At 41.5% G+C, this 1,141,398-nt stretch overlaps 15 protein-coding genes, 7 long non-coding RNA genes, 2 other non-coding genes and 4 pseudogenes across 77 annotated transcripts; 8 read left to right on the top strand and 20 right to left on the bottom strand.

The window, feature by feature from the left end:
• Window positions 1-10,368: 10,368 nt before the first annotated feature.
• Window positions 10,369-104,818, bottom strand: LOC144294097 (uncharacterized). Of its 3 annotated transcripts, XR_013361497.1 has the most exons (8): window positions 104,642-104,818; window positions 69,844-70,245; window positions 68,867-68,986; window positions 68,693-68,778; window positions 67,809-67,922; window positions 67,636-67,728; window positions 11,564-11,718; window positions 10,369-10,903 (listed from the first exon to the last, which is right to left on the bottom strand). It is a non-coding gene; the product is annotated as an uncharacterized LOC144294097 (long non-coding RNA). The 3 variants fall into 3 exon arrangements; XR_013361495.1 differs by lacking the exon at window positions 104,642-104,818 and having other exon boundaries at window positions 69,844-70,374; XR_013361496.1 differs by lacking the exons at window positions 11,564-11,718; window positions 104,642-104,818 and having other exon boundaries at window positions 69,844-70,374.
• Window positions 37,426-38,411, bottom strand: LOC144293592 (large ribosomal subunit protein uL15 pseudogene; annotated as a pseudogene).
• Window positions 104,819-178,832: 74,014 nt separating the features above from the next.
• On the bottom strand, window positions 178,833-194,031 carry ZNF621 (zinc finger protein 621). 2 transcript variants are annotated; one of them, XM_077865669.1, is made up of 5 exons: window positions 194,010-194,031; window positions 192,700-192,785; window positions 182,911-183,038; window positions 182,201-182,310; window positions 178,833-180,612 (listed from the first exon to the last, which is right to left on the bottom strand). In XM_077865669.1, exons 1-5 carry the CDS (start codon window positions 194,014-194,016, stop codon window positions 179,552-179,554), a joined length of 1,392 nt encoding a protein of 463 aa, XP_077721795.1. In that variant the 5' UTR covers window positions 194,017-194,031; the 3' UTR covers window positions 178,833-179,551. The 2 variants fall into 2 exon arrangements, with proteins under 2 accessions (XP_077721795.1, XP_077721794.1); XM_077865668.1 differs by lacking the exon at window positions 194,010-194,031 and adding an exon at window positions 193,070-193,269 and having other exon boundaries at window positions 182,201-182,308; window positions 182,912-183,038.
• Window positions 194,032-199,213: 5,182 nt separating this feature from the next.
• On the bottom strand, window positions 199,214-213,329 carry ZNF620 (zinc finger protein 620). Of its 5 annotated transcripts, none has more exons than XM_077865671.1 (4): window positions 213,166-213,329; window positions 204,971-205,094; window positions 204,373-204,486; window positions 199,214-201,864 (listed from the first exon to the last, which is right to left on the bottom strand). In XM_077865671.1, exons 1-4 carry the CDS (start codon window positions 213,187-213,189, stop codon window positions 200,867-200,869), a joined length of 1,260 nt encoding a protein of 419 aa, XP_077721797.1. In that variant the 5' UTR covers window positions 213,190-213,329; the 3' UTR covers window positions 199,214-200,866. The 5 variants fall into 5 exon arrangements, with proteins under 5 accessions (XP_077721797.1, XP_077721796.1, XP_077721801.1 ...); XM_077865670.1 differs by having other exon boundaries at window positions 204,971-205,097; XM_077865675.1 differs by lacking the exon at window positions 213,166-213,329 and adding an exon at window positions 212,720-212,848 and having other exon boundaries at window positions 204,971-205,097.
• A 3,613-nt stretch (window positions 213,330-216,942) lies between these two features.
• Window positions 216,943-237,283, bottom strand: ZNF619 (zinc finger protein 619). 7 transcript variants are annotated; one of them, XM_077865664.1, is made up of 6 exons: window positions 236,790-236,894; window positions 236,058-236,143; window positions 231,712-231,838; window positions 231,026-231,142; window positions 227,683-228,767; window positions 216,943-220,484 (listed from the first exon to the last, which is right to left on the bottom strand). In XM_077865664.1, the coding sequence occupies exons 2-6, from the start codon at window positions 236,079-236,081 to the stop codon at window positions 220,398-220,400; spliced, it is 1,440 nt and encodes a 479-aa protein (XP_077721790.1). In that variant the 5' UTR covers window positions 236,082-236,143; window positions 236,790-236,894; the 3' UTR covers window positions 216,943-220,397. The 7 variants fall into 7 exon arrangements, with proteins under 7 accessions (XP_077721790.1, XP_077721784.1, XP_077721785.1 ...); XM_077865658.1 differs by lacking the exons at window positions 216,943-220,484; window positions 236,790-236,894 and adding an exon at window positions 237,153-237,283 and having other exon boundaries at window positions 224,758-228,767; XM_077865659.1 differs by lacking the exons at window positions 216,943-220,484; window positions 236,790-236,894 and adding an exon at window positions 237,153-237,280 and having other exon boundaries at window positions 224,758-228,767; window positions 236,058-236,135.
• On the top strand, window positions 237,054-249,845 carry LOC144294098 (uncharacterized). Its single transcript, XR_013361498.1, has 3 exons — window positions 237,054-237,480; window positions 237,658-237,749; window positions 241,284-249,845. It is a non-coding gene; the product is annotated as an uncharacterized LOC144294098 (long non-coding RNA).
• Window positions 248,648-252,369, bottom strand: RPL14 (ribosomal protein L14). Its single transcript, XM_077865676.1, has 6 exons — window positions 252,235-252,369; window positions 251,680-251,781; window positions 251,005-251,099; window positions 249,331-249,430; window positions 249,187-249,240; window positions 248,648-248,976 (listed from the first exon to the last, which is right to left on the bottom strand). Exons 1-6 carry the CDS (start codon window positions 252,235-252,237, stop codon window positions 248,698-248,700), a joined length of 633 nt encoding a protein of 210 aa, XP_077721802.1. The 5' UTR covers window positions 252,238-252,369; the 3' UTR covers window positions 248,648-248,697.
• LOC144294096 (uncharacterized) lies at window positions 252,052-257,546 on the top strand. Of its 2 annotated transcripts, XR_013361494.1 has the most exons (3): window positions 252,116-252,525; window positions 254,316-254,432; window positions 255,028-257,546. XR_013361494.1 is itself a non-coding variant. In XM_077865677.1 (2 exons), exons 1-2 carry the CDS (start codon window positions 252,196-252,198, stop codon window positions 255,181-255,183), a joined length of 486 nt encoding a protein of 161 aa, XP_077721803.1. In that variant the 5' UTR covers window positions 252,052-252,195; the 3' UTR covers window positions 255,184-257,546. The 2 variants fall into 2 exon arrangements, 1 of the variants encoding a protein (XP_077721803.1); XM_077865677.1 differs by lacking the exon at window positions 254,316-254,432 and having other exon boundaries at window positions 252,052-252,525.
• A 10,899-nt stretch (window positions 257,547-268,445) lies between these two features.
• On the bottom strand, window positions 268,446-301,928 carry ENTPD3 (ectonucleoside triphosphate diphosphohydrolase 3). 3 transcript variants are annotated; one of them, XM_077865665.1, is made up of 12 exons: window positions 301,814-301,903; window positions 301,307-301,467; window positions 300,834-300,885; window positions 298,136-298,263; window positions 290,995-291,112; window positions 281,892-282,042; window positions 279,499-279,658; window positions 278,378-278,611; window positions 272,697-272,969; window positions 272,420-272,530; window positions 271,895-272,032; window positions 268,446-269,699 (listed from the first exon to the last, which is right to left on the bottom strand). In XM_077865665.1, the coding sequence occupies exons 3-12, from the start codon at window positions 300,871-300,873 to the stop codon at window positions 269,463-269,465; spliced, it is 1,590 nt and encodes a 529-aa protein (XP_077721791.1). In that variant the 5' UTR covers window positions 300,874-300,885; window positions 301,307-301,467; window positions 301,814-301,903; the 3' UTR covers window positions 268,446-269,462. The 3 variants fall into 3 exon arrangements, with proteins under 3 accessions (XP_077721791.1, XP_077721793.1, XP_077721792.1); XM_077865667.1 differs by lacking the exon at window positions 301,307-301,467; XM_077865666.1 differs by lacking the exons at window positions 271,895-272,032; window positions 301,307-301,467 and having other exon boundaries at window positions 301,814-301,928.
• Window positions 301,929-332,175: 30,247 nt separating this feature from the next.
• LOC144294099 (cell division control protein 42 homolog) lies at window positions 332,176-333,249 on the bottom strand (annotated as a pseudogene).
• Window positions 332,608-354,126, top strand: LOC144294100 (uncharacterized). Of its 2 annotated transcripts, none has more exons than XR_013361499.1 (7): window positions 332,608-332,965; window positions 345,243-345,349; window positions 347,539-347,639; window positions 347,766-347,884; window positions 351,829-351,986; window positions 353,013-353,213; window positions 353,664-354,126. It is a non-coding gene; the product is annotated as an uncharacterized LOC144294100 (long non-coding RNA). The 2 variants fall into 2 exon arrangements; XR_013361500.1 differs by having other exon boundaries at window positions 332,621-332,747.
• A 6,258-nt stretch (window positions 354,127-360,384) lies between these two features.
• On the bottom strand, window positions 360,385-363,977 carry EIF1B (eukaryotic translation initiation factor 1B). Of its 4 annotated transcripts, none has more exons than XM_077865694.1 (5): window positions 363,938-363,977; window positions 362,730-362,831; window positions 361,674-361,837; window positions 361,205-361,306; window positions 360,385-360,783 (listed from the first exon to the last, which is right to left on the bottom strand). In XM_077865694.1, exons 2-5 carry the CDS (start codon window positions 362,758-362,760, stop codon window positions 360,739-360,741), a joined length of 342 nt encoding a protein of 113 aa, XP_077721820.1. In that variant the 5' UTR covers window positions 362,761-362,831; window positions 363,938-363,977; the 3' UTR covers window positions 360,385-360,738. The 4 variants fall into 4 exon arrangements, with proteins under 4 accessions (XP_077721820.1, XP_077721822.1, XP_077721823.1 ...); XM_077865696.1 differs by having other exon boundaries at window positions 363,930-363,962; XM_077865697.1 differs by lacking the exon at window positions 363,938-363,977 and adding an exon at window positions 363,807-363,825.
• Window positions 362,631-419,565, top strand: LOC144294102 (uncharacterized). 9 transcript variants are annotated; one of them, XR_013361503.1, is made up of 5 exons: window positions 362,634-363,246; window positions 363,650-363,840; window positions 364,941-365,048; window positions 365,747-365,888; window positions 367,721-369,687. XR_013361503.1 is itself a non-coding variant. In XM_077865689.1 (4 exons), the coding sequence occupies exons 1-3, from the start codon at window positions 363,021-363,023 to the stop codon at window positions 394,969-394,971; spliced, it is 507 nt and encodes a 168-aa protein (XP_077721815.1). In that variant the 5' UTR covers window positions 362,640-363,020; the 3' UTR covers window positions 394,972-395,012; window positions 416,290-419,565. The 9 variants fall into 9 exon arrangements, 5 of the variants coding, with proteins under 5 accessions (XP_077721818.1, XP_077721817.1, XP_077721815.1 ...); XR_013361501.1 differs by having other exon boundaries at window positions 362,637-363,495; XR_013361502.1 differs by lacking the exon at window positions 367,721-369,687 and adding an exon at window positions 366,281-367,713 and having other exon boundaries at window positions 362,637-363,495.
• Window positions 395,836-753,197, bottom strand: MYRIP (myosin VIIA and Rab interacting protein). 8 transcript variants are annotated; one of them, XM_077865680.1, is made up of 18 exons: window positions 752,989-753,197; window positions 694,824-694,967; window positions 605,596-605,817; window positions 487,778-487,914; window positions 482,112-482,192; window positions 478,252-478,349; window positions 477,981-478,061; window positions 475,378-475,521; window positions 465,548-465,701; window positions 457,690-458,321; window positions 442,806-443,045; window positions 416,278-416,472; window positions 409,525-409,686; window positions 407,110-407,169; window positions 405,324-405,428; window positions 405,153-405,213; window positions 403,451-403,569; window positions 395,836-398,011 (listed from the first exon to the last, which is right to left on the bottom strand). In XM_077865680.1, exons 2-18 carry the CDS (start codon window positions 694,931-694,933, stop codon window positions 397,979-397,981), a joined length of 2,634 nt encoding a protein of 877 aa, XP_077721806.1. In that variant the 5' UTR covers window positions 694,934-694,967; window positions 752,989-753,197; the 3' UTR covers window positions 395,836-397,978. The 8 variants fall into 8 exon arrangements, with proteins under 8 accessions (XP_077721806.1, XP_077721805.1, XP_077721808.1 ...); XM_077865679.1 differs by lacking the exon at window positions 752,989-753,197 and adding an exon at window positions 752,578-752,871; XM_077865682.1 differs by lacking the exon at window positions 694,824-694,967 and having other exon boundaries at window positions 752,989-753,194.
• LOC144294104 (uncharacterized) lies at window positions 581,465-593,440 on the bottom strand. Its single transcript, XR_013361505.1, has 2 exons — window positions 592,993-593,440; window positions 581,465-586,804 (listed from the first exon to the last, which is right to left on the bottom strand). It is a non-coding gene; the product is annotated as an uncharacterized LOC144294104 (long non-coding RNA).
• On the bottom strand, window positions 712,825-713,571 carry LOC144294380 (malate dehydrogenase, mitochondrial pseudogene; annotated as a pseudogene).
• On the top strand, window positions 751,362-758,039 carry LOC144294259 (uncharacterized). Its single transcript, XM_077866068.1, has 4 exons — window positions 751,362-751,369; window positions 752,631-753,142; window positions 753,635-757,111; window positions 757,857-758,039. Exons 1-3 carry the CDS (start codon window positions 751,362-751,364, stop codon window positions 754,369-754,371), a joined length of 1,257 nt encoding a protein of 418 aa, XP_077722194.1. The 3' UTR covers window positions 754,372-757,111; window positions 757,857-758,039.
• A 207-nt stretch (window positions 758,040-758,246) lies between these two features.
• On the top strand, window positions 758,247-787,025 carry LOC144294105 (uncharacterized). 4 transcript variants are annotated; one of them, XR_013361509.1, is made up of 6 exons: window positions 758,247-759,093; window positions 763,330-763,428; window positions 765,309-765,476; window positions 767,986-768,058; window positions 784,964-785,068; window positions 786,074-787,025. It is a non-coding gene; the product is annotated as an uncharacterized LOC144294105 (long non-coding RNA). The 4 variants fall into 4 exon arrangements; XR_013361506.1 differs by having other exon boundaries at window positions 784,964-787,025; XR_013361507.1 differs by lacking the exon at window positions 765,309-765,476 and having other exon boundaries at window positions 784,964-787,025.
• Window positions 787,026-931,468: 144,443 nt separating this feature from the next.
• Window positions 931,469-931,563, top strand: LOC144294453 (U6 spliceosomal RNA; annotated as a pseudogene).
• A 37,757-nt stretch (window positions 931,564-969,320) lies between these two features.
• MOBP (myelin associated oligodendrocyte basic protein) lies at window positions 969,321-1,023,447 on the bottom strand. 8 transcript variants are annotated; one of them, XM_077865703.1, is made up of 8 exons: window positions 1,023,290-1,023,435; window positions 1,023,106-1,023,190; window positions 1,014,507-1,014,584; window positions 995,786-995,995; window positions 995,238-995,504; window positions 982,991-983,210; window positions 971,928-972,011; window positions 969,321-971,822 (listed from the first exon to the last, which is right to left on the bottom strand). In XM_077865703.1, exons 4-6 carry the CDS (start codon window positions 995,989-995,991, stop codon window positions 983,171-983,173), a joined length of 513 nt encoding a protein of 170 aa, XP_077721829.1. In that variant the 5' UTR covers window positions 995,992-995,995; window positions 1,014,507-1,014,584; window positions 1,023,106-1,023,190; window positions 1,023,290-1,023,435; the 3' UTR covers window positions 969,321-971,822; window positions 971,928-972,011; window positions 982,991-983,170. The 8 variants fall into 8 exon arrangements, 7 of the variants coding, with proteins under 7 accessions (XP_077721829.1, XP_077721824.1, XP_077721825.1 ...); XM_077865698.1 differs by lacking the exon at window positions 1,023,106-1,023,190 and having other exon boundaries at window positions 1,023,290-1,023,447; XM_077865699.1 differs by lacking the exon at window positions 1,023,106-1,023,190 and having other exon boundaries at window positions 969,321-971,847; window positions 1,023,290-1,023,447.
• An 18,980-nt stretch (window positions 1,023,448-1,042,427) lies between these two features.
• LOC144294109 (uncharacterized) lies at window positions 1,042,428-1,055,471 on the bottom strand. 2 transcript variants are annotated; one of them, XR_013361515.1, is made up of 3 exons: window positions 1,050,592-1,055,471; window positions 1,048,326-1,048,467; window positions 1,042,428-1,046,667 (listed from the first exon to the last, which is right to left on the bottom strand). It is a non-coding gene; the product is annotated as an uncharacterized LOC144294109 (long non-coding RNA). The 2 variants fall into 2 exon arrangements; XR_013361516.1 differs by having other exon boundaries at window positions 1,054,989-1,055,439.
• LOC144294108 (uncharacterized) lies at window positions 1,054,679-1,062,444 on the top strand. Of its 4 annotated transcripts, XR_013361512.1 has the most exons (6): window positions 1,054,684-1,055,745; window positions 1,057,336-1,057,514; window positions 1,058,039-1,058,125; window positions 1,058,276-1,058,436; window positions 1,059,092-1,059,344; window positions 1,059,644-1,062,444. It is a non-coding gene; the product is annotated as an uncharacterized LOC144294108 (long non-coding RNA). The 4 variants fall into 4 exon arrangements; XR_013361514.1 differs by having other exon boundaries at window positions 1,054,679-1,055,745; window positions 1,057,240-1,057,514; window positions 1,059,092-1,062,444; XR_013361511.1 differs by having other exon boundaries at window positions 1,054,683-1,055,745; window positions 1,059,092-1,062,444.
• Window positions 1,062,445-1,067,457: 5,013 nt separating this feature from the next.
• Window positions 1,067,458-1,073,677, bottom strand: RPSA (ribosomal protein SA). Of its 2 annotated transcripts, none has more exons than XM_077865707.1 (7): window positions 1,073,519-1,073,677; window positions 1,072,555-1,072,720; window positions 1,071,182-1,071,300; window positions 1,069,006-1,069,251; window positions 1,068,163-1,068,291; window positions 1,067,891-1,068,056; window positions 1,067,458-1,067,626 (listed from the first exon to the last, which is right to left on the bottom strand). In XM_077865707.1, exons 2-7 carry the CDS (start codon window positions 1,072,685-1,072,687, stop codon window positions 1,067,532-1,067,534), a joined length of 888 nt encoding a protein of 295 aa, XP_077721833.1. In that variant the 5' UTR covers window positions 1,072,688-1,072,720; window positions 1,073,519-1,073,677; the 3' UTR covers window positions 1,067,458-1,067,531. The 2 variants fall into 2 exon arrangements, with proteins under 2 accessions (XP_077721833.1, XP_077721834.1); XM_077865708.1 differs by lacking the exon at window positions 1,073,519-1,073,677 and adding an exon at window positions 1,072,882-1,073,121.
• On the bottom strand, window positions 1,068,788-1,068,942 carry LOC144294408 (small nucleolar RNA SNORA62/SNORA6 family). The gene has a single exon (XR_013361800.1). It is a non-coding gene; the product is annotated as a small nucleolar RNA SNORA62/SNORA6 family (small nucleolar RNA).
• Window positions 1,071,363-1,071,512, bottom strand: LOC144294409 (small nucleolar RNA SNORA62/SNORA6 family). The gene has a single exon (XR_013361801.1). It is a non-coding gene; the product is annotated as a small nucleolar RNA SNORA62/SNORA6 family (small nucleolar RNA).
• Window positions 1,073,678-1,076,324: 2,647 nt separating the features above from the next.
• On the bottom strand, window positions 1,076,325-1,096,732 carry LOC144294110 (caspase-14-like). 2 transcript variants are annotated; one of them, XM_077865711.1, is made up of 7 exons: window positions 1,096,213-1,096,730; window positions 1,094,722-1,094,774; window positions 1,093,399-1,093,548; window positions 1,087,598-1,087,823; window positions 1,086,828-1,086,944; window positions 1,080,453-1,080,562; window positions 1,076,325-1,078,507 (listed from the first exon to the last, which is right to left on the bottom strand). In XM_077865711.1, the coding sequence occupies exons 1-7, from the start codon at window positions 1,096,559-1,096,561 to the stop codon at window positions 1,078,406-1,078,408; spliced, it is 1,107 nt and encodes a 368-aa protein (XP_077721837.1). In that variant the 5' UTR covers window positions 1,096,562-1,096,730; the 3' UTR covers window positions 1,076,325-1,078,405. The 2 variants fall into 2 exon arrangements, with proteins under 2 accessions (XP_077721837.1, XP_077721836.1); XM_077865710.1 differs by lacking the exon at window positions 1,076,325-1,078,507 and adding an exon at window positions 1,078,525-1,079,649 and having other exon boundaries at window positions 1,096,213-1,096,732.
• A 3,608-nt stretch (window positions 1,096,733-1,100,340) lies between these two features.
• On the bottom strand, window positions 1,100,341-1,112,435 carry SLC25A38 (solute carrier family 25 member 38). Of its 3 annotated transcripts, none has more exons than XM_077865713.1 (7): window positions 1,112,200-1,112,421; window positions 1,107,472-1,107,593; window positions 1,106,819-1,106,903; window positions 1,105,741-1,105,920; window positions 1,105,363-1,105,531; window positions 1,103,442-1,103,608; window positions 1,100,341-1,101,671 (listed from the first exon to the last, which is right to left on the bottom strand). In XM_077865713.1, exons 1-7 carry the CDS (start codon window positions 1,112,251-1,112,253, stop codon window positions 1,101,549-1,101,551), a joined length of 900 nt encoding a protein of 299 aa, XP_077721839.1. In that variant the 5' UTR covers window positions 1,112,254-1,112,421; the 3' UTR covers window positions 1,100,341-1,101,548. The 3 variants fall into 3 exon arrangements, with proteins under 3 accessions (XP_077721839.1, XP_077721838.1, XP_077721840.1); XM_077865712.1 differs by having other exon boundaries at window positions 1,112,185-1,112,418; XM_077865714.1 differs by lacking the exon at window positions 1,103,442-1,103,608 and having other exon boundaries at window positions 1,112,185-1,112,435.
• A 12,554-nt stretch (window positions 1,112,436-1,124,989) lies between these two features.
• Window positions 1,124,990-1,130,706, bottom strand: CCR8 (C-C motif chemokine receptor 8). Its single transcript, XM_077866090.1, has 2 exons — window positions 1,130,595-1,130,706; window positions 1,124,990-1,126,459 (listed from the first exon to the last, which is right to left on the bottom strand). Exon 2 carries the CDS (start codon window positions 1,126,427-1,126,429, stop codon window positions 1,125,362-1,125,364), a length of 1,068 nt encoding a protein of 355 aa, XP_077722216.1. The 5' UTR covers window positions 1,126,430-1,126,459; window positions 1,130,595-1,130,706; the 3' UTR covers window positions 1,124,990-1,125,361.
• Window positions 1,130,707-1,141,398: the final 10,692 nt, after the last annotated feature.

The following is a 1,141,398-nucleotide window of genomic DNA, read 5'->3' on the forward strand; positions in this document are numbered from 1 at the left end:
TTTGGTATTTTATTTGATCCTTACAGTTACTGTGCGATGGTAAATGCTTTTATTATCTATACCCATTTTACAACTGAGGAAACTGAGGTATAAAGAGGTGAATTAACCTGTCCCAAACTCTTTGCCAATATAAATAGCAGAGCTAAGATTTGAATCTTCTTTCTTAAGATCTTTGGGTTAATCTTGCTATTTTTTCCAGCCTTTTGAGTCGAAATTTTAGTTCACTTACTGTAAATCATTTTTAGTTTTCTAATAAAAGCTATAAAATTTCCTCAGAGGTCACTAGAGTTTCAGTTCAAGTATTGTATAGTTTCTCCATCATTAAAGATCTCCAGACATGGGAAGATCTTCCCTGCCCTTGCGAACATATCACCAGTTTCCAGTGCGATGCTCTTGAAGGAAAGGACTTCCTGAAGCTTGATTACCATGCAACCTTGTAGCTTGTTAGAGGATGTTGGCTATCTGTCCCTAAACAGGCCTTCAGGAGATTTCCAGCCCTTGTGCTGGCATCAGGAGGCCATAGGAAGCATGCCCTCTTACGTGAATTCCTTTACCTTCTTCACCTTGTTCTACACCCTGTACCCAGTCTCCACTATACTCAGGGTCCCGCTCATGGAAGGCATGTGGTGGGAACTGAGCTACCTGTTGGGTTAAGTCAGTAGCTGCTGCAGTAAGCAGCAAGTAGGCCTGGAGAAGCAATGATAGTAAAAAACATTGGTCTATTTTTTTACCATGAATATTTTTTTTTTTTACCAAAAATTTTATTAGAGAATATTTTAGTTTGGATTTTTCGAGAAGTTGGAGATGGAGGTTTTGTGTCCAGCTCAAGCCCTGCCAGCCATAATGTGGAGAGAGAGTACATGTGGGCAGGTTGGCACTTGGGTACCAGCAGTTGAGGTTCTACACAGAGCCATCCTTGCCTCCTGGAGCCCTGCCTCCTGCTGGGTCCGCAGAGGGGGTTCCCTGTACATTCCAACCTTTGCCTGGTGAGCCATTCCAAATACAAGGGCAGGCTTTCTCCCCTAAGGCTCTACCTGGAGTTGATCTGATGTCTTTGAGGGGCCTTTTCTCACTTACCTGGCTGCAGGCCACTCTTTGAGCCATCTTCACCCAATCCTGCCTCTGTTCCTCCAGTGAGAACAGTGCAGGAAAATATTCTGGTGTCTCCTCTGGTAAAACTCGTTCAGCTAGGAACGTGGCTACAAGGGTTGCTATGGCAACCAAAGCAGGAGATTAGGGGGAAAGCCTGCTTCCTGCTGGAGTGTGGGTTGTGTGTTTGTGTGTGCACATGAGTGCAGGGAGCACAGGGGAAAGGAATACTATTAAGAAAGGCTTAGCCACTCCATGCAAGACCGTGGGATTGTCCCAGAAACCACGTCCCTTACTCCTAGTCAAGTGGACCTGGACTCAACCACGACTGCAACTTCAAGGCAGCATGAAGCCATGAAGCCAATCCTTTTCAAACCGTCCAGATTAGTTCTGTGCTTGTGAAAATCTTCCCCCCAAATGTGTTTCTATCAAATTTCATTGGGGTCTAATTTCTTTGTAGTCTCTCAAACCAATGGACCTGCTGGTATCCATGGATGGGTGGACACCATGCCTGTCAACTTGGAAATGTTAATGGCAGGTGACTGGTACACTGTGAATCGGATACATCTCTGAATGGTTCCTTACTTAACCTTTTGGAAATTAAGTCTACAATTTCACAAGGTGTATGACTCAACATGATTTACAGAGTTCGAATTTCATGCAGTGCTCTCAGAGTATGTAAGAATTTCTGCATCCCCACTACCTAATGTAATTTGTGTAATTGAAGAATGTTATACGTTAGTTGTAGTACTTACTTAATAATTTAAACTGTCAAGTGCAAAACATCTGAATCATATGTAACTGAAAAAAATGTGGAAGAAATGCTGTAATTAGAGATTTTAAGAAGTGGAGACAAAGTGAAACTCTATACAGATCCCTCTCCTCTCAGATGTTAATAAGAACAAAAGATTTACTGGGCACTTATTATGTACCAGGCTCTGTTTTAAGTATTTTGTACATTCTTACTAGTTGAATCCTAACAATAACACCATAAAGTAGATATTGTTATCTCTACCTTCCAGGAAAGGAAGTGCAGGCACAGAAGTAAATTGCCTAAATCACAAGGCAGTGATGATGAAATTGGGGTGCGGGCTGGGTGATCAGGCTCCACTACCCTGTCTGATAACCCTGGCAGCCCAGAGTCCTCCCCAGACGGGGGAAGTGGGAAAGGAGGGAGAGCCCTGCTCAGATCCCAGCCTAGCCTTTCTCCAGCTCTTTGACTCTCCCCTCTTCATCCCTCCTACAGATCTTATTTCCTTCTGGGTAGGAAAACAAGCTCTTCCATCATCATTCACTCCTTCAGAAACTATTGTTTAGGGAATAAACTTTGGGCTTCTGGTATTCAAGCAGTCTAGAATTTAAAAAGTCTTATCTCTCAAAGTTATTGCCTCTGCCATGAGCTTCAAAAGTCTGTTTCAAAATCCAAAGCTGAACACTGGCTCATTTCTATCTCCACATTTCAGTCCGCTCCTGAGGAGATAAGGCTCAGCCTCACAGTCTAATTTTAGCAGAGGAAGGGGTGTAGATTAAAATAAATTAGCAAGAACGAAGATGCTTCAATTAAAATTTCAAAATATTGTTCCTCTACACATTGTGTCTGGGAATAAAAAATTATTAATTGCATTTGTGAGAAATCTCTGAATAAGTAAATAAAATGTGTTAACATTTTAACAATTCAGATCTGCTACGATGGTTTATGTTATTCAAAGAAAAACTGTGTCAGAGTATTGTGTCTCAACATCCACTCTTTCTTTTAGAACAAAGTCACCCCCAAATTTTAGCCATGTAGCTGGAGGCCACATTTCCCAGCCTCCTTGAGATAGGTATGGCCATTTGACCAAATTCTGGTTCAGGGCACTTCTGCTTACTGGTCTTGTGAGCTTGAACAGGTCATGGAGTCTCAATCCAGATCATAAACACCAGGAAAAAACCATAAAGATAAACCACCTGAAGACAGAGGAAGGACGGAAGACTAGGGTTGTGAAGTGAGATGCCCAGGCTCCCCATCAGCATCAGAAGGGCTGGGGCTTGAACCCCCTTGTCTGCTGGCTGCAGACCGTTTTTTTTTACACTACCCTTCTGTTCCCTAAGCTTCAGCTTCCTCTACAATGTGAGAGTGATAATAGCACACATGCAGTGGGCGTAGTGGATGACCTCCCAAATTCCACTGCACTCTTCCCACTATTGAGTAGTGCCAAAGTGGTTAGCAAATTTGACACACACTCCAGAGGTAGACTAGGATTAGTCTCAGCCAATAATAACCGATTTCCCTTGCCAAGATTGATTCAGCAGCCCAGGCCTAAGTTAATTGTCACTCGGCAATTATTGGACAAACCATGGGCACATTATCTAGGATAAACCAATCAGAATCAAGGAAAAGATTTTTGTCTGTTGCCAAGGAAGAGGCCTTTTCTCTGCCCAGTCCTCCTTTCCCTCCCCGTCCCTCTTTCAGAATGTCAAGGAGAAAGCTTATAGGGAAGGCTGGGACCACTGGCCTACTACAACATAAATTACCCCTGTCCTGGATTGTAAGCTGAAATGAGGCAGAATGAGGCTGTCAAGGTAAAGCACTTTGTATGGTACCGGGCCCATCATAAGTCCTCAAATAAGAGGACCCACGCAAGGTCAATCTGTCCATATTGCCCTGGCTCATAAGGTCCTTACCATCTGGTTCCATTCTTTCTACCTTGACCAAGGAATAAGATTTATCTTTACTGTGCATTCCATGAAAATAGTTCAAACTCCACACCATAGTTGAGATGAGTTTCAGGGGGTTCTGGCAGATTGTGTCCCAGCTACAGATTAGTGGAGGTCCACACTTCCAGAGAAGTGGGCATAGCTCTTTCCCACCCCATTCCTCATCCTAAAGACAAGAGGATCTTCTCCCCTTACTCTGAGTATTCACAGTTCATACCTTCCTCCACAGTCTGCCTTCTCCTTCTCTGTCTACTAGCCCCAGCCTTACGTGGTTTGTGAGAGCAGAAAATCTTGCTCTGCAGGAGGTAACCTAACTTTTCCCTTGGTCACTGTGGCCTATATCTTCCTTAGGTCTTCGTCTCTGCCTCATTACGGGGAAAAGTACTTTTTAGGGAAAAGTATTTTAAGAGAAAAGATTTTCAAGATATCTATGAGAAGAGCAGAAAGAAAAAAAAATACCAGGAGACTTATGGGTAGATTCTCCATGCTTTTGGGGGAATAAATGCATTCGCCCATTTGAAACATCGAGTCTCAGCATCTGGCCCATTTCAAGGACCTAAGTTGTAATAGTTGTTTTTATTTGTGAGAGATTCATTGCAAAAATGGCTCCAATACCTCTTCTCATGTCCTTACTCTTTGTAATGTGACACTGCAACACCTCATATCAAGAACTAGAAACTACTTTCCCACCTTTGGAATCTGAACCAGCTGGTAACTCACTTTGGCCAATAAGATACATTGGAAAGGATGGTGTGCCGGTGCTGAGTGAGGCCTTCAGATGGTCTGGCATATTTTCTCTCCCTCTTAGAAGTCTGCCCATCGGCCATGAAAACAAACCCAAACCAGCCTCCTAGAGGATAAGATTTCACATGGAGGAAAGATAAGCCATCCCAGTGACTACAGATGCATGAGTGAGCCCAGATGGTCCCAACAGACCTTGGGCCAGGATTAGCAGAACTGGCTAGCCAATCCAGAGATTCATGACCTGAGATAAATATTTATTGCTGAATGCCACTAAGGTGTTTCTGGTTGTTGTTGTTTTTTTAATGCAATATAATTGTAGCAAGAGCTAAATGATATGTTGTTATTTTTTTAAGAGTTTATTTATTTATCCATAAGAGACAGAGAGAGAGAGAGAAAGAGAGAGGCAGAGACACAGGCAGAGGGAGAAGCAGGCTCCATGCAGAGAGCCTGACATGGGACGCGATCCTGGGTCTCCAGGATCACACTCCGAGCTGAAGGCAGCGCTAAACCGCTGAGCCATCTGAGCTGCCCTATTTTTATTTTTAATGGACAATGGCTAAAGAGAAAATTCTTGGGGCAAGGCTGGTTGAAGGCTGCTCAGGCACAGAGTTCCCTGGTCCAATTGGGCGTGGACAGGGGAGGTGGAGAGGGTGGGATCAGGAGGAGAAACAGCACCTTCTGTCTTTGTAACCATGGCCTTTCCTTAGCTCAGTGGTCCCCACATTTTCACTTACATGCACATATCAAAAACGATTTTGAAAAATAATGTGTCTCATTGCATATTTTTAAGTTCACATGTAAGAATTTTGATATAAGTTTCTTTGTACTGCAAATATTGAGATTTAAACATAAAACTAAAATAAATAAATAAATAAACATAAAACTATCAGTCTTTTAAAATATTAAAGGGATCCGGAACTCATAATAATTTCATACTCACATCACCAATCTAAAATATATGAATAAGCTCTTCTTCACTGTTGAGAAATTTTATATCTTTCAGTTTTCTCCTTGAATTCACATTTCTTTCCTACTTACTTCATACACCTTTAACATAATTTAGCATACTTTAAAACTGAAAATCTTTTATTGATTACCCTATCACACATTAAAAGTACATTGAACATATATTTTTTAATACATTAAAATATTTTATTCCTATGACCTTAAAGCTCTTAATGGTTCTGGACTGAATTGTCACACAACTGATCAAAACTACAAAAAAAATTATTAATTTTGATCATTATTAAACATAAAAAGTTAAATACAATTGGAAATGCATCTCCTAATGAGATAAAATAGGATCTAACTTGTCATATGCATTTAATGAAAGAGAAAGGTATATTCAGTGAAAATTAATCATCTCAGAAGCTAGAATAATATTACTCTTTTAATAGAAGGTAAAAAGATCAAATATCTTATATGGTAGAATAAAATAAGCATTAGCTATCATTGGATTATTTCATGATATGATTTCATAAAAAGGGCTTTAAATTGCCCTACTGAATAGGATACACTGCATCCAAAATCCAAAACAAATCACCTAAAAATTTTATCTGTGGGTTTTATTTGATGTATCTTGAGAATTGTGAATGTCTTGCAAGGCTTTCAGGCTGCATTTAAATGAATCAGTGTCACTAAGCTACATGCTTGGGCTGTGCTATTGTGCTCTTCCTTTCAGCTGAAGACTTGACCTGGGATTAGTACTTAGTGTAGTTGGAAAGTATTGCTTATAGTTAAATATATTCTTAAAAACCAAGTTCTTTTTTCTTTAGCATTCAGTGTTTCTGATGGTCTCTGCTTCACTGTCATTGTCCTCACCTTCAAGAAGGGAAATGATCTTGACTCCCACCACTCAGGCTACCATATGTCTATTTTCAAAGCATCCTAACATGGTCAAAACACTGTTTCTTAGACCGTCTCTCCCTTCAACATAAAATGTATAAGATGGGAAAATATGAGAGTCCAGGGGGTAATGGAAACTTGATTTAGCAATAAAGGAATCCTTTCCTATCATACCCCACTCTTCCTGAGGATTTCATACCCTGTGGCAATGTACCATAGTCACTTGGGGTGAGGGCAATGCATTTTTGCCTTTCCTTAATAATAAAGTAAAACTTTTTCATTTTGTAAAACAAATAAAAAAAATTGAGAACACATTTGGTCATTTCAGAGCTATTCTCATGCAAAGGAAACCATAAAAGTGTGTGTATGGAAATTAAGGATCAAGAAAATCATTCCCTTAAAACAACCCATGTTCAGTACCCCTTGGAACTTTTTCACAGATCCCTAGCAGCTACTGCCTTATTTCACTAGGTGCTAGAATTTTCAACTTAAAAAATCAGAGTGTTTGGGGCACCTGGTGGCTCAATTGGTTAAATGTCTGCCTTCGGCTCAGGTCACGATCACACGGTCCTGGAATAGAGCCCCATGTTGGGCTCCATGTTCAGCCGGAAGTTTGCTTCTCCCTTTCCCCCTGCCTCTCCCTCCTGCTCATTGTCTCTCTCTCTCTCTCTTTAGATTAAATAAAATATTTTTCAAAAAACAACCGGAGTGTTTAATGTCTTAACTAGGTAACACTTTCAAATATCAAAAATTCTAGAAAAGTATAATGTATAGAGTAAAAATTCTTGTCCCTTCCCTCTCTTCAGTTCTCCTCCATAACCATGGCCTTTTGGGAGGGCACATATACAAACAAATACCATTTTATTATCACATCCCCCTTTTGTTACATAAATGGTGACATAAAATGCATTTTTCTGCTCCTGGATTTATTCTCTTCAAACTGTAACTTGGTGGAGATCTTTCCATACTCATATGCAGAGTGCTTCCTCAGCCACATTTTTTTAATAGTACAACTGCAGTACAATATATTCAATATATTCTGTTGAATATATGTACCATACTTTGTTTAATGAATGCCCTTTTGATGGACATTTAGGTTATTTCTTATTTTAGCTATTTCACACAATATAGCAATGACTAACCTTGCATATGTATTGCCTTGCATGTCTGAGAATATATGTATGACAAATGCCAAGAAGCGGGATTGCTAGTTGTGATATATGTGAGCTAATTTTCTTCCATGGGAGTTATATCAATTTTTACTCTTGTTTGCGATGTATGAAACTGCCCATTTCTCCATAGCCATGTCAACACAGAGTGCTATCAAACTCTAAAGATTATTACCAATCTGAAAAGTTAAAAATGGCAGCTGAGGTAGTTTTAATTTTCAGTATTTTTTATCTTTGGGTTGGAATATACCAAATGTTTGCCAAGCTGTCAGGAAGGGACCCAGGCTGTGAGGAGCCATACCTCAGCCATGGGGAGAAGGCTGGCTTGGGAGAAGGTCAACTGCAGCTCATGAGAAGTGAAGCTGAGAGACCAAAAAGACATAATGGAGGGCCTTTTGCTCCAGACACGCTGGACTCCATTAACTAATGACTCCCCTCTTGATTTAAACTGTTTCAAGCTTGGGTTCTGTTGACCTTCATCCAAATGAAGGATACACAAACAGCCCCTTCAGACTCCCATGATCTGGTTGCCAGCTGGCCCGCCAGCTGCCTGGTCAAGAACCAGAACACTTGTAAAAAGCTGCTGTAGGTACACTACAGCTACTTTGGGAAACTGGTTTTTAATAAAGTTAAACATACATCTGACCTATGTGCCAGTGATTCTACTCTTAGATATGTACCGTGGGGAAATGACTACATGTGTCCCCAAAAAGACATAGTTGCTTTGGTCATAATAGATGAACCCTGTAAACTACCCAAATGTCCATCAATAGGAGAATGAAACACAAACAAATGGAGGCATTTCTTCTGATGAAGAACCACTCAGCAATGAAAATGAATAAACTACCAATACACAACAACATGGAAGAAACTCATAGACATCATGTTAAGCAGAGATCAGACATAAGAGTCCATCTTATATGGTTCTATTTTTGTGAAGTTCAAGAAAGGGCAAAACTAAACTGTAGTGAAGAGGTTAGAATCATTGTTGCCCCTGCAGGGGGCATGTCTGAGAAGGGGGCTGAAGTTATTTTCTGGGGTAATGAAAATATTCCATAACTTGATTGGCATGGTAGTTGCATTAGGTGCTTGCAACAGTCAGAATTAATCAAGATATACAATTTCTGTTATATCTCAAATAAAAGAAGAAGAATACTATCCACAACAAAACAAACCGTTGTAGGGGACAGAAACCATTGCAGGGGGTCATTTCCACCAGCAGGGGGTCATTTCCACCAGCAGATTCACCCTGAATCTGTCTTAGTTGGCATGACAGCCCCTGTGAAAAGGAAGAGATGTCTCTGCTTTTAGCACCCTACACTCAGCTGTGGAGCTCAGCTCTCTGAGAGCCTCCCTCAGAGGCAGCCTCTTTTTACACTGTTCTGCTGCTTAGATATTTTCCCTCACCTTCTAGACAGGGAAAAGCTGGGATACTAGGATACTAGGGCTAGTATCTACCAAGCTCATGGCTAGGGATGAGAGAGATCCACATCCCCATCCTGGCTGACCCCCTGAGCCCATTTGAAAGGAATAATGACAGTTCTCATGCAGAAGCATTATGGGGTTTCCAGATGTCAGGAGACAGAGTCTGATGTCATCCTCTCTGCATACCGGGCAGCTACTTTATTATTTGCTAACAGAAGCTGTGCTGACTGTGGCCTGGCTTGCAGGGGTAAGGGAGGGGCTGTGGCCAAGGACAGGGAAGTTTTGTGCTCACCAGGCTGAGTCCTTGAATATTATATACCAGGATTAAGTAAAGCTCTGCAGCAGAATTCATTATGATTGGCTCCCACCCGCTCCCAGCAATTAGAGGATAATTTGGAAAAGTAGATTTGCATTGGAAGCCTCCTTCACACTGCCCTGCAAAAGCCTTTAATCCATCCCCTTACATTCTAAGAGAGTAATCTGGAGGGCATCCAGGAGAGCTTGGGGAGAAACTGGAAGGAGTGGAGCCTGCCCAGAACAACCATTAGGGACCACAGAGTCAAAGAGAGGTGGGGGGAGGTGTCCAGAGCTCCTGAGGAGAGAGGAAAAACAGCAGATACCAGGTAGCCTATTCCACAGTTTGAGTGATGGCTATGCTTGGAGCAAGAACCTTAAGACTGCAATGCATAGGATGATGGCCAAAAGCCCCTTGGAGCTAATGAGCACTTAAATGGGGCTAGTGCTACAGAACTTGACTTTTAATATTATTTAATTTTTTAAATTGTTTTAAATTCAATTAACATATAGTGTATTATTAGCTTCAGAGGTAGAGGTCAGTGATTCATCAGTTACATATAACACCCAGTGCTCATTACATCACACGCCCTCCTTAATGCCCATCACGCAGTTACCCCTCCCCCCACCACCTCCTCTCCAGCAACCCTGTTTCTTAGAGTTAAGACTGTCAATACTAGGAAGAAATTTATAAAGGTAAAAGCTATTCCAAGAAAACTGGGTGCAATGTGCTTGGGAATTTTGCATATTATAAAGATTTGTAAATCAAGAAGGAGAGATGTATTATTGAACAAATGATGTTGGGGAAAATGGCCAATTTTAAGTAGTCTCTACCCTCAATGTGGGACTCAAACTCATAACCCAGAGATCAAGAGTGGTATGTTCCATCAACTGAACCAGCCAGGTGCCAATTTTGGGAGGGAAATAAAAATCAGCTCTAGTCCAGACTTCACAGTGAACAAAAATTTAGACGAGTTAAATACATACTAAAGATTTTTGTAAAGAATGTAAAAACATACATTAAAATATTACTGATACTTAAAATTTTTCAGAATGGAGAAAGGGCTTCTATGAATAAAAACAAAAGATTTCAGATAGAAAGATATAATTATATAAAATTTCAAATATTTATTAAAACCAATAATAACAAAAAGACAAATTGTAAATTAGGAAAGAAATATGAAAAATATAAAGGTTGGGGCACCTGGGTGGCTCAGTGGTTGAGCGTCTGCCTTTGACTCAGAACACGATCCCCGGGGGGGGGGGGGGGGTGTTCTGGGATTGAGTTCCACATCGGGCTTCCCACAGGGAGCCTCCTTCTCCCTTTGCCTATGTCTCTGTCCCTCTGTCTGTCTCTCATGTATAAATAAATTAAATCTTTAAAAGAAAAATGTAAAGGTTATTTTGAGTCATAAAAAGTTATTATAAGTTAATTTTAAAAACATTGTCACATGAATTGGGGGGAAAAGGGAGCCAAGAAAATGTAAAATTAAATCACAAAAGAATGAGGGGCACCTGGGTGCCCTTGGTTGAGCATCGGACTCTTGGTTTGAGCTCCGGTCATGATGTCAGGGCCTTGAGATTGGCCCTTGCATAATGTTCAGTGTGGAGTCTGCTTGTCCCTCTCCCTCTGCTTCTCCCTGCAATAAATAAATAAATAAATAAATAAATAAATAAATAAATAAATAAATAAATAAATAAAATATCTTTAAATAAATAACAAAAGAATTAATATAAATTACAATTATGAGCACATGATAAAAGACACGACACCTGTATTTCAGGGAAATTGAAAACAAAACAATGGCAGATGTCTTTTTTAAATTATAAAGTTGACAGGTTTTTAAAATGATAGAGTAGGTGATGTTTCATTGAAAGAGACTCTCTTATATTGAAAAAAATTAAAAATAAAGGGGTGTGTTTTTGCAGTGGTAAACTTCATCCCCAGAAGAAATTAAAGAGAAGCTGACTACTAGCCCTTGGAGAAGGGGTGATGCAGATTCCAGGCTGCAGGGGGAGGACGGAACTAGTAAGTGCCATGCTCCCCTCTCCTTCTGCGGGCTTTCAGTGCTGTGTCTCAGGGCTGGACTTCCACACAGCTGCCTTAATAGGGGAGACTTTCCAGAAGACTATGGTTCTCCAGGACCTTACTGGCTACATTTCTTTATTAATGCATCGGGTGCTTGTAGGTAGAAACTGGAGTGGACACTATCCTCACAGCACTAGCAGATGGGTGGGTATGCCAACAATCGAATTGAGGACAAGCCTAGTTGTCCAAGGGGATATGATGCAGTACATACCCATCCCCCCAAATGTTGTAAGTCTGCTTGCATTCTCTCTGGTCAGCCCTTTTGTGAGGGAGGATTTAGCAAATGCCACCCAGTGCAAGGGTAGTCGCCTTAGTTGAGAAGCAGCTATTGCTCTGCAAACCAGAACCAGGTGATCAGCAGGTTGACTGGAGAAAGAAAGCATTGATCCTGAATTACTGATCTTTTCTGAAAAATAAAACAAGTCTCCTCCTCTCACACCCTCTCCACTGTCTTCCTCTCTGTCTCTCTGTCAATATACACTCATATCTATCACATACACAAGTATGAATGTCAGGGGGAAATGTTTAAAATGGGTGCAACCATCTAATTGATTTGGCTCTAGGCCATCATTGAGCCACAGTGGCTGCTGAGATTCACTATGATATTCATCCCCAATATGATGATAACCTTTTCTCCTCCACCTCAAGGTCAACATCACTTTTCAACTCCATCTAAAAATACTACCATTTTAAATGCCTTAGAAATGAGTGGCCACCTTTGCTATTGCAGAAGTACTAGTCCCTCTAGGATCTCCCCCGGGAGTTAAGGCACATATTTCACTGAGCTCCATGAGCATCTGAACTCCTCTGAGTGCCGGGAAGATGAATGTTCTGGCTATCCCTTATGGGGGTGGGGAGGCGTAGAGGGTGACAGGGCCTCTAGGGGCACCCTTGAGGGCCTTTCTTTCTCTTACACACTCAATGCCTAGGCTCACTTGTCCTCTAAACTCAGTCAGCCAGCAGACCCAGGAGCCCCATGCAACAGCACCAGTCTGCAGAGCTACCCAACTTCTCACTGAATGGAGACCTGGTCAAGATTTTCAAGAAGCTCTAAGCATTGAAACTATTATGATGTCACATATCTAAATCAAAAATATTAAACACTAAAATACATTTAATGAAGTTCTGATTTTTTTCATGCAACTTCTTTGATTAAAAAAACCAACAAATATTTTCTAGTATTAAATCATTCTATTAAGCCATTCCTATTATTAAGTCATCCATGTTCTTGGACCAGACTCCACTGGTTATGGTATATCTTTCTATCAAAATGCTCTTGGATTTATTAGGATTTTTTGCATCAGTGTAAGTGAGATTGAATGGTGATTTTCTTTTTTGCACAGTCTTATGGAGACTCACATTAATATTATGCTTGCTTCACGAAAAAAATTGAAAGCTTTTCTCTTTTTTTCTATGCCTTAAAACAGTTTAATGCACTAGAATGATTTATTCTTGAAAGATTTGGGAGAATTGCTCTTGAAACCATCTGGACCTGGTCTACTCTTTGACAGCTTTCTCCATTTCTTTCACAGTGCCTGGTTTATTAAGATTTCCTATCCTCCCAATTCAATTTTGGTAAAAGATACTAGAATGTTATACCTTGTACGTAAGTGTTCAGATATATTTACAAACTGTTGAACAAAGCAGCATCTTGTGATTCATTAATTTCCTCTATAACTTTTGTTTTTTCTTTAAAATTTTTTTAGATTTATTTATTTATTTATTTGAGAGAGAGAGAGAGAGCAGGAGGTGGACAGTGCACAGGAAGAGAGAGAACCCCCAAGTAGACCTCCCACTGAGCTGGAAGCCTGACACAGGGCTTGATCTCAGGACCCTGAGATCACGACCTGAACTGAAACCAAGAGTCTGAGTCTTAACCAATTGAGCCACCCAGGTGCCCCTCCTTTAATTTTTAAACAAATTTATTTGTGTATTTTTGCATTATCTCTCCTTTTTTTAGAATAAGATAACTAATGCATTATATTTCTCATCAATTTTGTCAAAGAATCAGAACCTAGATATATTTAATTCATCTTGTAGCTTTCTGCTTTGTAATTCATAATTTCTCCTCTTATTTCTTCCTTCCTTCTACTCTTCTTCCTTTATTTTGTTATTTTTTTCAAACCAAGTTAGATCCTAAATTCTTTTGTTCTAATTCTTTTTTATTGATATTCATGTTTAAAAAGATAATTTTTCTCTGAACATCACTTAAATGATAATATGCAATATTTTATTTCTTTAGACTTTCTAAACTTTCAGATTGTAAAGGAAAGGAGGAAGAAATCCTGGTTTTATGATGCCATTTTCAAAATTCCTTTTAAAAAATTATATTATTTTTGCCTTCGTGGATGTATCTTGCAAGAAGTTACTATGGCCGAGATCAAAAAGGGTGTTGCCTGTGTTCTTCTCTAGGATTTTGATGGAATCTTATCTCACATTTAGATCTTTCATCCATTTTGAGTTTATCTTTGTGTATGGTGAAAGAGAGTGGTCTAGTTTCATTCTTCTGCATGTGGATGTCCAATATTCCCAGCACCATTTATTGAAGAGACTGTCTTTCTTCCAATGGATAGTCTTTCCTCCTTTATCGAATATTAGTTGACCATAAAGTTCAGGGTCCACTTCTGGATTCTCTATTCTGTTCCATTGATCTATGTGTCTGTTTTTGTGCCAGTACCACACTGTCTTGATGACCACAGCTTTGTAGTACAACCTGAAATCTGGCATTGTGATGCCCCCAGATATGGTTTTCTTTTTTAAAATTCCCCTGGCTATTCGGGGTCTTTTCTGATTCCACACAAATCTTAAAATAATTTGTTCTAACTCTCTGAAGAAAGTCCATGGTATTTTGATAGGGATTGCATTAAGCAAAAATGAACTATTGGGACTTCATCAAGATAAGAAGCTTTTGCACAGCAAAGGATACAGTCAACAAAACTAAAAGACAACCTACAGAATGGGAGAAGATATTTGCAAAAGACATATCAGATAAACGGCTAGTTTCCAAGATCTATAAAGAACTTACTAAACTCAACACCAAAGAAACAAACAATCCAATCATGAAATGGGCAAAAGACATGAACAGAAATCTCACAGAGGAAGACATAGACATGGCCAACATGCATATGAGAAAATGCTCTGCATCACTTGCCATCAGGGAAATACAAATCAAAACCACAATGAGATACCACCTCACACCAGCGAGAATGGGGCAAATTAACAAGGCAGGAAACAACAAATGTTGGAGAGGATGCGGAGAAAAGGGAACCCTCTTACACTGTTGGTGGGAATGTGAACTGGTGCAGCCACTCTGGAAAACTGTGTGGAGGTTCCTCAAACAGTTAAAAATAGACCTGCCCTACGACCCAGCAATTGCACTGTTGGGGATTTACCCCAAAGATACAAATGCAGTGAAACGCCGGGACACCTGCACCCCGATGTTTATAGCAGCAATGGCCACGATAGCCAAACTGTGGAAGGAGCCTCAGTGTCCAACGAAAGATGAATGGATAAAGAAGATGTGGTTTATGTATACAATAGAATATTACTCAGCTATTAGAAATGACAAATACCCACCATTTGCTTCAACGTGGATGGAACTAGAGGGTATTATGCTGAGTGAAGTAAGTCAGTCGGAGAAGGACAAACATTATATGTTCTCATTCATTTGGGGAATATAAATAATAGTGAAAGGGAATATAAAGGAAGGGAGAAGAAATGTGCGGGAAATATCAGAAAGGGAGACAGAACGTAAAGACTGCTAACTCTGGGAAACGAACTAGGGGTGGTAGAAGAGGAGAAGGGCGGGGGGTGGGAGTGAATGGGTGACAGGCACTGGGGGTTATTCTGTATGTTAGTAAATTGAACACCAATAAAAAATAAATTTAAAAAAAATAATAAATAAATAAATAAATAAATAAATAAATAAAAATAAAAAATTATATTATATATTTCCTTTACATTATTTCCACCATTGAACCTGCTTTCTCTGAAAGTAAAAAGTCCTTCTTTGGGACAGATACTATGAAAGAAGGAGTCTAAAACTATCATACTGTTTCCTTTTCAATCATCTGATGATAGTAAGTGGAACTGAGAGGTAAAACCCAGGTGGGCAGCAGCATGAAAATCTCTCTCCCCCTCTCTCTTTACTCCCTCCTTGTGCTCTGTGCTCCCCTCTCCCTCTCTCCCTCCTCCCCTCTCTCTCTCTCTCTCTTCCTCATTGCCCCACTCCAGTATATTTTACTGAAGGAGGGAATAACACTGACCCAGAGCCTGATTTGACAACGTGCTGGTTATGTTAGGACCTATTTCTACTTAAACTTTGTCAGCTATACCGGGTTATCTGGTATATTCACTCTTTCCTTTTGTTATCTATTACTCAGTAGAGTCCTAAAACTCCAGCCAGTGTCAATTATCATAGAAAACCAACTCATACAGTCACTGATTCAATGAATATTTATCAAGTATTTACTACAGCCCTCTGCTAAGTACCAGGGACCTGGTGATGAGCAGGAACAGGGCTTTTCCCTAATAAAGCTAACAGTCCAGAGGGGTTTGGGCTAGATGACTATTTAGAGGTTGGGCTAGTGGTGACAATGAGATGAGCCCCTGTACCACTACCGGGGAAGCCACTCTTTGTACAAACTGTCTCATGCAATGCTGTGATTTTGATAGACGGGGTACAAGACACTATAGGATAGATAGGAGGGGCATTTAATCTAACTTGTGACAGGAAGGCTTCAGAAAGAAGTGACACGTAAGATGAGGCTTGAAGGATGTTTACCAGTGATCTGCCCAACATGATGGGAAAGGATAATGGAGGTCCAGAAGTCTCAGAGGGAGGAAGGGACAGCATGGTGGCAGAGGAAATGAAAGTTGGCAGGTGATGCAACCATGGGAAACAAGGCAGGGGCTTGCTAATGTCCCCAACAAGTTGTATCTTAAGAGGAGCAGAAAGAGTACATTGGGCGAATGGTCTTGGGGAAGGAAAGAAAGAAGGGAGGGAGGATCCAGAGGAAGGAAAGGAAAAGAAACAGACTCAAGAAGAACGCTTCTTGAGTGATGAAACCATGTTTTATATTCAGAAAAAGGAGATAAAAAACCACGCAAAGAGATGATAGGAAAGGAAAAATAACACGTGCCAGATCACGACAGTTCCTGTTTATCAAGTCTTCCCAGCTGCTGGGGATGCAGAACAATCTAAAGCACACACAGACCATTCCAAGCTGGCCTAGCAGAGCCCACTGGATTTTCCAGTAGACCTGAAGCTGGATGCAGAGCACCTGAGGTTGGAGGTTTTTTTCACCTCCTCCTTCCCTTTATCTTACTCAGCTAAAGCTGAAAGTAGTGTCTGAGAAATTGGTTTGGCCAGAACTCTTGTTTCTGCCACAGTTGGTGGAGGAAGATCTGAAGCCACTGCCAAATTTAAAAGAAAATTAATTGTGATCACCAAAGTTCTGGCCCAATCAGCAGGTCTCTGGGATGGTCAGTGCTGTCACTGAACTACTCTGGACTGTGCACATTGGCCGAGCCTTTTGGGAAAGGCAGATAGTCACATAGAGAGCTAGCAGGTCACATATCTGTCAGGGAAGAGCCAAGCTATTCAAACTCTCAAATGCCCCAGGGCTGCAGCTCCCAATGATGAACTTGAACTCCAGCTCTGGGACGGGAGAGGAGAAGGGAACAGAAATCAGGCTGGGAGGGGTTGTGAGGAATAGCCAAGCGTGGGCTGAGGTGCAGCAATATTTCCAAAAGCATGTGTACCCTTGAAAGGAGCACCACAATTTTCAGTAATCATGGATTAAAAAGTGTAAAATAATCATGAATTTATTTTAATGCATGTTTCGAAAAATCAGCATATAACCTCCATAATTTGGGGATCCCTGGGTGGCTCAGCGGTTTAGCGCCTGCCTTTGGCCCAGGGCGCGATCTTGGAGTCTCAGGATTGAGTCTCTCATCGGCTCCCGGCATGGAGCCTTTTCTCCCTCTGCCTGTGTCTCTGCCTCTCTCTCTCCCTCTATGTCTATCATGAATAAATAAATAAAATCTTTTTTAAAAATTCCATAACTTAATTTGTGTGGGATAAGATTAGAATGCAGGTCAATTTAAAGAAAAATATTAAATCCTCTTATACAAACAGGCAAGCCTCATGAGGATGAAGCCCAAATGACTGAAGTCTAGAAACTTTAGAAAGTTTAGGAGACAATCAGCAAGCATTTATTGAATGATCACTCTGACCCAAATGCTGTCCCACGTAGTAGACATTGGTGATAAGAGGAAGGAGTAAGTGTCCCTGCCTTCAAAGAGCTGACATTTTGGTGAGGAGCCAGAGGCATTAAATGTGGGAAGAAATAAGTTGACAGCAGGTGTCAGGGAATACAGCAGAGGACAGAACTGAGCTGGATGGAGGGCACTGGGAGGGTTGCATCCCCCGGGTGTGGGGAGGCCTCTGACAAAGGGATGACTCCACTGGAACTTAAGTGACAAGAAGACAGCCAAGTGACAACTTAGGCAAGAGTATCTCAGGGAGATGAAGAGCAAGTGCCAGACCCTGAGAGGACAATGTGCATGGCATGGCTCATGCCCAGAAGAGCCAGCATGAAGGGAACGTGGAGGAAAAAGGCAAGTGATAGAGGCAATGTCAGAAGATGGGAGAGGAGGGAACAAGGCTATGGCCCTGAACTTTTTATTGTATTTCCCTTTCACTTAAATGTGAAGAGCTTGCATGACTATCAGCTGCATGCTGGTGGGCATAATAGCACTGGAGGGCAGGCTCTGGGCCCTCAGAGAACAGGAAGGAGGTGGGTTTCAGGTGACAGGAGTGGTGTCAGGTCTGGATATGTTTGTCACATGCCTGAGAGTGTGGACAAGCAGGCAGGGGGCCAAGGGGAAAAAAGCTCCTGGACCTCCAAGGAGCTTCATGGAGATGGCTGTCTTAGTAAAAGGCTGGGGGACACCCTGACTGTGTGGGAACACTTTGGTGGAGTGTTCTTCAGAGGCTACTCAAGGAATGTAGCAAGCTCCCTTAGTGGAGGGTAGGAAGCACCCCTATTTCTGCACTACTTACAAGACAAGATCCTAGGTTATCCCAAGTCTCCAAGATCCAAGTCTCCCCATGACTCCATCTAATCTACTCCTGCCTGCAGTCCTGTGAGATCCTTGAAAACACCCAGCACTAATAGGGTTTTTTAAAGATTATTTCTTATTTTATTCTCCTTTACAAGGGAGTAATGTCACATCAACGTTTATTAGATCTGTATCAAGGTAAATAGGGTTGAGCCGAAAGAGATCATAGGGAAGAGATACAAGAATGTCCTTGTGTCCATATAAGATAAACAATATATTACTCTACTAATGATCTACTAATAATACATTATTCTACCAAATCTACCCAGTGGTTTGTTGTGATCAGTGTCAACCCTGATTACAATGACTGAAATCAGAACTGATTGCTAAAGTAGCCCATCCAGGGTGCACTACCAGGTGGGATTCAAACTCAGGAGTGCCCATGGCAACCCTCAGGCCTCAGGACAAAGTGAACACCATTTGTCCATTGGTCAAGGATGTTATGGGTTCTCCCTGCAGGTCAGGGGCCTATAAGTCATCCCCTAGTGGGCTCTCAATGCAGAGAGTTCTCTGCACTGCTCACCCTGTAGCTCATGCATCTCCTTATTGTCCTTTCCTCCTCCTACATGTAGCACCTGCCTGGGTCCATAGGTCCCTGGTGACCCCCTGTCACCAGCACAAGTGTAGCCAAGGTCCCAGGTTCCACCAAAGAGTATGAAGAAAGAGTCAAGTGGTCCCTGATCATTCAGTCCAGACATGGGCTCTGACTACAGAAAATTAGCCTCAGCCATGAGCAAAACCCACTGGAATGAGGGTCAATGTACCCCATTTAACTCCCCTTGGCCTTGATTTCCCCATGAAAAATGAAGGAACAAGATTAGTCCTTTATTCTGTCTGAGCTCAAACCTGACTCTGCCCTTTCAGCTATGGCCTTTGGGCCAGCCCCTTCCCTGCTCCTGAGCCTCACACCCCTCACCAGGATCTGAGCAGCAGGTAGGGAGATTAAACAAAAGGGCACATGGAAGGTACAGGCAAAGAGCCATGGGGAAGTGAGTGGCTATTCTTCCAGAATCTGGTTTTATTTGACTCATACTGTTTCTCCCAGCCACCATGGCATTTTGGCAGCACAGCTTAGTGGTTCAGGAGTGTCGCTCAGGAGCCAGACAGCTGAGTTGAATCTTGGCTCTGCTAATCACCAGCAGTGGGATCTGGGCAAGTAGCTCAGGCTTCATGGTCCCCTGTGTCCTCTCCCATAAATGGGTCATTAATAGAATCATCTCAGTTGTCATGGTGGGAAGTCAGTGAGTTACTACATTTAACAGCTTCAAAGTGTCCCCAGTAATAATCCCTGCCCTCCAAAGATGCCACAGTGTGACTCTTGTGGTGGGAATAGTGACCAGGGAAGCATCTGGGTGCAGGGAATATGCTGATTCCTGATCCGGGTGCTAGTTTCACAGGCATGTTCTATATATATAAAAATTTATCAAGCTGTGTGTGGAAGATATGCACTCTACCTGTGTTACACCTCCAAAAAGGTGTCTTCTTTTAATTAGTGCTCAGGAAGTAGCAAAATTCCTAGGAGAACTCCAGACTTTCAAAGTCTATGGAATTGCTGGGTCTAAGCCAAATGTGCAAGGGAAATACTAGGTACTGGTACCCAGGTAATGTCTGGATTAGAGATAGAATAAATAGAAAATGCACTAAGATATAGATGGGATTTGAAGCTAGGACAGGCCTGACAGTAGGAAGCAAGGAAGGGGGTGGTATCCAGACACCCAGGAGGGCAATGGGACCTCTTAGGCTGGATGGCAGGTGTAGGGCTCTGTATTCTTCGCCCCCACCCCCAGGAATCCTTTGTGACTGCTTCACTGCTCTGTGATGCAGGCTCGGAATTCTCTGGAACACAGCACACACCTCAAGGCCCATTGGCTGAGGTAGCAGGGAGCTTCAGACCTCAGATGTTGGAGGCACATCTCCTTTCTGAAGAGACTGAGGGAGACATGAGTGTGGTTGGGCTCCTTCCTCTTCATCCTTCCTCCTACAGGGAAAGATTGCTACCTGCCTTCAGAATAAAGAAAACATCAGCCAGGTAAGGGGAGCCCCAGCTGAAGCTTGACATTTTGTTTTCCTGTTCCTCCTCCCACTTTTCTAAATCAATTTATTGACTCAGAGAGACACACATGGGACAGGAAACCTCTGGAAAGAAAAGAATATCATCCCAGGGCATCTGAGTGGCTGAGTCAGTTAAGTGTCCAACTCTTGATTTCAGCTCAGGTCATGATCTCAGAGTCATGATATCAAGCCCCAGGTCAGACTCCATGCTCAGAGTGGAGTCTGCTTTTCTCCTCCTCCCTCTGCCCCTCTCCCTACTCTCTCTAAAATAAATAAATAATTCTTCAAAAAATATATCATCCTGAACACAGGGATTCAGTGGTCACCAACTGGGTTATTAATGGAGTTCAGGATACCTGAAGAATGTTTGTGTGTCAGTCCTTCCCAAGATGAGCCTCTTTTCTGTGTCAGGCCTTACCTAGAGAGCAGCAATGAGCTTTGGAGAGCCTTGTCCTTGACAGAGCCCTCAGCTTCCTTGGGGAGCAGGATCCTAGCCCATGGAGTACCCAGCAAGTGTGGGTCTGAGACTTGGTGCTATCTTCAGCTGAGGGCTACCAACCAAAATACCAGTTGAAGATATGATCATTAATTGAGTAGTAAGTAAAACCACCTTCTCTTTAGTGTTTCAGTGTTAGAAAAATAGAAAATATTGCTATCTGCTTTAAAAGTAATAAGCATGGAAATAACACAGCTCTGTTGATTCAGTGTAGAATGGTGTATTATCTATGCTTGCTACATTCACAACTTGCCCAGAAAAAGTGGTTAGACAGCCCCAGTCTCTTGCTCAAGTCTTTCAGTACCAACATAGTCCTTTGGGGGCACAAGGGATGATAATGGGTCAGCCTGGAGCCTGGCCACAACAACTGAGGTGGCTTAGGATCTGATTTCTCTTCAGAAAAAGTTGATCATGTCTTTCCCTTCTTTCCTGTACCCTATGATCTTCTCCAACCTAGATTAGGGCCTGAGACATATCTTTCCTTGGAACCCGAAATGAGATACAGTCCCTCACCCTGAATGTAATTTAATACCTGAAGTGACACTGGTTGCAGAAGTAGCTGGAAGTTTGTAGGTTCACCCTCCTTTTTCCAAAGATCTTGGGAAGTCTTAGGCTCTTGGGTGCTCAGACATGTGGCCAGACTCTATATTTTCTGAAAGATCTCCTGTCAGCAGTGAGATCCAAGGGCAACAGGAGCACTCTAGTTCAAGAGGGCTCATCTGATTCCAGTGGGTCTTAGCCCTCAAAGTACAAGTCTCTGGCATGGATGTAGCCTCAGAGAAAATAACCAGGATTTCTCAACCAAAGGGCAAACCATGGACTTGCACCATGCCATGAGTGTAAAGGCCAAAGCAACAAGGCCCCGAGTGGCAGGACCTGCAGATGGAAGTCCCAGAAAGCTACTGTGTGGAGGGCCCACCCAGCTCAGGAGGAACCTGAGGAAACTCTTCCCAGAAAGAGGTCAGCGGCTGGCTGAGGAGGAAGCTGAGAACCACTTTGTGAATCCATCAGGAAATGGCTTATTAAAGGTCCCAAGGGAAATCAAAAAACTGGAAAATGCTTCAAAGACCTACTGGGCAAGAAGCTGGATCAGACTAGTCAGGGTCCTTGCTAAGTCAGTTGTGAGTGGTCCTTGGATGGCTGCGTACTCTACATTGCCCCTCTTGGGAAGTTCCATATGGCTTAGAAACCAGAAATTGGGTGCATTTTGTGGGTTAGGAACACACCTAAATACCTCTTAAAGATTATCTTCCTGGGGAGCCTCACTGGCTCAGTCAGGTAAGTATCTGCCTTTGGCTCAGGTCATGATCCTGGGGTCCTCGAATCAAGTCCTGCATCAGGTTCTCTGCTCAGTGGGCAACCTGCTTCTCCTTCTCCCTCTGCCTACCACTCTCCCTACTTGTGCTCTCTCTCTCTCAAAGAAATAAAATCTTTAAAAAAAATTATCTTCCTCATTCAGAAGTCAATAGGGTCTTAGATGGTCATATTTTACAGTTTTGTTTGTGGCAGAGGCCAGACTCTCCTTTCAAGGTCCTTGAATCCATTAAAGTATTAAAATTGAGAGATGTCCAATCCTGGCCTCTTCTATTTAGTTTTCCCTCCTTGGGTGTCCATGTTCCAGTGTAGGACTCCATAGCCTAGGTTACCAGGCAGTCCAGGGAAACAAGGTCAAACAACCCCTGTCTCTGTCCCAGCATCTGTGAGTATGGAAGTCCAGAGCACCTTGAGATCCATCCCTCTGATAGTGACCATGGGCTTACACAGAGCCCTCAGACTGGAAGATGGCAAACAGACCTACCTTTCAGTCCCTCATACCCAGCATCATGGAAGCAATGTGGCACAGTGAAGCTGTGGATGCAGCCCAAAACCAACATAGGTGGGGTAACAGCAGGAAATGAGCCAAGGGACAGGGTGACCAAACCTTCTCAGCTTGCCTAGGAGGGAGGGGCTCCCAGGGACACTAGACTTTCTGTGCTAAAACCAGTAGATGAGGTTAGGTTGTTTCCTGATACTCCTGCCACAGAATAGCAATGCCCCTGAGGCAGAGAATAGAGGGAAGAGAAGGTCCTGAGGGAGAAGATCCGGATGGAAGAAGCTCACCAGAGAAAAAGAGCATCTTCTCTAAGATGAGTTTCCATCTTAAGAAAAAGATACTAGAAATTAATTTAGGAATCCCTTAAGGGGTTGAAGATTTTAGGGAAATAGTCAAGGTTAAAGGGTCCCTCACTCCTGAGCCAAACCAGGAGACCATCCCAGAGACAGTGAATTGTGAAACTCCCCAATTAAGGTCTTCTGTGACTGAGGGATGTCTTTAAAGGATTGATTTCTGGTCCATTAAGATCAAAGAAAGAGCCACAGTGTCAACCCTCAGGACCATCCCATTGACAGGTCCTTTGCCTCAGCTTGGCTTCTAAGGTCTCATAGTTCTGTGCCCAAAGCATTGTATATCTACAATGTACTCTTCAATTTTAACTGAAAAGGTGTCCTATTTTAAGATACATATTTTTTCTTCAATCTTCTTTCTCTCACATTTTCATTTTTTTAAGATTTTATTTATCCATTCATGAGAGATAGAGATAGAGACACAGGCAGAGGGAGAAGTAGTGTCCCTGCAGGGAGCCCAACACAGGTCTCAATCCCTGAGCCCCTTTCGCCCACATTTTCACTAACAATGAATATAAATATATAATATAAATAAATAATATTTATTGACCTTATCCATTTTTGTCAACCAAATAGGTATCAGAGTGTGGCTAGATAGATACACAGATTCTTTTTGCCTTTTATATGTTAGTTATTGTATTAGTCATTGTCCAGTTGAGAAAATAGAAATGATGCTCATTATCTTAACAGAGAATATGATATAGGTAATTGGGTAAACCTGTTGGAAGCCTGGAAAAGTCAGAGGTAAGACAAAGGTAGCACCTGCTGGCAGCATGTTCACCCCCAAGGCTGGGAAAACAAAGGGTGAGAAGGTCACATGGACAGGGCATAGACTACAGAACAGAGCTCATTGCCTGGGTGGTATGGACATCTCAGGAGTTTGGAGAAGGTGTGTCCAAGAGCTGGACTCCAAGCACAGAGAAGAAACCCTTCCTGGATGCCAGGGGCACCTCAAAGGTATGCAATGAGGGGCACCTGGATGGCTCAGTCGGTTAAGCATCTGCCTTTGCCTCATGTCATGGTCCCAGGTCCAGAGGTGGAGCCTTGCATCTGACTCCCTGCTCAGCGGGGAGCCTGCTTTTCTCTCTCTCTCTTTCTCTCTCTCTCTCTCTCTCTCTCTCTCTCTCAAATAAATACAATCTTTTTTAAAAAAAATTAAGAATGCAATGAGCTTGTCTCAGGGAGGAAAGCATCTGGGAATAGGAACCAAAACCAGCTATGCTATTCCTGAGGTGACTTTGGGAGAAACAAGAGATATAGAAGGAAGGGAAGCTCCCTTCTCCCTGACTACTCCTCCTTTCAGTGCTTCTGGGAGAACCTAACAAGGAGCCAGCTAGCAGAGCAAGGCAGTTCATGGAATCTCAGCCCCAGAGTCACCAGCAGAGCAGAGTGGATTTGGAGCTCACACAGTGCACTGGTGAAGTTGAGATTCCCAATTTTTATTAATCTTTCATGTTTCTTTGGACTTCCCATTATATCCACTTCCCATTTTTCTTAAATGTAACAATATATTGATTTGTATGAATCTTCTACACATTGTGATAATCCTTTGTTACATACACACACACACACCATATGCATTTCAGAAATATATAGCTTAATAAGATGCATGCACTGTGCCTATATACTCATATATATGAAGAATATATAGGAATATTTGTAGCTAAATGCCAAAGCAGAAAGTAATAAGAGAGCATCTGGAATGCTACTGTTTTTTGTCTGTTTTCCTCTTGATCAATATTTGTGGAGAGAATGTTCATTTAACCTTCACCTGATCCACCTCCAGTTACTGTTCCAGGCAGGCTACAGGCTCCCATGGAAATCACAGGCATTGTGCCCCTTGACCCCACTTTCTAGTCCCAAAGATCCCTGAGTAGTTGGATCCTGTGCTTCCAAATGTCTTCACTTCATGTTTACCTTCCCTCTCAAGCAGGGCTGCCTCACTTCAGTTGCTTATACTCTCAGCAGGACCCCTGCAGTGAGCACCTCCCTGTGGTCCAAGCTCCTCCCCCATGTCTGCCCTTTATCCTTTGCATTGACTCCATCTCTCTCTCTCTCTCTCTCTCTCTCTCTCTCTTTCTCTCTCTGGTGTGCACATGCACACACATATACACACATATACACAGAGATGAACACCCTCCTTCAGCCAGGATCAGCCTTCCTATTCTTAAAATAAGAAGCTAAAATTTCCTTTCTGTTGATCACAGAGTCTCAAGATTGCATATCTTTTATGTGGCACATTAATTCTCAACCCTAGCTTCATAGTTGAATAATCTGAGTAGCTCTCCAAAACTATAGGGGTCCTAGGTCCCACACTTTATTAATTAAAGGAGAAAATCTGCATGTGCCTAGGTATCAGTACTTTTAAAAACTATCCAGGTGATCTCCTAGTGACATCAATTAAAAAGATGCAGGAACTCTCAGAGATAGCATCCCTGTTTCACTCAGAAATGTTCTTTCAGCACTTGCTCCTTAGAGGACTCACCTTTCTGTGCAGCTTCTCAAGTGGATCTAAAACCCACATTTTATTCTTTCCTTCTGTTTCTGTTTCCTGCCTATGGACACAAAGCTATCCAGACACAGGTGGCAATAAGGCACAGGGCAAGGACATAGTGCCAACCTCTCTCTAGGGGCAGCCTTGACCAACATCTCGCAGGCAAAAAATAAACTCTTCAGAAATCAATAAAGACCTAAGTTAATGGAAGAATTTACCATGTTCATGAATGGAAACTTCAATATTATTAAGATGTCAGTTTATCCCAAAATGATCTGTAGATTCAGTGCAATCTCAACAAACTTCTAGAAGATTTTTCTTTGGAAATCATACATTTCCTAAGGCTGCTATAACAAATCACCACAAAGTTGGTGGCTTAAAGCAATAAAAATCTAATTTCTCACAGTTCTAGAGGCCAGAAGTCTAAAATCAGTATCATTGGGCAAAAATCAAGGTGTCAGCAGGATCTCACTGCCTTTAGAGACTCGCGGGAGAATCTGTTCATTGCTTCTCAGCTTCTGATGGCTACCAGTATTCCTTGGCTTGTGGCTACACCACACTAATCTTGAAGGCCACCATCTTGGAAGCTTTCTACTCCATCTTCATATCACCTTTTCTTTGTGCAGTCAAATCACTCTACCTCTCTTTATATGGAAACATATGGTACATTTAGGACTCACCTGGATAATCTAGGATAATTCCCAATCTCAAGATCCTTAACTAATTTTTTTTCCGTATAAAGTAGCAATCACTGGATCTGAATCATAGAGATTAGGACATGGATATCTTCTGGGGGCAATTTTTGAGTCCGTCTCAGAAATTGATATGCTGATCCTAAATATATATGGAAATGCGAAGGAGTAAAAATAGCCAAAGCAATTTTGAAAAAGAATGAACCTGGAAGATGCAAAATAACAAATACCTAGCACTGTTGTGAGGCTATGACAAAGTATTAGAACAAAGATTTTAAAATAGACTCTTTAGAAGGGATTCTAGCAGCAGGTTCACACACACATGATCAAGTGATTCATTCAATTTAGTGGGGAAAGAATTACTTTCCAATAAATGTTGCTGGATGAGTTAACTAACCACACAACCCCTAACTCACATTACCCTAACAGTGTTTTAAGGGATCCCTGGGTGGCGCAGCGGTTTGGCGCCTGCCTTTGGCCCAGGGCGTGATCCTGGAGACCCGGGATCGAATCCCACGTCGGGCTCCCGGTGCATGGAGCCTGCTTCTCCCTCTGCCTGTGTCTCTGCCTCTCTCTCTCTCTCTCTCTGTATGACTATCATAAATAAATTTAAAAAAAAATTAAAAAAAAAAAAACAGTGTTTTAAGAAGGTTCACAGACCTAAATATGAAGGCAGAAATTATCAATATTCTAGAGGAAACATAGCAATTTATCTTTTTGATATGACATTTATGATCTTGAGTCAGCAAGGATTTCTTAAATGGGACACATAAAAAAAGTTTAAAAAAAAGTGAACTAAGCAGTCAAAAAGCTAGAAAAGCAACAGCAAACAAAATCAGTATTAGCCTTAATTTAAAAATTAAAAGGTAGTGGTGTTAAAATACTACTGCTACCATTAATAAAAACTATTTACAAAGCAGATGGGAGGTTGATGCATGGCTGATGTAAATCCAGGTGTTCCACTCCCTGGCCCTGACCACACTGTCACCTTCCCACTCTGCTGGTGCCCTTGTCAACAGGACTCCTGGAGGGCAGGTGAAGATCATAGGAAACCCGGAGTCAACTGCCATGCCTGAGAAATATCTTTATGCATATAGATGTGTACAAATCTCGACTCTGCACAAGTGTTTATAGGGGAGATTTTCTGAACAAGCCAAGTGGGGTCCAATCACTCCCAGTTAGTGTTTCTTCCCTGGGAAGACAAGACTGGAGCTGATACTAAAGAAATAATTACATTTGAAATTGAAAAACTAAAATGGGAAAAGCAGCAGAAGTAATAAGGAGTTATTTCTTGCCTTACAAAAAGATGTTAGGATTTCTTAGAATAAAATTGATCAGGGGACTCCTGGGAGGCTAAGTGATTGAGCAACTGCCTTTGGCTCAGGGCACGACCCCAGGGTCCTAGGATCAAGTCCTGCATCGGGTTCCCGGTAGGGAGCTTGATTCTCTCTCTGCCTATGTCTCTGCCTCTCTCTGTGGGTCTCTCATGAATAAATAAATAAAATCTTTAAAAAAAAAAAAAAGAATAAAACTGATCAAGGGCTCCTGGGTGGCTCAGTTGGTGAAGCATCTGACTTCAGCTCAGGTCATGACCTTAGAGTCCTAGGATAGAGCCCCACTTCAGAATCCCCACTTAGCAGGGAGTCTGCTGCTTTGTCCCCCTCAGCCCCTACCCCCGTCCCGCTTGCGCTCTCTCTCAATGAATGAAATCTTTAAAAAAAAGAAAGAAAGAATTGATCAAGGAAACCAGTAATGTGTCCTATAGACATTGGTAACCACCAAGAGGGGCTTGAACCCCTGAGCAAGCCCTAGCAGAGCCATGTACAGGTCACCCATTTGCTGGGAGCATGGGTGAACTTGGATAGGAATGTGCTAGACTTTCTCCAGTAAAATGTATTCTTCACAAGGTATTTGTGGAAAACAACATCTCAGGGCTCTGGAATTTTTGTTTATACGACTCAAGACAAAAGAGAGGAAGAAAGTCCCTACAGTTTGCCAAGAATCCTTTCATTCCCTCTGAGAATTTTATCTGGATCCTCCTCAAGGAAAGCAGGAGAGAAGAAAAGCACCAAAAATGCAACTCCTCCTGCATGGGTCATAAAAGTCAACCTCATGTCCACAAAAAGCCAAGGACTCCAAAAATTCTACCTCAGACAACTGAAGTAGCAAAATAGCTGAAGATTGAAGTAGCAAAATAGCTGAAGAAAGAAAAATAAAAGAGTGAGGAGGGATCCTCAGAAAAAACAAGAGAAGAAACAGACCACCCAGAACCCAGCCAGAATGAAGCTGCTAAGCAAAGACGGAGCCTAGATTCCAAAATCTCCTATAAATAAAACAATACACAATCTATGCATAAATAGGAGGGCACTTCTATTTCTGAAAATAGTGAGGTTGGAGAAAATCATAGTGCTGAAAAATCCTGGCAATATAATAAGTACAGGTTTCCATGATGTTTTCCCACTATGATATGCCAACTATTTAGCCAAATGTGAGTAAGAGGGAAAAAATCAGTACACGATTTACTCCCAAAGAACAAAATTAGGTCAAATTCTAAAGATTTGGCCGTTTCTTGGTGACTTTTTTTAAAGACATTCTGTTGGTTTTGGGTTTTGTTTTGGATGACAAAACAATATTTAATCAAGTCTCTAAATGAATGTAATTACATATGCTTTAAAAAACAAAACAAAACAAGATCAAGGAACTCTGGGAGCCAGAGGGGAGGTCAGAAGGCGAAAAGGGGAAAAGACTAGCATAAATATCATCCATTCCTTGAAAGTCCAAGACCAGAGCTTAGCCATGAGCTTCGGGAAAGGTTGAGACCACAGCAGTGGTGTTCCAAGCCTGGTCTTTTTTATTATTATTTTTTAAGATTTTATTTATTTATTTATTCATGAGAGACATCGAGAGGGGCAGAAACACAGCAGCGGGAGAAGCAGGCTCTCCTGTGTGAAGCAGGCTCCACACGATGCAGGCCTCTATCCCAGGATCATGACCTGAGACAAAGGCAGATGCTCAACCACTGAGGCACCTAGGTGCTCCCGAAGCCTAGTCTTCTAAGCCTGATGCCCAAATGTGACCCATAAGAGTGTAGGAGGAAAATGTTAGCTCTTTCATTTCTCTTTATTTTTGTCCACCAAAAAAAGACAAATTAAGATTTTAAACTACTTAATATGTGGTTGACAGTGGGGCCCTCGTTCAGAGAGTCCTGTCACAGGGGCACTATGGCTCAATTTCTTCACAATGTAAAGAGGTCACCAGTAAGGGCACCTGGGTGGCTCAGTGGTTGAACATCTGCCTTTGGCTCAGGTCATGATCCCGGGGCCCTAGGATCCAGTCCCACATTGGGCTCTCCGCAGGGAGCCTGCTTCTCCCTCTGGCTGTCTCTGCCTCTCTTTGGGTGTCTCTCATGAATAAATAAATAAATAGATAGATAGATAGATAGATAGATAGATAGATAGATGATAGATAAAATCTTTTAAATTAAAAAAAAAAAAAGAGGTCACCAGTAGAACCCTTTGATCATTTCATTGTCCTCCAGTGTGGCCAGTTAAATGGCTAGACAAAGTATATTGTGTAGTTCTAAATATGTGTAAAATAGGCAAATGACTTAAAACATCACTGCAGAGAAAGTTAGTGAAGAAAATTCTAAGTATGGAAATAACAAGTGAACAAGAAAATGTTCTAGAGAAACTTCTGGACATGTGACAGGCACAAGCTCTATGCAGATGTTGAGCACTTGAAATGTTTCTTAGCATAAACAAGAAACCACAGTTTCGTTTTTTTCGTTTTAATGAACCTAAATTTGTATTTAAAATCTGGTACTCGATTCCATTACTGGAAACCTTTTAGTTTAGTTCTGGCCAACCAGGAAGTTCTGAAATCGAAACATGGATCAGGAGCTTTCAGTGAATTTATAGCAGTGGAATCGAGACATGCTGTTAATGTAAAATACACACTGGGCTTCAAAGACATGGTGTGAAAAACATGTAAAGTATCTCATTCATAATTTTTAGGTGATGTGTTAAAAGATGATATGTTTAATACACAGGGATTAAAAATATATATTACTAAAATTAATTTCACCTTTTAAAAAGTTTTCCAATGTGACTAGAAGACAATTTAAAATTCTATGAATGACTCACATGAAGTTCCTACTGGATAGACTTTAGATGTTAAGATGATACATCATCTTCCTGAACCAGATTACCCATCTTTGGTGGCCCTCGTGGGTCTTGCAAAATGTTCAATGGTGTCTACTTCCCTTGAAGTTCTTTGTTTCATAGCAAGTTCACCAACCATAAAAAAAGAAGAAAGAAAAACCCATACGGGCAGGAAAAACTGCTAGGGTCATTTACTCCGTGCCAGATGTGGGGTTGCCAAGGCCATCATTCAAATGGCAAAGTTCTTCAAACTTTAAAAGAAAATGTAAGTAATTACTCTCACCCTACCTCTACCCTCCTCACCTCATGGAGCTATTATGTGACGCTAAGTGAGAAGCCGTCTGTGAAAATGCTGTGACATCTGTCCAAGGCCTGATTAGAATAACAGCCAAGTAAGCACTTTTCCACGTGTTCTGTAATCTTCACAACACTAAGTGGGTAGACGCTATCCCCATTTAATAGAAAACCATCTCTAGCCAAGTCACGGAGCTCATACACAATGAAGCTGGTACCTGGGCGGCTACTCTGAACTGTCAGGGAGTTCGTGAACACTGGCCAAGTGGACAAGGGATCTCACTGTCTAGCAACAATTCTCATATGAGTAACTGAGGCTGGAGGTCTCTCTGCCCCTCTGATCCACAGGCTGCTCTTCCCGGTGCTTGGAGGACAGCCATTCTCTGTGGGAGCAACAGATTTCATGACAGCAGGGAAAAGGTAGAGAAATTTCCTAAATGCACTCAGTCTTTCCAGATCTTTTCTGGACAAAGGCTGGTTCTATATATATTTTTTATTGGTGTTCAATTTGCCAACATATAGCATAACACCCAGTGCTCATCCTGTCAAGTGCCCCCATCAGTGCCCATCACCCAGTCACCCCAACCCCCTGCCCACCTCTCTTTCCGATACCCCTTGTTCGTTTCCCAGAGTTAGGAGTCTCTCATGTTCTGTCTCCCTCACTGATATTTCCCACTCATTTTCTCTCCTTTCCCCTTTATTCCCTTTCACTATTTTTTATATTACCCAAATGAATGAGACCATATAATGTTTGTCCTTCTCCAATTGACTTATTTCACTCATAAAGGCTGGTTCTTTAAAAATAGGACCTCATCCTTGGGCTGGGTCTGCACTCAGGGATGCACTCAGGTGGCATCAGTATGGCCAAAAAGTGCTCATTTGTCCAAAGCAACAGTTGACTCTCCAGGGCTGCTTGAACCTCTGGCTGTGAAGCTGTCCTCACCCTTATGCCCACAGCCCTCAGCAGCCTCCTACTATCTCCAGCCCTGAATGCCTGTTTTTTTTTTTTTTTTCCCTCCTCAGTCATTACCCAAGGCAGGCCTGGCATGGGCATTGGAGGAGGACAGCATCAGTGGTGGTACACAGGGCCAGCCCCAAGCCATGGATTCCAGGCCTTGACTTCTCTTTTGAAAGGTGGTAGTTTAACTTGGAATGAGATGTGCCTGCACCTGCCAAGTTCAATACGCAGTGGAGACAAACACAGCTCTATCCCTGAGAGGCCCCGCCTAAGGCAAGACCCAGACAGGGCAGTTCAACTGGCGAACAGGGCAAGGGGGGAGGCCCAGGCTCCAGAGCAGCTGGATGGAAGTGGGGAAAGAGTAGTTGGAGGGCTGAGTGGCTGAAAAATGAGGAGGCAGTGGTTGACTTTCCATCTCCTTTCTCCAGCTAGCTACTTTCCCTTCGGCCTTAAAATAACCCTATAAGGTTTGATTTAATGCCTTTTGTTGTTTTAACTGGTCCTCCTTAGGGAGGGTTTCCAGCATTTCCAGGAGCCAGCGCAGCCTCAGAGCAAAGCAAGCTCTGCCACACTCGTCCTTTCCTCGGAGTGCAGGCCAGCACCCTGCACTCCAGCTCAGACGAGGTCGTCCTCCCCTTCCCTGGCTTTCTCCCCCTCTCTGCTACTATTCACAGGGGTGGAGGGGAGAGGTTGGGTGGTGGTGGGAGCACCAAGTTTAAAATAGATTCAGCCCAAACCAAAGGGAGCCCTGGAATGCAGAAAAAAAGCCCTGCTAGCTCTGAGTGGTGTGACGTGGAGAAAAGGGAGGACAGAGCCGGTTGCAGATACACCACTTCTGGATGGTTCCTACCCCAAGTATGGATCTATTGCTCTGGCTTCCTTGAAGAGCTGTTTCAAGGTCTCCACATGAGCTGATGTGAATTTTAGCTGCTGTTCTGTAACAGAGATGAATAAAAGACCCCAGGTAATTGCCTACCTGGATACCAGAAAGGGTCTGTAGGGCCCATTTCTAGATTCAGCTGAAGCTGATCTGAAACACTAAGTGGCTGAATAGTTACAGTTGAACTTCAGTAATTATTACAGAATTACCAGTTATACCAGTCCTGACACTTCTAATAGCAACTTAATGGTTGTTTATTAAACTCTCCCCAGTTATGGCTGCTTAGCATATCAAAAGGCTGGGAAAACACCCCCCAGATAACCTTGGGAAGAGAGACAGGCACAACTCTAATGTGACTTTGCTAGGCTTAACAAAGATCTCAGGAGGAGAACAAATTCCAGCATAGATGAAAGCCATCCTTTAAATAAACCATAGATTGAAAAAAGTGCTAAAACATAGACATACAGAGGACCCCACTGTACAATATTCAACAACTCTCTTCTAAGTAATTTTTAATACTGGAACATATGTTCTGCCCTTGGACTCAGTATTATATAATTCCCACTGTGATGGCAAACAAACTCTCATATGTACATATTATTTATTAGATTATAAACAAAACCTTGTGTACTGTACCCTCTGGGCAAGTAAAGTGATTTTAATCCCTAACATTCACCAAGCTTGATTCTTAACTTTACTGTCTTTAGAATGTAAACAGTTGAACAGAGAGGGGGGGTTTCTCACTGAGCTACCAATAATATCTGCATTGAGATTTTACTGTGTCTCAAATGCTTTGTGAACATATTCATCTAACCTTTAGAATAGCTCTTGGGTTTTATCCCCATTTTACAGATGAGGCACCAGAGATTGAAAGGGCTTATGCAACACACCAACAGTATATAGAGCTTATAAATGTCCAAAGCCAGGATTTAACCAACAGGCATCAAACTCCAGATCCCATGGCTTGACCACCATGCCATACTTCCCTAATTTGATAGTCAACTAATATGTTGACTACTGATTTAAAGTTTTAGCTATGTAATTTAGTTTTCTGATTTGAAGGGAGCAGAAACTGTTGAGGCACCACCAGGATCATGTCTCAGATGTTTTTATGATTTCTATGTCCACCCCCCACACCAGCTTCAGTGAACCTTTGCTTGTGTATTCATTTGCCACAAATTTGCAACAGGTTTTACAACAAATTCTCCCAAACTTGGTGGTTTAAAACAGCATACATTTATCATCTTAACCGTTCTGGAAGTCATAAATCCAAAATAGGTCTTGTGGGACTAAAATCAAGGTGCTGCAGGGTTCTATTCTTTCCGGAGGCTCTAGGGGAGAATTTACTTCTTGTCTTTTCTGGTTTCTAGAGGCTTCCTACATTCATTGGCCAGTAGCCCCCTCCATGTGTAAAGCCAGCAATGGCATCATTCTGAGTTCTATATCCTCCATCACATCTGTGACTCTGCTGCCTCCCTCTTTCAATGATAAGGATCTTTGTGATGACATTGAGCCCCCAGGATATTCCAGGATAACCTCCCCATCTCAAGATCCTTACCTTAATCACACCTGTCTCTTTTATTACCTAAGAGAAGATATTCACAGGTTCAAGGGTTTAGGATCTGGACATCTTTGGGGTTCATTATTCTACCCACCACAGGTTCTAATGGATGCAACTGTTTCTTTTCCAAGGACTTCCCTTGGGCTACTGAAGCCACTTTGCCCCAAAGTATAGAGAGATGGAAGTTCCTGATAGTGTTGCCAACTGTCCTGGTCTGCCCCATCATAAGACTTTTACTGCTAAAACCAAGACAGTTCTGGACCAACTAGGGTGGTTGGTTGCCCTACCCCACAGCCAGCGACTGACAATGCTAGATTATGAAAACCCAACTCCTTGCCTCAAGTATGGACAAATTCTGAGGGATAATTTAAACTCCGGAGTTCCCCTAGAGGATTAGGCTTAGACTTCTGACCACATAAAATTATATCCTTGCCTGATTTCTGTCTCTTCCCTATCCATCTTCCCCAATCCCTTAGTAAATTCTACTGCAAGCAGTTCCTTGGCAAACCATCTGCACACCAATCTTCATCTCAAGACCTACCATTGTGGTGAAATAATAAGTTTTGTTTACATTTATTCAGCAAACAATACTGAAATCCTATAATGTATCAAGTCCTGCATTTGGGATGAAAAAATCCCTACCTGGGTGTCTCAGTCAGTTAAGAATTTGACTCTTTCAGCTCAGGTCATGATCTCAGGGTCATGAGACATATCAGGCTCCACACTTAGTGGGGAGTCCACTTGAGAGTCTCTCCCTCTCCCCTTGCCCCTTCCCCTCCACTCTCTGTTTCTCTTTCTAAAATAAAATTAAATGTCACATAAAAGCCAAACCTAGTCCTCAGGAAGCTCACAAGAAAAGCAGAGAGACAACTGAGTAGAACCAGCAACACAATGTGATGAGCACAGAGAGAGACATTCAAAGAAGATCACAGAAAAGCAAAGGAAGGGTGCAAACTACAAGGAAAGAGGGGTGGTCAGGGGTCAATCATTAAAGAAACTTGGACATTTTGAAAGCCACTCAAAGCCATTAAAGGAGACACACATTTTAACCAATTTTTGTAAGAGGTAAAAATCTCTCTGAAGGTGTAAGATGGAAAGATAGGAAATATGAGAGAAAAGAAAATTAGAGCATCATACATACCAGCCTGTCCCACATCTGAATGACAGAAGTTACAGAAAAAGAACACAGAAAACAGGAAAAGTTTTTCAATGAGATAAGGAAATTATCAAAATTGAAAAATAAGCCAAAAAGTAAAAGAACCACCAACAGCCTAGAATAAGTGAAGAAAGACTCAGTACAAGGTATATCATTGAATAATTTCAGAATCTCAAGAATAACAAAAGACTCCAAAGCTTTCAGAGAGAATATAAACAGGTATATATGAAGGTCACATTGAAATCTTCTAGACGAGGTGCCTGGGTGGCTTAGTTGGTTAAGCATCCAACTCTGGGTTTCACCCCAGGCCATGATCTCAAGGTTATGACATTGAGCCCCACATTGGGCTTCACACTCAGTGCAGAACCTGCTTGAGGATACTCTCCCTCTCCCTCTGCCCTCCCATCTGCTATGCTGTCTCTCCAAAATAAACTTTAAAAAAAAAAATGGAAATCTTGTAGATATGAGTGGTATATGCCTTCAAACATCTCAGGAATAAATATTCTCAACCTAGAACTCTATGCCCACAAACTATCAATCATGTGTGAGTATAAAATATACTTTAATGCATGCAGGAAGCCTAAAAAGTTATATCTCATGCCTTTTCTTAGAAAGCTACTGCTTATGTGTTCCAGAAAAAAAATAAAGAAGAAAATGAAGAGAAAGGAAAACCTGGAACCGAAGAAAGAACCCAAAGGAGGAATGACAGCTACCTCGCAGGTTTAAAGAGTGACCAATTCAGAAGAAGCAGACTGGTGGAATAGTGTTTGGGGCTTTTATTAATATACTTTTAACTACCTAAAAAGCATAGATCTGCTTTTATCTGATTAAAGCATCTAAGAAAAAATTTAATGATAGGTAGGTACACAGGTTATCAGTTGAATTAATGACTGGGGACAATTATTAAAACTAGAAAAAAAATTTTAAAGGAAATATAATTATAGTACCTTCCTGTACTCCGCAATATCAATGTTTGCACAAAACTAATGATGAATGATGGAAACTATCAAATAAACCAAAAGTTTTATAAAAACATAGAGGAATAGGTGCAGTTGGTGTTATATGCTAAATGGTATCCTAAATTCGTATGTTAAAGTTCTAAACCCTGGTAGTTACAAATGTGACTGTATTTGAAGATAGAGTTTTTAAAGAGGTAATTAAAGTTAAATGAAGTCATTAAGGTGGGGCCTAATTCAATATGACTGGTGTCTTTATAAGAAAAGGAAATTAAGACGCAGATATGTACAAAGGGAAGACCATGTGAAGACACCAGGAAAAAAATGACTATCTACAAGCCGAGAAGAGAAGCATTGGGAGAAACCAACCCTGCTGATACCTTGATCTTGGATTTCCAGCCTCCAGAATTGTGAGGAAATAAATTTCTGTTGTTTAAACTGACAAATCTGTGATACTTGGTTATGGCAGCCCTAGCAGTCTAAGATAGTTGAGAAACATATAAGTCAAGTCTTTATAAATTATAATAGATAGTCAATGTGCAAAAATATCCAAAACTGACAAGTCAAGAAATTTAAAATATGAATATAAATATAATTTTTAAAAAGCACTTGTTAGCATTTAATATGAACCTACTTCCACTTGGCTTCAATCTACAAGGATATAGGCCGCACCCTGCTGACCCCCTCAATATCCTTAATCTCTTCAGGGCAGCCCGGGTGGCTCAGCAGTTTAGCACTGCCTTCAGCCCAGGGCGTGATCCTGGAGACCCAGATCAAGTCCCACATTGGCCTCCCTACAAGGAGCCTGCTTCTCCCTCTACCTGTGTGTCTACCTGTCTCTGTCTCTCTCTGTGTCTCTCATGAATAAATAAATAAAATCTTTAAAAAAATTGCCTTAACAAAAAAAAAATCTTCTCTTTGGTTTTTTTTTTTTTTTTTTTAATGTTTACTTATGATAGGCACACAGTGAGAGAGAGAGAGAGGCAGAGACACAGGCAGAGGGAGAAGCAGGCTCCATGCACCGGGAGCCCGACGTGGGATTCGATCCCGGGTCTCCAGGATCGTGCCCTGGGCCAAAGGCAGGCGCTAAACCGCTGCGCCACCCAGGGATCCCTTCTCTTTGGTTCTTCTACTGAAAAATTTGGCCTTCAGGATGACAGGCTGTTTTGGGAGCTTTCCTTTCCCCAATCTTTGTAGTAGCCCAATCACACCATATCAATGATAGGAGCAGCTCCAGTTTTACTTTTGGCAGCATTTACCCACATCTGCTTGCTGACCAAGGTCCACAGTTTCTCAAGGTTGACAAAGCTTGGGCAGAAGTTCTAGTTCCTCTTTAAGTGGTAATGCCTCATACCAACTTTTCCAAAGTAAGCTGGATGATATTGTGATACAGCATGCCACCAGCATTAAACCAGCCATCTGGGTGCTTCTGGTGTTTGCCCATGCAGCTGTGGTCCATGTGGCCCTGAAGCTTCCGGGCCTTTCTCAGTCTGGATGGCATGTCAGCAGCCCACACAAAAGAGCTAATGGTTAAAAGCTAACGGAATTTAAAGAGTTATCTCTGAAGAATGAGATGGGGCCCCCCACTCCATCTTGAATCCTTAAAATAGGATGTATTTCACAATTCAGGTATTTTCTGATTTTTAAAAGATAATATGCATATTATATCATAAACACACAATTACATGCACATAATTATGGGCAGCACCCCATAATTAATATTTTGTTTGAAACAGAGTACAACAAAAGGGGCAGAGACAATCCCAAGCAGGCTCCATGCCCAGCATGAAGCCCAACACAGGGCTCAGTCTCACAATCCTGAAATCATGACTCCAGCCGAAATCAAGAGTCAGGTGTTTAACCGTGTCACCTAAGCACTCCAACCCAATATTTTTGCAAAATCATTTTGAAAAGGTGACTCTTGCAGAAGTGTGAAAGGAGATTTGGGGGCATGGGAGTATACTAGAGACAAGATTAGAGTCAGAGGCTGATGAGCAGGCCAACATGACAATGAAGACCAGATTTAAGGAGAAGGCAGCAATGATAGGTAAAAAAGAGAGAGAGAGAGAAAAAAAAATGATGGATCAGGAGACCTTATGAACAAATCAAATGGAATGGGTAAAAGAGAAGGCACAATCATAGGAAAAACTCAAACTCTTGATTTGGAAACCTGCATGAACGTAAAGACTGCTAACTCTGGGAAACGAACTGGGGGTGGTAGAAGGGGAGGAGGGCGGGGGGTGGGAGTGAATGGGTGACGGGCACTGGGGGTTATTCTGTATGTTAGTAAATTGAACACCAATAAAAAATAAATTAAAAAAAAAAGAAGACTAAAGAAATAAACTTATGTAAGAAACAGAAAAAAAAAAAAAAGGAAACCTGCATGGAGGTGTCATGCATTGAATGGGGAAGGTAGAAGGAAAGGACATTTGGAGGACAAGGAGACAGGTGAGGTTGGGCCTGTGAGATTTTCATGAGGAGATATTTTGGAGGCATCTGGGCAAATATATATCTGACATACCTGACAACAGAGTTCCTAGGGGATGAGGAGCAAGGAGGGCAAAGTAGGGACAGGATTTAAGCACTCAACCTCCTTCCTGCTTTCTTTTCTCAATGATGTCTTGTCGTGGAGGAAAAATGACAAGCCTTAAAGTCAGTCCACTAAGTTCCCATGCCTCACACCTAGGAGGCAGCTCACAGGGCCATAGACACCCCAAAAGTCCTCTCATAAGACAAGGAAATTGCTCCTCAGAAAAGCCAATTCTAGGTTCAGTTAATGGCTGAAGTGATAATTGACAACTCCCTTTGATAAGAGAAGCTGAAAATAATTCATCTTCTATCTCCCAAATCAAAATTAGGGAAATGGTCAGAAAGAAACTACTTCTCAAAAAATGCCAGTTTTAAATTGTTTCAGGGATGAGCTATTTCAAAATCAAACCTCATATGCTATTTAGGACATATCAAAGGACAAGAAAAGAAGGAAAATATCTCCATTCTTTTAGAGACACCAACAGAGCTTATATCATCAGATCTTGCCCAGAATAATTGCTTTAAAAACCACTCCAATATATGTAAATATACCTGAAAAGTCTAAATATAATAGCAATAGAATCTAAGAGTATTATAAAATTAATTCAAGTTGGATTTATTTCAGGAAGGTAGGCACAGCTAAAAATTAGGAAATCTAAGTGTAATACATTTCTTCAAAATATTTGATCCATAATGGATCAAAGGAAGAAATCATGTGATGATCATGAGAAATTTCCAAAAAGCATAAGACCTTGATTTATTTTTTAGAAATTCAATAAAATTAATAATATATACATACACAAAACTAACAGCTGGTATTCTCCTTAATGGTGAAGCATAAGCATTCCAATTTAAATCCCAAACAGTATACAGTTAACCTTTTGACCTTCACAGGGGTTAAGAATACTGACCCATGCAGTTGAAAATTCTCATATAATTTTGACTCCCTAAAACCATAACTACTAATAGCCTACTATTGGCCAGAAGCCTACCTGTAATAGACAGTTGATTAATACCTATTTTGTATATTATATGTATTACATACTATATTCTTAAAGTAAGCTAGAGAAAAGAAAATGTTATTAAGAAAATCAAAAGAAAGAGAGAACAAATTTACAGGACTGTACTGTATTTTTCTAAAAAATCTGCATGTATATGAACATATGCAGTTCAAATCCATGTTGTTCAAGAGTCAACTGTAAGCATGTTAAACAATAAAATAATTAAAAAAGTAAAACAAGTGCATTAATATTCTAAACAAGAGGCCAAGTATCCCATATTTGTAGATCTTATCATTACATTCCTCAAAAACCCGAGAAAATCGATTGGAAATTATCAGAGATAATCAGCAAATTCAAAAAAGTGATTAATTACAAAATAAATGCAGAAAATCAATAGGTTTCTTGTACATCAAAAAAATAAAAATCTAATTCACTTAAAAAATTCAATACAGGGGCACCTAGGTGTGGCTCAGTGGTTGAGCATCTGCCTTTGGCTCAGGGTGTGATTCCCGGGGTCCTTGGATGGAGTCCCTCAGCAGGCTCTCCCCCAGGGAGTCTACTTCTCCCTTTGCTTATGTCTCTACCTCTCTCTGTGTGTCTCTCATGAATAAATAAATAAAACCTTTAAAAAAAAAAGAAAATTCAATACAAAAATAGATCCCATTCTCTTTTCAAGCAGGTCAAATTTGAGTAATACCTACCTATGGGAGTTGAAGATCCAGAAAATGACTTCCTTAAACTCACCATACTCTAGTACTACCTGGAAAGTCCTCATGCAGTTCCATTGATTTTTATATCCAACTTTGAAGATCACTTTTCTAATGGGGGGGGGCTAGAATCAGCAGATAAAGTGTAACAAGATAATTAAAACTCTCTAAACACACACACAAACAGATCCCACTCACATTAATATAAGATTTACCTGAATAGATAGTGGGTGGCTCATTCAGTTAAGCATCTGCCTTCGGCTCAAGTCATGATCTCAGGGTCCTGGGATTAAGCCCTGAGTTAAGCTCCCTGCTCAGGAAGAAGTCTGCTTGAGATTCTTTCTCTCCCTCTCCCTCTTCCTCCCCCTGCTCACACGCTGTCTCTAAAATGAATGTATAGATCTTTTAAAAAAAGAAAGAGAATAAAAAAAAAAAAAGAAAGAGAAGAAAATGAAAATGAAAAAGAAAACAAGGAGACAAGGGTTTTGAGTGACACACTGGACCAGATGGATTTAACAGATATATTCTGAACATTTTGTCCTAAGACAGCAGAATACACATTCTTTTCAAGTCCACATGGAACATTCTCCAGAATAGATCACGTTAGACCACAAAACAAGCCTAAACAAATACAAGAAGACTGAAGTCATAGCATGCACCTTTTCTGACCACAATAGTATGAAACTAGAAGCCAACCATAAGAAAAAGTCTGGAAAGACCACAAATACATGGAAGGTAAACAACATGCTACTAAACAATAAATGTGTCCACCAGGAAATAAAAGAAGAATTTTTTTAAAAAATACATGGAAACAAATGAAAATGAAACGTGACAGTCCAAAGCCTTTGAGACACAGCAAAAGTGGTTCTATGAGAGAAGTTTATAGCAATACATGCCTACCTCAAGCAAGAAAAGTCTCAAATAAACAACCTAACCTTACACTTAAAATAGCTAGAAAATGCACAACAAACAAAGCCTACAGCCAGCAGAGGGAGAGAAATAACAAAAATTAGAGCAGAAATAAATGATATAGAAACTGAAAAATATATATGTAACAATCAATGAAACCAGGAGCTGGTTCTTTTAAAAAATTAATAAAATTTATAACCTCCAGCCAGACGTATCAAAAAGAAATGAGAAAGGACTCAAACAAATAAAATCACAAACAAGAGAGGAGAAATAACAACCTTCACCACAGAAACACAATTATAGGAGAATATTATGAAAAATTATATGCCAACAAATTGGACAACCTAGAAGAAATGGAAAAAGTCCTAGAAATATAGAAATTACCAAAATTGAAACAGAAAGAAACAGAAAACTTGAACAGACCAAAAACTAGCAAAGAAATTTAATCAGTAATCAAAAGCTCCCAACAGAAGTTCAGGATCAGATGACTTCACAGGTGAATTCTATCAAACATTTAAAGAAGAATCAATATTTATTCTCAATCTATTCCAAAAAAATAAAAAAAAGAAAGGAAAACTTTCAAATACATTCCATGAGGCCAGCATTGCCTGCTACCAAAACCAGACAAAGACACCACTTAAAAAGAGAACTACAGGCCATGTCTATGTCTTCCTCTGTGAGATTTCTGTTCATGTCTTTTGCCCATTTCATGATTGGATTGTTTGTTTCTTTGGTGTTGAGTTTAATAAGTTCTTTATAGATCTTGGAAACTAGCCCTTTATCTGATATGTCATTTGCAAATATCTTCTCCCATTCTGTAGGTTGTGTTTTAGTTTTGTTGACTGTATCCTTTGCTGTGCAAAAGCTTCTTATCTTGATGAAGTCCCAATAGTTCATTTTTGCTTTTGTTTCTTTTGCCTTCGTGGATGTATCTTGCAAGAAGTTACTGTGGCCGAGTTCAAAAAGGGTGTTGCCTGTGTTCTTCTCTAGGATTTTGATGGAATCTTGTCTCACATTTAGATCTTTTATCCATTTTGAGTTTATCTTTGTGTATGGTGAAAGAGAGTGGTCTAGTTTCATTCTTCTGCATGTGGATGTCCAATTTTCCCAGCACCATTTATTGAAGAGACTGTCTTTCTTCCAGTGGATAGTCTTTCCTCCTTTATTGAATATTAGTTGACCATAAAGTTCAGGGTCCACTTCTGGGTTCTCTATTCTGTTCCACTGATCTATGTGTCTGTTTTTGTGCCAGTACCACACTGTCTTGATGGTTTATGTATACAATGGAATATTACTCAGCTATTAGAAATGACAAATACCTACCATTTGCTTCAACGTGGATGGAACTGGAGGGTATTATGCTGAGTGAAGTAAGTCAGTCGGAGAAGGACAAACATTATATGTTCTCATTCATGTGGGGAATATAAATAATAGTGAAAGGGAATATAAGGGAAGGGAGAAGAAATGTGTGGGAAATATCAGAAAGGGAGACAAAACGTAAAGACTGCTAACTCTGGGAAACGAACTAGGGGTGGTAGAAGGGGAGGAGGGTGGGGGTGGGAGTGAATGGGTGACGGGCACTGGGGGTTATTCTGTATGTTAGTAAATTGAACACCAATAAAAAATTTAAAAAAAAAAAAGAGAACTACAGGCCAATATCTCTGATGTGAAAATCCTCAACAAAATACTGGAAAACTGAATCCAACAATACATTTAAAAAATCATTCACCATGATCAAGTGGAATCTAATCCTGTGTTGCAAGGGTGGTTCAATATTCACAGATCAATCAATGTGATATATCACATTAATAAAAGAAAGGATAAGAACCATATGATCATTTCAATGATGCAGAAAAAGCATCTGACAAAATACAATACCCACTTGTGATAAAAACCCACAACAAAATTGGTTTAGAGGAAACATATCTAAACATAATAAAGGCCATAGATGAAAAATCCACAGCTAATATCATAAGTGGATATTTAAGTAGGTAGGTAGATAATATCCTAAAACTCTCAAATTTTCCTCTATCAGGAAGAAGACAGGGATGTCTACTCTTACCACTTTTATTTAGCATGGTACTGGAAGTCCTAGTCATAGCAATTAAACAGCAGAAAAATAAAAGGCATCCAAAATGGGAAGGAAGAAGTAAAACTTTCAATGTTTGTATACAACATGACACTATATACAGAAAACCCAAAAGACTCCACAAAAAAACTGCTAGAACTGATAAACAAATCAATGTACAGAAATCTGTTGCATTTCTATACCCAATAATGAAGCAGCAGAAAGAGAAATTAAGGAATAAATCCCATTTACAATTGCACCAAAACCAATTAGGTATCTAGGAATAGGGCAGCCTGGGTGGCTCAGCAGTTTAGCGCCACCTTCAGCCCAGGGAGTCCCACATTGGGCTCCCTGCATGGAGCCTGCTTCTCCCTCTGCCTTTCTCTGCCTCTCTCTCTCTCTCTCTCTCTCTCTCTCTCTGTGTGTCTCTCATGAATAAATAAATAAAATCTTAAAAAAAAAAAGATATCTAGGAATAAACCCAACCAAAGAGGTAAAAGACCTACACTGTGAAAACTGTAAAACACTGATGAAAGAAATTGAAGATGACATAAAGAAATGGAAAGACATTCCATGTTCATGGACTGGAAGGACAAATATTGCTAAAATCTCAATACTATCCAAAGTAATTTACATATCTAGTGCAATCCTTAGCAAAATACCAACAACATTTCTCACAGAGCTAGAACACACAATCCTAAAATAGTATGGAACCACAAAATACCTCAAAAAGCCAAAGCCTCTTTTTTTTTTTTTTTCCAAAGCCATCTTTAAAAAGAAATGCAAAGCTGGAGGCATAACAATTCTGGACTTCAAGTTATATCACAAAGCTGTAGTGATCAAAACACTACGGTACTGGCACAAAATAGACACATAGATCAGTAGAAGAGAACAGAAAGGCCAGAAATCAAACCACAATCATATGATCAATTAATCTCCAACAAAGTAGAAAAAGAATATCCAATGGAAAAAGATGGTCTCTTCAATAAATGGTGTTGGGAAAACTGGACAGCAACATGCAAAAGAATGAAACTGGATCACTTTCTTATATCACACACAAAAAATGAATTCAAAATGGATGGGTTTGCCTGGGTGACTCAGTTGGTTAAGCTTCCAACTCTGGATTTCAACTCAGGTCATGATCTCAGGGTGGTGAGATCAAGCTCTGTATCTGGCTCCATGCTGGGAGTGGAGCCTGCTTAAGATTCTCTCTCTCCTTCCTCCTCTGCCCCTCCCCACCCCACTCATGCTCTCTCTCTAAAAAAAAAAATAAAATAAAAAGCAAAAATGAACTATTGGGATTTAATCAAGATAAAAAGCTTCTGCATAGCAAAAGAAACAGTCAACAAAACTAAAAGACAACCTACAGAATGGGAGAAGATATTTGCAAATGACCTATCAGATAAAGGGCTAGTATCCAAGATCTATAAAGAACTTATCAAACTCAACACCTAAGAAACAAACAATCCAATCATGAAATGGGCAAAAGACATGAACAGAAATCTCACAGAGGAAGACATACACATGGCCAACAAGCACATGAGAAAATGCTCCGCATCACTGGCCATCAGGGAAATACAAATCAAAACCACAATGAGATACCACCTCACACCAGTGAGAATGGGGAAAATTAATAAGACAGGAAATAACAAATGTTGGAGAGGATGTGGAGAAAGGGGAACCCTCTTGCACTGTTGGTGGGAATGTGAACTGGTGCAGCTACTCTGGAAAACTGTGTGGAGGTTTCTCAAAGAGTTAAAAAATAGAGCTACCCTACGACCCAGCAGTTGCACTACTAGGGATTTATCCCAAAGATACAGATGCCGTGAAAAGCCGAGACACCTGCACCCCGATGTTCATAGCAGCAATGTCCACAATAGCCAAACTACGGAAGGAGCCTCTATGTCCTTCGACAGATGAATGGATCAAGAAGATGTGGTATGTATACATACAATGGAATATTACTCAGCCGTTAGAAACAACGAATACCCACCATTTGCCTCAATGTGGATGGAACTGGAGGGTATTATGCTGAGTGAAGTAAGTCAATCAGAGAAGGACAATCATTATATGGTTTCACTCATGTGGGGAAATAAAAAAATAGTGAAAGGGATTATAGGGGAAAGAAGAGAAAATGAGTGGGAAAAATCAGAAAGAGTGACAGAACACATGAGAGACTCCTAACTCTGGGAAATGAACAAGGGGTGGTGGAAAGGGAGGTGGGCAGGGGGAATGGGTGACTGGGTGACGGGCACTGAGGGGGGCGCTTGACGGGATGAGCACTGGATGTTATACTATATGTTGGCAAATCAAACCCCAATAAAAATATATACATATTTTTAAATGATTTAAATTTTCAAAAAAATTTTAAAAATAAAATAAAAAATTAATAAAAATTCAAAATCAATGAAGATCTAAATGTGAGACCTGCAGTCATAAAACTCCTAGAAAAGAACACAGAGAGTGACTTCTTTGACACTAGCCATTGCAACTTATTTCTAGATATGTCTTCTGAGGCAAGAGAAACAAAAGCAAAAATAACTCTTGGGACTACATCAACATAAAAAGTTTCTGCACAATGAGGGAAATAATCAACAAAACTAAAAGACAACCTACAGAATGGGAGAAGATATTTGCAAAAAACATATCCAATAAAGGGCTAGTATCCACAATATATAAAAACCTTACACAACTCAATACCCAAAAAACAAATAATTCAACTGAAAAATGGGCAGAAGGCATGAATAGGCATTTTCCCAAAGAACACACCCGATAGCCAATTGACACATAAAAAGATGCTCAACATCACTTATCATTGGGGAAAGGCAAATACAAACTACAATGAGCTATCACCTCACACCTGTCAGAATGGCTAAAATCAACAACATCAACAACAGGTTTTGGCGAGGATGTAGATAAAGGGGAACCTTTGTTCACTGTTGGTAGGAATGCAAACTGGTACAGCCATTATGGAAAACGGAATGGAGGTTCCTCAAAAAGTTAAAAATAGAACAACTAAAAATAAAAAATAAAAATAAAAAACTAAAAATAAAAAATAAAAATAGAACAACTAATACAATACAGAAATTGCACTACTAGGTATTTACCCAAAGAATACAAAAATACTGGGACACCTGGGTGCCTCAGAGGTTGAGCGTCTGCCTTCAGCTCAGGGCGTGATCCCGGAGTACCAGGATCGAGTCCCACATCAGGCTCCCTGCATGGAGCCTACTTCCCCCTCTGCCTGTGTCGCTGCCTCTCTCTGTGTCTCTCATGAATAAATAAATAAAATATTTTTTTAAAAAAAGAATACAAAAATACTACTTCAAAGGGATACATGACCCCAACGTTTATAGCAGCATTATATACAATAGTCAAATTACGGAAGCAGCCTGTGTCCACCAATTGACAAATGTGTAAATATGTGATATGAATATATCACAATGGAATATGACTCAGCCATAAAAAAGGAATGAACTCTCTTTGCAATGACATGGATGGAGCTAGTGTATTATGCTAAGCAAAATAAATCAGATTTTTACTCACATGTGGAATTTAAGACACAAAACAAATGAGCAAAAGGAAAAAAGAGAGAAAGAGGCAAATCAAGAAAAAGACTTAATTATGGAGAACAAACTGATGAGGAGGAGGTAGGTGAGGGGTTAGATGAAATAGATGAGGAGGGTTAAGGCGTGCACTTGTGATGAGCAGTGGGTGTTGTAGGGAAGTGTTGAATCACTATATTGTACACCTGAAATGAATATAACACTGTATGTTAACTAGTTAACTAGGTAGGAAAAAATTTCAACCCTACTACAAAAAAAGAGAGAAAGAAAGAAAGAAAGAAAGAAAGAAAGAAAGAAAGAAAGAAAGAAAGAAAGAAAGAAGAAAAGAAAGAAAAGAAAAAAGAAAAGAAAAGAAAAGAAAAGAAAAGAAAAAAGAAAAGAAAAGACAAAACACCAGTTTTAAAATCCTCTGACCATACATTCTCCACTAGAGAATATTAGGTCCTTTACTCAACTCAAAGTTCAAACTGCCCTCTCTGCCTACCCACTCATCCAGTATCATCATTAAGCAAATGTATAAGTCCAGAGTTCTGCACGCCATCCAATAGCCCCACCAGATTAATCACCTCCCATGAAGTCTTTAAAGATTATACCACTAGGCCTCCTCCTATGTAACTCACCCCTAACAATGCACTTGTCACACTAGAATCTAAGGGTTTTTCTGCTTGTATGGTAATGGGCTCTCTGAGAACAGAACTCAAGACGTCTGGCCTTTGGTAGGTATTTAATGTTTGCTGAATAAATCAGTGAATGAATGATGACAAATGATTAAGGCATTACTTTTCAGACTAGACCAAAACAGAAGCCAAAGCCCAGAGAGCACACTTGACTATGGTGTGGTCACTTGCCTAGGGCAACTTTCCATTCATAGAAGACTGGAGAGCTTCTCTGTTACATCCATCTATTATCACAACACAATGTTCCAGATATATTTTTTACATGTATTTTTTCACATACCAACCTTTGGCTCCTTCTCAGAAGGGACTAAGGCTTTGTGCACATTTGGACCTCTGCCAGCTGGACCAAAATCTAGAGCAAAGTAGGAGTTCACTACTTGCTGCTTCAATGCATGAATTGACTATTGATCGAGTTGTATTCTCCTATCAGAAATCCAAACACGAGAGCCAAGCTGACAGTTTTCTGCAAGAGCCAATGATCAGGGACCCGTGCATTTTCTGCAGTTGACTTGGCCTGAGGTTCCCCCTCATCTCCCCTTTGGGAGGTCTAGGGCCACTAAACAGTGGTTTATGAGCACTGAGGGAGAATCTTGGTTAGACTTGACAAGTGGGGTAGCCATGGTGGATCTGGCCCAGGTAGCATACTCTAAACATACTTCATGTCCCATTGGCCACTGAGCATTGCAGTCAACAAAGGAAATAAGGCTGTACTGAGAGGAAAAACAAAGAGAAACAAAGCTTAAGCTTGCAGCTAAGCTGCAAGAATACTTTCTTCTTAAACAGGAAGCTGGAGGGATCCCTGGGTGGCGCAGCGGTTTGGCGCCTGCCTTTGGCCCAGGGCACAATCCTGGAGACCCGGGATCGAATCCCACATCGGACTCCCGGTGCATGGAGCCTGCTTCTCTCTCTGCCTGTGTCTCTGCCTCTCTCTCTCTGTGACTATCATAAATAAATAAAAATTAAAAAAAAAAACAAAAACAAACAGGAAGCTGGAGCAATGGGCATGACACCAGCCTTCAGAGGTGTAGATGCCATATCAGAGTGACCATCTGGAGAGTTCCCCACTCCAAGCTTTGCTGTTAGTCTGAGAAGGCCAGAGTGCAACCAGAGGATGGGAAAGAATTATTCTTGAGCCTTTCAGAGAAATTTAACATTATAATTATAGTGTTGCTATTATTTAATCTTGAAGTTTAAAATTGTCCTAGGCCTTTATTAGACCTTTGAGAAACACAGGCCTTCCTTTGTTAATAATAACCTAAGACAATTGTGGAATTAATTTGGAGTTGTGTTCTGTTCATATTTTATCTGCATAAAATTCCCCAAGAAATTCATTAACCAGGATTTTTGTTATAGCAAAAGAACTCTTATATTTAAAAAAAAAAAAAAAAGGAGGTAAAAGCTACTCATAGACCTTTCTCTATAACCTAGGGAGCAGGTAACAGCTAAGTTGGTCTCAAAAGACCCTTGCTTATGACTAATTTAAATCCTTTATATCAAATATAAAGCCCTGAGAGCAGATCTAAAACCCCCAACTATCAGAGTGCTCTCACTTTGTCGGCTACGACTACTGGAATTGAGATGAGTCTATGCCCAAATCAATGTAAACACAACTTGAGATGTATCACACTATTCTTTGTGTGTACAGACACATATAACACATGCATACACACAATTTTTTTATTTCCTTAGTAATATCAATTTGCCCTAAAGAGATTTCTTTATCTCTATTGTCTCATATAAAAGTCTATATGTCTGATATTAACAGCTAAAATTCCAGCTTCTTTGCAGTTGCTGTTCTCATGCTATACCTTTTCCCATCCTTTTGTTTTCAATCTGTTTGTATCTTTGAACCTAAAATGTGTCTCCTGTAGACAGAATATAGTTGGATTTTGTTTCTTTTTCCAATCTGGAAATCTCTGAACTTGATTGGATTTTTAAACCATATACACTTAATGTTATTATTGATACAGTTGGATTTACAACTGCCATCTATTTGTTTTCTATACATCTTCTTTTTTGCTCCTCTATTTCTTTTACTTTCTTTTTTGTCTGTTTTTTAATTGTTGAAATAAGATCAACATACAATTTTATATTAGTTTCAGGTGTACAACATGGTGAATTGACAATTCTGTGCGTTATTCAGCACTCACCATCATAAATGTAGTCACCATCTGTCACTATACAGAACTATTACAATATTTTTTACTATATTCCCTATGCTGTACTTTTCATTTTCACGACTTACTTGTTTTATAACTGAGAGTTTGGAATTCTCAATTCCCTTCATCTATTTCACACATCCTCCCATCCATCTCCTCTCTAGAAACCACCAATTTGTTCTTTGTATTTAAGTTTGTTTTGTTTTCTAGACCCTTCATACATGTGAAATGATATGGTATTTGTCTTTCTCTGTCTGACTTATTTCATTTAGCACAGTACCCTCTAGATCTATTCATGTTGTCACAGATGGCAAGATCTCATTCTTATGACTCAGTAATTAATATATTAATTAATTCATTCTTATGACTCAGTAATTAATATATTAATTAATATATTAACATATTCTGTTAATACCACCTCTTCTTTATCTATTAATCTATTGATGGATTCTAGGTTGCTTCCATATTTTGGTTATTGTAAATATGCTGCAATAAACATTGGAGTGCATATATCTTTTCAAATTAGCATTTCTGTTTTCTTTGGGTAAATACTCAGCAGTGGAATTACTGGAATTTCTCTTCTGATACCAACTAATACTGGATCCTTTAGCCTTCTTTTCCAGGCATTCTCCAATTCACTGATCAGTTTGTGTTTCCCCTAAACCAATGACAAGTTCTCTTTAAATCTATAACTACCAAATCTCACACTGAAAAATATTTCAAACCACTCACTATAGCCACAAATATAAAGGGAGAGGCAAGATAACCAGATATTTAATCGGATTTCTCATCAGTGCTTTGGAAACATGCAAAACATTTACCTAACCATCCATAAATACCGAGTGTCCTCTTTCATGTCTATGCTCCAGAGCATGAGGCATCACCATAAATGAAATCTCACTCTTCATTTCTTGCCTAAGATATTTTCTTTTCTGCTAGTACATTAGTTAACTGCACACCAATTCTGGATCTGTCTTGGCTCCTTGAGGTACAAAAAATAAGATGCAGTGCTTACTCTTCAAAAAATAGTCAAAAAGGAGATAAAGACACGCAAATTAAAAGCTGCATGATGAAAAGAACAATAAATACCATTATTGAGTATTTACTACATGCTGGCTAGTCATGAAGCTATAAGCATACCTCCTACAGTCTTTTGCCACAGCCTTATGATCTTATAAATGAGGAGACCAGGGCTTGGAGAGACCAGGTCCTATAACCAGGTGGTTGAAAGAGCATGTTGCAGCAAAGAGGGGAGGGTCAGTTCAGCCTGGGCAATGCAAGAAAGACTTCAAAGGTGGAAAGTCTTCAGTTGAAGAATGAGAGGAGGCTTCTAAGTCAAAAACATTTGCCTGGCTGTGAATTTAAAACAAATAAGGTTGCAGGTCAAATTTCTAAAAGGGCTTTTTTTTAAAATATTTATTTTTTTGAGAGAGTGAGCGACAGAGAGCATGAGCAGAGGAAGCTACATCAGGAGAGGGGGAGGCAGGCTCCCTGCTGATTAGGGAGCCCAATGTGGGGCTCTATCCTGGGACCCTGGAATCATGACCTGAGCCGAAGTCAGACACTTAACTGACTGAGCCACCCAGGCACCCTTTAAAAGGGCTTTTAGAGCCAATAATTGGAACTTTTTTAGTGTTTTTCTACTTAGCCCTAATAAAGTCACAAGATCACTAAAAAACTAAATGATATGAAATAAGGTACACATGGATGATCCTCTTCAAACATCTGTCCACCCCACTGGATCTTCCCCTCCTCCTAAAATGCTACAATTAGAGATTCATTCTTTTGGTAAGGTATCTGGTCTGCTCTCTGGCAGTTCCCTATTAAATGCTCAGATGAGACACGTGCTAGTTACTATCCATTAACACTATAGCATGAGTCAGTATATCCATTCAATGCTAGGCCTAGAGTTTGACCATCAGTTACTATCTGGGTGATCTTAGGCAATTTCCTGAACTATAAAACAGGGATGGTAATGATAGTATCTACTGGTATGATTATTGCAAGGATAAAATATATGCAAAGCACTTAGCACAGTGCCTAGCACTTTTTGTAAGCACTCAGTAAATATCAGTAATCTTATTTATAATATATTTAACAAGAGCTGGAGGAGAGGAAGATTAGAGGGGAAATGTGTAGATGAGGGAAGGCCAGGGGGAGATTGTCTCTCTGGAGCTGAGAGTCAGACACTGACATTGGAGACAAAAAGGCAGAGATTGGGCAAGTGGAGATGGAGGTTGCCATCCCTGGTATGGTACTGTTTAAGGCTCATATGGTTACATATTAGTTTCCCCATAAACTTCATCAGTCTCATTCACCACTGTATCCTGCATTTCCCACAAAGGTGCTCCGTAAGTATTTGTTGAATGACTGAATGAACAAAATGGATTGCCTTTGAATTTCATAATACATATCATATACATAGAACATATTTCACAATAGTCATTGTAGTCATACTGGGTTCACAAGTTAGCAGATTACTTTTTGTCTTTATACATCTCTGTATTTTTTGTTTCTGAATTTTCTGCACCAGTCTTTAGTTTTATAATTTGGAGGGGGAAAGGTTCAGACAGTTCTTGGTTTTCTGGACAACAGCGATTAGACTGCTCTCATGTTTCCCTCATAAAAGAGGGAGTTTTTATGAAACAGAGCTTCTCAAATTCTAATGTGCTTACAAATTGTGTGAGAATCTAGTTAAATGCAGATGCAAATTCAGCAAGTCTAGGGCAGGCACCTGAGTGTCTGAGTTTCCAGCGAGCTCCCAGGCAATGCTGACAGTGTTCGTCTATGCACCACACTGTGAGAAACCAGGTTGTAGTCTAATCTGGTTGGATAAAATAAATCCAACCCAAACATACGTACCAAGAAACCAAAAGCAGGAAGAGAATATGTACAATGGGGAGACGGCACCTCATCCTGAAGCCAACATGACTTCAAGGCATTTATCTCTTAGGTTGTGCATTCTTGAGGATTCTATTCTGCTCACTGGGTCCATTGGGAGGCTGTCTTGTTCAAAAGAAGGGATTCGAGTCTGTGAAAGCATCCAAGATTCTCATATTTTCACAACAAAAGGAAAGGCTCATTTTTTTACTCAGTCTTCCATTAAACACTGCCACTGTGGCTGTCAGTTGTGTTCTCTTTAGATTAATGTCTCCTAAATTAATTTTGTGTTCAATAAACCTCCATAAATGTTTGTTCAGCAGACCAAATTGGACCCTTCAATTTAACTAAGGGTAGAAGCAGAGCCACACAGCTCTTGTCCCCATTCACATGCTGTTGGCCCTTCTTTCATTAGTCACTGTCACTGCTGGTGTTCACCGGTCCCTGCTAAGCTCCTCCATATAATCAAATGTTGCTCCTGTTGAAATATAATCCTCCCAGAGCATAGAGGGGCATTTTCTAAATTGGCTGAAGAGGATTACAAAGCACTGGAGAAGAAAATAAGTACAAGTGGAAGCAATCCATAATTTAAGATTCTTTGACAGCAGCAAATCTTTACTTTTTTTTTTTTTTTTACTCTTCATTTTCTCATAGAATTTTTAATACACTCCCCTCCCACCCACCTTGTCCTGTTAAGTTCCCATAGTCGATACTGACTCTGCTAAATCCCAATATTACAGATTTTGGAGTTGGTCCAGACTCCTCATTTTGCAGATTAGGAATCTGAAGCCCAGTGAGGCTGGACAACTTTTCCCAAGCCCTGTATTGTGACCAAGACACCAGGACTCCTCCATGACCCCAAGCTGTCTTCCTTAGCTTAATTGTTTTGAGAGCTTGGGAGTGGACAAACCACGTTGGTTGCTATTTTGCTATCAGGGTAAGTCCTAGTAAACACCTTCAAAATCCAAATGTTGGGGGGAGGGGCAAGATGGCGGAAGAGCAGGGTCCCCAAATCACCTGTCTCCACCAAATTACCTAGAAAACCTTCAAATTATCCTGAAAATCTATGAAATCGGCCTGAGATTTAAAGAGAGACCAGCTGGAATGCTACAGTGAGAAGAGTTCGCGCTTCTATCGAGGTAGGAAGACGGGGAAAAAGAAATAAAGAAACAAAGGCCTCCAAGGGGGAGGGGCCCCGCGAGGAGCCGGGCTGAGGCCGGGGCGAGTGTCCCCAGGACAGGAGAGCCCCGTCCCGGAGACGCAGGAGCTGCACCGACCTTCCCGGGGGAAAGGGGCTCGCGGGGAGGTGGAGCAGGACCCAGGAGGGCGGGGATGCCCTCGGGCTCCCGGGGACACTAACAGACACCTGCGCCCCGGGAGAGCGCCCCGAGCTCCCTAAGGGCTGCAGCGCGCACGGGGGGACCCGGAGCAGCTCGGGGGGCTCGGGGGCGGCTACGCGGAGGGGGCTGCGGGGCGGGAGCAGCTCGGGGGGCTCGGGGGCGGCTCCGCGGAGGGGGCTGCGGGGCGGGAGCGCGAATCCAACAGCGCAGGCCCCAGAGCACAGGGCGCCGGGGACATAGCCCAGGACCCGGGCTCCCCCGGGACAGGCAGAGGCCGGGAGGGCCCAGGGCAGCGAGGACGCTCCTGCCCCGAGCTGAGCAGATCAGTGGCCCCGCCCCGGAGCCTCCAGGCCCTGCAGACGGAGACCTCCGGAGTTCCTGCCAGAGCTGAATCCAGGTTTCCAGAACTGCCCCAGCCACTGGGGTTGTTCCTCCAGGGGCCTCACGGGGTAAACAACCCACACTGAGCCCTGCACCAGGCAGGGGCACAGCAGCTCCCCCAAATGCTAACACCTGAAAATCAGCACAACAGGCCCCTCCCCCAGAAGACCAGCTAGACGGACAAGGTCCAGGGGAAGTCAAGGGACTTAAAGTATACAGAATCAGAGGATACTCCCCCGTGGTTCTTTTGTTTTGTTTTGTTTTGTTTTGTTTTGTTTTGCTTTTTGATTTGTTTCCTTCCCACACCCCCCTTTTTTCTCCTTTCTTTTTTTTTCTTCTTTTTTTTCGTTTTTTTCTTCCTTTTTTTCTCTTTCTCTTTTCTTTCCTTCTTTCTCTCCTCTCTTTTCTCCTTTTCCCAATACAACTTGCTTTTGGCCACTCTGCACTGAGCAAAATGACTAGAAGGAAAACCTCACCTCAAAAGAAAGAATCAGACACAGTCCTCTCTCCCACAGACTTACAAAATCTGGATTACAATTCAATGTCAGAAAGCCAATTCAGAAGCACTATTATATAGCTACTGGTGGCTCTAGAAAAAAGCATAAAGGACTCAAGAGACTTCATGACTGCAGAATTTAGAGCTAATCAGGCAGAAATAAAAAATCAATTGAATGAGATGCAATCCAAACTAGAAGTCCTAACGACGAGGGTGAACGAGGTGGAAGAATGAGTGAGTGACATAGAAGACAAGTTGATAGCAAAGAGGGAAACTGAGGAAAAAAGAGACAAACAATTAAAGGACCATGAAGATAGATTAAGGGAAATAAACGACAGCCTGAGGAAGAAAAACTTACGTTTAATTGGTGTTCCCGAGGGCGCCGAAAGGGACAGAGGGCCAGAATATGTATTTGAACAAATTCTAGCTGAAAACTTTCCTAATCTGGGAAGGGAAACAGGTATTCAGATCCAGGAAATAGAGAGATCCCCCCCTAAAATCAATGAAAACCGTTCAACACCTCTACATTTAATAGTGAAGCTTGCAAATTCCAAAGATAAAGAGAAAATCCTTAAAGCAGCAAGAGACAAGAAATCCCTGACTTTTATGGGGAGGAGTATTAGGGTAACAGCAGACCTCTCCACAGAGACCTGGGAGGCCAGAAAGGGCAGGCAGGATATATTCAGGGTCCTAAATGAGAAGAACATGCAACCAAGAATACTTTATCAAGCAAGGCTCTCATTCAAAATGGAAGGAGAGATAAAGAGCTTCCAAGACAGGCAGCAACTAAAAGAATATGTGACCTCCAAACCAGCTCTGCAAGAAATTTTAAGGGGGACTCTTAAAATTCCCCTTTAAGAAGAAGTTCAGTGGAACAATCCACAAAAACAAGGACTGAATAGATATCATGGTGACACTAAACTCATATCTCTCAATAGTAACTCTGAACGTGAACGGGCTTAAGGACCCCATCAAAAGGCGCAGGGTTTCAGACTGAATAAAAAAGCAGGACCCATCTATTTGTCTACAAGAGACTCATTTTAGACAGAAGGACACCTACAGCCTGAAAATAAAAGGTTGGAGAACCATTTACCATTCGAATGGTCCTCAAAAGAAAGCAGGGGTAGCCATCCTTATATCAGATAAACTAAAATTTACCCCGAAGACTGTAGTGAGAGATGAAGAGGGATACTGTATCATACTTAAAGGATTTATTCAACAAGAGGACTTAACAATCCTCAATATATATGCCCCGAATGTGGGACCTGCCAAATATATAAATCAATTAATAACCAAAGTGAAGAAATACTTAGATAATAATACACTTATACTTGGTGACTTCAATCTAGCTCTTTCTATACTCGATAGGTCTTCTAAGCACAACATCTCCAAAGAAACGAGAGCTTTAAATGATACACTGGACCAGATGGATTTCACAGATATCTACAGAACTTTACATCCAAACTCAACTGAATACACATTCTTCTCAAGTGCACATGGAACTTTCTCCAGAATAGACCACATATTGGGTCACAAATTGGGTCTGAACCGATACCAAAAGATTGGGATAGTCCCCTGCATATTCTCAGACCATAATGTCTTGAAATTAGAACTAAATCACAAGAAGTTTGGAAGGACCTCAAACACATGGAGGTTAAGGACCATCCTGCTAAAAGATGAAAGGGTCAACCAGGAAATTAAGGAAGAATTAAAAAGATTCGTGGAAACTAATGAGAATGAAGATACAACCGTTCAAAATATTTGGGATGCAGCAAAAGCAGTCCTAAGGGGGAAATACATCGCAATACAAGCATCCATTCAAAAACTGGAAAGAACTCAAATACAAAAGCTAACCTTACACATAAAGGAGCTAGAGAAAAAACAGCAAATAAATCCTACACCCAGGAGAAGAAGGGAGTTAGTAAAGATTTGAGCAGAACTCAACGAAATCGAGACCAGAAGAACTGTGGAACAGATCAACAGAACCAGGAGTTGGTTCTTTGAAAGAATTAATAAGATAGATAAACCATTAGCCAGCCTTATTAAAAAGAAGAGAGAGAAGACTCAAATTAATAAAATCATGAATGAGAAAGGAGAGATCACTACCAACACCAAGGAAATACAAACGATTTTAAAAACATATTATGAACAGCTATACGCCAATAAATTAGGCAATCTAGAAGAAATGGACGCATTCCTGGAAAGCCACAAACTACCAAAACTGGAACAGGAAGAAATAGAAAACCTGAACAGGCCAATAACCAGGGAGGAAATTGAAGCAGTCATCAAAAACCTCCCAAGACACAAGAGTCCAGGGCCAGATGGCTTCCCAGGGGAATTTTATCAAACGTTTAAAGAAGAAACCATACCTATTCTACTAAAGCTGTTTGGAAAGATAGAAAGAGATGGAGTACTTCCAAATTCATTCTATGAGGCCAGCATCACCTTAATTCCAAAATCAGACAAAGACCCCACCAAAAAGGAGAATTACAGACCAATATCCCTGATGAACATGGATGCAAAAATTCTCAACAAATTACTGGCCAATAGGATCCAACAATACATTAAGAAAATTATTCACCATGACCAAGTAGGATTTATCCCCAGGACACAAGGCTGGTTCAACACCTGTAAAACAATCAATGTGATTCATCATATCAGCAAGAGAAAACCAAGAACCATATGATCCTCTCATTAGATGCAGAGAAAGCATTTGACAAAATACAGCATCCATTTCTGATCAAAACTCTTCAGAGTGTAGGGATAGAGGGAACATTTCTCAACATCTTAAAAGCCATCTATGAAAAGCCCACAGCAAATATCATTCTCAATGGGGAAGCACTGGGAGCCTTTCCCCTAAGATCAGGAACAAGACAGGGATGTCCACTCTCACCACTGCTGTTCAACATAGTACTGGAAGTCCTAGCCTGAGCAATCAGACAACAAAAAGACATTAAAGGCATTCAAATTGGCAAAGAAGTCACTCTCCCTCTTCGCCGATGACATGATACTCTACATAGAAAACCCAAAAGCCTCCACCCCAAGATTGCTAGAACTCATACAGCAATTTGGTAGCGTGGCAGGATACAAAATCAATGCCCAGAAATCAGTGGCATTTCTATACACTAACAATGAGACTGAAGAAAGAGAAATTAAGGAGTCAATCCCATTGACAATTGCACCCAAAAGCATAAGATACCTAGGAATAAACCTAACCAAAGATGTAAAGGATCTATACCCTCAAAACTATAGAACACTTCTGAAAGAAATTGAGGAAGACACAAAGAGATGGAAAAATATTCCATGCTCATGGATTGGCAGAATTAATATTGTGAAAATGTCAATGTTACCCAGGGCAATATACACGTTTAATGCAATCCCTATCAAAATACCATGGACTTTCTTCAGAGAGTTAGAACAAATTATTTTAAGATTTGTGTGGAATCAGAAAAGACCCCGAATAGCCAGGGGAATTTTAAAAAAGAAAACCATATCTGAGGGCATCACAATGCCAGATTTCAGGTTGTACTACAAAGCTGTGGTCATCAAGACAGTGTGGTACTGGCACAAAAACAGACACATAGATCAATGGAACAGAATAGAGACCCAGAAGTGGACCCTGAACTTTATGGTCAACTAATATTCGATAAAGGAGGAAAGACTATCCACTGGAAGAAAGACAGTCTCTTCAATAAATGATGCTGGGAAAATTGGACATCCACATGCAGAAGAATGAAACTAGACCACTCTCTTTCACCATACACAAAGATAAACTCAAAATGGATAAAAGATCTAAATGTGAGACAAGATTCCTTCAAAATCCTAGAGAAGAACACAGGCAACACCCTTTTTGAACTCGGCCACAGTAACTTCTTGCAAGATACATCCACGAAGGCAAAAGAAACAAAAGCAAAAATGAACTATTGGGACTTCATCAAGATAAGAACCCTTGCACAGCAAAGGATACAGTCAACAAAACTAAAAGACAACCTACAGAATGGGAGAAGATATTTGCAAATGACAGATCAGATAAAGGTTTAGTTTCCAAGATCTATAAAAAACTTATTAAACTCAACACCAAAGAAACAAACAATCCAATCATGAAATGGGCAAAAGACATGAACAGAAATCTCACAGAGGAAGACATAGACATGGCCAACATACATATGAGAAAATGCTCTGCATCACTTGCCATCAGGGAAATACAAATCAAAACCACAATGAGATACCACCTCACACCAATGAGAATGGGGCAAATTAACAAGGCAGGAAACAACAAATGTTGGAGAGGATGCGGAGAAAAGGGAACCCTCTTACACTGTTGGTGGGAATGTGAACTGGTGCAGCCACTCTGGAAAACTGTGTGGAGGTTCCTCAAACAGTTAAAAATAGACCTGCCCTACGACCCAGCAATTGCACTGTTGGGGATTTACCCCAAAGATACAAATGCAATGAAACGCCGGGACACCTGCATCCCGATGTTTATAGCAGCAATGGCCACGATAGCCAAACTGTGGAAGGAGCCTCGGTGTCCAACGAAAGATGAATGGATAAAGAAGATGTGGTTTATGTATACAATGGAATATTACTCAGCTATTAGAAATGACAAATACCCACCATTTGCTTCAACGTGGATGGAACTGGAGGGTATTATGCTGAGTGAAGTAAGTCAGTCGGAGAAGGACAAACATTATATGTTCTCATTCATTTGGGGAATATAAATAATAGTGAAAGGGAATATAAGGGAAGGGAGAAGAAATGTGTGGGAAATATCAGAAAGGGAGACAGAACGTAAAGACTGCTAACTCTGGGAAACGAACTAGGGGTGGTAGAAGGAGAGGAGGGCGGGGGGTGGGAGTGAATGGGTGACGGGCACTGGGGGTTATTCTGTATGTTAGTAAATTGAACACCAATAAAAAATAAATTTAAAAAAATTAAAAAAAAATAAAATAAAATAAAAAATAAAAAAACAAAACAAAAAACAAAATCCAAATGGTGCTTTGATAGTTATAGCAACAACTAGAGCAGTAGCCCTTGATTTTACTTTTCAATTACAGAAATTTTCAAAAATACTCCAAAGCAGAGAGAATGCTATGATGTATTTCATGTGCCTGACATCCAGTTTCAGTGATTATCAACATTTGGCCATTCTTGTTTGATATACTCACTATTTCTTCATTTTGGCTTAAGCAGTTCTTTTTAATACTTCTGATTATTTTTTCCAGGCTTTACCAATGTGTCTCCAAATGGTATGCACTTGCTGTTATCTCCAGATTTATCAATTTTAGGTATCACCTATTGACATACCTCTCTTCCCCAGCCCAATATTCTATCCTCTGGTTCAATTTCTCCAAAGATTAAGTTCTCAGCCTCCTGCAGAAGTGGAATGAGAACCTGATATTTAACAACTGCTTACACCAACTTTCAAGTAGCTACTTCACTATCTCCAGGGCTGCACCTTACCCAGCGTTTGAAAGTTCCTGTGGCACCCCCATATTGGAGCCTTTCCTGTATTCTGGATGACAAAAGCAATCAAACAGAGCATGTGTGCATGCACACTCATACACATACACCTCTACTCACACTCACTCATACACACACCTTGCAAACAATTTTAAGCTTCATCCTCTCAATCTGTGAACTTTTCTTCCCTCCTCTCTCTGGCTTGATGTTTTGTGATTCAGAGTTCCAAATGTTTCATAATTTTTTTTATAAAAAAAGATTTTATCTACCTATTTGAGAGCGAATGAGAGAGAGAGCACAAGTAGGGGAGAGGGGCAGAGGGAGAAGGAGAAGCAGACTCCCCACTAAGCAGGAAGCCTGATGTGGGATTCCATCCCAGGACCCTGGGATCAGGACCTGAGCTGAAGGCAAATGCTCAACCAACTGAGCCACCCAGGTGCCCCTCAAATGTTTTGTAATTTTCTATTTCTTGTTCTTGTGGTTGATTTTGGATAATTTGGGGGGTGGGTAATGAGAGAAACATCCCTACTATATCATCTTCCAGAATATTTACTAAGATGAAACCAGCTCCATCACTTACTAGCTATGACATTTTGAAAAAGAGACTTATCTTTTCTGAATCTCAGTTTTCTCAGCTTCTCCAATAATCTACCCTCCCAGGTGGCTGGATTGAATGAACCTGATGCCTGCAACCCAGAGGAGTCCTGTTATATCAAGGGACGGACAATGGTCACCACAAAAGGCAGTGCTAGGACTCCCCCCAGGGGGTTGGATGGCAGAGCAGGTCCCAGGAATAACTTGGTACCCTGCTTGGCACCACTACAGATAATTTATTTGCCTGCATTTCTGATTCAGCTCATTGCCCAAAGACCATGCAAGGGCTGGGGGGACAAGCAGAAGGCTCATCTTTCAAATCTCCACAGCAACCATACACTGAGGAAGAACCAAGGGGTCAAAATTCATGGTCATCCTCATAGAATTGAAATTCTGCATTCTGCCTTAGTGTTTCATTCATTGTGCTTTGTTTTCTAACAAATCAAAAGCCATCTGTCTACCTATAAAAATTATGTTTGATTCCCACTTCTAGGAATCTATCCCAAAGATACACAGGCAAAAATAAGAAGAGATATGTACATATGGCATTTTACTGTTGTGTTATTATATATTAATAGAACACTGGAAAAATGTAAATGCCAATCAATATAAAAGTGAGTGAATAAAATATAATATATAATAAGTGTATATATAAAATATAATATAAACACAGTGGAGTTCTATACACCTGTCAAAAGATGTACAGTGTAAGGAAGTAGTTGCTAGGATAAATAGTAAACATTTTAATGCAGTGAAGTTTGTATAGTTCCTAAAAAGTGGTAAATATAAAAATATGCATTTATGGAAGGATGAACCACACAACTCTTTAAATGGTTACCTATAATCAGAGGAGAATAAAAGGAATAAAATCCTAGCTTCTCAGAATATAACTGGTTTTGAGGATTTGACTTGAAACCATACAAATAACTTACATAATTTCAAAATAAAATTAAATTTTTAAAGTGCAATCCCTAAAATCAAAAGAACAAATGAACATAAACATAAATACCTTGGTAACACAATCCCAAGAAAAAATATTCTAAGTGACTCTAAAGTAATTACCTGTATATATCTAATAGCTTATACCTTTAAAGAAAGAAAGAAATGCAAAATTCTTGTTTTCAGTAACTACATTGTTGAGAGGAGTATTTACATTATTATACAAGAGATTTTACTGGCAGTGTTTAAAAAAAAAAAAAAACAGGTACTTATGATGATGTCATTGAAAGTCAGGTTTTTCCATGCAAGGGAAGATGACACATATGTCAGATCAGTAAAATTTACTCTATAATCCTAAATTTGAATAGAGAGTATCAATGTAAACTTATAAGGTATTTTTTTATTTTTTTAAATTTTTTTAAAGATTTATTTATTCCAAAGAAAATGCAGGGGGTGGGGGTGGGAAGAGGCAGAGGACGAGAGAGGGAACAAAGTCTACTCCAAGCCTGAAGCCTGATGCAGGGCTAGATCTCACAATCCCAAGATCATGACCTGAGCAGAAACCAAGAGTCAGATGCTTAACCAACTATGCCACTCAGGCACCCCTTAACTGTTTATTTTGAGGTAATTATAGATTCACAGGGAGTTGCAAAAATAGAGGTACTATGAACCCTTCACCCAGTTTCCCCTAATGGTTACTTGCTACATAATATGGTACAATATCAAAACCAGGAAACTGACGTTGGTACAATGTGTGAATACAATTCTATGTTATTTTACCACTTGTATCAATTTTTATAACCACCACTACAATCAACATACGGTTATTCTATCATCACAAAGATCTCCCTCATGGTAACCCTTCATAATCATACCCACTTCCTCCCACTCATCACCGTAACCCCTGCCAACCACTTATCTGTTTCCATATCTATAATTTTGTCATTTCAACAATGTTACATAAATGGAATCATAGAGTATGTTACCCTTTGAGATTGGCTTTTTTCATTCAGCAAAATGCCCTTGAGACCCATCCAAGTTCTGTATATCAATGGTTTGTTCCTTTTTATTATATTCCGTGGTGTGGATGTACCACATTTTGCTTAGCCATTCACTCATTTAAAGATATTTTGGTAGTTTCCTATTTGGGACTATTGCAAATAAAGCTGCTACAAATATTTGTGTTCTGGTTTTTGTATAGACATAAGTTTCATTTCTCCAGGGTAAATGTCCAAGAGTGTGTGATACGGGGTCATTCCATAAGTGTATGTTTCATTTATAAGAAATTGTCAAACCATTTTCCAGAGTGGCGGTACATTTTACATTCCCACCAGCAGTTTGAGAGAACTGGTTTCTCTGCATCCTTGACAACGTTTGATATGGTACATTTTATTATTTTAGCTGTTCAAATAGTCATATAGTGATATTTCATCATGGCCTTAATTTGCATTTTTCTAATGACTAGTGGTATTCAACATGTTTTCATGTGCTTATTTGCCATCTGTATATCCTTCTTAGTGAAATATCTCTTCATGACTATTGTCCATCTTTAGCTGGACAGTTGTTGAATTTTGAGAGTTCTGCATGTACATATGCCCTTTGTCATATATGTGGTTTAAAAATATTTTCTCCATGTAGCTTGTTTTTTCATCTTCTTAACAAAGTCTTTCACAAAGCACAAGTTTAAATTTTGGTGGGTACCAATTTAGCAATTTTTTTTCTTTTATGAATTTAGGTTTTCTATCTAAGAACTCTTCACCAAGCTATAGGTCCCAAATATTTTTGCTATGTATTCTTCTAAAAATTTTATAGTTTTGTGTTGTACATTGAAATCTATGACCTATTTTGAGTTACATTTGATATAAGTTGTGAAGTTTAGGTTGAAGTTTGGTTTCGGGGGTTTTTTGTTTTTGTTTTGACCTATGAATATGCAAATGCTCCAACACCATTTGTTTAAAAAGATAGTCTTTCCTCCACTGAAGTACTTTTGAATCATTATCAAAAGCCATTGTGGTTTATACCTGGGTTTGTTTATTTTGTTCTATTGATCTGTATGTCTTCATACCTGCTCCAGTAATACTTGCCTTAGTTATTGTAGTCATATAGTAAATTTTAAAATCAGGTGGACTGATTTTTCTCACTTCTTTTTAAGAATTCTTTTAGCTATTCTTGATCCTTTACATTTCCATATACATTTTAGAATAAACTTACCTGTTTCTATAAATAAATCTTGCTGAGATTTTAATAGGAATTGTGTTGATCTATAGATTAATTTGGGGAAAACAGACACCTTTTTTATGTTGAGTCTTTCAATCCATGAACATGATATGTTTCTCCATTTATTTAAATCTTCAATTTCTTTCATTAACATCTGGTACTTTTCAGCATATAAGTCTTTACAACTTCTGATAGATTTATACCTAAATATTTCCTTTTTAAGTAGGCATAAATGGCATGTTTGTTATTTCACTTTGTATGTTCCTTACCAGCATAAAGAAATATAATTTACTTTTGTTTGTTTTTTTTGGGGGGGGGGTTCTTTGTTTTTTTTATAATAAATTTATTTTTTATTGGTGTTCAATTTGCCAACATACAGAATAACACCCAGTGCTCATCCCATCAAGTGCCCCCCTCAGTGTCCATCACCCATTCACCCACACGTCCCGCCCTCCTCCCCTTCTACCACCCCTAGTTCGATTCCCAGAGTTAGGAGTCTTTATGTTCTGTCTCCCTTTCTGATATTTCCCACACATTTCTTCTCCCTTCCCTTATATTCCCTTTCACTATTATTTATATTCCCCAAATGAATGAGAACATATAATGTTTGTCCTTCTCCGATTGACTTATTTCACTCAGCATAATACCTTCCAGTTCCATCCATGTTGAAGCAAATGGTCGGTATTTGTCATTTCTAATGGCTGAGTAATATTCCATTGTATACATAGACCACATCTTCTTTATCCATTCATCTTTCGTTGGACACCGAGGCTCCTTCCACAGTCTGGCTATTGTGGACATTGCTTCTATAAACATCGGGGTGCAGGTTTCCCGGCTTTTCATTGCATCTATATCTTTGGTGTAAATCCCCAGCAGGGCAATTGCTGGGTCGTAGGGCAGGTCTATTTTTAACTCTTTGAAGAACCTCCACACAGTTTTCCAGAGTGGCTGCACCAGTTCACATTCCCACCAACAGTGCAAGAGGGTTCCCTTTTCTTCACATCCTCTCCAACATTTGTGGTTTCTTGCCTTGTTAATTTTCCCCACTCTCACTGGGGTGAGGTGGTATCTCATTGTGGTTTTGATTTGCATTTCCCTGATGGCAAGTGATGCAGAGCATTTTCTCATGTGCATGTTGGCCATTTCTATGTCTTCCTCTGTGAGATTTCTCTTCATGTCTTTTGCCCATTTCATGATTGGATTGTTTGTTTCTTTGGTGTTGAGTTTAATAAGTTCCTTATAGATCTTGGAAACTAGCCCTTTATCTGATAGGTCAGAAAATTAAGAATTAAAAAGATTCATGGAAACTAATGAGAATGAAGATACAACCGTTCAAAATCTTTGGGATGAAGCAAAAGCAGCCCTAAGGGGGAAATACATCACAATACAATCATCCATCCAAAAACTGGAAGAACTCAAATACAAAAGCTAACCTTACACATAAAGGAGCTAGAGAAAAAACACCAAATAGATCCTACACCCAGCAGAAGAAGAGAGTTAATAAAGATTCGAGCAGAACTCAACAAAATCGAGACCAGAAGAACTGTGGAACAGATCAACAGAACCAGGAGTTGGTTCTTTGAAAGAATTAATAAGATAGATAAACCATTAGCCAGCCTTATTAAAAAGAAGAGAGAGAAGACTCAAATTAATAAAATCATGAATGAGAAAGGAGAGATCACTACCAACACCAAGGAAATACAAACGATTTTAAAAACATATTATGAACAGCTATACGCCAATAAATTAGGCAATCTAGAAGAAATGGATGCATTCCTGGAAAGCCACAAACTACCAAAACTGGAACAGGAAGAAATAGAAAACCTGAACAGGCCAATAACCAGGGAGGAAATTGAAGCAGTCATCAAAAACCTCCCAAGACACAAGAGTCCAAGGCCAGATAGCTTCCCTGGGGAATTCTATCAAATGTTTAAAGAAGAAACTATACCTATTCTACTAAAGCTATTTGGAAAGATAGAAAGAGATGGAGTACTTCCAAATTCGTTCTATGAGGCCAGCATCACCTTAATTCCAAAACCAGACAAAGACCCCACCAAAAAGGAGAATTACAGACCAATATCCCTGATGAAGATGGATGCAAAAATTCTCAACAAGATACTAGCCAATAGGATCCAACAGTACATTAAGAAAATTATTCACCATGATCAAGTAGGATTTATTCCCAGGACATAAGGCTGGTTCAACACTCGTAAAACAATCAATGTGATTCATCATATCAGCAAGAGAAAAACCAAGAACCATATGATCCTCTCATTAGATGCAGAGAAAGCATTTGACAAAATACAGCATCCATTCCTGATCCAAACTCTTCAGAGTGTAGGAATAGAGGGAACATTCCTCGACATCTTAAAAGCCATCTACAAAAAGCTCACAGCAAATATCATTCTCAATGGGGAAGCACTGGGAACCTTTCCCCTAAAATCAGGAACAAGACAGGGATGTCCACTCTCACCACTGCTATTCAACATAGTACTGGAAGTCCTAGCCTGAGCAATCAGACAACAAAAAGACATTAAAGGCATTCAAATTGGCAAAGAAGTCAAACTCTCCCTCTTCCCTGATGACATGATACTCTACGTAGAAAACCCAAAAGCCTCCACCCCAAGATTGCTAGAACTCATACAGCAATTTGGTAGCATGGCAGGATACAAAATCAATGCCCAGAAATCAGTGGCATTTCTATACACTAACAATATGACTGAAGAAAGAGAAATTAAGGAGTCAATCCCATTTACAATTGCACCCAAAAGCATAAGATACCTAGGAATAAACCTAACCAAAGAGGTAAAGGATCTATACCCTAAAAACTATAGAACACTTCTGAAAGAAATTGAGGAAGACACAAAGAGATGGAAAAATATTCCATGCTCATGGATTGGCAGAATTAATATTGTGAAAATGTCAATGTTACCCAGGGCAATTTACACGTTTAATGCAATCCCTATCAAAATACCATGGACTTTCTTCAGAAAGTTAGAACAAATTATTTTAAGATTTGTGTGGAATCAGAAAAGACCCCGAATAGCCAGGGGAATTTTAAAAAAGAAAACCATATCTGGGGGCATCACAATGCCAGATTTCAGGTTGTACTACAAAGCTGTGGTCATCAAGACAGTGTGGTACTGGCACAAAAACAGACACATAGATCAATGGAACAGAATAGAGAACCCAGAAGTGGACCCTGTACAATTTACTTTTGTATGTTGATCTACCTACAGCCTTATTCGGTTCATGAGTTAGTTCTAGAAATTTTTATGTAGATTTATGGGGATTTTCTACATAGGTCATCATGTCATCTGCAAATAGTTTTATTCTTCTAATATGCATGCCTTCTATTTCCTTTTCTTACCTTAATGCACTGTCTAGGGCTTGAGTATTAGTTGCATAAGAGTGGTGGGAACGCCAGATGAGTCCAGAAGCCAGGCTGCTCACTCAGTCTTTGCTAGGCGTGAGGAAGAGGTATGTTTTATTTAACTGGATGAGGATAATTATCAAAGCATTTTCTATCCTTCCAGACTGTACCTTTCACGGTCCTTTGGCTAGGGAGAGAAGGCTTTTCTTGGGCCTATTTTTGTCTGTGTCCATTGGCATTTTTGATTACCAGCTTCTGAGCAGGTGAACTGGGTTGCAGTCAGTCTGAAATATAATGAGGAAAAGAAAACCCAGGGAATTCACAGCCATATCTTTCCTCAAGTCATGAAATCTCCAGCTGACCCACATCCTTCTCTATACCTTTCAGAGTCTTCATATGTTTAGAATGTCCAGAAATTTGCAGTTGTATTTAGTAGAAAGAGTGGGGAGAAATGCATCTAGTCCATCTTGTCTGGAACAAGACTTTTCCTTTTTGAAAAACTCAAAGAAGTGTTTTCTGAACATGATAACTCAATTGATATTTGAATTGGTGATCTTTAGCTGAAGGGAAGCGCAAAGTCTCAGGCCTATAATTGCTTAATGCTCCATCAGATAGAATTCTGCTCCTTAAGAGAGAGGGAACTCTGACATCTCTCCTGAGGCTTTCAGAAGTTCAACATTGCTCCTGAGATTGTCCCTAACACAAAGGGAACAGTTATTCCAAAGACACCAAAGATAGGAAGGCAGCTGGTGCATAAATGTCAGGATATAACCATTCTCCTTCATGTGTCCTGAACTCTCTTAGTCAAATTTTTGGTAGCTGAATCACTGAGTTTGGGATTTTACCCGAGAGCCCTCAATCAGAGGGAGAATGATGGTTTGTGATATGTAAAACCCTAGTCCCCATTCTAAACCATTCCCACATGATAGTTTCAGTCTCTCAGTGTTATCATGTCAGATGTCCCTTGGTGCCAACAGAATTCATTTCAAATGTGGAAAGAGAAACAAGAAAATCAAAAGTCAGTCTCAGTGGATCTGAGTCTTGACTCCCTTACCTTATCAATGTCTCCTTTATTCTGTAGATAGATAGCAATTGGCTCCCAGAGGAAGAAGAATGATATGGGGAGGAGCTCAACCACACCTTGAAAATAAAAACTGGAATTGAGCCCTACCTTGTCATGTACCATCAATAAAGTATACTGTACCCAGCTTAAAAAAAAAAACAAAACCTGGAATTGAAGCCACACATCTCGCTAAGTCTCCTCAGATAGTTTTTCATCATCTGAAGCACACTGCTGCTTTAGGCAATGAGCACTGAGATGTGTGCTCTGTTCTAGAGTGTTCCATGCCTACATCACAGAGAGACAAAATAGTCACAAACTGTTCCCAAGGGTACGGGAGGGGAGTCCATGCCTACCACAGAACCTAAGAGGTCCTACCACCCTTTGGGCTCCTAGATCCCTCCCAACTTTTCTGGGACTTCCTATTTGCTAGCCTTGTCCTATCTTCACATCACATCTATACCTTAGTGTAGTTTTCTATTTATTCAATCTACAATCCAGACAAGCTGGGCTCCTATAACCTAGGAAGCCCTTTACTGCTTAGATATTTGGCTTGTACCACACCGGTTCCACAGCCTGTGAGAGTCTGGAGTTTTCCTAAGAATTTTGCTAATTCCTAAGCACCAAACACACACACACCTTTGTGGAGGCATGATGTAGAGAAAGTGTACATATCTTCCACACACAGCTCTATGAGTTTTTATATCAGAATATACCTGTGAAACTAGCACCCAGATCAGGAATCAGCATATTCTCTGCACTTGGATGCCTCCCTGGTCACTATTCCTACCTTTTCCCCACACCACTGCTAGAGTCACATTGAGCATCTTTTGAGGGCTGAGATTACTACTGGGGACACTTTGAAGCCATTATGTATAGTAACTCACTGACTCCCCACCATTACCACTGAGATTATTCTATTACTGACCCATTTATGGGAGAGAACTCCAGGGGACATGCAGGATAAGCTACTTGCCCAGATCCCACTGCTGGTGATTAGCAGAGCCAAGATTCAACACAGCTGTCTGGATCCTGAGCCACACTCCTGAACCACTAATGGTTCATGACCATGCCAAAATGTCATGGTGGCTGGGAGAAACAATGTGAGTCAAATAAATCCAGATTCTGGAAGAATAGCCACTCACCTCCACATGGCTCTTGGCTTGTAGCTTCCGTGTGCCCTTTTGCTTACATCTCCTTATCTGCTACTCAGAGACCAGTGAAGGGTATGAGACTCAGAGCAAGGAAGGGGCTGACCTAAAGGTCACAGCTGAAAGGGCAGAGTCAGGTTTGAGCCCAGACCAGATTAAGAACCATTCTTGTTCCATTTTCCACGAGGAAACTGAGGCCAGAAGGAGTCAATTACACTATCCTTCACTCCTTCCAGTGGGTTTTGCTTGTGGCTGGTGCTAATTTTCCTCAGTCAGGGCCCATGTCTGGACTGAATGATTAGAGGCCACTTGATTCTTTTTTCAGACTCTTTGTTGGAGCCTGGGACCTTGAGCTGCACTTGTGCTGTGACAGGGACCCATGGACCCAGGCAGCTGCTGTAGGAGGAAGAGAAGACAATAAGGAGATGAGTGCAGCACAGGATGATCAGGGTAGGGAAGTCGCATTGAGAGCCCACTAGAGGATGACTTATAGGCCCCTGACCCGCAGGGACAGCCCACAACAGCCTTGATGGCATAATGGTATCAAGGTGTCAGTTAGGCAGCATTCCATTATGGAACTCAGAGTCTTCTTCCAAGCTTATATGGTGCCTGGTAGCAGAATTCACCTGCCTGTGGGTGTAGAATTGAGGACCCCTGATTTTGCTAGCTGTTATCCAGGGACTGGAGGTCACCTCCAGGTCCTTGCCACATAGCCTTTCCGTGGGACCTCGTACAATATAGCAATTTTCTTCATTTCAAGGCCAGCAAAAGAAATTTCTACCATCCCTTGAATTTGTTCTGCCAGGGAAGGCTCAGGTTTCCTTCCTTAAGAAGGATTCAATCCTAAGGACTTAATATTGATTTTCCCGGCCCATCTAAATAATCTCCCTTTTGATCAACTCAAGGCTGACCAATTAGGGACCTTAATTACATATGGAAAATCCCTTCCTTTTATTAACATAATCATAGAATTGATATCTTACTATATTTAGAAGTCCCACTCACACTCACAGGAGGGAATTATGGACAGCATATACACCAGGGAGTCAGGAATATCAGGGCTATCTTAGAATTCTGCTTATCACATCAGGCGATGATATTAATTTTGTTCCAGTGACTTCATTTGAGAACCACTACTTTAATAGAGCTACTAAATAAATATGAACATTGGGGCACCTGGCTGGCTCAGCAGTTGAGCATCTGCCTTCGGCTCAGGGCGTGATCCTGGTCCGGGGATCGAGTTCCGCACTGGGCTCCCTGCAAGGAGCCTGCTTCTCCCTCTGCCTGTGTCTCTGCCTCTCTGTGTGTCTCTCATGAATAAATACATACATACATACGATGGTGAAACAATGAGTACAGAAAAGCAATGATTATATATTTCTGGATAAAGATTTCCAATTAAAATGGCAGCAAGAGTTCAAGTGGAAACCCACTCACTACACTGAGTACCTATTGATACTGGGTCTATTTCTTTTCATTGTGAAAATACACTTAAAAAGAGAGAAGAAGAATAAGAAATTGGACATAAGTATGCAGTGGTGAGTGGGGGCTAAAACCTTTGGCTACTGGACTCTGGAGTTATAGGCATATGGAATTGAGTTCAGCTCTCTTGGAGCTCTTAGGAGCATTTGGAACTGTTGACTATGCCCTCTCAGTTCCATGACACATTTCCCTAAGCACAAGCAGCTCCAGTGCTTCCTGATTTCCCTTTGGCCCTCTGCACATTTCTTCTCAGTCTCCTTTGCATGTTTCTCTTTCTCTCACCTTCAGGTTGTTGCTCAAGAATCTATCTTGCAACTTCTTTTCTTCTCAAGTGATATGCTTCCCTGGAATACTCCAACAAGGACCATTCCTTGTTGATAGTTCTCAGCCTTTATCTCCCTCCAGGTCTCTTTTCCTGAAAAACTGATACATATATCCACCCACTTCCAAGATAGCACCACCTATAGTTCTCTCAGCCCTTCAAACTCCATGTATTCAAATTTGAACACATCACCTTTCCTGTCCCCAATCCCTCCACCAAAAAATAAAAATGCAAAAAATAAATAAATAAATAAATAAATAAATAAATAAATAATAAAAATGCTGCTTCTTCCATATTTCTTATCTCAGTAAAAGACACCATCATCCACCAAGATGTTTTAAGCAGACCTGGAATTCTCCCTTGATCTATCACTCCTCACCTGCCCATTTAATCAGTCATCACCACCTATCAATTTCACCTACCAAATAATCCCTCCATCCATCCACTTCCCTCCATTTCCATAGATGCACCCATAGTCCAGGTCTGCATCATAGAAATGAGTTCCTAACTAATGTCTCTGCTTCTGCTGTTATTTCCTTCCAATCCATGCTCTACTTCTTGGCCAGAGGGAGCCTACTAAAATGCAAATCTCATCATACTACTCCTCTACTAAAGGGCTCATTGGCTTCCCATTGCTCCTTATGGCAAATTCCATACCACGGCTACAAACTTCTCCATTACTTGGCTCCCCAATTCTGGCCTTGCCAATCCTCACTGCACCCTCTATAATGCAGCCATACTGAACTTTAGGTCATTCTTCCTGTACTCTACCCTCTCCCCTTTTTAAACTTCTATTCAATTGTCAGGTCTTGGCTTATACATCCTAACCTCCAGGAAGCCTTTTCTGACTCCCTTGACAAGGCTAGGGCCCCTACCAAATATACCATAGCATCCTGTACTTCTCCATCATAATATTTATCATACATTATTGTATGTGCTGAAAGTTCCTTGAACAAAGACACAGTGATGGCCATCATTCAGTCCTCCTCTGTATTCTCAGTGCAGCCAATGAAGCAGTGGGTAAACTATGTCCTTCCAGAAATGGTAAGTGGCTGAATGTCCCAGAGGCATTTCCTTGCTAGATTTACCATGGGAGATGTCACAAGTACTGAATTCCCTCAGGAATAGAGGCATAGTCACTAGGACTCAAGCAAACAGAGAGGTTTTTCCCTGAATAAAATATGATTTTAATTTGCACAATATGCACATTTATAATAATAATAGCTGCATGAGACATGCAATAATAAGTTCCTAATGCTAACCTGGGGCAAAATATCTAATACAAATTAAATTGGCTCTGTTCCTAGGAATTTTAGTATATTGCATTGTGGATTTTTAGCCAAAATTGTGCAGAGCATAGCTGATTAATATTCTAATTAAAGTCAGAATGGAACTATAGGAAATTGTTGGGTTTCCCCAGTAATGAATAAATAAATGCCTTCGTAATAAAAGTAGGCTCCCAGTAGACATTAATATGGACTTGGCTGTCTTCTGTGGGTACCACACACCTCACTTCAAGTTATGAGATCTTGAAATGCTGATGTTTCCAGAATCTGCCCCATGAATGCCCTCTTGACTCTAGAATCATTTTTGACTTTTGGAGGAATTCTAGATATATGTGCAAATCATTTTCTTCTCTTTTATACCTCAACATGGAGAAACAGTCCCATTCAAAATTTTGAAGGGGCAACTCATTACACAATTTGATTTTGCCTTTGGCCACAGATGGTTGAAACAGATGTGGACACTTATACCAAAATGGGTCAATCTGAAAGGCATATGAACATATGGAGCTGAGCTGGAAAGCCAAGTGGTCTTGGGGTCTGAGAAAACTCCTCGAGGGCAGCCATGACAAACTCACTGTGAGCCTCAAATGAGCACAAACCCAAGTCTACATGGGCTGACAGATGCAGCATTCACTGTAGCAGGAATAGGAAACCATGAGGATCCAGATGGCAGGGAGAAATTAGAGTACATGCAATTTCCCAGAGTGCTTAAAATAAACCCTCCTTCTCTTACACTACTTTGAGTCACATTCTCTCCTTGCTATCCAGCAACTCCTAAGATAAAAGGAAGTAGTGGCACCAGTCACATGATTTCCTGCCCTGATTTTTAACTTCATTCCTGATTAAGAACTGTACCAGTGGTGGCCCAGTAGTTGAGCATATGCCTTTGGCTTAGGTTATCAATCCCTGGGATCAAGTCCCCCATCAGGTTCCCCTCAGGGATCCTGATTCTCCCTTTGCCTATGCATCTGCCTCTCTCTTTGTGTCTTTCGTGAACAAATAAGTAAATAATCTGGAAGAACAAGAACAAGAACAAGAAGAAGAACAAGAATAACAAGAAAAAGAACAAGAAAAAGAACTATAGTACAAGTGTCTTGGATGAGGACAGAGATAGGGTCCTGAGGAAAATGGTGAGGAGTGTGAAGCTGGACAGAGTAGCAAAAGTAAGGTGAAAGAATCAGGAGCCAAAAGAACTCCAGTAACTGAAACTAGGTAAATCTAACAAGAAAAGGGTTGATATGGGAGAATGCAAAACCCACACTTAGACTGGAAAAAAATCAACTGGTCAAGAATGAGTGGTGGAAGTGGAGAACAGATGTAACAGTAATGTACATTGAAATGACTGAGGGAGATTGTTGACAAACATGTCTGACATGTCCATGCTCATGAATGTAAAGCTACTCTATGCACATACTATAAGGCAGGCACTCTATTAGGTACTCTACATCCACGTTTCACAAATTTTACTGTGGTCTTCCTAATATCTAATAAACATAGAAGGCCTCACTTTCAGCAAAGTGGTTGAGGAAAAAGAAGAGATTCAAAAGAGTCTTAAATGCACCAGTTTCAGTGGTTGCCCCTTTTAACTTTGTCGAGTCTCTCTTTCACAGCTATAGTGGACATCAATCCCTATTTCCTCTGAAGCTTCCTCTTTATCCTTTCAATAGATGTTTTAATTTAGATTTCCCTAAAACAGGTCCTGACATAAAGGTTCTAGTGCAAACAGTTGATTCAGGAGGTGGTCTGGGGAATACTAGCTGAGTGGAGGAAGTGAGGCAAGAAAGGGAAGGCAGCCAACATATTATCCAACAAGTTCCTCCTAATACAGTTGCAGCTCAGGCTTGATGAGACCTCCAGGAGCCAGTGTAGGACACAAACATTAGAGTTATCTTTCCCAATACATGAGAATCTGGGGTATTTATCCATCAACTACTAAAATGATTAGTTGAATGCTTCTTCCATGACACTGATCTTTTGGCTTGTCTTGCAGACTATGTGCTCTATTGGGCAGAGAGTCACAGATACCACAGTAGCAGCCTTTGTCTTACAGAGGTAAATTCTGAGGGGCAGGATGGGGCACAGATAACTACAAAACCCAAGTTTTCTTCAGGATTCATTATATTTCTCCACTGCTATGCTTTTTGGCTTCATATGTGGCTCAAAAGATGAGCTGGTTCTTTTACAGCAAGCAGAAAATGGCAGGACCAGGAACCCATGAGAAAGGAAGAGGCTAGAGAGTGTTATACAAGATTCTCACCGTCGTGTTGCAGGACAAACTTGTCTGAAATAATCCTAAAGTGCACCTATTCACTACATGCACACACAAGTGTCCCAGGGTCTGAGCATCTAAAAACTCCCATTGCAGAAAATTGGACAGCCACGTGCAGAAGAATGAAACTAGACCATTCTCTTACACCATACACAAAGATAAACTCAAAATGGATAAAAGATCTAAATGTGAGACAAGAATCCATCAAAATCCTAGAGGAGAACACAGGCAACACCCTTTTTGAAATTGGCCACAGCAACTTCTTGCAAGATACATCTATGAAGGCAAGGGAAACAAAAGCAAAAATGAATATTGGGACTCAGTCAAGATAAAAAGCTTCTGCACAGCAAAAGAAACAGTCAACAAAACTAAAAGACAACCTACAGAATGGGAGAAGATATTTGCAAATGACCTATCAGATAAAGGGCTAGTATCCAAGATCTATAAAGAATTTATCAAACTCAACAGCCAAGAAACAAACAATCCAATCACAAAATGGGCAAAAGACATGAAGAGAAATCTCACAGAGGAAGACATAGACATGGCCAACAAGCACACAAGAAAATGCTCCGCATCACTTGCCATCAGGGAAATACAAATCAAAACCACAATAAGATACCACCTCACACCAGTGAGAATGGTGAAAGTTAACAAGGCAGGAAACCACAAATGTTGGAGAGGATGTGGAGAAAGGGGAACCCTCTTGCACTGTTGGTGGGAATGTGAACTGGTGCAGCCACTCTGGAAACTGTGTGGAGGTTCCTCAAAGAGTTAAAAATAGAGCTACCCAGGACCCATCAATTGCACTGCTGGGGATTTACCCCAAAGATACAGATGCAGTGAAATGCTGGGACACCTGCACCTCAATGTTTATAGCAGCAATGTCCACAATAGCCAAACTGTAGAAGGAGCCTCTGTGTCCATCGAAAGATGAATGGATAAAGAAGATGTGGTAGGGCAGCCCGGGTGGCTCAGCGATTTAGCCCCTGCCTTCAGCCCAGGGTGTGATCCTAGAGACCCAGGATTGAGTTCCACGTCAGGCTCCCTGCATGGAGACTGCTTCTCCCTCTACCTCTCTCTGCCTCTCTCTCTGTGTGTGTGTGTGTGTGTGTGTGTGTGTGTGTGTGTGTCTCATGAATAAATAAGACCTCTTTAAAAAAAAAAAGATGTGGTCTATGTATACAATGGAATATTACTCAGCCATTAGAAATGATGAATACCCACAATTTGCTTCAACATGGATAGAACTGGAGGGTATTATGCTGAGTGAAGTAAGTCAATCGGAAAAGGACAATCATCATATAGTTTCACTTATATGGGGAATATAAGAAATAGTGAAAGGGATTATAGGGGAAAGGAAAGAAAATGAGTGGGAAAAATCAGAGAGGGTGACAGAACATGAGAGACTCCTAACTCTGGGAAACAAACAACGGGTAGTGAACGGGGAGGTGAGCGGGGGGATGGAGTGACTGGAATGACAGGCACTGAGGGGGGCACCTGATGGGATGAGCACTGAATGTTACACTATATGTTGGCAAATCAAACTCCAATAAAAAATATACAAAAAATAATAAATAAATAAAATGAAATAAATAAATAAATAAAAACTCCCATTGTAGCTGCAAATCCTAAGCAAGCTGTTTATTTTCTAATATGACCCAATAAGTCAAGGGGGCCCTAAGACACTGAATAAATTGGCTGAAAGCTAAATTCTTCTTGTTTCTTCATAAAGTCCTTGACTTTGTTCTCTCTTATACTTGAAATTGGAAATACATTGAGATTTTCAAAAATAAAAGGGGAGAGTAGTGATTTTTCACCTGAGCTGGTGAAAAATTTCACTAGCATACAATACATGTAAATATTACACTAAAGTCTTCCTAGTGTGTAGATCTTTTACTAAATTTTGTATTTTAATTCCAGTATTGTTAACATACCGTGTTATATTAGTTTCAGGTGTACAATATAGTGATTCAACAATTCCATACATTACTCAGAGCTCATCATGATAGGTGTACTCTTAATCCCCATACCCTATTTCACCCATCCCCTCACTCTCCTCCCTTCATTGGTTCTCTATGATTAAAAATCTGTTTCTTGAACACAGGCAACACCCTTTTTGAACTCGGCCATAGTAACTTCTTGCAAGATACATCCACGAAGGCAAAAGAAACAAAAGCAAAAATGAACTATTGGGACTTCATCAAGATAAGAAGCTTTTGCACAGCAAAGGATACAGTCAACAAAACTCAAAGACAACCTACAGAATGGGAGAAGATATTTGCAAATGACATATCAGATAAAGGGCTAGTTTCCAAGATCTATAAAGAACTTATTAAACTCAACACCAAAGAAACAAACAATCCAATCATGAAATGGGCAAAAGACATGAACAGAAATCTCACAGAGGAAGACATAGACATGGCCAACATGCACATGAGAAAATGCTCTGCATCACTTGCCATCAGGGAAATACAAATCAAAACCACAATGAGATACCACGTCACACCAGTGAGAATGGGGAAAATTAACAAGGCAGGAAACAACAAATGTTGAAGAGGATGCAGAGAAAAGGGAACCCTCATACACTGTTGGTGGGAATGTGAACTGGTGCAGCCACTCTGGAAAACTGTGTGGAGGTTCCTCAAAGAGTTAAAAATAGACCTGCCCTACGACCCAGCAATTGCACTGCTGGGGATTTACCCCAAAGATACAGATGCAGTGAAACGCCGGGACACCTGCACCCCGATGTTTATAGCAGCAATGGCCACGATAGCCAAACTGTGGAAGGAGCCTCGGTGTCCAACGAAAGATGAATGGATAAAGAAGATGTGGTTTATGTATACAATGGAATATTACTCAGCTATTAGAAATGACAAATACCCACCATTTGCTTCAACGTGGATGGAACTGGAGGGTATTATGCTGAGTGAAGTAAGCCAGTTGGAGAAGGACAAACATTATATGTTCTCATTCATTTGGGGAATATAAATAATAGTGAAAGGGAATATAAGGGAAGGGGGAAGAAATGTGTGGGAAATATCAGAAAGGGAGACAGAACGTAAAGACTGCTAACTCTGGGAAACGAACTAGGGGTGTTGGAAGGGGAGGAGGGCGGGGGGTGGGAGTGAATGGGTGACGGGCACTGGGGGTTATTCTGTATGTTAGTAAATTGAACACCAATAAAAAAAAAATCTGTTTCTTGGTTTGTCTTTTGCTTGTTTGTTTTGTTTCTTAAATTCCACATATGAGTGAAATTATATGATATTTGTCTCTCTCTTATTTATTTCACTTATATTCACCAGCTCCACCCATATTGTTGCAAATGGCAAAATTCATTATTTTTATAGCTAAATAATATTCCATTACATATATCAGATCTTCTTTATCCATTCATCAGTTGATGGACACTTGGGCTGCATTCCTACCTTGGCTATTACAAATCAGGGTGCATGTATCCCTTTGAATTAGTATTTTTGTGTTCTTTGGGTAAATACTGGATTTACCCAAATCCCGTGGTGTCATTGCTGGATCATAGGGTGTTTCCATTTACAACTTTTTGAGGAACATCCACACTATTTTCCATAATGGCTGCACCAGTTTTCATTCCTTCCAACAGTGAATGAGGATTCCTTTTTCTCTACATCCTCATCAACACTTGTTTCTTCTGTTTTTAATTTTAGCTATTCTGATGGGTATAAGATGATATCTTATTATAGTTTAGACATGCATTTACCCCTAGCATGTAGATTTTTAAATCAGTTGGGGCATTAAAAATGAGGTAGTAATCTATTTTTTGGAATAATTGTCTTTATATCAAAAGAAATGCTCCAGGTTTTTTTTAATATGGAAGGAAACACTCTTAGGAAAAAGTCTCTTTCCCTGAAAATATTACTTTTCTTCTTTTCTTTCATTCATTTCTGACACCAGCTCACCTGGTAGCTTCCCTTCACGATGAATCAGCTTGTAAACATAGGCCTCATTCATGATAACTTTCCAGAGTGAAAAGCAATGTGACAGCTACCAATCTCTTCCTATCTAAATTTGAAACACCAATCCTTGCTTTACACACTTTTTCACATATACTATTCCAGCATTCCATGAATGTGACTAACTCATTTTACAGTTGTCTATATATCTTTTTCAAGTCTACATTGTTGGCCTACACTTAATATCCCCCAAGGAAAGACTCTCAGCTATCTTATCCATTTAAAACAGTGGCATATGCCACCAGCATGGCTGCCATGTTGCACAGCTCCAGGGGACACCATTCATGTAGAATACTGTAGGAATCCTGGAATTATAAATTTATTGGTGCTGGTCATCATCAATCCAAGATTAATGTTCAATGGTGACCTTGACAATGAAGTCACTTTTCCATAGCAATTATGACAAATCCACTCACAACAAGGAAAGAATATGGGTTTGCAGGTGAGGTAAAATTTAAAAATAAGATCAGAACTAGACAAGAATTCAAAAATCAACTAGTGCAACCCCTTCATTTGACCCCAAGCTGTTCAAAGCCAGAATGGTTAACACAGCTTGGAAATGTTGAGCTCGTTCTAGAATATTCTACAATATGTCTTCTGCTACATCACTCATCATCCCTCACATCCCTACCTTCTCCTCCACTTCTACGCTCTACCACACACCTTACCATTACTCACAGAGAATCTACATCAAAGGTATCAAACTCAAATGGCTAAGGGGCTAGGCAGAGAAAATTAAGTGAACGAAATGGGGATTGTGGTGACTTCAGGAGGGTTCCCCTTACCTGAGAGAAGAGCCATTACTCAGCCAAGAGTACCAGACAATTGATGTTCTTTGAGAAACACCCAAAGCCTAGATTTTTATGTGAAATTTCCTGGATTTTAAATATAATATGTTACCTCGGGTTGTTTGTAAGCACTGTATCCCAAACAAGCTAGATCTGGCCCACTGTTTGTAGTATATGTCCTTGATGATGGACCCCATGAAGAAATCAACATCTCTTTATCACTCACAGCTGGGTGATCTGTTATGCATCAGTATCTCTGAGCCTTGGTTTCCTCACCCATAAAATGAGAGATTGACCTTATGGGATTTTGTGAGAGCTAAGCTTATATAGGTAAGAACATAGCACAACTGGCTGGCACAGTCAATTCTCAATAAGAGATGGCTGTTCACTTCCCTTTGTAGCAGAGACATGTGCATGCAGCTATTGGTAGAATTCACCACAGCCTTCCACCTGTTCCTTTCCCTACTGCTAGGGGAAAATCCCCAATACTGAATGCAGTAGGGGAGGTTGGTCTTTAATCAGTCATCTTTATCCTAAATCAGGGTTTTTACAAATCAAAAAATTTGGTTTTGCATGCTTTCTAGCCTAAGGACAGTAAGAACAAACAAATAATAAAAATAAAAGAGACTATATACTTATATTTTCCATTTAAACAGAAAACATAATAGTTATAAATATGAAGGTAGGATGCTCACTTCCTGACACATTCGCTGAAGATCACACTATATCATGTGTGCTTGGATCCAATTTACCAAGTCCTGCTGGGCAGCCAAGGGCAGAAGTCAGCTGTTAGCTAAGAATACACTGATGTCATCTCTCAAAAAGTGAGTGGGCCACTACCTTCAAAAGGACTGAGCTAGGGGGTGCCTGGGTGGCTCAGTCAGTTAAGCATCTGACTCTTGGTTTTGGCTCAAGTCATGATCTCAGGGTTGTGAGAGAGCGCTCCATGCTCAGGAGGGACTCCGCTTGTCCCTCTCCCTCTGCTTCTCCCCAGCTCCCCTGAGCTGGTCTGTGTTTAACTGTTGACAACATAATAACAGGAAATGGGACCAGGGCTTAGGGTCAGGGCAGAAGTCACTGGAACTGGGCAAGTCCCTGGAGCACCAGGCTGGTTCACTCCCTTTCTATTCCCCTCCTCACAGAGATACGGGATGTCCAATGACAGTAAGATGTTTGAACTCAGACTCAATGCCTGAATTACCAGTCGCACTTCCTGTGTTTCCCTCTCATTCCTATTTGGTGATGATTTTCATACCTGGATCATAATAGGCAAAAGATATGCAAAGCTGCATTTTGTAAAGGCAGTATGGATTCTGGAGCAAAGTTGTTATAAAGTCAGAAAACTTGTGACATCTCAGTTCCTGCCAAGCTAAAATATCCTCTAATTTAACATTAAATAAGCAATATAGAGATTTAGTGACCCCTATATGCCCACCAGCCCCTCACACTAGGCTTTCACACTGTAAGTACTGATTAGTGAATAGAACCAACTCTTGGTAGAGGAAATAATAACCCATGAAGTAAAGTCAATAGTGAAATGAAAACTGATAATCTCCAAAAGCATGGATTTACTTCTTCATTCTATTTCCTACTAACAGGCTTTATCCATTGGTTCATTCACTCATTCATTCATTCATTCATTCATTCAATATTTATTGAGCACTTAACACACTTAAGAGTTGAATTTTGAATTAAGAAACAAAACAGATGAACATAGGGAAGGAAGGGAAGGAAAAATAAGATAAGATGAAAATTGAGAGGGTGGCAAACCATAAGAGACACCGAACTCTAGGAAACAAACCGAGGGTTGTTGGAAGGGAGACAGGTGGGAGAAAATATAATAGATAATTGGATGATGGGCATTAAAGAGGGAGCTTGATGTGATGAGCACTGGGTATTATATGCAACTGACGAATCACTAAATTCTACCTATGAAACTAATCTAAAAAACATTTTAAAAAGTTAAATTTTGAGGATAAAAAGCTGATCATCACTTAAGACCTAAGGTATATCTACTCTGTGAAAACTACATGGCCCCAGAACATAATTGCACCAGATCATCCATTGTGGATATCAATTTATAAGGCCCATCTATCTAAGTCAGCATATACGTTAAAAGCTTTTTTGCCCATGAGGCACCTGGGTGAATCAGTCAGTCAAGTATCCAGCTCTTGTTCAGCTCAGGTCTTGATCTCAGAGTCCTGAGTTCAAGCCCCATATTGGTCTCCATGCTGAGTGTGGAGCCTACTTAATAAAAAATAATAATTAAAATAATTTTTAAAAAGTTTTTAAACTGTTTTGCCCTCAATTTTCCTCTGTGTTACACTGACAGCATGAATGTCACTTGGTTTGGCCAAATTGAAAATCAGCTTAAAAGACAGAAGGGACATTTGCTTATAAATTTATCATTATTTTGGACTATGAGTTTATTTCATGTTGGAGCTGATGACTCTCAAAGCCTTCACTTGAAATATACCAAAACTGTCCTAGATCTGTCTGTTATCAAAGAGTTGATCAGAGAGGTGGATGTGACAAGAACTAGGAACTTTCTGGTGACCTATAAACATCATTTAACCACAATTCACATGAAGAGAATTATAAGACTAGGTATGGGGGATCCCTGGGTGGCGCAGCGGTTTGGCGCCTGCCTTTGGCCCAGGGCGCGATCCTGGAGACCCGGGATCGAATCCCACATCGGGCTCCCGGTGCATGGAGCCTGCTTCTCCCTCTGCCTGTGTCTCTGCCTCTCTCTCTCTCACTGTGTGCCTATCATAAAAAAAAAAAAAAAAAAAAAAGACTAGGTATGATGCCAATTGAAAGAACAAATCATGCTTGCTGATTCATCCATGTCATTTAGCACATATTGAGTACTTTTTGCCATTTACTATGCACAATGTTTTAGTTAATCTTCTAGAATACTCACAAAAGCTCTGTTAGTATCTTTCCCATTTTATAGCTGAAGAAATTCAGGTCTTTTCAAGGAGTTAAGCACTCGCCCAAGGTCACAAAGTTAAGAAAAGATGGAACCAGGAATCAAACCCAAATAATCTGAGTCCAGAGCCCCAGTTCTGAATCACACAGTTTCTGCAGCTCTGTCGTATACATCACTTCACTTGTGTGCCGCCACCAACCTATGGTAGCCAGAGAGCCTCTATTCTCCATTTGAAAGATGTCAGACTACAGTTTAGAACTCACAGCTTTACCTCTGTGGGTTACAAGAGAACAGAGCACAGATACACCACCTATGGCTTGCAGAGACTCGAGGAATCTGGAAGGTCTATAGCTCCTACTTGGCGTATTCTAAGATACTGCACCAAGACTGTGCTCTCGTCACGTTCTCTCAGATCAATGACTAGTGACAGGAGACTCTAGAGAAATGAAAGCCCAAGTACCAACCTGAATGTGTCCTTACCCTCCCAGAAATCAGATTCAAAGTGGAAGAACAAATATCCACGCAAGTTATAAATGCATTTACCTCTTGACCCAATGACCTCTCTTCTAGAAATGTGTTCCATTGATATTCCTGCACTCGTGAAAAGATCATTCTTTGCTGCACTATCTGTAACAAGAGTAGAAACAACTCAAGCATCTATCAGGAGGGAACTTGTTAATTATGGTAAAGCCTTTTAGTGGAATACTACAGAGTTGTGAAAAAGAATGAAGAAGTTCTCCATGTACTGATACAGAAAGGTGTCGAAGATATAAAATACAGAAGAGCATGACATATCAGATAAAGGGCTAGTATCCAAGATCTATAAAGAACTTATTAAACTCAACAGTAAAGAAACAAACAATCCAATCATGAAATGGGCAAAAGACATGAACAGAAATTTCACAGAGGAAGACATAGACATGGCCAACAAGCACATGGGAAGATGCTCCGCATCACTAGCAATCAGGGAAATACAAATCAAAACCACAATGAGATACCAGAGGATTTTCACCATTCTCACACCAGTGAGAAATAACCAGTGAAAATTAACAAGACAAGAAACAACAAATGTTGGAGAGGATGTGGAGAAAGAGGAACCCTCTTCCACTGTTGGTGGGAATGTGAACTGGTGCAGCCACTCTGGAAAACTGTGTGGAGGTTCCCCAAAGAGTTAAAAATAGAACTGCCCTACAACCCAACAATTGCATTGCTGGGGATTTACCCAAAGATATATATGCAGTGAAATGGCAGGACACCTGCACTCCAATGTTTATAGCAGCAATGTCCACAATAGCCAAACTGTGGAAGGAGCCTCAGCGTCCATCAAAAGGTGAACAGATAAAGAAGACGTGGTCTATATATACAATGGAATATTACTCAGCCATTAAAAATGACAAATGCCCACGATTTGCTTCAACGTGGATGGACCTGGAGGGTATTATGCTGAGTGAAATAAGTCAGTCGGAGAAGGACAAACATTATATGGTCTCATTCATTTGGGAAATATAAAAAATAGTGAAAGGGAATAAAGGGGAAAGGAGAGAAAATGAGTAGGAAAAATCAGAGAGAGTTACAGACATGAAAGACACCTAACTCTGGGAATCAAACGCCAATAAAAAAATGTACATAAATAAATAAAAATAAAATACAGAAGAGCATTTTTGTATGCTATTTTGTGTAAGAAATGATATATATATGTGCTTATGTTTATATATTCAATATATTTTTGTATACATTGACATTAACTATAGAAGAATACACAGGAAGCTAATAAAGATGGTGATCCCTGGGATACCTGAGTCGGTCAGTTGTTGAGTGTCTGCCTTCAGCTCAGGGCATGATCCCAGGGTCCAGGATCGAGTCCCACATCAGGCTCCCTGAAAGGAGCCTGCTTTTCCCTCTGCCTATGTCTCTGCCTCTCTCTGTGTCTTTCATGAATAAATAAATAAAATCTTAAAAAAAAAATATGGTGATCCCTTTGCATGCCAAGGGAGCACAGTAGATAGCACAGAGGGGGCAGAAATGGGAGTGAGTTCTATATATCCTTTCATAACATTTGCTTTATAAACCATGTAAATAAATTACCTGTTCAAAAAGGATGACCATCTTGAGCCCAGCTAAAGATTATTTGAACCTTTATGGAGAGTCAGCTGCTGAGTCTGGTCATGAAGAACAAGTGTGTGTTGGAATATATACACAGATTTGCAAACATCTTCTCTACCCTGACACTTCATTGGCTCAAACTTGGAGTAGACCAAGATTCTGTAATAAATGGATCCAAACACGGACCTTATTTCTTGCTCATGTACCTGGGAGGGGCTTTGAGTCTGCAGCAACTCCCTTCCACATGGTCATTCAGACACCAGGAATCTTCCATCTGGCATCCACCCCTCTCATTCCCTAAGACCTCATTATTATATATATAAAACTGACAGAAGGGAAACAGGTGTAGGAGGGCACATATTCTCACATGCTCCTTTTATTAAAGTGATGCACATCATTTCCTCTCATATTCTATTGGTGAGAACAAGTCTCATGACCACAACCAAGTACAAGGCATGCTGAGAATGCAGTCTCTAGCTGGACAACCTCTTTACATCTCAACATTTACTATGGAAGGGGAGAATAGACAGTTACCCATCTCTGACACCATTATTATCTCTATTACTGAAGGAATTCTGGGAGGATTGCTAGGCATCATTCATCCAGCTAACCTTTCCAAGGAACCCCTGTGCCAATTCCTGCTGATATAGAGGAAACTTTGATGTGGTTTGTGGTTTGTGGAGATGAAGCTTATCTTCAGTTGGAATGATGAAAAGAGGGCCACAGGAACTGGTTGAAGACCTCATTTACCCTGAACCTCCATATGGCCCAGTATGGGAATCAGAATCACTATCTCTTTCCATCACCCATCTCTGATTCTGTCATTAATCTTTCTTTCTTCCCCTGTAGATTTTCTCCACATCTCTTATCATCTATGGTAAGAAGGCCTTTCAATGACCAGTGTGTGCTCTCTTCTTGACCCACCTGACTCCAATTCTACCTTTCATTTCCATAAGCATGACTTCTTTATTCCCCAGGAGATCACCCTCCCAACCCTGTCTACCCAATGCCTTTACATGTGCTTGTACTTATGTGCACACACATGGATATATGTATATGGCTGTGTGCACACAAGCGCATACACTGAAGCTGTGATGTAGCTTTTATTGTGCCCAACCCCAGGGAAGAACAAGCAGGATGATGAAGGCATAAACTTGCCCACAGCCCTGTAGGAAGGAAGAGAGAAACACATGGACAAGTATCCAAGGGGCAACAATTAGTGATAGATTCTGAGCTGAAATACCTCTGCCAAGGACCTAAAGCAACGCAAGTGTGATCTAGTCCACAGAATACAGCAGGTGGAAGCAACAGATGCAGATTTTGAAGGCTTCCATATTAAACTAGAGTAAACAAAAGCAAAATTCAACCAGACGATGTAACTCCAGGAATTGCTTTTTCACCACCAAGGGCCTGTTTTAATTATTTATATACATCACATCAGCTTGTGTTTGCAGAGATTTTCCTTCCAGAGAAATTGCATTTATTAGATAGCAAGTTCTTTATTTCCCCTGTGTCTTATTAAGCAAAGACATGTGCAGGTACCAAGCAGGGTTTCTGATCATTCATTTGTTCATTCAACAAACATTTACTAAAACTTTACCATGTGCCAGGCACTGGGGATATGGTGGAGAACACAGAAGACAAGGTCCTTGCCCTCCTGTTCTTACTGCAGATCATCAAAAGATCATAAGTACATAAATACAAATTATAAAAGAGAATAAAGGATGCCATGAGAAAGCATGAGATGAGATTTGCGTGGGACTTCAAGAAAGACATCTCTGCCTAAGGGACACCTGAGCAGAGACCAGATTCTCAAAAGGTGTGACTGCCCTAAATTCAGTAATTCCCTCCAAAAGAGAGGAAAACACTGAACTTAAAAAGGAAGCTGATAATGTCTACATGTCTTCTCTGTGCCAGATACAGGGCTGAGCTGTTTCTCAGGACTATTGCTTCTCCTCCCTTGCCCAGGGCTTCTAGGTGGGTGACCTGCTCCCCAGTTTTTACATATTAAGAACCAAGCTCCAAAAGTTTCACTAGCCTGATTGTACTTCTTGGTTAGTAAATGGCAGATCAGAGAGTCAGACCTGGATCAAAGCCCTAAGGAACCAGTACCAGAAGACAGGGATGCTTGGAGGGACCCTGTTTCAGTACTGCAAGGAAAGCCACCAAGAGGCACCTGCCCCTGCTGTGAAGGAAGCATTCAGATGCTTAAACTCCTATAGGGAGACTGCAAGAAACCATAACCACACAGGCCCCTAGAGCCCTCGGACCACCACCTCCTAGGCTGTGCAAACAGGTGGCCCATGGATGCAGCCCAGCCGATGAGAGAGTTGTCTTTTTGTACAGATTTCTATAAATGAAATCTGGGCTCTAACAAATTTGACCTCTCATGCTGAGTCCTTTGCAGGTCCCATCATCATTCCTGGCAGGACTCCCAATCCCTCATAAAAAGGAATGTGTGACCTATTTTAAAATTCCTCTAGGGAAAGAGTCAGCATGTTGCCTTGGCAACTGATGAGAACCCTTCTAGGAGTCCTGCTTGGCTCTTCCTTCAGTCTAACGGTACTTCCGCCCTGATGTGATTCAAAGCCTATGCTGACCTCCCAGAGGTGGAAGAGAGGACAGAAGTGATTCTCTGCAACCATACCCTCCCACCTTGCTCCATGAGAGTGTAGGGGACAGAGAAAGGAAGCAGAAGACAAAGGAGCATGGGAAGAGGGAAGAGGATGACAAAGGAGGACCCTTCTACCCAGGGATGGAGGCATGGCTTGCAAGGCCTGGGCAGTCTCTAGTCTCAAAACTTTGAACTGATTCCCTCACAGAGTTGTTGACATGCCCATCTGCCTTCTCCTCCACTGACTAACCTCCTGACCCAGAGCTTTAAGAAGCCTTCCTTTCTACCAGCCTTGCTGCCCTCCTCAAGCTCCCACAACACTGACTGACCAGGTCTCCCATCAGGGCTTGCACTGTGGACTTGTGTCTTTAGCTTTGCTCATGCATACATCCCATCACCCTTTCTCAAAGCCCGAAGTTCCTGGGGTAAAGAGCCTATGTCTGATATTGCTTTTCAACCATCACTTCAGTGCACTGTAATATTTGTTTCTACTGACTTCAAAGAGAGTTATAGACTTCTTTCCCTCTCACCATGCTGTCGAGCAGATACTGACTTCTCCTTCAGCCATTCTCCTTGTGGAGGAGACTACCTGCACCAACAGGCACCCAGACCTTCATGGGACCATCACAAAGCAAAGTCCTTCTGCCTGGCCCTGATTAGAAAGTGGGAAGCCGAGCTTTGAAGAAAGAAGTGAGGGATTGGCACAAATGCTTTCCAGGACTATTTTGGTTGTAAATGACAAAAGCTCAAGTCAAACTGGCCTAAGCAAAAACAAATGAGAAAAAAAAAATGTGTCGACTCATTTAACTGAAAATCAGGCTGAATCCAGTGGCTATGACAATGTGGACTCCAACCCTTAAATTTATTTTGTCTTGGCTTTATTCTCAGCAGGTTTGCCAACATGGTGACAAATATGGTCACCAGCAGAACCAGATAACTGCCCTACCAGGGTTGAACTCCAGCAGAAAAAAGATGCCACCTCTCCCAGAGTTCAAACCAAGTCTCAGGACTGAGTCTAGATCATGTGCCCAGCCCTGAATCATTCTCCCTGGAAGGGCTTGAGTCGTGTTTCTGCTTCCTGGAGTTGGGTGGAGTCTCCCCCACAAACCTTGTGACCTTGAAGAGGGGAGAGGTGATACCCTGTGCAAAATCAAAGTGCTGGTAGTAGAAGAAGACACGGACGCTGGGCTGACAAGCACAACAGATGTCCATGGCCACCTGCATCCTTTCTCTTCTCTTTTTCTTGTTCAGAATAATAAGATGTGGAGTTGGAAGTGTCTCCCCCTTGAGAAACATCTTTAGCTCTAAAGGATTGGGCAGGGCCCAAGAAGAACTGAATTGGAGGGGGGAAAAGTGAGTCACCTAAAATTGGCGCTGACCCTAAGTTTACAGAGAGAGAAGTGAATGGGGGTCATATTTATTCATTTTCTCATTGAAATCCCCAGCTCTGTTTCATGTTGAGGCCTTTCCCATTGGCTGTTCATTGCCAGCAGGACTTTGCAGACATCAGAACAGTTTCCTTAATTATATGTCTGTATTTTAAAAAATAAATAGTGGTGCTTATCACTCTGCCTGCACATGGGGACCTGGATGAGCCCACTGACGCAAAGCAGTTTCTAAGCAACTTGTGGAGCTGGTGCCTAATGCAACAGCCATGAGATTTGGAGGAAAAATAAAATAAAGCCCATGGACACTCAATGTGGAGCCAATTGTGATTGGTTCAAAAAGGCTGCCCAGGGTCCTTTGGGAGGTTAATTCCATCTCAGGCTGACAGAAAGGGGCTTGTTTCCGGAAAGCCAGGATCTCTCTGGTGTGGGACGCTTGATAAGTGGGCTTCTGGAGGATTCCAATAAGCACTCTGTCCCAGGGAGCCCTGGTGCTGATAATGTGTGATAATAGAATTGCTGATGTTCGGAACTGAGAGAGGCTCTGAGCAGTGCAAGCAAGTCCAGGGAAGAAGGTGAGGACAGGGAGAAGGCAGGGCCAGGTTTCCTTGTGTCTCCCCCACCTCCTCACCTCTCAGACAGTGTAGCACTACTGCCCAACAGAGAGGGGGAGGTGTTCTGAGTGAGGAGAAGAGATTCCTGGCCACAGAACTGACCTTACAGAACACACAAAGTGAACTATGGCCAGCAAATGGATGTCATGAATAAGTAAGACCAGCATTTGCATCTGGCTACAACACTCACATCTGCATGACACTGGGAGAATCATTTTTACCTCTCTTTGCCTAAGTTTTCTTGTTTTTTTAGGTGGAAATCATAACAGGATCATCCTAAGGATTAAAGATTTATGGAACACACAGCATTCCCTCTGCCATAAAAGGTTCATACCAGGCCTCCATGGTGACTGCACTAAGATTCTGGAGATCCTATTGGTCATTTCCACAATAGACTAACTATATCCATTAACTTTTTTTTTAAGACTCTATTTTTATAAGTAATTTTAGGTTCTCAGGAAAACTGAAAGGAAGGTATAGAGTTCCCATACATGCACACTCTCCCATTATCAACATCCCACACACACACAGTGGTGTATTTGTTACAATTGATGAGCCTACATTAATCCATCATAACCACTCAAATTCCCTATTTTACTTTAGAGTTCACTTTTGGTGGTATACATTCTATGTATTTTATCTGTTAACTTCTGCCATGTAACAAACCACCCAAAACTTAGTGACTTCAAACAATTTATTTAGTTTATGATTCTGTGGGTTGACAGTTTGAGCTGGGCTCAAATGGATGGTTCTTCTGGTCCCAACTCACTCATGCCTCTGCAGTCAGCTGCCAGGCCATCTGGGAACTGACTGATCTAGAATGCCTTCAACCAAGATGGTTTGTCTCTACTCAACCTGACCTCCATCCGCTGTCTTGCTAGCCTGGGTATGTCACATGATGGCTGGTCATGCTCTGGACAGGCACAATGTCCTTTGTACCCCATTCTACTGGTCAAATTAAGTTACACAACCATCTCAGAAGGTGAGGAAACAGATGCCACATCTTCATGAGAGATGCTGCAAAGTCCCATAGTAAAGGGATGTAACTACAGGGAAGGGAATAATAATGGCCCTGTTTGCCATCCACCATAGCTCTGTCCAGAGAATCTTTGAAGGGGGGAAAAATGGTTCACATCCATGTCTAGGCTTCTTGGGAATAGCTCTTGGTGATGTTGCTGACCAAGGACAGCTTCCTGCCAGAAAAAGCCATGAAACTGCCCCCACATTTCCTGATATCCAAACCCAGTATCTATCTATACAGCTAAAATAAACCAAGGAGACCTGAGGGATGACAAAATAAGGTATAATTTATGGAGAAATTTGCTAATAATAAAAATCACTGACTCTCAGAGTTAGAATTGGCCTTAGAGGTAATTTAATCTAATGGTTTTTAAACTCATGTGACATGGAACTATGGGGGTTTCAAGAAGGTAATTCATGAAAGTCAATGTAGGAAATGACTCTGGGCCCCTCACCCCTACTTCAAGGCATCCATAATTTTCTGTAATGAAAAAGCTACTAGCCACTTTATTGCAAAGATTCTTCTACTCCTTGCACAATATTTCTCCTAGAATTGCCTGTGGTTACTTGGATTCATCAGATTTTTACTATCCAACATCTTTCAGGGAACTAATATATGTTGAGGACGTACTACACACAAAACATCATGTTAGGTCCTTCAGTATTGAGTCTGACTTTCTCTGCCATGCAGGTCTTAGGGTCTTTCAAATGTCTTCTTCATGTCTGCCTTTATTCTGGGCAGCTGCTCGTCGATTCACTTTCTGAGTCAAGCTTTTGTTCCAGCCAAGTTCCCAGTCTCTATCACTGCCACATTCAAGAGTTCTTTCCTGCTGTAGAGAACATCAACCTGCTTTCTAAATCCAAGCACCACAAGTTCTATGCTGTCTCAGTCAGCTCCAGCCCACCCAGGTGTCCAAGAACAATCCAGTATGAGTGGCAGGAGATCCTCAGTAAACCCCCGTGCTCCCGCTTTCCACCTACATCCATGGCCCTTCTCTGCTAACACTTCCCCCAAGCCAAACTGGTATTAACAACATATCTAACATATCTAGCCAGGAATCAGGTCCATTCCTATTCAAGTCTTTGACTCACATGACACCATCTCATTTCTGCAAATCCATTGCTAAATGATAAATTTAAAAATATATTAATAGGAAATGACTGAAATTTTTATTTTGAGGCAAAAAATCCCACATGTACCTTTTCCATGTTTCCAATTATATGATGTACCTGAAGTAGTCAGTCATAAAAACGGAAAGTAAAATGGTGGTTACTAGAGCTAGGAAGATGGAAATGGGGAGTTGTTCAATGAACAGAGTTCCAGTTATGCAAGACAAAAAAGTTTTAGAGCTCTTCATTACAACCCTGGACTGAGAGTTAACAATGCTGTACTATATACTTAAAATTTTGTGAAGAAGGTCTACCTCATGTTATATGTTTTTTACTGCAATAAAAAAGAATAATAACAACAACTATCTCCTACCTTCCCATTGTTGGATGGTAAAGATATTTCATGTGAAAATGGTTTCGAAACAGATCAAGTACTATGCAAATGTAAGGGATTATTACTTTGATTATTATGGTACCCCATCCCATTCTTTTTCTATTTCAGAATGCAAGATTATCTTCTAATTAAATCCAAATTGGAAGAAGAAGCTACACTTTACACAAGTCCCTCCAGTAGTCTTCTGGTGCCAAACACCAGGCAGGGCAGCAACACAAGTGAGCCCAAGCAGGCAAGACTCCTTAACCATAGACAGAGAGATTGCTGATGGGCAAAGTTGAGAAAAAATTGCTTTGTGATGCTTGTATATGATATCTAAAGGCAGAGCTGTCCTCTCCAGCCAGGAAATCAATTTGCACCCTGACCAGAGATGTTTCAAAGAGGGAGTCAGAGAAACAATCATTAAAAAAGAGAGAGAGACAAAAAAAAAAAAAAAAGAGCATCTCCAGCTTAAAAGTAAAAAAAATTCCGAAAGCTAGCACAGTGCCCAGTATATTGTATTCACCAGCCAAGATACACAGAAAATATTGGTTGGATGGAAGATGGATGGATATGTAGGTAGATGGAAGAAAGGAGTAAAAATCAATGAACAAGCATAAAAATGCTCCCAAGTTGGGCTTCTACCTTTAGGAAGAGATGTCTGCCCACCAAAATGATCAGAAACTGCTATTTCAACAAATACTAAGGCAGGTTTTCATCATGAGCAGCTTTTCATGACCCAATGTTAGCCACATTGCCATTGTTAGCTTGAAGGATGACTTCCCACAAAATTACAAAAATGATCCCCTCTTGGAGAGAGATTAGGAAAAGGCACCTGCTCTGGGCTGGCACAGCCAGGGCCCACACCTTGGATTCTAGTGTCTGTTCATTCCGTTAGATATTTCTGTGCAATACACAAAATGAACATCTGCACTAAGTGGCTTTGATTAGTTGCATGATGAAGCAAAAGCTAATAACTTGGGAGGAGACAGATTGTGGCTCTGTGGTTTGCCAAGCTCCCTTCTCCGGCCTCCTTTTGGGCTAGAATCAGGGTTTGACAGCCAGTGGCCTTAGGTGAGCACACACAGAACTGTTTTGGCAAAGAGCCAGAGAAAAGACATCCTGTCTAATCTTTACCCAGGTCAAGGTAAACAATACTTCCATTACCCACTGGGACTTCTCTCCTGCCCCTTTCCAGTCAACTTCTTCAACCCTAGCTCCCTTGACAACCACTATTAAGACCACTATCACTATATATCAATTTTGTCTGTTCTTTCATAAAAATATAATCATATCATATATTCTCTTTTGTGTCTGGCTTCTTTAACATAATATGCTTGAAATTAGTCCATTATTGTGAGTAGCAGTAACTCATTCCTTTCTTGCTGAGGAATATATTCAAATGGCCAAATCACATATAAAAGGGTATTTAAGGGCAGCCCTGGTGGCTCGGCGGTTTAGCGTTGCCTTCAGCCCAGGGCGTGATCCTGGAGTCCTGGGATTGAGTCTCACGTCGGGCTCCCTGCTTCTCCCTCTGCCTGTGTCTCTGCCTCTGTGTGTGTGTGTGTGTCTCATGAATAAATAAATTTAAAAAACAATTTTTAAAAAGGGTATTCAAAGTTATTAGTCTCATCAAGGAAATACAAATTAAACCCACAGTGAGATACCTCTACACCTTCACAGGACTAGCTGAAAACAAAGACTGACGATATCAAGAGTTGATGAGGATATGTAGAATCTGGAACTCTTGGACACCACTTTTAGGCATGTACACTAGTAAAATCACTCTGGAAAATCCTTTGGCTTTCTAATAAACTTAAACATACACATCTTCTATGACCCAGTGATTCTACCCCCAGATATTTACTCAAGAGAAAAGAAAACATAAATCCACAAAATGACCTGTACAAGAATATTCCAGTAGCTTTGTTTATAAAAATCCCAAGTGGAAACAGCTGAGATGTCCATCACCAAGAAAAAGGATAAATAAACTGTGGTATGCCCACAAAATGGACATGTCACTCTTAAATCTCTGGGGCTTCATTCTATGGGAAGAATAATATACCATATAGAGAATTGTTAGAAGAATAATGTGGAAAAAAAAAAAAGAATAATGTGGAAAGTGGCTAACAAATACAGGATTTATCTTTGGTTTTGTCGCTACATAAGTAAGAAAAAGACAAAGAAAAAGTAGTTGAAAAAAAGACACAAACCAACATGCTATTGGTTGGCAACTCCTAAAACTACTTAAATATCTCATCTCCCATGGATCCAGTTGCCATTTTTCTGACTTGCAAGCAAAAAATAGTCATGAAATGAAACCATTTGGCCAAAACCAAAACAAGGTAACCAGACGGGTTTGTCTTAGAGCCTTAACCTTTAAAAAAAAACACCCAAATTTCCTGCACATGTTTAATCTGTTTAACTTAGAAATCTCAAAACATCTGCTTCTGCATCCTTTCCAACATATTGATTTTGTTTTATTATTAAATGCTTCATCTTTTATTCTGTTTTAATCAGAAAACCACCTCAAACTCTGGAAACAAGCAGCAAAATAATCACATGCACACACACATACACTCAGACACAGGTACACACATATGTTGCCTTCTCCATCTATGTATATATGGAGGTCTTCATGTTCTCTACATCTACATATGATAAAGCAATGAGTCACTTGATAGCAAACTTGCCAGAACATATACATATCTGCATGAAGTCCCCCAAAGTGGACAGTTTTTATCCTTATTCCCACAACGCTGTTCTTGCTCAAAACATTTTTAGATCTTTGGAAGCTATGTTATATAAAGAACTGTGAAAACAACAACTGGGAGAAGAAAAGCCTACCCTTAAATATTTAAAGAGGCATTTTACAAAAGAAGGAATACATATTTTATATTTTATAGCCATTGTACACATGAGGAAACAGGTTCTGTCACGTGTCCACAGTCACACAGCCAATAAGGGTGCTGACTTGATGTGAGCTCAGACAGTCTGCCTCTGATCTGCTTTACCACCAGCCTCTCAGAATAGAATGGAGCAGACTAATGATGAAGACTGATCTTGTGCCCGGGTATTCTGGTGGAAGAGGGCTAGAATAACAGTGGGTGCTTCGGGGGAGAGTGCTCAATCAGCCCCAAGGACTGGGGGTGTGGTAATAAGTGCCAGGAAAGACTTCATGGAAGAGCTGCCATTCACAAGGAAGGGGCTTTAAAAAGCTGATTCAACTCCTTGCAGACTGGTGGGTTCTTATGTTCTCACCTTTTCCCAAGGTTGGATCAGGAAAAGCCAAGTAGGACATATAACATCACATACCTCGTCACTATCCTTATGCTTGTCTGGTCCTCAAAGAGCATTTGAACTCTCTCCTGCAGATAAGGATCTTGAGACAGCTTTGGAAAATGGGGCCACTGTGGGGATATAAGTGACCTGCCAATGCCTTCTCCCCTCTGCCTCTCAGACTCCAGAAATTCATCATTGGATCTTTCTTTAGCAGTCAGGTAGTGGTCCAAGGAGTTTGTGTGTGCAAATACGTGCGTGCGTGCATGTGCATGCATGTATGGGTGGGTGTGTTGGAAGGGAGGGAGGGGGCTGCCTTTCTCCCAGCCCCAGAGCATCCAGACTCTGCAAATGCAAAGCTGAAGCTGCCTGGCCCTTTGATCAGGACCCCATGCTGTGCCTTGTTCAGGGAGTTTTTAAATTCTCTTTCATTTTATTGAGCGGCTTTGCTCCCCACCTCCCATCCCAGAGTCAGGTCTCAGGATTATTGGGTCCTTCTCATTGATTTGTTTTCCTGACCTTTGTAGTAGATACTGAAATATATGGATGGAACAAGAAAGGGAAAGGGAGAGAGCTCGGGTAGCCTCTGGAAGGGAGGGCTCCTGGTGAGGATCTTGGGTCTGGTCATGTTTTACAGAAAAGAGATAAGTCAGGTGGCAGTTGATGGGTGCCCCAGAAGAGGAAGTACCTGGTTATGGGGGCCAACTACTGAAGACCAGGCTGAGGTCGCAGCTCTGTGTCACCCACAGGACCAGGAACTAATGCTGGACCTCTGTATCTCTATCCATTTGTCTTCTGTTGAAAAAACTCCTATGTCATCTCCTTCTTTCATTCTTTTGGAAAATCCGCACTCCACTCCTCTCAAGGCTCTGTACTAGGAAAACATGCGTGCTCTTCTTTCCTCTGTGAGTCCCAGTTTTGTATTAAACTCATGTTCTCAGATCAGCCACAGATACAGATTCCATCATTGACATTGAGAAGGAATAAATGAATATCTGTGGAGTATCCACTGCCCAGCATTGTGAGAGGTGTTTTATTTGTATTATGGGTGACTAGGCCAGAATTTTCCCACTCTTCTAGAAATGAAGGTAGGACCCACAGTGGAGCCACCAACTGGAAGGCAGTGCTGGATTGAAGACATGTGGTTCCTTCTTATGAGTGTGAGTGCCATTCCCACTTCAAAGCCAAGTGGGAAGGCTTCAAGAGTCAGCAATAAAAATCTGGGATTCCTGCAAGATATAGAGTCTGGACCCTCTTACCCAGGGAGGCACTGTGTCCACCTGAGCAGAAGACATGTCTGAAGAGGAGGCACAAGGCAGAAGGGGAGAGCCCAGAGCAGCCCGTTCCTCAGTATTTGGTGAGGCTAATGATAGGAGTGCCCCTAAAGGTCAAGTGTCAAAGTGACTGGACTTTGTCTTTCCTGTACTCCACTCAGGTGGGCTGCCCACTACACACAGGGAGGCAGGAGGAAGAGGAGGTCGTGTGGTAGACTCCATAGTGATTGCTGAGTGGGAGGTGGGAGATGTTAGCCTCCATCAGGGAGTTACCACAGGGCCTTCAAAGACCCAGACATGTACCCTGCAAGAAAGCCTCACCTTTGGACTCGTGTCACAGAGAGTATCAACAACCAGTCAGTGTTGGCCTAAGAAATATCAACAGCTTCCAAAGGAAGTACCAGAGATGGGCACAGTTATATAAAGAGATGCTTGTCCTTTTCCTCTTCCTTCTACCAGAGAGACCATTCTGGAAAAACTAGATTCTGAAGGAGTAGATGCTCCAAGCTACCTAGAGGGAGGGAGGTCATGTAAATGAGATTGAAATGGAGTTTGAGAGTTAGCAGGCCCTGTATACCCCTACCAATATCTCCTCATCTTTACCTTTGGGTAGTTGGAAGAGGGGCAAGATGGCAGAAGAGTAGGGGTCCTCAACTCACCTGGTCCCACCGACTTCTCTAGATAACTTTCAAAACATCCTGAACACCTACAAATTAGACCTGAGATTTAAAGAGAGGACACCTGGAATGCTACAGAGAGAAAGTTTTCACTTCTAACAAGGTAGGAAGGCAGAAAAAAAATAAATAAAAGAGAATAAAGTTGGGGAGGGGCACTGTGATCTTTACCTTTGGGTTCACACAGGCCTGACTTCTGACTGCCAGAACCTGCATCTCTTTGCCTACAAGCTTTTCTCTGGCCGCTGAGGCCCTTTCTGCCCACAAATAAGTGCTGGGGAGTTGACACCATCCTAGAGGCAGCCCTTATCCACTGACAGGTGGGATTTGGTGTACAAAAACCAAATTTGTACTAGCTCCTTCATCGGAGTCACTTGTTCTACACTGTATTAGTTATCAATTGCTGTATGACAATTTCTCCCCAAAACATAGCAGCTGGAGACAACAATGAATATGTATTACCTCACAATTTCTGTTGGTCAGGAATTCAAAAAAAGCTCGAATAGGTGGTTCCAGCTTCAGGGTGCTCATGATTTTTCAGTCAAGATGTCTGCTGGGGCTGCAATCAGTTGAAGGCTAGACTGGGGCTGAATGACGTGTTTCTAAGCTACCTCATCAGCACTGCTGACTGTTGGCAAGCTTCAGTACATCACACTTAATACTTCTTCATGATCTGTGGCTGGCTTCCCCTGGGGTTCTAATCCAAAGAACTGAGAGACCAAAGTGAGAACAGAAAAGGTCGTCTTTTTTACGACCCAGCCTCAGAAGTCAAATACCGTATTAATTATTGATGGCTAGATAACAAATTACCCCAATACTAGCAGCCTTAAAAAAATATATTCACTCACAATGTCTATTGGTCAAGAATCTGGGCATAGTTTAGCTGGGTGCCTTTTGACGCCTATGACTCAGAATTCCTCACCAGGCTCCTCCCCCATGTGGGCCTCTCCATAGGGTAGCTCACAACATGGTTTTTTTTCTCAGAACTAGTGAAGGAGAGAGTAAGAGAACACAAGTAAGGCAAAAGCCAGAGTATATTTGTGACATAATCTCAGAAATGACATCCATCACCTTTGTTATATGCTATGGTTAGAACTGCGTCACTTCTTATATGGTTATAAATGGCCTACACTCTAGGGAGAGGATTGTACAAGGTCACGAATACCAGCAGGTAGAAAGAATTGGGGCCATTTCAGAGGCTGCCTATCATGGAATAGCACCACTTCTACCATATTCTCCTGGATACACAGGCCACACACATAGTTCAATGTGAGAAGGCATTACACAAAGGCACGAATACCTGAAGGTGAGGAACACTGGGGCAGGCTAGAGGGATGACCCCCACAAAAACTGTTTCCAGAGTTCCCTAGTGAGATTATGCACTTGCTGATAATGCATTTTCAAGTGCCTTCCTTCCTTCCCCTGGATCACTTCCTCTACTCCCCTGCTGGTCTTTTCTGACATCTCCCAAATAAACCCCTTGCACATGAATTCTTATTTCAAGGTCTACTTCTGAGAAAACCCAAACTAAGACAAAGGGTGACCTATTAAATTAGACTTATATAAAAGTGGGTTTGTGTGTGTGTGTGGGTGGGTGGGTGGGTGTGTGTGTGTTAGGAACTGATGCAAAATTCATTTCTTACTATGAGACACAGCAAAATTTTTGAAAACTATTGTAGGAAGCACCACAGGATTTCAGGGCACAATGGTTTCATTTAACCCTGATGAAATCTAGAAAGACTAGATCTTAAGAGGACTCAAAGGGGATAGAAAGAAGACAAAGGAACATGAAAAATTGGAAAGTGCATTGTACATCCAGAAACAGTGACATGTAAAACTGGGCTGTTACTTCTGGAGTTTATTCCCCACTTGTCTGTCGGAGTTTTGTTTCTATCCGCTTATCACTTTACCTCAATGGAGGCCTTGTGTCAAGATGCCCATATCCAGTCTGAGCTCCAGCCAAGCCTCATGCCTAGCAAATATTCCATACTTTCATGAAGGAGAATTGCTCTGTAACCAAATTGTAGAGATGAAATGCAAAAAAACTTCATAGCATTTAGTGGAGAGGAGGGAGGTTCCCAGGAGTAAGCTAAGTCACTTGAAGCAACTGTATATTTTCATACATTTTTCAAAACTCTCTTTGAGACTGACTTTAGATAGATAGGTACCAAATGACTCTTGACCTCTATGTACCCAAAAAATGCCCAAGAGAAATCAAGGCCTTCCAAAGCACTCAGCTATAGGCCTATCAAGGGCTGGCTAGAGGAGCTTAAATCCAAATTAATTACCCAGATATCTCTAGTTCAGAAGTTGGGCCACAGACAAACTCATCAGCATGCAGTAGCTGCACCAGTCCCACGATGAGAAGAAAAGGAAGCAGGATAATGAGGACAGTAGATAAAAGGGATACCATGGAGGAGGATCTTAATTGTATCTTAATTGAGTCACACACTTTCTCCTTCATGCAGATCCCAGACCTCAAGTCAGAGAGTGGCCTCTCTGTTTGGGTATTTCCTGTGTCCCAACCATGACTGGTCAAGATCCAAGATCAACATATTGTGGCATTCCATGAAAAAACAAGTGTATCAGTTAACTGTTGCTGCAATAATGCTATATAATAAACCACCTCAAATCTTAGTAATAATCACTTACGTCACCCACATATCTGCAGTCTCTGGGTCTGCAAGCCAGCTGGAAGTTGGCTGATTCAAGCTGGGATTGACCAGGAACTCTGCCTCAAGCTTTGGATATAACTCATCTTGGCCCTCACTGAGACTTGGCTCATATCTGCTCCATAAGTGTTAGTTTCAAGGCCCAAAAATCTAGAAGGTCTTCTCTGACACACAGGAAAAAAGCAGAAAATCCAAGGCCTCTTAAGACCTGAGCCTGGAACTGGAAACCTCTCACTGGCATCCATATATCACTTGCTCAATGATGTCACATGGCAGTACCCAAAGTCAAGAAGGGGTGAGGGCCACACTCCACCACAGTGAAATCATGGCAAGGGTCAGGACATAAGGCAGAGGGATAGACACAGAGACAACAATTCCATCTACCAAAGCCTCTGTCTTCCTCCAAACTCCAACTGAAGCCATGATCATTGATAGAGACTCTGGAATTCTAATCCATCGGCTGCATTTATGATACCTAGGAAGGACGAAGATGAGAATGACAAGCTCATGCACCAGGCCACCACAAAAACTGGAGGACAGCGATAGAGTATGTCCCCCACTTCATTTGCACTTTGGGAGTAGTTGGTGCAGACCATTGCACTCACGGGCCTAGATTGTCAGCACTGGTTATTACTTACTATCCAAAGAGGTTTGGTGTTTCCTCTGACATTGGAATATAAGGGTAATTGCAGGTTATGTGGTCATTCCCAGGAAGAGAAGGAGGTCTTTCTTCTAAGAGAGATGCTCTACAATCATGAATGTTTCATAATAATCTCATTCTTTCTACATTGGCTCTGGCCTATATGGTTGGCTGGCAAGGCTACTTCTGGGAAGGAAAAAAAAGAATCCCATTCCTTTTCTGAAAGTGGAATCCAAAGAAACCCAGCTCTTTTGCCTTGGATTGACAAAAACAGAAAACTATCCCAGACTACTCCAACCTGCAGAGCTTGGAGTCAGCTGTGACGAAACGCATTCCCAGGCCTTGTGAGTCACTACCTGGGTGGGCACAGAGTCACAGCACTCAGATCTGCAGCTTGACCCTGCACAAAGGTGCCCACCCAAGGAGCGGGCGCCCACCCAATTCAGCGGGGCTGAATTCCACTCCGGTTTCCACTGCCAAGTCAAGCACCCAGACCAGGGGCTGCATAATCCCAAAGGAAGAGGCAACTTTGATAAGTAATCTGCCCACAAAGGGCACATTTTGGTAATCCACAGAAAGATGACTTAACACCAAAGGAGAATTTATCTCTTTGGCAGTCAGATGTTTGGCTCTCCCAGATTGCCCAGAGGCTACCCACTAGCACAGTATTTTACTTTGGATCACTCTCCAACTCTTCACTACTCCCACCACAGCATCTGCATCCACATCCTTTGCCATGTAAATCTGCAATGCCCCACCACTGGAAGAGGCAGGAAATACATCCCCATCCCATGATGGGCTTGACCATGTGACCTGCTTTGCCCAGTAGAATGTGAGTGGATGTGAAGTGAGCAGAGACTTTAAAAGTACTTGCTTTGTCTAGGTTGGCCTTTCAAGCCTCCACCATCTGCCATAAACTGGTAACAGAGGGAGGAGTCCCATGATGACCCAGTCTGAAACAGAGCCACTTTCACTGCCTCACAAATCAATAAGCAAAACAATAGATGTGTGCTGTTTGTTATGAGATAAAACCTGACCAATACACATGTTGTGCAAATCATGGAACAGGACAAACTCTCCTCTCAAAGCAAGAAGCCTAGGTCATCTAGTTGAAAGAAAGCATGGGAATGATGCCTAGCCAGATTCTGGAGCTGAGCTTCCAGGACTTTCCATTGCATGCCTGAGGTTTCTGTTGTGAGTAAGGAGGAGGGGCTGTGAGGAATTCTGACTGTGCCCAGGTACTGTGATGTCCATTTAGGTGGCTCCAACCCAAGTGCTGCCTGCTGGAGCAAAGGCCAGCATTCTGGGCAGAGTTGTCTGCTCTGGTGCCCACACCTTGCTTTCCTCAAGGAAAGCTGCAAACGCTCCAAGTTCAACCCTCTGGGGAGGGCAGACGTTTTGCCTGCAGAAGCCTTTCTACTGAGTCAGCCAGTTTTTAATGAGGGCTGTACACCAGACAGTGCTGCCACCTCGCCACTCTTATTAAACCTTGATCGCAGCTCTACCCAGCTGCAGTTGATTTGGCTTTTGCAAATGCAGATGCATTTCTCACCACTCGCCATAATAAACTGAAGAACAGTCAGGTTTATTGACTTGTGGGAAGAGATTTTGGTAAGGAGAAAGGAAGGGAATTCCTCTTCTATGCTGTTTCCAGCCCCAAAACAAATACCAAAGTCAAATGCTTAATTCTCAGAGGTCAGTTGAGGAAATGAGCCCGTGTGCAACATGTGTCATGCTTAGATAGAAAGAGACACAAGATGGCCATCCTCTCTGTGGCCTCCTCTCCAGGTGTAATGGTGCCAAACTCCACGAGGACAATGATATCTGGGTTCCTCCCATCTACATCCGTTTAGAACAGTATCCAGAAGAAATATCTTTGCTGAGAACTCTTTGAATAAGAAAATATCCTGTTAAGAATAAGCCAACCAACCAAGGGGCACCTGGGTGGCTCAGTTTGTTAAGATCCGACTCTTGATTTCAGTTCAGGTCATGATCTCAGGGTTCTGAGATCGAACCACATATCAGGCTCTGTGCTGGGTGTGGAGCCCGCTTGGGATTCTCTCTTGCCCTCTTCCTCTGCCCCTCCTGACCCCCACCCCCAACCTATGCATGCACGCACTCTCTTTCTCTCTCTCTCTCAAAAATAATAATAATAATAATGATAATGATAATAATAAGCCAACCAACACCATGTAAAGAAAATTAAGGTTTAGTGAACAAACACATGTTGAAAAGCACATGGGTGCTTTCCCATGAATCATTGCTAATCCCTCAACAACTCTTTAGGGCAAGTGTCATCATTCCTGGTTTGACACATGCAGGAAGGAAGATCAGAGATATGGCATGATTAACTCACAGTCACCCAACAACTAAGAGATAGGACCTGAATTCAAACTTAATGCTGGTCAGACTCCAAAATTTGTATTCTTTCCATCATACCAGACTGACATAGTTAACCTTAATATTTTATGTAAAGCAGATATAAAATCTCAATCTACAAACACTGTTGTCTAACAAATATAACTTTCTTTAGTTTTATTTTCTTTAAGATTTTATTTATTTATTCATGAGAGACACAGAAAGAGAGGCAGAGACATGGGCAGAGGGAGAAGAAGCAGGCTTCATGCAAGGAGCTCGATGTGGGACTTGATCTGGGGAATCTGGGATCATGCCTTGAACCAAAGGCAGATGCTCAACCGCTAAGCCACCCAAGTGTCTCCCTTTCTTTAGTTTTCTATTATTCAATTTAATTTCTCTTTCGAGCTCATTCCACCAGGGGGGCAGTAATTTAAACTCAAGCAATTGCCTGCCCCTGCCCTTCCCAGGTTTGTGCAGTAGGTCCCTGGGATGCATCACACCACATCCCCCTGGGACAGGTCCACATAGGACTGTACACACTGCCAGTACCCAGGTTAAGCACACACCACCATATCTCTCTTCTCTGCTGCTTCAGTGGGGAGGTGACCAGCCTCTTTGTCCTGTTAAAAAGAAAACCACACACCCAAAATGGCATCACTTAGGCCAAATCACTAAGCTGGAGCTTAATACCTAATCTAATTGCAGTTCCAACTTCCCCCAGAAATGTGTTAACTACTCAGTCAGGAATTTTCTGATCAACATCAATGAGAAACTCTGTCACATGGGCCCTCTCCATCCCCCAGGAAGATGAGGTAATCTGCAAGATAAGATCCCTTGCCCTTTCCCCTAAGGACAAATGACTTTGCCTGAAATAATCCTTTTTTTTTGCCAAGAACTTTCTTGCCCCACCCTCCTTTCTATAAAAACCTTCCATTTTATACAACTCCTTGGAGCTGCCCTCTAGCTGCCAGATGGGATGCTGCCCAATTCATGGATCAATTAATAAAGCCAGTTAGATATGCAAATTTATGTGGTTGAATTTTGTTTTTCAACAGTCCTCTGGGAAGACAATTTTGAGGCTTGTTCTTCACTGGGTCCCCTGAGAAACTGAGCCCCAGGTGCTTATAGCAGTAACCTGATCTTTAATGCCCTCCTTATTAGTTCCTCCTCACTTCTCCCACCCACTCACTTCTGCTTCCTGGGATCTCCTCCCAAATAAGCTACTTATACATGAATCCTTGTCTCAGGCTCTGCTTTCAGGGAACTCAAACTAACATTCTATAAATCCAAGTCCCTGGGACTTCCACAGGGCCAAGGCATAACAAGGGCAGAGTGGGATGAAACAAATAATCAGTACATCACCTGCCCCTTTGGTAGCAGCTAAGCCAACCTCATCTTATCATTCCCTGTCACCAGGCTACACAAATTGCTGCTGAGTTGTCCTTGTTCCCATCCTCTAGCTGCCTGAGGCCCAGTATCTCTCATCCCTATTTCTATACCATACCATTAGGAGGTGATGGAATTCCTCTACCAGGCTGTCATAGCCATTCCTACCTTTGCAGGGCTCTACCCAAGAACAGAACATAGAACCCACTCTTGGGTCTTATTTACCTGTGTTGGCTTTGGCTGTTTCTTTGACACTCCACTGAGAAACCAGAACGTGGTCCCTCTCTCTAGGACCATCAATCAGAGTCTGAGCTTTCATCTCTTTCCTTCTGGCTGCCTTCTTTCCCAAGCCTAGAAGAAGCTGTCTCTTCTCAACACTCTGCTCTCCCTTGTGCTGTGTCCCCTGAGTATTCTATCTATGTCAGAATCCCCTTCATCACCTGAGGGTTCTGAGGAATTCTCTCAGAATGGTATCCTAGTTCCCTGAAAGGTGGGGAGTGGGGGGACCATTGTGATAAAAAGGACAGAACTGAAAATATAAACTTCAGTTTATATCTTTCTCAACCTCATTCTTCCACATTTATAAGACATATTAAGAATAATCCATAGGACAGTGTGATCCTGGTATGGAATCCCAGTATTTCCTTACCCAGTAATTAGAAGAAACCCCTTCATTTCCTCCAAATCTTTCCAATGTCCCCTACCATTCTAGGCTGGCTTCCTCATTTCCTGATGTTGGGGTGTCTGTACTATGAAAAAGGGCTTCCCCTTAACCACAATTCTGAAGAGATTCGCTTTCCCTCTCAACAGCCTTTCTGTAAAATGACTGTGATAACAGCTACTTGCCCCAGAACCATCTCCTCTCCCTCTGTTCCTTCTGTTTTTGCTCCAGAGGGCATTGTGATAGGAACGTACATTTGGCTCCTGTGGCAGCTGTCCCCATGCCTTACCTGTCATTCTTGTCCCCAAACTCTACCAGGCCCAGAAGAGTACACAGCTCGTCCCTGCCCACATTCTCTTTTCAGGCTTGTGTCCAGACCAAGAAGATAATAATTCCATCAGTTCTCAGGGGAAACTGAGGCAAAGTCCCTATTGGACCTGATTTTCAAATTCACAGAATCACTGACTACTTAAGGGCTTTGACTGTCTTGAAAAGTAGAATCCAAGGGAGGGGCAAGATGGCAGAAGAGTAGGGTCCCCAAATCACCTGTCCCCACCAAATTACCTAGATAACCTTCAAAATGTCCTGAAAATCTACGAAATCGGCCTGAGATTTAAAGAGAGAACAGCTGGAATGCTACAGTGAGAAGAGTTCACGCTTCCATCAAGGTAGGAAGACGGGGAAAAAGAAATAAAGAAACAAAAGGCCTCCAAGGGGGAGGGGCCCGCGAGGAGCCAGGCTGAGGCCGGGGCGAGTGTCCCCAGGACAGGAGAGCCCCGTCCCGGAGGAGCAGGAGCTGCACCAACCTTCCCGGGCGGAAAGGGGCTCGCAGGGAGTTAGAGCAGGACCCAGGAGGGCGGGGATGCCCTCGGGCTCCCGGGGACACTAACAGGCACCTGCGCCCCGGGAGAGTGCGCCGAGCTCGCTAAGGGCTGCAGCGCGCACGGCGGGACGCGGAGCAGCTCGGGGGTGCTTGGGGGCGGCTCCGCGGAGGGGGCTTCGGGGCGGGAGCAGCTCGGAGGGGGCTCGGGCGGCGGCTCCGCGGAGGGGGCTGCGGGGCGGGAGCAGCTCGGGGGGCTCGGGCAGAGGAAGAGGCTCCATGGAGGGGGCTGCGGGGCGGGAGCGCGAATCCAACAGCGCAGGCCCTGGAGCACAGGGCTCCGGGACACAGCCCAGGATCCGGCCTCCCCCCGGGACAGGCAGAGGCCGGGAGGGCCCAGGACAGCAAGGACGCTCCTGCCCCGAGCTGAGCAGATCAGCGGCCCCACCCCGAGCCTCCAGGCCCTGTAGACCGAGAGCTCCGGAGTTACTGCGGGAGCTGACTCCAGGGCTCCAGAGCTGGCCCCGCCACTGCGGTTGTTCCTCCTGGGGCCTCACAGGGTAAACAACCCCCACTGAGCCCTGCACCAGGCAGGGGGCAGAGCAGCTCCCCCAAGTGCTAACACCTGAAAATCAGCACAACAGGCCCCTCCCCCAGAAGACCAGCTAGACGGACCAGTTCCAGGGGAAGTCAAGGGACTTAGTATACAGAATCAGAAGATACATCCCCGTGTTTGTTTTTTGTTTTTTTTTTGTTTTGTTTTGTTTTTTGTTTTGCTTTTTGATTTGTTTCCTTCCCCCACCCTTTTTTTCTTTCTTTCTTTCTTTCTTTCTTTCTTTCTTTCTTTCTTTCTTTCTTTCTTTCTTTCTTTCTTCTTTCTTTCTTTCTTTCTTTCTTTCTTTCTTCTTTCTTTCTTCTTTCTTTCTTTCTTTCTTTCTTTCCTTCTTTCTTTTTCTTTCTTTCTTTCTTCTTTCTTTTTTCCTTCTTTTTTTTCTTTTTTTCTTCCTTTTTTCTTTTTTCTTTTTCTCTTTTCTTTCCTTCTCTCCTCTCTTTTTCTCCTTTTCCCAATACAACTTGCTTTTGGCCACTCTGCACTGAGCAAAATGACTAGAAGGAAAACCTCACCTCAAAAGAAAGAATCAGAAACAGTCCTCTCTCCCACAGAGTTACAAAATCTGGATTACAATTCAATGTCAGAAAGCCAATTCAGAAGCACTATTATACAGCTACTGGTGGCTCTAGAAAAAAGCATAAAAGACTTCATGACTGCACAATTTAGAGCTAATCAGGCAGAAATTAAAAATCAATTGAATGAGATGCAATCCAAACTAGAAGTCCTAACGACGAGGGTTAACGAGGTGGAAGAACGAGTGAGTGACATAGAAGACAAGTTGATGGCAAAGAGGGAAACTGAGGAAAAAAGAGACAAACAATTAAAAGGCCATGAAGATAGATTAAGGGAAATAAACGACAGCCTGAGGAAGAAAAACCTACATTTAATTGGGGTTCCCGAGGGCGCCAAAAGGGACAGAGGACCAGAATATGTATTTGAACAAATCCTAGCTGAAAACGTCCCTAATCTGGGAAGGGAAACAGGCATTCAGATCCAGGAAATAGAGAGATCCCCCCCCTAAAATCAATAAAAACCATTCAACACCTCGACATTTAATAGTGAAGCTTGCAAATTCCAGAGATAAAGAGAAGATCCTTACAGCAGCAAGAGACAAGAAATCCCTGACTTTTATGGGGAGGAGTATTAGGGTAATAGCAGACCTCTCCACAGAGACCTGGAAGGCCAGAAAGGGCTGGCAGGATATATTCAGGGTCCTAAATGAGAAGAACATGCAACCAAGAATACTTTATCCAGCAAGGCTCTCATTCAAAATGGAAGGAGAGATAAAGAGCTTCCAAGACAGGCAGGAACTGAAAGATGTGACCTCCAAACCAGCTCTGCAAGAAATTTTAAGGGGGACTCTTAAAATTCCCCTTTAAGAAGAAGTTCAGTGGAACAATCCACAAAAACAAGGACTGAATAGATATCATGGTGACACTAAACTCATATCTCTCAAAAGTAACTCTGAACGTGAACGGACTTAATGACCCCATCAAAAGGCTCAGGGTTTCAGATTGGATAAAAAAGCAGGACCCATCTATTTGCTGTCTACAAGAGACTCATTTTAGAAGGACACCTACAGCCTGAAAATAAAAGGTTGGAGAACCATTTACCATTCGAATGGTCCTCAAAAGAAAGCAGGGGTAGCCATCCTTATATCAGATAAACTAAAATTTACCCCGAAGACTGTAGTGAGAGATGAAGAGGGACACTATACCATACTTAAAGGATCTATCCAACAAGAGAACTTAACAATCCTCAATACATATGCCCGAATGTGGGAGCTGCCAAATATATAAATCAATTAATAACCAAAGTGAAGAAATACTTAGATAATAATACACTTATACTTGGTGACTTCAATCTAGCTCTTTCTATACTCTATAGGTCTTCTAAGCACAATATCTCCAAAGAAACGAGAGCTTTAAACGATACACTGGACCAGATGGATTTCACAGATATCTACAGAACTTTACATCCAAACTCAACTGAATACACATTCTTCTCAAGTGCACATGGAACTTTCTCCAGAATAGACCACATACTGGGTCACAAATCGGGTCTGAACCGATACCAAAAGATTGGGATAGTCCCCTGCATATTCTCAGATCATAATGCCTTGAAATCAGAACTAAATCACAACAAGAAGTTTGGAAGGACCTCTAACATGTGGAGGTTAAGGACCATCCTGCTAAAAGATGAAAGGGTCAACCAGGAAATAAAGGAAGAATTAAAAAGATTTATGGAAACTAATGAGAATGAAGATACAACCATTCAAAATCTTTGGGATGCAGCAAAAGCAGTCCTAAGGGGGAAATACATCGCAATACAAGCATCCATTCAAAAACTGGAAAGAACTCAAATACAAAAGCTAACCTTACACATAAAGGAGCTAGAGAAAAAACACCAAATAGATCCTACATCCAGCAGAAGAAGAGAGTTAATAAAGATTCGAGCAGAACTCAACAAAATCGAGACCAGAAGAACTGTGGAACAGATCAACAGAACCAGGAGTTGGTTCTTTGAAAGAATTAATAAGATAGATAAACCATTAGCCAGCCTTATTAAAAAGAAGAGAGAGAATACTCAAATTAATAAAATCATGAATGAGAAAGGAGAGATCACTACCAACACCAAGGAAATATAAACAATTTTAAAAACATATTATGAACAGCTATACGCCAATAAATTAGGCAATCTAGAAGAAATGGACGCATTCCTGGAAAGCCACAAACTACCAAAACTGGAACAGGAAGAAATAGGAAACCTGAACAGGCCAATAACCAGGGAGGAAATTGAAGCAGTCATCAAAAACCTCCCAAGACACAAGAGTCCAGGGCCAGATGGCTTCCTAGGGGAATTCTATCAAACGTTTAAAGAAGAAATCATACCTATTCTACTAAAGCTGTTTGGAAAGATAGAAAGAGATGGAGTACTTCCAAATTCGTTCTAGGAGGCCAGCATCACCTTAATTCCAAAACCAGACAAAGACCCCACCAAAAAGGAGAATTACAGACCAATATCCCTGATGAACATGGATGCAAAAATTCTCAACAAGATACTAGCCAATAGGATCCAACAGCACATTAAGAATTATTCACCATGACCAAGTAGGATTTATCCCCGGGACACAAGGCTGGTTCAACACTTGTAAAACAATCAATGTGATTCATCATATCAGCAAGAGAAAAACCAAGAACCATATGATCCTCTCATTAGATGCAGAGAAAGCATTTGACAAAATACAGCATCCATTCCTGATCAAAACTCTTCAGAGTGTAGGGATAGAGAGAACTTTCCTCGACATCTTAAAAGCCATCTACGAAAAGCCCACAGCAAATATCATTCTCAATGGGGAAGCACTGGGAGCCTTTTCCCTAAGATCAGCAACAAGACAGGGATGTCCACTCTCACCACTGCTATTCAACATAGTACTGGAAGTCCTAGCCTCAGCAATCAGACAACAAAAAGACATTAAAGGCATTCAAATTGGCAAAGAAGAAGCCAAACTCTCCCTTTTCGCTGATGACATGATACTCTACATAGAAAACCCAAAAGCCTCCACCCCAAGATTGCTAGAACTCATACAGCAATTTGGCAGCGTGGCAGGATACAAAATCAATGCCCAGAAATCAATGGCATTTCTATACACTAACAATGAGACTGAAGAAAGAGAAATTAAGGAGTCAATCCCATTTACACTTGCACCCAAAAGCATAAGATACCTAGGAATAAACCTAACCAAAGAGGTAAAGGATCTATACCCTAAAAACTATAGAACACTTCTGAAAGAAATTGAGGAAGACACAAAGAGATGGAAAAATATTCCATGCTCATGGATTGGAAGAATTAATATTGTGAAAATGTCAATGTTACCCAGGGCAATTTACACGTTTAATGCAATCCCTATCAAAATACCATGGACTTTCTTCAGAGAGTTAGAACAAATTATTTTAAGATTTGTGTGGAAACAGAAAAGACCCCGAATAGCCAGGGGAATTTTAAAAAAGAAAACCATATCTGAGGGCATCACAATGCCAGATTTCAGGTTGTACTACAAAGCTGTGGTCATCAAGACAGTGTGGTACTGGCACAAAAACAGACACATAGATCAATGGAACAGAGTAGAGAACCCAGAAGTGGACCCTGAACTTTATGGTCAACTAATATTCGATAAAGGAGGAAAGACTATCCACTGGAAGAAAGACAGTCTCTTCAATAAATGGTGCTGGGAAAATTGGACATCCACATGCAGAAGAATGAAACTAGACCACTCTCTTTCACCATACACAAAGATAAACTCAAAATGGATGAAAGATCTAAATGTGAGACAAGATTCCATCAAAATCCTAGAGAAGAACACAGGCAACACCCTTTTTGAACTCGGCCACAGTAACTTCTTGCAAGATACATCCACGAAGGCAAAAGAAACAAAAGCAAAAATCCCACCATTTGCTTCAACGTGGATGGAACTGGAGGGTATTATGCTGAGTGAAGTAAGTCAGTCGGAGAAGGACAAACATTATATGTTCTCATTCATTTGGGGAATATAAATAATAGTGAAAGGGAATATAAGGGAAGGGAGAAGAAATGTGTGGGAAATATCAGAAAGGGAGACAGAACGTAAAGACTGCTAACTCTGGGAAACGAACTAGGGGTGGTAGAAGGGGAGGAGGGCGGGGGGTGGGAGTGAATGGGTGACGGGCACTGGGAGTTATTCTGTATGTTAGTAAATTGAACACCAATAAAAAATAAATTAAAAAAAAAAGAAAAAAGCAAAAATGAACTATTGGGACTTCATCAAGATAAGAAGCTTTTGCACAGCAAAGGATACAGTCAACAAAACTAAAAGACAACCTACAGAATGGGAGAAGATATTTGCAAATGACGTATCAGACAAAGGGCTAGTTTCCAAGATCTATGAAGAACTTCTTAAACTCAACACCAAAGAAACAAACAATCCAATCATGAAATGGGCAAAAGACATGAACAGAAATCTCACAGAGGAAGACATAGACATGGCCAACACGCACATGAGAAAATGCTCTGCATCACTTGCCATCAGGGAAATACAAATCAAAACCACAATGAGATCCCACTTCACCCCAGTGAGAATGGGGAAAATTAACAAGGCAGGAAACAACAAATGTTGGAGAGGATGCGGAGAAAAGGGAACCCTCTTACACTGTTGGTGGGAATGTGAACTGGTGCAGCCACTCTGGAAAACTGTGTGGAGGTTCCTCAAAGAGTTAAAAATAGACCTGCCCTACGACCCAGCAATTGCACTGCTGGGGATTTACCCCAAAGATTCAGATGCAATGAAACGCCGGGAAACCTGCACCCCGATGTTTCTAGCAGCAATGTCCACAATAGCCAAACTGTGGAAGGAGCCTCAGTGTCCATCGAAAGATGAGTGGATAAAGAAGCTGTGGTCTATGTATACAATGGAATATTCCTCAGCCATTAGAAACGACAAATACCCACCATTTGCTTCAACGTGGATGGAACTGGAGGGTATTATGCTGAGTGAAGTAAGTCAATCGGAGAAGGACAAACAGTGTATGTTCTCATTCATTTGGGGAATATAAATAATAGTGAAAGGGAATATAAGGGAATGGAGAAGAAATGTGTGGGAAATATCAGAAAGGGAGACAGAACATAGAGACTCCTAACTCTGGGAAACGAACTGGGGGTGATGGAAGGGGAGGAGGGCGGGGGGGGGGGCGGTGAGTGGGTGACGGGCACTGAGGAGGACAGTTGACGGTATGAGCACTGGGTGTTATTCTGTATGTTGGTAAATTGAACACCAATAAAAAATTAATTTATTAAAAAAAAAAAAGTAGAATCCCTGGTCAAGAGGAAACATTGCCTCTGCCTCTTCAAGTGCCCTGACCTTGCACCACAGTTAGGGTTGGTGAGTGGTTTGTGGTTTCTGCTTTTAAGTGCAATTCAAACCCTCTTCTTTTAGAACCTTTCCCTCATTCTGGCTTTGGGAATGAGAAAGATCACCACTTGTACTGAGCATTACAACCTGGTCTCTTGTGGTATAACTACCAGCCTTGATCTGGAGACCTGGGGGAAGCTGTGACCCATGCTATAATAACAGAGGCCCCAAGGGCTACTGTATCCAGTATTACACACCCTGCACCACCACCCCACACCCACCAGCCCCAATGAATACTCCAGTGCCTTCTGCTGAGGAAATGTACTCACCAACCTGACACTCTCTCTCCTCTTGGCTCCTCAGGTTGAAAAATCTCTCAGACTAACAGCTGTCGTGCTCATTCCCATCCATCCTCTTGATGATCGGGTCCCTGGAACAGGGCCCCTTTGCTCTAAATGATGCTCTTTCTGCCCACCTGGAGTGACAGTCCTTTGAAGTAATGAGTTTCAGATGGCCGGAACTGGAAAGATAAAAGTACTGGCCATTGATGAAAGTCTTATGTTGGGTTAAAGCATCCTTTTGGGAATATTGCCACCCCTCCCCTTCCCCATGGCAGGAGGTCTCCCCTCCACTCACTGCCTTCCTAGTTCTTTCCCACCCCCCAGGGAAGAGCAGATGCTTGGTCAGAACCAGGGTTGCAGAATGGACACCATTGCTACTGTGATTGAGCAAGGTCTTAGGCTCCACTGGCTCCTATTCAGTCTCCCACTAGTAACCTCTCATGCTGTCATGCCCAATCCCAAGTGACCTAGAGAATAAGAGAACCAGGGCCTTAAAGAACCTGTCTCTCCACAGCAGCCTCAAGCACTTGAGAACCACAATTAACATTCAGGGACATCAAGAAGTCCTAAAAGTCATGGGTTGAATGGATCTCTTCAAAAGATGCATCCACTTGAAACCTGGGACTGTGACCTTACTTGAATAAAAGGTCTTTGCAGATGTAACCAAGTTAGAGATCTCAAAATGAGATCATCCAGGATTACCTGAGCCCTAAGTCCAGTGGCAAGTTTCCTTAGAAGAGTCAGAAAAGGAGGAGATACAGATGCAGAGAAGAAAGACCTATGAAGAACAGAGGAGAAGACCATGTGGAAAGGGAGGCAGACACTGGAGGGATGTGGCTGCAAGTCTAGGAACTCCTGAAGCCACTGGAAGCTGGAAGATGCCAGAAAGGGTTTTCCCCCAGAGCCTTCAGAGGAGTGTGGCCTTACCCACACCTTTTCTTATGTTTAAGTTTTAAGAAAGTCCAGCCTAATTTAATAGCAAAACTTTAAAGTTTCTCCCTCTTCTCCAACTTAAACCTGACTTAGGGCCAGAATCCTATAAACCTCCAAAGTAGAGTAGGAGAAAGAATTTAAGGAACAAAGTCTTACTCGACAATGCCTACATGATGGTGGCATTTCAGCCTTCCAAGCTCAAGGCTTCGGTGGGGGGGGGAGTGCAGGACCAGACCCACCATGGAAAAACAACCTTCCAAGGAGCTCAGTGGTGGGGAGACTGTGAAAATGTAATGCTCCAGAGATGGTGTGGACAAGGTGAACTAACCCTCAATCCACTTCAACTTATCCCTGCCAGGTATGCCTAGTACTAGGGTCAGTGAAAAAAAATCAGATATGAATTTCAGACCTGGGACAACCCATGGAGATCTTCTAGTTGCCCCCTTCTTCAATTTTACAGATGGGAAATAGAGACCCAGAGAAGTTAAATGTGCCCAAGTTCATGTAGTAGGTTCATTCCTAAAATTCCTGTTACCCCTGCCCTTTATTTGTATGCTTTTGTTGTTTAGCTTCATCACACTGCTTTGGGGTACATGACATATCCCCAAGAGATTCAGCATAGGTGATACTGGCACAGAGATACTTGCACAGGTGCTCAGTAAGTGTGCCCTGGATTGAGATGTTGAGACTTTGCTGTGGCACAGAACACCTATGCACTCTGTCATCACCCCAGCTGGGTACAGCTGAGCTGGGAGTGGGTTTGGGCAGAGAATGCTCTGAGGACAAGCTAGCCCAGGGGTAGACTCCTCCATTTGGGGTCATACCAGCAGGGCACAGGCAGCTTCCATGGGCCCTGCATCCTCCTGGGCAAGTCAGCAGGGACCTACATTCCCTGCCTTCTATCAGCTTCTCAGTTGTGGGAGGCCTTCTCCTTCTCTGATCTTCAACATCCTCTCAGCCCTCTTCCTACTGCTTCCCATGTGCTGTTTCTTAACTGGAGTTCCCTCAAAACCAATCCCTGAAACAAAGACCAGCATACAGATACAGGTAGTTTATTAGGGAAGGGAGCCCCAGAGAGTAAGGGTAAGAGGACAATGAAAGCACAACACAGGGGAGGGAGAAAATCTAGTAAAGGATGTATTCTTGAACAGTACTGGGACTTAATCATGCTAGGGGTCTTCTGGAATACGAAGGATGTGCCTCTGAATCACAAGGCTGGGGCATTTACACTGACCGCATCTTCATTGGTCATGGGCATCTGAAGGGCATAGCTCCCTCCAGGCAGGGTGAAGTGCCCTGAAGGGGTATTTCGCACTATGTGCCTGGCTCCCAACAAGGTTGATGTTGAGCCTTACAGAAATTACACCTTCAGCGCCACCAAAAGATACAACAATAAAGGAATCTCTTCCTTTTTGAAGGCCTTCTTATTTCCAAAGCCCTTTCACACATGTCATTCTATGTGGTCTTCATAGCAACCCAAAGAAAAAGGTATCATCATCCCAATTTTACACATGGGGAAACGGAGGCCCAGTAGGGCTTCCTGCCAGGAAGTAGCCCAACTGCAATAGAAAGATCAAGGTTGAGGGCACCTGGGTGGCTCAGTGGTTGAGTGTCTGCCTTTGGCTCAGGTCATGATCCCAGGGTCCTGGGATCAAGTCCTACATGACTATGTCATGTCTATGACATATGTCTGTCTATGTCTATGTCTCTGTCTATGTCTCTGCCTCTCTCTGTGTATCTCTCATAAATATATAAATAAAATCTTCTTTAAAAAAAAAAAGGAAGAAAGATCAAGGTTGTTCTTGCCAATCCAAGATTGGCAACACATAGTCCCACTTCCATTTTTCCCTCCTCTGGAGACAAAAATGTGCCATCAATATGTCCCAATTTTAGTATATGTGCTGCCGAAGCAAGTACCCATCAATGTGTCCCATTGCCATTTGCCTGACTCCTGGGATGGTGACAAAGCCTTCCTAGAGGAGGCCAATTTGGATAAGGAGGAGAGGCGAGAAAGAAGACACCTGAAAACAGCATCCTAACAACTACTGGGAATCACACCTGGTCAAAATCACTGTGCACCAGGGACTTCCAGATGCTTTGCCTCACTAGGCAAGTCAGCTCATCTTTCCAGGTATCTCATCTACCTCCCCTAAGCAAAAGGCTTGGTAGGAAGGAAGTGGGCCCAGCAAGCCAGTCCCTGGAGATGAGAGGAAGCAGGAATGTCAGGTTTATATACTTGAGAGCAAAAGGTAACAGGGGAAGGAATATGCTAAGCTCGACAGCAAATGAGTTAACAGTGCACAGGGGACCAGTTTGGAAGCTTCAAGTAGGATCAAAGGGGGCTTGAGGAAAAAGGACTCAATAATTTATCCTTAAAGCACAGAATCAGAGAAGGGGATGGAGGTCTCTGCCAGTTTCACCTTCTCCAAGATTTGGGTCTTACAGCCCTAACTGGGTTTTCACCCTCCCCAGATATGTAGGTACAAGTTCTATGTGCCACTTAGAGGCCCCAGCATGGGATAACCAGGGGCCCCACCTCTTCCTTTGCTCATTGAAAAGGGATTACCAGACCAGTCTTTTACAAACTGTACCTGTCAAGCCTGGTGGAACTGGGGCCTGTTGGAGGTGAGCAAGGGAATAGGTGGGTGCGATGGGACCCCAAGGGGGGGCCTGGATCCCCCATCAAATTCCACAGGAGAAGCACTCCATTTTATTTGACAAAGCTGTTGGGCATCATTCTCTTTAAGAAAGAGTCCTGAGGTTTAAAATGCTCGAAACCAAGGAGCTATGCAACCTTTAAGAATTGTTCTGACTCAAATGCACTAGTAGGTATCTATCCAAAGGATACAAACATAGTGATTTGAAGGGGCACATGTACCCCAATGTTTATAGCAGCAATAGCCACGATAGCCAAAATATGGAAAGAGCCCAGATGTCCATCAACAGATGAATGGATAAAGAAGATGTGGTACACACACACACACACACCAGGAATATTACTCAGTCATCAAAAAGAATGAAATCTTGCCATTTGCAACCATGTGGATGGAACTAGAGGGTATTTTGCTAAGTGGAATAAGTCAGTCAGAGAAAGACAAAAACCATATGATTTCACTCATATGTGGAATTTAAGAAACAAAACAGATGAACACAGGGGAAGAGAAGGAAAAATAAAATAAGACAAAAATAGAGAGGGAGACAAACCATAAAAGACTCAACTCTAGGAAACAGAGTTGCTGGAGGGGAGGGTGGTGGGGCGAGGGAGTAACAAGATGATGGGCACTGGGGACAGCACTTGTAGTAATGAGCACTGGATGTTGTATGCAACTGATGAATCACTATATGCTACCTCTGAAACTAATACACTCACTATATGTTAATTAAATTAAATTGAATTTAAATTTAAATCCCTCCCCCCCAAAAAAGAATCATTCTGACTCTAAAACCCAGTCTGTTTTTGAAAAACAAACAAGGTAGTCTTGCTACTATAGAATCAAAGGGTTTGCTTCTCTCCTGATGAAAAGGATTTACTTGGGAATCATTTTGTTTCCATCCTTGTTGGCATCTTGGTGTCATTTGGATTGGTCTGAATTTGACTTCGGTATTTGTAGAATATAACACGAGTGACTTCAGGGACTGGGGCTCTGATTTGGTGATCTCAGGAAGGTTCTGAAGGACACAAATTGCCTTCTTTCCCAGAGGGTCTGCTGTTATGCAAGAATAGTAGTCACCCACATGTCAAGCTCTGAAGCCCTTTTTCCAAAACTAGAAGTCACATTTAACCCTCAAAGCTATACTGAGAGATAGGTACTACCAACCCTATCTTCTAGATGTGGAAAATAAATCTCCAAAAGTTTGAATGACTCAAACTCACTCAAGGTCACCAACCAGTAGGAGCAGAATTAGGAATAGATTCTGCTTTGTTGGCACCACATCAATGTCAATGGCACTTTTTGAGTATAGAGATTAGTCAGGAAACTTTGGCCTCCAGTTGAGTGGCAACCGACTGTTGGTACCCCAGCCACATCCCTTTCTCTTTCTATTTCAGTGCTCACTTGCCCAACTTCTAGCATCTCTTTGGCTGAGATCTGCTTTCTCTGGCCACTTCAACCTGCCCACCCAGAGAAGCAGACCAGAAGTGCAGGGGAATTTAACACCCCCAGCTTCCATAAACAACCAGCCAGTTGCCAATGGCTGGCAGAAACTGGCATATAAATATACCAGCTCATCCCCACTCTCCTACAGGTGTTACCTGTGATCGCCTCCCAGATAAGCCACCCACACTGAAATCCTGGAATCAGGATCTGCCTTGGGCCAGACAGTCTACCCTATGGTCAAGACAGGCTACCCTATAGTCAAGACAGGCTACCCTATGGTCTAAAGTAAGGCTTACAAAAAATCATCTGTCTCCCTTTTCCCAGGGGTTGTTGCAGATTTCTGAGGCAGAATTCTGAAAGTCTGAGAAGAGAAAGGTGCCTGATAAGGAGCAGACATGAGCTTTATCCGAAACCCATGAAACATGCTACATCTCATACAACACATACTGCACAGCCATTTTAAAAAATGAGGAAGATCTCAATACATTGATATGAAACTATAACCAAGATATATTGCATCATGAAGAAAACAAGTGACAGAGCAGTGTGTTTACCACCATTTGTGGATTTTAAAGGGATTTATACACATATGTATGCAAGAATATCTCCGGGAAGATACATAAAAACACAAAAATGTAGGAGTCCCTGCAGAGGAAGCCTGGGGACTAGGGACCATGCCTCCTTTTCATTATTTGAACCAGCCTCATCATATCCCATATCACATTACTTTTAAAGGGGGGAAAGATAAAGGAAGCACGCTATTAAATTAAACAAAGAGGCTCATGAGAAGTAACTATGTGCACCATATTTACGTGAAGAACTCATAGAAACTGGCAGCTCCAACTGGTCAGGGGATTCTAGAATCTGCATTTCCAATCCCGTGTCGGTGGACTGTGCCCTGAGAAACCCTGCCACGAAATAGTAGCGCATCACCGGGCTACAGTGCAAGCTGTGGAGCCTCTGGAGGAACTGCTGGGTTGGAGACGGGCAGTGCAGGGGGGGCATCTATGCACCGCCCAGAGCTGTCCCTGCTCCCATGACACGACACTTCATAATAAAGGGAAGTACACGCCACTGCCTTTCCCCGGCTCACCTCTCAGGTCCAGGGCAACCATCTCTATCTAGATGACATACCTGGCAGCAGGTCACTTTGCTTCCTCCTTTTCCTTTGTAAAGGAAGCTCTCCTAACCTAACCGGTGAGCAAAATTAAATGCATTTTAATTTAAAGGGAAAGGGGAGAATGAAAATCACAAGCTGCATGAGAATAAACTTGAGCCTAATAGACCCTTGTAGCAATCTACAATAAACCCAGAGACTGAAGAGAAGGCAATAGCAAATGATCTCCAAAACTATTTAGAATTAACTGGATACAGGGCACCTGGGTGGCTCAGTCATTGAAGCGTCTGACTTTGGCTCATGACCCTGGGGTCCTGGGATGGAGTGCCCCATCGGGCTGCCTGCTCAGCACGGAGTCTGCTTTTCCTTTTCCCTCTCCCTCACCCCACATGTTCTTTCTCACTCTCTCAAATAAATAAATAAAAATATTTTAAAAACAAACAAGTAATAAAATTAACTGGATATCCTGAAACCACTGATGTGACATGTTACCTAACTAGAATTTAAATAAAAACTTGAAACAAAAACAAATATTATAAGTAAATAAAATAGGGGGCCTCAGTGGCTCATTCGGTTAAACCAACTCTTGGTTTCAGCTCAGGTGGTGATCTCAGGGTTGTGAGATGGAACCTCGTGTTGAGTTCCACGCTCAGTGGAATCTCAATCTCTGCTTGAGATTCTCTCCCTTTCCCTCTGGCCTTTCCTGCCCTGGCTTATGAGCTCACTCTCACTCTTGCTCTCTGTGTGTCTCTCTCTCCCCTTCTCTCTCTAAAATAAATAAAATAAGTCCAGAACGAAAGAAAGAACACAACTAACTGGCTATCTGGTCATAAAGTGAGAGTCACCAGAAGCCCAAACTTGAGGTGATAGTGGACTTTTAATGAATCCTGGGGACTTATAAAATTACAGAGATAACTGGGGAATGAAGATGCTCCCATGAAAGTGGCTGTGATACATTATGTGGTCCATCAGGTTGGTGTCCTGGGACAGAGCATCCGTGAGAAGCAGGCGCAGAAGAAAAGTGACAGACCTGATTGTTTGCAGGCCACTCTGGAATTTTAATTCACACAAGCCCCAGATTCCTGGGCCAGCATCGTTCTCAGGTGTGGTTAAGTGCTTCACAGACTATACCAAACGCCCACTGTGGGACATCTAGGAGGCAATGGCACCAGGAGCCCTGCCTGGCCCCAGCTTCCTGCATCTGCCCCCCTGGAAGAATGGGGAAGGAGAATGGGGTAGCCGAAGAAAAGATGCATCCTGGGAGTCAGTGATCCAGCTTGGAGCTGGGGACCCTGCTGGAACCCAGGCCCACAGCTAAAAGGAGAGCAAAAGCCAACTTTGCCTCAACGTGATAATAAGCCAGCCTCATTATAAGATTAGCTGCCGGGATGAACAACACTCTCTTAATAATGCACGCATTGCTATGACAACCACCCACTTTGGTACCTAAAGATAACTTCATTGTGTGGCCATGTTTCCTTGTTTGAAAAGAAATGCAGTTTACTGTGAGCTGCACCATTCTGCTCCTTCCTTGTGCCTATCGCTCTGTGAAGAGTGTGTGCCTGCACGTGTGTGCAAGCCGTCGGATGTGCACGTGGGCCAGTGAGTGTGTGGCAGGGGTAGGCAAGGAGCCCAGGCCCCCGTGGCAGTCCTGGTTGCAAGGATATCATCCAGGGCTCAAGGTTGGTACAATTTCTGTTAGCCCAGGCACCCAAGCGTGTTGACATAATTATTCAGGAAGACAGGCTTGGCCAGGATTAATACTGTGATTAATTATGGTGGGAGCCTCAACAAGCAAGTGCATGCTCCGGAGGGTCGGTGAGGGACGTGACAACGCCTGGCTCGCCAGCTCGCCGGCAGGACGGCCGAGGAGGGTGTTGAGTGGGGAGCCGCATGGGCCTGACTGTAATGAGAAATGAGCAAAGTGCTGAAAAATTGATGGCGCCTGCAGATTGCACAGGCTGGCACACAGCGGGGGCCCTGCAGCCGGCGCGCCAGCGCGCTATGCTAATGTGGGCGCCCGGCCCGGGGAAAGGGAGGAAGAAAAGCCTGCACAAAGGAGAGAAATGCAAATGACAGGCAAGGAGATCAGTGCCGAGAATCCCGGATTAACTGCTGGAGCTGCTGCTCGCCTGAGTTTAACCCCTTCTGGACTGTGTCAGGGCTGCAGGGGGGTTGCTGCTGGCAATTCCCGTCTGGATCTGGGTCCCGGGGAGCCGGGGATGCCAGAAAATGGAGTTGGGAAAAACCAAGAAGCTGGAGGAAACAGGCTGGTTCTTCCAGGGTGGTGACTTCTTTGGAAAAGGTTGCAGGGGGGGCAGGGAGTGGGAAGAGGAGGACTGGAGGTGGGGGAGGTGAGGAAGGGATGTCTGGGGTAGGAAATGCAGTGGCCCAGCTAAGTGCTTGCTGGTACCCATCGCCCCACTGGCAGCCAGAAGAGCTTCAACAGCCTGGGCAGAGAGAAAGGACTCCGAGGAGGGTGATGAGTGGGGAGAGAAAGCACCTGGTGCTGGACTGTCTGGCACCCTAACCCAGTGGTGGATATAGGGTTGGTGACATCATTTACCTGATTTTGTAAGTGTCAGATGGGTGCACCCACCTACACTCAGCTATGTTCCAATCAAAAATGAAACAAACGAGAAAGAAAAGAAAAGAAAAAAGAAAGGCAGAGGAGCAGACACCTGGTTCAAAGCTTCACAGACTGGCCTTCTCTGAGAAAGAATAGTGGAAGCATTTCACAAACAGCGGGGATCCGAAAACATAAACCAGCATCTTGGTGCTGTAGGGTGCCTGCCTGCTTTGGGGCACCCGCTATCTCAGAATGTCACCATGGTTTGTGCTCCTGGAGAGGAAAACACGCTAAAACACAGATACACCTGTCTCCAGTCCTCCTTCCTGGGGAAGTGTGTAAGGGTTAGAGGTCAGGGGAAAGTCCCACCAGGTGTGTAATATCAGGTCCTTGGACCAGGAAGAGTAAGAAAGATAATCCAAAATTCCAGAAAGCAGAATTCCATGTGAAGATGGGCAGACTCGGACAGATGCTGGTGATGCAGGTTTACACAGACAAGAGGGCCAAACGAATATGTATGTTACGAGAGAGAGAAGACAGAATCAAAGAGATTCCACTTATGTAAAATTGAAGTTACTCACATATCTTTATACTCATTTTCTAAGTTTGCTCAAAACAAGACAACAGGCCCAAAATGAAGTCCCTTGTGCTAAGCCTCAAGTCACCAAAGTAAGACTTCGCTTAATTACAACTTGGGTCTCCTGCAAATGGAATCTTAACCCAGCCAATCAGGAGTCACCTGAGCAGCACCAGCCCTGCCATCTGCCCGATAGACCCCTGCCCCGTCCCTAAGTCAAAGAAAGTGACCTTGCAACAACCAACCTGCCTTCTTACCTAGTTTAACTTTCCTTGTTCCTGTTCCCTTTTCCTATAAAAGTCTTTCATTTTGTATAGCTTCTCAGAGCTCCTTTCTATCTGCTAGATTGAATGCTGTCGATTCATGAATCATTGAATAAAGCCAATAAGATCTTTAAATTTTACTCAGTTGAATCTTGTTGTTTAACAAATCCAAATGCCTCTATGCCCCGCTATTAACAATAGTTCTCACTCTGGGATGGGAGGATTTGAACTTTCTCTTTCGTATTTGATTTGTCTTTTTTATACAATATTCAAGTACTAGGAAAAATGTATATATATATATATATATATATATATATAGTCATTTTGAAAGAAAAAAATGGCAAAGTAATTGGAAGTCATGAGCACTGCCTTTCTGGTGGCCTAATTCCCTGAGATAAGAAAGCACTGTCCCCTCTGACATGCAGAGGAAAGGAGGTTCTAGTCCAGTCTCCCCTAGAGTCTCTCCCCTTTATGAATGGAATTGCTAGAAGAATCCCTGCCGGTGAGTGCAGAGCTTTCCCTCCTACCTCCACACAAAGCATTCCACTTGATCCCCATTATTAATCCATTTATACATGGAGGCATAGACCAGCAGATCTAGGGAAGGTCTTAGAGATAGCTTTTGTTGGGGGCAGGGCCAGCAGGGAGGTGACATTTGTTAACTACCTGTATGCACACACCGCACAGGACACTATCATAAACAAGACTTCTGTTCAGCTCCACTTGTCATTTTCCTGATCAGGAAACTTTGTGAGCCATTGAGACTTGCCTCCAGAAAATGTCCAGGGAGTGTGTGGAAAAGGCTCTCCACCTCGGAATGTGGCCACACCATCTGTGTCCCATCTCCACAGCTCCCAGGCTTAGCACAGAATACAAAACAGGGGGAAGGGGGTGGTGCCCACACCTGTGTTAAGAAAGGAATGAAAATCCACAGCCAAGGAGGAGTAGGTAAATGTGTAGATATGCACACACAGCAGGAAAGGAGGCCGCTTGGAGGTGGGGTTGGGGGAGCGGTTGTATTTTTTCCCCTGGGACAAACAAAACAAGGCAGATTTCTATGCTAGAATTCCTTTGAACCAGAAATTACAATCTTTGCTCCAAGAGACAAGAGGATTACAAAATATCTTAAATGTCCTCCTTTTCTCCTTTTACAGCAAAGCTCCAATGAACTCCAAACCCAGGGGTATTCACTATAACACAACAGATTAAGCAAATAGGACTGGAGAGTCATTGGGGATCTTTTTCCTTTACACAAGCCCTCCTGTGAGGGCAGGGCTTGTGAGTAGAGCGGGGAAGAGGCCGCCTTTGCTAAGGCGGGCACAGCTTCACTAGGCACAGCAATTATTCTAAAAACATCTGGAGCATGAAATTTTAAAACACCAGAATTACAGTGGGTCGAGTTGGTGCCTCGGATATTCTTTGCACAGTGCTACAGGAGAGGCCAGGAAGCTTTCCCAGGAGGGAAGATTTATCCTCTTTCTCTACCCATCCTGAAACAAAGTCTTGGGATTTGAATCCATTTGGTTTAGGACTCCCCCATCCCTCTGACTCCCAAACAGGAGGAAATCCAGAAATCGCAGTGGATGGCTTATTCATTAACCTCATTGAAAGGCAACCCGACTTTTTTGCTTTCTGTTTCACAGACGTGTTCAACTAAGAGGTAAGAACTAAGAGAGAGGGAAGAGCTAAGCAATTCTCTGCTTTTTGGGGGCATAGTAGTTTACACCTAGTTAATGAGTAAAAAATAAATAAATAAAAAATCTTCTTTATACAGGAAGGCCAGCTAGTAGATGTGGAAGAAAAGTAGAAATGGGAAAATCTACCAGTCTGCAGCCTGGAATGAAGTAAACGCTGCTTCAGACAAGGATTATCAGTGAGAGTTAAAGCCATTAGGAATTAGAGTAGAATAAAGTCATTTTTAGTTCTGTGGAAGTGAGAAAAATTAGCTCCCATCTGTCCTTTCTTAGAAATTCTATAGGATATGAGCCTCCACACACACACACACACACATACAAAATAAGGAAGTAGACACGGCTGCCAGGAGACAGTAGAGCAGGGGAGGAAGGCGTGGAGAGACATGCATCCCAGCCCAACAGGAGCAGGATGGAAGCCTAGGCACTGGGGCAAGATTTGGGAGATCTTATACTTTCCATGACAATTTGAAGTGAAGGAAGCAATGAAAGCAAACAATGAAAAAATAAAAGGAAAGACCTTCTTTAACTCCAGGGAAAGTAAAAACAAACCCATGCAGGGAGGGTACTGTCATCACAGCACACTGGTTGGCTCTGCAATGAACAAGGTTTACATAGTCATGACAGTGCAATCACTGTTAATGACTTTCCACTTTCAAAACTTACCCAAAATCAAACAAGGAGACTTCAGGATCAAAGAACACAATATAAACCTCCTCCACCTTGACAACATAGACATCCAAGTTCAGACGACGGAGTGGAAATAAAGTCCAAGCAGATCTCTCCAAAAGTGACAAATGTAACCCAGAGAAAAAATGGAGTGATATTATTATACTGTGCCACTGGGGAGAGATGGAGAAGCGGTGGAGGGGAACAAAGTCTCCATCGGTCATGGCAGGAGGTCAATAATTAATGTCCAAAATTGATCAGTCTATAAATTGCAGCAAAACATACTTCAAAATACGGAGGCAACCTTCAGAAGAAGAGCTAGATGTGTCTCTAAGGGCTGTCTCCAAAGAGCGGGGCCCAGGCTGGGAAAGATGAAGCAAGAAACAGTCGTGTCTCTTTATAAACCTTTCTGTATAACTTGATTTTTTAACCAAGAACATGTGTCATCTCAATTAAAAGACCTATCTTTAGAATATAGCTACAAGAAATGCACAGAGCCATTAATTTGGGGATGATTGTTATCCGGTGTATATGTATAATCTTGATTAAAAAAACATTGACACAGAATTAACAGAATTGCAACTCAACAATTAATGTGGGAATGACTGACACCCATAAGTAGGGGGTCATCCCACTCTCAGGTAGGTGTATCTCTTAAATTATTCGTGTCTTCTTTGATGTCTCTCACTAAGAATGTTGTTGTCTATGTATTGTTTCTGTATATTTCTTGTTGACTAAGACTTTTACATTTGTATTCCTGGTTTTTCTTCTTTCCTTAAAGATTTTATTTATTCATTTGACACAGAGAGAAAAAGAAATCACAAGCAGGGGAATGGCAGGCAGAGGGAGAGGGACAAGCAGATTCCCCACTGAGCAGGGAACCCAATGCAGGGCTCCATCCCAGGACCCTGGGATCATGACCTGAGCGGAAGGCAGATGCTTAACCAGCTGAGGCACCCAGGCGCCCTGTATTCTTGTTTTAAATAGGATTTTTAAAGAAAGATTTATAGGTGATTATTGCTAACATAGAAAAACCATTGATTTTGCTATTTTAAAATATGACCCTCATACTGTAATCTTGTATTACTGTAAATAGTTTTTCAGTTGGATCTCTGGGGGGGGGTTGTTAGTTAATAATAATATCATCGATGAGTAATGATTAGCCTAGCCTTAATTCTGCTTATTCTTTTGCTCTGTTTACTCTATTTTTCAAGTTGTCAAATGACAGCGACAATGGTAAGCATCCTTATTCCTTCCCTGATGTTAGTGGGAGTACATCGCATATTCCACACAAGCAAAGTTTAGAGCTAGCTGCTGTCACAAGGCAAAAATGCACAGTGGTCAAGAGGATGAGCTTTTTTTTTTTTTTTAAAGATTTTACTTATTTATTTATCTGACTAATATATAACACTCATTCCATATCATCTTGTTAGATTTGGCCTTTTAGTAGTAGCCCTTTGAGGCTACTTCAGACCCCTTAATTTTCATGGCTTCCATTAGTTAAGCAGAGCCTTGCTGATTCCCTGGGGTTTAGGTAGAACTTTGAGGTGCTCTGTGAATTCTACACAAGGAATCATAAGTGTCACCCTAGGTCCCTGTGAATATTCTCTTCTCCCTTCTTTGTATCTTATTGAGAAGAGAAAAATCAGACAGCTCTGGGGCGAGGTCACAACTCTAGCTTTCAATGTGTGGTCTTGGGCAAGGTCTTAACTTTCTTGACTTCTAGCTCCTTTTCTCTAAGTGGAATGAGAATGCCTGCCTCCAGGGTCTGTTTTGAGCAGAAGCAAACACCTACCCTGGTATCTGTATACCCCATTCATTTCTTTCCTCTTCCTCACCCAGGGCCCCTTTGTCCAAAATCAGAAGTAGTGAGTGGCCTGGAAGATGGGAGGAAACCAAGTTCCCTGTGATTAACCCAGCTCTCCACTTCAGGCGAATATAATTTGGTCTCTCCAGGCTCAGCTTCGATGGGAGTCAGAGGCTCCCATCCTGATACTGCAGTTGAACCACCTCAGATGCTATCACCTCTGAAAAAGCAGTCCCTTCACTGTCAACAGCCCTGAAATCCTCAGCTGAGGGACTTGGTGTGCGACACAAAGATACAGCTTCCTCCCCTGCAGAGATCAATCCTTCCTTAGCCAGAACCTGTTCAAAGCCCTTAGACCTTCCAGAAAGGTGCCTACAGCTCAATGAAAAGTATTTTTATTAATATTTGGACAAGACAAAGGAATGCATTACCATGCAGCCACATCTGCAAGCAGCAAAGACATTCAAGTCACTCTGAGTCACCCCAAGCAAATGTTACAAAAACACAGACAAAAGCCTCCCTGCTGACCATTTTGGTTGATAGAATACCAAGTATCAGCATCTATGGACTCATCCACTGGGAACACGTGTGTAGCTTTGCTCTGTGCTGCTTGCCAAGCCATCCTCACCCAGTATACTGAGAGGAGCGCAGAGATTTGGATCAGCAGTGCTGCCGTAGCCTCAATTCTGCATTTTCATGAAAGCCAGCCTTTGGGGTTTTCCTGAGTCGCATCTGGAGTCATTAGACCCCAGTCTTGTGTTCAGTGCCATTTATTTGGTTCTTCCTCCTACCTTCCCCATCTGTCTGAAAGGCTCCAACCACTCACTCAAACCAGAGACCTGGTGACATCCTCAGATCCTTCTATGCATTGATCACCAAGTCCTGTCAATTGGATTTCCTAAATCACACCCAGATGTGTTCATTTCTGTTTCCTTCTGTCCTCAGTGCTTCCTGAACTACTACAACAGATTCCTTCTTGTCTTGGTGCTCTCGTCTCCCTCTTGCTAGTCCATTTGCTACAAACTAATGTGATTGTGGGTCTCTAGGCCACCACAGAGGGCTTGCCCTTGGGATTAATTCCAAATCCATGACATTCAAGACCCTGTACGAGCTTCCATCAGCCACTTTTCCTTGCCCTCCTATGCCCAATGCCACACTCCACCAGGCTGAATGTGGTCCAGTTCTATGGCACTCATCATCTTCTCCCCGACTATTTCCACTGCCTCTAACCACCTCCTCCTGGTTCCTTCCCATTCACCCTCGGATTCCACTCAAGTGTCAAGTCTGGGGACAGTTTTCTTGGTCCCACTCACACTGAGAGCCAGAACCACTGTGAAGATACCCATCTTCCTCTCTGATGCCCGCCTTCCTCTGGACCATCCTCCTGGAGTGTGAGGTGACATATTTCCTGATAGTTTCAGCCAGGTAGAGACATATCCCGATATTTCCTGCAGGAAACATTCCAACAGATGTAATCCCTTTGCCAATTAAAGGGTTAGAAGGACTCCACAGGAATATCATGGGACCCCCAAAGATGAGAGAAGCATAAGAAAACCCGGGCATCTTGGAAGGCAGTAGTCAATGACGTGAACTAAAAGTATATTCAGATCCCAGCCATGACATTCACAAGCTCTGCTACTGGGACAAATTACTTAATTTTGGCTGTTTCATCTGAGAAACAAGGAGAACAAGTCTTACCTCATAGGCTGGTTGTAAGGATTAAATGCAATAAATGCAGGAAAAGAACTTTGCACAGTGCCTGGTACACAGAGGCAGTGGTTGCTGACATTAAGTAACGGTAGTAGGATGGCAGTTGTAGTAATGGTATTTAGAAGCAATAATTATTCCATGCACATCAAGGCCCCTTAAGACCTTCATCCTGTGCATCATTCTGCCCTGGAGGGGCTGATGGAATTTAGAGTGTCTGTGACTCAGAGTTTTGAGCTTATTGCATCTAACGGTTGAAACTTCAGCTCTTTGCAAATAGATATTAATCTCCAATGAAATATTGGAGAGCTTTAATTAAGGCGATCGGGCTGATTAATGATTCCCCCTGGGTGAGTGCCAAGGCACCCAGAAGTGGAGCAAGGGCTTTCTGAAACACAAGCAGAGCAATCCATCCACCAATCTGCAAATGATGCCAGCTCTTCCCAGGCTGTTGGCTCTCAAGGCTGTAACCCTACCCAGGGTGCCCATGGAGATTTTTGCAGTCATAAACATGCCTGCCTATCAAAAGGAGACTGGGTCGCCAAGCCTTGCTGATTTCTTTATTCTAACTTTTAATTCTTCATCTGCAAGAACTGAGTAAATAGATGGGACTGGAAGTGGCTGCAGGGCTTTGGGGTAAGAAACTCCAAATCCTCACTCCATTCTTGAATTAGATAAAGCCCCAGGACTCAGGGTTCAACTCCCACTGAACCCTGTGGAAGGCAGACCCTCCCCAGACCTAATTTTGCCCTCGGTAATAATCTCCTCACCTTGTAGATAGGAAAAAGAGCAAAATGTATGTTTATTCAGGACCAACACCTCAGGCCTGGCCTTGTACTGGGTTTTGGGACTCCAAGACTGGGTGAGGGCTTTGGAATCAGGATTTGAATCAAAGAGTTGTTTCAAGGATTAAAATAAATTAATTCGTGTGCTTAGATCAGTGTTTCTCACACTATAATGTGCATACAAATTACTAGGGATCTTGTTAAAAATGCAGATTCTGACTGAGCAGGTCTGGGGTGGGGCCCCAGAAACTGTCTGGTTTGTGAATTCTTGGATTATGCCAGTGGTGCTATTCCAAGGACCACACTTGACAGCTTAGAAGGCTACCTCACTCAGCCAACGTTGGCTGTGGTAGATAGAATTTTATGTGTTCAATTGTATGTGCATGTGTTTGAGGAGCAAACTGAGCTGAAATGCGTACAGTCTAATGATAGTATATTCAGTGCTTTCATAGCTCTCATTTTATTTAATCCCCATAATTCAGCAAGGCAGAAATCCCCTTTCCCATTTACAGGTAAGGCATCTCAGGTGTCTTTCAACTCTCCTGAAAAGTTCTCCACAATTACTTCTTTGACCATTGTCTCTCCCTCTCTCTCAAACAAATTAGGACCCAAACTAGACTGTATAACTTCACACTCGACACCTTTCACTACCACATTCTTTGTGATTTCCTCACATCTTTTTTCCAGTTTACTAACTCTTGCTTCAGCAGTTCCGAATATACCGTTGAACACACCCACTGAGTTTTGTATTTCCAATGTTAATTGCCATCGGTTTAATAAATTTCCATTGTGGTACTTTTATTTCCAGAAGTACAAATGGGTTCCTTCTGGCCATTTTTCACTCTTACTCCTTACTCATATTTTTGATTCCTTTTCTTTTTTCAACTCCTTCTCTTACTTCTTTAAAAACAGTAGGGAGTGAGGCCCTGTGGCACTCCCTGCCTCTGTCTGTGATGCAGAGGGCCCAGATCAACTGGCTCAGGGCCGTGTTCTTTCTGCTAGAGCACATGATATCACGATTTTCAAGATTTTCTAAATGTGTGAGATAAAAGGATTTGGAAGACCAAAAAAAAAAAAAAAACAGTAGGGATATTTTATATTCTGTATCCGATAATTCTCATCTCTGAGGATTTACCAAGTCTTTTGTCATGTATGTCATTGTCATGTGGTGATTCATAAGAAATGTATTTGATCTTCATCCCTTCCTGGCAAGGTTGGAGTTCCTACAACCCTTGGAATTTCCCAGGTGATAAGAAGAGCAATAAAGGTGTCTTTGTTACTCCTAACGAGCTTCTTTCAACCACACCTGAGTTTACTAAATTAAGGAAATGAGTTTTAGACAGCCCCTAAGGATGGAGGCTGGTTGCCAGAAGAACCAAGTGATTAAAGGCCTGGAACTTTCCCACCCTCTCACCTTCCCCAGCTTTGGGGGAGCAGGTAAGGGGCCAGAGACGAATCATTCACCAATGGCCAATGGCTGACGACTTAATCAAGCAGGCCTAGGTAATAAAGCCTCCATTAGGAAACCCTCATGGAAAGGGTAGGAGGGCTTTCAGGTTGGGGAGTATGTGCCGGTGCCAGGAGAATGGTGTGGATTTGGAAGGAAGCTCCACACCCTTTCCCCATACTTTACCCTATGCATCTTTTCCCTCAGGCTGTTGCTGAGTGCTATCCTTTCAAGATGAATCAGTAATCTAGTAAGTAAATCATTTTCCTGAGTGCCATAAGCCAGTCCAACAAATTATTGAAACCAAGAAGGGGGTCGTAGGAACCTCCAGTTTATAGTTGGTCAGAAGCACAAGTGACAACCAGGACTTGTGGGTGGCATCTGAAGTATGTGGGGGGTGGGGGCAGCCTATGGCACTGATATTTCAACCTGTGGGCTCTGATGCTACCTCTAGGTAGATGGTATCAAAATTGAGTTAAATTGTAGGACACCTATCTGGCATTGGAGAATTGCTTGGTGTGGGGGAAAAGCCTCAGACCTTTGGTGACCAGAAGTGAAATACTGAGGGCACTAAGCACTGAGAAACAGAAGAATTTTTCCTGCGTAGATATTCCTACTAACTTTCTCAAGGCACCTTGTCTCCTTGTAAGTTTTACAATTTTTTTGTTTTTATCGCAGGATAAAAATCCAGAATCATAGGAATTATTTGAGCCTGGAGAGGATCTCCATTTGCTTCTTCAGGTGTTAGGGGGTTTGACTATATTGAGCCCATGTTAAGTCAAAAATTCTCAGCTTGTTTATTTCAAACCTTTCAAATAATGGCATTCAGGCACCAGTCCCACCCAGGGGCCCAACAGGTCCATAGATTCACAGAGGATTCTTTCCCCCCAGCACTCAGGATCAAGACTCAGCTGGGACAGACAAGTTTCCTTGTGTTATTCCTTTGCAAGGAGGGTTTTTCCTGGTTTATGTTTTTACTCAGAGTGTAGACATTTCTGGATCATAACTTCACATGGAGTGGAAAGAAGACTCCAATTCTCACCAGGCCCAGTGTCTTACCTCCATTCGTGTCTGTGGTTGTAGGTGTGCCCAGAGGGCCAGCAACATCAGTGCTCACTCATACACCTGCATTCCCTCTCCCTCTCCATCCATAATCTCTAACGACCTCCTTCATTTTCTTGCATACAAAATTATGCTTCTTATGTTTTCATCTAGCATTGTTAGTAGTTTGTAATAGAAAGGTTTTAGAATTTTTAATCTCTCATTTTGCCAGAACAGAAATCTCCTCTTTTTCTAAACTCACAGTGCTCAGTAAAGATGATAAAGTGTGACACATACCATGCAGGAGGCAAACTACCAAGATTCTTTGCCTTTTTAAAGGGAATAAAAAGGTTGGATATTATCCACGTTAAGGTGTCTTGGGGATAATTTGCTCCGGGGGCTTTACCAGTAAACACTTAGAGGAAAATGGCATCACCAGTAAAGGTTCTTGGGACCTTTAGCACATTCTTGGGACAATTTTCTTCTTGGAACAGTGATAAGAACTTGCATCCGCCTGTCAGGGCAGTTTCTGTATACTCCATCTGACATGAATAAAAACACTCCATTGAAGATCAATGTAATGAGAATGGTTACAACAGCTTAAAGTTGCATAAAGTGCATTGTTTACAAAGTACTTCTATTATACTTATTTTGTGCCCTTTTGACATATGTCCCAAAAGGACACCCCAGTTAAGGAGCTATAGGTAGGAGTACAAGGGCACCTCCTCTGCGGCCAAAAACCCCCACACCAACAATGCAATGCAGTCTTTTTGAAGAAGGCTCTGCATAAGCCACCTAGAATCTAAGAACCTCCACTTTTTTCTTCCCTGAATTTAGCTTCCTCATATATGCTGATATCTAGGGGGAGACTGGGACTCCAAGGTCATTAGTGTTCACCAGACTCAGAGTTCTCATGATTTTGGCTGTCTCATACATTTTGCCATAGATTTGACCTAGGTCCGCCAGAGTTCATGTCCAGCACCTTCCTATTCCCATTAACAACCCATCCCCCAGTCTTACCACAGAGGTGGGTTATTGAGAGACACAATCCAACATGGTATGCTGTGAAACTCCCTCAGTTGCCCTACAATCCTACCACCTAACAGAGGACTTCTCAAACAGCAGGCTTTCTACAGCCTCAGGACACTGCTGGTACAGGGGCAGTGGCCTTGTTGGATGAAATTCTAGCTCTCAGCAGACTGATCCTAGGCACCTGGCCATCAGAGGCCTTCACTGTTGCTCTTTTTTTTTTTTTAAGTTGTATTTATTTAAGTAATCTCTATACCCCATGTGGGGCTTGAACTCACAACCCCTAGATCAAGAGTTGCATGCTGCCCTAACTGAGCCAGCCAAGGCACCCCCCACTGTTGTTCTTTTTGAGCAGGGCAAACATAGAAGAGCAGGTCTGGCTCGAATGGGTATTTCCAGGACTGTCAAGAATGACCTATTGCCATGCTGTACACTCCACATAGTGTGGGATCTTTATTCTTTCAATGTTCTGATTCTTGATCCCAAAGGTAAGGAACATTCATTTATCTTTCCTTATCTAAAAATCCTTAGTTCCTCTCAATCATGCCCAATATAAAACCTTAGGAGATTTTGGCCTTTTCCCTGACACCTTGACATGACCCAGAACATTCCAAGGCACGGCTATAAATAATCACCTAACATTTCAATGGTGATGGCCAGTTCTCATTCACCTTTAAAACATATCACAATTCCAATTTCAACCAGGACGTAAATACTATAAAAAAGTGAGGCATATACGAAAAGCAAGAAAACCAAGATCACTGAACACATATGAGGAAACTAATGCTCAAAGCAGGTCAGTAATTTATTCCAGGTTACAGCATCAGGACACAAGCTCAAGCCAACTGTACTCAAATCTGTTAACTTAGCTGGTAGGCCATGTTGCTGTCTCACACTGGGTAGCCCACGTCTTCAACATAACTTCATTTTATGAATAAAGATGACCCCACTATAAACTTCACGGGTAATATGGACATGCCAAATTTTACCATGATACCATAATTGGAATTCACACCATTTATCCAAACAATGGTGAGATGAAAGAAGAACAGAAACAACAGAGACAGAGAAAAGGAGTTATTACTTTGTGTGAAGTAATAACTGTCTTTTTAAAAAATATATTTATTTATTTATTTATTTATTTATTTATTTATTTATTTATTTATTTTAGAGAGACACACAGAGAAAGAGGGAAGAGGAGCAGAGGGAGAGACTCTCCAGCAGATTCTGTGCTGCGCTTGGAGCCCAATGTAGGGCTCCATCGCACGACCCATGAGATGATGACCTGAGCCAAAAGCAAGAGTCAGATGCTCAACTGACTGAGCCACTCAGGTGCCCCTGATTACTGTCTTTGATTCATTTTCCTTTATGGTTTTTTCAAGTTACAGACCTCCTATTAATCTGAATTAGGGGACACACACACGCACAGGCACACACATGCACACCCGTGAATACTCTAAGAGAAACGTGTCCTAGGAAGGCCAGAGAAGTCTGTCTAGACAGAGATGCAGCATCTCCAGGGCTGCAGTGCTCTGTCCTGAAGGGATTGCAGGAGAGACAAAAGACAGCCAGGTGAGGACTCTGTCCAGATAAACCCATGGCCCAGATAAGCAGAGGTCAGATAAACAAGGCTGCCCCATGATAAGCAGCCTCTCCTGGGCAGGGTGGCCAGGGGTCAAAGAACAAAATACATACCTGTCCCAGGGGCAAGTTCGGTTTCTCCAATCATTCAAGCAATGATTTATCAAGAATCTGGCCCTTTAATGTAATGGAATGAGCACTGAGTATTATATACGCACTGACCTCTACTTCTAAAACTAATAATACATTTATGTTAGTGAATTGAATTTAAAATTTTAAAATTTAAATTAAAAAAATGAATCTGGTCATTTAATTAGACTGAGCCATGGACCAGGAGCCCAGAGAATTCAAGTCTCTGCTCCACCCTGCTACTGACTCACTCACCACTCCTCACAGAAGGTAGAAATGGCCACCATTCAGCTTTCCACAGTGCCACAGTGACTCCAGTCCTGTGGCTAGTAAGCAGTAGGACTTCTACTTGAACACAGGTGTGTCTGGTTGAGGCACCCCTATGCCACAGTGGCTTGCTGCTGCTCTCACCTTCCTCATATCAGTTTCTTTTCCCAAAGAAGAATAGTGGCTCCATTGGGAGACTACAACTTTTTTCTCCTTCCCTCTCTTAACCTACCTACTGCCATTCACCCCACTGCTCACTGGGCTTTTAATGATGGAATCTGGGGAGTAAGACCCAAATTTGGAGACCCAAGCCCATCAGTCTCATTCACCTATTGTGGGTTTAGGATACCATGTGATCATTTATTTTTCAGACGATGCCCCTGTTCTCTGCAGAAGCACAGACTGAAGGGATTCATAAGAAGATTTTCAAACGGTGTATTATGTGTTTTGTTATTTCCGCAGCATGCAGAATTTATGAGCATTTAAGAAATCAGCCCCCATTGCAGAGTTTCTTCAGTTCTTCTAGCTCCTAGTTTTTCATGATGTAAAGGTGTCTCTGCCAAATCTAAGGATATTTTGAACAAACACTCCATGGAATATTTGCAAAATAACGTGATAGGAAGCCGAGCATCCCAGCCTCAGCTGCTGTGAAAACACCAGAGTCTAGACACACTGGCAGGCTGACATCCCCTCTCAATTCCTCTCCTTTTCCAGGTCTGATTACTGAGATCTTTTTCACATGCTCTCAGGGATCCTCGAGGGCGAGTCAAGACCTATGCATCATTGATGTCATTTGTACAAAACTCAGCATCTCCGGGACAAACAGAGCCTTCCACTATGGAGTCCCAAATTGAGAGTAAATTCTGGTAGATTAAATGAGACAGAAATGGCCCAAAATATTCATATAGACGTCTACTCCATCCCCATTATTGGGTTTGGCTTGAACCAAACCAGTCCCAGAGCCCAGAACAATTTCTGAGAATAAATGGTGCTCATGGAAAGTCTAAGTCTTTTGGGGGTATAACCACAACCACTCTCTAAAGGTTGTGGCAGGATAAGGAGACTTCCTTTCACTCTGGTCCTATGACCCCTTTACCACCTCTTTCAACCCACCATCGTGGGAGAAAAATCTAGGGGTTACAGAACACTTATCTGGAGCTGAGACCCTGCATTGTCAGTTAATACCAGAAATCTTCATGGTGCAACTCAGAAGGGATTGAACCCTAAGAAGAGAGTTATAATTGAAAAGAAATAAGGTCAGCATCTTGTCTATGTAGAAAACGGTCATCTTTTTGTATAACATTGAAGGAAATTAATTCTCCCAGTGGTAAGATGTATTTTTTAAGTTGCTTTAGAAGAAAACAAGCAACAACCCAGGTTGGAAGCTCTTCCCCTGCCAACATTCTATATTAGGGTTCTCCAGAGAAACAGAACCAACAGAATGTGGTGTGTGTGTGTGTGTGTGTGTGTGTGTGCGCGTGCGTGCATCTAGACATAAGAATTTGGTTCACAGGATTGTGGAAGCTTGGCAAGTTCAAAATCTGCAGGGCAGGCCAGCAGGCTGGAGGCCCAAGGAAGAGTTGCAATTTGAGTCTATATGCAGTTTCCCGGCAGAATTCCCTTTTCTTCTGGGAAGTTGAGTCTTTTTTCTAATAAGGCCAACATTACTACTTACATTTCTCATCTCCCACCACATCCTTCATGCAGAACCAGAGTACATTATCATCTTTGCCACAGCTAAAGGACCTGGGTAGAAGAAAATATCCTTTCCGATACTGAGCAAATGCCTGAGATTAGAGTACTGGGAATGTGTTAAAGGAGGGAAAATTGGGGCATTAGAAAGGTCCAGAGGAACAATAGGACATATAGGTCCCAACAGGACACAGGCCCCAACCATAAACCTGATAGTGAGGGCTTGTCACTAGACAGGAAACATGTCACCCAGTGTATACTATGTTTTATATATATTGGATCACATTGTTCTGATGGCTGTATAACCATATAGCCAAGAACAATCTAAATCATTTGATAACTAACCAAATCCTCAGCCATGTGAACGAGCCCAACTAATACCAGCAGAGCCTCCTAGCCAACCACCACACACGCAATTGCAATAAATACTCAGTGTCATATGCCCATAGCATTTTTGTGGTGATAGCTGACTGATACACCAACTTTCTAAGTCAAAGAATGGGCTGACAAATTCAAATGTTGACAGGGAAAGCCAGGTAATACAATCCTGCAAAGAAGTAAAGCAGAGTCTACATTAAACTGGAAAATACATGTCCATCTGAAGGGGATAGCTGGTACTCAGTTCAGCCAGTCATGCCATGTGGAAATGTTGATTTGGTACTGCCAAAGTAATGTTTCAAGAAAGATGGAGACTCAAGTGTTCCTATGAAATGTGTTATTTTAAATGTTTTCAATACATTTTATTTTCCTCAGAAAGTTGGCCAGTAGTAACAAAAATGCAAATTAAAATTCAACTGAGATATCATTTCTCTTTCCATCAAAAGATTAGCAAAAATCTAGAAGTTCAACAATATACTCTGTTGGTGAACCTTTGGCAAAACAAGCACTTTCATACATCACTAGAGGGGATGCAAAATGGTATATATGACCGCTATGAATAAAAATTTGGAGATATTTAGTAAAATTACATATTCATTTACCATTTGACCTAATAATCATACTTCTTGGAATTTATCCCAAACATATACTGCCAAAACTACAAAAAAGATATATGCACAAGGTGGCTAATTGGGTACCAATTATAATAGCTAAGGCAGAAAACAAATTGCCATGGTGAGGGACTTACTGAATAAATTATGATACAGCCATATGATAGAGTACTGTATAACTGTAATAAGGAATGAGGAATATCTCTGTCTTCAACTATGGAGTAAATTCTGAGTTACATTGCTAAAATGATTTTTTAAAAAATCAAGATGCAGAAAAAATGTGTTTTATATTCTATTTCTGTAAGAAAGGAGGATGTATATATATATATATATATATATATATACACACACACACACAGTTATATATGTATATATACAGTTAATTCAATTTTTCAATGGAAGAATAAACCACACAAACATTTTAAAGGCTTGTTTATAGGGGAAAAGAAGGTACAGAGTAGGTGAGATAGAAAGAGAAGCCAGATTTATTTGAACATATTTTGGTTTTTAGATATATCTTTAAAGCTATGTAGTTTTTTAGATGATTAAAGACAATTAAACTTTAAAATATTAACCCCCAAATATAAAAAAATAAAATGAATTAAGTGAATCTAACTGTATATCCACTCTGGTGGCAATGCACAGAAGCTATAGTAATTTGAGTACTTATTTTTAGTGGAAAATATCCTAAATACAAAAGAATTGTAAAAACAACAACAACAGTAACTGATTCAATAATAATATTGCTGGTGGGAATGTGTGGGTTTGGAATTCTAAGACTGCTACATGGGTGATGTGGGATAAAACTGCTGAATAATTAATTACATTATATTCCAATTCTATCATCCATGCTGTTTTGGAGAACAGAGATTTGAGGCATGGGAAGAAGGAAATGTAGATGTTGGAAAAGTTTATGTAAAAACCACATAAACATGAAACTGAAAAGGAAGCATTGGTTCAAATTCATAATGTATTTGATGATGATGATGATAGATAGATGATAGATAGATAGATAGATGATAGATAGATAGATAGATAGATAGATAGATAGATGATAAACACAAAAAGAGAGAGAGATAACTACCCATATTTCCTAGACACTGAAAAAAAGTGTCAAGGCCCTGAGACACAGAAAAAAGTGGCAAAGCCAATAGCAATGAGTTCCCTTAGTGCTCAAGTTGGGATCTCTAGATATCATTTCTCACCAAAATGAACCAAATGTGCTTGGAAAATTAACTAATTCCAAGTCTGGTACAGGAAATAAATGAGGAGCCTAAAACATCTAATTGTATCCGAAAACAAGAAAATTGTCAAAAATTGATGGGGTTATCCCAACTTGTGAAGTTTCCCACTGGCCAAAGATGGGGCAATCTGAGCATCACTAATAATGATTTTTAAAAATAATAATGAAACTAATAATAATAATCATTGCAATAAATTAAAATGTATCAAATATGTTTAAATTTGTGGGTTTACAATTTTAATAAAATAATTGGAAAAATGCAAACATTGACTCGATGTTCAATAATATTGAAGAATCTAGGAGTAATCATGGCAATGGAGGTTATGTTTTTAAAAGAGTCCTTATATCTTAGTGGTACATATCATCATCCTAATTACCCACAGATTCTATAGTTGTGGATCCCCCTACTCACTAAAATCTATTTGTAACCCCAAAACCAATGATCTCAGCTTTTTTGTGGTCAATCATGGACATGGGCAGAATGGCAAAAAGTCTGAGTCACCTGACATGCACCACCCCAGCTCACGTTGGACGAAGGGATGCTTTGCTTTCTTGTTTTAGTTCTCATACCATAAATAAATATTCTTTCTGTGGACTATTTAATGTCACATTTTTGTGATTTTTGGGGGGAGGTGAGTAATTTCACTGTTTAAAATGGCTAAATAAAACTGTGGAAAGAGCCTCGGTGTCCAACGAAAGATGAGTGGATAAAGAAGATGTGGTTTATGTATACAATGGAATATTCCTCAGCTATTAGAAATGACAAATACCCACCATTTGCTTCAACGTGGATGGAACTGGAGGGTATTATGCTGAGTGAAGTAAGTCAGTCGGAGAAGGACAAACATTATATGTTCTCATTCATTTGGGGAATATAAATAATAGTGAAAGGGAATATAAGGGAAGGGAGAAGAAATGTGTGGGAAATATCAGAAAGGGAGACAGAACATAAAGACTGCTAACTCTGGGAAACGAACTAGGGGTGGTAGAAGGGGAGGAGGGCGGGGGGTGGGAGTGAATGGGTGACGGGCACTGGGTGTTATTCTGTATGTTGGTAAATTGAACACCAATAAAAAATAAATTAAAAATAAATAAATAAAAAATAAAAATTAGATTGATGAAGGAAATAAAAAAAATAAAATAAAAATAAAATAAAATGGCTAAATAAAGTACTGAGGTACAGACTAATGTTCCCAAGGGCAAAAAGTTTGTGATGTGCCTCACGGAGGAAACATACCTGTTAGATAAGCCTCACTGAGGCTTGAGGTATATAGTGCTATTGGCCGTGAGTTCAATGTCAATGAATCAGTAATATATATTAAATAAAGTGTCTTTAAACAAAAACACATGTAAAACAAGGTTATGTGTTTATTGCTTGATGAAAATGTGGCCAGAGGCTTGCAGGAATCTCACCCTTCATGTCCACTAGGAGTAATACTAATTCATTGTTCATGGTGACGTTACAGAACATAACTACAGCAAATAACACGAACCAACCTACTAAAATAGTAGATTTTATAGGGCAGAAATACTGTGCAAAAAGAATAAGATATGTCTGCTGGACTGCATTGGGTTTACTGGACCCAGTTCTTAGCCTCTGGTCTATTTTATTCCCCTTAACTAGTACACAGAACAGAATCTTTTCCGTTTCAATCATTCCCCTATTGACAGAGTTTTTTTCCAGTCTTTCACTGTTAGGATCAGTGCTGCAGTGAACATCTGCACAGGTGCAAAAGTTTCTCTTGAGAAGACGTGCAGAAGTATAATTGCTGAATCACAGGGCATGCACATTTTACATTTTAATAGAAGCTGCCAAATTGCCTTCAAAGTGGTTGTACCAATTAATACTCCCACCAACAGTGTGTGCAAGTCTGGGTTTCCCACACTCTTGCCAACACTTAAGTCCACAAGCATTTTTGGAATCTGGATCCTGTGTGAGGCATTAACGACGTTATGGGGGTGGAGAGGAAGCAAAGCAGAATATAAGCTACAAAAGACATGGTGTCACAGCTCCAAAGACAAACTGCTCATCCTCTCTAGAGAGTCATAGAACAGGATGATGGAAATAAAAAGCAAGCAAAAAATGTTCAAGTCTCATCCAGTGATTCACTTATCTTAAACAATAATCCACAAAAATTACTTAATTAGCTTTGGAGTGCTGATTTGTGCTAAAATAGGACAGGTCTAGCCCTATACTACTATATCAAGGGCAAATCCTGTTTGCTGAATTTTATAAGTAAATTACATTTTTCCTTATCCACGTATAGATGGATATATATTTGGCTGTATGCATCCAAAAATTAAATGAGTAAAAACCCTTAAAATGTGAATGCTCTTTAACCAAGCAATTATTTTCTGCACATATCTTAGGGAAATTAATCTGAAAAATTTCTAAATATGTAAGTGTAAGAATATTCATTCACAGCATTGTTTAATATCCCCACAAATGGAAAACTACCCAACTGCTCAAAAAGAAATAGTTATTTTCATGATTTTGAACTATTCAATAAAATGTTCGATAAATTGAACTACTAAGAACTCTTACACAACCATCAGAAATAACTTATTTGTCATCATGGAAAGACATTTGGAAAGGAGTGTTGTTAAAAAAAAAAAGCCATCAGTGTGTGTGCATTTGTTCATTCACTCACCAAATATGTGCTGTGCACCTACTGTGTGCCAGGCACTATGCGGACAGTCCTAACAACTGCAGGCAGACTCCTTGCTCTCCAAGCTAAGCTGTGTTTTGCTTCTCTGCCTGTTTTCTGGACTACATAGACAGGCTTCTCCAGCCTGGATCTGAGCAAACTAATTGTTTGCTATTAAGCTCCTTGTAATTTCACAGGCACTGATGGATTGCTTCTAATTCTTAAACCATGTAGGACTATGCCCCATTTGGCTAAAGTGTCTGCTTTGTAATATCATCATACGTAGACCAGTGGAAAGAGTCTGTCTTACACACAGAACCAGCAGAACAGAGTTCCTTCTCCCAACATCATTCTCTGAAGGAAGGTATTTAGAACAGTAGAAATATCATGGCTCGAGGTTGTCATGGTGCTGACCCGGGGGTCCCTGTTTTGCTTTTTCAGCACCTGACTTAACATCTTCTGGCTTCAGTGCACCTACCCATAAGATGGACACCACAGGTTTGATGAGAAGTGAATCACAACCACACGGATGATGCTGGTGCACAGTAGCCACCTCCAGATATTAGTTCCTTTACCACCTTCTATTTTCTTGTCAAAGATTGGTTTCTTTACAAAAGTCATTAGTATGAAAAGCAGAGGGGTTCTACTTCAGCTGAGATGTTCATTTTCTTCTTTTTTTTTTTTAAAGATTCTTTTATTTAAGTAATCTCTATAACCAACATGGGGCTTGAACTCACAACCCCGAGATCAAGAGTCACACACTCCACTGATTGAGCCAGCTAAATGTCCCTGTTCATTTTCTTTTTATTTCATAACTTTGAGGCAGAGTGGTCTGGCTTACCCAGAGAATCTCTGAAAGTGTTCACTAATACAACCTGGTGGTTAGCAGGTGAGCAGATTCTACAGGTACAGGTTCCTCCCTTCTACAAATGGACAGGCACCAGTACCTGCACATGGGCAAGGGTCTGCCCTATGTACTTCTAAAACTCAAAGCATTTGTTCCTGATTCCAATCTTTCTAGCATAGGCAGTGGGTTGGAGAGGTAGAATGGGGTGTACAGAAGAGAAGCTGAAGGAAACCAAAGGCACATGACTCAGCACTGGTCAATCAGACCGTTCCATCTACCTGGCCTCAGATGGTGGCCCAGAGGTGTGCGAGTCAGGCCAGTGGTTTGCAATTCCATGATTTTCTTGAAACTATTCACAAAAGTAAGTTCTCTTCTTTCTTCACAAGTAGTTTGTTTTTGTTTTCTTAAATTCTAGGTAGTTATCATACAGTGCAATGCTGATTTCAGGAGTAGAATTCAGTGATTCATCACATACACACAACACCTAGTGCTCATCACAACAAGTGGCCTCCCTAATACCCATCACCCATCTAGCCCATCCCTCACCCACCCACCTCCCTCCACGACCCTCAGTTTGTTCTCTATCATTAAGAGTCTCTTATGGTTTATTTCCCTCTCTCCTCCTCCCTCCTTCCCATATGCTCATCTGTTTTCTTTCTTAAATTCCACATATGAGTGAAATCATATGGTATTTGTCTTTCTCTCACTGATTTATTTCACTTAGCATAATATACTCTACCTGCATCCACATCATTGCAAATGGTAAGATTCCATTTCTCTTGATGGCTGAATAATATTCCATAATATATATCTACCACATCTTCATTATCCATTCATCAGGCAATAGATATTTGGGGTGTCTCCACAGTTTGGCTATTGTTGACAATGCTGCAATAAATATCGGGATGCATCTACCCCCTCAAATCTGTATTTTTTTAATCCTTTGAATTAGTAGTGCAATTGTTGGATCATAGGGTAGTTCTATTTATTTTTGAAGATTTATTTATTTATTTGAAAGAGAAAGGGGGTGGTAAAGGCCAAGGGAGAGAGAGGCAGACTCCCCAATAACCCGGGACTCTAACTCACAATCCCAAGATCATGACCTGAACTGAAACCAACACTCCGACCCTACCCAGGTGTCCCAGGGTATTTCTATTTTTAACTTTTTTAGGAACTCCAAACTGTTCTCTGGAGTGGCTTCACCAGTTTGCATTTCTACCAACAGTCTGCTCAGTTAGTCTAGTTGGGAGAATGTAAACCTGGGTCTGTTGGGAGCCACTATGTTGACAAATTCTCCCTGGGGAGAAAGCCTAGCCAAGTGATGGGAAGAGAGAGACCAAGTCCTAACGATATTATGTGAGTGTGCTGGGTCCAACCTTACCTGTAACCAAATCTATACCTGGACTCTAATTATATGAAGCTAAATCAATATCCATAGCCCCCCTGTGTACTTCCTCTTTCATTTGAGGATATCGCTAGAGAAGACCCTGAAATGAGGATTCATATGCAATAGTTCATATGAGAAGCAATCCCAGAAAACACCAACAGGGGCATTAAGACAGGGAAGGGAAGGTACGTTATTGAGCAGATAATAGCTAAAGGCCAACTTGGGCTCAGTCCCACTCAGAAACTTCGGGACACTTTGTGGAGCACACATTTCAGACCCATTCTGCCCAAAGGGCAAGGGAGCTAGGGTATTGACCCACCTCTCCTGCCTGTTGCTGTGTCAGGCTACTCTCCCAGAGCACTGATAACCCTTCACTTCCATCCTGCCATGAGAATGGAGAAAGCAGGCCCCTCAGGCAACCGTGGGGGCTGGCAGTCTGCAAACTGGTGTGCACTATCCCAAGAGGCAGGATACAGTATTCTTGTATCTTTTTTAGTATTTTTTTTTTCAGGGGTCCCTGGAGTCAGGGGGAAGTTAAGCTAGGCTTCCTGCCATTTGCAAAGGAAAAACATCCTGACTAATATATATGATCCTTCCACTCAGGTCAGGAATCCTAGAAAGTTCCTGGGATGAAATGGCCCTGGGTCCCTTCCTTGACCCGACCCCATCCCAGATGTGACACCATCCTAGTTACAGAAGAAACTCTTACCAATGCTGACATTTACCACCTGCACCCACACTGGCATGGCCAGCTTGTCCACTGAGACACTGCAGAGTGGTAAAAGTGGTCAACCCCGAGAGTCAGCAGGCCCTCCAGGAGCCTGCACCATGTCTCATGGCTCTCTGCTCCATCGGTGTCCTACAACCTAGGCCCAGCCCCTGGGCTAGGGTGATCACCCACAGCAACCGCAACGGGCAACCAGCAGGCCCAGCAGCCCCTTGGCAGCTGCCCAGAGCAGCTGTCATGAGCTTATATCTTCAACATGCTTCCCACCAAGAGAGCCGGGGAAACCTTGGCCCCCAGCCCTCCTGTGGCTAAGTCTGAAGGGTGGGGGCCAGGAATCCAAGCTGTAGTCATAACAAGTCTCTCCCCCAATACAGTGGGATGCCTGGGATGGAGGGAGGAAAGGCAGCACACGTGTCTTCTCCTATCAGTTTGCTTCAAGGTGATAAGTACCTTTGGTTTCTATTGTGAACGAGATCTTTCTTTTCCATTATTTTTTCTAAGTAGTTACTGTTGGAAATAAGAAAGCTATTGATTTTTGTACATTTGTTTTGTGACTGGCTGCCTTACTGAACTCTCATTATTTCTAATAGTTTTTCAGTTCAATTCTCCCAAAGGAGGGAAAAAAATGTAGACGATGTGACACAACTGACAAGAATGTGTGAAATTGGCCACCATTCTATTTGTTCTAAGACATGTAAACAGATCAAGACAGAAGCAAAATCCCACTTGTGCTACGCAAGAGTCATGTGTCCCCAACCTTTCTTCCCCCACCATTTTAGTGTCCCTCTACCTCACCACCCCTGGGGAAAGGCCACCCTCCTGTGTGGTGGAGACAGTCTTTGAAACCCAGAATCAGAGAAGTCCTTTGTTGGGGTAAATGGTCAAACCCTAAGCCTGCCTGGGCTGTCAGCCAGGGACAGGTGTCCCGGCTGCGGGGAGAGGCCCAGGACAGGGCTGGTTCTCTCAGGCTGACCCCAGGCTGTTGTACCTCACTCGGGCCCCTTGCCTGGTTTCCACTCAGCCATCCTGCAAGCAACTGTCAGACCTAACTGAGCAACTACTGTGTGCTGGGTCTGGGAATGTCAGCATACATGAGGTTTAGTCACTTCCTCAGTTTTTCCAATTAGAGAACATTCTGGCACGTGCGACAATTTTGTTTTGCCAGATTGACTGTGGGTTCTCTTGGATAGACATTTTGTTATCGACTCCGATTTGCCTGTCTGGGATGTAGCAACACAGCCAGAGCCTTGCCAAGGTGGCCTGCCGCCCTTTTATGCTTGCTGTGTGGCCCTCCAGTGGCTTTTGTGTGATCTCGCTCCTGGAGGACTGCCCTCAGGCGACCAGAGCTGCTTGCCCACGCCAGCAGAGATTGGAAATGCCTGGGAGTTAACATTGCTCCAAGGCAGCCCTTAGCCAGTGCCTGACAGGTGCGGTGTCTCAGGCTCCCTGCGCTGCCCTGTGCGGCCAGGAGGAAGCCAGCCCTCGGGGGCTGCACCTGAACTCTGCCCTGCCCCTTGGGCTCCCTGCCTCCCTGCCGCCCTGACCAAGCCTCTGCAGAGCATGTCTTCAGCGCACCCCTTGCACACAGTCCTCGTCTCAGGGTTTGTTCTGGGGACTCTGACCTAAGTCAAGGAGCGAGCATCTGACCCCCAATTAAGCGAGCCTTAATGTCTTCATCGGTCAGGTTGGCCTAATTAGGTAGTCTCCTGAGAAAATTAGGATTTGTCATGGACTGAATTGTGCCCCCTCCTTCCAAATTCCTCTGTTGAATCCCCAGCCTCCAATGTGACTGCATTTGAGACACAGCCTTTAAGGACGTAGTCAGGGCTAAATGAGGTCATGTGAGTGGAGCCCTGATCCAATGGGATTAGTGTTCTTATAAAAAGAGACACCAGAGAACTCACACACTCTCTCTCTGCCCTCCAGGCACTGAAGAAAGGCTGTGTGAGGACACAGCAAGGTGGCAGCCGCCCACAAGCCAGGTGAGGAGGCCTCAGAACAAATCTGACTCTACCAGCATCTTGATTATGGACTTCCAGCCTCCAGAGCTGTGAGAAAATAAATCTCGGCTGTTTATCTGCTGTTGAAACCACCCAATCTGTGGTATTTTGTTATGGCAGCCCAAGCTGACTAGAAGATTCCTTCATCTGCTGTCTGGCTGGGATGCTAGAACAGCCCCTCCACCTCATTCAAGTGGCCCATCACCACAACACAAAATTACGATGGCGCTGGGAACAGCTCTGCCTCACTCCAAGGAAAATGAAATAAAGTTGGAGCCATAGACCAGAGGCTGGCACACGTTTCCTGTAAAAGAGCCGGATAGTAAATACCTTGGGTCTCACAACTATTCACTTCTGCTGTGGCGGCGCGGAAGCCACCACAGACGGTCTGTCTCTAAGTAATGGGTGTGGCTGTGTGCCAATAAAACTTTATTTAGAAAAACAGAGCTCCGAGGGGCAATAGTGGGCTGACCGCCACCATAGGCTCCTGGAGGTGGGAGTCTAGCGAACCTCAGAGCCAACCCCAGATCGCAGAGGAGGACAAACGCAGACAGTGGAAAGGACTTACCCAAGACCCCACAGGGGGCGAGGGGCCGGCCGCCTGGAAGGAGGTGCCCCCCTCGCTGTGTCCTTCCTGTTGTTCAGAACTGAAGCTTACATGGGTGGGCCAAATCCCACCGGCCCCTACGAATGCCGGTAATAGCGGGTGATGTGATATCCCAGGAGGAGAAGGGAAAGGCAAAAGTCAGCTGAAAGCCAGGAGCAGAAGCAGCCAGCAGCACTCCTGCTGCCTGTGCATCGCTCTGCCTCTGAGCCGGCCCAGTGAGGTGCAGGCGCCCCTGGACCACCCCGAGGCCGGCCGCGAGGGTGATGCTGACCTAGGAGTTCCAGTCAGTACCCTGTTGCTCTTCAAAGGGAGATGAGAGGCCGGCCCCTCTCACTGCCAAGACCAGGGTGAAGGGCCGAGAGGGGAGATTCCCACTGGCTGAGCACTGCAGAGCAATGGGCGAGGAGACACCCTGGTTCACACCACAGCGACTGCAAGGCTCACCTGCTCAGGCGCGACTCAATTCATCTGCTCCTGGGCCTTTGCTCTAGGCAGGATGCTGTGGACCTCCTTTGAAACACCAGCTGCACAAACTCTGACCCATCACTCTACATTGCACAGAGACAGCACCGGACTTGTAGCTTCAAGACATAGGGCCAGGGACCCCAGGGGAAGGTAAAAGAGACGTGGCAGTTATCAAGATCTCTCTCTCTCTCTCTCTCTCTCTCTCTGTCTCCTCCTCCGTTTCCACTCCATTGCCACGGATTACCGGGCTCAGATGAGAGCATCTCAACAGATGCAAGGAAGGGAGCAGCTGGTTCACAGCAATGACCTTCCAGAGCCATGAGAGTCCCTGCAGAACCCTGGCGGTTTCTTAGGGCCCCCGCTCAGCAGCCTCCAACCTTAAAATCTCCAAGTCAAAGCCTCAAGTTTCAAAGAAAGAAATTTACCGATTTGGAAAGAGAAGGAAAGGGGGCATTTGGGGGCCTGGCAGAGGACTGATCCTATTTGGGATTCTGTATGACCATCTCAACACCAAGGAAAAGTGAACCCAACCTACAACCAGCATCCTAGAAGCGAATTTTTTAGAATCTTCCTATCAACAAGATTTCAGTCTTCAATCATCTCAAATTAAATGAAACCTAAGCAGCAGGAGTTATTGTAGATACACGGGGTAAAGAAAGAAGGGGGGGAAGAAAAGAGCTTTGTATCACGTGACTTTTATGCAGCAGAAACTTAATGAGAAACACACCACATTTCCAGAACCCTCTTTCTAGTCAGGGCTCCCGCTGAGATAAAAGGTCACAAGAAGAGAAGGAGGGAGAGCAGGCGGCACAGAGCCTTGGAGCAGGGAGGCACTTTTACTGGAAAGATGGACCCAAATTTCACACAAGCTGCTATCAGGCCGGAGAGTCTAGACTGATGATTTTCTTTGAATGCCAGATGTGAAGCGCTTTCATAAAGGAATCTCAGACATCACCCATTTAAAAACAAATCGACCCAAGCTGCATTCACTGATGCAAAGGAGAACTTTCTATCCCAGGCTGCAGGGAAAGCCAGCTGGCCCGCCTGGGAGAGGCCTGGCTTCGGCTTCGTGTCCCGTTGCTGCCTCCTGCAGGCTCTGAGCTGCAGGGCGCCCAGGACGCCCGCCAAGGCCAGGTCCACGGGCTCAGCCAGGCCTCTGCCGGCCAGTGGGCGGAGGCTCTCTGTCCCTCTGGCCCAGGGTGGCAGGAGAATGGTCCTCTGGTCCATGCCAGATGGCAGCTGGGAGGGCTGAGCTGGCCTGGGTGAGCATTACATGTATTGTCACATCCCGGCTTTAACCCCACCGGGTGGAGACACGGACCCTTTTTCCAGATAAAAAAAATCACAGACCCCAAGAAGCTAAGCGCTTTGCGCAGTGAATGCAACTGGTTGATTCAGTATCACCATTTGATACTAGTGTCCCCTCCATGGCCCTATATGCTATGGCCACCAACGCCACGATTCCCATCTCAGGGAAGATGGAATGGTATTTCCGGACCAGACCAGAAAAGAAGAAGCCCTGCCTGTGAGTCCACAGGGCCAGGCTCGGGGTGTTCCTGTCCCTGTGGCCTCAAGCTGCAAATGACCAGGATGGTTCACCTGCCGTGAGGCTGGACAGAGGCTCCCTAATTCCCATACCCCACCCAGGGCTCGGCGAGTATTTGTAGAGCAAGGAGTATCCTGGCCACTCTGGCCTCGGGAATCTCCTGACAGCCCTGTGTGTCTCCCTGACAGCGCTCTTTCTTCTCTGTTGTAGCTGTCTTGGGCTGTGACCCCCTTCAACAGAGACTGTGTCTGTAAAAATCACTCTGAGATGACCAGAGACTTCCCACTTGGCAGCAGGTACAAATCATAAGGCCAGACGCTTGGGATCAACGACCTTTAGAAGGGGCCAGGCATGGCAAGGAGCCCCCAAGTGATTCATGTTTAATCTAGTGTGAAAGGACCTCTGACCCCACTGCTCCAGGCAGCCCAGCCCTGCTCTGCACCCTCTGGCCTGCCCACTCCCCGCTGTCACACAGATCAGACCAGCACACCCGAGAGTATTTTGTTCTCGGCCCGTGCTGTTGCCTTAGACTCTGTAGTGCACCCTTAGGCATTCCTTCCTTTTCTGAACCCTCCTAACGGGACCCACTCACCTCTCTGACCTCATCTCTCCCCCGAGACTCCTTCTCCTACAAGGCCAAGTTGTTTGCCACACCCAGTGCACGCCCCGTTTTCTTCTCTCTCTCTAAGGCTTTTGTACAAGCTGTACCTCTGCCTGGAAGTCCCTCTGCCCCTCCATCATTTGCCTGATGCTAACATCACTATGTGAATGTCTCCCTCCTGCAAACAGTTCTTCCCACTTTCTCCCTCCTTCCCATGCCACCCACCAACGCCATTCCTCTGATGGCAAGGTCACCATGCAGTCACTTGACCACTGGTTCATCTCCCTGAATAGGGTCTGGCTGGAAAGCACTTAGCAAATATTTGGTCGATTCCCTAATCTCTTTGCATCTGGATGTGACTCCCCTGGGTGACAACACTTGCTGAATTGGAGGCTGGACATGGGATCTGACCATAGGATGACATATTTGCCTCTGGGGTTGTGCTTGGAAAAGAAGAGGTTTCCTTGGGTGCCCACTCCTCCCGCAGGGCACTCAGGCAGCAGGGAGAGGAGCCAATTTTTTCATTCCAGTATGAGTTGGCAGACAGTGCCGTCCCGTCCAGGGAAGCAGCCAACCCAGAGAGGTGTCACTGAACCATGGTTCCAGGTCGTTCCCTGGCCTGTCACCCACTGGCGGCACCTCCCCGACAGGGTTGGCTGAGGCTATTTGAGTACACAGCGTGGGATCTGAAGAAGGACCTTCCCCCAGTGGTTCAACTCCTTTTGTTTGCTCCTGGAACTGCTCTCTGGAGAATCTGGCTGAAAGAAACCTTATTTAGAGTTCCTGCATAAAATCTAAGGATAATTACATAATGTATCAGTCATTTACACTTTAATAAGAACAAAGGAGTACAATCTGGTCTGTTGAATCTCAGAATCTTGGGAAGACAGGGGGATTTAACCACCAGCATCACTGAGTGGAGCTGGCATCCCTCCTTCCAGGCAGAGCTGCTGCTCTAGCTCGATACATTTACAAAACACATCCCCTACCCTCCTCTCCTCACACCCTCACTCTTCATGAATTTAAATTCAGACGCTAACCATGAACCTTGTCAAAACAGACCTCCCCCGCATGAAATTGCAAAAACCAAAAAGGCACCAGGTCCAATGCCCATCTGGTACAGACCCTCCCTCAGGTCCTAGATGCTGCCTGTGAACTGGCAGGCCCTCAGATCCCCTTAGGCCTTTGAGAGAAGAGAAGGGAGGGAAGGTCCATCACCGGCAGCCTCACTGGCCTAAGGTGACAGGTAACAGCTCTGTGGTGGTGAGAAGGCTGCCAGCCCCAAGAAAAATGTCCTGTATTCTCCAATTCTGCATGCCCGGTGTGATGCCAGTCAACAGGGCCCGAAGAGAACAATGACAAATGTACCCCGGAAGTCACCATCCCTAAGAGAAACCAAATGATTCCTGAGAGTGGGGAGACCCCTCACCTCTTCCACCTTCCCCACAGCAGGACCTACAGAGCAGAACACCCCCCTCCTGCTTTCCCAGTTCTCCCTCAACCTGCCTCCCCTCTTCCAGTCTACCCCAGAAGGGACAAGTAGATGGGGAGTGAAGGACAGCTGGACCCAAAGGGCAGCCTCGAGGCTGCAGGTGTGTATGAACAGAGGCGAGAACCACAGGGAAAGTACTTGTAAGCCTCCATCCGGTAATAAATGAAATATGAAAAACAAGGCCCATGGTTTTCCACGGCAGTAATTTGTCTTTGATGAGGAGAGGCCATCTGGGGCAGTGGTGAGGGGATAAGTTTTGAAGCTACGGCTCGGGTTTGAAGTCCCTCCTCTGCCACTAAGTAGCCTGGTGGGGATATGGAAGCACTTCCTTGCAGGGCACGGGGAGATGTTTGAATGATGAAGCACTTTGAGCCCCGCCTGGCCTGTGATAAATGCTACCCAAGAGTAGGAAAAGGAGAACAGCAAACCAAAGGATGGGCACCGGCAGTCAAGCCACCACAAGCACATGGAGAGTACTTCACGGTTTGCAAAGCTCTCTTGGTTCTGCCCTTTCACGTGATGCTCACAACGGCCCTCGGAGGAGCAAGCTGTAATGATCCCCACATCACAGATGAGAAAACTGACATTTCAACGTGCTTGTCATCCTCACAGATTTCCCCACGGAAAGCAAAGAAGAAGGCCAGAAAAGGAGACTAGGTCTGAAGTGGCCGTTTGGAAGCTCACCATCAGAAAACTCAGAAAGATCATCCTTACTGATTTGCACCCCAGCACATCTGAAGTCCTGTGGGCACAGGATTGTGTCACATGTGGGGGATTCCAGCTGCTTGTGGTCCGCCTTGGTAAATGCAGGCGGGGCAAGGGCAGGAGCCCACTGCACCCACCCCCTGTCTCCCTGCGAGTTTCAGGGCATAGGGACTCCATGACGCAACAGGGACATTGCGCCCCGAGCTTGTGCATGGGCCAAGGCGGATTTTGGCAAACCTGCAAGGGGAGGTTGTCTTCCTGTGTGTATCCAAGTCTTCTGCGACGTCAGGATTTCTGTTACAGAAACCTCCGAGCAGAGGTGGCCAAGGCAAAAGCCTCCAATGGCCTGTTTCCGCCTGCATCTGAGCTCCACCTAGTGGCGGGTGTGGGGCACGACGTCCCACGACGTCCAATGTGGGGCACATTTCCTCCCGAAGCCCCCTTCTTCCTATATTTAGCCATTTTGTGTAAAGTGCGCGCCATGCACTCAGCATACCTGTGGCCCTGGTCCTCCGTAACTCTGTCCTATAACCTGCCATGTGTGCCAGTCCCTCAGGTTTAACCATGTTAGGCAGCCGGGAGGGGCTGACTGGCTAATTGTGAACCTGGCCCATGACTGCTGGGAGCATCTTTGCCTTGTTCTGAAAGCCTACAAGGCTCTCTGATGTCCCAAAGGCTTGGCCAGGGCTGAACTGGCAACCACTTCGCAGAGTGGAAAGAATACAAAGGTATGAATCCAAATAACCTGAGTTCTAATTCCACTATCCCCACTGGAGCACCAGGTGGACTTGGATAAGTCACCCAAGGGCTCCAAATCCACCTGTGCCCATCTGTGCAACTAGGATCAGACCCATCCTGGATGCTGCATCATGCTGCAGTGGATGTGCTTAACATACAAGTGATATTTCTCTGCAAGAATCCAACAAATAAGCCTCGGGAATTTCTATACACTGTAAAGATCCTTGCCTGTGTCGATGCTGGTTTCTCTGGCATAGCATGCTCTTCCCCCACTCCTCCTGTCCAACTCCTCCCTCATGCACCCATCACCTCCTCCAGAAAGCCCTCTCCTCTCCCATCCCAGGCTGAGATGGGCCCCCCACCCCTGGGCCCCCACACACATCGCTATGGTTCATGTCACACTTTGTTGTTGTTTCTTGTCTCTTTTCCCAACTAAACTGTGTGCTCTTTGTGGGCAGGGACTGAATCTTTCTGGCTCTGTCCAGCTTAGAGTCCAGTATATAGTAGGCTCTCAATCCCACTTTGTGTTGCATGACTAAAAACAAATGAACTAAATAAACGAATGCTACTCTATGTCATAAGGATGTACTCTGTATTCTTTCAGAGGCCTTCCTCTGAAACCCACCTGGATTGTTGTGTATATGTGAGGTAGAGGTAAAGATAGACTTTTTTCTAATATTCATATATGTTCATACATATTCATATGTATTTGACCGAGTGTTTTTATTTAAAAAGACCATTCTGGGATCCCTGGGTGGCGCAGCGGTTTGGCGCCTGCCTTTGGCCCAGGGCGCGTTCCTGGAGACCTGGGATCGAATCCCACATCGGGCTCCCGGTGCATGGAGCCTGCTTCTCCCTCTGCCTGTGTCTCTGCCTCTCTCTCTCTCTCTCTCTCTCTGTGTGACTATCATAAATAAATAAAAATTTAAAAAAATAAAAAAATAAAATAAAAAAAAATAAAATAAAAAGACCATTCTGTCCCCACTACATAGTAGGGTTACCTTTGTCATCACTCAGGTAACTGTATATGCGTGGGTCAGTTTCCAGACCCTCTATTCTGTTTCATTGGTCAATTCATCTTCCAGCTTCCTGAGCCAAAGACCCGGTTACAGACTTACTTTAGGCAAGTATATAACAAAATTTAAGCCAATAACAGCTTCAAGCAGTGCCACACCCACTTGAGAGCCTGAGCAGTGAATAGAGCCAGAGGAAGTGGCCAGGCTGAAGGCTGGGGCTGCCATCAGGGAGCTGCAGGTGAACAGGAAGCCGGAAGAGCCCTCTCAAGGCTCAAGGAAGGGAAAGTTACACCAGCTCTAACAGTTTGTGCATCTCATGGGATCAAGCAAGGGGTGGATTGTCCCTGTAACAAACACAGATGCAGAAAGGCAAGGACATCAAGTCAGGAGGAAGCCAGGCATTGCCTGGAGTCCATGACAGGAGCCAAGGGAACATAAGCACTACCCTGAGCTGAATTCACTGGTACCTGCTGCTATTGCATCTGGCTCCTAGCCCTGCAGGCAGCCCTTAGGGAAGCTTCCCTACCAAGCAGCTCAGGGATCAAGAGACTTCTGACAGCTGAGGCTGGAAGACACAGGGAATCCAGGGGAGGGAGATGTTGAGAAATGTCCTAGCTCCTCCTTGCCCTCAGTTAGGCAACTCAAAAGTGTGAAGAGGCCCCCTACGGGGTCAGTGGGGATCTAACAGGTGGCCTTCCCAAAGGCAGAGCCACCACTCAGCCAAATGCTGCCACAGGGGAATGGGACCCAGAGTTGCCAGCTCTTCTAGTTTTCTGAGAGAAGCTGCAAATCGAAATCTGTATGCGAGATGTCCAAGTACTGGTAGCAAAGTTTTTAAATTATGAACACTGTGAACCACATATAACACATCTACAGGCCATATCTGACCATGTCTGATTTAGTATCTGATTGTTATCTAATTAGTATCTTAGGAATCAATAGAAGAAACAAATTGTTTTACCCTTGAATCCTGTGTATTGTTCAGGTATTAGGAAGAGAGTATGGAGGAGGCATCCCCTATACACTGAGAAAATTTATTGTGAAAATGAGAAAAAAGAAACACGGCCCCCTGCTGGGTTACTTTTCCAAGTCTAATTGCATTTTAATAATCTGGAGCTAATTCTGAAGGTAATAATTGTTTGGTTCTCACATTGGGTTTGTGTTGATTATTTTGGAAAATGTGTTGAAGCTTATTTTATTTTCCAATCTTGTACTACTTTAATGAAAATTCATTACCAACAGAGCTTTCTGAACTAGGAAGGAAGAAATTGAAAACACTCATCTGTATATAAATAAAGTAAACAGGCATGCTAAATAAATTCTTTTTACCTAAGGTATCTGGCCTATACTGATGAAATACGAATAAGGGGATATTTAAGGCTTAGAAAGAAAATAAAAAACCATGGAGCGAGTAAGTAAATGAAACAATATTATTTCAAGGATTATTTGGGACACTGTGGTGGGGGTGGGGAGAAGTGGCAGGTTTGGAATTATAAGACCTGGCTGAAATCAGATTTGGCTCTGTCAGGTAGCCTAACCTCTGGATGATAGGATTATATATATCCCTGCCCTCTGAGTCATTCCTTTGGTCAAAAAAGAGAGAAGTGAATACATTATGCATAAGTAGACTTGTTCAAGCTTTGCCAAACTTCCTTTTCCCTCTAACTTAGTGACTAGCAACATACCAGGTGGTGAATATTTTCTCAACCAGAGTTCTATAATGAAAACAAAGATATAGAACAGAGTCCCAGAATAATGCACCGTGGATGTACATATAAGCAAGAAATAAACCTTTATTATTTTAAGCCATCAAAATATGGTGGGCTGCTTGTTACTACGCATAGCCTAACCCATCGCAACTGATACCAGTCTGTAAGCCTGATTCCTTATCTTAAAATAAAATGTACAAGCATCCACTTTAGAGCATGTTGGCTCATGTTACCTCCCCCAGTAATGAGTACACTGAATTACTCATTTTTCTATCTATACCACATACCTTACATCCTCTATTCCCCATTACACTTTTCTTTTTTTTTTTTTTAAGATTTTATTTATTTATTCATGATAGTCACAGAGAGAGAGAGAGGCAGAGACATAGGCAGAGGGAGAAGCAGGCTCCATGCAGGGAGCCCGATGTGGGATTCGATCCGGGGTCTCCAGGATCGCACCCTGGGCCAAAGGCAGGCGCCAAACCGCTGCGCCACCCAGGGATCCCCCCATTACACTTTTCATATGTAATTCTATGTTGATGTTTTCATTATAAGTCTCCTAAAGGTGGGAACCCTGTCTTTACATCTGCGTATCTTACATAACAACAACAACAAATTAAGCCAACAAACAAAATGCTTTCTTGGAAGAGAGACAGAATTTGAACAGGGTGTTCAACTGGTTAAAACAGGTTTATTTTTCACTAGTCTCTGAGTAAATACAAATTAAAAACCACAATGAGATATAATTGCATGCCCATTAGAATGGAAAATCAAAAAGACACAAAATGTTGCCAACCAAGGCAGGTAGAAATCGCACCAGCTCATGAGCATGTCAAATATACAAACACTTGGAAATAGTGTGCAGTTTCCTCAAAAGTTCAACGTACATCCACCATGTGACCTAGGCATTACCCTTACAGATGTTTATCCAAGAGCTCATGCCCACTCTGGTAGTTATCTATTGCTGTGTAATATTACTAGCAACTTAGAAGCTTGAACAGCACATATTTCTGTAGGTCAGGAGTCTGGCCACAGCTTAGCTGGGTCCTCTGCTTCAGCATCTCTCACAAGATTGCCATCAAGGTGCCCACCAGGGGCTGGGGTCTCATCTGAGGCTTGACTGGGGAAAGACCCACTTCTGAGCTCACGTGGTTGTTACTGATTTGCAGGATTCAGTACCTTGCATGCCCCCAACTGAGGGTTGAAAACATCAACATAGAATTACATATGAAAAGTGTAATGGGGAATAGAGGATGTAAGGTATGTGGTATAGATAGAAAAATGAGGAATTCAGTGTACTCATTGTTGGGGGAGGTAACATGAGCCAACATGCTCTAATCAGTTTCCTGCTGATTATTGGTCAGAGGCTGCTCTCAGTTCCTTGACACGTGGGCCTCCTCGCAGAGTGCTTACTTCATCAAAGCCAGCAAGAAAGTCCAGAGTCTGCTAGCAAAATGGAAGATACAACCATACCTAATGTAATCAGAGAAGCAACATCCCATTCCCTTGCCATAGTCTATGGGTTAGAGGCAGTTTCCCCCCACACACACCCAAGGGGAGGAGCCTGTACAAGAGTGTGAACACCAGGAGGGGATTGTTGGGAGACGTCTTGGAGTCTTCTGTTACCCTCATGCAAAGACTTGTTCACAAGTGTTCACAGCGACTTTATTCGAAATGGTCCCCACACTGCAACAACCCATCAACAGCAGAATGGAAAAACAAATTGTGTAAATATGCAACAGTTACTATTCAGCTACTAAAGAGAATGAGCTGTAGATACAACATGAATGGATTTCAGAGACATGTTAAATCAATAAAAAAGAAAAAGAAAGCCAGACACAAAAGCACACATACGGCATTTACACAATGATCAAGAACAGGCAAAACTAATCTATGGTGATAGAAATCAGGATAGCGGCTGCGTCTAGGTTCCAGGAATTGCCTGGAAGGGGACAGTCAGGAGCAATCCAACAGATAGAAATGTTCAACATCTTGTTTTGGAGGTAGTACATGGGTGTGTACAATTGTCAAAACTCATCAAATGCTTAGAATGTATGCATTTTAATGTGTGCTAATTATATTTCAATAAAAGCTTTAGTCTCTTATCATCATAATAGTTTTTTGGTTTTGGATTTGGGTTCTTTTTTTAAGCTTGAAGAACACTTACCCTGGTCATCAGCTACAACAATTCTAATTTTTAAATTTCACTTCTATGGAGGAGAAGAATGATACAATACATGATAGTAAATGAAAAAAATTGTTAGAAGAACAGAATAGAATATTCACAAAGACATTTTGCAATATAATCGATAGACCTTTTTCAATATTACTGCAAAATAATGGCAAAGGGAGAGGGTTCTGCTTCAAGATGGCCCTAAAAGCATGTGGCTTTTTCTGTCATCATCATTATTATTAAATGCGGAGCACAGACAGCATTTCAAGTTGGTATGGGCTTTTGCACTCAAAGCAAAATATATCATTCGAGGCACGGTAAAAGACATCCTAAGCTCATCTTCCTGCCACAGAAAGCGACAGCATTTGGTGGGGGCTGGACAGAGTCCAATCACTGAACAGCCCAACCGCAGCGCAGAACCACAGCCCAGCGTGCAGGGCCAGATGCGAAGGGTAGGCCAAAATGAAAGCTATCAACAGAATAAAAGAACACACAGGCAGGAAAACAGCAGGAGGGCAGCAGAAACAGAGGCAAGCACAGGAAAATACAGCAAGACCATGAAATGTGCTGTTACTGATTTGCATGTTGGATTGGGCTGATACGAACCATTTTTGGAATAGGAAATTAAAATGGGAGAAAAACTGGTTTTAATGAGCAGGAAAAGACCGTATGCAGGCAGAGTCATGATAACCTAAGGGAAGAGACCAATTTCTTCCAGTCAAATTAAACTCCAACAAAAAGAGGGGGTAGGTATGTAAATAAGACTGTTTTAAACACAGCGGGGAGAAAAGGTGTTTGGGGTTGAGAGATATTGTATGTCCTAAGGCAAGCTAGTTGAATCTTTAACCATAACAAACACATTTAAGGGGAATAAATGCTTCTTAAGGTATATGGTTTGGCAGCTGGAAATCTAAAAATAAAAGGCAAAAGAAGAACAGGGTATCTTGCCGTCCAAAGTCACTGATGTTGTCACTCATTTATTCCATATACATTTAGTAAGCTCCCAACCCCCAGTGTTCCTGACCACAGGATTGTGTCATCCTTCTCCTCCTTCTTTCTCTGTGACCCACTAAGGGTTCATAAATGCTTTCCTCCCACTCCACACCCCTCTGCCATCGGTGAGCTGCCAACCCCCTGTATTCCAGATCCAGCCTGGTCAAGAACCCCCAACATCCCCATCAGACAGAGAATCAGAAGTATGTCAGAGCAATTATGCCAATTTCTTTTAGATGTGATCATGTAGGGTCTTTAGAAACAACGTGCCTTTAGAGTTACCAACTGAAATAGCTATGAATGGAATGATGGGATATCTGGAATTTGATTCAAAAGAATATTGGGGAATAGCACACAGCAATTTAAAAAACCAATTACGACTACATGGATGAATCTCTCAGACAACGTTGAGTGAAGAAATCAGACCTCAAAAGAATACATGCTCTATGATGCTATTTGTATAAAGATCAAAGATAAGACCAGCCCTTCGAGATACAGGTTGGAATAACGGATACCTTGCAGAGAAAACTTATGATAAACATCAGAATAGTGGATGCCTCTGTGTATTCACTAGAAGGGGACAGGAGGAAACATTCTGGGATGACTGAAATGTTCTATGTCTTGGTTTAGTGATGGTACATGAGTGTGTACAACTGTCAAAACTCAGCAAATGCTTCAGATATGTGCATTTCATTGCATAATAATTGTATTTCAACAGAAATTAGGTTTCACCTCTTACCATCATGGTGGTTATTGTTTTAGCTTGAGGAACATTTATTCTGGTCATCAGTTTTCTTTATGCCTAATGCTATGGAGACTCTCCTTGTACATAAATCTTCGTGCAAGCCCATAGGCATTAATTCTCCTTGCCAGTGAAGAAATGAATGAAAATAACTGTCTTGTTATTTAGCTACAAGAATAATTCCAACCTGGAGCCATAGACACTTACAAAAGCCCAGCAGGACTTTGTCACTGAAAAATCACCCAATTTGGGATCTTCTTTCTGAATCACCATTTTTTTCATATGATGTATGTCAAGGAGCCATACCACACAGGACCAATGAATATAAAATAAATGTTCTCATCTGAGAGGAGTATGCAGTGAACCAGAGAAAGCCCAGGCCTGGGTGAAGCCAGGTACCTCTCTGCCCGGCATTGAAGGGATACCAGTGTGTGTGTGGCCAGCATACCTCCCTTACAAGTCTAAAGATTCTTAAGAAGAAATGAAGCTTCTCCATAGGAAAGAACCTCAGCCTTGGAAACGAAGTACATTTTTAAAAAACCATTCAGAAATCAATGGAAAGATAAAGGGTCTTTCCAGTCCTAATAATAATGGTGGATCATTTAGAGGGTCATCCTCGTTAAGTTGTACCTGGTTCTGAGCAGCAGGAAAATCACCACCTGAGGACTTAGAGGTTCCAGTCTCAGCTGGAATTGATTCTTTCTTCCCCTGGTGTTGTTTATAGTCTGTTTAAAAATATCTGGCACCTTTCACCAATTGGTTTGTTTGTCAGTCTACTGGATAAATAGTTTGAAGTTTGCTTCAGAAATGGCATTCTACAGCCATTTCACCTGCCAAGGATAATTTAATAGAATTACAAACCTTGATTAAAGTCTGCTCCACAGACTATACAGACAGGTATATATCATCTATCTTTTAAAATCAGGGTGATGATTCAGGCAAGAATAGGTAAAAGTTTGATAAGGAGCAGGATATTTGCATAAAACCAAAAGACCTCCCAGAAAAATACTTATTAATTACAAAGGGAAAAATAGTACTTTAACAGTGGAAAGATCCAATGGACATTACCTTAACAAATGACTGATGTTTGTGTCATCAATGATGAAATCAAACCATGATGTATGCCTCATGATAAGGTGCACTGAGAAGGACACTTACCACGTCTGGGGATATTCCAGCCAAAATGCATAATCAGAAATAAAAAAATATCTGTAAATAACTCATTAAATAACTGGAAAAATTTGAATCCAGACAATAAATTTAAGAATAGTATAGGCTCAATATTCAATTTCTTGAATTTGACAGCTATTGAGGATACATAAGAACGTGTTCTTGCTCTTGGATATACCCATGGAATTATTGAGGGGTGAAGGGATGTGATGTCTGCAACTTACTCCCAAATGGTTCAAGGAAAAAAAAATATTGTGGATGTATATATGTCTATCTATCTATCCACAGAGAGAGAGAGAGAGAATATAAATCAAATATGGAACTGTTAAAATTTGGTGAATCTGTATGGATCTCTTTTCAAATGGGGTAAATATGAGGATAAAGATCTGAGTGAGAATCAATCCCCTCTCTGGATAGTGGCATAGCAGAAAAGTCAGAAGACCTCTCAGTTGCTCCTGACAGCAACAAATTATTTTTTTGGTCTGTGTGTGTCCAGCTGGATGAACTGAAATGACTCAAATCATCTTTGCTCTTTTCCCTTTATTTCTATAGCTAATGTTGTGCTTACTAACATGACTGATACCACTTTTTCTTAGAAATGTCATTTTCTTAAAATCTGGGTGCAGGTAACGTAACGTTGTAAACAATGCCTAAGATTGCCCCCATTCCCATCAATAAAAAAGGAAAATAAACTCAAGGCGCCTGGGTGGCTCAATCAGTTAAGCACCAGACTCTTGGTTTCAGCTCAGGTCGTGATCCCAGGGTCATGAGATCGACCCCCAAGGCAGGCTCCACCCTGGGCATGAAGCCTGCTTAACATGATTCTCTCTCTTCCTCTGCTCCTCCCCCAACTCACACTCACGAGCTTCGTCTCTCTCTCTCTCTCTCTCTCAAATAAATAATAAATCTTAAAAAAAAAAAAAGAATAAACTCACTGGTTCTTACACTGTTCATTTTCCCTTTGCTAATGACATCTATCTACCATTTCCTTAAGGTTTTAAGATAATTTGCTCCATGTTCTGAAAGTAATCCTGTAATTATGGGAATAGTTCGTCCAATTTTAAACAAACTAGGCTCTGTAGATATCATTTATCTGTATTCTAATATGTAGTGACGCCTGTTTTATAATTTATAGCTCATGAATCTCTATATATTTACTGCTTAGCCTTCTGGTGACATTAAGCTACAGCTTGAATTATGATGAAGGTGATAACTATTTATACAATGATGCTTTCATAATTTATTTATTCAAAAAGCACTTATTGAAAGCTTTCAACACATCAGGCATTCTGTCCATTATTTGGAATGAGAGAGCTGTATGAATTAGATATGTCAGATAATCATAGATTGTTTACTCTATTCTTATAATAATAACAACAGTAACAACTGCAACGAACATCATAATGGCTACAAGTTCAAACAAGAACTAACAGTCGACGACCTCTTGATCATCGTCTTTCAGCACCAAGATCACAGAAATCTACTTACCATTCAGTTTGGGTTTCCACATGAAGAGAAAGTTGGAAAGACAGATAAAAGTCCAACAGCCCCACACCCATGAACTAGACTAAATATATCAAATCCTTACTTTGCATAATCCATGTTCAAGATAACACAAGACATTTAATTCCCAACTCTTGGTTTTTAAATACCATTCCCCACATCAGGGCTACTTGGAAAAATAGCTGATTTCTGGGCTGGGGCTGGGAAGTACCCAATAAGCATGGAGGCCAGAAAGCACAAAAATGCTCAAAGTCTAATAGGGACATGGTCAGAGGACATAGGAGCCAGATCAAAAGGACTCCCAGTGGCCAAATGTGGGACAATTTAAGAATAATAAGAAAAATGACTGGAATTTATTGTAACACACTGAATAAGATTTTTTTAAAGATATGAGTCCACAGTGATGATCAAAGTGGAAGCAGACAAAAAAATATTTACAGAAGAATGCCAACTTATAAATGCAAAAGAAATGATAGAATTGGAAAAAGCACTCTCTTGCAATCCCCAGTGATCAGTTCAGGCAAAAATCATTAGTGGATGCTAAAACCATGAAACAAAAGGTTGTTGGGGAACAAGATATTAGCATGATGCTAAAGTATCATGTCATAAATGACATAGTAACTTCAAAGAGAAAAATGTGCCTTTACAATAAAAAAGACCTAGCACCATCACCTTAACCAAGTGGTCAAATTCAGCATCATCTTGGTGTTAAGTGCCTCCTAAAATGCAGTATGAAGATACAACATCACCATAAAGTGCTTTGTTTTTTTGGTTTTATGTTTTTAAAGTAAACTCTACACCACAGATGGGGCTCAAGAGTCACATGCTCTACCGACTAAGCCAGCCAGGCACCCACCATGAAGTGTTTTTGCCGCAGATGTTAGCAGAACCTAATTAAACCTCTAGACAAACTTCCAGGATATAGTAAATACAGAGAAGGAAGGGAAAAGTTAATATCCTGAGGAAGTGACCATACAAATCAACATTGCAGGACTTTTCTTTTGGAGGGGGGTGATTAACTACCCTTTTATTAGAACAAAGCAGTATCATTTCAAAATATATTTAAATAAAATCATCACACTGTATGCCTTAAACGTATACAGTGATATAGGTTAATTATTTCTCAAAATTGGAAAAATATTTAAGTTAAAAAAATTTAAAAAACAAAAACAAACCAGGCAGCCCGGGTGGCTCAACAGTTTAATGCCACCTTTGGCCCAGGGCCTAATCCTGGAGACTCAGAATCCAGTCCCACGTCGGGCTCCCTGCGTGGAGCCTGCTTCTCCCTCTGCCTGTGTCTCTGCCTCTCTCTCGGTCTCTCATGAATAAATAAATAAAATCTTAAAAAAAAAAAACACTAACCCAGCAACCCCAGGACCCAAGAATAAATTAAGACACAGTGCAGGTAAGGGGTGATTTCCCCAAGCCCACGTAGTGAGTCCAGGGCCCATGAGCTCCAAATTTCCCAAGCATACTGCAAGACAGCTGGAGAATTAAGGGTCCTGAAGGGGCTTTTCCCTGGGGATGAGGGAAATGGAGTGTGGCATAGGTTCTAGGAGCGCCCCCTGCAGACACAGATAGGTCACACTGTTTTAAGATGTTAACTGCAAAATCTAAAACAACATCGAAGAAAATAATTCTAAAAAATATAGTTTAAAAAGACAAAGAAGTGTAAACAGTATACTTAAAAATTTATATGACGTAAAAGAAATCATAAGGGAGGAACACAGGACCAAAAAAGACATAAGACATATGGGAAACCAATAGCAAATTTGCAGATGTAAATCCTACCCATAAAATTACGACACCAAATGTAATAAGCATTCTAATCATAAGGCAGAGTTAGCAGAATGGATTTTTTAAATGACCAAACCACATGCTGTTTTAAGAGGTGCAATTTAGATTCAACAACACAAATGGACAGCAAATAAAATGATTGCAAGAAGATAGGCCGTGCAAACAGCCACCATACAGAGTTGAATCTCAGAATAGGCTTCAAGATAAAAAAATGTTACTTGTGACAAAAAGATATTTTATAATAATAAAAAGCTCAATTAAGCAGATAAATAACAGTTATACATATATATGCACCTAACAACAGAGTACCAAAATTAAAACTGACAAAACTGAGAGACAATTCAACCATAATCACTGGAAACTTCAATACTCCAGTCTCAATAATTGATAGAAAACCAGACAGAAAATGAGCAAGTTCATAGAAGAACTTAACAACACCATGATTCAATTTGACCTAAAGGCACCTATCCAATAGTCCACTTAACAAGAACGTAATACACATTCTTTTAAACCACACGTGGAACATTCTTCATGATAGACCATATACTAGGCCATAAAACAAATTTAAATGAATTTAGATAATTTAAATCATGCAGAGTTTATTCTCCAACCATAATGGAGTTCAATTAGAAATCAACAACAGGGGTTCCTGGATGGCTTAGTGGTGGAGTGTATCTGCCTTTGGCTCAGGTTGTGATCCCAGGGTCCTGGGATCGAATCCCACTTTGGGCTCCCTGTGAGAAGCCTGCTTCTTCCTCTGACTAGGTCTCTGCCTCTCTCTCTGTGTCTCTTATGAGTAAATAAATAAAATCTAAAAAAAAAAGAAGAAGAAGATAAATGAACAACAAAAGGGAATTTTGGAAATGGCAAAAATATTTTGGAAGTAATGAACACGTTCTCTAAGCCATTGGTGAAAGAAGAAATCACAGGTGAAATTAGGAAGTATTTTCATCTGAATGAAAGTAAAAATACAACATATTAAAATGTATGGGATGCAGCTAAAGTGGTGCTTAGAAAGAGTTTTAAATGCTTTTATTAGAAAAGAAAAAAGAAAGAAAATGCTCGTATTAGAGATCTCAAATCAGTGATCTAACCTTTCATTTTAAAAATCTAGAAAAACGGGGCACCTGGGTGGCTCAGCAGTTGAGCATCTGCCTTTGGCTCAGGTCTTGATCCTGGGATCCTGGGATCAAGCGCCACACCGGGATCCCCACAGAAAGCCTGCTTCTCCCTCTGGCTGTGTGTCTGTCTCTCTCTCTGTGTCTTTCATGAATAAATCAATAAAATCTTCTTTAAAAAAGTAAATAAATAAAAATCTAGAAAAAGGGACACCTGGGTGGCTCAGTCAGTGGGACATCGGACTATTGATTTTGGCTCGAATTGTGATCTCAGGGCCATGATCTCAGTTGTCCTGAGATGGAGCTCTGCATAGGGCTCTGTGCTTAGCGGGGAGTCGGCTTCCCTCCTTCTCCCTCTCCTCCCACCTGTCACTCTGCCCCTCCCCTCTGCTCAAGCACCTGCACTCATTCTCTCTCTCTCAAATAAGTAAATAAATCAAATAAATAAATAAATAAATAAATAAATAAATAAGTAAATAAATAAATAAATAAATCTAGAATAAATAAATAAAATAAAAATCTAGAAAAATGCACTGAAGGTAAGCATAAGGAAGAAAGTAATAAATATTAGAGTAGAAATTAATTAAATAGAAAATAAAAATAAAGAAAATTAAAGAATCAGCATTGATTCTTTGAAAAGATCAATGAAATCAGCAAATCCTTACCTGCACTAAGAGTGAAATGATACAGATCACAAAAATTAGTAATGAAAGAGGAGACATTACCACTGATCCCTCAGAAATTAAAGGGAATACTACAAACAACTTGATGCTTACAAATTAGATAACTTGAGAGAAATTTGTCCAAATTCCTAAGAAATCACAAAATACAAAAACTGATTCAAGAAAGAACATCTGAGTAGATCTGTAATATGAATAAATAACTCAATTAGCCACTCAAAATCTTTCTGCACACACAAAAAATCCCAGATGGCTTTCACTGGTAAAATTCACACCAATATTCTACAAATTCAGAAAATAAAGAATAAAGGAACACTTCCTAATTCATTCTATTGAGGTTAGAATCATTCTATACCAAAATCAGACAAAGAGATCACAAGAAAAGAAAACTATAAACCAGTATCCTTCATGAATATAGATGTAAAAATTCTCAACAAAGTATTAGTAGGCGGAATCTAACAACATATATAAGATTATATACCATGACCAAGTGGGATTTATCCCATAAATGCAGGGTCTGTTTAGCACCCAAAAATCAATATTAATAACACCATGTCATATGTTTTTATATTACATGTTATAATTAACATCATATTAATAAAGCAAAGGACAAAAAAATACAGCATCTCATTAGACACAGAAAAAAATCTGACAAAATCAAACACCTATTCTTTTTAAAAAAAACATTTTTTTTTTAATTAAGGAAGGCACATAATGAGATGAGCACTGGGTGTTATACTATATGCTGGTAAATTGAATTTAAATAAAAATTTTAAAATAAATAAATAAGAATAAATTTTTTTATTTATTTATGTGAGAGAGAGAATGAGTGAGAGCACAAACGGGGGGAGCAGCAGAGGAAAAAGGCTACCCACTGAGCAGGGAGCCCAACCTAAGACCCCGAGATCATGACCTGAGCTGAAGGCAGATGCTTAACCAAATGAACCACCCAGGTGCCCCCCCCCCCCCACCGCCACCTTTTAAAGGATTTTATTCAAACACCTATTCTTCACAAAAACTCTTAACCAACTAGGAAGGGAGGGGAACTTCCCCAACATGATAAAGAGCATCTACAGAAAACCTACAGTGATTTTACTCAAATTAACTAAAAATAGACCATTGACTTAAATCTAAGAGCTAAAGAGTAAAACTTATAGAAGAAAACATAGGAGTAAATTTTCCAAGTTAGGGAAAAAAATAGGTTAGGAAAAGATTTCGTGGATATGACACTGAAATCATAATCATATAAGAAAAAATGATAAATTAAACCTCACCAAAATTTAAAACTTTTGCACTTCAAGAGATAGCATTAAGAAAGTGAAAGAACAAGCAACAAACAGGGAGAAAAGATTTGTAAAACATGTATTCAATAACAGACTTGTATCCAAAATACACAAAGAACTACTACAATTCACTAAGACAAACGACCTAATCAATAAATGGGCAAAAGATATGAACCAAAGTAGATATACAAACGACTAATGAGCACATGAAAAGATGTTTAACATCAGTCACTAAAGAAATACAAATTAAACTTACATGAAATACCATTTCACACCTGCTAGAATGGTTAGAATGAAAAAGACGAGTAACAAATATTGTCAAGGGTGTGGCAAAACAGGAGCCTTCAGACATTAATGGTAGAAATCCAAGTGGGTACAGCCGCTCTGGAAAAGAGCTTGGCAGATTCTCAAAACTTTAAGCCTAAAACTACCATCAGAGCTAGCAATTCTACTCCTAAGGATTTATCCAAGAGAAATGAAAACATACATATATCCATACAAAGACTTATACCTGAATGTTCACAGCAGTTTTATTCATAATAGCTAAAAACTGGAAAGAATCCAAATGTCCATCAACTAGTGAATGGACAAAATTCTATATATCCATACAATGCAACATTAATTCAACAATAAAAATGAACTACTGACACCATGCTGCATCATGGATAAATGTTATGCTTAATGAAAGAAGTGAGATATAAGAGGCCACATACTATATTTTGCTTACAGGAAATGTTCATGAAAGGCAACTTTATAGAAACAAAGTGGACTAGTAGTTGCTTGGGCATAAGAGATCTTATAGGGAGGAGAGAAATATTGTTAAACTGATTTAAGGTCATGTTTTCACGCCTCAGTAGAGTTTCGAAAATCATTGAATTGTAGGGTTGAAGTGGGTAGATTATATATATGTGAAATAGACCTCAATAAAGCAGTTTTTTAAAAATCAGTCTTTGTTGAATCACTATATTGTATACCTGAAAGTAATATAACTATGTTATATGTTAAATATATTGGGATTTTTAAGTAAAATAAAAATTAAAAGTAGATACAGCTGAAGAAGTCCAGAGTGAAACATGATGTCGACAATTTACTTTCAGATTATTTAGGAAAATATATACATATGTATGAAGACGGACAATACAAATGTGAAAAAAAATGTTAAGAGTTGTTGACTATATGGCAGCCATTCAAGTATATAGACTTTTTTAAAAATCTCTACTTAGTAAGCAAGTTGCACTAGTAAAATGACTCTATACTTTGTGTTTCCTCCATCACTTGCTTATTACCCCAGCCACACTAAATTTCCTTCAGTATTTCAAATGAATTTGAATTTTTTAAGTTTTATTTATTAAGTAATTTTTACATCCAACGTGGGGCTCGAGCTCATGACCCTGAGATCAAGTCACCTGCTCTTGCCAGCCAGGTACCCATCAAATGAATTTTAATTTCATGTACCTTCCTATCTCAGGCCCTCCCCTTCTTTGGCTTCTTTCCTTCAAATGCTTACCAAATTTATAATAATTTGTTCAATTATTTATCCCACGATCTGTCTCCCACAAAGGATTCTAACAGTCAGGAGGGTGAGGATTTGTCCACCATCATGTCTTCTGTCCTAGTGCAGGGCTTGGTACGTGGTAGGTACCCAATAAATATTTTTAAGAGAATGAATGAATTTAAATCTACCAATGTGTCATCCACTGTCCTGAATCTCACTAGTGTTAGAGAAGCACCGCTGCATCTTAAAACAAGTCCGTCTCTAAGGAGCAGTTATCATTTTACATCCAGTGCTGTTGATATTCCCTGGAGGTCTCTGCCAACCTGCTTCTCACTATCTCCATAATGGACCTCCATTTGGGAGTCGGTAGAAAATCAAACAGATCAAGCATGCAGTCATTTGGGGGAGAATATGTTGTAAAGAACATGGTAAATCAGTCAAGGACAAGGCAGAAAACATTACACAAAAGCTCCTCCGATGACATAGCAGAGCTTACTGCAGCATCTGGTGTATCGTGGATGTGGCAGGCTGATTAAGAAAGTGGCTTGTGATTTGTTTTCTTGGTTTTGCTGCTGTCAATCATAAAAGAGTGAACATTTTTTTTTTCCTCTCCCAGGAGGGTAGCTAGATATCTTGGATACTAAAATCCGAATTTTTCTCTCCCTGTGGGGGCAGTTAATAAGCACTTGTTTCTTAAAAAAATAAAAGGGGAGGGAAAAAAAGACAGCAAATTTGAGTCTACTGTCACATAAAACAATACCTTTGTTTAGAAGCAGGCATTTGCTATTAAAAGTTTATTGAGAGAATTAACTAGGCTGGAGAGAGGATGCAATGCAGGCTTTGTGGTTTTCTGGCCTAACAAGGGGGATCTAGAATGAAGACTGCTGTTTCCTAGGAACAGGAAGACAAGTGGGAGGGGTAGGGACATGAGGCATGCATATTCAGTGGGTCTGAGGTAGAGGAACCCCAGATTACTTATCCACTAGTACTTGGGAGGACTGAGCTGTAATCCTTGCAGTGTGGCAATCTCTGAGGACAGCACCTAGTAATCTGTGTTTAAGAAGTCCTGCAGACTCAAAAATCAAATAATTCAATCTAAAAAATAGGCAGAAGACCTGAACAGACATTTCTCCAAAGTAGACCTCCAGATGGCCAACAGACACATGAAAAGATGCTCAACATCACTCATTAGCTGGGGAATGCAAAACAAAGCTACAATAAGATATCACCTCACTTCCATCAGAATGGCTAAAATCAAAAAAAAAAAAAAAAAGAATGGCTAAAATCGAACCACAAGAAACAGCAAGCATTAGCAAAGATGTGGAGAAAAAGGAACCCGTGTGCACTATTGGTGGGAATGCACACTGGTGTGGCCACTGTGGAAAGCAGTATGGAGATCCTCAAAAGTTAAAAATAGAACTATCCTACAATCCAGTAATAGCACTACTAGGTATTTATACAAAGAATACAAAAATACTAATTCAAAGAGGTACATGCACCCCAATGTTTATAGCAGCAGCATCAACAATAGCCAAACTATGGAAAGAGCCCAAATGTTGCTCATTGATTGGTGAAATAGATAAAGATGTGTACACACACACACACACACACACACACACTGTATTATTCAGTCATTTAAAAAATGAAATCTTGCCGTTTGCAAAGACATAGATGGAGCTAGAGTATAATGCTGAGTGAAATAAGTCAGCCAGAGAAAGACAAATAGCATATGATTTCACTCATATGTGGAGTTTAAGAAACAAAACTAAGGAGCATAGGGGAAAAAAGAGAGAGAGAGAGAGAGGCAAACCAAGAAACAGACTCTTAACTATAGAGAACACACTGGTGGTTACCAGAGTGGAGGTGGGGAAATGGGTGAAATTGGTGATGGGGATTAAGAAGGGCACTTGTGGGCAGCCCAGCTGGCTCAGCAGTTTAGCGCCGCCTTCAGCCCAGGGCCTGATTCTGGAGACCCGGGATCGAGTCCCACATCGGGCTTCCTGCATGGAGCCTGTTTCTCCCTCTGCCTAGGTCTCTGTCTCTCTCTCTCTCTCCCTCCCTCTCATGAATAAATAAATAAAATCTTTAAAAAAAAAAAAAAAAAAGAAGGGCACTTGTGATGAGGACCATGTGATTAAAATAAAAACTTAAAAAAAAAAAAGTCCTCCAGATAATTCTTAAGCACATTCGAGTTTGAGAAGTGCTGATCTATATAGTATGATTCCATTGGGGGTTTTAGAAATTGTATGTGTGTGCATATTTGAACTGGTTGGTGTCTAAGACAAGTGTATAATTGTTTTCTCAGCCCTTCACTATTCTGTGAATGTTGGACCCTCCATTCCTTGGATTCTAAATTTTTTTTTTTTTTTTAGATTCTATTTATTTATTTGAGAATGTGTGCGCATGTGAGCCAGGGAGAGGCAGAGGGAGAGGGAGAGAGAGAATCTGAAGTAGACTCTGGTGGTGAGCACAGAGCCTGACACAGGGCTCAATCCCACCCCCATGAGATCATGACCTGAGCTGAAACCAAGAGTCAGACACTTAATCAACTCAGACACCCAGATGCCCCTAAATATTTTTTTTGGCTCACTCCCTCATTTTGCCAAACCATAGTCCACTAGTAATATCACTCAAGTATAATGTTAAGAGAAAAAAAGGCAAGTTATTGAATAAGAGAGAGGCTAATAAGCCACAGAGACTAACAGATAAGCACGTGCATGGCTGGACACACAAAACTGTCTCTAGTGTCCCTGGGACACTGACACCTACCTCAGCTTTTTTAAATGTGCAGAGGATTGCCATTTATTATTCATGGGTTAACTCTGGAGAAATAATGGAAGAGGCAAATAGGAAAGAGAAGAACAAAAGGGACCCCTACTTTGTTGAAAATATTCCATTCCACTTCAAAAAGTACACAGAAATAAGCTAAAAAGATCCTGACTGTAACAATTATGTATGTACTAGGCGTTCATCAAAGTATTTAAGAGATTCAAAAAAAAAAAAAAAGAGATTCAAAATGGGACTATCCTATATGTTCAATAACAACTGGTTATGTAAAAAATGTAAATCCATGTAATGTAATATTATGTAGCTAATACACATAATATTAATTGTTGACTAGGGCATGCATATAATATTCTGCTAACTGAAAAAAGGAATCTGTGATAGACTATGCAAATTATATTTGTGTATGCATGCATGTGTGTGCATGCTTGTGTGATTGGGTGCATGTTTAATACTGAAGTATTAAAAGAGGTGAAATTCAGAACAAAGTGCTTTTCTAGTAAGATTTTTGCTCTAGTATGTATTTCTTCTATAATTAGAAAATCAATATTTTTAGTTTTAAGAGCTGCTTTATATATATAAGGCATCTGGCTGGCTCAGTCAGTGTTAGAGCATGTGATTCTTGTTCTCGGGGTTATGAGTTCAAGCCCCCTGTTGGGTGCAGAGCTTACTTTTTTAAAAAGTGTAAAAAAAAAAAAGGTGCTTTATATGTCAGGAAGTTAAAAGTGGACAATTCATACAAATGATGGAGACACCTCAATCCTTATAAGACAAGTAGGCATCTGGTGGGGTGCCTAGGTGGATCTGTCACTTAAGCATCTGCCTTTGGCTCAGGTCATGAGATCCCAGGGTCCTGGGATCGATTCCCACATTGGGCTCCCCACTTTGTGGGGAGCCTGCTTCTCCCTCTTCCTCTGCTGTTCCCCCTGCTTGTGCTCTCTCACTCTGTCAAATAAGTAAATATAAAATATTTAAAAAAACAAAACAACAACCAACTAGGTATCCGTTGATGGAAAATGAGAGACCTGAGAAATATGGGAATATTGCCCAATTCCAGAACATAGCACCTATAAGGAGAACCTCTCTTTTCAGGAACAGGCACAATGTGGCTTTAGATTCCTGCTGCCTGTACAGCTAAGATTCATTATTTCCACTTTGACAGTCTGAACGAACATTGCCCCTGCAATTAATTAACCAATCTGCTAGTAGTCGTTGACAACAAATTAGAACTGAACTGCTAAGATGGCCTACAAAACAAGGGGAAGAGGAAAACCTCGGCCCTGTAAGCAATCACTTGACACACTGAAAATCACTACACTTGTGACTGTTTTCCTTTGAAAGTCGGCATCAAAATATTTCACTCCTGTCCCCAACCACTGTGACCAGGAGAGAGGTCCTTCACCATCTCTGGAGCTTCTTTTTATACAAACCTAGGATAGGAAGCCTCACATGCAATGTATTGTGCTTAAATATTAAGTGGTAAACCCGGAAAGAATTTTTATCATTATTAAAATCCAAGGTGTCAAAAAAAAAAATCCAAGGTGTCCTTGTAGAGGTAGTAAAAATGAGTAGATGGAAACTTTGAACCAATTAAAATTTCCTGTAACATCAAACTCAACTGTAATTAGCAAGTAGATCAGCAGAAACAAAGTTATAACATTGATTACGGATTCATTAAAGAGAAAAATATGAGCCAGTCTTATAATTGGGCTTCATGTAATAAAACAAAATGTTTTCTGTAAGCAACACATTCAATCATCTGGCTTTTAAAACTGTATGATTTTAAAAAATATATTATTTATTTGACAGCACAAGCAGGGTGAGCAGCAAGCAGAAGGAGAGGCAGAAGCAGGCTCTCTGCCAAACAGGGAGCCCCATGTGAAGCTCGATCCCAGGACCCCATGATCATGACCTTTGTTGAAGCCAGATGCCCAACCAAGTGAGCCACCCCGGCACCCTAAAATTAGATTATTTTTAAAGATTTATTTTTTTGAGAGAGAGAGCATGGGCAAGCACAAGTAGGGGGAGGAACAAAGGGAAAGAATCTTTAAGCAGACTCCCTACTGACTGTGGAGCCCATCATGGAGCTCATTTTCACAACCTTTGAGATCATGACCTGAGCCAAAATCAAGTCAGACAATCAATTGAGCCACACAGGTGTCCCTAAAGTTATATGATTTTTAGATTAAAGCAAGTTACATAACTTCTGGACAGCCATGAAGTAAGATACGAGTACTGATCTACTTGCAGGGAGATTAAGAGACCACATTTCATACTTTGGGAATCATTAATTCAAGATATTTTAGGATCAGAATATCTGACTCATTTTCAGACAAGGAAGAGGTGGCAACAGTGAAGAGTTTTGGACAATTGGTGAACAGAGTGTGGGATTGGGTTCCTGGCACTTGGGACAAAATGAGAAAAATAGTAAAGAGGGAAATGAAGAAGGAACTTTATATTTTCTCAGCCTATGCCACTGATGCTTATAGATCTCATTTCTCTATAATTTTATATATTGTATGTGTATAATTTTGTATAAAATATATATTACTAAATAGTATACTTTTAATTATAATTTTTAATTTATGCAAATCATACCACAGTATACATATTTTCATAACTTGTATTTTGGAAGGTTTTGCTTTGTTTTGTTCTGTTGTCAATGATCATTATATTTAATATCTGGTAAAACAAAATCTTCCCCCTTACTCTTCAAAACTGTCTTAGTTATCCTTTGTTCTTTGCTCCTCTATATAAACTGTAGCATATTTCTCAGGTCCCATACACAATCTCCTTTGCCATTTTCATTGGAATTGCTTTTAACTTATAAATTCATTTAGCAAAAGTTGAAATCTTGATGGTACTGATACTCCCACCCATGAGTAGAGAATATCCTACAGTCATTTGATCATCTTCTGTACCTCTAGTAGATATCCACTATTTTAGGCTGCCCAAAATATTCTGAAAATCCTTTCCCCGTTTTAGGACTTCTCCATCATATAAATCTCACTTTCCCAGGTAGAATCCAAAAAGTATTTCCCAGAAGCCCTTGCTATATATATGTACACATATAACCAACTTAAGTGGCAGGTACACCCTTGCAGAAGGTAGAAGATCATGGTGCCCTACGATCTTCTGCAGATACTTGCTTTTTCTCCAGGATATGTAGAAACCCCCTGGTGGTAGGCGACAGTCCAGTAGCAGACACCCGCAGCTGCTGGGTTTCCACTAGGACCATTTGGTACTGTCACTGCTGGTTCTTTTTCTTGGCTTCTGCCTATGTGACATTCTACCCTGGTTCCCTCTAGGAATATGTAACAAATCTGTTTCCACTTCAGCTAGTTAAGGTGGATCTGCAGCCAGCAACTGAACACTGGCTGATACAGAACTGGGAGCCAGAAGTGGGTTGCTGTGTGGATGGACGGTAGAGGTGGAAGTGCGTTAGTGGAAGTAAGTGAGAGCAGGGTGATGGAGAACCAGATATTGCAAGCTGGAAGGTAGATGGGCAAGACAGGGTGGCCACAGCAAATCTGGGTCCGACTTGGCTCCACATGTCTTCTCCACGTGTCACCCAGGCTCTCAGGAGCCCACTGCTCTCTGGGCAGAGCACAGAAATGATCATCAGCTGAGCCCAAGGACTGAGAAAGACGACCAAATTAAAGAGAAGCTACAGAATAGTGGTCTAGGGGAAGGGGGAGTGGCGTGGACCCCTGAAATGTAGTGTAACTGTCAGGAAGCATTAAAGGAAGGCCTACTTGCAGTTACTGGTCATGACCTTAAGGTGAAACAACTGAGCACAGTAGTGTTTTTTTCCTGGTCACTTTCGGTAGCGCAGGTGCAGGCAGAGAAGTCAAGGATCGAGTTTAGGTAGAGGTGGGGTTCTCCCAAATAAACATGACCATGCAAGACAACAAGGGAGCTAAGGGAGACAGAATAGTTGAGCATGGGAATCCAGGCTGGATGAAGGAGAAAGGAAAGGCACAAAGGAAATGAAGGGCAGTGGAAAAGACAGAATGGTGGGAGCTGAAGTTAGTTAGCATCAAGATTCTAAAGAGAATGAAAATAAGTAAGAGGGCAGGATATTTAAAGTGCTGAGGCTGGGGCACCCTGGGTGGTTCAGTCAGTTAAGCATCTGACTCTTGATTTCATCTCAGGTCTCGACGGGTCATGATCTCAAGGTGTGAGATCGAGCTCCAAGTTGGTCTCCACTTTCTCCCTCTCCCTCTGCCCCTCCCCAGCTCTTATTCTCTCTCTCTCTCTCTCTTTCTCTCTCTCTCAAATAAGCCTTAAATAAATAAAGTGCTGAGGCCACAGAGGTGAGATGTTGTGTTTGGTAGCAATAAGGTCTAGGATCCAACCAGAGGAGTGGCTGAGGTAAAATGGAGGACCACAAAGGAAATGAGAGGGTGAGACATTGGAGGGATCAGCTGTTGAAATCACCTAGAATTAGGACAAGAATAATGTTGAAGAGGGGCACCTGGGTGGCTCAGTGGTTGAATGTCTGCTTTCGGCTCAGGTCATGATCCCGGGGTTCTGGGATAAAGTCCTGCATCAAGCTCCCCATAGGGAGCCTACTTCTCCCTCTGCCTGTCTCTCTGCCTCTCTCTGTGTTTCTGATAAATAAACAATTAAATCCTTCAAAAACAATTTTTTAATTAAAAAAATAATGCTGAAGACAGTGACAGCTGGCCAGGAGCTAAAAGCTTCCAGAAATAAAGGCATGCAACCCAGAAGTCCAGCAGTAGAGCCCAAAGACATGAGATTCAAAGGAGGTTTTTAGCAAAGGGAAGGGGCGCAGAATGGTCTGGAACTGGCAAAGAGAAACAGAGGATCCAAGATACCTGGTACCAGCACTGTGTAAAAAAGGGGACTGCCCTGTCAGGGGGTGCTGGGCAGCAGCATCTTCAAGGGACAGGCAGGTTCCGATGAGAGGACAAAGGAAAAGTCTGTGTGCAGGTGGCTTTAGCATAGAGGGGACTACCACGGCACTGGCCATTTCAGAGAGCAGAACAAGATAAAGTTTCCAGGAGCTGAGGAGGTAACAGTTGAAGACAAAAGAGGGAATGCAGAGATGCTGAGGATTAAATGTGCAGGAGACGGGGGTTATCCTGGGAGGTCAGGGCTCCTTGTGGGACCCAGATAAACGTGAGGTGTATGCAAAGACTACCCCCAAGGCTCAGGACTAGAAGGCCAGGAAGATCGAGGTGGGAGCATGGTAGATGGGGGTGTGGGGCTGGAGTCCCTCTTCACTGCTGCCAGGAGAGGCATGGAGGCCTCAAGTGAGGTAACTTAACTCCAAGCACTTGAGGCTCCTTAGCACGTGCTGCTGAAGGCACAGAACCCTAAGCTTGGATTCTAGAAAAATCTCCCAGAAGCTTTTAGGATTTGCTTCTGGATTCCCCTAATGCCTGTTAGGTCACCTGCACTCCCCCTCTTTTTGCTAGGGAATCTGGGTGATTTCAAGTGCTTATTCTAAGTCTCATTTCTGATTTCAACTTTCAGTTTTCAAGAGGTCTCTGAATTTTCCTCTTTAAGAGCAGCCTTTTGCTTCATAGATGCGAACCTCTTCTCTAACCTTAGCATAAATTTTCTTCTTCCCACCATAGTCTACTTCAAGCGGACTTTACTTATCCTCGCTCCAGCCTCTTTCCTATCCTTGGCTATTAGATTATATCTAAGAATGGAACGCTAAAAGGCTGGCTAGGGGAGGGGCACCTGGGTGACTCAGTCGAGCATTGTGATGCCAGCTCACCAGTTCGGGTCGTGGGGTCAAGCATTGTTAGGCTCCAGCACTCTACTGGAGTCTGCTTGGGATTCTCTCTCCCTTTGCTTCTGCCCTCCCCCTACTCCAGAAGTTCATGCTCTTAGAATAAAATTTTTTTTTAAGATTTTATTTATTCATGAGAGACACAAGCAGAGGGAGGCTCCCTATGGGGAACCCAATGTGGGACTCAATCCCAGGACCCCAGGATCACCACCTGAGCCAAAGGTAGGCACTCAACCACTGAGCCATTCAGGTGCCCCAAATAAATAAGATCTTTAAAAATAAATAAGAGGCTAAAGGAGTGGGGGAGCCAGGCTAAGAAGCATTATGTGCACAGTTGGAACATCTCTGGAGAGCAATTTCATTGAGGAATCCAAGATGTATCATTTTTCTCTTGATTCATCTCTCAAAGTTCTTCTGATTTCTAGCTGCGAAGGTACCCAAGTCTAGTTGGGAGCATTCTGGATAGAAGCAGAGGGAGAGGGACAAGGACCTGACATTCAGCATGGTACCCCTGACCTCTAAAACCCGTTTTATTGCTCCAGTGAACAGAGAGATAGGGGAGGTGACCGAATCTAAGTACTTGGTAAAGACTTAGTAAATTCTCCTGTTCCTACCCCCACCGGCATCCTCTATTCCCACAGAAACCTGAATTTTCAACTCCTAAGTCTCCTAAGTGGGAAATCTGCCACATAAGATGGCTGCTCAGCTTCCTCGGGGTGACTGTTCAAAGTTACAACTCTTCATCACCTTCCAGTTTCCAAGCTATTCACATCATATTTTTTTTTATTAAAGATTTTATTTCTTTATTCATGAGAGACACAGAGAGGCAGAGACACAGGTAGAGGGAAAAGCAGGCTCCATGCAGGGAGCCTGATGCGGGACTTGATCCTGGGACTCCAGGATCACACACTGGGCTTCCAAAGGCAGGTGCTAAACTGCTATCCCTCACGTCATATTTTCATCATCCTTGTAAGCTGGTCTTTAATCTTTTACTGTTTTAGTGGAGTTTCAGGAGGGCATGAATGCTAACATGTCCAACCACCATTTTCACCAAAAAGTCTGTTGTAGATCTTATTTTGCCAACTATGCTTTGGATTTCTTGGTCTGTTTTCTTGTCTTTAGTTTGTAGTGAATTTGTTTCCCACCACCAAACACCATCTCCAGCCTCCTGAACTACCAAGGTTTCAAACTCATCTTCTAAGGGATGCATCCAAGCTTGTAAATACTGCTCTGAGTACCACCTTTTGCTACATCCTAGACAGCTGCTGCATCCTGTTCTTACTGTTCAGTTCCTGAGCATCCATTACAGCCAATTTGTGCTCTCTTTAACCCAAGAGCTCCTTGGAGGGGAATTAACTTTCTAGTAAGAAAATATTTCTTCATTATTTCAGTCAACAGGCAAATAGCAAAAGGTAGTCTGTTTTCAACCCCCATAAGCCTCTGGCAGTGGAGAACTCTAGAACGCCTCATAGCCACCTCAGACCTCTTTGCCCCTTTCTTTCTTTCCTATGGGCCATGTTTCAATTGCTTTTCTCTCTGCTTCTAAACCACACTGCTTTTAGAGATCTCTCTCATGAAGATCCACTGTACAGTAAGGTGTTCCCTCCCAAACCCTGTATAAATACATGCCTCCAACAGCCCATAGCCACTTTGTGCTCAGAGTTTCTTTCAATGTATGTCTAGGTATGACCATAGATACCAAAATCAGAAGTTCTGGGAGTTCGGCCAGAAAATTACTCTTTTCAGACCAGGTTATTCAGATGCATGGTAAAGTGTAAGAACCACTAATTTAAAGGTTTTTCTGTTAATTGCTGTGGAGAAATATCTAGGTAGCAAAAGCAACTTAAAAGAATAAAATGTATGGCCCAATGTTTAAAGAGTCACTTTATATCAATGCTGATAATGAAGGACTCAGATTCTTTTTTCAGAAATCGCTTCAGAGCACCTGGGTGGCTCCTCTGTTAAGCATCTGCCTTTGGCTCAGTTCATCATTCCAGGGTCCTGAGATCAAGCTCCGTGTCAGGCTCCCTGTTCAGCAGCAAGTCTGCTTCTTTCTCTCCTTGTACCCCCCTTCCCCCATTCATTCTCTCTCTCTCTCTCTCTCTCTAATAAATAGATTTTTTTTAATTAAAAAAAGAAAAGAAATTGCTCACATAGTCCTTTGCATAGTTGTAAAAGATTCCCATCAAGGTCAAAAATAAAAGCAATCCAAAATTCAGCTTCCCAGACCTATCACAGGTTAGCCGCCATTTAGCTGTGTGGTGACACAGCTCCCTCTATTCCTAAAAAATAATTCAGAAACTTATTCAAATTTTCCCCAAGTTGGCTTTACACTGATGCTCTTTCTTTCGTAATTCGCCATATTCTTATTCACAATCCATACTATCCGGAGAACATAAAATGTTGAAGCCAATGCTTGCAAACAGAAAACCAGACTGCCCACTGAGAAAAATGTACACAGCATAGGGAACAAAGATGAATACTTTGGTGTATATTTACTTAGGAAATCAAAGATAAAAAAAAAAATCTAGATATCAAGAGCAAAACTAAAGAAAAAAACACAGTGTTCAAAGACATAACTGCTATCAATTGCATAAATAATTGTTATCACTGCATATAGTTGTTCACTGGTTATTTCTCATGCTCTTTTGCATACACAGCTGAAGATCCTCAATGATCCATACCAAGGGCAACATGACTTCAACTGCATTGACGTCACCTTAGCCCACTGAACAATCCACAGTAATTTCTGAGTCTGCTGCTGAAAGCGGTTGCTGGTGCTCTCCTTCCGCACCCCACCCTGCCATCCCCTCCAGTTCCTGCACAGCTCTCCTGCTTCCCCCAAGCCGCTTGGCTCTAACCACAAAGGCCCCGTGCAAGGATGGGCTCTCCCGCAGACACTCTAATGCAACCAAGTGTCCTGCCAGCACTTCCAACACCCACATCCTCACAGGGCAGATTCAGCCATTACTGTTCAAGCCTGAAAGAGACTGGTGCAAAGGTCAGATAGTTGCACTTTCTACCCAGACGGAAATACAACAACACGGTCTTTCAATATATATAGATTATAATGGAGCTTATGCTGAAACAATTGTGAGGAGTGTAAGGTGAAGACAAAATATACAAATGAAACTCAAGTGAAGCTGACAGTCGGCTGGGCCTAAGAGCTGGAGGAGTGCTGAGATAAAGCTCATGAGGGATGAGGGGAAGGGGCTAGAATAACTGGGGAAGGCTTCACAGTGGGAGGAAGGCCCTGGAAGACGTGCACTATTTGGACAGGTGAAGACGGCATTCCAGATGCGGGCAGTAGCATGAACAAAGGTCCAGAGGTAGGAATAAGTACAGCATGTGGAAAGGTCAGTGAAGGCACGGCCACAGTGGGAGCAGAGCACGGGCCCTGGATAGGAGCAGCAGAGAAGGCTGAAGAGGGGCATGGGGGACCCATCAGCGATGGCCCAAGAACCTTGACAGGCTTCTTCTCCATGGGGTGCAGTTTCTGGTGCTGAACAAAACTGCCGTACCATTTGAATGCTTTCCCACACACCTTGCACTCATAGGGCTTCTCTCCAGTGTGGACTCTCTGATGCTGGATGGAAGCTATCTTCTGAGTGAATGCCTTGCCACACTCCTTACACTGGTATGGCTTCTCCCCTGTGTGAATCCTCTGATGGACGATAAAAAGTGACCTACACCCAAAAGCTTTCCAACACTCCTTGCATTTATAGAGTTTCTCTCCAGTGTGCAATCTCTGATGCTGAAGATAAGCTGCGCTTCTACGGAAGGCCTTTCCACACTCCTTACATTCATACGGCTTCTCTCCAGTGTGGATCCTCTGATGCTGAGTCAAGGCTGTGTTGGAACTCAAACCTTTGCCGCACTCCTTACATTCATAGGGCCCTTCCCCGATGTGATTCTTCTCATGTACAATACAGTCATAGCTGGACTTAAAAGCTTTGCCACATTCCTTACACTTGAAGGGCTTTTCCCCAGTATGACTCATCTGGTGCCGAATAAGCTTCGAGTTATATCTGAAGATTTTCCCACATTCTTTACATTCATAGAACTTCATTCCACCCCGAAGTATCAGATTCGGATTCAGACTGAAAGTCTGCCATGTGGCCTTGCTTTTAAAGTCAAAGTGCTGGGAAACATTTCTGAGAAGTCCTCCTCCGAGCGTTCTGTGCAACTCTGCCTCTTCAGCTCCTTCCTGCTTTACAGCAGGCTCCTCTTTCTTGATCCAGGACTCACCACCTGCCCAAAGAAACCACAAGTTTTCCAAGTTACTGACCTGGAAGGAAAACAGGATCCCGGGCTCCCGTCTTCTCTTGTAGAATGTGATTTTGAAAAACATACTCACGAAGTGGCTACAACCATCCACACAGGAGGATAAGAGAGAAAAAGGAAAACGATCATCTACAGGTAGAGGAGGAAGACACTAGGAACAGACCAGAAGCACCTCTAATGAGGAAGGCTGGGAAGTGGACTAAGGCAGGTGAAAGGAGCACGATGACACCTTCCAGAATGGAAAGGAAAGAAGGCAGCAGGGAGAAAAAGAGAAAAACAGAATGGAAGAGATAAGAGGAATCAGCAAAAAAGGCAAAATTTTCGAAAGAGAAAGAAAGGGAGAGAGAGAGACCCCAAAAAGGAAAGGAAATCCGTACTCCTGGGAAGAAGAGATGAATAGCTCTTACACTAGCAGGGGTCTAGCAGGCTGCAAACCAAACTCAAAAATACTGCATCTCAATGCCCCACCCCTGCCATAAACCAGGAAGCCATCCTAAATTCTAAATAATGGCCCAATGATTTTATTTTTAAATATTCCACATGGGGCACCTGGGTGGTATAGTCAGTTAAGTGTCTGACTCTTGATTTCCGCTCAGGTATAATCTCCAGGTTGTAGGATCAAGCCCCACATTGGGCTCCGCACTCCGCATGGAGTCGGCTTGAGGATTCTTTCTTTCTTTCTCTCTCTCTCTCCCCCACTCTTTCTCTCCCTCCCCCACTTCTCATTCTCTCTCTAAAACAAATAAATATTGCACATAATCTCCTAAGATAAAAGATTCTTTCAGAAAGTCAGCTGGTACATAGATGATTCAACTGGAGCATATTTCTGCTAAAAGAACCACTCTTTACAAAATCAATTTTCCTATATGGAAACTTTCTTCCTAAAGAAAGAAAACTGAAGTAATCAAGAGCCCCCAGGACTGGTGAGCAGTCTCAGGAAAACTTTAGGCTACTGGTGTTGGGTGTGTGCATATGTGTATTCATGTGTGCTTGTGTGTGTTGGTATGTGTGTGCTTGCATATGTGTGTGTCTGTGTATGTTGGGTGCAGTGATGGGCAACAGTTCCTGCCTTTCCATCTGTATGTAAGACTAAGACAGATATAATGTAAGACCTAAAGATTATGGCATATAGAACTTTTAGGTGACTCAAACACTAAAAAGGCAAATTAAAGGCATTTGCTTCATTGCTGAAGGCCTAAAAACAAAACGCATAGCTGTGGCACAAATAAATCAGTTTGACCCATAGAATCATACTTTTCTCAAAGTATGGCTGAAACCTACTTTTTCAAATGAAATTGGCGTAAAACTAAGTATTTCCCCTAAGTAAGAAAAGGGTGGTTTAGGAGCTACTAGGTCACAGCTTTTCTGTGGGAGGTGAGTGGCCATGCACCCCTAGGGACTGGTCTTCCCCAGGCTCAGGGCTGGAACTGGGCAGAGGTCAAAGAGTGCATTGAATGCCTTATAAACGACAGGGAGCCATGTTCTCTGCTGCAGAAGGAACATTTTTAATAACCTGGGAAGGCAAAACCAAAAACCGCTAGGTTCTCTTACTCACCTGGACTGATGCATCTCACAACCTCTGCTTCCCAGGGATCTGGGCCCCATGGTGCTTCCCCTCTCTCCAGCTGGGAGACCAGAACAGGTTTGGGGAATGGAAATGCTCCTCCAGCAAGAAAAAGGAAAAACAAGTTGAAGGAAGACTTCCAGAGCTTTCCTGAGATCCCTCTCGGCCCACCTCACAATAGGCTGGCAGGGGGAAGGAGGGAGGGAAGGGGACGAGGGGGAGGAGAAGGGGGATGGGATGAAATGCCCAGGAGACCAAGGGGTTCTGAGGAAGAGCTCCAAACTATGGTCCAAGGCAAGGCCAAGGAGATAGCCATTCTCCTCAGGAAGAAACTGCAATCTCGCCCTGACCTAAAGAGATGCCCTCAGGAAGAACACAGGTCCTGATATCCGGGGAGACTCCCGCACTGGGGGAGGACCAGTATCCCCACAACACTGGCAACATGGAAGAACCGAGGGCTCTCCTAGTGCACCAGGAAGAGTCCTCTCCCTCAGGGCCCAGAACCATGTCCTTCTCCGGAATGTGGGGAGAAATCTGATTTCAAAACCAGAGGGAACCAGGGATTTCCTCACCCAGCATCTCCAGAGGCTGGTGACTACAGAAATAACTTCTGAAGTCATCAAACCTAAGGACTTCTGGAAGCCCCAGAGCATCTGAGGAAGAGGTCAAACTATCACAAAGGACCAGAGATAGAGTCCTTACCCAAGGAAGCCACATTAGCATAATTCTCCAGCATCACCTCCCGGTACAAGTCCCTCTGCGCATGGTCCAGGCTGGCCCACTGACTCTGGGTGAAGTACACGGCCACATCCTCAAAGGTCACTGGCTCCTGAAACAACAGGCTCCTGCTCAAGCCCCATGTGAGGGCAGGAGAGAGGCCTGAGTTACAGGGTCAAGGTAGACCTGCCAGGGTCTCCAACTCTGAGCCTCCTGGAAGGTCGGCTCTAGTGAAAAGAGCACCCAGCAGCCCAAAGCGGCAAGCCCTCAGCCAATGTTCCCACTTCCAAAGGGAGAACCCCAACACTCTTCCATCTGCATGGTTCTGAGGCCCCAAAGCTGTCATCCCAATCTCATAGCCTGGCAGCTGGGGCTCTCTCCCTGGTCACTGCATCAACCCCCATGTTCCTGACTCTGTCCCTATGGCATCTCCTACCCTCTTGTACTCCACAATCCCATCACTCTATTTTCTATACATCAGCCAATGGAGACTGCTGCCGACCACTGCCATTCACCCTGTCTCCACCTGTCCAAAGTACACACACACCCCTGCACCTAGCACCTCCTTGGTCTTCCCCAACATTTCCACTAGTGCAGAAGAGCTACTCCTTAAAGGTAGGAGCTACTCCAAATTTTTTCTACCTTCTTACTTTATCAGAAAGCTCTCTTGAAGGAAACCTGCAGCTTGCCTTTTCTGGCTTCTTCTCTGAACCACTTATCTTCAAAGAAAGCTAGAAGTGCCCTGTCTCTGGATACAGATCCATCCCCCAGTCTTGAGCTCCACCCCACCTGCCAAGATGGGCCCCTCTCTGCCTCCCCCTGCAGCCTTCTGTGTCCCCAAGGGTGAAGGGAGTTAATACTTATTAGTTAAGCACTAGGCACCAGGCTCTTAGGTAAGTACTTTTAGGACAGGTATTTCATCTTTTTTATTAAAGACTGATGGATTGATTGATTGATATGTGTGTGTGTGTGTGTGTGTGTGTGTGTGTGTGTGTGAGAGAGAGAGAGAGAGAGAGAGACAGAGACAGAAGAAAAGAGCACAAGCAGGAGGTACAGAGAGAGAGAGAGGGAGGGAGAAAATCTCAAACAGACTCCGCTGAGCGCAGAGCCCAATGCAGGGCTCAATCCAAGGACCCTGAGATCATTACCTGAGCTGAAGTCAAGAGTTGGGACACGTAACTGACTGAGCCACCCAGGCACCCATGTATTTCCTTTCATCTTAAATATATGAAGTAGGAATTATTAGTGCCATTTTCACATGATGAAACTAAGGTTCAGAAGGATTACTTTGCCCAGGACCACACAGAAAGAACGGATTGATCGGGGATTTCAGCCAGATCCATCAAACAGTAAACCTGGGCTCTTTCCACACACCAAGCTGCCTCCCATTACTGGGCTCACCCCTGATCCTCATCATGACCTGGTGTTGTCCCATCTTTGAAGAACAGTGTCTCAAATTCGTAACTCCCAACAGCACCTGTCAATCCATCTTTACCATGCTCCCTCCAAGCCACAGGGCTCCTTCCCCCAATGTGGACTAAAGGGTCAGCTATTTTAAAACGTCACATACCACCCTGGAAACCAGAGCCCCTGAATCTTCCATGGGAGTGTCCACTGGCTACTTCCTCTGCTTCTACAGTCAGGATAGTATAGACCACAAAAACTAGATTCTCACATTGGAAGAAGTTTCATGACTTCTGTGCCTTCTCACCCTGATGCTCCCCCAGAATCCACATCCTAGGAGATATTCAGTACCTTATGCAGTCAGCTTTGTTCTTCTAGCAGCCAGAAATGAAAACACCTACCAAGAGGGGCTCAGCTAAGCCCCTAACTCTGTGTGCCACTGTCTCTCAGGGCAACAGCCTTGCAGTGGGGTCAGCACTGGGGCCGGGCAGAAGGGAAGGCTACTGTAACTGCTCTTGGAGGAAGCCAGGAAGAAATGTATCGCAAGGATAAACGATGGCACTCACAGTGTTCATGGCTGCTCTACACTCAGATCCTTATGAGTGTCCCATTTTATTTTATTTTTTTAGAGAGAGAGTGAGAGAGCAGCTAGGGGGGAAGGGGAGAGGGAAGAAAGAGAGAATCCTAAGCAGGCTCCACAATGAGTGTGGAGCCCAATGCTGGGCTCAATCTCATGACCCTGAGATCATGACCTGAGCCGAAACCAAGAGTCAGACACTTAACCAACTGAGCCACCCAGGCACCCCATGAGGGTGTCCTTTTAAAACAACAGTTAGGGAACTCAGTTCAAAAGGAGACACTAAAAGAAAAAGTACAAATGTGGACACTCCTCAGAACAAGAGCTGACCTTTAAACTAGGCAATGACAAGGTACAAAGGGCCCCCAAAATAGTCTGACACAAAAATCCCAACACTAGACAGAACCATGATGTCCTGGAAGTACTTACTGATTCAACAAGGTGGTAAAGTCTCTGAGGACACCAGCCACAGGATCATAGGTGAGCCAAAGTTCACCTCCACTTACAGCAAGTCAGACCTTACTTCCTAATGTCTCCTGGGCTACTCTTACAACCTCCTCCTCCTCCCAGCCTGCCACCACCAATCTCTTCCTCCCCTACTATCCTTCTTCCCCACCAGCAAATATTCCCAGGGTTCCAGAGTCTGAAAAAAGAAAAAAAAAAAAAAATGCCTATAATTGAAGGAACACTTATTGCTTTAAGGTAGTCAGGTTGCAAAAATACTTTTTTTTTTCCTCCTGTGGGTGGGTTCCCATGTTCACCTTATTTTTCTCCTTAGTCTTTCTGATCATTCAACAAATTAGTTCATTATCCATCTCCCTCCAGCAGAACAAAGGTCCGTGAGGCAAGGACTCTGCTTTGTTCAATAACCGGTTCACTATAACACAGTGATCCAGTGCCTGGCAGATACTAAATGCTTAATATAAATCTGCTAAATGAATTCCAAAAAAGGTTTGAGCATAAATAAATTTTTTTAAACTTATAGTCAGAAAAAACCCCAAATATCTTTTTGCAAAAGAGTGTAAACAAGGAGTACAAATCCAAGAAATGAGCAGAAATATCTTTACTTGCATATGAAGTAACTATCTGCCTAAAAATATCCAAGAGCCAACGAAATAAATGGAAAATATTTAGAACTGACAAAATAACTCAATAAGTTAGCTAGATATAGGGTAAGTAAACTGGAATCACTAGCTTTCCTAAATACCATAACAATTAAAGATAAAATGGGGGATGCCTGGCTGGCTCAGCTGATAAAGCACGTGACTCTTGATCTTGGGGTTGTGAGTTCCAGCCCCACAGAGGGTGTAGAGAGGACATAAAAATAAAATCTTAGGGGATCCCTGGGTGGCTCAGCGGTTAGGTGCCTGCCTTTGGCCCAGGGCGTGGTCCTGGGGTCCCGGGATCGAATCCCATGTCGGGCTCCCAGAATGGAGCCTGCTTCTCCCTCTGCCTGTGTCTCTGCCTCTCTCTCTGTGTCCCTCATGAATAAATAAATAAAATCTTTGAAAAATAAAAAAATAAAAATAAAATAAAATATTAAAAAAGATAAAATGGGAGAAAATAAGATGCCATTCATACAGCTAAGACTAGACCTTACAAAAATGTGCAAGGCCCAGATGAACACAATAGAAAGTGAATATGGGAGAAATAGTGTTTCTGAGTCGGAAGAATCAAATTTGTAAACAGTTATGTCCAATTATGTCTAGGAATTCAATAATATCCATGCTCCCACCAAAAAAGTCAATGACATCTGGGCGGCTCAATCCATGCTGCACAGGACTCTTGATCTCAGGATTATGAATTCAAGCCCCACATTGGATGTGGACCCTACTTTTAATAATAGTAATAATAATAAATAATAATAATAATAATAGTATTACCTGGAAAAGTAAGTGTGGAAGACTACCCAAATGTTTTGAAGAAATTTTGAAAAAAAAAAAAAAAAAAAAGATGAACAGGAATTAAACTCTACATTAAAAGGCCAATACTTGGGCAGTCCGGGTGGCTCAGCGGTTTAGTGCTGCCTTCAGCCCAGGGCGATCCTAGAGAGCCGGGATCAAGAGGAATCGAGTCCCATGTTGGGTTCCCTGCATGGAGCCTGCTTCTCCCTCTGCCTGTGTCTCTGCCTCTCTCTCTCTCTCTTTCTCTGTGTCTCTCATGAATAAATAAATTTTTAAAATAATAATAAAAAAAATAAAAGGCCAATACTTCAGATTTGTGCTCACTCTTTTGAACAGGGACATTCATCTAAGAGAACAATTGGATACACTGTAACGGTTAAACAGCTTCTCTCATAGGTACTGTAGGATGTAAATAAACAGCTAAGTGTATTTAGTTTAATGCAGTGAAATTATATTAAATGTTGCTCTTATGCCACATTACACTGAATACTGGATGCACACTTAAAGACATGGTTTTTGTGTGAAACGCAATATGGGATCTGTGTCTACAGTTGAAACATTTGATATGTTTGTTAATTCTAGTCTCAGGCATTTAAATGTAAGCTTTTTAAAAATTAATGGGGAAGTTGTGAGATGCAATATCAATACTTCAGGATTTTGGTCTTGGTGTTTGTATGAAATTCCAAAGCCTTGATTTGAATCGTTCACTGTATTGTGATTTCCTTTTAGGTGTATTGCACTAAATGAAACATCTTCCTTTTAAAAAGTGAAAGAAAAAAATAGAATAATACAATAAATAAGAAAACAAGCCATCAACAGGGAGAAATAGCTGAAAGGACCTATTTGATAAAGGGCTTAACCAAAGTATACAAAGAACTCTTAAATCTCAAAGGTAACAAACAACCCCATTAAAAAATGTGCAAAAGACCAGAAGACACATCTCACAAAGATGTACAGATGGCACACAGGTATATGAAAAGATGTTCTATATCATATGTCGACAAGTAAATGTACATTAAAACACTGATACCACTAGAATGACCAAAATCTAGAACACTGACAACACCAAATGCTGGTGAGGAGTGGAGCAACAGGAAATCTCATTTATTACAGATAGGAATGCAAAATTGCACAGCCACTTTGAAAGGCAGTTTGGCTCTTTCTTTCTTTCTTTCTTTCTTTCTTTCTTTCTTTCTTTCAAAGAAAGTTTGGCTCTTTCTTTCTTTTTTAAAGAATTTATTTATTTATTCATAAGACACACACACAGAGAGACAGAGGCAGAGACACAGGCAGAGGGAGAAGCAAGTTCCATGCAGGGAGCCTGATGTGGGACTCGATCCCAGGACTCCAGGATCATGCATGCCCTGGGCTGAAGGCAGGCACTAAACCACTAAGCCACCCAGGGATCCCTTGGCAGTTTCTTATAAAACTACACATACCCTTACCATATGATCCAGCAATCATTCTCCTTGGGATCTTCCCAAATGAGCTGAAAATTTTTATCTATATAAAAACTTGCACACAGAGGTTTGTAATAGCTTTATTCATAATTGCCAAAACTTGGAGATGTCCTTCAGTAGAGGTGAACGGATAAACTGTGGTACATCCAGAGACTATGGAATGTTATTCAGCACTGAAAAGAATTATACTACCAAACCATGCAAAATGATAGAGGAAACTTAAATGCATGTAACCAAATCAAATAAATCAATCTGAAAAAGCTACATACTTCCTGATTCCAATTACATAACAGAACTATGAAGAAGATAGTAAAAAGATTGCCAAGGAGATAGGGATGAACAGCGTGGAGGATTTTCAGGACCATGAAAATATCCTGTATGATTCTATAATAATACGCTGTATGATTCTATAATGATGGATACATGTCATTATACATTTGTAACCCACAGAATGTTGAACACCAAGAGTGAACCCTAATGTAGACTTTGGGTGATTGTGATGTGTCAGTATGGGTTTACCAATTTTAACAAAATTACCAGTCTGACGGCAGATGTTGATTATGGGGAAGACTGAATAGCCAAAGCAATCTTGAAAAAGAAAAACAAAGCTGGAGGTATCACAATTCCAGATTTCAAGATATACTACAAAGTTGTAGTAATCCAAACAGTATGGTAGTGGCATAAACTAGACACACAAATCAATGAAACAAAATGGAGTCCAGAAATAAATCCACACTTATCTGATCAATTAATCTGTGACAAAGGAGGCAAGAATATACAATGGGGGAAGAAACATTCAATAAATGGTGCTGGGAAAACTGGACAACTATATGCAGAAGAATGAAATTGGACTACTTTCTTACGTATCAAAAAAAAAAAACAAACAAAAACCTCAAAATGGATTAAAGACCTAAATATGAGACCTGAAACTATAAAAATTCCTGGAGAGAACACACGCAGTAGTTTTTCTGACATCAGGCACAGCAACATTTTTCTAGATGTGTCTTCTAAGGCATGGGAAACAAAAGCAAAAATAAACTATTAGGACTACACCAAACTAAAACTTTTGCACAGCAAAGGAAGCCAGCAATAAAACAAAAAGGCAACCTATTAAATGGGAGAAGATATTTACAAATAATATATCCAATAAGGACTTAATATCTAAAAAATACAAAGAACTTATACAACTCAACACCAAAAAAAGCACACCAAAAAACAATCTGATTTAAAAATGGGCAGAGGACTTGAATAGACATTTCCCCCAAAGACCTACATACAGGTGGCCAATAGACACATGAAAAAAATGCTCAGCATCAATCACCATCAGGAAGATGCAAACCAAAACCAAAATGAAGTATCACCTCACACCTGTCAGAATGGCTGAAATAAAAAAGACAAGAAATAGTAAGTGTGGGTGAAGATGCGGAGAAAAAGGAACCCTAGTGCACTGTGGGTGGGAATGTAAATCGGTATGACCACTGTGGAAAACAGGATGGAAGTTTCTCAATTAAAAACAGAATACCATATGATCCAATAATTGCACTACTGGATATTTAGCCAAAGAAAAAAGAAACACGAATTCAAAAAGATACATGCAACTCTATGTTTAATGCAGCATTATTTAAATAGCCATGATAATGGAATCAACCTAAGTTTCCATCAATAAACAAATGGATAAGGAAGATACACGTGAGACGAGACAGATATATATATATATACATACACACACACACACAGTGAAATATTTTGCAGCCATAAAAAAAGGATCAGATTGTGTCATTTGTAACAACATGGATGAACCTACCGAGAACTATGCTAACAAAATAACTCAAGACTGAAAAAAAAAAAAAACTCAGACTGAGAAAGACAAACACTATATAATTTCATTCATATGTGGAATCTAAAAAAAATTAATAAGCAAAAAGAATCAGTTCTGTAAATACAGAGAACTGAGGGTTGCACAGAGTGGCGGTGGGGTGGGCAAAATGGGAGAAGGGGAGTGGCAGACACAGGTTTCCAGTTGTAGAATGAGTAAATCAGGAATAAAAGGCACAGCATAAAGAATATAATGAATATCACTGTAACAGTGTTAGAGGATGAAAGATGATAATCATGCTTGTGGTGAGAAGCATAATGTATAAACTCATCAAATCGCTAAACTTATCAAATGTTACACTCCAACTAATGTAACATTGTGTGTCGACTACACTCAAAAAGAAAAAAAAAAATTAGGGTGCCTGGCTGGCTCAGTCTGTAGAGCATGGGACTACTGATCTCCGGATCCTGAGTTTGAACCTGAGTGGAGTTTACTTAATAAACAAAACTTTACAAAAAAAAAAGGCAATGGGGGAAGGTTATGCATATATGGAGGTAGGGTGTGTATGGAAACTGTGCTTTCTATTCCATTTTACTATGAACCCAAAACTTGTCTGAAAATAAAGCCAATTTAAAAAAAAAAAAAGAAAGGACAATACTTATCTCTTATGGGACTAAAATATGCTTGTAACTGACTCACCACACCCTTCTACAACTAAAACCACTGGGGCTGGAAAAATTTTTTTTTTTTTAAGATTTTATTTATTTATTTATTTATTTTTAAAGATTTTATTTATTCATAAGAGACATAGAGAGAGAGAGACACAGGCAGCAGGAGAAGCAGGCTCCATGCAGGGAGCCTGACTTGCAACTAAAACCACTGGGGCTGGAAAAACCTTTTTTTTTTTTTAAAGATTTTATTTATTTATTTATTTATTTATTTATTTATTTATTTATTTATTTATTTTTAAAGATTTTATTTATTCATAAGAGACATAGAGAGAGAGAGACACAGGCAGCAGGAGAAGCAGGCTCCATGCAGGGAGCCTGACTTGGGACTCGATCCCGGGACCCCAGGATCACGCCCTGGGCTGAAGGTGGCGCTAAACCGCTGAGCCACCAGGGCTGCCCAAAATTTTATTTATTTATTCATGAGAGACACACAGAGAGACGCAGAGACACAGGCAGCGCGAGAAGCAGACTCCGCCTGAGGAGCCTGATGCAGGACTTGATTCCAGGACCCTGGGATCACCAACTGAGCCAAAGGCAAATGCTGAAACAGCCACCCAGGTGCCCGCCCCCCCCCCCTTTTTTAAAGTAATCTCTACACCTAACATGGGGCTTGAGCTCTCGACACTGAGATCAAGAGTTGCATGCTCTACCAACTTAGCCAGCCAAACCCTGGAAAACCTTTTTTTTTTTTTTTTTTTAAGATTTTATTTACTCATTCATGAGAAAGAGAGAGAGAGAGAGAGGGGCAGAGACACAGGCAGAGGGAGAAGCAGGCTCCATGCAGGGAGCCCGACGTGGGACTTGATCCTGGGTCTCCAGGATCATGCCCAGGGCTAAAGGCGGCACAGAACTGCTGAGCCACCCGGGCTGCCCTGGAAAATCTTTTTTAACACATAAATCCAACCACGTCACCTACACTGCTTAATAATTATCCTTTAGTGCTTTCCCTCTGAACTCAGAATAGAAATCAAAGTCTTTATAGTTACTATTTCTCCTACTGCACAGTGAACTACTTTCTCTGATCTCTCCCTGTTTCTAGAGTATACCCAGCTTTCTCCCTGACTTCAGGACCTTTGCATTTGCTGTCCTTCTCTCTGGAAAGTGCTCTTTAGCTCTCTCTTCAGGGCTTCCCAGAACTGTTTCTAGCTCATCTTGGGGTCTCAACCTCATGTCATGTTCCTTGAGGGGGAGCTTCTTCAAGGCTTCTCAGATTTGAAAATGTACATGCATAAGAATCGCCTGAAGAGCCTGTTACAATAGATTCCTGGTCCCACTCTCCCTCCTCCCCAGTCTGATTCTGGGTCTAGGATGGGGCCCAAAAATGTGCAATTCTGAAGACCTCCCAGGTGATGCTGATGCTGCCCACAGGCGGACCACACTTTTGAGAAACACTTAGGTTAGCAACATGTAATTAACTTACTGATTTGTTAACAAACCATTTTGCTGCAAGTACCTTCCACGAGAAAAGGAAACTTGTTCTGCATCATCCAATACTATGTACCTCGCACTTACAAGCTGCCTATGGAAAGAACAATGCTGGTCTCCCTGTGATACCTCTAGAATCTGTAGAACAACTTCCTCAATAGAGAATTTCTCCGATCTCAGCAGGCAACTTTTATTTGCAAACCATGATCTGTATTTCCACATTCAGGGAGGATTTCTTAGCTTGGGTGCCTCTTTTCCCACGTAACCCTACACACGGGCAGTCATCACTTTCACACACACAACTCCTCTCTCCTCCACCACTATTGACAGCTGTAGCTGTGAGATAAACTTAAGGGGGAAATCGGAGCGTGGCCAAGTAAGGCCTTCTTGGTCCTTTCCTGATTACCACCTGAGAGCTAACGTGATTTTAAACGACTGCAAGGAAGCTCAGCTCACCTGAGGCCAAGTTGTCTGGAGCATGGCTGATGTCCCCTGGCTTCGTGCACTGTCTTCTTGATTTGGAGGAGCAAGAACCTTAGGAGCTGAGAGAAGAGCCATGAGCGCAACCGGCCCTGTCCGGCAACACCGTAACCGCCCGCAGCGTCCCCAGTCTCCCATTTCCAGCACGCGGAGGGGGCGCCCTCAGAGCCCTCGCCGCCCCCCGCCCCCCCCCCCCCCAGGCCGACGGGCCCCGACGACCTCCGGAACGGCTCCGCCCGGCCCTCAGGACGCTCCTCCGGCCTGCTCAGGCCCCGCGCGCGCCCGGGCCCATCCGCACGGAGCGCGCCGACCGATCCTAGCCCTACAGCGCTGAGTCCCAACAAACCTAAAAGCGCGCTTACAGGAACCATGACGTTGACCCCACACGGAGCCAATGGAGAAGGACGCAGAGGTGCCAGGCCGCGCGTTAACGGGGAAACACTCGGTGTTCGGCGGGCGATGCTGACCGGAGCCCCGCCCGGGACCGCCGCCTGGAGCACGGAGCCCCGCGCCTCGGCGGGCGGGGGCCGGGCCGGGGGCCGCGAGGGGGGCCGCGCAACCACCCCGGGCGGCCTCGGCCAGGCCACACGCCGACCTCCGCGTCAGCGCGGCGGGCGAGCCGACACTGGGCCCGGCGAGGAGGGACGCCGGGCGGGCCTCGGCGTCGAACGGGCTGGGACTCCCGCCGCCCCGGACCCAGCGCCGAAAAGCCGCCAGGTGCGCCGCGACGCGGAAGGGAGGGCGAGCGCCCGGCGCCGCTCTAGGCCGCGGAGGCAGCGCCGCTCTGTGGTCCCGGCCCGGCCCACGTGACCGGCCCGCCGCGCGCTCGTTGGCTGGTGGCTCCCCGCGCCGCGGCCGTCGCTACCTCCGGGGACCCTCTGGGCCGCCTGTGCTGCGCGGTCGCCCGGCTGCGCTGCTGTGCGGAGGACGGCTCCCGGCTGCCGCCGCTCAGAGCCCCAAGCCCAGCACCCTCCGGGGGTCGCAAGCTGGGCCCCCCTTAGGAAAGCTGCGGTTTCCGTCCGGCCGTCCGAAGCCCTCTCCCCTCCGAGGACCCGCACGTGTGGGAGTGTCTTGGGACAGTCTCACTTGGCTACCAAAATACGGGTGACCAAGTTGCCAGGCATCCTGTATATACAGGACATGTCCTTTATTAGATGATTTTGTTCTGTATCGACCTATAGGTCCTCTCTTTAGCTTTTCCCAAGAAATTTACCAACAAATCTGCAGTTAAGAGCTATTTTCCCACCCAGTAACTGGCATTTAGGTAATTTAAAAAAAAAAAATACCTTCCATGAAGATCTGGATAATCCGTTAACAGTCTCTCCTGCAATTTGGCTGAATGAAGTTTAAGAAAACTGAGAACAGATTAAAATTACGTTCTTTAGAGTCAAGTAATTGCCGCTAATTTGCATAACTTTGGGTCAGTACACGTTCTACAAGCCAGCCAATCAGTGACAGCCTCGCTTCGGTGGCCATTCGCTTGGGAAAGGTAGCAGATCGATGGCAGCCCAAGCTTCTGAACATGAGCCAATCAGTGACAAATACCCCTGAAAGTCAGCCAACCAGTGCCCTTCACAGAGCGACCAAGCTTTTGAAAATCCCTGGGTAGTCTGGTTCCAATGACCACGGTTGGCCAGCGTGGTTGCCAACGTGAACAGACTTTACTTTGATTATTTCTATTGAACACATTTTCAGATAGACGCCTCCTACTCACCAGGCGCTTCGGTGCTATGGAGGAGAATTGGCCTCCCACTGCTGAAAGCGCGATCCTTGATATCTGGACGTGGGTTCTATCACAGGAGTTCTACTCCTTTTGTTACCAAAAACCCCTTTGGCTGCCTGTTACCTGAAAGATCATCACTCAAGAGAGTTGTTTGTAAAGGAATCTGAGCTTTATTCGGGAGGCTGGCAACCTAGGGAGAAGTTGGACTTTTGTCCAAAAGCCCACTCGGATATTTCTGCCTGGCCCAGGAGGGTTTTAAGACGTCTAGGGTAGCTAATGGGCAAAGGGAGTGCAGTGGCCTGCAGCATTTCTTTAATCACGTGCAGACTAGATGCCAGCTACATTTTCATTGCTCAGGGGTTGTGCTTGGGGGCTTTGGTTCCTGTTTCCTGAGGTGCCTGAGTGCTCTTCTTTCTGCAAAGGAGGGCAAGGTCTACAGATAGACAAAGGGAGGTTAGTAAAATCATTTATGTGACCTAAGAAAAGAAAAATATTTTGTTTAAAATGTTGGACTAATCAAAAATCTGAGGTGGCTTCAAACACACTTGCTGGACTTTGGGGCCTGGGAAGTTTCTGTTTCTTCACTTCTCAAGGCCAAGGGCCTACAAATCTCAAAGAAAGTAAATCAGTTCTGTTACAGACCAAAGGCCTTATGTCAGCAAATAAGGAGTGTTAAGTTGAAGCGAATTAACTCTTAAGACCTGCTAGAGTGCTGTTACATTTCCACGGGAATTAAAACCGTTACTGACAAACTATAGCTTAAAGTCCTCCCACGGAGAGTACAGTAGGTATCTCCTGCTGCATAATCACCCCAAAACTGTATGGTTTGAAACAATATACACTTACTATTTCTTAAAGTTTCTATAAACCAGGAATTCACAAGTGGTTTGGCTGTAAGACAGCAGTTTGGGATCTCTCATGAAATTCCATTCAGGTGTAACCTGGGGCTGCAATCATCTGAAAGCTTGACTAAGCCTAGAGCACCTAGATAACTCACTTCCATGACGGGCAAGTTGGTACTGGTTACTGGTGTGAAGCTGTGGTCCCTCCCCACACAGGTTTCTGCACACAGCTGAGTCCTCACAACATGACTACAGGATTCAAACTAAATCCAAAAGGCCAAGGCCAAGGGCACCTGGCTGGCTCAGTTGGTGGAACATATGACTCTTGTTGATCTCAGGGTCATATTGGGTGTAGAGTTAACTTAAAAAATCAAAATCTTTTTTAAAAATAAAAATTAAAAAAAAGGCCAAGGCCAACTACAGTGTTATAATCTAGCTTTGGAAGTTATGCACCATCAATCACCTCAATATACTACCAACACAGGCCAGTCATAATACAGTGTTAGATAAGATACACAAGGGCATGAATGCAAGGATCAGAATCACTGAGGACCATATGGAGACCGCCTAACACTGAGATTTTGCCTATCACAGAAACTGTGTGTTTTATAAATTTCCAGTATTTTTATTGTAAAGCTGATGTACAATTGTTTTAAATAAATGAATTAGATTTCCAGGAACAATAACATGATAAGGACTTATATTTTCATACTGCCCCTTCTCTAAACCTATCAAAATGAACATCTACCACCAATCTAGAGAGATGACCACACACATGTGTGCACATACATATACACATAAACATCACAACTTCTTTAAAAATATTAGCCAGTTATCACAAACAGGTTTAACTTGAAGGGGGATAACACTGGACATGGAACTCCTCTATCTTGTATTATAGTACAGGGAGAACAAGTGAGGAAGTTTTGGTAGACTCAAAAATCCCCAAGTTGTGAAAATGAGAATTAGAATCATGGGCAGTCAGGGGGCAAAAATGGGAGCATGCAACAAGAGTTCCATTCTTTCCCAGAGCAGCCTCACCAGAGGGACAGAATACAGGCAGTGCTGACCTACAGGCAAGTGAACCAGGGGATGGGAAACAGCTGTCAGGAAGTCTGCATGTATCAGCAAAATTAAAAGTCTAGAGCTGGATATCCCTCACCTGGCCAGTGCTCTCCCTAGAAACACCCGGCCACTAGCCAGTGCAACAGGCAAGAAAAAAAAATCCAGAATTGGAAGTAAAATGGTTATTTATAAACATGCTTCTCAATGTTAGAAAGCCCTAAAAAATTTAGACTAAATGAATTGTGCAAGACTGCAGGATACAAGGTCAAAATACAAAAATCAATTACACTTCTCTATACCATCAATAAACACTTAGAAATTTACTATTATAACAGAATCAAAAAATGATATAGACAAATCTGAGAAAAGGTATGAAAGATTTATACAGTAAAAATGATAAAACAATGCTGAAATAAAAATCCAAATAAATGGATTTACCATGATTTTGAGTCAAAAGACTGTATAGTTTTGTTTTTTTTAACGATTTTATTTATTCATGAGAGACACAGTGAGAGAGATAGAGACACAGGCAGAGGTAGTAACAGACTCCATGCAGGGTCTGCCCCAAAGGACTGTAAAGAAAGATGTGAATTCTCCCCAAAATTGATCTAAAGAGTCCATACAATCTCAATCAGGATATGTTTTGTAGAAGTTTGCAAACTGATTCTAAAATTCATATGAGGGGCAGCCCCAGTGGCCCAGTGGTTTAGCGCTGCCTTCAGCCTAGGGTGTGATCCTGGAGACCAGGGATTGAATCCAATGTCAGGCTCCCTGCATGGAACCTGCTTCTCCCTCTGCCTCTCTCTCTCTCTCCTCTCTCTCTCTCTCTCTCTGTATTTCTCATGAATAAATAAATAAAATCTTTTAAAAATAAAACAAAATTCATATGAAATGCAAAGGGCCTCGAAATGCAAAGGGTAAAACTCTGACAAAACACAAAATAGAAAAACTAATGCTTTGTGACCTCAACACTTAGAAAAACTACAGATTAAGGCAACGGCATCAAGATGGACACAGACCAATGAACAAATAGAATCCAGAAGTAGACCCAAACCTATACCGGCAACTGATCTGCAACAGTGGTACAAAGGCAATTCAGTGGAGGAGTCATTTTCAAAAATAGGATACCCACCTAAAAAAGCAGGAAGAAACGGTAGATCCATACCTTATACCCTATACAAAACTTAACACAAAATAGATAGAACGTAACATCTAAAATTATAAAACTTCTAGGAAATAGGAGGGAAAATCTTTGTAAACTTGGGTAAGACAAAGATTTCCTAAATATGACACACTAAAAGCATAATCCATAAATGAACAACCTGATATACTGGACCTCATTAATATTAAAGTCTTCTGCTCTTCAAACACTAAAAGAATGAGGAATGCCTCGATGGCTCAGTTGGTTAAGCATCTGCCTTTGGCTTGGGTCATGATCTCAAGGTCCTGGGATTGAGCCCCGCATTGGACTCTTTGTTCAGTGGAGAGTATGCTTATCCCTCTCCCTCCTTCTGATCCCTATCCCTCCCACCCCACCCGACCCACCCCCATCCCTGTTCATGCTCAAGCACTCTCAAATAAATCTTAAAAAAAAAAAAAAGATCAAGAGAATGAAAAGACAAGCCACATGCTGGGAGAGAATGTTTAGAAACCATACATCCAGAGACACCTGGGTGGCTCAGCAGTCAGCAGTTGAGCGTCTGCCTTTGGCTCAGGTCGTGATCCTGGAGTCCTAGGATCAAGTCCCACATCAGGCTCCCGGCAGGGAGCCGGCTTTTCCCATTGCCTATGTCTCTTCCTGTGTTTCTCATGAATAAATAAATAAAATATTTAAAAAAATAAATCACACATCTGAAAAAGGACTTGTATCCACAATATATAAAGAACCCCCCCACCTCAAAAAGATATCCCAAAGAATAAAAATACAGACAAAAGATATAGACACTTAACCTAAGATATATGGAAGGCAAATAAGCACATGAAAATATGCTCAACATCAAGTCATTCAGGAAATGCAAATTAAAATCACAATGAGACAGCATTACATTTATTAGAAGAGCTAAAATTTAAAGGATTGGCACTACTGAGCATAGCCAAAAATGTCTTGGAAGTCTAACTCTCATACAATGCTAGTGGGGATATAGAATGGTCCAACTTCTTTGTAGAACCATTTTGAAGATTCTTAAAAACATAAATATATCAACTGTGTAGCTCAGTTGGGTTAAGTGTCTGGCTCAGGTCATGATCACAGGGATAGAGCTTCCTGGGATAGAGCCCCAGCTGTCTGGGCATGGGGCTCCATGCTCTGCTTCTCCCTCTGCCCCACTCGCCCCCTGCCTCGCTCCTGTGTGGGCACACACTCTCTCTCCCTCTCTTTTTAAAGATTTTATTTCTTTATTCATGAGAGACACAGAGAGAGAGGCAGAGGCACAGGCAGAGAGAGAAGCAGGCTCCATCCAGGGAGCCTGATATGGGACTCGATCCCGGGACTCCAGGATTGTGCGTTGGGCCAAAGGCAGACGTTCAACTGCTGAGCCACCCAGGCGTCCCTCTCTCCCTTTTATTTTTTTTAAAGATTTTATTTCTTTATTCACGAGAGACACACACAGAGAGAGGCAGAGACACAGGCAGAGGGAGAAGCAGGCTCCATGCAGGGAGCCCAATGTGGGACTCGATCCTGGATCCCAGGATCACGCCCTGAGCAAAGGCAGACGCCCAACCACTGAGCCACGCAGGAGTGCCTCTCCTTTACATAAATAAATCTTTTTTTAAAAAGTAAATACATACCTACCTTATAACCCAGGCATTCCACTCCTCTTATTTACCCAAGAGAAAGAAAAGCATACGTCATTACAAAGACTTAAACACAAATGTTCATAGCAGCTTTATTTGTAATAACCAAAAACTGGAAACAATTCAAATGGCCATCAAGAGATGAATAAAACATATTCTGGTTATTTCCATAGTGGAATACTGCTTGGCAAAAAAAAAAAAAAAAAAGAAGAAGAAGAAGAAAGAAGAAGAAAGAAGAAGAAAGAAGAAGAAAGAAGAAGAAAGAAGAAGAAAGAAGAAGAAGAAGAAGAAGAAGAAGAAGAAGAAGAGGAACCAATGATACAATGAATATGCAACATAGGTGAACCTCAAAATAATTTATGGAGGGTGAAAGACACCAAAAAGAAGAGTACATACAATGGAATATTTCTATAAAATCCTAGAAAAGCACTACTCATTCGAAGTGACAACAGATCAGCAGTTGCTGTGGAAAGCTTGAGAGGGATTGCCAAGGGGCATAAGGGATATGTGGGAGGTTATGGCTCTGTTTATTACCTTGACTGGTTTCACTGGTGTATACATAAGTCAAAACTTAGCAATGGTGTTATTAATAATAAATAACACTTTTATTAGGGTCTAGTCATTGTTCCAAGCATTCTTACATGTATTAATGCAGTTAATACTCAACACAAACCTATGAGGTAGACTGTCATCCAGATTTTACAAACAAGGAAATGAGTAGTATCTGTAACTTAACCAAGGTAACATGCCTGGGCTCATACCAAAGTCTGCCTGGCTCTGCTTCCTGCAATGGGCAAAGTCAAGCAGCTTGCAGAAGAGGGATGCTAAAACAGAGCACATTTACATCTCCCTTCATTTCCACTGGTAACAGAAAATAATGGACACTTCTTCCATGATGAGAAAGAAGTAGATGAAGTTGCAAGGAAATTCTTCCTGCTGTGAGGTCACATGGAACAGAAATGAGATGGATGAACTGATAAGTGGCCTTGCATTTGACTCAAAGGGTGCATACACCGCAACTTTTGCAAAGGCACAGCCTACAACTGAGCAGTGACAAGTAACTACAAAGTAGTGTGTGTGGGCACTGCACTGAGGTAGGTCTCTGAAAATTTGCAGCCTACTAGGAATGTCCTCCAAAATACAGATGGACAAGGGCCTTCTGTTTCTGAGTTTAGGAGACTCCTAATATATTAATTGTGATAGGATGTCCATGTATCTTTTTCTTTTCTGGTTGACCCCCTCTTTAGTGTTGCACACCTGAGAAAGGATACATGGGAAATAAAGGTTCAAAATCTAAGGGTTTATACTAAACTCACACTTGAGGGTACTGAATTCTGAGTAGGAATTATTTTCCCTTCGAATTTTGAAGGAACACACCATTGTCCTTTTTACCTTCAAAACTGCTGTTATGAAATCCAGTGCAATTTTATTCCCGATCTTTTGTTTTCTCTTGAACCTTTTAAAGATCTCCTCTTTAAGCCTGGAATTATTTGATAATTCACAGCGGTGTTCTCTCACATAGGTCCTCTGACACATTCCTCATCCATTCTGCAGGGCACTCAGGGACACCACAAATTCCAGAGGATCAGCCAGTTACATTTCTTCATACACTTGTGAGTCTGGAGGTTTGTTTCTTCTTGTCTAACTATGAAGAGTGCACTGGTGAAGAACACGAGTGGGGAGAAACAAGGAGGAACAGCACCCCCAGCCGCAGACAACCTTACTCTTGCACAGGTATCTTCTGTGTGTGTAGTTTCCGATGCAGAGTGAATCGCCCACACCAGCTGAAGGTTTTCCCACACACCTCACACTCATACGGCTTCTCACCAGTGTGAACTCGTTCATGCTGGACCAGGGTGATTTTCTGACTGAAGGCCTTCCCACACTCCTTACATTCAAAAGGTTTTTCCCCGGTGTGAATGCGCTGATGCTGAGTCAAGGCCGTGGGGGAGCTTAATCGTTTTCCGCACTCTTTACATTCATAGTGTTTCTCCCCAGTGTGCACTCGCTGATGAACAATAAAGCTTGAGCTACAACTGAAAGTTTTCCAACATTCGTTACATTCATAGAGTTTCTCCCCAGTGTGGAACCTCTGGTGCTGGAGGAAGACAGAACTGCTAATGAAGGCCTTGCCGCACTCCTTACATTCATAGGGCTTCTCTCCAGTGTGGATTCTCTGGTGCTGAATCAAGGCCGTGTCTGAACTTAAACCTTTCCCACATTCTTTACATTTAAATGGTTTCTTTCCAGTATGAATTACCTGATGCCGAATAAGCAATGAGTTGTATCTGAAGGCTTTTCCACATTCTTTGCATTTGAAAGACCTTTCACCAGTGTGACAGCCCTGAAAATCTGCCATTTGACTAAAATATCTGCCACATTTTCTACATTCATATGATATCTGACCACTAAGAGCTGGCTGATTTGTACTGAGTTGTGTGCTGACACTAACATTTTCCCCAGATTTCTCACACTGCTCCTCAGTCTCAACAGTGCAGGCCTCACGATGGCTGGTTGGCTCATCTGTGAAATCTCTCCTCTTTGACTTGGTCTTCTTAGCTATCCAGTGACCATGCTGCTGCTGTAGGCTGCTCCCAAAGTCCAGGTGCGGGGGAACATTCCCTGGCAGCCCTCTTAATGTCAGTCTGTGGGACTCTGTTTCTTTAGAAATGTGTCCCTTTGGAGTTGATTCTTCCTTCTCAGCTCTGGTCTCACCCCCTGATATCACAAAACAAAACAAAAACCACAAGTGTCAGCCTCTGATAGTGCAAAAAGAAAATACTTGTGAAGAAGAAACAGGATCAAATGGTTCTAGTCTGCCCTATGTGGCTATTTTCCAATACGCACACAAAATGGCTACCAAAGACAACCACACAGCACAGCCCCACAAGTTAAATGAAGACTCTATGGGTGGGAGGCAAGCAATGCCAAGAGGCATTCCCAGAAAGAGTGTAAGACTGGAAAACAGCAAAGACGGTCACCTACTACCTACTAGGATGGGAAGACCAACAGCTTTCTCCCAAGCAATCAGGTGAGATAAGAAGGCATGGAAAAGTGATGAATAGAGACCCCTAGAGGAAATCCACCAGACTGAAGAAGGGGCAGGTCAAACAGCTCAAACTAAACTTGGTCCCACAGCTGAAATTTCCTAAGAGCTGCCTATTTTTTACAACATTATCCATGTCAATCTTTGAAAAGAAAATGGTCTCTGTTGGGGCAATGTGTGGTTCAGTCATTAAGCATCTGCCTTTGGCCAAGAGCATGATCCCAGGGTCCTGGGATTGAGCTCCAAGCCAGGCTGCCTGCTCAGCAGGGACTCTTGCTTCTCCCTCTCCCTCTGCCCCTCCTTTCCACTCATGCTCTCTCCCTCTCTCAAATAAATAAAATTAAAAAAAAAAAAAAAAAAGGAATGGGGGCACCCAGGTACCTCAGTGGTTGCGTGTGTGCCTTTGGCTCAGGTCATGATCCTGGGGTTTAGGGATCAAATCCCACATTGGGTTCCTCGCAGGGAGTCTGCTTCTCCTTCTATGTTTCTGTCTCTCTCTCGAATAAATAAATAAAATCTTAAAAAAAAAAATCATCTCTGTCATCAAGTTGGCTCTAGTAAAGCAGCAGACTCCTTTGCTGTGGTTAAGGGGACTATGGCAGGCTAACACCATGGCAGATGGAAGGAAAGGGGGAAGACATGGAGACTTGCTTCTAAAACAAAAGAGCACTCACTGCACATGTGAAGAACCCTTCCAAGAAGGGACATAAGCCTCAGAGCGGACCTGATTAACAACTTTTCCTGTGCTTTTCCTAAAATGCTGTACAGACTGTGTATACAGTTTAATATGACAGCAGGAATGTGAAATAGAGAAAACCAAAGACTATTTTCCTGTTAAATAAAGTCTTTTGCAGGCTAATACAATCCTCGGCACTGGGTCAGGGCAACACTGTTTAAATACTTTTTACCCAGACAACCTGAAGTCCTGGGATCATATCCAAAAAAAGGCACAATTTTAACAGAAGGCTGGGGGGGGGGGGGGGGGGAGGGAGTTGTGCATTATTAATGGACATTCTCTGTGAAGAGTCTGAAGAGCATATGAAATTTGATAGGCAGGGGATCCCTGGGTGGCTCAGTGGTTTAGCGCCTGCCTTTGGCCCAGAGTGCGATCCTGGAGTCCCGGGATCAAGTCCCACGTCGGGCTCCTGGCATGGAGCCTGCTTCTCCCTCCTCCTGTGTCTCTGCCTCTCTCTCTCTATGTCTATCATAAATAATAAATTAAAAAAATAACATAAAACAAAAAGAAATTTGATAGGCAGAGTAGAGGTGAAACAGAGTAAAAAAGGCAAAAAAATACACTATGTTGCTATTTAAAAACCTCCTATCCATACCTTTTAAAATGAGAAAGTGAGTCACCTTTCTTTTATAACAAGTTTTGTTTCAAAAGTTCAGCTGTTAAAATACAAGTTTTTTTAAGTGTCTGCAGGAAAAAGATGACAGATGGCTATAGAGGCAAGGGAATCATGAGGTGTGTTGTGCTGGTGTCTGCCTATGTGTGAAAATTTCCATTACAAAAATGGATTTTATTTTTTAAATAATTTTTTAAATTATATTTTATTTTTTATTTTTATTTAAGTCAGTGTTTGGGAACTAATAATTCAATTTCCCATATAGCTGGGTGGCTCAGCTGGGAGAGCATGCAACTCTTGACCTCAGGATTGTGAGTCCAAGCCCCATAATGGGCACAGTTTACTTAAAAAAAAAAAAAAAAAAAAAAAAAAAAAAAAAAAAAAACCTCCCTAGAAATAATGTGCTCTTGTGAATATGTGGATGGCCAAATAGACCCCAGGAGCCTATTTTCCTTCTAAGGTGGTTGATGTCCTCATCTCAGCAAAAACAAACTGGTAGAAAAGTAAACTTTCCACAACACAGGGCTCCAAAGGGCTGTCATGGTTCAAGAGCTGCTCAGTCAGATGGTATCCCTTAGCAGGTGAGGTGAAGAGACAAAGATGAACATGCAGAGAAATCTTGGAGCCATCCCTGTCCAGAAGAGATTGGCCCTTCTTCATTTGAGGGGGGCTACCATTGTCAACACAAGAACCACATGTAATGATTCCAGAGGAAAGAAAACAGCCTTACAAGAGAAGAAACTTTTCACGCACACTGAAATGTGAAAACAGGAAAGTAGGCTAAGCAAAAAAAAAAAAAAAAAAAAAAACCTGATAGGTTCTTATGCTCACCTGGACAGATGCCTCTAAGGGCTTCCCTGCCCACGGGTTCCCAGGGTTCCAGGCCCCACGGCAGTTCCCCTCGCTCTAGCTGGGAGACCAAAACAGGTCTGGTGAATAGAAAAGCTGCCCAGGAGAAAGAGGAACAAAAAAGGTAAAGTGAATCAGGAAGCAAGGTCCCTTCATGGCTGTCTTGACCTTTCTTCACTGAGAAAGGAGGGAAAGAAGAGAAGTCAGCTTGTGCTATTTCAGAGGACAGAAAATCCCCACAAATGGGGGTAGAGTCCTGGAATATACCCCACTTACATGAGGGAGTCCCAGATCTTGTTCAGAGAACATGGAAGACAGAGGCAAAAGGGCTCTGCTGAGCTCCCAAGAGCTCTTGCTTTCCCTCTATGTATGGGGCAGAGTCCCTCCCAGGGCCAGAGGGACAGTGGATTTCAAAGCCTGGGGAACCAAAACTCTCCCCACCCACTAGCCTATGAGGAGCTCAGCCTTTGAAGCGAATGCCCATGAGGGTTGTCAGAGAGGCCACAGTGTCTAAGGAAGAAAGAAGCCAGGACGCACACAGGGCAGAGGCAGACAACAGCAAAGAGAAGAGACGTCTTACCCAGAGAAGCCACATTGGCATAATTCTCCAACATCACCTCCCGGTACAGGGCCCTCTGTGAAGGGTCCAGGATAACCCATTCATTCTGAGTGAAGTACACGGCCACATCCTCAAAGGTCACTGGCTCCTGAAACAACAGGTTCCTGCTCAAGCCCAGTGTGAAGGCAGAGGAGCCTAAGTACTGGGGCAGAGTGAGTGTGGTGGGATTGCCAAAGACAGCTCTCCAGGGCCCCTACCCACCCCTCAGGGGCCAGCCCTCAGCTAGCATCACCCTCTTCAACAGGACGGTCCAAGACTCACTGCACCCCTTTGTGAGCATCCCCACAAACAGCCCTTCTGTCACCTGCTGGTCTCTGTGTTGACTCTGCTGGGCCCTGCTCTCTGTGCCTGTTGGTCCCTCAGGTTCTTTTCCACGGTTTTGTGTGCATGTGCACAGGGGACATCTGCATAAACACAGCCCATAGCACTTCTGTACTCATCTCCACTCTCTCCCTAATCCCACTAAAGTAACAGTAACATAATGGCCCAAGAGGAGAGTCAGAGCAGAGCAGAGGTGTTAACAGAATTTTAGAAGGCATAAAAAGGATAAATGGTAACTACATTAGAAGAGCAGAGAAAGCTGAATCTTAACTGCTGGCAGAGGGGGAAGCAAACAAAAAGGAGGCTGATCATCACATAAAACCAAGGATGAGCTCAGGACTTTTTAAAGTGTGCTCCACTTTTAAAACTTGGTAAAATATTCTATCTGTTTAAAAGTACCAGAGAGGAGAGAGGACCCACAAAGTACTTAGGGCACTAACTGAAAAATACCTATGCAAAGACCCATCACTTAGAAGTCTCAGAAAAATGAGAACATAAAAAAAAAAAATTCTTAAAAAAAATCCTTAAGGCTTTCAGAGCAGGAAAAACACACATACAGCCTGGGGAATCAAGATAGCAACAGACTACATGGTGAAAGTAAATGGAGAAATGTTTTGAAAAATGCTGAGTGAAGGGGCGCCTGGGTGGCTCAGTCAGTTAAGCCTCTGACTCTTGATTTCTGCTCAGATCATGATCTCAGGGTCATGAGATGGGCCCTGTGTCAGGCTCTATGCTCAGCACGGAGTCAGCTTGGGATTCTTTCTAGCCTTCTCCACCGCCCCCCCCCTTCAAATAATTTAAAAAATTTTTTAAATGCTGAGTGAAAACTGCTTCTTCTCCAGATAGTCAAAGAGATCAGGTTTATCCTGCCTGAACCATAACAAGACAAATTACACAAAACAAGTTATCAGATACTGGGTGATGGTAATGAAAGACAACAAACCCCGAGAGATGGGAAATAAAGAGGTGAGCCCTATGATTCACCAAGCTTACTACCTTAAAAGAGTTTCCAGGTTGCAACACAGGGAGGGAGAAATGAGGTGGAGCCTGGCAGATTCCCTGGTGGGTTCTGAGGAGACCAAGACAGTAGAGTTTACAGGACAGAATAGCATAGAGAAGAGAGCTGCACCAAGAAACAAACCAATTATCTGCACTGGGTTCCCCAGAGTATTCAACAGAAGAATGACCAGGGCATAGGTGTGTGGAAACTACCCAAAGCCAGAAAGGATCATTTGAAAGGACTGAAGGGCACAATGCCTGGCATTCACACAGGGCCAGAAACAGTACCTAAATCCACTAGCCACGCTGGAAAATTTCATAATTCATAGGCCATTGGCTAGAGCTCTCAGGAAACTTTGCCTCAGTAGTGGAGAATAACTATTCTTAGGCTGAGCACCACTCCAGATTCTACTAGCAAATCATAAATATTAAGAGCAGAAAGAACCAAATTGTTTCCAAATCACAACCTTACTCCAGAAAATAAGAATATTTTGGGGAACGGTGCCTGTCTGGCTCAGTCAGTAGAGCGTGCAACTCTTGATCTTAAGGTTTTAAGTTCAAGCCCCACACTAGGTGTAGAAGTTACTTAAAAATAAAATCCTAAAGAAAAAATATTAAAAAGAAGATTTGGGGGACCATAAAAACATCTAGAATTGGGCAAGATAAAATTTACAATATCTGGCATTCAATCATAGATTACTAGGCATTCAAAGAGGCAGGAATACATGACCCATAATGAGACCAATCAGTCAATCAAAACCAACCCAGAACTGACAGCATTAGCAAAGATGGACATTAAAGCAGTTATTATAAATGTATTCCAAATGTTCAAAAGTTAAATAGGGGGGTGCCTGAGTTGCTCAGTTAGTTGAGCTCAGGTCATGATCCTGGGATGCTGGGATAGAGCCCAGTGTTAGGCTCCTGCTTCTCCCTCTCTCGCTCCCTCTGTGCTCTCCCTTTACCCCCATCTCTCAAATAAAAATCTTAAAAAAAAAAAAAAAAAAAAAGTTAAATAGAGACAAGGAAGATAATATAGAGAGACATTTATTTTTTAAAGATTTACTTATTTGAAAAAAAAAAAAAAAAAAAAGATTTACTTATTTGAGGGACGCCCAGGTGGCTCAGTGGTTGAACATCTGCTTTTGGCTCAGGGTGTGATCCTCAAGTCCCGGGATTGAGTCCCGCAACAGGCTTCCTTCCTGCGTGGAGCCTGCTTCTCTCTCTGCCTATGTCTCTGCCTCTCTCTCTCTCTCTGCCTATGTCTCTGCCTCTCTCTCTCTCTCTCTCTCTCTCGAATAAATAAATAAAATCTTTAAAAAAAGAAAAGATTTATTTATTTGAGAGAGAGCGAGCTGAGCTGGGGAGCAGGGGCGGGGGGGGGGGACAGAATCTCAAGCATACTCAATATCCCATTGAGCATACAGCCCTACACTTCACTCAATCTTTATGTGTCTGGATCTCACTACCCTGAGATCACAATGTGAGCAGAAATTGAGTCTGATGCTTAACGACCTGAGCCACCCAGCATCCCAAAAATATTTTTTAAAGGTCCAAATCAGGATGCCTGGGAAGCTCAGTCGGTTAAGTGTCTGCCTTTGGCTCAGGTCATGATGCCAGGGTCCTGGAATTGAGTCCCATGTCAAGGTCCTGCTCAGCAGGAAGCCTGCTTCTTCCTCTACCTGCTACTCCCCCTACTTATGTGCTCTCTCTCTCTTGCTCTGTCAAAAAATAAATAAATAAAATCTTTTTAAAAATTTAAGAAAAGAAGGCCCAAATCAAACTTCTAGATATGAAAACGACAGTATCTGAGATGAAAAATTCATGGGATTAAAAGCAAATCAGACACTGCAGGAAACACACACAACTTGTGAATTTGAAGGCAGAGCAATTAAAACCAAAAGGAAACAGAAAAAGATTGAAGGCAAAAAAAGCAGAGCCATCAGGTAGCTGTGAGAGAACCTCAAAAAGCTTAATGGACAAGTAATTGAAAGAAGACTGTGATAAACTAAAGATGCATACTACAAACCCCAGAGCAATCTCTGAAATAGTAACACAAAGAGTTATAGTTTATATATAGCCAGCAGAGAGGGAAACATGAAGTAAAATACACCATTAGTTCTAAAAAAAGATGGAAAGTCAGGAGAAAAGGGAACAAAGAACAGATAGGATAATTAGAAAACAATTAGGAAGATGACAGACTCAAATCTAACCATATCAATAGTTATACCAATGCAAAAAAAAAAAAAAAAGTTATACCAATGCACATAATCTAAACATCCCAATAGGTAAACATTATCAGATTTTCTAAAAAGCAAAGGACTTCTATATGCTGCCTTCAAAAAACACATATTACACATAAAGACAAGAATAAGGGCAGTCCGGGTGGCTCAGCCATTTAGCACCGCCTTTAGCCCAGGGCCTGATCGAGTCCCAAGTTGGGCTCCCTGCATGGAGCCTGCTTCTCCCTCTGCCTGTGTCTCTGTCTCTCTTTCTATGTCTCTCATGAATAAATAAATAAATTCTTAAAAAAAAAAAAAAAGAGTAAGTTAAAAGCAAAAGACATGGAAAAAATATGCTAGTCAAAAAAAGATGGAGCAGCTATATTAATTTAAGGCAATGTTGATTTCAGAGCAGAGACTATTTTTTTAATATTTTATTTATTTATTTATTTATTTATTTATTTGAGAACCAGAGAGAGCACAAGCAAGGGAGAAGCAGCAGCAGACTCCCCAGTGAGCTGGGAGCCTGATGCGGGGCTCAATCTCAGGACCCTGAGATCATGACCTGAGCTGAAGCCAGACACTTAACTGAATGAGCCACCCAGGCACCCCAAAGAATATATTTTTAAAGATTTATTTGTTTCGGGGCAGGGGATGCACAGAGCAAGAGAGAGAATCCTCAAGCCGACTACCTGGTAAGTGCAGAGCCCAACAGATGGGTTTGATCCCGAACCAGAGATCATGACCTGAGCCGAAGTCAGAGGCTTACTTAACTCACTAAGCCACTCAGGCACCCCCAGAGCAAAGAATATTAAGAGATAAAGAAAGTCATTCATAAAAATAAAGGGATTATGTCATCATGAAGACATAACAATTCTACATATTTATGCAGTTAGTAACAGATCTTCAAAATACATGAAGCAAAAACTGATAATACTGCAAGAGAGATAGGCAAATTCATAATTAGAGCTGGAAATTTCAATAACCCCTCTCAACAAGGATACAGCAAACACGAACAATACTATTACCCAACTTGACTTAATGGACATTTACAGAACACTCCACCCAACAAGAGCAGAATACACATTCTTCCCAGGTGACCAAGAATATTTTGTAAAGTAGACCAAATTCTGGACCATAAAAGAAAAATCAAGTCATACAAAGAATGCTCACTAATCATAACAGAATTAAATTAGAATTAACACAGAGACACATGGAAAATTCCCAAGTATTTATAAAGTAAATAACACATTTCTAAATAAAGATCAAAGAATAAAACAGAAAAGAATGCAGAAAGTTTTTTTTTGAACTGAAGGAAAATGAAAACACAATGTACCAAAATGAGAGATGCTGCTAAGGCAGTACTTAGGAAGATATTTAGTGTATTAAATGCCTGTATTACAAAATTTCAAAAGGAAAAAGGGTCTTGAATCAGTGACCTCAGATTCACCTTTAAAATCTAGAAAAAGCACTGCAAACTTAACACAAACTAAGCAGAAGAAACAAAATAAAGATCCAATAAACAAAGAAATAAAATAAAGATGGTGACAACCATCACCCTGGTTGTCATCAGGGAAATACAAACCAAAACCACAATGAGATACCACCTCACACCAGTGAGAATGGGGAAAATTAACAAGACAGGAAACAACAAATGTTGGAGAGGATGGGGAGAAAGGGGAAACCTCTTGTACTGTTGGCGGGAATGTGAACTGGTACAGCCACTCTGGAAAACTGTGTGGAGGTTCCTCAAAGAGTTAAAAATAGACCTGTCCTACAACCCAGCAATTGCACTGCTGGGGATTTACCCCAAAGATACAGATGTAGTGTAAGGACAGGACACCTGCACTCCAAAGTTCATAGCAGCAATGTCCACAGTAGCCAAACTGTGGAAGGAGCTTCGGTGTCCATCGACAGATGACTGGATAAAGATGTGGTCTATATATACAATGGAATATTACTTAGCCATTAGAAAGGAAGAATACCTACCGTTTACATTGATGTGGATGGAACTGGAGGGCATTATGCTGAGCGAAATAAGTCAATCAGCGAAAGACAAATCATCATGTGGTTTCATTCATATGTGGAATATAACAAACAGTGAAAGGGACCATAAGGGAAGGGCGGGAAACTGAGTAGGGAAAAATTAGGAGGGAAGACAAATCATGTAAGACTCCTAACTCTGGGAAACAAAGGGTTGTGGAAGGGGAGGTGGTTGCGGGGATGGGGTGCCTGGGTCACCGGCACTAAGGAAAACACTTGAGAGGATGAGCACTGGGTGTTATACTTCATGCTGGCAAATTGAATTTTAAAAAGATCCAAGTGGAAATCAGTGGCATAAAACACACACACAAAAATAGAGAAAATCAGCAAAACAAAAAACTGGCTCTCTGTGAAGATCAATGCAACTTATAAATCTCTAGTCAGATTAATCAGAAAAAAAAGAATTAGCAACACTAGTTCTAAAAAAGGTGACATCACTGCAGATAACAAAAGGATAATGAAGATATATTATGAACAACTTTATGCCATTAATGTCTACAACTGAGACAAATTAGACATTTCTTGAAAGAGACAGATTACCAACACTCATTCAAGGAGAAACAGAATAGCCCTATATAGACCTACCAAAGGAACTGAAACTGTATCTTAAAACTCATCAGAAAGAAAACTCCACACCTAAATGGTTTTCCTGGCTAATTCTACCAAACATTTAAGGAAGAAACGTAATCAGTTCTATACAAAGTCTTCCAAAATATTGAAGAGGACAGAATACTTCCCAACTCATTCAATAGGACAAAGACATTACAAGAAATGAAAACCGCACATAGACACCTCTTACAAATATAGAAGCAAAAATTGTAATCAAACTTTTAACAAGAAAACCCAAAATATAGTAAAAGAATAAATATGATACATCATGACTAAGTATTTTTTATTCAAGGAGTACAAGGTTGGTTGAACACTTGAAAAATCGATGCAATTTACTACATTAAGAAACTAAAATAGAAAAATCATATAATCCTCTAAACCAACACAGAAGGGACACCTGGGTGGCTCAAGTGGCTGAGCGTCTGCCTTTGGATTAGGTCATGATCCTGGAGTCCCGGGATCCAGTCCTGCATCCGGCTCCTGCAGGGAGCCGGCTTCTCCCTCTGCCTGTGTCTCTGCCTCTCTCTCTCATGAATAAATAAATAAAATCTTTAAAAAAAAATAAATAAACCAACACAGAAAAAGCATTTGTCAAAATCCAACATCCATTCTTGATAAAAATTCTCAGCAAGCTATAGACATAGAACATCCTCAATCTGATATGCGCAGCATTTACAAAACAAAACCTGATGGAGGTCATACTTCATAGGGAAATACTGCATGTTTCACCTTAAGATCACAAATAAGACAAGGTTATCTGCCCTCATCGCCTCTACTCAGCATTGAAATGGAAGTTTTGGCCAGTGCAGTTAGGCAAGAAAAATAAATAAAAGGTATATCCAAACAGGAAAGAAGTAAAACTTTTTATTTGTAGGTGGCATGTCGATGTAACAAATCCAATGGCATCTACAAAAACAAAACAAAACCCTAGAATTACTTTATCCAAGGAAAGAATTCTCCAATCTTGCAGACAAAGGTGAAAAGCATCTTCACTGTATGCAATGATTCAGATTTCTACTTTTCAGCTTCAACTGCAAACCTATCCCAATCAATCCCCCACTACTGTATTTCCATTCTGATTATGTCTTAGTTTGGGCATTCTCAACTCTCCACCCTTCTCAACTCCTCCTCCCCTGCGCAAACACACCTGATAGCAACAGACGCACAAGGAAAGCCACAAACCTGTGAAACAGGAGCCTTGGTAACAAGCCCCATGTAAACCTGTGAAACTCCCCGCTGCCTGCTGCCCCTTAACTCTTTCCTTGCACAACTCCCCAATGGCTGTTACCACTTTGCTTGCAGAGCAAAGCACCACCTGAGGAGCAAGCTCCGACCTGTCCAAACCAGTCTCCTCCAAGATCAACCGCAGCGCGGTACTTTCACGACTCCCCCCCGCCCCATTATAATACTAAAAATCATGCCTAGCGGTGGGGATGTAACAAGTTTATTATGCAAGTGATACGTGAAGAAACAGGACCTTTAACTGTGTAGGTGCTAATAAACCTCCGCCTCTACCCACCTAAGGAACTTTTAAGAACTCTCCTTGGGAGCACCTCAGCGGTTGAGCATCTGCCTTCGTGCTCAGGTCATGATCCCGGGGTCCTGGGATCGAGTCCCGCATCAGGTTCCCCACGAGGCGCCTCCTTCTCCCTCTGCCTGTGTCTCTGCCTCTCTTGACTCTCATGAATAAATAAAAATCTAAGAACAAAACGAAACCTCTCTTTGACGTCTCCGTGGAAAGCCAGCCTGAGGATCCTTTCCTTGGCGCTGCTCCCCTGTACTCGGGCGTAAGCCTCAATAAAGCCTTTGCGACTTTATGCTTTGGGTCCCCTCGTTTCTACCAATGCAGAGTCCAAGGACCCGAGTCCCATAACACCTGAATGCAGGCTGACATCTGCTACCTCTTGACACCAGAGGGTGGGAGGGCCAGTAAGGCCAACAGAGGCAGACAGGATGCTCGCTCACCTGGTGCCACGTGATCTGGAGCATGGCTGGGGCCCCCGCGCCACACAGCGCCCCCGGGGTTCGAGGTGAGGCCGAAGAGACAACAGGCACGGGCAGCGCCGCTGCTGCCGGGGACCCCACAGATGCCCCCTCCGTCCCGGGACCCCGTCACCCCGGAGGCATAGGGATTGAGGAACCGGGTACTGAGAAGGCCGTGCGGATGCGACCCCGTTAGCCGGCCCGGAGCCCAGTGGACCGCTAAGGCTGCGCCCCCACGCCCAGGGAGCGCGGGAGAGCCGCCAGGCACGACCCCGGGAAGGCCGCGACGCGCTCCGCCGGAAGCACGTAGGGCCGCTGCCCCTCCTCTCTAGGAACCCGTCAACGGGCCCGTCTCCGTGGTTCCCCAGCCCAGCGGCAACCGCGCCTGCCGGTCTCTACTGTCGGAGACTGCGAGCCAGAGTTGCCGGCTCCAGGCCCGGGTCCTGCAGCGCCCCCTCTCGGCAGCTCCTCCGGGGGAGGTCGCCGGGCCCGCTCAGGCTCTAGAGCCGGCTGCAATCCTGGGAATCCCTCTAGGGTTCCCGGGCGTTTGCCCCACCGGGCCGCTCTTGCAGGGACTGAAGGTGCCTGCTGCCCAGGTTCTGGGGCTGTGCTGCAGTGGGGGGGTTGGAATGGGAGGAGTGGGGCCCGTCACTTCCACTGTGTATCGGTGGAGAGTGCGGACTACCGAGGTCCAGAAACCTGGCTGTACCACTTCTTAGCTGTGTGAGCAGCAGCAAGTGTCTTTGCCTGTTTCCTTATGTGTGAAACGGGTATAATAGTGATACCAACGTCAAAGGGCTGTCAAGGTTTAATAATTAAATGAGTTGGTGGATGAGCTAAACATTTACAGCAACGCCTGGCACAAGATTAGCGCTTGTGAGTTGTTTTCTAATTGTGTTTTTTTCTAATCTATCTTTCGAAGATACGAGTGCTGCTGGGACTTTCAAGATATGGCACAGTTTAGGGAAAGAGCTATTAAATTTAGCCTTAGACCCTCTTCCCACCCTATACCTGGATATGTGTTCCACGCCCAGCCTGGAAACAGATTTCAGCTAATGGCCCACCAGCCTTTCCTGGGAATACTGGTTCCTTCGTATTAAGTTAAATGTTTCATATAGCCCCTCCTCTGCCAGTCTTCAGAACCATTTCATCCTCAAAGACTTGCCAGGGCACCCCACTACACAGCTAGACATGCCAATGGGATAAGTCACCATGATTCGCCTTTATTACGTATTTGCAATCCAAGCAAATGTCTCCATCCTAATCCCATAAAGCTCTTCTTGGAAGTTGTCAATGTGGGAAGGCTTTGTTTTACCCCCAAGGGCTCTAGTACTCCTGAGAATAGCTTCAGAGACATGGCTTCTAACTAGCCAAGCACTACTGTGCCACATAAGAATTGTCCTGCCTCCATTCTGACCTCAAACTTTTTAGTCGGGTCTCCTTTCCAGCTTGTCTCTTGGCTCAGCCAGAAGACCCATAGAGCCAAGTATGCCCTGATGGAAACCAAAACTACCCCTTCAAGCAATAAGAACTGCCCTGAGGCAGCAAGACCCTATGGGTGATTCATTCCAAGTCAATGATCCTTTTAATCTTCACTGGCCTACCCGCACATATACACCCACTTTGTCCCGCATTCTCCTTATATAAACCTAGAAGTATTTTTGGCATTTTGGTGACAGTCTTTGAGACATTAGTCTGCTCACTAAAATAAACTTTCTTGTTTCACCACCACTCATTTCTCTGCCTTTGGATTTTGTCAGTGGGGAGTGGCTGAACCTAGCCTGTTTGGCTCTTGAGCCCTAGCTACACTCCCTCTTCTCCAAGACTAGGAAGAATGATTTGAGCATTCTAGAAGCTGAGCAGGGAGAGGAGCCTAGAGAGTCAGATGCATACTGCATGCATTATCCTCTGATAATCCCAGTTTTCTAAAACTGGATGGCTCACTCCTGCCCCCTCAACTTTGCATGGTGTCCCTGAAAAACATCTATGGTTCACCAGTTCAAGAAAACCTACTTTAAGATTTCTGTCTGGGTAGGGGAAGGAGAGTCTCTAGGCTACATGGAATCAGGAAAAGGATTTGGGATCAGGCTGAGACAGGGAAACTAAAGGGAAAAACTGCTGACTCCTTTTCCTGCTTCTATTCTTACTCGGACCTACACAACTGTCATAGAATGGATGATATATGTCCTTGTAAAGCTCAAGGATTTAATGATTCTTTGGAGTCTTCTAACACAGAAGATAGTATCTAAGGACTGAGTGGGGTCTTTATGAAAGTTTTCCAAGATCAATTATTTAAGACCCCTGCCTCCAGGGCATAGTGACTTATGGAGAACACCTAAATCTTTGTTTCTAGATTACTGAGAAGACCAGTGCACCTGTGGTGCACTGTGAGTGACTGTCCTCAATAAAAACCCCAGGTCCCAAGCAAAAATGAGACTTACTTTCCCTCCCTTTCCTTTCCAAGGCTCCCAGATGCTCTGACTGTATCTATACTCTGCTCTTAATCTCTCAGCTTTGGTTTGATTTACATCCTGTGCAAAGCCAAATACTCTTGGCTGGGCCTGTAGCACCCCCTCTAGGTCCTTGGAACTAGCCAGGCTGCATCAAGGCTGCTTTTTTTATTTTAAGGCTTTACTTATTTAATTGAAAGAGAGCAGAAGTAGGGGGAACAGCAGGCAGAGGGAAAGGGAGCCAGACACCAAGCTCCAGCCAGGACCCCCAGGATTATGATGTGAGCTGAAGGCAGATGTGTAACGGACATCTGGTGTCCCAAGGCTGTTTCTTTTAAGGACTTTTAAACAAGAGTATCTTCCCCAAATCATGAGGCCAATATGTTGAAAAACAAAAAACCTTAAGGCCATTTACTATTAAGTCAGTTAAACTATCATACTATTAATCTCCATGGAAAAGATTTAAACATTTCCAAGCTCTAACATTACAAATTATGCCAGAACAAAGTTTATTAAGATAAACACAATTGGGTCACCTGGGTGGTTCAGTCAGTTGGGTGTCTGACTCTTGATTTGGCTCAGGTCATGATCTTAGGGTCATGGGATCAAGTCGAGTTCTGCTCAGCATGGAGTCTGTTTGTCCCTCTCCCTCCCCTTGCTTGTACTCACTCTCTCTCTCTCTCTCTCCCCCCGTCAATCATTCTCTCTCTCTCTCTCTGCCTCTGTCTAAAATAAATAAAATCTTTGAAAAAAAGCAATTATTTCAACATTTGACATATCACCAAAAAAAAGTCATTTCTTTCATTAATTACTCTACAATATGGCTGTGTGACCATCTTCATTCAGCATTGTCTTAGGAAGGCGTTATATACAATATACTTAAGACATTACAAAGCACACATGTAATATATTTTTTAAAGATTTTATTCATTTATTCATGAGAGACAGAGAGAGACAGAGAGAGAGAGAGAAGAGAGAGGCAGACGCACAGGCAGAGGGAGAAACAGGCTCCACGCAGGGAGCCTGATGTGGGACTCGATTCCGGGTCTCCAGGATCAGGCCCTGGGCTGAAGGCAGAGCTAAACCACTGAGCCATCCGGGCTACCCACACATGTAATATTTAATGTCTGAACGTTTATGCCAAAGAAAGTAAAGACGAAAGAAATATGAAACTAATGGAAACAATACCAAATTATCACTGCTAAAAACTAACAAATGACAAATACCCTGAGAAAACGTCATGCAACATTTATATATAAATAAGATTTATAAATCTTATTAAATAAGATTAAATTAGATTAAATTAGATTAGGTTAAATAAGATTTAATTAGCAAAAGTTTTACGAAATTTTATTTGAAATGAGGTAACCACAGAAAGCAGAAGCAGGGGTGCCTGAGTGGCTCATTCGGTTTAGCATCTAACCCTTGATTTCAGCTCAGGTCATTATCTCAAGGTCCTGAGATCAAGCCCTGCATTAGGATACTGGAGTGGGTCTTTCTGTATCAGAGCAACTCCTCTTTTGGGAGCCACGCTTTTATACTCAAGGTAAGCTAGTCAGAAGAATTTACACACACACAAATGTGTGCACTGCTGTGTGTAAAGGAATGTTTATAAATTCTGGGCCCTTTTGGTTCCTGCAATATGGCCAGAATCTGTGGGTGGCAATAATGATTGCAGTGCCCAGATATCACCCAAAAATATCTCTATCTCTGGTTATTCCAGTAATTTAGAAAGACCTTTTCCCTGTACCATGTAAATAGTGTTCACTATAGAGCCAAATGGTGTACAAAGATTATATTTTCTTATTGCACAATTTTTTTAAAATTCCTAGTTGCCTTTCTATTTTCCACTGCTTGACTTTATGATATCCTAGGTTTTTTACAAACCCTCCTTGGTATTGCTGCTGGGTAAACTGGGGAGACCTCAGGCCCTGGGACCTTGACCCAACTAGACCCAAAGGAGCAACTGAAGGTTCTTGGTCTTGTCATGAGAATGAATTCAAGGACAGACACACAGCACAGCAGACAAGTGACACAAGTGGGAAAGATATTAAAGTGAAAAATACACGTGAGATATAAGAGCAGGTGACCTCAAGAGAGACAGAGGAAAGAGAGAGATGTGTGCCCAGGCCATTGGATTTTTATCTTTTATTGAGAGTTGTTAACTAGGGGGCAGAATATTCATTACTTGGGGTGAAAAGTGGGTTTCCTCCTTTTTCTTCCTAATTTGGTCAGGAGTTTCCTGTTACGGCATCTGCATATTGGGCTTATCTGGTTTGATCTGGCCTATTGTGGACCATTGTCAGGACAGGACTCTGAGCTTCCTGATAGCTGGCCAAGACTTCCTTAGTGCTGGTCTCCAGAGGTCTCTTAGAACCTATCTGCCTACTCTTAACAGTATGAGGACACAAGTTTCCAGCCCTGCTGCTGAGCATGGACAACTGTCACATTGAGTCCACAGTTTCCCCCACAACAGATCCATGCTTCCCTGGACATGATGTCCTCCCCATTCTTCCTTCTTTTTGCCCTCTATTAATGAAGATGTTTAGTCATATCTTTAAGGCCATTTATATATAGGAATGTCCTGCTCCCTTGTATATCTGCCTGGCCTGCCTTTTATGGACTCAAACTTTCTTCTAAGGAAACTCCTTTCCCTCCCACTCAGCTTATCTTCTTTCATTTTGTCTACCATTTGCCCAATGTCCTTGTTCTGACTACAAGCCTAAAACCTATTCCAAAAGCAGTTCCATTAGTCCTTTAGTATCTGAGAGGAAAACTGTTTTCTGTTAAGTGTTGAAGGAGCATTTAGATTTTTTTCTCCTATCTGTACAGTTTACAAAGGTTTTTCTCTCCATCAAAGATGTTATCTTTCCTATATTGTATAAGGCATTATTCTAGATGGGCTTTTATTCTGTTTTATCTTGTCATTGATAAAAAAAAATACTAACTCACTGCAGAATAGGTCTCTGAAATCTAATATTACGATCAAGCTCTTTATAAATACTCCAAGGACTATTACAAATAATTTAAGGCATACTGTCTCAGCCTTCCCAGTGTTCCATATGATGGACTATGAGCAAGATAAATTCCTGTCCATCAAATAGGACCACAGAGATCCCATCTTTTTCTCTCCTGCTCTTACACTGCTATAATACAATGGTTTTTCAGAGGTTCCTCTGTCCTGTAGACTAGCTATGAAAAAAGATGGTGCACCTCCAGCTTGTCTGGACCCCTACTCGCTACACTAAAGATCCTCTCTACTGAAAGTTTTCTTCCTAATTACTACTGGAAAACACAGTTAATGAATATAACTTCCAGAAATCAAAAATCATTATCTTTTTTTCTCCAGCTTTAATTGTTTTTCTTAGAGATGATGTGGGAGTGATGCAGTGATGCATCTGCATCTGGATGCACTAAGCTTGAATTTTTATTTTTTTCCTCCTGAGTCCTACCTATTTCCTACCCATTAAAAAAGAATGGAAGAAAAGTCCTCTGAGTTCCCCCGTGAAGGTCATTACCAGGCTAAACAGCCCATAAAGAGAATTCACAGTAGATGCAGGGAAGTTTTTTCACCAAAATTGTCTTTTTTTTTAAGAATTTATTTATTTATGAGAGAGAGAGCAAGAGAGAGAGCACAAGCCAGGGCAAGAGGGACAAGCAGATTCTCCGCTGATCAGGGAACCTGATGCAGGGCTCCATCCCAGGACCCTGGGATCATGAACTGAGCTCGAAGCAGATGCTTAACAGACTGAGCCACCCAGGCGCCCCATCACCAAAATAGTCGTAAGTCCTTCCTGGAGTAAAGTCCTTCCTGAGAGGCACTGCTTCAAAGTAACGGTAGGGCTGAATTAAAAGGGGAAATGCTATATAAACACTGTATAGTTTGAGAAATTGGAAGAGGCTGAGAAGAATAGGAAAGGCCACAATATACTCTTCTGGATTTTTAAAAATCTCACTTAATGGACTTCTTTCAAATGAAGAAAGCTAGTCTCCATCCCAGTTATGACCATGAATTCCTCACCAAGTTTATTTTTAGGTCAATTTTTAGGAACATTACATTTTTAGGACACCTGGGTGGCTCAGTCAGTTAAGCATCTGACTCTTGATTTCCGCTCAGGTCATAATCTCAGGGTCAGGGAATAGAGCCCTGCATCTGGCTCCTGCTCAGCAGGGAGTCTGCTTCTCCCTCTGCCCCTGCTGTCTCTGTATCTCTGTCTCAAATGAATAAATAAAATCTTTTAAAAATATAAAAATAAACATAAAATAAAATGCATCTTTGTACAGAAAATAGTAGAAAATTAAATTATCCCATTACATGAAAAAAAAAAGTGTGTGGCTGGAGGAGGGTGGTAACACAAATATGTGGCAAAACCTGTAGAACCCTTGCAGGTATGGATCCCTGGGGAAGGTCCTTCCCAGTTCAGGGCTGGTAATCCAGTGAACTTCTGCCAAAAATTCTACAATACTTTAAGAATGACCATTTTCATCCCCCACAGCGGCCATTCGAGAAAGAAAACCCCTTTGTGTGACAAAATCTTTAAAATATTTTATTTATTCATGAGAGACACAGAGAGAGAGGCAGAGGAGGGAGATGCAGGTTCCCTGCAAGGAGCCCACTGAGGGAGTCAATCCTGGGTCTCCAAGTTCATGCTCTGAACTGAAGGCAGATGTTCAACCACTGAGCCACCCAGGTGTCCCATGTGTGATAAATTATTAAAACAAAGGGAGAGGTGAATTGGAAAGGAAGTTCATAGATTCTCCTACTTACCTGTACTGACCTCTCTCATGACCTTTCAGCCAACCTGTGTGCAGGCATCTGGGCCCATGGTACCTTCCCTTGCTCCACCAGAGCTATTAGAACAGAAGAGTACTGGGAATCAAAGTGGATTCTGGAACTCCTTTCAGCTCATCCTCTGCTTTTAGCAAGTGGAAAGGGAAGTGGAACACCCAGGAAGACAAGGTGGGTGGGTTGGGGAAAGAGGAGCCTTCTAAAGAAGGAGCACAACTGTCTTACTCAGGAAGAAACTTTAGAAACTTAGGAGGCCCTGAGTATGTACTAAAGTAGGGTTAGCGGTAGAGAACCAAGATCTCAAGAAAATATTGCTATCTGAGTCGAGCAAAATCGCTTTTTTATTTTCTCAAAATATCCTTAGCTAATCTTTTGATCTATTCTTTCATATAAATTTCTGAATTCAGATTCTTTAGGAGTTTGGAACAAAAATTATTTCCATTGGGATTGCCTTGATTTATAGATTAATTTGTGAAGCAACAGTTTCATAAAACTAATGTTTCTCATTCAGGAACATGTGCTCTTGTCATTTATTCAGCTCTTTTATGAAGGCAGTTTTGATGAGCATTGGCACAAAGTAGGAACTTCATAAAATTTGTTAAATGAATGAATCTATAAAAGTAAGAGGTCAATACATTATATAACAATTAGTGATGTTTCCCTGATACTTCCAAAGCCTATTTCATGGCATGGCACATAGGGTGCTCAGTACATACCTACTGAATGAACAGAAAAGCCCTAATCTTATGCTCTTCTGCATACACAATTTACAGAGCAAACATATTCCCCTAAAAGGCTTTTCCTGCCTGTTGATAGACTTCATTTGTTGAAAGTGATATGGATTTATAGTTCCCAGAAAGTTTTACTGGCAGGTGGTTCCAACTTCACACATTTAAATGGATCTTCTGAATAGCATGTCCTCTCTCCAATCAAAGATATTTCCCTGGATAATCTCATGTCACCTCAAACCACTTTTCCCAAACACACCATCATGTGCATAGACACACATATACACTTTCCATAACTGTGTAGCAAGGGGGAGCCATGTCATGCCTGAGTCCTGTGCTGATCTGAGAGCTAATCTAAGAAAGGTTATCAAGATCACCTAAGACCACACTTTCTGGAGCATAGGTACTGAGTCCCAGCTTCCCGCATGGCTCCCTAATTTTGGAAAAGGAAGAGCCTGAGAGTAAGACAGCAGAAGACCTCCAAGTGAGATTTCCCCTCTCTTGCAGCCCGTAAGCACATTCATTACTCACCATCCCCAGACTCCTAGACTCAAAACAATGACTATCCTACCACTCCAGGGCAGCTGGGCCCCTACCCTCACCCACAGTTGTAGTTACTCCTTCAGTGTATTTTTCCACATTCTTGGTGGCAAGGCACAAAGCTTCTCAAAATAAACCACTACACTCCATTGTCCAGAACTGAGTCTCAGCTGGAGAATCCTGGCTTCAGTGACTGGGTTGGAGAAGAAAATTGTTTTTGCTGAGCATGTTCAGTGACCCTGACCATTGACAAAGATTCTGTCCTTGGCCAAACTCGAGCCGGTCTCTCCTGGGCCCTTTCTCTACTCAGCCTTAACCTTGGCGTGTAAAGACCAACAAACACTCAGAGTGTCTATCTGAGAAAATTCAGGGCTGCCAACAGAATTTAGTGTTCGTTCCACCCAACACCTGAAGACAGGGCCCCTGTCTCCCAGTCTCTGGAGGGTAGGAGCCAAACTTCCCTGAGACCCGCTAGCAAACCATATGGGTCTCACATGACTTCTCCCTGACTCCCCGGGGCCTCTCTCTCTCTCTCTTACACACACACACACACACACACACACACACACACGGTCCATTCTCCTTTTAAAAAGTCCAGCCACTTCTGTACCAGTCAAAGCTGCGTTCCGTTCACCCTGGACTCTCCCCTCCTGCAGCAGTTATTACTGATTAAAACCTGTCCGGCTTTGTTCACCTTGGACACCCTGGCGAGGAGAGGCCGCCTCTGGAGAGAAAGAGGGCGGAGGACGCCTGGACCCAGAAGGGCTGCGGGACGAGCTGCAGGTGGCGGCGTGGCCGCGAGTCCAAGCAGGACGAAGCTGCTCCAGTGCGCCCCTGGGTGGCGGCGGGCGCAGACCCGCTCGGACCCCCGGGGAGCCAGGACACCAGCCGCCACCTCCAGCCGCAACGGGGCGCTGGCACGAGGCAGGTGCGCTGGAGGACCAGGGAGCGCGCTCCACGGCCCGGGGCGCAGATCACTGGCCCCTGGGCCAGGCGCTTCCAGGTCAAGGCTGGCCAGACCCTCGAGAGGCCGAAGACGGCTCACGGGCACCAGCGGGCCGCAACCGAGCGCCCCTCCTGCGGAGCGCAGGGGCTCGGCCACCCCGCGGCGAGCCGGAGCCCCCGAGCCCGCCTCCCCTTCTAGGAAGCCGGGGGGCTTCCCTCTCTCTCGGTGGTGCGCTGGTCCCGGACACTCCTGCGCCCGCTTGCAAAGCCGCGCCCTCACTGCAGGTGTCAGTGCTGCAGAAGTCTAGCAGCGGTCTTGTTGCAAGCCTGCCTGCCTGCCTGCCTGCCTGCGCACACTTCAGCAGCTGGCCACAGATGGGGCTGCAGCAGGGCCAGGAACTACGCAGATGTTTGGGGGTTCCACGTGCAGCTGTGATGGAAAAGCCAGACTTGTTGGCCTGCAGGGCGGGTCATACAGGCAAACAGCTGTGTGCATCTCCTAAGCCCGCACTGTTCCTGGAACCCAACGCAGGGGCGGGACTGGTGAAGATGAACAATTTGGAGTCTGTGCTCTATCACTGTTCCCTTAACTGAGGTCTTAGTAGGGCCAGACTTGACATACTGAGTGCTAACCTGGAGAGAAGGCCAGAAACTAGAGAATTAGCCCAACTTCACACTGTAAACACTGAGGACAACCGAGCACATTACAATTTACACTGGACTTACCTGTTACTCAGGTAACAACATGCCTGATCTCTGTTACCATAAAGGATACAGGCAGTGTACAGAATGAGAGCTCTCTGAAGGTGCTACTTAGAAATCTCAGCTTCAGGGAATGAGGGATGGGGTAGGAACAGTTTACGGAGATGGAGGGAGTACCTGCTGGAGGCCTATTCCTTCAGGAGGCATGGCAGTGGTAGCTAGATTAAAGGAGAAATCATGCAGCCACCTTGTTTTTTACCACCAGCCAACTTCCATGTTGGAGTGGCTGTGGAAAGACAAGGAAAATCAATAACTATAACAAGAAATGAACCAGATGGAGAGCTCTAACCAGGGAGCTGGCCTTGCAGCTGCTGAGTGGACTACATACACAGACCCCAAAGGAAAAGGCCCAAGAGGCACAGAGATTCACTCTCACTCAACTCATGACCAGAAGTGCCTGTTTATCCCAAATACAGAGTATGTGGAAATCAGAGGGAACCATTACCTCACTTCCCATAACCCACTAGCTCCTCCACCCCAACACTAGCCAGTCACAAGTCGTCAACAAAAGATCTGAATGCACACACTGAGAGCTTACTGTGAACCAAGAAACATTAATGGAGGATGATCAACACCTCCCATAGAGGGATGTCAAAGCTAAATTCCAGGCATTGGGGAAAAAATACCCTGAAGCTTCTCCTCAGTTATCTTAGTGCCAGGAGACCTGGAACAATAGAAACAAGAGAAAAGGTTGTGATCTCAGAAGTCCGCAAGATACTTTTCAGGTGTCTGATCAGCCCAGTTAACTCCCCCTTACCAGAGTGGGACCAGAGCAGCCTCATTCACTATGTGACCTAACCCCTCTGCCAGCGAGGAGTAGACAAGTGAACACCTCACCTAAAGTGGGCAGATTAGATTCTCTCCCAGAAATGCACCACAGCCTGGGAGATTGGACTGCTCCCTGGAATGGAGTTGTAAACATGAAACCTAGGGCAACTTCTGTTGTGTGCCTAGGGGCAGAGACAGCAGCACTGCAAAGAGGAGATTAGTGGTCAGAAGTGAAGAAAGCAGAGACAGCCTGTTGTTCCCGCTTGGGTCTTCCAGGCTCCAGATCTCCCGCGGCATTCTTGCCCTTACTGCCAGGCTACTCGTAGGAATCCTGATAATTGAGTGTATTTACGTTCATTAAAGTAAGTTTGTTATTTTTAAAGGGTCTTAACCTAGCCAACTCACTGATAAAGGCAAAAGTCGCAAAACTAAACAATTCAGGTATTGTGATACCCATATCCCTTTCCTGAAGGAGGTGGGCAGTACTCCTGCTCATGTGAAACTAATAAGTTTGGGAGGGAGGGGGGAATAGGTATGTTTAGACATTGTCATTGCACTTTAGAGAAAATAAAACTCTTGGAAGAACTCTACGTTGGAATTTAAGTGACATATGAGTTTATTTTTATACAACTGCCCTTTCTGTGAGCTACATATGGCTCTTGTCAAAAGACACCCAAGTGCCTACTAAATGCCAGACAACCTGGTGACACTGGTCCCTACATTAGAAAGAATGGCACATTATTCATCTTTTAGCACCCAGTAAGTGCTGTGGAGGTTGTATTGCACATTTGTGCAACAATGTGCAACTCTACATGCCTGTTGAGTTAATAAAAAGGAAGAAATAAATGAGAAAATAACAATTATCATCAGAAACCCATAGATCTATTGGCTGTGAGGAATCAAAAATCATTTTTCAAGCCAGAGCTGGTATTTATTTTTCCCTACACTTTTTGCTTGCTTCTCACCTTAAACTATATTTAGAAGCTCTACTTTTCTGAAGTCTGGCTAGTTTCAGAGCCTCTCATTCCCACTCTTCTTTCTCTAATCCTCCCAGAAGCCCTGGGGCCCTGTTGAATAGTGCTTGTGGGAAATAAATAGGACTTTTAGAAATATATATATATATAGTGTACGTGAGGGAACTAATGACAAAGAAACCACAGTCATTGTCGTTTTCCTGCATTTTGACTGCTTAATACTGATTCTAGGTGAGGGATCTTTGCATTTTGCAGAGTCTGGAAGCTCTGAAGGTAAGTTTGGTTTCTGCTTTTTCTTCTGCTGAATTATACGTATTACACAAATCTTATCAAGGAAGAAAATAAAGAAAAACTTCCAACATCTCACAAACCATTTAAATTTCTCCCTATGCTGAGGGTGATGGAAATTTTCTTTACCTTGGATACACAACTGTATTCATTTGTCAAAGTTCACCAAACTGTCTACTTTAAAAAGGTAAAGCGGGGATCCCTGGGTGGCTCGGTGGTTTTGCGCCTGCCTTTGGCCCAGGGCACGATCCTGGAGTCCCAGGATCGAGTCCCGTGTCAGGCTCCCGGCATGGAGCCTGCTTCTCCCTCTGCTGGTGTCTCAGTCCCTCTCTCTCTATCATAAATAAATAAATAAATCTTTTAAAAAATAAAAAATACCAAAAGGGTAAAGGATATGAAGTATATCTCAATAAGCCTAACCAAAAATGTATCTTTACGCCCTCCCTTGCAGACATAATAGTATGGTGTTATCATAACAGTGTACATATCCTTTCCTTAGTGCTAAATTCCTTAACTATGTAAAGTACGTTTCCATATGTTGCTACGCTGTCCTGAAGCAGTGATTGTGAGGATCAGGGCCCATACCATTAGATGAACAGTATAACTAAACCAGTGACATCAAAATATCTGATAAGATTAGAGTCCATAAACAGGAGTGCCTGGGGGGCTCAGTTGGTTAAACGTCTGCCTTTGGCTCAGGTCATGATCCTGGGGTCCTGGGTTCAAGTTCCACATCAGGCTCCCTGCTCAGTGTGGAGCCTGCTTCTCCCTCTCCCTCTTCCTGCCACTCCACCTGCTTGTGCTCTCTCTCTCTCTCCCTTTCTCTGTCAAATGGAGAAATAAAATAATATTTTAAAAAAGTACCAGGACTCAGGATCCCTGGGTGGCGCAGCGGTTTGGCGCCTGCCTTTGGCCCAGGGCACGATCCTGGAGACCCGGGATCGAATCCCACGTTGGGCTCCCAGTGCATGGAGCCTGCTTCTCCCTCTGCCTGTGTCTCTGTGTGTGTGTGTGTGACTATCATAAAAAAAAAAAAAAAAAAAAAAAAAAGTACCAGGACTCAAAAATTCAGATTTAATCAGAGGATGTGGAATAGGTGTGAGAATACATCCAAGTATGTGTATGATTAATTATGATCTCTCCTCTGAAGCAGGAGCTACAGTAAGTCAGGGTCAGGTTTCTCACCTTTCCTCAGAGGCTCGCCAGCATGATGCCAAGTTCATTCCATGTATAACTGAAAGATGGCTATAACCAGGCACCTGCCCTCTACTAGACAGGCCCAAATCACTTTTCATACCTACATATTTGAGTGGGCACTGAAATTAAACAAAGATGTGGACAGGAATAGAAAAGGAACCCAAACAGAAACATCCCCTTCCAACGAGGTTTAGAGACATGATTTTACATTATTGCTACCAATGCTGACTCATCACTTCATATTCTTTTCACTGGTGATTTCCTCGGTCTATTGGCTAGTTACACAGGATCCTCAAATGGTCATTACCAAGGTAGTAAGAAGTTCCAGGCTCAGATTCCACACAGTGAGCCTTGCTACTGCCCCACCAAATGAGCCTCCTTAATTTCTGAAAGCAATCACTGGATACTTTCTCTCATTACCTCCTCCCACGGCCTTTGAATCTCATGTCTCTTGAATTACAACAGGCTATCCCATTGGAATGCCATCTCCCTAAGCCCCAAAATGTTCTGTAAACTCTACCAAATCTAGTAGACTGATGGTACAGGCCCAAACTGGAAACTGTAAAGGACAACACCTACCATTTCTTCAGTGTGAGGATAAAAATGGAGTTGGGAAGATGGGAGGAGAAACAACACAGACACGGTCAGGAGCCCAGGGAAACTGGTAAGTCTAGGTGGGTGGGTGGTGGAGGATGTGAGGGAGCTCAGGGGGAATGGGACAAAGGATTCGGGCTCCCAGTGGAGGACTTCCCAGGAGAAGTGAGATCCTGAAAGAAAGGCACTATTTGAACAGGTGAAGAATTGGCCATTTCAGACAAGGGGAGCAGCACAAAGACAGGCATGGAGGGAGGAAGGAGCATGGGGTGTGGGGAAGCTGAGGCAGCCCCTGGCACGGTGGGGGCAGAGTGCACATGTGGGGCAGGCAGAGGGGGACAGCTAGAAGAGGGGCAGCGGGGCCCCAGTGTGGCTGGCCCTGTCACTTGGGCCACTTTCTTGCGAGCATGCAACTTTTGGTGCTGAATGAAACTTGCGCTCCACTTGAAGGCTTTCCCGCACACCTTGCACTCGTAAGGCCTCTCCCCTGTGTGGAGCCGCTGATGCTGGACCAGGGTTACCTTCTGATTGAATGCTTTCCCACACTCCAGGCAGCCATAGGGCTTCTCCCCAGTGTGGATTCGCTGGTGTACTATAAAGCGTGAGCTACAGCTGAAAGTTTTCCAGCACTCTTTGCATTTGTAGAGCTTCTCCCCCGTGTGGAGCCTCTGGTGCTGGAGAAATACCGAGCTTCGGCGGAAGGCTTTCCCACACTCTTTACACTCGTACGGTTTCTCTCCGGTGTGGATTCGCTGGTGCTGAACGAGGACTGAATTTGAACTGAAACTTTTCCCACACACCTGACATTCGTAGGGCTTCTCCCCAGTGTGAATTCGCTCATGGACAATGCAGTCATAGCTACACCTGAAAGCCTTCCCACAGTCCTTACACCTAAAGGGTTTCTCCCCAGTGTGGATTCGCTGATGCCGGATTAGTTTTGAGTTGTAGCTGAAGGCTTTCCCACAGTCCTTACATGCATAGGGCTTCTCTCCACCGTGGAGTTTCTGGTGCTGAAGGAGGTGGGAATTTTGACTGAAGGCCTGTCCACATTCCTGACATGAGTAAGGTTTCTCCCCGGTGTGGGTTTTCTGGTGCCGGAATAGTTTTGAGTTATACCTGAAGGCTTTCCCGCATTCTTTGCACTTGTAGGGCTGGTCATCAGTATGAATCCTCTGATGCTGGAGAAGGTCTGAGTGTTGGCTGAAATACCGGCCACATGCACCACATTTATAAACTGCCTGTCCTCTGGGGAGGCCCTGCTGTGTAAGGAAATGTGTGCTGACACCAGCATTTCCTTCTAGTTGCCTGACTGTCTCCTCTCTTTCAATGCTGGAGGATTTGTAATCCTGGGCCAGCAAGTCTGTGAAAACTCCTTTGTTTGTTTTCTCCCCTATGTCACACAGCTGTGGCTTCTCTAAGCTATCCTTACGGTGAGGGGGCTGGGGAGCTTCTCTGAGCAGCCCCTCCACCATCAGCCTGTGGACCACTGAGTCTTCGGAAATGTTCAGTCTTGGGGTTTGCTCCTCATTCTCAGTCTTGTTTTTACCACCTCACATGATAAAAAGAAAACAGAGGAAGCACTTAAGCTATAAATGTAGAGTTTACTTTTTAAAAAAAAAATGGATTAATGACAGATTTTATACTATTTAAGTCTAGTATAGTCCAGACTATTTTTTTTTTTAAACTGAGTCTTCTCTATTAGAAGAACTAGGTTTTTTACAACTACGTAGTTTTTCAAATTTTATTTACTTATTTATATCACGTAATCTCTACACCCAATGTGGGGCTTGAACTCATGACCCTGAGACCAAGAGTCGTATACTCTACAGAGTTTAAAAGATATGGTTTGAGATTCTCAAGGACAGTAGCCCTCAAAGCGTGGTCCTGGGACTACCACCGCAGGGAAACTTGTTAGTAATGCAAATTCCCAGGCCCCACCCCAGTCCTGCTGAATTAGAACCTCCGGAGGTGGTATCCAATAAGTCCACGTTCTAACAAGCCCCTCACAAGATTCGGATGCTCACCAGAATTCGAAACCACTGATCTAGAAGCTAAAAAGGCAGGTGGAGGCTGTTCTTGTAATTGTTTTAAGCTGCACTGCCCATAAGGCAACCCTAGACACCTGTGGTTATTTAAATTTATTTTCTTATTTTTCTTTTATTTTTGGCTGTCTTAAAGATTTTATTTATTTATTTGAGAGAGAGAAAGAGAGAGAGCATGCTCAAGAGCACAAGCAGAGGGAGGGGCAGAGGGAAAGGGAGAAGCAGACTCCCTGCTATTAAGTAGGGAGCCCCACATGGGGCTTGATTCTAGGACGCTGAGATCATGACCTGAGCCGAAGGCAGACACTGACTAAGATGTGGCTAATTAAATTTAATTAAAATGGGACAAAATTTAAAATTCAGTTCCTTGTTTGTATAGCCACAGTTCAAGCACTGATGAGGACAATGGCTAATATATTGGGCAGCACAGATATAGAACATTTCTATCACTAGACAGTGCTGGCTTAAAAAGTCATTGGCACACTAAACAGACCATGCGCAGCTGTGGCAAAGGAAAACACTGTCCACTGCAGGCGGTCGACAGGAAAAGGTTTCTCATCAAGATGGGAAATGGGCACCTGGATGGTTCAATTAGTTAAGCGTCTGCCTTAAACTCAGGTCATGATCCCAGAGTCCTGGGATTGAGTCGTGCATTGGGCTCCCTACTCAGCAGGGAGTCTGCTTCTCCCTCTCCCTCTGCTCATGCTCCCTCACTCTTGCTCTCTCTCTCTCTCAATTAAAATCTTAAAAAAAAAAAAAAATGATGATAGGAAGTGCTGAGTCAACCCAAAGGGACAGATGATGACAGAAGTGGCGCCAAATTAGGAAGGAGCATTTGGTTTACAAGACTCTGAACAACATAAGGAATGGAAAGAGCATGAGAACAGAGCCAACTGAATGAGAAGGCTAAGTAAGCACCCAATCTCTGGATGGTTCTCATTCACCTCAATTCTGAACCTTCCAAAACAGGAAAGCATTTGTTCCCAATAAATAAACAGGCTTTCTTTCAAAAGCTAATAATGTTTAGGAGTTCATGGAATTTCTCTTCCCATGTAATTTCATACACACATACATAAAATGTTCTTACAGAAACAAGTTCTGGGGCTCCTGCATGGCTCAGTTGGTCAAGCATCAACTCTTGGTTTCAGCTCAGGTCATAATCTAGGGGTCATGGGATAAGGCTCCCATTCTTAGTGCAGTCTGTTTAAGACTCTCTCTCCCAGGACACCTGGGTGGCTCAGTGGTTGAGCATCTGCCTTTGGCTCAGGATGTGATCCTAGAGTTCCAGGATCAAGTCTTACATCGAGCTCCCTTCGAGGAGCCTGCTTCTCCCTCTGCCTGTGTCTCTGACTTCTCTCTGTATCTCTCATGAATAAATAAAATATTAAAAAAAGACTGTCTCCCTATCCCTTTACACCTCCCCATTTCTCTCTTGCTCTCAAATAAACAAATAAGTCTTAAAAAAAGAAACAAGTTCTTACTATATTGTATTTATATTCCTAAATTGACCCCCAAAAGCCTTTTTTCACTAAGTGTCTCTGAAATCCTTTAGCTTTACAAAGAAAAATAACAGAAAAAAAATTTTCTGGGTGGATCTTTTCCAGTATGGGGCTGAAGCTCTAGTGAGGGGCTTTCTCCTGAATGAGAGTAACCATCTTCACCCTCACAAGAACTGGTAAGACAGAAGCAAAACTCTTCATGTTGAATCATTAAAAGACAGGAGGAGGCCAAGCCAAAGAGGAAGGTGATAGGTTCTCCTGCTTACCTGGGTGGACACCTCCCAAGGCCTCTCCCTCAATGGGTATCCAGGGATCCAGGCCCCATGGTGCTTCCCCGCGCTCCAGCTGGAATATCAGATCTGGTTTGGGGAATGGAAATGCTGCTGAAGAAGAAAGAAAAGGAACAAGAAGCTGAACAGGGTCCCTGCTGACACCTGTCCATCCACCATCTGCTTTGCCAGGTGACTAAGCATCCTGAGACACGAAGTGAGCTCAGTGTGGAGAGAATCTGGGGATCTAAGGAAGGCACAAATTGTTTTGCTGGAGAGGAAGCGTACTCTAGCTCTATAAGAGAAGACAGAAAGCTCCTGCTGTAGTTAGAGGTGTGCCCAGGGGTCCTAGGAGCCTCTCACACAGGGGAAATGGGGCCCAGGACTTCAGGGTACTACAAGAGTGGAGGGGCAAACGTGGGGCCACCAGGAACCCACTCAGCTGTCTGTGCCGAGCTAAAACCCCTCTCAGGAGAGTCCCCACCAGGAAGAAGTGAAGAGGCAAGTCCTTCTGAAAACCAAAGTGAGGCTAGATCTTTCTCCATTAGCTGCACCAGAAATGGGGGATTAGGGAGCTCGCCTCATGGCACATCAGTCCTAGGGGTACAGGAGATCCCAGATCCACCAAGGAGGAAGCCAGCAGCCCCTGGGCAGAGCTAGTTCAGGGACAAGGAAGGACTTACCCAAGGAAGTTATGTTTGCATAATTCTCCAGCATCACCTCCCGGTACAAGGCCCTCTGCATGGGGTCCAGGCTGGTCCACTGACTCTGGGGGAAGTACACGGCCACATCCTCAAAGGTCACTGGCCCCTGGAACAACAGGCTCCTGCTCAAGCCCCATGTAAGCACTGAGGAGGGACCTGAACTCCAGGGAAGAGCTGACTCTACTGGAGTCCATGGCTCGGAGCCCCATGGGAGGCTTATACTGGAGAGCCACAAACGTACCCTAGGTGAGGACAGCCCTCAGCACATTTTCCATGTGCATACCTCTGGAGCCCACCTGCCTGATGGTCACATCACCCCCATGTCTGGTTCCGTGAGCTGGGTTGATCTTTCTAGAATGTTCTCTAAAATGACCATAGCAGGTATCTGTCTTTTACCCTGACTCCATCTACTGGGTTTCTCTCTGGTCTTTTTCTTCCATGTCTTTTTATAGACAGAGGAACAATTCCATGGGCACAGAGTTCCCTTCACCCTGGATGGTTCTCCCTCTTTCTGCCATCTTGCCTTATCAGATTTAATCAGAGGATGTGGTCTGATTAAGGTCTTATCAGAGAGTTGGTTGTCCCTTGAAGGCAATGTGCAGTGACACCTCCTCCCCTAACACCTGACTCCAGGAACAGGATGGCAGTCTCCATCCTTGAGCATGGACTTGCTCCCTGATCATCTAAGCTCCATCCAACCTGCCCTCTGCGCCAAGTGTGTCTCACTGCCTCCCGATGGGGCCATTTCCACATTCTCAGGAGAGAAGGAAACCATCCCTTGTCCTATGCCAACTACTTTTACATCAATTCACTCAATCATCAGAACACACATGTGAAGTAAGAATTATTATTCTCTATTATAGATGATGGGAATTAGTGATGTTAAGCACCTTGAAATAGACAAGAAGGAGTCTTCTTTATCTGAGTATTTATTTTAAGGTTGTATAAGGAAGCAAACATTTCAAAATGAACTGACCACTTATATAAATGAGGGGCACTATGCCGTCTCTCCTTGTCTTACACTATACTCTACACCTCAGTCTGTTAACAAACTGCCTAGTGTCTTGCTGGATGGAAGAAACAGAACTACAGAAGAACTGCAGGATTGCAGCCATCATGATAAAGAACTGGTACAGACAAGAATCATCAATGGATGCTAAATCTAGGAGATTTTGGTGAGGAGCAGGATACTTGCATGATCTTAAATGTCTCCCCATAGATTTCTGAATAGTTGCAAAGGAAAGATAATAACCAGACACTGAAGAAATCAGGTATCACCTTGACCAGGAAGTTTAAATGTGCCTAGTATGAGGAACTGAATTTCTTACTTTAATTAATTTTAATTCTAAACAGGCACATATAGCTAGTGGCTTCCTTACTAGACAGTGCATAATAAATAGTTCACTGACCCCAAATGTTAACCAAACTTCTCTTTACTTCCTTCAGAGCCAACAGCTGGGAACATGGACTTGACCTGCCTTCCTCATATCATGGCTTTCTACCCCTCCACACCTCTGAGACACCCCTCTAATCGGTGCATTCCTTGTTCCTTGTTTCCTACAACATTCAGCTTCTCAACAACTTGTTTCATCTCTGATCACTCCACTTTTGTCCTTTGCTAGCACTTAGTCCCTCTCCATGATGTGAAACAGGGCTGTCGATTCCCCTATAGGGGATGTGGGTTTGGAGGCAGCATAGCACAGAGAAAAATAGCACAGGCTTTAGGGCTGTGCTTCTCTTTTTTTTTTTTAATTTTTTTTTAATTTTTTTTATTTATGATAGTCACAGAGAGAGAGAGAGAGAGAGAGAGGCAGAGACACAGGCAGAGGGAGAAGCAGGCTCCATGCACTGGGAGCCTGATGTGGGATTCGATCCCGGGTCTCCAGGATCGCGCCCTGGGCCAAAGACAGGCGCCAAACCGCTGCGCCACCCAGGGATCCCGGGCTGTGCTTCTCAACGGGAAAATGCTCACAAGGAGACATATGGCACTCACTGTCTGGGACTGGGTTTTTTTTTTTTTTTTAGATTTATTTATAATAATTATTTGAGAGAGAGTGTACACAAGTGGGAGGGAGGGGCAGAGGGAGAGGGCGACTCTTTACTGAGTACAGGGCCCAATGTGGGGCTCGATCCCAGGACCCCAAGATCATGACCTGCGCTGAAGGCAGAGGATGTGATTAAGCCTAACTGATTAAGCCACTCAGGCGCGCCTGGAGACGTTTTTAGTTGTTACAACCATCAGATGGTGGGAGTGCTACTGGCATTTAGTAGGTAGAGGCCAGGGATGCTGCTAATCATCCTACAACAACACACAGGAGACCCTCCCCCCCCCAACAAAAAAATTATCTGGCCCAAAATGTCAATAACACTGAGGTTGACAAGCTCAGCTCTAGACTCAGAATCCCTAGGTTCAAATCCCATCTCTGATAACCACCATCTGTATGACCTTGGATGAGATATTCAAACTTTTTTGCCTCGGTTTCCCCACTTGGAAAACTGGGATAATAGGAGTGCCTATCTTACAAGGCTCTTATAAGGGTGGAATGAGTTGATACATGTAATGAACTAAAATATTGCCTGGCACATGGTGTTATATAAATCCCTGCACTTACAAGTACAAATGAGATTAGGGGAACATTTCTTATAGAGATTATAGATAATACAGTTGTCTAGGGGGGTTTGTATGCCTCAGTCAGGTAAGCGGCCAACTCTAGATTTTAGCCTAGGTCATGATCCCAGGGTGTGGGGATTGAGCCCCACGTCAGGCTCTATGCTCAGTGGGGAGACTACTTAAGGATTCTCTCTCTCCCCCTCTCCCTCTGTTCGCCTCCTACCCCCCTTCACGCTCTCTCTCTCTCTCTCTCCCTCATTCTCACTCAAATAAATACATCTTAAAAAAAAAAAAAGCACGACCATTGTCTAAACATATATGTGTATTTTTTTCCCTCCCTTTCTTTTTTAATAATCAAATTGTAATTTTACTTGGGGCTGCTCCCAGCTCTGGCAACTAAGTGAAGCCAATGAAACACAAGTACAAAAATTGTTGGGGACTCTCCGGGAAGGTTCCTGAAAGCGTGCAAACAGATGAGAGGTTAGGCTTTTTTGTCATCTCCATCTGGAATGCACACATGATAGCTGGAGATAAAGCAGCCACCTTGGACCGTGAAATGGCCCTGAACATGAGAGTCAGTGGTAAGATGGTGAAGCAGAAAAAGTGAAAGAGCCTGGTGTGTGATAACACTGGAACTGCTACAACATCCCTGGATTGCCTCTCCCCGACTTCTCTTGCATGGGAAAGAAGCCTCTATCTCCTTTAAGCCACTGTCACTTCAGGTCTCCTTATTGGAACCCAATCCTGAGTGACTACCATACCCCACATAAAGCACTAGGAGAGAAGAGATTGCCCCTACAGGTGTTTAAACATTTCCTGACTTGGAACTAATTTTGGCTTAAGTGCTGGAAGAGGGGTGGATGGTCCAGTGTCTACATACACATCATCCTTGAGTCTTGAACAGGGTTCCTAATTACAGGACACATCCATTACATGAGACACCAGGCTTCTCATTACAAGATCTAGAATGCTGGAGAAAAATTCAATGCAAGCATCCTCTAGTGCCAGGAAATTTTTGGAAGGACCACTGCTTCCAGTGCTGTATGAATTTGTGCCAACAAAGGGTTCAGGCTCTCACAGAGGTTAAGCTATCATCTTTGCAATGGGCTGGTGGCACTGGCATCAGCTCCAAACTCCGCGTTCCTCCAAGAATCTACCTCCCTCGTCAATCCACACCCTCCAAAGGCTCCCCAGTGCTGGCTTCATTGTACACTGACTTTGTGATCTACAGGGCAAGCTCCTCCTGTGGGAATGCCTTTTTAAACGCAGCATGTGGCCTTCCTCTGTATGGTGTGATGCAGACTAGCACTCCCCAAATTTTAACTTGCCCATTCACTCCCCAGATATCATACAAACATAGATTCTGATTCTGGAGATCTGTGTCGGGGCCTAAGATTCTGCCTTTTTAGCAAGCCCCTGGGTGATGCCGAAGCTGCTCATCTGTGAGCCATACTTTTATGGTCCCTAGTCTGCATGGATGTAGATCCTCACTTTCTTGGAGAGTTTCTTAGCTGGAGCTTCCCTCGTTTCCAAGCAACCCGATCCTCCCATTTACCTACTCGCCCTCATCACTTCCCCTAACATACAGGAGTATGCCATACTCAACTGATGGATGCAAAGCTAGGCACAAGACTGGCCAGGTCAGGCTACTACTCCTGTAGTGATGGATCAGATCTGTTCTGAATGTGGAAAGCTGGAAGAAAGCTCAGCTCACCTGGGGCCACACTGTCTGGAGCATGGCTGATGACCCCTGGCTTCATGCACTGCCCTCTCTGTTTGGAAAAGCAAGAACCTGCGGGGCTAAGAGAGAGAATGACAATGAGGCTGACCTTGCCTTGTTCCCCACCTCTTCCCCCTCCGTCTCCCTGCCTCTCTCCTTGGAAACGATATTCTTGGGGCACTGTGGATGCTCTCGGTGCACCGTCTCCGGTGGTTCATGGGGTGCCGCATCTGCTTCCTGCATCTATAAATTCTACAAATCTGGGGCAGCCCGGGTGGCGCAGCGGTTCAGCGCCGCCTGCGGCCCAGGGCGTGATCCTGGAGACCCGGGATCGAGTCCCGCGTCGGGCTCCCTGCATGGGGCCTGCTTCTCCCTCTGCCTGGGTCTCTGCCTCTCTCTCTCACGAATAAATAAATAGAACCTTTAAAAAATAAATAGATTCTACAAATCTGCCTGGTGAGGCTTAAAATTCCTCGAAAGAACGTCTGCGGAGCAAGAGTCAAGAAAATCCCTGGGCCACTACGAATGAATTAGTAAGTAGTAGTTTGTCCCGAACGGTTCTAGCAAAGGTGCAAAAACCCAAAGCGAGAATTTAGAGCAAAGCAGGATAACGGAGCCCCGGGACCGGCGGTGGGTGATCTGGCCCCAGGGCTCGGTGCAGCCCGCAGACGCGACGGGCACCGGAACGCTCCGCCCCCCCGCGCCGCCGGCCCCCACCCCGAGTACCGCGAGCTGGGGTCAGGCCAGCGCCGCGGGGCAGGAGGCCGAGGGCGCGTCCGCGGCTCCCGCCCGAGCTCCGGGACCCCGCGGGCCGGGCCGCCGCACGGGGGCGGGGGCGGGGGCGGGGCGGGCGCAGCCGAGGCGGAAGCGCTCCCCGGCCGCTCCCCGCCCGCTCCCCGGCCGCGCCGCTCTAGGAAGCCGGGAGGCCGCCTTCTCCATGGTGCCGAGCCAGGCGCGCCACCTGCTCCCGCCCTGCGCGGGGCGCCTGCCCCGGGACCCCGAGCCCGCCGCGCGCTGTGCGGCTCCAGGGGCGCCGGCAGGACCGTCACCGCCTCGCCATCCCCGGCCCCAGGCTCTGTCCAGCGGCACCTGAGGTCGCCAAGTGCCAGGTCTGGCTGTCCGGTTCGGCCCCCGGCTCCACCAGCTGGTCACGGTAGGCTCCGTGCGGTGACTGAAACTCTGTGCTTCCCTTTCTTAATTGGGAACGGCGGCAGTTTCGAACTCAAACTCAGCGCGGTCACGGGGTGACTCTGGATCTGCATCATAAAGAAGTGCGGACGCGTCGTTATTCCTGTGTGGTGGCCAGCTTCCCGTAACACGCTCCCCTATCTCTTTCTCCGGGCCCGGTACAATAACAGGGTAGCAGAGCTTCCTCCTGGCCAGACATTGTGCAGACACCTTTGAGCTGAAGTCCTGGGTATTAACTTGCCTGCTGTCTCTTTCTACTAGGCTAATCCACGAGAACCTAAAACTGTTCCAGGCTGATCTCATCCTCCTTTCCTCGCCCTCCTGTTCCACTTTCCAGGGTTGCCTTGCCCCTGTCCCCCCACAAACTGTAACCCAACCAGGTGAGTTGTTTCTTGGTGCGTTACAGGTAGAGACCACACCAGGTGGAGTTGTCAGACAAAGGAACCTTTTTTTTGCACTGAAGGAATCACTCCCAAGGCTGTGACTCGCACAGCAGAGGTGAGCGGGTTCTTTTTATTTTAGGCTAGAATGAATATTCAGAAAGGAGAGTTTTGTCATCACATGTAAAGGTGGGCATAAGGTTGCACAGGTGTACTTAGAAAACATGCCTATACATGCATCCTGTGTTATGTTAATAAAGCTTGTGCTTCTCTGGAGTGAGATTTTAATGAGGCAAAACACGCCATGATCTAGATAGATCACAGTGTGAGCCAGTGGTCCGAGCTGGAACTGGTTTAGGCCAGCTGGAGCTCTTCCTCTTGTTTGCCTCTAAAAGATAAAGTTAACATTCCTGCGAAGAAAGGGGCTCAGTGGAGGTCTTGCTGGTAACATTTTACCTCATTAACCCTGTGGAGCATGGTTTCAGCACCCCTCTCCATCCACCAACCAAATCATTCATGTGGGAGTCATAACTGATCCCTTGTTCTGCATCTCCTCTTACCTGGATTGTTGTAGCCGCCTCCTAACTGTCCTGTTAGGAACATCTTCTAACTGAATTGCTGTTCTTGCCCCACCCCCAGTCTGGCCCCATTGCTCCCTTCTTTCCTCAGGACAGCCAGGATGATCTAAAATATGAATCTGGTCATGACACGGTTCTGCTTTTTTGTTGGTGGTGGTTTGCTTTTTAAAACCCTTCAGAAGTACCTGATTTTTCAGATACTGTCCCAAAACCTTCAGATTCTAGAATGGCTGTCACTTGCAACAATACATTCTGTAGAAAACCCAAAAGACACCACAAAAAAATCCAAAATCTATATAAAGAACAAAATTACAGGATATAAAATCAACATACAAAAATCTGTTGCATTTCTATACACCAATCACGAAGCAGCAGAAAAAGAAATCAAGGAATCAATCCCATTTACAATTGCACCAAAAATAATAAGATACCTAGGAATAAACTTAATGAAAGAAATAAAAGATCTGTACTCTGAAAACTATGGAACACTTATGAAAGAAAGTAAAGAGGACAACAAAGAAATGGAAAAACATTCCATGCTCATGGATTGGAAGAACATTGTTAAAATTTCTATACTACTCAAAGCAATCTATACATTTAATGCAATCCTTATCAAAATACTACCAGCGTTTTTCACAGAGCTAGAACAACCTTTTTTTTTTTTTTTTTTTAAAGATTTACTTATTTATTCATGAGAGACACAGAGAGGTAGCCTCTACACAGGGAACCCGATGTGGGACTCGATCCCGGAACCCCAGGATCACCCCCTGGGCCAAAGGCAGGTGCTAAACCACTGAGCCACCTAGAACAAACAATCCTAAAGTGTATATGGAATCACAAAAGACCCTGGATAGCCAAAGCAATCCTGAAAAAGCAAAGCAAAGCAGGAGACATCATGATTCCAGACTTCAAAATAATTACAAAGCTGTAGTGACCAAGACAGTATGGTACTGACACAAAAACACACAGATCAATGGAACAAACAGAATAGAAAACCCAACTCTATGGTCAGCTAATCTTCGACAAAGCAGGAAAGAATATCCAATGGAAAAAAAAGTCTCTTCAACAAACGATCTTGGGAAAACTGGGCAGCAACATGCAGAAGAATGAAACTGGACCACTTTCTTATACCATACCCAAAAATAAATTCAAAATAGATGAAAGACCTACATGTGAGACAGGGAACCATCAAAATCCTAAAGGAGAACAGAGGCAGCAACCTCTTTGACATCGTCCATAGCAACTTTTTACTAGAACTTTACCAGAGGCAAGGGAAACCAAAACAATAGAACTATTGGGACTTCATTAAGATAAAAAGCCTCTGCACAGTGAAGGAAACAAACTAAAGGCAACCTACAAAAAGGGAGAAGATATTTGCAAATGACATATCTAATAAAGGGCTAGAATCCAAAATCTATATAAAGAACTTCTCAAACTCAACACCAAAAAAAACAAATAATCCAGTTAAGAAATGGGCAGGAGACATGAATAGACACTTTTCCAAAGAAGACATCCAGATGGCTAACAGACACATGAAAAGATGCTCAACATCACTCATCATCAGGGAAATACAAATCAAAATGACAATGAAGGACGCCTGGGTGGCTCAGTGGTTGAGCATCTGCCTTCGGCTCAGTGTGTGATCTGGAGTCCTGGAATCAAGTCCCACATCAGGCTTCCTGCAAAGAGCCTGCTTCTCCCTCTCTCTGCCTCTCTCTGTGTGTATCTCATGAATAAATAAAAATCTTAAAACTACAATGAGATGCCACCTCACTCCTGTCAGAATGACTAAAATTAACAACTCAGGAAACAACAGATGTTGGCAAGGATGTGGAGAAAGGGGAACTCTCTTGTACTGTTGGTGGGAATGCAAGCTGGTGCAGCCACTCTGGAAAATAGTATGGCGGTTTCTCAAAAAGTTAAAAATAGAACTACCCTCTAACCCAGCAATTGCACTACTGTTTACCCAAAGAATACAAAAATATATATTTGAAGGAGCACATGCACCCTATGTTTATAGCAGCATTAGCAACAATAGCCAAACTATGGAAAGAGCCCAAATGTCTATTGACTGATGAATGGATAAAGAAGACATGGCATATGTGTACAATGGAATATTACACAGCCATCAAAAAGAATGAACTCTTGCCATTTGCAATGATGTGCATGGAGCTAGAGTATATTATGCTAAGTGAAATAAGTCAGAGAAAGGCAAATACCATATAATTTCACATGTGTAGAATTTAAGAAACAGAACAGTTAAACATATGGGGAGGAGAGACAAAAAGAGAGGGAAGCAAGCCATGAGAGACTCTTAACAATGAAGAATAAACTGAGGGTTACAGAGGGAAGTGAGTGGAGAATGAGCTAGGTGGGTGATGGGTATTAAGGAGGGCACTTGTGATGAGCACTGGGTGTTGTATATAAGTGATAAATCACTGAATTCTACTCCTGAAACCGATATTGCACTGTACGTTAACTACCTTGAATTTTTAAAAAATTTGGAAAAAAAAGTAGAATAGCTGTCACTTGAACAAGATTTTCTGATGTCCTAGGTGATGGCCTTCCAGGGTCCCCATGCTTATCCTGGTAACAGTACTTACTACATGCTGACATCAGCTTTTTCAGTGTCATTCTTCCAAGTAGACTGTGAGCTCTTTTAGTAGGCACTCCCAAAATATTTACTAAATAAGTAAACTTGTTTCACCTTTTAGCTTCTTCTGAAAATAGGAATATTGTGAAAAGGAAATGAGACTTGTGTAAAGTGGCTGGAATAAAGACGTCAACAAATTCTTATTCCTGAACCCGCTTTTACTAAAAGCACTTAGTCCACAGTAAGATCAAATAAGGGCACTGGAGGCTGTTCTACAAAGTTCTAAAGGAAAGTCATTTTGAATTTAAAACTCTAAAGAGCTAGGCTATTACACAGACATAAGATGTAATGTTGTGATAATAAGAAATATTTATTTGGTCTTCTTCTCCAGTTCCTGGCATAGAATTCCTAAGAGCTTAATTTCTTGAGTGATAGGGATGATAGGAGCATCTTTTGTTATGACTTTCCTCTTTCTCCCCAGGTCCCAACACAGGAAGCTTCTAAACTTTGAACGTCTGAGGATAATAAGAGTGTCCTTTTGTATGAGAATGGAGACAGGTGGCTGGGGGTCCTAGGGAGCTTCGGGATGGGGACTGGTCACCAGAAGAACCAACCATGTGACTAGAACTTTCACCCCCACCCCCTGGAGCAGAGAGGGACTGGAGACTGAGTTAATCACCAGTGGTCAATGATTTAACCAATTATGCCTACATAATGAACCTCCATTAAAAAACACTAAAGGGTTGGGGGGTTCAGAGAGCTTCCAGGCTGGTGAACACATCAAGGTGCTGGGAGGGTGGCAAGCAGGAAAGGGGATGTGCACTGCTTTGCCCCTTCCCTCACACTTTACCCTATGCACTTCTTCCATTTTGATGCTCCGGAGTTGTATCCCTTATAATAAGCTGTTAATAGTATTTTCCTGAGTTCTGCAATCCATTCCAGTAAGTTATCCAACCTGAGGGAGGGAGTCATGGGAACTCCAATGTATAGCTGGGTAGTCAGAAGTGCAGGGGGCCTGGGACTTGGGATTGACATCTCAAGTGTGGCAGACTCCTTAAGCTGTGGGGTCCAACATTAACTCTGGGTAGTGCATGAATTAAATTGATTTTGCCTCAGTCAGTTAAGCCTCCAATTCTTGGTCTCAGCCCAGGTCTTGATCTCAGGGTTGTGAGTTCAAGCCCCATGCCTACTTAAAAAAAAAGAAAAAAGAAAAAAGAAAAAAAAAAAAGAAATTTGTAGGACATCCAGTTGGTGTCCAGAGAATTAGAAAATTGGTTGACATGGGAAAAAAAACCCTACACATTATCAGAAATGCTGTAATAAAAACCAGGTCATCTATATAAGGGCAAAATAAGAATGCTTTCAGAGAAGCAAGTATTCAGAAAGTTCATTACTCGTGAATGCTAACTGAAAGAAATACTAGAGGATGCAGTCTACGAAAATTTAAAAAAAAAAATTGTGAATCCAAGAGGAAGCTGTGGGACAGAAGCAGCAGTGGTAAACCAAGCAATTTTGTAAAGGATATTAAACTAAATACCTGTTACCTCTTTATGTATGTATATAGGCTTCACACTCAGCATGGAGCCCAGTGTGGGACTTGAACTCATGACCCTGAGATCTGGAGCTGAGATCAAGAATCGACCACTTAGGGACAGCTGAGTGGCTTAGTCAGTTAAGCATCTGCCTTTGGCTCAGGTCATGATCTCAGGGTCCTGGGATCAAGCCCCATGTTGGGCTCCAGGCAGTGGAGAGCCTGCTTCTCCCTCTCCCTCTGCCTGCCGCTCCCTCTGTTTGTGCTCTCTCAAGCTGTCAAATTAATTAATTAAATATTTTTTAAAAAAGAACCAGCCAGTTAACCAAGTGAGCCACCCAGTTGCCCCATATTGCCTCTTTAAATACTGTTCAGTGAGGATGGGCAAAAGATACAGATATTGGTTTAATTCTGTGGATGCACAAAATAACAGAAATAGAAGGTATGACTTCAAAACCAATTCAAGAAACAAGGGGTGGAAGTGTAGGGAAGGAGGAGGAATATACCAGAGGCCAGCAAGTGGAAAACAGAGATGACGGAAGTCCAAATACAGGGTAATGAAATGCAGCATACATAAACGGCTTGCACTGATGTATGGAGAGACTCAGATTAGATTAAAAAAACAGTTGTAATCTATTTACACATGACACATCCGAAGCAAAATAAAAATAACACAGTGACATTGAAAATGAAAGGGTAGAACAAGATCTATCAAATGATGACAAAATGAAAAAAATGAAAAAAATGAAACAAATGACAATATTAACGTCTGAAAAAAATGATTCAAGGAAGAAAGTATTAAAAGAGAGACACCTGTATTTGGAAAAAGCTAATCCACATGAAGATCTAATTACAACCCATCTTTATGTCTCTAACATCATTTCAATATATGTAAAGCAGAAACCTGATAGAAATCTAATTGACGAATCCATACTTATAAAGGGAGTTTTCACAACTCTCCCAAACTCAAATAGCCGAAAATATGTGATACAAAGAATTTAAATAATTTAAATAGCTATTTGAGTAACTATTCATAGGAGTGATATAACTAATCAGGATTAACTATTACTAGAATTGATACAGACTTCTATTCCTTAGCACACCAGTTACAGGATTTGATTGATTTTTATTTTTCACTTTTTTATGTTTTAAAGATTTTGTTTATTTATTCATGAGAGACACAGAGAGAGGCAGAGACATAGAGGGAGAAGCAGACTCCTCGCAGGGAGCCTGATACAGGACTCAATCCCAGGACCCTGGGATCATGCCCTGAGCCAAAGGCAGATGCTCAACTGCTGAGCCACCCAGGCGTCCCTGATTGATTGATTTTTAGATTTTATTTATTTAACAGAGAGAGCCAGAGAGCACAAGCTAGGGGAATGGCAGAGGCAGAGGAAGAAGCAGACTCTCCACTGAGCAGGAAGTACAATGGAGGGCTCGATCCTGAGACTCTGGGATTACAACCTGAGCTGAAGGCAGACATTTAACGGACTGAGCTACCCAGGCCCAGGATTTGTCTTATACAGAAGTATAAAATGAAGCCCTTTCCAAGAATGATCTTGAGGGCCTTGTAACATTCAGGTATCTGAGGTAAGACTTTGTGGTACTTGTGATGGATGGTAATCCTCAAGACATCTGTTTGTTTTTTTACGTTAAATTCAATTTGCCAACACAGTATAACACCTAATGCTTATTACATCACATGCCCTCCTTAATGCCCGTCACCCAGTCACCTCACCCTCCCACCAACCTCCCCTTCTGCAACCCTTTGTTTGTTTCCCGGAGTTAGGAGTCTCTCATGGTTTGTAAGACATCTATTTGAAAGGAGTGGCAAGAACATACATTTGAAAGAAGTTGCAGTGTTTATCCATTAAAAACATCTAAGGATCTATTGTTTTTCTGAGACTAACTTTACCTACTGAGGTAGAGTGCTATTTTATTAGAAGCTATTTTCATGATCATCTGCATAGAAAATCCATTAGGGGCACCTGGTAACTAGTCAGTAGAGCATGCAACTCTTGATCTCAGGGTCATGAATTTGAGTCCCACATTAGGCATGGAGATTACTTTTTAAAAAGTCAATAAACATCCAAGAAAACCAACCGAAAAAATCTATTAGAACTAGTAAGAAGGGTCAGCAATATGGACACATACAAAATTTCATAATCTTTTTTTAAAAAAAGATTTTATTTATTCATGAGAGACACAGTGAGAGAGAGAGAGAGAGAGAGAGAAAGAGAGAGAAACAGACACAGAGGGAGAAGCAGGCTCCATGCAGGGAGCCTGACCTGGGACTCCAACCCAGGTCTCCAGGATCACACCCTGGGCTGAAGGTGGCGCTAAACCGCTGAACCACCTGGGCTGCTCTCATAACCTTTTTATATCCATTAATGCCCAATTTAAAAAGGTTCTAGTTCAAAATTACTAGGAAAAACTGAAATATATGTAATTCTGAAAAGCATATAAGACCTGTGTAGTTGGAGATATATATATACCATGTTCCTGGATAGAAGTTAGTATTGCAAAGATGTGGCATGTCCCAATAGATCTATAAATTCAGTGCAATCCTAAAATCACAATAGGACTTAAATAACTCAACAAGCAAATTCTAAAATTTATCTGAAAGTTAAGGGCATCTGGGTGGCTCGTGGGTTGAGCTTCCAACTCTTGGTCTCTGCTCAGGTCATGATCTCAAGTGTCATGAGATCAAAGTCTGCAGCGACTCCATGCTCAGCAGAGAGTCTGCTTGAAAATTCTTTCCCTTTGCCCCTCACCCCACTTGAATGCAAGCTCTCCTACTCTCTTTAAAATGAATGGATACATCTTTTTTTAAAAAATAAAATTTATCTGAAAGCGAAAATGTATATGGTTACTAAAGGAAAAAGAATTTGAAATAACTCTAAAGAAGGACTTGCCTTAATGGCTAAACAGAATGTAAAGCTAGGGTAATTAGTAATATTGGTCCAGGAAAGCGCAAATTAAGGTAACATACTACTTTTCACATACTGGATTGGCAGAAATGTAAGATATCAGCAGTTCAAGATTGTCAGGCAGGAACGTCCTCATTCACTGCTGATTTAAGTCTAAATTGATAGAGCAAGTCTAAATTGGTAGAACCTACCATCTCCTAAATTGGTAGAACCTGCAAGGAGTGATTAAAAACATGCATTCAGGGGTGCCTGGATGGCTTAGTTGGTTGAGTATCTGCCTTCAGCTCAGGTCATGATCTCTAGGTCCTGGGATTGAGGCCCATATTTCATTCTCTCTGCTTGGTGGAGTCTGCTTCTCCTTCTCCCACTCCCCCTGCTCTCTCTGTCAAATAAATAAATGAAATCTTTTAAAAAACAAAACAAAACAAAACAAATCATGCATGCATTCTTAAACCCAGCAAGTGCACGGACTGGTAATGCGCCTCAAATAAAAAATGACATGTACCGAAGGAGGAACATGCAAGGATATTCACAAGTGTACTGTTTATGACAAGAAAATTGGCACCATTCTTAGTCTATCAATAGAGATCAAATAAACCTCCACAATGAACTTCAATAGGTAGCACCAACATTCACACTAGGAATTATTATGTAGAAGATAATTAGGTAGATCAATAGGGGCTGACTAGATAAGATCTCCAGATGTATTAAAAAGAAAAAGTTGCAGAATATACACAGTGTAAGATTTGTTTAAAACAAGCAAACTCTATCATGTCTATTTTAAATGCATGGAAAATGTCTGCAAGGACATACACAATGGTTTCCTTTGCAAGATAATGCAATTGTAGTAGAGATAATCAAGGGGCCCTTTAATCTCAATTCTAATATTTTTATTACAATGTAGATATATCCATAATTTACTCTGAATAAAAATAAATTCAGCTAGCTGAAGGACCTAGAGGTAACCTTAATAACTTTGGTACTAAAAGATAACCAACAGATGAGGGGTAAAGGGGTAAACATGTGAAGTTGAGAAAATGGAATTCAAGACAAATTCTTGTGGGGTGTCACATTTGGGAGATACTGATTACCTGGAAAATGGAGGCTGCCAAAGGGGCAGAGGCTCTCTGAAAAGCAAACTATCCAACAGCCCAATTTTGCCTAGAGGACCAGTTTACCTCAACATTAATTAAACCCAAAATAGAGAACCTAATGTGTGAAAAGAACTCTTAGGTTTGTGGGGGGAATATGGACCTTGTCCACACTATCTCATTTGATCCTTGCCACAATATTGTGTAAGGCAGGTTATCAGGGTCCCTATTCTTCAGAGAAGACTTACATGAAGTACAAGAATGAGCTGGGGCTGCATGACAGGATTGAAGTCTGAAGTTTCGGAGTCTGAAACCTATATTCTCTCATAATGCTGTCTCTCATAATGCTGTCTCCATAATGCTTACCTAATAAGGTAAGTGGATAAGTACGCAATCCTCTATAAACAGAGCGGATTATACACCTCTGTATTTTAATATTTCCAGATATCCTCTTCCAAACCCCCAATCCAATCCAGACAATGCTGCCAGATGGATTTTTCTGAGGATTACAACCTAAATAAAAAATCTTTATTATCTGGGTCCACCACCTATTGTACTTACCACTCTTTTTTAAGATTTTATTTATTTGAGAGTGAGTCCAAGTAGCAGTGGCAGAGGGAGAGGGAGGCAACCTCCTCAACAGAGAGCCCAACGCCGGGCTTCATCTCAGGACTCCAGGAGCACGACCTGAGCCAGAAGCAGAGTTAACCAGCTGAGCTACCCATACATTCTTCCCACTCCTTTACAAGTGCCTTATACCTCACTTTCCAGCAGGTCCCCTAGACTGGAATTTTCCAATTTCTGCTGTACCGTATTGTGCTACCGTGTAGGTGCAGTGTAAATGCTTCCACCCTGAAGCTTTCTCATCCTGAGTATAGACAGCACACAGATTGGAGGTAAAAGGACTTTCAAATCAATGACAATCTGACAGAAGCACTTTCCTCTCTATTCCATGAGCAATTTCAAATCTATATCCCTCTTCCTTTCTCGTGTTCTAACTCAAGAAATTCAGATACCACACTCTCAATTTTCTGACAGTGAAACTAAACACATCTAGCTTCTAAACCCACTTCTTTCCTCTTCAAAGGTTCTATCAATCCCTCCTCTAGGCCCCATTCTTTCTCAAAAACCTCTTTTCCTCTTATTAGCTGCTTTTCTAGAAGCATCCACACGTCCATCATTCCAATTTCATGAAATTGCAACCTCCAAACTCCCTCACTGCCTTTTTCCCCTCACTTTGACAAGCTCAACCAACATTCTGTGGCTTCCGTGGCCCCATTGGTTGCCCACCTCTAAACACTCCTTCCCAATCTTTCTGTTCATCTCTATCACTGGGCAATCTGGAGTGACTGCTCACATACCTGCAAACCTGTCTTTAAGAGCCATGTCACAACTATCACAGCTATTACTGTGAACCAGTCATGGGGCTGTCCATTCATAATTTAACTTCCCTACTCCATGAAGCACACCACCACACAGCCTATCAGGATTGAGGATAAGGAGCAAGCCTAAATCACACAGCATTTAGGTAGCAGAGGCAGGACCTAAATGCAGGTTGTCGGCATCCTTACCTACCAGGCTACAAGTCTGTGTGGTGGCTTCAAACTCATATCCCCAGAATAACCTTATTCCAATTCTTTTTCCTTCACAATGAGCCCGAAGTACAAACCAGAAACTTGGCATTATTTGGCTTACTTTCCTTCTAACCCAATCTGCCAAGGCCTACTAAATGGTGGTACTACTGCCTCTTGGTTTAGAACCATCAAAGTGAAAATACTGCCAAACTTGTACCACCTTGATCTTCCTATTATTTTTCTCTTAAGATTCAATCCAATAGGACCTAAATCTGAGGGATTACTCTGGAAATCCTCAATGGCTTGTTGCCATTGAGTTTTGTCCCCATTAATCTCAGTGAGGCTCGGAAGCCAACTTCTGAGAATAAAAATAAGTAAGAGAAACTTTATCATACCATAATGTATTGTGTACTTGTCTTGTTTTCTTATATATAGTACATTTTCTAAAGAAAAATTGCTAAACTCTTAAGCATCAAATGCTGCTGGGACTTTATTTATAGGAAATGTATTTGTACAAGGGGAAAAAGTTACGCGGTCTTTGAAATGATCTATTTCCCATGAACACACTAGCTATGACTTTGTGATGGTTTTATAAAATCTGGACAGACCGAGGCTAAAGAACCAATTCTCTAATGACAACATTAACAATCCCAACATTCTGCTTCAAAATCCTGACTCTAGCAACAGACTTTACGCCACAGATTAAGTGCACTTGCCAATGTGTCAAAAAGAACCTTTATTACTTATTTATAACAGCCTCTTATGTTTTTTATGCCTTCTTGCCAGATGCCTTCGGAGCAGGTGCTTTCTGGGCTGGAGCTTTCTGACCCTTCTGAGCCTTTGGAGGTGCTGCTTTCTGGCCTGCAGCTTTCGGGGCAGGAACCTTCTGGGCTGGAGCCTTCTTGCCCGCAGCAGCCACCTTTTTGGCTGGAACCTTTGCAGCAGGTGCTGCCGCCGCACCCTTAGCAGCAGGTGCTTTTTTAGGAGAAGCTTTCAGGAGAGCTGCTTTTTGTAGCTTCCTAACTTCAAGCTTGATTATTCTGTTCCTCTGAAAAAATTCAATATAAGTTATTTGTCATATATGCACATAAAAAACTATTTTGTCTAACCTATACGTACGGAATGCATATGTAAGAAAACAAACCTAAAACCCGTATGAATTCAACTTTGGTCGACACTAAGCTCAAGCAAGCAGAATTACTAGCCAAGTTTAGGGTTAGTTAGAATATAAAAATCCTGAAATAATTTAAAAACTTACCATTTTCTTTGCCTTCATGACTTTGTAACGATCAAAGTCTGTCATCTTGGCTTTCTGTCAAAAATAAAGCACATAATCACTCACATGACCTATCACCTTCCCCCAAAAGAAAAGGTCACAATTCAAATGATCCTAAACCATTACCCTTTCTCTGGCTTCAATCTTCTTGGCCCATCTTGTAGCTGCCCATTTTGTATTGATATCAGCCTTCTGCCAGGCTTGCCGGACATACTTCTGGCGAGCACTAGGAAAGAGCCAAGACCAGAATAAGGAACCAGCTTTGAAGCCACACAAGGACAGCTTTGAGCCCTCTGAAAGCATAGTTTATGCCCCCTTAATTTAAAAAGCATAAGCCAAAAGCACGCTTCACATTCATTGTACTTCCAGCTCTTGGTGACTCCATACACCACATACCACTTAGCACATTACGTCTTTTACTTACTTGAATGTTGTTCACTAAACCAGGATTTCTTATAATCCAAAGCGCATGATTTTATGTATTTTAAATTTTTCAGTTTTGTTTTTATTTACTTTTAAAGTAAGCTCTAGTTCCAATATGGAGCTTGAACTCATAACCCCAAAGTTAAGTCACGTGCTCTTCAGAGCCAGCCAGGCACCCCTCAAACAAGCCATTGTAATTAAAAAAAAAAAAAACAAAAGCAAATCAGCTTATTTTCTGTATTTAAAAATCACCTCTGATCTTGTATATAACATCACTCTATGGAGATTATAGAAAGCAATTTCCTTTTCATAAAGAATGAGGTAAAGCGGGTACCTGGGTGGCTTGATTAGTTGAGCATCTGCCTACCGCTCAGGTCGTGGTCCTGAGGTCCTGGGATGGAGCCCCACATTGGGCTACCTGCACAGCGGGGAGCCTGCTTCTCCCTCTCCCTCTGCCCCTCCCCACTGCTTGTGCCCTCTCAAAATCTTAAAAAGGGACACATGGGTGGCTCAGCAGTCTGCCTGGAATCGAGTCCTGCATCAGGCTCCCTGTGGAGCAGTCCCACAGGGAGCCTGCTTTTCCTTCTGCCTCTCTGTGTCTCTCATGAATAAATAAATAAAATCTTAGAAAATTAAAAAAAAAAAAAAAAAAGAATGAGGTAAAGCTAATCCTTGGGCCTTCTGTACAATACTGCTTAAAGGAATGTGGCTAAACACCACAAAGTCTAACCATTTTGAAGTTTCCTTCAAATATTTCAAGTACCAAAGCCTGCATGCTTAAAAAGATGTACCAGTACACTTTACAGCATGTTCCACTGCAACTGCCATTGTAGTTGAAATAGCCAAAGTGTAACCACCAGTATTTTAATTTCCATAACCTCTATCATGTCAAGAAAAAAATCACTACTGACTTCAATTCCCTAAGCAGCTAGTAAGAGAACCTCTTTAGTACCTGTCAAAATGAGATGACGTACTTTAAACACTTATTAACTGACACACACTAAAAGCTCAACTAATGATAGCTGCTATTCTAAGAAAAAGTATTTAGTATTTTTGTTTTGAAGCTAACGGTGACTAAGGTGACTAAAATATGTCTGGGAGACCAGAATTCCAGAGAGGTCTTTGTTGTGTAAATCCTGAAAGGGGGCAAGAGAAAGAGGGTGGTAAATCTGGAAAATTAAAGCCAGAGAAGGCAGAGTGGAATAATCACAGAACATTTAAAAAATTTTAAAAATGGCCACCCACTTCTATAACGAAAATCCTTCTTCTGTACTACATTCTCAAGAAACAAGACAGCAAAAACATTTTCTCAATTAAACTAAGCAAATTTTTATCAGTACAAAGCTGGGGGAGGGGTGTTGAGTGGTGGATAGTTACCTGTGAGGGAACTTGAGGATGAAGTCAGTCAGCTGCATGCACTTGAATGGCATCGCCTGTCTCCTCACCTGAGTGCAGGGTCCATCAACCAAAGCCTAGAACACGTAAGATAAAAAAATTTCAGTGCAGAACGTAACAGCACCCCAAGCAGATCTATATATTTGTCCTTTTAGAACCACCAAATCTCTATTTAATCTAAATGTTTTGAAGAAAGATAAACCTATTATCCGTAGTAGTAAGTGTAACTTACTGGGCAATTTTTAAGTCTTTGATCCTTATGCTTCTAACAATCAACATCATGTTCATTCACGGTCTTTGGTTGACCTCTTAGTTTGCGGTTCTCAAACACCAACAAGAGCACACAAGGGCACAGGAAGCTGCGTGCCTGACTTTGTTCTAACTCCCTGAAACCTCACCAGTGTTTCCACCCATAACTGGCTAATCGGTCTGGCTAGCCTAAGTGGCAGAGAGAACACGGAAACTCAGCGATGCTGGCCAACTCCAGTCTGTGCTCGAAATCCCCACTTCGCACCAACTGTCTCCTTAAAGGTAAAATAAAACTACCGCAACACTCCCGCCCTTAGAGGGCCGTTGGGAAGACGACCATTACCATTACGATACTGCCCTATCGGTCATGGATTGGCGTGGGAGACTGACACTTTTCCTTACACTTACCCTGTTCTGATCAATAACATCTACAATCGCGACCAGTTTCCCGGCATGAGGCCCAAAGGAGACGTAGGCCACCCGGCCAACCTCCACGAAACGCCTGAACACCTAAAATCGAGGGCGAGAGAGACAACGAGACTCATTAGTTGATAAGGCTCTGCAACTCAAAGGCTGCGTAACTAAGCACAGCGAGAAAGAACGTTAGGGAACACGCCCAAATGCCACGGACGATCTGATGGACGCAGGAAATACGCAGAGACGGCAGCGGCAAAAACAGGGTTGCCGCCGGCCTCCAGGGCTACGGGCTCTCCAACGCCCCAGACTGGCCGGGCCGCGCGGCGCACGCGAGGCCCCAGGCGCACCCGGCCTGCACGGCCCTCCACGCGCTCGGCGGCCGCGCGCCCCGGAAGCTCCTCAGCTCAGTGCTCCGCCCGCCCAGGGACCCTCTCCATTCGCCACCTAAGACCCGATGGGCGTCATTCCAGGCCCTCGTTTCCCCCTCCCAGGCTGAGGTGGAGCGGCATGGCCTCCAGCCCAGGAGCCCGGCACAGCGACACTCACCATGTTGGCGGCGTTCGGCGAGAAGGAAGAAGGCCCGCCCGCCCGTGCGCATGTGTGGACGGCCGCCCCGCCCCCGCGCCTGACGAGCCGCCGACGTCAGCGCCGATTGGCTGGGGTCGTACGTGCGTACGTGCACGCATGCTCGCTGGGAAAACTCGGCGGAGTCGGTCGGCAGCGGCATCGCAGGGGCTGGCAGGGAGCTTAGCTCCGGGGGTACCGCCTGGCTGGGGAGGGGCCTGCCGCCTCTTAGGACTTCAGGGTGAAGAGGAGCGCACGGCTGTGCCTTTCGATGTAACTCTGCCCGCATTGTTTTACTTCTTGTAACATTCTTCCACTTTTCCTTCCCTTTCTCCTAAGTATTTCAGATTTTTGCTTAAATGTTGTTACGGCTTAGTACTAGAATTTTTTTTCTCTCCCTAAGTAATCCCAGCAATTCTGTTACCATTTTATTTTAAAGTAATTTAGACTTAACAGAAAAGTTGCAAAACTAGCACAAAGAATTCCAATAAGCGCTTCTTTTAAATTACCCAAATAATCTTACATTATTGAGAGTCTTTTTTTTTTTTTTTTTTTTTTTTGAAGATTTTATTTATTCATGAGAGACAGAGACCCAGGCAGAGGGAGAAGCAGGCTCCATGCAGGGAGCCTGACGTGGGACTCCCGGGACTGCAGGATCAGGCCCTGGGCTGCCCGAGAGAGACAGTCTTGAGCGGGCTCCACACCCAGTGCAGAGCTGGAGTTAGGGCTTGATCTCATGACCTGAGCGGAAATCAAGAGTCTGATGCTTCACTGACTAAGCCACCAAGGCAACTCTCCCCAAATGTTAACATTTCTGTTTGCTTTATCTTTCTATCATTTTTTTTCTGAGTCCTTTTAGAGAATGTTATATATGATGTTCCTTTATCTCTTAACAGCACTTAAATGTGCTATTTACTAAAAAAAAAAAGAAAAAAAAAAGACATCATCTTACATATCAGTACAATGAACAAAATCAGGAAAACTATACCAATGTAATCTATCATTTATTTGGTAGTTTTATTCACGTGTTATCAGTTGTCCCACTTATGTCCTTTAGTGCAAATAAATAAAGTTTTGTTTCCTGGTTCGTGATGGAATGGAGGATTACAAATTGGAAGCTGTCATGTCTAGCCTTAAAATCTAGAATAGTTTTTACATCTTTCTCTTTCATAATACTGATATCTTAAAATACAGGCTAGTTGGTTTGTAGACTATCTCTTAATATGGACTTAAAGTTTCTCCGGTGATCAGATTCAGATTATGCACTTTTAGTAGAAATGCTGTGCCTTTGATGCAAAACATAAGACTACAAGCTTAGGCTATCTCTTTGCCATCATCATCACCAGGTTAAGGTGATCATTGTACTGGCAATTCCCAAAAGTCTTTCAGTCCTTTCGTCTAAGCTCTGTGTCAGTATTTCCCAGGACTGTTCCATCAGCCTCCTAAATGATCTACTTTCTCCATTGCTTCCCTTAATCTATTCTCTACTCATCAGAGGGATCTTGTAAAAACATAAGTCAGATAACATCACTTCATTGTTAAAACACTTCAATGGTTCTCTACAGTACTTACAATAAAATCTAAACTTCTTACTGTAGCCTACATAGGCCCTGCATCATATGCTCCTACATTCAAACACACCTGAGCCATCTCTCCTTTCCCATCTTCATTGTGCCTCGACTACATTGGTCTTGAACAGGACAAGTCCTCTCCTGGTCTATGAGTTTTTCACAGGGTGACTCTTCTGCCAGGAATGCTCTTCCCTCTGTTCATACTCCTTGTATAGCAGTACCAACCATGTCTTGTATATTTTTCTAGAGATCTCTTCTGAAAAACTTACCACCTAAAAAAATAATAATAATAAAAATATTAGTCCCCTTCCTCTTTTTCTAGCTCAATTTTTAAATTTCCTCAGAGTTGTTATCATAATTGCAATTGTTTGACTTATTTTTCTGTCCATAGAGATTATAGTTTTATACCAGTTGGAATAAGTTCCATGAGGGCAGGACCTTGGCCATTTTTTTGTTGTTTCTTTTCTTTTCTTTTTTAATTTTATTTGACAGAGAGCACACACAAGCAGGGGGCAGTGGCAGCAGAGGGAGAGGAAGAAGCAGGCTCCTTGCAGGACTTGATCCCAGGCCCTGGCCAAAGGCAGACACATAACCAACGGAGTCACCCAGGTGCCCCATTTTTTTTTTTTTCCGTATAGTAGGCTCAATGAATGGGTAGTGAATGAATTGGTTTTTAAGCCTTGGGATCTTGCTTTATAATTTACAAAGCAAAAGGCATGAATAAGAAAGTTCATAGCAGCACTTTTTGGGTAATAGCCCCAAACTGGAAACTACTCAAAGGCCATAAATACGTGAATAGATAAAAGCTGTTAGCAATGGAGTCAACAGTAACTATAAGGAACAATACACATAACACTGAGTAAAATAAGCCACATACAAAGAGTATATGTTGTGTGATTTAATTTATATAAAATTCATAACGGGCGATCTATGGTAGTTAGGAATAATGATCATGTTTAACCTTGGTACAGGTAGCAGTGGCTGGGGTGGAAGAGGGGCTTCTGAGCTCTTGGTGACGTTTGTTCATCTAGGTGTTGGTTACACCAGTGTTCAGCCTCCGAATGTTCATTTTACCCCGTATTCTACAGGATAAAGTCCACACTCCCTAGCCTGGCATTCAAAGTTCCCCACAATCTCACCCCAGCACCTTCCTCGCATTTTCCTCCTGCCACTTCTGCGTCCTTCACCCCTAATCTCTTCGCAGCTCTTCGTGCAGTTGTGCCCCCTCTTCCTAGAATATGATCCCACTCGCCCTGAAGAACGACAGCACGTCCTTGAAGAAGCATCTAAAGATCCCACCCCAACCAACTCCCAAGCGGTTTTGAGACTTCTTCGAAGCTCCATTGGAATGGGTACGTAAATCCAACTAAGCCTCATGTGCCTCCGGAGGTCGCGGGCGTCCAGGAACGAGCAGGACCATCATTAACAGCTACACACTTCGGGGGCCAGACCACCGGACCCAGCGAGCGAGCGGCGCGGGGTGGCTGGACACGCCCCTTCCCGGCCGCCCAACGGCCTCATCCAATCACCGGGAGGAAGGGCAGCTCCGGACCGCGCCAGGATCCAAGATGGCGTCCGGGGCACGCTGCGTGGTGGGCTCGGCTCCTCCCCGCGGAGTCACGCCCCGGCCGGACGTCGCCCCGGCTCGTCCAATCCCCGGGAGGGAGGGCGGGCCGAGGCCGGCGCGGGTGGACCTTGGGGCGGCGCGCTGGCGCTCGCTCTCAGGCTGGGTTCCTTCGTTGAGCCTTCCCGTGGGCTCCTCGGAAGCTGTGTCCTGCTGAAGCCGCGCCGTCTTGCGCTTGCTTATGGCAAGAGATGGATGTGAGGGGCTGGGCGGGCGCCCGCGTGGGGTTTCTGCGAGGGAGCACCGAGCAGAGGGGTCGCGCTGGTCCCGGGTCCTCACCTGGGGACGCGGGGGACGACAGCAGCAGCCCACTTCCCCCTGGGGTCCCGGCAGGTGTCGCCGTGTCCAGGACTGTCCGCCTGTAACCAGGAGTACCTGCCAGCTTCAGCTGAGGCAGGCGTCTCGTTTGTTTCTGTCAGTCAGGAGGGTGGAAGTGTGGGTTCAGCAGGCAGAATGTTTGTGGGGGGCCCAAAACAGAAATCTAAGCCTGTTCGAGAAGTGCACAGAAACCTACCCAGAACCCTGACTTCTTTCTTGTTCCTGTAACCTCTTTGGGATGTGAACACATCACAGTTATCACCAAACTGGCATGGTAGTCATATGTATGCCTACTTGGCATGATATATTTAGGAGTGAAAAGAAGTGTATGGTACATCTGTTTTCAGGATTTTCGTCTTAGGAAACCCAAAGCAGAGAAAGACAGAGTCACAGCTGTTTCAACCTAAAACCATCAGGAATAAACCTGTAGTCCTGCAAAATCAGGTGTGTTGATTCATTGTAATGAGGGAGACTGCACACCAGAGACACCATGAGGCTTTTAACCAAAAGAAGGAAAAGAGAGTTACAGAATTGTGGGCAGGTGTAAAGTTTAAATGAAATTTAAATGAAATACTGTTTTGATAGGCTCAGTGCAAAGCAGGACTGTTTAAAGGGGTCAACATTAGTCCTAGACAGCAAAATGGACCCATGGTCCTGTTTCTTTGAGAACTTTGTGTAGAAACCACTTTTCTGAAGCTTCTTATCTGAGTGGTAAGTTGAAACGGTTTCATTTTTACTGATAAAATTCCAAGCACCAGCGTTTCAGAGAGTCTTTGATTTTAGAGAACAAAGTTTCTTAGTAAGAAAGCAATAGTCTTCAAAGCCTCGAAGAAAGTTATTATGACACTATAGATGTAGTATTCATTGGAAGAAATAGTGTTTCTTTTTAACTTTATAGCTGTGTTTATTTGTATCTCTTTTGTCTGCCTGAAGGAAGAGCTATGAAGATTTTACTCTCTTAGAGGTAATTTTTTTACACCACAGAAATGCTGATAATACATATAGAAGGAAAGAACTCTGAAGGTTTTATCAATGGGGAAGTTTTAGATCTTCTATGTTGTAAAGCAGGAGATAAAGTCACAAATCACAGGTAATGACATATTCTGGTATGAGAAAGGTACCCACAATGTGGAAGACATTTGGCTATTAAATCATGGGGACCTGAGTAAGAGAAAAGGAAGGCTTTGTTTTGTTTTTATTTATTCATTCATGAGAGATAGAGAGAGAGAGAGAGGCAGAGACATAGAGGGAGAAGCAGGCTCCTTGCAAGGAGCCCGCTGCGGAACTTGATCCCCAGAGCCAGGATTAAACCCTGAGCCAAAGGCAGAAGCTCAACCACTGAGCCACTCAGGCATCCCAGAAAATGAGGGTTTTTAACCATCTCATTGGTTGCTCACTTCCAGCTTCCAGAGATGATGGACTCTAGAATGGGTCAGGACTCTTGGGATATAGCACCCAGCTCCTTCAGCAGTATGAATTTGTCCAATACTCCAAATTCCTGGATGGGGTATTTTGTGGTCTGTTTTTTGTGTCTAGCAACCAAAGAGTCAGTGTTGGGTTCTGTGCTTTTCAAAGATTGGTCCTGGGGCAACTGGGTGGCTCAGCATGGTAAGCGTCTACCTTCAGTCAGGTCATGATCCCAGGGTCTTGGGATGGAGTCAGGCATCAGGCTCCCTGCTCATTAAGGAATGTGCTTCTCCCTCTGCTGCTCCCCCTGCTGCTCTCTCTTTCTCTGTCTCCCTCTCTCTCAAATAAATAAATAAAATCTTTAAAAAAAAAAAGAAATATTGGTCCAGTGTCAAGAAAATGCTTGGGAAATATAGCAGCTCTATGGGATGTGGTAAGGCCACAGCAAAGGTGAGGCTTCTGTTGCTTTTTGAGTGTAAGAAGCTGTTGATAGAAAGAAGTTGTCATGCCCTAAAATAGACCATTAAACTCCTTATACTCTGTGGAAGACAGAATATTCTATTGCATGGAAAGCTCACTGACACTAAGATTATATATACTTTCTCACATTATAATATGGAACAGGAGCCCACTGTTAGAAGAAAATGTTAGCTATGTACTCTGGAAACAGTTGAACAATTGCAAAATTCACTGGTCAAGCTAATAGGCCCCTAAATTCAGAACAAGCTCCAGGAACATGTAAAAGCAGATACATTCTTCAGTGTAATTTTAGATAGGAGCACTGGTATCTCTTCCAATGGAAATCTCCCCCTCTTTGTGTGCTGTTTTCACCAGAGGGCAGAAGGTAAGGTGGAACTTTGTTAAGATCTGTTTGATTTGTAAAGGCTGCTGACATGACTGAGAGTCTCTTGCAGAGAATATAGCAGTCTAAGGTTTACCAGAGGAGCACCTGTGGGGTTTCATTTATCCGTCAATGGTCAGCTGGCAAGGATTTCTGACAGCTTCCACCAGGTCTTTTTCTTGACCTCTAAAACATGGGAGATGGCTTCAGCTGTTATTTGGTCCTATGCAGTGGAGCCAGTTACCAGGCTTCTAGACACCGTGGACAAGTCATGGACAGCTAATGCTCTGCTTCTCAGAGCACTTCACCACTTGGCTGGGTTTGCTGCAGGCATTCCTGAATGAGTAAGAGAAACCCTGGGAGGAGGAAGAGGAGTGGGAGAGAAGCATCAGAGAAAATGCCACATGGAGCAGACTCTCAGAGTCTGAGCCTTTTCACAGCTAAGTGTACAATCACCATTAACATTTTTCAGGAAATAGGCTCCTACAGCGGTGCTGAGAGGCCTCTTTTTTTTTTTTTTTTTTTTGCATTTTTTATTCTATCAACAAGTTTGACTTTACAGTGATGATGCTGTGTGTTGAATACATTTTTTTCATATCCTGAGTCCTTGCCTCAGGACATGCAGCAGGCTGATACCCCGTTCACTTGTCAAATGATGCCAACCTTGTCATCCAGAGGTTTCTGAAGATGAGGGGAAGTGGGACCCAGGCTTTGTGCCCTGGTACAGTGAAGTAAAGTATGAGAATAGAAGGATCTCCTTCCACTTTCCCCATGATGAATGGCCAACAAGTTCCCATAATGTCTTCATAGCCATAGGCTTCCGAGAAAGCCACAGAAAGGCCTTGTTCATTCTCCTTCTGAACCATGTCATTTCTGATGTGCAGGAGCAGCTGTTAAAATGCTTACTGTGATACATTGTTCAGTACCTCATCCCACACCATCTGCATCTGCTGGAGAATGATGAGTCTGAGGTGGTACTCTATGAGGCTTTCCAGGGAGATAGTTCCTACCTGAGTGAGTATAGAGCAGAGCTGCAGAGGATGGCTGTTCCTAGGCAAGGGCAATCATATAATATCCTTGCTGCCTTACACTTGAATCTCATTTCCTACCCCAGTATCAGTACAGCTGTCTCCATTCCAGCCACTATGTTGGCCACTATGCCTATTCATGTCCAATCTGCAGCAGGAGAGAATCTGAATCTGATGAGGCACTCTGGAAAGGAGCAAAGACTTGCCTGGGCTGGCCCTGACATGAATTCCTCAGGACATCTGATGGCCATCAGGTCTTGGATGACTTTGACCCATACACACACAGAGTGGCTAGAAGGCTGAGTTGCTCACCTTATAACTGGTACTTGGAACTTGCCCCAAGGCAAATGTATCTGCTGAGCAGACTTTTGGGTTTTGCTGTTTGACTTATGTGATTATTTTAAAAAGGCTTTCAAGTGTCAACGAAGCTTGTACTAGAGAAGGTAAATCTTGTGAACCTTTAATGCAGTCAGGTTGAGGGACAATTGCATAAGAGGCAAGTAAGGTTGCTTGATATATTTAAAATTCAATCAGTGATTCAGTAAAGAAAATAGAACTATGTGTGGAGCTCTTAATGCAAGTGGCCTTGTACGTTTTCTTTACCTGCTGTTATTAGATTAAAACTTTGTGGAGAAACCCTGGGTAGAAACCCAAGCACACTTTTTTTTTTTTAAAAGCAACAATATCTAGTATAGAGTCATTAGTAGGGTCAAGGAATCCTTTTATGAGACCTGAGAGGCAAGGGAGAGAGAGTAAAAAGGGGATCTTCAGACAGAAGGGAAAAGATAGAAAAAAAAAAAAAAGACGTACATGGTGAGTGCATCTGGGTGTCTAGCAGAGAGAAGCAATGTGGTTTGCTGGAAAAACACAGGCTGTGGAGCCAGCCCTGGGTTCACATCTCCCCTCTGGCCCTCTCTGGTTGTGTGATATTGGTTGAGTTACTCAACCTTTTAGTGGTCCTTCCTCCCTAAAATTGAGGTTTGAAAGCTCTCTGTATTTCCCTAAATATTGTTGGAAGGATGAACTGGGATAGAAGATATGAAAAATACATTGTAAATTATAAATTAGTTTATGTAATTAACTACCCTGGTGCTAAGAGATTTGTAGTGAGATTATCATTCATTGATTCATTTATTTAGCAAACTCACATGAACACATAATGATTATAGCTCTCATCTCTTGCTAACAAGTGCCAAGCCCTATGCTCAGTAAGGCCCTGTAGTCCATAAGACAGCCTCCACCCTCAAAAAACTCTAGCTGTGTGAGGGGACTGCCTTCTGCCAGCGCAGGACTGCAGCCTGGGATGAATTTGCCTGATAAGACTGGGCTCCATAGCCTGGGGCAGCCTCTCCCTCAGGAGAGTTGGGTTTGGTTTACTCTCACCTCTGTGCTCACTGGAACCTGAGAACAAGGAAGGGCTTTTCCTCTGGGAGGGCTGGCAGAGCTCTGGAAAAGTGGGAAGGAGCACTCTGAGATGGCTTTGTTGGAACCCACTGATATTCTTATTCACCTGTAGAATGAGTTTACCTCAGAAAGGTTGGGCTGTCTGCCTGGAGAAAGGTGGCAGAGATGTAGGAGGTTTGCAGGGAGAGCTGGAGGGTTGGCTGGGATCCTAGGGTGAGGTTGCTGCTCCTGCACCAGTGAACAGAGTCACTTCTGAAAAACTAAAGGGACAGAGACACGTAGAATGGCCGTTAGCTCTAGAAAAAGTACTTATGATGTCTCAGGTGGCTGGATACTTCAATACTTTGGATTTCTTTGACCTACTGTATCTCCTCATTGAGGGTTCCAGGAGGTGGGGAAGAAACTGTGATAGGAGATTGTATGCTATTGTCAACAGACACTTTGATGATTTTCCCAATACTTTCTGTGACTCTGAGCAAGTTACCTGCTTTCTCTAAACTTAAGCTTCCTTCATGATAAAATAAGGATGATGAATGTCAACTTCAAGGGCTTTTAGGACTAAATGGTACTATCTATATCAGGGATCTGCACACTTTTCTTGCAAAAGGCCTAATAGTGAATATTTTAGACATTGCTGGCCATACAGTCTTAGCCACAACTATTAAGCTCTGCTTTTTTAGTGCAAAAGCAACCATAGATAATATGAAAGTGTTATGGAGCCCACTTTACCCCAGAGTATTTTTATCCCTGACCGTGGTTCTGAAATCCAGAGAAAGGCAATGAGACTTTCCCTCTGCTGAGAGGTCAAGTTCTAAGATGTTTCAGAAGTGAGTTTTAGGGACGCCTGGGTGGCTCAGTGGTTGAGGGTCTGCCTTTGGCTCAGGGCGTGATCCTGGAGTTCTGGGATCGAGTCCCACATCGGGCTCCTTGCATGGAGCCTGCTTCTGTCTCTGTCTCTCATGAATAAATAAATATTTAGAAAAAGATTTTAAAAAGTGAGTTTTAGGTAGACAAGAGCAAAGAAACAAAATCAGAGGCCCCTTGAAACACCACTACTTTTTAGTAAGGAAAAGGGCAGGTGATAAAAGTAGAGGGGTGGTAAAAAAACAACAACAACAACAACGACAGACAGACTCTGGGTAAAGATGGCTGATAGAACACAAATATCTAGTTGCATTCCGTCTTAATACTGCACTACAAAACTGTGATGAGACTCCTTAGATACCGGGGAACCCTTGTTTATCTTCTCATATTTAAGCTAGGGGGTGAAGTAAAAATGAGGTTCTCAGTTGTTGATTCAAGCTTCACTATAGGATAATTTTACTGGGAAAGTCCAAATGCCAACAACATTTCTTTAGAGGATGGGCAGAGGGAAAGAGAAAATCTTAAGTAGACTTCATGCCCAGCATGAACCCAACATGAGACTCCATCTCAGAGCCTTGAGATCATTACTTGAGGTGAAATCAAGATTAGATGCCTAACCCTCTGAGCCACCAGGCACCCCACCAACACCGCATTTTGTCCTTTGTGCAGTTGCTTGGCTTCCCCATAACAAAAGGCTCCTCCGACCTGCCTGGAGGGCAGAGATAGCCTAGAGCCTGGGTTAGAGGGCTCTAAACACTGGATTCTAAACACTGAATATACCCCAGTTCCCTTAACCCTGCTGTTTGGGGTATGATGCCTCCACCCTCAACTGTGAGTCTTCCAATCCCTCTGCCTGCATTTGGGAGAGGTAGTCTCTCACCAACAAACAGAGGGAGAAGGGATCCCAGGAGCTCCTATTTCTCAAATAGCTTTAAACTAATCATGTTTATTTTGTGCCCCCAACCCAAGTTCCAGCTGTACCTAATTCACTAATTCCTGAGCTGTTATTTTTTTAAAGATTTTATTAATTTATTCATGAGAGAGAGAGAGGCAGAGACACAGGAAGAGGGAGAAGCAGGCTCCATGCAGGGAGCCTAATGTGGGACTCAATCCTGGGACAACAGGATCACGCCCTGGGCCAAAGGCAGGTGCTAAACCGCTGAGCCACCGAGGGATCTCCAATTCCTGAGCTTTTAAATGATGCTACTGTTTAATTAGCAGTAGCATCCTGGTTGATTATTAATTTCCTAATTGATTTGGGATTAAGATTTCTTGGGTCTGCTAAATCAATTACCTCTGGTTGATCAGCATTTCAGGTGCAAAATGTTATTGTTGCCTTCTGTTCTCCCCCATGCTTGTGGATTTATGCTGATATGGACAGCCTTCTTCAAAAGCAGTCTGGATTCTAACCTTCTCCCTACTCAACCCTTTCCCTTTACTGCTTTCATATCTCAGTTAATGGCAACCCTATACTTCCAGTTGTTCAGGCAGAAGTTCAGAATAATTCTTGAATCCTCTCCTCTCTTACTCTATATGCACTAGGATATCTTATGGGCTCTATTTTCAAAAATATGCAGTAGCTGACCATTGCTTACAGTGTCCACTGCTACCTCTCAGTCCAAGCTACCAGCATCTCTCATCTGGATGGTTCTAATAACCTACCAATTGGTTTTCCTGTTTCTGCCCTTGTACACTTCACTTTATTTTTCTTAATGCAGCTAGAGAATAGGCCCTTTAAAACAGAAGCCAGATATCCTTCATTTTTTCAAACCCTCCAGTGGCTCCCTCTCGCCCTGTCTACCTCCTGTTAGCTCTCTGACTTCATTTCCTACATCTTTTAGTTCCTTCTGTTCCAGCCTCTCTGTATCTTGAACATGTTCCTACCCTAGAGCCTTTGCACATACTATGTCCTTTGCTAAGAATGCTCTTCCACCAGATACTCAAACAGCTGATTCCTTCACTTTCTTCAAGTTTTGGTTCAAATGTCATCTCATCAGAAAATACTTTTCTGGCTTATTTACATGAAGTTCCAGCCTGCCCCTCCTGACAGCCTGCTCTGTGGATTTTAGACTTGCCTTCAGCCCCCATGATCACATAAGCCAATGTCTTGCAAAAACAATATCTTAACATATATCTCCTGCTGATTCTCCTTCTCCAGCTAAGCTCTGACTGATACACACAATATGTCATTTCATCTGGAAATAGTTGAGCAATATCTAAATGGTAAGGATTCTTGAAAAACAAACAAAAAATCCACAATTTCATCATCTCAGCTAGACAAAAATCAAAATCAGTTTCTTGATATCATCAAATGTTCAGACCTCCAATTGTCACATAACTTCATAATACTAAAAATATTTTTGAACTACTGAATTTTTTTTTTTTTCAGCATATTTAGTTAGGGAAGGAAAAAGTCTGGAAATGATTTTCTTCTTGGCTCCAGCAGAGGGCCTCAAGTCTCATGTGTTTCATTTTCCAGAAGAAAGTAGTTTGGTTTCTCCTATAATCTCAGTCATTTGGCCCAGTGCTTACTTAGCACATGGTAGATTTTTGGTAAATATATGATGAGTGAATGAATGAATAAGTACGTGGGTGAAAGAAATACTTTTTAAACTTGTATTCATTGGCTATACTCTGTGCCAGGCACTGGCAATGTGCTAAATTTTCTTTCTTTTTTTAAAAGATTTTATTTATTCATGAGAGACAAAAAGAGAGAGAAGCAGAGACACAGGCAGAGGGAGAAGCAGACTCTATGCAGGGAGCCAGATGTGGGACTCGATCCCAGGACTCCAGGATCACGCCTTGAGCCGAAGGCAGACACTCAACTGCTGAACCACCCAGGAATCCCAATTTTCTCTTTTCTTATAACCATCCCATGAGGTAGGTATTATCCTTATTTTATATATGAGGAAATCAGAGCTCAAAGAAATTCAAAGGCTTTATGAAGATCATAGAGATAGAAAATCTCTGAGTTAATGTAGATCTATAATTTTATTTTATTTTTTTAAAGATGTATTTATTTATTCAGAGAGAGAGAGAGAGAGAGAGAGAGAGAGGCAGAGACACAGGCAGAGGAACAAGCAGGCTCCATGGAGGAAGCCCGACGCGGGACCCGATCCCGGGCCTCCAGGATCACAACCCGGGACGCAGGCAGCGTCAAACTGCTGCGCCACCAGGGCTGCCCTAATTTTATTTTTTAAATGTCATATAAGACATCTAGAAAGTGTATACATGGTTGAAAAAGGGAACACCTGTAACTACTGGCCTGTTACAGAACAGCACTGTCACCCCAGAACTTGTTATGGACCAAATGTTTGTATCCCCCAATATTTATATATTGAAACCCCAACCTTCACTGTGATGGTATTTGGTACTTCAGCAGGTATTTAGGGTGGGATGAGGCCATGAGGGTCAGGCTCTTGTGATGGGATTGGTACTCTTAAAAGAAGAGATACCAGAGAGCTCACTGTCTTTCTCCCTACACAAGCACAGAAGAAAGGCCAAGGGGAGCCTCAGTAAGAAGGCAGGCTGTTTATAAGCCTGAAAGAAGTCTCTCACCAGGTACTGAATTGGCTGACACCTTGGTCTCAGGCTTCCTGGCTTCTAGAGCTGTGAGACAATAAATGTGTGTTGTTTAAGTCACCTGTTCTATGGTACTTTGTCATGGCAGCCCTAACATACTGAGACATTCATGTATCCCTTTCTAAACACTACTTCCATCTTCCCTCAAATTTAAGAGTAATAATTTCCTTGCTTTCCTTGAGAGTTGATTTTCTGTGTTTAGTTTTGCCGGTTTTTGAACTTCATATAAATGGAATTATTCGTATGTGTTTTTGTGACTTGATTTTACCCTCAATGTCACCTTGGCAAGATCCAACCATTTTGAGCATAGATTTACATTTCTTTTGTTTTCATACTATACGGTGTTTTTTAGTACTATGGATATATCACTATATACCCTTCCATTTTATGGGATAGGCATCTTGGCTGCTGGTAAAAGCATTCTTAGGCATGTAGCCTGGTGTACATTAAAACATGTATGTCTAAGGTATATACCTTAGACTAGAATTTCTGGGTCATTTGGTACATATAGCTTCTAAGAATTTCTGGGTCATTTGGTACATATAGCTTCAACTTTATTAGATAATACCAGTTTCCCAGAATGGTTACATTAATTACGTCCAGTGCATGAGAGTTCTAGTTGTTCCACACTTACCAACATTTAGTGTTGTCAGAGTTTTTAATTTTATCAAACAATGGGTGTATTATGATGATTCATCATAGTTTTAATATGCATTTCCCTAATCTATAAATGAAGTTGAGCACCTTTTCATATTTATTGAACAGTTAGATTTCTCCTTTTGTAAAATGGCTTTTCACTTGCCTTTTTCTCACTGATTTGTCGGAATTCTCCATGTAATTTGGAAACTAGTCCTTTATCAGTCATATACGTTGCAAATACCTCCTTCCACTCTGTAGCTTATCTTTTCACTCTTATAATGGTGTTTTTTGAGGAATAGAAGTTCTTAATTTTAATGTAATCGAATATCACGTATTCTCTTACGGTAAGTGCATTTTGTGCAATGCTTAGGAAACCCTTCCCTTACTGAAGATCTTAAAATTTTTCTCCTCTTTTCTGTTCTAAAACCTTTGTAGGTTTGTCTTTCATGCTTAGGTCTCTAACTGTCCTGCAAGTAATTTTTGAAAATAGTGTGAGGAAGGAGTCGAATTTCCTTTTTTTCCTCCATATGGAAATCCATTTGTCCCACATCTTTTTCATTGCTCTGGTGTAATACTTCTGTCATAAATCAAGTGTCTATATGTGAATGAGTATGTTGGACTACAACATTCTAAAGCCAAACTCCTATCTGCCATGTGACACTGCCTTTTCCTGTGACAGGAAATGTGACAGACATAATGGGCTTTAGATTCAATCAGACCAGAATCTCAACTCACAGTCTCCACCTCCAAAGTTTACTAGCTGGGTAATGTTGGTATGTTATTTTACCTCTAAGCCTATGCCTTTCCTGCACGTTACTGTAAGGAATAGACACAATTTGTGATACTAATCACTTTTATCTTCACTTATATTTCAAATGTAAGCACTTGTTTTGGTTGGGGTCTTGGGGCCTAGGTTCTATAGTATTAATTTTCTATTGGCCATGTAACAAATTGCCATAAACTTAGTGGCCTCAAACAATACCCATGTATTACCTCCAAATTCTGTAGGTCAGAAGTCTGGGTGAGCTCAACTGGGTTCTCTGCTTAGGGTCTCTAAAGGCTGAAATTGACGGGTCAAATCTGGTGGAGCTCTTAACTGGAAGTTCTGGGGAACTATGCTTTCAAGTTTATGCAAATTGCTAAAAGAACATAGTTGCTTGCAGTTGTAAGACTGAGGCCCCTGCTTTCTTGTGGGCTGTCAGCCAAGGGCTGCTCTTCATTCCTAGAGGCTGCTCTTGGGTTCTCTCATGCCTGGCCTCCTCCATCTTTAAGTTAGCAATAGCATATCAACTCCTTCTCAGGCTTTGAATATCTCTGTCTTCTGGAGCAAGTGCTCTACCTTTAAAGAGTTCACGTGAGAAAAAAGCCTACCTGGATAATCTCTCCTATTTAAGGTCCACTGACTGGTGACTACATCTGCAAATCCCTTTTGCGGTGTACAACATAATCTCCCGAGTAACACTAGGAGGTAAGGTGGCGGGACCATGTTAGACTTCTGTTTATCATAATCTTACTAGATATGTTACCAGGACTGCAGATTTCATGATAGTTCATCTGGTAAGAATTCTTTGATATATGTTAGAAAACACAAAATATTTCATTAGCTTATTCCAAGTTCCCGAATCAGCTAGAAACATTGACTATGATTTGCCTTCTTGGACTCATGGCCCTCTTCCCTGCTTAGACATAAATGTCTTTTCATGCAAACTCTTGGTTATTTGGATACTATTTTTATCTAATATATCTATACTTTATTGCCCACTCTTCATCCTTTATGGAAATAACACCAACCAACAAATACATTAAGTAAGTATATTACATTTATAGCACTTATCCAAATCTGAGATCACACCTGGCAAGGTGTTAGGCCCATAGTACGTATTTTTTAGAATTTTGTTGAATGAATGAGTGATTAATAACAGGATTTGCCCTTCAGTAGCCTACTGTCTATTTTAGAAATAAGCCATATGCACACACAAGATAAATAATAATTTACCTAACTAGTTTGTATGTATGTATATATATATTCTTAACTAGCTTTTTATTTTTATTTTTTTAAGATTTATTTATTTATTCATGGGAGACACACACAAGAGAGGCAGACATAGGCAGAGGAAGAAGCAGGCAGGGAGCCTGATGTGGGACTCAATCCCAGGATCGCCAGATCACCACCTAAGCCTAAGGAAGACACTCAACCACTGAGTCACCCAAGTGTCCCCTGAACTAGCTTCTTAAAAAATATTTTATTTATTTATTTGACAGAGAGACACACACACAGAGCGTGCAAACATAAGCTGGAGGAGAGGCAAGAGGGAGAGGGAGAAGCAGACTCCCCCTGAGCAGAGAGCCAGATGTGGGGCTTGATCCTGGAGGTCCAGCATCATGACCTGAGTTGAACATAGATGCTCAACCACTGAGCCCAGAGCCCAGGTGCCCCCCCCAACTAGTTTTTAAAAGGTGGTCCAGTAGATCATTGTGTGTGTGTGTGTGTGTGTGTGTGTGTGTGTGTGTGTGTATGTGTAAGGAAAGCTTTGTGGAAAGAGCAGAGCTAAATCAGGGCTTGAGAAATATGCATGATTTGGATGGTTGGGAGGATGACCCACAGGTGAAGGAGTGAGAATTGTGTGAGCAAAGATGCATTTTTGGGAATGATCTGAGTGGCAGGTTGTAGCACAGAAGTTTTAGATGTCAAATAAGATACAGAAATGTTTGACTCAATTACCTCAAGGAGCCAAAGGCTTTCCAAAGTGAAGTACTTTGACTTCTCTGGAATAAAGGTGATATTAATGCATAATTTTCTTAGTTCACTAGGAAAGATTTCCTAACAAATTTTTCCTCATTTTAAGAACTTCCTCTCATAAATACCACCTTGGGTCCTTAGTAGAAAAAGTACTGTTTGCAAGGCAACAAACACATTTCAAATCAAAATAAGAGTCCTTTATTCCATATTCAGCTAACCAACAACAATTGGAAATAATGTTGATTGGTTTTTTTTTTCAACATTGGACTTGCTGTAGTTCTTTCTCATCCTACGTAGCAAAGTGGTAAGTGAGGAAATCTCAAGACAGCATCAAGTACACTTGTGGGAACAGTGGACAAAACACACACCACGCTGTCAATGGAGAAATAGCCCTAAGCAAAAGCCTAGAAAGGCAAAAAGATGTGTTACATGATAGCCTCACTAGGAGTAAATGTTTTATAGGAGGACCGAGGCATATGAAGAGTAGGTGAGAATGAATTCATACACACAGGCTGCAATCTACTGACTAGTGCCCTGAGTGGGAATCCCACTCTGGAAAGACTGCAGTTTCCTGGGAGATTTTCTATGTGTCTCTGTCTTCCAGGTTCTGCCCGTATGACAGAGCCTGGCCATGGCCACTATCATTGGGGTAAAGGAATCTTCTCCACCAGATACTATATTCTACTAGTCTGAGGTACCTCAATGTTTATGGGATTGCTAACTCTTAGTTAAGAATCAATGGGAGGAAGCCATGATGCAACATATCTAACTGTGTCAAATGCTTAATGGGCACCTGTCAACTTCCAAACTTGCTAGGAGGTATAGGGCACTTCTGAGGAAGGAAAAATGCAAACTGAGCCCTGAGGTCAGTTCTTCAACATCAAACTGTCATATTCTCAACTTACTGTTCCTAGCACTTGGAATAAAAAGCCTGACCTTGATGGCCTGTCTCTCCTCAGTTCTCCAATAGGCCAGCAAGTGGATGGTAGGGTCCTTGGAGAAGCAATGTGCCCAGAATGGTTGGGGGACTCCGCAAGAGGTGCTTTGGCATAAATCACTATCAGAGAGGTGCATGACCTAGGTACTTGACTTTCGTTGTATTTCCTGAAGATGGACATTTCGCTGACATTGTCTTGTGCTACCCACGCTGGTCCTGGGCAGCCCTCAGGCTCCAGGAGCTGCTTCACAAGGCTCACTCAGAATCCACTGTGTGGTTGAAGGCGTGTTGGGACTGCCTCTGCTTCCTGGACGAAACATACAGGTACACAAGAAATGCCAGACACAGCAAGGCCACTGCTGTGAAGAAGGCGAGGATGCCCAGAAAGGCAGGTGGGTCCATAGGCAGTCGGATCAGAGGGCTTTCGGCTGGGATCTGGTTGGTCAGGCTGAGCATGTAGCCCAGAGACCAGGCTATGCTGCTGTTCCCCACCTGTATGGTAGAAAGATGGCTCAGTTCTCAGGGTAGGGTTTGAGTTGGGAATTACACGTGTCACACCATCATCCTCATGAAACACCCACCTGAAACTGCAGTCTAAAGTCAAAGAATTTTCTCACGTTCAGACACTGGCTAGAATCCAGGTCAGTGAGACCACAAAGGCTTGAGGGCCCTATGCTCAGCACCGCGGAGAAAACCGTCAGAGCCCTCACAACCTTGTCACAGCCAAATGGCATAAGGGCACAGTTAACAACAGTGGGAGTTTTTCTACTGTCAGGTACAGAAGTGTCTGTGGCCAAAGAAAGGGTAATGTGCAGTTTACTGAACCCAGGACCAGCTTCTAAGCACAGGGTGTCAGTCTAAATAGGGAACAGGCTGTGTCAATTTCTTATGTTAGTTCCATCAGTTTTTGTTTCCATGTTTTTAGACTGTTTTATTAGATACAAAAAGTTTCCAATTTGCAATCTTAAGAATGAATTCTGTATCATTATGTTATAATCCTCTGTACCTTGAACAATCCTCTTCATTTTAAAGACTATTTGGTTAGATATTAAATAGCTGTACAGAAAATTTTTTAAATTTTTTTTAATTACCATTTCTTTGGGTTGCCTGATAGTTAAATTTTTAAAAAATTTTTAATCTTTCCATGTCCTTATGCTTAACGTCTAAGGGTTTCTCTTATAAACACCATATGTTTGATTTTTAAAAATACAATCTGCAATATTTGTGTTTTAACTGGTAAGTTTAATCAATTTATGATTATTGTCATTATTGATATATTTGGACTACTACTTCCTAGTATCTTAGTTTTAAATTTTCAGTTCTACTTTCCTTCTTCTATATTTTTTTCTTTTCTTGCCCTAAAAATGATATTCATATATGAAGTCCCCCTTTATAAGATGGACATTTTAGGCCACTCTTATGACCCCTTACCTGCTCTCTTCACATTGGATATTAGCAATACTGAATTTTGGGTTGTTATGTATGGATGGACTCTTCTCTTTTACTTTTCTTCGGTGTAAGTTTTCTTTTTTTAAATATATATTTTAAGCCACCACATAATTTATTTTTACTGCCTATATTTTTACAACCCTTGGATTTATATCTCTTATTATTTGATTATTTCCTCCAAAAATATTTTTGATATCTTTGTGTGGCATATTTTCTCTTTATGCCTTCACATTTGAATACTAATTTGGCTGTATATAAACTTCTTTATGAATAAAGGAAAGGGACTTGAAAGCTGGAATTCTATATCCATCCAAACTGGTATCCAAGGGATGTCATGTTCCATTCTTATAATGTATTTTCCTGCTAATTAGATTCATTAGAAGCAAAGCTTAGAGAGTGCATGCCCACCAACAGTCCTTATATGTCTCCAGACAGCCTTATCTTTTTGTAGATGACTCAATTTTATTTATGTAAAAGTAGACAGTCACAGCCATAATGCTGGTTATTGATTGGTTAAATCTAATTATTGCTAAAGCTAATATTGAGTAGACTGACTTCAGGCTTTATATCAGCTATTCCTGAAATGAGAAAATTCTCCTCAAACCTAAATGAGAACATAGTGCTGGGTGAGTCCTGCCTGAAAGCAAGGTCTGGAGGGTGACAGCTATGATTCCAGCTTCAGGCCATCCTGAACACTTGACAGTAAATACAGTGACCTCAGGCACATTCCGAGAGAAGCTCTTACCTCTTGTTTGCTGTAAATCCCTAATACCCTAAGAGAGAGCATTTACCCTGACATCTGCATAAAATGGAGAGCAGTTAGTTACCATCCTCTTAAAAAAAATTGCTGCTCTATTTAAAGCTTCTTTTCTGGATGAAGTCTGATCCTTACAATATTTATATCTCTCAACAAACATTTAGTAAACCCCTTCTAGGTTCTTGCTCTGTGCTGAATGCTAGGAATATGAAGATAATACAACAGGTCCTGCCCTTGTGGTGCTCAGGGTCTGTGAGCTCTTGGCCTCTGTTCCTTCACTCATGTGGAAGGGTCTCCAGTGACACCTTCTCTGAATTCTCCACTATCTCTTCTAGAAAGCTCACAAGGGATCAAAGGCTCATCAGCTTCCCTTCAGCAAACTGAAATCACCAATACCCTCATAATTTCTACATTTCTTTCATGTATATATGCACAATACCTTTAAAAGGAAGAGGAGAAAACAACCTGTGCCTTGACTTACTTCTTTTTTAAAACGTATTTGGGGCCAGGTCTCCTCGGTGAATCTGTATCCATTTACAAGCAGGTGGTAGATATAGTGGGCTGAGAAGCAGTAGGAGCGGGCATATACCTCATCAAACCTAGGAAGCCGCAGTGGGAGCTAAAGAGGCAATTCCAAATAGGTGAGGCAGGCATATTTGAAAATGCATGTTTCAGAACAATTTTAAAGAATCTCATCACCTAGAATTTCATAATACCATCACCATAAATATTCCAGTTGTACCATACCATAATGAAAATACCTCTAGGGAGTATCATGCTTCTTCTGTATCACATACTGTTGTAACCATTGTGCCCATGGTCAGAACATTAGTTCACAATGTGGGTACGAGGTAGGTTCCTTATTACTACATTTTGTGGATGTGGTGAAAGTAGAACGGCATAAGGTCCAAATTCAGAACAAACGTACACATGTACACAAATGGAATATATTCAACTCCACTTACTGTTTCATACTGATGCTGCCCTTTTCTCTGTAAATACTGACCTGACTCCAGCTTTCAGAGCAGAGATCCCAGGTGCTTGAGTTGAAGGCGTTCAGGGAAAAGCTCCCTGAAAGATTGAAAGCACTGACTGTGTAGTAGAATCCTGCAAAAGCCTGGAAGGGGGTAGCACAGAAGAAAGTCAGTTCTCAGAATGGCATGTAATATGGAGCTTCGGGGTAGGGAATAAGAAAGTGGGAAACAGATCAGAAGAGAAACAAATGTGAGAGCTAAATCTTCAATGGGGGAAAAAAGGAATCTTTTAGTGATTTTTGCTCTTACCACGAATGCCCCTTTAACTTTTGGCTGGTAAACCCCATCAAAGGAACAAGCTTCTTGGTCATGGCAAGCTTCGAAGTCAAACAAGGAAGCCACCTTTTCCCTACACAGTGATGGGTTCCCGGTTCCTTCAAAAGTGATGATGTCATCAGGATCATAATTTTCAGGCCTCAGGTCTGCTGTGCACAGGCTGTCAAATATGTAGTCCCCAGTGAAGGTGGTGACATAATTCTGAGGGTAACAGGGGTTGATGATACTGGTTTTGATGGGAGAATTCTGGAGGAATGAGAGGGAGGGTGTCAGAAACGACTCTTTTGTGGAGGGCCAAGTGTTTCCCTTTTGCAAATCTTCACTATTGTTACCCTCCCATGCCAAGAGAGATATGGATGAAAAAACATGCCATTTTGTGTCAGTGTGTACTTGAAGGCAACTGTCAGGTTGTCTTGAGAACTCTACTGGGGGTGGGTGAATAGTTACCCTGCACCAGGCACAAGGTTAGGCTCTTGCTCACATTATCTGACCCACCCCTTAAGGCAGTCCTATGAAACAGATTGTATGAAATTCATTTTGATGGGAAAACAAGATATGTTTAGATTAATTGATCATTTTGAATAGAAGATCACCTATCCAGTTAACAAAATAATCCAAAGGGTTATAAATAAGTATATTATGAAAATTTTTTTTTTTTTTACTTATTATGAAAATTAAGGTTCCATCCCAACCACTTCTAGCCACCAGATCCCTCCCTAGAAGTAACCTTTATTGCCAATTTTTGTCATTTCCTACCAGAGATACTTCTTATATGCATATGCAAATATCTTTATTTTCCCCCTTCTTTCTTTTTCTAAAAAGTATAAATGGTAGTACTCTATACACACTGTTTTGCCCTTTTATTACTTAAAAATATATCTTTCACATCTTTTCCATTGTACATACAGAATGGCCTCCTCTTTTTAGTAGCTGTATAGCACTCCACTATACAAATATTCCTTGGATAAGGAATCTCCTCTATGTGAATATTTAGATGGTTTCCAATCATTCTGCTTTTATAAACAATGGTCCAACAAATATCCTTGTTACATATAAATCTTTGATCCATTTGTAATTTATTTGGTGTAAAGATTGTAGTAGGGAACCTGACTTTACTTTTTTCAAATGACTATCCAATATTTTATCTACTGGTGAAAAAATATTCTTCTTATGCTAAATTCTAAATATTCTTGGTCCTATTTATGGACTCTCTTTTCTAAGATATTGGATTAGAACTCTGTCCAATTTCAAAGTCACCAAGCATCTCCTGTAGTAAAGTCTTGACTCACAATATTTTTTTCTAACTCTTCAGTTTAGTGATGCAGGAAATTGAGGTACACAACAATTTAATACAACCATTTAACAAAGACCAGTGACAGGACTCCACACATAGGCCTACAGAAGTCCAACACTCATCCAGTGTAGCTCAAATCTGTGTCCTCCAGGAAGGTCTTGTAATGACTAAGTCTGTGGAGGTAGCAAACAGGCTCCTTTCTGATTCAATAGTATGAAAAAAATGATTTCAAAAATTAATATTTCTAATTTGTAACATGTCACACCAGGGCCACTCTATGGCTGAAATATTGGTTTAAAAGGGGGGTGGAGAAATCAATCAGATGGTTATTTAATTTCCCCCTCCAAATCTGACATACTTTTTAAATCATTAAAACACAATAAATTATTTCTGGCTTGGTCTGGAGAAGAAGCAAGAGAATATCAATTATCTTTGGCTTGGAACATAGAAGCAGCTCAGGAAAGATTATTTCTATGATCTTTTTGGAGTTTAAATGATTTGTGATGGCATTCTTAAAATATAATTTGCCAATGGTCCAAGTTGCTCAGGCCCTCAACTTTCAACAAATTTACTCTGAATAGTGTTTGCACAGCACTGGCACAAACGGGTCAACCATTAGGCTTGAGAGCAACTAAGTCCACTAGAAAACTACAGTATATCTTGATCTTAGAGAAATCTCCCCAAAAGTGGAAAAATAGCGATAGGGACTCTCCCTAATAGTGACAGAAACTGGGATCCCTGGGTGGCGCAGTGGTTTGGCGCCTGCCTTTGGCCCAGGGCGTGATCCTGGAGACCCAGGATCGAATCCCACATCAGGCTCCCGGTGCATGGAGCCTGCTTCTCCCTCTGCCTATGTCTCTGCCTCTCTCTCTCTCTCTCTCTCTGTGACTATCATAAATAAATAAAAATTAAAAAAAAATAGTGACAGAAACTATTAAAAACACATACAAAGAAGCAAATTTAAAAGGAAGGTACAAGACCAAAAATGAAAACTATGTTTTTTGAAGGATACAAACCATGAACTAAATAATTGGAAGGATATTTTTAAATCCTATATAGGAATTTATAACATTATCAATAAGCAAATTTTTTTTTACCAAATTAATTTTCACTCACTGCAACCATAATCATAATCTCAATGAAAAAATTCCATTTTGTCACTACTTAAAATGTTTTGAAGTTCAGAATAAATGTCTGAGAGTAGAAAAAAAAACTGCAACTAGAATAGTTGGCTCAAAAATGGGAACATGGATGAATTGAATAGGAAATTCAGAAACAGATCCTCCTTATCCACGGACTTATTAATAGAATGTCTCAGAATCCCTGAAATTATCAGATTGTCATCACAACATTGTTGGTGGGAATCTGGATGGTTTTTAACTTTTTGGAAGATTGCCTATTTATTCACTTATATAAAAAATATACATATTCTTCAAGTCTATCCTGTAGAAGCAAAATCACTAGTTCATAAGGTCATATGCACAAGAAGCTTCACTGCATTAAGATTGCTGCAGCAAAACAGGACATAGCCTGATGTCCATCAAGATAGGAATAGTTGACAAATTGTGAAATACTAAAAGGTAAAGAAAGTAAGTTAGAGATTGATCTGGAAAGTCTAGAACAACAACGTATCAAGCTGTGAACAGGGAAGACATTTGGTGAATAGGGTTGGAAAGAGATTCTTTCATTTTTACTTTAATGTTTTAGGCAGTTTGACATTTTTACAATAAAAATGTACTTTCTTTTATAATAAAATGCCCAATTCAGTTTTTCTTTTTAAATAATGATATCTGGAATATTATGTGTCCATTTAAATAATAACTTCAAAGGATACTGAACAACAGAGGAAACTGCTCATGATTTACTGTTACGTAAAAGAAAAAACTGGATACAGGGATCCCTGGGTGGCGCAGCGGTTTGGCGCCTGCCTTTGGCCCAGGGCGCGATCCTGGAGACCCGGGATCGAATCCCACGTCGGGCTCCCGGTGCATGGAGCCTGCTTCTCCCTCTGCCTGTGTCTCTGCCTCTCTCTCTCTCTCTCTCTCTCTCTCTCTCTCTCTGTGACTATCATAAATAAATTTAAAAAAAAAGAAAAAAAAAGAAAAAACTGGATACAAAATTATATATACTATATGAAGCCAAATTTGTAAATATACTTATTCCTGCATGAAAAAAACTGGAAGAAAAAAAAAAACGAAGAAAATGCAGTATGTTTATGGTAGTTAATTCTAGGTTTTTTTGTTTTGTTATTTATATTTTTCCTTTTCTAAATGCAAACATGTCTGTTTTCATTCAACATGTTTGTCTTTAAAAACAAAAGAAAAAACTTTTAGGGAGCTTGGGTGGCTTAGTCAGTTAAGCATCTCAGGTCATGACCTCAGGGTCCTGGAAATGAGTCAGTCAGGTCAGGCTCCCGCTCAGTGGGGAGCCTGCCTCTCCCTCTCCCTCTGCTGTCCCCCACCTCCCCTACCTCCTCACTTGTGCTCTCTGGCTCTATCTCTCTGTCAAGAGAATGGATAAAATCTTTTTTAAAAATGAAAAAAAGAAAAAACTTTCTTAAAGAGGGAAAGAAAGACAGTGAATGCATGTCTCTGGCCTCCTACAGGCTGTCAGAGACTCCAGCTCAGGGCAACTAAAGGCTTGTTCATACAAAAACAGTTTGCAAAGCGTATTTCTAGGTACCATTCTCATCACACTGTGACAGATAAGGAAACCAGATCCAGACTAGTGGAATTTACTCAGCCAGTGTTCATGATGCAATCTTTATGAACCTCCTAAGTTGGGGCTTGGCAGTATGTATTTGGCACATGAAAGTATTGGTTAGGCAGGTCTGGACATGCATTTGTGGGTGATCCTCAGCACACCTGGATCCTTCCCCTCACCTGAGTCAGAAGGCTTTGAGGGCATCCAGAGGTTACCAGGCAAACTGGAGAGCTGTCCTCATCCCTGCGGGCTGACTGTCTATAGTAGAGGCTGGGGTCTCCCACATGCCCCAGGCCTGAGCTCAAACCTTGAGTCCTACGTTTCTCAAACACAAATGAGACCTCAGACAGGTGGAGTATTTGCTGCTCTACTGTATATTCTTGGATGCATAATCATTCTTTAATAAACATTATAAAAATAAAAACTCACAAATAAATATTCTTCAGGGCCAGCCAAATATAAGAGGTTAGCTTCTTTGACCTTAATTCACCCTGGGAAGAGGATTTCACCTGCCTTTCTCCTGATATAAGTTTAGAGGAGCCCCTGCTCTCCACCCTTGCCAGGACCAGAGCTGGAGGGAGGGGCATTAAGCATTGCTAGAAATAAAAAGAGATGGAGAAAAGAGGTGTTTCCAGAACTTCTGTCCTAGAAAGTAACGTATTGGCTGAAGTATGATAGTGAGCAAGTGGGGTGGAGTGGTGGTTATAGAAACCTTGCTAGGGAGGATTGACAGGGTTCCCTGTGGAGCTTGGTTTGGCCAATTAGGGGTGGTGTGTCTGGGGTGGGCACTGGGTCTCTGAAGCCCCAAGGACCATGTGCAGTGTCTCCCACTCTGTTCTTCCCAGGCAGTGCCCAGCCTCCAACACACACCACACTAATGTTGAGTTTACCTTGTTGACAGCCTTCTAGCTGATGTCTGCAGTAGCCATCTGTGCCATGGAATAGTTACCATGTGATTGACCAATGTGATGGAATTCTGTTACTCCACAATCCCACCATATAAAGGCCATCAAGCCTGCCTAATATAGGCCCATCTAAAAAGAGGCTGAGCCTGGGGAAGGCTCAGTCCTCTCCCGTCAGCAAATATTTCTCTTGGAATCACTTTTATTATTTTGTCTGTACTCAAGGGAGTTGAAAAATGCTCAGGCTTATTTAGCTATTGGTTTTAAACAGTTTGTGTCCATAAAGGGATCCCAGGTCTTGAATCATTTATAAAACATCTGGTGCCCTGGAATTTCCCTAGATTTCTGATTCAGATTCACTGGAATTGGTCAATACAAAGAGAGAGAGAGAGAGAGAGAGAGATCTAGGACCCCCATGAGTGAACTGGATAATGTTCTTGTTTCTATCCACATTCTATTTTTTAAAGATTTTTATGCATTTATATGAGAGCGAGCGAGTGAGCATGAGCATGGGGAGGGGCAGAGGGAGAAACAGACTCCCCACCGAACAGGGAGGCATGAGCTCTATCCCAAAACCCTAGGATCATGACCTGAGCTGAAGGCAGACACTTAACCAACTGAGCCACCCAGGCCCCTATCTATCCACATTCTAATTGAAGTGGAAAGGACAGACACCAGAAGGCAAGGCACCCTCCCCTTAAGACCCCCAAGGGAACACCTGCTGTACCCCCACCTCCCCGCCCCAGCTCAGGTACCTGAAGGAGCATTGCCAGAAACCTCTTCTCAGCCTCGTTCCTGCCGTAGCACTGGAAGCTATGTGTGTAGAGTGTGTACACATAGCCGTACAGGGACACTTTCATGATGCTGCTGGTGTTCAGCCCTACCTTCTCTCCAGCCGCAAAAGATATTTGAGTGGAGGCACCACCTAAATCCAGGGCACCTATGGTCTCCACTCCATTTGGATGCACCCACATATGCCACAGGTTCTTCTGCACAGTGGGAAAAGGAAGCAAGAGAAAAGTCGAGAGGCACCATCTCTGTTTGCCCAGGGCTTTCCACCCAAGATCCATATCTTATTGCTAAAAAGTACGACATGGGGAACATTTGGGGGTCAAATCTCTCCTTTATTTCAAGGGTGGTGACCTCAAATGCTTTCAGAGGCTGGGCAGGCAACACAAATGGGTGAAGCAGATTAGGTGTAGACAATTGCCATGCAAAATGTGAGTCCATTGTGACCAGTGCTTCCAACTTTTAGGGGGGCCAGGGTTCAGGACAAACTAGAAATGTCGATTTTTATGTGAAATTTCTAAAATATTAACTGCTGGCAATTAATTAAAATTAAAGAATATATTTGAGGGGGAACAAAATAAGTCTTGGGCAGGATATGGTTTATGCCCTCTATAACATGGGGATTATCTCTTGGAGTTAACTTTTCTTTGAACAAGGGGCAGGGCATGTGGGGACTGCAATATAAGGGACCTGGGGACACAGGATGGGTTGGGAAGCCTTGAGGGTTCCAGAAATTTCAGAGAGTTGTGGAGCTTTGGGAAGGATCCTTCTCCAACTACCCTTCAAAAGACTCAGAAGCTTTAGATTTAGATTCCACCCCCACCCCAACCTCCAATTTCTTATCAGCTAGTAAGTGATGTTATTCCATCTGCTCTATGCATTTGGTCCTGTTTAGATGCAATGTTTTTGCCCCAGCTCTATGTGTTTTGTCTTAGCTATTGTCTCATAGGTATTTCCTTAATGCATTGTATGATAGGGATGACACAGGACAGATGCCCCCTTCAGCATGCACCTCTGCTTTAAGTGGCCACCCACAGGGGACAGGATAAATAGCAAGATTAAAAACCATGCATTTATTTTCACACACCTCCAGGAAATTTCCCATTAAATAGTTGGCTGTAATCCATCCATATATCCCTTCCTCTTGCCCAGAAATGATTTGAGCACCCCTAAAATCAAAGGGCTGGGACTTGAAGTAGTTTTGGATGCTTGTAAGGACTTCATTAGCTGCTGATTCATTTTGTAACCTATGCAAGGCACAGAACACAAAAGGCTAAGTGCCTGGACAAGAGATTCTTAAAATAATCTCAGGTGAAAGGTAAACCTCCCCACCCCTCTGCTGGCAGGGAAGGTTTTCCAGATGTGTGCAAAAATGGCAACCCTTTTGCAAGTTGAAGCCTCCTAGGCAACCGTGAAGGCAGATTCACTTGTTACCTGTCAAACTGCCAATCAGAAAAATAACTTCAAGTAAAAATACCTCTTGTCCTTTCCTCCCTTACCTGTTCCCATCCCATTCTGTAGCAACCAGCTAAACAAAAGAGGCTCCTGCTTAATCACCATTGCTCTCAGATCAGCACAGGAAAGGGAACTGTGAAGCCATAGGGGTGGCATAAGTAATCTGTTGGGGGGACCATATATAAAGGAACCCTCATCAGGCCAGAAGGAAGTGGGATCTTAGGAGGAGGGAGGAAAAGAAGAGGCTTGAGTTTTCAGCAGTCCCTGTTTTGCTCTTCATCATGAGGGGATATGATGGCCATCACGGTCATCATTGGAATGAAATCCATCAGTGTATTGAGCCATGGAAGACTGGCATTTCTATATTACCCATGACATAGTACTATAATATTCATTTGCTGCCATTTTACCTTATAGAAGAAGATTCACTTGGCAAAAGATTATTTTACCTTTCATCAGTGGATTAAGAAAGCCAGGGGCATTGACTCACTCTTGGCTCAAGAAAAAATAGACATGCTACAAGCTGAAGTTCATTCTAATTCAGCAGCAAATTATCACTGCTTGGAAAATAATTCAAAAGTTTTCCTAGTTTTATCAGTTTCCATCCCAGAGGGTTCTCATTAATTGCTTTTTAAAAAATATTTGAAAAAAATAAAAAATAAAAAATAAAAAAAAAATAAAAAATAAAAAATAAAAAATATTTGATTTTTCTAGCAATTAAAATGTCAGCTAGTTCCTCAGAAAGAAAGGATCACCATCAGAAGATTTTACAAGGAGGAGTTAATATTTAGTTTATTCAAATGGGACATTCACTGTGTTCCTAAGTGGTGAACTTTCTGTTACATGGTTTTTGTCATGGGCTATTCTATGGTTTTTGTTGTGGGCTATTTTATGGTTTTTGCCATGGGTTATAAATCACAGAGTCTTTTAATTATTCCTCACTGGGAAGACTGGGAGAAAAAGGAGTTAAAAAAAAAAAAAGTTGAGTGCTTTGTTTCTATAAGAAAGAAAACACAGAAGGAAGGAATTTCTATATCATTTCTATTTCAGGTAAACACAACAGTTTTGAAACACACTGTAGATTTCAAGAGAAAGCAAAGAAATCCAACTTTCTCCCACATTCTACTTGGCCAACCAGGACATAGGAGTAGAAACAAGGAGAGGAAAACCACAAGAAAAAGGCCCAATCCAACTGAGGGTGCTCCCTGATGTATTTTAATGATCATGTTAAAGTGGCTCTGTTTGTTTGTTCCTATGTATCTTCCTCATGCCCACACATACAATTTTATGTTACTGGCATCAGAGACAAAGTGGCTTTGAAGCAGGACGAATGTCATCTTTGGGGGCTAATGCCTTATTTTCAAAGTTTGGAGCAGCCTCTACCCTGGGTATAGATTAAAGTTTGATTTAAAAAAAAAAACTATTTTTCTTTTATTTCAAGGTCAAGGAAATTAAATAGTGGGGAAAAAAAAAAAAAGAGAAAGGTCACTTAAAACCAGTGCAACTGGGGTAAAAGTCACGGTTGCAAATTTAATAGGATCTGCTTAATTGAATGAAATGAGCTGTTTGTTTCCTAATAGTTCAAAAGACTTTGGGAATAGCAGAAATTCTACTATTTAAAGCAGATTCCAGTGACATTGTGTGCATGGGTAGAAGCAACATAACTATGAGCCGCATTCAGTGGAGCTAGGTGTGCACAGGTATCAAAGGCCCAGGCATCAAACACAGTTTTCACTTTTCTAAAAAACAAGAGGTGCACCCCATGAGATTTCATCTTCCCTTCCTTTCTTCCAGAGTTCTCAAGAAAATCACCAAGCGGGAGGGAATCCATTTAGAACTATTTCTTTCTGTGTATTAAAATAAAGACTGAAAGTTTCCCTGCTTTTGAAGCATAAATTTATGGCAGAATATAGGTTTCTTTCTTTCAGATTTGTTCCCAGAAATAGAGTTACATTCTTGGCAGGGTTCAACACATTCCTGGCTATTTTGCTCAGGTGGGGCTCCATGGGCCAGTCCAGCCCTTACCTCAGCAAGCGCATCCCAGCTGTGGCCCCTAGGTAAATGCGGGTGGATCTATGGAGGTGGCCTGGAATCTGTCCCTGGACTTTTTGCATGCAATCCTCAAAGGCTTTGGGGACATCTTGGGGATTTTTCCCATAGCTGGAGATCCCAGAGCCTGAAGAGCAAGCAGTCAGTACTTCTTAGCATTTCCAGGAACCAATAAGAGCAGTACAACTTCTAAATAAAAAAAAAAACAAATCAGCTTTGGAAATTAATGGGTTTAAGTAGGGGGTTGAAAACAAGTGGATATGCTAAGTCACATGTGGTCACACTGAGGAGTCAACTCCCAAAATGTGGAAAGAAGGAATTACAAAAGTGAAAAATGAACCAGGATCTGCTTAAGAAAAAGGTCTCATTATGGAAATTTCAAATATAAATAAAAGTAGGGAGAATAGTATAATGAACCCCATTGTACCCATCTTCCAGCTTCCACAATGATCAACTCTTGTTTCATCTGCTCTCTCTCCTCACAGATCAAACTGCAGAAACATCATTTCATTCTCTAGATGTTTCACTAAAAGACAGAAAGTTGTTTTTTTCCCCCCCCCAGAGATAATCAATCTTATTGGCCTTTTGCTTCTCTAGTATCCTTTCACACTACTTGCCTTTGGGAAGTTCACTTATTTTTTGTTTTGTTTTTAAAGATTTTATTTTATTTTTTTATTTTTTTTATAAAGATTTTATTTTTAAGGAATCTCTATCCTCAATGTGGGGCTTGAACCTACAACCCCAAGATCAAGAGTCACACTCTACCAATGGAGCCAACCAGGCACTCCATTAAGTTCATTTTTTGACAGAACTTCCACCAAATAGGTTTAGAGACACAGTGAAAGGTAGAACAGGAAAAATGGAACAAAAATTCAAATCTGTGTCCCATGTGTTCAGACAGAGGGGGAAAAAGGAATCTTGTCATGACTTATCTTCACGAAACATTTTAGTGTAACTATATATAATTTAACAAGATATCATCTTAAACATTAAATGTAATAAAGCACCAAAAGTCCACATTTGTAAATTTCAAGAAGTAACATACGTAGAGAGACATATGACCCAAACAAACCCATGACAGACTTCCTCAGTTTGGTCAGAAATCTCTATGAAGGGATGCCTGGGTGGCTCAGCAGTTGAGCATTTGCCTTCAGCTTAGGGTGTGATCCCGGAGTTCTGGGATCGAGTCCCACTTTGGGCTCCCTGCATGGAACCTGCTTCTCCTTCTGCCTGTGTATCTGCCTCTCTCTGTGTATGTCTCATGAATAATTAAATAAAATATATATATAAAAAAGAAATCTCCATGCAGCTGAAATGAACCATCACAAAAAGAACGGAAAGTGAGTTAGGCCAGAATTCTTTTAAGGAAGCATAACCACTGTTCTATTATTATGCCTATAAAAATTAAAAATAATCCCTAATAGAATCAAATTCCAGTGAAGGTGCACATTCCTCCATATTCATATTTTTTCTCTCCTCTCACTCCCCCGTCCCCTCTTTCTACCTAGTTTGTATGAATTAGAGTCCAAATAAATTCCACCCATTGCAGTTGGCTGGTATGTCTCTTAAGTCTCTTTTATCTGTAAGTTCCATCCTCCCTTTCAAATTTTCCCTTGAATTAAAAAAAAAATTGTCCTTGCAATTTCTTTTTTCTTTTTTTTTAAGATTTTATTTATTTATTCATGAGAGACACACAGAGAGAGGCAGAGACGCAGGGAGAGGGAGAAGCAGGCTCCATGCAAGGGAGCCCAATGTGGGCCTGAGCTGAAGGCAGACGCTCAACCGCTGAGCCACCCAGGCGTGCCCTGTCCTTGCAATTTCATTTGTCCTATAGAGTTTTCCACAGCCTAGAATTTGCTGACTGTATCCCTATGGTTCATGTAACATGTTGTTTAGTCCAGGCTTCTCCAATAAATTGGTAACTGAACACAGAGGCCCAATCAGATTCAGGTTTGGACTTTTTTAGAAGAAATAATTTATAGGGATTAGTGTGCACTTCTAGTACGAGGTACACGGGTCTAGTTGCTTCTCTTTGTGCTGTGAGCAGGCATCAGAGATCACTGTTTAGACCCATTAGCCCAATAGGGTTTATGAAATGGTGATGTTTTATCTCCATCTTTCTTGCTTATTACCTAAATGCTTTCATAAGAAGAAAATTTCTCTCTCGTTAACTATTTGGTTACCCTACAGTACAGTTTGTACAGGGAAGGCAGGATAAGTGCTTGAGTATTTCCCCTTCACCAGCTAAGAAATAAATATTGCATGTCCTATATCCTAATTTATCCAGTGAGGGATTTTATTTGTTTGCTGCATATCTTTAGGATCATATGAATTTGAATATATAGTTGATGTGTTTCGATTCATTGCAATTATTATTATTATTTTTTCATTTTTTAACCCTTTATTTTTTTATTATTTTTTTAAAATAATAAAATAATAAACTTAAAAATAATAAATTTATTTTTATTGGTGTTCAATTTACCAACATAGAGAATAACACCCAGTGCTCATCCCGTCAAGTGCCCCACTCATTGCAATTATTATTCTTATTGATGGTCCCATTGTTGGGCAGTAGAGTTCTCTTCAACATGACTCCTGAGTCCTTTAGATATGATCCCAGAAACCTTTGAGAGCTCCTTTGCTCTCTGATATTAGATGTGTGATCTTACACACTTCTTGCCCTGACTCTGGAATCAGCCATTTCTCCAAGGAGTCCTGGCTTCTTTTTTTGAGTATGGTATTTAGCGTCTAAAATTTGGAAGCCTTTTCAGAAGACAGACCTAGGAGAAACTTTGTTTTGAGAGAAAAATGCATCATGAGTTCTTTTGGTACTTCTACTTCAAAGCTATAGGTTTTCACTTCAGTTGATCTTTACTTTCTTTTTCCTATGCTAAGAATCCTGTTTCCCAGCAACTCCAACTGAAGAACTCACTTGCTTTATTTCACAATCCACCCACAAGGCTCTTAGTATGACAATACTAGTACTGCCACCAACTGTATGGTTATTGAAAACAGTTTAAGATATATTTTTTAAGTTCTTTTTGTCCTTAAGGTATATCCCATTAGGCATTATGGACTCTATGTATAGCATCCATAAATAAAAATTTTCTTGAAATACATATATATGTATGCTAATCTGTCGGCACATTGACTGTGGCTGCTTTTGTGCTAAAGTGGCAGAGTTGAATGGCCAACAAGTAACAAATATTTATCATCTAACTCTTTACAGAAAAAATTTGCTATTCTGAGAGTTTATAGTTTGTAGGCATCTCTAGTTTAATCTGCCTAAAACCAAATTCTTTAATCCCTGCTATGTTTCCAACTGACCCACTCCCACTGTTCCCCTCTCAGGAAGTGGTACCATCATGCATGCAATTGCTCAGGTCACAACTAGTGCTCAGGCATCACGAACTTAAACACTTCACATTGAATCTATCATAAAATTTTGTTGGCTCTACTTTCAAAATACTTCTCAAATCTGAGCACTTCTTCCACCCTTCCTCAGAACCATGCTAGATCACAGTTTCTTAATCTCGGCACTACTGACACTTGGGGCTGGATAAAATTCTTTGTTGTGGGGCTGTCTTGTACATTGTTTAGCAGCATCCCTGGCCTCTATCACTAGATGCCGCCAACCCCAGTAATGACAATAAAAAATGTCCTTAGGCATTGTTAAATGTTCCCTGGGGAACACTGCCCCCAAATTACCTCACACTGACAAGCACAGTCTCAGCCAGACCACTACAGTGTCATAACTTTATGCATCATAACATGCACTGCTCTGATAGTCCTGGTTTCCTTGATTCTTTTTTTAAATATTTTATTTATTTATTTATTTATGAGAGACATAGGCAGAGGGAAAAGTGGGCTCCTCACAGGGAGCCCAATGTGGAACTCGATCCCCAGACTTGGGATCATGCCCTGAGCCAAAGGCAGACCCTCAACCACTCACTGAGCCACCCAGGCATCCTGGTTTCCCTGCTTCTGATCTCAGCCTCTGACTACATGTTCCACAACCAGAGTGCTCTGTTAAAAGTATAAGTCATACCCATTTTAGTTCCTTGACTAGGATCCTCTAATGGCTTCACAGTATGCTCTGACGGAAATGCATCTGAGTACAAGTCAAACCTCTCACTGCTCTCAAGGTCCTCTATGAGCTGCCTTCGACCATAGCTCTGGCCTCAGTACTTACCTTGCTTCCTCTTATTCATTCTGCTCTGCCACACCCGTCCCTTTGCCTTTCCTAGAAGATGCTGAGCAGCTTCCACCCCTGGCTTTTCTGCTTGCCAGGCACGTCCTTCTCGCAAAAATGCTCACATTCTCCTTTCACTTTTGCCTGTATTTAACTACCCCCTCCTTTGTTCTTCCCTGACCATCCTGTCTAAATAAATATGATCAGGGATGCCTGCACAGCTCAGTCAGTTAAGCATATGCCTTTGGCTCAGGTCATGATCCCAGGGTCCTGGGATGGAGTTCTTTTTTTTTTTTTTTTTTTTTTTTTTTAGATTTTATTTGTTTATTCATGATAGTCACAGAGAGAGAGAGAGAGAGAGAGAAGCAGAGCGAGAAGCAGGCTCCATGCACCGGGAGCCCGACGTGGGATTCGATCCCGGGTCTCCAGGATCGCGCCCTGGGCCAAAGGCAGGCGCCAAACCGCTGCGCCACCCAGGGATCCCCTGGGATGGAGTTCTGTGTTGGGGTCCCTGCTCAGTGGGGAGCCAGCTTGTCCCTCTCCCTCTGCCTGCAGTTTCCCCTGCTTATGCTCTTTCTCTGCCAAATAAATAAATAAATAAACACATAAATAAATAAATAAATATCTTTAAAAAATAAAATAAGATAGCACGATTATTCTCTGTCCACCTTCCCTACTTGATTTCTTCACAGCACTTCTCCCTGACATGTTATAGACCTTTTTATTTATGATCTATCTCCTTGATTCAAATATAAGTTCCACAACAGCAGAGACTTCTGTATATTTCATTTTAGAATCCTTGGTGTCAAGAACAGTTACTGGCCAACAGTTGATACCCAACACATATTTATTAAATAAATGAATAAATGAATCAGTCAATGAGATTTTCAAACCAGTGTGTAACTCTATACTAAAGGGATCAGGTAATCCAATCTGATCTGCCAGAGCTGGTCTCTGGAAAGAGACTTAGGAGGGTTGCTGGAATGTCAAAACTCAGAGTATCTGAGTGTGTCACCTGAGACCTATTTGCATAAGGTCCAGTAAGCCTCCTAAAGAAAAAACAAGGTTGGGCTCACAGGCTCAAGGGATCCTGGGAGTCACAACCCCAAGAAAGGAGGATTGAAATTGCTATTCCAATCTGAGAAAGATGATTGGACAGATTACACAAAATGTACTCAAGGTGGGACAGAAGTAGAAGATATGTACCCAAGCAATGGATGCTTTCAACACCATAGTGCCCATGTCCCCACAGTAATTCTTTAAGTTATTTCAATGGAGGGGATGGTTACACTTAAACTTCAGTGGAGTTTAAAGAACTTTAACCACTGGTTTAAAGGGAACACATGAATGTCCTTTGTGGGAGGAGGCAGCAAGCAAGCATGAGCACCACACACCATGAAAGAGATGAGAGGCATGTAGAGGCCCTGTGCCCTCTGGGGAATGGCAGCCGGAGCTTCAGATGTCAGCATGGGCACCAGCAGCTAAGGCAGCACCCAGTAAGCTCAGGAAAACAGCAGCAACTGAGGACTGATGATACTTACCAGGGCCCCTCCACCGCCCCTCTTCTCCCCACACCAAGAAAGAAGTTTCCAAGAGCCTGAGTATCTGGGAAACACTGCTGGGCAAGCAAGCATTCATCACCCTCTCAGAACGGCTGAGGCAGGGGAGTCCTGGGAAATTTGCGACTGGGAAACCAGAAACCCAAATTATCCCTGGAGAAGCCACAGGTCTTCAAGGGGATGGCACTTGCCAAACTTTAACTCTGTATTTTGAGCTTTAGTTTGTGGTCTTCTGGTCATTTGGAGTATATATATGGATCCCTGAGGCCACTGTGATCAAAGGGAAGATCCATTTATGGATGTGGTGTGGGCTTCATGATCCTGCCCCTCCTCTAAATCACATCCAGGGTGGCCAAGGGCCCTCTTCCCTGAGAGACTGCCTGTGTCCCTCCATGAAGGTCACATCTCCCCCTATGGTCAGAAGATCAGCAGGACTGACTTGGCTGAATTTTTCTCTGGGTCTAAAGATAGATCTGGGACAGACTAACTTCTTAGCAAGAATATCCACCAGGAGCTCTCAAGTGTGCTGCCCCATGAAAAATAATAGCTAACACTTAATTGAGTGCTAACTGTATGCCATGCATTTGCTACCTTCTTTACATATATTATCACTGAATCTTCAAATGATTCCTCTGGGATGGGAGTTACTACTATTATGCTTATTTTATAGATGAAGAGGTCAAGACACAGAGATATTAGAAACTTCCCAGAGCTCACATAGGAGGGATGAGGTGAAGTCTTAATCATTATCCTACACTATCCTCTCTTTTCTTGAAGTGGCGGTTCTCCCCGTTCTAAATAAGCATCCTGCTGCCCTCTTTCATGCTTGGAGGTAAGGAAATGGCTCAGAAGTTAGGAGAACAGATATGGATCTCTGGCTGAGCTCCAAGCAAAGTTGTGGCCACCTGTGTCTCATGGATAACAATGCAATCAGTACTCAGAAAACACCTAAGTCCCCTGTTGTATGGAACCCAGAGAGAGATGCCAAGCAGATGCCCCTTCAAATAAAGACTTAATGCCTCAGCTGTCATCTCTTTCATGGTTTGCCTCAGCTGCAGAGATCTGCCTTGCTCAACGGGAGTATTGCAGCCCAGCCAATTCAGGCCGTGCAGGTTAACTCTGATTGGCTGAAGCTTTGTCGGGCCCATGTGGCTGTTTGACTTTTCCTTCTGACCAGTCTTCCTTCTGTTCCCTTCCTTCCACAGGTGTGAATCTCTAATAATTACCTTGCATCCCAAACTCTATCTCAATATTAGCTTCTAACTTAATCTGGGACATCTATGTACCAGGATAGGTGAGCTCCTAGCTGCCCTCCATGGAAGGGCAGATGATCAGAACTGACTCTGTTATTCAAAGAAGTCTGTTGGCCTCCCTATGGGAAAGGCTAATTCTTCCCCCCAGCTTTTTCAATGCCATGACACCCTCCCCCCAATTATTATATTTTGGCAGTTCGTTGAGGTAAAAAAAAGGAAGTTGCTTGGGGCTGGGGAACTGGTCCAGAGTCTCTAGCCTGTTGTCTGTGGGCCAAGGGTATACCTGTTAACACATTCAGGATACACTGGTTGGGATGCTCCAGGCCAAGTCAAAGATCATGATGCTCTAAAGAGGATAGCTTTTAAAAACATGCACACATACACACACTCACTAAGTGGGGTTTGTTATGTGTACTAAAGACTTAATTGTAGAAGGAAAAATTATGAAACTTTGAAGAATATCTTTATGACCTCAAGTTAAGGATTTCTTGAATATAAAAAAGCAAATGATAAAGGAGAAGATTGATAATTGTTCCTACATAAAAAGTAAGAACTTCTGATCATCAAAAGACACAGTGAAGAGACTTAAAAAGAGAAACCATAAGCTGTAAGGGGATATGAGAACAACATAATATATAACAATACTAGCAAAGTACTCATATTCACAATATATATAAAGAACTCCAATGAGTCAATGAGAAAAAGCCAAGCAATTCAGTAGAAAACTGAAAAAAAGGCACAAACAGGTATTTCACAAAGCCAGAAATGGCCATAAGTATACACAATGTAAATATAAAATACGCAAATGCATTTATAATTTGTAATTTTATAAATAAAAATATCCTTAACCTTATTCATAACCATCCTTTCCATAACCATGAAAAAACCAATGTCCATCAACAGGTAAAAATGAATGAGCTTCTGCTACTCCTGTCAATGTAGATGAATCTTAAACGCCCAATGTTAATGAACAAAGGAAATTACAGAAGAATAAATGTTTGATTCCATTTATATAAATACATGTTTGATTTGATTTTCAAGAACAGGAAAAACTAGATGCATAAAGACAAAACTAGAAAGAAGAACAAGGAAACATATATAAATATGTGTTTATATATATAAAATTCAGGCTATGTTTTAGAGGGTCATTAAAAATGCCGAGAATGTTCTATTTCAGGAGTTGGCATCTCACAGGCCAAATTCGGTTCATCATCTTTTTTTTTTTGTACAGCTTGTGAGCTAAGACAGTTTTTTACATTTTTAAATAACAAGGAAAAATTAAAACAATATGTGTTACAGTTGGGATTATGAAATTCAGAATTTTGGGGTCCATAAATCAAGCTTTACTGGAGCAGAGCCATGCTCATTTGTTTATGTATTGTCCATCCTTGTTCACCTCTTTTCTACCACCACCACCACCCCACCCTGACATACACAGCCAATTAGAATACAATTCCCCTAGTGGAATATAATTTTCCATGACTCGCTCATGTTTCTGCATGTCTTATAAGCAGAGGCCCTGACTGCCTTTGTTCTGAATTATTTTTTCAAGGATGTTTTCCCCCAGATCAAAAGGGAAGCATTATAAATGTTTCAGGTTCCCTAATCTTAGGGTTTGTCTTCTGTAATACAACCTATTGTGTGAGCAGATACTGTCTGGTCCTCTTTACATCATCTTGTGCAAAGTGAGGCTCAGAGAACCAGCTCAAGAAAATGCTGATGTTCTGCTTACCGCAATTACTGTGAGCAATAAATCATCCTTGGTTCTGACCCAGGAGACTTGTGTTTTCCACCAGTCTTCATTCATGCAGGTGTGGCAAGGTAAAATCTTACACTATGCACCACTATTACTTCAGACATGAGAAAACTGAAGCCCAGGGAAGGGAAGGGACTGGACCAAGGTCACTGCATGGAGAGGAACAGCACAAGCACAGGATTGTCTGTATTCCTGATGCCCAGTCCAGTGCTCATTCCCTGTCTCCAGGAAGCTTCTCAGGATCCCTTCAGGCCTCTGAAGGCCCTTAGGACTCTCCCTTGCTTCCCAATCGGCCTCCTGCACAAACTCAGGACCTTACCTTTCACACTACACTTGAAGGTTTGACTGACTACTCCGGTATTATTCTCCTTCTCCGCTGGCCACTGATATACGTAGACGGTGGTTCTGGAAGACCCGGCATCGAGCACGATCCCATACTGAACAAAAGGAGGAAGGGAGAGTCAGAAATGGGCTGGGCCTCTCTGAGGACACCTTTCCAATGGGCCACTGAGAACCCCAAATACTCTCAAGGGCTTAATCCACACTGCTTCATATAGGTAGGGGCTGAACAAAGGGGAAAAAAGATTTTCTCCAAACCAACTGTCTCCTTGGACTATGGGGAAAGGGGATGGGGTGAGGTGGGTCAGGTGTTCCAGGGCATGGTTCTCAGCTTTGGCCACACATTAGAATCACATGGGGAGTTTCTGAAACTCCCAGTTCCCAGGCCACATCCCAGACCCATCAAATTGGAATCTCTGGGAGTGCACCCAGGGATTGACGGTTTCTAAAGCTCCCTTGGTGACACCAATATGCAGCCAAGGTAGAAAATTAGCACTCTGAGAATCTTGCCCATCCTCAGTTTCTTCCTCATCCAGAGCTCTGAGGAGGTGGGGGACAGAAGCCACCTGGGTCTCAGGAGGGAAATGAGTAGTCAGTCACCTGATGCTCTCTATTCTCCAAACTTCCAGGCCTGTTAGCCTGGAAAACAACATAGGAAGTTCTCACGAAGGAGAGACACATCAATACCTGCATTAGCCTTCAGAAGGAAAGTATCCATAATTAAGGAGAAAACCCCCAAACACAAACTAATGTTGACATACCACTTTGGTTACACGGTGCATGAACAAAGGGTGTTGTCAGGGCAGTGCCAGGGCTAGCTGTGCCCAGGAGAGCTGGCTAGGAGTCCTGGACCATCCCTTTTGCTAGAGGCAAGCACCAGGGAGCTTCCCCTCAAGTCTTTCCAGCTCAGGCTCTGAACCAAACCTGACCCAGAAAGAGCATGCGTTAGCAGCCTATGGGGATTGGAATGAGTAATGCTGACTTAGGTCAGCATGTGCTGGGGCCTGGAGTCAGCCCAGGGCAGCAGAGGCTTCTGGGTCACAGCTCTTCCCCAATTCCACTGCTGTGGGGTTAGGCTGCTTGTCTCAGTGAGGAAGATGAATTTGGGTTCTGGAGGCAAGGTGACTCAGATTGATGCTTGCTTTACAGCCCTGGGTACAAGGCCTAAGTTCTCTGGGTTTCCCCATCTTCAGGCAACTTAACCTTGAGAAGTAAACAGGAGACCATATGCTCGACACTCAGTGGCTGCTCAATGAACACAGGCTATTTGGAAAGATCAATAAAGCAAAATAAACAAAATTACAAAGCAAGGAAAAGAGGAAAGAAAAGAACATAAAACCTCTCAAATCCCACTATTGTTTTAACACCTTCCTGTATATATTTTCTAATGGTCTTTGGTGTATACAACTACATATATGAATATATGGTTAGACATAGGTTTTCATTTCAATAGAGGATTACACTGTACATAGTCTTTTCCATTGCTCTTTTCTTAATAAATGTATCATGCACATCTCTCCTGCCAGTAAAAATACCATCATTTTCAATACATTCCCCACATCTTCTGTGAGATGCGCAATAATTTATTTAACTAATTCCCTGATTCTAGACATTTGGTAGGATTCCAACTTTCCACTATTAACAAGTGCTTGTTTCCTTTGAAATGGGACCAAATAAAAACATGTTGCTCCAGCTCCTCAATCACAGCCTCGCCATTATATTGAGATGGAACATCCTGTGTCCACTGGTATTTGAACTTGGACAGCCTCTTAATCTCAGCCTTCAGTGTGATGAATGCTGACAGGGATCCTGACATGACACCCCCTGCAAACAAGGGAAGCATTGTTCACAGCCTGCTCTGGGCAGGCTCACCCGGAGATTAGTGCATAGGTGGAGCTGAAGGAAACCAGGCACTTCAGAGATCTGAGCCTCCCTACCAGTCCACTCTTTCCCCTCCCCTCTGCTTTTGACCCCTCACCACCCTTCCACCTGCCCCTCCACCCCTGGTGCTGACTAGCAAGGGAGGACACAAGAGCAGCCACTCCACAGGGTCCCCACCCTTTCCACATCTTCTGGATCCCGGCTCTTTGCAAACAGTGTGTTTTCCCTGTGAAGAAAACTTGGGGCTGTTGGGCCAAGATCAGAAAGGAGGAAGAAGGGTCATTCTCATTCTCCTCATCCTAGCTGGGATCCAGTTTTCACCAGGGTGGGGACAGCCAGAGACTTTCCACTGTGAACCTGGAGAAATGGCTGCCCTTCCGGCACCTGCTGGAACGTGCTGACAGGGACCAATCCTGAGCCCAGTGCTACTTCCGAGTAACCACCATCATTTGCTGACATTTTCAAAAGTGGAAAAATTGGTCTTTAACCAGTTTTCAGAGTTCATTTGCCTAGATCAATGGCACTCAATGTGGTTTGACAGAGGGGTTGGGGTGGGGACTGAATTTCATTCAGTTCAGCTACGTGGAAAGCAATAAGTAACCCTCTGTCTAATGCAGTGTCAGGAAAAACATGGCTTGAACATGGAACTGGAGACACACTCAGTGGATTAACCAAAAGGAAACAGCCTTCCATATGAACCGATGATCCCGAACTTAAGGACTGTGTGAGCTTCTAACAAAGCAAAAGCAAAGATCATAAGATCAACTTTCTTAGATTTATTTATTATCATCATCATTACCATCATTATCATCATCACCACTATTAGCATCATAATAGGAATTGTAGTAGTAAACATTTGTTGAGTATTTACAGTATACCAGGCACACACAAAGTGCTTTAGTGTGGCATTCATAAGGCTGGTGTTGTCATCATTCCCACCTGACAGTTGGGGAAACTGAAGCTCACAGAGGTAAATAATTGCTCACAGTCCCAGACTTGGGCTCAAGTCTAGATCTAACCAACCCCAAACCTATACACAGAGCCCCCATGCTTTCACTGAGTTCCAAGGAAACCAGGTCTATCAGGGTTGATTGTTTCATAATAAGATGTCATATCGCAGACTTTCTTTGTTCAGACAAAAAGTCCCTCAAAAGCAAACTCGTAGTTAAGTAGTGTGCAGATCTGGCTGGAGAGGAGGTGGATCAAAGTGATGAAAGTGCTGTGTCTTTCTGGAAAGGAGGAAACCAATTATCTAACTCTCACTCTCCTAAGGATAAAACAGGGAGGGCCATAGGCACCAGAGCTCCAGCCCAATGACAGAACCGGTGAGGATTAGAAGGGAATGGTTTTAGCACAGCCTCGTCCCCTGGTTGTGCTTTAGAGAGGAATGGCCAAGAGTGGGAGTTTGATGCAACATGGGGATCTAGTGTGACCCGAGAGGGCCTATGTAGGCCCCCCTTCAACAGTGACATCATGCAGCTGCAAGGGACAATGGTGATGGGGGTGCTGATCATATTGGACTGAGAAGCTGCAGGGCTTCTAGACAGTTGTGATTGGGGGTGAGGAGGGCAAAGTCTCCAAAGGAAGATACCAGACTTAATGATAATAAAGCAAGTGAGGGCTTGAGTGAAAAATAAAACTGATGCCATCATGTTTACGCTTCAGGTTTGTAGAACAAGTCAGACCAGTAACAATGAAAAGGGACTGGGGACGCTTTAACCTTTGACTGTTTTAATAGTTCTGCCATTCAACTCAGATAAACCAAGGTTAGGTAAGCCAAGGCTGGATTTAATAGACAGCGATCACCTTTCAATAGGGTCTTAAGGAACATTCCAGCCCCCCCCCCCCCCGCCCCCATAGGCCATTGTGGAGCTGGCCCCTCATAACCAACCGTCAGCTGCACAGAAAGGCAAAACAAGGTCCCAGGTATGAAAACATCAACATAACAATTTAAAAGCCCTTGTATTCATTCAGCTTCACTTCCACAACTGCCCTTCCCACCCCTAGCACACACTGCAAAACAAAACCAAAAAAAGAGGCTTGTCCTCACTCTGAAAAGAGCTGCATGTGGAATGTTCTTTCAAGTGGCCATTCTGCTCTGGTTCCACTCGCTCAGAACATCTGTCTTTTCTCACATTTAATCCACCCAATTAAGCAGAATGGGTCTTCTGAGCCAATATTCAAACTTTCTACAACTTCCTGTCCCCTACATTGTGATTGGGGCCTGACAGCTAGATCTGGGGAGATTAAAAATCCCATCTCTGAACTCTTTGCGAAGGGGTGAAGGTGTCTCTTCTGTTCCTTCTAAGTCCTTGTTCAAGGCCTCCAACATTCTCTGCTCTCTGTTGTTTCTTCTGCACCACGTCTGCTATTTCCAGTCTGTAACTGTGAGAAGCTATCTGCCCTTTCTGTTCCTCTACTTTCTCATCAGCAAAACGAGGATAACAATAATCATATCTATGTGGAAGAATCACTGAGGGCTCCCTACCCATGTCCTTCAGGCCTTACCCTGGTGATGCCCAGCCATGCACTTTCCACCTGCCTTAAGGCTTTCTCCAGTGACCTGAGCTCACCTGAGCATACAATGTGCCCAGGGATGTTAGGGAGTTAAGGAAATGCTAGGGAGTTCATGTCTCCCAGGGAGCAGCCACTCAACCAATGCCTAGAAGAAGTTGCTGTGTAAGTATCCTTGAGTGAGATACCTCTGAGGCAGGTGTTCTAGATGCCCTTTGGTAGAGGATAACCCTGGGATGAGTTCTGTACCAGCTCCCAGGGATCCTCTGCAGGACTGAGCCTCCACTGCCCATAACTGGCTGGATAGCAGACCCTCCATTGGCTGCTTCCCTCTTGTCTCACTTCCCCACCCTCGGCCTGTGCTTCCGGGGTCCTTCCCAGATGGAATGCACTTTTGCTCTCACATCTTTGATCAGGGGAACCCACCTGACCCACCTGACCTCCTTCAGCGGTAGCCTCCTTACTGCCCTGGGTCTACTCTACTAGGTTTTCTGGTCTTCTGTCAATTCCTCCATGTTCCTCCAGTATGAACAGAAGACTTACCTCTTACCTCCCAGAAAGAGTGGAAGCCAGCAGCTGACAACTGCCAACAGCCTATCCCTAACTTTCATTGGCCCTGTGGGGAAATTTTATAAATGAAGTCTTTTACTCTCCCTTTTAACTTCTACTTGTCTTCATCCCACCTCTGGCAAATACACAGAGTTAAAGAGCCTCATGCACCTATATGTTGACTGTAGAAGGTGTGGTGGCCCAGACTCCACATCCATTCTCTGTCTACAATCTCTGCAAACAGTTGCCCCTTTGGCACCCTTCAGACCAGTGGTGAGGTCAGTCCTCAGGACGAGGCCCACACAGACCCCGGCACCACAGCTTATTCTAGAAGGTGAAGCATGGCTCTGGGTGGGCACATTCCCTTGTGCTATGGACAGGGAATAACTCTGGAATACAGCTAGAGGTGTTCCTCTGAAATATGGGGTATAAGAGTGGTTCTAGAGGTCTAAGAGGGCTATAAGCCTTCCCCCCACTTCCCCCAGTTCAGCAAAACTTCCTGCATTTGCACCCACCTCCCCATCTTTCTTCTTATGTAAAGGAGGAGAAATTATCCTCTCGGGGGCCAGTATCTTCTCCTGGGTTCTCTGTTCTGAACTTAGGATCAAGGAGAAGAGAGAGGTGAGGGAAGAAAAACCTGGCCTTACGAACAGGAGGGTTGGTCAGTTCTGGTCTGCCATTCCCTGGCCAAACCTATGTTTCTTCACTTGCAAGATGGTGGTGACAATGCTTCCTTTGCCCCTCTGCTATAGCTGTCACAAGGGTTACATGAGATAACTCAGGGAAAAGTTTCACTAAATGGAACAGCGGCTTACAAAGTATAAGGAGATAGTATTACTCCCAGTTGCAATCCTGATTTTCTGTAGTTTATAGAAGAAGGCAGTGCCAGGAGCTTGGGAAATGGCTTCTCTAGGCTTTGGCTAATGTGTGGACAACTGGATAGTTTGTTTTCCTCTCATCACTGGACAGTTGTATAAGGTTTCTTTCCCTTTTTTTTCCTTTCTTTTTTCTTCATGTTATTCATGGGGGGGGGGGAGGTACTAAGATTCTTACTGTAAAACATCCTATAAAAGAACCAAATGCCATTATCTAAAGGAGATTTTACTTTAATCTTCCAGAAGAGCAGCCTCAGATTGGTAGGTCAAACACACCCACAAAGCTGAGGCAATATTAGTTTCTATTTTATCTTTTAACAACTTAAAAAACTTCTGCTTCAAGTATAGCCTTTGAACAGTCACTAAGAGCAGGAAGATGTAGAAAGGACACATGAGGTCAAGGGTAAAGGCTAAATGAGATTCAAATAACAGTTGAATTTCTTGGCTCCTATGGCCCTTAGGCTAAGAGTTTTTACATGTTTAAAGAATCATAAGAAGACAAAAAAAAAAAAAAAAGAGAGAGAGAGAGAGAAGATATGTGACAGAGACTACAAATGACCATCAAAGCCTAAAATATGTACTATTTAGCTCATTACAGAAGAAGTTTGCCAACATCTACCCAAATGACTGAAGGACTCTTCCACTTCACTTGACAGCCTCTCAGGAGATCACCTCCCATTGCCCTTACACCAAGGCTGGGGTGATATACATGGTTCTCAGACTATCAGGCATCATATGAGAGGCCATTTGGGGACAGACTTTATCAAGGGCTAAGAGTAGCCTCTAAAACTGAGCATAATATCCTGAGTAATTTTTCAAGGGTTAGAGTTAGAAGAATCATGGCACACTTCTAGACTCAAGAGAGGTAGCACACATACAGCTCAAGGAGACTTTTTCAAGTCCTTGATGTTTTGTTTCCTAGGTTAGGCCAGAAGAGAAGCCTGGGTCTGCTGGTCTCCACTCATGATCAGGGTTGTGTGGTCTTGGGGAATGCACAAGCTGGTAGATCTTTGGTAGCCATCTATACCTGGGCTACAAAGTCTAGCTTTGGGCAACAGTCAGGAGTCAAAGTAAGGACATACAGTCCTTAGAGAAGTTGTAACCATTAACATTCTCTGGTGTCAAATGTTACAAAACCAGTATGTCCAGAGCTTTTCCCTTAGGTCTTACACCAAAGATCCTTCGGTTCTCCCTTGGGTCTTCTCCCACTGGATGCAGAGAAAAGGCTTTTCATCTAACTCACAGCTGTAGAATAATTGATGTCACAGCCCATCCCATCAGTGCTAATCCCTTCACACTTACCTTCAGTCCTGGAAGGAGGACCTCTTTGTGGTGAAACTGGATGAGTGTGATGGCCACAAGCACAACAACACTCAAAAGCAAGACCACCAAGGCGATGATGGCTGGCGTTCGGGAGAAGGCCTTGAGGCCTAAAATGGGAAGACCCAGAAGACACATGAGGGAGAAGTAGGAACAAGGCACTGGCTTTCTTTGTAGAATCCACAGACTGGATACATAACATGTGCATACATCACTTCCTTTATGAGGCCTTTAATGAGGCCCACATTTTAAAGTTGGAGTGGAGATTGGACTTTAATGCCCATTTATTTTTCCTTCAAAGAGTGAATAGATAGCATTTGCAGAGACAGTGTGCATAGTTTATACTATCTCCTAAAATGTGTTATGTATATTACTGATTGTCCCTGAGGTGATTTACAATAACATTTATTTCAGGACGCCTGGGTGGCTCAGCAGTTAAACATCTGCCTTCAGCTCAGGGCATGATCCTGGGGTCTCAGGATCGAGTCCTGCATCAGGTTCCCTGCATGGAGCCTGCTTCTCCCTCTGCCTATGTCTCTGCCTCTCTCTGTGTGTCTCTCATGAATAAATAAATAAAATCTTAAAAAAAATAACATTTATTTCAATGTAGATTTTTAAAATACAGGTTTTCTAAGTAAACAGAGATGGAGACAAACCATGAGAGACTCTTAACTCTAAGAAACAAACTGAGGGTTGCTGGAGGGGAGGTCGGTGTGGGGGGATGGGGTAATTGGGTAATGAGCATTAAGGAGAGCACACGATGTGATGAACACTGGATGCTGTATGCAACTGATGAAATATTGAACTCTACATCTAAAACTAATGATGTATAATATGTAGGCTAATTGAATTCTTAAAATATTGGTTTTCTATTAAAGCAGGTGATATAATATTTCATATAAAAATAATATCAGATAAATAAAAGAAATCAATACTATACTTCAGATATAATCAATGATTATAAATCCAGTACACAGTAATGTACTATTACACAAATAGTAACATGTATGAATTTCTGAAATATTTGGGTTTGCAGTAAGAAGTTAATCTCAGTGATTTTTCCTGTGTCTACAGTGAAGGCATAGGGTCTCATCTACATCTTCACAAAAAATAGCTAGATCCCAAGCCATGTGTTCTCTCCCAAAGGGATCATATCAACTCTGGCATTTGTATTTCAATGAAAACATGTAAACTATATCCATTTAAGAGCAAAATAATAATCATAATAACAAAGCCTATGAATAATCTTCAACTAAATATATAGCCTCTGAATAAAGATAATTATAGCTGTATTGTATAAAAGTATATAATTACCATAATGGACTATGTCTATGTATTAAACTAATATTGCTTACATAAATGATTTTGAGCAGATATTTACTTGGGTCTTAAACCAGTGTGGGCTAATGGAAATTTTATAAATAAAGTAGCAAATACATTAATACATTTTTAAAAAAACAAATACTGTTCTATACTGAAATGATTTCATCCATGTGAAGTTCTAAAACAGACAGGTGACAGAAATCTGAACATTGACTGCCCAGGGGATTGGCAGTAGGGACTCACTAGGAAGGAACACAGGGGCACTTTCTGGGGTAACAGAAATCCTCTATATCTTCTGAGAATTACGGGGTATATAGGTGTGTGCATTTGTCAAGATTCATCAAACCTTCCAAAGTCCTTTGAGGAAAATGTGAAAATCCAAGCAAACTAGGCTTCTTAGGTATAATTTCCTTTTACAAAACAAGATTTGTATAAATTGCCCCTACCATTCTAAAATTATATCCTTTTGGAAGACAAGAATGCCCAGTTTTGGCGCACAGCTAAAGACAGCATCTGTCCAGGGGCCAGAGGGAGGTGATACGTGAGCAGTCTCCCGACCACAGATGTGTGGCTGGCCTCCCAGTCCTCTCTGTGCTTCAGCACTTAGCAGGTAAATAGCTATGATTACCTTCAGCAAACCCTTGCTCCAGCAGAAAAGCCTACCACAAAGCAAAATGGACTAGACCAGGTCTCATTCATTTAGAGAATGTAGCTCAGAGCTGTGCTGTCATTAGGAGTGAGCAAACACTGTAATTACAAGGTGTCTGAGGGTGGAGAGGCCAGACCCTTCTGGGTTTTCACATGAGCAACTGCAAAACATGCTCCAGAGGTAGGCAGGCAGGACAAGCTTGGATGTGTGTGTGTGTGTGTGTGTGTGTGTGTGTGTGTGTGTGTGTGAACTCTACATATGTGCCTCCAGTTAACAAGGGTAACAATATTGACCTAGGGTGGGGGTAGGGAATGCAGGACGCTGTAGGTGCTGTGCCAGCAACGACACTGGGATGGAAGCAGAGGACAGAGGTAAGTACTTTAGAGTTTATCACAAAATCTACAATATTCTAAAGCAGATCTCACACACAGCTTGGTAAGAGAAACCACAAACGGCCAAATTAATGGATTATGCAAACCGGAAAAACCATTTCAGTGGAACATGCATGTTAGTCCTTGTTTCGTGTAGCTGTGGTCAAAAGCATTACTTCCACCTGAGGAATGCTGGTGATGAAACCCTGGTAAGCAACCGAGTCTCCAACCAAAGACGTTAAGGTCATTCGCAGGGGACCCGCGGGAAGAACTGTAGGCTGATACGGGGAGTGCGACTCGAGACCGCCACACTTGCCGCCTGCTGAGACATACTAACCTGCTTGCTCACAAGGTTGGCGAGTCAGCACAGTGAACATCTTTCCTCCCAACTGCAGGTGAGAGAACACAGAATGAGAGTGTGTCGGTGGACCCCGACTTCAGTTCCAGAAACTTGCAGTGTTACAGAACATTTGTGCTGGGAGGGAGGGAGGTGATAGTAAGCAGGCTCCTGACCACGGCCAGGCCAGGCGGCTGCCTCCTGGTCCTCAGGTAGAAAGCTACGACTACCAGCAGCAAAGCCTATCAGGAAGCGGAACCCGCTTTGGAACCCACCTCACTTCTTCCAAGTCAAAACCTCTTGGGGGACAGATAAACGCAGCCCTCTGCCTACAAACCCAAAGCTGGGCTTAAATTCCAGTGTCCCCTCCGCAGATGCAGGAAGAGAACAGGCTTGCCGAAATTTTAAACTGAAAATTTTCAAAAGCTAAGTCCGTCATTTCTTGCAGATTTTTTCCACCTGTACACACCAACCTGGGCAGAACAAATCCTCCACCTGTCAGTAACATTCACGGGGCTGAGGCAGGGCTCTTCACATCACAGCGGCAAGGCAAGGGAGGTTTCTGTGGGGCTTGGCGACCCGCGAGCCGGGAGTCGCCCCCGGCAGATCCAGGAGGGGTATTTTTAGCTGCTGGCTGGAAACAATTGCACGGGGATGTGGGGCCCCCGGGATCCAGAGCCCCAGGATCTGGGAGGCCCCGCTCGGGAACTGTGTCTCCTCCACACAGCCAGAAGAGCCACGCGCCAGCGCATCTCCGGAGCCGGAGCCGGAGCCTCGGATGCGCCCGGTGAAGACGCGTCCCCCTCTCTGGGCTTGGCAGGGGCCACCTCCCCGCCGCCGAGGACCCGGGCGCGCGCCCTTCCTTCCCTCCCTCCGGCCCTCGGCGGGATCCGATTCGTTTCCTTCCCTCCCAGCTCCCAGATCTACGAAGCGTCCCGCTCCTTCCTCTGCGGCTGGGGCGCGGGGCCCCCGGTCCTCACCTGCGCGCGGACGTCCGAGGAGCGCGAGCGCGCTGCCGCAGTGACAGCGGCCGCCAGCCCGCAGGAGGCTCTGCAGGAGGCTCTGCGGAGGCGGGGGAGCCCGGGAGGGGCCGGGCGGGGCGGGGCGGGGCGGGGCGGGGCGGCCGGGGCCGGGGACCGCCCCCCGCGGGGTCAAGGCCCAGCCCCCGGGCGTCACCCCCTCTTCCAGTCCCCTCCACCCCTATCCCGCCGGAGCTCACCTGGCGGAGGCCAGGAGGGTGTCCACTGCCTGACTCCCTCTTCCATCAATATCGAGGCCAAGGACCCTTTGATCTCTCTTTTGGTTTCCTCCATCCTCACCCCAAGCCTAACCGGAGGGGGAGTGGGGGCAGGGCGAAGAGGAAACCGGGCACCTCGTGCGCGTGCACAGGTGGGCGCGTGCCCCCGTCTTTCCGCGAGGTGGAAGCCGGTAAACACCTGTAATGTTGGGCGTGAGGCTAGCAGGCACACTGGTCCCTGAATCACCTGGGCCAGGAGAGCAAAGTGATACAGAGACGTCCCTTGTCATATATTTCAGACCAACTGCCTTGGCCCTGCGCAGGGATCTGCTCACTGTGCTCAGCAGGGCCCTTCTCTACCCCATTTTATATAAGTATCCTTAGGCTCAGATTCAGGACAAGCTCTTCCTGGAAGAGCTTTCTAGTTTTATGATTTTTCCTGGTTTTAAAGTGATACAGATGTGCCTCCCTGGATATCAAACCATGCGATAAAGCTACAGTAATTAAAACAGCCTGGTTTGGGCACAGGATCTAAACCAACAGATCAAAGAACGGAAGAGATAGGCTGACACCGGATTAATGGTTATTGAATTTAGTTTAACATAAAGAGAAGATTGAAAGAACGTATTGGTCAACTGAAGTGAGAAAAAAAAATCTCAGTCACTCATTATACCCCCAAATAGATTTTAGATAGATAAAAGTTTATTTATTTTTAAAGATCTTATTTATTCATGAGAGACACACACACAGAGGCAGAGACACAGGCAGAGGGAGAAACAGGCTCCCTGCAGGGAGCCTGACGTGGGACTCGATCCTGTGTCTGCAGGATCACACCCTGGGCCCAAGGCGGTGCTGAACCGCTGAGCTACTGGGGCTGCCCTAGATAAAAGTTTAAATGTAGAAAAAGGATTTAGTATCCTAACAAAATATAGGAGAACATTTTTATGATCCCCGGGGAAGGAACAGCCTCTTTCAGCATGAAATCAAAGCAGGAAGATAAAGTAAACAACAATGTTGCAGGGGGGAAAAAAAACTGCACAGAAAAAGACACCTTTAAAAAAAAGATAAATCGTGAGGAAATATTTAAGAATATGATAACAAAGAGCGAAAAATCATAATATATAGAGTCATACAAAAATAGGAGTTTCTAGAATAGGAAAATGGACAACTTGATGGGATGAGCACTGGGTGTTATGCTATATGTTGGCAAATTGAACTCCAATAAAAATATATATATGTATATATATAAACTAGAGTTTAAATTAAAACTTTAAAAAAATCATAGCAATATTTGAAAAAATAAAATAAATATAGCTGTCCATTAAAAAAAAAGGAAAATGGACAAATGACGCACCCTGCGCAATTTACACAAGAGGTATAAGTGGCCAGTAAACGTGGCAAAGATGTTTAATCTCATTACTCACCCCTAAATTGCTAATGAAAACTTTGACATCTTTAAACAAGATTCTTCTTGACTCGTCAGTTTAGCAAAGCTTTAAAAAGATCTGTGGTGCTCTGTGTTAAAGGAGGTGTGGGGTTACAGTCTCATTTGCAGCTTCTGGGAGGTGACATGCCCTGGTTTTCTTCCCATTCTCCGGATGCCCCCTTAGATGTTTTTTGCTGGCTTGTGCTCCTCTCCCAAGAGTTTGTCATCCTGGGCCCTCTTTCTTCTTCACTCTGTACCTCCTCTCTTGGTAATCTCATCCCTGCCTGGGGCTTCTGTTCTAGTCACAGAAGCCTCTAATAAGCATATGTCATGCTTGGGGTTTTCCTCTTGAGCTACAACCTAGTGAATGGCCTGTTTGATTTTTTTTTGGATGTCTTAGAGGCATCTCAGTTTCATAGGTCTCCAGCTGAGCTCCTCATCCTTCTCCAGCAAACCATCAATTTCTCCAGCATCTCGTCTCAGTAGATGACACCCCCACTCATTCAAGCGAGCAAGCCGGAAAGCTGAGTGTTCCCTTTGCTAATTGTTCCCTCACCCCTCATCATCAGTCACTAAGTACCACTGATGTTACCCTCCTCATTATGTCTCCAACGTGTCCCCCATCTCCACCACCACCACAGCCTGAACCAGAGTTTGTCAGTCTAGACACTATTTATATTTCAGGCCAGGTGATTCCTTGTTGTGGGAGCAATCATGTCTCTTGTAGGATGTTTATTTAGTGACATTCTTGATCTTTATCTGCTAAATGCCAGTAACATCCCCCTACACAGTATGACTCTCAAAAATGTTCCCAGAGTTTGTCAAGGGTCTTCTGAGGGGTCACATTTCTCTGGTTGAGAACCACTGGCTTAAGCTACCACCCTCATTCTCCTGGATGTTGGCAATGATCTCACTTAGCTCTTGGTGTCTGCTTTCTACCTTTTGCATCCATTTTTCTGTTCCCAATAGCCTCATATCTTTAAAACAGGAGTCTCACTGTCAACTTTTCCTTAACAAACTCTTCTCTGCTGTCCATTCCTCAGTGGATGCATATTCAAGTCCTCAAAGTGACCTAGAAGGCCCTGCGCTGTCTGGTGGTTGCTTCCTTCTCTAGTTCTATTTGAGAACACTTCCTGCTCCTCCCTTTATGCTCTGAAGGCATATGAGCCTTCTTTCAGTTTTTTCAAATATGCCACATGGACTTTGCACAGAACTTCCTTGGCCTGTGTTGTCTGCCCCTTCTTCCATCCTTCTCTAATTAGCTCAGAACTTCACAGCTAGCTCCTGACATTCCCTAGTCTGAGTCACACATACAACATGGGTCAGGCCTTCAGTGCCTCTGAAGGCATTTCTTTCCTTCAGTCAGTGTTTTTTATTACAGTAATTGTGAGACGAGTGGCACCTGTTGCCTATCACCAGGAGCAGCAGTCCCAGGGTGTTGACCCACTGCATAGTTTACAGGTGTCGGCGTTGCCAGGAGAGACATGACTCACACATGCTTTGGGTGAAACAACACTTTACTAACATAGAGAGGAGACAGAGCAAGATCCGCTTCCATAACCAATGTCTATCTCCTATGCTCAGCAGGTCTTCCCACACAGTCAACACAGGAGATGGTCTGCACACATGTCCCCTTTGCCCTGTAGGCCAAGGACCCCATCTCCTCCCCCGTGGGGTCTGAAAACAGGTCGTAAGGGCTCTCTATGTCCTCACAAGGAACACTGCCCTCCTATGCAGGAAGCTAGAAGCTGCGCATGACTGCCTTTCCCAAGGGTAATTTCAGGTTAGTTTGTTTGTGCCCACTAGACGGTAAAGTCCACGCGAGGAGAAACCGTGCTATTCTTATTCACCATTGTATTCTCACTGTCTAGCACAGTGCACCTGGTGAGCACTCAATAAACATGTGTTGAATGAATACCCTTTTACAAATTAAGAATATTAACCCTTTGACTGTCTTGTATGACAGATTCTTTCCCTTAGTCTTCTACTTAAGACTCAACATTTTTATAAGTGCCTGCTGTATGTTGAGGCTTGTCATGTCTGAGCTGAACAAAGGACATCTAACTGAAGAGAGTTCATAGCTCACTATGCAGAGAAAACCAGGTTGTCCAAGTGAGTGTGAGAGTGGTATTTTGGAAATCTGGTTACTTGTCTCAACTCTACTAATTACCAGTACATACGTGACTCTGGACACATCTCTAGGTTTCTAAGATCCTCAGTTTTATAATCTGGGAAATGAAGGCACTAGGTGAAATCAGACTGCCTATGATTCCATTATTTTTGAAAGCTCAAGTGTAGGGATGAACATCATTAGCACAGTGGGAATCGCTGGTGTTTGGAGACTAGAGGTAATTAAGGGCAAAGCTCTAAAAGTGGAGCCTCTGGATGCCCGGGTGGCTCAGCGGTTGAGCCTCTGCCTTCGGCTCAGGTCATGATCCCGGGGTCTGGCCATCAAATCCCATATTGGGCTCCCCACGGGGAGCCTGCATCTCCCTCTGTCTCTCTCTCTCTCATGAATAAAGAAAATAAAATCTTTAGAGAAAAAAATTAATAAAAGTGGAGCCTCAAGGTCGAAGTCAAATTGCCAGAGGTCATGAAGAGTGCACAAGAAGGACATGGAGCAACTGTGTGCGTGCTATGTTTGTGTAGATATGCCCCAGACAACCCTAATTCCTGCTCCCCTCCAAAGCAGTCCTCACCATTACCATTTCAGCCAAACTTAAGTTCTATTGAAATTCATTACCTTGTTTTTCCTGATGTTCTTTTGTTGATTTAGCAAATTTAACAAAGCACAAGGAACAATCATTCTCTGAATTTATGGCATTCGTAACAGATGTTTTGTAACATTTTTGTAGGTAAAGGATTATAGGCAAAGATCTTTTCCATTGGTCTGGGTTCACCAGAGAAACAGAATCAAGAGAGGATAGATAGATCGACAGATCAATCAATTGATCAATCATGTGGTTATGAAGGTTGCGAAGTCCCCGGATCCACAACTGACAAACTGGAAACCCAGGAGAGCCAATTCTAATCTGAGTCGAAGGCCTGAGAACCAGGAGAGCTGATAGTGTTAAGTTTCAGTTTGAGTCCAAGTCTGTAGACAGAAGACTGAAGTCCTAGCTCAACGACAATCAGACAGAGTGAATTTTCTTAGTCTGCCACTCACCATTTAACCAGATATCCGGGCATGTGATGATACGGCCAAGTTGAAACATAAAATTAACTCTTATGAAATCCAATTTGCCTTTTCTTTAATTTTGATTCTGGCCCCAGATCCAGGTCTTGCCTGGGCAGTATCGTATAGGCAAGCCATCCTTTACAATAGAAGTTCTGGGCTGGGAAAAGCCTTGTCCCAACCTGCTTCTGTGGAGACATTCAGGAAGATTGACAAATGTGCTTTGTGGCAATGGCTCAAGAGTCCCATGTAAAAAGGAGAAAAGGCAAATTTGGAACAAGATCAGTGAAATTAAAAACTAAGACCATTGTGTGCTTCTGGGCTATCCTCTCCCTTTGGTGGGCTCATTGCAAATCTCAATCCCTCGTACCTGCTCCAGTGCCAGACTCCACTGGAAAGCAGCTGAGTTAGATGCAACGGCTTCCAGCTTCTATCCCCCTTGCTCCTTCCTTCTTTCTAGTCTCATAAGCCCACCCATAAACCCAGTATATCCTACTGTACAACTGCTTCCCATGCCAGTGACATTTTCCATTCACATAACAGATTTGACTCGGTGGCCTCTATGTTCCAGGCACTGTACTAGGCGCTGGGGCAGGGCAGGAAATGAGTCAGTCTGAGCTGCAGGACTGAGCATTCCCCTTGTCATTCACACCTCCACCCCGGCCCTGTTATCCCTGGATCAGACTGATGCAGCAGCCTTCAGGCATCTGCCCTCCCCTTCCCACTCTTAGCCATCCTACTTTCTGCATTTTTTGGTGCCATGGACCCCTTTGCCAGTCTGGTGAAGCTTATGAACATTCTCAGAATCATTTTTTTAAAATGTCCTAAATGAAACGCAGAATTACAAAGGAAACTTTTACATTGAAATGTGTTTTCAAAACGTTTTATTTATTTTTAAAAAGATTTTATTTATTTATTTGGGAGAAGGAGACAGAGAGAGAGAGAGAGAGAGAGAGAGAGAGAGAGAATGAGTGGGGTGAGGGGCAGAAGGAGAAGAAGCAGACTCCTGGCTAAGCAGGGAGCCAGATGCAGGACTTGGTCCTGAGACCCTGGGATCCATGACATGGGCTGAAGGCAGGTGCTTAACTGACTGAGCTACCCAGGTGCCCCTCCAAACTTTTTAAAAATCAAATTTAGGAGGATGCCTGTGTGGCTCAGTTGATTAAGCGACTGGCTCTTGATTTTGGCTCAGGTCATGATCTCAGGTTTGTGAGATCGAGGAAATGCCAGACTTTGCACTGGGCATGAAGCCTGCTTAAGATTCACATTCTCCCCCACTGTCTTGCCCCACCCCTCAGCTCATGCTCTCTCTCTCTCAAAACAAAACAAAACAAAACAAACAAAAACAAATTTGGGATGTAATATATATGTGGGTTTTTAAAAAAATCAATTTATTAAGCAGTGAGATCCAGCAGCAGATCTAAAGCCACCCCTGGGTTTAGTGTCTGCCTTCAGCCAGGGGCATAATCCTGGGGTCTCAGGATCGAGTCCCACGTCGGGCTCCCTCCATGGAGCCTGCTTCTCCCTCTGCCTCTGTCTCTGCCTCTCTCTCTGTGTCTCTCATGAATAAATTAATAAAATCTTTAAAAAAATAAAAATAAAGCCTACTCTAATTTCAAAGTGTGACGAGCATAAAGAATATTTGAAGACATCCACTACAACTATAATGTGATATGAACATACCTGTGATTTCTGTTGGTGATGAACTCACAGGTCCTGCCAATAGCATTGTGTTTTGTTGAGTACACTTAATTGAAGGAAATGTTCCATTTTCTAAAAATAAAGATTTTTCCCCCTCCCATGGAAGGACACAAGCCCCCTGAATTCTGTCTGTGGACCCCAGGTTAAGAACCTGCCAGACTGATCTTTTATAGCAGACGTGTGGATTTCCTGCTCAAAATCTTTTGATGATTCATTCATTCAACAATGAGCTCTCACTGCTTGCTGAAGTAGGTCCAAATTCAGTCTGGCCTTCAAAGATTTGCTTCTGCCAATTAATTCTTTTTCTACATTAAAAAAGTTACATAAATTATGTATACTCTGTTATTTTGCCACTTGCCTTTTCCATTTAAGTTTATTTTTTCTTAGATTTATCCATATTGTTACCTATAGAGTTAGTTAGAAATAAGCTGTATAGTATTTTATTGAACAAATGAAGTGCAATTCACTCATGACTTTCCATATTTTTGGATATTTGGGTTCTCATTCTGCATGGTTTGTCAACAATGTTGTATTGAGTTTATTATTGTTATTTTTAAGTGAATAAAGTATTTTTAATTCAAATACATTAAATGTTGGTAGGTAAAACCCATGAAAATAAAAGCCCTGGTGTCCTGACAACTGTTCTAGACCAAATCTACTTGACCACAGATGCGCACATACTAAAGCCCTTTCTTAGGACTGGGCCCTGTCTATGTCAGCATCTGTGGGCATGGGCGGGCCCAACCAAAGCCTTTCAGGTGGGTTGAGATTCAAAAACAAGTGCTTTCCCTGGGCACCAATTTTCGTGTAATCTCTCTGTATTTTTTAATCACTTGATTTCAGGGAATGAACCTCTGCACTCCTCACTGGAATATGTCTGATTTCCTTTTCCACGTGACCAGCTTCAACTTTCTTTTTTACTGCCTGATTGGATTCTGCATTCTTTTCATAGTTTTCTTCTCTGTCTGGCAGCCACAATTCTTTTGTCATTTTACTACCAATCCTCTCTGCAGCATGCCTTGTTGCAATTACAGGGAGTTTTGTTCTTAGGTGTATTATTTCCTTCTTTCCACTTTTAATTTTTTTATTCATTTTTAATTAAAATTTTTTTTAAAGATTTCATTTATTTATTCATGAGAGACACAGATTTCATTTATTTATTCATGAGAGACACAGAGAGAGGCAGAGACACAGGCAAAGGGAGAAGCAGGCTCCCTGCGGGGAGCCCGATGTAAGACTCGATCCCAAGACCCCGGGATCACTACCTGAACAGCCAAAGGCAGATGCTCAACCTCTGAGTCACCCAGGCATCCCCTTCTTTCCACTTTTTAAATTGTCTTTGTCCATTTTCTAACTCCTGAGAAAAAGGTTACCGTATTATTTAAAACAAACCAACACAACTTCTGTCTTCCCTGACTCAGCTCTTAAAGCGCCATTTTGGCTACAGGCCACCCATTTTCATATTTAACACTTCTGTCATTATTCAACTTGAAATAGTTTGTGATTTCTATTAAGATATTCTTTGACCCATTGATTTTTTAAAATGCATTTTCTTAGTTTCCACAAGTATGACATTTGGGAGCTAAATTTTTAAAAGCAATTTTGAGTTTTATTGCACTGTAGTTAGAAGCTCTGGTGGGTATAATACTGATCCTTTGTGGTTCTTAATATTCATTCTGTGACCATGCACTTGGTCAATTATATTGCTATTTGAGCTTGGATAGACTATGTTTTTAAAATCCAATTTAAAAGTTTGTATGCAGCAACATTCCTGGTTTGGATGGACAGCTGTGTGAATTTTAGCAGAAGCAGAGTCAAGTAACTATCTACCGTGCCCCAACCAGAATGGTTCTGTCCCCCTCCCCTGCTCTTTTGGAATCAACTCCTTCCCAGCTCCTGGCCATCACTAATCTGTTTTCTATTGCTTTACTTTTGCCTCCTCCAGTCACATAAATAGAATCACATCGTTATGTAGCCTTTGGAATCTATTTATTCAGCACAGTGTGTTTGAAATTCATCCACATTTTTGCTTATCAGTAATTTGTTTCTTTTTATTGCTGAATAGTATTCCATTCTATGGATATACTACAGTTCGTTTATCCATCCACCAACTGAAATACATTTGTATGGTTTTCGGGAACACCGTATGCTTTAAATTATTGGGAGAAGAATTCTCTATATATCCATCATATGAAACTTATTGTGTTGTTTAACTTTTCTGTAGACTTAGACAATTCTCATTTGTTGGATCCATCACTTTCTGGGAGAGATATGTTAACTTTCCACTATGATAGTGTATTTGTTGTTGTCTTCTTATAACCCCTATGGTATTTTCTTTGCATACTGAGAAGCCTATGTTGTTAGATTCATACAGCTATAGGATTGTTAACATCTTCTAGACGAATTTGTTTTATAATTATGCAAAACCCCTTTTCATGCCTAACAGTGCCTTTTGTCTTAAAGTCCTTTTTATTGGGTATGAATACTGTGATGCCTTTTGCCCATCTTCTTTTCTCTGCCTGGCCCACAAACTATACCACCCAGGCTCTCTTGCTTACTGCCCATGGTTAGGCTGCCAAGGAGAGGCAGGAGATGTAAGAGTGGAGAAGAGAGGTCAAAGTATTTTTTTGCCTCTTCCCCCTTATACTGAACTCATTATCTGGCAGGTACCATGTTTCACTATGACTATGGGGGCTATGGAGACCCCTCCTCCATGGCTCTGTCATCCTCTGAGGCCTGGCAAATTGTCTTCCCCTCATTATGTCTACCCTGAGAGTATCAACAGTTTCTCTCTGCTTCTCATCCCTTTTTTTTTAAGATTATTTATTTATTTATTTATTTATTTATTTATTTATTTATGAGAGAGAGAGAGAGAGAGAGAGAGAGGCGAAGATACAGGCAGAGGGAGAAGTAGGATCCATGCAGAGAGCCTGACGTGGGACTTGATCTCGGGTCTCCAGGATCAGGCCCTGGGCTGAAGGTGGCGCTAAACTGCTGAGCCACCCGGGGTGCCCTCATCCCTATTTTATTTCCTGAATCTACCCCTACCTCTACCTCTATCTGTGGGTTGTCACTAAGGTCTTTTGAACCATCTGATTTGGATTCTACTGGGATCCAGACTTACGCATATGGTAGATTTTTTCCATCCTTTTACTTCAACCTTGCTGTATCACTAGATTTTATGTACCTCTTAACACCTTTCCTTTTTATTTTTATGTTATAGTTTTTAAAGATTTTATTTATCCATGAGAGACATACAGAGAGAGGCAGAGACATAGGCAGAGGGAGGAGCAGGCTCCCTGTGGGAAGCTCAATGCAGGACTTGATTTCAGGACCCCAGGACCACACCCTGATCTGAAGGCAGATGCTCAACGACTGAGCCACCCAGGCATCCCAACACCTTTCCTTTTTAAAAGGTGAATTTGTGATTACTGATATATTTGCACTTATTATTCTACCATCTTATTTAGTGACTTTTATTTACTATACTTTTCTCTCTCTCTTTGCTTTCCTCCACCCTTTCCTTCCTGCCTTCCATTGAATATGTGGAGCTTTCCTTATTCCCTTGTTTTCCATCCACCGGTGTTTGTTTTTTTATTTATTCATGAGAGAGAGAGAGAGAGTCAGAGACAAAGGCAGAGGGAGAAGCAGGCTCCTTGTAGGGAGCCCCATGTGGGACTTGATCCTGGATCCCGAGATCATGCCCTGAGCCGAAGGCAGATGCCCAACCACTGAGCCACCCAGGCATCCCACCATCCACCAGTTTTGATTGTATGCATCCTATTTTTCTTTCACTGGTTACTCTGACATAATAAGTATACATGGTTTCTACCCCTGGTTCATGACAGAACTCACAAAATGCCTTGGAATTTCTTAGGTGATAGAAGCAGATTTTGTCCTAAAGAGACAACTCTTGGCAGGCTCCTGGATGGGGGCTGGTCACCAGAAAGACAAAGCATTATTAAAAGCTTGGAACTTTTAGCCACAACCTCTCGTTCTAGGAGGGAAGAGGGGCTGGAGACTGAGTTAATAATCAATCATGCTTATGTGATGAAATTTCTGTAAAAATCCCTAAACTATGGGGTTCAAAAAGCTTCTGGGTGAACATAGCCATGTGCCAGGAGGGTGGCCTATCCAAAGTTCACTGCATGTGGAACACTTTGGGACCTCACCCTATGTATCTCTATATCTGTCTCCATTATTATCTCCTTTGTAATGAATCAATAAATGTGTTTCTGGGAGTTCTCTGAGTATTAACAGAAAATTATTGAATTTGAGGAGGGTGTTGTGGGAACCTCCAATTTGTAGCCAAGTAGGCAGAAGTACAGGAGACACCCTGAGATCTGTGACTGGCATCTGAAGTAGGGGCAGTCTTGTAGAACCAATCCTACAAGGACCTGTGGTGTCTGCACTAACTCCAGGGAGTTAATGCCATGACTGGATTCTAGGACACCCAATTGGTATCTGAAGAGTTTGAAAATTAGTGTGGGGAAAACTCTCACATGTTTGGTGTCAGAAGTGTGAAAGGAGAGGAAAATAGGTGAAACTTTTTTCTTTTAGTTACTCTTTAACATGTACGAAGATATAAAATATATGCCTGATGAAGGTAATCCAGTAACTTTAGTTTAGTCCCAAACAATGCCCAGTCTATAGCATGCAATCACCGTATGCCCATCTCCCAAAATGTTGCCATGCATTTATTGTATTAGGCAGGTCAGACCACCATGACAAAATACCACAGACTGGGTGGCCTAAACACCAGGAGTTTATTTTCTCACAGTTCTGGAGGCCAGAAGTCCCAGATCAAGGGGCTGTCAAGGTTGGTTTCTGGTGAAATCTCTCTCTTCCTGGCTTGTAGATAGTCACCTTTTCATTGTATCCTCACATGGCCTTTCCTCTGTGCCCATGGGGAGGGAGGGATGGAGAGAGAGATAGACCTGGTCTCTTCCTATAAGGACATGAGTCTCACTGGATTAGGGCCTCACCCTTAGGACCTCATTTAACCTTAATTCCCTCTCTAAAGCCTTATCTCCAAATATAGTTACATTTAGGGATAGAGCTTCAATATACAAATTCTGGGGGAAACAATTCAGTCCATAACATTTCCATATGCATCTCTCTTTTTCTGTGTCCTTCTGTGTCTCTTTCTCAGACACTATAGAAACTAACTATGCCTGACATCTACCCCCATTGCTTTTGATTTAAGTGACCTGTAGTCAGTTTGGCTATTTCATTACTTTTACATTTGTATTTTTCACTTTCTCAGAGGTAGTCACTTTTTTATTTTTTATTTTTTTAAAGATTTTATTTATTTATTCATGAAAGATACAGAGGAGAGAGAGAGAGAGAGAGGCAGAGACACAGGCAGAGGGAGAAGCAGGCTCCATGCAGGGAGCCCGACATGGGACTTGAACCCGGGTCTCCAGGATCACACCCTGGGCCGAACGCGGCACTAAACCTTTGAGCCACCCAGGGATCCCCGAGGTAGTCATTTTTTAAAGTATGCTTTTTATTTTATTTTTTATTTTTTAATTTTTTTTACGGATTTTATTTATTTGTCAGAGAGAGAGAGGAAGAGAGAGGGAGAGAGAGAGCATAAGCAGGGGGAGTAGCAGGCAAAGGTAGAGGGAAAAGCAGGCTCCCTGATGAGCAGGGAGCTTGATGTGAAGCTGGATCCCAGGGCCCTCGGATCATTACTTGAGCTGAAGGCAGATGCTTAACCAACTGAGCCACCCAGGTGCCCCAAAATAAGCTTTTCATTTTAGAATTAGTTTTACAGAAAAGTTCCAGAATATCACAATTTCTGTGTTCTCCATACCCAGTTTTCACTATTGTTACTATGCTACATCAATGACATCTAATAAATTGATATTGTACATTTTTATGAGTTCAATCCCATACTTTTTCAGATTTACAGTTTTTACCTAATATTCTTTTTCTGTCCCAGGATCCCATCCAGGATGCCATATTACATGTGGTCATCATGTCTCTTTAGACTCCTCTAGGCTGTGATCCTTTCTCAGATTTTCTTTATTTTTGATGACCTTGACAAATTTGAGAAACACTATGCAAGTGTTTTGTAGAATGTCCTTCAGTTTAGGTTTGTCTGATGTTCTCATAGTTGAACAGGAATTATCGGTTTGGGGGAGGAAGCCCACAGAGGTGAAGGGCCCTTCTCATCACATCATATCAAGGGTATCTGCTGTCAACATGACTTGTCACTGATGATGTTGATCTTGAGCACTTGACTGGAGCATGTTTATTAGTTCTATCCAAAGTTATTCTTCTTTGCCACTATGTACTTCTTAGAAGGAAGTCACTATGAGGATTCCCATACTTAAGGGGTGGGAAGCTATGTTCCACCTCCTTGAGAGCAGAGCTTCTACATAAATTATTTAGTATTCTTAGGTACTTATTTTTTCATTCAATTGTTATGTTCACCAATTTCTTTGTTCTCCCTTGCTTCTTCTTCTTCTTCTTTTTTCTTTTTTTGAAAGAGAGGTGTAGGGGATGAGCAGAGAGAGAGGGAGAGAGAGAATCCCAAGTGGGCTCCATGCCCAGCACAGAGACTGACACAGGGCTCAACCTCCTGACCTTGAGATCATGACCTGAGCTGAAATAAATCAAGATTTGGTTCCTTAACCAACTGTGTTACCCAGACACCCCTCCATTGCTTTTTTTAAAACATTTTTTTATTATGGAAATTTTAACCATACGCAAAAATGAAGTAAATAGTGTTGTGAACTCCTATAATCTGGTTTCAATAATTAACACTTTGTTGCTTCCATATGCCCCCAGGCAACACTTTTTTCTGTGAATATCTTAGAGCAAATATCAGACATATCATTTCACTGGTAAATTGATAGGGACATTAAAAGCTCCTGTTCCTTTCTGCACAACAGAATAATGGTAGAAGTATCATATAATATGTGTCTTTTTATAGTTGGTTTATTTGAGTCCAGATTTCAACCACACTCATATATTGCATTTGATTCTTATATCTCTTAAGTCCTTTTTATTCTGTTACAGCCCAAACTCATTCTTTTTCCTCTCTGATGTCATTGATAGACTGATTCACCTGCTCTCATTGTGAGGCCAATTATTATAACTGTTTTTTTTAAAAGATTTTATTTATTTATTCATGAGAGACACAGAGAGAGAGAAAGAGGCAGAGACACAGGCAGAGGGAGAAGCAGGCTCCATGCAGGGAGCCCGACGTGGGGCTCGATCTCAGAACTCAATTGTGGAACTCTGGGATCACACCCTGAGCCCAAGGCAGATGCTCAACTACTGAGCCACCCAGGCGTCCCTATTAAAACTGTTTTTATTTGAGGCTTTCACAACAGGTGACTCTGGACATTTAGGCAGGGATTCGGCCTGGTCCAAATCAAGATATCCACTTTGCTCTGAGCCATCGACTGAGGCAAAGGGCCCCCATATTCCATGAACTATACCCAATAACAGTAACAATAAAAGATATACACGCAACTACTCTAACATACACATTTTGAAAAATACAAGAGCAGAACTTGCCAAGCAAGAATTTTCTACGTTTGCCCCACTTCCCTCAATCTGTATATTCTCAAGAAGCCACAAGTCTTGTTTTACCAGAATGGGTGTAGGGCCTATGTGGATGTTCATGAAAATTTGAACAATCTCTTGAGCAATTTTTAAAAATTGTCTTAATAATCAACTTCAGTAACAAATCCACTAAGAGTTTTACAAAAGATAAAAAGGAAAAGGAAAAATAAGACAGTAAGAAAAATGGATGAACTGTCCCACTGGATTCCTTTCTGTGGTGAGGCAATCTTTATTTTCTCTATTTCTAAAATTAACATGTTTCTATAAGGGAGAAAGATTATAATGAAGAAGAAAGCATCCCCCCTCTTAGCCTCGCAAAGCCTTTGGTCCCCACTTTGCATTGCCCAAAGATCTGGATCTAAGTGTCCTCCTAGGAGGGCTGTGAGCCCTAAACCCACCCCCCTTACCTTTTCTGTAACACTGGAATAGACAATTAAACTCAGGATCATCATTCCAGAAGAAAACATTTTTGTCTTGTTTTTTATTTTGGTTCACCATTTTTTAACTTCACATACTAGTCAGAGGATGGGGAAATTTGCAAAAAGTTTACATAAAGGATTTGTTTTTTTCTGAGGCTTTACAAATTTTAAAAATGCAGGTATTGATGCACTCTGGTATGATAAGACCCGTCTGTCCCATGATCTGCACCTTTCTGAGCACCCTAGTAGTTTTTGCCTTATCAAAGTTTTTGCCTTGGGCAACCCCAAATAAGCTACGGCTACAGATTTTATCAGTCTTACTACTGCTGCCACTAGCACAGTGGGTGTGTGTGTGTCACTAACATTACTGAGCTCTGGGGTCCCCCTCCTCCACAAGTATAGTTGCAGAGTTTCACGCCTCTGCTCTCGTGGCTATCCAGGAGCACCACTGGGTTTAGGTGTTCCCAAGACATTATTGGTTGGAGTTGAATGGAGCCAGGCACTCTGATGGAACAAAGTGCACTGTAGTGATGGGTTTTGCTCACCTGAGAAATCACCAGGTGAAGGCTGAGGCAGCCATGTTGAGATCCCATTTGAGAGGTTCTCCTGGAGAAGGTGGGACATTCAGCTGGTGAGGTCTTAGCTCTCCCATAGTGCTTCTCACAGTGATCCTGCTCAACACACCTGCAGGGGATGCCATTCATGTGGACTATGGCCCTGGGGTTGTACAGTGTGTAATCTGCATAGCTGAGCACAGTGGCCCGACCTGGCTAGGTGCACAGTCTTCCAGAGCAACAGGGGTCTCGTTTCTCCCCATCTTGCCTTTTTGTCTCCATAACTCATATAAGATCAACTTCCAAGGCTGCAGTTTCAAGTATGTACCTCCTTGAGGCGCCCCCACTACCGCCCCCCAGCTCACCTCTGGGGTTGTTTGAAGATCATGTTCTTCTCGCCTTTAGGAACTGTGAACCAGTTCTTGGATGCTAATGATTCTGTCTCCCGTACTGATGGGCTATGAAGGTTACGGCTTTGAAATACAGATTTAGATGTATACACACAAATATATGAATTTGAATTTTTTTATTTTTTAAAGATTTTATTTATTTATCTGAGATATAGAACATGCATGAGAGAGCACAAGCCAGGGGAGCATGATAGGAAGAGGGAGAAGAGGCTCCCCACTGAGCAGGGAGCCCCATATGGGGCTCGATCCCAGTACCCTGGGATCATGATCAGAGCTGAAGGCAGATGCCTAACCAACCAAGCCACCCAGGCACCCCTACACACAAATATATTAATTAATGCATATAACATAGAGTTTTTTGTGCCTAGGGCTAAGGGGGTATAGGTAGGAACCCCTGAAAGTAGGCACAATGACTAGGCCCTTTTTACAAATGTGGAAATTAGAATGCAGAGGGATTGAGTGACTTGACCAAGATCACTCAGCTAAAAGTGTGGTAAAGGTAATTCCTTGTTTATGACCCTGTTATAGTGGAATCATATCTACTGACTAGTGATTTCCAGTGAGGGAGGGGAGTGAGGTAAGTTTACCGATACACACACACACACACACACACACACACACACATCTGAAGTGCTTAGTTGGATGAATTTCTAATGTGTGAACCACTTAGTTCAAGATATGGAACATTTCCATTGCTTCAGAACATCCCCTCGTGCCTCCTGCAAGGGCTAATCACTATTCTGACATCTGTCACCATAAATAAGTTTTGCCGCTTCTTGAATTTGATATAAATGCAATGTCATGGTATAGGCCCTCAAGTGTGGTTTCTTACTCTAGGCAATGGGCATGTGTGTGCTAGCACATACTTGTGTACTCTGAGTCTTGTTTGCCCTTCTCGGTGACACACTGAGTACAAACCCGGAAATAAACACCATGCACAGTGAATGGGTGTGCTGTAGATCTCTAATTGCTAGGTTTGGGGTAAGGCAACATCTTGGGTGAAAAGGCTACATTTATGTTTGTTTCAGGCACAATGATGAAAATTTTTGCCTCAGTGAACTTCATCTGTTTGCTTAATAACTTCTGTTCTCTAATCACATTAAGATGTTCATTTGAAAACAAAATGAAAAAAAAAAAAAAAAAGAAAACAAAATGAACTCCATCAGGCCTGCACTGGCTGAGTAAGCGTTTTACACCATTTTACCAGAATGTGGACTGTAGTAGATTTCAAAGGATAGAGCCACCTCCTATTTCTCCCATTTCTTTATAGCACTGTGCTAGGTAGAGACACATCCAAAGGAAAATGAGAGCTACTCACTACTGGGCTTGACTTGGGCAAGAAGGGTCTTGCTAATCCCCTTCCTCTTCTTTCCTCTTTCATTATTGTTACCATAAGCATTGGTACAGGCAGAAAAGATAAATTCTGCATGTCCCACAGACTGTCTTCACCCTCATGTTTTAAAGGCAGTGAAACTAGGTGGTATAAACTCAGGCATTGCCACTTACTAGTTGTGTGCCTTTGGGCAGGTGACTCATCCTTTCTGTACCTCCATCCCCTCAGCTGTAGAATGGGGACAGGACTAGTACCTATGTCACAGGGTTGTTCTGAAGAGTAAGATAAGCTGCATATTTATGCATGCCTACAAAGCACCAAAAACAGTGCCTACACATAACAAACTTTCAGTAAATATAAACTATTATAATAACAGTGCTCAGGGTATATGAGCATTTCGTGCAAATTATCTGAAGCTTGAAAAAACATTGACTGGCTCTATACTATAAAAGGAAAACTGCAAAATAAAATCAGCAAATATTAAATAAGCTTTATTGCTCATGAATAACCTTGGGCTTCCCTGCATTTCTTAGTTTCCTTGAAGTTAGATAGGACTTTATGGCTTGTTTTGGCCATTGGCTATGACTACAAGTGACTCTTGTCCCTTCTGGTATGAAACACTTAAGAGCCAGTGCATGACTCTCCAGGTTACTGCTTCCCAGTTATAGAGACTGAAGAGGTCTTATGTTCTCACTGGTGCAGTTACAAGATGATGATGCCTTCTGGAGTCTGGGTACCCATGAGAGCAGAGCCCCTCCAATCTACACTGGACATGTAATGAGTCAGAAATACATTTGTCTTCTGCTAAGCTACTGAGATTTGGGGGGTTGTTTGTTACCTCAGCAGAGTCCAGCCTAACCTGTGTACAAGCATCTACATAACCACGTACCCACCATTCAACTATACGTAGTTCAACCTGACTCCTCCATCGTTGTATATAAATTATGTTGAATAATGGCTCTACCAAGGTAGCGTTCTTAATTGTGTTCATTACTATATGCCAAGTTTCTGGAACAACGCCTAGGGCAATGCTCTCAATAAATATTTATGACATGGGTGCATTTTGAAGGTTTTGGTAAGAATATAGGTGGGGCTTTCAAAGTAGGACTGCTCAAGACATACAAAGGTCTTCAAACAGCTCAGATAGGCATGGATATTCTATAACCAGGGATGCTAGTTACATTACTTGTCAATGAGATGGAACTCTGATTCTTTGGGGTGCCACCCTAAATAAAGTCCTGCTGAAGACACGAAGGAGATAAACTTCACAGATGAATGATCCACACTTCATCCTCAATGCTTCTCTTGTGTTCTACTTTTTTTCTTTTTTAAGTAGGCTTCACACCCAATGTGGAGCCCAACCTGGGGTTTGAACTCACAACCCAGAGATCGAGACTTGAGCTGAGATCAAGAGTCAGTCACTTAGGGCAGCCTGGATGGCTGGGCGGTTTAGTGCCGCCTTCAGCCCAGGGCCTGATCCTGTCGACCCGGGATCGAGTCCCACATTGGGCTTCCTTCATGGAGCCTGCTTCTCCCTCTGCCTGGGTCTCTGCCTCTCTATTTCTCGAATAAATAAATTAAAAATCTTAAAAAAAAAGAAAAAATAGTCAGTCGCTTAGCCGACTGAGCCACTCAGTTTCTTGTGTTCTTCTATTTTAAAATTCCTTTGCCTCCTATTGTTCTATATAGAGGAGGACAGAGCTGAATGCATCTTTCTATAACATAATTTAAAATCATTCCAGAGCAAAGTTAGAAAATGAGATATGTAGCCTTCTAGCCTATATTTAAAATTTTTTTTAGATTTAACTGTGAGATGTTACGTTGTTTTTAAATATAGAAATCTCCAGCTTTAAAACCATCAAAGTAAGATGACTTCAGTAATTATACTGACAGCTTCAGTTATTAACATGAACTCAATACCCAAATCAATTAGACAGTGGATAATAGGAATCAAAGAAGATAGGTGGCATGACTAAAGAACTGAATATATTTTGGCTCTTCTTTATTCAAGTTAGTTTTCATTTTGAAAGTAAGCCTACTTTGCTTTGCTTCTGATATTAGAAAAAAGTAAGATGGACCAAGGGAAAGGCATTTGTGGGCTTTAGAAAAACCAATGAAAATATGAGATCTGGAGAAAATCTTAATTTCCATCCTTTATTCTTATAACAAAGACAGAATGACGTATTTAACATATTTAAACAGTGACAAAAATTTTTAGTATCTTTTCATATTTTATTGGCCATTTGTTGTTTTTATTTGTTCATTTTGGTGAATTGGGAGTACATACTCTTTATCTTTTTTTATATATGTATATTTTTTTAACTGGAGTTCGATTTGCCAACATATAGTATAAACCCAGTGCTCATCCTGTCAAGCGCCCCCCTCAGTGCCTGTCACCCAGTCACCCCAACCCCCCATCCACCTCCCCTTCCACTACCACTTGTTCATTTCCCAGAGTTAGGTGTCTCTCATGTTTTGTCACCCTCTATGATTTTTCCCACTCATTTTCTCTCCTTTCCCCTTGATTCCCTTTCATTATTTTTTATATTCCCCAAATGAATGAGACCATATAATGTTTGTCCTTCTCCGATTGACTTACTTCACTCAGCATAATACCCTCCAGGTCCATCCATGTTGAAACAAATGGTGGGTATTTGTCGTTTCTAATGGCTGAGGAATATTCCATTGTATACATAGACCACATCTCCTTTATCCATTCATCTTTCGATGGACACCGAGACTCCTTCCGCAGTTTGGCTATTCATACTCTTTATCTTGTTATTAGGTTGTTCATCTTTCAAATAAATTTTTTTGAAAAGGTAAAGGATTAAACATAAGGTTTGTGTTCAAAAACCCTGGACCTGCTGGAATCTTTGGAGGACTTGAAAATCCTAGTCTGTTTGTTTCAGGATTGAGGATAGACAGGGCCTGATCAATGACAGCACGGTTGCTACTCCTTCTGGTGTTGGCAGTTGTAACGTGGGGCACCCAGCCTTTGGACTTTGCAGGGAAGAACTGACCTTCTCATTTTCAGAGGGATGCCAAGTACCCCAAGGAAAAGCCAGACTGAGGGACAAGTTGCATGAGCAGTGCGGTACCTGAAAGAACCACAAGGATATGTCCTGCCTGTACAAACTCACAGGAACCACATAGAGAGATGGCACCCTCCTGCAAATGCCCCTTCATCTGGAACACCTGCCTCTCTGCCATTCCCCTAATCTGGAGACTGGATCCAACAGATGGACCAGAGTGGACACTAAGAGCAGGTGTACAGTTCTCTTTAGAACTGTAGTACTCATGAGAAAACTGCCACACCTGCTTCACCTGCACGAGCATTGGCTAAGGGCAAAGAATGAATTGCAGGATGCACTAGTGCTCTGTGGGGACTGCCTGCCTCCCTTTCAATTTCTGCTTCCCCACACCTGCCACTCTGTGCAATGAGGAGGAGTGGTTGCTGCATCCAGATGTGGTTTGAGCTGGCCCAGGGAAAGGCGGAGGTTCTATGCTGTGACATTGCACCAAAGCTGTGCCTTGTAGGGCTGACCTCTCTTGCTCATCCTGCCCCCTGAGGCTGCTCAGCTAAACTATTTCTCCCTTCTTATACAGGGCTGCACCAGATCGTGCAGCTCCACATCTCCCAGACCTTTTTTTTTTTTTTCTCTCCCAGACCTTTAGTTCCTGCTTGGTGGTGGGGCTCTGGCAGCCAATTCAAATAGACACTCCTGCTGCCCACACAGAATTCTCACAAAAGGGTATGTGATGGAAAGTAAATCTTCCTCCAACGACATGCTATATTTTAATGGTTCCTTGTTAAAAATGGGAGTGTTGCTCATAACTTTTTTCTGAAATTTTTTCAGATTTTAGAAGGAATTTAATATTTCTATTTCCTTTTTGATTGTTGATATTTAAAGTTTCTTTCTTAGTATACGTATTTCTGCCACAGAATTATTCAACATACAGTTGCTGGTATCCATTTCCCATCAAAATAATGCCTTGTACCTTTTCTCTTCAGGGCCCCTCGAGCTAGGATATCTGAGCATCAGGTCAACTAAATGTCTACTAAATGTCACCTTCCTATGAGTTTCAGTTCTAATCTTCCTGCCCTGTGCCCTGATCCATGCTCCTTAAATTCTTCTGATTTGGTGTCATTAGTCTTTTGTTCTTTTTTATAAAAAGATTTTAAAATTTATTTTAGAGAGAGAGAGAGTGAGTGTGTGAGCAGGAGGGGGAGAGGGGTAGAGAGAGAGAGGGAAGAAGCAGACTCCCTGCTGAGCCCACAGCCTGAAGCCTGAAGCCCCTCATTCTCAAGACCCTGATCATGACCTAAGCCAAAACCAAGAGTCTCATGCCTAACCAAATGAGCCACCCAGGCACCCCTATTTTTTGTTTGTTTTTCCCAGAAAGCATGCCCTTACTTGTTTTGCTGTTTTGGGTTTGGAGAAAAAATAATTTTTTGAATGAAAAATTGAAGTAAAAAAAAAATTGAAGTGAATTGTGATGTCTATTTAGGAAGGAAATTCAAGGGAAACTGGCTAATAGTGATCACATTTCTCCCTGAGGGTATGACATGGGCTTGACTGGGGGTCATAAAGGAGTACTTGGGGATGTTTTGCAGAAAGTTTTGTCTGAATGAGAGGGGAGGCCTTATGTCTAAAAAGGATCAGACTGGTTCACTCGGTTTCTTCTGACCAAACCTTTCATGGCTTCACCACAGGAGATTATGGATGGGTGTTCTAAGGCTCTCCTACAAACAGTCTACACTCTAGGAGTCCGGTTTGGATAATTCATTAGATGCCTGGTGATGACTGAAGACCTCAGCTCCAGGCTGAATGATAAATCTGAACCAATAGCCAACAATGAGTAAAGAAAAACCACCAACACATTCGATAAAGTGGGAGAAAACAAGAAACAACAGCAATAACAAAACAAATCAGAAAAAAAGGAACTCAGAGAAAATGAAGACAATGCAAATAACAAAAGAAAATATAAAAGAACAAACCCCAATGACCATTCAGCTTCTCAGACAGACTTGAAAGTATTGGATCCATTAAGCAAGAAAGGATGCTATGGAATGGGAACTGTCAGAGCCTATGAAATCCTCCAATGGGCGTTTGCAACATGATAAATGAAGTAAAGAACTCAATCGATTGTTTGGAAGACAAAGATGGAAAAATATACTAAGACATATTATAAAAAGATAAAGATATGGGAAATGGGAGAGAAATTATAAGAAAATTGGAAGGCCACTCCTGGAAGTACAGCACCCAGTAAGAAGTTCCAGGAATAAAGCAAAGAAAATATAAGGGAAGAGATTATCAGAGAAGTAGCGTAAGAAAAATCCTTAGAACTAGAAAAAAAAATAATGTGCAGATTAAAAGTGCTAAGTTGAGTGCCTAGCACCATGGATGAGAGAAGAAGCAATCATGCATGTATGTCATTGTGAATTTTCCAAACACTGATGATGGTGAGAAGACTGGGGAGAAAGAAAACAGCTCATTTACATAGGAATGGAAATTAGATTGACCAGACTTCTCTTTTCACCGAGCTATAGCTGACGTATAACATTATATTAGTTTCAGCTGTATGACATTTGTATATATTACAAAATGGTCACTACAATAAGCCTAGTTAACATCCATCACCACACATAGAAAGTTTTTTTCTTGTGATGAGAACTTTTAAGATTTACTCTCTTAGTTAACTTTCAAATATTTAATACTAACTATATAGTATTCCATCAGTGTACTTTTTAAAGAAGATTTTATTTATTTATTTATTTATTTATTTATTTATTTATTTATTTATTTATGAGAAACACGGCGGTGGGGGGGGGCGGCGGGCAGAGACACAGGTAGAGGAGAAGCAGTTTCCATGCAGGGAGACAGACGTGGGACTCGATCCCGGGTCTTCAGGATCACACTCTGGGCTGAAGGCGGCGCTAAACCGCTGAGCCACCCGGGCTGCCCCCACCAGTGTTCTTAATAATAATGCTGAATATTAGAAGATGATGAAGTTATGTGTTAAGATTCCTTTTTATGACCAAATAAAATGATGATGATGGTAAATGATAATTCCAATCTAAAGATGATAGCTGATATTTGACTGCTTACCAAATGTCAGGTACTATGCTAAATTCTTCGCATTGATCTTCCTATTAAATACAACAAATGTTCAAGATACCGTTCGTTATTATTCCCATTATAGCTATGGAGAAATTAAGATCAACAAGCTTAAGTAATTTATCAAAGGCCATGCAGAGAGTAAGCTTTGGAGGCAAAATGAGTTTCCAAAAAATTATGAAAATACCTGGATTATGCAGTAAGCTGTTAATGTTGTATCTGGCATACAGGGCTAGAAGTTAACACAGTAGGAAAGAATTTTACAGATACTACTACATTTAAGAGGTGACAAAAATATCAGTCAGAAGTGGGAAGGGAAAAAAAAGTCAGCTTTTTAAAAAAGATTTATTTATTTATTTATTTGAGAGAGTGAAAGAAAGCACAAGAAGAGGGAAGGGGCAGAGGGAGAAGAAGACTCCCTGATGAACAGGGAGCCTAGTACAGGGCTTGCTCCCAGGACCCTGGATCATGCCCTGAGCCCAAGGCAGCCCTTAACCGACTGAGCCACCCAGGCGCCCCAGAAGTCAGCTTTTCTAGCACTTCTTGTTGGCTCTGTCTTAGCCCTATGCTACTAGATAAGCCTGATTGCGGTGTCTTTGGCATGAGGGAACTTAGCTGCCACTCCGCACCCGCTGTGATACCAGGCACACAAACAAATCCTACCAGTGAAGCCAGCTTTTTATGTTAAAATGTGTTCTGATGTGAACAGGAGAGTTTACACCTCGAGCCCCGCTTATCTTGTGAGGCAAAGAGGGAGTTCAGGGTGTTCCGGCCCCCAGGGAGAGGTGGGCGTATCCCTGGAGGAAACAGAATCCAATTGACCTTTTTCCAAGTAGGACTGTGTTGGTAACACAGGCTCTGTGAAAAGTCTCAGAACAAAGGAGGCTCTTAGTAAGAGAGTGAGTCACCTTGGGTGCTGCTGTTGATAACCTGGGCTGATAATCACAGGATGGGGAGAATGAAAAAAATTCGGGGTGGGGGGGGTCACTTGAAAAACATACCACAGAAAATTAAGCAAATAAAAACGAGGGAATAACAGAACACTAAGACAAGGAAGCAAATCGTAGAATTATTTGGTTCACCAGTGAACAATACTGACATTGGCTATTTGTTCAACTAAAAACTGTGATAAAACCATATTGAGGGGCACCTGGGTGGTTCAGTGGTTGAGTGGCTGCCTTTGGCTCAGGAAGTGATCCCAGGGTCCTGGGATGGAGTCCCACATTGGCTTTTTAAAAATCCCCATATTGAGAAGATGAAGAAGAGGCAGCAGAGATCAGGCTGTGTAAGAGAACTAACCTTACCAATGCCCTAAGTGGAAATCAAGAGCATCCTGTTTATAAGTGTGACACAAAAATACTTTTTTAAAAAAGATTTTATTTACTTATGCATGAAAGACACACACACACAGAGAGAGAGAGAGAGAGAGAGAGAGAGGCAGAGACACAGGCAGAGGGAGAAGCAGGCTCGATCCTGGACCCCAGGATCATGACCTGAGCCAAAGGCAGATGCTAAACTACTGAGCCATCCAGGTGCCCTGACACTGAAATACTTGAAGGCAAATATTTCTGAAGAAGGACAAGGCTGGGGGGGTGGGGGTGGGGAAGGCCAAGGAGAGAACTATCTCTTATATCACTATTTGTTAAATTAGGTACCTGTGTTATTCTATCAGTTTTTTTTATAATAGAAAGTATTTTCACACATTTCAAAATTCAAATGGTGCAATAAAATGTCTGCCTTAAAAAAAAATAAAAAATAAAAAAATAAAATGTCTGCCTTTTCCCCTGCCCCCTTCCACCTTGTTCCCCTGTGCAAAAGCAACCAACATATTCCTATGTGTTCTTCCAAGGATAATTTGCTTATATTGTTGTTATTAAAATAGATATTAATTTAAAAGGCATTTAAAACAAGAAGGAATTCTGATGAGATGTGCACCCATAAAATAAATTTAATCTCACTGCAGTGAAGTGACTCTTGCTGCAAATTCATGGAATGTCATCATTCGTTGACACTATCATTAGTAGTCTATACTGTTGCTTTGATAACAATTTTTCTGGAAAAAATAATCACGTCATTGGGCTAAAACTCAACACATTTACAATAACTACAACTTCCCTTTCTTTCTCATAGGCATGGGCCCTACTTTTAATGTTCTTGTATTTGCTGCCACTTTTAAAAATGAACGATGCTGACTTCAAGCCAAATGTTCTGTCCTGAAGCTTGACAATAGATCCTTCTCCCAGAGCTAGTGGTGAGTTTAGCTGCTGGTTTACTTAGAATTACAGATATTGCTAAAGACAAGATGCGATTTGGGGGCAGCCTAACTTGTTATTAAGCATACTGTGTTTTGTCCAGTGCTTGCTAAACACTTTTCCCCTGGGCCCTAAGGATTCATTCTCAAGCATGACGTCCAGCGGGGGCAGGAAAGGGGAGGAAAAACACCATCCCCAAGGCTGCCTCATTTAATTGTAGAGGAGGTGAGAGAGGCTCAGTCCTTAAAAGTCCTCATAACTCCATCATCCTCATGTCATTTACCATGTCCCTGACGAAGCAGGCTCCAGAGTGTCTGTTGAAATCTGTCACGTAGTCATTTGAACATCAAATTTTATTCACTGCCCACCATGAGTTGACTCTGGGCTATGTTCAGGAATTACAGAGAGGAGGAGTGAGGCAAGATGCTCTGTATTTTTCTGTGGTGCCAACTAACCAAAAGATTTGATAGAATCATAAATTTGGTCCCTTAGAAGTAATCTTTCCAGATGGGTCCCAGTGACATTAGGAAACTGGCCCAGAATCTCCCTGGTATTTGCAGAACTGAGATGAAAACCAGCTTCCAGCCTGGTTGGGGTCCCTGCAGTAGATTATTAAAAGTGTGAAAGAGGTGTAGACAATGATATTCTGCACCCCTTTTCATAGTAAGGTTCCGGAAACATGGCTAAAGGGATGTCTTGACTTTTCACAGAAGGAAAAACTCACTAAGCAGCCCCGCCAAGGACAAGGGAACTGTCCCCAAGGGCAGGGGACCTCCCTGACTGATCCGGCCACCAGTTTAAGCCACGGCAGTAAACAAAACAAAACATAACAAAACAAACCTCAGTAAGTGTTGGATAGGCAGCAGAAACACTGAGGGCAGAAAACAGGGAGTAAAACCAACCAGAAATAAAGTGAAAAGTCCTTAATGACACCGATAGTCAAGGTGGAAAAAAGAAGGGGCAGTCTGCGGAAAGAAAGGACGAGAGGCTGACGCTGTGCTAAGGCTGCGCTCTTAGAAGGAAGGTCACAGGAACCGCTGTGTTCCAGACTTCTAAGAGAAAAGGAAGCACGCATTCTGGAGGGAAAGTGTGCACTGTGTGATATATTCCAGACAGGCTCTTTTCTAGCTTGTCAAAGCTTCTGAGCCACAAGGAATAAAGCAAGCAGACAATCTTTCACAAGGAAATGGTAGCTGAATTACACTTTTTGAAAGAGAGAGAAATAAAATACATCTCACACCATTTCCAGAAGAATTAGGAGCCTGAAACACGAAAACCCAAATTAACACTAGAGCATATTTGTTAGGTCAGGATTGATGCTGATTCAGTCACAGGATGAAGGTGGAGGAAACAGAACCGAAAGAGGAGGAAATAGGAAGGCGGGAAGGGGGTGGGTAGGGGCTAAGGATTAAATAAACAGAAGGGTGGAGAAAGGAAAGGAAAGGTGGAAAGGGGAGTGAGATTTTTTTTTTTTTTTTTTTTTTTTTATGATAGTCACACACAGAGAGAGAGAGAGAGAGAGAGAGAGGCAGAGACACAGGCAGAGGGAGAAGCAGGCTCCATGCAGGAAGCCCGACGTGGGATTCGATCCCGGGTCTCCAGGATCGCGCCCCGGGCCAAAGGCAGGCGCTAAACCGCCGAGCCACCCAGGGTTCCCGGGGAGTGAGATTTCAAAAGAATAACGTGAAGATTCCTCATGTTGACCACTCACCCTCCCTCACCCAACCCCATAGCTGTGGGGGGCACAGGGTTTCTGGGTTTACCATGACACATGCAGGTGAAATGAGTCCTCCCCCTAGCGCCCTCCCCCACCCCTCAAGAGATGGTGAAAATCTCTAATTTCTTTAGCCAGTGCCCACCCCCCCAGATTTCAAGTGCACTTTTCTTCGAGCTCTTGGACCTAAAGAGTATGTCCTAACGATGTACCTTTCACACACTTTTAAGTTAACATCTACTTCTTTTTGTCAGAAGATTAAATAAAGGATAGAATCCTGCAAAGGATAGAATCTCCAGGGTATACATTTAATATATGAATCTTAAATATATATATTGTTAAAGCTTTTATCTATTTATTCATGAAATACACAGAGATTGAGGCAGAGACACAGGCAGAGGGAGAAGCAGGCTCCCTGCGGGGAGCCTGATGTGGGAATGGATCCCAGGACCCTGGGATTGGGGTGGGGGGTGCACTGGGCTGAAGGCAGATGCTCAACCACTGACCCACCCAGGTGCCCCTCTTAAATATATTTTTGTCAAAGCACTGTAGTCACAGATTGAGCCTATTCAATTTATGGAAATGCTTGGGTACAGTCTAGTCGGCAGTGCCAGTCCTCCTGGCCAAACCCAACCACAGACCTGACTTCCTTTTTCACAGAAGTCATTGCATTTAAAATTCAAATAGGGGCCTCTGGGTGGTCCAGCAGGTTAAGTGGCTGCCTTCTGCTCAGGTCATGATCCCGGGGCCCTGGGAATGAGCCCCGCATCAGAGTCTCTGCTCAGTGGGGAAACTGCTTCACCCTCTCCCTCTGCTTTCTGCTCTGCCTACTTGTGCTCTCTCTCTGTCAAATTAATAAATAAAATCTTAAAAAAAATAAAATTCAAATAAATATGTTATACATGCTTCTTTACAAGCACACCACTATATAGAAAAGGTAGGGTCTCCTCCAGTCTCCTCCAGAAGCGACATGTTCTTTATGTGTCCAGTTTTCGGATGCCCCGGAGGTATTTGTGTGCCGGCACAATTCTCTTTGGAAGGTTTGGGATGTGTGAGAGGTGATCCTTTTCTACAGGAGAAAGAGGAACGGCAGATGGCAAGCTTCTCGGAGAGATTCGTGTTAGGAAGGAGTTCATAAGGAAGGAGAGGGTCTGAATCCTGTCTGCTCTCCAAAATCCCTTGGTACCACCTGGCAGCCTGAGTTCCCGGTTTTAATGACGGCCACTCTACTGCCTCATCTGTCACTTTGCCATGTTGTGTTCCTCTTTGTCTTTGACAAAGTGGTGGTCATCACTGTTCTCCACTTCCAGAAATGCTGGGTTGTTTCTCCTGCCTCAACCACTTCTGGGAATGTTCTCCCCACCTCCTTGCTTTGAACCCTTCTCATGTCTCCTGGGAGTGCCTCCCTCCACATGACTTTTTATTCCCTTACAATCCAGGATGTGGAACTGATTATCATTTTTCATTGTCACCCCACCCTCTCATAAAAACCTCTGCTGTGTGGCTGACAGTAATATACTGTGGAACAATCTCTATTATGCCAAATGGTTTTTCAGCATCTAGTGACATGGTGACATATTTCCCCTTTAATATCTCACTGTACTGAATTATAGTAATAGATAGCTTAATGCTGAATCCTCTTTCCATTTCTGGAATAAACCCATAATATGTTATTCTTCTAATTCACGGCTGGACCAGTTTGCTAGTATTTTATTGAGATACTTTTTCACCATATTCTTAAGTAGAATTGACCAATTACTTTCTTCTAATTTAGTAATTTTGGCATCAGATTTATGCCACAATCATAAATGAGTTGGGGAGAAGTCTACCCTTTTCTCTGCTGTAGACAATTTATGTAACATGGAAAATCTCTCCTTGTTTTATTTTTTTTAAGATTTTATTTATTTATTCATAAGAGACACAGAGAGAGGCAGAGGGAGAAGCAGAGGGAAAAGCAGTCTCCATGCAGAGAGCCTGATATGGGACTCCATCCTGGGACTTGATCCTGGGACTCCGGGATCTCGTCCCTGGGCCAAAGGCAGGCGCTAAACTGCTGAGCCACCCAGGGATCCCCTCTTGCCTTGTTTTAATCACTTACCCCAAGTACCTTGTTTAGTGTAGGTGGGTTTTCCTTTTCTTTTTTGGCTTGTGAAGGGTTTTTTTGTTTGTTTAATACATCTGAAAAGTATACATATACCAAGAATTGAAGCATGAGAAAATATTGGTTCAACACTAATGAATCTACAAGAATTAGGATTTGGGAAAGGTAGAGAAGATTATCTAAACATTTTTAAAAATTGGAAACTGCAACCAAAATAAGTGGATAAAATCCCTATGAACACTTATGAAGAGTCTTCATAAGACCCCATGATTTTTTAATTAAACTAGAAAGCCTTAACTAGCTACTCTAGGTTTCCTCATATGCGAAACAGAAATAAGGGGATTCCCCTGATTAATCCCCACATTGTTAAATGTTCTCCCCACCCCCACCCCCACCTCCAGCTTCTTGAAACATGTCTCCATCCTCCCAGCTTGAAAGAGGATAGACATCTGTCTCCTAGGGCCACCCCTCACATTTCCTCGATTTATCAGGTCTTCAGCTGTATTCTAGGAACGCCGTATCATACACTATTAAGCTGGACATCTATGCAAGCATATAAGACAATGACTGACAGGGAAAAATGTTTTTTTTTAAGATTTATTTATTCATTCGTGATAGACATAGAGAGAGAGAGAGAGGCAGACACAGGCAGAGGGAGAAGCAGGCTCCATGCCGGGAGCCCCACGCTGGACTCGATCTCGGGACTCCAGGATCGCGCCCTGGGCCAAAGGCAGGCGCCAAACCGCTGAGCCACCCAGGGATCCCCGGAAAAATGTTTTTTAATTGCACACTCAATACATTTGATGTATTTCAAAAGGTGCAATCCTTTTCTTCATTTATCAGTGACAGAAGTTAGAAATTAACTTCAAAAAAAATTCATTAAATGGAAAGCAAATTTCCTTGAAAGTCACAGTCACATATACATAGTGCATCCTAGAAAAGAGAAGGGACAAGACAGACTCCACCCACTTTCACAAGTTTCATCAAAGAGTGGACCTACTCAAGGGTGGAGAGAAAAAGCAACTTTCAAAAAGGAGTATGTTATTAAATGAGGCATTTACTATACTCCTTTGTAAGAGCACCAGGTAGGGAACACATTTTCTAAACTAGATCTAGGAAATGGAATGTGCAATCAATCTGTCCTTCCCTTAAGGGCTGTCCAATGGTTAATGAATTTAAAAAACATGACTAAATAAAAATAAATAATAAAAATAAATAAATCTCACACACACTCCCTGCATATACATACCTCTAAAGAAAAAAAAAAAAAAAGGAAAAAAACTCCGTAAATGTCCTGGATCATTCTCCAGGGTAGATAGAGCCTGGGAGCAGCTTCAACAACTAAAATTAGTCTGTTACAGAGTCATCACAAGCATGCCTTTCTTTAAAAAAAATTTTTTTTGAAACAACAAAACAAAACTTAGTAGTAATCACTTTTCTGACAATACAGTTATTTAAAGTAACTAGTACTAAGAGAGGGAAGGGGATCATACCTAGGGGCCTTGTCTCACACAAGTACATGTGGGTAGGTACAAGGCACTTGTCATTCTTAGAAAGATGAATTTTAATCTTTAAACTTTAGTTTGATTTAACATTGTTTTAGTACGATGCTGACACCAGCTGTGTGGAAAGGGCTCTGGAAAGATTCGTAACAGCAGATACCTGTGGCTCTTCCTCAGTTCTGGAAGCTCCAGGGCAGCCATTATTGCTTCATCAAATACATTCTTGAGGCCTTTCTGCGTGAGTGCAGAACACTCCACATACTTGACTGCCTTCTGGTCATGCACCAGATCTTCAGAAGTCTCTGGAGTGATAGGCTTCTGTTTGTTCTTGGCAAGTTTCTCAATTGTAGAGGGGTCATCATGGAGATCAATTTGAGTCCCAACAAGCAAGTAGGAGTCCTGTTTTTTGTTTTTTAAAGATGTTATTTATTTATACATGAGAGACATACAGAGAGAGGCAGAGACATAGGCAGAGGGAGAAGCAGGCTCCCTTGGGGATTCTGATGTGGGACCCAATTCCAGGACCTAGGGATCCTGACCTGAGCGGAAGGCAGATGCTCAACCACTGAGCCACCCAGGTGCGCTGAGAAAGGAGTCTTTGGGCAGTGGTGAGTTATCTCAGGCACCCACTTTTCCTTTACATTTTCAAATAAGGATGGAGAGACCACTGAAAAACAGACTAGAAATTCATCTGTTTGTGGGTAACTCAGTGGTCATAACCGGCATAGTCCTCTTACCCTGCAGTATCTCTGCCAATCATAACTGCGATTGCCTAGTTGACAAAAATGGTTGGTACATACTCAGATAGAAATTTGTTTGTTGTGTAGGATATCAGGAAGTATGTTCTACCAACAGCACCAGCAGCCACAACCACTCACTTCATTGTCTGCATTGCTGAAACAGTTTTGTATCCACTTTAAAGTTTTCAAATTCGGTGATGACTTCAGCTTCTCTGTTGGGGTGTTGGCCACATTTTAGGGTAAATCTATGACTGTCCTTTCTTTTCTGGTTGTTTTCTTCCTCAAGCCGATTTTTATCATCTATATTGCCCTGGAAAACAATCCATTTCCTATAGTTTTCCAGATCTATTCATATAAAGTTTCATGTAACTGATTTATCTTTTTCTTTCTTTTTAAAAGATTTTATTTATTTATTCATGAGAGACACAGAGAGAGAGAGGCAGAGACATAGGCAGAGGGCGAAGCAGGCTCCTTGTGGGGAACCCGATATGGGACTTGATCCCGGGACTCCGGGATCACGCTCGGAGCCAAAGGTAGACACTCAACAGCTGAGCCACCCAGGTGCCGCTAATTTCTCTTTTTCAAACTCTTCCATGTTTGCAATTGTTTCTTTTTTGCTGATCCCAAGCGTGTATGCGTATTCTCTTTTTTCTTGATGAGACTTGCCAAAATATTTTAAAATTTTAATTAATTTGTAATTTAAAAATTTGAGAGGTGTTGCTATTGTCAGGAAATAGTTGGCACTCTCAAATCGGATAATTTGAGAGCAGTTTAACAAAGAACTCTTACAGAACATGAGAGACTCCTAACTCTGGGAAACGAACAAGGGGTGGTGGAAAGGGAGGTGGACAGGGGGTGGGGTGACTGGGTGACGGGCACTGAGGGGGGCACTTGACAGGATGAGCACTGGGTGTTATGCTATATGTTGGCAAATTGAACTCCAATAAAAAAAAAATCAAACAAAACAAAAACCAAAGTACTCTTTACAAAGGTGTGGTCGGGGTACAGGGAAATGACAGGGGTTAGCAGTGGGATGGCATTATCACTCCGAGACAGGAATAGGTGAGGGAAGAAAGCAGTGACCAAAACCTAGAAGAATAGAGCCCTGGGGAGGCTGCTTTGGGAGGAGCTCTGATTTGACAATGAAACACAGGCAGACACAGCCCACAGAAAGGGAGATGAGTGGAATAAAGGAATAAATGTTTGAATCTGATTCTCCTTTCCCTCTCAACTCCAGCTGGCGCTCCCCAGCGGCCAAGTCCAATTGAGACCCCTGGATATGCTACATAGAGATCAGTATCTCAGAACACAGGATCAGGTCAAGAAGGTGAAGGCTTTTGAGGGACAAAAGAAAGATGTCCAGTGCAGGGTGTCTTCTTAAAGAACAAGCATTTAGTTTGACGGTCTATGTTAATTTTGGTTTCCTATTTCATTTTCTTTGTCTCTTCCTCTCTCTTTTTTTTTTCCTTTATGGGTTTTTGTGGTTTTCTTGCCCTTTATGTTTATGAATTCCTTTCTTTCAGTTTCTTTGCTTTGACTCACTCACTCTTTTTACAGATTATTGAGTTTATTATTTTCAGTCTTTTTTTGTCTTAATAAATTCATGTAATACCAAAACTTTCCTTTAAGTATAACTAGATTATATCACAGGTTTTTAGAGACCATGCTCTTATTTTTAATACAATAATTTTTAGTTTTCCTTCTTTTTTTTTTTTTTTTTGGCCCTTAGTCTAGGAATTATTTAGAAAATGGCTTTTTTACCCTGTATAATTCTGTTTACTTAAGTCCAAAAAAATAAGCAAAACTGATCCATGGTTAGTAGAAGTTAGTATATTGGCTAACTTTGGGAAAGAGGGAAATTGAGAAAGGGGAAATGATGAGGGCTTCTGGAATGCTGATAATTTTCTATCTTGACCCCCTTGGTGATTACATGGGTGTGTGTTCACTTTGTGAAAATGCATTGAGAGTGCGTTAGTCAGCTTAGGTTACCATAACAAAGTATCATAGACTTAACAGCTTAAACAATGAAACTTATTTTCTCATAGTTCTGGGGGCTAGGACATCTAAGTTCAAGGTGCCAGCCAGTCTGAGGGCTCTCTTCCTAGCTTGCAGTTGGCAGCTTTCTTCCTATATTCTCATATGGCAGAAGGGCAGAGGGGAAAGCACTCTGGTGTCTCTTCCTCCTCTTATAAAACCCCAGCCTTATGGGATTAAGGTCCCATGCTTATGGCCTCATTTAACCATTATCATCTTCTTACAGGCCATATCTCCAAACACAGTCACATTAGGGATTAAGGCTTCAACATGAATTTGGGAGATAAGGCCGGGGGGGGGGGGGGGGGGGGGCGGGGGGAGGAACAATTCAGTCCATAGCAGAGCTCTTCACTTATGATTTCTATGTTTTTTTGAATGCATGGTACACTTCAATTTTAAAATGTGTATTCAGTAAAAGAAAATGAAAGAGAACATGATGAAGATTAGATATCCAAGTTCCATGGTCACAACTGCACTTGGGGCACATAGATCACATAACCGACTTACACAGAGATGGACTACTGCTCATAACCAGTGTGAAAATCTCAGTCAGGTCTCCAGGCCTGGGCTTTTTGCCTGACTGACCATGGTGGACACACCCTATCCCAGATTAGTAACAAAGTACTCAACTGTCGCTGTGTAGAATGCTGTACCTCATTGCCCTCCAAGGTTTTCTCCTCCATTGAGCTGATGATCTAATAGACAGACCATGACCTGTACTTAGTATGTAAGTGGTTGTTGATCTGGTAGTGGCAGCTCTACACCACATCCCACATGGGCTCCTCTTTTTCCTCAGTCCTGCAGCTCAGAACTGAGCATGTTGGTAGCACAAAACATGGAGTATCACCAGGAAAATGCAGGCTTGTTGCGGGGGCTCCAGGGCAGGGTTGGCTAGGGAGAAAGAAAGGAGGAAGAAAACAAAGGAGTTGAAAAGCGTTTTAAAGTATCAAAGTGCAAAGATTTTTAAAAGTTTTATTTGGTTATTAATTTATAATTATATTGCACTTTTATCATTAAATGTGACCTAAAAATTTCTGTTCTTTGCAATTTGTCAATATTCCCTTTGTAACCTAATATATAGTCAAAATTTGCTAATGTTCCATCTTAGCATGAAAAAAATGCATATTAATTCAACAAATATTTATTGAGGGCCTAATATGTGCCAGATACTGTTCCAAATTCTTAGGATCCATCAGTGAACAAAACAAAGATCCTGCCAAGAGGAAACAAATGGTAAGCAATATTTAAAATGAATAAGCAAATTATAAAATAATGATATATGTGCTATGGAAAGTGACCAATGTTTTCTTTTTTTTATATATAAATTTATTTTTTATTGGTGTTCAATTTGCCAACATATAGAATAACACCCAGTGCTCATCCCATCAAGTGCCCACCTCAAATGTTTTCTAAAATAATAGTCCACGGTAAGTGGATTAGGACTATAATTTAATTGGGTGGTCAAGATAGGCCTCATTGAAAAGGTGATGTGGAATGTGAGGGTAGAGGAGGTAGGTAACTGTGTGTGTATGCATGTATTTGCACTTCCTGCGAGAGCTTTGTAGGGCCATGTAGGGGCTGGGTAGGACCTTGACTCTTAGTGAAGTGGATTTGGACAGAGGAGTGCCATGATATCATTTAGTTAAGTGCTCACACTGATAACTTTGTGAGGAATTGACTGTAAGGAGCCAAGAGTGGAAGTAGGGAGGTGGCTAGGAGGTTACTGCCGTTGTTCAGGTAGGAGATGATGGTGATTTGGATCGCCAGCGGTAGAGGTGGGAAGTGATTGGATTTGGGATGTATTTTGAAGGCAGAGCCAACTGGATTTCCTGACAGATTAGTGATAGGGAATCAAAGATTGGAGTCCAGGATCATGCCAAGATTTTGGCTTGTGTGACTTTCTACAATTGCCATCCACTGAGATGGGGAAGACTGTCGATGAGTCAGGTTGGGGGGTGAAGATCTGGAATTCAATTTCCAAGATGCTAAATTTGAGTTGTGTTGAGTGGATGATTTGGATCCATGAATATGGGCTCAGAGGAGAGGTCAGAATGGAGATATAAACTTAGGAGCTGCTAATAGGCAGTTGATATCGATAGCCAAGAGACCAGATGAGTTCTTCAAGGCAGTGAATGTAACTAGAGAGGAGAAGAGCCCCAGCACCAAGATGTGGGACACACTTGTTGAGTCTGAGAGATTGAGAGGAACAAGCAAAGATCTGAGAAAGGGGCACCAATGAAGTGGGAAGAAAACAGAGAAGATGGGTCATGGAGGCTCAGTATGGAAAATGAATCAAGGAGAGGGGAAATATTATTTGTTCTGAGGCTATAACATTTAATGTACACTATTAATTGTTATTCAGATATTTTATATTCCTATCTGTGTCTAACAATTTCTGATATTTTAAATTTTGTCATAAAGATTGTGGATTTGTCTGTTTGTCCTTATATCTATCATTTTTGTTTCACAGATTTCAAAGTTTTAATGCTAGGTGCATAAAGTTTCACTTTTCTAAAATTTTCCTACCTTCTCTTAAAATTTATTTATATCCCTGTTGTTTTCATTGAAAAGGCATAGAGTAAGATGGAAAACATCACAATATTAAGAGCAGGGATTTAAGAAGTGGCCCTGGAGTAAGAGTTGAGGATGGGAGGGAAACAATCACAATGTTTTATGTCTGAGAAAAACTATAGCTGTTAAAATCTGTCAAATACAAGCTCCTCAAATATCACCGGTACAACCTATAGATAAGACAAGGCTGAGTTGATTGTTCACTGTGATAAAGGAGAACACTATGGCAGCAGAACTTTGTGTCTTCAAGGGGCAAAGGCAAAGCTGGGTTTTATTGAGAAACAGAAGTCTGTTTTTTAATTAAAGATTTTTATTTATTTATTCATGGCACACACAGAGAGAGAGAGAGGCAGAGACACAGGCAGAGGGAGAAGCAGGCTCCCTGCAAGGAGTCTGGTGCGGGACTTGATCCCGGAACCCCAGGATCATGCCCTGGGCTGAAGGTTGGCGTTCAACTGCTGAGCTACCCAGGGATCCTAACAGAATCATTTTAAGTTGAAGAAAGAATAAAATTTTTTTTTACCAACACTGCTCATTGTTCATCTTCAATGGATGTTCCAATAGACGTAATCTTCTGTCCATTAGTGAGAAATTAGATTTTGAGGTTTCAACTCCCACTTTGTTCTGTGACAAGCTTTCAGTGACAAATGATTAAAGGCTGTAATTGTCTTGACCTTATCAGTGCTTCCATTTTTAGGAAGCATAGGTTTCCTGGTAGCCATGGCACTCTCCAGCTGCCGAACACAATTTACGGTATTCAACCTCTTTCCCTTAAATTCCCTCACTACCCTAAGGCATTGTTGAGAAAGATTCAGCCTACCATGTGGCCTTACTTTTTTAGTATTATTTTCCCTAAAAGATGGGATCCCTGGGTGGCGCAGCGGTTTGGCGCCTGCCTTTGGCCCAGGGCGTGATCCTGGAGACCCGGGATCGAATCCCACGTCGGGCTCCCAGTGCATGGAGCCTGCTTCTCCCTCTGCCTATGTCTCTGCCTCTCTCTCTCTCTCTGTGTGTGTGTGTGTGTGACTATCATAAATAAATAAAAATTAAAAAAAAAAAAGAATCACCAAGGTCCTAGGAAAGACGTAGAGAAAGTTTAATCCATCTCCCATGATTAATATTATTACTATTACTATTATTTTTCTCTCTGGTCATATCATTTAACTAACTGAATGATAATTTAATTAACTAATTGAATAAAAGATGTTATCTAATACATATATAGCCATTGCATATTACATGATGAGAAAAGTAGTCAACAACATCCTTCCCTGTGTGAGCACTGCTGATACCATGCGAATAACTTCACCAGGCCAGTGGATCCACCCCCAGCCACTGAGAGTGTTGGTGGCTAGTGGCTCACAGCTATCTCCTTCAGAGGATTGTTCTGTCAGACCAGGAGCCATCTGTCCTGGAATACTGCACCCCCAGCCCACTCAGGGCAGCCCCCAGCCAACGAGTGACTGACATGGAGGTACTCAGGGCCAGCCATCTTGCGTCAAGCTGAGACCAGCCCTATGGTATAATTCATACTTCAGAGCTTCCCATGGGATCAGGCTGAAGCTGACTCTGGCTGAGACTACTTTCTTGCTTAGCTTCTTCCCCTACTCTATCTTGTTTCACTCCCTCTCCTTTCTCCTAAGAACACTCCCTCTGTAAGTCATATGTACCCAGGGCTTGTCTCAGGCTCTGGTGTTTGATGCTCCTCCCATAAGCTATTGTGTGGCGACTAATGAAAAGAGGGCTAGTCTGGATGGAGTCACCGTGAAGAATACTGACCTTAAAATGCAAATCCCATGAGAAGAGAGGGAATATATCTTTGTTTATTAGTGTATTTCTAGCAATTGTGCTGAAATGGAACCATGAGATCAGGCATTGTGTCTCTCAGGGCAAGATTCATGGAGGTCTCTTTATGGCCTCTTGTGGTAGACTCTCTTGCCCTTGTCTACTTTGAAATTCTGGCTTTTATTCTGGGGGGCCAACCTTCTCCATCTTTTGGTTCAGATGGAGCTGACCTCCCCCCAGCCTAACAAATGAAGGCAGAATGGATGAAGAATGGATGATGTAGTTTGAGCTCCTAGAGTCAGCCATGACTGAACGTTAGTTAACCAATAAATTGCTTGTTTATGCTTAAGTTAATTTGTGCTATGTTTACAGTGCAGATGATCTAAACAGTCTAGATAATAACACATGCTTCTACTTATATTTCAAAATATCTTCCCTTTAACCTATCCAACCCCATTAGCAGCCTACATCCTAAGTAGCAGAGGATGACAGAAGACAGCTTATAGGTGAAACCTTCTGATTTTCACCGCCACTTGAGAGATGCTCACCTAAGGGAGGTATATATCCTCAGGCGTCTCATCTGCTGATCACTGTATCCCTGATCAGTACCCAAACCCCCCACCCAGATTAAAATACAGATTTCCCCTGCTCTCTAAAACCTTGCTTTATGCCAGTTTGCTTTTGTGAAAGACCTACCTGTTTTTTTGCTAGCTGAAAGAAATTTGAAGAGCATTTTTTGTTTCTACAAAGTGGTAACGCTTCTTCTATTCACACCGTTTCAGTTTATGCAAGGTTTCATAGGAATGCTCTGTTTTTAGATAATGGGGGAAAGCTTGTATTCTACTTGACCTGTGGGACCGGAAAATACCGAACAGAATCTTGGAGCAATTCTCAAGTATTTACTTTGGGTAAGAAGTAAGAGTCATACTGTTTAGATAGATTTGTTTTGAACTGTTCAATAGATGAAGATGTTGATGGTTGATGCTGATGTTTAGTCTTTAACGACATGTAGAACTGGTCAGTAAGATTTGGACATACAAATATTTTCATTCTTAAGCTTCAGTGAACTTTTTTTAGTTCCCATTTCAGTAGGTCTTCAGATGGAATCAGTGAATGAGACACAGCCCTTTAACTCTGACATATTTGTTATAGCTTCCCCTTGAGTTCCCATGTGGATCCAACAACTGGACGTAAAGAATAGGGCAGCTGTACTGTAGTTCTGGCACAAGAGGGGTAACTAAATTCATACCCACTGTGCCCTGTGCTCATCGCACATCACCATGAGAGGACTGTGCTGAGGCCAGTGGTGGGAAAACGGACTGGGTAAAGACAAGGAGTGCCACCAATTCCTTCTTTAGCATCTTTGCTCTAACACCCAAAACAATTCTCTTTCTAGTCAAGTGCTTAATTTATCAAATCATGTGGAAGCACATAGGAGATTTGGTAACCATTTATTTGGCCCAAATTTCTCCAGCTAAATCAGAAATGCCTGCTAGGACAACAGTTTGCCTGAACCCCATTTGAATATCTTCCTTCAAAGCATATTCTATTAACATTTTTTTGAGTTACCTGATAGACTCTGGAAAGATTTTTGTTTGGCTTTGAAAGTAATAAGTGATTACTGAAAATGGGGATCCCTGGGTGGCGCAGCGGTTTAGCGCCTGCCTCTGGCCCAGGGCGCGATCCTGGAGACCCGGGATCGAATCCCACGTCAGGCTCCCGGTGCATGGAGCCTGCTTCTCCCTCTGCCTATGTCTCTGCCTCTCTCTCTCTCTGTGTGACTATCATGAATAAATAAAAATTTAAAAAAAAATCTAAAAAAAAAAAAAAAAAAAAAAAGAAAGTAATAAGTGAGAAAGAGGTTGCCTGAGTGGCTCAGTCCGTTAAGTGCCTAACTCTTAATTTTGGCTCAGGTCATGATCTCAGGGTGGTGAGATGGAATCCCTCATCAGGCTCCACAATCAGGGCAAAGTCTGCTTCAGATTCTGTCTCTCCATCTCCTTCTGCCCCTCCCCTTGCCCATGTTCTAAATCAATCAATCAATCAATCAATCAACCAATCTTAAAAAATAAAAGAAAGTGGGATAAATTAAATACAAGTCAGGTTAAAGGAGGTGTTCAGTAAGGAATCAGTTTTTAGAGGTGAAAAATAGAGTGATGAATATTCCTCAGTAACTGAGTGGAAGAACCTAGGAAGAATTCAGACAAAGAAATGACAAGAAATAACTCTATTTGTGGGACAAGTTTCAGTACATGTATCTTGGCAAAAAAGAAGAAGAAAGAAACAATCCAAATGTCCACCCATAGATAACCCAATTATAGGATAGCCGTGTTCTGGAATATTATTTCGCTATAAAAAGGAATGAAGTACTGATATATACTCCAATGTGGATGAACCTCGAAAACATCATGCTGAGTGAAAGAAGCCAGAAACAAAAGGCCACATACTGCAGCATCCCACTTATATGAAATACTTGGAATAGACAAATCCACAGAAACAAAAAGCAGATTGGTGGTTGCCAGAGGCTAGGGGAAGGGGCAGCAGGGGAAAAATTGCTTAATGAGTATGGGATTTCCTTTAGGGACAATGAAAATATTTTGAAACTAGAGATGGTCAGTCAGTGCACAGCATTGTGAATTTTGCTAAGTGCCACTGAATTTAAAATGGGTAATTTTATGTCATGTGACTTTCTTCTCAACAGCAGGATAGCAGGATATTCTCCCACTATTATCATCCACATTTAGGAAGCTGGGCAGGAGTAGGCATAGTTTCTGGGTTTGGCACTGTGGCTTTCGTGGAGGACTGCAGGAGCCTTTGGTCTGTGGTTTGATCAAGATTGGCAGCCCTCCAAGGACTCCTGTTCTGAGCAGAGCTTGTGGGCAACATAGCCTTACCACCTGGTCTTTGCCTTGAGCAGATCCCAACATGACATTCACTGATTTGGATGGGGGACCAACAGAGGTGGGGATGACAGTTTGAAGGAAAGAGATGCAAAGTTGCCAGAGGACAGTGAGCGACTAAGGATAATTCACTAGATGCTTTCACATGCTCTCACTGCTACTGATGGGAATGTAGATTGAGGCAATCATTCTAGGAAGCAATTTAGCTATGTGTTCCCAAAGATCATCCTAAAATGGTCATGGTTTTTTACCTAGTTTTTGCATTTCCATCAGTTTAGGAAATGGATGATTAGTTAGGCAAAGAATCAGCTATATGGAGGCTCATCTCACTTTTATTTATTATAACAAAAAATTGGAGACAATCTAAGGCCCAAAAAAGAATTATTATGTATTTACACAATGCAATACTGCTTAAGTTATTGAACAATATTCATTTATTATATCATTATCATTTTTAAAAAAGATTTTATTTATTTATTCATGAGAGACACACAGAGAGGCAGAGACATAGGCAGAGGGAGAAGCAGACCCCCTGCAGGGAGCCCAATGCGGAACTTGATCCCGGGACTCTGGGATCAAGCCTTGAGCTGAAGGCAGATGCCCAGCCACTGAGGCACCCAGGTGTCCCATCACTGTTATTTTTAATCATGGTTTTTGTGGTCAGAAATTTAGACAGGAAAAAGTAGAGACGGCTTATCTCTGTGATGTCTGGGGCCTCAGCTGGAGAATTTAAAGGCTGGAATCCTGTGATGGTGTTTCCTCACATATTAGCAAATGCTGATAACCAGCTAGGGGCTCAGCTGGAACATTCACGTGAGGCTTTTCCATGTAGCTTGGGCTTCCTCATGATATGGTGGTTTGGTTCCAAGGTAGAAAAGAAAAAAAGAGGGGCACCTGGGTGGCTCAGTGGTTGAGTGGCTGCCTTCAGCTCAGGTCGTGATCCAGGGATCCTGGGATGGAGTCTCACTTCAGGCCCCCCACAGAGAGCCTGTGTCTCCCTCTGCCTATGTCTCTGCCTCTCTCTGTGTGTCTCTCATAAATAAATAAATAAATAAAATACTCAAAAAAGAAAAGAGAGCCAGGCAGAAGACATGTCACCTTTTATGATCTGACTTGGATGTCACACAGCATCAGCTATGCCTCATTTGATTGATTGTGGCCAGATTTAAAGAGAGGCAACAAAGAGTCCACCTCTTAATAGAGGCATGTCAATGTCACACTGTAGAAGAGCTCATGGTGTGTGATATATTCCAGTGTGGGTATCTTTGGATAACATGGTGTCACTCTAACTAGTCATATCCTAAAAGAATATCTAATGGCATGGGAAAATGTAACGTTAAGAAGTAAAACTCAGATTACAAAACAGTATGTACAGTATAATTCCACTCTGAAGGAAAAAGGTATAGATGCAAAATACGAACAGTGGGGTTCATAGGTTCTCTAGGTTGTGGGGTAACAGTTTTATTTTTTCTTTATGCTTTTCTACATTTTTCAAAATATCCACAAGCATGTTGTCAATTTTGTAATTAGATAATTAAAAAAATACCTAATATATGTTATTTTCAAAGGAATGTGACACTCTGCCTTGGGGTGCTTCAGAACATTTTTACCTTAGGGTGTCAGGGATCCCACACCCCACTGCCCTCAGACCCCTGAGACTCACTCCCAGAGTGCTGGGCTTTCTTCATCATGAAGGCCAAGCTCCCAGCTGGCACTACTGAGTCCATTCTTGCCCTCATTTGATGGACTTTTCTCAACTTGCTACCCTGCTTTTCTCCTCTGTCTTCAATCTCTTCCTTGTTATTAGATCTTTCCTCTCTGCTTACAAATATTCTCAAGTGACCAAACTTTAAAAACTAAGATGCTTCTCTGACCTCAAGAACTACTCTCTCTCTTCTGGAATGAACCACCTACACTGGCTTTCTCTATCCTTGCCTCTAATTCTTCTCTCAATTCTCCACAGGCCTCACCACTCAACTTAAATTACCCCAGAAAAGGTTGCCGGTGGATGCATGATTGACAAGTCCAGTGGAAACAGACATTACAACCTGGGGGACTGTGGGTGGCCTCTGGTGCATGAGTAGATTTCTCTTAACTTCATAGTATTTTAACATTTTTTATTTGATTCCAAAGTTTAAAAAGTAAGAAAGCCCATATTAAAGGTAGAATTTCAGACTCTTTAAAAATAGAAAGATCTAGCAATAGTGCCACTTTCTTGCATGGCATTGGTCTCTTAAATAGAGTAGTAGCTACCCCTGAGAGAGGATATTGGCCTCCTGGGGTCCCCATGCAGCACTTGGCTAGTTCACTCATGGCTTTGACCTGTAGATATTTGGGTTTGAGATGCTCACTTTTAGTACAGCTAACTTGGAAATGTCATTACTGAGATTAAGAGTAAAATTGAGTCTTAGTTTGAGTTCCTACGACACCAGATGCTGAGACTAGGATTTGGATGCAAATAGTGTACTTGGAAAGTGAGTCTATAAACTTAGTTAGAAAAAGTTGAAAGACAAGAGAGCAGAAATTAATGAGCAGAGGCCAGGTGGGCAACTGGGGCTCCCTCCCACTGAGGGGCCTCTGGGAGGCTGAGTAGAGTAAGAGGCAAGGAAGCTGTAGAATTTATCTACCTGCTCCTCCATCATTGGATCCCCTCCTGGAGGCATTAAGTCCATGGCAACTCTGGGACAGTCCTGTTCACGTGTCCTCTGCTCCCACAGCCAGAGATGGCTACCAGTCAGAGAAATGCAAGTGTTTAGGGTAGGAAGCCAAGGGACTCTAGCGGGATCTCTAGGTGCACGATGGGCGGGGCTCTGGCCCTGTTTGCTGAAAGGTGATCTCATCTCATTTCCCCACAGCACCTGGGACCAAGTTAGCACTTCTTTCATGAGAATGACTAGAAGCTCTTGCTTTTCTCATCCTCATCCTGATGACTTCCCATCAGAAACGTGACGAATCTAAATGGGTAATTGTGCAATTCCAATTTGTTCGTGTGTTGCGTGTGTGTTGGGGTGGGGACATTTACTGGAAGCATCTGTTCTCTGCCCAGAGGCAGCTCTCAGCTTCCTTTGGGAGTGTTCTCGTTGGATCCCCCAGGGGAGCATTGTACTTAATAGTCAGGAGAATCTATTTTTACTCAATGATGCCTCTTGGTGTTCTTCTGAGAGGCCCTGGCTTTGGTCCAGATTACTGTGGCATAGATTCCCAGCAGCACGTGGCCACAGGGACAAGGCATGAGTGAATTAACATTCAATTAAAGTAAACTCCACTACAGATGGAGTGGCCAGTTTAACTTCATGGGTACTTCCTGTAGACAAGGTTTGAAAGGGTAGCACAAGGACTCCCTGCCATATCGGACCACTCTCAGGCTTGTGTGTGATCAATGACCCCAGAGCAGTTTTGTGGGACATATTTCTTTCTCTTTTGCAAAGGGAGATAGCTAGTGTGGGGGGCAGACTGGGGGAGCCAATACAGAGTGGTGTCTTGGGTTTGTAATCCAACTGGCACCATGAATTCCAGGCTTCTTAGCCCCTGGGCCCCTTAAACAGCCTTCAGTACTTTTTATTGGGACCAACAAGCCAGCTTCTCTGTCCATTGCCAAGCTGACTTCACTGCTCAGAGAAGTCACTGGAAGATCAGAAAAGCCACAATCTGGGCTCAGGTGTGGGCCTTGTTACATCCCAAGTCTCAGACTTTGGGTGAGACCTGGAAACAACTCCAGCCACAGTGCCTTCACTTGTGATGTGGGGGTGACGTCACTTGTCTAACTCCCCACCCCTGGTGGGGGGTGGTTCCTGTAAGATAATGCCTCCAGGCTTAGGCCTGCTGCACAACCACATGGAATTTAGTGCAAGAATATGACAGCAATGAAGAGACAGACTTCATGGAAATTTGCAAAGCAAACGTTAGTTGTGCCCGACTTTGGAGTGATGGAAACCAGCCCCATAGCAGCTCCAGGGGCCTCAGCAAATGGGGTTGGCAGATCTTCACCATAACGCTAGTAATAATAGTGATAATGCTCTACTACTAAAGTCTAGTAAGCCCTGACTCTGTGCAGGGACTGCTCAGGTCTTTCTACACATCATCTCTCACACTCATTTGTTCCTTAGCAGGACCCGGTAGACAATTTCACCCCTTTAGCCCTCCCCACCAGTGACATTTCCTAACCCCAGTTTAGGCAAATGTTCCTATTGCCCATGCTCCTATTCTCCTGGGGCCTCCCTGTGCCTATTCTCAGAAAGCTTCAGGTCCTACTAACACTTGATTATTTCCCTGTTTTCCAGCTCAGGTTTCTGACAGTGGGAACATCCTTGATCTGCAGGGACCTGTAGCTCATGTAACTTCAGAGACTCTTTGGAAAGGGAGACAAAGGTACACATGTGTGTCTAGGCTTGGAGTCCTAGAGGAGGCCTGGACAGGAGGGCCCTGGATCTTAAAGTATGTTCATTTCAGGGTGAGCTCATTGAGGCTAGAGTCTAATAATAAGCTGCTTTTGGTGGTTGGGATGGAGGGTGACATTCCATGGCACCAAACCCAATTGTTAGGAACTGGTGCCCTTGAGCATACAGCCCTGTGTTTGATGTTCTTTTGCATGCAGGGAAACTGGTCTTCACAGGGAGAACTTGGCTATCTCCCCATCTCATGGATCCCACTCTTCTTCATCCAGAAGCTGGATGTGGGAAGGAGCAACTTTCCTGGGGCTCTGTAGAGAAATGCAGGGCGAGGTGCAGACACAGGGTGGATAATGATCAGGTGGTAATTCCCATCCTGAGTGTTGGTTGTTCCCCATACCTAGCTCTCTCAGGGGTCTGATGGGGATAAAGGATGGCTGGATCCAGAAGAGTTTGGGGCATTTATAGTGTTCATAGGCCTATGGCCAAATTGTTATCTTAAAACTATTAAAACCTTTTCATGTTTCCTAACAACCATCTCTTCCCTAGTAAAAGCACCAGAAAGTGGAAAGGTCTGAACTTTTTAAGGCCCTTGACAGATAATTTTGTATAAATGAAATCCAAATTTCATTCCAGAAAGTTGTGCCAATTTACACTTTCTCCAAAGAGGATACAATATGCCCATATCACAGCATCCTCACCAACAATGGGTGCTATCATTTAAAACAAGTCTATTTATTGTTTTTCTCTCAATTTTACAAAGGTAATAACCATGTGCTTTATAAAAATTCAAATGTGACAGAGACATACAATGAAAAAATGAAAGCCCTCCCAACCAACCATCCAGAAACCAACCATTCAGAGGTAACCACCATGAACAGTTTGGTGAATATTCATGCAGATTTTTTCTATGTATATACTAAGATGTTGTTTTAATTTTTAAAATTTAAACAAAACAATGTAACAACAGAGATACTTCTTTTTATAAAGTAGGTTCCACGTCCAGTGTGGAGCCCAATGTGGGGCTTGAACCCATGACCCTGAGATCAAGACTTGACTGAAAATCAAGAGTCAGATGCTTAGCTGACTGAGCTAACCTGTACTCCCAGGTATACTTCTTTGAAACTAATATTTCTGATGTTCCACATGGATTCCTTATAGGACTTCTTCTCTATACAATCTCTCCCTAAAAAATTTCATGCATTCTGTGAAATTAAATTAAAATTAAATAAATTTTAATTAAATTAAAATTGTAATATTCTGTGAGTTAATACCTCCTGAATTTGCATCTTCACTGACCTCTCGCCTCATAAATCCAATTACCTGCTTGATATCTCCAAATGGACGTGTGTCTAAAGTATCTAAAACATAACATCCAAATGTTCCCACCCTCAATCCTGTCCCTCCAACACCAACCTTTCTCATTTCAGTCGTGTCACTTCCAGTCACTTGATTTCTTTCTTTCTTTTTTTTTCTAAGATTTTATTTATTTATTCATAAGAGACACAGAGAGAGGCAGAGACACAGGCAGAAGGAGAAGCAGGCTCCATGCAGGGAGCCCGATGTGGGACTCAATCCCCGGACCCCAGGATCATGCCCTGGGCCGAAGGTAGATGCTAAACCGATGAGCCACCCTGGCATCCCAGCCACTTGGTTTCTAAAGGTTGGATCTGGAAGTCATCTTATCATTGTCACCGATGTCCAATACCACAGTGCATCCTGTTAGCTCTGTCCATAGAACAAGTATCTAAACCACCCACCCACCCATTCTGTGTCTTTACCACCGCCTCCCACCTGGACTATAGCCTTGATTCGGTCTGGTCACTTGCACTCCTGTTCGTAGTTCCACTCCCCTCCCACCTTCCTCTGCGGAGCAACCACAGCTAGTTTCTTATAATAAGTCTACCAGGCTGCTCCCCTGCTTTAGAACACACCAATGCTTCAGAGTATCTGCATGCTTCTGGCCATGGTCTATAAGCCCATCTGACCACCCACCTTCCTAACTTCCTCCTTCTCGTTTGCCAACCTGCCCTGTTGCCCAGTTCTCTCATCCCGCTGGTCATCTGCTCTCTCATGGGTCACTTTGTGTCTGCTGAGTCTGCATTTCGAAGCTTGTCACCTCCTTCCCTGGATCCTCCTCAGTTCAAATATGTTTGACCATTCAGCGTCTGATTGCTTGTTTCAAACTTCTCTGTGTTACAAACAATGCTGCGTGAACCATCTGAGTGCATTCAATTTTGTTCTGTTGTCTGATTTTCTCCTTGGCATAAATTCCCAGAATGGAATTGCTAGAGGGAAAGGGAATTCTTATATGACCTTTTGATATGAAAATGATAAAATGTTCTGGACACAATTGTACAGTCTCTGTGATCCTGATGATTCTCCTCCTTTTCTCATTCTGCGGGAGGAGAGGCAGACCCGAGACAAGGACTGGTGGGAAGTGATTTGTCTGCTGCCAAGCAGGAAGCCCTGCTTCTGGGAGTGCACATGCCTCATGGATGGAAGTGTGGAGGCCTGTCCCTGGCCTGCCTGCATCCCTCCAGGGTGCTCTGGTGAATGTTGTCCCCTCCTTCCTTCCTCCATCTTCCACCAGAGGGCTAGGGCTGTCTCTCTCGGCTTCCTTTGACCCCATCATTATGAGAGCTGAGGAACAATGCTGCCACTTTAGGCAGATGGATGGTATATTTCCCTAGTTTCCAATATGGAGGCAGATTTTCTAATATCTTTTATTCTGTACGCCAGTGTTTCAAACTTGCCTGATCTCCAGAATGTTTCTGAGTACTTGTTATTGAAAAGGTAAGTCCCTTCCCTCCACAGAGATTCTGAAGATGTAGGAGGGGATGAATCTCGAGACTTTGTTTTTTCTCACTATGTCCCATGCAGATTTAGAAAATGATTCCATAGATCGTTTCCATGACAAACTAGAAGTGGTCCAGGACGTTCTATATCAGTACTCAAACTGCCATCTTATGTGTAAGTCTCACATTTCCTGAAATCATGACCAAGCTTCTTCCCTGGCAAGGCAATGAGTTTGGAGCCATGCTCAAATCACTTCATTTCACCTCATGTGTTACTAAGGGTAATAACCTTGAGTTCCTGGGATGCCTGGGTGGCTCAGTGGTTGAGTGTCTGCCTTTTGCTCAGGGCGTGATCCCAGGATCTGGGATCAAGTCTCACATCCGGTTCCCTGTAAGGAGGCTGTTTCTCTCTGCTATGTCTCTGCCTCTCTCTGTGTGTCTCTCATGAATAAATATATAAAATCTTAAACAAACAAACAAACAAACAAATCTTCAGCTCTTGGTGAGAAAGCTGAGGCCCTTGAGAGATTCTCTGGCTTGAACTGGTCACACAGCTGGGAAGCCCTGGAGTCTGGATTGGGAGGCAGGGCTTCTGATTCCAAATCCTGGAGCTTCTCTGAAGCCATCACACTGACTCCCACCATTGGACCACTGCCATGAGCCCTTGCTACACAAAGTGTGGCTGGCAGACCTACATCCCCAGCATCACCTGGGGGCTTGTTAGAAATGTAGACTCTCATGCATGCACTAGATCTCTTGAGTCCGAATCTGCATTTTAATGAAATCCTCCCTCTTACTTTATTGAGATACAATTCATACATAACAATGTATAAGTTAAGGTATAAGTTTAATGTGATGATTTGTTACATGTATGTATTATGAAATGTTTACCACAATGAGGTTGGTTGACACATCCTTCACTTCACATAATTACTATGTTGTTGTTATGGTGGAACCTTAAAGCTCTACTCTCACAGTAACTTTTGAGTATAGGATATGCAGTATTGCTAACTATAGTCACTATGCTGTGGATGAACATATTCATCTTATGACTGAAATTTTGTATCCTTCAATTAACATTGCCCCATTTCTCCCACCACCAGCCCCTGACAACCACCATTCTACTTCCTGGTCCTATGAGTTCCACCTTTTTAGATTCCACACATAAGTGAGATTGTACAGTTTTTGTCTTTTTTGACTTGTTTTGCTTAGCATAATGTCCTCGAGGTCCATCCATGTTGTCCCAAATGTAGGATTTCCCTCTTTTTTTTTTTAATGGCTGAACAATATTCTGATACACACACACACACACACACACACACACACATGCATTAATGTCCCCACATCTTCTTTATTCATCTGTCCATCAATGGACACTTAGGTTGTTTCCACATTTTGTCTATTTTGAAAAACGCTGCAATGAACATGAGAGTGCAGATATCTCCTTGAAAGCAGTGATTTCATTTCCTTCATAGATACCCAGAAGTGGGACACCACGTGGTTCTTTAATCACATTAAATCTCAAGGACTGCTTAGGAAGCTGTGGTTTGAATAGAGGTCATTTGAGAGAAAGAGACAGACAGGAGGCACACATGGGGATATGCATACTTTGGAAAGGTCTAATCCTTCAAGGGCTGATGCCTCCCTCACCACTCTTCCGCATCCTATTTCACTCCGGTAGAAAATTGGTCCCAAATAAAGATTCTGACCTTTTTTAACCCTCGAAGGTGATTTTTGGGAGGACTGCTCATTTGTAATCCAAGACAAGTCAGCCAGGTGACTGTGCCAGAGGAAGCATCTCCAGGAAATGTCTAGACAGATAACTGTGACATCAGGACGCAGGGAAGCAAATGTTTCTTTCTCCCCTAAGGTCACTGTACCTCTGGAATGAGAAGTTCTCAGAGATACATTTCCCTGCACCTTTTAAACTGAAATTTTTATTTGTTATGTTTTTATCTTGGGAGCCTGGGGCATCTGAGTGTTTAGCCAGTATCATATAACCTCTCTACTTTTGATTTTGGGATATTTTCTCTAAAACGAACTCAACTGCAAACAAGACGAAAAGATTAGAGCAACCGTGGGAAACATATGAGCTGGCCTTAAACAGGTCGATAGCGTCTTCTATTGGCCAATATGTGGGTACTGCATCTACTATTTTTTTTCAGCTAGTAAAATTATAATCTACACCTGGGGATATGTACAAACATAAGGCAATGTTATTCTCTTCCTCCCCACCCCCGCATGCTGTAACAAAGAGAAACCACAAAGTGAGAAAGATTGCTATCTTCAAGGAAATTAGTTGACATCTGATATCTCCAAATACAGTATTTGAAGAAAGTTTGACACCAGCGCTAAAAATGAACCAGGTTGAGGATGCCAAGAACAGGTGCCTATTTCTGCAGAGTGGAGCAGGGTGAGTAGACCATAGAGCTCCCTGAGGAGTGGCAAGACCATATTTAATGGACATGAGAACATATTTCTCAGTGAATGATAATGAAAATACTAGCTGTGAAAACCTGTGGGCTGCACAAGGAAAATTGACATCTTTAAAGTGCTTACAATTGCAAAGAAGAAAAAAGTGAATGAGCTAAGCATCTAACTTTAGAAGTGACAAGAAGGACAGAACAAATAAAATGGAAGGAAGAAGATAAAATGGGGTAGAAACGAAAGGAACAGAAAATAAACCTATAATAGGTAGGGTCAAGGAAACCAAAGAAGTTTTGTCTGTTATGTGTGTGTGTGTGTGTGTTTAAACAAAAACTGGTAAGTTTCTGGCAATACTGATCAAGAGAAAAAGAGAAGGTACAAACAAGAATAAAAGAGGAGCCATAACTATAGTCCTATGGAGATTAAGCAGTTCAAGCTCGAAGTTCACTCTATGTTCTTTTTTTTAAGATTTTATTTATTCATTCATTAGAGACATCACAACATATCCTATTTTTTAAAATATTTTTGTCTTTCACAATTAGTTTTTTTTAAAGATTTATTTATTCATGAGAGATACGAGGGAGATCCAGAGACATAGGCAGAGGGCCAGAGACATCCCTCCCCCGCAGGGAGCTTGATGCGGGACTTGATCCTGGGACTCCAGGATCATGCCCTGAGCTGAAGGCAGACGCCCAACGGCAGAGCCACCCAGGGGCCCCCCTCACAATTAGATCTTTAATCCATTTGGAATTCACCATTATTTATGGTGTGAATTAGTGACCCGTCTCTTTCTTCACCTTCAACCAAACAATCCATTCTTTTCCCCAGTGGGCATCCATTGTGATTTAGATGCCTTGTGGTAAGAATATAACTAAGTCTTCTACAGCATCTTGGCAGGTTGGGGCACTAGGGTAATGTTGGTGAATGGGAAAGGGGCCTGGCACCAGGGTCTTCCCAAGGCCCTGGTAGACTGCGCCTCTGCTAGTAATTCTGCCAAATTTCTTTCTTCTAGAACTGAATTCCACTCCTCTGCCCCCGCTTAGAGAGAGCATGGGAGATAGGCAGAGTGAGGAGATTGCTTGCCTGGAATAACTGTTCAAACAATCCATTGACAAAAATCACAGCTGTTTGCCATTTCAGGATGCATGTGCTTCTTCACGATTAGGAATGATCTACAGCTAAGTTATGTAATTGGACTGGAATTTCCCAAAAGGTGAGTGGAGGTCAGAAGAAAGGAGATTTAGTCATTTGTTCAATAAATATTTACTGAACACCTACTTTTCCCCAGACCCTGTTCTAAGCACAGAGGTGTCTTAGGTTGGTTTCCCAAAGAAGGTTGTGATAAGGATTTAAGTGCAAGTAATTTATTTGGGAGGTGAGCTCAGAAAGCACTGGTAGAAGAATGGGCAAATGAGTCAGGAAAAGAAAGGGAGCCAATAAAGGGTGACATATTGACCAGATTATCATTATGGGCAACTGAGATCTGATCCTGCAGGGGAATTCTGGGAGCCAGTATGGAACATGCTTCCAAGTTCTCCCACCTGAGGGTGAGGGATCTGGGATACTATATACCAACTCCCATCAGTCATTGGTTGAAGGCTATTGAGGCAGGGGACAAGGGACAAGTGTTAACTCCCTAGTACTTCTATCCTGCCCTATGTAGTTCCAGCATGCTCCTGTGGCTAGAGAAAGCCCTCAAGGAAAGGTCATAGATGCTTGCAGTTGAAGCACCCAGGAAACATGCACAGGAATGGTAACTGCCAAGGGAATATGGATGGCATCTCCTATAAGGATCTCCTGTAAGAGTCTCTTGTGTACCTTATATATTAGTGGTGGGAAGATGGAAAGTAAACCAGCAAATGAATAATGAACAGGATACTTTTGAATAAAAATAAGTACTATGAAGAAAGCAAAATACAGTGTTTTGTTAGCAATGGATAATAGGGGGCTTGTTTAGACCGGGAGGGTTGTCAGGGATGGCCCCCTCCAGGTTTGAACTAAAATTGAGTGACAAGGGTGCCTGGGTGGCTCAGTTGGTTGAGCAACCAACTTGGGTCAGGGTTTTGGGTCAGGTCGTGATCTTGTGGGTCATGGGATCTAGGCCCCAGCTTCTTTGGGCTGTGTGCTCAGTGGGGAGTCTGCTTGAGATTCTCTCCTTCTCCCTCTCCCTCTCCCTCTCCCTCTCCGTGTGTCCCTACCTATACTCATGTGTGTCTCTGTGTGTGCATGCTTGCTCTCTCTCTCTCTCTCAAATGAATAAATCTTTAAAAAAATAAAATTGGGGGCAGCCCCGGTGGTGCAGCCCTGCAGCCCAGGGCGTGATCCTGGAGACTCTGGATTGAGTCTCAAGTCAGGCTCTCTGCATGGAGCCTGCTTCTCCCTCTGCCTGTGTCTCTGCCTCTCTCTCTCTGTGTCTCTATGAATAAATAAATAAATAAAATCTTTAAAAAAATAAAAATAAAAAAATAAAATTGAGTGACAAGAAGAGAGATGGAAGAGGCGGAGCATCCCAGGCAAATTGAACACAAATGCAAGTGCACTAAGGTAGGGGATCAGTATGTCTGGAAGCAGAGTGAAAGAGGGGTGGATGGCAAGAATAGGAGGTAGGCAGGGAACAGGTCATTGGGATGCCATAAACCACCATAATATGTTTAGCATTAATATTCAGCACAGTGTTCACAGAAGATTTTGTGCAGAGAGCTGACACAGCTCATTTGAATTTTATAAGGAATCTTCAGGGCTCTGTGTGGTCAATGGATATGAGCAGGTCAGTTGGAGGGCTGCTAACTGTGCAGTCAGTGAAAGGTGAAAGACAATGGTGGCTCGAACTTGAACTAGGTCAGGAGATGTGGGAAGGTAGTTGAACATAGATATATTTTGCAAATAGAAACTGGAAAGCCTCATTAGCTTTGGGTGGGAATGTAGGCAGTAAAGGAAGATTCACAGGTGATTAAGTTTTAGGCTTGAGTTATTTTGCGGATGGTGGTACCATCTGCTCAGATGAGGTAGACTGGGAAAGAGAATGGGGTGGGGAGGAAAGGGAGGGTGGAGTCCATATTTCTGCTTCAGTCATGTGAGTCATGAGATGCCTGTTACACATCCAAATGGATGTCAAGCAGGCTGGTTAGCACCTCAAGGGGCTACGAGAGATCAAGAGAGGTTTTTCTTTTCTTCTGTCTGAAAAAGATGGGAGATATTACAAGTATTTTTGCCTGTTGGAAAGGAGCCAGCAGGGAAGGAAGAAATGGATGATTCAGAAAAAAGAGGATAATTACAGTGATAATTCATGGAGAAGAGGGGACATGCCCCGGACTCAAAGGGAGGGGCTGGTTTTGATGGGAGTAAGCACACTTCATTCATTATAAACAGAAAAGAAGACAGAGAGTAGAAACCACTGCCTGAGGTTGGAAGATTTGGAGCTGGAAAAATGAGGGAGTTTCAAAAATCTCAGTGATGGATGATGCAAAGCCTTCTGCTGTGGATGGAGGATGGGGGGCAAGGGAGAGGGGAGAAACCACCATTTCCCTCCAGCTACCTCCAGTTGCTCTGTACAGGCATGGAGTCAGCGGTTGAGTTTGACATGAGTTGACTTATTGACAAATGAGTTGAGAGGCTCAAAGGATGTGAGGGTATTTTCAAGGAAGTAATTGTGACAGGAGGCCAGGGAATCCACACTGGGTCATGAAGTCTCTAAGTGTTACCTGAGCAGATGCATGAAGAGCATTCAGAGCTGTAGATTGCAAGCGTTGAAAAGAGGTTAGCCATTTTTACTTTTATTGTTAGGGAAGTGAGGAAATGAGGGGCAACGCTTGGTAAAAATGGTGAAAGTTTCAAAGGATCTGTTGGATAGTACATTTTCTGGCAATACCTTCCCTGTGCAGGGATCCCCTGGTCAGGGGCCCACCTCATGAGGCTGACGCTGATCATGTAGACTCAAATCCCTACAGTACAATTTCCAGGTTGCCCCAAGCTCTCATTAGTCCTCCCCTACTTGTGAAGGTGAGGCTCTCCAAGTGAGTCCTGTTCTGGATTCATCAGCTCTAATGGAATGGCATCGCCTATTGTGGCCTTACGAGCTTCTAGGGAATCCAGTCACTAGTCTTCCCAGATAAAAATCGCCAATCTTCAGGTGACACTCTATGTGGCTATGCCCTTAGTAGCCAAAAAATACACAGTAACCTGTGACAGAGGTTTAAATAAAAAGCACTATAAATTTGGCTTGTGTGTGTGTATATATGTATAAAACCCCAGATTGTGTTCCTCAACAGGTGACGATTTAGGAGGAGCCTTAATTCTTTCTAGTTTAATCACCCATTCTCTGGAGGCCATAAACAGATGTGTCTGTTTACATTTGAGTTAAATTCCTTCTAATAACATTGCAGTAGACAGTGGGGGTGGTGGCTTTATATATTCCCTGGGCAAGACTGCAGAAGCATTTTCTTGTTTCTCTCATGTAAAAGCAAATCGAAATAGTTTTTTTATGGATTGCAATGATAAAGGATTGGCTGGATCAGTTTCTGCCTACCATTTGAGGGATGACAAAATCAAACTTGTTAGCTGGTGCTTTAATGATGCCCCCAAAAAACTGAAACCTCAGGAATTTACTGTGAACTGTCAGGAGTGAGCAAGGTTTTTAAGTGGCCACAAGGGGGTGTTAAAGCACTACACACTTGCCCTAATCACTCCCCATCCCGCACCCCTTTAATTCCCTACATTTTTAATATACCGATTCCCCGGTCACTCCATGTTGTGTTATTTTAACAATCCTGGTCTACTAAGTAGGTCACTAGTGGGTCCTGTAATCCAATCTGAATGTCGGGCTAGTTTCCTATGTTTTTTACAAGTCAATGGCAGTAAACTGCCCAGAGTGCACTCAAGTCACGACCAAGGAGCAGGTGGGCTTTTTCACTAATTCAAAAAATAATACTTCTCTCCAAATCCTTAATGATATCTCCTATGCAGAATTTGTCATGGTTTACATGGATTAAAGTACATTCTGATTCCATCTCCACTGCCCTGCTGTATGCTGTCCCTTGCCCAAAGGATCAGGAGGTGGGCCTGAGGTCCTGGCAAGAATGGAGGAAGGACACAGAGACAAACCCGCAGGTTATATAGCTAGCTTCCTTTTTGACTGGTCTGTAAGCTCAGAGGCCCTTCAAAACCCTCCAGGCTGGAGCAGAGAGCTTCAGCTTGAAGCCCAATTTGGGAGCTGAGATCACTTAGATTCCCCTTGGCGGATTTTGGCTTTGAACTTTAGTCCCCTTTGTACTTTGAATCAATGAATGGTACTTATCCCTGTAATTGCTTTTTGCGTGAAAAAAAGTCTGTCGCTTATTCTTTCGTTTGAGATTAAGGCACCAACCATAATTTCAATCATGCCCCCAATTCATTGGAAACAGAGCTACAATCCCATGGCAGATCTACAGCTTCCCCTTCTAGGTTCGAAATCAGACAGATGAGCTAATAGGTAAGCTACCTGACCCACATGGGTACCCTCCCAGCCAAGACTGGGTTTAAATGGCCATTTCAGTTCTCTGTATAGGTCAGAAACTCCCCACGGGCCACATGTCATCGAACACAAAAATGCCTGGATTAGTACTGTCCAGAGTTTGAAATTCCCTCCTCTTTCTGGCACTAATTTCACTCTGAAGAATTATCCAGGAGTGAAATGATACAGCCATCCCTCTGATTAACGGCATTTCTTTTTCCAAGTTTCCATTATTCAGATAAAACGGAGTTAAATGTCAGGATAGCCATGCAAAAGGAGCTGTCAACAGAGGGTCCCTTACATGGTCTTGTTCCTGCTTAATTCTAGCTCATTCATTCAGATAAAACGGAGTTAAATGTCAGGATAGCCATGCAAAAGGAACTGTCAACACTGAGGGTCCCTTACATGGTCTTGTTCCTGCTTAATTCTAGCTCATTCACTCGACCCCTTGATCCCAGACAAGCACCATGTGGCCTGGCTAGCACCTTCCTGTCAAGAAAGGCAGCTGGTTGCAATCCATAGCAAATGAGGATTCCCTTGGTTTTAGCTACAGCAGAGCCAGGTCTCCCTCGTTTCCTCCCTACTAGGAATTCTGGCTTGGTAAGGGGAATCCTCAAGAGGCCCACTGGAACAATCTAATGAGGTTGTGGGCAATCCGATGAGGTTGAGTTTTAGTGAGCTGTAACTACTCATTGCTTTAGCTGGAGCCCAGCCGGTGACAAGTGGCATATGGAAGTCTGTTTGCATTCCGTATTGAAGTTATTTTCATCAACTGCCATCTGATTGGGACTAGAACTGTTCCTTCCATATTAGAGCCACCCTGTTTCTAGGATGGTTTTGAACAGCTACTGTTGAATTCCTAAGTACATACAGCAGGCTGCTTCCCCAGGCTTTCTTTTGCTTCAGCGAGTTGAAGATCGAAGGGCAGAGGACATCAATATTGGCAGAAATTTACTCCAAACTGTGCCTCAACGAAAGGTTCATTTCCTAACTGCTTCGCCAAGATCTCTGCCAAGTCTAGAGGGTCAGGGACAGATTTACTTGTCCTCTATCACTGTTTTTCACCTTGCATCCTTAAAGTACAGACCATGAAACTGATCTAAATATTCCCACATGGGAAAGGAGGTATGCCCCGTGGCTAGTTACTTTTGCTCCGTTTGTTAAAACAATCTATTTTCCCTCCTCAGCTATACAATGCTGCCTAGTCCCTTTTGCCCAAAGCAGACAAGAGCAGTTAGCCCTGCTCCCATGCTCTTAGTATTCCCAAGCCTGCCAGTCAAAGAGAGCTTTTCCACGGGGTGATATTTATCTTAAGTTCATCCTTTGATAAAGTTTCAGTAAAGTCGCAAGAAACCTATAGATCTTATGTCCTGTATTTCCACGGCATTGCAAACACAAGAAGGAAAGGGTACATGATCTGTTCTTGCTCTAAGGTTAGAGACTCCCCTCTCTATAGGTGAGAAGGCCAATCTGGTGTCTGGGGCTCACAGGCTGGGGAGATCAAGACAAGTACACCGCAAAGAAGTCATTTTGCTCAGGGCTTTTGATTCATCTAGTGGAAGTGGCCTGTGCCACTGTGCTGAGGGGCCTTTTTCTTACAAGGTTTCTCTCTTCCCTCCACCTTCTTCAGTTTTAACGGTCAGTGCTTTCCTGGGCACTAGTTTGACTCTATTTTAAAACACTGTGAGGAGGTAACCTCTGAGTGTACCTAACAATGTTAACTTGGGTTTCTGCTTTATCATTTTTGCAAACTATTTCCATAGCACCTCTCAACTAAAAGCGTAATCATTACAAAATGATTACTTGCAGGAAAACGAGGACTTCTCAGGTTAAATTGGAAAATGCTCCTAAACTGCTTGATCTTCTTGGTCCAATTACATTGTTTTTAGCAATGAACCTCCAAACTTTAGCACTCCATTCTGACATACTCCCGTAAGAGTCCCAGTCTTTCTTGGAGTAGCATAGGGTAGTACTAAACTAACAAAACCTATTACTTTAGTGTCTTTAAGAGCTAAACTATGGAGGCCGATTTTGCTTTTACAAAAGCAGTTATCATCAAAATAGGGGCAAGAGTTCAGCTGGTATAAAACGTAGTGGTCCAAGTGAGACATTTTTCACATCACCATAATTCCACTGCATTAAACTGGAGCAGGCACTTGTGGATGCATTTCTTTGTCTTGGCAAACTGGATTTGATGACACAGCTTATATAACGGAGCAAATTATTACTAGTCAATAAAAAGCAGAAGTGTGGAACTCAAGAAGATGAATTGCAGAAATCTTGTAAGAGCTGCCCCAATGCCCAAGCACTGTCACCTGTGGCTCTCCTTTGGTGAAACACAAACCAAAACCATGATGTAGTGAAAGAACATGGCTTTTCTGGCCTGGAAGCGCTGAGCTGGGACCCTAATTCAGTCACTTCCTGGCACCCTAGGTAAATTCATTTCTGCACTTCCACCTTTCATTTGTAAGACAGTGATCCCACCCACCAACACTTGCAGGACAGTGCCTGTGACTAAATTTATTTTTTGTCAGGAGCCTACTGTATTTAATCTGGTAATTAGGACAGATTTATGTTGGCAACCCAGTAACATCATCAATAAAAACACATAAAAAAATTCTATGCACCAATACTTAAGAATTTAAACTGTACTTTATATTCTCTTTAAAGTTTAACACTACATTCTGATAAATCTTGGTTCTGGCTATTCTTATTCTTATCTTTAAGTCAGTAAAAGAAGAATGCAAGTTATATAACAAAGGTCCCCCTCCAGCTTTGGGTTTAACAGCCACTAAAAACGAATTAGAATACTTGCAGAACAAGAACTCCAATTATGAAAGGCAAAATATGTATATTTACTTGCTTAGATTTGGGAGCCTAACTGCTCACAAAAGGATTCATAGATGTTTCTTTATTGTTAAGCTGCAACATACATGGTTTAATACAACAAAAAAACATTTAATCAAGTGAAAAATAATAAACCGAACAAATAAACACTCAAAACAAAATATTTTCCATTGGAAACATGTTAAGATGAATACGGGGTCTCATTACCATCTTACTGCAATTTTCTTATGTGTTACTAGCCTACATACCCCATGTTTTCTGTAATCATGCAGATGTGAATGGGAGTTTGAATGATTAAATACATGAAAAGTCCGTTTACTGCAGAGAATCATTTCACAAGGCAGCCAAACTGGGTTTAGAGAACAAAATTATTCAAGAAATTCTCCACGCATTTAGGTTCATTTTAGAATCCATGAACCTTAAGCTGTTCCTCTTTGACAATGCCAACCTGCAAAACAAAATTTAACAGAATCACTCTGAGAAATGCATGATTTCACTCCTAAGAGAACAGGGAGCACTGATTATAAAAAGAATCATTGTTAATAGCCTAGTGCAACACTGTTACTTGTGGTGGTAACTGTTAACAATAAACAGTTCCACACACACTTAAATACCCTGACATGCCCCAAAACTCAACTGGCTATGTAGATACGGGAATGATCAGGTCATTTGCATGGCAACATAAACTGAGTAAAAGTTCTAATGCCTTCAAAATAAGTACCAACTTTCTATTTCTCTCTCAATGAACCAATCTACTTCATTCATATATGTTTTTTTTTTTTTAACTAAGTAGGAAATAATTCATGTTGCCCTTGAATACAATTTTGGAAGCAATTTCAAGGTTGTACATAAAGTACCCAATCACTCACCTCCAAAAGAAACTGGCAAATGTTTTTTCTTTGGTCACCTTGAAGCTGAATAACCTCTCCGTATTCAGGATGTTCAATCACAGTACCATTACAGGCAAATTTCTGGAGAAGTATACATTTAACATAACCGAGTCAGATACAATGAGGTTTTATTTTCACCCTAAGACCAATATTGACTATTTCAGTAGACCTGATCACGTTTAAGAAACAGGTTTTGTCATCTGTAATCCCCAACAACTCCCAAATCAAGTTGCAAATGAATCAGCAGGAAACATAAAGAAAATGATTTTACTTGGAATATCAAGAACTGAATATTATTTTAAAATGGGGGACAGCACCAATATCTGGGTGTTAAGAGAATGAAGACAGCTTTCTTAGGTCCAGTCATTTCCACCTACTCAAGCAAAGGTGTCCTATTCAGGAGTGCATCAATAACTATAGTTTAATCTTTCCTTCCCAACACCTTTACCTTTTTGAAAGCTTTCACAAGTTTCTTTTTGTCATAATCGTCTGCAATGCCCTGGACAGTAGTCAGTGTCTTTCTGCCGTTCCGTTGCTGGATTCTTATATGAATGTAATCCTCAGTCCCTGCCGGGAGTAAGTCGTCACCCTTAGTTGCATCAGCAAAGGGGTCTGCAAAAGGATACAAAAAAAATTCCAAAGCAGAAAAACACCTTTTAGTGAGTTATCTCCAAGTGTAGGGCACACTACAATCTAGACAGCAAAGAAGGTTCTAGTGCTTTTTTTTTTTTTTTTTTTTTTTTTTTGCGGGTGGGGATGGGAGGGGGAAACGGAGGTGGGGTATTAACAAAACCACCCAAAGAGGCAAAAATTTAAACAGCTATGTCCGTGGGGACATTTGAATAGAAAACGTCGTTATAGGTAGAGATTATCATTGAACCAAGTCCTCTAATGAGAGAAAAGCGGTTTTAAAAGCCGTGATTTTACAGCTACTATAAAAACGTGCGTCATCTCGATTACATTCTGATGACAGCAGAAACATTCAAACGTGTCCACCCCAATCGTTTCACCCTAACGGTGCCCTGAAAAAGTAAAAAAAAAAAAAAAAAAAAAAAAAAAAGGAAAAAGATGCCTCTGTCTACACCGACGCACATAGACCTATCTGTCGGGAGGCGTCATCTTACAAATTACTACGCAAACAGAGAAGCGGGACCGCAGCCCTGTGACAGATCAGAGGCCCGGAGCCGCTTTTCACCAAATGCCCGCAGGAGCTGCTGCGAACCCGCCCGGACCGCCCGCGGACGCGGGTCCCCGGCCCCGCATCCCGTCCCGGTGGAAGGGCAGGCCCCGGAGCGGCCGGGCGGGCTCCGCGGCAGCCGGGGGAGGCCCGGGCGGGGGGCGCCGCGGGGGGGGGGGGGGCGGGGGGGCGCCGCGGCCGTCCTCGGGGAGGGGGTCGCCAGGGGCCCAGTCGCCATTTTCTGGGCGCCGAGACAAAGCCCCACTCGGGGTGCGGGAGCGCGGCGGGGGGCGCGCGGGGGCAGGGGCGGCGGCGGCCGGAGCTTACCGAAAGATTGGAGGTTCTGGATAGTGGACATGCGATACTAGTGTGAGGCCGGTGAGGGGATAAAATTCCTGCGGGGCCCGCCCGGATCACCGTGTCTGGAGGCTGCAGTGGCGAGGAAACGTAAATAAATACGGAGACGCTTCGCCCCGGGGTTGGGATTCGGCTGCAGCGGCGGCGGCGGCGGAAGCCGGGAGGAGGCAGGAAGAGGCGAAGGAGGAGGCGGAGGAAGAGGCGGCGGCCACGGAGGCAAAGACGCGAGAGAAGAGGCGGCGCTGTGGCTTCTCCCACAAAATGGCCGATGGAGGCTATTTAGCCGCGCCCGCCGCCCCTCCCTCGCGACCCACCCGCGCCAGGCATCCTGGGACTTGTAGTTTTGTGGAGGCGGCCGAGCCCGTCCAACCTGGGGCGGGCGGGCTTTCGGGACCGCAATTCCCGGCAGGGAGCACGCCCTCCGGCGCGGGCAGCCAGAACTGGAAGGGTTCAGGGGGCTGCGGGGCTGTCGGGGCCGAGTCTGCAGGTTTGCGGGGGCTGCGCGCTCCCCTCGCTCTCCTCCTCTCGCCGTGTAGCGGCGGCGCCGAGGGCTCGGCGGAGGGGGACGTTCTTAGTCGCCGTCGAGGCTTGGGGTAATGTAAGCTAAATCGGAGGGCAAATGCAAAACAAGCACCGCAGCCCTGGCTTTCGACTCGTCAGCCGCCTCTCAGCAGCCCTGTATCGCTATCGCAGTACCGTCCCCCCAGCCTCACCCCGGCCCCTGGTCCCCGTGGAGGTGGGAGGCGAGGGAGCCCCCCGCCCCCGCCCCCGCCCCGGGCAGGGCTGCCCTCGGCCTGACCCCCTGGCGCCGCGGTTCTCGGGGTCCCGCGCGCATCTCCCGGAGGGTTTGATAAAACACCGATCCGTGGACCTCAGAGTTTCTGTTTCAGGTCTGCGGCGTGACCCGGGACTTGGCGAATCTAACAAGCTGCCGGCAGATGCGGCCGCTCCTGGTCTGGGAGCTTCGCCCGGGCCCCGACCTCCCGCGGGGGCCAGTAGGTGTCCTCGGGGCACACCGGGAGACCAGCCTGTCTGCTGGACCCGAACCTTCGGTAGGATCGGCGCCCCACGGAAATGGGAGGTGAGCTCGGCAGACAGGTTCCTGGGTACGGAGTCGGGAACCAGGGCTGTCACGTGTCTGTTCAAGCCAGCTACACACAGAAAACAAACCTGCTCACCCAGGCAGGCACTCGATTATCAAACTTGGTTGACTTTCTGGAAGGAAGGAGAGAGACTAAAATTTAGGCATTCTTAACCTTTTTTTTTTTTTTCGTGTCATGGCCTATGGACCCCTTGCGAAGCCTATGGACCCCTTCTCAGAATAGTGCTTTAAGTGCTTAAAATAAAACACGGAGGATTACAAAGCAAACTGTTCATACTGAAATTAAAGACAATACGTTGATAAAACAGTATTGTGTCTTTGCTAATGCATGAATTAACAAGATCTAGTAACAGGTCTAACAAGTACTAGAATTTCTAAAAGGTGATGAAAGATAGAGATAGATCTGACATTAGAAATGTAATATGAAAATAACTGTGCTATTAATGCCAAGTGGCAGATTCTTCTAATACTGCTGTGGTGTTGCCAGTATTCATAATGGGGAAATGCTAAGTTTTGCTTAGAGGTTAGTGAAAATGTTGATGTAATCTTTTTACCCCCCGTCCAATTTTTGGGATTCTCTCCAACAGGGCAGTTTTATCTATGGACCAGGAATCTGTAGGCCCCAAATTAAGAATACCTGTACTTAATTATCTTTTGCGATTAACAATGTTTTTACTGAGTGCTTACTATTTGCCTGTTAGACTTACACACAGTATTATTGATCTTCATAGCCATTCTGTGATGCAGTTAGAACTCTATTGAGATGTAGAAATGGAGGATCTCATAGGTTAAATGATTTGCCTTAAAAAACTCAATTCATAACTCTCAGGAATCTTACTACATTTTTAGTCTTCTAATCTTGATGTAAATAAATAATACTTTTTAAAATCCAGACTTAGGTATGTTAGAGCTGATTCTAAGATTCTTTTTTGTTGTCTGTTTGTTAATCACAGCTACAGTCGTTTCTGTTCTTTGATCTTACAGCTCTATAAGCACGCTTTAATTTTTAATACTACTCTAAATGAAGTATAGACAATTATAAACAATTGCATATATGTTTCTGCTTTCTTTCATATTAGATATCCATACCATTTTATATTACATTGGTTCTCTGAAGAAGACAGGGGTGGCCCAGTGAAGACTAAGATAACAAAGATACACAAAAGGAGTCAAAAAAACACAATCCGGTAATTTAGGGATTTCATGGTCATTTCCCCTGGGAGAACTCCCTTCTACCTCCTAGTGTTGCATCAGAAACCCCCCAGGGCCTCGGAAATCTTCAATAAAAGCCAACTATGTAGGTTAGATACAATTGTGATTGTTATATTAAAAATTCTTTGGTAGCTTTGTTTTTAGGTTTACACTGTCCAGTACGGGAACCACTTGCCACATGTGGCCACTGAGCTCTTGCAGTGTGGCTGGTCCAAATTAATACATGTTCTTTGTATAAAGTACACACTGGCCTTTCAAAGATTTAAATTGTTTCAATTTTATCTGTTTCTTTTTACTTTTTAAAGTGTGGCTACTAGAAAAATTAAAGTTACATGTGAGCCCTTCACTGTTTCTAATAGACAGGGTTGGTTGAAAGTAAAAGGATTGACCTATCAGGAAAGTTATAAAAGGAATAAAGTGAAACATTTAAAATCTAGTCTCTAGTTCTAGTAGGTACTAGATAGTTGAGGTGATTATTTCCCGCCTTGTGTCAGGGAGGAGTATAGATCACGTGGAGGGAAGAGTAGTAGTAAGAGAATCAGGAAAGAATAGAAAAAACGTAGAAGAGTTGAAAAAATCCCCAAAGCTAGAGTTAGACCCCAGGTTGGGATCTTAACTTCCTAATGGTTAAGAAAAAGAGAAAACTATCAGGAAAATTCGTATATATCTACAGGATAAAAACATACCAGTTGTGCCGGAGGAATGACTTTGCCTGGCCCTGAGCTGCAGGAGATGTTTTTCTTGGGCCCTCATAAAGGGGACACTGTGATGTAGTGGACAGCACCCCCAGCAGTTTGCCTCCCGTGAAGACAATGGTGGGTTTTATGCAGCTGTTCTTTGTATCTGCTAGGTATGAAAATGTGCTCTCTGGTTAGAATCTTGGGTCCTCATCTGTCCTACTGTGGCAGGTGCGTGATAAAGGGCCACTCAGGTTTCCTGCTTCAGTGAGCATAATTGATCAACAGCCCTAGCCACTGCCCTGTGAATTCAGTCTTGGGTCCTGTTGAGGCCACACTTCCCACCATCTGCTCCCAGCCAGTGACTGCATGTGACAGGGATCCCAGCACAGGCCTGTTCTCTAGATGAGGGACTCTGCTGATGGGCAACTTTCACCATGACTCTCCATGGGCCTGGCTGTTCTTTCCTAGCCTTAGACTGAGATCTAAGACTCTTCTTATTTACCCCCTCCTCTCTCTGTCCTTCACAGGGTCATCTCCTCTGGCTCCTTCCTCTTTCCCTCACAAATGTTCCACCAATAAATCTCATCCACATCTAAACCCATCTCAGTGTCTGCTTCTCAAAGGACTCAAACTGATACACCTAACCCCAAGCTAGGTGGGACACAAGGTTCCGCCTCTGCAGTATACTCTTGCACCAAGCTTAGAGTCAACAAGAAAGAGCATGAATTTCTGTCCATCCTTGCATTTCTAGCTTATGTACATAGGGTTCCAGCTTGCATGGATCTTGTTTCTCTTACCTTCCTGCTGGACTCGGCATTGGATGCAGAGGTACAGTCCTACAGAAGCTGCTTAACAATCCCTCTAAATTACATAAGCCAATTCCTTGTAACAAATTCCTTTCCATATATTTGCATGTGTTCAACCAGAGAAGTAGAAGGGATATATACAGGCACTATCCCTAGCCCTGTGTGGGTCTTGCACATTGTTCCCCTAATCTTTTGGGTGGTTTCCTTACATTTATGTACTGATCAGTATTGTGCTAAATACTGGGGGATGGCCCAAGAACTCTTTAGAGTTTCCCGTCTCTCTGAAGCTCTTTCTAGGACTCTATCAATGGACTCTAGCTGCCTTGGGCTCTTTTTCTGCTTAAGTTAGGGAGTCAGCTGGGCTCTGCCTTTGTTTTCCTTAAAACTTTCAAGGCAGTGAACTGGGGCAGTCGCAGGGCTCACCTCATTTGTTTTCCATCTTTTAGGGATCACTATTCTTTGACACAGAGTTTCTTGAAAAACTGTTGTTGGTTATACTGTGTCCTGTGTTTTGGTTATTTTAGGTAGGGAGTAAATTCAGTAGATTCATCTTGGTGGACAGCAGAAGTTCAGTACATGTATTTTGAATCAATGAATTAGCTTCTCCTTGGCATCCATCCTGAGGTTAAACCTTTTGCTATGAATGTCTGACGCTTGAACAGTGCAGTGACCTTGCCTTATGGATGTCCTACAGTGGTATAAACATGAGTGTGCAAATTTTTTATCCATCAACAGTGTAAATTTCTTACAGTACTAAAAACTGATACTTCAGAAGACTTTTAGAAATGTGTATTTCTAGAAGTGCTGTTTTATAGTGGAAATTTTGGGCAGAGAAATTAATCAACCTATAAATCAGGTCAACTGAATTTCTGTTCAATTAGTTTGCCCACCTATCCACTTTTATACTTGAGACCTTGCAATTTTCATAGTATGTCCAAATACTGTGTAGGGCATTAAATATACTATCAATATTTGGTAAACATGAGTTGACTTATAGCTAAAAAGAGGAAACATTCTGAACTGAAGCATGCACTGAGTGAGCAAAGAAACTTGCTAGTAATATTTTGTAATCTTTCACTGTGGGCCGGAAATGTGCTAAGCACTTTGCATTCTTTTTTACTCTTCATAATGTGAAATGGGTTTTATTATCCTATTTTACAGATGACGAAAATGAGACTTGAAGTTTATCACTTTCACAAAAAAATAAGCTTATTACTTCTTCAAGAACACGTAGTAAGTGCCATAGTTGGGATTTGAACCCAGGTTTGTCTGCCTCCAAATTCCATGTCCTTACTCCTATATCCTTACTCCTTTATGGAGGTTAAGCATACAGTTTGAGCCATACTATGTTTATTAGTATTTTTACAGGGAAAGAATAAGCAAATCTGGCCAATTGAAAACATGCAAAACGTGGGACTGGTGAAGTAGTTTCAGTGGTTGCTGATAAATGACTTAGAATAACTCACAAAAATAGAAGTCACTAAAGGGGAGCCCTGGGCGGCTCAGTCAGTTGAGCATCTGCCTTCGGCTCAGGTCATGATCCTGGGGTCCTGCAATTGAGCCCTATATCGGGCTTCCTGCTCATCAGGGAGTCTGCTTCTTCCTCTCTCTCTCCCTTTGCCCCTCCCCACTGCTTGTTCTCTCTCTCAAATAAAAAAGTATACACCAAAGCTAAGTTTTCATAATGCTGGGGTTTTCATTGATAACAAATTAGGTATAAAGCCATAGTGTTCTAATTGATTGGAAATAAAAAAGCATTGGCTCTCCCCTTCATCATAACCAAAGTCATATTTCTCAGTTCCGTAACGTTATCCAGCTTCTGAAACAGTCCTGAACTTCCTCCCTCCGCAAAGAGTACAAGTGAGTCCGTTGACCCAGGTGAGCATTTATCAGTCAGCCTTTATTGAGTGCCTCCAGCATGCTTTCGTACCCTGCCAGGTGCTGTGACAAGAGACCTATATTTGAATCAATTAGGGAGTAATTCAGTATGTGCTGGAAGTCAAAGGTTGAAACTACAAGCCTACTGATTATTTTTTTTTCCTACTGATTATTTTTGAAAAAGTGAATTCATGTCATATTTTTTTATAACATATACTTATTCTTGAGTGCATGGGTGGCTTAGTGGATGAGTGTCTGCTTTTGTCTCAGGCTGTGTTCCCAGGTTCCTGGGATCGAGTCCTGCATCAGGAGCCTGCTTCTCTCTCTGACTATGTCTCTGCCTCTCTCTCTGTGTCTCTCATGAATAAATAAATAAGAGAATAAATATATTTTTATTTTTTTAAGAGATTTTTTAAAGAATATATGAATTTTTAGCTTATCTTTACAAACAAAATTCAGAAACACTGGTAGCAATTGTTCTACCTTAGCTGAGGGACAGTTTTTCAATTTGTCACAATGCCTATTATATCTTACTGTCCCTTTAACATGGATGCTGAATGCCCATTGCTATTGCCATTATCAGTTGTCCAGAACATCGCCTGACTGACTAAATGCTGGTGGCCTTGGTTTGCAGCCTCTTGCCAGAGATTTAGAGAAGGCATTATAGATGCCTTTTTAAATGCATTTTCTTTAGCTCGAGCTTCCTGAGAGTCAAGGGGGTAGACGGGAGGAAATGCAATAGATTTTAAAATGTAGGACTGATTTTGGAAGAGGATCTATAGTTGGCTATCAAAACTAGATGTCGAGAGGGAAGTATTGGTCAGAGGAGTATTTCAGAAAAGAAATATAGGTCAGGGGGAAGAAAATCAGTTACTTTGGTAAAGATAGGCAAACATACATGGAAGGAGGAGGGAGGAATGGAGGAAGGACAGGGAGGAAAAAGCAGGCAGGATGCTCTGTGGAAATGATTGCATCCATATGATAATAAAAGTGAGGAAATCCAATACACAGTGGACACTTACGCAAGTAGAATTTAGGACTTGGTCAGATAGAGGCTCACCCATTGTTTTTAAAAAGGTAAATTAGCTGTCACATTTCACATGAAAATTCACATTTCTATCTTAAAAAAAAATCTACACTGACAGCTTATCTTAAAAAAAATCACTTCTCAGCCTTTTGGCTAAGATCAAGTGTAAAAAAAAAAAATCAGTCAAGGCTGATCTGTAGATACTTCACTTCCAATTGCCCAAGCAGTGGGGTCAGGTGAATGAAATTATGATGGAAAAAAACAATCAATGAGTTAAAATATTAAAAAAGGAGGTGGAGCCAAATGTGACCTGGATTGTTCCACCTTAGAGGACATTTTGGGAAAGAGTTAGTGCCAAGTGAGAGGGTAGAGTCACGAAAGAAGGAACATGTGTTTTGTATTAAAAAGTTAAATTGAACCTTTTGGCTCAAGAGAGCATTTGGTGGTACAGAATTTTTGGCTCCTCTTCTGACTTGGGTTAGTCCAGCATATATAATACATCAGCAGTTGCCATTCTGTCTTGTTTAGCTGTTCTGTGCACTGGGATTTGTGGCAGAGATTGCAAACTGCTACTTAAGCTCCATTGAACCCTTCTTTCTTAGTGAAACAGAGTTCCAGTTTTATTCTGGGTTGCAATGTGCTCAGCTAAAAGAATATACTACATTTCAGCCTTCCTTGCTAGATGTGACCAAAGCAACATAGGCAGAAATGTTGAGTGGGCTCTCCAAAAAATCACTTAAAGGAAGAAGACTCAGTTCAGAAAAGTGTCCATTTGCTCTCCTTTTTTCTTCCTTCCTGCTCCCTAGAATGGAGACAGGATGCTGGAAGCACAACAGCCATCTTGGACAATGAGGTGACCTCGCCATTTGGATGTGCTGCAGAAGTGGCGTAGAATGATAGAGGGAGCCTGGGGCTATGGACTTACCATCTCTGATCTTCTTACTTGACACATGTTTAAGCCTGTGCTATTTTGGGTTTCCAGTGAAATGAAGTGGAACCCAATCTTTTGAAGAGTGCTGCTGTGTGAATGGAAACCCCAGGACTTAAGGAAGCTAGGCACACACTTTCCTAGTGCCCCGTGTCAGTGCTGTCTGTGGCATGGATTATACCTTCTATGCTAAGTGATCCAGCAGAATTGTGCCTGCTACAATGTGGGTTGTAGGAGGACATGCTAGAAGTAAACTGACAGTAGATTGTGTCTCCTCACACTTCAGAGGCCACTGGCAGGGTAGATGTCCAGCAACTGTCTTGGGCTCATCACATCTTTGCAATAAACAACAGTGACCGACAATGGCCTATGGGAGTTTTAAATGAGAGTTGATTGAATTTAGCCTTGTTTATTATCTGCTTTGTAAACTATACACCTGGACTCTCACCATGAAACTGGAAGTAGAGTTCCTAAAGTTCAAGTTTAAAAAGTCTTAAATCAATAAACATTCTTTGTTTTTTATAATTTGGTTATATATATTGGAGGGTTGACCTCCAGCTGATGTCCATAACTGCATCCATACATGCTGTTAAATTATTAAAATGCTTTCGTGGTGCTTGGCAAATAGGTACTGCCCAGCCTCCATGCACCTGCTCCTCCCTTTGCACCTCTTAGACCATTGCATGAACAAGCAGCTGAAAGGCAGATGCCCCACTGGCAACAAGGTCTTCCTTGATTTAGTCACTATCCACTTTTAAAATTAGGCATTTGAGCTCACAGTGTTCATTTTCCCGGCTGTGTGTTCATTGCTGCCCAATTTTTGTATTTTGATTGAAACATGGTGGAGGGAGGTGTTCTAGATTTTCCAGAGCCCAACCCTGGATCAAATCAGGTCAGCAGAGGAACTGAAAATGTGTTTTATTTCAGTTTGTTCCTACCCCTTCTCACCCTCTCGAGAACTGGTCTTGCTGAATTGTGTTTTGGGGTGATGTCATCAGCCTGTGCTGAGAGACAGGAGGAAACGCCGCAAATGACACTCATTGTCATCTGTCTTACAGAATGTTGTCAAGCTGTGTTTTTTGTATCAGCATCTATTTATGAGAATCCTCAGAGACTTGCCTAACTGGTTTTAGAAGCAAAAACTGTTGTATTACTCCTGGAAAGATGTTCTTTTTAATCTTATGAACCTGTCTATAAGTGTCCAGTTTGCTTTTCTCCCTGTCTTCCTAAGGGCACTTACAACCATTCTGGAACGAACAAAGAAATGAAGGAAGGGAGAAAATACTTAAAGGTATGAAAAATCAAAGCAGACAGATGATCAAAGGAACATAGGCGTTTTGTGTTTTCTCCTCAGTGGAATTTCAACATTAACTTATCACAAATTTATACTGAGTAAATAATTACTTCACTTTTCAAAGCTCTGAGGTACAAACAGTGAGTACCTGAAGAGGATATTCTCTTTAAGTGCCAAATCTACAGACTTCTAATTTCTCCTTACCAACATGTTTTTAGAAATAACTAGCACAGTTAGGGCTTTGTAGAATATTTGGACACTTTGATTTCATTCATTTTTCATTCACAAAAAAAAATGTCTTAATAGGCTTTGTCCCTATTTGCCTTTTGCCAAACAGGGAAAGTCTGTCATGCATAATTTCCATAAACATATGTAATCTAGGCATATCCAAGGAGTGTGTCTTCTGAGATTATGGCTTCCTTTTCTCCTTTTAATAAGCTAATTCAAGTCTCATCCCACGTGACTCTGGGCCATCCTAGACCCTACCTCTGATTTCCAAGGATTCTCTGGAGGTCTGCATTCTCCTGATCCTCTCCTGCTTTCGATTCTTACTCTGGTTGAATTCTTTGTCCCCAAAGAATTTTTTGCTCCTCCTCCCTTACTTCACTAAACACTGCTAACACAGGATATGGTATGTAGCACTTTTATGGAAAAATTGGAGAGAATCCAAGAGGCTATATTGTTTCACAGGCTGGGGATCACCTTCCAAGGTCAAGTTTGGGTGTGGCTGCTTCCTCCTGAGACCCCTCCTGCTGTCTATGTCTATGTCTGCTCTCCCTATGTTCTGGGCAAGGAAACCACTCGCCAGGGGAAGATGAACCTTTTCTTGGTACCTTATTCTGTGGAGCAATTTAACCCTCCCTCAATCCCCCACCTGTTTCAGCAGAGAGGTCTTTCCCATTACATAGGGGCAACAATAGCCAAGAGCAGCAATGTTGTATATTTTGCCAGTCTGAGAAATATTTTAAATATTTTTTAAAAAGCCCTAGCCCAATATCAAAAGATTATCAAATTACGTATTTTCATAAAATACAAAAACATTGTATGTCTATCACTGCTACAGATCTTTAATGGACCTTTTGATTAGCTACCCTACTAACAACCCAAAATTACCTGGTAAAAGTGTCTATTATACTACAGGTTCCAGGTTTCTCCCCACAAACCATAACATCCCCAGAATCCATGGGTCCTGGTTGGTGGAGAAAGAACACAGCCCAAGAAATTTCTTTTCTAGAACTTAAAGCAAAATATAATATACAACATTGCTGCTCTTGGCTATTGTTGCCCCTATGTAATGGGAAAGACCTCTCTGCTGAAACAGGTGGGGGATTGAGGGAGGGTTAAATTGCTCCACAGAATAAGGTACCAAGAAAAGGTTCATCTTCCCCTGGCGAGTGGTTTCCTTGCCCAGAACATAGGGAGAGCAGACATAGACATAGACAGCAGGAGGGGTCTCAGGAGGAAGCAGCCACACCCAAACTTGACCTTGGAAGGTGATCCCCAGCCTGTGAAACAATATAGCCTCTTGGATTCTCTCCAATTTTTCCATAAAAGTGCTACATACCATATCCTGTGTTAGCAGTGTTTAGTGAAGTAAGGGAGGAGGAGCAAAAAATTCTTTGGGGACAAAGAATTCAACCAGAGTAAGAATCGAAAGCAGGAGAGGATCAGGAGAATGCAGACCTCCAGAGAATCCTTGGAAATCAGAGGTAGGGTCTAGGATGGCCCAGAGTCACGTGGGATGAGACTTGAATTAGCTTATTAAAAGGAGAAAAGGAAGCCATAATCTCAGAAGACACACTCCTTGGATATGCCTAGATTACATATGTTTATGGAAATTATGCATGACAGACTTTCCCTGTTTGGCAAAAGGCAAATAGGGACAAAGCCTATAAAGACATTTTTTTTCTTTTCTTTTCTTTTCTTTTTTTTTTTTTTTTTTTTTACTGATTGTAGTTTCCTGGTGTCACAAATTCTACCTATACTACATTGGTTACAGTGTCTTGTTTTTGTGTATTTATATACTAAGATTTATTATTTATTTTAGAGAGAGAGCATGCATGTGGGGGGAGGGAGGAGAGGCAGAGGGAGAAGGGGAGAGAGTCTTAAGCAGCCTCCCCGCTGAGTGGGGAGCCAAAGGTGAAGCTCAACCTCACAATCCTGAGCAGGGTCATGAGTTGAAACAGTCAGACACTTAACTGACTGCACCACTGAGGCACCCCTATTTTTGTGTATTTGAAGTAAGACCTTAAAAAGTTTATTGAAACAAAACAAAACAAAAAACAAAACAAAACAAAAGTTTACTGAAGCTATCAATGCAAAATCTGTCTAGATTTTTATGACTACTTCCTACCAATATTTGTTGGCCTTATTTGCATGTTACTTGACCAGAATTCTCTTTAGCAATTTACTTTTCTCTAATTTTTCCAAAGTGGCCAATACATTTCTCTTAGAAGTGACCACCATCTTTTTTTTTTGCACTCATTTAATCAGTTTCATTATATTTGAATTAAATAATTACAGTGAGATGTAAAATTTCAAATTTGGGAGCAAACATAAGTGACTCCTGGTTAAGCATGTGTTTCACAAAGTAGAGGCAAGGTGTGTCAGGGCCAGACTGGGCAGCAGCATCAGGGCAAAGGGATGTTCTACAGAAAGAAAGTGTAGATTGGTTTGGATAGTTGATTAGTGAGGGTCCATTATGGGAGCTTCTATTCTAGCAGATTAATATTAATAACCAAAGGCCCAAGGGCTACCTCTGTCTACTAGGTATATGACTTCACAGATATATAATATCATCTCTCTCTCAGTTTCATTTGTAAATTATTAAAAAAAGAGAATACTTGCCAAATTTTACCTGCCAGGAAAATCAAATGAAATAATGTATGTAAAACCCCTCTTAAATAGTAAAATGCTGCCAAAACCAAAAATGTTTTTGTTACTATAGGGTTTTTTTTTTTTTTTTAATTCACTCACAGTATCTGATAGCTTTGGGGAAGTAGCTGTTTGGACTCTCTCCTTTTGTTTATGGTGAGCGATATTCTTGATTTTTAGCTTAACTGGAGCCAGATGTGATGAGAGGCTGAGTCACTTGTAAATTTTTGTCCTGATAATGAGTTGCCTTTTACTAAATATAAATAACAGCCTTTCCAGATTTTAGTTTAAGAAATAAATTTGGTTCCAGTTAGAAACCAAGACTTGTAATGGTTTATCTGACAATATTAAGGCCCCCAAACAGAAGCAAGACTTGTTCCTTATACTATACATCTATTTCAATTTGAAACTTAAGAATCTGATAATGTGATTTAAGCATACAACCATCCTGGCTAAAAACCCAAACCAGAGAGTTTTTATATATATCATTTTGTTAAATGAAGGTAAATAAAGTAGGTCTTATTATCTTTTGTTTACATAGCAGAAAGTTGAGGCTAACAGGGGCTAAGAATCTTGTTCACATTCACATAACTTGTAGTAAGTGTTTGGGCTGAGCCTTGAATCCGGGGCTTCTGATCCAAGTCTCATGTTGTATGCAAACTCTCTCATACAGAAATTGGATAAATATACCTAAATGATTCACAGAGCTGGAGCAAACAAATAATTAGAGTGTCTGAAAAGTCAAGAAACATAAGGATGAATTCATTTTTAGAAATATATTAATTATATTTTCAGATAATATACTATTTTTTAAAAAAATATTTTATTTATTTATTCATGAGAGACACAGAGAGAGGCAGAGACATGGGCAGAGGGAGAAGCAGGCTCCATGCAGGGAGCCCAATGTGGGACTCAGTCCTGGGTCTCCAGGATCACACCCTGGGCTGAAGGCAGATGCTCAACCACTGAGCCACCCAGGTGCCCCTCAGATAATATACTCTTAGGATGTTTTTTCAACTCCCAGAAAACATTTCAGATAAAATGCCTCTAAGCTTACAGAAATAGGTCCAATCTATTTTTTATTATGAAAAAATACAATAAATATACTATGTTTCTAGACCTTTTGGATACTCTGTCGTGTCCAAGTCAGTTAGAAAAAGTAAAAGAATCTCTATTATTATGAGTGCCTGATTTTTTATTTAGCAACAATATAAATGAAATGCTTGAAATATTATTAAATAAGGATTTAATTATTTTATTTACTACTGAAAATAGTAGAATTCTGTTATAGCAGAACTCATTATTATGAATATTTGCATAGGCCAAAGTAAAATCATGTCTGCAGAAACCTACGTAACCTACAGTAGGAACTTGAATAACAGGTCATTAAAAGTAATCATGAAAATAAAAGGTTAAACTATCTTTAAAGAGGAAGGGATAGTAGTTGGCTCAGAATGGCTAACTAAGCATCTCTACCATCAAAAAGTCCCTGATGATATCAGCCAAGATATATCTTGTGACAGAATAAATCTAGCACCAGACAAGAAGGTATACCATCTATGGATTAGACATTTCCTTTCTCCCGAAGGAAAAACAGATGGAAATCAATTGATGGAATAAACTGCATGTTTAAATACTGGCACCACTGGATTCTTAAAGATCATAGAATACTTTTAAAATTTGGAGATTTTTGAACCCAAAGTCCTATATTTAAGTAAAAGAATATGCAAGAAAGCAGGTAAAATAAAGGCCTTTAAAAGCCTTTTTAAAACAGTCAAGAACTCAGAAAGTTTTCTTCCATAGAAGAAAAAAATTTTTCTGACACAGTTCAGAAAAATTAAAACCCAAAGAAAAGAAAGAAATGGGAAAAAAGAAATATAAGTATATAAAAAAATCAGTAAAAATTGTGGTTGTGTCTAAATAATATCGGTATGTAATGAGAGTGAAATATTTTATGGGTAATTTCTAGAAGAATAGAAATTTAATGCACTTTTTAGTCCAACAAAAGGTGGGAAAAAGGATAAAAGCAAGAAGAAATCATGAAGTGAATTAACGTTAAATTGTAATAAAGAAGTAGAAAGTACATAATTATCAGTAATCACCAAAAATGTGAATGTTATATTTTTCAGTTATAAGGCAACCTCTGATCTCAATTTAAAAATGGTTGCAAAACTTTAATCTAGCTTCTATTTATGACATATTTAAAGTCAAATGGCAGAGGAGTAGGAGACCTTATTTTCATCTGGTCTCTGGAATTCAGCTAGATAGCTATCAAATCATTCTGAACACCTGTGAACTCAACCAGAGATCTAAGAAAAGAGTTGCTGCAATTCCACAAATAGAAAAGTGATTGCTTTCTGCAAGGTAGGAGGCATGGAGAAGTGAATCTGAGTGATACATGGGAAGATAAGCCACGGGAGAAGGGAGCCTCTGGCAGCCAGCTACAGGAAGGTGATAGAGCCACAGAGTGCAAAATTCAAGTTTTTAGAAGTCTGCTCAGGTTGGAGACATCCCTTCCTGAAAGGTGCTTAGGTGGCAAAGCGAGGGTGGAATTCTAGGTGGGACAGTGTGGTTTCAGGGATCCTCAGGGTCACAGGAAGACTGAGGGTGCCTGAGTTGGTAGAGCTCCCAGGCATTGAAGTGGGGAAGCTGGCTGTAATCAGTGAGCCGAGTGGCTTCTCAGCTCCGGGCACCATAAACCAGGAACCTTGGATGGTCGGGCAGCTGCTCTTCAAGCAGGAGCCCAGCAAGTGCCAGAACTGCCACAAGACCTCCTTTTCCTCCCCCAAGAGGGGCAGCGCAGGAGTCTGCAGGGTTTGGAGACTCAAAGCAGGATTGCATGACTGAGATAGAAATGCTTGGTCTCAGGCTGAATGAGCACTGAGGGCACACCGAGGAGTGGGGCCAGAGCTTTCAGCAATGGGGGTAGGGATTGGAAGGCTGCCATTTTCACTCCTATCCTCTAAAGCTGCATGGAAAGCCTTCAGGGAACAAAAGCCACATAAGTAATCTGGAGCAGATTACTTAGCCTGGTCCCCTGGCAAGGATGGTGCAATTCCGCCATGGCAAAAGCACGTGAGAATCAGCACAACAGCCTCTCCTGCTTCTGGGAGAAATCAGAAAGACTATCCAGCTAAGACCAAATTTACCAATCATAGAGAACTGCAAAATTCCAGCACTAGGGGGAATATAGTAAATAGAATTCATGTTTTTTTCCCCACAATACTTTAGTCTTTCAATTTTAATTTTTTCCTCTTTTTAACCAGTTTCTTATTTTATCAACTCTTTTTTTATCAACTCTTTTTAAAAGTCTTTTAATTTTCATTTTTATAGTTCCCTTCTGTTCTTTCATTGTATTTAGTTTTATTTTTTGTATATGTTTTTTTTTCTTTATCATTTTGGGATGTAGTTTCTTCTAACAGACCAAAATACATCCAGGGTATAATGTATTGCTCTGTTTTGTTCATTTGTCTGTTTATATTCTTTCCTTTTAATATTCATTTTCACAGTTATATTCTATCCTTTCATTGTATTTAATTTTATTTTTGTACATTTATAAGTTTTTCTTTACAATTTGAGATCTAGTTTTCTAACAAACAGACCAAAATACACACAGGATCCAATGTATTGTTCTTTTCACCTGTTTGATTCAATTCTTTTTTGAAAAATTTTTTTTCTTTTTCTTTGGTTTTGGGTCCCTTCTGATTTGTTTAGTATATATTGCTTTAGGATCATTGTTGTCATTTTAGTTTTTTGTTCTCTCCTTCATCTTTTCTTCTCTGGGCAGAATGACAAGGTGGAAAAACTCACCTCAAAAAAGAGAAGAAGAGGCAGTACTGACTTCCAGAGACCTAATCAGTATGGATATAAGTGAGATGTTGGAACTAGAGTTCAGAATAATGATTATAAAGATACTAGCTGGGCTTGAAAAAAAGTACAGATGACACTTAAGAATCCCCTCCTGGAGAAATGAATTAAATCAAGTGAATCAATGAATTTAATCAAGTTGAAATAAAAAGGGCTATTAATGAGATGCAATAAAAAACGGAGGCACAAAAAAATGGAGGCACTAACTGCTAAGATAAAAGAAGCAGAAGAGAAAATTAATGATACAGAAGACTAAAGTGATACAGAATAAAGAAGCTGAAAAAAAGAGAGATGAACAACTACTGGATCATCAGGAGAATTTGAGAGCTAAGTGATACCATAAAGCAAAACAATATTAGAATAATTTGGATCCCATAAGAAGAGGAAAGAGTGGGGGTGGGGTCAGAAGGTAAATTGGAGCAAATTGTAGCTGAGAGCTTCCCTAATCTTGGGAAGGTAACAAGCATTCACATCTAGAAGGCACAGAGAACTCCCCTCAAAATTAATAAAAATAGATCTACACCTTGACATACAATAGTTAAGCTTGCAAATCTCAGAGACAAAGAGAAAATCCTGAAAGCAGCTTAGGACAAGAGGTCCTTAACCAGCAAAGGTAGAAACATTAGACTGGCAACAGACCCATCTACAGAGAACTGACAGGCCAGAGATATATTCAGGTGTTAAATGAGAAAAATATGCAGCCAAGAATATTTATCCAGCAAAGCTGTCATTCAAAATAGAAGAGATAAAAAGCTTCTGGGACAAACAGAAACTAAAAGAATTTGTGATCAATAAACCATCCTTGCAAGAAATATTAATGGAGATCATTAAAGTGAAGAGAGAGCCTAAAAGTAACATAGATCAGAAAGGAACAGAAATAAAATACAAAACAGTGACTTTACACATAATGCAATGGCACTAAATTCATATCTTTCAGTAGTTACTCTGAATATAAATGGGCTAACTGCCCCAATCAAAAAACCTAGGGTATCAGATTGAATAAAAAAGCAAGACCCTTTGATATGCTATTTGCAAGAGACTCATTTTAAACCCAAAGACACCTCCAGATTGAAAATAAGTGCATGGAAAGTGATTTATCATGCTAATGGACATCAAAGAAAGCTGGGGTAGCAATCCTTATATCCAACAAACTAGATGTTAAACCAAAGACTGTAATAAGAGATGAGGAAGGACACTGTATCATAAATAAAGAGTCTATCCAACAAGAAGATGTAACAAGTGTAAATATTTATGTCCCTAACATGAGAGTAGCCAATTATATAAACCAATTAATAGCAAAATTAAAGGAACACATTGATAATGTTAAAATCATAGTAGTGAACTTTAACACCCAACTTGCTGAAAAGGGCAGATCATCTAAGCAGAAGATTAACAAGGAAACAAGGACTCAAATGACACACTGGATCAGATGGACTTCACAGATATATTTGGAGCATTCCATCATAAAGCAACAGAATATATTTTCTTCTTGAGTGCACATGGAACATTCTCTAGAATAGATCACATACTGGGTCACAAATTGGGTCTTAACTGGTACCAAAAGATAGGGATCTTTCCCTGCGTATTTTTAGACCACAATGCTTTGAAACTGAAACTCAATCACAAGAGGAAATTTGGAAAGAACTCAAATGCATGGAGGTTAGAGAGCATCCTACCAAAAAATGGGCCAACCAGGAAATTAAATAAAAAACTCATGGAAACAAATGAAAATGAAAATACAACTGTTCAAAACCTTTGGGATGCAGCAAAGGCAGTCCTAAGAGGGAAGTATATAGCAAAAGAAGCCTTTCTCAAGAAACAAGAAAGGTCTCAAATACACAAGCTAACCTTACACCTAAAGGAGCTAGAGAGAGAACAGCAAATAAAGCCTAAACCCAGTAGAGGAAGAAAATTAATAAAGATTAGAGCAGAAATAAATGAAATCGAAACCAAAAGAACAGTAGAGCAGCTCAATGAAACTAGGAATTGGTTCTTTGAAAGAATTAGTAAAAATCGATAAACCCCTGGCCCCTGGCCAGATTTATCAAAAAGAGAAGAGAAGGGACCCAAATAAAATGATGAATGAAAGAGAAGAGATCATAACCAACACTGAAGAAATACAAACAATTATAAGAACATATTATGAGCAACTATATGCCAATAAAGCAATCTGGAAGAAATGGAAGCATTCCTAGAAACATATAAACTACCAAAAACTGAAACAGGAAGAAATAGCCTGAACAGACCCATAACTAGCAAGGAAATTGAAGCAGTAATCAAAAAAACTCCCAACAGACACGAGTCCAGAGCCAGATGGCTTCTCAGGGGAATTCTACCAAACACTTAATGAAGAATTAATACCTGTTCTAAAAATTCTAAAAGTAAAGACATACAAGAAATAGTTTATAATAGTGTAAAAGCCAATAAAATACTTAGCAATAAATTTAACCAAATAAGTGTAAAACTTATACTTTTAGAACTATAAAACATTCTTGAAAGACATTAAATAAATTGAGAAGCATCTTATGCTCATGGATTATACCACCTTAACTTAATATTGTTAAGGTGGTAATCTTCCCCAAACTCATCTACAGATTCAACACAATGCCCGATAAAGTTCCAGTTGGCTTCTTTGCAAAACTTGAAAAGCTGATCCTAAAATTCATACGGAAATTTAAGAGACCCCAAATAACCACAACAGTCTTGAAAAAGAACAACAAAGTTGGAAGATTCGTATTCCTGATTTTAAACATTCTACAAAGCTACAGTCAAGGAAGTGTGGTACTGGCATAGGATAGACATCTAGGTCAGTGGAATGGAACTCAGAGTTCAGGAAAAAAAAAAACCTTAAATTTATGATCAAGTGATTTTTTGACAATGGTGTCGACAATTCAATGGAGGAAAGACTAATTTTTTCCAAACTATTAGTGTTGGGACAACTGGATATTCACATGCAAAAGAATGAAGTTAAACTCTTAACTCGGGTCATAACACAAAAATTAACTCAAAATGGGGGCACCTGGGTGGCTCAGTTGGTTAAGCATCTGCCTTCGGCTCAGGTCATGATCCCAGGGTCCTGGGATCCAGCCATGAGTCAGGCTCCCTGCTCATGAGGGAGTCTGCTTCTCCTTCTCCTTCTGCCTCTCCCCCCAGACTTATGCTTGCTCTCTCTCACTCTGTCTCTTTCAAATAAATAAGTAAAATCTTAAAAAAAAAATAACTCAAATTGGACCATGAAGCTAAAGGTAAGAGCTAAAACTATAACATTCTTAGAAGAAAGCATAAGTATATATGTTCATGGCACTGGATTAGGCAATGGCCTCTTAGGTATGACACTAAAAGCACAAATAACAAAAGAAAAAAGATAAATCGGGCTTCATCAAAATTAAAAAACTTTTGTACTTGAAAGGATATCATCAAGAAAGTGAAACAGTAACCCACATAATGGGAGAAAATATTTGCAAATCATACACCTGATAAGAGATTTGTCTCCAGAATACATAGGAATTCTAACAACTCAATAATAAAAAATAATCCAATTAAAAATAGGCGAAGGATTTCCATAGACATTTCTCCAGAGAAAATACACAGATGGGGTAGCCCTGGTGGCTCAGTGGTTTAGCGCTGCATTTGGCCTGGGGCATGGTCCTGGAGACCCAGGATCGAGTCCCACATCAGGCTCCTGCATGGAGCCTGCTTCTCCCTTTGTCTGTGTCTCTGCCTCTCTCTCTCTCTGTGTCTCTCATGAATAGATAGATAAAATCTTTAAAAAAAAAGAAAGAAAGAAAGAAAATACACAGATGGCAAATAAGCACATGAAAAGGTGCTCAGCATCATTAGCCATCAGGGAAATGCAAATCAAAACCACAGTGAGATACCATGTCACACCCACTAGGATGATTACAACCAAAAGGAGAGATACTAGTAAGTATTGATGCAGATGTGGAGAAATTAAACTTCATATATTGCTTGTAGGAATGTGGAATGTCTTTTAGAAAACAGTCTGGTAGGTCCTCAAAAGGTTAAACACGGACTTGTAATATAATACAAGCATTCTACTTCAAGATATTTACTGAAGAGAAACGAAAACCTCTATGTTCACAAAAATTTGTGTGTGAATGTTCGTAACATCATTATTCATAAGTTAAAAGGCAGAAGTCACCCAAATGTCCATCAGCTGATGATGAATGCATAAATAACACCTGATATATCCATGGATATTCAGCCATAACAGGAAGGATATATGCTACAACATGGATGAACTTTGAAAAATTTATGCTCCGTGAAGGAAACTAATCACAAAAGACTATATATTATATGATTCCATTTATGGAAATTGTCCAGAATTGGCCAGTCTCTAGAGAGAGAAAGTAGACTAGTGGTTGCCTAAGGTTAGGGGTACATGTGAAGGGAAGTGTGTGGTTGCTGCTATGAGTATGTGGTTTCTTTTTTGGGTGATGAGAATGTTCTAAAAATTTGTGGTGATGGTTACATGAACTCTGTAACTATCCTAAAAACAGTTGAATTCTACACTTTCAATGGGTGAATTGTATGGTTTATGAATTCTATCTCAACAAAACTGTTATAAAAATAAATTAATCCAAAAATGTGAAAACCATTTTCTCCTATTCACTGTCAATATGTTAAATAAAATATTAGCAAATCAAGTCAGCACTATATCAAAAAAGAATATTATTAACCCAGATATGTTAGGGCCATTAATCATAAGTATATATATCATTGTAATTGCAGTAAAAGATTCAGCATTTAATATATAAAGATTTAAATGTAGGATTTTGTCATTTTGGAGGAAGAGAGAGAAGTGTTTATCAATTCTCCACACTGCAAGTTTTTTTTTTTTTTTTAGATGTTCTTTACTTATTCATGAGAGACACAGAGAGAGGCAGAGATGTAGGCAGAAGGAGAAACAGACTCGCTGCAGGGAGCCCAATACAGGACTGGATCCCAGGACCCTGGGATTCCGTGATCCTGGGATCACGCCCTGAGCCGAAGGCAAGTGCTCAACTATTGAGCCACCTAGGCACCCCTAAGTTGTTGTTGTTTTTTAATAAAGATTTCATATATTTGAGAGAGAGCATGTGCACAAGCTGGAGGGAGGGGCAGAGGGAGAGTGAGAAGCAGGCTCCCCCTGAGCATGGAGCCCAACATGGGGCTCAATCCCAGGACCTCAAGATCATGACTTGAGCAGACCGCAAACACTTAACCAATTGAGCCACCCAGGCACCCCTACACTGCAAAATTTTAATACATCAGAATGACAGGCTTTTACGAAACAAATATCGCCAAGACGACTGGTGGGAGTTGCCTTTTAGTAAGGTGGGAGGGGCTGTGGGATGCTCAGGGGAATGGAGACTTCATGATACTCAGATGAGGGAGATGAGACCCCTGACAGCATGGAAGAGAAAGATCAGCATCACGGTGCAAGTCAGCTAACTTCAGAAAGGCTCTTTGGAAAGGGATACTGATAATATAAATTTGGAAAATGGCATGGGGGCTTTAACTTCTAGTTAAGGATATGACGCACTACCATGTGAAAGGACTGATCCCTCTCTTCCCCAGTACACTGACAAATTAAGTAATCCAAGCTCCGTGGTCCTCTTAATAAGGTGAAATAAAAAGTGATTTTAACTAAACACCTTGTACTGTTCCCGAAGGATAGCAACCCCCACCCCCTGCTTTTTTGTCCCCAGTGTGGGAAGGGCCACAGTTTAAGGCTGCATGTTATACATGAAGTGGCATGATGCAGGAAGTTGTGTCTAATTTCAGGGAGAGATCAGTGACCTTTCCAAGTCTCAAATTTATGCTGATATTTTCATTGTAATAATAGCTTCCCCAAATTCTTTCCTTAGCTCTCTTCAATATAAGAGCTGCTTAATCAATTCTATTACTCTTTTAACTGAGCCACGTTTTTTTTTTTTTTTAATATATGATATACCTATATTATAGTCTGCTCACCAAGGTTTGTAATCCCAGACCAATCATGCCTTTATGTTACAGGGCTGTGCAAGGCTCTAGTAACAGCCACATTGAGATGCAAACTATGGTATCATATCCTTATAAAATCTTATTTAACTGATATCATGGTTTTCATGTTTTGTTGGTTCCTTAGGCCGTTAGGTCTACTTTTCAAGATTCTTAAATTCACTCATCTTACTTTGTTGAAAACATTTTCTGTACTTAATGGACTTCCAATGCTGGTAAAACCATCTCATCCAAGACTCATTTTCCCTCCCTCCCTGACAGGATTGGATCTCATCTAAGCAAACAATAGAGACATATTCATGTGGCAAAATAGTAACAGCTTGTGTTTACTGAGTGTGCATTATGTACCAGGTCCGGGCTAAGTGCTTTACACACAATATTTCTGTTTTCATTGCCAGCATTATTTTAAATTCTAGACCGCAAATCTCAAAAGGGCAGTCAGCACCTCACTTCTTGCTGTACTTCCTAAGAGGTTCATTTTCTCACTACAGTGATGATTTCAGATCTCTTTGCAAAAACCAAATCCTTCCCCTATATTCACCTCAGCTGATAGCCTTGCTCATACTTTACTGAGAAAATAGAAGCAATTGGATGAGAACAAATATCATCCAGCCAACCAAATCTCCAAATTTCCTTGCATTTGTACGTCTACTCTCTACCTTGCCTCTTGTTACAGTGGATGAAGAACCCATCTTCCTCCTTTGCCTTTTCAAGGATGTTGCTCTTGGAAGAATCCCTTTCTCTTGCTTGCATTTATAATGTCTTTCTTTTTATAGTTCTACCAGGATGCAAAAATGCTCTAGCATCTTCCATCTTGAAAAGATCTCCCTTGACCTCATTCTTTTTCTTGCCAGGACCCATTTCTCTGTTCTTCCAAAGAGTTGTTTATATTACTCTCTCCACTTACTCAAGACCTCTCTTTCCTAGGGAGTGGCACACCTGATAAAGGACTGGTATACAATGTGTACAAAAAAGTCATTAAACTCAACAATAAGAAACAAATAGCCCAATAAAAGATTGGCAAAAGGGGCACCTGGGTGGCTCCTAAACCCTTCCAAACGGTCTTTTCTCTCCATTGCACTGTGACCATTCTTGCCTAAGTTTGGTTGAACTCCCTATTGCCAGTCGAATGCCATTTCACAATTTTTTTTTTCTTACTTCAGCATTTGATTAAGTGAACTACTTTGGTTTCTATGATATCACCCACTCTTGGTTTTCTTCCATATCATCTGTCACACTATTTCCAACACCTTTGCTGGCTCTTTCTCTGCTTAGATTATGCCAGTGTGATCATTAAGATAGGAGAAAAATCAGAAGATGGTGTTTTGGATACCAAAAGAAGGAAGTGTGTGCATCCTAGAGGCTGGATTAGGAGTGGTAGTCACCAGCAGAGGACAGTTAAATTTAGTGACCTGGCAACCTCACAGATGCATTCAGTGGCATCATGGTGTCAGGATAGGGATAGAGCTGAAGTAGAAGAGGTAGCTATTTCCAAAACATTTGGAAGACCAGATCAAGAGGGTCTCAGATAATTGCCATTTGGGTTACACTGGTTACAATAAGCTACCAGCAAGAAGGAAATGTATTAGAATTTCCCCTTGAGCTAAACAATAAAGATGGAGAGGAAGTTACTCTGCATCAAAAACACTTTTGAGGAAGGGAAACCAATGTGGGCAATTATGTAAAAAAAAAAAAAAAAAAAAAAAAACGATTCAGCTGTGAGAGATGGGTAGGACAGGGAGAGAGGGTGAGAAAACATTATTTAAATAAAAGAAAATCTGCTAGTCAGTTCACCTCACCTTAATCCCCTTTGAATATTAGTCCCCTTTAATGATAATACTCCTAAACAGAAACATGAAACATGTTTCTAAACATGAAAATTTCAGAGCTGTCAATAAAAGCAATTGGTTTGGAGGGCAACATCCTTGTTCCTTGGTGTATATTCCAAAATAATAAAAGGACCCCAAGCAATATAACAGACAATATTTTCAAGAGCATTTTTCACAGTAAACACATTAACAGAGAAAACAATAAGATTTGTCTTCATGTCTGAGCTAGGATGTGAAAATATTATACACCATTGGCCATAAACCCAGTCCCCATGTTGTATAGCCAGGGTGCTAAGTTACAGTAGTGGTGGAAACAGTACAACCAGTCTTCTTTTAGTTACTCAGAGTGATAATTTTAGGTGTCTTTCAGAGTGGCTAATTAAAAAGTGTGGAGATTGCAAAATCAGTTCAAACAAATATATGAGCAAACTTCAGAGTAAAAGAAAGTGCTACTATATCCCATTATCTATTGCACTGTTTCAGCTAATGGAACTGCCACTTACCCAACAGCCCTAGCAGGAAAACAGGGGGTCTTCTTACCCTTCTTCCCTTCTCTCCACTCTCTCTGCTTGGTTCTTTGAGTCAACCTCCAACCCTTGAGCACCTGCTTTCAGACTCACTATTGCCTTGCACCTGGGTGGGGAGGTGGTTATGTCATTGGTGGGTCCCTTCCCTGCCTTTGCGCAGAACTTGATTCTTGAATTCAGCCAAGAAAGATTTTAGAGCCAAACTCTCAAGTAAGTAAGGCTTTATTAGAAAGTTCAAAAGCAGAAGTACACTCTTAGGACAGGAAAGCAGGCAGACCTAGAGATGGCAACTGTACCAGCTGTTGGAAGTGTATTTTCTTTTTATGCTTGCATTGTTTAAAGGTCATAGCTAGGGCAGTCTCTGAGATTACTTCCAATCATCTAAAGGACAACTCCTACTGGTTGGGAGGAGGAGTTTTGGGCCCTATATGGTCCTTGTCTGATATCAAGACACTCTTTCCCTTAAAGGGGGGATGGGTAGGAACCACAATGTAAATGAATTCTAATGAAGCTATAGGTTACTTTAGGGCAGCAGTTACAGGGAAAAGTGCACGTGGGATCCTTGGGGCGTTCCCCCAGCTGTTTGTGTTCTGGGGATGGTTGGCAATTTCTAGATTTTTATTATTTAAAAAATTTATTATTAATTGATTAATTTTGCTTATTTTTAGTGGTCAGAAAATCCTGTTTGCTGTTCATATATAGCTAACTGCCTATTCTATCAGATAGGGAATAGGATTTTGTGAAATATTAGAATTTTAGGAAAAGGGAGCTGGCATGGGCTGGCATGTGTATTCTTAAAAGGCACTTCAGGGGATTCTGATACCCACCTTCCCACAGTTAAGAACCTCAAGGTGTGATATAAATTCTCATTAATTCTGTGTCTTCTCTTCCTTCCTAGACTGTGGACTTTCAGAGGGCAGGATTATATCTTTTTCTTTTCACCTATCTAGTGCCAGACATTATGCCTGGCAAAGGGTAGACACTAAGCATGTGCTGCTGAATTCAGTGACAAGATGTGTGTTTATAATCTGCACCTGGATATCTCTATCAAGATGTTCCAGAAGCACGTTAAACTCAACATGACCCAAAATTGATCCTTTTATCTGAAATTGTGCTGAAACTTCTGCTTCCATTTCTGTATTGGTTGGTGGAATAGAGTCATGAAGTCTCAGACCTGATGTCTTCCAGTGTGTATACAACTTCAGTGCTCAGTGCTTCAGTTGCCAGTCATGTTTTGTTTCTTAAACTTCCTGTTTCCTGAGGCATTATTCTCCTCTGGTTTTCCTTCTACCTTTCTGACTGCTCTTCCTCTGCAGATCCACAGGTCCAGGGCCCTTGGCACCAATCTGATTTTATAAGGTCCCCCAGTGACCTCATTCATGTGTACATATCCAGTTCAATCCACGTCCCAGTAGCCCTCTGATCTTCACCTCGGCCCTGATCTCTACAAATGTAGATCCACCTACCTCCTAGACCTCTCCATATATCTCAAATTGAAAGGTATTTGTCTTCCTTCACCATCCCCCAGCGCAGTGAATGGGACCAATGTTTTCCCTGTTTCACACCTCAATCTTTTTCACTCCCCATATCCAACCAGTTCTCAAATCTCATTTTTGTCCCCAAAATGTTCTCTGGATCCACCAAAATTCTCCTTTCTCCCTGCCCTAATTTAAGCTGTCTTGATTCCTTCCTGGACTCTATAGGAAATCTCCAAATTAGTTTATCCACAATCTCTTTGTGCTGCTGTAATGTATTACTTACACTAAAAAAACAGAACAATTAAAAAGAATAAGCTCACAAATCTGATCAGGTCACTTCCCTCCCAAACTTTTCAGTGTCTTACTTTTAATCATGGACTAAAGACAAAATGCACGATATCAATCCTGACATGGACATAAATGATGTTTATCTGTGATGAATGGGATAATGATGGGGGAACATGCAAAATGCTCTGTGTAGAGAGGAAAGAGTGAATCATGCAACTAGGTGGAAAATGATATCTTTAACAGGGAGTTCCAGCACTCTGCATAGGTGGAGAGTTTTCTCTGGGTAAGTGCTTAGGGCAGTAAGTGGGACACCTATGCCCTGGGTTTTCAGTGGGGCTGAGACATCACAGAGGCCTGTAGAGTTGGCCAAGAAATCCTGGAGGTCAGAGAGGAGGAGACAGGGCATAGCAAGAGACTGGTGCTGCATGGGAAGTCCACTGTTGGTTTGAAAGAGGACTTTTGAAGAACAGGAATGTCTAAATGGAATTTTCAGCTATTAGGTGGTATGTCCCACTTACTTCCCAATCCCACTCCCAATCTCTGCAAGTTCCTATTGCCCATTAGCCTTTCGGTGATGTCTACTATTATGGGATAGTTGATGATTGTCTTTGTTGTTTTTTAAAAGATATAATTTATTTATTAGAGAGAAAGAGAGAGTGAGCACAAGAAGGGGAGCCATGGAAGGAAAGGGAGAAACAGGCTCCCCACTGAGCAGGAAGCCCAATGCGGGACTTGATCCCAGGACCCTGAGATCATGACCTGAACTGATGGCAGATGCTTAACTGACTGAGCCACTTTTGTCTTTGTTGTTTTAAATGAAAATGATGAAAGTTTAAATTTCCTGTCTGGATTGATGCAGTGCAAAATGGAGTCTGCAGGAAGGGAACAAAGCTCAGAAACCATGGATCTTCATAAACACAAACTCACAGGCTTCTGGGAAAGTCTGTGCTTCATAGGAAATAGAGTTAGGGGTTTGAACCAGTGTAGATTTGAACCTAGATTTTGAGTGGCATGGAGTCTACTTCCACCTCCAACCATCTGGGTTACACTAGGATTCTTGTAGGCTGAGAGGGGCCAGGGACCATCAGAGAAGAGATGACGTTTGAGCTGAGCCTTCTTAAAGAATAGGTAGGGCAGTTGGAGGGAGGCATGCCAGGGAATCAAATATAATGTGGGAAGATTTCTCAACTCTCAACACAGAGTTGAGAAAGGTCTTAGTTGTAATAGTTTGTGACCCCAAGAATAAATGGGGCCCTGCCAGGAGCTGTGATCCAGAATTCCCATATGGTACAGGGCTCCGATAATGCTTGGAATAGGATTTCCAACTACATTTTAGGTCTGTCATGTTAGCACTAGTCAAGATGTATCTTTTCACCTGCAATCAAAGATAAAGTAGAGGCCAGGAGAGCAGAATCCTAACTGCTTCAAGTCAAGAAGGGGTGATTTACTCCTTTGTCATTAGACAGTTCAACAATCAATGGGCACCAAGCTGACATTTGGCTGAGTGACATTAGCAGAGTCACTGAACCTCAGATAGGCAGCATTTCAATAGCCCGTGGTCACTATGAAGAATTGCTACTGGACACAGAAGGCCAATAACAGTGTTATTCAAAGACAAAAAGAAACCTTGATTCTGCCAGACTGAGGAAAGCCACCCATTCATCACCAGGATGGTTCTGCAAAGACCCAAATTACAAATGATGTGGAAATGCTCATTCACAGAATCTGTTCTCAGCAGAGCATTCAGGACACATGGTCTACATTTTTCAGGGCAAAGAATACTCATCCAGCCTTCCGCTTTTAAAGACTGGCCTTTCCTTCAAGGTGGAAATCCTTTTCTGACTCCTGAGTGAATTTGTCATGAAATGAAGAAAAGAGTAGGGAAGAATAAATCAGAAGAGACAGGCTTGAAAATGCAAGTTATTGTCATTACCAGACATGCGGAAGATGGAAGTGCAACAGAAAATCCTTACTACCCCCACTGCCTGCAAATTGCCCTCTTATCTTCAGTTAAGTAATAGCCATATTACTCAATGAACAACAATTACATGCCTTTTTATCCTGTCATCTTACTACCTAACACCTCATGGTTGTGGCACATCATAGTTCTGGGCCAGCATTGCTCCTTTTCATTTGAGACACACAACACACGGAGAAGAACACAGATGGCTCTCATGGTCTTCAGGCCACCAGGCTCTCGGGCCTGCTTCTCCAACTTTTTGGGCAAGTACAGACAGAACTTGGCAAACTTGTTGGGGCTGTCTGGGAAGTGCCAAAGGCGTACTCTCCAAATTGCTCTGATTATAGCAGAGTCAAACTCTCCCAGACTCATGGAAGATTTTAAGAGATGACAGATGTGTGGATGTTTGGTGCCTTTTTCGGGCATAAGTAGACTTCCCAGAGGTTCTCAGGTTGGCTGGGTTGTGAACAACTGAGCCCACCCGACTGGAGGGCTCTGGGTACAATAAATCAAGGGAGGCAGAGCTGGAGAGGGGGGAGGCTGTTGCCTAGTTCATCTGCTTCCCAGTGCTACCTCTACTAGCAGAGATTTAACATGGGTCCACTTCAGAGGACCACAAGAAAACTTGATTAGAAATCCCCCCACCTCAAGGCTGCCCATTGGGTTATTTCTGGACAAAAATAAGCGGATATTTTTCAGAAGTTCAGTTAAGATAGTTGGATGGTAAGACATTCCCTCCCTGGACTGGGGAAGAGAGTAGGGATGGAGCAACAGCCATCCCAGGGCAAAATGATAGATTGGGGCCCTTGGGATGACTTCCCTCCCTCTTCCTTGCTTTCAGCTGCCCTTCAAGCACTGGGTAAGCTCTTGAGAGTTAGCACTATCCCTGACAGGGCACGGGTGGGGACAGCTGGAGGGGGAAATTTGAGTCATCAGAAGTGTACTGGTTTTCCAACTAGTAGGTGGTCTCCAAACCTTTTTGGCTGCATATCCTATTAGTAAAAACTAACAATGCATGCTCAAAACGGGCATTTTCATACTGGTAAACTTACTTCTAGAAAAAATAAGTATAAATAGAAGTTCTAATATTTTCTTTCACCTGCCTCCACTGACCATCTCCACAACCCATGTGTCATCTGCACCCCACTTTGGACTACTACTTTAACCATTCAGTTCCTGAAGTTCTGGCTTTGGGTGGGGAAAGAATAAAGGAGGGGGATCCACTCAGAGAAAATATGGGTCTTGGCTAGGCACATAGGCTTTGTTGAAAGAAGTCAGTGAAACAAGTGAGCATCTCAAAGTTTTCCCACCTTATCAGTGATGGCAGGAAGGGTTGATTGATTGCATCCAAGAACTCTGTGTTAACTCCTACTCAGCCTGGAGACTATTTGAAGAGGCCCAGCTAAACTAAGCCAAACTGACTGGCATCTCATTGGGACCCACGAGTTGTGAGCATCTATGGCTCACAAGATGCTCATCTAGGGCTTGTTCTTTCAGACTCAAGGGAGCAGAAGCCTGGGCTGTTTATTGCTATGTGGGATTTCCCTACTGTCTGGAAGAGGGATGAGAATGAAGCAAAGGTTTGGGGAAGCCTCCTGCTCCTCCATGTTGGTGTTGAGATCCCTCCCGTACACTTCAGTGTTGTGAGGATGCTCACTCCAACCCCTGGATGGGCATGAGAGTGACTGCTCCCTGTTCTGCATAATTTTCAGTTCAGTCACATGGGCATGGGGCAACCACACAGCCTAGAGCCGGGACCACCTTGGCCATCCTAGATGAACCACATTTGTTTCAAGCACCTGCTCTGTGCTGGGCTCTGTGTGGGATGAATCAAACCAATTCCTGAAGAAGCTTTCAGGTCAGTGCAGGAAAAATATGCAAACAGGCACATGCATTTGCAGGGCATGTCTTAGTTTGGGTTTTCCCCAAAGGAGACTCTGTTTAGTAGTTCCTTGGGGAAGTGACCCCAGGATACATGCTGAGGGAGGGGGAATGTGAGTAAACGAAGGGAGGGGTAGTCAGAAAAGAGGTGCTAATGAACAGGGTATGCTGTGGGTAACTGGCTTCTATCCTGCAAGTGGCCGTCTGAGGGACTCCATGGAACCTCGATGCTCAGGAGTGGCTGGCAGCATGGACATCACCAGGGAACCTGTTAGAATTGCAGCATCGTGTACTGCCCCCACCTCAGACCTGCTGAAGCAGAATTTGTTTGCACATTAGCATTCAATAAGCACAGCTTAAAGCTTTCATCTTTATCAAACATGATAGCTTTGATATAAAACATAGTTTTCCATATTGTAGGATTTGATTCTACCAAACTAGATCCCTCTAAATAACTTCTTTGAGGTTTCCAATGTTTGAAATGGATATTAAAGTTTTCTAGCCCCTTGAAATCTCTTTAAAATGCAACTCCATTTACCTGTGCTTTATCATAATTATATTCAATTGCAGAGACAGAAGGCTCACACAACCAACTGTTCTGTAAAATGCAAATTGTGCATGGGAAATAGTTCCCCTGGGAGAAAATGGAGTAGTTGTGCGAGAAGTTATTTTTAAAAGAACACACCAAATGTCTCCCATGCTTTAGTATTTTATCAAAAATTTCAGTGCCTAGAGGACCCTTCAGAAAGATCAATACATGCACACACAGCAAGAGGGAAAGCAAGGGACAAAGAGAACAAGAGGTGCTATATTTTGGGGGAACATGTAAACAGAACAGAAATTTCATATATAAATTGTGAAATGTCAAAACCAAGCAGTTCAATACTTTGCTTATACATCCTTCATATTGGTATGTGATTTTACCTTTGCCAGTCACTCATCTTCATTTCACCCCCAACAGAAGGATTAATCTAAGGTGATAAAATGAATTTTTCAGGAAATGTATCAATTATTCTTGTGTAATAAACTATTTTTATTTAGTGGTTTAAAAGAGAACTCAGTGGTTTAAAAGAGGGATGGCTTATTCTTGCTAATACGTCTAAAGGTTGGTGGGGTGGCTCTGCTCCCCTCAGCTGGGCTCAGCTGAGCTTGGCCACAAGCTGCAGGTTGGCTGGGTCTGAGTCTGTACCTTGGACAAGTGCGCTGGCTGTGGTGTACGTACAGTCAATGGCAAAATGTAAGTGGACAAACCCAATTCCTTAAACATTTTTCAAGCCCTGTATGTAGCTCTTCTGCTAACATCTTAGTAACCAGGGAAAGTCATGTGGCCAAGTCCAAACGAAGGGCTGGAGAATGTTATGGTCTGTTTGTGTTCCCCCAGGCACCCCTAATCCATATGTTGAAACCTAACCCTTCAGGTGATGGTATAAGGAGTTGGGGCTTTTGGGAGGTGATTAAGTTATGAGGGGTCCATCCTTACAATTGGGATCAGTGTGCTCTTAAAAGAGGCTACAAAGAGATCCCTCACCTGTTTCCACCTTGGGAGGTGAGAAGTCAGCAGTCTGCAACAGCTTCCAGCAGCACCTGGCCATATTGGTACCTTGGTCTTGGATTTCCAGCCTCCAGAACCGTGAGAAATAAATTTCTGTTGTTTATAAACTTCTCAGTCTCTGGAGTTCTGTCATAGCAACCCAAATGGACTAAGAGAAGTATGTTCCACCAGCCATAAGGCAAGTCACGTGGCTAAGCCCGATGTCAAGGGTAGTGCACTTCTCTCAGAGTTAGAGTGTAAAGGAGCATATATTTGTAGAACAATGATCTTTTCTACTAACAGTAGGAAAATTGAGGCACAGAATTTTCCCTAAGTCATGGTGCTGATATTTGAATGACTTTCTAGTCCTAAGAGAAAAAGTACCTATAATATACTATATATACCATATATCTATACAGATATGTACTGTATATACCTATAGTATACAGTAGTACCTATAGTACTCCAGGATTCTGCTGAGTTTCCTCATGGGTTATTTCATTTAAACTTCTAACAACATTAGGAAAATTTTTGTAACCCATTTCACGTACAAGGCAATAGCCACAGAGCTAGTAAATGGAAAGTCTAAGAGTGGAACCTAGGTTTTTCTAGCAGCTTTCAAGTGCTTTGAATATTAGGTCACATTATGATTTACTTATTTTTTTTGTCATGGCAAATCAAGCACTTATTTCTTAGGGGAAAATATCGTTGCTACACTGTTCCTTTTTACCCCAGATGAAAGAAAAGCTGTAAAATTTCAACATATGAGTGAGTATAGATGTCCATCACTTTTGATATTAAAATTGTTGGCTCAAATGGATTCTCTTCAATATTCAGAGGGAGATTGGTTGCTCAACATAAGATGTGGGGGCTTCTGGGTTAGAGAGGTGGAATGTTCCTGCCCCTTGAGTGTGACTGGACTCTCTTTACTGTTTAACATGTCCTGCTATTCTGTAGGGGTGGGGCCATGGGGAAGAAGGATGGAGAAATCAGGAATTCCAGCCCAGAGATGCTGCCTCTGAAGAGGACCTCAGATGGGTCTACTGACGTTATTCTCTTGCCACCTGAAATGCCCTGTCGACCTAAAGGTTAGCTTGTTTGCTATTAATGATTTGCAAACACTGTCATGCCAGGCACATGAATAGTAGTGTAAGAAATGTAGACTGAGTACTGGGGGTGACTGGGTGAATCTCATAAATTTGTCTTAACAGGTGATTCTGATGTCCAATTCGGTTTGAGTACCACTGTGTGGTAGGCCACCAGGCAGCAAAGGCCCATGGCTTCTATTAGTATTACTATTCACTCATTCATTTCAGGTTGAAGGAGGGTTCCTATTCCTTCTTGGGGATGATAAGGGCCAGTGTCAGTGTAGCCCCGCCTCAGAGATGCAACAGTTGCCACTGAGCCTATGAAAGACTCTGGGAAAGTCATGGTCCTACTTCCTGTGTAACTACATAGTTCCCACAGAGACTGGCAGGGGCCTCTCTGTTCATGTCTTACTTCCAGGGTCTAAGGTCCTCAGTCTTGGCACTGTTGACATTTTGCATTAGATAATTCTTGGTTGCAGGTGGTTATGCATCATAGGGTGTTTAGCAGCATTCCCGGCCAATATCCGCTGTATGCCATTAGCAACCCTTGCCAAGTTATGACAATCAAAGAGGTCTTGTGAGGGATAAATTCATGGTGTCCCCTTCCTGCCCGCCTGCTTTGAGAACTGCTGGTCTTATACTGGAAAATTCTGCCCCAGGACAATGAGCAATGGAGAAGCAAGTGGTATTACTGGAACGAACGGGTGTGGCACAACAGTAGCTTTGAATGTCGGCCCCTCCAATGACAGACCATTGATTTCTTTCTCTATCCGCTCTGCACTCCCAGTCTCCCCCACCCCAAAAAACTACACACTCACACACATTATTTTCATAAATGACTTTTACTTCTTTATCATTTCTCTTGACAGTAATTCTTGGCAATGTGCAGATAACATGAAGGCAAGCATAACTTTCAGAAGTCATCAAAGATATGGTCCTATTGTCCTCATTTTCTTAAACCATTAAAATATTTTCATTTATAAAAATTAATCTAAATATAAATATTGACACTGAAGATCAAAATCACTTGATGACAAAATAATTCTTCTGAAACTATAACATATGCTTATGGTTTTTAATAGTAAATTAAATCTTTGCACTTATTTGGCACAAGGAAACCTTTATAAAATTTCAAATGCCATAGAGCAGGCTTCTTCTTTTTTTTTTTTTTGCAAGGCTTACACAGTACACATTTTTGTCAAAGGAAACTGAATATTTTAACACTGTAACACAACAATAGTTGCTTTTCATGCGTCTTAAAGAAAACATTCTTTTTGGAACTCAGATCTTTTTTTGTTGTGTTTTTAAAATTTGTATTTGTCTGCTTTGAGTCACACCAACAGAACAAAAAGCCAAAGACTGACTTTATTTCAAAGGAGTCATTTCTGTTGGATAACACATATACAGCGTCAGCAGGGAGTATCACTGGAAGATAGGTAGACCCCCATCAGGAAGGGATCATAACACACATCTCAGCAGCAAATCAGGTCTGGGAATGTGCATAGCAGCAAAAGAATATAGAAGTTGAAACGAACTGTGAGGCTTTTGTGAAGCATTCCGATTATACTTAACTTCAAGGTGTGACTTTAGCAAACTAATCTCTCTGGCCCTCTTAGTTTCCAAATCTGAAAAATGGGGATACCTACTGAAGAGAGTTGCTCTAAGGATTAAAATGAGAAGAAATTACCTCCCTGAAAGCAGTCATTTAATACATTTTGATTGAACTATCCCCTTGACTCTCATTTCCTCTCTTCCTTAGATTCAGAATGTATCAGGGACAGATTTAATTCATTGAGTGAAGTTCCATTCCATTTGCTTTTATACACACACACTCTACATAGTCATGCATTCAAGGCCACAAATGTGGAGCTTGTGTCGGCTCTTGTGTCCATTAAATTCAGTTTATCCTTGCTTTTTTCATGCCTGTAAGTTTTTCAAGGCGATTCTTTAACCATTGTTATCTTTAAGGTCATTCTACTGTTTTGCTGAATATTTATTGGGAAATAAATTTTGGAGGACAACATTTTTTCAACGTGGTCATTGTCTGCAAGAATCCATTTACCTAAACCCCATTAGATGTGGTCATTGCTAAACTGCATGTGGATTCTGGACAGTGCCCTAAGTTAAGCCAATGATGGGCTTTCTCAAGCTCCTTTCCCCTTCAGAGTGGGGAAACTGCCAATAGGTTCAGTAAAGAATCCTGAATTCTCAATGAGACCATATTTCTGATAGACCTGGACATGGCATGGGTGAGTCAGAGCTTTCCATTTTGTGGCTTGTGATGGCAAAGTGATGGGAATGACTGGTTGTAGGGGGTGGGTGGGTAGGAGCTTCCCAGGAAGGCAGTGGCTGAAGGGAGACCCTCATCCTTGCTGGGTGTGTGCTCCCCAAATGGGACAGTCCGGATGTTCACTACAGGGGGCATTTGTACTTTTTACCTTAGTACCCGTGGGACAAAGATGCTTGCGAGAGATTAGTAAGAACTGATGATAAATTAAATGATAATACCCATCTCTCTTCCTTCCGTCCCCCCCAATAGTTTTCCTTCGGACAGATAACTCTTCACATGTACTTCTAGTTGAATCAGAGGGATCAAAAAAAAAAAAAAAAGAAAAAAGAAAGAAAGAAAGAAAGAAAAAGATCTTAAAGACAACAGACAGTAGCAAAGCGAACGGGGAAAAGATGCATCTTTTGAACACGGAGCTCTACTGTTGGAAGCCAGCCTCTCGGTTTTCTGTCTTGGATTCCCCTGGGAGCCTAAGGCAGAGAGTGGACAAACCACAGTGCACAAGTCCGGGACTGCTTTCTGGGTGAGGTATCAGGGCAGCCCTGTGCAGTGGTGCACCATGGCCTCCCCAGGCCCTCTCCTCAGGTGGAAATCCGTACAGTATTCGATGGCTGTTGGGTCAAGGCACTGTCGTGTACGGCCAGAGGCAGTGGGTCAGTGGCAGTGGAGTTCCATGGCACTAATACATCACAGCAGACTCTAGAGTGGGCTCCTGTGGGGAGACAAGGAGTGCACTGTCATCAGCCACCTGACAAAGGCAGGAAGAGGGGATCAAAAATATCTACTCCCTTTTATTTATTTATTTATTTTTTTAGAGAGAGAGAGAGAGAGGGAGAGGGCACATTTGCAAGGGGAGGGAGGGACAGAGGGAGAAAATTCTAAGTGGAATGCCACACTGCTGCATCTCTTGACCCAAATATCATGACCTGAGCCAAAATCAAGAGTTAGATACTTAATTGACTGAGCCACCCAGGTGCCCAAATTTTACTAAATTTTAAAATTTCAGTAAGTTTTTAGTAATTTCTGATTTAAATAAGATTTTATTAGAATTCAGACATTAAAATTAATTAGCATAGATTTACATGACATTGTATGTAAATATATAAGTATATATATGTGTGCATACATATATATATATATATACATATATATATATGTGTGTATTTTAAGATTTTAAGTAATCTCTGCACCCAATGTGGGGCTTGAACCCACAACCCTGAAATCAAGAGTAGCATGCTCTACTGATTGAGCCAAGCAGCTGCCCTGTATTGTTTGTTTATTTGTTTTTTACATTTGTTTTTAAGTTCGATTTGCCAACATTTAGCATGACACCCAGTGCTCATCCCGTCAAGTGCCCCCCTCAGTGCCCGTCACCCAGTCACCCCAACCTCCCACCCACCTCCCTTTCCACCACCCCTGGTTTGTTTCCCAGAGTTAGGTGTCTCTCATGTTCTGTCTCCCTCCCTGATATTTCCCACTCATTTTCTTTCCTTTCCATCATAATCCCTTTCACTATTTCTTACATTCCCCGTATGAGTGAAACCATATGATGATTGTCCTTCTCTGATTGACTTACTTCACTCAGCATAATACCCTCCAGTTCCATCCACGTTGAAGCAAATGGTGGGCATTTGTCTCTTCTGATGCCTGAGTAATATTCCATTGTATACACAGACCACAGCTTCTTTATCCACTCATCTTTTGATGGACACTGAGGCTCCTTCCACAGTTTGGCTATTGTGGACATTGCTGCTAGAAACATCGGGGTGCGGGTGTCCTGCCATTTCACTGCATCTGTATATTTGGGGTAAATCCCCAGTAGTGCAATTGCTGGGTCGTAGGGAAGTTCTATTTTTAACTCTGAGGAACCTCCACACAGTTTTCCAGAGTGGCTGTACCAGTTTACATTCCCACCAACAGTGCAAAAGGGTTGCCGTTTCTCCGCATCCTCTCCAACATTTGTGGTTTCCTGTCTTGTTAATTTTCCCCATTCTCACTGGGGTGAGGTGGTATCTCATTGTGGTTTTGATTTGATGCGGAGCATTATCTCATGTGCTTGTTGGCCATGTCTATGTCTTCTTTGGTGAAATTTCTTTTCATGTCTTCTGCCCATTTCATGATTGGATTGTTTGTTTCTTTGGTGTTGATTTTGATAAGTTCTTTATAGATCTTGGATACTAGCCCTTTATCTGATATGTCATTTGCAAATATCTTCTCCCATTCTGTAGGTTGTCTTTGAGTTTTGTTGACTGTTTCTTTTGCTGTGCAGAAGCTTTTATCTTGATTAAGTCCCAATAATTCATTTTTTGCTTTTGTTTCCCTTGCCTTTATAGATGTATCTTGCAAGAAGTTACTGTGGCCAAGTTCAAAAAGGGTATTGCCTGTGTTCTCCTCTAGGATTTTGATGGATTCTTGTCTCACATTTAGATCTTTTCTCCATTTTGAGTTTATCTTTGTGTATGGTGTAAGAGAATGGTCTAGTTTCATTCTTCTGCATGTGGCTGTCCAATTTCCCAGCACCATTTATTGAAGAGACTGTTTTTTTTCCCAGTGGATAGTCTTTCCTGCTTTGTCAAATATTAGTTGACCATAGAGTTGAGAGCCCATTTCTGGGTTCTCTGTTCTGTTCCACTAATCTATGTGTCTGTTTTTGTGCCAGTACCACACTGTCTTGATGATTATAGCTTTGTAGTACAACCTGAAATCTGGCATTGTGATGCCCCTGGCATTGGTCTTCTTTTTCAATATTCCTCTGGCTATTCGGGGTCTTTTCTGATTCCATACAAATCTTAAGATTATTTGTTCCAATTCTGTGAAGAAAGTTCATGGTATTTTGATAGAGATTGCATTGAACCTGTAAATTGCCCTGGGTAGCATTGACATTTTTACAATATTTATTCTTCCAATCCATGAGCACAGAATGTTTTTCCATCTCGTGTCTTCCTCAATTTCTTTCAGAAGTGTTCTGTAGTACATTGCATATTTAAATAAAAAATTTACATCTCTGTTAAAATCTCTTATTTTTATTTATTTTCTTCTTGACTTGGCTTACAAAACATTTTCTGTTTTATATTTTTCCAAAGAATAAGTTCTTGGATTTATGACCATTTCTGCAGTTTTCTGATTTGAACTAATTGGTTTCTGTCTTGATCTTTGATGTATGGAATGCAATGTCTAGTTCATTTTTTTTTTTGCTTTTTCCTTTTTTAATAATGAAGAAAATATTTAATACTATGAATGTGACAGTGTATTTTTATATGTATTTCGATATATGTAATTTTTAAAAATATTTTATTTATTTATTCATGAGGGACGTAGAGAGAGACAGACATAGGCAGAGGGAGAAGCAGGCTCCCTCAAGGGAGCCTTATGCAGGACTTGATCTCGGAGCCCCGGGATCATGACCTGAGCAGAAGGCAGATACTCAACTGCTGAGCTACCCAGGTGCCCGGATACATGTGTTGTTTTCATTTTCTAAGTGCTCTGTGGATTTGCTTTGCTCTTTAGTTCAGTAGCTACTTGGAAATGTGTGTGTGTGTGTGTGTGTGTGTATGATTGTGTATGTGGGTGCACGTGCTTTCTAATTTCCAAGTAGAATTTCTGTGTATTTTAACTTTTGTTCTAATTTTCTAAATTTGCTCTGTCCCTTATGACAGTCACTAGCCACATATGGCTATTTACATTTATATTAATTAAAATGAAATAAAATTAAAAAATCAGTTCCTCTGAGGCAGTAGCTCATTTTTAAGCACTCAACAACCACACATAGCTCAGTGACTGCCATATCGCATGTTGCAGATAGAGAACATATCCATCATTTTGTAATGTTCTACTGGACAGCTGTGTTGGAGATTATTGCTGGCATTGAGGTCATAGATGATCATTTGTGCTTCCTGATTTTTGGAATTTGCTGAGTTGGTGTTTTTTTTTTTTTTTTTGTAGCTGGTAAAAAATCAACTTTTATAAAAGGTCCACTAATGCTTGGAAAGAAAGTGAATCCTCTACAAAGCTAGATAAATATCTTTTTTTTTTTGTAAGATAAATATCTTAACTAAAGCTTATTAAATACCTTATTCACATGCTCTAATTTGTATTTATTTTTGGTGTACTTGGGCTTCCCAGGGCTGATAAGGGAATTTTAAAGTCACCGGCCTTGCACAATAAATCGTGTCGCTCTGTTGCATGCCAAATCAGGAAAGGGTCACGACTTGTATTTTAAATCAAAATTAAAATAACCTCCCTCTTTGTTTTCTCTGAATGCTTCTTCTCTTGAATTCTACTTCGTTTGAAAGTAATATTGCTGCTTCTCTTTTTTGTTTGTATTTGTTTAGTAATAGTGCCCATTCTTTCATTTTTAATCTCTCTGTGTTATCTAAAGGTAGCTTATTTTTCAAAATAATTTAAGGTGAAACTTACATAACATAAAATTAACCATTTAAAAATGAACAATTTAGGGGTGCCTAGGTGGCTTAGTCTGATAAGCTCTTGACTCTTGATTTTGGCTCAGGTCATACTCTCAGGGTTGTGAGATCAAGCATCAAGCCCCATGTTGGCCTTCTCTGCTGGACATGGAGCCTGCTTAAGATTCTCTATCTCCCTCTCCATCTGCCCCTCCCCCCTCTGAAAAAATGAACAGTTCAGTGGCATTTAGTACACTCACAATGTGGTGGCCACTACCTCCATCTAGTTTGAAAGCATACCGTCCCTCTAAAACAAAACATCTCACCTATGAAGTGGTTACTTCCTATGGCCCCTCCCCACAGCCCCTGGCAACCACTAATCTGTTCTATCTCTATGAAAGGTAATACTTTTAACTATCTTATTTATAACAGATTTCTTCTCTGGCCCTACTGGTCTGTCCTTTTAAGTGCGATAATGCATCTTTTTAGCTTTGTAAAGTAATGGCCAGGAGCAAAGTAATTGGACTTTAAAAGGTCAGGGGTAATGGCTGAGCAGTGAGGAAAAGGCAGTGGGCAGCACTGTTGCCATGTGGTGCCCAGAGATGCAGTGATTTGTAACCCCAAGGCATGCCCACCGTCATGCCATTACCTGGTGCTCCTGCACTCAGGGGACAGGGACAGTGAGGGGGAGGAAGGGAAAGGGAGGGATGGGTGACGAATAAAAGGCAACAGAATAAACTTACCCTTCCTTCAGTTTTGTCACCCAGATACTGCCTGTCCTCAGCATAATGGTAGCACTGAGGCAGTTTAGCTGGATTATTACTTCCCACATAAGCAGCACCAAGCCTTTGCCAAAATTTGAAGCATCGGCTGGTGTTTAGGCAAACAATTCCTTAGACTTGTTTACATGATCTCCAGAATTTGTGCAAATTATCTCCTGTCCCTTTCTTTGCATTTAGGGGCAGCTGCTTACTTTTTTCAGGAACACAAGTAATTAATGGTGAACAAGAGATGTAAGGAAGGGTGAATATGGATCAAAAACAGGATAAAGGGGATCCCTGGGTGGCTCAGCAGTTTGGCGCCTGCCTTCAGCCCAGGGCATGATCCTGGAGTCCCGGGATCAAGTCCCACATCAGGCTTCCTGCATGAAGCCTGCTTCTCCTCTGCCTGTGTCTCTGCCTCTCTCTCTCTGTGTCTCTCATGAATAAATAAATAAAATCTTAAAAAAAAAAAAACAGGATGAAAACTCTGACATCTCAACCAGACCTTACATTCTTTTTTTTTTTTTTTAAGTTTTATTTATTTATTCATGAGTGACACAGAGACAGAGGCAGAGACATAGGTAGAGGGAAAGGCAGGTTCACCATGGGGAGCCGGATGTGGAGCTCCATCCCAGGACCCCGGTATCATGGCTGGAGCCAATAGCAGACCCTCAACTGAGCCACCCAGGCACCCCCAGACCTTACATTCTTATGTATGTATTTTTAGTTCTCTAATATCATACCTTACAAGGAGCTGGATATATAGTTGTGAGGATGTATCCATATATCAAAGAGGTTAGCAATACCAGGCAGGGTGCTTATGCTTCTAGTTGCTCCCCTTTCCTCCCCACCTCCCTAACCAACGACCTTGAGACCATGCATGAAGGATGCTGCCTGGGACTCTGATGGGAGAGCTGCAGACAGGAGGGCTACAGAATGGAGGCATCATGTACAGTGCAAGTGATAGGCATTGCGACACAGCTGACTTACCATCAAATCCTTGGTGGTGCTTTTTCTTTCATTAGTCCTGTTTGTTGAGGAGCCTTGGAGAATGAAGTTGCGGTTAAATGTTTTCATGGTGGTCACTGAAGATGCCTCAATGTTTTCAGCTAAAAGGAAACAAATGGAAATAAATGGTACCCAGAAGCTCGGCCAAGTGTTGAGGAAGAAAGCCCAGCTGTCCCCATGACCCAGATTTTGGTTCTAGACTTGGTATCTCACTTCAGTCTGCAGGTCTGACTGTAGAATCTTTTAATTTTGTTATTATTTTTATGGTATGCATCAAATAAATCCAAGAATCATAAATGGCTTTCTAGGAAAAAGTAGCTTGGAGATAATCCACCATAGTTCATAAATTCTTCTTCTTCTTCTTTTTTTTTTTTTTTTTTTAAAACTAGGTTCCCTGCCCAGCATGGAGACAAATGCCGGGCTTGAATTCTCGATGCTGAGATAGAGGCCTCCATTGATATCAAGAGTCAGATGCCTAACTGACTGAGCCACCCAGGCACACCATCCATAATTCATAAATTCTAATTTGCAATTCTGGAATATAGAAGTCTCTAAAGGCTGTAAATTCTTACGACTTTGGGGCCCAAATTGTCAAATGGCAAAACCTGACTTACACTGACATATGGCCATTTAAAATCCTTGTCCATTCCACTGAGAGTGAACATTCTCGTGCTTTGCTGCAAGGACATTAATGGGTTTGTCAGATGCTGCCCCAGACACCATGAGGAGGGGACTGTTAGGAAATATACAATACATGTGCCATATTACCTTTCTAATGTTCAAGACATTCTGAAACATGTATTTATCCAAGGATTTCAAATAAAAGACCATGGGTCTGTAATACATTGCAATCATGTGAGGTTTAATGGGATATAAAGTAGGCATTCAATAAATATTTGTTGAGCAAACAATGGTGGAGCCACGATTTAAACATATATCTTCTGTCTACTCTTCTGATTTGTGGATTTAAATTCTAGCTTGACATCATCATATATGGCTCCTGAATCTAGGGAAGCTGTTGAAAATGTCCAGGGGATGAGGATGACACCGCCAGCATCACTAGAATCCCTTGTGGGTTGTGCACTGTGTTAGATGCCTCTGGTGCCTTGCCCACATTTTCCTGACATCACCACACATTCCGACATCCAGCACATTCCAACAGAATGCTTCTGCAAGCACTGTCACTCTCTCTTGGCTCATGCATGGAGTGGGGAAGAAGTACCGGGGAATTAATGCCTTCTCCCCAGTAAAGATCAGAGGATGATAGCTGAGAGTTGAAATCCTCCTTTTCCTATTCTTTGGGCAGGAAACTCTGAGGTGCAGTCAATACTGTCTCCCAGATGTCCTGAGCAGGATTTGGCCTCATTTGCTCAGAGAAATTACAAATTAAATTGCACTGTATTAAAAATAAATAAATAAATTGCACTGTATTGACTTAATTTCTGTCCCTGTATCATTTCTTTCTTCTTCTACCAGTGTTTCTTAGAATCACTACCCAAATCACATCCTTCTCCCAGGGTCTGCTTCTTGGGGGGATTCAAGTCAAGATGGATTCTTCACAAGAGCACTTCTGGGTGAGAACTCCCCATCAGATCTAGTCCTCAAACTCAGATAACTGAGTCACTCAAAGTAAATAAGTCAGACTTAATTCTTTGGTAGCTCTGTAGTTTTATTTTAAGCACACCTTTCACTGGTGGGGCAGGCAGTTTCCTCCTCTGCTGCCTTGATGTGTCTATGGTTTGTACCTACAAATAGAACACAGCAGTCAACACACCTTCATAAAGCAAAGGTATTTATCTTCTAAATTTCCCAAGTCGTGCAATATTCCAACAAAGGAAGTGAGGGACAAACGCACCTGGTTCCTTTGCTTCTGATCTCGTTTTCTTGTAAGGCGCACACACGGTGCTATGTTTAATCCTGCAATGGTCAGGGCTGAAATTCGGCTCTCAATATCAGAAATCTTAATACAACAGAAAGATAGAATCAGTAGGGGAAAAGCACAGGAGGGGAGAATCTTTGTTAAAAGTGTTAGGAATCTATAATGAACAAATCTGCTTTGCTATATGCTCATTCAATTTTAATATAAAACCTTCTTTTTTAAGTAATATCTGTACCCAGTGTGGAGCACAAACTCACAACCTCAAGATCGAGAGTCACATGCTCCACTGACTGAACCAGCCAGGCTTCCCTCACTCATTCAACTTCTACCAAGCCCTTCTATATCTAGTGCTATAGTAAGAAAATAAGACACAGGCCTTTCTTTGTAAATTTAAATGTCTAGTTTGGTAGCTCTAGAGTATATCAACACCCTTGTCAGATTATCTCTAGGGGATTAAGCAGAAGCCCAGCACATGAAGGTAACTGTGGCCCAGCCTGGTGGGGAGAGAAAAGGGGAGTTGTCAGGGAAAGCTTCCAGAGCAGGCAACACTTGTTGCCAGCTTTGAAAGGCAAGTATGATTTATAGGTCCTTCTTCATTCTTCCATGACTCCATGAACCCAAACCATAGCACCAGCTCTTAGGAGGGAGGCTCAGCCACTCCTGGTTCAAGTCCATTTCTTTCATTAAAAGGACAAGTGCCTTGAGAATCTCTCTCTTCTCTCTGGGCATCAGTTTCCTTGTATATAACATCAGAAGGTCATAGAGAGTTCAGATTTCTTTCCAACAGAGTCTTAAGGCAGATACAGAGAGAAAGAGCCCACTCAGGGCCCAGAAAGAACCCTGACCCATCCATGTCCCCAGGGATGAAGAAGACACAGTCCTGACTCTTATGAAAGAGCATTAATATGTGCTGTCACCATGCTAAGCACTTTAAATATGTGAACTCATTCATAAACCTATGACATAATACCATTTTCTTGGTTTTGTAGATGAGGGATTTATGACTCAGAGGGATAAGTAATACAGCTAACATTGCACAGGTGGTCTGGGGCAGAACTCTGAATTCATGCCAATGCTCATGCTCTTGCCTCACTGCCACATTCTGAGAGGATCTGTCAAGGTCTGGCATGGGGGACATGTGGAGAGACAGGAGCAGGCTATTGGAGTGGAGAGAGGAGGTGAGGATCACAGCTGTCCTGATGCTCTCTGGACATGCCTGAGTGTTGCTGGGCATCGGACAAGGAGCTCAAAAGTCAGCCCAGCAGCCAGTGTGTGTGGACTCTGCCCTGAGGTCTCCACTGCCTCCCTTTTTCCTCCTCTCTTGAGCTGCTCAGGACAAATTCAAATTCTGCTGTCACTTACTGAGGACCTTTTTGGACAAAGCCTTTTGGGACAGGTGCCATAGAAAGTGCCAGAGAGAAGGACTGAAGGGTCAGCAAATATGGGAGGTGTTTCCTCTGTCCCCAAGCAGGGGCAGTCTTGGCCAGAAGAGGAGGAGGAGGCAGGCAGAGGCCAAGACTGTGGCATTTGGTGAAATACTCCAAGCTGCCCAGCAGCCTCTGCCCCTCTCTGGCCCCTAGAGACCTTCTTGTTCTGACTCCTCAAATTTCATATTGAAAGCTGCATTCTTTTGCCTTATAGGCCAATAAACTGCATAGGCCTCTGAGAAAGGTTGCAGACTAAACTTTTATCAGTCATTGCAGCTGGTATGGATTAGATGACCATGCTCTTTCCTGGAAGCAGTTGTGATGGAGGGCCTTACTCGACGGGCCTTGGGAGACAGGGACAGCAAGCTGCTCACCACCTGATTTGCTGACAGGGTCTGGAAGAAGAAGGGTATATTTTTTTGAGTTTTAGTTCACAGGGCAAAGGCCAAAGAAAGAGGAGAGGAGACTACTGAGGCCTGATTTTGTCTACATTTGCTGTCTATCTATCTATCTATCTATCTATCTATCTATCTATCTATCTATCATCTAATTATGTTCCACTTCATTCCTAAGACTGCATACCCAATGACCCTTACACTATTTGAGGGGATGACTAATTCAGCAATGAGTTTCCTGGGAGCCAAAGCAAAGAGATCAGTGTAGGATTCTATGTCTGCAAGATAAAGACCAAGTGCTCAGAAGAACAGCTTTTCCTGGTACTGAGAGTTCAGAGAGACCTTCTCCACGAAGCCCACAGAGATGATGTTACATGATGCAGTGGATGGCATCCATAGCACACACATCCCCATGGATCATTCTGCAATCTCCCAAAGCATTGGGCAATCCTGTCCCAACGGTAAACTCCAAGATGATAGAGTCCCTGGAGTCCAACCTAATCCAAGAACACAGTTTAGTACATCTACCCTCCTCAGTGGAGACAATTTTGCATGAGAACAGACAACAGGGAGTGTGAGGCTTCATTCTCTGGTGGCAGCTAGCAGTAGGGGGAGAGCCTCCATGGAACTGAAGTTCCCCACATTGCAAAGATCCATGAAATGGAAGGCAGTGTTGAGAACCTCCCTTGAAAATTAAGGAGTTTTTATACAGGTGGATATGTGTCTGACGACAGGACCAACACATTTTCTCAGGAAATCACACAGACTGGTGAAGAATGTGCCTGTGAGGTTAGAAAGGCAGGTTCAAGTCCTGGCTTCATCTCTCTCTTTTTTTTTTTTTTCTTTTTTTTGGCTTCATCGCTCTTTAGCTATTTGACCTTGGGCAAGTGGTTTAACCTCTCTGAGCCTCATTCTCCCTAGAAACAAAAGGGGAAAAATAACAGTAGCTACATCATGGAGTTGTGGGAAGGATTAATTACAATAATGAAGTCAAGTGTTAGGTACAACTTGTGGCACAAGGTAAGGCTCACAGAACAATAGGCATTATTGATAACATTACTGTCATATTTAAAAATCTATAAAAACTAGGCACAGTCAAACACACAGAAAATGGGCATTTTGGACTCCAGGGTTTTCTTCTATAAAACATGGCTCCAGTAGTTTAAGACTAGAAAAATCTAGAAGCAGGTCCAAAAAACTCCTGCCAAACACACATACATAATATTACTTCCTGCTAAGCCATTTGAGAAGTATTTGCTGCAAAATGTACCCCTAGAAAACAAATTATTTGATCTACTTTTTATAACTTTGAATATAAATTGATTAAATATTGGGTGGCATTTATGGAAAATGATTTGTCTTTGAGGAGAGATGATCTTCAATCATTCTTGCTGATAATGAATAGTTATAGTTGCACAGGGCCATGTGCAATGAGATCCTTCCTAATACACAGCATTAACTCATCTGCAGGGTGGGGAATGGGTGCCCTTACATTCTCTAGAGTGCTTACTGCTGTCAGTAGTTGTTGCGATTTCTCTCTGAAACAAAAATATTTATTTAAAGAGTAATTACTATTCAAGATAATCATCTTCTCTATCCATAGGTGGTTTTTATTGACCCCAGATCCCCTAGGATACAAGGGGGAGTATTAAGAGATGGGGTCTATAGAAATATCACTGAACCAGGGATCTGTACTGAGTATATACTGCAGACACCATGTCTCAAACATTCTGTGTTTGAGAATCAGTGATTTAGTCCACAGTCAATTCTGATCCAGAGTCAGGGGACAGGGGAATATCCATGAAAACTTTAAACAAATATCTTCATGAAGTTATAGACAACATCATTTCAGTTCTGAATCAGCCATATCTAAATCGTGCAAAATACTGGTCTGAGAAATCTACACTTTCAATTTCATTCATTTATCCACACCATTTTTATTGCCAAACCCGTGTCAGGTATTATGTTAGGCACTGGAGTTACTGTGTTAAGAGAGACAGCTACAGTCCTGTCCTCATGGGGCTGTCAGTGTGTAGAGGGGGAAGCTGGCAGCAAGTAAGTAATCAACAGTTAGGGAGGGGTGATCTTGGGATAGAATGGGAACCTATATAGCAAGGAGACCTACCTATGGGTCAGAAAATTTGTCTAAGAGGAAAGTGACATAGGTTTAAAGGAAAGTCTGATATATTATCAAAGCTATAATTTTTTAGAAGGAGAATTTGGTGGAATTCACCCAAAAGGACAATGCAAGTGCACTAGAGAACCGATAAAAGGGCTTTGCAATAATTGTGGAAGGTGGGGTGCCCTCTCCTGTTTTGTGATGGTGCTCCTTCTGGGCAAAGAAGGAGTTCCTACCTGGAGCTCAGCATGGTGAACCTGGGCTGCCGCCGTGGCCACCTGGTCCTCCAGATCTGCCAGTTCAGTCTCATTGGTGCCACTATGGATGCAACGGGCAGCATCCTCCAGTTCATTCAGTTGGCCTTCCAGTCCATACACTGTGCCTGCCGCCAGGTACACCTGCAGAGGAGGTGCAGCCTTTGAGCTCAGATTTTGGAACTGAGACTGGTGGGGTCCTTTCAGGGCACCCCAGTAATTCAGGAGGAATGAAAGAGGACCAGACTCAATGCTGGAGGAAAACTCAGAGAATATGTCTGTTTATAAACATTCTTCACACTGAAATGGTAGCACGAGGTCTTACCACCTCCTCACTGTCAACCACACCTAGGTCCCCCCAACTTTCCTGCAAGAAAAAGCACCTTAAAAGTTTAGAAAATACAATGAAATAGTCCAAAGTACATGGCATCAGCTATTACATAATTTGCAATTTTTTCCAATGACTATAGCAACCATAATGCCAAGACAGAGTCATAGAAAAATTCATGATGTGATTTTTCCAATAAAAATTTTGGTTGGAAAAAAAATTGGTTGGCATTTAGCAATTGAAAAAAATTCAGAAAACATAAAGGGAAAGAGAAGAAATAATTTTTTAAAATATCTTATTTATTTATTCATGAGAAACAGAGAGAGAGAGAGAGGCAGAGACACAGGCAGAGGGAGAAGCAGGCTCCACGCAGGGAGCCTGACGTGGAAATCGATTGGGGTCTCCAGGATCACGCCCTGGGCTGAAGGTGGTGCTAAATCACTGAGCCACCCAGGCTGCCCAAGAAGAAATTAAAACAATTATTCATTTTGAGTGAATTATCTGATTGATGACCTTCAGCTCGCTTGAAGCAGGTTAAGAGCACTAAGATGAACCTGAAATTTATAGTAGGAAAATATTTCTTAGAAAATAATGCGATGTTAAAAGAAATATGTCAAATCTATTCATCTATCAGTGAAGACAGATTTTTGAGAGTCCTTGAAAATCAAAGAGAAAAATCAGATAAAGGGAGTAGTCTGGGGAAAAATTAAAGGAAAAAAATTGACTTGAGTTTATAAGGCAATTGCTGTAAAAGTGGGCAAACAGAAGGTCGGATCGTTGGAATAATACAGACCAAGGGATGCGAGACGGGGTGAGTGGAACAAATGTCCTTCAGCCTAGATAATAATGTGATGCAACAACCAATTACATGGAATGAGATTGATCCGAAGAAGCAAATTACTTAACAAGAGTTTTTTGAAATTGAATCAACATATATAAAGCTCTACACATGTAATCACAGCAATTTAGAGTTGCTTTGAATGAAAACACATGGTCACACAAGCTTTTTTAACTTGAGTTAAAAATAAAACAGGATAAGCCAAGAGTTTGTGCACACAAGCCATGCAAGTGTTTTGCGCCGAGTGACACTGAGCGCTGGTGAGGAGGGGAAATAACTCTGCGATGCTCCTATACTGTCAATTCCTTGGCCTGATTCATGCATCTGCATTAAAACTGGCAATTTTACAAAACATTTCAAAGTGAAGCAAGGGCAGGTGCAGGTTTGATGAATGCACAGTTGTACATCGCCAGGCACGATGAGCTGGGGGAGCTTCTAACAGTGACTGATACAGTGGATGCCATGTTGAGTGATTCATCAGTCAGAGAAGGGACCGTGAATCAGATGTCCATTGACAATTGCCATATTTCAGTCTGCCCTTAGTTTTGTACTTCTTTGTCATATGCAAGTATCAGAGAACTTCTGTTTCTAAAAGATTCCCACAGTTAATATGAGACATTTATTCTTTGTCTTGAAAACACGATACTCTGCTTCATTGTTTGTCACATGAAGGAAATGATGAATATTTCAAAGCTATTTGAAGGGAGGAAACATTAAAAATTTGTGTCTTAGAAGTTTTGAAGTTGAAAACTTCTCTTCAGAGGGGAAGAAAATTGAGGAGAGAGAAAGAGGGAGGAAGAGACAAGGAGAGATAATAATTACAGGGTTATACAATGAAACAAAATTTGGAATTATTTAAATGAGACAAATAATTTGAGTGAGTGTGGCAATGGGTTAAACATAACTTGACATAACTTTGGTCTCAAGAACCTTGATTTTTCTGGAAACACACAAAACTCAACATCATCACATCCTACAGCTGTATCGTCTTTTAATAGTCTCTTGTTTTGTCTTCATCATGGTCATCCACTAATGTTCTTTGTTTTCTCTGCCAAATCAAAGCAATATGGACCAACTCCAAGCCCTCAGCAAGGCCAGAATGTTCACCTTTTACTTTCTGTTCCCTGAAAGCCTGCTTTCCTGGCAGAAGGGGGGAAGGGAAGGTTCTGTGGTTTGGCCCCAATGCAGGCTGAGCAGGAACTCACCACTGCCAAAGTCATGACACCTAAAGGGCCAGTGTTGGTGATGATGGTGATGACATGTATTTACTGAGCCAGGCACTAAGCCAAAGGTTTTATGGGACATTTCTCCTTTAATGCTCACAGCAGTCCCTGAAGTAGGTGCTGCTATGTGTGAAAGAGGAGAATATTAAATCCTACAGGTTGAGTGACTTCCCCAGGCCTCACAGCTGGGAAGTGGGGGAGTGGGATTTGAGCTCCTGGGGGCTGATGTCAGATCCCATGACTTTATCCACCATGCCCTGAGATGCCCTGATACTCAATCTCGCTTGCAATGTTAGGATGGTTTACATTTCAAACTCTGACCTGAAGGTACTAGAGTTATTGTGGTTATAGATCAACATGACATTGGTTCTGTGGCTGGGGGTGCAATAACACAGGTTAAGATGCTATAATAATGGAAATGTTATTCTAGTTTTAAAAATAACCTATTTGAAAAAAAAATAACCTATTTGAAAACCAGTAAGTTGGAATTGCTGGCTGAATAAAGGCCCGCTTTTAGTGAGAGCCATGGCTATGACTTCTCCAAGTTCTAGCCACTGCTGCTCATGACCCCATGGCATGGCTCCTGGTTCAACACACCTTCCTCAAAGTGGTTCAAGGGACAAGAATGGGTGTTTTGTTATGGAAGGACTTTATCGTCAAAGCCTCTAGGGCAAAGAGAATTAAACAGTTTTCTTCACTGCAGGAATTCACAGAGTCTTTAATGTGCTAATATGTATCTCAATTTTCCCAGAAAGACTATACAGATTGCTGAAACTGATTTGAACTTCTAGTGTCTTGTCAGATGTGCTTTCCATGAATCACATTCTAGAGGACTACATCTAGACAGTAACTGATAGCATTTCTTGGTTTGCTCTTGAAGGCAGAGGCCCACCTAAGTAGCCAGGACCATCTCTACAAGTGCCAGGGCCATGTCCTCTCCTGTGCCATGGACGGTGCCCAAGAGCCTTCAGGAGAAGGACCAACATCCCCTGCCTGCTCCTGGATTCTGTGGCAGAGCTGGGCTCCCTTATGGGGCAGTTCTACTGTGTCTGCTGCTACTATAGACACAGTGGGACTTGGTGTTGTCAAAAGTTATAGGTCAGTGCAAAAGGGAAGTTGGGACTGTCCTTCCACTGTCTCTGTGCTGGGAATTATGGGGTGCCCCAGGCTGTTGATCATTTAACAATGAAGAGAATGGGCAGGTCCTTAGCAGGTGGGGAGGAAGGGTGAGGGAGCTGGGAGGTGGCTCATCTCTCCCACTTATAACTGCATAAATCCACAAGGTGGCCTTTGTGGGTCCCCACTACTCACACCACAGGTCTGAGAATGGTCATGCCAGTTGTTGTTGACCCCTAGATCCATTTTCCATTCTTTGTCCCACTCTGTTTTCTGTGAGGCTGTCCTGTATGAACCTCATTACCCAGGCTTCCTGGCTGGCTGGGATGGGTTTGGCCAATGAATGGGAGACACCAGCAGGAGACCAAAGGCAGGAGGACAAAGAAGCCTGCCTTCCTTTCCCTGTCCTCTACCCATGTGGGCTTCAGGGGGACAGCTCCCACTAGGGAGCACTCCTCCAGGCACCAGCTTTCCATGGACTATACTGCCTGGGGGGTGGTGACCGCTTCCCCAACACCACCCCAACTGCTACTCTCTGAATCTATCCCTGGAGAGAAGTCCCTTCCTGAAACTCGTCTTTCCCATCCAGGCCCCTACAGATCCCTGTGCCTCACAGCTTTCAGGGAGAGCTGAAAATCTGGGGATTCTGAAGTCCCCAAAGCCCTACTCTAATTAAGTGGTTAACAAGGCAGTTTGTGAAAACAGGAGACTTGACATACGAATGACATTCTGTGTTATCTCAGGTAGCTCTGAAACCTTTAGAGTGTTTTTTAAAGATGAAACATTCTCAAGCAAATGTTCTCTTTCATCTCTGAGTCCTGGTCTGTGGTAGCCAATGTTCAGAAGGTGAGAATAAGCATCTCCGTTTCTATTTCTATTTCTGACAGTCCCCGGTTCCTCAGCACAAAGGAGCAAACAGTGGAGAAAGAGGGAGCGCTCTTTTGAACACAGATGGACATAAAGCCAGGGTTTAATTAAATCAGCTGCACCCAGAGGCCAGTTTAGGAATCAGCTCCACCCTTCTGCTGCTCAGCTGAATTCCATCCTGGAAACCGCAGAGCAAAACCAGCCCCCGGCTCTGTGATCTTTATCTCTGAAGAGATAAAGAGAAGAGTTGTCCCTTCTCTAACTCAAAACCAATAGAATTCAAAGGAATAGAGATGGAGTTTCTTCTGAGGCAATGTGAAAAGCTGGAAGGGGGAAGGGAGGAGGGGGAAGAAGCAGTTAACTCTTAGGGAACAGGCGAGGCATCTCCGAGGGCCAGACACAGGTGCAGGGAACTACAGATACCCGCCACCCCCAGAAACCCCTGCCTTTGTAGCAGGTCCATGTGAGGTTATGGACAGCTCACATCAGTGGGTAAAGGCATGTGTTTTGACCTGAAAATGTTAAGGAACCCAAGGAAAGAAAGTATATATGAAAAGGATCTGACAAAATGAAAACTCCCACAAAGCCATTGCATTTTTCAACATGCCCCTTGGAGGAAAGAAAAGTACACTGTCTTTGCTTTACGTATGCCACGAGAACCCATGGTTGTCATGTAAATCTGAATATCTCATGCATTGTATATTGCTTTTTTTTTTTTAATACAACACTTGGTAAAACAAAAAAACACCCCTTTCCTGGTGAACCATATCTTGACTTTAACTTTTTCAATTCTGGGTGTCCAAGATGAAGGCCATTTTAGGGCTATCAGCACTGAAAGAACTGTAGTATAGACATACTTAACAGAGACCCTCCACATTAGCAGTAAAACATTTCTTCCTATAAAAAAGGACTTCAATTATCTGAATCATATTATCAGGTAAACATTCTTCGAGCACCTCTGTGTCAAGCTCTGGGAAAGGGCTGGGACTACTAATGTGAAAGAAAGACTGTGCTCTGCAGGGATTTATACATAGGATTCCTAATCTGGGGATGACAGCCAACCTATGCTACAGCCTCCCTGCATCTCCTCTTCCAATATTTGACAACGTCTGGAGACATTTTGACTGTCATATTTTGATGTCACTGGCATCTCGTGGGTGGAGGCCAGGGATGCTGCTGAACATTCTACACCACACAGGACACCCCACACAACAAAGATTTATTGAAACCAAAATGTCAGTGGTGCTGATCTAATGGGGACAGATAGATGAATAGACAGAAACGGAAGTAAAGTGACGTAAGGGGCAGTCAGACCTCTATTTAGGTTTTATGGGAATTCCGAGGGAGCCAGTGTTTAACTTTTAAGATAAAGCAACTATTGGCATATTTTTTTAAACCTTGAGTTGTTTTGCTTTGTTGTTGTTTCAACTTTTTGCAAAAGTTGCCTTTACGAACAGTTCCTGATGTCTGAGAACTGCACCCCAAAATCAGGGTTGATTCTGCTGGATCTGGAAGGATGGAATCACTTGATTCAATATCAGTTTCATGGGCAGGAGGGACTATGGCAACTGGTGATGGTGACTGCAGCCCGAGTGGCTAATGTCCCAGTCTCTGTGTCTGCAGTGGTGTTCTCAGCGTCAGAAAGTTCTCATTGGGAATTTATTAAAATAATGAATGTGGGTATTTGTATGTGAGAATCTGTTACCTCCTTTCTCTCCTCCCAAACTTGGCTAGAAAAATCCACTACCAGCATATCGGTCTATGAGCAGGACAGACCACTTGTGACCTAAGTTTGATGGGCAGACACCCCCTTTCCCTGTGGTGCCACTGTTAGTGCTCCACCTGGATCCCCTGAGGTCCCCCTACAGTTAAGACATCCCCCCAGGCTTGAAGCTTTAGCTTGCTTTTGTTCCCAACAGCTCAGCTATGCAGAAGACTGCCTCGGGCTACTCTAGACAAGGTTGCATAGAGAGTGAAGTGCCTACTGGCTGTAGAAAAGGCCAGTTCCTTTGCTTCAGGTCGGGACAACTCTGAGTTGCAATTGATACCCCAGGCTTTCCTGCAGGATCTGTCAAAACTACTCTTTGTCTAAGGCCATACCTTTGCTTGACCTCTTCCCTTCCCCCTGTCTCTCACTGGCCTCCCTGGGGGAGCACTTCCCTAAGAAATCGCTTGCACACAAACCCTCACTTCAAGGTCTGCTTCTGAGGAACCCAGCCTGTACCCTCCCTGAGAATGTATTCGCTGTGGTGGTGGCGTGTATGTGTCCTTGCATGGTTTGTGATGGGTTACACCTTCATCAGTTTCTTTTTTGCACATGTTTGCCCTAGATAGGGAAACATCCACAAGTAATAAAATCTTACATTTTCTTCCAGGGAAGTCAGCTGCTCATCCAGCCTCACTTGGTCTGTCCCAAGAGGAAACGTCCCCTTCTCTCTGTCAGGAGGGACAGGTGGGAACTCCCAGGGCCCCGCGGACTCTGCTATCAGTTCCTCAGTGGCATTGATGACTTTTAGGACTTCTGTGGAGATGTTGCAGAGAGAAACAGCAGAATACTTCTGTTTGGTTCAATAACAGAAGGGGACAGAAGACAAGAACAGCACATTAACAATGACATGGAAATTCTATGTCATCATGGTGCTCATCATGAGACTGATCCCATTATAACACACACAAACATCGATGTGCCAAAGGAACAAGAAGCTAAAAAAGTCTGCACAACAGGAGGGCACCTGGAGGAGGCCTGATTTGACGTGGCCTAGCTTCTGTGACTCACACTGAATCATTTGATTCCTCAGGAGGGAAGAAGGAGACCTCAAGTTGAGGCTACTACATCTTTAGCCCACTATTGGTGGTTTTATACCCACACCTCATTTTCTAGATGGTATTTACTTCCTCAACAGAGCTTCAGTCACAGACTCTGTCAAACTACACCCATGGTGCAGTCCAGTAGGGAGCTTTCTGGACTGGGTGCTAAGAGACCTGGGCTCTAGATCTGGCTCTAGCTTCATTTAGCGATGGGATCTTGACCAAATTACTTTATATTCTGGAACTCAGCTTTGTCATCTGTATAATGAGAGTTTTGGAAGAGTTTCCCTGTAGTGTGTCAGTAGCCCCTGTGTGTTTAGCTCATTCACACCTATTCTCAAGCCCATTCCCCCTTGTTCTGCTCTACCATAGAGGCTGATCAGGAATATACTCCATTTCCCTCCTCCCTTGCAGCCAGAGGCAGTCATGTGACACAGTCCTGACCAGTGAGCCTGACAGGAAAGCCTGCCAAGGGGGCCTCTAGAAAAGCTTTTGTTTCCCTAACCAGGTCAATAGATCCAGCTGATGTTCTCCTTCCCCACTTGCTTCTGCCTTGATCACAGGTGTATAGTTGTGACAAGGGTGAGGACAAATACTGAAATGCTGAGTAAGGTGGCTCAGGAAGACTGAAAGAGCCTGGCCCCAACAGCAGTGGATCAGCTGAACCACTGTGAGTCACCCCCTGTCTCTGAACATCTTGTTACATGAGAAAAATAGTCCCCTACCATTGAAGCCACTATTGGCCAGATTTTCTGTTATTTGCAGCTGAATTTATTCCTCACTGACACAAACTTTTACATTCAGAGCTGAAAATTACAATCAGTCCAGTTCTGGGCCAAGGTCATTGATGGAGAGAGGCTCTGCAACCACAAAAATTTATCTGCATCTTTGAGTTCATCAGAACATAGAACACCAAGCAGTAAGTTGGAGTTCAATGTTTCTTGATAGTAATGGTTTCTATCTAGAATCAGGTTTATTTATCCTATCAAAGGGTTTGTAAATTGGAAGTCCAATATTGCCTATTGCCGACTGAGGGATGTGTATATGTGTGTTTACCATTTACCAGTAAAATGTTTCAAGATAATCTGAAATTGTAATGCTTTTGGAATCTTAGGAGATACCTTTCTCACTCATATTTATCCTGGCCAAAAGATTAATGATGGCTATGGCTTCATTTTGCGAAGTCTGTTCTTCCAGGTAGATTCTACTGCAGGTTTTATCTTGCTAGAGGATGTTTTGATACCTTTCCCAATTCACTAAGGAATCAATGTATTTAAGTGACAAGTCAGTGGCTGAATCCAGTCTGGAAGCTGGCTCTGGGCTTCCATGCAGAGACATATGGTCTTGTATCTGTCAACCCTATGTAGGGTTAGGGCACATGTGCTCAGAGGGCTCCCCATCTGGCCTGTCTACTCCGCAACAGTTGCTTGACTGACCGAAGAGCCACACTCCTTTTGGTTCAACAGACTTTGCTATAAACCCAAACTATTGGGTCTGGGGTGTCAAGAGAATGAGATGGAAGGATGGTGACACAGACCCAGCAGAATAAGGGCGGTGTCCCTGGAAACAGCCAGGGTCAACTCTTCATGAGAGGAGAAAATTGCAGGGGCTGTCCCCTGCTGTCCAGGATGTTGTGACTTGTTATGGCAGACTGTGAAGATGAATTGGGCTTAAAGGGATTTTGGTGCAAAACACTGCCACTGTTTGCTTAAGTTCATTTTAGAAAAGGTGATGTATGTATGAAAGCAGATTTGTCATCCTTAGTATGTAAGTTTGTGTTTAGAAAGTCTGTCCCTTCTTTGGTAAAAGAGGTGTCTTTGTACATTTTTTTGAAAAGAAAAACATATGACTAAAGGATTCAGAAAAAGACCACAGCACAGTAGAAAGGAAAGTATGAAAATTTACATATCTCCAATGAGTACAGGGTTATTAAAGGGTCAAGGTTATTCATGGGAAGGATTTACGAGGTGCTTAAACAGGTACTGTATGTGTCCTGATTCCAACTGAACACATCATATCAAAGTGATAAAGCCAGGCATCCCTGTTGCTTGGCTGTCATTATTCCATCCTATCCACTAATAGGGTTGTTTATTCAACCATAGAGGTTGCAAGCTGGGAGCCAAATATTGCACAGAGGCATGCTTTTTTGACAAGAGTGCCTTCCATGAAACATGCATTTGCCAGTTCTCTGCAATCCCCATACTGTTGATTCTACATATTTTAATAGGGATAATCTATGGTGTGCAGATTCCTCTTTAGGTGCTGGGATAAAGCAGTGGACAATGAATGAGGTCCCTGGCCTCCCGGCATGTCCTTAGTCTTATCCCAGCCACTTGACATATGGACATACTTTCCTGGCCCCCGAAAGCATCTGCATTTGCCACTAAGTCAGAATGTGGCATACCCGGCAGCTGGTCTGAGGAGAGTACCACAGCTTCTCCTGGAAGGTCTTTGATCTTGATAAAGCCCTGGAACACTTCAGAAGCTAACTAGCCACCATCTGGAGGAAGTGGCAAAAAAAAAAAAAAAAGTATATGAAAACTGGACAAGATCTTTGGCTGGTGAGCCAGTTGGCAGGAGTATTCCCTCCAGTCTGACGGTGAGCCCTCCAAGGGAACTACCATTGGAATCCACCAGCCTCTGCAGGGAATCAGGGCTTTGTTCCTTGCCCACTACCGAGGACTGGGCTGTCTGCTTGGACACGGGGATGGCAGTGAACAGTGCACCTACTGGAAGTGAAGATTCCTGAGGTTTAATTAGCTGAATGACAGGAGCAGGGCTTCAAACCCCCCTGTTCCTTAGTTTACTCACTGATCCAATAAAGGAAGTCAGAAGATTTGTTAGAGGGCTGACACCGACTTGTTATGTAAATGTCCTGCTCCCTGCCCAGTCTAGATTTAAAAGTAGAAAGCACCTTGCACAATTATGTTAAATAAAGCTATATTTAGCACTGGACAGGGTTTTGTTCAGATGAAAAGCTGGTGTGGATTGGGGTGCTGGCAGGAAGCCCTGTGTGTGGGAGAAGTGAATAGCTAAAGGATCCTTCTGCTTTACTGCTTAAAGCCCCAGAGAGCTGAGCTGAATGGCATAAACCAAGCATAATTTGAGAGCCCAAAGATAGCTATTATGGTAGCTGATGGTACTCCAGATAGTAATTATAAGATGGATCCAATGTGATGGTTTCATGAGATCAAAAAAGGGAGAGGTAAAAGTGTGGACATTAGCAGACAGCATAGGGCGACAAAAGATCAGGAAAGTTGGCCTCAAGGACATTTAAGGCCAAGGGCTCCACAGATGATGGGATTGAAATGGCCATGTAGTAACAAATTCAACCTTCTAGTGATCAAAGAAATACAAATTAAATGACAAATTTCATTAAGTGCCAGATATCCGCACGATTCTCTTTCTAAACGCTTGGTGTGCGCCAACATGACCTGGCGCAGCTGGAGCATGGCTTTAAGGGGTTGATTTACCATGGGTTCTGTTTGCTCTGATGCACTCACATGCCTCAGTCTCCCTACCACTGATGGTCACTGCCGAGAGCCCAAGTGTCCACTTCTAGAGTTCAGCCTGTGTCACAGCCCCACGTGGAACATCAAATCCTAACGCTGGCTTCACTACCTCTGGGACTGACACAAACAGTCCACATTCAGGGTACAGAAAGTGATAAGAGCACTCCAGTTTCCTCAATCATTCGCCAGAGGCAACAAAATAAGCAACCTCAACAAAGACTCATGTTTCCTGCCTGCCTGTAAGAAATGGCAGGGCCAAAGCAGACCTTTCAGAAGGTTATGTACCACTCCAAGGCTGGAGTCCCGCCATGGTGGCCATTTCAAGGGACCCAAGACTTGTAGACTTGCAGAAGAACAGGGCTGCACCCAAATCACAAACCCCAGCTGTAGCAACCTCTTCTCTCTAGAGACTGCAGAGAGAGGGAAGACTTCTTTACTTTTTGTCTCTCGCCTCTCCAGCTTCAGCATCAGTGATTTCTCTATCCTGTCCCCATGCACTCCCTCTTCATATAAAACATGTTGCCAGAACACACTCCTCTTCCATTTACTCCTCCTTATAAACAGTTTCCCAAAGACATGTAGAATGCAAGGTGTTGCCAGGGGGAGATTCTGAGTCTATAGAGTTCTAAAGAAAAGACAGTTTCCATCCTAAATGCTAGGTATACTTGCTTATTAGCAATCCTTGCAAACTCTCCTGAGATTTTCTCTGGCATCATCATTCATATCAAAGCTTTGTGTTGGCCAAAGAAATGCAGACTCATTTCAAGCTGGAATAGACAGGAATGCTCCTTACCAGAATATTCCAAGCTTGCCAACATGTGAACAGCAGGAGCACGTGAAATGCCTGGCTTCACAGAGGGGGAATGCTTTGGATGCCAGAGGGCTGATCCCAGCCTTGGCTCCCCACAGGCGCAGGCATGCGTCTGCTTGACTCAGGTAGGCCAAAACAGATCCCATGTCTGGCTGTGTGTGATGAACAGAGCTGTGACAGAGGCCTAGGGTGTCTACTAATTTGACTTGATATAAGTCTTGGTATGATCTCATTTAATACAATGTGGGGGGAAAAAGAGCTTTGAGGGTTAAATGATGTGTGCAGGTATCTGGGGCAGAAGAGCAATTTTTCTAGCCCTACCTTGGGAAATGTTCCGTTGCCTATTAACATGAGTAGAAAAGCTAAACAGGTAAAAGCTGAAGGGACATCGGCACTAGGGTTTTTGTGAGATACAGAAGCAGGTAGTATGCTTTGAGGCCCATGGGTCAATCCCTGAAACAGGAGTGGGCAGTGGTGAGGGGACTCTTACTCTGGCAGGGTCTTGCCAAGGGCCTCCTGTCCACTAGGCTTGGCAGGCATGGAGCCTATGGATCATCATTCTTTTAGGAGCCTATAAAAATGTTTTAATCTCTTTTAAAATCAGAAGATAAAAAAGAACAGGAACATGTTTTAATACATAATATTGATATATTAATCTTTATACCAACACAGCTGTGAAATCTGATCTGTAAGTGTGTTTTATAGAGGCAAGGGCCCATATGAAAAGGGCTTGGGCACAGGGAAGTCATAAGTTGGCTCTGAAGTGGCTGCACCAGAGACCCCGTGAGAAGGCATGTGGACAGCAGCGTGCTAGTGGGGCCTGTCCTCTGGGGGCATCACTGTCCTCCCTAGACATTCATGAAGGCCCCAAGCAGGTCCCTCTAGGAGTTCTGTTAATGCACACTTGGGAAAACCCTCTGTAGCTTCTCACAACTGATGAAGGGAAACAGTGGGTATGGGTGCTGTGGTCTTGTGGCTTCCTCTGAGCACTGATGCTAATGTGACCTCCTCATTGCACACCCCAGACCATGAGGCTTGGGAAATTCTGGTTATACTGTCTGTGACACTTTGGGTAAATGATTTAACCTCTCTGAGCGTCCGCTGTGAAGTGAAAGAGAGAACACCATCTAGCTCAAAAGGCTTTTGAAATTAAATTAGACAGAATGTGTCAAGTGTCCACACAGTGCCTGTGTGGGTTGGCCCCTGCTGAACAATGCCTCCCCATCTGCCCCACTGCCTCTAGGCATATCTGTTACTGCTAATGGCCCTGTGACTTAGATGGCTTCCATTATATACTATGCTCTCAAAACATCTTTCCTTGGCTACCTGGTGTTTTGAAGAATGCTTCTTACTGTTCTTTATGGAAAAAAGTTAAACTTTGCTGCTCTTCATTTCCCAGTTTTTTTCTTGCCAACTCAGAATATTTTAAAAAAGAGAAAAAAAGCCACTATGATCTAGTATTGCCGACCACCACCATAATTCATAAAGAAGGGATGACTTGACATCAAAAAAGGAGAATGTAGTATCTAAACATAGAATGGTCTGTCCTAAGAAACAGCAGCAGGCAATCTGACATGGACACTCAGACTGTCCTCCCACTCCCACCACCAGGCCCACACACACATACCCTGGACCCTGTATTCCCCTTTGACTGGGAGCAGAGTGAACCATGTGTATTGATATTTAATAAAAACAAGGGATGTCATTGCCTAGTTGGGAAACTGAACGTATCAGGTCCTCAAACATCACCTGCTATTTTCCATCATCACTAATTTAATGCAAGACTTCTGGAAGAGTCTACTCTGTGCCAGGGCCCTGCCGGGGACGTAGGGGTGTGAGCCACGGTCCCTGTCCTCAGAGAGCAGAGAGGGGAGAGGGTCATAACGACCAAGAGCAGGTAGCAGAAGACAGGCCCTACCCTGCACTGTGAACAATAGGCTGCAGATCTGCGGGGACCCCAGCAGTACGTGACTTTGGGGTTGGTCCAAAAGCACAAGAAAGAAGTAAGGAACAGTGAAGATGAGGAGGATCCTCTGGACAGCAGTCTTGGAGGTGTGGTGACATGGAGACCAGCACTGTAGCCTGGGATTTGCTGAGGATGACAAACTGGAGAAGGGAGATGGGGACCAGGCAGTGACCTGAACACCAACCTCAGGAGTTTGAGTTTTGTGCTCCCAGCTATCAGGTGCCACCGAAGGCTCTTGCTGCTGTTGTTCTCAAGAGCTGGCATTTCCGGAGCACCTCCTGGGTGCCAGGCTCTGGGATGAGCACTTTATTGGCCTTGCCTCCCTGACTCTCTTGGCCCTCTGATGCACGTACTATGATCACATCTCACAAACGAGGAGCTGAGCCTCAGGGATGGGTTTGCTCTGAGGCTTTGCACCCAGATCTGCCCGATTTTGAAGCTCAGGTTCCTCACATGCTCAGCAAGAGGCTTAAGCTTTAGGAAGCCTGTTCTGACTTCCAGAGGAGGAACAGATTTAGGGCTGGGGAGAATTCAAGGCAGAGAAAAGTGTTGGAAACTACTACTGCGGCTGGAATTCAAGGTCACCGGGGCCTGGGGTGGGGCAGCTGCCAGGGAGCCCAAGGATGAAGAGTAGTTTTCTGGAAAGAGAGCTGAGAGCATGCTGTGGCTGCAGAGTGGGTAGGGAGACAGCAGGATGGGCTGTAATCCCAGCCGGGTGAGCTTAGTGAACCCAGTGAGCTGGCACAAATAGATGCCAGTAAGGTTTCAACGCCAGCAGAGCAAGAAGGGTTCACTGGACTCTCGGAATAAGGGAAAATATAATATTTCAAAGCTCTTTCTGACAACCCAAGAGACTATGATTACCAATGGCCAGGATGGAATAAGCTCCAGGTTATCCATGTAGTCTTTCTTTTGAATCTATCATTCTGCTATCAAGTCTCCTGAGACGCAACCTTCATAGTTGGGTAAAAAGGAGAATATGGTAAAAGTGTGGGACCCTCCAGTTCTCCTTTCAGCGTTGTGACAAATGAACGTTCTTCAGGGGGCTAATGAGAGACCGCCGGACATCCCAGATAACCCAAGGAAGAACTTTCCCAGGGCTCTTCTAAGGACCTATTTTAATGCCAGGGAGTGGTTCTCATGCAGTGTAGAAAAGCCCCTCAAGGAGCTCAAGTTACATAAAAGTCGCATGGTGCCCCACCTTCTCCCCTGCTGACCATTGCTCCCAAGACCTCTCTAGGCGTGAAGAGAAGAAGAAAGAAGACAGCCAACTCAGAGCTAATGTGGGTCCACCTGGTACCATTAGGACTCCAGGCTTCTATTACATTTAACCCTCACAACAACCTGACATGGTTGTTGATTTAATTCCCTCCTTAGAGTTGAAGAAACCATGGCTCAATGAAGAAGATGCAGAGCTGGGATCTGAGCCCAGAGACTTTGGTCTTCAAAGCCCACGCTCCTTCCCACCTGTCACACCATCTCCTCCACACATAATTCCTAGGACCCAGTGGTTTGTAGGAAGTGATTGTGGAATTGAATTGTATTGAGTAATCAGATCAGTGAACACTAGGTCAGCGAGAGAAGGGCCGCATATGGGGGAGCCCTCAGGTCATTCCGCAGCTTCTACCAGTTGACATTGATCTGAATGAGATCCTTGATTTGGCGACACCATCCACCAAGTCACACTATAGAGCTTGAGGTCTTCCCAGTGATGAACTCTGGGTTTGAGTCCTACTGAATCTGCTTAGGACTGAGCTACCAAGGACACTCAGTGAAAAGGGATGTGGTTTATAAGGAAATCTGCTCTAAGTGTGGCCCAGACTTCACGGTCTCCTTACTTTTCTGTCTCATATTACAGATGCTGTCTTGCCTTTATGAAACGCTTCCATCAAACTACCAGAGAGAGCAAGGAAATTTGTCCAAATGCCCTGATTTCATGTATTTTTTTCCCTTTTCAAAGGAAAGAAAAGAAACTCCATATGTCCTTTTAAATAGTTGACAGAAATCTGCTAGAAAAATTCAATGCAAATATGTTTCAGCTCTCATAAAACATAAGGCACTTCTGACGATGCCTCTATAACCCATCGAAATACATTCTCTATGAACAGACCCCTGTCCCTGAAGTGACTTGATGAAAGAGGGTGACAGAGAATTGTGTCATTTGAGCATATGTAATAAAATGGAACTATGAACCATAACAGAGATTAGAGGAATGTTTAGGTTGTTAAGTCATCCAGGTTTTGATGGTCAGGGCTATTTATGAAAGAAATAAGATTTCCTATCTTAATGGTGATGACAGAAATGAATTTTTGAAAATGTGCTATTTGTAGTTTCATTCCAGAATTAAACTCCCTGGTCTATATGTTTTCCTGAGGTCATTTTCTTGTTTGGTGTCAGCCACCTGACACTTAGTGAAAGTCACTTCTGGATGGGCGAGGATGACAGAGGAGGGGGATGTGGGGGTGGTTACCTTTGACCAAACCTGCCCTGGTAGGTGTACTGCAGGCAGGATTTCCTTTCCCAGCAGAGGGGGTGATGGAAAAAAATATTTTTTGCTTTTGCATACTGACTGGCTGTTCCTCAGAGAAACAGTTCCCGATACTGATTGTCTGCCTTCAGCTCAGGTCATGATCTTGGGGTCTAGGGATTGATCGAGTCCCACATCGGGTCCCCGCAGGGAGCTTGCTTCTCCCTCTGCCTGTGTCTCTGTCTCTCTCTCTGTGTCTCTCATGAATAAATAAATAAAATATTTTTTTTCTTTTTAAAGGAAATGTTTGCCCACTGCTGGCAGTAACTGGCGTTTGCCTGGGAACATGCTTGCTTCTTCAGAAGCCCAGTGAGACATGGAGCCACCTTCCACGTTCGCTGGGAAAGGAGGTGGCACATGGGAGCCTGAATGATCTTGGTGAATGAAAGGTTCTCCTTGTCACTTCTCTCCTGACACCTTTCCAGGTCTCCTAGGTCTTCCAGGCAGGTAACTCTTTCTCTTTTCCCGGCTGTATTGCAGCTCTTGGAATAGTTCAACAATTATTTGTTTAATAAATGGCAAATGAACAGGGATTTCACTCTCCAGAGCTTGTACAGCCACCTCTCACAAGGGATGCTGGCACGTCTTTATTGTCTCCTGTATGTACTGTCTGGCCCGCACACATGTATGAATATTTGTTCCAACACCATTTATTAAGAAGTTTCTTTTTCAGCTAGGGGTGAGAGGTAGGTGGGAATCATGAAATAACTCATGAGTTAAATATTAATATATTCCAGGTACTTCTGGGCTATTACATTATATCTTGTATCACTCTTTCACAAATTTAACTACTGTGTCTTTAAAGCATACTGTAATATCTTAATACAGGCGTCCTCTTCACTCCTATTTTAGTTTTTGTAAATGTTTCTAAGTTATTCTTGACTTTTTTCCTATTAGATTTTCTTTCTTTTGAGAAGCTAAAAAATGCCTGGTTCAGATTTTGATTTGACTTACTTTAGGCTTCCACCTTAATTTTGGGAAGAATTCACCTTTACGTTATCTTTTCTTCTATCAGACTGCTAGGTTTCCTGGAGAATTGCAGTTTTCTTAAGTTTTAATGTTATATTTTTTGGTTTCTACTGTGGATAGAATTTTTTTCCATTTTATCTGCTCTCTCCAACTCCCAAACTTGGTTTGAGATACATCTGCAAATTTCATTGCAAATTAATGGCTAAACTAGAAGCTCCTGTTATGAGGAATTCTAATGTAAATCCTAGAATTGACACTTGAGCTGTACTGTGTAATTATGTCGAACGATGTGGATTTATGGATATATCTGCTACTAACAGAACTTTTCTTCAAATAGAGTGGATTTTTACTTTGCATTTATTTGTGTTCAAGGTTGCTGTAGTCTTTTGCAGGCTCTTTATGTCTCAGGTAAATGTACACGATCTCTGATCTTATTATGGAGGCCTTCCTTGCTGTGCAGGGATCCTTTGTATTTGTTTCCTTTCCCATAGTTTCCTTTCCCATAATATGCAAGAACTATTTCAAACCCTCTCTACAATCTCAAAACTTCAATTCCACTACTCCTTCACCTTCGGAAGACAGACTTGCCTTCTAGGTCAGAGAGCAGATGGTGCGTCTGGGTGGAATACAGAACATAAAACAAAACCTCTACAACTTCCCGACATCAAATCTACCCACTTACTTGTATCTGGACCAAATCTGTCTGCTATTTCATTGCTGATGCCCTCATCTGTTTTCTGGACCTCATTCTCTCCATTTCCTCAAGAGTCTCTTATTGTTGGACGTTTTGGTCATTGTTTCCCTACAAGAATAATGCAATGCTTGGTGGATGGCAATGATATACCCTGTGCTGCTTGTTCAGTTTTTCCATAGGATAGAGGATGGAAAGTACAATTGCTGGATCAAAGGGTATGCCCACTTTGATTGCTAGGAGTTACCCAGTTACCAGGGTGCTAACATTTGCTCCTACTGTTTTATGAGCATTAGACTGCCTCTTTCCTTGAACTCTTACCAACTCTGGTTATGGTTCTTTTAATCATCCAATTGGTTAGGCAAAGTGACATTTCCTCGTGTCAATTTGCATCTTTGTTGCTCGTCTAAACAAACGATGAACTTTGTCCCGTTCTTGGCTGTCTTCCCAGTGTCTCACTGTACATTTGTTGAATGGGAAAGATGAATGTGCAAACCATACTCTAAATTCTAGGCTATATGTTGAATTAAATATGGTTGAAATGCAGTTTAAGTTAAATATTTTTTTCACATGCATATTGGTCATTTACTTTTTTTTTTTTTTTTTTTTTTTGGTGAATTACCTGCTTATGTGCATTGCCCTTTTATCCATTAGCATTATGAGGCTAAGTAATTCTTTGCCCAACATATATTTAAGCAGTATGTCCTCCCAATTATTGTTTGCTTTTTAATTTTATGGCTTTTGAAAAATCAATGTCTCCCCCCACCCCGATTTATTGAGATATAATTAAGACACAATATTGTATAAATTTAAGGTGCATAACATGATGATTTGATACATATATATTGTGAAAGGATTACCATAATAGGGTTAGTTAATACCTCAATCATCTCATATAATCACATTTTTTTTGGTGTGTAGTGAGCATATTTAAGATTTATTTACTTAGCAACTTTCAGGTATATAAATATAGTGTTGTTATAGCTATAGTCGCCATGCTGTATGATCCCCAGAACTTATTCATCTTATAATTGGAAATTTATATTCTTTGACCAACATTTCCTCATTTTAGCCATCCCACAGACCCTGGCAACCACCATTCGACTCTCTGTTTCTATGGGTCCAGCTTCTTTAGATTTTACATATGAGACCATATAGTATTTGTCTTTCTCTGACTTATTTCACTCAGCATAACACTCTCAAGGTCCTTTCATGTCACAAATGGCAAGATTTCCTTATTCCTCATGGCTGAGTACTCCATTGTACATATATGTCACATCTTCGTTACCCATTCATATCTGTAGATGCATATTTAGATTGTTTCCATATCTTGGTTACTGGATAATGCTGCCATGAAGTTAGGAGTAGATATCTCTTCCAGATACTGATTTCATTTCTTTTGGATATATGCCCAGATATTACTGGATATTATTGGACCATATGGTAATTGAACTCCCATATTGTTTACCAGTGGCTGTACATTGGTATATTCCCACCAACTGTGTACACAAGGGTTCCCTTTTTTCCATATCCTTTCCAACACTTGTTTTCCCTTATCTTTTTGGTGGCAACCATTCCAACAGGTGTGGGGTGATATCTCATTGTGGTTTTGATTTGCATTTCCTTGATGGATTAGTGATATTAAGCATTCTTTTCATGTACCTACCTATTGGTTATTTGTCTTCTTTGGAAAAATGTCTATTGAGGTCCTCTACCACTTTTAAATTAGGTTGTTTACTTTTTTGCTATTGAATTGTAGAAGGTCCTTATATATTTTGGATATTAACCCTTATCATATATATGGCTCGCAAGTATTTTCTCTCATTCTGTAGGTTGCTTTTTCATTTCACTGAATTTTTTTTTTTTTTTTTTTTGCTATGCAGGAGCTTTTCAGTTTGAGGTAAGTTCCACTTGTTCATTTCACATATTATTTTGTTACTTGTGCTTTTGATGTCATATCCAAAAAATCATTGCCAATACCAATGTTGAGAAGATTTTCCCCTATATATATTGAGGAGTTTTAGAGTTTCAGTCTTTAACTCATTTTGAGGTAATTTTTGTGAGTAGTGTAAGATAGGGGTCCAGTTTCATTCTTCTGTATGAGATTATCCAGTTCTCCCATATTATTGAAGAGATTATCCTTTTACCATTAAGTATTCCCAATTGAATATATAAGGGTTTATTTCTGGGCTCTTGATTCTGTTTCATTGATCTATATGTCTCTGTTTATTCTAGTACCATACTATTTTTACATCTATGACTTTGAAGCATAGTTTGAAATCAGGAAGTGCAAAGCCTCCAGCTTTGTTCTTCTTTCTCAGGATTGCTTGGGCTATTTGGGAATCATATGTGGTTTCATACAAATTTTAGGATTGTTTTTTTCTATTTCTGTGAAAAATGCCATTGGAATTTTGATAAAATTTTGATAGGAATTACACTGATTCTAGAGGTGGATTTGGATAGTATGAATATTTTAACAACATTAATTTTTCTGATCCATGAATGTGGGGTGTTTCCCCATTTGTTTGTGTCTTCTTCAGTTTTTTTCATCAAAGTCTTATAATTTTCAGAGTACAGATATTTTACTTCCTTGGTTAAATGTATTCCTAGGTATTTTGTTGTATTTTTATGCTAATATGAATGGGATTTTTTTTATTTTACAGATATTTCTTTGTTAGTGTATAAAACACAACTGATTTCTGTATGTTGATTTTGTACCCTACAAATTTACTATATTTGTTGATTAGCTCTAACAGTTTTTTGGTGGAGTCTTCAGGATTTTCTCTATATAAAATTATATTTCCTGCAAACAATGACAATTTTACTTCTTCCTTTCCAAATTGGATGCATTTTGTTTCTTTTTCCTGTCTGAATATTCTGGATAGGACTTGCTGTCTATGATGAAGAGGCATGGTGAGAGTGGGCACTCTTGCAAAAGAGGAAAAGTTTTCAGTCTCTCACCATTGAGTATGATGTTAGCTGTGGGCTTGTCATCTCTGACATCTCTGTTAAGGTATGTTCCTTCTATACACAATTTGTTGAGAGTTTTTTATTATTAGAGGGTGTTGAATTTGGTCAAATGCTTTTTCTGCATCTATTGAGAGGATCATAATTATATTTTTCCTTCATTATATTAATGTAATATATTATATTTATTGATGGGTATATATTGGACCATCTTTGCATCCTAGGGATAAATCTCACTTGATCATGGTGTATGATTCTTTAATGTGTTGTTGAATTCAGTTTGCTGATATTTTGTTGAGAATATTTGCATCTATATTCATTAGGGATATTGGCCTGTAGTTGATAGTGTCCTTATGTAAGGGTAATTCTGACCTCATAAAGTGAGTTTGGGAGTATTCCCTCCTCTTCAACTTTTTGGAAGAGTTTAAGAAGGATTGGCATTAATTCTTTAAATGTTTGGTAGAATGAACCACTATACCATCTGGTCCTGGGCTTTTCTGTGCTGAGAGGTTTTTGTTTACTGATTCAGTCTTATTCATTATTAGCCTATTCAGATTTTCTATTCCTTCAAGATCAGTTTTGGTAGGTTGTATATTTCTATGAATTTATCCATTTATTCTAGGTTATCCAATTTGTTGGCATACAATTTTTCATACTATTCTCTTTGTGATATTAGTTTAAATGTCTCCTCTTTCATTTCTGATTTTATTTATTTAAATCTTTTCTCCTTTTTCCTAGTCTAGCTAAGGTTTTTCAATTTTATTTTTTCCCCCATACCAGTTCTAGTTTCATTGATCTTTTTTTATTGTTTTTCTGGTCTTTATTTCATTTATTTCTGCTCTTTTCTTCTGCTAACTTTGGGCTTTGTTTGTTCTTTTTTTCTAGTTTCTTGAGGCGTACAGTTGGGTTGTTTATTGAGATCTTTCTTTTTTTCATAATGTAGGCATTTATCGCTATAAACTTCTGTCTTAGAATTGTTTTTGCTGCAACCCATAAGTTGTGGTATTTTGTTTCCATTTTCATTTGTTTGAAAGTTTTTTATTGCCCTTTTTATTTATTTTTAAATATTTTATTTTATTTTATTTTATTTTATTTTATTTTATTTGAGAGAGACCAAGAGAAAGCATAAGCAGGGGTGAGGAGGCACAAAGGGAGAGGGAGAAGCAGACTCCTTGCCCAGCATGGAGCCTGATGTAGGACTCAATCCCAGGACGGGATTAGAACCTGAGCCAAAAGCAGATGACTGACTAAGCCACCGACCAAGCCACTCCTGATTTCTTTTTTGACCCACTGATTTTTTTTAGGAGTGTGTTGTATAATTACCATATAGTTGTGAATTTTCCAGTTTTCCTCCAATTATTTTTTTTAATTTTTTAATTTATTTATGATAGTCACACACTGAGAGAGAGAGAGAGGGGCAGAGACACAGGCAGAGGGAGAAGCAGGCTCCATGCACCGAGAGCCTGACGTGGGATTCGATCCCGGTTCTCCAGGATCGCGCCCTGGGCCAAAGGCAGGCGCTAAACCGCTGCGCCACCCAGGGATCCCTCTCCAATTATTGATTTTTAGTTATATACCACTGTGGTAGGAAAAGATACTTAGTATGACATGAACCTTCTTAAATTTGTTAAGACTTGCTTTGTGACCTATGATATGTTCTGTTCTAAAAAATGCTCCATGTAAACTTGGGAGAATGTGTATTCTGCTGGTGTTGGATGCAATGTTCCATATATATCTCTTAGGTATATTTGGTCTAAAATATAGCTCAAGTCAAACATTTCCTTATTGATTTTCTGTCTGGATGATTTATTCATGTTCAAAGTGGAGTACTGAAGTCTCCAGTTCTTATTGTATGGTTGCTTATCTCCTATCAGATCTGTTTGTATTTGCTTAATATATCTAGATGCTCCAATATTGGGTGCATATGTATTTATGATTTGTATATACTCTTGATGAATTGACCCCTTTATCATTCTATAATGACATTGCCTCTTATTACAACATTTAGTAAGTCTATTTTGTCTGATATAACTATAGCTACCTTTATTTTCCTTTGGTTTCCATTTTCACGGAATATTTTTTCCATCCCTTCACTTTGAGCCTAAAGTGAGTCTTTAAAGCCGAAGTGAGTCTCTTATAGGCAGTGTGTCATTGGGTCTTGTTTTTTTTATCCATTCAGTCAGTCTATGTCTTTTGATTGGTGAATTTAATCCATTTACATTTAGAGTAACTAGTCACAGGTAAAGACTAATGAATGTATCTTATTAATTGGTTTCTGTCTGTTTTGTTTTTCTCTTGTTCCTTTCTTTCTCTCTTGCTCCTTTCCTTTGTGAATTGATGATTTTCTATAGTGGTATGCTTTGTGAATCTCATCTCTTTATTTTTTGTGTATCTACTATAGAGTTTGCTTTGTATCATAAGGCTTACACAAAACATCTTATAGATATAGCAGTATATGTTATGTTGACTTCAATGCATACAAAACTAAATTTGACTATACATTTACCTTATTAGTGTACTGTGTATTTTTATGCCTTCATATTATTAATTAGTGCATCTTCATTTTAGCATGAAGAACTTTCAGCATTTCTTGTAAGGCAGGTCTAATGGTGATTAATTCCTTCAGCCTTTGTTTGTCTGGAAATGAATGAGGTTATCTCTACATTTCTGAAGACAACTTTGCCAGATAAAGTAGTCTTGGTTGGCAGGTTTTTTTTCTTTCAGCATTTTAAGTATGTCATTCCACTGTATCGGCCTGTACAGTTTCTGCTGAGAAATCTTCTGATAGCCTTATGAAGATCCCCTTATAAGTGCTAAGCTTCTTTCCTCTTGCTGTTTTTAAGATTCTCTTTTTATTTTTCATTTTTGTTTTATTGTGATGTGTCTTGGAGAAAATATTTTTGAGTTTAACCTGTTAGGGAACTTACAAGCTTCATGAAATTGGATGGTCAAATCTTGCCTCAGATTTGGGAAGTTCTCAACCATTATGTTTTATTTTATTTTATTTTATTTTATTTTATTTTAATTTTATTTATTTATGAGAGAGAGAGAGAGAGAGGCAGAGACACAGGCAGAGGGAGAAGCAGGCTCCATGCAGGGAGCCCGACGTGGGATTCGATCCCAGGTCTCCAGGATTGCACCCTGGGCCAAAGGCAGACGCTAAACCACTGCGCCACCCAGGGATCTCCCCCATTATGTTTTAAAATAAGCTTTTTGTCCCCTTTTCTATCTTTCTGTTCTCCTCTTTGGTCTCTAATAATTCACAAATTGCTTCTCTTGATGGTATCCCATAGTTCACATAGGCTCTCTTCACTCTTTTTCATTCTTTTTCCTTTGTTTTCATCTGGCTGGATAATTTCCAAAGTCCTGTCTTCTACTTCACATGCTTTTTCTTCTGCTTGATCCATTCTGATCTTCGTATTCTCTATTGCATCTTTCATTTCATTCATTGTATTCTTCAGCTCCAGAATTTCTGTTTGGTTCCTTCTTATGATTTCTACCTCTTTGTTAAACTTCTTATTTTGTTTTATGCACTATTTTCCTAATTTTGTTGAATTGACTTTCTGTGTTTTCTCATGGCTCATTGAGTTTCCTCTAAAAAGCTGTTTTGAATTTTTCATCAGGTAAATCAGAAATCTCCATTTTTTTGGGGGGGGGATCAGTTACTGACAAATTATTGTGATCCTTTGGTGGTGTCATGTTTCCTTGATTTTTCATGTTCCTTTAAGTCTTGTGTTATTGTCTTTGCATTTGAAATAACAGTCACCTCTTCCAGTTTGTACCGACTGACTTCAGGAGAGAAATACCTTCCATCAGCTTAACCAGGGATTCTGAGGCTTTCTCAGAGCTTCTATGGATACTCCTGATCCACACTTCTTCCTCCCTCCTGAGGCAGATTTTGTAAGCTTGTATGCCTTCTCTTAATTCTGCAAAGCACCAAGCTGAGTGCTGACAGCCTCCTTTTTGCTTTCCTAAGGGCAGTGCTACCCTCAAGTTTCTGACCTCTCCTTTGCTTACAGATTCAGTCCTGTTTTGTATGCATGCTTACTAGCCATCTGCCAAAGCTTGCTCCCACTATAGCCACTGGAAGTGCACACAGGGAGCCAGCCATGGGGTGGGGATGTGTGTGGGTAAGGCACACAAAGCACTGAGGGTGTCTGTGGGCCAGTGGGGAGGGACCTGTGGATGAAGTCTCCCAGTGGTGGGTGGGCCTCTAGATGGAGTCCATGATGCAGTTAACAAGATCTGAGTCCATTTGATAGATTCTGAGCCCTGGCTATTGTTCGTATACCTGCTCATCATCTCCTACTCATGTAGATTATGACTCAGTATTTTGAATGGGGCAATCAATAAGATCTCTTTGGTAGTGTTCTGCACATCTGAGGAAGCTGGGTGCTTACTCGTATGCTCTTACTTTCCCCTGTGGGAGAGATCACAGGCACTGAGTTGTGCCACCCTGGGCATGGGGTGAGATGGGTTAGGCCAGACTGTTATTTTTACCCTTTCCAATTGTCCAGTCTTGGATTTGTTTTTATTCCAACAGTGTTCTGGGACTTCTCTGATGAATTCCTGGACTTCCACATTCCTCTTGCAGGTGGGTAATCATCTAATCAGTGTTCTTCAAGGGCTCCTATGGCTGAGGGGGGCTGGAGCTGGCTTAGGGCCATGTCAGGGTTCATAGCTGGGGCTGGGGTCTGTATTCCTATTACTTGATGCATAAGCGAGTAAAATTCCTCCTGGGAGTCTATCTGAATCATTTTCATTTTTTAAAAAGACTTTATTTATTCATTTTTATATTATTTTTATCTTTTATTATTTGTTTTACATTTTTATTTTTTTTAAACATTTTTTTTAAATTTTTATTTATTTATGATAGTCACAGAGAGAGAGAGAGAGAGGCAGAGACACAGGCAGAGGGAGAAGCAGGCTCCATGCACCGGGAGCCTGACGTGGGATTCGATCCCGGGTCTCCAGGATCGCGCCCTGGGCTAAAGGCAGGCGCTAAACCACTGCGCCACCCAGGGATCCCTTGTTTTACATTTTTAAATTTAAGTTCAATTTGCCAACATATAGTATAACACTTAGTGCTCATCCCATCAAGTGCCTATTTACTATTTTTTTTAGAGAGAGCATGAACAGGGCAGGGGCAGAGGGAGAGGGAGAGGGAGAAGGAGAGAATCCTAAGCAGACTTTGCATTGAGTGCAGAGCCCAACACAGGCTCAATCTCACGACCCTGAGATCATGACCTAAGCCAAAACCAATAGTCAGATGCTCAACCAACTGAGCATTTTCATTCTTTACAGTTTTCATAGTTTTCATCAAATTCCCAAAGAGAATGGCAAGTCTCAAAAAGCTAATAGCTATTACTGTTGAGTTTTTAGTTTCCTATTTATCAGCTATGCTTCTTTCAATATTTATGAATACTTATTAATTTCCTACTATATGTCAAACATCAATCTAGGAATTTATCAAAATAATTATGTTTCCCCCTTTAATCTATGAATATAATGAAAAATATTAATAGGTTTCCTAAAGTTGAGATTATTACATTCCTAGATAAAATCCTACTTGGTCATTGGAAATTAGTATTTTTTTTAAAGATTTTATTTATCCATTTGAGAGAGAGAGAGAGAGAGAGAGAGCCCAAGCAAGGAGAGTAAGAGGGAGAAGCAGGCCTCCTGCTCAGCAGGGAGCCTGATTCAGGGCTTGATCCCAGGACCCTGGGAGTTGACTTTATGTTAACATTGATATCACCAAAAAGGTTTCCATAGCACACTGAACTTCAGAAACCCAAGGCTCTAGGGATTTTGGAATGGTCAATAGATCTGTTTCCTTGATCATGGACCAGGATTGTGTTTCCCTGTCTCCAACTGACCAAGTCACCTGGGCACCGCTGTAAATTAGTATTTTAATAGGCAGTTGGAAACAATTTGTTAACATATTAAGATTTTTTTTTTTATTATTAACCAGTGAGATAGTATGTAAATTTTTGGAGGCATGTGATTTTTTGGTCAGATTCAGACCAAGTTTTTAAATAAATAAAGTGAATTTGGATACCTTCAATTTTTTTGAATACCTTCAGTTTTTTAAATGCTAAATAATGTGGGAGTCATTATTACCATGAATGACTGATGGATTTTATTGGCAAAGATCACTGGGACTAGCTTCTTTCTGAGGATAGTTCTTTAACCACTTTACCAATTTCTTCTGTCTGGGTTGTATAGTCAGTTTTGCTCATTTGCTTCTTTAAAAGTAGTAAATATCATTATTTACAAAATATTTTTTATTTTGTAAATGATATAAATATCATTATTTACAAAAATCATTATTTACAAAATCATTACAAATATCAAAGTATCCACCTATAATTTAAAATAAGACTTAAGGGATCCCTGGGTGGCGCAGCGGTTTGGCGCCTGCCTTTGGCCCAGGGCGCAATCCTGGAGACCCGGGATCGAATCCCACGTCAGGCTCCTGGTGCATGGAGCCTGCTTCTCCCTCTGCCTATGTCTCTGCCTCTCTCTCTCTCTCTCTCTGTGACTATCATAAGTAAATTAAAAATAAATAAATAAATAAAATAAAATTAAAAAAAATAAAATAAGACTTAACATCATACATACTTATTTTTCAAATGTATGTACCTGCTATTTTAATTAACAAAATAACAATTTATATAAAAGCATTTGCAATCATAACTCATCATGTACTTATTTGATAATAGTAAGATCTTATGATGGTCAAGATTTTTTTTTTTTGATAATTTACAATGAGTTCTCATTCAGGAAAAACTCTGTTAGGTGCTTTGAGATGAGTATCTGTCATCAGAATGATCTATTTCATTGAGAGTTTTTTTTTTTTAATGGAATATATGTTCAATGTTTCCAAGGGCCATTTTGGCATCAGTTGGGATTATCCTGTGCTTTTAAAAAATAGTACTTACTAAGCTATTTATTATAATGATGAAGTGTCCTGCTATTAACTTCATTTTTGCATTCTCAGAATAAATGTTTGAATTGTATAGGCATGTGATCCTAATACTGAAACATTTAGTTTACCAATATTTTATTTAGGATTTTGGTATTTGTGTTTGTATATGAAACTGGTTCGTTCTTTCTTTCTTTCTCTCTCTCTCTCTCTCTTTTCTTCTTTTTTTTTCTTTTGTTTTTATATTCTCTCTACTCAAATGTTTTCCAAGAGCACAATCCTGCTTATTCTACAGAACTGCAGATACATAATATGTTCTTTGCCTTCTCTCCCCTCTTACCTTCTATAGTCCCATTTTTTCAGGGCATGTAACTTTTGGGCTTTTGTGGGGCACGAGCTCTGAATCACTGCCTTTCTAGACCTTTCTATTTGCAACCTTCTAGAGTAACTCTGCCTTTTTCTTTTCAAACTGCATCTGTCCTATGTTCCATTGTATGGCTGTGGCTGAGGCAACATCAGTTTTTCCTGGCCTTTCGGATTAACACCTGCATTTCACAGAGGCTTTAAGGAATCCTTGCATTGGAGTTCTGGACAATCTTTCTCTAGTGCTCAGTTGATCTTCCATCTAGAGGAGATGATGTTCTTCTGAAGCCCCAGTAGTCAGGAGAGTATCTGTGGAACTCTCTCCCAGGCAGGCAGGCCTCTCCCCATACACACATGGTTGAGGGAATGAGCGATGCCAATGACATCCTGAGGGGTATGGAACCTCCTCACCAGTTCAAGCACTGTGGATAAGAGCTGTAGCTCTAAGTGTACAGCTAAAGCTTCTTTTCCCACTAGGGCAACAGTTAAATGGAAAGTTAGAAAAGAGGTGTTAATTCTTCAATAGGCATAGGCCTACTGAGATCAGTCACTTGTAGGATACAAGTCAGTATCTAATACTATATTTTCTCCAGCACAAACTAGAGATGAAAACACTCTTCTCAAATAGAATGTGACCCAGGATGAAAGACACCGAATCCTGATATGAATGGTGAGTTATTTTACAGGAGTGAGACACATGTGGATAGAGTTGACTTTATGTTAACATTGATATCACCAAAAAGGTTTCCATAAGCACACTAAACTTCAGAAACCCAAGGCTCTAGGGATTTTGGAACGGTCAATAGATCTGTTTCCTTGATCACGGACCAGGATTGTGTTTCCCTGTCCCTTGATGTTCCTAAGTGGAGAGCAGCCAGGACAAGATGCATAAATTCATCTTTTGTTTGGGGGAGAAAGACATTCAATAGTTTAGAGAAGTCTCAATACTCTGATGAAAATCATTCCATAGTATTATACATAAGGAAGATACCTGCTGTGACTCCCTTGTGAAAGCAAAACCCAATGATCCAGCTACTTGTAATAGTAATAGACAAAGGCATTTTAAATAAATGCTTTCAAGACCCTGGCTATACAAATTTGACTATAATGCAAGAATTTACTAATTTGGACCTTCAACAAACATTCATGTTCCAGGCGTTTGGTACATGAGACGCCTTTTGTCATATAAACAGTGTCATAAATGATACTTAACGTCAGGAAACAAAAATATATCTAATCAGTTATATATAGAGAACCATGGATTTCTGGAGCCAGAAGGGACCTTGTGGACCACTGCTCTAAGTCTGGAAAGATTAGGGGGCTTGTAGGAGATCCAGCCCCTGAATGTAGTCTCTAAACTTAGGCCAGGAGTTCCAGGCCATCCTTTTGCTCCTTCTTTCAGGAATGCTGCCCTTGCATACCTAGAGGCAGACACTTCTAAGAACTGCTTTGGCCAGGACTTTCTCCCAGACCCATTGGCATGGACATCTGCCCAACAGTAGAGGAGGAGTATGTGCTCACTTCTGGGCTCTAAGGACCACATGGTTTAAAGGATTGACCCCTGAGGTTTAATGGAATAAGATGAGTTAAAGAAGAAAATGACTCTTTGGGAATCCAGTTCCCAAAATGTTTCTGGGCTTGCCCCCCAAGTTCTACAACCTTGTTCTTCAACTGGTTAAAATTCAGATGGCAGTGACCATCCCCCTGACCTTCAGAGAAAGTGAGTCACCTATAGGACAAGTTTGTCTATAGCAAAGGGCTGACTCCAGTCAAGATAAAGCATGTTTATAAAATGGTTCTGCTGCTGGACAGGATTCTGAAGCACTAATTCCTATACGGGTTGCCATACTAAGGACATTAAGCAGCTACTTATGTCATGTGACTAGGGGAACATGTGCATTCCTCTGCTTTGGCTCCCGGAGAGCAGGGCCAGTGGTGGAGGCAGGGGGACAGTGATGGTTGAGCAAAGCTCTCTCTGTGTAAGGCAAGGCTCCTCTCAGTAAGGCAAAGGTAATTAGTAGCCAATTGGGCATCTGGATCTCCTTGCTGCCTACCCAATACTGAAGTACTTTGAACTCGGGACTCTACATTTCTCCTGTTTGGTTACTTACTTAGTCTGGTTTATCCCAGAAGCAGACCCAAGATAGGGATTCAGTTCATTTGGGAGGTGACAGGAAATAGTGGTGGAGGAGGGGGAATAGGGACAGGGGAGGGAAGGGAGTCAAGGAGGACTGTTCATCACCGTGGGTGCCTAGAGCTCAGTTTGCTGGGGAACTCGGGGAAGTCAGTGTGTAACTCTGCTCAGAGTCACCATGGCAATGGAGGCCAAGTAGCTGGGGTTTTTATTTTCTTCTCATCAGTCACTGGTTAGGGCCGCTCCCAGGCAATTAGGGCTGCTCCCAGGCAATGTTCTCTTTCTCACTTCCAGCCTGCCTTCTGTACAAAAAGAGGAGCTCCTGCTGAATCAGGGGCCTTCAGGCAGTTGTACTTTGAGTCAGTGGGCATTGCCATGGTAAAGAGATTAGGGGAACACAGACAACAACTGAAATAGTTACATGAGCCCAGCTCCACTCCCAAACCATGCTGTGCGTGAGCAAGCGTTGTATGTGCACATGTGTGCTGTACAAACTAACTGTGGTTGGATCACAGGGGCAGTCACAGTTATTCTGATTCTGAAGACGGGAGCGTGAAGCATTCTCATGCAATGTCTTCCCACTTATATTCCACATAGCATGACAAAACCCCAGATGTGGTTATAGACCTATGCTTGACATGCCAGGTGTTGACCCGAAATAGGTACTAAGCTGTTCCTTCAGCACCAGCAGACAGATGTTAACTCACAGCAGTGAAGTTTATTTTCCTTAAGGTCATTATAGGGGGTATGGTATTTGCTGAGTTCCTGCTGTGTGCTAAACCGTATGCTATAAAATTTAACCTCACAACTCTATCAGGGGGTAGGATTATCCTCATTTTACAGATGAGGCCAAGATTTGTTTATCCAATCAACAGTGAGGCCCCGGGCTGGGTCCCAGAGATCAAGTGAAAAACATGACAGTGTGGGCCTGTTGCAGTGCTGGGAGCCCTGTCAGGGGCTACAGGGCAGTTCAGGCCGCTGAGTAGAGGAAGGACTGGAGTAGCCATGCAGGGCCTGGAGGGACAGGGAAAGTAGCTGGGGGACAGGGTACAGTGACAGGCAAGAAATGACCCTGGCTTGTTCTGAGCACTGGCAGTGAGTTGGCACACTAGCCAAAGTTCGCAGAGTCTGTAAATATTGTACGGCTGCATTTCAAATTCAGTTTAATCTTGAAGCCTATCTCTGTATCCTTCTGTTTCTACATAATATTGAAGATATGAGCCTTATTTCTGTTTTCCTGTCCCAGAGTAACACATGCCTGATGTGGAAAATATATGTTAATTATTTTTTCAGTTTGCTATCTGGATTTTTACATACAATAAATGATACCTGATTCATGGTAGGCTGGGGAAAGACATTTTGAGAAACTGACACACTTGGAAGCTTGAATAAAAGCAACTCTCCTAGTTTTTTGCTTAGCCTGAGGGCACAGGGCACGATGGGGGGCTTGCCTTAGATTTTCTCCCACTGGCTCTTCCTTTCTCTGTTAACATTCTGTCCAAGAGAGCACAGTGCAGATTGGTGGCTGTGCCTCCAGAAGGTGAGGCCTGCAGGCTGAGAAGGGGTGGGAGTACATGACTCATCATGGCCTGGCATGCTGCTGGAACAGCAGGAGCTGTTGGGCCTTGTGACCATCAGGCAGCAGAGCCAGTAGGATGCAGAACCATTGTAAGAAATAACGTGATATTCTTCAGTTACCATCTGGCTCTTAGTTCTGGGAGACAAAAGTGACTGTAATGGGGTATTGGTTCAAGTAACAGAGAGGAGCAGAGCCCATTACCATTGAAAAAGTAATGGGTTGGAGCCCACATCCCAGGAAGGGGCTGCCTGTGAAGGTCAAGCTCCATGCTCTAGTCCACAGACGTGCCAGGGGACAAGTGTGTGCACTGTCCACAGGCAAAGGACTTGACAGATTGAGAGGTATGAGACCTCAGTGGTTATGGAGGGTGGGATGGGAATGAGTGAAAGGCAGTCTGAGCTGTTGGGAGGGCTCAGGGGCTTGGCCATGGAAGTTGGCTTCCACTTCCCTCTGGGCCTGCCTTTGACTATCTGCAGTCATTGCTGGCTTGGCCTTGGCTCTTCCCATGTAGCATCCTGGCTTGGCTGTTGAGCAGAAGAAGGGGCTCATTCTCCCATTCATGTGGGCTACTGGTACCTTGTTAGCTTATATAATGTACTCTCAGAATAGGGAAAAAAGTGACCACAAGTGCAAAGAAGTCTAGATGTTTCTAGGCAAGATCTTATCTGAGTTACAGAAGAGGCAGCTCATCCTAAGAGAATGAGCCTATGATTTGGGGCCAAGCAGATTTGTGATACTAGCCATGGGCCTGGGGTAAGTACCTTTCAGACAAGCCTCTGCACGTACTTCCAGGGTTTTTTTATGAAATGAATTAACTAACAGAAGCAAAGCACCGGGCACATCGGAGACACTCAACAAACATTAACTTCTTTCTCTTCCATTGGAAGCAACAGGGATATCCAGACTCTAAAGTGGCCAAGTCTAGCATGGATGTGCTTTGGGAAGCTGTGGAAGGATCAACAGGGGGTAGAACACTGCCTGGGAACCTCCTTTCTGCCAGGGGCTCTTCCTTCTGTGATTCCCTAGCAGTGTCCCTGAGTACTTGAGGGGGGGTTAGTTTGGGACTGTAGATCAGATAGTGGGGGTTTGGGGGGCTTTTACCTGTTTAAGACACCAGGGTTTATTCCACATAAGGTTTGTCTGGAAAATGATTTTGAGGCTAAGACAAACTCAAACCTGCAGAGTGCAGGGATAAACCATGCAGAAGGCCATGTTTAGCCCAAAGGCCATGGTCTGAAGCTTCTCGGTTGACTAAAAGAGGGATGGCTAGGTGCTCTCCACCCACAGGCAAAGTTCCTCTGGAGAGGGCAGGGGCAGGAAGCCACACAGCTCTTTACCAATGAGAGAGACTGTGAGCATTAATTACAGACTTGGAAATAAAGGGCTGTCTTGTGAAGCAGAAGGAGAGGACAGGTCTCAGGAGGCCTAGGACCCACAGGGCCCTCTTCCCCACTGAACCACTCAGTCCTAATCAACAGGGGTTTCTGGGGGCCCTCCTGTGTGCACGGGATGGGCATTTGAGAGATAGCTGCCCCCCTCCCACCACCCCCTGGACCACACACTCTGTGCAAGTATAGAAGTTCCTCTGCACACTGGCTGCACAAACCGAGCTGCCTGCAGGTGACTTCATGGCGCTTACCTTCTTCAGCTCTTCCTGAACGCCCTGGCTGTTGTCTTCAGAGGACAGACTTTCCTTGTGGTTCTCAGACTCCGTCTTGGGCTCTGACTCCTGATCTTCTCCTGAAGAAGTTTCCTTCTCGCTCATTTTCATCGCTAACTCGTACAGCCTGTTTCTCAGTTTCTCTTCTGTGGCTGTCACACCACTCCGAGGGTGCTGAGCCTCGCTGCCGATGTCCGTCTCTGACAAATCACCCGACACCTAAATGCAAGTGAGCATTATGAGCCAAGGACTCCTCTGCCCCAGTCATATTGCTTGTTTCCCAATCCTCACCCCCCCCCCGCCCCCCGCCACGGAAAGGATAGTACAGGAAAGTCAAGCTCTTACCCGATCTGCTTTCTCTACAGGTGGGCTTTTACTTTTCACTTTTGCTTTCTCAATTACATGCACCTTAACACTTTGTTGAAGGGCTCAGGCAGGTGAGCATCCGTACTCAGAAACATGTTTGAATTCATTCAGCATTTTTCACTCACAAGATGCTTATTGAGTGCCCACCATGGGGAGCACTGTGCTGATGGTACAAGGCTGAACACGCCTGCTTGGCAGCCCCCTGGTGGAGGCAACATGCTAAACCTTAGGTGGTAAGTGCAGAGAAGGGGTGGGGAAGGACGCTCTGACAGCCCGCCTCAGGGGCACCTACTGGCAGGGTTGGAAGTCAAGGAGAGGTTTCTTGTGGAAGTGATATTCAAAGTGGAAGTGGTGGGACCCCTGGGTGCCTCAGCAATTGAACGTCTGCCCTCGGCCCAGGGTGAGATCCTGGGGTCCTGGGATCCAGTTCCACATCGGGCTCCTGGCAGGGAGCCTGCTTCTCCTTCTGCCTATGTCTCTGCCTCTCTCTCTGTGTCTCTCATGAATAAATAAATAAAATCTTAAAACAAAAACAAAAACAAACAAAATACACAAAAAAACGCAAAGTGGAAGTGGTGATACAAAGCATAGCAGTTACCCAGCCAAAAGGGAGAGGGAGGGAAGAACAGTATTCTAGGCTAAGGGCAAAGATTTTGAGATGGCGCCAGGTTCTTGCACTTAGGTAAGCAATACTGTGTGACCTTGCCTTGACAATTACAGTCACAGCTTAATAATTATACCTTCGGCTCCTACAATCCATTTGGTGAATACCTCCTAAGTTCCTTATAGGAGTAGATCCCTGACCAGGCCTGGGGAACTTCAGGAAGACAGGGCAATTGTGACTCTCAATCTGTCCTTGACCTTACGTTGGATAGACGTGTATGAAATTTTAACAAGATACCCTTCAGTATATGATCAGGGTCCATTACACCCAACTTTAGTTTTTGAGTTTCCTCTTTGAGTTGCTTTATCTATTTATAAGGCTCAATATTTCATTGCTTTCATTTCTTCTTGAGGGGTTTCCAAAGAACACAGAGCAAATTTACTTATTTTTTTAAATAAAATAAAACTCATTCTATTTGGTCATCACTATGTGGGCTCATTGAACCCTTTCATAAATCTGTGATACATGATGGCATCTTTGTGATCTTATTTTTCTTATCTTTTGAAATATGTTGCTCTTTCATTGTCCTGGGAATTATCTTTCATTATTACTCATCAATTATTCCCAATTATGCTAAAAGAAGCCAAAATAATAAAAGAGAAGAATGGATTTGCCTGGAGGGATGATTCAGTAACACAATAAATCATCATCTATTTTGAGTCTGCTTTTAGCTCATTGCATACAGTTGAGAATTCAAAATTTTTCATATTTGCAAAGAGAAGAAAAGTGATGGAGAACAACATTTCACAATTATTAGATGACTCAGAAGATGAATTCAAAAAGGAGAGCAACTCTTTAGACTCTAACAATGACAGTAAGTTGATTGTAAAATTAAAGTATCAGACTAAGAATCTTCAGATGGTAGTGTCTGAAAGTAAATTTTCCCAAACTCAAGAACTGATGCATAAACAATGTATTTATAAGGACAAAAAGAAATATGGTATTTTCATTCAGTTAGTCATTCAACAGGAAGGGCTTCATCATATAATATTTTGCAGCAAGAATCTAGACCATTTGTTGTGCTAAAAAAATGTGCAACAGATTCTTTCATTCTTTATGATGTTTGTACACCAAATTTACTTGACACCATTGTGGCTGGACAAATGCTGAAAGCAGCTGTCTATAGCAGGTGAGTAGAAGGAAACAGATGACATAGAAGTGAAAAAGAAGAGCCCCTGGGTTGATTTAAAAAAAAAAAAAGTCCACTGGAAATGATGGTTTTTCTGGTCCTGAGCAAGAATCAGTGATGAGGGCCTCAAGAGAGGTGACCAGTGCTCCAAAGTGTGCTTAAGAAGGAGGATTCTTTTGTCTTTTGGCATAGGGAAGCTCAATGGGAAGAATGGCCTCTGAACAGGTTCTTGAAAGATGAGGAAAATTTTAATATGTAGACGGGGGATCAGGTATTTTTGATGAGTAAGCAGCAGGACCAGTGAGACCCCAGGTGCATGAGACTGCTTGGTGTAGCTAGAGGAATCAGACTCAGAAATGAGAGAGGGAGGCTTTGGGAGGAAGGAGAAAATGGGCCTGGGTCAGACTGCAGAAGGTTCAGGAGGAGCCTAAGGAGCTGAGCTTGTCTAACAGATAGTTTCACTGTTGCCATGTGGTGTGTGCCAAACTAGCCCAGAAGTCAGCAACTGGCCACAAATCCACACTCAGTAACCTTCTCTTATCAGCCCACTCAACAGATTTAACACACTGAAGTATCAATTAATCTTAACTCTCGATTTGCTTTTCTTTAGCTTTGGCCTATTTCTTTATCTCAAAAGAACCTTTGAAGACTTGGATGGATGGTGATTCAGTCCACATTCAGCGAACTTATACTGAGTGCCTACTATGTGCTGGGCTCGTGCTGGCCACTGGAGCTCACAGGTGGGAGTGACAACCCTCCTGCTCTGGCAGCATTCACCATGTGGTAGAGAGACATCATCCTGACATACTATGTACAACACAGACACATGAGCATTTGATGAGACTCAGGGAGGAATCCTCACTTAGCTGATCGATGGATGTTGTTGGGAGAGAAAGAAGAATAGGTGACAGCTGAATAGAATCTTAAAAAATGAAGTTCTAGAGGTTACCAGGATATATATCAAGTTTTATCTGAGTGTTGAGAATTGTGTTAATGTTAAATGATGGCCCTGGAGTTCAATAAGCACTGTAGCCATACACATGGGGATCTGACACACGGAGATGTGATACTGGATTTTGCTTGTTCCTCAGTTAGGATCCAGGGAGAAGGAGCCTACAGGCTGCCTGTGGTCTCTGAACCTTTGGCTCCTAATAATTTGGGTCAGCTATATCAGAGTTGAATCAGAACCTGAAGAGTAGTTTCAGAGGGAGGCCTGAAGGGGCTCCAGGTTCCTATAGGATGCAGAGAGCATTCAGAAGTGGGCTCAAAGAAGGTCATTGGTGGTTCTGGAAGGTGAGCTTACCAGTGGCTCCTCTGGTGGGAAGGAAGGAACTGCCTTGGGGCTGGAGAGCCAAGTCCCTGGGGGTGATTAGCATGACAGCCAGGATGGGGCCTGAGGGAGAGGTACTGGGTTCTGACCACACACAGGGAATAGACCACAGTTTCTCAGGCCTTAGGATACCAGCAGGGTGGGAATGACTTCGTGAACAGGGACCCCATCACTGAGGACACCTGTAAGGACCCAGAGGACACTGGTCAGCAATCAAATGCCCTGCAGCTACCAAGATACTAGAGGCTTACCTTCAGGGTCCCCAAGATGGCAAAAGTGGAGAGACAGTGGAGGGGCTGGAGGGCTGATTATTTATCCAGAAGAGGAAAGATAGTTGAAATCACAGAAGACTAAGTGTTCCTGGATTGGTTAGTTTACACTGTTGGCTCTATAGAGTGGGAGGTGGAGGAGGAAGGTTACAGATGTTACAGAAGGACAAAATGTCACCTTTTCCTTGCATGCCATCAATGCAGCATGTGGAACTCAGAGACCTGGCTAAATAGGAAAGCATATTTTAAACACCTAGGGATGGAATACTCATTAAGATAAGGTAGTACAGCTTCTTAAACAAGAGTCTGCTAATGTATTCTCAGCGGTCTGCAAGTTCTTATTTATAATAATTTTTAAGTTTTGGTTTTCATTTCACTGATTAATTAAAAAAGAAGGCACCTTCTGAATTACCAGGGGACTGAGTATTGCCAACTTGATCTCCACGGATCTTATGTTTTGAACCAGATATCCTCTGAACAATTCCTGAGGAATCTGACTTCTCAAGTTTGAGAAATACAGAGACAGACATAAATGGAGGTGATGGGGAGGTGAGAGTGGGGGTGAGGACTGGACAGTTCTCATGGCCGAGCACATTAGTCGGTGAGTACTGTACTGGGCACAGGACACTCGTGATCTCATTCAAGTGGCCACCTAGTTTGTTCTGTATCCACAAGGGGGCTGGGGTAGAGTAGGCTGTCTAAGGTCATGTGACCAATGTGGGGCTGAGCTGAAGACAGCTTGACCCTGAAGGCCAAGCTCTTTCCATGCTTCCAAGACAAGGCCAGATGCTCCAGATTAAACTATTCTCATTATAAGAGGAAGATGGAAAAACCACAGAGTAGGGACAGAACCCAACAGGCAAAGGATTTAATCTCTTCTTTCAAATGCAAGTTTAAATGAGTGAGAGGATACTTTTTGTAGAAGCTTTCTGGAGATGGATACCTTCAGATTTCCTTAGAGGACTGACTGTCTTTACTTTCATTCACCCTTGTGATCTGTCTTTATGCACCCTGAAATCCTGCCTACTTTAATTTAAAGCAATTTTTCTCCTATTACGCCTCCCCATCACCCTTATCAAAATTCTCCACATGTTTGAAGGGAGCCATGTCAACGTCTTCTAGACTGAGCAACCCCAGTCCTAGAAACTCTTTTTCACAAAGCCTGTCTGTCTTTCATCTGCCAGGTCATTTGAGGGAGCAGTGGGAGGCTCAGCATTTTCTCCACCTTTAAAAAAAAAAAAGAAAAGCCAAGCTGAAGGATGACTTTCAAATGTTCCATAACAACCTTCGTTGAATATATCCCAGTGTCCTGGCGGCTCTCCCTGTTCTTGCTGATGAAAAATACCAAACCTGACCTAAAAAGCAGGTTCTGCAGCTTGCTTTTAGATATTTTAGTGAACTTCAGAGAAGAGCCCTGACTTACAGGTTATCCAGTCCTGAGTTTGTGGCAAACGCATGTAGTTTTACTTGCAAATGCGTTGGCAGAAGAGAGGATGAGCCTCGGGGCTGGCTGACTCTATTGCTGACCTGTTTTTTCTGAGGACTTGGACAATTTTTGTCTCCAGTGCCTTAATGCAGAGATTTGTCCTCTCTCAGTGCACTGCTATTAACCTAGAACTAGTTTTATACACATTCAGTGCCCTGGTGATGAAGGCATTTATTTTTTTATATAACTGGTGTGATAAGAACACATACACATACACAAATACACACCAAATCCTTGACCACCTAACATGATAGAAACAGAAACATGTCACCTGGAATCTTATCAAATTTAATATTATAATCCATTTCCTCTTGCCTCAGTGAGAACCCCTTCATATGGAAGGACCTGAGTCTGGCCAGTGGAACTACACAGAAGGCAGGTGTGGGTGCTGGCTCTTGGGTGTGTATTTGCTAAAGGAGGTTGTGAAAACTTAGCACCTAGATATCGATCAGGAAGGTTTATTTTTAGCTTTTACAATTACAGGTCAGTTGTCCTGGTATGGATCCCAGGCTGTTTCCTGAGTCTTTCAGATTATAAAATTGATTTAAAATAAATGGAAAAAACCCTAATCTCATCTGGGGCACGTTTCCTCCTCCCAGAACAAAAAATCCTGCCTGACTAATGGGCTCTGCCGCTCCTCCAGGTTTTTTCTCTTTATAATCTCCTATCTGACAGAGTTAGACTACGCCATTTGTTAAAAGGGCTGCTATTTGTTCCCCAGAATTATGCCACTACCATATAAAATATCTAGAAAATCACTAGCCTGGCCTTCTCAGGTCAATATTTACACAAGAAACTCTGTTTTGAGACACAATTATTTTCATGCTGACCACAATTGTTCTATCACTTTGTAGAGAAATCTGTTAGGAATAAAGCAGCATAAACAGTGGTTTCCATCTTTGCTTTTTTTCTTTGACTCTGCATTGGAATTGGGTGTAAACTCTTGGATTTGGATGGCAATTCAGAACCTGGACCTTAATGCCAGCATGAACATCAGAGTTGTCAGGAAGAATCTCCTAAAAGTGATGACATTCAGGGCAGGAGTTGGGGTAGAAGCACTGAGGTGTGTTCCAGATCCCCTTCTTTTCATTGGTTCTTAAAGATTTGCTATCCATTTTGAGTAAACTGGGTGCAGGTCCCTGCCATTTGGAATAGAGAGTTCAACATTTTCTTCCCAGAGCTACCATGGTTTGATTGCCACAAATAAGTAAATGCCTAAACTGATGGGTAGCCCTCCTATTTAACATCTGCCCAAAACAAAGACTACACTTTAACTATTGCAAAACTAATGTCATCATTTTTGGTGGCTGATCCTCAATACCCAATGACTCCTGGTTAGAAATCCTATACAGCAGTGTTTCTAACCCAGAGTCTGTGGAACCTCAGGGAAATTTCTGCTCTAAAAACTCCTTGACATTGTATGTAAACCTTTGAGTGCTTGTGTTTATGCAACCCCCTCCCCCCATGCAACACACATACTTTGTGTTCATTAGGTTCTCAATAAGGGCTATGACATAAAAATATGTCATTAATATGACATATTTAAGAATCACCATTATTCAGCAAGATGTATTCTCTGTAACCAGGTTATCTTGGAGGGCCCACCTAGCAGTCCTCATGCTCAAAGGGAATCACTTGACAGATACCTGACAAGATTTTTCTTCTCTTGAGGAGGTATTGGTCATACCTGCTCAAAGCTCTTTCCAGATTATTATTTGTACTTGTTTAAGCTGCTGTGTAGGTGGGAGTAAGGGGCAAGGGCAGAGGGCAGCCCAGAGCCGGTTCACCTTCAGCCATATTATTGTCTTCTCCTTAGGTTTTCATTTCAGGCAAAGTTCCATGCCTAAAAAGATCTGAAAATCAATGGGGAAGAATTGGGTGCAGGGTGCACCCAATGGGTGCAGGGATTATCATCCTTTGGTCTGTATACTGGAGGAAATTCAAGTACAATTGGAGTAGATTGAGGAGCTTGCTTTGGGATATTCTCTTGGCACACCTCAGAAGGAGGCACACCTGTTGGGTGCCTCATTATTCACGGAGTAGGGAGTCATGTGACACTACCCTCCGTACCTGTGGTCTTGCTAGCATTTGTCAGAGAACATCCCCTTGAATTCAGAACTGAACAACATTCATGAACCAGGGCTTGGGGAAGTAGCCATTCACTCCTCTACATATCCCAAAACTGAATCCTGGAGCAACCCGGACCAGCAGAGGTCAGCTTTTTGGCCCCTAACAGAACGACTTGATTGAAATGTGCCTGTGGTGATGTACTGGTCCATAATGAGTGACACTGAGAAGCAGTTTCCAATGTAAGGGTTTTTTTGAAGGAGTTTATAGTGGAGGGTGATAACATTCTGCTCACGAGGACCCATGGGATAAATTTCTCATGGATTTCAGCTCCAAGAGCAGTATCCTCTAAGGAACACATCTACTGTTCTAATATGGTTTCCATAACTCAGCAAGCTGCTCACATCATTCTCTTCCTATTGTCTTCTAGAAAGTTTAGAGCCAAATTTTTGGTATTGTTAGCCTGTGATTAGGACCTCATTGCATCCATATTGTGAACTATCGTTACTCCTAGGTTCATTTGTTTTTCATATCCTGATTTTCCCTGTGTCCTACTTTTCTTATATTTTCATTTTATTCTCTTGTGTTTACATTTATATAAACCACTTTAAATTCTTTTTGTAGCAAGGCATAAACACATGAAATAAATGAATATTTTCAGATTGTTAGTTATAAAAAATTAGTAGCTTCCCAGTGTGGCAAGACTCTTAGAACATCTTTTAAAAATAATTAGGACCTCGCCTGCTAGACAAGGGGGCAAAATTACCCCCAGGAAACAAGTTTCACTAATGAGTACAACAAAAAATGAAACGTCAGAGGAAACTGAAATAGCAGCCTCCTGCAATCCTGATGTCTCAATCAACGAAAAATTAATTAGCAGGTTTCCATTTTAAAACGACATCTGGCAAACATCACTCTACAATCTCTCCAAATTTTCCACCAAAACTGTGTGGGAAGTACAGAAAAAGGTGAACACTTACATAACTAAAAATAAATGGAAGCTAGCTTGTTACTAGTAAATGGACGGGAAAAATTTTCACTAAGTATAAGGCCCTTACAAATGAACAGAAAAAAGAGTTTTTGGGGACCCATCCACTCTCTCCCTCTCCTAAGTAGTCAGGATAATTCCTGGCCCATCCCCTAATATTCTCCCAACTTCAAACCCTGGTTCAGAGTGTGAGAAAAATGCTTAAAATAAAATAAAATAAAATAAAATAAAATAAAATAAAACACCAAACAAACAAAAGCACAATATCTGAGCCTTTTGTTGTGGTGGTGGGGCATTTGAAGCATGCAGAGAGAAGACCTACACCCAACCTTGTTACTTCCTCCTTGTTTCTTTTTTTTCCTCCTTGTTTTATAGCCACTTAGAAAATGTATCTCCCCAAAACATTCAGGTGGGCAGAGGGACAAACTCACTATGGTACCATGTTGCATTCCAGGAGGTGTGGTCGTGGAAATGTGAAGCCCTGGGGGCAAGCACTATAAAACCATATAGAAATATAGAAATGATTTTTGTTCTTTTCTACTCATTCATTCAGCATATGCATATTCACATTGTAGGTTCTTACCCATGGGTTCAGAGAAACATACAACAAGATGATGAGCATAGACAAAGCTCCTCTCTTCAGCTAGCAGAGGGGAAATGGTTAGAGTACGCTAGATATGGGCAAACAGCGAGGTGTAGACAGTATTATCCTCACTTAAGGATGACTGACAGAAAAAGTTAACACGGAGCTTATGGAAAAATACTGCAGAGCAAAGGACACCAAAGATGGCTTGAAGGCATCACGTAAATTTTACAAAACAAGTGGGACACAATGTCTGATAGTAGTTTTGTGTTTTCATTAGGGCATGATAAGACAGAGTTTCAGTGAAGAGGTACAGAAAGTTACACGGGAGAAATACTCAGATAAAAGGCATGGCTGTGGCATGAGATGAATTGTGAGACTGCTGAGACAAAGGACCTCAGAAAGACCAAAAGCATAGCAGTAGGTTTAGGACCTGCATCTGACGACAGTGATCACAGAATTAGTTCTGGGAACACAAATGAGTGATGGGAGGACAAACTTGGGCAGGTATTCTAGAAGGCCAAAGAAAAGATCTGTCAGAGATGGGGAAGACAATAAGAGAAGATTGTAGGCATGGAAGACAGAGAATCAAGATTCAATGTCACGATTACAGATGGCCTGGAAGAAGTAAGAATCAAATGACAGAAGGAAATACTCCTAAGTTGAAAAAATACCTGAGTGTGCAGAGAAGAGCTCACTGTCTTATGTGCAAGAGCATGAAATGAGAACACACTTCACTTCTGGCAAAATGTTTGCTTTTTAAAGATAATGGCAAATCAAACAAATGTTGCAGAAAAGAGAAAACTGCTCTACATAGAGGAAAAACTGGGATGTCTTCAGGCATCTATTCATCACGTCAAGATAAGAGGTAGTGAAATATCTGCTGCAGGGCTTTGGAGGGAAAGCGATTCTGACCCACAGACTTCATCCCATCAGCAGACAACAAGGGTTGGGGTTCTGGAGGTCAGAGAACTGTTGGGCAGTCTATGGTTACAGATCACAGAGCAACTCCATGTGCGAAGTTACATGTGAGGTGAGATTTGAGGCTGGGGACGCAGAGAATGCAGGACAGGACTTCTGCCCTCAGCTGGCTCTACTTGCTAATTAGGGCTGGTGAGGGCAGGGGTCCAGCAGGGAGTGGAGCTCCCAGCACATGCAGGTGTGCTTCATAGGGACTTGCCAGACTGAAGAGACAGTAAATAAAAAAACCATAGAAGCATGAAGATAACAGTAGAAAAGAGTAGAGAAGTTAGGGAAATGAAGCCTAGCAGACATGAAAATGAAGAAGGAACATAGACTTCTGAGTTAGGACCTTGTCTGTTTTGCTGACATCCAGGAGAATGTGCACATATACATGGAGTTCTCAACAAACACAGGATATGTGTTCTTTTCAAACACAGGTATGCAATAGTCACAAAAACTGGCCTCTATTGGGTCACAAAGGAAATCCCAACAAATTCCCAATAGCATAATCACAGAAGCTATATTTATTGCTCACAATGCCATAATACTAAAAATTAGACACAAAAACAAAGCAAAACCAGAAAGTTTTCTACTCTTCTAATTACCTCTGAATTTTTATTGAAATGAGAATCACATTGGAAATGATAATTTACTTAGAAAACTTTGACAGTGGGCACACCATAGATCAAAGCTTGTGGGATGCAAACAACTGCATTTGAGGGGAAATTCATTATACACACACATATTATATATAATGAATATATATATATATATATATATATGAACCAGCTTTTTATTTTATTGATCAATCTCAATAATTTTTGTTTTTGCTTTTATATTAAGTAACATTTGCCTTTTACTCCTGTTTTCTAACATATTTCTTATATATTTTCTACATATCCTAATATATAAAATCCACTTCTAAAACTGCCTCTCACTTAAGGTAGACCTGGATAACTTTATAGGTAAACTCTTCCAAACTTCCAGAAAATTATCATGTCATATAAAGTATTCTAGAAAATAGTAAAAAGAGAATCCTTGCCAAGTTGTTAGTATAACCTGATAACAAAGCTGAACCAGATGGCCTGAACATGGAAACCTGCAAGTAAAAAGCCAGTTTTTACACAAAGAGATCAGGTCCCAATAAGATTTACATAACAAATGAGAAGATGTTTCAGAATTAAGCAATCTATTAATGATCTACAATCATTAACAGAAGAAAGCTATAGGACCATCTCAAGAGATGGCAGAAAGCAGTTGATAAAACTCACATGCCTGCTTTAAAGCATTTAGGAAGTCAGGAATAGATAGATGCATCTTTGTTTTGAACTATTGAACATAGAGGAGGCAACATACTTCACCATGTAGCACTGCAAGCAGGTGACTAAGGATGACAGCAAGACATGAATGCCAATGTCACTACCACTTAAAAGTGTAGCACAGGTTGTCTCCAGGGCCATAAGGCGAGCAAGAGAAGTAAGTGTAAATCATGGAAAAAACCATATAAATGTCCTTCCTGCGAACAAGATGATGATCTACCTGGAATAGCTAAGAGAATCATGTGAAAGACTATTAGGACTAAGAGTCTATTAGGTGCTAAGTTATAAAATATAAACATAAAATCAATAGTGATCTCTACACCATCAGAAACCAATTAGAACATGTAATAGATAAAAAAGATCTCACCCATGGTGTCAACAAAATGTGTAACATACTGACTGAAAAACCTCTTAATAAAAAAAGTAGAAGCTTTGAAAAAAATCTCTAAAACTTGAGTGAAAGTACATAAATGGAGACAAGTATGACACAGTTGGATGGGAAGCCTCAATATTGTAAGATACAAGATTTTTCCCAAACAGATAAATGTATTTGGAGCAATCCAATCAAAACTTAAAAAATTTTTTTCACCTTCAAGAGAAGATTGTATAAAGTCACTTATATGAGTAAAGGATTGAGAAAAGTTAAGATACTTTATAAGATATCAAAAAAAGAATTATTTGGGGCATCTGGGTGGCTCAGTGGTTGAGCATCTACCTTCAGCTCAGGGAGTGATCCCAGGGTCCTGGAATCGAGTCCAGCATCAGGGTCCCCCCAGGGAGCCCGCTTCTGTCTCTGCTTATGTCTCTGCCTGTCTCTCTGTGTCTCTCATGAATAAATAAAATCTTAAAAACAAACAAACGTGAAGGGAAGACCATCTATCAGATATCAAAGTATATTATAAGTTATTATAATTAAAATAAAGTTGCATTTGTAGACAAATGGGACTTCTGCATCAATGGGACAAAGCAGAGCATAAGGAAATTAGGCTCATGAAATAAAAGAAGGTTCATATATATTAAAGGGAGCATCAATTGCCAGCACATAAAATATGAATTATTTAATAATGATTTGGTGACAAATGCTTCATTTGAAAAAATAAGGTTAGATCTTACCATATATTATTCGGAAAATCAAAGAAGGGAAGAACTAACGGTCTACCTGTAAGTTACATTGCTTAGAATTGTCCCTGTATGGTGCACGGTGATAAGAAGACTAACTTTTATTGGACTTGTTATTGTTTTAAAATTTTCTACAGGAAATGCACCCCTACTGCTTGCACCCTGGACCAATGGCTCCCACTCCCACGACTCTGCTGGGGACTACCTTGAGGCAATCTTTTGCAGGCACGGAGCCTAGATGTGTGTAATAATTATTAATTAATAACAGGGAACAGGAGACTATGGAGAGTAAGAGGCCGATTTTGCTAAAATACAGATACCTTTACAGAACTGTATTTCTAAATGTACTATACATATATTAACGCACAAATACAACTACAGTTATTTTGGGGAGAAGGTGGGGATTTAGGTTGCGGTCAGGGAGGACTGTATCTGTATGTTCACAATTTTCTTTACATTATATTCATTTATTCATACAGTTAAAAAGTATGCAAACAGTTAAAAATACTTGTATGTATATGTACAAACATATAGGATCTAACCTTATGAAATATGTCTAACCATATAAAATATGTATGTGTATATATATATATATATATATATTTTTTTTTTTTTTTTTTTTTTTTTTTTGAGAAGAGAACTGCTTTAGTAAATGAAGAGTGCCAGGAGGGTCTCGGTTTGAAATCCCATTAGTGCAACACTACTGCCACCTACCGGGGAGGAGCGGACACTGCCAGGGAGGCAGAAGCAACATTGGTTCTAGTTTTTCTGCTGGCCCTGTCTCCTACCAATGCCTTGCAAAGATTACCACCAGAAGACAACTTTCAAGCCACTTCGGCATAAATAGGAAGCTTCACGCAGCCAGTTGTTGCGGATACATGGCAAGTGAGTCATGCAGACAACCATCAAGAATATTCCTTCAGGCAAGTGACCAAAGTCTCTGTAAAACAGTCTTCACTTGAGCTAGCTAACAATGAGCCATCATTGAACAGAAGTTTGTATTTCTACTGTATCATCAAAATAGTCCCACATGGTAGATTTGTAATGATATGGTTTCACAGAGGAAAAAATGAGACCCTAGATCAAAAAGAGGATGTTTTCTAGGCAACAACTCAGGTAGGACGGATGCTAGATTCTGTGATCTGAGGGCCTCAGTTATGTTGACAGCAATATGAGCCTATAGAAGGCAGAGGCAACCTAACTAGATCTCCCATTAGACTCTCAGTTTGTTTGTTTGTTTATTTATTTATTTATTTATTTATTTATTTATTTATTTATTTATGATAGTCACACACAGAGAGAGAGAGAGAGAGAGGCAGAGACACAGGCAGAGGGAGAAGCAGGCTCCATGCACTGGGAGCCTGATGTGGGATTCGATCCCGGGTCTCCAGGATCGCGCCCTGGGCCAAAGGCAGGCGCTAAACCGCTGCGCCAGCCAGGGATCCCTAGACTCTCAGTTTCAAATGCAATCCATTGTTTATATGAGGTCATTCAAACTTTCCAGGTCACATGTGTCACTTTTGAGTTTAGAAAATATTGAGTCCAGAGTGGGCTCTACAAAGTTCCACATTCAGTCCACCGTGATGGGCTTTGCCAGGGATACCTGAAGTTGTAAGCAAAATGGTAGGCAGACCGTTAGTTCCTCCCTTCTTTGATTTTCTGAATAATATATGGTAAGATCTAACCTTATTTTTTCAAATGAAGCATCTGTCACCAAATCTTTATTAAATAATTCATCTTTTATGTGCTGGCTATTGATGCTCCCTTTAATATATATGAACCTTCTTTTATTTCATGAGCCTAATTTCCTTATGCTCTGCTTTGTCCCATTGATGCAGAAGTCCCATTTGTCTACAAATGCAACTTTATTTTAATTAGAGGCGTGTGTGTGTGTGTGTGTGTGCATTTTCTTATGGAAAGAGTCCATAGCTATTATCATAGTCTCAAAGGAGGTTTCTGAACTAACCCATGTGGGCAGAGCCACTGAGGATTCTGAGTGGGGGTGTGAGGTGGCTGAGAGAATCACAGAATGTGAGTAAACCATGCCCTGAGTTATCTTATTAAAATGACATTTCCTGAGCCCTGTACTGTGTCTAGGACAGAGTTTGGTTCATTGTAAACATCTTACTCACTCATTACACCGTTCTTTAAAGTGGGTTGTTAAATTATCCACAAAAACCTGAGCCCTTACCCAAGGTCACACAGCTGGATTTGGAGACCTCATACCCTTACCCCTAAGCCAGCGGCCATCAAGCTTTAGTACAGCAGAATCACCAGGAGAGCGGGTTAGCACACATGCCTGGACTCCTTCCCCACAGTTTGTGAGTAGGGGGGCCTGAGAATCTGCATTCTAACTCATTCCCCAGTGGTGCTGATGCAAACCCACTTTGAACTGGAAGCTCTCGTCTCCAGAGAGGAGGTCATAGAGCCCCAGAGACGTGATGTGAATCATCTAGGCCCCTCAGCTACTTAGCAGCAAACCAAGATGAGAACCTGGGTCTGTGAATTCTAATCCTTTCCACATCACTCATGCACGAAGGATGGCACATCCTGCTGAAAAGTGTTTACCAGTTTTATTACCTGCTGTACGTCCAGCCCCTGGGAATGGGCGTTGGGAGAAGACAACTCCTTGCTCGGCTCCTCTGAGCCCAGCCGGGCCCTTCTCCACCTCCTGGCCTTCCGGTCCACAGTGTGAGGGGCCTCCTCAGGCTCGCTGCTGTCCGAGGTCTCCCTGCTGGCTGCCTGCGGGTTGAAGTTCACGTCCAGCTCTCCCTGCAGGCGCATCTTCTCGGCTTCAGGGTCCCCGGGGGCCTTCCTCTGCAACCAGGACAGTCTGGCCCGGTGCCCAGCTTCCCGGGAGGAGCCTGCAGAGGAGGTCTCTGAGTCGGAGCACATGGCCTCGGGGTTTGGGGAGAGCCCCGAGGAGGCAGCTGAGGGGCCTTGGTCCGAGCCCTGGGCCTGTGCGTGCTGAGGCTGGGGGTTCCTCGGCCGGCCTCGGGGCCTTGGGCACAGCGTGCTCAAAGCTTCGCTCCAGTCAAAGTCCTCCTCACTGTCTGAGCCCATCTCGTCGTAGGCAGAGGCCACGCTGGAGGCTGCCTCCAGGGCCTGGAATGTGCCACTCTTGGGTTTGGCCAGCAGGCGGGTGGGTGGCAGAGTACCGTCCTTCAGGGCCAGCCAGTTCCCGTCAGGGCTCTGCAAAACCTCGGCCACGTCTGCGGGTGGGAGGGAGAGAGAAACCAGGGAGGGCTGTTATCACCTGACAGCAAGGCGAGGCTGCCATCTGTGTCTTCCCCACGACTGGTTTGAAGTCCTGGGGAGCAGCTGACTCTGGAAGGTTCAAGAGGGCACCTCTTGAGGAGGCAGAGTGGAAGGTCCCCAAGGAGTCCCGTGAGGCTTTGCAGGCCTCCCTTGCTCCAAAGATTAGGAGAAACTCCGAGATCTGGCTCCTATTGCATCTGTGCGCGGGTAGATGGTGACCTCGGTCTCAGAATGCTCCCTCTCCTGCCCTAGGCTGGCTTGGGTGTAGATGGGGGGAAGGGAAGGTTACTGGTGGCAGCCCTGGGTTTGGCTCTTTGCCCTTGGGCCATGGTTTTCCCTGGTTGGATGGGAGAGGACTCTGTTACCTGCCCTGGCCTCCCTCAAAGTTAACAACCCCTGTCTTGGTACTTCTACAAATCCCATCCACAACAGCCTGTGCGATGGCAGTGTACACACACACACACACACACACACACACACACTGGACTGTCACCATGGTTCCTGGTAATATTTGGTCCTGACCCTAGTTTCTGAAACAGGGCTCCTAAATTAAATCCCGTGTAATTTCCTGGGTGATGGGAGCATCTTTCGTTCTAAGGAGGCAACTATGGGTGGCTCCAGGATGAGACTGGCCACCAGAAAGACCATGCCATGATTAGAAATGTAGAACTTTCAGCCTCAGCCTCATCCTCCAGAGAAGGAAGAGGGGCTGGAAAATGAGTTAATAATAGACTAGCTACATAATAAAGCTTCCATAAAAGTCCCCAAAGTAATGGGGTTCTGAGAGCTTTGGGGTTGGCACATCCATGTGCTTAGATAGTGGCATACCCATCTCCTCGGTGCTTAGGACCCTCCAGGGCCTTGCTCCATGTACCTCTTCATCTGGTTGTTCATCTATATCCTTTATTATATAATGAACTGGTGAACATAAGCGTTTCCCTGAGTTCTGTGAGCTGAGCTGTTCCAGCAAATTACGGAGCCTGAGAAGGGGGTCATGTAGAGCTGGTTGGTCAAAAGTACAAGTGAGGACCTGAGACTTGAAATTGGTATCTGAAGTCATGTAGTCTTGAGCCCTTGACCATAGGATCTGGAACTAACTGCAGGGAGACAGGCTCAGCATGGAACTGGAGGATGCCCGGCTGGTGTCAGAGAAGTGGTCAATGTGGAAAAATCCCACATATCTGGTCCCAGGCATGTTGTGTGTGAGTGGTGGGGGAGTAACAGAGTTTGTTTCTACTCAGCACGTAAGTTTATTTTCAACTCAAGGCACATACCTCATTGTAGGAGAGATGTGGGGGAGAAAGAGGTTGGTATTTCCAGTCATATTTTACAGATGGGGAGACAAAGGTGAGTGAAGTTACATAACTTGTCGAAGGTCACAGAACCCACAACAGGTCCAGTCAGAATGAGGAGCATCTCTATCCAAAGCCAAGCTCTGGCTTATAGACTGTGCTGTGGAAGCCCTTGGTCTGCTGCGATCAGCTGCCCTGATCAAGGGCAGGCTGGAGTGGTTCTCAGTTTGGGGTCATGGTCTGGGTTGGCCTAAACTGGGCTCAGTTTTGTCCAGAGCGTTTGTGACAGCTGGTGGCTGGGGCCGCAAGGGTTGACCTGCATGCCAAGGGGCAGAGGGTGCTTAGTCTTAGTTATGTTGAAGCCAAACAGGATGGTGTGCCTCGGGAGTGAGTGGGATGGCACAGTCCCCCTCAGCCACGACTATCTGGCAGAGTCTCGTGGCCTTGGGCACAGCAGTTGCCAACAGAAGCTGTTTTCCTTTATTAGGAACCTCACAGGACTTGGGTGATGGGGTTTGGGTGATGAGGGTCCCGGGGCTGTGGAGGAGATCAACTTGCGTGTGGACCCCAGCTGCGGGGCGTGAGGCCTCCGGGGGCCACAGCTCCGCTGTGCTGGGACACTGAGGCACAGTCCTGCCAGATGCCATTTACCACACGGATTTCCTACCAATTAAATGACTACTGTTTCAGAGAATGAACTTAAAGTGGTCAGTGTTTCACAGTGTTGTCCACAGAGCACGGTACTTGCCAGGACTTCCTTAGAACCACAGCCTTAAGGGAATTCAGATGTTGGTTGAACACATTTTCAACTCAGAGACCCAGTTCTAGGGTCTGACTGGCAGGACATCTGAGTTCCCTTTTTTCTTGAGTCAGAAAGTGGGCTTCTCCTCTTCCAGGAGGATTCTGAGCCCAGTGGGGGCTGATTTAAGCACAGTCCTCCTGGAAGCCTGAGGGCCTGGGCCCTGCCTCTCCCTGGCTCCTCCCGCTGTCTTTGGGGTCCATTCCCACCATCTCCATGTGGCAAAGCTCCAGTGGCCCCTCAAAGACCTCATCTCTTCGGTTCCCCTTTTCTTACAGCACTTTCTTGTCTCCCTGCCCAGATGTGGCCTCCTTCCCTGAGTCCTCCTGGTGTGACAGCCTGTCTGGCTCATCCCATGACCCAATCTGGGTTCTGGCTGATGACACACAGGGATGAGCCCTCCTCCGATGATGACAAGTCCCTGCGGCAGGGGCTGGATCTCAGCGACTTCTCCAGCCTGCTCCGTCCCAGTACCAGAGCCAGCTGGCGCAGAGGGAAGAGCAGAGGCTGTGGAGTTGGCGGGCCTGGGTGGAAAGCTCTGGGAGCCTCTCAGCCTCAGTACTCTCATTGGTGAAAGGGGCACATTCCCTGGCTCGGTGTGGGGATTAAAGGAGGTGACACCCATCAACTGTGTTACATGTGTCTGCTCAGAGCACGAGATGGATCCTTAATAGAGCTTCCCCCCTCACCTATCCATGGGCAAAGAACAAGCACATTGGATTCTAGTAGATCCACGGCTGAGCACGTTTCCTGACCTGAAAATGGGGACAGTGGCTGTCAGGGAATTATAAGACAACATACGTAAAGTCTTGATCATACTGTCTGCCACCCCTCAGCCTTTTTATCTTCTGCCTGTTGAATTGGCTTCTATTATTTCCTCCTGCCTACAGATCAGCACTCCATACCTAGGTATACGTATCTACATGTGATTCTTTGCCTAAGATGGCTCTGGATCCCAGAGATGGCTTGGCTGTCCCTCAAGTGGGGGTGGGGGGCTCCTGGGAGCAGCCCCCAACCAGAGGCTGGGGAAGCTGGTGGATTAGTACCCCCACTCCCCTGCCTGCTGCGCAGGAGTGTGTTCTACACTGGCTCTTGTTGCTCCCCAGTGGAAATGAGCTCCAGTTCTGCTTGATTGATAATGAGTCATTTGCCTTCTTTTCCCTTCCCTGTGTCGTGTCCTCTCCCCTCTCTGTGTTTCCTGAGCTCACCTCCTAATAAACCACAGAGTCTCAAATCTTTATATGAGAATCTGCAGACAGAGACACTCCCACGATGCGAAGCAGGCTCAGCCCTGGCTGTGGAGAGTGTTCATCTCAGGGGAGAGGTGTGTCCCCTCCCTTCCCGGGCCCTGTAGTCACCAAGTCCGCCCCCTGGATGGTCTTTGGAGACCAGCTAACATGCTGCTGCTTCTCAGGGGCCCATCCTTGGCCTTCTTTCCTTAAGAAGCCAGGCTACTCTGTTCTCTGGGCTTTCACTTTTAAACATTCAAACTATACTATAGTTTATTTTCTTGGTTGTCTACCCTCACCCCCCTTGCCTCGCCCCCACCCTGACCACAGGTTGCATCTTCTTTACTCCTCTACCTCCAGCTCATGCGGAGGTCTGGCACCTCTGTGGGGCTTGTAAAGACTACTTGCTAGTGAACACAGGCACCCTGTGTGGGGTGCAGGGGCAAGACTGCACCCTGGCTGTGAGACTCTTAATGAGCCCTTCTGTCTGCAGCCTCTCCTGGGGCCATGGGAGGAAGCCAGAGAGGGAAAGCCCCCAAGAATGCCATTCTGTGCCCTGGCTCCCAGGCTGACTATGTTGTAAACGTGATCATGCACCTGCCTTCGACCCCTACTACATGGACGGCAGGGATTCAGTCTGTCACTGGCTCTTCTCTTCTGCCTTTTACAATCCCAGTTTACCACGTTTCTCCGAGAAAGCTAGAGGTTGACCAACTTTTATCTTTGTAAAAGCACAGCTGGCTCCCTGAATGCCCAGCCCTGTGAGAACCTGGTGGTCAAGCTGCATAATCGGAACTGCTCAAAGCTATACTTGGGCACCAATAGCACACTCTCTCAGTCCTCTGGGACTATCCACCAGAAACCCTGTGCCCTTCTGTTCTCTCCTTTGTCCGAGTTCTTTCTCTTTCATGGCTGTGTGGACAAATAACCCGTCAGCAACTCAAGAGCAGAGGGTTGTTCCCTGATCGTAATTTCCTAGCACCGAGCACATGCTGTGCATACAGTAGATGCTCGGTCAAGGTCTATAAAGTGAAAATGTGTTTGGGGAGACATTCATTGACTGCTGTAAGCACTGCCGAGGCTCAAAGTGGACCTGCTGTGGTTTCCTCAGCCCTACCATGTCCCTAAAGCCGACCCTAACCATGAATTAAAAGGCCCTGGAAGCAACCTTTCCCCTGAGGCATAAACAGAACTGCTGCAAATAGCCAAAGTGGACATTAACCTAGGCTGACCTCCACCTCTGGGTCTCCTCTGTTCTACATTTCTGCTCTACTGAGACCGGGCAATGCCCCTGGGAATAATCTGCTTCCCACTATACATATCAAACACCCCTCAAGGCCTGTGGGGTTAGCCTGGGCATTTCAACATGCCAAGGCCAAGCGCTCCTCAGAAAAACCAGTGGTTTTCTACATAAAGGCTTTATATTTTTGTGATTTTAAATCTCTGTCCTGAGGGATGCATGGATTTTTGAGAAGAGTATGAAATCTTTTTTGTGTGTCATATTGTTGAACACATTGTTTATGTTTATATACAACTGATAATTATATTTGGGTGCTTTCTTTTACAGAAAATTAGGTAAAAAGAATCATGTTTTGAAAACCAAATTCTTCTCAACTTTATTTGGAATGCTCATAATTCAGCAGGGAACTCTTTGTGAAATAGAATGTTTTCCAGAAGTTTTTATAATCTCCTCAAAATTTATCAGTGTGTAAGTGTGAATTTTGAAAGACTATTTGTTGTGGTGTTGTTCATATGTTTGCTTTTGGGGAGGGAGGACATTTATTATCATGCTGTAGTTGAAAAAGCCTGCAAACCAGAGCCATGATGTTTACGTTTGGCCACATTAGCAGTGGGATCTTGAACAAGTCATTCACCCCCACTGTCCCTCAAGGTTTTTGTCTGCCATGCAAGAGAATGGTAACACTTGGCAGCTCTGGAGAAATGAATAAAATAGTGCCTGTAGATGGACCCTGCACATTGTAAAGTGATTTTTAAAGGGTAGCTATTATTGTTTATTGAAGATCTATTATATGATAATTCTCATGTGCCCTCTGGAATTTCAGAGACCCTTTCTAGAACTTTCAGTTTCTGGTGAGAGACAAAGAGAAAAGAAAGAGAGAGAAGAAAGAAAGAAAGAAAGAAAGAAAGAAAGAAAGAAAGAAAGAAAGAAAGAAAGAAAGAAAAGAAAGAAAGAAAGAAAGAAAGAAAGAAAGAAAGAAAGAAAGAAATGAATGAACAGAAATGCCGGGCAGCAAGAGGAAAGTAAAGAAATTTAGAAGAGAAAAATGCACTTAAAAAACAAAAACCCAAGCCATATACGTAAATATGAAACATGCTCACAGGATCTCTGTGCAGATTCTACCCATGGGTTCTGCTAAAAGGTTCACATGGTAACCTGTATTGGGAAACTTCTAGAATGACTGTTAAAAACACTGCATGGTTTATGGTTCTTTGCACCATAAGAACAATGGAATTTGTTTCAATAGCTGTTAGTTTAATCCTCTCCCTTAGAAAAGTAGAAACGATAGCACAATCTTTAAAAGCATATTTCTAAGATGCATAGTTTGCTGTTGATTTTTGTGATGGTTGTTCAAAAAAGGGGCCTAGCTCTGACATGTCCTGGGGGTTGAGAGTCCTTTGTGTTTTCTTCTTGTGAGGACAATGCACCTAGCTTCCATTATGTGTAACCATGTGAGGAAAGCACAGACCTGTGCCAGGGTGGAGTGAGCATCCTGCCTCAGATGCTCAATCATGGGGTCCAGGAGACCTAGATGGCCTAAGCAGGGAGCCTCATGGCCCTCGGCTCTTATCCATGTGGTTCCAAGCACTTCACAGCCTTTTGATGTGTGACTTTGGGAAAGCGGCTTGGCTAATTTGGGCCTCTTCATTGCGAAGGATTACGTGACCTGGCAGGTTTATAAAGGACTGTGTCTTGTGGATGTTGAGTCTCTGGAGAGGTGAGTTCAAGTACTCCATGCAGAGGTGGGACATTCTAGGAGAAGAATGGGCAGCATGCCATCCTCAGGTGTGGGAGGGATGACACTTGTCCATCAAAGACTTGTGTGCCCTGCACCTCTTGGGTCAGAGGTATGTTGCTGGGGCCGGGGGGTGTCAGCCCAGCCGGGGCTACATTTGCCAGGCCCTTTGCATTGAAGTGGAGCTGTGTGACTGGTTCTTGCCTGTGGTCTGGGAGGGAAAGTGGTGTGGACTATTTTCCTGTGGAGGTGGTTAGGGAGCAGGTGTGCTGACTTCTTTGTTCTCTCTTTCTGCATCTGTTGGCTGATATGAATGACCCAGCAAAAGACTGAGAGGCCGCAGAGGACAGCAGAGCCACAAAGTAGAAGGAGCCTCAGGCCTCTAAAGGCCACCTCTAGCTAGGACAATGCATTACACTGGTGTGTGATGAGAAATTAAACTATGCTATAGTGGTGAGTGTTACCCTCATTCAGATGTCAGGTTTCCAAAAGGATATTCTTAAAACCAACCCATGCTGGGACCCAAATCTTGAACACTGAAATACCCTGCGAGATTGGATTAGCATTTCTGGCCTGCATGAGATACATTCTCTGGATCTACGAGGAATAGTAAGCTTAAGTGTGGCCACAAAACTCAGGCATTTCAACACTGGAGCCCAGGAGCCCCCCACTGTCTCACGGGTCTCAGCAGGAAAACTGCCCAGGGGGAAACATGAACGCATTATACATGTGTGCTGTGCTAGAGGCCTTGGGACTTGGTGGTTCAGCTGCCTCAAATGGGCACACAGCAACTCGAGCTGATGGAGAAGGAACTGAATGGGGAGAAACCTCCCAAAAGTCTGCCTGGGACCCACAGACCAACCAGACACCACTTAAAACAGTTACTTGTCTCGTCCAGCCTGTCCATGCTCTTCCAGCTGGGCAAGGCTGCCTCCTCCCTTGGTGGCTGGCCCTGGCCCTTCGGTGGCCTCGACGCGGCTTCCAGTGAAAGGGTCTTCAGAGCATCCTCTTTGGGGAGTGAGAATGAAGACTGGGACCTCTGTGAGGAAAAAAGAGGGTTAGAGGGGGACTGAGGAGCACAGTCACAAGGAAGGATGCCTTCCGCTTTCTAGTAGATGACACTTCTGGTGGAGAAGGCATGTTTGATAGTGTTGGCCCTTTCCGTGCTGAGACTTAGAAGCTGCAAATCAGTGCATAACAGCCTGTTGTCCTATAGATCCTTTTATCCAGCCATCCTCCTAGCAACAGTTCTTAGGCCAATTGTGCTGAAAAAGGAGAGCATCTTCTCCCTGAAGACCTCCAAACGTTTGGGCAGCCCAAACTGAAAGGTACAACACAATGTCAATGCTACAACAGATTAGTGAGCCAAGTCTGGCCCGTGCACAAACCTACAACCATTGCAACATATTCCCATTTACTGTCTGAATCAAAGAAGGGAAAAGAAACTGTTACCTAAGAAGTGGCAGTGAGATTTCAAATGACAGGCAGGAATTATGTTTGAATCATATCACATGTATATGTCACTACATACACGCAAACATATATATGTTACAAGTGGTACAAAGAATTTGAAGCTCAATGTTAAAGATAACAAATGGGAAAGAGGCCGATGATTTAATTCCCTGGGAGATGTAGAAACTTAGGCTTGCCCTGCACACAGTAAATGCATAACAAGTGGGAGCTTTACAAAGAAATTTGAGAATGCCAATGAAAAAGAGCAACAACAGCGCCAGGATGTTTGGGGGACAAAATGGAGCTTCATGGCTGGAATTTGGGGAGCAGACATGTACCCAGTAGCCTCTCCTGAAGGATGGCTGACCAGGCTGAGAAAAAGCACAGAGATAGCTGAGGGTCAAGGAGGTCCAGTATCCCTACCATTGCAGGCCAGACCAGTACCCAGGAGCCCTCAAATATAAGCCATATGGTATACTTTTTTTTTGGAGAGGGTGGTATAAGCCAGTTCTGGTTCTGACAGAGTTATAGCAAACCGCTTCTGCTTCCCCTCACAGAGGGGAGGCTGACCTAGGAGGAAGATGGGTTTGCAGAATACGGAACCTCTAAGATGTGTACTCAGGGTCACAACATGCCTCTCACACCCTTGCAAATAGGGAAGAGAAATGATGGGCCTCCAGACCTGCCTTTCCATATTTACAGGTTAACATGGTCCAGGGGACAAATGAGTTCTCTCCATCTTACCAATTCCCTAAGATCCTGTGTGCTTCCAGTTTGAATAGGCTCATAGGAAATGCCTTACCCCAAGCTGGGCGGGGAGGGGCGGGGTGGGGGGCGGGCGGGTCCTGGGCTTCCTCTAGGCTAACTTGTACCCTACTGCACTCTATTGCACGCATCTGGTTTTTGCCTGGTATCCCCATAAGACTGCTTGCAACTGAGGGTAGTTAATGGCCTGTTAATGGTAGCACAGTAACTGGTATAGATGTGGAAATTAGTGCATGTTTGCTGTGGGGTGAATGTGATTTGGGGTGGGCTACAGGATAGGTTTTCAGAAGTACCTGATATTTTTCCTCCACTAATGTCTTGGATAAAACTGAGGAGCAAGAGAAAGAAATGAGAAGAAGCTATCATCCTCACTTACACCATGGAGGGCAAGGTCTAACTTGTAGGACAGCCAAGCTAATGCATGCACATCATATGGCTTTGAGCCGACTGCCACTCCCTTTATGTCAAGGGCACAGAAAGTATGGATCCTGTCCCTAGTGTCCTGAAAACCAAAGTTTTCATGGGGATGGATGGGTATTCAGGGAGTCATCTGTGAGTTTGTTAGATCCTTAACAGATGATAAGCAGCTGCCAGAGGGCAGAGATCAAGTCTGGTCAAGTGGAATTACTAAAAAATGAAGGAAAAAAATCCTTCTATGGCAAACCCCTGTATACTCAGGGAACACACCCCTGACACTCATCCTACTGTGGTCTGGCAAGAAGACTCCCCTTCTATGTGATCCCACAGATAATTCCATGTACTCTGTTACAATCGTACTACAACTTGTCAATTCTTCCAAAGACTGTGAGCTCTTTGAAGGCTGGAATGGTCTGGGTGTGATCTTTGGTTGCATGTTTGTGATTGAATTTACAGGACTTTAGACAGAGGTCTGGCCCTTAAGGAGCTGAAAATCTACTGTCAGGTGCAATAGGTCACTTTCCATGCCCTGACTTTTCTTTTTCTTTAATATCTGCAAGCTTCTCACTATAAATCACTGAATATGTGTTTACAAAAGGGGAAAATGATATTTAATGTTTCATTTTACAGTGGTTCACATGGTATTTTGCATTCATCTGTATGTGTCTTTAAGAGGTGGCTTGGGTCCACTTTTATGGGATAAAAAAGCTCCTCATCTACAAAAGCCAACACTAAGAAATGAAAAGTTCCTCTGGTTGCAACAGGGAAGATGGAATCTGTGTTCTTCGTGAAAGAGTTGGGGACACCAGACTTTTATCATCTATTTCAGGAAAGCCATTGTTTCACACTAGATGAAAATGACAATCACAAAATACCGCGAGGTCTGGCTTCCCTAGGTCTCAGACACTGCTGGCTCAGTCTCCAGCCAGGATGGAAAAGCCCCAGTTCTGAGACCCAGATTCAGTTGTGCCAAAAATAAATTGCAATAAATATATTGCCCAGCAGATGGCGTTATGATAATGCTTTCGCTCACCACTTAGTTCTCTGGTTCTCGGTAAGTGATGGGATTATTTGAGTCATTTATTTGCTCATTACCCTGGCTGGGTCTTTGTGCCTACTCTTTCTTTCTTTTTGCAAGTTTGTATTTCTTTCTTTCTTTCTTTCTTTCTTTCTTTCTTTCTTTCTTTCTTTCTTTCTTTCTTTCTTTCTTTCTTTCTTTCTTTCTTTCTTTCTTTCTTTCTTATTTATCTATCTATCTATCTATCTATCTATCTATCTATCTATTTAAGAGAGAGAGAGAGATAGCGACAGCGAGAGCACGCACGCAAGCAAGAAAAAAAGATCAGAGTGGGTGGGCTGGTGTGGGGGAGAGGCAGGCAGCCCAATATGGAACTTGATCCCAGGACTCTCAGATCATGACCTGAGCCAAAGGCAGACACAACCAACTGAGCCAGCCAGGTGCCCCGTGTCTACTCTTTCATTCTCCCCTACGACCTCTGCTTTTCTTCCCTTCCTCTTACCCACCCTAGTATCCATGGAAGAAGCAGGGCTGGTGATATCAGGAAGGGCTGGCCTGAGTTAGTGTCTGCACATCTATAGAAGGAGGGCTGGGAATGGTTGGTGGAATCCATGGTCCAGGAATATTAGTGTGCCAGCAAAGTCTTCCAAAGGTGAACTTGAGAGTTTGAGCTTTGAAGCAGGCCTGCCTCAACTCTTCCAACACTAACTAATGGGTGGTGTGTTAGGCAGTGAGTCGGTCAATGCCAGCTCTTCCTGCTGTGCTATGGGATCTTGGTGGGGGCAGGGGGCTTCAACTGTTCTATGCCTCAGTTTCCTCATATAAAAGCATCAGTGTCATGCCTGGTATACATAAAAAGCACTCAATGAGTATTAATCAGAATAAGAGTATTTACTACACTCTACTGCTGAGCCAGGGCAACATATGCATTCTCTCGCTTGGTCTGATAGAATGCATGTGAGGAAACTGAGGCAGGGGTTGGATAACTGGCCCAAGCACATGGCTGGTCAGGGGCCAGAGGCAGGGTCTGAGCTCGGGTCTGCCTGGCCAATTCCATGCCTTCTCCATGCTGTGCCAAGCCTGTGCTGTGAGCCTGGGAACAATGCCCTCCTGGCTAACGTGCTCCAGCCCAGCAGGACTTGCCATTGGAACCAGCTGGCTCTGACGCTCTGGGTGAAACATGCAGCATGATTACGAGTTACCTCTGTAAGACCTTCCTTTGCAGTTGCTGGTTACCTCGTGTGGGCAGCAGCATGACATGCTCCCTACATCCCTTGGAATGGTCCACTGTCGCAATGATGGCTAGGACTATCAACACTGCCAACAGAGCAGACTCCTTGAGGCACTGCCCATGGCTTCAAAATGTTCTCTGCTTGCAAGGAGGCCACACCGTAAAACAGGGAGAGAATGGGGGCACCTGGGTGGCTCAGTGGTTGAACATTTGCCTTCGGCTCAGAGGGTGATCCTGGGGTCCTGGGATTGAGTCCCACATCGGGCTCCCTGCAGGGAGTCTGCTTCTCCCTCTGCCTATGTCTCTGCCTCTTTCCCTGTGTCTCTGGTGAATGAATAAATAAAATATAAAAAAAATTTTTTTTAAATTTTTATTTATTTATGATAGTCACAGAGAGAGAGAGAGAGAGAGGCAGAGACACAGGCAGAGGGAGAAGCAGGCTCCATGCACCGGGAGCCCGACGTGGGATTCGATCCCGGGTCTCCAGGATCACGCCCTGGGCCAAAGGCAGGCGCCAAACCGCTGCGCCACCCAGGGATCCCTAAATAAAATATTTTTAAAAAAATGGAGAGAGAATGAATGACAATTGAGACAAAGCTTTGCTTTGTATTTTTAAGGTCAGGCATCGATACCGAATTCAATCCAGTGATTATAAATAATAAACAATACATTAGGTCTGTACTGTAACCACTAAAGGAGAGGCAAATATGAGGAAGGAAGGGATGGAAACACAAGAGAAAAGGCTGGGAAAAATAGAGAGGGATAGAGAGATGTCTCTTGGTCACTGGGCACATCGTAAGAACCCTGCTCCTGCTGTCATCATGGTTATTATCAGTAGGATCACCAAGTTATTATGAACACAACTTTGTATATAATATACGTGCGCAAAGAGACCGGCATTAAATGAATTACAAGCCCTGAACTACGGGCTTTTAGGATATTGCATCCGAAGGCTTTGAAAGCTGGATGGCATTGACCTCCCTACTAGCAGAGAACCACACAATAAGGGAGGAAATTAAAAAGAGAATGATCATATTCAAGTTTCTTTCAAGAGAACAGACCAGAACTCCTGGCTGCATGGGGATGGATTCAGTTTGGGTCTTGCAGATAAGCACAAGTAGCGGGGCCTGCAGTGTTCTGGGATTCTGCAGTTATTCTCTGAGCCAGAGGGGTCTGGGTCATTGGAGAACTGAGGAAAAGAGGGAGGCACTGCCTGGAGGCCAGGTTAGGGCCCTCCACGGTCTGGAGGTCAGGAAGCCTCCCTCAAGGCAGAAAGAGGCTCCCTAAGCCTGCAGCCCTTTGGTCTCACCAGGGCAGATGTGGGTCAAGGACACAGATGCCCGGGCTCATCTCCAGAGCCCGTGACTCAGCCATGGAGTGGGGCTCTGGCGGTGATGCAGATGAATAACCAGGGGGAGAGCAGCTGGTCAAAAGATGGGGGGGCCACCTTCTGTGAGCTCTCCAAGAACCAAGACTTGGCCTGCCGCTTCACGTCCAGGCTCTGGCCAGTGATGAGGCACATTTCTGCATTTATACCCTCTGTTTATCACTTTCTCCTTATCTCAATCCTAGACCAATGCTGTGCAATAAAACTTTCTGGGGTGAAGGCAATGTTCTGGAGTGTCTACTATAGTAGCCGCCAGCCAGGTGTGCTCCTGAGCACTTGAAATGTGGGCCAGTGCGTCAGAAGAACTGGATTTTTAAACCTGATTTCATTTTAATTAATTTCAGTTTGAAAAAAAATTTTTTGATTTATATCTTTGCCATTTATTTTTAAAATCTTATTCAAAATATTAAATAATACATTCAGATATGAAAAATCACTGCAATAAAAACAGTTCAGCTGTATTTCCATTGTGCTCCCTTCCTTATTAGGACAGTAAATTGTCCACCTGAGAGAAATGGTGGATTGCCCTACTTCTTCCATCTTTACACAAAACACATGCTAACTGGTTCACCCAGGCTTTCTGGAGTTTATTTTTTTTATTTTTTTATTTTTTTAATTTTTATTTATTTATGATAGTCACAGAGAGAGAGAGAGGCGCAGAGACACAGGCAGAGGGAGAAGCAGGCTCCATGCACCGGGAGCCCGATGTGGGATTCGATCCCGGGTCTCCAGGATCACGCCCTGGGCCAAAGGCAGGCGCCAAACCTCTGCGCCACCCAGGGATCCTGTTTTCTGGAGTTTAACATATATTAGGGGTTATGTTTTCTAAAAAATTGCAGTGACATTTTTAAGTCAACCTTGGTTCAAATCACATATTTACAAACTGATCAACTCTTTATTATATAAAGACAGGCTAAGATGAAATACATTAAATAATTTCCAGTTGCTGTGAAAAACAAAACAGAAGAAAATAAAACAAGTATTTGTGTCTTGTGGCCACTGTTGTAGAGAATGCAGCTCTAGGCCTGAGAGACAGTGGAGTCTGATGATCTCATTTTATAGAGGAAGAAGCTAGATCAAGGGCTTTGGAAGAGAAGAAAGGTATTCAACTCCAGCTCCACCAATCACAAAATGTGAGGCCTTAGGTAACTTATGGTAGAGCTTTAGTCTCCGTTTTCTCACCTATAAAATGGGTTCGGTAATACCCACACCTGCACCTTGTGGTGAGGGGTAGAAGAAACAACATGAGATGGGCAAACGTACTTGTTCCTGCCTCTTCCCCATATGGCCTCATTGGCAACTAGAACCGCAGTCATCATGCGGCATGACCTAGGGGGCACCACTTGCACTGGACTCTCCAGGTGAATAGTTGTGCAATATGGTGGCCTTGGCCAGGGTCAGTCCCCCTTAGGCCCTAACTTGGGGATGTGATGCTAGCACAGAGTCTTTTACCACAGGGAATGGGGGCCAAGTGCAGGCCAGGGTGGGGAGAAAGCACTGGCTTTGCCCTTGAGGGTGAACAATGTGCCTAGTGACCCTGCATGGAGCACTGGAAAGGTTATCCTTGTCTCCAGATGTGCCACCCCTTGAGGCCCCGGGCTGGCCTGGCCATGGTGCTGGTCAGAGGGAAAGGTCTTGGGTTCCTGACCAAGGGAAGTGAGGCTCGGGTCTGTCCAGGTGTCAAGACCCAGGTGTGGCATCAAACCGAAGTCTGGAGACAAGAGAGGAAGGCAGCAGGCCAGAGATAAGGAGGAAGGGAGGAAGGGATGAGACATGCTGGGAAGTGGCGGTATGGGGGCATAAGGAGGGGTCCAGTCCTTTCCTGCAGGCCCTCGCAGGGGACTGGGCTGGCCAGCTTATCCTGTTAGCCTGTGAATGTGGTTGGAACCAAATGCAACAGCACTTATTCAGAGGAGGTGTGCGAGCTTCTTTGTCCCTGGAAGAGCTAGAACTTGGTATGAGCCTTTCTACACAGCTAACTAATCAAGAATCGATGGATTCTTATCATTGAGTGCTGGGTGAGGTGCAGTCTCTCCTTCCAGATAATATTTTTTAAAAGCTCTAATCACACTGCTGTCTTTAAACCAAACCACCAGCTGCAAATGGTCACTCATAAGGGTGTGGATGCTGGTGTTTTGCTGAGACCTTAATCCATATATTTTCCTTCCATCACAGGTATCCTGGAAGCTGGAGGGGAAGGGTTCAAGTCTAGGCCACGACTAAATCCCCATAAATCAACATTCTGCCATAAGGTGGCCATGGCCCTGCACTGAGAAACAGCTACCATGTAACAGCCCAATGCTGAGCTGGCCCAGTGCCAGAACATGTGACCATTGACCATTGAACATGTGGCTAATAGGAGGCTAATGATATTGGCTGCTCAAAAGGGCAAACTGTGCCAGGGACCCAGCCGGATACTGGATTCTCTTCACGCCTAGATTCAGGCTGCTTTGTTCGGGGCAGCTCTCATGAGTACAAGAGTGAGTGGAGAAAAGACAAAGCATTCACATCTCCCTAACTGATATTGTTGACAAAAATATGCTGTTTACATATTGCAAATCACAGAGTTGGGAGAACTCACAGGGAGAGGCCGGGGCACTTCTTTGATCAAATATCAAAGTTAGGGATGATTAATAGGAGCCAGCGGAAGTCTTGTCCCCTCTGTAAGGTACCAGGTCCTACGATCTGGGTGGTTACAGTGTTATCTGTATCAATGTCCTTTATGGGCTTTTCTCAAACTACAGCCTCAAGGATGTCTCCCACCCCCTCCCACGCAGGTGGATACAAGCCCAGGGAAGGTGGCCATAGCTTGCAAAGCACTGAATACCAGAAATTCAAAAGATGCCTAGAGTGAGAGAGGGACTTCCATTAGGCCTTATCCTATATCAAAATCTAGGAAAAAAAAATCATATTCTGCCATTTGCTTTAGGATAAATAAGTTAAGAAACACATCAGCTCTGTCTACATTGACGTTGAAGCCAAGTGACAATTGTGGTGTGCAGGAGGCGGGCATTTGGCAAAACAAATTTCCTGGCAAGGAAAGGAAACTTCTGGAGGATTTGTTTTAGCAAACCAAATGGCAATCCCATGAGACTCTGACCTGTGCCCAAGGCCCTGCATCCCAGGTGGACTAGAGTTTCTCCAGCCAGCTGAGGGGCTCAGTGGGAGGTCCCCCTGGGAAGCATCACTGCTATTTTAAGCTGCTTTTGGCCAGTGTTTGACTAGGGGGTGTGCATGAAGCACTTTCCTGTCCTGCTGGTGGAAAGAGGGGCGAGGGGCGTTGCTGCCGTAACTGCTGCTGTGCCCACTGTTCTGACTCATTCTAGAGACCACTGTCCCACATCTCTGGTGACACTCAGTGTGTTGCCAGCCTCCCTGAGGTGGCAGGAATACCATTTCTAGGTTGAACCATAAGCATAGCAAGGAGTCCCCCTGAACATCTGGTGGGAAAACAGGCATTTCATATCCTAAGAGCCTCCCAACGAAACAGGACACAGGAGCAGAGCATAGGAAATGCTCGGAGCCAGGAGCCCTGGGCTCTGGTCCTGCCCCACCCCTCAACTTAGTTCCAGTGACTCAGGCTAGGTAGGCCTCAGTTTACTGCTCTGTAAAATGGGGATAATGCTGGATGCGCTTATGTGGATCTAATGAAATAATATGTGCAAACACCCTGTGCACAGAAGGTCTACATAGAAGAGAAGTATTGGTCATTTGCCGAGCCTGGGGGGATTTGCAAGGCGACGCCACGCATGCAGCCTGAGCTCACAGCAGCAGGAATGAGTCAGTGAATTCTCTGAATGACAGGCTATTTGAAGGGCATGTGCCTCTCCTTTCCCTGAACCCCAAGTCCGTTTCCAGCCTCAACCTTTCCGCAGAGTGCCCACAATGTGGGCTGACTTGTATCTTGGCCTGCTTTGCTCACCAGATTATACAGTCCCCCAGGGCAGGGATCGAGGCTCCTATTTACTTTGTTCTCCTGGGTGTTAAGTGCACAACAGCAGCAATAAAATAAGCTGATGGCATGTTGACAAAGGAAGGTTCTGCCAATAAATCAATGAAGTTAAATCTCTGATAAAGTCATAAAGATGCTCCTTGTTACCCCCCGGCATCTGGCAGCTGGTGAGGGCACGGGGAGGACTGACGCAGGTGAGACTTCTGTGCATGCTTTTGTACCTGTATGCCTAACCGCACAGTGGGGGTGCACACCCGTTTTGCAATCTGCTCAGGTAGGGGATGAATGAATGTCACTGACCCAAGGAGGAGTAGCGTAAACACCTATTTCTCACTCTGCCCCACTTCAGGTGTCCTTACCCTGTGGGGCGGGCACATGAGCCAACTACAGATGGTGAGCGTGGTGGCCCCACGTCTATGGGGAGAAGGCCTCCAACCTGTGCTTGTGCGGGACACCTGTGTGGTGGGGGTGGTGGCACTGCTCAGGGACTCACCCAGAGGGTGGAGGGAGCTTGGGGGCCTCCTGGGGGTGCCATGATCCCCTCGTCAGCGGCCTCCGCGCTGCTGCTCTGGGGCTGCGACCACTCTGGCTCTTCTTCCATTGGCTGCTCGCCTTTGCTCTTCTGTTTCCTTATGATCTGGGGAGGAGGCAGGTGACAAAAGAGGGTAGATTATTGGCAAGGCCTTGGGGGGCCATGTGGACTAACAGGGACCATCTCTGGGATAAGTTTTTAGCCACATAAGAGTTTAGTTTCAACAAAATACCAGCCTGTTTGGATCTGCTTTAGGGTAAAACAGTACAGCTATAGCCCTAGGCATTCTACAGCACTTCACATTTTATAAATAATCATTTTATGATGCTAACAACCTCCATTCATTAAGTGCCTACCATTGACAGACCGTTGCAGGCGCTGTATATGCTCTACCTCATTTAATCCTCAAAATAACCCTAAGAGCTCTGGGTGATGACTCTCCTCATTTTATAGTCAAACTGGCTCAGAGAGGTTGAGTTATCAGTTAAGGCTCATGAATGCTGGAGCTACAGCTCATGAATGCTGGAGCTGCATCTCAAACCCACAGTCTCTGGCTGTAAATCCTGGTTTTAGGAAGCCTTGGCAGGGTCTGTGAAGGGGGTGGGTACCGAGCCATCGGGGAAGGCTTCAGCTTATTTGTACCACTTGCTATGTTGGGCACAGCCATTTGGATAGAATGAATCTATTCGTTGCACAGCAGTGCCCAAAGGCAGGAAGCAGCTGAGAAAACTGATGAGCCACCAGTCCAGGTGTATTCTTCAAAGTCTTTGTAGCCCAGACAGGATGATAGAATGGAAGGCTGAGAGCAGGGAGAGCTATGAATTGAGGTGCCATGCCCTGGGGGAGACGGGGGCCTGATCAAGGTGTACCCCCAGCTCCATGGTGGGGCCCTGGCCACAGGCGCCCAGTGGGCTCTGGGATGCTGGGGACTAGTCACATCCTGTGCAACTGGCTGCACAGTGGGCAGGGCAGTGCTGCTTTCCTGTCGGGGCCCCAACAGTGTATGCTGGCCATGTGTGGACAGATGGCCTGTTTGCTGGGTTCTTAGGTCTCTACCTTAAAAGCAGCTGAATCTGGACTGCATATACTTTGAACTGTGGGTTGGATGAGCCACATGGGGATCTCTGGGGGATAAGTGGGGATCTTCGTATGTGGCATATGGACAGGACATGGAGTTTGTGACCAAAAGGGAAAACTAAAATCCCTGCATGCTGTCCCTTTGTTGCGTGACTCTGCATCCATCCCAGGATTGGTACAGCACACTTCCCACCACGGCAATGGGCTGATGGGGTGCCTTGCTTTGCTTTGGTTGAGGACAATGACCTCTGAGGGGGGAGTGGGTAACCATGGGGGTCAGGGCTGAGCACGGGCCTCAGTCCACATCCCTACTTCCTCTTGTTCACCTAGGCTTCTGTCCAGGCCCTGAGTAGCTACTGTGCTTTCAGCTGGGCCCCAACATGAACACACTGCATGGATGCATATCCCAACCCACAGCTGGACCTGGGGTCACTGCAGATGCATGAGCCACAAAGAAATTGAGGTATAGTAAAACATATATTTGGTTTTTGCCCCTGGTTCCTGGCACTGAGATTAAAAACCTTTGGAGTGATTTTGCTATGCTAATGAGGCAACTCAAAGCTGGGAACTTTCAGCTCCACCCACAACCTCTGGGGAGGAGGAGGGACCATGTGCACCTGGCTGGTGCAGGGAAGGCTGTGGTCTGCACACTCCCTCCCCAGGCCTTGTTACCTGTGTATCTCTTCATCTGGCTGTTCATTTGTATCCTTTATGATAAACCAGTCATTGGAAGTGTGGCACTTGCTGAGTTTTGTGCATTGTTCTAGCAAATCATCCAACCTGAGGGTTGTCATGGGAATCCCTGGATTTGTAGTAGGCTGGGCAGAAGCGTGGTGACCTGGGGATACCTGCCACTTGTCACTGGTATCTGAAGTAGGGGCAGTCTAGCGGGGACTGAGCCCTAAAGTTGTGAGGTCTGTGCTAACTCAGAGTGGAACTGAATTGAACTGAAGTGAAGTGAAATGAATTGTAGGACACCCAGGTGGTGTCAGAGAATTGCCTGGAACACAGAACTAATCCTTGTTTGGAGCCATAGAGTCTGGGGGTGGCTGGCTTCTCAATAATAATAAACGGATACACCATGTCAGGGACAGCTTAGGGCATATGGGTAGCAGGGGGTGACTGCAAATTCAGCAAGAGACGATTTGAGAGGTGTAAGAAGAGGACACACATATATGCACACACACACACACACACACACACACACACACACACACACATGCAGGACACCCAGGAAACAGGAAGACAGTGGATCGCCTGCTCAGTGCTGAGTTCCTGGCTTCTTACCCGTTAGCTCAATCCCTACAGGCAACCACACTCCATACCTCTGTTTACATTTTGCAGCACCATGCAATCCCTCTGCATTGGCCACCAGAGCACAAAAGGGGAAAGTGACAAGGCACAGAAATGGTGCCCAAGATACAGTGGGGCCCACATGATCGGGGCCAGGCTGGCAGACTCATTGAGGGATGCCATGGTCCACCTACCTTCTGCAGGATAGTGGTGGCCAGTTCCTCGGTCAGCTCCTCCTTGTGGTCCCGAAGGTAACTGGCCTCATTCTGCTTGTCCTGTGAAGGAGGGAAGAGAATGGCCTCATGCTGTGGGTGGGAGTCCTGGCCGCAGATGCAGAGGGAGGGTGGACCCTGCTCTAGTCAAGGACTGCCACCATGAGGCTGGCTTCCCGACAATCTGTACTTCTTCTGGTGGCCAGGACCTTGTCCCCTGCCTCCCCCATCCCTCGTGAGAAGAGGGTCCTACCAGACTGTCCCCATAGGCTTCTGCCTTGGAAATTGCTTCCTCAATGGCCTCTTCAGCCACCCGCAGGGCAACAGCCAATGTATCCATCATGCTGTGTCCTAGACAGGAAACAGAACACAACCACTTTCTGAAAGGGAAAGACAAGTAAAATGACTGTTCCACTTTAGTTCTTCTGTTTAAGTCTTACAGAGGCTGGGGGCTAAGCTCCCCTCTGCTCAGCATGGTGCACAGGCACCGGCTTGTCCCCTGCCTCACCGTCTCCCATCACCCCCAAACCCCAGACACAGCAAATTGTCTCTGATTCTTTGAGAGCTACTGTCTTCTCCCTTCCTGACTCCCGGATCTTGGCCTTCTTTCCTCTGGATCCCCGCTCTGTACCTGGGCTGGCTCTTGGGGACTCCAAGGTTTGGCCTGAGGGTTCCTTCTCTGGAAATCCTCTTCCTCTGCTCCCTCCTGTCCCACCCTGGCTGGATGTCCACCCGAGGCTCTGGGGTCGCTTCCCATGGAGTCAAAGAGACTGCCTCCCGTCCAGGTCATTCTCAGAGAGCATGACTGGATCACATGCAGTCCCTGCTGCACCCTGACACTAAGCACAGCTCCCAACACACAGATGGCTTAGAGGTACATGCACAGGAGGACTTCATATAAAGAAATAGCTGTTCCTCATCTGCTTTCTCAGATGAAGATTATGTTTTATTTTGTGCATATCATATGCCACTGTGAAGAGAAGGATGGATGAAAATTATTCAATGTTCTAAGGGCACTGGACTGTACACATGTGATGTAAATTCAAAACCCATGGGAGCATTTTTTAAAATAAGAATTTTATTTATTCATTCATGAGAGACACAGAGAGAGAGGCAGAGACACAGGCAGAGGGAGAAGCAGACTACCTGAGGGGAGCCCGATGTGGGACTCGATCCTGGCACCTGGGGACCATACCCTGAGCCAAAGGCAGACACTCAACCACTGAGCCACCCAGGTCCCCCATGGGAGCATTTTTTAGACTCTCAGCCAATACTATCAATAACAACAACAGTGGCCAACCTCACTGAGCTTACCTACCTGCTGGCCCCAGGCTGAGAGTCATGTGTGTGGCCACAGTTAAAGCAGACAACCATCCACTGAGTGGGTGTCATCTGACGGACAAGACAACTGAAGCCCAGAGAGGTCAAATAACTTGGCTGAGGTAACTCAGTGTGACAGGAAGAGAGATGAAATTTGAGTCCAGAACTCTGTCTGCAAAAGCCTTTGATTTTAACCACAACAGTGAGACAAGTACAAGCTCATGTGATTTAAAAATAAAAATGCTATCGTTATTTTTAGCAAGCACATTTTTTTTTTTTGCAAATGGCAACAGGTGGAAGGAATGTCCCCCCCCACCCCCACCCCATGTCGAAGGACTTCTGCAGGTGACAAAATTCTTTGTGGAGCTGAGTGCTTGGAAGAGTTTTGCTTCCCTAGAAACTCAACTTTTGCTTCTTACCCAAAAGTGAGAATTTTGATCATATCTCTTTTTTCTCCCCAGAAGCCCGATTCACGTTAGGCCCAGGAGCACAGATCTGCAAGGGTTGTGTGCCTCTGTCTCCTCTGCCCAGATTTCAACTTCCTGTTTCCATTTATACTCTCCTCATGCATTATTTAACACACATAAACCTCCTGAAAGCTGCTTCAAATTCTCCATAGAGTGAGACTAGGTATAAATACGTCAGTTCACTTGCTAATCAATCCCTCGATTAAAAAAACTTAACTCAAATTTCTTAGGCTCCTCAAGACACAAATGTGGACAGAAAGCATCTGGCAAACAATAAAAATCTCCAAAACCAATCTAGTTAGGCTCTGCGTGATCCAGCAAGCTGATGGGTCCAACACAAGCTGGCTACAATGACAGACACGACAGAGCCAGGTCCGGATGACCCAGGTCAGGGCTCCATGCACTCAGAGTGGCCGACCAAACACGCAGTTTCCCCAGTGTTTCTACAGGTACACTCTACAAAATTGAGGTTGTCATCACACCAAGTGCTCCCTGGAGATAGACACTGTACCTATCTCCCACATCTCTTCTTCAAGATACCAACCAAATATCTTTCTCAGAAGTTCTCACTAGCCCTGTGAGGGCCCCCAGTGACACCCTAATGGATAAGTCAAGTCCATGCTCTCAGGTGCTTCCCCGGCTACTGGGTGAGCAGGCTAAGAGGTGTGCAGGAGGGCCTGTGGTGGGGATCATTACCCAGTTCCACAGATCCCTGGCCTGTAAGAGCCCAGAGACATAACCTAAAGGCTCTGGATGCTACATTCATAACTTCTGATGAGGATGAAGTAGAGCACTGAAGAATGTTTTGGCTGGAAGTGAAGGCTTACGTCAGTGCTACAGAGGAAAAGACTGGCAGGGGTGTAGAGGAAGAAGAAGAAAGCAGAGCTAGAGTGACCGAGCTGGGAAGAGCAGCAGACAAAGGGATGGTCAGTTTTATGCATCTTCTTGGCTGGGCTATCATATCCAGTGATTTCATCACTTATCTAAGTGTTGCTATGAAGATATTTTGTGGATGTGGTTAACGTCTATGATAGCTGACTTCAAGTAAAGGAGATTGATGTTTAGGTAATGTGGGCGAGCATCATCCAAGAAGTTAAGAGCAAAAGCCTTACGAACAAATATTGAGGTTTCCAAGAGAAGAAAACCTGTCTCAAGACTGAAGTATTGACTTCTGCCTGAGTTTCCTGCCTGCTGACTTATCCTATAGCCTTTGGGCTTGCCAGGCCCTACAATGTGTGAGCCAAGTCCATCACATAAATAAATCTCTTTGTGTGTGTCTGTGCGCACATGTGTGTGTGTGTGCATGTGTGTGTGTGTGTGTTAAATTGGTTCTACTTTGCTGGAGAACCCTGGTGGATACAGATAGTCACTGAAGGTAATGTTAATACAGGGAAATTGTGGGCAGGAGGTGCTCAGGCCATGAGGGTCAGAACAGAAAGAGAGGGACAGAATTGGAGAAAGAGCTGATACGAACTTGGGTGACTGGGTAGAGGTTGCAGGGAGGGGTCTGTGGGAAACGGAATCCTTGCTGGTGGACTTAGGTGGCTGAGGAACTTAATCAGGATGTGCTGAGGTTCAGATCCCTGTAGGATCCTCCAGGGCTTGATGATCAAGCTTTAGAAATCTGAGTCTAGAACTCTGGGCTGACATCCGTGCTGGGCATTTCAGCTTCAGCAGTGAATGTCTGCATGGAGGCCATGACTCCCATGTAGCACACTTGTGTAGAGAATTTGTAGGCTACAAGGATGAAGGAGGATGGGACCTTCATGGGAAGGCACCCAAAGGAGAGAACAGAGAGCATGCAGAGGAGCTGCAGGGTCCCAGGAGAAGGTGACTCAGGAGGCTCGCAAGGTCCAGCACTCTGGAGAAGGAGTTGAAATGGTGAAGAAGGTTTTATTTGAAACTAGAAGTTTGTTTTGCTTTTAACTTCTACTTTAAGAGGACTTTTATATTGGTATAAAGAAATAGAAGTGAATCAGTACATGATACATTCTTTATAAGAATATTTTAATATGAACCACCCAAGTGTGGTCATTATTATAGTCGAGCTCTGGAAGATGGAGTCAGCACTCAAACTCACCAGATGATGGATGTAAAGTACCCAGGGGTTGGGTAGCGAATGCACTGCTCTGGCCACACCTTGGATATACTCACGAATTGTGATGATGAATTCACATAGTGGATGACAGGAAGACTCAGGGAGGCTCCCATTCAGTAACAAGTAGGTGTGTCCCACAGTTACAATCCAGCTGGGAGACCCTGAGTGTCTGAAGGTGTTTCTATTCCTCCAACTTTCCATTAGCAGCAAACTCTTAAGCAAACTTACCTTCCGACTGTCTATAAAATGTTGAATCACTGCCCGAAATACTTCCTTCATTCTCCAGGTTTGCTTCGAAAAAGTTTCCTCCTAGAGGGAGGGAGGGTGTGGGAGAGAGAATGGGATTATCACATGTCCCCAGTGAGCACTGGGGTGCAGGTCTCAGCACTGGCAGACCACCACAGCCCACTCTGATTAAGTCAGCTTTGCAGATAGGTTTAGGGAATCACTGAGTTGCATAATAATGCTATGGCTTTTGATCAGTCACCTTTTCCTTCTCACACTGATTTCTGGTATAACATTGCTGCCTGCCCCAACTTTCTTCCAGTACCTTCTTTGGAGGCAATGTGGAGTCAAGGACAAAACAATAGATCAAAGCCAGAGAGATGTAAGGTCCTTACTTCCTGGACCTGCAAATTACTAGCTGTGTGACCTCAAGCACGTTACTTAACCTGACACTAGGCTTCCCTACTAGAAAGAGAGAAAGAACAAGAGCTTGTGACACTGTGGGTTTGGTCTTTAGCTGCAGACTCTGGCACTGACCCAAACAGTTGCCTTTAGCTAATGATTTGACTGTCACCATTCTCTTTCATAGAATGCAGTCCATGTTGTGAGCCCAGAGAGAGACTAGGTCAACACATGGTGTTTGACTTTTTAAGGCCCTCTTTCTCTCCTTTGGTCTTCTTTGAATAGAACACACAACCCTAATCTTAATTCCAGATTGGAAGAGTAGTTGGCTAAGCTCTTTCTAAAGCCCCTTTTCAAGTTGGGGATTTTTGTTATATAAAAATGAGTTCATTCATCAAATGAGATATCTGCAGTTGGGGATGATGGATTTTGTTTTAAAGTCACTGTATTATGTCCCCAGTACCTAAGATAGCACCTACACAGTAGGTGGCTCAAGAAAAATGAATTGGATGTTGATGGAAAACATCGTTTGATAGAACCAAGAATATAAATATGGGTTTATGTGCCTTAGCTCAAAAGGGGGAAAATGCAATGTCATCAATGCAATGTCAAACTAAGCAATAGGCCTTCAATACATATAATACACCCTGTGCTTCCTTGGATGGGTTGTCATGGGGGCTCCCATATGGAAACCCCAGGGGTAACTGATGTAGGTATTTGAGGCAGGTAGATGGCTACCTGTATGAAATAGGCCATTTTTCATGTGTAATAGCTCCATATTTCATGTGTGTAACCTGTCATGACAGTTCAGTCTGACCATATACCATTCTCTGTGTTTGTATTTTTTTGATCAGGCTTTCAAAAGGCCTGTGGTTCACTTATTCCAGTTCTGTGACCCTGAGTTGAGCAAGTGTCTTTGTCTTTCTGAGTCTTAGTTTCCTCACTTACAATATAAGTCTTTAGGATAAGTCATCTCTGCAGGCCCCAAGCTATAGTTCTTTTTTTTTTTTATTAGATTTTATTTATTTGAGAGAGAGAGAGAGAGAGAGAGAAGCAGAGACACAGGCAGAGGGAGAAGCAGGCTCCATGCAGGGATCCTGACGCGGGACTCCATCTGGGGTCTCCACGATCACGCCCTGGGCTGAAGGTGGCGCTAAACTGCTGAGCCACCCAGGCTGCCCCCCAAGCTATAGTTCTAAGTGCAAATATTTCCCTTTGGTGTGGCTACATCCAGCATTCATTCATCCATCCAGCAAAGAGTCTCTGAGCACCTACTAGGTGCCTGGCTCTGGGCTGTGTTAGGGTATATTGGTGACCAAAGTCAGAAATTCTCACTGCCCTGACAAACTTGATACAGTGGGAAGAATTCTCCGATCCAAGATTTATGTAAATCAATGTAAAATTATAGAGCTGTTAAGTGCTCTGATTGAGTGCTTCATAGTACAGTGAGTGTGTCCAGCAGAGACAATGAGTAACCAGCCAAAGGGGTGTGGGAAGGTGGGAGAGTGTCTGGGGCAGAGCAAACAACTTGCACAGGGCAGGCAATGGGGGCAGCAGGTGCATCTGAGAACCTAAGCAAAAGGCAGTGTGGCTGGGCTTGGAGACCCAGACCATGCAAGTCATGGTGACCATATTGTGTTTTGATCTTTATTCCAACAGCTACATAAAAGCCAGTAAAGCTTCTATGGAGGTGATCTGGTCAGATATGTGCTTCCAAAGTGTACTCTGGCTGTTGTGGGGAGAACAGGTCAGTGAGGGGAGGGCAGGAAGTGAGGGAATGTGCAGGCCAGGAATGTCTTAGGAAACAGAGAGACTCGGGCACGTTTACAAATCAAGAGGAAGGAACCAGTTAAAAGACAGGCTGGCTCAGCAAGAAGGAAGAGATGTGAGACCTTCAGACCTTCCTGGAAGGTGACAGGATCCAGTGAGGGGGTGCGTGCTATCTGTCCTGTGAAGGAGGAGGGTGGAGGCAAGCACAAGGAGAGAGAACATCTGGAAACATCACTGGGGACTGAGCTGCCCAGAGAACAAGCTCTGGTTCTGCATGATTTCAAATCTTCTAGTACAGCACTTCTCTCTGTTTCCCTTGAAATTCATAGGTGGGAGCTTTAGAGTCATTTGAGAAAGGCACAAAGAGGCTGACACTGTTCTCAAAGCACTGATGCAGCAGTCAGATGACATCGTCATGTCTTTCATGAGTTGGAGGAACCTCTGATTTCACCTGCTCAGCATTTTCAAAAGACCGTGTTTTTCAGTCAGATTCCAGATGAAAGATTAATGGACTTTTTCAGGAATCATGTCAAAAATAGATATACAGTGTTCATGAATAGAAGCAGAGTTTATTTCTACCATTTTATTTAATTAATACAAACTGAAAGCAAGATGTTATTTATTCAACTGCCTAGAGATTAAGTATATTAATAATGACTACTTTTATGTTTTCGTGTAGTGCTTCTTCCCTGGGTAACTGTTAAAAATGTCATGCTGAATATATCAGATGCGTCATGCAAGCACTAGTTACCATTGGGTACTTGATTTTTTAAAAATTTACTGACTTCTCCACTGGACTATTGGCTCTGAGATGGCAGGGTCTTGCCTGTCTTTTCACTCTTAAACCAAGTGGGCACATAGTAGGTGTTCAATAAATGCTTTCTGAATGTTTATTGGAGTAATGAATATATCTTAGATTTATCCAATGGAACTAGTGGGTCTCCTTTCCAGCCTGGCCTAGCTTGGTCACCCAATATGGGCTGCAGGATGAGTAAGCCTAGTTTGGGGGGCCAGACAGACTGATGGCAGTTTAGGGTGTGCACGTGATGGCAGACCCATAAGATTCTGTGAACTCAATGAATTTTCAGTGGACTGAGTGTGTTAAGGCAAAGTACGCTGGTCCAGAAGGTGAAGATGTTTCATAGGTATAAGGAGTTCTACTCCAAGAGTTCAGGAGCAGAGCACACACCTTGCATACCATAGATGTTGCATATTATGTTCCTACAATCAAAATTCTGCAAACAAGTACCCTTAGCTAGATTTGAAGATGGAGCCATCTTATTATAAATGCTACTGGACAAATGATGGCCAGGGGCTAGCTGGGGTTCTCCATCTTGGCTATGCCTTAAAACCCACTGAGCTTTAAAAAATATCTGTACTGGGCCCCCCTCCACAGATTCAGAAATAAGTGGCTGAGCATGGAAGGTGATCCTAGGCACTGTTTTTTTTTTCTTTTTTTTTCAAGCCCAGACTCTGATGTATAGTTAGGATTGAGGATGGCAGGTGACAACTATGGCAAGAGTGTTGAACGATAGGTGGGAGCTAATGCTAAGGGCTCTTCATCATGTGACATAAGCAAGAGTCCACATGTGCACTGGAGGATTTCCCCATATTTTTGGTTAACTAAATTTTCTAGGTCGTGTGTAGAGTAAATCTCATTTTTTTTTTTATGATCATGGCTTAACAAGTTTGAGTATCATCTCACAAACTGTTTCTTGTCCACTTGTCTTCAGTTTTATCAAAAGGAATTCTTAGTTTAAATGGATACTAACCATATTAAAGCAACTGATTCTAATACTTCAGTGAAGTGTCTTGGTACTCACAGAATGCTTTTAAGATTAAACTGGTGCCATAGTGAGGATGTAAGGCATGCCAGGTGTTGAGTCATACTTTGGGAACACAGAGGTGATGAAACTATTACTCTACATGGTTAGGCAGGATAGCGGCTTGTATACTATCCCCTGAATGCAATGTGGTAAGTGCCATATTGAGGCCTGGATGAAAGAAGTTGTGAATCACAGAGGGTCCAAAACCCAAACATGCTTCTACCATGGCAGACAGCTATTCCCAGTAAATGATGTTCCTCAGAAGATGACACTTGAAAATTTCAAAGCCCTGAGCTGGTCCGCTTGGGACTCACATCTGCCTGACCCATCTGTGGGGCCTGAGGGAGACAGGAGAAGAGATCAGAGTTATGCTTTGTTCTGAAAGATTCTACATATGTTCGCTTTCCCCCTTATCTTGCATTAAGCAGTAACAAACACCCATGAGGTCTGAATTTGGTGACACATAAGGGGGTACACAAAGCAGATCTGGGGATGTATATGAGAAGAAAGAAAGGATGTGATACAAACAAGTGAGCCAATAATATTTTGGAACTTTCTTGAGATATCTCTTTGGGTTGAAAAACTATTATTAACAGGATTACTTTTAAGCTTGATTTCTTTTTCTTCTTCTTCTTTTTTTTTTTTTTTTGCCTCCCTTCCTTGAGAAAAAATTTTTTAGAGAAATCAGCTAAGAGAAGATAAAAATAATCTGTGGAAACCTTCAGCATCGCTCTCTAGCTTAGGCTTCCTGAATAGTTTGAAAGATAGAGTCTAACAACCACCACAAAAGGCCCTAATGATTCTCTGTATTTAATGCTCCCATCCTGTTTCCCCGCTGTCTCACTGGCTGGCATATTTTTAGATAAGACACAGCCAAAGACTTTATTGAGAATACAACAATGTAAAATAATGACAGTGAAAAAGCTCCATATGAGATGGATGAGATCTTTTTTTTCTTCTTTCTTGTGAATAAAAAGCATTTACCTGTGTCAGCAAAGTGATGAAAAAAAAATCTGCCTTCAGACAGAAAAAAAACCATCCCAGTCTTTTTTTATGGTACATGCTGTTCATGTCCTGACAATGATTTCCTTCTACTGGCTAGTCTAATAGAACCAAAGAAGATAAGTTCTCATTCTAATTACATTGGTTGTCTTGAGTGTATACAAGCAGTGAAGGTGGAAATCATCCTCTAGGATTCTTGGGAAGAGAAGCCCACACTTTCCCAACTCTCCCTTTACATCAAGTTGTGGGCCTGGCATGAGTTGAGTGTGGGGGTAGAAGGGAAGGGGAGTGGAGGGTACACCCTCTAAGGGCAGACCTAGTCTATGCGATCACATCGAAGACTTTCCAATATTTTAATCATTAGGCAGGGAGATGGTCAAGAATCTTTGATTTCTAGGGGTCTGCAATTAAAATGTCCACAACACGCAGACATATTTTGGTCTTCTTGATGCATCCAACAGCCCAGTGGGGATGTTGGAAGCTGATGACTCAAACTTAACAGAATCTTTGGTATTTGTCCTCCTATTTCTGTTCCTCATTGGAGGCAGATATTTAAGCAACTTTCTCTGTATCATTTGAGGGTTCCCAGTGGTCAAGGCCTCCCAGCCAGGCCTCCTTTTATCCCACCAGCCCAGGGAAGATTCCCATAGTGGCGGGCTGCCAGCGTACCTAGAATATCGAAGCATGCTCCACTTTCCAATCGGTGTTTCCTATACAGGTTCTTCAAGACCTTGGCACTGCCAAAGCGTTTGAAGCGGCTCTTCACGTTGTTGTAGAACCATTCCAGAGACTGGGTCCTCAGAAGCCTGGGGAATATACAAAATTAGAAAACAAAATTAGAAATCAAAACTGGAATTATTACAGTGGTGGATGGAAAAAGTTGCCACCATACTTTGTAGCTCCTTCCATCAAGATGTGGAGCTTCTTTTTCGACTTCTTGAATCCGGGCTGGCGTGTGACTTGCTTGGACCACAGAGACCAGTAGGCATGATGCTGTGTGAGTCCTGAGTTTTGCAGCTCTGTCTCTTGGTGCTCTTGGAAGTCTTGCACTTGTCATGTGTGATCAAGCCCAAGCTGACCTTTGGGGTGCCGAGAGAGCCCAAAGGGGGCCCAATCACACCTTTCATCTCAGCCAGTGACACCTCAATGCCAGACAGGTGTGCAAGGGAAGAGGTGACAGAGACCAGGTGAGTGACAAGGGCAGTAGCAGCCAGAATGACAGCAGTGAGGATGAAGCCCAAGCCACCTGGACAAAGAGATATTCAGCAAGGGATGTAGATTCAGAACATGACAGTGACTCAGGTGATGAGGTTACAGGCCAGTGGGTGGCAGTGACAATGATTCAGAGTGGCTGTGATGGGGGTGGCCAGTGAGCCAGAGCCAGCGGTACCAGAGACCACAGTACCACAGTACCAGTCCCATCCCTGATGGCAGAGAACGCTCAGCCCAGGAGGCTGGCAGTGAAGCCCCAACTTTGGATTCCAGCAACAGCAACCAAGTCCCAGGGACTTCAGGGCTGGCACAGACACAATTCCTATGCACAGAAACACACTTTTCCAATGGTCTACTTGTGAGCCCTTTGCTTGGTTCCTCTCCTCCCAATCTCTGCTGTTATTAAAGACAGTCTTCCTTTAAACAAACAAACACATCACCTGCCAATTGACTGGGGCTGCTCTAATGGCCTGAAGTGAGGCCAGCAGAAGAAGCATGCACCTGAGTCCATCCAAAGAGCAAGCAGGTGAATGCTTGCTATTTTAAACCATTAACTGATACACCTGCTTAATAGCAGGCTTTGTATTTGATGCTCCTACTGCATTTACAACACCTCTAATTCAGCTTGGGGACATATAAAGCACAAGTAAGACACGGGCTATATGACAAGATTCTCCAGCCACATATTTATTCAGCTGGAAGCACCGTAGGAAAGCAGTTTCTTGGTCAGTGCTGGAATGGTTGATACTGACAAGATGCTTCTCTTTTTGGCTTGATGAGATATGTCTAAATCCCTTCCATTTTAAAGATAGCTTTTGTTGTTACTTTTATTGTGAATGTAATAGCACATACTCTATCTTGGATAATTCAGAAAAGTAAAATGAATATAAAGGCCTCTTCCTCCCCAGATGCCAGTGAAATGTGAGAAGATACTCAAAGAGAAAAGTCTGCACAAATGAAGAATGGGGATGAGAGCAGAACCAGAGATTTTGACATATTTCTGGAAAGTGGGTGATAACATAAAGATAAGAGAATGCTGTCCTCCAGACAGGCACGGGAGCTGGGCCTCCCAGACTGAGAGGTCCAAACTGGAGCTGGCTGGTGCTAAGAGCAAAACGGGTTGTGAGACAGAATTCAGAAAGCTAATTTAATGGTTGTGTAGGAAACAGAGAGGCCTCTTGGTCTCTATCCCAATTCCCAATCAGTTCGACAACTGGCCCCAAGGATGCTTTATCCTTGAGCCAAAAATAGAAAACAGTCCTCTAATAAAATTGAACAACCTACTTGGAGAAGACTAAGACTTGAATACAGGGGTTATGTTTGCAGTGAAACTCCTCCTTGTGCAGCCCTAGGGGAGTGCCCACACACCTGCCCACCTGCCCTAAAACCAGGCCTGCCAGGTACCTGCCTGGCTACTAAAATTGGAGTTGCCAGTCAGCACACCCACTCCCTTTTCACAGGAGAGGTCTCCTGGGAATACTAACCTACCCATGTTAGTCTCCTTCATTAATCAGTGAAGTCCTTTGTTAAAAAAGATGAATAGACAACCAGGGATCACTAGATATTTGAAACAATCCAATGGCATGGGAAAGAAGGACCAAAATAAACTAAAAGCAAACATTTAAAATTGAAAATGGGGCAGCCCGGGTGGCTCAGCAGTTTAGTGCCACCTTCAGTCCAGGGCCTGATCCTGGAGACCCAGGATCGAGTCCCATGTCAGGCTCCCTGCATGGAGCCTGCTTCTCCCTCTGCCTGTATCTCTGCCCCACCCCCCATCTCTGCATCTCTCATGAATAAACAAATAAAATCTTTAAAAATGAAAATTAGGGTAATGAAAATTACTTTTAAAATTCTAATAAATAACTTATTTGAAAAGGTACTGCATCCCCTCCACACAACAAGATTCTGGTCTACAGCAAATGATATATATTATGTATATAATATATACATTAAAATTTTATATATACTCACATATATATATAATTAAAATGCCATTTGCTTTTCACACCCCATTTACAGACAAAGCATGAAAAGTCCTCACTGTCAAGATATGTGCATTTTTCTACTGGAAGCACACGCAAGTCACCAATTGGCCTGACAGAAGCCTGGATGCAGACAAAGAAAGGAACAATAGGGACAGTTCATCATACAGATGGAATCAAGATAGGTTTTTAAAGTATATGAACAACAACAGTGGTTTAAGTGTGTTATATGAAGTGATGGAGGTCCCTAGATTTTAATAAAAAGTTTTTATTAAAAGTTTTCCCCTCCCTCCAAATAAAACTTTGGAGGGAGGGGAAAGAGGTAGCAAGAAAGTGGGCTATTTATGAAAGTCTAAAGTTGACAAATCAAGAAATGATAAGATAAACATGTTAGTTAGAATTGTAGTAGTAACCCCAATAAATGTTTACAGGTGATTGCTTGGGGCATTGGGACTTGGCATGAAGATGGGGGCATGAGACTCCTTAAGTTTTTGGGTTTTTTAAAGATTTTATTTTATTTTATTTTATTTTATTTTATTTTATTTTATTTTATTTTATTTGAGAGAGAGTGCCGAGCATGTGCATACATGAATGGGGGGAGGTGCAGAGGGAGAGGGAGAGAGAGTCTCAAGCAGACTCCCCGTTGAGCACAGAGTCCCATCTCAGGATCCTGAGATCATGACCTGAGCCAAAATTAAGAGTTGGCTACTTAACTGACTGAGCCACCCAGGCATCTCAACTCTTTAAGCTGACTATCATTTTATATTATTTGATTTTTTTGAACCAGGTACATGTATTAATGTAAAAGCACTAAAAAAAAAAAAAAAATAAAAGAAGATTAAAAGTTCTACCCAAAGTTCTACCACTGGAACTTGACATCTGAAGAATGGTTTTTATGGACTGAGTATTGGTGTTTTCATAAAGGTCATATGTTGAAACCTAATCCCCAATGTGATGCTATTTGGAGGTGGGGGCTTTGGGAGTGGAGGCCCTCATGAATGGGATAGTATCCTTATAAAAGAGACCCTAGAGCACTCCTTCACTCCTACTATGTAAGGACACAGTGAGAAGATGGCCGTCTATGAACTAGGAAGTGGCTAATCTGCTGGTGCTTTGATCTCAGACTTCCCAGTCTCTAGGATTGTGAGAAATAAGTTTCTGTTGTTCACTGAGCCACCTAGTATGCAGTATTTTATTATAGCAGCCTGAACAGACTAAGATGGTGCTCTTCTTAGATGATCCTGAGGACCTAATCAACCTATGTAGATTGGGAGGAGTCCTGGAACTGGTGGTGTGTGTGTGTGTGTGTGTGTGTGTGTGCACATGTGCACATGCACGTGTATACACACATCGGGAAGACAGGGTTAATCTAAAGCCTACTGGTGCAGAAGGGGCCTCAGGGCCAGTGCTGCTCTGAGAGACCAAGTTTTTCAAGGGGGAGGATGCTCTCCCTCTCCTGAAAAAGCAGTTCAGCAGACAAAGCCTGTGGGGCAGCATCAGGGTAGCCACCAAGAGTAGCCAGGAAGCAGTGATGGTGGCAGTGAAGGGGCATGCCTCCTAAAAGGTTCATGACTTCACTGAAGAGGAGAAGTTGCAGATGGGCTTTTTCCTGAGCACATGTGAGGGGCTTCCAGTACACGTAACACACATACTGTCTTTTAACATGGAATCACAAAGGCTTTGATGGCTTCACAGGGCAGTCTGTCACTTCATTGAGTCTCTGCACAAATGTCATCCCCTTGTGAGGCCGTGCCTGACCACCTTAGCTAGAATACCGTGACCAGGGGTGCCTGGGTGACTCAGTCGCTAAATCAGCTGACTCTTGGTTTTGGCCCAGGTCATGATCTCAGAATCCTGAGATGGGGCTCCGTGCTCAATGGGCAGTCTGTTTGAGATTCTCTCCTCTCCCTCTGTCCTCCCCCCACCACTGCTTGCATGCACACATGCTCACACTCTCTCTAAAATAAATAAGTAAATCTTAAAAAAAAAAAGAATACCATGACCACACCAACATGTTTTCTATCACTCTCATTTTCTCTTTCCATTTTTCTAGAATGCTTCTCTGCAACTGATGTATAATTATATATGATTGTATATAGTTGTTTATAAGTTAATATATTGCTGTATTAATGATGTTTTTGGACTGGGTTGTAGCTATTTTATTATTTATTTATTCTCTAAATTTTAATTTAAATTCTAAGTAGTTAACATACAGTGTAATATTGGTTTCAGGAGTAGAATTCAGTGATTCATCATTTACATACAACGGACCCAGTGCTCATCACAAGAACTGCCCACCCTAATACTGATCATCCATCTAGCCCATCCTCTATCAACCTCTCCCCATCAACCCTATTTGTTCTGTATCATTAAGTCTTTATGGTTTGCCTTTCTCACTTTCTTCTCCCTTCCCATATGTTCATTTATTTTGTTTCCTAAATTACACATGAGTGAAATCATATGGTATTTGTATTTCTCTGACTTATTTCACTTAGCATAATATCCTCTAGCCCCATCCATGTCATTGCAAATGGCAAGATTTCATTTGTTTTGATGGCTGTGTATACTCCACTGTAGGTATATGTACATGCCACATCTTCTTTATCTACTCATTAGTCGATGGGACACTTGGGCTCTTCATTATTGTTGATAATGCTGCTATAAACATCGGGATGCATATACTCCTTTGAGTCTGTATTTGTATCCTTTGGGTAAATACCTAGTAGTGCAATAGCTGGATAGTAGGGTAGTTCTATTTTCAATTTTTAAAAAAAATGGTTTTATTTATTTACTCGAGAGAGAGAGAGAGAGAGAGAGAGAGAAGCAGAGACACAGGCAGAGGGAGAAGCAAGCTCCTTCTGGGGAGCCTGATGTGAGACTTGATCCCAGGATCCTGGGACATGCCCTGAGCCAAAGGCAGATGCTCAACTGCTGAGTCACCCAGGTGTCCCCTATTTTCAACTTTTTGAGGAACCTCCATGCTGTTCTCCAGAGTGGCTGCACCAGTTTACATTCCATCAGCAATGTAAGAGGGCTCCCCTTTCTCCACATGCCAACACCTGTTGTTTCTTGTGTTATTAATTTTAGCTATTCTGACAGATGTGAGGTGGTATCTCATCGTGGTTTTGACTTGTATTTCCCTGATGATGAGTGATGTTGAGCATCTTTTCATGTTTCTGTTAGCCATCTGGATGTCTTCTTTGGAAAAGTATCTATTTATGTCTTCTGCCCATTTCTTAACTGGATTATTTGTTTTTTGGGTGTTGAGTTTGATAAGTTTATAGATCTTGGATACTAACCCTTTATTAAATATGTCATTTGCAAATATCTTCTCCTATTCCATAGGTTGTCTTTTAGTTTTGTTTATTGTTTCCTTTGCTGTGCAGAAGCTTTTTATCTTGATGATAGTCCCAACAGTTCATTTTCATTTTTGTTTTCCTTGCCTACAGTGACATGTCTAGTAAGAAGTTGCTGCAGCCAAGGTCAAAAAGATTGCTCCCTGTGTTCTCTTCTAGGATTTTCATGGTTTCCTATCTCACATGTAGGTCTTTAATCTATTTTGAATTTATTATTGTACATTTTATTTTTATAAGAAAGTGGTTCAGTTTCATTTTTCTGCATGTTGCTGTCCAGTTTTCTCAAACACCATTTGTTTAACAGACTGTCTTTTTCTATTGGATATTTTCTCCTGCTTTGTCTAAGACTAGTTGATCATATAGTTGAGGGACCATTTCTGGGTTTTCTATTCTGTTCCATTGGTCTATGTGTCTGTTTTTGTGCCAGTACCATACTGTCTTGATGATTACAGCTTTGTAATGTAGCTTGAAGTCTGGAATCATGATGCCTCCAGGCTTGTTTTTCATTTTCAGGAATGCTTTGGCTATTCAGGGTTTTTGCCGGTTCTGTACAAATTTTAGGATTGTTTGTTATAGCTCTGTGAAAAATGCTGGTGGTATTTTGATAGGGATTGAATTAAATGTGTAGATTTATCTGGGTAGTATAGCCATTTTAATAATATTTGTTCTTCCAATCCATGAGCATCAGTGTCTTTCCATTTGTTTGTGTCCTCTTCAAATTCCTTTGTAAGTATTCTATATTTTTCAGAGTACAGATATTTTACCTCTTTGGTTAGCCCTAGGTATCTTATTGGTTTTGGTGCAATTGTAAATGGGATCAATTCCTTGATTTCTTTTTTCTGCTGCTTCTTGACTGGTGTATAGAAATGCAACAGATTTCTGTATGTTGATTTTATATCCTGAAACTTTGCTGAATTCATGTATGAGTTCTAGCAATTTTTTGGTGGAGTCTTTTGGGTTTTCTTTATACAGTGTCATGTCATCTGCAAATAGTGAAAGTTTGACTTCTTCTTTGCTGATTTGGATGCTTTTATTTCTTTTGTTGTCTGGTTGCTGCGCCTAAGACTTCCAGTACTATGTTAAATAGTAATGGTGAGAGTGGACATCCCTGTCTTGTTCCTGACCATAGAGGAAAAGCTTTCTGCTTTTCCCCATTGAGGATGGTATTAGCTGGGGTGGGAGGGTGTCTTTTGTATATGGCCTTTATGATGTTGAGGTATTTTCCATCTTTTCCTACTTTGTTGAGGATATTTTTAAATCAAGAACGGATGCTGTATTTTGTCAAATGTTTTTTCTGCATTTACTGAGAGGATTCTGTGGTTCTTATTCTTTATTAATGTGGTGTATGACATTGATTGATTTGCAAATATTGAACCACCCCTGCAGCCCAGGAATAAATCCCACTTGATCGTATGAATAATTCTTTTAATGTACTGTTGGATTCAATTTGCTAGTATGTTGTTGAGAATTTTTACATTCATCATCATCAGGGATACTGGACAGTAATTCTCCTTTTTAGTGGGATCTTTGTCTGGTTTTGGAATCAAGGAAATGGTGGCCTCATCTAAGGAGTTTGGATCTTTTCCTTCGATTTCTGTTTTTTTGAACAGTTTGAGAAGGACAAGTATTAATTCTTCTTTAAATATTTGGTAGAATTCCCCTGGGAAGCCACCTGGCCCTGGACTTTTGTTTATTGGGAAATTTTTCATTCTTGAGTTAATTTATTTGCTGGTTATGAGTCTGTTCAAATCTCTTATTTCTTCCTGTTTCAGTTTTAGAAGTTTGCATATTTCTAGGAATTTGTCTATTTCTTCCAGACTGCCTAGTTTGTTCACATATAATTTTTTAATAATATTCTCTTGTAATTATTTGCATTTCTGTGGTTGTGATCTTGCCTCTTCCATCTCGTGATTTTGTTTATTTGGGACCTTTCTCTTTTCTTTTTGATAGAGCTGGCTATCAAATTTTATTAATTATTCCAAAGAATCAGCTCTTATGTTTCATTGATCTGTTCTACTGTTTCATTTCTATGTTACTTATTTCACTCTAATCTTTATTATTTTCCTTCTTCTGCTGTCCATAGGCTTTATTTGCTGTTCTTTTCCTAGCTCCTTTAGGTGTAAGCTTAGGTTTGCATATTTGGGACTTTTCTTGCTTCTTGAGGTAGGCCTGTATTGCTATATATTTCCTTCTTAGGACTGCCTTCGCTATAAGCCAAAGGTATTGAACTGTTGTGTTTCCATTTTCATTTACTTCCATGTACTTTTAAAATTTCTTCTTTAAGTTCCTTTTTAATCCATTCATTCTTTCATCTAAAGATGAAATACACACATAAAGAATGTATGTATTTGTGATCTGTCCAAATTTTTTCTTCAAGTTTCATAGCATTGTGGTCTGAAAATATGCATGGTATGATCTCAATCTTTTTGTACTTGGTTGAAGCCTGATTTGTGACCCAGTATGTGATCTGTTCTGGAGAACGTTCCATGTGCACTCAAAAAGAATGAGTATTTTACTGCGTTAAGATGAAATGTTTTTTTTTTTAAGATTTTATTTATTCATGAGAGACACACAGAGACAGAGAGGCAGAGACAGAGGCAGAGGGAGAAGCAAGCTCTATGCAGGGAGCCCAACGCGGGACTTGATCTCTGGTCTCCAGGATTATACCCTGGGCCGAAGGTGGCGCCAAACTGCTGAGCCACCCGGGCTGCCTGAAATGTTCTGAATATATATGTTAAGTCTATCTGGTTCAGTGTGTCATTCAAAGCCACTGTTTCCTTGTTGATTTTCTGCTTAGATTATTTGTCCATTGGTATAAGTAGGATGTCAAGGTTTCTTACTATTATTGTATTATTATAATGGACTTATTTTTGTTATTGATTTATATATTTGCATGCTCCCAAGTTAAGGGCATAAATATTTACAATTGTTAAATTTTCTTGATAGATAGATCTTTTATGATGTAGTGCCCTTTATCATCTTTTGCTGCAGTCTTTGATTTAAAACCTAGTCTGTCTGATATAAGTATGGCTACTCCGGCTTTCTTTTGGCATCCGTTAGAAGATAGATGGTTCTCCATCCCTTCACTTTCAATCTACAAGTGTCTTTAGGTCTAAAATAAGTCTCTTGTAGGCAGCATATAGATGGGTCTTGTTTTTTTAAATCCATTCTGGTACCCTATGGATTTTGATTGGAGCATTTAGTTTATTTACATTCAGGGTGATTACTGAAAGTTATGAATTTTGTGCCATTGTGTTACCTGTAAAGTGGGTGTTTCTTGTGGTGTTCTCTGTTCCTTTCTAGTCTTTATTGCTTTTAGTCTTTCTTTCCTACCTAAAGGGTACCCTTTATTATGTCTTACAGGGCTGGTTTAGTGATCACAAATTCCTTTAGTTTTTGTTTAGTAAATTCTTTTTCTCCCTCTCTCTCTCTTTTTTGAAGAATTTATTTATTTGTGAGAGAGAGAGAGAGAGCATGAGCAAGGAGGGCCAGAGGGAGAGGGAGAAGCAGAAAGCGGACTCCCCACTGAGCAGGGAGCCTCATGCGGGGCTTGACCCCAGGAATCTGAGATCATGACTCAAGCTGAAGGCATATGCCCAACTGACTGAGCCACCCAGGTGCCCCTGTCTGGGAAACTCTTTATCTCTCCTTCTATTCTGAATGACAGCCTTGCTAGATAAAGTATTCTTGGCTGCATATTTTTCCCATTCAGCATGTTGAATATATCATGCCACACTCCTCTGTTCTGTCAAGTTTCTATGAACAAATCAGCTCAAACCTGATCTATCTTCCCTTGTAAGATTAAGGACTCCTCCCCTCCCCTTGCTGCTTTCAGGATTCTTTCTTTGTCTGTGTATTTTGACTATGATATGCTTTGGTGATGGGTGGCTTTTGTTGAATTTAATAGGAGTTCTCTGTGCTTCTTGGATTTTGATGTTTGTTTCCTTCCCAAGATTAGGGGAGTTTTCAGCTATAATATGTTCAAATAAACCTTCTGCTCCTTTCCTTTCTCTTCTTCTTCTGGGACTCTTATGATATGAATGTTATTATGCTCTAAGGGGTCGTTGAATTCTCTAAGTTTACATCCATGATCCAATACTTTTCTTTCCCTCTTTTTTCATCACCATTATTTTCATAATTTTATCTTCTATATCATTGATTTGTTCCTCTGCTTCATCCATTCTCATCGTCACTGCATCCATTCCATATTGCTTATCAGTTACAGCATTTTTTATTTTTGGCCTATTTCTTAGTTCTTTTAACTTTGTAGTAAGGGATTCTCTAGTGCCTTCTATGCTTTTCTCAAGCCCAGCTAGTATCCTTACGATTATTATTTTAAATTCTGGTTCAGACATCTTACCTGTATCTGTATTGATTAAATCCCTGGCCATGACTTCTTCCTGTTCTTTTTTTTTTTTTTTTTTTTTTTTTTGTGGTGAATTCTTTGTTCCACAATTTTGTCTGGGTCACTGTTTTTCATGTGTTTGATTGTTAAGAAAGCCTGTTGTATCCCTGCTCCTAGGCATATTAAGAGAGGTCAAAAAAAAAAAAAAAAAAAAAAGGAAGCTAGATCCTAGGTGTGTTTTGGTCAGCTTGTTAAAAACAGCTAGATCCAAAAAAGAGAAAGAAGAAAGAAAGAAAGAAAGAAAGAAAGAAAAGAAAGAAAGAAAGAAAGAAAAAGAAAAGAGAAAGGTAGATCTTATTTCTCCTAGAGCTAAAGCTTTGCTACACTGATTCTCAGGTGGACTTGCCCTAGTGGAAATGCACCTGCAGAGTGCGGGGTAGGCGGGATGGAACTGGTTGTAAATGGCTCTGTCCAGTGGGTGGTGCTGTTTCGCTCACTGAAGTGGGTCTGTGTTGATGGGCATGGAGGGAAATAGTGCTGCCCTGCTCTCTTGTCCTGGGAGTGGGAAATTTACAGCCACCACTCTTGAGGAAACCCCCAGAGAAGAGCAAACAATCACCTCTCTTATGTCCCTGGCTTCCACCAGATCTGTCTCCATCCTGCCTGGATCCCACCTGTCTGCCTGCCAGGCAGCACAGCACACTGGTGTTTTATCTCGGGTGTGTGCCCGGTTTCAAAACTCCAAATTTTAGGGATCCCATTAGCACAGACCCATGCTGATCCCCTGGAGCTGGGTCTTGCTGTGCTATGGTTAGCGCTGGCTTGTCCCAGAAATTGGTTATATGTCAGGGTGGTGGTTCGGAGTTTATGGTAAGCTAGCAAAAAGCCTGAAGCAAGGCTTGCTGCCCTCACCAGCTGTCTTTGTTGCTATGCTAGGGAACAGGGAAGCACACTGGTACTGACAATTCTTTTGTCCTGGGACAGGCCATACTACCACTCCCAAATGCACTCCAAGCAGGGGAACTGTTTCTCATTGCACAATCCAGGGGATCCTCAGACCACACTGCCCAGTCCTGGGTCTCTGCCCTCCTTCCCCACCAGAACACCTCTAAGCCCATCATGCACAACCCTGGCGATAGTGTGGACCTCCAAACTTCTGACTTTGTGTTCCATTGCTTATAAAAAACTTACAGTAGTTAGCTCCTCTCCTTTTCCCAGTCAACGGTTTTGGGGTAAGAGTTTTCCTTGTGCAATCCCCTGAGTGCTGATTCACTCTTTCTCTCTTGCTCTCTCCCTCCTCTTCACAGCTCTTTTCTCCCCCAAATCGACTCTCCGCAGCTCCTACTTCCAAGATGAGGCAGTTTTGCCCTCTCAGTCTTCAGATCGATTTCTTGAGTGTTCACTATGATTTCATATTTATCTAGCTGTGTTCAAGGGACAAGGCAAGCTTAGGGCTCCTAGTCTTCTGCCATCTTAATTCCTCTCCTCTATTAATTAATGATTAATATTAAATTGTTTATCTGTTTCTCCTTTTTAATAGAACATAATTAGCTCATGGAAAACAGGTTGTTTTTTCCCCATTCCTGTATCCACGTGTCTAAACCCAGTGCAGTGCACACAGTAGACACTCAGTAAAATCTGGTGAGTGATGGACACACATTGTTTTAAACCTGTTTTTTTTTTTTCAGCTACTATTCCTGACTCAATTTAATGTCCTTGAATAGTCTTCCCCCACAGCATCTTTAGCAGCTCCAGGGTTCTCCACAGTGTGGATGCAGCCTGCTTTATCTCTTACCTTTGAAGATTGAATTTTTCCCATTTTGTTTTCTATTAAAAATTCTATGTTGCATATGTTGGCAGCTAAATGGTTTCACATAATCACAATAGTGGATTCTAGAAGCAGAATCGCTGGGCTCAAAGATGTCAATCTTTCAGAAAGCTTATACCAGAAAGCTTCCTCCTTACTTGGGTGCGAGATTCCTAAAATCCTCAAGGTGGCCTCACATTGAAAAGAAAGCCCCAAAGGAGTGGCTGCTCCATGGCAAAGCCCCCTTGTGGTCCCTAAGTGCAGCATAAAAAGGAAGTCGAAAGGGCAAGAAGGCAAGCATCATCTCCTCTATACTCTGATTTGAGCCACAAGGTGGCATTTAGAGACTTGTCTTTATTGAGGGAGAAAAACAGCTATACAACAGCACGCACTGAATGTATCATCCCTTTTATGTAAAACTTCATTATATCACCTGTATCCTTGCTGTTAATACAAATGAACCCAATTATGTGAGTGCTTGATCTGTCTTAGGCACTGTGCCAAAAGATTTCCTCAAATCATTTTATTTAATTTATAGAGCACAGCACAGGGAATAAGACCCTGTGTGCTGGGGCAGGTCGAGACTGGCTCAGGCATTTAGTACTTGTGTGGTCTTGAGCCAATTCCTGTCTCTAAGCCTCAGTTTCTTCATCTATACGATGGGAATGGCACTAATCACCTCAGAAGGCTGTTTGAGGATTAAATGATATAACACAAACAGTAAATTGCCTGGTACAACGTAGGGGCTCAATGACTTCTTATAATAGCTCCACAAGGGTAAGTCTTGTTTGGAAAGATGTAAGCTGAGATGTAGTGAGGTTGACTGTGTTGTCCAAAGAAGCAAAGTGCCTGAACAGAGATTGTAAATGGGAGCTTAACCATTCACATGTACTAGTCACAGGCTCAATGAGAAGAGAGACCAACTAACTCTCTTCAGTGTATTTTCCTGTAGCATTTTAATTTACTACAAAGAATATCTGTCACTTTTTTATTATCTGTCATTTTTATCAAAAACCCATAAAGTTATTTTCAGAATATAAAATAAAATAGCAGAAAAAATACAGAAGACATAGTCCTTGGAAATCATAACATCTGGGCTAATGATTTATTTGATAGCTTTAAAAGCACAAAAGAAATGAAACTCTAGAAGAGAAATGTTCTCCAGGCTACATCCCCTGCATGTCGCCCTGCTCTCTGAGCTGCTGACCACCAGAAGGAGGTGCTGGTGGCTCAGCTCTGTAGCTGAGGATCCGCAGTGGTAATGGTGGGGAATAGCCCTTACTGGGCTCCTCATTCATTTGACATAAGGACATTTCTTTTCCTTTTCAGACACTCACTCTACCTTCCCAATAGAGTGTATGTTGTTCTGGAAAAGCTGGCTCCTCTCCCCTGTCAGCATGTGAGTGATCAGATGACACAGACCCGTCAATCAAGGTCAAGATGAAGGTTTTTACTGTTGTTCTTGGAAGGAAGTGGTGCCTTTCTCCTGGGCTGGCTCCATGGCAAAATGAAAGCCTGGAGCTGCTGGGGCCATCCTGTTATCACTTGGGGGATATTTGTGGTATTCTGGAGAAAAGCAGATCTGACAGTGGAAAGGGACAGGATCTTGCTGCTATACTTTGAACACTTGGATCTGCTCAAGCCCAAGGTCAACCCTTGGACTTGTCCATTACATGAACCAATAAATTCCCTCTTTTAAAGCTTTTTGGATTGAGTCTCTATTATTTGCAACCAAGAGTCCTCATACTTCAAGTGTATAATAGGATGAGCTCTCTACTCCCTGGCTATACCAAAACTCTTGGCATACAGATGCACATTAATGACTTCTACAATGGAAAGCCTCAACTTGCTCAAATTTTGGAGTGGAACCAAAGCACTGCCCTGGGCTGCTGGGAGGTAGGAGGATACACTGAATTCTTAGAGAATGACTGGCAAACCACAGTCCTATTTGGAGAGCAGAAAGCTTTTTCCTTTAAAAACTGATGTGTTGTAGACTATATTTTGACTTAGAGTTAATATGGAGAGCTTTTCTGGAGGCCCCAGGGAAGGCTCAGTTATGATGACCTTCATTTGATATTTATGTTTTTACTTCATTTATTTTAAAATTCATGGCTCAGAGGAAATCCATGGGATGTATGCGGTTCATGAGGCAGAGGTATTTGGGAGAGAGCTGTGAAGATGCCAGTACCAGCATGAACTGGGTAAGTGTGCTTTGGGGCTCCTTGGCCCTGAGGTCTCCAGCCTCCACCTGAACAGACATGACTTCAGGCAAGGGCAGATAGCAAGGAAGGAGTCCTGTGTCCACATCCTGCTAGAGTAGAAGGCAGCATAGAATATTGCATGTATTTGTAGATTCCTTCATTCATCTAGTCATTAATACTTTCATTCCCTCACCATTTATTGGTGCTCTAAGTGGCAGGCACTGTGCTAGGTATATAGGTGGTGACAAACAGATGAGGCCACTACTCCTCAGTGCTGCCAGATTAATGTCTTCAAAGAGTCACAGGTACATCATGACATGGGATCAGAAGTCAAGCCAAAGTCATCTCAGGAATGGTTGGACAGAGGCTGTGGGTTTTTAAAATTAATTTTTATTTATTTTTTATTTTTATTTTTTTTTAGGCTGTGGGTTTTGAATCATTCCCACAGATATGGGAGAAACAGGAACCAACCTGCTTTATGTCTCAGGCATCTTCTTTAATGATGCCCAAACTCCTGCCTCTCACCTGCAGTAGAACATGTAGGAGAGGTAGCTTCGGAAGGGGTGGGAGTCAGCCTTCTGGCAACAAGACTTGCCAAGAGCTCCCCAGTATGGAACTGTCCAGAAGGACCCTGCTTGACTTCCCAGCCTTATTTTTTAAATGATCCCAAGTTATCCTGAAGAATGTTCACACAATGATTTTTAGTTCACTATAGTTTCACCAACTTAAATATGAAAATTTATTTAAATACTAGAGATTTTAAAAAGGCAACAGCAAACCTTCAAAATCCATCAACACAACATAGTTAGAATTGATTACTTTTGATCCTTGGAACTATTTCCTCCTCTGTAAAATAATAACTAATACTCACAAGGCTGGAGGAAGAATTAAATAACTCAGCCCAGGGTGTCCAGAGAAAGGTCAGATCCTTGGTACTCACTGGGGATGCCAGCTGAGTCTGAATGTGGGTGGACACATTTTTCATGCAGGGCCTCCATTCATCTGTCCTCACTAAATGCTGCAAACAAGTGATTCCCAGTGTGGGACATGTGCACTGATGGAAGCAATGGCACCATCTCTTGGCAGGAGCGTTTCCCCCAAATGCACCTCCTCTTGGGGATTCTGATAAGCCCCTATCCTCCCTTCCTCCCTTGCTCCCTTGTTGTAATGAGAGCTACTACTGATGAAGCAGAAAATAAGACTGAGAAAGACAAACTGCTTAAATGATGTAAATAAACATATGGCATAGATCTATGCCCAGACTTCTTCTCCAAGAGCTCATACACCTGTCAGGACAAGAAGGTGCTCAAGGGCCAGAGGCAAGAGGCCAGGGTGTGGCCATATTACTACTGAACCTCCCGAAGGAAGGAATAAGTGAGTGGTGGGCTCCAGGACAGGCTGCATGAGCTCCTTGGAGTTACACTGGGGAAGCACAGCATCGTGGAAAGAGCTGTTCAAATTCAAAAGAAGAAGAGTCCAAATTCTGGCTCTCTTGCTGTTGCAAGGTCACTGGTTTCCCTTGGTGCTTTGGTCTCCTCTGCAAAGTGGTTGTGGAGGGGAAATGATGGATAGAAGATGGAGCAGGTGCTGAGTCTGGCACAAAACCATTGCAGGCAGGTCATTTGACCTCTTTCTGCCTCTATTTACTCACCTATAAAGTGAGAATAATAATGACACAACACGACTGAGGGAGGAGTTGATGGGCAAATCCAAGTCAAGTGCTCAGCCCTGACACAATGAAAGCAATTGCTGTCCTCATTGAGTTTGAGGCTGGGGTAGGGGGGTGGAGTGGGTTCAAAAGAAGTGTATGTAGCGGGAGAGGGTCAGGTGTCCCACTCTGAAAGTGTGACAAGAGAGCTGGGTGTGACATTGAGGTGGGGTCTGGGTAGGCAGACAGGTGAGGAGAACGTGTTGGACCAACAGTGGGAGGTAAGACTGCATGTCACCTCCCATCAGAAATAAACACGAGCATCCCACCTTCACAGATGGAAGAGCCCAATGTCTTCCCCCACCCCTCAGTGGTCTATTACCTCTTTGTGGATTGACTTCATAAAGTGTTTGCAGGAAGTGTGCATTCCCTATGGTCTAGTAGTTTCATTCTTGGAATCTCCCCAGAGAAGCTCTCACATGTGTCCTCAGGGATATTCACCAAAGCATTGCTTACGATAGAAAAAATTGTAAATAATCTTGGTTCATTCATTCGCTCATTCATCCTTTGTTCATTCACTCACTCATTCATCAAATACACACTGAGCGCCCACCACCTGCGAGGTGCTGGTGTGAGTATTGTAAACTGCAACGGACAGAATGGACAAGCTTTCAGCCTCATGGTGTTTACATGCCTGAGCAGGAAATAGCAGGCTGACTGACAAATAACTAGTTTATTCTATGCCAAGTATAGTGAGGGCCATGAGAAGACATGCCACAGGATAAGGAGAAAGAAAGTGACTGAGTGGGGAAGGAGAGCTATTTTATGTAGGTGTCAGGGAAGGCCTCTCTGATAAGGTGTTTTTTGAACAGAAACAAGAAAGAGGAGAAGGAGTGAGCCACATGGAATCTGGGGAAAGAGCATTCTAGGTGGAGGAAACAGGAAGTGCAAAGGCCCTGGCATCTGAGCTTGCTTCCAATGTCTAAGCAACAATGATAAAAAAGAGATAACTGTCCAGAGGAGAGCGAAAAAATGAGGAGTCTGTGAGAGAATGTTTGAATTCAAGAATGATTGAGAAAGGTTAAATAAACTGTGATTTATTCATTTGACAAAAGATCACATAGTGATATTAAATGAACAAGCGAGACCTACCCTTATCAACATGTTTAATCTAAAAAACAAACTTCAGAACGCTACGTGCAGCAGGATACCATTAATATAGATTGACTATATATACATACATATATGGGTTATGGGTTACAAAATTGAATGACGTACATGGGAACCATGTACCCAATTTCAGGGAGAGAGGGTGTGGAGTCAGAGAAGGGCTCACAATGGAGCTTCAATCGATCAGTACTGTTTCATATCCATAATATCTGTTATGGGCAGTCCATGAGACTTGTCAAATCAGGACAAACATGGTTGGCCCATGGGTGTCTTTATCACATGCTGGGAACTTTTGAGTATGTCTGAAACAGTCCACAGTAAAACACAAGAAAATGAAACAGAATCCAAAGTACACATCCTTTCCATCTATGGTCCTCATTTTTAATAAAACTTCATCCAACTTCCTCATGTCTTCTCTAAGCATAAAGCTTTATTGAGCACTTTCCATCACTGTTTTAATTAATTATTTTGGGATCTGTCCTCACTGCTAGATTAAGTGTCCATTAAGAGAAGAAGCTTCTGCAGACACACTTCACAGTTTATACTATTATACCATGTCTCCTAAGATGATCTAATGATCTCTGTGAAGGAGACAAGGTTATATTGCTTGAGGTTTTTCTTTGTTTCTCTTTATTCTTTTTTTTTGTAAACCCAAAACATAACCACCTCTTAAGCTCTTATCTTTCGTGGCTTCATAGGAGGGTTCTTCATTTGCGGGGTGGATGAATTTTTGTTTTTATGGTTGACTCAACAAACATAAATTCCCTAAAACTCCTTCCTGCCCTACACTGCAGTTTTTCATGCCCTTTACCTTCTTCTTCACTTCCATTACTGTAGGCTCCACCCAGTGCAGGCTCTGCATTCTCCCCAGCACACAATACTGTGTAGGGCTCCACAATGACCTCTGACCCACACCAACAGTCCATCATATTTTGCTAATTCCCACCGTGAACCAATGGTTACCCAACATGAATATCTCCATGGCAGTGTGTTAGCCCCAAGAAAACAAATTTGCCACAAGATTCCAAGGAAGGAGGGCTAGACTGGATGGGAGAATGTATCCAAATCCAGACTGGACCAGTAAGTAGTACCTGCCTTGTGACTTGTGGGATCAGCTGCTGGACACCATGTCCATCTCTGTGCATGGTGCTGGTGTAGCATAGGGTCAGGTAAAGATTCCATACCATCCCTGGAGAGAGCCTATGGTGGGACAACCCTGTGGGTGGCCAATGTTCAAGAAAGCAAGGAAAGGCTGGACAGCAACCTCATGCACCCAGGGTCAGGCTTCCTGAAGTGGTCTGCCTCATGTCAGAGTCACTGTAAGGTCAAAACCCAGACAGAGCCCAGGACCTCTGCCTGGTTTAGCTAGGGGCCCTGGCCCAGGAAAGATCTAACTGTGGTCTGATGGTTTTCACTTTCACAGCTGTCAGACTTCTGGGGAATTGCTCAGCCACTGAAACAGTCTAGCTCCGGAGGTATTAAAGTTATGACAGCATCAAGTTCTAAGACTCACAGGTGGGCATGGAGAAGGGCCAGGAGAGGCCGCTGTAGTCAAAGCAGAATGCCTCCTGGTCCACAGCCACAAGGCTTAAACCACTCAGTTTGCAAAATCGGGTCGGGGGAGGGAAGTACATTTGTTTGGGAACCTCTTGGATGGCAACTCGGCTTGGTGTCAAGTTCTCTTCTGCAGCCAAATTCCAACCAAAACAAAAGATGGAGCTCCTTTTCTGTAGCTACAGAGAATCAACTATATTTTCTAAATTCTTTAAAGCCCTTTCCCCAACTTTCTCTCAGCCTTGTCTCATTACCTGGTGTCACAATGTCTTCACTAATTCCCCCTCAAGGAAGGCATCAGGAAGAAAACTGACATTCCATAATCATTAAAGAAACCGGTCTCTTAAAAATGATATAAGCTCACTTTAAATTCATTTTGCCACCTTTCTTCGAGAGTCTCCTCAAACCAACCTTTTTCAAATGGAATCTTTTTTGCATGGAGAGAACTCTTGCTTCTGCATCTAGAAATTCAGAACAGGCCCTTCCCACAAAGTAGAAGATTAAGAGAAGTTCTCATTAAAAAAAAAAAAAAGTTAGGGATATTTTTCTAGCTAAGAGAAACTTTAAGAAAGAAAAAATATGGGGGAGGGGGAAACATGTCCTGTCAGATATTAAAACAAATGCATGATAATTAAAACAGTGTGACATATTAAAAATATAATTACAAGTAGGAAAGAAACCTGGAAGAAAATGCATAAAATATAACCATTGGTTTCTCTGAACAGTGATATTATGGGTAATTTTAATTTCTCAAATTGTATAAGCATACAGTATTTTATGAATAGAAAAGAATGGTACTACATCTTTATGAAGTTTTCCAAGTAAAAGGAAGAGAAACCATACTTCCCTATAGTATATTAAGAAGGCCTATGGCCATGGGGAAGAGAGAGTTGGTGCTCCAATGTACTCATTTGTATTGGGAAAATCAGTAATTACTCTCTTTGAACCTCAGTGTCCTCATTTTAAAATAGTGTTTATAAAAATCTACCACAACACAGGTTGTGAAATTAAAGATAGCACCCTAAAGCACCTTTTATAATGCTGGCACATAGTAGGAATGCATATTAGGGGAGAGACAGGCTATAAGAATCATGTTAAGAAACAAACTCAAAATATATGGATACATCTAGATCACAGAATATAAAGTAAGAATTAGAAAAGTATCAAGTTTTGTTCATATGGATTTTAGATTCATGGCAGCTCACTATAACCTGGCAGCAGAAATAATCAACAAAGAAGCTACATTCATCTTTTTGGGGGGTGAGAGGTTTGCAATTCTTTACAGTGGTAATTCTTCACAATCCTTAGAAATAATTTCCAGAGTTGTAAAGATCATCCATCTTTAAGAAGTTTAGTTCAGTTCTGGCAGTTTTTTGAGCACTTTGCTGTGCTGAGTCCAGCATAACTAGGGTTATAAAGGCAAATAAGCCCAATTACTGCTTCAAAGAGCTCCCAGTTTAATAGGGAATGATGCCTCCTGGCTTGGATAAGGAGAGCATAATGGTCATAACAGGATAGGGAGTATAACAAGAGGATCAGGTTTGGGGGGAAGGTATAGATTCAGTGAGGACACCTGAATTTGGGTGTCACAACCCCAATGGCAATAGAAATCTGAAATTCCTGGTTCACAGGTAGCATTAAACCAATAATTGATGTATCAGAGGTATAAATCTTCATCTCTATCTTCCTGAGGAAGATGGAAACAAGTTAGGAAATTTGCTGATATGTCACGGAACTAAGCAAATCTGGGAACAGAGTATAGACCCTATTCTTGGGTCAGTGCCTTGATGTCTGATTGGATGGTTTTCCTTTTTTTTTTTTTTTTAAGTTTAATTTAAAAAAATTTTTATTGGAGTTAAATTTGCCAACATATAGCATAACACCCAGTGCTATGTAGTGCCCCCTTCATTGCCCATCACCCAGTCACCCCAACCCCCTGCCAACTTCCCCTTCCACTACCCCTGTTCATTTCCCAGAGTTAGGTGTCTCTCATGTTTTGTCACCCTCACTGATATTTTCATTCATTTTCTCTCTTTTCCCTTTATTCCCTCTAATTTTTATATTCCCCAAATGAATGAGACCATATAATGTTTGTCCTTTTCCGATTACTTATTTCACTCAGGATAATACCCTCAGGTCCCTCCACGTCGAAGCAAATAGTGGGTATCTGTCATTTCTAATGGCTGAGTAATATTCCATTTTATACATAGACCACATCTTCTTTATCCATTCATCAGATGGTTTTCCTTCCAGAAATCCCAATTAATGTTGTAATGGCAAATTAGGGATCTTCTTCAATATTTAAGCTAACAGAAAGCCCCATAAATCATGGAATCAGAGGAAAATCTAAAAGCATTGTACTGTTTCCTAAAGAACTTTCTACTTATCCCACTGAATACTAACACTTCAAGGCACTTACTGTGGAAGCAGTTGTCTACTTTTTTCCCTATGACATGAATAAATTTGTAAACATGAGAAATTCTCATTAGAATACTGGAATCACAACTCAACAGAAGAACAGCAAAAATTACAATTATATGAAATTACAATCATATGAAGCTTTGCCCAAGAATCAGACTGATTTTGGTTCATTGGACTAAAACAATATAACGGTGAGAGGCATGGAACTGCCTACATAAAAACTGCTCTGATGATCCTGGCTGCTAATGATGAAGCATGTCTTCCCTACCCCCTCAGCCCCAGCACAGCAGGAGACCACATGAGCTGAGCTCACACAGGGAACTGAGGTTCTATACTCTCTACAGCTGCTACAGTCCTTGGGTATCTTCTGAAAGCTTAATGGAAATGCACAATCCTAGATCTCTACCCTCACCAGAAACCTGCTCAATCAGAATGGCATTTTAGCAAGATTCCCAAGTGATTATTCTGCTCATCAAAGCTTGATAAGCATTTGCCAAGCAAAAATAAGCCAAGTGTTTTCTGAGACCACTTGATTTTTTTTTCTTTCTTCAATTCTGGCCACAATCCACTTCAGTAGAGCAGCTGACTTGCGTCACTCCTTCCCACTTTCCAAGGACAAAGAACTGAGCTGAGTGATAAAAAAAAGTTTTGAAGAGGAACAGAATAATTTAAATTATATCCCCAAATTTCAAGTGCATTAGTTATAAGAAAACAAAATGCCAAAAACATTGCTGATACAAATGCAAATTTTTGATACAAATGCAATTGCAAATCATTATACACAGCAAGGTTCTCCGAACAACCTACTACCAAATAAACTGATAATGATGAACCTAAACTAATACCACTTTGTTGGTAAAAATTAAGAATAGCAGCAATTAAAACCCAAGACCAACTGAAGATAGTTTCAATGATATATGGATATAAGAATCCCCCCTGAAAACTGTAAGCACATCTATGACCTGTGAGCTCTGCTTCAGTTTGTGTAGAACACAGAATGAGAAGATCCAGCCAGCACCAATAGCATATCGAACAGCAGCAAAGGAGAAAGGACTCAAGGCCTTTCAAACAGAGGGAGCTTAAGATGGGCAACTGGTTATAGACGAGACTAAACAGTGAGACTGTAAGGATTTCTAGAGACAAACAACAAAGGGCAGCTGCTGCCACCCCAGGGCCAGAGGGACACAGTGGCATTGCCAGGAGTAGAGTCTTGGAGCTAAGAGCTGGGGCCATATAGGAGATGCTGCCTGAGAGAGGTGGGGGAAATGACCAGTCTTCTTTTTTCCTCCTGCCCTCTCATCTCCCTCCAGGGCCTGCCATCAGACAAGCTTGGAATGGAGCCTGGGTAATGCAGCCTGTGGAACTCAGCCCCCCCAACAAACAGAGCAGAGCAAGGAAGAGCCAGGATGCAGAGTCTGGCAGCACACAGCAATTGACTGGTACACATGCTAGATTATGAATGGAATGTTTATGAACACCAGATTCCAGTAACCCTTAATAATGCCCTTCATAGGTTACTAGTAAGTAGCCTTAGTTTTAAGTAGAAATCTAAGTCTGCAGAATTGTGACCCATTTGCCCACAAGAAAGGAAGAAAGGAATTACGTTTGGGGGTTGATCTGCAGCCATGTGCCCGCAGAACATACTTTAGGAATTGCTGGTGTGGAGCAGGCAGTGGGCTGGGTATTAGACCCAACATTAGCACTTACCACCTGTGTGGTCAAGGGCATGCTACTAACCTCTCAGGGTGCTGTTTTTTTTCATGGGTGACATGGGGGGATACTAATATTTATGTGGCAAAGTCTTATGAGTCATCACTGACCTAGTGTGCTCATATGTCTACTGTAGAACTTGAACATAGTAAGCACTAAGAAAATGGCAATTAAAATTTAATCTCAGAAGAAACTATGAATTTGTTAAATTTAAGTTCTGTCGTAAGCAAGTCTTTTTCTCTAAAGAAGTAGAAGAGCCACCCTCCCCCTATATGGATCCCAATGCAAGGTCAGTAGGGAGACCTTGGTTTATCCATTAGGACCAATAATTGGCATCATTTTGGGCCTCAGTGTCTTGTTACATGTCTCAGTGGGAGGGCTATGCAGGTACAAGCTTCCCTCAATGACAGTGTAGACAGCTTCTCTTGCCAGCACAGGCTTGCAGAGCCCTGTAAGCCTCCAACTGGGTCCATTGTCCTATTGCAATTCACCCAAAAGAGTGTTCAGCATTGAGGAGGGGCTCAGGGACCATCTTGTTACCAGAATAATTCAGTCCTATTTTGCTGGGTGAGACCCAACTCTTAGAAAGCAGGATTTCTAAATAACTCCTTGGATATAGCATCCCTGAAATAAAAATGCAAGGCATGATTACCCCATTCACCAAATAAAGCCCACCAGAAAACCTTTCTTTTCTCTCCTACATCTGATCCTAGGCAATTGATTTAACCTAGCAAAGGTTTTGTTTCCCCATATGCAAATGATGATAATAAATATTTCATCAGGTTTTTTAAAAAGATAAAGATTAAATGACATTGCACATGGGAGACACTCAGCACAGTATTTCACCCAGAGGAATCTCCAGGACACATCATTTCTTATCATCAACACTGTCATTTTATCATAAGCCCTCTGCTTTCTTTTTTTGAGAGGATGTGAATATATAATCAATAAATAAAGAGTAAAAATGGACTTGGAAAGAAAAGTGTTCAATCCTTATATTTCACCTTAACCAGAAAGTTAGACTTTAGGGTTACAGTGAATTCAACTTTTAGAAGTTCTTGAACATGTTAAATTGCAGCTTGCTGGGCCCTGTCTGGAGTTTCTGATCTTGTAGCTCTGGGTGAGACCCAAGGATGGGCATTTTGGACAGATTCCCAGGTGAGGTGATGCGGCTGGTCCGAAGACAAGAGAACCACAAGTTCAAGGACAGATATGGCAGGTTGCAAAGAGCACCAGAAGACATTATAAATTCAAAAGTGTGGGCAAAACAACAGGATGACAGTCAGGTGTTTGGAAAATAAGGCTTCTTCAGCCCTGACAACACACAGACCCTTGAGCACCGAGTCAGAGCAATCAGTTTTGAAAGGCAAGACAGATTGAGAGGCTGGATGGAAAAGAACAGCCCTCATGCTGGGACCCCTGTGTGTCACTGGGAATTTGCAGACAGACTGGCCAGGAGGCTGGAAGCATCATGTTCAGTTGATACATGACAATTGCCATTAATGTGAAGCAGCTTGCTAGGGGGAGAAGCTGGAGCTGGCAACTAGCAAGAAGGAGAGCCTAGAAGAGAAGTGAGCTGTCCATGTGACACACCCACAGTTGCTCCTGGGCCCTCTGTGCACAATGTCACTAAATCCACATAGCCATCATGGGGAGGCAGATGAGGAGACAGAGGCTGAAGGACGCTTGAGATGCCCAAGGTCACACGGCTTGACTGGGATATTTAATTTTTTTTAACTTTTATTATCTCATGACAAAAGTAGGTTTAAAAAATTTTTTTAATGTTTTTCATAAAGATTTATTTATTTATTTTAGAGAGAGAAGGAAAACGCGTGCATGCAAGCAGCAGGAAGGGCAGTGGGAGAGGGAGAGATCTCAAGCCGAATCCCTGCTGAGAGCAGACCTTGAAATCATGACCTGAGCTGAAACCAAGAATCAGACACTTAACTGACTGTGCCACCCAGGTACCCCCAAAATTAAAAAAAAATTTAGTTAAAGTATAGTTGACACATAATATTATATTAGAGCCAGGTATACAACACAGTGATTGGACAATTCTATACATTACAATATGCTCACCACATTAAGTACAGTGATCATTTGTCACCACACACAGTTATTACAGTGTTATTAACTGCATTTTCTATGCTGTACTTTTCATTCCTATGACTTATTTTATAACTAGAAGTTTGAACCTATTTATCCTCTTCGCCTGTTTTGCTTATTCCTCTGCCCCAACCCTTCTGGCAACCACCAGTTTGTCCTCTCTATTTATGAATCCAGTTGTTGTTATTTGTTCATTTGTTTTGCTTTTTAGATTCCACATACAAGTGGAATCATAGGTATATTTCTTTGACTTATTCGCTTAGCATAATCCCCTCTAAGTCCATTCATGTTGTTGCAGATAGCAGGAAGAATTCATACAACTCACCATCAAAAACACAATCCAATTTAAAAATGGGCAGAGGACCTGAATAAACATTTCTCCATAGAAGACACCCAGGTGGCCAACAGACACATGAAAAGATGTTCAACATCACCCATCATCAGGGAAATGCAAATCTAAGCTACAATGAGATATCACCTCACACCTGACAGCATAGCTAGTATCAAAATGACAAGAAATGACAAGTGTTGGCAGGGATGTGGAGAAAAGTAACCCTCGTGCACTGTTGGTGGGAATTTCAACTGGTATAGCCACTGTGGAAAACAGTATGGAGGCTCCTCAAACAACTAAAAATAGAAGTACCATACAACCCAGTAATTCCACTACTGGGTATATACCGGAGGAAAACAAAAACACTAATTTGAACAGATATATGCACCCCTGCTTACTGCAGCATTATTTACAATAGCCAAGATATGGAAGCAACACAAGTGTTCATTAGTAGATGGAATGAAGAGGACATGACATATATGCAATGGAATATTATTCATCCATGAAAAAGGACTGGGATTTGAAGCCAGCTCCATCTGGCTGCAAAGCCCCCGGGTCTCTACTGGACCATACAGACTATGGATACAATGTGAAAACACTCATCCTGCACTTCCCACATGCCAGGCAATGTTCTAAACCCTTTATACAAACTACCCTATTTAAGCCTCACAACTACTGAATGGGGTAGTTCTCTTATTAGTCCTCATTTCACAGAGAGGAACCAGAGCCTATATAACCTGCCTGAGGATATATGACCAGTAGGAGGCAGAGCCAGGATCTGAACCCAACAATCTGGCTCCAAGCCTGTGCCTATGGCCACTGCACCACACTGGGTTCCCTCTGTAAGGCAGGGATTCAAAAGAGAAAAATAATAAGCCAAGCAGTGGTATGTGGCTTATCTAAAGTTATGCAGGAGAAGGGTACCCAGCTGGCTCAGTTGGTAGAGCTTGCTACTCTCTTTTTTTAAAAAATCATTTATTTATTTATTTATTTGAGCGCGAGAGCGCGAGAGAGCAAGACAGAGAGAGCATCTGTGTGCCAGTGTATGAGCGGGATGAGAGGCAGAGGGAGAGGGAGAGAAATTCTCAAACAGAATCCATGCTGAGCATAGAACCTGATGTAGGGCTCGATTCCAGGATCCTGAGATAATGACCTGAGCCAAAATCAAGATTTGGATGCTCCACCGACTGAGCCACCCAGGTGCCTCAAGCATGTGACTCTTGATTTTGGGGTTATATGTTCAAGTCCCATGTTAGGTGTAGAGCTTACATTAAAAAAAAAAAGTTATGGAGGAGATGAAGAAGCAGCTACAGAAGAAGCCCTGCAGGCAGAGCTGTGTGCCTTGGAGGTCTGTGTAGAAATCCCAGCTGCCCTTCTTTCCAGCTGCATTCTGCTGGACTCACTGTCTCTGAATCCAATCACATTTTTTCCCTCACCTACTACTCCTCTGGAACATCCCTGACAGCCTGTGCTAAATCAAAAGTACTCCTTCATGCCAACTTTCCCTCTAGGATTAAGTTTCCCTGCAAAGCTCCAGAGATGGACAGAAGTGAGTGCAGGGACAAGAATGTGGGCTGCCTGGCTCTCCTCTCTTTGTGTCACCCTCCGCACTAGCCCTGGCCACAACAGTGACCAGTCCTGCTCCTTTTCCCAATAAGCTGACAGGAGTGGAATCTCCTTCTTCAGACAATGCCACTCATCGCTATAAAAATCAAAGGATGTTGAAGTCATAGAGAGCTCCCCCAAAGGGTTCCTGGTACAGGGAGAAGCCTGGCCCAAGTGAGTCTGCGATATGGCTGTGTCCATAGCTGATGCTCAGATCTCTTAAGTTTCTGGATGTTTTGTAGTCAGGTTCTGACGGAAGTGTCTTTCCTTTGGGATAGGGTAGGTGAAAGATGGCTGTAAATTCCTTGCTATTTTTCCCTTTGAAAGATGGAGTCTAAATTCTCTGTCCCCTTGAATCTGTGCTGGCCTTGTGACTACTTGTCTATGAGAAAATGAGAGAAGGGACGTTCTGGAATCTGAGATTAAGTCACAAGAAGTCCTGCACTCCTGTCCCCGGCTGCTCGCAGCACTCTGTCTGGAAGCCCTGGGCTGCTGTGTTAAGAGATGGAGCTGCCCTGAGACTATTAGGCTGTGAGACCATGGGGAAGGTACAGGAGCAGCCCCATGCCTAACGAAAAATGGTTGCCTGGCTCCAGCCACAGCCACTGGGTCCCTGGGTTTTCAGATTAAAGAAGTACCCACATTTGGTAATGTTTCTGACCAAATGACAATGTGCAATAATGTTTAATTACATCCAACTTGCTGAAACTTCTTTCACAGGATGCCAGGGTAACTGGTATTATTTTTATTATTATTTATTCATGAGAGACACACACACAGAGAGGCAGAGACACAGGTAGAGGCAGAAGCAGGCTCCATGTGGGTAGCCTGACATGGGACTCGATCCCGGGTCTCCAGGATCATGCCCTGGGCTGAAGGTGATGCTAAACCGCTGAGCCACCCGGGTTGCCCAGTAGCTGGTATTTTTAAAAACAATTCTTAAGAACACTTCCAAATTGGATAACATCAAGCAAAATTTGTGACTGGGCTTTAGAAGATCCAAACACGATGGAAATGGTATTCATTTGATTTTTATTACAAACTACTGATACTGCATATTGCTAAATCTATGCCAGAGGACATTTCTGCAGGATTTAAATTATCAGGACAGGTAAGAGCCAAACCACTGGCTGCTTTTTGTAAATCAGAAATATACATATAAAGTAACTCTTCTCAAGTTAAAAATATATAATCTGGAAGGTCTTTTGTTTAATTTTTATATCTCCATTTCAGTGTGAAATTAGAACATCTATAAATCTTAATTTCTATTGAATATGCACTTTCCCCATAATAATTGATACTCTGATCCAGTAATTAATACATTTTCTTTTTTATTTATTTTCAAATTTGGGAGTGTATCCATTTCTCTTTTTAAACTGTTACATTCATCAAACAGACTTTCAGAGTTACTTTCTCTCATTCACTGAAAATTACTCTCAGGTGAAAATGAGATAACATAGTAGGTTCATGAAAATGAGATAACATAGTAGGTTCTTGAAAATGTTATTGATGAATGTGCTCCCACTAAGGCCAGGGAAGTAAAAATTATAGTAAGTTCTTCTTTTTATTTAAATACAACATTTAAACTTAAAGTTGTGAGTTTAATGCACCTCCTTTTTATTTTTTAAATGTTTTTTTCAGATCTTTTAATATACTAGAAAGATTAACCATTAAAAATGCATAAAAACAATATGTAGGGGAACATATTTCTTTCAGTCTCAGTCTCTAACATGGAGACTTTTTTATAAGATCTTTATGTAAAATTTTTATATTTGGTTCTTTATAAATTTTTTTGCATTGCTTTAGTTTTTTGAAAATGTTGCATTAAAATGTTATTTACCTTGATTATTAATTTTTTGGGCACTGTCTTCACTTTCATGCCTGAGGTGAGTGCCTTGCTCACCTCACCCCAACCTCTGCTCCATGTTGGCTTCTGTGACTTCAGGGTTCCAAGGTGGCAGTGGAGTACCTGGTGGAGGATGCTGTGCCAGTGGAAAGGGGAAAAGTGTGCAGTGAAGCAGATGATCCCAGGAAAGGGTGGTACCCAAAGAGAACAGTGGCAGTACTGAGAGGAATGTGGCAGGGAAAGGATGCAGTGGTGCCCCAAAATACAGTGGGGATGAGCAGTGGTAGGGAAAAACAAAAGGAAAACAGATCCAAGGATGCCATGGGCTAGTTGTTGAGACATGTGCCTTTAGAGATTCCCAGAAATCCCGAGGGGGTAGGGTAGTCAAAAGAGCTTTGAAAGGCTGGGGTCCTGCACTAGCAGTTAGGGATGAAAATCAATGAAACACCATTATCTAAGAAAACTCTGTATGACGATATATTTCTGAGAAGGTCTGGAGGTGGATGTGTCAGAGTACCTCTGTCCCTTCTAGGACTTGAGAGGATGTCATTTGGGCAGTGTGGGCAACTTCTGTGTGGCCACCTCTGGCCTTGGCAGGCCCCGCCCAGCTTTCTGTATCTGGCTCTCAAGGAGCCTCTCAGACCTGAGCCCCCAGGCACTGACCTTGCCCTGACCTTGCCATCTCTCAGGCTGTCTCCATGGCCCCTCAGCTCCACCCTCACGCCTGACTCACTTCTCTGTGTGGTTCAGCCGGTCTGACTCATATTCAACAAGGCAGCTGTCAAGTTGGGGGTGTGAGGGATGAAATGGTTTCTTTTAGCAGGAATAAATGTCATTTGAATATGGCTTTTCTTTTGCCTTTGTATTTATAAAGCTGATTGGGCCTTATATTTTATTTGTCAGAATCAGCCTAGAGCGAGAGACCTGGCGGGTGTTTATTTGAAGAGCTGCTGTCCTCGCTGTAGCTGGAGCAATTGGCCCTCTGAGTCAGGCTGGCCCAGGAGAGCAACCTTGCACCCTCCCTGGGTTCATTTGTATGATCTGGGGCCCGAGACAGCAAAGAACAGTTAGCATATCCGGATTCTTTCCCCAACCGCATTGCTCAGCTTGTGGCCTTCAAGACGTCAGTTTATCTTTCTGCCTCTCACTTCCCACGGCCTCAGAATACAAATGATCACAACTTCCTCCAACCAGACTTCCAGGGACACAAGGCATCCAGGGACACAAGAGGTGATACTGCCTCACCTCTCAGATCCTGAGACACTGACGTGTGCCAGTTTGCTCTGATAACATCTTTACATTCGGACTTAAAATCATGTGTGACGTCCTCTTGGGTTTCTTCACCAACTTAATTAATGGTAGCATTATGCTGTGTGATGAGGTGTTTTTCCTTTAAATTCAGTTACAACCTGGTTGTTTTAACAAGGCGATTTGATTACTGTTAATATTAGCCAATTCTGGGCTTTGGCTGTAACATATACACAGTGTATTGCTGTGAAAAGTAAAAGGCAAGGACTCAACTATATTAAGTGAGTGTTAGCTAAGGATATCATAAAAACATCACTGTTTATTCATAGGAAAATACTCAGGTTGGGGTTGTTGGGGCCGCCGTGTACATAATAATATCTGCCACTTGCTGAAAGCCTATGATTGCCTGCCATGGAGCTACATCCTTGTAATGCTGAAAAGCAAGACTATGAGACAGGTAAAACAAAGCCTACAGAGCCAGTCAATGTGAAGCCAACATCATCTCTTTTTGCCTATTACTTTTTCAAATAAAAAAAATTAAAAGATGGGTCATAGATTTTAAAGTTTACATCTCCTGTTCACCCATGTTCCCGATCGATCCCTCCATTTCCTTTCCATAGAAAGAGTGTTATCAGTTTCTTGTGACAAGAAAATACAAAATATTCCCCTTTCTCCTCTTTCTGCACATAGGACAGTATGTCATGACACACTGCTTTGCACCTGCTATTTTCACAGGAACACAGCCTGGGGATCATCCCCTGTTATAAATAAAAAGCTTCCTCATTCCTCTGTGGAAGTATACTATATTTTATTTAACCTGTGCCCTATTGATAGGCATGTAAGTTGTTTCCTAATTTTCTAGTCCATCAATGCAGCAAGAATGGCCTTTACACCAGTCTTTTGCAAATAGGTGGACGTATCTGCAAGATAAAAAGAACTGAGTGTGGAAAGGTATGTGCATTTGAATTTCACAGCCAAGGCCCAATTTTGTCCCATAGGGGTTATTCCAACTTCTTCCACAGTGATGCGAGTTTCCTGTATCTTTACCAATGACTTGTTATCAATTTATTTAATCTTCACCAATCTAATAAATGAATGCCGGTGTGCTATTGTACTTTAATTTGCACTTATTATGCTATGAGGGAGGCTAAGTGCTGTTTCATTTGCTGAAGAGCTATTTGTGCTTAATTTTTTGAAAACTCTTGCTTCATTTTCCTTGTCCCTTTATCTGTTAGGTTGTGGAGATTTTTCTTCTGGCTTTAAAGGAGTCTTTATATGTTAGCCCAACTGCAATGAACTGACTGAAATTAAGTTTGATGTCGGGAGGAGAATAAGCAACCAGATTTATTTATCTTCCAGACAGAGGTAAGATTTGAACCCAGATATGCCTACAAGGCTGCCTCCTGTTATATCCAAAGGCCTGCTGTTTCTCTTCTGTTTCTACACTGACAGAATGCAGCAGGGAATTAATATGTCATACTGATGATAACAGAAGATTCTTTCTCCAGATGTGTCATCACCCTCGAGGGAAGGAACGATGCCACAGTACATGAGGGGGCTAGGCATGCACAGATAAATAAAAGACACCTCAGTGTGGAAATCTAAAAAAAGGCTAAGTACATAGAAGTGGGAATAATCTGGAAAGAAGAACATATGTGGGTAGAAGCAAACCAGTCAAAGATTACTTCAAGCAGTGAAGGATAATAGCTAAAAGGGTAGAGTTTGTGATATGATGTTAATGGAACTATCTTTCTATCAACTCAAGTGCTATAGCTTTGGTGAATCACACATTGTAGTATAAGGCTCTTAGTTCTGTTTCTGATTTCCAGTTCCCAGAATCAGTGTTATTTATCTCCTGTTTCTATGTATCATGTGTCTTTCCAGGTCCTCAGATTAACATGTTACATGGAGTATGTAATGTCCTCACTAATTATTTTTAAAATTTTTTTATTTTTATAATTTATTTTTAGTGAAAAAATGTATTTTAGAGAGAGCAGGGAGGGAGAGGCAGAGGTAGAGGGACAGAATCTCAAGGAGAAGCTCGTGGAGCTTGACTTGGGGCTCGATCTCATGACTCTGGGATCATGACCTGAGCCAAAACCAAGAGTCGGACGCTTAACCAACTGAGCCACCCAGGTGCCTCTTCATTAATTTAATTACCAAGTGTTCCTAAAGTGACCAACATAAGGTGGTGTATTTAGTTACAAAAATTTCAAAATGATAAAGGAGGGAAAAGGATCAGAAGGCCCATGTGCCTTTACTAGATGACACAGTAATATCATTGCAAAGATGCCACAGCCATGGTCTCAGCTAGATGCCCATGACTGAGACAGAGATGGAAGAGGGAGGGAAAGACTAATGCAGGGATGGTTTCCATTCATTCTGATCATGAGACTATCAGGAGGAATGGCTTGAAATGTATTTCTGTGTAGCTTCTGAGAAAACGGCTTCATAGTTTAAATGACAGCTCAATTGAGATTGCAAAGAAATGCTTTAACTTCTTCAAGCCAACAAATCATTTTAATTTTTTAAAAAACACTCATTGTTTCTTGTCTTTTTTTACTAGTCATTATGACAGGTGTAAGGTGTATCTCAGTGTGGTTTTGATTTGAATTTTCTTAATGATTAATGATGTTGAGCATCTTTTCATGTGTCTGTTGGCTATCTGGATGTTTTCTTTGGAAAAATGTCTAATCAGGTCCTCTGCTCATTGTTAAATTGGATTATTTGTTTTTCTGGAGCTGAGTTGTATTAATTCTTTATATACATATATAAAGTTTATATGTATGTGTGGACATATATATATACACACATATAATTTTTATTTAAATTCCAATTAGTTGGGGCACCTGGGTAGCTCAGTGGTTGAGCATCTGCTTTCAGCTCACGTCATGATCCTGGGGTCCTGGGATTGAGTCCTGCATTGGACTCCCCGGGGGCCCTACTTCTCCCTCTGCCTATGTTTCTGCCTCTCTCTCTCTGTGTCTCTCATGAATAAATAAATAAAATCTTTACCTTCCAATTAGTTAAAATACAATGTAATATTAGTTTCAGGTGTACAAAATAGTGATTCAGCATTTCCATACAACACCTGGTGCTCATCCTGTGCGTTCCTTAATCCCTATCACCTATATAACCTATCCTCCTCCCCACCTCCTCCCTGGTAACCATCAGTTTGTTCTCTAGAGTCAAGAATTTCTTGGTTTATCTCTCTCTCTTTCCCTTTGCTTGTCTGTTTCTTAAGTCCACACATGAGTAAAATCATATGGTATTTGTCTTTCTCTGACTTATTGTGCTTATACTTTCTAACTCAATATCATTGCAAATGGCAAGATTTCATACTCTTTTGGCTGAGTAATATTCCACATCTTCTTTATTTGTTCATCAGTCAGTGGACACTTGGGCTGTTTCCCTATCTTGGCTATTGTAGATAGTGCTACTATAAATATCAGAGTGCATGTATCCCTTTGGATTTTTTTTTTAATTCTTTGTGTAAATACATAGTAGTGTGATTGCTGGTCATTGCTGGTAGTCCTATTTTAAACTTGTGAGGAACCTTCATACTATTTTCCACAATGGCTGTACCAGTTTACATTCTCACCAACAGTGTAAGAGCTCCCCTTTTCCATATCCTCACCAACACCTGTTGTTTCTTGTGTTGTTGACTTTAGCCATTCTGATAGGTGTGAGGTGATATCTCATTGATAGTTTTAATTTGTATTTCCCTGTTGATCAGTGAGGTTGAGCAGTTTTCATGTGTCAATTGGTCATCTGAATGTATTCTTTGGAAAAATGTCTATTCATGTCTTCTGCCCATTTCTTAACTGGATTATTTGTTTTTTGGGTGTTGAGTTTGATAAATTCTTTGTAGATTTTAGATACCAACCCTTTATCAGATATGTCATTGATGCTTCCTTATCTATACAGAAGGTTTTTATTTTGATGAAGTCCCAATAGTTCATTTTTTATTTTATTTCCCTTGCCTCATGAGACAGATCTAAAAAGAAGTTGCTATAGTCAATGTCAGAGTAGTTAATGCCTATGTTCTCTTCTAGGATCTTTTTGGCTTCAGGTTTCACATGTAGGTCTTTAATCCATTTTGAATTTATTTTTTTTTGTATATGATGTAAGAGAGTTATCCAATTTCATTCATTTGCATGTTGTTGTCTAGTTTTCCCAACATCATTTTTTGAATAGACTTTTTCCCATTGGATATTCTTTCCTGCTTTGCTGAAGATTAATGGACCATATAGTCATAGGTTAATTTCTCGGTTTTCTATTCTGTTCCATTGATCTACATGTCTATTTCTTGTTCCAGTACCATACTGTTTTGATCACTACAGCTTTGTAATATAACTTGAAGTCTGGAATTGTGATGCCTCCAGCTTTACTTTTCTTTTTCAAGGTTGGTTTGCCATTCAGGGTCTTCTGCGGTTCCATACAAATTGTAGGACTGTTTGCTCTAGCTCCGTGAAAACTGCTGCTGGTTGATATTTTGGTAGAGATTGCATTAAATGTGTAGATTGCTTTTGGTAGTATAGACATTTTAACAATTTCATTTTTGCATTCCATGAGCATGAAATGTCTTTCCATTTCTTTGTGTTATCTTCAATCTCTTTCATCAATGTTTTATAGTTTTCAGAGTACAGATATTTTACCTCTTAGGTTGGGTTTATTTCTAGGTATCTTATGGTGCAATTTGTAAACGGGATCAGTTCCTTAATTTCTTCTTCATTGTTGGTGTATAGAAATGCAACAGGTTTCTGTACATTTATTTTGTATTCTGGGACTTTGCTGAATTTGTTTATCATTCTAGCAGTTTTTTGGTGGACTTTTTCCAGTTTTCTATGTATAGTATCGTGTCATCTACAAATAGTGAAAGTTTTATTTCTTCCTTATTGATTTGGATGCCTTTTATTCCTTTTTCTTGTCTGTTTGCTATGGCTAGGACTTCCACTACTATGTTAAATAACAGTGGTGATAGTGGACTTCTCTGTCTTGTTCCTGACTGTAAAGGAAAAGCTCTTAGTGTTTCCCCATTGAGGATGATATTGGGTATGGGTTTTTTCATCTATGGACTTTATTATGTTGAAGAATGTTTCCCCTAAACCTATCTTTTTGATGCCTTTTTATCCTTTCTTTAATGAATATGCTGTATCATGTCGATTGATTTGCAAATATTAAACCACAATTGCAACACAGGAATAAATCCCACTTGATCACAGCAAATGATTTTTAAAATATATACTATTGAGCTCAGTTTGCTAGTATTTTATTGAGAATTTTTGCATCCATGTTCACCAGGGATATTGACCTGTGATTCTTTTTCAATGGTGTCTTTATCTAGTTTTGGTATCAGGGTGATGCTGGCTTCATAGAATGAATTTGGAAATTTTCCTTCCTTTTCCATTTTTTTGGGAATAATTTGATAAGAGTAGGTATTAACTTTTCTTTAAATGTTTGGTAGAATTCAGATGTGAAGCCATTTGGTCCTGGACTTTTGTTTGTTGGGAGTTTTTTGATTACTGACTCAATGTTTTTGCTGGTTATCAGTCTGTTCAAGTTTTCTATTTCTTCATGTCTCAGTTTTGGTAATTTATATGTTTCTAGGAATTTTTTATTTCTTTCAGGTTGCCCAATTTGTTGGCATATACTTTTTCATGATATTCTCTTATAACTATTTGTATATTTGTGGTGTTGGTTGCTATTTCTCTTCTCTCATTTGTGATTTTATTTGGTTAGGTCCTTTCTCTTTTCTTTTTGAGAAGTCTGGCTAGGGGTTTATCAATTTTATTATTTTTTTCAAAGAAGTAGATCCTGGCTTCACTAATCTGTCTTACCTCTTTTTAGTTTCTATATCATTTATTTCTGCTCCACACTTTTTATTATTTCCTTCCTTCTGCTGGCTTTAGGCTTCATTTGTTATTCTTTTTTATGGTTCCTTTAAATGTAAGTTTAGGTTGTTTATTTGAGATTTTTCTTGCCTCTTGTGGTAGGCCTATATTACCATATACTTTCCTCCCAGGACTGCTTTTGCTGCATTCTAAAAGTTTGGGAGCATTGTTTTCATTTTCATTTGTTTCCATGTATTTTTTAGAAAATTTCTTTGATTTTCTGGTGGACCCATTCATTGTTTAGTAGCATTTCTTTTTTTAACCTTCATGTATTTGCGGTCTTTCCAAATTTTTTCTTGTGACTGACTTCACGTTCATAGCTTTGTGGTTAAAAAAAGGTGCATGGTGTGACTTCAATCATTTTGTATTTGATGAGGCTTGTTCTGTGACCTAATATGTGATTTAATCTGGAGAATGTTCCATGTGCACTTGAAAAGAATGTGTATCCTGCCATTTTAGGATGGAATGTTCTGAATATATGTGTTAAGTCCATCTGGTTCAGTGTGTCATTCAAAGCCATTGTTTCCTTGCTGATTTTCTGTTTAGATGATTTGTCCATTGACATAGTGGAGTATTAAATTTCCCTTCTATTGTATTAATTAATTCCTTTATATTTGTTATTTTATAAATTTGCTTTATATATTTGCATGCTCCCATATTGGGTACATAAATATTTATAATTATATGTTCTTGTTGGATTGTCCTTTTATGATTATATACTGCCCTTCTTTGTCTCTTGTTACAGTCTTTGGTTTAAAGTCTAGTTTGTCCAATATAAGCATTGGTATTCTGGCTTTCTTTTAACATCCATTTGCATGATAAATGTTTCTCCAACATCCCACTTCCAATCTGCAGGTGTCTTTAGGTCTAAAATGAGTCTCTTGTAGGTAGCATACTGATGAATCTTGTTTTTTTATCCATTCTGACACTCTGTGTCTTTGATTGGAGCATTTAGTTCATTTACATTCAAAGTAATTATTGAAAAAAAACCAAAAAACAAAGTAATTATTGATACATATGTGTTTTTTTGCCATTTTATTACTTGTCATAGTTTCTGGAGATTTCTTGATCTCTTCTTTGTCAGTTTTGGTCTCTCCTTTGCACTCAAAGAGTACTGTTTAATATTTCTTGCATGGCTGGTTTAGTGGTCACAAACTCCTTTAATTTTTGTCGAGGAAGCTCTTTATCTCTCCTATTCTGAATGATTGCCTTGGATAGAGTACTCATGGATACAGATTTTTCCCATTCAACACTTTGCATATATCATGCCACTCCCTTTTGGCTTACCAAGTTTTTGTTGAGCAATCTCTAGTTAGCATTATGGGTCTTCTCTTGTAAGTTAAGGACTTCTGTTTTGCTGCTTTTTAAAAATTTTATTTTTATTTATTTTTAAAAAATATTTATTTATTTATTTATTTATTTATTTATTTATTTATTTTAGACAGAGAGAGAGAGAGAGAGAGAGAGGCAGAGACACAGGAGGAGGGAGAAGCAGGCTCCATGCCGGGAGCCCGACGCGGGACTCGATCCCGGGACTCTAGGATCGCACCCTGGGCCAAAGGCAGGTGCTAAACCGCTGAGCCAACCTGGGATCCCCTCCCCTGCTTTTTTTAAATTTTAAATTCATTTAGCCAACATATGATACATCATTAGTTTCAGATGTAGTTTTTAATAACTTATCAGTTGTGTATAACACCCAGTGCTTATCCCATCATGTGCCTTCTTTGATGCCCATCACCCAGTTGTCCCCTCCCACCACCTACCTCTGCTTCAGCAACCCTCAGTTTGCTTTCCAGAGTTTAGAGTCTCTCATGGTTTGTCTCCCTCTCTGATTTCTTCCCATTCACTTTTTCCTCCCTTCCTTATGGTCCTCTGCACTATTTCTTATATTACACAGATGAGTAAAACCATTTAATAGTTGTCTTTCTCCAACTGACTTATTTCACTTAGCATAATACCCTCTAGTTCCATCAAAGTCAATGTAAATGGTAGGTATTCATCCTTTCTTATAGCTGAATAATATTCCATTGTGTATATATATATATTACCTCTTCTTTATCCATTCATTGGTTGGTGGATATCTGGGCTCCTTCCACAGTTTGGCTATTGTGGACATTCTTGCTATAAACAATGGAGTGCAGGTGCCCCTTTGTTTCACTATATCTGTACCTATGGGGTAAATACCCAGTAGTGAAATTGCTGGGTCATAGGGTAGCTCTACTTTTAACGTCTTGAGGAACCTCCATACTGTTTTCCAAAGTGGCTGCACCAGCTTGCATTCCCACAAAAAATGTAAGAGGGTTCCCTTTTTTCCACAACCTCACCAACATTTGTTGTTTCCTGTCTTGTTAATTTTAGTCATTCTAAGTGGTGGAAAGTGGTATCTCATTGTAGTTTTGATTTGTATTTCCCTGATGGTAAGTGATGCAGAGCATTTTTTCATGTGTCTGTTGGCCATTTGTATGTCTTCTTTGGAGAAATGTCTGTTCATGTCTTCTAGCCATTTCTTGACTGGATTATTTGTTTTTTTCTGGGTGTTGAGTTTGATAAATTCTTTATAGATCTTGGGTATTAGCCTTTTATCTGATGTGTCATTTTGTTTTCCTGCTTTAAAAAAAGACTTTATGTATTTGAGAGAACAAGAGAGAGAGAGTGTGTGTGTAAGCTGGGGGAGGAGCAGAGGGAGAAGGACATTCAGATTTTGTGCTGAGCATGGAGCCTGATGCAAGGCTTAATCCCAGGATCCTGAAAGCATGACCTGAGCTGAAATCAAGAATTGAATGTGTCACTGACTGAGCCGCCCTGGCGCCCCTGTTTTGCTGCTTTTAAGATTTTTTTATCACTATATTTTGAAAATTTTGTTACAATATGTGTTGGGGTTGGCTTACTTTTGTTGATTTTGATGGGAGATCTCTGTGCCTCCTGGATCTAGATGTCTTCTCTAGATGAGGGAAGTTTTCAGCTATTATTTCCTCAAATAAATTTTCTGCCCCCTTTTCTTTCTCTTCTTCTGGGTCTCCTATAATATGAATGCTATTACCTTTGATGCAGTGACTGAGTTCCTTAAATCTCTTCTTGTGTTGCATAATTCTTCTTTCTCCCTTTTGTTCAGCTTCATTACTTTCCATTATTTTGTCTGCTGGGTCACTAATCCATTCTTTTGCTTCCCAGCCTGCTGTTCATGGCATCAAGCATGTTTTCTGCTTATTATTGTACCCTTCATCTCTGATTGATTCTTTGTTAACTCTTTTATCTCTGTGGTAAGGTTTTCACTGATGTCTTCTATTCTTTTCTCAAGCCCAGGGAGTATTTTTATGATTGTTGCTTTAGATTGTCTAGCAGGCATGTTACTTAGGGCTGTTTCACTTAGATCTCTGACCATGGCCTTATTTTGTTCTTTCATTTGGGATAAATTCCTCCATCTTTGCATTTTGTCTAAGTCTCTGTCTTCTTCTCTATGTTAGAAAAGCCAATTATGTCTCCTGCTCCTGAAAGTAATAGCTTCATGAAGGTCAGAGGTCATGTAGTGCCCAGGACCTGGTGCTTCAGGGAATGTCTCCAGTGTGTGCCATGTGTGCTGTTACGTTTTGGCTTCTCTATCCTTTAGGTCAGCCATGTGCAGAGACTCTCCTTGCCTGCTGTGGGTAGTGTTTGGTCCCTCACCTGAATGTGGTGAGTTTTAACTAGGTGTGCTCTGCTCTGCTTGTGAAATGAGACCTGATACCACCTCCACTGGAACTGAGGACCTGCAGAACTCTCTGGTCAGGAAATGTGGTGTGGGCAGGGTTTGTGCTGGTCTTCTGGGGGAGGGGCCCACTGTGCTGGGACTGAGGCAAGCTTGACTATGAAGGGTAGTCCCAACAGAGCAGAGTGGGTAGGGTTTGGTGTAAGCAAGTTAGGCAGCTAGTGTAGGTTCTGGCTGCTTCCTGCAGGTGACTCTGTTTATGCTGAGCAGTGGAGAAGGGAAATGTCACTGGCCAGCTCCTCTGTCCCTGGAGAATATCTCTGTGGATGCTGCCTCTCAGGGACATCCTACAAAAAGAGCAAATTAATCCCCCCACTGTGTGCCCCAGATGCTCTTCAAATTGCTGTTGTCCCCAGGTTGTTTGCTTGCCTTCTCTCCAGGAGCAGTGAAGTGCTCTCCAGGCTCTATCCCTAGCCAAGCCATATGCCTTTAAAACTCTAGGTTTTAAGCCCCACTGGTTGCAAGAATTCATGAGATTCAACTCTCTCAAATTTTCTAAGCAAGTGGCTTTGGGGAAATATTCTCCTTGTGTGTTTCCCTGTATGTTCCTCCTATTTCTCTCTCTCTCTCTCCCTCTCTCTCTCTCTCTCCTCCTTGCTGAGACCATGGCTCCCTTCCCTCTGCAGCACCCACAATTCATTTCTCCCCTAAACTACATCTCTACACTCATACCTTCTTAAATGTGGGCTCTTCATTCTCTTTAGATATGGAATTTATTCTATCAGTCTTCAGGTCAATTTCTGGGGTATTTATTGCTATCTAGTTGTGTTCATAGGACAGGTGAGCCTAGGGTCCTCCTACTCTGCTGCCATCTTCCTCTCCCAAATTCTTTATATATTTTGGATATTAACCCCTTATAGGACATATCATTTGCAAATATCTTCTCCCATTCAGTAGGTTGCCTTGATATTTTGTTGATGATTTCCTTTGTTGTGCAAAAGTTGTACAAAACGTGTAGTACATTTATGGATTGATTTGTGGCTAAGAACATGTAATCCCTACATAGCATATTCTATTTTGTTGTCCAATTCTGCGAGCATCCTTTGCAGTCTGTCAAAATCCAAGATGCCATATTCTAAACCTCTAGGTTAAAAGTGGAGGCTCTCAACCTGAGACAAAGATGCAAACAGAGAGACTCTTCCTATGCTGGATCATACAAAATGGAGTCGAGGCAAAGATTGCTGAATGTAGAGAAAATAAAATATTAGAAGCAATGAATCCTCTCCCTGCTCTACCCCCAGGGGCAAGAGTGTAATGAAGGAGATTCTTACGTAGTTGTTTTTTTAGGGAAGGTGAGGAGGAGTTTCTTAGAGTAAGGGGTGGCATCCATCTAGAAGTTTCTGAAGATGGCAGTACCCGTGATGGATCCTGGGCTATCAGGTGGAGGGGGAGGCAGAGTAAGTTGCCTCTTGGGGATCATGAGACCACACCTATTTTTTGAGAGCCTATGATGGCATGGATCAGGTATAAATGCTTCTTCCTGCTTAGAGGTAAGGGTACCAGGAGATCTGAGTACCAAGGATAAGAGGACACACATAACAGAGATGTGACAGCCTGCTCTTTCTGTGACCAAGTAGAAGATGTGGCTAGAAACCCATAAAGATGGAGAGCCCTAGGGAGTTCTCTGGGTGCCATGTGAACCTAATAGCCAGCTCCTTTAATGACACTTGAGAATTCAGACTTTTCTCTAGTCTGTGCCAATTTGTACTCCTGTTCCACCCACCCAGGTCACTTTGTGGAGTTGTCAATCCCTGCACTAGCATGGCTGTCACCACAGCAGAGTGAGGAGTCAGGAGGAGATGGCCCTCAGAGTTCAGTTTTGGTATTTCTGTATGTGTTCTTTTATGGAGGCCAACTTGGGGAAACTGATACTCTGTTGTAAAGTAAAAACAGAGTAAAGTACTCTGTTGTTCAAGTAAATTCCATAGTTCCACCTAGAAGAAGGAACACCCAAGCAGAGGGCTAGGAAATCCCACTCCAAGTTTGTTCCTGAGCCTAATTCACTGAGTGACTGTAGCCTCAGGTTCTTCTGTAATTAAGAGAGTGGAAATAGAGGATCTTTAAGGTGTTTCCTGGCTCAGTTCTTAGAGTCTAACTCTGGATAAATAGCTTAAAATACTAATTCTATTTTAAAATTAAAAATGTAATAAATGTCCCCAGTAAGTAGGAAGGAGACATTTGTCTTCTCCCTTCTTCAGATGTTCAGGCTCACAGTAAGGACAACCACTTCTTATTGTATAATCCCTCCAAATTTCTAGCCATAGACATATTATATCAATAGTTCCATATCAGCATGTATAGAAATATTTCATTCTTTTTTCTCCCATCCCTATAAAATATCCTACTAGAGGCTTGTACCGTACTATATTCATAGCACTGAACGAGATATTTAGATAGCTTCCAGTGTTTTGCAATTACAAACAATATTGCAACGAATGTTCTTAAGAATAGGTACATTTCTCTACCGTGTATTCCTAGAAATGAGTTGTTAGCTCAAAGGTTATGTGCATTTGTAATTTTGATAGCTATTGCCACACTGCCCTCCAAAGAAAAGTGCTATACTGATTTACAGTATAGTGACAGCGTCTTTAAGCACTACTTCCTCTATCTTGTCAACATTGAACTAACAGGACTCCTGATGTTGGCACTTTCTAGTCATCACTGATCTACACTCAGCCTCTCTCTTCTGCTAAAAACAAACACAGCAAAGAACCCCAATCCTCTCTTGATCACTACATTTCCCTCTTGTTTTAAAATGTAAGTTTTATTATTGCTCAGGCATGGTGAGGACAATAGATTGGGAGGCAATTGACATGGAAAAGGTAGTTTGTTATCCAAAGATTGATAGCTCCCAAGAGGAGGGGACATGCCATGCCATCTAGGAAAGCACCAAGGAGGATCAGGAGGCAGAGGGACCAAGTGGAGAATGTGGGTGAGGGTCTGTGTTGTGGCTGCCATGGGAAAGAATTGGCAAGACAGTTTAGGATTGGCTAGTTTGGGGACTCTAGGCAGAGGGGCTGTCATTAGTCTGGATCTTGGCTCTGGGTGATTAGTGTGGGGGACAGTGGCCCATGTGAGACCCAATTGTGGCTGGGGGCTCTGGATCAGCTGGTTTGCATTTGCAAGGTGTAACCACAGGTGAGTTGCTGAGTATCTTTGGGAAATTAGCAGTCTCCCTGGGGTCAGCAGGGCTCCAGATGTGAAAGCATGATACAGTACCTAGAAGATATAGTTATTGCTCCTCTCTCCCTAGTAGGCTTTACAGTCCATTTCAACTTCTTCACCCACTACCCTTCACAGACAACCCAATGTCCATTCCATCGAATTTCATCTCCCTAAGGCTCCCCTGCCTTCCTGCCAAGTCAAAGGGCTACCTTACTGACCGTAGCTCGCATGCAGGTTCAACCTATAGTTGATGTGTTTGACCTCTTCACTATTTCTGAAATGTTTTTCTTCCTTCAGTTTCTATGATACTCTGACTTCCAAAATGCTGCTTTTCCTGTCTTTGGCTCTTCCTTCTCAATCTCAGACCTTCCTACAGACTGCCTCTCTCCCCATCCATTGACTGTCAGTCCTCTCAGACCCCATCCCTTAACTCTCCAAGGATAAGGACCACAATGAGCCCAGGGACACCCCTGTGGCTTTAGTTGGCATCCCTTCTATCTGCTAACCCAGCCCTCCTGCTCATTGCATGCCTCCACTTATGGCTCCCACCCCAGACACAACATGTCTCAAATTCAACACACTGTCTATTTTCACCCAAGCCTGGCTGTGGTCCTGCCTCAGTGACTAGAGAGTACCCATTATTTATGTTTTACACTTCTTTCTTATAGCTGTGGCTATAAGTGCTGCAGTGTTTCTGTACTGCATTTGACCAGAACCATTACTTCTCTTGCTCTGCCCACACATTCTTCCCAGCTGCCGTCAGTCCCACCCCGATGACCAGACGTGGTCATTTCACAGCCCACCTTCTCCCTTACCCCTCTAAGGTAAGCTCCATGCTGAAGCCAGATGAACACTCTCACACTGATGAAGGAAACTGCTGTGGTCAGTCTGGCATTTCGGAAAAGATGCACCCCATTAAGTTAGCATCAGGGTGGAACTCTCTATGATAGTATTCTAGGCCCTCAGTGGTTTTCATTTGTTTCTCTCCCTAAGACTCACTCCTGTTACTTTGGCATAAGACCTACGATCAAGTCTGTCAGTTCTCATGGGAGCTTGTTAGCAAGACTAAAAATGAAGACGGACAGTCAGGGAAACATCTGGTATAGATATCTGGCATGCTTTTTGATGCTTGCCCCTACTTTAGATTACAATTCTTTTAACTTTCAGTTAGTTTTAACTCAGAGATACCTACGATTTGTGCTCTGGCCACAGACTTCAACCTCTCTAAGGACCCCAGCCTGTGCCTGAAGTTTCCTTTGTCCCCTCCCTTCCTCCAGGGCAACTCCTGCTCCTCATCTGACTCAGCCCAGGGGTCAGGTGCATCCTGGAGGCCTCCCAGACTGCCCAGAAGCCCCCCTGTGATGTCAGAGTCTCCTCTTCCAATTCCTAGTAGGACATTTATTACTCCATACTGAAATTTCCTGTATTCTGTCAACTCTGTGTTCTTGTAGGCAGGACTAGCCACATAATCAGTGCAGCTCAGTACAAAATGAAAATATATGTCCCTTTATTAAAAAATTAAAAATTTCAAACAGCATCAGATCATTAAACTGAGCTCAGGACCATGAGGCAACTACTTCAGTAAAGGCAGTCATGCTTATGGTGCAGTCATAGTGTGTCATAGTCTCTGTTGTATCCTCAGAAAGTCTGGCCTAGAACCTGGTACCCAGCAGGGATTCAGTAACTATCTGCAGAATTTATGAGTGGGAGAAATATGTAGGTATCCAACTAGTTGCTACTCATCCCCATCACTATCCAATGGGAAAAAAGTGAGATTGTGGACTGCACTAGTAGCATACTGATAAAGCATATAAAAGGTCAGAGACATGTCTGTTATCATAAGACACGTCGATAGGTCTAGCCCCTATTTAATAGATAGATGCTTAGAGAAATAGAAACATCAAAACCCAATTATATGCTGTTGACAAGATACATGTCAAAAAAATCAAAGAGAAGATTAAAGATGAAGGGAAAGGCCACAGAGCACCAGGTGAACACACAGACAAATGGAGAAAAAACCAGATAAAACAAATTCAAGAGAAACCCACTAAATAAGACAGATGGTTATTTTTCCATTGATAAAGGGAATGACCCATAATGAGGCTTATAATAGGCTGAATCATAAAACTGATGTTAAAACAGAATCTGTTAGAAAGCCAAAGGAAATTTAAAACCTCATAGTGGAGGACTTAAGAAGCTCCCTCACTGTTTGACAGAGCAAACAGGCAAATGGAAATTGCAATGGAGACAAAGTGTTATTATCAACTCGGGTCAAAAATATCTATACAAATAAAAGTATGTGTAAAATGTGATATCTTTGAAACAGAAAAGGCATGTTCGCCTTCCCCCAACCAAACGTGCCAGGAAGATTCATAAAACTGAATCACATTCCAGACATAAAAAAGACCTCAACAGATCCCCTAGAGTGGTTGCTGTTCAGACAAAATTCTCTGACTTTATAAAGGTAAGCATTAATAGCAAACATATAGACATGAAAATTGAAGTCGCTAGCAAATCAGATGATCTTCCCCTCCTCTCCCCTCCATCCAAAATTGCTCTTAAGTAACTTCTATCTGAAAAGAAAGAAAATATATAATTGTGTTGTGGTGTCTCCAGTTGTTCTGTATTATTTTCACATGTAGGTGAGACCACCGGGCTGCAGGATACATAATGCAGGCAGACAGACTGTCTTACATCCAGCTACCTGAGGCACTCCTGTGCTCCTTGACCCCTTAAGAGGATACTGTCTTTACACTGCAGATCTTCTAACTTGACATTTCCAGTTAGCATTGTTCAGGAGTATCTATGGAAGTATTAACTTAAGCCATAAAGGAAAGGATGATTAACACAGAAGTTAAGGAGTGATGTCCCTGGAAGAGAAAGGGAGATGTGATTGTGGAAAGGAGGTTTTCCTTAATCCAGATATTTTCCTTATTATTCTCCTCTATACACTACAAATGTACATTATATGCTTTTTGGTATGTATGACACATTTTGCAATTTAAAAAAATTTTAAAAGAGTAAGAAGACATTCACCACAGTTTAGTGCATGGCTCAGCTGGGAAGAACACTTAGGCAGCTGAAACACTGAATCCTGGTGTTGGCTTTACTGAAAGGTGAGGGTATGGGCAGGGAGGGGGGTGTGGGATGGAAGGCTACCTTCTCCAGCTCCCTGGTGGAAAGTAACAGGGAATGCCTAAAACTGAGCAATTAAGGAAGAACAAGGCAAACCAGAAAGACAGGCAGGACAATTTTATCAAGCAAATAAGTGAAAGAGATGAAAGTGGTTGCCCTAGGGGGTTGTGGAGTGAGGGGGTAGAGGGGCAGTTTAAGGTGTGGAAAAAAATCAAAAGATTGTACCTTCTGCAACAAAACACTTTTAAACTCTGTGCATAGACACCTTTAGTAAAAGTAAAACCTTAAAAATATAGAGTAAATTGTGTTATTGTAGAGAACAATATAGAACCTCAGGATAGTTTTAAAAGCTAATATGATTAGACTGTCTCTTTGTGGCTTGAATTAAAAATGTTGGTGACAGAGCCATCTGTAGATTCAGGATAACTCACAAGGAAATGTGGCTGCTCTGCGAGGATGGGTAGGGGGGCATGTGGTGCGACTCAGCAGTTCTGCTGAAGAGAAGACTCATAGCAAAGATTCAAAGGAAAACCCCCTTCATGACATGAGAGAGGAAAAAGGCAACAGTCTCTAATTAATATACAATCATACACAATGAGTGATTTTAAAGTAAGCATGTATTAATAAGCTTATTCTATGAGTAGATATTGGATTACTTCATCTTACTTAATAGCATTTTATTTGGGGTGGCTTTGTACTCAAGCAGAAACTCAAAGGAGCAGGAAACTTCAAAACATATTAATAATGGAATATACTGCAGCTAACGAAGGAGCAACATTATATGCCAAAAGGAACAGAGAAATAAAAATAACAGAAAATTTAAAAATTCAGGAGAAAAATAAGCTAGAAAATTACTCTGTGAGGTCCCATATCTGTGCTCCGGTAGAAGCAATGAACAGGTAAGAACAAAAATAATTAAAAAAAAAAATCATCCATGAAAGTTTCCCGAACCTGGAAGAGCCCGGTTTCCAGAGTGAAACGGTTCTCTGGGAGCCCAGTACAATGGAAGAAAAAAGACCCAAATGAAAGCACATGAGATTTTATACCACTGAGACCAGAGAAGATCCTATCAACTTTTAGAGCCACATACAAAGGATCAAACATCAGAATGGCTTTGGGACTCAGTAGCAACAACAGAAGCTGTTTTTTATTTTTTATTTTTTTATTTTTAAAAAATTTTTATTTATTTATGATAGTCACACACAGAGAGAGAGAGAGAGAGGCAGAGACACAGGCAGAGGGAGAAGCAGGCTCCATGCACCGGGAGCCCGACGTGGGATTCGATCCTGGGTCTCCAGGATCGCGCCCTGGGCCAAAGGCAGGCGCCAAACCGCTGTGCCACCCAGTGATCCCCAGAAAGCTGTTTTTTATAGTCACAACAATAAAACACTGAAAACTGATCTAACAACCAAATATGTTATAAATAACCGGAAGAAAAAAAAATAACTGGAAGAATAGAGGGAAGGTCCATGTGTGTATTTTGGGAACTTGAAGCTATAACACAACACAACCTTTTTACAGGAGAAAGTGAAGAGATAAAATCTTAAAAAAAAAAAAAAAAGCAACCTAAGCAAGAGGAAGCAAGCTATTTAGAAATTGGGAGATAAATACCAAAAGAAAGCTAAAAGTTGAAAATGGTTATAGTTAGGAAGCAGGAGTGGATTTTTATTTTATTTTTTTTACTATAAATCAAGAGAATTCATTGACATTTTGAAGGATGTGTATTTATACCTTATATTACAATAACATTCAATAAATAAAAGACCCAAGGATTTAGTTCTTAGCTTTAGCACCCTGAGAAATCTAATGCCCCTTCTGGGTGATGGACAGTTGTGTCATGGCTGCTCTGTGAAAATCCATGCTTAACCAATGAAATCCCCGAAAATGGCCATGACTCATAAGTTGCTGTCCCAAAAACCTGTACATAGGGTAGCCTGGAGTAAGTCAATGTTCTTACATTCAGATGTGACTTTCCCACTCCCTCCAGGAATAAAATAAGGAGTCCAGCCACAGACTCAGAGAGGCGGCATGTCTGTTAAGGCAGCCACTACTAGCACCCTCTCACCACACCAGGTTTCTGTTTCATCAGCAGAAGATAAAATCCTACCTGTTTCTGCAAAGCAGTTGATAAAGAGAGAAGAAATATTTTCCCCCATATTACTGAAATAAAACCAATTGTTCAAAATGTTCTTTAAAAAATTCAGTTCTTAACGTTTGCACAAATATGCAGAATGCTGAAAATTTATGTACTACATGAGACAAAAGTGACCCAGTTCTGTTGAAAAACATCAATCACAACAACCAGGCAGCCTGTACTAAAGGATTATAGTAAATAATAACAGTAGGCCGTAAAATAAAACACAAGTCAATATTGCTTAATTATTAAAATTACTCAAACAGTGGTGTTTTTTCTACCAAGTTCTTCTACCTAGACCTAGTTCAAGTATCTTGAGACAGAATTAAATGCCAGGACACAAGGAATGCAGTCCTCAAACCTGTACTCTGTGTCCTCATGGGCAGAGAAGCCCAGAGCCTGAGTACGAACCAGGAATCCTTCTTAGGAAGACACAGGGTTCCAGGCAGAGAGCATCCTAGAGTGAAGGCATAGTACAGTGACACGCCTATTTCTATTACCAGCTCGAGAAGGGAGGTGATGGACAGCTGTGAAATCTCATACAACCAGGTTGAGAAAAACCCATCAATGCGGGGAGGGAGCAGGACTACCACTCATTTAAAGCTTGCCCACTTAATAAAACTTTGTCAAGGAGATGTCCCCTCATTTGTACAATGGGCATCATCCTCACCCCTCACCCTGGAAAGGATCAAGAGAGATCATGCTTGTAGTACACGGAATTACAACTCTTGGCCTATTTTAGTGCTCAGGCATTAGTACCATCATGTCTACGTGTACCATTTTTAAAAAATATTTATTTATTTAAGAGAGAGACAGAGACAGAGATAGTGAGAGAGAGCACGAGTGGGGAGAAGAGGGAGAAGCAAGCTTCTTCCTGGGCAGGGAGCCGGATGTGGAGCTTAATCCCAGGACCCTGGGATCAGGACCTGAGCTAAAGGCAGACGCTTAACCAACTTAACCACTCAGGCACTCCCAATAAGTACTACTACTACTAAACACAGAAAATGTTTTTCTCAGATAACACAAATTATGAAGGAGCTATCACAGAACATTTATTTGTAAAATAAATTTACAAATGTTTATTTGTAATGTAAAAACATTTATTTGTATTCCTGCAATATCCCTCTTGTTCTGCTGCAAATCCTCCTTCCCTCTATGTAGGCAAGACATATCCAGGTGGTCATCAGAAATGAAGATTCTATTAAAAAAAGCTGCCTCACAGCCTAGTGCAATTCTCAGTACCAGGTCTCAGTTGGAACACTCTGCTCTCTGTCCAAAACCAGCACAGATTTTTCAGATAAGATCTCATTCTAGTTATAAATGAAACGTGGCATCTTGACTCACAATACCTGTGTGCATGAGCGCGCTCTCTCGCGCTCTCTCACACACACACATACACACATGAAAGGAGCAGAACATTTGAGAGGAAAGAACTGGGAATGCTTCTCTCTAAAGGACCTAGGCAAGATTTTGAAGAATGTGCATGCCCTTTTACTGTGCAGTGGTAGGTAGAATATTGTGCAAGTCATTTCACTAGCTCTAGTCTATGTGGGTATGTATGCATAATTCAGAATATCCATGAGAATCCAGGTCATTCTGCTAACTAGAGTCCACCCCACACTGTACACAGCACTTACTTGGAAAAGTACCTATAGATAAGCCCAGGGTTTTAAGGAGGAAAGGAAGGAACTAGTCCTTTTTTGCCCATTGCCATTGCCAAATAACTACACCTTTTGCTGATGGGTCCCTCTCCTTCAGACAAATGCACATGTGCAAAATCCTGCTTACTCTTTTATGGACTGTATTGAGTTAGAAGTGGGTTTTCTTCACATATATAGGATGTAAATACAAACTCCGAAAAGGCACATGCCTCACCCACTCATTTTCATGCAAAAATCAATGGCCATTTCTTACAAAAATGAAAACAAATTTATATTCTGCAAATCAAACATGAACTTAATGTATTTCTGCTCAAATGAAAGTCTCAAAAAAGGCTGCTTTTATTGTCTGACTTGAAAAATAAGTTGAGGGGATCCCTGGGTGGCTCAGCAGTTTAGCGCCTGCCTTCGGCCCAGGGCGTGATCCTGGAGTCCAGGGATCGAGTCCCACGTCGGGTTCCCTGCATGGAGCCTGCTTCTCCCTCTGCCTGTGTCTCTGCCTCTCTCTCCCTCTCTCTGTGTCTCTCATGAATAAATAAATAAAATCTAAAAAAAAGAAAAATAAGTTGAAATTGTGCTGTAGTCTGTGATGGGGCCAAATGAAGTCATTGGAAATTTCTAGTGCTAGCAACTCTGACGTACAAGGGATCAGTTTCCACAGTTGCTCCAAAAGATGAGAGCAGATGAGGGACACCAGGATTCTCTAACCATCTTTAGCTGAACTCCTCCAGCAACATTTCTGTTCTCAATGACTCACTGAACTCATCTTTGGCAAAGTCTGTACTACTTCTGCTGTTCATGTTGTCCAGAGAAGATCACAAAATCCCTTTCCGATGGCTAAGCTGTTTGAGCAGAAAGGACCTCCAAATGGCTCTGTCCCCAGGACCCTGCAGATTTCTGCCTACAGAGAAACTCAGGAGGCTCTGAGCTCCAAGAGCCAAGCTGTGGGACACTTCCTTTAGGGATAGAAATTGTGCACATTTGCTACCAGTCCCCACCTCCAGAGTGGGAGCCTGGCCAAAAATCCTGTGTGTGTAGGTGGTGTTGGGGGGGGGGGAAGAATTTTATTTTAGCGTTATTCACTATGGTGGACTTAAGGGCTTTGAATAGAAAGATATACTCCATCTGTATGTAGCCAAAAATGTCTCTCAAGAGAAGCCTTGAATAAATTGAATAAATCGTTTTAGAGGGGGCTTTTTAAATGTGCTCACCAAAATTGAAACCACTGACCAGGATTCAACCAAGTACCTCTGTAGTCATTCTTTAGAAAACCTACTTTTTTGGAGTTCTTGAGAACAGGTAAGGTAAGAGTGTCAACCACAGAGCTGGTCTGCCCGAGTGTGAACCCTGGCTCCTCCATTTCCTAGCTCTGAGATCATGAGCAAGTTTCTTGACCTCTCTCCTTAGCCTCCATGTCTGTAAAATGGATGCAGTATGCCTGCTTTATGGAGTTGTCATCAGGGTAACTGAGTGCCAGAACAGTAATTCAGTTCAGAATAAGCTCTCAATGTTAGCTATGATAGAGAAAAGTAATTTCCCATCTATATAAGCTTGTTGTTGTTGGTTATGGGATCTATTTGCAAAGGCAGTGATTCAAGGCCCGGCCTCTGAAGAAGCTGAAAGCCTCCATGGCAACAGATGAGCCTTTTTCCCGGGTTCTGGCAGCGTTGTTGATATCAAAGCACATTGATGCAGAGAGCAAGGAGTTAGGAAGATGGGTGGAGCGTTTCGCTTCACCCAAACAGTAAACCAGGGGCTTTGCCAGGTGGCGCAGATGCTGCATCTCAGAGTGCCCAGATTTTTCTTACAGTTGTCATTTTGCCTGGAAAAGAAAGTTTTCATCATTTAAAAGATACTGCTTCATCTCTGTCTATGCTCTCAGCCCCACGGCTCTGAGATGGACCATTTTCCAGGCTGCTTTCATGGCAGCTCACCTGAAGCTGGTCCTGACACCTCTATACCATCTTTGGTATGGGATCATGCAGAAATTCTGGCCTAAGATGGCCACCGCTGTGGCCAGAGCTGAAGTAGGCCTGTTAAAAACGATCTTTGATTTCTCTGGTCATCTAGACAAGGGTTTTGTCAGAGGGAAGCTGGACTCAGGTCCTTGAAGTCAATCTCCACCTTGATTTATCACGCCACTTTTGCCATAGGTTAAAATTGCCCTCTACCTCATGGTGTCTCCCTTATTATGCAGTGAGCATGTAGGATGGGGAGGGGAGGGATGCTCCTAAAATCAGAAGAGAGACATGGGGAGTACCAACCTAGGGGATCTGGTACAGAGCAGGGCCCCATGCCCACCTCTGTTACTTTGTGACCATGCTCAGATTACTTCCCTTCTCTGATCACAGTTTTCTTAACAGAGATACTCTGTGTGAGCACAAGTCCAATTTTTGAGCTGGAACATAAGCTTAGGGTTTGGCTGCCATTTGGGGTATATCCAGAGGAGGAAACCTACGGAGGCCAACCTTGGAAGGGTCAGTGGTCATGGTCTGAGGGCTCAGGTTGGAGTGTGTGTGTGTGTGTGTGTGTGTGTGTGTGTGTTGGGGTCTGGGGAAAGGGGAAGAGTGTGTGTGGGGGTGTTATGTTGTACAGCCTGGGTGCATGGGAGTGAAATGGGTATGTGCATGGGACAGAAGCAGAGAGATGACACCACCTGTGTTAGGTGCATGCGTGAAGAAAGAATGGGAAAGGAAAGGAGAAGATGGTGAGTGGAAGAGGGAGGAAGGGGAGGAGGAGGTGGGAGGAACAAAAAGGAGGGGTGTGTGGGGTGTGTGAGGAAGACACTGGGTGACAGCATTCAGAATGTGTGAGAGAAAAAGGGAACGTGGAGAGGGAGAAAGTACAAGGCAAAGCAGAGGCAGAGAGAGTACTTGTGGTGTATGTGGACCTGTGAGTACATGCCTATGTGTTTCTGTGTGTGTGTCTGTGTGAATACGTGTCTGTGCTTCTGTATGTATACACGTGAGTCCCTATCTGTGTGTGTGTGTGTGTGTGTCTGGGTGAGTGCATGTCTGTGTTCACATGTGTATGCATGAGTACCTGTCTATGTGTTTGTGACAGTGAACGTGTGTGTGTATGTGTGTGTGTGGGGGGCAGCTCCAAGCAGTGACTGGAGTAGTATACATAGCCCCGGTCCATATGCTTCTCAGAAAACTCCTAAGCTCCCTGGACAAGCACAGGCAGGAGGTTTGGGGAAGTCTCTCCTCTGACTGGCTCTACAGCAAGGCTGGATTCTCTGAGTCTGAAGGCAGGGGATTGGGAGGCCCCCCAGGGTCCTGCCCTCTGCTCAGGGCTGGATTTCTGGCTCTGTGTATGGGAAAGTCTGATTGGCTCTAAGCTGGATGGAATAGTCCCCCGTAGTTGGGGTTTCTCAGAGCAGCACCCCCTGTGTCTGCAGCAGCTGGATGCTGACCTACCCTCTCTGCTCAGGAAGGATCTGTTCATGGCTGCTGGCCTGATGAAGTTTTCCAGGTAGGACATGAGGAACAGGGAATCAAGCTCTAGCCTTGTGAAGGACAGTAATAGCGTGGCACCAGTCAAGTTTGGAGAAGGTGTGAAGTCAGTTTGGGAAATCCTGTGTTCAAGGCCTGGTATCCTTTCCTTCTCTTCTCAGATACTTGGGAACCTGCCTCTCTCATTCCCAGCTCTCACTCTAGTGGACTTGACCTCACTCTCAGCAGTAATAGTGAGTCTGGCTTTTTTTTTTTTTAATTTTTATTTATTTATGATAGTCACCCAGAGAGAGAGAGAGAGAGGCAGAGACACAGGCAGAGGGAGAAGCAGGCTCCATGCACCGGGAGCCCGACGTGGGATTCGATCCTGGGTCTCCAGGATCGCGCCCTGGGCCAAAGGCAGGTGCCAAACCGCTGCGCCACCCAGGGATCCCTGAGTCTGGCTTTCATTGGGTGTCTTCCCTCCTCCCAGCTACAGTGATTAGGTCAGGGAGGGGCAGGTGACCCCAAGGCAGGCCAATGTGAGCCATGCCCAGGACTTATGTAGCCCTTGAGAGTGGGGTCGTCTTTGATGATGTGTGACTGACAGAAGGGAGGGCTAGAGCTGGGCCGTCACCTTGACATTGTGAGACCCTGAGTCCAGCAGTACCTGAAACCAGGTTACCCTTGAACCTCTTTGATTACATAAGCTAATACGTTCCCTTTTCTTTTTTGTTGTTGTTTTTGTTCTGTTTTTTTTTTAAGATTTTATTTATTTATATATTTGAGAGAGAGAGAGAGAGAGAGAGAGAGAATGAGTAGGGGGAGGGGCAGGGGCCAAGGGAGAAGCAGGCTTCCTGCTGGGCAGGGAGCTTGATATGGGACTCAATCCCAGGACCCCGGGACCATGACCTGAGCCCAAGGCAGATGCTTAACTGACTGAGCTACCCAGGGACCCAGGTCCCTTTTCTTTAAGACAGCTCAGGTTGGGTTTTCTATCACTGGGGATCCACAGAGGCCTGGCTGAAGCAGATGTGAAGGTGATTCCCAAACCCCTACTGAGAGCCTACCATGTGCTGGGCAGGTGTAGGGAGGGGAGGAGGTGACTAAACACAAGGCTCCTGTCCCTGTCTTCCTGTACTCTGCACCTGAGAAATCATGGCTGAGAGAAAGAAAAAGAATCCTTCATGTCTTCCTGAATACCCACCTGGGCTCCACCTGAGTGTCTGAGGACAGAGCTTTTCTGTGGCACTCCTGAAGGCTCCAAAGCCCCACCAGCCAGAATATGACTCAATACCGTGTGTCCTTGACCGATATCCATACAGGAAACACATCAAGTGGAAGTGGGGCACTACCACTGGGGAAAGAAAAGAGAGACACCTGTGCCACATAAGATGTCCCCTTTGGGCCTTTTATCCTGAATTGGCTCTGGGCAGAGAAGTGCATATGCCAGCAGGTTTGACAGATAATGAGTTAAAGATGAATGCAGCTGTCGGCTGAGTTAGGTTTTGCTTCCTAAAAGTGAAACCCTAGCCTGTAATACAGTTGACTCGGTCTCAGAGATGAATCCCTCCTTCAGCAGAAAGTCTGGCTGGTCAGTAAGGCGAAAGGGCTCTGTCTGCAGACTTCAGGCTCATGGCAAAGGCAAGCCCCTCCGCTGCCCATCCCCTTCTTCTTTTCCCCAGCTATCCTGGGGAGTTACACGGCCCTCCACGTCCACGTGCATGGTGCCACCGGAACACAATCCCTTCTCCCCACCATATCAGCAGATTTCAATGCAGAGCATCGGTCCAGCTAGCTCCTCACTGGCCAGCCCCCTGGGTGCTCATGAGAAATGTGTCACAGAAAGGCCCAGAAAGGCCAGGGATTTTGTACAAGGTATCAAAACTCACTAAGCAAGAAAAAAGTCCAAGCAGAAATAAAACTGAATATGTTTTCCTTTTCTGGATGAAATTTTGAATGCAGCAGTTATTCATGGAGTGCTTTTCAGGTCCAGCAGCACCCACTAGGTACTTAATACTCAGTTCCTGAGAACCATTTTCCCAAGGTCAAAAACAAAAGCACGGAAAGAAGCACTTTGTATCACTATTAGGGGCACACAATATAGGAATCTATTTCCTTGACCTTGTCCCACAAAAATAGATTCACAAGTTCTCTCACATAGTCTCACATACCTTGAACTGAAGGTCCAGTATATAATTTTAGAGAAAAAAAGAGAAATCTGTAGAAAGTGTTTTTAGGGAAGCAAATACAATTCTGCATAAACAACCCATTGCCAAGGTCATTACAATACAATAAGCCCAGAAACATCCTCCAAAGAGAGACTCTCCCTTGGAACTAATGTATGAAAGCTCTATGATGATGATACATTCCCCAAAACCTCAGAAAAATAATTCTGTAAGTCTCACATTCTCTTTTAACTTTGTTTGTTTGGTTTGGCTCTTGTTTGAGTTGATGTTTTTTGAGCCACAGACAAATCTAATGATCACTTCCAGCATTTTGGCATACTCTAAAGCTAGGACGCAAATTTTCCTGCTCTGTGAATACACCCCTGTCTCATGCCCAGGAGAGCATCTTGGAGTCTTAAAAACCAGCGTGGAGTCACAGAAATGAAAAGTAAAGTACAGGGAATATAGTCAAGAATGCTGTAATTGATGCTGTATGGTGACAAATAGTGACTACACTTACGATGATGAGCCCTGCGTAATGTATAGAAAGAATTGTTGAATCACTGTATTGTACACCTAAAACTAATACAACGTATGTCAACTATATTTCAATAATACAATTTTTTAAAAAAACACCTGCGTGAAAAGCTACTAATTCTAAAGATGACTTTTGAAGATTATCAACAAAAAGAGACCATGTTCTCACAATCTCTACAAGCATCAATTTCTTCAGTTACAAAACTGGAATATTGGTTCCACATACCTCATGGGTGGCTGAGAGGTTAAGTTAACATAATGTAAGCCAATTGCTTCTAAATTTAAGTGCTAAGTAAGGCATGGCTGCATTCTTCTTAATGACCTAGAGTCCAGTTTCAGATTTAGGCACTATGGTACTGATGGCTAACAACCATAAACTCCTTAATATGGATTAGAAGGTGCCTCCCAGTCCTAGCGCAGTCTCCCTGCTGTTCAAGACAGGCTCCAGCCTTGGCGACACTCTCCACTTGCTCTCCAGATTCCCTGGCTCACACCTCAGGGCTCTGCACTGCCTTCAGGTGCTCTCCCAGCAAGGCCTTGAATTCTTTAGGGTTACAGCTGTGGCCTTTCCATCTCCCTAGTCACCCGATTAGACTCTGAGATCCTGGTGGGCAGGGGCTCACCATGTTTGGGGCTGTGTCTCTGGCTCATACACGGTACCTGGAGTTGCCAATTTTCAGGTATCTGAGTGCCCCCCACCCTCTGCAGCTCACAATTGGGTTGACTGCTTTCTCCACTGCTGTGGCTTTTTCCCAATACTCCAAGATGCCTTCCCTTATCTTCATTTCCTTTCTGTTTGAAAAACTTCTTTCACCCAATCTTTAAGGATATACCTGCCAACTACAAATTCTTTTCATTTTCCTTCATCTCAGACCCTCTTGATTTCCCTTTCATTCTTGGAGAATAGCTTCCTCAGATATAGATTTTATAGCTGACAGTGTTATTCTCTTAGCACTTGAAAAATGTTGTGCCGTTTCTTTCTGGCCTCGATGGCTTCAGAGAAGAAATCTGCTGTCACCTGAATAGATCTTACCCTATAAGAAATATGTCATTTCTCTCTGGGTGCTTTTGAAAATTGCTTTCTTTTTCTTTAGTTTTTAAAAGTTTATTATTGTATTTGGTTTTCCAGGTATTGTATTTGGTTATTTGTCAGGGTCACAAGGACGCATTCTAGGATTATTCTCAAAGAACGGTCTTTTTTCTTCTCAAAATCAGCCAGTGAATTTATTTGGTTTTCATTTCCCATAAGTACCACCCACAAGCCTTATCTAGAAGTTTCTAATTTTCTCCACTCCTGCTTAGAAAATCCTCTACTGCAATGAAAAGGGTAGGTGGAATACTTTGTGTGATTCAAAGCAATGTCCTTGTCACAGGAAGCCATCTTCTGCCCTTCCTGCAGGGACTCAGCATGGCTTCCTATCTGTGCCATCCACTCTGGAACCACCAGAGCCTGAGTCTCTAGACCTCAGACCATTATAATAAAAGAAATTAAAGTTCTTCTCATTGGGTGCCTCCTAACCACGTGCCAGTCACCATGGGTTGGGGGGAGGTACAAGTCACCTTTTCTCTAGTCCTCAGCAATCTTATGAGCCCAGTATCATTAATTCCCATTTCTCAGATAAGGAAAATGATGTTCAGAGATATTTGGCAACCAACCAGTAGTCCCAAAGTTAAGTGGCAGAGCCAGGGTAAATGTCTCAATTTTTTAAAGTTGATTTTAGGGCAATAGGGCTTACATATGATAAAGTGTACTAAAATTGTCACACTCAATGAATGTTTATATATGTGTACACCTGTAAGACCGCCACTTAGTCAACATACAGGACATTTTAATCACTCCAGGAGGCTCTCTTATATCCCCTCCCATCCAGCAGCCCTTTCTACCCCCAAGGGCAATTGCTATGCTGATTTCTTTCATTATATAGATCAGTTTGACCATTCTGGAACTCTGTATAAATGGAATCATACAGTATGTGCCCATCTGTGTCTGGCTTCTTTGGCTCAACATTATGTCTGCTCATCCATGTTGTTGCATGTATCTGTAGTTCCTTCTTTTTCATTGTTGTATAGTATTTCATTAGATCAATACAGTACAACTGATATACTCATTCCAGTTTAGGGGTATTACAAATGAAGCTAATAGGACACTTGTGTGTATGTCTTTCCTGGACATACACCATCATACAAAGACAATGGAAATTCCTCTTGCCTAGTTGCACCATATACTGAGAAGTTCCAGTTTTGTTTTGTTTGCTTTTGCTATGGAGATTAGAGTTCTTTTATTTCTAGCCACAGGGGCAGACGGAAGGAAGACTCTTATTGACTTAAGTAGTAAGAGTTCTGAGTAAGATTTTAAAGTGATCCCCAAGCAGTTTTCAAGCCCTTCTCGGTGAATCCTTGGAAGCATGGTGAGAGGTGATCAATCTTACTTCTCCAATAAACACATACACAGAAACACACCCTCAGACCTTCCCACACTTTGCATCATCTCAAACTCTGCATTGCTCTACACATTCTTAAATTTCCCACATCCACCAACTTTCCCACCTGCCTCTAGTAATGCACCCCATGCTTCAGCCACACCAGTTCTGCTGTTTCTACGAAAAACACAGTCCTTCACAATCCTGCACCCTGTTTTAAATCTCTGCCAGGCTCCATCCCTCTTTCAAATTTTTGCTTAAATGAAGGCTACCTTCTCTCTCATTTGCAAGTTGCCAGAATTGTAAGTTGGTGGGGATATAAATAGTAAATAAATACATGCACACACTATTTATATGAGTGTATACAAGAGGTTTTGGTTCCCTGAAGGCAATTTGTAAAGAAATAAAGGGCACTTTAATACATAGGACATTTATAAAAGGCAAGAAGTAACTCACTTCTATTTGATAATATATAATGCCTGAGACAGCTTACCTACTCTATGGTATATTATTTTCCCCAAAGTTAGAGACACAAGCTAAATTGATCAGAAGCAATGAAAAAGGATTAGTGCTTTATGATTGCATCTGAAAGGCACAGCTGACAAAAAGACTTTATAAAGTTATTCAGCTTATTTGGAATTTGTTACACTTCCTGAATTTATAAGGCCACTCCTACATTTCTGCCAAGCGATCTCATTTTAGAGGTTGGCATGAGAATCTCACTCCTCAGCCTAAACAAAAAAACCTGAGGAACACAGCTCTCAAAAATGCAGATGTCTTTGTGTGGTTTCATTTGGATGAGGGTCTGGAAGTTACTTGACTAGGGAGCTGAGGTCGCTGGTACAATTCCTTTTTTTTTTTTTTTTAAGATTTATTCATCCATTTGAGAGAGGAGAGAGAGAGAGAGAGAGAGAGAGGCACAAGTGAGCACTGGGAGAGAGGCAGAGGGAGAGAGGATCTCAGACTGACTATAATGCTGACCACTGAACCAGACTTGGGGCTTAATCTCAGGACCCTGAGATCGTGACCTGAGCCAAAATCAAGGGTCCAAGACTTAATCAACTGAGCTACCCAGGCACCCAGATACAATTCTTTAGAATAAATTAAATCCTCTTTTCTTTCTCTCTCTCTCTCTCTTTTTGAGAGAGTGAGTGAGCCACAGCAGTGGGAGGGACAGAAAGAATGGGAAACAAACAGACTCCCCACTGAGTATGGAGACTGATGTGGGTTGGATCTCACATCTCTGAGATTATGACCTGAGCCGAAGTCAAGTGTCAGCTGCTTAACCAACTGAGCCACCCAAGGGCACAAATCCTCTTTTCTTAATTATCTCATAGCCTCAGTTCTGCTGCTATAAACGACAAGCCTTTTCAATTCTGCCCTTACCAATGAATTCCTAAATCCAGGTGTCTCCTGCTTTTTGAAAGTACACAGTATGCCACTTCACTTTTACGAAGGACCTACATTAGTACCCGTTTCTGCTAACTGAAAGAAATCTGAAGAGGATTTTCCTTTTTAAGAAAAAAAGAGGGCAGCTCCAGTGGCCCAGTGGTTTAGTGCCGCCTTCAGCCTGGGGTTTCATCCTGGAGACCCGGGATCGAGTCCCACGTCAGGCTCCCTGCATGGAGCCTGCTTCTCCCTCTGCCCGTGTTTCTGCCTCTCTCTCTGTCTCTGTGTCGGTCATGAATAAGTAAAATCTTAAAAAAAAAAAAAAAAAAAAAGAAGGAAGCAAAACAGCATTCAGTGTTTGTTTTACAGTAGGCCATTATAGGGCCAGCACACCCCAAGAATCCAAGCAGCGAGAGTGGTGCCACTAGCTTTTTCCCCAAGAACCACACACAGCATCTCCATGTCAAGCTACCACAGCTTTGAACTATGTGAACATTTGTGCTTTATCTTGATTTATGTTGTGCATCCATTAGCAAGATGTGCTAAGGATAAGGTATCAGAAAAGCCTAAGAGGTAATTTTTGGGTTCTGGGAATGCTCAAAAAATTTTCTATATAAGTTAATGGCAATTGCTTCTTTGCTTTATGTCATTTCAGCTTATGAAAGTTTTCACAGGAACACTCTACTTTCAGATAGCAGGGTCTAGTGCTGCCTTTGAATTAAAAACAGCACAACATTCTCTGATGCCTTTATGGTGATTCCAAGAGCAATTCACACCTCAGGCAGGATCCCTAGGAATCCTTATGGTGGTGTAGCCCAGGTGATGCTGAATTAAATTTTGCTTTCTTGCTCATGTTCTCAAATGAGAATTCAAAATATTTAAAAGTATTCTGCAGTAGTTTCTGATCTTGCTTTGAAGAATGGTTTGTTTATAGTCCCAAGAATGAATACATCATCATCTGCTATCTTTGTTCCTGCTGAACTCAACTGTCTTCATGCTGAATAATGCTTTGTCCAAATTAGGCCTGTATCTATAATTTTAGCCCCCTCTTACGCTGGGGTATCAGACCCTTCTTTTCATCTCTTAAACTGATGTTCTATGGATCTTTTTGGGGGGAACTTTGCATTTTCATCCACAAGGCTCACTCTCTTCTCCCATCACTTTACAATTCATCTTTGGTGTGTTCCTTCTAGCCCCAGGTACCATCCATGCACTTATGAGCCCCTGAGATCTGGCCAGCTCCCCACCTGACAAACCCCTGCAAAGGCACCAACATGTGCAAAACCAGATATGTCGTCTTCATCTCATCCTCTCCATGGTACTTCACTACTGTTCTCTAACTCCATAAATGAGGCCACCCTTTCTCCCAGTTGGTAATCCAGGAACTGGGGAGTCGTCCTAGATCCCTTCCTCACTTCCCAATAGCCAATGCATTCCTCCAACTAGCAGATATTTACTAAGTATCTATGAGCACCAAGTACTGGGCCAGATGCTAGGGATGCAGCAAGGAACAGGAGACAGGAACTCTGGTTTCATGAAGCCTTATTCAAAGGCATGAGGCAAAGACTCTACTTTTTATTCTGGAGAACTCTTAGAGCCTAGAACACCACCTGAACAGTGAAGGTGCTCACTAAAATATTTACTGAGTTAAAGGTCTAATCTTTCTGACCAAGATCAGATCAGGGCCTTCCCACTGTCCAACCTCATCCCTTCCCACTCTTCTTCCCCTTTTCTAGCTCCAAATATCTTGACCTCTGGGTTCTTTATTTAGGCCAAGTTTCCACTCATCTTAGAGGCTTCACATATGCTGTTCCTCTACCTGGAAACTTCTATTCCTCATTGTGCATTCATTTTGCCTTGTTAATACTTAATCAACCGTTAGATCTCAGCTTAAATATTAGGGAACAGGCAGCCTAGCCTAGACCAGGTCTCCCTTTTATAGGTGCTCACGTCTTTGTGACCTTTTTTTCCACAGTTCTTGACACCACTTGAAAATATTAATGGGTGACAGGCACTGAGGGGGGCACTTGATGGGATGAGCACTGGGTGTTATTCTGTATGTTGGTAAATTGAACACCAATAAAAAATAAATTTATTAGAAAAAGAAAATATTAATGCATTTCTGGTCATATAAGCATCGTCACATCCTCCCACAATGCTGTAAGCCCCAATGAGTCAGGAATTGTGTGTATTTTGCCAACACTGTGCTGCCAAAAAAATGAGACCCAAATTGCCATCCTGATAAACAGAATGAAGGTTTAAAATCCAATCAAATAGGGAAAACTCCCTTGATGAGAAGGGGCTCTAAGCAGCCCTGCCCAGGGCCCATCCTTGGAGGGCTAATGCCGCTTTGGAGGCTAGAGCATTGTCTGCTTTTCCAAATTAGTTGAGACAGCTTCAAATGTGATCATTGCTTAAACTTATCCTCTTGCTTCTCATTTTATATTAAAGCCATATTTTAGGACTACTTGGAGACTAGTTCTTGGGTACATTCCTGTACTTCACAAGGCCTGGAAGATGGGCTCTTGAGGGAGAAGGCATCTCCTCTGTCAGTTCTAGGTCCACCACAAACAAGTGTTGGAGTTGGAATTTTGAGGGGTGAAACCAACTGTTTTAGGCTTTTAATTAATGTCCATTGGTCCCTTACATAGAGCCTGGCATGGTTTAGGAATATAATAAAGTTCCTGCAACGAATCGAAAAGGGCAAGCAACTCCTTTTCCCATTTTTGTGATAGGAATATTCTGATTCTATCTAGTTACCTCATGACTCCTTGGTGGTTGGTTCTTTTACTGTAAAAAGTAATGAGGCACAATGATTACAAGATCTCTCTACTCTCTTGAGCTGGAGAGTAATGGTCCTTCTGTAGAGTAGCAACCAGTTAGTGGTGCCCACAGAAGAATAACAAGAGAGAATCACTAGTGATGGACCCTTAGCACTTGTCAGAGCATCTCTATTAATCCTCACTACAGCCCTGAGTGGTAGGTATTAGTATCTTGATCTACAGAAGAGAAAAATGATGAGCAGAGATGAGAAGTAATGGGCTAAAGGTTACAGCTGGTAAAATTAAGAGTCAAACCTAAATCTGACGTCAAAGTTTGTATTAGAGGTGAAAGGAGGACCAGAGGCTCTGTTAGGTGTAAAAGGACCTTTCATTCATAGGCTGCAGGGATCAAAAAGGTAGAAGAAAATTCTAGAAGTAATTGCTTCCTATGGGATTTCTATCCTGGCTATTCTTTGAACCCTCCAGCCCAGGAAATCCTGAACTGTATTTTTACATGCTGGCAGCAAATAATTAGAAAACAAACATTTTAAATAATCATGTCAAAAAGCTTATAATAGGAAAAATTTGACAGAAGATGTTCAGGTCTTTTACACTCAAATCTATAAATTGCTGCTGAGAGAAATTAAAAAAGAACTAAATACATGGGAACATATATCATGTTCATGAACTAGGGGACTTGGTATTGTTGAGATGTTAATTCTTCCCAAATGGGTCTGTGGATTCAACACAATCTCAATCAAAATCCCAGAGAGAGTTTTTGTAGAAGTTGACAAGATGATTCTAAAATTCATCTGGAAATGCAAAGGATCTAGAACAGTCAAAGCAATTTTGAAAAAGAACAAGTTTGGAGAACATACATTATTTGCTTTCTAAACTTTATACTAAGTTATTATTACTATGGAGTATTGTCATAAAGATCAACAAACAGATCAGAGGAGAACAGCAAATCCAGAAATAGACCCACATTTCTATGGTCATGTGATACTCAAAAAAAGGACAAAACAATCCAATAGGGGGAGAAACAACTTTACACAAATGATTCTGGAATAACTTGATATCCAGATTAAATTTGATTTTCCTTCTGGAAAAAACACTGAGGACAGAGACAATACACAAGATAAGTCACTTAAATTTCTTTACCTGAAAAAGGAATAGGTTTGCTAGAATTGTCTGAGTTTCACATACAAGGCCTGGAGAGGCAGATTTTTGTGCTGGCAGGAGGAAGGGTCTGGATGCTTAGCAGAACTTGAGTGTGTAGCTAATGAAGAAGCAAAGCTACAGTTAGGAGAACTATTAAGGTGGTAACCCAGAAAGCCAGGGCATTGGTACTTGCAAGGAGGCAGATGGAGTCATTACCAGGAGAAAAGGTAGGAAAAGAAGAGATAAAAGGAGTAGAATCTGACCAGAGGTTCTAGAATCTGCATCTCTAAAGTAAGCCTGCTTGGGGTAGCTTTTTCAAAGTACAATGCAGGAGATGGTACCTTTACCCCTGGCTCCCTAGGTCTCATTGCGGTCCAGTATTTAGGAAGCCCCAAGTGCAAGGACTCTTCTGATAGTTCAGTACTCTTCTTTCCTTTGCCTTTATTACCACTGCCATGTTTTATTGTTGAAGATGGAAACTAAAATAAAGAGAAGGGAAAAACGAAGAAGAAAGAGAAATAAAGAAGGAGCAATCTTGCCTACATCTGGCCTGGGGGATGTATTTTTTCCCCTCCTGCCTTCCTCACTGCCCAATCTGCCTTTATCTGATTAGCTCCCACCATCCTTTTAGGAGAACCGGAATGTCACACTCCTAGTCCCATAGTTTAAATGAAGATCCACTCATAGCATTATATCTTTCCCTTTCAGTACTTACTCTGACTGGAACCACACAGTAATTTTGCTTATTTCCCTTCTAGGCGATAAGGTCCATGAACCTGTGTCTCGTTCTATTTACTTCCAAGTCCCTAATGCTGGAACACAGTGCCTTGCACATAGTGGCCACTCACTAAATAAGTGTTGAATAAATGACTAAATCCCTGCCAGTTCCTAACTGAGCTACCAAGAGATTTTGTTTTCTAATCTTAGGAGAACTCAAATGTCTATTAATGGACAGTCAATGTTTATTAAATGTAAGATCATGTTCAGTTTCTTCAAATTGGGGTCATTACTCAAAATTATCCAGTAATATTTTGGATTTTTTTTGGTAGACACTTTGATTTTAATCTGATTTTTATTTTATTAAGTGCTTTATTATAGAAAGAGTTATGGGACCAATTCCTCAACTTAATCTGCTAAAGAAATGTAGTTGATTTACTGAGAGTCAAAATGAAGAGTACATGTATTACATTTATGTCATTTCCCTTTCTGCTTAGGTGGCCATGTAATAAGCATGGTGAAAATTCATTGTTTTTCTTTTACCTCAGTCGATGTAATTGCATTGGCAATAAGATTTATACTTTAAATAAGCTGGTAACTAGGCCCTAATTAGAATTATAGAGTTCTCAAACCCTAATAATCACAAGTAAAGCATATAGTGCAGTAAATGCTAGAGAGATGAATTGTTGATTTCTGGCCCTGAGAATAAGCTTGAAGTTCATAATTTTTGGTAATTAAATATAAATTCATAATTTGGGGTAATTAAATATAAATTGACTAAATCATTAATGAAAAACACACAAGAGACAAGTATCTGAAATTTTGAGAGAACTCAGAGCTGTTGGGCTTGATTAAATGTGTACTTCTCAGAATGGCAGGGAACTACTGGTCTCAGCCATGAATTCATGCTGTAGCTTCAGCTACTGTGAGGCTCAGAAATGTCAGGTTGGGGGATCCCTGGGTGGCGCAGCGGTTTAGCGCCTGCCTTTGGCCCAGGGCGCGATCCTGGAGACCCAGGATCGAATCCCACATCAGGCTCCCGGTGCATGGAGTCTGCTTCTCCCTCTGCCTATGTCTCTGCCTCTCTCTCTCTCTGTGTGACTATCATAAATAAATTTAAAAAAATTAAAAAAAAAAAGAAAAAAGAAATGTCAGGTTGGATCTGAGAGACTTGTCCATGAGAGTATCACTGAACTTTGGTCATACTGTAACCTAAAAATGTATAAGTATGGTGGGTGATATACCTTAAATTATAATTTCCTAAAAACAACTAAATAAAATGAGAAATCTTCAAAGCTAAAAACTATGCAAAACAAGGAAGTGAGCAAATATGGAGATGCTTTTTGCCCAGAGGGTTTCACCTGCATTCAGATAATCTTTTGACAATTGTCGGGTGCAAGGCATCAGAAAAGAATTTTAGGGCTCCTATCAATGTGTAGAAATATAATAAGATACCCTTCATATAAAGCTTGGATACCATCGGTTATACTTTCAGTGTATCATCTAGAAATAAACCCACCACCCAGAAGAGGGCAGTGAAGAAACATTTGGTGAAGAAAGGAATAAACTTCATTTGAAAAATAGGTGTATTAGAATATCTTCTGAACATTTATCACCTCAGGTCACAATCACAAAGCTTTTGTGGAGTTTTAGCCTGAATTCTCATTACCTTTATTGATAAACAAAAACAAAACTAAAGCTGTATCTCCTAAATCTGGATAATCTTGAGCAAGAATCAGGAAAAATAATAGAAGAATCAGACCACTTAACATCTTAAGTATTAGAATTGTCAGATAAGAAAATAACTATGTTTAATAAGTATAAAAGAAATACAAGAACATTTAAATTATGTGTAAGGAATTATGGTTCTATGATGATCAACCCAACTTCAAACAATAAAGTATAATTTCCAAAAATGAAAAAAAATATACTTGAAACTGCAAGTTTGATGGACATGTTATATAGCAGATTAAACACAACTTGATAGAAAATTAGTGAAATAAAGAACAGTTGTAAACAAATTATCCAAAATGCAGTACAGTGAACCAAAGTGAAAAGGGAATATTTAACAACTGTAATCTATAGGTAGCTAATAAGATAGCTTCAAAATACATAAAATATTAACTACATTTACAAGCGGACACAGACAAATCTATTATTTTGGTAGATTTTGAAATACCTCTCTTAGTAACTAATATATCAAGCAGTCAAACAATGAGAAATAATATAGATTTAAACAGCACAATACAAGGCTTGATCTAATGATCATACATATATGTATGCATGGCATATATGTAGGTATTCTACTTAGCAATTCATATATTTAGGGAAGTTGACCATGACTTGGGCAAGTCTCAAGAGACTTCAAAGGTCTGGTTTCCACAGTCTTGAAGTATCACTAAGTATGTTTGAAATAATAACAAAAACACAAAATTAGGAAAATCTCACAGTTTGAAAATTAAACAAATTCCTTATTTTCAAGGAATAAAACACTTGGGTCAAAGAAAAAAAATCAAAACAGAAATTTAAAATTTTTAGGAATTGAATGATAATTTTAGAAACTACACATCAAAATTTGTGGAATGTCATTATTGTGGTAAACAGAGAGGCATTTAGGGAAAAAGCAAAAGGCTGAAAATAAAGCTAAGTATCCAGCTTCAGAAGTTAAACACAGAAGGGGTGCCTGGGTGGCTCAGTCAGTTTAGCCTGTCTCTTGATTTTGGTTTGGGTCATGATATCAGGGTTGTGAGATCAAGGCTCTACCTCAGGCTCTGCACTGGGTGTGGAGCCTGCTTAAGATTCTCTCTCTTCCTCTCCCTCTTCCTCTCCCTTCTCCCCACCCTCCTCACACTCTCTCTTTCTTTCTAAATAAAAAAATAAATTGAAATTAGACAAAGAACAGTAGAAAAAGTACAAAGAAAATAAAAAGGAGAAAAAAAGCACAGAAACAGACTAGAAAACAAATATTCAATAGAGATGACCTAGGAAGTCAGAAGTTCATTTTTAAAAATGAAAAAATAGATAACTCTCTGCTTTAAAAAAAGGAAGAAATAAGTCATAAATAATAATAGGAATGATTCTATAGATGTAGGACAAAGTGGAGAGAGAATAAAATGCTATTACAAAAAACAGGATGCAAACTAAGTGGAAAGTTACATGGAATGGACAAATTCCTAGAATATGTACCTTACTAAAAACCAACTCAAGATAAAATAGAAAACGTGAATCATTCTACACTTATTAAAGAAACTGAATCAGCAGTAAAATGTTTTTATGAAAAAGAAACCACCAGTTCCAAGTAAATGAGTTTTACTACAGATTAAAAAAAAATTATTTTATATACACCTTTTCCCCCAAGAAAATGGAGAAAAAAGGCACAATACTCTATTCACTGTATGGGGATAGTGTAACATTAGTACCAAAAGCCAAAACTCAACAGAGCAAAATAAAAGATGAGGAAATTACGAACCAATATTATCTGTCAATATAGGTGCAAAAGTCCTAACAAATATAAACAGAGTATAAAAAGATAATATGTGACCAATTTGGGTTTGCTCCAGGAATGCACAATTATGTAATTAATGTAATTCATCAAATTAAGAAAGAAGAAAAATTACCCATTTATGTTAAAATCTCTTGGCAATCTAAGAATAAAAAGGAACTTGCTTATCCTGGAAAGGAACATGAAACTCCCTACAGCCAACATCATACACATTGGTGAAATACTAATACTATTCCCCTTAACATTAGAAACCATGCAGTGTCGGTGGGGATCCCTAATGTTATTTAGCTTTTACTGGGGATTTGGGCAGGGCAGAAAAACAAGAAGAGAAATGAAATTTATAAGATTGGGAAGAAAGAAAAAGTTCTTTTTTTTGTTTTGATATATGGTAAGAATAATTTCTTATAAAATTAACACATAAATAATGAGAATTAATTTTTTAAATAGGACTTGATTTTTTAGAACAGTTTCAGGCTCACAGCACAACTGAGCAGAAGGTACAGATTTCCCATATTCCCTGCCCTCTATTCATGCAAAATCTCCTCCATTATCAACATCTACCACCAAAGTGGTACATTTGTTACTACTGATGAACATATATTAATATATCATTATCACCCAGAGTTCATCATTTACATTACCGTTCACTTTTGGCATTATACATTTTATGGTTTAAATATAAGTCAGTCGGAGAAGGACAAACATTATATGTTCTCATTCATTTGGGGAATATAAATAATAGTGAAAGGGAATATAAGGGAAGGGAGAAGAAATGTGTGGGAAATATCAGAAAGGGAGACAGAACGTAAAGACTGCTAACTCTGGGAAACGAACTAGGGGTGGTAGAAGGGGAGGAGGGCGGGGGGTGGGAGTGAATGGGTGACGGGCACTGGGGGTTATTCTGTATGTTAGTAAATTGAACACCAATAAAAAACAAATTAAAAAAAAATAAAGGCAGAGGCTCAACTGCTGAGCAGGCATCCCATATGCAGATTAAAAAAATAAATATAGTACCATAAATGTAAAAAAAAAAAATAAATATAGGTATAATGACATGTATCTACCATTACAGTTTCACACAAAAAAGCTTCACTGCCCCCCCAAATCCTCTGTGGTCCTACCTATTCATTCCTTCCTCTGCTCTGAAGCCTGTCAACCATTGATCTTTGTACTGCCTCCATAATTTGCCTATTCCAGACAGTTGGAATCATACAATTTGTAGCCTATTGAGACTGGCCTGTTTCACTCATATGCATTTAAGTTTTCTCCATTTCTTTTCACGTCTCTGTAGCTCATTCCTTTTTAGCACTGACTAATATTGTATTGTCTGGATTAATTTTTAAAAAGGAATAACACAAGCTTTGTGGACAGAGTTCTCTTGTATTGCTGTGGAAATATCGTCTCTCGTGAAACACCTGTGCATAATATTAGAGTTCACATTCCCTTGGCCTCAGCCCTCTGAACTTGACTTAGATTAATTCATACGTTAGTTTAGCCAGCACATATACATTCCGGATCCTTGTTGGTTTTGCAAAAGGTCTTGGAATGAAAGGTTCTAGAATCCCACAAAAGGAGAGCGTGTCCAGCAAATGCATGGTGCCTGGGCACCTGTTGTTCTATCTTATGAACAACCAGAGGAAGTTCTGACTGTTTTAGCACACGTTTGTGTTCTGAGAGCTAAATGCTTTAAGGTTAGGGTCTGGGTTGGCTCTGGCAGAGGTGTGAGCTACCAACAGGACTCTTCAAGGAGGGTTCTGTGGCAATTGTGCCCTGATGAGTTGAATCTCTCAGACTCAGTAGAACAATCGTGTGAGGCTCCCTAGATCTAGGGTCACAAGCCCGCTGGGCATGAAAAGTTAGAAATACATTCCAAGGAGGGCTTTTCTGTGAATGAAAATGAGGGCCACATAATTAGGGACATCACATTGTCCAGTTTGCTCAGAACAGTCCCAGTTTATATCTATTGATCTTAGAGCAAATAAGGGCACTCCCTTTTACTCTCAGAAGTGTCCCAGAAGGTTTAGCTGATACATCATGTGATCTTACACATAGTTAAATTCCAGATGCAGCCTTTTACATCCCTTTCTCTCTAGTGACAAATATCAATGGAGTGAGTTCCTCTGCCAGCTTCAGTCTACTCTCTGGGTTTGTCACTACTCAATCAGAAACTCTATTCTTTCTTCTAAAAGTCCTTTCACGTGGCTTGGCCTCATCCCAGGGGTTACAGAGTTCCAGCTGGTGTAGAAATGAACCAAAAGTGAAGAATCTAGGTGGCAAACTGAGGGAGAAGCAGGGTTCTGAGGTCTTTGAGCACAGAGCTCTACCTTCCAGAGGAGCTCAAACACGTTCTGACAGGTGGAAGTCTTAGCACACCCACACTTCCTTCAGCAGAACTGACGGTCGGTAGTATCTCTTAAAATAGAGCTCTTTTCTCCAGAGCCCAAGCCAATGCCTTCTGCAGCAAAGCAAGCAATGTCACAAATGCTAATCTGGGAGACTTGGGGGTGAGGAAGGGAGAGGAAACCACTGGAATCTTTCTTACCAGCAGTTGAGGTGCCTGTGGGAGGCTTAGCCATATAAAAACTCCAAGAGGAAGAAGAGGATCCTGAATTCAGCAGTGTTTGGGACTATGTACCATTTAAATTTTCTAAACTGCATTTTAAAAACGTGACACAAAGATCACTATACAAAAGGCTCATGGTTTTGTTTTACCCTCTAGCTGAAATGAGGAAGTCATATGGCAGTGCACTGTAAACTGTTACATGCGGTGAGAAAGCAGTTATCAATATTAATACAACCACCCTCATGGTGTCTGTATCCTATCAGTGGATCAGCTAATGAGATGCCATCCTCATGTTTGTTGATCGCTGCACCTCAGTTTTGAATGTCACTGTAGACAGCTGCCTTGAAGTACATTTACTTCATAGTAATGACATCTCATTTTCATAAGTTGAGAACTGTGTATTTATTTCACAAAACTCAAAAGAAAACTAAACGTTTCTTTTATTTCAGCTTAAAAAATAACAGAGTTTCCAAAATACATGAAACTATAAAGAAACAATTCGGCCATAATCCCTTCCTCTGGATAATCCTTGTTATTTTGGGGGGGGCGGGGGGGGAGGATCCTTTCAAATAATCTATGTCATGATAGCTGGCCACCGAAATCTATTCTCTTCTTCCCTGGTAACAGGATTTTAGCCATGTGGTGGCCAGCTGTCCTAGAGCCAAGTGTGGCTGGAATGGGGGCAAAAGGGGATGAGTAACTTTTGAGGGAAGGCCCTTAATATGAAGGTGGGCCTCCTCCATGCTCTCCTCCTTTTTGGGGGGGCTGAAATCCCATGTGGCTTTGGCATCAACAATTAGATGATAAGGCCCCAGGGCACTTGGTTGCATAGGAATCCTCTAGAGTATTATAATAACCACTGATATTTAGATCTCACTCCAATGATTAGAATTTAAGGGGCATGGAGTATGGCTGGGAAACATGATTTTTCCAAAGCTCTCCAGAGGATTCTAACAGGAAGTCAGGTTTGAGAACTCTGTGCCCCTAGGGGATGGTAGAACCCTTGAATAACTGTAGGGAGCAGACACATAGGCCAATCTGGAACGCTCACCTTGGACTGTTCTGAGAGAGAACAGACTTTGTTCTTTCTTTTTTTTTTTTTTTTAAGATCTTATTTATTTGAGGGAGAGAGAGTAAGTGAGAGAGAGGACGAGCAGGGGGAAGGGCAGAAGGAGAAGCAGACTCTTCGCAAAGCAGGACCCCAGGACCCTGGTATCATGACCTGAGCTGAAAGCAGACACTGAACTGACTGAAACACCCAGAGCCACCCAAAGCCCCACAGCTTTTGTTTTTAAATCACTATATTTTTGGAGTTTCTTTGTTATCACTAATTAGGTCTCCTAACAACACAGTTAGGTAATTCAGAAAATATAGACAGACGTATAAAACGAAGATGAAAAGTCTCTTCCTGCTACCGTTAAGCATTTCTATGCTCATATCTAGATCTATCTACCATCTATGATCTATCTGTCATCTATCTATCTTTTATCATGGCCTTACTCCTTCATTCACTCCTCTCTTCCTCTCACACAAGACACCACACTACACACTGGTCTATATTCTGCACTTGTACCATTTAATAATATATAATAATAAGCATTTATTGAAAGACTATCCTATGGTTGGCACTGTTCTAAATACCTCTTTATTAATTTGTTTAAACGTCACAATATACTGCCACCCACATTTTACAAATGGAGAAACTGAGGCACAGAGCAGCAAATAACTTGGGCCAGATTACACAGCTAGTATGTAGCAGAACTGGGATTTGCACCCACGTTTGGCTACATAACTGTGTTCCTAACCTCTCCCATCAGGATAGATGGGTCTACCTCAGTACTTCATAGAACGGATGTCTCAATTTTTAAAGCCAGTCCTTGGTTAATGGGCATTTATATAGTTTCCAGTTTTTCTTAGTCATTAGAAACAATGCTCCAGTAGGTTCAACTGTACTTATACCTTTGTCACTTTTTGGTGAATTGTTCAGTTGAGTGCATTTTTAGAATTGAACTGTCCAGAAGTCCTCTAGAAGTTTATACTAGCTTATAGTCTCATTAATTGTGCAACAGAATGCCTGTTTCCCATATAAAACTGGATATTGCTATTTTGTTTTCTGTAAGTCACTCTTTGGTATGCCTTTTTTTCCTATTGCAATATCTTATTTTATGCTTTTTGTTTTTTACTTTGAAAACTATCCTAGTTTTATTTTATTTTTAAATTTTTTTTATTGGAGTTCAATTTGCCAACATTTAGCATAACACCCAGTGCTCATCCCAAGTGCCTCCCTCGGTGCCCATCACCCAGTCACCCCAACTCCCTGCACCTCCCTTTCCACTACCTCTTGTTCGTTTCCCAGAGTTAGGTGTCTCTCATGTTTTATTTTTTGGTTTTGTATTAACTTTTATAATTCGAGGATATTAGTCCTTTGAGTTTATGTTATAGCTATTCTTTCCCAGTGTGTCACTTTTAGTAGTTTACCGGTTAGAGTAAATTTCATTATACAAATTTCTAATTTTTATGTGGTCAAATTAAGAAAAATTTTATTTTGGAATTTCTGGATTTAGGGCTCAGCTCCTTCTGAGGTTATACATTTTCTTATGTTTTCTTTTTTTAAAAAAAGATTATTTATTCATGACAGAGAGAGAGAGAGAGAGAGAGAGGCAGAGACATACGCAGAGGGAGAAGCAGGCTCCTCACAGGGAGGCCAATGTAGGACTCAATCCCGGATCCTGGGATCATGCCCTGAGCTGAAGGCAGGCGCTCAACCACTGAGCCACCCAGGAGTCCCTTTTCTTATATTTTCATCTACTTCTTACAAGGTTCAGACTTTGATTGAGATATCTGATTGACTTGTAATTTATTTTCACATAAGGAACAACTGAAAGATACAGCCCCTCTTTCTCCAGGCTGGCCATCTAGTCAAACCAAATACCATTCACTGAACCTTTCTCCACTGAAATGAAATGACATTGGTGTCACAGACTAAATTATCCCAACTCCATCTTCTCCTCGTGGCCTATTTCTTAGCTCTCCATTCCATGAGCTACCTATTGAGGGCCAGTATGAAACTGTTATATATACAGTAGCCTTATTACATGTTTAATATCTACCAGGACAGGGGCTCCCTGGGTGGCTCAGCGGTTAAGTGCCTGCCTTTAGCCCAGGGCGTGATCCTCGAGTCCCGGGATCAAGTCCCTCAAGCAAGCGTGGAGCTTGCTTCTCCCTCTGCCTGTGTCTCTGCCTCTCTCTCTCTCTGTCTCTCATGAATAAATGAATGAAATTTTAAAAAATGCTTTAAAAAAATAAAATCTACCAGGACAAAAACGCTCTGCATTGTTCTTTTTCCCCCTGAGTTTTCATAGTTTTCCTGTATTTATTTTTTCATATGAACTTTTACATTCAGCTTGGATAGCTTTAATACACATCCTGTTGAGAATTTTCTTGGGCTCAAATGGAACTTACACATTGATTTAGAGAGAATGGAGCTTTTATGATGTTGGTTCCTCCATCCAAAAACAGGGCATATTTCCATTCAGTGAAGTCTTCTTTGATGGCCTATAGAGATTTAATGTTGTTTTGTTTTGGTTTGTTTTTCCATTTGGAGTCAATGGATTTCCTGTTATTTTGAGGCATCTTATCCTTTTTCGCTACTGTTGCTGTTACAGATGGGATGTTCTTTTCCATTATATTTGTAACTGTTTCTAGGCAGGAGAGTCACTGATATTTATATCCTAGCCTGGCAGTCATTTATCTACTCTTATGACTAGAAGTGGTTTTCAGTAGCCCACCCTCCAGTTTCAAAGTTATGCCATCTGATAATAATAGCGATTTTACCTTCTCTTTCTATATTTTTAGATGTTTGACTTCTTTTTCCATTATGTTAAATAACAGTGGTGATTGTGAACATCCTGACTTTAAAGCCTACGCTCCTGGTTTTTAACTGCCTTTGGCTTCAGGAGGGAGAGTGAGTGGGCAAGCATGCACTCAGGTATTTATCATTAAGAAAATATTCACTTCTTTCTCTAGAATGCATTTTAAAATGAAAAAGATAATGGATTTTGCCAAATGCATTTTTTAGCATCTATTCAGAGATTTATATGGCTGATTTCCTTTGGCTTATTAATATGTGATATTATATTAATAGATTTCTGAATTCCTTGTGTTTCCGGGATGAATACCACTTTATAATGAGATGTTGTTCTTTTAAATGTATTCCTGGATTCTATTAGCTCGTCTTTTATTTAAGAATTTTGCATTAACATTCATAAATGAAGCTGATCTAACATCTTCATATTTTGTATGATTTTTTTTCAGATTTTTGTGCTATCTTAGCACTGCGTAACATTTTTTCTCTGTGCTGTGAAGACTTTTTTAATGATTTAAAAATTCTCAGTTAAGGTGTAGAAATGGGGCAAGGGCTAGTGGTGATGAATTCTGGGAAGCAGGGCTGTAGTAGAGAAAAGTCAACCTCAATCAATACTCCATCTCTCCACTTTTGTTCTATACAACATGATGATCCTGAAGTTATACTGAATGATCACTCTACCTATGACACCTAAACATTTCTGCTTCTGCCAGTTGAGTTGTATCAAGAATCAGTATCCAAATGTGTTTATGCTAGTCATTCATAATTTAGTTAAATAATATGGAAGTTATGAAAGATGCATAAAACAAAAGTGTCCTATTAAAATAAAGTCAAAAGTTTGGGATAGACTAGGTAGACTAATTTACAGGGGCAGGAAAATGAAAAGATAGGAAAAAGTAAATAAATTAGAATTCTGCTTTAAGTTTCTTTGCAACAATCTTTAACTTCTTGCCCTAGTTTAAAGAAGCTGCAATTAGGAACTCTTGGGTGGCTCAGTGGTTGAACATCTGCCTTTTTGTCTCAGGGCATGATCCTGATTCCAGGATCGAGTCCCCCACTGGGCTCCCCATGGGGAGCCTGCTTCTCCCTCTGCCTGTGTCTCTTATGAATAAATAAATAAAATCTTAAAAAAAGAAGTTTCAATTAGAATTTTAACATAGCCCATGATGAATATGGTTTATACAGAACTTCACTAAGTCCATAATTGAGGATCACTGCTCAGTCCTCCATTAAAGTATTGGCAAACAAATGTGTACTTATATGTTTTAAGTTTATTTTTTAAAAATATTTTATTTATTTATTTGAGAAGGAGAGAGAGAGCACAAGAGGGGAGAGGAGCAAAGGGAGAAGCAGACTCCCTGCTTCTGCTTGGTAGGGAGCCTGGCATGGGGCTCAATCCCAGGACCCTGAGATCATGACCAGAACCGAAGGCAGACACTTACTCAACTGAGCCACCTAGGGACCCCCACATGTTTTAAGTTTAAAAAGTTTAAAGAATGTATACTTCAGTAGGATCATTTCCTGGGGAATTACAAACCAGTGAAGTCCTGATTATATTACATAAAAAGGCTTGTTTGTAACTAGCTACCAGCATTTACCACCTTTAATATCCCAAAGGTATATATTTATTACAAAATATTCTTGGTTGTCTTTCCCAGTGTACAGTTGCTATTAGTGCCTGGCCCAGAAAAAGAAATGGTTGAGAATTCTCCAGAACCAATGAAAGACATCATAATATGCTGATTCAAGAAGTCCACTAATACGTAAAAAATATCTTTAAAAAGCATGCCTAGACACACCTTAGGAAACTGAACAAAATAAAGGATAGTGGAAAAACCTTAAAAGCATCCAGAGGAAAAACGCAGATTACCTAAAGGTGTGGCAGACAGCTGACTTCTCAATAGTAATACTGGAAGTGATAAGATAGTGGAGATTTAGTTTCAAGGTGGTAAAGGAAAATAACTGCCAAACAAGAATCTTTTTACCATAGAAAATAACCTTCAAGAAGGAAGGCAAAATCAAAGTATTTTCAATCAGGTATTTCAGACCAGAATAACTTGCCAGCATAAGATCAGCAGTAAGAGAAATCCTTGAGAGTTCTGGGCACAAGGAAAATCATTCTAGTGTGGAAATGTAGAGAGGCACTAAGAATAAAAAGTGCAAAAAGTAGCAAATATACATGTACTTTGACTATACAAAGCAGAAGCCAAAAAAATTTTCTTGTAAAGGACCAAGCAATAAACACTTTTTGACTTTGTGGACCATATGGTCTCTGTGGCAATTAGTCTACCACTGTGACGTAATAGCGTTATAGACAATGCAGTATGTTTAGGCCTATAGCTGGATTTAGCCTATGGCAGGTTGATTTTAGTCTGCTGGCTATGGTTTGTCTAGTGGGAATGTGTGTGTATGCATGTAATTAAAAAAATAGTAATTTATACAAAGATGTTCATAGCAACATTACTCACAAAAGCAAACAGTAGAAACATCTCAAATGTCCATCAATGGGATGGATAAATAAAATGTGATATATCCTTAGAATGGAATATTATTTGGCAATAAGAAGAAATGAAGTTCTGACACATTCTATAACATGGATGGGCCTTGAAAACATTATGATAAGTGAAAGAAGCCAGTCACAGTAGACCACATATTATATGATTTCGTTTATATGAAATAGATATAGACAAACCCATAGAGACAGAAAGTAGATTCAATTGCAGAGGGCTCAGCAGGAGGAGAGAAGGGTACTGGCTACTAGCTGGCATGAGGTTGCTCTATAGGGTGATAAAAATATTCTAAAATTAGATTGTGATGATGGTTGAACAGCTCTGTGATATGCTAAAAACCACTGAAGTGTTCATGTTAAATGAGTGATCTGGATGGTATGTAAATTATATCCCAACAAACTGTTTTAAGAATATAGTATTAGAATATGTAGATAAAGTACGAAAATATAACAAAGATAGAATAGGAATCAAGAGGGGTTTAACAAAGTTAAAATGTTTAAAATTCTCATCTGTAACTTTAGGAGATGGATAAAAATAATAGTCAATGTTAGGTTTCCACAAATCAAGGATGTATGCTATCACCTCTCAGGTGACCACCAAAAATACAAACAAGAGAATAAAATTTTTAAACTGGTAGAAAAGGAAAACAGAATGATGAAGAATTACTCCTATAATCTAAGAGAAAATCAAGAAAGGAGAGAAAAGGGGACATAGAAGAAACAGGACGAATAGAAAGCATATAAGAAAGTGGTATATTGAAACCCAAATAGTATTACCCTAAATGTTAATGAACTATATAGTTCAGTTTTTAAAACTATCAGACTAAATGATAAACAAATGACTACAAAAAATCCCAAAAAGGCAACACACATCTATGAATTTTCCAATTTTCCTTCTGTTACTAATTTCTAGTTTCATTCTATTATGGTTAGAAGATACTTTGTATGATTTTAATCTTCTTAAATTTGTTGAGAATTGTTTTGTGACCTAGCATGGGATTGATTCTGGAAGATGTTCCATGTGCACTTGAAAAGAATGTGTACTCTGTTATTGTTGGGCAGAATGTTATGTACATGTTGAGTCCATTTGTTCTATACTGTAGTTCAAGTCTGCTGTTCCCTTATTAATTTTGTCTGGATGTTCTACTATTGTTAAAAGGGGGCACTGAAATCCCTTACTATTACTGTATTGCTGTCTATTTCTGCCTTCAGATTTGTCAATGTTTGCTTTATATATTTAGGTGCTCTAATGTTGGGTGCATATATATACTTATAATTATTGTATCTTCCTGATGAATTGACCCTTTTAATCATTATATAATGACCCTCCTTGTTTCTTATGCAAATGCTGTATGAAATTTCCTCAAAAAATTAAAAATAGAACTACCATAAGATCTAGAAATCCCACTTCTGGGTATATACTACCAGAACTGAAATTGGGATCTCCACTTCCAAGTTCACTGCAGCACTACCATAATAGCCAAATTATGGAAACAACCCAAACGTCTATCAAAAGATGAATGGATAAAAAAATTGTAGTATATTATTCAACCTTAAAAAAGACAGAAATCCTGCCATTTGTGACAACATGGAAGAACCTAGAAAATATAATGTGAAGAAAAATAATACAGTCACAAAAGGACAGATACTACATAATTTCATTTATATGGAGTACATTAATTAAAATAGCTGAACTGGGGCACCCGGGTAGCTCAATGGGTTAAGCATTTGACTCTTGGTTTCAGCTCAGGTCATGATCTCAGTGTTGTGAGTTTAAGCCCCACACTGGGCTCCATGCTCAATGGGGAGTCTGTTTGAGATTCTCTTCCTCTTCCTCTGCCCCTCTCCTGCCTGTGCTCTCAATCTATCTCTCAAATAAATAAGTAAATCTTTAAAAAATTAAAATAGTCAAACTCCTAAAAGCAGAGAATAGAACAGTAGTTACGTAGTTACTAGCGGCCAGAGGAAAATGGAAAATTATCATTCAATTGATGTGAAGTTTCAGTTATTCAAGATAAATTAGTTCTAGAAATATGCTATACAGCATAGTGCCTATAGTCAACATACTGTACTATGCACTTAAAATTTTGTTAAGGAGGTAGATCTCATATTAAGTATCCTCACCTCTCTCTGTCTCTGCCTCTCTCTCTCTCACACACACACAAACACACACACAATACAAAGGAACAGAAGGAAACTTTTGGAAGTAATGGATATGTCTATTATCCTTGATTATAGTTATAGTTTTATGAGTGTATGCATATCTTGAGGCTTATCAAATTATATACATTAAATAAGTGCATTTTTGGTATATCTGCTATACCTCAATAAATACCAACACAATAACAATCACAAAGAAACCAAAAACAGCCATAACATATTCTGCCTAGAAGAGGCACATCTAAAATATAGGGTACAGAACACTAGAAAGAAAAAAATGATATAAAAACCATATATATATATAAAAAAAAACCATATATATGATGCAAATACTAGCCAAATGCAATGTGTGTGCCTATAGAAATATCAAATAAAATAGATTCTAGGGCAAATGACATTGCTAGACATAAAGAGAAATGATTCAAAATAAGACTTACCAGGACGATATAATCCTAAACATGTATGCATCTAATAATATAGCTTCAGACACATAAGGAAATAAAGCAGATAATGACAGAACTATCAGAGAAATAGACATATAACTATACTGGGATGTTTTTAATATATATCTGTAAAAATTATGTAACAAGTAATTTAAAAGATCATTAAGAATACAGGAGAGTACGGATATGAATATGACATACACTTTCATGTACACACATATACACGCATATGATTTACATACCTATATATGTATGTAGATCACTTTACCCACCAACTGCAGAGTATACATGAATACACACAACATTTACAAAAACTATATACTAGGTCACAAAGCAACTCTCAAAACTTATCTCAGGACTAAAATCATACAGCAGACATTTGTGAGCTCAATTCAGTTAGGTTAGAATAAATAATAGAAATATAACCAAGATATGTCTATGTTAGAAAATTTAGAAAACACATTTCTAAATAACTCATGGTTTAAAAAGAAATTACAGTAAAAATTAGAATATATTTTGAATTGAACACAAAAGTACTACATATATAAATTTGTAACCATAGTAAAACAGTATTTACCAAAAAATTTTATGGTATCGAATGCATATATTGGAACAGAATAAAGGTTGAAATTTAGTGAACTAAATACCCATTTGGATACCTGTCCCAGATGAGTCCTATGACCTGCCTTCTGAATGCCAGACCCCAAGGCACTGAAGATGCTGCAGAAAAATCACATGACCAATCTGTCTGGTTTTCCAATAAATAAAGGCTGTGACTCAAGTGAGCATACCCTTTTGATCAGCAATCCTTTTGTGTTTCTCTAGCAATGCACTTCCCCTCTGCCACAAAGTCAACTCTTTTTTATGTCTTCTCTCCTCAGACTAGCTGATGCCCTTGCTTCACTCCTTAGTGATAAAAAGAAGCACCAAGAGTAAGTTCCTCATCTTCCCATCCTAAGCCTCCCAGGACCTTTCTCCTTACCCTCCAGTAATAGTGAGTATACCTCCTAACAGAAGTCAGTTCCTCCTTCATGCTCTGGATCCCATCTCCTCTTAGATTCCCAAGAGCCCCATATTCAGAGTTAGTGTTGTTGTGTTCCTGATCACAAATCTTTCCCTCTACATTGGATCATCACATCCCTCTATATTTTATATTGTAAATAAACAGACACCCACTCCTTGTTGCCCCATCTTTTCCAGCTGCCACCCTATCCTCTATGCCAAACTCCTGTGAAGAGCTGTGTATGGGCAGTCTGCATTTCCACATCTTCCACTTTCAACATCCATTTGTCTTCATTCCTGACCTTGTACCTTTCCAAACATGAACCATTACACCCCACATAATTATCTGAGTCCCCAGGTCCTGCCACTTCTCTCATGGCCCACATCCTGGTCTCAAACAAGATCCTTAATGCCTACCTGAGTAGCCCAAGGGACCTCTTCACCCAGGAAGTTACAGGAGCAAATGAGTCAGGTCAGAAGATTTGGGGATGGCGCCTACTGCAGGTTAGAATGTTGAAATGGCTCTTCCTTCAATGTCTTCCTCCCAGCCAGATTCTTTTGTCAAAAGACAAATGCCTCTTGCTTTGGTTTTGCCTGATACCTTTTTTGACTCACTCCATGTGAAAGAGGAAGTATCACCTACCCAGAGAGTGCCACCAACTCCACCACTTACTGGCTTGTGCTTTAGGGTATACGGAGCTTACCATAAACCAGCGCACAGAATGTCAGGAAAGACATCTGTCAGTGCATCTCATGGAACAAAAGCACAGTTGGAGAAAATGGTATTTAGGATGTTAAAAAACGCAAAGCCAAGATTTCTAGCCCCTGAATCAAGTCTGGCCAGCAAAAGCACTAGGCTGTAATTTGTAATCTCCCTGAGGGTAAGAACTGTGTTTCATTAGCTTTTATAATTCCCACTACATGAATAATGTCAACTTAAGCCATGACCTCTTGGCTCCACTCCAGAGGCCTTTCTCAGAGTACCTCTATGGAGTCAGGCCTTTGGCTAACTTTGGACGTCCACTAGGAGCAGTCTTGTGAAATCCTATGAAGCCATTATCAAAAATATTTCCCCCACACAAATGCTTTCCTTCAAAAAATGAAATGGGTAAAAAAATCTTGCAGAATTAAAGAGCTCAGAAATACTTCTTTTGTCTAGAAGTAGTTTCTCCCTCAGGATTATGTAATCAATCAATTTTTGTTTTGTGCTTTGGCCATCAAAGAACTCAGATACAAATGTGTGGTCCAACATCTGGAACTGTGTCATTCACTGCAGGGTGCATTTTTACATTATAATTAATCTACATTTTCCTGGTCCCATTTTAAAATTTATTTCTATGTGTTCTTCCATTTTAGAGAAGATCTTTTTGTAAGATACTACAAACCACTTTAAGATAAGCTGGAGTAAAAATGAAAATGTTTAAAAATGTAATTTCTAAGACATGAAAGGACAAATAGTATACAACTCTACTTATCTGAGGTATCTAAAGGAGTGAAAATTTATAGAGACAGGAGAGTAGTGGTTGCCAAGGGCTGGGGGGGGGCAGTATCTAAGGGGTACACAGGGTTTCAGTTTGGGATGATGAATAACTTCTGAAGATGGATGGTGGTGGTGGTGCATAACAATGGGAATGTACTTAATACACTGAACTATGCATTTAATCATGGTTAAATCATAAAATCAGAGGTTTTATGTTACGTGCATGTTACAACAATTAAAAAAAATTTAAAGTATCTTGTGAGATTTGGCCTGGAGGTAGGTTGGATTAGATGTTGTAAGTTTTTTAGATAAAATGAGCAAACGAAAAGTACCTGAGGAGTTACATATGTAATGGCAGTAGGGATAAAGGGGTGGTTGTGTGTGGCTTTTGTGCAACCACTACCAGGATATGAGGGTGAGATATATCTGGGTGCACCCCTAAAATGGGCAACAATCTCTTGCTCTTGCAAAAAAACCATGTTATTCAACCCTTTTGCTGTCTCAGTCATTTGTCCCATGAGTACCAGCTACCACTATATTCACTTATTTAGAAAGGCAGGACTATATTCCTATGCCTAACTATAAACATATAGATACATAGGAAAAGCTGGGTTTTGATCCTTAGGGTTTTTTTTTTTTTTTTTAATATAACAAGCAGGTGAGTGAAGATGGGGCTGTGCTCATTTTTTTGCTGCTGGTGACATGGAGCACATGTTTTCAAATAGGACATCTATAAAGGCATTATGCATTCGCACCCTTTCTGAGAGTGGATAGTGGAAACCAACACCCCATCTTATCACTATTAATACAAGCCTGAATAGTGCTCTCCACATAGAAGTGTAATGACCACCTGCTAAAACACTAATGAAAAACCAGCAAAGGGTTTGGAATTAAAGCCAAAGCTAATGTAGCTTTTTCTCTCATGTACCCCCTCACCTCAGTAAATCATCATTACCCAAGGGGACTAAGCTTGGGGGAATCTTTCCCTTTGTCATACACATAACTTGAAAGCCATGTCCTCAATCAGTATGTGTTTGATCCCATTTCACATCTCTTCAAGGTGGTGAAAGGATTAATGACTATAAGATTTCACACAGAGCTGCTGTTTGGCTTTCAGAGCTAAATAATCTTGTTGGGGAAAATTTATATAATCCATCCTCAATACCAACTCTGGTTTCAGTGTCAGAAATCTGACACTATATCCCCAACCATCTCAAGAAGTTAATAGAATTTTTTAAAGAAACCAGAAGAAAACATTCAAAGTCATTGACGTATTTGACTCTCCCACAGCACAACACTATTTTATTCCTGCAAAGTAGTTTGAATTTAAAGATTGAGAGAACCTGACATTGGAGTTTGTGCTGAAATTGATGTTTATTGCTGATGGCAGAATAAGTTTGTACAATTCTGCGACAAAGCTATATGGTACTCTGTAAGAGGAGTCAGAGATATATATATATACATAGTCTTTGAGCCACAAGGTCTATCCTCAGAGATTTTCTTAAGACAATACCCAGAAGTAAAAAGTACATCCATATGAAGATGTTCATGGGAGTATTGTCTACAGTGCAAAACAAAATTGAGAAAAGAAATGTCACGGTTTAAACTCACAAAAGTGGGTTATGAATGTTGTATAAAAATATACAATGTGAAAAAAACAAAAAAAATATACAATGTGGATAAAGGCTGATATATTTAAATAAAATAGTAAATAAAAATAGTAGGTATTACCATGATGATCAGCATATAAAATTTAGGTTTAATGGATGATAATATGTAAGGATGACGAGAACGCCATTAAGGCGAGAGAAGAATGGGCTGGACCATACATAGCTCCTGATAAGCAATCCATAAATGTTAGCATTGACATCCTTACACCACATCTTAGACTTCATTTCAGGGTGTCTAGGGCATATCAGGAAGAGGAAAAATTGGGATTTATATGGAATAGCCCCCTTTATAACAGAGGCAGAGCTAAGTAGTTCTCTTTGTGTTGAAATAAGGCCTATCAGTCATTCTGAGTATCATATCCAGGTTGATTTGGGGAGCCCCTCACCCTCCCCACTACTTGGGGAAAACCTACACAATATAATTGACTGCTGTTGCTCACCAGAACCCTCCTGGTATTTTGGAGGGAACAGCTCTTCTTGGCCTGACACTGTTCCACATACTGAAAGATACCTGGACACTGGCGCCAGAGGTCAGTAGTAATCCCAGTCATTGTGATACTCAAAATATTCCCACTAAATATATTTCTAAACTCCTCCTGTGCAATGGTACTGACCCTCGTGAGAACCATTGGGTCTATTCCTTCCAGACCTCAGCCTTGCTTTACACCTGTCTATGGCCTTTGTTCCATGTGTGGATGAGGGACACACATCTTTCTGAATGTGCAATTAGTTAATAGCATTTCTAATTGCAGGCATGTTCTCATCTTCTTCTGAAAGGTCATCATATGTTTATGGATAACAAGCATTGTTTTCCTGATTACATAAGTAGTAAGTGTTGATTGTAGAAACCCTGGAAACTATAGAAAAGCAAAAGGAATATAAAAGTTGTCCAATACATGGAGAGACTCTTAATTTATACACAAACACATGCATATTACTTGTATACAGAGTATATTTGCGCTGGGGGCAAATATAGTAGTATAGGGAGACATCTAGTAGGAATATATTAAGTTCAAGGTGGGGGCAATTCAGATTGCTGAAAACCTCTGACAACAATTAGTATTTTAATCCTCCATTTGCTCCTATGGCATAACCTGCGCTCCTATCCAAGTGAGTAGTAAGTGCTAGTTACTTGGAGTACAGACCTTCTTTATAACAAGATTCTACTGAGTAAATTTCAGGACTTTTAAATCCACTAATTAAAAAAAAACATTCAAGCAGAATTCATAAGTTAGGAATCTGATATACATTTAAACTAGAGTTACAGCCTTAAGGGGATCACAGGTTTCCATTTACATCAGGACTTTAAAGTAATGGATTAAAACCCTTATTAAAGTGTTGAAATCAGCATTTATTAATAGACTCAATACCACCCCAAACAAACACCGCTAACACCTTTTGGGCAGAAGTGGGGAAGTCACAAAAAAAAAAAAAAAAAAAAGGAAAGAGGTTTTCTCCAGGCCTGAAGACTGTTTTATGTCTCCACCCTGCTACTCAGAAGTGCAGTTTGGGGAGGCATTTCCTTTAACATATTGGGACGGCCTCTGCAGCCGCAGAAAGTGTGTAGTCTGAGTGAGTCAGAGCTTCCAAGGCAGAATCTTCCAGATGCACCTGCGAAAGAGCAGGACAAAGGCCACATTGTGTGTGTGTGTGTGTGTGTGTGTGTGTGTGTGTTGGTGGGCGGGGGTGGGACATCACAGGGCTTCCTGGTTTCATCAGGAAGTCTGTTCTTCCTCCTTCTACCTCTACTTCTCTGAAACAACGAGCATCACTGCAACCCGAAACCCATCTCTGCTCCCACTCTATGAGAGGCTGTGAAGAAATCTGCCTGGTCCTTCTCTACCATGCCACAGGCCTTTTCCTCCTAGAACTGAGAGCAGGAGCACATGTGAGCTGTCAGAGCAATGAAGCCATCACTCACCCACTTCTCCAGGCTTTGCCCTGCTCTGCAGAAGTGCTGGTCCAAGGGACACAGCTGGGCCCTGAGACTTCATCTTCACACTTCTGGGTATGCCCCATTTGCCAGGCATTGTGCTTCAGCTGCGAGGGTACAAAGAGGAGGAAGGCCAGATCCCATCTTCCAGAGTTGGTGGGATAAAGCTCAACCATGTGCTGAGATGAGGGACAACAGAGCCATTGGCTCCTTATGTGTGTAATGCTGTGAAATGCAAGATTTACGAAATCCTTCCTGGGGTTAAAAACATCTCCTTTTTCTTTTAAAACTGTTACCTTCTCTGTGGTATCTACATGTTGTGACTTTTTCCTACTTGCCATTGGCTGTTCCTATCTCTTTTTTAAGCTTCTAGCACATTGATGCCAGTCCCAGACTAACACCCTGTGGTCCTAACTCTGAGGGGTGCAAGCAAAAGGATTGGCACCAACTTCCCCCAAAATGACACTGATGGGTCAGAGATAAGAATATAAAAAATCCCTGACAGGATGCCATAAAAGTTGAATTGTGTGGTCCCTCTCTCTCAAAAAAAAAAAAAATCAGTTGAAGTCCTAGCCCCTAGCACCTGAGGATCTTATCTTCTTATTTGGAAATAGGGTCATTATAGATGCGATTAGTTAAGTTACAATGAAATCATAGTGGAGACCTTAATGCAATATAACTGGTGCCCTTATAAGAACACCGCCATGTGAAGACAGAGACAAACAAGACAGGACAATGCCATGTGACCATGAAGGCAGAGACAGGAGGAAGATAGCTGCAAGCCATGGAATGCCAGATTGCTGGCAAACCACCTGGAGCCAGAAAGAGGAGAGGAACGATTGCCCTACAAGTTTCAGAGGGAGCATGGCCATGCCCACACCTCAATTTCAAATGGCTAGCCTCCAGAAATGGGAAACAATACATCTCTGTCATTTCAAGCCACTCAAGTTTGTGGCACTTTGTTACAGTAGCCCTAGGAAACCAATACACAGGGTTCATGTTACTCATCCATAGGCTGCCTGGAAATGAGTGGGTTATCACTCCTGAAATATTGTTTACCAAGGGCCACAGTTGTCTTGTGTACCCCTCTTAGGGATATGCTCCTTTTGACACACCCACTGCACCGACTCATCACTGTTAACAGGGTGAGGAATGAAATCACAGGGTGAGGATTCTTTTCTTGAATCAACAAAAGTGCATTTTATCACTTTTTACAAATAAGATCATCAAGTGCTTTTGTGGGGCTGTGTAGCTGCTCCTAATGAAGCAAAGGAAACCGTCAGCTCAAGAAGCAGAAGTGTCAACCTGACTTAGGTGTCCCAGAATCTAAATGGTTTGAGGACACCCGTCCTCACTTGTCTTTCTCTAGATAATGTTTTACAACCTTTTGTTTTCATTACTGCCTCCCTGGGGAGTCTTTTTAGACTTTTTTTTCTAACTCCCCTAATGAAATTTTAATATCACAATTATATTGTCTATCAATGTATGTATATCTGTGCTTCATATATAAAAAGAGCAAGATCCTCCTTCCCTCCAAAGACCAGTTTTTGCCCACTTGTGGGGAGACAGTCCTGTTGGGAATGTACACCCTAAAGTCAAAGATTTGGTTTTAGATCCAGTTCCCACCCCTTACTTGGAACACATCCATAGGCAAGTTACTGCCTTGGTGAGTTCAGTGCCTACATTTATAAAAGGGAATGCTATCCACCCCACAGGACTAGATACCATGAAGTGGAGAGTGTTGGCACCTAATTGGTATCTTTCTCCCAAAATCTATTCTTCATCTTCAGATTCAGCTCTCAGAAAATTAGCCTTCACTAACTTGACCATGCTTACCAGTCTGCCCATTTGCTCTCGCTTTACTTGGTCTAGCCTGTTTTTACCTCCTGTCCTTACCAGCTGAATTGAAACCTTGAAGAAGCCCAGCTTATACATCAGTTCCTTTGGGACACTTGTCTCGCTGTTGCTCTAGCTGTTGGGTCCCAAGCATTTTGCAGCCTCCAATAGAGGTCCTTTCACTGCTTCACAACTATGCATGTGTAGACCTTTCTCCAGGTTACCATGGAGGCTGCATGAGCAGTAGTGTGAGCCCTCTGACTCTCCAATCTTGACTGTTAATGTAGGCCTGGCCATTATTGAGTGAACAGGCATCTCTGCTTTATTGGAGAAAGTGCAAAAAGGTCAAACTCTCATGCTGGCCCTTTCCCCAAAGTAACCAACCCAGAACTATGCAAAGAGGCTTCAGGAAAAAAGGAGAAAAGAAACATTACAAATAAAAGGCACATCACGTGGTGCCTGGGTGGCTCAGTTCGTTGATCATCTGACTCTTAATCTTGGCTCAGGTCATGATCTGAGGGTTGTGAGATCAAGCCCCATATCAGGCTCCATGCTCACTGGGGAGTCTGCTTGAGATTCTTTCTCTCACTCCTCCCTCCCCGCTCCACTCACAGGCTCATGCACATGCTCTCTCTCTCTCTCTCTCTCTCAAAATAAATAAATAAAACATTTTTAATAAAATAAAAGGCATATCAAGAATTAATACCCCCAAATTATAAATCAAACAACACAAATGAAGATGGGAACAAAGAGTTCTCTAGAAATTCAGTGATGGCCAGTACACAGATGGTTGTTTTACCATAGGCCTGCTGGCCGGCTGAACTCAGGAAGAATTTATGGAGAAAATAAGTGAAAAATATGTCAGTTTTCCATGAGATGTGTCAGTGCGTATTTCCAGAAAAAGGAATGCTTTTTTATGTAACCATGTGAAATGATCAATTTCAGAAAAATTTAAAATTAACCCAATATTATTCTATTATTATCCATATTCAAATTTTGTCCCAATGTACATTGTGGCTATTTTCTCTCACCTCAAGGAGTTGGTTGAGGATTAAGCATTTCATTTGACTATCATGTTCTGTTAGTCTTCTTTAACCTGAACATTTCCTTGGTCTTTCTTTGTCTTTCATGGTATCAACATTTTGAACACTTCAAGCCAGTAATTTTGTGTAGTATCCCTCAGTGTGTACTTGTCTGATATTTCCTCAAGATTAAATTTCTTCTGAAATTTGGAAGGGTATATTGCTTCTCCTGGTGTGTGAATGGAACTTCACACCAACATTTCCCAATTTATTTTTCCTCCAAATTCTTCAATCTAGTCAAGAGGTTTGTCAATTTTACAGCTTTTTCACTGAACAGCCCTGTGTAAGATGGGATTTTCCAAATACACAGTAAATTTATTTGACTTGCACCGTGGTGGGTAAAGACATCTGAAGAGTTAATCATCCAATATAAACTAAATGAAAATGGCTCATGGCACTACCAACAGAAAAAACTGAATCAAGGTGATCATTTGTAGAGTTGCCACCTTTTTACAAGGCCAAGTTTACAAGGGAACGGGCAATTATAACGATAATTTATTATTCTCCTGATGCTTGGTAAATATATGTTCATATCACTTTTTAAAAAAGCAGGGGGAAGGGGCAGAAGGAGAGAAAGAAGCAGACTCCCCACTGAGCAGGGAGCCTGTAGGACTCAATCCCAGGACCCTGGGATGATGACCTGAGCTAAGGCAGACACTCAACTGACTGAGGCACCCAGGTGCCCCCGTTTATAACATTTTTAAGAAATATGCTGATTTCAGGATCATTAAATGTGAAAACATAGGCATCTCATTATAATCAAATTAATAGCATCCAGAGTTAATCTTATCTGATTAGTCAAGATTCTGGTGCCTAGGGATTCTGGATAGGTCTCCTACAAATTACACATATTTTAGAACTTATATTAATTTAAAAATAAAATATATTTGGTACAAGTTTTACACTAAATAGTACTTTTAAATCTTTTGATATTGTCTCTCATTTCCATAAGAAAGTAGAATTTTTAAAAATGCATGCTACAATGAGCCTTTTAATCAAAGATATCTATAGTAACATTGGCATGCATATCCTGTTGAATGATTATGAAAGTACATTCAACTGTGTAAGTCTAAAATCTTTAATTTGTTGGTTTAATATAAAAATCTCATATTCAAATCCTTAATGTTTCCCAGGAAACACGGCCCTCTAAATATTCAAGTATAACCATGCATATGTAGGTCTTATTTGCAAAATAATCAGGAACAGAACATATACCTATTGTCAGTGTTTTTTCCCTTGGGAGAAGGAAAAATAAGAAAGCTTTTAAGTTTATTCAGAACATAGTCCACTAACCAAAAGTGGCAGAACTCTTTCAGCTCATCACTTTCATTTATAAAAGAAGCATTTAGACAGGAGCCTTCTGGTTTAAAAATAACAGGATAGAGGTATCACTGCCTGAACTCTTCTCTCAAACTGTCTAAGAAGAGCTCATAGTTCTCAGGCAAAATGATCAGAGCACAGAGTCCTCCAAAGTAGGGGTCATCCCTTAAGGGTAAAATTAATGATGCCTGGTGAAATTAAGAAAAACACTCTGTTTTTGCTGTTTGACAGTTGACAATTTTGGTTGTTGTTTTTTGTTTTGTTTTTGTTTATTTTTAGAGAGAGAGTGAGAATTCACAAGTGGGGGATGGGAGAAGGGGCAGAGAGAATCTCAGGCATAGAGCCTGACAGGGCTTGATCTCATGACCCTGAGATTCATGACCTGAGCTGAAATAAAGAGTTAGACACTTAAGTGACTAAGTCACCCATGTGCCTGGACAGTTGACAACTTTGAAGTCTCCTGTTTTCCTCTGCATTTTGCCCTACATCTGAGCAAGCTGGTAAGAAAGCCCACTCAACCTATATAAGCCCCAAGCCCTATGCAGGAATGTTCATCCTCATCCTGTCTTATGACCTAGGCACTATAAAGTCCTAAACACTCTCTGCTTTGCTTGCTACCTGGATTGTCATGAGCCTTCTAGGTGTCCCCAGAAAGTCAGGTTACAGGAGTAAAATACTTTTCCATATCCTCTTGGTGGATGTGGGGTCATCAGTCTCAACAGCTAAACAAATTTTAAGTAGTGTTGATCCACCACCAGGCAGTGACAAAAGACTTGGCTTAGATAAGCAAGGCCAAGGTACATGTAGGCTATGAGATCCAACCAGTATGTCATTCAGCATGGACTGGCAGGATAAGGGCCGCTAAACAAAGTAACACATAGGGAGTCACATTTGAAAGAATCAGGCAGGATGGGGGAGAAAGTGTAGGTGACAAGCTTCCCCAGAGACTGATTTTAGACAGCTAGAAAAGTAAATGCTGACAATTCATGTACACACACACACACACACACACACTGACACACTGTGGCATGCAGGGCTTACCTGCATGGTAAGCAGGGTGGGCAAATCTTGCTAGCCCTCGAGAAAGCGTTCTGTAGTAGCAGACCAAAATTCCAGGTTAACGGCTCCTTCATTTAGACTTTTTAGGCTCCTCTGCCATGTAAACATTTTGCAAAGGGTAAATACAGGAAGAATGCTCTCCATTCAAAATAAAACTTCAAAGGAGTTATCACATTATTTTGCAAAGATACTTTCAGACAAAATTTTTAAAAAAGAATATTAAAAGGAAAGAATATCCAATGGAAAAAAGACAGTCTCTTCAACAAATGATGTTGGGAAAATTGGACAACCACATGCAGAAGAATGAAACTGGACCATTTCCTCACACCATACACAAAAAGAGACTCAAGGATGAAAGACCTAACTGTAAGACAAGAATCCATCAAAATCTTAGAGGAGAACATAGGCAGCAACCTCTCTGCCCTTGGCCACAGCAACTTCTTGCTTGACACAGCTCCAAAGGCAAGGGAAACAAAAGCAAAAATGAACTATTGGGACTTCATCAAGATTAAAAGCTTTTGCACAGCAAAGGAAACAGTTGACAAAACCAAATGGCAACATATAGAATAGAAGAAGATATTTGCAAATAACATATCTGATAAAGGGCTAGTATCCAAAATCTATAAGGAATTTATCAAATTCAACACCCAAAGAACAAATAATCCAATCAAGAAATAGGCAGAAGACACGAACAGACATTTCTCCAAAGAAGACATAAAAATGGCCAATAAACACATGAAAAAAATGCTTACCATCACTCAGCATCAGGGAAATACAAATCAAAACCACAATGAGATACCACCCCATACCAGCAGAATGGCTAAAATTAATAAGTCAGGAAATGACAGGTGTTGGTGAGAATGCAGAGAAAGGGGAATCCTCTTACACTGTTGCTGGGAATGCAAGTTGGTGCAGCCACTCTGGAAAACTTTTTTAACAAAAAGTTAAAAATAGAGCTAACATATGACCCAGCAATTGCACTCCTGGGTATTTACCCCAAAGATATAAATGTAGTGATCCGAAGGGGCACGTGCACCCCAATGTTTATAACAGCAAGGTACACAGTAGCCAAACTATAGAAAGAGCCTAGATGTCCATTGACAGATGAATGGATAAAGAAGATGTGATATGTATATACAATGGACTACTACTCAGCCATCAAAAAAATGAAATCTTGCCATTTGCAACAATGTGGATGGAACTAGAGGATATTATGCTAAGTGAAATAAGTCAACCAGAAACAATTACCATAAGATCTCACTCATGTGGAATTTAAGAAACCTAACAGAAGATCATAGGGGAAGAGAGGGAAAAATAAAACAAGATGAAATCAGAGAGTGAGACAAACCATAAGAGACTCTTAATCATAGGAAACAAAATGAGGGTTGCTGGAGGGCGGGGGTGGAGGGATGGGGTAACTGAGTGATGGACATTAAGGAGGGCACAGGATGTAATGAACACTGGAGATTATATAAGACTCATGAATCACTGATTTCTACCTCTGAAACCAATTATACATTATTTGTTAATTAATTGAATTTAAGTAAAATTTTTAAAAAGAATACTATAAATCAGAGTTAGGCAAAGAATTCAGACTAGAAGAAAGAAGTTCTAAAGAAGAGAATAGGAAACAACAGACATAGATAAGCAGTGAGATGGTGGGATTCAGGAAGGAAATGAAGCAAAAGGCATGATTATAGAAATGAATTTGTAGTGGCAAGAAGGAGAAGAGATATTGCTGCAAACCTGGCCGAGAACACAGCTGATGAGCTGGAGAAAGTACAGCCATATAGCAATGAGAAAGTACATGGCAGGGGTCCGAGGTCTAGAGATGACAGGATGGAGATGGAAGGTGAGTCGAGGAGGAGCACAGCTTGCATAACTTGCATAACATCCAACCAACAGGAAATCAATATGTGATGATATTTTAGAACAGCACTTCTCCAAGTGAGATCCCCAGCCCAACATCATCACCTGGGAATTTATCAGAAATACAAATTTTAGAGCCCTTCCCAAGATCTAATCAAATCAGAAACTCTGGGTTTAGGCCTAGCAAGTTGTGTTTTTAACAAGCTCTCTAGGTGATTCTAGTGCTCATTGAAATTTAGGTTCACTATTATGGAACATGGTTTCCCCAAAACAAAGGAAGATCTCAATTATAAATTAAAGGACACTCTGAATTTTAAGAAAACCAGGCACTAAATAATCAACATAGAGACCCATCTATAGGCATTCAGGCCCCAAACAAAACAAAAGTAAAAATGAACTCACTGGCAGTGGGAGAAAAAAATTAGATTGGCTTCATTATTTCCCACTGCTGCATTTGATGACAGGAAACTGCGAGAGTAATTTCCAAGAAAGAGATTTCCAATCGTTTTTATTCAAACAAATGTAGAACATGTCTCACAGCCAGGCTCAGTGATAGTAAACCTAGGTTTCTTTTGCTCTAACCATATCATGCCTTAGAAGACATGTATTAACACTTCTCGATAAAACTAGCAATCCTCCTTTGTAGGAGGAGTGTTTTTTTCTTAGGCCCTTCCTGCTAGACTGCCCGCCTTGCTGCCATTTCACTTCAGGATCAGCCCCAAACAAGTGAATACACACACACACACAAAAAGAAAGCGGCAAACTCAACTCAATCAGGGATCCAGCAGCTTAATATACTGGAGGGTGGCCTCAGAGAACCTGAGAGAATCTTCAAGATTAATCAGAGTTCACCTCTTCAGGACAGTCTTCCCTGACATTTTGTAAAATGTCATCCTCCCTCCAGCACTCTCAGCCACCCTATCTTGCTTTGTTAAAGTTACCCACAGCAAATATATTTATACTAGTTCATTATCTGTCTTTGTTCACTGCCTATCTCCCTCCACTAGAGCATAAATTCAATGGGAGTTAGGACTTGGTCTCTTTGGTTTTCTTTTGTATCCTTAGTGCCTACCTAGCACAGTCCCTGGCACACAGTAGGTACTCAATAAATTTACAATTTACTGAATGACTGAATAGAGATCTGCTCTTGCAGATAAGGAAACTGAGGTCCCACATAAAGAAAGGATGACCCTCAAACCAAATGTTATTGCTATTAGTAGATTTATTATTTGACAAATTGAACACCAATAAAAAATAAATTTATTATTAAAAAAAGATTTATTATTTGAGTTAAATCATTGATTTAAATAGACAGTTCTCAAATTTAGTATTAACTGTGTCGGCATTACTGGGAGGGATACCTGAGGAAAAGTCTGTACCTCTGTCAACAGGATTTCAGGATTTTGGTGAAGCAACATGTTATATAGATGAGTCAAAGATGGCCTCTGTGTGTTGGCCAATATATCATCTATTTGTCTTTGCAGGCTGAGACTCATTAGCTTAAAAGCCCACTGGAACCATACTCAAAATTTAAATATTTAATTATTTTAAAAATAACCCAAACAAGCAGATTTAGCCATTTAGAGCCTGCCTGCTTTGCACACCTCACAAAACTTCACTTCACAGCTGCTGGCTTTTTGGTGGTAAGACTCCAAGCTGCTATGGCCTTCCAGGGTTCTCTGACCCTGAGTCTTGCAGTGCCCCGGGGGGACATCCCTCTCCCCCAGGAGTCCCCTTGCTCTTCTCTTCTGAGTAGCAACTCCCAGGTAGCTCTGGACAGACCCCTGCTGTAAAAGACTCCTCTGTCATGCAACCCCATTCAAGTCTCATATCTCCATCACATGACAATTCATCAGTGCCCATCACTGCCTTGGGATCTATGCTGAATATAGGCATATGGTTTGAAACCTGAAGGACCATCTCCTCCCTCCACCATGAGAAAAAATCTACTCCTGTTTAAAGGAAAAGAAACCTGGTGCTGGAAGATGAGCTGAAATCTCAGCAGAGAAGCTGATCCCTCAATGACAAGGCTGTCTTGCACCATCCCAATGCTCTAAGGCCACAGAAATCTGCAGGCTGGTGTCAAGTAAAGTGTGTGTGGGGAGTAAGGAGGAAAATTCAAACACATTATATTATATAAAACAGAGGATCTGGACAGCGTTTCCCACGTTCAGTCCAGTCACAGTGAAAAGAATTAGGATCATAATTATGCAAACAGAAATAGCAAAGAAAAAGAGAACGAAGGGAACAAAACACAGGGAAGGATGGTAGGAAAAATTATGGACATGTAGTAGAAAGGGAGGGATGGAGGGGAAAAAGAAGCATATAAGAAGGAGAGAAAGAACCCAGTCTAGACAGTAAGAGAACCCAAGAAAAAGAAGAAACCCACTCTCCCCCCCCTTGAGGATTTGGGACAATGTAAAACTCAATAGGAACACAAACTCAACAAGACAAGTATTCAAGAACTTAAAGACAAACAAGAGGATGATACGGAAGGATGGTTACAGACCTAAAGAAACAAACTGAGGATAAAACACCACTGTTATACAGCACTAAATACATTAGAACATAAAGGAACACAGCAGACAATAGTCAAATTATGGACCTAAATAAAAGATGGGTAGCAATCAGAATGAATCCCATAGGAAAATGACAAAGTTTCTAAGAAGGGTCCCAGGACACCCTTAAAAATTTAAGAGAATAGGCATAAGGATATAAGGCATAAGGATATAAGGACATAAGGATAACTCCTGTTCATGAAGTTCAGTGAGCAACAAATGAAACAAAAGAAATACATTGCAGATATGATAGCCAAAAATTTCTTTAAACTGAATGAGAGATTGAATTTGCATATCGCAAAGGCACACTATATTTTAATAAAAGTGTGAGCCTTATAGCGAGCCTTATGGTAGTTAGGCTATAACTTCATTGATACAGACAGAAATCTAGACAATCAGAGAGAAATGCGTTTGGGATCTACATGGGGGAAATGTCAATCTGGCCTGAAATTTCACTAGAGGGGCATCTACTGACATTCATGGGGCAACTTCTGTCGTTCATGAAGAACAGGGGACCTGAGGACATTGCACTAGAGCAAATTGTTGTTGTTAAGAAGGTAGAAAAGCATCAGACAGACATTCTCAAATATGAAAAAACAAATTAAATGAGTCACTTGTGAATCTTTCTTGCAAAAAAATACCTACTGGACAATAGAATCCAGACGACAAAATGATGGATGGACAAGCAGAAGCTCAGTGCCAGAAAGCAGTGGAATTGTGTATTGATCAGATTAGACTAGATATCAGCGCAAACATCCCTCACCTTTAAATGGCTCTTGTTCTCAAAATTTTACTCTGTGATCTTGCAAAATCTGCTCTAGGTCCATCAGCCTCTTCAGGGACTCTGCCTTCCACATAAAGGTTCAGTGCTGCACCTCCACAGTAATGCATGATTCCACATCCTCCAAGACAAGGAAGGAGAGCTCCAGAGATTCTCATGCAGGCAACTGAATGCTTCTATCCAAAATGACATATGGATGCTTGTATTCTTTTATGAGATGATCAGTCAGGTGCAACCACAAGACAGGACAGAGGAGAGACTCAGGAAACAACGAAGTTTACTATGCTTACAGGTCCTAGAGACAAGAGACACAGCACACCACACAGAGCCACACAGGAGAGACATCTGAGTGGTCAGGAGGCAGAAGACAGGAGTGAGGGGAGAACTTAGAGCCAGAGCCTTTATCTGGGTTTCCATGCCAAAGGCAACGCAGGGCAGGGTGAACAGGGTGAACAGTTTAGGATTGGGTAATCTGAATAATCTCTACAGGATATGGGCTTCAGAACTGGTCCCTAGTTGGCCGCACCTGGCCCTGGGATGATTAGGGCAGAGGACCACTGCCTTTTGGGATGTTTAAGTCAGACAGAGGAGGCAAAAGCCTAATGATGAAACCAGTCAGCTCACTGAAAGATTCAAAATCAAAATAATGACCTCCAAAATGGGCAAATGATGAGCATCAATGCCATCTGCCTGTAAAATGAAGACTAACAGCCGTGTGCTCCTCCTAGGCTGGCAAGTATGAATCTGGCTTTTCTGTGGCAGCAGTGGCAGAGGTCCCAGAGCCAAGTTCTTCCTTCGTGGTGCTGAAAGGTGGCTATGTGGGATCTCCACATGTTGGCAGGAACTGTGGCTGAGATGGGTCATCTGGGAGCCAAAAGTGGAAAGGAGATCCCTGATTTCTGTGGCTTCCTGAAAGTTTCCTGCTTCCTGCTCTTGGCAGAGGAAGCAATTCTTTTGCTAGGTCAGTTCTCCACGTTGTCCTGGGACCCTTCTTAGAAACTTGGTCTGGAGTATGCTCCTCCAGCCCTGTCAATAATATACAAGCATCTAATTCTCTATATTAAAAATCTTTCTGCTCAAAATAGGTACATTGGCTTTCTTATTTGTCATTGAACTGTTATTGAGACATATGACCTCAAATCTTTGGCTTTAATCAGTTTTGGGTGGATTGGAGAGTTACAGCAGTCCCCCCTTATTGGAGGGGGATACATTCCAAGACCCCCAGTGGATGCCTGAAACCACAGATAGTACTGAACCCTATATATGCTGTTTTTTTTTCCTATACATATATACCTATGATAAAGTTTAATTTATAAATTAGGCACAGTAAGAGATTAATGACAGTAAACTATCTTACTGTGGTCTCTCTCAAGATATCGTACTGAGCTATACTCACCCTTCTTGTGATGATGTGAGATGATGAAATGCCATGTGAGGACATAAAGGGAGGTGAATGATGTAGGGACTGTGACAGAGCATTAGGCTACTACTGACCTTCTGACAATTTGTGAGAAGGAGAATTATCTGCTTCCAGACTTCAGTTGACCACAGGTAACTGAAACTATGGAAAGTGATACCATAGGAAAAGGGGAACCACTACTGGACACTGAAAGCAAACAAAAACTTCTATAAGAAGATGTAGTAGAATATATTTCTACCCTGAGAGCTGGAATGAATCTCTTTCAAAGACTCACATTTCCTTCTTTTTTTTTTTTTTTTTTTTTTTCCTGGAGAGAATACATGTGCATGAATCGGTGTCAGGGGAAAGTAGAGGGAGGGAGAGAATCTGAAGCAGACTCCATGTTCAGTGCAGAGCCCAATGTGGGGCTTGATCTCATGACTCTGAGATCATGACCTGAGCTGAAATCAAGAATAGTATGCTTAACTGACTGAGCCACCTAGGCCCCCCAAAAGACCCAAATTCCTAACTAAAAAGGAAAAGACTTAAAAATTTTACTACATTAGGGATCCCTGGGTGGCGCAGCGGTTTAGCGCCTGCCTTTGGCCCAGGGCGCGATCCTGGAGACCCGGGATTGAATCCCACATCGGACTCCCAGTGCATGGAGCCTGCTTCTCCCTCTGCCTGTGTCTCTGCCTCTCTCTCTCTCTCTCTCTCTCTCTGTGACTATCATAAATAAATAAAAAAAATTAAAAAAAATAAGATCCACTTATAAAAAAAATTTACTACATTAAAATGTACAATTTCTGATTATCAAAAAAATGAAGGACAAGGCCACAGTCTGGGAGAGGATATTGGCAGCACAAATAAAAGATTAGGGATTGGTGTTCATAATGTAAAAGGAACTTCTACTTGTTTTTAAGAAAAAGAAGAAAATAAATATGAAAATCAGTAAAAGTTACAAATTGGCAATTCATCAAAGAGGAAATATAAATGACTGGGAAACATATAAAGATGTATAAGTTCACTAGTAAAATAAAATGCAATTAAACCTTAACTTATATTATGTAAATTAAAAATATAATTAAAATACAATTAAAAGCATCATTTTATACCTATCAGATTTGCAAGAACTAAAAATACATTTTGATACCAACTGTGAGGATGTGACAGGGATTTTATTATACCAATTATGGGAATATAGACTGTTGTAATTCTGATGGAGAACATTTGTGATACAGCTAGTAAAGTGGAATATGTATATACCCTACAACTTAAAAATCAATTCTAGCTATGTATCCTAGAAAAACTCTTGTGCATGTATATAAATGTGTAAGAATGTCCTGGTAGCATTGTTTTATAACAGTTAAAAATGAGAAACAATTTAAATATCCTTTAACAGGAGAACAGGGATTGTGGTGCAGTTGTACAAAGGAGTACCATATGCAGTACAAGTGGCTGTATTGTTCAGGACAGAATAGACTTTGATATACTAACTTCCAAATTTTAGTTGGCTTAAGACTACAAGGGTATTTTTGTTTTTGTTTTTGTTTTTGCACATATTACATGTTCAGTATGGCTTGGCAGGAGGCTCTGTTCCATACAATCACTTAGAGACCCAGGCAAAGACTTCACCATCTTATAGCTGCACAACTTGAACATAAGGCCTTTAAGGTCACCATTGAAGGGGAAGAGGGAAGGTCCTCTAGTTAACTGTCTTGACTTGAGCATGATACGTGACACTTCTGATCAGAGTCGCTTGTCCAAAATCAATTGTGTGTCTCTGGTCTACCTGCAAAGGAGGCTGGAAAATATAGGGAGCATATAAGATATTTGATGAACACTATCTCTACCATATAAATGAACCATACATGTAACACGAGTAGATATAATAAAGTTGAACAATGGGGGCACCTGGGTGGTTCAATCAGTTAAGTGTCTGACTCTTGATTTTGGCTCAGGTCATGATCTCAGGGTTGTAAGATTGAGCCCTGGGTCAAGCTCTGCATTATATGGAGTTTGCTTGAGATTCTCTCTCTCTCTTTCTCTCTCTCTGCCCTTCTCACTCATTCTCTCTCTCTCTCAAATAAACAAATATTTTAAAAAATATTTGTAAGGGAGGAAGATATAATTAAGGGGGGATACTCAGAGGCTTCCATTAGGCTACGTAATATTTTAGTTCAAAATTTAGGTGATGAATCCATAATTATGTGCCAAATAATTTTTAGTTCTCTTTGTATAACTTTATTATTACATAGTAAATTAAGAAACATTGGCTATTAAAGATGACATCCATATTGCCAAGCTAAAAATCATCAGCTGTATAACTTAGCCTGATGATTACACATTTTATTTGAGCATAAAAAAATGAAATGTATACAGTAAAATAGTTTTTACCTGATGTTTATATGAAAGTTGTGCACATTTTTTTTAGTTCCTAGGGGCACTAAAATTTTTAATTTTGTTTTTTAATTTTTATTTATTTATGATAGTCACAGAGAGAGAGAGAGAGGCAGAGACACAGGCAGAGGGAGAAGCAGGCTCCATGCACTGGGAGCCCGACGTGGGACTCGATCCCGGGTCTCCAGGATCATGCCCTGGGCCAAAGGCAGGCGCTAAACCGCTGCGCCACCCAGGGATCCCCCTAGGGGCACTAAAATTAAATGATTTGAGTCAATAACCTGGAACATTCACTGCATGATCCTATGAAATCTTTCAGAAAGACAAGTGGACAAGTGGACAAGTGTCCTTATTTGTTGAGTGGTAATATCTTTAACTGCCTTGGTCAATGCTGGGAAAGAAACTATAAGAATTAAATTAAATTTAATAATATTAAAACAATTATTTTTGCTGTGCCTTGATGTTCATAAGCAATTATACTGTGTTTAATATTTTATAAAGTAAAGGAAATAGCTATTTAACAAGCTCAAAATGAAAACAACATAATAAGAATACTTTTTATTGTAGCTAAAGTGTTGCTAAGTGATTTATGTTTAGGTTATAGTAGTTTTTGAGGAAACTCTCATAACTTCCAAATTCAAAAGGACTGTATAACTTGCCCAGAGTCACATGGCAAAAACATGGCTGATCCAGGATTCAAAGCCAGATCTGTCTGATGCAGACCACATGAATGAATGTAGGGTTGAAGAGTACTTTGAGAGATTGCCAAACTAATCCCTTCCTCTGGGAGGTGCTGCCAAGAGATGAAAAATCTGGGTTTCCCTTTTTTTTAATAAAGATTTTATTTTATTCATGAGAGACACACACACAGAGAGAGAGCTGGGCTTCCTATTAATGGACATTTCCAGTGTAGAGGATCATCACCTTTTTGATATAACTTAGGTTCCATCACCCTATGTGTGCACCACTGTGCACTGTGTTAGAGAAAGAATGAATTATGGATGGTCTGAGAGTGGTCATTGGTGTCCCTGAGCAGGACACACTAGGACCACCAAGGCACTTGGTACCTGTGCTGGGTCAGCAACCTTCTCCTTTCTAATTAGCCAATGGCAGATATAACCTGCCTAAGCTAACACTTACAGCTGCTCATGGCTGTTCCATTCCACTCAGGAGCTCTGCTGTGTTAGAAAAGAGAGTTTTCAATTATCTTTTGTGAAAGTCATTTTGAGAGATCAGTTGCCTTAACCCCAAAATACAATCTCAGTAATAAGCCTGTGGGGATGAGTCAGTTGAGGGAAAATGTGAAGAACACACTGGCTCAAGGCAGCCTTTGCCATAGGTCTTTGTTTAGGCTTCTTGGAAATCTTAATTGAGACTCTTCCTGTGCATCCAGAGCCGAGCCACTAGAATCCAGTAGATAAAGAGGCTGGTGTATGAGGTGGGGCAGGAGAGAAGAAGAGGGTCGGGAGTGGGAGGTTGGGGAAGTCAATAACAGTGTGCTCCACCATTGCTAAGGGAGCTGTTCCTTAGGGTCCTTAGAAAAGCCAGCCAGGCTATGATCATGACATCAACAACAGCAGTCATAATAATAGTAACTGACATTCACTAAACACCCAAATGTCAGGCACTAAAGAAGGTTCCTTCAATTAAATTCTCACAACTCCAAAGGTAAGGTGCTATTATCCTTTTCCCTTGGCAGTGAGTGGTGGATTTGAACTCAGATATGTAATTCTAGCATCTGTGCTATTTCCAACATGGCACAGACTGACTCATATCAGTAAGGTACCCAACCTGCTGGATTTATGATGTGCTATGGTTTTTCAGCCAATCCGATATCATCTATTGAACCAAAGCTGTTTAATAAAATCCAATCTATTCAACCGAAGTCATCTAACTTCTTCATGCTTACATTTCCTGGTACATAAAGTGGGACAAATGATAGTACCTACTTCATATACTATTACGAATATTAAAAGAGTTAATATTTGTAATACTTCTAGAGCATGCCTAGCACACAGCGTTATGTAAGTGGTTGTTATATAAAATTCTCCCTAAATAAAGCTTCCCCTATGGCATCTGGGAGAATGGTCATATTCTTCCAGCAGAGAAAACATGAGCTCAGAGAACCCGGAGGAAGATTCACGAGTCAGACAACAAGGAAGGTTCTTGTTGTGTTGGAGGGGGTCAGGAAGGAGGGAGAAGGCCTCTAGCTTGAAGCTGAAGGTCTTATGTCAACAGGCACTGAGCTGAAAACTGAGCCCACGAGTTCTATCTTCTCTACCAGGAAAAATGATAGTGAAACTGTTAATTGTAGTAGGAACAGTGTCAGGAGGGAGCTGAATCACAAGATATATATGGGGGTGGCAAGGGAAGTGTCCACTGCCTCAACCATATTCATGTGGAGTTATATCCCAGAGACAGAAAGAACGGCCATGCGTAGTTCTGGAAGCACTGCTGCTGATGTCCACAGAACCACAGATGTTCTCTAAAGAGCCAGAGGCTACCTATGCCCTGGCTTTCTGCCTCCTACCCAGACATCCCAGAGGCACTCTGCACACTAGTTATGCTGAACCACCTGTGGTTTTCTCAACATCTCAAGGAGTTTCAAGCTCTGGTCGCAGCCCACCCAGAGCACCAATGAACAACTACAGTCTTACTGGCTTAAGGGAAGGTCCAAAACCTAGTTTAAGACCAGAGAAAACAAAATTCTTACTGCTGATCAATCTAATCACACTTGGTCACCCAGGCACCTACCCCGAGCAAGCCTTTCCTAAGGGGCTTCTCCCTCCCAGCATTGAGGCCAGGGCTGTCCCACTGCCCACTCCTGCTCTGCATGAGGATGAGGACAAGGTTGTAGAGCACACAGTGCACAGCCAGGGCAGAGTATGGAAAGATGAAGGGGCCCTACCCTGCCCCTGACGCCCCATGTCTGGAAAACGAGTGCCCAAGAAAATATGCTTGCTTCTAGCCTTCTCACACTCAATAGGGCTGGCGAAAGAGCAGGTGGGAGTGGTGGCTGGTGGTATTTGTTTGCAGAGTACTTAACATCCTAACCTTGCTATACATTGTCCCTCATCTTCTAGTCCCCAGCACATTGCCATGTTCTTCATCATCCATTCAGCTACTCTCCACCCAAGCCACAGCTTTATGTTTTGTTTCTCTGGCCCGTAGCATACCTCTGTGCCAACATGCCATGCTCAAGATGCATCTGGTGCCAAAGCACCACAGCCAGATAGTGCCTATCACACCTGTGATGGTATCTCTGAAATGTCAACCTTCAACACCAGCCCTCTCCCCCCAAAATAAGAAAAGGAAAAGAAAAACCTTTAGGTTTTTAGGGGACAATAACAAAAGAATGCTCAATACAGTTGCAGATAATGCTCTATTTTGCTTAATTTCTCTAATAAAAATAAAATTTGGAAGAAGTGATCTGTAGATAGTTTTGCTTTTTGGTAATTCCCTTTATGCTAAAAGATAGGGTCCACTCTGATTTACAATATCCTCCCCTGCTCACCACCCAGTCTTTTTGGTGGTCTCCTTATTTTCCAAGATGCTTCTTAAGGATCCTGACCTCTGTAGAGCTTTCTCAGATTTCTCAAGCCAGAATTGATGGTGGTTTCTTTTCTTTTCTTTTTTCTATTTATTTATTTATTCATTTATTTTTAATAATAAATTTATTTTTTATTGGTGTTCAATTTACCAACATACAGAATAACACCCAGTGCTCATCCCATCAAGTGCCCCCCTTAGTGCCCGTCACCCATTTACCCCCACCCCCCCGCCCTCCTCCTCTTCCACCACCCCTAGTTCGTTTCCCAGAGTTAGGAGTCTTCATGTTCTGTCTCCCTTTCTGATATTTCCTACCCATTTCTTCTCCCTTCCCTTCTATTCCCTTTCACTATTATTTATATTTCCCAAATGAATGAGACCATATAATGTTTGTCCTTCTCCAATTGACTTATTTCACTCAGCATAATACCCTGATGGTCGTTTCTTTCTCCAATCACAACTTTTTAACGTGAATTCTAGCACTTACAACAATTAATTACATTGTAAAAACATGCTTGTAAGTTTTGGTTACCCCACCAACACACTCCAGTTTCTCAACTATGAGCTCCATGTGTCAAGAACTGTGTATTATTTATTGTTAAATCACATGGTAAAACACAGTATTTGGCAGCAGTAATGGACATTATTAAGTGTATTTGGAATGAATGTTTCTGGAATGAAAATTCTCAAAGTTAGCTAGCTTCTCCTAGCCTATCTTGATTCCCAAGATTGTTCAAAGGCATCTCCAGTAACTGCATCAGTAACTACAGTTAATCCCTCATTGTCTCATTCTCAGTGATATGATTCTTCTGAAGAAAACTGATCTGTGACGGGTACGGCTATTTCTCATCACACAGCTTGGCAGAGTATTGGTTGAGGGATGCTGAAGTTCAGGCCTGGGTTTCTCTATTCTTTCACAATTTCAACCACCAACAACTGGTAGCCTATTATGTGCTAGGAGCTGATCCCTGTGCTGGTTCCCAGCTTCTTGTGTCTTAACAGCGGCTGCTGAGTCTTCGTCTACCATCCAACAAGTGTGTAAACTTAGGTGAATCCCTTAAGCCTCTTGGCCTCAATCTCATTTATAGACAGGAAAAAAAAGATTGTCCTGCATATTTTGGCCAGGATCAACTGATATAAGACAATTCATTCTTAGTTTCACTTGCTCTAGAAACTGTTCATGTCCCTAAACAAAAAGCCCAAGCTGAAAGCTCTGGTGTTGCTGAAAAGTGCTCATGGATAAGGCGCAGAGCACAAGAAGGTGTTTTGGGGACCTAAATTAGCTCAAGTTATAGGGAATGTGGGTAAGCTCAAGGATTTATGGACCTGAGCAGGGGCCAGTTAGGAGCAGAGGTGTCTGGACCTTTGGAATCACTCCTGCCAATGGCACTATTTCTAAACTAGGAAATCTGACCAACTGCAGAAAGACTGCACCTTCACAGTTTTTGTAAAAGCCCTAGATTAATGAGACACTCATGCTTGAGCCAACTGGGAAGAGTCAGAGAGAAAGCATGACTGCTAGACCAAGAACCAAGAAGATGAATGGGGATGGGGACAGGGACAGGGCTGTCTCTCATAACTACTGGTCAGACTCTCAATTCTTTAGCAGGGAGGGATTTGACATTGACATCAGAACCCAGATGTGCAAGCATACCTTACTTTGTCATGCTGCACTTTATTGCACTGAGCAAACATGTTTTTTTTTTTTTTTTAAATTGAAGATCTGTGGCAACCCTGTGTCGAGTAAGTCTCTTGGCACATTTTTCCAACAACATCTGCTCACTTTGTGTCTCTGTGTCACATGTTGGTTAGTCTCACAATATTTCAAACTTCTTTAGTATTAGTACATTTGTAGTGATCTGCAGTCAGTGATGATGACTCACTGTAAACTCACACGATTAACATTTTTTGGCAATAAATATTTGTAATAAAGATATGCACATTGTAATTTTGGACATAATGCCACTTCACACAACAGATGACAGTACAGTGGAAACATAACTTTCATATGACCTGGGAAATGAAAAAATTCATTTGACTCACCTTATTGTGAGATTTCCTTCATTGCAGTCATCTGGAACCAAACCCATAATATCTCTGAGGTGTGCCAGTGCGGTGTTCTATATTTGTTGAATTACGATGATGTTTATGTGAATGTTCATAATCATATACGGTTGAGTCCATGGCATGGCTTCAGTCATTCCCAATTAATTCTCTGGTTTCTATTTACCAAGTTAGAACCTCCAGCTAATGGTAAAAGTGGAATCTATTCTGGGGCTTCCAGCTGACACCTCTTGCCTAGGTGAAGGAGCTCTTTCTTTTGGCAAAAGCCATTTTAGCAAGGTCTCTTAGCCCTGGATGTACTCCTCAACGAAGACATTTGAAAACAGTGAAGTGTTAGGGAGGGCATTGTTACAATAATTGTAACAATTAAGCATTATTGTAAGCATTGTTACTATAGGGACCATCTTTCATAAGGCCTCTTCATGTCCAGTACAGTATGGCTGTTAATGGGAGGCAAACCAGAGAGATGGGCCTCTTCTATCTCCAGAACGTCATCAAGTATCTAGGGCATAGGTGCTTTTTATATTTTTGTCTCTTTTTTTTCCTCAAACAATGACAAACTGTTCAATCACTTGCTCAATTTTAAAGACTATCTTCTAATGATTTTCTCTCTTAACTTAATGTATCATCAATTAGGGGCTTGATGGTTGGTGGATATGCATTTGGCTAATTATAGGCTAATAAAGGTGGGGCTGGGGGAATGCCTACTGGCCTCAAGACTGAGTGCAAAAATTTAAATACCAGAGTCTAAAATGGCTAAAATTTGGCATTTTCCCTCTACCATGTCAATAGGCAAGTTCATGATGATGACACCTGCTAGACCAGTCACTGTTAGGAGAAAATGCTGCCAAAAGACCAACGATTTGTTAAGCTTCCTCACTGTTGCCAAGGCCAGAAAGTGGCTCTCTCCTTGGGGTTCCATAACCCATAGGTCTGCAGTCAATGAACAGAAATCCCCAGATATTTCAAACTGTACAACATAGCAGACACTAATGGTTGTCATCAAATCCACCCTGCTTCATCCTGGCAAACATCCTACAAGAGTGTCCCAGCATGTTTGGGATGGGCATGTGTTGATCCAGGTGATGGGCCATGATTGGTCTAAGCTGGGGGTTAGCAAACTTTTTCTGTAAGTGGACAGATGATAAATATTTTTGTATCTGTGAACTACATGGTCTCCACTGTAACTATTCACATCTGTTCTTTTAGTTGAATAAGCCATGGTCATGTACATAAACATGGCTGTGTTCCGGCAAAACTTGTTATAAAAACAGGTAACAGGCCAGATTTGGTCTGTGGGCCATTGCCGGCTGACTTCTTTAACAGCCAGAATATTAACATTTTTCATTTCTCTCTTTGAATAGATATTTCTATCCCACTTTACTTCCCTTTCAGAATTTCATTTTAATGTCACATATTTTTATGTTTATGTATTATTTATCACCCTGATATCATTCTTTGTCACAGAAATATGTGCAATAAATTGAATTTAATTAACTTTTGAGCCTTGAAGCTCAAAGTGTCAAAATATTTATCTTGGGTTTAGTTATCAATTCTGATTATTAAGATACAATTAGTCAAGAACATAAATATACAATATCTCATAGCATATGAAAACTGCATGAAATTCAACCTTCAGTGCTCATAAAGTTCTATTGGAATACAAAAAAACCCCTCATACATATATTCAAATTCTGATAAATAGTAAAGAAACATAAACATACATTTACATTTACTTATTTATTTACTTATGTGTCTTGTAGTGAGGTGGCATTTTTATTGGTTCCTTTATGCACAGATGGATATTTATTACTTGAATGAGATTGTGTTTAGCACTCATTTTATGTGTTCTTATTAAAAACTAAACTCTGAGGAATTTTTTTACTATAGATGGGAACAGAAGCAGTTTTTTTTAAATAGTAATGTCCTTCAACTTTGAACTCCATCTGAGTTATATGCCTGAAATCACATGGCAATATAGGATTCAATATTATTTTTAGTGGTCATTTAGGTCCTCCTTCAATTTCGTTGAAACTAAAGAAGCAGAAATCACCTGACCTACAAAAGGGGATAATGCTCAGCCGTTAGGTACAAGGACATGTTTGTGGCACTCCTGGCCTATACACAAACATCACTTACACCCTCACATCTTCCTCTATTCTCATAGACCAGCTCTTCTCTTCCTAGTACATATTGAATTAATGTATAGCTGAAACCCTTTCTGTTTGTTATGCAACAGGGATTTTAGACAATTAGAAATTTGTGAACTCTTTTTCTTGCAGGTCACACTGAATTATTGGCTAGACATGCCAGTTTCAAGACAACACATTTAAGTGTGGAAGATTAGAAAACACGCAAAAAACAAAAATATCCCCTTCTCAGTCCCATGTCAGGATGGTCACATGCCTCTTCTCCTTGGCCTAAAATTTCTATCTTGCAGCTCTGATTGTATTATGTCTACGTACCAGTTACAGTTCTTTAAGTTCTGTTTTATTTATTTTTTTGTAGATATTTTATTTATTTATTCATGAGAGACACAGAGAGTCATAGACACAGGCAGAGGGAGAAGCAGACTCCATGCAGGGAGCCTAATTTGGGACTCGATCCTGGGTCTCCAGGATCACGCCCTGGACCAAAGGTGGCGCTAAACCGCTGAGCCACCCAGGGTGCCCCTAGGTTCTGTTTTAAACAGCAAGAATGAAATCTGGATGACTTCTTTGAAAAGGTAACTTAATGAAAAGGTCTGATGGCTTAAAGAATTGAGGGAAAAGTTGAATATCTAAGACCTGAGGCAGCAGCATCAGAGATCTCAGTAATGGGAACATCAACACCCGTCATCATTTTGTCACCTATCTTGGGATGACTCAGCTCTAATTGCCTCAGTTGATGTGTTGCTGCACCCAAGATTCAAATTTCCAGAGAGGATCAGATTGGCATTTTTAGGGTCATGGGCCCATTTATTGACTGAGGTGGTTCATCTTCCACTTTTTCATATCCCAAGTTTTCTTTTTTTCCTGCTTTGCCTAAATCAATGCCTGCATTACTGCTGCAACTCAAATTTCCCCAAGCTCCCCACCTAAGGGAAGATACACATATGTGGTAATCTTATTTACAATTCTGATGTTCTGGGTTCTGTGTCTCCTCCTGAACAAAGCAGGAAGGACATCAGTCTCCACCTACAGTGTGTCTCCTGGGTCTTTTTTGGAGTCCTAGGAAGTCTCCCGGGAAGTCACTGGTGGTGCTTCCCCTTTCTAATCCCTGCTAATGTCCAGTTGTAGAGAAACCACTGGATTTAGGATTCTCTACCACCAGGCCCTTCTCTCCTTTGCAAATGCCAAATCACTGTCCAGCTTCCCTCAGTGCTACTAGGGCCAGTAATCCTCCCTATGTTTGAGCTTCTGTTCTCAAATGGGAATGTCTCCCTCCCCAGGTCTATATCATACACTGTCCTCTAGGCTGCAGAGTAACACTGTTGGGTCCCATGTTCCATGGTGAAAACAGCTTCTTTGTTTCTGCCTGTAGCTTCCTCTCTCTGGGGCCAAGCAGGAGAATATATAGTAGGGTCTCCCATTTCACTTCTCTCTGTCTATCTCCCATCTCCCCTTGTCCTACATTCCTTGAAAGTCCCTGTATTAGTTCTCATTCCTTCAGGAAAAAAATGAACCAATAGGAGATCTATCTATCTATCTATCTATCTATCTATCTATCATCTATCATCTTCATCATCATCTCTTGAGGGAGATATTTATTTTAAGAAGTTGGATCATAGAACTCTGGATGCTGGCAAGTCAAAATCTTTGGCAGGGTAGACCAGCAGGCTGGAGACCCAGAGAAGAGTGGCTGTTGCAGCTTGTCTAAAGGCTGTCAGCCTCAGTCTTTTCTTCTCAAAGGCCTTCAACTGATTGGACAGGGCTCACACATTATAGAGGGTAATCTGCTTTACTAAGAATCTAATGATTTAAAAGTTAATATGATCTAAAAAATATCTTCACAGCAACATCTAGACTACTGTTTGACCAAATACCTGGGGAGCATGGCCTAGCCATGCTGACACATAAAATTAGCTGTCACAGCTCCTTATCTAAACAAACATGTTAGTAAAAAACCATGGTTATCAGCCGAAAAATGTATCCTAAATGCTCATTGTGAACACTACAGATTTAATCAAAAGCCTACTAAGCTTTGTTTGTCGAAGTAAATCTTTCTTCTCTTTTTTAAACCTATTAAAAGATGTGCTGAGAGGCCAATGGTTTACCAAAATATCTCAAAGATTTAGTTCATGCTCTTAATGCTCAGTGTCACACAATGTCATAGTCTGTATTTTCCCTTAAAAGGTAGGCTTTTAGAGAATCAGTCATTCAGTGGATATAGTACCCACTCAACCCTGGTGGTTCAGACCGGATACATGTGAGAGTGAAAGGCCTCAGCTAAGAGGGCCGTGAGGAGCTCAGAGTACCAAAGGGAAGGGAATATCATGTGGTACCTTACTCTTCCTCCCTGATATTCACTCCCGTGTCTTAGGCTGTCCTCATTGCTATGGCTGCACAGGAAGTGTGAGTGCCCAGTTAACTGCCTATAGACACACAGTGCCTTCAAGAGGAACAGAAATCTACACTACCCCTTTAACACTGGAGCACAGACTGTCTGGGGCTTCCACAGACTTAAAAGTAGGGTCCCAGTAGCTGGCTGAGCAAGCAGGCCTGCTGGGAAGCTGAAGGAATGGGGCCCAAGGGCTCAGGTTGTGTTCCTGGGGGAGCCTGTAAAGAGAGTCCTGAACTTGGGGCCGACTAAGTGATCTTGGCTAGCCAGTTGGTCATTCCAAGTTTCAGACCTCCCTGCCTCTAAACTGGGGCTAATCTTGCCCTCTCACAGAGTTCTCGAAAGGGTTACATGAAATAACTCATCTGAAAAGGCAAATTCAATCCCATGCCCATAACAGGTACTCCTGATATATTTGCTATTTAATCTATTGATAGTAAAAAAATCGGAGACCAGAAAATAGATGTTTAGCTTTCACTGGGGGCAATTTACATTTCTCAAAATTCCCAACTGCTTCATGATTCAGGTCACTCTGACAACGATCAGACTGGGTGCTGCAGTCATGGTCTCTATGGAGATCTATTATTGACAGGCTGATATCTACAATCTTTTTTTTTTTAATTTTTTTTATTTATTTATGATAGTCACAGAGAGAGAGAGAGAGAGAGAGAGAGAGGCAGAGACACAGGCAGAGGGAGAAGCAGGCTCCATGCACCGGGAGCCCGACGTGGGATTCGATCCCGGGTCTCCAGGATCGCGCCCTGGGCCAAAGGCAGGCACTAAACCGCTGCGCCACCGAGGGATCCCTGATATCTACAATCTTAAGTGCCCATTATTTGGAACTTCAAAATACAAGTCCCCTTTGATGGTTCCATTTTCCCTGGGAACCTGGGTGGTTTTAGCTCTGTGGTGTAATGCAGGGGGGCTGCTGGAGGAAGAACAACAATGGGGTGATGAGGGTAGTATTTGGAATGGGAAGGAGAGAAAGGAGCACATCCTAGATTTCTTTATGTTTGTTTTATGTATACCTGGTTATAGAAGCATATGTGTAAAATGTGGTAAATTTGAAACCTAAATGGAAAACAGAGGTAAAAGAAAAATTATCCATATGTTATCTCCCAATGTTAATGTTAACAGCATTGATGAGTGTAAACTGCCTTTCAGTCTTTATTCTATTTATTTTATTATATAGCAATTATATTACATGTACATTGTAGCACTATTGTTTTTTTTTAAGATTTTATTTATTTATTCATGATAGACATAGAGAGAGAGAGAGGCAGAGACACAGGCAGAGGGAGAAGCAGGCTCCATGACGGGAGTCCGACTCAGGACTCGATCCCTGGACTCCAGGATCGCGCCCTGGACCAAAGGCAGGCGCCAAACCGATGAGCCACCCAGGGATCCCAGAACTATTGTTTTTAATCTAACATTGTATTTATTTATTTATGTATTTATTATTTATTTATTTTTAAAGTTTTATTTATTTATGTATGAGAGACACACAGAGAGAGAAACAGGCAGAGACACAGGCAGAGGGAGAAGCAGGCTCTATGCAGGAAGCCTGATATGGGACTTGATCCTGGGACCCCAGGATCACGCCCTAAGTCAAAGGCATAAGCTCAACCTCTGAGCCACCCAGGCGTCCTATTAATCTAACATTTTAATGGAAGAATTTACCCATGCTAATATAATACATATGCTATTTTATTTTTTAAAATTTTATTTAAATTCAACATGCCAACATACAGTAAACATCCAGTGCTCATCTCCTCCTTAAAGGCCTTATCATATTCCATCAAGTTGAATATGCCCTAATTTATTTCCACTGTTTTACTGTTGGACATTTAGATTACTTCTGTTTTTGTATTAAAAATAATTCCAGGGCAGCTCGGGTGGCTCAGCAATTTGGTGCTACCTTCAGTCTGGGGCATGATCCTGGAGACCCAGGATCGAGTCCCACGTCAGGGTCCCTGCATGGAGCCTGTTTCTTCCTCTGCCTGTGTCTCTGCCTCTCTCTCTCTGTGTCTCTCATGGGTAAATAAATAAAACCTTTAAAAAACATAATAATTCCATACATCTCGTTTTTACATAATATTAAAAAATCTTCCATCTTCTCTTCAGGTATAGGTTTTCAAAAATGAAATTACTGGGTTCAGGGGCTTGGACATGCTATAGGCCCTTGATACATGTTGGTAAAAGGTTATGCCTATTTCGATCCCACCAGCAGTGGATGATTTCAATCTACCCTTGTCAACACTGAGCAGAATGATGAAAAAATCACTAATTTGATGAGAAAAACAAAACTACTTGAAGCATATATCTCTGTTGCCTTGCTTTCTAGTGAGGTTCAGTATCTTCACATATATTTGCTCACCTGTGAACGGCCTTATTCCATAGTGATGATTTTTTAATACTGTATCTTCTTTAGGGATATTGCGAATCCACTGGTGTATCTCTAAAACATACTGTGGAGTTTATACCAAAAGGGTAGAATGCTAGTTTATGATCATGTAGACCATGTGAATAATCAAGGAATAAGTGATTGAATACAAGTAAAGGATATTCAACTCCAAGTTAAAAGAAATGAAGCCTAAAGTTGTCTCAGAAAAAAAAAACAAAGCAAATGACACAGGTATAATGAGAAGATGTGTTTTGATTTCAATTCCAAGGATAATTTTTTTTTTCACATTCTCTGACAACAATCTCCCAAATCGGTCTATGTTAAAGATAACAGCACATAGTGACAAAAATCAGAGAGGACAGGGACACCTGAGTGGCTCAGCAGTCAAGCGTCCATCTTCTGCTCAGGGTGTGATCCCAGTCCCAGGATGGAGTCCCACATTGGGCTCCAGTCCCACATCGGGCTCCCTTTGAGGAGCCTGCTTCTCCCTCTCCCTATGTCTCTGCCTCTCTCTATATATTTCTCTCATGAATAAATATAAAATCTTTTAAAAAATCAGAGAGAACAATTTTTATAATGAAGCAGAGAACTAGGAAGACCATTTGTTCTCAAGAATAATAAGAGCATTATTCTGGAACCAATTCAACCCCCAATGACAATGGCTGAGCAAGGTCTGGGCTCACTCTCAAAGTTTTATCTCCTGCAGAATATCTTAAATGCAACTACTATACATCCTTATTTATGATGTTTGAACAAATCTATACAATAAATTGTTGAAAGATAAATTCATATATATATGACAAAGGGAATGATTCAGTAGTATCCCATTGGCTTTATAACCTTCAAAATAAAGAATCCATCATTCATTTTCTAATAAATTCATCTAATATTTATTTTCCAAAGTTAAAGTTAAAAATTCTAAAATGACAACAAAAATTGCTTTTTAAAAATACATTATTATTTATTTATCTGAAAGAGCGTGTGTACGAGCGTGTGTGCACACACAGGGGGGAGGGACAGAAGGAAAGGAGCAGAGGGGGAGGGAGAGGGCCAAGTAGACTTCATGCTGAGTGCCAGAGCCCCACATGGTGCTTGATTTCACCATCCTGAGATCATGACCTGAGCCAAAACCAAGAGTCAGATGCTTAACCGATTGAGCCACCCAGGTGCCTCACAAAAATAGCCTAATGGAAAACATATGAAGCAAAAGAATGGATGATGAACTAACCCGCTGATCATAATTATAGCAATGACCATTAAAAGGGAGTTTTCACTTAAAATTAAAATACTTTTATTGTAATAAATAGCCAAACAGAAGACTAGGACATGAAACAAAAGAGAAGAAATCTGAATTTACAAATTCTACCAGTTTTACAGAGATTAGACACTATCTGGGTCTTTCCTGATGAACCCTACATTTCTAACCCAAGTTGCTCATTTAGAACTACACCATAGACAGGCCCAGGTGCCTGATAAAGTCATTTATTTCTGATGCAATTTGTTAATATTTTTGCATGAATGTCTACCCTCACTCAACTCCTAGCTCCTTAATTTTTTGTGGACAAGAATTCTTATAATTATTCATGGCTCTATATGCATATGGTTGCCTCTGGACAAGCAGCTTGAAACTAAATCAATGCAGCAAAAATGCGACTAATTTATGTAGGAAAGAAAAAGTACATTGTGGCCAGTGGACAGTGAAATATGGGTCTGAATGTGGCCTCACAAAAGTCGTTACTTCTGCAACTTCATAGAGCTGCTATCAAGCATTTCACTGAGATTTCACACACACACACACACACACACACACACACAATGTATTCTTCATAGATTCTCATGTATACAGTGGTTTTAAATCCAACTGCTTGAATATGAATCTGCTGGACAAATATCCACAATAAAATAAATCACTTCTAAACCAAGAGGTGAATCTCAGTTTGCACCAGGAGCAGAGAAACTGATGAACAATGTGGATGGCACCATAGTGCCCACAATGCCATCCTCCAGTGTGGCACCAGCTTTTGCCAAGTAAAATCTGTATTTAAAGTCTAAACAATCTGTTTTAAACTATTTTTTTCTGTTTCAAGAAACTGGACAGGCTTTACAAGCTGTTATTAATCAGAAATTTTTCATACATGATTCAAATCAAAGTAGTCCTTAAATGCTTCACATGATGAATTTGGCTGTGGCTGTTACGTAGTGCTGAGTTATACAGCCTGACCACATAAGTAAAATAAAGCTTCTGAGGCATCCTTCAAAATATGAAAGACTGTCAGCCTACAGGTCATATAACTGAGGTGCTTTGGCCCCAGACATACTTCTTTACCAAATTGAGCCTTAGAGAAATTTCTAGAAGAAAAACCTGCCACACTGCTGATTTTTCCCTAGATAGGTTCCCATATTGAACTGGAGTAAAATAGAGAATGAGCTTCACTTTTCCATCAATATTACAATCCTAAGACTCCCAGAAATGTCTCCACATGACATGATGAACCAGCAAAATTTCCAACTTTTCCTCAGTATTCTCCTTCTGCCAACTTTGATTAAACAAGTGTGATGTGCTCTATCTGTTCCAGACACACAGAATGTAGATGACTTCTAAGTAATCCTCCTCTTTCTTTAAAAACTAATAAACAAAGGTTGATTAGTTTTTCGGATATCTTTCAAGGTATCCTTCTATGAATGGTTCTTTATTTTCTGATGCCCTTCCAAGGCTCAGGGAGTTGTCATGCAATGTTGACATGGAAATGATGCAACATTTAGTTTAATGGGTTTACCTAAGCCAACTGCCTCCTCATTAAGTGGTTAGCAATGTGAAATAGAAATTTAAAATATAGCCTTACAAACCATTTATTGCCCTTTCGATATCTGACTATTGCTTGAGACAATCTAATATAAGTGAAATAGCACAGTATTTTACCAGAAGACTGGCTTTTGAGCAAGGCTCTTCCATGTATAAGTGATATGATCTCAAGGTAGTGTAATGCTCACTTAATACACTGCTGTTTGATGAAAGCAACATATGATTTAGTTGTAACTGATAATAGACCCAGACACACAACTCAGGGTATGTGGGGTCAAAAGGCTGTGACTGCATGTCGTATGGCTATTAACTGTTTAGTAGATTTGGAGAATTTTTCTGATCCACTGAGAAGAGGAATAGAGAAAAACTGAAAGAAACAAGATCATGCAAGTACTAGTATTTCCTTCTGTGTGGGGGTGAATACATTGATGGTAAAGAATAGCATATTTTAATAACTGCTAGGGTTTGAAATTTCAATGATGTCATAACCCCATGAGGATAAAACCCAAATTCTTTACCTAAACTTTCCTAATTCTACATGCCACCACAAAGAATGGTCTGTTCCAGGCCCTCTGCACACCCTAGGGGATCTTTTTTGCTTTTGGCATACCTTTTCCAAGAATGCCCTGTGATTTCTCTTCCCAACATGAGTTCCATCTGGGGTCCTCTCATCTTCCAGAAAACCTCATTAACACCCTATACTCTCTGGATCCTTTTCTCTTTAAAATTTCCGAAGCCTCTTTTGTACCATGCATTTGGCTGCTTTGGAACATTGTCCTTTTCTGTTACTCAACTCACAAAGATTTGTGTGCCTTTTGTAGGCTCTTGTGCTGCAACTGGAATTGAAGACAGGGAGGGTCCCTGTCCTTGAGGCATTCACTATGGATTAGGCTGGTCACTAATATGGGTGCAAGACGGTGGTGCCATGGCAGATGTTTGAGTCCAATGCTGTGTAAGACCCACCCAGCTTGCTGGGTGCACAATCGTGACATTCAGCCACACCATGCTCTTCCATTCCTTATTTCTGTCACCTCCTGGCCTGCTAGTTCTCCTTACTCAAGAAAATTGTGTCACCCATGGGTTAGTCTCCACCTCCATACTTCTGCCATCAACCTGGTCCCTTCAGAATCCATGTGCATTTGCCTTTCCGTCTCATGCCTTCCTCAGCTAGACCTCAGCCTTCTACACTCACATTCACCATCCAATGGATCTGCTTCAGAAACCCCTACTTCAAACATCTTTTCTCCTATACAAATTTTCTCTGCTAAGTACCCCCGTGGTGACAGTTCTTTAACTTTACCAGGTACTTCCAGCTGAATGACATCTTCATTTACTTCCAACTATTTACATCTCCTTTTTGTCTTTCCTTCCTTCTCTATCCAGATTAGTCTATCATTCTAATGTCTACATTTTAAATATCTGAAACTCTACTACCTTTGCATCTATTCCAAACCCTGTCTTTCAAAACTCCCCAGCCCAGGATGAACCTGACCATCTACTTTCCTCAGGTCCTCATAGGTGAGATTGAGTATGGTTGGAGCAAAATGCACAATGCACTGGTTGGAAGTACACAAATCAATGATCAGAACCCAGCTCAAAAGCCTGGATCTCCAACTTCTAGAATGTCTACTGCACATCATCTCCTCCAACATCCAACTCACTTGTTATATGCATGCATTTGATCTTAACCCACCTTTACTGAGAAAGGGAAGACATGGAACAAATCTGTTTGCATCATCCACTCCCAACCATAATTGTAGGTTCACCTACAATTAAAGTCTCCTCCCTCTCTTTGCTGTCACAGGGCTTCTTCTCTTACCCAGCTGGTATACGGGGACTCGAAGAGGTTCCCTGCTCTGAAAGTCATATGCAGAACCTGGCCAGCACCACATCCTGGATAACAGACCATATCTGCTTCATTCCATTGGTTTCTCTTTATAGCTCAGAGACTGAGTCCCTGGGGATCTCAAGGGAGCTCAGCAGTCATCTCCATTAACTAACTTTATGGGAAAATGCTGGGCCTTGATAAATTAAAGGATATAAGTGAGCAAACAAGGCAGGAGGAACAAAGGAAGGAAAAGACAAGGGAGGCAGGAGCTCCTATATGTGTTCTTGGGACCAGCCAGTCTCTGTCTTGCTCACAGTGAAAGGCATTATGGAAAGATGCAATGAATACAAATGTGTTCTGCAGATGCTAGGATCAGCAAAAATTTAAGAATTCCAAGCAACAAAAACCAGACCCTAACTTATCAAACTTCTTAGTTTCCAAATACTCAGTGTATCGAAGAAATGCTCTGGCAGTCACTGAGGGAGAATAAAAACACTATCTCTGTGAGACTCCATGCTAGCCATTTCCTTCACATAGAGACCATCATCCCTACCCCTTTTTACGTTAGTAATTCTTTTTCATGTTTTACCATCCTGTCTTTATTTCTTGTTTTCTGTGAAGCTTTTTCCAAGCCCTAGTGCTAGTGGCTCCTTGCTCTGCATCCCTACAGTCAACAGGTGAACTGGTCAGGCCCATATCAGTCTATACCATGATCAACACTCAAGCATTCATCACCCCCCTAAGCAAACTGCCTGGTCCACCACCATGTTCTTGCACTCAGCATAATTCCTAAGAATCCAGCACACACCTGTGGAATGAATGAATGAAAGGACAAGACAAGAAGCACAGCCCTCCCTCATTCTCTTTGTGAAGGTCACATGGTGTCCTACACACTGGCAATCTCTACTGCGGTAAGTACTCTGCTGACCAGGCAACCTCTGCTGCTTCTGTCTGGCTAAAGGAAGAGAGTGCTACCAGCAGGCACCTTGAGTCCCCCTGGCCACTCACCTGGCTTGCTGGCAGACACAGCAGATCCACACCTTCTCATGCTTCTGGTAGGAGCAGCAGCTCTTGCAGACATTGAACTTACAGTCGGCACATCTGCGCTTGGTGTTGACCAGGAAGGTGAAGGGCGAGCAGCAGCGCATGCAGCAGTGCTCCACGAACTTCTGGTGCTTTGAGAGGATGCTGCACTTGCTGCCTTCCTCAGCCAGCTTCTGCTTCATCTCGCTGGGCAACCGGGAGGGGAAGAGAAATAGCACACCACGTCAGGACGCTCTTCCATAAAGCATCCACCTGGGCCACCTACAGGCCAAGCCACTATGTAGGATCTTCCCACAAAATGATAAACTCTGAAAGACCAATTGCTTGACATGATATCCAGAAAGGAACCCTGATGGTGGATTAATTTTTGTGCACTTCAGCATGTCATGTTTTCTATGAGAAATCACATAAGCCTGATTACTAATATTTCAGACAATAGGTTGAGATAAAATTATAAAAACTAAGCACATCCTTGGAAAATAATACCTTTAACTTAATGCCTTTTTAAAGTAGCAGAAGATCATCTATGCTCAAACATTAATCCTCATAACAGCCCTGCTGGGAATAGGATAAATGTGGCCCTGGTATTTAACACCCCCGAAACGAAAGCACCCAGGGATTTTAAAAGCTTTCATATCAATGTAAGTCAATAAAGATTCTCTGGATGATGGACAAATCCCAAGCACTAGTGATTCAGAACTGAATCAAAGACAATCCTTTCTTCCACAGAGTTCACGGTCATACTGGGCACACAGCCAGCCATATTAATGCAAAACATCACACTGCATATGCTTCTGTCTACACTCAGGGAGGAGGAAAGAGAAATCCTAAGATAAAGATACCCCCAAACAGGTGGAGTCTCCTAGGAAAACTGACTGGAGGTAACCAAGTTACTCTGACCTGGCAAATTTGAGATGTTTTTCCTGCTATAAAAATGGATGCCCACAACAGTAAAAGCAAAGTAATGGATTTTTTCCATGCCCAGTTTGTAATTATGCAATTCATCCCAGATCAATCTATGATGGGTATGGTACACACTTTCTCCCAGTTTGCACTTGTCTTTTCAGCTTGGCTTGTGCTGTCTTTCATTATTTAGAAGTGCTTCATTTTTCTGTAGTTAAGTTTGTCATTCAGTCTCTGCAGTGGGATGAATGGTGGACCCCCAAAAGGTTGTCCATGCCCTCAGCACAACAGCCTGAAATTCTTCCTTATTTGTGAAAAAGGGTGTTTAGAGATGTCATAATTTAAATCTTGAGGTGTGATCATCCTGGATTACCCTGGCAAGCCCAAAATCCATCAACAAGTGTCCTTGTAAGAGACATACAGTGGAGAAGACAATGGGAAGATGGAGTTCAAGTCCTCAACCATTTCTGCCTCTGGGCTCCCTCCCAGGGCCCTGCCATGGGCCATAATGCTGTCCCATCTCTGTGCATTCAGACTCTCTCCTCACCCCTCTTTCTTTCCAGGGGCCTCCATGGCCCACCTGACCAGATGCAAATTCTCAAAATCCTTGGCCTAAATGGTGAACAATGGTTGCATAAATAGGAGTTGCCCTTGTCTGACACATTATGAGTGGGAGTAAATTAATCAGAACATAAGTAAGCAGAAAGGAAAAAAAAAATCAGAATTACCTGTATTCCACTACTCAGAATTATTTTTACATACCATTCTGTCTTCCTTTCTCCTTCTCCTGCCCCTACCATCCCCTCTTTCTTTTTGTTTCCTCTTTCTCCCTCCCTTGCTCTCCCATTTTGAAATGATGATAATATTATACATACTGTTTTGATTGTGAAGCCTAGGAAATTACCTATATTTCATTTAATTTTCAAGTATGTTGGCATAAAGTGGTTCAGAGATTTTTCTCATGACTGTAAGACCTCTGCTATACTTGTAATCATGTCTCCTTTTCTTTTCAAATATTGCCTATCTGACCCTAAGCTTTTTTGCCCTTTGATCAGTACATTCTGAGATTTATTTTGTTAAACAAAGTACTAATGTTTAGTTGACTATGTTGCTTATTTATTTTCCATTCCAATAAAGTCTAGTCTTATCTTTATTACTTTTCTCTTCTACTGGTTTTGAGTTTGCTCTATTCCTTTCTCTTTTTTATTGAATTGTAATTAAAATACAGTATTAAATTAATTTCAGGTGTACAACACAGTGATTCAACAATTCTATACCCTTCTGAGTGCTCATCATGGTAAGTGATGGTACTCTTAATCCCCATCACCTATTTCACCCATCCTCCCTCCCTTCTCCCCTCTGGTAACAAGCAGTGTGTTCTCTATAGTCAAGAGTCTGCTTTTTGTTTATCTCCTTTTTCTTTGTTTCTTAAATGTTACAAATACATGAAATCATATGATATTTGTTTTTCTCTAGCTGACTTATTTCACTTCACCATTACTTATTTCACTTCACCATTACACCTTCTAGGTCCATTTATGTTGTTGTAGGTGGCAAGAACTCATTCTTTTTATGACTGAGTAATATTCCATTGTATGCACATACCACATCTTCTTTATCCATTCATCCATCAGTGAACACTTGGGCTGCTTCCATATCTTGGTGATCATAAATAATGCTGCAACAAACATAGGGGTGCATGTAGCTTTTCAAATTAGTGTTTTTGTTTTCTTTGGGTAAATATCGAGTAGTGGAATTATTGGATCAGATGGTATTTCCATTTTTAAGTTTTCGAGGAAACTTTTATATTGTTTTCCACAGTGACTGCTCCAGTTTGCATTCCCACCAAAAATGTGAGGGTTCCTTTTTCTCCACATCCTCACCAACACTTGTTATTTCTTGTCTTTTTGATTCTAACCATTCTGACAAGTGTGGGGTGGTATCTCATTGTGGTTTTGATTTGCATTTTCCTGATTAATGATGTTGATCATCTTTCCATGCGTCTGTTGGCCATCAGTATGGCTTCTTTGGAGAAAAATCTATTCAGGTTTCTACACATTTTTTTTTTTAATTCACTACAATTATGTAGTATTTATTCCTGGGCTGCAAGGGTGGTTGAACATCTTGATAGAAGTGTGAACTCTTCTTACTGCAGCGTTCCAGCTGTTCTCTCTTTAAATCTCAAGCCGAGTTTGTAGGTTTTCAGGATGATCTGAAAGTTATCTAGGTAATTCGATGGGCACAGGTGACTTGGGGACACTACTCTTCCGCCATCTTGCCCTGCCCTACCGTTTCTACACATTTTAATAAGATTATTTCTTTTTGGGGGCATTGAGTTGTTAAGTTCTTTATATATTTTGGACAGTAACCCTTTATCAGATATATCATTTGAAAATTTTTGTTTTATTGATGATTTTCTTGCTGTGCAGGTTTTTATTTTGGTGTAGTCCCAACAGTTTAATTCTGATTTTGGTTCCATTGCTGAGGAAACATATCTAGAAAAAAAAAAATGTTTCTATGGCCAACGTTGAAGAAATTACTATCTATGTGCTCTTCTAGAAATTTCATAGTTTTAGGTCTCAGATTTAGGTCTTTAATCCATTTTGAGTTTATTTTTGTGTGTGGTTGTACAGTTTCATTCTTTTTCAGGTAGCTGTCCAGTTTTCTATGTACCTGTCCAGTTTTGTCAGCACCATTTATTGAAGATACTGTCTTTTCCCCATTGCATATTCTTGTCTCTATTGTTTTTGATTAATGGACTGTATAAGCCTGGGTTTATTTCTGGGCTTTCTATTTGTTCCATTGATCTAGGTGTCTGTTTTTGTGCCAGTACCACACTATTTTGATTACTGTAGTTTTATAGCATATCTTGGAATCTCCAATTGTGATACCTCTGGCTTTGCAAGATTGCTTTGGTTATTTGGGGACTTTTACATACACATTTTATGAGTATTTGTTCCAGTTATGTGAAAAATGTTAGTGTTTCATGCAAATTGCATTAGATCTGTAGATTTCTTTGAGTAGTATGGATATTTTAACAATATTATCTCTTCCATATTTTTGCATTTCTGTCATTTTCAATTTCTTTCATCAATGTTTTATAGTTTTCAGAGTGCAGGGCTTCACCTCCTTGGTCAAGTTTATTCCTAGATTTTTTTTTGATGCAATTGTAAATGGGACTCTTTCTTAATTTCTCATTCTTGCTACTTCCATTATTAGTGTAGAGAAATGCAACAGATTTCTGTATATAGTTTTGTATCCTGCAACTTTACTGAATTCATTTATCAGTTCTAGAAGTTTTTATTTTGCAATCTTTAGGGTTTTCTAGACTTAATTTTTAAAAAATAAATTTTAAAAAGTAAAGCTCATTTACTTTTAATGTTTATTCTTTTCTAATGTGAATTTAAGGCTATAAAACTCTCCACATATCCCTTTCACTGCAACACACAGATTATCAATAAGAACATTTTTATTGTTAGTCTGTTTTACATATTTGATAACTCTCAGGTTTAAAATTTCCAAATATAGGACTTTTGTTATTGATTTTTTAAATATATTTTGATCAGAGAAGAGGGTCTGGAAGAAATTAATTCTCTAGTACTTGTTGAGACTTGCATAATAGCCTACTCCATGCTCAATTTTTGTAAAGTTCCATATGTGTTTGAAAATAATATTTATCCTTTATTTATTAAGAGCAAAACATTAAATTTTTCCATTACAATTGTGGATCTATTATTTCCCTTCAATTCTGGTTAATTTTTTACTTTATATTTTTTAAGAATATAATGTAAGGTACATCAAGGTTCATAAATGCTATGTTCTTAATGAAATTTTCCTTTTGTGATTACATACAACCCTGTTTATCACTAATAATACTTTTTTGTCTTAAAGTTGGCCTTAAAAAATAAATAAATAAATAAGTTGGTCTTATATTTATAATCCATATTAGTTATTTCTTTAGTTATTTTTTTTAATTGATGGTGTGCCAGGGAATATCTTTTTATACCTCCTCACTTTCAACATTTGTATTGTGTTTCAGATTGGGATGTTATGAGCAGACATAACTGAATTTTCTATTTTTGTGCTGTATGAGAATTCCTTTCACCATGAAAGTTTAAACCATTTATATTGAGATTACTAATATATTCATATATGTGCTGCTGAAGCAAGCACTAGATTACTAATATATTTGGATTTATTTCTACTATTATTTAGTGTTTTCTTTTTATTGTGTTTGTTTCCTCTTTTTCTCCTTTTCTACTTTCTATTAGGTTGATTTTCTTCATTCTCTTTGTTTTCCCAAGTATGATTTGGCATTTATTATTTTTCATTTCTTTTAGTGGTTGTCATGCATATTGGGATTAATACCTAATGTTAACAGCTTTCCTCTTATCAACAACATAAGCGTTAATTTCCTCTGATGTTCTATGTTATTATCGATAATATTTTAGCTCAATCTTGCTTTGTAACTGCAAAAATTGTTCTTAATATTGTTTAACTGATTCATACCACCCCACCTGATGCTGTCTGGGATCTGCTCTCAGACAAAAAGGAAATTCATTTCTTTCCTCCAGTTGTCAACATCCCTCCTGTATCTGCTGGATTTGGTTGCAAATGGGGTGCTGGGCAAATGGGGTGGTATGCAGTTTTTGTATTGTGTCCAAAAGGTATAGTTTCTACCTGCAGGAAGGTTGGTCAAATAGGAGCTTACCTAGCCATTAGCAGAAGTAGAATTCATTTACTATTTTTAAGTTGACATTTGCATAGATTTATCCACATTTACCAATTTCTCTGTTCATCATTGCTTTTTGCCTCTGATGTTTCCTATTCTTTAAATTTTTTTCTTTTTCTTTCTTTCTTTTCTTTTTTTTTTTTTTCTTTTTCTTTTTCTTTCTTTCTTTTTTTTTTTTTTTTTTTTTCTGAACTTCTTCGGGCAATTTTTCCTACAAGCAAGGAAAACTCTAGGAACCCTTTATTTGGTGAAAATGTCTATTTCATCCTTATGTTGGAATGATGCTTGAAATGGGTATGGAATCCTAAGTTGACAGTTCTTTTTCCTTTTTTTTTTTTGGTTTTTTTTTGGTTTTTTTTTTAATTTATTTTTTTATTGGTGTTCAATTTACTAACATACAGAATAACACCCAGTGCCCGTCACCCATTCACTCCCACCCCCCGCCCTCTTCCCCTTCTACCACCCCTAGTTCGTTTCCCAGAGTTAGCAGTCTTTACCTTCTGTCTCCCTTTCTGATATTTCCCACACATTTCTTCTCCCTTCCCTTATTTTCCCTTTCACTAAGCACCAGATAATACTGAAGGAATTAGTCCATTTTTTTTTCTGTCATCAAATGTAATGTAAAGTTTGTCAATGTGATTATTCCTTTGTAGGAAATCTCACTTTTCTCACTGGTTTTGTTTTGTTTTGTTCTGTCTTTGGCATTCTGTTTGGTGTTCACTATGACATGTTTAAATGGGGATTTGTTTGCATTGTTCTGCTTGGAACTCTTGGTAATTTTTTAAGGCTTTCTTGAATTCTAAACAACCCCTCAATTATAACTTTGAATGCTGTTCCCTGCTCTATTTTCTCTAATCATTCCTTCTGGAATTCTATGCCAAGACTTTCCTGATCCTCCATACCTCCTAATCCTTCTGTCATCTCTTTGTATTTCTGAGATACATTAGGAACAATACTTCAGTTCTAGTTTCTAGTTTAGAAATTCTTCATTCATGTTTTCTCCACTATTTAACTTTTTTGAAACTTTACTGACTTCAATTTTCATTTCCAGAAGTTATATTGATTTGTTTCCACCCAAGTCTGCCTTGTCCTTCACTCTTTTGTGCCATTCAACCCTGGTTCCTATTCACTCTTTTATCTTTCTTTTTTAACTATTTTAAATATGCTTCCTTTATGTCCTCTTCCTGATTCTTACATTATCTTAAATTCTTAGAAGGGGTGGTAATTCTTCTACTAGGTGTGCCTATTAAATCTTGTTGAAGGTAGATTATTTGCTTTTATGATTTATCATTTTAAAGCTTACTTTTCCTGTAAGTGCATTTGTTCTATTAAGTGTTGCAGTAGAGCAACTATGCATTTGTTTTCACAAGGCACCACAGAGGGGTTATTGATTCCAAACCAGGTTCATATTTGTTTCTTAGCTTGGAAAATCCTGTAGCACATAAGTAATAAGATTTGGATTTCCAATCCCATGTGTACTGCAGGATTAGGACTTTGAGCTTTGATTTCTCATGGGAGACATTTTTTCTTCCACCCAGGGGTCTAGGCAAAGATCACCTGCTTTCTAGCTCCTGTAAACCAGTGAGTAGAAATTTTCTAGGTGCCCCTTGTCACCTAGAGTGAAACCCTTCAATGCTAAACATTATACAGGTGTTTCATTTTCAGCTGATTGTCCTCCAAAGGCTCAAACCACATCTCCTGCCCCCATGCAGAAATGAACACTGCAGCCACCACCATAGCCCCTTCCTTCTCTAGCTATCTAGGCTGACCCTTCAGCTTTACTTCTCTCTTTACTTACACCCCCTGGGAGTTGCCCTTTCTTACTTTCCCCCCTTGACTTAAAAAAATTGAGATATAATCCACATGCCAAAACATTTACCCTTATAAATTGTACAATTCCATGGTTTTCGTACACCCACAAAGTTGTCTAGCCACCAGTACTATCTAATTCCAGAACATTTTCATCATCCTCAAAAGAAACCTCACACCAATCAGTCACTCCCCATTGTTGGCCTCCCCCACCCAGCCCCTGCCAACCACTCTTGTACTTTCTGTTTCTATAGGTTTGCCTATCCTGGACATTTCATATACATGAAATCATACTATACTGCGGTCTTTTGTGTCTGCCTTCTTTCTTTGCACATGTTCTGGGTTCATCTGTATTATAACATGTATCAAAATTTCATTCCTGGGATGCCTAGGTGGCTCAGTGGTTGAGTGTCTGCCTTCAGCTCAGGGTGTGATCCTGGGGTCCTGGGATCGAGTCCCACATCAGGCTTCCTGCAGGGAGCCGCTTCTTCCTCTGCCTATGTCTCTGCCTCTCTCTGTGTGTCTCTCATGAATAAATAAAATCTTAAAAAAAAAAAAGGAATGAAGATTCCTTTTTACTGCCAGATAATTCTCAATTTATGGATATACCATATTTTATTTATCCATTCACCAACTGATGGACATTTGGGCTGTTTTCTTCTTTTGGCTATTATGAATAATGCTGCTATGAACATTCATGAGCAAGTTTTTGTGTGAACATGCTTTCAATTCCAGGAGTAGAATTACTGGGTCGTATGGTAATTCTATATATTTAAGCTTTTAAGGAATTGCCAGACTGTCTTCCAAATGATAGCACCATTTTACATCATTAACAGCAAAACATGAGGGTTTTGATTTTTCCACATCCTCACCAACAATTGTTAGTGTCTGATTTTTTAATTATGCCTAACCTACAGAATATGAGATGGTATCTCACTGTGGTTTTCACTGTATTTCCCTAATGGTGAATAATGTTCGACAATTTTTCATGTACTTATTGACCACTGGTACATCTTCTTTGGAGAAGAGTTTATTCAAACCTTTTGCCATTTCGAAATTAGATTATTTATCTTTGTTATTGTTGTATTGTGAGAGTTATTTATGTGTTCTGGACATAATACCCTTATCAGATACATGATTTACAAATATTTTCTCTTTCTCATATTAAGTCTTATAATTTATTAATGTTTTTAGTACAAAGAAGGATTGCACTAGCCCACCCTACCCTGCTACTAGAATTGGAAATCTATGTATAGTTTTATAATTTCATTTTTCACTTAACAACAACAAACCATAAACATGTTTCCATGACAATTCAAGTGTGTTTGCAGTATTAACTTTCAATGTGTACTGAATTGTCTTAAATAGCTGCCAATATATGTGAGAACTAACTGCTTTGCATAGCATTGCTTAATATTTATTTGTTGCTTGAGCATTAGGGAGCAAGGGGAGGCTGAATCCAGAATTAGAAGGGGAGGTTACAGGCCAGCTGATAATTTATATTTGGGGGAACAAAATATTTACAGGGAAACAGGACAGAGGTTTTTTTCTTTGAGGCATGAAGATGATGTTCTCCAGTCTCTCAGATTTAGAGCAGGAGATGAGCTAAGTCATTGACAGCTCTGACATCTGTAAACAACATAAGAACAGCCTTAGCAATTGACTGGCTTCTATTGATATTTCAGAGCCACTAAATTAAATGGGATAAAACATCCAGGAAGGAAAGTCTTTGGGGATCAAAAGAGCTCTGTGAAGTCAATCCACAGATCACTGGAGCTTTATGAGTTTTGTTTCCTGATACACAGGGCTGCAAACTCCAATGGCATTAAAATCTGAGTATCTGATGATAAAACTGTTCCAACCTCTCCAAAATTTGTTCCAAGCAAATGGAGTATTTTGAACCAGAGGCTCAGTGGAGGAATAGTATGGCCTTCTTCTGAACTATCTCTTATTTATCAGATTCAATGCCCTATATAACACCTCATGGAGGAGGACATTGAGTAGAATTGTGTTGGACAACTTACAGTGGCTGGTGGCAGAATCAACTAAGAATCATGCAAGACCAGGTATCTGCTTCAAAATGTTCTGGGAAGAACCAAGCCCCAAATGGTCAGCCTCATGGGAAAGAGGGATGGGTTTAGAGACAGGCTAGGGGGCATAGCTGAGCTCAGCAATTTACCCAACAGCCCCAACCATTCTGAGCCTCTGTTTTCTGAGTGGCAACAATAATTCCTACTTTCTGGAGTTGCTTAAAGATTTTAAGTGACTAAAGCAACAATAATCAAATACTAGTTATTCATTTGGATTAGCAAGATATCCAGAGGTCTGAGTACCCATAATATTCAATCACAACTGTTTATATGTCAAGGTTTTTGTGCTTGTATCTGGACAAGAACGACCAGTTCTTACTTACTGCTTAAACACTGAGTTATTAGAGAGGTGTGAAGTAGTATCTTGTAGTTTTGAGTTACATGTTCCAAATGACTAATGATGTTGACCATGGTTGGTCTAGTTTTTAGCAATGTCGTCTAATCTGGTCTAGCCTTCTTCTGACTGCAATGGATATCTGAAAAGCCTATCAGTATTTCATGGTTTCTTTCACCACCATGCCAACTCTGGTTGGTTGGTAGTGGGTGAAGCACCATGTGTTGAGAGTATAGACACAAGCTCAATGGAGCTAGAGAGTCATAAATTAGCAGTGTCTGCCATGAGTGTAGCAGGGAGAAGTGATGGCACATGCCACTTGTTTGCTATTAAAGAGACAGTAATTCTGATACAGACATATGTAGCACCATTTCATGATCATAGACACTATTCCTTAGATTGCCAATTGTTCACTCAGTTCACACTTAATATTGAGCACCTATTATCCTAGGCATGAGGAAAAGAAAGAAAACAAGACATAGTTCCTCACTTCATGGAATATGTCCTGTAAAAATTAGCACTTTATACATTATTTATTTATTTATTTTTCTTTTTTTTATCTAAATTTTACTTAGTTAACATACAGTACAATAGTGGTTTCTGCAGTTGAATTTGGTGATTTATCACTTACATACAACACTCAGTGCTCATCACAACAAACGCCCTCTTTATTACCCATCACCCATCTAGCCCATCCCCCACTCACATACCTCCATCAACCCTCAGTCTATTCTCTATCATTAGGAGTCTCTTATGGCTTGTTTCCCTCTCTCCTTTTTTTTTCTTTTCCCCCTTCCCATATGTTCATCTGTTAGTTTCTTAAATTTCACATGAGTGAGATTATATAGTGTTTGTCTTTCTCTGACTGATTTATTTTACTTAGCATAGTACACTCTAGCTCCATCCATGTCATTGCAAATGGTAAGATTTCATTTTTTTAATGTTTAATATTCCATTGTGTTTGTGTATGTATGTCTGTGTATTTATGTGTTTAATATTCCATCATGTCTGTATATACACACATGTATACACAAAACACCTTTATCCATTCATCAGTCGATGAACATTGGGATCTCTCCTTAGTTTGGCTATTGTTGATAATACTGCTATGAGCATTGGGGTGCATGTATTCCTTTGACTCTGTATTTTTGTATCCTTTGGATAAATACCTAGTAGTGCAATTGCTGGATAGCACAGTAGTTTTATTTTAAACTTTTTGAGGAACCTCCATACTGTTCTCTAGAGTGGCTACACCAGTTTGCATTCCCACCAACAATGCAAGAGGGTTCCCCTTTCTCCACATCCTTGCCAACACCTGTTGTTTCTTGTGTTATTAATTTTAGCTATTCTGACAGGTGTGAGGTGGTATTTCATCATGGTCTTGGTTTGAATTTCCCTGATGATGAGTGATGTTGAGCATCTTTTCATGTGTCTGTAAGCCATCTGGATATCTTCTTTGGAAAAGTATTTATGTCTTCTGCCTATGTCTTAACTGGATTATACACACCATCATTTTTGTAAAGGAGAAATAACAGCACCTAGTATATAAAAACAATTGCTTTAGTATGCTCCCTCAGGGATTGGCTATTGGAACTAGGCCTCTTTCTTGTTTTCCATGGTCTCTTCCATGTAGCAAAGAGGGATGGAAACCTGGAAACTACATCTTCTAGACCCTCTTGGTGTTGGTTTGGGTCTACCAATGGGAGGTATTTGTGTGAGACCAGAAAAGTCGGAAGGAGACAACATTTTTTGTTTTCTGTTCCAGTAGAGGCAGGCAACTGTGGGTAAATGGGGCTTTCTGGTCCCCTCTTGGCAGTAGGGGCTCCTTCAGCAGCAAAGGAACAGCAGCCATTGACTCCATCAAGTGCAAGCCCGTGGAATCCAAGTTACACTTTTTCTCCTTTTCTTCTCCAGCCCTAAAAGCAGAAGCAGCTCCAGTGGTTACTGATCTCTGGAACATCATGTTCTTCCTGTTGCTTTACCAGCTCTTCAAACACTTTTATAGCCAATTCCTGAATTTAAAAACCTTTGTGTGAAGTATTAAGAGGGTTTCTGTTTTGATGGGATCCCAGTTGACAGATCTTCAGAGAGAAGAAGTCATTAATGTCATATCCAGAGATTTTTTTGAAGTCCCCATTCCATCTGACCTCCTTGACATTGGTTCTCTTGACCACTCTGCTCCCTGGCTACTAGAGACTTCCTTGGAGCTATGGTTTTCTCTCCAGATTAATTCACATTGCATTACATCTTCCCCAGAGTTTGTTCTTTATTCCTCATCTTGTTCTATTTTCCCCCTTTGAGGAGTTGAGTCCCATGTATGTCACAATAACAATATGTGTGCTAGTGGTTCTCACACCTTTGGTCCCACCTGCTCTCCTAAGCTTCAGGTGAGGGTTTGGAGCAGCTAAGGTCTCCAGGTTGCCATCTTATGTGGGACTGAACTCCAACTGTCTAAAATTATAGACATTATTTCCAACCCCAGATCTTTCCACAAAGAGCACTAAGTTACTTCTATCCCGAGGCCCCTCTGGAATCCTAAGAGCCATCCCCAAACTCTTCCCTTTTGCTTTCTTTTGCTTGTGACTGTGCACCAAATCCTATCCATTTAGTACTATGATACCCCTTAAACACATCTCTCCTTAGCTCAGGCCCTCAGCAGCAGCAGCCTACACCACTGCAGACTTTCTGCAAGCCACCTGCAACAATGCATGCAGAATGACTGACCTTGAAAATACATGGCTGCCCTTCATCACTACTTAGAAAGGCATGATGATGACTCTGGCTATATGGCACTCCCTCAAGCTCCGAATAATGTTCTGTCCCTGTGCTGACTCGTGTTCTTTCCCCCACGTGTCTTCCCTCACTCCTTACCAGCACATTTCTCCTCCTTTTCCTTCCAGACCCATTTCAAATGTCCCCTTCCCTACCGTGTTTCCAGTACCACCAGACATTGTGTCTAATTCTTTCATGGCACTCACCACACATTTGTTCATGGGCCTTCTACAGGACAATGAATTAATTCCTCAGAGAGGAGGACAGTGGTGGCCTCCTTTCTCCCTGGCACAGAAGGCCTGGCCTGGATTGTGTGTTTCAGTGTGTACTCTTTCTTCCCAAGCAAGCTCAGCCAATGGGCCAGGGATTACAGTAAAACAAAAGCACTGGCCAGATGAATATAAATACCTCCTAACAGTCCATTGCTTAAGCTTCTACCATTATGGAAAACTCATATGCAAAACAACCAAACACTTTCCCAACTCTTACTTTGCATTTATAAATTTTGATCCTGCAGAGAAAGACATTCTGCCTTCTTCTGCTTATAATTTACTGAAGATAAAGCACCATAGGAAAGTTGAAAGGAGTATTCAAACACATATAATAAGGGAATAGGAGTCTTCTTTTTTATTTCTGAATAAGAGATAAGTATAATATTTCAGATTCTGGAATGTTCTTATTCATCATTCAAATACTAATATATGCAAATAAAAACTTCTCTGTGGCTGAGCTCATTCACCACTTTCTGCGCTGGTCAAACCTACAGGCTGTGGCATCCACAGAAACAGACACTTTTTCCCTGGAGAATTTTTTTCCTGCTGTTGGGCTTGTTGATATAGGTCTGACCTTGAGCAAGAAAACTCTCCGATGAGAAGTAGAGCTGTCATCACTCTCCAGGCTGTTGTGAATGAAACAGAAATGTTCCAGACTTCATTCTCTCATTTACCCTGGATGGACACAGACTCTAAAAATCTCTATACTGGAGACCACCATGCATATTCTGACATTTAATGCATCATGCATGATATGTAAACAGTTATATTCATTCAATTAATATTGGATTTATCCATCTACAAGAAGTCACTGTACAGGTCAGCCTGAGGAGAGATGCCAAATCTCACTGGTGATGTGGCATAGCTGCTAAGGCACTTACCCCTCTGATGCTCACGGACAGCTGACTCTCCTGAACTGAAATTTTCCTTCTTACTCGAGTGAACTACCTTCTCCAAATTTGAGTACAGAAAGGAAACTATTAGAAAACCTACAAAAACATTTTTTAAAGCCTTTTGTAGGGCAGCCCAGGTGGCTCAGTGGTTTAGCACAGCCTTCATTCAGCCCAGGACATGATCTTGGAGACTTGGGATCAAGTCCCATATCGGGCTCCCTGCACGGAGCCTGCTTCTCCCTCTGCCTGTGTCTCTGCCTGTGTGTGTGTGTGTGTGTGTGTGTGTGTGTGATGAATAAATCAAATCTTCTTAAAAAAAATAAAGCCTTTTGTAATATCATATTTCTTTGACATCTCCCTTCTCAGACAAAAAGGAAAGATTTCCTTTTTTAACTCACACTTCCACAAATAGGAGTGGCAATCACCTTTATAAAATGCATACTGTGTATGTGGCATTTGGCAGAATTGATCCCTACAAAACTTTTTTGAGGCACAGAAGGAGGGGCCTCCACACTCTGTTCGGGTTGCTTTCTGGAGGGCATCAGCATGAGTTGTGTTCTGTATTTGAATGATGAGCAGCCCGTGGACATGAGTGCAATCCTTTGCTTGTACAGCATCTAGAACTATAGATTGCTCATGTGAGCACTTTCTAGCAATGTGCTAGTTATAATAGTGTCAGAGAGTATGTGTGCAGCCGGTTTTAGAACACCATGTACAGTATCAAAACTGCAAATTTGGAAAATCAGAGAAGGGACACCTGGGTGGCTCAGCGACTGAGTGTCTGCCTTGGATTCAGGGCGTGATCCCAGAGTCCCAAGATCGAGTCCCACGTTGGGTTCCCTGCATGGAGCCTGCTTCCTCCTCTGCCTGTGTCTCTGCCTCTCTCTGTGTATCTCTCATGAATAAATAAATAAATAACATCTTTTTTTAAAAAAGGAAAATCAGAGAAGCCCAGGAAAGTAATTATTGTACATATAAAGTATATTATTTGATATATTCACAGCTTTTCTTGGATGTTTTTTTTACCACACCTGGAACTGATACTCTGAATCCAGACTGTGCTCAAGGAAAAGCTTATTTCCTAGTACAGCTCTCCTCATCCCACAGACAGATAAACAGTTGAAAACTAACATGTGCAAGATCCCACAGCTGGTTACCTGTCTGCTCCTGCCTTTCATGTTCACCTTCACTTGAAATTTAAGCACCGTCTGATAGGATCCGACACACAACAGCTCACCTTGAACCAATGGCAACACTGATTCAGAAAACTCAAAAGGTACAGATAATGAAGTATGCATTCTATTTTTAGAAACAAACTCAATGGAGTAATTTAAACTGTAACTATTTGTTGAAACTATCACCTATCTAAAAGTTAAGTAATAATAGATAAGGATAAATTGGTATTAAACACAATTAAAACATACGGATTCAAAAATAAAAGCAACTTTAAAAAAATCTCAAAATATGCCAGTTCAAAACCCTTATCTATCACCTATTAGAGATACTAATTGTTGTGTTCACTAATCCCATCTGAATGCTCAAAAAGATTTCCTTGCCAAAATAGATTATCTCTAAAGTGAATCACTTCTAGCACTTCTGCTAACTCACATTCTAAAAATATTCTTTACACGTGTTCTATAACAAAAAAGAAATTATTAAGTTGGTTCTTTTATTTGTGGAACATTCATTCATTCATTTGTTTATTCATTCACCCAACATGGGTAAGCTCCTGTTCTATGCCTGGCCCTCTGCCAAGTTTTGGGGACATAAAACAAATCAGAGCACACAGCCTCAAGAAGGAGGCAAACACAGAGATAAGGGAGCTACAGAACAATGCCCAAGGTCCCACAGACAAGCGTATAAAATGCTGGGTGGCAGACCAGGAGAAATGGAGTATGATTTGCAGAAGTGATGGGGCTTGAGCTAGGTCTAGAAGGATGTACAGGGGTTTGCAGCAGGAGAATGGAGGGAGATTTTTCCCCAGCTTTACTGAGGTGTACAAGGTAATATTTGTATGTATCCATTGTGAGGGGATTCTCAACCACTGAGTTAATTAACATGTCCACTGCCTCATATATTAACCTTTCTTTTCTTTTACTTTATTTTATTTTTATTTTTGGTGAGAGCACTTAAGTTCTACTCCCTCAGCAAATTTCAATTATGTACTATGTATGGTATTATCAACTGTAGTCACCTGGTTATACATTAGATCCTCAGAACTCATCCATTTATCTTATAACTGAAAGTTTGTACCTTTTACCAACCTCTCCCTACTTCCCCCACCTTCGACCCCTGACAACTACTTTTCTAAACTCAGTTTCTATCAGTGACTTTTTTTTAAAGATTCCACATATAAGTGATACCATGTAGTATTTGGAAGAAGGTATTATAGGTCGGGACGTCACTTTGCACAAAAGTGTAGCAACAAAACTAAGCATGCAGTCTAAGAAGGGAAAAGTGGTTGGTTTGGTTTCTGGAGTCAGAAATGGAAGGAAGGGAATAAGCCAGGGGTAGGGACTTGTGGCTGGTCCTAAAGGGCTTTGGAGGCTACCTAAAGAGTGAGCATTTGTAAAAGTAAATGATAAGAGGACAATGATGGTCTTCACCAAGATGAGATCTGCTTCTAAGAGGGAGCACCTGACACAAAACAGTAGTAGATTATTAGGTGCAGGGTGGTTTAGAGGAGGGAAATTAGCTGAGACTTTTGTACAGTGATGGTTACTGGGCTGAGACTGTAACTGAAAACCAAGGCAATGAGAATGAAGAGGAAGAAACTAATTTGAGAGATTTTAAAGAAGTAGGCCTCATGGAATGTTGGGTTCACAGAAGTCAAAGATGGCAGTGGGGTTTCTGTCATGGACCACTAGGTAGGTGATGTGACTAGTATTTGCAATCATTTCTTTCCTTCCTTCTTCTCCTGCTATTTATCTTTTATAACCATTTTATCAACTTGATTGTCTACAATGTTAAAGGCATTGCAGCTGGAAGTGAGCTCTTTTAGAAATCCCCAGATTGCTACAGTTCCAGGCCTGCAGGAGGCATGAATGCTGGGTGCGGGGGTAGACAAAGGACTCATTCCTCCCAGGCCTGGAGAAGGGAGGTGGCAACAGGAGCAGAGGGACTGACATAGATGTGAGTCACATTGTGACAAAAACATCTGCGAGGACCTGGGGCCTAGAATATCAGGGTACAGGAAATGGGGGATCCAAAGACCACTGCTGTCTTCAGCTTTCATGACTAACAAAATGTCCATACTGTGGACATAAAGAAGTTTAAGTCATGTTGAGGACAAGGTGAGTATATAATGAGTTTGGATCTGACTTGCTAACTTGAAGTGGTGAAGGAATACAAAGTAAGAGAGATGAGCAGATGACAAAGGAGCAGACTGGAGCTCTGGAGAGAGATGCAGCACAGGATGTTCACCTTATAAAAGTGGGAGCTGAAGCTCTGGGAGGACATTTTTGAGGGTGAAAGAACAGAGAGAGTACTAAAGAATGAATATTGGGCCATATCAAGAGTCAAGGAGAAAGGAAGAAGGTATAAGCATGGATGAAGCTAAGAAATCAGTCAGTGTCAATAAAGTAGTAACAGTGGCTGAAGAAGGGGTGTCCTCGAGGAAGGGACAGAACACAGCAATCCATATACACCTCACTGGGCTAGGACTGACACATTTCATAAAGCAAAGGGAAAGCTTCCAGTTTAAAGTTCATACGGGTCTCAATTCTCTTAGAACTCACTTGCATGAAAAATTCACGTCTGCCTGCTTGTACTTTACTCTGTTATCTGAAATGCCAATGAAAATGCACAGTAACACCCAACACCAAATGTAGGGTCACAAATTAGCGAAAGACAAATGAACAAAAAAGCTTCAACAAGGCGATTCTCATTAGGCTAAATGGTAAGAAAAAAAGGATTTTAATTTGCAGTTTAGTAAAATGAAAATGAAACTGATTCCCCCTCGCCCCCAAAACTCACAAAATGTATCTGGAATTTCCAGAGTAAATAATTTCCTTGTCCAACACTGCTCGCGTTCAGAAAAAAAAAGTGATTTATCATTTGTCTTAGATTCTTTACTGATTTCCATAAAATCTACCTGATTAGGTGGATTTGGAAATCATGCGTGTAACTTCATCAGCAAAACTTCTGGTAAGTATTCAAACAAAAGGAACAGAGATACAAATATGCATATGGTATATCCAAAAGATCACCGAATCATTAGCCTGTCAGGCTAGGTTTGGGAGCTGAATTGTCTGCCAACAGGTTGCCTTTCCATGGGCAAATCGTTTATTTTACTGAGAACCCAGTTTGCTCAGATATTCAATAAAGGGATTGAACCTGATAAAGGTTAAGAGTAAGTTAAATTTATATATTTATTTCAATTTGTGCCTATATCTATAACTCCCTATGTATCTATCTCCTCTTAATATGGTGAGACTATATTAAGACAGATTCTGAGGGCACATCTGGGCCCTCTGGGAAGGCATGCCATGTTTGATTAGTGATGTCTGCTCTGACCCTAGGTGTGCAAGGGAGTGCGAGCTTGCATTTGGCTTTACTTCTCATGTAATCTCTAAGTTCCTTTCTAGCTTTAAAGTTGTATAGTCCATGAGTATAAATCCAACATCTTAAGTTGCTTCGAATAGTGAGTTCCAAAGGGAGAAATCACAAATGACAGAAATCCAAAATAGAGCATTATAGCTCCATAATTATGTCAATGAAGGGAACTGGGTTTGGGGTCCCAGAGATCATCACAACATCTATACTGTACATATCCTCTCAGAATCTCACTTTTCTCATCTGGAGAACGTAACACTTGGCCCTGCCCATCAGCCTGGGCCAGCTCTTTACAAGAAACCTCACTGGACTGTGAAATATAGCACAATCTGTAGTTTGACTGAGACACCAAGTTAAACTGGGTACACTCAAGGTTTGTGTACATTCATAAAATACTCTGTGAGGGGATGGGGAACAGTTAGTAATTTTGAGCTATTGATATGACCATTGTCTTAGCCCAGTTTCCAGAAGCAAAGTCTGAGATGGGGATTCTCTTGAAAATAATTCTCTTAGAAGGGAAGTGAGAGACTAGACAGGATAGGGGAATGAGTTGAGCAGGATCTCAGTGGTCTGCTTCAGCCTGATCCCTTGGGCTCTGGAGCAGGAATTGCTCCAAATTCATCCCACCTTGTGGCATGACCCCATGTCAGCTGGCCACTAGCAGAGACCTTGCCTTGGGGTGTGGTAGAGGCATAAAGGAAGCAGATCCAGTTGGATAGTGAGCAAGTTGTTTGGAAAAGAGGCTGCTAACAGCTCTTAATTCCTACAGCAGCTGGGGGATGGGTAAGCCTGGTGGTGATGGGGACCTGGATGGGGCATCAACTGCAGCTATGAAAATATTGGAGCAGAGATATGTAACAAGCAAGAAGACACACAGGTCTGAGACTCAGAGGAGAAGTCTGAGCAGGAAATGAGAATATAGAATTGCCAGCACAGAGATGGGAGTGGTGAGATTATCTAGGAGGAAATGACAGAGGTAAGAGAAGGAGTCCAGGACCAAGTATCTATCTCTAAGAGAAGTGCACAAGGTAGGGAGAAACAGGGCTGTGTGCTGGGGGAACATTTTTCAAGGACAGCATGGTCAGCTTTGTCCAATGCCATCAAGAGGTCAAGCAATAGAAGAAGCAAAAGGTGTCCCACTAGAGTTATTCAAATCAGTGACCTTCCAAGGCACACTTTCAGGGAAGTGGTGAGAGGGGAAGCCAGACAATGGTGAAGAGTGGTTTCTGAAGTAACCTTCTTTAATGAAATATTAAAATAGGTATGTTATGATGGTAGGTAATAAGTGTTCTCTCTTAAATGTTTCACTTATTATCATCATAATAATGTCTTTAAAAGACACAAAGTACAAAACCAGATCAATTGCGAAGAGCATGCATGCACAGAAGCCCCAGCGGTGGATACTCATGGAGTGCCCAGGGCTGGGTGAGGAACAGCAGTTGGAAGACAACTTGCTCTGGATGTCATGGCTCCAGAGCTCACCAGTCCATGCTACAAAACTAGCTGTGTGGTGCCCACCCTCTGGAACAGGTCCAGCTCCCTTGAAGACAGGGAGGCAGGGGCCCCTAGATTTCCCCTCCTCTGTCAGTGCCCTGTCTATGACTGCTGGCCCCAGAACCCACGTCCACTTGTCATGTGCTCTTGGAATACGACTGCCACAGCCTCAAATGTCACTCAAGGTCCTATCTCGACCTTGTTAGTGCCTGGTCCTTGCTCCCTGTGGCTCTGAGGTAGACTACAGTAGCTTACAAAAAGCCTGAACCAATTCATAACTTACACATGGCCTGATTTCCTCAGGCCAACTTAACCACTTCCAGAGTGAATTACATAAGCCAGAGGTACCCTGCACAGTTCCATGAGGAATCAGCAAGGACAACATGCAACTTGGGAAGGTAGGGTTTTTCTTAAGCTGTGCTTAACAGAATGGACCCATGAAAAAGTAAAAGCTATCTCTTTCATTCTTAGAGGTATTTCCACTCACAATCAAATCTCTACTAGGAAAGAAGAACAGAATGAATTTTATAACTATAGTGTAAAGCCTTGACAGTTTTTTGTTTTTCCGTAATGGAGTGCCTGTCTTAAGCTTTGATTGCCAAGCCATCCATTGCAAAGAGGCATGCTTAAAGGCTGTCTCAAATAAACTTGTTGCCAGGCCACCTTCCCCCGCTGAGTTTCTTTTGTCTTAGAGATCTTGGTTGATTTTGATAACTGACCATTTGGGCCATTTGTTTTTTCTCTTCCTGTGCTTTAAATTCCCACTCTTAAATTTTAAATTTACTAGTAGGAGAGGGAGCCTAGGCCTCCACCCTTGACCCTAGTAAAAGCAGAAGCCTGGCCCCTGTGTGTGCTCTCTTGCTCACTTGCTGTCTCTCTCCATGACCTTGCTGTGTGGTCCCAGGTGTGCTGTATAATTTCCAAGTCTTGTAAGTAATAAACCCTTATTTTTTCAGTTTTTTCCTGGTGGTCGTTCTTGAAGGGCATCTTGCAATCAAATAAGAACCACAAGGGTTGATCCGGTAGTAGCATTAGTTTGAGAAGGAGAGATATCTGTGGGAAGCTCAGTGAGGCCCAGGCAAGCAACCCCCAGGCATTTTTAGCCAATAACCTTACCGTGGATAGGCTGAGATTGACACAAGACAGCTATTCTATGAGAATTATCCAAGTCTGGCGGGCACAAATCCTGGGCAGGTGGCTTGAGTGAGCCAGACCAGGGTAGGCAGGGAGCAGGAGAGCCAAGACTCTGACTCATAAAGGGGTGGCTATAACTCAAACCTGAACAAGAGTTACAGTGGAGAGCCAGTGTTGTAAATCCTCTGATTTTTCAATAAAAGCTTTCAATTGGATTTTTGTGTAAGCTTTCCAGTTTTAAAATACTGTATGGATCAGAGTGTGTATAGTCAGGTTCAGGTCTGTGAAGGTCACCAGCACTTAAATCCCACTGTAACATGTCTTGATGGTAAGACCTGTCCAGGGAGACAGAACCTACCATAGGCCAGATGGTGTGAGGGAGAGGCAGTGTGAGGAGCTGAAGGCTGAATGTTCTCACTGTACATATAAGGGAATGAAGGCCCAAGAGTGGGGTGCCCATGCAGGGAGCAGTGGTCTCTAGGTGTTCCCTACAGAGCACAGCTTCTTCCCACTGTTCCCTGTCTCCCTCAGAACCATACTAATGGTGGTAATTGTTCTGTTTCCAAGACCTCAGGGGTTTCTACTGAATGTCTGCATGCTTGCCAGAAAAAAAATGTGCAAGGGTCAAAGAAACTTAAAAGCTTTATTTTGGCAAATTATGTATACTACTTCACATGAAAAATGTTGGTTTATTAATTTTTTTGAGCTTTCCGTGGCACAGGGCTAAAATCCAAATAAAATATACCAAAGAAGCATTCTCAGACAATATTTTGATCTTGAGAATTTTGGAAATGTTTACAAATCACTCATAATTTTGCTCATCTGGGCAAAAATGGTGAAAGATATATTCAATTAAATGAGAATTTAATTTCTTATTGTTTTTAAAGATTTTATTTATTTATTCATATGAGACGCACACAGAGAGGCAGAAACATAGGCAGAGAGAGAGAAGCAGGCTCCATGCAGGGAGCCCAATGTAGGACTCGATCCCAGGACCCTGGGATCAGGCTCTGAGCAAAGGCAGCCGCTCAACCACTGAGCCACTCAGGAATCCCTAAACCAGAATTTTAAATCATCATGTGTTTCACAGAAAAGCAAACTCAAAAACTCCCAACACCAGCATCTACAGAATATCCTAAGAGATCTAAGATTTCCTCTCTTTATGAAAATAAGTTTAGGTTGTGAATAAATTTAATGCTTATGTACATCAATAGATTTTAATGCTTCTGGCAGTGGGGCCAAATACAATAGGAGCTATATTTAGAATATAAACCAGACAAGGCTGAGGAAAGAGATGAGAAAGTAAGCATCTTTTATTTTTAATAAGTTTGCCTACTTGTCTAAAATGACCATGTGTAACCTCCACAGATACACAAAACTGTCAAAGATGCTGATTCCATCTAGTTGCCCAGCGACCATGGGTTGTAGAGGCAGGCAGCTATCACTTCCTATTTTACAGACCAGGAAACTGAGGCACGGAGTTTCTTAACCAGAAACTTGCTCAGTCCCAAAAAGCTCACAAATGGTGGAGCCCAGGCTTGAGTGCAGATGTCTCACCCAAAACCCCAGGTTCCCTTTCTCACAGTAGGCCACCACCCATGGTTGGTAAGGAAGGCATGGCTGGCCATGGAAAACACTAAAAGGTTCTTTTTTTTCCAGTAAGATGCTGCTGGGTGAAATCCTGGAGGATGATATCAGGTAAGTCTAAACCCTCCAGTCTTGAACCTGTAAGGCACACACACAGCTCAGGTGCCTAAGATCTGGGTGTTGTGTGTTATAGACTACATCATGGCCTCTCTCCTTCCATGGGAATGAAAGGTTTCTGCCTTTTGGCAGAGACCAGTTTGCACATTTGTTTCTCCTCTCACACCACAGAAGGAAGACACTCTAGGTTCTTCTTCTCCAGGGTGGATACAGAGGGTAATGAAAGGAAGTACAAAAATGTGATTTTTTTCCTGTTAACCCTGCATCCTGCCTGCACCACCCATACCTCCTCCACCCAGGACATGCAACAAAGGATGTGAAGAGGGGAACATGGGGTCACCAGAGAGAAGCTGTACAGCCAGAAAACAGAAAGGGGGGATGAAGTAAAGAGCAGCAGTGCTGGCAGGAAAGCAAGAAAGCAGCTTACCTGCCCCCTCCTTTGGAAGTACAGACAAAACAAACTTGAGAAGAAGTAGCAGGACATGGAAGGAAGGGGAGTGTGATGCAGGCAACTTGGTAAGACAGAATCATACAATTCTCCACTTGAAGATACCACCATGGCCTGCAGGATTCCAGGGATTCCATGGCTGCTGGGTTTATTTTTTAATACACTTAATCATTTATAGAATCAAAAGAAAAAATAATATTGCCTTTAAACACGTTATGTGCTATTTATTTTTTTCGGAATTTTCCTTAGTTGAAGTACAGTTGACACACAACGTTACACGAGCCTCTGGTGTACAATGTGGTGATTCGACAACTCTGCATGGTATGCTGTGCTCACCATAAGTGTAACCACCGCCTGTCACAAGACTGCACTTTTACAACACCACAGACCGTATTCCCCACACCGTCCCTTTCACCCCCATGATGTATTCATTCCAGAACTGGAAGCTTGTATCTCCCCCTTCCCGTCACCCATTTTGCCCATCCTCCACCCCTGCCCTCTGGCAACCACTAGTTTGTTCTCTGTACTTATGGGTCCATTTCTTGTTACGTGCTATATTTTAATGTTTTGAAGCCACCGATGGCTTAACCTGAACTGTCAAGGGTCATTTACCACCATGGGCTGGACAGGTTCACATAAAAGCTGTTCCTACTATATATACCACCCAGCAGAGCATAACTATAGTTGGGAGATAAGCTGTAAACACTCTCACCATTTATAACCACTTCTTTATGTGTATTCCAACCTCTCTGATGTTGCAAAATACACTGTGATATTACATGTGAAAATACATGCAAAATAAACCAGATATTAACATTGTAAGACCAGCCCTATAAGTACTGATTTCAAGTAGTTCTGTTCATGAATATGGCTTTATTCCATTGTTTAACTGATGGGATTTAGAAGTAAATATTATACATTTGAATGTTTAAAGTAAAGTAATGGAAATAAAATGCTGCTTTTATATCTTTACACACTGGGAATTGGCCTGAGGTTTTATTTTTAAGATGGTTCTTTTGCTTAGACTGAAAGTCACTGAATGTGTGTACCTGGAGGCTGCAGCTTTTGAGTTTTTCCATTTTGTGTATTTTTACTTGTTTTTGGCTAAAAGAGCTTCTACAGTTGGAGTGGGGATTGTTTACCTTTTACACGCCCCCAGGATTTCTATTTTCTTGCTTCTATCCATAAAGGTTGGTTCATTAAATTAAAAAAAAGAAAAAATTCAGGACAAACTGCATCTGTCTTCAGCTGCCGTCATGATCTGCCTGCCCCCCCCGCCCAGTGCAATCACAACACAGGTTTCTGGGTCCACACAGGGGGCTTGAGCAGACACAGTGGGAAGTGATGCTGTCCCTGCAAGAAGAGGGATAAGCTGAAAGCCCAGCTATGATCTTGGTGCTAAGTTCAGGCTAGACATGTGTTCATTTTCTTCCATGCTCAGTCAGTTAAAGACACTGAACCCTAAAGCAAACCCAAACCAACTGCTGATGAGCCTAGTCATTGTAGAGGAAGCAGCACGGGAGGTGGGGAGGAGAAGATAACCACTCTTATCTTTTTCCTCAATGATAGAACCTGGGCCACTGCTTCCCAGAAGAAAGAACATGCTTCCTCACACCTCCTACAGCTAGGTATGGCCATGTGACTACACTCCGGCCCATGAGGCAAAAGCGGAAGTGATGTATGGAATATATGGCGCTTAGATGGAGCTCATTCAGCCGGGAGGGGCAGTGTTTTTTGTCTTTCTCCGTTTGCTCTCCCATCTCACTTGGTGCTCACATGGTATGAGCTCTGGTTGCCATCTTTTTTTTTTTTTTAATAAATTAATTTTTTATTGGTGTTCAATTTACCAACATACAGAATAACACGCAGTGCTCATCCCGTCAAGTGTCCCCCTCAGTGCCCGTCACCCAGTCACCCCCACCCCCCGCCCTCCTCCCCTTCCACCACCCCTAGTTCGTTTCCCAGAGTTAGCAGTCTTTATGTTCTGTCTCCCTTTCTGATATTTCCAACACATTTCTCCTCCCTTCCCTTATATTCCCTTTCACTATTATTTATATTCCCCAAATGAATGAGAACATAACAGTGTATGTTCTGGCTGCCATCTTGATTGGGGATTTGAGCTTGGGAAGCTGTGTGGGTAGAAACATAGGAGTCTGGGCCCTCAGTGACATGGGGGAGCTACCATGCTAGTCCTTAACCCACCACTGAATTTCTTTTATGTGAAAGAGAAATCAATTTCTATCCTGTTTAATCACTGTTTATCCTGTCTTTCCACTGCTACTTTGGGTCTCTTTCTTATATGCAGATCAACCTCACTCTGAGAAAGGGAGGTAGGGCCAAGTTCAAGGAGAGTGAGAGCAAGGTAAGGATAGAAAGGAAAGGCCAGGTGATGAAGCAGAGAGTAGTAGGATTCAGAGCAAGATGGAATGGAAAAGAAGAGAGAAGGGAACAAGCAGCCCAAAACGGAGACCACGCATCCCAAAAGATGGCTGAAGCCCCCTTTCAGGGGGTGCCAGGGGAGGTCCATCAACTTAAAGCTACAACACTGGACCGGGGAATCCATGCAAAGCACAGTGCTGTATATAGAGCCATGCTAAACCCACCACAGAATGGCACTAGGCATGAAGATGATCTAAAAATGACCCTGCTGTAGGGCAGCTTTCTCTGCAGGGGCTTCTGACATCTCCTGGCTCATGGGCTCACTACAGTAGGGGCTGCTCTGTTCTTCTCTTGAAATCAAAGAGAAGTATAAAGGTCTGCCTATCAGGAGCCCTCATTTCACAGGCCTGTAGGGTTCGCAACTGGTCACTGCTACTTGTCACCTCTATGGGTCCCTCTTACTAGAATTTTGGGATGGCCAGTGTTCTTCTCCCCTTTCTCTTCCTCTCAAGGCACTGGATGCTAAAGGAAGCTCTGCTGTTTCCTTGGTGGCTGTTCTCAGAAGCCAACTTTCCATGTGTTTCTGGGGGTCTGAACTCAAGACTTGGCACTGCTCTTTTCCCATGGCTTTGCTGTCCAGCAGGATTCCAGAAGTCTCCTGGCTATAGGCTTCAGTATGGCCAGCACTGCCTCATTCCTTCTCCCTTTGCCTGTCTGAATACACAGCTCCCTTGTTGGCTTGTCCTTAAATCTTCTAGGACTCTGATTTGCTGCCCTTCCTTCCCAGTTCCCAGGACAGCATTCCTTTCCCTAGATTCATCCTCTCTTGGAGGAGAAAGGAAAATCATCTTCGTCAGGAAAGTGCTGCATGAAGAGCACAGGCCTTGGCATCAGAAAGATCTGGGTGAGTATCCTGACCTGGTGAAGTATTTCAGCTCTCTGACTCAGTTTCCTCATCTGTAATATAAGGCCAATAATGCTCACCTCATAGAGCTCGAGGAAGGACTAAAAATGAAGTGCATAGTCACAGCACCTGTATATCATAGGCATATAATAAAATCAGTTTTTACCATTGTAATCGTATTAGGTCATATCTGTATGATCATTTATGGAAACATTGAGACATGCAGTCTTTTTATCAGACATGGCACCTCCAATTGAGGGATCTCTGGCCCCAAGAGACCACCATCCATCCAGAAGACCTGTATCCCCTAGAAGCCCATCTCAGATTGCTCCTCAGGAGATCCCAAGCCACCACACTGGGAACTAGCAGCACTCCATCCCTCCATGTGCCCATGGTGACCCTGCCCAGGACAGGGCTCAGCAGTAGGCTCTGGTTGGCTCCACATCTGGGCCATGCAACCCTGGGCTCCCTGTCTGCCTGTCACAGCTGATCCTGCTGGAAGACTCACTCCAGCAGAGAACCTACATGTTGCAACATTTTTCTCCTCCCTCCCCCTCTGTTTGCCTTGGTTTTTCAACAGTGAGTCTGCCACCCCAAACCTAGTGCTGGGGCACAAAGTAGGCAGAAGAAGCTTTTAAGCAAGGGCCTAAAACATACTCAGGGAGCAGACTGACTCAACAAGGTCTCTACCAAAAATATCACTCTTGTCCTGAGGTTGCCTGGCACAAGGAAATGGAAAGACAAGAGGCAAGGCGACTGCAGAGAACCTGAAATTCTGTGCACTTCTCATTTCTTTAGCAACACGGCTGGGGGGCGGGGGATGGGGCGGAGGCTGATTAAACTAAGTGTGTATTTTGCCTTTGAAAGTGGTGGCCCTCTAAGGGCGAGTGTCCACTTGGAGAGCTGTGGTGTTAGGTGTCCTACAGGGTCCTGCAGTAATTACCAAAATTGCTGAAGAGCTCTCTGCCTTAGCTGTCTTCCAGCCTATGCTTTCTGTGTCTGCGCTGGTCTCTTGATTCTGGAAACACTGTGAAAGTGCAGTACCCTCCCCCTTTATACCCGCGCTCTCCTATTTCCCTGGAGAGAAAACCAGGGCCCAAACAGGGACTTCCAGCCTGGCTATGCTCGAGAACATGATCTGAAATTATACAGAAATGACCATTTGGAAAACAAGGACAGCATTAATTTAATAATCTTCATGGACTTTGGCTGTATATTTTTTTTTTTTTTTTTTTTAACAATATGTGAAGATGTATATCCTGAAGCCCACATCTAAGCTTATCCATTGCTTTAAAATTTTTTACTGAATTAGTAAATCCACAGCTTATTGAAATTTTTATGATTTGCTTTTGTAAGTGAATTGCATATGATTTATGTGCTTCTTTATTAAATAAACATATACGGAGATGCTACCTTGTGCTGTATAATGTTCTGAATGAGGGAAGGTTTAGAAACAAAAAGAGGACAGAGTCACACAAGAGACAAGTAACAGAAAGCATGAGAAGTGTACTTGAGGGCCCTTCTGAGGGTTAAACTGGGAGAGCTAGCGAAGTCTGAAAGGCATTTTAGAGCACTTGTGTGATGATTAATCTTAGAAGCCAACTTGGCTAGGCCATGGTACCCAGATATTTGGTCAAACACATCTGGATGTTGCTGCCAAGGCATTTTTTAGGTGAGGTTAACATTTAAATCAGTAGACTTTGGGTAAAGCAGATTACCTTTCATAATGTGGATGGGCTTCATTCATCAGTTGGATTTTTAAGAAAAAGATTGACCTCCCTCTTAGGAACAGGAATTCAGCTAGCAGACTACCTTTGGACTGGAACTGCAACTCTTCCCTGGATCTCTAGCCTGCCTGCCTACCATATGAAGTTTTAATTTACCAATTGCATGAGTCTATTCCATAAAATCTTTTCCTCTCTCTCTTATTCTCTCTCTTCACACACACAGACACACACACACGCATGCACATACCCCTATTGGTTCTATTTCTCTGGAGAACCCTGACTTCTTCAACCTGCCATGGGCCAGGAGTCAGATGAGGCACTCTATGCACATTGCCAGCAGATGCAGGAGAATCCGAGGTTTGTGAAGACTGATTTCTCATTATTCATCTCGGAGTCAGTGAGGGTTTGAGCCCAGGCTGCGTGCACTGATGGGACCACCTGGGTAAGACCAGGAACATTCATGTGCATTCGAGTTTCTATCCCCCTTCCTCCCACAAGTTCCTCATTGGTTCTGCTATTTTAAAAACCACTTTCCATGTCTCCTTTTTTATATATTTAAACAAATGCAAAATCAAAGAACAGCCTGCTCAGTAGCTCATAGGAGAACAATGACCTGCCAAGGCCCCATTGCTACTGTCTCAACATGAGCTGTCCCCTAACACCTGATCAGGTCTATTCTGAAGCTGCTTTACCCAGGGTTGGAAGCATTAGCCTGAAACAGACTTCTGATAAAAATAGAGGTTGCCTCTGTCTCCCAGTGACCCTAAAGACTAAACTGATATGAAGTACTCTCTAAATAAAGAGATTTTCCCAAGCATTTGCTGAGGCCATTACATACAGCATGCCCCCGTTCAGTCTGGCTATTTAAGGGAAACAGAACCAACTTCCCATTTAAGCCAGCAGCTATCCTCCTTTCTTGAATGGTGCCCAGAGTAGGTACAGATGGTAGCTAGTGGATGCAGAAAATACATAACATTCCTGAGTGACACTAATAGTTTTTATCATTCCAGGTAGTACAATGAACTCTAAGTGTGGAAATTTCTACGCAGGTGGGTGCTCAATCACAGATTTATGAAGTAAGTGAATGGATATCATTTCACAGACATTGAAAATTGAAGGTTTTATTTATTTTTAAGATTTTATTTATTTATTCATGAGAGACACACACACACACACAGAGGCAGAGACACAGGCAGAGGGAGAAGCAGGCTCCATGCAGGAAGCCTGATGTAGGACTTGAACTCGGGACCCTGGGATCATGCCCTGAGCCAAAGGCAGATGTTCCACCACTGAGCCACCCAGGTGTCCCGAAATTGAAGGCTTTAAATGCTGGATCAGTCCCTGCCAAGCTGCTGGCGCCGCAGGACTCCTGGCCTCAGTGAATGGCTGGCTCCTCCATTTACCCAGCTACTAAAGCCGGACATAGGGTATTTTCTTGGTCTTGCCTCTCCTTACATATTATGGTCAGTCCAGGTTCTACACATTCTAGCTCCTACATGTAAAATATCTGGCATCCATTTAGTTCCCTAATTTCTTCTCTAAACTACATCAAGGAGGACCTTTAAGAGAATGCCTGAGTTATCCACCTGGTTCACAGATTCACTTTTCTCAATATATAATAGAAGCCACACGGCCTGCCTCCAAACTCACCCCTCCCCTTATCAGGCTCTACCCATACCGTCTGTTCAACTACTCACTGTTCCTTGAATACTCTTGTCTTCTTTGAGGCTTTCCCATGCAGTCTCTCTTCTTGAAAGCTCCTCTCCCCAAAGTTCCCTCTTCTTGAGTCCATTCACCCTCCTCCATTTCTCCATGAAAGGCCTTCCCTTGCCCTTCAGAGGAAAGTAAGTCTCTTTTGGTCCTCCTAACATTTCATTTCTCCTTTATAGACTTTTCGCAATTTTTGGTTACATATGGGTATGCTTTTTTGTTTTACTACTATAGACTCAGTTACAAGGGAGATTTGCAAAATATTACAGGACATATATATTGTACTACAAAATATAGCCAAGACACTCAAAAGATGAGCATGGCGCATGTCCAACATACCCAGCATGCTACAAGGTGGGCCATGAATAACTGAGGAGCAATACTGCTAATGTTGCCATTACTGTTTTACTTTGATGCTCATGAAATCAAATCACATTGTTTCACATCACCTGCTCATGAAGTCTATTTCCACATTGTAATACTCTCATCTGTATTATTTTGAAAACCATATTAATGTTCTGGCTCATTAATTTTGTACATCCACTTTTACCTTGGAGCCATTAACAAAGAGAGGGTGGAATGGCTAATAAAACCAAAGAATGAACTTAATTATTTGTAGAAATAATAACTGATGGTAAATTAAAGCCTCAGGCATAGATATGTGTTATTTCATGTATCTCACCAGTACTGAGTCAGTATTGACTTTCTCCTAGCACAGGGTCAGGTTTTGTGGGCCACAGAGGGGGATCAACAAGACAGGAGACTGCAACACACAGGAGCAGATGGACGCAGAACACACGTACATGAGGATTAGGAAGAAGTAGGATGTGGACTACCCAAAGTAGGCCGAAGGTGGGGTGGGCCAGAATCACTAGGCACAGTAGAACCCCAACCCCATAACCCAGCCCACTTTTATGCTGTCCTAGCATCATAAACCCTCCCTGGATCTACCCACAAATTGTTTACTGCTACCCATGCTTATTGTCCAGTCACCTTCCCTAAGAGGGAAAACAAAGCAGATCTGGTGGCAGAAAGATGAGGTAGTTGCTTCCAATTGCTTTTGTTTTCTTGCTGAATTAAGAAAATATTTAATCTAAAAAAAACAAATTTGCACGAATAAACATCAAAATGTTAACAGTGTGTATTTTTGGATAGAAAGTAGTCGCAACTCCTAACTCTGGGAAACGAGCAGGGGGTGGTGGAAGGGGAGATGGGTGGAGGGTGGGGGTGACTGGGTGATGGGCACTGAGGGGGGCACTTGATGGGATGAGCACTGGGTGTTATGCTATATGTTGGCAAATTGAACTCCAATAAAAAATAAATTAAAAAAAGAAAGAAAGTAATCTCAACTCTTTAAATGGAAGCTGTCCATCTTCAAAGAGGGGCAAAGATTAAACTAATATAACATAAGCTTTAATTTCTCTATAAAAAGCTTAGTAGAAGAGGGAAAAATTGAATGGGTGGCTAGATGACTTTTCTCTTAGGACCAATTTACTTCTAGTTGAAATTTCAATTACTGGTTCATTATTATTAATAAGCAACCATGCCTGGGAGGATAGAGTCTATTAATAAAACATGTAACTTTATTCTTAGTTCACAACGAATAAATAGAGTTAACCTTCAGGAAAAAAGATGTAATTAGCTGAAGATGAGGAGGGGACAGGGTTAGGAGGATGGTGGATAGAGGACAAGGTGACTAACTGACAGTTTGGAAAATGGAGATTGACTCTGGAAATGATTTAGGAACAGGAGGCAGAGCTCAGAGCCCACTGTCTCCTGTGGTCAGAAATTTAAAGTAGAAGCAATCAGCAAGGTGCATTTCCCTTCATCCATACTCAGCCGCTCAGATGCTGGGGTTAAATGGAGAGAGCAACTGACAGTTAACCAGGAGTGGGGATTGCCAGGTGAGTATGGTTGAGGAAGCAAAGGCCAAAGGGCTGAAAACGAATGCAAAAAAACAAATATATTAATGAAATCCCAGCTAAATAAGGATGAAGTCGGGATAAGACATGGCCTTGAAAATGAAAACAGGGTACCCACTGATCCTAGGGAAGAATTATTAGAGAGAGGGCACTCAAAGATAGGAAGTGGTGGTCAGAGACCAGGATGCTTGAAGTCAATAATGTAGGAGCTGGGTGTTGCTGAGGATGCCAGGACTAGAGAAGAGCCATGGACTGGAAGATTGATGGAAGGCAAAAAATTGAGAAACTAGGATTCAGGGTCACTGTAGAGATGTTGAGGTCACCAAAGAGAAGTGGAAGGGTCATAGGAACAGAAAGTGAGAGACAGAAATCTGGAGTGCTGGTGGTAGGGGCCTGCCATATTAAATAGGGGGACCAGGGTGAGAAGGTGACTTTTGTGAATGAGGGAGCTGGTTATAGAGCTGATAGACGCCCAGAACAAAGTCAAGTGGTAAGTAGTACATTTAGATGGGAAGTGCTTTAAAGGAGTAAGGTTCTGTTCTGGAGTAGGCCCAGAGTTATAATGGGGAAGAGAAGAAATAGCCCCCATCTGAAAAGGCTTTGGGGTAGTGGTATCCTTAGAGGAGAGGTATGCTTCTCAGAGTGAGACAGCAATGGCAACTCTCAGAGAAGAGGCTGAAGATAGGGGGTCTCTGCTGCTGATGGTGGTAAGCTTGGGAGGGGGGCAGAAAAGAAGGATTTGGGGGAGATGAAGTGGTAGAGGTGGAGTCAGAGAAAAGGCTGACCTGTACTATATGGAGAGAAAAGAAAGCCCAGGGATGGAGAAGGTTTGGCCTTGTGGGCACAAGCAGGGTAGAGGCTTAATGGGAGGCCGTGGAAGCTTCTCAAGGGAAGTGGGTAAGGGGCTCTAATTACAGCATGCCTCTTGATACTGGTCTCTTGGTGGGCAGAGTTAAGACAGCAGTGGCCTGGTCCTTCATGAGGTATAGGACATTTGTTCAACCTCTCTCAGCCGCCACCAAAACTATACTTCCACACAGGAGCACTGACCCTTCCATTTGGTGACAAATTCATTTTGGAAGGTTAATTAATTCAACACATACTTATTGAGTCCCTACTCTGTGCTATGCACTGTTCTAGGCAGATGGACTATGTCAGTGTACAAAAGAGACAAAGATCTCTGCTCTCAGGGCACTTATGTTCATCATATTACACAATGAATAAGTAAATTATATAGTATAACAGAAGATGATAAGTGCTATGGAAAAGAGAAAAATAGATTAGGGCAAGGGGAAATCTGGAGTGGTGGTGGTGGGGCCCTGCCATATTAAATAGGGGAGGCCAGGGTGAGAAGGTGACATTTGAGCAAAGACTTGAAGGTAGTACACAGAAGAGCATGGCAGGGAAAGGGAACAGCCAGAGCAAAGGTCCTAGAGTATGAAGCTTGCCTGTTGTGCTGAAAAAACAGTATCATGAGACGGTGGATAGAGATAAGTGAGAAAAGTGGAAAGAAGTAGGAAAGTCATAAAAATAATTAGTATTAAATATCATTAAACAAGTGAGAACCATTCATAGAGAAAGACTCCATGTCCATATAGACAGCAGCACATCACACAAAAAGTCTGAGTTGGAAACCAGGGCTAAGGAAAGATATGAATTGAGTTCTCATTCACCATGGGACAGTGAACAAGTCACTTCACTTCTCAGAATTCTGAGCTTCTTCTCTGGAAATAAGTTGGAACAGAGATCTAGGTTTCTTTTTTCTTTCTTTCTTTCTTTCTTTCTTTCTTTCTTTCTTTCTTTCTTCTTTCTTTTTTTTCTTCTTTCTTTCTCCTTCCTTCCTTCCTTCCTTCCTTCCTTCCTTCCTTCCTTCCTTCCTTCCTTCCTTCCTTCCTTTCTTTCGATTTTATTTATTCACGAGAGACATAGGCAGAGGGAGAAGCAGGCTCCCTGCAGGGAGCCCAATGCAAGACTTGATCCCAGTATCCCAGGATCACAAACCTGAGCTGATAGGGATTATGAGCCATCAGCAGTCAACACTCAGAACCGCTGGGCTATGGGAACACTGGACTGGTAAGAGAGATCTGGGTGGGGCACTGCACACCTACCAGCAAGCATGTTATCCAAGAATACTACTGGTAGATATTGGAGCAAGGATTTCAATCCAGGTCTGTTTGCTTATCACATCAGGTTCTCAAGGAACTCAAGAGAAAGAGATTTATTTGTGTTTATCATCACTTGTTCAGATATATAAATGTATAAATACAAAAAATCAAAAAACTAGGAAAAGTAATAAGGAAAAGAGATGAAAGGATCAAAAGCCAAATGTAAGCAGAATAAGGCTGGCATCTTTGGGACATCTGCTCTAACTCTATGGCCAATTTCAGGTCAGCCTCAACACTTCGATGCATCCCAAAACACAAATCCAATTCCTACCAAACACTAGAGAATAATGTAGATTTTACTGGGAATTTTGTGCAGAAATGGAAGTGTGAGTTATGTTACACATCATGCTGAGAAACTTCCTTTTAAATACTATCCTTCAAACATCTCTGCTCTGGTCTGAAGGATGTCTTTTTTGGTCTATCTAGATTGGCACTGGCCTGCCTCAGAACCACCCACTATTTTATAAGCGTATCTTTAGAATGGGGGTACAGGGACCAGGGTGGTGTTTAGCTCATCGGCTGCACAAATATACTGACCAGAAGAGATATTTTAAAGTTTTAATTGGGCATTAAAGTTTCCTCCAAGCTTCCTGGAAACCAGAGCCAAGAAAAAAAAAAACAAGGAAATAGAGTCAACTAGATAATTTTCTGTCTAAAAAAAGAAGCTCACTAGTTCCTCATAGGAGGTAACATTTTCTGGCACCTAATTCTAAATTAAATTTTTCATGTGGTGTTTATGTTGGGAAATGAAGCAATAAACAGATTCATGTCTTCAAATATTTTGTAGAGAATATGTCCCCATTAGTGTCTATCTCCATGCTCTATTTCTTTCTTTCCCAGCCCTTATGGCAATCTGTAATTAATGACTTTACATATCTACTCATTCCTTTACTTGTTAATTTCCTCCTCCTCTAGAACTCCATGAAGGTGGGGCCTGTGCTGAGTGGTCCAGCCCTCCCACGCGGTCAGGTAAGCAATCTGCAAGCTATTTTGTGAATAAATGGAAAAGGTTGAGCATCAGGGGGATGTGGTGTAGCAGAAAAAACATTAGGAACTAAAATAAGCAGGGCAAAACCAATCTAGCATAATAATCAAAAATGAATAATTTATGATGGAGAATATTTCTAATTAGTAACTCATATTACTCAAAGTTTAGGCTTAAAAACTGTGTTATACAACAAAGAGGTATATGGAGATATATCTATATATCTAGATATATCTATATATGATATATCTAGATACATAGATATCATATATACATATATACACATATATATGAAGAAAGAAGCTCAATTGATACGTATATATATATATGTATATATCTATCTCCCTGGCATCCAAAGGAAACCATTTTGAACAAGAAAACCAACATTACCTTTTGTTTTGTTTTAGATTTTCTTTTTTCTATGCAGTATTATTTCATCTTTTCCTGACAATCTTTAAGTTAACGCCCTGTATCTTGCACAGATGCCAGCCGGGACGAAGGAGCTGGGTCACAGGAGGAAGGCTGAAATATAATCCAGGCCCACCTTTTCAAATATCAGAAACTTGTATTTCAGGTTTATATTTAGCAATGGTATTTGGTTATGGATTAAGCCTCGTCAAAAGCAAAATTTCAGAAAGATTTATGATGAAATAAGCTTCTATGGTCGCTCTAAAGCATATTTTAGTTTTACATATTTCTTATCTTTAAACACTAAGACCCCATTCATCATCATAATAAATGCATTCCATATTATTCTAGACAACTCAAACTCATGGACAATGGAGTTGGCATGTTCTCTTATCTATGAGTTTGACATTATTGGGTAAATAATCCTGGAGGAGATTTTGTCAATGCACCATGATATAATTTTGCCTCAGACACCAGGAAATATTTTTATGATATCATTGTCAGGGAAAACTAGGCCTAGTCTTTAGGATCATGACTCAGGCAACAACAAAAAAACTGAATACAGAACAGACACTAAAAAGACACGCACCCCTCTTTTAAAATACTTTTTAAGGTTAATGATATGTACTTGGTTAGCTTTCCCTAGTAGATATTTTATGATGTTGGAATTACTAAATTTGTTATGAAAATATCTTGTATCATTCCCAAGAGACTTGGCAGGGCCTGAGATTCTGAAACACAATGATTAGCAATTCTTTTTGTTTAATATGATCAAGGCCATTGGGTATTTGTAAATCATGTTTAACTGCAATTGTCAGTGGTTCCTTTGGTGATAAAATTGGTAATTCCATTAATAATAATGTTAATCCATATCAGGAGATCAAACCTATCTACTGAGGTCCAATTTCTCTCCCTACATAAACATACAGAGTGCCACCAACAGACATGGGTGTTGCTGCCAACACATATCATTATGGATGGATAGAACCACAAAATCTCATTCAACTCTCAGGCACTAATAACTCTATTAAGTATTTTTGGATACGCTTCACCACTATTCTACAGAATCCACTACTTTCTTCCTGTTCTGTACATATCTCCACTAAATGATGCCCTAACATTATCCATCATTCTGCTAAGCACTTTACATGCATCATTTCATTTAATAATCTCAAAAGAGAGGTCTTTCCCCTAGTTTATAGATGAGGAAACTAAGCATATAACAGTTTATTATAATCACGTGTTTGCAGGTCCACTTTCCCTTGTAGTATTTTGTATTCTTCAAAACTCAAAATGTTTTGTTTATCTTTATATTCTCCAAACCAGCCACTTCACTTTTCTTCACATATTTCCTGAGCTCCTCCAATATGCCAGAAGTCCCCCCCAACCTGGTCCCCACTGGCATACAGGAAACATTAGTTGATGTATTCTAACCTCCAGTATTAAATCGATCTTTAGATGTATGTCTTATAAGTAATGTAAGTTCCTGCAACTGGAAGAAATTTGTCAGATAAAATTGTCTCTTCAGGAACTTGGCAGTGTTTCAGATCTAACAGCCAGGCTGATAATGACAAGGACTCAAAACATCCCCAAGGATGGATCACAATGTCATCAACAGGGGACCTCTCTGCCCCAAGGCCTCAACGACATGTAGAGTAAGGGATGTTGCATTAAACATGTAAATTGCCTGGGTAACATTGACATTTTCACAATATTAATTCTGCCAATCCATGAGCATGGAATATTTTTCCATCTCTTTGTGTCTTCCTCAATTTCTTTCAGAAGTGTTCTATAGTTTTTAGGGTATAGATCCTTTACCTCTTTGGTTAGGTTTATTCCTAGGTATCTTGTGCTTTTGGGTGCAATTGTAAATGGGATTGACTCCTTAATTTCTCTTTCTTCAGTCTCATTGTTAGAGTATAGAAATGCCACTGATTTCTGGGCATTGATTTTGTGTCCTGCCACGCTACCAAATTGCTGTATGAGTTCTAGCAATCTTGGGGTGGAGGCTTTTGGGTTTTCTATGTAGAGTATCATAGGATTTCAACAAAAGACCAGATTTCAGGAACCTCCCTGGATTTGCTATAGGACAAACATGAAATGCTAAAATAGAACTCAGAAAGGTGAAGAATTCAAGGAGGAAAAAAAATTGATACCAAATAATAGAGAGAAGCACTGAAAAAAGCGGTGAAAAGAGCCCAGACAGCAGAGATCTAAGAGACAAAATCTAAATGCGGGAAGAAAGGTAGATGTTACAAGTAAGGATACAGCCCAGATAAAGAAGTCCACTGTATCCAGCAAAACTTTTGTGTGGTTTTAAAAATATATATGTGTTTTCTGACCCCAAAGACTCTTTCTATCTTCAACCTGGGCCAATTTCAAATGGAGACAGTAATTCTGGTCACATTTGGTGAAGGAAAAAAGATTTTTCTGAAGCCAGAAAAGTCATACCATATGTCAAGTTTTACCTTAAAGCAAAATTCTAGGGCACATACAGATCTTTGGAATAAAAATGTAAGACAACAAAACTGGGTGTCTCAACACATGCTGAAGAAATGCAAAATAATGTCAAAAATATACATTGCTGTTTAAATAGAAATGATAACTGAAAATCCAGCCCAACAGGTCCCACAGGCATTGGTAGTCCTTTTCAGAAATGTGGCTCTTTTTCTGGGTGATATAGGAGGCTGTCAGAGGGTTCTGAACAAAGAAAAACAGTGTATTATATGTTCTCTTAGCATCTCCAGTAGTTGCTGTTGGAGCCATGTCCAGGGTCCCTTATAACTTGGTGCACTTATTCTCTCAATTGCTATCCTCCTTCTCTGGAAAATGGTCTTTGGTCTTACACAAGCCCCCTTGCCCAGGGGATATACCCATCCTTCCCAGGTCAGACCCGGGTTAATGTCTGACAAGCGCAGGGCAGGGAAGACTATGAAAGACCAGCCCTGCCTTAAGGTGGGACAAACTCTGGAGTACAAGTCATGCTCCAGAGCTCCCATGGGATTAGGCTGAAGCTTATTCTAGCTGAGAACTCACCTTCCCTGCCTTGGCCTGATTTGGATACTCTCTTCCTACGAGCACTCCCCCAAGAAATCATGGACATCCAAACCCCTGTTTCAGGCTCTGCTTCTAGAGAATCCATCCTAAGCAGCATTATGATCCTTCTCCAACACCTGTGCTACAGCTGCAAGTTCTCACTTCTTTCAGCCATTCTTTGACTAATTTCTGCCCCCCCCCCCACTGGCTGTGAACTCCTGTCCTCACCTCTGTATCCTCAGCAAATAATCACAGCGATCTTCATTCCCTAAATACTTTAAGCAGATCTTGTAGAAATCTTTTAGCCACTGATATTAATTTTCATTGAAAAATGTCATGTTGATGCTAATCAAAGGTGACACAGTGTTTTTGTGGTGGTCATGTTCATTTGAAAATAAAATCAATTGCCAATTTATTGGCCATTTAAAAGTTACCTATTAATTGCCATGAAATCAAACGTTACCTGCATCCTCCAGCAGAATGGGTGATAAAAGGTTGTTCACATGACTATATTTAGCAAATTAGCTGCTTATTTTTAGTTACTAAACACTGCAAATCCCAAGAGAGACAAACGCATTAAAAACCCGCACTGAGTGCTCCACAAAGCTCTAGTATATGAAAACCTTAGGCCCTAAGCATTCTATAAGCATTGAGGTTGTTTTCATTCAGCAGTCAACAACAGCATAAATCAATGGGCCATTTCTACCAAGGGCCTCCTGCTCTCTCTCTGTAATTTCTTTATATTTTATACCATTTTTCAAAAGTAGGGGGGGATAAGCAACTCAATATCAAGCATCATGATGAAAGTGCAAAAATGCTACCACTGTGAACATAAAAGAGGCTAAGGGCCTACCTAGGTGATGCACAGGAAGATTCTGAGAACATTCAGTAAGACACACGATAAGTTATGGAGCACTTTTCTTCCCAATAACTGTCTTTGACAAGACGAAGGAGCTATCCACTTGCAGATTAGAACAACAAATTCAAATTCAAACTCCATCAAAGCTGAGGTTGGAACTGACTTCTTCGTGATCTCTAGGAAGTCCTGTCCCCGGTCAGCATGTGGTTAGGCTTATGCCAAATTTCTAAGACTATTTATGTCAACACAAACATATGGCATCGAAACATCATAATCCCAGGCAGAACATAATGTCCGCACATATTTTTACTATATAAAAGAGACAAGATGCATTAATCAGGGAGGAGCTGGACACTCAACTTTGCACAGCCCCAAGGTCACCTAAAGACAGAACAGATGGCCATGGGAGACACCAGCCAAACCCCACAGCATAGATGCCCCAACATCCACAGTTATTTCACCCAGTTTTAACCATAATGTCTCAAACTGAGATGCTATCTGTTCACTGACTTTATACCAATATCCTTATCTAGGCAAAAAAACAACCCTGCTGTCAGTCACACAAGTCTGATACATACCAATGCATGTCTCTTTATACTTGAGGACTACAATAGACATTGTTAAGTTCATGGATACACTGTATGTCACCCCAGGTCTCAATTCAAGGGCATCCATTGGTACCAGCCCTTGTCAATAATAACATGGTACCAAGCTGGAGCCTAGGACTATAATCCAGAAGATGAAGGCTAATATTTCTAATCACACAGTGAACTAATCTCTAAGAGGTCCTGCTGAGATGAGGGCTGGAGAGCCTTTTTGTTAACAAATAAAGGTTACCTTAATGGCCTGTGAAGTAGTCTACCTTACTTCATTGACACTGATGAATAAATAAGCTCCCAGGCAAACACAAAAGACGGGAAAGCTAGACACTGTATTAAAAGGTGATGACCAAAAAAATAAAAAATAAAAAAAAAATAAAATAAATAAAATAAAATAAAAGGTGATGACCAGTGTTGACCATGTAGAAAGAAGGTAAAGAGTTTGATACAAGAAGACTGGAGTTTTTGTCTAAAGAAAGCACAAAGGAAGAGGTCAGAAGGTATAATGAAGGTTGACCTAGAAATTAAATAGTCTCAAGGTTTATGAGTTATATTTTAACTATTTTATTTTATTTTTTATTTTATTTTATTGTTTAAAGATTAATTTATTTACTTGAGAGAGAGAGGGAGAGAGAGAATGTGGGGGGGGGGGGGAGAAGGGGCAGAGAAACCCAAGCTGACTCCACACTAAGTGTGGATCCCAATGTAGGTCTCAATCCCAAGACCCCAAGATCACAACCTGAGCCAACCAAGTGTGGGAGGCTCAATGGACATCACCCAGGGTGCCCTCAGATCTGCATTTTAAAAGGCAGCTTCATCCCAGTCACAGTTAACCAAAAGTCCTCCTGCCAATCATTCTAGTAGGGGCATGGAAGTGGATGGCAAAAGTGGTCAGCCTGTGAGAGTGAGCCCTGTCCTGGTTCCATGCACACTGAACAACCATCAGCTATCGATCTAGCAGGGCAGAGATGTATGAGTCACATCAACAGGGGCATCCTTGTCCAAGAGATGGCAACCATCCAACCATCAATAGGAACTTGTGTGTTCTGACTTGCCTGTCACATTCTGGGAGCCTGGTTCTGGGATTTGTCCTTGAGAGATCTGCTCAGTGTGCTGACCATACAGGTGGCTGACCTGAAGGTCCCACCCCTGCACCCTTCCAGCCCTGGCACACACAGCTTCAGTGTACATCTCTTCTTTAGTGCTTTCTTTGGATGTGTTCCTTAGTGAATACAAATACACACACATATATATATATATACACATCTGTATTTATTTACAAAGTTGGAGTCTTATTATATACTCATTATCTTTATTTTCAGAATACAAAGACAGTTTAATAAACAGTCACACTACTCAAGTCAGTTGGAATGAGAGATAAAATCACGACTCTTAGGGCATGTATTTTTTCTGGCTCAAAGGAGATGCTCACCTCCTTCTGTCAAAAAATACGAGAATGTTTAAAACAAAAATAATAACATGAAAAAACATGACTGGGGTTTGATACTTGTTAAAGTATATTTGTTTCCTTATTTTTTCCAGGGTGTCAGGATTTCAGGGAAGGCAATATTCATGATTTTTTAAAAGTAACTTTTTTAAAAGAATCATAATAGTTAAAGTTTAACTGCATATTAAAATCATTTTGTGGCAGTGATACTTCAAAATCATATCCTCTGCTGATATGGTGCTACTTTCCCCCAATAAAAAAGAAATTAAATTAATATGTGAGCAATTACAGGCTGGGACAGTTAATAATCACATCTTCAGTACATTTTGAATAGGAACGAAGCTGCCAAAAAATCACTACTTGAGAGAAGATACTAGTGTTGTTAATAATTATTGCCATTGAAAGAGAAAATTTCAGGGTGAATATCCATATTTATTCCAAATCATCTTTGTGAGTCATTAAGTCTAGCTCATGTGAATATAAGATATTGTATCATAAGAAGTAATTGAGGTTTTAATACATTGCCAACATTTTTGTAGCTCAGAATTCTAGAAGGTAAGATATGTGATACTGTCTTTGAGGTGATTAATGCTTAGAAATAGCAAAGACCCATAACTGTCAGTTATATTTTTACTGGCATTTTATTGCTCAGTTGTAAATGCCAATGCTGTTTTACCCTAGGAAGTGGAAATCATGCATTTATTAGAATTCCTTAACTGGCTTTATGGTCAACAGATGGCTCATGAATTATTCATAGCTGTAATATGATAAACTGTAGCAGAACCTCCGACCTGGTTTTATTCACAGCCAGGAGTCTCATCCATGCAGACAGCACCAAGCATCTGTCCTAAAGAATGAGTAAGAATTTCTTTCAAAGGACCCGGAAGGTACAGATTTCTTTTTTTGCAAAGACAACAGATTCCCTTTGTATCATTTCCAAGATGAAATTTTAAGATGTTTCTATTTGATCTTCCATCTGACTTATGATCTAACTTATAACTACAGCTAAGTAATCTATACTACCATATATACACTATTATCTATATTATTATATCCATAAATCTTCCTTGGTAATCTTAAATACTCTAAAGAAGAGAAATTACAGAGGTGGGCATATTTATTATACCACAATGCCTACACTCACAGTTTCCACCTGCCTGTACTCACAGTTTTTATAGAATCACATCGAATTGTAGTAACAGTGAAGTCAGGCAATGTGTGTTAATCTCAGTTTCTCTCTGTTGATCCCAAATCTTTCGGCTTTTTTCCCTGTCTTTAAATTCCCCATCATGAGATAGATAGTGGAATGAAATTCAAAGTGGAGAAGTTTACTAATTTTCTTTTTATTCTCGGAAAGTAGGTAAAGTGAAAATGTATGGTAATAAGGAGCCTCTAGAGGACACACGAGTTTTGTTTTATTCATCACCAGAATTTAGGTTAAAGTATATATAAATGTTAGATGCTATGGTTATTCTAAAACAGTTTAAAATGCTCCTTAAATGTCTTACTTCTTTCCCTACTGGCATGTGAACCTCAGGTCTATGTTAAGTCATTTGAGACAGCAATGGTGGTAGTAAATATAATAACAAGGGCAGCTTTATATTAAGTAATACCTATTGTTAAAGGTAATCTACATATACTATCTGTCCCTAAACTAACTTAGCCAGATAATTATGATTATCCCAATTTATTTTATTTTTTATTTATTTATATTTTGATTATCTCATTTTAAAATGAGAAAACAGAAGGCTCAGGAAATTACCCAGCTTGTTCAAGTTCACATATCTGGACCTGTCTAGAACTTTAATGGAGGGCTTTGCAATCTTCCGTTTGCCCTTCTGATCTACTCTCCACTGTGCCCCCCACATGACTAACTTAAAGGAACCCCATTAGCAGGCTCCATGGCTCTCTGATTGTTGATAGGTTCAGCCAACAGAGAGTGCAGGCAGGTGGCCAGAGGGAGAGAGTGTGGTCTATTTTCAGGGTAAGGGTAGGTCTTTCCCCCAGCTCCCTCTCCAGAGGACTGGTCTCATCTTTTACCTAGAGGTCACAGCACGTCCAGCCCAGCCTTTCTCTTCAGACTTCCAGTGGCCTCTCCCTCCCCTAATTTCAGACTGGAGATGATAATGGCTATAAAGTACCACATTAGCATTTAGGATTTCCCTAGAGCTTTATAAATAAGTCTTTTTGTGAACTGCTCCTAATTTGATACACTGTGTCCTGCTGGGACCTAAATTGGCACAATATACTATTTATGTGATGTACTATTTAAGGATACAGAGTGCGTGTCTTCAAGAAGCTTTTATTCTTAGAAGTAAAACAGGAGCAAACAAACATACTAATCATTTGATGTTTCAAATGCCCAGTATCTGTCACCCCCCCCCCTTTTCTGGCAATTGTTGGGGAGTCACTCCTTCAACATCATAGATAGAATTGCTAAAATTTCGGATGCCTTCCCCTGGCTTCCAGAGCTTCTGGGTTTAAGCCTGGCTGTTTTGAATAATCATTCAGCAACAGACACACTGAACAGCCAAGGAAAGCCCTCTTGACTTAAAGCCCTTCAGAAAAGGGAATTCTGAGGAACTAGAGAGAAGACAGGACCTATTGAGGGGCACCTACCTTGAAATCTTGGAGTTACCCGACCTTGCAATAAATGTTCACATATTTCTGCATCTTTCTGGTCCTCTGGGTGACCCTGACTGATGTAAATATCTACTAGGAAATGTAAAGAGTTGAGATTTTAAAAGTATTCTTAATTGCTATAATTAAGAAAAAATAAAGCTGCACTAATTTGGGGTCTGGAGGGATAGAAGGACAACAGCAAGTCATTAAGTAACTCCAAATGGGAAGAATACAAAGTGTAAAATGAGAAAAATCATTTTTATTTCTATAAAATGCTTTTGCTTCTTTTCCTACAATTCACAGCTATGTGGCATTTGGAAAATGGTATTAAGAAATGTGTGAGGTGGGATCCCTGGGTGGCGCAGCGGTTTAGCGCCTGCCTTTGGCTCAGGGCGCGATCCTGGAGACCCTGGAGACCCGGGATCGAATCCCACGTCGGGCTCCCGGTGCATGGAGCCTGCTTCTCCCTCTGCCTGTGTCTCTGCCTCTCTCTCTCTCTCTATGTCTATCATGAATAAATAAAATAAAGAAAGAAATGTGTGAGGTATCATCCAAATAAATTCACCTAGAGGATTCTGGGATCCACAAATACATAAAGAAGGCTGACTCCAACTGGGTTAAAATATTAATAAATTGAACAAAATAAAATTTAATATGTAACATGTCCACTTGGGGGATTTATGGGAGGACATGAAGAAAATTATAAAGAATGATTTCTGCTCAATTTGTACTTATATATAAAATATCAAATTGTTACCCTGTACCTCCAGTTGCAAATATGAATTTTATTATGAATTTGAGGTATTTCAAAAGATACATGTTAAAACATCATGAATTTATAAAAACTGACTTTTTATTATCCATGTAGCAAATACATCTGTCCTTTTCCCTCTCAAAATCAGAAAAAGTATGTATCAAAATGACCCAAGATTTATACTTGGCATGATTCTCCAAGCAGTTATAATAATCAGATGTGTGCATAGTAATGAAGATTATGAGAAAAGTTTTAAGCTTCTTTAAAAATTGTCATTTTACATAAAAACTATGTTGATATTCCACTGCAGACTACAGTGTGCTCCAAAGCAGTATATGATTCCAAGCCCTTCTTGGATCAGTTTCATGACAATTTCCTGGAATGTCAGAGCTCTTCCAGATGATGTTTTACCTGCAGCCTGACCCTGAAGTAGGGATTTCATGAACAAAATCACACTCAGGCCTTAGTGATCTTGTCCTTAGATTAACATCTAAATAGCACTCCAGCATGAGCAAAAAACAACCTGCATCCAGTTTTTATTTTTTAAAAAAATATTTAATTTATTTGAGAGAGAGCACAAGCAGGGGGAGGGACAGAGGGAGAAGTGGACTCTGCTGAGTAGGGAGCCAGATGCAGGACTTGATCCCAGGACCCTGGGATCATGACCTGAGTGGAGGGCAGACGCTTAGCTGACTGAGCCACCTGGGTGCTTCCTGCACCTGATTTTTAAAGGGAACCACTGACCTTGAACAGAAGTCAAGTATTCATCCAGAACAACTCAATAACTAATAGAAAAGGCCCTAAGAGAAGAGAGTAGTTCTTTCTCCTCACATTCAGGCCAAGATACCACAGTTGGGAAGAGCCATACTGTAGCCTCTTTATTGGAGGCCCACTGAATAATATCTTACTGCCTCTTTGCTAGGAATGCATACTTGACCTTAGCCAAAAGGCCAAGAAGTGATCTTCGCTGGGAATTCATGACAGCAATTTCTTATCTGCTATATTATCATGGATACCATTCAAAAATCCTTCATACTACTTAAAAAACTTTGTAAACAATTTTTTAAAGTTTTCTTCTGAAGTAAAACAACCAGAATAGAACCCAAGTTGCTCATAATAATAATTAAAAGCTAAAAACTAATCAGGGAGAGGTGAAAGGAGGATTAAAACAAAGATTTTGCCATTTTGAATGCACCAGGTGGCACTGTTGGGTGAAATGTCAAGCACTGACACCAGACAGGAATTGAAATGAGGGATCCCTGGGTGGCGCAGCGGTTTGGCGCCTGCCTTTGGCCCAGGGCGCGATCCTGGAGACCCGGGATTGGATCCCACGTCGGGCTCCCCGTGCATGGAGCCTGCTTCTCCCTCTGCCTGTGTCTCTGCCTCTCTCTCTCTCTCTCTGTGACTATCATGAATAAATAAATAAAATCTTTAAAAAAAAAAAAAAAAAAAAAAGGAATTGAAATGAGCAGTGAAAGAAGAAATCTAAACTTTACAATTAAGAGTAGCTCTTAAGCATAAACCTAAAATAACTGATCTTCGAAGATGTAGATTTTCCGATGCATAATATGAATGTGCAGATTATTGGTAAAATAAGCAGTAAACAACAATGAGCAAATGAGATCCCATGGGAAAATCATTGCTTTTACTTTTAATACAGATAAGTGATCAGTAGAAATATAAATATACACATGTTCAGATGTACGTTTAAATGTCAATTTTGGATACGTGCAAAACAAACTTCTGGTATCTGTGATTCTAGGAACAAGCTTTATGTGTTTAATATGATCATATTTATACTTTTTTTCATGTTTTTATATTGAAACACCAGCACACAAGAGTGTGTAAGCAAGAAGATGCCCTCTCTGCCCTACATGTTGGGTTCATCTCTGCATCAGTGGCACACTGCACACCACAGGATGCTCAATGAAAACGACTGGATGGGCAGGTGAATGGAGGAATGTGTGCACATCTAAATAAATAAGGTGAAACGCGGACAGATAGATAGAAAGAAACTAGATAAGCTTAACCAGAAACTCACAGGAAGTTATCCCTCCTTTTAACACTCTTTCCCTAATCTTGACCAATTGTTCACAGCTCACTCCTCACACCATCAAACACTCCCCACCCACAACTGGCTGGGGAGGGGGATGGAAACTGGATCTGGCAGGCGGTTCACACTCCGCATTTCATTTGGTGTGTACAGCTGTTAAATCAGCTCAACAGGGCCCACCACAAGACTGATGTTCTGAGACACGACATGCCTTGGCACTAGTCACTCTAAAAAGTGCTGAAACTGGATTCAAATCCAGGCTGTTTCCTAATACAAAGTGTATGCTTTCCCTCTTTACATTTCTATAACATCTAGATTCCAGGCCCTCTCGTGCATGAGCTTATCTGATTATATGCACATAACTGTATTAATTTACTTTTGCTTTGTCTGTCTTATACATATGTTCTCTCATGACACTGAGGCATGATTTTATAATATAAAACAAAGTTGAAAAATATCAATCATCCATAATTCTACCACTCTGACATAGAAATAGTTCCCAAGTCAAGTGATTTTTGGCATCTATCTGAGTGTTTTGGCCAGAAATGGGCTGGCGGGATTCTTCTACCTTCCTACACAGTGATTCCAAGTCATGGCCACAGTCAGCAACTTAGAATCCTAAAATGTGGGACACAATTCCCCCAAGAACTCTGGGGAGACTTTGGACCCTCATCCCAACCCTGGGACATCCTAGGCAGAGAAAGCAATGTTTTCTGTAGAAGTAACTGCACCAGAGTCCTTGGGCCCCTCCTTCTGCAAGGTACTCGAGGCCCTTCTAGATGGGCTGTGTATCTCTGGACAAGCAAACAGCTCCCTCTCACCAACAGAGAATGAATTTAAATGATGCTCCATTCGTGTCCCTTTGTTGAATAAGGGAGAAAGCTCTAATTCAGAGAACATATAGACATGAGTGTCTCTGGGTTCCTCTCAATCTCCAAGTTATTTTCCAGCAGATTGACAGGCAATTTTATTCCTTCTAATAGTCCCTTAAACAATAAAAATGCAAAGTTTCAAGGTCATAACAACCATAGGTTCAAGAGTTTAGACGCAGTTACTACTGAAATTTATGAGGCATTGTCACATGTAGGGTGACATTTATTTTTTTTTTTAAGATTTATTTATTTATTTTAGAGAGGAAGAGAGGAGGCAAGTGGAGAGAGGTGCAGATGGAAAGGAGAGAATCTTAAGCAAACTTCCCACTGGGCAGGGAGCCCAATGCGGGGCTCAATCTCATGACCCTGAGATCAAGACCTCGAGCTGAAATCAACAGTTGGACATCTAACTAATTGAGCCACCCAGGTGACCCGATACCTAAATTTTTGATGTGCATAATCCTACCTGACAATATAACACCCTGAGATAGGTGGCATTGTTAAAGTCATCGTACAAATGGGCCAACTGTGGCTCCGAGAAATTAAGTTCCTTACTTAAGGTTGTAGAGCTAAAAAATGGTGGGTCTGCAGTTTGCACCCAGATGAATTAGGGGGTTAGACATAAGTGTCTATATTAGCATGCTATGGTACATAGCTCATAACTAGCCTTGGGAAATCTTCCAAGAAAGTCCATTTACTCTCTGTTTTTTTTTTTTCTGTTTGTGAAATAGAATCACACAGTAATTAATTTTAACCCTACTGCTCTATCTATGTAACCAGCTACCTAGTATCCTTATGCCATTGGTCCTACCTGAAACATCTGGGTTTAATTCCTTTTAGTTACCCACAGGCTGACCCAATGGTCCTACTGCAAGATGTGGCTGACTGCCATAATGAAGAGGGGCTACCTCACAGCAGAACAGAAAAATGTTTTCTTGCAGAGGGAGAGCTAATTCCAAGCTAAATATGATGGAATAGGGTGAAAAGATGCAGTTGTGTGGCCCTCTACACCTCAACTACAAATAGAAGAGTTCATTCAAAATGTAAATTGGGAATTTTCCAGTGCCTGGGGCCCAGAAATAAGAGTGTTGTGGCTGATCTTATTGTGCTGCAAACCTGGTGCCTACCCCTTGGGCCTCAACCATCCAGACACTTTCCTGTTGAGACTCCAGAACACAGAGGAAAATGGACCTTGAGTGCTAGGGATTCCTAGTGATTTGCTCTAGAGTAACCTCGATTCATCTATTCTTGCTCCTCCACCCTCACTTCCACCTAGTTCTTCCAGTTGAATGTGGTAACCAGGAGTCAGAAAGCCACTTGTCTAAGTAAAACAGAGGTGTCGATGAGTAAAGTATCACCAGGAAAATGTGTGTGGGTCCGTTTGCTCTCTGGGTATCCTGCTCCCATGTTCCCTCTACCTGTAAACTTCAGTCTTCAGTCTTCAAGGAAAACTGCCTGGGAAACTTGTGTGGGAAACATGGTCCTTTGATTTCGACCCTGAACACAATGTTCTAAGATGTTTTTTAAAGCTAGATTTCCTTCCAGAATTCAACTTGCACAGGTCTGCCAGATAAACATTTTGGATCCAAACCATAGTTACGGAAATGTTTGCATGCTTAGATTTGAATGAGAAGAGGAAATTGCTGAGGTTGAGAGATTGCAAAGTGCTGTTCCATGTAGCAGGACATTAAAAGCACAGCAATAATCAAAGTGACATTTCTCCTTGCTGTGAGGATCCTACCCGCACAGCATCCCCCTCATGAGGGGGAAGGCATTGATTTTCAGAAGGAAGATCCAGTGTACAACTAGCTTCCTAAGAAATGCAATTGTTTAAAACCAGCCCTGACTAATGTGGCTTATGTAAGCTCACATTTCAGGCAAGGTCTGCCTCTGTCTTGATTCCCCAATTAGCAACCTGTTATGGCTAAACCATTCACATGGTACTCCAGAATACTCAATTCTTTTCAGCTGGAACTGTGCCAAAAGAAATACCCAACAAATGTACGTGGTGCCAATAGCATTATACAGATGTCTAAGCTAGTCATACTAGTTTCACTGTGGGTTCACTGCTGTCTTTATATAATCCGTGGAGCAGTATGGTTTTCTTAAACATCTGTTTATTGACTAAGGAAGGGAAAGCAAGCCAACCTGTTCATGAACTACAAATGACATGATTAAGGAAATAAAGGAAACAGAAGAATTGCATAATCATAAGCAAAAACAATTATGGCATGTTGTTCTGAAACTTCATCTCCCTAGGTAAAATTAAATCATCACTTCATAACCTGGGCTCATGCTTTTTTTACAAGAAGGTCTCAGGAATAAGTGCTCAATGAGAATGGATTACCACTTTGAAGTGATGGCCTTACAGGAGAATGACAGGGGAAATGCGGAAAGAATGGGGGTGGGAGGAGACACTGTAAACAGACTGAACCACAGTCATGAGGTGGGACTAGTAGGTTCTACATCTTACTATCTTCCAAGACCCACACCCACCAACTCTCTGATGTCTCCTGGGTAAGTGATGGAGACTAGAGCAGCAAGTCCCGTCCACTGCTGGTCCTGCTCATCCTCAAGGATAATGTTAGGACAGAGAAATTAGCATGCCTCAGGTCTGAGGATGGGAGATGTGTGGAGGCATAGAGAGTTGACATCATTTCCTGCTTTGTCCACTTGTACCCAAAAGTCCTTATTCCTCCTCTGCTTTTTTTTAAAAAAATATTTTATTTATTTATTCATGAGAGACACAAAGAGGCAGAGACACAGGCAGAGGGAGAAGCAGGCTCCATGCAGGGAGCCTGATGTAGGACTCGATCCTGGAACTCCAGGATCATGCCCCGGGCTGAAGGGAGATGCCCAACCATTGAGCCACCCAGGCATCCCTATTCCTCCCCTTCTTGTATCCGATATCTAGAGTGCTCAATTCAACCTGCCCACATCAGTAGGCATGGAGAATAAAGATGAAATGCTTTTCATGGCTCTTCATTCCTCTGGCTCACTCAGGACTCTCCCAAACAAGAACTCCATGTGTGATATGGAACAGCAACCATGGATTGCTAGACACTGCCAGCTAGACAGCCACACAGAAAGAAAACTATTTTATATGTGAATCTATTTAATTCTGTTATCACTTACTCTATAATATGTATATATTTAATAATAGTTAATTGTTTAATATTAAAATTTCATTCCTCTACACAAATCCTCTTGCTGTTTTGGTAGCACATTTGAATAGCATAAATAAAATCCAGTAAGTTTTTTGGGGCCAATAAACCAATTATATATTTTATTGATAGTAACAAAAGAAAAATAGATTTTCTATAAGCTGCCTAAAAATGGAAGCATTAACCAGTAAGTTAAAAACACTATAATACAGGACATCTAGAATGGCAGTGTAAGTAGCTTGGCAAATCCCCAGTGATAAAACTCAAAAAAAAAAAAACAAAAAACAAAAAACAAAACTGTTCTCCAACTGTTCTCCAAAAAGCAATGATTAAAGTTAAGAGCAAAAAAGAAAATGTTAAACACAATTGTTTCAGGACGCTGGAAGTGGTCCAAAGGTACACAGCAAATTAAGAAGCACTTACTCAAATACCACTATTGAGCCACAGGTAAGAATTGCAGGAGTCTGTAAGTCTTAGCACAGTCCAGCAACCCATACCCACTTGCCAGGTGTTAGTTCTATGAAGAGGAAGCAAGCCATGAAAATCTGTGGTTTTGCTGCCAAAGGAAGCCAATCTGATTTAGAGTAGAGCATAGCAAAACCTCATGTCCCTAGGCATTATCAAAAACAGCAGCCATCTCAGAGACAGAAGAATGGGGAAAGACAAAATTTGTGATCTTATTTGGGCCAACAACAGAGCATCAGACAAGCTGGAGATTTACTAGGGAGGCCTGACACACAAAGAAGCCACAATAGATAATGATCAGCTTCCATATACCCCTAGGGCTCTGAAAGGCTGTGTAGAGGCTGAAAGGCTGCACACACACTCAGCGGAGACTGGAAAGGACTAGGAATAGTGGAGACTGGAAAGGACTAGGAATAGCTAGCTATTCCCATATTCCTATCAACCAAGAAATCAATATCCAGCAAAACTATCCTTTAAAAATGAAGGCGAAATAAAGATGTTGTCAGATAAACAGTAAGAAAATTCATTGCTACCAATCTTTCACAAATGCATTCAGAAAATAGAGGAGAAAAGAACACTTGCTAGCTCATTCTATAAGGTCAACACCAAATGTCAAAAACCAAAGCTATGCAAAGATATCAGAATTAAAGGAAACTACTGAGCAATATCCCTCAGGAACACAAACACAAAGGTCCTCAACAAATACTACAAACCAGATCCAGGACCACATAAAAAGGATTATACATCATGACTAAGTTTATAACATTTGAAAATCAACTAATGTTCTATACCATATTAGTGGGAAAAGGACAAAAAAATGCATGATCATTTTAAAAGATGCAGAAAAAGGACTCCACAAAACCCAACATTCTTTCAGGACAAAAAACTCAACAAAGGAGGAATGAAGAGGAATCCCCTCACAGCAATATTATCCACAATAGCTAAAGCATAGGAATAATTTATATATTGAATGGAAAACAAAAGGTGGTATTTCCATATAAATGCCATGTAGCATTAAAAGGGAATAAGCTGGGGATTCCCTGGTGGCTCAGCAGTTTAGCACCTGCCTTCCACCCAGGGCGCGATCTTGGAGTCCTGGGATCAAGTCCCACGTCAGGCTCCCTGCATGGAGCCTGCTTCTCCCTCTGCCTCTCTCTCTCTCTATCTCTTCCTCTATCTCTCATGAATAAATAAATAAAATCTTTAAAAAAAAGGGGGGGATAAGCTACTCATGCATGCTACAATATGGAATAACTCAGGAATAGTTTGATAAATCAAAAAAGCCAAATGCAAGAGACGATATATTGCACAATTCCATGTATATGAAATGCCCAAAAATGCAAATCTACAAAGAAAAGCAGATTAGTGGTTGCCTGAGGCTGGGGTGGGAAAAGAAACTGAATGGAAATGCTCACAAGGGATCGCCAAGGAAGGTAATGAAAATATTCTAAAACTGGGTTGCAGTTATGACTGTAAATTAACCTATAAATTTATTAGAGATCATTGAATTTCACACTTAAAATAGGTTAATTTTATGGCATGTAAATTATATCACAATAGAGCTGGTATTAAAAAGCCTAAAAAGAGAAATACCATAGTGACTGAAAAGTGATGACTTCAAAAAAAACAATGATGAAAATCTCTTCCCAGATAGTGAGAAGTGTTTTAATGGAGAGAGAGATCTTTTAGCAGAGGTGGCCTAGAGCTGGGGTCAGTGAACTGTGGCCTGTGGGCCAAATCAGGTCCACCATCTGGTTTGCTCAGGTCCACCATAAGCCAAAAATGGTTTTCACATATTTTAATGATTGAAAAAAACCCCAAAGAAAGAATATTTCATTGCATGTGAAAATTACATGAAATTATAATTTTAATGTCCATAAATAAAGTTTATAGAAACATACACATGCTCATCCTGTACAATATTGTCTGTGGCTGCTTTTGTGCTACAAAGGCAGAGTTCAGTGGTTCCAACAGAGACCTTATGGCCTGTAAAACCTAAAATATTCAATCTCTACCCTTTACAGAAAAAGATAACCCCTGTTCTAAAGTACTGTTTCTCTATTCTGAATGCACATTAGAACCATCTGGGAGTTTAAAAAAAAAAATTCTCAACTGAATTTCATCAATCTCCTTCCTCTTTTTCCAACCAATTACATGACACACTTTGGACAGTGTAGTTTTAAAAAAACTCTTTAGGTGAGGCACCTGGGTGGCTCAATGATTAAGTGTCTGCCTTTGGCTTAGGTTGTGATCCCAGGGTTCCAGGATCAAGTCCCACATCAGGCTCCCTACAGGGAGCCTGCTTCTCCCTCAATTTGTGTCTCTGCCTCTCTATGTCTCTCATGAATAAAATCTTAAAAAAAAAAAAAAAAAAGCCCTTTAGGTGACTCCAATCACCAAGACTAAGGATCACTGTTCCTCAGCATCAAAACCAGAGGCCTTGAGTTTTCTTTTCATATCACATCAAATTTTGAAAATCAGTATGCAAAACAGCTTTATATCAATGATCTGAAACTACACCACTGGCAGATTAAATTTACCGATCTGTGACAAAGCTACTTTGTTCTGGAGTCTCCTGGAAAGAAGGGACCAAGATGGCTGCTGTTCCTTGGTCAATGTTTCCAAGATATTTGAACTGAGTTGGTCACTAGTAACCAGTCTCTCTGAACCAAAGCACCTCCCAAGAGAGGACTTTTGCTAAAGAGCACTCAACCTGAAAACGAAAAGGTATAATCAGAACTAACAGATGGTTCCAAGATTTTAATTCTACTACATTCACTTATTTTCGATTTATGTGTCATGTAAGCCCAATACAGTCAACAACTCTTGAGAAAAATAAGTGGAACTGGGTAACAAATAGTATATATGGTAGATTAAATCTGACCACCGGTTCTTGGCAACATCTCTGATCAAGAGTTGAAGTCCATTAGCCTAACCCTGATCCTTTACAGCAAGAGCTCTTATGGCTTCTATTTACTGTGTTCTTCTTGAAATCCTGAGACTTACCACTTAGCAAAGGGTCTCAGGATGAAAGACCAAATGGAAAGAGACAGTCATCCCAGCTGTCCCAGCTGAAGCCAGGTAACAAAAATGAAAAAGTCACTGTGATGCTAAAGAGACAGACACCTTGAAAGAAAGGGATCATAACATCTTGAATTCTTAACAGTGAAGAAATGAAAAGCAGAGTTTAATCAAATGCAGGAAAGAACCTCAGGAAAGTATATTCTTCTAAAACCTGTGAAAAAGATGTGTATCATCAAAATGGAATACAACTCTGAAAGGAAAAGAATATTTATAAGAGAAAACTGATTAATACAATTGCGGATGGCCTTGAAAAGGAAGAAAAAGGAAGAAATATAAGTAATTACCAGTGTGGCCATATGGAAAATTCTTTGATTGATTGATTCATTCATTCACTCACACAAATCAACAGACATGGAATATTGACCATGTACAAAGTACAGTTGTGTTTTGAGGTCATATTTTCAAACTAAACATGGAAGAACTCATATTTTTGAAAAGAGCATACTTAAAATATATTTTAAAAGGGGCAGAGATGTACAGGAATATTTACAGAAATGTTCAGAATAAGCGAAGACATTCAAAATAAATGGTACCTAAAGTTATGATACAGGGCAATGGGAGTAAGAAACAAAAAGCAACATTGCTTGAGGCAGATGGTATAATACTGTTTGATGGATGCTAGTAGGAAAATCAGAGAGCCTCAACATCTTTTTTCTTTCCTCTTCTCCATTGAAGAAACTGTTTTCCAGTTAAAATAAGAAACTGGAATCCAAGACAAGAGGTAAATGAGTTAAAACAGAAAAAGACACAGGTGCCTTATACTGACTTCCAGGTGCCTGCCTGAGAGAAGTCACATCTGGAGCCCCCATAAAAGTTGCAAATGTGATCACAAATCACTGTCAATGGTCTCTGAAGACAGACACCAAGAGTTCTGAGTCAGATCAGTGGTATTTCACTTCAAATAAGAAAAAAGAGGAAGGTAGATTTTGTTTAAGTATAAAGTCTAAAATCAATGCCTGATAAAAATCTAGAAAGACAGTTAATGAAACAGGTGGCTGATGGGCTTTTGGGAAAAAAGCTCATTTTCTGAGGAGTTAGAAATCACTAACTAAAATGCATAGCATTATAGATAAGGTGGGGGTTTTTGTCAGATATTACATCTCTTTTAGTTCTCATACCACCTGAGTGAGGTACATGATATTGCTGCCATGACACAGATGCAGACATTGAGTATGTTATGTCCAAAATCCCTGCAGTAAGGGACTGAGCTGCAATGCAAAATCAATTCATACCAAACTAATCTTATTTAAAAATCTTCATTAAAAGCCTACTTGGTCCCATTTAATGCTTCTTGCTGTGAATTCTAACTTGTTTGACATTAACAGCCACACGCCAACTTTCTTGTCTAGACTGTCCTAGTGTGTGTGTTCTACTGTTGTGTAACAAATCACCACAAACTTGGTGGCAACACCACTCTGCTGCTAACTGTAGTATCTTTCCATGTTTGAGGGGTTCCCAGGTATTTCAGCTGGGGCCTCTGCTCAAGGTCTCATTAAGGCTGACATCAAGGTGTTGTCACTTTGTATCTCATCTGGAGGATGCAACTGACTGGGAAAAGATCCTTCCCCAGAGTATCTCAGGCTGTTGGCAAATTTTTTTCCTTATAGTTCCTTACAGGGACCAAGGTCCCTGATGTCTTCTAGCTGTGACTTTCTTCCTAGAGGCTGCTCTCAGGGCCTTGCCACATGGCCTGTGTCGTTCCAGTGATGGGGAACCTCCCTTGTGTCACACTTGTAATCTCTCTGACTTTCCCTTCTGCTATCATCTGGAGAAAATGCTCTGACCTAATCCCATGAGCTTTTAAAGACAACTCCCTTTCCTTACAGCCAGCTGTGTCAACTCATATGACACAATTACGGGATTTGGGGGCAGGGAGGTTGTGCAGGGCTTGTACACCAGGGTAGGGTTGGATGGGGTAGACTGTGAGGACCATCTTAAAATTGCCTCCCACCAAGTTCAGTACTTTATTTTTATCTTTTCTACATTACTTTAAGTGGGTCTCTGGCAGTTGCACTGACTTTGCTTTTTTATTCAATTTGAATGTCTTTATTGTTCAATAAATAACTTAAACAAATTCACATTGACCGGGAAACCATATTTGATCTTCCTGTGCTATTTTATCTTGTGCTTTCTTATTGTCCCCTTGTCCTCCTACCAGCTCCCATATCTTTTCCTGTAAGGATCAAAACTTCCTTTGATCCTTCTTCTCTTTCTCTGGTCATCCAGAAGTCATATGTAGTCTCTACATTTTTAAGGCAATTACCTGCATATTTTTAAACTATTCAATCCTATTTTTTCTATCATCATAAAGAATAAAACAGTATCCAAATATATGCCTATGTAATTTTCTCTCTTCTTCTCATCCTTCACCACCACATAAAGGAATCATGGCCTTAATATTCAGATTAGATTATTAATGCTTTTTATAAATGTCTCTTAATAATTACCTTTGATGTCATGTTAAGTTATATAATCATAAAAACAATTATTTAACACTAACCCAAACTTTGTAAGCTTAATTATTCACCATTTATTTTATATTTCATTTTCCCTTAATCTGAAGTCTCTCTTTTAATTAACTTTTTAACTGACTGGACAATTTTAGTAATTCTGAGTTCTTGAATGTCTGAGGAGTCCTCCTGGTTGAGAACTAGAAGCTACCCCCTTGTTTCTAGCTTGCTGATGAAACTCCTATTATTTTGACAAGAGTTTGGAATGAAGTTAAATGCATGGGAAAAATTGCAATTTTTTAGTCCAAAAATATATTCTTAAGGTAACCAAAAAATCATGAAAACAGCCAGGCATCCCTGACTAGCTGCAGACCTTAAGCATAACCTTTAATGGGGCCCAACTAAACCACTCTAGAGACTCTTCTATATGTACCAGTCAAGACCTCAATAAAACTAATAAAAATATTATTTAAAAAAAAATTTTAATAAAAATACTAATATTTTATCAACACACTACCCCATAAAAGCAGACGAATTAAGTTCCAGAAAAACATGAATGAAGCCCACATATATGTGTGTAAAGATTCAGGGTCATATTGTAATGGACAACAAATATAAAAATGAGTATCTTTCCATAAGGAATATAGTCAATGATACTTTAATAGCGTTGTATGATAACGGATGTGGCAAGCATAGCATAGCATATAAACTTACTGAATCACTATGCTGTACACGTGGAACTAATGTAACATTGTGTGTCAATGATACTCAAATAGAAAAAAAAAATTAAGGACAAAAAATAAATATTTCCCTTAGTGCCCTGCTTAGAAGAAAAAGTAGAAACTCATAAACAATACTTCTTCCAGGTATACATGCAATCGTATTATTTTAAAACTTAGGGGAAAGGAAATAAACTTCTGCTGAACCTTTAACATTCATCCAACAATAGCACATGAACAATTAAGACACTTATGAATGTTTTAAGGCTCCATTTATAATTGTTTTAGTGATGTGGTTCAAAATTTAGAAAGTATAGAAAGGTTTACAATAAAAGGTCTCCCCCTTAATTCTGTCCTTTTTTTTTTTTTTAAGATTTTATTTATTTATTCAAGAGAGACACAAAGAGAGAAGGCAGAGAGATAGGCAGGCTCCCTGCAGGGAGCCTAATGCGAACTCAATCCCAGGACCCTGGGATCATGACCTGAGCCAAAGGCTCAACTGCTGAGCCGCACTAATTCTGTCCTCTACCCAATTCCCCTCCCCACAGTCAAATCAAGTTGTGTTTGGAATATCCTTATGGAATATCCTTCCAGAGATATTTCATACATATACAGACTGTCTCTTCTCCCTTCCCCTCTGTTTCCCCCTTCCTGCTCCCTTTCTCTATCTCTCTGTATTTTTTAAAGAATTTTTTGTTCTCTTTTGATAAAACTGTATCATTCCATTGTTCTGAAACTTATTTTTTACTTAACATATCTTGGAAATCTTTGTATATCAGTATAGATAGAAAGCTTTCTCCCTCGTTCTTTTTTATAAAAATGTAACATTCCATTGTCCAAGTATACCATAGTTTATTTTCTCAATAACCTAGTAGTATATATTTTAAACAATATTACAGTTATAACCTCAAATCTGCCACTTCAAATGTGGGAAGTATATTTGCAGGAAAGTTCTCAGAGATGATGAAATCACTAGGTTATAGGTCACACACATTTTAATTTTGATAGTTATAACCACACTGCTCTCCATAAAGCAAATAACAATTTATACTTTTATCTAGTAATATACTAGCCTACTGTAGCATGATTTTTTTTTTTTGTAGCATGATTTTTAATAGCTCTAATGTACACTATGTGGTGTTTTCAAATTTCTGTCCAAATTTTTTTGTTGTTCAGTTTTTGTGTGGCTGTTTAAGATGGGAATGTGAATACTCAGACTTGGTTTGTGCTCCAGACATCCCAGTTCCTCTGTCTTTTCCTTACAACACATGAATATCACAAAACACACTACTGCAATAAAGCTTCACAAATTTAGGACATATTAAAAGAATCAGGATCCAGAGTCCATTAAATTTGACTATCTCTATAAAGTCCATCTAAACGCTGAACTGCAATATAAAAGCAGCAGAGTGTTGGTGAATTCTTGGTCCTATGAATCAGTGTCTAATGAGAATTGATTTAACAGGCTCCAAGGGACCTTATCTTATTGCTAATAAAAGAAATCCCATCCGGTACTACCCTACACTGCCTAGATATTAAACAAGGCTTATGATGATTAAGCACCAGAAAAGTAATTAAGAGCTAATTCCAGGGACGCCTGGGTGGCGCAGAGGTTGAGAGTCTGCTTTTGGTTCATGACGTGATCACGGGGTCTGGGATCGAGTCCCGCATCGGGCTCCTGCATGGAGCCTGCTTCTCCTTCCTCTGCCTATGTCTCTGCCTCTGTCTGTGTCTCTCATGAATAAATAAATAAAATATTTTTTTAAAAAAAGAGGTAATTCCAGGGGAATGTACTGATCTCACAGGGCAGTGGTCTTTTACTGGATAACTTCAGGAGGAGATGGCAGTTATCAAATTTGAAACACCAGGAGAGGCCCCACAAAACACAATCATGTTGCCTTGAGCTCACCCCCATTCAGCCCTTGTCCACTGAGAGCTTTCTCCCACACTGAGGTGACACTTATTTCCACTTCACCTTCAGGACCTACTCTATAAATGGGACCTTTGCCTAGCAAAAAGCACAGGAAACAATGGCAAGGTGTTTGCCACTTATTTTACCTCACTGGATGGGAGTGCCATAACATACTAACAATATTAAACCAAAGGGTAGTATTTATAAAAATGTAGAACAAATGAGAATGTTATCATAAATTACAGTCAGTCACAAAAGCAATTATGTCCAGAAGTTTAATGAGCTATAGTTCATCCAAATCAGAAATAGAAAACTTCAAGAGTATTAAGGTTGCTTCACATCCTAAACATAGTCCCAGTCATGGGTGTCCCAGATGGGTCTACAGAAATGAAGGGTCAAGGTCATCTTCTTTTTTTTTTTTTCAAGATCATCTTCTGATGCTCATATGGGCACTCCATCATCATGTCCATAGCCGTTGTGCTGTTCCAGAACAAAAAATATCTCATTTAATTTTTTAAAAGCTATTTGTCTCTGTTGATGAAACTGCTATATGTAAAACACAAGGAAAATTTGCTAATTCTTATTTCTATGAAATCCAAAAATCTGACATTTCAGAGCTAACTGAATTGGGTTTTAGCAGGGTTCATATAACAAAGTTTTATTCTGTCACAAAGTCTCAAGAGCTTATTGTTTCTTAGAAGGCACTAGTGGTGGTTCTTTTGGCCTTCCATGCCTGACACTTAAGATCAAAGGAAATTCCAGTGACAGGGCTCTCTTTTGTTATTCTGACCTGCACTTACCCATTTCCTACTGTGAATGCACAGGGAGGTACTAAGTCCACAGGGCTGCTACCATTGTTATGTGTAGTTAGAACTGAGCTCTATTTGCTTAATTGACAATAAACAGAAATCCTTGCCAAATCCCACTTGCCATAAAGATCTCAACACAGGGCGTGTTCCCTTGGTTGCTGTAACAACTTTCAAAAGGAGCAAACATGAAACTTTTCACCAGTGAGCAAAAAAATGGGTAGGTGGCTGGCACAACTCTCTGGAAACCAATTTGGTGGTGTGTCCCATTGCTGGAAAAGTTTCATTTCATACATCTAAGCCAGTTATTCCATTTTCAAGAATGGATTTTAAGGAAAAAAGGTGAGAAGATGACAATATTTCATTATATACAAGGATGTTCATTGTGGCATTCTTTATTTTATAAAAATCATAAACATCCCGAATACCTAATAATCAAAGAATGGTTAAATAGATTAAGAAGCATGCATATGATATGATGTGATGTAATATTATACTATACTATCACAATGTCACATGTTTATAATCAGAAAAAAATTTTTAAATAAATGAATTTTAAAAGATGAAACAATATTTACACATTTATTTCTCTATTTCTATTCTCTTGTTTGGTTTGCTAAACATATAAGTGCACAAAATGAATAATGTCTCACTATCTATCCAAGTAGAACAGAACATTTGAGCATTAAAAAGAAATCATTAAAGAATAAAAGGATTCATTTTCTCTCTGTTAAAACAAGTTAAAAAATGGGGACTAATAATACATAAATCTGATAGAAAAAACAGACATTGAAAAGAGAACAAAGAAACATGACAACTTAATGCAGGGAATGATCTGTCTTACTATATCAGGGCAGCCTGGGTGGCTCAGCGGTTTAGCGCCTGCCTTCAGCCCAGGGCGTGATCCTGAACACCTGGGATGGAGTCCCACATTGGGCTCCCTGCATGAGGCCTGCTTCTCCCACTGCCTGTGTCTCTGCTTCTCTCTGTCTCTCGTGAATAAATAAAATCTTAAAAAAAAAAAAAAAAGAAAAGAGAACAAAGCCAAGAATATATCTTCATTGTTGGCAAAAAATCTAATATAACATTCAAAATTCTTTTACTGTATTATCTACTTAAAGAGAGCTGTGTTTTGAACAGTATGGTTCAATGTTCCTTTGGAAGATAGATAACAGCAGTATCTCTCCACCACACTGCCTTTTCCTTCATAGTGTCCTTACCCACCTTAGATAGGAGACTTATAAATTTCAAACACTATCTAAGACCTTATGACTTTTTTCATTTAAACACATGTTCATCATTAAAAAACCCTGTAGATACAATCAAGTGTAAAGGAAAACTATTCCCAACACCACACCAAAAAACCCCAATGACGTTATTTTGTGTGTTTCCATGCAGACCTTTACATATATGACTTACCTGTATGGAAATACACACACATACAAAATTTGTACTTTAGTATATATATTTTATGGACTAATATCTATCTACTATAATACACATATTATACATATTTTACTTCCCAGTTCCTGAGCACCCCTATCTATCTTAAAAAGAGAGAGACTAATATGAATTAACATAAACTGATAAATAATATACATATATATAGTACGTATAGTGAATTTGAGGAATGTGTGTATGCATCCACAAAGGTGCATATGGATATCCATTCATTCATCTATATATTTTTTTTCATTCATCTATATTATCTGTACACAGAAATTATAATATCTTAATTCTACTTTTGGAATGGGTCTTGTTTTATTAATATAGATTCATTTCCTCATTGGAACATCGGCTGCTGTTATTCATTTCATTGTATTACCCCTACCATTAATCATTACATGATGGTGCTGTGATTTTTAAACATAATGATTTCAGAGCAAATGATTACAATTCTTATTTTTTCCAAATGGAAGCAGCAAAAACATGAAAGGGAAAATGTCTTTCTAGATACTATAAAATTGAAAGTTTTTTCTTTACAAAACTAATATAAGCAATTCACAAAAATTCCATAAAACACAAAAAAAGACTATATACCCAGGCACTATCCTATCAATATACCCAGGCACTATCCTATCATCCTAAAATAATCACTGTTAGCCATTTGCTTTTTCTTTCTAGCTTAAAGACATGTATGGGTATACATGTGTCTTTTATTAGATATAATTCCAATAGTCATAACATTTTAGATCTTGCTTTTTTTTTTTTTTTTCAACTACTCCTTACCTATTCATCATATCTGGTCCATTTTCTCAGTCTCCAAGAGCATCTGCAGAAAGGAAGCTATCATGTGAGAATGTTGCCCACTCTGGCTGTTTTCCCACTGGAAGGCTCTACTGTGAGCTGGTTGCTCTTTTCCTGCTGTCTGATGGAACTGGCCTCTTCCCTCAGAGGTTGGCCAACAAAGATAAAGAGATGAACCAAAAGTGAGCCAATTTTGTGGCTCACTGGGAAATTCATTAATGGGATTTAGAATTTTAAATTTGAGATCAAAGTGAGATTTGGGGGCAGCACGTAGCTCTTCCAAGTCTAGAAATTACATTTTTAAATTGGTTTGACCATTGAATGGCTGATGGCTGAGATTTTGTCAAAATATTTGAGGTGGGGGGACCTCAGAGGCTGACTGAGTTATTAGTGTGGTGGCTGGCCAGGGCTGATCAATGTGAGTCATCACAGGACACGAAGCATCTCCTGGGGGGAAGGAGGATAATCAGGCAGGGAAGAGCATGAACCCTGATGGGTACAAACTCCAGCTTTGCCACTTGTGAGATATGGAATATTTGGCCCCACTCCATACCTCAGCTTTCTCCTCTGTTATATTAGTACCTACTAGCCACCAGAATGGCTAATATTAAGACAAAATACAAGTTCTGATGAGGACACGGAACAATCCAAACCTTTACATGTGTGAATTGGTGCAAGTACTCAGGAAAACCATCTGACAATATCTGTCCTTGCAATACATCCATGCCTTCTGACCCAAAATTCCCCTCCTTGGTATTTACATAACAGAAATGTGTCCCCATGGTCACATCAAGACAGAATGCTCAGAGTGGAAGTATCTGCATCAACCCCAACTAAGAACTATGCAATGCCCATACAGATAGCAGCATACACTGAATACTATAGAGCAGTGAGAAGACACAATTCATAACTACATATATCATATGGATGAATCTCAAAACAATATTGAGCAAAAGAAGCCAAACTCAAAAGAGAATATACTATATGATTCTGTTGTTCAAAAATAGGCCAAATTGGTTATGCCACTAGAAGTAGAGATTGGCCTTATCTTTGAACAGCAGTGACTAGAAGGGGCAAGAGTGGCTTCTGGAAGCTGATCACAGCCTGCTTCTCCATCTGGATGCTTGTTACACAGGGGTGGTGTTCAGTTTCAAGGCTGGTGCCAAGCTCTCCTGTTTTCTCTTGGCATAGAGACCACAGTTTCACTAAAGCTGGTTGGCAGTTGCTTCCTTAAATCCCCATCCCTCATTTTTTCCTTTTCTTCTCATTTAAATCCTACTCTCTCTCTCTCTTTATAATTCTATCTATGATTTATTTCATTGCAGTTCTAAATTATCCCTCTACCCTCCCCCGCAAAAGCTTATACCTCTCATATATACAAAAGGAAGTTAATTCTCCCCTGGTTATAATTCAGGAAAACTGAAGCTCTCTTAGCACCACTCAATATAATTCACTGTTGTTACAGAAGGGAAAGTCAGCAATGACCATAATTTAGCGGTTAACCTATGATTAGTTGTTTTCATTTTTCTTATTAAATCATATATTTCAGGCCTCCAACCATTTTGCAGCTCATATTTGAGTTCCTTTCATTAGCTCTCTTTTTATTTGGCTCATACATGAAGGCTTAAAGAAAGGCCATATTGGATGTGACTAGACAAACTCCAGGTCCTCTGAATGGTAACAGGCCTTGAATACACTAGTACCAGGTGGCCTACATCACAGAGATTGGTTTGACCTGAGGATAAAGAGAAGGCATGTATTGGAACCCCAATTTGGAGGTTTTACCCCCAACCTGTGATGCTGTTCAGGGGGACCCTGGTACAGAGAAGACACAGTGCGAATGTTGGCACCTTTTTCCCACTCAAACGTGGGGAGACAAAGAACATGAGCAAAATGCTCCAGATCTCTGCCTCAGAAACCCTGGTGAAGATAAAGTGTCAAAGACTCTGGCTGGTAAGAAAAGATTATTTTTCAATATCATATCAGTTATAAGGAACACCCTTGCTCTTGTCCTGGTAAACAAGCATCTTGTTCCAAGTACCATGAAGGCAGCTTTGTCTATCTTAGGAAGATGAACATACGAGAATCAGACCATTGTTACCAGGAAAGCAGCCAGATTCATGCACCTGATTTTAAATAATCAGCATGGGCAGACTGGAACACAACCATGGTCAGTTATGCCAAGCAGTGATCTGACAAACAAGGGCAAGAACAAAGGACAGGTCTGGTCTGCAATGACCTTTTCAAATTATCTGTTGATCCCTTAAGCTAAACTGCGCATTCTTAATGGTACAAGCCAAGAAAAGAGCAGCATGATTTGACAGAATGAACAGCAAGACTCTCGTCTCTCTTTTACAGTTTACCTCTTGGCTCCATGCAAAGCACATGCAAAAAGCTAATGCTTTGGACAGATCATCTCCAAAAGGCGGCTGAAAATATCTTGCCTGTAGGTAAGAGACAGGCTGCCTCTGATCTCCTGAAGGATCTTCTAAAATCTAAGATTCGATTGCTGGAAGCACCAGATGATTTCACCTGTGCTGGAGCATGGCGGCCAGGTGTTAAGATTGGGAGGGACAGGCAGATCTGGGCTTGATCGCCAGCTCTGCTACGGTGGAACTGGGTGACTTTAGGTGAGTGACTTTATCTCACTGAACCCCTATCTATTCCCCAGTAAATTGGAGACAATAATGCCTAACCTCGCATAACTTAAGTGAGGACTAAATTAGACCAAGTCCATAAAGCGCTGAACTAAGCCAGAGCACAAATACAGGTGGGCTTCAGGCTTAAGGGCCTAGAGAATGACACCCTGGATGTGGTCCAGTTATTTCACACTAGAGCAAAAGAGATATATACATATAAATATATATGTAAATATAAATGTAAGTTTATGTGTAAATATGTAAATATATATATATACACATATATATTTATATATATAAATCACAAGTGCTTAAGAGAGTACTTAGAGCTCTGGGAAGAATCTGCCAGAACCCTGAGCTCCCTGTCTTGAGCTTCCCGTCTTGATTTTGGGTGGGTGCCAGAAAACATATTTCTGCATGCTGCTGTTATAGGATCTTTCTTCCAGTTCTTCCCGTGCTTCCCATCTCTTGAGTTTCAGTGTGAAACACCTGGCTATGCACTCACACAGAGCCAATGAGAACATTCCAGAAAGTCTTCATTGAGAACTGACCGTCCACCCTACCACACATAGTGCTGGCTTTCTGAAGACAGCTGAGCTCTCAGGTTATGCTCACACTCAAGCCATCTGGTCGATCTCAGTGGCCATCTCTCATTCCCACCCATCTCCATCCAGCTTGCGAATCCCCAGTGCTCCTCTGTAGAGGCTGCACTGGCAATATGGTGGTTTTGGCTCCTCTTGTGGATGGACTTTAGCCAATGCTAGTGTTCCCGAATTCCCCAAAGATAGGAGATTCAGAATGAGAAATGAGAATTCTTGGGAAATCTCAAAATTGTAAGTTTCTTTAAATTTTTCCAACATTTGGGGTGCCAGGGTGGCTCAGTCAGTTAAGAATCTGTCTTCGGCTCATGTCATGATCTCAGGGTCCTGGAATTGAGCCCCATATCAGGCTCCCTGCTCAGTGGGGAGCCTGCTTCTCCTTTTGCCCCTCCCCACTGCTCATATTCTCTCTCTCTTGCTCTCTCTAATAAATAAATAAAATCTTAAAAAAAACTTCCTACATTTTTCATACTCTCTACTCATCATTATAGATATCTAAAAACTGTGCTTAACAGAAACAAATATTCAGTTTAATAGTATTTACAAAGAACTATAGTCTATACCAAATATTCAAACACTGAAAAACAAGGGTGAACATTATGTAGTGGTATTTGAATAATTTAATATTTGGATCTCCTAGTAAAGTTAAGAGTATCACACAGACTTAAAAGTTGAAATGGCTGATTTAAGGACTTTGTTTCAAAAACTTTTATCTTGAAACATCACTCATGGGAACTGAGTAAAGTACACTATGCCTATATATATATATATTAGAGATTTATTTATTTGAAATAGAGACACAGGGAGAGAGCGTGCACATGGGCAGGGTTGGTGGCAGAGGTAGAGAATCTCAAGCTGACTTGTGCTGAGTTCAGAGCCTGACACAGGGCTCAATCTCATGACCCCAAGATCCTGACCTGAGCTGAAATCGAGTCAGACAGAGGCTTAACTGACTGAGCCACCCAGGTGCCCCAATGTCTATACACTTTTAATATTTATTTTAGTTGCAAAAGCAACTTAGGTTCACAGCAGCCAGGGCTGTAAACACATAGTCATAGTCATAACATGGAAAAAGACATAACCAAAAATGACTGCTTAGACCATGACTGCTTCTCTCCTGGCTGCTCTATCCTGTTCCTAGAAATGTTGACCTTCACTTTCAACATTGTGTGTCCATGTTTTTTGTTCTTGTTTTTGCTTCACAACAGTGGATTCCTTCAAATCAATAATTCTCTTCATTGATTGTTAAACTTCATTTCTCACAGAAAAATTATAACATTTCCTTCTATTTTCATGATGTCTCTACTGACTTTTCTTTGGATTTGGGAAAGAGTGCAAATTCCTTGAGTAATGCTGGGAAGGAATCCCTATGTGGATACACATGCCAAGGCTCCCAGCAGGAATGCCTGGCCTCCTACTCTCCCCCATTGCTTCCCACACAGCTATTTCCCTGACTTCCTGGCTCACTTCCCCCACCCTAAAGCTATAGGAAGGTTCCTACCTCCTCATAATTCCGACTGTATTCTGACAATCCACTCAGTTCATGAATGTGCTTTATTCTTCAACTCCGTTATTCTCTGAGCACCAAGTGTGATTGACAGAACCCTTCTTGCCTTGTGCCCCAAAAGATCCAAGTCTTTGCAAACTGACAGTCACTCCAATTGCCCACACCCCTGTCCAAGACTTTTCAGTCCCTTGAGTCCCTCCCCCCTTTTATTGCCACTTCACCCCATGATCCCTGTCCAGGCACAGTTAAAGACTTCTAAACTGGGTGGGCAGACTCTGCATGTCTAGACAGGTATAAGGAACACCACCTGAACTCAGGGCACATGGTGTTCTAGAGAGGGAGCCAATGTCCAGCTCAGCCTCAGTTTGTTTATCCCAGTTAATGCCTGAGCAGGGAGTAATGGCAGTAGAAGCAAGGATGGCTGTCATTGACACACAGTCAGAATCAGAGTGAAACAAAATATCATCTGGCCACAGGAGGAGGAAAAGGGATCAGCCTGGGAATCAAAGAAGGAAGCACAAGCTGTTTCTTTCTTTTTTATTTTTTTCTTAAAGGTCATCTCATTTTTATTCACTGCCTATTTTTATTATCCACATGTTGGGTAACACACCAATTTCATCCTATCTCTGGCCCTTTAACTACACAAACACAAAACAACCACTTGACAATGACATTGTTAAGCTATTGTCTGGACCCTCTGCACTTGTATTTAACATGTTCTCATTCAAACTCTGTTTCTGGACAACTTTAAACTCAATCTCCTATCCAGAAGTTTCTGCTTCATGGTCTCTGGGTTCATGCTCCATCACAGAGGTGTCTCTGCCACTCGGTTCTCAGCTTTTTCAAATGCCTTTGTTGATTTTATTACTTTAGCTTTGAGTAGAGGCAGTCTCTATCTGCTCTGTCCACTTCTTTGGTGGGGCTACTTTCAGATGACATCTACCTACAGTCTAAGTGTTGGAGCCTTCAAATCACCAGAGTAGCAGACTATTCTGTCACTTCCTATTATCCTCAATTATTGTCTGTTGCCTCACTGGAGATTCATAACATTTCTCATCTATGAGGACAAATCTGACTTTTCAAAAGAATAACTCAGGTACTGTTGCTCTCTGCTTCTTTTCCAGCTGGACTCCAGAGTTAGGTTTTGGATCTTAAAGCATCTCATCAGATCCTGCAGCCCAGCACACCCAGGCATACAAAGAAAAGAAAAAAAGCAAGTCTTTTCTGTTCCCTTCTGAGCTGTTCGCTGCTGCCTGTGGTATGGTGATCCTGCCTGCTTGGCATGCCAGTGTGGGCTCTCCTCTAGCTTCCAGCCTGGGTTCCAGGCTCACCACTGCAACCCGGGTATGGTGCTTGTTCATCCTGCTTCCTGAAACCTGTGTCTCAAGTGTAACCTTATGTCCTCCCTCCAGAAAAAGTAGACATGAAAAGTAAAATCTATCATGTTTGCCAATTCTGCCCTCCTTATTCCAGGCTTGCAGAGTTCATGCGTGTCCAAAAGATTCCACATGCCATGCTGCAGTTAGTGTTCTTATGCCTGCTTCCCTTGGAGGCCAGAGCCTATGTACTTTCAGGCACAGTAAGGAATCAGGTACATAGCCACAGGATTAAGTAATGTTGGCTGAACTACAACTAAGACTCTTTATCACAATATTAGCCAGTGTATGGTAGGACATTACAATCCAGTGCTTCTCAAACTTTTCTAGAGGCTTTGTGTAAACACACATTGATAAGTGCCACCCCAGAGTTTCTGAGTCAGTAGGTCTAAAGAATGAGAATTTCATTTCTAACAAGTTCCCAGATGGTTCTGATGCTGCCCTCTAGGTTCCAATAAAACTTCACTTACAATAACAGGTGATGGTCCAGATTTGGCCTGTGGGTCCATAGTTTGCCAACCTCTCCACTAAAAGGTTCCTAATGCTGAGCTATTAACTTTTCTTGATGGTTGATTAGGCAAGAATTAGAAAGCTAAAATTCCAAATTGCTGCTTTTAGATTCATCTAGTTTGTCAGAAGGCCACGTATTCTAAAGCAGTCCTAAAGATGCTATGTATTCTGTCCTTGTTTAAAATCTGGTCTACATATTTTTAGAGGTAACACCATTCATGCAAATGTAACTTTAAATTTTATATGCAAATTATGATTGCTTTAACATATCCAATTCAGAAGCTTGGACCAATGCTCTGAGGAAAATCCAAGCACATTGCTGGGAAGTGAGGACTGAGGGTCTGGCCACTGATACTAGACACTGTCAAAGCATAAGACAGACCCCAAGGGTGGAGAGCAGCCTCAGTGCCACTGGCTACAAGAGTGGAGGGAAGACTGATTGAGGTCTCAAGGTCCTTGACTGTGGGGCTCTCTGACCTCTTCTGGCCTCATACACACTAATCTACAGACACTGATAATCTATCAGATGAGAGATAGGACTCATTCTGAGGGCACAGGCTGATTGATAGAGTGACCAATTTCCAATTTGGAGGCATTTTCCAAACTTGTTTTCTTCTTCAGGGTGGCTCTTTATACCCTAGTGCTGGACTTCTTCCACAGTATCCTGTTGTCTCTCCATGGCTGATTGTGGTATTGATTCTTTCCATATCCTTACTGATTATCTGTCTAGTTCCATTAACTGTTGAAAGAGGTTGTTGAAGTCTCCATCTTTAGTCATTGACTTGTCTATTTCTGGTTTTAGTTCTAAAGTTTTTATTCTACATATTTTCAGGTTCTGTTGTTAGGTACATACACATTTAAGATTGTTATGTCTTCTTGGAAGATTATTATGATTATATAATGCCATCCTCTGTCTCTGGTGACTTTCTTTGCTCTGCACTGTAGCTTACCTATTATTAATGTAGTCACTTCTGTTTTTTGAAAATTAAGTTTGGCATGATATATCTTCTTTCATACTTTCACGTTCAACCTGCCTATATTGTTATGTTTACAGCAGGTTTCTTATAGATAGCAGATCTTTGGGACATATTTTTTTATCCACTTTGCTAATTTGTCTTTAATTTGTATTTTTAGGCCACTTACACTTAATGTAATTATCAATATATTAGGACTTGAATTTTCTATTTTATTTTATTGTTTATTCTCTCTCTACTTTTCTTGTCCTGCCTTCCTATGGGTTACTTGGACATTTTTCAGAATTTCATTTTGATTTATCTAATGTTTTCGAATGTTATGTTTATATAACTTTTTAGGGGTTAGTAGGTATGACATTTTATATGTACATAATTTGCTACTCTCTACTGATGTAGTCATTTTACCAGTTCAGGTGAAATATATTAATCTTATCTCCCTTTAAGTCCTTTTCCTCCATTTATAGTATAATTGTCTTAAATATTTCCTCCACATACACTTAGTGTCACATCAGGCAGTGGTATAATTTTGCTTCAAGTGTCAAGCATAATTAAAAAAAAAACTTATTTATAAGAGGATAAAAAAACCCTATTACATTTACTCCTATTTTTGCTCAAATTCCTCTTTTCTGATGTTTTAAGTTTGCTTCTTTTATCAATTCATTTCTTCTTAAAGAATTTTCTTTATCCAGTCTTTTAGCAAAGGTCTGCTAGGAACAAACTCTTAGTTTTTTTCACCTAAGAATGTTTTGATTTTCCCTTCATCCCCGAAGGCTGTTTTCACTGTGTATTCGGTTCTGGGTTGACAGTTCATTCCTTTCAGAACCTGAAAAATAATGTGCTGCTTCTCTCTGGTCTAGATAGTTTCTGTTGAGAAATCTGCTGTCATTCTAATTGTTTTTCCCTTGTATGTAAGGTGTCATTTTTCTCTGGCTGCTTTCAAGATTTTTCTTATCTTTAGTTTAGAAGTTTGATTATGATGTGTCCTGGTATGGATTTCTTTGAGTTTATCCTGTTTAAAATTCTATCAGCTTCTTAAATCTTAGGTTTGTCTCCTGACATCTTTGGAAGTTTTCAACCATTATTTTCTCAAGTACTTTTTCAGCCCTCTTTGGCCTATCAGAAACTCTGATAACATGAATGTTAGATCCCATATTATAATAACACAGGCCACTAAGGCTCTGTTCATATTTTGTTCCAGTTCACTTTCTCTCTATCATTCACATTTGGCAATTTCTATTGTTCTATCTTCTAGTTCATTGATTCTTTCCTTATTCATTCATTCTGTTCTTGAGTTTCAGTTGCTGTATTTTTCACTCAAAAATTTCCATTTGGTTCTTCATCGTATCTTCTATTTCTTTGCTGAAACTTTCAACTTCTTTGTTGAGGTTTTTGTTTCATTTGCGTGTTGTTAGCATGATCAAAATTGATCATTAGACCATTTTTATCATGATTGCTTCAAAATATTGTTTGATAATTCTATCATATCTGTCCTCTCAGTGTTGGCATCTACTGATTGTCTCTTTTCATTCAGTTTGAGATATTCCTGGGTTTGGTATGCTTTTTTTTTTATTTTTTAACTGAAGCCTGTATATTTTTGTATTATATTCTAAGACTTTGGAACTTATTTAAGCCTATTTTAGCTGGCTTTCTCTGATACCAATGTGGCATTGCTTCTTGGCCTTTTGGCTAAGATCAAGTGTAATATCAATGTGGCACAGCTGCTGCCAGATAGAGAAGTGCAGGTTTTCCACTTGGCTTCTGTTGACACCTGAGGAGGAGGCTTCCTCATTATTTCTGAGTAGGAATTGCAGCTCCTGAAATGGTCTTCAGTGACTCTATAGTGGGGATGGCCTCATTGTTTCTGGGCAATGGTAAAAGTTTAGACTCTTGATTAGTCCTTCACTGACACCACCCTGGCAGGGATAGAGAGGAGCACTTTGTTTCTGCCTGGTGCATGTGAAAGCCTAGCTCCCCAAGAGGCCCCACTTATACCACAAGAAAGGTGGGGGCTTGTTAGTAACCACTGAGGATAAAAGTTCTAGCTCCCTATTTGGCCTTCTCTGGGTGGGGGGTAGGAACCATAGATCTTTTTCTGTGGTGTTTGGATCAAGGATAGCAGTTATTGTCTAAAAGTTTTGTCTTGCTCAGCTACTCTTTTCCTGGTCTTTTGGTTTTTGTTGGGTAGTTTTGTTTGGTAGGGGGTAGTTTGGGACTTTTTTTTTTTTTGTGTGTGTGTGTGTGTGACCACTGCATTTCCAGGCTGCCAGATTTTTTACTTCTAAGTCTCAGATTTATATGAGGCACACAGAAAATGCAGGGAACTCCCTACTATGTCATTCCTCAGTTCCAAAGGTACTTATCCAGTCTGCCTCTTGTATCTTTTATGGTCTTTTTCCATTTGTCTAGATAGAGTACCCAGTGTTTCTAGTTGTGTTTAGCAGAAGTAATAGAGACAAGTACCTCTGCTCCACTTTCCAGAAGCAGAAGTCAGCCAGCTGTTGGCATCTGTACAATGTCCCTAGAGTTGGGCTCAGATATCCCACATGAATATGTATGAATTTCATAACAAAGGATACAAATTCATTACTCAATGTTCAAAATCAAATCCCTTAAAAAACAAATTTATTTTAAATTTATTTGATTATTTCTATTTAAACAATACAGTGAGTTTAAATATTCTCTTGAAAATAGGTGAGGGCTGTGGAGTGTTGTTCTCCTGACATTTAACTGCACCGCAAAACAAAGACTAAACAAGAGACACATTGTCATGATTGAGGAAACAGGATGAGACTGCCAGTACTCACTTACTGTGCTGCTTTATGTAACACGCTTAACTCCTGGGGACTTAGATCCCTCATTTATAAATTGAGTAGGTTATACTTGAATTCAGAACTGATTTTTAAGTTCTACTTTAGCTCTTAAGCCCATCGCTTATTCTAGAATATTTTCTCCCTACTTCAGAGAGGAAATTAACATTTGATAATGTCAGTTCTCAAAGTAAAGCTTTTCTAACCAGAGGCATCTTTTGCCATTCTCAATAATGGCAACAGTGGACCAGAATCACTTCTATGTCAGATGGTTTTTGAGCACATTAGCAATTTTGAGGCCTCTAATGGCTCATTAGAGCAGAGTGTCTTTAGAGTAAAGGGACTACAGGACAGGGACTGGCCCATACAATGCATGAAGATACAGCCCAGGACAGAGGCTCTGCCAACTATGGAACTGTGTGTGTGTGTGATATGCAAGATTTTGGAAACCACATTCATGACAGAAATGTTTCTCCAGAAGAAAACAAACACTCTCAGCGGCTACAGCTAATGTCAATTAATTCTGCTGGGATGCCTGTATGCGTACAAAGCTTCTACTTTGTATTTAAAAGCTTCCCTTTCATATTTAAACTGTCAAAGCAGAAAGTGTGATTTTTCTCATAAATCTACTCTTCATGGGCCCACTGAGCCATTTTCTACTTCATATAGAAATACTTTGTTTCTATAATGAGAAAGAAAAGAAGCCAATGAACAATCCTACAGAAGGTATGTAGGGAAACAAAAACTACATAGAATAACGTCCCTAAATAAAAAAGCATTGGAGTGTCCAAATCTGAAGAATCTCCTTTGGACATCGTGGGTCAGTATTCAAGTGAATTTTAAAAATGAAGAGAGATATCAAAGGTCCAAATAATTAGTATTTTTTTGAAAGACAAATATAATTACACCCATATATGGAATTTAAGAAACAAAATTTAAACTAACTGGAATTTAAATTAAAACTTTTTTTAAAAGGTCCAAATAATTAAACATTGGCTATAAAATAAGCACTAGCAGATCCTTCTACTTGTTGAGATTTATTTAATAACAAAAAAAGAAAAGAAAAAGAAAGTACCTTGTTTTAGGAAAAGCCAAGCCACAAAACCATTCAAATGTATTAAACATATGTGAAAATATAAATGTAACTATAATGATTTAATGCCTGCATCAGATGAACCAGCCAGGAGCAAGCCACTAACAGCTCTCCTGAGTCCTTTCTATGTTCCAAGCAGTGTCCATAGGACTGTTCATTATTAACTCATGGAAACCTCTCAGCCTCCAGACAGGCACCCCTATCATTCTTACTCACAGTGGGAAAAGCAGAGGCACAAAAGATGAAGGAACATGCCCGAGGTCATACGTCAGGTGAGGATTCTTTGGCTATAAAGCAAACCAACATTGATTAATTCCTTAGCTCTTATATTTTCAACAAGACATGTAGTATAGTTGAACATCAGGCGTTACATACTACCCTCATGCTTTTGCTCTGAGGTTCATGTAAAATGAATAAATACTGTGTGAAGGAAAGAAGATAAAAAATATAGTCAACAATGAATCTTAGAATTTTCTTTCCTTCTCTCACCACATATACCCAAAGCATGGTAGAGAGTGTAGGCTATTATGATCTACTTTGGGACCACACATAGATGTTTTTTATGCTTTCACAGGAATAGAAGCTTCTAGAATTTGGTTCTGGACTCACCCAGTTGGATAAACCTGGCTGTAGGGAAACCACCCCAGGAGGGGAAGGAGAAGACAAGAAAGAAAGGGGGAGGGCAGAAGGGCAAGGGAAGGCAAGGCCACATGGCAAAAGCCTAGGGCCTGCAGAAATGTAGTTCCTCTTGTGGCTCAGAGATGCAGCTCAGGGACACAAGCCACAGCCATCAAGCAGTCAGACTGGGACCTTGCCTACACCTTGGTTCTGGGCAGGGCAGAGATCTGGTGGATCAGGCAAGAACGCTCTGGTAGGCTCCAGCACTGGTAAGTAGGGCAGTGGGGTAGGGGATCCTGTAGATGGGATTCTGAGAACAATGTAAAACCACATCTGTCTAACCAGGGACCAGGAGGAGCCCTGGGAAGTGAGGAAGCACAGGCTCCAAGTCACAGCCCAGCCCATCTTATGCTGACTGAGAGATGGGCCCTGGTGACTGTGAGATGCTCAACCCAGAAGACAGAAGGCAAGGAAAGCATTACACGATGGGAGATGACCAGGGGTAACCAGCACAGCTACATTTGGGAAGCCTGGTAGAGGCCAAGGAGATACTCCATTCCAGAACTAATTCCAAAGGCAGTCAGAATCAAAGACCCTGCCAACCTCCTGGACATGTTAACATGTTGGGACCCAGAATCTGGTTAGACACGTAGGAGCTAGGCACTCTGGCTTTAGCCTGAGGCATGGGGAGAAGAATCACTGAGGCCAGGGCACTTGAGTCCTAGGCCTACATATGTTACTAGTTAAAGCAGAATAGAGCCTGTGAGTCAGGCCAGCAGGGGCCAGGGTGAGCAGCAGAGTGCTGGGACTCAGGGTGCTGAGGCTCAGCTCTTCATGGAATTGGAGGCCTTGTTCCAGTTTCCAGCAAAGGAATCTCTACACTGGGCCAGGAGTCTCCCATCTGGGAGAAGGAGCTCATTTTAAGTCACCTGTGAATCAGACAGGTTGTTCATGAACTTCCTTACAAATCTATCAGATTAGGAACTGCTGGCTTTAGGAACTGGTGAGGAGGGAAGGCAGCCAGCGGCCACCGAGGAACTGAAGAAGTTCATGGAACAAGGAAGCTGTCATGCCAGCAGCACAGCATAGAATGAGGAAGTATGAGAAAGTCCGACCTCCGTGCTGCCCATGGAGGGTTGGTTCCCACTCACCAACTCTGTGTTTCTGGTGAAACGATGGTGTACGTACCTAAATTACTGTAGTTGAAGAAAGCTGCTTTTACAATGGCTGAGAAACTTTCCTCCTTAATCTCTTTCAAATCCTGAATTCTGTGCACACCTAATGCCTTCTGCAGCCAGAGGTCTAAGGAATGAAGGTCAGGCTAAGAATTTGTGCCAAAAAGCTTTATCACAGCCCAGCAGAGCTGAGGCTCTGACATTTGCAGTGGAAAAGTAAATATGATCAGGAACTAAAAACCACAAAAGCAACCTCTTAAGAAACAGTTATTAAAGAATGGGGGATTATGGAGAGAATATATCCAGAATCTACAAATTAGTAACGACTTACCTGTGAAGGGCTGCAAGTTTATAAGTGAGTAAGGGCTTTAGTTATCATTCCCTTTCTTCTTTTTGCAGCATCAAACTCTCCTAGTCATTCCTAAAGGCAAGCCCCACAGGTAAATATATGGTAACTTACAATTTTATGGTACCAGAGACATTACACAAATTATGAATATAAGGCCATTCTAAAGTCACATATTATTTCAAAGGTCACGACATACTCGGTCAACCATTAACTTCAAAGAAACATCAAAGGGTTTATTCCATCCTGTGATGTGCAAACTCTGCAGTAAATATGGCACACACACAATGTACTTTCCTTTTAAACTATACACTGAGGCCAGAACCAGGGCATTATTCAGAATCACCTTCACATGACAGAGATGACAATATTTCATAGCAAAGGCCAATTTACAATTAGGTAGCTAAGACATTAACTGGATCCTTCAGATACCTAAAAACCTCATATAGAAAAGCACTAGCCCCAAATAAAATTGATGAAGAAAGCTTACTTTTTGGTCTTATAAATTCCAAACTGCTTAATCTAGCATTTGAAACCAGTGTTGTCCAATAAAAACATAATGTGAATGGAACCATGTATATAAAGTATTGTCATAGTCACATTTTTAAAAAGTAAAAAAAGGTAAAATTAATTTTAATTATATGTTTTATTTTAGATGTAATTTGGACACATTTCCATTTGTTTTTAATATAAAAATTATTAATGATATATTTCATATCCTCTTTTTCATACTAGAGCTTTGAAATCTAGAGTGTATTTTATACCTGGACTACATCTCAATTTGAGCAAGCCATATTTGAAGTGCTGAATGCCACAGGAGGCTAATGACTACTATAATGTCCCAAGTATCCCTCCCCATATCCTAAGTGAAACCTTACTCATTACCCATTCCTGCAATACCCTAGGTTTCAGTAAGCACAGGTACCAGATTTTCCACAATGGCCTTAATTTCCCCTACTCTGCCCCATGGCGCCTGGATGCCCCTTGTCTCAATGCCAAGGCTGTGCACTATCTGCCATACTAGTTACTGGACCTAGCTCTGGGGTGATGCAACCTGGGCTTGAATTTACCTCTCACTATGTGCAACCTGAGTAAGTTACTTAACATTTTTCTTGGTCCTCAGTTTCCCCATTTTGGCAATGGATAAGAAAAGCATTTTTCCAAGGGTTGCCAGGAATAAGAGGTGATGTTCCTGGAATAGCACACTCTATTCCATGAGATTAGGAACAGTGGAAATAGAACTACTGTCTTCATCCCCAGCACCCCATAGGTCCTGATGTGGGGTTGAGAAAACGTGCTGTTTTCTATCCTTATTACTTTCCCCAGGATGCTCCCAGATGTGGGTTTCAATGCAGTTAAAAAATCCTGTTCATCTTCAAGAATCAGATCAAAAGTTACCCCTCTTGAGGAAATCTTTCCTTTTTCCTACCTCCCACTGAGAGGCAAGTATCCCTATAGATCTGCCTTGATGTTTTTATTTCTTGCTCTCTAAAGCATCCCAATTATACATTAAGACTTAGCCCACCTTCTGGACTCTTCTGTAAGAGTCAAGGCATTTATTAAAATTGTAAATCTCTCCCCTCTCGCCCCCTGGTGTTTCCTGCCCTTCATGTTTGCCCAGGACAGTCCTGACATTAAGTCCATGATTTTGAGATAAATGAATTCACAGCTCTGATTTAGTATATTTGACTTTTTTGAATTACTAAAACTTCTAATAATAATTTAAAAAGGAGATTTTTAAAAAATTTTTGGGAGGTCCCCTCTAGCTTTGAGATTGATCCTCTACACCTTTCCTTTCTCTTTCCCTTTTGAGGTCCCCACACCTGCCTCCACAGATTTCCAGGCTCTCTCCTGGTACCTCCCAGTTCTGACTACTGGGCCTGCCTCCATCACAAAGTGACTCTCAAACAGAGCTATGCCAGGCCTTCCACTCCACTCAAAAACATACCTGCTCTGGATCTATCCTTTGAGGGTTCAGCCAGGTGACTGACTGGCTAATCTGATCTACCAGCAGAGAGCAAGGAATTCCTGCTGTCCCTTCCCAGATGGAAGATTCATTAACTAGACAGGTTAATGCCGCAGTGTCAGTGTGGAATCCCAAGAGCTACAAAGGGCCAGTGCAGAGATGTTGTACAGGGGCATTTGGTGAATGCTGTTATTTCATAAATCGTAGGGCACATTTATTCCAGCTGGGGAAAGACAAGGCCATCTGACTTCCAGCTTCACAGAAGGATAGAACCAGGAGTATTTGTTAATTCATTAGATCAATTTAAGTGTCCCTACAAAAGACACTGAGAACAAAGGCATTTTACTCCGTGAAAAAGAAACTTCTTGAAAAATTAAGTTCTTATAATAAAATTTTAATTTGTTTAAAATTAAAATGAATTTTGAATGAAGAAAGATCACTAACTCATTTTATTAAAAGCACTGTGTTCTTTCTTCTTAAGAAAAATGGTGATTAATCCTCAAAGGTGTGTCTGTATAACAGACTAGAAACAAACTATGTCTAGTTCGGGGATGTACTTCACTTTCTTACCATAGTTCTTCTACACGCCTGACAGCTCTGACTTATTTCTTTACAACTCTTAGACCTGATTCTTGGGAGGTGGAATGCTGCCCTCACCCCAGGTGGCAAAGCAGTGCAGGTCCTATTAGCGAGTAAGGAATTGAGACCATCAAGGCAGCAAGAAGCAAGTCCCCAGATGTATTTGGTTCTCCTTCCTTAACACAGGGAAGGGGGGTGGGGGGTTGGAAGCTTGCATACAATCATCACCAAGCCTCTCAGAAAAAAACAGGCAGGGAGTGCTGTGCCACCGCCATCTCGCCCCTTCCCTCCCTTCCTTCCCCTGGCCTGGCCCAGCCCAGCCCCACAGTCTGTGGTAAGCTTAAGTACACTGGCAGTTCAGCAAACCCTGACAATTAATGGCCAGTTGCAGTTACAGGAAATCATTTCATTACCTCTAACCCCTGCTCCACCACAGACCATGTCCACTAGAGCACCAGCAAATCTTTGGAAGATATCCAGATGCTAACTAGCTTCTGGCAAGCATGTATTCAATGAGAAATTTTAAAGACTGTGGCCTTCTCATAAATACCTTCAGGACTCAGTCTGAACACCAGAGTACTCTGTAATTAACAGTCACTTTTAAAACTACTTTATAAACATGCCTGACAATATAAAATCATAGGGTACGACTATGATTCTACTGTGCATCTGGAGATCTTTCCATGGTATCTTCTACTACATCAGGGGCTAGATGGAAGAAGAAGACCAGGAGCCCTTCATCAGGAACCTCAGGTCCTGGCCAGACTTTACCACTTCCATGCCTGCTTCTTCAGCAGCCAAGATGGGGTATAATGAATACTTGGGTCCCTCTGAGCTCCCAGAAACTATTAGTCAAAGAATACAAGAGTATATTGATTGCTATACCAAGTAAACCCCAAGGCCTCAGTGACTTAACCCAACAAAAGTTTATTTCCTTGTCAAATGAAATCCCCTGCTGGTCATCAGAAACTCTTCCACTGAATGTCTTAGATATCAGGCTCCATCCATCTGGTGATGCTATGTCTCAATATGAGGCCTCCATGGCCCCCACAGCAGGCAGGAGGGTAGGGAGGAATATTAGCTTTTAAATGCCTTGGTCTAGCAATGATACATACCCTTTCTCCCACAGCCTATTGGCTGGACCTAGTTACAAGGCCTTGACCTAACTGCAGCCAAGGCTGGGAAATGTGCAAGAACACATGAGATATTTGGTGAATACTCTCCATCTCCACCATACAGAAGACATTTCATTTATTTATTTTACTGATTTAATCTGTTTATCTGAGCAGACATTAACAGAACATCATGATATGCTACATTACAGAAGAAAAAAGTTCTTACAATTAAGTATGCCAGAAACACAGAAAGGCAGATGGAGAGAAGGGAACACGAAGCCAAGTGCCCAATACTAAAGCAAACACAGACCCTGAGTAGAGACAATATGCAAGCCTGTGGCCGTGCCGTTTGTGGGCTACCACAAGGAGACTGGCATGCTTCAGTGGATGCCAGGCCTCCTGGATCTGAGTCACTCGGGAAGCATGGGAGTCCATCAAAGAAGGCACCAAGACTTGGCCATCCCCACCCTCAGCCATACTGCACTATGGTGGTCTGTCTGCAGTCTGCCTACAGAAGCTATATTTAGCACTTCTTCCTCAATCACGGCCTCACTCCTCCCCTTAAGGTTTTATTGCTGCCATAAAGGATGTCATCAAAATCCTGGCTGGTCCAAAACTTCCATGAGTGCCTGTTGCCAGCCTCAGAGCTGCTATAGATACTAGAACAATCCTGCCTGGGGTTCCCACACTCCCACTGTCCCCAGAAACTCAAATTCTAAGAAATAAAGTGGTTGGGTAAGACTTTTAGAATAGCATGGCCTTCAATGCAACATATACATCTAGCTATTTTTTTCTAATTTATAAAGATTTTTTAAGAGTTGCATAACTGAGGGAAGAAAGGAAGAGAGAAACTTCATATGCTGATGATGAATTTCATCAGCTGCATCACACCGTTGCCAATAGTTGAATATCCTGAGTTTTTAATATGAATTAATTTATTATTCTCATTGAATAATGTGTCCTGTGTAGATACAATATAGCTAACCCTGTTTACCCTGTCAAAAAGACCAACACTAGAAGCAGAGAGGGCAATTCAGCAAAGAATTGCTGAATGTAGAAACCTTAAATCCATTAGAGGGTGTGTCTCTACGGGGGCATCACTGATGCCTGGAATTATGAAACCTGGGGACGGATCTAAGACAGTGAGAACAGGGTCCATTGCATGGGTTGCCTTCTCCCCAGAGGCTCTATCCACAGAGGTAAAGTGAAAGGCAGGGCACTTTCCAAAAATGTCAACTTTCCTGAGGATAGGACAATGTTCATGTACAGCAATGACTGGCCTCTTCTGGACTCATTTTGACCTCCAAGGCTCAGAGGCTGGGTAACAAGCCTAAGATAAGAAATGGTAGAAGGATTCACACCCACATCTGTCTGACCAAGAGGGTTCATGTTGCATGCTGGAGTGCTCTTCATCTCTGTATCTTCCCCAGGGTCCTCACAGTCCTGACTAGCAAATCCAGATGACAGACTAAGCAAACACTTAGCAGCCTCTCCTCCTTCCCAAGACTACTTCAAAATGACAGCAAAGAAATAAAAGTGCAATTAATTTATAAAAGTAAAGAGAAAAGGAGGAGAACAATCAGCCACCTACAGATTTCAGTGAAGTTCTAAAAAAGAAGGAGGGAGCACAACAATATGTTCAATCATAATTACTTCAGGGCTGCTTATTGATTTTCAACATTAGAGTCAACTTCTGAAAAAAACCAGAGAGGCTCAAATATGTTTGCAGAAAAGCCTTTGAATGCCCTCAACTTTGGATATGTAAGAGTAAAGGTACTGCAGGGACAGATGTGAGATAAAGAGAGTGGAAGGAGGGGTAGAGGGAAGGCAGGGGTGCCAATATGCACATTTGCACTATCAGAATCAGGAAGGAATAGCAAAAGTTGATGGAATGAGACTCAAAGGTTTCTGTATATTGTTTAAGGTTGAAAGATGACTAACAGAAAACCAAGCCAAAAATAATACAAGAAATATCAAGAAACAAGAGGTAATGGTAGCAAGTGAGCAAAACCCTAATCATTCAGAGCAGAGAACTAAAAGAACATATAAAATTAATTAATCAAGAAAGAGCAACATAAGAATGCTTTTCAGGTTTACAGAGGTAATGCCAGGAAGACCAAGAACTAAGAACAAAACATTTCAACATTTTGAAATGTATCAACAGAGAGCAGGGGACATGTACTTTTCATTATAAGGTCTTCTTCACCACTTTGCTTTTTACTATTTGCATGAAATAATCTGATAAAAAAGAAAAACAAGGAATAAAATTAACCAAGAATAATGAGTATTTCTATACATTTACCTGATTAGATTAGGTCCCTGGAGGTGGGAGCAGGAATCAACATGTCTTTTGTTCTCCAACATCCTCTATCAATAGCTTTAATGCTGTTTTGTATCTTGGAGAAATGCAATCAGCACTCACTCTACTAAACTTGTACATAAGTTCCTCTCCCACTGTCTGATACTGCATGTCTACCATTCTCAGGCCTGTCCAGTCCTTGATCTTTCCCCAAACAGTCCCACTCTATATATAGGCTTTAATGGGATTACATGTTCAGCACCCTGTATCTCCAGTGCTGGGAAAGCACATAATATTAATGATACGGGGTCCACAGAATCACATTATATAGTAAGACCTATGAGTGTGCATATACACAGAAGTTGATATATACATTCCTTGTTGTGATGTGACTGTCCCCATTATAAGCTGTGGGGGCAGGAATGGGGGTGGAGAACAGGACTCTTCTCACTGTTCCCTGGGAGTTCTAGAAAAAAAAAAAAGGTAGCTACAACACTTCCCACAGTGCTTTTCTCCACTCACCTGCCATGACAATAGTGCTGTCCCTTCTGCATGTGCTAAAATATCCTACCAATCTAAATACATGGTTTTTGGAAAGAAAAAGGAACACATAAGTTATGGATTATAAAAATGCTTCACTATTTAAAGGGAGGCCAATGGAACAAATTATAAAAAAGGAACTTCTTAGAGGAAAAATACAACAAAATTAACTTCCAGGGGTGCCTGAATGGCTCAGTCAGTTGAACATTCGACTCTTGATTTGGGCTCAGGTCTTGATCTCAGGTCATGAGATCAAGCCTTGTGTCAGCCTCTGCACTGAGAGTGAGTCTGCTTGAGGTTCTCTCTCTCTCCCTCTCCCTCTGCCCACCCACACCCACCTCACTTGTACTCACTCTCTCTTAAAAAGCAAAACAAACTAAGCCCCATCTCTAACTCTGCCTGACTACAAGAATAACAAGTCAAAACTATTCCCACAGACATCCAGTACCACTCTTGCTTTCTGATTTAAGTCAGAAGTCATGACAAAATTGACTTTCAATTCAAAATGGTTAAATTAATGAGTGGATACTGTTTCCATTCTGATTTGAAGACATTCACTGTGAAAAGACTTTTTTAAAAAGACCATTGGATATATTTACTGGATATTAGAGGACATTAAGGAATTATTTAACTTTGTTAGCTATTAAAATGCATTATGCTATGTAAGACAATGCTTTCTCTGAGATTCATAATGAAGTATTGTTGTTGAGGTAAAACAACACTATGTCTGCAACTGGCTTTGGATGCTGATAGTTGCTATAACTGGTGTGGACACACAGTGGTTTTGTTATACTTTCTACTTAGGTGTAGCTCCCAAAGACCTAGTAATTCTAACTCTAAGAATTTGCTCAAGTGAAATGAAAACATAGTCCACACAAAGACCTGTACAAAAATGTTTACAGCAGCTTTGTTCATAATATCTAAAAACTAGAAATGGTACAATTAATAACAGGAGAATGGGTCCGCAAGCTGTGGCAGCATGGAACACACCATAGAGCAATACCCAGTAACAAAAAGGAACTAATTGTGGATGCACATCACAACATGGACAAATCTCAAAGGCATCATACTGAGGAAAAAAAAATGCAGATCCTAAAGAGTGAGATAGAAATCAAAACACTTGCTACCACTGAGGCATGAAGACTGACTGGATGGACTCCTGTGAGGAGTCAATAACATAAACTTGCAGAGTACCTAGGACAATGCCAGTACATAGTGCTGCTTTACACCTTTTAGTTCTCTTTTTGTGCATTCATTTCAATGACCTAATTGTGCTTTTGGTAATGATGGACGTGTTCTATATCTTCATGGGAATGTTGGTGACATTTGTGTATATATCTGTCAAACTTTACTATACATGTTAGCTATGTACGTTTAACTTTATGTGAATTGCATCTTGAAAAACAAAAATGTAATTCTATACAAAAATACAATGGTGGTTACTTTGAGTTCTCAACTGAAAATGAAAACCCAAGCCAGACTATGTTCTTCACAACTCAAGCAGGCCCAAGGCATTTTAACCTAGGGATAAAGTGAGGAGAGAACCAAAACTTCCACTTAAAATGTGCCATTATTTTTCTTTAAGATTTTATTTATTTGAGAGGCAGAGTGAGTTAGAGAGCACATGAACAGGGGCAGAGGGAGAGGGAGAAGCAGATTCCCTGACAAACAGGGAGTCCGACACGGGTCTTGATCCAGGGACTCCAGGATCATGATCCAAGCCAAAGGCAGATCCTCAACTGACTGAGCCACCCAGGTGCCCCGCCATTATTTTTTTTTAAATCTGTCCAGCGTACCCTAAATCATATGGGACCACCTGGGTGTATCTATGATCCCAAAGGCCCTACCGAAGCCTGGGGCTCCTCCTGCTGAAGGCCAGTGAGCCAGCTGGTCTGCAAAGTCAGGCCAGGGTCTATGAATTTCTATCCCTTGATACCTCGAGAGAGGGCACTGTTTGGGCATGACAGACTGAGGTACCTGTGTGATATCCTGAGAGAGCCATCCAGAGGGCCTATGCTCGCAGTCTCTGAGGCAAATTCTGCAGGCCTGAACCCAGGAGAGAGACCCTGGCTAAAGGTGCAGACTGTCATCCTACCTGCCCGTTGCTCCAGTTCATGAGGATGCCATCCTGGCTCTCCATTTTGGACGGCTTCCCCAAATCATAGTGCTTCCACTGCCTGTCAACATTTTCTTCCTATCTATGTCAGTTACTTTCACCTATCCTCATGTATCTTTAATAACAACTCATAGAGCACTTTTAAATGCATCACTTATTTCAGTAATAATGACAACATAATGGATTAGATAGGGCAAATGCTCTTAGTCCCATTTTACATAGGAGCAAATTATATTGAAGGATTAAGTGCGTTTCCCAAAGTTGGGGCTCATGCTAAGACCCCAACTCACATTTTCAAACTCTAAAACCAGGCTCTTTTCAACATTTCTGGCTATCTCCTGCTTAAACAAATCCTAACTACAAAAAAAGAAGGAAGAAAGAAAGGCAAGGTGAAAGGAGGGAATGGGGTGGGGGAGGATGGAGAGGAAGGAGAGAATAAAGGAGGGAAGGAAGGAGGGAAGTGGGGGAGGTAGCAAGGAAGGAAAGGAAACAGTTTACTGAGAGAAATTGGGAAACAAAATCCTGGCTCTACCTCCAATGAACTGTGCTATTCTGACCAAGTTTTCCAACTTCTTTGTAACACGGAGATCCAGCTTATAGGGACTCCTGTGAGGAGTCAATAACATAAACTTGCAGAGTACCTAGGACAATGCCAGTACATAGTGCTGCTTTACACCTTTTAGTTCTCTTTTTGTGCATTCATTTCAATGACCTAATTGTGCTGAATTCTTCAGCCCCACTATCTCTTATGTTCTGAGGACATTTAATTCACACTTTCGTCACCTATTTATTCACTACACTTTATGTCCACACAGAAGATCATTAGAAACAATGCATAACTTCTACACCGAAGAGCTACCCTCACAAAAGTTCACCAGAGAAACTAGGTAAAATTTTAAAAAAAGTTGGCCAGAATGAAAGACATGTAATTCAATATAAAACTTTAAAATTAAAAATCTTCCATTTGAGTCTTATGTTCATTAAAGCAAATATTAAAGAATTTAAAAATGCCTGCTATAATACAGCTTCCTATACTCTTCCATGCACCCTAAATCCAAGCAATAGATGAGGAAAATGTTTGATTATTTCAGTGGTTTTGAGGTGGTGTTGTCTCAACCTCTTCGTATCCAATAGTAAGGTCCTATGCCAAAATTATCAGAGTTTGAGAGGCACCCGTGGAGGCATGTTGACTGGGCCGTGGGAAGAGGGACAGTAGTGATGACTGTCTTCAGAGGAAAATCATCCACTCCCAGGACCAGACGAGGTGCTATGTCACTCCTCTTTAGGCACTGATGGCTTCATGTATCATTCTTTCCTCAACACATGCAGGTCTTTGTGACCATGTATTTGTATGGAACTGCAGCAGAGCCACTGACTGCTGGCCACTAAGACCACATGACCAGAGAGAAAGATGATGTCCACCTTATCAAGCTACTGCAATGGCAACTTCAGTGCATTTAAAACTCTTCTCCTCAAACCAAGCCATAAAGCAACTTTTCTACATAGACCAGCACGTGACTCCAGTGGAGCTGAGGCAAGTGTCCACAATTGGAAGACACTAAATAAGTTCTTGGCTTACCCATATTTGAGTTTCCAGGAGATGAAGAATGATACACAGATGGTCTTAATGATTCTTAGAAAATATTAAGACTGATTCTTCAAGGAATGCATAAAGTTGGTCATAGAGATTGACAGACAATCTACATTTATCCATCTGTTCCACAGATATTTAGGGCATGTCTATTATGTGTGAGGCCCAGTGCCCAGAGCTGGGGACACAAAACTGAGAGAGACATGCTTCTTGTTGATGGTCCTAGTGAAGACAGAAACTGAATAATGCAGGAGAAACACATACTACCATGCTGGAATTGGTCTCAATGTAAATTAATGGTCACAAATTCCAAACAGTGGCTCTGCTTACTCTCCTGCTCTTCGGTGACCATTTCAATTACAAATTTTTTTATCTCTGGCTTGGATTTCCCATTTGAACTCTAGACACAAATATGCAAACTCCAACTTGACATCTCTACTTGGATGTATAAAAATGATCTCAAGTTGAAGATGCATAAAATAGAGCTCTCAGTTCCAGCTGTTAGCCAATCTCTGCTTTTCTGTCTTCTCCACTCAGTGAAAGGCAACTTCATTTTCCCAGTCGCCCAAGCCACAAAACTCATAGTCCTCCTTGAATCTGTTCTCTCTTACATTGCCTATCCCAATAAGGAAATGCAAGTCCTGTTGGCTCTACCTCTGATATGTATCCAGGATCTGACCATCACTTACCACTCCACTACCCCACCCTGGCTCTGAGAAAGCACAACCTTTCACCTGTACTGCTGCCCTCTATCAGTTCCTCTGCTGCTTGTCCTGCCTTTCTATGATGCCTTCCCCACTGAGCAGCCATGTTCTATAAAGCAGATGTCAGGTCATGTCACTCCTGTACTAAAAACTCTGATTTCTCAGCCTAGAGCAAGATTCGGAGCTTTCCCACAGATTCACTACTCACTACATGGTCTGGGCTTACACTATTGCTGAGACTTCATTCTATACTACACTTCCCTGGCTCTCTCCCTCCTAGATCCTCAGAAAAAACACAAGGCATGTTCTTGAGTCAGAAATCTGACATCTGTGGTTCCCTCTGCCATACTTGATGTCACCCCAGATAGCAGCACAGCTCCCTCTCTCGCTTCTTTCAGATCTTTGCCCAAATGTCCCCAGAGAGGTCTTTCCTGAGCAGCCCACAGAAAAACAGCACCTGCCACCCCACACCAGGTTCTTCCCCTTCCCTGTTTTATTTTTTTTTTCATGACTCTCATCACTATCAAATATGTATAAATACATATTTTTTGTTCATTTCTTCTCTCTCTCCTCCCTCTAGAGCAGCACTATCTAGTAGAAATATAATGTGAGACATATGCATAATTTTGAATTTTCTAGTAGCCATAGTAAAGAAAATAAAAAGAAACGGAGGAAATTGTCAACTTATAATATTTTTTGGTTAATCTTATATAGCTAAAACATGAGCACTTCAAAGTAAAATCAATATAAAATTATTAATAAGACATGATATATATTTTGGTACTAAATTTGAAATCTGGTGTGTATGTTACACTTACAGTGCATCCCAATTCAGGCTCACCACATTTTAAGTGCTTGGTCACCACCCTTGATTGGTGGCTCTGGTACTCATCAGCTCAGCTCTGGAATATAAACTCCATGGAGCAAAGAATAATTTTGCTTACCATGTACCCAACAGCTTGAACAGTGCCAGGCAAATGGTTTGCAAATCAATTAATTATTTAATTAACAGAGGTGTTTTTTTTTTCGTCTTCTCTCTAATAAGCACATATTGAATATATACAATATAAGAAACAAACAAAACGTGGTAAAAAATAAAGACTATTATACCACAGTGCTTTTAATCTAGTAAGGGAGGAATGCTGTAAAGAAACAGAAAGTCTGAGGTATCCCAAGGGAAAAGGAAAACAATCTACACCAATTTTAAGCTGAGTGGGAAAGGACCTGATTGGGGCTCAGATGTGGCACAACCCTGGCCAGTTGGAGGAGTGGAGAAAGAAGATCATATAGATTATGGCAACGCCCAGGATGACAGTGATAAAAGCTAGACTCAGGGAAGGTCAGGGAAAGATGGTCAGGAGGCAGAATCAACAGTGCCTGGCCCAGCCTGTTCAGGGTCCAAGTCAGGGGAAGAATTACAAATACCGGGGTGTTGAGCTCAGTGGCTAAGGAAGAAAATGATGTCTTGATGAACTCATGCAATCCTGAGAGATAACAGACTGATGAATGAGGGCAGCTAATGATGACTTATCATCTAGTTCCAACACCCAGACCCAATATATAACCTCATTTCAATCACTCTGACTTCTTCCACATTTAGATATTTCTACCCTAATGAGCAGCAATGATATTTCCCAGAACATTCTACAAGGATGTGCCAACTGGAGAGTCAGAAGGGCCCCTTTCTGGGCCTCAGTTTCCTCCTCTATAAAATTAGGAGGGTGGTGCTGGGCCAGGTGATTGCAGCCTGGTCTAGTGGGCCCTTTCCCTATCCCATGTCTTCAGTGCTCTTTTCCTGTACCACAGGAGCTGAGCTCTCTAGCAGAAGACTGTACAGGTGTGAGTATAACTCTCTCAAGAATTGTTCACCTAACACTCTGGTTCTTCTTCAGTAATATCTGCCAACATGAAAATTAAAGCCAAGAGCAAGCTCACAACAGACACTGTCATCACAAACTTCGTACAGCTAAAAGTGCAGGGGGTGAGCTGCACAAAGAAAACCTTGATGCACAGTGGGAACAGTCACATTTCTGAACTGACATGGTGCTGAGCGCTAAAGCTGAACCTTTCTACAAAGGAAAGGGCATTCTTCCTGTAAACAGACATGGGTGTGTATGTGACATAAAGCCTTCAAACTTTGGGCTAGCAGCAAGCAATACTCTCGGAAAAGCTGTCTCATTGTACCCAGGAGGGCAACAGAAGCATCTCACCTCAGCCGTTCTTCCTCTTTTTTTCGAAGATTGAAGTCTCGCTGAACCACCTGGAGAACATGCTCCGTTTCATCATCTGTCAGACCAGACAGATCCAGCTTCCTCCCCATGATTTAATACAAAACACAGATGGTGATGCAAGACCTAAGAAATCAAGGAGAGACCACAAATTGAGGGCAAGATGAAAGCTCTACAGGGACAAAAATCAACCCACTTTGGTTTTTTGGTTTGTTTTTTAAAGATTTTATTTACTTGAGGGGGCACCTGGGTGGCTCAGTGGTTGAGCGACTGTCTTCAACTCAGGTCATGATCCCAGGGTTCAGGGATCAAGTCCTGCATCAGACTTCCTGCCTATGTCTCGGTCTCTCTCTCTGCATCTCTCATGAATAAATAAATAAGATCTTTTAAAAAAAGAGATTTTATTTATTTGAGAGACAGAGTGAGTGAGAGAGAGCACATGAGCAGGGACAGAGGGAGAAGCAGATTCCCCCACTAAGCAAGGAGCCCAATGCAGGGCTCGATCCCAGGATCTGGGGATCATGACTTGAGCCAAAGGCAGATGCTTAACCATCTGAACCACCCTGGTATCTCCTCCATTTTGTTATTAACACAGAATTAATACAGCTTGAGCTAAGGTAGTATCTTGCTCTGCTCTCATAGTCAATAAACATTTACAGACAATTTTGGCAAGGCTGCAGAGAAAGAGAGAAGGTAACAGTATCTGCCAGTTTTATTCATCCCACCCAATGCTTAAGTTAGAAAAAAAATCATAAATCACTTTTTTTCAACACAATAAAGCATACAGAGGGCTAGTGTGGATTACCACAAAATGCCAAAGACAGGATCCAAAAATTCTAAATTTTTGTGACTTGCAGTTTTAAATTCTAAGTATTGTAATAATTGCAAAATAAAATAAATTATAATACTCTTTTAAATATCCCATATATACTATATTCCTTTAATTTTCATCATGTGGCCATAAAATATAAACTAGAAATCGATAAACTCTATTCTGCAAAAGGAGAAAATATAGTAAAATAACCTTATTTAGCCATTTCTCAGCAGTAGAAAAGATAGTATTTTAAAGGAGCACTTCCAGCAGTGCTTACCTAGAAATTATGGGAAACTATGTTTTTAAAAGTGATTTTAAATGAATGGCTGCACCCAGGTATAAAATAAAATGCACAATTCTGGAAAATTGCCTAGAACTGACAACCATCATAAACACAAATGCAACTATCCTCAATAAAGTATTAGTGGAACCAATCCAGCAAGATTCCAAAAAGATTATTATATATGATGACTAAGTGGATTTTCTAAGCAATTCCAGATTAGTTCAATATTCAAAACTCAACCAGTGTAATTCACCACATTCACAGAACAAAATGAAAAAATCATATGATCAATGCCCATTTATGACAGAAGCCCTCTGCAAACTAAAACTACAAGGAAATTTCCTCCATTATATAAAGGGCATTTTCAGGAAAAGGAACAAAAGAAAATCTAAATTAAAATTAACATCATATTCAATGATGACAGAGGGCATTCTTTGTGATGAGTACTGGGTGTTGCATATAAGTGATGAATCACTGAATTCTACTCCAGAAATCAATATTGCTGTATGTTAACTAACAACATTTAAATAAATAAACAAACAAGCAAACAAACAAACTAGAAGTGCAGCAATTAAAAAAGAAAAAGGACTGAATGCTCTCCCTTAAGATCAGGAACATGGCTTGAACATCCACTCTCATTACCTTTACTTATTATGGAAGGTCTTTATTATAAAGCTACATTAATTAAGACAGAGTAGTACTGACATATAGGTAGGTATATTAGTTTGCCAAGGCTGCTATAGGCTAGGGTGGTTTGAACTCAGAATTAATCTTCTGAGTACCATAGACTAGGTGGTTTGAACACCAGAATTAATCTTTTCACAGGTCTGGAGACTAGAAGTCTGAGATCAAGGTATTGACAAAGTTGGGTTCTTCTGAGGCTTCTCTCCTTGCCTTGGGAGATGGCTATCTTCTCCCCAAGTCTTCACATGGTCTTCCCTCTGTACATGTCAATGTCTAAATCTCTTTCTTTTTTAAAGATTTTATTTATTTACTTGAGAGAGAGAGGGAGAGAGAGAGAGTGCGCGCACGCGCACAGAAGGAGAGGGAGGAGCAGACCCCTGCAGAGCAGAGAGCCTGATGTGGGGCTTGATCCTAGAACCGTAGGATCATGACCTGGGCCACAGGAAGACACTTTAACTGACTGAGCCCCCCAGGTGCCCCTTAAATTTCTTAGTATAGGGGCACCAGTAATACTGGATTCTGGTCCACCCTAATAACCTCATTGTAACCTAACTCTCTTTTTAAATATCCTATCTCCAAATACAGTCACAATTTGAATTAGGACCTCAACATTTTGGAGTGACACAACTCAGACCACAACCTTTCATGTTTTGGTTCCCGAAATTCATGTCTTCTCACATGTAATATATATTCAGGCCATCCCAGCAGCCACAAAAGTCTTAGCCCATTCCAGCTTCAACTCTAAGTAAGTAATCTCCTCTAAATATCATCTAACTTAGGTACAGGTGAGCTGTGAGCAATATTCATCCAGAGGTAAAATTATTTTCCAGGGGTAAACCTGTGAAACCTGGCAAGTTATCTGCTTCCAAAATGCTATATGTAGGAGAGGCACTGGATTGACGTTCCCATTCTAGATGGGAGAAACTAGAAAGAAGAAAGGAGTCTTGGGTCTCAAGCAAGTCTGAGGGCAGAAAAAATTCCATTAGATTTTTAAGGCTCAAGAATAATTCTCTTCTTCTGTGCCTAGCAGAGTGGCTCTACCTTCTGAGCCAACCAGGTTGGCTATCCCAGCCCCTCGGCCCTGGGTATAGCCACAGCAGCTTGGACCTCTGTAACTGAGGAAAAGAGAGTCCCACCCCATAGTGGGTGGCAGACGTAGCCCTGAGGACCTCCAAATTAATTGCCTTCAGGATATTCCTTCTCTTTCTTGAAGGATAACACATGTGTGTAGCCAGATAGCTCTACTGGCCAGGCCTGTAGAATCTCAAAGGGCCACCAGCCTTCATTTCATCCTGTCTCAGTTTAGTCTAAACTGGCAGTGTTTCCACTGATAATAAATTCTCAAAAACTTCATTGGTTTCCCATGAAATGCACAGAAGGCCAACCCTTCAAGCAAGAGGGTCCTCTACAGCTCTTCCCTGGGTAAGCAAAGCTCCATTCCTGGTTTCTGCTGAAATGGCTGAGTTGAAATCGCTCATAATCTGTGTAGCGTGTGCCTGTCCAGCCAGACCCCTGATGTTCCCTCCAATCACACTTTCTCATTTTTTGTAACATGGATAGAATGTGAACTTTCCAGATCTTTAAGATCTAGATCCTTCTGCTTAACAATCCTTCTTCAATTTCTCTCTCTGCTCTTGCATTTTACTATAAGCAGCAAGGACAGACCAGGTTGTGCTTCAACACTTTGCACGGACATCTCATCAGCTAAATACCCAAATCTATCACTTACAAGTTCTACCTTCCACAAAACACTGGAACACAATCTGACCAAATTCTCTCCTACTTTATAAAGAAAGGATCCAATTCCTCCACTTCTAATAACGTGTTCCTCATTTCTGTCTGAGACCTCACCAGAAGTACCTTTAATATTCATATTTTTACCACCTTTCTATTCACAATGATACCTGTATTCTCTCAGATGATAGAAGCTCTCTCTCCAGCCTCCTCTCTTTTTCCCAAGCCCTCAGCATACACCTTTACCATCCATATTTCCACCAACAGTCTTCTCAAAGCAACCTCAGCTTTTTCTAGCATGTGCCTCAGGACATTTCCACCTCCACCCATTAGCCACTTCCAAAGCCACTTGCACATGTTTACATAGAAATGGCAAATACACATATGAAAAGATGCTTAATTTCATCGGTAATTGCAGAATTGCAAATCAAAGCCACATTTCACACTCACTGAAATAAAAAGTCTTTATCAAGTGTTGACAGGAATTGGGACAATGGCAGCTTTCATATGGTTTATATAAACTGGTGCAATTGCTTTGTGACAGGAGTATCAAAGTTTATGATGCACCTTACTTATGAACTGGCATTTCTGCCACCTCTGAGTATATTCCTCCAATATAATCTTGCAAATATACACCAAGAGATAGGAATTTGGTTAGAGCACATGAAATTTCTAAATCTGTACCATTCCAGTTTATAAAAATGCCTATTTCATGTCGTTCAACCTAACAGAAGACATTAACAGCAGTCACATTCAAAAATGCAGAAAGTCAAACAAATCAAATAAAACCTGGAAACTACCCTGAATATCCATAAATGAGAGGAGGATAAATGGTGTATATGTGTGTCATAATAGAGTTCTCTACTGCAGTAAAAAAGAACACACTGTAGATATACCCAATAACATGAGTGAATCTTAAAAACATAATGTTGAGACAGAAAATCATGTCATTGGTACATACATGTGCAGCAGGCACACGTTATAATCTTTTTTATAAAAAGTTCAAAAATTTGGAAAGCCAAAGCATGTGTTTTTTAGGAATAAATACGCAAAAACTATAAAGAACAAGATGGGGCCTCTGAAGGAGAAAAGATTTGTTTGCAGATATCACACAGAGGCTTCACAGCTGTCACTGGAAAGACATAGTAAGTACTGTCTTTTATAAGAAGGTACTACTTATTATTACTACTATTGTATTAAGTAATAATTATTATTAACATTTTATTACTTATTGTTATTACTATTATTATTATGAAAAGATTCAAGTTGTTTCTGTCTGTAAGGTATTTTTCATAAGCATAAAGTAAACCTAACATTAAATAAAACTAATCTAATTTCATCATAATTATAGCAAATATTTGAAACACTGTCCAAGGAATATACTGAGAAGTATAATAAAGATGATGACAATGATTTTGGTAAATATGTTAAGAAGATGAAAAGTACAGCATGCAGAATGTGGTCAATAATATTTTAATAACACTGTGTGGTGACAGATGGTGACAACATTTGTCATGGTGAGCACTGAGTAATGTAACAGAACTGTCAAATCACTACATTGTACACCTGAAATTAATATAACACTGTAGGTCAACTATACTTCAAAAATAAAACTTTTTAAGTTGTTAATGGTTTTGATGGATCTAACATTATTGGTTGAACACTTACTATGTTCCAGATGTTTTGGCATTTCATACATGTATGTGTATGCATATATATACACACACCCACAAAATTCTACAGGGAACTACAACCACTGTTACTACTCACAGATGAGAAAGTATAAACTCATAGTTACATGTTCTGACTGTAAGATAAATAATGAATGACAGCTAAGGTCTGACTGTGTTTAAAGTCCATACCTTTACTCCACACACAGACCTTCCTGTGAGATGCAGAAGAAAACTCTGGACCTCAGGTTTTCATACTTGGAATCCAGAGTTCCCTACCATGTCCTAGCATGTGAAAGGTAAGAACAGGATCTCCCGTTACTTGGTTGCTATTCAGGGAAAGGTGACCTGCCCTTTTAGTTTCCAAATAATGGCAATAAACACAGAGAACGGACAAGTTTCCATCATTAAAAGACTTCTGTTAAATGATTTAAAGCCTCATACTTGTACGATGCAAACCAACTTCAAGATTTAACCAGCAAATCACAACAGGAATCCCAGCTATTTTTAAAATATTTTTTCACGCCACTTATGCTATTGGTCAAAAGTAAATCTGTGGTCCACTTTGCTCATGTGATGTTGGGGTTGGGGGGTAGGGGCAGGGTGGGTGGGGAGACAGTCTAGTTCACCTGCTGGTCTGCAAAAGTAAATTAGAAGTAAGGCTCCACTTTTAGGCTGCAAGGCAAAGGGGAAGCTTCATAAGATGCCATCTTCAAGTCCCTCAATGAGCAGGAAGAAACAGATCTGAGGGCACAGGGAAAATGCAGACTGATTCCTTCCTTCAGAATACCCCATTAAAGGTGATAATGGCACCCTGGAGTTTCCTCCCAAGGTGATATATCTGTCCCCTTCACTTCACTTCACCGGCTTTTGGTTTCTGAGAATTATATATGAACTTCTAAGATGTGCAGTTAGTGAAAGACAGAAGTGGCAGCTTTGATCATCTCAAACCTAAAAATAATGATCAGGACTCAAAAGGGATAAATGGTTTCTGTAAAGATATAAATAAAGTAGCTATAAATGAACAAGGCAGAGAACAATGAGAAAACCCTTTGGGGAAATGAGGAAAGCATCTTCCTTTTCTACAGTAAACATGATTAGATTTCCTGTACAACAGAGATAGCATCTCAGGGCTAGAGAAGCCTCACGTCCAGGAATCACAGATCACATAGGTATGGAGCCTTCATTTATAGATGAGAGAGGGTAAGCACAGGAGAAGGAAGTGGTTTCCCCATGACACAAAGCTGGTTCAGAAAGTCCTGGCTTCTAGAACAGTGCTTTCCCTCCTTGATCTCTCGGGTTTATACCTAACTAAGATGGCAGCAGAGAGAATACGATATTGTATTATCACATACTTTTGGTGAACTGCATGCTGTATATTTCATTTGATTCCTTCCCTTAAAAGGTCACAAAATTCTTTCCTTTAATACATTTCTATGGGTACAAAATATTCCATTGTGTGGCTGTACCACAACTTAAGCAATCATACTTGCATACTTTCTGTTTATTTCCAATGTTTTTCTACCATAAATAACACTAACACCTTTATACATATTTACTTGCACATCCTTGAAGAAAATTCTTAGATTGAATGGCTGGGTCAATGTTTAGGCACATTTGATAATTACTGCCAGATTGCCATGAAAATGTTTACTCTTGTCTTCCTCCTACTAGGATATATGAGTGCCTGTGTTCCTCAACTCTTATTAAATGAAAATGGAAAGTTATTATAATTGGTAATGCTTTGGTCACTAGTTATTTGGAATGTTTCATTACACTGTGTTTTGAACCTTGATACTTGTGGAATTGTCTTTTCTTATGAACTTTGCAATTTTATATTTTAGAGAATTTTATATATTTCTTAGTATTTTTTAAAGGACACTTAACATATTAAAATAGTCATCCATCCTGTTGTCCCCAGATTGTCCCTTGCCTTTTAATTGTATTCATCTTGTGTTTTGCTATGTGAACTTGCTTGTTTTATGCAGTAAAATGTTGGGTGTTGTTTTTGTTATCAAGTTTTCATAAGCTTCTACCTATTCTCAATTCCTTTACGAGAATACCTAATACTATAAAGATGGCAGATTTTCCCCCAAATTAACAGATTCATTAAAAAAAATGGTCAATAAAAAATTCATGTGAATTTTTATTCCTAACTTGATAAAAAGGTTTCAAAGTTCACCTGGAGACATAAATGGATAGTGTTAGCCAGACATTTAGGAGAAGGAACAATAATGAGAGGTGATTTGCAATACTAGGTTTTAAGGTGTGTCACTCACATGAGATCAGCTGGTAGATCACCAGCTCAGGGCAGGTCAGGAAAGAAAGGCCCAAGAAAGACCCTCTGTGTCTGTGTGTTTGTGTATGTATGTATGCATATATGTATCTATTTATTTCTTCATGGGTCATCTAAGTCAGATAGATTGGTCTATAAATGTTTGGGATAGTTGACAAATCACATCAGGTCTATGAGGTTTCTTTTTTTTTTTTTTTTTTTATTTATGATAGTCACAGAGAGAGAAAGAGAGAGAGGCAGAGACACAGGCAGAGGGAGAAGCAGGCTCCATGCACCGGGAGCCCGACGTGGGATTCGATCCCGGGTCTCCAGGATCGCGCCCTGGGCCAAAGACAGGCGCCAAACCGCTGCGCCACCCAGGGATCCCCTCTATGAGGTTTCTAAGGTCATTTGTTAGTGAGTTAAAGAAACTAAAGTTATTAAAAAGAAATGAAGAGTAAAATGGAAAATGTATTGCTGAGATGAAAAAGCATTTGGTGTATAATTAATAATTATACACCCAAACTGGGAGTTGTGCAAATACCCTTCAATAGAAGACTAAATTATGGTATATTCACCAGTAGAATACTACATAGCAATAAGCACAAGTAAACTACAAATACATATGACAGTATGAATGAATCTCATGAATATTCTTCTGAGCAAAATAAGATAGACACAGAGAGAAAATAGTGATGAATCCAATTATACAAAGTTCAAAATCAGGCAAAACTATTCTACAGTGTTAGAAGCAGGAGAGTCTTCGTCACTGAGCAGGAAAACAGTGACGAAAAAGAGTAAAGCTGAGGAACTGGTAACATTGTTTCCTGATCTGGGTGCTAGTTATATAGATGTACTCAATTTGTGAAAATCCATTGAAGTATACACTTTTGATTTATGTATGACATGGTTCAATAAAAAGCAAAAAATATAGTATGAATAGTAAAATCCTATGTAATTAGATAAACTGCAAATACACTGAAAGATAATCACAAGAAATATTACCAATAGTTACCTCTGAGTGGTAAAATTTCATAAATGCAATTTTTAAAAAATGTACTTTTGGGTGTTTTTTCCCTTCTACAATAAACAGTTTGAAAAATTAAACAAATGCCCATTAAGCATATGTACGAGGATAGTCTCCTCAATGCTATTTACAATAGAAAATTTGTTTAAGCAACAGAAATATTTAATGTTGGATCCCTGGGTGGCTCAGTGGTTTAGCGCCTGCCTTCAGCCCAGGGCATGATCCTGGAGTCCCGGGATCAAGTCCCACATCAGGCTCCCTGCATGGAGCCTGCTTCTCCCTCTGCCTGTGTCTCTGCCTCTCTCTCTGTGTCTCTCATGAATAAATAAATAAAATCTTTAATAAAAAAAAAAAAGAAAAAGAAATATTTAATGTTAGACCACTGGTTAAATTTGCTATGATATATCTCTGCTAGGATACTAACATGCTATAAAAATGACATATTTTTAAAATATGATATATTACTGACATGGAAAAATATTCACAACATATTTATGAATGAAACATTACAGACTGAAGAACAATATTAAGTGATCTCGTTCTGTTATTCTAAAAAAAAGAGTGTGTGAATTCCATTAAAAAGAATAGAATAATAAATCATATGCCAAATGTTCACAGTTGTTATTATTTCCGGGTTATTGGATTTCTTATAAATTTTAGTTATTTTTTAATGTTTTTTTCATGTTTTCCAATTTTCCCACAATGAACATGGATTACTTTCTTGATGAAAAATAAATGTTATTTTGAACACTAATAAAAGCCAGTAATAACTTTACAAGAGTAGCTCAAGTTTATAATATAATAAATGGTCTTGACATTACAAGAGGATCACAATAACTAAAATGTCAAAGGAGAAGCCTGATATTATCATATTCGAGGGGACAGCCTGAAAACTGTTCACTACTCAATTATATTTTATTTCACATCAGTTTATAGCTGCAAAGACCCTAAAACAAGAAGAGATACAATACCAATCACTAGGGCAGCCTGGGTGGTTCAGCGGTTTAGTGCCGTCTTCAGCTCAGGGCTTGATCCTGGAGACCCGGGACTGAGTCCCATGTCAGGCTCCCTGCATGGAGCCTGCTTCTCCCTCTGCCTGTGTCTCTGCCTCTCTGTCTCCCTCTCTCTCTGTGTATCTCTTGAATAAATAAAATCTTTAAAAAAAAATTTAAAAAATACCAATCACTAAAAAAAAAAAAAAAAAAAATCCCATTTTTTGTCAAGGTCATGAAATAATGCCTGATAGATACTCTATTAACTTCAGCTGATAAATAACTAATATCAATTCAGTTTCCTATTATTTTCTAAGAATCAAAGCATTATATCTTGAGACTTGGAAAACTTTCAAAAACCTGATGATGAGCAAAGGATAATTAGAAAATTCAGTGTTTATTACAAAAATGGGTAAACCCTTTCAATCTCAATAGGCCAAAAAATTAAAAGTTCAGCCTGAGGCCATATATAAACAGTATAATTATCAAAACTTGGAGAACAGAAAACCCACCTATAAAAGAGTTGGGGTCTTACTTATGAAACCATGCAACCCATTCAAGACTGAACTGTGTTTTAATTCTGTGCTTGGTCAAATTTAATTACAGCAGCTTAGAAAAGAACCAAAACAAACTCTCATCATACTCAGCCTCCATTTGAAGGTTTACCATGTGACACAAATAGCAGTGTGTTCACATGCATTTCCCCAACTTTCACAAGACATTATGGGAGAGGTGTTTTATTGCCAGCATTAGAGAAAAAGTGACTTGCATCAGCCACCCTGGAAGCAAACCAGAAGGTAGGTTATAACAAAGTGGTAGAAGCCTGACAGCAGTTGTTCATGAGTGATTTTTATATTTTCAAAGTTCTCTACAGCGATAAATGACTCAGAACTTTAAAGTTAGAAGACCTCAAAAAAAAAAAAAAAAAAAGAAGACCTCAAAAAAGGTAGAATTGTCTATATTATTCCTGGCTAGAATAACAAACATGAGGAAGGACACTGACACTTCTACAGGAAAATGGTCAGTACATACCTTACAAATGAAAAGAAAAAAAAGGAACTCCAAAGATATTAAGTACATACATAATGGAAAGTTCATCATAAAAGGTCAGTGTTTACACAAGTGACATTCTAGAAAGATACTTAGAACAGAAATATCAAGGACAAATGGTTGAACGAGATTTTATAAACCCACAGTCTGTGTGTTTATGTATGTGTGTGATATCATGAACCTAATAGAAAAGTAAAAAGATTAACTTGCAAAGTCCAGAGTCCTAAAGGTGATAAAAAGTAAGTACTGCTGGAGCTTCCCTCTTCAGCCATGACTAGATGTTGACTAGAACTGAAAAGAAATTTCTTATTCCTCCAAAAAAATCTAAGTGTTAGGACTCTCATTTAAGGCACTTGCTATCAGGGAAAAAAGAAAAAAAAAAAACTTCCACCTGGGAAGAAAGAAAACAACACACACATGAGATGTACCTTTCATTGTGTCTATTCTTTGAAGGAGGTGGTACTTAGACTATAGAACTCACTGACCTTCATTACTTCAGCTTCAAGATTGCTATCCCTACTAGACAGCCTGCTTCTCTGAGACTCATCATTTACCTATAGACAGGAATGGCCTAGAGCAGACTCAATTACAACACTAGGCCACAACTGGTTGGACCAGAGATGGCAGGATGCTATTAACATTCAGCTAGGATATGTTGATCTTGGTGGCCTGCTACAATCCCACCTGAAAATGCCACCAAATGGCTTTTACAGTGAAGATGTATTATTGGCCTTTTTGCAGCTTAAACAATATCTAGGCTGACTTCTAGTCTGAATCTGTTGTGTGAAAGTCAACATTTCCCCCTTCTCATTCTGGAAATAATTCAAAAAGCAATAAGGAAAATGAGAAACAAAATGTAAATTTCATTTCAGCTAAGCCAAGAGACAATTAAAACTACAGATACCAAATGTAAATGGAAAGGCATCTAAAATAAAGGAAATTAAGTTGGAAAAATTAAACTCCTTTGGATGGTGAATAATGAAAAAGAAAAAAACTCAAATGATATAAAAACACTAGAAGATAAAATAAATGAGCAAGAAAGGCAAGTAAGCAAGTAAATCTCTCACTGTAAGATATGTGATAAAGCAATGGAGTGACCAAATACTTTTAAGATATTAAAAACTTAATGATCAAATCACACCTATGAATGAATAAATAGGAAAAATATCAAAGTAACACAAAATGACAAAATGTGAATTGACAGGGCTTTGGAAATAGGCGGGGGAAAATAACAACCATTGCAGAAATTATGCCAAGAAGGCATACCAGGTAGCTGAGAAACTAGTGGAATAAAGTGGGGGAAAGATATGAGGAAGGGGACCAAAGTGAAATAGTAAGACAGATTGTGGAGAATACTGCAGATATGGAGGGAAAAAGAAGAGACCCTAAAGAAAGGAAATGAAAATACTGGAACAAATACATAAGCAATTCCTGAAAATTTTGAGACTATATTGGGTCCCAAGGAAAACTGATCTTTTAAATTAAAAAAAAAAAAAGTCTTCTTAGAGGGGAGAGAGAGAAAGGGGAGGGGCAGAGGGAGACAGAATCTCAAGCAGACTCCCTGCTGAGCACAGAGCCTGATACAGGGCTCAATCTCACCACCCTGAGATCATGACCTGAGCCAAAATGAAGAATCAGACACTTAACCAACTGAACCACCCAGATGCCCTTAGACTTTTAAATTTTTTTAAGCTACAAAAATAATGAGTAACATAAACATACTTCATACACCAACAGAATAATTCCAAAATGCATAACTAACCTAACGGTAAAAAAATAAAATAAAATCATAAAGGTAACAAAAGAAAATGAAACAAAATTTTTTCATAATCTCTGAGTGAGAAAAGCATTCCTCAATATGACACGAAATTCAGAAACCATTGAAAATAATGGATAAATTCAATATAAAATTTGAAATATCTGCATAACAAAGAACCAAAACATTATGAGCAGAGTTAGGTGACAAAAATGAAAAAAAATGGCAACCTACATCAAAGACAAAAAGATAATTTCCCTCAATATAAAAACTTTGACAAGTGCATAAGAAAAAAGAGCAAAAACCTAACAGAAAAATGGACAAGGAGAGTAATAAAAATCAGAAGAAACAGAATGCCCAGAAAGAACTATAAATGGCTCATAAACCTATCAAACACATAAAAAGACAAATACAAATTGAAAGACTTTTTTTTCACCTATCAGATTTGCAAAGATTCAAAAGCTTAGTAATCACAGGATGTTGGTAAGGCTGTGAGGAAATGGGCACTCTCATACATTGCTGTTAGGATCATAAGTGTACCATCTCTATGGATGGCAACTTGCCAATACTTATCAATATTATAGGGAAGTAGACAGATATCCTTTCATTCAGGAATTCCACCTCTAAGAATTTATCCTACAGAGGTAACACACATATATTTATGCAAAAATGACATATTTAGAAAGATCGTTAGAGAACCAAGTGAAAAATAATGATGGGATAGCCATACAATGGAAAACCATGCATCTGGTAGGGAAAAATGAAGAAACTTTATGAACTGTTATGGAATTCTTCAAATATAGGGTTAAGTAAAGGTTGCACAATGATATGTACAAACAGCAAGGTGCAAAACAGTAGGTATACTATGCCATTATTTGTATAAAAAGAGAGGAATAAAATATAAGTTTCTAATGTATATACGTGTACACATACTTACTTGTATGTGCATAAATCACTCAAGAAAAATTCATAGGAAAAACCCAGTGGCATGAGTTACCTAAAGAAAAGGGCAACTATGGTCAGTGGTGTGAAGCATACTTTCAATGCTTTTGAAATTTTGAATGATTTAAATGTATTGTGTATTCAATATTTTAAATGTAAATATTTAATCTTAATTTATTTCATAAACAAAATATACTTTAAATATATCATATTTAATATAACTAATAATATAACAAAATAGATTGTATATAAACATATTATTATATATAAGTATAATATAAAAATAGTATAGTACAAATTAATTTATTTTTAATAAATTTTTAAAATTAAATTTAAATTTTATACACACACAGACACACACACACACAAACATAATGTTTTAAAAGAGATAAGCTGGGCAGCCCGGGTGGCTCAGGGGTTTAGCGCTGCCTTCAGCCCAGGGTGTGGTCCTGGAGACCCAGGATTGAGTCCCACATCAGGCTCCCTGCATGGAATGGAGCCTGCTTCTCCCTCTGCCTGTCTGTGCCTCTCTCTCTCTCTCTTTTTTTCTCTCTCTCTCTCTGTCTCTCATGAATAAATAAATTAAATCTTTTTTTTAAAAAAAGGGATAAGCTGATCAAGTTACCTCCATGCATAAAAATCCTTTCATCATTCCCTATAGCTTTGGGGATAACTTTGAGAGGGCTTTGCTTACCACCAAGGCCCTTGAAGACCTCATTCTAACCTGCTCTCTCTCTGGGCTTGACTTTGACCTTCCTTCTGGATCTCTATGAATCAACCACACCACTGAGTTACTTATCAGAACATATCCTTCTCTCTCTTGCCCTTACCCCTAAATGTGTTGGTCTTGCGTTATTGTCCCATAGATCCTTGAGGCTCTGCTCATTTTCATGGTCTGTTTTCTCTCTGTTTTTCAGTTTGGGCAAATTCTTTTGATCTGTACTCTTCTTGTTCACTGATCCTCTGTCATCTTCACTACAGTTTTTTGTTCATCCAGCAAGTATTTTTTCTTTCCATTGTTATATTTTTCAGTTCTATAATTTCTTTTTGGTTCTTTTTTATAACTCTCATTATTGCAATTTCCTATTTTTCATTTGTTTCAGGTGGATTTGTAATTATTTACTGAAGCACTTTTATAACGGCTGCTTTATTTTTTTTTTGTATATTTTTTCATTGGAGTTCGATTTGCCAACATATAGCATAACACCCAGTGCTCATGCTGCCAGGTGCCCCTCTCGGTGCCCGTCACCCAGTCACTCCAACCCCCCACTCACCTCCCCTTCTACTACCCCTTGTTCATTTCCCAGAGTTAGGAGTCTCTCATGTTCTGTGAATCTCACTGATATTTCCCACTCATTTTCTCTCCTTTCTCCTTTATTCCCTTTCACTATTTTTTTATATTCCCCAAATGAATGAGACCATATACTGTTTGTCCTTCTCCGATTGACTTATTTCACTCAGCATAATACCCTCCAGTTCCATCCACATCGAAGCAAATGGTGGGTATTTGTCGTTTCTAATGGCTGAGGAATATTCCATTGTATACATAGACCACATCTTCTTTATCCATTCATCTTTCAATGGACACCGAAGCTCCTTCCACAGTTTGGCTACTGTGGACATTGCTGCTAGAAACATTGGGGTACAGGTGTCCCGGCGTTTCACTGCATCTGTATCTTTGGGGTAAATCCCCAGCAGTGCAATTGCTGGCTCATAGGGCAGGTCTATTTTTAACTCTCTGAGGAACGTGCACACAGTTTTCCCGAGTGGCTGCACCAGTTCACATTCCCATCAACAGTGCAAGAGGGTTTCCCTTTCTCCACATCCTCTCCAACATATGTTGTTTCCTGTCTTGTTAACTTTCCCCATTCTCACTGGTGTGAGGTGGTATCTCATTGTGGTTTTGATTTGTATTTCCCTGACGGCAAGTGATGCGGAGCATTTTCTCATGTGCGTGTTGGCCATGTCTATGTCATCCCCTGTGAAATTTCTGTTCATGTCTTTTACCCATTTCATGATTGGATTGTTTGTTTCTTTGCTGTTGAGTTTAATAAGTTCTTTATAGATCTTGGATACCAGCCCTTTATCTGATAGGTCATTTGCCAATATCGTCTCCCATTCTGTAGGTTGTCTCTTAGTTTTGTTGACTGTTTCTTTTGCTGTGCAGAAGCTTTTTATCTTGATTAAGTCCCAATATTCATTTTTGCTTTTGTTTCCCTTGCCTTCATAGATGTATCTTGCAAGAAGTTTCCGTGGCCAAGTTCAAAAAGGGTGTTGCCTCTGTTTTCCTCTAGGATTTTGATGGATTCTTGTCTTGCATTTAGATATTTCATCCATTTTGAGTTTATCTTTGTGTATGGTGTAAGAGAATGGTCTAGTTTCATTCTTCTGCACGTCCAATTTCCCAGAACCATTTATTGAAGAGACTGTCCTTTTTCCAGTGGATATTCTTTCCTGCTTTGTTGAATATTAGTTGACCATAAAGTTGAGGTCCCATTTCTGGGTTCTCTATTCTGTTCCACTGATCTATGTGTCTGTTTTTGTGCCACTACCACACCGTCTTGATGATAATAGCTTTGTAGTACAACCTGAAATCCAGCATTGTAATGCCCCCAGCTATGGTTTTCTTTTTCAATATTCCTCTGGCTTTTGGGGGGTCTTTTCTGATTCCATACAAGTCTTAAGATTATTTGTTTCAATTCTCTGAAGAAAGTCCATGGTATTTTGACAGGGATTGCATTAAATGTGTAAATTGCCCTGGGCGGCAGTAACATTTTCACAATATTAATTCTTCCAATCCATGAGCATGGAATATTTTTCCATCTCTTTGTGTCTTCCTCAATTTCTTTCAGAAGTGTTCTATACTTTTTAGGGTATAGATCTTTTACCTCTTTGGTTAGGTTTATTCCTAGGTATCTTATGCTTTTGGGTGCAATTGTAAATGGAATTGACTCCTTTTTTTAAAAATTTTTTTTTATTATTTATTTATGATAGTCATACAGAGAGAGAGAGAGAGGCAGAGACACAGGCAGAGGGAGAAGCAGGCTCCATGCACCGGGAGCCTGACGTGGGACTCGATCCTGGGTCTCCAGGATCGTGCCCTGGGCCAAAGGCAGGCGCCAAACCGCTGCGCCACCCAGGGATCCCTGGAATTGACTCCTTAATTTCCCTTTCTTCAGTTTCATTGTTAGTGTATAGAAATGCCACTGATTTCTGGGCATTGGTTTTTTATCCTGCCACACTGCCGAACTGCTGTGTGAGTTCTAGCAATCTTGGGGTGGAGCCTTTTGGGTTTTCTACATACAGTATCATGTCACCTACGAAGAGGGAAAGTTTGACTTCTTCTTTGCCAATTTGAATGCCTTTTATTTCTTTTTGTTGCCTGATTGCTGAGGCTAAGACTTCTAGTACTATGTTGAATAGCAGTGGTGAGAGTGGACATCCCTGTCGTGTTCCTGATCTTAGGGGAAAGGCTCCCAGTGCTTCCCCATTGAGAATGATATTTGCTGTGGGCTTTTTGTTGATGGCTTTTAAGATGCCGAGGAATGTTCCCTCTATCCCTACACTCTGAAGAGTCTTGATCAGGAATGCTGTATTTTGTCAAATCCTTTCTCTGCATCTATTGAGAGGATCATCTGGTTCTTGTTTTTTCTCTTGTTGATATGATCTATCATGTTGATTGCTTTACAAGTGTTGAGCCAGCCTTGCATCCCAGGGATAAATCCCACTTGGTCATGGTGAATAATCTTCTTAATGTACTGTTGGATCCTATTGGCTTGTATCTTGATGAGAATTTTTGCATCTGTGTTCATCAGGGATATTGGTTTATAATTCTCATTTTTGGTGGGGTCTTTGGTTTTGGAATCAAGGTGATGCTGGCCTCGTAGAACGAGTTTGGAAGTATTCCATCTCTTTCTATCTTTTGGAACAGCTTTAGTAGAATAGGTATTGTTTCTTCTTTAAACGTTTGATAAAATTCCCCCGGAAAGCCATCTGGCCCTGGACTTTTGTGTCTCGGGAGGTTTTTGGTGACTGCTTCAATTTCTTCCTGGGTATTGGCCTGTTCAGGTTTTCTACTTCTTCCTGCTCCAGTTTTGGTAGTTTGTGGTTTTCCAAAAATGCATCCATTTCTTCTAGTTGTCTAATTTATTGGTGTATAGCTGCTCATAATGTTTTTTAAATCGTTTGTATTTCCTTGGTATTGGTGGTGATCTCTCTTTTTTCGTGATTTTATTAATTAGAGTCTTTTCTATTTTGTTTTTAATAAAGTTGGCTAATGGTTTATCTATCTTATTAACTCTTTCAAAGAACCAACTCCTGGTTTTGTTGATCTGTTCTACAGTTCTTCTGGTCTCTATTTCATTGAGTTCTGCTCGAATCTTTATTAACTCTCTTCTTCTGCCGGGTGTAGGTTTTATTTTGTTCTTTCTCCAGTTCCTTTAGGTGCAAGGTTAGCTGCTGTATTTGAGTTTTTTCCAATTTTTTGAGGGATGCTTGTATTGCGGTGTATTTCCCTCTTAGGACTGCTTTTTCTGTATCCCAAAGATTTTGAATGGTTGTATCTTCATTTTCATTAGTTTCCATGAATCTTTTAAGTTCTTTTTTTTTTTTTTTAAGAAAATGGAAGCCTGCTCTTATTGTTGCACACATTGACGGACTTGTGATTGGAAGGGACAGTGACTTTAACATGATACTGGTGGTTAACGCAATGGAAACATGAAGGCAGGAGATGGCTTTGCAGGGACATGATGCCCTCATAAGTTAGGGAAACAGACTGCTAGCTGGCTGCCCTTTCATTTCATGTTCTTCACAAACTCCTCTCCCTTTTTGATGGAGGCCTTCAGCTCGGGGATGGCTTCTGCTATCATCTTCTCTTCAAAAGGGGAGATCTTGCCAATGCCTAGATTCTTCTCGATGTCCTTTTTCCCCAGCAGTAATGGTGTGGAGAAATAGGCACAGTCTGCTTCCTGGGATTTAACAAAGGAACATTCGACAACTCCTTCCTTCCCATTCATTGCATCCACAAGGGAGAAGACAAACCGAGCTCCAGCGTATGCCATGGACAGGGTGGCAGAGCCTGCTCCAGCTTTGGCCTTCACCACCTCCGTGCCAGCCTCCTGAATCCACCCAGTCACGGCTGTCAGCAGGTCCTGGGGAAGGTCCACCTTGGGGGTGCACTGAGAGATCAGGGGGATGATGGTCTTCCCGGCATGACCACCAATGACAGGAACATTGACTCGCGCGGGATCCAAACCCTTTAGTTCTGCAATGAAAGTGTTGGCCCTGAAATGTCCAGGGTCGTCACCCCGAAGATTTTATTGGGGTTGTAAGCTCTGTGTTTCTTGAAAAGCTCCGTTGCAATTGGGATGGTGGAGTTGACCGGATTTGAAATGACGCAGATCATGGCCTCGGGGCAATGCTGGGCACAGGCAGCAGTCAGGGTGGCCACAATTGAGGCCTTGGTGCTGAACAGGTCATCCCGTGTCATGCCTGGTTTTCTTGGGACTCCGGCTGGAATAACCACCGCATCGCAGCCTTTGAGGCAATCCGGCAGCTGCGCAGGTCCGAGGTGGCCTTTCACGGTTGCTCTGGTCTCGATGTGGCTCAGATCTGCGGCCACTCGGGGTGTATGAGCAATATCCAGAGGGTCAGGCGGCTCCCTAAGGGGCTGTTCTTCAGAAGCAGCACAAGGGGCTGCCCAATTCCTCCAGAAGCCCCAAGCACAGCTACTTTAGCATTGTTCTGGGCCGAGGTGCTGAAGCTGCGGCGGGCGAGGGCGCAGAGCATGTTGGTTGGAGCCGGCAGGGAGCCGAAGAGCAGGTGCAGGAGCCTGCGGCTGGCAGGTGACACCAACGACCTCCACCCTTTTAGTTCTTCTCTAATTTCCTGGTTGACCCTTTCATCTTTTAGCAGGATGATCTTTAACCTCCACGTGTTTGAATTTCTTCCAAATTTCATCTTGTGACTGAGTTCAAGTTTCAAAGAATTATGGTCTGAAAATACGCGAGGGACAATCCTAATCTTTTGGTATTGGTTGAGACCTGATTTGTGACCCAGTATGTGGTCTATTCTGGGGAAAGTTCCGTGTGCAATTGAGAAGAATGTGTATTCAGTTGTGTTTGGATGTAAGGTTCTGTAAATATCTCTGAAATCCATCTGGTCAGTGTATCATTTAAAGCTCTTATTTCTTTGGAGATGTTGTGCTTAGAAAATCTGTCATTTGCAGAAAGTGCTATATGAATTCTACCAGTATTAGTGTATTATTATCTAAGTATGTCTTTAGTTTGGTTATTAATTGATTGATATACTTGGCAGCTCCCACATTAGGGGCATAAATATTCATGATTGTTAGGTCCTCTTGTTGGATAGATTCTTTAAGTATGATATAGCGTACCTCTTCATCTCTTACTACAGACTTTGGGATAAACTTTAATTTATCTGATATGAGGATTGCTACCCCTGTTTTCTTTTGAGGACCATTTGAATGGTAAATGGTTCTCCACCCTTTCATTTTCGGGTTGTAGGTGTCCTTAGGTCTAAAATGAGTCTCTTGTAGACAGCAAATAGATGGATCTTGTTTTTTTATCCAGTCTGATACCCTGCGTCTTTTGATGGGATCATTAAGCCCATTCTCATTCAGAGTTACTATTGAAAGATATGAATTTAGTGTCATCGTAATACCTATTCAGTCCCTGTTTTTGTGGATTATTTCTTTGGGCATCCTCTTTCTTTTACAGAGTCCCCCTTAATATTTCTTGCAGAGCTGATTTGGTGGTCATATATTCTTTCAGTTTCTGCCTATCTTGGAAGCTCTTTATCTCTCCCTTTTATTCTGAATGAGAGCCTTGCTGGATAAAGTATTATTAACTGCATGTTCTTCTCATGCAGGACCCTGAATATATCCTGCCAGCCCTTTCTGGCCTGCCAAGTCTCTGTGGAGAGGTCTGTTCTTAATCTAATATTTCTCCCCATATAAGTTAGGGATCCCTTGTCTCTTGCTGCTTTAAGGATTTTCTCTTTATCTTTGGAATTTGCAAGTTTCACTATTAAATGTCGAGGTGTTGAACGGTTTTTATTTGTTTTAGGGTGGGGCCTATCTCCTGGATCTGAATGCCTGTTTCCCTCCCCAAGTTAGGGAAGTTCTCAGCTATGATTTGTTCAAATATGCTTTCTGGCCCTCTGTCCCTTTGGCACCCTCTGGAACCCCAATTAAACGTAGATTTTTTTCTTCTGAGACTGTCATTTATTTCCCTTAACCTTTCCTCATGGTCTTTTAATGGTTTTTCTCTTTTTTCCTCAGCTTCCTTCCTTGCCATCAACTTATCTTCTATGTCACTCACTCTTTCTTCTACCTCATTAACTCTCGTCGTTAGGACCTCCAGTTTGGTTTGCATCTCATTTAATTGATTTTTAATTTCGGCCTGATTAGATCTAAATTCTGCAGTCATGAAGTCTCTTTAATCCTTTATGCTTTTTTCCAGAGCCACCAGTAGCTTGATAATTGTGCTTCTGAATTGGCTTTCTGACATTGAATTGTAATCCAAATTTTGTAACTCTGTGGCAGAGAGTACTGTTTCTGATTCTTTCTTTTGTGGTGAGTTTCTTTCATTTTGCTCAGTGCAGAGTGGGTAAAAACTTCCTTTTATACTAGAAAAAGGAAGAGAAAAAAAAAAAAAACAAGGAGGGGTATCCTCTGGTTCTATATACTGTAAATCCCTCGACCTCCCCTGGAGCTTTCCAGCGCTGCTCAGCCAAGAACTTGCTCTTTCCCGTCCTTCCAGCTGGTGTTCTGGGGGAGGGGCCTGCTGTGCTGATTCTCAGATGTGTGCACCTGGGCGAGCTGCCCCGGCCCGTTGGGTGCTGGGCTCAGTGGCAGCTGTTTATCCTGTGAGGCCCCTGTTCCCTGGCAGCACTGCTCTGTCCCAGGCACAGGTGACACCAGGAGGAACAAACACACTGGCGGCGGCAGCTCCCCAGCTCTGGATTCAGCTCCCACAGTAACTACCACAGTCTCCCAGTCCGCACTGGCCTGGATGCTCCGGGAGCCGGGGGTGGAGGTAGAGGGGGTTGCTGATCTGCACAGCTCCGGGCCGCGGGGCGGCAGGAGAGTCCTCACTGTCCTGTGTCCTCCCCACCTCCGCCTGTCCCGGGGGGAGGCAGGATCGTGGGCTGGTTCCCCGGTGCCCTAGGATCCAGGGCCTGTGCTGCTGGAATCGCGCTCCCGGGGGGCGGCTCCCAAAGGCAGGAGGGCACAGACCCCTCTGCCGGGAGCCACCTCCTGAGCTGCTCCCAAGGCCATAAGGGATGCTTTAAAATTCTTGTCAGTTATTTCCAACATCCGATTAATCTTCACGTTAGTATCAGTTGTCTTCCTCACTCAAATTGTAATATTCCAGTTATTATGATGAGTGTTTTTCATTTGTACCCTGGAAATTTTGGCTACTATGTTAGGAGACTCCGGGTCCTATTTAGCTATTTTGTTATTATAATAGGTAGTCCTTCTATTTAGGTATATTTAGCACAAGGCCCTGTCCTACTTTTTTAGACTAAGGATCCAATGAAAATTTAATTTTCATAGTATTCAAAAATCCACTTGGCTTATCTAGTGCCACTGAGGCTCACACTGGTTCTTGCTGTGCTGCATGAAGGGGTGCACTGGGTTTCCTTAGACCAGAATGCCAGGTGCCTCTCAGTAGGGTAAGGAAAACTCCACCTGTGGAACTAAAGAGGCTTTCAGGGCTAAGCTGCCTAGTATGATAAAATTCTTCTCAGTATATCAAGGGGGAGAAAGGTATTAGCTCCATAGGGATGAAGAGGCTTCCTGGGCTGGGCACTTATGGTGGGGAGATACCCCCCAGCCTGTGGTGATATAGAGTGCTTCTCAACCCAGTTACTTGCTGCTCAGTGATAAAGGGGTCTCAGACCCAGCAGGGAAGGAGGGCACTTCCTATGTCCACTTGATCCTCCACTGATCCCAAACTCCCAATCTCCACTTGATTCCCAATCCCTACTTGGCTCCCAATTGATTTCCCTTGTGGGTGGTGTCACGTTCACCTGCTGTTGTTGTAAGACTCCTATTCCATCTGGGGAAGGAATGAGACTACCAAGAGGTTGGAGTCCAGGAAACATTGAGCCTGAGTCATTTTCTGCTGTTGATTTGGGTATCATAAGATGTCTTGCCACTACATTATTTCTCCAGTCCTGGGTGCCCAAATAATTTGCTTTTGCTTCTCTTCTTTCAAAATTCTCCTTTGGTTATTGTATTGGCCAGGGTTCTCCAAAGAAACAGAACCAACAGGATAAAGAGAAGAGGAAGAGAGAGATTTATTTTAAGGAACTGGGTCATGCAATGGCAGAGGCCAGACAATTCCAAGATCTGATGGGGGAGCCTGGCAGACGGGAGACTCAGAGAAGAGTTAGTTTGAGTCCAAACACAGTTTCCTGGCAGAATTTCTTGCTCTGGATGGAGCGGTGAGGGTGTCAGTCTTTATTCTGTTAAGGCCTTCAACTGATTGGATGGGGTCCACCCACATTATGGAGAGTGATCTACTTCACTCAAATTCCACATATTTAAAAAAAAAAAATTCCACATATTTAAATGTTAATCACTTCCAAAGGAACATACTCACAGAAACATCAAAATAATATTTGAACAAATATCTAGGCACTATGGCTCAGCCAAGCTGACACATAAAATTAGCCATCCAGTTCTGTTTTGTAATTATGCTCTCTTTTGTAGAGAGTCTGTAGTTCTCATAAACTTCCATCAGTTTTGTAAATTGTTCAGGCATTTTCTCTTCTGATAATATTTCTTTTTTTTATTATTCTTTTTTCTTTCTGGTGACCATAATCACCTGTGTTTGTCGGACCTTTTCACTGTACTCTTCATGTCTCAAATTCTTTCTTTTGATTTTATGTCCCGTTTCTCATATTTTACTCTGGATATTTTCCCAACTTAGGTCAGAATTCTTTGAGTGTTGATTCATTTTTCTCTTCATGTATTTTTAACCTATCATTAGACCGCTATTTTTTAAGTGGGCTCCATGCCCAATGTGGGGCTCAAACTCACAACCTTGAGATGAAGAGTCACATGCTCCACTGACTGAGCCAGCCAGGTGCCCCATAAACCTGTTTTTAAGTTTTTTAATTGGGCAATTTTTCAATTCTAAATTTTCCATTGCATTTTCTTACTTGTTCTAGATTTTTTTCTGTCTACATTTTCAATCTTTTCCTTTATCTCTTTGAATATAGTAACATAGTTATTTTTTAATCTGCCTGATAGCTCAGTATCTGGGAAATCTGTAGGTCTTTTTATATTTTCCCTTCCTTTCTGCTTGTTTTTATTCATTTCCTCTCATCTTCTCTTGTACCCAGTTATTTATTTATTTATCTATTTATTTGTGCATTGGTTTTGCAAAATTGAAGTCTATTTGTAGTTACTTTCCTCTACAGAGGATTCTTGTTTGTGTCAGGTGCCTTTAGTGCCAACAATCCAGGCATACATTCTCATCTCTAAGATTGAACTTCAACTTCAAAACTGAAACAACTGGTGGTGCCTAGTTGGCTGTCAGTTGACCAAATCTTTGGTCAAATTTGGTTTGACCAAATCAAACCAAATCTTGGTTTCAGCTCAGGTCATGATCTCGTGGTCATGAGATCAAGCCCTATCAGGTTCCACTCTTGGCATCGAGTCTGCTTCAGATTCTCTCTCCCTCTGCCCCTCCCCCCTCCCTCATGCACACACTGTCTCTTTCTAAAATAAATCAATAAAATCTTAAAAAAAAAAAAAAAAAACTGAAACAACTGGAATCTTAGCTGATGTTCCTGCACAGGCTTTCTTCATCCAATTCACCCTACTTCAAAGGTGGAGCTTTTGGAGATCTCAACACAAACTAAATGGTTTTGTCAGGCTCCTTTGGCAAGCCTCTAAATCCAATCTCCCTAATCCCAAGTAACTGTCAAAACTGCTGCTGTCACAAACTGTCACAAACTCACAAACTGGCAAATGGCCCAGGGGAAAGCTCCAAATGTTGGTTTCTCCTCCTTAGGCCATGGTCCCCCCAGGGCTCTGGTCCACTGATTCCTATCTTGTTAGCTAGCTCTCTCATGCTTTAAATGGATATATTTTATTATTTTTTCTACATATTTTATTCAGATTTTCCAGTTGTCCTCAGTAGAAGAGTAAGTCCCAATTGCCTGATCTGCCACTAACAGACATGTTCTTCAACTATCTTAAACAGGAGGAAATTATATGATTATGATGTATGGATTACCTAGCTCTGTACTCTAAATAAAAAGTACATAACAGCAAACATACCACAATTACTACAAACCAGGCAGTCTTTTTCTTCATTAGGAAGTGGGTACTAATATTAGCCTCATTTTTAAAAGAGAGAAACTAAAGCAAAGAGAAAGCAAATAACTTGCCCAAGAGCATGCAGCTTGTAACTGGCTCCAGAGTCTATGCTCCTAACCACCAAGCAAACCTGCCTTACCTACTTAAATTTCTCAAAATCATACTAGCAAACTATCAAGAAATAATGTATAATCTCTTTCCAGAAAAAATAAAATTACATTTAAGATCATTTTCAACATCAATTTGGATTGCTAAATCTCTATTTTGATACCTACCTTTACAAACTATCTTAAGACTGGTGATAGGATTTAATGTGTCCAACTGGACAGGCAAAGTAGTTCAACGTACAAGCCTAAAGATCCTTTTATGGGATACAAAAGAGAAGGACATTCTGGAGAGGATCAAATATGCTCAGAGCACCTAACTGCAACTGGGGCCACAGGTAAAGGACATGCATTAGAAAATTTTTGGTAGGAAGACACATGGTATCTTAAAAATATTCACTGAATACCTTCTGAAAGTACCAGGTGTGTATGGTTGAAAAATTACACCAAAGTTCATAGAGAAAGAGTTGGAATTATTAAGAGAGTATATTCTTTACATTTCCCTAAGTATTTATTAACTTTATAAAAAGAAATTATATATATATATACACATATATTTATTAATAACAGTTTTGGGGCATCCATGATATGTGACAGCTGCAGACAATTACAGGATATACAGCAGTTTGCACCAGGTTCAGTTTTTGCTATATATTTTGTGTAATATTACAAAATACACATATATATCCTTGGCACTTTGGAAGTCTTCCTTATGATCATTCTCTCTTATGCTAATAATATTAGAAATTGTTTTTATAAAGTTAAAAAATGATTCAACATAATTTCTACATTAGTGTTCATTCTCTGCAAACTCTATTGGCCAAACATTTGGATCTAAGTGATATTAATGATGATTATAATTAATTAATAATAGCAACAATGGCTAATATTTTTTATAAAATGTGTTGGTGGTGGCAGGCTTTGCTGTAAAGTCTCTCAAAAATCAGAGTTATTATAGTTCCTACTCTTTCATTGAGGGAAATGGAGGCCCTGAGCGTTAAATCCGTAGCTCAATGTCACCAATTGGTAAGTGGCTGTGCCAACCTACTAGGTGAGGAGACTTGACTCCAGAATCTATGTCCCTAACCTGCTTTATCCTACCCCTTTAAAGGGTCATTGTAAGAAGCAATCACACTGACCAAATCTTTCCCACTATGTGTATGAAAACAATTGTTAAAAAATAATCCCAAAGTCTATGCTGTTTTCAAATTTGAACTTGGAATGCAAACCTACATTTATTCAAATTTTAAGTGACTGACTTTTCAACTTGCAAACAATCTTATACACTTGAAACTCTTGACTAAACCAAAATATCTAACTTAATTGGCATATATTTAAGCATATGTCCTAGAATCTTTCTACTTGGAGGTTGTCAGAATATAATCAGCCTCCCCCAAAGGTATTAACTTCTTAGATTAGATTAGCCACCACTGGCTTCTGGTGGCAGATGTAGCTATGAAGAACTGGAAGGTCCCAAGAGCATGTGTCATTAAATCCCAGTAAATTTCCCACAGTTCTGACAGTTTACCCACACAAAAAAGGACATTGCAGAGAATAAAATCCTCAAATGGAATATAAACATTATTATGTTTTTGCAGAAATCGAGATCAGAAAATCTGAAGATACGCGATTGTTCGTTTTGCACTAAAAGACTTATCAGTCAGTATATCACCAACTATAGTATAATCTTTCGCTAAGACCCAGAGAAATTCCTGTTATCACATTCCCTTGTTGCTCAAAGAGCTGATGAAGCATCTGCTGAAATTAAGCTCATAAATAAAAATGCAAATTAAATACTAGTAAGGCAAATGAAAAGTAGTGATTTTTTTTTTAACTACACAGAATTTCCATTCAAGTTTATATTTTGGCTTCCTTCATTTATAGGATTTAGGGGAAAGACAGGAATACTAATTGAAAATACCCTTTAAAATAAAAATTTCCTAAAATGGATAGAAAATTAAAAACTAAAAAAAAAAAAACAAAAAAAAAAGAAAATTAAAAACTGAAACAAAAGATCAAAATCATTACTAACCTTAAGGCAGTCCTATAGCCAGTAGGAAACATGAAAATCAGCCTTAACTCTGGCTAACTGAAAACATATTCTACCTGCAGCATTTGAGAATTCTGTGCCATGTCAGCTGTTACTTTGTAAAGAAATAATGGCGCCTGCTGCAATCTGATCCAGCTTTTCCTGGCATCAAATTCCTGAATATTATTCAGTCCACACCTGATATTCCCTCCTTCCTTCTTTCAGGACAAAGTAAAGAAAATCCAGAAGGACTACATTTTGCAAAAGAGATTTTCCAGGACCACAAAAAGACAGAACTTCCTGGCTTGAGATCCTAGTCCTTCCCATCCAAGTAAACCCTGGCCAGCTCTCCAGCTCTGTCCCTGCCCTGAGCAGGACTATACTCTGGTCATGCCAAACCGCAGCAGTCAGATTTCCCTCCTTATCATTTCACTTAGGCAGTGCCTCCCACCCAGTTTAGGATCCATCTCAACTTTAGAGAAAACCTTCCCTGATCAGGCTAGGTGCCCTCATTTTCTACTGCCCACCCCCCCTGTCTTGGCACCCCTCATGCTGCAAGCCTACAACCATCTGCTTATGGTAGAGCTCTTTGAGGGTAGGGACCACACATTGTCAGTCTCAATTTTCTCAATGCCTTGAATAAATGTTTTGAGGGCTGTGAGAAGTTTGCAGGAAGAAACATCAGTACTATGGGTTTATCAGAGCATGCATTAGCTGCTGTATATAAGGTCACTTAAGGTGAAATTATCAGTCCCATGTTACAGATGATAAAACTGATGCTTAGCTTGATTAAACAGGTGCCTGTGCTGTGTAAAGGAAATCAAAGAGGTGGAGTCAGACCCACATAGTTTGAGCTCTAGGCTCTCTACCTCTCTACTCTGAGGGAATGAATCCTTTATATCTCTCTTGAGAAATCAGTATCAGAACTCTACAGGAACCTGAAGCCATCTTTCCGATAACATGACTTTTCACCATCTTATCTACTACTTTATAAATCTTTACCACTTGAATTTCCATTGGAAACAAAAGATGGAGAAAGGGTTCTTATAAGCCTCTGAATTTAAAGCATAGAAGTCTGTTCACATCAAAGTGCTTTCTGCCCACCAGCTTTGATCAATTCAGGCAATTCCACCGTCCACCAACAATTTGGTAATGCCACCCAATTTCATTCTTGGGAACTTCCATTCCCACATTTCATGTGGTATTGGTGGAACCATTCGTTTTGAAGTTTTCATCACTTCAGGCCAAGTACAGGCACAGAACTCAGGCCAGGCCAATGAGACTTTCTCCCCCAAAATGTGACTCTTATACCAAGTAGTCCAAATACTGTAATTGGAGCTGAGTATTTCTGAAGACCCCTCCATGAAGAGGTTCTCCAGCTGTTCACACTACCAAGAACAAGATCCTTAGAGCCATCCTCGTTCCATTATCTGAAGCCTCCAAGTCTCTTTCCAAACATTTCCTTATTCTCCTTGAGTAAGTCAAAGGCTATTCTTGTCCTTTGCAATCAAATGATTCTAACTAGCATATGCACATGTATGAATAATAGGGCTTGCTTCCATACCTGAAAAGGAGCTGAAATTATCTTCTAAGCATTTTAAACTAAAACTGGAAAGCATCAACTTATTACTAAGCATTCATAAAGCTCTTTAGAGGGGAGCCCACGTGGCTCAGTGGTTTAGCGCCACCTTCAGCCCAGGACATGATCCTGTCGACCCGGGATCGAGTCCCACATTGGGCTGCCTGCATGGAGCCTGCTTCTCCCTCTGCCTGTGTCTCTGCCTCTCTCTCTCTCTCCCTCTCTGTGTCTCTCATGAATAAATAAATAAAAATCTTTAAAAAAAAAAAAGCTCTTTAGAAATAACCACGTTATTTTTATGGTAAAGAGGTTTTTTGCAGGGGGGGATAAAAATTCCAAATTAAAGGGAAATCACAAGTAAAAAGTAGACAAAGTTGATTTCTGGTTTTCACAAGTAAAAAACAGCCAATAATAGCAGTTTTATAAATCCTTACCTAACTAGGCAACAGACATCTATAGTCTCATTCTTCCTATGGGGAAACAGCCTCAGAGAGATTCAGTAATTTACCCCAGGTTACAAATCTAGTCATTCAAATAGACATTGGTCTCTCTCCAAAATCAATGCTCTGCCTACTGTGACACATTGCCTCTATATAGTATGATTCATTGAAATCCACCCAAAAGGCTCAAACATCATCTACCTGTATCTTTTTTTAAGAGATTTTATTTATTTATTTTGAGAGAGAGAGCATGAGTGGGTAGAGGGACAGAGGGAGAGAGAGAATCCCAAGCAGACTTCCTACTGAGCACAGAGCCCAATGCGGGGCTCCATCCCAGCACCCTAGGATCACATGACTGGAGCCAAAATTAAGAGTCCAAAGCTCAACTAAGCCACCCTAGGTGCCCCCATCTAACCCATACCTTAAGCTCCTTGTCCACCAATGTAGTAATTTAAGCAGCCTATGATTAGCAGAAATGGATCCTATCTTTCTCTGGCCCTGGATTTCCCCATGATTGATAGTAAGTATGCTTATTATGAAATATGAAGATTGCTTTATCAGGAACACAGACACAGACTCAAAGGATCTCACAAACCAGTTCATTACCCTTGAGTTACCAAGAGAGTTTCAGATTACAGGATTCAATATTTAAAATACAGGTTTCCCTGCTGCCTGAAAGTAGAGTGTTCCTATGAAAACTTTCTTAAGCTGAAATGGTGTAAAGCAAAGATATAATTACCATTAATTCATATGGAAATTTTTTTTTAGCATTCCCAGACCTTAAAAATAACCTCTTAGGCTTTTCTGATACCTTAGGACATATCTTGCTCATGGATGCACAAAATAAATCAAAATAAAACTTGGATGCTCACAGAAACAGTTCAAAGCTACGAGGGTTTGATGCTGAGATGCTGAGTGTGATTCTCAGGAAAAGAGCTGGGTAGTGACAGTCTGGCTGCTCAGGATAAATGCTGCCTCTATAATGGCTCAGCTTGCTGCAAAACAAAACACTGACTGCTATTTTCGGTTTTGGTCATATTTTTTTTTAAGATATGAAAGTCCTCTTTGGATTTTTCTCAATTAGTAAAAACCAGTACTAAAGGAGATCTTTTGTAAAAGCAAAGTGGCATAATATGAACTTTCAAAAGCAGCATATACTTGTATAATACTTTAGAAATTGGCTGTACAACAATGTGAATATACTCAACACTACTGTACTATATACTTATAAATGGTTACAATGTAAATTTTATGTTATGTATATTTTACTGCAGTTACGATTAAGATTAAGATCTATATATATACACACACACATATATATGTATAAAAATATATATATATTTATTTATTTCCAAAAACAAATGTCAATTTTATATCACATCTACTTAGGCTATACTAAGGAATGTGAAGCAGGTTATCTTCTGTCCCATGTTCCAATGAGCAAATCTATACTTCCTAGCAAATGATATCAAGCTTTAAGTAACAGATATGGCTTGATTTGAAAAAGTCAGCTCTGTCCAGCCCAGAGCCAGCAGCCTTGACAAACCAGCATCAGGAACTGAATGATGTTCAGTATACTTCAAAAACATAAATAATTCCCACATTTCAAGTACATGCCTGACAGGTGAGAGGCTGCAAAGAAAGGTTCATCCAAAAAGAAATCCTATTCTAAGTGCTAAATAAGAACTTTAAATGCAAGATAGTAAACACCACATATCCTATGCAGGAGGAATTTTCCTTGTGTTATAGAGTCCATAAATAGTCATTTGTTCCAGAAACATCTGGGAATACATTTTCAGATGAAAAAGAAAAAATACTGATTACTTCTCCATGAGCATCATAATTTAGTAGGGGAAGCATTCAAGTCAACAGACTATCTCACATAGAGAGTGAGCAATGCTCAGTCTAGGAAATGTACAAAGCTCTACAAGGTAGGAGTAGAAGGACCATAAAGGGGGCCCATAAAAGGCATTGAGTAAAATTACTAGTTAAGAACAGTAAGAGGTTTATCAAAATATTTAAAAGGAAAAACTGAGAAATGAGATGTCCATGGGAAGTTTTGAAAAGCTTCAATATATGCCTGGGAATCTACAAAGCTGTGTGCATTCACAGAGCTGAGTGGATACTCAAGAGAAGAGGTACAAAGACTCTAATCTCTCATCTCTTGATGAACCTTCAGGCACCAAGCAAGGAAGAAGTGAAGACTAAGACAGAAGTATAAATTGCCTGCCACTGAAAACATACTCAAAACACAGAGCCCTTTAGCAAAGGCTGGGAGACTTATTGACTCAAAGCATCTAGAAAATCTCTGTCCAATCACATGACCACTAAACTAACCAAGAAAAACTTCAGGAATCATACATTACGAAGAATACAGAATTTACAGAATTAGTCTAGAGAAGTCACTAAATAAACAGAAACAATAATAAATCCAGGGGAAGGGGAAATCTGATTTTCAGAGTTGCCATGTTATATTTTTTGAAATGTCCAATTTAAAAAGTTATGAGACATGTAAAGAAATAGGAAAATGACTCACATGGGGAAAAATAGCAATCAATACAAACTCTCCCTGAGAAATACCATATATCAGACTTACAGGACAATAACTTTAAATTAGCTATTATAAATATGATCAGAGGCATAGTTAGGTGGCTTAGTTAGTTAAGCATTCAACTCTTGATTTCGACTCAGGTCATAATGTCAGGGTCTTTGGATCATGCCCCATATGAGCTCCAGGCTCAGCAGGGAGTCAGCTTGATTATTCTTGTCCTCTGCCCCTCCCCCTACTCATATGCGCTTTCTCTCTCTCTTTCTCTCTCTCTCTCAGATAAATAGATAAATCTTTCTTTAAAAAATAAATATAATCCAAAACTAAAGGAAACCATGCCTAAATCATTCAGGGAAGGTATGAGAGTGATATTTCACCAGAAAATATCAACAAAGGGAGAGAAATTATGAAAAGGAATCAAGTAGAAATTGTGGACTTGAAAAATACAATAACTGAAATGAAAAAGCACTAAAAGAATTCAACCACAAATATGAATTTGCAGAAGAAATACTCAGGTAACTTGAAGATAAATTTTGAGACTGCTTGAGATTGAGATAATCTAGTCTGGGGTAAAATAAAAATGAAGAGAGTCTCAGAAACCTGTAGAGTACCATCAAGCACACAAGAGAAACAGGAGTGAGTAAAAGGCATAAAAAAATATCTGAATAAATAATGCTGGATAACTTCCCAAATGTGATGAAAAGCATTAATCCGCTCATCCAAGAAGCTCAACAAAAATTCTAGGTAGGTAGGATAAAGTAAAAAAGGCACACTTAGATACATCATAGTCAAATTATCAAAAGCACCCCCCACCAAAAAAAAAAAGGAGAAGAAAGAATCTTGAAAGCAGAGAAAAAGTGACTCATCACATACAGTGGATCCTCAATCAGATCAACTGGTAAACTTCTTAACAGAAATCATGGAGGCTGGGCAGCCCAGGTGGCTCAGCAGTTTAGCGTTGCCTTCAGCCCAGGGCCTGGTCCTGGAGACCTAGGATCTAGTTCCCACGTCAGGCTCCCTGCATGGAGCCTGCTTCTCCCTCTGCCTGTGTCTCTGCCTCTCTCTCTCTCTCTCTGTGTCTCTCATGAATAAGTAAATAAAATTTAAAAAAATAATAATGGAGGCCAAAAAACTAAAAGGACTATCAACCCAAAAATTATATGCCCAGAAAAATTACAGTAATAAATAATAAATTAGGACAATAAGGCATTATAGATATATAAAAACAGAAAGACTTCATCACTAGTAGACACACCTTATAAGAAATACTAAAGGAAGGGCAGCCCGGGTGGCTCAGCGGTTTGGCGCCGCCTTCAGCCAAGGGCATGATCCTGGAGACTTGGGATCGAGTCCCATGTCAGGCTCCCTGCAGGGAGCCTGCTTCTCCCCCTGCCTGTGTCTCTGCCTCTCTCTCATGAACAAATAAATAAAATCTTAAAAAAAAAAAAAAAAAAAGAAATACTAAAGGAAGACCTTATAGTCAAAATTGACAGAAGTAAAGGAAGAAATGGATAATTCAGCAATAATATTTGGATACTTCAATACCACCTGTCAATTATATTTTGCTAGAATAACTAGCAAAACCAACAAGAAAACAGAAGACTTGAACATCATAAGCTAATTAGACTTGACATCTACAGAACACTCTACAGAATAGACCAGTATACATTCTTCTCAAATGCACATGAAACATTCTCTATATAGACCATATATTAGGCTGTAAAATAAATCTCAATAAATGTATAAGAATTGAAAGAACACAGAGTATGTTTTCTAACCATGGTAGAATAAAATTAGAAATCAGTAACAGGAGGAAATTCAGGGAGTTCACATGCATATGGAAATTAAACAACACATTCCTAAGTAACCAGAGTCAAAAGTCATCCTTAGAGGGATGCCTGAGTGGCTCAGTGGTTAAGCATCTGCCTGAGGCTAAGGTTGTGATTTCAGGGTCCTAGGATTGAATCCCACATCAGGCTCCCTGCATGGAGCCTACTTCTCCCTCTGCCTATGTCTCTGCCTCTATGTGTCTCTCATGAATAAATCAATAAAATCTTTAAAAAGAAAAAAAAATAAAATACTTAGAGATGAAATAAAGTGAAAACACACATACCAAAACTTAGAAGATGCAGTGAAAGCATGCTTAGGGGTAAATTTATAAACACCTATACTGAAAAATGATTAAGTATCACAAATCAATAAGAAATTGATTCTAACTTCTTAAGAAATTAGAAAAAAGAAAAACAAATAAACCCAAGTAAGCAATAGGAAGGAAATAATAAAGTCCAGAGAGGAAATAAGTAAAATAGAAAAACAACAAAGAAAACTCAATAAAACCCAAAGCTGATTCTCTGAAAATATCAACAAAACTGACAAACTTAGTGACACTGACCAAGGAAAGAACACAAGATTCAAATTACTAAAATGAAAGAGAGAGGTCAATACAGAAAAAGCATCATAAAGGAATACTGAGAACAATGGTATACCAAAAATTGGATAACCTAGATGAAATGGAAAAATTCCTAGACAGAACATACAAAAATTGACTGAAGAAGAAAAAGAAAACAAATCTATAACAAGTAAAGATTTTCAATTAGTAATCAAAAACTTCCCACATAAAAAATACACATGTTTAGATATCATGTGTTTAGATATCATTCACTGGTATCATACCAAAAGCAGAAAAAAAAGATACCACAACAAAATAAAACTATACACCAATATTTTTATAAATATAGATGAAAAATCCTCAATGAAATTTTAGCAAACAAAATCCAGCAACATATAAAAAAAGATTATGTATACCATAACAAAGTGTGACGTGTCAGAAATGCAAGGTTGGTTGAATATGTGGAAAAACTAATCACTGTAATAGCATATTAATAGGCTAAAAGACAAAGATTACATGATCATCTTAATAAAAGAAAAAGCATTTGATAAAATCCAACACCCTTTCTTGATATATATACTCAACAAACTAGGCACAGAAGGGAACTTTCCCAACTTGATTAAGGCTATCTATAAAAAAAAACCTCACAGCGAACATCATACTTAATGGTGAAAGGATGGAGGCTTTCCCCTCAGATACCACTGACATAACAAGATTGTCACTCTTACCATTATTGTTCAGTATTGTACTGAAGGTTCTAGCCAGGGCAATTTGATAGTAACAAGAACTAAAAAGCATCTAGACTGGAAAGGAAAATGTAAAACTATCTCTATTTAGAGAAAACATGATACTTATATTGAAAATTCTAAGGAATAAGCACATACACAATCAGAACCAAAAAACTGAGATCAACAAGGCTGCAGGATAGAAGACAAAAATCAGTCATATTTCTTAACATTCAAAATGAACATTCAAAAAATAAAATTAAGAAAACAATTCCAGGGGATCCTTGGATGGCTCAGCGGTTTGGCGCCTGCCTTCGGCCCAGGGCGTGATCCTGGAGTCCCGGGATTGAGTCCCACATCACGCTCCCTGCATGGAGCCTGCTTCTCCCTCTGCCTATGTCTCCGCCTCTCTCTTTCTCTCTTTCCCTGTGTCTCTCATGAATAAATAAATAAAATATTTTTTAAAAAACAATTCCATTCACAACAGCATCAAAAGAATAAAATACTTACAAATAAATTTAACATAAGAAGTTCAAGACCTGTACACCTAACACAGGAATGACATCCCATGTTTATAGACTGGAAAAACCTTAATGCTGCTAAGCAAAACTCTCAACACTGATCTATAGATTCAATTCAATTTTTATCAAAATCCCAGCTGCTTTTTTTGCAAGAACTGACAAGCTGTTCTAAAAATCCATCTAAGAGTAAGGACCAAGAATAACCAAACAACCTTGAAAAAAAAAGTTGTAGGACTCACACTTCTCAATTTCAAAACTTATTATAAAGCTACAATTATCAAGACAGTGTAGTATCAACATTAAGGATGGAGATATAAATCAATGGAATAGAATTGAGAGTTCATAAATAAACCCTCATATTTGCAGTCAATTGATTTTGGACAAGGGTGTCAAGACAATTCAATGGAGAAAATAATGGTCTATTCAACAAATAGCTGAGACAACTGGATATGCACATGCAAAAGTTAGACTCCTACCTCACACCACATACAAAAACTAACCCCAAAAAGATCAATTCTCTAAATGTAAGTGGTAAATTATAAAACTCTTACATGCAAAAATTATAAACTTTCATGATCTTGGGTTAAGAAACTTGGGAAGTTTCTTAGCTATGACAACAAAAGCACAAGTGACAAAAGAAATAGATAAATTGGAACTCACAAAAATGAAAAAACTTTTGTACTTCAAAGGCACTACCAAAGATGTGAAAAGACAACCTACAGGATAACACAATATATCCAATAAAGGACTTGCATCCAGAATATATAAAGAACTCTTACAACTCAATAAGAAAAATGCAAATAATCCATTTTTTTTAAATGCAAAGGATTTGAATAGACATTCAAAGAAGATACACAATGGCCAATAAGTATATGAAAAGATGTTTGAAAACCATAGCCATCAAAGAAATGAAAATCAAAATCACATGAGACGCCACTTCACATCTAGTAAGATGGCTATATCAAAAAAAAAAAAAAACAGGTGATAACAAGATAGTAAGATAATAACAAGAGTACTTGAAACACTTTTGTTTCAGTATTTCACAAGTTCATCTCCTTAAATGTTCAATCATCAGGACTTTGTGCAATGCCTGACTCAGAGTGGGTGTGGACAAAATACCTGATTACCAAAGGAATGAAAGAATGAATAAAGAATTCCCTTCTGACTCTAGGGGCACTCTGGCCCACGAATGGCTGTCCCCAAGCACACTCTGCAAACCAGAATCCACTAGGAACCCTTGCATGGTATAAGGAGCCAGATCAAGTTCCAGGACCAGATACATGGGGGAACCCATGGCTCCTCTGGCCTGGATGCCATTACTCCAAGACTTCCAGGCACCTGTTTCTATAATCCTAGTGACCTCCATCTGATGCCCTACCTCTCCCGATACTCTATGGGGACTGTAAGCTCATACATTTTAGACAAAACTTCCCCTCATTAAGCAGAAGAGGCACTAGGATTTTATTTCTAGCAAGTAAGAATAGGCCTGGAAGTTGAAAATTGGTTGGGAGATCTTGTTACCTCCATCCATTAGAGGTTAAACTGTATCTCCTACCTATCGGATCATGGTGGAAAATATCTTCTGAAGTAAGGACGGTAAAGGTTGGGGAGATACTTCTGTGGCCTCTTCTGGTGGCAGCAGGTCTTGGGAGATGGTTTCCAATGACATTACATAGGCACTCACACAAGCCCCAAGCACAAAGTAGAGGGAAGGGAAAGAAAGTAGAAGTCTAAACCAATTGTTCTCAACTGAGGACTATATTGGCTCCCAGGGGACATTCAACATGTTTGGGGAAGTCTTTAGTTGTCACAACTAGGGGTATACTACTGGCATCTAGTGGGTAGAAGCCAGAGATTAATGCTAAAAACCCTATGATGCACAAGACAGTATCCCACAACAGAGCATGATCTGGTCCAAAATGTCAATAGAGCTAATTTATCAATGGTTGAGAAATCCTGGTCCAAACAGAAATGCCCCCAAGCATACCCAGCAGAATTCACAAGGATTCTGTTACTTACACTGTTACTATGTAAGATCATTGCAGATTCTGGGCTCAGAAATCACTCAGAGCCCAATGGTTCATTTTATGTGTCAACTTGACTGGGCCACAGTGTGCGCAGATTCTTAAACATTATTCTGAGTATGTCTGTATGTCTGTGAGGATCTCTAAATGAAATTCACACTTGAATCAGTAGAGCAGATTGTTCTCTATAATGTGGGTGGGCCTCATCCAATCAGTTGAAGACTTAAACAGAGCAAAAGAGGAGACCTCTTCCTCAACTAAGAAAGAATTTTCTATCGGATGTGTTCAAATTGAGACATTGGCTATTTCCTGCCTCAGGACTGAAACTGGAACATCAGCTCTTCCTCGTTCTCAAGGCTGCTGGCCTTTGGACGGGAACTATATCATTGGTTCTCCTATTCTCAAACCTTCAGATTCAAACTAGAGCTATACTGTTGACTCTCTTAGGTTTTCAGCTACAGAATATGGGATATGTCAGCCTACATTTAATCATGCAAGCCCATTACTTATGATAAATCTCTTTATTTTTACACATTTGTATACATACATATACTTATACACATACACATCCTATTGATTCTGTCTTCCTGAAGAACTCTAATACAGACACCTATACACATTACACATGATTGACAAATGGTCTCATTAACAAACTTTGATTGTATTTTTCTGGCTTTATCTGCAATGACTGTACTTACAGGAAACAAAAAGCCCAATGTTTATTTTGAAGCCCAGTGCTTTTCTCTCCCATCTTAACATTAAAGCAATGTCTGCAATCCTCTACTTGTGTTTTCTGAGCCTCTGGACACAGTGGAAGCCCTATGATGCCTTTCCTGTCATTTGGGTTTTTTCTCTGTCTGCTTTCCATCCTTTGGGTGTTTTCATGTAGATTCCCTGCACAGAGGATAGCTAATGAACACTCGATAAAAATACACAGCTCTTCACCCCACTGAGAATTTCCTCTTCAGTTTCAACTGGATAATGATGCTCTTTGCTCTCTCTACTATATAAAAGTCTGGTACATTTCTTCTGTCTGTAATAAAAATGCATCAAGATAAGAGTTGGCAGCTGGCTGTATTTGGAGTTAGATCACATAATTATAGTGGAGAACATAAACTATAAAGAAATATACACTAAAACCTCACTAATTCAGACTCATCAATTCTGAATTTGTGATCAAACATGGTAGGCTAAAATTTGCTGTTCTGTTTGTTCTCAAAGTAAAGGGATTAAGACAACTAATAGTAGATGAAAAAACGAGAATATTTACCTTCCAAAGGGAGCAAATTATTATCAGGTACTTACTTAGGAGTATCAATTTATATGTAAACACCACAATTACAGTGTAAGCAAATAACAGCTGCAGAGCCTGGCTTTTTAGTATGCAAATCTCAGATCTGAGGGTTTTCCTAGTCACAAATGCTGGGACTTAAGCCCAGGATCAAGGTGAGTCCTGTTTATTCAAACTTTCACTGAGTGGAGGCCAGGATAGTGGGCAGCAAAGGATGATCCAGGTACAGTGTGGAAAGGGCTACCTGAGGAATGGTCAGTGAGTCACTACCCGATGATGGAGAAGGAACCAGAGATGGGAAGGCTTCTGGGTGTTGTGATCAGGGTCGGGGCCCAAAGGAGACTCCTCTAAGGAGGAGCAAGCTTGGCCAGGTCTCTAGGCTGAGAGAAGAGCACAGACAGAGGCATCCCTTAGAGATGTGCCTATCATTCAATATGTCTCTCCCAGTGTTGTGGAGGGAGTCTGTGAAGCCATGTTGAAGAACTTGGACTTCATCTGAGGGTCCTGGGAGCCACTGCAGGATCCTAAGTAGGGGAACACCTGGAGGCACAGCATTTTTGCTTTCCTGCAGTCACTCCGGTAGCAGTGAGAAAGGCAGAGAGTGGACAAGAACACAGGCAGGCAAGTGGGAGCCACCATGGTGATCTACTCAAGAGCTCTAAAATGAAACCAGAGAAGATGACTCAAATCTGCCTATTCTCTCCCCAGTTAAAACTCCTTCCTCCTGGAAAATGTTCAGGAAGTTTAAAGTTCAACTCCCCAATGGAGACACTCTTTGCATGGCTATGAGGGATGGGATGACTAGTGCATATGAGGCTCTCATAGCCTGGGCTCTGCCACAGGGGCCAGTCTGGTGTCTGGACCATATCTATTAAGAGGTAACCAGCCTTCTTTGTCCTTTGTCATGAATGGCACACCCAGCTATTGACTGTGACACCACTGAGGCAGCTCATGATCAGGGTCCTTGTTCTCGGAAGTTCTGGAACTTCCCCTTCCAGATCCCAGGCTTCAGCAGCTCCAGCTGTCCATGCAGCCATTCAACGTTTGCTCACCAGGGCTCATGGGAATGCCTGGCTCTCTGCATGCCCTGCATAAGCTATAGGGCTATGAGAGAGAGCTCCTCCAATCAGTGTTCCACAGTCATTCCTGGGCCATAGTGCATGAGCTTACACAGGGCTTTCTGGAGACAGTTACAATGCACTCCCTCCCCCCAACTAGTCTTTCCCACCATATTCTAAGGTCCCATACCTGCTTCTGAAGGTTCTACTCTACCCAACATAAGGCATACACACATACCACTTACATCCCACTCCAAGAAGGAGAGTCAGGGTACATGATCCTGACCCCATTGTTCTCTTTATCTCTCCTCTCTTCCCCATCCATACTTCTTGGCCCAAAATGTCAGGCTTTCTTCTCTCTACCTGCCCACCCCCCACCCATGTTTCATCCTTTGGGCCTCACAGCTCAGTCTTAACAATGGGATAGTCAGCCTCTCTGCACTGTAGAAGAAACTCCAGTGTGAGTGAGATGAAATGTGGCTGCAGGAAAACTGAAGACCAGGGACAGCCAAGGACAGGAACTCTTCAGTTTTACAATACTAAAAATTTCTCTCCTCTACCAAACTTGAATGACTGAGAGACAACTGGAAAGTTCACACTTAGAGCATTAGTTGTAAGTTATCAGAGGTTATCAGGTTATAAGTGATCACCATGACATGCCCATAGCCACTATTTCCATATCACAAAGGGCTGGTTGGACCTCTGTCACCCATAGCCCACTGCCACATTCTGTGCACTCAAGAAAACCCCTCCCTAGTATTTATCCTGCCATCATTTTTCAAATGTATCATCAATTTAAAAAGCTTTGTAAAAATATAGTTGTTTCGATGGTTTCAGTATATAATCTCAGAAATAAATAAGGATCAGAGAGATGGCTTTATCTATTTTAATCCAACTTCTTTCTGACTACCCAAAGCATCCTGGGAAAATCTCTCCCCATCTTCTGGTAACGGGACATGGGAGCCTACTTCAGGATAAGGGTGTGCAGTGTCACTTGCTAGTGGCAGCAAATCATCTCAGATCATTTGTCTTTTCCTTCTGCTCCCATTTCAACACTGTGGTTTATCTACAGATGCAGATTTCATTTCTAAGTTACATCTTAGAAATGGGTTTCCCAGAATAAAATACTCTTCTGTAGCTTCTCAGAACTGGAAGAATGAACACTCTAAAGTGATTCATTCCCTTCTTTGCAAATTACTCCCGTGCATGTTTAATAGAGAAGTCTGAGTTACCTCCAGCATATTCGACCTGGATCTTCCCTTTCTCTTGCCAACTCCTTCCTACACAGAGCTCTAAATCATTATAACTCACGAGGCCTTCCTCTTCCTCAATGTAAAAACTCTGCGCTACTTTTGGAGAAGAGACAGCACTAATTAGAGCAACATACTTCATAGACTTGCCTTCAAAAAGTGCTGAACACCGCAGGAAGGAATTCTTTCAGCTGTTGTTGAAGTTGAAGTCCAGTTTAGATGTTTCAAAACAAGATTTTCCAAACTATTCACACACTTTATCTTTTTTTTTTTTTTAATTTTTTTTATTTATTTATGATAGTCACAGAGAGAGAGAGAGAGAAAGAGAGGCAGAGACACAGGCAGAGGGAGAAGCAGGCTCCATGCACCGGGAGCCTGACATGGGATTCGATCCCAGGTCTCCAGGATCGTGCCCTGGGCCAAAGGCAGGCGCCAAACCGCTGTGCCACCCAGGGATCCCCCTATTCACACACTTTAATTCTCTAGTATACCCTTCAGAAGGCACACACATATCTGATCTGTATGTTCCAGAATTGTTCTGTGACTGCAGGAAAGTCATCTCATTTTGCCCTGAACTTTAATTATTTAAATATGACCTAAGCTTTTGTTTTTTTTTAAGATTTTATTTTATTTATTTATTCATGAGAGACATAGAGAGAGGGAGAGAGAGAGAGAGAGAGAGGCAGAGACACAGGCAGAGGGAGAAGCAGGCCCCATGCAGGGAGCCCAACATGGGATTCAATCCAGGGTCTCCAGGATCAGGCCCTGGGCCGAGGGTGGCGCTAAACTGCTGAGCCACCTGGGCTGCCCCTGATCTAAACTTTTTAATCTGTACATTCAGATCCAAGTGAATCCTAGAAGAATGGGATTGGTGGGGTGTGGGGGTGGGGCATCTGTTCAGCAGGGCTGACTGGCTTGAGTAAAGAAAGCATCAGAGCTTAGAAGATGTGGATGACAATTTCTTCCGCACCTGGAGGGCCTTCTAGCCTCTGCCTCCTCTCAGTTACTCAGGGGTTGGTGGCATTCATTTGTTGATGATTTGAGAGCAGGTCATTAAAAAGAACTTGCTAAATTTCAGGAAATCCAGCCACAACTGCTGTTACTAAGATAGTGCCAACTCTTCTGAGCCAAATAAGATCATTCAACATTCCTACCAAGTGCCTTAAAACTCAATATGTGACTTTGAAACTCAGAGATATAGTCTATACAAAAATAGGAAAGAAAAATGACCCCAATCATAGCCTTCGATAAGCTAAAGAAAGACGCAAGAATATGGATATTACATTTGAAAAAGGGGAAATGAAATAGAAATGGTCGATTCCCTGATAAGGGAATTACTCTTCAGAAGTGTGATAAAAAGTCTAATTCTAAACCAGCTCCTGCAGTACTTCAAAAACAAGCATCTGTGCCCCCAATAGTTCTTGCCCCCATCTGCCTACCAGTGCCTCCCCAGGCTCTAGAATGAGACAGAGTCAGCACACTACTTCACCAGCTGTAGCCTCCATCCCAACCACCTGAGTTTGGTCATTGTTCTATGATGGATTGGCCTAAATACTCTAGGGTTGTTGGTTTATTATTGTTATTATTATCATCTTATTATAATCATCATTTAGCCTCTCAGTAAAAAAAAAAAAATAGAGGCTTGAATCTTTGTGGGCTATTTTTGGATTTCAGAGATGGCACACAGAATCATGCAAGTATGCTGCTCTCAGCTGTTTACTAAAGTAAACCATAAGGCAGCAGTACTGAATGGGGCCCAGAGTAAAAGAAGACTCTGTAGCTAGTCCAGGTAGCAATGCAAGTCACTCTGGCCCTCGGTTTATGCAGGACCCAACAGACCCAGTGACATACCAAGTGTCTATAACAATTAGAGATGCTGTGAAGAACCTCTGGAAAGTTCTAGGAGAGGCTCCACAAGGTCTCTAAGTGTGTTAGAACACAGCCATGCCATGCCCTCTTCTACAAATAATCATTCTCCTGGGATCCCTCGGTGGCTCAGCAGTTTAGTGACTGCCATCAGCCCAGGGCGTGATCCTGGAGTCCTAGGATCGAGGCCCACATCAGGCTCCCTGCATGGAGCCTGCTTCTCTCTCTGCCTATGTCTCTGCCTCTCTCTCTCTCTGTCTCTCTCTCTCTCTCTCTCATAAATAAATAAAATCTTTTTAAAAAATAACCATTCTCCTTGTGAGAAACAGCTTATGCTTGTTACCAAGCCCTGGTACTGAAGACCTGACAATGGGACATTGAGTGACCCCTGTGACCAGGAGAACCTAGCTTATAGCCTCTCATTAGTCTAGGCATGTGCAGTAGGCATTCATTGTAAGAAATCAGGCTCGAGCAGTAACAGATGGTGTAAGCTGCATGAGTAGTTATCTCAAACTGCTAGGTCTCCTACATCTGTTGCTTTGTTGTCTTCTCTCCTTCAGTCCACACCTATGTCCTCATAGGAAGTTCCTGATGATCAACCAACATGAGGAAAAACCCCAAGCCTGATTTGTGGACAATTCTCTGAGATGTCATTAGCACCAACCCAAAGTGGAGAGCTGTAGCATTAAGCCGGGCTGACGGGGTGGCCCTGGAGAAGAGCAGTGAAGGGTAATCCTTCTGGTGGGCAGGATGTCAAGCAGTATATTGATTTTCCATGTTGTTTGGACCAAGAGATGTCTGGAAGGATGTACACCAATTCATGGGCAGTAGCTAACAGTATGGCAAGATGGGAAAGAAGAGGATCAGGAAGTCAGTGACAAGGAAGTCTGAGGAAGAGGTGTGTGGATGATGGGCCTCCTGGAGGAGCACAGTGTGACGATGTCTCAAAGTCTTTGTGGAAGCTCTCAGTAATCAGGTGGACAAGATGACAGCTGGGGAGGTCAGGCAGCCTCTTCCCCAGTGCCTTTGTACAGAATGGACATGGCACCAGGGTCCACCAACACGGCTACACATGGGACCAACCCTACAGACTCCCTCATGGCAGCCTCATCTGACTGTCACCACTGAGGAGTGCCTGTCTTCCCTGTAGCAGAGACAAGTGCTGAGCCCTTCCTCCTGGATATAGTGGGAAGGAAATCAGTCAACCAGCTAGTGGGAAGTGATTACACTAGACCCCTTCTGTTACACAGAGAGCAGTGGTTCCTCCCTGGAATAGACATGCACAGATTTGCCAGAGTGGGTAACGCTCCTGCATGCATCTTTACCAATCACTTACAGAATACTTAATCCACTGGCATCCTTCCCTTACCTCCTCCCCCTGTACATTGTGACTGACCAAGAAACTCATTCTACAGCAAAAGAAGTTTGTTATGGACTCATGTCCCTAAAATTCACTGGTCTCACCCACATAATCCATCACCCGGTAAAATGAGGTAATGACCTACTAATGATACTGGGCCTACCAGCTTTCTATCTCTGTACTAGACAATTTTCAACCACCCCACCCCCGATCTGATCCTTTTAAATTGTGTGGTTTCTTCAATGACTCAAGCCCAAGTGCAATAAATAGGTTTCTTCCTTCCTTTTCTTTTCTTTTTTCCTTTTTTTTTCTTTCTTTTTCTTTCCTTCCTTCCCTCCTTCCTTCTTTCTGAAGCCTCAATATAGTGAAAGTTAAAATAAATGTTTGAACTAGAATGTACATTTTCAAAGGGAAAATAGTTTTGAATAGAAAAGCTTATAATAAAATATTACACTGGGCTAGGCCTTTCAACTGTGGTTATAATCAAAGATATACAAGCAATAATAGTATTGTAAAGAGATTTGACCCTAGATCTTATCCTTTTGGATAGATAACAAAGAGGAAAGAAAATTTGTTCTAGGCAGTAAAAAAAAAAAAAATCTCCAATTCAGTACCATGGCAGGAGGGAAATTATTTAACGATCTTTAACATTAGCCTGATCTGTGGCGGGTTTCACAAACCCAGCTATGAAGTAATACATCTTCCATCAGCAGGGGGTTCAGAGATACATGCTTTAATTAAAGTTAGTTACTTCAAGGATAATTAAAGGTGTGTTACAGAATTCTATAGACAAGATTACAGAACTCTAAAGCATACACTAACTAAAATAGCTACAGCTTTATTTTAAATAAAGTGGTTCAGGAATTTGAGAGAAGGCAGGGAAGGCAGTTTAGTCTTGAGTAGTAATGCCCATGGACATTTAATTCAAATTGGATATAAATGAAATTTTTTCTTCATTTTTTTCCTCAAAGTCTAAAGATAATATCCTAAAAGCATAACCTAAGCATTCCATAATGTGGCCAATGGAATCTGCTACAGTCTCTGCCCACTGATTCTCCAGTCAACAATTGCTGCTTGAGTGCCTACCTATACCGAGATATATGCCCGACAAAGCAGAACTGAGACATAAAGCCCTCAGTCCTGCTCTGCATTTCTAGACAGGCATGAGAGATCACCTCCTAACAATGTGTATTTCCATCTGGCCCAGTTGGGGCACCTCTCTTATATCATCTCTTTTTGGGGGGTTCTCAATACTGCAAAGTAGTTCTCAAAAAGAAACAATGTCCTAGATGCTCATCAGGAGTCTCTAACAGCTCTCTCTCTCTGCCCCTTCTCATTCTTCTGAATTTTTCCTTCAGAACTTTTGTGTGGCTTCCAGTACACCCCAAAATTCCCACGTAAGAAAACTTGAAAGACATGATAATGTAATAAAAGAAAATTAGGGATCCCTGGGTGGCGCAGCGGTTTGGCACCTGCCTTTGGCCCAGGGCGCAGTCCTGGATATCCGGGATCGAATCCCACACATCAGGCTCCCGGTGCATGGAGCCTGCTTCTCCCTCTGCCTGTGTCTCTGCCTCTCTCTCTCTCACTGTGTGCCTATCATAAATAAATAAAAGTTAAAAAAAATTTTTTTAAATAAAAAAAATAAAAAAATAAAAGAAAATTAATCCCATGACACTACCAAACAAATAGAACTGATACTAACACATTGCTTCACTGAAGTGCCATTTGTCCCACTCTTTGAAGGTACTGTTGTTGTTTTTGTCCAATTATACACAGAAGTGTGTCTTTTTCTACTAAACACCTTATCTCCAGCATATTTCCATGTTAGTAGGATTACTTTTAAGCATTACTCCTAATGGTTACATGACATTTTGTCCTATGCATATACTTATCAACCTGTTCCCAGTGTTGTACATCTGGATTAATTCTAATTTTGGACCATTTCACAGTGAACTATGATAAACATCTTTGTGCATAAAGGGTTTTCCACATTAAGGACTTTTCACCTTAGGCTAGATTCCCAGAAATGAAATGGCTAAGTCCAAGGTTATAAAACTAAGGCTCCTGAGGTACATTTTGGGGCATCTGTCTGAAGGGCAGCATCTAAACAGTGCCATCTCAATGAGCAAAAATTGACAGAGATGACAGTAAGCCTAGAGTGGATCCATCTTATTTGTGCAGGCTCATTGGGGGCACCGCTCTACACTAAAATCAGGCCTTTGCTTCTACACTGAACCCCAAACAACTTTATTAAGTATTTTTTTAAAGATCCATTAAAAAAAAAAAAAACATTTTTGCTGCTGACTAGATTTTCAGGAAGTTCCTTCCTGAGAAATGAGTGCTTTATGCCCCAAACTGGCCATGCTGCAGAGGAGAGGGATGGCGTTTCCTCCAAATTTTTTTTTATTTTATCAGATTTATCTGATGTAAACACTGAGTACTGAACGCCTATCCTACCAAGTCCTGAAAGCTTATTTCTAAGACCATTTCAGAATAATGAGTCCAAAAGGGCAAAAACACAAGATCTTAACCTCTGTATCTCTATCTGGCAATTAAGTGAATTTCTTATATGTTTTCTAACGGAAGAAAAGGAAACACCACAAGACATCCTTTTCCACTGGAAAAGTAATTATTTGCGGAGTTTTTCCATGAACCTAGAGAAGTCTCTTGAAGAAAATTAATGCCAGGGAGCTACAGATATCTATGTCCTGGGTTATAACCCAGGGCTCACCCCTATTCAGGAAGGAGACACTGAAACTATTGACAATAAAATATTATGCTTGGCTAGGCCTTGCAAACTGTGGTTATATTCAAAAATATATAAACAATAGCATTATAAAGAGATTTGACCCTAGATCATATCCTATTGGATAGATAATAAAAGAAGAATACAGCTGCTCCAGACAAAATTCTTGACTTCCTTCTAACCAAAAGAGGGCTAGATGCTATGCAAAATAAGTCTAACTTTTCCTGTTAAATGATATTCAATTCAGCTACAGGAAAACATTTTTCAAAATTTAGAACAACTTTGGTTTGTGGATAGACTTTAACTGTATGTTTCATTAAATCTAAATATGAATCAAGTAATTCTGGTGAAAATTAAGCATCTAAACTAAGATTTGCCATGATTGAAAAATACACACCAGATTTCAAAGAGTAGTATGGAAAAAAAAAAGGGTAAAAAAAGGCATTGGGCAGCCCAGGTAGCTCAGCTGTTTAGTGCCACCTTCAGCCCAGGACGTGATCCTGGAGACCTGGGATTGAGTCCTATGTCGGGCTCCCTGCATGGAGCCTGCTTCTCCCTCTGCCTGTGTCTCTGCCTCTCTCTCACTCTCTCTCTCTCTCTGTGTCTCTCATGAATAAACAAATAAAATCTTTAAACAAAAAACACACACAAGGCATTAATAACTTTAGATTGATTATATTGCTTGGGACCTAAGCAACTAAATGAGAAAAATTAAGGTAGAATGGGTTTGGAGAGACTATTTGAGTATGATTACTGCACATCCAGTAAGAGATGTCAAGTAGGATATTCAAGGAATTTGAGAGAGAGGTCCAGTCTCGAGGTAAAGGTTTGAGATCACTGACACAGATGGTATTTAAAACCATGAAACAAGACCATGGTGAAATCTGCAGCGAGGGAATATAAATAAAAAGGCAAAGGGGATCAAAGACTCAGCCTTGGAGCACTCCAACATTCAGAGGTCAAGCAAAAGACAAAGAAGCACTTGAAAGAGGATAAAGAACTATCAAGAGTATAGAAGGAATCTACGAGTATATCCACCAGACGTAGGAAAGAAAGTATATCAAGGAAGAGGGGCTGATTGGCTGAGTCAAATGGTTCTAATGGAGCAAGAAGGATGAGGATGAGAACAGCCCTTGTGTTTGGTAAAGTGGGATCATTAGTCATTGGGTAGTTGCTGGTGAAGTTGATGATGAACTGAGCTGGCAATCTGCAGGGGTGTGGTTAACAGAGAATGGGAGGAGAGAATTTGCAGAGTGAGTCCAGACAACTCTCGTTAGCAGGTTTTATATATAGAAAAGCTAAGAACTGGAGCCACAGCTAGAGGTGGAAGTAAGTTACAGAGGGACTGTTTTCTAAGAAAGGAGAATAACATGTTTGTAAGCCAATAAAAATTACCTGATAGGGATGAGAAAACTGGTAATACAGAGGGAGAATCACTGGAGTGATATCCTTGATTATTTAAGGTAGGTGGGCTGCAGGGCCAGGGGAGAGAGGCTCTGACTTTAAATCTGAGCACAGATATTTCATGGTTAGTGCCAGAAAACAAGGCAGATTATGTGGCTACAGATGAAGGCATATGGGCAAATGGCAGAGCAAGTCCATTTGCTATCCAGGTGGGAGCTCCCCGCCTGGATAGACCTATTTCTCCAGCAGGGACACTGTTAAGAATGAGGATAGACAGAAGGTCACGATGGGGGGAATGTGAGATAATCAATGAAGAGAACGGGAGAGGGCCAGTCCCAGGGAAGTTATCAGGCAGCACCACAGATCCACCCAATGTTCATGACCATGTGAGACCAGTCAACTGCTTGTGAGTTTTCCTTTGGCCACATTCAGCAGCACAGATGTAGGCAGGAGGACACAAAGATGGGGACTGAACCACTCTGTGCTTCTGCTGAGTGAGAAGGATGCTATCTGGGATGGGTACGTGAACTGAGGGTGTACTCCAAGGATTGATTATACTGTACCACATGAAATATAGGCTGGAAAAGGCAGAAGGAGAAAACCTCAAGGGTTTGGGGTCATGGAGCAAAAGTCAGGAGACTAAGGGACTGTTAGAATTGGAGCAAGAGATGGAAAGAGCTGGAGATGGAAGTTGGTTCTCTAAACACATGATGCATGCAACAGATGATGAAGCATTGGCCATTATAAGGACTGAGAACGTCCATCTATGACTATGGAAGTCAGTGGCAGGGTGGGGTGAAAGACAGAAAATTGGAACAAAGCATGTCAAGGAACTGAGAGACCCAGATGTTAGAAGAATCTTCCACCTGTATAATTGAAGTGCTCCCTCAATAACTGATTACCTAAGCTGCAAAAAAAAAAAAAAAAAAAGACTAAAGAAGTAAAGATGGAAGATCTGTATATCACAATTAATTAGCTTAAGCTAATGAACATATATTGATCACTGCAACCATTTACTTTGGTTTTTTTTCTCTTTTCAAGAAGTCATGGAAATTTGTAAAAACTGACTATGTACCAGGCCATAAAACAAATCCCGACAAATTTCAAAGAAATGGAATCATGTAGACCACACTCTTTACTCACTATGTATTAAAATAGAAAAAAAATAATGCCTAAAAAGTTCTGGAAATTTAAAAAATAAAACAAAAGCATATAAAGAACGTATAAGTCAAAGAAGAAATCAATGAAAATGTTAAAACTTACATGTGAACAATAAAAACACTACAAATCAAAACTGTGGGATACAAATATTGCTAAAGTAATACTTGAGGCAAATCTCTTGGGCCAAATGCATATCTGAGTAAGAAGAAAGGCTGGAAGCTAATGAATTAATCTTGGAAATTTAAGAGATTAGAAAAAGAATGAAGTCAAAGAAAGTAGAAGAAAGGAAATAATAAGGATGAGAACAAAGTTTAATAAAATAAAAAATAATGTTACAAGAAAGAAATGAAAGCCAAATATTGGTTCTCTAGAAAGTCTGAAAAGAATCTGTACCTCTGGTGAGACAGATCAGGAGAAAAAGAGAGATGGCACTCATCTGGGGCGGTAGGAAGTGGTGGCCGCCTCTATAGGCTTTCTTACCCCACTGTGAACTAAAAGGAACTTAGGTTTTGTGCCCAACCAAGAGTTCTTGCCCTCCTGAGATGTGATCTTGACTGAACACCCACAGCACATCTCCGTGCCTCCACTGCGTTCCCACTCCATCCCACTTCAGGTAGCCCTTCCTTTTGGGGAAAACAATTTTAACCATCTCCCCAATTTGCCAAAAATGGCAGTGGTTTGTTTCATTTTTCATTTTCTTCATTGTTTTTAGATCATTTAAAGAAAAGAGAAGGGAGAAAATAACAGCATTGTGTTGCCATCCCCTACCAGTAGCAGTCTGATGGGAAGGAAACTGAGGCAGAAAGTGGGTGTAGCACTGAGCCAGTGGGAAGGGAAGCCACAAGGTACCTGGAAGCTGTGGGAAAACAGATTCAGAACTAGAAGCACAAAGGGACACCTACAGGGTCTCCAGAGCATGCAGGCACCAGGCTGCAAGATCTGCAGTCCTAGGAGAGGCACCTGACATTTACTGGACCGCGAAGCTGAAAAACCAACTGGCAGATTTCTAAAAGACTAAACAGGGATTCAATTAAAGCAGTATTTTTATTATTTTTCTTCTAATTAGCCATAAAGGAAAGACAGTAATCTTGAATACTCTGGTTACATGTCATTCTAGTAAATCAAAGTCCCTAATGATCAATAAATTGCTTTGCAAAAAAAAAAAGCAAAACAGCCAAACCACATTTATATAACACAAACATAAAACAGCACCTGCCACCTTCTGGGTCTGGAGCTACATAGATAAAATAAATTATGCTTGAGACAATGGTCCTCAAGTGGAGGTTAGGAAGGGGTTTGGGGCTAGCAGGACTGTTTCTCCAGATTCAGGAATCTTCAGAGAAAATAGTGTAAAGAGAAAGGTTCTTTTCCTTTCCTTCAATGTAGCTATCACTTCCTACACTGTAGATATCTAGGCTTCCAAGCCTAGAAAATGACCCTGCATGCCTTGACATAGTTACATTTCATACCAAAAAAGAAAGAATCATATAGGATGACATGGTTAACTGAGCCACAAGTCGGTATCAAAAGATTATTTGGGGACCTTGGCAAACAGCCACATCAGACCCTGGGGCCACGGGCACCTCTGTCTGCCAGGTATCCGCCCTTCCTTGCATGTCTTGCAGTCTTTTCTCAAGTGTCTGCCCAATGAGATTAAATTGTCAGCCCACAGAACAGATTTGTACATCCCAGCTGCAGACTGCGTGTCTGTCATATCTGTAGCATTATGCTGTAAATCACAGCCACAAAAGAACTTTCTTCAAGTGTTTTTCTTTCCCCAGCTGATGATATATAAATATATACAAAAAATTTAACTCATAATTACTTACAGAAGGTAATGGGGGAATATAACACATGGCTGAATACCAAACCAAAAACAGTCTTAGCATCTCAGCAATTTCATAAAGCTCTTTTTTATGCTTACACAAATGCAGACTTGATTCTCCGAGAACACTTGAAGTGGGACACGTTTCTCTCAGTAAAGTTTCCAGCCTGTCCCCAACCAAGTTCATCATTCAGCCTTTTCCCTCACTAACCTGGTAGTGGTTTCATGTTGTTCTAGTCTCACTATCACTAGCAACTGATCGCATAAACTCTTTGGCATAGGGTATTAATGGCACAATATTACTCTAGAGTTATTCTCCCGGTCTTCTAAATTTTACAAGACAAGGTGATGAAAAGGGACAACTAACTGTCCAATGGTGGAACCCACACTCTGAGGTGGAGAGGCCCAGCACTGGGCCCATTTCCTTTTGCGGGCTACCCTGAAAAAGCACTACTAAACAGATTACCTTTTACTTAAACTCTTACCAACTTTCCTAAGCTAAGGAAGTATTTATATGATGTTCATGATTTATACTTACATATAATTGTTTCTAATGATGTCAGTTTCAAAATGAAATGGTTAAAAACCTCTGAATTTTCTAAACAAACTTTGGGATATTTATATACACGCAAACATACATACAGATTCACTTTTTCCTTTAGCACTTTTGTTCTTCATTCTCTAATATTATTGTTTCCTTACTGTGACAGATACTATTGGTATGCACTGCCACAGAAGTTTAAACGACCATGGCCACTTTGGGGAATAATTTGGCACCAGGTGGTCAAGCTGTAAGTGTGCATAAAATATGATCATGCAATCCCACTTCTGGGCATATATCCTCAAGATTTTCTTTTGCATGTGTGTAAATACATTTCAAAGACGTTTACTGCATGCATACGTGTAATAATCAAAAAATACAAAAATAATCTAAAATTCATCATGGAGGAACAGATTTTTTTCAATATGGTATTTTCATATGATGAAATGATATTTAACATTAGAATATGAACATGATTTGTGCAAAACAATCTGCTCTCTCATAAACACCAAGTGATAATACAAGTTTCTTTTACAGAAAGTAAAAGAGAGGCACCTGGGTGGCTCAGTCAGTTAGGCGTCTGCCATCAGGTCAGGTCATGATCCCAGCATCCTGGGATTGAGCCCAGCATCGGACTCCGTGTTCAGCTGGGAGTCTACTGCTCCTCTCCCTCTGCCCTACCCCCTGCTCACTCACTCGCATGCTCTCTCTCTCTCTCCCCGCCCCAAATAAATAAATAAAATCTTTAAAAAGAATAAAAAAGAGAAAGTAAGTAAAAGAGAAATAATCTTCATGGAAAATTCTATAGTGGAGTCTGCTATAAAGAACCAATAAACATGAAGATATGTTCTGTCTTGCTAGAAAAAAGCAAAATAAAAAAACAAGAGCCTGCTTTTTCCCTGTGTCCGTTAAACTGGAAATGATGATGAATAATTGTATTTATCACTGGCAAGGCATGAGGATCTGGTGCACTCATACATGACTAATAGCAAAATAAATTTATAAACTTTCCTGGAGGTTTATTTGGCAACATGTATCAAAAATTTAAGGAAAAGTAAACAACTTTCAACAGAGTACTTCATCCTAAGGAAACAAAAATGTGTAGAAGGATGAAGTTATAATAAAAAGTGTAAAGTGCTCAATGTTTTAAAGAATAATTTTGTTGAATAAACTATGGTATCTAAATGAAATGAGTTATTAGGAGGATAAAAACAATGCCCCAGAAGAATAATCACTGACTTTAACATTACTCGTATGTTGTTGAGTTTAAAAATGATCTTATGTGTTTTAAAAATCATATGCAAATGCTCCTTATTATTCAAGGTATCTGGGACGAGAGATGAGTCACTTAAAGTAAATCCACTTAAAATGGAGATCAAACTTTCACAGTAAATAATGGGAAGTTAAAAGTTTTGATTAGCATTACATTTGAAGAAAAAGAAACAATGAAATAAGTTTTATTTGATATCTTACCAAATTTTGATAACAGTATTTTTCATGAAAAGGGGTATTTAGGAAAGATCCTAAAATTCATGTTGAAGTCTAAGGGGTCAACAAGACAATTTTGAAGAAGAAGGCTAAGAAGAAAACATTTATTATAAAGGTTTAATAATTCAATGAAATGGTATTAGCTCAGAAATCACAAAGAGATGAACAGAACAGAGTTCAGAAATAGATCCAAAAATATAACAGAAGCTGGTATGACAGAGATGGCAACAAAATAAGTGAGAAAATAGGTAACTATTTATTAAATGACAGTGGGAGAAGTGGTTTTCAGTATGGAAAACAATTAGATCCTGGCCTCACACAACACAGAAATATAAATTTCAGATGTGTTTAAAGATTTGAAAGTTTTATCTCGGGGCACCAGGGTGGCTCAGCAGTTGAGCATCTGCCTTTGGCTCAGGGTGTTATCCTGGCGGTCCTGGGATGGAGTCTTGCATCAGGCTCCCTGCAGGGAGCCAGCCTATCCCTGTGCCTACATCTCTGCCTCTCTCTGTGTCTTTCATGAATAAATAAATAAAATCTTTTTAAAAAGTTTTATCTAGTAAAGAATAATAGCAAGGTACAGAAAAGAAACTTGGAAAACCAAAATATATTTTTTAACAGTCTCTATGGGAGAGGTGCCTGGCTGGCTTAGTCGATAGACTCTTGACCTCAGGGTTCTGAGCTCAAGCCCCATGCTGAGTATAGAGACTGCTTAAAAATAAAATCTTTAAGAAGCAAACAAACAAAAAAACCCTTTGCAGGAAATGCAAAGTAAAAGAGCAGTGAAACACATTTCATGCCGATTAGATGAACCAAAGGTGTTTTGTTTTTGTTTTGTTTTTTTTTTTTTTAGATGAACCAAAGTTAAAATATCTGATGGCACAGTCGCAGATAGCCGGATACAAGGAACTCCAAAACAATGCTGGTGGGAGTATAAAGTGACCCAACCTCTACAGAGAGAAATTAGCAAAACCTAGTAACACATAGATGTTGATGCGGGCATATTATCCTACTCAGTCATTCAACTTTTGGGAATATAAATCCAAGACACACATATATTTGTACAGAACCTAATCAAGGATAAGCAATATTATCAAGGATATGCAATATTTTTCATAATAGCAAAAGGGAAAAACATCTTTTTGTCCATCAATGAGCAATATTTAAACTCCGGCATACCAAACAAGGAAATACTATGTTAAAATGTATCAGCTAAACTTACAACCATCAACAAATGTTATCAACATACGTTTAAAAAAAACAACAGTTTTGTGTGAAAAAAGCAAATCACAAAAACAAATAACAGATCTCCATTTACATAAACTTTTAAACATGAAGTAGGACTACACATTTGGATGGGCACACACCGACCCAATGTTGCAGGTTGCACGGACTCAACCCCAAATTCTCATCCTTCGCTGTCTGGATTTCCCTCTTGCTCATCAGAGAAGTTTCTACCTAATGGCAATCCCATACCTAACCTTAGGTTGCTACTCCATGTAAGGTGCTATACCCGGTGCCAGAGAAGACAAAAGAACTGTGCAAGGCTACTCTGACCCTGCAGAAGGGCACAACTCAGCAAGGGCAGTCATCTGAGAGACTTGGTTCTGTCTTTGCTCTGGCTCACATAACATGCAAATTCAGGAAGAGTGCTTTGAGGCCCAGTTCCTTCATCTAGAAAATGAGATAGCCACCTTCCTCCTATTGTGGAGATTGACTATATATATATATATGCAGTGTCCAGCACACGGCAAATACTCAAACACTCTTAGCAACCGCAGGCATAGCAGCAATTTGCATGAATATAATCTTCTAGGCAGCATCTCGGTCACATTGATGGTAAAAAGAAAAGGCACTAGATGCTTTTGCCTATCCTCTCCACAGCTGGATGTAAGAGCCCACACCCTGCGGTCTCCCCTTGAGACTTGGCCCCCACCCTGTGGAACACAGGGGCATTTCGTAGGGCAGCAGTCTGCCTGTTTATTTTTCCGAGTTCACCACCACAGTGCTCTGCCTGCCTCAGGAAAGAGAACTCCTTCTCTCACACCTTTGGGGAAATTCTGGGGTGAAATGAGACAAAGATAACCACAACACACCTGACCTAGCTTCTCAGTCGACCCTCTTTAAAATCCCAAGGACATACCACAGTTCCATAAACCGAAGAGAGTGTCTCGGCCTCCACCTTCTCCAACATACAAGAGCCTCTAACCCACAAACCACCCTCCTGAAAAGCTGGGGCAGGGTTCCATCCATGGACTTAGTGCAGCAGGCACGAGAGGGAAGGCCTGCCTGCCAAACGCTGGAAAAACCACAGTGTTTGAAAATCATCTCTGGAGATACGGAGCTGTTGGATTTTATTCCTGGGAGTCCTTCCTGGGGGCTTGGGAAAGAAGGCCAGGTATTGCCGGTGTCTAGCCACGGAGGCGCCACCTTGTGGCAACAGCACACATTCAGCCTTGACATTCTGGCATCCTCTACCAATTTTTAATTTTGAGAGATTCAAAATATTCCCATTTTTATGTTTCAAATGATAATTCATTCATATTTTTTGATTTACATTTTATCACGACACTATGTCAGACTTGCATTTTCAAATACACTTTATGAATAAACTGGCTTCAATTTATCAGTATCAGCCCTATTGTGTCTGGGGTCTGGCTTGATTCACTGCCCAAGAACATCCTGGAGGGATGGGGGAGGAGACAACCAGTTTAGATTCCACCCAGGTCTTAAGACCAAATTCTCCCTTCTAGATTTCTGGACTGGCTTACATATAACTACCTTTGGTTTGCATACATTAAAAAAAGAGGTAGAAAATCATCAAGCAGTTTCATCTTAGCTTTGAAACAAAACTGGTGAAATAAATAATAATAGGAATAAAGACAAAACTTGCCTGACAAAACTAAGCAGGATGATGGTTACCCTTGGGGGACAGTTCCCACAGAGGACATAGGGAACCTGGTAACATTCTAGATCTTAATCTGGGCACTGGTTACACAGGTGTGTTCAGTTTGTGAAAGTCCAGAGTGTACATTTCAGATCTGTCCCCTCTTCTGTGATTATGCCATAGCTTAATATGATATTAAAATAAATTCACCAAGTTCTAACCAGTCGTCCCTCTTTAACTTGCCTTTGGGACAAAAGGCTATGCAGACACAGTACGAACCAAGAACGGAGATTGCTCATTCCTTTCTGAGGTATTTCAGTCTGCATCAATTGGTTTCTCAGAAGGCCAAGACCACAGATGAGCTCTCCTTCTGCCCCTCTGGGCAGGGAGGAAGGAGAAAGGACACAATCTATATCACTGTTAGTTTACATTACTGAGCCTGGCTATTACTTCACTTTTCCGAAAATGAACAGGCAATTACCTGCCCCCCCTCCACAGGAAACCTTGGCCACAGAGAGATACACACATCTCTACAGAGACACACTTCAGCTCCACAAAGACAGTGCCCCCCCACACACACACATACCTGGTGGCTCACCACTGCCACGGACAGCCCCTCACCCCCCACAGAGACAGCTAGCTTCTGGCCCAGACACCACAGATGGGGTAGGGGATCATTGGAAGAGATGCAGCTACCCATGGACAGGTAAGGAACATCAACTGGAATATGAAAAGTTGTATTTTCAAAGTCTTACCAAACTAAATTTCTCTGGAAAGATTTTTAGATCTGTAATAGGGTCCCAGAGACTGCTGTAAAAAAATTCTTTAAATCACCTCCACTTCTAGCCCCAGCTCAGACCATCTGAAACCATCTTCCTTCTATTTTCACCTCTACCATGTCCCATGAACCCTAACTGCCTTGGGAAGACTAAAAGACAGGGATTATTCTGCTTTACTGATTAAAAAATTGAGGCTCAGGGGCACCTGGATGGCTCAGTTCGGTAGAGCATGTGACCCTTGATCTTGGCCTCTTGAGTTCAAGTCCCACCTTGGGCATAGACATTACTTAAAAAAAAAAAAAAAGTTGAGGTTCAAAGATATCTGTCAGACATCATAAAGCTATCTGAGTAGCCATCTGATCAGCCTGAGTTAGGGCGAGGTAGCCTGAGTTGGGAGGAACAGGGTAACAATGTCAAAGAGGAGGGGTGACTCTCTCCACAGCCCAAAGCTGGAGAACCACCCACAGCACCACAGAAGCTGCCTCAAAGGAGCTGGAGTAAACTACTCACATCCGTCAACAGTTGCACATTCTGGGACTGGGCTCCACCCTCCCCATCGAAAGTGCAACAGACCCAGATCACACGTCCTGGAGTAGGGCGGCAGGAACGAAGCCAGACTCCAGGCATTTTCTTAGGGTCGATGAGAGCCAATGTTGGCTAAGCCAACAGCAGAGCGTACCTGCTTCTCTTACAAAGTCCTTGGGCCCAGACTGGGGTGCACAGTTAGTCTCTCCCATACTTATCCTCGGGGACAGGGCTTATTGGGGAGAAGGAAACGGAGCAGGATGGATCTAAGAGCAAGCACCTAGCAAGTTCCCTTACCTTGCTAAGACATTAGCAAATTAAGTGCCTGGGAATGGGGGTGGGGTGGGGAGGCGATGCTACAAATGCTGCGGGTCCAGGGGTTCCCGCCACGGAAGCGCTTGGCTCCACGCTCACTCCAGAGGTCCCCCCGGATGCCCCCATGCCTCTGTAGGGTCCCTTGGGATGGGCTCCCGACCTCTCCAAATCCGGCGGAGGGGAAGGAACTATGAAAAGGAGACCGGGATGGAACTGAAGTGACATCCACCCGCAGTAGCCCCCCCCCCCCAGCGGTCCGCGGCCCCCGCCGGGCGCGATCTACTAGGGCTCTTACTCCGCGCGCCGGCCACGACCTTGAGCGAGTCCCTGAATAGCCCCATTTCACAGAAAGCAAGAGTCGGGAAGAGTCCAGTCCGCGGCGCTGGGCGGCCCGCAGCGTAGCAGGTGCGCGGCGGCCCGCAGCCCAGCAGCTGCGCGGCCAGTGGAGTGGGGGCTGCAAACGGAGGGCCGCGCGGGGACCAGCTCCCGCCCCGCCGAGGAGAAACGGGCGGGTCCGACTCTGCGGCGGTTCTCCGGCAAGTTCAGCGCCCCCCGCCCAGCCCCTCCGCGGAGCCGTTGGCCGAGCGGGGGCCCCGGCCCAGGACTCGCGCGGGTGCGGGCGACGGGGCGGCACCTCCACCCCCCTGGGTGCGGCAAGGCCCGCGGGAGAGTGGCGCAAAGCGGCCGGGGGGGCGGGGGGACTCACGCGGAGTGGCCGGGCTGGAGCCGATCCGTGGCCGGGGTCACCGGTGGCGGCCGCGCTCAGGCCACGGCGTCTCGGGGCGCCGGGGGCACCTGCCGCAGCGCCGCGCCGCGCGTGGACGAGGGAGCTGCGGGCAGCGAGGCAGGGGCGCGGGTCGGTCAGCGCCGGCTCTGAGCTGCAGCGCCGCGGGGCCTCGGCTGCCAGAACCGCAGCCGCAGCGGGAGCCGGGGAGCGGGCGGGAGGCGGGCGGGAGGCGGGCGGGGGGCGGGCGGGAGGCGGGAGGCGGGAGGCGGGCGGGAGGCGCTGGCAGCGGCGGCGAGGGAGGCGCCCGCGCCGCAGGAGCCTGGGGCAGCCTGGGGCAGCCTGGGCCAGCCCCGCCGCCGCCGCCGCCGCCACCTGCTGGCCCCGCCGCTGGCCAATCAGGACGCCCGGGGCGGGGGCGGGGGCGGGGGCGCCGGCGGCGGGGCGGGGGTGCGGGCCGGCCGGAGGTCCGCAGGCTCCCGGGGCGCGCGGGCGGCAGGCGCCGGGAGGGGCGGGGCGCCTCGGGGGGAGGCGGCGGCGCCGGGGCGGGGCGGGGCGGGGGCGGGGGCGGGGGCCGGGCCAGGCCGGGGCTGCGCGCGCCCCTTCCCGGCTCTTCCCCGCCGCGCAGTGTCGCGCTGGGGCCGCGGCGCGGGCGCCCCCGGGCAGACCTCGGGTCGCTCCGGTGTTTCCTGTCGCCTGCCCCTGAGCCCCGGCGGCCGGACCCTTCTGGCCGCGGAGGGACTGGTCTCGGAGTCCGGGTCGGCCTGGCCCTCCCGGCGCGGCCGCTCACCCGCCCGAGGGTGGGCGCCCTGGCTCCCGAGCTCCCCAAGGCGGCTTCTCCAAAGGCAGCTCCTGCCCGCTTCGCCGTCCCCGGGCACTTCTAGTCAGCGTGGCGGCCCATGCCCCGAGCTGGGTTCCTTCCGCGCTGCGAGTCTGCGGCAGAACGTGCGTGGCTCGCGCGGGGCTCGGGGTCCGTCCCCGGCAGCCGCGCCCAGCCCCGAAGCCCCGAAGCCCCATCGCGGCCGCGCCTGCGGGTCGGGGAGCCCGCGCCGCCCGGAGGACCCGCCAGATCGCCGCAAGCGAGGGACGCCCTGGGGCGCCGGCCGGGAGCTCCAGGGGCTGGACGGACGCCTGGGAGTCGGAAGGCTCCTCTCCAGGCCACGGCTTCACCGCGCGTTCGCATCCACTAGGCGCAGGGCCCGGAATCTCCCCGAGACGGGCCGCCTCAGCCCCGCAACTGCGCTGCGAAAGCACGTTGTCGGTTTCAGCCGCAGCGTGGAAGTCACTCCATCAAAACAACGCGTTTGCGGAGCTACACTGGTGATTCCTAAAACCCCACGAGTCCTCTCGCAGGACGTGAATTAAGAACGTTCTCTCCGTATAAATTTGCTCAGTAGAAATGGATGGCTCCTTTGCTGATCTGTCCGCAGCAGGAAGAAAAAAAAAAAAAAAACCATAAATAAGAACCTTTAAGAAGGGAACTTGGAAGGTAAAAGAGTTGAAGTCTCTAAAGATCTAGTGTCCTCTCTTAAAAGGATTTTATCATCCACAAACTGGCTAAAGTGGAAGAAAGTTTGTGTTTTGTTCCTATTTTGTTTACATTTAATGTGAATTTTATTTACCTGTGCTTGGTTAGCATTGGCATGCTATGAAATTCAAAAAGTGCAGATGGGTACACAGCTGAGAAGACCCCTCCCATCCTTGCTCCGGGCCTCTCAATTCCTCTCCCTGGAGGAAACATTACTGTCATGTTCCTGCTTACCCTAGAGAAAATCTAATCAACCAAATGTTCTTATTTTTACCTTTTGTTATACAAAATAATAGGTCTAACTTCAGGCACAGGCCAACAGAATAAAGGGTTGAATATAGAATGTGAAGAGATTACTCTCCACATGGGACCCAGTAGTGGCTGCCTCAGGACAAGAATGGGGACTGGGTTCAAAGATTATTTGATATCATACTGGTGTTTGCAAAACTGGCCTAATATATAAATCCACCTCTTTCCAGAGTCTTTCAGAGTCAAGATACTAACATCTTGCATGACTCATAAACACTTCAAAAAAAAAAAAACAAATTACATACAGAAGAGTTCAGTGATTTGAGTAAGCTTACAAACAAGACAGGGAGAACATACAGATGGAAATCCAGAGACATTATGAACAAGAGCCCCAGTTCCCTATTCGTCATCTTGTACGTCAGAAACAGGCACAACTTCCATTCTTCACCTGAGCTATTACTGACTTTTTTTTTTTTTTTTTAACATTCCCCATGAAAGGTTTGGCATTTGAAGTTGAGTTGGGTAACAATGAGCTCCTAAGATGACCTAAACTGCTACCCCCTTGATTATTCCATCCTGAGCTGTCATTCAGCAAAATTTCACTGAATATCCATCCCTTCTTTTGCTTCTCATGACTCACAGGCAGTATTTGTTTTTCCCTTATCTGCATGATCCCGACCACTGCAAAAGTTTTAATGGATTCTTCCTTTATCAAGAAGAGCTCATTGACTTTTGTGAACCAAGGATATGTATCTCATCTTCTTTTAAAGCATGAATCAGACAGTCCATTTCTTAGCCAGAAGATTGATGAGTTTATCCTGGCAGAAAAGGACATGTCTCAGGAGGATTCTGGGTAGAATTAAAAGAGCATTAATCACAAGACTGGGGTGCCAATATGACCTTACTGCTTCCTGTCTTTGTGACCTTGGACAAGTTACTTGAATTTGCTGAATCCTAGATTCCCTAAATATAAAATATGGTGTAATCCTCTCCACTGCCCTGCAAGATTGTTATTATTTGATACAATGTACGTGAAATTGCTTGATACATAATAAGACTTAATATGTTAGCAATCTAAACATGATCATTTTAATTTGGAAAAAAATGAGTTTATTAAGGAAGTTTCTAAGACATTTTGTGGCATGTGCTGGAATAGAAGTGATGAAACCTTCACCCACTACTTCCCTATCAGCCAAAATATGATACCTGATTTTTCAAAAAACTGTATCTCTCTCTCTTCCATTTCAATTTAGCATTTGTTATGTAATACAGTTATTTGGGTGTATCTCTAATCTCCCCAATTAGACTGGAAATGCCTTGAAGTTGGAATCATGTCACATCTTTTATTCCTAATGGGCACCTCAAATGTGATCTTGATAAATTGTAGACATCCAATGATTATATGTTGAATGAAGAGTAAGAGGGTAGGGAAAAAATTGTTAAATTGTACCTCATCAAGAAAGATGTTTTAAAATTCATTTGTTCTGTAAAGACCCCGTTAAGAGGATGAAAATACTATGGTACACTGGGAAAAAATATCTTCAAATAACATATGTGACAAAGGACTTATATTGGAATATATAAAGAGCTCTTGATATTCAATAGTAAAAACTCCCAAATGGTCCAATTAGAAAATGGGCAAATGATATGAAGAGATATTTAACCAAAAAGTATATACAGCTGGCAAATAAGCACATGAAAAGATGCTCAACATCATTAGCCAAGGGAAATGTATATTAAAACTATAATGAGATATCACTACATACTATCAGAATGGGTTAAGATTTTTTAAAAATTGTGACAACACCAAATCCTGGTGAGGAGACAGAGAAACTGTGACACTTACGCGTTGCTGGTGGTAATGTAAATGGTGCAACCACTCTGAAAACAGGGTGGCTATTTCTTTTAAAGCTAAAATTGAACCTACCACACCACCCAGCAATTTCACCTTGGGCGTTTGTCCTGGAGAAATGAAAACTTGCATTCTCACAAAATCTTTTACAAACCAAGCCACACAGGACCAGTCCTCAACAACTCCACCCAGCACAAGAGAGCAGAATACCATGACACACAACCAGTCTACTTGCCATACAAAGAAACAGGATGGAGCTCACTGGACTAAGTGAACACTCATGGTTTTGGATAAGTCAAGGAGAAGTGGAGGCTTCAAAATGGAAATCCCGAACTTTCTGCTCTTAAGCAGCAATTAATTGGAAAAAAAAAAAAAAGACATGGGACCTTATATGTATCTCACATTGATGAAATACAGCATATTGCACTAAACAGAACTAGAAATAGAAATGCACAGAAAATAATTCATTATTTATGGTAAGTATAGTGTTTTTCTCCAAGGTATTTTTTAGAACAATTAATATTTTACTATACAACTATCTGCTCCCTACTAAATAATGGCTTCTAAAAAGTTGTATTGCTTTCTTTAGCAAAGTTGATTCTATTTTAGAAGGACAGGACAGTGTAGAAGTAATTATAGAATCTTGTCATTCACTGATTACAGCATCCAATTACAGATCCTGGCACTGCTAAGAGATACTGATAACAATATTATTTTATATGAGTAGATGATTACTGACTTACAGTCTTTGTGACTGTATCCTCTTACAATTTTTCTTACTATAAATTAAGTCCCTACAATAAAACCCAGACTTGGCTAATAACCTCTGTAGCCAAATCAGATACTATGCTTCTCTGAATCTTGAACCAACTGACATCTAAAGCAGCTGACTCAGCCTGCAGTGTGCTGAGAGTTAATAAAATTAACAGTAATGCCCGGAAACTTAGCCAGTGCCTGTGTGTAAGTGTGCATCCCCTTCATAACAATCCTCAAAGCCTGAGATATGATTTATTCACTAAGGGATAGCAATAAGGTTGCCATTGAAATGGCAGTCAGGCCTCCGCATAGAGAAGCATACAGATGAATCTGTCCCCTTTCCCTCAGTGCCTGATCCTTCCTACCTTGCTCTGCATTTTCTTTATTCCACAGCATTTGTCACCCTTTAACATAATCATAACTTTCTTATTCTGTCTAATTCTTACTGTTTGTCTTCCTCACCAGGATACAAGCTGCATGAGGGCAGAGATTTATTTTGCTCCCTGATATCTCCAAGCACCTTGGACAGAGACTAACACAAAGAAAGTGTTGGATAAATATTTATTATATGAATGAAGATTCTCATCCACCAACATTCACAATTCAAAGATGTTCAGAAGTTTTTGTGCGTGCTGAATATTCACATTGATATTTAAGATATTTTTTTTTATTTACTTATGATAGTCACAGAGAGAGAGAGAGAGAGAGAGAGAGAAAGGCAGAGACACAGGCAGAGGGAGAAGCAGGCTCCATGCACTGGGAACCTGATGTGGGATTCGATCCCGGGTCTCCAGGATCGGGCCCTGGGCCAAAGGCAGGCGCCAAACCGCCGCGCCACCCAGGGATCCCTCACATTGATATTTTTTAAATCAAGTGACCTCAATTGTTATGTATTTTAAAATTCCTTCCAAAGGTGAAGAATCTCAATGCCAGCTGCAATGATACTACCAGTTCACTGAGGATATTTCTGCTGTTAGTAATTCCCCCCTCCACTAGGATCATCACTACCTTTAAGGCAGAGCCAAGAGGCTTATGGTACCAGAGGACCATGCCTGGAAGATAGAAATCTAAGGGTAAGAAAGAAAGGGGATACAATGTGAGAGAAGTTTCTACTCTATAGAAAGGATGAAGAGGAAGAGAAGGAAGAAGAAAAGGAGAAGGAGGAAAAAGAGTAAAAAACATATGTGGAATATAAGTAGTGAAAAGGACTCTAAGGGAAAGGAGGAAAACTGAGTGGGAAAAAATTAGAGAGGAATACAAACCATGAGAGACTCCTAACTCTGGGAAACAAAGGTTTGCAGAAGGGGAGGAGGATGGGGGAGATGCGGTAATGGTGACAGGCACTAGGGAGTGTACTTGATGAGATGAGCAATAAGTGTTATACTATATGTTGGCAAATTGAACTTAAATAAAATATTTTTTAAAAAGAAAAGAGTAAAAAAGGAGGAGGGGCAAAAAGGAGAAGAAGACGGAAGAGAAGGAAGAAGAAAAGAAGATGATGATGAAGAAGATGACGACAATGAAGAAGACAAAGATGAAGAAGAGGAAGATGAAGACAATGAAGGAGGAAGAAGAAGAAGAAGAAGAAGAAGAAGAAGAAGAAGAAGAAGAAGAAGAAGAAGAAGAAGGAGGAGGAGGAGGGGAAGAGGAGGAAGGGGAGGACTCTCTCTGCCAGAAGAGCAAGAGATTTGGAATGAATGATGTAAGTGAAAAATACTGTTTGGTTCTCCCAAGGATCCAGGACTGAATCTTTCTTGGTCCTCAGGGGACCCAGAATGGGGAATGTGGGAAGGTGGTGAGAAGATGGAGATGACATAGTGTTTGGGGCTAACAGAGTTTAGCCCCTGAGAGACTGAATGTACAAATGGACAATAGTCAGACCATAGATGACAATAGGACTGACCCATGAATGTTCTCTTTGGTTCCACCTGCCTGGAGGTGCTGATGGTCAAGTCTGTGTTCAGAGGCAGCAAACCATAAGGTTGGGGGCCAAGATACAAAGTGTATAAGCATCACTTTCCACTCACAGTTGCATGCTCCCAAGGGATCATCTCAAGTCCACATCCTCTTCTCCTTCTCCTCCAGGAGAAACTCCTCCTTTCTACCTGAACTCTTCTTATAATCCTAATTCTTGCATATGTTGCTCTAAATGGCACATCTTCACCAATGATGATTTGGAGCTTCAGTAGCCACTCTGGGAACATTTGGCTTGAATAAAATTATTCATCTGAGAGGTGCCTTGGAAAAGAAAGGACCTAAAATTTCTAAGATTTAATAGGCAACATTTGTGTTGATATGCAGAGGCCTCTAAATGAAATTCTTTTTTAAAAAGATTTTATTTATTTATTCATGAGAGACAGAGAGAGAGAGAGAAGCAGAGACACAGGCAGAGAGATAAGCAGGCTCCACGCAGGGAGCCTGATGCGGGACTCGATCCCGGGTCTCCAGGACCATGCCCTGGGCCGAAAGCAGACACTAAACCACTGAGCCATCCAGGGATCCCTCTAAATGAAATTCTGATGGAAAAATTCCTTCACTAAAAGATTCTTTGGACAAAGTTAATGAGCAACCTGACAGTCTTAAGCAATGACAAACTAGACTCATTTCCTGAGTAAATTCTCCCTCTTTGTCCTCCAGTTGCCTCTTTATATCTAGTGCTCCCTCATCCCTCTTATCCTTCTGATCTCTTTCCTTCCATTTCTGGTAACTTCTCTCTCTTCTTTCCTTTGTCCAGATCCCCTTATCTTTTCCTACTGATTTCCTAGGACCCCCAAATGCTGGTTGCTTCTAAAACTCTATCCCTCTCATGAGTCAGGTATACCTTGGATCTGAGCTGAATTCACAGTTATAATTCAGAATTTCCCTAAAGAGGCAGCCAGCTGCTAGTCATAGAATTTAGCCTGCTTTTCATTGCACATGTTCCAGGGTTGCCAGAACTATATCAACTTACACACATGTTGGTCAAAACTTCAGATGCTAAATCCTGGATGGCAAAAACTGATTGAACAACACGGGAAGGGATCTCCAGAGTCCCTCTTTTATAATAAGCCCAAGTGTCAAAAAAGACCCCAAAGTTAGGGCAAAGTCTACTAAAAGCCATACCCAAAACATTTCCAACAAAACTTATTTAGACCATAATTCAACCATGAACATAAAGAAAAGATGAAACTTAGAAGATTGTGGCCATATTGTTCACTCCCTGAGGAACACATCAGTTATCCCCCTATGATCTGGTAACTGCAAGATCCACACATTTAAGGATTTCACCTCTGATAGTCTGCACTGCTTCTTGCAGAATTGGCAAAATATTGCCAGGGATTCATGTATTCAAACCCATCATCAAAAGGTCAAGTCTGCCTTCCCACAAAATCTTAAATAGCCTCAGCCTCCTGACATTCTTTTTTTTTTTTTTTTTTAAGATTTTACTTATTTATTCATGAGAGACACAGAGGAAGGCAGAGACCTAGGCAGAGGGAGAAGCAATCTCCCTGTGGGGAGCCTGATGTGGGACTCGATCCTAAGACTCTGGGATCACGACTTGAGCCAAAGGCTCAACCACTGAGCCACCCCGGTGCCCAGCCTCCTGACATTCCTAAACCAGAAAATTTCATCTATTAGAAGAAACATCAGAGAAAAAACTACTTTTGAACTTCATTGGAATGGACCTTATCGTGTACCATTAGCAACAAATATAGCAGTGAAACTCCTGGAAGTCAATCCTTGGGTTCATGTTTCACAATTCAGAATTCCACATAGTTGGCGGACTAGTCCAGTAAAGGACCTCATATTCCAAGTATTCAGAGATCGACTAATAAGCAACTTTTGTAAGTAAGTAGCTGGCTCAAGGTCTGTGGAATATGCAGTTGACCTAGGATAGTGGATAACCATGCCTAAGACATGAGACAAGACTCCGGGCTAATTCCTGTTTTATTATTCATCTGTTTGCTCATAACCATTCTTCTCATTTTCTACAGATCCATTTTCTACAGACCCTACAGACCCATAATGGTCCTTTTCCTCTTTTCATTCCTCTTTATTATAATTTTTAGGTCAGAACATACTCCTAATTCTATTCTTAGATTATCTCAAACAGGGCAACCCCCGTGGCGCAGGGATTTAGCGCTGCCTGCAGCCCAGGCGTGATCCTGGAGCCCTGAGGTGGGATGAGTCCCACCTCAGGCTCTCTGCATGGTGCCTGCTTCTCCTTCTGCCTGTGTCTCTGCCTCTCTGTGTGTGTGTGTGTGTCTCTGTGAATAAATAAGTTTGTTTGTTTGTCTGTTTTTAAAAAAAGGTTATCTCAAACAGTAGCCATTGCCCTGAGTCTTACTGATTGCTCTATATGCCACCCATCACCAGATCATCATGATAGAAACCTCGGGAGAATTTCAGTCTTAATAAGGAATGGCAGCTGACGTCATTTGCATCTAAATAGACAAATAACCTTAAATAAATCAACACGTGAATTTGGTAACGCTCTTCTCTCACAGAAAAAGAACCAATTATTACAAGATATTTGAATTCAACAACTTTCATGGGGTGATGGGCCAATCACTTGCCACCTGGAAGAAGTTAGTAGAGATCAAACTGTAACTGGGCTAATCTAAGACCTTCTCATCTTCCACCAAGAGCGACTCCTTTCTCCTGTGTCTCCATGTGCCCTCTACTGGATGCTGCTTCTTTTGCAGCCAGGATGCCTGGTCTTGTTTGCCTCAGACTCCTACTTCACGCACTTTACCAATACTATGCCAAGACTCATCTGTATACAGAGACCCTATTTCTAGAAATCACAAACTTGGAAAATTCCCTGATGATCCCACCCTTGATTATCCAGGCACTCCAACTGAGAAATCACTAACCAGTTGTTCATGTGAACTATCAGAGCAGGTGTTCCCAATGGGGAAATCTTATAAGCAGAAAGTACTATAAGAAATTATCATTAACTTTGGCAGAAGTTATTAATAATACCACCTCCTCCACTCTAGACGATGTACAGACCAATCTCAACTCAGTAGCACAAGTGACGATGAATAATTGTATTGCTCTAGATTTTTTGCTGGCTAGTCATGGTGGTTTCTGTGCCATTGTTAATACTTCTTGCTGTATTTAGATTAGTGAAACAGGTAAAATAGAACAGGCAATACATTGCCTTAAGGGAAAAACTACTTAGTTATTTAAGTTTGATCTTCATGGCCTATAGAATTTGTTTACTTGACCTGGCTTGGGAAATTGGGGTTCCTGGTTCTTGTAGGTGTCTTATAGGGACTATTAGTTATTCTTGGTTTTGTCAGTGATCATGATGTTGGTCTCTGACATTCTATCCAGAATTGTAAATCCTACTACATAGATGCTCTCTTGACAGATAATCAACATGACAACACAGCAACAAAAAGTTCAAGATGATCTTGCAATATGGTTGACCATGGAGACAACTGAACCATCCCCACAATAAAGATCCAGATTTGTAGCCTTCCCTGAATTGGGCAATCTATCACGTACAAGAATGATAGAATGACCAAAAAGGAGACTGGGAGACTGAATATGCAAAGGAAAATGGCCAGTCCATATATGACAATAGAATGCTGACTCACAATTTCTGCAGCAACCAGTCCAGGAGTGAATACACAACCTCTCTAGCAACTGGCCCAGAACCATTAGCACTTTGTTAATAATTGCCAACTCTATAATTTTTTGCCCTGACTTCCAAGTAAGGATCAAACAGAGAAAGCCAAATATACTTTCCAAACCAATCACAGAAGATGCCCCACTTCTGGTTAGACTGATTCAGAGTCCTATGCCAACAACCTCCAATCAGATCATACCTAACACCTTCCTTTTCATTTTGTTATAAAGCTTTCCTACTCCCCTGCCTGCTTTTGACTCTACCAAACATAAGCAATGATGACTTTCTTATTTGTATGGTCTTCATTTATTTCCACAGCTCATCAGGAACTCTGAAAGGAGACAGCCCCACGTGGCTCCCGTCTGGCAACACAGAGTAGCTGCTGCCAAATAGGAGTGAGACCATGTCAGATTTAAGGTAAGAAAGAATAGGAGATGGAGCCCCACAGTCCCTTGGCTATCACACAGCATAGAAGAAATCCCCAAATGCCTCCATACTCCCTGTGAAAGAATGTGGAAGATACTGATTGTTGACAGCCAGCAAGCCTGCAGAGGTCACTGTTGGGAGAAGGTAGGCAGTACCTCTGTATCATTCCCACACAAGGGATATAAGGTAGTTTGCCAAGGCCAGGGACCTGATGTGGGATTCGGCTGAAATTCAGAGGTTCTGTCAGGACATTAAGAGCAAAAGTGAAGTCAGATCATCAAGGGAAAGACTCCAGATCCTCACTGCCAAGAACACTGTATCGGTTAGGTGTTGCTATGTAACAAACCACCTCAAAACTTAGCAACTTAAAACAATAAGCACTTGCTAGCTCATCATTCTATGGGTTGGCTACATGGTTCTTTGGGACTAGGCTAGCTCAGCTGATCTTGCTGGGCTCATTCAGGAAGCAGGTTAGCTGGGGGCTGGATAATTTAGAATGCCCTTACTTAATGAAATGGATTGTAAATCAAAGGTCATCTAACAGTTTATCTCAGTGATTTTCTACGGGTTTCCTTCACTATTCTTGTTCCTTGTCCACCATTTTAAAAATAAGACAGAGTTGCAATTCCAAGGCATTCATAAAATGCTTTGGAATATTTATCAGTTATATTAGCAAGCACAGTAATGCTCATCGTCATTTGTCTGGTGTCTCTTTCTAGCAGAAATGTTCAACTTCTTTCCATTTATGACCTTATAACTCTACCTAATACATACTCTACAGTATTTTTGAAAATGAGCATGTGCAGGAGGCAAACTCTGGAAGGGGCTTTCTGCACTGACTTTTGAGTTATGTAAAGGTATCTCTCTTTTTTGCCACATGAAAAATGAGAATATAGCATAATTCCCATGCCATGGTCATCATGTCATTTGAGTCAAGTCATTGATGATATGCTCTTCCATATGCTTATGTAGTAACCATATGTATTACATAGGAAGTTCTGTAATTCAACAGATAAAGCTCAATTAGCATTACTAGAAGGAAACACTGCTTCATTAACAATACACCTAAATTTTACTGTACATGTAGAGAGAGCCCTTGGTGGACTTGGTGAAGTTTTAGACACTTTCTATTCCATAACCAAGGTTTATTTCCCCTTGGAGCTCATGACTACTTCCACCATGTTGTCTTCAGAAGATAGCTACTCTTTTTCTAATAAACATATCCAAACAGGAATTTATATCCCTTTCTCATATTTCTGGGGACACTTGAGATAAGATTTGGACATTTTTTTAAAAAATCACTGAAGACTAGGGAAAATTGTAAATAACATTGAGAGTACCATTATTTGAGGCTAGTGTTTCTCAAATTTTATTCCACAGGACACTAATTTGGGAGGCCAATAGAAGATGCTCAATGAAACGATATTTATGGTTGAACAAAGTTGTGCAATGACGCACACTATATCTACCCCCTTAGATACTAAAATGTACATGAGCATAATAAAGGCTCTGTGAAGTCCTGCAACAGACCTCTTAACTTTTCCTAATGCAATGACTCCCAATCTTATCAAAGTACAGAATTTTTGTGTTAGCATACAACCAATATCATGTGGGCAGCATGCCCTAAGATATCAATTTGGTTACCTGAATTGTATCCTAACCCTTACAAAGGTGATCCTTGTAAGACAAAGATTGTCCTGGGGTCTCTTCTTTCCCACATCTCCATTCAGCTTCTCTATGGCAGATGCTGTCCTGAAAACTCAGGTGAATTCCTCCATGAATAAAGAGAAGACCATCAAGACCTTCTTGCAGCTACTTCAGCTCTGCATTCACAGTTCTACTTTCTTCTCTAAGAAGTCTTTCCTTTTCAGATGAGTGATACCTGGAATGGCCTGCCTTACAAGACAGAAGAGAACTGTAATAGTTGTCAAGAGCAAGAACCCTGGAATCTGACTCCACCATGTCTTAACTTAAAATCTCCATGCTTCAGTTGTTTGATGTGTAAAACAGTAGCAGTAGTAATTACCTCATAGGATATTGTGAGTAGCCCATGAGTGAAGGCTATTAAAATACTTAGAACAGGATCTGACATAGAGTGTGTACTCTGTAGATGTCAGGATTATTTAGTTTAGCTTTGACCTGGCAGCCCTCCAAAGAATATCCTCCATCAAACTACGATACTGATTTCAAAATTCATTCAAGAGAGACACATCATAAGAAGCTAGAAAATCATTTTTTCTGGTTGCAAATATTATGTCAGCATGATTATCAATAGGTTAATTGATACATTTTACATTTTTATTTTTATATTTTATAATTACAAAAGTAATACATTCTAACACTGGAAGCCTGTAAAACATAAAGAAACATTAAAGGGAAAAATGCACTCAAATTATCTGTCTTTGGAGATCCCACTAGTAGTATTTTGTTATATATACAACATACATATATATTATGAAAATGATCATATAATACACCACTAGAAATATTTTTCACTTGGCAAAATGTTATATACACTCACCCTGTCACTATTCAACAGTTGCAGATTATTCCATCCTATGGATCTATTATAATTCATTTCTTGATTCTTGAGTGATTTACTCACCAGGATGATTTGGTGAATTACCCATCACAAAACCAGTGTTTTAACAGAAGGAACCTATACACTCTTCACCTCCTGGAGGGTTATTAAGCCCTATCAATTCTTTCCACTGGATTTCCCGCTCATGCACCATGTCCACCTCTTAGTCTTCATTATTTTTTAGGGTAAATACATTCAAGTCAAGCACATCCACAGTCAGCCAGAGAAAATCAAAGGGCTAGAAGACAAAGCTTATTAAGTAAGATTAAAGGAAATAGTATTCTTTTGTCCATTATCTGTCAATTCTCTATACTTATTATTCAAGCATTAATATCTTTCTTCATTTTTTTCTTCTTATTTTATTTTCCATTAAAATGAGAGTATTTGCTATAATATGTGTCATTCCATAACATGTGACAGTGTAAAATTGGCCAAAACCTCCTTCCTTCACTTTCAGGAGAAAAGAGCTCTGGTATGCTTCAAGGATAAAACATGGTAAAAAAATAAGTTATCCAGAAATCCCAACACTAAAGCATCCAAAGTATGAAACTTGTTTTGAATTGACCCTTTTTCCTAGTGATCTTCCATGTTTCAAATGATGCAACTAGAATAACTAATGAATGAATTGCTCTGGTGTCTGTGGTTATGACAGAATCTACAGAACAATGAATAACGACCAGTTGGGAACATCATAGCAGCTGAATTCTCACATTTGAGGCAATGAGATACAGTGTGTCCTGTGCATTGGAATATATCTGTGAGCATTCCCTAAATTGGCTGGATCCAGCTGATCTAGGATGGCCTCACCTCGGATGGCCTATCTCTAGTCTATGTAGTTTCTATTTATCCAGGTGACGAGCCCAGGCTTACTCACATGGCAGGGGCATGACTCCAATAAATTGAGCACAGTGTGCAAAACCTCTTGAGCATTAAGCTCCAAACTGGGATGGCTTCACTTTCCCTACACTCTGTTAATCAAAACAAGCCTCAAGTCCAGTCCAGATTCAAAGCAGTGGTGAATTGGACTCCATATTCATAAGGAAAAACCACAAAGTCATAGTGCCATCGAAGTCTAGATAGAGGGAAGAAAGTAACTCTGGCCATTTTTGTCAGTAATCTGCTACAGTTCATCTTCTGGCGACAATTACTCATGTTTCTTCAACATGTAAAATACACTTACTTCTTCCCAAGACCTCTTTCCATCTGTATTAGAGTCCATGATTTGGGGACCTACATCCTTCCACATGAGGCTTGACAGGAGACATGTGAACTAAAAAAAAAACAACAAAAAAAAAAAAACAAGTTACATGCTCTCAACTCACCCAACGTACAAATGGGAGGCATGGGCAGGACAAGCACAGTAGACTTTTCCATTGAGAATATTCTGTTAAAAACAATTCATACAGTGAAAATATTGTACATTTTTTGGCCAAAGGATCTCATCACTATTGGGGAAGGTCATCAAGAGGATGTGATCGCCGGCTGACCCACAAGATATAAGTGGGCAATTGAAGGCTCCTCACCCCCTTTCCTGTCCTTGGAATGTAAGTTCTGCCCACCATTCCTACAACTGGAGCCATCTTCAGGGACAGGACACAGACTTGAGATAATGAGGTGGTGTTGAAACCCTCTGGATAGTTGTTATACATGACTGAACTCCATACATGCCTCTATATAAACTTTCAAGATTCCAGCAATAAGTGGGGGGGGCTACTAGTCTCATGACCACCCAGGACAAGCCTCGTAAATAAGTTCCCTTGCTTCTTAAACCTGTCACCTGCCTATCTGAAGTGGCCTACCTCTTTTTTAAGTCTCTGCCTGGTGTTCATATAAAGGGGGTTTGTGAACTAACAACTGCAGAGCAGGGGATGCTGCCAATTGTGCAGACTGAAGAGAGGTCCCAACAAAAGGCTATGCAAAGCACTGAAGCATTTTAGAGTAGTGATTTTCTTCTTTGGTTTCTGCAGATGCTGACACGACAAATTCTGATTCTAAGTGGCTTGGCCAGATTCCTACCTACAGATCAAGCAGGATTTTCTGGTAAATAAAACATTCATGCATTTTTTATTAGTGCATGATTCATTTTTATGAAGTTGTCATTGCCATTTTAAAGTGTGTCCTAAATCCTGATGTTCTGTGTAAGATTTTGATGAGTGAACGCTTTAAATTGTCTTATCATTAAACATTTAGGGTTTTCTATAACATGTTACTTTCTTTTTTTTCTGTTTTCTATGAAATCTAGATGACTTTGGTTAATGTAAGCTGATAGCTACTTAATATATTCTCTCCTTGAGTCCTAGAATACATTTTTATTAAACGAAGTTTTCCAAAGCATAGGTAGCCTTTTAACATTTTAAAACATTTTGTTGTAAGATAATGTACATATAGAAAAGTACACATACTGTATGTGTATAGCTTGATGAATTTTCCCATTGAGCACACTTGTGCAATCAGCAAGCAGATAAGAAACAGGATATTACCAGACCCCAAAAGCTTTCTTGTGCATGCTTTCAGCCATTATTCCACTAAGATAGGGCTTCTCAACCCCAGCACTATTGATGTTTTGGGCTGAACAATTCTTTGCTACTGGAGGCTATCCTGTGTATTTTAAGACGTTGAGCACCATCCTTGGTCTCTACCCACTACCTGCCAGTAACAACTCTCATTTCCTGTGGGATAACCAAAAATATATCTCCAGACATTGCCAAATATGCCCTGAGGACAAAATCATGCCTGATGGAGAACCTCTGCCTCTAAGTTAACCACTATCATGACTTCTAATAACATAGATTAGTTCAGTTGACTTTGTACTTTATATAAATGAACTCATACACTTTATTCTTTTGTATCTGCCTTCACTCTCTGAATTATATTTGCAATATTTATATTTTTCTGTGGAGTTGTAGACTGTTTATTTTGTTGAATAGTACTCCAATGTGTGAATATATCCCAATTTATTTATCCATTCAACTATTTTTAAAGATTTTATTTATTTATTTATTTATTTATTTATTTATTTATTTATTTTTATTTGAGAGGGTGGGGAAAGGAAAGGCAGAGGGAGAGAACCTCAAGTGGACTTCACAGTGAGTGTGGAACTCAATCTCATGACCCTGGGATCGTAACCTGAGCTGAAACCAAGAGTCAGACGCTTTACTAACTGAACCACCCAGGCACCTCTATCCATTCAATTATTGAAGGCCATTTTGGTAATCACCAATTTTTGACTAATACAGTTTTAAAACTCATTTCTTTATTATCATATCTTATACTCCAAATTAAATACCATACCTTATCTCTTAAAAACTTTTTTTTAAGTTAAGGCATCTGAGTTGTGGAAATTTTGTTAATCTGGAACAAATCACATGCTAGGCATTATAAATAAAATATTTTTATGGTAATTTCATAAGAAATACACAATGGGGCCATTGATCCTGAGGGTGAGATTGGGAGGAAGGAGAAAAGGAGTTCAAGTTCAGTGAAACCAAAATTATTGAACATCTGTGACTGCCAGGCACTGATGGTAGCTCTGGAAATGTGAAGATGAAGAAGACAGGTTCTCTGCCTTTGAGAATTTTTCCATCCATTCCTCCTAGTCCTGGCCAATTTTTCTCTCCTGGAGCTGATATGATCTAATGGTACCTCCTGCATGGAAGGGTTACCTCTGATGACAGGACCTGGGCAGTGCCAGGGGGAGCAGCGTGGGTGGGCAGAGGAGTTGCACCTACTTTTGTTTTTTTTTTTCAAGTATAAAGAGGGGGTTCTTGAGTTGTAGCTCCATTCACCACCAGGTAAGTAAACAGGGAAGGGTTTAAAGCAGAAACTTTAAGAATGGGTAGGATGCAAACTGCAGAGGGGAAAATTCTCTTTTCCCCAAAGACCTCCAACTGCAGAAGAGACTGGATAGGGCAGGTCAGGGGAGGTGGCAGACACAGCCCCCCAAGGAAATCCAGCTGACAGGACAGAAATGCTTGCTGATGCTCACGAGTCACTTCATAACTGCATCTATAAAGTTCATTTACATTCACAACATACATCCCACTAGACAAAGGAAAATATGAGCCTAGGGAAAGAATGGCTCTGTGGAGCTTCTGTGTTTTAAAAATAGGCTAATTTGGTCTTTAATAGGCATCAACCAAGTTGAGTGGCTTCTCTTTCACAAGAAGACTTTCATCAGCAGTATTTCACTGGTATCTTTGTCTCTTATCTTTGCTACTCAAATATTTCATTAATTCTCTACAACTTGAGGACAATGAAACAAGGGCCAGTGTGGGTGGTATCATCCTCCTACTTATTCATCATTCTCAGCCTTCTGAGACTTTCACTTCTCTTCCTCAGTTTGTGTTTGCTCATTATTGTTATGCATTCATTAAATTTCAGTACTGTCTAATTAAATTGACCAAATGTTTATGTTGTGAGTTCACTTTGAATTAAGCTTTCAGTTAAGTTTACATTCCACTGAGGGGGGCACTTGACAGGATGAGCACTGGGTGTTATACTATATGTTGGCAAATCAAACTCCAATAAAAAAAATAATAAAAATTTAAAAATTAAAAATAATAATTACCAAATTACAAATATTTAGGAAATTAAAGAATTTCAATCCAACATGGAAAGGTTTCTCAATTTTCTCTTAAGTAAATCAATAGGAAATAAAAGAATATTAAAGTTTTTATAACCATATAAAAAGATTTAAAAGATTTAAAAGATCATTTCATTAAACCTAGACCTATTTCTAAGAAAATGTTAGATGATATTTATAAAGATGATATTCCACCTACTTCCCTGGGCAATCCTTTAATAAGCACCTTGCCTAATTTATTAAAATAGCAATAGGCAAAGCAAAACAAATTTGAACTCAAACTTTTTAATGGTCCTGTTGTGCATGCAGTCTCAAGAACATGCCACCCTCCCCAATACCAACAACCCCTCTGCCCTCCTGCCAATTAGCCAATTAGAGAACAATGAGCCATTGAGCTACTGACTTGCAGAGCCTTAATATTTAAAAGCCTGTCTTTTATGTTTGTTTTCTGTCCCTCAGGAAAATCCCCAAAAGACACATTTTTCACCATATTTATCCATCACATGCTAAAATAACTCAGAACAAATGTACAAGACTTTCCATTGAACTACTTGGGCCTTCCAGTTAATATGCCTCAAAACTTTCACTGCAAAGGCTTTATAATGGGTTATCACATGATAACAGAAGTGTTTTTCTTTTCAAAATTCTTGTTTACTTATTTTTGAATCCCAATATTATAAATTATTGTTTAAATAAGTATGCTTATTCTTTAAAGGAAACTGCATCTTTTTTGTAAAGCAAAATGTTCATATGTGTTCTTTAAGACATTAGCTATATATATATATATATATATATATATATATATATATATCTGCGGGGGGTATACTCACACATAGCATACATATGTATCTAGATAGATGTATATATACATTCATATACTCAAACACAGTGTATATAACATATATATAGATATACACATATGAATGTATATATATACAATTCAAAGTAATGGTTTAGAGCATTGATACTGCAGCCAGTCTACTTAGGTTTAAATTCCAGATGTGATATATATATATAATGGAATATTACTCAATTACTCAGCCATTAGAAAGGATGAATTCTTACCATTTACATCGATGTGGGTGGAACTGGAGGGAATTATGCTGAGTGAAATAAGTCAATCAAAGAAAGACAATTATCATGTGGTATAAGAAACAGCATAGATAGTCATAGGGGAAGGGAGGGAAAACTGAATGGGAGGTAATAAAAGAGGGAGACAAACCATGAGAGACAGTTAACTATGGGAAACAAACAAAGGGTTGCTGTAAGGTTGGTGGGTGAGGGGATGGGATAATTGGGTGATGGGCATAAGGAGGGCACATGATGTGATGAGCACTAGGTGTTATATGCAACTGATGAATTGCTGAACTCTGCATCTGAAACTAATAATACACTATAGTTGGCTAATTAAATTTAAATAAAAATAAATTCCAGATCCATATGGTAATAAAGGCAAGTTACTTAACCTTTGAATGCCTCAGAGTCCTCCTCCTAAAATAAGAATAATACTTGTATCTATTTCATCAGGTTGTTAAAAGGGTTAAATGAATGAATATCACATAGGTGTATATAGAGCTTAGAATGGCATCCAGCTATGTAAGTATCTGCCTGTAATTAATCTGTGTGTATCTGTATCTGTGTGTACAGGTAAAAATTATTAACCTTTCTTGTGTCTATTTCACACATTTTTGAATACTAATACTAGATTTTTCTTCATATGATATATATGTATACACTTAAAGATTATTGAACAATTAACTGTTTCTACTAATTCTTCTTCTACCAATTCTACTTCTCCAGACTAAATAAATCTAATTTTTTACTTTTGGCTCATATATTTTATATTTCAAATCCTTAAATCTTTCCATCTACTCTTTCTTGACTCTTCCTAAGTTCTCCACATCTCTAGAGCTGTCAAACCCTAAAGTGTTGCCAGTGTTCTAACTAGGATGTGAGCATGCAGCTGTGAAGCCTTCACAGGGCTGGGAGTTCTTCAAGGAGGCTGAGACCAGCTGTGGTTCCTGGGTCTCACCCCAAGAGCCTCATACTTGGCTCTTCCTGAAATGTGCCTCCTTTCAATGTTACCATGGCATCAGTACTCAAGAATTATAGAACAGAGGCTGCCCCCCTGGCTGCACATTAAAATCACCAGGGAAGCTTTTAAGAAGTGTCAAAGACTAGGTTTACCCAAAGCAATTAAATCAGAATCTCTAGGGGTGTGGCTATATACTGCCATTTCTTAAAAGCTCCTGTCTGGGTCTAAAGAGTAGTCAGAGTTCACAGTTGGAGTCGAGTAGAGAGGATATCACCATCAAACAGATGCCCATATCTTTGCTCTGCTGCAGGAAAGGTACTAGCAGGGTGCATTCTTCCCTCCCTGTGTGGCAACATCTTCCCAGCTCCTCAGAGAAGGTCAGTGGACAGCCTCTTAATGCCGTGCTCCCTGCTTTGTCACCTAATGCCTCCAGAAAAAAAAAAATCTGCACAACGAGACTGGAAATTGTGTTTTAGAGCAACTATTCTAAAATTTTTCTTTTATTGCCACACATATGATGGACAGTATCATGTGCATGATGCCATCCTGTTGGAATAGGCAAGGGCCAATTCCCAGCTATAAAATACTACCTAAGGAAGCATTTTAAAATGCAAGTTAGTAACAATGACCTAATTATAGGGACAATTTGTTTTTTTATTTTTTTTTTAATTTTTTTTTTAATTTTTATTTATTTATGATAGTCACACAGAGAGAGAGAGAGAGAGGCAGAGACACAGGCAGAGGGAGAAGCAGGCTCCATGCACCGGGAGCCCAACGTGGGATTCGATCCCGGGTCTCCAGGATTGCGCCCTGGGCCAGAGGCAGGCACCAAACCGCTGCGCCACCCAGGGATCCCTAATTTGGGTTGTCATTAAGCAAAATCAATAATTTGCAAATTTAGGTACTTTAGATATCTTTCACTTACTCTGCATATATTTATTGAATATCTACTCTCTATGCACTGATCTAGGGGCTCAGCAAGAAATAGTTTAAAACAACAACAACAAATTTCTTGCTATCCATAGAAATTACATTTTAGGGTAATTACATCTTAGTGAGAAGATAGACAGTAAACAAATAGATAAATGAATCAATGTGTGTTTCTGTGTTGAAGGGTGAGGATGCTATGGGTAAATGTCATGGAGAAAAGAAAAGGTTAGGGAGTGCCTTGTTGGGGAAAGTAATCAGGAAAGACCCCTTGGAAGAGGTGATATTTGAGTAGAGATCTGAAGGAAGTGAGAATGCCAGTCTCCTCTGTGTTTGGAGGATGAGTGGTACAAGCAATTGTAAAAGCCCTGGGAAGGGAGCCTGTTGTGTAGTTCAGAGAACATCAAGCAGGTCAAAGTGACTAGAATAGGAAAGGCATGGGGAGAGAGACAGGATGAATGTCAGTGGTCACAAGGAGTTTAGAATCCGCAGGGTCTCTGGATCTAATTCTTAATGCAGTGGGAAGCCATCAGAGGGTCTCAGCTAAGGGATGCTCAGACTTACCCTGTAAAAGGATTGCTTGAGCTATTGTATTGAGTACTACTATAGTAGAGGGATGGAGCTGAAAGCAGGAGATCTGACAGGTGGTTACAATCACAGCACAAGGGAACTATTGGTCAGAGATGCAGTAGACGAGGTTGGGGAGATATGGTGGTGTTTTGGATATGTTTAGAAGCAGAGTTACCAGGATTTGGTGATAGAGTAGAAGTCGAGTGGACAGAAAGAGGACTATGGAATGTAGATGCCATTTATTGAGACAGAGGACACAGGGAAAGAGAGTCTTAGGATGAAAATCAAAAGTTTGAGATATGTTAAATTAGAGATGCATGTCAAGTGAAGATACTGAGCAGAGAGTTGACTATTTGACTGCATTGAAAGGGAGAGGTTGGGACTCATGATTTCAATTTGATAGTCATCATTATAAGATTATATATTTATCTGTTTATCTGTTTTTTTTTGTCTCTTTCTTCCCCAAGAATATGCATTTCACGAGGGCAGAACATCAATCTGTTTTGTTTTTCACTATATCTCCAGCTTCTAGAACATGGACTGGCACATAATAAGTGCTCAATAAATATTATTGAACGGATAAAAAATTAAATACCAATTCAGGACAGTGTAACTTAAGTGAAAAATAGCAGGATATAATAAGTGCTAAAGGATGATATGGTGTGTGTAAGTTGAGACTGGGGAGTCATCAGTGTGGGCTGAAATGATCAAGAAAAGTCTTGGAGGAGGGGCACCTGGGTGGCTCAGTGGTTGAGCCTTTGGCTCAGGTCATGATCCCTGGGTCCTGGGATCGAGTCCTGGATTGGGCTCCCTGCAGGGAGCTTGCTCTTCCCTCTGCCTGTGTCTCTGCCTCTCTCTGTGTGTCTCTCATGAATGAATACATAAAATCTAAAAAAAAAAAAAGTCGTGGAGGATATTGACCTTTATCAGGCCTTAAGGAATGGGTAGATTTATAGGTAAGAAGAGTCAGGAAGAGTGTCAAATTTGGGGGAAAATGATGACTTTGGTTTTGGTTTTGTTGAATTGGAAGTAACAGAGGACAATTTGCATTCAATAGAAAGACATTTACTTTAGTTCTTTAGATGGTTTGAGATATAGACTTGCAAAGCATTCTTCCTTTCTGAAAATAGAACACACAAAGCTACATTAGGATATTGAACCATAAATGTGTTAACAGAATATTAAGTAGGAAGTTTTGACTGAGACACCAAAAAACAGTTGAAGAGTTCCTAAAGCAGCACTTTTCAAAATTTAATGTGCACACAAATTGCCTGGAAATCTTGCTAAAATGCAGATTTTGATTTTGTAGGTCTGGGACAGGGGCCTGAGATTCTCTGTTTCTAATAAGCTCCCAGGCAATGCTGCAGGGTCCTTGAACTACATTCAAGTAACGAGGTGTTAAACCAAAATGAAAATTTTTGAAGGAAATAAGTAAAAACCAGTTACATGATTCGTAAACTCTTCACCGACATTGAGAGTATAAAAAGATTCAGTTGCTGGGCATCAAAGGGAGTTTATTTTAGATTGGACTGATTTTCAGAGAGCTGTTAATGGGCTGTGAGCAAGGGTGTAGGGTGGAAGGTACATCCCCTTAATCTCAGATCAAGAGAGAGGATGTCAGTGAAACTCTTGACAGCACAGTACCTATCACCTATAGATAGAGACAAAGTGGACCAAGAAGGCAAAGGGCAGGACACAGGCTGCTACCTGACAGGTTAAGGCAGCTGCTTAGTAATGAGGCAGTTCACACAATCTGCCAGGGCAAAGCAAATGTAGGTCAGCAACCAGGCTAGTAGACAGAAGGAGAGGTAGAAGGGAAAGATTGCAGAAGGCCCTAAATAGGGAAGCCCGGAAGACTGAATCAGGTTTGGAATCTAGTGTGGAGGCTGAAAGAGATAAGACCTCTGGCAGCCATCTTAAGCCCCTAGATAAGTAAAAGTAAATAGCTGCGGCCTGTAGCCCAAGTCAGTTCCAAGAAAGACCGCAGAACGTCCTTGACAGAAAGTCCCATATCGGAATGAAAACAGAGCTTAAGAAACTCCCCCACCCTTTCCCTTATATTGGAATGAGAAAAAAAAAAAAAAATTCCTTCACCCCTTCTGGAAATCCCCTAGACCAGCCCATAAAAACCCAGCTGTAACCCACCTCAGGGTCCAAGTCCCTGCTCCGCTGTGTCGGGTATACTTGGACCCAAGCTCGAGCTTGCAAATAAACCCTCGTGCAGTTGCATCGGTGTTGGCTCCTCGGTGGTTTCTCAGATTCGCAATCTTGGGCACAACATCTAGATTATTTTAAGGGACCAAAATTTTAATTTCTGAGTGGAGATTCTAAATACAGAATTTTTAAATGTTTTTAGGATCTTATATGATCTATGAGAGATCAGAAAGCAATTCACTGAGTGAGTTTTCATCTAGGGTCAGTTCTCCCACTGAGCAAACTCTGAAGAGGCAGTGGGAAACAAAGTAAAATTGATTTATGGTTATTAAGCCCCTGAATTCTGCCCATTTCATGTTTTGGTAACAAGTGGATTCAAGGCAGAGAAGAAAAATCAGCCTTAGATCTGTATATTAGCTACAACTTCAGCAGTTACAATAATGTTACTGTTGAGTTCCTTTGTCGAAACCAACTGTAAGGAGATTATTTTCCTTTTTTTTTCTTTTTTTTTTCATTGTCAAGTACTACCAAGTGTATTGTTTTGGTTTTGCTGTATGATACTTAACATCAATTTTTCACATATCCATAATAAAATACTAGAAAGTTATGAAACTGATTTTTTTAACAAAAACACCAAAATTTATATACGAAATGATTCATTCAGAGCCCATGGTAGTTTTTGTATAAACCTACTATTAACTATTTAGTGGTTTCACAGAGGCCAAGAAGTCTGTTTTAGGGATGAGTTTATCCATGCCAGTAACTAACACTTCTAATAAGAGACAAGTGTGGTAAACAACATGAGAAATGAGGAGAGGCAATATTTCGAGGTCGAGAACTTTTTTTTTTTTTTTTTGGATTGCACTGTTATAAAAAAGGTTTCTAATGTGGCTCCTACGCTAGTAATGAAGATAATTCCAAAAAAGGAATTGCACAAGTATTTTGACTAATAATGTTTCCTTAAAGTAAGTGTATAACATGCTTGAGAAGGAGCATAGTCTTTTTCAATACAAAAGCACTGATATGCTGGTTTTAAAAAATAATCATATTGGTTGAAACTTTGGCTTGGTTATTTTCTGATGGGAATGAACCTAGTCATTTATGTTATTTCCATAGATGTGCATCCTAAATATTGGACTTTATTTGCCATTCTGTCCAACCTCTCATTCAAAAGGCAGCCCATCTATACACTTTATGCTGGCTGAGGACTGTCAAGTCTCTGTTGAACATTGGGGTGAAGGTACTATGTTGCAAATACTTTTTTTTTTTTTTTTTTTTTTACCGGATGAGCACTGGGTGTTATTCTGTATGTTGGCAAATTGAACACCAATAAAAAATAAATTTATTATTTAAAAAAAGGAGATTATTTTCTAAATGCCGATCCTCTCAGAGATCTTCCACAACACACTGCTATTAACACCACTCCCGTAGGCCAGCCTCACTGTGTCTGCTAATACTGGAAAGAGTTCAGAATGTTCCCACTTGAATAAAACTTTTGCTAATTCCCCTTCTCATTGGGCAGACGAGGGAGGTGGAAGAGCAGTCGTCACTCCTTGATCTCCTAGCAGCTGCATCTGAAATACATTTTTTTCACCTGGGCACATCAGAGTTAGGACAAATGTGGTTTGGAGTAGTTTTGTGTCTGGTATTGTCATCTATGCTGAAGGAGTCTGTGCACATGGAGATCTAATGAAACACAAGTGGTTCTTTGCCCAGCAAACACTTAGTACCTCTGACATAAGCAGAGGTGATTTTGTTAGGTGCCATGCTTGGAACCTGAGAATTATCGTGTGAGATGGTAGAGTGGAAAGATGCATGCGCCTCCTAATCTGCCCTTTCTAGATAGAATCTTCTCTTTTGCTCTCAACTTACATTTCATGCATCAAATACACTAAGATTTCTTGAAATCCAAGCATCTGAAGACTTCCTTCAAGACTCTACCTCAATATTCCTTCTCTAAGAGCCTCCCTGATCCTTTATCTTTCAGGCAAGCTTGGCTAATTGAAACAATCTTCTGAGCCTCAAAACACTTGGGACAAAACTCTGTAAGAGCTTTTCTCTGTATGTAGTCATTTTTGGTGCATTACCTGATATGTATGTGAAGGAATGGTCTCCTATTAGTGGGTAGCTTTTCTTTTATTGGATGTTTAATTCCTTGTGTGGTTAAGATACCATTACATTGTCTGATGCCCTAAAAGTTAAGAAAACTCTGGATGAAAAGAGCCTTAGATGGATAGCAGAGAATCATGAAGGAGTCATGGGGTCTTGCAGCAGATTGTGAGCAGGTGAGTCATGAAAGGCAACCAGGCAAATTGCCTTCCAAGTTGCTCTAGTCCTGCAATGCTAGAATGGCAGCATCTCAGCCTATATAAGCTGGAGGACCCCCCCAGATCTTGCATTCTTTTTGTTCATTGCCCTTATGTTTTTTCTTAAAATGTAAATAGATTTTGAAGTAACTCATTTTTCCCCGACTATAGACTATAAAGGTAACATATATGTCTATGGTACTTTGTAGTACATGCTGGTGTCTGGCACCATCCCTGTTGGCACCTGTCCTCCTGGTGTAGTTATTAACAGCACTGCCTTTCACACTCAGAAGTATCCTGGCTGGAATCATAACTTACACTGGCACCCTCCTGATTGTACAGGATTTGAATGACCTCTTGCACATACACATACTGGTGCTGTAAATAGCATTGGATACAAATTATTGTACATCTGATTGTGTATAACTGTGTACACATGTTATTTTCTCTTAGGAAAATTCCAAAAATAGAATTTCAGAATCAAAGTTTATAAAAGTATTTCAGACCTTTGATACATTATATCATTTTACTTTCCAGGAGAGTGACAACCATTTAGTTCATAAAAATCTATGGTATTACTAAATAGGAGTTTGGTTATTAAAATCAATGATCCCAACACCAACACCACTGTAACAACTTCAGAAACCAAGAAGTTTCCGAGGCACCTGGGGGGCTTAGTTGGTTAAGCATCTGCCTTGAGCTCAGGTCATGATCTCAGGGTCCTGAGATTGAGCACACTTTGGGGTCCCTGCTCAGCAGGGTGTCTGCCTCTCCCTGTGCTCCTCCCCCAACCCTGCTCATGCATGCACTCTCTCTCTCTCAAATAAATATATAAAAATCTTAAAAAAAAAAGAAACCAAGAAGTTTCTATTTTCTCACAATTAAAGCATGAAAATTAGCAACTTATTTCTTCCACCTCTAGCCCCATTTCTCATTATTTTCAAATGTCCTCTGAGTTATATTTCTGTCTTAAAGATAAATTTTTTGGGGATCCCTGGGTGGCGCAGTGGTTTGGCGCCTGCCTTTGGCCCAGGGTGCGATCCTGGAGACCCGGGATCGAATCCCACGTCGGGCTCCCGGTTCATGGAGCCTGCTTCTCCCTCTGCCTGTGTCTCTGCCTCTCTCTCTCTCTCTCTCTCTCTCTCTCTGTGTGACTGTCATAAATAAATTTAAAAAAAAATTTTTTTTACATTATTTATCTTTTCATTTAAGAACTATACAGATACATCATGTTTGTAATCAAGATACTATAATTATTTAGACTATGATGAATCTATGTAATTATATATTAATTGTGCATATTAATAAATATAAATATATATTTATATATTATAAAATATATATTTATATATGTTATAAATATTTATTTATATATTTGTGTAGTAATATACCATACATATCTATATATTGTACACAGACATCTGTTTACATATAATAGTATATTTAAATGGAGTCAAGAGTTTCTGTACCCTTTTAATGCCACAGCTTCTCCATTTGTGAGTTCTTTTCTTTTTGCTCTTTTCTCCTTCTCTTTCTTTTGGGCTAGGTTACACTTTGAAGTAAATTCTTTAGTTGGGGAGCATTTATTTTAGATTTCCTGACATATTTGATCATATCTCCATTAGGACTTCTATAATTGTTGGCCCTGGTCAGGGTGGGACCACAGATTTCCAGTTCTCTTCCAAATCTGCCTAAAGTGGACAAAATGGAGCTCTTTGTACAGCCAGGCTTTTGGAGCACAGGTATATTTATTGGGATACAAATTGTTGAAATCATAATAAGGCCCCAACTACTATTTCATTCTACTTGTCCTATTTTTTAAGGCAGGGTACTCCTTTGGTTGGAGTTCCACAATCTTGGGGAATTCTTGTTTTTCTTTTTTTTTTTTTCTTTTCTTTTCTTTTACTTTTTTTACTCTTTTAATAATAAATTTATTTTTTATTGGTGTTCAATTTGCCAACATACAGAATAACACCCAGTGCTCATCCCGTCAAGTGCCCCCCTCAGTGCCCACCACCCAGTCACCCCCACCCCCCGCCCTCCTCCCCTTCCACCACCCCTAGTTCGTTTCCCAGAGTTAGGAGTCTTCCATGTTCTGTCTCCCTTTCTGAGATTTCCCACCCATTTCTTCAAATCTAGTCTTGACACATAGCCATTTCTGGATTCCATAATTATTCAACTGGGAAGGGGTTGAGGGACAAATCCGGATCTCTAGTTATTTGCTCTGGAACTATCAGACAACCACAGGCTGCCAAGGCCTCACATGACTGAGCTGGAACAGGGGCTTAAAGTGTTTAGCTCTTCCCCTCCTGGTGTCAAAAATGGTCAGTTAGGTCAAGCTCTTAAATAGCCCATGAGCAGAGATGGTAGATGAGTAGGTAAGTTCTGTGGCCTAATGCCTTTGAAATTTCTTTGTTCCTTAAATTTGTCTAGCTCAGACTTTTACATCGTTTTTGGTCTACATTCATATACATTTGCCTCTCACCTGTTTCCTTATGGCATAGATCCCTGAAGACATTCACACACCAGAGGACATTCCAGTATTGACTTCACACAGCTGATTGGTGTTAGGCTACAACTACTAGGTGTGTATCCACATTCAAATATAGCACAGTTTCAGTTAGCCAGTTATAAATACAAGACAAAGAAATTCAAAGAGTATATGATCAATGCTTCCCATGTCATTTTAAATTCCATTATACCTTTTTGTCTGTAGATGATGCTTGGTATAGAATTTTTGGTGCATATTCTTGTATCTTCTGTGATCATATATGTAGTTCTATACTATTCTGAGGTTGGTCTAGTTTGTTTTCCTTTGTAAGTTGTTGTTTCTTTTGCATGCTGTTGTGTAAATGTCGGTGATGGCTCCATCGCTTCTTCTTTTGGAATCTATGGATCCCTTCACTCTGCAGGGCAGGCCATCTTTTTTTGTCTCAAAAAAAAAAGTGGTTTTATTAATCCTTGTGTGATTTTTCTCCGTGATTTTTCACCCTCAAGCCTGAACTCCATATTCCTGATACAATTTCCTACATGGTCAGTTCTACTTTTTGCTGTTTCTAGTTTGAATTTTTAGTTTTGAGGCAGGTTTAGGTTTTTCTGCCATCTTTTTAGTCTGCTAGCTTCCCTTACATCCCATTCTGTGGCTTTATTGCTTCTTTGAAGTACTATGTCTCTTCTTCAACTTCTATTTCATTGAATCCCTGTTCTCCTCTATGATTCTTTTTCCAATGTGAGTTTATATCAGAAAATGTTCTGGTTACAACTGATGGAAATCCAACTCAAACCAGTTTAAGTACAAATAGGAAATGTATTGGTTCACATAACCTAATTGTAGGAGAGTCAGGGTTGAAGCTGACTTCAGAGGCACAATGCCATCAGCAGTCTTTCTATCTTCTGCTTCTACTCTCAGGTAGAGGTAGCCTGGTTATGTTCCTATCTCTGCATCAGTGAGCATGGCCAAAAGGTGAAGAAGAGATTGGCTCAACATGGTTCTGCCTCTGTGGCCAGGATATGGGATCTATTACAATAATCCATATATTTTTCCCTATCTTTCTTTTGCAAGATGTTTAGTCTTCAGTTTTATTGATGCTCCTGCTTGTTATTTGATTTATAAATTGGACAATTCTAACTGGGCTTGCTCTTTGCCCAATAATAATATGAATGATTATTCTGAACCATGCTTTTGCCTACCTTGTCCAAGCCTCTTTGTGTATTGATAACTGATGGTTGTTATTTGTTTTCAGTTGTTTGGTTGTATATTGATTGGTACATGTAAGGGACTGAAGCAAGAGCTTCCATGTGCCCATGGCTGAAGGCAACCAGCTGCCACTGCTGCCTTGAGCACTTTCCAGTGGATGAGTGAATAACCGATTAAATGTGAAATCACAGCAACTCTCATTGGGTGAATAGAGGATATAGTCTAGTTGTAGGCCTCATTGAGGCACTGAGTACCATATAGACCCTAGCAATGTAAATTCAGCATAGTCTGACTCTTCTAAGATTTTATCAATATCTTTAACTGCTTTATTGAGGTATAGTTTACATAGCATCACATTCACCCATTTTCAGTGCACAGTGATTTCTAGTAAATTTAAAAGCTGTGCAAATATCACCATATCCAGTCTTAGAATATTTTTATCACTCCAAAAGATCTATCATGCTCACTTGCAAATAATCACTGCTCTCGCCCCTGAGCCACAAGCAACACTAATCTACTTTCTGTTTCTATAAATTTGTCATTTCTGGACATTTAGTGTAAGTGGAATCAGAGTATGTGGTCTTTGGCATTCGACTTCTTCCACTGAATATGATGTTTTTGAGGTTTATTCATGTGGCAGTCAATATCAGATGTTGGGGCCATTCTATTGCTGAATAATATCCCCTGGTATGGACTTAATGGCTATATCTTTTGAAGCTCTAAGTGAGGTACATTATCTGACAAAGATTGTTTTCCTGATTTTTAGGGAGAATAAAATATTTTAAATTGAGCCTGGCCTGGATAATGGCTGTAAATAGGGCATGAAAACATTCTTTCCCTTTTCCCCTTGGTAGAGTTTGGAACATACCTGCTCAAAAAAATTAACATTGCCACCTGGACAGAATAATCTGGCCAGAGCATACACATTCATATGCCAATGCAGCTGTCATGGGTGGAGATAGGGGACCGAGGAGAGAAGGATAGCAGAGGATTTGTACAATTCTTGGACAGGTAAGAAGCAGCGCCTCTTTAAAACACAGACACACAAATACACTTTGACACACACACACACACATTTTACAGACACAAAGTACCAAATATGTACACGGAGACACACCCATGCAAAACAATGAGTATATATCCACACAAATGCCAAACAGATACACAAAAGCACTAGCTTTCTTCCAGCATCACTCAGGATGCAAAGTATCTTTGATTTTATTTAAAGTGAAAATAATGATGATATATTCTTTCTATTTCAAGATCATTAAAGACAGGAGACACCGGTCTTTTTGGAGTTAACAAATTTCATATCTTAGTAAAGAAATAAGCTTTATATAAGATAAGTATGTTATTTCTACCACCCATCCCTCTTTGTGTTGCTTATATTTCTGAAATCACAGGGACAATAATCATGTTAAAGGAAGAGAAGGCAATAAACACACACCTACTATGGATCTATCATTTATGTATATTAATCTATTTATTATCAATCATTTACCATCTATCTCTTTCCTCCCTTTTAGAGACACATGGTATTTCATATATCCATGCACTTATTTATTTTCAATTCTCCTTTTTAGGCATTTATATTATTATTAATTTTTCTGAATATTTTCCTTTGTGGACATTTAGAGTGTTTATAATTTTCTGAACCAAACTTTCAACTAGCATCCTTGTACACATATACTTGTGCATGAGTGAGAGTATTTCTCTAGAATGTTTTCCCAATGGTTGATTTGTTCCATAAAGAATATCCCAAGCTTAAACTTGATAGATGTTGCCAAATTGTCCTCAAAAATGTTGCACCATGTTTAGTCACCCTCACTGATATTTTCACTCATTTTCTCTCCTTTCCCTTTATTCCCTTTCACTAATTTTTATATTCCCCAAATGAAGACAAAACATGAGAGACACCTAATTCTGGGAAACGAACAAGGGGTGGTGGAAAGGGAGGTGGGCGGGAGGATGGGCACTGAGGGGGGCACTTGGGATGAGCACTGGGTGTTATGTTATATGTTGGCAAATTGAACTCCAATAAAAAAAATTTTTTAATAAAATAAAAAAATAATTTAAAAAATGTTGCACCAATTTTAATTCCCATAAGCTCTATAAAGTAAATTCCCACGCCCCTCAGTCCCCATTATTAGCATTCCTTTTAATTTTTTGATGTCTATGTTGGCATATGCCATGTCTCTTTGTTTTGATTTGCATTTTTCTGATTATTTAGAGTCTTCTCATAAAAATATTGGTCGTAGGAATTTCTCCTTCTGTTTGTATTCCATTTCATATTCTTTGTCCAGGCAAACCAGATTGTTTGCCTTTCTGTTATTGATTTGTAGGAGCTCTTTATGTATTTCAGTTTATATATATAAAATATTCTTTCCATTCTGTCATTGTATTATTGTCTTTATTTGTGGTCGGGATTTTCCATTTATTATCAAGATTTTAAACATTTTTAAATATTGAGATAATTTTAGATTTACAGAAAAGTTGCAAAGATAGAACAAAGAGTTCCTGTATACTCTTCACCCAGCTTCTCCTGATGTTAATATCTTATATAATCATTGTGCATTTGTCAAAATAAGAAATTAACATTGGTATGATAGTACTAAGTTACAGATTTTATTCAGATTTCACCAGATTTTCTAATAATGTCATTTCCTGGTCCCAGATCTCATCCAGGACACTCTGATGCACTTGGTCATCATGTTTCCTTTGTCACCTCCAATCTGTGACAATTTCTCAGTCTTTATTTTTCATGACGTTGACACTTTGGGTGAGTACTTATCTGTATTTTGTAGAATATTCTTAATTTGGGTTTGTCTATTATTTTCTCATGATTGACTGGAGTTATGGATTTGAAGAATACCTTGGAAGTGAATTTCCTTTCTTACAACATCATGTTGGGGATACATGATATCCACATGACTTACTAATAGTGATGTTAGTCTTCATTACTCACTTAAGATGATGTCAGCCAGATTTCTCCACTGTAAAGTCATTATTTTTCCCTTTCCATTCTCTATTTTTTAAAAGCAAATCACTAATCCAGCTTATACTTAAGGGAAAGGAAATTAAGTTCCACCTCCTGAAACTAAGAAAATAAACTATATTTATTATTTGAAATTCTTCTGTAAAGAAGGTTTATCTCTTTTCCTCCATGTATTTCTTTATTCTTCTATTGTTCATTCTTGTCAGTATGACTGTATGAACATTTATTTTATTTGTTGGACTGTAGTTTATTATAGACATTTGAATTTTGGTATTTTCAATTTTATCAACCTTTTATATATGTCTTCTGTGTTTTACATCTTGTGAAGGAAAGTTTTGCCACTTTAATAATAATAGTATTTCCCCGAAGTTTTTTTTACATTTAAGTATTTAATCTAATAGCAATTCAAATTTGTGTGTGATATGAGAGAAGGCTCTAAATTTGTTTCTTCCATGTTTGCCTTTATTTGTCCTAACATCAATTATTAACATTCTCTCCTATTGGCTTGCAGTGCCACCATTATCAAGCATTAAGTGGTGGTCTTTGTGTGTGTGTGTGTGTGTGTGTGTGTGTGTGTGTGTGTGAAAGAGAGAGAGAGAATGGAGATTCATTATAGACTTTCTTTCTTCAAGTATAATTAGCATATAGTGCTGTATTAGTTTCAGGTGTACAATATAATGATTCAACAATTCTATATATTACTCAGTGCTCATCAGGATAAGTGTACTCTAAATCCCCTTTATCTGTTTCATCCATCATCCCACATACTTTCCCTCTGGCAACCAGAAGACCTGAACAGACATTTCTCCAAAGAAGACATAGCCAACAGACACATGACAAGATGCTCAACTTCACTAATCACCAGGGATATGTTTTGCTATTTCTATCAAAATTCTACATTGTTTTAGTACTGTTATTTTACAGTATGTTTTGATATCAGGCAAAACTCTTCCATTTCTTCTTTTTCAAAAGAAGCCAGACACAAAAAGGCACATACTGTTATTCCATTTATAGGGAGATGTCCAGAATAGGCAAATCCATAGAGACAGAGGATAGATTAGTGGTTGCCAGGGATGGAGGGAGGAAGAAATAGGGAGTGACTGCTAATGGAATTGAGGTTTCTTTTTGTGGTGATGGAAATGTTTTAGAATTAGTGGTAATCTATGCACACCTTTATCATACACTAAAAATCACTGGATTAATACTTTACAAAGATGAAATTTATGGTATGTGAATTATATCTCAATAAATCTATCATTTAAAAAATGAAGCTGAAAATGGATACAAGGTTTCTGCTTGAGATCCTAAGTCTTAAACTTAGATTTTTGATGATGATTGCAAAACTCTGTAAATACTAAAAACTACTGAGATGTACACTTCAACAAGTTAACTTTATGTTTATAAATTTCATATTCCTAATGCTGTTCAAATATATAGGCAATTTTTGTTAAATTTGTCTTCTGATAAAATAAACTTGGAAAATTAAAATAAGGACATTGAGAACTTGAACTTTGATTAACGTTGCATTGAATTAAATTATGGAATAATTTGGAAAGAATGGTTAACTTTACATTATTGGCTTGTCCCATTGGGATCATGATGGTGTCCTTCTGGATAATTGAAGTTTACTTCAAACAAGTCTTGCACATATTCAGTGTCATTTGTTAATTTATGCTTCCTTTGTGAATCAATCTTTCTCTATTAACATTTTCTGATGTGTATAAAATTAATTTTTAAGTTGTTGGTTATGTTTCTGGCTCCCTTATTGAATTGTCATATTGATTAAAATAGCTTTTCATTTGATTATTCCTGAATTTCTAGGCACATAGCCATATCATCTACACATAGAGTTTAATCTTTTCAAAAAAAATATTGCATCTCATATTCCTATTTCTTGTATTGTTGCAATGACAAAGTTCTATATTATAATCTTGTACATTAGATGAGAGAGCTGGTCTCTCTTATTCCTTGACCTTTTATGTATGTTATTTGTTCTTGGTTGCTGTATCTCTCTTAAACAAAAGTAGTATCCTTGTATCTCCCATTGTAAAGGTAAATTTTTCCCTTTGCAAATGAGAGATTTATGAAAAGATCATTTGAAACCATTTGAATATTCTGTTTACCAATAAATTATAAACTAATGATGCTAGTATCCGTTGATAATTCTTTTAAGATTTATTTATTTGTTTGTTTGTTTGTTTATTTTTTTATACACAGAGAGAGAGAGAGGCAGAGACATAGGAGGAGGAAGAAGCAGGCTCCATGCTGGGAGCCTGACGCGGGACTCGATCCGGGGACCCCAGAATCGTGCCCCAGGCCAAAGGCAGGCCCAAACCGCTGAGCCACCCAGGGATCCCCTCCGTTGATAATTCTTGCCTGAATCAATTATTACATTGACTTTGCAAGATGGTAATTTTCCTCACTAATTTCTTTTGTTTCTTTTACATCTATTAGCCAGCTTTCTTCTCTAAAGAAAATATCTTTCCTTGTTTATCTCTATTTTGGCATATCATCATGGACTCATGATGGATTCTTTCCTAATTCATGTGTTCTAATCTATTACTGCCATTATTCTGTTTGGTATTCACATTGTCCCCTATTTGGCCAGGTGTGCTCCTTTAACTTAGCTTTATGACCTTCTCACAAGGCACAACAAAATTTCAAGTTTTATCGTGTACTCTCCTAGCCCCAGACCTGGAATCAGTCATTTCTCTAAGGACTTATGGTTTCTTTAATTAGAAGATGATATACGGAAACTACAGAGTGCCTGGGTGGCTCAGTCAGATAAGCATCTGCCTTAAATTCAGGTCATGATCTCAGGGTCCTGGGATTGAGTCCTGAATCTAGCTCCTTGCTGAGTGGGGAGTCTGCTTCTCCCTCTCCCTCTATCCTTTCCTTCCTGCTCATGCTCTCTCTCTCTCTCTCAAGTAAATAAATAAAATCTTTAAAAAAGAAAGAAGAAAGAAGAAAAGAAAGGTAAGAAAGGAAAGAAAGAAAGAAAGAAAGAAAGAAAGAAAGAAAGAAAGAAAGAAAGAAAAAAGAAGAAAGAAAGAAAGAAAGAAAGAAAGAAAGAAAGAAAGAAAGAAAGAAAGAAAGAAACTAACTCCAATCTGGGCATTAGATGGACTCACTACTACTGCTGTATCATAGCTTCCAGACTCAGAGTGGACCAGAAGTAGGAAATATATGTATGTACATGTAAATATACACATCTCTCTCCCTCTATTATCTATCAATCTGTCTATCTCTATGTCAGAAATCATGAGTTTATGCCGATACTTTCAACTCTAGTCCAAAGCCACAGCTTTGATTTTAGCTTCCCCATCCTTCATACATTTATTTATTTGCTCAATCTTAGAATATATAAAAAGTAGTTTTAAAATTGCTAACACACAATGGTGGAGGAAAAAAACACCTTACTAACTAGAATTCAATATTTACTTAAGGCTCTTTTTTATTTTAGTTTGAGGTATATAGTCAAAATACTGTATTGAAAAGTTACATGGGTTCTTTCTTTTTATTTCCCCCTTAGCTTGGTGATATTATACATTCAAAGTATCATTAAATACATCTGGTTCTGTTTGTATTTGATTTTAGGATTTCCCTTCTTGTACTTGGTAATTTTCTTATTTTACTTTTTGTTTGTATAAAACACGACCATGATTCCAAAAGTCAAAACCATCCAATATCAAATACTCAGAGGAGTGAGTTATTGCCCTCCTTCCATCCCATTCCCATCCACTTCCTTTAGGTAAACAATCCTGTTAGTTTTGGGTTTATTCTTGTTGGTTCACAAGCTGGCTCCATACAGGGAAGTCAAGGAGAAAGCGAAGAAAGAAGCAGACCATTCCAGATTGGTAGGTGGCAGGTTTAATAAGCAAAGGGAACTTACATAGTTATAAGACTTGTCTTGAGTGGCTGCAAGACGAGTAGGTCCCCGTGCCTCCCTACCAGCATCTTAAAAGTTTAAAGGCAGGCAGCCCGGGTGGTTCAGCAGTTTAGTGCTGCCTTCAGCTCAGGGCCTGATCCTGGAGACCCAGGATTGAGTCCCACGTCAGGCTCACTGCATGGAGCCTGTTTCTCCTTCTGCTTGTGTCTCTGCCTCTCTCTCTCTTTCTCTCTGTCTCTCATGAAATAATAAATAAAATCTTTAAAAAAAAAAGAGTTTAAAGGCTTAACAGCATTGAGTCACATATACTGTGCAGATGGTCTCAACACCACAGCACTATCTGAAGGCTGCATCCTTGAAAACAGCTCCCACTGTAGGAAAACTGGGGAGGGGAACCTCCCAACTGCCCCGGTCCCACTTATGGGTCAACTAAGGGTCACAGCCTCTCAAGGACTATCTCCGAACAATCCTTCCTGTGTTTCCTTTTGCAAAAATAAACATACATAGGTTCATACATAGTGTATTATATCATTATTTCTCTTACATAAAAAATAGCCTACTATATTTACTCTTTTCATTTTAAAATGCAAACCATGGGTGCAGAGAAGTTAAGTAACTCTTCTAGGCTCACAAAGCCAACAAGTGGAAGAACTAGGAAAATAGACTCACACCCTGATACTTTCCATCTTTTAAATTATCTCTTCTATTGTGTTTGTAATTAATTTGTAACTTTCAGTATTCAGGTTATCGGGCAAAAAAGAATATTTACATTTTTATTTTCTGGAAATATTACTGCTTCCCAGGGAGCAATCCCAGCTTTGCTCAGACAGGTTGATGATATGTTTAATGGGCATTTGGAATAGCTCTAATATTTCCTGTTGTGTCAAAGCTTACTTTCAAAAAATTTTTTTTGAGAATTGAAAATACCCTGCAAGATTACTTGCTTCCTTACCATCCCACACTCCTTCTGTTTAGTCCTACTTTAGGCTTCCCAGCTGAGATGTATATTGCCTTCAAAATCTTTCCAGTTTAATGTATTAGGGGGTTGACATTACCAACAAAATCATAGCAACTGAAGCTAGCATACAATTTCTCCTTTTTTCTCCTTCTACAGTCAGAAAAAAAAATCTGCTTTGGCCTTATTTACAGAAAGGGACACATGTAGCAATACTACATTTCACTAACATGTAAATTAATCTAAAATATCCATCAATCACAGAAGTAAGTTTGAAGAGGGGAGAGAGGATCAGTTAACTTCAGGCTTTGGATACCCATCTTTCAGCACAGTGAATGATTTTCCTGCCATGCAGCATTTTAAGTGAGACCCCACTGCTTTCTTTGCTGCTTGGTTCAAAAGATTCTAATACAGCGACAAAGCCACCAGAAGTGTAAAGTTCAAATTAAGGGAAATAAAAGGAAATCTAGATCGGGAAAAAAAATGCCCTCAAGAAAAAAAATATGATCATTGAATTGTACAATACAATGGATTCTCTAAAATTCTCAGATATAAAATTATATGATATACATATAATAATATTTTGCCTTGCCTTTCTAATACATTATGATTTGTACCTCTTGTTCTTTCTCTTATCTAATTGTATTGGGTATTAGTTATATTACATATATTTGTTTTTTTTTCTTTTTTTTTAAATTTTTATTTATTTATGATAGTCACAGAGAGAGAGAGAGAGAGGCACAGAGACACAGGCAGAGGGAGAAGCAGGCTCCATGCACCGGGAACCCGACGTGGGATTCGATCCCGGGTCTCCAGGATCGCGCCCTGGGCCAAAGGCAGGCGCCAAACCGCTGCGCCACCCAGGGATCCCCATATATTTGTTATATAGCTACAGTGATAATAGGATTTTCAACTTTTTCCTGCCTATAGGATTTTATCACTATTTATAAGTGAAATTGATCTACTCCTTCCTTCCTTTCTTTTTTCTTTTCTTCCTTCCTTCCTTCCTTCCATCTTTCCTTCCCTCTTGCATGTGCTGTGTGTCCGATTTGGATACGAGTTATGTTGGCTTTTAGGAAAAGAGTTTGGAAGTCTTACCTCTTTTTCTATGTTCCAGAGCAGTTTACTTTGGGTTAGTAGTACCTCCTCTGTTTGTGTAAGAGCTAGATGCTATTACACATATAAAGATCTTACATCAGTGGCAAGCACATAGTAAGCACTTAACTAATATTAGCTATGACAGGACGTGGCTAGACCTAAGTTTCAGACAGTTTTTGTTTTTGATATGAGTAATGAATGCATAATTATAGAAGTCAGTATAGGAGAAGGGTGGCATAGGATTCTTCCTAGGGAGAAAAAGCAAAATAACCATTGCTCTTAATCCATTCATCAAAAGACATGCCAAAAAAAAAGGGGGGGGGATGCATAATTACAAATGAGCACATTGGAAGTTCCAAGACCTAAGTCCTCTTTGGTCTTGCAAAGTAACTCAATACCCCCATTTTAACTGCTCTTGATACCCACTCAGACCACATTATTCAGTTGGTGCCCCCATCACCTCAGCATTGTGAGCATAGGCTTCTAATGGCTCACAGCTGTGCCTTCTCCAAAATGATGCCCTCAGCCAGAGGGGAGCTGCCTTGCTACGAGGTTGTAGCCCTCTGCCCAAGACAGCCCCAAAGCAATGACTGGCTGACAGAAGGATTCAAATGCTGGCTCTTTATCTCAAAGTGGGACCAGCTCTGTAGTGCAGTTCATACTCCTGAGCTGAAGCTGCACCCTAGCTGAGATCATGTTCCTTCTCAGCCCCTCTGTTCACCTTATCTACATCTTTTTCCCTTTCAAGTTTCCCCTGAGAATGCCTCCTGAATAAGTCCTGTGCATGTGAATCCCTGTCTCATATTCTGCCTCTGGGGATCTCAACTCTACAGAGCCATATAAATGGAGGAGGTTCTGTGGGCATGGGTGTTGAAAGGTATTTAGAAAGAAAGAAAAAATTAAAAGTTGCTTTAAAGGTGGCAAGGTGTGGGATTTGTTGTTTGGATCCTGAAAGGAAAAGAGAGAGTAACCTAGTGAACCATGGTGGGAGCCAGTCGGCCAGTGAAGTGAGCTGGACTACTGCCCTTGACACTTATGCAAGCTTCATCCATCTGGGCCTGTGACTTCACACCTCAGCTCATTCCTAAATTACTTTTACTGCACCCAGCCTCTTTGTCATTAAACAGCATGACTTTTCACACCACCTTGCCAGCATCCTGAAAGCATCCTACTGGCTTTTTTCCTTACAGGTACCCTGGTGTTTACAGAAACAGATCTCTGCTAGAAAGCTGGTTATGATGTAGATGTTACATCTTTGAGGATGCTCTTGACCTTTGTCAAAAACAAGGGTCATGTTCTTCCCCCTTCACATGCATCAATGTGAATAGTATCTGCCAGAGGTGGGAAAGTCTGACGCTTTGTCATATACAGTAGTATACCAATCCCAAGACACCTCTGTGATAGGAATAATATAGGTAATCACTTTGTTTTTAAATGAAGACCAAGTCAATGCAGTGGTTAGATCACAGACTCTGAGATCTGCCAGGTCCAGGTTCCAGTTTGGACTGGAGGATATTCCTGCCTATCATTTATCAGACAAGCTTGGTATATACACACACACTGTGTGTGTATTCCCTGAAACATAATTTGGTAAGTTGGTTTAGATATTTTGACTTTGAATCAGTTTTCTTAAAATTTACTCTTTCATCAAGTCACTGAACAACCATTTATTGAGCTCCTGCTGTATACAAAGCTGTGTGAGGGTTCTAAGGAGAAAGCCTTGAGGAACATGGACACAGACCAAACTCATGGAGTATAACCTTGTTAGGGATAGAGATAATACACAAATAAATACAACATCTTGTATTGTGATAAGTGCTCCGAGGAAACAAATGGGGTGCTCTGAAAGAAGCAGAAACAACCTGTTTTGGATTTGTAAATGGGAGAGTCTTAGTTTGGGTTTCCTCCAAAGTAGACTCTGACACAGACCATGGAGAGCAGGTGGCTTACTTGGGAGGTGAAGAAAACACTGGTGGGTGAGTAGGGAAGTGAGACAGGAAAGGGAAGACAGCCAACCAAGGATGTGTCACCAAGCAAGCTACCACGGGAGGTACCTGAATCTTAATCCCAGTATTGTCTTTCCTATTCCAATGGAAAATACCACTGGAATTTTGATAGGAATTGCATTGAATCTACAGACCACTTTGTAGAATATGGACGTTTTAACAGTATTAATTTTTCTGATTCTGGAACATGTGATATAATTCCAGTTGTGTCTTTTTCATTTTCTGTCATCAATATCTTATAGTTTGCAGTGTATTGATCTTTCATGTTCTAGGTTAAATTTATTCATAAACATTTTTTTTTGTTTTTGAACTATTGTGAATGGGATGGTCTTTTTTCTTTTTCTTTTTTTAAAAGATTTTATTTATTTATTCATGAGAAACACAGAGAGAGAGAAAGAGAGAGAGAGAGAAAGAAAGAGAGGCAGAGACACAGGCAGAGGGAGAAGCAGTCTCCATGCAGGGAGCCAATGCGGGACTGGATCCCTGGACCCGGGATCATGTCCTGAGCTGAAGGCAGATGCTCAACTGCTGAGCTACCCAGGGGTCCCATGAATGGGATGTTTTCTTTAAAATGCAAGACATAGGTCAGATTTATTTATTTGCACGCAGATGGTCAGTTGTTCTGGAACTGTTTATTGAAATGACTGCCCTGTCTCCATTGAATTATCTTTGAACCTTTGTGAAAAATCAATTGATCATATTCATGTGTCTATTTCTGGAGTCTTAATTTTATTCTAATGATCTGTGCGTCTATCCTTTCACCAGTACCACACTGTCTTGGTTATTGTGGCTTTATAATAAGTTTTGAAATGTGTTAAATCTGAGTCCTACAAATTTGTTCTTAGGACCCTCACTTTTATAGCTCAATCTTTATATTCCCTTCCCCAGAGGCAACTGCTATTCCGATTTCTGTCATGATAGACTTGTTCGGTCTGTTCTTAAACTTCATAAACATAGATGTTCTTTTGCATCTGTTTTTTTTTTAATTTAACATAATGTCATTGAGATTTATGTTTATTTCTGCATCCATTTTATTGCTGAGTGATATTCTGTTATATGAAAATTTTTGTCCTTTTGAACATGTGTTTCTACTTTTCTTGAGCAAATATTTAGTCATAGATGCTTAGAGATTACTTTTTATTCCACATAAAAGATGAGTTTTGATGACAGTGATTTAACAATTATTGACATTGAAAGCCAGATGTTACCTTAATCTCTTCTCATAATCAAATTTAACTACAGATATGGACTGAATTGACCAATGGCCCGCACCTCCCTGCTAAACAGAAATATTAGCCAGATAAAGAAGCCAGTCACAGACATCTAGCTACCACCTCCAAAGAGATTCTCTGGCCTTGGTGTGCCTTTAGAACATAAAGAATTAGGAAAAGGGATTGAGAGAGTGAGCTTGCTCTAAGGGATACTAAACATGGTATCCTGGTTAAAACAATTTTATTTGGCAACATAGCTCCTCACTGAAAAGGTTAGGGAATTTCCTGTGGTCCAGCATGCTTGGCCATGGGTGGGGGCCAGAGCTGGATCAGGAGGACACTTACCTGTCAAGCTACATAATTTAGATTTTATGTTGAAAGCAACAGGAAACCACTAGAGGTTTATAAGGTAGAAGGTAGCAGGATTAAATTTAGGTGACAAAATGATCTTTCTCATAATGGTAGGAAAAAACAGATAAACAAAGGAGAAAGCGGGCAGCCCGGGTGGCTCAGCAGTTTAACACCACCTTCATTCAGCCCAGGGCGTGATCTGGAAACCCAGGATCAAGTCCCATGCCTACTTCTCCCTCTGCCTGTGTCTCTGCCTCTCTTTCTCTCTGTGTCTCTCATGAATAAATAGATAAAATCTTTAAGGAAAAAAAAAGGAGAAAGCTTGCAAGCAAGGGGACTACCTAAGAAGACGTGAGGGTCATCTACATGAGAGTCAAGGTAGACGTAGTGAAGATGGAGATGGAAGGATACAGAGCCATCCTGGAGAGCTGGCACTACAGACAATGAGAAAACCAAGGAGTTAAGAATGACACTCTGATTTCTGACTTGGCTACTAAGGAAATGCAATGCCATCTGCTGCTTCCAGAAACAAAGAGGCAAGTGGGGTTTTGAAATGACAGAGGCATAGAGATGAGTTTTGGATACGTTAAGTTGGAGATGTGCCTGTGGGACAACTAAGTGGAAGTGCCCAGGAGACAGTTGATATTTTGGACTGTATCTCATAGCAGAGAAGGCCCCATTGGTGTGCAGCCTGTGGCAATCACACAGGGCCCCAAGTTCAGAAGAGCCCTCTGCTGGGTTTAATGTTCTGCTGTCACCTTCTTGAAATTCATGATAATTTTTAAATAAGGCATCACACAATTTTATTGTGCACTGGGCCCCACAAATTCTGTAGCTGGTCTTATTTAGTAATCAGTTGTGGGGTTATAAATTTGTAAATAACTAGCATATAAGTGGTCACTACAGCCAATGGAATGAGTAAAAATCTGCATAGGAATTTCCGCAAGAAAAAAGTATAGAATGAGAAGGATCTAAAGATGTCTCTGAAGAAAGACACATTTATGAATAAATGAATAAAAGGAGTCCCACATGGGCAGCCCAGGGGGGCTCAGCGGTTTAGCACCACCTTCAGCCCAGGGCGTGATCCTGGAACCCCGGGAGCCAGTCTCATGTCGGGATCCCTGCACGGAGCCTGCTTCTCCCTCTGCCTGTGTCTCTGCCTCTGTGTGTGTGTGTGTCTCTCATGAAAAAAATGAATAAAATATTTTTTAAAAACCCACATGTGAGCTCTTTCTCTCTGATTTCCTGCTTCTTCTCCCCTTCCCCAGGATCCATTTCCCTATTCTATACTTCTATCTCCAGAGAGCTCGGCTGGGAAGGAGACACAGGTTCTGGAATTATGATAGCTGGTCTTGAAAATCTAATCCTAAGGGTAGGGGAGTGGGAAATAAAGGCAGCAGGAAGACTATAGCTCTAGGCCCTTCAGATTCTTGAAAAAGATATCTTCAAAGTGAACGTATCTTTCTCTTGCTTATATTAACCATTCCAATGGCATACCTTTAAGCATTATTATGACAAGCATATTCTATCTCCTTGCTCTGTCTTATCAGAGACATACCTCCATCCAGACCAGATAAAATATGGGGTAGGAGAGGAAGGACAAAGAAAAATGGAAATCCCAACCTATCACATAAATCTAAAGGGGAGAGAGCATTAAAAGGAAGTGGTAGTTATCTGTCAGATAAGTCAAGTAATATAAGGTCACCAAAAAATATGCATCAAACTCTACAATATAAAGATCATAATTGACTTCTTCCAATCATGGTAGGATAGCTTGTAGCAGACTGAGACTAGCCACATTGATTATTTTTAAAATATATTGAAAGGCATAATACAGATTCTGGGGCTACCAGGACATCAGGGACAGTATATTCTAGAAAAAGGAAATCCTGGAGACATGGACCAGACCTCTACAGTTGCTTCTGCCTGGGGCATGTGCCATTTCTAGGGTCAGGGACAAGACCTGGGAATCTGAGCAGCTTCCATGGCAGAGAGCTACTATTAACAAGTAGAGAAGCAAGTACATTTTGGAAAAGTCTTATAGCTGAAGGGACAAAAATTAGAGACATGGAGGGCAAGACTGTGGTAGATTAAGAGGCCTTAGAAGGAGAAAAGACAAATAGTCAATGGTAGAGAAACTTGCAAAAACTTGGCTTTCAAAAGGAGAGCAGAGATTGGATAGTAACTTTGAAGAAGCTTCCTAGGTGGATGGGGATGTACACACATGTCAAACTGATCAAACTGTTTGTTGAATCATTATATTATGCACCTGAAACTAATATAGCATTGTAATTATATGTGAATTAGAAAAACTTTTTAAATCAAACCAATTGCCTTAATATTTGTGATTTTATTATAGGCTTAATTAAAAAAAAACTATACATTGGGAAAAAATCAAAAATTAACGATAAAGTACCAGAAATGTTCATTAGATCACTTAGATTTTTCTTGTAGGGTTAACTAATACTTATGGAAAACCATTTTTATTAGGTTTTTATTTAAATTCCAGTGTAGTTAACATACAGTGTTATATTAGTTTTAGGTGTACAATATAGCAATTCAATAATTCTGTACAACACCTGGTATTTATCACAAGTGCACTCCTTAATCCCCATCACTTATTTCACCCATTCCCCAATGCACCTCCCCTCTGATAACCACCAATTTATTCTCCGTAGTTAAGAGTCTATTTCTTATTAACAAGGCAGGAAACCAAAAATGTTGGAGAGGATGCAGAGAAAAGGGAACCCTCTTACACTCTTGGTGGGAATGTGAACTGGTGCAGCCACTCTGGAAAACTGTGTGGAGGTTCCTCAAAGAGTTAAAAATAGACCTGCCCTACAACCCAGCAATTGCACTGCTGGGGATTTACCCCAAAGATACAGATGCAGTGAAACGCCGGGACACCTGCACCCCGATGCTTCTAGCAGCAATGTCCACAATAGCCAAACTGTGGAAGGAGCCTCGGTGTCCATCGAAAGATGAGTGGATAAAGAAGATGTGGTCTATGTATACAATGGAATATTCCTCAGCCATTAGAAATGACAAATACCCACCATTTGCTTCGACATGGATGGAACTGGAGGGTATTATGCTGAGTGAAATGAGTCAATCGGAGAAGGACAAACATTATATGTTCTCATTCATTTGGGGAATATAAATAATAGTGAAAGGGAATAGAAGGGAAGGGAGAAGAAATGTGTGGGAAATATCAGAAAGGGAGACAGAACATAAAGACTCCTAACTCTGGGAAACGAACTAGGGGTGGTGGAAGGGGAGGAGGGCGGGGGGTGAATGGGTGACGGGCACTGAGGGGGGCACTTGATGGGATGAGCACTGGGTGTTATTTGGTATGTTGGCAAATTGAACACCAATAAAAAATAAATTTATTATTTAAAAAAAGAGTCTATTTCTTGGCTTCTCTCTCTCTCTCTCTCTCTGTTTTCCCCTTTGCTCATTTGTTTTGTTTTTAAATTCTACATATGAATGAAATCACATGGTATTAGTATTTTTCTGGCTGACTAATGGAAAGCCATTCAAAAACACATCAAAGTTCATGCATCGTAAGTATATGGAAGGAAGATTTGTCTTAGACAGCAGGTAGCAAAAAAATCCATGTGGTTCAGTCATAAAAAGCTGGAGGAGGCTACATCCACTAAAACATAGTTTCTGGTGTAAAAATGACATATAGTATGCAGTATCTGAGGCAGCCTTTCACATACTCCCAGTAACATACCATACTCCTGTCAAGGTCCCAAAGTCAACAGATTGCCAGGATTGCGGAGATGTTCACTAACTTTAATGCTCTGGTGAGAATCTAGAATAGTAACCCATATCAGGTCCCAGGTGGAAAGCACATGCCATGTTGAGGGAAGTGACACAAACTACATTCTTTCCTCCTAGGGCTAATCTTTGATTTAGAGCTCCAGAAATTCTAACAATTGAAAAATCAGGAATCATCATGGTTTGTTGAGATGTTCAGAGTTCCCTATCACCGTGATATCCCTAGGAATTATTTTTATAAATCCCCCCAAATGGAAGCTCCCTCCCCCTACTCACTACCAACCACCACAAAGGGAATGGAGTCCAGGAGGTATAGGCAGGAGCAGACCAAATACTAATACTCGTGAGTGCTATGGACAGTTTTCTTTTTAGTACAGTGCTCTAACTGTTGAGGATGCCGTGGTACCTGACTAGGGCAGGACAAGAGGAATTGCCTTTGTTCCTGGGAAAGCACCTTTGGATGAAGACCTGCTACACTATGAAAATGGCACTAGGATCAGACACATCACCCAGCTTCCACTAATCACGTGTCTTAGATGAGAATGTCACAACAACTAGGTGTCTGGGCAGTGGTCCAAGAGAACTCCTTTCCAACACTCATAATGTTTTCAGAAACACTGTGTCTAGATGAAGCTTTTATCAGTCAAAATCAAGACTTTGATTTTGTAATTTTTAGAGATTTTAGACAAAAGCATGTATTTAATCTGCCATCATGATACAATCTTTGCATCAATCTTGTGCAAGTTATTTTTTGCTTGTAATTGTATTGCAATAATCACTTCTCATGGTTATGAGTGGAAAGGGAAGAGTTTTAGTTTAAGTAGAAGATGTTTGAGGATACTCTTGAAAAATCCAATTTCTACATTTTATAATAATGCCAGAGTGATGTCTACTAACAGCTTACCAGTCTTGAGAAATGAACTTCTATTCTCAAGTTATTTTGCCTTTATTCCTTATAATAATCTTTGCTATGCAAAATCCTGTCTCTGAATATGCCAGTTAGTACCTTGAAGAATGGTCCATGTCTCTCTTGTTAATATCTGTGCAGGTTGTTGCCTCTTCCCTTTAAGATCTTTCTTTGCCAGATATTTCTTTTTCTGACAGAAAAGTTCAAGAATACTAAACCTCTGGCATTGCCATCTATTCAGAGAGAACAATTGGTCTTTATTTCATTTCTACACAATTGCAATTACATTAAAATGCTCCCTAAGCTCCAGAGCTGGGCATTTTAAAGATCCTGATTGTTGTCTTTTGAATTGAAAGTGGCCCAGATGAGACTGGACTGAGAGGTGTAAATGAAGAGGAAGGATAGGAAAGCTTTGGGTCATACCATTAACAAACCAGGAGGCTCCAGGTACTGTCTCACACAAAGATGTGTGAGATAGGGTCCCAACCCTTAAGGATCTCTTGGTTTCAATGTTGAGACAGACAGAATAAACACATTGATAAACCCAAGGGCTACCTCAGAGGTAGACCAGGGAAAGCCAACTAAGAGACCTGGGCAGTCCTAAACAAAGGCTACTGCAGGAAAATGTACATTTCCTCCCAGTGGTACTTACTATCCATACACATGAAAAAGAGGCTCCTTCATTCTGTGATGTAGTAAATGCTCGTAGTAAATGCTTGTAGTAAATGCTCATTCTCGTAGTAAATGCTGTTGGTGCCCAGATACATTTTATCTGGCAGATGCTCCCATCACCAGCTTCTATGAGTGTTATGTAGCTGCCTCTTTATGCCAACATTTGCCCTTGGTCTGTTAGGAACCATTTCTGGAAATGCCTGGATATTTATCCTTCCCATTAGTGGCATACCAATCACTGACACAGGGTACAAAAGGCTGACCCCTGGCCTCAGGGAAGGAACACTGTGATGTACTCACCCTCCACATGGAGTCAGGCTGAGGCTAAACTTCAGCTTACTCACATCGTTGCCTGGTTTCTTTCCTTCTCCTGCCTCCTTTCCTCATTCTCATGGGAATTGAGATCATTCCCTCTATTATTTGCAAACATCTCATTTCAGGTTCCGCTTTTAGGGAATCCACACAAGACAGTTTTCTATGTTTATTCTCAGCCTGTTGGTTATATGGCTTTCATGAAAGGAGGGAAGGAGGGAAGGAGAGAAGGAGGGAAGGAAGGAAGAAAGAAAGGAAGAAAAAGAAAGAGGAAGGAAGGAAGAAAAGAGGGAAGGAAGGAAGATGGAAAGGAGAAAGGAAGATAGAAAGGAGGAAAATGGAAGGGAGGAAAAAAGGAATAAATATTAGCAGGGGAAGGGAAAGAGGAGGGTCAGAGAATAATCTTATTATGGCACCTGTCAGCTCCATACCGCTCTTCTAAATGAAAGAATCACTGTTGTAAGGAGCAAGCCTGCATGGAGAGATGATCTGGGAGGGAGAGCACATAAACAGAAGGCTGGCCTCCTCCAAGAATCTTGGAGACCTTTAACCTATCTTAGAAGTTAAGTTGAAAATTGATTAAACTTAGGAGTACAATCGCTTGGATGCTCGGAGTTTCAAAATTCACTTCCATGGCAAAAAAACAAAAACAAAAACAAAACAAACACACAATAACACTGGAAGAAATTGAACTCATAATAAATTTGTGATGTCGTTGGCTTTAACTTCTGACTTTCACAAAGGATTTAAATCTACCTGGGACTGTCCCTGAATTCCTCAAAGCCCTCCTTCACTGGGGCAGCTGAAGCTTGCCCTGGGGATCATCTGGAACAGGAGTTGTACTTTCTAAGGAATATCCTGGCTACCTAGGTAGGCAGTACAGAGAACTGAGTCCCTTCAGGAGAGAGCATTTATCCAGAAGAGCTTTCGTTCTGAGTACAAGCCCTGAAGGAGGCACTAGGAAGTTTTCTTGGATGAAGTGTTTTTGTATGCCTTAGCAGTCCTTCATTAAGAAGATTGGAGCAATTAATGTTATCTTGATTAATGAAGCTGAATTAGCTTTCTAATTTCTAATGCTTCTTCCTTCTTGCTAGGCAAGAATTTGCAACTGACTTCACGCAGCCCACCAGGCAGACTTTTATACAATGCTGGAAATTGGCTGCAGCTGCTTTTCAGTGAAGTAATTGGCAAAGTCAGGCCTGATCTACTTGTCTACAACATTTGGCAAATAGAGCAGATTTTAAGAACATGGATCCCTGAGTGCAAGTTCTGGCTTGATCATCATCAAGTTTCAGTTTATTAACATGAAGAACAGTTTATTAATATTAGCACCATCCTCAAAGTTGTTCTAGATTGATGGTTCTCAAAGTGAGGTCCTCAGACCAGCAACATCAGTGGTCACTTGAGATCTTGTTAGAAATGCAAACTTGTGGGCATCTGGGTGGCTCAGTTGGTTAAGCATCTGTCTTCAGCTCAGATCATGTTCCTAGAGTCTTGGGATCAAGCCCTGTGTTGGGCTCCCTGTTCAGACTCCCTGTGGAGCCTGGTTTTCTTGCTCCCCCTGCTTATGCTCCCCCCTCTCTCTGTCAAATAAATAAAATCTAAAAACAAAAAAAGAAATGTAAAACTTTGGTCCCTATCCTCGGTCTACTAAATCATAAACTCTAAGAGTGAAGCTCAGAAATCTTTTTTATCAGCCCTCTGGGGCATTCTGATGCACACTGGTCTGGAAACCAATTTTAAGCAAGGGGTCTTCACTCTGATTGTTCTTTACAAGCACCTGGTGAATTTTTAAAATGTGCTAATGCCTTGTTCTAACCCCAAACAAGAACAATTTAACTGGTCCACATGGGGCCACCAAGCATTTCTATGTCTAAAAGCTCCCAAGTAATTCTAAAGTGGTTATCACAGTTGTTCTGATGATTGTCATACACAATGTATAGCATACGGTAATTTCCTAAATGCTATTTATTTTTCAGTTATCATTAATACTATAGATGGATATATGGTCGGTGACGCTTGAGTAGCTGCATCTACTGGGTTCTTCTGACCTCTACAGGGAGGTGTACCAGCCCCTCCAGCTGTCTGCTAAGTATAAAGCTTGTGTTGGCTTACAAAGTACAAGTATTGGTTTTGGAGTGGGCTTTGCCACTGACTGACTAAATCACCTTAGAGAAATTACTTAACTTCTCTGAGCTTCAGGGACATCACCCACAAAATTAAGATGACACCGTCTCATGGGCTGGCAGCAGGAAGCACTACGATCCAGCTCACAATTCTTTCTTCCTCTCTCTCTTCCTCCCTTTTCTTCCTTCCCCCATACTTCCTTCACTATCTCCCTTCCTTGAATTCCAACACAAGTGGCACTCTAGTCATAGATACATTTCATTCTCAGTTTGGTCTTTTACCTGGATATACATATACATATATATATACCCTTATGCTCTAGAGTAACCCTGGGCCACATAGAAACCTCCAAGACTGGCCCTCCTCCATTAAAGACTTCACATGAGCCAGCCCTCAAGAGCCCAACTCAAACTATCAACTCCCTGGAGCCCTGCCTGGTGCATCTCATCCCTGCAGTATGAAAGACCCTTCCATGCAAAAGGCACCTCTTGCAGGAGAGGAACTTGCAATTATATTCCTATAATCTTTTCATCTGTTCTACCAAACAGCCAATTCATAACATCCAGAAGAGATTTAGGGGGACATTTCTCTATGGCGGTCCCTTATGTCCATGATATAGGTTAAGGCAGGTCCTCCTGTAGATCAGAGGGATGTGGAATCAGTTTTTCTAATAAGCTAAAATCTATCTAAAGCTATCTAAAATTTGATAGTGCTGATCAAACTGATCGAATTTCATATTGTGAGGTTTCCAGTAACAACTTCTAACCTCTTTCCTCTGTGTGGCCCACTGTACCAACAGAAGAGGAGACAGAAGAATGACCATCAAGTGCAAAGATCATGTAAATCCAGAAAGAATAGGAAATAAAGAAACTGAGCAAATACATGTATTGTGCTCCACATTGCTCTAAATTGAACGGGGAATGTGAGTGGGGAAGACATTAGTTTTCAGGACTCAAGATTCACAGACAGTGGTACCAAGTGCTTCCTGAGACTAGAGGCAAGACATAGGACTCACACCCTTTTACATTTTCTTTTTTTTTTTTTTAAAGATTTTATTTATTTATTCATGAGAGACACAAAGAGAGAGGCAGAGACGCAGGCAGAGGGAAGCAGGCTCCATGCAGGGAGCCTGACGTGGGACTCGATCCCGGGTCTCCAGGATCACTCTCTGGACTGAAGGTGGTGCTAAACCGCTGAGCCACCCGGGCTGCACCCTTTTACGTTTTGTGATGTGTTTATTTTCTAAGATCTGGTTTCTATCTGAGTATTGAGTCTTATGCACAGAACCAGGAGCTGCAGAGAGCAACAGATTTTATCAGTGCCTCTGCGTATTCCCTGGGGCCTTGCCATTTTAGTGCGCACTGGCCAATCTCCAGCTGCCAGCATCTGTGACTCCGGCAGCCGGGGTCTTCTGCTGGCACACAGAGCAGGTCAGAAGTGAACACCACGATTTAATGTAACATCTTCCTTCCTAAGAGGCATCAGCCCAGTGGGATAACCCAGCGTATTCTACACTGGTTTCCAGAGCTCTCCAGTGGAATCGAGCTCCAGTTACCCACACAGCCACTAGCTTAATAAGAAACCCTTTATTGGATGCCTGCCCTGCCCCATTTCCCAATGCCGCTCTCAGCGTTTCCTGGCATCATTTCTCAAGGGAACAACTTGCCTCAAATCCTTGTCTCTGGGTCTGCTTCTGGGGAACCTGAACTAAGACACAGAAGAATCCCAAAGTGGCATTGTGATCACCACTTGCAGTAAGGATGTGGGAATGGGGACCACTCTACTGAATTTATCCTCACAGCTTAAATTTTATACCTGAAGCTGCTCAGGGGAAAGCCTTGCCCTTTCAGACTACAAAGAGTTAATTTTCCTCTGATCTACAATCTTCCAGGGCAGACAAAACAAATTGAGCTCTTGGAACAGGCATGGTAGAGATAAATTTATTAGTGCCCATTGAATTAGGAAGGAAGTTGACTGCTTGTCCTGCTTCTCTCTGCCTCTGTTCTGGGTGATGACTCATGTCCTAAGTGTCCTCCCTTGGGAGGGATGTGACTAACAATGGCTCAGCTAGCAGTGGCTTCTGAAAGTCCAGTTCTGAGGAAGGCTAAGGGATAGAGGGATAGTATCAAAGATCAATCATTCAACTACTGTCAGTGCTATGGGACAAGGGGGTGGTATATTTATAAAGATTGGACGTTGCCTAATTGTGGGAGAAGCTGGGGGAGTGAAGTTCTGAAAAAGGGAACAGAAGATCAGAGAATAAGCCCTATCTATACCTCCTGAAGCACAAGTAGACAAGTCAGAGCTTGCAGGGATTTCTGAGAAGTCAAGCATGTCCAGTTTCCCAAGCAGGACTGTCATGGAAAGAAAGCTGTGTTGTCTTGGGGCCCTAGGTGGCTCAGTCAGTTAAGCACCTACCTCTAGCTCAGATCATAATTTCAGGGTCCTGGGATCGAGCCCTACATCAGGTCCCTTACTTAGCAAGGAGTCTGCTTCTCCCTCTCCCACTGCCTGCCACTCCCTCTGCTTGTGTGCTCTTTCTCTCTGTCAAATAAAGAAGTAAAATCTTTAAAAACAAAACTATGAAAGAACACAAAGCTGTTGTCTCTGAGCTACTGCCTCTGCACTTCCACAGTTATGTTTTTGGTGATGAAGTGGGGTTGATGTTGGTCGGCAGGACCAGCTGTCAGGAAAAACCCAACAAGGAGTGGAGGACAATGAGGACAAGCTGGAGTCAGCTTTGCATTTGTCCATTATTCTATCAGACCCCAAAGTTCTTCTCAGAGTGATGGCTGGTCCCTCACTTCTGGTTGCCAAATTTCAGGCAAGTTCCTCTGTTGACCAGCCCTGTCTGAAGCCCATCAGGGATAGGGCTTCTGGACAACCTAGTTCTAGCTTACAAAGTTGACAACACAATGACCCAGCACAGCCAAGTCATCATGCCAAAAGACTCACCCCGCACTCTGACCAAATCTTGGGCTGCCTTTTTGTTTATGCTGTTTTGTTTTTATGTATTCTCTCCTGTCCTCAGAAATGAGGGCCTATTTATTACTGATTTATCTACTCCAAATACTATGTGACTCTAAGACAAATTCACTAGAACAGTGATTCTCCAGTGGGGGTAGTTTTGCTCACCAGGGTACATTCAGCAATGTCATCAATTTTTGATGTCATGACTAGGAGATTAATAGACCTGATAAATATTCTATTATGCACAAGACAGGCCCCCGCAACAAAGAATTATCCCACCCAAAAGATCAGCAGTGTCATTGTTGAGAACCCTGCACCAGAAGTAAAAGCCTACTTCTGATTTATTCACTTCCCTTTATTTTGTTAATCAAGCACATCTAGAAATACTAACAGAATATAAGAGCATCTATTGATAGCTATGGGGTCTTATCTCCTTCCTTTACCCAAAGCTATGCATTCCAGACCTAAATGTTTGTAATCCTCTCAGGATGTTTCCTTTATCTTTTCCTAACTGGGTACCATAAAGACATCATTCTTCAGTATACCTTCTCTAAGATGTAAAGCCTCCCCTGGGCCCCCTGACCAACCCAGATCCCCATTAGTCACTCTCCTGCGGTACCCTGAATGTTTCCTTTTTGTCATTTGTCATGACAACCAAACTCTAGTATAATCATGGTTTGCTGGCTGCCTGCCCCACTAAGATGTACACACTATCTCACAACAATCCTATGAGGAACCCATTCTTATCCCATTTTACAGATGAGGAAACTGAGACCTAGAAAAGTTGAATGCTTTGTCTAAGCTCACCCAGAGAGTATGTGGAGGAATCCAGTATCGGCTATCGTAAACAGTCCTAAGAACAGATAAAATATTACTCACACAAAAGTGAGTTGGAATATCTGCTTCGTAAGTGTTTTTCCTTAGGTATTTAGATGAGAGCGCTGCTAAAATCTCTTCTGCCTGCAGGTCTGTGGATAGAGGCAGACCCAGCTCCCAGAACCATCAGCCAGCCTGTGTAAGCTCTTCTCTACATAGCCGTTAGTAAGAAAAATGCAAATAAGGATCCCTAATTGCAAATTGCTCCAGCCCCATTTTGAGACCTTCTGCGTGTCTGAGCTAAAACTTCCTCCTAAGCAGACAGATGTGCTGGCTCCACTGTTGTGGAGCTTAGCTGCTTTCTTGGCAGGGAACCAAGCCTACGCTGGAATGACATTGGTGTGCCCACTTCAAGACCTCTGAAGATTGTGGTCCCTGCTGGAATCCACCCACCAATGGCACAGCTGTGAACAGGAGCCCTTCTGTGTCTGCTGAGAGTGCAGGACTCAGAACCTTGGCTTCGTTTTTGTTTTTTTAAAAAATATTTTATTTTTACTATTTATGTGAGACACAGAGAGAGAGGCAGAGACACAGGCAGAGCGAGAAGCAGGCTCCATGCAGGGAGCCTGATGTGGGACTCGATCCAGGGACTCTGAGATCACGACCTGAGCTGAAGGCAGACACTCAACCACTAAGCCACCCAGGGGTCCCCTTGGCTTCGTTTTTAATTACAAACAATTATGTTCCCATGTTAAAAGGTAGTCAGCGAAAATAACATAAACATGTATGAAGACATATGAGTCTAGGGGCCCCTGGTTGGCTCAGTCAGCTGAGCATCAACTCTTGTTTTGGCTCAGGTCATGATCTCACTATTGTGAGATCCAGCCCCAGGCAGGGCTCTGTGCTCAGCATGGGGTCTGAGTCAGATTCTCTCTCCCTCTTCCTCCTGCTCACTCTCCCTCTCTCAAATAAATAAATAAATAAATAAACAAACAAACAAACAAACAAATGAAATCTTTTTTTAAAAAAGACGTATGAGTTTACACACGCACACATGCACAGGCACTTGTATACATGAAGATGTATGACCATATAGTATGTAAGTGACTAGAAAGGTTAGGCTTTCCAAAAATGAAAGGACAGTATGTGGAAGATAACACTTCTTTGAAATTTTACCCAGTTACCATTCAATAATGTCTGGTGCCTTGGTGTTCCTGTTCCTGTATTAAGCTAAACCAAACAAAATTGACCTTTATGTGGGTAAAAAAAATATGGGTAATATGGTTGAAACTAACATGTAAAGAGCACCCAGCAGGGTGGAGTTAAGAAGCTCCCTTCTTCAGGAGGCCCAACAGGTGAGGGCTCCAAGCTCAAAATGGAGAAGCTAGCAGACCATAGAGGCAGGGTCTCATTAATAGGGTCAGGGGGACAGGACCCCCAACTAAAATGGGGCAAAAGAAATAAAAAAAAATGCTGTCTTGTCAGAGAGCTGGGCTGACAATGGGACAAGCAGCAAGTGTCTGTAACTGCTTTTCTCTGAGCTCCTGACCTAGGCTGGTTGGCCAGAATCTAGTGGGAGCTTCATTAAACCACAGCTGAAAGGGAGCACCCGTCCTGCAAAACCCAGCATCAAAGAGGCTGCTTGTGGAGAGGAGTGTGAGAAAGTGGCATTAAGAGGCCTGGGCCTGTCCCTGGATCTTATGGAATAACCACTCTCAGGAAGGAGCACCGCCGCCCCCTATAGGCAGAAGGCAGGAAAAATGTCAGCTGAGGCTGGGGAAGGGGATGCAGGGAAAGGTGGGCCAGAGGCTAAGTTCTTCCAGATGCAAGTGGTGATGGGGTGGATGCAGAGGACCGGTATGGAAGGAGGGGGGGCAGAGTGACCTCTGGTCATGGAAGTGTCCAGAAGAGCCAGGAAAAACTGCACTCTTTGGTGGGTACCACAGAAATTGCATATGGCAATCAGGAAACTTGCTCTCATGTCAGACTTGCTTTCAGCCAGCTATGCTCCTTGGCAGATTGTGTAGATGTTCAAGTACTCTGAGCCTCAGTTTCTTCATCTAAAATGGGAACACGATTCAGTTTCTGGGACCAAAGCACCTGGCAAAGGACTGAGGGCTAGCTGGTCCAAAAGTGGTTCCCTGGGAGGAAAGGAATGACATGCCAGAGCATTTTCATTTATCTCACCTGTGGGTACTTCCAGAAAACTGAGTAGTGGCACCCAGACATATTTTAATCTAAACAGCCCTAATTCTTGGACCTGATTGCCATCACATTTGCTGAGATTTCTTGTATTTAGAAATAGCTGTTTCTAGCTGTTATGAAGCTATTACGAAGCACAGACCTGTGATGTAAAGAGCAAGTCTAGGACTCTCCCTTTTGGGGATATTTATGTCCATAGATAAGAAGTTCCCTTTCAGAGAGCAGAAGAGGTGTCCTAAACCATGGCCACCCCCCCCAGCCCTCAACTTATGACTCAGAGCTATCTTCACAATGGCATTCTGCTAACAGTTCATTTCTAAGAGGACTTTATGCAACCTTGGATTTATGTGTACTAATAAATTAAAACCTAAAGTGACACATGGAAAAACTAAATAAGGTCTTATGCATAACAAAAAATGCTTTTTGTTTAGGAATTAAATTGATCATAATTTCTAAGATATTTAAGAGTTGGCATATAGTTATACACATTGATAATTTTCCAATTTACAAAAGAACAAATTTCATGCAGAAAGCTTGAGGGTACATAAATGAAAGTGCAGCTCCTGGCACCACCATCCAAAGTTCAGCATTATTAAAATTTTGGTATGTAAATTTCTGATCATCCATTCATTCCATAAATATTTATTGAGTGACTACCAGTGCCAGGCACTGTGCTGTGTGCTAAAGAGAAGGAGGTAGCACTGGGGTTCCATTTCTCTTTCCACACCATTTTTTCCTATGCTAGTTTGTAATGGAATGAAAACATGGCAGCATGGCACTGTGACCAGAGGCAGGTGTCGGCTTTATTCCAGCCTAACAGATTTGTTGCAGGGTTTATGATGAATAAATGAATGGAACCTGGCAGAGACTCCCAGAGCCTCACACTCTGCAGGTGCACAATCAACAATAGCTATTGTTACTTTTTATTACTGCTATTTTTATGTAATGGTTCTTATTTCCTATTGTAACTAATTTTAGGTCCACTTCTAAGATTATTCCAGATGGATTTTTAAGTACTGAACCTCCATCCTTGCTCTTCCTAATGAAGAGTGTCCTTCCGTGCTGTCTCCAAAGTTCTTGCTGCCAGTTATTTATTTCCCCCAGAAATGGCTTTTCTGGCCATTTTAGCTTTTAGATTCTATGCCTTTTGCTCAGCCAATTGCCTGCCTTCTTCTGATTATGGAGGTGAGGGTCAGTGCTGATGTTACACTTCACCCCTTTGGGCATAAGAATGACCCCAGGCCCCAGGTAGGTCATTCAATTAAGTGGTGAAGGATGGCCCCTTGGGGAAGAAAAATGTTTTTTATATATATTTCTTGCAGCCTCCTGCTCAGATTTCTCTAGTTTCAACAACTCAGTAGTTTAACCACATATGAATCAATCACAGGGGTGGGGAGGACACAACCACCCAGGCATTTCCAGAGTGAGGTCTCCTTGGCTGAACACAATTCTTCTCCAGAGAAGAGGATAGCAGAGAGCCAATGAGGGCATGGGTCCACTGGCTCCCTAAAGAGGATCTGGGACAGGCAATGCCAACATCAACTATACCAGCCTAATGCATAACTCAAGAACTCTAAATATTCCAAGAACTCTGAATATTCCAAATTACACTTGTTGGAAGTGTTATAATTCAACTGCATATACACACACATATATACACATAATTGTAACAATTATTATTTCTGGAATTCCACTTAGGGAACTGGAACCTTCTCACGGAATGAGGGAAGAGTCAGGGACTTGGGATTGGCAGATTCATGCTATATTAAAAAGGGAATAAATTTGGTGTTACATTAGAAAAGGAGGGAACGAAAGGAAAATGGTTAGTGATTTCCATAGAATTTTGGCAGGTACCACAGTCCCCATTCCCAACACTTGGAAGATTATTTAAAACATTAGGTAAGCAATAAAGAAGACATACCAATGGCTAACATGAAAAAATGCTAATATCCCTTGGAATCAGAGAAATAAAAATCAAAGCCATAATGAGATACCACCTCATACCAGTTAGAATGGCTAAAATGAACAATCCCGGAAACAACAGGTGTTGTGAGTATGCAGAGAAAGGGGAATTCTCTTACACTGTTGGTGGGAATGCAAGGTGGTGCTGCCACTCTGGAAAACATGGAGATTCCTCAAAAAGCTAAAAATAGAGCTACCCCATGACCCAGTAATTGCACTACTAGGTATTTATACAAAGGGTTCAAGCAGTGATTCAAAGGGGTGCATGCACCCCAATGTTTATAGCAGCAATGTCCACAATAGCCAAAATATAGAAAGAGCCCAGATGTCCATTGACAGATGAATATATATAAAGAAGACGTGGTGTCATATATGGTGTCATATATATATATGACACCACGTCTTCTTTATATATATTCCATTATGTGGAATATATATAATAGAATATATATAATGCATATATATAATGCATCTGTAATATATAATATATAATGGAATATATAATGGAAGAAGGTGGTAATGCCTTCTTTATATATATGTATATATATAATGGATTATTATTCAGTCATCAAAAAGAATGAAATCTTGTCATTTGCAATGACATGGACAGAACTACAGTATATTATGCTAAGCAAAATAAGTCAGAGAAAGACAAATGCTATATGATTTCACTTATATGTAGAATTTAAGAAGCAACAGATGAACAAAGGGGAAGGGAAGGAAAAATAAAATACGATGAAAATTGAGAGGGAGAAAAACCATAAGAGATGCTGTGTTTAGATGCTGAACTCAAAAACAAATGGGCTTACTAGAGGGGAGGTGGGGAGGGGATGGGGTGTTTGGGTGATGGGCATAAGGAGGGCACTTGAAGTAATGAGCACTGGGTATTATACGTAACAGATGACCACTTAATTCTACCTCTAAAATTAATTTTAAAAAACATTGGGTAAGCACTATCTAAATAACAGAAAGTACTGCATTTATTTATATATAACTTCTGTATATTATATATACATATAATAGTATATATCATATATAAATATATTCAGCACATATAAAACATTAAGTGTGTGATTTGAAAATAGCCACTGGGAATTTCTGGGGGACAAAAGCTTCAAAATACACTTTGTTCACCTACATGGGACCCCCTATTCAGATCCTCAGCTTCCCATGGGCACAGAATTCTAACATGTCACTCACTTTGGTCCTCTCTGTAACCAGATGGCTTTTGTCACTGTCATTTTCTATGTCTGTCTAGTCTTAGCCATAGTTGCTAATCTTTCCAATTCTATGGGTCCTGATATCATGCCGGCTTTCTATGATTTTTCTTTCATTTGAGGTGCCATGCCAACAGCCCCCTCCTGTTGCCTCACGAAGGATGCAAAGGAACTTAATCCACATCCCTGCCCCTTTACATTTTATTGGTCAGGAGTATGCCTCGGGCACTGGAAATACTCATCAGACCCGGTTTCTTAAAAGAAGGCAAACATTCTTCTACACATTTTAGCTAAAATAATCTGAATCTGAGATTTCCTGGAGCCATTCCAATTTCACATTATGAGTCATTGTCCTGAAAGTATTTATCAAACCATATGTCTTCTCGTTGAAGTTATACTGCTATCATTGTAGTTGGGCAGATTTCAAATAAAGTCTCATTTAGCTCTTGGATCCTGAGTCTATTAGAGTTGCTGTCCTCATTATGGATGACTTAGGACATTGAAATAGTATTTGCTGTGCCTGGCAACCAATTAATTAAACAAACCATTAGGCTAGGAGCAAAATGGTCAACATTATTAGTTTCCTTATCGTGGTCACACTGCAGCTAGACACCGTAGTCGTCTAGCAACTGACAAGTGAAAGGTACAGATGTGTGGCTGAGCTGCCAGGGCAAAGATAAACAGGGTATTTCAACCTCATTGTCCCAACTTTGGGGTGTGATTTCAAATGGTGAAAAATCAGAAGATAACAAATGAAACAAACATATCATCCTATTTTTAGCAGCTGAGATGGTCTGTGTCACACAGGCTTCTTGGATTCCCTATGCTGATTGTTATCACTGAGTCAGGCACAGAGTGGGAGACCACTAGAAAAAATATTATTAACTGCTTCCCTTTGCTTATGTATTTACTAAGGAATGATTGGGAAACATAGAAAAGTGAAAAGAATACTGGAAATTGTTGCAAAACTATTTTTTTCTAAACTACATGTGGTAGCAACCCATGGTGGTAATGCCAGATGGAACAGGTGGCGAGGCTGCTTGAGCCTCGGACACTCTAATCTAACTACGTATTCAAAATTGTGCCTTCTTCTTTTAGGCTACAATAATTTTGTTAGCATCCTAATAGCGCATGTGAATTTAATAGGTATGCTATGCTGTTAAAAGTTAATTACAATGACATATTTTGCTGGGGCTTAAATCTGGAGTATTCACCTTGGTTCAAATATTAAAGTTCAGGTTAGTGGAAGTCCATTCAACAGTTATTCAATAAGAATTTATTGAGCACTTACTATGTGGTAGGAATTGTTTATGCACTGGAGACACAATGGTGTATTGTGGTGTTCACAGCCACTCCCATGCTGCCCTCACTCACTAACACCAGCACTGCCTCTAGCTCACCACACTCCAGAGAGAGGAGAAGAGAGGGTAAGAAAGGAGGTCTCTACACCATGGCTCTTACAAGGCCGCCCGCCCACCTGTACACCGGCGTTAAAGCCGGGAGGAGGCAAACGACTACAAATGCCGCTAGCAAAAGTGCGGCCTCCACTGGAAGGGTGAAGAAACTTCGTGGTTAGAGACGTGGTACTGTGGCACTCCGTGAAATTAGACCTTATCAGAAACCAGCTGAACTTCACAGACTTCCTTTCCAATGTCGGGTGCAAAAAACTTGCTCAGGACTTCAACAAAATAGATCTGTACTTCAGAGTGCACCTATAGGTGCTTTGCAGGAGACAAGGGAGCCCTATCTAGTGGACCTTTATGCAGACACCAACCTGTGTGCTGTCCCGGCCAAATTTGTCACAATTATGCCAAAAGACTTTGGGCTAGCATGCTGCATAAGTGGAGAATGTGCTTAAAAATCCACTATAATGGAAAACATTTCATTCTTAAAAAAAAAAAAATCTCTTCTTCCTGTTATTGGTAGTTCTGAATATTAGATACCCCCCCCCCTCCAAAAATCGGGTCAAAGGTACCTAAGGATATGATTGCAAGTGGAAAAATAGGGGACAGAAATCGGGTATTGGCGGTTTTCCCAATTTTGTGTGTGATTTTTTTTTTTTAAGATTTTATTTACTCATGAGAGACAGAGAGGCAGAGACACAGGCAGAAGGAGAAGCAGGCTCCACGCAGGGAGCCCAATGCGGGACCAATCCCAGGACCCTAGGATCACGACCCAGGCCAAAGGCAGATGCTCAACCACTGAGCCATCCAGGTGTCCTGTGTGTGATTTTTTAATATAAATGTGGGAAGGGATCCCTGGGTGGCTCAGCGGTTTAGCGCCTGCCTTCTGCCCAGGGCGTGGTCCTGGAGACCGGGGATCGAGTCCCACATCAGGCTCCCTGAATGGAGCCTGCTTCTCCCTCTGCCTGTGTCTCTGCCTCTCTCTCTCTGTCTCTGTGTCTCTCATGAATGAATAAATAAAACTCTTTAAAAAACCATAAATGTGGGGACATAAAGCATTAATGCAAATCAAAATATTTCAGTGAACAAGCTCAACTTTATAACAATTATAAATAAACCTGTTAAATTTTCCTGGAAAAAAAATAAAGTGAACATTGCTCTTGCCTGCATGGAATTTACAACTTGGTGGGAGAAGTGCCAAACACAAGATCACAAATGGAGATAGAACTGCAAATCATGCTAAGTGCAATGAAGAAATAGTGAGAGCGCTAAGAGAAAGTGTAGGAGAGAACAGTTCCTAGGGGAAAGGTGTCTTTAAGGCAGGTATCCCTGAGGAAGACCTTTTGGTTGACCTTGAAATATGAGTAAGTGTTAAACAGGTGGAGAATGAAGGGAAGAGAATCTCTCACAGAGGGAACAGCATGCCTGAAGGCAAATTTTAGAAAGGCTTTAAGAAATAGTGATTGAAACTTAGAGAACAGGGGATCCCTGGGTGGCTCAACGGTTTGGCGCCTGCCTTCGGCCCAGGGTGTGATCCTGGAGTCCGGGATAGAGTCCCACGTCGGGCTCCCTGCATGGAGCCTGCTTCTCCCTCCTCCTGTGTCTCTGCCTCTCTCTCTCTCTCTCTCTCTCTATCATAAATAAATAAATCTTTAAAAAAAAAGAAACTTAGAGAACAAAGTCACAGGGGAAGGGACTCAAGTTGTAGAGCCTTGTGAGACAGGATGAGAATATTGAATTTTATGGTAAACAATGAGCAAATGAATGTAAAGTAGGGCTACAATTAGTTTCAAGCCCTTATTATTATGGGAACTGATCCACCAACAAACTCTGCTCCACATATTACTAGAAGACGTTCTACTGCTATTGTCTCCAAAGCCAAATTGATACCACATAGTCCTGAGGCTACAGGGGGAAACATTCCATAGAGAAGAGGGGGAATTTCACCAAGAAAAATCATTGCCTTCTAGTGTCTCATAAGAAAAGAGGAAGTCTGCGAAAGTGCTGTTCAAGTTCTCGGCAGAAGGACTTTTATTTCAGCTACAAAGTGAGACTCACAAATCCCATTAAAACATTATCAAAAGAGGTTTAAAGGCTCCTGAGCTATTTCAATCTCCTCTCTCATTCATTTCTCCTAAAATTCAGATCTTTGTAAAATGCTGATGACAGACAAAAATGTTTTGTTGAAAGGGGCACCACCTTCTTACCTTCCCCCCCTTCCCACTTCTCCACCTACGACAGAGGGCTCAAGGAGCTTGATTTGGAAAGATTACTGTCCAGGGGATATCTTTATACCCGTGTAGTCCTTATTTCTTAGAACACATAAGCACAGCTCATCTCTGGCCATGTGAGTATTGACCTGCTGACAGGATATTTCTGCTCTGAGATGTACATGGACCTGAGGCCACAGCTAGATATGTTGGGATGGAAGCATCAAATTTGTTTTCTGCATCTATGGAGATTATCATATGACTTTTCTTCTTGAGTCTGTTATGATTTTATTGTGTATTATGTGTATTGTGTGTTATGTGCATATGTGTATTATGATTATAAATTGTGTTGATTCTTAGAATATTGAACCGATCTTGCATTTCCATGATAAACTTCACTGAGCTGTGATGTATTATTACCCTTATATAGCTGAATTTGATTTGCTAACATTTGGAGGGGGGTTGTATCAATATTCATGAGGGATATTGGTCTGCAGATTTCTTTCTTATGTTTTTGAGAAGTTTCTTTTTCTTCCATTTCCTTAAATGATTGTGTAGAATTAGAATTATTTCTGCCTTAAATGTTTTACAGAATTTTGAAATCTCCTGGGCCTGGAGTCTTTTTTATTGTTTTAAAAACAATAATATCAAGCATGAATCCAATTTCTGCAATAAATTCAACAATATTCAGTTATCTGCATTTTTTTCTTGAATGAATTTTGATAGTTTGTGTCCTTCAAAGAATTGATCCATTTCATTTAGGTCATCAAAGTGATGCACATAGTGTTTTTAGAATATTCCCTTGTTCCCTTTTTATCTTTTGTAATATTCTGTTATCTGTTTAGTTCCATTACCTTAATATCTTTATCACAGATGAATTAAGTATCTTTGTAGTGTCTTGTAGGATCTGTAGCAGTGACCCCTCTTTTATCCCTTCTGTTGTTAATTTGTAACTTTATTTTTTTTCTTAGTAAATCTAGCTAGAGATTTACCAATTTTTGGAAAAGATTTATTTATCTATTTGAGAGAAAAAATGAGTAGGCAGGGCAGAGGGAGAGAGAGAGAGAATCTGAAGCAGACTCTGCTAAAGACAACATATGCTACCTCACTGATCTGTGTTTTTACTGTCTTTAGAGTCACTTCTTCAATCTTAATACTATTATTCTGAATTGTACCAGAGAGATCTACACCAAGGGGAATCATGGACAATAGTAATTTTCTGGGTGGGTAAGAGATGGACCTTTATTTTGTCAAGCAGAATAAGGGTGGTCATTAAATGGCAGTTTGGAAAGAACCCAAGCAAACTAGTTCTAAGCAATAGTGCATATATTCAGGATGCAGAAATTGATTTTCATGACACCATCTGTGCCCATTTATCTCCCTGGAAAATCTTGTATACTCCTAAGGTAAATGTATCTTATATTGAAGACTGTTTATATATTTATGTAATATTTCAAAAAGAATTGTAAGAATAAAATGCTTGAAATTTTTCTGTTGCTCTTAAACATAAAAGTTTGACAGGTGGGGCACCTGAGTGGCTCAGTTGTTTAAGCACTGACTCTGGATTTTGGCTCAGGTCATGATCTCAGGATGGTGAGATTGAGCTCTCCCTTGGGCTCTGTGCTCAACAGGGAGTCTGCTTGAGGATCCTCTCTCTCTCCCTCTTCCTCTGCCCCTCTCCCTACTTGAGCATGTGCATGCTCTCTCTCTCTCTCTCTCAAATAAATCTTTTTTTAAAAAAAAGATTTTATTTATTTAGTTATTTATTCATGGGAGACCCAAAGAGAGGCAGAGACATAAGCAGAGGGAGAAGCAGGCTCCCTGCGAGGAGCCCGATGCAGGACTTGATCCCAGGACTCCGGAATCATGACCTGAGCTGAAGGCAGATGCTCAACCACAGAGCCACCCAGGTGCCTCAATAAATAAAGCTCAAAAAACAAAAGCCTGGCAGGAAAATTTTTGCACAGGGTATGAGGTGTTATGCTACAGCTTTTTCTTAAAGTCTATAGAGGCTTCCTGATTGTCCTTTGGGGTTTAGTATTTCCAGGGAAACTAGAGCCCAGTTTGATTTCCATTCCAATTTTTTTCCACTTTATTCAATGCTGATAGAAAGCTCTGCCTTCTTCCTCTCTCACCTATTTGTCTATCTACCTATCTACCTACCTACCTTTCATTCTTTAAATATAAAATTTACCCAGGATGTGTTTGGTGTTGATGTGCATATGTTGGTGTTATTTTCAGTTCAGAAATCTTTTTCTTCAACTATTAAAATGACAAATAGTTATTTATTTTTTAAAGATTTTATTTATTTATTCATGAGAGACACAGAGAGAGAGACAGAGGCAGAGACACAGGCAGAGGGAGAAGCAGGCTCCATCCGGGGAGCCCGATGAGGGACTCGATCCCAGGACTCCAGGATCAGGCCTTGGACTGAAGGCGGTGCTAAACTGCTGAGCCACCAGGGCTGCCCAACAAATAGTTATTTAGTGAGTACAATGTGGCAAAATAATATGTGGAGGTGCCTGGGTGGTTCAGTGGTTGAGCATCTGCCTTTAGCTCAGTTTGTGATCCCGGGATCCTGGGATTAAGTCCTGCATCGGGCTCCCTACAGGGAGCCTGCTTCTCCCTCTACCTATATCTCTGCCTCTCTCTCTCTCTCTCTCTCTCTTTCTCTCTCTCTCTCTCTCTGTGTCGCTCATAAATAAATAATAAATAAATAAATAAATATAGTCTTTTAAAAAATATTCTAATATGTGTTCAAGAAGAAGGCACAGTGACTTTCACTTCGTGCTAGCTTTCCTCCTCTGTTTCATAAAGCATGACAGTTTTTTTAAGTTTTATCATCCATACCAAGTCATTTTTTTCAAAGACTATTCTTCCAATCTTCAAGAGATGGTTCTCCTATTACTAGTCATTTTAATAGCTACACATAAATTTTTTAAAGTCTTATGCATCTTGAAAAGGAGAGAGCTGGCAACTTTGTACAAGAAGAGACATTGAGAATAGTTGGATTTATTATTCACAGTGCACAAGATGTATAATAGCATAATTGTGGTGGTGGAGAGAACTTCTCCCTTACGTGTGTGTGTGTGTATGTAGGATCAAAGAAACTTCAACATTTTTCATGGCAGCTTCGGTCAAGCAACTTTATATGGAGGTGGAGAAGGAAACTGGGGGTGTGGATGGTGAGCATTAATATACCATAGAACAAATGATGAAAGTTCTACATGGCACGGCTGCTTGCTGCTGGCGTATTTGCATTCACTAAAATTAGAGAATTGTCTCTGTTTCCATAATGAATGCTGAGATGAGATACACCTACATAAAATAAAATTACATGGAAGTGGCCTATAAAGAGATGGTATGAGTCTAAGCAGGCCAGACATTTATTTCATAGATGCAAAATTCCCTAGAGCTGATTATTTTACTGTTGACTGAGTGAATAACAACTTCATTGGAAAACTCTGCCTCATGTAAAGAAGAAACTTATCTCAGATAACTTATTTTTGACAGATAATGAAATTAAAAACTATATTGGATATCATTTTTTAAAAATCCACTATTCCTCTCTCTTTCAATTCCATTTCATCGACTACATAAAGGGATTAGAATTTGACTTTATTGCTTTGAGTATTTTAATTAAAGTTTTATATTTAATCTTGAATAAAAGAAGTTTTATATCAGTGAAAAGACACTTGTAGACACTCGTACCTATAAAAGCTCTTTGAATGTTAAAAGTAGAAGTTATCAGTAAATTATTTTTATGAGACATTACAGTTACTAAAATAATATAAAGATCAAACTGGGTAGGCATGCAAATCAGCATTGGTTTATTGGCATAAAGCCTGGGTATATTTGTGCTGAACCTAAACAGTTACTATCCAGTGATAAAAAATTTCTACTCAAAGGTCAGCAAAACATTAAGAAGCCTACATCCTAAAAAGGTCAGACTTTATAGGTGATTGAATTTACTTCCTTTAAGTGAATGAGTGCTTTAGGAAATCAAAGAGACTGAAGACCAGCGGCGCCTGTGTAGCTCTGTTACTTGAGCATGGACTCATGATCTCAGCTCAGGTCTTAATCCCGGGGTCGTGAGTTCATGCTCCATATTTAAAAAACGTCGGGGCAGCTGCATGGTCCAGGGCGTGGTCTTGGAGTCCCGAGATCGAGTCCCGCATCGGGCTCCCTGCATGGAGCCTGCTTCTCCCTCTGCCTGTCTCTGTCTCTCTCTGTTTCTGTCTCTCTCTCTCTCTCTCTCTGTGTCTCATGAATAAATAAGTAAAATCTTAAAAAAAAAAAAAAAAGGCTGAAGACTAAAGAGCCAAGGACCTTGTCACAGTTAGATACAGTGTCTCATACCGTGATGTTTGAATCTAAATTGTGGGGGAAGGCGAGATGGGTGATAAATGTGAAATGTGCAACTGATTTTCAACCAATGTGCTTGGTGCAACCGTATGGGTTATTTATGGGGAGGGGAGGGGGGGTTCATTCCTTCTAGATGGCTTGAGCCTGAACATATTCCTTACAGTATCAATATTAGACTGCCTGGTGCAGTCTTTCCTACAATGTTCTGAGGCTGTCCTTCTTTGTTGTTATTTCAGAAGAACAAGTTTCTAGTCTATAGCTTATAGCGGGCCCTCAGGCAAAGTGAGAAGAGAACAGAGAGACCAGCTATTGATGATACAACACAATAGTTCTGTTTAACTTTTTGCAGTGACAAATTTAAAAATGAAAGATGGTACAATCCTTCAGTGCATGAAGATTTTTATTATTAACGATTTAATTAATTTATTGTTGTTGATATGATATGATGTGTAATACTATAGTTACATAAATATATTTTATCTTTTAAAAGAGTCCACCATCCTCTTTTGGGTAGGGGTGTGTGTGTGTGTGTGTGTGTGTGTGTGTGTGTGTTTTTAAGCAGCTCAATCAGGCCAGATTATCACCCTGAAGGTAAGAACATACTGTGGCTGCAGAGAGCCTTACAAATCTCCAGGGCTTCCAATTTATCCTGTTAAGTGGACACAACATTTAAAAAAAAATAAAGTTGTTGCACTCTGAGAAGACACATGTACAAAAGATGTTTCTAAAGGTATTAAAGTCTTCAGAAAAAAAATTGTTACAGGAGATTGACCTCTTCATTAGGATAGGAACACAATAGGAATCTAAGAATAAGAAAAGCTGGTTGCTTGGGTTCCTTATTAACAGAAGCAGTAACAAAACAGTTTCAAATAGACACAGCAGAAGGTAACTTAGAAGCTTTAACATCTTAAAGGCAAGGAATTTTCAATATTTATTTATAAAGTAATTTAAGAGCATGGCAAAAGTCAGCACAAAGACACAAAGTTATCCAGCCCTCAAATGAGGGTTTTGGGGAGAGAAAAGGAACATCTGGTTTTGGACCGATTACACAAAATACAGAGAACAACTCTTTATTAAGAGTTAATTGAATACTCTAAACAATAGTTTTAAGTTATTAGTTCTCTTTTTCATCATCCATAGGCTTCCTTTGTTCATTAATTATAATATACCTTTATATGTGTGCAAAAATATACACAATAAACAAATAGATGACACTATTGAAAGATTTTGACTTTAATTTTAGAATAAAATTAATTTTATCCACTTGTCACAAATCATTGCATATACTCACTGATATCATTTTAATTGAGAAGTTAATTTTTAGTTAGAAATGAAAAAGCTCAATATGTTAATCATTTTTAGAGTACCAAATTATAAGAAACTCTCTTGCAAATATAAGTGGATTTTTAAAAGGAAAGTATATTTTTGCAGCTTTTTAAAATAGAAATAATAACCCATTATTGTAGCCTAGAACAAAATTTGGAAGGAAGGTTATTTTAGAACCACTAGATTTCTGTTCATGTCTTTTGCCCATTTCATAATTGGATTGTTTGTTTCTTTGCTGTTGAGTTTAATAAGTTCTTTACAGATCTTGGAAACTAGCCCTTTATCTGATATGTCATTTGCAAATATCTTCTCCCATTCTGTAGGTTGTCTTTGAGTTTTTTTGATGGTATCTTTTGCTGTGCAAAAGCTTCTTATCTTGATGAAGTCCCAATAGTTCATTTTTGCTTTTGTTTCTCTTGCCTTCATGGATGAATCTTGCAAGAAGTTACTGTGGCCAAGTTCAAAAAGGGTGTTGCCTCTGTTGTCCTCTAGGATTTTGATGGAATCTTGTCTCACATTAAGATCTTTCATCCATTTTGAGTTTATCTTTGGAAAATGAAATGTGTTTGTAAACTGGTGTGCCCATTCACTAGAATCAGTACAACTCACTTCCCAGTACAAGGCATAGAAATCCAGTGATAGCAAAAACCAAGAGCATAGGTACTTGCTTGCTTATACTCATTGATGACCACTGTGAGCTCTTCAAGACAGAAAAATGTTGCTCCATCTCCAGCACTCAGCAAAGCTTGTGTTGCTGAATGTTGTTGGATGGCAGAGTGAAGTCAAGGCTGGGGCAAAGGGGGTATTCCTTTCCATACACCCATGGGCCAGGCTGAGGCTTTATCATTCTTCAGCAATTTCTCCTTTCCTATCCTGACTCCCTTGCTCACTTTCAGGTTTTTCCTAAGGAGCACCCCCTCAATAAATTCCATAACCTGCAGTCCCTTGTAGACTCTGTTCTAAGAAACCCAACTCAAGATTTAGATGAACACATGTCTGATAACATGGCCTGCTCTCCTGATAGTGAAAGACATTCTAACACTTCTCACTCCTCTAGTTACTGAGAAGCTAGGGTCGCTGGATTACTATCCTCCTTCCCCTCTCCCTACATCCGTCAGTCTTTCATGATTCCTATTATTAGGGATAAGAGAAACTTCTTTTTGGGTGTAAGATCTTAGTAATGATTATGCTCAAGGACTCTGTTTCCTAAAGGGTTATCACGTGCTTCTCTTCTCCCTTGTGGGGAAAACACCCCAATAGAGGAGGCCAGTCAGTGCAGAATGTGCTCCAATAGACTGCCCATGCAGAGTCTATCTCAAGATAAAAACTATCCCGTATTTCAGCTTGAAAGGTGATACAAAGTCAAGACAAGAGAAAGCCTTGGAACAGATGTTAAGGTCCTCCTTCCACATAGCTACCAACCCTGCTCTGAGCTTTCTTGGCTCTGATCCAGGGAGGCACACCATAGTCAGCACTTAAAGTTCTGTCTCAGGCTCAAGTTTTTAGGTCTTCAGCTATCTTTGCTGTCCCATCTCTTCTTCCAGGGACAAAGTCTCAGGATACCTAGGTGGGGAGTTTCAGTGAATCTTTGCCAAACCAGGCAGAAACATGCTCAAGACATTGTTCCCCATTTCTGGCTATGCCTACAGAGCAGGAAAAGGTCAGCTGGAGCCCTGACCTCTATGTGCTGGCTGCAGCTGAGTCCCAGTATCAAGAGTGAGGATGGAAAAGCTGACAGATGGGCAGAGAACTTGTAAGGGCCTGGTGGAGGCCCCCGAGACTCCGGAAACAGCTGCAAAGACTACACACAGTTTGCAAGAGATAATTAGGAAGCCACAAGTGTACAGCATCTACTTAAATGAGGCCACTCAGACTGTGTCTGGAGACAAATGGACAGATGTTAATGCAAAAGTGTCATCACTGCTCCTCTTACCTCAGCAGCTTCAGGTCTGGGGAAAAGAGGGAGCTGGTGGGACAATACAGAACTGATTTGTAGCCAGCCAAATGTATATCAATCAAGAAATAAGGTTGAATTTCAGTGAAATCACAGGATATAAAATCAATATGCAGAACTCTGTTGCAGTTCTTAACACCAATAACAAAGCAGCAGAAAAATAAATCAAGGAATTGATCCCATTTGTAACTACAACAAAAACAATAAGATACCTAGGAATAGACCCAACCAAAGAGATAAAAGATCTGTATTCTAAAAACTGTAGGACACTTATGAAAGAAATTGAAGAGGACATAAAGAGATGGAAAAATGTTCCATGTTCATTGATTGGAAGAACAAACATTGTTAAAATGACTATACTACCCAAAGCAGTTTACACATTGAGTGCAATCCGTATCAAAATACCAGCAACTGGGGCACCTGGATGGCTCAGCTGGTTGAGTGTCTGCCTTCAGCTCAGGTCATGGTCTCAGGATCTTGGGATGGAACCCCATGTTAGGCTCCCTGCTGAGCAGGTAGTTTGCTTTTCCTTCTCTCTCTGACCCTTCTCCCCCCTCATGCTCACTCACTCTCTCTCTAGTAAATTTTAAAAATCTTAAAAACAAAACCAACACCCCCCAAAAACAAAATAACAACAGCGTTTTTCACAGAGCTAGAACAAACAATTCTAAAATTTGTGTGGAACCACAAAAGATCCCAAAAAGCTAAAACAATTCAGAAAAAGAAAAACAAAACTGGAGGCATTATGATTCCAGATTTCAAGTTATATTACAAAGCTGTAGTCATCAACACAGTATGGTACTAGTATAAAAATGAACACATAGATCAATGGAACAGAAAAAGAACCCCAAAATGGGCCCACAACTATATGGTCAACTAATCTTCAACAAAACAGGATAGAATATCCAATAGAAATAAGACAATCTCTTCAACAAATGATGTTGGGTAAACTGGACAGCAACATATAGAGGAATGAAACTGAACCACTTTCTTACACTATACACAAAACAAATTCAAAATAGATGAAAGGCCTGAATGTGAGACAGGGAACCACCAAAATCCTAGAGGAGGATGCAGGCAGAAACCTCTTTGACCTTGATGGCAGCAACTTATTAGACACATTGCCAGAGACAAGGAAAACAAAAGTGAAAATGAGCTATTGAAACTTCATCAAGATAAAAAGCTTCTGCACAGCAAAGAACAATCAGCAAAACTAAAAGGCAACCTCCGGAATGGTAGAAGATATTTGCAAATGACATAATGACATATCTGATGAAAGGATGAGTATCCAAAATCTACAAAGAACTTAACAAACTCAACACGCAAAACCCAAATAATCCAGTTAAGAAATGGGCAGAAGACATGAATAGACTACAAAGAAGACATTCAGATGTCTAACAGACAGATGAAAAGATGCTCAACATCACTCATCATCAGGGAAATACAAATCAAAATCACAATGAGATACCACCTCTTACCTGTCAAAATGGCTAAAATTAACAATGCAAGAAACAACTGGTGTTGGCAAGGATGTGGAGAAAGGGGAATGCTCTTGCACTGTTGGTGGGGATGCAAACTGGTACAGCCACTCTGGAGAACAGTGTGGGGGTTCCTCAAAAAGTTAAAAATAGAACTACCCTACCATCCAGCAATTGCACTACTAGGTATCTACTCAAAGGATTAAAAAATACAGATTCAAATGGTTACAGGCACCCCAATGTTTTAGCAGCATTATCAACAATAGCCAAACTACAGAGAGCTCAAATGTCCATTGACTGATTATATATATATATATATATATATATATATATATATTCAGCCATCAAAAGGAATGAAATCTTGCCATTTGCAATGATGTGCATGAAGCTAGATTGTATTATGCTAAGTGAAATAAGTCAGAGAAAGACAAACACCATATGATTTCACCCATATGTGGAATTTAAGAAACAAAACAGATGAACATATGGGGAAGGTGGAAAGAAAAAAAGGAGAAAGAGAAACAAGCCGTAAAAGACTCTTACCTATAGAGAACAAACTAAGGGCTGATGGAGGAATGTGAGTGGGGGATGGGCTAGATGCATTATGGGTATTAAAGAGGGCACTTGATATGATGGGCACTGCGTGTTGCATGTAAGTGATGAATCTCTAAGTTCTTCTCCAGAAACCAATATTGCACTGTAGGTTCAATAACTAAAATTTTAAAAAAGAACTAAGGTTGAAGGGGAGGGGACGAGGGGTAGGAAAGGGCAGGAGGAACTACCAAAAGTTGCCTCATTAACTTTCTTAATTCTCATCCCAGCCTGCCAAACCATCCTTGGCTAACATACTAGTACTATTCCTTCACCCTTCCCAATATATTCTCCTATATTAGGTTTCATCTATAATTTTTCTATCATTGTGATTATCAAACTTTATTTGCAAAAAATTAGATGCAGGAGTTTTTGAGAAATGTAAACTTTTAGGATCTTATCCTGGGTCAGAGGGAAGAAAGCTAATTATTGTTCATATCTCAACACCAGGATCCTCAGTGGTTGGCAGAAAGAAATGATCGTGTTTGGACATAAAATGGCTAGAAGCCAATACATTCCCACATTGTAGTTGCTACTTGATAAGAAATACCAAGTCTTTAAGCCTCACAGTCATAGGACTCAGCCTCTTCTATAATTCACTCCAGCTAAAGAGAAAGGTGGTTGTGGTACTGGAAAGCTAGCAAAGATTATGGCAGGGACGGTGATGTGCTAGGAAGCTTGCTGTCCTCTCCTCGGTTTTGTGCAAAGCCTCATGAAAGGTATCCCATCTTTCTCCACATCAGCATGGCAGGGGACAGGCTGATTAAAGAAAAAGATATTAGCATAAGTGCTTACATGGATGGAGTTCTTTAACTATGGTCCACATTATCATTGTCTTACCATGTATTATAGGTCCTTTTTTTTATAAATTTATTTTTTATTGGTGTTCAATTTGCCAACATACAGAACAACACACAGTGCTCATCCCATTAAGTGCCCCCCTCAGTACCCGTCACCCAGTCACCCCCACCCCCCACCCACCTCCCCCTCCACCACCCCTAGTTCATTTCCCAGAGTTAGGAGTCTCTCATGTTCTGTCTCCCTTCCTGATATTTCCCACTATTATAGGTTCTTGCTGGACATAAAGTCTTAACTGCTTAAAAACAATTTCAGGAGCAAATACAATACTGGCTTTTACACCAAACTGGTCAAGTCTGGGTCAAGTTTGAGGTCTCTCCTGGGAAGTTCTTGACCCTCCCATCAGGTCTCTAATAGGACATGTGAATTATAGCTCCTTATTGTGGTCTCATGAAGACGAATGGTCTGTCAAAGATCTTCCCCAACTTTCTCAATTTGTATATGAAGAAGCCTCTCTAGATACAAATGCTTCCATGAGATCAGAAGACATGCTCTTTCTAAGGATTTCAGGAGTGACTCTCTGAGAAGCTTGACCATCTCTTCTATCCTTCTGACCAAGATGGGTTTTAACTGGCCAGGATTACCCTGCTTCCTTCAGCATTAAGTATTTACAATAGTCCAGTGTCTTTAAAATGGTTGGTTACTCATTGATGAAGAGTCATTTACTCACTTCGTTCAAACAAAAATCTTTGTATTCAGAAACAATACCTTTGATAATATCATCAGTAGTTTTGTGAAGGTATATAAACTTGAATATGGGAGCAGAGAGAGAATTAAATTGCTCTGTATAAGAACTAAGAAGAGATGATGAGAAGCCTGCAGGCAGATGGATGGAGAAGAGAGAAGAAATCCTGTGACTGCAAGTACAAGAAGAATTAGAAGATATCTAGGAATTTTTGAGTGAAAAGCTACCATGCCATGTAAAGTATTTCCTCTGCCTCTCTCACAAAATCTTTAATAAAACCTGTGTTTGTGGAGAGGACTTGGTATTGGGGAAATAAATAACAAGTAGTGCTGTGAGGTTGGCCTTAGTTGAGGCCAGAAGCTGGGTACCAGTGGCAGGTGGAATTATAAGCAGTAACACATAGGTTATACTAAGAATTAAAAGTGTACGACTCTTGGATTATCAGATACACCTGAAATGATTCAAGTATGTAGAGGAGTAGAAGGCCTTTGACCTTGGGAACCACTCCAAAAAGAGAAGGTCCAAAAACATCGTAATGAACTTCTCTTACAAAAAGGTAAAGCTATATGAGAAACAATGCAGTTATGTATCCCGACTTACTTGGGGCTGATAATCAGCAAACTCTTTCTTAGCTGGAATGCCCTATAGAGTAGTGTTTAGAGTATGTAGTTCTGAACTCAGACACAGCTAACTTCAAATCTTGGCTGGCTCCAGCTTTCTCTGTCTTTGACATGTTACTCTATCCTCATTTTCCTCATGAAGGTTCTGTTAATCCAACTCTATTGTTTTTGAGATAGTCCAATCAACTCTCAGAGCTCTTTTCTCTAGGATGGCAATATTACTAGAAGACTAGTGCAGCATGAGCTGAAGGTAAATGAGGCATAAATGATTGGGTTCTAAACCATTTTGATGGCACTTCCTGTCCAACCTAAGAATTTGGAGCCTTTCTCCACTGCACCTGAAGAGATCTTCTCAAATCCCTTTACAAAAATAAAAGGCATTCAATGATGAACTGGTTTAAAAATAAAGATAGTTCAAAGGGACTCAAGGAGTTGGAAGGAGAGAGGAGAAATAGAAAGAAGGAGGGACAATCAATGGTGCTGGGGAGAGATGAGGTCTCTTTTGGCAATTCTGGGCTCAGTGGCAGATGATGAGAGAAGACAAGTGCACTCCAGCATGGTAGAAACCATTCACAAAGCTGCCCCATTTGGATAGGATACCCGAGACTCTAAGTCCTTCAGCTGAGAGTATCATGAGATGAAAAAATTATGAGCTGTGAGATATCATTCCACGGGGCCATCACATCTGTCTTCTCTGTACTTTGATCCCTTATCTTGACAGTTAGTTCTTATTTGCCACTAAGGATTGATTCTCTGTCTTTTTCATGTTCATTGGCCCTGAACACACAGCTCATAGTTTGGACTAGGCTTCAAAGCCACGTTTAAAAGGAAAAAGAATCAATATACAAACTATCCTCTGGAAACTTGGAGTAATCACAAAACTTTCTAAGTTGTGTCATGTAGCATGAAGATCTCTGATGAATTAAGATTTGTTCTAGCATTTCCATTGATGTGATGTGAGAATTAAATGAAATAATGCATGTAAAGCACAGACCATGCCTGGCACCTGGTAAGCACTACAGAAAAAGTACTTGTTGCTCTAACTACTACCATCACTACTACTTGATGGTTAGGCAATAAGCAGCAAAAGCAGAATCTCACAAGTAGTATCCAGTGGACTCTGATGTTTCTCAGATCACATTTCAGAGGGCCTGTGAAAGAGTGGCAGGTGTCAAAGGTATGCTCTTTGACTTCAGACCCAAAGGAATACAGTGCATGAAGCCAGTCTGTTCTCTTGCTCTACCAGTGCAAAAAATTCTCCAACTTTTCTCAGCCATGACAAGTTCAGAAAATAATGCAGAGGTGCAACAAAGGAAAAGGGATTTCTGGATAGCTTTAAATATTTCCTTTTTATTTTTGGAGTCCCTTAAGCCCCAACAGGACCTCAGGTTTTTCGTTTTAGAGAACCAAAATCATGAAGAATTCAGGAAAAATAATCTGATATATAGTTTACCCATTTAAATATTATATGACAATGCTGCCCTTCAATGTCTTCTTCTAAAACATTCTCAATTTAGGAAGTTAATGACAAAAAATACATTTGCATATCAAAATTATGTAGCATACTATCAAGTAGCATTGACATTCCCAGCTTAAAAGGGTGATTAGTCTCTTCCTTAAGGGAAGCCCTGGTGGCTTAGTGGTTTAGCACCGCCTTCCACCCAGAGTGTGATCCTGGAGACCCGGGATCGAGTCCCACATCAGGCTCCCTGCATGGAACCGGTTTCTCTCTTTCTCGCTAATAAATAAATATAAAATCTTTTTTTAAAAAAACCAACATTAAAAAAATCTCTTCCTTGAATCTGTTGATTTAAAGGTGTAGGGATCCCTGGGTGGCGCAGCGGTTTGGCGCCTGCCTTTAGCCCAGGGCGCGATCCTGGAGACCCGGGATCGAATCCCACGTCGGGCTCCCGGTGCATGGAGCCTGCTTCTCCCTCTGCCTGTGTCTCTGCCTCTCTCTCTGTGAGACTATCATAAATAAATAAAAATTTAAAAAAAATAAAAAAAATAAAGGTGTAATACTTTTTATAATTGTTGGGATGCCTGGGTGGCTCAGCAATTGAGCATCTGCCTTCGGCTCAGGCATGATCCTGGAGTTCCGGGATCAGGTCCCACATCAGGTTCCCTGTGAGGAGTCTGCTTCTTCCTCTGCCTGTGTCTCTGCCAATCCCTGTGTCTCTCATGAATGAATAAATAAAATCTTTAAAAAAAAATACTTTTTACACTTGTCATACCAAAATGCTGAGGGGAAGAAATTGTTTAATTTACTAATATAACAAAAATTTCAGCTTCTATTTCCCTTTACTTCTTACAAATTCTGTCTAAAAAATTACCTTTCTTCTTTTCTTTTTTTGAGATAAAGTTGACATATAACATGGTATTAGTTTAGTTATACAACATAATTCACTATTTCTATATTTTGTGAAATGTCCACCACAATAAGTCTAGTTAACATCCATCATGATGCATAGTTACAATTTTTTTTTCTTGTGATAAGAACTTTTAAGATTTCTCTTCAGCAACTTTTGTTGGGAGAAATTATTGAGAGGATGTGACTGCCCATTGACCCAAAAGCTGGACTCTGGCACTCAGAGGCTCCTTGCCCCCACCCCAGTCTTCGGCATGTGGGTTCCACTTGCCTTTCTTGCTCCCAGAGGCTGCTCCAAGGACACAGTCTTGAGATGATAATGTGGTGTTGAGAACACTTGTGCAATATATGTGATTGAACCCAGTTAAGGCCTCTTTACAGACTTTTAAGGTTTGGTGTGTAAGTGCAAAGATCCACTCGTCATGCTGCCACCCAAGACAAACCTCGTTTGTAAGTTCCTTTCCTTATTAAACCTGCCACCTACCAATCTAGAGTTAGCTAAATTGTAGAATATGACTCAGACCTGAGGCCAAACTCCATTTCAGTGAGCTCCTCCAACCTCAACTCAAAGGTAGACCTTGCTACTGCACAGGAGAGAATTTCGTCTGCAGAGGTGACTCCCACAGTCACGTGGATGAAGGATGTGGAGTCCCTTAAGCCCCAACAGGAAGCCCAACAAGAGTGGCTGCACCAGTTCACATTCCCACCAACAGTGCAAGAGGGTTCCCCCTTCTCCACACCCTTTCCAACATTTGTTGTTTCCTGTCTTGTTAATTTTCCCCATTCTCACTGGTGTGAGGTGGTATCTCATTGTGGTTTTGATTTGTATTTCCCTGATGGCAAGTGATGTGGAGCATTTTCTCATGTGCTTGTCTCAAAAAATTAAAAGTAGAGCTACCCTATGACCCAGAAATTGCACTGCTGGGTGTTTATCCCAAAGATACAGATGCAGTGAAACACCAGGACACCTGAACCCTAATGTTCATAGCAGCAGTGTCCACAACAGCCAAACTTTGGAAGAAGCCATGATGCCCTCCGATAGAAGAATGGATAAAGAAGATGTCACACACACACACACACACACACACACACACACACACTGGAATATTACGCAGCCATCAGAAAGGACAAATACCCACCATTTGCTTTGACGTGGATGGAACTGGAGGGTATTATGCTGAGTGAGGTAAATCAAATGGAGAAGGACAATCATCATGGTTTCCACTCATATGGGGAAAATAAGAAATAGTGAAAGGGATTATAAGAGAAAGGAGGGAAGCTGAAAGAGAAAAATTAGAGAGGGAGACAAACCATGACAGACTCCTAACCCTGGGAAATGAACAAAGGGTTGCGGAAGGAGAGGTGGGCGGGGGGTTGGGGTAACTGGGTGATGGGCACTGAGGAGGGTACCTGATGGGATGAGCACTGGGTTTTTTTTTAAGATTTTATTTATATATTCATGAGAGACACAGAGAGAGAGAGGCAGAGACACAGGCAGAGGGAGAAGCAGGCTCCATGCCGGGAGCCCGACATGGAACTCGATCCCGGGTCTCGAGGATCATGCCCTGGGCCGAAGGCAGGCGCTAAACCACTGAGCCACCCAGGGATCCTCAGCACTGGGTGTTTGTTATATGTTGGCAAATCGAACTTCAATAAAAACAAATTTTAAAAAAAGAAGTCCAACAAAAGGTGTATTTACCATTTAAAAGTGGAATACAGGGAAGAAAATAGCTGTCTCCATGCTAATCAGCCAAAGAGAGAGCCACAACTTTTAATCTCACCCATCAGGTAAGTCACTTCTTCTGCCATGGAAAGTGTGTAAGGTCAAAGGCTTGTCCCAGCTCTTCTCAACTAGTAGAAGTACCAACAGATCTATCCTGTAGACCAATCAGGAATATCTGTAGTAGAAAAAGAAGGGTATCTCTTATTCTATAAGCACATCATTCATGAGAAAACAGTGCAAATGAAACCATAAAATTTATCCCAAACCCAATACCAATATCCAATCGGATTATTACATGTTTGGAGAGCCGGAACAGGAGAAATTATTTTTCCTATCTGTGGGCCTTTCTAACCAGTACTAAACATTCAAATGGAGAAAGTCTATGTTCATTACAAACTTCTAAATTATCTCAAAGGTCTTGGGCACACAGGAAAGAATCATTGCTGTTTTTTAATAGCTTTATTGAGGTACAATTGACACAATAAGTGACATCTACTTAAAATATACAATTTAATGATATCCATAAAACAATCACCACAATTAATTGTCCAGAAAGTTTTCTCATGCCTTTTCTAACTCATACCTCATCCCTCAGCAACAAACGATCTGCTTTCTGCCACGATAGATGAGTTTGTCTTTTTTTAAAGATTTACTTATTCATGAGAGACACAGACTGAAAGAGAGAGGCAGAGACAGAGGCAGAGGGAGAAGCAGGCTCCTTGCAGGGACCCTGAGGCAGGACTCAATCCTGGATCCTGGGATCACAACCTGAGCCAAAGGCAGGCGCCCAACCGCTGAGCCACCCAGGCATCCCAAGTTTGTATTTTATATAAATGGTCTCATGCATTTTGTAACTTCTTTTTGTATGTTTTTTTAATTTAGCATAATTAGTTTTTACACATTCATGTGGTTATGCATATCAATTGTTCATCTCTTTCATTGCCAGGTAGCTTTCCATTATATGCACGCATCACAGTTTGCTTTTCGTGTACCTGTTGCTGGACATTTGGATTGCTTACATTTGTGACTCTTAAAAATAAAGCAGCTGTGAACACTCATGTTCAAGTCCTTGTGTGGACATATGCTTTTGTTTCTTTTGGTAAATACCCAGGTTTGGCTGGGTTATTTGGTAATATATGTTTAATATTTGAAGAAACTGCTAAGCTGTTTTCAAAATTGCTTGTAATAGAGACATATTCTGGGATTTTTTTTCTTTTCATTTCCGACAAATGTGAAGAATTCCTTGCAATTTTGCATTTAACAATTGAGCCTTCTTTGCATTTTTTCTTATGTTCTCTAGGAAATGTTTGTCTTCATTTGTTGTTAAGTCTTGGATTTCATGGGATTTTTTTTTCAGTCATTACATTCTGGCCATACTACTGGCCTGTTTCTCATATGAAAAATAGGGATAAGTCACTTACCTGGGGTTCAAAGAACTTATATTCACCTCAGAGACTTGCTGTGAATATTAATGGAAGTTTTCAAACAAAACACCTCATCTCTCATGGACTAGATTTCCTACCTGCATTTGTGAATGGGGGCAGGATTGTGTTGGTTGAATGGCAGTGATGGCACCCTGAAATGGGGAAAAAAATAAAAGCCCCATACCTTTCATTTACACTGTGATCTCCTCCTGGGCCCACCCACATTTGTTCCAAGTATTTTAGATGTCAACCACAGAAAAATCTATTTTGCTCCTCAGACCCCTCACTGACATGTAGGAAGAGAAAAGAAACAGTCTCATGAAATGGGGAGAACAGCTTTAAAGGACAACTCGGGACCTGGAAGGAGGAGTGAGCCACTCACCATAGGGAGCTTCTGACCTAGCTTGAGCTGCTCGAAAGCATTGTGGGCCTTCCTAAGTTTAGTTTACTCTGTTGTTTCTGAGAAAATTTAAAACACAAATTCACCAGGAAGATGGATGTCTGAATTATAAGCTTCAAACAAACACGGCTCCTTAGTCCCACTGCTTTTACCGTTGGGAAGAAAAACTCATTTACCAAGGTCTCTGAAGTGTGAAAGCAAGCTTTCAGCCTCACTCCCCATTCGCCTTCTTCCCTCCAGGCCCTCGACAGGACAGCCTGCTTGATAAAGCAAGGAAAATGAAGTCTGATGCCTAGAGTGTGAAGGAAAGTTGTCGAAGGCCTAGGGAGATCAGTCAGCAACAGGATGGGGCCTGGCAGCCTGAGGAGAAAGGAGTTTGGACAGCTGGCTGGAGAGAGGAGAGAAGGACTTTATATTTACTCCATCTGTCACTCACAATCAGTGACTCAGAGATGAAGGGAACAGTCAGGAGGAGACAGAGCCTCTCAGCAAAGGGAGCCCTGAGAAGTGAGTCACTCATGCCCCCGCCCTCCTCACTGACTCTGACTCTGTCTCCCAAGCAGTCCTGCCTCTGCAAGCCAGCTTCGCGTAGCATTGGCATGATCAGGAAGTCTTGCTTCAACTGGCAGCATGTGTTTGCCAAATTGATTTCTCTTCTGCCCAGTTATTTTGAAAGTTTTGTCTAGTGTGGGCAGAAGCCCCCAAATGGTAAAGCCAGTAGAAGCCCATTTATCTGTAGACTTTTGCCCTTTCTCTGCCCATCCCCCACCTTACCACAACAACATAATAATGAAAAACCCTGTCTTCCCCGTCTTCTTTCTGATTCTTGTACTAATTCTAACATATATGCTATTTTGTGACTTGTATTATCATTGAACATATGTCATTCTGTGTCATATTCCATTGCATTAGAGGTGGCAAGTAGGTGAGGATGTCATAAGGAAACATAAGGACATGTCTCAGGGCAATGACAATATTCCATTACCTAACCTACCATAGGCTGGCTGGCTTCGAGTAGGGCATTTGGTTTTTTCCAGTACACAGATATTTGAACATACACATACCTCATGAATGAACACTGTGTGCCTACCTATCTACACATCTATCTAGACTAGATATCCATACAGATATCGGTGTGGGTAGAATTTCAAGATGGGTCCAAGCTCCCCTTCTCCCTGTTATGCGTACCCTAGGACTGAGAAGGTAGTGGGTTTCACTCCATGATTAGGTTAAGTCATGCGGGACAGTTGTCTTCAAGAAAGGAAAATTTTGGGCAGCCCGGTGCTCAGCGGTTTAGCGCCGCCTTCAGCCTAGGGCGTGATCCTGGAGACCCAGGATCGAGTCCCGCGCTGGGCTCCCTGCATGGAAAAAAGGAAAAATTTCCAGGTGGGCCTGACCTGTTCACATGAGCCCTTCAATCTGGGTCTAGAGGTTGAAGGTCAGAAAGTCAGGAAGACTCAGAGCATGACAGGGACTCAATAGGAGGGGTGTTGTCTGTTGAAAATTGGGTCATATGGGAAGGGATGTGGGCAGCCTCTGGGAATGAGAGTGGCTCCAAGTTGACAGTCGATAAGGTTCAGTTCTACAGCTCTTACAAGGACTGAATCCTACCAGACTTCTGACCTGCAGACTGTGTTTAGTAAATGGGTGTTACATTTGAAGCTGCTAAATGTGTGGTAGTTTGTTATACAGCAGTAGAAAAATATTTACACATGTACATATGCGTATACACATATATATTTTTTTCATTTCACTTATGTCCCTGAGATATAGTGGTTCTAGTTTCTCTTTGAACTCACCAACATGTGATGTCATTTTATTTCCCTATTTTGATGGGCAGAAGTTGATATTTATTAAACAAGTTCTTGAGAAAACTTTCAGATAATATGACTGTTCATATCCAAATACTCTGAAAAATTCCTTCTTGTTGAGGCACCTGAGTGGCTCAGTGGTTGAGCATCTGCCTTTGGCTTGGTTCGTAATCCTGGGGTCCAGGGATTGAGTCCCGGAATACGCTCCCTGTGAGGAGCCTGCTTCTCCCTCTGCCTGTGTCTCTGCCTCTCTCTCTCTCTCTCTCTCTCAGTCTCTCATGAATAAATAAATAAAATCTTTAAAAAAATTCCTTCCAGTTAACACAGCCTGAAAGGCCTATAATCATTGGGTTCTGTGCACTCTAACTTCTTCTAGCGCTTCCCTTGCTGTGTCAGTCAGGATTCAACCAGAGAAGGGAAGTTCATGAACAGGATCCAGGCTTATGCCCAAGCTGTCAGCCACAGATGGAATGTTTTTTCTCACTAGCTCTCCCTCAGAAGCCTCAGCCCTGCTTTTAAGGACTTTCAGCTGGATAAATCAGGCTGACTCAGATTATCCACGATAATCTTCCTTACCTAAATACGACTGATGAGGGACCTTAATTACACCTTCAGAATCCGCTATAGCAACACTTAGATTAGCATTTGTTTGAATAACTGGGGCTTATAACCTCAAAAAGTTGACACGACAAAAGCCATCACACTCTCTTAACTCAGCTATTAGCTCCAACCTCTTGATTTTTCTTTTTCTTTTCTTAAAGCATCTTTATCTGATATTCTAAGGGTGATGCTGGCCTCAAAAATGAAGTGGGAAGTGTTCCTTCCTTTTTTATTTTCTTAAAGAGCTGTGTGATATTGGTATTATTTCTTCCTCAAATGTTGGCTAGAAGTCACTGGTAAAGCCATCTGGGTTTGGTGTTTTCCTTGTGAGAAGCTCTTTTTTAAATTTTGATTTCAGTTCCTTTAATAGACACAAAGCTCTTCAGACTTTTAACTTCTTTTAATGTCACTATTGATAATTCTGTCTTCCAAGGAATTATGCTCTTCATCTAAGTTGTCACATTTATTAGCATAAAGTAATTCATAGTACTCCTTGGTAACTTCTTAGTATATGTATATTATATAGCAACATCCCCTCCTTTTTTTTTTTTCTTTTATATTTGTTTTTATTTAAGTTCAGTTTGCCAACATATAGTATAACACCCAGTGCTCATCCCATCAAGTGCCCTCCTCAGTGCTGGTCACCCAGTTACTCCATCCGCCCACCCATCTCCCCTTCTGCAACCCTTTGTTTGTTTCCCGAAGTTAGGAGTCTTTCATGATTTGTCTCCCTCTCTAATTTTTCCCACTCAGTTCCCCTCCTTTCCTTTATCATCCTTTTCACTATTTCTTATTTTCCCCATATGAGAGAAACCATACGATGATTGTCCTTCTCCAATTGACTTATCTGATATTGGTAGTTTGCATTTTCTCTTCCTTTCAGTCCTACAAGAGGCCTATTAAGATAAGGTCCCTCGAATTTATGGATCTTTTCAAATGACTCACACTTGGTTTCTTTGCTTTTCTCTGGTGTGAGACTGTCTTCTGTTTCACTGATTTCTGCTCTTTACAATTTCTTTCCTTTTGCTTTTTTTAAAGTTAATTGCTCTTATTTTCTACCTTTTTAAGAAGATGAAACTCTACCTCATTGATTTTATAGCATTCTTCTCTACAGCTGGGACTCCATGTAAAGACTTCTTTGGCTGATATACTAGGTTTTAATTTTCATTAGTTCAACTCTTCCACAATTTCATTTTAGATTTTTGCTTTGATCTATAGATCATACAGAAGTATTTTGTTTAATTTCTAAACACTTGGATATTTCCCATGGATCATTTTATTTTTGAACTTTTAGTTCCACTGTGGTCAGATAACACATTCTATGATGTCTGCCCCCTTAAATTTATTGAGACTTTTCTGGGGCCCAGTTTACGGTATATAGTGGGTATATGGTCCCTATACCTTTGAAGGATGGTATATTCTCCAGTTATTGGGTGTACTTTTCTCTAAATATATAGCTGGTTAAATTATGTGATAGTATTACAATCCTCTACACATTACTTTTTTATTTAACTGTTCTAACAATAACTAGATAAGACTCATAAAATCTCCAACTATAATTATAGATTCATCTATTCCTTTTTTTACTTCTGCTATTTTGCTTCATGTATTTTGAATTGCTATTCATAGAAGCGTAAAGATTTAGGATCACTATGCCTTTTTATGAACTGAAAAATCCCTCTTGTCTTGAACTGTGCTTTAATATTAATGTAGAGACTTTGCCTTTCTTATGACTAGTGTTTGCATGTCTGTAACTATTCACAGTATGCCTTGCTTTAATACAATTCTTTAATAATCTTACAAAAAATATTTTCATTTATCCCTCTTCAGTCACCTATTTTATTTCTATATAAGTTTTCACCCTATGATACATTATTATTATTCCTCATCTTTTAAACATTAGGAAAGTTTAGAAAAAAACTTTTTAAAAAAGATTTTATTTATTTATTCATGACAGACGCACAGAGAGACAGAGAGAGAGAGAGAGAGAGAGAGAGAGAGAGGCAGAGACACAGGCAGAGGGAGAAGCAGGCCCCATGCAGGGAGCCCGATGTGGGACTTGATCCCGGAACCGCGGGATCATGCCCTGGGCCGGAGGCAGATATTCAACCACTGAGCCACCCAGGCATCCCTAGAAAAAACTTTTTGATTTATGTATACATTTACTATATCTAGCAATCTACGTTCCCTTGTGTAAATCCAGGTTTCTCTCTGGCATTATTTCATTTTTGCCCTTCATTCCAATGACTTCCTTTAGTGCAAGTCTGCTGGCAGTAAATTCCCTCAGTTTTTGTTGATCTGAAAAGTCTGTATTTCATCTTCATTTTTTGTTAAAGATTTCATTTATTTATTCATGAGAGACACACACACAGAGAGAGAGAGAGAGAGAGAGAGAGAGAGAGAGAGGCAGAGACACAGGCAGAGGGAGAAGCAGGCTCTATGCAGGGAGCCCCACTCAGGACTCGATTCCGGGCCTCCAAGATCACGTCCTGGGCTGAAGGCAGCGCTAAACTGCTGAGCCACCTGGGTTGCCGTCATCTTCATTTTTAAAAGATACTTATGCTGAATATATAGTTCTAAGTTTTAATACATGAAAGATGCTGTTACATTGGCTTCTGGTAGCATTGTGTTTGATAAGACATAAGTAGATATTCTTATCATTATTCCCTATATGTTTTTCCCCCCTGCTTCTTTCAAGACTTATCCTTTATCTTGGTTTTTATCTGTTTGAGTATAACATATGTCTACTGTGGTTTTCCTTGTATTGTAACCAGCTTGGATTTGTTGAGCTTCTTAAACTTCTGGATGTATTTATTTTTAATCAAAACTAGAAACTTTTCAGCCATTTCTTCAAACATTTTTTTTTTTTTTGCACAATTTCTTTCTTCTTCTTTTAGGATCTCAATTAATCATTTATCAGACCACTTGATCTTTTTCCTTAAGTCACCAAAGATGTTTATTTTTCCAATATCTTTTTCTTTGTGTTTAATTTGCATAGTGTCTATTGATCTATTTTCAAGTTCACTCATGATTTCTTTTCCAGTGTCCACTCTGTTCATCATCCAGGTAATTTCAAATACTGAAAAGTTTCTGAATTTCTCTTTAGTTCTTTTAGAGAATAGTTTTCCATCTCTTCACTGAGATTACCCATCTGTTCACTCATTTAGACTTTTTCTTTATATCTTTAAATTTATTTATATAAAAATTTAAGGTCTTCTTAAAAAAAGATTTTATTTATTTATTCATGAGAGGCACATAGAGGGAGGCAGAGACATAGGCAGAGGGAGAAGCAGGTTCCCTGTGGGGAGCCCAATGCAGGACTCCATCCCAGGACCCCGGGATCACACCCCGAGCTGAAAGCACATGTCCACTGAGCCACTCAGGCATCTCAACTTTTAAGATCTTTGTCAGCTAATTCCACAATGTGCATTTTCCATGGATATGTTTCTCTTGACTTTCCCTACTAGTCATAGCTCACATTTTCCTGCATTTTGTATGTCTCAAAAATGTCTATATTCTTTTTGTGCATTCAAAAATGCATTGTGGCTGTTATGTAGTTGAGAGTTTGCATTATGTTGACTTTAAAGAAAATAAAAACATGCTGAGCTCTGTTTTGGCCAACAATTCATTTACTGGAGACTTAGCTTGATTTTATCAAGTCTTGATTTTGGCCTTTATTTGGATGGGTATAGAGTATAACTTCTCATTCTGTGGCCTTTATAGGATCTCAGCTGAATTCTCAGGTATACAATGAGATCATTCCACTCTGGCTGTTTGGAGTTCCAAACATCACCAATGTCCGTAGTCTCCAAAATCTGTTCACCTCAAAGGTGAATAAAGTCTCTGCTCCTCTTAAAGCCTAGTAGCTGTTCTCTGCCAAGCCTTTTGCTGTCTTACTCTGCTTATGTACATTTTAGTATTTGACCAGGCTTAAAGGGGCTTCTTTGAAGAGTTCTTGGGTTCCTTCTCTCTACAACTTCCTCTTCTCTGCTTCCCTGCTCAAAAAATTCCATTTGCCTCCAGAGCTCTAATTTTCAATATGTGTTTCCTTTGCTCAAGGAGATAACTGATCTCTGCTTGTGCTGTTTTCCCTATGCTACCATTTTGGAAGTGCCCTCAGATGCTTCAGACACCAGGATGCAAGTGGCATTCACTTCATATATTTTTTCCTTTCTCTCAAGGATCACAGATCTGCATTGTTTGTGGTCCAAAGCCTTAAATATTTCTTCATACATTTTCTAAGATGTTTATACCAGGAATATAAGTCTAACACCCATCATTCCATCATGATCAGAATCAGAAGTTTTCTTTAATTATGTTAAACATCTATAATGTATAGTTTCTATCAGATTATTATATAATATATGTGTCTTATAATTTGGGATTGTGAGCTAATCATTAACAGAACTTTCCTTGTGGAAATTCTATACAGTACAGGCTGAGGGTATATTCTTCAGGGTAATTTGTTTTCTTTTCTTCCAACAGCCCATGAGTAGTTCTGTAAATTTACACATTGATTGCTTGTATTGTTTAGTTAAAACATTTTTTTTAATCTAAAGCCCAGGTCTGGGACAGGCCCATGTTTTAGTCTCAGTTGAGGGATTGTCTTTTTTCCTTTTTCTTTTTTTAAGATTTTATTTATTTATTCATGAGAGACACAGAGAGAGAGGCAGAGACAGGCAGAGGGAGAAGCAGGCTCCCTGCAAGGAGCCTGATGTGAGACTCAATCCCCAGACCCCAGGAACACTCCTGAACAGAGCTGAAGGCACTCAACTGCTGAGCCACCCAGGCCTTCAGAGGCATTTTCTTTTTATCCCCCACCCAATGCTAGCAGGGGGATGAAACTGATTTTTTTCCCCTGGGTTGCCCTTGCAGTTTGGGTGCAGTCTATCAAAGATCCTAGATTTATTCTAGGGTCTTGGTTCTGCCTCTCATGGGCCTAAGACTTCATCTTCTTTCCCTGCCTATCCATTAGAAGACAATTCTTTATGTCAGTTCTTAAGCAAGACCAACTACTCTTCTCTTCTCATCACCAGACATCTGTGGAAGCCACAAAAATAAACTCAAGCACTTATGTCTGTGATATCCAGTTTTCTTAGTTTCTGACACTTGAGAATTTCCAAATTGTTTAGTTAATACAATTCAAGAATGTTATATTTCCTCCCTCCAAAAAAAGGTAGGGGAAGGGACCTGCATGGCTCAGCTGGTGTTCAACTCTTAATTTCAACTCAGGTCATGATCTCAGGGTGGTGAGCTCAAGCCTCACATTGGGATCCATGCTGGATATGGAGCCTGCTTAATATTCTCTCTCTCCCTCTGCACCTCTCCACCTCCAAAAAACCCCCCCAAAATGTGATGTTTCCCATAATTTCTTAATGTTTTTAGTGGGAGGAGTTTTGGATCTCTTATCGCACATTACTGAAACTAGAACTTTCTTTATATACTCTTTCAAAATTAAATATGGTTTAAAAATTTTTAAATGATGGGCAGCCCGGGTGGCTCAGCAGTTTAACCCTGCCTTCAGCCCAGGGCATGATCTTGGAGACCTGGGATTGAGTCCTATGTCAGGTTCTCTGCAAGGAGCCTGCTTCTCCCTCTGCCTGTGTTTCTGCCTCTCTCTCTCTTTCTCTGTGTGTCTCTCATGAATAAATAAATAAAATCTTAAAAAAATTAAATGATAACATTACTGCATAGTCCAAGCAATGTTAACTATCTCAACATGCTCAGTCCTCTGTGATTATTCCAATTTATTGCCAATTGCCTTTTTCTTAAACTCATGAGAATACTTTATTATTAACATTTTCCCCAATCCAACTGAAGTCAATACTTGTGATTCTACTCTGCATATAATCACTCTGAACATGGCCAACTTAAAGCCTTATTGCAGAGACATTGAATCTCAAGGGAAATATCCATTTCCTCCATTTAATGGGTGCCTAGAGTCTTTGGCTTTTGAATAGTGTAACTATTATAAGAGTAAGAATAAAGATAGGAAACCAGGAATAAGGAAACTAGGAATGTCAAATAGGTTTTTTTTTCCTTCCTCATATTTGAGCAAAGCTGATCTTAAAGGAATTCAAGAAGTTTGAACTCCCTCTCGATCCAGCACCATTATTTAATTACTTAATATACACTTGTGGCATAGGTTATCTTTCTGGTACTTCTCTACCAGATTCAATACTTCACTGGAAAATGTATTTTAAAAAAGTGATTTGTTTTTATTTTGTATATTCATAATTATGAAACATTAAAAAAAGGAAACTCAAAATAAGAACAAGAACTCGCTTAAAACAAACATTGGTAGGAAATTATTTTTTCTGTAACTCTAACCATGTGGTATATAAAGTCATACCTCTCAGTTTCCCCCACAAACCATTTGATATGCTATTACATGCATTTTATAAAAATCTTAGTCTAACAAATGGACTATAATATTATTTATCATTTTTTGGTAGTTGGAAGTTTGGATTTATATCAGTTAGGATTGTCTTGAGCTGTCCAACAATAAGTGGGGGGATATGGGGTCTGGGGTGTATACAGTTGCTCAATTTTTCCATCAGTAGCCCAAGATCTCAGTTTCTATCACCCTTAGCATGTGCTTTTTTTTGTCTTCATATTTACATGTTCATTATTTGCTTAAAAAGGCTTTTAGGGACACCTGAGTGGGTCAGTAAGTTGTGTCCAAGTCTTGATTTCGGCTCAGGTCATGATCTCAGGGTCTGAGATCACATCAGGCTCTGCCCTCAGTGGGGAGTCTGCTTGAGATTCTCTCCCTCTCTCTTGCCCTTCCCCCCCTGATTTCTCTCTCTAAAATAAATAAATTTTAAAAATCTTTTTAATATGAAATTACTGGGCCAAAGGATATGAATGTTTTTAAAACTCTTCTTATATTCTTAAAAGAAAGTTTATACTACATCTTTTTACTAATATACAATGCTATTGGATTCACATTTAAGATTCTATTCACTTCAGCTTTTCCAGCATGGCACATCATAATTATGATTACTAGATGTAAATATGGTGGTCTTAAAGTGGCTCCACAGTGCATAATACAAGTATAATACATTATTTATTTTTATGAAACATATTTAATATGGCCCCAAGATCCCACTCACTATACTCGTGATGATCCAATATCATTCATTCTGGAGGAACTTTATCCCCTTCCATAGTTACACTAGAGTCTTAGAGGGCTAAATGACCAGCAGGTGGAGGCTCAGTACTTGAACTCAGGCAGACAGGTTCTAGCACCAAAGTTTTTAAACACTTTACTATGTCACAGTTCCAAAGACAAAAACTAAGTATTGTATATCATATAAAGTAGAGTTATTGACATGGACAATGCATAAGCAATATCTTCATTAGATAAAAGGATAAATTAGTAATATGATGCAGAACATGCAGTCACATAAAAGAAGCAAGTAGAAATATGGTACTCAAAATAGCAGAACGGGATAAAGAAAGAATGGAGAGTAAAAGAGCAAACAAGTAATCTAGAACAAAAGGTGACAAACCATGGCCCATGGGTCAAGTCCAGTCCTCCAACTGATGTTTTATCGGGAGAAATAGCAAATGTGAAAAGATGTCCAATGTCATTAATCCTTAGGGAAATGTGAATTAGAATCATGATGAGACAATATATTATATACATGTCTATTAAAATAATCAAAATAAAAAATATGGTGTGATCGCCTATGGACCCCTGGGTGGCTCAGTCCATTGAGTGCCCAACTCTTGATTTTGGCTCAGGTCATGCTCTCAGAGTCATGAGATGGACCCCCACATAAGGTTCTATGTTCAGCATGGAGTCAGCTTGTCCCTCTCCCTCCTCCTCTGCTCCTCCCCAATCCCCTCCTCCTCCACCACTTGTGTGGGCTGGCACACACACTCTTTCAAATAAATAAAATATTTTTAAAAAGTAAAAAAAAAAAAAAAAAAAAAAGGAATGGTGAGAGTGAACATCCTTGTCTCGTTTCTGAGTGTAGGGGAAAGACTCAGTTTTTCTCCCCTGAGCATGATAGTAGCTGTGGATCTTTGGTATATGGCCTTTATGATGCAGAGGTATGTCCTTTCTATCCCTACCTTGCTGAGAGTTGTTTTTTTCAAGAAGAAATGCTGTATTTTGTCAAAAGTTTTTTCTGCATCTATTGGCAGATCATATAGTTCTTATCCTTTCTTTTATTAATGTGGTGTATCATGTTGATTGATTTGTGAATATTGAACCACCCTTGCAACCCAGGAATAAATCCCACCAGATTGTGGTGAATAATTCTTTAAAAAAAAATATGGTGTGATGGATGGCTTCCTTACCCTCCGTGGTATGGACATGGAGTAAGTGGACAGAGACCTCCAAACCAAGGCCTTGCCATGCCTCATCTCTGACTTCATTTGTGCCACCGTCCAACTTCTACAGCATCTTCTTCTTCCACTTTCTCCTCAATGTGTGCCTCAGTTTCTGGCAAGAAGAAATGTGTTGAACACTCGGGGAGACTATCTGAGGAGGGAGGAGGACCTGGGGGCAGTTCGGCCCACTCCACACCCCCAGCCACAAGGGCTTTAGCCAGGGCGTGGGGGAAAAGGGAGTGGCTCTGTGCTGTGCTCAAGCACCCTTTCTACCCCCTCCCTCTTTCCTACTGCTGTCCACAGTGAATAGAAGGGAAGTCTAGTGTCCAGCCCTTACGTCTGTGTTTACTTGATTTTTAAATCACTAGTTGGGATCAAATCCCAAAGAAATAAAACTTCAGCAGATCCCAGAGGGAAAAGCCTCACGATCACATCACACCACACCATCACATAGCACGTTGAGGGGAAAGTCCCAAATGCTGGCAAGGATGTGGGGAACTGGATCCCTCATACATTACCGGTGAGAATGTAGAATGACAGTCACTCTGGAAAACATTTTGGCAGTTTCTGAAAAAGCAAAATGCATACTTACCATATGACCCAGCAACCATACTCATGAGCATTTACTCTAAAGAAATGAAAGCTTATGTCCATACACAACCTTATATATGAATGCGGACAGCAGATTTATTTGTAAAAGCTAAAAATTGGAAAGAACTCAAATATCCTTAAATGGGCAAATGGTTAAACACACCATGGTACTGCTGTACCATGGAATACTACTCAGTAGCCAAAAGGAAAAACCATTGATACATGTAATAGCTTGAATGCACCTCAAGGGCATTGTGCTGAGTGATAAAAGCCAATCTCTAAAGGTTTCATACTATGTGATTCCATTGTATAATATCCTGGAAATAACAAATTATAAAGATAGAGAATAGATTAATGGTTCCCAGAGGGTAGAAGTAGAGGATGAATTTGGCTATAAGGGGTAGCCCAGGGATCTTTGTGATGGTGGAACATTTCCGTATCTTGACTGTGGTGTAGTTATATCATCTCCACACTTGAAATCATTGCATAGAACTACACACACACAATGAGTATATGTAAGTATATATAAGCTTAAAATCTGTGAATTAAATCAATGTCAACTTCCTGGTTTTGTACTATACTACAGTTTGGTAAGATGTTACCTTTGTGAGAAATTGATGGAGTACATGGGCCCTGTCTGTTCTATTTTTGCAATTTTCTATGGATCTATGATTATTTCAAAATTAAAAGTTAAAAAGATTCCTAAGATTTAAAAAAAAGCCATTAACCAGAAAAAGTTGATGAATTGGCTCTCATTAAGCATCAGCATGCGAGTGAAAAGGCAACCTAGAGATTGAGGGAAAATAGTTGCAATGCATACAACCCACAAAGTTCCCATGTCCAAAATATACAAAGAACTTCCACAAATCAATAAGAAAAAGGTAAACTATCCAATAAAACACAGGCAAAATAACTGAGTTGCCACTTCACAAAGTAGAAAATTCAAATAGGGCTGCCCCAGTGGCCCAGTGGTTTAGCGCCACCTTCAGCCTGGGGTGTAATCCTGGAGACCGAGGATCGAGTCCCGCGTCCGGCTCCCTGCATGGAGCCTGCTTCTCCCTCTGCCTGTGTCTCTGCCTCTGTGTGTGTGTGTGTGTGCGTCTGTCATGAATAAATAAACAAAATCTTTAAAAATAAATAAATAAATGATTAATTAATTAATTAATTAATTCAAATAACATCAAGCATATGAAAAGAAGCACCTTAGTGGCATTTAGGGAAATGCAAAGGAAAACCTCAGTAAGATATCACTGTGCTTACGCAAATGACTAAAATTAGAGATACTGATTATAACCAAGAATTGTTAAGAATATGAAACAACTTTCCTGCTGCAGTGTAATTGGCACAATCATGTTAGACAACTGGTTGTAATTATCTCGTAAAGCTAAATGGCAGCCTACCCCATGACTCAGCAATTCCACTACTAGGGGCATGTCTAAGGGAAATGAATGCATAAGTCTACCAAAAAACAATAGATGCATAATGAAATTGTAGTTTATTCATACAATGAAATAGTACAGAATAATGAGGACAAATGAATCAGTGCTACATGAAACAACATGGGTGAATCCCAGGGAAGTTACATTGAGTGAAAGAAGCTATACATAAGAGAGCATATACCAAATTTTCCTAGTTTTTTTTTTTTAATTTTTTATTTATTTATGATAGGCACACAGTGAGAGAGAGAGGCAGAGACACAGGCAGAGGGAGAAGCAGGCTCCATGCACCGGGAGCCCGACGTGGGATTCGATCCCGGGTCTCCAGGATTGCGCCCTGGGCCAAAGGCAGGCGCCAAACCGCTGCGCCACCCAGGGATCCCAAATTTTCCTAGTTTTATGAAATTCAAATAGTCCTAAAAGTTTGAATAGAAGTTACCACTGGGGCCAGGGTTGGGGTAGAAGTTTATCATACTGAGGCATGAGAAGCCTTCTGTGACGTTGGAGATGTTCTGAATCTTTTTTTTTTGGGGGGGGGGATAATTTTTTTTAATTTATTTTTTATTGGTGTTCAATTTACTAACATACAGAATAACCCCCAGTGCCCGTCACCCATTCACTCCCACCCCCCGCCCTCCTCCCCTTCCACCACCCCTAGTTCGTTTCCCAGAGTTAGCAGTCTTTACGTTCTGTCTCCCTTTCTGATATTTCCCACACATTTCTTCTCCCTTCCCTTCCATTCCCTTTCACTATTTATATTCCCCAAATGAATGAGAACATATAATGTTTGTCCTTCTCCGACTGGCTTACTTCACTCAGCATAATACCCTCCAGTTCCATCCACGTTGAAGCAAATGGTGGGTATTTGTCGTTTCTAATGGCTGAGGAATATTCCATTGTATACATAGACCACATCTTCTTTATCCATTCATCTTCCGATGGACACCTAGGCTCCTTCCACAGTTTGGCTATTGTGGACATTGCTGCTAGAAACATCGGGGTGCAGGTGTCCCGGCGTTTCATTGCATCTGTATCTTTGGGGTAAATCCCCAACAGTGCAATTGCTGGGTCGTAGGGCAGGTCTATTTTTAACTGTTTGAGGAACCTCCACACAGTTTTCCAGAGTGGCTGCACCAGTTCACATTCCCACCAACAGTGCAGGAGGGTTCCCTTTTCTCTGCATCCTCTCCAACATTTGTTGTTTCCTGCCTTGTTAATTTGCCCCATTCTCACTGGTGTGAGGTGGGATCTCATTGTGGTTTTGATTTGTATTTCCCTGATGGCAAGTGATGCAGAGCATTTTCTCATGTGCTTGTTGGCCATGTCTATGTCTTCCTCTGTGAGATTTCTCTTCATGTCTTTTGCCCATTTCATGATTGGATTGTTTGTTTCTTTGGTGTTGAGTTTAATAAGTTCTTTATAGATCTTGGAAACTAGCCCTTTATCTGATATGTCATTCGCAAATATCTTCTCCCATTCTGTAGGTTGTCTTTTAGTTTTGTTGACTGTATCCTTTGCTGTGCAAAAGCTTCTTATCTTGATGAAGTCCCAATAGTTCATTTTTGCTTTTGTTTCTTTTGCCTTCGTGGATGTATCTTGCAAGAAGTTACTATGGCCGAGTTCAAAGAGGGTGTTGCCTGTGTTCTTCTCTAGGATTTTGATGGAATCTTGACCCATGACCAAGTAGGATTTATCCCTGGGACACAAGGCTGGTTCAACACCCGTAAAACAATCAATGTGATTCATCATATCAGCAAGAGAAAAACCAAGAACCATATGATCCTCTCATTGGATGCAGAGAAAGCATTTGACAAAATACAGCATCCATTCCTGATCAAAACTCTTCAGAGTGTAGGGATAGAGGGAACATTCCTCGACATCTTAAAAGCCATCTATGAAAAGCCCACAGCAAATATCATTCTCAATGGGGAAGCACTGGGAGCCTTTCCCCTAAGATCAGGAACAAGACAGGGATGTCCACTCTCACCACTGCTGTTCAACATAGTACTGGAAGTCCTAGCCTCAGCAATCAGACAACAAAAAGACATTAAAGGCATTCAAATTGGCAAAGAAGAAGTCAAACTCTCCCTCTTCGCCGATGACATGATACTCTACATAGAAAACCCAAAAGTCTCCACCCCAAGATTGCTAGAACTCATACAGCAATTCGGTAGCGTGGCAGGATACAAAATCAATGCCCAGAAGTCAGTGGCATTTCTATACACTAACAATGAGACTGAAGAAAGAGAAATTAAGGAGTCAATCCCATTTACAATTGCACCCAAAAGCATAAGATACCTAGGAATAAACCTAACCAAAGATGTAAAGGATCTATACCCTCAAAACTATAGAACACTTCTGAAAGAAATTGAGGAAGACACAAAGAGATGGAAAAATATTCCATGCTCATGGATTGGCAGAATTAATATTGTGAAAATGTCAATGTTACCCAGGGCAATATACACGTTTAATGCAATCCCTATCAAAATACCATGGACTTTCTTCAGAGAGTTAGAACAAATTATTTTAAGATTTGTGTGGAATCAGAAAAGACCCCGAATAGCCAGGGGAATTTTAAAAAAGAAAACCATATCTGGGGGCATCACAATGCCAGATTTCAGGTTGTACTACAAAGCTGTGGTCATCAAGACAGTGTGGTACTGGCACAAAAACAGACACATAGATCAGTGGAACAGAATAGAGAATCCAGAAGTGGACCCTGAACTTTATGGGCAACTAATATTCGATAAAGGAGGAAAGACTATCCATTGGAAGAAAGACAGTCTCTTCAATAAATGGTGCTGGGAAAATTGGACATCCACATGCAGAAGAATGAAACGAGACCACTCTCTTTCACCATACACAAAGATAAACTCAAAATGGATGAAAGATCTAAATGTGAGACAAGATGTTCTGAATCTTGATCTCAGTAGTGGCCACACAGATATATACATATGCAGAAATTCATCCAGCTGTATGATTGAAATGAATGTCAAACCTCAATAAAAATCTTTTTTCTAAGTAGGTATTATACAACAATCTTTGAGAAATAAAACCTAACTCTAATCTTTAGAAATACAGATTAAACCATTTTAATTTAACTTTGAATGTGAAATTAAAATTCCTCTTCACATTTGTTAATTGCAAGATGAATCTTTTCATAAAAACAAAGTAAAAACCAATTCTTTCAAACAAAGAAGCCACAAATACTCTTATGCCTTTCCAAAAGTTTTATATTTAGGGTTTTTGTAGACTGTAGGAACTAAATTCCATTTCATACTTGAAAATTTTTCCCCTGCCAGATGCAGGATTGCCTGTTTGCCACTGATAACTTAAAGGTGCTAAATTCAGATACTTTCAAACTGTGTTTCTCTAGAGATCACCCTTCTTTCCTTTCTATAGACGGGGCAATTAAAACTGAGCTTCTCTTCTGCTGCCACTAGCCTGCAGATATCAAAGTTGAGAATGTAAGGGGTTTGGAAATAAGCTATTTAATGGGGTCAGGGAAAGTATGTCTTTTATCAGGGATTGTGCTAAGTTTCATTTGTACTAGATGAAAGATTCATTTTTGAGGTTTGCTGGGATCAATGATATTTGATGGTATTTTACCTTTTTATAGTGTACCATATAGGATGACTCCAAGGATTTCTCAGTATAATTTTAACCAAGATCCATTGTTGAAAATTTTTGTATGTTCGTATTGAATCAGAAAAAAAAGTTAAAGTTTTTTTATATCAATCACTCCTGAAACAGCTCTGTATCCAAAAGCTAGAATTAATTTTATATTAAAAAGGAACAGTGAACTTTGCCACAGTGGATACATATGGCTTTGTCTTCAACAGCATGCCCATTCTTCTGGGAACTGCTCTTCCCCTACTGCCCTGAAGTTCCCATCCAAGATCTGCCCACAGCTCCACCCTCCTGGTCACATTTGCTTGTTCCAGGAGTAGCATCTGAATATTTATTTATTTATTGGTTTGTTTACTTGTCTATAGTCATTTTTGAATTGGAATTGAGGGAGTTAATCAGTTTCTTTCCAGTGGTATAATTAATAAGAAACTTACTCAGGAGTTGTCAATGGACCTATTTCTCACAAAAGCCCATAAAAGATGAGCATATGCCCAAGATCTTGGCACAACCTTTCCTTGTCAAGTCCAAAGGACTTCAGGACCATTGCCATGTGCTAAAATTTTTATGATCTGAGAACATGGGATGGTAAATTGTCAACAGGAGGGCAAGATATAGCAATGCCTGGGTCGCTCCATTTCCTTGAGATTAATTTTACGTTATGAAAAAAGAAAAGAATACATGAATGAATATGATCTTCTTGCACCACCATATAAAATTTTTGCTCCCTTGTTACTTTGAAATACCTCTTCAGAGAATAGACAAAGCTTTGAATTAAAAAGAAGACGCTGGAATAAGCTTCATCACCATTAGTCACCCTGGATGTAAAGGAAACATGCAGGTTATCCTGAGGGAGAGCCACTGACCGGTTCATGTCAGTGGATGAATAGTGGATGAACTTTTTGTCTTCTTCTAATACTAGGGGACAGGGTGACCTCAGATGATCCCAGGGCAGATACAATTGCCCTCTGAAATGATTAAACAATGGCTGCATCAACAGCAGAGAACAGAGAGAAAATAGAGGGTAGCCTCAGATTTTTACCTAATGTTATCTTGAGGAGGGAAAGTATTGAATTTTGTCCAAAATCTTTGCTGAGTGATGTCTCCAAAGTTCCAGACCTTCTCCTTGTGACTTTCTTAAAGGAACCAGTTAGTTTATTTGGTACCTAGCTAAGGGAAAGGATTCTCCTGTGACCTTTGGCCAAAATTTCCCTAAAATATCCTGATGTCATCTGCTAGAAGTCTCAATGAATTCAAGATTCTTATAGACATGCAATATGAAGAAGAGAAAACAAGTTGAGTACTTGTAAGGCAAGCATGAATGCATGTTTGTTGCTGACTCCCCAACATCTGGGTCAGTGCCTGGTGGGCAGTAGATGCTGCATAAACATGTTTTGAATGGATGAATGAATGGTTTCATGTTGAAACATGGACCAGTAGTCTGATATTTATTAGTGTTTTCCTTTTTCTTTCCTCCATTGTTTGCATTTAGTGATGTGCATAAAAACGTACAATGGTTTGAAAGGTTTTCCTTAAAAATCACAAGAAAAAGTCCACCGCCCATTAAATGGAAAAAGATCTAAAGGGCATCCTTTAGGATGTTACAGTTAAAATTCTTGCGCCCCCTAATGGCCATCTATGGGATCACACTTCAGATTTAGAAATTAACCAAGTTAGAAATAGGACCATATTTTCAAGGAAAAATTATATTCTGGACACTGCATCCAGCCAAGCACAGTCAAAGGGCACGCTTTGGCAGGACTTGTATGTTTTTTTATTGCCACTAAGAAATGGCATGTTATCTCTATTTCTGAACAAGCTCTCTGTACATTTAAAGAGTGAGATCATGGTTCACAACACAAACTAATAGAAACAATCTTTCATAGCTCCCCTTTGGAAAAATAGGAAAATTTAGAATGGAAGAAACCCCCACTCTAATTACTTGGAAAAGTCTAGTTTAAGTTTGGATTCTAGGATGGGGAGCTGGGGCATTGTCAGCTCCAGTAGTTTTCCCAGAAAAAGATGCTGGCATGGACAGGGCAAGAGTATGGTGGAAATTAGGTGGCCCCGCCCCATATCAGACTTTGTCCCTTCCATTCTGCCTGGGTCTTTATTTGAAGGTAAAAAATAAAATCATATCTTTTCTGTAATATACCTCAGATTCTGTAATATACCTCAGATTCTCTCTGCATTATTATGGATGTGAACAAGGAGCCTACCGAGGAAGGCCAACTATTATACAAAATTCTGAAATGTCTGAGCCAGAAATAAAGCAGACTAACCCCAAGAATATATGTCTATTTCCTTACAAACCCATTAAAGTAAGAAGTAAAGAATAAAAAGTCCATCAATTCATAAGAACAAGGAGAACATGAGTTCAGTCAAACAAAACTAGAGATTACATAAATTTCCATAAATTCCCAAAAGCTAAGAGTGAAATGGTTATCTGGTAACTGGCTTAGCTAACCAGGTGAATCTTACACCTGGTACTGCAGAGGTGAAGGCATCAAGAAACAAGTCAACTTTCATCACAGAATCAAAGAAGATGCAGGAATTAGAGACACTAGTTTCGGGGGTGGGGAGGGGAGGGTTGGGGGAAGTGTGTTTGTGGGGTAAAGCTAAAGATGATTTGCTGATAGTTTGAAGGTGGAGCTGATAGAAGCCACCCATCAGATCTGTCCCCTATCCTATGAAGCCCAGGGCACATACTGGGGGATGAAGATTCACTTTCTGCAGAGCTTGTACATCCCCCCACCCACAGCTAGGGATGGGATGAGATGTTGTGTGAGGAGTTGAGCCTGTGTTCTGGGTGATGACACCACACATACCTTGTTGCCTATCTGATATCAGGATTCTGGTGTCAGACATAGGCATCTCAGGAAGGAGACTGGAAGATTCCTTTCTGGGGATGTTGATCTTTAAATTTATTTAAGTGTAATACTTGGACCCAAACAAAACTAAACTGAAATAAAAAGAGTGAGGGACTCACCAGGAAGTTCAGCTCAAGTCATGATTTATAGCAAACCTGCACATTCACATTACCATGGCTGCAAAGGTCATGAGATGAGCATGGGAGGACAACCAACTTAGTCTGGGGGCTCCAGATGTCCTCAGTGGGGACAGTCCTCTGAAAATGCTTGTGTGAGAAATTGAACTCATACTGGGTTAATTCTTTGGGTAGAAAGAGTCCAAATTTCGGTATAAAGAGGAACATTTCTGGTCATGGGAAACCCGAGAAAAAGGAATTGGAAATTTATAAAGGAAAAAGATTGTCTTTTAGTTTTGTTGACTGTTTCATTTGCTGTGCAAAAGCTTCTTATCTTGATGAAGTCCCAATAATTCATTTTTGCTTTTGTTTCTCTTGCCTTCTTGGATGTATCTTGCAAGAAGTTGATGTGGCCGAGTTCAAAAAGGGTGTTGCCTGTGTTCTCCTCTAGGATTTTGATGGAATCTTGTCTCACATTTAGATCTTTCATCCATTTTGAGTTTCTCTTTGTGTATGGTGAAAGAGAGTGGTCTAGTTTCATTCTTCTGCATGTGGATGTCCAATTTTCCCAGCACCATTTATTGAAGAGACTGTCTTTCTTCCAGTGGATAGTCTTTCCTCCTTTGTCGAATATTAGTTGCCCATAAAGTTCAGGGTCCACTTCTGGATTCTCTATTCTGTTCCACTGATCTGTGTGTCTGTTTTTGTGCCAGTACCACACTGTCTTGATGACCACAGCTTTGTAGTACAACCTGAAACCTGGCATTGTGATGCCCCAAGCTATGGTTTTCTTTTTTAATATTCCCCTGGCTAATCGGGGTCTTTTCTGATTCCACACAAATCTTGAGATGATTTGTTCCAACTCTCTGAAGAAAGTCCATGGTATTTTGATAGGGATTGCATTAAATATGTAAATTGCTCTGGGTAACATTGACATTTTCACAATATTAATTCTGCCAATCCATGAGCATGGAATATTTTTCCATCTCTTTGTGTCTTCCTCAATTTCTTTCAGAAGTGTTCTGTAGTTTTTAGGGTATAGATTGTTTACCTCTTTGGTTAGGTTTATTTTATGCTTTTGGGTGCAATTGTAAATGGGATTGACTCCTTAATTTCTCTTTCTTCAGTCTCAGAATGGGAGAAGATATTTGCAAATGACCTATCAGATAAAGGCCTAGTATCCAAGATCTATAAAGAACTTATTAAACTCAACAGCAAAGAAACAAACAATCCAATCATGAAATGGGCAAAAGACATGAACAGAAATCTCACAAAGGAAGACACAGACATGGCCAACAAGCACATGAGAAAATGCTCCGCATCACTGGCCATCAGGGAAATACAAATCAAAACCACAATGAGATACCACCTCACACCAGTGAGAATGGGGAAAATTAACAAGGCAGGAAACCACAAATGTTGGAGAGGATGCGGAGAAAAGGGAACCCTCTTACACTGTTGGTGGGAATGTGAACTGGTGCAGCAACTCTGGAAAACTGTGTGGAGGTTCCTCAAAGAGTTAAAACTAGACCTGCCCTACGACCCAGCAATTGCACTGCTGGGGATTTACCCCAAAGATACAGATGCAGTGAAATGGCAGGACACCTGCACCCCGATGTTTCTAGCAGCAATGTCCACAATAGCCACACTGTGGAAGGAGCCTCGGTGTCCATCGAAAGATGAGTGGATAAAAAAAGATGTGGTCTATGTATACAATGGAATATTCCTCAGCCATTAGAAACGACAAATACCCACCATTTGCTTCGACGTGGATAGAACTGGAGGGTATTATGCTGAGTGAAGTAAGTCAGTCGGAGAAGGACAAACATTATATGGTCTCATTCATTTGGGGAATATAAAAAATAATGAAAGGGAATAAAGGGAAAAGGAGAGAAAATGAGTGGGAAATATCAGAGAGGGAGACAGAACATGAGAGACCCCTAACTCTGGGAAACGAACAAGGGGTGGTGGAAAGGGATGTGGGTGGGGGGTGGGGGTGACTGGGTGACGGGCACTGAGGGGGCACTTGATGGGATGAGCACTGGGTGTTATGCTATCTGTTGGCAAATTGAACTCCAATAAAAAAGAAGAAATAGTCTTGAAAAAATATATATAAAGGAAAAAGACTTAAACTCATAGCTACCCTCAGAGAAGTAAAAGGCAAGGGTCCTGAGTGGCCTTGATTTCCTTTTTTAGTGACATGGAAGAAATTGGCTTCTTTTGTCTCTCTCAGAGTTTATATCCCACTCTCTTAACATCTTTTAGTGAAGGCAGAGTATGACGAAGCCTGTTTATGGCCTCCTGAATTCTCCTTACTATCTGGCATACTCATCCTCCACTACTACAATCACTGAAGCTATGTGGGAGAAATTTCTAGATTGCCTGTGGCTGGTGTAAGCTGCCTCAGTAAACAGGAGCCTTAGAAATGAACCTTTCAGTCCCCAGGGATGGGATCTATATAGGCTCTTTGTCTTTCCTCCTGGGAACACTTGTCCTTTTCCCTGAAACTTTTCTGTCAGGCCTCCCTAAATGTAGAATTACTCAAAGGAGAAACCACTCCTTACTATTTGGGTTCAGGGATAACTTTTGCTATAAGATTTATGGGACTCTTATCTTGGTATTCCCTAGTTTGGCTTGGTTTCCAGACTTTGAAGTTTTCAAGTTGACCATACGCCCAGGCTTTTGTCCTGCTTGCAATGATGTCTGACAGTTTAGCCCTTATCCACGTTCATCAATTTCTTTTAAAATTTTGTTACTTAACTAGTAGGCTTGTTGAAGATTTGAGGTTTTGATATTCCTAAATCTGTAAGCCCTGAATAGACACTTTGTATGGAATGGGCAACCTACCATATAAATAATATAAGAAATTGGCTATGAAATCCTTTGTCTTCCACCAAATCACTGCTTCCTTCTGCAGTAGCTTTATGTCCTACATTAGATTAACCAGAAGTACAGTCTGAGAAAGGGATTTGTATGCATGTGATTTATTGGGGGAGTGTTAGGAGGGTAGGAGGGAAGCAAAAAGAGGCAAGGTAAGTAATTGGGCAAGGATGTAGTCCCAGGTGAAGTCCAGTCTATGTCCTGAACCTCAGCCAGCTCTGGAGCAACTATTTTTATCCCAGCACTGTCCCACCTTGAGGTAAGGGGGCAGTATTTTGTAGCCTTATGTTAATTATTGGTCCTCTGGGAGTGGGAATTAACCTTTCAGGCATCTGCAAGTGAGGAGGCTCTGTCAGTCAGGGGTAACACTGAGGAGAGGATCATAGTCAGAAAATTGCTGAAAAGGAGTTTGGGGAGTCAGGGGCCCGTGGACCTGGAGTTTGGCCAAAGAAGAGAGGCAATGTGGGGCATTGTAAGTCAGGACATGATTCCATGTGAGTTAGGCGTCATTGGATGAGTGTGAGCAGGTGACATAAGTGATTAGATGTACACTTCGGAAGGCTTACACTGAGTTTAGGCAGGCAAGTATGGAAGCAGGAAGCCCAGTTGAAGGCTCTAGGAGAGAGATGATCATGGTTTATGATTATGGTATGAGGGCTGGGGAATCATGAGAAATGGCGAGATTCAAAAATTTAAAAGAATTTTATATTTTGAGTGAAGCATGTTTTGAAAGTAGAACAAACTTGATTTGCTGTTAGAGCATGTGTGCAACAACCAGAGTAGTCAAGGTTGGCAACAGTTTTGTTCTGAGGAAATCAAGAAGGGGCAGGCTTGACAGAGGGAAGGGGAGGATGTGGAAAAAAGGGTTTAGTGTGTCAATAGTTCTTCCCTTCTTATTGCTCAGTAGTATTTCATTGTGTGGATATACCAAAGCTGGTCTATTCATTCACCCATTGACAGACATTTGAGTAGTTTCCAGTTTGGGACTATTATAAAGTAAAGCTTCTAAATGTATACTTATACAGATCTTTAGAGAATACATGGACACATTTCTGTCAATGTATTTAGGAGTAGAAGTCTTGGTTTTTTAGAGTAATTTCAGTCCTTTCTATTCTCCTGTGAAATTCTCTTTTCTTCAACATGTTATTTATAAACATTTCAAAGTCACTGATAGCTCCAATAACTGTCTCATCTGTGAATCTTCTATTGTTTGTTTTTCTTTTGGTCCAGTTTTTTAGCTTTATAATTGCTTATTGAGTGTTGTATATTGTGTGTCAAACTGCAGCAACTCTGAGTGGAGTTTTCTTTCTCTAAAAAGGCTCAACCTCTCTTCTGGCAAGCAGATAGTGAGGTGATGGATTACCTTAATCCAGTCAGGGACTGGGCTAATTCAAGGTTGAGTTGTACGTTTTGTATAAGTCAGTCTATCTCTGACTCCACAGCTTCTAAGCTGTGGTCTTTTGGGGTTCCTAATTGAGCTCCAAGGTTGTTAATTAGCCCTGTCTCATCTGATCAGTCCTGAACTCAAATTTTTATTTTTTAGGTACCATGAAAGTGCAAAAATTCTCCTTTGTTCTCTTTCTTCTCTGTGCCTTATATTTCTTCCCTGCACTGTTTAAGAATTTGACAAATGCCTCCAGGAAAATCAACAGCATCAGACTCACTTCCAAGTACTCCAGCTTCTCCTACTGGGGTCTTATGGCTTTTTGGGCAACCCCAAACTCCATTTTTCCTCTCCAGATCTGTGGGATTGCTAGAATTTCTGCTGGCTTCTCTGGCTATACACAATGGCTCTTTTCCTTTCTTAGCCATCAGCCTGGATTGGTGCCAAGAACTGGCAAATTCCCTGAAGGCAGAGAAACTCTAGAATGTCTACTCACCAATCTTCATTCTCCTCACCTTTCACTAGAGTCATGGCCACCTGAGCTCACCAGTTCTCTGTAGTCTCCAAACAGATGGGATTTTGTATTTTATTCAGCTTCCCTCGTCAGTCTTAGGAGAACATCAGTCTGTTGCAACTCACTGCATCATATCCTCTCATTTAATTTTAACAATTGTTCATCATATATCACATCTCTTCTTTTCATTGTTTATTCTAATTTGCTATTTTTAAATTTTATGTATCTATCACTTTTCATCATTTTTAAAACGTTAGTTATTTTAAAAATATGAAATTGAGCCAACAGTGCACCAAGAAGAAAGTAAAGAAGCATGCATATTTTCATGTTCAAACAAAAGCAAATAAAGAAACTAAGTTAATAAACATTTGACTCACAAAGTTAAAATAAATCTGAGAAAGAGTAGAAGAATTACATCAAGGTTAAAGAAGATATTAATTAATTAGAAAAACAAACATATTAAGAGAATGGAAAGATAAGCCAGAGACTGGGAGAAAATCTTTGTAAAACACATATCTAATAATGGACTGGTGTCCAAAACATACAAAGAAGACTTAAAACTCAGCAGTAAGAAAATGAACAACCCAATTGAAAAATGAGCAAGAGAACTGAACAGATGCTTCACCAAAAGATAAACAGATGGCAAATAAGCCCATGAAAAGATATCCAATGTCATATGTCATCAGGGAATTGCAAATAAGACAACAATTATATGATTGGTCAAAATCTAAAACACTGACAACAGCAAATGCCAGTAAGGGTATGGAGCAACAAGAACTCTCATTTATTACTGATAGGAATTCATAATGGATAGCCGGTTCAGAAGACAGTTTGGCAGTTTCTGAGAAAACTAGACATACTCTTACCATATAATCAATGCTTCTTGGTATTTACCCCAATGAGCAATTAATGCTTCTTGGTATTTACCTCAATGAGCTGAAAACATATGTTCACACAGACACTTGCACATGAAAGCTTATAGCAAATTTGTTCATAATTGCTAAAACTTGGAAGTGACCAAGATGTAATTTAGCAGGTTAATGGACAAACTGGTCCAGACAATGGAATATTATTCATTGATAAAAGGAAATGGGCCATCAAACCACAAAAATAACGGAAGAAATTTAAATGCACTTCAGTGAGTGAAAGAAGAGTATCTGAAAAAGCTACATACTTTATGATTCCAACTATATGACATTCTAGAAAAGGCAAAACTCTGGAGTCGGTAAAAAGATTGGTGATTGCCAGTGGTTCTGGGGGGGGGAGGGACAGATGAATAGGCACAGAGCAAGGGATTTTTAGGTCAATGAAACTATTCTTTTTTTTTTTTTTATGATAGTAACAGAGAGAGAGAGAGAGAGAGAGAGAGGCAGAGACACAGGCAGAGGGAGAAGCAGGCTCCATGCACCGGGAACCCGACGTGGGACCCGATCCCGGGTCTCCAGGATCGCGCCCTGGGCCAAAGGCAGGCGCCAAACTGCTGCGCCACCCAGGGATTCCAATGAAACTATTCTATATGCTATTGTAACAGTGGATATGAATCATTGTGCATTTGTCAAAATCCAATTTATGTTCAACACAAAAAGTGAACTCCAATGTAAACTATGGACTTTAATTAATAATAATATATCAATGTTGGATTATCAATTGTACCAAATGTACCACATTAATGCAAAATGTTAATAATAGAGGAAACTATGTGTATGTTGTGGCAGCCAATATGGAAACTCTGTGCTTTCCATTATATTTTTCTGTGAGCCTAAATATGCTATAAAAATAAAGTATATTTTGATAGGGATTGCATTAAATGTGTAAATTGCCCTGGGTAACATTGACATTTTCACAATATTAATTCTTCCAATCCATGAGCATGGAATATTTTTCCATCTCTACGACCCAGCAATTGCACTACTGGGGATTTACCCCAAAGACACAGATGCTGTGAAACGCTGGGACACCTGCACCCTGATGTTTCTAGCAGCAATGTCCACAATAGCCAAACTGTGGAAGGAGCCTCGGTGTCCATCGAAAGATGAATGGATAAAGAAGATGTGGTCTATGTATATATACAATGGAATATTCCTCAGCCATTAGAAACGACAAATACCCACCATTTGCTTCGATGTGGATGGAACTGGAGGGTATTATGCTGAGTGAAGTAAGTCAATCGGGGAAGGACAGTGTATGTTCTCATTCACTTGGGGAATATAAAAAATAGTGAAAGGGAATATAAGGGAAGGGAGAAGAAATGTGTGGGAAATATCAGAAAGGGAGACAGAACATGAAGACTCCTAACTCTGGGAAACGAACTGGGGGTGGTGGAAGGGGAGGAGGGCGGGGGGTGGGGGTGAGTGGGTGACAGGCACTGAGGGGGACACTTGACGGGATGAGCACTGGGTGTTATTCTGTATGTTGGTAAATTGAACACCAATTTAAGTATTAATTTACAGGAATGGTTGTTACTTTGGGAATGGAATTGTTAAACCTGATGTCTTGGAGAATATGCTGACTGTTCACTGGGGGACAGGGGCAGGGAAGAAGTGAGAAGAGAAGGGTTCTGTGCCCTTGAGTCTTTAGACTAAAATTATGTTTAAAAAATTAATTTATTAAAAAAAAAAGAAGATGTGGTCTATGTATACAATGGAATATTACTCAGCCATTAGAAACGACAAATACGGGATCCCTGGGTGGCGCAGCGGTTTGGCGCCTGCCTTTGGCCCCGGGCGCGATCCTGGAGACCCGGATCGAATCCCACGTCGGGCTCCCGGTGCATGGAGCCTGCTTCTCCCTCTGCCTGTGTCTCTGCCTCTCTCTCTCTCTCTCTCTCTCTCTCTCTCTCTCTCTGTGACTATTGTTAAAAAAAAAGAAAAGAAAAGAAACGACAAATACCCACCGTTTGCTTCGACGTGGATGGAACTGGAGGGTATTATGCTGAGTGAAATAAGTCAGTCGGAGAAGGACAAACATTATATGGTCTCATTCATTTGGGGAATATAAAAAATAGTGAAAGGGAATAAAGGGAAAAGGAGAGAAAATGAGTGGGGAATATCAGAGAGGGAGACAGAGCATGAGACTCCTAACTCTGGGAAACGAACAAGGGGTGGTGGAAAGGGAGGTGGATGGGGGGTGGGGGTGACTGGGTGACGGGCACTGAGGGGGGCACTTGATGAGATGAGCACTGGGTGTTATGCTATATGTTGGCAAATTGAACTCCAATAAAAAGAAATTAAAAAATAAAATATATATCTTTTTAAATGAAACAATAAAATAAAACTAATAAATTAGGCCATGTACTGGTTTGTTGGGGGCAGAGAGGGTAACAATAAACAGGACTAAATTTTGCCACAGTTAATAAAGAAAGAAAAATAGCTGATACTTATTACCCACCAATCTTGTTCTCAGCACTATACAAAAGCCCAATGATATCAGTGCTACTATATTCCCCTTTTACACATAAACAAACAACTGGGGCAGATTTGGATCACTCGTCCCATTTTACACAACTCTCCTGAGGGTCACATACCAAGTGGTGAGGCTGGGTTTTAGCGCAGTTCAAGGGGCTCCAAAATACCAAAGTATATTGCCAGAACATAGTAAGTAGTCAATAAGTGTTACCTACTATTATAGAGAAAGCCCAACTAAATATACAGCATATGAAATGATAAGCCAGAGTTTGTTAATGACAAATTATTACTCTAGAAATAAAGTTGAAAATCTGGAAGAATTGACAAGTGACTGTGTGATGACAACTCTCTTGTCTGAGACCCCTGCCAACCCCTCATTAGTATAGAGTTCTGGGAACTGCCCTAGTTTTCATTGTGCTGTACCATCTGGCTGCCAATCCTAGTGGCCCCCCCCCCCAGCTCCACTCCCTGACAGATACTAATCTACTTTCTGTCACAATAGATTTGTCTCTTCTAGACATTTTGGATAAATGGAATCCTACCATATTTGATCTACCATGCTTGGCCTCTTCGGTTATGTTTTCAAGGTTTGTTCATGTTGTAGCAGGCATCAATACTAAATTCCTTTTTATTATTGAATAATATTCCATGGTACGGATATACCACATTTTATTTTTCCATTTGTTAGTTGATAGACATTAGATTGTTCCCACTTTGCTGTTATTATGAATGAACAATACCACTATAAACATCCTGTGCAAGTTTTTGTGTGAACATATGTTTTCATTTCTCTGGGATATATACCTAGGAATGGAATCACTAATTAATATGGTAACTCTTTGTTTAACCATTTGAGGAACTGCCAAATTATTTTTTAAAGTTGTTTGCACCATTTTACATTCCCACCAGCAGTGTATGGGGGTTCCAATTTTCCCACATCCTCACCACCCTTTTTATTATCTGCTTTTTTTATCATAGCCATTCAAGTATGTGTGTGGTATCTCATGGTGGTTTCTGATTTGCATTTCCCTGATAGTTAATGTTGAACATGTTTTCATGTGCTTGTGAGCCATAGATGTAGCTTTTTTTTTTTTTTTACTGCAGCATTATTTGTAATAGCCAAATTATGGAAGCAGCCCAACTGTCCTTCAACTGATGAATGGATAAAGAAGATGTGATATAGATAGATGATAGATAGATAGATATAGATATAAGTATAGAGATATAGATATAGAAATATATAGGAGTATTACTCAGCTATGCAACAACATGGATAGATATAGAGAGTAAAATGTTAAGTGGAATAAGTCAGTGAGATCCTGGAGTAAGAGAGGAGCAGAGATAGCCAGTGATCAGAGGGATGCTCCCTGAGCAGGTATTCCAGATGAGGCTAGAAATGTAAGCCCAAGGTTGTGACTGAACTAGCTTAGATCAAGTCTCATTCCAGGCACCTCTATCTGTGTGACTTTGGGGGAAGTTGTTTAACCCCTCTGATCTTGTTTAATGAGAATCATTCCTATCTAATAGGATTGCTGTGAGGATTAAAGGATATGCAGAACTAAAATGCCCAGAACAGTGCCTCTAGTGGCCACTCCAAAGTCTCCCATATTTGGGAGAAAATAAAAGCCAATATGACATCAAGGTGCTCATTCCTGCCTCTGGCTCTCCCACCTCACCTTTGTTGTAGTCCTGGGCCCCTGTATCCTAGAAGCCCTTGAGCCCCTCACTATTTCCCCTGCTTAAGTCACAACTTTCTTCCTCCAATGTATGTAGCTTTTGCTCCATTATCTTCTAGTGTTTTCTTTTAGAGATGACAATAGGGGAATTTTTTAAAGTACTACAGTTCATATTTACTAAGAAAATTTTAATAATTCTTTCCTTCTAAATGTAAATATACCACCTCCTTATGGCAGAAAATTTTGAAAATAAAAATAAAAATTTATGGACTCATTCACGCACTCATCTTGTATTTATTGAACAGCCACAAGATGTTCATGAATCATGAATCTGCCTTCATGATCTTGGGCTCCAGTGGAGGAAGAAAGAAATTTGTCATCGAGGCTCATCTTGGTTTTATCAGGGCCTGGGCTGAGGCATTTCCTGAAGTTTCTACAACTTGCTTACAGATGTCTTCTTCCACTAGCATTGGCAGAGATCCCTGCAGGGCATATGAGTTGTTCTTTTTTTTTTTTAAGATTTTATTTTTATTTATTTGACAGAGAGAGAAAGAGCACAACAGGGAGAGCAGCAGGCAAAGGGAGAGGGAGAAGCAGGCTCTCCATCTAGCAGGAAGCTCAGTGCAGGGCTCGAACCCAGGACCCTGGGATCATGGCCTGAAGCAAAGGCAGATGCTTAACCAACTGAGCACCCAGGTGCCCTTGAATCATTCTTATATATGTAAAGCTCATCAGAGTCTCTGTTGTTTCATCACTGCAGGTGTTTGTTTACAACATAGAATTTCCTGATACAAGAAATGACAAGCATACTTAGTTTGACAACTTCAGCCATACTATAATCTGTGAACTTTCTGTTTTTATTATTTTTATTTTTTTAAAGATTTTATTTATTTATTCATGAGAGACACACAGAGAGAGAGAGAGAGAGAGAAAGAGAGAGAGGCAGAGACACAGGCAGAGGGAGAAGCAGTCTCCCTGCAGGGAGACCAATGTGGGACTCGATCCCGGGACTCCAGGATCAAGCCCTGGGCCGAAGGCAGACACTCAACCCCTGAGCCACCCAGGGATCCTCCGACTTTCTGGTTTTAGCAAGTATAATTCCTCCCTAGCTATGTCTGCAGCATTCTACCAAGTCAGCCATATAAAATTCAGTTTGATCAGATGTTCACACCCACCATACCCACATATTCAAGGAAGATGTTGCTTCTTTATTTCCTAGAACTGATCTAATGCCTGCTTTGTATCCCCACCCACAGCGTTGTGAGGAAAAACAAACCTAGAAAGTCCCAGTGGATGGTGTCCCAGTCCCTTCTGGTTTCAACCATTTCCTTTACATTTCTGAGTCTTTTTGAGGTACATATTCAGGGAATTTGAAGATCATCTCTTTACCACAGAAATTCCTCCCTTCTATCTCCTTCACAATGTGGCAAGTAGGTATAAAGGAAAGCTTAGGAATCTACCTTCCATAGGAAAGTAGAGGCCTCAGGACGCCTGGGTGGCTCAGTGGTTGAGTGCCTTCAGCTCAGGGTGTAATCCCAGGATCCAGGATTGAGTCCTGCATCAGGTTCCCTGTGGGGAGCCTGCTTCTCCTTCTGCCTGTGTCTCTGCCTCTGTCTTTCTGTGTCCCTCATGAATAAAGAAATCCTTAAAAAAAAAAAAAAAGAGGAAAGGAGAGGCCTCTTTTTGTCCTTCATTCTGGGTCCTAATGGACTCCAGTTAAGATATTGGATCTTGCTTATCTCTGGGAAGGAGACTCTTGCTTCCACGCAGCCACTGACAAAGTCAGTGGTTTTCTTTAAATTCATCAGAGACCAAAGATACTTCAAGCTTTCTTTTCCGCTGTCATAAAGGATATTCCAGGATGTCAGTTGGAGTTCTAGTCTTTATGTCTACATTCCAGTCAGCTGAAAGAAGAAAAGAAGGGAAGTGCAAGCTCCCCTCCCTTTAAAGGAGGGTCATTACACATAATACTTCTGTTTATATTCCGCTGGCCAGACTTAGTCACATAAGTATATGTAGTGCAAGTCAGATTGGCCAGGACTAATGGTTATTCTGGGTGGCCATGGGCTCAGATAATATATGGAGGCTCTACCGAAGAGGAAGAAGATGAGCTTTCCAAGGGTATTGGTAGCCCATTTCCTATCTGTTAAGGAAGACACTGAAATTTTGCTCAAACAGATGAGTGAATCAATCTTAGACTCTTATCCTGAGGAATTTTTCATGGGACTACTCCTGCCCAATGTCTGTATCAATCAAGGTTCTAAGGAACCACTCTAAATATTTAAAACAGAGGGAATTTATTTATTTATTTATTTATTTATTTATAAACCAAAGGAATTTAATGCAGGAAATTGGCTACATAGGGGATGAAAATGCTAAAAATCCAAACAGGAGATGGTAAGGTGACCTAGAAATTAACCTCAGCAGAAAAATACTTCCAATCTATTTCATAGCAGAAACCCAATTGCCCATTACTTATCAGGACTGATCACCCCAGACAGTTAATAAATAACCTGTTTCAATCACTGTTTTGCCTATTGCTTGTTTCAGTGGCATGAGGAAGTCAATCTGGCCAGGGACAACATACGTTTCAAATTTGATGGGGGCCATCCTTTGTCCCCTGGTGGAAGTACTCCTCCCATAGGATTGAAGATCTTTATTTTTAAAAAATTATTTTATTTAAATTTAATTTGCCAATATATAACAACCAATGCTCATCTCATCATGTGCCCTCCTTAGTGCCCATCACGCAGTTACCTCATTCCCCACCCACCTCTCCTTCTGCAACCCCTTGTTTGTTTCTCAGAGTTAGGAGTCTCTGATGGTTTGTCTCCCTCTCTGATTTTTTCCTACTCAGTTTCCCTCCCTTCCCTTATGGCTCCTCTTTCACTATTTCTTCTATTTTGCATATGAGTGAGACCATATGATAATTGTCTTTCTCTGACTGACTTATTTCACTCAGCATAATACCCTCCAGTTCCATCCACATCGATGCAAATGGTAGATATTTGTCCTTTCTGATGGCTGAGTAATATTCTGTTGTGTGTATATATATATAGTATATATATTTTATTATATTATATATACTATATATTATATACATTTTATATATATATATATATTTTATATAGATACACCACCTCTTCTTTATCCATTCATCTGTCGAAGGACATCTCAACTCCTTCCACAGTTTGGTTATTGTGGACATTGCTGCTATGAACATTGGGGTGAAGGAGCCCTGGTTTCACTACATCTGTATCTTTGGGGTAAATACCCAGTAATGCAATTGCAGGGTCATAGGGTAGCTTTATTTTTAACTTCTTGGGGAACCTCCACATTTCCCTGATGACAAGTGATGTGGAGCATGTTTTCATGTGTTTATTGGCCATGTGTAGGTATTCTTTGGAGAAATGTCTGTTCATGTCTCTGCCCATGTCTTCTGCCCATTTCTTGACTCGATTACTTGTTTTTTGGGTGTTGAGTTTGATAAGTTCTTTATAGATATTGAATACTAGCCTTTTATCTGATATGTCTTTTGCAAATATCTTTTTTCATTCTGTACGCTACCTTTTAGTTTTGTTGACTGTTTCCAGAAGCTTTTTTATCTTGATGAAGTCAAGATTTTGATTATTGATTTTGTTTCTCTTGCCTTTATAGAGAAACATCTCTATGATGTTTCTTGCAAGAAGCTGTTGTTGACAAGGTCAATAAATTCTCTACCTGCGTTTTCCTCTAGGTTTTAGATGGAATCCTGTCCCACATTTACATCTTGGAATGAAGACCTTTAGATCAAGAGGTCTTAAGGTTCTGGAATGGGAAGCAAAAACTGTACCCAGTTATTAAGAGTAATAATGAGAGGGATCACTACTATTTTTTCTCAAGCTCTATGTATCAGCTGGAAGTTGAGAATATATATACACCACGTTTTGAGCACCCTGACCATGCAGAGGTTTATTTTCCATTTAGCAACATAACCATTTTAAGTGGCTAGCTCCTTCTCAGTGATAGGGTAAATAGTGAGTCTTGGGAATTCCAGCGGTGGGAGCTAAGTGTCATAATTTTCATGCTGTGAAATGGGTTGCTCAGTATGAATCTATATTGTGTAGGATACTTGATGTGTTCTAATGCATTCAATAACTCCATGTATGGTGATGCTGGTGCCAATAGAGAAGGCAAATCCATTCTCTAAATAATAACCTATTCCGGTGAGGCCAAATCACTGCCACTTCTGTGATGAAATGGGTCCAGTGTTACTGACTTAATGTTGCTCACGTATTCATCACAATTTGTATTGTTAAAAAAGGAAAACTGAAAAAAAATTATTATTGATCCTTCTAGAAAAAATAAATTCATCCACTGTACATGTGTGTATGTCTACATACACATGCTTATTTGCATCTTTCATTTGAGGGTAAAGTTTTTAAGGGAAAAAAAAGCAATAACCCAGATAATTCACAAGAAAACAGGAAGTCCTAAAATACTGAAAATTTTCAAAAAGATGCCTGCTCAAACATAGACTCATTCCCTACTTTTCATCCCACCCCACCCCCAACCTGCATGCCAAATGTTGTCAGGAGCCTGGCACTTTTAGAAATAGCAATATGCTAGTTTCATGGATTTGTAAGTCTTGTGCCAGATGTTTAATATCCTGTCAAAAATACTGCTTGTTTTAGTAATGTCAGCTCTACTTGCATTAGGTGGCTCATTTGGGATGAGGACACCAATCTATTTCAAGTACTTTTATATCTGTGGTAGTTTGCAGGCCATGACAAGGACTTGGGAATTAAGTTTCAAGGAGATAATAAACTTGCACCTTTGCTTTTGCTGTGTAAGGTCTTCATATGATATATTCAGTCACCTAGGTTTGAATCTTGTGCCTGACCGTTGCTTGAGATATTCATCTATTTGCTCTTTTTAAAGAGGTTTTTAGAAATCTTCAAATGCTTGATTACTTCATCTTAATTTACCCTTTGATTTTGTTTTTTGCTTTTCTGGTCACATACTTTGCTACTTCTTGGCACTTCCCTTTAAAAAGACTCATACTGTCTGCTTAGTCCACAACTTTGCCCAGATTCTGAGTTGGTGCTTAGACTGAAAAAGAGCTTCACTGGGTTATTATCTGATTATTTAATTAAGGAATAAGATAATTGAATGTTGAATTCTCCCTTCCCTTAAATAGACCTGCTGGTTAAGGATTCCAACCAACTGGCCAGTTAAGGGCTAATAATGTACATGAGATATTTTGCCCAATTATAAGGTCTAATCACTAGATTTGCAGTTCAGAGTTTCAATGCTATCAATATCCCAAACATGATCATGGTCTAAAGAACAGTATCACATACATCATACTCTTAGGAGACTGGTGGAAGGAGACTTTGTGGCTGCTTCTCTCTACATATATTTTTGGCAGTTTTGAGAGTGAGTTTGATCCCTCTATAACATTAGATTCAGCAGTGAAGTTAAAGTTCTATGTCTGACTCCACTAGTCGTCAAGGACAAGATCCTGTCATTAGCCAATTGTAAGACCTTAGCATGGCCCATTGTGATTGGACTAGTGACATAGAATCCACCCAGTGCAATTCTATAGCTCCCAAGTATTTATGTCTAAATGTAAGCTTTACAAATTTATCTACTGTCAACATCTGATGCCAAGAAGTTGGTCATAGAGAACAATGTAAGAATAAGAACTTAAAACTAGAACGAAAGCTGGTTTTATGTATAATAAAAATGGATTCAACTTCAGAAAAGTCATACAAACATGCTTGAATATATTTCATCTTAAGCAAAGCAAAACAGAACAAACACTCCCTTGACTTTTTATCTACCTCCAGAGATGGCCACATTTTTTATCCCTTCAAAACTAAACCACGAAATAATTGTCCACACAGTATTTCCATTTCCTTATCACCCAATTTCTCTCCTCCTACTTCAAACTGGCTTTTCCCCTATCATTTTCCTGAAATTTCTCCTGTCAAAAATCACCAACATCATCCTATGCTCTCATATATAACATCTTTATCGTCATCTTGACCTCTCAGGAGCATCTGGCATGGTGAACCTCTCTGGTTTTCATGAAATGCTTTCTTCTCTTACATTCCATGATACTACCCACTCCTGTTCTGTCTGATCACATATCATGCGACTTTCTTCCTAGTACCCATCCCATAGATACCTCTATGAATTGGAGTTCATATTTCAGTTCTCACCTTACTATTTATCTTAATGTTGTTCTACTGGGTGGTATTTTATTTGTCCACAACATGGGTCATATGCTTACCCTGTTGGGAGTCATGATTAAGATCTCCATTATTTGTACATGGCATGGATAGAAAGCTCTCCAAAGAAATCAGAAGGGATTGCATGAGAAAGATGCTGGATCTAGCTTTTTCCCATTGCCCTCAGATTAGTTTTAAATTAATTAATAGCCTCTCCTCCCATGGTTCTAACCCTATGGAAAAGTGATGCTCAGTTCACTTCTCTGTGCTCTGTTCTCCTCCCAGATCCTGGACCTATAATTCTTCACTAACTTATTAATTCATTGATTCTTCCAAACAGATTCTTTAAAAATATTTAATTCTATTTTCCTAGTGTTCTTAGTGAGAAATTGCTCTGAATTATTTAGGCACTGTTAACAGAACAGAAAATTCTCAGGGTGGTATCTTCGTTTTATAAAAACCCAAAAGTTTATTAGAGTTTCCAGTATCCTGATTCTCTAGCCTGATGGCCCAAATGCTCTGGTATGAACAAAAATGCCCTCAGGTCTGCCTTTGGTAGCCACAATGTTTTTGAACAGAAACTCTTATCTAGAGTTCTTAGACACATTGAAGACAGAAGAAAATGTTCTGTTTCCTGAATTAAAACTCACACAACTCTAAGTAGCGTCTGAATTGACTATCCTAATTTTCCAAAGACAGTGTGGCATTTAATCTGTTAACTAAAGCTCATTCTTGATGAATTATAGCTTGAGAGTCTAGATCACACACCAGTGATTTTTCTATTGATGTAACTAATTTGCAGAAGAAAAACTGTGACTCTCTGATAGGTGATCTAGTTTAATAGCAGGAACTTGTTTGATTTGCTGGGTTTCCAATAAGCACTAAAAACTCAGGGGAATGACACCTGAGTGGCTCATTTGGTTAAGCATCAGGCTCTTGGTTTCAGCTCAAGTATGGTCTCAGGATTGGGGAATCAAGCCCCATGTTGGGTTCCATACTTGGCTGGGAGTCTGCTTGAAATTCTCTCCCTCTCCCTGTGCCCTTCCCCCAACTCATGTACTGTCTTTCTCTCCCTCTCTCTCTCTCAAATAAAACAAATTTTTTTTAAAAAAAGAATTGAACAAGTACTGTTTTTTAAAAAGAAATAACATAAAGTAAATCTCAGAAACATGAGTGTCTTGAAATATTTAGTCTACCATCTATGAGCACTATTTCTTCTAAGAAGACCATCATCCTTAGCTCAGAGCTACTTTGTGTCCACAAATCACACCATATTACCTTCTCATATTTAATTTAGTTCAGTTTACTAATTCAGAAGAGAGAAGAGAAAAAAGCATACCCTAGGCATTTAAGAGTGAATACAAGCCTCTGTTCAGTAATTCATGGCTCAGATGGGTGAGACCTTGAATCTTCAGGCTGGATCTGTGCTAGTAAAGTCTTGTGGGGGAAAAAAAGAGGGGCACTGGGTAGCTCAGTCAGTTAAGCATTTGCCTTCATCTCAGGTCATAATCTCCAGATCCCAGGATTGAGCCCCATGTCAGGCTCCCTCGAACCCTCCCCCTGCTCACGTACTTCTCTCTCTCTCTCTCAAATAAATAAATAAATAAAATCTTTTAAAAGAGGGGGAGAGGGACACCTGGGTGGCCCAGTGGTTGAGCATGTGCCTTTGGCTCAGGGCATGATCCTGGAGTTCCAGGATTGAGTCCCACATTGGGCGTCCTGCATGGAGCCTGCTTCTCCCTCTGCCTGTGTCTCTGCCTCTCTCTGTGTATCTCTCATGAATAAATAAATAAAATATTTTTAAAAAGAAAGGGGGGAGAGATGGCCCTTTGTATGTTTCTACAATCAGAGCCACCTACCAGCATATGTCTAGGATCCCTGCAGGCTCACACAGCCACCAAACATAACATGTGGAGGAGAGGGCACCATTAAGCAAACTTAACTAACAGATGCACTCAGGCAGATATCCCACCAGTTTTTGCCTTTCTAGCCATTTCTGAATTTCTTCATATACAGCTAGGACCTGCTTACCCAACACAAAGTCCTAGTCCTTGCAGTACACTCTTCATATTTGCTAAAAAAGATACCTGTCATCACCTCTTGAGACATATTGCATAGAGTCTTAATTAGAGATCCTTAGTACATCTGTGTTCAGTTCCCAGGGATTCTGACTTCCATATGTCATGTAGAATGACTTCTCAAGATAGCTTTTTCAGTCTTTAGCTTTTAAAGCAGTATAGTTTAGAAATTCTGCTTCTAGAATGGTGGGGTAGCCTCCCAACAGTTTAACTTTCCCATAATGGCTGAAAACTTCCTCAGTTTGGTGAAAGACATAAATTTAAAGACTCAGTAATCTCAGAAAACTCCAAACAAGATAAACAAAAAGAAAACCATGCTTAAGCATGTCATAGTCAAACTTCTAAAAATCAGAGATAAGAAATCTTGAAACCAGCAGAGAAAAATGCCAAGTTACATGTAAGAGAATGATCTGAAATATGGCATACTTCTCAACTGAAACCATAGACACCAGATGACAGTGGAAAACACTTTTAAAGTGCTGCAAGGGATGGGGAGTAAACCCAGTTAACCTGGAATTTTATACCCAGCAAAAATTATCCTTCAAGAATTTTGGCAAAATAAAGACATTTCAAATAGGAGAAAACTAAGAATTTGTCCAATAGATGTGCTCCTGTGAATGAGGGTACGGAGGGAATACTCAGATTTTAAGGAGGCAGAAAGAACATTAGAAATGATAAATATTTGGGTAAATATAATAGATATTTTTCCCTTACATTGTTTAAAATACATATAGTTGGGGCCTCTGTGTGGTGCAGTTAGAGTTTTCAACTCTTGGCTTCAGCTCAGGTCATAATCTCAGGGTCATGAGATCAGTCCCATGTTCGGCTCTGTGCTCAGTGAAGAGTCCGTTAAAGTTTCTCTCCTTCTCCCTCTGCCCCTCCCCATGCTCACTCTCTCTTTCTCTAAAGTGAACAAATAAGTCTTCTTAAAAATAAATAAAAATAAAATACATGATTGTGAAATTTAATACATTACCTTGTCGAATTTATAATGCATGAAAATGTGATACATTTGACAACCATAGTATGAAGAATAATGGGGAACAACTGAATTATATTGCAAGGTTTTATTTTTACATAAATTATTATAATACAAACTCTAAGTAGACTATGTACATATCCTATATGCTATGAATAGAATTTGAAACTCTAAGGGGCTTTCACATTGTTTTGATTCTAACTATCTCAAGGCAAGAAAAGTTTTCATTATCTCCTTCTTTAGATTAAAAAAAAAGGCTCAGAGTCATTAAGCAATGAGCCTGAAGTTACACAACTAGAAAAAATACAATTCTAAATCTTTTTAAAAATATTTTATTCATTTATTCATGAGAGAAACAGAGAGAGAGAAAGAGAGAGAGAGAGAGAGGCAGAGACACAGGCAGAGGGAGAAGCAGGCTCCATGCAAGGAGCCCGACGTGGGACTTGATCCCGCGACTCCAGGATCACGCCCTGGGCCAAAGGCAGGCTCCAAACCGCTGAGCCACCCAGGGATCCCTACAATTCTAAATCTTAATTCAGGGTCCACCTAGTCCATCTTTTGTGTGTAACCTCTTCTTGACTCAAGTTTATTATGGATTTTTCTGTGATGTGATTTCACCTCAATAAAGACTATTGAGGTGTTTATGAGTGAATTTTATTCCCCCCAGGAAGCTGGGTAGCTAAGTGGTTTAGCGCCACCTTCGGCCCGGGGTGTGATTCTGGAGACCAATGATCGAGTCCCATGTCAGGCTTCCTGTATGGAGCCTGCTTGTCCCTCTGCCTGTGTCTGTGCCTCTCCTACTCTGTGTCTCTCATGAATAAATAAATAAAATCTTTAAAAAATAATTTTATTACCCCCAAATTCATATGTTGAGGTCCTCATCCTCAATCTCAGAATGTGACCTTATTTGGAAATAGGGAATGTAAATGCATTAGTTAAGATGAGATCATACTGGCAAAGGATGGGCCCCTAATTCAATATGACCAATGTCCTCATATAACAGAGAAATTTGGACACAGACACACCTAAGAAGAATGCCATAAGAAGATTGAAGTTATGTTGACACAAGCTAAGGAAGTATCAGGAGCCAAGAGAAGAGCGTGGCCCAGATCCTTCTCTGCTGACTACCCCTACTGATCTCAGCAGCTTTAGCAAACTAAAAAAGGTCTGTGAGTGGAGTTATTGCTCTTCACATGTGTCCATTCCATCCTTCTCGTATTCCTGCCCACCACCACCATCATCCCACCATGTTCTCTGTTTCCAAAGTGCTTCTGAGTGGGTCAGGAAGCCACATACCCATGGCTGTTCCAGGTATCGGAAAATACAGAAAATAAACAGTTTCTGAGTTGGAAGATGATAGACACAAGAACTTAGATTTAACTTTGTATAAGAGTAGCAACAAAAGATGAAGACAGTTGCATATTGGTTGATAGAAACAAATGGTTTAGGTTTGAAACAAGTCTTGCTGATTATTTTGCAATGACTAAACCCCAAGCTCTTCAATCACTGGGGCAGAATTGGGAGCAATCAAGTGTCCTGAATCCAGCTTCTAGTTTCTTGTCTTCTCCTGTAATGCAGCATCACTGCCATATGACTGTTTCCTTTGGAACTTTTACTTTTGATAATCAATGTCAGTAAATATTTAGAGCTTTTCTGTAGAAGAAATTCCTGTACCAGAAATGGTGGGTGTGATGTCCAAAATCAGAAACACAGAAACTTGGAGACACAATAAGAGAAATGTCCCAAAAGTTAGTTGTGTGGACAACTCGGTATGTGCTTTAAATTTCAAAGGCAGGCATATTGGCCTTGTTCTCAAAACTGCTTTAATAAGGTCTTTAGACTTAAATAAGCCCAAATGGCCAATTCCTAATTAGATTATTGTTAACAGGTCAATAATTTCTTCAGTAGCATCTGCTTCCTGTGGTAACCATCAAAATAGCTTTGCATTCCAATAGACTTTAGTAACCAGGTCAGTTTTCAATGACTGCCACTGCTTCCAAAAATACTTCAGGCTGATGGAGTACCTGTCATCTATGGCCTGTATGTTTTGAGAATAATTCATCCTTAACATCTGTAAGAATGAGAAGCTTTTCCTTTTGATTAATAAGCTGATAAAATGATGGCACTAAGACTTGCTCATTTCTAACCATAAGCATCTGGCATTTTTGAGGGAAAAAGTCACCAGCAAACACATTTGGTGTTTAATATTTGCTCCATATTTTTCTTTTTTTCTTTGAACACCTACCAATCTCTTTCCTCCAATCGTCCTACTGCCTACTCTAACCCCACTCAACGTGATATGTTTGCCAAATCAAATACACTTTGAGTCTGCTTAATGGTGTATCTGTGATCATAACAGAGATCATATGGGAGGCAGGAAAGGGAGCAGGACAGAGCCCTAGACCAAATATTCAGAGATTCATAATTCTGGTCCCTGCATGAAATTGAAGTCTTGGGTTTGACTCCCTGTCCATGCAGTGAAGTGGGACTATGTCAAAGACTCTATTGCTGTTTCCTAAACTGCTATCTCAAATGTTGCTGGGATGAGGAAAAGGAGGAGAAGAAAGTAAAAAACCAGCTGGCCTCCTTTTACACATACACATTCAGGCACACTTGCTCATCTTGGGTAGAAAAACTCTGTATTATTTTTATAATAGAATTCCACATGGGTTACTTAGAAAATGTTCAATTTGTAAAGAATTTTTTTAAAAATCATGGATCTTGATAATCAAGATGCCCTTTGACTAAGGTTTCAGGGATGTTATGAGCAGGCTCCACTTACAGACTAAAATGTTTGCCTTGAATAGAGAAGGCTAGTTGATTCTTAAGGTTTTCCAAGTTGCCTGCACTGGAGGGAATGAAAATCTGCCCCTCACTTTATTTGGGCATTTTCTGATACCCATTGGGTTGAAGGCTAAAGAGAAGGCTATCTTCTGGGAGAGGTGATGCTGAAGGCTATCTCCAGCATCTCTGCACCCCACCCCACGTAACAGACTTCCTCACACTAAACATAACCTTTTGAGGCAAGGTAAGACATTCCTCCTCAAAAAAGTCTGGGATTTCAGCTAAAGTAACTCCTAGTCTGTGTCTCTTAACTTGAGGAATTATCATGTGGGATCTCTTTTGTTCCCCTCCAGGCCAGCTCTCCACTCCTTCCACTTTGCTATTTTCCCCCATATGCTGATTTCTGTGGATTACTTAATAGATTCTCTTGTCCTTTCAGCTTCCACTTGGATTTGGCCAATGGGAATTGCTGGAGATTGGAAGGAGGGAGGTCAGGTAAGTCAGGAGAGATAAGTAGGAGTCCTATCATGCAGGGTCTTGTGGGCCATGAGAAAGACTTTGGCTTTCAATCTAGTATAATGATAAACTTTGCTAGGATTTCAAGCCAGGAAGCTAATGATCTCATTTACACATGACAAAGATCAACCTAGTGTTACACCTGGCTAGAGAAGGGGGAGCCAAGAGTAATGGTGGCTAGCACATTGGCATGCCAAGCATTCCCTTACTTCACAGTTCCTTCATCCCTGATCCAGTGGCTGAGCCTCTTACAAGAGAGAATGAAAGCTCTGGGCAGAGGTCCTTCAAGGATAATGGTCACCTGAAAGAGGTGAGAAGATACTAACAAGAGTAAGTCAAACCCGGATAGCAACACCTATTCCTTTCTTCTCCATCTTGAGATGCTCCTGTTCCATTTCTTAACTAAGGTAAGAAAAATGTTTGAGTTGCTCAAGGTAAGAGTTAGGCTTATTATATGCTTCTTGGGTCACATTAAATCATGTTAATTGGTAAAACAAAATAACCCAGCCTTTAAGAAATATAAACACTCTTTAAGAAAAGCAGACTGAATGAACTATATGGAAGATGGCCAAACTACAAAACCATGCAAAATAAGAATTTAAAATATGTTTAATACATAGCCTCAGAGTGATAAAGTTTTTTGAAACAAGAAGCTTGACAAGCTGTTATGGAAAAGAATCAATTACACATATTGAGCATGAGAAATAAAAATTGTCCTGAATCTGATGTAAAAACTATTTTGTGTAATATAATTAAAAGTTAATATCAAACAAAACATGCTGTTTTGCTATATATTTTTCTATGGTACCCATAATGGCATTTCTTTTTAATGGACATTTAGGTTGTTGCCAAAATTTCACTATTATAAAGAATGAAGCTATTATCATCTTTTAGTCAAATCTTTTCACATCTCCTTAATTATAGCCCATGCTCTTTCCACTGTTCCATGCTGCCAAATTCGTATCTCACATATATATAGCTCTATAGGTGCTAACAAGGAAATGTGTCCAAGACAAAGTGTTAAGTGATAAAAACATGTTGAGGAACAGTATGTATATTAAATCCCACATCTGTTAAAATATATTTATATGTCTTTATATAAGCAGAGAGTATTTCTGAAGTAACACAGGAAATGTTTGAGACTGATTCCTGCTGAGGAGTGGCCCCTGGGTACCCAATGTACATGGAAGGAAACTTCATTTTACGTGGTTTTGCACAGTTACCCTTTTTCCATTTGCACATATTATATTTATAATACTTTCACTGAATATTATTGAAGAACTAGTGGTCATAAATACTAGATAGTATTATTTTTTTAAAGATTTTATTTACTTATTCATGAGAGACACAGAGAGAGAGAGAGAGAGAGAGAGGCAGAGACACAGTCGGACAAGCAGGCTCCATGCAGGAAGCCCATGTGGGACTCGATCCCGGGACCCCTGTATCACACCCTGAGCCAAAGGCAGACGCTCAACCGCTGAGCCACCCAAGCACCCCTACTAGGTAGTATTAGAAGCGGAAGTAGTAGCAATGCTATTAAAAGCATCAAAACTAGTAAAAATTACAATAAGAATGAAAAACTACAGGCATAGGATAATTGGTAGCTCTCTTTCTCTTTCTCTGAGAGTTTTTGAAAGTCTGTTACCTCTCTAGCATCTTGTCAGGAGTGCTCTGTCTCTTCAAGCTTGAATTGCAGCACTAAGTCATCCTGGCCAGAGAATGTTCCCCATCACCCCTAAGTCTTCTGAGCTCCAAAAAGACAGAAAATCAAACCATTATTTAAGTCACACATAGGATCTGGGACATGCATGTCTTCTAATTCTCCATCATTACTAATGATTCCTGTGGGATTATGTGCCTTCAAAGACATGGGATCTTGTATTCAGTTTCCCAGTATCCATTTCCAATGTCCAGTTATGGATTTACTGTTGCATTATCAAGATATTCACTTATATAGGTCTGATCTCTGAAGTTCTACTCAGATCATTTCTACCAACTTGGCCTCAAAGGAGGAATATAAACTACTTGCTTTCCCTACAGCATACTTTTCCCTTTATTTTATTTTATTTTTTTTATTTTTATTTTTTTTTTGGTGTCAGGATACTTTTCCCTTTATATACCAGAATGGGTGCATGTTCTATCCACTCTGACCTTTACCAGTGGGTTTTAGGAAATTACTTGATTTTCTTTTCAAGGAGAATATTACAACACTGGCAACCAGACACCATGATGCAGATGGTAGATCTAACATCCAAAAGCTGTTTGATGGTCACACATACTAATGTTGCAGGCAGAGACACTTCTTTTCTGTACTTTGACAGACCTTGAAATTGAGCTCAAGGGGATCCCTGGGTGGCACAGCGGTTTGGCACCTGCCTTTGGCCCAGGGCATGATCCTGGAGACCCGGGATCGAATCCCATGTCGGGCTCCTGGTGCATGGAGCCTGCTTCTCCCTCTGCCTGTGTCTCTGCCTCTCTCTCTCTCTCTGTGTGACTATCATAAATAAAAATAATAATAATAAATAAATAAATAATAAAAAAAAAAGAAATTGAGCTCAGATCTGCAAAGTAGAATCTTCCTCTTTCCTGGACACAATAGGGCTCTCAGTGGATTACTGGGTTTACCAACCTTCCCCTCTACCACCTCAAATCTAGCTGATGTTCAACCCTGACAATAAGCCGTGGGTGAGTGAGTCAAGAGTAACCGCTTCTTTGATGAGGTAGTTTTTCTGTCCTTACTAGGCCCACACGGAATGTCAAAGTTTGATCCAATGTTGAGGAGACTTGGAGCGGAGTATTAGAAACACGCTAGTTCTGTGAATGTGAGCATGTTGATAAGCCTCTCTTAGCATTCTTGTACTACTGTATTTCATCAAGTCTTAGATGGAATATTAAAATATGGAATTGTATGCATCTTAAGTTGATGGAATATAGTAACCAGAGTATGCTAGATGATATAACACAAGCCTCCAAATCTCAGTAGTGTAATACAGTGGAAGATGATTTCTTGTTCATGTAACTATGATTTAGAACTCATGAAGCAGGCTTTTCCATCATGTAGCTCTACCCTCGTGTAAATAGATCTTCAGCATCCCCATTCAGCCATAACAACATAATTTCTGTTCACTATCTGTTGGCCAGAACTAGTCATGTGACTGCCTAGTTGCAAAGGAATCTGGAAAGTCGTCTCATTGTGTATCCTAAGAAAAAAAGGAAAGAAGTTTTGGTGAACACCTAGGAGTCTCCACCACAGTCTGGCAGCTTCAAGGCTATCCAATGTATTCTTCCTCCCAGATAGAGACCACCTTCAACCTCTTCTGCAAGAAAGACAACCTGGTATCCCCTAATTACCCACACACAGCTCAAAGTCCAGGATCTCAGGGTAATGTAAAGTCCTCTCTATTAGTTTCACTCTTTTAGGAATGGGGCAACTGATGCCCGGTGCAGCAGACATAGACTTCAAATTTTAGGTGAGACACCCAGATATCTTTAAGAAAACCTAGAAGTTCCTAAGGAGAGGGGAGAAGTTGGAATATGCAACTAGCAGCTCTAACTCCTATATCCCTTGATATTTCCATGACCTCAGCTGCAATCCTGTGCTGATGAGGACCTGGGATGTTCAAGGAACATAATAAAAAATGAAAGTGAAAAGAGGGTTGTCTAGCGACTTTCCTAGGGCACATGGCCAGATAAAACCTTCTCGATTCCTTGCAACTTTTTACATATCCTTTTCTTTTAAATTCCATCTAGCATCATCACTTGACCCTCTGCGGTGATCTCCTAAGATCCAGATTCTCCTTGCTGAGCAGACTAGACACCTTCTCCATAGAACCCTCCATGACAAAGAGTGACAGGCTAAAACCCTGTGTAATGTAAGCATCTACATGTGACTCCTGTGTGACAAGGGTGGTTCCATGCCTTGCTTTGTCCATCACCTAGCACAGAGCCTATCTATATAGACATATCCAAAAGGGGTCAGCAGCTTGCAAAGGGCAAGTAGAGCTTTCCTTTCCTAGAAACCGGGGCCTGGGAATATCCTAGTCCCATTCTGTTCCTCAAGTGTTGAGAAACCTTGAGAAATTCCCTTCCTTTCTCTGAACCTTGAGGGTGTTGTTTTGTTTTGTTTCTCCTTGAAAAATGATAAAATTGGACATAATTTGATAATATCTTTCAACTAGAATATACCATGTCCTTGTAATGAGATTTGGCTGATTTCTTTAAAAAGGGTCGGCTAATTGTTTCTCTTTCTTCGTAACTTTTACACTAGGAGTCTGGAAGTCTTTCTTCCAAAACTTGTAGGTTTCGTTTCTACCTCTAATTATATATCCATACCATCACATGTGATTCTTTCTGACTACTACTCCTAACACACGCACATGCTATCACTCTCTCTCCCACAAACACACATGCGCGTGTGCGCGCACGCATGCATGCACACAAAGACACAGTTCCATTGGTCTCTCTAGAACAGTTGGCTAGGCTTCCTTATGATATTTTTTTTTTCATCCAACAAGAAGCCATAACTTTATTAATGATAGAAACAGTACAAATTTCAAACCAAGCTGCGGTTATTCTTTTGAAACACCAAAAAAAGTCCTCGTTTTCATACGGTTACATTGTTAATTCCATAATAGCATTTACAATATCATTACTGTTGTTCTTCAGGGCTCGAACTGCCTTTGCTCTTGACACATTTGCTTGTGACATGACCAATTCTATGTCCTTAACCTCTACACCCGTTTCATCAACCTCTTCTTCTTCTAGAAAACACCCTGAATCTCTGTGGAGAAGTAATAACATTTTATTCAGTGCCTATTATATACCAGACACTTTTCATTTACCGCATTTAATCCTCATAGTTTTCAATGACAGCCCTAATCTCCCTCTCTACATATGAGGATATTGGGACTCGAAGAAATTTAAAAAGTATTTGTTACCACCTCTTCTTGAGGGAGAAGCTGAAGTCAACCCCAGGTCTATCTGATTCTGTAGCCCTGTCTCCTCCTGACAGTTTGTTTATGTTAGAATGGCCATGAGGTCTCCCCTTCATTGTGTATATTGTGTATATTGGCTCAAAGACAATTACCTTTCTTTTGTGTGTGTGGAGGGAGGCAGCAAAGCAAAGTTTATTGAGCTACAGTACAAAACTCCCGAAGAGGGAGGTCACCTGACAGGGATTGCAGGTTGCTCCAAAACAATTCAAAAACACTTAGGCAGTCCTTGTCTTTTGCTCAGTTCAAACAATCCTTTAATCCTACAGACACTGTAGCAGTACCATGAGCCCTCAGGAGGTTACACAGGCAGAGTTAGAACACGTTTTCCTTCTGGACTTGGAGGTATTAGCGAGGTCCCTGTGAGAACAAAGGTCTACTTTATAAGCCTGGTCACCACATAGCTTTCAGTTGGCCAGTGCTATGGAAACAGAACTCAGCTGGTGGATCTTCTTTTATTGCAAATATTGTCATAGATTTGACAAGTAAGAGAGTGTGGCTCAGATAAACATGTTGCTTAGTAATAAGAGAGCTTTACTATTTTCACCAGGAAGAGAAAAATGAAGCTATAGGAAATACTTGATTAAGAGTAAGAATTGAAGTTAAGACATGTAAATAAATGTACCTGGTTTTACAAACTCCTCTTGCCATCCACTCTGAATTAACTGCCCTTTGTTTATTTTGCTTTCAAGGTAAAAGTAGCAAAAATATCAAATGGATTCCTCTCATTTGGCAGAAAAGTAAACTAAAATCATCAAGAATAATGGCTTGTTTACAAAGTGAACCTCTTATTTAGACCAATATGCTTATACTCTGAGCCAATGTGTATATTTGGGAAGGATTATTTAAGCTCCCATATATTCCTTTTCATAAATGTAAATGTCATTTTCTTTATGGAAAAACAATACATACTTATTAAGTATAGCTTTACACATAGAAAATGGAATACAGCAGCAACAAACCATTCCATGGCCCCTGTGTCCAGTCATAAACGACATTTTGATTTTCTTTTTTCTATCCTTTTTCCCTAATATGTGAGACTTTTAAAAGTACAGTATTTCTATTTGTACTATAAATATATAATCACTGGATTTTTTCACATGCTATTATATCATAAATATGTTTCCCTACTTTTACATATTTGGTAAAGATTTTAAACAAAATGGTAAACAAAGTATGGATATCTTATATTAATCTAGTATATTTAATGGATTTTTAAAAATATTTTATTTATTTATTCATTAGAGACACAGAGAGAAAGGCCTAGACATAGGCAGAGGGAGAAGCAGGCTCCTCGTAGGGAGCCTGTTGTGGGACTCGATCCCTCAGGTCCTGAGTTAAAGACGAGGCTCAACCGCTAAACTACTCAGACATCCCTATTTAATGGTTTTTTAAAAACTTATTTTTTCAAGTTTTTTATTGAATATGATGTATATACAGGTAAAGCCAACCTATTCAATATATAAAATTCTATGAATTTTGATCAATTTATGCTTGACAACTACATAGCAAATGCATGTGACCATCACTGAAGTCAATATATAGAACAATTCCATCACTAAATCCTTCCTTTGTGCCATTTTGTACTCAATCTTTCTTGTATTCCCAGCCTCTGGAAACCCATGATCTGTGTTTTGTCTCTATAACTTTGTGTGTTCCAGAATGTCATGGAAATGGAACCATACAGCATGTAGCCTTTGAGTCTGACTTCTTTCCCTTAGCCTAATAGAGAATTTCAGATTTGTCCTCATTGTTGCATATATTAATATTCTTTTCTTTTTATTGGCAGATGGTACTCCAATACATAACTTATTTACTCCTCAACTGAAGGCCATTTGAGTTCTTTCCAGTCTGGGGAGATTATGAATAAAGCTGTTATAAATATTTGTATTCAGGTTGTTGAGTGAACTTAAGTGTTCATGACTCTTGGGCAAGTTTATGTTTATAAGAAACTGCAAATCTGTTTTCCAAGTTGGCTGTACCATTTGGTGTTCCTACCTGCAAAGTGTGGACTTCCAGTGCTGTTTCTTCACTAGCATTTGGTATTGTCAATTTTTTTTTCATTTTACTCATTCTCATAGATAAATAATAGTATCTCATTGTGATCTTAATTTCATTTCTCTAATGACTAATGATGTTGACTGCCTTTCTGTGTAGCATATTTAAGTTTGGCAAGTAGAACTATAATGTCATTATAATATTTTCTAATTCTTGAAAATTTGGGTTTAAAAAATTTTAAACTATAATCAATAGTGATGTATCATGTCTCTTTCCTTATAAATGGGCTGAGAGAGATAAATTTTCACATTCTTTTTTAAAAAAACATTTTTTAAATTAAAAAAAATTTATTTATTTAAGTATTCTCCATACCCAACATGGAGCTCAAACTCACAGCCCCAAAGACCAAGAGCATGCAAGTGCTCTTCCCTCTGAGCCAGGCAGATGCCCCTATATTTTAACATTCTTGATAGAATTATCCAAGATAATTTTATCAAATTTTATACCCATTAAAAATATATAGGAAAAGCTGATTCAGTCACAGTTTCAACACATTTAAAACATTTTTAATAGCTTTTTAAGAGATAATTCACATAGCATACAATTCACTCATTTAAAGTATATAATCCAAAGTTTATTAGTGTATTCACAGAATTATACATCCATCTTTTATGACTGGCTTCTTTACTTAGTGAATGTTTTCAAGGTTTATCCACATGTATCAGTACTTCATTTCTCTTTACTGCGGAATAATATACCATCATATGGATATCACATGTAATCTATTCATCAGGTGATTGACATTTGGGTTTTCCCATTTTTGAGCTACTATGGAAAATGCTGCTATGAATGTTTATGTACAAGTGTTAGTGTGGGCATGTTTTCAATTCTTTTGAGTAGATATCTAGGAGTAGAATTGCTAGATCATATTTTAACTCTATGATTAACCACTTGTGGAACTGCCAGACTATTTTCCAAAGTGGCTGTATAGTTTTACATCCATACCAGGAATGTATGAACATTCTAATTTCTCCATGTCCTTATCAACACTTGTTATTATTTTGGCTTTTTTATTATAACTATCCTTGTGAGTGTGAAGTGGTATCTCACTGTGATTTTGATTTGCATTTGCCTGATTTACCTGATAGCTAATACTTTTCCATGTGTTTATTGGCATTTACACATATATTTTTTTGGAGAAGTGTGTATTCAAATCTGTGTCCATTTCTAAATGGGTTATCTGTCCTTTTTATTATTAAGTTTCAAAAGTTCATTATATATTTTAGACACAGGTCCCTTATTAGATACATCCTTTCAAAATTTTCCCCTGTTCTGTGTGTTGTCTTTTTACTTTGAAATATAGAAGTTTTTTATTTCAATGATGTCCAGCTGATCTGTTTTTTCTATTATTGTTTGTCTTGTATTTCTTCCAAGAGTTTTATAGTTTTAACTCTTTAGGTCTTTGGTTCATTTTGAGTTAATTTTTTATGTGATATGAGGTAAGAGTCCAGCCTCATTCTTTTTCATGTGGAATGTAGATTTAATACATTTACACCTACCCTGAACTTTTGCTTATTTTATCCATTTAAAATGGTATTTCAATGTAATTTCATTTGAATTTTTAGTTGCTAAGAAAATTAAGCATCCATATTTTCAAAGCGAGACAAGTACTGACCTCCCTAGATGTTAGATTGCTAGACTAGACTTATCAGGAAAGAATTCCTTTATTAGTAAGCAGTGGGATTTTGAACTAGGTGACACTGAGGCATCTTCTGCTTATACAAGACTAGGTATAAAAGAGCAAACAAATGCTTCCTGCATCTCATGTTTTCTAGGGGAAAAAAATAAACAAAGAGCAAAGCAAACAGAATAAATCACTCACACCCACATTCCACAGTATTTTACCAATTCAATCCAATTCAGCATGTTCACCAATTTTTGACTGTGTGCCGGGTACTGTACTAAGAACTAGAAAACAGCAATAAATTCTGGAACCCACAATCTAACAAGAAGACAAACAAATAAGTAAGCATTTGCACTGTAGCAGGAAATGTACTCTGACCGGGGTAACTAACAGGTATTCTGAGATCCAAATAGTAAAGACAACAAGGCCTGATCGGAAAATTTTCTAAGTAAGTTGCTGGTCAGATGAAGGGTCTGGGAAGCAGCAGTTCTAGAAGTGGGAAAGGGAAACATCATTAGGTAGTGTCAGGTCATCCATTAAAGTTGGAACTTGGAGCTAGAGGTGAAGACATGGTGAGAGATGCTGTGAAAGTGCTTGGGAGAGGAAAGGTCACACAAACCTTGGGTGCCGCGGTAGCACGATGTTAAATTGGATGTTTTTGCCTTAAATAGCTACTATAGATACTTCCAAAGAGTATTCCAAAATACCTCTGTTCGCAGTGCAAGAGAGTTCCAGGTATTGCACATATTTACTAAAACTTGGTATCATCTGTGTAATAAAAAGTTTGACTTCACTTTTTGATTGCTGACAAGATTTATGCCTCACTACCTCCTCCCCAGTGCCTCACATCTGTGTCAGCTGATAAGAAAGCCTGGGTGCTCCATCCTTTGGCATTGATGCTAAGTTCAAACCATAAATGGGAATTCTCACCACTGCCCCACACAGTAGTTTTTATTAACCATGATAAAAACTCCAGACCATTCTGCTTTTCCTTGTTCCCTCAGGCCATTTCAGATCTGCTTGGGAGATACTCGGCTCTCCCTAGGAAGCTGGATTATGTCAGCTTTAAATCTATTCAGACCCTTTTGGGGTGTGTGTGTGTGTGTGTGTGTGCGCGCGCGCGCGCGTGTGTATGTCATCCTCAATCTTGACTTGTGAACCAAATTTTGTGTGAGGTTCTATTTGGTTTCTATAGAATAGCTACACTAATTTAATTTTTTAAATTCTAGCCATTCTGCAGGGTGTGTAGCGGTACCTTCTAACCTTAATCAGTACTTCTCTTGGACCTGATAAGATGGAGCATTTTCTCATTTGTTAATAGGACATTTGGTTATCCTCTGTGAAATTCCTGTTCATGTATTTTGCCTATTCTTTTTTTTTTTAATAGGAGTTTTTTTTTTAATTTTTATTTATTTATTTATGATAGTCACAGAGAGAGAGAGAGGCAGAGACACAGGCAGAGGGAGAAGCAGGCTCCATGCACCGGGAGCCTGATATGGGATTCGATCCCGGGTCTCCAGGATCGCACCCTGGGCCAAAGGCAGGCGCCAAACCGCTGCGCCACCCAGGGATCCCTGCCTATTCTTATATTAGTTTGTCTGTCTCTCTTTGGGAGTTTATTCCACATGTTCTGTAAATGAGTATTTGTCATTTACATGTCATGGAAATATATTCTTTGCTATGACTTGACCTTTTACTTTTAACGGTGTTTCCAATAAACAGAAATTTCTTAATTTACCCAATTTATCAAGCTTTTACCTTAAGATTATGCTTCATGTATTTTGTTTATAAGAAATCTGTTCCTACTCCAACCTCATGAACATATTATCCTGGTGATGTTCTAGAAACTTTGTAACCCTATCCTTTACATTTAGATCTGCATATGGTATGAATGATATATAGATCCGTGTAGTGTGAAGTAGAAGTTGAGATTCTTTTTTTTTTTTTTTTCCCACATGGATATCCGGTCAGTGCCATCTGGTTTTTGGAAAGATAGTCTTTCCCAACTGCTCTGTTATGCCAACTATGTCAAAATCAATGTTCTATATATATTTGGGTCTGTTTCTGAACTTTTTATTCTGCTCCACTGATCTATTTGTCTATCTTTGTAGTAAAACTATACCATTTTATTAATGGAGTGTTACAATAAAATTTGATAAATGGTGATTCCTTCAACTTTCTCTTCTTTAAGATTTACATGGCCCTTTGAATTTTCATATAAATTTCAGAATAAGTGTAGCAATTTCCATTTGAATTATGCTTATATTGTGGTAACACATTAAGCACAGTTTCTGCTATAGATTTTTGTAGCTCTCCTTTACCATAATAAAAAGTTTTCTTTCCACACCCATTTTTCTAAACATTTTTTAAAAACATAAACAAGATGTTGAATTTTACAAATTATTTCCTCCATCTATTGAATTTGTAATTTTTCTTTCCCTCAATGAATTTGTCAGGTTTTGGTATCAAGGTTGTGTTAACTTTATAAAATAAGCTGGGAAGTGTTATCTCTTTGTTAATATTCTAGAAAAGTTTTAATAATTTAGTAGAATAAATCAGTGGAGCCATCTAGATCTGGAGTTCTTTTTTTTTTTTTAATGTAGGCTCCACACCCAGTGTGGAGCCCAAAGTGGGGCTCGAACTCCACAACCCTGAGATCAAGACCCAAGCTGAGATCAAGAGTCAAATGCTTAACCAGCTGAGCCACCAAGGCACCCCCGTATTTCTTTCTGAAAAGGTTTTTAAATGTACATTTAATTTCATTAACATCTACGGGTCTATTTTAGTTCTCTTTGGATCAGTTTGTAACTTGTTTTTTCCTAAGAATTAATTAATTTCATGTATATTTTCAAACTTATGTGCATGAATTTGTTCTTAATATTATCTTAATATCTGTAATGATATATCGTCATTTATCATTATCCTCATTTATTATATATGAATATATATGATATATAAATATCCTAATTTATTCTTATTATGGGTTATTTGTCTTATCCTCCTGTCCCTCTCTCTCTCTCTCTCTTTTTCAATCTTGCCAGGGTTTGACAGTTTTATTCATCTTTAAAAAAAAAAACTTTTTTGGCTCTGTAGAGTCTCCATATTTTGAATTTCCTTCTGTTTCATTAATTTATTCCTCTTATGGTTTCCTTTTTCTATTTTGTTTGAGTTTCATTTTCTCTTCTAACTTCTTTGATTATTGGCCTTTCTTACTTTATAACATATCCATTATATTTACTTAAAGCCATAAATTTTCTTTTAAGCTCAGCTTAGGTGCAAACTCCAATTATTGATTTTAGCATTCTCATTATTATTCATTTGAAAATTATATATATTTAAATTTTCCATTATGATTTCTTCTTTGATCCAAGCACATATGATTTCTTTTAGGGTGGTTGTTGTTACAGATGTCTAGTTTAATTGCACTCTTTATGATTTCAATCCTTTCAAATTTCTATTGCTTTATGGTCTATGATTTTTGCAAATGTTCTCTGTGACTCAGCTAAAGCAAATATTCTGCTGTTGTTTATATGGTATTCTAATATACATGAGTCAGACCATGTTTGTTAATCATGTTGAAGTCTTCTGTATATATACTTTAAATCAAGAAAAGTTTTGGGAAGGATAGAAGAGGACATCTTGGATCTTGGCTTAGCACTCCTACTTCTTGATAGAACCTAAGCCAAATGGGACCAGAGCATAGAAGCATGAATAGATTGATGTCCATGGTAAGTTTCACCTAGAAATGGTGTCTTATTACAAGTATTTTTAAAACACCTCACACTGACTCCCAGAGAGAGATGATCTCCTTCCCTAGATGGGTCCCTTCTGTTAGTCTCATAGGGTGAGGGATTTTGGAAGGATGTGAGAAGAGCTTAGCCCTGGGGACTAGGGCTGGGGTTATACAGGTGGGTAGAACAAGGCAGAGCAATCCTTCCTGTGCGAGAAGCCAGGCTATTGAAGACATGAGCCTCAATTTTCAAGGTTTTAGTTTTCAAGATATATCTATTCTGTGTTGTTTTCATTAACTGTAACTTTAAGCCTTTTGGAGAGGACTATAATTTAAGTATTTGCTCCCCTAGTCTGGTCTCCTGCCTCCTCCTCCCCTTCTATAACCATCCCTCAACACACACATGTACACATACACACACACACTATATCTGGTGTCAGGATATGTTGTTTTGGCTTTTGGGGGGTATATAATAAGGTGAAGCCTCCTAGAATTCCAGCTGTCATGAGGAATGGAGAGTCCTACTTTTGGGGTAAATACTACAAATAAGAAAGCCAGAGATGCTATGTTTCTCTATATTTGTAGGTCAGGATAAGACCTCTCATGACCCTATAAGTGAGGAGGAACATGTTGGCCACAGTTTAGGGTCCAAGCATCTGCCTCTTTGCAAAAATTCCTCCCAGTGTAGCCCACAGGTCTTATATGGAAAACATTTGTCTATATGTATGTTCCTCAAAACCTTCTTTCCATAAACACACACAGTCCTGGAAATTATGGGAAAGAAAGCAGTCATTTTGAGGTTAGGCCAAGGCATCAAGCACTTCTGCCTAATTCAGTAAAAGGGCTCTTCTGGATGACCTCAATCCCTTCCTCCATGGACTTCCATCCATTACAGTCTTTTCCAGTTGCATGTGGTATTCCGGTGACTATCCTAAACCTGCTTTAGCTTCATTTTGGCTATCCTATCATTATTTGACCCACCAATCTTATTTCCAGAAATATTTTCCAAAACACACTGGAAAATTTGAAACAAACTAGTAGTTTTAGATTGATAGAAAAAATCTTTAACTAGGCTTAATATTACCATGACTTTGTGTGCAAAGTTCCAGGCATATTCTAGGCACTCTTGAAAGAGCAGGTATTACCTTCTGGGTGAGATTAGACAGTAGGGAAGTTTCAGAAATAGGCAATTTGGAAGTAGAATAAGGACAAACTATGAAGCTTAAAAACTGCTGAAATTTTTCCTCCTCTTTCCTAAATCCTTAACTGTCCTCCTTGGAATGCCCTTTCAAGCACTGCTTAGCCACCACCATTACATTTTAAATAGCCATATTGATTTTTCCTTCCCTTTGCCAGTGAAATCCCCCAGGCTCTGTTGACAGAGCAAAGCACATGCTCTGCTTCTTTCAAGCACTCTTCAAATGCAGTGCACTGCGTCAGCTCTCTGCGCCTTGGTTTGTGGAGAAAGCAACTGGAGGATGCTGTAGGGCTTTGCAGATTACCTGTCCATTCCTGGCCAGTGTGGGCAAACCAGGGAGGGTTGGAATTGACTTGGGGTTAGGACCTGGGGAGATGTGAAGGCTCTTTTTTCTCTTCATGGTAAAGAAAGGGAGTCGGAGGGAATTCAGAGCTTTGGTTCACTTGTCATTTCTCTTCATATGTGCATTGTGCCTCACACACTCACTCTGGTGCTGCTGCCAGCTCTTGCTGAGACAATTGCTGGATACTGATTTCTCATCAACAGTGCTGTGACTCAGTCAGAGCCCAGGCATGTAGAAGGTGGCACATGACCCAGAGACATATTGTGAGGACCGACCCTGGTGGCCTGATGCCACCCTCTGTATGTTTGTTAGAAACCTTGCCCACTGGATAATGTCTACTGGGAGTGTGGTGAGAAAGAGGCTACCCTTACCCTCAAGTGCCCTCATAGGCTTAAAGTGCTGACCTCTATGGTCAGCAGCCTCTGAGCCAACCAGTGTGGAGACAGTAGAGGGGAGGCAGGGGATGAACCACATAGGAAATCAAGGCATATTGTAGGGAGATCCTTTGCTGACCTTTCCTTGCTGGGACAGAGCGATTAGAAGAACCTTGGAGACAGCCTCCTCCTTATACTGTGAGAACTACCAGAAGCTCTGAATCTCCCTCCCTCTATTCTTTCCTTTCTCCCTTTTACCCCTCCTCCTTCCCTCTGTCCTTTCATTCATAAACATGTTTTTTCAGCATATCTAGTGTTGTAGGCACCGCCTTGGGTAGTTGGGATCCAATGGTGAACAAGACAGAATCCTTAATTCTTAGTCCAATGGTGGAGAAGACAAGAAACAACCATTTCTCTCTAGGGATTTAAGTGCTGTCCCAGACGCTGAGGAGCCCAGGAGTCATAGGAGTACATGGATGGGTACCTAGTGAGGTGGGGGAGGGTGGGAGTGGAATTGGGAAGAGCTTCATGAATGAGATAGAATCTTAAACTACAAATAAATCTAGCCAAGCATAAAAGTTGACAGACTTCAAGGCGCTCATGCCTCTCAGCTTCTTCCCCAAATGATTTCTCAGTTCAAACCTTCCACAGCTAAGAATAGCATCTCTCTTTTGAAGATCCAAAGTGTCTAAATTTACAAACTTGAAAGATGTTTCAGAGCCATGCAAGGCTAATAAAGGCAAATATAGATGCAATGAACAGGCATCGATATTTTAAAGCAATTAATTAGACCACTGGAAATCTCTGGGCATTCAAAGCATTTTGCTCCAAGCTTACTATTAAATACCTGTGGATAAAACTCAACAAATATTTGTTAATGGCCAGTTTTCTTCCTATTCTAGTTAATGGGGATAGAGAGTCCATTTCACTCTCTCCCCTAAAAGATCTTGTACTTTAGTGGGGGAAGATGGAAAATAAACAACAGCACCCCCTTTCTCTCTCTCTATCTATACATCTATAGATAGAGATAGATAAATGTTTCACACACACACACACACACACACACACACACACTAGGGGATAGTTAATATAAAATAGAGTAAATCTAGCTTTGTATTGTCCAGTATGCTAGCCACTAGTCATATTTGACAATTTGAATATACACTTAAATTAATTAAAGTAAAAAATTCAGCTCCTTAGTCTCACTAGCTATTTCAGTTGCTCAATACTAATATGTGGCTAGCAGCTATAATATTGGACAGTGCAGGGCAGCCCCAGTGGCTTAGTGGTTTAGCGCTGCCTTCAGCCCAGGGCGTGATCCTGGAGACCCAGGATCGAGTCCCACATCAGGCTCCCTGCATGGAGTCTGTTTCTCCCTCTGCCTCTCTCTCTCTCTCTAATAAATAAATAAAATCTTTAAAAAAATATTGGACAGTGCAGATATAGAATGTTTATAACCACAGAAAGTTCCACTGAATGGCACTGTTCTCACTTAGCTGTTTGGATGGCTAACTTCATTTTCTTTTAATATTAAGTCTCTTCAATTGTGTTGTCGGGGTTCACCGGAGAAACAGAGCCAAAACATATATGTAAAGAGAGATTTATTATAAGGAATTGGCTCAAGCGATTGTAGAGAATTACAAGTCCTAAGATCTGCAGGGAATTATATATAATTATATATAATCTGAATTATAAGCTGGAGACCCAGGAAAGCCAGTGGTAGGAGTTTGAAGACCTTAAAACCAGGAGAGCTGTCCAAAGGCTGGTAGGCTTGAAGCCCAGGAAGAAGTTTATGTTAGAGTCTGAAGACAGAAAACAAGCTCACATCCTAGGTCAAAGGCAGTGAGGCAAGAGGAATTCTCTTTTACTCTGGGGGAAGAGTCAGCCTTTTTGTTCCATTCAGGTTTTCAAATAATTCCATGAGGTCCAGCTACATTATGGAGAGCAATCTGCTTTACTCAGTCTACTGATTTAATTTGAATCTCATCACCAAATACCCTCACAGAAATACCCAGAATAATGCTTGACCAAATATCTGGGCACCCTCTGGCTTGGTCAAGTTAACACATAAAATTAGCCATCACATCAAATTCAGTTCATGGTAGCACTACTGGTTGTGACATTCTCACGCACTGTCAATCCATACTCAACTGTCTGGCTACTAAAATACCAATTCTACTTTCATTTCATTTCCAAGGATTTAAATCTCGTAGCCAGAGGGAAGAATCAGCTTCCACTTGAACTCTATTGCATGCTATTTTAGGTCATTTCCTTATGACAATATAGAGCATGACATACTGGAAAGAGCTTGGATTTATTATGACACAATGTGGATTCAAATCCCAGCCCTGACACTTGCTAGCTATATTGCATTGAGCAAGTGATTTGATAATTCTGAATCTTGGTTTTCTCTCCTGTAAAACCAGATGACAATAACACTCTCACTGTTCTGTAAAAAATAAATGAGGTAATGCAAAAGAATGTCTGAGAGATGTGTATTATGTCAATACCTCTATAATGTAACATTGAAATGGGAGACCATTTCACTGTGAGACGAGAGGGCATAAGATATGTTCTCTTCTTTATAATTTACCCCCAGCATACCTGCCATGTCATGGTAGATACTGAAAGAAATATGAATGAATAAATGTATACATGAGTTTTGGGCCCAATCAATTGTGAGCTTTTGAAAAATTAACACCAAATTTTGTCTTCCTATACTTAATACAATGTTATGCTGTTATTATTAAGCTTTCAGAAATGGTTTATCATAGAGTATCAGTGTTTGAAATTCGAAAAAGAAGAGTTTGTTCATAAGCAATTCAAGTCTTAGAGATTGACTACTCTATAAAAATGCAAAGCTATTAGATATGCGTTTTTGTGTCATTCCTCTTAGGGTGTCAGAGATCAAGATCACATTTAATAGCTTTTTGTTATATTCACACCATCCAACCACATTTTGAATTTAATAATTCACCCACTATGGAAGTTATTACATCTCACTTGGGGAAAGAGAATAATTCTGTTTCACTCAAAGATGGCACGTTGGTCTTTTTACTCCCTCTGAGATCACCTAGAAAATAATTTCTGATTTTCTATTTTTCAGCTTAGTGTGACCTTTTTCTGTAACGAATAAAAATGTGCTCATCAACTAATCTCAGTGAATTTTCTTTCTAAAAATAAATGCCATAACTCTGTGAAGAGACTTCTTCATTGTATTAATGAAAGGAAGAAGGCTGAGTCACCAGTGGCTTATGATTCATTGACTTAGCAGGACAGTGAGTGAGTCAGTTGGGCCCTGACTGGAGATGGTGTGTATGACAAGGGAGCCAGGTAGACCTCTGTTTCTTGAGTTGACAATATAGAACAAGGGAACAGATCTATGATCAGGACCAGAGAAGGTAGATGGACTTCAGACAGCAGCCAATGAAGGCAAGTGGGCTTCCAAAAGGAATGATCTAAAGCCTAAGGAAACATGTAAAGTTTCACAGAGATGGCAAAGACATGAATCAGTCACATGTGGGCTTGTCTGTGAAGTTTGAAAATCAAAGCAGCCTTAGCCCTGGAAAAAGTATGCAATGATATAATTAAAAAATCCTTTACAACAAAGTGCTTAGTAAAAGTGGAAACACTCATTTCTAAGGGACAGAAAAGCAAGAATATAATTGAGTTCAAGAAAACTAAAGGGGCAAGGAATATTTACCAAGCACCTACTAAGTGGGTACCACATAGATCATTCTATTTAATTTTCAGCACTCTTGAGGATTATGATGAAGCATAGATGTTGGGCAGGATACAATAATGCCCTTTTTTTTCTTTTTTCAAAGATTTTTTTATTCATTCATTCATGAGAGACACAGAGAGAGAGAGAGAGAGAGAGAGAGAGGCAGAGACACAGGCAGAGAGAGAAGCAGGCCCCACACAGGGAGACTGACACAGACCCGACCCCAGGTCTCCAGGACCACACCCTGGGCCGAAGGTGGCACCAAACTGCCGAGCCACCGGGGCTGCCCAATATTGCCCTTTTTAATGATGGTACTAAGGACAGTGCCATATTACTGTGCAAACAGGGGACCCATTTCCAAGCAGGAAGGGATTCTTTTGTCATCTTCCATACACACCTGTTGGTAGTAAAAATGCTCTCAGCTTTTTTTTCTAGATAGCAAATTTGCCTTTGCTATCTAGAGTATGGTGGATATACACAACATTATAGCAACTATGATATCCTTTATAGTGCCAATGATACAGAAAACATAAAAATGACTTGATTACATAATGCAAGACTAGATAAAGTCCAGAAAGAATAATAAGTATAATGATATACTATTCAACCACTTAAAATGCCAATGCAAAAGAAAAAATTAACAATGTAGTATAAGCATGTGTGCAATACATGGTTACATGAACAAAGTCAGAAAGTAGTGTGAATAGTATTATATAATTATCACTAATACAATAATACCCTTTCATTCTAGAATAATCCCATGTGTGCTATACAATGCATCATATTGGGCAGAGTCTTTTAATGACCTAAATCTAAAACCTTTTTTTTTCTTATATCAGACAAATTTTTATCTAAAACCTCTTTTTTTCTTATATCAGATACATTTTTCATTGTAATTCCTCAGATCTCAGCTCAATTATTATCCTTCTTGGAGATTTCAGGGACACTTTTCCCTGGCTGGGATTTCTTTATCCCTCCTCTGTGCCCCAGAGCATTTTTTGACCTCCCTGTGGAATGGATCTTCCAAAATATGTTGTGTCTTAATTCTTCTATTTGGTTGTCAACTCTTTGAGAACTTGGAGAATTCATCCTTGAGTTTCCTTAACTCAACAAAAATACACATTTTCTCAGAGTATAAGAGTTCTTGTCTCCTGACTCCTTTCCTATTGAATGTAAACCACTCATTCTATCTAGCCTTCAACACGACCGTTGAGGCTCAGTTGCTGCTCTTTCTTGGCCTCATAGCCAAACTTTTCAACAGAGTAGCTAGCCTGTTTGTAGTCTTCCTTTCCTGGCATGTTGACTCTTCCACTCACTACATCTGGCTTCTGTTCCCAGTGGGGCCACCTTTGGGCAGGTGCTTCCGTATAGTCTGCACTACTTCTTACAACTTCGCATGTGCCTTGATTTTTTAGCCTTCTTGACTCGTGTTTTTGTTTGTTTGTTTGTTTGTTTGTTTAAGTAGGCCCCATGCTGGGCCCAATGTGGGGCCTAAACTCTTGACCTGAGATCAAGACCTAAGCCAAGATCAGGAGTCAGATGCTTAACCAACTGAGCCACCCATGTACCCTTCTTGACTCATTTTAGAAATGAGTTTTATATAGTGTAGAGCTCAGTGTTGTTTTGTGAGTTAATCTCAAAATTGTGTTCTTTTAATTCAGATGAGTTGCAATTACATTTTTTTTAATAGAATTGATTTGGCTTGTTCTCAACTGTGTCATATGATTTTATGTTATATTTACTTTTGTTTTATGTCATTTTTCTCTGCAGTCCATTTTCTCTGCTATTTGTTTTTTGTATTCTATTCACTATTTATAAAAGTCTGTATTTTTGTCCAAGTCATTCCTTTTATACAAATGCATTTATAGTCCTTGGGTCCCTTTCCTTACTTAGGCTTCCACTAATGATTTGTTTAGTCCTAAATTATATACTTTTATTCCTAACTACTACTCATGTGGCAACCAATTAGATTATTTTATTTTCCCCTTTCTATCTTCTTCCTCTGTTTTTAAGATACTCTGTTAGAAAATATTTCTCTTATTTTATTTTTAAAGTTTTATTTATTTATTTATGAGAGAGAGTTCTTGTGTGCAAGTGTGACCAGGGGGGGAACAAAAGGAGAGAGAGAGATCTTCAAGCAGATTCCCCACTGAGCATGGAGCTGGTCACAGGGCTCAATCCCATGACCCATGAGATCATGATCTGAGCTGAAACCAAGAGTCAAACACTTAACTGGCTGAGCCATGCAGGCACCCCAAGTTATTTTAAAAGTTTAATAGGATTTATCTTGAATACAACCATTTTGGATCAATTTTCAATATTTAGATTTAGACCTTTTATTTTTGAAAATATTTTTAAAGTTATAATTCTATATGTTAATAGCATTTCAAGCTGAAAAGATTCCTTAAAGACTCCAACTGTATACATGTTTATACTTTCCTTTTTTTTTTTTTAAAGATTTTATTTATTCATGAGAGACACAGAGAGAGAGAGAGAGAGAGAGAGAGAGAGGCAGGGACACGGGCAGAGGGAAAAGCAGGCCCCATGCAGGAAGCCCGATGTGGGACTCGATCCTGGGATTCCAGGATCATGCCCTGGGCCAAAGGCAGGTGCTAAACCGCTGAGCCACCCAGGGATCCCTGTTTATACTTTCTTAATTCTATCTCTATTACTTTCTCTTTGATTCTTTTCATTTCTTTCTTTATTTTGCTTTTCTTCTTTTGGCTGCTTTTTTTCTTCTCCTCAATGCTCTTTTATTTTTGGTCAAAGCTATTCCCTGTGTGTACCTTATAATTTAGTTCATTTCTAAGAAGACTTTATCTTGTTGGGTTTTTTTTTTTTTGCAATTTTTACTTGAATTTTATCAACTCCTATTTCACATTTCCTGTGTGTTCCATCCATTTTTATTACAAATTTTAAAATTTCTTACTCAAGATCATTTTTCATAATTACAAATGTTAGTTTAACAATGTTTACTTTAGGTTGGAATGTCATAATTTTTTTTCTTTGCTTTATAGTTGGATTGAAGGGAAAAATATTTTATTTATTTTTTTTTAGATTTTATTTATTTATTCATGAGAGACTCGAGAGAGAGAGGCAGAGACATAGGTAGAGAGAGAAGCAGGCTCCACGCAGGGAGCCTGATGTGGGACTCGATCCCGGGACTCCAGGATCACCCTCTGGGCCGAAGGCAGGCGCTCAAACGCTGAGCCACTCAGGCTTCCCAAGGGAAAAAATATTATTAGGTGAAATGTTTATTCCCATTTAAAATTTTCTTCTTAAGGTAGCTATGTACAAATGCATAATGCCATTTTCTTTTTCTTTTTAAAATGTTTATATGTTTCTGGGCCAGATGAGATCCAGGCTAAGGAGTTTGGATAGCTCATTGGCTTTCTGAGTTCAAGACCACCCTCTCAGTTGGTATTCTGACATGCAGATCCTTTAATGAGTGGTGTGAGGAAGGAAGGAAATTAGCTTTCTAATTTTATGATCCTTTGGTTTCCCAATGACCCTTAATTTCCACGTTCTGCCTCATTCTTTCCATTCACCATGAAAATTCCAAGAGATAACCTTCCCTTTTAGTCACCTCTCTATCTCCCAGATCAGTGCCTTCCATTTTGATCCTGTGTCCTTCCACATGTCTTCCTCTCAATTTCCTCACAGCCACCCCAATCCCATCCCATAGCCAGTGCTCTGGCCTGCCAGATTTCAGATCTGTTCTCATTTTTCTCTGTTTAGGGTGGAACCATCTCTTTCTGGTGAATTTTATTTTGTATTTCATCACGCTAGGCTCCTGTTATCCTCTGCTTTCCATGCAGTCTCTGGCCATTCTCCAATTGAGTATGAATTCTGGAGCTGCCTCTGGCTTTGCTGTTTTAAATATTTATTCTCAAAAAAAATATTCTCTTCTTCCATGTAAATTTATTATTTTAGTAGTCCTTGTCTCTTGGTTATGCTGTTGCATGGTTTACATGGGTTTCTTTGCTTTCTTTAATGGTCTATATGTTTTCTGGAGGACGTATAATAGATTCTAATTTAGATGGCTATCATTGTCCTTCAAAAACTTGGACTCTATTCAGATCATTTTTGAAGGCATCTTCAGAGAATCCCAAGTGTAAATTAGATGCAAAGTTGAATTCTGGCATAAACTTGGGAGTATAGTATGTTGGGGGCCACAGAACCCCTCTCCTCAGCCTTTTTTCTATTCTTGGGACAGCCCCTGAAGGAAATCAGTGGAACCCCTACAGAGAGCAGTATAGAGACCCTTGATCTTGATACTTACTACAATCCCTCCAAAACCATATATTGGCAAGCTCCTGGTACATGAACCAGAGACATATTGTGAGGACTGGCCCTGGTGGTGTGGCTCCTGGCACATGAACCAGGAGCTTGCCATTGATGGTTAACTAATAAGAAGATTCTGTTGACTAGAATGGTATCACATACAACTTAGTCAATTGATTATTTCTTGGATTTTCCTCCCCTTCTTTGCACTCCAGATTGTCTTGCAAGCAGTCATAGAGATGTGTGGATTAGGGGTACACAGATAAATTCATTCCTGTGTATTGTGAACCCCAACCAGTGTTCTGGTCTAAAGTTCCTAGCTGTTATGAAAAATTGCCACTCTACTAGAAAGACTCCTGTCCCTTAAACAGAATATTTTAAATGCTTTCTCCTCAACCATCATTTTCTGAAATCTCTGAGCTCGATCTGCTAAAAATGGCTCTACAACATTCCCTCCTGCTTCTTGCTAATTGGAGTCCATAAGCTTCTCTTTGCATTAACGAATTTTGAATTCCCTTCTGACTGTCTGGTCTGATGCTCTTGATCCAACAGTAAGAAACCTTTTCTAATCATGGTGCTTCTTATCCTGAATGTAATGCTCTCACTCTTTTCCCTAAACGCTTTCAAATCCATTATCTCATCAGACCCTTCTCCTTGAGCTTAGCTGGTCAGACATTCTCAAAAGTTCTTTATTTTTCATAAGATAAAACAAAGGCCAAGAAAAGTGAAATTACTTGTTGAGGATCTAGTTGAGAAAACTATATTTGTAATTCATGTTTCTTTATTCTCAGTCAAATGCACACTGTCCATTAGATATCCCCAAATTTATAATTAATGTAGATTAAATTAGAGGGAGGAGTCTCTCTCTCCACACTCCCAGCAGACATTATCCAATGGGTTTTTTAGCAAACATACAGAGGGATGCATCAGGCCATACCACCAGGGCCGGTCCTCACAATATGTCTCTGGGTCATGTGCCACCTTCTACATGCCTGAGCTCTGACTGAGTCACAGCACTGTTGATGAGAAATCAGCATCCAGCAATTGTCTCAGCAAGAGCTGGCAGCAGCACCAGAGTGAGTGTGTGAGGCACAATGCACATATGAAGAGAAATGACAAGTGAACCAAAGCTCTGAATTCCCTCCGACTCCCTTTCTTTACCATGAAGAGAAAAAAGAGCCTTCACATCTCCCCAGGTCCTAACCCCAAGTCAATTCCAACCTTCCCTGGTTTGCCCACACTGGCCAGGAATGGACAGGTAATCTGCAAAGCCCTACAGCATCCTCCAGTTGCTTTCTCCACAAACCAAGGCGCAGAGAGCTGACGCAGTGCACTGCATTTGAAGAGTGCTTGAAAGAAGCAGAGCATGTGCTTTGCTCTGTCAACAGAGCCTGGGGGATTTCACTGGTAAAGGGAAGGAAAAATCAATATGGCTATTTAAAATGTAATGGTGGTGGCTAAGCAGTGCTTGAAAGGGCATTCCAAGGAAGATGTGTAAGGCCTTGAAGGATATTATGCCTCAGACTTCAAAGATAAAGGAATGTCCAAGGAAGTAAATTTTGGGACAGGTTGGCTGTTTCCACATTCATCTTTCCTCTTCTGAACTTTCTTCCTTGGAAGATTTCTTACCACTGTCATCCTACATGGCCCCAACAGTAGGTCTCAGGTCTTTAGTACCTACCTCGTGTCAGGTCTATTCAGCACTTACTCTATCTTGGAAATATGCTGAGCACTTTGCACCTAAACAGAGATTCAAATATTACCTCTAGTTTGCATTTAAGGAAACTCAGTTCAGAGAAGCTAATTAACTTAGCCATCTTCACACAGCTAGTGAGAAGCAAAATTCAGTTAAACCTAGGTCTGTTGGCTTTCAAGGCACACACCCGTTATATGTTAGCATGTCACTCCAGTGAAAGTCATCCAGGAATAAAATTATCAAAAATAATGCAGAGTTGGTTAATAGTTTTGGAGCTTCTCCCAAGTATTTCACTTGGTCATTTGGCTGTAGTTGAGTCCCAAAACTACTTATGGGTCAACTCACTAGGCATCTCGGCAAGGGTAATGGCCATATAAGGCCCAGGCTGCAGAATGATAACAATTTTAGTCCTTGGTGACTGAGTTAGTCTTTAAGTTTCCTAAAGTCCTTTGGTGCTTGGTCTAATAGTCAGGTTCCACTTCCCATTTAGGAGAGGGACTGGTGCACCCTGGGACTTTCATGTCCAACTCAGAACTTGAAAGGGGGTATACAGGCACCTACCAGTTCACTGTTTCTCTTTTTTCTCTGTATCTATAAAGAAGTTCAGAACATGAGGCTGTCAGTAAGAGTGAAGAGAAGGTGGAAAGACAGCAGCAGCAAGGTTGACATAGTGGCAGGAGAGAGAGATTGCAAGAGAGAGAGAGCATGCAGAAGTAAAGGGCAGACCTGGACGATGTTTGGTGCTTGCCTTTATCTCTGTAGGGGTAGCGTGACAACATGATGGAGAACAACCACATGTGTGATAGGGGGATTTTTGTTGTGAAGCTCACTGTGTGGATTAAACTGAAGAGCTCCGGTACTGTGTTACCTTGATGACAATATTTTTTTCAATATTTACAGAGTTCATTTTAATCAGGATGAATCTCTGTAGTAAAGAATTAAACAGGGGATCCCTGGGTGGCTCAGCAGTTTGACGCCTGCCTTTGGCCCAGGATACGATTCTGGAGTCCCGGGATCGAGTCCCACATCGGGCTCCCGGTATAGAGCCTGCTTCTCCCTCCTCCTGTGTCTCTGCCTCTCTCTCTCTCTCTCTCTCGAATAAATAAATAAATAAATCTTTAACAAAAAATAAAAATAAAGAATTAAACATACAAGTTGAATGATAGAATCCACTGAACACTTCTAACAATTTCATTTAATTTACTTCATCATTACTATAATTAACAGCCAAATAGCCCAGCATATGAAATAATGCTAATAAGGGCTCATTTCTATAAGATAGCTGTTTTGAGATTTGCTTTCTGGAGGAAAGCATCTCACACACATCATCCAGCTGGACTCCCAGGTAGGAAAAAGAAGTGATGGCATTCCTCAAAATTTCCCTCCACCCTCCTGTATGTAATTCCTGGCAAGCTGACTGCTTGGTTTTCTTCCTCACTGGGCAACACTCGAGCAAAGTTTCCTTCAGGATGGAGTTAAGTGAACATTTGACACTCAGAATAAGAATGAGAGATAGGGTCCCACTTCCCAGAAAACCCAAGAATGAATTCCCCAGGGTAGAGAGCCCGGCCTTTGCCTGAAAGACCCTCTCTTGGATTCCACTCGGTGCTGTAAGGGACCTTCCAAACCACAGGCTTCCCCCCAACATGGGGTAGGTAACTGTACCTGTTTGCTCCACCACACTGGTTGAGAATCTATGCATGCTCTATCCATCCTTGTCTTTCAAACTTCCCAGCCAAGAATGGTGTCCAACTTGCAGTCGTGGAGTGGATAATCCAGCCCACAGGAATGAGGGACAGCAGGACTCTACAGACAAAGCATGTGGCCAAAGTTTCTATTTGAAGAAGAACCAGGCTCAACTGTCTTGAGCCCAACTGCCTTGGTAGCCTGGCCCAGAATCTAAAAACCTCACAAAAACCCTGTGAGGGCCATAGTTTTATACTGTTTTTAAAAATTGTGTTTTCTAAAAAAAAACAAAACAACAAAAAGAACACCTAATATAAAATTTGCCATCTTAATTTCTAAGAGTGCAACTGAATAGTGTTAAGTATACTATATTTATATTGTCATGGGGCCAATCTCCAGAACTCTCATGACTTGTAAAACCAAAACTCTGTACCCATTGAATAACTCCCCATTCTCTCACCTGCACTCCCACTCAGCCCTAGCCCCCTTCCAACCACTGTTCTACTTTCTGCCTCTATGAATTTGACTACTCTAGGAACCTCATATAAGTGGAATTGCCTTTTCGTAACTGGCTTTTCTCACTTGGTGTAATGTCCTTGAGGTTCAGCCATGTTGTAGCATGTGACAGTATTTCTTTCTTTTTTTAAGGCTACATAATGTTCCACTGTGTATATACACATTTTGTTTATCCATTTGTCCATCTATAGACACTTAGGTTGTTTCCATCTTTTGGATATTAGTAAATAGCGATGCTATGAACATGACTATGTGGCTTTATTTTTATGTTTACAAATGATGTTACTTAGATTCAGAAAGTTCAGGTAATAACCTGAAGTCACATAGGTAGTTAGAGCCTGGGAAACTAAAAGATCAAGAGACTAAGGGGATTGCTCAAAATTGCAAGACAAAGTGCCACTCACTGGAGGCCCAGGGGCAGAGGCCAAGTTGTCACTCTGTGCATCTGGGCTCCTTAACTGACATCTTGCAGAGGCTGCTGTAGGGATGTTCTTCAAGGTGATTGTCACCAGTCCCAAGGGTGACTGGCTGGTCTTGGAGACAGAAGGGGCCATCTTCAGAGCTCTCCTCCCAGAAGAGGAGCAGGATTGGGTGGAATGGGAAGGGACTGTCTTCTGAGGGATACAGACAGCTACCAGGGATGGGGAAGTCTGGATCTGTGTGCTCTAAGGTGGAAGGAGCCACTTGGGAATGCAATCCTTAGATTGGCAGCATCAGCACAACCCTGTAAAAATGCAGAACTCTGGGCCCCACACTAGACCAACTAAGTCATTTCATGTTACAGGGTCCCAGAGGCCTGAGTTAACATTAGAATTAAGGAGTACAGCTTTATTTTTTTTTTAAAGGAGTACAGCTTTAGAGCTTTTCAAGTTACGTACACATTTATAACATTTCTTCCTCATTTTTAAACCTCATAAAGTCCTGACATGGCAATGGGGCAGGGAACCAGCTACCTGCTTTTCCCATGCATCTGGGGCCTCAGGCCTCTGAGGCAGAGCAGAGCTCTCCCGGGAAGAAGGGCATTTCTTCCTGTGCCCCCTCTGAGTCTTGGAGTGTGGCTCCAAGTCCCAGAGGGAGGTTGCCAGAGCAACAAGAGATTATGTGAGGGGGCAGAGACAGGAAGGGAAGCATCACTCTGGTTGAATCAGGCATATACTTTACAGACTTACATCATTGAACATCTCTGAGGAAGTTTCTGTGTTTATACCATTTTCTGGAGAAGAAAAAGGAGATTGAGATTGGTGAAGTGCCTCATCTAGGGTTACACAGCTCAGTGGCTAGTTCCCCTGGGGATGTTCCCAAATGTGGCTATTTTCCTTGCCACCTACTTCCCCATAGGTCCCAGTGTCAAGTTCTTGGCCCTATGGTTTTAGGACATTCAGGCAGTGGCCTATAAGGTCAGTCCTCACCCTAGGGCTGGAAGCACAGAGGATGTGAATTTAAGGAGGTGAAGTGAGGAATAAGTGAAGTATGCACTTTAATCCATTACTTCCAGGCACTATATGGGTCACTCAATAAGCATGTGTTGAGTGAATGAATGGAATAAAGAACAGATGACTGCCGTGTCGCCTCCTTCTTGGAGACTTGGAAACACCTGTAAATGTGTTTTCAGCTTCCCTCTGTGCCTGGGGCTGATGCTGACCCAAAGGAAATACCTCAGAGGCCAATGGTCTGCTCTCTTGCACACTGTCCACACTGTGGCAGCCCCAGTCTCTCCAGGAAACCAGCTGCCAGCTCAGAAACTATTCCTGGAAAGTAAAAGATAATTCTTAAAATGGAAAAATTTATCAAAAGCTTTTTCTAAAGCTCAAGAAGTTTAAAGATTCAATCCAATGCAATCATGAGCCCCCCCCCATTTTTATGTCTTTCAAGAAGCAACAAAGAAATGCAATGCTTAATTATAGATTTTATTTTTGTCCTAGTCTGTGCTATAATTTTATACTATCTAATCATTTTCTATGCATTCTATAGTTTATACTTTCTCAGTACTGCTGTGGGGAGATCCCTGGGTTGGTTTTGTTTTTGTTTTGTCTCTCCCCCAGACCTGCCCTGAGAGAATGTCCATCTTCATAGCAAGAGGACAAGAGGGTGGGAGTAGCCCTCTTTCTCTCTCTCTCTCTCTCTCTCTCTTCTCCCACTGCTTTGGTCAGAAGGCAGCCTTAAGGCACAGAGAAATCTGTCTCTGTGGCCAGAGGAGCCAGGAAAAGGGGCCTAAGAGTTGGAAACTGTTGCGGAGATCCTAAGGAAAAGAGAGCATTTCTGTGGGATATACAGCTAGTAGTGGAATTACTGGGTCACAGAGTTTGTGCTCTTCTTGCAGTTTTAATTCGCATTTCCCTGATGACTGATTTGCATTTCCCTGATGCTGAGCATATTTCAAATAATGTATATCCTTTTATGTAAATTGCCCGTTTTTCTGTTGAGTTCTCTACCTTGATAGTGATTTGTGGATGTTCTTTATATTGCTAATATATGTGTTGCAAACACTTCCTGGTGTTCTGTTCTTTTTTTTTTTTTTTCTGCTGTTCTGTTCTTTAACGGAGTTTTGATGGCTGAAAGTTCTTTTTTTTTTTTTTTTTTTTTTAATGAGGAGGGAAGATTGAGGCAGGGCATCCTTTCTTTAAAAATTCTTGATTTTAATGAATTCCAACTCATCCATTTTTTTTCTTAGGTATTCATGCTTGTTGTGATCTACTGAAGAAAATATTACCTAACCTAAAATCAGAAGATATTCTTGTATTATCTCTGAGAAGATTTAAATCATTCCATTTAAATCAATAATCTGTCTGGAATTGGGTTTTGTGATTAGGGTAAAGTTGAGAATCTGACACTATTTCTGGAAGAGACCCTCCTCCACCACTGCGTAGCAGTTTGTGACAACCAGATGATGCACACATATGGATCTGTGTTAGGACTCTACAGTCTGTTGCATTGATCTATTTGCTCAAACTTATGTTAATTAGGGCAATTATATAATAGGCCTCACTATACTCTAATATTTTTTTCTTCAATATTGACTTGGCTATTTGTGTTCCTTTGCATTCCTTGTAACACTTAAAGCCAACCCGCCAATTTTCTCCTGAGAAACACTCTTCTGAGGTTTGACTCTGATTACATTGAATATACAGATCAGCTTGGGGAGAACTGATATCTTCATAATAATGAGTCCTCTATTTCATGAACATTGTATATTGTCTTATTTTTATAGATAGTCTTTAAAGTCTCTTGTTGTCATTTTTAGTTTTCCATTTGGAGACCTTGCACATCTTTAGGTACACTTATTCCTAAATCCTTAATACATTTTATGCAATTTTACACTTAATTTGAAAAACAGAACTTAAATTTTATATTTATATACTGACCTTGTAGCTCAAGGACTTTTTAAATTCACTTACAATTTTTTAAAATTCATTTATTAATTCTCATAATTCTATTAATTCTACAACTATGTCCTTGCCTTCTCTTCCTTATCCCTCACTGCTGGCCCATTTGTGGACAGTGCACAGAAGAGAAATGAAATGAAGTCCAAATCACTTTATATCTCCTTTTTAGATTAATGCTGCCACAAATGTAAAAGTGAGCAACCTTAACCTACGTGCCACAGACTGTGACAGGGACTGTCACTTAAGATTGGCTGCAGACTCCCTGCTGTGCTTGCTTCATTAGCAGAAGCAGCCCCAGCTCCTGCAAGCCTAATTCTAATTTATCTCAGTTTGTTGTCATCCTGTGACTCCGGCAAGAGGCTGCATTTCTGTTTCCAATTAAGGCTTGATTAGCTCCCAGGCAAGAAACTTGGGTGAAAAGCCGGTAATAGAGAATCAGGAGGATTCGACTTGGTAGAGCATAACAGAGCTTTTAGCATATCCTGGCCATCCTTCATCAAATTGTCCTGTGCCGGTGGCTCTACAATTGCAATAGGAAAAAAAGAAAATATACATTTTCCGGATCTCTGGGATGGCTCTGCATTTCTGCCCAGCCCACAAACCTTTACAAATGTCCTGCCATAATGGGGGAGTGGGATACCCTCAGAGACAATGTTGTATACAAGGAAGAATGGAGATTTTGAAATTAAACCCTTTAAATCTGAACTTTGTATTCACTAGCTAAGTAAGCTACCTTGAACCCAGTATCTACCTTCACTGAGCCTGTTTCCCTACACAAAGAAAAGTGATTCTGCTACCTACTTGGCAGCATTGGCCCTACCCTTAACATGGCACCAGTTAATGTGATCTGGGTCTCAGCTTGGGCTCTATAGCTTGCCACACTCATTGTCATTGTTATTTTCCATTGCCTAGACACGTCTAGGATTTGAGTTTGCAAGCCTTAATTCAGTCCAAGCACCAAGCCACTTACTATTTCCATGGGGAAACTGAGACCCTGATGAATGAGAGAGCTGGCTGGAGCCATCTTTCCCTCCAGTACCATTTAAAACATCCCTATCATCTGTGTCTTCTGCATGTCTACCAGGGCAAAAAATTGTTGGTGGGCCAAAGGGTCAGAATTAAAAGTATTCCTGAAGGAGACACATGGATGTCTCAGTCGGTTAAGAGTCCAAGTCTTGATTTCCTCTCATGTGATGATCTCAGAGTTGTGAGATCAAACCTCATGTCACTGGCTCCACTCTCAGCGGGGAGTCTGCTGGGGATTCTCTCTCCCTCTGCCCCTCCCACCTTGCACCGGCTCTCTCTCTCTCTCTCTCTCTCAAATAAATAAATCAATCTTTTTTTTTTTTTTAAGTATTCCTGGAGGTCTACTCAGAGGGTGGTTCCCAAACCAGCAGCACATCAGCATCACCTTGCACTTGTTGGAAATGCAAATTCTTAGGTCCCTTCTGGGACCTGCTGAATCAGAAACATTGGGTAGAGGCCAGCAATCTGTTTTGCCCATTCTATCAGGCTACTCTAATGCATGCTGAAGTTTGAGAGCCACTGATCTAAGCAAGGCCTGGATACAAAGCACACCCAACTTCATGGTCTCCTGCTCAGAGGCAGCCAAGGGAGCCTCGTTTGCACAGTGAGGGCCCTGAGCAACCTTAGGCAATGTTAACTGAGAGTAGGAAAAACCCATGAGGACCCTGTTCACATCGCCCCTGGGCAGTTATTGTATACTGCTATCTTCACAGGCATGTCACACCTGTGACACTCCTTCCCAGGTGTAAAGATCCAGATCAGCACTGCCAAAATGTGCTCCTCTTCATGTCAGTACATGTTACCGAAAACAACGTCTGTAGTTAAGGGAATGTGGGAAATCATGGCTTTCATGGATTCCCTGCTGCAAGATTCACCAAATTGTTTAATCAATGAATATCCACTGTAAATACCCAAAAGAGCAGATGAGAGAGGGAAAGAGAGAAAAGAGAAGGAATCTTTCTAATTGATTTAAACACACAAACCTGGGTAGCCCAGGTGGCTCAGTGGTTTAGCTCCTGCCTTCCGTCCAGGGCGTGATCCTGGAGACCTGGGATCAAGTCCCACGTTGGGCTCCCTGCGTGGAGCCTGCTTTTTCCTCTGCCTGTGTCTCTGCCTCTCTCTCTCCCTATGTGTCTCTCATGAATAAATAAATAAAATCTTAAAACAAAAAAAAACAACAAAAAAATAAACACACAAACCTTTCCTCAAAGTATTTTGAGGGACCTCTTTTGAGTGCCACACCTGCAGAAAGGCAGCCCGAGATTCACATCTTTTCATGGACTTTCTTACATATTTAGAGTTCATCCATGAATCTAGTCTCCACCTGGGCTAATATGATACAGCTATTCCCATGGTGCTAATACCATGCTCGGTGGATCTTAGGTGTTAAGTAGGTTTTCATGCGGGGCCACTATCTTCCATTTGAATAACATTTCCGAGGTAACTCTTTAACCTTCACAACATCTCCTTTTAATTACTGGAGGATGGGGTCATCTCTAAGGTGCTTTCCTCAGGTAGGGCAGTAGGTTTCCTCAACTGTTAAAAAATGGTGTTTGCAGGATGAGCTGGAGAGCAGTCCAAGGGTCTTGATCCCCAGGCCAGGTTGGTCTGGTCTAAATAGTTGTGGGGGAGGAACACGTCTTGGGATGTTCCTACATGCTTGAATGGCCACGGTCAGCAGGAGGAACATAAGGGTGTGGGTGACAGCAGAGGTCTCTCTGATTGTTCCTGCTCCACACTGACGAACATTAAAAATGTTTGATACAAAAGATACAGATTTCTGTTTATAGAAGAAGTCATGGAGCTGAGTGTACAGCATGGTGACTGCAGTTAATAATACTCTTGCATATTTGAAAGTTGCTAAGAAAGCCAATTTTATAAGTTTGCATCACAAGAAAAAATTATAACTGTAAGGTGATGGATGTTAACTAGACTTATTTTGGTAGTCGTTTCACAATATCTACAAATATTGAATCATTATGTTGTACACTTGAAACTAATGTGTTATATGTCAATTATACCTCAATTAAAAAAAGAAAAAGATTGGATTTCACAACATGCTGCATACCTTAAACTCACACAATATCATGTGTCAATCATATCTCAATAAAGAATGAAAAAATAATGGTTGTTAGCAAAGCACACTAATCCTGGCTTGTCTAGAAACCTGGAAGGAGCCCTTCTCGAAAAAAATATAATCAGAATTGCTGACTGGCCCAGCAATAAATAAGTTGCAACGGGACAGTGATGAGACAGTGGCATGAAGTTATTCCTGATGTCTCTGTTGGTTCCAAGAGTTAGTCGGCCTCCCAGACCACAGGACACCAATCTCCAAAGTCACAAACCATTCAACAGAGACAACGGGGTATCTTAGCATCTACAAGGAGGATTCAGTGGGCCCTAGAGGCTTGAGATCTGGTCAGAGCACTGCCACTGCCCAGTCATTAGGTCTGTCTGCTTCCATTTCACTAAGGCAAAATGATGATAATGCTCAAAATATTCTTTGAATTATTTTTTAAAATTATTATTTCTATTTTTTAAGATTTTATTTATTTATTTATTTATTTATTTATTTATTTATTTATTTATTTATGAAAGAGGGCACGAGTAGAGGGGAGGGGGAAAGGGCAAGAGAAAGAGAGAAGCAGACTCCCTACTGAGCAGGGAGCCCCACAAGGGGTTGGATCCCAGGACCTTGAGATCACGACCTGAGCTGAATGAAGAGGCTTAACCAAATGAGTCACCCAGGCATCTTTATCCTCCCCCCTCCTTTTTTTTAGAGAGAGAGAGAGAGATCACTCATGCACATATGTGTGGGGAGGGAAGGAGAACAGGGAGAGAGAATCTTAAGCAGGCTCCACACCCCAGGGCAGAGCCAGACAGAGGGCTTGATCTCACAACCTTGAGGTCATGACCTGAACCCAAATCAAAAGTCTGTTAACAGGCTGAGCCACTCAGTTGCTCCTCTTTGAATTATTTAAGTGAATTTATTTTCAGCATAATGACATAATATATATTTCAGCATAATGATATAATATATATTTTGCAACTTGCCCCCATTTGCTCCAGAACCACCTAGACCTTTGGGGCTGCTGTGTTTTCAGGAATTTCAGGAACCCTCTCTCCTCAAGAAACAGTGCCAAACTCTGAGCCAGAGCCAGAGTTGGGAGCAGTGAGTGGTGAATAAGCTGAAGGAAGGAGGTTCCCCTGAGGACAATGCTGGTAGCAGCGCTGTGATTTGCAATTGTGATATTAAACCTCAGGCCACAGCAAGGAAAGGGAGCCGAACAGAAATCTCTACATCACACCAAGCGGGTAGCAACCCTCTGGCTACCAGCAAAAGCAGATGCACATTGTGTTAATGTGTTCAAATAGCTGCAAATATAGTCCCCCAATGCCCACTATTCTTCCTTTCCAGGATTTTTGTGTTTATTCTTACAAGTGTATTTTTTTAGATAAATTTTATATTGTGGTATCAAGTATGAAGTACAGATTGTTTTGCAAAAGACTGACATCTTTACAGTGTCAAATTTTCCCGTGTATGAACAGGGTATGTCTGGAGACTCTGTCTTCAGGTAAGAGTTTCTCATCCCTGATGCAGGTTATCACTGTGCATCAACAAAGATGGCTTTAATGAGACTGAGCGGGCAGATCAGAGGGAGAGTTGGTTCAATATGTGCCTGAAACACAAAGACATTCCATTTAAAAGCCACTCCTCATGGCCATCCCTTGGGCCGGGCACTGAATTGTGTGCTGTTGTGGAGAATACAAAGATAAGTGAGCCACCCCTTACGATGGCTACTATCCTGAAATGCAAAAAATAACAAGAATGGAAGGATTTGGGGAAATTGGAACCCTTGTACACTGTCAGCAGGAATGCAAAATGGTGCAGCACTTTAGGAAACAATATGGAGTTTCCTCAAAACACGAAAAATAGAATTAGCCTATGATCCAACAGTTCCGCTTCTGGTATATTCCCAAGAGAATTGAAAGCAGACTCTCAAAGAGATATTTGTGCAGCCATGTTCACAGCAGCATTGTTCACAATAGACAAAAGGTAGAATCCACCCAGGTGTCTATTGTCAGCTAACTGGGTGAACAAAATGTGACATATGCATAGGTTTAAAAAGGAAGGACATTCTAACCCATGCTGCAACATGGATGAATCTTGAAGACATGTGCTAAGTGAAACGAGCCAGCCACTCAAACACAAATGCTGTATGATCCCACCTAGATGAGGAACCGAAAGTAACTGAAGCCATAGAGACAGAGTAGGTTGCTGGGAGCTGGAGGGAGGAGAGAGGGAGCATTGTCCTCTCACGGATCCAGACCTTCAGTCTCATGAGGGAGACAAGAGCTCTGAAGATGGATGGTGGTGACAGTTGCATACAGCGTGAATGTCCTTTGTGTCACTGAACTTTGTATTTACAAATGATTAAGAGGGTAAATTGTGTGTATGTCTTACCACAATTAAAAATCAAAATAATAAAATAATTTATAGAAAGATGAGTGAGAAAACGTGTGTGTATGCTCAGGGAACCCAGTAAGGGAAGAACGATGGCAGGAGTCCCAGGGCACAAGCAACCAGGTCAGTCAGATGTCTTTGGAGAGGGGTGCCTGGGTGGCTCAGTCAGTGGGTTAGGTATCTGTCTTCAGCTCAGGTCATGATCCTGGGGTCCTGGGATCTAGCCCCACCTCAGGCTCCCTGCTTAGTGGAGGAGTCTGCTTCTCCCTCTCCTTCTGCCACTGCCCCTGCTTGTGCTCTCTCTCTCTCTCTCACTCACTCTCTCTCTCAAATAAATAAAATCTTTAAAAACAAACAAAAAAAGAAGTCTGTGGAGAGCAGCTGGGAACTCACTCCCAGGCTCACGGAGGCTGACCACTTTAGGCAAGGACTCCCAGATAACAGAGGAATGGCCAGAAGAGGCTCCTCAAAGCATGTTATGAAGATGACAACAGCATTTACTTTACCATTTGATATGCCCGTGAGCTTCTGAAACATAATGATCACTCCTGATTTATGAATTTTCTCCCTTTCTCCTTCTCCATGTTCACCCTCACAAGTCTTTCTTAGGTGCTCTGACTCTTGGCCTTCTGCTGACGGATCTATAGCTCAGGCTTGGCCTTGGCAACCATGCTCAGCACTCTAATAAAGGCTGCACATTTTCCCTGCTTCAGAAGCTTCCATTTCCCATTTCAGAAGGTCACATTATTTATTACAACAGGCCAAAGCACATTTGGAAGGTAAATCCATTAGCCTGCAGGAACTGCAGAGTTGACACTTAATTAATTGGAGGAGTAGATGCTGGCACTAAGCTTCAAAGAAATCCATTAAAATGTATCTAAATATAATCTAAATATGGAGGAACAAAAGAGTTGAAGTGCTTTCAGCAAAATTCTTAGGAAATCATGAAGACCTATGAAACTAGCCTCTGCATCCTGGTACCAACAGCAGTTCATAAATACAAAAAGGTCAATCTTCTTTGTATTTTCTTTGTTTTGGAAAATATATATGTTATGTATGTTAACATACAGGAGTGTATGATTGTTATTCTAAGATGAATTAATACATACATATTTTTAATGTCTTGCTGGTAATTTCTCATATGGTAAATATCAGTAGCTACAGCCCATATAAGCAAGCTTTTCTGGGGAGTCCTCTATAACCTGTAATAGCGTAAAGGGATCCCGAGACCCACTATTGAGGGAACTGCTGATGTAGAAGTCTTCCAGGAGAAAAGGAAAGATACAGCCCAATATGTACAGCAACCGAAGTGCAAGTGAGGAGTCCCTGGATTGCTGTGGCTGTAAACAGGAGGACAGACAGTCCAAGGCAGGTGTAAGAAGTACATCCTGGGGGGTCCCTGGGTGGCTCAGAGGTTGAGTGCCTGCCTTCGGCCCAGGGTGTGATCCTCGAGTCCCGGGATCGAGTCCCACATCAGGCTCCCTGCATGGAGCCTGCTTCTCCCTCTGCCTGTGTCTCTGCCTCTTTCACTATCTCTCTCTGTCTCTCATGAATAAGTAAATAAAATCTTAAAAACAGACAAACAAAAAAAAGAAGTACGTCCTGATGGATGTAGACTGTGAAGGAAGTGTCAGTTCCTGAACATTTTGTGACCTGTCCTGTCAATATGGCTGGTCAGCTGCTGTTACTTCACTCTCCCCCACCCCATCCCACTGGTCTCCTGTGGGTTCTGAGTCCTCTCTGCTGCCATCTTCTGCCCCTGGAGAGTCCCCTGGAATTGGGCCAGGTGCCTCTCTTAGGTGAGTCCCTGTATGACCTTGTGTTTGCACAAACTGTCCATGGAGGCAGTTCTCCTGGCAGGACCAGATGCTCTCCAGCACTTGTTAGTCACTCAGTAGAGAATCATGATCGTTGTCATTGTTAGGATTTAGAGAATAAAGATAATATTTCTGACTTTCCTGATTCCTAAGGTTGCTTTAAGAAATAAATTGGTAATGTGTCTGTCAAATATGTGCTCATGGCCCAACCATGGAAAGTGGTCAATACAGAACACAGGAGGGAAGGCACAGTTTCCCTCTGGAGTTGGATGGTTGGTTGGACTCCTGATGCCACCATTTCCTAGTAAGCTAATTTGGGCGATATTGTATTTCCCTGTGCATCTTCAGCTGCAAAATGGGAATGGTAGAAGTACCAAAGTTGAGGTTGCAGTGAAGATGAAATAAGATAAGGTGTGGAGCACTGTAGGCCAGTGGCCTGAAGATGGCAAGCATTCAGTGGAAGCCCTTCCTTTTAAGAGGGAAGACAAGGGAAGCACTGGGTTTTTATTACAAAACTTCCCTGGACAGGGATATTGTTTCTGTCTCTGTATGTCCTGCCTGTGGTTTTTTGCACTGAATTCTTACAGCAGCTCCGTGAGATGAGTCTTATTACTTGCATCTGACAGATAAGTAACCTGAGGCTCAGAGGGCCACGTAACCAGGTCACACAGCTCACAAGTGACAAAGTCAGAATTCCAGCTCAGGGCAGTTGCATTCCCAAAGGCTCTCTCTTTCTCATCCTAGCCTTGGCTGTGAGATCTTCTCTGTGTTCCTCAGACCTGAACCGCTAGATGACATTGGCCACCCCCTAAATCCAGCCCCACCTACCCAGGGCTTTGTAGATCCTCTGTTACCAGAAATACTTCTCAGGGAAGAGCATGTGCACTCTGGGCGGGCTTCTGGGGAGGCAGAAATTCCTGTCCGTGCTCAGTGCTCAGTCATTCAGTAAACGTTCCCTGAGGGCTGACTATGTGCCAGGCTCTGTGGGTGGTGGTGAACTACATGTGCACACACGCACACACACATATATTCACACACACACACATACACATATATTCACACACACACTTGCATGAAGTGTGCTCATTTTCCTTCCCTTATTAATACTAAGAGAATACTGGAAATACTAATTTTGAGCCTACCTAGGCTAATTTCAAAGTAGTCCAAGATGATGTTCTGAGGGCAGAGCCATGGCATTTTTATACCCCCATGGCCTTAGGCAAATGCCTTTATACAAAGAAACAGTTTGCTGAGCACTGTAATAGTATAAATGAAATTGTTAGGGACGCTATTTAACCGACTTAACAGAATAACTCCTTCTGAGCATCCTTAAATGCAGTATTTTATAGAAAATAACTTAATGTTGATTATAAATCAGCCTTGTTTATTTCTTAGTGCATCTCCTTAAGCCCCGCCCACTTCCTTAATGGTATAGGATAATCCAGGCTTTCTCCAATTCAGCCTCCATGGCAAAACTGATATGATTTCTATGTTTGTATACACCGTTCATCTTCAGAAAAGGGTATTCAGCCCTTGTCTTTGTCCACTGTTACCTTCACATCAGCTGTCATTCTGCATTGTGGAAACTTCCCTGGGTCTCATCACCACCGAGTGAGGCATTTCCACATGAAGAGCAGCGATGAGAGAGTTGACAGAGGGAAAATGCATCAGGTAGATGTCTTCTTCCTTACCATGCTTTCCCTCAGCCACAATTGTCTCCTCAATGAGGTAAAGTGAAATATGGGTACTTTTAGGTCAGTTTCTTTTTTTTTTTTTAAGACTTATGTATTTATTCATTCAGAGAGAGCGAAGAGAGAGGCAGAGACACAGGAAGAGGGAGAAGCAGGCTCCATGCAGGAGCCTGATGCGGGACTCGATCCCGGATCTCCAGCATCACACTCCGGGCTGCAGGCGGCGCTAAACCGCTGCGCCACCGGGGCTGCCCTAGGTCAGTTTCTAATGAAAACTATTGCCAGGTCTCTGAGAACATAGCTTTCCACGGTCTGCTCCTGGAACAGTGCTCATCCCTCATTCAAGAGGGAAATAGGACATCTTCTCGCACCATAGAGAATTACTAGTGATTTCCTAGAAGCCAATGCCACTGTCTTATAAATGTCAGTTGACAATTTGCAGTGACGTGGATGGAGCTAGAGTGTATCATGCTAAACAAAGTAAGTCAGAGAAAGACAAATACCATATGATTTCACCCTTATGTAGAATTTAGGAAACAAAACATGAACAAATGGGAAGGTGGGGAAGAGAGGGAAGCAAGCTATAAGAGACTCTTAATGATAGAGAACAAACTGAGGGTTAATGGAGGGACGTGAGTGGGGGATGGCCTAGATGGGTGATGGGTATTAAGAAGGGCACTTGTGATGAGCCCTGGGTGTTGTATGTAAGTGATGAATCACTGAATTATACTCCAGAAACTACTAGTACATCATGTGTTACCTAACTAGAATTTAAATAAAAACTTTTAAAAAATTAAGGCTGGGTAACATAGTAGTAGTAACCAATGTTCACTGAGCGCTTACCATGACAACCAGAGTTTCCTGATGTAGGAAAGGCATTTAATCCCCCAACAATCATAAAGGTTGGAACTATGATTACAGTAGTCCCCCCAACCATCATCTGGGATTTCACTGGTCCTGGTTTCAGTTATCCGCGGTCAAGGGCGGTCTAGAAGCAGACGATCATCCTCCTGATGTGTCATCAGAAGGTCAGTAGCAGCCTAACACTTCATCACAGCACCTACATCATTGGCCTCACTTCATCTCATCAGGCATGCATTCACCATCTCACATCCTCACAAGAAGAAGGGTGAATACAGCACAGTGAGATATTTTGGGGGAGAAAGAGAGAGAGAGACAGTATTCAGGTAATTTTATTACAGTAGTAGGTTTAAATTAGTCTATTTTATTACTAGTTATTGCTGTTATTCTCTTACTTCATTGATAAATTAAACTTTATCATAGGTATGTATGTGTGTCTAGGAAAAAAAACTATAGATAGGGTCTAGCACCCTGCATGGTTCAGGCATCACAGGGTATCCCCTGCAGATAAGAGAGGATTGTTGTATTCCCCGTCTTCAGAGGACGAAAGTGATACTACAGGAAATTTGGAAACTTACTCAAAATCAGTAAGCCTTGTCTCCCACACTCCAACCACTAACCACCATGCAATACAGCTTCTCTAGAGATCTCTTAGTCTCTCCCCAGTCCAGTACCTAGGAGCCGACTTTCCAATCACCCAGGAGTTTCTGTGTTTAGGTTCTGTTTCAGCTAGACCCTTGTAAACAAGTTAATATAACTCAAATGTTATTGATCTTCTTAAGAATTAATAACTCAAATTAATAACTCAAATGTTATTGATCTTCTTAAGAATTAATAACTCAAATGTTATTGATCTTCTTAAGAAAAGGTCATGTTAGCTTCATCTGTAATAGGGTTGAGAGGACTAACATTGCTATGTTTTATAGAGTTTGGCCTCTACTGGGCTGCCTTCATGCCCTCCCGCCCTGTGACACCAGCAGCCACAGCTGTGTCAGAAGGGACATGCATAATGGGGGGCAGGGCAGCAGGAGCAGATCAGCTGGGATCATGCCCCAGCCCCAGCCATTGTCCCCACCAGGACTCTACCTGGGACTCCGGGCTCCTGAATCGTGGTCAGCCCTCTGACCCTGACCCGCTCTGTCCTGGGGTTTATGTAAGGCAGCTTCCTTCAGATGGTGAGCAGTAGCCAGCTGACCCCTAGGGGTGCAGGAGTCAGACTGCTTGAGAACAGAGAGGAGAGAACAGACTCCACTTGCAATCCAGAACTGATCTCTGCCAGTCCCTGGGGTGGCAAAGGAGAGTCATTAAATGCCACAACGGGCAATCTGTAGTCATCAGGGAAAATGCACTGAGCCCTGGTGCCTCCCCATCAGCCCTACATTTCTTCCCTGTCATTTTCCTTTTTTCTGAGTCTCTTTTATTCTTATTCCTTATTAAATCTTCTTTGTATTCTTTTGTGCTACCCCCAAATCTCCTTGTGAGAAGCTGATATATAGGGAGATGAGCGACAGTGGGTAAAATGTGAAGCCTCCCGTCCCTTCAGAGAAGCGTTTCAGAGTCACAAAAGACCTGACTCTGGAGTTCTCTGCCACCAGAAGGACAGCCATGAACCTGACTATTTGCTTCCTTTCACAAACTCAGCCACAGATTTTTGGGCAACTTGTTTCCAGGGGCCCAGTTAGGAGGCACCTGCCCACAGCAAGGGATCCAGATCCCCTGAAACTTCTGTTTGTGGTTACTGTCTCTGGATTTCTCCTCAAGCCATCCCAGTTGGTGAACATCTAAAGGTTGAATATGAATCTGGTGCCTCTCTGAGTGTCTGCAGGAAACATACTGCTGTCTCTTAGGTCTGTTGGACCAGAAAGTTTGCCTGGTCTCTCCTGCCTCTGCCAGCTACAGAATGTAAGAGTGTACAGTACTGTCCATACAAAATGGTCTTTGGGCAGAGAATGCCTTGGGCATCTGAGGCAGAAATCCTATAATGGTCAGGGCTCTCAGCCAAGACACATTTGAATACTGTTGATAATTGTGTGAGCACCTTTGTTTCCCCAGTGCAGCATTCTTTGTAAGCAGAGATTCTGCTAGCTGGGCAAGAAGCCACCATTCCCCCACATTTTATAGAGGGGGAGTTAGAAGTGTGGACCCATCCAGGACACTAACCAAGATCATATCATGGGTCTATGCTAGAGGTGACTTCCCCCTGTAAGGCTGGTGTCCTATTTACGAGGACATCTGCCTCCAGGCAATACCAGTGCTGGGTAGAACCTGCATTCAGCCTGTGACACTACTCACCCTGCAAATGTGCTCATTTGAAAAAAGCTCATGATGAATATTCTGAGCTTAAAAGAAATATTCTTAAAAAGAAATATTCTGCTATAAAATACATCTACCCACCTCCATATAGATGCACAACTATGCATGGAAGTACCTCCCCCTGCACACTCACCTTGCTTTCCCACTGTTGATCACAGAACTCCAGAGGGAGGCTCTGGCAGCTGGGCTAGGTGGCAACCTTACATGCCTTTTGGGTTTGTAGAGAAAGTGTCCTATGTTTGATAGGCTTATGCAGGGCTATGTCAAACATTAAGTAGCAACATTAAAACCAGAAATCAAAATCAGACTCATGTCTCTTTCCCTCTTCCTCTGTCATAACTGGTCAGCCAGACATGTCCTGGTCACCACAGTTGGCTCCTATGGAAGCTGAGTTTTTCCTTTGAGATTAAGTAACAGATTATGAAACCGGGCCCATACCACATCTTTCAGAGGTTCAAATGAAGATTAAAAGCTGCACTATTCCTGTCCCAGGTAGACCAGTTGTTACTTCTCTGCCCACATCATTTGCTGGTGGGGGAAGTAATCATATCCACAGGTCCTATTGAAGTTGGTCATAGTTGACTAAAGATGGACATCCAACCCAAGGTGGGGAAAGATGGAGCAGAGGGCACACCCATGGGATGAGTGGAAAGTAAAAGATTCCTCTTTCAAAATTTAGATGCTGTGATCCGATCCTGGGTCGTGTAGATCTGGGTCTACACTACTGCTGTGGCGAGCCAGAGCCATAGTCATAGAGTGCTTTAGTGAGTGTCTATTACAGGGAGGAATCAGGAGAAGCAGGAACAGGAGAGGCCTAGTGCTCGAGACTTAAGAGATCCTAGGTTCTGACCTAATAGGCTCTGTCCCATGAGCCTGGCAGACTTCCCTTTCAGCCCATAGAAGCCTGCGCAGTTACCTTTTGGGCTCTCATAAATCTCCCCTTTTTTAAACCTGCTCAAATAGATTTTGGTTCTTGCTGCTCTGTGTAGCCCAAACAAGGCAGCTCCCTACCCCACCATGAAGGTCAAGGACTGTGGGATGTATGGTCAGGCCAGTGATCTGCTGCTGAGGGCAGGAGGCTGCTGCTGGAGATGTCACTGCCCCCTGAACAGTCCCCTGTGTTTCAGGGGTGCACGCACACACTGGCCAGGTGACAGGGATGCTTGAGAAGGCAGAATTGCTGTAGGAAGTTCCCCAGTAGAAAAAGTAAAACTGTTCAAATGAAGCAGATCTAAGGTATTTCTTTGACTCTGAAGCTGACCCTTTTTTCCTTCATGGTTTAACATTTGTGAAATCAGGATGTGTCTCACAAACCCTGTTTGCCTGCTAGAACCATTACAGTTATTATAAACCAGCTTCGTCTCGACTGTTCACAACACTGTAGCACTCAGTGAGTTATAGGCATTGTCAGAGCCACAGATACTGAGTTTGTTGTTGAAGAGATCTTCAGAAAGATTTCACTATGATTTGGAAATCAAACAAGAAAGTCATTGTACTTATAGAAAGGCATGGAAATGGAGCGGTAGAGTATATATATTTTATATTAACGAAGCAAATATCTGTTGTGGAAGGAATGATTCCAATCTCATACTTCCTTCAAAGCAATAACTGAGTACTTTGGAAATCCACAGGTTGGAAGAAATCATGGTACATTTTGTTACCAAGATAAATGCACAAGAATGACTTATCGGCCACCAACACGATGCAACTAAAGGCAGAACTAATGCCAAATCCCTCAGAACAGATGAAAGGCATTCCAAATCACCACGGAGCTGGAGCACTCAATCCATGCATTAAGCAAGAACATTGGTAAGGCTGTGCCTTAGTTTATTGGCAGTGTTTTCTTTCTTTTTTTAGTGGTACAGAAAATAGAGCTGATGGAATCTTAGATGAGACGAGATACAATAATAACAGCCGTCAAACTGTGACTGAACAGGCTTACCCTCAATCAAGAAAAAGCTATAGGCACCTTGCATCTCAGCCACCTGTTTGCTCACCAAAGGTGACAGTGGGGAAAAGCAGAGTATGTCACACAGATCTGAAGAACTTCAAAGTCAAAGGCTTTGTGACTTCTTAGTTTAATACATGAAATGCACCGTCTGTGCTACAAACTCAGTACAAGCACCAGATGCTTAGAAACGCATTTTGTTGTGGTTACCTGTCAGTTTTAATTGGCATGTGCAGTAAAGACAAATGATGGCAATAAGTGCACCATTCTTCTCTTTACTTCATTCAGACTGAGTACCCACTGTTCCGGGGTCCGTGTATTGGCATCCCTATTCACTTACTGCCTTTCCCAGCCCCTTCCTTTTACCTCTTCACAAGAGCAGCCTGTACATACTAGAGAGAGGAAGTTTAGGCATACATTCAGGATGTTTGCATGTCTCTGTTTATATGTGCACAGAGCCAACATTTCTTCTCCTATTCCCAAAAGGTCTTCAAAAGTAGCACTGTGGAACCATGAGTTCCTCTCAATGCACACATTTTTTTTTATCTATCAAGAAAATATATGTGTGTATGTGTGTTTGCACTTGATAAACCTCCCCGTCTAAAATACCTCCAATTTCACCTATCAAGATTATACTTAGATGTATGTGGAGATTGGGAATACTAATATTGCATTCTTTTTGATTAAAAAGACAACTTAGGCCAGCATTGCATATTTAAAAAACCAGAATTGAAAGGCCAATGTTGTCATATATTCTCATATTTGTGTATGGATTCTGCTTTGCCCCACAGACTCATATGCTTATTCTTATACCAATTTCAGTAAGTTTTTATTTTATTTTATTTGAAAGAGAGAGTGAGTAGGAGAGAAAGAGACAGAGAGAGAACATAAGCAGGGAGGTGTAGAGAGAGAGGGAGAAGCAGGTTCCCTGCCAAGCAGGGAGCTGGACTTGGGGCTCCATCCCAGTACTCCAGGATCATGACCTGAGCTGAAGGCAGACACTTATCTGACTGAGCCACCCAGGTGCCCCCAATAAGTTTCACACAGTAAATTTTAATGACTGATAAAGCAAACATGCAATCATTTTACTTCTCAGAAGTATATTGCTATCCTTCCTTGTGAATTGTCAAGTAATTTGAACTAGTTAATTTAAAACCTTTGAGATTAAGTAACAGATTTAAAACAAACCAACCTTTGTTGGGATTCACACAATTTGTGTTTGTGTGTGTGCGTGTGTGTGTTTGGAAAGATTAACATTTTCATGTCATATTTTCCCAGATATGACATATCTCATTTTATATATTATTTAAGTAATATTTTATGGCTTTCTCCATTTGGACTTTGTAGCTTTGCAAGCTATTGTATATTTTTGTTGCTACTGAGAATTGGATATTTTTATTCCCATTTCTAACTTAGTGTTGTTTATGGAACAAAAGCAAGTAACATTTGTATATTGCCAGCTAATCCACTCACCTTACTATATTTTTTATTAATTCTCATATTGTTAAATAGAATCACTGAATTTTTCTACTTCTATAATTTTAACACCAGCAGATAAGGTTATTTTCTTACTCTTCTTTTCTAAAACTTGTATATTTTAATTTTTTACATGTTGAATTGGCTAAAATCTTGAAAGCAATTTTAAGTCATACAGCATCCCTTCCTAGCTCCTAATTTTAACAATATTGGCTTTAAATTTCTCGCAATGATTGGCATTAGTTTTTCATGATTAATTAATACACTTAGGTTTTAGTTTTGCTTATAAGTTTTTTTTCTTTTTTGAGATTCAGTTAATACACAACAAAATGCTGAAAATGTAAGTATATAATCCATAAGTTTTGCCAAATGTCCATGCCCACATAACTAGCAGCCCAGTTTTGGTTATTTACTGCTGCATAATAAATTGCTCCAAAATTGAGTAACTTAAGAATAATTTATTATTTCTTAAGACTCAACAGGTTGACCAGGGAGTTCTGCCTCATGTGATGTCAGTCAGACTGGGATGGCTGGAAAGTCCAGATAGGCTGGAATGGGGACCCACTACCAGCTGAGACTACAAGCTAAGCCTAAGTTCCCTTTGATGTGAGCCCTTTCATTCGGCAGCTTGGGCAACTGGGCTCCACAGAGTGTTCCAAGAGGCCAAAACTAGAGTGATTCTCCATTAAGGCCCAGCCTTGAAAGTTACTTGAAAATTACCATAATATGTAATCTTTTCTTTGGTTCTTATTTGTGACAGCTTTACTGGTTAGGTGAATTTTCACTTTTCTTCTTTTTCAGAAACTAAACCATGAGCACAGTAACAAGTTTTATTTTCTTCAGCTCATTTAATCGAAGTCTTACAAACTGAAATTGCATGTATTGAAGAAAAAAATCTGGTTATTATTAAAGGAACCAATGGTTCCAATTTTACCAGTCAAATCTCCTTGAAACCTAGAAAAGAAAGGCCAGCTTCACATCTTCATTTGGTTGGTCAGAGAAGGTCACAGCCCTAGACCACATTCAATGGGAAGAGAAGCCTTATGGCAGGAGACTGGCAAAGTTACACTACAAAAGAATGAACATATGGAATAGGAGGGACTGTCTTTGGAAGCACAGCCAAGCTGGGCTGGATATAGGATGTGTCTGTCATCCCAGACAGTTTCCATGTGTTTCCTTCTAGTCATTCCCTACCCATCATAAGAAACCAATGTTCTGTCCCAGCAGACTAACTTTATCTCTTTAAACATCAGGTAAATGGAGACACATGTTTATTTATTGTACCATTGATGGATATATTTTTTTAAGATTTTGTCTATCACAAGCAATGCTATGAACATTCTTGTATGAGTCTTTTTGGGGATATATGTTTTCAATTCTCCTGGAAAACACTTAGGCATAGAATTGCTGGGTCAGGAGTTCCTGGGTGGCTCAGTTGGTTAAACATTTGCCATCAGCTCAGGTCATGATCCCAGGGTCCTGGGATCAAGTCCCACAATGGCCTTTCTGCTCAGCAGGGAGTCTGCTTCTCCCTCTCCCTCTGATCCTCCCCAGCTTGTGTGTGTGTGTGCTCTCTCTCTCTCATCAATAAATAAAAATCTTTAAAAAAAAAAGAATTTCTGGGTCATATGGCCAAGGTATTGTTAACTTTATGATACTTTATAACTATTTCCCAAAGATTATACCATTTTACTACAAGTTGTGAGTGTTCTGGATGCAACATACCTTGCCAGCATTTAGTGCTACCAGTCTTTTCCATTCTTTTGTCTTTCACATATACTTTTTTTTTGGTTGATGTCAGATTTATCAGTTTTTAAAAATGTCTATGGAGATTTAAGAAGTGAAATTATGATGAGCACAATGTATGGAATTGTTGAATAACTATATTGTATACCTGAAACTAACATAATACTATATATTAACTATACTGGAATGAAATTTGAAAAAATATTTTAAAAAATAAGTCATATCTAAGGACTCTTTGCTTTATCCCAGATCATGAAGATTTTCTCCTGTGTTTTATTCTGAAAGATTGATAGTTCTATATTTTACATTTAGATCTGTGATATATTTTAGGTTAATTTTTTTATTAAGTGTGAAGTTTAGGTCAAGGTTAATTATTTTGTGTGTGATATCATTTTTCCAGTGCAATTTGTTGAAAAGAGTAATATGACTCCATTGAATTGTCTTGGCACTTTTGTCAAAAATCAATTGGTCGCATATGTGTAGGCATATTTCTGAACTCTCAATTCTGTCCAGTAGATCTTTTTGGCTATCACTTTGCCAATACTGTACTGTTTTGAGTAAACTAGCTTTATATTAATTCTTAAAATAGGGTAGTGTAATTCCTCCAACATTATTTTACTTTTTCAAGTTATTTTGGGTATTTTAGTTCCTTTGCCTTTGCATACAAATTTTAGAATCAGCTTGTCTATATACCCAAAACTCCTACTTGAATTTTTATTTAAATGTAAGACACCTGGGTGGCTCAGTGGTTGAGCACCTGCTTTGGGGCCAGGGTGTGATCCTGCAGTCCCACATTGGGCTCCCTGCATGGAGCCTGCTTGTCCCTCTGCCTGTGTCTCTGCCTCTCCCTGTGTGTCTCTCATGAATAAATAAATAAAATCTTTTTTTTTTAATAAATAAAATCTTTTAAAAAATAAATAAATTCCACTAAATCTGTAGATTAATTTGGGGGAATTGGCATCTTTACTATATTGTGTCTTCCAACTCATGATTACAACATATCTATTTATTTAGGTCTTCTTTGATTTCTTTCTCAGCATTGTTAAGTTTCAATACAGAGATCTTATATTAGTCGTTAGATTTATAGCAAAGTATTTCATTTGGGGGAACCATTATAAAGGGTATTATTTTTTACAATTTTGTTTTCAATTGTTTATTGCTGGTATATAAATACAACTGATTTTGTGTCTTGTCTTTGTATCCTGCAAACTTGTTGAACTCACTTGTGTTCCAGAACTTTTTCTCTGCAAGATTTTCTACAAAGACAGTTATGTTACCTGCAAATAGGGGCATTTTAATTCTTCCTTTCCAAACGGTATGCCTTTGTTTTTCCTGCCTTGAAGAGCTAGCTAGGACTTCCAGTGCAACGATGAATAGGAGTGGTAAAAACAGACATTCTTGCCTTGCTCCCAATCTTCAGGGGAAGGCATCCGGTGACAAATACCAAACCACAGATCCAAGAAGCTAAGAGAACACCAAGCAGGATAAATCTATACATAAGAAGGGGAAAAGAAAACTGGGGAACACGTACACATATCATAGTCGAACTTCTGAAAACCAAAGACAAAGACAAAATCTTGAAAGCAACCCAAGAAAAAAAACAAGTCATCTATAAAAAGACACGGATAAGAATTATCACCAATTCTCATCAGAAACCATGGCTTTTTTTAAGTGCTAAGGAAAAACACTGCCATTGCATGATTATATACTCACCAAATATATCTCTCAAAAGTAAAGACTTTCTCAGACAAATACTGAGGATGCTCATTGTCAGTAGATTTACTCTATACGTAAAGTGAAAGGAAGTTTTTCAGACAGAAGGAAGTTGATGTAGCCAGAAACTCATATCCACACAAAGAAATGCAGAGCATTGGAAATGAAATAAATACAGGTAAAATAAAACATTTATTTTTAATTGCTTCTTTTATTTGTTTAAAATCTCTTTAAAGCAAAAGCTATAACAATATATTGTGTGTTTATAGCATATGTAAAAGTAAATTGTATGACAGATGGCACAAGAGATGTGTCTTAGTCTGCTTGGCTGCTATCACAAAATACCACAGGCTGGGTGTCTTGCAAACAACAGAAATTATTTCTTACTATTCTAGAGGCTAGAAGTCTGAGTGGCTGAAGTCAGGGTGTCAGCATGGTTGAGTGAAGACTTTCCCCAATCACAGTCTTCTCATTGTGCCCTCAAAGGGGCTAGAGGACTCTGTGGAGTCTCTTTAGTAAGAACACTAATCCCATTCATATGTGGCCTTCATCCTCATGACCCAGGAAGCTCCCAAAAGTCCCACCTCCAAATGCCATCACTTTGTACATTAGAGTGCCAACACAAACATTCAGACCAGGGGGCCTGGGCAACTTACTTGATTAAGCAACTGCCTTCCACTCAGGTCATGATCTCAGGGTCCTGGGATTGAGCCCCGCATCACATCAGGCTCCCTGTTCAGTGGGGAGCCTGCTTCTCCCTCTCCCTCTGCCTCTCCTCACTGTTTGTGCTCTCTCTTGCTCTCTCTCTGTCAAATAAATAAAATCTTAAAAAAAAAATTCAGACCATAGGAGGATAAGGGATGTAAGAGTCTTATACTACAAGCAAAGTAGTATAATATTATTTGAAACCAGATATGCATTTTATAAATGTATATTGTAAACCCTATAGTAACCACCAAAAACATTTAAAAAGAGATGTAACAATGAATCAATAGAAAAGATAAAGTTACGTCATAAAAATGCTCAGTTAACCCCAGAAAAATTTTTCCTCCTCAAAAAAGGAGGAAAAATCACAAAAACAAATGGAACAAATAGAAGATAGCTAAGCAAACTGGTAGATCTTAATCCAATCATATCGGTAATAACTTCTAAGTGTGAATAGTTTAATATGTAGTTTAATATGCCCATTAAAAGACAGAGATGATCAGATTGGATCAAAAAGCAAGATTCAACTGTATGCTGTCTAAAGAAAACCCACTTTAAATATAAAAGGCAAATTGAATTTAAATACAAAAATATTTATTCCCCCCAAAAAACATAAAGGCAGTTAATATCCAAAACAAAATAATATATATATAAAGACATAAGTAGGTTAAAAGCAAAAAAGCAAAAAGATGGGGAAAGATATACCATTTCTGGTACTACCCGAAAGAAAGCTGGAGTAGTTTCATTGATTGCAGACAAAGTACATTTTAGAACAAGGAAGATCATCAGCAATAATATGAAACCAAAAAAAATAATTTAATGTTTCATTTTAAATTGTATTATAATATCAGAAGAAAAGAAAAAACTAGTTTCAGGGAATCTTAATGTTCAAACTGAACTTAATTTCACATATGCTTTTAGCTAGATTTTCCTATTGTGTGCATAAATGTATTAAATAATACTGACATTTTGTCACCTAGAAATATTACCAAAGTCACATGTCTTTTGGATTTGCACAAATAGCTCATTTCTTTGGAAGAAGATTTCATCTTTTTAGGCAAAGTGGTAGGGAAACATTCCAGCAGTTTGTTGAAAATGATTTAGGCTGTAGGTATGTAATGTGCTCTTTTCTCATTGTTGTCTGATGCAAACACGATTGAGAATCCAGGTAGGAATGAACTGAATTCTGAATTACATTCTCTGGCTATTGGGAATACTTCATATGCTTGTCTGAAGGTAGATAAGAAAAGGAAGCTATGAATTTGTTTACTATTCCTGCAATGTTTTCTCTCTTAGAGATATTAGAACTGGTGCAAGAGCATTTGCACATATCTGCTTGTAGATTTTAAGTCACTTTATCTTTGGGTTAGAGGGTAATACTGCTTTGTATATTTATGTAGGATAAATTGACTAGTAATCCCTGAGTTTGAGGCTAGATTATTTTACTGCTAATGTATAGTAACATTCATAGGGCTTATAAATAATGAACATACATTTGTGACCTAGGGATATTATAATGCCCCTGTAACCAATTTAATCTAGTCTGATTTACTTGATGTTATGTCAGGGATTTTGAAGTTCTTAATAAAGGGCCAAGAACAAAAGATTCCCAAACGTGGCAACTACAGGTAGTAATGATTTTAATATGCTCACTAATCCATTTATAATGAAATGGTTATTGGCTAGATATTATAAATGATTAAAATACCTAAAAGAAAATAATGCATGTGGGCAGACTATTATCTCAGAGCACCTTAAAATAGATTCTTGGGTGTCATTGATAACCTTAACATTAAGAGATTTTGCAGGACTGTAGGCAAATAGTTAACTGCCAGCGGCACAGTACAGCTCCTCTAGAGGGAAAACCTATCTGGCCCTGCAGAGCCTTGGGTTCTGATTTTACAACCATCTTGTTGTACAACTTCCGGCAAGACACTAAACCTGTGTGTATGCGTGTCTCCATTTCTTTGTGAAAAAGTACAAAATGATTTCCCAAAGTGACCTGTAGGGTCAACTCAAATGAGAAGACAGCTAAAAACTTATATGGGAGAAAATTAAAGAGAAACATCCCAAATGTGGGTGATGAATGTGAGGATCACCTCATAATATAGAGGCACAAATGCCTTCCTCCCAGTTATTCCACTGCTTGCCTTGGCAACAGGACTCTTGATGTCGTGTTTTACATGACCAATTGTCTTTTTACCAAGCCAGAAAATACTAGAGAAAGGTCAACATTTGATAGTGGTGCTCATGTTAAACTATACTAAAAAATAAAGGAAATTTTCACCTTCTTTCTGGGATTATGAGTACACTGCAAATTAACCAAAGTATACCATTTGAGAAAGATGATTTTTTAAATTAGTTTCAAAGGTAGAATTTAGTGATTCATCAGTTACATATAACACGGGGGGCTCATCACATCACATGCCTTTCTTAATACCCATTACCCAGTTACCCCATCCCTTCACCCACCTCCCCCCAGCAACCCACGCACGTTTTTGTTTCCTAGAGTTCAGCATCACTTGTGATTTGCCTCCCTCTCCATTTTCATTTTTTATTTTTCCTTCCCTTCCCCTGTGTTCAGCTGTTTTTTTTTTTTCTTAAATTCCGCATGTGAGTGAAATCATGTGGTATTGTCTTTCTCTGGTTGACTTATTTCGCTTAACATAATACCATCTAGTTCCAACCACGTTATTGCAAATGGCAAGATTTCATTTTTTGATGGCTGAGTAATATTCATATATACATATATAATATATAAAACATTAATTATTCTATGGACATCTGGGCTCTTTAACCATTCATCTGTTAATGGACATCTGAGCTTTTTCCATACGTTTGGTTAGTATGGATATTGCTACTATAAACACTGGGGTGCAGGTCCCCCTTCGAATCACTATGCTTGTATCATTTGGATAAATCCCTAGTGGTGAAATTGCTGGGCTGTAGCATAGCTCTATCTTTAACTTTTTGAAGAATCTCCATATTGTTTTCCAGAGTGGCTGCACCACTTTGCATTCCCATCGATAGTTTAAAAGCATTCCCCAAGAAAGACGAATTTTGATAACATTCACAGAATCAAAGAAATAAAGTGATTTTATCACATTTTATTTTATTTTCCAAATGTATTTTTTCTCTAGGGTGAAAAAAACACCTGTATAAAAAATATTTTTAAAAAATTTTTGGGCAGCCCCTGGTGGCTCAGCGGTTTAGCGCCACCTTCAGCCCAGGGTGTGATCTTGGAGACCCAGGATCGAGTCCCACATCAGGCTCCCTGCATGGAGCCTGCTTCTCCCTCTGCCTGTGTCTCTGCCTCTCTCTCTCTCTCTCTCTCTCTCTCTCTCTGTGTGTATTCTCATAAATAAATAAATAAAATCTTTAAAAAAATTTTAAAGATAAAAGAAGATAAAGATGCTACAAAGAGAAGAAATTAATTTTATGGACCACTTTGTGCATGTTTTACCTTGACTCCTGACATCATCTGCCACATTTTCACTGTTGAGCAAAGCAAAATTCAAAAAGAAGTAAAACCAGTTTGTCTAAGCTCCCTCAGTTGCATCTCCTATTTGTTTTGACCAGGCCCAACCTCATTCACTTTCCAACATATCACAGTCCATGAAAGAACCTAAACAGAAGGCCAAGTGTACAGTTCAATTCCTTTGAAAATGACTCCATTTCACCATGAAGAATACTGTCTCAAAATATTTACTTTCAGTATTTTTAGTCTTCATTCCCCATGGCAGACACTGAGTCTTGAAAACTTTAAAGCTCCTTTTAAACTTGACCTGTTTCTGAAATTTGAAAAAGTTGATTTTGCAGTCAACAGACTTAGAAAATGCCAATATGACTACCAACATTTCTGAGGGCTCTTCACATGAAGTTTCATTCATCGATTTCAGTCAGAGTTCTGTGTTCAAAGCTTTGTTTGCCCAAATTCCTATGTGAAGTGAGAGAGAAACCCAGGACAGTAACAGTGCCTTCTTTTTGTCCTTGATGTTTAAAGTTTTAGGTTCAGACTCTGCAGCTACAAACTTCAAAATAGACTGGAACCAGGAATTCGGTTTAAGATTAAATCAAATTATAAATATTTGATAGAGACTTTCCCAACCTAGAAATGCTACCAAAATTTGGAAACTTAACAATGGTACTAAAACCAGAATTTTATGGATAGTCAATTGCCAGAATCTAGTAAGTTTTCATTCCCATAAGGCAGATTAGTGTAGCTAAACAAACGTCAATAGGTAGCCTGTGCCTTAGCCCATGTACCAGCCCTGGATGTTGGTATTGCTATTATTTGAAAGAAAGTAAAACTTTCTTCCCCTCTCCCACTATGTGTTTTCTTTGTGATACTGGAGCAATCAGACATCAGAGTAGCTGTCTGTCTGTCAGCTGGGGGCTTGTATCTTAGGGTGGTCAAAGTATTAGTCCTGTGCCTTTAAAGTCTTATATACCCACATAAAGCCTAGAACTTCTAGAAGATGTCAGGGCAGGAAGTAGTAGAGAAGGATTACAAAATTGGTGGCTTTCTAAGATGTTTAGCGTTCATGGTGTGAGAACTTGGGAATGAGAGAAATAAAATTTTCCCTTAACAGCCAGCTTGTAAATTCATCAGGTAATGAAACAGAGAAAACTTACTGTATGGAGTCAGCACAGATCTCTATTTGGCAGGTCCTCACTCTAATCAGATCAAATGTATTGGCACCTAAAGGAGGAATCTCCATCAGAAGAGGCCTGCACCAGCCATATAAAAACAAGAGAAACCAGGTAAACAAGAATGATGAGCAGCTGCTACTGTTCAGTGGAAAGAGGTTCACACTCAGTAAACCTAGAGCATTAGGGTTGGGTAGAGAAGATATCTATACTATGATGATGGATGTAGACATGGTAAATAGTTGTTAACTCTGAGTATTATTGGATGGTCACTCTCACACTACCTCAACCATAAAACGAAAGCAGCCAGCTATGATGTCCTAATGACATTGAATATTTCTTTTCTTTAACTCCCCTTGTTCTGCTTCTCCCCTTACCATAGACTAGTAGACCATAGAATTACTTGGTCCCTTGCATAAGACTGCTCATGGAGAGTTTATAGGCTTGCTTGGGCTTCAGAATTTTCTCTCCAGAGTAGTAATTTCCTATTGAAAATCAGAATTGGGGCTCTGATTGTGGTTTAGCTTTCAGATAACGCTGCTCCAGGGAAACCGTATGCTACCGATTTGGATTTTATTCTACTTCTTGAGATAGTTCTTGTAAACTATTAATCTAGTCTGTTTATTTTCAACTTCAGTCCCATTCATGAGCTTTATTAATGTGAAATCTGCCTGAGAGATGAATCCATTCTTAGGATGTTGATAAAATAAGCACAAATAAAGAAACTGAGAACCAGTGAAAGGGAACAGTGCCACCAAGTGAGGCCTCTTGGGGAAGACTTTGTGTCTCCTTGACACAACCTGCCATCATCATAGGCCTAGGAACATGTCCACAGCCAGAGGTACATTTCTGTAGGTGGGGATAGAGCAAGAAAGAGCACAGCAAGCAGGATGGCTTAGATGATCATTCCCATCACACTTCATCCAGTCCAGATCATCAGAGAACCAGGCACTGGGACGGCAAAAGTTCCTGACTCACAGAGCAGTGATACTGGGAAGACTCTGAGTGGTTAAGAAACCTTGAGGCTATAGTACAAGTACATAGCTGCATATTGATAAAAATATTGCAGAAGAATATATAGCATTTGCTCAGATGAGTTTGTGTTAGAAGGAAGATCAAAAACCATAACCAAAAAAAAAAAAACCATAACCCATAATTGGTAAAAGAGCACATGTACTTCAACAGAGACACAGGGGAAAGGAAAAAAATGCTTCAATATGGACATGAGTCTTCTGATAGATGAGAGAAGAGCAGAGGAGACAAGGGAAAGGTCAAGAGGGAAGGGCTGCAGGCAACACCAACCTTAACTTGGAAGGATTCAGGGATAGAGACACACCTGTCACAGAAGATCACATGACCCTCCCAAAGGGAGGCCCTCCCTCTCAAGTACCACAAAAGAAGGAAACTAGATTTATTGTGTTGAATACTCCTGGTGGAATTTCCCCTAAGTCTACGCTTTCCCCATTGGGCATCCCCACCATCAAAATACTCTCCAGGGATCCCTGGGTCGCTCAGCGGTTTAGTGCCTGCCTTCAGCCCAGGGCGTGATCCTGGAGTCCCAGGACAGAGTCCCACTTCAGGCTCCCTGCATGGAGTCTGCTTCTCCCTCTGCCTGTGTCTCTGCCTCTCTCTCTCTCTCTCTCTCTCTCTCTTTCTCTCTCTCTCTCTGTGTCTTTCATGAATAAATAAGTAAAATCTTTTAAAAAATACTCTCCAATATAGTTTAATCTAGAAGAGATATCTCAATTTGTTTCTGTGACACAAGACAATGCTGTTTCTTCCCCAAAGTTAGTAGGGTCTGGCCACAAAGAGCATGAAGAAGAGACAGCAGGTCCACAGGCATCTAGGGACCTAGGGCTTGCCCCTAAGTTGGGAGACAATGATTCAGAAAAGAAGCTGGAGAGACAGACAGGGTAACACCCCACCCAGGACACATGATGAGATGCTCCATAATGAGATATTTTGATCCTACAGCTGAAAAGGCATCTATTGTGCTTTATATCCTGGATTTGATCATGTGCAGTGAATGTTTTCACCAGAATACCTCCTGAACCTGTACTGTATTTGTTCGGCCAAGAGTCTTCCCATAAACCTGAGAGAAAGCGTGAAGTTATAAATATATTCTCTAAATACAATTACATGATTGTAATTGTATCATACAAGTGTATGATTGTGTAATCATAAACTTGATTGAGAGGACCCTTAAAGGGTAGGTTCTATTTATGCAAAGGTGGAGAGAACTGTTTTCCATATGACAATCAGGCAAAGGGACTTGGGAGAATTGAAATGTTCAATGGGAATTTTTAAGTGGAATCCAAAAGCTACACAAAGTGACCCCTCCATAGCTTCGAATTTTTAGCAGAGGAGACAAACATTTTAAGGGGTTCTCTATATATAGAAGTGAAATGGTTGAGTGAGGCAGCATAGAAAAGACCACTGACACTTGAGTTACACATTGAGTGCTTGCTACAGTAGTACATATACTGAAATTGGAACACTAGCATGGCCCCTGCACAAGGTTGACATAAAAATTCCTGAGCTACACATTCCCTTGTGCAAACCAATACTTAATGAACACACACAGGCCCTTAATGCGTCAGAGCCTGCTGGAAGCCTTCAACCATTCCCCACTAGGGTGAAGTCTTACTTCCTTAGCATTAAGGCCCTCAGAACTCCAAATTCGATTTCACTCTTCTCATCCATACACTAAAACTCTGGAGAACATAATGTCAGAGGGTCAGTGCCCTAATGGAAGTCCCCTCTCTGGGGATCCTCCTCTTCCACAGAAGACAGGCTCATCTGCCACACCACAGGTGATTTCCCATTTCCGCCTACAGCCTCCATATCTCCAGAGGCCACAGTACTCCTTCACTGATAAAATCCAGATGAGAGTTAAACAGAGGGAGGAAAGACCCTCGCCCCAATGCAACCAGACTGAGGTCTGTGAAAGGACAAAAGAAGTGACAGCCCTGAGATGATCAACCAGCTTCATAAATCTGTACATCAGTATGTGGATTTAAAGTATACCAGTTTAAGAACACTATCTATGACATTCCCAGTGCAAATGGCCATGAGATGTGCAATGAGCATGTAGAATTTTTTTAGGAAAAATCTTAGTATATTAGTTTCAATTGCTGCTTTAACGAATTACAACAAACTTAGCAGGTTAAAAGAGAATACAAACGTTATTTCAAAGTCCATTATTAGGTAAAAAATATGAGTTGGCTTGGCTGGGCTCTATGCTCTGGGTTTCATAAGGCAGAAATTACAGTGATAGACAATAAGCTCTTGTTGGAAGGCTCTGGGAAGTATTTCCTTCCAAGCTCATTCAGTTTTTTGCAGAATCCAATTTCTTGCACCTGTAAGACTAGGGTCTTATTTTCTTGCTGGCTTTCACATGGGGGCCACCTTTAGCTCTCAGAGGCCACACTCAGGTCCTTACACACAGCCCCTACATCTCAGAACCAACAAGGGCATGTTGAATCCTTCTCATGCTTCAACTCCTCTGATGACTTCTTCTGCAACATTTCTGATTCCAGCCAGAGAATGTTCTCTGTTTTTAAGGGTTCATATGATTAGAGTAGGCCTACTCAGATAATCTGTCTTATTCTTAATTATGCATGCAAATCCTTTTGCCATATTCCAAGTTCTACGTATTTGCAGGGTGGTGGGATGGGGAACATTATTTTGCCTTCCATACTTGACTTATGTCTAAGTTGGGTTCTGCATAGGCAGATCCTCATATGAGAATTCAAATGAAAGTAATTAGGAAATGCTTCCAGGAAAAACCTGGGGAAGTAAAAGGGAAGTGGGATCAGGAAAAGTATAATGCCAAGCAAAGTGTGATGTCAGCCAAATCCCACAGGGGAAATTGGGCTCCACTTCATAGGAGTGCTGTGGAGACAGGTTAGGCACACCTTAGAGACAAGGAAAGTGGATTGCCTGGACCCTGCATCCAGCAATTGTTGGTTAAGGGCTGACTCCGGGTTGGGGGCACACAAATTCCCAGGCATGTCTGATTCTTCATGTGCATAGGCCCAGGAGACCCCTGGCCTAAGGGCAGACTCTGACATAGGTACAGGTGCTGGCTCCTGGGAAGGAAAGCACAAGGGGAACCAATATGCACAAAAGTAGTAATGAGATCAGGGAATACAGGTGTAGTGTGCTAAGAAAGTCTGCTACAACTTTGCTGCAGAGGATCCCAGCAGGAGGTGACAGGATCCAGTGCTCTCAACAAAAACACTAGCAGAATTATCTCTTGGGAAACTAACAAGCTGGGAACCAAGCAGCCATAAAGTTCCAGAATTATACAGAAATGTAAACTATTAGCTACCAGCCACTGGAGGCAGAGGTCAAACTCCAGAGAAGCACCAGAGAAGGCCGAATTGGGTAGAGTTGCCAGGCTCCCAACTGCTGAGTTTGAAGAGCCCTTAGTAGACAAGACTCCTTACCACAAAGCCTAGTTCCTATCTTTGTCCATGTGATTCTTTCAGTCAGAAATGTTCTCATTCTCTGATTATCCAAATCCTACATATTAGTCTCAGCTTCCTCCCTCAGAAAGTAAATCCTGGTTCCCCCAGTACTGGATGCCCCAGGACCTTGTCAGAATCTCTTCTGTGAAACTTATGGCTTCATATTTTACACTATGATATTTCTGTCCATGTCTAATCTGCCTAGCTAGACCACTCTTCTAGGGAACAGGGTCCTTGCTACCTCAGCTCCATGCCCAGTGGCTGTCACTGCGCCTCAAATGCTGACAGTCACCTGAATGAAGTCTTCCTGCTCCCCATCAATACATGAGGAACACAAGTCAGCACATGACTGGTTTGGGAAGCTATGGGCCCCCTCTAGAGCTCAGGCCACCCAGACGGCCATTTGGAATGCCCTCAGTTCTTTCCTTCCACTATCCCTGCCCATTAGCAGTCCATTTCCTGGTATCAAGCGGACAACAGCCATTATTCTGTAATTACTCCCAATTCTGAATTTTCCGTCCTGACCAAGTTGATTTCATCAACTGCATTCCTATATCTCCAGCAGCTTTGGTTCCCAGAAAGCAAACTAAGGATAGAGCAGAGAAGTTTTTCATCGCTGTGACATGCCCCACAGCAATCTGAGACAGGCAGCCCTGATTATTACCTATCATTGTTGACACAGTGAGGTGAGGAAGAGCCTCAAGCCTTCAGGTTCCAGGCTTCCCTTCCCTGACCCCTTTGCCAGGCTCCTCAGGCCATGAGGATGAGGGTCAGAACTCTAGCCAGCAGAGGTTCAGAGGTTTTCATTCAGCTCCCCTGGCCTTCAGTATCCTGTTGTCTGAACTACTCTCCAAGGAGCAAGTGTTCCACTGAGCATGAACCAAATCGAGCTAAACTGGGCCAGGCTTTGGAGTCCACATGCTTCTGCCTGAGCCCTGCCTCTTAACTGGGAAACCCTGTGGAAATTATTCAGCCTCTCTGACTCTGTGAAAAAGAGAGACTCAGTTTACAAAAAGGGGTTCCTGGGGGTGTCTATCATCTAATCAGGGAGTGTGAGGCTCAGCTGACAAAGCTAATATGCAAATGTATTCAAAGCTATTGGGTGCTGCACATGTTAAGAAAGTTACTCCAGTCTCAAGTTCAAAGAGAAATGGCCCTCAAGTCATTTCCTGTGTCTTTGAACCAGAAAGTGGAAGATGGGGTGGTGAGGAAGGTACACATCTAAACAGATGGGGCTGGTAATATGGCTGAGTCACATACTCACCCATCTATGTACAGTCATTGTTCATTCAGTCTGCAATTACCAAGTGCTCACTATAGGCCAGACACTGTTCTAGGTGCTGGGTGCAAATATGAAGGCAGAGGGACAACAAGAAATGTGATTTCTGTAACTCAGGCTAGAGACAATGATGAGTGAATGAATGCAGCAGAAATAAAGGGAAGTGCATAGATTTAATTGATATTTGGAAAGTTGACATAACAGAATAAGATTTTGGGAATGAGGGAAGGGATGTTGGTAAGAGAAGAGATAGATTAAAGGATGCCTACCATTTTCTGGCTTGAACAAAGAGGTAGATGATGGTGCCAAACACAAAGTAGGGGAGCCATGGAGGAGGAACAGTTTGGGTAAGTAACTTGGTGAGTTCAGGTTTGCTCATGGTGGGTTTAAAATCCCTATGGGACATCAAATGAAAAATATTTGTTAAAGACTATGTCTAGAAATTGGGAAAGAAAGCTGAAGTCACAAAATGGATGGAAGATCTAAATGTGAAATAGAAATCCATCAAAATCGCAGAGAAGAACACAGGCAGCAACCTCTGTGACCTTGGCTGCAGCAACTTCTTGCTAGTCAAGTCCAAAGGCCAGGAAAACAGAAGCAAAAATGAATTATTGCAACTTCATCAAGATAAAAAAAAAAAAAAACAACTCTTGCATATCAAAGGAAACAGTTAACAAAAACAAAAGACAACTAAAAGAATGGAAGAGGATATTTGTAAATGTCTTATCCGGTAAAGAGTTTTGTAAATGTCTTATTCGGTAAAGAGCTAGTATCCCAAATCTCTAAAGAATGTATCAAGCTCAACACCTAAAGAACAAATAACCCAAACAAGAAATGGGCAGAAGACATGAACAGACATTTCTCTAAAGAAGACATACAAATGGCTAACAGACAGATACATGAAAAAATGCTCAACATCACTTGACATGAGGGAAATACAAATCAAAACCACAATGAAATACCACCTCACATCAGTCAGAATGGCTAAAATTAACAAGTCAGGAAATGACAGATGTTGAGGATGTGGAGAAAGGTGAACCTTCTTTTCTTTCCCCATTTTAAAATATTCTTTAAATTCAGTTAATTAGCATATAATGTATTATTGGTTCCAGAGTAGAAGTCAGTGATTCATCAGCCTTATATAATAACCCAGTGTTCATTATATCATGCACCCTCCCTACTGTCCATCACCCAGTTACCCCATCCCCCACAACTCTCCCCTCCAGTGACCTTCAGTTTGTTTCCTATGATTAAGAGTCTCTTATGAAAAAAAAAAAAAGAGTCTCTTATGGTTTGTCTCCCTCTTTGACTTCATTTTGTTTTATAAAGGGGAATCCTCTTACACTGTTGGTGGAAATGCAAGCTGGTGCAGCCACTCTGGAAAAGAGTATGAAGGTTCCTCAAAAAGTTGAAAGTAGGGGATCCCTGGGTGGCGCATGGGTTTAGTGCTTGCCTTTGGCCCAGGTGTGATCCTGGAGACCCGGGATCAAATCCCACGTCGGGTTCCCAGTGCATGGAGCCTGCTTCTCCCTCTGCCTATGTCTCTGCCTCTCTCCCTCTCTCTCTGTGTGACTATCATAAATAAATAAAAATTAAAAAAAAAAAGTTGAAAGTAGAGCTACCCTATGCCCAGCAATTGCATTACTAGGTATTTACACCAAAGATACAAATGTAGTGACCCAAAGGGGCACATGCACTCCAATGTTTATAGCAGCAATGTCCACAGTAGCCAAACTGTGGAAAGAGCCCAGATGTCCATCAACAGATAAAGAAGATGTGGTAGATATATACAATGGAATATTACTGAACCATCAAAAAAGAAATTTTGCCATTTGTGACTACATGGATGGAACAAGAGGGTATTATGCTAAGCGAAACAAGTCAATCAGAGAAAGAAAATTACTATATGATTTCAACCATAAGTGGAATTTAAGAAACAAAACAGAGGATCATATGGGAAGGAAGGGAAAAATAAAATAAGATGAAATCAGACAGGAAGATAAACCATAAGAGACTCTTAATCATAGGAAACAAACTGAGGGTCACTGGAGGGGAAGGTGGTGGGGGGATGGGGTAACTGGGTGATGGACAGTAAGGAGAGCACATGATGTAATGAACACTGGATATTATATAAGACTGATGAATCACTGAACTCTACCTCTGAAACTAATAATACACTGTATGTTATTTAATTGAATAAAAGTTAATTAATTAGCTAACTAATTAATTAAAAAGCTATAGTCAGCAGATGGACTTGGGAAATAACAACATACAGATGAGGATGAATGTGACTATCCACTGAGGATTTACTACACATAGAGATACAGAGATAAAGAGTCTTGGTCCTCAAGCAGTTTATGGGTTATGGTCTAATGGAGGAGACAGACACAAGAGTTGATCCTAATATAATAGTATAGTGCACAAAGAGAGTACAAAGGATTTGAGGAAACCCAGAGAAGGAATATATTAATTCTGCTGGAAAGGTTGCAGAAATCTTCCAATAGAGCTGACATTTGCTCTGGGCTTGAAGAGTGTGCCTTTAAGAGTGTGAAGGTGAGGAGGAGCCTAGGGGATGTGGGAGTAATACAAAGAATTAGAGGAGAAGAATTGAGAAAACAAGCCCAAAGGGACTGTGGCATTTGTACAGGTGCTAAGGACTGTGGAATGGGAGCTTATAGGGTGGCAAGGGGAGACATGAGGCTGGGAAAGCATGTTGAAGTCCTGGTATGCAAAGGGGCATAGGGGCATGGTGGCGATTCTGTGGCCTCTGGAGATTATCTTCTTTTGCTTGTTTGTTTCTGTTTGTCTGTTTTGTAGGGAATGAACACAACAAAATCTGCATTTTCAAGGAATTACTCTAGCAACATTGTGGAGGCTGTACTGGCAAAAGAGAGATTGATTAGAGCTTTCATGTCAGAGTATCAGTGCATTTTCTGTTGCTTCCTTCCCTTGCTGCAGAGATCCAGCGCTGGAAGAGAATTAGGGCTTGTGGTCTTGTAAGCATTAACCCTTGCTGAGTCTTTGTGTAATACACTTTACCTTTTGCATATTTCAGTGGTAAAATGAATTTCATGTTAGCCTTACTTTCTTTAGTAAATGTATTCTGGAGGATGCAATAAGAAGTATGTGACACAGGTTGAAAGTATTCAGTGGGCTTTATGAAGGGTTAGTTTTCAGGCACGGTAGGGCAGGGTGTTTGGTAGATCAAGTCAAGAGGCAGAAAGTAGGGATTCTTGGGTGGCTCAGTGGTTGAGCGTCTGTCTGCCTTTGGCTCAGGGCATAATCCCAGGACTCTGGGATCAAGTCCCACATCAGACTTCCTGCATGAAGCCTGCTTCTCCCACTACCTATGTCTCTGTCTCTGTCTCTGTCTCTGTCTCTCTGTCTTTCATGAATAGATAAATAAAATCTTTAAAAAAAAAAAAAGAGGCAGAAAGTGTGTTAGCCTAAGAACTCATCTAAGTTTGGCCATGGAAAGCCATCAAAATCAGCAAGGAAAAGATTGTTTGTCTTGTAGATGCAACTGTCTGAAGACTCTGAAATGTCTAAATCAATTTTCCTCTGAGAAACTGTGGATCTGCCATGCCCTTTCAGGAAAAAGTAAAAACCCATGATTAACATGATCTTTAGAACCTTGAATCAGTATCATCTGACAGAATGAAAAGTAGATGGGATGTGGTAGGGTTGCTGAAGGTAGAAAAGACCCGGCCGAGGTTGGGGGAGGAAGGGATGGCACCTGGGTGGCTCAGCTGGTTGAGTATCTGCCTTCAGCTCAGGTCATGGACCTGGAGTCCGGGTATGGAGCCCTGTGTTGGGCTGCTTGCCAGGGGGGTGTCTACTTTTCCCTCTCCCTCTGCCACTCCCTCTGATTTGTGTGCTTCTCTCAAATAAATAAATAAAATCTGAAAAGAAAGAGAAAGAAAGAAAGAAAGAAAGAAAGAAAGAAAGAAAGAAAGAAAGAAAGAAAGAAAGAAAGAAAGAAAGAGACAGACCCAGGGATCTTTGGTGGAAAGATGGATTCCCAAGAGCCCATGCTAGATGGGCTCCAGAGGGACTGACAATGAGTCAAAAATGAGTACTGTTTCTCCCATCTTCTAAATTAATATGATATTTTACAATTTTTTATACAGTCCTCAAGATCCAATGTGTATTTTGCACTTAACCATATCTTAATTTGGACTAGCCACATTTCAAAGGCTCCCTAGCCACATGCAACTCATCCCTACCATACTGGACAGTTAGCTCTGGACTGTCTGGGGTTTTAACCATCTCAATGACAAGGTAATTAGTTCTATTCTTGGTGATAAACTGGCCCACACTTCCTGGTATTGCAGACATAACTGAAGGCTACATGTACTTTCTTCCAAGCAGTACTGTTTTTGAGAATTTTTCTCAAATGTCACTGAAAAATACACATTCATTCCCTAATTAAAACATATTTCATGTAGATTTTTAGAATATAAGTTGGAAATTGCCCACCACTCTTTCACCACAAAGAGACTGTTCCATATATATTTTGGGAAATGGATGTGCAGCTGACAGGACTATTTGAAGCTATTCAACAATTTTCTATGTTTGGGATCTTGGCTAATTTAGTGAATGTCTAATACCTAATTTCACTGTAGTGATTTCCCTTTGAGTTCTAGGGTGAAAATATTACCCATTTTTCCACCTGTTTACTGATCCACCTTTTCTTTGCTCTAAGGAAGGAAATATAACTATTTCAGCTCAGAGACAACTGTGTGGCAGATGTGAATTTCCATTTTAATCTCGCATTTTTTACCAGGTACTCTTTGCTCATCATGCAAGCTCCCTTTGACCCAATACTTTGGCCACTGAAGACTTGGCCATAGAGTGAAAAGTGAGTTCCTAAAGGAAGAAGAGAAAGTGAAAGGGAAAACCAGTTGTGACATTTCCAATGTCACTTCTTATGGAAAGAGACAGGACTGAATCCAGGAGAACCCTTTAGAAGGGAGAGATTTTGGAGATCATGGTAAAGAGGACCACCCACCATCATAGAAGACACTTTTGTGGGAATTAGAAGGAAAAAAATGCCCTCTCTCAACAGATGCAACTTCATAAATGGCACAGCCCAGTGAGAATCATGGGCTGGGTTTTAGCTCTCACTCAGTGCTCCCTAAGCCAGCTATCATTGTGTAGTGTACAACCTGCAGAACTGGGCACTGCAACCCTGGCAGTACACCATTCACAAACATCCTCTCTGGGCTTGTGAGAGGAGGTTAGGATCAGCTGCTGAGGGCTTGTGGGATCGGGCTGAACCCCTGGATGCCAGAGCCTGCTGACCCAGGGATAGCCGTGAGCAGAGCTCTACTGGGGCCATAGAAGTCAATAGTTGGCTCTTACCTAGAGCTTCCTTTTTGCCCTGTTTCACTTCTCTGCCTTACTGGAAACTGGAAGCCCTTGGGAGCCAGAGGACAACAGGGGAATGGATGGTAAAGAGTTCTATCCCTGAGGGTCAAAGAGGATCAACTGAAGACAAATCACTCTCCTTACACTGGATCTTCCCTTTCAACTCTGAGAGCTCATCACTCTCCATGTCTAATTCCTTAACTGCAAAAGGGCCTGGCACCCAGGATGTTAGATGAATAGGGGGTCAAGGGCACTTTACAAACTGAAGGATAAGAAAAGCAGCCTATGCATGCTGCCTTGGCCCATCCTTAGGGAGAGGATAAATAACCACACACATCTCCTCCCAGGGCTGGGCCAAGAAGACTTCTCTCCTGGCCTGGAACCAACAGATGCTCAGAATGTCATCTTCACTCCAGCCAGGTTGGCGATGGCCCCACCTTGACTAGCGCACAATGGAGCTACCATTAGCACTTCCCAGAGCACCCAACCAAGGAACAACTGCTATCTAAAACTCTTAGGTCTGCGTGTGAATGTAACTATTTAGGGATGACCACTTGCCAGGAGACTGTGTAGCCCATCCATTTGTCTGACTCAAGGTAGCACTCATGGACACAGCCACTATTGTCCTGGGTGTGATGCTTTAAAACTGCCCTTGAACATGGTGAATTGGCTTAAACTGTACCAGATACTGCATGTGTGCATATGTAGGAGAGAGAGGGAGGGAGGGACAGACAGCATTTTGTCAACTGTAAATTAAGATACACTGCCCTTTAAAATGTCACTGAATGTTCTCACAAACCCTACAACATGGGATGAAGTATTATTATGAACATTTCACAGAGAAGGTTACATGATTTGTCCAATGATCAAGTCAAGATTTACACTCAGGTCTGGCTCATTTTAAAACCATTTTTAATTATGTTTCCTAGCACTGTTTAGCTCTTCACATAGGAAGAGTAACTGAACTGAATCAGCCAATATGAGCAGTTGCCAATTGTGGAGAGGGCGTAGCAGTGGGGCTCTCCCAGAGGTCATGTTGTTGGTGTGCTGTGCCAACGAAGGCTGGGTGAGTGGCCTCACTGCCACTGTTGACTTGGTATTACAATTCCCTATACCAGCTGTATCCAATCATACCTCTCCACCCTTCATGTTGTTTCTAATACCTAAAATGTCCTCCCATTATTTCTTAGACCTAGCTACCTGCTGTCTTTCAGGATGCTGAGTGCCACCTTTCCCTAGAAGCTTTTTCCGATGGCTTGGGCTGACCTCCCTGCCCCTCAGCTATTCCGCACAGCAATATTCTGTTACCTTACTGGTAACCTACTTATTATAGTATAGTGTCCAAGCCCTAGCTAGGAGATGTTCAATAAACACCATCAAATGAATGAAGTAAACATCAGATAGATTATTGGAAGAAATAGAGTTAATAATCCCTTCTGTATCAGTCAATTTAGGCTAGGCTGTGCTGCAATAACAGTTATCAATGTCCCAACACATGAAGGTTTATTCCTAGTGCATTAACAATGTGGGTCTGATGTCTCCTGGGAGCCCCCTTCCAAGCAGTAACCCAAAGACTCAATCTTCCAGTAGCAATCATGTGGAACACATGGCCTCCCTGTTGCTGCAGCAGCTGAAGAAAGCACAGGAGAGTCGCACTCAACATCTCTTCCATTCACAGCCAGAACTAGTGGCATAGCCCCATCTGTGTAACTCCTGTAACACACTGTAATTAGCCATACTGTAACTATCCATGACTAGTTGCATGACCCCATTTGACCAGGGAATATGGAAGAGCCACAGATATTGAATGAGTAAAAAACATTTTGGCCGCAGCTTTCAATCAGTGATAACCTACAAACTCTCTTTTTTTTAATTTTTATTTATTTATGATAGTTACAGAGAGAGAGAGAGGCAGAGACACAGGCAGAGGGAGAAGCAGGCTCCATGCACCGGGAGCCCGATGTGGGATTCGATCCCGGATCTCCGGGATCGCGCCCTGGGCCAAAGGCAGGCGCCAAACCGCTGCGCCACCCAGGGATCCCCAAACTCTCTTTTTTATATAATAAAATACTCTTGGGATGGTTAACAGAATAACCAGAAATACTAAAAATGAACAAGGATCTTGCCTGGGAATATCAGATTGGTATTATAGATGCAAAACATTTCATATCTCATATTCAATTTGTTAATAATCCTTTTCCTTTCCATATTGTAAGTTTCTCAAATCTGTTTTTTTTTTCTTCCTGGGGGCAAACTAATGGAATTCTAGCACGTGGCTTTGATATTTACAAGCTTTTCTAACAGCTGGTGAAATAGGTCTCAGTCAGAAGGAAAAATTCATCTTACCCTAGAGTTGCTGAAAATAAATAGTAACGTGCTTCATAAAATTTTTCTTGCAGATGCTCTTTCTAACAGAGAAGACTTGTAAGAAGTTTGAACTTCAGCAATTGTTGCTATAGTCTATGAAATTTGTCTTTAGGATCTCTGAAAAGTCTGTAACTATTAATTATTTATTAATTATTAATTCTGTATTGTCTTGGCAAAAATATTTAAGTTGACATTCTGGGAGAGAGGAGTTGATTACAAGGGGGAAATTTTAAGGTATATGGTATTGTGCTGGTCCAGAGATCTTCAATGTGATTTGAACCACAGACAGGTGGATAGTTTTGGGGCACCTGGGTGGCTCAATGGTTGAGTGGAGGGAGGGGAGCCTACTTCTTCCTCTGCCTATGTCTCTGCCTCTCTCTGTGTCTCTCATGAATAAATATATAAAATCTTTTTTTTAAAGCGGTAGATTTTATCATGGAATAAATAGAGATGAGTCCATATTAACTTAGAGGTTGAAGCCAAAGCTGTGTCAACACAGAAGCTCTGTGCTGAAAAAAAGAAAAGTGGCAAGGAGGTTTTTATATTTAGCAGGATAAGAAGGATTGAGTACTGTTATCAGTAAAGATATCTGAATTTTGCAAAAACAAACAACAAAAGCATGAAATGTCTGAAATTATCTTTTCTGAGAGACTTGTAATAAACTGATTTTATCTCCCAATATGGTCAACTTAATATCACAAACCAACTCTTGGCAGAATATCTCGACAGACAGAATTTAAGTTCATAGGCCAAGACCCAGAGTCTGGCAACAAGAAAGTAAACAGAAAATGGGGGAAAAATGTTCACTGGGATATCAGGTCATCTTTCATAACTTAAAATACAAAAGATAATAATATGATCATACCATATACATTCTTTTGTCCTTTATTCTTTTCACTTGTTATTATGCTAGAGAATCAAACACCATTTATCAATCTACAGTTGACTTATTCTCAGACTATAAGTTAACATTCAAGTTACTTCCAGTTTGGAGCTATTAAAAGCAATAATATTATAAGCATTCTTATAATTCATATATTCTTATGTACACCTGTCTCTTGGTGTACATGAACATAATTTTCTCTAGGTTATATACTAAGGACTGACATTGGTGGGTCATAGAGTATTCATCTCTTCAAATCTGATGGATAATGTCAAAGGTTTTCCCAAGTGGTGGTGGCAATTCATGCTCCCTTCAGTAGGAAGTGAAAGTTCATGCTGCACATTAACTCCAATGCTTGATATTGTCAGAGTTTTATCATCTGTGCCATGTCTGTTGGCTGTGTAATAGATATCCATATGTTTAATGGTACTTAATTATCGTGTAATTTATCATTTCATCAGTTTAAGGTTGAGAGACATTTCACATGCTTATTGGCCATTTGCACTGCCTCTCCAAAGTGTCTCTTCAGGACTTTTGCCCATTCTTTTTTACCAGATTTTATATTTGCGGAAGAACTTTATATATCTTTGATATTAGCCCCTTCTCTCACTCTGTGTCGCAAACATTCACCTTCCTTAGAGTAACTGATTAAAGTCTTTTTAAAAAGATTTTTAAAAACTTATTCATTTGAGAGAGAGAGAGAGAGAACACAAACCAGGGGGAGGGTCAGAGAGAGAGGGAGAATCAGGCTCCCCAATGAGTGGGGAACCCAACATGGGGCTTGATCCCAGGACCCCGGGATCATGACCTGAACCAAAGGCAGATGTTTAACCAACTGAACCACCCAGGTTCCCCTAAAAGTCTTTAATGTACTCAAATTTATTAATAATTACATTGTTGGATAGCATGTTTTGTATCTCATGTTAAATATCTTTCCAGGGCCACCTGGCTAACTCAGTTGGTAAAGCATGCAACTCTTGATCTCAGGGTGGTGAGTTCAAGGCATAGAGCCTACCTTTTAAAAAAGTAAAATTAAAAATTAAAAATTAAAATCTTTCCTTATACAGGGTCGCAAAAATATTCTCCTGTGTTATCTTCTAAAATCTTCATAATCCACCTGGAATTGACTTATGTGTATGGTGTCAGGATGTGTCAGATTCCTTTTTATTTTATTATATGGATAACCAGATCCTACTTACCAAACCACTATTTATTGAAATGTTTCTTCTTCCAGTGATCTTCAATGCCTTTTTCCTTATAAATAAAACATTCATATAAGAACAAATCGGCCTCCAGACTCTCTTCTCTGTTCCACTGGAATATTTTTCTCTCCTTGTTTCAATTCCAAACTATCTTTACTACTAAAGTTTTTTTTTAATTTATTTTTTATTGGTGTTCAATTTACTAACATACAGAATAACCCCCAGTGCCCGTCACCCATTCACTCCCACCCCCCGCCCTCCTCCCCTTCTACCACCCCTACTTCGTTTCCCAGAGTTAGCAGTCTTTACGTTCTGTCTCCCTTTCTGATATTTCCCACACATTTCTTCTCCCTTCCCTTATATTCCCTTTCACTATTATTTATATTCCCCAAATGAATGAGAACATATAATGTTTGTCCTTCTCCGATTGACTTACTTCACTCAGCATAATACCCTTTTTGAACTCGGCCACAGTAACTTCTTGCAAGATACATCTACTACTAAAGTTTTATATCAATCTTGATATCTAGTAGGGCAAGTCCTATACCTCATTTTTCTTCTTCAGAACTACCTTGGCTATTCTTAGACCTTTGCAATTCCATATAACTTTCCAATCAATTTGTCAAGTGCTATAAAAGATACCTTCAAAATGCACAAATCCATTTGGAATATAGATGTAGCTATAGAGATTTTGTATCCAATAAATTGCAAAACTTATTTGTTAATTTAATTTGTCTATAGATTCTTCAGAATTTCCTGTGTACATATCTGTAAAAATGACCACTTTGTTTCTTTATTTTTCTTTCTGGTTAAGACCTCCAAAACAATGTCAGTGCATAGTGATGATGGTGGGTATCTTAGACCTGTTCTGGACCTCAGAGGTGAAGCTTTTAACTTTTCACCACAGAAAAGGGCATTTGCTCTGACTATTCATACATACTCTTTATCAGATTAAGGAAGTTCTTTCTACTATAGATTTCCTAATTTTTAAATCACAAGTCAATGCTAGATTTTATCAGATGCTTGTTCTGTATTAACTGAAATAATTATATGATTATTCTTTAATCTGTTAATATGGTGGGTCACATATTATACTAATTATTATTCTTATGTGAAACCATCAATATTCTCCTCTATTAGCCCTACCTAATCATTATGTACTATCCCTTTTATACATCATGGGATTTAGTTTGCTAATAATTTAAATCCATGTTCCTGTGTGATACTTAAGCTGAGATTTTCATTTCTCAAACTGCTCAGAGATGTAGTGAAGTCAAGCAATCTCCAAGTGAGTTGGGAAGTAGCTCTTCTTCTTATAACATCTCAAAGAGATCTTATAAACTACAGTTATTTATTCCTTGACTGTTTGGTCCAAAGAAGTTCTTTGGATGCCTACTTTTCTTTGTGATTGTAGGACTATCTAAGTATTTGTTACCATATTTCTGAATATTAAATATATCTGATATTTCCTGATATATCAATTTTAGAGCATTACGCCTTAACTTCCTTTTAAGATTTGAGGCTTTAATTCTTACATTCCCCCCAGTCTTGTCCCTCATCTAAGAGTTATATTACAATTTGTTTACATTTTCATAATTTAAGAATTTTCAAATACATTATTATTGCTACAATGAAACATATCTAAGTGCACATTTAGTGGAAAAATTAAAGGCTATAAACAGCTTTCAAGTCAAGTTTCCCCCTAATAAGTTCAGGTCAGACCATGTTATACAGCTAAATGAGCTTCCAAAACTTTTTTCTTCCTTTTCAACCTTCACCGATTTTGCAATTGCAGATGTTTTCAAGTGTAGAACCTCTAGAGAGAATTTCAGGTAAATCTGTCCCAAGTATTGAGCTGGAAGGAATGAGACAGGAGCGCAAGTACTTTCTATAATTCAGGCAGAGAGTAATTTTCCCTGGGCTCCAGGAGTTATAAGGGCAGAGAAAAGGTGGCACCTGATACCCTGGGAAGGGAGGTGAAGGAACCAGAGCTATGTCTCCAAGGCTGAGGAGGTGTGATCAGGGACAAAAGATTGCAGGATGGGGGAAGGCTTTTAGCTCTGGAGAGTGGCAGGATGAAAACCTCAGAGGCAAGAATAACCTTGTTTTGCAGTTCAATGTGATTAGAGGGTTAATTGTGATGGGAACACACTTCCATTCCTCTAGTAAGTCCCATGGATCCATGCATTTTCCTGGATATCAAAACTGAGGTGGAGTGAGTGAATGTGTGACTTCCCTTGATACAAAGAATTGGATGGGGTAGAGAATAGAATTTCCTTCTGAGGGTAAAGTGACCACTATGGGTTAGATCTAGCCCATTAATTTCTTGCTGGTCAGTGGCAGGGCAGGTGGGAGCTAGCTTCACTGCGGTAGAAGTAACATTCATCAACAAGAGTTGATGCTTTGGTCTAGGTCTGTAGAGTTCGGTTGAGCATCAAGAAATAATTTTTCCTCCTATTCTTCACCCTCTGAATTTTCCTCTTCGAGATTTGACTTATTCTCTTCCAGAAATTAATACTATGTTTGTAACATTAAAAGTCTTGGCTGACATTTCCTGCTCTTACAGGTGTTTGGTACAAACTGTTCACCTTGAGGACAATGGAACCAAATCCTAGAAACACAAATAAAATAATTTCTTAAATTTCTTATGAGTTATTCTGTATCTTATTCCATTCTAGTTAACATGAGAATTTAGCTAATACTTGAGTCGTGTTTATTGAGCAATGAACGAATTTATAAAGTCATTGACCCTGGAAATATAAAGCATCCAAGTAGTATGCTCTAATATTTTAGTAGGAAGGTGGAAGTTTAATTCTGTTACTGGCTCATTGAGGAAAGCTCTGAGGTGATTACTTTGCTTAAGATGGCTTTGACCAAAGAAAACAAACAAGCAGGTGAAATCCCAGCCATGCCTCAAATTGTAGCCAAGGCTAGTGGTGCTTGTGTCAGAAAACCACTTACGCATGTTTTGCTTCCTGGCTAATCATATTAATTGATTTCTCCATGTTGGGTGGAACACCAGGGAAATACCAAACTTCCTTAGTGTCATCTTAAAGAACAGCACAATGGTGAGAACATGGCTATTGAGGGGTTTCACTTCACAGGGGTGACCTGAGCCTGACGAATCCACCAGCAGCTGTACTCAGCTATCTTGCTCATTCCAGAGATCTCATTGGTATGCATAGAGTAAATGATGTGGTAGCAAAGTGGGAATCTGGAGAAGGCCCCAAAGGAGATTTATCCTGTGCAGAAAATTGGGAACTTCATGCAAGTTTTGAGAGTTTTTTTTTTTAATATATGGAGAGAATTTTTATTAAGCCTTTGTGGGTTGGAGTCTTATTTCCAATCCATTTCTCAGCAGGTTCTGAGGAAATGATAAATGGACTTATCTATGAGGAAGTAGGGTTCAACCCAATTCAATTTCAACAAGTGTTTGTAGTTCAAATAGAATGTACACAGCTCTGGACTTGGTCTGTGGGAAATTAAGAAATGAACTTCATATTATTCCTGCCCTCATTTCTGGAGCTTGCTCTAAATAGGGAGAGACATACACAAGGGTATTTGATGTACTTGACCAAGGGGTCTGCATCCAGATGGATGAAAGCTCTAGAAACCTGTGGGCAATTATTTAAGACAAAAAGGGAATAGCATCTGTCTTGGCACCCCCTCCCTTATACTGGCTCACCCTAATTTCACAAGCAATAGGGGGAAAACTAAAGATAGAGAATATTTACAGGATCATGCTTCAGTTTGAAATTTCTCACTCAGGAGCACCTGACTGGCTCAGTTGGAAGAGCATGCAACTCTTGATCTTGGGGTTATGAGTTTGAGTCCCACATTGGATGTGGAGATTACTTAAATAAAAATAAAACTTTGAAAGAAAATAAATTTCTGGGATGCCTGGGTGGCTCAGTGGTTGGGTGTCTACCTTCAGCTCAGGGCGTGATCCTGGAGTCCCGGGATTGAGTTCCACATTGGGCTCCCTGCATGGAGCCTGTTTCTCCCTCTGCCTGTGTCTCTGCCTCTCTCTCTCTCTCTCTCTCTTTGTGTCTCTCATGAATAAATAAATAAAATATATTTTTTAAAAACCCCAAAAACAAAATTTCTCACTCCAGCCCCTGCCCCCAACTGCCAAGGAGGGCACGGTCAAAGAAAGCAAAAGTAAAAAGGCAGGATTTAGGAGCCCATTAATGCTGCCCTCAAAATATACAATTTTATGATGGTGGAAAGGCCCCCAAATGCAGATGTTGTAAGTGAATAAAATAAGAATACAAATGGTAGATAATTTTTGAGTAACACAAAGTTGAGTACAAATTTTCCTTCAGTCACTATTTAGCATTATCCTGGGTAAGATACTGAAACTCACTAGTTTTTTAAGGTTTTCTTATCTGCAAAATGGGGAAGACAAAAATTAATCTCACAAGATTATGTGAGAATCCACTGACTCAATTAAATGAATTCAGTGAGACCTTGTGTCCATCCATAGCTTACTTAGTTCCCAGGTCGGCCAGGCACGAATTTGTACAGCAAAGGTGGGAGATGACAACTGACCACAAACTCCAAATTCCTCCTGCTGATAACCCTCTTTGTTGTCTTCCTCTGTGCATCTCACTTTGCCCCAATCAAGGAATAAGCATTTTCCCTTCATTCCTCAGAGCCTCATTAGCCCAAACAGGACTGTAAAATGGGTGTCTACTACCTTACTGAAGATTCTGGAATTAGGGCGGATAAGGGAGCCGGAGAGAAGACACGTTTCTACCCTGGGTCCCCGTCGCTCTGAAGCCTGTCCTGCTGACCTGAGGCCCACCTGGCTGCGCTCTCCTCCCCGCTTTGCTCTCGGCGAGAGGAAGCCCCTCCCGGTTTCCCGGAGCGCCAGCTCCAACCTCACGGCGTAGTACGGGCACTAAATGGTTAATTGAGGACCGTGAGGGCCCTGACTTCGCGGTGGCCTGCAGCTGACCGGGTCAATTCAAGTCCTGCGGGTGCTTGGAAGACGGGCCTCGGCTCCGGCGGTCAGGGGCACCGTCCATCCCGCGCCGCTGCGGCGGGTCGCGGCGGCCAAGCAGGAGGTTGACAAGGTGGCGGGTGGCTCGGGCTCCAGGCCGCAGCAGCTTCAGCATTTCCCCTCCGGTTCCGGGATGGGAGAGGCCTCCCGGGTGCCCGATCGCACACCCTAAAGCCGCACGCAGACCCGGGTGGCCTCTGCGGCTCACCAGCCCCCTGGCCGCGCCTCGCGTGGCGCCTAGAGGTTCCCAAATGCCGGGAAGGGAGCGGGCTTTGCCCCCAAATAGCAGGCAGAGCCTCCCTGAGAGCTGCGGGTTAGGATTAACCCACCTCCCAGCGGTACGGAAGGGCCTGGCCCGGGGCGCCTGTCTGCCCTCAAGGGGCTCTGGAAGTGGTCTCCATCACAGACAGCATCCCCATCCCGCAAAGGGCTGCAGCTCCAGAAAGGCTCAGAGACCGTGATGGAAGGCAAGCCTGCCCTGAACCTGACCTCAAGCCCCACCTCCAGCTGGACCTGGTAGAAGGCACACTGTCAGAGATCTCTCCAGAGGAGGGCTTGCCAGAGGCCGGTCAGGGACTGGGGGGGGGGGGGGGGGGGCTTTGCCCCCTTGCAGTAACCTTGCTTATTCCTTTGACTGGAGACTGGTGTCCAGAAGGGACTCAAGGAGCCCCGGGACAGCTGCAGCCCAGACTTTCCACAACCAGGAAATGCTGCCTCTGCTCTGCAAAAATAAAAATATCTCTACCACCTGTAAAAACAAAACAAAAACGCCCTAAGAAAAATGAAAGATGACTGGAGCAGAGCAGGGGACAGGAAATATCAAAAATAGAATATTTGACATTTTACTGCTCCTCACTCATCCCCACCACGGTCTATCGGTGGGCCGCCTTTCCCCAGGAGACTCCTTACCAGTGCCATTCTTGTCAAGATTTTCTCCATCTCAGCACTTCTAGTTCTCGGGAGACTTCAGTCCTCCTTGTCACAGGGCAATTCCTAAATGTGGGGCTTTATTTCTCAGAGCAATTGGCTTTCCTTCTGGTCTACTTTCCTGAGTTCTCACATTTCACAACCCTAAAACCCATGTTTTCCTAAACATAGGAGTTCCTTGGTTTTAATTAGTTTTATTTATTATTCCCTTACAGTCATTTTACTGGGGCTTCTTGGGGAAATGGAGATAAACGTGTGTTCAGTCAGCCGTATTTCATCAAAAGCCCAAAGCTTCATTTTTCTAGATCTCTTGTATATTACCAGAAAGATAAAATAACACTTGATTACTTCTTGGAAGTCCTAAAGGCTTTGGAGAGATCAGCGTATTTGATGTCTATTATGAAGGTTGCTTCTTCCTGGTGATAGAGAAGAATATACTTTATCCCTATGCATAAACAGCGCCAAATCACATTACAGGATAGAATGGCTTTCACCTGCCTGGGGGGCTCTGGCTTCTGTCAGCTCAGCCACCGAGTTAGGGTTAGCTGCTTTGCCATGTGATATGGAGTGATGTTTACTTCTGAGCTCCCGACACTCCGTGTCTTCCTCCTGTGAGCCAGCAACTGTGAGGGGCATCCCCCGTTCCCATCTTCCCTGCAGTGAACACCCATGAGGTCCTTCCCACTGGTCAGAAGACGATTGGCCTGGAGTCTAAAGACTGAGGTTCGAGTTCCCACCTTGGCACTGACCAACCATGGGAACTTAAGTAAGTCATATGGCCTCTCTGTGCCTCAGATCTCACAAGAATTTTGTGAGAAGTAAATGGATTAAATATGTGCCTGGCATATAGCAAGTGTTCAAAGAATAGTGATCTGGATATTCTTCATGCAAGTCTATTAAAATTCACAACTGCCCTGTTCCCTGTTATGGAAATTAATCCACTCAGTTGTATTCCTTAACAAGATGGTGAGCGTTTAAACTGATGATCTTTTCTATTTTCTATTGATAATAAAGCCCTAAAATTTGTATCACCATTTAATAGGTTACCTGAATGGGTTTGAGCAGACTTCTCAAACTTTAACGCTCCTGCTAATCAGCCAGGGATCTTGCTAAAACAGAGATTCTGACTCAGTAGATGTGGGGTGGGGCAGAACAAGTTGCTTCCCAAGGTGTAAGTTATGGATTTCAGCTGCTATTGGCATCTCCCAATTACAGAACTTCAGGTTGTGCCCAAACTCTGCATCTCTTACCCATACTCCATCAGTCAGAAAGGCTGAAGATGAGACAGAGGAAAACAGATGGAGAGTTTTCGTGACAGAGATAGAGAATAGGGGAGGTGGGATGGGGTGGTGAGAAGAGCCCCAGTGTAGGTGTCAGGTAGATTTGGGGTTGATGTCTAGCCTTACCACTTTGACCATCTTTGGCAAATTCATGTAAGCTCTTTGAGGCTGACTTTTCTCAAATTTAAAAATGGGTATGATAATCCCCACCTCACGGTATTATGTAACTTAAAACAACATCATATTCACATACCTCTGTCACTGTTCCAAAGAGTTTCAGCATCACATGGATACCCTCCAAGTCCTGAGGATAGAGCAAGATGCTCCTTACTATTCTTCTTTGGCCACATTCAATCCATCTAAAATACATCTCAAATGGGTACCTGCCTCTTGTCCCTTTGTCTCCTCTTACTTCTTTTACTACCCACCTACTCCCTCCACAGGGACCCCATTCCATCTTGCCATAATCCTTTAGGGAAGACTGGTAAGAATTTCAACTTCTTTCTAGGAGGGATAAAGTAGAGGTTCTTTGGGACAAAAAAAAAACACACTCTTGATAAGATTGATGACCTCTCTTAGCAAAAGTTCAATATAAAAATTCTCTATAAGAATAATAAGAAGAAAGAATAGAGGCACTGGAAAAAAGTAAAACCCCCTTCTCCTAAAATGTAAATTACCCTGGACATGAGAAGTCCCATTAAACTGTGGCCCCCTACACTTGGCCTTTCCCTTTTAGTCCCAAAACATTACCACACTTAAGAATGGAGTAGGCAAAGTTCTTTCTCTAATTCTAAGGTTTGCTTAACACCTTCCTGCATATTCTCTTCCTAGCATCTTTTTGTGAGTCAAGACTTTGTTGAGTTAGGGCCAAGCTAGCAAAAGGAGCTCAAAGCTATATTTACCAGCAAAACACCATCAGCTGTCGTCTATGGAATCATGTGCTTGAGCAGAAAATACCAGAATGCCGAGTTAGCATAGCACAATCCATTCCCAGCAATCTGTAAATGGATTAACCACTTTGAAGAACTTTCCTGCTGACCCCAGCATTTCCTTTTTTCCTTCCATCTAGCCAGGTTCTAGAACAGTGCAGAAGCAGGAGCAACACTAAGACCACAGAGACTCCTAGAAGCCATGCCAAATGCACCCTCCATCAGCAACAAGGAGATTTGGTATTAAACTATCTAATTAGCACCCTCTCCTTGATGTGATATATTTTTGGGACAATAGTGCAGAAGCAAAACTACAAAACTGCTTTCATTCAAATTTAGAATTTTAATGTTTAAATGGGTGATGCTGTTTTGCTAAACTGAAACATTGATGTTGGTTTAATAACAGAAAAATGTTTCTTATTTGTTGCCCTATTCTATTTTTCTTTTTGAGCATGATGAGTCATTGCTATTTTTTTCATTTAACAATGACCCATTATTATAATGAACCAATCAATAAAATTGTGCAGTTGAAAATAATGAGAATGTATTGAAAATCTTCCCAGCTTCTTCTACTAAGCTGCTTTGAGTTAGTGGCAAAAAACAAGATCTGTCCAAGATTTTTACTTTCTATGAGTGTATTTCTGCCTGCTGAGATCTAGGTCTGAGTTCAGCTTGTCTATCATCTAGTGTTGAGTAAGGACTCAATGCTTCTAGCTCTTTTCTCTTTCCAACCCACCTCCAACTTTCTAAAACTCTTTGTTGTATGTGGCTTATTCAACAAAATATATTGTCATGCAGCTTTTACTTGCATGATGCATTGGTCCTATAATATTGTTCTGTTCTCTTCTCATTAGCCCAAAAAGTGAAAGACATAAAAGAAATACAATGAAAGTAATAAGTACATCATTCTTCTGCAATAATTTTTATTATGTCAAATCAGAATCTCAGTTTGCAAAATTACTTATGGCTCTAAAGCCTTCTTGTATAATAATGCTTTGAACTTTATACTATCTCTGCTGAAGAGAAAATTTGTTTTTATAACATGAGTACAATGCTAATTATAAGTCAACTGTCGTCATTTTGACAACACCAACCTAAAGTTTCTAGAGAAGCTTAGCAACACATTAAAAGTTCAATGCTGTCACTTCAAGACAAGGATCACTCGGTACCAACATAACTGTCAACACATCTCAGGAACTGCAGGGCAGAAGGTGGTTTGAGTATGAATGTATCATCCACATGACTGAGAAGATGGGTAAAATAATCCTCTCAAGACCATCAGCTTTTGAGAACATAACATTTTCAAGAAGGTTGTCTTTTGAAAAAAAGAAAATTTTCAAATTCTCCTAGAATTATTCTACCCACAGATACCAATGCGTGGTAAACACTAATCTCTGTCATCTTCTTCATTGTTCAGGAGAGGAAATACACCAGGAGAGAAGGGAAACATCAGACACAAGGACACTCAGCTGCTTCATGATGCAGCTGGAACTCAGATCCAGCACCTTTCCCACCCCATCCAGCTCTATCCCTGCAACATTTTGGAGCTTATATCCCATGAAGTAAGTTTGATCTCACTAAGGTCAGTTATACAAAATGATGTTAAAAGATACTTATCTGTTCTTAGTTTAGTTTTTTTTTTTTTTAATATATATTCTGTATCTCCATTAAAACATGGAAACCTGGAATTCCAAGTTAACATTACCAATTCATGGAGGATCATTTTGTTTCTAAACTGCAATTAGAGCTCCCTCTAATGGCTATTTATTTGGACAGCAAATTCTTGGGTAAATGAAAAAGCTCCTTTTAGAACCAAGGACTTTTTAAAATTATTGTTGTTTAATGAGTCATTATTTGCCTTTGCAATTAGATGATTTGTATCCATTTCAGTCTACAGGTCTCCAAAGTCTGCAGTTTTTCCACCTCTGAAAATCAAATCAGTATAAGTGAAAACAAAACTTACTTAATGCTATGATTAATTTTATGTGCCAGCTGGACTGAGCTACAGAATGCCCAGATATTTGGTCAAACGTTATTTTGAGTGCCTATGAGTATTTTGGAAGTGAAGTGAATGTTTGAACAGTAGACTGAGTAAAGTAGATTGCCCTCCGTTAATGTTGGGGGATGGGGTTCAATCAATCAGTTGAAGGCCTGGATAGAATAAACAGGCTGACTCTTTCTCAAGTAAGAGATAACTCCTGCCTGGATCCATCAGCTAGAACATCAGGTTTGCCTGCCTTCAGAGTTGAACTAAGATCTTCTTGGACCTTAAGCCAGCTTTTGGATTGAAACTTATACTGTCAGTTCCCTTAGTTCTCAGGCCTTCAGAATCAGACAAGAACTACACTATCAGCCCTCCTAGAGTCTCTGGCTTGCAGCTGTAAGTCTTGGAACTTCTCAACCTCTATAATTGAGTGAGCCCACTTATTTGTATATTTATACACACAGACACACACAAGTACACACAATCCATTGGTTCTGTTTCTCTGGGAAGCTCTAAAACACTTGATTTCAAGGCAATTTTTTTTAAACATAAAAAGTTTTTTTAAATGTTTGGATCATCTCTTACACAGTCAGTGACATTGTAGGGTAGCTCTCCTTTAAGCATCTATCTTCCTACCATCATAGATGGTTTTGACTAATTAATTGTGAAGTCATTCTGACAGTGAAGAATGTAAAAAAATTGAGATCTGCAATCACTGCATTTAAAAAGTATCATATAAAAATAATATATAAAATTATATTCAATAAAAGTAGTATCAACTCTGCTGAGAGTGCAATTTACATTTTACGTTTATGATCACATTTGATTGGATCTTCACATCAATTCTGAGAGACAGAGCAAATATCCTGAGCTCGACATACAGGTTCATAATCTGATCCCCACAGATAGTAACTGACCTCTAACATTGTGCCTTTTCCATTATAACCAGATCACTCTGAGTCATTCCCTGCCACAAACCAGTAAGACAGCATCTCCAGTTATTTCTCTAACTACATAGGCTATTGATGCTTTTCAATACAAAATGTGCTACCCAATGGCTGTTTTCTGGCTGACTTGGCTCAATAGTCCAGAGCACAATGTAAATATCCCAAGCTTAGGGTTAGATTTCTGTTTAGAACAAGTGACTTTCCTTCATTGAATGGGCACTGAATATACCTCATCAGTGTATATTTAAGTCATTAAGATCCCATATAAATTATTTTGTTCCAAAGTGAGTAGAAGTCTGGGTAAACCGTTAAATTATATCTCCCCAACTAAAGTGAAACTTTCTAGAAGTCAGGAGGTATATCTTAGTCATTTCTGTCCCCCAAAGCCTTTGTGGAGAGCAGGTGTTCTATAAACATTGATTATCTGGTTGTCATTTGGTGTGCACCTACTAGATGTCAGCACCTGTGCTAAAGAGTTTACATTCATTACTTGTAATCTTTTCAACTGTCCTTTTAAGAAGATAGTATTTTTTTATTATACAGATGAGGGAACTGAGGCTCAGAGAAGCCATGTGCTCAAGGTCTCAAAGATGAAAGTCATGGTGCTGAAACCAACTCCTCAACTGCTAAGTTCCAATGCCCATGTCGTCTCCACACCACCCTGAAAGTTGCCCAGCATTGATGAGAAAAGAGGCAGCTTCCAAGCCCATAGAAAGTATATTAGTAGAATCTTGTTGGTATATAATCTTCAGAAATGACCAAATAATCCATGGGTGAGGACTAGGGCTAGATGGGTCCAATCTCTGTACTCTGGGTAGCTCCTCCTTCCACTTGATCTAGTACATTTGAATAAGGAGAGTATAAGAGCCACACATAAAGCTGGAAGAACAAGAAGGTTAAAGATCCTCTCTGGAATATAAAAACATCACTCATGGGGGTGCCTGGCTGGCTCAGTTGGTGGAGCATTTGATTCCTTATCTCAGGGTTTGTAAATTCAAGCCCCATGTTGGGTGTAGAGATCACTTAAAAATAAAATCTTAAAAAAAAAAATCATTCATGTTACAAGGACCAGGAGCAGGATAAAGGTCTGTTCCTTTTCACAGCTGTGTGTCTGAGGCTGGCTCACCTGGTCTGAGTGCTCTTCGAGATGATCTTTGGGTAGTTGTTCTCAGACCTGTTTTATAATATAAAAGGGAAAGTCTTTGTGAGACCAAATATCTTACCGAATGACTTTCTTTACAACCTATAAGAAGTCTAGCTTTATTTAGGTACTCCTAAACATTCTCATGTTTATTTTCTAAGAGTTTTTGTTTGTTTGTTTTTTAATCTTTCCCTTCTAAGTCACATTTTAGCTATAAAGGATATAGTCATCAGCAAGTGACAGTAAATTTTCACTGCAGTCCAGATGATATCAATACCTCGAGAAAGAATTTAGCAGAAAGAGGACCTTTTCTTCCTGGAGGAGGGAATTCACAAAGTAACTGTTTAAGGTTAAGTTAAGCAATTAAGATAAATTGTTAGTGATATATATAGAAAGCTGACCACTGAACAAATATGTATCACTGGTATTTTTAAAAACAGTATTTGCAACTTTCTAATCAACTCTTATAAAATGAGTAAAATCTAAGACAGCATATCCTAATATGTACTCCACGGAGTATTAAGAGATGTTATTTTGTAAGAGGATTCTGTGCGCAAATCACTTTAGAAGATACTGTAGAAACCTATTTGCTTAAAAAGGTAAAATCCTAGAATCCTCCCCAGAGTTTCCTAACATTCTAATGAGAATATTACTCCTCATAAATGGAATACAATACATACTATATTGGTCATGTTTCTCCAAGGAAACAGAATCAATGAGGTACATATATATGAAAGGAAATTAATTTTGAAGAATCCATTCACATGATTGTGAAGACTCAGAAGTCCCAGGATCTGCTGTCTGCAAGGTGGAAATCCGGGAAAGTCAGTGGTATCATTCAGCCCAGTTCCAAAGGCCTGAAAACCAAGCAAATGGATCACGTAAATCCCAGTCTGAAGGCTTGAGATGAGATGAGGTGTCCCAGCCCAACAGTGAGGTAGAAATAAAGAAGGGCAGATTCTTCTTTCCCCACTTTTCATTCTTTCCAGGCCTTAAGCAAAATGGATAGGCAATCCACTTTACTGAGTCACCAATTCAAATGCTAATCTCATCCAGAAATACCTTCACAGAAACACCCAGAAAAAATGTTCAGTCTGGCATTCCATGACCAGTTGGGTTAACACATAAAATTAACCTGTAAATTTAACACATAGTTTTTTGCCCAAAACCATTCAATCACAGAATCAGTCTATTTATAACTAAGTGAGGCGAAGGGCTGGCATTTGTAAAATAACTTGGGAAAGGTGATTTAGATCCTTGATTTTTAATGAATTCCTTCTCAGCCCACAGCATCATTAGCATCGTATTGGTGCTCTGGCAAAGCACTGAAACAAATTTGATAAATGTCAATTGAGCCCATTTTCTTCTGAATCCTGCAAGTTGCTAATTGGCAATGAATTTTCTTTGGCAAGTGGTAATATCAATTCTCTTGATATTTTTCTTCAGTTTGATAAAAACTTGCAATACATTTTTGGCCTGGGGCCCAATCATTATTTAAGCTTTCTGTGGACCACTCGGGAAAACAGTAGGTTTTCTCTTTTCTACTTCATCAATCTTTTTTTTTTTTTTAAGATTTTTTATTTACTTATTTACAAGAGACACACAGAGAGAGAGAGAGGCAGAGACACAGGCAGAAGGAGAAGCAGGCTTCCCTCAGGGAGCCAGATGCAGGACTCAATCCCAGGACCCTGGGATCACCACCTGAGTCAACGGCAAGACACTCAACCACTGAGTCACCCAGATGCCCCATCTACTTCATCAATTTCTGCCGTTATAGTCATTATTCCTTTCTTCTGCATTTCTTTGGATTATTTGCTGTTTACTTTTAAATTTTTGAGTAGAGTGCTTATTTCATTTACTTTTATTCTTTTTTCTTGAAATAAGAAATTTAATGCTGTTAACTTGTATAGCAGCACAGCTTTAGCTATATCCTTACGATTTGTATTGTTTCTCAAAATATTGAAATTGTGGCTTATAGTTTCTCTTTTCTGGGGGGAAGAAGAGGCAAATTGGGGTCGGGGGAAGGCAGAGGAAGAGGTCGAGGGAATCCCAAGCAGGATCCACTCTTAGCACAGAGTCCAACGTGGGGCTCAATGTCATGACCCCGAGATTGTTAGGAGTTAGTTGGACAGTTAGATAGTCAGGTCCAGGATCCCCAACAGGAAAACATGGAGTCAGGGCATCTAAGACAAAACAGCACTAACATCCTGTTTTGCAGCTTGGACAGGACCATCAGCAAATAGTGATCGAAGCCCTGAATAGCACACCTTGGTTGCTTAAAATAGTTTCATGTCACTATCACAAGCTGAGGCAGTTAAGTCGCCAGATGTCAGCCCAAGAACATCAGCACATGAACGTTAACGTAATAGGTAGACAGATACATGATCAAAGCCCTGATTGGCATGACTCAGCACACCCTAGTTGCTTAAGATAGTTCCACAAAGGAGCTCTTAAAACTCCCTAGACTTAGAAACTCCAACGGAAACCCGCTAGGTTCCCCTCCCTCTTCAGGAGCTTTGTACTATCACCCAATAAACTTTGCTTTGCTGCCCACCACTTTTCGTCTGGTCTACTCCTTCATTCTTTGAAGTAGCATGACCAAGAACTATGGGCAATAAAGGAAAAGAAATCCTGAAACAAGATCATGACTTGAGTGGAAATCAAGAATCGGACACTTAATCGACTAAGCCACCCAGGTGCCCCTATATTTCCTCTTTGACCCAAAAATTGAGAAAGGCATGATGGTGACGGTATTTTTATTTTTATTTTTTTAATTTTTTACTTTTTCTTTATTTTTTAGTAGGTTCTACCCCCAAGGTTGGGGCTCAAACTCGCAACTCTGAGACCAAGAGTTCTATGCTCTACCGACTGAGCCAGCCAGGCGCTCCCTCTTTTATTTATTTATAGGTTTGTTTGTTTTTCAGTAAGCTATGGTGGCATTTTCAAATGAGAAAATGAAAAAGTCTTTCTGGGTTTTATCATTATTAACTTTTTTCTTTTCTTATTTTTCTTTTTTTTTCTTTTGCATTGTGGAACTTAAGGATTTTTCCAGCTTTAATGAGGTATACCTGACAAATAAAATGCAATATGTTTAAAGATGATATCACATACAATATATCACATACAATGTAATGATTGATACACATACACATTGTGAAATGATTCCCACAATCAAGCTAATTAACATCTATCACCTTCCATAGTTAATTACCTCTTCTTTCTTTGTGAGAATGTTTAAAATCTACTATCTTAGTAAATATCAAGTATACAAAACAGTATTATTTATTATAGTCACTATGCTGTGCACTAGGTTCCCAGAATTTATTCACCTTATGACTGGAAGTTTGTACTGGCTAGCATTTCCCTATCTTCCCAATTTCCTCCCCACCCCACCCCACCAGCCCCTGGCAAACACCATCCCACTCTCTGTGTCTATGAGTTTGACTTTTTTTTTCTCCACATGTAGATGATGCCACAAAATATTTTTGTCTTTCTCTGTCTGACTTATTTCTTTTAGCATAATGCCCTCCAGGTTCATCCATATTGTCACAATTGGCAGGATTTCTTTCTTTCTACGGCTGAACAATAATCCTGTGTGTATATGTGTATGTGTGTGTGACACTTATAAACATTCATCCCTGGACTGGGACTTATATTGTTTCCATACATTGGCTACTGTGAATAATGGTGCAATAAACATAGCAGTGCAGATCTCTTTGAGATAGTGATTTTGTTTCTTTTGAATATATATTCAGAAGTCGGACTGGTAGATCATATGGTAGTTCTATTTTCAACTTTCTGCGGAACCTCAATACTGTTTTCCACAGTGGCTACACTATTGCCAGCAACTGTGCACAGGTTTTCCCTTTTCTCTGCATCCTCACCAACATTTGTTAGCCCTTGTCTTTTTGAGACTAGACATCTGCTAGGTGGGATGTGGTATCTCATTGGGGTTTTCATTTACATTTCCCTGGCGATTAGTGATGGTGAGCGTCTTTTCACATACCTGTTGACCATTTGTATATCTTTGGAAAATCGTCAATTTTCTTGATCTTCCATAGTCATGTATATTTTCAGGAATAATAGATCCGTACATATCAATTACATCTACCTCACTAATTGTGTCATTAAGATTTTTATATCTTGGGGCACCTGGGTGGCTCAGCCAGTTAAACAGCTGCCTTTGGCTCAGGTCACCATCTCAGGATCCTGAGATGAAGCCTGACATTAGGCCCCCTGCTCAGCGGGGAGTCTGCTTCTCCCTCTCCCCCTGCTGCTGAACCTTGGCTGTGCTCTCTTACTTGCATACTCTCTCTCTCTCAAATAAATAAATAAAATCTTTTTTAAAAAAAAAGATTTCTATATCCTTGCTTCTTTCTTTTGCCTACTTGCTCTGTTATGGACTGAGAGAAGTAAGTTAAAGTCATCTATTACTATACTTTAATCTTTATTTGCTTTCTTATCCTGTAATTTCAGTTTAATAGATATTAACGATGTGGGTTTTTTTGTGAATAGATATTTGTTACTTTTTTATCAAGTGCACACTGCTATTATATAAAAAGCAGTAGTCTCACTTAATAGTCTTTGGCTTTAACTAACATTCTTATTTGATACTGAGATTGTGACCTTCCTTGTCTTTTTTTAGTTGAAGTAGGAGGCATGTTTCAGATATACCTTTGCCCTTTCTTTTATTTTTAGTGTTTCTGAATCACTCTATCTTAGATGTTTTTCTTATATAGTTTGCTTTGTAGTCTCATCTACATATTTTTAATATGAAAATATTTTTAATAGGTGATTTGAACCTATTTACATTTAGTAATATAACAAATATATTTGGCCTTTGGTCTGTCATATTGTTAAACCTTATGTGTTTTCTACTTTCTTGAGTTTTGCAGTGTGCATTTGTTAATTTTTTGTGTGTATTTCTTCTTCAGAAGGTTTGTGGGAAAGATGGGGTTATAGTGGTCTGAACTTGTCCCTCCCTCCTTGGGGATACCTAAGGCAGTTTTGACCTGGCTGGAACTCTTACAAATATTCACTGATGGAATTTACTAATTAAAAGAAAAATGAGAGTGTGTTGGGGAAAGTCTTCAAGAGGATATAACTGCTGGCTGACCTGTGAGCTGAGCCTGGGCACTCAGAACTCTTTACCTCTCCCCTGTCTTTGGAATGTGAGTTCTACTTCCCTTTCCCACCAGAGGCTGCTCCAAGGACATAGCCTTGAGATGGTGATGTGGTGAGAACACCTGCAGGGTATGTGTGACTGAACTCCTCTAAGGCCTCTATAAACTTTTAAGGTTTGGCAAACAGGTACCAAGATCCATTTGTCTTGCTGCCTACCAAGACAAGCCTCCTATGTAAGTTCCCTTCCTTATTAAACCTGCTATCCACCAACCTGGAGTGGCTGGCCAGCCTCTTTCTTCATCTCTCCCTGCCCTCCATGTTTGGGGGCTGATTTCGGATTACACCTGGGAAAGTTCTCAAGGATCTTGCAATCCAACAGGTATTACAAGATTACTTTATACTGAGTTACTGCTTTTTAATTTTCTTCCTTTTTTGTTTGACAGCTCACATCGTATCTCTTCCCTTGGGTTTTTGTGTTTCTGCTTGGTAGTCCTCCTTCATGGGGGCAATTGATTTTTTTAAGAGTTCTTTTTTCTTTAACTCAAGACAAAATATTTTGTTAAAATGTTCATCTATTGTCTTGCAAGTTTCTTTGTTATTCTTCATTTGATCAGTTTTGCTCATTTTTAAATTATTTTGTCTTTCCATGATTCTTGGTCAACTATTTTTTATTATTCTTAGCATTGATTAGTTGGATTTTCCTATTTGTTTTCAGCAAGTAGGTATTTTTGTTGTTTAAGTTTTAGGGTTTTTTTGGGTGGTGGGAGTTTGGGCTTTTTTGATGTTTTCTGAGATTTGCCTTTGCTTGCTTTCCCTCATACATTTTTTTTGTTGTTGTCCAGAATCAAAGATCATGTATTTTCTAATAACAAAAAATGTAACCCTGTGCTTAATGCATAAGGTTCTACCATACATTTTTATTGCCTGTCTTCTCCTACCCTGACATAGTTTCTATTCAGTCCCCACTTCTATTTCCCAAATCCGTCAGCTCTTGATATGTGCAAGAAATGCTTTTGTAGTACTTTTGTGTGTATCCTCACCTACAGGAAGTACATTTTTGAAATCTACTACCATATGGCCACCTTCCTACTCGCTTCCATTAAGCAGCCTCTGAACTTACTTCAGGTGCCTTTGCAGCCCTGATCTCTTGCAACTTAGATCTTATGTCTTTTTTTTTTTTTTTTTTTTTTTTGCTTAAGTGATATTTAATACATTCCCTCCTCATCTCTTGCTTCCTTATAATGTACAAGAGAGGATTACTGTCTCAAACAAATAAGTTTATATTGGAATTCCAAGTATATTTTTCTTTAAAGAGATTTATTTTTTATTTTTTTCTTTTCCACTAGTTCCTGAGTTAGAAACCTAATTATGGGGTCCTCTCAAGACAAAACATACACAACAAAGAGTTGGCTTTCTCTTTGAGAAGAGAACAAAAGTGACCCACATCTACCAGTCTTCTCATTTCCCTTCATCTGAAAATGAGCAGGCTTTGCTATGAATATAAACCAGGACTTTCTCTTTAAACTTTCCTGAACCTTACTTTCATCATTCAGATTTCTTGGAGATTATTCAATAACATCAAACAAAACTTTAATTATTTTTCAATATTATATATTAGCCCAATATATGAATTTCCAATAATTAATTTGGCAAGTTTTAGTAAGAAAATTCAAGTCAAGAAATCTTTATTTAAGTCTGAAGTTAGAATGACATACTTTAATTAGTGATAAATAACATTTCAAGGTAAATGAGAAAGACCCTGCCTTTTATTATATGAAATGTTTATAAATATAATGGTTTTAATTTTCTCTATCTTCATGAAAATATCCGTAAGTAGAATTCCAGGTAAGCATGAATGTCTGCTTTCTTAGTCATCTACATCTATAATGGGCCTGCTCACATGAAGGGTATCAGGTTATCCAGATTACAATGATAGAAATACCAATAAAGAAGTGAACAATGTTCATGGTGCAACTTAGCTCCTATAAAATCTTGGCAAATGTTACCCAAATGTAGCCTTTTCTTCGAAACCCAAACAACCTGTTATCTTCCCATTTTCCCTTCCATATATAACAGGCATCATTTTATACTTCGCTGTACATTCTTTGTACTATTAATCACTTACTTAATTTCTTTTCTGCCACCTTCCACAGACTTAAAGAATAGACACACTCAATAAAGTAGAAAACTATAAATATATAAAAGTTGAGTCCAGGAAAATTCAGAAAAGCAAACTGAAGGAGAAAGTTAAACTATGAATGTATAGACTATTACTTATTAGGAGTGGAAAGTGGTAAGATAGTTTACTGTTTACCAAAATCAGGTTTTCTTCTTGGGCATGCATTTAGCTTGCACTCCCTAGCCTCCCTGCAGCTGGAGGCCTTTGTTTTAATTTCACCCAGTAGGATGTGAATACACATGATATGTGCTACTTGGTCTATGAAAATCTTCCTTGTGAAAATCTTCCATACTCCTTCCTCCTTCTTCTTGACTGAGAAGGACATGACTATAATGACATCAGAAGCCCTGTACTGAGGATGGCAGAGCCTCTGTTATGCTAGGGCCTTAAATAACTGTGTGGAAGAGAGGAGTCCAGCTGATTCACATATCTGCCCAAAATTGTCATCTGAGCCACGGCACAAATTTTGATTGTCTTTGAGCCACTAGTCATGATGTGTTTGTCACTTTAGCCTAGTATAGCACAAATAATACATGTGACTGACACAAAACACAATAAACCCACATTTTCTATTTGAATTTCAGCAGATCTTTTAACAAGTAGGAAATAGTCTAGGCAGATGTTTATCCAGCAAATAGTTCAGGGCATGGGTTAGTCTTGGTTTTCAACATTGGAGTAGATCTAAGTTGGCACAGGGGAATAACTGACTTTCCAAAATGTTAAACCCAGAATACTTGGGCAGTGTTACCATATGCCTCAAGAAGCTTCTGGGGCAGGAGGTGTTCAGTTGAAGGACTTTATTTGTTCAAATAACACAGGACCATAACCAGAGACTAAGGAGCCTACATTACCTGTGAGTCATTGAGCTGCAACCAGGAAGAAGAACTATGGTCAGTGTCTGGAGTCAAGCAAGTTGGCAAAATCAAGAACCCAGCAGGATGGCAGGTCAATATAGAAGCCAAGAAATCCAGGATCTAGGCTGCTGGGTTCAAATCCCAACTTCATTCCTTACTAATTATGGAGTCTTGTGCAACTTATCAATGTCTCTGGGCTGGTCTCTTTCTTCTTCTATAAAGCTTGGATAATAAAGCTATATGTCTAAAAGGGTTGCATGAAAATTAAATATACCTAAAGTTTAGTGTCTAGCATATGTAAACAATCAATAAATGATGACCACTTTTTATTAAGACAAATGAGAAAAATGATGGAGCACACCTTGGGGAATTAGGCTCTGGCATAAACCAGGAGCAAGGCCAGAAAGGGTAAGAACCAGAGTTTTGCTCAATACAAATTCCATCTGAAGCTGTTGCCTTTGACCTTTGGTCTTGCCCTATCTGGATGTAAGGTGTGGAGTAGCATATAGGAGCAAACAGGCCACTTACATGGGGCAGGGGGCAATCACAGCAAGTATCACCTATCCCTGAGGGAAGGACCCCCAAGGCCTGGCTGACTCAGAGGGGGACACCAGGCAGTGTCCGTTCATTGAGATTTACCAAAAAAAGGGCTGAAAAGTGGAGCTTGTATGAGTGTCAGAGTTTCAGATCTTCTAAATATCAGCTGTGTGACTTCGGGGTAAGTCTTTGAAACTAATTTTTTCTCACTTAAAATATGATAGTGTTTAAAGAACTGCATTATGACTAAATCAGATAACGTTATCTTATGAAATACCTAATAGGACATAGCTCAATAAATCTTTAACACATGTCAGTGGAAGGGTGGAAACGTGTCTATATGGTCTGTGCTGATGGGTAAGTGGCTGGCCAGGCATGGGAAAAAATCAGTTTATTCTAAAAACCACACTTAGAGCATTACTAGTTGTGAATAAACATTTAACAATGCCCAGTGTATGCTGAGTTGGTTTATACTTAAGAATCTGTGAACAAGTGTATGCTCCACCCAGTAGACCAGCTTCAGAAACTTCCATTTCCTCAGTAGCATCCCCTGTTCCTAGGGCAGCTCTGAGCCATGGTCTGGGACACCTTTCTGCTTCTTCCCTGCTCCAAGATTCTCCCCATGGCCTCCATCATATTCTATCCTACCCCTGTGTTATGGCTCCCAGCTCACAGACAGAAGTTACAGGTGTCTATATTTGCATTCTCTTTAGTATGAAGCATTCAACCCCTCCACTCTTGTGCTGGATCCTCCTCTGGAACCTTCTCAATGGCTGAGTTCTAGGGTACAATGAACATCTATTGCAGACTTTGCAAGGAAACTAATCCCATGGAAGTGGATTATCTTCCCCTTTGCTCCTACAAAAACTATATGATAAAAATCCATTCAGTCTGAATAAGGAAGCAAAGCAAGAAAAGTAGGATATTACAGGAGGAATGAGTGAATTTGTAAATGGAACCTTATTTGAACTATGGAGTCACCAGCCTATGACTGGAGAAAGGAGATAACATTTATATTTCTGCTCCAAAACGACTCCAATCCCCACCTTGTGAAGGAAATACCCCTAAGTTTTTCTGAGTGTTCACAGTAAGGCTGACCACGCAGCCTTCCTCAGCAATTACCACGAAAGCCTTCTTGAAACATCAGTCTTCTCTTCAAGCTGGTGTTCACCATCTGCAAAGGTCCTGTTTTTCCTGCTTACCAAAGGCCTGGAGATAGAGCCTTCTGGATTTATCTTTTTTTTTTTTTCCTTTTTATCATACATCCAGGCAGCAGATGTTCAGTGGAGTCCAAAGCAGTATCCCTTATATTGCCACAAACTCTATGACTGGATCTTTAGAGCCAGTAAAGGAAGGATGTTTATATACTGACAGCCTCTTTTTATATCCTCTTTCTACGGGTCCCTCAGGAACAAGGACAGTTTGGTTAGAGCAGTAGGCTCTTTTCTTTACTCTGAATCCCAATTGATTTATAACCCTCACAGTGACCCCCAGAGCAGAGAAGATCAAGCAGGGCAAACCTGGCAATCCCAAGTAATTGATGCTGACCATCGGCACTGCTGACAGGCTTGAAGCCCCTTACCTTTGGATTCATGTGTTATACAAGGCCAAAACCCTCTTTTCCTTACTCCTCCCTAAATCTCACTGAGTTTCCACCAAGTACCTCTACCACACCTCCATCAGACTGTCCCACGGAGCTGCTGACTTCTTGCTCAAAGCACACCTCCACCACCACCTCCTTTGAGGAAAGTGGTTTGACCTCCTACTTGCATATGTTGGGCTTTTAGCTATCCGTTGTTGATGTCTATTGTTAGTTGGTTTTATTCCAATTTTGCATAAACCATAGTGTAAGTCTAAGATACAAATTTTGCAAGGAACAGGATGTTGTCATAGGCAATAACTTGTTGCTAAATGACCTTTTCTTCACTTGCTTTATCATACCTTTAATTCTTACAGACATCAACTGGCATTATATTGACCCATTTCCCACTTACTTTTGGCTTTTGGTGGGTTTTAGCACAAGCATTTTTTCCTATATATTTATGACCAAACTTACTCCTTATCATTCTATTTTCTGTTCCTTCACTTATTTCTTTTGCTTCTTTCATTTTATTTATTTTTTAAAGCTTTATTTATTTAAGTAATCTCTGCATCCAATGTGGAGTTCTAACTCACAACCCTGATATCAAGAGTTGCATGATCCTACAACTAGACCAGCCAGGTGCCCTTACTTTTTTAATTTTAAAATCTTAGAAATTAAAGTTCAGTTAAAATTCATATTCTGTGGCATATTTTCCCTTTATTTTTTATCATTTTCCTTTTACTTTTTAAATACCTTTGATACTTTTTCACCAACATGCTTTTCTTGTTTGAGATTGCCCACTCAAAATTTTTTTCATCAGTGTCCATTTAACATTTTCTGACATCTGTAGGATTTTCTCCCCTTGGGGTGAGTCCTAGTCAGGTCTACTGAAGGTAGAGAAGCTGGTTCTGATTGGCCATCTGAGGCACACAGCCACATAGTAATAAAAACAATAAAGAGATAGGATACAAAGCCCCTGCCAGTGCAGAGTAAATCATTATTAAATAAATGGCCATAGCCAACATGACATAATTTGCAATAGGGCACGTGTGCTGGCCAGTTGATAAAACTCAGCACAGCTTTCAGGGGATGCCTCTGTCCACAGTGCAACCACTGCCAGCAATACTTAAGGAAGATTGTGATTTACTGCTAGAAAGATAAGAGCAACAACTCTTAAAGGTCATCCCTGGAATAACCAGACATCCTGATTCTTTCAATCCACTGGCATCCTTGGCTAATCAAATAAATCACACTTCACAGAGATTTTTGGAATATTGATAATGTCGTGTGACACCGTTTCTGACTGTGTCCTGCTACAGGTCCTTCTCTTTATAGGGAAAAACAGGATCTGGCATTTTCCAACTGTTGGTTATAAAACTTAAGCGTAGGCCTCACATGATTTGTATTAATCAATATATAGTTTTTTAAGAAAAAATTTCAGAAATCAGGTATGTTTTTCAGGTAAGTTTGTTATATCTTTTTTATATCATTATGGACTTACAGCTCACTGACACCTCTTTCAACACCTAGGACCCACAAACTAATGTTGCTTTTTTTCCCCCAATGCCCAGAAATATGAAATCAACTCTCCTCCAAGGGCATTTGTCTTTCACTAGAGAATGGTTTTAGAAATCACAGGCACTAGTTCTACAAATAAGCTTGTTTCACATACTGACTGGAATTTGGAAGGATGATAGCAAAAATGTCCAACAGCATGAATCACTGTAGGGATGAACAGATAAACTCTCCTTTAAAAAATGTTCAGAATTCTTATTGATATTTCCAATTCACCTCCATTTGAATAAGTTCCTCTTGCCTGATAGAAGAGTTTATTAATCCATTTCAATTATTCAACAACTAATTTTCCTTGTTTTCATTAATGTTAATTTAAAAAAAAATTGTATTATCATACCGAACCATGGGTCTAAATATCAGTGTTGCCTCCCCCCAATTCAGAAAGCTCCATATCTTTTCTTCTGTCTTGACCATAAGCTCAGCCATCCTGAAACTGGCTCCATAGTGCACAGATTCCATCAATTTTTTGATCATTGCCTTCACACCAACATCTGGAAGGGAAACAGTCCTAGCCTTTGTCTAGGGGAACACCAAAGAAACTCAGAGTTCAGAGCACTCAGTCAGTGTGATACATTGATACCTTGTTTGCATAAAAAAAGATAATAGTAAAATGCAAATAATACACAAATACCACTTCTTAAAATTAAAAAAAAATCCACTGTCAATTATCTCCGTTTGAGCTCCCAATTTGAATTTATTTTATTTTCCCTTTATATTTGTTCTTCCACTAGTGCCTTTGTATATCTATGGGGCAGAATTTTTAATAAAAAAACTGCAATTTCACACATGCCCATGGATACAAGTGGGTACACCAACTTACAAGGGTCGGCTGCATACATCATCCCCGATTCTGCTCTCAGTGATGTCACTCTCACAGCCTGCAATCAGCCATAGTGAAAGTGTTTAAGTCATGGAAATTGACAAACACTATGGATCAGGGCTTTCCACCCAAAAAGTCGGTTGTTAAGCATTTACCGGGACAACTCTGAGTTCAGCTTTGGGACAACTCCGTTTTTCCCAAACCAGTCAAAATATCAGAACATAAAACCCATTAACATACAGAATTATCAGAGTTATTATGCCAAATATTATGGTCAAGAATCCCCACTTAAGAACTTTACATAGAATAGCTTTTGGAGCTTTATGTAATTTTTGCAATATTCACTGCATAGTGCTTGCCAGAACCAAACCTTAGAAGACAAAAAAAAAAAAAAATACAATTGGATTATAGCACATTTTAGTTATAATATCCATTTAGTTATCCACCAGTTTCAAGTAATTTCCAGATATTTCTGATCCATCCCCAGGGCTTTTATTTCCACAACAGACATATACAGAGAATTCAGTAATTTCTACTTATTAACATTTCCATGCTAATATCCAATTTTTTACATGCATTAGTACTACCATGCTCTTTCCTTCTCAATTTTGCATTTCATAATAACTATCTTCTGAGTGTATCTATCTGGAGGATAGAGCTCTGAGCATGAAGTCTGGTTTTGTCAAAATCCAAAACGGGTGGAAGGAATATTGAGTTTCCTTATTGGGTCTGAGTGGGACTAGCTCACTAATTTGTTCTTTCTAGTGGTCTGTTATGGAGCCCCAGTGTCATTTCCAGAAATGTAACAGCCTCACATATTTCATCATTAAAAAGTGTTCATAATAGAGGTTCTCATTTTGTTGTTCATTTAGCACCTGAGTTTAGGCAGGAGAAACATTTCTACATGAAGGCTCTGTGTAGTTCAATTCCCCTGCCTTTTTATTGCCACTTGCCCAGAGAAGCGGCCTCCCCAAGTAAAGAAGCCAGATGCTCTGGCCCCACGTTCCAGCTACCTTGGGACAGTATTTGGCCTGATTCCGCTTTGCGGAGGTATGGCCTTCTGAGCTGAATCGCACCTGAGTCTAGCATTCTTCTTCCCTACTCTCTGTCTTCCCTCTCTCCCCAGCCCCACCTTGAGCAGACTTTCTCTGGCATTGCCCCATATTCCCACTTACCTTTTAAACTTGGCTGGGTCTGCTGGTGCTCACTCAAAGACACAGAGCCAGGGCCTTGTTGCAGCTTCAGGCATCTGCCTGTGCTTGGCCACCCAACCCCCAGCACAAGACTGCTTCGGATGCCCTTGCTTTCCTGTACTCTGAGCTTCCCTCTACTTATACTGCCCATTTTACATCCCTCCACATTCTACAACATTCCATTATCTTCTACTGTGCTTTCCTACCTATTACTACAGGAAGGTTAGGAGGGTTGGCATATTCTAACTCTAGTCCTTTGTCCACATGTCAGAAACCTGCTGAAGCCATAGCACAACCCAGGTTCAAAATGAGCAAGTGTTCTGTTTTCTAAGACATGTAACCTTGGAGAGACCCCAGGCTAATTATTAGTCTCCCACTTATTCGTCCATACACATTTGTGTCTGGCTAATATTGTTGACCATTTCTATATAGCTTTTCATTTCTGTTACTTCTTCAAAGCAGGAATTATTTCAAATCTTCCTACTGATTTCCAGGGGGATAGATATTTCTTGGATAGGCTTTCATTTTGTTGTCATTTTTTAATTCTATTCCATTATAGAGAGTATTTGAGACGTCATGGTTTCTGCTTATTGCCAAATTACAGTATTGTGCGTGGTTAAAATACACGCATAAGGCATCAGATTGCATTTACCATCTACTATTTGCTTTTTATATTCCTCATTTGTCTTACAAATTTGTCTACCTGGTGTAGGTATATGTGATTCATTTGTTTTTGTTTTGTTAAGGATTTTATTTTATGAATATACCATTGTTGATTTACTCATTTTGTTAGTGGACATTTTTATTAATTTCTTTCTCTTTCTCTCTTTTGTTTTCCAATAGCCAACAATGCTTCACTGAATAGATGTATTTGTGCCTCCTTTTCCTATGAATGCAAGTTTTCTCCAGGATTGGTACCTAAAGTTATAATTGCTTGATCATAAGTTATACAATATCCTCTTTTGCTAGCATACCCAGATTGCACCCCAGAAGTGTTATAATAGTTTATAAATTTTCATCAGTGGCTTTTCAGAATTTTTCCCAAATCTTTGCCAACACTGATAATTTTTAAATTTTGTCATTATGATGGTTATACAACAATATCTTCTTTGTGTGGATCCCTGAAGAAAGATATATATCTTCAGATTGAAGAAACTTGAATCCTAAGCAAAATAAATAAAAATAAGACTATATTTAGTGACATAGTGAAACTTCAGAAAATGAAGACAAAGAGAAAACTCTTAAAGAGAAAATAACAATTCACTTACAATGGAAGGACAAGTAGACTGACAACATATTTCTCATTGGCAGTGACAGAGGTCAGAAGACAATAGGGTGTTATCTTCACAAGGCTGTTGGAAAACAAACAAACAAAAAAACAAAAAACCTATCACACTAGAATTCTATGTTATTCTCCCATTGTATCTGCACAACCTCAATCGGCGTCCCCCATCTTCTTCAGAAACAGATATTGGTCCTTGACTGAAGTGTTAGGTAGGTGTCAGAAGCTGGGCAGTCTTGGAGCTTCATGCCCTCTGGTCACATGATTTGTTCAAAGAGTATATATATATATATATATAAAGATATAAAGAGTAGGTATATAAACAAAGAAAGACAGAAAGAGCTCTCTTTCCATGCATCTTCTTTCTTTTGGTCTGTTCCATCTGAGAGTAATGAGAGGAAGCTTTTGGAGGAAGAGAGAGAAAGAGAAAGAAAGATAGAGATTTAAAAGATTCTAGTCACTGGAGGGTATTATGCTGAGTGAAGTAAGTCAGTCGGAGAAGGACAAACATTATATGTTCTCATTCATTTGGGGAATATAAATAATAGTGAAAGGGAATATAAGGGAAGGGAGAAGAAATGTGTGGGAAATATCAGAAAGGGAGACAGAACGTAAAGACTGCTAACTCTGGGAAACGAACTAGGGGTGGTAGAAGGGGAGGAGGGCGGGGGGTGGGAGTGAATGGGTGACGGGCACTGGGGGTTATTCTGTATGTTAGTAAATTGAACACCAATAAAAAATAAATTAAAAAAAATTAAAAAATAAAATAAATAAAAAATAAAAAAAATAAAAGATTCTAGTCAGAGTTCATTGTTTAACTGACTGGAGGTATAGGAGTGGTAGAGGGCAGGTAGGCTGTATGGACAGGGAAAAATATAGCCCAGCCATTGTGAGAGATGGGAGACAGAGGCAACCAAAAAAGGCACCAGATGAAAGCACTGACCATCAGTGGATGAACTTTGATAGGCCCAACCTACCAACAACTTTCTAACCCAGGAAATGGAGTATCTCAATGTGTGCTTACTCCCTCACAAGCACAGAGACTCTGAATCTGATATCCTTGTGTTGTGTTCTTTTTATTCAAACTAAAGATAACATAGTCCATTTCAGGGGCATCTGGGTGTCTCAGTGGTTGAGCATCTGCCTTCAGCTCAGGTAGTGATCCTGGGGTCCTGGGATTGATTCTCGCATCAGGCTCCCTGCATGGAGCCTCCTTCTCTCTCTGCCTATGTCTCTGCCTCTCTTTCTGTGTCTCTCATGAATAAATAGATAAAATCCTTTAAATCACAGAATTTCAGACCTGGAAATTTTCTGAAAGACACCCTTTCTTTGTATAGATGGGTGAATCAAAGACCACAAATTGAGGTACTTGGAGCAACATAGCTGGTTAGTGACAGATATAGAGACAGAACTCGGATCTCCTAACCCCCAAATCACTTCTTCTTCTCCTAGTCACACCACCTCTGCACCCATATGGGCTGAATTTTTGAAGTGGCTTTCCTAATGTGCCTGTTATAATTCTCTGTCTGAAGTAGGAATATTTTAAATGCTGGCTACTCACTATGTCCTTCTTTTCTCTTCCCATTTCTCCATTTTTCCTCTCCTGGAAAGTTCTTGGGTTTAATGTTAAAGTTGATGTCCTACAATCCTGCCAGTAAGCTGAAGACCCCACCACTGTATATGAGGGGGGTTAGCCCATACCATCATCATAAACAAACGGAGTGGGTACAGGTATCTTGGAGCAGATAATACACTGCTGTGGGAAAAACAAATGTGACCCAGCAATTTGGGATGAACTCTGCTCCAAGTGCTCCTTAAATTCATGCTCAACAATAAGAAAAAATGCATCCCAATAAGAAAAAAATCCTACTCAAAAAAAAAAAAAAAAAAGCGAAGTCTTCAAGAGACACTGGAGCAGAGACTATCTCACAATCCATTCAGTAATACTTGGATTTTGCCATCAAGTCTACTTTACTCTCTTTCTAAAGTCTGTCTCTTCATATGTCTTCTTTGGAGTTTCTTTCCTGTCTCCTCTGTCCTGAAAGCCCCATCCTTTGTCCAGAGCCCTTTAGCTCCATCTCAGGGTTACAAACAACACTTGGCAAGGCAATGTGTTTTGTCTAACCAAGTATTTCACGTTCCTCAAGACTGCCCCACCTTAGGGATCCCAGTTTGTTCAGTTAGCGGTACAGGTAGTACATGCAAGTTTCTCTGTCCAGAGACCAACACATTCTTTTCTCAGTCCAGTGTGGCTCCAATTACTGTCCTATATTAATAAACAGACCACTAGACTCTATTTGATCACAATACTCAGGTTCCGGGCAGCCCCCCTGGCGCAGCGGTTTAGCACCACCTGCAGCCCAGGGCTTGATCCTGGAGACCCTGGATCGAGTCCCACATCAGGCTCTCTGTATGATGCCTGCTTTTCCCTCTGCCTGTGTCTCTGCCTCTCTCTCTCTCTCTGTCTCTATGAATAAATAAATAAAATCTTAAAAAATAAAAATAAAAAATAAAAATAAAAATAAACAATACTTAGGTTCCTGAAGTTCTACATGACTAAAAATGGGTAAGCTGAACACTGTCAACTAGCACTTTTTATAATATTCCTTCTGAAGGTTTATTTTCATGTAAGTTTGCTAAATCCTTTAGACTCAAAAAATTTATCTTCTTTTGGTCGGCTTGACAGGCCTGAGAAGGGAAAGTTGGCTTAAATGACTTGTCCAAAGTCATATAACTAGTGAGAAACAAAGCCATGTCCCAGCTCAATATTTATTATGCTCATAAATGCTCTTTCCAGAATCCAGTGCTCTTGCCCATTTTCATGAAACTTTCTTTGAGCTACTATTTTAAAAACCAACAATTTAATTACTATATTTGCTCCTACATGAATGTATTGAAATTTTGTAAAATAACCAAAATGTAGTTAACAAGATAAGAAATATCAAGAAATTGAATATATATTTAGAAACAAGATAATTAATTTTATAAAATCAAGATATATATTAGATTATACAAAGAGGTAACATATTCAAATGAAATCTTATTTTATAAATATTAATTGCATATAAAATTTAAGTATGAATACCCATAGAAATATTGTTTGGGGCAGAGGAAAAGTGATATGGCCCAGAACCATACCCACACCCTTCCATCACAAGACCATTAGCTAATAGAGCAAGCACTCACCAACACAAAGTATGCTCAGTGATGCACCTGTGAGCCCAGTCCAGTATGGACGGAGGAAATGGTAGCATATATTTAGGGCACTTTGTTATCCTCTGAAATAGTTGTGTAATCTTGGGCTCTAAAGCCCTGATGGTTGGAAATTTCACTTCTGAGACTTTACAACACTCAATAAATCTGTAAATGATTTTTCTTCTTCAATATATTTTCATTATTTATTCAGTCAGCAAATATTGGCCTGTTGTCCAGGGATACTTGAGATGAGCACATTTATCCCTGGACTTGCACACAGACACTTTTGTTTTGATCTTTTAGATACAAGTACAAAAGTGTTTAGTGCTCTTGGGTCCCAAGGAAGGAAGGAAGGCTCCTAAAAAACATGGATGGAGAACAAGGTTCAGGTAGCCCTCTAAAAATTTTAAATGAGGACTCAGATTTTAAGACAAAATGAGTTCTATATCTAGGAAGAAAGCATATGCACACAAGCCTTATTCTTCCCTTGTATAAATAATGCCCTGGGATAAGCAGGTTGGTTGGCATAATGCATCTTTGTATGAGAAAGTCACTAAATAACATTGTTCTAAATCAGTTATATTCCAGAGAGGGTTAAAAATGTTCAGAACACAGAGCTGCTTAAAAAGCAGCTATATGAAGATTTGTTGGGTGGTATATGTACACTAACACTTTTTCATTTTCACAGCAACCTGAATTTTGCAAGTCAGAAAAGAAAGGAAATTGGAATGGCATGCCAACCAGACCTCCATCTGTATGGGTAAGAAGCATCACTAGGTTTACCCTCTACCTCTACCTGCATATGATTTTGAGCAAGGGGACGACAAAGAGTGTAAGGGAAAGAAATCACCTCCCCCAGGACACAAGAAGCAGCAGAAGGAAAGAAGCCACAAAAAGGAAAGAATCTCTCTCCCCCCGCCCCTGCTCTGCCACCCACATATACATTTGGTGCCAAATGCTCCCAGCATTCCTTTGGACTCCAGAGATTCTCTTATTAGGACTCCAAGAGTTCACTGAAGTGAAAATTACACCAGAAGAAAGGGGTGGGTATCACATGAGAACCTAAGTTCCAGTATTTGACTGAGGACTTTTGGAGACATGAGACAATGCAAGTATCAGCAAATTAAAACAATAGATGAAAAAAAAATAAAACAATAGATGAAAGCAAGTTAAAGAGGTAGACAGCTGTGATGCAACCATCCTAACTCAGATGAGCACATTTGCAAGACATGGTGGCAGCTTGGCACCAAGCCATGTGAGAAGGCAAGACAAACTGGAATTGGAGGGACTTGGAGTCAGAATGAACCTGGCTTTGGGTCACCACCCCATCTAGATCATTCTTGGTCACCTGACAGTGGGGAATCTGTGTAACTCAAAGTCCTGCTGGTTTGGGCAGAATCTCAGCAGCTGAGAACAAGATCTGAGGAGGACAGTATGAAACCCAGAGCAATAAAAATGTATGAAGCTTGTTGGTAGCTCTGCTAGAAATCTAAAAATCAAGTTCTTTTGTGATTTTAAATTGTTGGAAAGCAGATGAGTGAGGAAAGAGATGCAAGATGGAAGAAAGACAGGAGCTGGAGAAGAGGAAGGTGTAGTCATTGGAGGGGGCAGAGTGGAAAGCTATGTTCTCCTCCTGCCCCTGGTTGTCCCTTCCCCCCTAGCCCTACCTACTGAGATCAGCAAGTAAATCAGGGAAGATCTCAAGTATCAGAAAAGAGCTGTGGCTTAGCAAAATCATGGAGTTGAAGTTCTGAATAAATGTGCTCTGCAGCTGAAACCACTTGTTCTTCGTCTTTGCATCAGAGGAGAAAATTCACAGGGAAGGTAATAAACAGGATCATTTTAAAAATAAGAGTTAGTTGGTAGATTACCACAGTAAGAAGATAAAGAGTCAGGGAAATCAGATGGTACCAAAATCCACATTAACAAGAGTTGAAGAAAACCCGATACCATTTACATTCCAAGTCAAATAATGAGGTGTCAGCAAGGCATCAGCTGGAAGACAAAAGTTGGAAAATTATTCTTTTTTTTCTGCTTGTAAGCCAAAGCTCTAGTTGAAAATTAAAGACAAAATCTTGCACCTGGCAGTAGAGATCCTTAATGATCTCCATCAGCAGAAAACTAAGATTCTGTTAAAGGGTCTGACTCAGAAAGCTCATAAGCCAGAGAGAAAGAACAGAGGTTGTCAGTTGCAGAAGGGGATGTTCACAGAGAATTCGAGAAATGAGGGTGAGCACAGTGAAAATAGATTGCATAGAAATCTATTGGACTGCCATGTGAGGGTAAAGAAAGCCTACGATACTAGACTTTTTCTTTTTGATGCATTAAGATTTATTCCTGGATGGAAAAGATGCTGCCTTGCTGAGACAGAAATTGTAAATAGCAAACTCAGAGCTTAGTGTACTTCAGAGATCCGACGTAAAACCAAATCCAGGAAGATCACTACATAACTCCTATCAATAAGAGATCCTGGAAGCCAGGCTGTCTCCCATGGGACACTCCTTGTGACTACTGGAGCAAGCTACTTCCCACTGTGCCATTCACCTTTTTCCTGCTTTGGAAGAAGCACTCCTAGCAGTAAATTAGCTATGAATGGCCTGCCACCTGGGTAGGGCAACCTATGAAGTGTCAGGAAAAACTTTACCCTCTGATCTTTGTGCAAACATAATATAATTGATGAAAAGTTGCCAGAATGTCTACTGAATCCTGCACCCACTGAATGATAGATTACCCAACCTCTTTGATGGTGGGCACAATAGGAATATCTCCATTTCAGCATTAATCAACAGGGGGCTGTGCATGGACCATCACAGGGGCCAAGGGACCATTTGCATTATCTGATAATATATCTGCCTCTAATGCTGGCCCTAGTGTGGCTTCATTAACAAAGACTGGCCCTGGGATGCCTGGGTGGCTCAGTGGTTGAGTGTCTGCCTTTGGCTCGGGTTGTGGTCCTGAGATCCTGGAATCAAGTCCCTCATCAGGCTCCCCACTGGGAGCCTGCTTCTCCCTCTGCCTGTGTCTCTGCCCCTCTCTCTGTGTCCTTCATGAATAAATAAACAAAATGTTTTTTTAAAAAGACTGGCCCAAAATCTCTTACTTTCTGCAGTGAGGGCTGGTTTGGCTAATGCCAATGCAAATAACTTCCTATATTTATTAAGAATATCTATTAACTCAACAGATGAAAGACTTCCAACTGCCATCACCACCTTCTCAAACATGAACTTAGATACTTCCAACCTTTCTTGCTGGTGAGCTTACATCCCCTAACTAAAGGAAATCTTAGAAACCCAAATCCTTTTCATCTAAAAGTATCTTCTTTCTAGGCCTAATTACTTGAGATTATCTACCTTTCTCTCTACAAAATATTTATAGCCTTTGGATTCTAAAGCGAAGTGCACCAGCCTCCCACATATCACCACTGAGTCCCACAGGCTTCTAGCCTTACATTATGAATGGACTCTTGGGACAGTGCATGTACTTCAAAATCCAAGGCTAATATTACTTTGATACTAAAATTTAACACTATTTTAGAACTTAGTTTATTGTTCACAGATCTTTTTGAACCAAATGATTCAAATTTGATAGATACTTGATTTGCTATTATAAGACCACCACTTACACTATAGCCTCCATTTTCTCCATTCTATTTTATGTATTATTAATGTAGTTTATTTAGTTAATATAGCTTATGCGACAGAAGTGGATTTTTAGTACCATGTTGAATATAATACTTTTATATATTTGCTTAAAAATTAAGTATAGGTATAATTATCAGGACTGTTTGCTAATCTGTGTACTTTTGCTCATCCATTCTTTGGATAAACCTAGCCATCAAAAGTCAAAACACTCAACTTGGTGGTGGGTAACTTGTTGCCTAAAGGGAAATAAGTTGTCACTGAAACACGCAAGCCTATGATGTAATGCCAAATAGTACACTCTTTGATTCAATAAATCATTTAGAAAATCACTAGTGTAAGTATTGTATCAGAATTTGCTCTCGGTCAGGACAATGGAGATTGTCAGACTCTTTAACCTCAGTGGAAGCCTTCATCTACATAAAATTAGAAGTCAGCGTAGACCCTAAAAGCTGCCTTAGTTGATGTGGAACTGCAGCTTGGGGTCCTGTTGGCTCCACCTCCCTCTCATCTCACAACATGGTACCCCAAGTATCCCGGGCTCCATCAATCTCTGTTTGGAAACTTCTAGGTTGCAGCATGGTAGCAAAAAGACCAAGGTCACAGTTTCAGTGGCCATGGCAGCCATGGCCAACCTCTCCCATTTACAAACCCAAAACACATGTAGTGTAGAATGGATGCATACTTGATATTTAATGAAAAGAAGTTACTTTTATCACTATATTTAGCCAACATTCCTACTAGTGTGTATGTATGTTACAAACAAGAAGAGTGAGCATGCAAAATCTCTCCAAGTTATAAATGTATGTTCTATTGTTGAGTTAACAGAATCACCTTTGCTCATTAAGAACACTGCATTAAAAAAAAAAAAAAAGAACCTGCATTTTGTTTAAGCAGAGATAATAAGTGCCTGTTGATGGTGTTATTAGTGGGATCGAGACATGTGCTATGGAGTCCAGAAGCCCTCCCAGGACCCTTCCTGGTCTGAGTTTCCATATCTCTCTGGTGTTGGAAGAGTCCAGATGAACATTCAGCAAATTACTGTCTCACAGTACAGTCTCATCTCTCTGTGATTTGTGAGGATTTTGGCAGCTTCCCGTAGTGAAAGCTTCCTTGTGATTCTTTATTCCTTAAGATTAGACTCTGCCTTTCTTTCTCTAATTCTTTCATCTTCCATCTTCCATCTGAGACCATATGGAACTTAAGTTTAGATCTAGGATTTACATCTAAATATGAAGTTGTAGGCAACCATTTAGTGGCAAAATGTTGCCTTGAATTGTTAATTAATTACTTAATTAATGTAAGTCCTCTGGAAAAAGAGGTTTTTTTTAAAGATTCCAAAGACCTGAAATGAAATGATCTCTTTATAATCCTCTCCACTGTCCCTGTATCTCTGACCCTTGACACCACCGACAATCCCATTGTGAACAGGTCACTTCACCTCCAACTTCAAGAGAAAATCAAAGCCACAGAAAGGAACTGCCTCAAGCTCCTCCCACTGATCCTGCAAACCCACCAGAATCAACATCCTTCTTCCCTCCTTCCCCCTTTTCCACTGAAAAGGGACCTCTGCTCCATGCCTGATACCCTCACTTGTGCCCCAGATTCCCCCTCCCACCTCCTGCATTCTTGACTTCCTCAATACTTCCTCCTCCTTTGCACACCCACTCTGCTGCTTCCTTTCCAATAGCCTTCACCATGCTCAACCATCTCCTGAGTTCATGGAACACCCCAACTACTGGACTACCTGCTTCCCTCTATAGTCAAATTCCTGTTCCAGACTTCCTATTTACTCCAAAAGTGCCCTAACATGGCACCAATCGTTCCTTATTGCTAAATACAATAGACACCTTTGGCTTCTCAAAAGTATCTAAACTTTTGAAAAATCATTCCTATTTAAAAAAACAACAACCAAACATCTATTCAGTCAGCAAGTGTTTATTGAGTTCTTCCTAGTACTGAAAACTGAGGATGTAGCAGGAAACAGGTGTTGGTGATCATGGAGGTTACATTAGGAGCAGAAGGAGAGCCGAACAATAAACAAGTAAATAAATGAACAAGATAATTCCCAAAGATGATAAGTGCTGTAAAGACAAACATAACTAACAAATCTAAAGTGGTGAGATAGAGAGTAACTATGGAAACTATAGTTTGCTTCCAGGGGGAACATCTCTGAGATGATATTTGAGCTAAAGTCACCAGTTCAAAGATCTTGGACCAGAGCATCACATGCAGTGTGAATAGCAAGAACAGAGTCCCGAATGAGCACAAGCACTGAGTAGCTATGACAACATAATGTTTATACCCACAGAAGGGAAGAATAGAAAGAAGACAGGAAAAGTGTCATTTTTCTGGGTAGGGAAAGGGCTTCTGAACCACATGTGGGGTAAATGAAACCTGGAAAGGCAATAAGTCTTGTACTCTAGGAGCTGGAGCCATGCTCTACTGTCTCCCTAAGTAGAAAAGTATTGAGGGTGGTGTGGGTGAGGAGGCATTGGACTTGGGATTAAAACAAGCTAAGATAGTTTCTGGAGTGGATCCCACTAGAGCCTCAAGACAAATAGGCCCATTCCAACCCTCCTCCTTCTATCCCCCAACTCTGAGATGAGTAGGGAAAGTGGTCCAAGAGAGGTTCTTGCAAGGCTGCTGCTGGGTAAACGGTGAAACCCTAAGTCAAGGTCAGGCCCCCTAAGGGAGTCTATTAGTGGTGTGGCCTTCTTCCCATGTGATCAGCTTCAGTGGGTCCTCCGGTGGCAGGGGTGGTGGGGGAAGAATGGAATTGAGTGAGACTAGGAGGGGCCTGGGAGAGAAAATGAGAGCCCAAAACTATTCCCCCAAAGCCAAGTTCCCCAACATATACATAACACATACACCAATCCACAGGACAAGATGATCTGAGAGTCCTCCATTTAAGCCAGGGGCAACCCCCACCAAACAAGTGTGTGTGTGTGTGTGTGTGTGTGTGTGGTGTAGCCAGGAAAGAGTCAGGACATTATTTCCTATGCCCCTGACTGAGGACTCATATTCAAGATCAAAGTTCTTCCCAAGAATCTGGGGCTATAGATAGTGGGGGCAAATCAGAGATGAGAAGTCAACCCATAACCTTACTCCATTATAATTGGGTTCAGACTTGGACATATAACGGGATAACTTTCCACACAGGGAGGGAGGTCTTGGACTGCTTATCTACCTTAACTAGCCTTGTCCCCACCCCCACCCCCCCTAATTCTCCTCTCCCCAAGGCCAAGCTCCTTTCCTGTTTTGCCTGACCCCACTATAGTATATAGATGCATCAGTCAGAAACAGCATAGAGGGACCTGGACTCAGCTCTCCCTGGAAATTTGGGGCACTGTGGCCTAGAAATAGCAACTCTGAGTACCCCTTCTGGTCCTATGAAGGGCCCTCAGGCCACATGCCTATGTCCTGAAGTGGGAGCATGGGAGAGCAACATCTCTGCCTCACAGATGGCCCCTCTTAGCAACCCTGTCTCCAGAAGCCTTCAGGAGAGGGGCCAGGGGTAAGGCATTGAGTAGTTGCCCAAGGTTGCAACTAGTTGAAGCAATTAATTCTGGAGTTGGAACTGTCCAGATGGATTGGATAAGGCTCAAAGGCAGTGTCTTAGAGTATTTGCTCTCACCCAGGCATGGACCAGAAGAAGACATACACAAATCCCTGTGTGAGGTTGGAGACAGGGATCTAGGGAGTGGGAGAGATCTACTTCTTCATGAGTTTACTCTCAGCTCTGACACAGCACATTAGCTGCATCTAACATGTGGATTTAGACAACTCCTACCCTTTTTGGGAATTTCCTTGCATATCTGGTTCATCAGCTAGCCTAATAACTTACTCAAAAGGACTTGGATCTTCCCCAGAACCAACTGTGCCTATGACTGTGTGCTAATACAAGGAACTGATTAAGGAGGTCACATGGAATCCAAGGAAGAGAGGAACCAGGCAGAGGATTAGTTACAAAGAAGAAAGTCAAATGTCAAACTAGGCAACAGCATGCCAGAGACTGAGGGGAAGAGAGGTTAGAGGACAACACAAGGGCTGGAACTTGACCATCCTGATCCAAAGACCCCGGAGGTCTGTGCATGCTCTGGAAAAGAAAGGAGCACAGCTGAGACCAAAGAATCCACGCACTGAGCTCTGGGGCCCAAGGGGCGCTGTTGGGACCCACCAATAGAACATGATGCACAAAGATGCCCCCTCTCACCTCCAGGCAGGCTGCCTGGCAGCCCGTGAACCAAGGGGACTGTGGGCATTGGCAGTTGCCACATCAGCAGGTGTCTGCGCCCGCATCATATTGGAAGCTGGATAACTTGCCCAAAGGCACGTGGGTCAAGAAGCAGTGAGTCCAGGTCCTGAGGTGGCCCATTCGCTTGAAAGTCCTCCCTCACTTTTTCCGTGGGGTAGTCTTGGTCCTCCTTTTCAATCTGGTTTACAAAGAGAAACAAAAATCCAGTGTTTCTAAGTGATGAACACTCTCTTTGTGCTCAGTTAACATAATTATGAATTTGTAGGCTATCTTTGGGGTTATTATTCTTCTGGGAAATCTAGCCTTAAATTCTTTTTCTTATTTCATAATTCTGGTAGTATCTGGCCAAAATCATATATAATTTTTTCCTGGCCTGAGCCTAAGATAGACATTCTTTTGAAGTTCTTCTGTTTTTATGTACAATAATTATTGCTTTTCTGTTTAATCATTGCAAATAATTTAAAAATACAGAAAAACACAAAGGAAATCAAAATATCTCACTCCTAAAAAAATACTAGTTTTACTGCCCATAGACATAAAAATATGTTTGTACACATACATACTTTTGGGGTATTTGAACTCACTTTATAAAATTGTGACCATATTGACATGTTCCTGTTTTGATGGGGAACAGATTGTGTTCAGGATATCAACAACACCCAGTAAAAGCATTATAAATATGTGGACCCAGACAACAATTTCTTGCAAGCTTGCTCTCCAACTGAGGGATTGCAAATTAACCACAATTTATTTAGATAGCAGAACTCTATGTGATCACCTTGGAAATGAGGCCTTGTCAAATAGTTTTAGAACATCATCAAAGTTCTTAATTTAATTTAAAAGGCAAACAAAAAAACCCACGAAGATACATGCATTAGGAGTGTGCCATGCTTTTACACTGAAAACTAAACTTAAGAGAAACATAACATTTCCCATAACTGCGGGGGGGGGGGGGGGATTAGAAATAAGATTCACATTCAGGTGTTAGCAATACCATTTTCCCAAACCCCAAATTATATATCAAACTAACAGGGCTGGATACTAAGAAAAATAAAAGAAGAAATATTTTATTGAAACTTGTAGAATGAATTGTAGCCTGAGAAGGTTGGAATGCATCCCTGGAAATTTAAGAAGAGAATCCCTATATTTTCTGGATTTCTTCCACGAACTCCAGACATGACAACCTGTTCATAAGCGAACCCCCCATAAATTATGTTATATATGAAACCCTGGGTGTTGGCACTGACATGGAAGCCCTCAGATCCCAGGCATAATCCTATGCAGGCAGCACTGCAATCAGCCACTGTGGCATCTTAGATGGTGTGACCAGCTTGTTATCTAATTAGTCCTCCACTGGCAATGGCAGCCATTGGGATGGATGCCACTGGGATGGCCAAATTGTGCAGCAATAGCCCATAAACTCCAATTCAACCAGAGGAAGCAACTGAGTGGAGGAAGATTAAATGACACAAAGTATCTATTAAATAAAAATTCTAATAATACCCACTCATCTAAAAGTATAAGATGATGAACTATGCACTTTACATTGATAACTAATGAGGAAGATAATATCATCATTTTACAAATGGGAAAAATACAGTTTTAAAAAAATAACTTTGACCAGACAGCAGAGTTCAGACTCAAACCTGATGTCAGAGCCCTTGCCCTTCCCATTGCCAGAATGACAGGTAGGTTGTATTTATAGGTCTTATTCAGTCAATAACATCAGCCAACCCCTGAGTCAGTCCCCAGGGATATGAGTGTAAAAGTCCTGGGTCCTGACTCATGAATGTTCCAGCAAGGAATATGTACATTATTGTGTCTGATGTGTAGTAGTGGAAGTAGGAGACAACCCCAGGGGTGAGGTGGCCATTTGATAGCAAGAAGTGTGAAGGCTAAGTCAAAGGGGTACGCCAAGGTTCCTTAACAATGATAATAACGATGATTCTGCTGACACAGGAGAGGAGTTCTATGCCTACATGAAATACTCTGTACATCATCCCCATTGACAAACTGAAAATAGGAAAACAACATTATTTCATTATTACACAAAAGTCAAACCCTATATAAAATGCCTTAGTCATGTTATTGTAGCACAGCTTTGAATGATGAAAATTATAAAGACTGTCCGTCCACGTAGCAGAGCATGTAATTTGGGCTTTACCCCCTTTAATGATTCAGAAAGCCAATTTTGCAAGGACTTAATCTCATTAAAAATATTTCTCCAAGAAGGAAATGTTCTAAGTGAAATAGTAGCGTAAACCATACAAAAATTAGGCATAGATATTGAAAAGGGAGGAAAAAAGCTGTCTGTATTCACAGACAACATGATTGTCATTGTAGAAAATCTCAGCGTCTGCCCCTGGAAAAAGCTAGACTGAGTTTAGGAAGATCACAAGATACATGATCAATATACAAAAATCAATTATATTTTATGTGTTGGCAACAAACAATTGGAAATTGAAATTGAAAAAAGAACTATTTTAATAGTAACTAAAAGCATGAAATGTTTCATTATAAAGCAAACTAATTATGTACAAAATCCATATGCTGAAAAGGCAAAACAAAAAAAGACCTAAATGGACAGATGTGCCATGTTCATAGATTCAATACTGTTACAGTTCTTATCAAGTTGATTTATAAACTCAACATAATCCCATTCGATTCTACCAGGATATATTGCATAGGTTGACACACTGACCCTAAATTTTGTATGGAAAAGTAGAGGAACTAGAATAGTCACAACCAATTCCAAAAATATAGAACAATGTTGGGGAATTCACACTAAACTGATTTCAATACTTACTATAAGGCTATAGTAATAGAATTGGTAAAGAAAAGATATAAATTAACAGAATAGAATAGAAAGTCCAGAAATAAACTCACACATTGTAGTCAACCAATTTCTGACAAAATTGCAAAAGTAATTCAGTAGAGAATCTTCTCAACAAATGGTGTTGGAACAACTAAATATCCATGTGCAAAAAAAAAAAAAATTGAACCTCGATCCATACTTATTAATTCAAAATGTACAGTAATGTAAATGTAAACCTAAAGTTTTAGATTTCTAGAAGAAAACATAGGAGAAAAGCTTTGTGACCTTGGGTTAGGCAAAGAATTCTTACATACAATACAAAAAGCATGATCTTAAAAAGAAAAAAATCAATAAGTTGTACTTCAGCAAAATTCAAAACTTTGGTTCTTCAAAAGACAGTTTAAGAAAATGAGAAAGCAAGCCAACCAAGCCACATACTGGAAGAAAATATTTGTAAAACATATATTTGATAAATATATTAAATTTGTTATATTTGATTATACATTAAAAATATATCCAGATATATTCTTTACACTCCCAAAAGACAATAATAAGTAAATAACAATCCACTTTCCAAAATGGGCAAAAGATTGAGCACACACTTATCTAATAAATATCACCTATCTTTGGTGGATGATTTATTATAAGTTTATTTAAATATGTGCAACATCATTAGTCATTAAGAAAATACAAAATTAAAACTACAATGAGATAGTACTACACACTTTTTGGAATGGATAAAATTTTAAAAGATGACAAGAATGCAGAGCATCCCACAGTGCTAGTGGGAATACAAAATAATATAACTACTTTGGAAAACAATTTAGCAGTTTCTTACACATTTAAACACATACTTACCATATGGCCCAGCAATACCAGTTCTAGTTATTTACTCAAGAGAAAAGAAAATTTACACTCACATGAATGTTTCCAGCAGCTTTATTCATAATCACCAAAAACTGGAAACAATCTAAATACCCCTCAACTGGTTAATGGAAAACTACAATAGGTACATGCATATAACAGAATACTACTTAGCAATAAAAATGAAATAACTACTGATTAATACAATTACATGATTCAATCTCAAATGCATTATGCTAAGTTAAAGAAGCCAGACTCAAGAGGTTACATACTGTATTATTCCATTATATGACATTTTAGACTTATAAAACTCTAGGGACAGAAAACAGATTGGTGGTTGTCAGGGGCTTGGGGATTGACTGCAGAGGAATTATGAGGGAAATTTGGTGGGAGGAAGAGGTGATGAAAATGTCTCAACTGTGATGGTGTTTACATGATTGTGTGACTGTTTGCCGAAAAGGTCAAATCCTGCTGCATGCCAATTATATCTCAATAAACCTGATATATGTTGGTATGTGTGGTGGTGAGTGAGTGTTTTTCACATATATACATGACATTTTTGGGTTCCATGATCTCCTCCTTTATCTGAATGCAGTAATTGAACCATGACTGCCCCAAAATTAACAGTGCCAGGTGATATGATGAGCAGAATCCTATTTACACCCAACTACTACTGCCCTGCTGTAGGTTATTTTCCAATGAGACTCAACTGCCTGGAAACAGACGTGGTGAAGACAGATGGCTGGATTTATCCAAAGTTAAAGTTTTTCCAAAGATATAAGACAGATATTCAGAGGTTAGAGGGGTGTAGGGTATTTTTGAAAAAGATTAAAATGTTGAGCCATGGCTTCTCATTTGGGAAGGGAGGAAAGTGGTGAAAGAAGATGAGTACCTAGTTTTTCAGAGAAGACATACAGATGGCCAACAGGTACATGAAAAGATGTTGAACATCACAAATCATCAGAAAAATGCAAATCAAAACCACATGAGATATCACCTACACATCTTAGAATGGCTATTATCAATAAGACTGGAAATAACAAGTGTTGGTAAAGGTGTGGAGAACACAAGGTGACCCTTGTGCACTGTTGATGGGAATGTGAATTGGTGCAGCCGCTATGGGGAAAACAGCACACAGGTTCCTCAAAAAATTAAAACTGTGATCTAGCAATTTCATTTCTGGGTATTTATCCAAAGAATATGAAAACATTAACTCAAAGAGATATATGCACCTCCATGTTCATTGCAATATTATTTACAATAGCCAAGATATGGAAACAACTTAAATGTCCATCAATGGATGAATGGATAATAAAATTGTGGTTTATATATGCAATAAAATATTATTTGGCAATAAAAAAAGAATGGGATCCTGCCATTTGCAACAGCAAGGATATATTTAAGGGCATTACATGGGATGCCTGCATGGCTCAGCAGTTAAGTGTCTGCCTTCAGCCCAGGGTGTGATCCTGGAGACCCAGGATCAAGTCCCACATTGGGCTCCCTGCATGGAGCCAGCTCCTCCCTCTGCCTGTGTCTCTGCCTCTCTCTCTCTCTCTCTCTCTCTGTCTCTCATAAATAAATAAATAAAATCTTAAAAAAGGCGGGGGTGGGGGGCATTACACAGACAAATCAGACAGAGAAAGACAAATATCAAGCTCATAGATAAAGAGAATAGATTGATAGTAGCCAAAGGTGGAGAGTAGGGAGTAGGGGACAGGAGAAATGAGTGAACTGAGTTTTTTTTTTTTTTTTGGTTTAAATAAATTGAATAATTATAATACAATACTATACAACATAATAAATACAAAAATCAAACTACCAGGGGGGGAAAAGGGGGGATTCTGATGAATGGGGAAGGAAAAACAAGGGTCAGAGTAGTAGAGATGCCTAGTGAAATTTAGGAAGAGTTGCTGTGGGGACACTTGACAAAGTAAGCTAGAAGAAAAGCAGACCTGATGTGGAGTTGGATGATTCCAATGGCAATTGTGAAGATGATAATTTGTTTCCCTCTTTGGAGAATAAACTCCATAAGAATAAAAGATTCAGACACGGCTCCATGGATCAGAGCTCAGTTAGCCCTCAGTACTTGCCTCAGTGTGGTCTCAGGTACTCAAAACCTACCCTAACCTTCTCAATCCCCCAACTCTCTCATCCTTGGGTAGAACTTGCCTCCATCTTAATGCCCATTAATGGGTCTCTCTCTCCTTTGCAAAACCAAATGGCTTTTCCTGCTCTCATCGAAAGCCAGTCCCTCCACACATATTGTGAAGGAGGAGTCTTACTCTATCAACGATCTCCATTCTCCCTCTTTTGTTTTCAGTCTCACCCTCATGTCTATACCCCTCTCCATTGGCTCTTAGAGTGCTCTAAGTAACAGTTTGAAAAAAAAACCCTAGGAGTAAAATTGGCAGTCATTTGTTGGGGGGATGTTTGAAAGTTAAGATGGTGCTAAGGTTTTCAACATGTGTGGAAGGAGAGACAGTAACATTACTTGCTGAGAGAAGAGGAAGAACAAGTCTTCATGGTAAAGAAGTCAAGTGGAGACAGTCAGGTTTGACAACATCCAAGTTGATCTGCTGGACAAACAAGCCCATACGTGAGTTTGGTGTCAGGGCTGGAGGAAGATTTGAAAGTTATCAATCAGTATGCTAGTCATGAGAGAAGGAAAAATCACCCAAGTAACAGGCTCAGGATGGAACCCCAGGGGATTCCAAGATTTAACAATTAGCAGAAAAGGAAGGATTCACAATAGAGACAGAAGGAAAGGTCACACAGAGAATCAGGAAACAGGACAGTCACTGAAGGCAAGAGAACAGAGAATTTAATAACTGAATGAGTGAGTAGTCAACAAATTTAACAGACAGCATCACTGATATAAAGATTGGACTCAACATTCATCAAGTTAAGTAACATAGGGGATCCCTGGGTGGCTCAGCAGTTTAGCTCCTGCCTCCTGCCTGGGGCATGATCCTGGGGTTCCGGGATTGAGTCCTATCTGGCTCCCTGCATGGAGCCTGCTTCTCCCTCTGCCTGTGTCTCTGCCTGTCTGCCTGTCTCTCTCTCTCTCTCTCTGTCTCATAAATAAATAAATAAAATCTTCAAAAAAAAAAAAAAGTAAAGTAACAAAGACCATAGGTAAGCTATTAGAGCAGATGCTGCTGATGCCTTGCCTATGACCCCTTGCTCTTACCACTGTGTGCACACTGGCTAAATTTCCAGATGCCTTTCTCTGCCTGTGGGCTATTTCCTGCTGCTGTAGCCCACTTTGCTTGGCAGGCCAGAAGGTCAATGAATTAACATCTCTACCCTTAAAGTAGCATTGATTGACTAATGACTGACAGGACCTGGTTGTATAAATATCCCAGCTCTTTCACCTGCTGATTGGATAGGAAAACTGAGTGCACTCCTACACTGGCTCCTAGGGCTCCCTAGCAGGATTAAGCCCCAGGAGCCCACAGTGAGAACTGGTTTGATAACACACTCTCTATTAGCTGCTTCCCTTCCTCATTTCCCCGTTCCTTCAGCATTTCCTTTGCCTCCCAAACTGCCTGCCCTTGAATGGTTGCTCCTGGAGGAATCTGCACAGGAGAAATTCCAGTGAAGTGCTATGGGAAAGAATCAGAGCACAGTAAGTTGAAAAGTAAATGCAATATAGAAAAGTTAAGGTGATGAATTTACACTATTTTTTAAAAATTTGTTTGAGAAAAGGAGAGACAAAACAGGGACCAGAGGTGAACTCAGTCATTAAGAGATAGCTGGACATGTTTAAAAGCTGAAGTGGTTTCTCTTTAGACACTAGAAAAAGGCTAAAGTTGTCAGGGAGGTACAGTAAGACCCTGGAGGAAACGCGAGTAGAGGAAAGAAGATCACACAGATCACACTTGAGTGGAAGGAAGGAAGGGTTGATCTGATCAGGAAAAAATGCTTCCTCCTCCGGGGCTGACAGGAAGGATTGAATGACAGATGCATATCCTGACATGTTGGGGCTTGTGGAGGCAAACTAGCCTGGAGAGACACAGGTGCTCATCCATCGTGCTCATCCATTCATGCTAGCACCAACCCTTAAGGCTAGAGGCTTTTCCTAGCTGTACTCAGCAGCTCTCTGTATCCATGACTCGTCTCAGCAGCTGGAAGCCAGAGTAGTACACGTGGATCATCAGCTTGATCTACGTGAGGGATATGTGGAATGAATGTGGCCGGAGGATGGGCAACAATGGCATTAAGTCTGTTACAGAGAGTCGTTAACCATGTGCTCCAGACTAAGGACATCAGAATGGAAGAGCACAAACAGCTCATCAGACCAGAGGCCTCTCTGGCTGACCCAGGCCTCTGCGAATGCCTGCTCTGCACAGGCCCTGTGCTATGGGGACCAGCACAGTGTATAGAAGCCTGCTTCTGGACAGGAAGGGATTTATGACTTAGGGCAAAACTCAAGAGTTCAGTCATCGAAACTCATAAAAGCAATAATGTGACCTGAGAGGCAGGCAGAGCCAGAACCTGATCAAAGAGCAAAGCGCTCAGGCCTTTTCCCTAACCCTGACATCATCTGAGAAATGATGAATTTCCGATTCTGTTTGGCCGATGAGAGACCAAAAATAGATCGCCGGGGCATAAACACTGGGATGCAATTAAGCCTAATACATGCCTGGCTGGGATTTTTCCACAAGCATGTAAGAAAGGAGTACAGAGTAGGTTTTTTGCTTCTGTAAATACAAAGAGAGCTCAGAAAAGGGACCGGAAGTTTAGTCAGTCCTGCACAAGGAAAGAGAAAATGATCCACGGTTTTCCAGAAGAACAAAATGCAGTGTTCCTTTTGGCATCAGGAAGGACAAGGTGAGGACAAGTCATGTCATAGAAAAAGTCTGAAATAATTTGGGCCTGCACACCTAAAAAGCAGGCAGGTACCCCTGACAGTTGAATCTTAGCCCCGATACCTGGTTCTGTCAGTGCACACTCTCAGACCATCAGAGTAATTGCTCTGGGTCAGTGCTCTTCAGAAGTAAATTCTAGCTCATCAAGTACGTAAGTGTTTATAATTGCATTGTTGTTTGACACATATATCTTCTTCTACAGTACAAAGGAAAAGTAGAGTGGTTTCTACTCCATTACCAATGTAACGAGCACGTAGCACGTAGTCATTCAGTGGGTGTACTTGTCCTAACCTTTAGAAGCAATGTACTACCATGTCTAGCTCAGGACAATGCATGGTCAGTAAAACACCAAACCCTGCTTGCTTCAATTTGAGAGTCAAAACTAAAGCACTCTGTCTCCAAAAGACCAAATTCTGTGGAGAACGTGAAGCCACTTAGAACCTTAACCCTCTAGCAATCAGTTACTTTCCTGGGCTTTGATTTTATCATCTGCCGAAGTGAGACAAGAGAGCAAAAAAAGTGGCTGGAGGAGAAGAGGGACGAGGCAGGGAGCAGGCAGTATGGAAGCAGCCAAGCTTGGGGTGATTCTTGGAGGGAAGAGCAGCATCACATGGGGTGGGCGGGGGGCACTCATAAATACCACGAGCAGCTGGTCCAGGGGCATATATCATTTCCTTTGATTGCCCAGAGCTTGGAGCAGTGCTGTGCACATAGTCTTGATGAATAAGTTTGCAAATACATGTAGAAATAGATTGGTCCTCCAAGTTTCTGATGTGCAGGGCTCAATTTGGTACAAGACATTTTGTGAAGGAATGAGTCAAAGGCATACATCACACTGCTCAAAGTTGTGTGACTTGCCCCAAATCAGTCACAAAACCACAGATCCCATGCTCCTAAAGCAAAACACCAAGGAACCAAAAGAAGGTTGGCCCAGGAAACATGTGTTAACACTAAAGGCAAGGATGACCTGTGAAATCCTAAAATTTTGAGGAATTGAGAGTAGAATAAATTAAGAGGGAGATGCCAGGGTTTCCTCCTATCAGATACAAGAACTCTACCATGTTCAATTAGGCTGCATGGAATTATACCAATCAGGTCCTAAGATATAAATATTCTCTGGTTTTTGAGATCTATCCAAGGGAATTAGTAAGGATTCAAAAGGCCTTTGTCAATTTTTGTTTTATCTTTAAAGGTCAGAACTCAGGAATGGCACCATTTCAGAAAGCAAGTCTGTTTCAGAAACTCTTCTTTGACCCTTTCTCCAAGTGCAATTTAGTAGCTCTGCTTAAGAGTGAATTTTTTCCCCATTAACACTCCTCCCACCCCTTTGACTTGGGATAGTTAACCAGTATCAACAGAGGGAATAAATAACATGGTGAAGCAATGGCTCTAATGCTTTTCCTCAGAACCTTTGGAAATCTGAGAAAGAAAAATAAGTATCTCGGGAAGAACTCCAATGGTCCATCCTCTATGTAGTGGAACATTATAAACGGAGGCTTTTAGGTCCCCTATCCCGGGTGAGCAACGAGGACTGAGGAGGCAAAGACGACCTGATACCCACTGAGAACAGTTAACAGGAAATCAAGTGACGCCAACATTAATTAGGATGTCTCTGGAGTTTAGGTGAATAAAACCAGCAGGCTGGGTGCAGACAGATAAAGCTGGCCTTAACGGTCTTCCATCTCCTGTCTGTGTACTGCTTGAACCCCCAGCCATCCAAGCAGCCATCACGCAACTCGCTGCAAATGGTGGCTTGAAGGCACCCCCATAGATGACATGCCTTGTATCTGATTAGTTTCCCCTGCTTCTCACACTTCCTATCTTACCTGGCCAGCCCTCTTGGACTTAGGCCCCTTGGGAGACTAGTTAATTAATTAATGACTAGTTAATGACTAATTAACTTAGCATGCAACTTCCTGTTCCAGGGTTAGAGACTGGAGGCCTCTTACCTCCTTCACAAATTAACCTCACTTATCTTGCATCTTTTTAATGCTTTCACTTTTCGTCATACGTGTGGTCCCTTCCACGTGTCTTTACTGAACATTACAGATAATGTGGATCATTTATTTATGGATGGTTTAAATCAGTGCTTCTCAAAGGGTGTACCACCTGTGTCACTATGCTGGGGTGGAGGTGCTGCTTGTTGGAAATGCAGATCTCCAGACCTCATTGGTGACCCAAGGAATTAGATTCTCCGGGGGCATCTTTAACATGCTCTTCAGTTGATTCCCCTGTAAGTCATTCAATAGCCCATGACATGCGCACACAGTAACATGCTAAGCAGAGTAGGTATGAAAATCTCAAATATAATTAGTGCCCACTATTAATCTGCAAAACAGCTTAATTTCCAAATATTAAAAGGACTAAAAGATTGGCCTGCCATGTGTTTGAGCAGGGAGGGAAGTCTCTGTACCTTCCACTCAATTTTGCTATGAACCTAAAACTGACCTAAAAATGAAGTCTATTTGAAAAAAGAGGGGCAGCCTGTGGCGCAGCGGTTTAGCGCCGCCTGCAGCCCGGGGTGTGATCCTGGAGACCCCGGATCGAGTCCCACATCGGGCTTCCTGCATGGAGCCTGCTTCTCCCTCTGCCTGTGTCTCTGCCTCTCTCTTCGTTCTCTCTGAATGAATAAATAAATCATAAATAAATAAATAAATAAATAAATAAATAAATAAATAAAAATAAAAAAGAGAAAAGCTGACCAGTCTCAGATGGGACAGACAAAAACATGTCTATGGCTCACCTTTTGTCTCTGCATGACCTCTTTTTAAACATTTTTTTTAATTTTTATTTATTTATGATAGTCACAGAGAGAGAGAGGCAGGGACATAGGCAGAGGGAGAAGCAGGCTCCATGCACCAAGAGCCCTATGTGAGATTCGATCCCGGGTCTCCAGGATCACGCCCTGGGCCAAAAGCAGGCACTAACCCGCTGCGCCACCCAGGGATCCCTGCATGACCTCCTTTTATTCTCTGCTTACCCTAGCCTAACCTCCTCTGAGACCCCAGATGGGCAGAGCCCTGCTCCAGGTTCCCATAGCTCCATATACTTGCTGATTATGACAATATTAAGGCAATCACGCCCCACATAGTGACCAACTATTCTCTTGTTTCAACCTGGTGAGTCACAACCTGGCTTGTTCACTGCTATAGTCCCATCCCCCTGTATGATATATGGAACTCTTTGGTATGCAATCAAGTTTGTTGAATGACTTAATAAGTGAATGAATGAAGGATCTTGCCACTGAGATTAACATCAGATGAAATGTCAGGAGGATGGGTGCATGAATTGGCTGAACCAGTTCCCTCATCACCCTTCCTCCTCTCTCTGAGGCACAGTGTTGGAGGGCCTCATTTACACAATCTATTACTGGGGTGGATCTCTGAGTTGATAAATTAATCAACTGATCAAGTCCTCCTAGACTAAAGAAGCAACTGATACTGCCATCGGAAGTACTGTACCCGCAGCTCTATGAGGAAAACACAAGCCACACTAGTTATTTCAAATGAGGGGATTTAATGCAGGGAATTGACACAGGTTTGGCAAGGCCAAGAGAGCACCATTGAGGTAACCCAGATGTTAGTAAATACATGAGGCAGCTACTAACCTTAGGGCTGGGGGAACAAAAGGGAAGAGATGGTGTTACCAGAACCTAGAAGCTTTGATGGGGGACCCCCCACGGCTGGTGCCTGGCCCTCTCTGGGGGCTGCTGCGCGGCGGCTGCTTGGACTTCTGAGGGGGGCGCTGCTTGGCTGGTGGTGGTCGGACCTCTGGGCGGGGGCGTGGTTGACGCTCGAACCTCGGAGGGGACCGTGGCTTGGCCGGAGGGGACCGTGGCTTGGCCGGTGCTCTGACCACGGCGGGGGGTGCAGCTGGCTGGTGCTTGGGCCTCTGAGGGGACGTTGCACGGCGGCTGGTGCTGAGGGGGCCAAAAGAAGCTGGAGGCTGGAGCCATGGCTCTCCTCTGCTGCTTAAGGGATGCTGACAGGAGCTGGAAACCGGGAGGCAGGCCCTGCTCCCCCTCCCACCTTCCGATCGCCCTGCAGCACCTTCCAGCGGCAGAGTCTAGTCTAACGGGGAGCGGACTGCAGGGCGTCGGGGACGAGCAGCCCAGAAATCGCAGAGCAGAGCAGGCGGGGGCGTGGAGCGAGAGACCGCAGGCCGCACCGGCAGATGCCCGGGGCAGCGCAGACCACTTACCTGGTCTTCTGGCAGGCACAGCAGATCCAGTCCTCTTCTTTCTTCTGGTAGAAGCAGCCACTTTTACAGATGCTGTATTTCCGATCCACGATCTCACGTTTGGAGTTGAGGAAGGTGAATGGCGGGCAGCAATGTATGCTGAAGTGCTCTGAAAACTTCTGGTTCTTGGAGAGTCTGGGACCCTCCTTAGTCGTTTTTTGACTCATCTCACTAGAAATCATTGGAGCAAGGAGCAGTGGGGAGAAATAAGACAGCACATGAGGCGGGGAGCTTTCTACTCAAGGAGGCTACTCCCTGCCACTCACATAGTCCAATATTAACATGCAGCCTTGTCCTACACCCTGACTCTAGAAGATCAACTTCTTGTCCAACTCTATGGAAAGGAACTAAATTAAGAGTTTATTGATTTTTATTTGCACAGTTTTTAATCATGTTTTCTGAAAATGGACACATTTTCACTTATGTTTTAATGACCCATTTAGTGTAAGAAAAATATTACAAAATCAAACATATTTGTGGCAAAATAATAGTCTAGGTTTAGGAAAGGCGTTTTCTCTAAAATATAATAATAATATTTCGGTACTAAAATTATAATCAACATTCATACAAAATTACTACATAGCAATGAAAAAGAACGATCAACATGTTTGCATTTCATAAACATAATCTTGAACAAAAAAAGTGGTGCACAGAGGAATACAAGCTGCCTGATTCAATTTACATGAGGTTCAAAAATAGGCAAAGCTAGTCTACAGTTCTAGAAATCAGAACATAGCTATGTTTGGAGAAGGTGAAGTCCGGCTAGGAAAGGGCACCGGGAGCCTGTTGAGGCCAGAGAATGTTCTGAGCCTGGATCTGAGAGGGATCGCTTTGGGTGCACATGCATGTCAAAATTCACTGTGGGAGCCTGGGTAGCTCAGTCGGTTCAGCGCCTGACTCTTGACTTAGGCTCAGATCATGATCTCAGGGTCATGACATCGAGCTCCCTTGGTTGTACTTCAATCTGGCTTCTGTTCCTTTCCTTCCAAAGAAAAATGGTTTTCCATAGCCTCCCAGAGACCTCCATGCTATCAAACCAGTTGTCTTCTTTGATCCCTCTCTCCATCTAAAGGCTTCCTCTCCTGTCACACTACATTCTCCTAGAATCCCTTCTCCATCTCTAACCCCTCTTTATCCTTTGGATAAAGTTTCACCCGCTTTATCCAAAACCACTTTATCCAAAACTTTTAATGTTGCAGTTCTTTGAGGTACAATAAACATAAACAGGAAGTGATTAATGGGGTCATCTTCAACCATTCAGTTAAACACTTATATATTTAGGTCAAGCGAGCACAGTGCCCAGCTGCTGTCAGGGACACAGAGCTGAATCATCACGGTCCTCAAGAGAGTTATCCACAATCTGGGTAGACAGGCAGCCAAGGATGCACAAGGGGTGTTGACAGCCACAAAACCCACTTATTGAGCCCAAATCTGTACCAGATCCTGAGGGAGTTAAGGGGATGGTTCAGATTAACATCCTGCTAACAATGAGCTTACAGTGTAGAGGAGGAATATTACATAGATGTCAGTAAGTGGGATACAAAGACAGCATGTTCTGCAACATGAGAATGTGTGGGTAAATTGGCCTGGAGGGCTCACAGGAGAAGGACAATATGCTGGGGTGGGGAAGCAGGTAGAGAATCATGGGGACAAACATCACATCTCACCGTAAGGGTTTGGACAGTCAGAGATAAGAGTTAGTGGAGGGATGGGAATGGTTGATACCTAAGAAAGACACAGAGGGTCAACTACAGTCTGCCTGAGAGCCCACTCTGTCGGCACTGCAGTGTGGGAGAAGCAAGGGTGGCCAGATGCAAGTGATGAGGCAGGACAAGAGTTAACTGTCATCGTGAAGGATCTAGTCCTGGGGACTGGGAGCCCTGTCATGGCCATCAGCCCATCAGTCATCAAAATAGATGAGAGAGAGGGAGATCATCTCATTGTCTGGGATATGGTGACTTGAAGGCACTCAGGACATTCATGGGGAAGTGGGCACCCAAAACACAGCAGCTACGGCTGTCAACTTGTGAGTCCTTCAACTCCTGGAAGAGGCACAGCCTTGGAAATGGATGTGGTGAGTATGAACTGAGCGAGGAGTTGGGCTGGAGAAGGCTGCCAGGAGGAGTCACTATGTTCAAACTACCGAGAGAGGGGCAAGGGAAAGGAACAACAGAGGCAGCCAGAGAGGTGGGCGGAGGAACAGCCTCTTAGAAGAGGAATTTCCAAATTTGCAGAGAAGGACATGGTCAAGAGTACCCAAAGAAACCCTTAGGGCAGACAGGCATTTTTCAACCAACCAGAAGCTAAAGTTGATTTTTAGGGTCTGATTCATCCCAAGACTCTTAAAGATCTGTCAAACTCTTACCCAAGTTCTGCACAATGTGGCAAAGTTCAGTGCAAGTCTCTGCTCTAGTGGGAAGCGATGAAACACTCCAGAACTAACCTGTAGGAGTCATTTCTTTAGACTCCTAGCACATGGAGACAATGTTACTCAACTTTTCATGGCCAACCCAGACATCCACCAATTTCTCCAGTTTTCTGGAATCCTCTTTTCCCAAATGGTTCAGGCATTCATCACAAATAGCAGAAAATCTAACACCTGCCCTAAATTTTTAAAAATGACTGGCATGGAGTAAGACCTGTGATTCTGAATTCCTGCTCTGACTGAATTCTCAATTCCCATCCACTTGACTGATGCCTTGGCTCACTCCATGCATGGCCAGACCTTCACCCAGCCATCTCTTCCCCCAGCACAGAGAAAAGTTCTCAAATTCTCATTGCAGGAATTTTCTCACCCTCTGCCTTCCCCCAACAAGTCCAGCAGGAGGCAGTCTCACCTCCTGCTATCCTCCGTGTGTGATTCCCTAAAGGAAAAGCAGTTCCCTTCTGTGGACCTTGACATTCTTCCTGGGCAAGCAGATGAAAATTCATACCCCCTTTCCCCTAGTAAAATATTTATAGTCTATGGAAAGTCTCTGGCTACTATTTCTCCTGCTAGCAGAAACCCAGCATTTAGTTGCTGGGGTATCTGATTAATTGCGTATACTCCCTGCCTCTCCAACTATGCCCCCCAACAATGCTCCAGCTTAGGAATACTAAGCCCCACGTGCTAAGCAACAGCAACACACACGTGAATCATCCTTTCCCAACACTCCAAGCTTACTAGTAAATTAGTTATAACCACAGGCAAACAGTGGAGGAAAGAACTCACGTTTTCTGAGCATCCATTACATGGCGGTTGCTTCATACACTTCACCTCATTTTAGAACATAGCATCATCATCACCAACAAACTAAAGATGAGAGAAGCTAAGGAACAGGACCAACTCCATACAGCCAGAAAGAGGCAAACAAGGGATATAAATCCATATCTGTGTGACTCCAACATCCCAGGTCCTTTGACCAGACCCATCACTATCTGTGCCTCCTGTGCTCAACCCTCTTCTCCCAAAAAGGTTGGACTTTGAAGGACTGGAAATGGGCCTAGGACGGGATATGGCTGCATAGATGCAAGGGTTTATGTCCCAGGGTGAGAAAGCCTGTAAGTTGGAGAAACAGCTCACTCCAGAAGGAAGAGTAGAGAATGGGTTGGGGAATATCATACAGCATGGTGTCCCTGCTAGAGCAAGAGGCCCATGAAAGGACACTAGAATATAAACTCCGAGTGTCCTGGAGGCAGTGTGACCCTCCTCCATCCCTTCCCAACCAGCCCTTAGTGGGTTTTAAAATCTACATTCAGGGATCCCTGGGTGGCGCAGTGGTTTGGCGCCTGCCTTTGGCCCAGGGTGCGATCCTGGAGACCCGGGATCGAATCCCACATCGGGCTCCTGGTGCATGGAGCCTGCTTCTCCTTCTCCCTATGTCTCTGTCTCTCTCTCTCTCTGTGTGTGACTATCATAAATAAATAAAAATTTTAAAAAAAAGTAAAATAAAATCTACATTCACTGTTGAAAATTAGAAAACTTGGATGGATAAAAACAATAAAAATTCCTAAATTTGTATCCCATAGTTAACACAAAATATTTGAACATTTTTTCCTTTTACAATAGTTACATATAAATATATAGTTAATAAAAAGCAGGATCATATCTTACATACTGTTCAGATTTATATACTTGGAAAAACCATTCATTTTGTTTAAGTTTTACAGATATACACATTATTTATAGTATTCTTATGGCTTTTAAAATCCGTGATAAATTTATAGTTACAACCCCCTTTATAATTCATATATTTGCATCTTGTCTCATTTTTCTTGAGTCATCTTGCCAGCAGTTATCCGACTTTATTATTCTTTTCAAAAGCAAGCTCTTGGTTTTCTTGCTTGTTTCTTTCTCTATTTTTTTCTAGTTCATTAATTTCTGTAGACATTTATTATTTCTTTTCTTCATTTTTTTTTCGGCTTGTGTCTTTTTTTCTCTATTAAGTTTTTTTTTTTAATTTTTACTTATTCGTTTGAGAGAGAGAGCACAAGAAGAAGGATAAGTACAGGGAAAAGGAGAAGCACATTCCCCACTGAGCTGGGAGCCCAAAACAGAGCTCAATCCTAGGATCTGGAGATCATGTTTTGAGCTGAAGGCAGACACTTACTCTGAGCCACTCAGGTGCCCGAAGTTTATTTATTTTTTAAGTAATCTCTGCACCCGCTGTGGGGCTCAAACTCATGACTTTGAGATCAAGAGTTGCATACTCTTCTGACTGAGCCAGCCTCGTGCTCCTCCTCTATTCTTGAGTCAAACACTTCTCACATATGCTTTTATGGTTAGAACTTTTCCATTAAGTACAACTTTAGCTGTATACCAGAAATATGACTATAAGTCATTTTCACTTCATTTTGAATATAGCGGAGTTCTTCTTTGATTCATCCATTATTTTTTAATCTGTCACAAAATTTTCAACTGTACATTAACTTCTAATTTAAATGCATTCTAGTTAGAGAAAGTGGCCTGTGCAATAATGACTCTGATATGTGTTGAGATTTGCTTTGTGGCCTAGTTCATAGTCAATATTTTACAATGTTCCACATGTGATTGAAAAGATTGCGATCTTTTCTATAACTAATATGTAACAATTTAGGATTGTCTAGTGAAGGTAAAAACGTGCACAAACTACCATCTAGCATCTATTCTTAGGCACAACAGCCATCTTGGATCATGGCTCAACACCGCAGGGGAAGCCAGCGGAAGAGCAGAAAGACTGGAGAAGCCTGAGTGCATTGACTATGGAGTTGCTGTTCTAGGACTAACTCTTGAACATTAAACATCTTTTTAATTTTTTAAAAAAGATAATATGACATTGAATAAATAAACCATTCATGGCACACGTTCATAATAAATTATAAATTAAATATGGAGGCTGCCTAATACCTAAATGTTTGGATCTTTTTATATATCGACCTGCAAGATGCAGCCTGCATTGTGGTCAAGACTTCAAGTTCTGGTCTTAGGATAGCTGGGTTACAACTTGGCTCTGTGCATCAGCCAAGAGCCAGACTGGCTAGCCTCTAAAAAAATCTATATCTTCATGAACACTGAATATCTTTTACACAAGAGACAAGACAAACTTGCACCTCATTTAAACTACTATTATTTCAGTTACAAGCAAGCAAATACAATTCAAATTAATATGCTCAATTTCGGGCAGCCCGGATGGCCCAGCGGTTTAGCGTGCCTTCAGCCCAGAGCCTGATCCTGGAGACCCGGGATCGAGTTCCCCATCAGGCTCCCTGCGTGGAGCCTGCTTCTCCCCTGCCCCCCTCTCTCTCACACTCTCTGTGTGTCTCTCATGAATAAATAAATAAAAATCTTTTTTAAAAAATATGCTCAGTTTCTTCATCTAACTGGGTGGCTTACAAACAACAGAAATTTATTTCTCACAGTTCTAGAAGTCAAGCAATCCAATATCAAATTGCAAGATGAGAACCCCTACCTAATTCGGAGATGACATTTTTCTTGCTATGTCCTCACATGGTGGAATGAGCAAGGGAGCTCTCTGGGGTCTCTTATGAGGACACTAACTCCATTCATTAGGGCTTCACCTAAGGACCTCATTACTTCCCAAAGGTCCATCTCCTAACACAATCACATTGGAGGTTAGATTTCAACATACAAAGTTTGGGGACACAAACATTCAGTCCATAACAGAAGAGAAGAACAAATAATAATAATGCTTAACTCAAGAGGCCTTTGAAAATATTAAATAGAGTAGGTAAAGAACCTAACACTGTACCTTATGTAAATTACTCACTTAATAAATTCTATTTCCCTTTCATTGAGAATTCAAACAACCTATCTAATTCTACTGACTCCTTCAGACACATTCTCAATGAATCTCAGTGGGTTATTTCTGATGACATTTAATTCAAGCATTAATTACATCTTTTTTGATGTTAGTGGCTGAAGACAAATCATTATGAACACCGCATGATGTTTTCACAAAAGATGTCACCTAATTGCAGAGCAAAGACAACATGAACTATCTGGCAGGATGGAGAATTTTAATTTTAAACTAAAATACAGTCTCCAGGCTTTCCAGATATTTCTATATACTCTAAAACTAAAGAGGAGGAAAGTGAGGCATGTACTTGAAGAAGGAGAAGAAGGGAGTAAAAGAGAGGAACCAAAGGGAGGGGAACATGAACCTCACCCCACTATTTATTGAATACCTGCTATGTCCTGGATGCTTTATATCCATCATTTCTAGTTCCCAAAATAATCCTTCTAGGTAGTCCCTACTCACACCATTTTAGAGATGAGGAAATTGAGGCCTGAAGGAGTAAATGCTCCAACATCATGTAATAATAATAATAAAACAGCAAACTCATCACAGTCAATATGACTAGGTGATTGCCCAATATCCATTCTTCCCTTCAATAACAAATCTGGATTTTGCTTGGTACCATGACATACCCAGTTAAACATGTACAGCTCCCCATGTGATCATGTTCTGACAGTGAGCTGCAGGCAAAAGTCCATAAGGAGATGACCTTTTTTTAATGATAAGGCTTTATTCAAGAAGGGAATGCTCCTGGGGTGCTTGGGTGGCTCAGTCGGTTAAGCATCTGCCCTTAGCTCAGGTTATGATCCCAGGGTCCTGGGATCAAGCCCCATGCTGGGGGTGGGGGGGAGTCCCTGCTCAGCAGGGAGTCTGCTTCTCCCTCTCCCTCTGCCACTCCCCCTGCTTGTGTTCTTTCACTCTCTCATAAATAAATTAATTAATTAAATCTTTAAAAAAAGAAGAGACTCGGGGCAGCCCCAGTGGCGCAGCGGTTTAGCGCCGCCTGCAGCCCAGGGCGTGACCCTGGAGACCGCGGATCGAGTCCCATGTCGGGCTCTCTGCATGGAGCCTGCTTCTCCCTCTGCCTGTGTCTCTGCCTCTGTCTCTCTCTGCATCTCTATGAATAAATAAATCTTTAAAAAAGAGAGAGAGAGAGACTCTTCTTTGGTGTGTGCATCCAGCCCAACCCAGCTGTCTCCAGCTCCTAGTAGGTAGGATTATTTCACACTTGGTCCATAGGGCTCCTTCCCCTTGCTTCCTTCCCATCCAACAACTGCACAGCAAACACCTCCATCATCTTTGCCCAAAAGCAAGTCATTTCTTCAAATCTTTCCAGAGCCTTCCCTTACCCCAAAGAGAAACCATCACTCCTTCCTCTTTCATGCCCTGACCTTGTGTACTATACATAATTCTGGGAAAGCATCTGAAAGCTTTTGTTACCCTTACCCTTTCACTGCTTTCTTAAAAATTCTGCCCTTGGAATCTTGTTCAATGCCTGATTCAGAACAAGTGTTCAGTCGATACTTGATTAAAATGACTGAACAAGGATGTGTCCCACAAGTGCTGCCTGTCTCCAGATGTCCCCACAAGGACCTCTGCTCTGGCTCAGGCAATAGTGTATGTTCAATGAGAAGGTAACACAGAAAGCGACCTTTCCAAATGACCTTGAAAGTTATAAAACTGGATTCTTCAGAAAAAAATTTTTCTGTGAACCCACTACATCTTTTCTTAATTCATGCAAATTAATTAGGAAGCTTTAGTCAACACACACATCCAATTACATATTCTAGAAATGGCATTAGCATCTCTATATAACCACCAGCTGTGTTTAAACATAGCTTCACTATTCCCTAAGGAGAGACTGCAGGTGGCTTTAGAACCCTAAATATAAAATCGATTTCCTTCCTTTTATCCATCCTTCCTTCTTTTCCACTATGTTTTCTTAAAAGAGAATAGGGAGGTGAGGTAGTTATTTAATAGCATTGGCATGTGGCCCTTGTCTTAGGCAGTCCTCTGGTAAGGAAAGACAATGCAAGTAGTGAGCTGACATGTTGCAGCTATGTACTCCTTACATCCACAGGGCATCACAGGAAGTCAAATGTGGAAATGGGTACAGGCTCTGTGCAGTGAAGAGTGGATGAAAGTCAGTACTTGGGAAACAGAACAATCCTTCAGTTCTTGTCAGAGCCATGAGCAAGGGCCTGCACTTGTCTTGTTTAAGGAACTCACCATGGGAGAGACAGGAGGCCACCCTTCACCCTCTCATGGTCCAAAACCAGTGAGAACAATATTCTGGCTTCAGAAAGCAAAACTCCAAAGGAAGATAATGATCAGTCCCGAGGATGTAATGTGTTATATGGATTAAGGAATGGAATGTTTAACATAAACTTGGGGAAATTTTAATTAAAAACCAAAGCAAGATGGGGCACTGAGTGTCACAGTTGGTAAAGTGTCTCTTGGTTTCTGCTCAGGTGGTGATCTCATGAGTCTAGAGTTGGAGCCCTGCATTGGCTCCACACTCAGTGAGAAATCTGCTTGAGTTTCTCTTTCTCGCCCTCTGCTTCTCCACACCCCCACCCCTGCACACGATCTCTCTCCCTCTCTCTCTCAAATAAATAAATAAATAAATAAATCTTTTAAAAATAACAAAGCAAGAAATTTTATTTTATCTTTTATTCATTTTTTAGCAAGAAATTTCAAATCCATACAAAATCAACTCTGTTGCACCCCCCAAAAAAGGACTTTTTCATTTTTTCATTTCATAATTATATAATTACAGTATTACAAGCCTATTCACGCTGAATACTAACTGGGAAAAGAGAGACAAAACTAACTTCTGAATTTATTCTGCCTTGATCATTTCTGGCGTAAATTATCTCTTCTTATAAGTGGTCAGCTAAAGTTCAGCTCCTTGACAGAACTATTCCTGCCCTCCCTCTGATCCTTCTAAAGGTGGATAAGGGTATGGGGAAGCTGGTGGTCTTCATGGCTATGAGGGAAGAGGTGGCTAGTTTGGGTAGTATCCTCATCTGCTGGCCATGGAATGCCATAGCATGAATGACGCAAGTTACTGCTAACCCCAGCAAAGCCACTGGTCATCAGGGTCCCTATTCAGTAGCCCCCTACTCTGTCCTCTCAGCTCCTCCATATCTACTTGAGGCAACCTCTGGCTCCTGTGTGTGTCATGTGTTACAGGTGGGGAATCAAGAGTCCTATCTTGGGACCATTGGCTTAGACAAGCTCCCCAACCGAAGCTGTGCATTGATTCATGGGCCACACTAGATGGGCAACGCCAGGGGCTTGCAACCTGTCCTCACTGCTCCTACTCAAGTGTGTCAGTAGGACCCATCACCCACCACACGCGTATACACAATTTCAAACCTATCTGGATGATTCCACCGCACCATACCACAGCCCCTGCCATGATTCTGAGGCTTCATCTGGAGAAAAGAGAGAACATGAATGTTTGCTTCTTAGCTTTCTTTCTCTCCCCCTACCTTGAATAAGCTTCCTGGAGTGCAGAGTTCCTCCATAAATTCACAAAGTGGGGATCCCTGGGTGGCGCAGCGGTTTAGCGCCTGCCTTTGGCCCAGGGCGCGATCCTGGAGACCCAGGATCGAGTCCCACATCCGGCTCCCGGTGCATGGGGCCTGCTCCTCCCTCTGCCTGTGTCTCTGCCTCTCTCTCTCTCTCTCTGTGTGACTATCATAAATAAATAAAAATTTAAAAAAATTCACAAAGTGAAGAAGGCTTAAGCAAATAAGGACATGCTCTTCTTAGGCCTTTTTTCTCCTTTACCCAACTCCTCCCCATTATGGCTATAAATTCTCATTAAATCCCCTACTGCCACCCTATCTGCCTTCAAGTGATTAGGAAAACAGTAAGGAAGAGATGGGAATAACCAGGAATTGCAATTTTCATAGACTTGTCTCAAGAACAACATGAAATGTTCAATTTTTAAAATACTAAGTTAGGGGCACTGGTCTACCTCAGTCAGTGGGGTGTGCAACTCTTGATCTCAAGGTTGTGAGTTTGAGACCCATGTGGAGATCATTCAAAAATCAAATCTTAAATATAAACAAACGAACAAATAAATAAAAATAAAATACAAAATTATTTCAAAAGCATGGAGAATAAACTTCAAGTGCTTAAAATACTTATAAATCTTGAATGAATTTCTGTCAAACCTTGCCTCTATTTTACAATTTAACATTTATTCTCTGAAAAGCAAAGACCTTGAGAGTAATAAAATCTTTAACCTTTCATTCTAGAAGAAGAGACAGAAGTAAAACACATTTTCCAGTAATAATGTAAGAATATGGACGGGAAATACTAAATGGCTTTTTACTTACTGGGAGGGACATTCTCTGGGGAGATGGTAGGAAAATCCCCAACTTAATTTCTGCATATTCCCCAAGAAACAGGGGATAGTCTTTCAAGACATTGTTACAACAGAAAAAGTACAACATTCATTATTCTATACATTTTTTTAAATTAGGCTAGCTTATGAAAGGAGAAGGTGGTCAAGGAAATCTTAGTATTTTTGTACAAATACAATGGAATTGGCAAGGCTTTGATTTTTGTTTAATTATTGATATTCTTATGATTGATTAATCATGGAAATATTAAGTAGCCATTTGAAGGCTGACTGAATATTAGGCAGCCCTTTTACAAAGTGAAAGAAGCTGTATTAACATAGAAAATATGTTCAAAATACCAAAGTGAAAGGCACAGGAAGCTGGATTATTTATTGCATGCATCAACTGGAGGAAGCTGGCCCTTGCAACTAAAGCCAGCTGACAGCCCATGTGGTAGTGTCTCAGGTACTCCCAGACATCTCCAGTGGTTGTGGCCTCAGCCAGGGTTGGTACAGGAACCAGAAGGCCCCTAGCAAGGTGGCTGCAGGCTCAGACACTGTCTTGAAGAGATGAGCTACTGGTCCTCAAGCAAACTTGGGCAAATGTTCAGGCTGGTGAGCTCCCTCTGGAGCATCAGGAGGAATTTTGGAAACAATCTGTGATCATAAATGACAGAGGGGACCAGGTGACCCTGGTGGGAGAGGGGCCAGGCAACATCAGGCTGCACATGTAAAAATTATACACAGAACAAGACTGAAGTAAGTACAGCCAAACACAACACTAACACTCAGCCATTCATTCAAACAGCTGTTGAACGCTGAAGTGCCGGGGGCTGAACAAAACCGAGAGGGTCTGGGTACTTGCAGAGCTCAGGGAATGTGGAGGGAGACTCACTAGACCATCTCGAGAACAGGATAGCCAATGTATGACTGCCATCTAATGAGAGGTCTGGAGGAAGGGAGTGGGGTACTAAGAGAGAATATAGTGGTGAGACCCCTTTAGAGTGGGGGGAGCTAAGATGGGAGGCTAAGGCAGATCTCTGCCTGAGATCTGAAGGATAAGTGGGAGTCAGCCATGCACAGGGAAGGACAGAGTTCAGACAGAAGTCCCGACACTTGATTTGCTTAGAAAACAAAGCAAGGATACACCTGGAGCATCACGAGGTGGTAGGATGAGGTGCGGAAAGGCCAGGCAGGGCCTTGAAGGTGAACTAAAGGATAGGAAGAATGTAAGTCATTGAAAGATCTGGACCGGAGGAGGTAAGTCTTCCTTTTTTTTTTTTTTTAATTTTTATTTATTTATGATAGTCACAGAGAGAGAGAGAGAGGCAGAGACACAGGCAGAGGGAGGAGCAGGCCCCATGCACCGGGACCCCCACGTGGGATTCGATCCCGGGTCTCCAGGATCGCGCCCTGGGCCAAAGACAGGCGCCAAACTGCTGCGCCGCCCAGGGATCCCAAGGTAAGTCTTCCTAGTTATGTTCCATGAAGATCACTCAGGCTTCTTGCAACATAGACTGGAGGCAAATAGGAAGGAAACAAGGGACCAATGACAGAGGCAAGGACTTCATTTGAGGCAGGGGAACAAAGATGGATCTTGGAAATCAAATATAACTTGAGTATGGGTTGGATGTGGGGTCCATTGGCAAGGATGATTGCCAGGCATATGGCTTGAGCAAATCCCCAGTGGAGCCATTTACTGAGGTGGGGAAAGCTCCAAAAGAGGGGAGAAAGGGTACCGTTTTGAACATTCATTTATTCAACATATTAACTTAGAACCTACTATGTACCAAACATGTTAAATCTTGAGTTGCCAAGGAGGATCTAATGTTGATGATGACACATGGCAGGATGGAAGGAAGCATGACAGATGCCTCTAACTTGCTAAAGGTCAGAGCATAAACTAGTTTCCTACAAGTAAACAGTTTGATGGTTTCCCATCTGTTATTATTACAAGTGATGCCATACTGAATAAAACTGTGCACCCATCATGTCACACACGTGCAAGTGTCTGAGGGATGTATCTCTAAAAGTGGGATCAGTGGATCAAAGAATCTGTGCACTTGTAATTCTGCAGATTTTGATAGGTGTCTTCCAATTTGCTCTCCGTGGGATTGGTACAAATTATTATTTATTCTACAAACAATGTATGATAAAGCCCATTTTCCCAACACGTCAACAATAAAAGTAGATTATTGAACCCTCAGATTTTTGCCAACCTGATAGGTAAAATGTTTCATAATGCAAACTAGAGATGGTAAACCTCAGATGTTTTAGATTTGGGAAGTCCATAAGTATGACTTACCATATTAGCAGAATAAGGGGAGAAATAAGATCAGTAACATAGCATTAACTAAAATTCGAAATCTAATCGTGATAGATACTCTTAACAAAGAAGGTGGGGAAGGGGATGGTCCTAATATTATTAAAAGCTAGCTACCAAAACATCTATAATAACAGCTTACTGTTGGTGAAATTTTAGAAACATTCATCTAAATTAGACACCGCAAGAGGGATGCTATCACTACTATTCAACACTGTATTTGAAATCCTAACCAGTGCAATAAACAAAACAAAACACTGAAGCTCTACAGGCTAATTAGAACTAAAAAGAAGATTTCAAGATTTCCAACCAGATTTCTGGACACTAGATCAATATTCCAAAATCAAAATCATTTTTATAGATTAGGAAGATTCAATTAGAAATGTAAAATAAAAGAATCCATTCAAGCTGACCACAAAACCACAGGATAACTTCAGATAAAAAGAATATATCTAATAAAAGAAATGCAAGACCTTCGTGAATAAATTTGCAAATCTTTTTTGAAGGCTGCAAAAGAAACAGTCAATGTAAATATGCTGAATATCCCCCAACAAATCTATAAACGTAATGCTATTCCAATAAATATCAAATGTTCATGTCATTGACAAGATGATTTCATCATTCTTATGAAGCTATAAAAGACCTAGTTAAGCCAAGACAATTTTGAATAAGCGTAGGTTCTTATCCTACCACATAGAGACTCTTATCATAAGCTATACTAATTAAAACAATAGAGTATTGGGGCGCCTGCATGGCTCAATTGATTAAGCATGGGACTCTTGATTTCGGCTCTGGTCATGATCTCAGGGTCCTGGGATTGACCACCTTGGGCTCTTCCCTCAGTGAAGAGTCCCCTTGAGGATTCACTTTCCCTCTGTCCTTCCCCCTGCTCTCACATTATCTCTCTAAAATAAATAAATAAACCTTAAAACACACACACAGAATAGAGTGTTGCCCTTGGAAATAGACCAGTAGATCAAGGGGATTGGACAGAGCTTAGAAACAGACCCACATAGGTATAACATAGTATAGTTCATAACAGAGGGGTTGTTTGTTTGTTTGTTTGTTTGTTTGTTTGTTTTTTACTGGAAAATGATAGATTACTCAAAATGGAGAAAAATGAAAGCAGACTAATAACCCGGGTAGGAATAACAATAGCAAACACCTGTCCAGAGATACCAGCCACGCACCGTTCCAGGGCTTTGTGCATTCAACTCACGTCATCCTCACAACCTCACAGTAGCCCCTTCCTGCAAGTGAGAAAGCAAAGATACAGAGAAGTCAAAGAACCTACCCCGGGGACACAGAGCTAGTAAATGGATCCCCAGGATCCCACCTAAGGTAGGCCGGTCTGTGGGGCTTTTAACACAGCAGATGTGAAGAGAAAGAAAACAAATCATAAAGATTATGATTTTATAGAACAAAAGATGCCATGAAGTTACAAGGTAAAAGATCGGTGCCATTATAGGAGAAAAATATAGGAATATATAAAAGTACAAGGTTTCATAATCAGAGTGTTAAAGAGAAAACAAATGACAAATTTTTTAAAATATGAAAACAGGCACACACAAAAAATATAAAGGAAGTATCTTTAAAAGCCAGTAATCTTATGCAAATATCCTGAACTCCGTAGGACTCCAGGAAATGACAGCAAGGAAATGTAAATCGACGCCCACTCCGACCGACCCAAAAAGAAGAGCTAAAACGGGACCAGAAGAGCTAAAAGGCGAGCAGAAGGCCGCGGACCCGCGGGCCCGGAGGCGCGCAGGGGGCGGGAACGCAGGGAACCGGGGCTGGGCTGGGCTGGAGCTCCCCCGAGGACCCGCCCCCGGCCCCGAGCCCGGGCCTCCCGCAGGCGCCCACTGCTCTGCGAAGAGCTGCTTCTGGAATAAAACCCGGAGGCTCAGCGGTCTCGCTCGCTGCAGACCAGGGCATCCTTCACCTACCATATAGCTTTCCAAATTCTACTCAGCCCCAGCTCCTCCGCCAGGAAAGAAAGTATCACTGCGACGCAAATTCAACTTCACATTCACCACCTTCCTTAGAGACCCTTGATGCTTTCTAAAACCAGGCCGAGGGCAATGCTTTCCTCTGAGTGTAGATTTACACAATAAAAGGCTGTGCCTTCCGTGTTGATCGTCCGCAGCAGTAAAACTATGCCTAGGAAGTAAACTTTGGTTGTCACTACATGACTTCTCTGAGGATGTCTTTATCCATTTGACCTCTTTTATCCATTTGTCTATCTCCTTAGCAACCAAAATGTTTACATATCAATAGCGTGAATGTTGAACAGTGGGTTCTTGAACTAAGAAACCGGTTCCAGGTAATGGAAAATTTCTTAGAGATATTTATTTTGAATCAGGGTACTTTCCCACAGACAGCAGCATCCTGCCAAACTCCAATACTGAGTTGGGGAGCTGCTGAGGCTTTAAAATAACAGCATAAAAGTGCCTCGATTTGTCTAAGGATTGACAACCCATCTGGAGAGCGAACAAAGCCCTCATTGCTCTGTGCCAGGTGACAAGGACAAAGTACAGTGGCCACTATCCCATAGACTTGTGCAGAGCCCTTTCTGACAACAAACTCTACCTGAATTCAGCTATTAGAGGAAAAGGAACAAGTGTGACCCAAGGTTGGTATCCTTAGCACATAGATAATATATTTTGCAAATGTTTGGGGAGTAAAAACTTTGCTTATTATAGTGGAGCCAGATAAACATGTAAGAAGTACAATAATTTTCTGAATGTAATTTTCATAACCTGACATTCTTTTTTTCTAAAAGTTATGCAATACACTGTTGTATGGATTGGTGAACTTACACTAGAATTTTATTCGGATGTGAAATTCCACAATTTTCTATAAATAAGGGGCAGGAGGTTCCAGGAGAAAGAACCAAAGGCATGAGTTTATCTCCTCATGTATCCATTTCCTACTTTAAAACTTCAGAGGCTTCTCCCAGTTACAAAGCAAGTCCTTGCTTCTTAAGAAGTCAAACAAGACTCCTAGTGATTTGGTCCCTGCTCACCTTTTCCCTGTATAGGTAACCAATCTTCCAGATTTGCATTGTCTTACAGAAAAACCTAAATGTTAATTTGGCCTATGTTCACAGCAAGAGGGCAAAAAGGGAAAGCTAGATTACCTGATGGGCTGATTTATTGCTCCACTGACAGCTCGGCAAAGAGAGCTGCTAAACTGCCTTGGGTTCTCCAAGGGCATTAGTCTCAGGAAGACAAAGAAAAGAACCAGCTATAAGGGAAGCTGAAATAAGCACCAGATTGTTGACTAAGCTTTTGTCTGAATTTTGGGTCCAAGGCCACTCTGAGTCACTCACTAGCAGCTACATTGGTAGACTTCCTCAGATGGATGAAATGCCACTTATCTTTGTTCCATTTTGCAATTTATATGCTTCCATCTTCATATTTACTATATTATGTTGAAATCATTCGTCTATTCAAAGAAGCAGGAAGGGGAGTCAAGGCTGAGCCCAAGGTATATATAGTTCAAGGAACTAGGTGAGTGGTAAAAGCATCTACTGGAAGAGAAGTTTTAGGGGAAGAGGCTGAATCATGAGTTCGGTTTTAGGTGCACTTAGGTTGAGGTATTTGAGGCACATCTAGATGGAGATGTCAAATGAATGTTTCAAAAGAGAAGTCTGGGTGGAAGATAGAACTTAAGTTGGTGGGAACATAGGTAGCAGTTGAAGCCAGGGGTATGGAGGGGGATTGCCTGGTGGCAGAATGTGGAGTGGGGAGAAGGTGGAACTGTGTCAGGGAGCCGTCCCACATTTACAGGGTAGGTGGAAGAGGAGTGTTTGTCAAAGGGTGAGGGGAAGAGTCAGAATGAGGGAGGGAAACTGGAATGCGTGATATCATGAGAGCCAAAGGGAAGAAGGGTTTCAAAAGAGTGAGTGGTCAATTTGGTGGAATGATTCTGAGAGGTGGTGTGTTGTGACGACATTGAGGGGCTCCTGGCTGGCTCAGCCAGTAGAGCCTGAGACTCTTGATCTCAGGGTACTGAGTTCAAGTCCACTTTGGAAGTAGAGATTACATAATAAATAAAAGTTAAAAAAAAAAGAGTACATTGAATTAAGTGATATGGAGATAACTCGTGACTTTAACAAGAACTGTTTCCATGGAGTGGATGAGACAGAAGGTAAATGGGAAGATTTGTGAAGCGAATTAGAGCTAAGAATATGGAGAGACACTGTAGGCAACTCAGGCCAGAGATTTGAGAATGAAGGGCAGGAGAGAGGTGGTAGCTAGAGGATTATGTGGTTTCCAGAATTTTTTATTTTTTTTTTTACTATAATGTGACGGCTAATAGCAACATAAGTACTGATGGGAAGGATCTAAGAGAGGAAGAGATTGAAATAAAATAAAAGAGAAAATAATTAGTGTCCCTGAGAAAACCCTGATGAGATGGATTGCAGAGCACATGCAGAAGGGTTAGCCTTTGTTGGAAGAGGGAAAGCAGTTGGCTGTATGAAGTTCCTATCTAATGGACTCCATTTTTCCAGTGAAACAGGAAGCAAACATAGCTGAGAATGAGAAAGTTGGGAATTTGTGAAAAATAAAACAGATTTAACAGAGAATCTGTAGACATTTGAAGACCAAGCTGCCAGGTAGTATTGATGGCCTGGGTGGGGTCACCACTGACCACTAATGTGTAGTGGTAGCAGTCTGCCTCACTGTGTTTTTCCTCGGGTGTTTTCAGCAGCCAGGGTGCAGACAAGGAGAAGGCATGGGTTCATCTAGGGTTGGGAGTGAATTTGCTGCAAAGTAATTGGCATGATGGATCCCAAAATCTACCAATAATAGAAAGAAAATAGGTAGAAAAGAGCAATTGATGAATAGATTCATTAGAGGATGTAGAGATGGAAGGGAAGGTCCACTTGAAGTAGTAGGGTACTTAACAAAGCAAGTTAAAAGAAATGAATGAATACGAGATGTTTGCACCATTAGATTCAGAAATGGAGTAGTTTCAAGTATTGCCAAGTTCCATAACATGCAATGGATGAGGCAGAGTCGGTAATTCATTGGAGTGGTGAATTGTTCATTCATAGGGACATTAAAGTCATGTGGGCTGATAGATGGGGTTGGTGTGAAGGGGTGAGGGAGCTGACCAGAGAAGCACCAGTGGAGGAGGCATGACTGGAGTTCAGGTGAAGACCAGCACAAGGAATGGAGCACAAGCTTCAAAGCAAGGAAAACTAGCTAGAGAGGAAAGGAGTAATGGCCTGAATGTGGCAATGGGGAGGACACTGGCACACTCAATTCTGGAGTCACTTGAAGGGGAAATGTCCCCCCATTTGGAAGGCTGACAGATGAAGCCTTGTTCTTAGAAGATTGTCTAGATTCAGTTAAGACAAAGAAATAGAAGGAATATTCTGAGTAGAATTTAAAGATAAAGGTCAAGGGAGTCTCTTTTTCATAGAATGGCTCTTCTCCCCATGCATAGTACATGGGTTTGCCAAAAGTAGACAAATAGTGTCTGGGGTCATCATTCCTCGAATGCAGAGAAGTGGTTTTTTTCATATTTCCACCTCCCTAAACCTAGGTACTGTGAAACACCTGGAATAAGCTTTTCTAAAGTGTTTAACTCTCATTGAAAGTTTGATTGCTCAATCTTTTGCTGATTCCACATTCTACTTTAACATTTTGAATACTAGTAATCATTATACTACGATTTAGATGGAGATCCAAAAGAATATAAGAAATTCATTTGTACCTGTATTTTCATCCGTACACATCTGCTGATTAGATCTCTGTTATGAGCTTGTCTTGGTATCATTTGCTCCTTTTTTCCCTAAAAGTGAAGCAGTAGAATGTATTCTGGTTAATTCAGTATTTTGGTAATTCGAGTTGTAGTTACTTCATATGTACTATAGACAGAACTTCACTCTCACCATCCTAGAAAGGATTGTGAGATGTAATTTAGATGTTATCTGTTCTTTGGGGGCTAGGGAGAGAATATAATCACAAAATCGCATGCAAACTTTTTAAAGACTAACTTATCATTAGAGAGGAAAAATGCTGTAGTTCATTCATTGCCATTAAGTAAACATTCTTCAGTCACTTCTAGTAAATCTGAGCTCTACAAATCAGATTTTTACTTATAACACTAATGAATGAAAGTCCTAAAATAAATGAAATTTCAGAGTCTGCCTTTAAAAATGCAAGTCATGGTAATTAAGTAAAGCATCTCAAGAAGGGAGTTGGAATGTCCTCCTTCTATACAGTTCTGGAAGAGAGACACATTTTTTACATTAAAAACTCAAGGAAGGAATCCAATTTGATAAGACATTAAATTGAGAATTTCACATCAATCTTGTTTTCCCATGCAATATGGAGATGTGTGACTGACCATCCATAACCATTTGCCCCCTCCTTTCTTACTATATATCAGATCTTGGAAGTGCTGTTTGAACAAAGAGGTCTTATAGATAGAAAAATAACCTGCAAAAGAAACTTGTCATTCTGATTGGTTCTTTTAAAGTTCCTAGACCAGATTCCAGTGTTGTGCAGGAGGGGTGTGTCCACCACCACCACCATGCACACAACACCAAGTAATTCTGGGACATTAGCAGGGTGTCAGGGAATTCAACTCAGTTCTGATGCTATCTGCCTGGAAATAGCATCAGATTCCACAGGTTAAGAGATCTGTCCCACAAGACTGCCTTCTACTCCACTTCAGATTCCAGGCCAGTGGCAAATCCCAGGCTCTTACCTGTGCTTCTGACCAACCAGCTACAGCTTGAAGGTTTTAACAATCTCCTCCTTGGGTTCCCTTAATTTGCTAGACTGGCTCACAGAACTCAGGGAAACACTAGTTACATATCAACAGCCTGATGAAAAGATACAGTGAATGAGGTATAGGGAAAGGAGGCAGAGCTTGCCCTCTCCAGGCATGTGGCTCTCCCTGCATTTCCAAGCATTCACCAACCCCTTGGGGTTTTATTGAGGTTTCGTTACACAGTTGTCAGTGACTAAATCACTGGCCATTGGTCAACTCAACCTCCAGCCTCTCCTCCTCAGGGGTCAGGAAGTAGGAATAAGAGTTCCATCCTTCTAATCACCTTCAGCCCCCTACCCCCACCCTTGCATCCTTATGTTGTCTAAGGGTTTTCCAAGCTTATCTAATTAACATAACACAAGATATCTTTATGCCCCCATGGTAGGAAATTTCAAAGGTTTTAGGAGCTATGCACCAGAAACCATAGACAAAAACCAAATACACGACAGAAATATATTTTGGTCATTTGCATGACTAAATATATATTCCTTATAAATCGGGATCCCTGGGTGGCGCAGCGGTTTGGCGCCTGCCTTTGGCCCAGGGCGTGATCCTGGAGACCCGGGATCGAATCCCACATCGGGCTCCCAGTTGCATGGAGCCTGCTTCTCCCTCTGCCTGTGTCTCTGCCTCTCTCTCTGTATCTGTCATAAATAAATAAAATATTAAAAAATAAATAAATAAATAAATAAATAAATAAATCATAATACCACAGTTGTCTTAGTTGATAATTTGTCTTAGTCAATAGCTAATCATAGTAATGATGCAACTGACAACTCTGTATCACTAACTGTAAAAATTATTGTAAGATTTCTCTGTCAAATCAGATGAGCCTCTTCCTTTGAAATTTAAATTAATTTTTAAAAATAAATTACAAAAATAAACTATTGTGACTACGCCAAAATATAAAGCTTTTGCACAGCAAAGGAAGCCATCAACAAAATGAAAAGACAACATATTGAATGGAGAAGATATTTGCAAATAATATATCTGGTGTAAAAAAGATTTCAAGATAGAGCAAGCAAACCTAGCTAGGAGAGTCTCTTTTAAAATAGGGTGGAGCCCCCCTCCCTCCAGCTTAGTCAGTAGAGCATTCAAGAGTCTTGATCTCAGGGTCATGAGTTCAAGCCCCACGTTAGGTGTAGAGATTCTTAAAAATAAAATCTTTAAAATAGAATAAAATGGGGCATCTGGGTGGCTTAGTTGGTTAAGTGTCTGCCTTCAGCTCAGGTCATGGTCCCGGGGTCCTGGGATTGAGCCCTGCATCGGACTCCCTGCTCTGCAGAGAAGCTGCTTCTCTCTCTCTCTCTCTCTCTTCCTCTGCTCCTCCTCCCACTTGTGCTCTCACCCTCTTTCTCAAATAAATAATAAATAAAATCTCAAAAAAAAAAAAGAATGAAATAGCCCAGGAGGTCATATGGAAGGAGGAGTTTATGCACCTTCTCCTCAAGGAACTGTGAATTTTTTGCCAACTGCAAGCCCTGGGCCTGGACTTAACTCCCTCTTCACCATGACACTGGACTCTTTCCCATTCTTCACTTCAGAAGGAACCAATGAGATTTGACAAGTTTCAATCCCTCATTGGTAAATTAACACAACCAATTCCAGCTGACCTAGTTTCAGTCTGTTTTGTCCAACAACCCTGACTGAGAACTGCACTTGGAAACTTTCACATTTATAACCCTGCCCTCTGTCTTCCTATGAACATAATTCAGGTTTCTACCTGAATCTGTGTCTCTTGAATTGCAATTCAGATTGCCCAAACATATTCATCTTTGCTTAAATTTTCAGTGAATTCTTTCTTGGTCAACACCTATAAGGGGCTAATGTCTCAACTACATAAAGAACTTGTACAACTCACCGCTCCCCCCCCCCAAAAAAAAAGAATAATCCAATTAAAAGATAAGTGGAGGACCTGAATAGGCATTTTTCCAAAGAAGGTGTACAGATGGTCAACAAGATGCATGAAAAGATGCTCACCATCACTAGTCATCAGGAAAATGCAAAACCACAGTGTGATATCCCCTCACACCAGTTGAAATATTTAGTACCAAAAAGACAAGAAAGAACAAGTGTTGGTGAGGATGTGGAGAAAAGGAACCGTCGTGCACTGTTGGTGGGAATGTAAATTTGTGCAGCCACCGTGGAAGATGGTATGGAGGTTCCTCAAAAAGGAATATCATATAATCTAGTAATTCCACTACTTGGTATTTACCTGAAGAAAATGAAAACACTAATCTAAAGAGATAGATGCACGTTTATTGCCACGTTATTTACAATAGCCAACATATAGAAGTAATCTCAGTGTCCTTCGATAGATGAATGGATAAAGAAGATGTAGTATGTACATATCCATATAATGGAATATTACTCAGTTATAAGAAAGAATAATATCTTGTCATTTGTGATGGTATTATGCTAAGTGAAATGAGACAGGAGAAGAAAGACAAATACTATATGATTTCACTTATATGTGGAATCTAAAAAAATCAAAGTAAATGAAGAGAAACTCTTCCTTGAATAATAATCCTAGGGTGCCTACGTGGCTGGGTGGCTCAGTCAGTAAAGATTTTTTATTTTGGCTCAGGGTTGTGCTCAGTATGGAGCCTGCTTAAGATTCTCTCTCCCTCTGCCCCTCCCCTCACTCTAAAGCAAAAGGAATAATTCTCATTTAATAAATGTAGAAGCAATGAGGGAAATAAAAAATCATCATAAGAATACCACAGTAACAACTTCTGCAAGCAATATTCACTAACGGATGGTAAAAACAGCAGGTGAAAGTTTGAGGAGAAACAAGGTACTTGCATCTTGCTGGCCATCTGTATGCCTTCTTTGGAAAAACACCTTTTCAGACCCTCCACTTATCTTTTAATTGGATTATTCTTGTGTGTGTGTGTGTGTGTGTGTGTGTGTGTGTGTGTTGAGTTGCACAAGTTCTTTATGTAGTTAGGATATTAACCCCTTATAGGTGTTTTTTTTTTTTTCCTTATAGGTGTTGACCAAGAAAGAATTCCCTGAAAATTTAAGCAAAGATGCATAAGTTTGGGCAATCTGAATTGCAACTCAAGAGACACAGATTCAGGTAGAAACCTGAATTATGTTCACAGGAAGACAGAGGGCGGGATTATAAATATGAAAGTACCTCAAAATATCTCCCTCCCAATAAATATTAATTAAAAACAAAAAATAGTAATTTTATAATGGAGATTTTGGCAAATACCACCTTTATCAAGTGTTCAATATTTAATCATAAACCCTCTGTGGTAGGCAACATGACCCTTCCAAGCAATTTCCAAATCCTAGTTGCTGACACCTATGAATTATGTAACCTTTCATGGCAAAAGACACTTTGCAGATATACCTTAAAATAGGGGGATTACCCATTATTTGAGTGGGCCCAGTCTAATCACATACGTCTTTTAAAAGCCAAGAATTTTCTCTAGCTGGAATCAGAGAACTAGGACAAAGGAAGAGGTCAGAAATATTTGAAGCACCAGAAGAATACAATCCACCATTGCTCACCTGAAAATGGGGGTCCAGGGACCTGGGCCATGGGGAAATGAATTCTGCCAACACCCAGAATGAGCTTGGGTGTAGATTTTCACCCAGAGCCTCTAAGTAAGAGGCTAGTCCGTCAGCACTCTGGTTTCAGCCTTGTGAGACTTTAAGCAGAGTACCAAGCCTACTGGACAATTGATTTATAGAACTGTGCAATAATACATGGGCATGGTTTTAACACTCAGTTTGTAGTAATTTGTTACACAACAGTGTAATATCCTCCAAACTAATATAATATTGCACCAAGCTAATATCCTCACTGCTGTGGATCACTGAAGACCCATCCCTCTATCTTCACAATTAATTTTTGAACTGGCATAAAAAATAGATACACATTCCATGGACCTGTCTACACCAAATGTCCTTGGATCTTAAATGCTGTTGCTTCAGAGTCTGAATGCGGCCCTACTTTTGCCAATCCCATTCACTCCAAATGTGGCTGTTGTGTATTAACTATATTTTCCTTTCTCTATTCTTGATGCTCTGGCACCTGGAGGCCTATTGATCCCAGATACATTGCCCTTCCCCAGGCTAGCTAATTCCTGGGGACAACAAATGACTCCCCTATGAATGTAACTTTCATGTTTAAACCAGCCAATCCAGAGCCTACACTTGCCACTTACCCTTTTCACCAAGGTCCCACAGATTAAGCCAACATTCCTCTGTGCTAATCACTTTATGGCTAGGAACCAGACAACCCAGGACAGTCCTTTTATGCCAGAACCCACTGAAATTATTCAAACTAGCCCATCCTAAATTTACCTAGTCTATTTACCCTGCTTTGCCCAGTCCTTCCTGCAAAAAAAAACCCCACAAAGCTCTTGCCATGCTTTCCCCTCATTCCCTCTGGCTCCTTGTCAATCCAGGTGTTTCCTCATGTGGCTCTGCATGGTCAGGCATGCATCCTCCTTTTGGGAATTGTGAGTGTCAATCTTCAATGGCAATCATCTTCTAATCTGCTGCCCTCATCATGCCTGAATGAAAACAAAATCCTGAGTACATTTAAAACAGACTGGTCTTTTAACCACAGCTAATACCATCAAGTTTTTACCGAATGTGTTAGAGGTAACAGAGTAACAGAAACCAGAGAGGCCTGCCAAGCCAATAAGAGGTCACCTTTGGAGACTCCACAAGGGACCCTAATTCCAGCCTAGCAGACTTCCAGGTTGTGGAAAACAACTCAATTCCCATCCACATGTTCTTTTGGCCTTCCAAACCTTCCTGGTCCTAGCTTCCAATTCTTTAGGGTGAGTGACCAAAGGACACCTTCATTTTCTGATCCAATGGTTCATCATGGGAACGTATAATCCTTAAGTAAAAGTCACTTCCTCAAACTCCAGGGTGATTCCTATGGACCAGATAAGGCAATCAAAATAGCTAATGCTACATTTTCCCAAAAGCTGAGTTTCTCAACATTAAATAGTAGCATGAGCAGAACTCCAAATTTCTTATCTAATTCCATATTAGGAAAGAAAATATTTATCTACTTCATCCAGGGAACAGTCCCATCAAAACCATAATACATTTATTTGACTAAAAAGACCATTTAACAAGTTAACCAACTGCCCTACATTTATATTTATGATGACTTCATTGTTTCCTCTAGGGAAAAAAAATAGATGTTTTATATTTGGAAATCTTAAGAGTCTATTTAATTTTTTTTAAGAGTCTATTTTAATAACTTTCCTAAAACAAAGGAAATCTGCTAGGAAGTTGGTGTCTACCTTCAGTACGATAAAACTGCCAGCTACCTCCAAACAGAAGCTTTCCCACTTACAAACAAAAGTTTGTTCTCTTCTCGACACCTTGCCAACCTGCTAAAGGTTGCCAGCAAGCCTGGAGTGGCTATCCAGGACCACTCTTTTGTGAACTATACCTGTTTTCAGCAGATGATTTTGCTTAGAAAAGAATGATCACATTCATGAAATGAACACTCATATACCAGTTGACATGGGATGCTTGGGTGGCTCAGCAGTTGAGTGTCTGCCTTTGGCTCAGGGTGTGATTCTGGGTCCGGGATTGAGTCCTGCTTTGAGATCCCTGCCAGGAGCTTGCTTATGTGTCTGCCTCTCTCTGTGTGTCTCTCATGAATAAATAAATAAAATATTTTTTAAATAATAAATAAAGCAGTAGACATGAATCTAACACATGCAAAGAGTCAATATTAAATACTTCACTTTATTCCTATCAACTTCATGTACATATTGTTGCAGTTGTCATTTTTAACAAAAGACCACCGTTTATACACTTTTAGTGAATACTTGGGAATTATCTGTAAAAGCTCTGGATTTTAGATTTTTTATGTTTTCTTGTAAGAGTTTAGGTATTCATTTAAAATTCTAGTTACCCATTACAGAAACCAGACTTCAAGTTAAAAAGTCTGTACAATCAGATTCCAGTATAAATTTGGAGATGTATGGCCTGAAATACAAGCATATTCCTTCCAAAACTGCATAATCTGAATCTAATCATGAGGAGACATCAGATCAAGCCCAAACTGAGCAACATTTAACAAAATAACTGACCTATACTCTTCAAACTTGTAAAGACCATGAAAGAGAATGGCTGTCTCGGGTGTCTTCCAGAATAAAGGACAATAAGACATGTGGTGACCAAAGTGATGCATGATCTGGGGCTGATACCTGGAATAGTTGACAAAACCTAGATGTCTGTTTTCTAATGTTGGCTCTCTGATTTTGATCATATCTGAAAATCTCAAATGGCTCAGAAAAAATAATATGTATATGTGTATAGAGAGAAAGAGGAGAGAGAATGATAAAGCAAATGTGTAACAATGTCAACATTTGGGTGATCTGGGTATATCTGGAATGTTCCTAGAGTTTGTGATATTTCTGCTAATCTAAAACAATTTTTTTTTTTTTTTTACATAGGCTCCATACCCAACGTGGGGCTCAAATTCACAACCGTGAGATCAAGAGTTGCATGTTCTACTCACTGAGCCAGCCAGGTGCCCCTGAAACAATTTTTAAAATCCACTCACTAAGGCATTCTCTTGTTAATCTAAATAAACATAAAACAGCAAAGCTATGCATCGAACACCAATCTGTTTTTTCCTTTCTGTTTCATCCACAAAGCAGCAAAAATTATTTTCCCTATTTTTCTCCTAGTATTTTAGCCAAGTTCATTGCTTTATTCCCTTGACACAAAATCTTTTCTTTCTTTGTTCTACCCACCACAACATTGGAAAACTCTGGTTTCTTTCTTTTTTTTTTTTAATTTTTTAAATTCTTATTTATTTATGATAGTCACAGAGAGAGAGAGAGAGAGGCAGAGACATAGGCAGAGGGAGAAGCAGGCTCCATGCACCGGGAGTCCAACGTGGGATTCGATCCCGGGTGTCCAGGATCACGCCCTGGGCCAAAGGCAGGCGCTAAACCGCTGCGCCACCCAGGGTTCCCAAAACTCTGGTTTCTAAGAGATTCTGCACAAGACAGAGCATTAACATCTTTCCATTTAAGGTTTCTAATCTACAGGGAGCAAAATTCTAACAAGACTTAGACTTTCTTATTCCATTAATATCCACCACACATAAACCTAGCTAAGTGAGGGAAGATGTTGCTTCTAGATAAGAAGGAAAAACTCATTTTCAAATCATGACAAATAATGAAAGAAGAAATAGAAAAAGAAGAAGCCAATAGCTCCACAAATCTAGCTCCAGACACATGAGGCTTTATTTTTTTTTAAAGATTTTTTACTAATTTATTCATGAGAGACACACAGAGAGAGGCAGAGACATAGGCAGAGGGAGAAGCAGGCTCCTTGTGGAAAACCCGATGAGGGACTTGATCCCAAGACCCTGATCTGAGCCAAAGGCAGGCGCTCAACCACTGAACCACCCAGGCGTCCCTGAAGCTTTAAACCTGAAAGAATCTGAGTTAGGGTTTGGAATCTCTCCCCAGGCTCAGACAATTCCCAAACTGTAGCTGGAACATTCCAGAAGGGGCCTTCTGCTCACATTAGAATAACCTTGGTGTCTTCTGCTCTTGTTTTCTCCATCATTTTATGTTCTCGCAGTCTTGACTGCTATAATAGCAAGTTCCCTGTGGAATATAATGAAATGGCCCATACAAAAATGTGCAGTTACCACTTGAACCGAAGTACAATCTGAAGTAAAATGAAAACCTATGGAATTCCCTTACCTTCAAGTAGCAGTCGTGTGAAACAGGCTCCAGGTCTGCACCAGGTCCCTGGGGGTGATGAGCCTACTTCAATGCACACAGAATATATAGGGAGAGATTATATATCCGGGTTTTTCATTACACAAGGTATTTTTGAAGGCTTCTCAGCCAAGATCCACTTAAAAACAAAAGCTACACAAAGACTACAAAAAGGCCACACAAACTTTAAACAAAAGGCTAAAGAAAGACCAAACAAAAGCCAAAGAAAGTTTAAACAAAGAGTGAAACAAAGACAAAACAAAGGCCAAACAAAGACAAAAACAAAGACTAAAACAAAGGGCAAAGGAAAATCTAAACAAAAGCTAAACTAAGCTACAGCCATACCATATATACACACAGAGAGATACACACATACCCCACATCCACATTATATCTCTACACACAGTCACATATTTTGGTCCTCTATGTTGGAACATAATCAACACTCCATGTTAAACCCCTCACCAAAGCTCACCCCTCACCAACTCCACACATCAAACGATGTGCCAGGTCCAACCAAACCAACATGCCAGCTCACCCTACCAACCCACACACCCTTCACCCAGTGTCTGCACATGTGGACACAGAGACATGCATGGAGGAGAGACAATGAGAAGACATGAGGAAAAGACAGTCGTCTACAAGTTACAGAGAAGGATTTGGAATAGACCTTCTCTCAGAGGCCTCAGAAGAAACCAACCCTGCCAACACCTTGATCTCAGATTTCTAGCCTTGAGAACTGTAAGAAAATACATTTCTGTTACTTAAGCCACCCAGTTGGTGGTACTATGTTACAGCTGCCCCAGCAAACCAATACACCATAATCCCTATATGTACTATTTTAAATAGTTTTTGTATTTATCAAAATAATACATGCATGAGATTATTTATAATGGTATTAAAAAACTTATGTTGTGTGTCAACTATACCCCAATTTTTAAAAGGCTTATGTTGAAAAACAATAGCCCTTTTTGCTATCTCATCCCACTCCATAATCCCACTCCAAAGGCAACCGCACTTAACTTTTAACTCTTTTAAGCTATTTTTTTCTATATTTATTTCCACATTGCTAAATAATTCCACTAACAGCCATTTATGTATTTATTTATTGTAGGCTTTTGGCTTTTTGAAGAGGGTGTGGGTTTTTTGCCCTCTATTCTTTGCTCTCTCCTTCACCCACTGAATGTAGCTAGGTCAGTATCTATAGTCTTATAAATATGCAAATACTATTTCCTGCAGAAACTTGTGATCAACTGTGATTATTTCTCTCTTTACAACTTTATTTTTCCTGGAGTTAATAGTTGTCCTGTTTTTGCTTTCATTTATTTATTTTAATTTGCTTAGTTTTTTATTTGTTACTCATTTTTCCCCAAACATTCCAGCAGATCTCTCAAATATCCATCAATAATTTTCTCAAGCATTCCAATACATCAAATGATCATTTCCATCTATTGTCTTCTGAAATTCCCTATTCTCTTGTTCTGTTTTTAAACTGGATGCTCTCAAAGCCAGTGCAGGACAGGGCCTTCCTTTCTTTGCTTTGCTGTAGTGGATCACCTGTGCCCTGGATTCCATGTCATATATATGTATATGAGTGGTTACGTATTTTTGGGTGGTTGAATGCTGAAAACTGCTTATTTCTATTCTTACCACTTGGTTGCCTGTTTGGGTATAGAATTCTGAGTTGAAAATTAGAGTTCCACAGAACTCTGGGTATATTATTTTTCTGTTTTTTTGTTTCTTCCACTGCTGTTGTTGAAAAGCTCTAGACCTTTCAGATTCCCATTCTTTTGTAATTTTTTAAAAATCTCTGGAAATGTTCATGATCTTATTTCAACTCCAAATGTGCTAAAAGTCCCCCATTCCTTTGATATGAGTCTTTTTCATCCCTACTTGGTAGATCATTGTCCCTTAGAAATTTACAACACTGTATTTTGTAATTTTTCTGTTGTTTTTTGGCTTTGTTTTTTTTTTAAGATTTATTTATTTATTTATTTATTTATTTATTTATTTATTTATTTATGAGAGACACACAGAAGAGGCAGAGACATAGGCAGAGGGAGAAGCAGGCTCCAATGCAGGCAGCCTGATGTAGGACTCGATCCCAGGACTCTGGGATTACATCTTGAGCCAAAGGCAGATGTTCAACTGCTGAGCCACCCAGGTGCCCCTTCTGTTATTTTTATTAATTTATTCCCTTTCATTTTCTTGCTTCTGCCTGAAAACTTTTATTAGTTGGCTATTGAAAAGTAATGACAGAAAACTAAATTGATCCTCCAATTGTTCCTCATTTTTCTCTCTAGGAAGCTTCCAGTTCTTTAACTTTTGGTTCTACCTTTGATGAAGTTTTCTTATTTTATTAATTATATGCATCCTATTGAACTTTATATTTTCTTTTGGAATTAGATTTTTAAATTCTAACACCTCATTATTGTTTGCTGACTTTCCCTTTTTCAAAGCACATGGTCTTTTCTCTAAACTCTAAGAAAATACTAATTATACTATGTTAGGGTTCTTTGCTTACTTCTTGTTGTTTGTTTGCTTCTTTGTTAGCTTTGTTCCTTGAATTGAATTAGTAAGTTTACCCCAGTTTCCTTCAACCTTCTTTTGTTTTCATCTCTCCCTTTCTTGTTGAAAGCTTTTTCCTTTGTCTGGTCATCTTTCACTGTCCCTTTGTGTCTGTTAGGCATTCAAGAGGTGACTGGATGCTCCAAGTACAAGCATTGGGCTTGATGAGTGGTGGAATGGGCAGCCACATAGGACTTTATGTGAGCAGACTTCAAAATCCAAGTAGTGGGATGCCTGGGTGGCTCAACAGTTTAGTGGCTGCCTTTGGCCCAGGGTGTGATCCTGAAGTCCCAAGATCAAATCCTGCATTGAACTCCCTGCATGGAGCCTGCTTCTCCCTATGTCTCTGCCTCTCTCTCTCTCTCACTCTCTCTCTATGTCTTTAATGAATAAATAAATAAAATCTTAATACAAAAAAACCCCACAAAATCCAAGTAGCTGGAAGATTTTCCCCTAGGGTCTTTCAGCTCCTTCAGAGAAGAGTAGTCTGCTTTTAAGCTTAGAAGGAATAGAGAAGGTAGGGGAGTTTGAATATCTTGCTACTGATTCTGTGGTCAAGGGAAGCAAGAGACCGCATGACTGTATGGATGTGTCCCCTTTCCAAGCCATGCCCATCTCTCCTCTGCTCTCCACAGATTCTGAGTCTTGAAATTTCTCCATAATAAATTTCCAGTGACCAGACCAAGTTGATGCAGTGAAACTTGAAATCCATTCTGAATGTAGGCTTCACCAAGCCTTTGCCCTGCTTTCTACCATGGCTGGTAGCATATACATTTGGCCTGCTTTTTGGGGCATGGCCTCTGAAAGCACTTAAACTGGAATTGTTTCCATTCTGCCAAGTCACTTATCATTCTCTTCCCACTTTCTATGTCCAAAAATTGGGCTATAATCTCTCATTTTTTTTGGGGGGTGTCTCCTTCTCTTGAAGGGCTAAAGCCTTTAAAAAATTCTCAACTACACCTCTTAAATAAATTTTTTAATTCTTTACTTTTCTAAAATACACATTTTACTGCTATAATTTAACAATTTTTTGGAAGGGAGACTAGATAAAATAAGCATGTGTAGTTACCCTGCCATTTTTCTTTAATAGATTTTTTTAAAGATTTTATTTGTAAGCAATGTCTACACCCAACATGAGGCTCAAACCCCCAACCCCAAGATTAAGAGTTGCATGCTTTACCAACTAAGCCAGCCAGGTGCCCCTAACCTGTCACTTTTCTTTTTTTAAGATTTATTTGAGAGAGAGAGAGAGAGAGAGAGAGGGAGGAGGGAGGAGGAGAAGCAGATTCCCTGCTGAGCAAGAAGCTTGACTCAGGGCCAGATCCCAGGACCCTGGGGTTATGGGGGCATCACCACTACTTAATTCTGTAATGTTTTCATCACTCTAAAAATAAACCTAGACTCATTAACAGTCAGACATAATACTATTTTATACTAGCACATAGTCAAGCATAAGCATACAATGGATTACAGAGTATGGCAAATATTTTGTTAGGGGGATTACTGAAAATTAGTATAAAATGAGTAAATTATCTATAGAAAATAATGACATCCCCATATTTCACCTAAAAACTGAAATGTACATAAAGTCATATACACAGTGAGACAATTGTTGCTTCCCAACCAATTATGTATCAAAATATGTGTTGTAAACGTTGTTTTTTGACTAATAGGATAAAAGGCAAGCTAGAGGTTTTCAGATTCATGACAATAATACTGTTTTTCCAGTAGAAATACGGAGGGGCAGAGGGTAAGTTTTATAAATAGCTGTAAGACCATTTAATTATTGTAAGATGGTATTTACTAATGAATCGTTGATCAAACCTCAGAGAAACAAACCTAAATGGTTTCTCACTTGCCCTTCAATCTTCACTTTCAGAGAAAATCTGTCTCTTCCAAGACTTTGACCTTGATCTTATAGATTTTTAACTACACAGTGCCCAGCTTTCAATGGTGAACAGAGGATTATGATACCAACTGAGCTGCCAGCCGCTCAGACAAAGCCTCTATGTGTTCCCAACCTCTACACCCAATCTCTCTCTCTCCCTCGGCACTACGTTAGGGCCCAGTCACAATTGTGTTCTGGCCAGTGGGGACCTGTGTAAGAATGTACACTGTGTTCCCTAATTAAGGGTCTGGTTTTGTCCAACTTGCTGTGTTAAAACTCACTCTGTAGAAGACATGCCTTTGCTGGCCAGCTGCCTGCACCCCATGCGCGGATTTACCCCTTGTAATATTACCACTAGAGAAGGAAAAGGTGGACACAGGGTAGCCAGATGCAAGGATCCTAGTGAAAAGAAAGACTCAGAATAAGAATGTGTCAGTATCATGTGTTAAAGAAAACCAGAGCCCAACAACAGTGTTAAAAACAGATTTTATTCAGGAAATATTGCAATAGGGGGAAAGAGACCTCAGTATAAAACTGGGCTCGACTCCAAATACAACATAGCCAGTGGAGATTTATAGCCAACAAGGAGGTCAGAGGAGCCAATGGATAGGAAATTACCAAGAGGTAATTTTGGGTGACAGGATACTTCTGGTTAAAGCAACTTAACCAAGGGGCACCTGGGTGGCTCAGTGGTTGTGCATCTGGGATAATGGCTCAGGTCATGATCCCAGGGTCCTGGGATTGAGGCCCACATCAAGCTACCCACAAGGAGCCTGCTTCTCACTTTGTTTATTTCTCTGCCTCTCTCTGTGTGTCTCTCATGATTAAATAAATAAAGTCTTTAAAAAATAATTGGTCAGTGCAGGGGTGTCTGGCTGGCTTAGTTGGAGGAGCATGTGACTCTTACTCTTGGAGTTGTGAGTTCGAGCCTCACATTGAATGTAGAGATTACTAAAAATAAATAAAAATAAAAAGTTATTTTAATTAAGAAATATGGAGTAGGGGGTACCTGGGTGGCTCAGTGGTCAAGCATCTTGCCTTTGGCTCAGGTCATGATCCTGAGGTGCTGGGATTGAGTCCCGCATCTGGCTCCCTGCTCAGCCAGAAGTTTGCTTCTCCCTCTCCTCCTGCTGCTCCCCTGGCTCTCTCTCTCTCTCTCTCAAATAAATAAGTCTTTTAAATTTTTTAAAAATTGATAGGTGTAAAGATGGACTCAGAAGTTCCCAGGTTGAGGCCTGATTAGGAAGAGGGTCCAGAGGAACCTGACTGAAGTTGGTTAAGGAGAGTGTCTCTTATGTCAGCATGTAGCAGTGAGGGATCATAGGGTCTAGTTACTGAAGTCAGTTGTCCAGAGACAAGAAATACACACAGGGAAGTGGGACCCAACGTTAATGGAAATAATCTTAAAAAAAAAAAAAAAAAAAAGAATTATCTTTGTTTTAATTCCCAGCTCGCCAAGCAGCCATTTTGTTATCCACTGGTTTGTTTAGAAAATGCTTTGAGAAAATCACAGATTCCATGTAATCTACTAAAAACAAAACAAAACAAAACAAAACAAAAAACCACCCATCTCATTGCCTGGAGCGCAGTAAAACCTCTCTAATAGAAGCTGGCTTCCCTGACTTATTGCTCCTACAAACTAAAAATCTGGTTTCTGATCCTGTAAATCTAAAGTCCACAGTTAAGTGTAGACAGCACACATGTGACTGAGAACAGACTCTCTTTAACACAATCTTTACTGCAGTTCTTATCTGAAGTTCCCAGTGATGGTCTTCCTCTCCCCCTGACTCCCAAGTTTGGCTTCTGGGGGAGGGCAGCCTCATTAGAGGAGGATCTGTACCTTCCATGCTCCCTGGTAACACAGAGCCAGCCACTCTCACAGGGCTCTGGGAAGAAAACCGTTCCCCCCTGGGCATTCTCAGTGCCACTAGTCACCTGCTGTCTCTCTCTCTCTCAGCTTCTCTCTCCTCACCAGCCCTGCCTCAGGGACTGCCTTGGGCAAATTTTCAGAGAGGGGGAAGAGTACAGTACAGTACAACTGCTGTGAGAATAAAAAAAGAATTTTTTTTTTAATGAAAATTGTTCCAAGTTCAGGGGCACTAGCTGGCTCAGTGGGTAGAGTATGCGACTCTTGATATCAGGGTTGTGAGTTCAAGCCCCAGGTTGGGTATAGAGATTGCTTAAAAATAAAATCTTTAAAAATAATAATAAAATATGGGACGTTTGGGTGGTTCAGTAGGTGAAGCGGCTACCTTCGGCTCAGGTCATGATCCTGGGTTCCTGGGATTGAACCCCACATAGGGCTCCCTGCTCAGCAGGGAGTTTGCTTCTCCCTCTGCCCCTCCTCCTGCTCATTCTCAGTCCCTTTCTTTCAAATAAAATCTTTAAAAATAATAATAAAATAAAATAAGATAATTCTGAGTTCAATGCCCAGTAGGCCAGTTTCCAGTGAACTGTCACTCAAAGCAAACTTGGCCAGGTCAACCCTGACTTCTGGAAGGCAGTTACTTGGACCATCATCACTTTATAAAGGGCTTTGTGAGGGGAAAGTTTAGGTTGTTCCTCACAGTTACTGCATACTTATCTCTTGAGCCCATAACCTCCCCATTGTTTGAAGAGAGGAAGAGCTACAAGCATGATAAACCACACCTTGAACTCATTTACCAATAAAGAAAACTTCATGTGATATTTGAAGTAAAGAGAAGAGCGATGTTCCACTTTACAAAAAGAGATCCCAGGGATCCCTGGGTGGCGCAGTGGTTTGGCGCCTGCCTTTGGCCCAGGGCGCGATCCTGGAGACCGGGATCGAATCCCACGTCGGGTTCCCGGTGCATGGAGCCTGCTTCTCCCTCTGCTTATGTCTCTGCCTCTCTCTCTCTGTGACTATCAGAAATAAATTAAAAAACTTAAAAAAAATAAATTTAAAAAAAAAAAAAAAAAAGAGATCCCAGAATGAAATTCTGCCCTTGGTCAAGCCTGCATATTAAACATTTGTCAGAAGCAGCTGCTACTTACAGGGAGAGAGTCCTTCATTCCTTCCAAGTGAAATAATGAATAATGGTGTGTATGTAAGTCCCCTGCTTCTATCTGCTGAAGCATGTCACTGTATGGCATTGTCCTCTGTCCTGTAGTCAGACCTTCAGAGTGACAGTTGGCAAATGCGGTGACTATGCAGCCTCAGGGCTGTTGTTAGAAGTTTCAGAAATCTTTTTGGAAAGAAAAAAGTTTGCTATCCATGTGGATGCATTCACAGCTTCATCATGTCAACCCCTCCTCCGTGGTTCTCCATTCCATGTGTCCTCCATCCAAGCTAGCACGCTGCTATGGGCCATACCAGTGGATCTCAGGTAGCATCCTGTGTGTAAAAGTCACGGTTTCCAGCTCTGCAAGAAGCCCTGGTGTGCCACTGCAAGCTCATAAGGATGCCATGGCATATGTAAAATTTTAAGAACATAATAAGATACCAGGCCTTTGTCCTATACCCACTCCATGGACTGGTAGCTTGAGATACTTCACTATTTCAACAGCAGATTGTAAAACGTTCCTTTAGATGACATCACTACCTTTATAAGGGTGGCTTTTTAGATGTTTGCTTGCTAAAAAGCAAGCATTTCAGAAAAATCATGAAAATGGTGGTGTCAAAATCAGGTTCCAAAATTTGGGAAGTAGTACAGTGCCCAAGAGGTATTCATGTCCCATTGTTAAGTGATGGTGGCCATCTAAGTATAAAAATATTGTTCCTTTCAGTTTACGTATGGTTTTCTAGTCACCACTAAGTTGTTAGAACATAAATTATTTGGGCCTAACTGCTTTGTAAAAGGAGTCCCTCGGTATTTCTTTTAGCCTATGGGTGCTATGAAAAAATCACAGAAACACTAAGAGCCCCTTGAATCGAGAATCTCAGGTATGAAACATAAAAATGACAGAAGTGTTCCACAAGAACATTAAATTTTCACTTTCAGTAGAAAATAATTTATTGTCTGTGAAACCCTTGAAGCCAAGTCTGCAGACCCTTAAGTTTCCTGAGAGAAAAATATGAAAAACTGGGAACATGAATTGTTCTAAACCCTTGATCCAGACACTCTCTGCCCTGGGTGTGACAGCAGTCGGAATTCAAGAGAGCGCGTTATCTGAATATCCTGGGCTCTCTGGGGAGAGCAGTGAATCGGGAACCACGGACTGCCTACCCAATACCTCTTCCACCTTTCCTCCCCAGTCACATCACCTCTCTTGGACTGGAGTCACCATATGCTTAAGATTTTATTTATTTATTTATTTCATACAGAGAGAGAGAGAGAGAGCACAAGCAGGGGGAGTGACAGGCAGAGGGAGAGGGAAAAGCAGACTCCCTGCTGAGCAGGGAGCCCAATGAAGGACTCAATTCCAGGACTCCGGGATCTTGACCTGAGCCAAAGGAAGACACTCAACTGACTGAGCCACCCAGGCACCTCCCATGTGCTTAGCTTTTAAAAGAACCTGCACATCCCAGCCTTCCTGCCTGTGTTGGCCAATGATGTGGGTAGAAGCCTTGAGGGCCTTTGTGGGGGGGGCTCTTTCCGGGGGCTCGCTTGGCTGAGAGGGACCCTTTCTTTCCCCCTGCCCCTTCTTCTACCTCCTGCCTGTAAGAAGTGGTGGTGGCCATCTGACCACCATGATGATGGAGTTTTGGAATGTAGATGAGGTCCGGAGCCGGTGGCCAAGAAAGAATTCTCAAGATGTCTTTGATGCAAAAAGGTAGTTTTATTTATTTATTTTTTAAAAAGATTTATATATTCATGAGAGACACACAGAGAAAGGCAGAGACACAAGCAGAAGGAGAAGCAGGCTCCATGCAGGGAGCCCGATGTGGGACTCTATCCAGGAACCCTGGGATCACGCCCTGAGCTAAAGGTGGAGGTTTAACCACTGAGCCACTCAGGTGTCCCAAAAGGTGGTTTTATTAAAGCACAGGGATAAGACTCATGGGCAGAAAGAGCTGCTGCACCAGGGTTGTGAGGGGTGGCTGAGTATACACTTGAGAGGTGGGGGTAAGGAAAGGGGAGGCTTTCAAAAAAAACTTCCATAGGCTAAAGAGGACCTACAAGATACTGAAAGCCTTGCCATTGTCAAGTTAAGGTTGTTTTTCCCTCTAGTAAGGTGTTAACATTAAGACAGTTGGGGCCCGGGGTGGCTCAGTGGTTGAGCATCTGCCTTTGGCTCAGGTCATGATTCTGAGATCCAGGATCAAGTCCCTCATCGGGCTCCCCTCAGGGAGCCTGCTTCTCTCCACCTATGTCTCTGCCTCTCTTTATATGTCTCTCATGAATAAATAAATAAAATCTTTAAAAAACAAAAAAACACATTAAAATAGTTGGGAGCTCCCTGAAGGAACATTAATACTCTGCCTGCCTCAAGTATTTGTCAATGGGCTGCAGGTCCACAGGACATTTAATTTTGTCTATGTTCCCTTCTGGAAGTTGGGTTATTGATAAGAACATTTTTTCCTTTTTTAAAAAGATTTTATTAATTTATTTGAGAGAGAGAGGGACTGCAGGGAGGGAGATGGAGCAGACTGCTTGCTGAGCAGAGAGCCCAAGGACCCTGAGCTCAGGACCCTGAGATCATGACCTGAGCTGAATGCAGATGCTTAACCAACTGAGCTACCCAAGAATGCTTTTTCCTTGTAAACCATTAAGACAACTGAAGAAGACTCATGTCTTGCAGGGTTGTAATCTCTACAAGTTAGTCATTTATTTGTTTTTCCTTCCCTTAGCTTTGGAGCAGCCAGCAGTGCCTGAGAAATGTCACACATAGCCCACCTGGGAGTAGGGGGATGGGCAGGTTGTGGGGTGTCAGCTTGTACTTTGTCCTCAGCTTGTCTTCTGCTCTCTCATCAATGAGAATAAAAACTAAGATGGGCAGATCACAAATAGGAGGACCCTGGGACACTGACAATCTCTGAGCTGCCAGGTCTGGAAGTTACTTTATAAGAGTGAAAAATACACCCCATCTTAATTAAGCTGCTGTGATTTTAAACCTCTGTAACCAGCAGTCAAATCATTTTTCAGTGGTATAAGCAGGCATCTACCAGGAATGGGAAAAAAAAGGCAACATGGTTGCAACTAATTTCTGCTTAAAATAAAATATCCCGTGACACTGGGGTGGCTCAGCAGTTGAGCGGCTGCCTTCAGTCCCAGGGCGTGATCCTGGAGACCAGGGATCGAATCCGAATGGGGCTCCCTGCATGGAGCCGGCTTCTCCCTCTGCCTATGTCTCTGCCTTTCTCTGTGTCTCTCATGAATAAATAAATAAAATCTTAAAAAATATATATCCTGTCATAAAACTTGAATACATCAACTATTAAATCCGGTGTATCTTACCCAAACTCTGTGATCTACTTCAGCAGACAGAGTAAATGATGAACATGCTAGCCTTCACAACTATGTTAAATTAAAAAAAAACTATGTTAAATATATTTCTGAAGTGATATATTTTATCATATATAATACATTGACATGTATTACATATATATTATTATATATTGGTGAGGAGAATAAAAGCAAGAGAAATGTAGATAAAATTAAGTTTCCTTGGGCAGCCAGGGTCGCTCAGCGGTTTAGCGCCACCTTCGGCCCAGGGCGTGATCCTGGAGACCCGGATCGAGTCCCACCTCAGGCTCCCTGCATGGAGCCTGCTTCTCCCTCTGCCGGTGTCTCTGCCTCTCTCTCTCTCTCTCTCTCTCTCTCTCTGTGTCTCTTATGAATAAATAAATAAAATCTTAAAAAAAAATGTTTCCTTAAGAGCCCAGATGTCCATCAACAGATGAAGGGAAAAAGAAGATGTGATATGTATATATACAATGGACCACTACTCAGCCATCCAAAAAATGAAATCTTGCCTTTTGCAATGACATGGATGAAACTAGAGGATATAAAGCTAAGTGAAATAAGTCAGTCAAAGAAACAATTATCATATGATCTCATTCATGTGGAATTTAAGAAACAAAACAGAGGATCATGGGAAAGAGCGGAAAAAATAAAATGACAGAGGGAGACAAACCACAAGAGACTTTTTTTCTTTTTTAACCACAAGAGACTCTTAATCATAGGGAACAAACTGAGGGTTGCTGGAGGGGAGGTGGGGGGACGGGTAACTGGCTGATATTCAGTAAGGAGGGCATGTTATGGAATGAGCACAGGGTGTTATAGAAGACTGATGAACCACTGACCTCTACCTCTGAAACCAATAGTATATTATATGTTAATTAATTGAATTTAAATAAAATTTTAAAAATTAAAAAAATAAATTACAACTTGCAGCCCCTTGACAAATACTTGAGACAGGCAGAGTGTGACAATCCTCAAGGAACTCACAACTGCCTTAATGTTAATGCATTGCTAGAGGCAAAAGCAATCTTAGCTGGACAATAGCCAGGCCTCCAGGATCCTGTAAGTCTTCTTTAACATAGGAAAATCCTTTTGGAAACCTCCTTCATCTCTACCTCTCCCCTAGTTTAGAATTATGTAATCAAGGGTGAGCCTCGGTGGCTCAGCGGTTGAGCATCTGCTTTTGGCTCAGGGCAGGATCCTGGGTCCAGGATCGAGTCCCACATTGGGCTCCTTGCAGGGAGCCTACTTCTCCCTCTGCCTGCTTCTCCCTCTGCCTCTCTCTCTGTCTCTCTCATGAATAAATAAATAAAATCTTAAGAAAAAAAAGAAAAAGAAAAAAGCATATAATCAATCGTTCCTCACAACCCTGGTACAACTCTTTCTGCCCACAGGTACCTTCTCCATGCTTTAATAAAAACACCTTTTTTACACCAAAAACATCTCCAGAATTTTTGACTGCTCATTCCTGGCCCACATCATATCAGAGGATGTCACTGGTCCTCCCACATCACCCTCCAAAAATGATAGAAATATGCTGAGAAAGCATCAAGGTCTACTTTATAAGTAGGTGTTTTGAGAAGCCTGCACCCTGTAATGGCACTTCCATGTGTGCACCTACAAAACGTGCAATTTACAGATCACTCTATGAAAGTGGCTTTTCATTTGGATCAAATGACTGTCCTTTTAAAGATTCGTTTGTTTGTTTGAGAGAGAGAGGGAGAGCACAAGCAGAAGGGGCAGAGGAAGAGGGAGAGAATTTCAAATAGACTGCACCGAGCTTAGAGCCCGACACAGGGCTCCATCCCAAGACTCTGAGATCATGACCTGAGTTGAAACCAAGAGTCAGACATTCAACCAACTGAGCCACCCAGGCACCCTCAAATGACTCTCCTTTTAAGTTTGCTCATTTCTCAGGACACCTGGGTAGTAGCTCAGTGGTTGAGCATCTGCCTTTGACTCAGGGCACGATCCAGGGGTCCTGGGATCGAGTCTTGCATGGGGCTCCCCACAGGGAGCCGGCTTCTCCCCTATGTCTCTGCCTCTCTGTGTCTCTCATGAATAAATAAATAAAATCTTAAAAAAATATTTTTTGCTCATTTATCATCCAAAGTTTGGTGCTAATGGGGGGCCTGGCTCAGTGGGTTGAGCGTCTGCCTTCAGTTCAGGTCATAATCTCAGGGTCCTGGGATGGAGACCCATGTCTGACTCCCTACTCCTCGGGGAGTCTCCTCCCTCTGCCCCACCCCACAGCTTATCCTCTCTCTCTCTCTCTTTCTTTCTCTCTTTCAGGCTCTCTCAAAGGAATAAATAAAATCTTAACAAAAGCTTGGTGCTAATCATCAGATTTTAGAAATGTTTGAGTCTTTGCAGAACTACTTTGTAAATCAAACCGAGAGTCCTTACTCACTTTTGTAAATGAATTACTTTGAAATTTCACTGTGTTTTTGTTCAAAATCAACTGGAATCTTGTCAAAGTATTCAATGAACAGAGCACCAAACAATTCCAGTTTTTGAAACTTTAGCAAATCACAATTATCATTAAACCCCAGGAACTTGGCAATCTGTTCCCATCCTGCATCCCCTGTGTTCCATCTGCCTCCTGAGTCCCCAGTGAATGGAGCCCCATTTGGCCATAGCATTTCCCTGCTCAGTGACAGGCCAGCCCAGTCTCCCCTCCCCACTCTCCTAAGTGCACAGGCTCTCTGGGATCACCTCCCTAGTAAGTTATTTATACTAGAATCCTTGTCCCTGGGTCTGCTTCGGGTAGATCCCAACCTAAGGACAGAACACAGGACGGTCCTCCTGTGACCCTTGCCCTTTGTTCCTTCACATAACTTGTAGCCTCATCAAACCAGGAGGAATTTGTCTGCCTTGTATGGGAAGGATTTTCCTACTTGGATCCACCAAGCTCTAGTTTGTCCTAAACCTTGCGTGTGTGTGTGTGTGTGTGTGTGTGTTGTTGTTGTTGTTGTTGTTTTAAAATTTTATTTTTATTTTTAAGTAATCTCCACACCCAAGGTGGGGCTCAAATTCACAACCCTGAGATCAAGAGTCATATGCTCCATGGACTGAGCTAGCCAAGGGCTCCTGTCCTGATCCTTTGGCGTGATTTAGCCAAGTGTTTGCTTCTGTTTGCTGCTAAGGCAGATGCTACTGCAGTCCTTCCTGCAACCCGATGCAGCTCTAACTGGTCCATTAGTAGTTGCTGAGACTGGGGACATCCCCATATGAAGATGCTACCCATCAGTCAGCTTTACTTTGTTATTAGCTTGAAAAATACTCTTTTTAAAATAATATGAGCAGGGATGTCTGGGTGGCTCAGTAGGTTAAGCATCTGCCTTCAGCTCAGGTCGTGATCCCAGGGTCCTGGGATTGAGTCCTGCCTCTGGCTCCCTGCTCAATAGGGATTCTGCTTCTCCCTCTCCCTCTGCCACTCCTCCTCACTCATGTATTTTCTCTCTGTCTCAAAATAAAATCTTAAAAAAAAAAAAAAACATCTGACTGATTTTGGTTTGGGTCATGATCTCAAGGTCATGAAACTGAGACTCTATGTTAGTTGTGGAGTCTGCTTAAGATTCTCTCTCCTCGTTTTCCTCTGCCCCTCCCTGCCCTCCCCTCTCTAAAATAATAATAATATTTTAAAAAGTTTTAAATAATCTGAACAGATTCTGCATATAGTATATGTTAAATCATAAATATATAACATTCTCTTTGATTACTGAAGGAAACTACTTCATGCTTGAACATTTGGAGATTACAAATAGACACAGCCAGCTCAGTGATAAAGCAGTTAAGTCAAGCCGTGAAGTCCACACTCATGAGGCTATAGACTTGACCTCATGGAACCAGTGATTGGGAGAAAGAAATACTGAAAGACAGGGCACCCCGGCATGCAAATAAGGAACTTGTGGCATCTCTCCACATCTGCAGTGTCTTTGTTAATCTCACAAAGTGTGATTTTACATTCTAATGACAAACGCCCTCAGTCTCTGTACAGATTTGAGCCTGGGGAGTCGCAATCATAGTTATTTTATAACATGGGATTCTGATCTCCTCATGAATAATCAACATTTTGAGTATCGCTTAATGGCAGTAATTGGTTTAAAAGAAAAACACACAACAAGGCCAAAACCCAAGATTCAGTAAATACTTTAGTTGGATACAGAATTATTTCAGGAAACATACTGGGGAAGCTGTATTTTATGGTCAGTATTTTCACTTAAATATTTTATGTTAATCTGATTTTATTTTTTTCTCAGTAGATTTTAGTGAATTACAGTGTTCAGCATAATAACTTGATAGTTTGTTTTTATTACGAAGAATTTTAAATATACACAAAATTAGAGGGGAATTCTGTTTTGTTTTGGGGTTTTTTTGTACCTATTTCCAATAACACCATTTTCCTTTTGTTTCATTTACCCTCCCATTTTTACTCCCCTGACCCCCAAATCCACAAACACTATTTTGGTGGAGGCAGGGGAGAGGATCAGAAGTTTAAAGATCACATTCCAGGCATCAAATTATTTCCCCCGCAAATCTGCACTATATACTACATGGATCTCAAACAAAGCAAGACTTCTTAAAAGTGATCAAAATACTATTCTCATATCTAACAATTTATTTTATTTATTTATTTTTAAAGATTTTATTTATTTATTCATGAAAGAGAGAGAGAGAGGGAGAGACACAGGCAGAGGGAGAAGCAGGCTCCATGCAGGAAGCCCGATGTGGGATTCGATCCCGGGACTCCAGGATCACACCCTGGGCCTAAGGCAGGCGCCAAACCGCTGAGCCACCCAGGGATCCCCCTCATACCTAACAATTTAGCAATAATTCCAAACTTAATATGATAATTCATGGGATTGTTGGTGGTATTTGGTAATTCAAACTGGCATTACAAGAGAACTCTCATCTGGTAGTTTATTTGCTATTGCAAAAATACAAATGGCTACAGGATTTTGCTTCTGTTTCAAATTCACCTGCTAATCTTTTCTACATATTCACTGAATTTTAGAGAAAAGTGGGAACTGATCCTCCACTATTTAGAAATGTTTAAAGAGAGCACATGAAAACAAATTCTCTTACCCCCGTATTTTTTTAAGTTTATTTATTTTTAAAATAATTTCTATACCCATTACGGGGCTCAAACTCCAAGCCAGACATCAAGAGTCACATGCTCTTCTTGACTGAGCCAGTTAGATGCCCCTCTTATCTCTAGTCTTAAGTAAAATGTTTATGCTCTGTTTTGTCAATTCTTTTTAAAATTTATTCATGAGAGACACACAGAGAGAGAGAGAGGCAGAGACATAGAGGGAGAAGCAGGCTCCATGCAGGGAGCCCGATACGGGACTCGATCCCAGGACCCAGGGATCATGACCTGAGCCAAAGGCAGACGCTCAACCACTGAGCCACCCAGGTGCCCCTGTTTTGTCATTTCTGAATGGTGCTAGGATTCTGCACAGTTTGGGGAATGTGTTTGTGCTTTGCTTATTAAGGTGGAGAGTAAAAGGACTACAAGGGTAGTTGAGTCTTCGGGAATAAAATGATGATTTGTTTTTCACACAGTATTAATTTTACTCAGGTGCATTATGGAGTAAAATAAAAACAAGAGCTTTTAAGGAAACACCATTCTTTATTTGGGTTTAATTTCCCAGAACCCATTAGATCAGAGTTCAGACTCATTTCTTCCTCTTCCTCTAAAGGAGAGGGGCTTCTTCACTGGAGAAACTTATAAAGAACAGTGACTTAAAGGATAAAGAAAATATGACCCATTGCATTGACGGATATTTTTCTTAGCCAATGCATTTCAAGTATTTTCAGATGAAACACCAGGCTTTGATCATACAATTTCTATTCCATCACACAAACCTCAGGGCAAAATCCTAACTGGAGTATTTGGTCACACAGGAACTGAAGTCCTTATTATTTATAATAATAATAATTACAAAATCCAACAGTTCAGAATTAGTAGACTGTCTAAAATACATCCAGCTGCATTTAGTAGACATAAAAAGGACTTTTATGATTTTTTTTTGGTGCAGTGGGCCCCAGATTTTAAATATTTCAGAACTGACCATTTCTGATTTGCTGCTCACAGTAACTGATTGCTATGAATTTGCAATTACCCGCAAGAGAAATCAATGAACAGAATGTCCAACATATTGGTCAGAGAGCATGGAGAGGATACAGGTAAACATAGATTAATTATTTTTAAAAAATTTTTTTATTCTTATTCACGAGAGACACACAGAGAGGCAGCGACATAGGAAGAGGAAGGAGAAGCAGGCTCCATGCAGATAGCCCGATGTGGGACTCAATCCCAGGACCCCAGGATCACGCCCTGAGCCAAAGGCAGATGCTCAACCGCTGAGCCACCCAGGCGTCCCAACATAGATTAATTCTAAAAAACACTTGTGTCTACGAGTTGTATTGAGATAGGGAAACTGAAGGGATCCCATAAGAGAAAATTCTTTTTTTTCCTTTGCTTCTTTTTCAGCTTCTATTCTTGCTAGGACCTGCATCTCCACTCCACTTTACACGTGCCTTGTAATGCAAATAGCATATGTCCTCCTTGTAAGGGACAAGGAATTAATGATTCTCTAGAATAAATAACATCTAAGGAAGGACCAGGTAAGAATGACCAGATGAAGCTTCATATGTATATTCCAGACCACCAGTGCTAGACATATGGACACCAAGGTCCCCTGGCTCCAAGGAATAAGACCTGGGCCCTTGCCTTTGTTCTAACTGGTTACGAGATGCCTCAGAGGACACATAGCTTAGACCACCATCCTGAATAAAAAACCCAGGCTCTGAACAAAGAGGAGACTCCGTGACACTCTGTATCTCCTCTCTCTAACCCTCTACATAGATGATATAGATAGATTGATTGATTAATTGATATCAATAATAAACTCTGCTTTCACCTTCTGCAGGCTCACATTTGATTTCCATCCTGCATGAAGGCAAAGACCCTCTTGGCTGGTCCCACCAGACATCCCCCCTTGGGTCCTTGGACCTGACCTGGTGGCAATAGTATGTTATGGTTTTCAAAGCCGGACATTCAACAGCTTGCTTTCATCTGCAAGTTATAATGCTTTTCTTTATAAACATTTCATGGTATTTAAGACTTTCTCAGGGATCCCTGGGTGGCTCAGCGGTTTGGCACCTGCCTTTGGCCCAGGGCACGATCCTGGAGTCCCGAGATTGAGTCCCGTGTCAGGCTCCCAGCATGGAGCCTGCTTCTCCCTCCTCCTGTGTCTCTGCCTCTCTGTCTCTCTGTCTCTCTCTCTCTCTCTCTCATAAATAAATAAATAAGTCTTTTAAAAAAAAAAAAAAAGACTTTCTCTTGACTTTTCCAGTTGGTTTCCTTGTACTTCAAGCCCTTGGGACTTTGTGGAGTAGGGCTGGAGGCTTCCGTAATATTTGTCTTTCTAGAAGTTGGAAGATGGAAAAGCTCTAAGCAGTCAGTGATTTAGACATATTTCCCCAGTTTGGAATTTTAAAGAATTTAGATGTTGGGGTGTTTTATTTCTCTTTGTATAACAAGTGGAACTTGTTCATTATAACCTCAGTATTTTCAATTTGGTCAGTTGTTTTTGACGTGGGAAACGAAGGCAAAAGAAATTAAATTTCTTTACTACTTAGAGCCCATTGACAAATACTTGAAACAGGCAGAGTGACTTTCCTCTAGGAACTCAGCTGCCTCGATGTTAATACTTTGCTAAAGGCAAGAGGCAATCTTAGCCCAATCCCCCAGGATCCTGTAAGTCTACTTTAACATACAAAAATTCCTTTGGAAGCTTCCTTTATCTCTACCCTCTAAGATACATGTTGGCAGTCATCATCCAAGCCTATGACCCACTGATATACATCTAAAGGGTCTCATGATTGAGTTTTTACTACAAGGCAATAAATGACCTTTTCCTAACAATAGCTAACCCCTTTAGGACCCTGGAAACCTTGTTTACAAAATCCTTGGGGGCTTGTGCTGTCCCTGACCCCCTTCAAATTTGAAAGTATATAAATCTGTCACAATACCAGCGCAACTCTTTCTGCTCACGGGGCGGTCCCCATGCTTTAATAAAAACCACCTTTTTGTACCAAAGAGCAAGAATTCTTTCTTGACTCTTGGCTCCAAACCCCAACATCAGCTGGGGTTTCTACATCAGTTTTGTGTGACGATTGGAGAAAACAAAGCACTCTTTACCTATGGAAGAACATGATTTTTAGAATGATTTTCATACTTCCTTAGGCAGACATTCAATTACCTTGCAGGCTTTGAGAATATACTAACTTGAAAATAAAAGGTTTTAGATAGTGTTATCTAGAGAGAAAGCCAGGAGCAACCTAGGATTTGAAGTTTTCCCACAGGATTCTATACAATAAATAATTTGGCACAGATAATTGAGAGGTTGCAGGACACATAAAGAGTTGTGATTCTAAATTTTTCAGGGACATTTTTGAACCAAATACCTATTACAGTTTTTCATTTTTATTCGAATTATTAGCATGTGGTTATTTCATTGTTACTGAAACATATTTAGAGTGGGGTTTTTTTATTTTTAACACTCTTATTAAGTTTTTGTATATTTTATTTATTTTTCTTTTTAAACGTATTTTTATTTATTTATTTGAGAAAGAGAGAGAGCAAGCACAAAGGAAGAGGAAGAAGTGTGGTCCCCATTGAGCAGAGAGCCCAATGCAGGGCTCAATCCCAGGACACTGAGATCATGAAGGCAGACACTTAATTGACTGAATCACCCAGATGCCCCTAATTTATTTTTATTTTTTAAGTAATCTCTACACCCATTGTGGTGCTCAAACCCACAACCCCCAGATCAAGAGTTGCATTGCTTCACTGACTGAGCCAGCCAAGCACTCAAAATACGAAACATATTTTGAATTTAAAAAATCAAAAATATATTCTCCTTCTTTTTCTCCAAGAGAAATGGTAAAAACTGCCATATGCCAAACAAAACAAAAAACTACAGAGGGAGAGGGAATGGTGCCTTGTGAAGTCCTGGAAGGGAGATATGGGGCACCTCAGTGTGTCTAGAGGGTAAGAGATTTTTAGAGGGTAGTGACATGGACCTGGAGATGTGAGCAGAGAAAATTTATGACATTTTCTATTGGTTACATGGAGAGTTCAGTCCCTAAGCTGAGCAACGGTGGTTTTTTGAAATTACTGAATTCTTGCTATTAGTACCACAGCAACCAGCACAAAGATTGGGTACCTTGGTTTCCAAGTACATAGTTTTTGGGAAAAGGATTGAATCAATATTCATCGTGTATTGTGTAATTCATAAGCCACAGGCCCTACATTTTTGCAATCACTACTTTACTCATCCTCTCTTTAGTTAATATCTTCAGGAGCCCAACTTACACCAGCAAGGCAAGGGAAGCAAAGGGGAACAGGCTTCCTCCCACCAGTCGTGGACCAGTGCTGAGCTCTTAGTTGTGTGGGCCCATCTGAGCCTCCTAAAAAGCAAATATGGTCTGAGTCTTCCAGACCTTCCAGACCTCTACAGCCTCTGCTACCTCCCTGCAGCCTGACACCATACCCATATGAAGTAAATTCCCGGAGGTCTCTTGCAGTCCCCGGGGAGCTGCTGCCTGAAGCTACAGCAGAGGGAGAGAGGAGTCAGATGCCACCAGTATGCCCCCCACACGGAGCTGTGATGCCTCAGGAGCTTTTGCACTTCTTGGAGGGGTGCTGGCGAGAGTCCCCATCCTGCCACCAAACAGCTGAATGACCCCAGAAGGCAACCTCACTTCTTTGTCCATGCCCATGTGAAGTTTTATCAGGTCACCTGGGGAACCTGCTCTATCACCCACTACTCGGGAGAAAAAAGGAATTTAGAGATCACTTAACCAAATTCCTTATTTTATAAATAAAGCAAAAACTCTCTGTGGTCTATTGATTTTATTTTAAATTCTGAAAAAATATGCAACATTTATAAATACAGCATTACCACTGCCTGGAATCGAACTTGACCATGGACACCCTTCCTCCCTCCCTTCCTGCCTTCTCTTCTTTCTCTTCTTGCTTTTAGTGTCTTACTCGATTAAAGAATACTTTTTTAAATACACTAAGGCAGTAAAGTAATCCTGCTTCATGTTTTTAAAGAACTGGGTAGAAATGAGACAGGGACCAACAAATCTCAAGTGAAAAATATGCATTCCCTGCTGGCTGTTATCACTAAACTGCTTGCGTCTAGTGCACCAGCTGCAGTCACAGCCGGTTCACGGAGGCTCCGCAAACCTAAAAAGCCACCTTCAAAACCACCTGAGCGGCCTGAGGTGCCTCTCAATATCCACCAATCAGGAGGAGGCCCTTCCTGCCCTCATTAGCATAATGGACCAGCGTGAGAACCTGCACTGGAGCCGGGCCTTGATGGTGGGGAGGTGGGCGGTGCCCGGGGAGACCCGCCGAACTGCGCTCTGGCCGCGCTGAGTTTCTGTTCACCTCCACCTGTTGCCCCAGTTAAGCCTTGCCTGTGCCTTTGAATTTTAGATCCGGCTTCATTCCTAGCATTGTGGGGTCCCAAGACCCCATCTCCAGTAACAGAAAGGTGATTTTGATATATCTGCAACTCTGAAGGCAGGACAAAGCAAGCTTTCTAGAAAACTGCCTTTTTGACATTAAGTGTGGGATTGGAATTTGTCTTTTGTGTAGAGCTTGTCTAGTCCTGGGAGGAATCTCTTTAGTGAGCCTTATTTGACATGCAGGAATGGCTCACTTAAGAAATTTTATATATAAAAATGGACCCGCAGAGCTTTACTTATATTGCTAGTTTACTATAAAGGATGTATAATTCGGAACGAACCAAGTGGAAGAAAAAAACATAGGGAAGAGATATCTTGGGGGTTGGCGGGGGGCGGGGGGAGGTGCGGGGTTCACAAAGCTTCTGTGTCCTCTCTGGGACAGCCACACTCCCAGAACAACGATATGTTCATCAACACAGAAGTACTTTATTTCTTTAAAAAAAAAAAAAAGTAATCTCTATAATCAACATGGGGCTTTGAGTTTTCAACTCCAAGGTCAAGAGTCACACGCTCTACAGACTGAGCCAGCCAGACACCCCCAATCCAGAAGTTCTTTTCTAAAAATTTAAATTCAATACACCTGGGGCACCGGGGTGGTGCAGTGGTTGAGCCTTTGGCTCAGGTCATGATGCCCAGTTCCTGGGATCAAGTCTTGCATCAGGCTCCCAGTGGGGAGCCTGCTTCTCCCTCTGCCTATGTCTCTGCCTCTCTGTGTCTCTCATGAATAAATAAAATCTTTAAAATAAAATTCAATTTGCCAACATATAGTATAACACCCAGTGCTCATCCCATCAAGTGCCCTCCTTAATGCCCATCACCCAGTTACCCTATCTCCCCACCCACCTCCCGTTCTGCAACCTTTTGTTTCCCAGAGTTAGGAGTCTCTCACAGTTTGTCTTCCTCTCTAATTTATCCCCACTCATTTTCCCCCTTTCCCTTATGGTCCCTCTTTCACTCTTTCTTATATTCCACATATGCGTGAGACTATATGATAATTGTTTTTCTCTGATTGACTTATTTCACTCAGCATGATATACTCCAGTTCCATCCATGTCAATGTGAATGGTAGGTATTCATCCTTTCTGATGGCTGAAAATATATATATATATATATATATATATATATATATATATATATATATACCATATCTTCTTTATCCAATCGTCTGTTGAAGGACATTGTGGCTCCTTCCACAGTTTGGCTACTGTGGACATTGCTGCTATGAACATTGGGGTGCAGGTGTTCCATCATTTCACTACATACGTATCTTTGGGGTAAATACCCAGTAGTGTAATTGCTGGGTCATAGGGTAGCTCTATGGTTCTTGTGGAACCTCCTTAAAGGCTGTTTTCTTGGGTGGCTCAGTCAGTTAAGTGTCTGCCTTGGGATCAGGTCATGATCGCAGGGTCCTGGGATGATCGCAGGGTCCTGGGATGGAGCCCCATGTTGCGGGGGGGGGGGGTCCCTGCTCAGCGGGGAGTCTACTTCTCCCTCTGCCCCTCCCTCTACTCATGCTTGTTCTCTTTTTCTCTGAAATAAATAAAATCTTTAAAACAAAACTTGAAAAAATAAAGGCTGTTTTCTTTTCTTAAATCAAGGTTTCACTACTTAGGCATAATTAATTAAATCATCCATCATTGGTGGTAGAACACAATCTGGTCCCTCTTGCCTCCCTGGAGGTCACAGGGTTAGGGGTTGGAGTTGGGCTGAAAGGTCTGGCCCTCTAATCATCTGGTTGGTTTTTGAGTGAACAGCTGCCACCCTGAAGCTATGTAGGGGCTCTGACCTTGAATCATCTTATTAGCACACAAGGCATTCTTCTCACTTAGGAAATTCCAAGAGTTTTAGGAGCTCTGTGCCAGGAACTAGAGGCAAAGACCAATATATTTTTTATTATACCACAGAAGAAGAGTAGGAAAATTCTGTTAACCTCATTTACCCAGGGAAATGTAGGTAGATGCCTCTTCCTGGTTCATTTCTAGGCATATCTAATGGAGAGAAGAGAAGAAAACCAAGGTAAGACTCCAGAGCAGAAGACCCACATCTCACTCAGAGTGGGCCCCAAGGGCCAAAGCGTTCTGCCGAGGGCCCCCTGGAGACAGAATCCTACACAGACACTTCAGATGTTTCTGCACCTTGAGTTGACACCTAGATCTATGGTGAGAATTCTGTGTTTAACAATCTTTGACAAGACTACATTTAAAAATGCATTTAGCATCTTGAATTTGTTCGTTCATGCTATAAATAACTGAAATATAATTTCACCAAACCCTGCTCAACCATATCAGGAGTGCTTTTCTGGTTTCTATTTTATTATAATGCTCACAATGCTATTCCATTTCTTTATAAAGATGCTTGGTGTGCTATTCAATTTAAAGAAGGATTAAGAGTTTACTCCTTGTGGTTTGGACACCACTTTCTTATATATATTGATAGGAGAGTGGAGAAATCCAATGGCGTTCCTATAGTCAGAATCAGGGAATTTGGCTATGAGTTTTTAAGTTCCATTTCTTTATGATGTACAAAGTGATAATTCTCCTTAGTGAAATATGAAAGCCCTTTCCTTCTATTTTAATGTTCATTTTCCAACTTCTATTTTAATGTTCATTTTTCCAAGATGTAAGTAGCCCTTCAGTTCCCTGACACTGGGATATAGAAGATAGGACTGGTAAAGGAACTGTGGGAAGTATTTGGAACAATCCTGTGACTTCTGGAAGGCTAGAGAGGGAAAGACCATAAGAAGGAAGAACAAAGGATAATGTACAGTCCTGTTTTCATCCAAAGACCTTGCTCCTGTTGTTTGTACCACCAGCCCTCTGGCCCATATCATATTAAGTGTTCCTTTCAATCACAGCTATCACTTTACCTTGTGACAATGGATCCTGTAGGGCTTCTGCTCATAGAAAACCACCATTCCCTTGTTCCAATCAATGCCTTTGGTATATCCACATACACACTAGGCAAATTATCTTTCTATATGATATCTATATGTAGATATCTATATCTATATGATATCTACAAAATCTGTAGGTAAAAAAATCTGCCCTACCAGATGTCATGATAAACTATAATGAAAGTTTATAGTAAACTATAAACCTTTACTAATTAGAAGAATATAGTATTGGCCTAGGGACAGACTCACAGAGCTTGGGGAAGAAGAGAGAGACCAGGATCAGACCTTGCATGGATGGACCTTGGATTTTTGAGAGGCATCATTTCTTAGAGGTGAAGAAAGGATGGTGTTTTCAGCAGAAAATGCCAAGGGTTGTGGCTCTATTCATAGGATTTGATATATGATTATGAAACCATTGGACATTATCTGGTGAAGTTAGAATTTAAAACCCACAGTGGAGAAATTTTGGTGCACCAGGATCTATCAAATATATTCAAAGCACCCTTATTGGTAGGAGCCAGAACGTGGAAACAACTCAAATGGCCATTCCAGTTGCTGTTGTCTGCATGTTTGTATTCCTCCAGAATTCATATGTTGAAATCCTAACCACCAAACATGATGGTATAAAAGGTGGGACCTAGGGGAGGTGATTAGGCCATGAGGGTAGAGATCTCATTAATGGAATTAGTATCTTATAAAATAGAAGTCCCAGAGTTCCCTAGCCCTTCCATTCCCTCGGAAGAGGACCCTTACTTAGCCATGATGCTATCTTGATCTCTTAACTTCCAGCCTTCAGAGCTGTAGCAATACATTTCTGTTGTTCATAAACTACCCAGGCTGTGGTGTTTTGTTATAGCAGGACGTTGTCATCAATGACTCTACAGGAACATGGCAACTGTTGATGAGAAGCACAAAAATAACATCGAGAAAAGGAAGCAGATCACACAAAGCATAATACATATGCTATGATTCCATTGGTAGGAAGTTCAAAAACAAATGAGCCCAATTAAAAAATGAGCAAGGGACTGAATAGTTCTCTAAAAGAAAGTATATGAATGGCCAATAGGCATACAGTTATCAGGGAAATGCACATCAACACAACTTTAAAGGCAGATAATAGCAGTATAGGTAGGGATGTAAAAGGGTTGGAACCCTCATACACTACTGATGAGAATGTAAGATGGTACAGCCACTTTGGAAAACAGTCTGTAGTTCCTTAAGATGTGACCCAGAAATTCTACTCCTAGGAGTATTTGCAAGAGAAATGAAAACCTATGCCCACGCAAACACTTGTACACAAATGTTCATAATACGTTATTGGTAACAGCCCCAAAATGGAAATGGTCCACATGTCCATCACTAATAAACAGATTTTTTAAATGTGGTATATTCATAAGGTAGTATGTTATTCAACAATTTAAAAAAGTATGAATACATGTTACAGTACAGATGAACCTTGAAAACATTATGAGGAAGAAACCAGTCACAAAGGACCATATGCATATGATTCCATTTATACGAAGTGTCCAAAACAGAAATATCTATAGAGATTATAAGCACATTAACAGTTGCCTAGGGTTGGAGAAAGAGATGAGGGAGACTGGGGAATACTGCTGATGGGCTCTGGTTTCTTCTCAGGATAAGGAAAATGTTCTAGAGTTGATTATGAAGATAGTTACACAACTACAACACTCTGAGCACGTGAAAAACCATGGAAACCATACACTATAAATGGCTAAATTATATGGTATGTGAATTATATCTTAATGAAGTTTTTTAAAAAAAAACAAATGAGAAAACTGAACAATGTATGGATAAAAAGGACATATTTAGGGGTAAAACGATAAAGTTAACCAAGGTATCACAAGAGAAGAAGCTCTGTGACCACAGGAGAAAGGAAATGTCAGAGAAAAATTCACATGTATGCTTTTAGGAAAGCATCTGTTGGGGTGCCTGGGAAGCTCAGTCGGTTGAGAGTCCAACTCTTGATCTTGCTTGGCTCAGGTCTTGATCTAACCTTAACCCTAAGTTTGAGCCCTGTGTTGTTCTCTGCACTGGATATGGAGCCTACTTAAAAACAAAATGGGGCACCTGGGTGGCTCAGTCAGTTAAGCGTCTGCCTTCAGCTCAGGTCATTATCTCGGGGTCCTGGGATCAAGTCTCACATCGGGCTCCTTGCTCCGCTGGGAGCCTACTTCTCCTTCTGTCCCTCCCCTTGCTCGTGCTTTCTCTCTCTCTCTCTAGTAATAAATTTTTTTAAAAAAAATAAAGACAGCATCTATATATATGTAGTGAGATGAGAGCAAATAATATAGTTAAAGAAACAACTCCAGCCATCCTGGGAAGACAGAGCCACCTGTCACCCATCCTACTTCCTTTTGCTGTGATCACAGAGCAGATTGAGAGTGCCTCATGGAGCGCAGGGCAGCCTATCCTCATCCCAGGGCATCCACATGCTGAACACACACCTACCCCTGCATGCACTGCTCCCTTCCTTCTGCACAGACGGGGGACCTGGCCAGAGCTGGAGCTGAGCACCCTGTTGGTCTTAGAATTCCTGCTACTGCTAGCCAGTGCCATTGGGCCAGCTCCTCAGCCTTCAGTCTCTACACCTGGGTTTTCCCCACCATGTTTAAAAACATCCTTCCTGGGATCCCTGGGTGGCTCAGCGGTTTAGCGCCTGCCTTCAGCCCAGGGCGTGATCCTGGAGTCCCGGAATCGAGTCCCACGTCGGGCTCCCTGCATGAAACCTGCTTCTCCCTGCTTCTCTGTCTCTGCCTCTCTCTCTCTCTCTTTATCATGAATAAAAAATAAAATCTTTCAAAAAAAAAATCCTTCCTGAGAACCACAGTGTCCCTTGGGCCCCCTGCACAGGCATCTGCCTCTCCTCTCAGACCCTTGGGTTTCCCACCTGCCTCTCATGGCAGCACACCAGGCTCTCTGCGTGGCCAAGGTCCTTTTAAGAACACATTTCTTGGAGATGGTTAGGACATTTCACATTTTCCAGAACTTCCTTTACCTCACATGCTGCTCTGATACTGTACTCTACTGAGATGAACATTCCAATATTGGTGGCAAAAGCATACATGTTTACTTCCCAGCCAGGGCCAGAATGTGGTGTCCTTGGGTGGGATGGGAAGGAGCTAGAACTGAACAGAGCAAACAGAGGCTGGTGGGGTAGAGGGTGGGGGTTAGGGAGGTGAGTGGAGAGGGTTCATGAGGGTGTGCATGGCAGATACAGGAGGTAGGGGCAAATCACAAGCACCTTGCATGCTGTGCTTACCCCAAGCTGGACCTTGGGGCACAGCTGGGTTGGAAAGGCTTCAACTTGACCCTCAGGTCCCCAGAAACAGCAGGCTGTGAAAAGGCCTGAAAGGCTCCAGAGAGTTTCCGTATGTAGGTAGGACCATAAGTCAGTGAGGTGTGGCCAGGATGTTCTTGTGTCCCACTCATGTCCTCAAAATGAGGCAAGGCGGAGGGAGAGTATTGTACTTTCTAAACAATGGAGTGAAGAGGCTGATGCCTTTTTTTCATTAGATACTTTTAACACTTTTTTTTTTTTTTTTTTTTTAGAGAGAGAGGCACGAGGAGGGGCAGAGGGGATGTTGAGAGAGAGAGAGAGAGAGAGAGAGAGAGAATCTTAAGCAGGCTCTGTGCCCACACCCAGCCCATGAACCTGATGCAGAGCTGGATCTCACAACCCTGAGATCATGAGCTAAAATCAAGAACTAGACACTTAACCAACTTGTGCTACCTAGGCGCCTCTCATCATAGGTACTTTTTAAAAAAATACTTGCTTACTTCCAGTTGTACCACTTTTAATTATACCAGTAACTGCATTTGCCTTTTTTTCTTTGCTGGAATTCAAAATTCCAATTTTTTTTTTAAGATTTTATTTATTCATGAGAGACACAGAGAGGCGGAGACACAGGCAGACGGAGAAGCAGGGTCCATGCATGGAGCCCGATGTGGGACTCTAACCTGGGAACCCGGATCACGCCCTGCGCTAAAGGCAGATGCTCAATCACTGAGCCCCCCCAGGCGTCCCTAAATCCAAATCCTCTTTAGTATCACTCCCAACCCCAGTGCCCTCAAGTCCTGCTCAGTATAACTGCTTCGGGAATGTTTCTCTCCAGGCCCGTCTTCCTTATACTTTATATATGTATATAATATACATATTATATAAATGTGCTTTTTCTTAAGAAGTGTCAATATGAATATTTTCATATTCAAAGCATGTTTGCTTGTTCAGTGTTTTTAGAATCCATTCAGACACACAGGTATATGAATTCCTTGTATGCCCTGTTTCATCAAGTGCATGGATCATCTTTGATTTTGCCTTTCCCCTGTGGATGGACATTTAGGTTGTTCCCAAAGTTCCTCTGCTAAAAACAAGGCAGCAATAATGCTAGTCCCTAGGGCCATACCCAGCTGGAGAGGCATGTGGCAGCAGTCGCCACAGTGGGGAGGAGTCTATCGATGCCCTTGTTATCAATTTCTATTGAATGGTGATCATTAGCAGAAGATATGCTTTTTAGTCAGTGACTGCTGGTAAATTCTGCTCAATTCACCCCTTCCTGCCTGCAGGGATGGACTGCTCACTCTCTCCACCTCTGTCTTTCCTGGTAGGTGCTGAAAAGTAGAATTGCATTCCCATTTTCACAAGTGCTGCCAAATGTTTTCTTTTTTGTCTTCAAGTTTTGTATTTATTCTGTTTTGCAAAGACATCATATACGCAAAGGTGCATATTCAATACCTGGGAGGTCATAAAACTTCTGAATTATACTTTCAGGTTTGTCCGACCATGATACTTCTGATAAGGATCGTCAGCATACCGGTTTTGCCTCTTCCAGAAAGACATTGTCATTTTACCTAAGAGCTTACTCTGGGTTTTACTGCAGAACACAAAAACAACTGGTGTCTGAAGAGAACTAAAATGTTGGGTGGACAGTGCAGAACTGGGATCCCTGTCTTCACACCCCTGTCTCCACCATCCTGTCTGGTCTGTAACAGGTTCTTTGCAGATGACAGGATTTTTTTTTTTTTTTTATGGTTTCCCAGTTTATTTTTTAAATTTAAATCCAATTAATTGGGACACCTGGGTGGCTCAGTGGTTGAGTGGCTGCCTTTGGCTTGGGTCATGATCCCGGGGTCCTGGGATCGAGTCCAACATTGGGCTCCCCACTGGGAGCCTGCTTCTCCCTCTGCCTATGTCTCTACCTCTCTCCCTGAGTCTCTCATGAATAAATAAAATCTTAAAAAATAAATCCAATTAACAGTGTATTGTTAGTTTCAGAGGCAGAGTTCAGTGATTCATCAGTGTTATATAATATCCAGTGCTCGTTACAATCATGTGCCCTCCTTAATGTCCATCACCCAGCTACGTCACCCCCCCCATACCAGTGACCTTGTTTCCTATGATTAAGAGTCTCTTATTGTTTGTCTCCCTCTTTGACTTTGTCATTTTATTCTTCCCCCTACTTCCCCTACAATCCTCTGTTTTGTCTGTTAAATTCCACAGATGAGTGAGATTATATGATAATTGTCTTTCTCTGACTGACTTATTTCGCTTAGCATAATACCCTTAGCATAATACCCTCCATCCATGTCATTGCAAAGGGCAAGATTTCTTTTTTTTTTTTTTTTGGATGGCTGAGTAGTATTCCATTACATATGTATACCACATCTTCTTTATCCATTCATCTGTCGATGGACTTCTGGGCTCTTTCCACAATTTGGCTATTGTAGACATTGATGCTATAAACATTGGGGTCCACATGCCCCTTTAGATCACTACACTTGTATCTTTGGGGTAAATACCCAGTAGTGCAATTACTGGGTCGTAGGGTAGCTCTATTTTCAACTTTTGAGGAACCTCCATACTTTTTCCGGAGTGGCTGCACCAGCTTGCATTCCCACCAACAGTGTAAGAGAGTTCCCCTTTCTCTGCATCCTCACCAACATCTGTCATTTCCTAACTTGCTCATTTTAGCCATTCTGACTGGAGTGAGGTAGTATCTCATTGTGGTTTTGAGTTGTATTTCCCTGATGCCGAGTGATGTGGAGCATTTTATCATGTGTCTGTAGGCCATTTGTATGCTTTTTTGGAAAAATGTCTGTTCATATCTTCTGCCCATTTCTTGGTTGGATTATTTGTTCTTTGGTGTCAAGTTTGATAAGTCTTTTATAGATTTTTGGATATAGTATATCCAAATACAGTATATTTGCAAGACATTTGCAAATATCTTCTCCCATTCTATTGTCTTTTGGTTTTGTCAACTGTATCCTTTGCTGTGCAAAAGCTTTTTATATTGATGAAGTCTTAATAGTTCATTTTTGCCTTTGTTTTCCTTGCCTTTGGAGACTTGTCTAGCAAGAAGTTGCTGCAGCTGAGGTCACAGAGGTTGCTGCCTGTGTTCTCCTCCAGGATTTTGATGGATTCCTGTCTCACATTTAGGTCTTTCATCCATTTTGAGTCTATTTTGGTGTATGGTGTAAAAAAGTGGTCCAGTTTCATTCTTCTGCATGTGGCTGTCCGATTTTCCCAACACCATCTGTTGAAGAGATTATCTTTTTTTCCATTGGATATTCTTTCCTGCTTTGTGTGACTTAGGTTCTCTTCCGTAGCTTTAAAACAAGTCTACAATTCTCCACCCAAAAGGCCATCTTCTTCTAGCCCAGGCCATCTTCCCTCCTACTTAGTTCATCCACACAATCTCCTGGCCAGCTTCTCACCCCAGACTTGCCAGCAAACTTCCTCCATTGTCCCCCCGTCCCCAGAGCTTCCTTCTACACCAGACATCTGACTACACTGCACAACCCTCTCCATTAGAGATGGAGGCCTTGTGATCTCGCTTCCTCTCTCCTACTCAGCATTGTCCACTTCCCCTCTTCTGGTTCTAAGCTCCAGCTGGACTCTAGATAATGAGAGGTACCCCCCACCCCAAGTTATGGCTTCTCCAGGCAGCCTCCTCTTCTCGGCCTACAACAGACCCTCTCTGTCAGTTCCTCCTCATCCTCCCAGCACCCCTTTAAAGACAGCGTCCTCTGAGGAGCCCTCCCAGCCCCACCCCTCAGGAGATCTGAAGGTAGGGTCGTTGACCAGGGGTCACTCAGGGTTGGCTGGGGACCGTTGGCCCCTGGCTAGCTGCCGTTGGGGATTGGCTAGAGGCCTTTGGGGCTGGTGGGAACCCTTGGGATGGGCCCCGGGTCCGTTGGGATTAGCTGGATTCCCCTGAGGGTGACTAAGTGCTGTTGGGGTGCTGGCGGGGGGCCGTTGGGAATCTCCCAGGGATCTTGGGTCACAGGCAGTGGCTGAGAGCACGGAGAGAGGGAGACGGGCCTGCGCCCAGGGCGGGTCGCCAGAGATAAACAGGGCTAGAAGGTGGGGACTCCCTTGGCGCCGGCGCCCCGGACCTGGAGTGAAGAGGAATCCGAGGGGGCCCCCAGCCCACGAGGCCCCCAGGCGGGTGGGGGAGCGCTGCGGTGCCCCGGAGCAGCCTGCTGGGTCAGCCCCTCTGCGGGCGGGGGACCGAGGGCGCCCCCGGGCCGGGGAGCAGGTCTGGTGGGGCGGGGAGACCGAGGAGCCCCCGGGCCCGTCGTCCTCGTCCTCGTCCTCGTCCTCGTCCTCGGGGGAGCCGGGTCCGTGCGGCCCTCCGCTCGCTCGCAAGTCCCAGGCCGGGACTGCCCGGAGCCCCGAGGCTCCCGGAGCCGGGCCTGTGCACCCCCGGGAGCGAGGGATGTGGGACTGGACTCAGCTGCCCGTCTTCCTGTGCCTCTTTCCCGACCTACTGGAGCACAGGCTCCAATTTTAGAGGCCGTGAAGGAGGGAGCCTCGCCCAGCCGGCTTGCACGGCTGTCCCCTGCCACCGCTCTTGGCAGTCCGGGCTAAGGCCAAGGGGGAGTGCTGTGCGCTTGGGGCCGGGTCGCTGCGCACCCGGGGCTGACCTCAGTGACTCAGACCACGTGAGCCTGACTCCCAAAAGGCAAATCCTGAAGGAAGCCTTCTCCAGCCAGGCTTAGATCAGACTTGTCCACGTTTACCAAGGGCTTGTCTGCCAAAGGCCTTGGCAGGCACGGTTGGGCTGAGCCCTTGTCACTAGAGCCAGGCACCATCAAGTTAGGACAAGTCACTTCCTCACCCTACACCGCTGAGACAGACAAACGCTTAAAGGTAAGCAAGGGTGATAGAATTATGAGGGCCTGGTTGTGATGGTAGCCAAGACGCAGCCCCCTTAAATCCTCCCTAGGGTGCCCGAGGCTCCTGGGTTTTATCCTACCATGGCCTGTTTCTGGATAAAGGGAGAACCCTTAGCTGTCCTTTCCAGTGGTTACTAGGTCCTTTTACTTTCTAATGTTAAGTGTCCCCCCAAAAGCTACTTTCTCTGCTAAACTCCTTCATGCTGTTCTTTTTTCCCAGCAGTAACCTGGACTTGGCATTTCTTTGGTGTTTGAAGGCTCTTTGCTCCTTAATACTTGAGACCAACATCCACAGACAGACACCCTCCTTTTAAGTTTATTAGACAATACCAAGCTCAGAGAAGGGATCAAAAGAGGAATTTGGGGATGTGAAGTCTGAACTCAGTGTTACTATTTCCTAGGAAGGAAAAGGAGAAAGGAAGAAAACATTCATTGTATGCCTGCCACGCGCTGTAACCCTTGTAGTTAGTCCTTTCACAAAGACATCCTTTGTCCTTGAACAATCTCAGGTATACATTCCATCCCTGCACATGTGAAAACGTGGATAGGAAATACATTTCTTTCTTTGTATGAGATGATAGCCAATAAGGGCCAGGGGGGTTACAGGTGATTTTAACTCAATTGCCTCAAACTAGTTCTGGTTATGCATGTCCTGATCAAGGTTGATAGGGGTTGACAAAAGATAACAGCTACAAAAAAATGGGACACTCATCTAGTGACTTTATAGGGGTCAACTCCCTTCCAGAACCCACTTTTTTTTTTTTAATCTTCCAGCAACAGCTTTTGACATCTCCTCCTGAGCTTTTAGTGTTTATCCATGGAAGATTGTCTAAATGGAGCTGCTTGGCCATTACAAAAGCAGGTCCAGTCTGTTAGCAGAGTTGTAAGAAATATGAGTGAAGTCGCATGATTGACCCTTAACCTAGAGACTAGACTTGCACAGTAATATTGCCCTATATAGGTGTTCAAAACATGTTTAGGACCACTCGCTGGAAATATCCTTTGCAGCCAGTTTAGAAGTGATAGAACCTGGTCTCATTTCCTATCACGTCAATTTCCATTTTCCATCCCAAGTGGTAATATGCAGTTCGATTGCCCTTTTTTTTTCACCTCACACATTCCAAACTTCTTTCTCTGTGTGTCAGAAATTCAGTTCACTGTCTTATAAAGATTTCCCATGCTGGAAAATATTTCAGAGTCCCTTGAGCCAAGGGCTTTGGGTTTTGGGGAATGCCTCCCAAGAGGCAGTCCAGAGTGGTAATAAGCTGTGACCCCCCCAAGTGAAGAAGCCAAGCTGCTGCCCAAGGGGATTTAGAAGGCAAGAACAAGAACTCTTAATTAGATTTTTCTGGGTTGTTTCACAAAAGCTGTTTTCAATCTGGAATGCTGGAATGTGTGTAATATGCACCAGAATGGTACGAATTAAATTAAGATATTCTTGCTGAAATTTTTCAGTCTTTTATTTAAGGTTCTGGTTTCCTGAACAATGGTGGATGGCATTTTCTACAGTAGCAAGTGTTTGGGATCTGTGCTCTGGTAAATAATGCATTAATTTGGTTTCTAGAAAGTTCGAATAAAATAAAATCATGTAAAAAAGAAGAAAAAGCAAAGGACAGCTTGTTCACAGTGAAAGTAGGATCATTCCAGGCCGGCTAGGACACCTGGAACTGCACTGGTGACCACCATATGTCCCTCCCAGCCTCAGGAAGGTGCTGTGGGAAATTCCCACGGTGCCCTCTCATGGTGAGTGCCCATCTGAGTTGGAGGAAGTCTTCTGGGATACGGAGTCCCTTGGACTGCCCATCACTGGCAAGATGCAGGGGGCTCAAAAGCAATTCCTTGTGAATCTGTCACAAAAGGGGACCTTCGAGCCACCTCCCGGTGGAACCCTACCAACAGGAGAGAAGCCATGTTTTAAAGCACCCTGGGTCGTATTCTGGTCTCAAGAACTACATCTCAGCTGATGGAAAAGGCACCTGTCTTCATCAGTATTTGAAAATGTACTGGCCAGGAAGCATTTCACATGCGGAGTGCCACTGCCCTCCTGTGGTTAACAGAATGACAGTGATCTGTCAGGTGCCCTGCTTTGGTTTACGGATTGAGATGAATGAAAGCCATTTGTTCCTCTATTTTCCCATTTTAATTTAGATGGTAGTCTCTACTGTAGGTGTGGGGAAGGTGAAAGATGTAAATTCTTTGAAATATAAAAATAGAAGTTTTTTTCTCAAGTACTCTATCTTCAATTCATAAACCTACTCTTTCTACAGGGGAAAAAAAGCAGTAGAGGTATCTCTACTTCTCCACACCTTCACATGATAAAGGCCTTTCGATTTGGCTTCTTTCCAAATTACAAGGTAAATTCCCAGACAGTAGGGGATGTTTCTAGTTTTGTCAGATCCCATGTTCCTAGCTCCATGAAGAGCACATGGCTTTCAGCAAATATTGGTGAAGAACAAAATTATAAGGCGTGAGAGTTTACGTTCTTTTTCTCTTTATTTTTGCAGCAAACATGGAAGGCAGTGGCTTTTTATTTGATCCTCTTATGCATAGATTATTGCTGGCAGAGGGGACCTTATGCCCCCCAGACCCACTTCCCAGTGCATGGAGGAATGCTTTCAGAGCGGCAAGCCTTGCACCCTCTTCCCAGACATTCAACTCAAAGCAGGTCAGCAATTGCTCTTTACCTAGTTAAAAGCAAAAGAAATGGCACTGAGATGAAATTTTTCATTAATCAGATTAACAAAGATTGGTAATTATTGTGGGTGATGATAAATTGATCCCTGCATTCTCTTTTGACACTACTAAACTTCAGTTTAAGAAAATGTAATGATTTTATTTTAAATCCTTAAAATATCCCTGTCCTTTGATCCAGTTAGCCACAAGGATGTTCATGACAGCTATGTTTATAAAGGAGAAATTTTGTGAAATATTAAAAATAGGAAAATAAACATACAAATTATTTGGTAGCCACTTAACAATTTATATTATATAACTAACATATACAATAGATACAAAAGCTATAATATTACAGATAAATGCTTATTGTAAATTCTATAGGGAAAAGTCAATTGGCTATTACTGTGTCTATAATTAGTTACTCTTGCCTAGTCACAAGAGTAACTAATTGCCAGATAAGTTCATTGATATGATACAAAGGACTGGTGATAGTAGGCATCATGTCTTCTTTCTTATTTTAGTGAAAGGCCTCTAGAATTTTTCCATTGTATTAGCCACCTATTATTGAATAACAAACTTGCCTAAAAGTAAGCTGCTTAAAACAAGAGTGATTTCTTTTGCTTACAAATATTCAATTTCAACAGAGCTTGACAGGAATGACTTACAACTGCTCCACACGGCATCCACAGAGATGGCTCAGAGACTGGACAATCCACTTTCAATACGGATCACTCATGTGGCTGGCAAATTAATGCTGGCTATTGGTTGGCAGTTCGGCTGGTCTGGGGCCTGGGAGCAAGGGGCCTTGCTTCTTCTTCAAGTGGGCTTCTTTCAGCTTCTTGGGCTTCTTCACTGGATGATGGTGGAATTCCCAGAACAAAGAAATCCAAAGCAAAGGTGGTGGCACTTTCACGCTGTCCTTGGAAATCACACAATACAGTTTCCACTGTTCCTTATTAGTTGAGAGAATTCCAAAATTTCACTCAGATTAAGAGGGGGAGGACAGATCCATCCGTGGGGTAGTGGTAAGGTTGTATATTACACAGTAAACTGTGGGATGAGAGACATTCTTATATTCTAAAGTTGGTATTTTAACCTCTCTCATTTACAAAGACATTGAAACACTTTATCTTCAACATGTCCTTTCTGCTCTTTGTATATATTTTATTGAATGCTTTTTTCTCTATTTTTTAAAGATTTTATTATATTTATTGAGAGAGCAAGAGCGGGATGGAGAGGGAAAGACAATCTGAAGCTGAGTCCCCACTGAGTGTAGAGCCCAATGCTTGGCTCCATCCCAGGACTCTGAGATCACCATCTGAGCCGAAACCAAGAGTCAGATGCTCAACCAACTGAGCCACCCAGGCACCCCTTTTCCTTTTTTTGGTTTTTACCCCATAAATTGGATGCTTTATTGATGTCTATAATGTGTGCCACCAAGGAATACATCTCTATAGTTTCCCTTTGCCTGTATTTAAGCTTTTTACAAATGATTCATATTAGGATCATATGGTTCATATTAGGAATAATTTTTGTTACCACTTTCTTTATCGAAAGTTAAGTTTGTGAAGTTGATGAATGTCATTGTGTGAGCTGTGCTTTGTTCATTTTCATTGCTGCCTGGTACCCTGTGATATAAATATAGGACAGTTGATCAACAGTGTTGTAGATGGACCATTGACCACTTCCAGGTTTGTTGATTAACATTCTTGTCCACAATCCTAGTGCAAATTGCATGAGCTGCTTTGGTGCATATCCCTAACAAGGATATTATAGATGCTTCTATTATTAATTAATGCCAAACTGTACCATTTTATACTCCTACCAGCCAGTAGGAGAGTTCCTGCTCTAAAGCCCTATTACCATAATCTGATTTTGCCAGATTTTTTTCTTGTTTATGGTAGCTTTGGAATAGAAAACAATACCTTAATCCTATCTTAACTCACCTTCCTGCATGCCATCTTTCCAAAGAGTAAGAATGTTTTCCCCTTCAGAGTTTGCCCCCTCTGATGCATAGCTCTTAACTGTTTGACTTGGTTGGAAATACTTGGCTGAATATACAGATGCCAGAGATAGAATATGCCTGCATTAGCAAAACTCTGGATCCTTCCATTTCTGCTTTATAGGCTCACTAGATTTAGCTGGAGTTGTCTCTCTTTGCCCAAAGCAATAAAAATAAGCCATCATTCTGGATCTTTCTTACCGTTTCTCTAATGCTACAGATTTGGTCAAATTGTAGTCTACCATCCAAAGTAGTGCAGGCCTCAAAACCTGACCAAACATTCTATCACCATGGAATTTGAGGTACCTGCTTCTCAGCCTATGCCCAGCTATAAAAATCAAGGAAGCTGTTAGTGTGGAAGAAGGGAGGATGGGCATTGGTGGACCACCAGCATTCTTGGCCACAGCTTCCTTCTGGCATCACCTTTTTCTCCCCTTATTAACTTTATTTTTGTTGTCTGGAAAAGTCCTTATATTGTCCTAGTTCTTGAATAACAGAGTTGGGTTGACCATTTTTCTCATTCAACCATCTTCCATCTCTCTTGATGGGGAATACTCAGGTGCTCTTTTCCTCCTTGGCTGCTTTCAAGAACACTTTTGTTTTTGGTGTTTCCATGATTCCTCAACAATGCAAAGGACGGGTTTTTAAAAATTGATCCTACTTGGTACACAGTGGGATTCCTGAATTTGCGGATTTGTGAGAATTTCAGAAAGTTCTCAGCCTTTTCTTGTTGACAGTGATTTTCCTCATTCTCTCTTCTTCTGTTGCAATTTCCCACTAGATGTTTGACTTTCTCATTTTTATCCTGTTAACTTCTTTCTGCCCCTCTGTATCTGTTCTTCTTGTAACTTTTTCATGCTTTTCTAGTTCACGAAACTTCCCTCCAACAGTGTCTTATTGTTAAATCTGTCCATTGTATTTTAAATTGTGATATTTCTTCATTTCTAAATTGCAAATGCAGAATATTAATAGGCATTGTTTTGAAAAGCCAATTTGCTTAACAGAATTATATCTGTATGAAATGATATACACTTGTACAAAAAAGTTATCCTCTAAAAAAAATTATCCTCTATAACAGATTTTGAAATAAACATCAAACCAGGCCGTTCATTCCTTCAGGCTTGAAAGCCTCTGAGGCCCTGAGCAGAGTCCTGTGTATGGCCATGATGGTCTGGAGAACTACTTTCCCATGCTTAAGGCTGTAACTTTCTCTTGCAAATCATAAATGGAAGACACCTTTGGGTTGGGATAGGGTATTGGATAGAAGGAAATGCAGAGGCCAGTGGCCCAGCAGGTGGTGCAGGGCCTTTTGGTGGCGACATGATGATGGGCACTTCTGGCAATGTGCGGTGCTCTTGGCACCAGTGTGAACTGAGCCAACAACCCACGGAAAGGGGAAAGTGCTCTTTAGGACACTTTCAGGAGGATACAGAAGGGGGCAGAACTGGGGTAGGTGTCTTAAGTGGTTTGAGATTTTTTTTCCTGGTCCCCAACTCATTTCCAGAAATATCTAAAGGAAAAGGGAGGGGGAGAAATGTAGATGAATTTTCTGTGGGGCAGACAGTAGAGATCGAGATCTATACCTTTCACAGAGCATGGGGCTCCAAGGGATTCCAGGGCCTATGGTAAAGGCCCCAGTTCCCCATGAGAACAGATCTCTCTCAGCTCCACCTGGTGAGACTGGGCTTAGATTCCTCTTTCCAGAGGGGTTTCTTTACTCTCTTTTGATTCTCTCAATGATTCTATTTGCTTCTCTTCTCTATAGCTTAATGCCTAGGATTCTTGTTTCAGACATAACTTTTTCTCCATGTTTCCATCATCCTCACTTCTGATCCCATAAAAAATGGTTTGCTTGTTAACTAATTATTTGCCTCTCCAATCAACATATAGGTACCAAGGTCACAGGCTTTGTTTTCATTCACCACTCTATTCCCAACGTTTAGAATACTGTTTGGCCTGGAGTAAGTCCTTAATAAATATTTATTGAATGTTGAATTCTTATTTTGCTTGAGATTCTTTGCAGAGATAAAATTGAGTAATTCTTGGGTTATTCCTAAGTGAAACCTGCTGCACTCAGCACCACAGGTTCTGCTCTACTGAATGAGTACAGAATGGAGTAGTGAATGGAGCAGGTTTTTCATGGATGGGATTTAGTAATGTCATCCTTGCCTTCCACAGGTCTGGATTGCTCAGGTAGAGTCAGAAGCCCCATGGCAATAGTGACATTCATCACTGGATTATCTGTTACGTAGAATATGGATTAAGCTGTTACAACAGTATTGCTAAAAGTGGTTTCCTTAAGGGTATGAAAGGGTATGATCTAAAGTATCTTGAGTGTCTAGGAATTTTTTCTTAAAGATTTTATTTATTCATGAGACACAGGCAGAGGGAGAAGCAGGCTCCATGCAAGGAACCTGATGTGGGACTTAATCCCGGGAATCTGGGATCACGCCCTGAGCCAAAGGCGGACGCTCAACCACTGAGCCACCCAGGCATCCAAAGTCTCTAGGAATTTAATTTACCAAAAGATCTGTAAAACCTCTTCTGGAAAAATTATATAATTTCATTGAGGGAAGAACATAAAATAAGAAACTGGCAAGATATATAGGATTGAAAAAAGTATTGTAAATCAGTCTATACTGCTCTAAATTACAGGATCAGTCAATCCCAACTGTATTCATAATAGAAATGTACTAATTGATTAAAAAATATATATAACTGGGACGCCTGGGTGGTGTCAGCAAAGGGTAGAATAGAGAGGCCAGCCTGATCAGATCTTGCTTGGGCAGACCCTGGATTTTGAGAGGCAGCAGTTCTGAGAAGTGAAGAAAGAAAGGATGGTGTTTTTAATACAAAGTAGAGGGTTGTGGCTGTGTTTTCATAGGATTTTGTATAGTATTGTGAAACCATTTGATGTTAGCCGGTAAAGTTAGACTTGGGGAAATTTTGGTGTACCAGGATCTATCAAAAGTGTTCAAAGCAACTGGGATGAAAAGCCAAAAATAACATTGAGGGCAAGAAGCAAATCACACAAGGGGCACCTGGGCAGCTTAGTTGGTTAAGCACTCTTGATTTGGGCTCAGGTTATGAACTCAGGGTTATGAGATCAAGCCCTACCTTAGGCTCCACACTGGGCATGGAGCCTGCTTAAGATTCTCTCTTCTTCTGTCCCTCCCCTCCCCCCAGAAAAATTAAAATTAAAAAATTTTAAAAAGCAAATCACACAAGAAGATATGCTATGATTCCATTTTTGGGAAACAAAAAATAGGGAAACTAAACAATTCTTGATTGCAAGGGTACATTTAGGTAAAACAATCAAGTGAACCAAGGGATTGCAGGAGAGGAGCTCTATGACTTCAGGGGGCAAGAAGGAGGCTCACACGGCAACTTTCTCAGGTCCTGGCACCTATTTCAAAATCCACGTAATGACTACAGAGGCGTTCATTTGATTCTTTAGAATATACAAATATATAACATACAAATATATTTTTGCAGTCATCTGCACATATGATGCATCTTACAATTTAAAAATTTTTTTAAATTATGCACTAACAAGACAATGTGATACATAGAATGAATGTTTGCTACCTGCCAGGACCCAAGCTAATTGCTGTGCACAACAATCCCTGAATCACAATTCTATTATTCCCATGCTGGGGCCACTTGGGTCACTGGGAGACATCATCTCTTGTCCAGAACCACACACGAGGAAGGAGCTGGGTAGGGCTTTCTTTCATCTCAGGCATGGCTGATTCCAAAGCCTGCTCCACCATCTGCCTCACTCATAGCATAGGATGTCCAGGGTAGTACAACAACCAGAGTCCCTTCACTTGCCACTGGGAGATGTGAGCGTGTACTTGGTGCAGGGTCATAGCCCAGACCAGACCCAGGCCCACCCACCCACTCACCAGACAACCCAAGCCAAGCTCAGGGAGTATATAGCATGTCCCTGAACACCGTGTGAGGCTGCAGCTTTGACGTGGAGCTGACTGAAACACCCTTAGGAAGTTTTAGAGCAGGTGATGCAGCTGCCTGTGAAGTGAGCTCTGTGCAGATGAGTAACATGCAACAGAGTGGGCAATTCAAGCCTTGTTAGGAGCCCCAGGTTTGCCAAGTGGAATGTAACTCTCTAGCTTTTTTTTTTTTCTTTTTTTTTTTTTTTAAGATTTTATTCACAGTACAAGTGGTGGGAGGGATGGGGGAGGTCTGGAGAGAGATAAGTAGGCTACTTGCAGAGTAGGGAACCTGATGTGGGGCTCAATCCCAGGCCTCTGGGATCATGACCTGAACTGAAGGCAGACACTTAAAAGAGTCACTCGGGTACCCCTCTTCAGCTCTTTCTTAAATGCTCCCTAAATAAAGACTTAAAATTTTTTTTGGAAAGATTTTGTTTAGAGACAGAACAAGTGGGGGGTAACGAGCAGAGGGAGAGAATCCCAAGCAGGCTCTATGCCCAGTGTGGAGCCGCATGTGGGGCTCAGTAATCTCACAACCTGAGATCATGACCTGAGCTGAAATCAAGAATCAGATGTTTAACAGACTGAGCCACTCAGGCACTCCTAACATTTAGTCTGTTCACTCAAGAGTATTCATTCACCGGTATCTACCAAGTGTCAAGTTCTGTAGGGCTGAATTCAATGGGGATGTTGATTTGCCCTTGTCCTGGGACATAGCAAGAAACACATCTATGGAAGGAGAAGTCCTCAAAGTATTTAGGAAAGCAGAGGGAGAAATGGGAGAACTCTACAAAACTTCTGGATGTAATTCCTTTTCTAGAAGTGTAGAAAACCCAGGAAGTGCAAAAGCTGGAAGCTATGATAAGAAAAACCTTAAGCTAGGGATTTCTCATGGTATCGTTAAAGAGAAAAATGACAAACCATGTATTATTCACAGCAGTCCCCAAGATCAGGTGGGACAACTGAACGAGTTACCATGTCCAGGAAGATTTAGTGCTAGTGTGAACGGAGATGGAGAGGTACTGAGGAAATAGAGGCGGCCCACTTGGCCAAATCAGATGCAGTGCAGGGAGAAAGTCTTCCTCACTCCAGCCAAGGTCCTTGGGAATTCAAGGCTGCTAACACCCATGGGGGAAAGCTGCCAGTTGCAGGGTGCACACCCGGGGTGGGGGGGGTGGGTAATCTTCCCTTCAGCAGTGCTGAGGAACAGACCATCAGGTAGGCACCACTGAGTCAAAGTGTTTAAGATGCCTATTCCAGTTCGCGCTGGCTTAAAGGCACTGGGTCTGGAGCCATGGGGCCACTATGCTGACAGAGTGGGATGACAGGTCTGAGCCACCTTGCGGTGCTGGGTTGGGGCAGAATCTTAGCTGTGAACAAAAGAAATAGGATCTCTCTCCTGGAGGCAGGAAGATGCCCTGGGCAAGCTAAACCTAGGTGGCTAAGATCTGTGAAAAATTCCACCTACGATCCCTTGCCTGATTCATGCTGGGCACAAGTCAACTATGCCAGGGATTCTAGAGGGAAAAAACAACTATTTATTGTGGGAATGCCAGGAAACAAATGCCTGAGCAAGAAGCAAAAGAACACAGCAAGGTCTCTGGTTTGGAGGTCCTGGCCACTAGCACACATAGCTTGAGAGCAGGTATGGGATGCCATGATTATTCTCTGGAAGACAGATGAAGTTGCCAGAATATATCGTTTTTCAAGCCCTTGTTCCCTGAACAGGCCCCCTACCCCAGATAATGCTAACAAATAAGCTGTTAATACCATCTACTCCTCTCCCTGCTCCCATTTCCTAGGTTTCCTTCTGCACCTGTTTCTCCCCACCTCCTCCCCAGCCATCCTGATCCCAGGAATTAACTGGTGTTGCTAGCCACTTAGAGCACTACAAAGTCCTATGGGTTCAAGGCCTAAGCACATTGCACTTTATAGTTCTACGGTAGAGGTATCCAAACTTGTTCTGCATAGCCAATGTACAATCACCATGCTTGAGAGCTATGGGATCCCTTCACTACCCGTCCTACTGGAAGGGGCCCTGGAAATCAGGTTACACAGACATTTATAGCTCTTTGGGAGTTCATCAACAAATCATTTAGGTTCCTCAAAACCTCCACTCTATTTCTCTAATTTTTAATGGGTCAAATGTTACTAGGACTTCAGGAGAGCTGTTAAGCATATTAAATAGAATCGAAAACACAGAACAGATATGGAGAGCACAACAGGACATTTTTGTACACACACCTGTACAACCCTCCCAGAACCTGAAGGCAAGCTGACCTGGTAACAGGCTGGGGCCCCTCCAGTGGTTCCTACTCTACCTTTAACCTAGGCTGATATTCAAATATAGAGGCCACTCAAGAAGTGGCCACACAATCAGAAAGGGACAGAACATAAAGACTCCTCTAACTCTGGGAAATGAACCAGGGGTGGTGGAAGGGGAGGAGGGCAGGGGGTGGGGGTGAATGGGTGACAGGCACTGAGGGGGGCACTTGACGGGATGAGCACTGGGTGTTATTCTGTATGTTGGTAAATTGACCACCAATAAAAAATAAATTCATTATTAAAAAAGAAATAAAAAAATAAAACAAATGGTAATTTGGCCCTTAAAAAAAAAAAAAAAAAAAAAAAAAGGAAGTGGCCACACAACTGGCATACAGCAGGGCTATCACTAAAAGCCAATTTACTCTACTCTGGCCCTACAGAATTTGCCAGTGCAGACATTAGTAAAAGAATTATCAGGTCTGACCTTAGAAAAAAAATTCCAAGGGCACCACTATAATATTTACAATTATCCCATTTTTTTGGGGTGTACACAAGAGTAGTGGGTGGGGACAATCTCAAGCAGGCTCCATGTCCAGCATAGAGCCCAATGATGGGCTTGATCCCACAACCCTGAGATCATGACCTGAGCTGAAATCAAGAGTTGGCACTTAAAAGGAAACTCCCAAGAAGCACTATGTTTTATCTAAAGCAGGTTTTAGAGAAGTAAAACTGAAGTCAAGACTTGAAGTAATCCCAGGCATCTTGATCTGTAAATGAAACGCGGAAATGGACAAGACTTTTAGAAACTGTTTATTTTCCGTCAACCTTATTTCCATTCTGTTCCTTCTGTGGAAGAGCAGCTTAAGACCACTCAGTGGTTGTTCCTACCCATTCAGTGGCCTGAGCAGTGGGAGCTGCAGACCAATCTTCAGTGGCTGGCTGAGCGCTCCAGTCTTCTGTTAAGAAAACACCAAAAAATAGTCAGCCCCACTGCCACCAGCACTGTGCTGTGAATTCCACCAAATACACATTTCAAAGGACAAACACGCAAGGCCAGACCACTTCAAAAGCACCCAAATTCAATCTGTCAAGTTATCAGCACAGCTATACCGCACTGGCATGAAAACCTTTCAATACTAGTATATATAGCCATGGAGATCTTGTAAGTTAGAGAATTACCAAAAATCCAAGTGACTAGCCTGATCTATCACAATACATACCAGTAGGGAACTGCTGAATAGGCACAGAGGGCACCTGCACGCCTTCAGACCAGTCTGCAACTTCAGGCTGAGTAGCAGTGAACTCAGGAGCTGGAGCCGTCCATTCACCCTGAAATTCCTCCTTAGTTACAGCCTTTTCAGCAGCAGCCTGTTCTTCCTTTTCAATCTGGTTAAGGAAAAAAAGTTTATTGGGACAAATTTTATTTCAAAGAAGCATAAACCAAGATGTCTGATTTGCTATGTAACCACAGGCCTTTGCGGAGGAAGCTTACCTCTTCAGGATCTCTGTAGAAGTAGAGATCAGGCATGACTTCCCATGGGTGCTCACGGGAAATGGTGCCACGCATGCGCAGGACTTCCCGGGCTAGCATCCACCACATCAGACCCACTGAGTGAGCTCCCTGCAAGAGCGCCAGGTTAAGAAGGGACACCTAGCCACCTCCCAATTCCACTTTTCTGTCCCATCATCTAGATCCCTGGTACCAAGAAAATAGACACATTTCCCACTTTAAGCACTTATTTTTAACAAGGAGTACTCTATAATTAGTGGGTCTCCACTGGACCCATGGGAATTAAAATACAAAAACACAACTGTCAAGAACCCCCCGCCCCCAATGAAACAAAATACCTAAAGAGTGCCTGGACCCTGGTATTAAAACATCTCTAGGTGATTCTTACATGGAACCAAGGTTTTGAGACCAATACACTGGACCAATTTGAACCATATGCAACCCACCTTTTAAGGACCTCATTGCACGATTCATCAAGTTGCTCTGAAAACCGAAAAAGCCCAGTAATGCCTGAGTCGCCCAAATAGTTAAGAAATATGGAGAAAAACAGAAAACACAGACCATCTAAAAAACGGTTCTCCTTAAAGCTCTGACATATCTGAATTCTACTTGTAGCAAGAATTACTATCAAACTCCACTCATTGGGCCAGAGACCCTTGTGGTGTTAGCGAAAAGACTTGCCCCTCATGTAGCACACTACCTACACTTGTGAGTTCATCGGCCAGCCAGTGGCCTCAACTCCAAGCTCTAACAATGTGCAGAGGAATGCCCAACGGTTTCAAGAGTACTCACTATTGAGGCTCTAGTGTGTCATAATGCCGTTACCTTGTTGTTGCAAGGGATGGCAATGTCCACGTAGCGCAGAGGAGAGTCTGTGTTACACAGAGCAATGGTAGGCAGGTTAACGTAAGATGCCTCTGTGAGAGGCTGGTGGTCAGCCCTGGGATCAGTAACCACCAGAAGCCTTGGCTCTCGGAAGGCTGCCTGGATCTGGTTAGTGAAGGTTCCAGGAGTGAAGCGGCCAGCAATAGGAGTGGCTCCAGTAGCGGCAGCAAATTTCAGCACAGCTCGCTTGAAGAATTAATATCAAGAGTTAGCAGTGCTCCGGGGATGGCATCCCAGGACCTCCCCAAATGTCCATGTGCAGACACTCAGTTCTATAGCCCCAAAGCAGCCCATGGAGCTGGAGCCCTTCTACTATCCCCTCAACAATGAAAACATCAAAGCACTTCACACCCACAATTCTTTGTCCTCTATGCTACCTGAGAAAATACTTATAGACCAGGGCCCAGAAATGCTAAGTACACCCCACCTCCAGGCCGTCTGTCTGGAATGCCCTACCCACTCCCACATCCCTTAGATCACCTGCAGCTCACTGGCTTCCTCACATCTGGAGGCTCCAGGGCCACACCGCCTGGTTTCAAGAACCAACTAATTCACTCCTGGAGTGAATGTGGTAGGTTATTTATGTGCTTCTAACTTCCTCATGGGATCATGAAAGTTAAATTTACCAACACAGACAATACAACAATGCCCGACAGCAATTAAGCACTTCCACGTTCTGGTTTAATTTCATCCCAGCTACCCTATTTTAATAAAGCAGGAATATACGCTCTTTCCCTTTATAAAACTGGTTTCCTGCATCCCTTCAAAAAAGGCAGACTTGGTGTTTTCTTGCTGTATCTCAAGCCCCTAGCAACACTAGACCTAATATAAACACTCAGTAAATTTCTGCTGAGGGAAATTGAGAGTGGGCACTAATTTTCGTTCTAAACAGTCTTCTACCATGCACTGAACTCTAAGTCCTGTCGCAAGCCAGCTCCTGGGGAATAACCCCCTGGAAAACAATCTTAAACTCATGGGAACCAGTTTTACCATCAACCTTCAAGTACAAGAGAACCTGTCTCACTATACAATTTAAATGCCTGTCAAAATGCAAGCTAAACATCTTTTTCAAATTAGAAATAAATGGGCTCAGCGAAATCCTTGCTCGAGCTTTTATATATAGTGGACTCGAACACCACCATTAGCTTTAAACCATGGAGATCCACTCATTAAGGACATATTTTACAGTACGGTGTATTTTCCTTTCTACAGCTTAAAATACAGTATATAGTATGTGTTAACAAAAGGTGTTAATCGACTGCTTAGCTTACTGGTGAGGCTGCTAAAGGTCAACAATAGGCTATTAACTGTTAAATTTTCTCAACAGAAAAAGAATTGTCAAAAGAGAAAAGGGGCAAAACAAGTTTTATCCCACTGGCCATTTAAAGAAATTAAGTTTTCTTTTGTGTTGGCAAAGATTCTTACTCTTAGGAGAATTGAGCCTTAGAAAGGGAGTGGTACCCTATTAGAAAAGCTTTCTTGGGACTCCTGTGTGGCTCAGCAGTTGAGCGCCTGCCTTTGGCTCGGGATGTGATCCCAGAGTCCCGGGATTGAGTCCCTTATCGGGCTCCCTGCATGGAGGCTGCTTCTCCTTCTGTCTCTCTAATGAACACATAAATAAAAACTTAAAAAAAAAAAAAAAAAAAGTTCTTAAAAATTTTGCAGTTGAGAAACATCTGGGTGGCTCAATGGTTGACCATCTACCTTTGGTTCAGGTCCTGATCCTAGAGTCCTAGGAATGAGACCCGCATTGGGCTCCCCAAAGGGGAGCCGAGCCTGTTTCTCCCCTCTGCTTCTCTCTCATGAAGAAATAAATCTTAAAAAAATTGGAATGGACACCCAAATTTTGACTATTTCATCATTTTAAAAAGAAAAAACGGACTACAGAACATTCTGATAAACCATTTTTAACAAGATCAACTCTACTTGGTGGCGCACGAAAATACAAGGATATGAAAACTGAAGCTCAACACACCACCAGATGCCAAATTGTATACGTTAAAGACCTCAAATACTAGCAATTCAAGATTTCCAAGTAGTAAAATACTTTTTCTTACTTTTCCTTACACCAAGGTCTGTAAGCATATTTTTTATAAAGAGCATATTATTTACAAACCTGGCCAGTATTCCTAGATGATATAACACTGACATCAGCTGGGTTTTCAATGGCAACAATGGCACGAGCTGCCAACAGAAGCTTCTCCCAGGTTCTCTTCAGATTTATGATGTAGATACCTATGATGGCAGAGAGCTTTTTAACACCTCACGTAACTTGCAATGGATTTTCTTCTCAAAAACAATGTAGCAGTGAGTACTATCAAACTCCAGTCATAGAGACAAGCTCTACTGGTGTTAGCGAAAACCCTGCTGTTTATATAGCACACTTCCGACACTCAGAAGTTCATTGGCCACGGTGGCCTCAACCTTGAGCTTTAATAGTGTGCAGCCCCTGATTCAGCAGGCGAAGCACATCTCTCTTCCTGCACTAAGCCTCCCTCCATCAGGCCCCCATGTGGATTCCTTCAAGTTCTTAGCCACTTCTTGGCCTCTCGCCACTTTCCTTTTCACCTGCCTCCATGACAGATTCGCCTGAAACTGCTTTACAATGTGCCACTCCCAGGCTTATGTCCTTCAGTGGCTCCATCTTTGAGCTGAAGCACTCACTGCCTTTCCCAACATGCCTTCCAAATCTATTTGTTCCTATCTCCTGCTCTGTTTTATGCTCAGAATTCAGTCACATGACGAGACCCCTGGGTGGCTCAGCGTTTGAGCATCTGCCTTCGGCTCAGGGCGTGATCCCAGGGTCCTGGGATGGAGTCCCACATCAGGCTCCCTGCATGGAGCCTGCTTCTCCCTCTGCCTATGTCTCTGTCTGTGTCTATCATGAATAAATAAAATCTTTAAAAAAGAAAATTCAGTCAAATGAACACGTATCAGTACCTGCAAAATAAAATGCACAATACAAGATAAGCTAGTGAGCTTCCTCATCATCTTTGTATCTCACAGCTCCTTCATGAAGCAACCCACGTCCCATAATCTACCATTTGACATACTCTTCCACTGGAACCCGGAAAGCTAGCCTTCCAAAAACCACCAGAACACTTTAATCTTTAAAATCTCTTAAAAGTAGGGATGCCCGGGTGGCTGGGTGGTTTAGCTCCCGCCTTCAGCTCAGAGTGTGATCCTAGGGTCCCACATCTGGCTCCCTGCATGGAGCCTGCTTCTCCCTCTCCCTGTGTCTCTGCCTCTCTGCGTTTCTCATGAATAAAAAAATAAAATCTTAAAAAAAAAAAAAAAACAACTGTAATCTCTACCTTCAGCATGGGGCTCAAACTCACAGCTATGAAAACTGGTCGCATGCTCTACAAACTAAGCCAGTAACGCACCCCACTTTTACTTAGTTTTAAAGCTTATTTCCAATGAAGGGATGTGGTTTCATTTGTAACTTAAATGCAATGCCCCTCCCCCCAAACCAAAGCAAAGACTAACCATCACTTTTCCTTTTGTAGATGTACTGTTCCATTTGGAAGTCAAGGTTGGTGCCACCTAAGTGGGTTCCTGCTGCAAGGAATTTGAGGACATCCTCCTCCTTCATTTGCAGAACATCAAGGGCTCCGGACATTGTTAAAGTTTCCCTTTAAGTTACGATGGGAACCTGAAAAAGCAGTTAACAATCCAGCCATATTCATTCCACTGATTTAGGGACCAGATGCATTCTAATTACTCTTGAGAGCTAAACAACTTCCTATTGGAATCCAACCCAAGGATACTTTTCAGTTTACAGTCTAGTGTAATGACACAATAGAAGAGACGTACCCCACACACTACAGCAAACCATCGAGTGTGCAAGTGGGAAAAACACCCAAATAAAACGAAAAGTGAATTGCCACTTAACCCTCCAGGTCAACCAAGTACGAAGATAGGAGTCATGTTCAACAAACCGCAGAAATTGAGCAAAGGAAGCAGAAATGCGAACAAGTTTTTTTTCAAGCAGACTGCAGGTGGGCGCTTCAAAATCCTATGATCACAACTAATTTTCTCTAAAACCTTGCCAAGAACCTTAACGAGAAAGGGATAAACCAATCCGCCCGAGCCGTTGTAAATAGGCGCCTGGGCCTGAGCGCAAGGCCGAGTGCTGGGGCCCGCCCCGATCGCGGCGCGGCGCCGCTTTCTGCACCCCTGCCAACCAGCGCAAACGAGTCCGCACGCCCAACCCCCGCACCGGGCACCCCGGGTCCAGCACGACCTCCGCGCCCTCCCAGGGCATTGTGGGAATTTGCGGGCCCGAGCCCGACCACGTGCGGGGCGGCCGGGCGGAGGCGGAGAGCGCGCGGGGCCTGGGATAGACTCGCTGTCCCTGCCGGCTTCCATTCCCGGCCCCCGCACCCCGCACTCCCAACAGGAAGCCCTCCTGGTGGCTTTGGGGGCGCCACGAACTCTACAAGACACTCACGCAAAACAACGCCGTATGGACCCTTCCCTGGGTAGCGCGGAAAGGACCGGCGGGCGGAAGTGACGTCCTTATATACTCCGCCAGCAGCCAATGACAACAAAAGCCGAGCGGAAGGGCGGCTCAGCACCCTAATCCCGCGGAGCCGTTTGCGGCGGTGGCGCTTTGCGGCGGTGGCGCTTTCCGGCGCTGCGAAGAGGTTCCGCGCTGCGCGGCCGCCCACGGAGTCCTGCGTCAGCAAAGCGCGGCCGCGGCGGCGAGGGGTGCGGCCTGGGCTCTCCGCGCGGCTCTTGGCTCCGGTGCCCGGTGCCGCTCCCTGGCCGAGCCTGCAGGTTCCTTACGTTTTGATCACACCGTGCCCAAGTACTCCATCGGTAAAAGCCGAAGGAATTATTTTCATTTCTTGGGAGAACAGCTCAGGAATACATCCAGAGTTTGAAATCTGATTATGGGAAATTTTCCTGAATCAATCAAAAGGAAAAAAAGACTGTACAGATGGCAGATTTTATTTTTTAGAAGAGGAATCTCTATCAATAAGTTCGTTTTTAAAAATTTATTCTGTTCCTGTAGTACTATGCAGCCACTGAAAAATATTCGAAAGATATTCTGGGATACAAAAAAGACTCCAGGGAGATTATTTTTAAAGAATTGAAGCCCGTGACCACTATACTACAATTAAAAAAACCAAAAAAAACAAAAACAGTTTAAGTCGGTTGAGCTGCCAGTTCTTGATGTTGGCTGAGGTCAGGATCGGAGTCCTCGGAGTGAGACGGAGCCCCCTCGGCACGGAGCTTACGGTTCGGTCTCGCCTTTCCCGCCCCGCCGCGCCCCCACCGCGCCCCAGGAGGGGTCTCTCGGGGTCTCTCTCTCTCTTTTTCTCTTTCAAAACAACAAAACAAAAACGTGGGCGCCTGGGTGGCTCAGCGGTTGAGCCTCTGCCTTCTGCTCAGGTCGTGATCCCAGGGTCCTGGGATCAAGTCTCGCATGGGGTTCCCCGCTGCTGGGAGCCTGCTTCTCCCTCTGCCTGTGTCTCTCACAAAAAAAATAAAACCGTTTTTAGAAAAGAAAAAAAAAGCTGATAGCAAGGAAACAAACAGGCGTGGCTTTACGCATTCTTCAAAACTATTGAAAATAGGCATTTCGGCTCTCAAAAGAAAAAAAAACTAGCTGTAGGAACTGAATGGGTGGCTTTTAGGGACAGTTTTGTGTCACTGCATGACTTCTCCGGAGGGCCTTGTGGGACATTCCCGAGCCACCCTAGCAGCTCTGTTCTAGAAGCACCCTTCAGCCCCAAGACTACTTCATTACAAGGACATTTTACTCTCATAGGTGTTTCCCCACAAAATTCTATTTTTCTCACAAAATAACTTTGCCCTTTTTTTTTTTTTTTTAATTTATGATAGTCACAGAGAGAGAGAGAGGCAGAGACACAGGCAGAGGGAGAAGCAGGCTCCATGCACCGGGAGCCCGACGTGGGACTCGATCCCGGGTCTCCAGGATCACGCCCTGGGCCAAAGGCAGGCGCTAAACCGCTGCGCCACCCAGGGATCCCTTGAGAACTAATCTACATGATGAAAATCCTTGGCGAAGAAACGAGTTCTCAGAAGTCCAAAGATGAAGGTACCAACTGCAGTGGCAGTAAACCTCTGTGAGGAGCCCTTGCCCCAAGAAGCACTTGCCCAAGACTGTCTGTGGTGCCCTCCACTGTGCAGCCTCCCAGTTCTCTGCACAAGTCTTTGCAGCATTTTTATATACATGCCCATTCTTTAAAATCTCAGAGCCTTCCTTTTGCAAACTTGATTTCTGGGGCTCATATTTAAAAAGATAAAAACTAGGATGCACCTGGATGGTCAGTCAGTTAAGCATCTGTGTTCAGCTCAGATCATGATCTCAGGGTCCTGGGGGTCAAGCCCAGGTCAGGTTCCCTGCTCAGTGGGGAGTCTGCTTCTCCTTCCCTCTCTGCCCTTCCCCCTGCTTTTCTCTCTGTGTCTCAAATATATAAAATCTAAAAAAATAAATAAATAAAAGTAAAAAAGATAAAATCTTGGGGCTCCTAAATTGAGCCTCTAATTCTTGGTTTCAGCTTATGATCTTGGGGTTGCAGATCGAGCCTGGAGTTAGACTCTGTGCTCAGGCACTGTCTGCTAGAGGGTTTTCTCTCTCTGCCCCTCCCCTAACTTGTGTGTGCCTTTGTGCGCGAGGCTCTCTCTAATAAATAAATCTTTAAAAAATAAAAATATAAACATCTGGCGTAGGTTTCTTTCCAAATATACAATTGTGCTAGGGACTGTGGTTTTAGGGGGACTACGCAGGGCACTGGATGGCTAGGGGAGTCCCTGTTCTGATTTATAGCTGAGAATATAGGACACATAGCTGGCTCCAGGTTTCAAGTTCATCTTGGGCACCTTCCACCTCCTTCCCCAACCAAGCTTCCTCCTTCATCTGTTGGTCTGTTATCCAGTTGTGCTGCAGCCCTCTCCAGGAAACTTACCTGCAATGGCCTGAGCAATGTTCCAAAATAACCGTTCCCTGTTCCCTCCTTTGTCCCAAAGCTCTCATATCCTTAATTAAATGGATTTCTGTCCACCGAAAGGATTCTGTCTTACACCATTTCTCTCTCACTTGGCACTTTTTGTCTTGGATTCCTAGCTTCATTACATGCTGTGACTCTGAACAAGTCACTTAACCTCTCCCAGGAAATAAGAGCTATTGTCTATTTCAGCTGCTGCTGTCCCCCTGAGATGAGCCCCTGTGCCAGGAATCCTAGGATCACACAGTATGCAAATGAACAGAGAAGGCTCACCTGATATTCATATTTTATGAACCAAGGTGACATTTTAATGCTTTATATAAAAAAAGTGAAGTTACACATCAAATACAAAATCAACAGGTTTAAAAATTAAATCACATACATATATACTTGAGAAGTCACATTAACTAAAAAAGACACAATTGTCCCTGAAATGGAGACTGGCCTGAGATTCTGGGTTGCTTCAGTCACTGTGACCCTCAATCTTCAGAGCATTTTCACCAAACACTTGTATCCTCATACAGGCCCAACCATGTCAGGCAACTGCCAGCTTGAACCTCTAAGTTCAGGAATAGCCACACCTGCAGAATATTCACAGTTTATTAAGAAGCCAAAGTTCATTGAAGTCCAGTGGAATGAGTTCTCAGCCGAGCCAAGTCTCCTTTTATGATGTGGAAACCGGGCGTAATATGGTCCAAAGTTACACAGAAAGTTAGAACACGATTGCAATGAAAACTCATGCTCAGTCTGGAGTTTCTTACTCTAGAAACACTGGCCTATATGCAGGTTTTCCTTCTAGTGGGATGGGACCCAACTTGCACCCTAAGGAATGTATGGTATAGAGGAAGAACATAATGAAAACAAAGGGCATTTCAGAGGGAAAGGAGAGAATGAACTGTGATAAAATAGCCAAAAGCATTCATTCAACATTCAGTAATCTATAAGCCTGATTCTGGCAGAGGGGACTTTTGAGGGGAGGGCAAATCATCTGGTGTGGTCAAGACCCAGGACAAGTGGGTAGTATACTAGTAGTATAGGTTGGGACACCTGGGTGGCTCAGCGGCTGAGCATCTCCTTTCAGCTCAGGTTGTGATCCAGAGGTCCTGGGATTGAGTCTCACATTGGGCTCCCCACCGGGAGCCTGCTTCTCCCTCTGCCTATGTCTCTGCCTCTCTCTCTCTCTCTGTCTCTCATGAATAAGTGAATAAAATCTTTAAAACAACAACAAAAATAAACCCCCAAAACAAGTAGTATAGTTTAAGGCCCGACAGAGAAGGACTTGGAATATTCTCTTAGGGGAACTGGCATATATTCTGCAGGCAGTGGAGAGTCAAAGATTATCAATAATGGGATGAGTTTTATGGAGAGATTTAAGGGTAACAGGTTGATTTCCAACTTGTTCAGTTAAAGTGGCCACAGGATATCCAACCTGGTGGGGATGACTAGAAGGTGGCTAGATGCACAGAGGTAATGAGGCAAGGTCTGAGGAATGAACAAAATAATGGAAAGACAGAGACAAATTATTCAATAAACATGCATCACAGTGCTTCTCTATGTCTTAAGGCATGGGCGGGGGTAGCTGAGACACAACAATGAATGAGACGAGTGGCCCCTGCCTCTTGGAGCTTGACTGAACCGGAGAAAGAGATCAACAGCCAATACTTGGTCATTTAATAAGTTCAGTGGTGCTAACTGCTAAGTCATGGGGTCTGTGGGCATGTAGAAAGGGCTGACCTAGCATGAGGGGTTACAAAAGCTTTCCTGCACAAGGGATGCTTCAGCCAAACTCTGCGGGTATCTCTTCAAGGTACTACAATGGCACAGGAGAAGCTGGGGAATGAGGCGAAGGTGAACAATGAGGCATCAAGGGCATAAAGTGCAAACGAAGACATCCAGATAAGACTCAGGAATGGCTTATAGAGTCAAAACAGAGACGAGTTTGGCCACAGACAACAATATGGGGGAAATCAGGTGAAACACAGGTAAGACTACATGAAGACTGAGCCAAGGAAACGAGGACACCAGCACCAAAGTGGAAGATGATGGGGTGTAATCAAGAAGAGAAGCACACGATAAAAATGGTCCACGCATAGAGCTGGACTCCCATGTTTTGATAACAGTTCAGGAAAAATCATTTTCAAAAAACAGTTCTCTTTTCAAAGAAGCCAAATTATTTACAAGTGTCAAATAAGCCCGGCCCAGTCTTGGAGAAATACCGTATGTAGACAAAACAAATTGGAGAAATACAGCCAGTGACAGTAATAACGCAAAATGATAACCATTCGTTCTATGCTACAAATACTCCCCGCTATTTACAAAGTTGGCTACAAAACAGTCCTCAGTTTTTCATCTTCCCGCTGTCAAAAGTACACGGATTTAGTTAAAGTTGATTCCATGACAAGTGATACTTTAATTGGTTCCTCGTGCAGATGAAACTCAGTGTGCACCACTCTGTTATTCACCTGAAAGATTAAAGCACAAACTGTCCAAGAGCCCTGAGCAAAAAGCCTTTTAGTAAACTCCACATAGTGAAATTCTGTGCATTCCCGAAAGTGATGCAGACGGCATTCAGATGAGCACGTCCCACCAAGTGCTTGGAAGGTAGCACTCTGGATGCGAAGAGCACTAGCTTTGGGTCCACAGACCTGGGTTTGGTCTCAACCTGCCCATGGGTAATAGTAGGCAAGGCATTAACCCTTTCTGAGTCTTGGTGACTCACGGTAAAATGAAAGGGTTGGATTACGCTATGTCCAAACCATCCCACAACTCTACAATCCCAGGGTGGGTCGTAAGTACATCTACCATCTGCTACCTAAGCTGTATGTAGCTTCATCATGCACATTTTTGGATTTTTTTTGTTGTTGTTTTGGCCAGTGTCTACTCAGAAAGTGCTTTAAAAATGAATGGCTGGGTGCCTGGGTGGCTCAGTAGGTTAAGTGTATTCTTGGTTTTGGCTCAGGTCATGATCTAAGGGTCCTGGGATCGAGTCTCACCTCAGTGAGGAGTCTAACCTCCCTCTGCCCCTACCCTGCACTATTTATCTTTAAAAAAATAAAAAAAAAAATTGAAAAACAAAAATAAATATGTAAAATACATATATGTAAATAAAAATGAAGGGTGTTGAGTAAAGGCTTAATGAACAGTTTTTTCAGTTAGCATCAGTTAAAATGGATTTCTATTCAGAGCTGGTTAAATCTGTCTTTATTATGACATATTCCTGAGCTGACCAGAAACTATGTTCTTAGAGAAATTGAACAATATAAGATATTTGGGAATATGGTTGAAATAAGCATCAAAACTATCCATGGCCCCTCCCTTTAATATTTCCCCCCAAGCTCCTATGAGGTGAAATGGAGTTTTAAAAGCTATTAAGCATCATATGTAAAGTATTAACAATAAATCTATTCTAAAGAAACAAAAGTAGTTACTATACCTTGGGGAGGTGTGAAGTAATTAATACATAATTTTGATTAGGGCATGAACTCCAGAAGCACTCCGCCCAGGCTGGAATGCCAGCTGAGCCACTGACTAGCCCCCATGTGTCACGGTGGATGCGAATCCCAGTAGCTACTTGAGGGGTGTTGGAAGGCTTTAATGGATTACTCTGTGAAGTGCAGAAAATAGTAATTGCTCTGGAGTGAGCCATGCAATAGACTTTAGTATCACTCTTACTGTACTCTTCTGCAATCTTTTCTTTTTTTTTTTTTTTTAAGATTTTATTTATTTATTCCTGGGAGACACAGAGAATGAAGCAGAAACATAGGCAGAGGGAAAAGCAGGCTCCCTGCAAGGAGCTTGATGCAGGACTCAATCCCAGGATCCCAGGATCACAACCTGAGCCGAAGGCAGACACTCAACCACTGAGCCACCCAGGTACCCCTTCTGCAATTTTTTCTAATTAGCTTTCTTTTGGTATAAAACTCTCATATTGAGAAGAAAATTACCCTTTAATCTTGATATGATAAACTACAATAACCGGGCAATTCTCCAAACTATGGTTCATGTATAAATCTACTGTAACTATGGGCACGCATTCATTCAATGATTGTTTACTATGGGCTACCAACTGGGAAGACAAATGTGAGCTAGAGTCCATCCTTAAAGTCCCAAGGTTCTCCTCTCTCGGGAAGCCAAGTCAGGCAAGAACTTTGATGCTCACCTCCTATCCAACGTACTCAGATTACCAATGACCAGAAAATGTCACGATCAATTTCCCTCATCAGCTGGCTCAACCATGTTATCTGAATGCCACAGTCATCAAAACTTATGATCAGCCCATCATTCCAGGCAACTTTTCAGTATCTCTCATATTTCCATGGCTAAAGTCAACCTTTGCCTGAAAATGCTCTCATCAAGTGCATTACCATCAGCATGAAAGGAGCACCTGTTCCCTTGGAATTTACTTACTCTGGTGAAAAAGTCAGCGATGTGCCACTTATTTCCGTACTGTTTAAAGACTTCGGACATTGCTTCAATCATCACGGAGCCAGTGCGAGGGTGCCGTAGAGCAACGTGATCTACAATACAAACACAAGACGTTTTTTCCATTTTACTCCTCTCTTCACACCAAACATGGTCTTTTACTCACATTTAAGCCTGGAAAATGGCTTTAAGCTGAGAACAAAAAAGCATTCTTGCATTAATAAGAGTGTCTGGGGCCGTAAGAGACATAGACACAAAAAAGAGGAAGTACCTGAGTGTCTCAGGGGACTACTGTGACCAGCAGCATGGTCAAACTAACCCCTCAACAGGGCAATTCTCTTATATGAATTTTCCAAATAAAACTTCAAATATACACAAAAGTAGAAAGCAAAGTTTAACAAACTCCCATATAATCATCCCCCCGATTCAACAGTTATCATCATTTTGCCATATTTACTTCATTTATCCCTTCCCTATTTTTTTTCTTTAATTTCTGGCTTTTGCTATAGGATTTTAAGCTAAATTCCCCCAAAATATACCCATAGAGATTCATTTTAGGGTCCTCAAAAGTTTAATTAGTGAAATTATTTTTATTATCAATTAGATTTTTAAAAAAACGCCAAAAAAAAAAAAAAAACAGAACGCCAAACATGTCTGTTTAGTGTAGAAATTTGATGGGGATATCAAAACTGTACACTTTGATAATAAATCCAGGTTGAAACAGAAAAAACATGGGGATATCTCTCCAACTTCAACATAGGCAGAGGTTTCTTAGAACACAAAGAACATAAACTATAAAAGAAAAAGCTGATAAGTTGGACTTCATCAGAATTTAAAACTTTTTTTTTTAAGATTTTATTTGTTCATTTGAGAGAGAGAGTGAACGAATGAGAGAAAGCACAAACGGGGGGGGGGGGGGTAGACGGAGAGGGAGAAGTAGGCTCCCCACTGAGTCAGAAGCCTGATATGAGACTCAATCCCAGGACCCCAGGATCATGACCTGAGACGAAGGCAGATGCTTAACTGACTGAGCTACCCAGGCACCCAAAAACTTTTATATTTTGAAAATGTTACTAAGAAATTGAAAAACAAGCCACAGATTGGGAGAAAACATCTGTAATACATTCCAAATTACATGTATCCAGAATACATAAATAAATCTTACAAATCAACAAGGAAACAAACAACCCAATAAAAAATTAGGTAAAAGATATGAACAGACATTTAGCAAAAGAAGATATATGAATGGCCAATATGTACAGGAAAAGATAATCATTAATTCTTCAAGAAATGCAAATTAAACCCACATGTCGATACTATTACACACCCCTCAGACTTTCTGAAAGTTTTAAAACAGGTCAAATCAACTGATAACAAAGATGTGGAGCAACTAGAACTCTCATACACTGTTTGCGGGAATGTAAATGATGCAATCATTTTGAAAAAGAATTTTCAATTTGGCAGTTTCTTTAAAAGTCAAACATATACCTACTATATGAATCAAACATTCTGCTTCTTAGTATGTACTCAAGGAAAACAAAAACATATGCCCAAAGACTTACACATGTGTGTTCACAGGAGCTTTGTTGGTAATAACCAAAAACTAGAAACAACTCAAATGTTCAAAAACAAGTGAATGGCTCAACACATTGTGTTCACTTTGTGTTATATTTACACAACTGAATACTCCTCAGAAATAAAAGGAAATGAACTACTGATACACAAAACATGGACGAATCACAAAACTATTATGTTGAGTGGAAAAAGACAGGGAGGCAGGCAAGAAAGTATATATAAGTAATACATACTAAAAAGTATATCAGATATCTGAGGGGATTAACAAAACTAAAAGTATATACATACTATATAATTCTAGTTATAGAGAATCCCAGAAAATGTAATCTAATCTGTGGCAACAGAAAGTGCAACTGTGGTTGCATAGGGATGGGGATGGAGGCAAGGGTAGATCACAACATGGGGAAACTTTTTGGGGTGATAGAAGCATTTGTTTCTATCATGGTGATAGTGTCATGAATGTATACTTACATGTGTTCAAATGGCATACATGGAACATGTACAGCTCATACTTCGGTTTTATCTCTATGAAGTTGTAAACAAATTCACAGAACATATCTGTTCAGTGTGGGAACTATACAGGAATTTCAGTATTGTCCCTCTTAGAGTAAATCACAGTCAGAAACCCCTCTTCACAAAGCTTGGTGAACCATTCTGTCCAGTGTTCTTCAAATTGCAGGTTGTGGCCCAATAATCAGCCAATAAATCAATTTAGTGGATTAAAGCTGCACTATTTTTTTTAAGATTTTATTTATTCATGAGAGACACAGAGAGAAAGGCAGAGACACAGGCAGAGGGAAAAGCAGGCTCCCTGTAGGGAGCCCAATGCGGAACTCGATCCTAGGACCCCAAGATTATGACCTGAGCTGAAGGCAGACGCTCACCTGCTGAGCCCACCCAGGAGTCCCTTAAGCTGCATTTTTTTATAATGGGATAAAGCAGGCTATACCAGAAAATATTAAAGTGGCTCAATGGTAGCAAGGGCAGCTATGATTTATAAAACTAGTGTGTTACACATATATTTATATTTTTACATAAATATATATGACAAACTACAATGAATTATGTATTTTATCAATTCTAAGATCAAAGGTTTTTTTTTTCCACTTTAGCATCTCTGAAATCTGGATGTGCTCTATAATATCTTCTGTGTCATAGATCAACTGGTAGCTTCTTGAGGATACAAAATAATGGTATGTCTTACAATCAAGGCATTAGATTTGATGAAACACAATCTTCTTGTGGGTTATGGCAAATAACACTTGAAAACCTCTAACCTAACATAGTCTCAAGCTCTTTGAAGAATCATGTGCCAGTCAGTAAAACGAAAATCAGAGTAGCTGCCAGGTATCTTATCAAATGAAAGATTATAAAGTTCTCATTGCTTTGAAAATAATCAGCGATCCTAAGTCCACGGCCATGGGTTCAGTCCTCAAGACAGATTCTAGGCCACAAAAAACGGAGTCTGATAAGTGACATTGGAGAACTTTAGACTTTGGCTGAAAGCTAGTCAATTTCCACTGATTTACCAAACAAGGTCAAAGGAAAAATTATTTAGGACCAGGAGGGGCACCTGGGTGGCTCAATTGGTTAAGCATCTGCCTTTGGCTCAGGTCATGATCCCAGGGTCCTGAGATGGAGTCCGGCATCAGGCCTCCTGCTCTGGGTTGTGGGGGAGTCTGCTTCTCCCTCTCCCTTTGCCCCTTCCCCTTGCTTGTGTTCTCTCTCTCAAATAAACACAATCTTTTTTAAAAAATTAAAAAATAGAAATGCTTATATTTTTAAAAAGATAGAAAATTATGAGCCAAGTACCTAAATGAAATAGTTGGGAAAAGAAGAGTAGAATAAATACCACCAAAATGAAGAAAAATGGAAACAAGAGTCAAAATTAATGAAATCAAAAACAGATATCAGAGGAGATTAACAAAACTAAAAATAGGTTCTTGATTAAATAAATACACGACTGGCAAGACTGATAAAAGAGGGAAGCCACAAATATCAGATAAAAGGAGCACTACCATAGATTGGACATTTCATGCAATGAAACCTGGCCAAGAAATCTGAAAATAAATTTTTATTTTTCTCCCATGAAGAAACTGGTTCTCCCAGCACTATTTATTGAACAGCCATTCGTTCCACACTGATTAGCAATGACTGCTTTGCTTTGTCACCTGTCTAGTTTCCCTACATATTTGGTTTTGCCTCTAGGTTCTCTCTTCCAGCCTGTGGCCTATTTGCCCATATACAGAGTTCTTGTTACTGCTATATACTAAGTATTCTTATCTTACAACACAAATTCTCTCAAATATCTGTAGTCACTCTCTCATGTCCCCCAAGTATCTACACAACAATCAGATTTTCAGTGGGGACATCTCTATACATCTCTTTTAAAATTTTTTTAAAGATTTATTCATTTATTTATTCATGAGAGACACACAGAGAGGCAGAAACATAGGAAGATGGAGAAGCAGGCTCCTCACAGGGAGCCCGATGTGTGACTCAATCCCCTGACCTGGGATCATGCCCTGAGCCTATGCTCAACCGCTCAGCCACCCAGGCATCCCATATACATCTCTTTTTTTCATTTTTATTTTTATTTTTTAAAAGATTTTATTTATTCATAGAGACACAGAGAGAGAGAGAGAGAGAGAGAGAGAGAGAGGCAGAGACACAGGCAGAGGGAGAAGCAGGCTTCATGCAGGGAGCCCGACGTGGGACTCGATTCCGGTTCTCCAGGATAACACACCAGGCTGCAGGTGGTGCCAAACCGCTGTGCCACCGGGGCTGCCCCATCTCTTTTTTTTTTTAAACTGCAATCTCTACTCCTGCCCTGGGACACTCCCTGTATCCCTTGTCCCTGCATTATCTTTCTCCATAGCACTGGTCACCATGCAACATATTTTATTTTTAGTAAACATTTCACTGAAAGGTAACCATCACACAGAAAAGTGTGCATGAGGTATATAATAGGTCAATAAATTTTCATAAAATGAACACACCCTTTAACCAGTGCTCTCCTCAAGAAACAAGTTGGTGCCAGCATCTAGAAGTCCTCTTCTTGCACGCGCTGGTCATGACCACCCCAAACACTGCATCCCCGAGGGCAAACAGTATCCTGATTTCCAATACTGCAGATTAGTTTTGCCTATTTTAGAACTTTATATAAATGGGATCATAAAGTAGCACAATATATGGTTTATGTGTTTATTGTCTGTCTCCACTAGCACGTAAATTCCATGTAGGCAGAGATTCTTAGTTCTTCTGTTCAATACTGAATCTCAAAAAAAAAAAAATAATAATAATAATAATACTGAATCTCTAGACCTTAAACATACATAGTCCAGCACACAGTGATAAAATCCATTCATTCAATAAAACTGGAACATTAAGTTCCTCACCTTGACCCTTAAGTGCTCCATAATAATTCTGTGGTTAGCTTATATAAGGAACTCATTTCTTTTTATTGTTGAGTAGTATTCCATGGATGGCACACCACAATTTGTTTATTCATTCACCTGTTGATGGTCATTTGGGTTGTTTCTAGTCTTTGACTACCTCAAATAAAGATGCTAAGAACATCTGTGTGCCAGTCTCTGGGAGAGCGTGTGCTTTCACCACTCTTGGATAAATAACCAAGGAGTGAAATCTTACATCTCACTTGAATTGGGATAGTATTCTTCACATCTTACCACGAAGTATGTTTAATTTTAAGTTGTTGCCCTATTCTCCTTTGCTTACATTTTTTCACTAACATTTTATCTTGAATTCCATATGTATTTTTGCAAACTGCCTTTATCCTCTTTGAAAGAGGTCAGGATAAAAACAGCTAAAGGGGAGCACCTGGCTGGCTGGCTTAGTTGGTGGAGCGTGCAACTCCTGATGCCTGGTTTGTGAGTTCAAGCCCCATGTTGGGTGAAGAGATTACTTAAAAAAAAAAAAAAAAAAAAAGGGATCCCTGGGTGGTGCAGTGGTTTGGTGCCTGCCTTTGGCCCAGGGCGCGATCCTGGAGACCCGGGATCGAATCCCACGTCGGGCTCCCGGTGCATGGAGCCTGCTTCTCCCTCTGCCTGTGTCTCTGCCTCATTCTCTCTCTTTCTCTGTGACTATCACAAATAAATAAATAAAAAAAAAAAAAAAAAAAGGCTAAAGAAATGTCTTTGACCTCTCAATTCTACCTCTCCTACAAATGAATCAAGTCTACCACAAGATTCTTTTGGGCTTTTACTATTAATAACACTATTAGTAATGATGATAATAATCTTATTAGCATAATGTATTAGTAATAATAGAACCTAATTACTTTTTTTTATTATGCCAGTTATTATGATAAGCACATCTGTGGTTATATAATTCAATTTATAGAACATCCCGATATAAGTAAATTCCATCATTCCTGTTTTACATGAAGAAATGGACATATCTAGAAATTTAAAAATGCTGAAGGTCTCAAATACAGCAAGTGGCAGAACTAGCTTTTGGGACAAGATCTTTTTCATATGAAAGCCAATGATCTTATTTACCACGTGATACTTTGCTCAGAGGTTTGTGTCTTCCTGTAAGAAACAAACAATAAGATGTCAACCTGCCCTCTCTAAAAGTGAGAACATCTGTAAAGAGAGATGGTGAGTTAATAAAAAATCTCCTTATATATGTCAATTTCTAAAGCACTGATAATCTAAAAAACAAAAACAAAAACAAAAACAAAACAACACGAAAGTTACGAATGACCCAAAACTTCTGGAAGGTGTGTGTCACTGTCATATACCCTCACACCTCACAACTCACCTGCCTGGGTGGGATAGATGATGAAATAATCACTGAATGTGGGCAGCCTCCTCTTCTCAGATACATCATCAGACTCCATGGGTTCATCATCAGTCTCAACACCGCTGTCTCTTCTCTCTGTGTTTTGAAGAACAAAAATACATACTACAGGAATATACCACAGACACTAAGAACCCTTACTCAAAGTTCCAACAAAACTTGTATCTCCACAAGAGAGAAATATCTGAAGAAGCTACAAAAGTTGGATGTCGGCCCCACAGGCCACCTGCCATCCCACGGACATTGAGAATTGCACACATCTTTCTCAGTTGTGAGCCTCCCTGGCCTACCTCATGACACAAGGCCCACCTCAGCCTTAGCTAACCATTCTATCCCAGCTCAATTCCTCTTCTAGCCCTTCTCCCAGTCCAAAATCTCCAAGATACCATGCAACTAAAGCCACATCAGCTGAGGGGCCTCTGATTTTAAAAAACAAACAAGTAAATATTTTTAACTTCTTTTCTCAATCATCCATATGAAAATTTCCTAGAAACATGACTATTATTTTTTTAAGATTTTTATTTATTTATTTATTATTTATTTATTCATGAGAAACACAGAGAGATGCAGAGACCTAGGCAGAGGGAGAAGCAGGCTCCTCTCAGGGAGCCCGATGGGGAACTCAATCCCAGGACCCCCGGATCACACCCTGAGCCAAAGGCAGACGCTCAACCTCCTGAGCCACTCAGGCATCCCCGAAACATGGCTATTAGAAAGAAGTCTCCACTTACCTCCTCTACAGGCCTGGATGATAAAGATCTTCGGTTTCTCCTGAAGTGCTGGACAATTTTTATTATTAAACATTTCAAAAATGTCCTGCAGGTTGACTTTTTCACCATCTTCCATTTTAATAAAGCCATTCTCCCCATGGGACATAAGGGTAATGAGGCAACAGCCAACATCACCTTTAATTTCATTGAGTCCATCACGAAATAATGTTATTTTCCTGAGTAACTCCTGAAAATAGGATAACATATTCAAAAGAACTGAAGGTAAAAAAAAAAAAAAAAAAAATGCTAGAGACGGCCCCTTTCCTAGGCAGTCCGAGGACATGACAAATATGAAAAGAATGTCTCGAACAGGGTTAGTATGAGGTAAATATCAGTTCTTTAACCTGTCACTTCCCTGTTGGTTGCTCTCAGAATTCTTCCTGTGCCACTGGTTCTTCTTTGACAGAATTAGGTCATTTTTGATTCTCTACCACAAAATACAATAGAATGGTAATCCCCCAAAGGGCTAATGTATATAAATTTTATATCGTTAACTTATTTTAACATATAGAAATTATTATTCTCTACAACTAATTCCATCAATAAGCTAGAAATGGAAGAGAATGGAAGTGTCTACCAATAATATTTCCATGCCAGCATCTATGAGATGTCACCAGGATCAAGCCCCCTAGAGAAGCAAGGCAGGAATGCCTACTATTGCTGCTCCCATGCCCCTCAGTCAAGATCCTAGTCACTTCAATAAAATTAAAAGTTAAATAAAGTCTACCTCACGCTAGTCAGAATGGCTAAAATGAACAACTTAGGAAACAGATGTTGGCAAGGATGTGAAGAAAGAGGAACCCTGTTATGCTGTTGGTGGGAATGCAAACTAGTGCAGCCACTGTGGCAAACAGTAGAGAGGTTCCTCAAAAAGTTAAAAATAGAACTACACTATGACCCAGCAATTGCACTACTTGGTATTTATCCAAAGGATACAAAATAGTGATTCAAAGGGGCACATGCACCCCAATGTTTTTAACAGCAATGTCCACAATAGCCAAACTATGGAAAGAGCCTAGATGTCTATCAACAGATGAATAAAGAAGATGTGGTGTGTACACACACACACACACACACACACAGGAACATTACTCAGTCATCAAAAAGAATGAATGGAATCTTGCCATTTGCAACCAAGTAAATGGAGCTAGAGAGTATAATGCTAAGTGAAATAAGTCAGTCAGAGAAAGACAAATACCATATGATTTCACTCCTACGTGGAATTTAAGAAACAAAAGAGGGAAGCCCAGGTGGCTCAGTGGCTTAGTGCCATCTTCCGCCCAGGGTGTGATCCTGGAGACTTGGGATCGAGTCCCGCGTGGGGCTCCCTGCATGGAGCCTGCTTCTCCTCCTGCCTATGTCTCTGCCTCTCTCTCTGTCTCTCATGAATAAATAAATAAAATCTTTACAAAAAAATAGGAAACAGAACAGATAAGCATAGGGGAAGGGAAGGAAAAATAAGATAGGGGCACCTCGGTGGCTCAGTAGTTGAGCATCTGCCTTCGGCTCACGGGACTCTGGGATTGAGTTCCGCATCCGGCTCCTCGCAGGGAGCTTGGTTCTCCCTCTGCCTCTCTCTCTCTCTCTCATGAATAAATAAATAAAATCTTTAAAAAATGAGATAAAATAAGATAAAAATAGAGAAGGAAGCAAACTAAGACATTCAACTGTAGGAAACCAACAGGATTGCTGGAGGGGAGATGGTGGGGGGATGGGATAACTGGATGATGGGCATGTGATATATATAATGAGCAGTGGGTGTTATATGCAACTGATGAATCACTAAATTGTGCCTCTTAAACTAATAACACAGTATATGTTAATTAAATTGAATTTAGATAAACATTTTTTTAAAAATGAAGTCTAAATACAGGAAACAAGGAGCCAAAACTCATTATTTACAGATACCATGATTATCTAGAAATATAAAATAATCAACCAACTAACTATTGGAACTAGCAACCAGTGAGCTGACTGGACACAAGGTTAACTCACAAAGATAAAACACCCCTCCCAGTTACCTGGCAACAATCATTTAAACTACATAATGGAAAAAGAGGGTTCCATTCATGGTCACACCCAAACTAGGACTATACCTAGGAATAAACTGAAGAAATACATACTACCTAAATGAAGAAAAGGATAAAGAAAGCTTCAGGGAAGAGGCAACATACACCATGACATGCCCAATGGTTCTGTTAATACTATTAATTTGCCAATTCATACCAAATGAATCTCAATTCAGTGTCATGGCAATCAAACTCCCAAAGGATTTCGGTGGACCTTAACCAGATTATTCCCAAGCTCACAGAGAACAGAGGACATTGAAGAAGAATCAAGAACATTCAGAAGTAAAAAAAATGGAGAGGAATAGGTTCTATCAGACATCAAAATATCCTAGAAAAATCATGGTGAATGAAAACAGTGACATACTGGCAGAAATATAAACAAATATAGGAACAAAATATTTTAGATTCCTGAAACCAATCAGATTACATATAGGAATTTGTTTCATGATAAAGGTGGAGATTCAAATATGTGGGGGAAAGATAAATATGTCTTCAACATTCAATAAATGTTGAGACAACTGACTATCCATCTGGACATAAGATGGGACCTCCTATCTCACACTGTTCCAAAAACAAGATTCCAGAGAATAGAAAAGAAGCCTTAAACTTTTTTTTTTGTTTTAGGATTTTATTTATTTATTCCTGAGAGACACAGAGAGAGAAGCAGAGACATAGGCAGAGGGAGAAGCAGACTCGCTACTGAGCAGGGAGCCTGATGCAGGATTTGATCTCAGGACCCTGGCATCACGCCCTGAGCCCAAGGCAGACGCTCAATCACTGAGCCACTCAGGTGTCCCGGAAACCTTAACACTTTTGAATACAAATAATACAGAAAAATTAAATTTTTTAAGTTGGGAAGGCATGGGATTTAATCAAGACACAAAAGTGAAGAACCTGCCAAGAGAGATTAACAAGTTTACTCAAAAAAAATTTTTAAAGACTTCCATACAACTTAAGAGAACAAAAAGAATCAAAAGACAAGTAATAGAGTAAGAGAAAAGTATTTGCACTACATTTTGTAAATGAATAATGTCCAGGAAATAACTGTAAGAATAGGAAAAAGACCACCCAGTACAAAAAAGGCAAAGGAGACAGGACAGATAATTTGCAGAAGGAAAAAAATGGCCAAAGGATGTTTAACTAAACTAATAATCTAGAAAATGAAACCCAAAACAATGAAATACTTTTGCCAGTAACAGTGCTAAACATTTATAAATAAACATTGCTGGGATGCAAGAAAAGCACTACTGAAGATCCTTAAAAGAATAAATAAAAGTAACTTGGGCAGTATCTACCATTCAAATGGAAGGCACCAGATAAAAAGCCAGACAATACGTAAGTGATTCTAGTACAATCCTTGGGGAAAGTGAGAGTGTTTTTACCTTTGAAACAAAAATAAAATCTAAGCTTACTGGGCTTTTGCTATAAGCCAGCTCGTATTCTGGGAATTTTGACACACAGAAGCTCATTCATTATCACCACAGCCCCCCAAGATAAGTCACTCACATCAACCCCATTTCAGGAAGAGGAAGGAAAGTAGTCAATCCTTTTTAGGCAGGGTTGCTAAAACTATTGCACTATGGACACTTGGGGCCAGAAAATCCTTTGCTGTAGGGGCTGTTCTGGGCATTGCAAACACCCACTAGATGCCAGTAGTACACTCCAGTTGTGACAACCAGAAGTGTCTCCACACATGGCCAAATGAGGAGGGAAAATTCACCAGTTTCAGTATCAGATTTAAGGTAACAACTCAGAAGAGACAGAATTCCAGCTCAGACGGTCTATGTGGCACACACAGCCCCTACTGCACTCTTCCTTGACATTTATTTATATCCAGGAAGGGTCTTCTTATGTTATAATCCTTAAATTAAGGCAGGTGTAGGTCCTGACTCAGCTAGAGTCAGAGAGGTCAAATAGAGTTCCCACCACCACTCTTCCATCTTATTTTTTCAGCATCATCTAGTTAATCCAAAATGCAATTCTGCTCATGACTTTTAGCTCCCTCTTTACACCTCTTTCAGGTTTTAAATGAATCCCACAAGAACTGGAATCCCTCTGGCCTGCCTCCTGGTGATCTCTCAAAGGGGTTTCTTTGGTCTTTCCTGCTCCCAAATGCTCTGGAGCTTGCCTACTCCACATTCACACCTTGTCCTTGGGCCTCCTTGCTCATCTTGCTTAGGACACCTTCTTGGGTCCCCTTCCCTCTTCAACTGCAGAGCCTTAGCCAAGACTGGAGCCAAGAGGCCCCTGCTTGACTAGAAGGGGAAGTAAGGTATCACACACTTAAGATTACAAAAGCATCAAAAATTTTATCAGGACACGCATGGGATTGCTCAGTAGTCCCGGTTCTTACCAGGTATTAAAATCTAATTTTTATTTTATTTTTTTAAAGATTTCTTTATTTACTTTTGAGAGAGTGAGCAAGCACCAGCAGGGGTGGGGACAGAGAAAGAGGGGGAAAAAATCCTAAAGCAGACTCCCAACTGAGTGCAGACCCGGGGCTGGATCCCAGGATCCTGAGATCATGACCTGAGCTGAACTCAAGAGCCAGATACTCAACTTACTGAGCCACCCAGGTGCCCCAAAACCCAATCTTTTTTTTTAAAGGTATTTATTTATTTTTATTTTTTATTTTTTAAGACTTTATTTATTTACTCCTGAGACAGGGAGAGAGAGAGAGGGGGGGGGGGGCACAGAACATAGGCAGAGGGAGAAGCAGGCTCCATGCAGGGAGCCCGACCTGGGACTCGATCCCCCGTCTTCAGGATCACACCCTGGGCTGAAGGTGGCGCTAAATCGCTGAGCCACCAGGGCTGTCCTTTAAAAGGTTTTTAAAAATTTTTTCTTTATGAATGGATAAAGAAGATGTGGTCTATGTATACAATGGAATATTCCTCAGCCATTAGAAACGACAAATACCCACCATTTGCTTCAACGTGGATGGAACTGGAGGGTATTATGCTGAGTGAAGTGAGTCAATCGGAGGACAAACAGTGTATGTTCTCATTCATTTGGGGAATATAAATAATAGTGAAAGGGAATATAAGGGAAGGGAGAAGAAATGTGTGGGAAATATCAGAAAGGGAGACAGAACATAAAGACTCCTAACTCTGGGAAACGATCTAGGGGTGGTGGAAGGGGAGGAGGGCAGGGGGTGGGGGGTGAATGGGTGACGGGCACTGAAGGGGGCACTTGACGGGATGAGCACTGGGTGTTATTCTGTATGTTGGTAAATTGAACACCAATAAAAAATTAATTTATTAAAAAAAAAATTTCTTTACAGAGGCCAACTCCCCACTGAGCTCAGAGCCAGACATGGGGCTTGATCCTGAGATCATGACCTGAGCTGAAACCAAGAGTCAGACACTCAATTGACTAAGCCAACCAGGTGCCCCCCTCAAAATCCAATTTTTATTTTTATTTTTATTTTTTTTAAGATTTTATTTATTTATTCATGAGAGAGAGAGAGAGAGAGAGAGAGAGAAAGAGGTAGAGACACAGGCAGCGGGAAAAGCAGGCTCCATGCAGGGAGCGCGATGTGGGACTCGATCCCGGGTCTCCAGGATCAGGCCCTGGGCTGAAGGCGGCGCTAAACCACTGAGCCACCCAGGCATCCCAAAATCCAATTTCTAAAAACGAAAGGAAAATTTTAAGATCCAAGTCACAATTTTTCATTTTTGTTTTTAATTTTACCATCTTGTTCGGATCGATGCACGCTGTATGTTCAAACTGGCACTGGCCAAGCCATTCCTTCATTAGCTCGATGTCCCGGTGAGCCCCTGGTCTGCTCTTCTCCACACACATGAGGAAAGCCTTCCGACTGCCACTCAGGTCATAACGGTCCTATTTTTCAGGAAAGCCAACATTTAAACCAAACCAAATTCACAAATCTAAATATGTCACAGATAGGAAATAATGAGTTTCTTCTAGAATCAATGGTGAGGTTTCCCGGTTTGGATCAGGGGTGTAATACTGCCTGACTTTCTTATTAGCTATGGAAGGAGGGTTGGGGGAGGCATGACTGGATTTATACTTCTTTCAAATATCTTCCTTACACTAGGACTAATAGGCCAATCTCAGTTTTAAATTCCTATGTATACATATAACTATCAGTTTAAGGAAACATGGCAGAGAGTGGAATATAGTCAATGACAACATAGGGCTGTAGTCATCAAAATCCAAAATATGGGACATTCTACAGACAACCTAGTTTGTTCAACAAGTAAACAATAAGAAAAAAGTTTAAAGAAGTAGGAAGTAGCCTAAGAGTCTTAAGACACAAAGCAATCAACTGTATTGTATGAATCAGAATCCTGATTTAAACAAATCACCTGCGAAAGGAAAGACAGACCACGTCAAGAAAATCTGAATGTCAACTGCATCTTTGCACACACTACGGAAGTTGTTTTTAGGTAGAATAATGGCATTGTGGTTCTGTTTTGAAAAATCTCTTTGTCATGCTCAAAGACAAAGAGTCATACTCATGCATCTGTAGATAAAAGTGAGAGGGTATCTGAATTTGCTTTAAAATTACTGGAGTGGGGAGCAGACAAAACAGGATTGGCCCTATGTTATTAATTTGCTGAAGCGGGGTCATAAGTAAGTTGGGCTGGAAACCGGCAGGTTTGTTTTCTATTTTTCATTGGTATTTGCTGAAAATTTCCATCATAAAACAAAAAACCAAACTCTGCAACCAGTGATTTACATGGCCATCCAAGGCCATAGAGCCTGTCATGCTAGAACTTCTAGTGCCTCATTTTCTCAATTTACAAAGAGAGATAACGGCAGTGCCTACCTTGTTTGGTTAATGCAGGCACAGTAGTTTTCAATGGCTCATGTTTATCTTTCACCATCATAACAGAAAGCAGTGAGATCTGACTACTTTAGACAACCGTACAATCCCCTTTAGCTAACTAGAGCCGCACAAAAAATGTTCCAATGTCAGCTAGAAAAAGTGGCTAAATACCATCTTTCCTAACCAGTGTGTACTGCTGATATAAGAGCAAAAATATTTACCAGTTCTCCATCCACACAGTCATAGCTTCTCTTTAGAATCTTTCTTGGAATCCCTGAATGCATTTTTGAGAAAAGAGAATAAAACAGAAAAAGTATTATTATTTTTTCTGCCTTAGTTTTCTCCTCTGTAGAGTCAAAGGGGTAGAATCACTATTACAGCTTTTATTTTTTTGTATATTTTTTTTGTTGGAGTTCGATTTGCCAACATATAGTATAACTCCCATTTTCTTCTTTTCAATCAAGATCCACTGTCATTCTTGTTAACAGGAATTCTGTTGCCTTTTATGCTTTCAGGTCCAGCAGGCTTCAATCTCATTTTAGAACAGGTTCCCTGGATTATGAACACACTCTCCTCAAACTCATGAGGCTAGAAACTTAAAACAGATCTCCCTTGGACCCCAGTTAGGTACAAGGGCAGAAAGAGCCAAGGCAGAGATGAAAAGGACAAGGTCTAATTGATTGACATTGCTGCACATGTCCTTCCTGAAAAGGAGATCAAGGTTTCCATCAAGGGACAGATAAAAAGACTAGGTGTTTTTTAAAAATGTAACGTCATCACTTAGTATTTAATTCAAATATTTAGTGGGTGCCTAAAGTGTACAGCCACAATATTGTGTAGTCTGGATGATTCTGGGGGAAAAAAAAAAAAAACCACAAACACTTTGCCAAGAGTAAGAGACTCACAGTCTAAAGAGGTAGTAACAAAAGTGTAATACATGAATAACTACGCTGGAGGGCCAGCACACACGCTGTACAGGTGCAGAAAAACAGGAGAGTCAAAGCTCCGCAGGCCGGCCGGTGTTCTGCCTACAGGCCGTGTCCGGTGGGCCAGACAGCTGGGATCCATTACCAGTCTAAACAAAGTCAGGAACAGTACCACACCTCAAAGCTCCATCAGATCCTAAGCATGCTGATAGGAGAGGTCACCGACAGTTTATTTTAGCGTCTCTCTGAGGGCTCTCCCATATCTGCTGCTTCCTCTCTGTACTCTCCCACACGCGCATATTATGTGCACGGACGTTTATTAAATCTGGAGGAGGGACGCCCCAGCCTCCCTCAACCTGTTACATACTGCGTGTCTCGATCATAAGCCACATCTTAGATTTATGGCAAATGGTCTCATGGTGTGCGGGAGGGAGCTGCCTGCCCCCCATAAATACATGCCCTGGAGACGTGACGGTGACCTCCCACATCATGCTCTCTCGGAGGTGCCTGTTAACAAAGCATCTCGGGCCTACTGAGTCGATCCCATTTCTGGGCCCTCCCCGCCAAATGTGCCGGTGGATCCCGACGGCTGCTCCTGGGCGGCTCACTCGGATTCGGCGCTCGGGAAGGCCACTGCCGGGACCGCTTCCCCCCAGGCTCCCTCCTCCCGCCGCGCGCCCCCGCGAGCCGCGCGGGAAATCCCCGGGAGGGAGGCCGGCGGGCCGCGCCGCGCGCCCCCGCCCCCGGCCCCGGCCCCGGCCCCCGCCCGCCCCCGCCCGGGCTCACCCCCGCGGTCCGCGGCGCCCTGCCAGAGCCTGAGCAGGTCGGCGCGGCGGAGCTGCCGCAGCACCTTGACGAGGACGCGCGACGCGGCGGGCTCGCAGTAGTTCTGGGCCACCAGACGGGCCAGCCCCGCCTTCTTGCGGCCCTCCAGCTCCAGCTTCACGGGGCTCACCCGCGGCTCCTCGTCCACGGTCTTGAGGAGCAGGCGGAAGTTGCGCAGGTCCTGCGGGGACAGCAGCTCCAGGGTCTCCTGCACGCGGCTCTGCAGCTCCGCCACGTCCGGGGTGAGCTCGGGAGGCGCCGGGGGGCCGCTGCACTCCCAGCGCCCGCCGCTCCCCGGGCTCCGCTCCATCGCTACCCAGAGGCGCGGGAGCCCACCCGAGGTCGGCGCCCAGCACCCCGCGCACGCCTCCCGCTTCTTCCCTTTGTTTTGTACAACGGAGGCGTTTCCGCGGGCTTCAGCCGCAGCCGAGCGTGCTGGCCGCGGCGACCCGAGCTCTCCCGCCGGGTTTCTGGCCTGGCCCCGCCCCCGCCCCGCCCCGCCCCGCCCCGCCGCTCCTGCTGAACCCTTGCAGCCGGGTTAGGGACCGCCCGGTGGGACCTCTCGCCCCGCGGGGCTCCTCCGTGTTTCTCTGCCACGGCTGCGCCCTAAGGGTCACTTGGGGAACTTTTATTTTTATTTCTTAAAAGATTTTATTAGTTTGTTCACGAAAGCCACCGAAAGAAAGGCAGAGACGCAGGCAGAGAGAAGCAGGCTCCCTGTGGGGAGCAGGATGCGGGCCTCGGTCCCAAGACCCCGGGAAGGCAGACGCTCACCCACTGAGCCACCCAGGCGGCCCACACCTGGGTCACTTTTTAAACTCCTCCTGCCCAGGCCATAACCCAGGCTGCTTACATTCACATTTCTGGGTGGCAGACCCCAGACATCAGCAGGTTTTAAAACTGTTTGGGTGAGTCCAACATGCAGCCTCTTCGAGAACCACTGACCTTAGACCTGTGTTTTGTCGGCCACCTAACCCAGTGGCTCCCACTTGGAAGAACCACTGGGAAGAACTTGGACGCTGAGATAACACCTAGAGGCTACTATTTTTGGAGACGGAATGGTGAAAAAAATTGAGAATTGAGAATTTGAAGTCAGCAAGAAGTTGGAAAGCAAGCTACTCACCCTGGGGGGCACGGGAGGGACCTTGCCTTGGGGAGCAGATCTAGGTTGGTGATTGTTGTGCCTGCTGTTCCGTTCCCTAACTTGATGAGACCCTCGGGAATTCACTCATTCTAATTATGGTTTCACTCAAATTTACTTACCCCGTGGGAGATCTGGTGAAGGAACCTCAGGACCTTGTTTGCATCCTGATTCTAATAAGCCAACTGTAAAAAACACTAAGATTTTGTTTTTTAAAATTATTTGAGAGAGTGACAGAGTCCACCGACACAAGTGGGGGTGAGGGGCAGAGGGAGAGAATTTTCCAGCAGACTCCTGGCTGAGCACAGAGCCCAGGATGGCCCCATCCCACAGCCCCAAGATCAGGACCTGAGCCCAAACCAAGAGTTGGAGGTTTAACCGAGCCATCCCTAAGATCTTATTTTTAAGTAAGCTTTATGACGTAGTTTTGGAATATTGGTGGGGTCCGAAGCCAAAGGCCAAGAAAGAATTTTTGAGACGTCTTTGGTGTAAAAGGTGACTTTATTAAAACATGGGGACAGGACTCTTGGGCAGAAAGAGCAGCAGTGGCTGCTGCTCTGGGATTGTGAGGAGCTATTGATAAATACTTTGGGGTTAGGGGAAGTATGGATAAGGTGAATTCCAGAAGGATATTCATATGCTAAATATCACTGGAAACTTAATGGCCTTGCTATTGTCAAATTAAGGTTGTTTTTCTCTCTAGCAAGGCATTAACGTGAAGATGGGTGGGAGCTTCCTGGAGTACATTATACTCTGCCTGCCTCAAGCATTTGGCAATGGACTGCAGGTTATAAGGACACTTAATTTTATCTAATTTCCTTCTGCTTTTGTATCCCCCTTCATCTAAACTGAATGTGGGGCTTGAACTAGTGGGTTCACTTGATGGACGGAGCCAGCCAGGCACCCCTAAAAAATCTGTTTTGAGACAACTGGAAATGTGAATATGGGCTGGGTATTGGATAATATGCAAAAAATTTGTTAACGTTTTCCAGGTGGGATAATAACATTGTAGTTATGTAAGAAAGTTCATTATTTTTACAGGTGTACGTTTTTAGAGATGAACTATGGAAGGGTGAAATGGTGCTGTGTCTGGAGTCTTCTTTTTTTAAAGCCTTCATAAAGGGGAGAGTGGAAAGACAAGGGTAGCAAAATCCTGATAATTGTTTCATCTCTCAGTAATGGGAATGAAGGGCCACTGTACCATTTGCTCTACTCTTTATGATTGAAATATTTTGTAATTTACTTTTGGAAACTGAATATAACATCTTGAAAGCTTTGCTTCTATCCTCTTTTGGCCCATGCTTTACTAGGCCTTACCTGTAAGTGGCCAAATAAGTGTTTCCTTCCTACAAAGCTTTCCCTCTAAATAATTTGCTTTAAGTCTGAGGTAGCCAAGAACAAATTAGTTTAAAAAGGCACTGGGCAGTGTTTCCAATCAGCTGAAACTCAAACTTTAATAGTTGTTACAGACTGCAGAAGAGGAAAAACCAATTCCTGGGCCAGAGAGAATGCAGCTATCCAGGGCCACTTGCCTTTGGAATCAGGGTTAAAAGGGGCAGTTCCAGTTTTACTCCATGTTTAGAGGAAATTAGACTGTTTCTCCAAATTATGATTTCTTTGCGCTGAAAGAACAAATGAACATGTAAGGTGACTCTGGTGACTGAAATTCACCGGCCAAGTATAAGATGAATAGATTGGAGTGAAGCCTATACCTCTGGACTTCATCTCTGTCCCTGGTCTGCCAGGGGCTCTTGGGAGGGCCCCCACTGGCATGAGGCTCCCGTGGCCCAAGATCAGGGTCAGGGCCTAAGTTTTTGGGAGGCAACCCCTATATCCATCACCTGTGGTGACCGGCCTTCCCTCCATTCCTATCCCAGCAACATTTCCAGTCTTACATAATCTTCTACTTTCTCTGGCATGAGACCTCATGCATGCAGGTCACCAAGCACTGGTGGCTTCAGTGCAGCTGAGATTAGGATCCTCTCTGTCCTCTCCTAGACTCCTCCTTCTGTTATTTTGAATGGGACACTTTAACCTAAACCTTAAGTATAAACTTAAACTTGTAATTAAACTTAATACAAATAAATAAAATAAATAAACTTAATGTGTGTCTGAGGTTGAATTGTGCATACCCTGGGAGTCCTAACCCTCACCCTAGCTCCTAGGAAATGTGACCTTATTTGGAAATACGGTCTTTGCAGAAGTAATCAGACTGAGGTCATTCTAGAGTAGGGTGGGCCCTCATCCATTTACTGGTGTCCTTGAAATTAGGACATAGAGACAGATGTGCAGGCGCTTTGTGGAGATGGAGGCAGATTGAAGTGATGAATGCCAAAAATTGTCAGCAACCACCAGAAGCCTGGAGAGACCAGGGCTATCTTCCCCTAGAGCCTTGAGAGAAAAGATGTCCCTGCTGACATTTTGATTTCAGACTCCTAGTCTCTAAAACTGAGAATAAATTTCCGCTAGCAGCTACCCAATTTGTGGTAATTTGTTGTGACAGCCCTAGGAAACTAACCCAGGGTACCAGAAACATCTGCTCCTTTAACCTTCATCATTACTATCCCCACTTTCTGTGAACAGTTACAAGTGTGTCTAAATAAGTAGAGAACCAAGCTTTCCATCTAGAACAGCCTATATTCTTAACCAGACCAAAATTCCCCTTCCTGCTGTCATGATAATGTAATGGCTCTTTCCTAAGTTGGCATGTGGATAGAAACACCTAGAAACCCCCGAGGGTGGCTATAATAAACAAAACATACAATAACAAGTGTTGAGGAGGATGTGGGGGAAACCAGGACCCTTCTGCACTGCTCGTGGGAATGTAGAATGGTACACAGTCCGGTAGTTTCTCAAATGGTTCAACATAGTTTCCACATGATCCGGCAGTTCCACTCCTAGGCATGTATTTACATGAGAGAAATGAAAACATAGGTCCACACTAACACTTGTACATAAATGTTCATTGTGGCATTTTTCATAAGAGCCCCGAGTGGAAATAATTCAAATAATCATCAACTCATGAATGGAAAAATAAAATCTCATACAGGCATACTGTATTATTTGGCCATAAACAAATAAAAGGACAGTGTTAAACATGCTACACGGATAAACCTCAAAAACATGATGCCATATGAAAGAAGCCAGATGCAAGAGGTTACAAATTGTAGGACTACATTTATACGAATTGTCCAGTAAAGGCAAATTATGGAAGAAAACAGATCAATGGTGGTTGGGGGCTGGGGCTCAGAATGAGGATTAATTATAAATCTGAGATCTTACTGGGGGATGAATGTGTTCTAAAATGGATTCATAGTGATGAATACTAACAATCACTGAATGGCTTATTTGAAATGAGTGAATTGTACAATGTGTGAAATAAAGCTGTTTAAAAAAAATGTTTAGATTTTTAGGACCTATACAGGTTAAGAGCCAGCCCCCTTAGACTATTGGGTTATTTTAAAACACAGTACAGACACTAGGTTTTCCAGTTTTCAATGATAAAGTGCTCCACTTTACTTATGCGAACTTTAGCTGCAGAAAAATGCCAGAACAACTTGTAATTGAAACAGTGCAGAGGCCAAAACCAAAAAGAATGTCATCTGGACACTTACAGGCTAAGAAGCCACTGTCCCCACTTCTTCAGAGCCTCTGAGGTGATTAGTAACCAATTAAGTAATGACATCTCTTCTTTCTCATCCTATCAGCATCCCAGACACACTAAAGCCTGGTGACAAGGACCCTCTCTCTCCACCAACCCGGCTTCCGCCACTGGAGCTCTTCAGCTGCAGCTTCTCTGGCTGTGTGAAGCCTTGTGCAAGAACAGATCCAAACAGGCAGCCTGGTGTAGGTGGGTGGCTGAGGCAGAGCCACCTGAAAGAGCTCTTTCCAGAAATGCCTTATCGAGTAGCCTGGCAGGATGTGCAAACCCTTCTAACTTCCCAGTGTGCTGTATGTGGCAGTAACTCCACTTTGGGGAGATTCTGAAGGCTTGAGTCAGGCCCATCTCTTCCCTACTCAAACTGGGGAATGAAGGGGATACATCAGCCTGGCTTTCCAGATAGGACTTCATCTTACTCTAGGACAGTGAGATGAAGCAGCCCTTGGCAAGAGCCAGGCAGGGCAACAGAGCCCATCTTTGCCTGGTCCCTCTTGATCAGGACTTCAGTCCCATCTTGGCCATCATCTCCTCATACACGGTCCATGCCATCGCTGCCATCAGAGCTCTGCGGAGGGCCCGGGGGACGCCACCTTGGAAGAAGCCACGCAGCCCATAATCCTATGAGGAAAACGAACGTCAATACTCTAGAAGCCAAGTACCAACGCAATGAACACACCTAGCGTGAGAGTGAGGGTCTCTGTTACCCCATTTTCGAGCCTAGGTTTTTAGATTTTTATAGGTGATACCAAAACGGAATAATGGATCTAAGGAGACAATGAACTAAAAACATTTTTTTTGCATAAAAGCATTTTTGCATAACGTTTTACTAAACTCTATCTTTTTAGGCCTGCTTTAGCTAGGACAATTTCTCAGCTGAAAATCTTTTTTTATTTTTTTAAAGATTTTATTTATTTATTCATGAGAGAACACAGAGAGAGAGAGAGAGAGAGAGAGAGAGAGAGAAGCAGGCTCCATGCAAGGAGCCCAACGTGGGACCCAATCCCAGGACTCCAGAATTATGCCCTGGGCCGAAGGCAGGCGCCAAACCGCTGAGCCACTCAGGGATCCCCCTCAGCTGAAAATCTTTATACTGGATTGCCATATACAGCTGGATAGCTTATATAGCTCACGTAAGCACCAAGACCCAACAGGCAGCTAAGATCCAGGCCACAGTGTGAATGCCACACCCTGGGTTCTGGCACCAAGCTAGAGAAAAGGGCGCCTTTTTGGCCATTTGTGTGCCTGGAGGGAGCATCTTATGCTCTTAGTGGTCCTATATAAGAATTAAAGACAAAACACCTCTTATTCCTCCTTCATAATGTGGACTGATTTATTCATTCCAACCGTTATCATTCCTGCTATTTTCATACATAACTGAAGAATATTATTTTCCAAGTTTAGGGTTTTAGGTATAGAGAATAAGAAAGCAGACGACCCAAGCAGTGAAGACTATGATCAGATTCCAAACTATCTGTTTATATCTAGGGTGAGACAGATAAAGCATGCATAGGCTCATGTTGTTTCCTCTGCTACATACAGAAAAATATAAAAATGTAGGGACAAACTTAGCTTGAACAACAATAGCTGGTATGTGATAACTGTGTGCTTCCAAGGGACCGACCCAAGGGCTTTTAAATGGTGCTTAAGTGGGGGCACTTGGGTGAATCAGTAGTCGAGTGTCTGCCTTTCCTAAGGTCATGATCCTGGGGTTGAGTCCCACATCAGGTTCTCCACAGGGAGCCTGTTTCTCCCTCTGCCTAAGTCTCTGCCCCTCTCTCTGAGACTCTCATGAATAAATAAATAAACTCTTTTAAAAAATGGTGCTTGAGTGTACTTTATGTCTCCTGTACTTTTTATCTTTATTTTTAAAAAATCTTTAATAATACCGTTTGTGCATTTGTGTTAGAGCAAATTTCTAGAAACCAAATAATGTGTTTGTGATTTTTTTCTGACTTTAGTTCCTCCTTGGTCCTTGATCACCAGATGACCAGGCCCTTCCAGATTGCCTGATTCCATAGGTCTGGGGTGGAGCCCAGCAATCTGCCAGGTTTGACAGGTATCACAGGTTGTCCTAATGTAGTCAGTTCCCTCCACCCACCACCAAAAAAACCCTGCAACAACAAAAAACCCAAAACAACCCACAACCAACCAGATGTTTTTAGCAGTGATTCTTTGGAATCATTGGGGAACTTAAGCTACTGATCTGGCCTTCAGATAGAAGCAGCCCAGGTTGTGACCTGGGAGTGGGGACTTTTTAAAGCTCTGCAGCTGATTTTAATATTTAAAAGACATGAACTACAGAGAGAGAGAGAGAGAGAGAAAAAGAGAGAGAGGGAGGGAGAGGGAGCGCCTTAACCACAAGAACCAATATTTACTCCATAGCCTTACTTTGAAAATGAGTGTCATTGCCTGGCCAATCCACCGAAATTTCATTGGGGAGAGCTGCATATGAGTTTTGATAACATCCGCAGGTTGAGTTACCAGGGAGGCCAGAATGCCAGCAAAGATCCCACAGCTGAAATTTACCACAGGGATAAGGTTTGCATCCAACTGGTCTGAAACAGGACAAAGGCGACATTCAATTACAAATGAATCTCACATTCATCACATAAATATCAATACCAAGTGGCCCACAGATTCTTCCCCAAAGTCAGAGGAGTCTAGATTCAAACAAGGTTAAGGAGTGGATATTTAAAGCTATAACCAAGTGTGAATGGGAATGATGGAGTTAAAATTTTGTCTTTACAACCATCACCATAACTGATTTGGGCAAGAATCACTGATTGAAGTTCAAACATTCAAGTGAAAGCAACAGGATGTTTTATACAGATTTATACAGGTTCAAAGTGTTCCCCCACACTGGCGCTTTCAAATTACAAAAGAAAAAATGAGTTTTCAGTGGGGACACTATCTTGTCCAAGTGACAAAAAGTCAACCTCGCCCACAATGGGTCCAAGCAACGTCATGAGCTTCCTGATATAGGTGCTAGAGACTAAAGAACTGTAACTGGGGATCCCTGGGTGGCGCAGCAGTTTGGCGCCTGCCTTTGACCCAGGGCGCGATCCTGGAGACCCGGGATCAAATCCCACGTCGGGCTCCCGGTGCATGGATCCTGCTTCTTCCTCTGCTTGTGTCTCTGCCTCTCTCTCTCTCTCTCTCTCTCTCTCTCTGTGTGACTATCATAAATAAATAAAAATTAAAAAAAAAAAAAAGAACTGTAACTGTGTTAAATTTACTGATTTAAAAAAATAATAAAAATTAAAATTTAAAAAATTAAAAAAAATAAATTTCCTGATTTTGAGGAAATCGTTCTCAGAGAATCTCTTTGTTCTTAGGAAACACACATGGAGGTATTTAAGGGTAAAGGGGCATCACTCCTGCAACTTACTCTTAAATGGAATTGGAATAAACAATTATACATATAGGGAAGTCAAAAATGTACATACAAGCTCCCTTATTGCCCTAACTTTCTAGGGCAACATAAGGCTGTGACCTGCATACCTGTCATCCCTCCTGGTGCCTTTGGCAGAGCAATGAACTCCTAAAGCACCCCAACTTACTTGATTACCACTGTCGTGATGGTGGCATGCCAGTTTTCCCACCTCCACAACCTTGACTGCATTTCCTTGCTCAGATTATCCAGGGACACCTTATTGAATGCAGGTTCATTCCACAGGATGTTTCTATCAGGACCAGGCTCTGTTTAGTTAGACGTTCGCTGCCCACTGATCGTACCCCCGTCATGACCAACATGAGCTTACTGACAGCATGGGTCTGTCAGAATGCCTGAGGTTTGGTACCCTTCCACCCAAACAGAGGGCTCAGAATCACTTCAACTGGGAACACGGCAAGGGAGGTGCTAACTTTATCAAACGTGTCTGATAAGAATCAGATCAAGTGCTTCTTGAGAAAAATAGTCTCCCAGGTCTTACCCCAAAGTTTCTGATTTAGGAGGCCCTGGGTGGGACCCAGCATTCTAAAGATCAGGTAAATCTGAGAGGTATTATTGCAGGACTTCTGCAAAACATGTTTTATTCCACCCCACCCCACTCAAGAAGTGTGGGGTGTAATACCAGTACTCTGCTATAATAGTCTATAAACTCGAAAGGTCAGTGGCCAAGTATGTCATGACCACTACTACTGTGGCCTAGCACCCAACCCTGACACAAGGCTGACATGGCTTAGGTCCTAACAGTCTAAGAAGAATCTGGAGATGCTAAGAATAAAGAGTCTCATATCACAGAGAAAGTGGTGAGGATACGAGGTCTTGGAGATATCTCTTCCCTACCAGACCTTCTTTTGTCCATACCATGGGTCATGATATTTTTGGTCTGGTTGTAGAACATCAGGTAGATTCCAGAAAAGGGTGCGTCACGAAGGAGTGTTGCTGTCAGGCCACTGAAGAGTCCCCGGTGCCCCTCACTGCGATAGATGCTCCTCAGGGCCGTATAGATGCTCTCATAACCATACCTCCCACTCTGCAAAAGAAGCATAAGACCAGTGGCTTTCACAGCGGCCCTGGTTTTGAACAATGAACCAACCTGACTTCAGGGTACATGGCATTACCAGGGCACATGGGGTCTGGTCTCTTTTAGATTCTAAATCTGGAGTTGACCTCAGTGGCCCCTTGACAAAAGCCCAGTGCTTCTGTTCATCCACCCTGAAGGCCTGAAGCAGTCAGACTCACCTCGTAACGTGTCTTGATCACAGTGATGGGTGACATGCAGACCCCTGCAACTGAGCGAGAGCCCACTCCCAGGATGACGGACTCCAGGGCGGTGGGGGGATGGCCTCGCAGGAAGTACTGCTTCAAGGAGTAGAGAGTGCCGAAGTAGATGCCAATTCCAGGGACACACCTCACAATGGACTGCAGAATAAGTCAGAGGGAGGAAAGAAATCAGAGACTCATGCTTTTAGATACTGTCTTAGCTGGGTTTTACCAAAAGAAGATGGAGATCTGCACGCAAGTACTTGATTGAAGGTGTGGAGGTAATATCCATAAGAGAATGGGGCAGTGAGGCAAGAGAGATGGCAGCCAGTGAAGGTCAGGTTGCCGACCCATTACTGACTGCCCTGGGCAATGGAATCCCTTTGGAGAAACTCTGGGAATCAGCGTAGGGCACCTCAGAGTTACCCCTCCTGTTGAGGAGGGAGAGTGAGGTTTTTAAACATCAGCGGTCATCTTCCATTGGGAAGGGGCTGCTGTGGGCTGGGGTGAGCATTCACGCCCTGGCACTCCCAGCAAAGTAGGTTCCTGGGGCCAGGAAGAGCCCACAGGTAAAGAAACGCAGGTTCGGCCTGTTTGCATCGAAGGGCAAGGGCAAGGATATGCTGGCAGCTGGGGTACCAGCTGCACCTGCTCTAGACCTGCCACTGCTCCAAAAAGCTGCGTCTAGGGCAACACAGACAGGGAGAAGCCCTCTGGCAAGAGTGAGTAGCAACAGAGACCAGGAGAGCACACAAGTCCTCCCCCTGCTTCTGACGCTCACCTATCCTTCCTTGGGAGGATATGTGAGGTGTATGAGAAAGGGCTACTTTTTTTTTTTTTAAAGACTGTATTTGTTTATTCATGAGAGACACACAGAGAGAGGCAGAGACATAGGCGGAGGGAGAGGCAGGCTCCCAGTGAGGAGCCCAGTGCAGGACTCGATCCCAGGGCCCCAGGGATCACACCCTGAGCAGAAGGCAGATGCTCAACTGCTGAGCCACCCCAGAAAGGGCTATTAAAGCAGAGGGTGCAAGAGGAGACCCAAAAGGCAGCTTACAGGGGATATTCCTTTCCAAAGGCCCAGAATACTCTCCGTGCGAACCACCTTCAAGAGCAGAGCCAGCATCCCAATGCGTCCGGATCTGAAAGCAGACAAAATGGGGGCCAGAAAGAAAAAAATCCCTTAGAGTTTGTCCTCATAAAAGAACTTCCCATCCAAAGACTTCTTTCCTAAGAGCACTCAAGAATCTCTACAACACATCTGGGAATCACTGAGTTTCCACATGTGCAGGGTTTGGCACAGACGTGTGTATCTGCCCATTCACACTGCAAACAATGGGATGACCCCCCATTTCACATGCATTTGATGTACTTCCCTCAGGGCTGAGCCCAATGCGGGGCATAAATGAAACACTAATACTCGCCTTATTTCCAGAAGACCACCCATACTACTCATATCAGACAGCACAGTTATGACATTACAAGCTAGCACAGTAAAATGCAAGGTCCCCAAGGCAGATCCCAGGAAGGGGTCTTCAGAGGGCCCATTTACTTAATAAGAAATATCAAATAGAAGCTGGGCATGGCCTGGGTTTCTCTTTAAGCAACCCGCAGAAGGGGAGTTGACTTAACACAGTTGAGATGCTTTGTGTCTGAGAGAAGTTGTTGAAACCAGTTCCTCAAAGAAATGGAGAGAACAGCAGGTATTACCCATGGGCTGAGGGCTGGAGAGTCTGCAGGCGTGTTTTGAGGAGATCCAGGGGTTGGAAAAGGAGTGTGGAGCAGGTCCCACTGATGGAGCCACACAGGAAAGCCTTGATCACCGGATGCAGCTTTAGGGCAAGAGAACACTGAATCAGCAACTTTGCAGCCACAGGCCTCATGGCCCCTGCTGCTTTCTCCACCCCGAGAGACTACCTGGCGACGACCTGTATTATCTTCCCACTTCAGAGAAGGGAAAAGTGTACCCAGGAAAGAAGAGTGCTGGAATGCTGTGGAGAACAGAGTTCCCTGCTAGAGGGATCTCTCTGCCCTTAATCTTGAGAATGAGCAAGGAGTATCCTCCTGAACAACACATCTACGTCCATCCGTGAATTAGGCCACCAACTGCAGCTCCTTCTCTGTCTCGACAATAAAAGTTATGGACCATCACCTTATCTTCACAGAAGTAAAATCAACCTAGTGTCTGAACTATTGGTTGCGGGGCTCTCTTGGTAATAGAACCTGTAGATATTTACAGGAGTGAGACAAAGGAAGTGAAACCATAAGCTCAGGTTCAGTGTGAAACCTGGACCACTTCCTGTAAAACCCTGTCAATTTCATTAACTTGAAGCTTTCCCTTTCTCTCATGCCCATGCCCCTCCCCGGGACCTAAGCAGATCACAGATGGCACTGTAGACCAGCAGCTACCCCTGACCCCTGGGTTTGCTGGCTCTCCTTTAAACCAGGACAGTAGTATACCCTGGCTAATGGAGAGGCGCCACTCAGAAGGGCAAAGACTAAATGTCCTTCCATGAGCCCACCATGCTAGAGGCATCGCGGCTTGCTGCAGAATCAGCTCCATCACAAACAATTGTGAAAAGGTGCATTTAAAAATCCAACCAGGGGGTGCCTGAGTGGCTCAGTTGGTTAGGCGTCTGTCTTAGGCTCAAGTCAGGATTCCAGGGTCCTAGGTGTCGGATTCCTTGCTCAGTGAGGAGTCCGCTTCTCCCTCTGCCCCTCCCCCTGGCTCATGCTCCGCCCCCTCAAATAAATAAATAAAATCTTTAAAGAAAAAAATCCAACCAGGAAAGAAAAGCCCTCTTCTCGAAATAAGACATTTGGCAAACTCCATCCAAAAAGATCTTCTCATTAAATGGCACTTGCACTATTATTCTTTAACACACAGTACGCTGTTGTCCTAAGACACTATGAAGTTTCCGGTTATACACCTTACAGCCACCCACCCAGAACTAAAATGTGCGTAAACTGTGGTTTTTTTGTTTCACAAAAGGGAACAGAGATCACTCCACATTTCTACCAAACGAGCAAGTCTCAAATTAGAACTTGAACCACTTAAAAGACTAAAAAAAAAAAAAAAAAAAAAATCACTTAATAAATAAATACTGGATGTCCTAACTTCCTAATTCTGTTCAAAAGGCTTGTCAAGTATCCAAGGGTGACAGAATTGATAATACAACACCTACAACCAAGCAAAATGTGTCTACCTCACCATTCCCTGTCCTGCTCCTTTGGCTAAGCTCTATTCCTGTGAGTCTGAGCTTCTCGGCCTCATCCTTCCAAGTGGCATCTTCTGGCAGCAAGCATCAAAGCCCCTATCTTTCCAGCCTGATGTTACATCTCCTCTGCTCTCTCTTGGCTAGTCATCCCTCAGTCCCCACCACTTGCCATCCAGCTAAAGCTGCCCCTCCGGCTCATCAGGAACCTGCCCATCCCCGGACCCCTTGCCCCCTTGCCCGTCCCAGACCTTCCCTTACTTGGCCGTTCCAGTGCATTTCAAACAGCTGGCCCACCTCTGTTTTGGGCTGCTTTTCAGGCTGCTACAGTCCCTGTCTCAGAGGTTTCTCTTATCTCCCCTAGCCACAGCCCCTCAGGGCCACCTCACCCACACCACAGGGCACCACGCCCACAGCCAGTTCAGCCCAGCACCCCTCTCCCTGGGAGGCCCCCAGGCATCTCCAACTCTGGCTCCAAAATGGAAACCCAGTCAATAGTTCACCACAGCCCTGCCTCCACTCCACAAGATATTCCAGTGGTAAGTCTGGGAGACACGTGAGACTCCTCACTGTACCTCCTGCTACATGACCCAGTCCTGCTGATATACTGTCAGTGTTGCCAGTGCCTGCCCACACCCATCTGTCCCAGCAGCCTCCACTACTACTAACCTACCCTCCCCTGACCTCTTGGAGCAGCACTGGGTGAGGTATCTGTGTACACTTAAAAGCGAGGTATTTTAACCCATTTTACAGATGAACCTGGAACTTACAGAAGTGACCAATGTGTCCTAAGGGAGAGTTTGAGGCCACTGGTAGGCTTACAAGGTCCTTTCTGGATCAAGTGGCCCCTTGTTACCCTTTTTGTTTCTTTAAAGATTTTATTTATTCATGAGAACACAGGGAGAGGCAGAGACAGAGGGAAAAGCAGGCTCCATGGAGGGAGCCCGAATGTGGGACTTGATCCCGGGACTCCAGGATCATGCCCTGAGCCGAAGGCAGACACTTAACTGCTGAGCCACCGGGGCTGCCTGGGTGCAGCCAGTTCTAATTTGCCTTTCTCTTAGCTCTGAAAAACCCCATCCCAGCTCCTCCCACTCTGATTAATCCCTGGGGGTCTCTGCTTAGCTTTCACCTGCAGTGAAAAAGCCTCTGATCGCCCTGTTGGCCTTCAGTGCTCCTCAGTACCCTTAGGGTCTAGGACAGAAGAGGCCACTGGCTGTCCTGTTCATGATGGTACTTCCAAGCCCTGACCAGGGAGCCTGGTGCACAGTAGGTGGCCAAGAGTAAAAAATGAATGAATCCCATCACCTGCAGGATGGCTCTCCATTGAGCACAATTCCATAGGCTAAAGCTTAGTGGGGGCCCTGCGTGGCCCATCCCAGGAGAGGGTCATCTCCCCAGGCTCCCTTCAGCCCTTTGCTTGGGTTGTGGGCATGACAAGTAGTTGCAGCTTTGGTGCAGTTCTCTGCCCTGCTTACCCAATTCTCTCATAGGTATTGTATGGGATTTGTCTTTTAAGGCTGTGGTCGTTGACACACATACTCCACACACACCTAACCACCCTGGTTGCAGAACTATTTTAGGTCTTTACCCTTACAGCCTAATGATTGGGCAGATTATTGGTTTAATAAATATTTGTTGAATGAATAGAGCCTCTAACTTTTTTAACTTTGTAATTTTCCAGGCATTAGGACAGAGCAGATACTAAATATATACCAGCTGTACAGACAAACCTCTACTAGTTAAAAAACAAAAACCCCACACACAACAGGTAATACCATTGTTTTCAGAAACAAATCCAGAATTTACACTTTTTTCATTTTGAATAGTCTTTTTTAAAAACAAGATTTTATTTATTTATTCATGAGAGACACAGAGAGAGGCAGGCTCCCAGTGGGGAGGCAGATGCGGACTCAGTCCCAGACCCAGGATCACCTGAGCTCAACCACTGAGCCACCCCGGTGCCCTTCATCTTGAATAGCCTTACGATATTGTCACATGAACACCCTTTGAAGGTATGTTTTTTTCTAAATAGCCGAAAGTTATTCAAGGTGAAAACGATGAGTAACAAAAAAACAAAAAACAAAAAACAAAAAACCGATGAGTAACAATGTTTTTTTGAGGAAGGAGGGTAAGAAACCCAATACTACACAGTAGGCAAAAGCAGTAAGTTAACAAACAGGTTGCACGAGCGACTGACTTCCTTTTAAAAAACTGAACCCGGGATCCCCGGGTGGCGCAGCGGTTTGGCGCCTGCCTTTGGCCCAGGGCGCGATCCTGGAGACCCGGGATCGAATCCCACGTCGGGCTCCCGGTGCATGGAGCCTGCTTCTCCCTCTGCCTATTTCTCTGTCTCTCTCTCTTTCTCTCTCTGTGACTATCATAAATAAATAAAAATTAAAAGATAAAAATAAAAAAATAAAAAACTGAACCCTATTCAAGTCTCCAGGCCACGGCCGGAGGACCCAGAAAGAGAAACGGCAAGCACGTTTCCAAAGATGTAAAGCAGAGCCGCGGCCGCTGCCTTCTTCAAGGATTAACCCCCACACACCCCGCCTGTGACCCGCAGCTGTGACCTGCGGGCGGGAACCCGACGGTGGCACGAACGCGGCGGCGATTCGCGGCCCGCCCCGCCCCGCCCCCGCCTCCACCAATGGCGGCCTGGCGGCACGACCGCAGCAGCCAATCCGGGCTCAGGGGGCGTGGCCTGGCGGCGCCCCCCCCGCCGCGCCAGTGGCCCACCCGCGGGGAGGTGGAGACGCAGAGGCCGCCCTCCCGCCGGGCCCGCGGGCCCGCAGCCCCGACTCACCTCGCTGGGGCACACGCTGCTTTTTAGGCTTGGCCTCACCACTGGGCCTCGCGGCGGCCCAAACACCCGCCCGAGCGCCCTCCCCGCCCCCCCCCCGGCCTTGAGGCATCCAACTCAGGGCAACTTCCGGGAGCGCTCGCACCTCCCTCGGGGTCGCACGAGCACACCCCGGCCACTCCCGGGTCCCGGCAACTCCGCTCACTGCCGGGACAGACCTCGGCTCGTCTGTCGGGGGGGGGGGGTTGCAACGCCTCCCTCGCCCCCCATCCCTCTCCCGCCACGTCCCCGCCCGGTTCCGCAGGCGCCCGGGGAGCGGAGGGCCGCTGGCCCTCGGCCACCTCGAATCTCGCTCCACGAGCCGGCGTTTCGGAACCCCTGCGTCCCTTCCGCGCACGTTACCATAAGCGTCTCCACCTTGTCCCCGACATCCTGAGGCTGCAGCAGCGCCGGGCGTGACTTCTGCAACATTGGACGGGAGGCCGGGCTGCGGGGGCCGTTGGCGGGAGCGCGGGCCCGGCGCCGGCCAGCCCGCGGGAGAAGGCGGCGAGCGCGCGCGGGCTCTGCGGGGGGCGCCCTCCGCGGGGCACCCCTGCCCCTGCTCCGGCTCTAGACCAGCTCGGCGCTCCGGCCCATCCTGCCCGGCGGCACGCTCCTGGAGCCCGGATCCGGCGGGCTGCGTCGGGGGCGGAGAGAGCGGAGGAACCGCGCGCAGCCCCGCGATTTCGCTTCCGGGGCCGGGGCGGGGGCCGGGGCCGGGGCGGGGGCCGGGGCGGGTCTGGCGCTGCGGAGGGTGCTCGCTGCAGTGCCACCCGGCGAAGGTGTCCGGCACGGCAGGGCGCGCGGCTCCCCTGGCCCGGGGCTTGAGCGGGCGTGCGCGCCGAGACCAGGCCGGGGCTGCCAGGTCTGGTGCAAGGATTTGAACGCGTTTGCACTCCGAATCCAGCATAAGTAGTCATCTGTGCCTGTTGACCTACAAATGTGGCTCGTGTACCTGACGACCAGAATTTTTAATTGTAGTTAATTTGTATTAAAAATTAAAGCAATGTGGAATATTTTTCTGTTAAACGACTTTGCCATGTGCTGTAAATTGGCCATACACTGCATTTCTTTTTTCTTTCTTTTTTTTTTTTTAAGAGAGAAAGAGGGGGCGCGCACAAGTGCGCAAGGAGACACAGAATCTTTACCCGTTGGCTTTTTCAATGAGGAGCCCCCTCCAAGGGCTCAAACTCACCCCTGGAGATCATGACCTCAGTGGAGAATCAAGAGTCCCAGGCTTAAGCAACTGAATCACCCAAGCGCCCCCACACACTGCATTTCTAAGACTTTAAGTAATGTGGTAAAATAGCTTATTAATAATGGTTATTACATGTTGAAATGATATTTTGGATATATTTGGTGAAATATATTATTAAGATTAATTTTATGTATTTTTTTCCTTTTCTGAAAAATATGGCTAATAGAATATTAGAAATTGCACAGATGGCTCACACTACCTATCTATTAGACCACAGTGGTCTAGACGTTTTAAGATTATGGTTTACCTCTCCTCTGGATTCTAGGAATAACCTGTATGGTCTCCCAGCTTCCCATTATTCCAGTCTGGTGGAGCCGTTGAAAAAGTACTGCTGCTGGGATCCTGCAACTCCTATTGAAAAAAGCAGGCACATACCTTCCATGTCCCTGATTATCTGAAGAATAAAGTTCAAGCTTTTCATAGTGACAGGCTTCCAATACTTTCCAGTATCTATTCTTCACCCAGGAAATCTAGGCCAGGGAAGAAACTGATAAATTTAGGGAGTAAGATGCTGTTTTTATTTTATTTTATTTTATTTTTATTATTTATTTTAAGATGCTGTTTTTAAAGACTTCATTCCTGTGCTATTAAGTCACAAGGAACAAGCAAGAAAGCAGCTCTTTATCCCCAGAAGGGATGAAGCAAAACATAAACATTAAAAAAAAAAAAAAACCATAAATCTGCTTATCTTGTTCTAAGCATGAGGCTCATTTTCTTTGTACAGTGTTGATGGCTAAGCTAAAACTTCTTTTTAGAGAACAGCTACATTTTCCCCCATAGGGCAAGGATTCCTACTTTTGAGAAACAGTGGATTGGTGTATTTCAGAGGCAGCCCTTAGCCACTCTGGGGTTGGGGCAGAGGTGGGACCCACAATGAAAGCCTGTTGTCGCTGGCTACCCCACCACAGGCAAGTGCATTGGCTTGGCCCTGGGCTCAGAAGATATGCGCTGGCTTTCAAGGGTGGTAGATGCCTGCCAGGTTTTCTTCCTCTGTATTTGCTTCTGCCATACTCCCAGCCCTGGAACCCAGAGTCCCCCTATCGTCTCCAATCCTGGAGATGTGGAAATGTATGAGATCGCATGAAAGAAGCATTACTCATTAGCAGATGAGCGAGGGCTTTGGAACAATACTTACTTAATGGCGGAACTTGGAGCAGTGAGCTAAAAAATAAAAGAAAAATATATGGTGAAAATGCTGCTTGTGACTTTAGTTCAAAAAAAGGTCATTAGCATCAGACACAGCTCCCCTGATTTGTCTGCGGTCGATGGAAGGTAATTTTTGTTTCTATGACCTAACTGCCCCCACTTATACATTAGGTCCCCTGAGCTCATTCTGGCCTTTCTTTCATTAAGGTTTCATGATGCTTTCCCATCCCAGTGACTTTAGTCACTCTCAATCCAGGAAGAAAAACATATACCTCTGTTTGGATACATGACCCCCCCTTACAGCTTTATTCACAGAAGCTTTGATATCTGGAGGCGTTGCCACCATCCAAGAAGGAAAAAGCTGTAGTAAGCATGGGAAACCGGAGATGGATGGGAGGCAGAGTCTGAAACCAGCAACTTTGGTTCCCGCCCTCCAAGGCAAAAGTAGATGAGCCTTACAGTGCCTTGCACCTGGGTGAGCCTCTTTACAACTAGTGGCCTCCCAGAGAGGTGAATGGGTATGTTATGATGGGCTCCATCCTGTAACCAATAGACGCTCCTATCCATTTGAACATCCCCTCCACCCCAAACACAGTCTAAAAGAGCAGTGTTAAGAGTCTCCAAGGGCACACACTGCCCTCAGCAGTGGGGGGAGTCACCCTCTGTGCCTAGCCTCAAGGTTGGGCACAACCAGCAGGGAAAAAATTCTAATGGCTTTACCAGAAGCTTCGGCAGAAAGGATGGTCCTGTCACTGCTTCAGGCTTTCTTTCTTCTGTGCCAGTGACCTTTGACCTTTGCCTCCAGCCTCACCACTGAGCTGGGGATGACCAGATTATGAGAGAGAGCAAGGAGGTAGAGCTATTCATGGGCTCGTCTCTGAGAAAGTGGTAGAAGACTCTACGGTGTGTGTGAGGTGTTGGGGGTATGTCCCCACAGAGTAGGGGTCCTGGGATTTTACTCCAAGAGCCAAAATATCAGGGTCGAGCTGTGAAACAAACCCAGGCCATATGGCATTGTGTGTTTAATCAGCACATAGAAGCCACAAACCTCTCTAACAGCATTGTGACAAACCATTTCCCTATCTTTTGCAATGATCAAGTTCCTTGCATTTTCCTGCTGTCTTCCCAGTGAGGAAACATATACTACCTTTTGGCTAAAACTTCACAAACATAAGCACGTGTTTTCTCCCAGTTCCTGACCAGTTTGAATTGCCCACAGTGGTGAGCAGGATGCATTTGCAGTTCATCGACTATCAAGTAGCTCTACCCACACATGGCAAGCTGTATTCATCTTCATCTTCAGCAGAAAGGCCCTATCAGTAAACAAGTATTCCTTGTGAGATGCTGAGTTTTATGGGTCAACTTGACTAGGTGATAATCCCTAGTTATTCAATCAGCACCAATCTATGAGTTGCTGGGAAGGTATTTTGTAAATGGGATTAACATCTACAATCAGTACACTGTAAGCAAAGGAGATTGTCTTTAATAATCTGAGCAGGTCTAACCTAACCAGCTGGAAGGCCTTATGAACAAAACTGAGGCTTCCCTAAAGAAGAAGAAATTCTGCCTCAGGACTGCAGCTTGAGTTCTTCCCGAAAGTTTCCAGCCTGATGGCCTGCCCTGTGGATTTTGGACTTGCCAATCCTCACAATTGCATAAACCAATTCCTTGAAATAAATCTATTAATGTACTTATATATACTAGCTATATTGATATATATTAATACAAGTTTTTAAATGTGTGCATACACACACACACACACACATATATTTCTCTGGAGAACTCTGACCAATACACCTGGTTCTCCCTTCTTGGGGGCTGTGTCCTCCTCATCCCTGTGTGCCCTTGAGAGCCCATGGAGGCAGAGCAGTAGCGTGCAAAGAAAGTTGTCTTTGGGAAGCAATGGTGATATCTGCATCCAATCCTGACTTTGTCAACTGCTGCTGTGCATTCACCTCAGTTTCCCCATTTCTCAAATTGGAGCTAAAAGTACCTACCTTCCAGGATTACAGTAAAGATCAAATGAAATAATGTGCATGGAAGTGTTAAGTAAGACATTAACTGTAAGGAATTACTTCAGTTGGGGCCCAAAATTGTTTGTAGACTGACTACAGGCTCATTGATTGGTGTTTTCCCAAATCAGAGGTGGCCAAAAATCCTATGTAGATTATGTTCAGGTTTGAACATATTACCCATCTACAAACTTGTTTTTTTTTTAAAGAAAGTTAGCATTCTTTTTTTATTTTTTTTAATTTTTATTTATTTATGATAGTAACAGAGAGACAGAGAGAGAGAGAGAGAGGCAGAGACACAGGCAGAGGGAGAAGCAGGCTCCATGCACCGGGAGCCCGACGTGGGATTCGATCCCGGGTCTCCAGAATCGCGCCCTGCGCCAAAGGCAGGCGCCAAACCGCTGCACCACCCAGGGATCCCCCCATCTTCAAACTTGTTACCTTGTCCTTGGATAAAAAAGGAACATCTAAGATTGGACCAAGAGAAAAACAAAAGTAGAAATTCCTTTGACATCAGGATTGCTGCATGAGTACTTATTGTCCGTCGTAACACATAGTATAACCCCACAGGGCTCACTCCTAACTTGGACACAGGCAAGAAAATAAACCGAGAGAGAGAGAGAGAGAGAGAGGTCAGGACAGGGAGGGGCAGAGAAAGAAGGAGAGACTCTTAAACAGGCTCCATGCCCAGTGTGAGCCCAAGGCGGGGGCTCGATCTCACAACCCTAAGGTCATGATCTGAGCTGAAATCAAGAGTCTGCTGCTTACCTCACTGAGCCACCTAGGCACCCCAAGAAAACAGACCTCTTGAAGGTGATGCTCACGGTTCCTGTAAAGACTGCGTTGGCACTATTGTAAGCCATCATGGAAAACGTGGCATCTATCATGGTGTCCAGCACACCACCCTGGATAATCCTGCAGGGCCAGATGAGGGGAGAAATAGTCACCATGACTAATAGTCACCAAATAGTCACCAATAGTCACCTAAACATCTCCCACCCCTCTGGTGTAGCTTGCATTAGCCTGAGATTTTCACTTGGCACAGCCAGGTGCTGGTGGGGCAAAATGGTGCAGGCTTCCCTGTCATCCAAGATCAAATTCTTACCTCCCTCAGAGTGGAGCAGAGAAGCAAGAGAAAACATACACCAGGGGAAGACAAGTAAAGTTGTCTAAAGTAAGCTGCAGCACCTGTTTAGAAGGGGATGAGCTATTCAAAGTGGCAGAAGAAACCCTTTGCTCCACCACCAGCCTCAACTTCAAATTCTGCTGAATCTTGTATACCCTTCTGGGTTAGCATCTGGTGGAAACAGAATTGCACAGCGATAGAGACCCGACTCTGAATCCCATGTTTCTAGCCACATGACCTCAGTCACATAACCACTCAGGGCATCTTTGTCTTCATTTGTAAGACAGGAAAAAGGACTACCTCCTTCTAAGAATTTTTGTGAGGAATTAACATAACTAAAGCTCCTTGCACAGGGTCTGCCATCTACTCAAACTGAAGATGCAGTTTTCTCTCTGATCATGTTTAACCTCCACTGTGTGTTCCACTGCCATTTAGGAGGTTGAGGACCAGTGAAGAGATCCCTAAACAGGGAGTGGGCCCTATCTCGGGTGGATCGCTGAGGGGCCGGTGGAGCTACCCTTCTCCAGGGAGCCAACAGAATGAGGTTTATGCTCCTCTGTTTCGCAGTAACTGAGAACCTGCTCATGGCAGCCACAGACTCAGCCAGCCTAGGGCCCTCTCCCTGCTTTTTGGCCAAGAAAAAGCCCATTTGAGCTGCTGGCTTGGCTGGCCCTCCAGCCTCATCCAGATGGCCCCTCCAGGAGGTGCCCAGGCTAGAACAAGCAGACACACTTCTTCTCTGGGTCACTGTGGAAGATGACATATTCAAAGCCAAGTCTCTCCATCTATGTGATCTGGAGGAGGCGGGTGTCTTCTATCATTTGAACTAGAGAGAAGAGTCAGGTCGGGTTGGGGAACTCAGGCTGGAAACTGACTGTTCAGGCTGTGCAGATCTCCAAGGCAGAAAGCCCCTGACCCTGAGGGAGGTCCTCGGGAAACCCCGCTGCCCTAGCTTCCCACCTAGTGCCACACTCCTCTGAGAGGAGAAGAGGTTAGTAGCGAGGAATGGACTGCCCATGAATTTGGGATGCCACAGTTTCTATCAACTGAATAACAAATATTAATCTGAAATGCACTGATTTTGGCAGGTGAAAATCCTGTCTATAAAATAAGCAAATATGTCCCCTCCTCTAATTACCAAGGTCTGAAATTTAGGTGAGATTTTCCTGGGCAGTATTATCTCCAAGGGACATGGGGAGGGCTTAGAGGACTTAGTTAGAGTCCAAAGGTGAAGCCTTCAATACATAAAATCCAAACACTTGTCAAACACCTGCACTTTTGCCAAGAATCTCAAAGCAGAAACTCTCATGACAGGTTAGGTATATGAAACCAGAAGTCTTCCAACTGACTCCTCCTGTCCCTTCAATGCCACTTCCGAGCCTTTGCCCTTCCTTTCCACTGGTGCTCCTTCACCCATTCAGAATTGCAGCTCAAAGTGGCCACAAGAGGGAGCACGAGCCCTGTCCCCAACAGGTTATGGTGCCTGGCCTCTGGGACAGAACCTGACTGATGGGGTGTCATTCTCATTTTACAGACTAGGAAACTGATGCTCAGAGCAATTAGGGGACAAGCAGCTGGAAGTACAGTATACTAATGGGAAGAAGTTATGGAAACTGAATTCAAATACTGCTCTACTATCTACTTGCTGGCAAAAGAGCCCCCAGCAGGTGGGCAGTGAGGATTGGAGAGCATTACTAGGCTTTTTCCCCCCTGAAGAGCCCATCTCTCTATAAATGAGAATCTATATTTCTTTCCATCTGTATAGATGAGAAAGGGTGTATACAGGAAACTGTGAGTAAGCCAATAAATAAGCCAGAAAAAAGTAGAAACTGATTGGTACCAGTGAACGTGAATAATAACCAGGTAGAAGGTATAAGAAAATGTTGCCGTATGATGGATTATCCAAAATCCTTGGGAGGAGGGCATACAAGTAAGAAGGCATAGTAAACCAAATGGCCAACCAGGGTGAAGCATATTAGGACCAAAGCCTGGATGACACGGGGGAGCAGGACAGGGAAGTGCCAGGGAAGACTGTCTTTGAATTGTGTGCCACCAGGGTCATTGGGGCTTAACCAGACTGCAAGTCCCCATATGCAAGTAAGGATCCTTCCAACATGCAAATTTGACCATTTCATTCTCCTACCTATAACTCTTCTGGATAAAGCCTGAATTCTTTAACATGGCAGGCCAGGCCCCAGCCTTTCTCTCCGACCTGCTCCCTGGCCTCCTTTCCCTACCACTAAACATTTCTGCTTCTGCAGTTCTGGGAACTTGACATGGTCCATTTCACCTTTGGACCTTGGTACTTGCTCTTCCTGGTGAAAACTGACCTGTGTATTAAATACATGCGTGAACTAATGAGTCAAATCAGGATAGTATCAGGCGAAGTCTAGACTGCACCTCTTTTGGATTTCTTAGGTTTTCAGCAACCACTTCCAGTCCAGTGTAAGGATTATTCTCCATCCCAATGCTGGGTGGAGGCCCATCATGGTGGAGCTTTATTATGAATTCATAGAGAAGACTGCAAATGGATCATGGATATGACTTTCAGGTTGTAGGTGCTCTGTGCAGTTTCTTAAAGAGGTAGACCTTGCTAAGATGCTAAAGCTATCCCTGGTAAATCTGAACACCTCTATCAGGAGCACTTAACTTGGGCTGGATGGGGACTCTGAATAATTCAAAACTGTTGTCAAAACTTCGCTTATGTGTGGGTATTTTTCTCAAGGTGCTCTGTGCCCCAAAACATCTCCCACCCCTCTGGTGTAGCTTGCATTAGCCTGAGATTTAGGTACAAGTCTGAACATGGTGATCCTAGACTCACATGATGTTAGGCCAGAAAAGGAACTTCGTGACCACCTACTTCAACTTGCCCATTTTCGAAGTGAGAAAGCAGGCCTTGAGGGGAGACACAGTGAGGTTTGGGCAGAGCCCGCACTAGAATCAGAAATTCCTGTCTCTGGGTCCCATGCTGTCTCTATTCCGTGCACAATCACTCCTAGAATCTCCTTATTCCCACCCAGTGACTCCTGTAGACTAGACAGGTACAGTACAGGTGAGGAATTGGGAAGGACAGTGCCTTTACCTGGCACACCCAGCTGGGGTTACCAGGGTGATTAACAATGACCAGGAAGAGAGCAGATAACCTCAGTGTCTGGGAATGAGGACACATGGTCCTACCTACCTACCTCACCTAAGTTCTTAACCCTGTCTTGTTTCAGGGGCCCATTCCTTTATTCATTCAACAACAATTATATAAGCACATATCGCACTTACTGGCATCAATGTAAGAAATTACTCCAAGAAAAGAGGATCTACTAAGCACTGAGGTGACAGTATAATGAAAGTTCCACAAAAACACAGATTATCAGGAAATTGCTATAAGGTTATGTTTCAGAATTTCAGTGTCTGGACATTCAGAATGAGGAGTTTGTCTTTTGTCATTAGTGACCTGACCTAATAATGGAGCTGGGGGAATATTCAGAATAAAGTAAATTTGTGTCTGAAGCAGGGGTAAGAAGCAACCTTCTCATGTTTTTCAGAAGTTACATTTTTTGCAGGAGTAGTATGTGAATATCCTAAGCATATTTTGAACATTTCAAGGAAGCTGTTTGGATGCTATCCTAAAATGAGTAGGCTGCCCTCCAGGCATTTATTTACAATACGGTCAATATAATGTGTGTCACTTTTGGAGAATGTATCATCTATTATTGAAATTATGTTGTTAACTTGGAAAAGAAAATAAATAATTGTTCTGGAATCAGAAATCAACCTTTTGTGTACTATGTAATGGGATCCAAGAGAATATTCCATCTAAAGGTGATTTTTAGATTTTATATGTATTATGTATCTTCGTAGTAATAAAACCTTGTCTGTGCAAAAAGAAAAAAAAATCCCACCTAAATTTACAGGAGAGAAAGGAAGTATAAGAACATAGTTTGGTTTGAAGTAGAAGAGTATAGAGAAACACAACACACACTCTCTAATCAAAAGAAAACTGGTGTGGCTATATAAATGCTGAACATTGCAAACTTTCAGACAAGGAGTATTGTTGGAGGAAAAGAAATATTTAATAATGATAAAAGAAAAAAAATGATAAAAGAGTCGGGGTACCTGGCTGGCTCAATCAGAAAAATATGAGAATCTTGAGATCAGGAGTTTGAGCTCCATATTGGGTGTAGAGATTACAAACAAACAAATAAATAAACTTTAATAATGATAAAAGAGTTCATTCTTTTTTTTAAAAAAAGATTTTATATATTTCATGTGAGAAATGTATGTATGTATTTTATATGTATGTTTTATATGTTTCATGTGAGAAACACAGAGAGAGGCAGAGACACAGATAGAGGGAGAAGCAGGCTCCCTGAGAGGAGCCTGATGTGGGACTTGATCTCAGGACACTGGGATCACGACCTGAGCCACAGGCTGATGCTCAACCACTGAGTCACACAGATGCCCCCAAAGAGTCAATTCAATAAAAAGGTATACAAATCTTATATTTGTATGCACCTAATAACAGAGTGTCAAGATATATACAGCAAAATTTAAAGAGATTAAAATGAAAATAGACAAACTCCCAATCACAGATTTTATTTTATTTTTAATTTTTTTATTTTTAAAAAGATTTTATTTATTTATTTGACAGAGAGAGAGAGTGCACAAGCAGGGGGCGCAGAGACAGAGGGAGAGAGAAGCAGACTCCCCACTGAGCAGAGAGCCCAATGTGGGACCTGATCCCAGGACCCAGGGATCATATCCAAGCCAAAGGCAGACACTTAATCCACTGAGCCACCGAGGCGCCTGAACACAGATTTTAATACACTTTTTGCAGTGATTCATAGAATAAGCAAACAGCAAAAATCAGCAAGAATAAAGACTTCAGCGGGGCACCTGAGTGGCTCAGTGATTGAGCATCTGCTTTCGGCTCAGGTTGTGATCCCAGGGTCCTGGAATCAAGTGCCACATTAGGATCCCAGTGGGGAGCCTGCTTCTCCCTCTGCCGGTGTCTCTGATTCTCTCTTTGTGGGTCTCCTGAATAAATGAATACATAAATTAAAAAAAAAAAAAGAAGAAGAAGAAGAAGAAGAAGGAAAGAATAGAGACTTGAGCAATCTGATTAACCAGCTCCAGCCAGCAACCACTCAATACACCCATTCTTTTCACATGTACGGGGAACATTTACCATAATAAACCCTGTTCTGGGTCATAAAACAATTCTCGATAGATTTCAAAAAGCCAAATGCACACATATATATTCTCTGAGGGCGGTGGAGTTGAACTAGAAACTAAGGCATAAAGAAATCCCCAAATATTTGGAAATTTTAAATTCATTTCTGAACAACTCATGATAAAAAGAAGACTTCACAATGAAAAACAGAAAATAATTTAAATTGCAAATCAATGAAAATCTATCACATGTAAATGTGTGGGATGCCATGTAAGCCTGGCTGAGAGGAAATTTTGTAGCTCTAAAACACATCTTTCAAAAACAAATGTTGATAATCAGTGATTTAAGATTCCTTCTTAAGAAGCTAGAATAAAATAGAAATTAAACCTAAGGAAAGCAGGTGAAATAAAAATAAGAGCAGAGACGCCTGGATGGCTCAGTCGGTTAAGCCTCCCACCCTTGGTTTCCGCTCAGGTCCTGATCTCAGGGTCAGAAGATGGACCCCCTCATGGAGCCCTGGGTAGAGCCCCATGTGGTGATGGGCTCCCACTTAGCTGGGAATCTGCTTGAGTTCTTTCTCTTCCTATCTCTGCACTCCCCCACTCACACTAACTCTTTCTCTCTTTGAAATAAATTTTTTAAAAAATTTAAGATTGTATTTATTTATTCATGAGAAACACACAGAGAAAGGCAGAGACACAGACAGAGGGAGAAGCAGGCTCCCTGAGAGGAGCCTGATGTGGGACTTGATCTCAGGATCCCAGGATCACGACCGGAGCCACAGGCTGATGCTCAACCACTGAGCCACACAGGTGCCCCCTAAGTTTAAAAATCTTAAACAAAAAGCTAAAGAGCAGAAATCAGTGTAAAGACAAAAACAGAAAATCAACAAAGCCAAAAGCTGGTTCTTTGAAAAGATTAATAAAATTGATAAACCTCCTAAGACTGATCAGGAACAAAAAAGAGACAAAATACAAATCACCAATTTTAGGAATGAAATAGGGCATCACTTCATAGTCTCATAAAAATACTATAAGAAGATATTAGGAACAACTTTATGCTAATTTGACATCTTAAACTGGGAAATTTCCTTAAAAATCACAGCGTTCCCAAACTGAGACAAGCAGTTGTCTGAATAATCTTTATGTGCCAAAGAAACTGAAAGCATAATTTTAAATCGTCCTGAAGAGAAATCCCAGATGGCTTCACTAATTGATTTCACCAAACCTTTAAGGGGAGACATAACACCCAATATTGTGCACAAACTATTTCAGAGACTAGCAGCAAAAGGAATACTTTGCAACACATTTTTGGAGGCCACATCCGACCAGGACTTTTTAAAAATAAAAATATATTAATTTATTATATTTATATATGGTATTTATATAATATATAACATTATATATTTTGTATATTTGTATACAATATAATATATAATAATATACATTGAGGCACCTGGGTGGCTCAGTGGTTGAGCGTCTGCCTGTGGTTCAGGTCATGATCCCCGGGTCCCTGAATCGAGTCTCTTATCAGGCTCCCTGCAGGGAGCCTGCTTCTGCCTCTGCCTATGTTTCTACCTGTCTCTCTGTGTCTGTCATGAATAAATAAAAAAAAACTTTAAATATATATATAATATTATGATATTTGTTAAAATTATTAATTTAATATACATTAACATATAGTGTTATGTTAGTTTCAGGTATACAATATTCAACAATTCTGTACATGTCTCAGTGCTCATATACAGTAAGTGTAGGCACCACCACCTGTCACCAAACAACGTTACTGACTGTATTTCCTATGCTGTACTTTTCATCTTGGGGACTGGTTTATCTTAACACTGGAGGTTTGTACCTCTTAATCCTCTTTATCTATTTCACCCATCCCAGCTCCTTCCACCTGCCCTCTGGGCAACCACCAGTTCAGTCTCTGTATTTAAGAATCTGTTTTTTTGTGTATCTCCTTTTTCTCTTTTCATTTGTTCTGTTTCTTAAATTTCACATATGAGTGGAATCGCATTGTGTTTGGTTTTCTATCTCTGACTCATTTCTTAGCATAATACATCTAGGTCCATTCATGCTGTTGCACATCTGACCAGGACATTTTTTTTTTTTAATAATTATTTATTTATTTATTTATTTATTTATTTATTTATTTATTTATTTATTTATGATAGTCACAGAGAGAGAAAGAGAGAGAGAGGCAGAGACACAGGCAGAGGGAGAAGCAGGCCCCATGCACCGGGAGCCTGATGTGGGATTTGATCCCGGGTCTCCAGGATCGCGCCCTGGGCCAAAGGCAGGCGCCAAACCGCTGCACCACCCAGGGATCCCTGACCAGGACATTTAAAAAGGAAAATTATAGGGCAATGTTTCTCATGAACACAGACACGAAAACCCTGAGAATCCAATTATTTATTAAAATGATTGTGACCAAGAGGTCATCTTTTCCAGGGAAAATACAGGTTGACTTAAAATAAGAAAATCACACAATGTAGTTCACTGAATTAACAGAATAACAGAGAATAACTATATGATCACCTTAATATATATGAAAAAGCATTTGATAAATTTTAAGTTGATATATGATAAAGACACTACAAAAACTAAGAAAAAAATTACAAAGCTCCTATTATAATAGTGAGATATTCCAGAGAATGGTAACAAAATTTTCAAAACCTGAGAAAATTAATTTGCAATAGGAGTTCATTAACTATCATGAAATATGCCATCTGTCTGTAACCACATTTCTAAAAGTATCCCTTCACGTAGCCTCAGACTCCAATGTAAATCATTTGTCCCCTAAATGAAGAGCTGCTTCCAGGCACCCACTCACAAAATGTAGTCTGTGGTGGAGAAACGGGAGGGGTGTTGACAGGAGGAGTGGGACCTCTCCAAGCCTTCCTTTGGGATTTGTCCTCCTATGTAGAAGAGGATGTGATTGCAACTCTTCCGAAAAATTTCTGAGAGGTGTTTCTTGAACTTCTCACCCATGAAAGCATAGATCACAGGGTTCACACAGCAGTGAGTGAAGGAAATGGTTTCTGTGACATGGGTGGCATAAATCAGCCGCTGGCTCAGGACACATCCATCCAAGATGTTCATGTTGAACAGGGAAGTGAGGAAGAGGACTACATTGAATGGGACCCAGAAGAGTAAAGATGCAATCACCACAATGAGTACCAACTTGATGGCCTTGGTTTTGTTGTGGTTTTGGCAACTCTTCAGCTGGTGCAGGATGCTAATGTAGCAGAACATAAGGATGGTGAATGGGATCAACAGACCTAAGATATTCATTTCAAAGTGAATGAAGATCTTCCACTTCAGAGTTTGTTGATTGTAAGATGAATAGCACTGTAGAAAGCCATCTTCAGAGGCCACCTGGTACAATACTAGTAATGGGCTGGTAGCCATGATGGCAATCAGCCACACAGCCAGACTCAGGGCTGTCCCCATTCTGGCTGTCCTCACTTTCATGGCATAGACAGCATGGACGATTGCCAGGTACCTGTCCACACTCATGAGGGTGATAAAGAACATGCTGCTGAAGAAGCCAATGTAATAAAAACCAGAGACCACCTTGCACATTACAGTCCCAAACACCCACTGGTCTAGCTGATAGTGGGTCTGGAAGGGGAAGGAGAAGACAAAAAGCAGGTCAGACAAGGCCAGGTTCAAGAGGTATATGTCAGTGATGCTCTGCAGCTTCTTGCAGGCAACAAGGACCAGGATGACCAGGCTGTTTCCCAGAAGACCGAATACAAATAAGACACAGTAAAAGACGGCAAGAAGCAACTTGCTGTCTCTTTGGATAAGTTCCCCATCACAGGGGCTTGAGATGATATCAGGATAGTAGTAGTCTGTTATCTTTGTCACATTGGGCTCCAGTGTATAATCCATCAAGGAAGGAGAATGAGGTCAGAAAAGCACCTAAAAGAGATTCATTCCTTAAAAATATTTTTTATTTAAAAATATAGACTGAAGTTTAGCCATCCCACCCCATTCATGTTGAAGTCCTAAAGCCCTATTATGAACTGAAATTTGTGTTCTCCCAAAATTCATATGTTAAAGCCCTACCCTACTTTGTGATGGCATTAAGCAGTGGGTTCTTTGGGAAGTTATTTGGTTAAATGAGGTCATGAGGGGTGTACCCTGATAAAAATCACATGAGAGCTTGCTTCTTCTCCTTCTTCTCTCCACTCTCAGCCACATGAGGATACAAGGAGAAGTTGGCTGTCAGTAACCTAGAAGAAGGTTCTCACCAGAGCCTGCCAGCACTCTGATTTTGGACTTCCCAGCCTCTAGAATGGTGACAATTATATTTCTGTTGTTTATAAACCATCCAGTCTGTACTATTCTGTTACAGCAGCCCAAACTGACCAAGACACCACGTATGTCACTGTATTTGGAGATGAGCCAGTAAGGAGGTAATTATAGTTAAATGATATCATAAGGATGGGGCCCTAATCCACAGTCCTGGTGTCCTTATAAGAAGAAGGGGAAACCGACCATGCAATCTCTCTCTCTCTCTCTCTCTCTCTCTCTGCATGCACAGGAAAGAGACCATGCAAGGACACAGCAAGAAGATGGATGGTTCCAAGCCAGAAAGAGAGGTCTCACCAGAAACCAGTCCTGTTGGCACACTGGTTTTGGACCTGTAGCCTCCAGGACCATGTTAAAATTAATTTCTGTTGTTTAAGCCGCACAGTCTGGGGCATTTCGTTATGGCAGCCTGAGCTGGTACAGATTATGACACTGAGAGGTGGGTGCCGCTATAACAAAATACCTAAGTGGCTTGGAAGTGGCTAGTGAGTGGAGTGGAAGCATCCTGAGGCGCATGCTAGAGAAAGCCAAGGTTGCCTCGAGGAGACTGTTGGCGGAAATATGGATGATAAAAGTGATTATGCTAAGGGTGCAAGAAGAAATGAGGAGGCTGGAGAGTTTCCATCACCTCAGAGAATACAGGTATCATTGTGAACAGAAAAGGGGTGGAAATATGAATGTTAAAGATGAGGTCTCAGACAGAAATGAGGAACACCTTATTGGAAGTGGAAGAATTGGATTCTGGCTGTACGTGGCTGAGAACTTGGCTGAGTTGCATTCTAGGGTTTTGCGGAAGATTGGATATCTGGCTGGGGTATTTCTAAGCCAAGTGTTAAGGGGCAGCCTGGCTTCTCTGTGCAGCTTATTGTCAAACGCAAGACAGAGGTAAGTTGAGGGAGTCGTCATACAAAGATGAATCAGAACTTGAAGACCTGGAAGCCTGTCCATACCACAAAAATTAGGCTATTTCTGGAAAGGACACCAAAGGTGTGGTGGAACAGCCACTCCACAAGGAGGCCACCCCTGGAGTTAATCAGCCATTTCAACAGCAGCTAGGGCCTCTAGGGAGCTTCCTACAGCCTTTGACACAGATCTTTGTTTATAGTGATTACCCAGTAACTGTTGGTCAAGTGGGTGAAAAAAATCCATTTGCTTATGTTAGTACGTTTTGTTTTAGTTCTGTTACCTTACCTCAACAAGGTTGTAGATTTTAGAATAAGTACTTTGTTTCCCACAGCCCCAGACCTTTCCACTCCAGCAGAGACAGGACAAAATTTCCAAATTTCCTGGAAACCTAAAGTTTCTCTAAACAGTAGTCTATTAACATGTTTTGAAAATTTACAATTGCCCCAGCTGACCAATACAGGGGGGACTGGGTGGCATAAGAAAAGCCAAAATTTATGAAGAAAATCTAAATACCCGTAGTTCCATCACCCAGAATTAGCAATTGCTAACATATTGTCAGATTTGCTTTTGTTTTTTTTTTTTTTTTAGTTTCCTTCCCTCTCCTTCCTTCCTTCCTGCTTTCCTAATGCAATACAGATGAAGCTAAAGTTCTCTTTAACTACACAACTTCTCCCTATGCCCCAGGAGCAACTACTAAAACCAGTCTGGCATGATCCATTCCCTGTATTTTACATACATTTTTTTTTAAGGATTTTATTTATTTATTCATGAGAGACACAGAGACAGAGAGAGGCAGAAACACAGGCAGGGGGAGAAGCAGGCTCCATGCAGGGAGCCTGACGTGGGACTCGATCCTGGGCCTCCAGGATCACACCCTAGGCCGAAGGCGGCGCTAAACTGCTGAGCCACCCAGGCTGACCTACATACATTTTTTTTTTTTTAAAGATTTTTTGTTGTTGTTGGTATGATTTGGATCATTTTATTTTATTTTATTTTATTTTTTTTGAGAGAGAGAGCAAGAGAGCATGAGCAGGGGGAAGGGGCAAAAGGAGAGGGAGAAGCAGGCTCCTCTTTGAGCAGGGAGCCTGATCCAGGGCTCGATCCCAGGACCCCGAGATCATGAGTCCAAGGCAGATGGTTAACTGACTGAGCCACCCAAGCAACCCTACTTTTATATACTTAAATGTATCCATCAATAGTATATAATATATAATATTGTTTTGTGCTCACTTTTGACTTACACAAATGGTGTCATGTCTCTGGTTTTGTATCTTACTTCTCCTTGCACTGTTGTTTTAGAAATATAGCCACACTATTCTAAAGAGTTCAGTCAATTTTTTTCACTGCTCTTCTAAGCACCATAAATAACTATTTTAAAAGTACAATAGAAAAAAATGATCCAAATCATACCAACAACAAAAATTACTAAGATTTCTAAGAATAAACATGATAAAAACTGCAGTTCAATCATAGAAAATATTATAAAACTTTGTTGAAGGCCATCAAAGAGGACATAATTAAAAAGGAAACATATGCTATATATGTGTGAGGGAAAATGCAACAATTATAACATGATAATTCTCAGATTGATATATACACTCAAGATGCCTTCAATTTGGACATTGTTTTTCCAAGGTGTTTGGCCGCCAAACATTCAGACATCTGTCCACCAGGCCACCTTTCTTTCTATAACTGGAAACGCCAAGCAAGTTAGCCATTTTTAAAGATACTAATTTCATTGAAGTATGTACCCAAAGTGAATTTAAAAACATAATTTCTGAAGTATGAAGGTAGGTCTTTTTTTTTTTTTTTTGTGGCTAGTTATCTCTCAAACGAATAGTCTCTCCACCTACATCTTCCTTCCTACTAGTCTTACAGTTATTTAAAGAAAAATAATTTTTGCTTTGCCTTCCTTCTGTTCTGCTCTACTAATATCCTAGAATAAAGGGAGGTCCATAACTCATTCTTTCCTCAAATCCTTCCTGCTAACCCTCTAACCATACTTGCCCCTGTTTTCTCATCTGTAAAATCCACGTGAAGTGTTAAGAAGTCTATCATTTATTACAGTGGACCAAGCATTTTAAAGATTTTATTTATTTATTTGACAGAGAGAGAAAACACAAGCGGGGGGAGGTGCAGGCAGAGGCTGAGCAGGAAGCCCAATGCGGGGCTTGATACCAGAACCCTGGGATCATGACCTGTGCCAAAGGCAGATGCTTAACCAACTGAGCCATCCTGGTGCCTGGACCAAGCATTTTAGATGCATTCCTTCATTCATTTCTCTTGAATCCCTGGGAAGCAGGCACTCATATCTCCTTTCTGTTTCTGGAGTTAGAGCTGTATCTGAATCTCAGAGCCAGGACTCAAAACTCATGCATTCCGAACCCTTTTTCTCTTCTATATTTTGCTATGTTGTCGGTCGAGTAAAAACACTCCAACCCACCAGACTTCCAAGTTCTAGACTATTTTGTAGTTGAGTAGTGGTTTGTCTGACAGAAGCCTTTGTAACTAACACAAGGACAGACTCTTCTCAGATGCCTGGTGATAAGAAGTATTTTCTTATCACCCTTCCCACTCTTGTGGGAGCTTTGACCCTTCCCAGCATCCTGCAGAGAAAATGGCATGGCTTGTTTCCCTCACACAGAGCCATGGGCAGCCACTAAGACATCTGCAGGTTTGTGGACTCAACACATGCAAAGATTAAAGAAAAATGTTTACCTCTTCTGCCGGACTTCTGAAATATTTGCCTTCCCTTTGCTTTTTTTCCCCAAGGACATAAAAAACTGTCCATGCCTACTTCTATCTTTCTCCCCCAAGGATGCTTATTAATACATACCTTAATCAGAGCCTTTGTTCTGGAGATTTCAGTGTTACTGATTCCTTCTTTTCAGAACCTGCCCTCTGTGGGTGCAGCTCAGTGAGCAAGAGCTTGTCTCGAGGGAGGTGTCTTATCTACTTGTGGTGAGTGGTAGGATAGGGGTGGACCTGCTATCCTACAGTATTTAAAAAGTTAAAAACAATTGATCTCACCTAAGAACACATACAGATGACAAATGAGCATGTGAAAATATGCCCAACACATTATGTTTAGGGAATTGTAAATTAAAACAACACTACGTAATTATTTGAATGGCTAAAATCCAAAACACTGACAACCCCAAATGCTGGAGAGCATGTAGGGCAAGAGGAACTCTCATTTACTGATGGTGGGAATGCAAAATTATACCAGTACTTTTGGAGAGAGGTTGGAAAATTTTTTTGAAAGAAGATTGGCAATTTTTTATAAAGCTAGAATAGGCTTACCATATAATCCAGTAATCATGCTCCTGAGTATTTACCCAAATGAGTTGAAAACACATCCACACAAAAACCTGAGCATGAATATTTACAGCAGCTTTATTCATAATTGGCCCAAATTGGAAGGAACTAGGATGTCCTTCAGTTGAGGAATGGATAATCAAGCTGTGGTAATGTACACAATGGAATATTATTCAGTGATTTTAAAAAAAGAGCTATCAAGCTACACACGCGCGCGCGCGCACACACACACACACACACACACAACACAAAGACACTTCATGCGCGTATTGTTATGTGAAAGAAGCCCATCTGAAGAGGCTACATTACAACTATATGACGTTCTGAAAAAGGCAAAACTATAGAGACAGTTAAAAAGATGAGTGGTTTCTAGAGATTCAGGGGGAGGCGGTTGAAAAGGTGGAGCCCAGGACATTTTTACAGTGGTGAAACTATTTTGTCTGAAACTGTAGTGGTGGATACACATCATTATGCATTTGTCAAAAGCCAGAGAATGTATAATGCAGAATGAACCCTAATATAAACTATGAGCTTCAGTTAATAGTAATCTATTGATTTTGACTCCTCAGTTGTAACAAATGTACCACTCTAATACAAGATGTTAATAACAGGAGAAACTGCAGGAAGGGGAGGTGTGTTAATGGACTGAATTGTGTTCCCCACCCCAAATTCAGAGGCTGAAGCCCTAACCCCCAGTGTGATGGTATTTGCCTTTAGAGATGTAATTAAAGTCAAATCAGGTCAAGACCAAGTGAGGGCACAGCAAGAAGATGGTCATCTACAAGCTAGGAAAAGGCTGTCACCAGGAACCCAATTTGTCAGCATCTTGATCTTCTATTTCTAGCTTCCAGAACTATGAGAAAATACATTTAAGCCACCCAACTTGTGGTATTTTGCTATGGTGACCTAAACAGACTAATACAGAGCATATACAGAGACTTTCTGTATTTTCTACCTAAACTGTATGCATACCTAAAACCTCCCTAAGAAATAGTCTATTAAATTTTTCTAACTGAAAACCATATTTAAAATAAGATGATAATTTTATCATTATCTTGAAGTTGTATTATTTCTGCCTGTATAATTTCTTCATGACATGTAGCATGCCCAAGTGTGGTGACTATGTGTGTATATGCATATATATTTGAATTATAGGGGTAGCAGTGATCATTTCTGTGAGTCATTTCATTACTTACATGCTGTACATTGAAAATATCATCATCATTAAATGTTCCCCCTTTTCATTCTATGCTAAGCAGAGTAATAAAGTAATGGCCATTTTGTTGCTTATGTCTATCAACATCCTTTCTTTTAAATGAATCTTTAGATAAAGGGAAATCCATCTAGCTCCCATTCCATTCATTACTGTGGGACTGCCAATCACATTGACACATGCACACATACTATTAAAAGGAAGGAAGTTCCTTGATTCAGTTCTGGTCAAGGAGAATGTTTCATTTTCCCATCCACGGTCATAATTGATTTAAAGAATCTCACATCTTGAGCCCCCATGTAGCAGAAAATTATTTGAAGGATGAAACGAAGCAGGGAAAATTATAGCCAAGAAATGGAGAAAATATATAATTCTTTGTTTGTGTTCCTGGAATGACAGTTTTGTGATTCATTAGTGCCCACCTTCTACCCCCAGCACTACCCTTTTAGGCTTCAGCCAGTTTCAGTTGGGTTTCTGGCACAATTAAAGAGTAGAGCCTGATTTGATAGCTCCCAGTTATCAAGTGCCTTTTATGTACCAATTCGTTTGTATACGCCATCCTCATTTGGTCTCATGAAGATTATAAATGAGAGTTATTATCACTTTTGTTTGAGAAACTGAAGCTCAGAGAAGTGAAGTGATGTGGCAGTGGTTACCCAAATAGTTAACTGAAGACTTGACTTCAAATTCAGGTCCAAGCGATTACAAAGTTCAAACTTTTCATTTCATTATCTTAAAATTGGCAAATGTCAGAGCCCCTGGGTTCCAGTGTGTGTTGGGTCAAAACTGAATGCTAAGTTCCAAAGGTTAACTCTTTCAAAAAGAAGGTGTTTGGAGGCTCACCTTAAATGAATTTCCCCTAGCTCAAGGGAGTGAACAGGTCCCCAGATGTTGGGAGGGAGCTATAGAAGTTCCTGAAACTCCCCACCTCTAACTCAGTCATTTCTGGAAGGTTGCAATAGATTCCTTGCATTCATGGTCCCAGTGTTTCATGGAGCAAGTAGAGATCTGAGGCACATGCTCATTCTTGTAGCTCCCTAATACCATGAAACTATGCCCCAGCTAGCCAGCTGGAGGAGAGTCAAGTTACTTCACTCATCCTAACCAAGGCCAACCTAGACCTGCCAGCCAACTTCATGAGTTCAATGTAGAAGCGAGCCCATCCAAGATCAACAGGGCTGCCTAGCTGACCACCACAGATGTATGAGCAATAAATGCTTGTCATTAAATGCAACTGAGGGTTTTTTCATGGTTTGTTATGCAGCATTGTTGTGACAGAAACCAACTGATAGAAGCAGTCTTGCTAGATTATGGGGCAAGGAAGCCTGTTGTGAATGGACACATCCTTTGGGATATCAGAAGAGAGCTCCCTAGAAGTAGGGGAGTTTGGGGGAAGCCTGGATGGCTCAGCAGTTGAGTGTCTGCCTTCGGCTCAGGGCTTGATCCTGAGGTCCAGGGATCCAGTCCCACATTCGGCTCCCTGTGGGGAGACTGCTTCTCCCTCTGCCTGTGTTTCTGCCTCTCTCTCTGTGTCTCTCAATAAAGCCTTTTAAAAAAGAGAGAAGTAGGGGAATTTGGAAGAAATAAAGTAGGAGAGTGATGAAAATTGTATCATCACTGTTTAATTCTAAAATGCAATCAGACTTACAGCCCATTGGTCTCCCACTCTTAGCTTCTTTGTATGTAGAATGAGGATTGTAGTTTCCTTCTGGAAGCTTCTGAGGAAGAAAGGAGGTATCAACATGAAAGTAGAGTACATCACAGGTGGTCCTCTAATCATCACTCTTGAGTTTACCCCTCTCCTCATGTTTTTTTTTTAAATACTTTATTTAAATTCAATTTGCCAACGTATATTATAACAACCAGTGCTCATCTCCTCCTTAATATCTGTCACCCAATTACTCCATCCCCCATCCACTTTTCCTTCTGCAACCCTTTGTTTCCTAGAATTGGAGTCTCTCATGGTTTGTTCTCCTCGTGTTTTCACCCCAAATCTGGAGTGGGGGCAAATAGGGCTGTACCACTATTCCGTGGGACATTGTAACTTGGGAGGAAATTTGCACAAGTATGTATTAAGAGAATATGCTGAGAACAGGAGGTAACAGGAAAACCACCAAGGCAACCAGGAAAGTCTTTGTTTGCTGCTCCCACTCTGCAACACAGTATCTGTGCAAAGGAGCACAAGAGCTCAGGTAAAAATAACTTGGGAGTGTCTGTATATAATATAAATATAAAGTGTCTGGGAGAGCCTTGGGGCCACCTTTTGTGAACCTGACTTAAAGTAATAATCCAAAATGCAGGAGGGAAAGAAAGCTACAATATGATGTAATTTATAGTAGAAACAACTTGGAAAGCACTTAAAAGCTTAAAAAGAAAGAAAGTAGACTGCTTAATTCTACTAAGGTAGCTGCACAAACATTTAGTCATTGGAAGAGTACATGCTAGGTGAAAAAATATCCTCATTTTATCTGTATATTGTCTAGAATGGTTGCTCCACATCACTTGATCCTTTGTGCTTTCTTTCACACAGTGATGACAACAGACATTTCAAGGACAAAATTGTGAAGTGATGAAGATGGTTTATTTCTGCTGGCTGAGACCCAAGTAGGCCCACTTGCATGGAGGATCATATCTTGCCTCAATAGAAGAGGTAAAGATCTAAGTGGGTCTGACAAAAACAGACCCAGTTGGTCAAATTACTGCAGGGGTCCACAGCCCCAAGCACCTGTAGAGTGAAGACCATCCCAAGAAGATAGCAGGGAGGCAGGGCACGACTCCAAGGAGCCCCGTGGGCAAGTGGGCAGGAGTTATCCTGGCAGGGGCTGATAGGACTTTATTCTTTTAGGATTTAACCCCCCCCCCAAATAAACTCAAGTTTCAGTGCTGCTATGACCATGTTATCACCCCAACTGAATTCCTTTAAACAAACAAACAAACAAAAGCAAAAACACCAGAGCTGGTCTTCCCACTACTGTTCCTCCTCCTGGAGGTATGTGGAAGTTCCTCTCGGAAACCTGGGGGAAGAGAGTAGGAGTTCCCAGGACGGGTGATATCCATGTCCCTGTTACACTTCAGTTTAGATACAATTTAAAGTGACTACGTAAAAAAATAAAAAAAAATAAATATGTAAAAAAATAAAAGTAAAGTGGCTACGTATTCCTCTACATTTTGCATCGTGACCCGCGAATCCAATCTTTTTGCCTCACAAATCTCATCTCTTAGAAATATCTGCCGGTGCCTGGGTTCATACCTGGGTAACTCCCCTTGCCAACATCATTCATGCTCTGACGCAGCTTGGGGAAAACCCTCGGATACTTTGTGCGGGTTTTGTACCTGATAAGCAAAGATCAATGGTTCACAGATGGTGAATCTCAGGACCCACAGGTACTGCTGACTCACATCACAATGGCAAAAACTACGATACCTGTTTCGCCCGCAGTGTGGGGGAAAGAGCCATGTGCACTTTTCCAGCCAGGCCAAGCAGTCCTGAGGAACTAAAGTGGAATTTCCCCAAACCCGGGCTCCAGGTTGGGCCAGAATGAGAGCACAGCACCTGGCACGGGAGTGCTTTGTGCAAGGTAACTGGGTGGAGGCCGAGGGGAGTCCAGGGGAGTGGTCTACTTTATGTTCACCCTCTATCCTGAACTCCACAAAGCTGGACCGCTTGGTAGAGGACGAGTTTTACCAAGCAACTTGACTTGGGCAGAGGCAAGCTCAGTCAGCAGAGGTGCTTCTGGGCTGCATTATACCCAAGGAGTCCTTATTGTGAGTTCCTTGAGATCCTTTTATCCACTGCTCCTCCATACTTAGCAAATTGCCTTGTCCATGGCAACTTCTCCGTAAATCATTGAATGGAGTGCAAAGCAAGATGAATATGTGGGTCAGCTGAAGAATTGGGGAAATTGTTGAAGGGTCCCTGTATGGCCAGACTCCTTGCTGTGGTCCCTAGGCATCTGTAGGACTGGGCACCTGTCTGCCCTCACCCCGTATAGCAGTTTTCTGAGGCTGCTGTAGAATAAATTACCACTAACATGGCAGAAATATATTCTCTCACAGTTGGGAGTCCAGACCACTGACATCCAGCAGAACCGAGCTCTCCAGGCTCTAAAGGAGAGGGTCCTTGCTTGCCCTTGTGCAGCTATTGGTTGGCCACGCAGCAATCCTAAATTTGTGGTTACATCACTCTAATCTCTACCTCTGCTTTCACATCACCTCCCCCGTGTGCTACCTGGATCTCCCTCTGCTTCTATGTTATACAGACTCTGGTGATTGCATTGTGGGTCACCTGGGTAATTTGCAATACTCTTCCTATCTCAAGATCCTTGACTTTTTTTTTTTTTTTTTTAAGATCCTTGACTTAATCACATATGCAAAGTTCCTTTTTCCAAAGAAGGTTGCATTTGCAAATCCCAGGGATTAGGACTTGATATCTTTGGGTGGCCTTTATTCAAGCTCCTCTACCCTAGCTCTAAAGACAGGCGACTGTGATATGGCTAAAGAGAAGCCTTGGTTTCTCACCTTTGGCCATATGGGGGGCCCAGCATTCTAGAAAGCAACAGAAACCATACACAGCCAAAGTCACACACAGCCTTCAGAATCGATGGCCTCTTGGGTCCACTTCCTGCTGTTCAAACACATTCAATGATTTCTGGAAGGAAGACCCTCTGAGCAAACATATTTCAAAATGTATTTTTGATAGATTTTGCCACTTCTATCATTGGCACATGTCCCAAAGCTTTGAGGAGGATCTTAATTGAAATCCATTGCCTTCTTCTTCATCTAGGCTCCAAAACTTAGAAAACCCTATTAGCAGTTGAATAATCACCACATACAATAGTTCATTTTGTGTTAACTAAGCGAGGTGACAGCTCCTAGGTAGTTGGTCAAACATTTTAGATGCTTCTGTGAGGGTATTTTTTAGATGGAATTAACATTTAAATCAGTAGGTTTTTTAGTAGATTACTGTCCATAATGTGAGTGGGCCTCATCCAATCAGTTGAAGGTTTTTCACAGAAAAGGACTGACCTCCTCAGAAGGAGAGGGAATTCTGCCAGCAAACCCTCAAAGAACTTGAATTGCAGCTTCCCTAGGTCTCCAGCCTGATGGCTGAGCCTACATGTTCCGGAGTTGCCAAGCCTCCACAATCATGATAGCTGATTTCGTAATATAAATCTCTCTGTACACATACATCTAATTAGTTCGGTTTCTCTGGAACCTTAATATACGACACAAACCACAAAACAAACAACACCATAGTTAATGCTTAAACCAGCAAGATAAGGAAGGGATAGTGCTGAGTCTCCAAGTACCGGGTTACATATCTTAACAGAAACATGTAACTCCTGGGACGCCTGGGTGGCTCAGCAATTGAGCACCTGCCTTCAGCTCAGGGTGTGATCCTGGGGTCCTGGAATTGAGGCCCACCTCAGGCTCCCTGCAGACAGCCTGCTTCTCCCTCTGCCTATGTCTCTGCCTCTCTTTCTGTGTGTCTCATGAATAAATAAATAAAATCTTTAAAACAACAACAACCATGTAACTCCTGAGATATACCATTATATCAAATAACCACCAATCCTTCCAAAGAAATCACTCCAGCTTAGTCCCATAACTATTTCAACACAACTTCTTTGACTACTAATGAACATCGCAGAGTTCATAGAGTTCTCTTTTGGTAACATACCCATGTTTCTGGTTTGGGTGTATAGGCATTTCATAGTTTTAAGCTGTAAGACTTTCCATTTCCACATGCCTCAATATTTTGTGGTTTGAGGTGGAGGTCGCACCAACAACGTCTATGATACGAGCATACATGGTTTATATAGTGAGTTTTTGGCTGACTTTTTACAACTTAGGGGGCCCAGATTATCTAACCACATCATATGGTTTAGTAGGATATGCTGTGATAGAGTATTGCTGGGACTTTGGAGGTGGGCTTTGTTGGGAATGAAAATTTTTTCTCTACCTTTCAAGATTCTTCTAGCTGGTCTAAAAATTAAATTGACACGAGAGAGATTAACAGGAGAAAAAAACTCAAGGTTTAATTATGTGCACACACAGGCCCAGTAATGAAATTGGGATCCCCCCGCCCCCACCAAATGACCATGTCATGCATGTTTTTCTACATTTAAGACAAAGACATAGGTCTGTGAGGAATTGACAAGACAAAGAAAATTTATGTTTGAGAGCTTCAATTAGCAAAGAACTCTAAACAGGATTTGGCCTGGGGTAGTAAATTAGTAAAAGTAACAAGATTTGTTTATATAGCCTTCTTAGCTATGAATGCTCTATCTCTGGTGATAAGGATGTCTCTACCTCCTGGTACAGGGAAAGTATCTTTCATATGGGAGATTTATTTCTGCTTTCTGAAGACAAAGGGAGGTCACATTTTTCTTCTTGCACTTGCATATTTATAAGTAACATGCATTCAAAATAATCCGTATGCCTTTTGGAGTGGCCTGCCCTTTACCCCTACAGTAGGTATCCCCAAGCATTTCCCATTAATGAATGAATATGTTAAATATTTAAATTATACTGGCATAATGGGGTGCCCTAAGACTGTCTCCTTAGATTTTTGAAATGATGAGAAAAATTTAAAGAACTGGCATTTAAAAATTTCAAGCTGTTTTAGTTCAGAAGTACTGACTCCATTCATGCATTCATTTTTTTCTTTAATCCTATAAATATTTATCAAATGCTTACCATGTGAGAATCTCTGTGCCGGTCCTGAGGGCACACTGGGAGAGGACATAGGGCAGGGCTTCTGTCCTGTGATTAGATGTGGTGGGTGACAGGTAAAAAGCTAATTATGCGAATGTTTGATGCTAATTGTGATAATGTGAATGGGCACTACCCATCCTGAGGATGTTTAGAACAGGTGAGTCCAGTCTTCTGTGTTTCTGTGTCTGCAAGGAGTGACCAAGGACAGTGTCCTTGACAGTTTGTGTTGGAGCAAAGCCAACTGCTGAGCAGCTGTTTACAAGGTGAATGGTGGAAGACAAGAGTAGTATTTTTAAAGTCCCTAAAGCTAAAAGAAACATGAAAACTTCAGGTGAAAATGGCAGACAGAACATAAAGGCCTTGCTTTGCTTGCCCTGAAAACACTCAGAAACTTCAGCAGTTTTTTTTTTTTAATTTCCATTAAGACATAACATCACAATAATGGAAAGAGTAAGAAGTCAACAACAAAGGTTTAGAGCCAGGAAAGTAGATGGATAAGTGATAACTGGCTGGCAGACCCCAGGACACAAATGCTAAACCAAGAATCAGCCCAGTTCACTCTGCAGACTTTTTCTATTTATTTATTTGAGATTGTATTTATTTATTTGAGAGAGAGAAGGATAGAGTACAAGCAGAAGTGGGAGGCAGAGGGAGAAGCAGACTCCCCACTGAGCAGAGAGCCTGACGTGGGGCTCGATCCCAGGACCCTGGTATCATGACCTGAGCCAAACCCAGATGCTTAACCAACTGAGCCACCTAGGTGCCCCTACTCTGTAAACTTTTCAAAAGGCTCTGGAATGTACTGGGCCAGGTGTCTCTAGAATGATGTCTTTAAATGGATGAGGGAATAGTTTAAATGATGGGGGGAATTGGTACAAAGTGATTTGATAAGCAGTCTCATCCCCCGCTCCTCTTCTCTATTCCATGAAGCAGGTGGGTGCCCTTCTTTCACCCCTGCAAAAGACTGGCATTCTCTGGAGAGATCAAGTGACCATATGCACACCTAGCTAACTAAGGCCCTCTGGCCTGCATCCCTTACAGGTGGAGGTGGAAAGAATCTCCTCTGTAGGCTCTGAAGCCTCAGTGAGGAAACACTCAAGACCATGGGCATTGTGGCTCCCCCACCCAACAGTCCAAACAGGCAATACTTGGTGAAGTTCATAGCTGACAAAATGTTCTATGTACTCAAACCTACCGCAGACAGACTACTAAGAACCACTACACATGAGAGGCAAGGCTAGAGTATGAAAGCTAGAGACCAAACACACAGGAAACAAAGATTTTGAGGAAACAGAGGCTATGCAGAGATAAGACAACTTCAAAGATATAAATGCCTCAAAGAAAATAAGAAGACATGACATTCATGAAATAAGAATTGAATGCTTCCAAAGGGAATATTTATAGTACAAAAGAAAAAGTGGTTCTGGACGTTTGGAGCATGCTATCATATTTTAAAGATCAACAGAAGGTTTAGAAAGTGAAGTTAAGGGGATCCCTGGATGCCTCAGGGGTTTAGCACCATGCCTTTGGCCCAGGGCATGATCCTGGAGTCCCGGGATCGAGTCCCATATCGGGCTCCCTGCATGGAGCCTGCTTCTCCCTCTGCCTGTGTCTCTGCCTCTCTTTCTCTCTCTGTGTTTCTCATGAATAAATAAATAAAATCTTTTAAAAAAATGTATCTCTTTAAAAAAGAAAAAAGAAAGAAAGAAGGTGAAGTTAAGGATGTGTCCTGTGAAGGACAGCAGAAAGACAACATATGGAAAAATGGAGAGAAAATAATTCGAGGACCACGGCTATTTCTATAATCCAAGTTATAGAAATCCCACAAACAGCACAGAGAAAACAAAGAAGGAATTAGCAAAGGCATAATTCAAGAAGGTCTCCCGGAAGTAAGTGTCACCAGCTTCGAGATGGAAAGGGACCATTATGTGCCCAGAGCAATGGGTGGAAATAGACTAAGGTGGTGGATCTCACAGTTTCAGGCTAATACATTTAACTGGCTTCTGCTGAGTTTCTGTTTCTTATACCTGAAAGAATTGTGATCCATACTCTGACCTAGAGGTGCTCTGATCAAGATTGGCCAGCTGATAGTAACCATGATGGGCATCTGTTTTTGCTGACTTTGCCGTTTCTGTTCCCATCCACCCAGTGTCCATTTTCCTTCTTTTAGTATGAAAACCCTCCTTTTCCTTCAGGGAAGAGACTGTTAATTGTGGTGCCTTGGCTCTAATCTTCACCCAAGGCTGAGCCCAGGAAAAACAATCAGACTTTGTCACCCGAGATTTTGCATCTTGAGAATGACCATCGCTAGAAGGGGGGTTCTACAATTCTCATGGTGGTGTCCAAAATAGAGATTGCCTGTGGGTTTCTGAGAAATGCCCACTAGTGCCCT

Source organism: Canis aureus, chromosome 22, assembly GCF_053574225.1.
Source record: "Canis aureus isolate CA01 chromosome 22, VMU_Caureus_v.1.0, whole genome shotgun sequence".
Classification (NCBI taxonomy): domain Eukaryota; kingdom Metazoa; phylum Chordata; class Mammalia; order Carnivora; family Canidae; genus Canis; species Canis aureus.

Excerpts from the sequence above, each read along its gene's own strand:
- RPSA (XM_077865707.1), bottom strand. The coding sequence starts at position 1,072,687 with ATGTCCGGAGCCCTTGATGTTCTGCAAATGAAGGAGGAGGATGTCCTC. Across the intron at positions 1,068,057-1,068,162 it reads TCTACAGAGATCCTGAAGAG|ATTGAAAAGGAAGAACAGGC; the intron begins GTAAGCTTCCTC and ends TTCCTTAACCAG. Across the intron at positions 1,067,627-1,067,890 it reads TATTCAGCAGTTCCCTACTG|AAGACTGGAGCGCTCAGCCA; the intron begins GTATGTATTGTG and ends TTTTCTTAACAG.
- ZNF620 (XM_077865670.1), bottom strand. The coding sequence starts at position 213,189 with ATGCTCCAGATCACGTGGCACCAG. Across the intron at positions 205,098-213,165 it reads TCCAGATCACGTGGCACCAG|GAGCCAGTGACCTTTGAGGA; the intron begins GTGAGCGAGCAT and ends CTGTTGTTTCAG. Across the intron at positions 204,487-204,970 it reads TGCCAATGTGGCTTCTCTGG|CTTTTCTATTCACCAGACCT; the intron begins GTAAGACGTCTC and ends TCTCCTGGGCAG.
- ZNF619 (XM_077865658.1), bottom strand. The coding sequence starts at position 236,081 with ATGCTCCAGACAGTGTGGCCCCAG. Across the intron at positions 231,839-236,057 it reads TCCAGACAGTGTGGCCCCAG|GGGCCAGTGACCTTTGAGGA; the intron begins GTGAGCTGAGCT and ends CTGTTGTTCCAG. Across the intron at positions 228,768-231,025 it reads CTTGGGAGGTGTCCACCCAG|GTGGTAAAAACAAGACTGAG; the intron begins GTAAGCAGGAGA and ends TTATCATGTGAG.
- CCR8 (XM_077866090.1), bottom strand. The coding sequence starts at position 1,126,429 with ATGGATTATACACTGGAGCCCAATGTGACAAAGATAACAGACTACTAC.
- MOBP (XM_077865698.1), bottom strand. The coding sequence starts at position 995,991 with ATGAGTCAAAAAACGACTAAGGAGGGTCCCAGACTCTCCAAGAACCAG. Across the intron at positions 995,505-995,785 it reads TGTGCCTGCCAGAAGACCAG|CACCAGCCGCCGTGCAACGT; the intron begins GTAAGTGGTCTG and ends TGGCCCCCTCAG. Across the intron at positions 983,211-995,237 it reads TCCCCCATCAAAGCTTCTAG|ATTGAAAAGGAGGACCAAGA; the intron begins GTTCTGGTAACA and ends TTTGTAAACCAG.
- LOC144294102 (XM_077865689.1), top strand. The coding sequence starts at position 363,021 with ATGGCCGATGGAGGCTATTTAGCCGCGCCCGCCGCCCCTCCCTCGCGA. Across the intron at positions 363,247-363,649 it reads TGTCGGGGCCGAGTCTGCAG|GTCTGCGGCGTGACCCGGGA; the intron begins GTTTGCGGGGGC and ends TTTCTGTTTCAG. Across the intron at positions 363,841-394,881 it reads GCGCCCCACGGAAATGGGAG|GGGTGGGGCCATGGGGAAGA; the intron begins GTGAGCTCGGCA and ends GCTATTCTGTAG.
- LOC144294110 (XM_077865710.1), bottom strand. The coding sequence starts at position 1,096,561 with ATGGAGCGGAGCCCGGGGAGCGGCGGGCGCTGGGAGTGCAGCGGCCCC. Across the intron at positions 1,094,775-1,096,212 it reads GGGCGCCGCGGACCGCGGGG|GGATTCCAAGAAAGATTCTA; the intron begins GTGAGCCCGGGC and ends AAATGCATTCAG. Across the intron at positions 1,086,945-1,087,597 it reads CATCCAGGCCTGTAGAGGAG|AGAGAAGAGACAGCGGTGTT; the intron begins GTAAGTGGAGAC and ends TTCAAAACACAG.
- EIF1B (XM_077865694.1), bottom strand. The coding sequence starts at position 362,760 with ATGTCCACTATCCAGAACCTCCAATCTTTCG. Across the intron at positions 361,838-362,729 it reads CCAGAACCTCCAATCTTTCG|ACCCCTTTGCTGATGCAACT; the intron begins GTAAGCTCCGGC and ends ATCCTTTTGCAG. Across the intron at positions 360,784-361,204 it reads TTTGCCAGTTTCTTTTGGAG|GTTGGCATTGTCAAAGAGGA; the intron begins GTGAGTGATTGG and ends TTTGTTTTGCAG.
- ENTPD3 (XM_077865667.1), bottom strand. The coding sequence starts at position 300,873 with ATGTTCACTGTGCTGACTCGCCAACCTTGTGAGCAAGCAG. Across the intron at positions 298,264-300,833 it reads CCAACCTTGTGAGCAAGCAG|GCCTCAAGGCCTTCTCCCGA; the intron begins GTTAGTATGTCT and ends TTCCCATTTTAG. Across the intron at positions 282,043-290,994 it reads CTTCAAGTGTAGTGTGAAAG|GCTCTGGGATCTCCAGCTAT; the intron begins GTAAGGTCCTGA and ends CTTGCTCTTCAG.
- LOC144294259 (XM_077866068.1), top strand. Across the intron at positions 753,143-753,634 it reads CGAGGCAGGGGCGCGGGTCG|TGTCGCGCTGGGGCCGCGGC; the intron begins GTCAGCGCCGGC and ends CCCGCCGCGCAG.
- MYRIP (XM_077865680.1), bottom strand. The coding sequence starts at position 694,933 with ATGGGGAGGAAGCTGGATCTGTCTGGTCTGACAGATGATGAAACGGAG. Across the intron at positions 482,193-487,777 it reads AGCATGCTTCGATATTCTAG|GAGGAAACTTTTTCGAAGCA; the intron begins GTACGCTGGCAG and ends CCCTCCCTCTAG. Across the intron at positions 416,473-442,805 it reads TTCAGGAAGAGCTGAAGAAG|AAGTATTCTGCTGTTTCTCT; the intron begins GTAAGCGCCATG and ends TGAACCAAACAG.
- RPL14 (XM_077865676.1), bottom strand. Across the intron at positions 251,100-251,679 it reads ATGTTATTGATCAGAACAGG|GCTTTGGTTGATGGACCCTG; the intron begins GTAAGTGTAAGG and ends TACGTGTTCTAG. Across the intron at positions 249,431-251,004 it reads ATCCTCAAGTTCCCTCACAG|TGCTCGCCAGAAGTATGTCC; the intron begins GTAACTATCCAC and ends GCTCTTTCCTAG.
- LOC144294096 (XM_077865677.1), top strand. The coding sequence starts at position 252,196 with ATGGCCTCCAGCCCAGGAGCCCGGCACAGCGACACTCACCATGTTGGC. Across the intron at positions 252,526-255,027 it reads GCACGGCTGTGCCTTTCGAT|CTCTTCGTGCAGTTGTGCCC; the intron begins GTAACTCTGCCC and ends ATCTCTTCGCAG.
- SLC25A38 (XM_077865712.1), bottom strand. The coding sequence starts at position 1,112,253 with ATGTTGCAGAAGTCACGCCCGGCGCTGCTGCAGCCTCAGGATGTCGGG. Across the intron at positions 1,107,594-1,112,184 it reads ACAAGGTGGAGACGCTTATG|CTGCATCCGGTGATCAAGGC; the intron begins GTAACGTGCGCG and ends CTTGCCCTAAAG. Across the intron at positions 1,101,672-1,103,441 it reads CAATGACACTCATTTTCAAA|GATTATGGGCTGCGTGGCTT; the intron begins GTAAGGCTATGG and ends TTTTCCTCATAG.
- ZNF621 (XM_077865668.1), bottom strand. The coding sequence starts at position 193,094 with ATGGTTCCTGTAAGCGCGCTTTTAG. Across the intron at positions 192,786-193,069 it reads TCCTGTAAGCGCGCTTTTAG|CTCCTAAGGTTCTTGCTCCT; the intron begins GTTTGTTGGGAC and ends CTCTTCTCTCAG. Across the intron at positions 182,309-182,911 it reads TGCTAATGTGGCTTCCTTGG|GAGCATTTCCATTCCCCAAA; the intron begins GTAAGGACTCTA and ends TTCTTGCTGGAG.